The sequence below is a fragment of the Lissotriton helveticus genome, chromosome 3_1, assembly GCF_964261635.1.
Source record: "Lissotriton helveticus chromosome 3_1, aLisHel1.1, whole genome shotgun sequence".
NCBI classification, from domain to species: domain Eukaryota; kingdom Metazoa; phylum Chordata; class Amphibia; order Caudata; family Salamandridae; genus Lissotriton; species Lissotriton helveticus.
Window position 1 is genome coordinate 1,943,449,760 of NC_136061.1, and position 1,153,433 is coordinate 1,944,603,192.

A 1,153,433-nucleotide genomic window follows, 5' to 3' on the forward strand; every position below is an offset into this window, starting at 1 on the left:
GTGTGCAGTAGATGACGCAAACATGGTTCACAATAGGCTTCCTCAATCTCGAATTTTAGGGAAAGGCCTTCAAGATATTTCTGGAACAGATTCCCAACTGGGAAACCTAGATATTAAAAGAACACTTGAAAGTGTATGATTACCATGTGCTTTCCTGTATGACCAGTCTTTTTTCTTATAGGTTTTAATCCACATTTGCCGGCGGCATCAGCAGTGCGCTTGAGCTTCCTTCTGGTGAACTGAAATGGTACACGTTGAAGGCAGGATGGGATCTCAGCGGTAGCATCTGCTCAGCTGGATCAGTAACAACTTGATTTTTGTGCATGTCCAGTGATCGTCGCTGTCGAAAATGCGTTTACCACGGAGGAGAAGGCTCCAGTGGAATCGAGTCCTTTTCCTGGTTTGCATGGTGGTGGTTGGTTCTCTGTACCAGCTGTCCTACACAACTGGTCCAGATTCCGTCCCATGGCCAGACAGCCCTGAAGAAGTCAGTGCAGATGAGGACTTGGGGGACCTCTTGAAGGTTGATCTCAGGGAGCTTAGCAACCAGACACTCCCTGAATCACTGGAAGAAAATGTGTCAGACAGGACCAAGATTAGACATTGCATCTTTGTGGATCCTGAACCAGTCCCCACAGTTGGTAAACACATCAAGACGACCACCCCAACCAGTAGAAGTACAGAATCTCCCATAGCGCCAACACGTCCCCCTGTGCCCATCTTGCCCCATGTTAAGGCAGAGTATCCTAAGGACCTCTTCAGCATTGAGCAGCGCCGGCAGGGCTGGGTGTCCCTACATATCTTTGGCATGACATATGTGTTTGTGGCCTTAGCCATTGTGTGTGATGAGTTCTTTGTCCCTGCCCTGGGGGTGATCACAGACAAGCTGCAGATCTCCGAAGATGTGGCCGGGGCCACCTTCATGGCTGCCGGTGGATCAGCACCGGAGCTCTTCACGTCTCTCATTGGAGTCTTCATCTCACATAGCAACGTTGGCATCGGCACCATCGTAGGCTCTGCTGTTTTCAACATCCTCTTTGTCATCGGGACCTGTGCGCTCTTTTCCCGTGAGATCTTGCACTTGACCTGGTGGCCCTTGTTCAGAGACGTGTCCTTCTACATCCTGGACCTTATTATGCTCATCATCTTCTTCCTGGACAACTTCATCTTGTGGTGGGAGAGCATGCTTCTGTTGAGCGCCTACTGCCTCTACGTCATCTTCATGAAGTGGAACGTGGAAGTGGAGCAGTGGGTGAAGCAACAATTACTCAAGAGGAAACGCTTGGTCAAGGTGATGGCCTTGGAAGATGCTGTGAAGGTTAGTGTACCCACCTTCCTAGCTGGTAGTTATGGTTTTAAAGCACTCTTTATGTACTTAACCCTTTTCCATGATCTGCAATTCACTGACCATACAGCAAAGCATGACATCCTTTAGGAGTCCCCTTGAATTCTCTCAAAACTCTAATCTAGGGCACAGAATTAGGGTGTGTATGTGGGTAGATTGCAGGTAGCTAGACAGTAGGAAGGGTATTTGTGGACAAGAAGTGTACAGGCCCGAGGAGGAACTGGCGATACATCCAGGGAGGTTGTAGTGGTAAAGGCTTGAAGAAACAGATGGGAGCTTGAGATGTAACATAAGCTGGCATGTGTAAGTGCCTGCTGGATAGTGATCGGTACCATTCCTGAATTGGGTAGCAGGGTAAATGAAATGGAGGGAATGTGATTGAACTGGGGTTTATGGCAGGAAGAAGTGAAGCATTTACTGTCTGGAGGGTGTAGATGCAGCAGTTTAGTATGTAAAAGTATAGAACAGTGCTGCAGACAGGAGGACCTATGTATGCTGGTCTGTGCAATGCATAGGTGTTGTAATAAAGGGACGGAGGGGTCCGGGACCAGAGGATGGCTGAAAAGAGTGCAAAGCAATTGGTTAATTGGTAAGCAGTGTTTGGAATCGACGCAAGTGGGCTTTCTAGGCAGATAAAGGAATTAAAGGATGCATTACTCCCATTGGGGGAGGCCAGTGCTGATGACGTCGGACTCGAGAGAGGCAATATAATAGCAAAGCATTGGCAAGGATGTGATGGAGAAGATGGCGTCAGTGGAAGGCGACTGAAACTTTGAGTGAACGAGGGGTGGGCTAAGAAAAGCAGGGAGCATCAGACAGCATCACTGAAGTAGTGTTTTTCTGTTTCCTTCATAAGAATATGGGTAAATGAGCAGGCAATGACGACATTGAAGGGAGAAGATCAAAGAGCCATACATTAACACACACACCACATCCATGGTGGATTCAATAAACTATGGCATTATTGATGAGTGCATTATGTAATATTTCAAGAGAATGCTTTATTGATGTCTACATTAAACCTTTCAAAGATCCCAAAGTTGTACCAACCTTAAAATGCAGAGATCATAGAATCTCCAACTCTCCCTGGTCGTGTTGTAATAGTTTGAAAATGATGTGCCCTCTTCACCTGATGTGACCCACAGGGTGGAAGGTAGGTGCTGATGAAATCAGTATAATGCCCACATCTGATCTCTTGCCACCATAGCATGAAGGTTGACCTTAGAGTGCCCAATTCTTGCTTTGATGCCAGGCAGAATGTAGCAGAATATAGCTCTAGGCCAATCCAGTCACTGGTGATTCCAACCCGACATCGCACAACCAAGCCGCTGTTGTTCGATACTTGTCGAAAGTGATGCTGCTCTAAGTCAAAACTGGGCTGTTCACACCAGGTGTAACACAACTCCTTCATACTGGCTATTCCAAATGCCCATTGTCAATCGTATAAACTCCCTATTATTCAGTCACTTATAACATATTCTTTTCCCCATAATGCAGCAATGACATATAATAGATCAATATGGAAGACATATTGCTGGGCTGCAAGGCAGGCTGCCCCAGTGTCCTATGTAGCTTGTCAATCGCCACAAATAAAATATTGTATTCCTACTTTAACAAACAACTCTATTATTGACACCCGTGTTGTGTTGACACAGGTCTACACAACCTCAATAGTTCTAAAAAAACAGATCTTTTCAAGGGTCAGTCATTACGAGCTATCCCAAGTGCAACCCATCCCTGACTCTACGGAGAATGCGGGGCTTAGACTTTAGGCTGCTTCACCATAGGAAAGAAAGGCTAATTGTGAGTCACTTAAACCTACCCCGGGAAAATGTGATTGGACAGAAGTGCGGCGACTAGTCGATGCGCTTAAAAAATGGAATAAAAAGAAGTCTCACGTAATCAGATTGCTTCACTGGGAAGAGTGACATTTTTTTGTAGCTGCCTCTGTCCCGATCCTAAAGCTTTAGGCCTCCTCTTCACACCTTCCTATACTTCTGGGTATCTCTTCTTTACATCCATAGAGTACACAGACCATCCTGCACGTGTCCAGCAATGAGCAACCCACGTACTCATGAGTAGAAACAATGGCAAAAATTGGGAATTCCTGCTCTCACATCTCAGTTTGGCCGCAAAGCGAGTCTCTTCATCTGCTTAAGTAGGTTGGTTCATGTAATAAAGAGCTTGTTTTTTTCCTTGAGTGTTGCTCTTTGATTTCCTGGGATATACCTTTGCACTGCTGAAGGCTGTGGTTCTTTCATTGGTGTCCGTTTCTTCTTTTATCAGTACTTCAATTCTGCTATGCCTATTTGTTCGGTTGGGAGGAGCGGTTTTTCTACCTGGTGGTCAGCAACTCTGTTGTGAATTGGTGTCTTCTGATGTATCATCAGCACTTCTGTCTAGATCCTGGGGATAGGGCTTTTCGCTGAACCTATCAGGTTTCCAGGCTTACTCAGGATGGTACCACCCTTTGGGATAAAATTGTCGCTTCTCTTGGCACGCATGGTAGAAAGTATATTCAGCATATTTTTCCCAGTTGTCAAGCTGAGAGATCTGCCTTTGCCAGTTCAGCTGCATCTCTGGAGCCATGTCCCATGTTTTTCTTTTTCAGCTCTCCTTGGGTGCACACTTGCAGCCAGTTATGAGTAGTAAGAACTCATATTCAGCTCTCCACAGCTGGTTCTTCTCCACAGGGCAGATGTTCCTAACTCTCCTCTGCTGGTTGCATTCTCTAACTTGCTCTCAATTCATATGCACAGGTTGGCATAGGTGATTGATCACAACTGGTTTGTATTTAAGTCACTAAAGGGATGGGTTTACGGTCTTTATACTCTTTTTTGCTTTTCAAGATTCCTTATTGGCTCTTGCTCAGCCCAGAAAAGGAGTCTTTCTTTGATGTTGCTGTTTCATGATTAGCTTGGTGGTAGGAACTGACTCTGTCCCTTTCCTCAACTTTCTCTTGTGTCACGCCTCCATCTTACTTTGCCCTGCCTTCTGGTTTATGCGTCTCCCATGGGGTCAACCCACGACAAAATACAGGGACCCATACAGACATTACTGGCACTGCTGATTTTCTTAGATAATCAAATGCCCGTCATACAGCAAATGATGCAACAGCAGCTGCCTCTACGCCATGCATTTGGTCGGATAACCACATAATACAAGGAATACAAGGTGGTTTGAGGTAAAGGCAAACATGATTTAAAAGATTGGCCCCAACACGCACTCGTTTTACCAGAAAATCAATATCTTAGTTCAGCTCTCTTGTCTCATTCCCCTTTCCACAGACCTACAGTGTGACTCCGCAATTGTATTATGGAGATTTCTGTGGGTTCGGTGAAGGGTGCAAAATATCCTCGCTCCTGTCAGATATGGATTTCCATGTTAGCACATCTTCTCAGGACTTTAGAGATGCCTATGTCCATATTCCAATTCGACGGTACCATACATTTTTTTTCTCTTGGTGTAGGAGGTTAACATTGTCAGTTGAATGTTCAAAAATGGCCAAGCTGATCTGGTGGGTTCCTGTATTCGGTGAAGGTCAGTCAGTCCACGTGCACTTGCACTTGCATCTAGATAGTTGGCTAATTGAGGCAACATTTTCAAGCAGACAATCATGCATACCCTCTGCTATAAGTCACATTTGATAGATCTCCAAAACATATCTTATTAGGATAACCAAGGGTCTCTTCTATTGGGGTCATTTTTGAATGAACATAAAGAGATCACCCTTTCAGGAGACTGCAATATCAATATTCAGAGCAAGCTATTTGGGTGGGGTTTAGCATCATCATATGAAAAATACGAGCGCACTGGAACCTAGCAACGTTTTTGACAGTGCTTTGTGTGAATGGCCTAATTTAAAAAATGTAGACCACCTTTACTTGACATTCTCGGGCTAGAGCTTGAAGAATTTCTAGACTCTGTTCCCTATGAACCTGGTAATCCAAGTAATTCCTGCCTAGCGCTTGAGACTGAAGCTTTTAGAGAGGAAATAGTGGTCTGCTACAACTCCAACGATTAATACTTAGGATGCCAGCCTTGCAAGGTTGGGAACCAATCGGGGCCTTGGTCTTGTGGCCTGCAGGCATCCTCAAACACAGGAAGATTGTCATAGTGAAGAGAAATGGAGGCAGTTCTACTTGGCTATCAAGGCTCTGCTTCCTATATTCTCAGACCAGTGCTTCTGGGTGGTCTGAAAATCAGCTACCCATGACACATCTGAATGAGGAAGACTTGCTTGCCTGGTCAGATTCAATGAAGAACATATGTTGGGCTGCAGAGGTTCACTTAGTTGCCCATGTGCAAATTACCTCTTAAGCAGTGGCAATGTTATGTTATGTTAAAATTATTTATAGAGCGCACTTACACCAGGCGGTTTCAATGCGAGAAGGAATACAGTGAATCAGGATTTCCCGGGCTGTTGAGTATTATGACCTCTTCAACATGTACCTCATATCATGACTCATGAATCACATCAGCTCACCTTGAAGAGTTCTCTTTACATCTGTGGGAAAGTCGTTTTGCCAATATTTTTGCTCGGGAACTCAATCTTCAAGTCTAAATTGAAAGAGGTTCTTGCAAATATATGTTAGCCAATAGGCCTGTATTGCACCAGCATCCCAAATGATCAAATGAGTGCATAAACTGATTACGATAGAGAATTGGAAATACTTTAGCAAGGAGAGGGGAATCCTTTGCCATCTTAGTCCATTTTAGCATGGGCATTTCCCCAAAAATAATTTAAGGCCAATTAGGCTAGGGTAAAGTCTATATGCTTTATTAGCCTCCTGGTTGAATTGCTCTGGCCCTGTGATGAAGACACAGCTGCAGAAGATGATGAGGGATCATCAAAGTGTGTTATCACAGGGTAAAATGAAGAGGATTTAATTATGTCTATATTGGAGCGTAGTGTTGCATGTGTTTGCACCTGGTTTATAATATTGTACTGGACCAATGCTCACATTGACCACAACACTGAGGTTGTATTGGGGTCCCCATTGATGATCTACATAGAAATGTTCTGAAATGCTCCAAAAACCACTCAGAAGTTCAGACTATTGGTAGGAGAGAGGTGCATGTTCCCTAATGGTTTGTTCTCATTTGTAATACAATATAGTATAGTATAGTATAATATAATATGATATCCTTTCAGTCCTGGATAAGATCTTTCAATTAGTTGTTTCTGGTTATGAGTATTTGTACTTAAGACTGGGAAATGGTCCCTCGGTACTGAGCGTTCGGTTCCTGTAACTCTGCCACTGCTCCCTGTTGATGCTGTGAGATTTTTAAAAATGTAAGAAATCAACTTAAGTTAGTTATAAGTTTTTCCCATGGCTGCTGGCTGACCTATTTCTTGTTACAGCCTATTGCTTCAGGAGATAAGGTATATTTGTTGTTTGTAGAACATATGTTTAAGTTTCGGCTTCATGTCTCCAAGTCCTATCATTTGAGAATTTCCTACTGACTGGCATTCCCAAATCTACTCTTGGTCCATTAAACTTTAGCTCTCTACACAGCCACATGATTTACTGCATAAACTAAAAACTATAAACTAAAAACTAGACCACATTCACACTTTTCCTATAGCCCCCCGACTGTTACCGAAAGCAAGAATTGTTGTTATAATTGCATGTGTAACTTTCAAGTTCGTCTTTCCGCATCACTCCATGTACTTTGAAAAAAATATCTACTACAGGTGACGTCAGCTGGACCAAAAAAAAATCACACCTGAAGTTAAACTTTCTTCTAGCACGCATAAAAATAAAACTACACCAAGAAGGCTCCTACTGGACCAGGGATTGGGGATCTCTCTCCAAAACTCTATTTGTCTTTCGCCTCCTCTCCCGACATTGCAGAAATCCTTATACCCCCAAAGGCCTCAATACATAAATAAATACATAGATACATATTTATACGGGGAAACGGTCTGTAGATCTCTACTTCTCTCAAAGTCATATGGAACATCCCTTGAATGCTCCTCTAGGCACAGGCAACACAACAGCTAGGCTTGGGTGGCTACTAGGCTCTCTATTGGAGGATTTGTCTCTATCCATTCTTCCTTGTCCAACATAGGTGATAACTTCCCCATCACCGTCGTTCTCCACCACTGCACCATATTAATTGGATTGGGCTGTATCACAGTGACCTCCTCATTTTTTGGCACCTTGACAACAAGTCCAATTACACTTCTGTTCCATTGTCCCAGAAATAGATTACTGCGCCTGTGCTCATGTGTTTTTTGTATCATATCTTTTTAAAAAAAGATTTTATTTTAACTCAAAACAGCTTAAACAAATGAGTGCAGATAGTATGGATATACAGTTTGGAAATTCACATTGTCAGTATCATAAAATACGAAAACAGCACAGTTCAGAATTCAGCCGGGCCGCTGCAGGTACGAGCGGTGGGGTGGTGAGGCCAGGTGAGGGGGATTTCGAGAGACGACCACGAGGGAAAATTAATTAATTCTCTCGAAATCCCCCCTCACCTGGCCCCCAGCCCTACCGCTCTTACCTGCAGCGGCCGTGGCTGTCAGAATTTAATATCCAGAACTTTCCTGAGTCCACATTTCCTGTAGATTGGGGAAAAGTTGTTGCTGCTCAGAAAGGATGCAAAACTGAACAAGAACAGCTATATTTCATATTTTGCCACCAGCGCATGAACATGGAGAGTACACATAATATCGATCAACGCTGGATACCCATCCGCTCCCACAGTCCCTCTATCTGAAACTGTCTGGACACTTCTGGATAAGAATATCTTAAAGGGGCCCCACATATCTCGCAGTCTCAAAGTTATAGGTTGCATCATCGCATATATTTGAATACAATCATTACAGGTCGCCATATCCATCAGCCACTCTGTTATCTTAGGGACCTGATTCCATGGACAACCACTCACTCCATGTAGGGAGCTCTTTACATGTCCCAACATCCCAACAGGGCTATTCGTTGACCATCCTCCACATGATGGCCTGTCATGTCTCTCACCACTTTCACAACTGCCTGCCAATATTGATATAGTAGTGGACAAGCTCGTGCCCAGTGTGGAAAGCCAGAAAACTTTGTCTGCAACAAAGTCATTGCTGGGACTATGGTGAATATTCCCTGTGTTGTCTCACTTAAGCATGGGCGGATCTAGCGGATCTCGCGTACGCGAATTTGCGAATTTACGGATTCGCAATCCGCAAAAATACGCGAACTCTCGCGGATTTGCGGATTTTTGCGGTTTTTGTGTTGGCGAGCGTTTGCGAGGATTTGCGGACCATTTCGCAATTGCGAACTTACTTTTCGGCTCGCAACGGCCGCGACTATGTTGTTTCTACGTCTGGTTTATCATCACAGGTTCACAGCACCCTCTGTTTCACCACTGCCACCCTCTGGTACACCCATGCCACCCTCTGGTACATCCTCACTGCCACCCATTAGGTTTGTTTATCACTGTAGATTATGGGGGTGAAAACAAGCAAGCACACCTGCCCTGCTTCAACTGCCATGAATTAATTTGGGGTTGATTAATGTGTCAGTGATTTTGAAACTTCCAGTCTGGCTGGCACCTGCTTCCTTCCTTATCTGTAATTTGCTTTCTGTTGCAGTGAAAGCAAGCACACCTGCCCTTCTTCAACTGCCATGAATTAATTTGGGGGTGATTAATGTGTCAGTAATTTTGAAACTTCCAGTCTGGCTGGCACCTGCTTCCTTCCTTATCTGTAATTTGCTTTCTGTTGCAATGCAATTTTTTTTCACAGGACCTTTATGGTCTACTTGTAGCTATTCTATGAGCCTGCTGTTTGGGTCATAGCAGGGTCATAGAATAGTTGCAAATAGGCAACTGAATTCTGGAGGGGCCCCTCAGGAAGCACTAGAGTGAATGGTTACTAATGTTAAGTTTGAACTTTTGCACCTGGTGATTGCTTTCAGTTTAGCAAAAATCGTTTTTCTGCAATTTCGCGCGATTTGCGGGGCGCGAATCCGTGCGAGATCGATTTCGGAAGCCGCGAATGCGTGCGAATACACTATTTTCTTTTTTGCGGCGTGTATGTTCACGTGATTTTTTGCGTGTTCCCAAGGCGCTTGTAGTGATACGTTTGCGAAGTTACCCTAGCGGTCGTACACGGGCGCGGCCATCTTGTTTGCGTGACGTAATTCCGTTTCCGGCCGCTATGTGTAATCTCGCAAAGTGTGCTGCTCGCTAGTACAATTTCGCGTGTGATCGTGAGGAAAATCTCGCGCGAACTTACCCACGCGGTCGTGAATGGGCACGGCCATCTTGTTTCTCATTCATTGCTATGGTTCTGGGCATGCTTTCTGTATCCTCTCTGAATCTCTGCCATCCTTTGCTTGTTTGAAGTTTATTTGATCTATTTTACTTATTATCTATCCCTCTATTTTTCTACCTCTCTATTTTTGTGTTTTCTGCTACTTTTTGTTAATTTTAAACTACTTTTTTAAACTCTTTTCTTTTCTTCTTCCCTATTCTATTTCTTCTTTATTATTTAACTTCATTTCTGCCCAGACCATGGTAAAGGGAGCCGGGAAGCACCCTGAGAAGGGGCAGGGTCCCGCACCCCGTGCCCGGCTCCCGTGCGGGCGTTTGAGGGGGGAGCTAGTGATGCCACAGGAGATCTTTAGCGCGGAGGAGGTGGCTGCACTAATCTTCCACGTCCAGCGCCGCCTCCCCAAGACCATCCTGGGAGGCGGCAAGATCGCAACCGGCTATGGCATCCGGGAGCGCCGGAAGCGGTGGGAGAAGGTGTGCCGGGCCATGTTTAAGCTCTCTGGGGTCCGGCGCACCTATAACCAGGCCACCCACCGCTGGACGGATGTCATGGACCGGGAACGGGACTTGCTGGACGGGCTCGGCGTAGAGGTCCCCGGGCTTGGTGAGTAGTAGTAGCTATTTCTAGCTATTTCATCACTACTCTGTTTTATCCGGCTCTGTTATTTGCAAATCTTTGTTCTTTACCAAGAGCAATAATGCTGCCGATTACATTGTAGGTAAATTATATTTCAAAATCTTCTATGCATTTCAGGTGCACTGCTCTCCTTCTCAGTAGCCTTGCTTGCTACTATGCTTATTTGTTTTGTATTTTGTGTTCATTTCATTGGCCTGAGAAATTATGTATGAGTGTAGTGTAAAGAACTGCGTAATGCTAGACACTAAGGGTCATATTTTCAATTACCGGCGCATCCCTGCAAAGTAGCAGGGATGCGGCAGTAATTGTGCGCCAAGCCACCACCACCACCCATGGGCCCAAAACGTCACAGAAGCCTTACGCATCTGTGCCGTAAAGGCGGCGCATTGCTGGAGTTGCGTGCCAACGATGGCGCAGCTCCAGCAATGCTCTGGGGTGCCCTATCTCCCCAATGCAGCATCAAGCCGTACGTCGGCTTCAAGCAGGCGCAGGGTTTCAATCACGCATCATTGTCCTAAAAGTGACTGATTGACATCTTGTAGATTTCCCTCAGCCACTTTTAGGATTCGTTCCTGCGCAGGAACGCCCTCCCTTGCGCCGGAACGCCCCCTGATGGCGCAGGGCTTTACAACGTGATGCATCTCCCATATGCGTCATTTTTTTTTTATATATACGCCGCACCATGGCGCCTCTTTTGTTCTGCCGCTGCGTCACAAAAGTCACGCAACAATGGAGGAAAATGAGCCGCAAGGGACTTCTAAATCAGCCCCAACAGACTGAAGTCCAGTACTTCCTTTAGACACATGGCTATAAGAAGAAATAGTGGAGGTGGTCGGTGGATTGATAGTTTGAGTATTCACTAATCTGCAAGCATGATGGACTTTGTCTGTCACTTCGCGTGCTGCGGACTGCTGCCTGCCAGGCCTAGGCAAACCTTTTTAGTAGTCTGTTTAGTGAGTTACATAGGAACTTTCAAAGTCAACGGTCCGCAAATCAGGCAATACGAATAACGTAGTATACCACATGAGATTGGTCAATATATCCCGTGGAATAGTTGCTATTTGCTATTTCTCCAAAATATTTTGTTATTGTTCTTTTGAAATGTTTGATTTGGTTGACAAATCTCATCCATGTTTTCTGGTCTTTCTTTCTTTCATGTTGTACATCAGCTCCCCCCAAGGGCAAGAGGACACAGGATGAGGAGGAGGGTGCTGTTCAGGAGGATGCAGGCCAGGATCGGGCAGGCGAGGGCTCCTTTGCTGGCCCCAGTAAGTTTTAATTTTAATATAGAGTACCTATTTTTTCCTAGCGTTCCTCATTCGATTTTTTCTAAATCGTCTTTGATCTTCTTGTAGACTGGATCTAAATTCTTATCCTGCCTCGACTATGACTCCCAGTGGTATTACTAGATTATTCTTATTAGTCTGTCTGTGTAGCTAACTAAGATTGCACATTTGGCAATTCCATTGGACTCCCATTCTAGTCAGCAATAGCTCTATGCACTGAGTGCAGTCCTCTGGGATTGTCCATAATGTCTTTTCAAGTCTTCTAAATGTTTATGCTTTGACAATTGCCAACAATAAAAAGGTGAATGGCCACCAAGAAAGAATAAGATACTACTTTACTTTTGGTTTGGATAGTAGGACAATCCATTCTACTACTGTTGCAGGGACAAATCTGCACAAACAGAACTATGGACACTAAACAATGCATTGCTTAGCTTATCAATTATAATAGGTGCTGTTAGACTTTCCACATACCTCAGTGATAACAGACTTTGTCGTTGAACCCCCAATCTCCTTACTGACTAGATAGTGTGGCAGAGTCATTTAGCTCCCAAAGTCACCGATGATTGATCCCCAATGATGATTAGATTATCCAACGCAGGACAAGAGTACGGAGTCAGAGTCAAGAAGTGTCAGAGGCACGGACTCATGCTTGCAAAAATTCCAAAACCTTTAGCTCATCCACTCTAGTCTGGAGGACCAAAAACCACAGAGTCTATTTAAGTTTAAAAGCTTTATTAAAAGTAAACACATTTATTAAAATCAACTTTATCATAAAACTAAACGTTTAACTGAAAATGGAAAAGTGCTTAGTGCTGACGATTAATTGGACACATTTCTTGTGGTCGAGCCGAGCTCTCACCTGGTTTGAACTTGATCCTGCTCGTGTTCTTAGAAGTCAAGCTTCTGTCTGTTAGGAGAAAAAGTGGTGCGTGTTAAAAATAAAAAGCAAGCATTCATCAGTTGTGCCAAAAAGTGCTGCAAGACAACAGCCTTCCCTGGAAAAAGGGACATTTTTACTTTAGAGTATACAGTTACAAATTATTACATTGTATTTCGTTTTTTTAACATTTCTTTATTCCTCCTAGACCAAATATTATATAGTAGTGAGTGGTGTATTTCTAACATTCTTAAATGTACTTTGTAGGTGTAACATCTGGTGGCGGGGCCAGCGCGGAGGTGGTGGTGTTGGACGAGGACTCTGGGGAGGATGCGGTGCAAGTGCCGGACGTTCCTGTGAGGGTTCACACGGTGGTGGCGGGAAGAGGTAAGCTATATATTCCTTACTTATTGAGATTGAAGACTGCATAGTGTGCTTTCTGCACGGGTATATTATAAATCAACCAGGTAGTATCCTCCTCTAAATGTACTTCGACTTAGCTGTGAAGTTTATGGTGAGAAGAATCCCAATAAGATCTTAGATGAACTTGATGGATGGGATGATCGAAAAGCGAAAGAAGGGTGTAAGTAATTGTGGAAGGACGAGAAATTTTATGATGGCTGGCAAAGAAGAATGATATGTGTTTGCTTGGTCGCCGAGGTGGCTGGGAAGGAAAGAATATGGTATGGTGCATGGCTGGGTCAATGATGAAGCAAGGATGGGTGGAAGGAGAACAGCCTGGGTGGGTGAAACAGAAACTGTATGTGTGCATATACTTTGAATGGATGGATGCCTGGAGCATGGTATTATCTCACTCTTAGATAGCATATGTGTATCTAGAGAGAGTAGATGGTCACTGGATGAACTAAGTGTTACCTTGAAGAGCATGTAACACCGCACCCGCACGTCCGTTCCAGTGTAGGGAAGGCAAGGAAAAGAAGTTGTAAATGTGTCCAATACTACCATGAATAGTAGCAGTAGTTTGTATTGCAACTGCAAGCACAGCATATATCCGGTTATTACGGTGGACACTCCGTACCTCTCTTAATAACTTTAGTTTAGTAGTAGTACGTCATTCATGTGTGGGTGTATCACTGTTCACTCAATAATAAGCAAAGCACCTAAAGTCATCCCATATGTCATCAAATACATCCCATGTGAAGTGATAGATAATCAAATTATTTAGCTTCTTCATTTTCCTTTACTAGTACTTATTTGCACTGTAGGGTGAAAGGTAAATTAATTAAGCAGTAGCCCTTGTAACAGAGTATTCTCAGTACCACCCGTAGTAGAAAAGTAATAGCTTCACCACCTGCATGTACTGGACCGGTACAGTAACGCAAGTCTGTCTCACTCATCATGGTGTGCGTCTGTTTTTCTCGGGTGCAAGTTCACTGCGCTGGCATTTTGCCGGCTTGCATAAGATAACGTACCAATTTTCCTAAACAAGAGAGAAGAAGAAGAAGAAGACTGGTGTACTGTCATAGTCGACTGTAATGGAAGTCCATAGTGGTCGTAGAATTTGTTCATTAAACTCCCACTAATGTTAGAGCAAGGATGCAGAAGTGGGAGGTTAGATAGATACTGTCCTCAATAGTTATGTACTGTGCTTTCAATTTGCTACTTGTACTGTGACACAACTTTCGGCTCAATCACTTTGTGTTATTAATGTTAAGGAGCATTGGTTACAGACTAGGTCTTTCTTTCTTCATATAGTTGCTCCTTCCAAATCGACATCACGGAGGGAGCAGGCTCGAATGGCCCGGCAACGGAGGCTGGATGCCACTGTCGCCGAATATCGGCGGCTGGTGGCCCTGGAGGAGGAGGACACGCAGTCAACCGGTGGAACCACAACATCCTCCACTGGGACAGCTGCATCCTCCTCCATGCCCCCACGGGCTGCCAGACAGCGCAGTGCTCCAGCGGTACGGAGCCGGGCTACCAAAGCCAACCGCCACCGCCAAGCAGCAAAGACATCAGCTGCCCCCCACAGGAGTTGCAAGGCACGCCAGCGCCGCTTATCCCTAAGAATGTCCTACCTGGAGCAGGAGGTCCTTAGCTACAAGAACTTGGTGGAGGGCCTCCGCTTCGACCATGCCACCCTCCGCAAGGAGTATGATGCCCTGGCCGCTAAATTCAACAGCACCCTCCAGTAGTGTAGTGTCCCTTGCCCTTTTTTTAGAGACTTTGGGGGGGGTGGGATTTGGGAGTTGGGTTCTTTTTGGGACTTTTGAAAGACAATCGTTGGGGTTAGGGAGGGTCTTGAGGGAGATTATTTTGTTAGGGCTACATAAATATACTTTTTTAAACTTTATCTGACCATACCTGTTTTTTACTGCTTTTGAGTCTGGTGGGTGGGGGTTTAACAGTAAGTTTGTTTTCCTGAAGAGTCCTAGGACTTTAGTAGTACTACCATCAATCTCTCGTCTAGTCCTAATAGTCCATTATACTACCTCCCACCAAACGCTTATCTTACCTGTTACAACAAAATGTGGACAGTGGACCACTCCTGTTCCAAGCACCAATCCTAATATCACCAATACAATTTGTATTACTAATTCCTAAAATACTGGCGTGCAATTTTCAAATGCCCCCTGTCCCCAAGAGCATATCCAAGGAGTTGGAAGTAATCTATATTTTTTATAAATGAAAAAGCACCGCTGCAAAAGTAAATGTCCAAAATTCGTCGGAGAGTATTAACTCGTTGGGCCGTTCACATTCATACAGACGCTGAATCATAAGCAATGATGAAAAGATATATGGAATTCAATGTTCCTTTAATAGTCCATACAAACACCAGCCAACGCGTTTCGTTCCGTTACCAGAACTTCTTCAGGGCTGTAAATCACAAAAACATACAAAAACCACCATAAGTGCCACAAAAGGAAACCAACATGTATGCATAAAGACATACACAAGTGTTTAAAAACAGTACATTTCTATACAAACAGTAACTAAGGGACAATTTCATCCGTTTTTTTTTTAAAACATCTTATGACTTCAAAAATATGTACCATTGATTTGCAAACTCGTTTGCATATCCCATATCACATGATTATTATCCATGTCTCTATATTTCCATTAAAAATTCGTATTTTAATTGTGTGTGTCAGCGTCATTCTTTTCTATTAACTCATTCTGTCGATATAAGCTTATCTTACCTGTAATTTGTGTTTGAAAGTAGGGCTAGGCCCAGGGCTGGCTCCACGGGAAATGGGGATTAAGGTTGGCAATCCTGGGCGGATGAAATGTCCTCATTGCGGTGGTACTAGTGGTGTGACACAGTGGCAGCTGCATGCCTATGGAAAAAAAGAAAACGAAACCTGGTTTGTCCTTACTGTAGCATTACAACGGTTACGGTACGATAGAGAATATAGCAGGTGACAGTACACTAGAACAGTGCCACAATGTAGCCTAACAAATGGTAAAGTATTGCAAGTATAACTAGTACTTGCGTTGAATTTATTTGACATTGGCTCCTACTACTACAAGAAATAGTACTGAAGCTGAGTAAGTCTAGAATATATCCTCGGATTCCTTCACCAGCCTGTTGCTATGACCTTATCCTCCCCAGCAAGTGTGTGGAATTATTGATGTCATTTAGTCACACATCAAGCAAAACCACACTGCCTGGGGGAAGAGGGTTAGGGTTTGGAAAATGGATGGGAATGGGGGTTTCTTTTTGGGTAGGTTTTGTTGAGAGAAGAAAAAAAAAGCACAGCATGGTCAAACAATAATTGAAGATAAAGAAATCTGGGATCAATTTAGAAGCAGAGAGAGATCCAAGAAATGCAGTCACACTCATAGAAGAAAACAATGGATACTGTATCTGTATGTTGTTGGAGTTGTCGTGTTGAATTTGGTAAGTAAGTTGCATGCAGCAAACAATTCCTCTTATTAGCGGCACTCCTCCATACCAGCTGACGCTTCGTCCATCAATGTTGGTGACCACTGACAGAAGACACCCTGTCCACTGCCTGCCTGGCGGATGTTGAATTGCGGCTCGTTAATGTGAAGCCTGACTCCATCTTTTTTCCCCATTGCACAGACTGAAACCCGGCCTGTAATTATTGAACGGAAAACAGGAAGTGCTATTACAATACCACTGATAAATAAATATAAGGTATGTACACTGTGTGGTGCAAAAAGTCACACTTTGATTTTCCTAATAGACAGTACAATATTTTTGAAATTGCGTACTCTGTCTGAGTCACCTTTTGAAGGATAAATAAGTATGGCCAAATTAATTTAGCGGATCTTTCCCCTCAAGCTCGGTGTACTGTGAACTGTGCTTTAGAACAAAATTAGACCTTCCCAGCAGTGCTCCCACCCAGACCCTTACTAAAGCCAGTCGCAAAAATGTAGAAGACCCCCAATCAGATCTAAAAAAACGAGGCCTAGCAGAAAAATGGTGACAAAACGTACTTTGAAAGTAAAAGTAGGCCCAAATACCCCCTTACCCACCGTGGATTGTATTCAAACCACTTGCAAGCAATCAAAAGTATCCATAGCCAGCATCGCTCCAAGAGTGCTCTAAGACCCCAGAACTCAGTTGCAAAAATCTAGAACACCCCGAAACACATGCAATCCTGCTGCTAGGGCTAACCCTAACGAACCCTAAGTTACAAAAAGTGCCAAAAGGCTTTTCCTTATGGATTTTGTCCAAACCACTTCTATCCGGTATAAGACCTTCACAGGAATGCCCCAAGAGACCCGCCAACCCACCCGCAAAAAAGCACGCGACAACACCCCCAAACAGTCAAAAAGCAAAATCTCATACTTACAATATCTCTCGGCCTTCGGTCCAAACGCGCTGTGCAGCTAGGTCATCATCATAACTCCTGTTTTCCACCACGGATTTCCTGAAAAGCAAATGCAATCAAGATTAGACTGTCGCAGCAGTGCTCCGACAGAGACACCAAAACCCACCCACAAACACCAGGAAGCCCCCCAAACAGGCCCCCGAAAACGCTACATTGAGCAAGATGTCAGAAGAAATAGCAAAAAAAAATTCTGCATGGATTTTGTCCAAACCACTTCTATCCGGTATTAGACCTTCACAGGAATGCCCCAAGAGACTCGCCAACCCACCCGCAAAAAAGCACGCAACAACACCCCCAAAAAGCCAAAAAGCAAAATCTCATACTTACAATATCTCCCGGCCTTCGGTCCAAACGCGCTGTGCAGCTAGGTCATCATCATAACTCCTGTTTTCCACCACAGATTTCCTGAAAAGCAAATGCAATCAAGATTAGACTGTCGCAGCAGTGCTCCGACAGAGACACCAAAACCCACCCACAAACACCAGGAAGCCCCCCAAACAGGCCCCCGAAAACGCTACATTGAGCAAGATGTCAGAAGAAGTAGCAAAAAAAAATTCTGCATGGATTTTGTCCAAACCACTTCTATCCGGTATTAGACCTTCACAGGAATGCCCCAAGAGACCCGCCAACCCACCCGCAAAAAAGCACGCGACAACACCCCCAAACAGCCAAGAAGCAAAATCTCATACTTACAATATCTCTCGGCCTTCGGTCCAAACGCGCTGTGCAGCTAGGTCATCATCATAACTCCTGTTTTCCACCACGGATTTCCTGAAAAGCAAATGCAATCAAGATTAGACTGTCGCAGCAGTGCTCCGACAGAGACACCAAAACCCACCCACAAACACCAGGAAGCCCCCCAAACAGGCCCCCGGAAACGCTACATTGAGCAAGAAGAAATAGCAAAAAAAAATTCTGCATGGATTTTGTCCAAACCACTTCTATCCGGTATTAGACCTTCACAGGAATGCCCCAAGAGACCCGCCGACCCACCCGCAAAAAAGCACGCGACAACACCCCCAAAAAGCCAAAAAGCAAAATCTCATACTTACAATATCTCTCGGCCTTCGGTCCAAACGCGCTGTGCAGCTAGGTCATCATCATAACTCCTGTTTTCCACCACGGATTTCCTGAAAAGCAAATGCAATCAAGATTAGACTGTCGCAGCAGTGCTCCCAGACCCCAAAACTCACCCACAAACACCCGGAACCCCGCCAAAGAGCACCTCAAAGGCAAGCAAGTCAGCAAAAACGGCAAGAAATTTCCGCCTCATATTTGGTCCAAAACACTTTTATCCGTTATTAGAGCTTCACAGCAATGGGCCCAGAACCGTCAACTCACCCGCAAAGAAGTAGAACACCTCCACAAGTGCTGAGTCTTTCTTCATTGGGCGTAATCCAGCCCTCTGCTTTGAGGGAAATTGGAGTCTGGAGGAGGAGGATAGAGGAGCATGTTCTTCTGAACTTGTGAACCTGAGGAATGTAAACTGCGGCACCTTCAAATCAATAAGCAAACAAGTGAAGACAGTTCTGCTGATGGGCTTGTTTTTGTGATTAGGTGATTAAAGTTTGAATTAAATTAACCGTGCAAAACAAAGAAAGACAGACACACAGGAATAAAAGTGAATAAGGAGGAAAAAGAAAGTTATTGATTCATTGTCTCATTTTCAGGGCTCGGTGTCAGGGAATAAGAATAAGAGTTCGTCATCATACTCTGCGAATTCAGGCTGGATGAGGTCAGCGTCACCGAACAGAGAACAAATTCCCTCATCTACGTTGCTGTCCTCCTCGTCTTCATGCTGCGTGCTTTCTCGTACTTTGTAATCTGGTGGTATGAGGTGCTGATTCATCTTGATCATTGTTAGCCTCTCCACATTTTTGGGCGAGAGGCGGCTCCGTTTGGGAGTTACAATGCCACCAGCAGCACTGAAAACACGTTCAGAAGACACACTTGCGAGTGGGCAAGACAAGTAGTTTATAGCCAGGTTGGAGAGCTGTGGCCACAATTGTTTTTTCCCATGCCAATACTGCAATGGCTCATCATTAAGAAAGACCTCTGTTGAGTAATTCAGATAGTCCTGCACCATCGACTCAAGGTCCTCAACGGTTCCTCCACTTTGGTTACTTTTTGCTGTGCTTGTGACCTCTTTTCGAGAACCATACCCAAGCCAAGTTAGCCAATCCTCTTCAGCAGCCAATGTTACTCTTGTGAGTGGTGCAGATGATCCGGTTGCCGGTGTCTTTAACGGCTGAGAGGTCACTTGTGCCAGAGCCACAGGTGCAGAAGTGGATTCTTTTGACTGGGGTTGGCCTGCTGATGCTGATGCTGATGTACTGCCTTCTCTTTCAATATCCTGCCGTTCTTTTTCAAACCTCTTGGCTGACCAGGCTAGCCAACGTTTGTACTTTTTAACATCTTCATCAGCAAAAGGAAAGAATGCTTGGCCTGCCAGCGCCTTTTTGTAGCGTGGATCCAGAATAGTAGCACAAATGTAATGCTGTTCTGAGTTGATCATTTTAAGACGTTCATCACCACGTAGGCGCTCTAATAATTTCTCCGACAAAACAAAAGGGTCTTTGTTTTTTTCATCTTTTTCTAACTCAGAAGACACCGCCTTCAGTTGGTGCTCCAGCATGCACAACAATGGGATAGCTTTTCCCAAATTACAGTCCTCCTTGCTGACTGCAGGCGTGAAGACCTCAAAAGGACGAAGCATGTCTGTCAGGCTTTTAACTATGTCCCATTGCGCTGCACCCATCCTCAGGTCCTTCTGAGCTGTACCCTGTTTTAAGAAATAGTGATCGAGTACCGTATACTGCTCATACAGACGCTCAAGCATGTAGAAGGTTGAGTTCCAACGTGTTGCCACCTCCTGGATGAGTGCTTTCACTGGCATTCGACGTTCATGTAGCAGGCTCCTCAGATGCTTCCGGGCCTTAAAAGAATGGCTGAAATGGTTGCACATTTTTCGGCAGGTGGCCATTACCTTGCACGCTGGACTGTCTTTATCACTCAAGAATTTTTGAACTACCAGGTTGATACAGTGCGCCAAACACGGCACTCTGAAATAGTCACCCAGCGACATGGCCTTAACTACATTGGCGCCATTATCTGTGGAAACATAACCAATCTTGCTTTTTTTTGGGGACAGCCAGTGAAAGACCTTTTTGTTAAACTCGTCCAAAATGTTTCGTGCTGTGTGACTTTTCTCCAAGCCAAACATGGCTAGTGTTGCATGTTTCCGAGCAGCTTTAAAAACTTGGTCCGGGTCAACATCTGCGTTTAGCTTTGCTTTAACCCCTGAAAAAGAGACCCAGTGTGCAGTGATGCACATGTAATCAGCGCCTGCGCCACTGGTCCACATGTCTGTTGTCAGATGTATAGTGTGAACAGCACTCTTCTGCAAAGCTGCCCCAATCACCTCCAGCACATCTTCATGTAGTGCTGGAACCGCAACTCTGGCAAAATAGAACCGGCTAGGAACCTTCCATTTAGGGCAGAGCGCTGCCACTAATTCTAGAAAACCTACCGCTTCTACAAAAGAAAAAGGGAGAAGGTCCACGGCTAGCATTTTAGCCAGCTTAGTGTTATACAGACGCGTCAGTGGGTGGTTGCGTTCATATGGCGCGTCTGAAGAAAACATGGTTCTAATGTTGCCCTGGACCAAGCATTTACGGGATGATAATGACTTCGTTGACCCAATTATGCTCGCTGGTGAACTTTTTCGCGTTGGTGTCTCACTCGCTCCAACACTCTTAGTGTGCCTCACATGGGGTGTGCTGCTGACAGGGGTACTGGGTGTAAGTGAAGTGTTTGACACGTCTTCTTCCTCCTCGTCATCATCAGATGAAACATCAACGTTTTCTTGACTTCCAATTCGGGCTTCCTTGATCGCCTTTAGGTGCGCAAACCATTGGACAGCGTGCTGTCTCTCAAGATGACCTCTCTGGCCTCCGGTACCATAGTTGGTACCTAACTTACCACGACTAACTGCAAGCTTACAAAGAGTACAAATGGCGAACTTTTCCCTTTTTGGGCAAACAGTAAAGAAGTCCCAAACTGGGGACTTGAAGTGTCTGTGGGGCCTGGAGGAGGCGGCGATACTGGTGGTGGTGGTCATGCTGCTAATGCCAGATGAAGTGGAGGATCTGGATTGCCCAACTTTTGTACGTTGTGCACTTTCATCGCCACTAATTAAGGTCGAGGTGGATGGAGGTCCCTTCTTGTAAGAAAGAAATATGGAAGCGGTACGAGTTGGTGTACTACTTAACTCCAATGATTGTGGTTTTTCCACTGCCTCCTCGTCGACAACATCATCATCATCACGCTCAGCAGCTTTTCGGGCTAGGGTCAAAATGTCTGTTTGCTGCATGCCCGCTGGGGCTGCAGTGACCTTTATGATGACTGGGTCATCGTTGTCAGAGTCTTCATCAGCAGCAGTATCCGCCACTTCTTGTTGAGCCTCATCATCACACTCCATAACTCTGAGACTTTGGACAAGCTTCCTTTTACGCTTAACTACCTTTGTCAGATCATGGTGTGCCTCACTCTCAGACGGCAGTGGTGCTGGTTCCCAATTTTGATCCGTATCATCAGAAGGAGGTGTGCTTGAAGAAGATGTAGACACCACCCTTGATCTCTTCCTTGCTAGGGGTGTGGAAGACAATGAATGATCATCAGGAGGAGTGTCTTCCTCAAATGATACCTCGCCTTAATTGTCGATTTCCTGATGTGCCCCTACTTCGGGAGGAACAACTATTGTGGGCACTTGTGACCCTCCATGCACCTCGGCTTGCGCATCTCCTTGCGCTGCCGCTCCTTCCACATGTACTTGGACTTGTACTTGCACATGTGGTTTTTGTTGCGGCTGTGGTTGTTCAACACTCGTCAGATGAGTTACAACAACCTGTGTTGATTGAGGGACATTGCTGCTACTTTCTTGCGATGAGCCAACATCACTGGTCGATGGTGATTGACCAACTAGACTAACTGCCTCTGCAGCAGTCAAGGGCTTGGACTTAAGTTGGCGTGGTGGTGGCACTGAGCCCAATGTAGCGGGGGTGCTGCTCCCAGCTTGGTCCCCAGCAGATCCCGCTGCTGCTGCAGGCGTACTTTTTTTTTTCCTCCCAAAAAAAGGGGCGGCCGGCACACCAGTCTCCTTGGTAACTTGCTTCTTCTGCTCCTTACTGGCAACTTTCTTGCTAGAGGAGCTATGGGGAACTTTTTTTGGGGCCATCTTCTTCAGAGCAGGTCAGAACAGCAGGCAGCAGTTGCACGAGTTGCAGAGTTGTCTGTGTCCAGACGTGACGTCGCGTGACGTTATGCTGCACACACACACCGCTGCAGGACTTCTTCCTGGCACTGGAGGTTCTCTTGAGTCTTGTGCACCTAAAAGCAATGGAAGACAGAGGAACATCAGTTCAGTTATACACCCCAAAAAATGGAAAACACAGAAAAATCAGCACAATCCCATGCCATCCATGATGTTTACATTCAAGACACCACACAGAAAGACTAGGCCCATGCAACACTCACTACCCCTGGGCATAATGGATGAAAAGTAGGCAAAATAAGTGCAGGCCTCAGACACTGCCTCTCTTCAAAATGGCCCCTTGCACCCCAAGCACATGTTGCCTGTACCAGCCAGCACTCAAGATGGCCACCACCACACCCACATGGCCAGGCCACCACCACCACCCACATGGCCAGTCCACCCCAAAAAACCCGAAAAACACCCAAAAATCACCACAATCCAATGCCATCCAGGATGTTTACATTAAAGAGAGTGAGACCCCACAGGCACACTCAGTCCATGCACCACTACCCCTGGGCAAAAGGCCACACCAGCAGCCCCAAAAAAACGACAAAAAACACAAAAATCAGCACAACCCCAGCCCATCCATGGCCTCAATGATGTTTAAATTCAAGAAGACACCCCACAGAAAGACTAGGCCCATGCAACACTCACCACCCCTGGGCAAAGGGCCCCACCAGCAGCCCCAAAAAACGACAAAAACCACAAAATTCAGCACAATCCCAGCCCATCCATGGCCTCAATGGTGTTTAAATTCAAGAGGACACCCCACAGAAAGACTAGGCCCATGCAACACTCACTACCCCTGGGCATAATGGATGAAAAGTAGGCAAAATAAGTGCAGGCCTCAGACACTGCCTCTCTTCAAAATGGCCCCTTGCACCCCAAGCACATGTTGCCTGTACCAGCCAGCTCTCAAGATGGCCACCACCACCACCCACATGGCCAGTCCACATCAACAGTACACCCCAAAAAAACAGAAAAACACCCCAAAATCACCACAATCCAATGCCATCCAGGATGTTTACATTAAAGAGAGTGAGACCCCACAGGCACACTCAGTCCATGCACCACTACCCCTGGGCAAAAGGCCACACCAGCAGCCCCAAAAAACGACAAAAAACACAAAAAACAGCACAATCCCAGCCCATCCATGGCCTCAATGGTGTTTAAATTCAAGAGGACACCCCACAGAAAGACTAGGCCCATGCAACACTCACCACCCCTGGGCAAAGGGCCCCACCAGCAGCCCCAAAAAACGACAAAAACCACAAAATTCAGCACAATCCCAGCCCATCCATGGCCTCAATGGTGTTTAAATTCAAGAAGACACCCCACAGAAAGACTAGGCCCATGCAACACTCACTACCCCTGGGCATAATGGATGAAAAGTAGGCAAAATAAGTGCAGGCCTCAGACACTGCCTCTCTTCAAAATGGCCCCTTGCACCCCAAGCACATGTTGCCTGTACCAGCCAGCACTCAAGATGGCCACCACCACCGCCCACATGGCCAGTCCACATCAACAGTACACCCCCAAAAAACAGAAAAACACCCAAAAATCACCACAATCCAATGCCATCCAGGATGTTTACATTAAAGAGAGTGAGACCACACCACAGGCACACTCAGTCCATGCACCACTACCCCTGGGCAAAAGGCCACACCAGCAGCCCCAAAAAAACAACAAAAAACACAAAAAACAGCACAATCCCAGCCCATCCATGGCCTCAATGATGTTTAAATTCAAGAAGACACCCCACAGAAAGACTAGGCCCATGCAACACTCACCACCCCTGGGCAAAGGGCCCCACCAGCAGCCCCAAAAAAACGACAAAAACAACAAAAATCAGCACAATCCCAGCCCATCCATGGCCTCAATGGTGTTTAAATTCAACAAAACAGTTGTATCATGCACCCATAACCAACCCTGGTCCTACTGGATACTGTGGCTACCCACAATATATTTTATTTAATGTTCTGAAAAAGTTCCAAAATTGTAGTTGCAAGAACTGTAATGCCCCAAACAAACTTACTTGTGAAAGTTGATTTCTAATCCAAAAGTGATCCAAAGAAAGTCAAAAAGGCCTCAAATCCAAATATCCAGCAGCACCCACAAAAAGTAATCCTTCCAGGTCAAGGTCCAAATGAAAGTGACCAGCACATGAAGAAAGCACTGGGAGGAGCCTGCTGGACAGGAACAGGAAGTTGGAGACTGTGGGGCACTTCCTCCCCCCCCCCCAAAAATGGACTCCTTGCAAAAAAAAAAGGCCATGCAAATGTCAACCTGAGGAGTGATTCTGATAAAAATCATCATTTTCTGAAGGTTTATCCTGTTTGCTGGTGAATTTCTTGTGCAGAATTGCAAAATCTTTATTTCGCGAGTGCGAGATTGTTCCTGTCCGCCGCAAATACGTGTTCGCAATTGCGAACTCTCGCGAGGCGTGCTCTGCAAGGTGGCAAGCCGCGATTACGTATTCGCGGGCGCCAAACTCCCGCGGGATCCCGCAGCAAGATCCAAAATGGCGCAGCACTCGCAAAATATGATCGAGAAAAACAACTCGGCAAACGCTAAATGATGGAAAGTGAACGCCGTGCACCACGCCGCGCGCCGCAATATTGTATCACCAAGCAAAAAATCCGCCGCGAGCAAATTCACGGAAAATCCGAAAAATCCGCGATCGGAGCGGATTTTACGCCCATGCTTAGTCTCACTGGTGTAATGTAGGCTTGGCATAGGAATTCATAATGCAATAGGTTATGCTTACAGTTTATGGAGATGGTGCCGATTTGTGTACAACAAAAGGACCACTGAGCATCTGTTGGGGGCTCCCCAGGTTCTGCTTACAAAGCCAGCCTGGCCAATTAAGCGCACCCAGACCTACATTGAGAGATATTAGGGCAGACTCTGGAGACCCACTATGTCTCATCTGTTGATGTTATCAATTGTATAAATGGGAATAATTCTTGTGGCTCTTTTGGGAAACTGGATATTTTCCCTTGACAGTGTTCCGAAGCAGAGCATAAATGTACCCATACATCAAGTTGGCATCCCCTTGAAAGGAGAATATTGGAATAATCTACAACTTCTGCTGCTCAACGACTTTGGAGCTCAACACGTAGTGGCAACAGTTTTCACTTCACGCTGAGGTCTAGGTAGACCCAGAGGTAGCAATGAGACCGATGGTGTGCCTTCTGTCTAATCTCACTCCAGGGTAGATGTGGAATGCAGGCATCTGGATTGTGCCAATATATTGTGAAATGGCCTTGAGCCGCAAAGTTATACAACCTCGGCTGCCTCTCAGGATCAGTTATTTGCTCAGATTGGTCCACCTCTTGACACCCTCAATTCCGAATTGCCATTACAGCACAGAAGGTTGAGGTGATCAATCGGGGGAAGGAAAGGAAGGGACCAGCGGGGAAGGAGACCTGGGAAGAAAAGGATTTGTTTAGGTATCCATGGATGACATAAGGTAAACAACTTTATAATGCATTCATATAATTCATTTCTCCCTACTACCTGTAAAGAAAGATAACAAGGATCTTGCTGTAATGTTTAAGAAGGACGATTGGCATTCCTCTTAAATAGCTAAATTACCTCCAGCAGAAATATATACACATAGATTCCCCTCAAAAGGTGCTGTGAATAGAAACAAGAGGATTACCACTAGTACCAACCTCGGACTTACACAGACATATATACTATGAGGCTGGCATGTACCCACCTATATTTTTTATAAGCCTTACTTCACAGGGGGGGAGGATATGGCATAGCTATAACCTCTCTCTGTCCTCCTGTTAGAAAACATGACCAAGAAACATACAACATACAATAAGCACGTTTTATGAATGGTAGATTCTTCTGTGTAACATACCTTAATGTGTATATTGTTTTTTCTGAAACAATCCATCAAGTAATATTCGTTTTATAATTTCTTTTGTAGCAAAATAAATTGTATAGCCCCTTATTTGTAGGTTCTATACCACCTGGTACTCATGTAGATATCGCTTTATCTGTAAAAGAAAAAAGGTCTGGAAGGTACTCCACAATATCAGGTGTGTAGGAAAGCCCCAGGCTCCAGGTATTACGTCCTTCGAGGGTTGTCCAAGATCGTTGTCCTAAGAATATTTAAGAGTCTGACACACATTCAATACGCTGTAGGTGACAGAGAAGGTGGTGCCAGAGACACCCTTACCGCATGGGTCCCATGGTACACAACGCTCTATTCTCCGGGGCATCAAAAATGCTCGGAATAATCTGCGGCATTCCCGTAGGCTCCGACGGTTTACATAGCTTTCCGGGTCAAAGATGCATCATTTCCTGACACACGGACGGTGCACTACACGTTCATCTGGGAAATGTAGGGCCATATTATCAAGAAAGGGCGATACATTATCACCGCTTTTATCAGCAGGAAACTGCCGCTAAAGCGGAGATAATGGGCTTGATAATATGCCCTTGTGAATTCCCATAGAAGCCCAGGTTCTGGTGTTAAGCCCATTATCGCCGCTTTAGCGGCAGTTTCCTGCCGATAAAAGTTGTGCCGATGCCGTGTTTTCGTCTTCGCCCTTGTTTCCTCCGGGCCACCATGACTGCAGAACAAGTTAGACCGCTGCACACTTCTCCCAGCATGTGCCTCGGCTCTCTGAGCGGACTGAAGGCATGGCAGCGTTCGCCTGGGTGAGTGTCGTGACATACTCAGCCAGCCAACGACTACGGTAGTTTAATCCAAGTGGCTACCTGTCATCATTGGTGTAGCTTAGTCAGTGAGATTCAGGGGGTGTGAATCTTAAATTGCCCAACTAAAAAAGCAGTGGACTACAGGATGGAGGGGCGAGATGATCAAGGTTCGGGATGGATGGTTTCCATAAGGAACAGAGTCAGTATTGACTTGCCTTAGGTGGTCCTCTGAGTGACACAGTGGGTGAAAAACAATGGATTGGGATGCTACCCGCAGCAATTGCCACTGGTTTGACTATTCACAAGCATTCATCCCATCACCTAATATGCCTTGGAATTCGGGACTGGCACAACTTTCCTAACCTACTACTGCCAATATTTGTGAATTTCAAAAAGTAGTTCATTTGCACCCATTCAAGGAGCATTTCAATAGATGCAGATATACTACTTTTTTGGTAAATCAGTCACTATATATATTTAATATCCTGATCTAAAAAAACATTTCAGTGAAATGAGAATGGCGAGAAGATCCAACACAGACATAGCAGACCCGACTCAGGTCCCCCCGACCCAACTATCAAACCAACAATGCAGTTGAGGATTGTCATGCCCCATACACCCCATCTAAAACGACACCACTACTATCCCACCTAAGCCTAGTAGCTGTACCTGGGAACTCATGACTATGACCACGTTCTACACCACTTCCTGTAGTCACTCCACGCACTCTTCTTCGTTTCTGCTACAAGAACGCTTGATGATAGAGTTGTCAAATCGGTGCATGTGGGCAGGGCTCCATGTTTGGAGTCCTTGTCGTTTAGATATCATTTTATCAAGTGACTGACGGCCCAATGTACTAAGCCTGAGTCGAAAACAGAGGAGGGCATCCAGCCAAATTGATAGGGCGAGACTGAGCCTAGCCACTGGTCTGGTTTGGCTCCAGGACTCCGTGCATGAGCTGAGCTATGAAACAGTTTGGCATGTATATTTTTCAACAAACATAGGGCGAAGCTGTGTTGAACGCTCGCCGGAGAGATGCACGCCAAGGTTTTTAATTGGGGACATTTTTGTGGGAAGGGAATTGCTTTGGGGGGTGGTGTTGGGAATACTGTTTTATATTTGTGCCGCATTTTGAGACGACAGGTCGCCCGCCCAGACTCGATCCTCACGTCTGGTGAGCACCGGTCAGCGCGCTAGTTGTTGGAGGGCACTTATTTAACCACGGATGCTCTTGGGCGCCGTTTCTAGTCTCCCTGGGCGAAGCTGTGTTGAACACTCGCCGGAGAGACGCACGCCAAGGTTTTTAATTGGGGACATTGCTGTGGGAAGGGAATTGCTTTGGGGGGCTGTGTTGGGAATACTGTTTTATATTTCTGCCGCATTTTGAAACGACCGGTCGCCCGCCCAGACTCGATCCTCACTTCCGGGTCTGGTGAGCACCGATCAACGCGCTAGTTGTTGGAGGGCACTTATTTAACGACGGATGCTCTTGGGCGCCGTTTCTAGTCTGCCTGGGCAAAGCTGTGTTGAACGCTCGCCGGAGAGACGCACGCCAAGGTTTTTAATTGGGGACATTGCTGTGGGAAGGGAATTGCTTTGGGGGGCTGTGTTGGGAATACTGTTTTATATTTCTGCCGCATTTTGAGAAGACCGGTCGCCCGCCCAGACTCGATCCTCACTTCCGGGTCTGGTGAGCAACGGTCAGCGCGCTAGTTGTTGGAGGGCACTTATTTAACCACGGATGCTCTTGGGCGCCGTTTCTAGTCTCCCTGGGCGAAGCTGTGTTGAACGCTCGCCGGAGAGACGCAAGCCAAGGTTTTTAATTGGGGACATTGCTGCGGGAAGGGAATTGCTTTGGGGGGCTGTGTTGGGAATACTGTTTTATATTTCTGCCGCATTTTGAGACGGCTGGTCGCCCGCCCAGACTCGATCCTCACTTCCGGGTCTGGTGAGCACCGGTCAGCTCGCTAGTTGTTGGAAGGCACCTCATTTAGTAACCATGCTATGGCGGGCGCGCAGTTTGTGAAGCATAGCGTGGAATGCACTCTCTTGTTGGAGGAGCAAGAAATTAAACTTGCCTTTGTCACCGAAACCTGGACAGACAATAGTTCAGGTCCCGATCTGGTGAAAGCTATACCGGCGGGCTTTCACTGCTACACTCTGGATCGGGCTAACAAGAAGGGGGGTGGTCTCGCGATCATCTACCATGAATCACTTTCCCCCAAGTTTGTATCGGCAACCAATTTGAACTGTGAGGCCCTTGCTTTTGACATCCATTCAGAGGGTAACAAGCCGTTCAAAGGGATGTTGATATATCGGCCCCCAGGACCCAAAGGTAGTTTCCTGGATTCCCTACACACCCTGCTGGAGGAAGGTCTCTGTCTGGAGTTCTTTTCAGTAATGGGGGATTTCAATTTTTATCTTGAGAACTCGGATGATGCTGATACATATAGGTTGAATGGAATCCTGGGCAGTGGTGGCTTGGAACAAATGGTGAAGGGGCCTACTCACGAAAAGGGCCATACCCTGGATGGCATTTATACTAACAATAAAGATCTGTTCGGGACAACAATTCTCCTGATCCCTTGGTCGTATCACTCAACGATCAAGTTTGAAATTAAGCCATGGTTGACCCGACCTGTGGGTATGAAACAGAATTCTGAGATAGGTACCAGATCCTGGGGTAAGCTGGACGTGGAACAACTTGATAGTGTCCTGGGGAATTCCAGGATCCAGCTCACAATGGATGTGGATGAAGCCACACGGATCTATGGGACCTGGCTTACTAAGGCTTGTGGTGAATTAGTCCCTATTAAGAAATGGGTCCCTAAACGGGTCTGGTATTCGGGTATTCGGGTCTTGGTATTCGGATGAGCTCAAGGCAAAAAAACGTCCTTGTAAATTAGTAGAGAGGGACTGGCGGAGATCCTATTCTGTCGGGAGGAAGGAAAAGTATAGATCTTGTATTGCCAACTATAAGCTAGCTCTTTTCGAAGCTAAGAAGGAGTACTTCTCCCTGCAAATAACTAGGGCGGAATCAAATTCCAAAGAGTTGTTTAGAACGATCTGTAAACTTGCCAAGCCCACTGCCCTTAATAAACAGGGCACGGTAGAACTATGCAATAAGATCATTTTAGAACCAAAGTTGAAATAATTTATTCCTCCCTGATGGGCCAGATCTCGGGTGAACAGATTGATTCTAGTCCCAAGGTATCAGGATGCCCAACCACCAAGGCCGCCCTGGATCACTTTACTTCCATTGAGAAGACTGACCTGATCAAATTGTTACTCACCATAAAATCAGGTGCTCCCAGTGACCCCTGCCCTCCTAGAATCCTTAAGTCCATTCCTGATACTATTGGAGAAGCTCTGACCCCCCTACTAAATCTGATTTTTCAGACCGGGATATTTCCCAGAGATTGGAAAAAGGCATCTGTGCTCCCCTTGCTGAAGAAGCAATCGTTGGACCCCAGGACCCAAATAACTATCGCCCGATTTCCAGACTCCCCTTGCCAGCGAAAGTACTGGAGAAAGAAATGAATAGACAACTCAGTAGTTTAATTTTGGATAACAACTCCTTAGACCCCTCACAGTTCGGGTTTAGAGCGTATCACAGTACGGAGCTGGCACTGATCAAATCTACTGAGGAAATCAGAGAGGCCGTGGATAGTGGAGGACATGCCATCTTAATCCTCCTGGACCTATCCGCTGCCTTTGATACAGTCCACCATGGGGTCCTGCTGAATCGGCTCTCGGAGATCGGAATCAAGGGTGTAGCACAGAAACTGCTTCACTCGTTTCTGACTGATAGGTCTCAGACGGTGGATCTGGAGGGGAGCATTTCTGACCCCTTCTCACTCCCCTGTGGGGTGCCACAGGGCTCCTCCTTGAGCCCTACGCTCTTTAATATCTATGTGGCCCCCCTGGCCACCATCATCCGGTCATTTGGGTTCCAGCTTACCTCGTACGCTGACGACACTCAGATTGTGTGGTCACTGGCGCAGGGAGCGGAAAGAGAAGCGAGTGACAGGTTTCAGAAGTGTATGTGCTCTATTTCCATCTGGATGGCATCTAATTGTTTAAAGCTTAATTCAGCAAAAACTGAGGTGCTACAGTTTGGCAACAATCCCCGGGTTTGGACACCGGATTGGTGGCCGGAAGGGCTGGGAGTCTGTCCTACACCCTCTCGGAAAGCCAAGAATCTGGTAGTCATGGTGGACAATAAACTTACCATAGGGGACCAAGTGATTCAGGTAACCTCTGACTGTTTTATGGTTCTCAGGATAATTTAAAAAATCAAGCTCTTCCTCTCAGACAGCAACCTCAGGACGGTTGTCACGGCTCTAGTTCTGCCCCGCTTGGATTATTGCAACAGCCTTTATCTTAATGCACAGAAACAACATGTGTACAAGCTGCAATTGGTGCAGAACGCAGCAGTCAGACTACTGTCTGACACTGCTAGGTTTGCCTCTGTGAGAGGAGAGCTGAGGAGGTTACACTGGCTCCCAATCCCACTCAGATCACGATTTAAGGCGCTCGTTGTGGTCTTTAAGGCAGTGAATGGAATTGGGCCGGAGTTTCTAAGACAGAGGCTCAGCTGGTATGTCCCTGGCAGAGGTCTGCGCTCCTCCGGGTCTAAGCTAGTACGGACTCCTAGGTTTAAGAAAACCAACTGGGGAGGCTGTAGTTTACTTCACTGTGCCTCCAAAGCCTGGAATGAGCTCCCGTTCCACCTCAGAGATGCCTCAGACCTCATTTCCTTTTAGAAGGGGTTGAAAACCTGGCTCTTCTCCAAATAACCAGCTCATGGTCTTCCCCAGGTAACTAGGACTCAGCGCCAGGACACCTAGTTCAGTGCGCTTTATATGTTTAATAACATAACATAACACATATATTTACAAGAACTACCTCTAACTAGCGTTAGCGTTAGTTAGCTGCAGTTTTCTTAACGCGGCCTAGGACCAAAAACTATGGCCCTGTTAGTGATGTATTTGCAATACGTCGCTACATAGCGATAGTTTCAGGTAGCTGCTGTGAAAACTGCTGCTAACACTAGCATGAAGGCAATACAAATTCTGACACTAACAGGCGAAAACTGACGAAATGCCAATTTGCGGGCAAAAAACTCACGTTAGTCAGCAGGACTACACCACTTTTGCCTCTAGAGGCAATAATAGCCAATAAGTCCACCACCAATGAAAAAGAAAATGGAATGCAGAATGGGGCAGGCAGGGACAAGTGAAGTACAGATCAACAACCTCCCCAAACCCCCCAACAGCCAGGATGACCAGTCAATGTCCCAGAGGAAAAGGAAATGCAGAATCAGGGCTAAATATATGAAAAGAGGTGCATCACTGGAGAAAACCTGGGTTGCATCACTTTTCATAGCGCTCTCCTTGCAACACCATGGCAGCCAAAACCTTGTAAGAGGGGACAGTCCCCGGCGCCCGGAGGCCTCCCTGTGTCTGCGTCTGGGACACGGACTAAGATGCGGAGGTGCTTAGGAGTTGCTGGGCCGTGGCAGCAGACATTGAGGTGTCGGAAATCACTCACACCTGATTGTGAAGTCTGCCAGGTCACATGGAGACACGTTTCTGACCTGTGTGAGAAGACCGCCTGGTGCCCCTTGGAGCTGTGAACAGTAGAGGAGCTCGTGTGCACCAACGTAGGGAGGTCTGCATCGCATACCACTCTCCACCACTACACCGGGCTGCACGGAGGAGAATTACAAATGGTGGGCGGCGCCTCCCTGCATCACAGGTCGGAGGATGTTGCTCTGGCCGGGCATTGTGGAGAGTGAGGCCCCTGTGCTGCGCCGAACTTGTGTGGCAGGAGCGCTGCAACTTCATGCATAAGGGGGCCCTGTTGCATCACCTGCATCAGGAGGTTCCCCAGCTGACTTGGCGGCGACTGCTGTGCCCAGGCTTATGAAATCCCAGCTGACTGAGGCTCCTGCTGGCTTAGTCACAGATTTTGAGAGAGTGCAGGGGATTGCGCCACGGTGTCAATGTTCATGAGGAGAATCTGGGATGCGTAGCGGAGGAGGCCCGGGGGTTGAGTCGGGCCAAGGCCTAGCGCCTGTGGGTGACGCACCCTCAGTGGCAGATCCTCTGCTATGGTGGACGAGCATCGCCTCACTACTTTCAAGTGGTGCAAGAACAGGAAACATAACATGATGATAACTTTCTGATATTCTCATGCTATAATTCCTTTGTGGGCGGGAGGGTGGGTGGGGCAGCTCTACTCACAGAGACGGGCAGAGTGGTATGCCCACTCAAGTGCGCAATGACTGTTTGGTCGGCCCTCTCAGGCCGCCCAAAGCAGTCATGCGCACTTCCCGGTTTGCAATGCAGGCTGCATCACAGCCTGCATGGAGAACATGCCCACCCCTCCAGCCCCTGGCTGAACGCCTTGTCACGGCACTCAAGAACAATCACAGTGCCACATTTTAGCATTGTGATTGGCTATCGGGAGGGAGCCTGACTGCCTGCTTCCTGTTCCTGGAAGCAGACTCAGGAGCACAGAAGACGAGGGACCTGGCATCGAGGTAAGATTTAAACATATATATATTTACAACCCCCACCCCCTCCAGTGTCCTTTCCCGTGTTTCCCGCCTCCCAGCTGTCCAATCCCCCCGCAGCACTACTTAATCGCAGCTGCTGTGCGACCATGCGCAACGGCCATACCACTTGTGCGCCAAAGGCAAGCCTGTCTGCGTCTGTCTGCACCTGGACCACGCCCAGCACCAAGGACACTTCCTCTCGGATACTCCACCACTACAAAGCCAGCAACCTCCTCGCCATCAGCCCTGGACGCCACACCACCTGCCATCTAGCTTCACTGTAGAATTCACTTCCACCCTGCGTCTGCAGAAACTGAAAATGCACCTTCTGCCACATCAGCACACCAGCACCTCCTGCCGCCCAGCCGAACAACAGCACAGCAGACCGGCTCAACTGCATCCTCCTCAACGTGGGGTCCCTTCACAAAGATGCAACAGAAATTTGGGACCTCCTCGACGCCACCTCCTCAGACATCGTCTTGTTCATGGAAACCTGGACCAACCTCTGATCCTGACTGGACATCGCCATCATCATCCACGACTGCTACAAATTCACCCACACAGACCACCCCAAGCGCCCAGGATGAGGCATTGCCATTGTCTACAAAAGCACACTCCGACAGACCACTCACTCTAATGACCCGATGGCTGCCATGGAACACCTACACTTACGGATCCGGACCAACCCCAGCTCCACCCTTCGTCGCACCCTCATCCAGAGGCCCACCGACCCATGAACCCCCATTCACAGATGCCATTGTAGACCTCATCGCACCCCAGGCTCTCCCATCCACTGACTGCATCCTACTTGGACACCTCAAGTTCCACCTGGACAACCCCAGTGACCAGAACACCACCACCCTCCTGGCGAACCTCACCAACATCAGACTCAAGCAGCTAGTCACCGGATCCAACCCACATAGCCAGACACACGCTCAACCCTGTCTTCTCCACCAGCGGGAACTTCAACTACAGCCACACCCCCGAACTCTCCTGGACTAACCATCATAGTAAGCATCACGCCTTCACCACGTGCACCATACACCACTGTCATGATCGCCCTTCCCCACCTCCCCCAGCTGCAGCTGGATCACGGCCGTCAAAGAACTTTTCAGCAACTCCCTCAGCACCACCACTCCACCAACGCCTACAGATGCCAACACCTCAGCGCGCAAACTCCACAGATGGAGCTCCAACTGCGCTGACACCGGGGAAGCTCATCCCTGTCAGTGGACCAAGCATCTGGGGGTCGCTGGCTGCCGAGGAAGGTGACAGCAGACACCCTGGATGCCAAACTAGACTCTGTAAAAAGGGACGCATCTAGGCATATGCGTGACCTTGTGAACCCCTATGCCACATTATACCTGCGTCAGGTAGGATGTATGCAGGGTGGGCGTTCCCACGTTACAAAGCCTCATAGGAGTGGCGCAATGAAATCTATGAGATTTTACTGCGACAATTCGAGGACACCACTGCGTCAAAACCTTACGCCTGCCTCATGGCAGGCATAACATTGACGCAGTGCCATAGGGATGGGCCTGCCCCATGCATTGCTGGAGTTGCGTCATGCTTGCGACACAATTGCTGCAATGCGTGACTTTAGTGGCAAGCGATACGTCAGGAATACTGACATATCTGTAAATCCTAGCGATATGGAGCGCCGTACCGTAAATACGGCGCATCGATGGTGTGGGAAGGAGGGCGCAGTAAAATGTGTCGCAACTCTGTTTTGTCAAGTCAAGTCAGATGATTTGTATAGCGCGCTACATACCCAGAGGGTCTCAAGGCGCTTGAAGAAGGGTGGGGAGTTACTTGTCGAATATCCACGTTTTGAGTTGCTTTCTGAATGCTAGGTGGTTCTGAGTAAGGCGAAGGTGAGTGGGAAGTGAGTTCCAAGTTTTAGCTGCTAGGTAGGAGAAGGATCTACCTCCCATGGTGGTTTTGTTGATGCGAGGTACAGTGGCAAGGGCTTGGTTGGAGGATCGTAGCTGGCGGGAGGGGGTGTAGAAGGATAGTCGTGTGTTGAGGCATTCGGGTCCGATTTCGTAGAGTGCTTTGTGCGCGTGGGTTAGGAGCCGGAAAGTGATCCTCTTATTGACGGGGAGCCAGTGGAGGTTTTTCAGGTGATCAGAGATGTGTTCTTTACGCGGGATGTCTAATATGAGCCTGGCTGAGGCGTTCTGGATGCGTTGTAGTTTTTTCTGGAGTTTTGCGGTGGTGCCGGCGTAGAGGGTGTTTCCGTAGTCCAGTCGGCTCGTGACCAGAGCGTGGGTGACTGTTTTTCTAGTTTCGGTAGGGATCCAGCGAAATGTTTTTTTGAGCATGCGAAGAATGTTGAAGCAAGATGAAGAAACGGCGTTGACTTGTCTGTTCATCGAGAGTGAGGAATCCAGGATGACGCCCAGGTTCCGTGCGTGGTCCGTCGGGATGGGTGCTTTTCCAAGGGCCTCTGGCCACCAAGAGTCGTCCCAGGCGGAGGGGGAGGTACCTAAGATGAGGACTTCTGTTTTGTCTGAGTTCAGTTTCAGACGGCTGTGCTTCATCCATTCGGCTACTTCTTTCATTCCTTTGTGTAGGTTGGTTTTGGCCGTGTTAGGGTCTCTGGTGAGTGATAGGATCAGTTGAGTGTCGTCGGCGTAGGAGATGATGTTGAGGTTATGTTGGCGTGCGATGGCCGCGAGGGGGCTCATGTAAACGTTGAAGAGGGTGGGACTGAGTGAGGACCCTTGAGGTACGCCACAGATGACTTCAGTAGCCTCTGACTTGAATGGTGGAAGGCGGACTCTCTGGGTTCTTCCGGAGAGGAACGAGGTGATCCATTCCAGTGCTTTTCCTTGGATTCCGATGTTTTTGAGGCGCTGTAGAAGGGTGCTATGGCAGACTGTGTCGAAGGCTGCGGAAAGGTCGAGGAGGATGAGGGCGACTGTGTCTCCATTGTCCAGTAGAGTTCGAATGTCGTCTGTTGCTGCGATGAGGGCTGTTTCGGTGCTGTGCTTGGCTCGGAAGCCGGACTGTGAGGAGTCGAGGGATTTGTTGGTTTCGAGGAATGCGGCGAGCTGGTTGTTGACAGCTTTCTCGATGACTTTGGCCGGGAATGGAAGGAGTGAGATAGGGCGATAGTTTTTGAGTTCGGTGGGGTCAGCTGTGGGTTTCTTCAGGAGGGCGCTGAGTTCGGCATGTTTCCAGCTTTCCGGGAAGGTTGCGGAGTTGAGGGAGCAGTTGATGACGTCTCGGAGGTGCGGTGCAATAATGGAGTCTGCTTTGTTAAAGATGTGGTGAGGGCAAGGGTCAGTGGGGGATCCTGAGTGGATAGAGTTCATCAGACGGATGGTGTCCTCAGTGGAGATAGGCTTCCAGTCATTGAGGATGATCAGGGGGGGTGGGGGTCCTGCAGGGGATTGGGTGGGTTGGTCTCCGGGTTGGTTGTCGAAGCTGTTGTGGATGTCTGCAATTTTGTTGTGGAAGAATGAGGCTAGGGAGTCGCAGAGGGCTTGAGAGGGGGTGATGTCGTTGGAGTTGGCTGAGGGGTTGGTAAATTCCTTGACGATGTTGAAAAGTTCCTTGCTGTTGTGGGCGTTGTTATCTAGACGGTCCTTGAAGGCTGCTTTCTTGGCATTTCGGATTAGTTGGTGGTGTATGCGGGTGGCGTTTTTGAAGGCGTCCTTGGTGCTGGTGGTTGGGTCTTTTTTCCAGGCCTTCTCGAGGGAGCGACAGAGTTTCTTCGATTTCTTAAGGTCATCGTTGAACCAGGAGGCCTTTTTGCTGCCTAGTTTGATTTGTCGTTTTTTCAGTGGTGCTAGGATGTCGGCGCTGTTGGATAACCATTGGGTGAGGTTGGTGGCTGCTTGGTCTGGGTTTAAGGAGTGGGCGGGGGGCTTTTGAAGAAGCGATGAGGAGATCTGGTCGATGGTGATTTTGTTCCAGTTTCTTTGCACAGTGGGTTGGGGGTGGTTGTTGGATGTGGGCTTGTTGTAGGTGAAGTGAACGCAGCTGTGGTCAGTCCAAAGGAGAGCTGTGGTGTGGCTGAAGGAAACATGCTTGCTGGAGGTGAAGATAGGGTCGAGTGTGTGACCTGCGATGTGGGTGGGGGTAGTGACAAGTTGTTTAAGTCCGAGGTTTGCGAGGTTGTCCAAAAGGGTGGTGGTGTTGCGGTCGTTGTTCTTTTCAAGGTGAAAGTTGAGGTCTCCCAAAAGGATGTAGTCCTCGGAGGGGAGCGCGTGTGGAGTGATGAAGTCCGTGATGTCTTCACTAAATTGTGCGCGGGGTCCTGGTGGCCTGTAAAGGAGGGTGCCTCTGAGTGTGGTCTTGGGGTCGGTGTGGATCTGGAAGTGAAGGTGTTCAGAGTTGGCGAGATTGACGTCTGAGCTGGTTGAGATGCAGATGGATTTCTTATGGACGATAGTGATGCCTCCTCCTGTGTGGCCGGTACGGTCCTTGCGAATGATCTTATAGCCTTCCGGGATGGCAATGGTGATGTCTGGGGCTGAAGAGGCATTCATCCATGTTTCTGTTAGGAAGGCGACGTCCGGAGAGATGGTGTCGAGTAGATTCCAGAGGTCAATGGCGTGTCTGTGGACCGAGCGGGTGTTGAGCAGGATGCATTGTAGGTGGTTGGGATCGGATATCTGTTGTGAGTTCGTAGATGAGGAGTTGTTCTTGGTGCCGTCGAACTTGCAGGAGTAGCAGGAAAAGGGTCCATGGGTGTGTCCAGGAGCAGCTAGGACGCAGTTGAGGGAGCGGCCGGGGTTGAGGGCTAGGAGGGAGGTGGCATTGTAAGTAATGCGGGAGGGGTGGACTTTACGAGGACCAGGGGCTCTGGCGCTGGGCGCGGTCCAGGCGCGGACGGGCGTAGACAGGCTTACCTTTGGCGCACCTTCGGCGCGGCCGTAGCGCGTGGACGCTGCGCGTGGGTGCATCTGACATTAATGGACAGTGAAGGGGGCGGAGCGTGGGAGGGGCAGCAGCTGGGAGGCGGTAGCGGGGAGGAGGGGCGGCCCAGGGAGCACCAACACAGACAAGATGGAGGGTGAATGTGAAACTGAGGCAGGGGCAGCAAATGGGATCAGAGCGCCTACAGCAATGCGGAGCGGAGCGAGCAGCGCTAAATGCCAATACAGGTCAGTTACAGTGTCTTCAAAAAGAGCCACGATGTGATGCAAAACACTGCGCCACCACAGACAACACACAGCGCTACACAGAGCGAGTTAGGATGAATGCCCACACAGCGCTATCACACTGATACACAGCGCTATACAGAGAGAGCTAGCATTAAATGCACACACAGCGCTAACACAGTAATCCACAGCGCTAGCAACGATACCCAAATGCGGTCAGTAGCAGTCTTAAAGCGTGGGCCCAGGGAGTGGGAGAGGGAGCGACCGTTCTGGAGCAAGTCCGGGCGGTCAATACAACAATGTCGCAGCAATACAACACTTTTCATGAATGAGGCCCAGGACTACACCCTATCTTATTGTGGTGTGCATTCCTGATCTTTTGTTTTGGCGCTGGGCAGTGCAGCAATATTCTTTGCTGCGCTGTCCAACACCAAAACCTCTGAAATGAGGCCCCAAGTGTTTGCGCCAATTTTAAGACCAGCTATTTTCTGGTCTTAAAAAACTGCCTCTAACGGAACTTAGAGGCAGTTTTTAGGGTTTTGCACCATATAAGGAATTCCTTGTATATATTGCGAATTGGGGTTAGCGGCAGTTTTTGTACTGGAACGACCACCTTGCATCTCATTTTGGTTAACCCTCGCTAACAGAAATGGCGATCTTTAAGATTCACCTTTTCGCCGGAAAAGTGCATCTAACTCCAGTTAGTGCCAACTTGTAAATAAGGCGATAAAAAATAGCCGCTGTAACGTCAAAAAATTAACCCTACGGCGGCATTAAGTCCTTGTACATATGTCCCATAATGTGAAAATATGGCACAATCTCTTCAGAATTAAAAAAAGTGCATTTCTTTAACATGCAGAAGCATTTCATCTTAGTGAATACAATTATATCACTGCATAGACAAAAATGTATTAAAAGTGAGGTTTTTGAAACATTTATGGCTTGATATTTATAAACATTACGAATCGTAAACCAAGCAGTAAGTCAGTAGTCATGTAAACCCTAAACATGGCCTAGAGTCTGTGAAATAAAATATTTGCCTAACATGTGCCTGGGAACACACAGTTTGAAGCAGGGAAGCTGATATTGATTTCAGATATCTGGTTTCACATTCTGAAATGCAGCCACAAGATGGGTATCTCTGCCTCTCTCTCACTCTCCTGTTTACATGAAAGGTCACTGTTATGTCCTTCATTCTTGGCTCAAGCGGAGAAAAACCAACACCGAGATGGGAGGCTCAACTTAGGGCCCCAGACCTAACTAACAAGCCAAGAATGCATTTATTTGGGGGGTGTCACACCCCGAACACCCCCTCTCCTTTAGTTCTATGCCCCTGCGTGTTGTGTCAGCCTGTCAATAAACGCTTAATCTCAGGGTTGATTTGGTTAATCACTGCAAATAGTGTGTGTAGATTAAGGGCCATTGATCTTGCATAAATCCTGACTCTCCAGGGAAAGCCTAGTAGCAATGACTTGGCTAAGATCTTATTATCACAATCCCGCATTGACGATGGAAGTTCACTTTGTCTCAGGGATTCTGTATAGACCTCTAAGAGGAGAGAGGCCAAGATGTTTTTATATGCCTTATAAACATTTGTAGTTAGCCTGTCGGAGCCCGGGGTCTCCCCGCCAATTGAATGAATATCCTCGACTATCTCTTCCAACTATATCTGTTGACTCAAAACTGCTGATGCAGCTCTCCAGCCATGCCAGTGCTATTTAGGTGAGCTATCCCTTAATGCTATTGTGTGACTCCATCCCCCCTTCAGTGTAGAATTGTGTGTAATATTGTACAAACGTGTGTGAATATAAATTCCTAGGCAGTTAGGGTATTGATAAGCAAGTGACTTAAAATGACAGCGAAAGAAAGAATAAGAAAAAACATGTAAAAACAACCATAATTTTAATAAACATAATTAAAAATCATATAGAATACTGGACATCAGAAACTATATGATGGGAATACAGTAATTTAAAAATTCATACAATTTATACACAAAATTAATCATAAAACAGGTACACACCGAGAAAAAAGAATTTTTCTACAGTTATCGTTGGTGTTCTAGATCAGTGGCGAAATGAACTCGACACGCGTTTCGGCGTAGAAAGAACACCTTCTTCAGGAGCCACACATTCAAGTCTGAAACATATATATAAAATGTTCTATTATAATTCATATTATATAGCCATTAGATAATAAATCTATCACATTCTATCAACTATACTCTAGTGCACAATCTTTTCGCTGTCAAGTTAATGTTGTCTACATCATGTTTTCAAACTCATAGAATCAAGCATTTTACTTCATAAACTGAAAAGTACTCATATGGGAAGGTCATAATAAAACGATGGACATGGACTCAATGGACCTGTACAATGTATGAAAGGTTAATAAGTCACATTCAAATAATGCGTCTAATTCAAAATTGTCAATCAAAACCATAATAATATGGACAAAAACCGACAATGTGTATACAAATAATGGACAACAATAAGTAATTGATACTTCAAACAATGTCATTATTTAAAACATATGTCATCCATGATTAGTCAGTACTGTAACTCACTGTTTGATGATGATCACACGATTTGTATCAATATGCGCAGAATCAGCAATTTGATATTAACAGTAACGCAATTGCGAAAGGTTTAAGGCCTGAAATGATATACATGACATCAAAATTAATTATTTTAATCTGGATATAGAAACGGATGACATTAAAACATATCGCAATCGTTTGAACATAAGGGATCCCCATTTTGACAAAGACACGTGGTACATTCTATGTCTAACTCACACTTATAGGTGGTGTGACCCTACTACATAGTTAAGGGGAACAGTCATCAACACATTTCGTAGCAAGACTCAAATGATTGAGTTTCCAATATTACTGGAGCAAGTGATTAATAAAAACCTAGCGATCGCTATTCCTATCAATATGTTCACTTTATAACAATAGTTAAGATACATTCTAAGCTTGTCAAGAAAATAATATAAGTCTGTACCTGAAATAAAAGTGTTCACACAGAAGGCGAGTCGGGTCCCTCCTTTACTGTGTAAAATGGCATAGACCGTGATATATCTAGGAGTCAAACAGAGAAAGACCGACAAAGGCATATTGGTGTCTCAAATTAATAATTCTCTGTTCGTAATTTTACTCGTTGGCAAAAAGATGAGCCTATCGAACCAGAATAAGCCAAAAGAACGATTATAAATGAAACAAAAAAACGGTCATAAATGTACCTTAAAATTCCCTAAGGTCCTGAGACAATATCTTCGTTCCGATATATATATAGTGTAGCGTCGTTTGGATCATTCAAAAGTGCATTAGCACTTGAATCTTTCCTCCATAAAAACAAAGGAGCTTGTTTCCGCCTTAATACAAACCTAAAAGGGACACATTAAACCGTATAAATGGAGCTGCTATTTGTTATTGAGCGAATATAGTTTTAATAGATACGGAACGTACCTTCAAGTTAGGCAGTAGTATTTCTTTAGAAAGGACCGAATGACTATTGTGGTAGATATTTTTGAAGTATAACGATCGGCAATCAATGTGCCTTCTGTGGATAGTCAGGCTTCTAAACAGTTGGAAATAAAGAAATACCCGATAATTAATGGCTTTAAAAGAAGCCGCTAAGCGTGTACTTCACATATACCGACCGATTTTAAGATCACAGGCTCTGAAAGCACACAGCAATCCAAGAATACGCAAAGTTCCGGCAAAACCCATCCCGAACAAGTTCGTTGGTAGTATTGAACAACCGGCTTACCTATCAAATATGACGGCGAGATGGTGCCAGAAAACACGGCAGAGGATTGATGCCTCTGTTCGATGGTGAGCGAATAATCAATTTAACCATACTTTTCCGAAGGTTTAAATAACCCGCTCAAGGACACGAAAAACGCCTTCCACGTGGGTCGCAATAGACACAAAGGATGGGCTAACTTTTTCTATATAGTTAAAATAGAGAAGGGAGGCTGTATCAGCTATGTTGTGGAGGAATCGCCCGCCATTTTGGATAGGGTCCGAATGAGGTGAAACTGAATTGTATGGCTATACATAGCCACGTGAAAATAAAAATTCTCTTAAAGAGCATTATACCGCAAGAGCCAATTGCAGGTTAGTCCCATTAGTATTCACACTTACTCAATTGCAATTTAATAACAAACAGTCAACTGCAATAATCCAAAAGGGATCAAACAAAAAGGGGGGGGGGGGGCGATGTACACTTAAATGACCAATAAATTATGCATAAAACTGTTAAACAATACCAAAATCAAAAATAGACCAAAAATGAATAAATAAAGGGCTGGAAGTTATATTCCCATGTACCAGGCCGGGAATAAAGATATTATTAGACCTATATAGGGGACAGTTTAGCCAAGTACCTAATTGGTGACTAAAGAAACACTGTCAGAACATTAACTTGTCCATTGGATATGAAGGGAATTCCGTGCAGAGGCAATTATACGATCGCATTTTCCCACGGGATGTCACTATTCAACCCGTGTTTGAAAGTTCCCAGATTGAAAATCAAAAAAACGTCCCTTTTCTTGCGCACTTTACAGCCACCTTTACTTTCGGGTAGTCTGATCTTTTCTATAATGCGCCACTTAAATTCCTCTGGTTTGTGTTGTTTTTCTTGAAAATGTTTAACAAGTGGAGCTACCATTTTGTTTGTGGGTATGGCTGAGCGATGTTCAGTTAATCTTGTTTGGATGGGTCTGGATGTTTCACCCACATAGCCCAATTGACATGGGCATAAAATAAAATAAATACAATTGGCAGTTCTGCAATTCCACATATCAGTGGCATTCATGACGCATCCATTATGTTCAAACGATTCACCCCCCAAAATCGTATCACAGGATTTACCCGAAGAACATTTGACAGTGCCCCTCACCGGAAAATTGTTTGATAAAGATCTTTGTACAAATTCAGACTGTCCTTTATTACCGGTAAAACGTGAGTGCACAATGAGATCTTTAAGGTTCTTGTTTCTCTTGTGGGCATACAAAGGTTTAGCCAGCTTTTCACATGAAGTGGGATTGGAATTTAAAATATGCCAATTGGCATTGATGATTTGCATTACAGTACTGTCCAAGGTAGAGTGTTTGGTAATACAAACCAATCGGGTGTTCTCTTTTGATGGCTTAGTCGTACACCCGTTCTGGGTAGCCGTGCGCTCAAGAAATATAGTTTTAACATAACATAACAGTAGGAGGTCTCGGTCATAGAACCTAGCTCTTTTATACAAATCCCTTACTAATGTATGGGGATATCCTCTATTGAGAATTTTTTGTCTCATCACAGCTTCCTGTTGATCATAATCAGCTAAATTCGTACAAATACTCCTAACTCGCAGGAACTGAGAGAAAGGGATACTCTGCCGTTGGCTACGAGGATGATAGCTGTTAAAGTGGAGCAACGTATTACGTGAAGAGGGTTTTACAAAGAGATCCACCATTAGTTTATTATCCTGATGTTTAATTAAAAGGTCCAAGAATTCCACCTTGTTCTCATCGTAGTGGGCAGTAAATTTCAGATTGTTATCTGTCAGATTGATCCATTCTAGGAATTCCAATAAAAGATCCTTCCCACTGGTCCAGATAAAAAAGATGTCATCTATATATCTGGACCAGTGGGAAATGGATTCAAAAAATGGTGCCATCTCATTGTAGATGAATTTGGTCTCGAAGGCCGCCATATAAATGTTAGCTATGGACGGCGCCACTGACGCGCCCATGCTAACCCCCTTTATCTGGCGGTAAAGGGTATGTCCAAATTCAAATACATTCTCAGTAAGAACAATCATTAACAGATCTAGAATAAATTCCTTAGGGCATCTAATCCCAAATTCATCAATGAACCAGCTTGTCGCAAGTACAGCTTCCCTTTGAGAGATATTACTGTAAAGCGCCTCAATGTCTATAGTCACTAGGATGTCATTCCGTGGGTCAAAAGGTAAGTTTTCCACTTTATTGATCATTGCGCCCGTATCTTTAATATAGGAAGTAATCCTTGATATATGTGGACGTAAATAAAACTCAATAAATTTAGATAGGGGCTCTGTATTTGTACCAATTGTAGATACAATTGGTCTATATGGAGGATTTGTAAGATTTTTATGTATTTTGGGCAGGCCATAAATACATGCTGTCTTGCCTAGGTTAAAATTCAAATAATCAAAATCCTTTTGATCAATATCACCTGAAGTAAGAGCTCGCTTGGTCAACTGCTGTATTCTCTTAGATACCAAATGAGCAGGGTTGGACCTGATTTTGGAGTAAGTGGTATTGTCTGACAACATATTAATCATGTTGTGTTCGTATTTTTCTGAGTCTAAAAGGACAATACCACCGCCTTTGTCACAACTCTTAACAACTAAATTGTCATCTTTCCTTAAAATTTTTAAGGCTTCTGACTCTTCCCTTGTTAGATTGTATATCGGTTTAGGTATAAAACGTAGTGCTCTTTCCAACTTTTGAAGTACGACCAGTTCGAAGGCAGCTACTTCTGGGCCCACTTGATCTAAAGATGGACTGAAAGTAGAAGGGAGGGCCAACCGTCTAGGGGTCTGGGGTATTTGTTAGTTTCAGTGTTGATATCAAAAAACCTTTTTAGTCTAATCCTTCGAAAGAAGGAAATGATATCTTGTTGTAACTCAAATACATTGACATGGGCGTGTGGAACATATGTAAGGCCCTTAGACAGCAGGGTTTTACAATGGGAGGCTCAACTTAGGGCCCCAGACCTAACTAACAAGCCAATAATGCATTTATTTGGGGGGTGTCACACCCCGAACACCCCCTCTCCTTTAGTTCTATGCCCCTGCGTGTTGTGTCAGCCTGTCAATAAACGCTTAATCTCAGGGTTGATTTGGTTAATCACTGCAAATAGTGTGTGTAGATTAAGGGCCATTGATCTTGCATAAATCCTGACTCTCCAGGGAAAGCCGAGTAGCAATGACTTGGCTAAGACCTTATTATCACAATCCCGCATTGACGATGGAAGTTCACTTTGTCTCAGGGATTCTGTATAGACCTCTAAGAGGAGAGAGGCCAAGATGTTTTTATATGCCTTATAAACATTTGTAGTTAGTCTGTCGGAGCCCGGGGTCGCCCCGCCAATTGAATGAATATCCTCGACTATCTCTTCCAACTATATCTGTTGACTCAAAACTGCTGATGACAGCTCTCCAGCCATGCCAGTGCTATTTACGTGAGCTATCCGTTAATGCTATTGTGTGACTCCATCCCCCCGTCAGTGTAGAATTGTGTGTAATATTGTACAAACTCCTTCAAGATATCTTCATTTTCTACCAACCAATTTTTCATGCTTCGCTCTATTCAAGGCGTGTTGCCCACGGATATCTTTCAGATCTACAGCATGTTTTGTTATTGTCTCTCCCATATGTGGGCCCTAGATGCTTCTCATAGTGCATTTTGTCCTCTAACTGAGCCTCCATTGGACTGGAAATATTCCACTATAGATAATCCCATCTCCTCCTTAAAAACCAGGTCTAATAAAGAAGGTGCAGGAAATTTCCAGTGTCATCAGTATAACCTAGACCTTGGGAGGGAAAATTTAAAATGAACTGGTGGGTTGTCAGATTGTGCTATGAAGTCCACATTAATCAGCACCAGTCTTATGTTGTACAAAGAGCCCAAAGGAATAATAAACCTGCTGTCTCTGCCTCCATACTGATGTTGTAACTTAAAATCTATACGCAGTTGCATTAATATACAGACTCCACGTAAGTATGAACTGTATGATGTGATATATCTGGGAGGGGACCATTTTAAACCAAAGGAACTCATGTGAGCTGGGGACAGATGAGTCTCCTGCAAAAAACGCAATATCTATTGCGTATCTGTCTAAATATGCTAATACGCTCCTACATTTGCAGCAGTTATTAAAACATCTAGGGCCAGATGTAGGTAATTTCTATTTACCGATTCCTAAATACCGAATTTTACCGATTCGGTATTTAAGAATCGGTAAATATTATGTAGGTAAAAAATCTGTAATTTTTACCGATTCGGTAATATTCGTTATTACCGTTTCGGTATTTACCGAATCGGTAATAAGGAATACCTTCCCATTCATTCCTATGGGCCTGAAGGCCCATAGGAATGAATGGGAAACCATTCACTATTACCGATTCGGTAAATACCGAATAGGTAATAGGGGGAGCATATTCATGGGTGGCAGGGTGTCACATTGACACCCTGTTGCACCCCTGATTCGTGCATGTGTGCACATGTGGCGCACATACATGCCCTAAGGGCATGTATGCCTGCCACATGGCACTTTTAAAAAAGCACAAAATTGCTTTTTTAAAGGTATTCGATATTAACCACCAACTTGTAGTTGGTGGTAAATAATGAATCCTTAAATTAAAAATGCACTCACTTGAGTGGTCCCTACATAGGATTTAAGGATTCGGTAATTTACCGATTCATTATTTTAAGGATTCGGTAATTTACCGATTCCTTAAATTACAGAATCAGTAAATTACCGAATCCTTAAATCCAGCCATCTACATTAGAAAAAGTTAAATACCGGTCAGTAACGGGAAAATTACAGATTTTCAGCCGTTACCGACCGGTATTAAGCTACCTACATATGGCCCCTAATGTTCCGAGTGAGCAATGTAATCAGTTGTTAATGGGATGCCATTGAACCAGGTATGACGTGTGCTGATGAGCCTCTGCACAGAACAATCTGCAATCAATAATGAAAATTTGCATCTGGATAAGATATCAAACCACTGTAAAAGGCCACACACCTCCCGCTCCGATAATCCCAACTTTCAGTTTAAATAAAACCCCATACCCAAACAACATAAAACACAATTTTGTCTGAAGTAAAAATTAATAAATCAAACAAAAGTTAAAACACACCATGAGGTGTGGTATCGCCCTCCAGTATGACATAGGAAATAGCATTAATGATAGCAGGCATCTGCCCATGGCTTTTCTATAACTCAACAATGAGACCTCTTACAATATTAACAACTAAAACAAATTTCACACAGCAGGTGGCTTTATTCTTAGAGATTGTATTTGTGTAATGGGGAGGGAACGTATATTCCAGGTAACATACTAGTTCATAACCCCTATCGAATGTGATGAAGTTCCTGCTTGCCTGGGCTTCTGCTGCACGGTGGACCATCCATTGATCTATGAGATCTGTGGGAACTAACAAGGGTTTTCCAGAACTAGGTTGGTTACATAGCATTTTTTTTAAAAAGTCAGTTTTCCCATCCAAGATAACCTTCAACCGAGCCGGGTTACGGCAGCTGAGATTATGTTCCGTGCTGGGGCCTCTCTCATTCTGTAGTTGGGTCCCACGTGGGATTGTCTGGGTTAGTGGCCTTCTATTTCTGGTGCTTTGCAGCGGTTTTGAGATCTTGTTAGAGTTTCTCGTTGCTCAAATGGGTGTAATTTCTGATATTTATATGTTTCCCTCGTCTTCATTGCTTGATTTTGCTTGCGAGAAAGTGTCACCCATAGTTGAATGTCACTCATAATTACACTGAAATTATGAAAATGTCACACATAAGCAATCTGAAACCTGGCAGCCATGCAGTTATAGTATGGAGTATCTAACATTGTATACACTCGACTTCCATGAACTTGCACCGTGCACCCCTGCACCACTGCTGTGCAACACAGAAAAGAGGATATTATGGACTCCTTATGCTGGACCGGATTATTTTCTCGTACCAATCTCAAAACTGCATCACAGAGGGCTGACCAAACAGTTATTGCGTACCGGAGTGTCTACTACTCCTCCCCTGCAACTCTGCCCCGTCACGCGCTGCCGCAGCAGGAGGAAAAAATTAAATTATAATAATGTTCCGTTATTATCATTTAGTTTTTTCCCTACTTTGCTGCTCCTGGCAGTGGGGCGATGCTCCTCCGCCTTAGAAGCCACCACTGCACCATTGGTGCAATTTTTGCACCACTATACAAAGGACTCACACTGGTTGGGTTACAAAAAATTACAGTGCCATTTTAAGGACAGAGAACATGGACTGCAGCACCGTATAGCAGTGTTAGTGCGCAGAGACATAATGCCAGAAAACACACAATATTTCTGAAAATTTTTTGAAAATCCTAGAATGACCTTTAGAAAAGGCATTATTGCTACATGCCTTTTTTATTGTGTGTAGTAGCTACTATTGAGCACCCTTCAATCACTTTCATTGGTTTACATATATGTAAATATAAAAAAATATACATATAGGTCTTTTTATGTGCGGAGACTCCGCACTCGTAAAGATACTACTCGTAAATCCCTCTGTGAATAGCAAAGAATCATAAACTTACACAAAAGTGTACTTTACTTTTGTGAATCAGGCACAAGGTGCTTATAATGTTTTTGTGGTAGGTCTGATAGCAGGGACCACATGACTAGAATTTCATCCAGATTGATTTTGTTGAAGAGCTTTGTTTGGTGTTGGTCAACATTGTAGTAAGTTCTAATTTTGAACTCAACATAATTTGTGGCCTGCATGCAGGAACTGTAACAGTTGTGGATACTAGACTGAGTGCTTTGTCAAAGCCAACTTTGGTTATGAGTGTTATATCACAGTTGCAAACAAAGAAGTTTGATTTTAGAACCCAACAACACTTTCTGGTCTTTATGTGGTAGTTGCGGTTTTTGTGCCTGATTGGGGAAGTGCTCCACACAAACTGAGTTTGCTGATGTGTTTAGTTTCATGTTAATGAAGATTGCAATATGTTATATTTTGGAATAAGCATTACTTGTTGTTTCTATGTGTGTGTATGGAAGGTCTGACAGGTCATCCCATCAGTCCAAGTCTTCAAGTAGGGTGAGTTTGTTGATGTGCTTTGTTTTATGTTTCAGGACATTGGATTATGCTTGATAATGAATTCCCACCTAACTATCAACTTGAATGTGTTTTTAGTAGATTGACTGTTAGGACCATATGACAAGGCCTTCGCCCCATGTCCAGTTTGTTGATGTATTTTGCTTGATGTCACAAACATTGGAGTATGGTTGATATTCAATCCCAGGACAATGTTTGACCTTGAGGAAGGAGAGAGAGAGAGAGAGAGTATGTCTTGTGCGGTAGGTCTGACAGTCAAGTCTTCTGGGACAGATGCTTTGCCCACACTGGATAGGATTATGCGTCTTGATTGATGTTTGCTAACATTGGATAATTTCAATTTTTTCTAACCCCATATACCTTTTAGGCTGACAGCTGGGGCTCTCCAGGACATGGAGTTGGCTCAAACTGAGTTTCAGTATGTGTTAGACCCGTCTGCTTCTGAGAGTCCCCTCACCACTATGATTTCTTTTGTTCCCCTGTACCTCCCAAAATTTGTCGCTTTTTATTTGTCTACCAGGACTTTTCATGTGTTGTCTCATGGGGTTAGATGTTCCTTGATGCCCAGTTCCTCACAAGGTTTGTGGCACCTATTTACAAGGCGCCTGGCCCAAACCTGTGGCATTACAAACTGGGGTTGTCAACCTGTATAAATGAACTTAAAATGGTGGACACCCTTTTTCCTCATGTGAAGTGACTCCCATTGGAGCCTTCATGAACCCTGGCCTTTTGAGGTTTTGGCGCCCTTTGGTTGGCGAGCATTTCTGACAGGAATTCCTTTATTTTCCTCAGGTACACAAAATGGCTGCTCTAGAACCCCAGTACGGTGGCTGTGAGTGTCCTAAATACCCCTCAAGAGTGCCTTGTCATTGTCACAGCCAGAGAAGGTTCTAGAACCTTCTGGCTCGTGCCAGTACCCCAGGGCACTGGCTATATAAGGCCCAGTCCCTGGCGGCCATTTTAGAAGATGATGATGAAGTTCAGATTAGAGAAGAGATTCCAGACTTGACACCAGATTGACACCTGCCCTGTTGACCCCTGAGGTGGCTGGTAGCGCAGGCAGTAGAGCAGCAAAGGGTTGCTGGCGTTGTGTCTGACTGGCGTTCCAGTCAGCTTCGTGAGAAGTGATCTAGCGCCTACAGCGCCTGCCCAGCGAGTACCTAATTGCCCCCAAAAGACTGTGGCCAGATTCGTGTGCCTCCCCGCCCCCCCGGTGGTGAGCTGTGATCGATTTATCGAGTCGCGAGGCGAGAGCAAGTTTGCCGCGACCGCGATCGTCAGCTGTGCCCCCTTCGCATGACCAAAAGAAATGTATATGTGCTTTCCCAGACAACCCTATTTACAACAAAGAACTTTTATATAAAGGAATCATATTTTTCTACAGCAGTGGTGTGGTGTCCTTCTTTTTGGTGTGGATGTACAAGGAGTTATTATTTGGTCAGAGCCGGCTTAACACTACAGCCTTCACTTGCCTTGTCACTTGAGCCAAGCTACCCCCTTTGTGCTGGGCTTGCCCATCGCAGGTCCAACATAAAATTGGTGCTCAGCGGGTGGGATTGCGAGCCGTGCTTGTTTTGAACCCCATAATAATTCAGTGTGCACCACAGGTACACACCCGGAGTTTTCTCCTAGCGGCCCTCCAATTCAACGTTTTGTTTTTTCCAAATTCTTTCCTGGAGGTGGGTGGAAGTGACCCTCAAAGTTCTTATCCTGGTCACCTACTTCGGGTGGTTGTCCACACTTTTCACTGACAAGATGGAATTCGAAATGTCAGAGCTGGAGACCTATACTGTGGCACAGCTCAATGATTTCTGTCAGGAGAGGGGAGTGTTTGTCAGGCGAGGGGCCAAAAGAGAGGAGCTCCGTACTAGTCTGCGAGCATGGGTGGAAGCACACACGGAGGGAACGGTGGAGGAGGAGGAATCGGACAGAGGTACTGTCATTGATAGGACTGCGGAATGTCCCCCGGGGGTGGGTGAGATGTCAATCAGCCCCAAGGCAACCTCACGGGAGGGTAGCAGTGTGTCATCGAGAGGGTTGTCAGAAACCGAGTTAGCTGACAGGAGAGAGGAAAGACTGTTAGGGTGGGAAATAGCAAAAATGGAGTTGGAAGAAAGGAGGGAGGGGAGGAGGTTGGAACATGAGTCCAAGCTGGAGATGGAAAGGAAAAGGATGGAACACGAGTTCAAGCTACGAGAACTCGAATTCCAGGCCCCTAACATCACTCCGAAGGGTGTCGAGTCAAAGGAATTTGCCAGGGAGCCCAGGCCCCATTTACCCAAAGACGTAGTCGCCAGTTATACCGCTGGAGACGACATAGCCAAGTGGCTGGCAGCCAATGAGGTCTCCTTAAGAGCCCATGGGATCCATGAGAAGCATTGGGGTGATGGATTATACCGGTACATGCCTACGACAGGTAGGGATGCCCTATTGGCCCTAGACCGGGAGGAACAGGTTAATTACCCCGCCATGAAGGTGGCGCTCATCAGGAAGTTTGGGTTGACCCCCGAGAAATACCGGCAAAGGTTTAGGGGCAGACACAAGCTGAGCTCACAGAATTGGGTTGACTTCCTGGATTTTGCTAAGAAAGCCCTGGATGGGTGGGTACAAGGTAATGAGGTGGAGGACTATCGAGGGTTGTACGACCTGATACTCAAGGAACATCTACTCGAGAAATGTCTTCCCGAGCTGAGGCAACACCTGGTAGACAGCAAACTTACTTGCCCCCGTAAGCTTGCTGAGGAGGCGGACATTTGGGCAAGTACCCAAGTGTCCACGAAGGGGACGGGAGGAGATTCTCAGAAGTCCGGACAGGGCGCTCCCCAGAAGAAAGAGGGTGGGAGATAACAAGAAGCAGGAGTTCTCCAAAGGCCCCCAAAATACCTTTAAGGGGAAAAGTTTCTTCTCCACTTCTAAGGCTAACCCGCAGAAGAACCCTAATCCTGGCCAGAGTCAGCAGCCAAGGGTTATCCATTGCTATGAGTGCGGTGGTATTGGACATTATAAGGGAGACGTGAAATGCCCAAAGAGACCACCCCCTCCCACTGGAGGAAAGGCCCCGGGAGTCGCTAGTGTAGCGCTCGGGGAGGAGATGCCCTTAGTTAAGGGGGGGGAGTGGGCGGGTGTCACCTTAGTGTCCCTGGGTGATCGGGAGGTGGTTCCAAAGATCCAGGTGCCCTCAAATACTACCAAGTATGGGCAATGGGTCACCATCAATGGCCATAGAGGGGAAGCTCTGAGAGATACAGGAGCCAGTATGACTATGGTAAGGAGTCATCTGGTGTCCTCAGAGCAGGTGATTCCAGGTGTACTTCATCCAGCTGCGATGGCTGACGGCAGAATGGGCCACTATCCTGTGGCCGAGGTTCCCTTTGAGTGGGGAGGGGTTGCAGGTTCACTTCGAGTTGCCGTAAGCCCCGCCGTGCCAGTCGATTGTCTGCTGGGCAATGATATGGAGCACAATGCTTGGAAGGAGGTGGAATACCGGACTCATACTGAGATGCTGGGTACACCTGATTGGGCCTGTGTGAGTACCAGGTCTGCGGCTGCTCGGGAGGAGAAGTCACGTGGGTTGGAGCCTGGAACAATGGCCCACCCAGCTGCTGATGAGGGAACATTTCGAGGACAGGAGGAGCCTGCCTCGATGTCCATGCCCCGTGAGACGGATAGGCCACCTGTGGAGGTGGACCCGGAGTCCGCGGAGGAGGACATGGTTCCGTTGGAGGACTTGCCTATCCCCGCTGAGTGGCGAGTGGAAGGAGGACCATCCAGGGAGGAACTGAGCAAGGGACAAAGGGAATGTCCCACCCTCGAGGGTCTGAGGCAACAGGCTGAAGCCCAGGCAGCAGGTAACGAGTCTGGGAACTATCGTGTTTACTGGGAGGATGGTCTCCTCTACAGTGAACCCAGGGCGCCAGTGCACGGATTGTCGCGGGCCCTGGTAGTCCCACAGTGTTACCGAGCCTTCCTATTAGAGTTGGCTCATGAGATTCCCTTGGCAGGACACTTGGGTCAGGACAAGACCTTTGCCCGGCTTGTCCCCCACTTTTATTGGCCTCGAATGAGGGTGGCGTCCGACACATACTGTCGGTCATGCGTGACATGCCAAGCCAGTGGGAAAACAGGGACGAAGCTGAAGGCTCCCCTGGAACCACTTCCCGTCGTTGGCACCCCCTTTGAAAGGGTGGGCATCGACATTGCTGGGCCCCTAGATCCACCTACATCATCCGGTCACAGGTTTATCCTGGTCCTGGTGGATCACGCCACAAGGTATCCAGAGGCAATTCCTCTGAGAACCATTACTGCACCAGTAGTGGCCAAGGCCCTGATGGGGATCTTTACCCGAGTGGGATTCCCCAAGGAAGTTGTGTCTGACAGGGGGACCAACTTCCTGTCAGCATATATGCGGGCCATGTGGAAGGAGTGTGGAGTGACTTACAGGTTCACCACTCCTTATCACCCACAGACCAATGGTCTTGTGGAAAGGTTCAACCAAACCTTGAAGGGTATGATCAGAAGTCTACCCGAAAGCCTGCGGAGGAAATGGGACGTCCTCCTACCCTGTTTGCTCTTTTCCTAAAGGGAAGTGCCGCAAAAGGGAGTGGGCTTCAGCCCCTTCGAGCTTTTGTATGGGCACCCTGTACGTGGACCTCTCAGCCTGGTGAGGGACTCCTGGGAAAAATCTCCCCGGAAAGTTCCCCAGGATGTGGTGAGCTACATGCTGGCCTTCCGAAGCCAAATGGCTAAGTTGTGGAAGCAAGCTTCTGACAACTTGGAAGCCAGTCAGGCAGTCATGAAAGCGTGGTATGACCACAATGCTCACCCAGTGGAGTTGGAGTCCGGCCAGAAGGTGTGGGTGATGGAGCCTGGAGAGCTGAGTCCCCTCCAGGACCGTTGGACAGGCCCCTATGAGGTATTGGAGAAGAAGGGCAAGTCTACCTATCTGGTGGACGTAAAGACCCCTCGGCATCCGCATCGGGTGTTACATGCCAATCGCCTCAAGCCCCACTACGAGAGGCCCGAAGTCATGTTGGTTATGGTGACTGACGGATCGGAGGAAGAGGACACGGAGCCTCTCCCCGACCTTTTTGCGTCTCAAGAAAAGGATGGGTCAGTGGAGGGAGTGAAACTCTCGCCAACCCTGACTCCTGAACAGCAGGAGGAAAATGTCGCCAGGTCTTGGGGTCATTCGCTCCTCTGATCTCCCTTGTCCCGGGTAAGACCCATCTGTGTACCCATGACGCGGACACAGGGGACAGCCCACCTGTAGAGTCAAAGTCATACCGGCTGTCTGACAAGGTGAAGGCCAGTATCCAAAGCGAAGTAGCTAAGATGCTGGAGCTAGGAGTCATCGAACCTTCAAGTAGCCCTTGGTCTAGCCCGGTGGTGTTAGTTCCTAAAGCTGCCCCACCCCGGCACCACACCAGAATTGAGATTCTGTGTGGACTACCGAGGACTTAATTCGGTAACCAAAACGGATGCTCATCCGATCCCTCGGGCGGATGAATTGATTGACCGGTTGGGAGCTGCCCAATATCTCAGTACCATTGACCTCACTGCAGGGTACTGGCAGATTCCCATGTCTAATGGAGTCAAGGAAAGGTCAGCCTTCTCCACACCTGATGGACACTACCAGTTTTGCGTCATGCCCTTTGGGCTCAAGAACGCTCCTGCCACTTTTCAGCGGCTGGTGAACACGATCCTCACCGGGATGGAGTCATTCTCTGCTGCTTATTTGGATGACATAGCTGTCTTCAGTAGCAGCTGGGAGGATCACTTGCAAGCCGTTCTCCAGGCCCTGGAACGGGCTGGCTTGACGATCAAGGCCAGCAAATGTCAGATTGGACAGGGGTCGGTAGTGTACTTAGGACACTTGGTGGGCCGGGGAATGGTGCAGCCCCTTCAGGCGAAGATTGAGGCAATCATGGCCTGGAAACCCCCCAAGACCCAGACTGAGGTCCGAGCCTTCCTGGGCCTCACAGGTTACTACAGACGATTCGTGAAGGGGTATGGCACTATCGTGGCACCCCTTACAGAACTCACGGCCAAAAAGCAACCCAGGAGAGTCATTTGGACGGAGGCTTGCCAGCGAGCCTTCGACACTCTGAAACAAGCATTGTGTAAAGCTCCAGTCCTGAAGGCTTCATATTTTTCAAAAGAGTTCATTGTCCAGACGGATGCATCCGACATTGGCATTGGGGCGGTGCTATCGCAACTCAATGAAGAGGGTCTGGATCAACCCGTGGTCTTTCTGTCACGGAGACTGCTTCCCCGGGAACAGAGGTGGAGTACCATCGAGCGGGAAGCCTTTGCGGTGGTCTGGGCACTGAAGAAGCTGCGACCATATTTGTTTGGTTCACACTTCCTTGTTCAGACAGACCACCGACCCCTTCGTTGGCTCATGCAAATGAAGGGGGAAAATCCCAAACTGTTGAGGTGGTCTATCTCCCTACAGGGATTGGACTTTCGGGTGGAACACCGGCCAGGAGTTGACCACGCCAATGCAGACGGTCTCTCCAGGTATTTCCGCCTTAGTGTTGAGGACTCCCAAGGGGTTGGGTAGCTCTCCCCACTTTCAGCTGGGGGGGACGCGTGTTAGACCCGTCTGCTTCTGAGAGTCCCCTCACCACTATGATTTCTTTTGTTCCCCTGTACCTCCCAAAATTTGTCGCTTTTTATTTGTCTACCAGGACTTTTCATGTGTTGTCTCATGGGGTTAGATGTTCCTTGATGCCCAGTTGCTCACAAGGTTTGTGGCACCTATTTACAAGGCGCCTGGCCCAAACCTGTGGCATTACAAACTGGGGTTGTCAACCTGTATAAATGAACTTAAAATGGTGGACACCCTTTTTCCTCATGTGAAGTGACTCCCATTGGAGCCTTCATGAACCCTGGCCTTTTGAGGTTTTGGCGCCCTTTGGTTGGCACGCATTTCTGACAGAAATTCCTTTATTTTCCTCAGGTACACAAAATGGCTGCTCTAGAACCCCAGTACGGTGGCTGTGAGTGTCCTAAATACCCCTCAAGAGTGCCTTGTCATTGTCACAGCCAGAGAAGGTTCTAGAACCTTCTGGCTCGTGCCAGTACCCCAGGGCACTGGCTATATAAGGCCCAGTCCCTGGCGGCCATTTTAGAAGATGATGATGAAGTTCAGATTAGAGAAGAGATTCCAGACTTGACACCAGATTGACACCTGCCCTGTTGACCCCTGAGGTGGCTGGTAGCGCAGGCAGTAGAGCAGCAAAGGGTTGCTGGCGTTGTGTCTGACTGGCGTTCCAGTCAGCTACGTGAGAAGTGATCTAGCGCCTACAGCGCCTGCCCAGCGAGTACCTCATTGCCCCCAAAAGACTGTGGCCAGATTCGTGTGCCTCCCCGCCCCCCCGGTGGTGAACTGTGATCGATTTATCGAGTCGCGAGGCGAGAGCATGTTCGCCGCGACCGCGATCGTCAGCTGTGCCCCCTTCGCGACAGGTGCCTCTAGAGGGGAGCTTGGACGTCTCCGAGCCCCACCAGCGTAGAGCGCTTCCTGCGCAGATAGAAGGTGAGGTGGTGCGCCGGGGCGGGGAAAGGCCGGCCTTCGTTGGGCGGGACTAGCGTCTCTGCCACTCCCCAGTGACCCGGGAGCTGTAGCTGTGGGCGGGAACCCCCCTGTATGCGGAAGTCGGAGGGAGGTCCGTGGAGCCCCTGAGAGCCCCGTCGCTAACGAGAGGAGTGCTGTGCCCGACTGAATCGTATCTTGACTGCAGCCGATGTGAGGTGGGCCCGTTTCCTCATAGTGAATGCAGCGTTGTGAAGGAACTGTGAACCGGCATTTATTTGACTGTGCGCGAAGGTTGTGTGACCTCTCCGGCAGCCCGTTCGTCGGTCTAATGACTTTGAACTGGTGCCGCCTGTGCTCAAGTGCTGCTAAAGCCCGTAGGCGCGCATAGACTTCACCGGCAAAGCAGAGATCCTCTCCCGGTGACCGCCGAGTGCAAATGATGTATTTACTGTGTTTCCTTGCCTTCTAGATATACGCGCATACGCCTTGAGTGATTATTAAAGAGTCCCAAACCTTATTTTGTGCTCAGAGAAGCCGTATACCTGGTCATTGAAAACAGCATAAACTGTAAGAGTTATCTTTCCCATTTGAAACGTATTGCAGATGTAATGATTTGAAAGTATTTAATTGGTGGCAGCGATACCAGAAGAAACATGTGGTTGTTTATTTAAATGAACCAATATTTATTCTGATATTTATTCTGATATTTATTCTGAAGTTATTCTATTTATTAATACTATTTATTACCAGAACTGTATGACCAAAAGAAATGTATATGTGCTTTCCCAGGCAACCCTATTTACAACAAAGAACTTTTATATAAAGGAATCGTATTTTTCTACAGCAGTGGTGTGGTGTCCTTCTTTTTGGTGTGGATGTACAAGGAGTTATTATTGGGTCAGAGCCGGCTTAACACTACAGCCTTCACTTGCCTTGTCACTTGAGCCAAGCTACCCCCTTTGTGCTGGGCTTGCCCATCGCAGGTCCAACAGTATAGTTTTGACTATTTACAATGGTGATGTTGGTGAATATTTGAAATAGACATTAAAATGCACATGCAATGATTTAGAAAATGACAGTAACTAAATATCTTTTGTTTGTGAAAGATTATCTGATGCTGGTGAACATTTACTTACATAAACCAGCATATGCTGGTGCATATGCATTTGGCCCAAATTAGAGTTTGGCAGACAACATAAAGCCAGTCAGGGTGGTGCAGGACTTTACATCCATCTCAAAATTTGGCATCTAGGTTTCCACAGGGATACTCAACTTTGGGCTGAAGCCCAGACGGCATCCAATAGACCTGCAATCAATAACCAAGTGCACACTTTGCAGCTAGTGTGTGTAATTACCTGCCCTGAATTGCAAGGCGGAAGAAAGTGAAGCAAACAAGTGTGCCTCTTAAGAAAGGGAAAATTAGGGTGATTCTGCCCCGAGATATTGTATTAAAACTAGATCAAGGGCCTTTCCATTGCCAGGGGCACAAGGCAGAGTTGCCCCCCTCTCCCTGTTAATATTCGCCCTGGTGAAGGAGCCCTTGGCCTCCCTTGTGCGTCCTGAGGAACGCATTTGTGGCTGTGTGTGGCCTAACATCGAAACGGACAAAATCGGATTATACGCGGACCATGTCCTGATCTTCTTGGCGGACCCAGCCTCCTCTAGGCCATATTGTCTCCAGACCCTGCATTCTTTTGAACAGGCCTCTGGCCTGCGATTGAACCATGGGAAATCAGTTTTGGTCCCCCTGCATCTCTCGAGGGAATGTTTTGAGTGGCAATCCACCATACCACTCCGGCGACAATCCTTTAAATATTTCCTGAGTTGGGCTGGGCTCTTAATGTAACACCGTTGGTTAAGAAGGCCAAGGAAGATCTCCTTAAGTGGAAAGCTCTGCCGCTCAACCCCCTCGGGAGGATGGGACTGTTTAAAATCATGATTCTCCCCAGATTTCTTTATGTCCTCCAAAATACCCCCTTCTGCTTTCCCAGGACTTGGTTCCGGGAACTGGGCAGTTTAATTACCCGGTTTCTCTGGAGCGGTGGGAGGGCGCTCCTGGCTCTGTCTACATGCCGGATTCCTGCCTTTGATGGGGGCATGGGAATGACGCACTTATACCTCTATTTCCTGGCCGTAAGGCTCCTGGTGACCCACGATTGGTTCAATGGGGGTAGGGCTGACCCGGCGTATAGGCTGGAGTTGAGAGAACTAGGTCTACCTAGCATCCAGGCCATGATGTACGGGGGCCCCATCTCATCCGACAGCCCGAGGCGACGCGCACTGTGTTATTGGCCTGGCGGGCCTCGTTGCGTCGGACCGGATGGACGCAGAAACGAACCCAATGTACACCCCTTTGGCATGGGACCTGGCTCCGGGAGTTTACCGGATTACGAGGTTTTAAAACTTGGGATCTTATTGACATCTCACAACTTGGGGATGTGTGGCTAAAGGCCATCTACTTACCTTCCAGGAACTCCAAACTCGCTACTCCCTACAATCATCCAAATTCTATAATTACTTGCAGATAGACACGCCCTCCACGCACACATCCCGGATGGCATGAGGCTCCCCGAATACAACCCCACTGAGGCCCAGACAATGATGGGAGACTTAGGTAAGGGGGGTCTCCCTTTTTTACCGCACTTTAGTTAACAATTCACCTGCCTCCTTAGATCAGTTGAGGGAACAATGGGTGGAATGGGTGGGCCCCCTCGATGAAGTGTATTGGCGCAATGCTCTCATGGCCCCCAGGATAGTCACTGTCTCTGCCAAACTCAAATTGATCCAGCTCTACTACCTGCATGCTGTGTACCTTACTCCCCTGCGCCTTTTCCGAGCTTGCGCCCGGATACGTCATGCGCAAGATGTACCCACATCCCGGCAGACTTTTTCCATATGGTTTGGCCGTGCCCCCGGTAGGAGCAATTCTGGGGATGTATTGAGTCGGAACTTACAGAGGTGTTGGGTTGGGAGGTTCCGCATGACCCACGTCACTCACTGCTGGGAATCAAGGACGGGCTGGATGGGTCCAGGAATGAAAAGTTATATTTTCCGAGCCACCGGATCTGGGGAGGTGGCACAGAGGGGTGGATTGGTGCGCGACCCAGGAGAAAGCCCTGTACATGGCCAAGGGGTGCAGCAAGAAGTACCGTAGAGTGTGGGGGAAGTGGTTGGGCAATGTTGAGGGTTTCAAGTGACCTGCCTTTATATTTAGTCTGAGTGGGACTTTTGGGGGTCATGATTGGTGGTTGCATTGATCATGGGAATGTAACTCTTTTAACGACTTCTGTGTACTGGTTGATTTGTTTTATATGTTCAAAACCAATAAAACTTGATTATCAAAAAAAAAAACTAGATCAAATGATGCTACATACTACACAGTTTGGCTAAAAATACAGAGTTTCTGAATAGGCTTAGTAAAATATTGGCAGACAACCCTTAGCTTCCATGGGGTGGAGAGAGTAGTGGGTCCAGGACAGGAAAGCCTGGAATTTCCTGCACTGTGGTTGGTGTGAGCAATGTGTTACACTCTGTGTGGCAGGTGTAGTGGGGAACTGTAGCAGCAAATTGCATATTTGTGTATATAATACATCAGAAAGGGAATCCACATTTTGTAAGTAGTAATGGCTGATTTGTGGAGGGCAGGATAAAATAACACAAATTAAGACCTGTAGCTTGCTGGTGCACACACCAAAGGTTAGCACATTATATTAGTTTGTGGGCAGTTGTAGCAAGCCACATGGAACATGCATTTTGTGAAAGCAAGCTTAAATTGGCTGGTCCCTTCCTTGGAGGTAGACTGCTCCCTACACCACCCTAGGTACACTACTATTTTGGAGGCTAGAACGTAGAATTGGCAGTGTGGGAGAAGTGGCATAAATTCCATACCACACAATCTAGGTTGAATCACCTCTATGTGGTTGAGTTAACGAAAGGGTCAATGGCTGAGGCTTCAAGAGGCTCAAGTTCTCCATGGTACTGCAAGCTTTGTCTGTATGCGGGAACTCCACATTACACACTGTTTACCTCTAAACCACCAGGCTCACTACAAGGTGTCTATGCTGAAGATGTCATATCATCCATTGCTTAGGAGAGGGAAAGAGAAGCCATTCTACTTTCGACTATCAAGGAGAACCCATCCCATTTCTGCCTATCCCAGAGGGATGAGTGCAAACCCTTCCTCTCTTTAACTGCCTATTTGTGCCACTGAATGCCCATGTTCGAAAGGCTGTTTTAAAGTGATGACCAAGGACAGTCCTGGCCAGAGCAAAGAAGCTCCCATGGGAAGGTTCATCCAACCCTGGCATATTCTCTTTGGCCCTTATCTCCACCCATCCATCCTGGACCAGGGGCCGGATGTATGAAGCCTCTTTGCAAACAACCCCATTTGCTTAATAGGGCAGTGTGCAACTTCGAAAGGCTTTTTATTATGTATGAAACTCAAAATGTGATTCTGTAATACTTTACCGAATGGCAATTTGGGTTTTCAACCTAATACCGATTCAGTATTTGGAAGGGGTGTGTTTGGGCCATCCCTTCCAAATACCAAGCCGGAATGGTATGTTTTATTGTTTGGTGACCAAAATCTGATTGCATAACATTAACACTTTACCGACTTCTGAAATGTAGTGGTAAGGCATTTGCAAACGGGAAGTGGTCCCCAAGGGACCCCATGCCAATTCTGAATATTGAAAAACATATTTTGTAAGAGTAGGCAGTGGTCCTATTGACCCAGGGACCACTGCCTACTCATAAAAAAAATGTCTAAACATTTTACATTTCTTTTAAAAATGCATCCAGTTTTCCATTAATAAAAACGTACTGCATTATTAAAAATAATGTTTTATTTAAAAGCAATAACAGACATAGTGATCTGCTATCCTCAGCAGGCCACTGTCCCTATCATGGCTGGGATTCTTAGTGGGTGGCAATTTGCGACCTACCTCATAAATTTTCTTGAGGAAGGTCAAATTACGACCCACTAAGAAAATGTATATTGTGACCTGGATAGATCGGCTTGCAAAATACTGCACTGATCGCAAAAATAATGGTCACAAGGGCTACATGCTGGCTTTAGATCTCATACCACTTATATTAGCTCCCGGAGCTGCACTGTTGATGGTGTGAGCCTGAATTGACGGTGGTCTCACATTAATACTCTCCCTGTTTATTCCCAGAAAAGCAACGGGTCAGTTACTGGTGATGACATGAAGACCCCAGAAGACAACAACAGACTGAAGGTAGGTGCTACTTCTGCCTGTATTAGCGTCTGGGGTGATTTTTACATCCCACTTCCGTGGTATAGTTAGTCCTTATCTATTCAAGCTCCTCATTTTATATCTTATTCCTCTGGCTTGATTCTTTGGCCATCCGTTCTCATTCTCCTTCAGCATTCAGCATTGTTTGCATTGCTTCCTTAAAAACCATGTTGAGAGTGTATAATTCTGTGCACAGCACATTCACTTTCATGCTGTTTCACGTTTTCCATACATAGATGACACCTTGAAGTGTAAACTATCCTGTGTTAAGTTTGTTTAGGCAATTGTTCTCCAATCTTATCTGCTTTGCTTCCATTTGTATTCTTTTCTTTTATTTGATCAGTTTGAATCCATGTGATGACCTGTGTTCTTTGGCAAGCAGGCATGAGGATTTATACAGATTTGCCCTTTGCTATTGCTTCAGTGTCTTTTGGCATAGTCAATGGATAACTGGACTTACTCAATAATACAAGTCCATCTTCATATCTGCTAAGTATGAGGGATATCACTCCTGGGACTGTAGTGTAGTTCCTATAATTCCCAATAGGCTCTGCGCATTGGAATAGTGAATCCTGCAGTTTAGACCTAGGACTGAAGTCAACTAGGTCTCTACCGAATATACTAAACTTAATTGTGTGTGTGCCAGCTAGCTCAGAGGTCACTAGAAACTTTCTCGAATAAATAAGAAGGGATTAGTTTCTGACAACCGCTTAAAATATGACAACTTTGTTCCCCAAGAATAAGAAATATATCTCTAGAGTCGCAGAAACAATAGATAAATATTTCACTCAGTCAATCGTGCATGCTTCGTTTCACCAGAGGTGCAGAGAATTAGAGAGACGGGCGTTTTCAATAAAAGGGTATTTATTGAACAGTCTTCTTTCTCAAGCATACGAAATTAACTGCTGCAATCGTAATACTTGCTGTAAAGTACAGAGCATATAATACGAAGAGTATTATAAAATAATACTGTAAAAGCATGATATGGTTTCTAAGCCATAAGATACCTAAAATGCATAAAACACATACAGTGTTAAATAATGACTAAAAGTACTCAACTGATGCTTCTAAAATACGCCTACTCCTATGTACCTAACCTAGGTTTAGTACAAGGGAAGACGTAAGTGAGGTGTAGCCTAGTTTTAGTATTATTTGCCAAGAATCTATTCCAAGAATTCTCTTAGGGTCTAATCAGCTCCGTACCTTGGTTTTAGAATGTAGGAGGTCTTGTATCTCTCTCTCGGAACTCGATTTCCCAGCAACCTACAAGGGTAGCCTGGAAACACTGGAGATGGATTTCTCGGCAGGAGAAAGTACAGCATCTCTCAGTGCGTCAGCTGGAGGGTCGGCTTCCTTCGAGACTTGCTGCAGCAGGGCGCGTCAGGCAAGTAGATAGTCGAACTGCTCCAAGCCACCGTGTGTTTGTTTGGACGTGTGGGCATATTTATACCTTGAAGGTGCCGAGTTTGACGTAAGATTGGACATAATAACGTCATCAGAGACTTAATTCTCTGAAAACTCCATGATTTCTTGGATAACTTAATATTCATGCAGGGGGAAGTCCCTGACTGCTGAAGGCTGGTTTTTCCAAGAAATCGTTGTAGATTTTCAAAACTGGTGGAAGTAGCGTAGCCAAGCCGTATTAGGACTACTTGAGCTATGTCTTAATATGGTTATGATTTCTATGCCTATATAAGGATACAGTATTTTATACCTATATAAGGGCATAAATCGGGAAAATTACACTAGGGTCCTAAAACGCTATACAACACCCACTCCACATAGTATGTCTAATATTACTAAATCTATAAGCATAAGAAACATAACTAAAGCATGTGTTCATAATCCCACCCAAAATACATGAAATGCATTAAACATGGTTTATACACATACATGAGTATTTGTTTTGTTCGCATTTTACAAGCAATCGCTGTCTTTAACAAATCCCATCTAAATGAAACATGAAATGACAGTTATGAAATGGCTCTAAATTTACAGAAGAAAAAGGTCGAGACCATTCCATAGCATAATATATAAACAGTTAAAGTTTTTATGAAATATTGCCAAATATTTGTCTAGAGGAAGTATCAACTGAATCTCTTGTTCTCTAAGAATAGTTCTACTTTAAGCAGATTACTTTGTGCCAAGTGAAAAGGGTCTATTCTGGGATGAAGAGAAAAAAGTTTTCAAATGTAGATTGTAGAAACATAGAGTTCCCAAGTTAGAGGGTTTGTTTTGAAAAACCGAAGGCCGAATTTCAGAGTTCATGCACTTTCAAAAGTTATTCTCGGTGTCGGGAGAAAACATCATCTGGCAGATGCATCAATGTAGCCATTTTCTATTCCTAAATAGCGATTTTTAAGGAATCGCTATTTAGGAATAGCAAAAGCCTATGCATGTAGGAATCGCTATTAAAATAGCGATTCCTTAACATTCCTTAATTGCTACTCGCAAATTGCTAGTCGCAATTAAGGAATGCTGTCCCATTCATTCCGAAGGCGCACCTAAGGCAAGCCTGTCCGCGCCGGGCCGGGCCTGGACCGCGCCCAGCGCCAGAACCCCTGGACCCCGCGAACGCCACGACACCAGACTCCACTACGACGCCAGCACCCTCCACGCACTCACCACGCCGGCCGAAACCACACCTGCTTCCAGGCCACCCCAAAACGGGCCCACGGACCCTTCTCCTGCCGCACCTGCAGTTTCACCTGCGACAGAGCCATCAAACCTCCAAGGAATGGACCCAACCACCTCCGCTGCATACTCCTCAACACCCGCTCCGCACGCAAACACACCGTCAAGCTCTGGGATCTGCTCAACACCTCCGCCCCAGATGTGGCCTTCCTGACTGAGACCTGGTGGAACGACTCCTTGGTGCCCGACATCACCATAGCCATCCCAGATGGCTACAAGATCACCCGCAGGGATCGCACCAACGGAATCGGTGGAGGAATAGCCATCATCCACAAGTCCACCCTCAAGGTCGCCACCCACGCAGACGACACCCTGAACACCGCCGAACACCTCCACTTCCGGATCCACACCGACCCCAACACCACCCTCAGAGGAACACTCATCTACAGACCCCCCGGACCCCGGGCTCAGTTCAGCGACTCCATCGCCGACCTCGCCAGCACCCACGCACTCGCCTCCACAGACTACATCCTCCTCGGGGACCTGAACTTCCACCTCGAGAACAACAATGACGCCAACTCCGCCACCCTGATCGACAACCTCACCAACCTTGGCCTCAGACAACTCGTCGCCGCAACCACCCACTCCGCCGGCCACACGCTGGACCCCGTCTTCTCCACAGGTACCCACGTCGCCTTCGACCACACCACAGAACTCCACTGGACCGACCACCGCTGCATCCATTTCACCTTCAAGAAACCAACCATGCACCACCGCACCCAACAGCTGCCTCGCCACTGCTGGAGCAAAGTCACCGAAGACCAGCTGATCACCACCCTCGCCCAGAACCCACCCGCCGACCCCACCAACCCAGACGCCGCAGCCTGCAACCTCAGACAGTGGATCGACGACTGCGCCAACACCCTCGCCCCGCTCAAGAAACCCTCCAACAGCCACGCCAGCAAGAGAGCCACCTGGTTCACCAACGAGCTCCAGACCTCCAAACGCGCATGCCGGAAACTGGAGAAGATATGGCTCCACGAACGCACACCGGACAACCACGCAGCCCACAAGGACGCCACCCGCAGACATCGCCACCTCATCAGATTAGCCAAGAGATCCTCCTTCAAAGACCGCTTGGATAACAACGCACACGACAGCAAGGAGCTCTTCAGCATCGTAAAGTAACTCTCCAACCCCAGCGCCAATGCCAACGACATCCCGCCCTCACAAGAACTGTGCGACTCACTAGCCATCTTCTTCCACCGCAAGATCGCTGACATCCACGACAGCTTCAACACCCCGACCACCCCGACTATGCCACACTCCACCTCCCCTGTAAACACTACCAGCGCCAACCGCCTGATCTCCTGGTCCAACGTCAACGACGACGAGACACGCAAGGTCATGAACTCCATCCACTCAGGATCTCCGTCAGACCCGTGCCCACACCACGTATTCAACAAAGCAGACGCAGCCATCGCACCCCAACTACGGAAGGTCATCAACATCTCCTTTGAAACAGTGACATTCCCGGAAAGCTGGAAGCACGCCGAAATCAACGCCCTTCTCAAGAAGCCCAAGGCAGACCCCAAGGACCTCAAGAACTTCCGGCCCATCTCCCTGCTCCCGTTCCCGGCAAAGGTCATCGAGAAAAACGTCAACATGCAATTGGCCCGCCACCTGGAAGACAACAACATCTTGGACCCGTCCCAGTCCGGATTTAGACGAAACCACAGCACCGAGACAGCCCTCATCGCCGCCACAGACGGCATCAGGCGCCAACTAGACAATGGCGAAACATCAGCCCTCATCCTCCTGGACCTGTCAGCCGCCCTCGACATGGTGTGCCATCGCACTCTAAAGACACGCCTCCTAGAAGCCGGAATCCAAAAGAAGGCCCTTGACTGGACCACGTCCTTCCTCTCCGGCAGAACCCAGAGCGTCCGCCTCCCACCCTTCCAATCCGAAGCCACCGATATCATCTGCGGCGTCCCCCAGGGATCATCTCTCAGCCCGACGCTGTTCAACGTCTACATAGCCCCCCTCGCACAAGTGGCCCGCCATCACAACCTCAACATCATCTCCTACGCCGACCCACACACCGCCAAAACCAACCTCCACGAGGGAATGAAGGCCGTCGCCGACTGGATGAGGAGCAGCTGTCTGAAGCTGAACTCGGGCAAGACGGAGGTCCTCATCCTCGGACCCACCCCCTCAGCCTCGGATGACTCCTGGTGCCGACCACACTGGGAACAGCACCAACACCACTGACCATGTACGCAACCTAGGATTCATCCTCGACTCCTCCCTCTCCATGTCTAAGCAGGTCAACGCCGTCTCCTCCTCCTGCTACAACACCCTCCGCATGCTCCACAGGATCTACAAGTGGATCCTGACCGAAAAAAGAAGAACGGTGACACAGGCCCTCGTCAGCACAAGACTGGACTATGGCAACACACTCTACGCAGGAATCCCAGCCAAACACCTACGACGACTACAACTGATCGTCAACGTCCCCCGCCGCAGCCACATCACCCCCCACCTGAGAGACCTACACTGGCTCCCCGACGACAAGAGGATCACCTTCAAACTCCTCACCCTCGCTCACAAAGCACTCCACAACGCCGTTCCAGCCTACCTGAACAGCAGACTCAGCTTCTACACCCCCACCCGCCAGCTCCGCTCCGCCAGCCTCGCCCTCGCCACTATCCCCCGCATCCAACGAGCGACCTCCGGCGGCAGATCCTTCTCCTACCTCCCGCAAAGACCTGGAACACCCTCCCTACCCACATACGGCAGACCCAAGACCTACTCGCCTTCAGAAGACTCCTCAAGACCTGGCTCTTCGAGCAGTAGCAGCACACCCCTCCCCATAGCGCCTTAAGACCATCACGGGTAAGTAGCGCGCTTTACAAGTACTCTGATTGATTGATGTGCGATGCCACTGGTATCAGACATGTTTAAGATTTGACCTAACATTTCTGCGAAAAAATGTTATTGTTGATAATAATGCATGTATCTCTGCAGAAGTCCTTGCAACTTGCAGATCATACGTTTCTCTAGACGAGGTAAGTGGCACAGTTTTTTGTAAAAGAACGGCTTTCATTCTGCTCAAAGTATCAATTTGTATAGAAGAGACATTTAGTGAAGGCCATAACACTGTCTCCCTGTCTGTAGTACTCTTTGGATACAATACTTGCATACAACAAGTGACCCTGGCTGACACACTAACCAGATAGGCTCTTCCTGGGCAACATGCCACAACAGCTGTGTTCGTTGAGCATAACGTAGCTCCCATCGGAAAGCTGCCTAAAAATTAGTTCTATCACGGCCGCTGGAGTACCGTGCATGTGGCAAGAAAGGTTATTTAAAGAACCTTCGCAGGCTTCATGTAAATTAATACCTTCACATAAAAGTGTACCGCTTAGTGAGTTTTTACAGTTCTTTGTACTAAGAAATACCTCCTTTGCCCCACTCCAACATTTGTGTGTGTATGGTAAATTCCAGGTTGACTTAATGTATCCTTTGCCCAACCTTTCATACAGGCCTGCTGGTATATACTGTAGACAATACTGAAATTGGAAAATCGTCACTGGTATCGAGATGGTGCCATGTATTATCCATTCAACGACAAGTTTCTTAGAAACTGTCAATGGTAATCTTTCCAGTTTTTCAATGCTCAGCACCGTGTAGTCTGCTCCTCTTTGTGCTAAAGAGATTTGTTTATCTGTAAGGATAAAGACAGTAAACAATGACAAGGTATTGATTAGACGCCATGGCACATAGCCTGAACGGAGATTTTGCAACGTCCAGCCTAGTAGCATTATAGAACGCAATTGAGACTGGCCACGTTGTTACATTAGCAAATCCTGTTCTATTATATCACTGGCAGATGATACAATGCTGTCCAAAGAATAAATTCTGGAGGACAGAGTAGTTAACCCATTGTCCACTACAGAGAGTGCTTTCTCTAAATTAATAGGATCAATTTCTCGTATTTTTTCTGCAGTTTCCATTTGCGTTATTTTCCAAGATTCGTTGTACGCAGCATATATACCGGCGTATATGAAACGTTTTTGTCGTTGTTTTGCGAGGCCCGAGTAAGAAGTCTCGCAAGTCAACGCCTTCTTTAAGTGAAGTTAAGTGTTGTTTAATTTCTGGGAGTGTGGATTTCTGTATCCAATCAAGGCATAGTTTTCCTACACTGTATGTGGTGACTATCCCTGGATGTTGTCTCTGGGAGTACCTTGGATCTGGCCTGTTCATTTTGAACCCTTCTGTTTTGTTCATGAATCTATCTTGACAGGTATTCGTGTCTATGGGCCAGATTAACCATTGTTTCCAATCTGGATTGGTTCTGTTGTGTTTCAAGATTTGTTTCACGCCTACCTCCTCATCTGCAGTGCCATTACTGTCAGGTGTGGCCTTAGGTATGGACAGTTTGTTTAAATCTGTTATCTTAGCTAAGCCAAAACATGATGTTTGTTGAACGGTGTCATGATTTGTTCTGGTATAATGCAGGCTCTGAACAAGGCTTCTAAACCCTGCACCTGCCATTCTTTTGTGCCCCAGACAGTTTTTGTCTCAATGTTGTCTTTCCAAAAGTTAAAACCTAATGTAGACAGCTGAGTATAAAAGTTTGCAGAATAAATTTGTTTAGTATTGGTCAACATGGTTTTCATTCCTGTCTTATTAATATTAAATAAAACATTTCGGGATTTGTCACATTAAAAGTATGGAAATTTCTCATAAAATGTTTTAGAGCTGCCTTTTAGTGGCCATGGACAATGTTCCCATTGATTATAAGTAAAAACATTTCTAGGATTTACAAATTTGTGCAAATAATGGTGAACAAAATGATTGTAACAATACAGTTCTTCATAACTTGTTGAACCTTCTAAGTGTTCATGTTTTTGAAATTTTCCTGACATTTCTAAGTCTGATATCATATTATTAACAGTTTCAAAGTCCCAATCATCTGAAAAGGTGCTTGATGAAACAAAATTACTTGAAGAAACCTTGAACTGGTGTAGAATTTTCAATAGTTCCATCGGGCCCAAAATGTCATAGTCAGTTGAGTCCCATGCTATACCACCAGGTATAGGAACGGCTGTGATGTTCACTGATGACAGGTCTCATCCCTCACGATGATACGATTTGTAAGGTTGCAGGAGTAAGTTGATGTTCTTACGTGCTGTGTCCATTGTACTGTATTTTCCATCTATCATTCATCCCAAACTTAAAACCAGAATGAATCAAAGTAGTAAATAACATACACCCAATCCTATCCAAAATTCAACCCAGGGTGAAACCAGATATGTTTTCTCAAGTTGATGAAAGAGTTCTGTTATTTTTTCTTTGAAAGTTTTATTAACCTGCGTTGTTTCAGGTTCACTGGGATCCTCAGAAAAGTTATCGAAGTTGATAAAATAGCCAGAGGCAGTTCTTTCAATAGTTGATATTGCATCCGGATTCTTTGAAACCACTGGAGTTGCTTCCTCCTTTGACATGTTTGTATAGTCAGATGCTACATCATTGTAGACAGGAGTTTCTTGACGAACTGATATTTGGGTATCAAGAGGGATGAGTTCCATAGCTTTGTTGCTTAGTCCTTCTTTTCTCACTGTTGGTTTATCAAAGGTGATAAGTCTTTCAGTTTGAACCTCTGGAATAGTAGCCAGATTTGGTCGTCTGCTACTTCTTGGGAGTCCACTGGGCCTACTACTTATTATCGGCCACATGATGTGGTTTTCCCAGGTCAATTGATGCTGTTCTGTTCTCCCTTTTACCAGCAAGCGGCGGTAGTAACACTGATCTTGTTCCAAGAATTGCTAAGACAGGTACTGCTTTTCTATAAGAAGGCCCAAATTCCTTCTTCGCCTCCATCTTTTTCCTGACTAAATCCCCAATCTTTGGAATCCAAACAGGTCTTGCTGGGACAGGTGGTTTTTCTTCAGTGGTCGTCGGCTTTGTGTTGTGTTACTCAGACTTCTTCTTGTTTCATTTAAGTCCTGTAAAACAGCCAAATGATCTTTGATATCAAAGGGTTTCTGTCCACCACTGAAGTTTGACAATCAAGGTCCTGGATAAGCATTCTAGTACTAAATAATAATTCATATGGAGTGATTCCCCTAAGAGAATTTCTTGGCAAATTATTAAGACTTCTTTGGACACTATTTAGATGTTTGACCCACCCGTCATCCGAACCTAATACCCCAGCTGTTATAGATTGCTTTATGTCACGGTTTTTTCTTTCCACTACCGCATTTCCCTCAGGATGGAAGGGACTCAAAAACTGCAATGCAACGCCCAAACTGGCCATGGCCTCCTTGTAAGCTCGAGAGCTAAACGCAGGACCCTGGTCAGAAAGTAGCGTGCCGATTGCGTATGTGCTGATAAAGACTCACAACTCTTTTATAACAGTTCTTGCGTCAGCCGAGTGCTGGGGCCACATCCAAATGAATCTTGTGCAGGAATCTACTACGACCATGATATATTTATAGTTACCATCCCTCTGTAAGGGACCACTGTGGTCCAGGTAAACACATGCTAATGGTTTATCTGAAATTAGAAGGGGCGTCTGCGCAGGTCGTTTTACTGTAGAAACTTTCATTTTTGGGCAGATTTCACATTCTAGCGCATAGTTTCTAGTTTGTTTCCTCATGCGCGGCCACCAGTATTTCTGTTTTAAAAACGATACTGAGGCGGAAACTCCTGCGTGTGCAGAGGCGAGCCCTTCATGTGCTGCTAAGATTAGTCCTAACCTATGTTCCATGTTTGGGATTGCCCTATTCCCCACTCCAGGGATTCGAGCAAAAGGAACATTGTTTGCATCAGTTATATATGAGTACTTCACTGGAAAGCCTTTCGGGAGTGTCTTACCACTGTCTTTTACTGAACCAGTGACAGCTTGCATTATTTCGCTGTCTATTTTAGTTTTTAGCCTCATAAGCCAATGAATTCCCTGCAACGTGAATGCCATCACGCTCATGACTAAGTGTATGAATCACGTGAGTCTTTTGTAGTTCTTTTAGCAAAAGAACTACTTGTTCCCATAGTAGTTTATGCTTAATTGTGCCACCTTTAGCGTCTTTGAAACCGTTTTGAACCCAGTTCTGCAAATATTCATTGTAGGATTGGACTCAGTAATATGAATCGCACACTATGAGTGTGGGGAATTCGCGATCTGTATTTTCAAGCGCCATCTTGAAAGCCTGTAGTTCAGCTCGCTGAGCTGTACAGTCTCCTAGAGATTGAGTTTTAGTGACCGTAGGTCTAAATTTACCTTCGCGCCAGCGACCTTTAACAATCGTGCGCGCAGCACTGTAAGCTTGTTTACCCCCAATTGCGGGTTGTGCTGATTCGTCTGTATATATTATACAGCTGTAATGTTCAAGTGGCAGAATTTCAGTTGGCAGAGGACATTCTAATTCGTATTGTAGGAATTCTTGTGTTTTTAAATACAGGTCAAAATGTTTCAACGTCTGTTGCAGCAAGAGAATTAACCCATTGTATCCATCTTCGATGTAAAGCTTTAGCATTTGGAATGCTTGCCTTTGTCACTGCCTCTAAGGCAGGTACAGGTGTAACGATTTTAATGCGTTTACCCTGTGCTAGGGCTCTCTCTTTTGCTACAGCAGTCTGAACCGCTGTCAGTATCTTTTCTGTTGAAGTGAACTTCATTTTAGCTTGTGTGTACAAGTGTGATTTGTATGCTATTGGTACCGTCTCACCTTCGTTAAAGGTTAGGTATGTGAATCCGCATCTCCCTGGGATGATTCGGATCACTAGGTTACGCACTTTGTCGCGTGTTTGTAACTGTGATTTTGCTAACATGTCTGTTTGTACTGAACGCAAAATTTCTGTGTTTTTGTGTCCAATTAGTAGGTTTGAAATCAGGTTTGATTAGTTTGTAAAGAGGTTTAACCCTTTCTGCGTAGTTTAGAACATAAGTTCTTCCAAAATTCAGGACACCTAGAATTGACTGTAAGTTTTTCAGCGTTTTTGGAGGTTGGAGCAGAGCCCACAAGTTTGCTGCCAGACTTTTGCCTTCACTTGATAACTCATATCCCAAAAATTGGACGTTGAGATGGGCAATTCGTGATTTCTTGAAATTGAATTTATACCCTTCAGAAGCAAACCCAAGTATTATGGTGTTCACTCGTTTCAAGTGTACGTCCAAATCATCATCTGTAAGATAGATATCATCGACATAGGACAATGCCTCATCATCGTACATTTGTAGTAACTCTGTTACTCTGGCTGAAAATAACCCTGGACTATTCTTGAATCCCTGGGGGAGACGGCAAAATTGGGGCTGTGCCCCCATTATGGAGAAAGCGGTCAAATACCTGCTTTCAGGTGCAATGTTTTGACAAAAGAAACTATTTGAGATATCTAATGTAGTTTTATATTTTTTGCGCACGATGCTATTTATCAGTGCTGCACTATGTGCGTTTTGTACTGCAAAAATTTTGCAACAGTAATTTAGATGTCTGTAATCCAAAACTAGACAATATGAATTGTCTGGTTTGGAGACAGGAAACAAAGGATTGTTCATTGATGAGATGCATGTTTCAATCACCCCTTGGTATTCAAGTTGATTTAAAATCTCCCTGACCTGTTTTTTAGCTTCCTGTTTTACAGGATATTGCCTTTGCATTGTTGGTTGAGTTTTCAACTGGATTTTATGGTGAGGGGAATCCTCATCATATCCTACATGATTTTTGTATAGTGCTGGGGCCTGGGCTACAGCACATTTCCTAGCATATGTGTATTTTTTATGAATTGGAATGTGATTTGAGAAGGCTGGCATAATTATATCTTCGCCATGTGGGCACTCCCTGACAAATTCAGGTGGCCAGTCTTGTTCAGCTAGTAGGATGTCATAACCCTTAGAAAGCTTCTCCCAAAAGAGTGCTCTGATTTTTCTTGGTTTGTCACCCTCCATCTGGAGTGTTATTTCATATAACTTATGTGGTACACTAACCCCGGTATCTGCAGTTTCAACTTGGATGCTTTCATTCAAGTCCACTGTCTCCAGATGATCTTTCAGGATCTTGCGAGCTATGGTTACCTCTGCTGCGCTGTCTAGCATTGTTTGGGCCCACTCCCCATTCTTGAGTTGTGTCCTCAAGATCCTCTTCATGTCTGATCTTTAGACTTGCTACCTTCTTTTTGGGAAATTGGCTTTTCTTATTTTTAGGAACGCGCTGTTCGTCTTTGGACTTCACTCGTTCTTCTTTTTGTTCTGATCGTCCTCTTCTTTCGGATTTCTGCGAGGAATTCTGAAAGGTACGAGAGGAACGTGTATCATTATCTTGATATCTATCAGGTTTTCTCAAATTATCCCTATTTCTAAGGTTGTACCTTTTTTCGGAGGGCTCCTGTTGAGGAGACCTTCCTCTGGACTGGGAATGCTTCTCTTTAGGAAGTGTCTGTTTGGTGTTTTCCCACTTCTTCTTAGGAGTAGTGAGATTATTTTTAATAAAAACTTTTTCAGGATTTTCAGTTAGTAGGGGTTTTACTGGTTTCCCACCCAAACTATCTCTACCTAGTTCTTCATAGGCTTTTTCAATAATTCTGGCAAGCTCATACGGTTGCTCAGTAATATCTGTTTCTTTTAGTTTTTGGTGGATCGCTACTAATGCTGCTTCACCTTTTATGTTGGCTAATAGTATAGCCGAGACCTGTTTGAAATCTTTCAGTAATTTCATACCCGGATTTAAGGCCGGTTCTGGACCGTATTCATTTTGAATCTGTCTCAGAACGTCTGGTATTACCGCCATAGACGGGACACCATGTGTTTTAGTGTAGATTGAAGCAAAGACTGTACCCCAAGTGTCGCAATCCTCTACGTGTGGTGCAATCCCCATTGGCAAACAGATTGTCAGAATCCTGTGTTTCTCATGAGGTGTACTATCAGGGAATACTGCCTCTATTTGAGTAATTTTTTGTGCTAACCAGAACGGAATTTGTTCTCGTTTTGTGGGTAATTTACCAACGACTGACTGTATAGTCTGTGGTGTAATTCTGTTTGTGTTCCCTTGATAAGGGATGTGCTGTAGAATTCTTACAGCTGGTTGGACTGTTAAAGTCTGCATGACATATTGAACCAACTGCCTGTGTATTGTAATCAGCTGTTTTAGCTGAGCTAACAACTCAGCAGCTGTCATTCTTTCAATGTCAGGATGTGGTGTATAGCCGGCTAGTACCGGCCATGTGGCTCCTGGTCTACCTAGTGGACCGGGCCTGGTAATGTGATTTTGATGTTGTAGGGCACCATTAAACCAGAGCTGATGCTCTTGGTAAGTTAGTGGAATTTCAACGTCCTCGAAAGGGACGTATTCCGCTGGTGGTTCCTCTAACTTATAGAAGTGGAATTCGTGTGTTACTGCATTTGCTGCAGGAAACAAAATCCATGAATAGAATACCTCTGTCTGCCAATATTCATGTGCCTCTATAACAAATATTACTTTACCACCTCTCGATGATACTCCATTTTCTATAAGTTTTATAGTAATGGTTTTCCTTATATTTGCCGGGATGAGTATAGCACCCGGGTCATTTTGTTGGAGAGTCGTGTCATCCAAAACTGCTTGAGCTGCTGCTGCAACTCTTTCTAATTCTTTGTCACTGTCCGTCATTTTTGTTGACTGGAAGTGTTGCAGAACAAGTTTCAAGGAAGCAAAGATTAGGTGCACAATATTTTGGAACACTGTATCTTCAACGTTGAACAAACTAAAAACTAATACATAGGATTTTTTCGTCCTACTCAGTTTAAAGCGCATATTTTATCCTTTAACCCACTCCAGACGTCTATTGGAGTATTTTACGGGAAAAAGGAGTCTGTTTGAAAAGCACAACTGAGTTACTCTAGTATCTAGCGTTAAATTATCGCCTTGCTCCACGTTGAGAGCCATGTAGTGTAGTTCCTTCATTCCCAATAGGCTCTGTGCATTGGAATAGTGTATCCTGTAGTTTAGACGTAGGACTGAAGTCAACTAGGTCTCTACCGAATATACTAAACTTAATTGTGTGTGTGCCAGCTAGCTCAGAGGTCACTAGAAACTTTATCGAATAAACAAGAAGGGATTCGTTTCTGACAACCGCTTAAAACATGACAACTTTGTTCCCCAAGAATAAGAAATATATCTCTAGAGTCGCGGAAACAATAGATAGTTATATCACTCAGTCAATCGTGCATGCTTCATTTCACCAGAGGTGCAGAGAAATAGAGAGATGGCTGTTTTCAATAAAAGGGTATTTATTGAACGGTCTTCTTTCTCAAGCATAAGAAATGAACTGCTGCAATCGTAATACTTGCTGTAAAGTAAAGAGCATATAATACGAAGAGTATTATAAAATAATACTATAAAAGCATGACATGGTTTCTAAGCCATAAGATACCTAAAATGTATAAAATACATACAATGATAAATAATGACTAAAAGTACTCAACTGGTGCTTCTAAAATACGCCTACCCCTGTGTACCTAACCTAGGTCTAGTACAAGGGAAGACGTAAGTGAGGTGTAGCCTAGTTTAAGTATTATTTGCCAAGAATCTATTCCAAGAATTCTCTTAGGGTCTAATCAGCTCCGTACCTTGGTTTTAGAATGTAGGAGGTCTTGTATCTCTCTCTCTCAGGACTCTATTTCACAGCAATCAGCAAGGTTAGCCTGGAAACACTGGAGCTGGATTTCTCGGCAGGAGAAAGTACAGCATCTCTCAGTGCATCAGCTGAAGGGTCGGCTTCCTTCGGCACTTGCTGCAGCAGGACGCATCGGGCAAGTAGATAGTCGAACTGCTCCAAACCACCGTGTTTTTGTTTGGACAAGTGTGGGCATATTTATACCTTGAAGGTGCCGAGTTTGTGGTAAGATTGGACATTATAACGTCATCAGAGACTTAATTCTCTGAAAACTCCAAGATTTCTTGGATAACTTAACATTCATGCAGGGGGAAGTCCCTGACTGCTGAAGGCGGGTTTTCCAAGAAATCGTTGTAGATTTTCGGAACTGGTGGAAGTAGCCAAGCCGTATTAGGACTACTTGAGCTATGTCTTAATATGGTTATGATTTCTGTGCCTATATAAGGTTACGGTATTTTATACCTATATAAGGGCATGAATCGGGAAAATTACACTAGGGTCCTAAAACGCGATACAACAGGACCATACCTCTAAATGGTTGGCCATGCTTCATGTTTGCTTTATTGGTTTGGATAATATAGCGTCCACCACCTTCATGGGAGAGGAGTTGTAGATCACATGAGGGATGGAGAAGTTGCTTCTTTCAGTTTTATACCTGTTTTCTTCTGCAAGTAGTATTTTAGTTTTTACTGAGGATGTTCCAAACCATGGAAACGCCAAGATCCCAATTTAATACAAGTGTTCTCTGAATGACTGACTTTTCTAGATGATTTGTTTGGCTTGTTAAATGACACAGAGGTTTTTGCTGTGGGCCTTCATCCTTAATTTCCATTGAGGCAGTTATCCACTTCCTTACTCCCTCTGTGTCAGTTAGTCCTAAATATCAGATAAATTGGTAATGTCGGGTAGTTTATCAGCATCGCTGGATTTTGGATATGTACTGTGAACCAAGGCACCCCATTCCCTGCTTGCTATTCTGCTCTCTACTTAAGCTGGTTTACTTCCCTTCAGATTTGACTTTTCTATGAATTGGACCATTCCTGATCATTCCTTCAAGAGGTTTCCTTCTCCCTCCCTTGAGTGTGCTTCATTGTACCTGTTCTGCTCTGCTTATCCCTATATACCCCTTGGGTGACTCCTTCAGCTGGACTTATGGTGTGTGTTTCCACCTCCTGATCTAAATTCCCTGCAATGAGTAGGCTTAGCACAAGGTTTATCTTTCCTGCACTCCCTAGTGACTTCTTGAAATGAAATGAAAAATTACATTTATAAAGCACGATGGCTACCCTGAGGCCTCCCAGCGCTGTGGACGGAACACAGAAGGACAGAGGAGATCAATTAAATACAGTCCTAAAAAAGGTATGTTTTTAGGAGTTTACGGAATGCTAGCCGGTTAGGCTCCTTCCGGAGAAGTAGTGGAAGGGCGTTCCATTGGATGGCGGCATTGTAGGAAAAGGATCGCCTGCCGCATCTGGCTCTGCTTTTTTTAGGGGGTAAGGCCAGAAAAGAGGACATTGAAAGAAGGTTTCTGCTTGGACACTACAGGTTGATAAGGGATTGGATAACAGCTGGGCCCTTCTTCCAAAAGGCCTTATGGGCCAGGCACATGGCCTAAACTGAATCCTCTCCCTGATCGGCAGCCAATGAAGGCTCCTAAGTGCTGGTTTAGCAGATTGCCAGCGGGGAATCTGAAGTAACAGGCGACTGAACTTTGAATCACCTGGAGCTTATGAATGGTGGAATGAGGGGCTCCTAAATAAAGGGCATTCCCGCAGTCCAGGTGGGAGAGAAAAAAGGCCTGGACCATAATCCTTCCGGCCTGAAAAGTCAGAAGGGGGAGGATCCTGCAAAGCATCCCCAGCAGGCCGTAACATGTGGCTGAAAGCTTTGCTGCCTGGCAGTTAAAATTAAGAGAACAGTCAAGCCAGAATCCAAGGCTCTTAATCTGATCTTTCGGGGCTGGTGCGGGGCCGGGGCAATTATGCCAGAACAGGGTAGAATTGAAGGAGGCGGATTTGCCAAGAAGCATCAACTTCTTGTCTTTGGTCTCCTTTTTAGGTCTCGGCTAGCCGCGCGAAGCGCGTCTCCGCCGAGACTCTTTTGTCGGCATGTGTGCTTCCCAGGAGACAATCCTGGCCGCGCGCATCGCCTTGAAGGCGATTTGAAAGTGGCACGCGCCGACTGGCACGCGCCGCGCTCGGCCTGGCTGTCTCCTGGGAAGCGCAAACATACCCAGGCACACCTCCCCCTGCACGCATGCGCACACACACACACAAGCGCACATACACGCACGCAGACAGACAGAGACACTCCCCCTCTCCCCCCGCCGTCGCACACAGAGACACACACAGAGAAGATAAAGACCTTTAAATAATACGTCCCAATACGTGCTCGCGGGGAAAAGGGAGTGAGGGGTCACCAGTTCGTGGCGGTAGCGATTTAACGGGGCGGTGACGGTGAGTGAAACACACAATCCAGATATCATGCAGGGAAAGGAGTCTTAAAAGTCTGATGTAGACCGCCTCCCCACCCAACCGAGAAACTTCCTCCGTACCTGGGTCAGCCAGGCTCCTCCGGGAGCGTAGCGCGTTTTCGCGCGTGGCTGATCCTCCTTTGGTGTCTTTGGCTCTTCCCGGTTTTCGGCGTCTTTTGGGCCCGTTCTTGTCTGTTCTTCTCCTCCTCTTCCTGTCGTCCCGTCCTCCTGAAATTCTCCACCTGGCTGCTCGGTATCGGAAAGGAGACACACTACCTTCCGGGGGTCATCTTCTTTGATTGGCTGCGAGAGAGTGACGTTCTGTTCGGGGGTGTGGTTGGGACTTGCTGCGAACTCCCAGTTAAAGGGACTGCACGAGAAATCTCCGTAGTTCTCCTCTTGGTCACAGTGTACGCGCCAATCGAGTGTGGAAATAAGGTGAGAAATCCTTTAAAAAAAAAATTCTTAGTTTCTCCATACCTGAACTCTCGACCCTGTGACAGAGTGTGAAAGGAGAATCAGAGTCAGCCAAAAAGTTATATTCTTGTTATTCAGTATGACCACACAAGCTGGAGCTTTTCTTTTGCATGATCCTAGCAAGGCTGATATTTCTATTTCCTCATTGGTTTGAGCTGTTGAAGAAGACAACATTAATAATACATTGTTCTCCTCATCGGAATTGTCAAAGTTCTTTTCAATAGCCTTCACAGTATGCATGGGAGGTTTTAGGGTCGATGCAGCTTTGCATCCCTGTGCGAGGTGTCCTTTTTTCCCCACACTTGAAATAAGACTGATTTAGAGCAAAACAAAATCTGGCATGACCCAGGTGAGATTTGCTACAGTATCTGAAACATACAAGTTCAGATTTGCCAAATTTAGTCTTACAGAAAATCGTTGCAGGATTCCACGTCAGACACCAAATTCGGATCTTTGGCAGGATGTTTACCACTAAATTGCTTGACCTCTCCGAGTTTAATAGTTACATTTAACTCTCACATACACAATTGGGAATGTTCAATGCTTCTGGAAAGTCTAAGAGCAGTTTCGTGATCAAGGTCCTCAGTGGAAAGCAGTTTCTTTCTATCAACTGATCTCGAATGATCTCATCCTTTGATTCTCTGTAGTTGCATGTGGAGGCTAAAGTTCTAAGGGTAGCAACAAAATCATCGATTGATTCCCCTGGAATCTGGGCACGTTACGTTGCAAGAATTTGTGGCATTCGAGTACAACATTTTTCCTGGGGTTGAACCTTTTGTCAAGTGTTTAGATGATGGACGCGTAATCATCAATCAACATGGAATCGCCATGCAGAGTAGTGAATAGTGAGTAGTGAGTAGTGAGTAGTGAGTGCAGAGTAGTGAGTGCAGAGTAGTGAGTGCAGAGTAGTGCGTAGTGAGTAGTGAGTGCTGAGTAGTGAGTGCAGAGTAGTGAGTGCAGAGTAGTGAGTGCAAAGTAGTGAGTGCAGAGTAGTGAGTGCAGAGTAGTGAGTGCAGAGTAGTTATTGCAGAGTGCAGAGTAGTGAGTGCAGAGTGCAGAGTAGTGAGTGCAGAGTAGTGAGTGCAAAGTAGTGAGTGCAAAGTAGTGAATGCAGAGTAGTGAATGCAGAGTAGTGGATGCAGAGTAGTGAGTGCAGAGTAGTGAGTGCAGAGTAGTGAGTGCAGAGTAGTGAGGGCAGAGTAGTGAGGGCAGAGTAGTGAGGGCAGAGTAGTGAGTGCAGAGTGCAGAGTAGTGAGTGCAGAGTGCAGAGTAGTGAGTGCAGAGTAGTGAGTAGTGAGTGCAGAGTAGTGAGTGCAGAGTAGTGAGTAGTGAGTGTAGAGTAGTGAGTGCAAAGTAGTGAGTGCAGAGTAGTGAGTGCAGAGTAGTGAGTGCAAAGTAGTGAGTGCAGAGTAGTGAGTAGTGAGTAGTGAGTGCAGAGTAGTGAGTAGTGAGTGCAGAGTAGTGAGTGCAGAGTAGTGAGTAGTGAGTGCAGAGTAGTGAGTGCAGAGTAGTGAGTGCAGAGTAGTGAGTGCAGAGTAGTGAGTGCAAAGTAGTGAGTGTAGTGAGTGCAGAGTAGTGAGTGCAGAGTAGTGAGTGCAGAGTGCAGAGTAGTGAGTGCAGAGTAGTGAGTAGTGAGCGCAGAGTAGTGAGTGCAAAGTAGTGAGTGCAGAGTAGTGAGTGCAAAGTGGTGAGTGCAGAGTAGTGAGTGCAGAGTAGTGAGTGCAGAGTGCAGAGTAGTGAGTGCAGAGTAGTGAGTGCAGAGTAGTGAGTGCAAAGTAGTGAGTGCAGAGTAGTGAGTGCAGAGTAGTGAGTGCAAAGTAGTGAGTGCAGAGTAGTGAGTAGTGAGTGCAGAGTAGTGAGTAGTGAGTGCAGAGTAGTGAGTGCAGAGTAGTGAGTGCAGAGTAGTGAGTAGTGAGTGCAGAGTAGTGAGTGCAGAGTAGTGAGTGCAGAGTAGTGAGCTGCCTCAAGTGAAGTACTCTGGTACCCAAGGATGACTAGCAAAAAATATTATTCACAACGTTGCTTACTTTTCAGCAACATTTGACAGTTTGCAAATCATCTTTATACAACAATTCAGAGTTTGATAACAAATTAATGTAACACATTGTAATATACAATGCCAATAGCTCAAACTTTAATGCTGCGAGACCTATTGCATTGTAAATGCTTGTTTATTCTTGTTAAGCAGGGACTGTGTACGTTGTTCATTTTGCAGAGTATTGATGAAGTGGGATCCCATTTGCAGCAGAATCCTCTTTCTTCTTACAAATCTGTGTGTTTGGTTCATGGCGTACATTTGTGCCCTGGACATGTGATTTTTAAGGCAAGGATATCTGAGATTTGTTTCTTGGCTGTTACCTCTTGTCTTTGGTTGGCCAATTGCTGGGATAATGGTCAATGTAGCTGCCACCACTTGGTATTGGTCATTTCTTTTGTCCTATTTTTGACGTTGACTGCTGCCATCCTGTATTCTACATGCAGGATAGGATTCACTCTTCCTGGAGTAGAAGGATTAAGCGTGGAATAGCATGATAACCTCAAGCTTCTATGCCACACACTGCATGAAGCAAAGGATGAGTATCATACAAACACTCAAACCAAGGGAAAGGTTCTGCTCTCTAGGGAAAAACAAAGAGAAGGATGATGCACCTGTAAGCACACATTGGCATAAATAGAAGTGCCACAGAAAGTAGCTCCATTGAGTTACCACTACTGCTATGTGTTCTTTATTTATCCAGAATGTTGCCCACAGGTGGTTTTCTCTTTATCATTTAGGAAGCGGTTTGTGTCACTTCCAGTTTCTCTTCTCTTACCTTTTGTACATTTGAAGGTGTATATTAATTATTCAATCTCTTCATATCTGGATTTTATTAACCAGAATTTCCAACACTGTATATTTCACATTTTAAAATTAATACATCTGCCAAGTGTACCTCTCCTCAATGATGATCCAGTGCAACTATAGCTCTATTGCTTCTTCCTGGCTCCCTCAGCTCAACTTCTTCACACTAGTGCCGCAGGTGCTCCAATGTTTTCTAGGAAGACCCGACTCCCTCACCCACAGGCACTTTGTGCATCTCCTTCATCATAAGTGGAATCATTTTACCCATTTATGACTAATGAGACACAGGATGTACCCTATTTTGAAGCTACCCAACATTCCATCTTACCACAGTGTAAGACTAGAGTAGTACTCTCCCAGAGTGTGCTTAGACTCCTTCATTTCAGCCTGCCCTAAAGGTCTGCATCTGTCTTCCATGCCGCATTGTGCACTGGCATTTCAGACCTGTCACACACAATTCTGGTGTCTGAAAATGTACATTTGAATACTTTTGTGGTTTGCCATCACTAGTCTTCGCTCTAGTTTACTGTGCTCACACCTGCTTGGGTGTTCCTGCTTCATGTCCAGAACTACTGATACCTTTTGGTATCTCCTCAACTCTTAACCATAATCATCTCACAACGAAGGAGCAGTGTGTATGTGTTGGGAATTAAAATACATTATTTTGCAGGGGCTCCCTAGAGCCACAAACCTTAAGGTAGGTAACTATATGTCTACACTCATTGAACAAACTTGTTGACTACTCAGGTATATGGTGCAAGATCGACAGTCGTAAAAGCTGTGCCTATAATACTAACAGTACCATACAGAAATGAAAAGTAAACAATTACAGATATGTGCCAGTAATTCTGCTCAAGCTTGTAATTAGCAAAGTAGTCAAAGGCAGAGACATCTCTTACAGGAGATAAAAGGCTACTAGAGACCATTACATGAATACAAGAGGATATCACAGTCAAGAGCAAGTAAAAAGCCTAAAGGAGTATACAATTCATAATTTGCAATACAGATACTTAAGCACTCAAATACAAAAAGTAGTGGAAAAACTCGCCTTCAGGAAGCAGCTCAAGACCTGGCTGTTCGAGCAGTAGCGGACCCCCCCTCCCCTAGCGCCTTGAGACCCTCCGGGTGAGTAGTGCGCTATACAAATGCTTTGATTGATTGATTGATTGATAGGTCAGTGAGCTTGAAATGGTTAATTCCTAAGACTATATAGCCTTTAAACTCATGAGTTGGATTCTGAGAATTCTGTCAATGAATTTGAATATTTCATGAAATGTGATTGGCTAATGAAGTGCTTGAATAATTTTTTACCCACCATCTTGAAATTTGCAAATTTGCTGATACTCTCACGTTTGGCCAAATGGAAATAAAATCTTCAACCTAAGCCTCCGTGTACTGGAGGTTGTATACATGGAGTTGTCCAGCACTTAAATGCTAATTTTCCATTAAAAAAGCCCTCCGAAGTTAACTGAAATAAACACATTTAGGAAAGTTATATGGTTCAACCAATGCAAAAATGAAAAAAAAATCAGAAATTCTTTGAAAAAATGTTTGTGATGCTATCATCTCGCAACAAAACCTAAAACTATTTTGCCAGCTATTACTTATACCATAAATCATGACCCCTCCCGAATTAAAACCAAAAACCTCTTTATTTACTTTAGTCTACCTTGAAAACGACTACTCGTTACCAAGTTAGAAATTGATGGTACTTGCAGTATGATATTGCTGCACAATTATCTCACCAATATCCAGATCTTTCTCAATGAGATGCCATTGTTTTTGAGAGATGTGTCTTATTTCACGTTGCCAGTAATTCCTTATATTTTTTCTTAAACTTCCTCTTATAACATATTCAGTTTTTGAACAGCAGTTTTGCACTATTCCGATTTTTCTGAAAAGACAAACAAAACGAGGAGCCAGACTTATCACCATGTACAGCGAAGAATTAATCAACACAAATTCCCCAAAATCTCTGAAATTTGCTAGTATGTAATTATGCAACACACAGCACACACCATAACTCACACTTCTGCCATGGCAAATGTACCCAAATGCCAAAGGTATGTGTAAAACAAAAAGTCTGTGTATCAACAGCAAATCATGCCAAGGGTGTGTTACGATGAGCGTTTTGCATAGTTTACCACAACTGACAAATTTCAGGGGGAGTTTCTAGATCTTGCCTAAATAATGACAGTTTAACTATCTTGCCAGCCTTATGGTTTCCCAAAAACTCATAATAAAAATACATGCATATAAGGTACTTTTAGTCAACACTCTTTATCCGCCACAAATGCTACTCTAATGGCCAGATGTGAGACTGTTTTTAGCAGTCGAAACCGGGAAATCGACCCGTTTACGACTGCAGGAAAGGGTTGTAGAATGTATTAAACCTATTTTGCAAGTCGGTAACCTGTTACCTACATGCAAAATAGGTTTTGCAAGTTGCTATTAGGAAAGGCCATGCCAAGGGTGTCCCTTCCTAATAGCGAGTCGCAGCAGGATGGAAGATTGTTTTGCAACCGCAAATGCAGTCGCAAAACAATCGCATTTACCACCAATTTCAAATTGGTGGGAAGACAGTCGCAAACAGGAAGGGGTCCCCAGGCGACCCCTTCACCTTTGTGATTGGCAGCACAAATGTTTTCAAGAGCAGGCAGTGGTCCCACGGACCACTGCCTGCTCTTAAAAAATTAATCTGAAATGTTTCATTTTTATCTTTTAAATGACACCTGTTTTCCTTTAAGGAAAACTGGATGCATTTAAAAAAGAAACTGCTTTATTGAAAAAGCAGTCACAGACATGGTGGTCTGCTGACCCCAGCAGGCCACCAGGCCACCATTCCTGTGAGTGCCAGCCATTCCCAACGGGTCACGAAATGCGACCTGCCTCATCACAATTTGCAAGTCGCAAATCAATGCAAATTGCGAGTCGCCAGCAATAAGCGTCATACATCTGGACATAAGTATGCTCCCTCCTACCTAAGCCCATAGTATAGGACAGTGGGTCAGGACACTTTAGCCATTGGAGACCTTCACTTATGAATTACTGCATTTTGTTTGTACACATGTATACATCCACCTACAAAAAAAGCCCCTAATGCTAAGCAGTTGAAAACATTTGTACTTACCAATGACTACTAGGTCCCATATATAGAAGGATGTCATCACTTAGATAGACAAAAATAAGGACATTTATTGAAATCTAGAATATTTCCTCACTCTCCTAAACAACTTTGACATATTTATTCATGTATTTATCAAAACGAATAAAAACCGAAATCATTAAAATAGCAAAAGTGTGTATGCAAATTTATATTTTGAAGCCACACCTTGTGAAGGTCATTGGAGGCCCTTCCATTTGATTCAAAAGGGGCAGCTAGTACCCACTTGAGGTACTGCAGCTTCATGAAAGAATTTCCAGGTTTTGGCATTTAACTTGAGAACGCTCAGTTACTGCAGATTTGTAGGGTTTTCAGTTGGGTGTGACTCCAGAGTGACACCTTCTAACCACTTGAACAACTGTAGCTTTGTGAAAGAATTTTGAGGGTCACTGACAAAAACACAAATCCTGACAGAATCACTTCCAAAACAACAGACAGCTCGTTCATCTGAGGACTAGGTGTCAATTACTACTCCAAACCTACATCTGGAGACAAAAAGATACACACACCTGGCATCATTAAAATATTGATCGGACACTGAGTTGCCGCAAGCACACATTAAATCATCAAGTATTCGAATGGTCACTCAAACCTTGAACCATCAAAAATCCTTCGCCATTCAAACCACTGATTACAATATTGTCCACCACATTCTTACCGCTTGCTGGGCAGACGGTCAGCAAAAGCACACTGCTGCTTCTGAGTGTCACTTACCTCACTGCTTATTCCTTGGGTTTTACAAGCCATCTTCAAAAGGGATGGATGTGTTAACACTGTGAGAGTGGGGGTGCTGCTCAAAACAGAAATACATTAATTTGCATCCACACCCTCCTAATTAATAGCTATTTGTGATAACTTGACTAGATATTTTTACCCATTGTTTCTTCTCCCCTACCCATTCTAATTGGCAAATGTGGGGGATTAGGTTCAGGTGCTGACACTGGGAAACATATTAACGTATTGTTTTCGGTACCCTTGTGTGTCGCGTATAATGGTCATGAAATTTAAATTTCTCACCTGTCACTGTGCAATGACATAAGTACTTACACCGCTGTCTTTTTGCCTAGCTCAAGCCATTCTTGCAGCGGGGAAGCAGCTCGGCCTCGCTGCACAACAGCACCCTGCGCAGCACCATCTTCCAGCTTATGATTCATACTCTGGACCCCCTTGGGGAAGGTAAGGGCACTGATCTACATGAATAGAGTGGTAGAGGGTAACTGTATGATTGACTTTAAACCCAAGCTACATGAATACTCTGAGGAGGGAAATGGTGGATACAATGTCAATGCAAAGGTGCTACCACCCCCTAGCTTGGTTTTTGTTTTTGGGAGTCTCCCAGAGCACTAGTCATCCAGAGTATCCCTGATTCCTCTGCTGGAGTGCATGAGACAATTCAAACAGAAAGAAAATCAGTCAAAGAAGTGAGTCTTGCTGGGTGTGGGGGCTGGCATGTGGGTAGGATAGTGGCCCACTGGCACGCAGATGAAACTGGTGGGGCCACCTAGATAGTTGGACAAATGAACGTGTTTCGCATGGTGTATTTTCTTTGGTCGCACCTAAGATAGCACATGTGATGTCTGTTGCGAGACATATTGTTAGATTTCAGTGGGCTTAGAGCCCGTCCTTGCCTACCATTGGTCAGGTTCATTGCAACTCTTGTGTGCTTACTTCTTATCCACAAGCGTGTGTATAGGCATTCCTTCCTCTTCTTGTGTTTGTCCATCCTCTTGCACATAGGTGCATTATAGTGTTTTTCTACTGCTTGCTTTTTCTGGTGCTACTTTTTTCTTTTCCTTTTAGCACTGTACAAGAATGCATGTGTATTCCAGCTGTCTCCCAGTGAGCTTGTCTCCCCACTCCCCCGCTCTCTGTGTTCCTCTTTCTCGTCCGTGTGCTTCACCCCACACTCCTGTGTTTCCTTCATGCATGGGAGCGTTCTTCCTGCCAAGTCCACATTGCTGTCTTTTGTCTGATCCTCAGACCCGCTTCCTGTATTGCTTCACAGGTGCACCACCATTTTGCTTCTGCCCCCGCCCGCACCCCCATGTTGCTTCCATCCTTTGCCACCTCCCACGCCCCTGTGGTGCTTACCATCCCAGCTTTTCTTCTCCTCTGTAGAGTTGACTACTATTGCTCTTTTGGTTTTGACACCAATGTTTTGATTTCCACATGGCCAGTCACTGCTGTATGTCCCTCTTTTGTGTATTTTACCTCTTTAAACTAGACTCCATCATTGTCTCCCTTACCTCACCTGTTCAGTTTTACAGTTTCTCTGAATTATCTGAATCTACAGGGAAAAAGGACGACTTTTTAGACAGGCCGATCCCTCTGAAAGACTGACAGGGCTTGGGCAGATTTAGTCACATGCGAGGCATAGCCTCATTTGTGACTATCTTGCCGTAGCCCTATCAGCCTTTTCGAGCCACCAGCTTGTCGAACGAATTCCCCATATTTTTTGTATGGCACTGTGTCTTAGAAATGGTGGTAGAATTTCTGCAGGGGAATACAAAATCCTTTTGTTTCTGGAAATTGAAGTCAGCATGAAGCTGACAGGAGGGGTGATGATGTAACTATCCAAACGTTAAACTAGCTAGGCATCCCCTCAGACTTCAAATGGAGAACGTCAACATAAGGCACCAGATGAAATGTGAAATTACCATAAACGGTATTTGAGAAAACACGAAAAAACCTGTAGCATGTGCAGAAGGGGGTCTGTGGCTGTGTTTGTGTATGTTGTGTTCACGTGAGCTATGTTGGTGGGGTGCGTTGGGTGGAGGAAGTGGGTGTTTTTATTTCTGTGAGGGAAGTGATGCATCAGTCTGTGTTGGACTTCCACTATATATGTTTTAGGTGGGGATGATGTGTTTATGTGGGAGCTGTATGTCTAGGTGTGGAACAGTGCTAGTAAGTGTGTTGATGTGTGGAACACGTGTTTTGAAGGAAGGTAAAATGTGTTTGTATATATATATATATATGCAGTGTGGGAGATGTGTTTGGAAGGTGGAGTGTTGTATCCGTCAGTGGGATCAGAGGTGTTTGGGCTCTGAATATGACATCTGTATATTGGATGAGAGTGTGGGTGTTTTACGTATCACTGTACAGGGTCTATATTGTGTTTGGGTACATTACATTTATATATGTATCTTGGTAGCAAAGTCCTGATTTAGACTTTGAAGTAAAATATACTATTACTACAGAAGCCTGCATTATTTTTACTCATGGGTAGCAATCATAGACAATTTAAAAGTTTAACTCGGAAGACTGTGGAAAAAGTGGATTGGAGCATATATATTTGGTGCAGAATATTAAATACAAGTCTTAAAGTACAAGATACTTGAATGATGTATTAGTCTATACTAGAGTTTTAAAATAAATAAAACAAAATATCTACATCAAAGAAATTGTATCTTTAGAATGTGGACATGTTTAACATTCAACATCCTTTTCACTCCACTGAGGACTCAATTATAACTGGGCTCTTAATGCCAATTTTGGTGAAAAACTGAGTTTTAGCCCAAACCGATATTGTTATGCATGTGGTAATACTGCATGTGGTCTTAACACACGTGTACTGGGAAACTTCTTCAGGTCAAACTTGGAGGAATTTGTTTCCTGAATAAAAGGCAGAGAATGATAAACTAATATGTTTTAATTAGTGTGGGAAACCCGATTTCTGCAAGTTATTATCTAATATATAGAAACTATATCATTAATTATTGTTAATGCTGGATGGGTTTTTACCACTTCGCAGTTAAAGCAGGTCTCACAGTGAAAGCTCTAGTGCAGCGCTTTTACTACTCGCCCCCAAAAACTTGCTGGACAGACTCCAAATATAGTGGGTCCTATTTCTAGGCGAAACTCATTTTGCAGCAGTAGCTGTACTCCATGCCATTTTCTACATCCGTTTGTTTTGGGAATACGTGTTAATTCATGAGTAAATTGCCCTAATATAGCTTTGGTAAACATTATTTTTATAATTTTGTTTATCAGAAACCATTACCAAGTGCAGTTGTGTTAGTTCTGCATCCAAAAGACCACACTATACAGAAACATTAAGTTAACTGGGAAATATTCATGGGTCTCTTAGCACATCCACCCAAGTAATATTTGGGCAAATAATAGTTCAAGAGAGAATTTGACCGAAAATTGTCCCATGGTGTTCCCCCATGGTGTTACGTTTTTAAGGAGAAGTACCGGATTTGGGGAGGTGTGTTTTAGGAGGAAAGGGATGCAAGACCACTTGCTAGACTGGATTTTGTATGTGTCTGAGATCAATGGAATGTTTAAGTGCTGTAGTAAAGCAACGATTCAGACTTAAATGAATTATGTGAGAATTAAGGATATTCTTCTGCACACCAAAGGATGTCTCGTGTAAACAAGTAGACTAACAGGCTTGTGAGAGCAAGAACGATTAAGTACCAGGCATCACTGCATTCACTGAATAGAGAAATGTACATTCTTTGGGAACCTAGGATAGATAGAGAGGATGTCAAGATACACCAACCATGCAATCCAGAGCCAACTGGAGAGATGTGAGCTTCCACACTTCTCTGAACCCACTACCAACCTTACAGTAACAACACATACGTTAGACATAGACTGGGGATAGTGAAAGGAGTCACGAGAGAAACAGAAACTCTGAATATCCTCATACTGCCTGGTTATACAGCTGGGCTTGGTCAGCTCTACAGAGTATGAATTTCTAAAGATAAGAGAAGATGGCTATAGTATTGGCATCTAACTTCTGATATTGTATATGCTATATCTTCTGACACTTTGTATTTCCAACTCTATTCTGGAGTGAAAGTTGTTGATATTTTCCTAAGCTGAAATAAAATTACAGTTCATCTATTAACTGCAAACTCTAATTTGTTTGTTTGCAGTCAAGATGTATATCTCTGTTTGCAAACCTCATGAGAATAATGTGGCTTCATGGGATATGTAGTCTTCGTGCCTTCACTTAGGTGTTTAGTGTAGTGTGTTCATCTGAGACACAAGACCTCTGCCTAGGTGGTGCATACACTCTACACACCTCTATTTTCTCCTGCTCTTGAAGATTCACATGTTCAGGAGATTCGGGGTAGTGTTTCTCCCTGCAGGACCAGTGCTCTGAGCACCTGCTATACATCCTGTCACTTGCAACTATTTATACCATACCGAAAATACATAAAAACATGATCAAACCACCTGGACGCCCCATCGTATCTGGATGTGGGTCGATTCTGGAACCATTAGGGAAGTATATTGATTTCTTCATCAAACCCTTGGCAGAGTCTTGTCAATCATACTTACGAGACACCATGCATACAATCACGATCATCGAAAATCGACCTTTCGATCCACAGCCTCAAATATTGGCCACTTGTGATGTGGTATCCCTTTACACCTGCATTCCTCAACAAGAAGCACTAGCAGTGATTACTAGATGTCTGAATCAACGACCAGCCCCGGTACAAGTCCCTACTGAATTCATTATAGCTTTACTGACGATAGCTATGACCAAAAACTTCTTCATCTTCAAAAATAAATTTTACCTTCAGATCTCCGGAGTGGCGATGGGGGCCCCATTTGCCCCGGATGTGGCAATTTTGTACATGGCGGCATTTGAGAACGACACTGTGCTGAACAACTTGAATCCATTCAGAGACCAACTCAGTCTCTGGATGCAATATATAGATGACATCCTTCTTGTCTGGGACAGCGACTCGGACGAACTATCAGCATTCTTTGTGTGGTTGAATCAACAATCACCACATTTAAAGTTCACCAGTCAATCAGACAACAAGAAGATAAACTTTTTGGATATCACCATCTACGAAGAATCTGGAATCCTATTGACTACATTGTATCGTAAACCGGCGGAGAGGAATTCACTGTTACAATACAGCAGCCATCATCCCCGTGCTCTCCGCGATAATTTACCATTCGGACAGTTTCTTCGCATCCGAAGGAACTGTTCCAATAAAGAACACTACCTCCAAGAATCAGAAGATTTGGCAAAACGTCTTCAACAACGAGGATATCCCAAAAGACTGGTGAAGAAATCGAGGAAGCGTGCCTGGTTTTACCCCAGAGAAGAACTACTTATTCCAAAAGACAAGAAAGCAGCCAACGAGGAAAGGATAGTATGTGTAACCACGTATTCCACCAAAAGCAATCAAATCAAACGCATTATCAACCAGCATTGGCAATTGATATCTGATGATCTTAATCAAAGAGGATCTCCTCTACATGCATTCAAAAGAGCTAAGAGTGTCAAAGACCATGTGGTGCGTTCCTTTCTATCTGGCCCTGAGGACCCGACAATCACTTCATTATGGAATCTTCGACCTGTTTTTGGCCACTTCAGGTGTGGGACTTGCAAGGCGTGCGACACAACTATTCAAACTAAAGAGTTCGTACATCTACAACAAAGAATCCCACTTAAATTCCATAGTAATTGTAATACGTCGAACATCATTTACGCCATTGTCTGTCCATGCGGACTGATATACATTGGCCAAACTCAACAAAAGGCCAAAGTACGAATTCTCCAGCACATGAGCAGGATAAGATGCGAAGTGCAGGGGGCACCTCTAGTTGATCACTTTAAGCTCGCCACCCATTCCCCTGAGAGCCTAAGATGGGTGATACTAGAGAAGGCAGTGCTGGGACCACGGGGTGGTAATATCTCTAATATTCTGAATATACGTGAAATTAAATGGATGCTTCACTTTGATTCAATTCAGAACGGACTCAATGAATATGACAGCTCCTTTTCACAGTTAGCGATATTGCCTTAATATGCACTTTTATAACGCAGTGTACACAATTACAGGTTACAACTATTTCAATTGGCCTTTACCCTCATGTGAGAGGTACGCCTCATAATTGTGTCCAATGACCTTATCAGATTGCACACCAATTCCACACCAATGTTTATAATGACAATGATTTCCTTAAATGCTTTCCTAGGGTTGGAACTATTTCATATCACTATTATAACTATCATATAATCATATGGGACTTTACCCTCATGAGAGAGGTACGCCCGAATAAAAGATACGGAGCACACACTAATGCTCTCCATTTGATTCTGAATTGTACATGTTTGAGAATTGCACCAACCTAGACAATACGCTACTCATACTGAATTCATTGTAAACTTTGATGTTGTTTCACTTTGCTCATCTTTACCTGTCAATTAACTCTAATTTTTCAGGTATGACATTACATAACCTCGTGTGAATCTATTTTGCCCATGAAATGTCCCTTATACACAAGTCTTTCTTCATTGTCCATTAAATGGTTCCCATGGTTACCCCCACAACAGCCCCATCTCTGCCGTTTTCCGAGCTATACAGCATTCCTATGACCATGACAGACACTTTTTGATAACACCCAATGTTTGTTGCTTTGGTGTTAACTGTCCTTAATAATACCTACGTTACCGCTTTCCTTCACTCGGACGAGTGTCTGTCTTTGCGGTCTACTTTTACTGAGACAATCACGTGCCCTCGTTTCCATGGTTACTTACCTAACCAGGAAGTCTGCCTTGCTACGTCAGACGCGAGTGCAGTTTGATGCTCGATCCGGTCGGCATTCGGTAAGCCTCCTCCCACGGTCCGCGAATTCATCTTTTACTAACTGCCGTGGCCTCATTCGAAATGTTTTAAAACTAATGGCCTTGTATTATGTTGATCCCTAGGTCAACATATAAATCGATGTTGGAACCGCATATTTTTTGAACCTACGCCGATCCTCACGGACGACGCTGGTAAGCCTCTTTGAGCCTGCAATGTGTAAATACCTGTTACATTATAGATTGATTGCATATTTTGAAATTAGATCATTATTGCATTTCAGATATCGACTTGTACGCCGCCATATATCTTTCAACCATCGCCGATCCTTCAGGACGACGCTGGTAAGCCTCCTCTCCCTCCATGAGCCCACAATGGTCAATAACATGTTACAGTATAAGTCAATTACATATCCTAAAGCCAGACCATCGTTTCTTTTCAGATATCGACTGGTACGCCGCCCCAGGGCCGGCCTCTTCCTCCACCTCTCTCTTTTTGACCTTCATTTAAGTAAGGGTCACATTCATAATTGTTCATACTGATTCCTTTCTCCTCCTTTTAAATGCCTAATATTAATTGATTTCTGCTTTACCCCCAGCTATGATATTAGTCTTGATGACGCAAGCTGTGATAAGATAGAGCGATAATCTTAACGGTATGCTCCTTGTTGTGTGCTACATTACTTGAATCTAATTGGTCACATGTAATGGACATTTTCTGCTAACTGATTAAACAATCCCTCTATATACATATTCATTAGGTTGCCTGCCCAGTTCCTTGTCCTGATGAAGACCCCGCTGCAAGGGCTCAACTAACCCTGCGATAATTTGAGGGTCGAAACGTCGACAACGTCTCCCTTTACGTCAACTCCATACACACATTTGACATTGGTTGCATCATTGGAGTATGACAAATGTATATATCGTTATAGTGAACCACCAGTCCATTGCTTCTTTTTGTATTGTAATTGAAACACGAATGTATTTTTTGATATTATCTTGATTTTATTGTCACAATCCTATATCACACCATCCTCACACAATCACTTTCCACCCCCCCTCCCCCTCCTGGGCACTGTTCAACCCACTATATGCTTTGATGAAGTGTTACTATATTTACTATATTGCTCCTCATTGTGAATTAAAACAATGTCGACTTCATTCATTTTTGCTTGATGAATTCCTTCTAAAGTATATCAGTACAATTATTTTTCTTACACTGAGACCCCCTCCTCTCAGTACATACATCCTGTCACAGCAATGCGAATATCACCAGAGGAGATGGACTGCAAGATTGATAACAACACACTGGAGGAGACAGAAGTGCAGGCATAAATGGAGGTGGAATACATAACAGGGTTTGTAGACAACAACACATCTGAGGAACTGGGTAATCTGAGCATGATGGAATACACACCTGTGACGCAGAGAAAATACAGAAATGAAAAGAAACACAATTCATCCGAGTCGATGCACTACAGATGGGAGTATTAACCAAAGATATAGAATTGTAGCTTTTCCTATATTGAAACCTAAATGAAAAGACATAATTAAAATAACACACAAATGAATATGCAACATAGGTATATGTGGATTTATCAGTAATTTATGTATACATTACCTGGAGAAGTTGTAGTTGGGCACCATTGGGGACCTTAGCGGCACACTAAGCGTGGTAGAGTTAACAAATGTATCTGCATTTGTGCCTTATTAATGTGGAAAAGTAAATTTTGCCATGTTCTGTGTCCCTACGCCTCATCCATCATATGTTATGTGTGCATGATCAATATGCATATGTTATTCCCCATTTCTGATTAAAGACGCAATTACAGTTGTGTCCACCTCTAGTATGTTAGTTTCCAGTCCTCGTGAATACTACGAATATCAGGCCCATGTAAGTAATGTTGACACGTTTCTCAAGTGTGCACGTTATTCAATTATAAAGCCCCCGTTTCTAGGCCTCAAAAGGGCCCGGACCACAGATTCAGCTCCTGTCTCCTGAAAGCCTCGTTGAGGAGCGATATAGCCCCCACCTGTATCCTCGACCCTTCACTTACTTCCTGCCTCGCAGTGCCCGGTGCACCCCGGCTCTGCCTCTGAGTCTGTCAAAAGTATGTTATAGTTCCTGCTATCAGTTCAGTCCTCCTCTTCTGCATTCCTAAGCTACTGAACTGCATCAATAGTTTCCGTCATTGTCTAGCCTTCTCGTCTCCACGTTAGAGAAATATTGTATTTAATGGTCATTTAATATTCTTCACGCACTACATGTAGAATAATGCATGGTCCAGTCTTAGAATCAGGTTAGCCTCACCCCTCATGACTTCTAGTTTACATCAACATGTTCCCTAAACATTAGATACCAGATAGGGTTTAGGTACATGTCGCTCCGACCCTCCAGACTCTAGTCTCTGCTCCTAGCACAGAGTTCGTAGCCCCCAGCTTCTCCTAGTAACACGTCATTGCTAGTTTCCGCGCACCATTAGGTTAGAGGTCCCGGCTCCTTAGGCAGCCCCCTCCTATGTTTCCGCCCATCCATGACATATTCTGTTACGTTCGCATCACATGTCTAAGTAAACCCCCAGTTACACCTACTTTCACCCTTATCTTTCGCGACTGTTACACGTCACGCCTTCTGCTCCACCCACTGTTACGCCTACTGCAATGTAATGCTATGTGTTTGCGCTATGTATAAATGTCAATGTTTTGTTATTTAATGCTAGCGCGCTCATCCCAGACCTAGCCCCAGCAGCTGCTGGGTCATCCTATGCAGGTTGTCCTGATCCTGTCCTTATGCTGTAATAAACCTGCAGAAACTCCTACTACCTCGAATCTTGACTCTTATTTATTGAGCTATCTGTTATTCATTCATTCATCCAAAAATAGGGTATTATTTATTTATTTACCACATAATGGCGCCCGAACAGGGACTTGCCCTTTCCCCACGCGTCGGTGAAGCCACGCCGACCCCCTGACCCTCTGCAGTCGTGACGGAACTCTTCTGCGCAGTGGCAGATATTTCTGCTCAAGTATCCCTCAGGCCCACGGAGGAGACGGAGGAGGCGGTCCAGCATCCGAACGAGACGGTGGAGGAACGCGGCGAGTCCCGACCAGAGCCCAAGCCGAGAGTCCAAGGTCCGAGGTATCCGGAGGTCCACCCGTAATTGAAGTCCGAAGTCCGAAGTTCGTCGTCGTAGTCCAGTCCCGTCCGAGGCCTTCCGTTCCGTGCTGCCCGGTGAGTACCATTGCTGGGGTAGTGTCTAGACAGGGTCAGTCTAAATTGACTCCTGGTCCGTGGGTTGGTGGTACCCAAGCTCACAAACGAAGTGTTCACCTAGGTGGATACGGGTCTTGATGTGTTCCTTTATGGGACCGGTATGTTCCGTACTGTTACAGCAGTGCATCCAGTAACTCTAGTCTGTTCCGTTCTCGAGAATTCTGTTCTGTTTCTGTTTTCAGTATTTTCAGGTAGTATTCTGTTCGAACTGTTATTTATAATGTTGTTCAATGTATTTCTAATGTCGTGGTATGCCTGAATTGTTTTTCCAATTGTTATTGTTTTTCGTGTATTGTATTGTGTTCCGATTCAAGTTTAGAATGCCGCTCTTTTCCAAGTTACGTCAGTTAAAAACTAGAAAGGGTCTGCTGGAAGCAGCAGTTCCTGTTCCGCCTAGGGACAGTCCAGGTCACTTTATGTATCAGAAACATGGCATAAGCGCCATATTGTATCTAGATTTATGGGTAGAGTATACCAAACAGTTAGAAGAAAAGTATAGATGGCCCGTATCGGGTACGTGGGATGCCGAATGTATCATGCGAGTAGAAGAAGCATTATGGAAAAAGAAAGCCAGACAGTCACAGAAAGATGCCATCGAGTTATGGCGTAAGGAAGCGCATAGAAGAACGGAAAAGGAAGTCAGAAAGTCAGAGTTAAGTAGAGAATCCCAAGAACGAGCCCAAGAAAGAGAATTAATCGAGATAGGTGAACAAGTCAAAACCGAACAGTCAGACAGACAGAGGCATGCCCTTATGAAGGGTATGTATCCTCTCCTTGCCGAGGGTTTGCCAAAAGCGACCCCAGAGGCATCCAGTAATTTCCCGCCACCATTAGTTCCGACCAAGCTACGTCACAAACCGACCACAGCTGATATTTTTATTTCATCCTATTTGGATGACACAGTTCCAGAATATGCAAATCCAGTTCGCGCTCCACCAGTCCCTGTAAATCAGGCACTTCCCGTTTCTCCAGACACCGGAGTACCTGTTACGGTACCCCCGGGTCAGCCTGTCATACAAGTTCAGCCCACGTTACAATTACCGACCCTGCAAGCACGAAGAATGTCAGTCGACGATTCTAGCCTAGGGGCCGCAGGAGGAGGTCCTCCTCAAACCCCGCCGCCACACAAGCGTTTATCAGCACTCGAATTACATGCTCAAGCATCACAGCGTACTCCTAAAAGTAATAAGTCTGTTACAGAAATCAGGCAAGCCCTTGCCGAATGTGTTTATGATCCAGTTCCAGGCGAATATAATATGGTTTTATATTCCGTACGCGTAAGAAGGGTGACCGAGTATCTAGTCACCTTACCGAATATGAAAGAAGATCTAGACAGAATATATCGTTTCATCCGTACAGGGGATGATCCAGAAAGTATTGGCGAGATTATGTCTCAAAGGAAAGCCGAGATTCAGCTCATGATATTAAAGTTCCTGATCAATTGTCTAATAAGAGAACAAGATTACCCGTCTAAAGACCCCGCCGAAATGAGAATCCTGACAAGGTGGAGTGATAATATAGCCGAGGGTAAGCACAAGACCATTAGTGCCATGGAAAGTATGTACAAGAAAATTCGTAAAGAAATAGTAAAGTTACACGAACAGCGTAAAGCAGCACAAGTATCCGAGAAAGAAAGTATCTCTGATCCTGAAGAGGAAGACGAGAATCCCGCCAGAATAGCGTATGTAGGAAATTCCAGATTTCCAGATCGCCATTTACGTCTAGAACCCAAGTCTATTTTTCATCATCCAGCACCAGAACGAGAGCCTCGCTCTCTAGAACAAGTATTTCAAGCTACCGATCACATTCTGAAATCACGAGTCGGTTACAGTGAATTAAGTACCATGCATGAACAAGAACTAGCCCGATCAGCAGTCCGATGGATTACTGATTCTACCACTTTTCCAGACGAAATAGTGGCACAAATGTTTCTGAAACTGCCCCCAGCCGAGCAACGACTGGTGGGTATGTATATGATCCAGCACCTCATTACCCTGTATGAGGGTCAACATTCTGATCCAGGCCCGTTACACGATATCCTGAACGAGTTACTCCAGTACAGATGGAGGGGTCTAGGTACCGATTTAATTAGTGTCATTCTAGAACAGCGCCACAAGTATAGAACGTTTTTGAACCCGCATTTTGTTCATGTCTCACCCCCAGAAAGTAAACCATTCTATATAGACAGACAGAATCCGTTACGAGAAGTCCACCCAGTCCAAGGGGCGGGTGGCGTAATGCAACGAGTGTTTGTATACACTCCGATTTCAAAGATGGAACTCCTCGAGATGAAAAAGTTAATTCCCTGTCATGACAAAGATCCAGCAGGGTTCCATCGAGAATTAAAAGACATGCTCCGTATGGGAGAATACACTTACCCAGATGTCATTAAAATGTTAAAGGTCCTGTTACCCGCAGGGGTGTACGAAAAGTTAAAAGAGAAAGAATGGGAGGTGGGAGAGAAAAAGATCGATTGGACAGCTCTAGAAGCTGAAGACAAGGCACGAGTACCAGGTACCGGTCTTGGAGATAAATGTAAAGAATTACCAGAATTATTGATTCAAGTTTTACCCAGATTATTGACAACTAGGAAAGAAGACTGGGATGCAATCTCAGCCTGTAAACAGAAACAAGATGAAGACATTAGTGATTTTTATTCTAGATTCGAGAAATGTTTCAGTATTAACAGTGGTCTCAAGACAAGTAGTGAGTCATACCCTCATCTTTTCGTTACCAAATTAGTCGAGAATTCAAGTCCACAAATTAAAAACCGAGTTTTGAAAGTCGAAAGCACCTGGCAAGCAAATACTCCGTCCCAGATGCTCCAGATGCTCCAGTACCACCAAAATAGAATCAGAGAAGAGCAAGAACACGAAAGAAAACGTATGAAAGACACGAAAATGAAAGTGCTAGTTGCACAATCTATTCCTCAAGACAGTCAGAAGAGGGGTCCGAATCAAGCCAGTCATTCTGCGGCTCCCGTTAAAGGGAACTGCAATTATTGTAAACAGCCAGGTCATTTTATAAACGAGTGTGCAGTTCTGAAACACAATATAGCTACTGGTAAGACTAAAGAAAGACCACGTCCGCCGAGACAAGAACAAGTTTCACAGATTCCTCAGTCACAGAATGCACCACAGACAGTTACAGTACCGCAGCCTATTGCTGCAACACAGCACGTTACATCGCAGATGTACCAGTATGCACAGTCCGAGTATCCAGAGTACCAGTCATATTCATGAAACAGCCTAGAGAGGGAGGTAGGCTTGCCTCTCATCGAGATACCTGTAGACCAAGAAGGTCCCTATGTTCACAGCCAAGTATTAGGGAAAGACAGAAAGTTCTTGATCGATACAGGGGCAAGTAGGACCACAATTAGTCATGCTGAAGTTCCAGGGGCTCCGCTCTCAGGCTCAAGAAATGTTTCCCTTGGATTTTCAGGAAAACCCATAGTTAATGAGATTTCAAAGCCAGTTACTCTAGAAGTAGGTCCATTGTCCCGTACTACTGACCTGTTACTTACTAAGTCATGTCCAGAAAATCTATTAGGCATTAAGACACTGAAAGAATTAGGTGCAGTTATTTGCTGTTCCCCAGAGGGAATACGTCTGTTCCTACGTGACTTTAAGGGTCACTATGTATTACGAGATTTTGATTCAAGATTGTCTAATGTTCCGCAGCATCTATGGGCGCAAGGTCCAACTGATGTAGGTTACATGCAAATCACACCCTATCGTGTGACTCTCAAACCAGGTGTAGTGTTACCACGAATCAGGCAATACAGATTGCCACCTGAGGCTGTAGCAGCCTTATCCAAAATTATTGACGAGCTCATGGCTCAAGGAGTAGTTGTAGAAACTGACTCCAATGTATGTAATTCTCCGATCATTCCAGTCATGAAACGTACTGATCCAAATGCACCCCCAGTATATCGATTAGTGATTGATTTACGAGAGCTTAATAAATGTATTATTCCTCAGTATCCAGTTGTCCCAGATATTTCTTCCCTGTTAACAGCCATTGATTCCGAAGCCATGTTTTTCACTGTTATTGACCTCAAGAATGCATTTTTTAGTGTTCCAATTCATCCAGACAGCCAGTTTCTTTTCGGATTCTGTTTAAATGGAAGGAGCTATATGTTTACACGCGCTCCTCAAGGTTTCACAGAAAGCCCTAGTATTTACAGTCAAGCACTCAAGAGACAACTAGACAACATTCACATGCCAACTGACACTGCCCTGCTCCAGTATGTCGATGATCTACTGATCACAGCCCGTTCTGAACGTGACTGCGAGCGAGCATCACTTACAGTTCTGTATTTTCTAGCCGAGATGGGGCACAAAGTGTCACCTTCGAAGCTTCAATTCTGTGTCCAGCAAGTGGTATACTTAGGACACTTGCTGTCCAAGAGGGGTAGGCAGTTGACACCCGACCGTATCCAGTTAATAGCGAATCTTCCCCAGCCCAGAACCCAGAAGGAGGTACGTGCTTTTATCGGCCTTACTTCCTATTGTAGACAATGGATTCCCCAGTATGCATTCCTAGCCAAGCCACTGATACAGTTAACGACACAGGAGGCAGCCGTATCGACTGTCCTCCCTTGGACATCTGACCATACACTTAGTTTCAACAAGTTAAAGAAAGCCCTATGTCAAGCTCCAGTTCTAGCTACACCGAACTACAGTAAGCCTTTTACACTTTTCGTTACAGAACGCGAAGGTACAGCATTATCTGTCCTCACACAAGATCAAGCAGGTCAATACAAGCCCTGTGCTTATTTTTCGAGCACATTAGATCCAGTCGCCCAGGCGTTGCCTGCGTGCCTCAAGTCAGTTGCAGCCACAGCACTAGCTATCAGACAAAGTGATTCCATAGTTTTAGGACATTCCCTGACAGTACAAGTACCCCATTCAGTAGAAGTTCTTTTAAACCGAACACAAACTCAGCACTTGACAATTGCACGTTTAACAGGTTATGAATTGACACTGTTCCAGCCACACATAGAAATTAGACGCTGCAACGTCCTGAATCCTGCTACACTGTTACCATCAGTTAGTTCAAATCCAGACCCACATGATTGTGTGGAAGTAGTTAACATTACGACAAAGCCAAGACAAGACCTGACAGATATTCCATTACCAGATCCTGACCTGACACTTTATGTGGATGGTTCATGTATGAGAACTAGTACAGGAGAACTAGTCGCCGCGTATGCAGTGACTACTGACACTGAAGTTATTGAAACACACCGTATTGATACCCTGTCCGCTCAAGCAGCAGAGCTAGTTGCTCTGACACAAGCCTGTATACACGCCAAGAACCTGAAAGTTAATGTTTACACAGATTCACGTTACGCATTCGGAGTTGTACACGACTTCGGAGTGCTCTGGCAGGAGAGAGGTTTTATGACTTCTCATGGAACCAAGATTCAGCATGGTCTCCTTATTCAAGCCCTGTTAGATGCCATACATTTACCGACATCTATTGCTATCATGAAGTGCAAAGCACATACGAAAGTTACTGACATTATTTCCCAAGGTAATGATTTAGCAGACCACACAGCCAAGCTTACAGCACAGACTCCAGACATTCCAGTTAATCAGACACATATTCCAGATCTGATTACATGCATGACAGTTAAGGACCCTACTCAAGATGTCATAGATATCCAGTTACATGCTACCCCCGATGAAATCAAGAAATGGTCTGTACAAGGAGGGGTCCAGACAGATCAAGGATGGTTAACGAAGGGTAGAGCCACATGGTTTCTCCCCGATTCTATGGTTCAAGTCATTATCAATACCGCACATAGTCCAGCACATTTAGGAGAAAAAGCTATGTTAGACAGTATCCAGAACATTTGGTTCAACAAGCATTTACGAGCTGCAGCCAAGCAGAAAGTCCGTACCTGTATGATATGTTGTCAGTTTAATCCAGGTAAAAGTGTCCCGGTGGAACAAGGTGGTTTCCAGCCCCCTGGCCACCCTTTTGAGGTCCTCCAGATGGATTATATTCAAATGGAGCGATGTCGAGGTTTCAAGTATGTCCTTGTAGTAGTATGCGCTTTGTCCAGATGGACAGAAGCATATCCAGTCCCAGATTACACAGCCGCGACCACTGCCAAACAGTTGGTTCGTGAATTCTTCCCTAGATATGGACTCCCTAGAGTCGTATATTCTGATAACGGCCAGCCATTCTCATCCGAACTCATGAAACATGTTTCCCTTTTGTTAGGGTACCAGTGGAAGTTCCATTGTGTACGCCATCCAGAAGCAGCTGGACTAGTCGAAAGGCATAATCAGACTCTGAAAATCCGTATAGCAAAAGTATGTAAAGACAAGGGTGTGGACTGGTTAGTAGCTTTGCCAGTCGCTCTGTTTTACATGCGTATGGTCGCACATTCCAGATCAGGTCTGTCCCCGTATGAGGTCGTATTCGGCCGCCCCCCTAACATGTGGGGTACTCCTAGACCCCGAAGTATTACCGATGTTTCATGTAATATGCTGACAGATTACCTAGCTTCCTTGATGTCTGCCCTCAACTCATGTCGTTCACAGGTTGCCGCCGCATTTCCAGACAATACCGAGGTGGCACCGCACGAGATCGTTCCAGGATCCTTGGTGATGATCCGAAATTTTGACAGATCAAGTCCGCTGGAACCACGTTGGAAGGAGCCACGTCAGGTCCTCTTGACCACCCGAACTGCCGTCAAGTTAGAAGGCAGGAAGGGGTGGGTCCACCTTTCTCACGTAAAACTTTTCAAAGGACCAAAGCCAGTCTTCAAAGACATTGCCAAGAACATTTCCCAGGATTCCAAGGATTGCCAGAACATTGTTTTAAAGGACTGTCCCGCACCAGACTTTATTACAACCCCTCCCTTGTTAGAGAAAACTCCGCAACAGGAGTATAAGTTAAAGCTCAGGTCTAATAAGTCAGCCAGTTTGATTGTATAAGTCCTCCCCTAGGTGAAACGGTTAAATTGTTTCTGACATGTATAAAATAGACCCCCATAGTGAGAGAGTCAGTCGAAGTTCACTACAATGTATCGTTTTTCTGAGTTTCATATTATTTCTCAGCATAATGATTTCCTGCACCAGCTATGCTTTCTATCTGTGTTTTCCAGTTCCTCATGTAAATATGTCTGCTCATGCTACAGTAGAGCACACGTTTAGTGATCTGCCTCCTCACGAATATTCATACCGCCTCGCCATGCGTAATAACACATTCATCCGTATGTTACATTATTCACACCAGACCAGCAATGCCACTAATTGTTGGGTGTGTGGTCGACTCCCCCCTTTCCAGACACCGAAGGGAGTTCTGCCACTGTTTCCTTATCCATTCTCACACAATGGTTCGTGTGGAGCATGGTCCACGTTAACGTCATCCTCAACAGATATGTCTTTTCTTAACAGTATATGTTTCCCAGACAAGCAAGGTTTCCCCCACAGAACAGGTTTAGATCTAGAAAACGAAGTATATAATATAGGAAATTATTCGTCGAATTTCATGGTACTGAATGTTCAGTCTGATACTACTCCAGACTCACCCGCTATTTCAGTACTACCAGTCAAAGGCGAATTATGTGTCCGTAGTTATGGTTCTGTACATATAGGTCATAGTGAATGTACTACTGTTATCCAGTATAGTGACAGTAGGAAATTTATTTTTATAGCTTCACGTCATTCTTATTTTGTTTGTGGTCAAACTGCATATGTCCGTCTGCCCCTCGATTGGGAGGGAACCTGTTACATTGCTTTCCTACTGCCACCTGTTTTTCTAGCTCCACCTGACTATCATAGGAATTCTTTCTTAGTACACACTAGACACAAGAGAAATCTCCCGATTGTCGATTATACTGAAACCGCCGCAGAGCAATTCATTGATATAGATAAAGGTATTTTCCCTTATTTAGGTACAGTTATAAATAGTAAGCTAATTCGTAGGTTAACCAGAACCCTTGAAGCAGTAGTAGATGAGACTGCCTCCGCTCTAGGTAACTTAACTGAAGAGCAATCCTTTATGAGAATTGTCGTTTTACAGAATCGTCTCGTCCTTGACGTCATACTGGCCGATAGGGGCGGGGCCTGTAGAATTCTCGGATCCAGTTGTTGTATTTTCATTCCAAATAACGCGCCGTCTGTTTATTCAGCTATAACCAGACTCCATAAAATTGCCCATCTGTTACACCAAGATCCAGGCACCTGGACATGGTCCGGTTGGTTCTGGAATGTAATTTCCGCATGGGGATGGAAAGTCCTGTCCTTTCTAGGTATTGCAGTAGCGATCATATTTAGCTGCTGCCTCTGTATACAATGTGGCCCTGCGATTTGCAGCATGTGTGCTACCTCTTGTATTCCCAGTCCCAAGCCCCGTTTTAAATCCCGTTCCAAGACAATTCGAGACGAGCAAATGGTACTGTATGAAATGATAGATGGTATCATGAATATTGATGTTTCCTGATGGAAACGTAGTGACAAGGAGGGAATGTGGAAAAGTAAATTTTGCCATGTTCTGTGTCCCTACGCCTCATCCATCATATGTTATGTGTGCATGATCAATATGCATATGTTATTCCCCATTTCTGATTAAAGACGCAATTACAGTTGTGTCCACCTCTAGTATGTTAGTTTCCAGTCCTCGTGAATACTACGAATATCAGGCCCATGTAAGTAATGTTGACACGTTTCTCAAGTGTGCACGTTATTCAATTATAAAGCCCCCGTTTCTAGGCCTCAAAAGGGCCCGGACCACAGATTCAGCTCCTGTCTCCTGAAAGCCTCGTTGAGGAGCGATATAGCCCCCACCTGTATCCTCGACCCTTCACTTACTTCCTGCCTCGCAGTGCCCGGTGCACCCCGGCTCTGCCTCTGAGTCTGTCAAAAGTATGTTATAGTTCCTGCTATCAGTTCAGTCCTCCTCTTCTGCATTCCTAAGCTACTGAACTGCATCAATAGTTTCCGTCATTGTCTAGCCTTCTCGTCTCCACGTTAGAGAAATATTGTATTTAATGGTCATTTAATATTCTTCACGCACTACATGTAGAATAATGCATGGTCCAGTCTTAGAATCAGGTTAGCCTCACCCCTCATGACTTCTAGTTTACATCAACATGTTCCCTAAACATTAGATACCAGATAGGGTTTAGGTACATGTCGCTCCGACCCTCCAGACTCTAGTCTCTGCTCCTAGCACAGAGTTCGTAGCCCCCAGCTTCTCCTAGTAACACGTCATTGCTAGTTTCCGCGCACCATTAGGTTAGAGGTCCCGGCTCCTTAGGCAGCCCCCTCCTATGTTTCCGCCCATCCATGACATATTCTGTTACGTTCGCATCACATGTCTAAGTAAACCCCCAGTTACACCTACTTTCACCCTTATCTTTCGCGACTGTTACACGTCACGCCTTCTGCTCCACCCACTGTTACGCCTACTGCAATGTAATGCTATGTGTTTGCGCTATGTATAAATGTCAATGTTTTGTTATTTAATGCTAGCGCGCTCATCCCAGACCTAGCCCCAGCAGCTGCTGGGTCATCCTATGCAGGTTGTCCTGATCCTGTCCTTATGCTGTAATAAACCTGCAGAAACTCCTACTACCTCGAATCTTGACTCTTATTTATTGAGCTATCTGTTATTCATTCATTCATCCAAAAATAGGGTATTATTTATTTATTTACCACATTACACACCACCAAGTGTGGATACATAAACTAGCAAAACACGCAAGATAATAGACGGAATGTTGCACAATGGCAAAACATTCACCCCCAGTCACAGATCTGGGTTTAATCCATCGTTATTTTGCTCATCAAGCCACCCCAGTTCAGACATGGCCATATGCAAATCAGTATTGACCCTGTGCCTCATGGGAACAGTCCAGCCCAAACTGCCAAGCCATGTCTTCCCTGGACCGGAATCAAGCATCCTAGGACCGGTTTCTGGCTATCAGCCGTCTTCTGCCAGGATAGCTTGACTCCAGTGGCGTAGTGAGCACAGGACCCACGTTAGGGCATACCCTTCCCAGATAGGGTGAACAGCAAAACACACAAGATGATGGACGGAATGTTGCACAATGGCAAAACATTCACCCCCAGTCACAGATCTAGGTTTAATCCATCGTTATTTTGCTCACCAAGCCACCCAGTTCAGATATGGCCATATGCAAATCAGTCTTGACCCTGTGACTCATGGGAACAGTCCAGCCCAAACTGCTAAGCCATGTCTTCCCTGGACCGGAATCAAGCATCCTAGGACCAGTTTCTGGCTATCAGCCGTCTCCAGCCAGGATAGCTTGACTCCAGTGGCGTAGTGAGCACGGGACCCACAACTGGGCATACCCTTCCCACATAGGGTGAACAGCAAAACACACAAGAGGATGGACGGAATGTTGCACAATGGCAAAACATTCACCCCAGTCACAGATCTGGGTTTAATCCATTGTTATTTTGCTCACCAAGCCACCCCAGTTCAGACATGGCCATATGCAAATCAGTCTTGACCCTGTGCCTCATGGGAACAGTCCAGCCCGAACTGCCAAGCCATGTCTTCCCTGGACCGGAATTAAGCATCCTAGGACCGGTTTCTGGCTATCAGCCGTCTTCAGCCAGGATAGCTTGACTCCAGTGGCGTAGTGAGCACGGGACCCACGTCTGGGCATACCCTTCCCACATAGGGTGAACAGCAAAACACACAAGAGGATGGACGGAATGTTGCACAATGGCAAACCATTCACCCCCAGTCACAGATCTGAATTTAATCCATCGTTATTTTGCTCACCAAGCCACCCCAGTTCAGACATGGCGATACGCAAATCAGTCTTGACCCTGTGCCTCATGGGAACAGTCTGTAAATGAAAAAATAAAATAGAAAGTGATAATACGCAAACTTAACGGCACTAACGCTAAATCTTGATAATTCGCAGAGCATAGTAGGATCAGAGACATTTGACTAAGGTAAGCTGCTTGAACACCTGGGGTGGTGTTTCATTGATGCTTTTTGCTTACATCATTTGACTTGACTAGTAAGAGAATGTGTTTCTCTTTTTCTAGATTTCTTGGTCCTGAAGAGAACCCTCTTAATAATTGGGTTAGAAACGCGTCGACCTAGCATTGTTTTACGTCAAACAAACGTTTTGAGGAAAAGTTGGCTGTTGGTGCACTGTAAATCATTTTTTGCTCACTGTGGAATTTATGATTGATATCATTTTGTGTGCCTTCCTAAGTCTGCGCTGGCATCGTTTGGACGCGTAGCCACGAGAAGGAGTGAGATTCCTCCTCTGTTCGGCGTAGAAGAACCGAACAGATAGATCCCACTGAGAGCACCCTGTACACAGCAGCCTGCGCCATCAATTCAAGCCACGCAGTCCATATCAATGTGAAAAAATCAGAAACTCATACATACAAATTGGTTTTGCGCCGGGGTTGATTGAAAGCCACCACACAAGTTCTGAATAACAGAGGCTTTTGTCCTGATGAGAACTCCACAAACACCGCGAGTTCGAAACGCGTAGACTGTTAGAGCCATAAGATCAAAAGAAGTTGTTTAGAATTGCTCTAAATAATTGTGTTTAAACAAAAGGATTAATCTATGGCCTTCTGTGAATATTGTAATTCCAGTGTAAATATATGAATGTATGATGTATGTGGTTGTATGAGAGGGTACGTTTGAATGAGTGATGATTGGAAAATGTATATAAGGTAATGTCTTGAATTATTTTTTATGATATTGTATATGTTGTGTACAGAAGGTCTTGTGAAATGTGAAAATTGGTGAAATAATAACCAAACTGATGAAGTAAAGAATTTTTTGCAAAATAATAAAAAAAGATTCAATCAAACATAAATTTGAAAACAAAGCATATTGTTTAACTCGCATGTTTTGAGTGGATTGAAATTCAAATCATAGAACAGTTTTGGCACTCCTTTTTGTTTAATATTTCCTTAGACTGTAGCATAATTATTCTGTTGTTTGGCTTGTAGCGCTGTTTTCCCTTCTTGGTTTCACCTCTCAAAAAAACGAATTATTGTGGCCTTACCGGTTGGGGAACGTGGTGTTTTTGTAGTATGTCTGAACTGTTGGTTGGGTTATGAATGAGTGTGGAATGATTTGATGAAGTGATTGAGTGAGTGTGGTGTCTCTATGGTGATTAGTTGTATTTGTATTAAGTGTTTTTCTAACTTCAAATTTGAGTGAAACAGATAAAGTTTCTGCATTGTTCGAAAATAATTTAAAGAATTTTGCAAATAAAACTGAGAATTTAAAAACATTGGTTTGGTACCTTTGATTCAGTTTCATCGGTCCTAAGTTGGATTAGTAAGTAAAGTTGTGATCAGTATTGGCATTTTGTGTTGGTTTTGGTTATATTGGCTCAGCCTTACTGAGTAGAGTCAGGACCCTTGTTTTCTGATAAGTAGATTTTTGCGGCAGCTTTCTCAAAGTGAACCGACAGTTTCTCAACACGAGCGGTCACAAACATACACAACCACTCCCAATGAGAAATCTGACCACTCGCCTTGAGAAATCTCGAGGGGAGGTTGATTTTCCACACTCGCCAACTTGATGTTGACGATCGCAAACGAGGAAAAATCTCACTGGGAGGTGGATTTTCCTCACTCACACTCGCCAACTTGACTTTGACAAAGGCGAACGAGCGGAGTTCACTGCCCAGTCTTAATCATGACTTTTGGCATTTGTGACTTTTGGATGCGGAATTCTGGCTCAGGTTGCGGTCCTCCAGGACTCTTGATCACAAAACAAACCGAGCCGAGCCTTGTCCCTCCCAATCCAAAGTTAATTTGCTTGCAAGTGTGTGAGTGTGTGAGTCTTTATGTGGGTATGTGTGAGACTTTGTGTGAGAGAAAAATCACTGCCACTTGTATGTGAGACTTTAACACACACAGTCCTCATCTGTCTACACAGCATCTTAAAATCTTCTCCCGCTAGCTCAAATGAAACAGGCAAGCCCTTCCCTAGTTTACAGCACCTTCACATGATTTTGGAATTGACATCATGTTTTTTGGCACAAGATCGTGATTTGGCTTTTAGAGCCAAATATGGCCCTCTGGCTCAGCTTTAGCATGACTCTTCATCTAAATCTTCTGTCTCGCCTACCTTTATACACACTTCACAGAGTATGCAACACATTTTTAGCTGTTGGGCGTACATTGCTCCCATCTTAGCCCAGGCTATTCTGCTCCTTAAGGACCCCCTCCTGCGCCACCTTCACGCACTACTCTGCTTTCCTTGAAACGTGTGTCAGGTGTAATTTCTTTCTCATTGTACAGTAAGTCAGATTTGATCGAAGCGGGACAAAATCCAGACAGTTTAAGTGTAATCCCCTTAGGGTGACAAGGAGATGCAGATTAGCAGGTCCTGGAGAGACCGATCACTTCCCTAGCAGTCATGGTCACAGAATAACTATGACCTACAGACCTTACCAGGCACTTAGCTTCGTGGATAGAGGGGGGTGTTTGGGGCCGTTACACCCCACTAATAAATGAATTATTTATTAAATAGTTGGGTAAAGGAGGTTTCAGTCAGGTATGTTAAGATGTCTGTTCGATTTTTACCTTGGATTTTTAAATACTCACTCAGACAAACACACACGTCTGTTTTGAAGGTCTTAAAACATGGTTATCTTACAAAATACTGTGTTTTAAGTACCCCTCACAATCCTTTCACTTTCCACCGGCTCTTAAGACCCCATTGTGCGTTGCTTCCCATACAATGACTAACATGATATGCTAGCGCGATTGTCAGGAAATCGGAAGCTCACCCGCCCCCCAGTCTTACTGACCAAGATGCGCCCCTTGCCCATACATCTGCTCTGTGCTCGACATAGAGGACTCAGCTGATGTGCAGTGGTGCAGTCCAGTGCTCTTATACAAGCACAGTCAGACTGGTACAGAGAATAGGCCCCGGCACCAAATCAAAAGCCACATTAGTGAATCACATAGCTCATTGCTAAAAAAAATGGTGCCATATTTGCAAATCAGGGCAGTTTTTAATTTGTAAAGACACATTTTATGGGGAATATTCTCAAGAACATGTGATAACCATCGCAAAAGTAACTTAACACAACTTCCAACATCGCAATCTATCGCGGGAAAATTACGCCCTGTTAAACAAGCATTCTCAACACCGCGGTACATTGCAATAGTCTCAAGATAACGCATCAAATGTCCACGTTAAAATCAACCCCACGCTGCAAAAATGTAAAACGCGAATGCAAAAAATCTTGTGATGATGTCAATCGTGGTACAAAAAGCAGCGAAAACCAGCGACAGGCATGCAAATCCCACGCGCCTGGCGGGAAAATGCACCATAAAAACTACAGAAACAACACACCAGAAACAATACAAAGCGCGTAGCAACATGGATGCTCTCTGACCAAGCGCAGAGGCCAACGTGAACCCCACAACCCCGACAGACCACCAGCAAGGAACAACGGGGACGGGGAGGGCCAAGGAGAAGAGGGAGAGGAAGACGGGGTGCAGTCCGCAGGCAAACCAGATCAGCATCACAGAACACTACCATCAACTGACCCACAAGCAGACCACCTGGAATGCAGTCGGAGTGTCTAGGAGGCCAATCGAGGAGGCCAAGAGGTGCTGGCATTATGTGACAACCTAAACCAGGCATAAACCCGATGACAATAGGAAGGCTGCAACAGTGACAGGAGGTGGGAGTCCTGCGCCACAGGAGGAGCTGGAGGAAACGGAAGCCAAAGTCATCAGTGTGGAGACGGTGCCAGGAGTAGGGAGTACGGACACAGCTAGAGAGGACCTGACACAACATCAACAGGGTGAGTAACGACCAGGGACTGGGGAAACGGGGGGAGATGGGCACAATGGGACACATGCACAACAAGGTGCAGCACACTGCACACCCACAATTACCCTGGATCATGTCCCTGATCCCCGTGGCACACTGCAGCACACACACATAGCAAAAACAGCACACCCACATTGACGACAACGTGGTACAATGTACAAATCCGACACTGCAGAACAGAGGACCCAACTGGCTCCGAACACGTGCAGAAACATGCCTACTACATCTGACAGAGCTGGAAACTGTGAAATGGAAATGTACGCGTACAAGCTCACATCTGCCATGTAGTCCAAATGTACACTGTCCCGCATCCAAATCCAGCACCTCCCAAACAGTCACAATGTACATTGTCATACAGTCTGCATGTAAACAAGAACAATGCGCCAACATGCATATCAACACAATGTCAACATACATATCCCATTTACATTGCAGAGGGGCACACAACACCTCCAGCAGAGCACAGACGACAACACATCTGTGATGCAGGAGAGGACCCCCACACCTTCTACACCGACACCCTACAACAGCTCATGGACATCCCACGCAACCCACCACCAGGACCAGGGCAGCCAAGCTACTTAGAGGAGAACACAGACCCTGCAACAGACCACACAGCAGGAAGCACCCGCAAGCATAGCTGGCTCTCGACACTTCACCCACCCACACATGGCACCCCAATGCAAGGTGTCAGCACGCCAAAAGGAGGTGGCCGAACAGGTGTGGGTGGGGTCGGAACCCATGGAAGGCGAACTAGATCACATACGTTGGTGTCTATTGTCCTTCAGGGACCACCTATACTCACAAAGCAGACCCACACTGCCATAGAGACACATGCAGATGCACATTAATGGTACAGAACCATGCCCAGGGGCACGCAAATAGCAGTCACACGCCCACGTTGGCTCTGCGTACGACAGCCCAGGCCACTCCCCTTACAAATGAGTGGGTGAAAACAAATCTACAAGTCCAAGATCCAACCCGCTGCCTGCAGTGACATGTCTGCGCCCTTTGTACATAGCACAATGAATTGTTGTATGGCCCAGGGCCCTCATGCATACAACAAGACCACAGGGACACACGCAGATATTATGTTGAACTGGTTATGGGCACGTGCGCCCGGCCTCTTTATTGGCAGAGCCACATGTACAGTGACGCCTGTGCTGGATGTGTGTGGGGTGAGTGTAAGCCAGCCCGCACGGAGTGTTTGATGCTGACAACAACTTGAACAGTGGATACCAGTGCAACAGAAACTGAAAACAACTGCATAACAGAGTCAACTGCTGAGCAACATGGAGGGGCTGGAGCAAGTCCAGAGGTGACCCAACATGCAAACAAAAGTGTCCGTGAGTTGCAGTGCACTGAGGTTGGGGCACTAGAGCTGAGCGCGCTTATGTGAAGAAAAAGTCTAGGACTGTGTCCCTTTGAGATATTCCTGATGCAGATGCAGTGGGGTGTGTTAGACCTGCATCATGTTCCTCATCGTCCCAGGTCTCCCACACTGCTTGAGGTGACATTGCTGGTCAACCTCTCCATAGCACAACACTCAATCAGTAGCGGTCCGTGGGGTGCGGAGTCAGTGGCACCTGGAGTGCTGAGCAGGGAATCAGGCAGATGATAGGTGCGAGCAACTCTGTCAGTCTGCCAGTATGACCGTTTGGACACTGGCAGTTGGCGGTTGGAGATGGTCCTGGCAGTGGTGGCGTGTGCCTCCTGTAGTGATGCCACGTCCGGGCCGCTCAGGACTGGATTTGATGTGTGAGCCCTGGTGGGCCGCAGTTGAAACCGTAGGCAGGGGACAGCACGGGGCCACAGATACATGGTGTTGATGACCCCAAGGCCATCGCCTCAGAGGCCATCCAATATCTCAGAAGAAGGGGTCCCGGAACTGACCAGCACAGAATTAGTGGCCCCGGAGGCATAGCGGCCTGCACATGCACCCTGCCATGGGACCGTAACCTGCAGTGCACTGAGGTAGGGCCATGTGGACTAGGCGGGTCCTCATCGATGTCGAAGGTGAATGTTGTGGGGAGTTGCAGGGGACAGTGGAAGGTGTCATCCAGGGCATGATGCGGAAAGTATAATGTTATCCAGAAGCAGCAAATGGTGGAGTGGTAAACGACAACCTCGTTACCAGAACCAATTCGGGATCGGCTACATGAGGATGAAAACTATCTCCTAGTCCATAGACTAAGATGCCACCAATGTACGACCAGTGAGTGCCCATGAATGTCGGGGAACAGACTTAGTGGCACCAGGGATGAGAGGGGATGCAGTCTGCGATGATGCCGGTACACTGATAAGAACTCCACCATTGCTAAATCAAGACTCTGTGACCTACTAGACCGCAGTGCAGGCCTGAGGCAGCGGTCAGCAGTGGCCCACAGCCATATGTCGTTAGCTCGCGATGTACAGAGTTAGTGACACCAGGGCAGTTGTCAGTGGTGTACGATCACCTCTGTAACGATGATCCTTTTTTGCTCCTGACTGCAACGCGTCATCCTCTTACACCTCTCCTTGCTTGCAATATGTACTCTAGCATTGAACAATCAAGACTCAGTTCCAATTGTGCGACCAAATCGACCGCAGTGTAAGCGGTAGGCATTTCCAGCAAGGGGTCAGGGAAACGTGTGGTTGTGCTGCTATACAGAGACTTGGTGTCACCACATCGAAGGGAGTATAGTGATTTAAAGTCTGCATTGCCATGTGTACATGGCCATTGCATGATCAAGACTCAGTTCCAAATGTGTGACCTACTAGTACACTGTGTATGCCGATAGAGTACATAAACGAGAAAGGAGTACTGTGGGCCTTGCTTGCGGAGGACGTGATGGTTATAGCAGGTTGCCAGGGGCACGGGCCTCAGGCCTGGAGCCTGCACCGGCACGCGGTGGGCCCTCTTCAACACACGCTGGTGTCTGCAGGTGGGCATTGAGACCTGGGTGCGCAGGGGCGGGTAAGACTGGTTCAGGGACCAGCGTTCCGGGGTGCAGCAGGTGCACAGGATCGCAGGCAACACTGCTCATGGCGACGGCGACGACCTCATGGCGGGGTGAGAGGTGCCACCCTGGCAGAGACATTGGGCATTACGGAAGAAAAACACGCCTAGAGTAACGTGCCTTTTATTCACACCCCTACACTGGCCTGGGGTACGCTGGGCCAGCATACTCCGCTCACACTTACGGGGGGGACGTAACAAGCTACATTTATGCATTCCTCTCCACTGGCTGGGGTGACATGGTTGTGTCCACCGTCCACTACACTAAAAACACCAGCGGTGTGTGTCGACATGGATATGTGTGTGGTCTGCAGACTGCAGTCTGGCCATCACATCCACGCCACACTTGGCATTGTGTACAGTCTCATTCATCGGTCACTTGCCTCCTTCGCACATGCCCAGTACCCACCTCTTCCCACATTCTGCTATTGTGTGGCTGAGGTGCCATGCCATCGATGCCTTATGTACACGGCTATCCCAGGTTCCCACAATAAGTTGTTCTGTTGTGTCTGGTGGGTGTGCATATTGTATGTGACGTGTGCATTTCCTGTATTGTGAGTTGCATGATTGTGGAGTTGAGGTGTGTGGTGTGCTCATTTGGTATTGGCCAACGAGCAGTGCATTTTCGTGGGTACCATCCTGGTGGCGCAGGTTGATGATGGACTGTCGCAAGGTGTAGGGCTCAGGCACACTGCCTGGGAGGTTGGCGGCGATTTTGGCGGGGATTCCTCGGTGGTCCATTATTTCCTGGACATTGGTGGGATATGTGTGCTTTCTGTTGCGCTTATTGTGTGCAGTGTTGCCAGGGGGCACAAGTAGGACATGTGTGCAGTCAATTGCCCCCTGACACGTGCGGCAAGCCAGTTGTGGCGTAGATGCTTTGCTTGTTCTCCGGCTATTCCTGCGCAGTGTGGGGGAAGTATAGATAGTGGCTTACCAAGCTGATGGTGTCATCCATGACCGTTGTGAGGGACTTGGATTGGGCTGGCTGTCTGACTCCTCCGACTCGTGCGGATGTTAGTTGGAGGGTACCATTAGCCAACAGGTGCTTCACGGCCAGCTGCTTGGTCTGAGGTGGGATGTATGTTGTCCGCTGTGTTGGTACCGTCAGCCTGTGTGCAATGGTAGTCAGATGCTGAGGATGGTTGTCCTTTTGAGCCTGTAGTCGGCAATGTCATTCTCTGGTGTTGGGTCTGTGAGGTTGGTGCGTTTTTGGAGGGTCACTGCATTTGTCTGCGCTGCCTCGGTGTTGGTCCGGGGGGGGGGCGGGCGGTGGGGATCCTGGGGGGTGGTCCTGGGAGTGGTGCTGAGGGTGGTGGGGGTGGGTGTTGTGGCCCTCTTGGGTGTCCGTGCCGCACGTTTGGAGTGGATTAGAGTAAAGTAGATTAGAGTAGAGTGGATTGAAGTAGAGTAGATTGGAGCTGAGTGGATTAGAGTGGAGTGAAGGGGATTGGAATCGATTAGAGTGGAGAGGATTAGAGTGGATTGGAGTGGATTAGAGTGGAGCGCATTGGAGGGGATTCGAGTGGAGTGGATTCAAGTGGAGTAGATTGCAGTGAAATGGAGTGGATTGGATTGGAGTGAGCGAGTGGATTAGAGTAGAGAGGATTAAAGTGGATTGGAGTGGAATGGAGTTGAGTGGACTGAATTTGATTAGGTGGAGCGGATTGGATTGGAGTGGATTAGAATGGAGTAGAGTGGGTTAGAGTGGATTAGAGTAGAGTGACTGGAGTGGATAAGAGTGAGGTGGATTGGAGTAGAGTAGAGTGGATTGGAGTGAAGTGTATTAGAGTGGCAAATGGAAAAAATCAATTGGTTTGGATTAAAGTGGATTAGAGAGGATTAGAGTAAAATGGATTGGATCGGACTCAAGTGGATAAGTGTGTATTAGAGTAGAGTTCTTTGGAGTGGGTTACAGTAGAGTGGATCAGAGTAGATTAGAGTGCATTAGACTGGAGTGAATTGGACTGGTGTGTTTTAGAGTTGCTTACAGTGGAGTGTATTAGAGTGGCATCGATTACAGTGGAGTAGATTGAATTGGATTGGATTAGAATGGTTTAGAATGGAGTGGATTAGAGAGGAGTGGAGTGGATTAGAGAGGAGTGGGTGGATTAGAGAGGAATGGAGGGGATTAGAGGGGTGTGGATTGAATTATGGTGGAGTGGAGTTGATTAGATTGGAGTTTATTGAAGTGGATTACAAGTACAGTGGATAAGAGGGAATTAGAGTGGAGTGGATTGGAGTGGAGTGGATTAGAGTGGGTTTGAGTGGGTTGGAATGGATTAGAGTGAATTGGAGTGGAGTGAATTAGACTAGTGTGGATTAGATTGGATTGGATTGGTTAAGAGTGGATCAAAGGGAGTGGATAAGAGTGAACTAGAGTGGATTGGAGTGGAGTAGATTAGAGTGAAGTGGATTGGAGTGGATTAAAGCAGAGTGTATTAGAGTGACATAGATTAGAGTTGAGTGGGTTGGATTAGAGTAGAGTGGTGTGGTGTTGAATGCACTTAAATGGAGTGGGATGGGTTAGACTGGAGTGGAATGTATTAGACTGGAATGTAATGGATTAGACTGGAGTGGATTGGAGTGGAATAGATCAGAGTGGATTGGAGTGGATTAGAGTGGATTTGAGTGGAGTGGATTAGATTTGAGTGGATTGGAGGGAATCTGAGTGGAAATGAGAGGTGTGGCGAGTAGGACAAAACAAATGCACACAGAAAGAGTCGTTCTTGCACAATTACAAAGCTCCCTGAAATCACTCCCCCAAAAGCATATGCTAAAAAAAATGAATGTTGTGTAATGTAACTTGTGCTCAGGGGGGTGAGACCAAGCAACATGGCCAACAGGATGTGAGCGACAGAGCTCCCGGCTAATCCAAGTCGTAATCCTTCATTTATCCTGCCGTTTACCCCGCACCTTCGCTAAACCATGAATTGCAACTGGTCAGTGGACCCTCGTTCACGCTCCTGCTACAATGCAAGCTGTCACCTTATAAATAACCAACTCATCACACTGTTTCCTCATGTAAATTACCTCGATGGCATTGGGTCAAATGACTCATAGCAGTGCTCTTAGAATAACAAAGTAACACTTTTATCGCGACCCCCTATGGCGCAACCATGGTACGTTGCAATCTTTAAAGTTATGGTGTATCAGCCGATCCGCGTATCCCCGCAATAAAAGTGTTACTTTGTACTTTGCAATTTGGATATTTGGAGGTGGAAAAGATTTGGTGTCATAGGAACAGACTATGTTATCAATACATAGAAGCCTGTGAGTGACCTATTCTAGTGGCCCAATGATTGCCTATACTCAGCTCTGAAACATATTGGATTTGCCAGATACAGTGCTGGATGCTCGTGGTTTTTAGGGACATTTTGAGACGAGCTATTTATAAAAATCCGGACTGGGGTTCTTGTATACATTTTATAACGTAAGAACAGACGCGACCCGTTTTAGATTCTGGCTTGTTGATTCCTACTTTTATGCCTTGAAAAAGTCTAAGCAAAGACGAACTACGTGTCAGATAATCGGGTGCTGGGAATTTGTTACAACATGAATAAAGACTGCTAAACAGCATGAACAATGACCTTTCTGGATTTCTGTTTCGGATCAATATTGTTGTGTCTTTTCCGCTTTTAGTATAGGGATATATACTCAAGGATCCCATAAATCTGACCATTACTGTTTACCGATGAATAGTTGACTTAATGGTGTGCTGCAAGAGCCTCAGTTTTTTTGTATAACCTCGCCAACCTCGGCCTGAAGCAGTTGGTCAACATGCCCACGCACAGAGCTGGATACACCCTCGACCATATCTTTGCGGGAGGAACAAACATCCGGTTCATCCACACCTCCCTGGCCTCTCTGGACTGACCACCACTGCATCCATTTCACCTTCCACTCCACCACCGCACCCAAGCCTGCCCCGCAACTGCTACAAAGAAACTGGAGCAAGGTCACAGAAGAACTCCTCATCATCACCCTCCTCCAAGACCCCCCACCCCCCAGCGCCACGACTGACACCAACTCTACAGCCACTGAACTTCAATGCTGGATCTCCCGCTGCGCCGACAAACTCGCACCCCGCCAAACAACGCCCTCTGAAGGCTGCCTGGTTCACCACTGAAATACAGGAAGCCAGACGATCTTGCAGACACCTAGAGAAAACCTGGCAAAACCAGAAAACAACAGAATCATGAAATAACCACAGGGGCGCCCTGAAGGAATATCACCAGTGCATAAGAGACACCAAACTGACCTTCATAAGAGACAAAGTCCAGACCATCGCGACCAACTCAACCAACCCCAAGGAACTGTTCAACGTCATACAGCAGCTCACAAAGCCCCCCAGCGAAGCCAGGGACGTCACACCTTCCCAGCAACTCTGCGACAAGCTCAGCTCATATTTCCCCCTGAAGATCAAGGCCCTCTACGACAACTTCAGCGAACCGATGCCGGACAACACCTCCCCCCAATGCTGCTGACCAGCCAACCATCATGACCTGACATCCCGCTACCGTCAAACACATCACCACCCCATGCAGAAAACCCATTCAGGAGTCCCTATGGACCCCTGCCCACTGCACATATTCCACAGGGCCGCTGCCGCCATTGCACCCGAACTGGGATGGACTATCAACGCCTCCTTCATGTCCGGCATCTTCCCAGATGACTGAAAACGGGCGGAGGTCAAACCCCTCCTCAAGAAACCCACGGCCGACCCAACTGACCTGAAAAACTACCGGCCCATATCTCTCCTCCCTTTCACAGCCAAAGTCATAGAGAGACTCGTGAACACCCAGCTGACCACCTTCATCGAAGAAAACTCCATCCTAGACGCCTCCCAGTCTAGATTCCGCAGCAACGACAGCACCGAGGCCGCTCTCCTCCCCGCCACTGATGACATCCGCTTGCTACTGGACAAGGAACACACCGCATCCCTCATCCTTCTACACCTCTCCGCAGCAATCAACACTGTTTCTCATCGCACCCTTGTAGCCAGACTCCACGATGCAGGGAACCGCCCTCGACTGGATCCGATCCTTTCTCTCCGGCAGAACCCAGAGGATCAGACTCCCTCCCTTCCTCTCCAAACTCACCGACATCAACTGCGTAGTACCCCAAGACTCATCCCTCAGCCCCACGCTCTTCAACATCTACATGGCCCCCCTCTCCACCATCGTCAGACAGCATGGGCTCAGCATTGTATCCTACGCCGATGACACTCAACTCATCCTCTCACTCACAAAGAATCCCGCAGACACCAGACTCTGCTTCCAGGAAGCAATGAAGAACTTGGCAGCCTGAAGGAAAGACAGCTGCTTGAAGCTCAACTCAGAGAAGACCGGGGTCCTCATCCTCGGACCCTGCAACTCCGCCTGGAACAACACCTGGTGGGACTCGGGAACCCACCCACTCCAACTGACCATGCACGCAACCGTGGCATCATACTTGACTCTTCCCTCGCCATGAACCTCCAAATCAACGCCGTCACCTCCACCAGCTTCAACTGCCTGCACATCCTCTGCAAAACTTTCAAGTGGATCCCCCCCCTCGACTGCAGAAAGCCAGTCACCCATGCACTCATAACCAGCAGACTGGACTACGGCCCTGAACGCCGGAATCAACAGAACTCTACTACATAGACTCCAGGCCATCCAGAATGACGCAGCCAGACTTGTTCTTGTAACGCTGCAGGCATTTAGACAAATTAAAGTGAAATGTTACCTAGTTTTGGGTTTGTGCAGTTGACTCTCCAGAGCAATTCCAGTTTATTTTATTATTGGACTATGAAACTGCAGTGACATGCCATTATGATAAAGTATTGTGCAGCTCATCTGTAGATGAAGTCCTGTATATCCAAATTGTGAATAGTGGGGATTTAGTGTGATTCAAGTGGAAACCTATTTGTGCTGTCCAAATGATTCCAGAGTAGCTGTAAACTCAGTGATATTGCAGCATATTTTCTCTAAAACCTAAGTGGAAGACCAAGTCAGTTTTGTGTGGTGACTGCACAGTGTTAATCTAGTGTAGCGACTGGAGGTATTGTATCATTTAAGAAGTATGCTACTAACTTTCTTTTGTTAAACATACTACAAACTTTATTTTAGTAAGGTAGAATAAGAAGTACATCCTAATCCATTTTGAATCACAGAAACTTTATATTTTTTCAAAAAAGGAAAACATTTTATAGAGAATTTGGCTGCATTAGGTTCACAACATGATATTGCAGTTAAAATGCCTCTCAAAATGTGGTATTTTAAAATAGGTTGCATTTTCTTGGCTTCTGCCATGGGTGTCAGTTTATTACACTCCCCATCATGAGGCTGTTTATTTGTGCAAACTGCCTTCGGTCATCTGCATTTCCATAGGACACAATTGCAGTGATAAGGCAGGCAATGGGAAGCTCTAGCCTAAAGAAATACACATGATGCATTGGGAAGTAGAAAGGAATTACTCAACTAAGATTGATTGATCCTGAGTATTTTTAACATGATATATCTGCAAAGTAAATTGTGTAAAAACTCTAAAACTGCACATTGTTTTGTAGGGGAGGATTTGTAGTTAGCTGACTGTAGTTGCTTTATTGTAAATTACAGACAAAAGACTAAAGGTCATTTCAGAATGTAAATATTGTGGAATGGAACAGAGCATTGGCAAAGTAAATTACATTTGAGTTGAGTACCCTAATAATTCATTGTTGAAATAATCACAGTAGAATTAAAGCATTGTTCAATTTATGTTGTGACTTGAAAAAGGTAAGGTTGTGAAAAGACAAACCAAATTCACTGAAATATTCCTTGCCAAAGTTGTAGTAATAGGACAAATGAGGAGGTGCCCTTTTAAATATTAGGGGGCGTTAATAAACTAGGATGGTGATCATCAGGGAGTTGTTTACGTGGGTGTGATAATCAGCCATGTCTGTGTGTCTGTGTCACCTTTGTCCTGCAGCCTTTACCCACATTCTGGCTATGTTCTAGTTCCTTGATCTGTAGGGAACCTTGCAAAGAGTGCTTTTACCTACCCCAGTCACAAACCTATCCTAACCCTACCATTTCCCTTCTATGCCAGTTTGCAGAATAAATGTTTTTAACATTAACTTGATTGGTAAGATCCTCAAATGGTGTTAATGCTTAGCACCCCTGCAACACCATGGGTGTCTGACATTTGAGGACAAGAAGTCCTAAGGGCACATGGAGATGACATTTCCATATGGCTGCCATCTCTGAAATGACATTCTTTTGATGAAAGGTTGGTATATAAGGTTCCTTTTCTTGTTTGCAGTGAAGTTTAAGGACAAAGCTGAAACCATGAACAACCTGGCCAAATCCACAGTAGAATCAGAGGGCAGAAAAGCATTGAAAGCCAAAGGTGAGCTAAAGGAAACGCGCCTCCTTTTGTCCATAATCCTTCCATATCATATAGCAAACCTTCTGGATCCATCCCAAGAATATATTTCAAGTCACCAAAGCAAAGTTACATGAACGAACCCAACACTTTGTGAGTACTGCATGAATATCAACTAACACATAAGCACCACTTCACAAGACAGTAATCACGTATAGTGTACATGTGGATTATAGTACTTTACTGTACTGATCTTAATGGCCATTGTAACTTCACCTACATCATCATCTTATCTGAAGGCTGCTCTTATCCCTACTCTAAGGGGCATGGCCACAGTGTAACATAAACACTATAAAACAACAAAATATCACTGTTTATATTTGTGATGATGCTTATATAAAGGAGCATTTGAAAATGCAGTTCTGGGATTTCCCACACTCTACTATGGGTTTAGTTTCCATGGGTTAGGTGAAGTAAACTTCCCAACAGAAGACTTCACATTCCACTGTCATTGGTCTGCTCTAAGATCTAAACACCAGGCCTGCTTAGTTTATCAGTCATGTGAACTTTTAATGGATGTCTGAGTGACTTAAAAGTTAATACAATCTTCCACCTCACAGCCACCTGTTCAAGTTAAATGTAATTTTAAAAATAAAAGATGTCACCACCCTATGACATACTTGAAAACCTAACGCACAAAAGACAAAGTTAAAACTTGCACAGCTGGGTTTAACTTGGAAATGCAAAAGTATATACATACAATCTTAACAGGATCAAGGAGGATAAGAGCAAATACTTTGCCTCATTTCACATGAAAGTTCTACGGGAGATACTGACAGGGCCCAAGAATGGGCCTGTGAGTGCTAGAGCAGATAATTACACAGGACAAAGATGACCTGGAATTGTGAGGGGATATACATACAGACATAGCTTGATCTAATGTGGATGTAAAAGAGCTACTACTGACAGACCTAGGGACTAACCTGGGAGTATCCGATCAAATACATACACAGCCAAGAAACAGCTACGTGGCTAACCTGGAAATTCTAAAGCAAATAATATTATTTATATATACGAATGAATTGAAAGTGTTTTTAAATTGTAATGGTTTTAAATAATCAGACAATAAAGTCTTAAAGGCTCACAAAAAAAGAATAAAAGAGAAATATCTCTGCTAGAAAGGTTGATTGGATACATACAGAGTCTGGTATGACCTTGAAGTGCAAGAGGACACGCGGATACATCCAAATCTATCTGACCTCGATGTGCAAGAGTAGGTACTGGCACAGCCGAGAACTGACCTCGAGTTGTAGGTCACACATACCAAGTAGCTATCTGGGTGTTATAGAGCAATTACATATGTGGCATATGCACATATAGCCTAATCTGATGGAACCTAACTCGACCAAAGCGTGCAAAAGCTGATTGGTTAAATATTCTAATATCTGGAATAGAATTCATAAAACAGATGTGGTCCCCTCTTAGGTCTATGGTTCTGTATTAGCTCTCAGAGGCCAGATAAGTCGTGGTCTTTTTCTAAAGGGAGATATCAGATTCCTTGTGCAGATCCTGCAAGGACCTTCCACAAACATTTGAAAAAAGGACGACTTTATCAATACTTTGATTTTTTATCTTTGCCTCAGAGATAGGCCTCTGTTATCTGGTCTTTGTTTCAAGTCATATAAAGTGCTCCCATCAAAACGTTGATCAAAACCTTATTCTCCCTTTCAGTTAGCAAGGCATGCTTCCTGTTAAGCATTTTAAGAACATGTCTCTTGTTGTTTGCATTATAGAAATATGTGTTGTTTACTACACAAAACATGGGTCCTGGTGAGTGATCATGGAACAGACAAACACACACAACAGGCATCTCAATGTTACAGGAGACAACAGCCAAAGTTCTATCATAGGAGTACCTATAAAGTACTTATGGTTAACACATACATTGATTTGACGTGCAAGGGCTATGGATACAAATATACACACATGTACGCACAGACACACACACTCACTGTGCAAAATACGCCCCTTGGGTACTGGAGTAGACCTGCATGAAAACCCTATTGAATGACTTGGAGGTGCAGTATCAGGCATACATACATGTTATATGATCGGACCTGGAAATAATAGACACACATACATAGCGTTAGGCTGGGCCTGCAGGTTTCACAGCAGGAACATGACCTGGAAGTGCTAAAGAAGGTCATCATTGGGAACCTAGATGTAGCTTGTAGGTTAAACTGCAGTGTGCTTGTCCAGAGAAATTTCCCCTTGACGTCCTAATACATAATCATGTACAACATCCTAAAATTGAACCTGGCAAGTCTCGTTCAGATTTGCTGAACTCTACTCTAGATTTTGCCTGAATAGCACAGAGCAGACCTGATTCTTACAAAGCCAATACACAACACACATAATGTCGATAGAGTCACTCCTATCTTTGTAGAATCTCTCTTCATGTGTATTCCTCATTGTATTATGCCTCAGACAGGTTTGTGTATTATTACTGTAGGGAAATGGACTAGGAAACAGTTTTGTGTATCTTTCGTGTATATTATTTTCTATTTCATTCATTTGAAGTTTAAAAGTCGTATTATGTTCCAAGAATAGTTTGCAAACTATTTTTTATCATTAGATCATGTATTATGATATGTAAAATAAGAAATACATTTTTTGTTCACAACAAAAAAATGAACTGTGACTATAAAGATGAATAGCAGAGCCATTAAAGTTGACATATGCACTTCCTTCTTGTAAAAAACTCTGAATCTGTACCACTTACTCATTTAGGGCCCAATAGAGACATAATTGGTCTGGAACCTGCTCTTCGCTGATCTGTTCATCTCTTTGGCGCTTTACTGTTGCACCAAGTTTCTATATGGAAGTGAGGTGTAGGGATTTCTCAAGACTACTAATTTGCAAATGGAAGAGAACAAATACTTGAGGCATCTACTGAAGGTCCCTCATAGTACCCCGGCATTTAGCGCCCATTAGGAACTGGGGGTCAAATATATCTCAGACCTGGTGGCAGTTAAGCCGCAACTATGTTGGCTGAAGATTTGGACAAACGTAGAGGCGGGCCTGTCTCTCCCAGGACCACGCAATGAAAATCCCCTGGATAAAATACGTTTAGGATTCTTTTACCAAGCTAGGGCGTGCAGATCTGTTTACCACACCGGAAACAATATGACCTAAGGACAATGGTGATACCAAAGTTCTGCATTCAAAGTTCGCCATGGCACAACTTGAAGCCTCTGAACTTGTTAAACACACAGTGAGAGATTATATTCTAGTTAAAACAACTCAGAGTATAGAACCATATTTAACATTAATGATAAGGGCACATGATAGATTTTTAATTACTTGCTTTAGATTACACTTTATTCATCACCTATTGGCGGTACCAGCAGGTTTTATTATAAACTCAGAAGAGAGAGGGCCCTGTGGCTGCGGCAATAGGTCTCCATAGGATACCCTTCATTCAGTCCTTCTCTGCCCGTATTACGCCTACCTAGAAAAATGTTTTTGAAGGGCCTATTAAGAAAAGCTAGATTTAGGCAGGCACACATAGCTTTGCTGTTTTTAAAATTGTCATCTGACGTTTTTACTCTTCTTTTATGTGGTCAACTTTTTAAGAGCTGCCCTAAAGCTAAGAATCACAAGGGGGGATTGAAGATTTGAGGTATTTTTGTTACTCCCCCGCAATACCTAGGCTAAGTGGCTGATTCATGTATTTTCACAGCCTGTTTTAGTGAAATGAACCCTTGCTAGAAATTTTATGAATTACTTGTTATTTATATGCTTTTATGATTAGTTCTTCAAATCGAATAAAGTGTATTTTTATTATTATAGTGCTTTACTGTTTCACTGACCATAGAGGAAGAGAAGAGAACATGGAGGAAGCGCTTGAAGACAGAGCAGAATGTAGCTACTGGAAGCGGTGCTATAGCATGGTGGCTGCTTTTGTTCACTGAGAAGTAGGCAGACTGTCAACTGAGGGTATGAGGGAATGGAGCAAGCTTTGATCTGAATGCACGCAAACTGATTTAGTGACAGGAAAATAATAGTTTGAGAGGAGACACAGAAACAGATCATTATAAACAGTATATTGTGATGACACCGTGTCTCACACCATCTTGACGGATCGGTTGTCGAACGCTGGCATTAAGAACAAAGCCCTTGACTGGTTGAAGAGTTTTTTATCCGATCGCACCCAGAGAGTCACCATGGGTGCGTATCGTTCAGCGGAAGTAGAGATCTCAAAAGGGGTGCCACAGGGCTCCTGTCTAAGCCCAACCCTTTTTAACATCTGTGTGGCACCCCTGGCAAGAGTGATGCGCAGGTATGGTTTCATCCCAGTATCATACGCGGATGATACGCAGCTCCTCTTCCCTTTTAAAACTCTCTCCGCTGATGTAAGAAACTCTTTTTCTTCAGGCATGAAAGCAGTGGCAAACTGGATGTCCTCCAATTGCCTTCAGTGCAATGTCAGCAAAACTGAGGTAATGCTGTTTGGGGAAGCTAAAATGTTATGGACTCCAGATTGGTGGCCGCATGATCTAGGAGCAATTCCAGAACCCAAACAGGTCGTGAAGAATCTGGGGATTCGATTTGACCAAGATCTGTCACTTAAACAACACACCAACTATATTTCAGGAGTATGTTTTCATACTATAAGCCTACTACGCAAAGTTTTCCCTCTGTTACCTGACTCCGTTAGGAAAACCCTTGTCCAGGCGTTGGTTTTAAGTCGGTTTGACTATTGTAATGGCCTGTTGCTCTCTGCCAACGAAGGCGTGTTGGCTAAGCTCCAGGTCATTCAAAATACCGCAGCTCGCCTTGTCCTCAATGTGCCCCCGAGAACAGCATCCAAGCCCCTCCTTGAGCAGCTGCACTGGCTTTCAATCCGGCAGAGAACCAAATTTAAAATATGCTGTCTGATTCACAAATGTCTGAATGGACAAGGGCCCGCCTACCTTGAAAGGAAATTTGTTCCCTACATTCCAATTCGATCTCTCAGGTCCAGTAATAATCTTCTTTTAGCAGTCCCCCATGCCAAAAAAGCCAGACACGGGAGTAAAGTCCTTTCTATCATAGGACCCACCCTATGGAATAAACTCCCTCTGCCCTTGAGACAATGTAGAGAACATCTTACATTCAGGAAACTCCTGAAAACTGTCTTGTTCAGAAATGAGATCTAGTTCCTACTCACATATAATCTCTGTTACCACCGGTTCCAAAAGCGCAGAGATACTCCAACTGGAGTCGATTCAAGCGCTATACAAACCAGCAAATAAATAAAATAAATAAATACTATAAATTTCATATGTACATTTACCCTAGATATATATTTTAACAATTGCATTGCATTGCTTCTGAACATGCAGCAATCTTGATTTTGGTATGACATTATTTTTTATCTGCTTCTTTAATAATAAACGTTTGTGAATGCAAATCGTATTTATTAATATGAAGAACGGCTCCTCCTGTGCTAAATATTGCTAAATATAATACTGCTTTTGACTAGTCTGACTGGGGTCCTGCTAATCAGGACCCCAGTCTATCTGCTTTCTCCCTAAACAGTTATGGTATGTACTTAAGTACACTCTAGATTGTATACTGGGGTACCCTTGTCAGTCCCTAGTATATGGTACTTATATACCCAGGGCATAGGTGCCGCAGAGGCCTCCCGTGGGCCGAAGCATGTTTTATGCCACCCATGAGAGGCCATGCAAAATGGAACTACAGGTCTGCCATTGCAGCTGTGTAAGTTGGTGCATGCACCACTTACTTGAGATATAGTTTTTCTATATCTAAGAATCGCTACACTTAAAAACTATAAGTCACCCCTATAGCAGGTCTTACCAATCCTGAAGTCAGGGTGCTTGGTTCTAAGTGAGAGGGTGCCACTGCATGAGCAGGACACCCCGACAGCCTAGGGAGACCATTCTCCCAGGTTTTTAGTGAAGCAGGCATTTTCGACATATAGAGTAGCATTATGAGACCGCGTGATGACCAACTCTAAAACGGCTGGAACAAAGCTTATTGTGTGGTATGATTCCACCCCTCAGAAGCGAGTTTCGTTGGGTCCCTGGTGTTGCCGGTACCAGCCTTCTAGCCCGGACAGCACAACATGGCTGCTGCTGACCAGAGACACATTTCTGCCCTCCTGCTGCTGAGTCAATCTCCAGCAGGGAAAGGCATAACAAAAGGCATCATGTCACAGGGAGGTGTGACCACCTCCCAAACAGGATTTAGTGTATTAGGGCTGGGTGGGTGCGCTTGCAAACAACTGAAAGTCTGTATAATGGGCACATTTGGTGTCCCTGTGCATACTCCAGTTCAAACCAGTCCTGGGAACCGTTGGCTCCCGCTCTGGCGCAAAACTGGACAAAGGACACGGAAATATCCTCCCATTGTCAGACCCTCCCCTGGGAGGGTCCCCTGAATCTGTCCAACCCTCTTTCATGGGTACTTAAGGTCTTACCTGGCTGTAGGTCCCTAGATTCAACATGGACAAGATTCTGAACCAGAAACCACTGAACTTCAACCGTCTAGACATTCTGGACTTTGCTAGACTTCGAATAGGCCAGACTTCGTCACCCTCTCAGTCTGAAGCATTGTCTGTGCCCGTGCACCATACAGGCTCCATGCAGGACCTGTGAAGCATCAAGGACAACTGACGATATCTCCCTTGGAGTGAAGGAGTCACTCCCCTGCATTCGCAGGCACCGCAACACTGGTGTCCGGTCTGCTGACCCTGAGCTCTTACGGACTCCAAAGCAAACACAAGGAGATGATGGATGGAGTGCTGAAACTTTGCAGACACTCACCCCCAGTCACAGATCTGGGTTGAATCCATCATCGTTCTTTACCTCACTTTGCCACCCCAGTTCAGACACAGCTATTTGCAAATCAGTCTTGACCATGTGCCTCATGGGAACAGTCCAGTCCGAACTGCCAAGCCATGTCTTCCCTGGACCGGAAACAAGCATCCTGGGACCGGTTTTGGGATAACAGCACTCATCAGGCAGGCTAGAATCCAGTGGCAAAGTGAGCAAGGGACCCACATCTGAGCATACCCTGCCAACTTAGGGCGAACAAAGCAAACACAAGGAGATGATGAATGGAGCGCTGAAACTTTGCAGAAACTCACCCCCAGTCACAGATCTGGGTTGAATCCATCATTGTTCTATAGCTGACTTCACCACCCCAGTTCAGACATAGCTAGATGCAAATCGGTCTTGACCCTGTGCCTCTTGGGAACAATCCAGCCGAAACTGCCAAGCCATGCCTTCCTTGGACCAGAAACAAGCAACCTGGGACATGTTCGAGGCAAAGAGCCCTCATCAGCCAGGCTAGCTTTAATCCAGTGTCAAAGTGAACAAGGGACCCACGTCTGGGCATTCCCTGCCAATTTAGGGCAAACAAAGCAAACACAAGGAGATGATGGGCGCAGCGCTGAAACTTTGCAGACACTCACCGATCTGGGTTAAATCCATCATCATTCTTTAGCTCACTTCTCACCCCCAGTACAGACACAGGTATATGTAAATCAGTCTTGACCCTGTACCTCATTGGAACAGTCCATCCCGGACTCCCATGCCATGTCTTCCCTAGACCTGATAAAAGCATCCTGGGACCGGTTTTGGGCAAACAGCCCTCATCAGCCAGCTTAGCTTGAATTAAGTGGCAAAAAGAGCAAGGGGCCCATGTCTGGGCATACCTTGCCAACTTAGGGCAAACAAAGCAAACACCAAGAGATGATGCTCACTTCACCACCCCAGTTCAGATACAGCTATATGAAAATCAGTCTTGATTCCGTGCCTCATGGGAACAGTCAAGCCCGAATTGCCAAGCCATGTCTTTCCAAGACCTGAAGCAAGCATCCTGGGACCCGTTTCGGGCTTAGAGGCCTCATCAGCCAGGCTAGCTTGAATCCAGAGCAAAAAGAGCAAGGGTCCCACTTCTGGGCATACCCTGCCAACTTAAGTCAAACAAAGCAAACACAAGGAGATGATGGACGGAGTGCTGAAACTTTACAGACTCTTACCCCCAGTCACAGATCTGGGTTGAATCCATCATCGTGCTTTACCTGACTTCGCCACCCCAGTTCAGACACAGCTATATACAAATCAGTCTTGACCCTGGGCCTCATGGGAACAGTCCAGCCTGAACTGCCAAGCCATGTCTTCCCTGGACCAGAAACAAGCATCCTGGGACCAGTTTCGGGCTAACAGCCCTCATCAGCCAGGCTAGCTTGAATCTAGTGGCAAAAAGAACAAGGGACCCACGTCTGGGCATACCTTGCCAACTTTGGGCGAACAAAGCAAACACATGGAGATGATGGACGCAGCGCTAAAACATTGCAGGCACTCACCCCCAGTCACAGATCTAGATTGAATCCATCATCATTCTTTAGCTCACTTCGCCACCCCAGTTCAGATACAGCTATATGCAAATCAGTCTTGACCCCGTGCCTCATGGGAACAGTCTACCCCGAGCTCCAGGCAGCACCTGTCGAGCATCAAGGACAACCGTTGATATCTCCCTTGGAGTGAAGGAGTCACTCACCTGCATTCGCAGGCACTGCAACACTGCTGCCCGGTTTGCTGACCCTAAGCTACTATGGACTCCGAAGGCTTTAGCAACACAAGAGGTGGGTTCCTCCTACACTATCACTAAGTTTGAGGTCAGAATCCCTCCGTGGGGGCTGCAATACCTGAACCCCTGTACACCGCATACATTTGCAAGTGCATAAGCTTGTTGGCGTTTCCCGAACAAGTGCATTGGGCTACGAGTAGCCCCAACCTCTGACACAATTTTCTACCAAGAACTCCGGCCTCCTTGTACCGAGTGCTCTGTGGGATGTTGTTTGGTGAAATCGCTTGAGGTCCTCTCGCGACTCCTGTGCCTCCTGCCTGTGAGTCCACCTGAGGGTCAACTTTGCTTTACTTGGGCTCTTCTGGTTTCTCCAGGCCTGCCCGGACTTTCCTAGCATTGGTGAGTCTCCTGGACCTTGCCGGTCTGAACCGTACCGATCCTTGATGTTCTGTGTGGGTTGCCGTTGCAAAGGCTTGTTGGTGATCCTGCCGGACACCGACCCCTCAGCACTCGACATCCTTCGTGGTACAACTGGTATCCGGCTATGGTTGTTATTGATGTCTCCTGCTTCCGGTAGCTGCAGAGTCAAGACCTCCATCAATGCACCTGAAGCACCCGACAACGGTAGGCATTCGTCTGCTGAGCCCCTGGTCACTTCTGAGTGACCCAGACTCTGTCCACTCTGCTTTCAGGTACTCTTTGACAAGAACCCCTATTTGGATTCCAACAAACACTTTTCTTCCTTCCAGCAGCGGCTCTTCTTCAAAGTACCCCATTGAGTTTGACAGCAGTTTCTGACGCCACTTCAGATCTATACACCTGGCTTCCCTGGGAAAGGTAATTCGGGTACTTCTGTATCCACATGTGGGTGGCTCTCCAACCTTCTGTGTTCCACGGGGTTTCTTCGAAGTCCACTGGGAAGGGTCTAAAACTTCAACCGCGACTTTCCCATAGAATTGTACGGAGCACACAGTCGTGTCCCCACACTGCACCCATCTTCCGTGGGGTCCCTACTTACTCACCTATATTCTACGGCATCTGGACACTGTCTTGACTCGAGTCGTGGTTCTTATGCCACTATTTTAGTATATGGTTTGGTCCCCCCTGGGGCCCACTGTGTATAAGTACTGTTTACTTCCGTATCTGTGCTAAAGTATTGTGTGCTTTGTGATTATCACCGTGTAGGAGATAATGTGTCGTACTAGATAGTGTTATATTAATAAATACATATTTTGTATAACTACTGTGAGGTTATCCTTTCATTGAACCAATACTATAAGGTTGCATTATGGTAAAACAAGCTGCTTAACATTCTTTCAAGACTAAGCCTGAGGCTGCTCTCCACAGCTACCACTTGGATACCTTTCTAATGTTATCTTTGACCTCTTAAATCACCATAAGGCTTATTTGGACTGGTGCAAGGTGCCCACTTTAAATGGTGGACAGCATATACCTTGCTAACTTCTCACACATGCTATCTACCTTACTGTTGGAGCTTGGGAAGAAAAACTGTTTTATTTACCTGCAAGAGGTGATGAACTGCACCTGCGAGGAGGCTGTGATGTGACATCCCGCCCCCCCCCCCCGCCTGACCCCCCAACCCCCGCAACAACAGCCAGCCTGAACTTACCTGATGGATGGAGACTGTTCTAGAGGGATGACATAATCTCTGCGAGCTGCTCAGGAGAAGTTTTGTCATGCAGAATGACACCTGAAGCCTGGTCCACCACCTTCTTATCCGGGAAGGCCAAGTGTTAGGCTGCAATTGCAGGATTCTATTGGGGTGACATTGAGAGAGTGAGCTCAAGTTACTCGTCCTGGTCTGATACGAGGTTCTCACACAAACATGGAGTAACTAACTACCAAACAAAAGCCACCAAGAAAAACACAGGAGCACAATCTGATTGTCTCTAGCTTGAACCGTTCAACATTGCTGACTCATAGGCCAGGAACAGTTGTGTCAATAGGGGGAGAAGGAGTCAGCTTTCAGCCTGGGGCTACAGCAACAATCACAGCAGAGTAACGCGTGCCATCCATCTGGATTATTCTTTACACCATGATGTCTGCAGAGTCCGTGGAAGAGAATGGTAGAGTTCCCCCTATAAATGGGAGGAGTTGCTACTGTCTAAACTAGTCCCTCACCAGTAGCATATCCTCAGTCAAGATACACTCACTCAGGTATTTGACCAGTCAGGGTAAAGGGCAGGGTTATGTCTGTCCCAGCTCTATAAACAGTCCTGTTCTGAGTGAAGCAGGCAACTGAGACCACAGGGGTGGCTGGTGCTTGAATAGAAGGCTACAGACTGGAATCGGCTGGAGTAGTGTGCTGCAAGTGGACGGGAGTAATCTTCATTGATGTCTCCTTATCTTTCTCTACAGAGTGGATGGGATGCTAAGCTGAATACCATTTAATACCATTTAATCCATATGAAATATTAGAGTTAAGTGAAAAAACATCAACCTGGGTTGGAACCTCATAACAGAGACTCTGATTGAAATACATTATTTGGAGAGAGTGAATACTAGGCATGCTGTAATGTACAGGGATGTTGGAGGCATCCAAAAGGCAATAAAAATGTATTGCATTCAACCGTTCAGAATTTTCCTTTCTACCTAGTGCACAATCCGCAGTGAGCTTGTTTCATTGCACAGAGGAGCTTGCCTCATCGGTTGGAGAAGGTAGCCGTGATAACATCCTTGACCGCGCCTTGTGGTTTCTGAGCCTTGGCCTCAACAACCCTGCCTATCATAAGCGGCATCTAGGGAGAGAGGCAGCTCTTGTGGATCCCCCTTGAGCTACAGTAACTGGAACTGTGTCACTGACTGAACACTGGGGCCATTTACCGGGTCACCAGACACCCTCAAGCAACCACTGTTTAAATTTGGTGACCAATAGGCTCTTGCTTAGTTTGGTTGGTGGGAGCTTTGGTTTTAGGACTGCCTCAATCATAGAAGTGACATCCTAAACTAAAATCATACATATTAATCCAGAGTGCTCTACCTTTGGCTTTCTGTAACTGCTGTAGTGTATTGTGGCCCCTCTGCTGCACCAGCCGAGCTCCAGCATCCTGACGTCAACCACTGAAGGCCCTTCATCTGTGACTGGTGTCCGCAGTGCAATATCTTTAAATTCCAGCAGCATACAGGAAGACTGTATCCAGTGGATGCTTCATGCAGTCTCTACATAGCCCTCTGACGTGCAAGTCATAGAATGGATGCTCTCACAATCCTTACACAAGGTCCAGGCAATCAAAGATTGCCAGTTATGGCTCTAGCATACACAAATTAGGAAGGCCAGGGACCTAAAGGCCTCACATGGAAGAACATTTTGTCATATATATATATATAGCACTGTCTTGATTTTATTCAAACAAATTATATTTGCATGTCTTGGGACAGCGATAACTGTTGTAGTGTTATGTCTGCCATTTTCTGTTTTGTCATTATTTCATACTGATTGTACACACCATCGCATTCTTCAGGGTGTACATAGAATTGCAGTTGGTTGCAGGCTGGAACGAGTCATCCTGAAGGATGTTATGCAAAACTATACGCGCTATTCCTGCGTGCTCTAAACTATCTGACCGTGAAGCCGATCTCCATTTGTAAACGGAGCCATGAGCAAATATCATTGACTATGTTTTTAAATAATTCCATTGCTTCTGGAAGAAGGTTATGTACTGTCTTCAACGAGGTCCTCAGAGATGACTTGATGGAGCTCACAGTGCCTTATTACTCTTAAGAATTCCATCCTTGGCATCACTCTGGGACTTCATTTCACCAGGTAGTGCTACAAACTGAACGGTCATCGTCCCTCTTTGGCATCAACTCCAGCTCACCTGATTACTTTGCCCCTCCTGGTAAAATGGCTTCTGTTGTTGAAGCCGAAGTCCTGGCCGATGGTCCCTCGCCAGCGGCTTGAGATTCTCATTGGCTAGCATTGGTCATGTTTTCTGGCTGAAGACTTGTTACTTGCCTGGTTCAAGGGCAATAACAACATTAAAGTAATATTTGAGGTGCATGACTTGCTCAATCCATAAATATGATAATGGGATTGACTTCAACCTAAAACTATGTCCTCTAAAGCACATAGTTTTGTTTATTGTGCCTACTGTACCTTCATATTGGCCATTACCTTGCACCGTGATACAAAATACAAGGGCACCATGGACATAATAAATGTAAAACACATGGAATGCTTTTCAAGAGGCAAGAGAATTAATGTTTGACTGAAAATACAAAAGACTGTGATATCACACTAGGAATTAACTAGAGTGCTCTGAAGATAAACTTTACCAATATTTGGCGTACAACACTGAAAACATTTACAATGCAGTCCAGTCAAGTCAAGAATACTGCGAATGATCAGCAGCAAATTAACAAACCTTTGGGGCTGAAAGGTAGCATAGGATGGATTTGCTAGACCTTAGAAACACACCAGTAAACAGTTTTACACATACCATAGCATTAAGTTCCATTGCATTAAAAACATACCCCACTCTTGGGGGAATACAACTGATACAAAATATAAGGTCTTGTATCCTAACTTTGAAGGGATCCTTCCTAACTCTCGACTAAGGGATGAAGGAAGTATAGCTGGCTATGTCTGAGTATTCAACCAAAGGACAGCATCCTCACCAAAGCTTGCTAAAGAGAAATTAACTGAGCTCCCACCTCAGGAAGAGTGATCACAGGGCAATGCGCGCCATTGGCTCAGAGGAGAAAGCTCTGCTTCCACAATTCCATCCGCTGGCTATGGTTTTCCAAACTTTGGGAAAATAGAAGGAACTAAATAGCTGCTTTAAAGTCTCCTATTCCTCAGACATCCAATGCCTCCAACACTCCCTGCACATCATCCAGATATGGATGTCCAAAGCCAAAATAAAGCTCAACCAAACTACGACAGAATTCAAGTGACACCTGGAGCAGTACATACGTGACACCCATACACCCTAACGTTTCTTCCAGCGCATTCGTATTTGGATCCAGAGCTACCTCCTCTTCTTTCTCATCAGTTGATAAGGTTTTTTTCTTTAAACTTTTCCAGTGTGCAAGGGAAATGCCACTTTCTAAGACTACAGGCATACACCTATGACAGATCCCTAGGAGGTATACCTCTGGTGACCAGCATTAGATCATTACTCAAAATTGTAGAGGAGTGTGCACTGATGAATCCGAAGGCAATCCAGGACAGTGAAGCCATGCTGTATGTTGCTGAACATTGCCAGAAATCGGGCACATGCCACTCTCAATCAACGTGTAGGCCTTGTTCTCTGTCTTCTGGTCTGTCCCACAAATGATCTTCCTCGTATTCCAAGTCCTGAGGTAAGTCCAAGTCAAAAAAGAAGCACAAGAAGTATAAGTGGGCCTTGTCCCAGCATCACCACTATCCCTCAGAGAAGTTGTGAGAACATGAAGAGGCCCTGAGGTCTTTCTCCTAGTCTTCTACTGAGGAACCGACTCCACAACTGATTTAGATGCAAACTGAGTTTCCCAGTCCATCGGCTATGCCACAGCACATGGCGACATTTACGATGCCATGTTTCATATCTTTGACACCTTCCCAATTTTCGTTGCCATTCTTTCAGGCCCTACGGATCCATGGAGGCTTCCATGAGGGTTATCACCGGCTGGTCCGCCATGGGTGCCAGCTTTGTCTTCTGAACACAGTTTGGGTTAAGTTTCGACTCTGGAGACAATTCCACACCTGGTCCCATGATCTAAGTTGGTGCTTGCCGTATCGATGCCGGCACCGACGCTAAAGGATAGTTCCATTTGACTGGGAACTGAACCAGTCCCGACCTCGTATGAAGCTGCGCACAAGTTCAATACCACTGCGCCCTGCTTTCATCCCTTCTTATTCAGATAAGATGGTGTATTGGTGGGGAGGATTCCCCCCCACTATGATAATGACAACTTCTATATTGACCTGCAAGAGTCCAGTGGACTACATACTTTCCCTGACATGGGGTAGGTGTCTCCCTCAGCCCCTCTATTGAAGAATCAACGTCCTTCACAATGGTCGTTGGAAAGGTGGATCAAGAATTGGATTTGCAACTACCATCAGATGAAGTCAAGATGAACATCCTCTCATAGGCTCTGCATCCCAGAACCTCTGCTTCATTTTAACAAATCACTTACCCACACCCTCCAGGGTGCCTAGATGAAACCTTGCTGCTGCCCTCCTGTCAAAAGACAAGTGGCACATCATTACAGGCTAACTACAGGCCATCCGGTCTTTTTGACCCAGCATCCTGCACGTAAAATCCTAGTGGTATAGGCCTCCTCCAGCAGAGTTAACCCAAATTCCCTACCTACAACCCCGCTAGACAGGGTGTCAAATAAAATGGAGCCATTTAGAAATAGAATGTTCTCTTCTGCCAGCCTTTCCCTAAGCTCCATCAATGCAATCAGTCCATGAATTGCTGAGAAGCTATTCCCAAGCCTTATGGGATACTTTATTAGAAATCCCACCGGCAGTCCCAGAAGAGTTCCTGGACAATTTGGTACAGAGTATTCAGAATGGCGAGGATGCCTAAAAGTACATCAACCGTGCAGGAATAGACACAGCTGACTGTGTAGGTAGGGCAGTAGCGTGGTGCTTCAGCACCACGTGTGGATGAGATCCACAGGATTTTCAGGTGCTATCCAAGCACCACTCTGGATATGCCCGTCAATGGGTCATGTGTCTTTGGTAAAAAGGCTGCTTGTGAGTGCTTTATAGAGAGCAGAGTAACTGTGTGCTCCCTTTGCCCACCTACACCCCTAAGGCAATATCCGCAGTAATTTCACCAATTCCACGCATCACTAAGGGTTTTTCATTCAGCCAACATCAGGGCCCTCTACTGCATTAGCAGATGCCCTAGTCTTTTTGATGCCATGGGTAGGTCCAGCAGGCAATGTACAGGCCAACAGGAGTAATGAACTTCCCAGTCCACAGCACTTCCAGGCAACTGCCCTACAGCCACTTGTGTTTACCCTTTGCAGCACACAACCACCCTGTGGCATGCAGGATCGCTAATTTCCTCCATGGGCGGCTAACAATAGCTCTGACAAGTGGGTCCTGCAGGTAATACAAAAAGGTTACATCCTGCTATTCCTTTCTGTCTGGTTGTCTATTCCACCTACATCAGGGCAACCTTTGGAGGAACCATTTGACCATTTTGTCCCGCCTCTTCTGAAAAAAGTGTGCCACAGAGAGGGTCCTGGCCTCACAAATTGCTCAGAACTTGGTGTTTTTCCCGATAATTACTGGTGCTGAGGAAGGGCAGACGACTTCAGCCTATTTTTGATCTTCAACCCCTCAGATTCTTCCTGTGAAAGGACAAGTTCAAGATGCTCATGATGGCCCAGTTTCTTTATGTCCTGAATGGGAGACTTACCTGATGTCTGACATGTTTAGCAACGTACAGCATGGCTTCACTTTCCTGGTGGCATTGGATCTGCAGGATGCCTATTTTCATGCTCTTTCTTTCTGAAAATCATCCGTTTGCTCAGACATGGAGCCAAATGGTGATGAATTCTGCCAGTGTGCACAATTCTATTATTGGGTCCTTTTTATATAGAAAAGAGCCCAGCCCAGAGGACGGGGAGGGGGGATGGTGGTGAGCAATCTGTAATTAGATAGAGAACTCACCTGAAAGAGTGTTACCAAAGGAAAGTAACTTGTTCTTCTGATGGTTAATTCTAATTGAAAATTTCTCACCTTGTGAACAGATACCAAAGGAGTACTCATCAGGACTTTGGTGGGGAAGGGGAGCAGCGAGATGGGGTGATAGTTCTGGAGGTAGTTGGGATCTGCCCAGGGTTTCTTGAAGAGAGGTCAGACTTCTGAATGTCTGAAGGTGGCTGTGGAGATGGAGGAGTTCAGGATGGTGGTGAGCTGGTAGCTGATATCAGCCCTTCCGAGGTTGAAGAGTCGATGGGGGCACAGGTAGGTGAGTGCACCTGAGTGGATGGAGTTCAGTAAGGCTTTGGTGTTTGCTGTTCTGAGTTGTTCCCATGTGGTGAGTGGGTGGTCGCCGGCTGTCTTTGCCGGAGTGGGTATGCTGAGGAGGTTGGTGGCTTGGGGCTCAAAGTTTCTGCAAATGGTGGCTGTCTTGTTGTGGAAGTGGTCTGCAAGGGCGTCACAGAGTCCCTGGATGCAGCGTGTCAGGGCACTCTTTTTGCTGTTTTAAGTAGGTGGTGGTAATTGTAGAGGGCAGACTTGAAGATGGCTCGATCACTGTTTTTGCTGGAGCGCCATTTTCTTTCCCGTTGTTTGTATCTGCATTTTGCTGCATTGATTTCTTGGGTGTACCAGCTGCCTCGTTTGGTGGGTCCATGCATTCTGGCTGGTTTGGTGGGGGTGCAGAAGCAGACACTCTCTATATTAAGATCTACTAAGTAATGCAAAGTAAATTCCTCAGGAGGGGTTGACGGGCCATTCCACCAGGGCTAAGGCCACTAGCATGCGGGGTGCACCTTCTGGATATTTGTCAGGTTGCGCCGTGGGCATCAGTGCACACGTTCACCAAGCACTACTGTCTCGTCAACTGGGCACGAAGAGAAAGGCATTTTAGCCATTTGGCCCTACATGACTTTTTGGTCTGAACCATTCCCAAGACCCACCTCCTTGGGGAGTACTCCTTTGGTATCTGTTCACAAGGTGAGAAATTTGCAATTGGAAGTAACCATCAGAAGAACATGTTACTTTCCTTTGGTAACACTCTTTCTGGTGAGTTCTCTATCTAATTACACATTGCTCACTACCATCCCACCTCCCCGTCCTCTGGGCTGGGCTCTTTTCTATATAAAACGGACCCAATAATAGAAATGTGCACACTGGCAGAATTCACCACGTCCGAGCACACAGATGATGTTCAGAAAGAAACTGATGTCAGATGGCACGGGTGGCGCCCATATACCGCGCCAGTCATCACTTCTGGGGCATAGTGGAGTCGGCATGGAGCTGTACAACACCACCAACTACCAAGTAGGGGCAATGCTGAAAAATCTTCATGATCCATTCTGCCGCCCGGGGATATTCACAAGGAGAGCATTCTGCAGTTAGGGTATCCACCAGAAAGCACATTACTTCAGTTATTTTGATTAAAATCGCCATTCACTAGTTTATATGAAATGTATTTCACACCTCTACTCAAAAAATCTCTGGCACTAAATCTGCATGGTTTCACTGGTCATCTCAATGAGGAAACTAAGGTACCTGAATTATTCCTAATTTCGATTGTTTGCTATTAGACTTGGTCAGTGGCATTTTGGGAGAACACCAGGAGGGTACATGCACTGTTGTTGTTACTGACGGTTTTCTTTGCATCGCTCACCATAAGAAATTCGTTATCCATAAAAGTAGCAACACATTTATTTTGTTTCTTCCTAAAAAAATTATCTCAACCATTTATGCAATCTACAAATAAATACAAACGTATTTCATAAAAATAATAGACTTTTTTGGACATTGTAAAACATTTCAAAAAGGAATAGCGGAATTGAAGAAACATTTCTTACATAATGATACACATATTCCTTAAAGTAAGATATAATTTAAATACATTTGAAAAGAAAATATGTTGGAACACAGCAATGATAATCCTTTAGTTCTGTCCTAATTTATGCCACACAAGCAAACGCGATCTAAACTTGTTGGAGCAAATGCGGAAATAAAAAGCACAGTATACCCCCCAGTGCGAAAAAAAGGGAGATGTAAAAGTGCGTTGTCCCCACTTGTGCAGATTATGGAAAACCTTGTCAGAGAAGGACCAACTTGGAGTCCACTTGGTTTTCTGAAAGGCCAGTGGGATGGGCAGTGTTCTGGTTCCTCTCTGACTCTGTTTCCTGTCATTTTTTTCTTGTTTGACTTCTTTCCTCAGCAGATAATTCATTATTCGCTGCTGTTGGGGCAATGTGCAGCTCTTAGCGTAAAGAGGAATTTGCCTTCCTGTCCAGACCCCTAAAACGTATCACAACTCCCCCTTTCTCGTCCTCAGCAGCAGAAGGGGAAAGGCCAGACGGAGACCCCCCAACGGCAGTCAACGTGAAGGTATCACCCCCAACTGGATCTGAACCTTCCAAAAAGAAGGACGGTGAGGACGGGGACAAGCCTCAAGAACGACAGGTACCAGTCAAGCATCCAACATTTGATTTCGGCAACAGCAACTTTTTAGGAGGTCAAAACAATAGGGGCAATTCTGGCGTCCACGGCCACGGGGGCAGTCAAGATCGCTGTGACGGACATGAAAGAATGCGTGGGGGACACAAATATCTGTTTTTGTGTGCACACATATAGTAGGAATAGTGAATGTGCAAAGTGCCAGGGCTTTTGCCAGAAGTAGGCATTGTGGTCAACCTTACAACGTTGCACTATTTCAACTTGTGCCAGCTTTGTGTACCATGAAGTGGGTAAAGTTTAACAAATGGGCACTGATTGGCACCTGCACCAATTACTTTCCGGCTTATGCAGTGGGTCTGGACCGTGGCTCATCGCCGCAGCTTTCTTTTTTAGGCCTTGTCTACAGACAGAATTTTTAGCTGTCTAGAATCTAAGACCTATAGTGTACCCCACCAATACTGAGGGGTCTATTTGCTAAGATTTTATGTTGTGTTTGCGCCATAAAAGTGGCGCGAATCGACCCAAATCTTTTTTACCTATTAACTTTTCGCTTTGCATTACTTAGCAACAAGGGGGCATCCCATGGGGGGTGCATGGGCATTCCCATGCAACCAACCAAGCTTTCTGACGCTAGGCCCCATTTACTTAAAAATGTAGACAAGGTTTAGCGTCAGAAAAGAGCACCCATTTCAAGTAGGTGCTATGAAGGAGAAATGCTTTCATTTTTCCTTCCATTTCTGGCTTTGTATGTGATCTTCATGGCACAACACACATACAAAGTGGAAAACGGTTTAAAGTAAGGCTATCATTCCAGTACAAAACCTATGCTAGACTCACACTGACACCCTTGCACTTTGGTGTAAGGGTGCGTGCGGGGCAAACAGCAGCTAATTTCAGCACCAGCGCTAGGTAGACAGGAGGTGAGTGCCATATTTCTGTAGCTATGGCGTTCACCTGCTCTTTTCATCTCACGCAACGCAGTGCAGCTTTTTTGCCGGCTGCGCTGAGTTGCGTAAGATTTTAGTAAATCTGCCCCTTAGACTGTTCAGCTGATCATTTGTTGGCTTTCTTGTGAATTCCATTTGCCTATTTATTATTCAATGGCTTTTCTTCCTCTTTTTTGGGTCTGTCCCTCCCCTGGAACATAGCTTCATTATTATCCTTTTGATTGTTTGACTTGTGTCATTCCACTACTCACATCAGGAAACAACTTTTTTTCTTCTTTCAACACCCCATGGAGTTCATGCTTTTTCTTTCTCTCAAACCCATGTGTTGCTTACCAGCTCACATCTTAGCACGCTTCGTGATGCTCCCCACCCATCTCAGCTCGTCTGTTACAGCGTAGCAACAGGTCTATGTTTGCCAGGTTTACAAACGAGCAGACTTTATCGGGTTGGTTTCTTGTATCTCCTGCTTTCTACTTATTGTACAAAAGTCCTGGCCTTGGCACCCAAAAACAGCATTTATGGTGCTGGGGAAGAGGCAGGACTGGCTGATCAGAACACCAAATGGCCATCGAATCTGTTCCAGTTCTGAGTTATGAGAAAAGTAATTTATTCTTTGGCAAGCGTTATTCTTTACATTCTGACACTTCCTTATTCACTGTCTCAGACAACTGTTATGTTCTTGCAACTAGATCTCTGTGTTCTTTCTAAGCTGTAGCATGTGCAACAGACTTTTTAAGCAAAGTTCAGTTTTCGATATTAAATAAACCATGCTGTTTATAAAGATTGAAAACATTGAATTCAGTGTTCAGTTTCAAGATAACTTGGAGATCTGTTTTCTTTCCCCCCAGTATTTTGAAGTGTGCTTTATTTTTTCAACAATGGTTTATGAAAAAGTATTGGCAAGCCAATAGTTTAGCATCGTACTATGAAGGGGAGAGTTATTGACTTTGTCAGTGCTTGTTTTTCTGTGATCCTATGCCTATTTGCGCCGCTTCTGGGATTCAGAAGGCTGTACCTTTGGCAGGAGCAAAAGAAGATGGCTTGGCTGAGTTGTGGCGTTCTCCCATTGTCACTCAGATGACAGCGAGGAAACACAATGTCCTACAGCCTGATGTCCCTGCTGGGCTTGGCTGGGACATATGGCTACAGGGAGTGTTGGACAGAGCAAGGAAAACAATGCTGGCCTCCGGCTAATTTAGGACACTATGTATTTCTTTGCAAAATGTCTGACTGATGCATTTCCACAACAGCTAGTTATCCACCGAACAGTGCAGTTTAGTCCTGATATAACATCCTGCCTCGTTTCAAAGGCAGGAGACAGAAAGGGACTGGCAGGCCTCAGGAGAGAGTTGACATTTAAAATGCTAGAATAACCAAGTGACCTCTAAACATAATTTAAAAAAATGCTTAGAGGACACAAATACAGATAGGACTGGACCTGCACATGTTCTAGCAGATGCTGGCTTCCTTTCTCACTGATCTACAAGCACCGGCTGCCACAAACTCACACACAACAAAACACTCGCACCACATTCTGTGCACCGAGGGGCACCGCTACCATTAGTGCAGGAGGTGCTCTGTTGCCGGGATCCACTAAGTCCCAGTCACTCGCTGTGTACTTTAAACCAGTCTCTGAGTTTCCTGTATCTCTAAATTATCCTTTACTCCTCACACTATTATCGTGGACTCTCAGGTTTAGTACTTAGTACTACAACTAACACAGCGAGCCATAATTAGGGGGCAGGCTAGGTGTCAGCTTATTCATTCGTGCACAGGCAGAAGGTGTGATATACTTAAAAGGTGATGTTCAGTCCAGCTTACATTTAGCAGGAAGCATTAGGTACCCCTCCCATAATACTCCTGCTGCAGTATAACACCGCGCCTGCATGAATACATGGGCTACATGCACCGGATGAGAGGGGCAGGTTCTGTCACAGTCTATGCTTGTCAAGGTGTCCCAGACGGTGGAAAGAAGGCTTGTTAGTTGTGCTGTCAACTGAGCTGATTCGTGATGGCAGGATGGGCGATCGAGACCCTCTCCTAGGAACCAATTGGAAATAAACCTCCCCCTCCCGCCCCCAAAGCACAGGTAGTACCATTTGTCAAGGCGACTCATAGTACCATTGTAGGTACTTACAATATTAGTAAAGGAACAACCAGCAAGGTTCAGCACCACATTGCACAGTCGATCCTAGGACAAGGAATTACAAACACTTCTCAGGCTAGGGCACCACTCCTATAGCAGCCATTGCTTCAGACTCAGATGCCTCCAGGTAGAAATAATAGCACTTCTGATTTGCCACAGGTCTGGGAGGAAACTCAGAATTATGTGAGAAAGACTATACTGTCAGTGTTCCTTTGTCCCCATAACTACAGTTCTCCAACAGCATTGAGACCCTCAGGAAGCCACTGCCCCTCTAATGTTCCCCTCGGCAGCCTGAAGCGATCATGAGAGTACCTTATGAGATGTCTCAAGAGGACTGTCCTTCACAATACTTTTTAACCCTAAACTGCATTCCAGTCCACAGGATTGTTGTCTGACATTAATTAGTGTATTCCAAATGGAGACAATCCCAACAGGGACATCCCCAAAAAATTAGTGTACACACTCCTTAAGGCCGGCTGGATTCTGGGAGTGGGCCCTGAGAGTATTCTTAGAAAAGTGCCTCAGGACATTCGGACACTCCGAGAGCGCAGCGGTGAGACATGGCTATGCCTGGCCCTCGGAATTCCCTAAATGTTTCAAAACAGATGGCAGGTCTGAACCTGATGAAGTAAGTTGACTCTTGAGGTACTGATGTTTGACACGTAAAGCAACGGGAACTCTGCCATGCCTGGAATGTCTCTCCACTCTTGATGGTGACGTTTATTTGGTTCTCTCACGCCGTATAGTGGAACCTTCCTGAACATTAAAGAGCTTTAAAAGCTTTTGGGTCACTGTCTGAACACTTCAGCAGTCAAGAGTGATTTATTTGACCTGACTGCATCTATAGAGTTTCATCACTGAGGCTGGCTTAGCTTTTCTTCGGATGTCCTCCACTTGTAGACTGGCGATGTGGCTCACTTCCTATCATTCATACAATTGTTCTTTACTCCAGTCTTCTTACTTGCTGTCTGATGGGCTTTTGAAAGTTTCCAGGAACAATGCACTCGAATATTTAATCAATAAGCTTGCAAATTGAATGGATGCAGGGGTGTTTGGTGGGTGAGTGAGGGGTGGTTTCCTTATGTTTTCCCTCACTCTTGGGCAAAGCAGACCACTTCGTTAGTTGTCTTAATACATTTTCCCACCTCCTCTTTGGTTCAAGGACCACACGGAGTGAAATTTGTGTTATTTGTAGCTGGCGTGTTTGGGTATTACTACAAGTTTTCTCTTGGAATGGGGTCAATTGTGTGGCTGTAACTTCTTGAGCATGCAGTGGGTTGTGAACATCTTCTCCAAGTTTGATATTGCTACCATTGTGACACTAGAAGACAGGAATTCAACTTTATGATCGTGTGACAACCCATCTACCGCCACCAATATGTAGTGCGCACTATACATCATATGGAGCACATGCCCTGTGGCAAGGGCCAATGCCTGTTGAAGATGGGTTTCAATCTGTCCCTGGGAACACCCAACTGGCGGCTGAATAAAGGCCCCCAGCTATGACCCCAAACACTCTCCATTGCAGAGAATCCTACTTTCTCTGTTGTCTATTGTAGGCCAGTGCCACCATGCTATGAGCTAATGCACAGGGGAAAATGAATGTTTTATCCCGTAGCAAGAAACCTCCCACATGACGGAGTGTTTAGAGTATATGTCGCCACAGGTCAAGATAGGGACTGCCTCCTGTTTATCCTGACCTGTTTATCCTCCGCAAGAAAGCCCTCTAATCATTCTTTTTTTGAAAACTCACTTTTATTGTCAGTTTAAGTCAGACAAAACACTGATATTACCATATATCAGGGGTAACAAGTGCTATATGAATGCAAATCTTTCTTCCCCTTTTATCCATCCGCTATCCTTCTCACTCCAAGTAACAGACTAATATCCACCACTGAAATTACCTCATATTTCACCATATTAATTCACCACTAATCCTTTATAGGCTCCCTGAATAGCATGCCTCAACAAGCGAGCGATAAATAAATACAAACTTTTGTCCTACACTATCCTTCTGCTATCATTCCAAATCCAAATAACTGACTAACCTATCCACCACTTAAAATGTACTTGCATGTTTCACTATACTAATTCAACACAAATCCTCTGTGGGTCCCGGAGTAGCATGCTACCCGCCGAAAAAGCGCTTCGACGCCTCGTCAGGGGTAGTAAGCGCTATATAAATGCAATTACAATACAATACAATACAATATTAACCAGAGAACATCTTCTGCCAACAATGCACTATCATACCTTTAATTGAGACAGAGTACACCTTTCTCCACCTCCACCCTCCTCTCCATCTGTTTTTTCAGTTGTTTATGGGTCATCTCCCACAATAAGTTAATTGCAGTTGCTATACTATTCCATTCAAAGTTAAGCAATTAGGCGAAGCACACTAAGTCCTTGAGGAGACGTGCTTTCTCTGCTAATTAACATCAGCATTCAGACTGAGAGAAGTTTTTACGTTAACCAAGTGCCTGGATGGATTCTACTGCCATAGATTTTTTATGCCAAGAGTACAATGTTGGCGCTACAATATGTTTTCAATGTCGGGCTATTACTTTTTTTCTCTAAAACTAAAATGTCATACATTTCGTTACATTCTTTGTTCTCGGTGAACTTCTGCGTTTCTGGTTTCAAGTCTAAAACTGCTAGCCTCGGAATCTTCGGGATAAGGGAGTCCATTGTTTTCTTTATGGGTGCAAGAACGTCTTTCCAAGAAAAAGGGGAACATTTTGGGAAGCTTCACCACAAATGGAATTAATTGCCCCTTCACCCACATTATCTCCAAAAATTATTACTGGCGCCAAAGAATATCTTACACAGCTTGTCCATGGTCAAGTCCCAACATATTACAACTTTAATGGAGGATTCCATTTGGACTACTGATTTATTATTTGTGTGTAATTTCACCCATGATCGTTCAGGAACATCTCTACCCAACACTGTGCCGCACAGGGCCCATATAATTTCATCTCTCATAAAAATTGTGCTGGGAGTGCGGCAGTATCGTGTATATTTTTTAAAATTGGCCCTGCCATATTTCCTAAAGATGTCACCAATTATGGGAAAGGAGTATGTGATCGTCACTGCATCTCTAATTGTCAATTTGTCGCCCAATGCTTTAGTTGATAGTAGATAAATCACTCTTGTTGGGTCACTTTATACACACTTTCACAATTCTCAAATGATCTAATTTGCCCTCCCACATTCATCTTCTACTAATATGTGTGTGCCACCTATGCAAGCATTGTTTCACGTTGTCTATTAGTTGTGCTATGCTGGGCAAAAAAAGGTCAGGGATCCTAGCTGAAATATTTACACTACGCTAGCACACTAAGGGTTCCTTGACCGTAAAGGAGGGTGTTCTATAACACAGTCACGGTATGCCCTCTTCATTTGTAGCACCAACAACTCTTATTTATCTGCCTTTATGTTGCATTAAGAGTCTTTCCCAAATTGTACCAAGAGTTTCAGATGAGGTAATGAGCTCACTGGGTCAGTTAGATAAAGCAAGATGTTATCTGCAAAGACTGAAATCTTGTGCTATGCTCTTTTCACCCTGCTAAACGTTCTATGGCGAAAAGAAGTGGTGACATGGGCATCCTTGTCTCGTGCCTTTATATAGCCCAACAGAGTGGGCTATACTGGCCGATAAAGGACCGGTCCAGCGTTAAAGTCCCATGACAAGGGCCTTTAACAAGACAGCAGGCCTTTAATGCCATGTATAGCTGCTACAATCGGCTATATGACTATTAGAATATTCCAGCCCTTGAGGGTGGAATATCCTAATCACAAAAACAATGTTGTGAAGTCCAATCTAATAAATAAAAATATGATGAGAAGTAGTACAATGTAGTCGTTTCTTTATTCTGAAGGAGAAACTCCACCTACTGCCCAGCAGCACTATGCCCACTAAACAACGGTCTTCACAGCTCCACTTCAAAACCAAACATTCTAATATTTTATCTGTAGCATACCAATACAGGAAAGGTATATCTCACATAAAGAAATACAAATTAAAACACTAAAAACAACACAATACCACAAAAGACTTTTCAGAGCTGGAGGGGGTTTAAATCCCTGAGGTTCCGAAGCCTTTATTTCGCAGCTGTTGCTGTCATTGTTCAACAGCTAATAGCCACGCATAGGGCCATGGCTATTAGTTGTTAAACAATCACAGCAATAGCCATAGCAAGAAAATGCAATAGGTCTCGCCTTTGACTAAGTTAAACCATTTGCTTTGCTAATGGTATTGTTTAGCAAAGCAAATGGCTTTGACTTTATGAAAGGCGAGACCTATTGCATTTTTAATGCTTGTTTCATTTAAGAAGCTTGTGCCAAACCTGACTGGATTTGGGAAACGAGATGGAGCCATACTGCACATACTTGTTAACACTAGAGAACTTCAGGCTGGTGGGTTGAAAGTGCAAACAGATAAGCAGTGATTAGTGGCGCAGAACCATGGACTCTGCTACAAGGGCTCCCTGGCTGCTATACGGACAAGAAAATACAGCAAGAATCTGTTGCACCACTGATAGCTCCGCCCCTGAAAATGGTGAATAACAAACAACTTATTAAAACAGATGTGCACAAGGTATGCAGCGCTGCTACAAACCCATCGTCCCTAATTCACACCGCTTCACTGGCTCCTTACCTGCAGGAGCAGCCACGGGATTTCTCAAACAACAGGCTCTTTATTGAAAGTTTTTGAATTTGTCTAAAAAAATCCTCCAGGACTTTCCACTTCCCTTAGTTACTGCGCACTGAGTGAGTCACCTGTTCACTAGAGTGAAAATAGTTTTTAGAGCGCAGAGGGAAAGCAGTCCTGTTAAGAAGTTCCGAAACAGGCTCTCGGCAGGAACCCAGCCGTTTTGGGCAGTGATGTTAAAAGTTACAGTAAGAACTACTGGTGCCCCTTTGTAGGGCCATTGGGAGGGATTCCATATTGCCACTAGATCGACTGAAGGACCAATGGGAAGGGGATATCGCCGGTCCGAAAGTGGATAAGGTCTCCGGAACTGCCTGCTTTAACCTAATTAGTTTTTATACATTCCACCGGGCTTATCTGACCCTGGAGCGTATTAATCGGTATTTTGCCAGGGAGGGAGGACGCACGATGCCCGAGGTGTACTACGGTGGGAGCGACATACTTCCACATAGTGTGGAGCTGCACTTCATTAGCATATTACAGGACAGAAGTGACGCAGGAGACGGCTAGGATCACGGAGAGGGTAATTCCATGCACACCGACACATGTACTGCTGAGTTTGTTCCCACATACAGCCAAAACTAAAACCACCGGCAGGTTCCAAGACCTCGCCTTTGTCCTGGCGAAGCGAGAAATTACCCGCAACTGGAAAGACCCGAGGCGCCCCAGTGTACAGGGGTGGAAGCGAGAGCTAGTAAAATGGGTGGGCTGTGAGAGCAGGATCCTTCGAAGGAATGCGCAGCGAGGGATAGGCCGGGAGGAGAGAGCCATGGTGTGGGAGGCGTTGCTGAATGTCATACAGCCGGATGGGCAGGCATCTGACGCTTCTACCCCTGAGAGGCCACCACAGCAGGAGATTCAATAGTGGCGGAGACGGGAAGAAATTACACAGGGGTTCCCGAATAGGGGTGGACATATACCATTCTTCCAGGGACGGGTAGCTACTGAGCAGGGGATACCTGCGGCAGAATTTCTCACACGGACTGACACAAGGAGGGATCCTTCCGAGCTACGGAAATATACTGAAGACAGCAGTGCGGGTTAGGGAGGGGGGGACAGTTAATTGTTTGGATGGATGGGGGGAGGAGGAGGGGTAAAAGGGGCATATCCAGTGGGTCATATTTAGGCACCGAGAGGAGACGACAGAAAAACAGACTCTGAAGGGCCATAGAGTATTTTGCCTTTTGATAAGTCCAGAATGTATGTGTTTCATGATCTGGCTACAGAACTCTGGGGGCTGGGGAAAAAAAGTGCTTAGCAGCTAATTAAGAGGCACTGTCTCCCGCCGCAAGTAAAAGATCAAATCTCGGTGGGTGGGGCCAAAAGCGGACAGGGTGGCAACCCTCAGTGTAATGATTGCCTCCGGTGCAATCATTACACTGTGTTTTGCATCATCCAAGATGCAAAACGATGCACACCAATGCAAACTGTAGGCGGGGCCGCGACATGACTTCTGGAATCGTATAGATTACAAGAAGCACTCACATGGCGAGAGCAGCGCATGCGCTGCCCACGCCAGGCGAGAACTAAAAAGGGGCTCAAGTCAGCCCCTGGTTCTCTGTGGGCTCGGCTGCACTGCTTTTTCTCATTTAGTCAAGCCAGAGAGACCCAGGAGAAGAGGAGCATTAACCTCCCTCCTTCCGAGGCTCCAGTGACTCCTTGAATCATGAGAGGAGGGAGAGGGAAGGCTCTGGTGTGCCCTGGAGCATAGCCTCTGTACTTCATTCTCCCCTGCCCACTTTTATATATTTTGGAGGGACAGAGAAAGAGAAAGGCAGAGGTTGAGTATTAGAACCTTGAAATGTTGAGAGCAGCAGGCCTATACCAGTTTATATAGGCTGCTGCTGCTGCTCCATTGTCTTCAGTGGAGCTCTCAACATTCCAATGATCTAATATATATTATAACTATCTGAGAATATTTCCTTAAGCATGATCATAGCTCTTGGTTGTGTATATGGTACCATAATCACACTGATCCTTTCCACCCCAAATCAAAACTTCCTCGTCACAGATTTTAAGAAAGACCAGCTCACCTTGTCAAACACCTTTTTGGTGGCTAGCCTCCTACATTATCAAACATCTGTCTGTTGCCGAGTAGCCTGGCTGGTCGTTATGGATTAGGTCTGTTAAAAATTCCAGCTGTTTCTTGTATAGGATTTTCATATTGGCCATAATAATACATGCAACTGTGCAATCAGTCCATTAATTAGGTGTACACATTATAAGTTCCTTCCCCGGTTTGGGAAACAGCACCACATATGCGTGACTCATAGATTCAGTCACGCCTGCCTTGTCTGCACAGTTGAAACATTTCCGTAACAATTGGCATCAGGTAGTTCACAAATGTTTTGAAAAATTAATTTGTAATCTTATCAGCCAGGTGACTGGCAAGATTTAATTAATTTGATAACCAACAAAATAACCTCATTCATTGAGAAGGGCCCAGTAAGTCCATCTGTTTGGTTTTCTGTCATTGTGAGGAACCACAATCCCTCAAGAATTAAGAACTGATTCTCAGAGGAGTCCTCCCACCTGTCTACATAGAGCTGCTTTGAATACTCGTGTAAGGCAGCTCCCTACTCCCTTCTCCCTTTTTCTAAAGACTCATTCCAAGTTTTGTCTCTCAGTGCACTGCATGATCTCCCTTTTCCATGTCACATAATGGGTTCATGCCAACAACGTCTAGGCTTTATTGCAGAGTATGTTTGTTTCCCATCTCAAAAATGGCCAAGCTTTTACCTACTTAGTCTCTAATAAAGTGTTCAGTTGGTCTCTGGGGATAATAACTTGTCTCACGTCAGATATGTTCTCTGGCATTATGTGTTTATTTTTTGCTTCATCAGGCTGTTTTTATAATTTGGGTCAACAATCTACATCTCTTGTCTATAGGTGCTTGTACTCTGAGTTTTCCTCTGTGCCCCACCCTCAGTGCATTCCATAGGATGCCCCAGAATATCCCTGGAGAGTTGTGCCTAAAGAGCCTGGGCAATTTCTGACCCATGTGTGAAATCCTGCAAAGTTATCTCCCCCGTTTCCACATTCTATCTGTTGGAGCTCTATCTAGCTGCTTCATTTCCACTCCCAGCGGGGCACGGTCTGGAATTCCAGTTATGCTGATGTCACCAATTCCAGCAGCCCAGAAGAGACTTGGACCACATAAATACTAGAGTAGGTGTAGTGGACTTGTAATAGTGAGTGGAAATTCTTCCCCGTGGGTGTATGCCTTGCCATACTTCAACTAACCTCATTACCTTCAAGGTATGTTTGGTTTCAGGTGATTTCACTCTAGCTGTCTTATTGAACAACCCAGACCTGTCCATTTCTCCACCCATCTCACAGTTAAAGTCAACTCACATGCTCACTTTCTTCTCTGCAAATCCCAGAGCTTCCTCCAGGTTTCTTGAAGGAATCCACTTTGTCCTTCATTGAGGATGTAGATTGAGACCACTGTTATAATGTCAGTCCCCAACCTTCATCTGACCAATGCTTGCCAGTCCTGCTGGGCTATTAGTGTTTCACTGCTCATACTGAAACCATTTGCTGCTCCACCAGTTTTTTGTCTCCTGTAACAAGTACCTGTGTAATCTAGTGATTTGATTTAAACTTCTCAGAGTCTCCTCTTTTTAGATCTGTTTCCTACATTCCCACTATGTCTGCTTTGTATTCTTCAAGTTTAGAGTATACCGTTGATATGTTTTTGGGAGGGGTCAACCCCCACAAATTAAACATTGAACGTTTGAATTGTGTTTGTTAAACTTCATTTATTTAGCTTTATCTTACTCTATTGACCTTTGATCCGAGCTCTAGCTTTTTACATCTCTTTCCCCTTACCCCCTCTCTCTCTTGCACCCATTTACTACTGGGGGGGGAAAAACAACCAAAACAAGTATTGAACAATAAAAAATCTGTGGCCTACTTCATCCTCGAGACCTCACTCAGTCATCTCATTCATGACAAAAAATCTCCTTGGGGGCCATTGTCAAGGACTAGACCCTAAGAACGTATGTTGAGTTGCCTCTTCTTGATTGCATGAGGAAAGGACAGATCATGCCAGTAGCCACTGTGATACGATGCACAGATTAATATATGTGAACAGCGGCATGTGTCTCTCTCAGAGTGTCCCAGTTATGTGGGAAAAACACAAGGGGTAAAAAACCTCATTGGCAATCTTGAAGGTTTTGATTGAAGATAAAGATTGCTACTAAAGAGATTAACAAGGCACCGTACTCCTACTGACATCAGGAAGGAAAAACATCTAGAGGAAAGTTCAAACAGCAAGGAGTAAGCATCACGATAGAGGGGTGAATAGAGCAACGACAAATGTGGAAACTGATCTGTTGCGATTCACCCGGCACTTGGAATTCCTCCTTATATACTAGCTCTTCTGCTAATATCCTATGTGCAAACCACCGTATTGAAGAGGGCTGGTTATAATGCTTCTCCATGCTCCTTTTCTGAAAATCATGGTAGTCTCATGGTAAATCAAAATTCTGACATATTTTGATCAACATTTTATTCCATGATACTGCCAGTCCACTACCATCCATGCCTCTTATGCCAGACAGCTATTGGAGCCCCCTTTCAAGTGGCAGGGAGGTTTAGGTGGTGCAAGCGCTCAGCCATGTGTTGAGCACCACATATCAGAACACATCACCTAACAATTTCATTAGCACTTGCTACTCCATAGCCCTTGCTGGGAGTCCTGTATTTCTTGGCTCAGTTCTCAACCAAAATAGAACAGCCAGCTGCTGATGGACAATGCTGCTATTGGCCGATTTAGTTATGTAGCTAGGCTGAGTATCTGGAGTGCTAGGAATTCAGTGACCCCATGTTTCTCTTCCCTTTCTTGTATCCTGGAGTATGGGATATGTTATCATTGATTAGTCTTTAGATATGCTTAGCCATGCCGTTTTTCTGTCTCTGGGTTCACCATCATTTTCTCTCCACTCAGTGAGTCTATGTCTAGTTCCCCAAGGAAACTTTGATAACAAATGCACGCCCCTTTTTTTCCAACGATTCTGCAATTGGTCGGTTCCATCTCCATTTAAGCAATGTGGTTTGAGCAAGCTGCTGCATCAAAAGCTCATTGTCTCCCTGGAAGCTGAAAGGGATCCACTTCCAGCACAAGACTTTTTGATAAACAATACGCCATTTTAGTGACTTGGACCAGATTTAGACACTGACGGACATAGTACAATCTGTCAGGCTAATGGAGGATTTAATGTGTGACGTGTGGTTGCTCTTCTTATTTAGAGATTCTTGCAGGCCCAGCGGTCATCTCTGTTGAACTGAAACTCCATCACAGCAGCTCTATTTCAAGTACAAAAAGTTATGTGCTTTAATGGGATGGGCTTCTAAATCCCCAGGTTTCGGTGATTTCAAACCCTTCTATGGTGCATTCAGCGGCATGTTTACCTTGAACACATAGACGCTGTTGTGTTCCTGGGCCTGTGTTCTCATTATCCAACAGGCCATCTTGGGACTCAGATCAGTGCCCCCCATCCATTAGTGTAGGTGCGTTTCTAAAGGCCTCTGTATAAGGCCCCAGGAGTCCCACGGTGATGCTCTCTCGGTCACTAAAATCCTCCACGTTCTCTGGACCCCATGTCAGGGTCAGCAAGGGAGAAGGCCCATAATTCTAACAGACTGGGTGTTCCATCCTGGTAGCCGCCTATTTCCTTTGTGATGGTCTTTTTCAGCATCTGCTTGTATGGCTTCGACTCGCTCACCCATAGTGACCACCCATGGCATTGTTTGCTTGACATAAGCTCAAATAAATCCTTTTCTAGCACTAAAGATGTTTCTTTTTTATCATGTTGATGTCTCAATAGAGTCATCTAGATTACTTGTCTCTGGCCACTGTGCCAAGTTGAAATCCAAGTCTTGTAGTATACCAAAAATCATTCCAAGATGGCCCCTGGTGTGCACAAATGTGTGAGCGCACAAACCATCTTGTAATTTTTTTTTTTGTTATACTTTATAATTAGTTTATAGTTCCAAGATGATGGACAGACATTTTGGAAGTAACTTAAGAAATAAAGCATATGCATGAATGCTGTGCAATCACAAAGAAGTGAGCCGCCCTCTATAGCTGTGCAGCAACTGGTCAGTTGCGAAGATAACGTACCACATTTCTTAAAATAAATGACACAGGACAGGGGTAGGGGAGGAAGAGTGCAATGGAGACAACAGTGAAGCAGGGGAGTGAATGTGGTTGTGACAAAGTGCAGCTACTAGATGCTTGCAAAACAATGGAGTAGGGACCAGGACCGGAGGTACTGAGCAACAAGAGGAGGGCAGATGGCAAGAGAGAGGAAAGCATGCACTTCCATCCAGCCCTAAAAACAAATGAAAAATATAGTTTCCTTGTTCGGCAGTGGAAGGATACAAACCATCCAGTTAAAAAATGTAAAAAAACATATGTTCCAAGGGTGGGTTAAAAACAAGAACAGGGAGAAAAACCATCAAATTGGGAACATCAGACAGAGATAGTAAAAATAAAAGGCATCCAAACATAAGCAAGGGTCTGACCCAAAGCCTACTCTGTGTATTGCATTGCACAGAATCTAAAAGAGGTCCTGAATAAGCACAGCTAAAGCTACTTGTAGGCACGCCCTAAAAAAGGCCCCTCTCCAGGACTATCTGTGCAGCACCGAGCTACTGAGGCTTCACACCACTTTGGTGGGAGCAGCCCTACATCTTTCTTCCTCTAAGATGGTGGAGGAATTCTTGTAAAGTGTTATCTATGGTGCATCGCGCTTTGCAGGCATCCAGTGAGCTGCTTCATATCGTGTCCTTAGTTTAAAAAATAACTAAATCAGCGTAGTGATGTTGCACTGGAGGAAGGATGCGGGGGACACAAAGTATAGTAAAACTTGTTGAGAGGGCAGGGAAGTGAGCACTGAGGATAAGAAAGGACAGATAAAAAGAATATTAATGGAGAAAGATGAGTAGGACATATCCAGCTGGCTATGCTTACACATCAATTTACATAATTCATATGCTCAGACAATTATGTTGTCAGTCGCTTGATTGTTTCCCTCCTCATCCAATGCAAATGGCTGTCAATGGCCATTCTATAGCAGCCCTCTTTTCGTACAATCAAGTATCTGTTGCATATACTCATCTTCCCAGACTATAGGTTCACATGACCAGTGTGCTGTACTGATGGCAGCTTGTTTATTCCCTCTGTTGTCAATTGTGTATTTCTGGGTTTTCAGGCAGATGAAGGCGGTGGAGATAAAGAAGACAGCAGCTCAGATGGTAGCGATGACGACGACAGTGAATCAGACGACAGTGACGATGACAGCGATGAGGAAGAGGAAGAGCTGGAGGAACCATTGTCCCTGGAGTGGCCAGACACCAAGAGAAAACAAATAACCTACCTGTTCCTCCTGCCCATTGTTTTCCCTCTCTGGCTAACAGTGCCAGATGTACGTAGCCCGGTAAGTGACCCGAAACCATAATACCTGACATGCATGACATGGAAGGTCCTCTATGTGCTCAAATTGCCTGTCATGAATAGTCCGGTAAGTGACCCATATCTTCATGCACACAATAGTAAACATGATGTGCAGACTTGTAAGAGACTTGTGTACTAGTGCCAAAAGTTCCCTTTCTGCTCATAGTCTGAAAAGTGTCCTGTAGTGTGCCAACCAGCTACACTGCTCTCATAGTGGGCCACATGCATCCCAAGGGATTAAATAAAGGACACCTGACTATTTAGCGTCAGTGTGGTAGTACCGCAGTCAACTGGTGGTGTGCTCCTAGGCCTTGACACGAGGTCGACCCTGGATCTTTGCACTGGAGACAAGGTGGGTCTCACCCATCATGTGTGCAGAGACGATCCATAGGAGGTGGTGTGCGCTGCTCTGTAGCCTGCGGCTGGCTGCTATGATGGTGGTAGCACCATTGCATGAGCGCGGGCTGAGTCACCAAGAGAGGATCGGTGTACGGGGCAGGCCTTCAGAAGCTGCAATCGTGGAGAGGCAGCTGTGCACACCCATGATGCTGTCCCACGACAAGTAAATATGAAACCAAGACAAGGGTTTGGGCTCATGCAGTAAGGTCAAGCCTCACTAAGCTGGGTAACAAAACAAACTACCAGTACTGCAAACTTACTCTAGGGCAAATCATCAAAACATAGTGAAACAAAACACCATATTAACAAGACTGCTTTTTCTGTCTGAAGTAAATCTTTATGTTTATAATTTTTTCCAAAAAGAACACATTTTATGAATTTTATATCACATCACCACATAAAATACAAGGATAAATCAATTTGTTGATTATAACATATACATTACGAAATTGGACATATACATTAACAATCTCCTATCACACCTTCCACACACACACATTCACCCAGACTCACTAGAGCCACTCATACTTTTTATTTACACAATATAATTTTTTTTCAACCGTTCTGACAATGATTAATACTTTTATATCAGAAGCAACCTTGGAATAAATTCTAATTTTTAGAACATTTAGTGCATTTTTTGAGAACTCCTAAGGTCACATAAAGGCTGGTCTACGCGTTTCGAACACCCTTATTAGGGGGTGCTCTCGTCAGGACCACATATCTGAAAGACATAGGGGAGGTGTTTTAGGGTCAAAGCTAGAAGCACATAATTGTAATGGCACAACCGCCAAACACTGTTCTTACCTCTGCCTTGTAGCAGAACGAAATTAGAGGAGAAAATCTGCAAATAATCAAAAAGGGGCGAGCTGAGTTTTGCCATTCTCAACATTAACTAGTTAAAACAACTTCCAATAGTACCACCGTAACCGTCGCTTGACAGTGCAATCAATCATACTCACATTATCTGTTTGTTTTGAGCTGCCTTCACTGGAATGTGATGAATTATTTTAATTGGACCTATAGCGTGGAGGAATGGAGGACAGACTGTCAGAAGCCACTACTCTCAAAAATTGATGAAAAAAGGTAGGAATGCCTGGCCGGGAGCTTACTTGTAATTGAAGACGTTCAGGTGCCGGTAGTAGTACCTCGTTTCCCTTTCAGTTCTAGTTCATTAATTTTTCATTCTGAAAAGGACGGAGAATAATGTTTTAGCATCAGATCTTATTTGTCTCGATGTACACTGAAGTTAAGCGGCTGAGCCTTCATTTGTCATACCATGTCGGTCGGCGTTCGAGTCCTGTATTTTCCATCTGAGTCGCTTTGTTTTTTGGCGGATTTCCGGTATTAAAAAGGTCCGAGCTTAGCCGACGTGTAAATGCGGTGACCACTCCCAGGGCTTCTGGGATTTGTAGTTCCGAAGGGCAATCTCATATTTATCGATATAATTATATGCTCTTGTTAATTGTACTTGCATCGATTAGAAAGGATTAAGGGTGCTGGCAACGCTGTAGATGTTTAGGATTTGTGGCGGAACATATTATATTGGAAATGTTGTAGATGGTGTGAACTTGTGGAGGACACGGACTTTATTTATTATTAACTGGACACTTTCACGAGCGGTTATGATAACCTGTATATTTCGGAAATTTCATTGAGGCCATCAACTGCTGTGTTGAATTTTATAATAAGTATAGCTTCTCGTCTAGCCAGTTTCTCTTCCATGTCTCCTCCTCGAGGGTCTAGTTCAATTTTCGATAAAACTGTCCATTTAATCTCGGATTCTGTGTGTTTTTTTGTTTTCCAATGATTTACTAGAGGCGCTGTCTGCACATTGTTTTTGATTCGTGATTTGTGTTGTGTGATTCTACTCCTTATTTCTTGGTTCGTTTTCCCAATGTAAACCATGTTACATGGACAACTAATTCCATATATTACATAACGAGATTTACAATTTGTGAATACCTCATGTTTCCAAAAGGTTTGTTTGTGCTTAAACAGTGTTCCTTCCTCAGTGGTGGAACATCATGTACAAGTGCCACATTTGTGATGGCCTTGTACTGGAGGTAAGCTCAACATTGATCTTATAGATGGTTGTTTCTTTTGGGGCAGTGCAGCACGGACCAAATGGTTTGCAATATTTTGATCTTTTTTGAAGGCAAACAAGGGTTTATCTTTTAGCGACACGTCCAAATTTTTGACCAAATGCCAATTTTGGTTTATCACCTTTTTGAGGAGATTCGAGTTCGGACAGAAAGTCGAAACACACACGATTCTTTCTAGTGGCATTTTCACTTTTTTCTTTAGAAGTTCCTCTCTTGGTGTCCACCACGCCCTCTTCATAGAGCGTTTCAGTAGTTTTTTTGGATACCCACGTTCTAGCAGATTTTGTGTCAGTAAATTAGCATGAATCTCATATTCATCTCTGAAATGACAATTTCTTTTTATTCGCAGGTACTGACCGAATGGTAGGTTTTCCTTTAAATTCCTGGGGTGATTGCTTTCAAAGTGTAACGCTTTGTTGCGATCGGTCGGTTTTTTGTATAGTGTGGTAACCAATTTTTTGTCTGATGGATAGACTTCTACGTCCAAAAAGGCCAATTTTTTTTCTAGAATAGGTTATACTGAATTTAATTTCATAAGTTCGACTGTTTAGCCATTCATGAAATTCTTGTAGTTCATCTTCGTCTCCTGTCCAGATGGCAAACACGTCGTCAATAAAACGACTCCAGTGCGAGATGTACTGTGCAAATGGATTGTCTTGGTAAATGAACTTATCTTCAAATTTGGACATAAAAAGAATAGCCAATTCCGGAGCAAAGGGGCAGCCCATCGCTACACCCCCTGTTTGATAAAAAAATTCGCCGTTGAAGTAATTTTTCTTTAGGGCGAATGAGGCCAGCTCTATAATGAACTCTGTTGGAATTCTGACTGGTTTATCTCTAGTCTCCAGAAAAGACGCAATTACCTCCAGACCTTCAGTCTGCGGTATCTGAGTATATAACGAAGTCACATCTAGTGTAACCAAAAAATGTGAATCCTCAATAAAGTCAATCGATTCAAGCTTATTAATTAAATCTGAGGTATCTCTGAGATAAGATTTTACTTGAGGGAGGAACGGTTTCAGGAAATGGTCCACAAATTTTGAAATCGGTTCTAGTAAAGAGTCACAGGCCGATACTATCGGTCTACCGGGTGGTTTTGATTGGTCCTTATGGATTTTCGGAAGGATGTAAAATTGAGGAATACTTGGATGTTTGCATTGAAGAAATTCAAATTCCTTTTTTCCTAACAATCCATCTGTGAATCCCTTTTCCAAAATTAGTTTCAATTGATTGTTGAGTTCAGGCGTTGGATCTTTAGAAACTCTCCTGTAGCATTTTTGGTCATTGAGTTGTACTGTCAAGCGACGGTTACGGTGGTACTATTGGAAGTTGTTTTAACTAGTTAATGTTTAGAATGGCAAAACTCAGCTCGCCCCTTTTTGATTATTTGCAGATTTTCTCCTCTCATTTCGTTCTGCTACAAGGCAGAGGTAAGAACAGTGTTTGGCGGTTGTGCGATTACAATTATGTGCTTCTAGCTTTGACCCTAAAACACCTCCCCTATGTCTTTCAGATATGTGGTCCTGACGAGAGCACCCCCTAATAAGGGTGTTCGAAACGCGTAGACCAGCCTTCTTGCGACCTTAGGAGTTCTCAAAAAATGCACTAAATGTTCTAAAAATTAGAATTTATTCCAAGGTTGCTTCTGATAAAAAAGTATTAATCATTGTCAGAACGGTTGAAAAAAATGTATATTGTGTAAATAAAAAGTATGAGTGGCTCTAGTGAGTCTGGGTGAATGTGTGTGTGTGGAAGGTGTGATAGGAGATTGTTAATGTATATGTCCAATTTCGTAATGTATATGTTATAATCAACAAATTGATTTATCTTTGTATTTTATGTGGTGATGCGATATAAAATTCATAAAATGTGTTCTTTTTGGAAAAAATTATAAACATAAAGATTTATTGCAGACAGAAAAAGCAGTCTTGTTAATATGGTGTTTTGTTTCACTATGTTTTGATGATTTGCCCTAAAGTTTGCAGTACTGGTAGTTTGTTTTGTTACCCAGCTTAGTGAGGCTTGACCTTACTGCATGAGCCCAAACCCTTGTCTTGGTTTCATATTTACTGGCAGAAAGTTTTCTGCGAGGTTGTCCTGCGCCCGGTTTTGTGGTTATCTAACTGTGTCAGAAGTCGGTTGAGAGTGGTGCGGTGTGTCCGCATTGTATGTTTTGTTGAGATAGGTAGAAAGAGTCAAGAAGTGTTGAATTATAGAGTAGAATGTCAGAAGACCAAACGTTTGCGTACAGTGAGGATCATATTAAAAAATTGCTAGAAGCACCACCTGTTTTCGCATCTGCTTCCTTAAGCACCTTAGCAAAGAATCAAAATGAAACTGACAAACTTTTAAGACTAAAGAAAAAACAAATTAGGACGGACCTACACGGACACTTTCTTCTTCAACACTTAAGAGCAGGAACCATTCCTGGCGGCTTACAAATTAAAAACGTTCCGGTAGTCTTCACGGAGGACCCAATTTATAAGAAGGGATATAGTTTCATTGAAACTAAGTGCAGCAGAGACCTTATGGTGCTTACCATTGAAACAGCCCAGAGACTTTCGATTGAACAATTGAAAGAAATTGAAATCTTAGAATCTGAGATCAAAACAAATCAATTGATTACAGACGCCAAATCTCTCCTTGAGAAAGTCGATAAGGAAATACTGGACTTTAAAGACTTCACAATAAATCAAAAGAGCAACCAGTTTGAAAAAGACAAACAAAACTTCTCATTTGAAAAAGTATACCCATTTCTTCAACAAGATTTCTATTCAAGACCTGAATCCAGACGGCATTTAGGAGAATTCCAAGGCCGATCTACAAAAAACGTCATCACCTTCTCAGACACTTCATCTTCTAGTGGCAGTGAAAGTGATACTACTGACAAACGGCGTAACGGCAATCAAAAAGGCAATTATCAACAACAACAACAACAACCTTTTTTAGGGAGAGGCCAACCGCAAACAAGAGGACGACCCAGGTACAACCAACAACCATGGGAAATGTCAACGCGCCGGCAAAATTACAAGAATTGGTAAAGTCGTCAATACATAATCTTTCTAACAAATGGAGAGAAGAGTATTCTGGAAAAAGGTTTAACTTTTGTCCCAGTAAAACACACCAATTTTGTAAAACTAAAAACGGAAGCCATTGAATTTTGCCGCAAAATAAAATTAAAAACATTTTTTGCCAATACATTGATTGACCAACCTGTAGAAACAACAGGCCTAAGAAAGAAATCATCCTTTTATCCTCCTTCTAATAAAATCCCAAAAGAAGTAATCACGTTTGAAAAAACAATACTTTCAGCTATTAACAACATGGAAAAAAAGAAGATGAAATGGATAAAATACAATATCTCAAAAAATTAGAAAGAAGCTCTGGAAAGTCTAAAAAACGACACGACAGTCGTGATTAAGCAGGCAGACAAGGGGGGATCTATAGTGATTTGGGACACGAATAAATACATCACTGAGGTGATGAGACAACTCAATGACCAAAAATGCTACAGGAGAGTTCCTAAAGATCCAACGCCTGAACTCAACAATCAATTGAAACTAATTTTGGAAAAGGGATTCACAGATGGATTGTTAGGAAAAAAGGAATTTGAATTTCTTCAATGCAAACATCCAAGGATTCCTCAATTTTACATCCTTCCGAAAATCCATAAGGACCAATCAAAACCACCCGGTAGACCGATAGTATCGGCCTGTGACTCTTTACTAGAACCGATTTCAAAATTTGTGGACCATTTCCTGAAACCGTTCCTCCCTCAAGTAAAATCTTATCTCAGAGATACCTCAGATTTCATTAATAAGCTTGAATCGATTGATTTTATTGAGGATTCACATTTTTTGGTTACACTAGATGTGACTTCGTTATATACTCAGATACCGCAGACTGAAGGTCTGGAGGTAATTGCGTCTTTTCTGGAGACTAGAGATAAACCAGTCAGAATTCCAACAGAGTTCATTATAGAGCTGGCCTCATTCGCCCTAAAGAAAAATTACTTCAACGGCGAATTTTTTTATCAAACAGGGGGTGTAGCAATGGGCTGCCCCTTTGCTCAGGAATTTGCTATTCTTTTTATGTCCAAATTTGAAGATAAGTCCATTTACCAAGACAATCCATTTGCACAGTACATCTCGCACTGGAGTCGTTTTATTGACGACGTGTTTGCCATCTGGACAGGAGACGAAGATGAACTACTAGAATTTCATGAATGGCTAAACAGTCGAACTTATGAAATTAAAATCAGTATAACCTATTCTGGAAAGAAATTGGCCTTTTTGGACGTAGAAGTCTATCCATCAGACAAAAAATTGGTCACCACACTATACAAAAAACCGACAGATCGCAACAAAGCGTTACACTTTGAAAGCAATCACCCCAGGAATTTAAAGGAAAAACTACCATTCGGTCAGTACCTGCGAATAAAAAGAAATTGTCATTTCAGAGATGAATATGAGATTCATGCTAATTTACTAACACAAAATCTGCTAGAACGTGGGTATCCAAAAAAACTACTGAAACGCTCTATGAAGAGGGCGTGGTGGACACCAAGAGAGGAACTTCTAAAGAAAAAAGTGAAAATACCACTAGAAAGAATCGTGTGTGTTTCGACTTTCTGTCCGAACTCGAATCTCCTCAAAAAGGTGATAAACCAAAATTGGCATTTGGTCGAAAATTTGGACGTGTCGCTAAAAGATAAACCCTTGTTTGACTTCAAAAAAGATCAAAATATTGCGAACCATTTGGTCCGTGCTGCACTGCCCCAAAAGAAACAACCATCTATAAGATCAATGTTGAGCTTACCTCCAGTACAAGGCCATCACAAATGTGGCACTTGTACATGCTGTTCCACCACTAAGGAAGGAACACTGTTTAAGCACAAACAAACCTTTTGGAAACATGAGGTATTCACAAATTGTAAATCTCGTTATGTAATATATGGAATTTGTTGTCCATGTAACATGGTTTACATTGGGAAAATGAACCAAGAAATAAGGAGTAGAATCACACAACACAAATCACGAATCAAAAACAATGTGCAGACAGCGCCTCTAGTAAATCATTGGAAAACAAAAAACCACACAGAATCAGAGATTAAATGGACAGTTTTATCAAAAACTGAACCAGACCCTCGAGGAGGAGACATGGAACTGGCTAGACGAGAAGCTATGCTTATTATAAAATTCAACACAGCAGTTGATGGCCTCAATGAAATTTCCGAAATATACAGGTTATCATAACCGCTCGTGAAAGTGTCCAGTTAATAATAAATAAAGTCCGTATCCTCCACAAGTTCACACCATCTACAACATTTCCAATATAATATGTTCCGCCACAAATCCTAAACATCTACAGCGTTGCCAGCACCCTTAATCCTTTCTAATCGATGCAAGTACAATTAACAAGAGCATATAATTATATCGATAAATATGAGATTGCCCTTCGGAACTACAAATCCCAGAAGCCCTGGGAGTGGTCACCGCATTTACACGTCGGCTAAGCTCCGACCTTTTTAATACCAGAAATCCGCCAAAAAACAAAGCGACCCAGATGGAAAATACAGGACTCGAACGCCGACCGACATGGTATGACAAATGAAGGCTCAGCCGCTTAACTTCAGTGTACATCGAGACAAATACGATCTGATGCTAAAACATTATTCTCCGTCCTTTTCAGAATGCAAAATTAATGAACTAGAACTGAAAGGGAAACGAGGTACTACTACCGGCACCTGAACGTCTTCAATTACAAGTAAGCTCCCGGCCAGGCATTCCTACCTTTTTTCATCAATTTTTGAGAGTAGTGGCTTCTGACAGTCTGTCCTCCATTCCTCCACGCTATAGGTCCAATTAAAATAATTCATCACATTCCAGTGAAGGCAGCTCAAAACAAACAGATAATGTGAGTATGATTGATTGTACTGTCAAGCGACGGTTACGGTGGTACTATTGGAAGTTGTTTTAACTAGTTAATGTTGAGAATGGCAAAACTCAGCTCGCCCCTTTTTGATTATTTGCAGATTTTCTCCTCTCATTTCGTTCTGCTACAAGGCAGAGGTAAGAACAGTGTTTGGCGGTTGTGCGATTACAATTATGTGCTTCTAGCTTTGACCCTAAAACACCTCCCCTATGTCTTTCAGATATGTGGTCCTGACGAGAGCACCCCCTAATAAGGGTGTTCAAAACGCGTAGACCAGCCTTCTTGCGACCTTAGGAGTTCTCAAAAAATGCACTAAATGTTCTAAAAATTAGAATTTATTCCAAGGTTGCTTCTGATAAAAAGTATTAATCATTGTCAGAACGGTTGAAAAAAATTTATATTGTGTAAATAAAAAGTATGAGTGGCTCTAGTGAGTCTGGGTGAATGTGTGTGTGTGGAAGGTGTGATAGGAGATTGTTAATGTATATGTCCAATTTCGTAATGTATATGTTATAATCAACAAATTGATTTATCCTTGTATTTTATGTGGTGATGTGATATAAAATTCATAAAATGTGTTCTTTTTGGAAAAAATTATAAACATAAAGATTTATTTCAGACAGAAAAAGCAGTCTTGTTAATATGGTGTTTTGTTTCACTATGTTTTGATGATTTGCCCTAGAGTAAGTTTGCAGTACTGGTAGTTTGTTTTGTTACCCAGTCCCACGACAAGGGCAGAGGAAAGGCATCCGAAGCGCAAGGCATCGAAGGATAAAACAAAAACATGTAAATCAAAAGAAGGAAAAAAAAGAGAACAATACGGCAAAGATAACAAAAGTGTGTCAGTGGCCGGTTGGAGGCACAGTCAGGGAAAGTGCGAGCAACCATTCATCACTGAAGGTGTGGCGCTGAAAAGAACTATAAAAAAACACACAAGATGATGGACGGAATGTTGCACATTGGCAAAACATTCACCCCCAGTCACAGATCTGGGTTTAATCCATCGTTATTTTGCTCACCACGCCACCCCAGCTCAGACATGGCCATATGCAAATCAGTCTTGACCCTGTGCCTCATGGGAACAGTCCAGCCCGAACTGCCAAGCCATGTCTTCCCTGGACGGGAATCAAGCATCCGAGGACCAGTTTCATCAGCCAGGATAGCTTGACTCCAGTGGCGTAGTGAGCACGGGACCCACGTCCATACCCTTCTCACATAGGGCGAACAGCAAAACACACAAGATGATGGACGGAATGTTGCACATTGGCGAAACATTCACCCCCAGTGACAGATCTGGGTTTAATCCGTCGTTATTTTGCTCACTACGCCACCCCAGTTCAGACATGGCCATATGCAAATCAGTCTTGACCCTGTGCCTCATGGGAATAGTCCAGCCTGAATTCAGAAATGAACTATGACATCCGTGGCCATCGCCGAAGCGACTGAGGAAGGAACAGTCGGTTGGTGGGAACCAAAAGTTCCGGAGGTGCCATTTCCAGTGGAAATCGAAATCAAAACCGCAAAAATTTTTAACAAAGAAGGCTACATAATACACTGCGTACTACATGTGGTCAGTGGGAGTGGAGTAGGTCAGATCCAGACACAGCGAAGTATCAGTGCAGTGATTATCCAGAAATGTCGGTACCAGATAGGGTTGCAGGGGTGGCAGTTCCGGATCCGCCCGTGCAAAATAAGAGTGTGCAAGCGTCAGTGGCAGCTCTCCTGCCATTTAGCCAGCTGGGGAACCCAAAGACCGCTCACCGAGCTGGTGCCATTGGTTTGGGAGGCTCAACCATTACTTCAGGGCCACATGGGAGACAGATGGCACTGTCAAATGATCTCATGCTCCACATGGGGGCTGATGAACTGTATGACCTATTTGAGAACTTATCAAACACTGGAAGCGATGACAATTTTGACACACCGGTTTCTTTGCTTAGTCATCATTTCGATCAACAACTGAATCTAGATTATAAATGATTCAAGCTGCGACAGGCACGCCATCTTGAGAGTGAATCAGTTTACATGTTCTTTGCATGGCTACGCAAGTTGGTCAGCTCATGCTCCAGCATTGAGAAACAGGATGAGATCAGGGCGCAACTAATACATGGGTGTAAATCCTCCAATCTCCACAAGCTCATACTACCCCAGCCAAGCATCACACTGAATGATACATTTATACTGGCGAGATCTCATGAAGTGCCAGAAGAAGCCTGCAGGGCCTGGCATGGTCATGATCAAGGAGGAACAAGTGGAAGCTCTACGATGGCGGCCGGTGAAGGTGTTGTCATTCCCAAAGCGGATGAAAAGCCATGTAGGAATTTTGGGATGGTCTGCCACGTGTGTGCCCAGCATGAGACAAAGAGTGCCTCAAATGTGGAGGATCCAATCACTTCGCTAAAGTCTGCTGGACATCTAAGCCACAAGGCACTGCAGGTACGAAAGGGTGGAGACCAATCAACATGAGGCGTCTCTCCCTGGAAGATTGCGAAGAGGACCCCTCTTCAATGGATGAAAGAGGGGCAGTTTGAGGATGAAGAAGATGAGGATGTGTTCACCATTTCTTTCACAGGATGGAAAAACCAGAAACGCAGGCCTCTGCCGATGTGTCACATCAATGTAAATGAGGTGTCTATAACAACACTCATCAATACAGGAGCATCAGTCATTGACTCTGAGCAATTCCAGAAACTGTGTCCAGGTTCAACGATCCTCCAGATAAAGGCAATCATATATACATATGGAGATCTAATTCAATTGCGAGGGGCCATTGAGGTGGAAGTATCCAGTGGTGTCGTAAGAACCCAAGCGAAATTTCATGTGATTCAAGACGGCACTGGAACCGTACTAAGGTGTCACAATACAGAGGACCTTGGACTGGTGTTCTTCGTCAAGCATGTCCATAAATCTCATGCGGACAACAGGCTGTCTAAATTCCTGCAGCTATTTCAAAGGCTGGAATGCCTGAAGGGTGTGCAAGTGAAACTTCACATTGGTGAAATGGTGAGGCCTGAAGCCCAATGGTACTGACGGGTGCCGGTTCACCTGAGGCCACGAGTGGAAAAAGAACTTGACCACCTAGAAAAGGAAGAGGCATTTGAAAAAGTCACAGGGTTGATACCGTAGGTACCGCTGATGGTCATCGCCCCAAAACCAAACAGTCAGGGGCGATAAGGCTGTGCATTGACATGAGACTGCCCAACAAGGCCATTCACCGCAAGAGACATACAACTCCCATCATAGACAAAATATTGGCAGATTTAAATGGGGCAAAATGGTTCTACAACCTAAATTTGAGCTCTCGATGGAAGAGTCAAGCAGATACATAACATTTTCCATGCATGTGGGGCTGTGCAGGTTCAAACAACTCAACTTTGGATCGTCCTCAGCAGTTGAGGTATTTCAGGACACAATTAGAGAGGCTCTTTCAGCTCTGATGGGTGTGGTAATGTCAGGGACGACATACTCATTTGTTCCAGCACTTTAGAAGACCATCACACATGACTCCGAGCTACCCTACAGTGGCTGTCGGACTGTGAATTAACCTTACCCAGGCATACATGCCTATCCTACATAAATGAGATAGAGTTCTTTGGCTACAAGTTTTCGGCTGAAGGGCTAACTTTAGGCCTTCGAAAGATCAAGGTCATCAAGATGGCGGCCGTCCCAGGAAGTCCACCATAAGTGCGCAGTTTTCTGGGCATGGCCAATTATTGTGACTGTTTCAATTCCCAGAGATGTCGCATGGAAATGGAATAGTGCAGCTGCTGGGTCAGTTGGTGAAATCAAAGACATTTTCTTACAGGACGCCACCATGGCTTATTTTGGACAGCTAGAAGAATGGAACACGTTGTGGATGTGAGTATCGTGGAGCGGTCCAATTACAAATGAAAAAAGAAGGAGAATGGGCCTCAGTAGCCTATGCGAGCAGGGCTTTGACTGATGTGGAAAAGCGCTATGTGCAAATTGAAAGGGAGGCCTTAGCAATTTAATGGGCGTGCAAGCATTTCCATCTGAATCTATGTGGAAATAAATGTCAAGTTGTTACTGATCACAAGCCCTTAGTGCCACTGTTTGCAGGAACTGCCCTCAATGGGCCGCCAAAGATAGAAAGGTGGGCGGTCCAATTACAACAATATTCGACCTATCGTCTTTATCTGTCAAGATTCTCATTAATGATCAAAGCCAGTCACACTCCTGAGGATCACCTCGGAACAGATGACTTTGTGTGAATTGTCACTGTGCCCCTGGGCACCCTCATTGTTAGAAATCGCAGAGCACACTAAAGCTGACCGGTATCTGCAGAAAGTGAAGCTGATTTTAGCAAGACATCGGTGGAGATATTTCCTAGATCGAGATCGATTTTTAACCTCTGAGGACCAGGAGATACAAGTGCAACTATGGTGCTGTCGAGAAGAGGTTAGTAAGAGTTAGGAAGGGCTCGTGCTACATGAACATGAAATCGTCATATCCTGCGAGCTGTAGGAGAAGATGATGGAGCTAGCCCATCATTCTCACCAAAGCAATGCAAAGACAAAGGCAAGACTCATAAGAAAGGTATGGTTCTCAGGTATTGACAAAATGGTTGATGAGAGAGTCAGGAATTGCCATGCCTGCATCATTACAGGGAGTGGACCAACTGTTGTACCTATCATCACGGAGGAAGCCTGCACCCAGCTATGGCCATCACTCAGCATGGACTTCAGCAGTTTTCTCGAAGACCGGATGACGCTGTTCTTCATGGACAGTTATTCCAAGTTTCCAGCCGTGGACGTGGTGAGTTCAATGGCTTTCCTTTGTGTGCAACCTGCCCTTGAGAAGATGTTTGCACTACTCGGTCTACCGGACAAAATCAAGATGCGACAATGGCCAGCCCTTCCAGGGTCAAGAATTTCATGATTACCCACACCAGCATAACGTTAGACATCACCGCAAGTAAATAGTGAAGTGGAGTGGTTCATGAGAATTCTAAATAAAACCCTGCTAATAGGGGTAGAGCATGGTGAAAATCCAGGGTGCAGCCTCCTTCAAATTCTATATGCCTATCGGCAGACACCACATTGAACTACAGGGTGTGCGCTAAGTGACCTACTGATGAAACGTCTGGTACGAGACATCTTGCCTGCTAGCCTCAATGGCAGCCCATGGTTCTCGAAGGAACATTAGGCTTAAAACCAAAGAAGGACCAACAATGAGAGGGCGAGCCAGGACGAAGGAGTGGTGATTACGGCCTTGCAGGTGGGCGATCAGGTGGTAATCAAGGAAGTTACCCCAATGGATGTTCAGGACTCCTTTTGAGAGAGACGAATTGGAAGTTGCGAGAATAAAAGGAACCTTGGTGACCAACAGAATGGGCAGCACAGAGGTCTCAAGAAACGTATCATGGTTACGGAAGTTTCTAAGCAACAGGCCTGTCAGATGCATTTTGGAACGACGGGCGGGATTCGGACCACTGGGCAAGGGGAAACCCTGAGCCCAGAAAGAGGAGGCAGCCCAGGCCATGATGGGAGAATGGCAACTAACGAAAGCCACTCAGCTGAGTGAGAGGACAGTAACCAGGAACAACCAGATCAGATGATACCACTGGCAAAAGGGACCATCCCTATCATCTTAGGGAAAATCCTTGCCCCAGCCTAAGGCTGCGAGACTAGTGTGCAGAATATCCTGGCCAAGAACAGTCAAGGGCCGAAGAAGCCAGCTGTACAGTATCTGTTTTGTATTGACACTTGTTTCATTGATGTATGGGGTTCAATTCATCATTACTTTATTTGGGGTTGTTTGTTTTATCCGAAAGGTTATGAGGAATGTACTGAGCCACTCGGGCACACTATGCACGTAGTGCATCACACACATCCTGAGGGCTCGGAGCAGCCTAATGGATTAAATAAAGGGCACCTGACCGCTCGGGGTCAATGTGGTAGTACACCCGTCAAATGGTGTTGGGCTCCGTGTGTTGAGTGTCTCTAGGAATCATCTAAGGCGGACGAGGTCGGCCCCAGATCTTACATGGCCCATGTCCACGTGCACACATCCTGATATGCGCTGCCTAGTAAAGTGATCCTAGATCACTGACTCATTGTCACTGAAATTGCTCCCAATCCCTCGCAGCTCCACCATTAAGTGAGGCCTGCCACTGCACTTGCACTTGTGTGTGTTGGTGATCAAGGCCCTCCTCCACCCGCAGGTTTACCTGCGCCTCATCCCTGATGGTGCAGTGGACCTCTGTCTCCTTTCTCTCGATCCACCTTTTACTCGTTTCTTTCACTAATTTTTCTACCTTCAATTTCAGCCTCCTTTCTGCACTCTTCTGCATTTCTGCACTTTTCTACTTTATTTTCACTTTACCCCCTTTCTCCTTTATGCCTCCCTTTCCCTCCTTTCCCTTTCACACATGCTACCACTCCGCTTCTGCCCCGTGACCCCTCCACCCCCCAGAGCCGACCGGCCCAATCCAGCTTCCCTTCCTGCTCCCTCCTACCAGCTGTCCAGTCTTCCCCCGCCCCCTACTTAATGGTGGCCACGCGAAGCGGGCACGCCAAGGGCAAGCCCATCTGCACCTGTCAGCGGCCCGACTGCGACCAGTGCCATGAACACTGGATCTCTACACCACCAATGCTAAGACCCAGCGGTACTCCACGCTCTCAACCCAGGCCACAACAACAACTGCAAGCTAGCATCACCAGCCGACACCCACGGACCCTTCAGCAGTCACCGCTGCTGGCACACCTTCAGCACTACCAAGACCACGGACTCGGCGCAACCCACCCGCAAGAACACAACCCAACCGAAGACCCTACAATGCATCCTCCTCAAGGTCCGATCCCTCCACAAACACGCCACTTAAATCTGGAACCTCCTCAACACCACCACACCAGACGTAGCATTCTTAATCGAAACCTGGACCAACACCACCTCGGGCCGGACCTCACAATCGCCACTCCCCGAAGATACAAGATCTCCAGGAAGGGCCGCCCCACCCACCCGGGTAGAAGAATCACCATTGTCTACAAATCCACCCTCCGCCTGAGCACACTCACTGACGAGCCCCACAGACCTGATGGAACACCTTCACTTCAAGATACTGGCCAGCCCTACCTCCCCCCTCCGAGGAACGCTCATCTACCGACCCCTGGACCCCACGGACCTTTCGCCAACTGCACCACGGACATCATCTCCCCGCATGCCATCGAGTCCACCAACTACACCCTACTGAGAGATCTCAACTTCCACCTCGACAACCAACTGGACCCCAGCACCGCATCCCTCCTGGACAACCTCCACAACATTGGACTTCGCCAGATCGTGACTGAACCCACGCACTCAGCAGGACACACCCTCGAGCTCCTCTTCACAACAGGAATTCCATCACCTTCAGCCACACCACCGAATTCCCATGGACTGACCATCGATGCGTCCACTTCACCTTCAGAACACACACCATCCACAGACAACAGCACCTGCACCCATGAAGAAATTGGACCAGAATCACCAGCGACCAGCTAACCTTATCACTCAGCAACTCTACCCCAACCATCGCAGAAAAAGACGACCCCAAAACCGCAGCCCGTACCAAGCACAGATGGATCTCCGTAAGCACCAACACCCTAGCCCCCCTCATGAAAAACAACAGACACGCCAAGAAAGCTAAATGGTTTACCACCGAACTTCGAGAGTCCAGACGCACTTAACGCCGCCTCAAAAATGCCTGGATCAACACCAAATCCACAGAAGCCCACAACAACTTCAGAGCCGCCACCAACGCCCACCACCAACTCATCAGAAAAACGAGAAAAAAGCGAATAGAGGCAGAATCTCCACTCATGCACATAACAGCCAAAAACTCTTCAACATCATCAAGGAGTTTGCCCAACCCACCAGCGAGTCCACCAACATCCCTCCCTGCGACACTCAGCACTTTTTTCCACGATAAAATCAAGAGCATCTTCAACAACTTCGATGAAGACAACCAACACACTGAACCCTCAGCAACCACCCCCGACACTCTGAATCCAACGATTGACAACTGGACAGCTCTCACCACCGAAAACACTCTGAATACGATAAAGTCAATCCACTCCAGGGCCCCCATGGACCCCTGCCCCACCACATTTTCAACAGAGCCACCATCGCCCCCATGCTCTGCCACACCATCAACCGCTCCCTGGCAACCACCTCATTCCCCGACGACTGGAAACACGCCGCGATCAACCCCCTCCTCTAGAAACCCTCAGCGGATCCCAACAACCTCAAAAACTACAGACCCATCTCCCTGCTCCCATTCCCAGTGAAAGTCATCGAGAAAGCCATCAACAGCCAACTTGCCGCATTAATCGAAGAGCACAATATCCTTGGCTCCTCCCAATCCGGCTTCAGAAAAAAACACAGTACAGAAACCGCCCTCATCGCCACAACAGATGACATCCGCACCCTACTGGACAAAGGAGAAACAGCAGCCCTCATCCTCCTCGACCTCTCTGTGGCATTCGACACAGTATCTCACCTCCCCCTAATACGCAGACTTCACGACGCAGGGATCCAAGACAAGGACCTCGACTGAAATCGCTCCTTCCTCTCCGGCAGAACGCAGCGGGTGAGACTCCCCCTTTCTTCTCGGACCCTACACCAACCACCTGCGGAGTCCCCCAGGGGTCCTCCCTCAGCCCTACAGTCTTCAACGTCTACATGGCTCCACTCGCCCCCATCGTCAGAACCTACGGACTCAACATTGTGTCATAAGCAGACGGAACCCAACTTATCCTCTCCCTATCCAACAAACCCAACACCGCCAGACATAACTTTCGAGAAGGCATGGAAGCCATCGCCAAATGAATAAAAAACAGCTGCCTACAACTAAACACTAACAAAGTGGAAGTACTCCTCATGGGCCCAAACCCCAATGCCTGGAACGACACCTGGTGGCCCCCTCCCCCGGAAGCCCGCCCACCCCCACGGACCACGCATGCAACCTGGGAATCATCCTGGACTCAGAGCTCAAAATGGACCGCCAGATCAACTCTGTCTCGTCCTCCTGCTTCCACACCCTCCACCTCCTACGTAAGACCTTCAAATGGATCCACCTCGAACACAGAAAGACCGTCACTCACGCCCTGGTCACGAGCAGACTCGACTACAGCAACGCACTCTACGCCAGAATAAACAAAAACCTCACCCTCAAGCTACAGAACATACAAAACTCCGCCGCAAGATTGGTCCTGCCAAGACACTGCCACATCTCCCAGCACCTTGGCACACTCCACTGGCTCCCCATCGAAGCTAGAGTCACCTTCAAGATGCTAACCTACGCTCACAAGGCCCTCCACGACACCGGACAAGCATACCTAAACAGCCGACTCAAATTCCACGCACCTCAAAGGACTCTACGATCAGCTCAGCTCTCCTACACCGTGGTCCCCCGTGCCAGAAAGACCAGATCGGAAGGCCGCTCCTTCTCCTTCCTCGCGGCCAGAGCCCGGAACGACCTTCCGCTCCACCTCAGACAGACAACATTGCTCCCTATCTTCACAAGAAACTTCAAAAGCCTGGCTCTTCGACAGACTCCCTCCGTGATGGACTGGAACCTGCGACCGCCCCCACCCTAAAAATCAGTATAACATCACAGGCTAGCAAACGCCAGATTTACTAGCTTTATCAATGCTCATTTCTATAGTTGCGCGTCAGCACCACGTAAAGTACAACTCACTAATGTTGCTTAGTTGTTCATGACAGAAAAGCATGGGAGGTAAACGGCAAAATGCTAAATTGCCAAAGGGCAGCCATGGACCAATGTAAGAAAAACACTTCTCTCCAGGTATTCCTGCCTTAGGGTCTTAAGGGTCGCAGAGGCTGGCCGACCACACAGTCGTCCCACATTTGCATGGTCACTGCTGGGATGTCATGTTACCTTACTGGAGTATGTATAGTGCACTTTAGCCACTGGTATCATCTCATAGAGCAATAGTGTGAAGACCTGAGCAAAAAGCTCAAGCACCGCTGCTCGCCTCTTCCACAGGCGTTAATACTGCTCCTTTAAGTCCTTTCCAGCTAAACAGTTTGCCATGATCTGAAAGGTCAGTAAAAAAGTCAAGTCATAGCTTTGATATGGAGAACAAAGGATTTCTGTTCTGATCTTGGAACTGGTAGAAATGAATGGTTGGAGCTTGAGAAGGACGTTGGGGACGTTGTTAACGGACACTCATCCTAACATTCAGAAATACTTTAAAGTTTGTTTTGTGAACTTCTAGGTGGGACATCTGGGGGAGCAGCAAACACAAAGCCTCAACAGATCACAGAAGTTCATAAACTGGGGTTGCAAATTAATATCACTATTTCCTCCTCTAGTAGAGATTCAGTTTTGGTGATATGCAATTGTTCAAATATGGCTGGCACAATGACGTAGATGGCGCTGCGTGTAAAAAGAGAAGGGAAATCCCGAGAGAAAATGTCTCTCTTCAAAGAATTTCCCTTCCTGCTACAGCGCTCACCTCAGTGACGACACACGCCGTAAACAGTGCAAAGAGAGCATGCGCGCGCATGCTCAACCGGAACAATGAAAAACAGTGACATTTCTGTGTTTAACCCAGACACTGTTTGAAAACAGGGACATTTGAGTCACTTGGAGAAAAGTGTCGGGACACTTCTCCAAAAATTGGGACCATCCAGAGAAAATGGGCCGTCTGGTCACCCTAGTCAGTGGTGACGTAATATGGCGCAACGTTGATACAGAGGCTGTACACAAACAAAGCCAAATAATCTTGGGCTACTTTAAGACACTTTTGGAGGCGCTCTTTCCTTAATAAAGGGGATCTTATAATGCGCGGACTTAGCCCAATGGGCATCAAGGCGCCTAATTCCAAATACAGCTCACGACCAAAACCAGGCAGCTCAACCTGTGTAAGCTCTCGCAAAGCACCACGTTTTTAAAGCCTTTTTAAAGAGCGCTATAGAGGGGAGGACCTTCAGCTCCATCGGCAAGATGTTCCAGAGCTGTGGCGCAACGATGGAGAAGGCCCTGGCTCCCCATCTGGTAAGCTTGAAACGAGGGACAACAAGTTGAAAAAGTCCCGATGAACGCAGACACCTTGTAGGGTGATAGCGAGTCAGCAGATGACTGATAGCGTTCTTAGAACCTTCCTCGAGAGCTCTATAAGTTAGACACAGAATTTTAAAATCAATTCTGTGCTGAATAGGAAGCCAATGCAAATCTCTCCTCGCAGCAGTAGCAGAAGAGGCCCTGGAAAGATCCAGGACAAAACGTGCAGCAGCATTCTGCACAATTTGCAGACGATGTATGAGGCCCTTGTTGGATTCCATGTAGAGAGAGTTGCAATAATCTAACCTGGAACCAACAAGGGCAACTGCAATCTGCTTGCGTGCTTGGAGTGACAGATAGCTGCGGATTCTGTTGAGCGTCTTAATCACGCCCCAGCAGGTCGAGACGGTCCGGTTCACCTGTAGGGACATCGAGAGTGAAGTGTCGAATATCACACCCAGATTTCTGGCAGATTGTGAGGGAGTGGGGCAGGTGCCAAGAGAAGTGGGCCACCACTCACTCGACCAAATATCTTGGTCCTTTCCAAAGACCAAGACCTCAGTCTTGTCGCCATTTAGCTTCAGGGAGTTGGCAACCATCCAATCAGCAACGTATTGCATACAGGACCTGAAGCTAGAGGCAGATGATACGACCGAAGACTGAGTAAATGAAACCATAATCTGGGTGTCATCGGCGTATGATACCACCTCCATCCCCTGAGATCTTACCAGCCTAGCAAGGGGGGCCACATAGATGTTGAACAGGGTCGGACTTAATGCCGACCCCTGTGGCACCCCACATTGCAAGGATGTGGCTGGGGAGAGGTGGTTGCCGAGCATCACTCTCTGTTCCCTATCAAGGAGAAAGGAATGAAGGAGACTCAGGGCCGAGCCCGTGACACCTGCCTCCCCAAGCCGAGATGTTAAGATGGCAGGAGACAAGGTGTCAAATGCGGCCGTGAGGTCCAATAGCACAAGAACAGTGGTCTGTCCCGCATCCACCTTGCGTCGGATGTTATCGACTACAGAGGTGAGAGCAGATTCTGTGCTGTGATGTTTTCGGAATCCATGCTGGGTAATATCCAGATACTCCGCAGCTTCGAGAAAGGAAGAAAGGTGGCAATTCAAGTGTGCTTCCAAAATTTTAGCCGGTGCAGGGAGCAGAGAAATCGGTCTAAAATTTTTCAAGAGACCAGGATCAAGGGAGGGCTTCTTAAGAAGCGGCCTCACGATGGCCTTCTTCCAAATTGATGGAAAAATGCCCTGGGCTATGGCCTTATTCATCACCTCAAGTAGAGGGGGCAGGAGACTGTCCCTTGAGGAAAGGATAGGCAGAACAGATGTAAGTGGTGAGCAAGGTTGCTCACAATACCGGATAGAATAGAGACAAACCTGGGTGTCATCTAACAGCACCCTCGGGTCCGGATCACATTGGCATATTACGGTAGAGCTCCAGGAATCACAATGGGGTACATCAGAGCAAGATTCATAGCATAAACAAACTTGGACCATGAGCCAATTCAAAAGTAAAATAAGGACTCCCCATTGGGTTGTGGCATTGGGGTGAAGAGACGAAGCGGTACGAGCTATGCCCATAAAAAGATGCGGGGAGCGGACTGGTCAGCTTGGTTTGCAGCGACCAATCGGCGAGGACCCCCTGGGTGCACTAAAAGGTTAAAAGGGCGTGGGCGCTCTCCCCCCGGCCCCCAAAGAGTCATGTGTCTTCCCCTCAGATTGTTCCCCCGAGGATTACACAGTTGATCGGGTTCATCTGTGCAGAGGTCCTTAGATAGCAGTGGTCTTTTAGATAGCACTGCTGTTTGTAATTAATACATGGAAAAGATTTGTATATAAAATAACTAAATTAGGCATTTAGGCCCACATGCATCAACAATGCCATTTACGATTCCTTATTAGCGAAAAATAAGGAATCGCTAATAAGGAATAGCAAAAGGCTAAGCATGAAGAAATCGCAAAAAAAATTGCGATTTCTTAATATTCCTTAATTGCGACTCGCAAATTGCGTGTCGCAATTAAGGAATACCTCCCCAGTCATTCCTATAGGCCTAGATGGGAATCGCAAATTGAGAATGCAATTTCAAGGGTGCAGGGGTGTCCAAAGGACACCCTGTTGCACCCCTGAAATTGATCTGTGCACATATGTTGTGCACACACATGTCCTTAGGGCATGTGTGTGCGCAACATGAAACTTGGAAAAATGCACAAAAGTGCATTTTTCAAAGTTTTTGCAAATTACCATGAAGTTAAACTTCATGATAATTTGCTACTCCTATTAGCGAAAACAATATTTTTTTTAACTTTAATGCATTGCATTTAAGGAATCCCAATTTGGGATTCCTTAAATGCACTCACAATTTAAGGAATATCAATTTAGAGATTCCTTAAATTGCGATTTTTGCATTTGGGATGATGCATCCCAAATTCAAAAATACCGGTCGCAAAGGGGCAGATTCTGAGAATCTGCCCATTTGCGACCGGTTTTTAGCTTGATGCATCTGGGCCATATTTTCTTATTTTTCAAAGAATATCATTCAACAATATTGGCAGTTGTTATGTTTTCTAGATATGTCTTCTACAGCTAATGCTTAAGTGCACAGTTGTTAAATAAGTTAGAATTTTAGAAATATAAATTTATTTTTCACTTGCCTCAATTTGTTGTATGGTTATGAGGACAAGTTTCTCTAATAAAATGTATAACTATATATTATTGCAGTGTTACACCTACAGTTGTGGCTAATTGAGTTAGTTCAGGTGCGGTCAGACAGACTACTCTGGCCTACCCAACTCCATTTCTGTCTTTGTGTATAGCAAAAACAAGAGCACTCTATGGTTCCAAGTGTCTTTATGGTACCTGAGAGCCACAAAAGTACAGTGCTACCTCCTTGCCAAAGTTTTTCAACTCCTTCCATAATCATTCTAGACTTCCCTATCACAACGTTTCACCTCCACCTGCCAGCCTCTATCAGAAGCTCTCTCTGTGACATACCTCTCACTCTTTTGCTCTGTGCTCTTAAAGGATTCATGTAAAACATAGTAGTTAGACGGCGGTAAGTCCGTAGAGGAATGAGGCAGTGTTAACTTGGCAGAGGAGCACAAGAAAGGGAAATGATGAAATGACAGAACTGTTTAGCGCTTGTAAAAAATAGCTTACTGGTTGGATTTCTCCAGCACGCAGTACCCGATGGTTCCGTCTGGATAAGTGACCGTATGTCTTTGGCCACACAGGCCCAGATTATAAAGTGTGGATCAGAATTCCCACATAGAATTCTGCTTCACACTAATACAAGCTGAATCTGGCAGCACTGGACCCAAGTTTACTGGCTGAAAATTCTGGTCGGGGCAAAGGGCGTATTGCAGCCAGGACCTTTTCCCAAACCACACCCGACCCGCGGCCATGTAATGGTAATGCTTGCCCCCCCAGTTCCCCAAGTCCAGGTGACAATTTACAATTTTTATTCTTTCTCCACTATCCCAAACCCCAAACACTATTACTCCCACCACCTTCCCCACTGAACAGCTTGGCAGAATTTCACCACCTGCTGTTTTGCCTCCCTGATACATACCATCAAACAAGGGGTTCTTCAGGGCTCAGCATTGAGCCCTACGCTATTCAACCTGTATGTCCCACCGTTAGCAGCTGTGGCCAGGAGCAGAGGACTAACTGTAGTATCATATGCTGATGATACTCAGCTGGTAGTAGCACTCTCTGACAACTCCATGCAGGATGCTCTCAAGTTCCGGAGCGATCTTGCAGCTGTTACAGAGTGGATGACTGCCAACTGCCTCCAGCTTAACGCCAGCAAATCTGAGGTTCGCTGGTAGGGAGAGACTCAGAGCAGTGGGGCGAGCGCTGGTGGCCTGCAACCCTGGGATGTGCACCCACCCCCAAACAGATGGTTGAAAATCTGTGTGTCTGGGTAGACTCAGCCCCCAGTTTTCAGGTCCAAACCAAAAAAGTTGTGGGGACCTGCTTTGGACTACTGCGTGGGCTCAAACCGCTGCTGGGTTTCTTTGATCCTTCCATTCATCGAGTTATCATCCAGGCCTCCATTATGTCTAGGCTAGACTATGCCAGTCCTCTTTACCAGGGGGTTAACAAGGTACGGCTGCAGAGGGTTCAAAATGCGGCAGCTAGAACTCTCCTTGTCCTTCCTAGAACTTGTTCTATGACTAATGCCACCCGCCGACTACATTGGTTGCCAGTGGCCAGGCATGTCAAGTTCAAGTCCCTCTGCATTGCCTTTAAAATTATGAATCTCTCCTCTCCAGTTATCCTGGCTAACCTGCCTTACCCTATACACCCACTCACCAACTTAGATCTCTGGGTCAGCATATGGTGGTTGTTCCCCGAGTGAGGAGGGTGCGTGCAGGTGGGCGCACCTTCCGTACCCTGGCTGCTAAACTTTGGAATTCTCTTCCTGTGCACATCTGAAGTATGATCAACTACCTGGCATTCTGCAAGGTCATTAAAATGCGCCTTTTCCCTCCGCCTTAGGCCCGGCATTCAGCTAGTAGCCTCCCAATTCCTGCTTGTCAGCGCTGGGACACCACTTTGCTGGGGCAGCTGTGCACTATACAAAACTCGTAACATAACATAACATTAAACCTCGCAAAAATTGTGTAATTCTTTGCTAAATACAAGTTGGAAAACCACTTCCACACAGCTAGTCCCATTCTGTGACATCTAGCCAATTACTCTCGGAATTCCATGCAGAGATTCTGAACGGTGTTGGTAATACCTGGAGCCTGAAAGCTGAGCTATGAATCCCATTCTAAATGTAATTGAGGTGCAAGTACCTGATACACTCGGTAAAGCAGTGGTCACTTTGACACTTGGTAATGACTCAGCATCCTACATTTTAGCACACAGTTCCATGGCCTACTCCATCAATTGCATGTCTGATTTTTAAAGGCTCTCCTTTTAAACAGAATATGTTGTAGGTCTGACTCATATTGGAGAAATCCACCAGCATTAATCACCTTTTCTCTCCAACTTGCTTCCAACAGAAATACAAGAAGTACTTTGCTCTGACATTCCTGGGCTCTATCCTGTGGATTGCTATTTTCTCCTACCTCATGGTGTGGTGGGCTCACCAGGTAAGGCGTCACATGTAGCAACTGTCAATCAATCAATCAATCAGTGAATTTGTAAAGCGCACTACTTACCCGTGAGGGTCTCAAGGTGCTGAGGGGAGGGGGTGCTGCTATTTATTTATTTATTTTATTTATTTAAGAAGCTTATAAAGCGCACAGCTACCCCCAAGAGGGGGTGTCCCGGCGCTACAGATCACATGCTAGAAGAAGAAAGCTGCTTAAAAGGTGATAAACGGCCAAGTTTTGAGTTTGCGTCGGAACAAAGGTTCCGACTCAATGAACCTTAGATCCAGAGGAAGGCTGTTCCAGAGTTTAGCTGTAACTACTCCGAACGCTCTGCCCCCACTCCTGACACGGCGAAATCTAGGTACCACCAGGAAGCAAAGGCTGTTTGATCTCAACGATCTGACAGTTTGAGAAAGTTTGAGTCTCTTTTTCAAATAAATCGGGCCTGACCCGTTAAGAGCACGGAAGGCCAGGATCAGAGCTTTGAACTGAATGCGGCGGGAGATGGGAAGCCAGTGCAGTTTTTTCCGGTAAGATGATACCGAGTGGCGGAAAGGAATATTACCGATCAGTCCCGCAGCAGCGTTTTGTACAATTTGTAGACGTTCAATAAGGTAGAGGGGTGCGCCCGCATAAAGACTGTTGGCATAATCTAAATGCGACGTGATCAGGGCATGAACGATGGTCTTACGGGAATCCAATGGGAGGTAAGGAAAGATCTTCCGGATCATCCGTAGCTTGCCAAAGCAGGCTGATGAGACCTTATTGATCTGGGATTTGCAAGACAGGGCATTGTCAAATTGGAAGCCCAGGTTACGAGCTGTCTGGACTGGGACCGGGGGGGGGGGATTCAATACTGTTGGCCACCACAGAGTACTGGGAAGTGCCGTTTTTTGGTTAAAAAATAAAACCTCAGTTTTGTCAGTATTTAAAACTAGATGGTTAGAGGCCATCCAGGAGCAGATGTTACTAAGGCAGTTACGAAAATTGGAAAAATTGGTGTCAGAGTGATCTCTAAAAGAAAACACAAGCTGAGTATCATCAGCATAAGAGATCACTCTGACCCCCCAAGATTCCACCACCCTAGCCAGAGGGCCTAAGTAGACGTTGAAAAATAGAGGGCTCAGGGCAGAGCCTTGAGGCACTCCACACACCAGAGGTTTACCCTCTGATTCAAAGGGCCGAAGAAATACCTTCTAAAATGCTGCTACTGCTTGAAGAGCCAGGTCTTGAGGAGCTTCCTGAAGGTGAGCAGGTCCTGGGTCTGCCGCACCCTACCCCGTGGGGAGGGTGTTCCAGGTCTTGGCGGCAAGGAAGGAGAACGATCTGCCGCCGGAGGTCATTCGTTAGATGCGTGGGATGGTGGCGAGGGTGAGGCTGGCGGATCGGAGCTGGCGGGCGGGGTGTAGAAGTTGAGTCTGTTGTTCAGGTAGGCTGGTCCGTTGTTGTGAAGTGCTTTGTGTGCGTGGGTGAGCAGCTTGAAGGTGATCCTCTTGTTGACGGGGAGCCAGTGCAGGTCTCTTAGGTGGGAGGTGATGCGGCGGCGTCGAGGGATATTGAGGATCAGGCAGGCAGAGGCGTTCTGGATGCGTTGCAGTCATTGTAGGTGTTTGGTCAAGATTCCTACGTAGAGTCCATTGCCGTAGTCCAGCCTGCTGCTGACGAGGGCTTGGGTCACCGTTCTTCTGGTTTCGATCGGGATCCACTTGTAGATCCTGCGAAGCATGCTGAGGAGTCGAGGATGAATCCTAGGTTGCATGCGTGGTCCGTGAGTGTCGGTGCTGTTCCCAGTGAGGTCGGCCACCAGGAGTCGTCCCAGGCAGATGGGGTGGGGCCAAGGATGAGGACTTCCGTCTTGTCTGAGTTCAGTTTCAGGCGGCTGCTCCTCATCCACTCGGCGACGGCCTTCATTCCCTCGTGGAAGTTGGTTTTGGTGGTGTGCGGGTCCTTGGTGAGGGAGAGGATGAGCTGGGTGTCGTCGGCGTAGGAGATGATGTTCAGGTCGTGCCGGTGGGCCAGTTGTGCGAGGGGGGCCATGTAGACGTTGAACAGGGTCAGGCTGAGGGAAGGGTGGGAGGCGGACACTCTGGGTTCTGCCGGAGAGGAAGGACGTTGTCCAATCCAGGGCCTTATATGTTTTAGAAGGACTTTGACTGGCTAGAAGCCAGACTTTAAGCCAGACTTTAAGGCAGCATGCAAAGCACGTTACAATCACAGAGGACAAGTCACAGATTCATAGAGTGTCAGTTGAAAAAGACCTCAGTCTGCCTAGCCCCCTTAATTCCACCTATTGCAGCATCAGATGCTTCTATCACATCTTCAACTTTACACAGATTCTCCCACAGCTTATGCTGCCTTTTGCCACCAAGAGCCTTTTTCGATGTATTGTTTTGCTACATATTACATGTATCACCTGAATTACAACAACTGCCACTTTCCAAGTTGAAGCCAGGTCAGGGAGGTTTGTATGCTGATCTTCCTTTGTACATATCAGGCATCAGCTCACACATTAGGGCTTTGCAAAAAATGTGTCTTAGGTATAGAAAATACTGTAGAAGCTCTGATTTCCAGTGAATTTCTTTATTTCAGACTTCAGATCGGTGTTATGGTTCGGTCAACGTGCCACCCAAATAAGGCTTCCTGCTAAAATGTTTCATATTGTGGGTATTTTAGCCTACCGCTCCATAAGGGCAAGCAATCAAGAAGGGAAACTCAGAGTAAGCATTGCTGCCGAGGGCTTGACCGATTGTCAAAAGACCGGAACCGGAGTTATAAGCCCAAGCCACAGACTAGGGCCTTATAACAATGAGTGGGTGTTTAACAACCAGTAAAGTACGAGACAGAAGGGTTATAAAGCTATTAAAACATTCCGCCCAGCGAGAATAGAATGTTATAAGTCAAAAAGGGAGAAGCAGAAAGACCGCCATTGGAATATTGGAGCAGAAGGCTTTTATCAACCATTATTAGCCCTCAGCCACTCATTGTCTTCAATTGAGCTCCCAAAATTCCAATGTTCTAATTATGATCAAGTTTGGACTTAAAATAAGAAGATTCCAGTAACAGTGTCTTCCAATAGATTAACATGCAAGTCCAATGAGTAGTGGTTTCCTGCAGCGGACCTGGAGCGAACCCTGTAAGATTGTGTTGATGTCAAAGGACTGATGTGTGAGCCCATGCTTGGGAAGTATCTGGAACCCTGGAGTTCTGACTTGGAGGGTATTGCTGTGGCTGCTCTCCTCCTCACTACCCAGGCGCTGTACTTTTGTTTGAATATATGATTATAGATTGACTGTTGCTGTAAATGAGTTGAGGTGTGCACAGCTTATCCTCTTGCTATCCTTACTTACTCGCCTTCATACATCATAGGCTTTCAGTCCTTACTCTATCTAGGGTGGACCTCGGAAAACACTTGCGGCAGCTGGTGGTTAATTGGTTCACTTCTGTGCTTGTGAAAGGGATGACCATGTCTGTCTCGAACTAAAATGAGGGCTCTACGATTCTTAAATTCCGTCAGCACTGTGGTGAGAACATGTGAAGTTTGTGAACTTTGCTGGCAAGTGTATAGTCCCTGCAAAAAGTTTATTAGGAGATAATTTCCCAAAGACTTTTTTTTCTCAACTCCAATCTCCCTTAGTCCTCTACAATTCCAAAACATTTCTGATCCCAAAACACTCACAGCATCTTTTGAATTATTTGGGACCACCTACCCCTTGCCTAGTTTACTCCCATGCCTTGTCAGTTTCAGGGCTGGAAGGAAAAGTAAACTTCAGAGAAAGAGCACAGCTACAGTTTGGCAGTGGTCAATGGCATGCCATTGGGACGCACCATGCTTCAATATTGTTGAATGGGGTTAGACCCAACATTGTGGCGCCAGGTATGGGAGAATTGAGATTTTTAATTTGTCATTGCTAAACTAACTCTGTCCCGGTGACCACAACTTTTCTCGAGGAGAGTAAATTAATGTTCTTGCCTGGCCCTTCTGAGGTACACCTACACACGTTTTTCTGTAAGGTAGATATCCCTACAACATCCATCCCTACAACAATCAAACTGTTGTCCCTACTGTCTCCAAATTCCAATTTGGCCCTCCGCCTTGTAATGAATCAAGGACCGCTTACCACAGCTATTCCTTAGCTTGCCTTGAGCAGCTCTTCCTGAACCTGCCGCAAAAGCACCTTCTAGGTTTCCGAAGCTTGCATAGAGCAACTTTGCTTCTCTTGCTTTTGCCATCACGGCATCGATGCAGTGTATAAACTCAGGCTTGTATTATACCCGTCCTGATGATGATGCTAGTATGTTTGTAAAGAGGATCGAAACGTCGTTGACGTCTTTAAACAGTGTGCACATTAATCCATTGTGTTAAAACAAGTGCATTTACTGTTGTTTTGAAAGCTTGCCCTACTTATTACTATTGGCCAAAAGCTATTTTTGTCTTGCCTGAAATGTCTTGTTGCCCAAATGTAATAGTTTTTTTGTTTGTATAGGAAACAGGATTGCGCCCCACTCCATTTTCTTGAGCTTTTATTCGTTTTTACATTTAATTGATTGATTAAATTGTTTGTCCGGCTGGACATCATTAATATAGCACTGATTCTAGTCTACATTTATTGTAATTATAACTTGTTTTTTAAGGACCACTGTTTCTGGTTAAAAAAAAAAAAGTGGAATAGTAATCAAGCATCTTGGGCATTTTACAGTGTTAGTCCCTGCTTGCATTTTCCTGCAGTAGTAATTACACATCCACCAGTATTCTGCATAAAACAAGGCCTGGTGCTGATTTTTTCTGTGTAAAATCAAAATTACTAGTCTGAGCAATAGGAAGGTGTATGGCAGTAGTTTCTATAGAGTAAGAAACAATATAAGTGATACTGATGACACCTCTTTGTTCTATGTGGTGACCTGCCCAATGAACCATAAGTGAATAAAAGTGATTGCAGCCCCAACTGTATTCGTGCTGTGCAGGATGTCAGGCTTATTTTGCACTGCAGCAGGGCTGCTCTAAAACATTTACAAACCCTGAGCTGCACCTCAAATGACAGGATCGTATATTACAAAGGTTGTGTCTTAAAGTGCTGTCCAGCACCAAGACATTCTGACTGCTTAGCCAAAATAAAATGGCGCCTGAAGTGGAAGTGTAGAGTGCGGGCCGCCACACGCAAACTTCCAATGTGCATAATTATCACCTCCGGTCCTTACATAGAATTATGTCACAGCTGTGAATACAGACCATGTTACCAGAACTTGTATCATAGAAATTGAAATAGGACAAACTCGGCACTAATCAGGAAACATAACGAAAAGGTTATTGTAAGCAAACCCAGAAATACTTAAACAGTACAGATAGACTTCCTAACGTGACAAAGACTGTCAGGCAGCCAGTGCAAGCACATAATCTACCCCACTGAAAGAATAACAAGTTAACTGGGAAAGGAAAAGTAATTGAATTAATTATTAGTCAATACAATCGATTGAAATTAGAGAAATCCGGTGATTACGACTGCACAAGAAAATATTGATGTAACTTAGCTATGTATGTGGTGACAAGATGAACATGGATGTGCACCATGAGTGTACCACAATGTGATAATGTCAGAAAAATATATATCTAAATATCATGAAATTTCCAGCATTGTAATATGCAACAATAAAGCCAATTTTCCTGTGAAAAGTTGCTATAAAAAGTATAGTGGCCTTGAGGCCTCATGTTGTTAACACCTTAACACCTTTAAAACAACTTTGGTTGAATGATATACCTTATGACCCATACTAATGGAGGGATAGATTAGTACATTAATGTAATTTAAAAAAAAAAATTACACATAGGAAAATGTCCTTCTTATATTTATAAACCATATTTAAGGTTAAATCATCAGAATGGTCTACAAAGCATTGTAAATAAAACATCTTAACTGCTTAAGGAATAGATTCCTTACAACAAATAGTACCACAGAAAAGCCTCAGTCAGTTCCAGACTCAAGAAAACTAATATGGACACAAAGCCTTAATATATATCTACCCTTGACTGGACCCCATCCTCGCTACCATCACTGTGCAGCCCCACCAACCAAACTTTCACCACCAAAACTGAGAAACTCACTATCACTACTGCCCAGACTGTAGAGCTCACTGCCACTCCTACCCTCTTTCCAAGCAACTGAACACCTGCTGGTCACCTACCTCTTCAAATAGGAGTCTGCCAATTGACACTCGGGAAAAGTGCATTGAACTCCAACTGCAGTTACAGCACAAGGTTATGGACACCATATTCAATTCAGCAACATATAGCACATGTGATGCACCCAAGACTTCAACTGAGGCTACCGTACCCACAGTTAATGATTGCAAGACACGCCGCCTGGGTCTGCAACACTGAATGCTCATGATGTGCATGAGCATTCAACGCCCACCCAGATGATGACCACAGGGCACCATCTGATGACACAACACAAGATCCTCCCGATTTACCTAAAACGAATCTGAGACTTCATTCTTACATGAATTTCCAACAAACGCTACAAAACCGGACATCAAATGTTACAAACGCGACTATCATAATATACACCATAATCTTAACATTCAACCTTTATGATATCTATAGGACGCAATCTTAAATTGCCACCAAAAAACACTTGTGCTCTAGAGACTACAGCGAAGAAAATAAACTTTCTTGCGAGGATGTTAATGAGACTGAGGATAAGGCCCACCATTCAACCTTGATGGTGTAAGTAGATCTGCATCCGAGGCTGTGACCCACCAGCCTTTTGATGTACATGTGACTCCATATAAAGCGACGAGGGCTATCCTCAAACTGAAAAGTAACTTGTACTCTGAAAATGTGTTGTCTCTGCAAACTTTGATGTGGTTTAGCGTGGCAGCAGTGCTAATTGATAATGTCATTATATGAAAACGAAATAATAAAACCCATAATTAACTAATGTCAACATTTTGCTCATATGAACTCTAGTCAGAGTCCAATCTCTTAAGATGAGAGCAGTTCTGCATGCTGGCACCAAGCCAGGTATGTCCAAACTACAGAGCAAGTTTGTGGAAAAATGTCAATTTGTAGTTTGGTTGATTTATTTATTTCAATCTATTGAGTTTTTTTTTTTAGGTAGGTGAAACAGTGGGGATTTCAGAAGAAATTATGGGCTTGACCATCCTGGCAGCAGGTACCTCAATACCTGACCTTATCACTAGTGTGATCGTCGCCCGTAAAGGCTTGGGGGACATGGCGGTTTCCAGCTCTGTGGGTAGCAACATCTTTGATATCACAGTTGGGTGAGTACCAAGCACTGCTGCATACAAATTGAGAGACATATAAAGTGTCTAACCACCCAAGTATGTAATACATGTTTGTGCATCTAAAGGATGTTGTCCGTGTGTGAGTGCATCTTCCCTTTTGTGTCGTTGAACAAGTATTTTTGTAAGATCAGCATGTCCTACATGCCACCATTACCTTGTAGTTGAAAATTGAGTAATTGCTGAAAAGTCGCATATGTTTCTTCACTTCTGCGTTCTGGCCAGAAACCAGTCTTTAGAGAGCCTACAATTTCAATAGAAACATCACTGCGATCAACAGAAAGGTCATTTTCAGCACCACAGTTGAGTCGTAAAAGTCATATTCTTTTTGTGTGTTGATTTCCGGCAGTAATCAGGGTGCTCAGCATGCAGAGAACACCTTTAAAATGTTGCTCATGTTCTCTGGTAATATGTCAAACTATGTGAACTGTGTTTAAAACGTCCACTGTTTGCCATCAGCCCATGATATGCCAAAATCCAAGAACACCTAATCAAAACAATCTAAAGTTCAAGTTGAAAGTGAGACTTTAACACAAATGCTCGTAAACATCAGAGACATCAGGAAAGGACCCCTCTAAAGAAACAGGGTTGGAGATCTCCAGGACCCCTCCACAGAAGCAGGGTTGGCGTTCTCCCTTCCACAAGAACACCATGATTGGACCAGACCCTGGCTAGTCTTGTAACACCAATGATGGGGCCAATAAGCGACCGCCCACACCACTTAGACTTACTTTCAGTATGGCAAGTGAATTAGCGACTCAACCTATGGTATACGGGAAACTCAGTGTCCTGACATGGAACGTAAATGGGCTTGGTAACAAGATAAAACGAGGGCTAGTGAATAATTACCTCAAAAGAGTAGGCCCTGATATAATTTTCCTGCAGGAAACGCACCTTAAGGGTACCAACTGCTCCTTTATAGCCAGGGGAAGGTACAAAGTATTAGCACACGCGGGCTACACAACTGACTCTAGAGGGGTAGTAATCATTGTAAAGAACTCCTCCCCCTTCTGCATCACCCGCATCTGGGGAGACCCGCTGGGGACCTGCGTGGGGGTTCAGGGGACATGGCGTAGACGCACATATACGCTGGTATCAGTGTACGCACCGCCCAAACTACAGGCAAATAAATTTAGAGTACTAGCCAATATACTCCTCGACACTGCAGACACCATTCAAATAGTGGGCGGAGACTTCAACGATGTAATGAATAGGGAAATGGACAGATCAGGACCGCCACCTACCAGGGGAAGCCAGACCCCCTTAGCCCAGATGATCGACACCATAGGCCTCACTGATGTCTGGAGGCAGATACACCCGGCCCAGACAGCCTATTCATTCTACTCAGCCGCGCACACAGTGTTTTCCAGACTAGATTACATATTCATGTCCAGGCAGGATCAGATCACAGATGTTGCAGCGGAATACAAGGCGAGGGGACTCTCTGACCACTCACCACTACTGGTGACGATGGGACAGACTCGGGGTGCTTTGGGGACCTCCTGGCGCCTAGCTGCATGGGACCTTAAAAATGAGACGGTACTCAAGGGCGTGAGAGCAGATGTGCGGGTATACCTGGCTGAGAATGAAGGAACGGTGGACTCGGGAGTAACCCTATGGGAAGCCCTAAAACCGGTGATGAGAGACAGAATACAAAATAGATTAGGGACGGAGCGGAAGAGACTACAGGAGGAGGTAGCGGCAGTTGAGTGCACCATAGTGGTTTTAGAAAGAGATCACTTAACTACAAGAAGCTATGAAACACTGCGGAAACTGTTAGACGCGCAGCGAAACTATAGGAAACTAGTAACTGGCGAGGCAAGAACTCAGAACCTGGCCACCCTTCACCGCCTATATGACGTTGGGGATAAGTCCGGCAAACTACTGGCATGGCTTAGCCGAAAGGAACAGGCAGCGAGATGGGTGGAACATGTCCGGGACGAAGAGGGGGCGCTTGTCAACACAGACCCACACATTGCGGAGACGTTCGCGGCCTACTATGAGCGCTTCTACACAGCCAGAGACCTAGGTACGTGTGAAGATGCTCTCCAGAATATGGGACAGACCGACCTCCCTTCGCTAGATTTAGAGACCCTCAAGACCCTAGAGGCTGACATTACGGTAGAGGAGGTCAATACGGCCATTGCTGGTCTAAAAGCTGGGAAGACACCGGGACCGAATGGTTTTCCGGTCGAATTTTTCAAATGCACGGCAGACATGTTGGCCCCACATCTGAGGAACCTCTTCCTGGGAGCATATCAGGAGGGGAGGCTCCCCGCTGACCTGTCGCTGGCGACGATCATCCCAATTCATAAAGAGGGCAAACCACGGGAGGACTGCGCGTCCTACCGACCCATTTCTCTTCTAAATACAGAGGTGAAACTCCTTGCGACTGTCCTGGCGCAGCGGCTGAGATCTGTAATCCCGGACCTAATACACCTGGACCAAACCGGTTTCCTCCCAGACAGGGCCACGAAACTCAACCTTAGGCGCACTCATAACTGGCTGGAGGAGGTGAGAGATAGGGAGCCACCACACTGGTTTCTCTCACTGGACGCAGAGAAGGCCTTTGACTCGGTACACTGACCGTTCCTGGAAGGCGTACTACAAAGATTCGGTTTCGGCCCAAAGTTTCAGACATGGGTCCGTCTCCTCTACACCAACCCGCGAGCTAAAGTGAGGGTGAACGGGAGACTGTCTCACGAAATCAAAATTCAAAGAGGGACACGACAAGGATGCCCTTTGTCACCCCTCCTGTTCACACTTACCATAGAGAAACTGGCAGCTAGGATCCGACAGAACCAACAGATCACCGGCTTCCGTGTAACGGATACGGACCTGGCTCAGGAGAAACTATCCCTTTACGCGGACGATGTACTCCTGTATGTCACCAACCCGGCCACCACCGTTCCGGAGTTGTTCCTAGAACTGGAACGCTATGGCCGATATTCTGGCTATGCTATAAACTGGCACAAGTCGATCCTATACGACCCCAAAGGGAGCGACCGGGAGACGACGTTGCCAGACCGACTGATTATTACTACTGAGGGCTTCCAATATCTTGGCATCTACATCACCCTAGACAAGAAACTCTCTCTGAAAAAAAACTTAGAGAGGATAATGCTAAACTCCACTGCTGACATGGATCGTTGGCGACAGCTACCCATGACACTCTTGGGTAGAGCGGCCATGTACAAAATGATCATACTCCCCAAATACTTATATGCTTTACAAAACGAATATTATTTACTCCCGGACATGCTACTGAAAAAAATCCATTCAGACCTCAGGACCTTTCTCTGGCTGGGTAAACAGCCGAGAATAGCACTGAACACGCTCCAACGACACCAATACAGCGGAGGGATCTCGCTCCCCAACCTCGAAGCCTACTACTGGGCTGAACACATGGCCCCAATCAATGAATGGCTACATACACAGGCAGACCATCCCACATATGCCCTGGAGCCACATAAACTGTCCCCGAACAACCTGCTGTCCTACCTGTACGGCGGCACCGCTAAGAAACCACTGCTTCCGGCGACTGCCATTACACTATGGGCCTGGAATAAGGCTACGAAGCGAACAGGCTGGGAAAAGACGCCCACCCGGCAGACCCCACTATGGCATTGCAAGTGGTTAAATGAACTTCATAAACTTATAGGTTTTAAACGGTGGGATGATATTGGAATCTCCAACATAGGGGACGTGATCGCTAGAGGGGAGCTGAAACCCTTTCAGACCCTGAGAACAGAGTTTGGGCTCCAGCACTCACAGCTCTTCAAATACACCCAGCTACGCCATGTATGGAGGGCGCAGAATATACACTTAGAGGGCCTGCCAGAGTACGCTCCACTGGAGGGTAGACTCCTGCAGGAACAGATACAGTGTAAGGCAATCTCACTCACCTACAAAACATTAACCAACAATATGCTGGGGGACCTGGTGAAGCTTAGAGAAACCTGGCAAGGGGAGATTGGAGCACTTGAGGATATAGACTGGGACGTAGTGTTAATGCACCCACGCGAGGTGGCGATTATGTCTAGACTCCGCCTCATTCAATACAACGTGCTGCACAGGACCTACTACGACAGGGTGAGACTGCACAAAATGGGGAAAGCAGTAGACACTAATTGCCTCCGATGCCAAGGGGAGGGCGGGGACTTCTATCACATAATATGGTCATGTGAAGTGATACAAACCTACTGGACCCTCGTCTTTAAGGAGCTCAGTGAGGTATTAACGGCACCGATTACACAAGAGCCCAAACTGGCCCTACTAGGGATGACCAATGATGTTGACCTACCTCGCCCACTCCTGGTATTCCTGGTTCTGGCCCTAGTGGTGGCAAAGAGAGACATTGCAAAGCACTGGGGATCATCGACCCCCCCCCCCCGAATGTAGAGGAGTGGAGAAGAGGACTAGACCTCTACATGGCGGCGGAGAGGGTGACCTATAAGTCACGGGGTTGTCCTAAGAAGTTTAAAAAGGTTTGGTCCCAGTGGAGGCACTATCATGGTCTGTATAGGGGGCTGTGGGGGGAGGTACACAATAACGATATACGATTCGGCATGGGCAAGGAGGGAGGGGTAGGGAGAGGGCACTGAGACTTACCTGTTTCTAGGATAAATGGACAATGCACCTGTACAATATGAAGCTGTAAAAGCAGAGTACCATTGGGAAGGGCGGGAGTGGGATTAGGGGATTCCATGTTGCCAATTGCATTACTGTAATGTTGAGTTATGAACAAAATGCAAATAAATATATATTTTTTTAAAATGATGGGGCCACATGCAGACTGTGATGAGCTTCCTTCCAACCCCCCCCACCTCCCCGCCACGAGTCACCCATATCTCACGTGAGTTGCCCTTGAATGGTTGGAAGCCCCTCTGCAACAGGGATGCAGGGGTCTACATTACGCCCTTGACCCTGACTGAGTTAGGGTCACAAGACACCAAAGAAGACATGCCCAGAAGGAGGTGAAACAGGAGAAAACACTGATCAATACCTACATGCAGAGGAAGCTTTTCTTTGTATCTCTGGGATCCCCACATCGTAAGCACTCACTCGTGCCACTTTTTCTGAGTCTTGCAACCAAAAGATTTAAACACAGTCCAAAATAATAACCAAACAAAAATTTAGCTATTCTATACACTTAAACTTCTAATCCACCTGTTAGCCTAGATTTCAGTCTCTAAAAGGTTCAAGGTCTGGCATTCAGTTGTCTATGTCTCTAATTGCTAAACTCTACTACCTGGGTGTCTTCTCAGTTTATAACACAATCAACCAGTGTCTCTGACGGGAAGGCGGACTTTCCTCTTACAGGAAGCTTAGTTTAATCTCTTAGGTGGTTGTATCTTGCCATTTGCCCTTGATGCACGTGAGTCCCAGGAGAGGCTATACAGAAGGACACCACAGAGGAACACTGGCACCTCATTGATTTCCCACCTCTTCCTCCCAATCGGTCAAAGCTTGGGAAGAGGAAAAACAGCCAGTATCAGAAAAGAATTGGTTGACCGTTATAGTTATCTCTTAATTTTATTATTTATGCACCACTAAGGCACTTATTTCTATATTAAATACATGTAGAGTGGCGAGTGAGGTGATAACACTGTGTACGGAGGTGTGAAAGTGATTACTTGAAAGGTGGTGCTTAAGTATAAATACAAGTGAAAAGTATGACTTACAGTAACATAAAAGCGGTGTGTAAATGATTATTGAAACAGATAAGTATAAGTTATGATTGGTTATGGTTGTTTATTTATTTATTTTGAAGGTTTTATATAGCGCGGACCAGACCCTTGTGGGTATCAGAGCACTTTACAACATATACAGGAAAAGGGGAAATAGAGGCGACATAGGCATATAGATACGAAAATAATATTGCTTATAATGGTCAAAAAAACAGTAACTGTTCCAACATAGCACATATCTACCATCCTGCATCAAATAGATCAAGTGAATTTTGTAGGGAGAATCGATTTAACTTCCTTTTTAAAGGATGCCACGTGAGGGTTCTTGTTTTTGGGGGTAAGGCATTCCAAATCCTAGGGGGCATTCCTGAGTTGGATCGGTGTAGTTTAAGGTGCGTTTGTCACAAATAAGATAGAAATAAGTGTGTAAGTGGTGTATAAATAATAAAACTAAGTGATAACTTGAACTGTACAATTTCTAATGATTGAGGAGCATATTTTGGGTTTGTATACCAAACCTAAATAAAGTTTTCCTAACTTTAACAGACGTGTAACCTTTGCTTTGTTTGTGAATATATATATCAGTGAAAAAAAGTGTTCCAATAAGTTATTTAAGGGCAATTGTACTAATAATCACACGTTTATTTTTTACAAAGTAAAGTTTTACTACCTCACAACTACTTTATACATAGAAACAACTCGCATATCTATTGAGTGTGATTTTACTGCACATATGTGCAGAGTGCAAAGTGCTATTTATTACCATTGTAAAAAGTGTGGGCATGACCAGTGATAGGCGAGGCCTTGAAAGAGTCATGATGTCCCTCCCTCCCTCCCTCAACAATGGTAATACATTGCATAACACACTCTTCACATCTGCATAGATGTTTATGTCATGGAATGTTTCCTTTGTTTTAACAAATGAAACCTAGGCTGCAGTATGTTACATTTGTGCAGAGCATCAAGATTCAAAAACATCTACCCTGTACCATGATAACATGAGATTTGACCTAAGCACTGTTGTATGGTAATACATTTCTGAATCTGGTGTATTGCTGCACTTGCTCCACATCAGATGTCTTTTTCAGCTATGTTTAGTTTTACTATATATGCCTGTGTGTCTCACTCACTCTCTCTCTATATATATATATATATAAATATAATGTTCCCATTGAGCTTTAAAGAACGTATGTACTTATGTGTGTGCTATTAACGGGACAGCTTAGTACATTAATGTAAAAGTCCTTAATGTAGAAGGACTACTGATGGCACTGCATACTAAAACTTCAGATCAAGTCCCCATCAGCCTGATGTAGAAGTTGAAGGCCATTGCTTTTAAAACCCATTGTGCAGACCTTTAATTGCAGAAATGCTGCCCAACAATGCAAATAATAAATGCATCAACATTTTGCAGACCTTTTAAATGTCTCCTTCTCTTCATTGAACTTACAGCTTGCCTGTTCCCTGGTTCCTGTTCTCCATGTTTAACGGATTCAGTCCGGTGGCGGTCAGCAGCAACGGCCTCTTCTGTGCCATTGTCCTCCTCTTCCTCATGCTCCTCTTTGTCATCTTCTCCATCGCCGCCTGCAAATGGAAGATGAACAAGTTCCTGGGGTTCACCATGTTTGCCCTGTACTTTATCTTCCTGATCGTCAGCGTAATGTTGGAGGATCGCATTATTATCTGCCCAATCTCAATATGAGGCTTCCAGCGAGAGTCTCCGAGTATAGAGCAGACTGACCACTGTCCACTCTTTGCCCCAACCCTATTTCTTCTACAGCTGTAACACAAAGTCAACAACCCACTTACGCACGGATGGAATCCAAGAACACAGGCATATGTCTTTGATAAATGCAACTCACCATACTGGCCAGTGTCTTGGAATCTGCATCTTTTAAATTAACCCTCACGATTAGGACAATTGTGGTCAGATTCATCCAGTGCTGGATGCTACATAGCTAAGAATGCCATCCTTGGTGTGAAGAACATTGGTTTCATGGGTATCTGCAACATCCCATCTGAAAGGATGCAGATAGTGGTCAAAGGCTCCATTACTGCAATCAGACCGGCCACATATGGATGGATCTCTCCACAATCGTGGATTCTGGAAATTAACTGCAAGGTCAACCCGTAGCCCAGCAAGCACAAGTGACACGAAATTTGGCCGACAGACATTTCTAATGAAGGCTTCTGGGGGCCTGAAATGGCACAGAAGTGGTGGAAAGGACTATTGGAGCAGCATGATCTTCATGGCTGAAGGGTTGCCTACCCACCTAACCCCATGTATAGATGTGGGCAAGAACAGTCCTAGCTGTCTTTTGGAAGTGACAAGTCTCTCTCCCTCTTGCAGTGACGCCAGGAGAAGAACACTTCAGTAAGGAAAGTAGGACCACAAATAAAAGTGAAGGGGTGTCTATTTACAGAGCAGGTGTAGATTGGCGGTTTCATATATTCTAACTTATAAATGATTGATCCTCCTGGGGGACAGCTGAGGTCTGCACAGGATGAAACCCAGTAAGGGTGAGAGAAAGTAGACTGCCATAAGTATGAGTATAGATCAGCCCCTTCAAGAGTCTATCATACTGTCAATCATGGTATCGCTTTAAAAAAAGAAACAAAACAGTACGTTTATGCAAAGTTTACAACACTCAAACGATTTGCAGTGCTTCTGTGCATCGTAGTGCGTAGCTCCAGGCGCAGAGCCAAAAGATTGCCCGAAGTGCTAAGGGGTTGAATTAGTTAACGAATGTGATTCACAATCAATAAAACACAGTCTGAAAGGAGGCTAGCTGTGTTAGTATTTGGCGACTTCATTTTGTTTTTAATACAGTGTTCTGTTTGTTGTGGTCAAAGATCAGCCATAGTATGGCTGGCCTCCATAGGAAGACTTTGACTTCCATATAAATTTGGGGGAAGAGTCAGTGATGTGTTCAGGTTATGGAATATCATGAGATTTTCAAACAGGGAGGGGTGGGGACTTGGTCAGATGTCCGGGACCAACTGGCTGCAACATCTCCCGAGTATCTTATTGGTAAGTTCACCTGTGGACCTCGGGTGATATTCAATGAGTTGCGACCATGTACAAGACTAGGGTATAGGGCATGTCGGTCTGTCAGTGCCTCCCAGGTAAAGATCCTCGACTTTGTGTTAACACACATACAGAAAGCAGAGAAACAGGTGTCTTCAAGTGTTGTGAGATGCTGGCTCAAGTCTTATTTAGTATAATTGGGGGGAGGGTGGAATGAAGATCCTAGGATATCGGAGAAGTCTTTAAGACAAGGGCCCATCACAGACACAGGGTTTGCTCCGACAGGGACGTAAGAGTGATACTTGGCCGACTTAACGGTGCAGAGGGCACCCACTTATACATGGCAAAATAATACCACAGTCCAAACTAACTGGCTCCTACATATCTGCATCATATAAAACACCATAAATATACACAGGGGGGACCCGGTAACCCTCACTATCTGGGTCTATTACATATATAATTCCAGAATGATTCTGCTGTAATAGTAACTAAAAAGGATTTTTAACAACAGATTATTCAGTAAGGGGTCAAAAAATCCCCTTAGCAGATTTGGGAGTGACTTACAACACACCACTTATCCAAACACACTATATGTTTGAATATATTGAATAAAAGAACATACAGGATTTCTGCATTAACTGACACAGCCATCTTGTATAATATTATAAAATGATTGCATGATAACCTTTGTAGGGTATGATACGGCCTGTCGTTTAGTATGGTATGGTCTTTCATTGTATATAATGGTGTGGCCTATCATTGTATGGTTTGGTCAGTCATTGTATAGCATGGTTTGGTCAGTCATTGTATAGCATGCTATCATATGACCTGTCATTGTATACTATATTGTATAGTATGGTAAGGTTTGGTTGTGGTATGGTATGGCCTGTCATTTTATAATATGGTATGGTATGGTTTGGCCTGTCATTATGTAGCATGCTACTGTGAGGCCTGTCATTGTATAGTAAGGTATGGTCTGTCATTTATATGGCCTTTCGTATATTATACGGTATAGCCTATCATTGTATAGTATGATATGGTATGGAATGCACTGTCCATGTATAGTCCGGTATGGTATGGTCTATCGTTGTGTGGTATGGCCTGCCATTGTATAGTATAATATTGAATGGTAAGGCTAGTCATTGTACAGTATGGTACACGGTACAGTATGATATGGCTTGTCATTATACAGTATGGTATGTCATTGTACAGTATGGTATACTATGGCCTGTTATTGTATATTATGGTAATCTTTTTCATATTAAGCTACGCAAGGAAGCACAATAGGAGATGTCAAAAAATCACTTCACAATGTTATTTTCACAGAAGAATGTTCTATCCAACCAGTAATCCTGCACACGAAAAATTTCAAAAGACACCGTTTTTTTTCATAAAACATTTTATTCATGCCCAAGACATCCTACAATTCATAAAGCATGTATCAAAAAAGCACGTTCTTTCAAACTAAACAAACGATTAACTAATAGTGATAGCACTAAGACAATAATATATTTTGAAATCATTGTTAAAAGCAACGCTAATAATTTGTGGTCTACTGCACCAAAAAGTAGAAAGGGAGACGATGAAAAGTAAAATGGAACGAACAAGGGAAATGAGCAATGAAAGCAACAGCAGTGAAGTGCTGCATGTAGAACAGTGGCGGCTGGTGAGGTTTGTGAGTGGTGAGGCTGGGCTTGTTCCGCAGGGGTCAGGGTACACAGCATTTATTTTGGGGGGGGGGTGTTAGTCGCCATTGCAAATCTAATTGACCAAAAATGCAATAAAAAGATGCATTTTCCGTCTCATTTTTAAAAATAAAAGAAAAAACAATGCTTTAATTGGACTGGCTTGTTGGCAAGCCTGACTTCCATCTTCCTGACTTTCTACTGCCAAATGTGAGCTCCATCCCTGGCCAGGCTCAAATCACATGCGCTTCATCAGATCCAGTATCTAGACAACCTACCAGCAAGGTGCACGGCCAAGCCTCCTACTTCTTGTGAGATGAACCTCCTGCCAACGTCCTCACTGAGCACCTCTTGAAATGAGGAATCCTTCAAATTTCTCTTTGCTCCTACTCTCTTTTACAGCTTTGGAAACCGATAAATGTATCTAGTTGAGAGAGGCTGCATTAAAGGCTTGGCTTCATAGACACCAAGGAGAGTCAAGAGGAAGACGTTTCATGACTCCCAGAAGATCTTCCTGGCCTGCACTAGTATGTCTTGAAAGGTGTGCCACCACACCCATCTTGCTTTCTCTTCCCCTCTCTTGCTTTCTCTTCTCAATACATCCCTTGCTCCCCACTTCCTTCCTGATAGCCAGATGCCCAAGAAGTAGCTGCCCATAGTTCACTTGTGCCCTGCCCTCTATTGTATGAGTGCTTTGGTGGAAGACCACAACCTTTTCAAGGCTCCTTCCTCATTGGGACTGCATGTTTGTCTTCCTTACTCTTAGTCCCTCATTTCCATCTCTGGCTCTTTCCCAACACTTGGTATATATCCCCACTCACCTCGTCCCTCTGTGGTGACACAATGGTGATGTAAAGCACTGAGTAAATAAGAACTATATTATAACATAACACATGCTCATATACAGAAAGTCCCATATGTAAACAAAAAGAACGTGAGTTTATGCTAATAAACCTACACATCTAAACACAGAGAGACAGATAGATATGGAAAAAACACACATTTGTACTTAAGTGTGTTGGCTGTGCATGCATGCATGCACATATATATGCATGGCACACACATCCATTAATGCACATGTGCATAAACAATAAGGGATACGTGTCCTGATAGGGGCAGACAAGTGTATGTGCATGTCAGTGTTCATCTGAAAGGGAGTCACAGAAATACTGCATGCACATTTGCATGCATTAAGTGCTACCAACCATTCATGCTGAAGTCTCATGAAGCATCTGCTTTGGGAGTGATGCACTCTACTCCACTACACATTAGAATAGTGTTAAAATCAAGTTCAGCATTTCTCAGCTTGCACCAGGTAAATAATTTTATGTGATACAATAGTACCATTCAACACCGCTCTTAACCAGCTGCCTAGATCACAAGTGGCATAGTATTCGCACTCTCTGCATAACACATTCCACCTCACAATCCACATACTCATGCATCCGACACACAACAAATACCTCACACCCACATACCACACATGTGCCACAAGCCTATATACTGAGTTTCTGCAACTTTTTCTTGCAAGAACACATGTGTGCGATCTTGGTGTAAACTTCACACTACTAAGTGCCTCATCTGGGTATTTACTATTTACCTCAGAAACAAGAAACAGGGCGACGCTGTAGGTATGCAGATTTCTAATATGGGGTGCACCCTGACACAGGGTGTAAAGGAGACCCTACAATAAAATGTGCAAGCCCCAACCTCATTCACTGTCATTTCTTTATTTAATTTTCGTATTGATGTAACACGTGCAGGAGCGTAGCACAGAGAGGCAGGATGCTATAGAACAGGATAGCAATATTAGCACAGAGCAGGGGAATAACCAATTTCCATTCTCATACGGAGTTATGAATACATTTACTGGGGGTGAAAAAACTGTATAACAGCATTGAAGAAGATATAATTTCACGTTGTGCTCAAGTAGAATATGTGACTTATATAGTCAGGAGTTTTTGAGTGGGATCGCCTTATATGTGCATAGGCATACCTTTTTCTGTTAAAAGTGAAGTCCTGTCAGAACAGAAGGCAACCTAGGATGTACAATTTATAGCTATATCAGCCAGTTTAGAATTGCCCACTACCCCTAAACATAATCACAACATTTCATTCAGAGGCAGACGGCCCTGCTGGAATTTCTTTAACTCACCTCGACTGTGTAATATATACGCTGTCCCTGTTCCTGGCCTCCCAATAAAACTCCTCATGCGTTGTGTGTAAAAAAACATTCTGCTTTTGGAGCGTCCCATACCAATTATTTTTAAAGGAAGGAATCGTGATATTTGTCCATGACGTCTATGTCTCACTGACCTTGCTCCCCACTGGCACTGTCGCCACCTTAGCTGGCCTGGCAGTAAACAAATCAAGTGTCTGAACAGACACACACACACACGCTGGTGCTACAATGGAGTCCAGGATTAATACAGGCGGGAAGTAGTCAGAGACACCTCAAGTCGAGTCTGCGCAAAGTGTCTTACCCCACCCTTTCCCACCTCGTCACAGGGTGAGTCCCACCCCACCCTGTGACGAATTGGGAAAGGGTGGGGGTGACAATGCTCTCCACTCCCTGATAGACATGGAGGCGCAGAGCTACAGGGCTTGCATCTGAAACGCCCGGGGCTCACTTCACCTCCACGTCATCAAGGGGTGGAGACTGTGCCTTGTTGGTATGTGTTTGCCAAGCTGATGACCTCACAGACCTCATAGCTGAGAGGTTGTCTGCCCGGCAAATACTTTCTAAACTCTGAGCCCACATCGCTAGTTTAGGAAAAGCCGTGCAGCGCGCCGACACCCATCAGGGTCAGAGCATTACAGTGAGCGGCAAGTTTCTTTTTATATGTGCAAAAACACAGTTTTAAAACAATGCAGATTTAGCAGGCACATTTCTTTCTTTTCTTCATGAAAGTAAAGGGGGCGCTGCCCCTACGCCCTGGCACAGAAACCGCCGCTGATGTAGAATAAAAAGTATGCCAAGACAGAAGGCAGAAGCAGCGGAAAGACACTCCCAAAATAAATGGAAGCAGTCCTAGGCCCATGCTCCAGGGATGAGTGAAACTCACAGAGAGTGGAGCCAAAGTGAAAACAGCACGCGAGGGCCATATAGGTGCCAGCAAAAAACAATGACAATGAAGCCAATGAATGGTAAGCAATGAGTGCGCTCTCAGCCCCCTGTATGTAAACAAAATGTCTCGCAAGACAACAGCGCATTCAACATGTCAGGTGAGACCTAAAAAGTAGCAGAGTGCTAGCTACGTGCTTCTACTCTGGCAATAGATGCTTCAGATACTGTGGGAAAAGGCTTGAGAGTGCAGAAAGGCATTCAAAGAGTGCTGTGTTGAAACCTGAGTCGGGTCGGGGACAATCGATATTTGCCCGGCGGTATTGCCTCTGTGACCCTCTAGTTATTTAATCAATGGAGAGGCAGGCGCTGGAGACTGGAAAGCAGGAAACAAGGTTTTTATTCTCTCCGGAGGAGAACACAGCAAAACGGACAGAAGGTATCGTTCTGAGGTGCTCTAACTTACGTTTTGGGGCATGGCCCCTTATATACAGTGTTTGTGGTTTTTATTACAGTTTACATACATATGGTAAAGCTTTGATGTACGAAAAGACATTCCCGGAATCCCCCTTCGGGCCCGTTCCCACACATATCTACAGTAGAAATCCCCACCCTGGTCACAGCAGGTGATGACTATCGCGCAGCTGGATATTCCGCCAATTCATGGAATGCGGGGTTCGATCGGATCTCATGGGGGGGGGGGCTTTGATCAACTCGGGGGTCCTTTGAGGAGGGAAGCTTTCTATTGTACGGGGAGGGGCAAGGGATAGTATCGGCAGAGCTGGGTGTCGGCCTGGGAACGGGGAAGACAAACGGGCACACGGGGAAAAAGGGGGTTTGCATCTAAGGGCCGGGGATCATGAAAGGGAAGAAGGGAGGTGTCGCGCTGGGAACAGGATGAGGGCCTGGGGCAGAGCAGCGCCGAAGAGGGGTTTATGATTCAAGGCAGGTGCAAGCAGGGGGGGGTGGTCGGCGTGCAGGCTTAGTGAAGGCGAAGGGCTATGTCAGGGGCCAGCGGCATGCAAAAGGGTTCGTTCTGATCGGGGCGTCTTAAAATGGCGGGTGCGCACGACAAAAGTGTGGCATCAGGGGAAGAGGCAAGATGGCGCAGATAATGTTCACCAAAACGTACTAATTTTCAACAGTCCTCCCTTTAACATATTCAAGACATCTTGCTGGTTCATTTTCTACTTGGGTCTATTGCGGTGGGCATGAGAAAGAAAACGGTAGGAACCCTAGATGAAAGAGTTGTAAACAATACATTTTGAGATTTCTAGTTTTTAGGAGGTGGACCTATTGGATAAACTTTGATAATCTTGTTCAGCAGGAAAGTCATAGGAATGTAATACAAAAACGGTTCTGTAGCGAGAGCAGCAAGTACATTTCATAACGCGAACTGGCAGGTTATTACATATCTCAGATTCGGATTGGAGCAGGATCAATACAATGGCGGCTGGGAGAGAAATGAGGCATAGCAGAAACGGTGATTGAGGATGTCAAATGTTCGAAGTTAACGAGTTCTCATTATTCTTTGTGGTCTTTCGTTGGCGCTGTGGAGCACCGGCGATGGAGCTACGGGTCCAGCTCTATTCTAAGTTCTGCGTTGCAGGGCACGACCCTTTCCTCGCGTTTCTGGTCGGAAAGGTCCCTTTCGCCCTGTGTCCTTTGAGGTGATTGTCAGAAAGTTCAGATGGAAGAAGAGCGTACAAAACAGTCCATAGGGTAGGTCGGAGAAAAAGGGGGATGGAGCAAGGCCAAATTAGGAACAGACTAGGGGAACGAGAGACTTCAGATAGGCGGGCGTGTGACCGAATTCAGAGAGCGGGGACTTGCCGGCAAACACTGGACATCGAGCAGGGGCATTAGGTCGGCCCTTTCTTCTCATGTTGTCGAAAACAGTGCCTCGTCCTGCAGCTCTTTTCTGTCGTGGTCTCGCCTTGGCTAATGTCGCAGGTGTTCCTTAGTCTGCAGTCAGGCCTCGTGCTCCCACATCCGGTCCTTCTCTCCTCCAACAGCAGTACCCTTAAAACAAGTTTGAAAAGACAGTCTTTAGAGAATTTGCAGATGAAGATAATCAAAAAGTCTATTTCTCTCCCGGCTCCAGGCAAAGAATGAAAATGCCCGTTATATTAGTGTTCACAACTGGCATATGAATGACCGGTGACGGGCCTGTTGGATCTACTATGACTTTCCTTCACAATTATTTATTACAGTCACGACAGTTCATCTGATGGTGACCCACCTTCGTGAGACGAACCTGGCAAAGATATGCCGTTCTCTAGAGTTTTACATTTACAAAGGGTACTGTGAGTTGTCAACATGGTACTACACAAGCATTTTGCTGAGAGACGAACATGGCTAAACATTTCTTTTCTATCGATGCACCCTGTTTTTCAATTACTACGGGGTTCATTTCGATGATTCACCTTGGACTAGTCAGTTAACCTTGTAAAACATCATTCTGGGTCCTACGTAACTTCCTACGGCCTGAGTACTTAATCAGAAAAGACAGGGGTTTTGTGGGAGACGACTAGGGACATAGAAACTTGTGGTAAGGGCGTAAATCGACCCATCTCTCACAACCGGAAATGAGGGGTAGTTTCATAACTCCCGTTATTGGGCCGCTGATACAGGGGATGTAACAGGGGTGATCATTTTTCCTGTTTGGGTATTGCGACAAGTCGGGGTGGGGAGGGTCGCGTATTCTGAGGTCCTTTCTTATACCATAGGAGCCGTTGACATGTAGTTCCCTTATTACAGGCCAGATTAGGGAACCTCTGTCGTCTTACCTGTCCTTTCCCTTACGGCCCAACCTCGGTTCATTGACTTCTAGCGGAAAAGGAGAGGTAATGACGCGGTCTCGGGGTGATTGTATTAAAGACAAGTTTTTTTTTGTGCAAATACTGACGGTATTTGAAGCCAATTAGGTGGTGTGCTAGGGGTGGCAGTCTGCCAATTTCGGGGCTAATCACTCGGAAGAGTGGGAGTTGCAAAAATAGAGGGAGAGAGAGAGAGAGAGAGAGAGAGAGAGAGAGAGAGAGAGAGAGAGAGAGAGCGAGAGAGCGAGAGAGCGAGAGAGCGAGAGAGCGAGAGAGCGAGAGAGCGAGAGAGCGAGAGAGCGAGAGAGCGAGAGAGCGAGAGAGCGAGAGAGCGAGAGAGAGAGAGAGAGAGAGAGAGAGAGAGAGAGAGAGAGAGAGAGAGAGAGAGAGAGCGAGCCACGGCAGGCTAAATAGTACACGTGCAACAGAGAGGGTGGCAGTGTATTCAAGAAGGGCTATTTAGTGCATTACACAGTAAAGGGCATTCATGGGTCTGCGTTAGAATCTTGTAATCATGCAGTTTGAGCATTAAACAGGGTAGAGGGGACGCGCCTTGAGAAAAAGGAAAGAAGAAAGGAGGTACCATTTTGTCGCACTTTCTCGCATTCTCGGTCCTTCGACCAGTTGGGTCAATGCCTCAGTCACACACACACATTCTCTCATAGTTTCGCATCATATGTGACATGGGTTCATTCGTCCGGTCTGGTTTAAGGGTGATCACTTTTTATCAGGTTGTGCTAATTTTTCGGGTTTGTTCGATACGTGAGTAGTTTGCAGGCGTGCTTAGGCACCACCTTGCGGTGCTAGTCTGCTCCGTGTATTAGACATGGCAAGGCTTCGGATCTTCGCCACACCTCGGCTGTAATCTCTGATGTAACCTGCAGAGGGAAGGAAAAAGGGGGTGGGGGAGACAGCATTCGCGCATATTTAAATACATGTATTCAAGAGTCCTTTTTACTCACCTCTTACTCGTCTTCCCTCCTCGGGGCAGAGTCCCCGGGGATATGGTTTCTGGAGTCAGGGGGGGGGGGGGGCAGTGTGCCCTTATAGGTCGTGTGCGGGGAAAACGTAAAAAGGAAACCAGAGGTGCCTAGTACGAGGTATCTAGTCAAAAGGATGTATCTCACTATCGGGATCCTTAAACCTCTTTCAACGCTGTGGCGTTCTAAGGTTCTTCGGTTCTTGGGTCAGCTCCGTTCCCTGATACCTTGGAACGTTGTACTTTATAATATTTACACCATTTCATTTTACCCTCCTTTTACATTCCCTCATTTACACCGTTCGTTTTACCCATCCTTGGAAGTCAAGGCCTTCCTCTACGCGAGAGTTCATGGGTCAGTCGCGTACTTTTGAAGGCGGGGTGTCGTGTTGTCGATCCGACCCGTCCTCCAGGGCTGGGCAACCATCTTCTTTTAACCTTAAAGAGAGAGCAGAGTAGGGTGCACAGAAAAGAACTTTCCCACCGATCCCACATTTTTAAAATAAAGCATGCAATACCCGTCCATAGTTTCAAAAAAACTTTATTTTGCAAAATCATTTCAGCACGTGGATTATGAGGGTGCGGTCGTATTTGGCCGGTCGTGGCAATGGCTAAAGTGCGTACAGTGGGGGGTGTCGTTTGCAGCAAAAAACATCGGAAAGTTTTATTCATTCATTTGTAAGAAACTAAAACGTCTATTAATTGGCTGGGGTTCGGGGGGGTGCATTTATTTTCATAATTTAGAAGCATAATCATAATAGTTGCAATCAGATTTCCTATATGTATACCGTATGTGTGCGTCGTAGATGAGGTTATACATCAGCTATAAAAATATAATACATTGTACATTTGTAATCAGCACTTGTAACGCGATCCTTTCATACTGTTCGTCGAGTGAGCTCTCCTTGTCTTTTCTAGCCAAGTGTACAAAGGATCATATAAAGTCTCAGAACATCAAGTTTATATTAGTGCGAAGGAACACCACGAGGTGTTCGTAAGTTCTGATGGATACCAGCGCCATCTTGGGCGGGGCCGGCTCAGTCCGGAAGCAGCATCAGGGGGAAATGTTCCCATTACTGGCAGTTGGACCAGAGTCCTTTTCGGCAGTTCTAGAATTCATGCTAACAGAGGGAGTGGCAATGTCACGTTTTTTTCGTTGGCGATCAAGGCAGCCGTCCCTTACCGGAAACCTGCAGAGGCCGAAGGTTCCGCCGGGGACCTTTGTAGGATCTTCAAGGCTGCGGAGATGCTGTCGGAGATGGGGGGGCTCGTGCCCCAGCGGGCAAATGTTTGAGTTATATTGCTGGTCAAAGTTACTCTAGTGGCCGGGGCCCGCCTTCCAGCGGACCCAGACGCCATTTTGAGGCCCTACAGGGGCCACTCTCGTCGAGTTTGCAAGAGTGGGAGAGATCCTTCGGAGTGAAAGGAAGAGGTCCCTGTTGTGTGAAAGCGGGACGTTCAGCTGGGGTGCAGCTGTGATGCCCCCACCTGGGGGGGGCGAGGGAGACTCGTTCGCGCCGTCTCCTTCTCCCGGTGCACTCCATGCTGTTCTTTTTCATCGCCCCGCATGAAGGTCTCTCCACATCCGGTGTTCCCCAAGTCTTGTGCTCAGTGCTGTGGGAGTATGGCCACCTGTGGCGCGCATTCGGTGCGGCACGAGTATCAGTGCAGTCATTGCTGGTTCGGTGTTCCGAAAATATGGCCACCATTGCACGTTCGGTGCTGCGCAAGTACTGGGGTGCCACCATGGTGTGTTCGGTGCTGTGGAAGTATTGGCACCATCGCCTGACTGGGGGTGTTCGGCGTCGGGCCGGGGGCTGGGAGACCTCCTATCGGTGGAGGTGGGAGAGGCTCGTCCGCGTCGCCTCTCCCTCCCAGCCCAACTTGGACAAATTGTTGTGGAGGTACGTGCAGGACATCCCGCCGTCCAGAGCTGCTGCGGCTGTTACGGAAGGGAAAAGAAAGAGGTGCCTCGTTCTTCTCTGGACATGTGGCGGGACTACTTAAGTCTATCCAGGCCCGTTGCGGCTGGCTGAGGAGACATGTGGCGGGACTACCTACAACTGCCCAGGCTGCTGGCTCCTGCCTCTCCTCCGGCTCCCCCATACGTTAAGATTTCCTGACCAAGAGTTGGCAGCGGGGCCCGCCTTATATGGGTTGTCGCTGGTTGGGCGTAGCCGTAACCCTGCCCTACCTTGGAAGGTTCCAGAATGGGGGGGGGGGCGAATGTTCTGTTTGACTTTCATTTTCTACAGTTTCACCGTTATTATTCCTTGTTTGTTGTGCTAAATTAAAAGTTCAAGTTCATCAATGGTCTACGGATTTTGTTTTGCCATTTCTTTCTTTCCAGGTTGCTTTTATGCTAGGTTTCTGCTAACAGAGGTCGAGTAACACGGAAACACGTGTAGAGGGATGACGCAGATTCGTACATTACATACACACAAACTCAGACGGGGGACAGTACAAGTACGACATACAAAGACCCAAGACGAATATAAAACAGTTATTGGTCATGATTATCTCTTTCCGTCTGTGAATTTTAAAGCGAGGCTGGGTTCCCGTCTTGACGTTGCCCGACCTAGGAGAACTTGAGCATGCCGCTGAAATTGTCCTGGCGAAATCTGTGCCATCGGGCATAATCAAACGTGGTGGTTCTATCTGGTCTGCCTATGTAAGTCGGGTTCTTCTTTGTCTCGCGCTTTTTCTCGTACTGCCGGTCTGTCGTTCCTGTCGGCCCTTTGCCTTTACTCACGCTCAGTAGAGTCGGGCATTGGGCTTTCCAGTGTCCGACATATCTACAAAAAGCGCATTGGTCTGGCCCTAAGTCTGGTCGTCTTTTGCATAGTGTCGGGGGATAAGTTGTGGGTAGCGGTGTCCTGGGGTTGTCCTGTCGGTATATTTCTCTACTTGGTTTGTCCTCGTCTTTTCTCTGTCGTTGCATAGCCTCTCTGCGCCACATGCCGAGACTGTCGAGCATAATAGGCGTTGTCTTATTATTTCGAAGGGCTATTTCTAACGTTTCTATTTTATCAAGGTCAAAGGATCCTGCCAGTGGCCACTGTTTGTCTTGACTCTCTTTGGTATACCTGTGCCACAATTTATTATAGGCTATGGTAACTAATCCATAGTTTATGAACATGTCCTTATTAGGGGTGCCTTCTAGTGGAGCTATATGGTCCACCTCTAATACACGGTCCGGGCTGAACCAATTATCAATCAATGGGGAGAAGACAGACATGACGGCTCGTAACGAGGGACTAATAAGTCAGCAGTGCCTATCTTATCACTAGGTGCAAAGACTAGACAGAATATTCCTATTCTACGTTGTTTGCAGGCAGTGAATACCTCATGAACAAAAATAAAAAAGAGTAACCAAGAACGCGGAACAATCAAGCAATTAATAAATAAATAAATAGGATAGAAAAAGGACAATGGGGAGAGTAAGTAGGGCGCAAAAGTCTGCGTCCTCTACCCTTTCACTAACCGCAAAGAGGAAGCTGTTGTTTCCGGTTTGCAGACAGAGAATCTCCAGAAGACAATCTGTGAACAGTAGTTCGGGGTTAAAGAACCCAGTTAATCAGTGAGGGAGTGGGGAGTCTCCCAAAAACCGTTGAGAAATAATAGAGTCAGTGGGGGAGAAAGATAGGCGCGACGGTTACGTTACCTATCCTTCACCGTTTGCAAAAGAGAAGGAGCCTACTGTTTCTCCGTGTGCAGACAGTGAATCTCCAATTAGGTCAAACAAAGAGTAATACTAGTATTTTATAAATAATCAAGCAATCAAACAATCAAGCAATCATTTCGCACCTTGTCGTGATTACACGACCTTACCCGGACCATGTGGACAGTTTCCTGTCTTCCGAATCCAGCGCCCGATCGTCCTCTTTTTCTCGTAATTCTCACGGCACTCCTAATGGTCCCCAGTCAGGACCGTAGATCACTCGAGAGAGGTCTGTTCAGAACTAGTGAAGTTCGGATGATCGGCTGCCAGACGAGGGTCTATTGGGCAAGAGCTCTCCCGATCGTTGCAGTCGTTCACTCTGTCGTCGGGACCTCTCCCACTGGATCCACGAGTCGCTGATGGGCCCCACGCTTGGGACGCCAATTGTTGAAACCTGAGTCGGGTCGGGGACAATCGATATTTGCCCGGCGGTATTGCCTCTGTGACCCTCTAGTTATTTAATCAATGGAGAGGCAGGCGCTGGAGACTGGAAAGCAGGAAACAAGGTTTTTATTCTCTCCGGAGGAGAACACAGCAAAACGGACAGAAGGTATCGTTCTGAGGTGCTCTAACTTACGTTTTGGGGCATGGCCCCTTATATACAGTGTTTGTGGTTTTTATTACAGTTTACATACATATGATAAAGCTTTGATGTACGAAAAGACATTCCCGGAATCCCCCTTCGGGCCCGTTCCCACACATATCTACAGTAGAAATCCCACCCTGGTCACAGCAGGTGATGACTATTGCGCAGCTGGATATTCCGCCAATTCATGGAATGCGGGGTTCGATCGGATCTCATGGGGTGGGGGGGCTTTGATCAACTCGGGGGTCCTTTGAGGAGGGAAGCTTTCTATTGTACGGGGAGGGGCAAGGGATAGTATCGGCAGAGCTGGGTGTCGGCCTGGGAACGGGGAAGACAAACGGGCACACGGGGAAAAAGGGGGTTTGCATCTAAGGGCCGGGGATCATGAAAGGGAAGAAGGGAGGTGTCGCGCTGGGAACAGGATGAGGGCCTGGGGCAGAGCAGCGCCGAAGAGGGGTTTATGATTCAAGGCAGGTGCAAGCAGGGGGGGGTGGTCGGCGTGCAGGCTTAGTGAAGGCGAAGGGCTATGTCAGGGGCCAGCGGCATGCAAAAGGGTTCGTTCTGATCGGGGCGTCTTAAAATGGCGGGTGCGCACGACAAAAGTGTGGCATCAGGGGAAGAGGCAAGATGGCGCAGATAATGTTCACCAAAACGTACTAATTTTCAACAGCTGTCCATATTGTGTCAAATGCAAGAGAGCCCTGAGCCCAGCTGCAGGATTATTGGGTGGCTGATAGTGTCTGCCTTACAGCTCAAATTCTCCAGTCACGGTTGTCTGATATATTGAAGCTTAAAAATATTGCGTGGACAGAATATCGTGTCAAAAATATCGAGGACCAAAATATCGAGATGGTAAGAGCAAATTGGTTAGTATAGATTTACTATTCTTAACTATTCTTAACTCCACATCTACGTACCTTAAGGGTATATATATTGCCACGGTACATTTACGTAGAAAGTTAAGAATAGTAAAACTTTGTTTACCCATAGAAACTTAACTTCACAATTTTTGTGTCCTTGATATTCTTGACACAATTCTTTTGTCTAAACACCTCCAATCACATTATGTTTCTGCCCAACAGCAGGTTGCAAGGCAAGTGCCTAGTGCATAACTTGTAAACATTATTAATAAGTAATCATTGGATGCCTGTCTCTGGTGCTGCTGAATGTCTGGATCGCTGAATATCAAGGGTGCCTAATCTTGATTGCCCATTTTACACTATCAGACACTTACGGTCTTTTAAACTCACCTTTGCAGGGGCTTTTTTGTTGCTTTTTTGTTCCGTTTCATTTGTCCATTTTTGTTTTCCTATCTTTCTCATCATCCATATGTTGCCTTACTTTTTCTTGTTTTGGTTCTGCTGATAAAAAATAGACCCATAAAATGAGATACAGTTCCCACTACATGTAACCACCTGCACAAATTAAGCACAGGCAGTACTAGACTTGATAGCATGTATAACATGCTCAATCACTGGAAAATTTGAACCTGCCATTGAAATGTGAAGAAATGCGAAACTAACATGGCAAACTAATCTTAAATTGGGCACTGTTAACATGGTGGGCAAAAAGTACTTACCTATGGTAAAGTGGCGTTGCAACGTGTATCTAACTAGGCCACCGTTAACCTGGAATGGCAATGTGAAATGTAACGTACAACACCTAGCTTGTGAAACACTCACTTCCTGAGGGCTCTAGTCCCTATGGCTAACTGCTTTCTCAATATTTAACAAAAGTCTAACTTGAAATGGCATTTATTTTATTCAGATTTAAAAATAATCCAAATTTTGTTAATTCATCCCTTAAAATAATATTTTGATTGTACATTATAAGATTAGGCATAAATAAAAAATGTCAATGCGTTTCGGAGTCTTACATCACGTCACCAGGAAACAATCCTCAATTTCAATTTCAGGAATTCACATTTTGTATTTACATAAGCTTATTGAACGAGAGCACTAAAACAGGAAACATTTTTTTCTTGACATTTAGGCATAAAGATAATATATTGTCATGTATATACCCAAGCCTTTGCAGCCTAACTCGTAACACTGAAGAGCATTATCACGAATATTAGATCTCTCTTACTTTCAAAGATCCATATTCTTGTCATACTTCTGATTCCTAGTGTTCCCATCTCATTCTCCACAATTTTGAAGGCTTTTGAACGTTTTAAAATTTTTATTGGGCGTGTGTAATTTTAATTAAAAGCAACACACACCTTCACACAGTCATTCATATATCTGTCATGGATCACATCACCAAATACCATCAGCCATTCACATCATACTCTAACATACATCAAACAGATAAGCACTAACAGAAACTTCATACACGCATAGACTGAAGCTGGGGGACGTGGCTAAGTGCCAAGCATGGCGGTCATCTTTTAGACGAGCTCCGGACCTGGGCTATAAAAATCCTGTAATATATCCGCCAAAACGGCAAGATAAAGGACGGGAGTGTGGGTGCAGTCGACCGGAGGGGGCATGAAGGCTTGGTACAGCGTCCATGGACCCAAGAACCAACGGGCTCGGAGAACCTGCCGCGGAGGCCTGGCGACGCTGCTGATGGGAGGCGCCATTCCGGACCTACTGCAGAGAGACGCAGTCGATCGCCACTGAACAGGTGAGGGCTGGAGCAGATAAGTGCAGCTACAGTGCAGGAGTGATTCCGAAGCCAGTGCGGGGGATCGGAGGGACCGTGTAGTATGTATAGTATTTATTATACTTGTTCTCTTTAAGGAATGTTAAATGAGTATTCTTATTGAGTGTTCTCAGAATGTCTAACTTCCCATGTCATGACCATTACAAGCCTGTTATTCATCTTTGCTGGTCGTGGGTTTTACTTATCTTGGAAATAAACCTATCTTTAATATAACACCTCGGATATTCATCATTTATTCATCCGACAGACCGCTAGTGCAAGAGCCGAGTGTTGCATGCTGAGAAGAAGGCGGGCCTGTGAGACGGGCACCGAAATCACGCAAGCTCGAGGATGCGGGGCGGCCTCCCTCCCTACGCTGGGAAATCGAGCTGCGGTGGAGCGCAAGCGGTGGTGCACCTGCATAACGGGAACACTGAGGGAAGACGGAGAGACAAGGAGAACGTGCGGACATTACTGAGAGTGGAAGGTGGCGAATAACAAGTGTTGATCCGGAGAGTAGACCGCCAATGGTCACGACTGGCTACGTGGGCGCCATATGCAAAAGGGAACGAGTTGATCGGCTGTTTGAGACGGCGGAGGGGGTCTCAACACTGAAGCAGCTCACGGCCTAGAGGAGTGAAATAGCCTGTAATTGCTGAATAGGTCTGAAGGGGCGGCGATCACACTGAACAGTGTTGGCCTGTTCCATGAGCGACAGGGATACTGAAGATAGGGAACGCTAGAGCCTCGAGAAACATCAAAGAAGGGAAACTGATAACGCCGCAGAGAGCTGTGCAGCGATTACCTCCTGAGCAGGCCCCTGGCTGCTGCCACTCGGTACATTTGCAACTGGCGCTGCCTCGACAATGAGAGTGGAGGTGACCTACTGTGAGCGTTTTTGGGCACGAACTAGCTGGGATTGCTGTTGCGGAGAGGTTACTGCGGCCTCTCTGAGGCCTTCCAGCCTAGGATATCACGCTGTAGGTTGCATGAGGAGTGAAGATGGCAAACCTAAAGGGAGCCTGGAATACTTGCTGCGCCCATAACACACCTGAGGATAAGCTTGACCTCATATTACAGGAAGTGCGAGAATCCAGGAAAGCAATAGAAATCCAGATTGGGACCCTGACCACTGGCCTTAATTTGCTTCGGGCGGACCACACGAAGATCGCGGACAAGGTGAGATATAATGCGGCATCGCTAGCAGAGGTGATCCCAAGACATGCCCAGAATGAAACCAATGTGAAGCAACTACAGGTACAGGTCGCCACCTTACTCGACCGTGTGGAAGATGCGGAAGGCAGGGCACGAAGGAACAACATCCGGGTGATTGTACTGCCGGAGAAAAGTGAGGGAACCGACGCAACACGGTATATGGAACAGTGTTTTAGGGATCACTTCACGTCGGAGGGCCTCTCCACACAGTACTGCATCGAGCACGCACACAGGATCCCTACCAGGATCCCTACCGGCTGACCAAAACTGGGGGCCCCACCACGGCCCCTCATAGTCAAATTGCTGAACTTTCGAGATAGAGACACTCTTCTGCAAAAAGCTCGAGAATCAGCTCCGATAAATTTTGAGAATGCAAGAATTTCATTGTATCCTGACTACACGATGCTGGTGCAGAGACAGCGGTCCTCCTTTATGGTGATTAAAAAGAAACTCAGAAATCTAAATCTGAAATATGCACTTCTCTTCCCGGCACGGTTAAAAATACTACATGACCAGAAATCCTATTTCTTCGAAAGCCCTGGGGATGTTGAAGACTGGCTAGAAGTGATGGAACTGACCAACGCTGCAACATCTGCCTCACAAAGCACTGACAGAAGTCGAACCACCTCTGGCGTATCCACTGGTTGAAACAGCGGGCAATCTTGCCGAACTCCTGCGCTGCAATATGTCACCTCGCAACAGATACAGCAGAACAAATCACAGGCGATTATAGCTGCGGCCACCTTCACGAACACCCTGCGACTGGATGTCAAATCTTCATCGGAAGAAAAGGCAACACACGAATCAGACTCTGAAGGCAGTGGGAGGGGACTGCAATGCGGTAATGGATGTGTCCATGGACATATCGCATCCGCCCTTACATGGAGCTGGTGTGTTTAAGCAAGCAGAGGCACTGGGTAGGTGGGCGGAGGGATGGGAACTATGCGACGTTTGGAGGATGCGACACCCTGCACACAGGAAATACTCCTTCTATTCCCCAGTACATGATCTACATACAAGAATAGACAGGGTATATTGCTCCGATAGGATAGCGATGCAAGTGCTTCACACCACATATTTGCCCAAAACTTTTTCAGATCATAACCCATTGGAGTTAGTCATTGTATGGGGGAAGAGTGCCCACCCCGGTCCCCATGTGGCATCTATGGCCGCAGACGTTGGAAGATATAGTATTCCGCAGTGATCTTTTAGAAACTATAGAGCATTACTTTGCAGAAAATAGCAATACAGTGACGAGCAGACTTGTGGAATGGGACGCCTTTAAAGCGGTGATTAGGGGGAAAGCGATTAGTGCGACAGTGGGCGCCAGACAGGAACTACATAGGTCCCTAGTAGAGGTGGAAGAGAGAATGGGTAGGCTAGAGCAAGAAGCAATAACCAAGGAAGACCAACAGGGTCCATTGCAAGAGGTAAGAATCAAGCACGCTGAGCTCTTAGAGTCACTGCGGGTCATAGACTACCAGGTATATGTATATGCAGATAAGGCAGGGACATTACTTGCTAGACTGGTTTGAGATGCACCTCCCGCAGTGGTTATACATGAAGTTAACACAGGGGACGGAGTCACGGTAAATAGCCATGCCGATATAAATGTTGCCTTCCGACACTATTACGCCACACTATCCGGTGCATCAGACTACACCGCAAGGGAACAAACGGAGGCTTTCCTATCCACTTTAACATACCCAGAACTCACGGTGACAGCCCAGAAAGACCTCACAGGGCCCATTACCCAATCTGAGATCAGAGTCGCCATGAAGGGGCTTCCGCGTAATAAATCCCCTGGTATGGATGGACTTCCAATTGAATTTTACACCACATATGCAGAAGCCCTAGTGCCCCAATTAGAAGTATTATTTAAAACAGCAGGGGAGAAGAGTTCCCTGCCCCTCACCACAGCCCAAGCGCTAGTTTTATCACTACCAAAGCCAGGAAGAGACCTCCCAGACATGGCTAACTATCGCCCGTTATCGTTATTAACCACACAATATAACATTTTGAGTAAGGTACTGGCCAACAGGTTGCTGCCCTCCTTGCCTAAATTGATTCATATCGACCAAACAGGGTTTTTACCAGCGCCTAGCACATCACTAAATATCAGGAAACTACACTATTTAATGACAGAAGCCCCGAACCAATAGCCTCATGCGGGATGTATTTTACTAGATCTTAGACAAGAATTCGACTCCATCAATTGGGAGTATATGTTCCAGGCACTGTGAAATTTGGGATACCGAGGGATATATTGCCTGGCTGCGCCTACTCTACAAAGCCCCAAAGGCGCGTGCCGAATGGGAGGTCACATATCAGACGAATACTCCACACATAAAGGGACTAGGCAGGGATGTCCTCTGTCGCCTCTACTGGAGCCATTAGCTATAAAACTGCAAACAGATTTTCTTGACCAGGGAATACCGATAGGGAACACATCACATCTCTTCTCGGCGTATGCTGATGACATTATTATGTACCTGCAGGACCTCCATCTGCCCCTGGTCCCAATATATGAGACATATCGTCAATTTGAGACCTTGTCCGGCTTGGCCATAAACACTGCAAAATCACACGCTTTCTTTTTCACGGAACATGCCGACATTACAGACTTAGACTTTGGAGATACTAGGCTTCAGGTGGCCCGAGTACATTTAGGTACCTAGGCATTCAGATTTATAGGACACACGAAGATATGATAGATGGTAATCTCCACAGAGCAATCAGAGCCCTGCGATCCAGTGTCACCTTCTGGACGGCACTGCCGTTATCTGTTATGGGGAGAGCAACCCTAGCCAAAATGGTGGTTCTGCCGAGATCATTGTATTATTTTACTAATTTACCATTAATAGTGCCACAGACCACGTTTCATGTGCTGAATACTCTGCTTATAGACCTCATATGGGGCAAGGATAGAAGACGGATAAGCCTGAAAAAACTGCAAGTGGGTACTCGCATAGTGGGTCTGGGCGTGCCGGACTTCCGAGCATATTATTACACCTGCTAACTACAGTGAGTGTCATTTTGGACGGCTGGGCGTAACCTGCAGAAAATAGGCTACACGGATGTAGAAGTAGAAAGCGGGGCATTACACATCTTGTTATTGCCTCGTAGTAGACCCCTGAGGGATCTCCCTCCTTTGTTAAACACTGCACTCAAGTGCTTGAGGGCGGTATTGCAATATAAACATGCACCCCCTGCATATGTGGGCAACATCCCACTGTTGGGTATTCCATTGGTGGACGGCAGGCTCAATAAGCGCAAATTGGCACCCTGGTTGGATGCGGGGATTAGCACAGTGGCAGACTTATTCGGAGATGAGACACTACTCGATCATGACACCTTTGTTAACAAAACCGGGGCCCGACACACCTATATTTGATACATGCTTCACTGCTTTAATATATAAAAACACATTAGGCTCCATAGAGGAGGGAACCCCCCACCAATGAGCTGGTCAAGATGGTACATTATATGGGTAGGGGCAGGCACCTAATCCGATGGCTCTACACAAGCATCAGCTCCCATACATGGGTCTCCCTGAATGCACTGAAGACCGTATGGATTGAGGACATAGGTAGGGATCTGACAGACAAGGAATGGTCAGCATTGCTTGAACACCCCAGGGAAACCTCGAGAAATGCAAAGTTAAAATTTATCCAGACTATGGTGTTACACCGAGCTTACCTTACTCTGCATACACTTGATAGAATGTTCCCCCAGAAGCAGCATTCATGCCCAAGATGTTTGTTAGAAGGGGCAGACCTAATTCACATGCTATGGCCCTGTCCGAAAGTACAGGGATACTGGGACACAATTAGACGAGTAATTGGAGAAGCTGCGCATCATGAAATACAAAACACGGTAGAGGAATGAATTTTAGGTCTCCACAAACAGTTGTCCAAGCATAAGGTGCAGTACCGCTTTCTAGACCTAGTGCTCATATTAGCTATCAGAACTATCACCATGAGATGGAAATCATGAAAACCTCCAGCTATATCAAGTTGGCACACGGAAATGATACGGTGGGGCTGTGCAGAGGGCGCCGCACTGCGCAGGGAGGAGATCAGGGGATTACGAAAGACACCAATAGCGTTGGAATGGGACGTTATGTTAGAGGATATGAAATTAACCGATATTGCTCAAGAATGTTAAGACCTATGCAATGGAATGTAAATAGGGGCACCAATACTTTCAAAAAAGTACATAGAAAGAGGTTTTGTACATCCGTGCATGCAATTTTTACGAACCTGCAATAACTAGTGTGGTTTATCAAAATGTCATAAGCGGGATTGAGACCGGGGATTCATGGGTGGGCGGAGTTGGGGAACAGTTCATGAAAAGGATGTTTTACTACATATTGAAAAATGAGATTGTGGTGCGTCCGAAAGACTGTAGACACTTTCAATACTGTATATGACACTTTATTGGACGGAATGGGATATTGTCATGTATTGTAGTTTTGTACTAAGTAAGCCCTATATAAGATGTATGACATGATGTTGAGAGATACAAACCATAAAATTCAATAAAATATGTTTAAAAAAATGCATAAACTGAAGCTAGCATTACTGCTTCACCTTTTGGTTGTATGAGGAAGTCTGACCTGCAGCTGCATGTGCTTTAACAGCCATGTGTATCTGAGAGAAGTCAGTAGTTGCCGCCCATGCTGTACTTGTGTTTTGTGCTTTAGAGCAGCTTGATAAAAGCATCTTTTGAAGAACACAACGAATGAATACTTGATAAATGTTACCATGTTTTTTAAGTGTTGCAGATCGCATGAAGATACATCTGTCTCCAACAACTGTCAACCCACTCACCATTCTAGAACCTACACCCCTGATAGTCCTGCGTGGCAGCAAGAGGACATTCTACACTACTCCCTCCTTAACACTATAAAACATTATAATGGACACCATAGCTTGCCATACACATTGATAGTAAAGAAACTATTTGAAATTGTACATTAACAAAAAACAGCAGTGAAACTCCAGTATTTGTTCTTGCAGTATAACGAGGTACGTTAACCGGCTAACCCACAAGAAAGTCTTTCAGATTCCCAGGTTGAACAGCAATTCTACCGCACCTGGTGACTTTAAGTGGTTGATTAGCAGGGTGGTTATCATCTCGTCCAAACGTTTGCTGATCCAGACGCAAACTCTCTATTACATTCCGTACAACTTCACTTCGACTACAATCCATATCATCCCACAGCCATGACCTGTCAGGGAGAACACAAGAGAAATCACACACCTCCTTCCACAAGATATTCTTACTACATTTGGCTAAATTGCCAAAATGTCATACCTTCCCATCACTCCGCCTTACAGCATTAGCATAAAGCTTGGTGAAAAGCATTGGCTTACTGAATTTACTCCGTCTTTTTTTTGTCTTGACAGCCCACTTGACACATACCCAGTCACCCAGCTCTAGCTCCAAATCTCGTCCACCATGTTTACGATCATAGTTCTCCTTGTAGATACGTTGCGCTTTCTCAGTGTTTTCTTTTTTTTTTACCACAGTAGACAACCATTCATTTCTTCAATCAGCAGACATCCAGGCAATAGGTTCTTTAGTGAAAGGTTCTCTGACCCTAAGTACCTTGAAAGAAGAACTATAACCTGTAAAGGAAAGTGTAATTCTACAAGTCCATATCAGTTTACTAAGTTCATTTTATCAATTCTCACCACTACTAATGGCAATCTGTACACTGCTCATGATCAGCCTTGTGAACCATTCTAGAGCTCCATTACGAACAGGATGATACAGCGATGTCTTGCCTGGATACCATTCCTGGTAAAAAAATGTACATGCATTTAGAAACAAATCGCTCAGCAACACTCTTGGAATTCCTTCCCTTAAAAAGACTTTATCCAAAAAGGAAGTGATAGCTTGGGATTCCAATTTTTTAAAAATCTCCTCCTCAGGCCACTTGGAAAATAAATCAACCAACACCATAACATACCAGGGAGTGACATCGAGATCTACTATAGGCCCCAGTATATCTATTTCTAAACCGTCTAGACATTCTATAGGATGAAGTGGTGGTCTCAGAACTTTGTGAATTCTGTCCACATTGGCATATTGAATACAATTGCGAACATATATTGAATATATCTCTCCACTTCTGAGTTAATAACAGGCCACCAATAATAAGCTCTGACCCTCATTTTGGATTTGATGATTCCCAGGTGACCATCATGCATTAATCCCAAGATTTCTCCTCTTAAACTGCTTGGTGAAACAAATTTGTCACCTCTCAGACGAAAACCACAAACATCAGCAGATAGATTACCAAACGCTCTTGTATTCCTCATCAAGGACTTTTATTAGGCCAACCATCCTGAGTGCATGCCCTCATGGCATTCCTTATTGTACTCCTCATTCCAAACTGCCTCTCCAATGGCAATTTGTTCATCCACAGAAGCCACACAGTATTCATCCTACTCTCTCTGCACAAGTTCTTCCATATGTTAGGGTAACTAGCTTAGAAAATCAGCTAGTTTGTTCTGTGTTCCGGAAAGATATTCAACCACATTCATAATCTAGGTGCCTCAAGGACATCCTAGCAATACATAGAGTATCTTTTAGTATGCCCATGGGAGTCAATACTTTAATGAGAGGTTTATGATCCATTTGAAGTAGGACCTCTATAACCCAAATATACTGCCTGAACTTCTCCATGGCCCACACATACACAAGCATTACCCTCTCGATCACAAATTTTTTTTTTTTTTCAGAGGAGGAAGGGAACATGAAGCAAAAGACAGTACGTTCATTAATCTTCTAAGAAATTTGTGAAAGCACAACTCCCAACACCTTCCCACTAACATCAGTCGTGATCACATAATAGAGTGAATCAAACCTGTGCAAGGAAATTGCTTAATAAATGTCATTTTTAATAGCCTCAAACTCTCTCTTTAAGGCATTGTCCCAAAAGAACTCCTGTTGGTTCTTGAGCAATTGCTTCAACTCATATGTCTTACATGCCTTTACAAGGTTTGAGTAGACTACCTCAAAAAGTATCACATTTTGTCCTTGCAAGTAGGTGGTGAAGCATTCCTGATAGAGTTCAACATTTCTTTCTTAGGTTTGATACCAAATTGACTAACGTCATGACCAAGGTAGGTAACTGACTTCACTGAAAACTTGCATTTATTTTACCTCCAGTGTCAATCCCCAATCAACCAGAATAATCAGCACTTTCCTTAACTTACAATCATGATCCTTCCTGTCGTTCCCCATAACAAATATGTAATCTTGAAAAAATATAGCACCTTTGATATACTTGAAAAGCTGACACATCAACCCTTGGAAAATCGCAGTCGCTGAGTCTAACCCAAAAGGAAACTCGGACAAATCAGTAGCATGCAAAAGGCAGTAGGATTTCCTCTATCCAAACGATAAGGTACCTGATATGCTGAGTCTAGTGAAGAAAAGAACAAGTTACTTACCTTTGGTAACGATGTATATGTAGGAGACATATGTTAGTTATAGATTCCTTACCTCAGGATTACCCCCAGGCGTCAGACTGGATCCACAGAGTTTTTTCTCAGCAGTACCCCAGCGCATCTGTAGGTGGCGTTGGTCGACTCCACATCTGTCATCGGCGTTGTGTTCGCCGGGACGACGTCGCTGTGTCTATTTAGATGCCACCCCTGCGCGCTGACGTCAGTTCGGACACGACTTTCCACGCCAGAAGAGCTTAACCATGCAAGACACTGGCCACTGGCGTGTTAAACTAGGGCCCTGCAAGTGAGTCCCTGTTCCTAGAAGTCAGTTCGCAGAGCGGGGAGGATGGGTGGGGCGGTAAGGAATCTATAACTAACATATGTCTCTGAAAGATTGTTAGTTATAGATTCCTTACCTTAGAATATATACCCCAGCAATACCAACCCTGGAGAAGGGTCTGCGAACTAAGTTCACGCCAGAAAGTCCTGGAGGACAGAACAGGCAAAATAGCCGTCCCTCTGGACTTGGAGGTTCCTTTTTCGCCAAATCGTCGCATATTTTAGTACAAGGGACAACCCATCTAGAGGGGTTCTGCTTTTGAACGGCCAGACCTTTCTTGGCACCCACATAGCCAACGAAGAGTTTATCGTCCACCCGGAAATCTTTCGTGCGGTCAAGGTAGAAAGACAGCGCACGTTTGGGGTCCAGACAGTGGAGTCTCTTCTCCTCCTTGGAAGGGTGCGGAGGTGGGAAAAAGGTAGGTAAAGTAATGGTTTGTCCAATGTAAAAGGGTGAAACCAGTTTGGGAAGGAACGAGGGCCTTGTCCTAAGCACCACTTTGTCCAGATACACAGAGAAGAAAGGGGGCTTAGAAGGAAGAGCTTGTAGCTCACTCACTCTGCGAGCAGAGGTGATGGCAACAAGGAAAGCAGTTTCAAGTCCCAATGGGGCATTACGAAGGGAGAAGGAGGAAAGAGATGAGTAATGCCCTTGAAGAATCTATGAACAATAGGTGACTTGAACAAAGATGGCTGATCTGCTAGCCGAAGGAAGGCATAGATGGCCACAAGATAGCCTTTAAGAGTGCCCAGGGAAGAGCCCTGCGGGGTCACAGAAAGTATATACAACATGACCTCTGATAGAGGGTCAGAAAGGGGATACACAGCCTTTGCTGTGCACCATGCCACAAACTTTTTCCATCAACAGGCGTATACCGTCTTAGTGGAGGGACGCCTGGCTGCCAAGATGACATTACAGACTTCGGGAGGAAGGTCAAAAGCTGCCAACTGTTGCCGCTCAATCTCCACGCAAGGAGGTGGAGGCTGGACAGGTTTGGGTGAAGAACCCTCCCATGCTGCTGCGACAGAAGATCCTCCCGAAGAGGCAGTCTGATCCACCAGCAGGATGCAGGAGGTCCAGCAGCCTCAGGGTCATTCTCACGAAATCCAGGATAGAGACTGAAACATCGGTATCATAGCCTGAATATCCCGGACTCGCTGCTCGGGAGGAGAGGCCCGAAACTGCACGGTGTCCAGAACAGCTCCAATGAAAGGGAGCGTCTGAGAGGGAGTTAGGTGTGAATTCGGCACGTTGCTAGTGAACTCCAGCGAGTGCAGGCGGTCTGCCGTAGTCTGGAGGTGGGAGACGACAGCCTGGGGCAAGCCCGCCTTCAATAGCCAGTCATCGAGATAGGGGAAGACTGGAACTCCTAATCTGCGCAGATAAGCTGATACAACCGCCATCATTTTCATGAACACCCAGGGGCGCTGGTAAGGCCAAAGGGGAGCACGGTGAACTGAAAATGCTTGTGGCCTACCGTGAACCGCAGGTAGTGTCTGTGGGCTGGCAGGACAGGACTGTGAAAATTGGCGCCTTGCAAGTCCAGCGCCTTCATCCAGTCTCCAGGGTTGAGGGCATACAGGACCCGAGCCAGGGCTAGCATTTTGAACTTCTCCTTCCGGAGGAAGCGGTTGAGGGCCCTGAGGTCCAGAATAGGACACAGGCCTTTGTCCTTCTTGGGCATCAGAAAGTAGCGGAATAGCAATCACAACCTACTTCTGGTGTAGGAACCGTCTTGATTGCTCCGTTGGCCAAGAGAGCTGAAACTTCCTGGTGTAGAAGTGCCAAATGATCCTCTGACATGCGATCGAAAGACGGTGGCATAGAGGGAGAGGTAGCCTCAAGGGGGAGGGAGTAACCCTTCGGACTATCTACAAAACCCACCTGTCTGACGTGATGGTGTGCAAGTGGGGGAGGTGATGGCGATTCCTGCCGCCCACTGGCTTTTGATGGCCCTGGAAGGTCGGATTAGGAAGGTTTAGAGGCAGCTGCAGGGGTGGGAAGGGTGGACTGGCCCACCCACTGGCCCCCAGTCCCACGTCGCTGGGTCCTGTCCGCTGGGTAGCTTGCGTGAACCGATGGCTGGTCTGGACGTGATGGGGTGCCCCTTCCGTAGCCATGAATGGGACGAAAAGCAGACCGAGTTGGACGAGTCGTCGCTGTGAGGTCCAAGGATCTGGCCGGAGCTTGAGAATCCTTAAAGCTCTCCAGCCTGGAGTCTGCCTTGTCACCAAAAAGGTGACTGCCATCAAGGGCATGTCCTGCAAGGTTGCCCGGACATCCCCCGAAAAGCCAGACGTCCTCAACCAGGGGTAGCGCCGAAGGGCTACCGGCGTGGTAATTGTTCTGCCCAGTGAGTCAGTGGTATCCAGTCCACATCGAATCATGAATTTGGCTGCGTCTCTCCCATCTGCCACTGCCTGGGAGAGAACGGCCGGGCCTCCTCCAGGCACTGAGGCATCACCTGCGCAACAGTATCCCAGATGGTATGGGAGTATCGGTCCATGAAACACGAGATATTCACAGACTGCAGTGCCAAGCTGGAGGAAGAGAACATGCGCTTCCCAAGATGATCCAGCTTCTTGGATTCTCTATCTGGGGGAGAAGAAGGGAATGCACCCTTAGATGAAGAGGCTTGAACCACCAAGCTCTCTGGGGAAGGGTGTTGGCTGGGTAAAACTGGGTCGCCCGGACCCGGGCTGTGGCGGCGGGCGATCGTCCGTTCCACAGTATCCCCTGTGCTGGGCTTGGACCAGGTGCCCAGAAGGACGTTAGTGAGGGCTTCGTTTAACGGCAAAAGGAGCTCAGATGAAGTTGCCACCGGTTGAAGTACCTATTCAGGAGTTTAATCCTGACTGCCACTGCAGGGAGCTGCAAGTCCAAGGCCTCAGGTGCCCTTCTCACCACCACAGCATAGGACGCTCCCTCCTCCGTAACCATGGTAGGGGTAGAAAGCATTCCAAGGTCAGAAGTATCCAGACCACTGGCGTCACTCAGGTCCTCTCTCCAGTCCGGCTCTTCTAGCTGGTCTGCTAAAGGATCAGAAGACCCCTTCCAATCCTCAACACCACCTTCTGGGCAGTAGGGAACAGCAGGGATGAAAAGGGGAACAAAAGTACCCTCCGGCGTCGGATTTGACATTGGCCGGCCTCGATCTGACTCTGGGTCCATCTCGGTGGTGAGGATGGGCATGGCCTTGGCGCTGGGGGCGACGTTGCCGGGATCAGCACCGGGGAAGGTTGAGTAAGGTCGACCGGCGTCAATCCGGTTCCAGGCCTGGATCCTCGGGGGCTCTCCGGCACCAGGGCTGGAGCTGCCAACATTGAAGGCCCAGGACCCCCGACAGGCTCCACGGGGCTCGAACATGCACTGGCGGAGTCGGAATGCCCAAAGATGGAGTGGAGGGCATCCAGGCACCAGAGGCACCAGAGGCACATGAGGCACGGGTCCGTCACACAGATCAGTTTGTGATAGGGCTAGCAGGGCTTAAACCGGTCCGACAATGCACCAGGAGTGGAAGACTCAGTAAAAGTAATAAAAAAACTTGGTCAAAAAGTGACTAAAGGGGTAGCTCTTCAGATGTGTGCTAGGCTGGCTCAGAAAAAGAAAGAGCTGACATAAGCGCGTAGGGGCCGTGTCTTAAATAGACACCGCAACGTCATCCTGGCGAACACGCCGCCTCCGACGGACACGAGTCGACCAACGCCACCTACCGACACTTAGGGGTACTGCTGAGAACCAAATTCGCCAGAACCAGTCTGGTAAGTCTAAGGTAAGGAATCTATAACTAACAATCTCTTTCAGATAAACTTTACACCTCTGGCTACTGCAAGTAACTCATTAATCTTAGGGAAGGGAAAGTTATCCACAACAATGTTTCCATTGACATCCCTCAAATGAACACAAAATCGTATTTGTAAACTGGACTTACATGCTACCATAAAAGGAGACAGCCAGTATGTGCTGTTTAGAGATTCAACAATGCACTTACTCAACAATTTGTCCAATCCTGATCAAAAGCCTCCTCTCTCACTAAAAGGTATGTTCCTTACCTTATCACAAACTGGCACTGCAGAATCTGTTAGCATTAGTTTGTGAGATAACCCTTTCAGTCTGAATACCGATTTTCAAGATCATTATCAACTAACAGAACCAGTTCGCAACTATTAGGATTCCATGTTATTGCCAAAGCCTTCTGATCCATCCACCCTAAAACAGAAGGTCCATGTTCAGTCGCACACTTTACTTACTTGTGTAACGATATATCTGTAAGAGACATTAGTTAGTGATAGATTCCTTACCTTAGAATATCCCCAGGCGTCAGACTGGATCCGGAAAGTTTTTCTGCTTAGCAGTACCTTTGCGCACCAGTAGGTGGCGTCTTGCGGCTCCACGTCCGTCACTTGCGTCATAGGCGCAGATATGACGTCACGGAGAGTACTTAGGCGCCACCCATGCGCGCTGACGTCAGTTCTGTACACAACTATTCCGCGCCGAAACACAGAGACATGCAAGACACTGACTATTGGTGCATAAAACTAGGGCCCCAATAGCCTGGTAAACAGTTCACAGAACGGGGAGGATGGGCGGGGCGGTAAGAAATCTATCACTAACTAATGTCTCTTACAGATATATCGTTACACAAGTAAGTATCTTGTGCATCAGAAAGAGACATGTTAGTGATAGATTCCTTACCTTAGAATAGATACCCCAGCAATACCAACCCCGTGGTGGGTCTGCGAACAGGATTACACCAATCACGTAGCACAGAACGGCCAAAGAAGCCATCTCTCCAGACCGGACTGTCAAGGCAGTAGTGCTTGGTAAACCTGTGCAGCGAGGCCCACATAGCTGCCTGACAAATATCCTGCAAGGGGACACCGCGTCCCAAGGCAGCAGTGGCTGCAGTTGCCCTCGTCGAATGGGCACGCAGCCCCACAGGAGGCTCCTTCTTGGCCAATGAGTAACATGCTTTGATGCACAGAACGACCCACCGGGAGATGGTCCGTTTGTGCACCGCCCCACATTTTTTGGCGCCCAAGTGGCCAACAAAGAGCAGATCATCCACCAGGAACTGCTGTGTATGCTACAGATAGATAGCGAGCGCACGTTTTGGGTCCAGACGGTGGAGCCTCTCCTCTTACCTTGAAGGATTCGGTGGCGGAAAGAAGGGGGGCAAAGTGATGGTCTGCCCGATGTGGAAGGGCATGACAACCTTTGGCAAGAAAGAAGGACGGGTCCTCAGAATCACCTTGTCCGGATGAACAGAAAGGAAAGGAGGTTTGGAAGAAAGAGCCGGTAGCGCACTCACTCTTCTGGCAGAGGTGATAGCTACCAGGAAAGCCATCTTGAGAGTAAGAAGACGTAAGGGACAGTTATGAAGGGGCTCAAAGGGAGCGCACATCAGAAAAGTCAAGACAAGATTCAAGTCCTACTGAGGCATTATGAAGGGTACGAGTGGAACGTATGCGTAATGACTTTAAGAAAACAGTTAAAAACCGGGTACTTAAAAAGAGAAGGCTGATCTGGGAGCCGTAGAAAGGCGGAGATGGCTTAAATATAACCTTTGATAGTGCCCAGAGCAGAGCCCTGCTGGTCCAAAGAGAGAAGGAACAGAAGAACCTCAGAAATAGGGGCAGAAAGGGGATCCACAGCCTTTGCTGTGCACCATGCCACAAATCTGTTCCACCTACAGGCATACATTGGTGGAGGGAAAAAGAATTACATCACGGACTTCGGGAGGAAGATCGAAAGGTGTCAACTGTCGCCGCTCAAGCTCCAAGCATGGAGGTGGAGGCTGGACAGGTTCGGTGGAGGACCGTCCCCTGCTGATGAGACAGAAGATCCTCCCGAAGAGGCAGACGGATCGGGGGATCGATGCTCATACTGAGTAGCTCAGGATACCAGACTCTTCGCCCAGTCCGGAGCCACAAGAATCACTTGGGCCCGGTCGCGCCTAATCTTCTTCAGCACTCTGGGCAGAAGTGGTATAGGCGGAAAGGCATACAACAGACTGCAGTTCCACTCGCGACGAAAAGCGTCTCTGAGAGGGTGTCGCTTTGGAAATTCCAACACGCAGAACTGATGACATTGCGCGTTCTCTTCGGTGGCGAATAGATCTAACCAAGGCTCTCCCCACCGCAGAAAGAGACCTTGCCCCACATCCGAGTTCAGACGCCATATGTGATCCATCAAGGACCGGCGGCTATGTTCGTCTGCCCTGGCGTTCAGAGAACCTGCCAGGTGTTTAACCACCAAGGTAATGCCGTAATATTCCAGCCATGTCCAGAGGCGCAGAGCCTCCTGACAAAGGGTCCAGGACCCAACCCCGCCCTGCTTGTTGCAATATCACATGGCGGTGGTGTTGTCCGTGAACACCTGCACCACACTGCCCCGGACAGAGGGAAGGAATGCCTTGAGTGCAAGCTGGATTGCCAGCAGCTCCAGAATATGATATAGAGCCAGGACTCCACCGGAGACCAGAGGCCTCTGATCTCCGCCTCTCCCATGTGGCCTCCCCATCCCAGGAGGGACGCATCCATCACCACTGTGTGTTCCGGTTGGGGAAGAGAGAGGGATCTGCCACTGACCCAATCGCGATTCGTGAGCCACCACTGCAACTCTCGTGCAGCGCCCTCCAAGATCTGGACGTGATCGGACAGGTTGCCCTGACGCTGCGCCCACTGGAACTTCTGGTCACACTGTACTGCCCGCATATGCCAACTTGCATGTGTAATCAGCCAGGATTCAGGAGGCCATAAGGCCCAGAAGCCAGAGGGTCATCCTGACAAACCCGGGATAGAGGCTGAAAGAGTGGAATCATAGCCTGAATATCCCGGACTCGCTGCGCGGGAGGATAAACCTGAAACAGCGTAGAATCCAGAACTGCTTCAATGAAAGGGAGCTTCTGAGAGGGGCTCAGGTGCGACTTCAGCAGGTTGATGGAGAACCCCAGCAAATGCAGGAGGTCGGCCGTAGTCTGGAGGTGGAGACTGCCTGGGGCGAGCCCGCCTTCAACAGCCAGTCGTCAAGGTAGGGGAGAACTGACACCCCTGACCTGCGCAGATGAGCCGCGACCACCGCCATCACCTTTGTGAACACCCGAGGTGGTAAGTGGTAAGGCCGAAGGGGAGCACGGCAAATTGAAAATGCTCCTGGCCTACTGTGAACTGTAGGTAGCGCCGGTGGGCTGGCTGGACGGGGATGTGAAAATAAGTGTCCTGCAAGTCCAACGCCACCATCCAGTCTCCAGGGTCCAGGGCAACCAGGACCTGAGCCAGAGTCAGCATCTTGAACTTCTCCTTTTGGAGGAAATTTTTTTTGTCCCGGAGGTCCAAGATGGGGTGTAGGCCCCCCTTGTCCTTCTTGGGGACCAGGATGTAGTGGGAATAACAACCACTCCCTACTTCCTGACCAGGAACGCCCTCAATGGCCCGCTTGGCCAGGAGGGCCATGACTTCCTGACGGAGAAGAGCCAAATGATCCCCCGACAGCCGGTGGTACCGAGGTGGCATGGCTGGAGGTGGGGACAGAAAGGGGAGCGAGTCACCATGGCAGATTATCTGCAGCACCCACTTGTCCGAGGTAATTTCGCGACAGTGGTGGAGGTGGTGTCGTACCCTGCCACCCACCGGCGTGGAGTGCTCCCTAAAGCTCGGATTAGGAAGGCTTATAGGCGGAAGCAGCGGGGGTGGAGGTGGACTGACCCGCTCGCTGGTTACCAGACCCGCCCCTGTGGAAGCCACGTACGCGGCCACGCTGGGGCTGGTTCTGCACAGGCTTAGTGGAGGACCGTGCTTGGGTGTTCTTACCCTGGCCACGAAAGGAACGAAACCCAGACGTGGCAGGGCTCTTCCTGGAAAGACCCAAAGACATGGCCGTGGCCCGCAAGTCTTTAAAGCGCTTCAGGGCATTGTCAGCCTTGTCGCTAAAGAGGCGGGAGCCATCAAAGGGCACGTCCATGAGTGAGTTCTGGACATCGGGCGAAAACCCGGTAGACCGCAACCAGGCATGGCGTCGCAACGCCACAGTTATGGAAATCGCCCTGCCCAACGAATCAGCGTTGTCCAGACCACACCTGATGGCAAACTTCGCCGCATCCTTACCCTCTGCAACCGCTCGGGAAAGGACAGCCTGGACCTCTTCAGAACACTGAGGCAACGGCCCAACAAGCAGGCAGTGTTAACCGACCGCAATCCCAAGCTGGCAGAGGAGAACAACCTCTTGCCATATTAGTCCAGCCGCTTAGAGTCCTTATCAGGCGAAACCGTGGAAAAGGCACTCTGCGACGTCGAGACCTGAATGACCAGGCTCTCAGGCGTGGGGTGAGTGGTCAAAAAGGCAGGATCACCAGGAGCCGTGCAATGACGCCTAGCGACGTTCTTATCCACCGGCACCCCCGAGGCCGGCCGCAACCAAGTGCCCAAGAGGACTTCAGTAAGGGCCTCACTGAAAGGGAGCAGCGGTTCCGATGACGTAGACGCCGTCTGGAGCACCTCTGTAAGGAGGTTGGTCTAAGGGCCACCGTAGGGAGGTCGAGATGGAGAGCTTCTGCAGCCCGACGTAACACCATAGTGTGGGAAGTGCCCTCCTCCATAGTAGGCGGAGGGGAGGCAAACCCCGGGTCAGAAGACACATCAGTTCACCCGCATCTTGAAGGTCACCCACCCAATCTTGCTCGGAGTCACATTGCCGCACAAGGGGGTCCTCAGAGCCGTTCCAGTCCTCGTCTGCCTCCGGAGTAAAAGGAGCTGGTCGCGGCGGCAGGGCCGGAGCGGGGGCCTGCAGCGCCTGAAGTGGCGCTGGGAGAAGGGCCGGTAACGGCGCCAGCCGGGGACGCACTGGAGCTGCATCCCAATGCGGATCCCAGGCTAGAACAAAATGGTCCGGGAACGGGGCAGGGGCGGGATAAACGACACCCAGTGCCAGGGGCGGAGCTGGGGCCGGAGTCAAGGGCAGCGCCAGGACCGGATCCAAGGGCGCTGGATCCAGTGGCTCCAAGGCCAGCGCCTGAGGATGCACCGCCGGGCCAACAGGATCTGGACATGGGACCGCAGGGCCCGGAGGCGGGAGCCCGAGGCCTAAAAACGCGGTCCATGGCAGCAAGAAACTCTTGCATCTGTTTGGGAGTCACCGACGGACCCGGGTATGGCGGGTAGGCTGTGGTACTCCCAGGCTCCGGAGGAGCCCCTGTCCCCCTCGTCTGCCTCCGAGGAGCGACGGGGGGATGTCGGAGAGCGAACACGCTTCTTTGACTTCTTTTTATGGCGTCGCTTACCGGAATCTGAAGACTTGGAGCCGGACGGGCGACGGTTCCGTCCCGCGAGCGGTCCCGCGAACGTCCCCTAGACCCAGAGCGGCGGTGAGAGGAGTTCCAGGCCTCCAACAGCTTCCGGTGCCGCTCCTGCAAGGCCTTCGGGGCCATGGCTCGACAGTCTCGACAGTCCCGGGAGTCATGGTCGGTCTCCAGGCAGTAGAGGCAGACATCATGGGGGTCCGCAACCGACATATTACGGCGGCACAACCCACAAGACTTAAAGCCGGGCATCCATACGTGCACTAGGAGACAAGAGAAGGAGAAAAAAAGTCTCAAAAAGTAGTCAAATAATGACCGAGGTACGTGCTCAATCCAGATCTGCGCTTTCGGCGTAGAAAAAGAACGGACGCCAGCGCGCATGGGTGGCGCCTAAGTACTCTCCGTGACGTCATCTCGGCGCCTATGACTCCAGTGACAGACGCAGAGCCGCAGGACGGCACCTACTGGCGCGCAGAGGTACTGCTACGCAGAAAAACGTTCCGGGTCCAGTCTGACGCCTGGGGATATTCTAAGGTAAGGAATCTATCACTAACTTGTCTCTTTTAGATACATATAACTTACACGCAGCTTCTCTGTTTTTAAATACATTAGTAATTCCCTGTAACCAAACATTGGAACTTCTTCACCTGTAAAACTCACCGGGTTCACTTGTTCACATCAGGTTGAAGTAACTCCTTACCTAACACCTTACTGTCATTTCTGTTTTATATATCGCAAACTAGACACAAAGGTATCAGAGCGCTTTACAAGAGCACTAGTTATGTTACAGATGGACACATTCATTTTTATTTTTTTGTAAGGCACGGAGAGATTAAGTGATTTGCCCAGAATCACAGGATGTTGAGCGTCCCTGCCGAGACTCGAACACAGTTCCCCAGCTTCAAGGTTCACCGCTCTAGCCACTAGACTACATCCTCTCCCCCCAAACAGATTGGTTCACAATGGTTTAAGGCGAACCTGAGGCTGCTACAGTCTGTAATTCAATTCCAAATAGGGTCACAGGACAAACAGGTTTGTGTTTAGAATACAGACTAACATTCAACATCATAATTAATGCTTAGGACACATCTAGTGTTTCATCAACAACATCTGATTCTAAGTCAGATTTCTCTTTGACACATTTTAAAGAGTTATTTTTCCTCTTGTACACTTTAGCGAAGCACCCAAAATTCAACAATATGAACATTTATGTTTGAAGACAGGGCAATTCTTGTCTTTTGCAAGATGATCCTTCCTACCACGTCTACAACACTTGAGTTTGCCTGTTTCATAAGCGCTACCTGTGGTCTTCATCAGACTGTTTTTGTGCCTGTTTTAACGTATATTTTCCGCAGTGAAATCTACACATGATGACCAGTTATTTTTTAAAGCTACTACATAATCTTCAACAGTTTCTGTCAAATCTTGTTTGCGATGAAAACATTTATATATATCAACTGCAATGCAAACCGTGTTTTGTAAATAGTGAAACATCTTCCAAGGTATTTTTAAACATATCAGTTTCCTCTTCTGTTCTTATTTTTCATCTGGCTCGAAATTCTTAAACTTTCTGGAGCTAAAGCACGCAACAAACGTTTAGGCGACAAAAATGCAAAACAAAACGGACCCAGGATGCTGGTTTCCGGTCCAGGGAGGACCTGGCTTGGCAGTTCAGGCTGGATGCTGTGAAGACCACCTTTCCTGTGTTCATAACCAATCAAAGAGTTTGTAAATAGTAACCCATCTAATAATATATAAATATTTTTTAGTCACGTCATTCTGAAACCCCCAATGAATGGGAATGTTGTGATGCTGCCTTTTAGCGCATAGGTCGCATTGCAGAATTACAAACTGGTCACAAAAGCTAACTGCACAGTTTGTATCAATTATTTGCAGGCAATCTGAGTGTATCAGGCCCTAAATTGCCATAACAAATAGGCTAGCATAGCAAAGTTGAATGAATAAGCATTTTAATATTTGTTGTTACAATAATTACAATAAGAACAAAATGAGGATCAAACACATTTGCCAGTTAAAAAGATATTTAATAAAACGTAAACATGAGAATACCCTGTTGCTCAGGTTATGCTTTACATACATTATCTTTAACTCTGTAAAAATTGAATAGGACCATTTATTTATATATATTTATATATATATATATAGTTTTATATAAATCAAAAAATGTTCGACCATCAAAGTAACATCTGACCTACTGATATATTCATAAGTAAACTATAAGCAAATAAGTAAACATCCCACAAACTGGCGTTTGCTTTTGGGAATAACATTTTGCAATTATACATATATACAGCTCTAGACAAATTCAATAAACAACGTTACAATGACCTCTGGAAGCTGCAGTGATGAACAAATGAGTGAGATTGTGAAAGAGACATGCTAAACTCACACTTCCCACACAGCCATTCAACCTACCTTTGCATCACCATGGAAGACCACAAATAACTATTTGTAAAGAAAAAATAAAGAAAACTCTGGAATTTTTCACCTTTGATGTCAGATGTTACCAAAATGAAATGCAACAACCTCTCCACTACCAAAATCTTCCTGCTCCGTTTATGAGAGTTCATTGACCAACTACCAGTAGCAGTAAGACTTGAGACATATTGGAAGATAGCAATAGGTGCAACTTAGCTGAAGCAAATGCCAGTGGTTGGATTTAGTATGCACCTCAGTGGCTGAGTTTCTGAGATCATAGCATATGGAAATTTATGGTAAGATCCACTTGACCTAACGAGCACAAAGCAGATAGTGTGAATTAAGTGTTGAAACTAAAGAAATGCCCATTGTATATTATGCAAATCCAATTAAGTAACATTCTAATTATTTTTTTAAGACTAACACTAATCACAATATCAGGCCATGCCTTATATGTATTAAGCTGCTGCCTTTGTGTTACACTTATGAGTTTCAAGTGAAAAAACAGTTTTAGGCACAAATACATGTGCAGAGTTGAATTTCACCAGATATCTGAACATGTACTGCAGAACCAGACATCAAAATTAACCGACGCCTGAAACTTCTATACTTTAATGTCTTGCTCTGCATGTTATGATATAAATAAATATTAATTGCAATTAATCAACATTTGAAGGAAGTTTATATTGGTACACAGCAAATAGAAAGAATTATTATGGGATGGTCGGAGGTATGCACTTTCATGGTCAAAACAGTTAAGTGTTTATGAATTACAAGCGGCTCGTGGAGTAATTTAAAGAGGCCTCTTTAGATTGCTGAACAGAGAGCAGGAATTCTACAGATAAGTAATTTAAAACGTCACTAAGAATTATATTCATGAAAATATATGTATTGTCAAGGAACACTATTAACATATTTCAGTGGTTTGATAAATTATGTTTGTGTTCAATGTCTCCTTACAAATATTACAGTGTATTTGTTACAACTTAACTGCTTTGCTGCGGCTGAAACTCCCCTGCGGTGCTGAGGACTGAGGAATTCGACGCGTGCGCGGTTTGGATGGCCCCCGCCGTCCTCCGCACACGCCCATCTCGACGTCAGATGGCCGGGGGCCGTCCAACGAACGGGGGCCGTCCGACGCATGGAAGAAGTTAATGTGTTTTCAAAAGCAAAAAATCAACAGAACTGATTTAACAGCAAAATAAAAATATATGATAAATATATATTTTTCAATTAGCAAGAGTACACTTGCAAAAAGATTAAATTTGAGGATAATGAATTTTGAAGGTAATGTTTGCTTAGTCTGGAAAAGTAAAATATACAATGGGAAATACAAGATTAGCTACATATTCATTACTTGTTTGATTCCACTCATTTGAATTGATCATGTGCTTAGGCTTTTACAAACACTATCCTGGTTTGATATATTATTAAATTTATATTAAAGTGTACTTTCTGACATAGCTTTTAACTCATCGGGGTTCTTGACCATTCTTCACTGTTTCACAAATGAAGCAAGGTTTAAATATTTTTGTAACAGTCCACTCCGATTTCTGACACCGTTTTTTGCTTTGCAAGGTTATCCAATATATGTGAAAACATAATCTTGAATTCCAACCAAACACAAAGCTTAATTTGTCAAACATTTTGCCAAATGTGGTGCAACGAATCTGCGCACACATATTACACACCTTCATTAACAGAATATGCATTATTGAAATTTACGGAGTGAAAGATTGATTTACAATGGCTTGAAAATCTGCAAGTACTTTAGATTTTCTACTGTCTGGGTTAACACTGAAGACAAGGAAAGGAACTTAAGTGAGGTGGTATGTAAAATGATGCAAGTACCTACAAACCTTTAAAGTTGAGGATATTCCCCAAACATTTTACAAATCATTCCTCACCCTAGTACTCAATTAAAAGTAGCTAGAAAAACGGAGGACTAAATGTGGCGATGGTGTAAGACTATGGGTTTCTTCAAAGGAAAAATATTTTAACTGTGGCGAAACAAAATACAAAAAAATAGGGTGCAAATTAACATTTTTACATGAACTGCTTATGTGGATTTTCCACCTACTGGACATTCTGCTCAAATAAGTATGAATAACTACTTCTGGCAGCCACAGAATTTCAGGGCTATCCCTGGGATTCTTTATCAGTTACCAAGAAGTCAGAAATCAAATCCAAATGTAGGCAGAAACATAGAAGAGTACAATCCCCAGTTTTTAAAGCAGTGATTTATGACTGTTCTGGTGTGCCTTCTAAACTAATTAAGGGAAATCTTTGAAACTGGTAATAGAAGGGTGAGACTGGATGTCTAAATATAAAGGAGCAAGTGGTTGTTACTCTTCTCTCCTTGGATTGCTTCAGAACATAACCATTTCCAGGTGTTAAACGAAGGGATGGCACCAGAATCCATCATTCATAAAAATAAATGCCCATATATTTATTCTTCTAGCAGTGGCATGGATATGAAAGTTGATTCACCAAAATGGTTAGGAAAGTGCAAGTGACATCATGAATCCTTTGACCACCTTAGATGTCACCAGAAATCACCCTCAAAATATTTGTATTTATTTATTTATATATAACGTTTTGTATAGCGCAAACTTGATCCCGAAGGATATGGCATGAAAGTGGGTGTAAATAAAGAAAAACTATGTGTATAAGCTCCCAAGCTAGCTTGTGTGGCCTGTGAAGAAATAGAATGCATCACAAGTATATATCGGGTGCCATTAACCCAACAACCTCAATCTTGTCTTAACAAGCACTGACATTTCTGGCACCCATATGCTCAGTGTGGGAGATAAATTGCAACCTTTCCTCTAAAACAAGGCTATTGTTGATCTTGTGAACCACTCACACACAGACTCATAGATCCACACAGGCACTCACACACCCACATACACACCCAAGCAACCACCTGTACAGTCACTCACACAGCACTCAGAGACCCACACAACCACTCACACACCCACTCACAGACTCACACAGCCAGTCACACAAGCACTGGCACACCCACCACACACAAACACACATGCACGTACACACCCACACAACCACTCACACACCCACTAGCACACCCAAGTTACAGGGACATTAAAGTTAGGAAATAGCTTTAAAAAACCCATAGAAATTCACAGAAAAAAAATCAAAGGTTACAGGGACGTTATAGTCGGGAAACAGTATTAAACCGTAGAAATTCACCAAAAAGCCCAAAGGTTACAGTGACATTAAAGTTAGATTCATATTTCAAACACATAACTATAGAAATTCAGCAGTTATAGTAATACTTGTCTCAATAAACTATAACTTGTGCCCTAAGATAACTATAACGTGCGCCCTCGTCAAGCAATGCTAGTGACCCCACATATTGATGAGAAAACTGTGCATGGCGGGCTCACGAGGTAAAATTACCTTAGGGTACGGATATATATATATATATATATCCGAATTTGAAATGATACACATTTTCTACCACATTAACATTGTGTGTAAAGGGAACTTAGGAAACCAAACCCAGATAATTCTGCACAGTGGACGTTTATAACTTAAGGACTATTGGCACCCAAAAAAAACTACAGTAAAAAGCATTGTCACCACCCCCTCAAACCAACACCAAGCAGAAGAAAAAATATTTAAATGCGTTCTTATAATTCAGCCTTGAGGGTTGCACGATATAGACTAAATGCCTGAAAATAATTTATACCAAACCAACACAAGCTTTCCTTATGCAAGAGAGGGGGATACAAAATGGGTAACTGTAATATGGTCCAATATTGCTATCAAGGAGTTCTGATGAAATCATAACCCGCGAGGCTGAAGGCCAAATGGTTTGCAAATGTCTCTAGAACAACAAGCGGGCAATATTGGACCATACTGCACAGCTACTAGTTATATCTTGTAGTGTTAGTAGGTAGTTAGAAGAACAGTTTATTTTAAAAGGGTAGTTAACACTGGGTACTTGTCAGACTTAATATGTTCAGGGTTACCCTTCATGATCAAACAGTTGATAAAGCAATGGTGAAGGAAATAGATCTGTGTGATTCTTTCCTTCATTATTTACCATAAAATGATGGTTTTATAGCATTGGTCACGTAATTTGCTTATTTTACAAAATATATGCTTCTAGCTCCAACATGAAAATAATACTGCCACAGAATGTGCCACATAATTAGCAGTTTTGTCACGTAATTTAGTTAACCTTGCTTCATGATTTTGTAAGCCATGTCATGTAATCCTAGTAGCCCTGACAATAGTAAAATGTTGCAGAGTGGTTTGGAGGCTATATATATGAAATCCCTATTTCACAGGGATCTTTGAAATATGTTGCATATTCCACTGTCCCCTGTGAAATATATGTTTTATATCGCTGCATTGTTTGCAGTAAAAGAAGTAAACCAGTAATAAATATATGTGTGTATATATATATATATATATATATATATATATATATATATATATATATATATATATATATATAGAGAGAGAGAGAGAGCGATATTATACACAAAAAAACATATGATGACAGATAGCGAATATACAAGTAGTTATACAAATATACACACATTGTGGACTGACGGTAAGAGCTACTAAATTATGAAGTTTTAATGTGATGCCATCAACAGTTCTGGGAGTCACACTGTTGATAAAATAAGGGGCAAAAGGAATGATCTTGGTAGAAGTCCAGCTTAGCATAGGAATGTCATCTTTCTTGCACGTAAAGGAAACTAGCAGTGTTACAAGGGAAAACCAGGGGATGCTGCATCGGAGAATGGGTCAAAAGCTGCACTTGCCAACATCTCTGCAGCATGGACTTCTCATCATACTGGAGCAGAATATTTCCACCATAGGCATTAGAAGCTCCGCTGTAACGCTCCACAGCCCCTGGACAATCCCATTACATATTTAACTGAACGTCCAGCTTCTTTGATTGCAAAGTGCCCAACAAGTTGATTTAAAAGAAATTCACTCAGTGAACTCCGTGTCTTTTCTCTACCAAAAGATCCCCATTTGACATACTAAGAGTGGTCATTCACACACTGCCTATTGGCTAAACAGGCGGTTGCCCAGCCAGCAACCACTTCTAAAAGGCTACTAGAAGTGCACGAGCGCCCGCTAACTAATAGGCTTTGTGCACGCGAGATTAGAATAGTGTCAGACTTGGACTACCTGTGCTTCGACCATAACAAGCATGTCTTATCAGTCTACCAATGTCTTTCACACTATGCCTTACCTGCCAGAGCTTAGCATGGGAGTGACATCACAATAGTATTGCCAAGCACATTTGACTATGTAGAGCCAAACGTGACAGATTCAACTCCAGTATTTCCGAAGTACAGCCTAAAAGAAGCATTGCCAATCTTCTCTATACACCAGGAGACACTTATTTACATTTGAGTTTAAAAAAAAGACTGTACATATTTTAAGAAGTGCAATCTGATAACTAGTATTTATGTGAATGCCTGTCCTAGGCTGCGATATTAAAGATAGTGGAATGTTCTTCCATACTCGTTCACTGAATACGGATATTTACATGTATGTGCTTGCCATGTCATCTAGTGCATTGCCACCATCAGCAGTGACTCCAGAGAAAGCTCCACCTCCTCCTTCATCGCCTCACTGGATGGACGCAGGAAGACTCACGAGTTGTGGTTAATCCAAGCCGTCACCTATGACTTTTTTATCTTATTAGCGGACTCAAAGTCATATCAGACTCAAACCTTCCCATACTCATTGATTTCTACACAGTAAAAAGGGAACCTTTTCAAAAATGGCCACCACTAGGCCTACACATGGCGAAGAATGGTACTGAGATTTTCTTGCAAGACTTTAAAATCCAAAGCAATGTCTATCCACCTCCAGTACACATACACAAGGTCAGTAGACCCTCTCATCTATGTCTGCTGTCAAATCGCTTTTGAAAACAAAGATGTGGGGTTACTCAAACGGATAAGAGGAGAATCAAGTCCTAATTGGTGAGTGTGCCACAAATGATCCGACAGCAGGAATTACCTGCTTCAATAGATATATTTAAATGGTGTGTCAAGTTTTTTTCTGAGGGCAAACAGATTCAGCCTGCATGAACAGCATGTTAAACCTTCATTTCAACAGTTAAAAGACACCACGTCATCCAGAGGGAGGGCATCGTTTATCACAGACAACAAAGGACAATATGGTTTCAACGCACAAAGCATGATTTTGAGACACTTTTATTCATTCACTGCTCATGGCAAGAATATGGTCCCATGAGCCTATTATTTATATTGATTTCTGGAGCTCAGAACTCTCTGGTTGTGGCAAACTAGAAAACGTCTCCATCAATTCTGCCGTGTATTTTAGAATTTAAATATAAGTTTGGATCACATTTTTTGCTGAAACTAGCAGATGATGTGACAGGAGATGGATTATGTTACCCTTTTCAAATTAAAGGAACCTTCCATGTACAAGGTAATTCACAGTTAGTCTTGTAGTACACTTAACATGTACGCGACTCGGTTCCTAACCAGGCGTTAAATCATTTACAATGTAACCAAAATTAATTGTTTAGTATTATTTAGTAAAGGGTTTAATTAAGTATATACCAAGTAGCTAGGATATGTTTAACACAGGGTGTATCCACTGCATGTAGGTTCATAACGCAATCAGTGTAAAGCCGGTCAGAAACGCAATGCAGTAGAAGGAATAGTGGGTTTTAAACAACTAGCAGAAACTGCATCAAGGTTTCTATAGCAACGCAGTAGAGGGGTATGCTACAGGATTATACTTCAAGTGCTTTGTGCGGAAGAAGGTTAAAAGTGAAGTCTATTCAGAGCTCAAACAGTCTGACGAACTGAGTAGCGGGGAAGACATGCCGACTGACAGACGTTGGGGCTGTGAAAGAAGGTGCCTGTAAGGTAGAAACAGAGAGCTGACAAGAGTTGAGGCTACTCTTGATGTGATAACTAATTCCAACCTTTTAAAGTGCTGAGTACTAGCAAAAGAAAATCCAAGCACTTCCGAGGAACGTTTCAATGGCAATTTCAACATTGTGCATTTTCAAGTTGCCTACAATTGTTGGCAGTCTCACACTTGGAAGCACTGTCATGCTGGACCAGTCTCAGTTACCTCACATGTTGAAATATTTGATTTTGGACACAAATCCTCAAATCTCACTGCGTTAGACACTCCGAGTGCTCCAGAAATGTTGACTGTATTTGAGACTAGACTTCAAAGGTGGATGGGTTGAGCATCTGTCTATTTGTGGATAGGTAATGGGGGACACGCGCCTGTACCAGGATCATGTATAGAGCACCCTCGATGTCCCTGGTACTTAGCAAAGTACTTTGATCTTATTGATACACATTGACTGTGGAGAAGTGTGGCTCACTGGTTAGAAGCGGCAGACCCTGAAGCAGAGGTCAGGCCCAGGACCAGGGTTCAATTCCCGACACGGCAGGGTCTTGGGCTCAATGTCCGCGGACTCGATAATTCTCGCCTCGGTGCCTACTCTAATCATGGGTCCCACTCTGCAACTCTGGGCAATAGCTTGCTTAATCTCCACAACGGCCCCAACAGCGCTGGGATGCCTGGCTTCACCTTGGGGGTGCCCTGCAGGGGGCTTCTCACAGGGAAAGCCAGGATGGGTTCCACAGAGGTATACAGCGCCTGGATGCCCCGAGATGGGGCGGCAGTGCGCTTTACAAGTATACACACATTTACATTTACATTTTACAATGAGCAGCTTGGGTAGAAGGCCAAGGAGCTCAACCATTAACTCGGGTTGATGGAAGAACAGCACTGAGGAGTTTCCTGGGAATCATACAGAGGATGGTAACTGTGCTGAGCAATCTTGACACATTATTACAGGATGGAGTTCGAGGGAGCACATTACAGATGACATTTACACACCACTTAACCAGTACATTAAACAAAGAAAGCATAGTCAGCAATGATAAGCAATGTCCTGATTTGCCCGGGGCTTCTGATGTGAAAATGAGCATTTCTACAGGCAAACTAGTATTCATAGTTATCCGCTGACCAATGTGGCCTAGTCACCGACAGCTGCACAATTTGAGATAGTGTGAACTGTGCCAGATGGTATCATTCAACCTCCGGTGTGTATGCTCTGCCTCTTGTTATTTGCCATTTTTAATTAAATAGAGGGAAAAGGGCAGGGCAACTATCCATTACACATCTCTGCACAGCTACGCACCTGATGGGGATCTGGACATCAACTTCCACACTTCTAACTGGAGGCTGGGCTGACTGTGCAATCTGTATTCTGCACAGCCATTTCATAGCCTGTGCAACTAGTGTTTCAACTTCACGTCTGTAAACTTACAAAGATATTTGAGAACACCCTCTTGCTCCGCATTCAAATACATATTTACAGATTGAATTTGTTTTATCGTATAGCTCTCCTTGCAGGAACAGCCTCTATAGAATCCACTTCTAAATTCTCTGTTTGCAATCTGTTTTCTCCGATTCTTTGCTTTTGCTTGCAGGATGTATGGTCTCCATTTTGGAACGGGGTGCCACTGGTATATATATATTTTTATGATATATTGCTATCAAACAAGGTACCAACTTAGATTATTTTTAAACTCACAGTACATTTTCTATTCATTATGCTTGTCCGTTTAAAATCAAATCTGAAAGAATAAATATAGATTTCTGTCCTCTGGCTCAGAGAAATGTTGCCTGCAACACTTCTAGCTACAGCAGACCATGGCTGGGGGTTGGATACATGCCTTTGGTTTCCCCCCAGACATACAGGCCAAGATCTCACGGAGCATGTGCTAGCAAGCCATTGGAGATGAGGTGCTTGTCATGTCATGGGTGCTTCAAACCAACATCTGCCAGAAACAAGAGTACCTAGACTATTTTTCAAGGAGATGTTGTATGACTGAGCAACAGGAGTTTCATCAGAGATAATTTATAGTGTCTGTTGAAAGATCTGCACTGGACAGGCCTGTAAAAACCTGTTTGAAATAGTACAAATATGGTTTACAATGCAAATATTGCCCCCCACAAAACTCATTGTATTGTACTTAAAAGTCTAAATCAATCACAAACCTTAATAAATATGTACATTCTGATAGTCTCTTGCTCAAAAGTCTTTCCTGCAAAAAAATATTTGTAGAGCCTCTTGGAAGTCGCACTGGAATCAGACCATCATCTTTAAGGGCAGAAAAACGCTTCCGCATGGACCCATCTATGTTCTCTCAGGTGCTGAACAGAAGGGCTTTTTAGTTCAATGTTTGTTTTCTTCCTGCTCCTGGCAGTGGTTTTACCTCTCATTTGAAATGTGTAAACTGATAAAAATTCATAGTGCTTTGCTTATATTTCTTCAGTCTCCAGACTTTCCAACCAGCTTCCAATCGCAGTGAGATCTGGCGGCATCAGCTTTACAGTTTTTGATTTGCCTGTCTCGCCATTAATGAATCACAACTTCTTGCCTTGACCGATCAAAGTCTGCTGAACGCTGGTAACAGCGAAGCTGATTTTGCAGCATTTAAAAAAGTTCACTTTTGACATGACATAACAGTACTAGATGAGGTCTGGGAATGATTTCAAGTGTAAATATTCAGCACCAACCACAACAAGAACCTTGAATTGCATCCGACGAGAAGTCGCCAGCCGAAGATTGAAATGCTCATGGAGGCAGAAGTGCTTTTTTAAAGCAAGTTCACTATACAACATAAGAACCTAAAATCAAGAAGTTTAAAGATACGGCTGTCCAAAAGTCTTTCGACATTCCATGACCCCAGTACTCGGTGGACGGTCACAGTTGTGTGTAAACTTCGCCTGATTCGATGTGAGACGGTCATATGCCAATTTGTACTCTTTGTCAAAAACATCTGTAAAAGGTGAAAAAAGCAAAAGTCATTGATGTTTCCTAGGGACCACAATCTAGTTGAGCTCTTCCATGAGCGACAAACACTTCCATACAAGTACAATCACACATTGACCTCGTGTCTTCTTCAGGACCTCTTCTTTCTTTCTAGCTCACCCTGCTGACTGTGTCCTCTCCAGTCTACTTCTCATTCATAAGGCATCTGGTCAATGAATCACATTGCTACCTAAAATCCCCAAACGTGGATGCTAGATCAGCAACGTATAATAAGGATACATTTATGTTGAAGGGAGGTTGCAAGAACTGCCTTGATCTGTTTTCAGCACAGATGTCCCAGCAGCCTTTTGGGTAATTTTTTTGGCATGAACAGACAGCAGACTTGTGTTGGTAGGCATGCTGAATTACGTTATTTACACTGAGAGAAATGGAGCATATTTTATTGCAGTCTAATTGCATTTATATAGCACTTACTAACCCCAATGAGGCATTAAATTAATTTATGGTGAGTTGCATGTTACTCCAGAACCTAAGATTAGTGGTTGTTTAGTGGTTTTCGATTAGTGAATTAGGTGTTGTTTCTCAGAAGACAACTAGTCCTGGGCAGTAAATTCCGTTCCGCTCGCGGAATTTAGGTAATTTTGCGTTCCACAGAGAAAGCGGAATTGCCCAAAATTCCACGATCCGCAGCTTCGCGGAATTTTTTGCTTGTTCGCGCTTTCAAAATGCCTGTTTGCGAGATATTTCTCCCCGAGCACGCAAACAGCGTTTGCGAACAAGAAAAAAGCATTGCGAACAGGCAGAACAAGCAATTCCGCGTGTTTGTGGAACTTTTGCGTGCTGGCAGAGATTTTTTACCATTTCGCCGAGCTTTGCGTAGCACGACTACGCAAATTCTGCCCAGCCCTAAAGACAACCCTGTCACATTATCCTAGCTTGTAGTGGAACAAGAGGGAGTCAGAGTACATCAGTAGCATGAGTGGGGAGTTTAAATTACTTTGAGCAAATGATTGGTGGGGTGAACAGACAATATAGAGGAAGCTCTCACTGAGGAGGGGGGATCTCACAATTGGTTGGGGTGGGGAGTATGTTGGCTCAGGTACATAATTGGTGGGGTAAAGGGATACAGTAGAAGAAGCTTAGAAGATTAGTAGATTGCGGGCAGTTTGTGAGAACGGAGGCGTTATATGCAATGTGTCGAGGCACAGCAATTCACATAAATACGTACAGAAAAGTAAGCCAGAGGTCATACAGTTTTGTGTCTCTACAATGCTGGCAAGTACAATAATTTGTTCAGGTCACAGACATCTGGATGTGCATTACAGGGGGATAATGCAACAGCCACTACAAAGGAGGTGGAGAGAGCAAGCAATATACCGGGGTGCACAGGTGAGCAGCAACCAGCAAAAAGGGAATATTTTAAGGCCATTATCTGGAAGTATTGTGTCTGGTACTGAAAGCCACACCTAGGATATGATGTCCAGTTCCAGGAGCTACATTTGGGGTACTGTGCTAAGTTCTGAAGGCCTCGGGTAGAGATTAATACCCAAATATAATACACAGCTGAAACACATTAGTCACCGTATCTTGGGTGTTACACTGAGACACAAATATGCATTACATGTAAACATGCATGCTCAGACAGAGGTGAACCATAAAAACAGAATTACCTATGTCAATGTTTTCTCTCCCAAGAGCAATAAGTGACAGAAACAAAATTTCTCTATACAAGCTCCTGCGGGAAGACGAAAGAAATGATTAATTCTTTAAAAAAAAAGAAATAATAATTATCAAACAATGATTGCAAAATTACCAATTCTCGGCACACAATCTTACAGTCTCTTACTCAATTCAAGGGCCTCATGAGCTCAAAACCGTTTTCGATGCTATTCACATTTTACATTTGGTAATGATTAAAATGTCTCACCCTACTTACATGTATTGGAATGTTCAAACTTTTAAGTATTTCGATGCCCCTTTGCTGAGGTGAAGACAAAAATAGATCAATGCTTTCCGCATTTACGTACTGAATGACAATTGTTACTCTTCTCAGTATTCACAGTATCACAAATACTTTGGAAATAGTAGTCTGGGGCCAGGAGTGATGGTTCTGTTTTCTTAGTGATTTTAAAACCAGTTGGTCTCCTACAGAATACCTTCTCGCTTCTCTTGATTTTACTAATGCAAAGAAAGCTCATCTCACCACCCATCAACCAGAAACCAATAAATATACATAATGTTGACATCACACAACAAGCTTTAAACCCCTCTTTTTTATCTTCCATTTAGAAGGAAGTAGAGGCCGATGTTGTCCCATTGCTACTGTTCTGTCTCTTCACAAGAAGTTCTTCTTGTCATAGATAGGCTGGGCCTTTCACTAGTGTTAGAGCACATGACAAACACAGCTTGCGGGAAGCTACTACATCCAATAAGAGATTTACATTTTGGCGACTTGCATTGCAACACACCAGTTTTCAGCTAAATACCCATTCCAAATAATTACTGTTACCTACCAAGATCAGATAGGAGGTCATATCTTGTTTGACATCAACAAGGTAAGCTGTAATGCAACATGTCTTTTCTAGAGCACCCCTGTAACATTACAACCATAGAAGGTATTGACCATAGTAAGCTGCTAACAAACTGTCTTGTATGCAAAGTTCTGCTTTACCTCTGCCGTCTTAAATTCGGGGATTTGCTGAGAATCTCTAACATCTGAGTCACGGGCTGATGCACATCATTCATCTGTATGCTGTTCACCATATTCTTCAAAAGGCCCTGGTTGAAGGCTTCTTCCTCTCTTTGAGGAAAATGAACAAGGGGGTACTTTGGGGCTACAACATAAAAAAAAGAGATATATTTGAAATGCACAGAAACAAAATAGAATATGAAGACAACTCGATCAGTAGCACACACATCACATATGCAGCTAGACATCACCTCCAGTTGGGGTTGCCAAGAAATCCCACCCCTATGCAATGCTACCAGAGTTGACGCTACTGCTGCATTGAACACTTCAGTTGAATCAAGCGGAAAGGTACTTTGTTGCTGACTTGCAGCTGTCAGTTCTGTTTGTTTAATTCCAGTGTTTATGCTTTGTTATTTTATTCTCAGGATTTTTGATACATTACCATTTTGATGCTTGGTGCTGAGATGGATGCAGAGGATGTGTTACGGAATTAACTACTATGGTTAAAGGACCTCAGCTGCTAACACGGGGTTAAAAATCTGGAGTTATTTTAACATACCTTACATCCAGGAAATGCATCTACATCGCAATGATCAGTCACTTATGACATATGGTCTTCCTGTGTCATACAACTCGTATGCATATGGCTAAAGAGACAATACAAAATCAAGTCCGGATAATTTTTTACTTTCATTTCTAAAGACCTTATATGAACTAACTTTGGGTGGAATGACACTAATGGAGACTTCAGTTTTGCTTGGGGTGACCTGTTTGATAGATCCAAAGAGGGCAGGCCTACCGAACTATTAGAATCAATACTGTGTGACCTGTGAAAGAGATGTTTGGAGAGAACTAAACCGAGTTTCACAGTAGCATACCTTCACTTCTCTTGTCTCCAGGTAGGAGTAGAAGATTTATTATCTCTTAAAGAGTAATGCACTGGTGTCTGACTTTTAATTATCAGACATTGGGCTTATTAGGATTTCTGACCATGCACAGGTTGGTCTCACCTCCCTTGGGCCCTTTATCTTGAAAGTAGAGGAAACTAAGGTTTCATCTGGTGACCCAGTCTTTGCAGAGGAAGCAAACACACAGATTAAAGAATATTTCAGCTTGATGAGTGAATGGGTAAAAGTTCTCGAGACCAGTCTGGGATGTTCCTGAGCCAGTTCTTCTTAGAGGCAAGCTTCTTGATGTTTAACTTACATTTGCTTTAGATGTTTGACTTCAAAATTGGAATCTGAATTACATCACTTAGACCCAATTTAAAGGCGCACAGGGTCCCTTAGACCGTTAGGGAATATTTCAGCAATTAGGGAACGGCTACAATCCTACAATACCAGAGCTGAACTGGCCATTGTTCACCTTACCTAGAAATCCTATGAGGTAGATAATAGAACCAGGGCCCTTTTAAGATATAGGATTAGGATTACAATTTGGGAAATTATATCCAAGAAATCATTCCTCGGCTGCCTGACACTTCCTAAAACAGGAGAAAGTGAAATAATTTGAAGAACTCCATGATGCATGTTACTTCACTTCCCCAACCCCTCCCAAACTCGATGCTACCTAATGCACAAGTTACTACTTGTGTAACGATATATCTGTAAGAGACATTAGTTAGTGATAGATTCCTTACCTTCGAATATCCCCAGGCTTCAGACTGGATCTGGAAATTTTTTGCGTAGCAGTACCCATGCGCGTCGGTAGGCGACGTCCGCGTCGTGACGCCGTGATGATGTTGTCGGAGTACTTAGACGCCGCCTCCGCGTGCTGATGTCAGTTCTTATACACAGCTTTTCCGCGCCAGATACGCAGAGCCATGATAGAACCAACACTGGTGCCATGAAACTAGGGCCCTGAAAGGGGATGACCGTAACCCTAGATATCGGTTCGCAGAACGGGCAGGAAGGGTGGGTCGGTAAGGAATCTATCACTAACTAATGTCTCTTACAGATATATCGTTACACAAGTAGTAACTTGTGCATCTGAAAGAGACACGTTAGTGATAGATTCCTTACCTTAGAAAAGATACCCCAGCAACACCAACCCCGGTGGTGGGTCTGCGAACCAATAATCACACCAGAAAGTCCGGGAGGACGGAACGGCCAAAGAAGCCATCCGTCCGGACTTGGCTGTCCAGGCAGTAGTGTCTTGCAAACGTGTGCAGCGAGGCCCACGTAGCTGCCTGACAAATGTCCTGTAAGGGCACACCTCGGCCCAGGGCAGTTGTAGTCGGCGTGGCCCGAGTGGAACGAGCCCTCAGCCCAACAGGAGGTTCCTTCTTAGCCAAGGAGTAACACGCCTTGATGCACAAGATGATCCACCGAGAGATGGTCTGCTTGTGCACCGCCCGTCCCTTCTTCGCGCCCAGGTAACCAACAAAGAGTTGGTCATCCACACGGAACTGGCGTGTGCGATCCAGATAGTAAGAGAGCGCACGTTTTGGGTCCAGGCGGTGGAGCCGCTCTTCCTCTTTAGAGGGGTGCGGAAGCGGAAAGAAGGTGGGCAAGGTATTGGACTGCCCGATGTGGAAGGCCGTTACAACCTTGGGCAGGAAAGAGGGTCTCGTCCGCAACACAACCTTGTCCAGATGGACAGAGAGGAATGGAGGTGTGGAAGAAAGAGCCTGGAGCTCACTCACTCTCCTGGCAGAGGTGATGGCAACCAGGAAAGCAGTCTTCAAAGTAAGAAGACGGAGAGGACAGTTATGGAGCGGCTGAAAGGGAGCACACATTAGATAAGTAAGTACAAGGTTCAAGTCCCACTGAGGCATCACGAATGGAACAGGAGGGAACATGTGTGTGATGCCCTTCAAAAACCTATTTACAATTGGGGACTTGAACAAAGATGGCTGATCAGGTAGCCTTAAGAAGGTGGAAAGGGCAGAAATGTAGCCCTTGAGAGTGCCCAGAGCAGAGCCCTGCTGGGCAAGATAAAGAAGGAAGAGGAGAACCTCAGAAAGAGGGGCAGAGAGTGGATCCACAGCCTTTGCTGTCCACCATGCCACAAATCTGTTTCACCTGCAGGCGTATACCGACTTTGTGGAGGGACGCCTGGCTGCCAGAATGACATTACAGACTTCAGGAGGCAAGTCAAATGGCCTCAACTGTCGCCGCTCAATCTCCAAGCTTGTAGGTGGAGACTGGACAGGTTCGGGTGGAGGAACATCCCCTGCTGCTGCGACAGAAGGTCCTCCTGAAGAGGCAGACGAATCGAGGGATCGACAGACATGCTGAGTAGCTCTGGATACCAGTATCTTTGTGCCCAGTCCGGAGCCACAAGGATAACCTGGGCCCGGTGGCGCCTGATCGTCTCAGCACTCTGGGCAGAAGTGGTATAGGCGGAAAGGCGTACAATAGACCGCAACTCCACTTGCGACGAAAAGCGTCTCCGAGCGAGTGCCGCCTTGGAAATTCCAATGCGCAGAACTGATGACATTGCGCGTTCTCTTCTGTGGCGAATAGATCTAACCAAGGCTCTCCCCATGCTGAAAGAGACCTTGCGCCACGTCCGAGTTCAGACGCCATTCGTGATCCATCATGCACCAACGGCTGAGTTAGTCCGCCCTGGCGTTCAGAGTACCTGCCAGGTGTTGAACCACCAGGGTCACGCCCTGATGTTCCAGCCACTGCCAGAGGCGCAGAGCCTCCTGGCATAGGGTCCACGACCCCACCCCACCCTGTTTGTTGCAGTACCACATGGCGGTGGTGTTGTCCGTGAACACCTGCACTACACTCCCCCGGACAGAGGGGAGGAATGCCTTCAGTGCAAGTCGGATCGCCCGCAGCTCCAGAAGGTTGATGTGGAGCTGGGACTTCGCCGGAGACCAGAGGCCTCTGATCTCCGCCTCTCCCATGTGGCCCCCCAGCCCTGGAGTGACGCGTCCATCACAACTACGTGCTCCGGTTGGGGTAGGGAGTGGGATCTGCCGCTGACCCAATCGCGGTCCGTGAGCCACCACTGCAACTGTCTTGCAGTGCCCTCCGAGATCAAGACATGGTCAGACAAGTTGCCCTGATGCTGGGCCCACTGAAACTTCAGGTCCCACTGCAGAGCCCGCATCCGCCACCGGGCGTGATGCACCAGAAGGATGCAGGAGGCCATCAGCCCCAGACGCCGCAGCGTCAACCTGACTGAGACTCGGGATAAAGGCTGAAAGATCGGAATCAGAGCCTGAATATCCCGAACCCGCTGTTCGGGAGGATAAACCCGAAACTGCGCCGAGTCTAGAACCTCTCAGATGAAGAGGAGCTTCTGAGAGGGACACAGGTGTGACTTCGGCACATTGATGGAGAACCCCAGCAGGTGCAGGAGGTCGGCCGTAGTCTGGAGGTGGCTGATGACTGTCTGGGGCGACCCCGCCTTCAACAACCAGTCGTCGAGGTAGGGGAAGACTGAAACCCCTAACCTGCGCAGATGAGCTGCAACCACCGCCATCACTTTCGTGAACACCCGTGGGGTGCTGGTTAGGCCGAAGGGGAGCACGGTAAACTGAAAATGCTCGTGGCCTACCATGAACCGCAGGTAACGCCGGTGGGCCGGCAGGACGGGGATGTGAAAATAAGCGTCCTGCAAGTCCAACGCTACCATCTAGTCTCCATGGTCTAGGGCAGCCAAAACCTGAGCCAATGTCAGCATCTTGAACTTCTCCTTCCGGAGGAAGCCGTTGACGTTCCGTAGGTCCAAGATAGGGCGTAGGCCCCCTTTGCCCTTCTTGGGTACCAGAAAGTAGTGGGAGTAACAACCACACCCTACTTCTGGCCCAGGAACACGCTCAATGGCCCCCTTGGCCAAGAGTGCCATAACTTCCTCTTGCAGAAGTTGCAAGTGATCCCCCGACACGCGGTGGTATTGCGGTGGCATGGCTGGAGGGGTCGCCTCGAAGAGGAGGGAGTAGCCCCTTCGGACGATTTGCAGCACCCACCTGTCCGATGTGACAGTGCGCCAGTGGAGATGGTGATGGCAAACCCTGCCCCCCACTGGCGTCACATGGTCCTGAAAGCACGGACTAGGAGGGTTTTGAGGCGGATGCTGCAGGGGCAGGTGTGGACTGGCCTCGCCGTTGTCCCGACCACCGCCACGGCGGTTTCCACGTCCGCCACCACGCTGGATGGTAGTCTGCGGCACGTGGGTGGCAGAACGTGTGGGGGCGCCCTTTCCTTGGCCACGAACGGGGCGAAAATCAGCCGTTTGCTGTTGCGGGGCCGAGAGGCCCAAGGACTTGGCCGTAGCCCTGGAGTCCTTAAAGCGCTCAAGCACATGGTCTGCCTTGTCGGCAAAGAGGCGACGGCCATTAAACGGCATGTCCATAAGTGTGTTTTGGACATCTGCCGAGAAATTGGCGGACCTCAACCAGGCGTGACGACGAATCGCCACCGTCGTCGCCATCGCTCTGCCTAGAGAGTCGGTAGTGTCCAGCCCACACCAGATGGAATACCGTGCCGCATCTCGGCCTTCCACAAGGGCCTGGCCGAGTTTAGCCCGAACCTCCATCGGACATTCTGGCAGCACGGCCGCGACTGTGTCCCACAGAGAGTGGGTGTAGCGGCCCAAGAGGCACGCGGTATTGACTGACCGCAATCCCAAACTCAGGGAAGAGAATACCTTTTTCCCATAAGTCTCGTACCTCTTGGATTCCCGGTCGGGGGGAGCCGAAGGGAATGCGGTCTGGGAATTGGAGGCCTGGATGACCAGGCTCTCAGGGGTGGGGTGGGTAGACAGAAAGCAAGGGTCACCCGGAGCCGGGCGGTGGCGCCTGGCCACGTTCCTATCCACAGGCTGCCCTGTGGCGGGCCTGGACCAAGTGCCCAAAAGAACGTCTGACAAGGCCTCATTAAACGGCAGCAGAGGCTCGGCCGAGCTTGACTGCGGTTTAAGGACCTCAGTGAGGAGGTTAGTCCTCACGGCCGCAACGGGGAGCTCAAGGCCGCCGTCATCAGCACCACGCTATAAGCAGCCCCCTCCTCCGTAGCCACGCTAGGAGGGGAGACAAAACCAGTGTCGGGCGAAGTGTCCAGACCACTGGCCTCCCCAAGCTCTCCTGTCCAGTCCGCAGAAGACCGACACTCACGTGCCAGAGGGTCCTCAGACACCTCCCAATCCTCCTCATCACCCACCGCCTGGTACTCAGGCTCAAAAAGATGGGGTCGGGCCATAGAAATAAAAATCTCCCATCGGCGTCGAGAGCGGCGCAAAGCGGTGCCGCTCCTGCGCCGTACCCGAATCGAGGGCAGGACCAGGGACGACGTCGTCCTGGGACGGCGCCGGGGCGACACCCGTGGGGCCGACGCCGGCGATGTCGTGAGGTCGACCGGCGGCGACCCGGATCCGGAACCGGACCCAGAGGGGCCCTGCGACCGAAGTCGCTGACGGCGCCGGTGCCGGAGCACCCGGCCCGTGTGGGGACCCAGTCGGCGCCGCCTGGCCCGAAGGCGCCGTGGAACCAGACGGAGGAGCGAGCGACCTCATGGCCATGAGGAAGTCTGCAATCTCCCCCGTTGTCGCGTCTTGCCCAGGGACCGGCGGGTGTGGAGCAGGCCGCGACACCTGCGGCTCCAGCAGAGCCGGGTGGGCGGTGTCGCCCGGAACCCCCGGCCGCGATGACGCCTCTTCGACTTCTTGTGCCTCTTAACTGAGGACTTCGAGCCCGAAGACTGATGACGACTCCCGGAACTGTGGTGGCTCCGGCCCCGCAACCGGTCCCTCGACCTCCTTTCGGACCAGGACCTCGAGCGGCGCAGGGCGGACTGCCGAAGCTCGAGTCGCTTACGGGACCGCTCCCGTCTAGCCTTAGACGCCAGGGACGTCAGTCGGAGCAGGATTTGTCGTCGTGGTCCAGGCCTAAACAGTGCAGGCACCGGCGTTGGGGGTCGGTAACCGACATCATTCGGTTGCAGTCGGCGCAGGGCTTGAACCCGGACATCCCTACCGGCACCGTCGGAGTCGAATAGACTTCGAAAAGGGATCAAAAAGGATCTCAAAAGGTTAGTCAAAAAGTGACTAGGGTACAACTTTTTCCAGATCTGCTCTAGCTGGTGCGGAAAAAAGAAGAACTGACGTCAGCACGCGGAGGCGGCGTCTAAGTACTCCGACGACATCATCACGGCGCCGACGACGGACGAGGAGCCGCGGACAACGCCTACCGACGCGTATGGGTACTGCTACGCAAAAAATTTCTGGATCCAGTCTGACGCCTGGGGATATTCTAAGGTAAGGAATCTATCACTAACGTGTCTCTTTCAGATTGTATGAAGTGCAGCTCTTGTGTCTTTTCAGCAGCAGAAAGGGGACTTTGGACTCAGATGCTGCCCAGGGTGGTGGTTTCACTTTTATCACAATTGAATACCAACCAGTATGCAATGTTGAATTAGTGCTTGCCAATTATTTTAACCTCAGCAGCAAGCAAACTCCAATGTTCCTGACGCACAGGGAAAAGTCTCCCTGCATGTCGGGAACATTTTTATTACATTACCTGGGCCCATCATGACTGCCACAATGGTCCAGAGAAGGAAATATCAGAGGCAGACTTCCTACCCTAAACAGGGAAGGGAATGCAGAACTGTGATCTGGCAGATTTGTGGCTGATTGACTGCATGGTCAAGTGATCCTAAATGTGGAGACATATGAAGTCTGCTATTGAAGCATGGTAGCTTCTCCACCGCTAAACGGGGCTGGAGAACCAGAGTTTGGTTGAGAGGAGCAGGATCCCCCGTAATTTACAGCCTCAATGACGGGAAACCCCTAATCATCTCCAATCTGTGAGGCTGAAGTGTATTTAGCCATCAGCATGTTGAAAGGTAACTAGGCTTCGTGTCAAGGGGAGGGGGTTTCATGGAGATTCTGCACGTTTGCTCCCCTGTTGGTCTCTAGATCAACAGCCTTGTTTAATTACTTTTTTTTTTTTTTTAAACCTTTATTGTACAGTTCAATAAAATTACAAGCACGGGCCAACAACCGCAGGGGCCGGCCGCAACACAAGAGTAAGACCCACTATAGTATCAAATGACACAGCTCTTCAGCCGACAACCCTGAGGTCCGGCAGCGAATCAGGATAAACATTGTATTAAACTCACAACACGTTAAAGGATAAGACGAAGGTTTCATTTTATGTTTAACCCCCCCCCCCCCGACGTAAAAAGCAGGAAAAAAGAAACAGACATATCTGGTGCCATACATTCAAACACTATGATAAAGTGAGCAGGTACGAAAATAGAATAATCACAGATCAATTTAATGGGAACGACCGAGACGCCTGCGCTAGCAAGCACAAAACAGGATGTACGACAAAGCAATCTATAGCCCAACGCAGTCGCCCGCACACAGACCCCGCCCACCCATTAACGCCAGGATAGAAAAAGAAGTACGGTTACCAGATACTGGAAGACATAAGAAATCAGGATAATACCCCACCGTTATGAAAGGAGAGCGAAAGGAAAGCGTGAGATAAAGAAACCATAAAAACTAAACTAACAAAACTATAGACCCATCCCCCCACCCTGCACCCCTGCATTTGGCTTTCGCCTAACCCCAACTAGCAGCGTGCCTGTCGCCCCGACTAACTAAACTACAAAAAGTAAAAGAAGAATGGAGGAGGAGAATGTCATACAAACTCCCGGTCACCTTTCCCCCCCGCCTGAAACGAACAACCCCTGTCCTAAGACCACAGAGTACTAAAAAATATTATAGACAGAGCCAGACAGGGGGACGTTGAACACCGCATAACCTCCGCAAGCATTACGTTAGCGAATCCCTTGTCCTCTAAAGCCCCGAAATCAGACCCAGACCAACAGTCTCATCCTTGACCCCTTCGATCTTTCATGCGGACTCTGTCCGGTAACACCATCACCGCCCCAGGAGAGTCAAAGTTCGTAGGAAGTTCAATTAAGATTAATATGAGACCAGTCGAACACATTGAGTCTCTGCAAGCATCCGCCACCGGTAAGATCTCCCTCACCGACATGCAGTCCAGATATCCTTTCCTCCGTAGATGTAAAAGAACCACAAGGGCGGGAAGGGACGGTAGTGACTTTCGGTTTTTGCAAGTCGTAGTCTCAAGGAGTGAAGAACCAGGTAGCTCCACAATGATCGGCTGCGATGGTGAATGCAGCGATACCCCCAGAGAAACAATTCCGCAAGTATTCTGCAAACAGGTCAATGGCGTCAAAACTTTATCGCGCACGGGGTCTCCATCCTCCTTCACTACGGGCATCGTGGGAGAATCAGTTCGTTGAAAGTCATGTAATAGAACAGAGCCTAGACTCGGTCACCCAGTTTCGATGTCACCAGCGATCATTTTATGGACAATGGTCTCCAGATGCAATTGAAGTGCCCCGATGGCGGCCATCACTGTCTTCAAAGACGGCTCACAGTTCGTCCGATCCGCCTCCACTCGCTCGGTTCCAAGCATGGGCGGGTTCCTCAGAGAGCCGGCTCTCTCCGGGAGAAGAGGCAAGAGCGGAGCGGACGGCAACGGAGGGTGCATTATTGGTCAGCAGTACGCCACCGCAAGCGAGGGCCCCGGCCCAGCAGACCCGGGAGGTGGCGACTGGGTCGCCGGGGACGGGGACTCCCCCCCACAGCCACAGACGAAGCCTATCACCACTCCTTCAGTATAAAACAGACCAGACGCTCACCACCAAAAACAGGCCAGGATAACCTCCACTGCAAGAGACCGGACCCTGTCTGAATCCCACGCCCGATGTTATTCAACTGCAACCCGGCTGGGCAAGTACTCGAGGCCCCGGCTCAGAAGCTGGGTTAGGCTGAGATCTTAAACACGACACAACTCCGTCAATCTGGGCAATAAAATTCTCTGGACCGCACCGTCAGATTCAGCAACAGTTCATCCACACGGGGGTCGGGCGTAAAATCAGGATATCTGGCAGGATCATCAAGCAGCAGACGGAGGTCGGCGGAGCCGGGAGCCTATGCAGCCATCTTGGTTGCTGCGTAGCTCCTCCCATTGACATTTTGACTTTTTATATGGAAATTACATCTATGTACCAGGTTGGTAGTTTGTTTTTTCTCTAGCTGGGGAAAGGCCATACACTCTCATCATTAATGACATACCTATTTATTAAAATGTTTACATCCCAAGATCGTTCCAACTGGTGGAAAAAGCTAAATGGAATACTATTCTTCCAGTCTTGAAGCTGAGAATGCATTTTATAGGATGGACTGTGCCTTCTTTCCACAGATACTTAATTCCATGGGATATGATCAGCCAACACATATTGACCTTTAAGCAACTATGTTAATTCCTCAGTCTAACGTTAACCTTAAGGGTTGTGCTTCCAAAGCATTTTCTCTCCACAGAGAGTCATAAGGCAAGATTTCTTTCTCTTTCCTTTTTTTCTTCCAGAGATGTTTGCGCTGGCCTCTCCTTTTTGCACTTAGCATAAAGTACTTGTCGTGTAAAATTAGAGGTGATGATTGAATTCAGAGGAAACGGATGAGAAAATGCTAAATCTGACCATTGTTGTAATGTTATTCTGTGGCCACTACGCTCCCGTCTCCAATCACTTCCAGCCTTGGTAAAAGAAGAGGTGCAAGGTTTAAAAATTACTGGAGGGAAACTGAGATTTTTAATCTGAGCAAAGACAATGTCCCTTATCCCGAAGGGGGATGCCATAGGCTAAGTATCAAAATGTATCTCCTAACTGGATCTTGGATTTGCACAGGGCTAATTTCCCACCCTAACTTTCATTTAAAATGAGATCTGAAAAGGTGGACACCACTATTTTCGTGATGAATAGGTAGGAGTGACATTGTCAGAACTAATGTTTTGCCCCATGTTCTGTACCTCCTCAGGACCTTCCTATTCAGTTGGACTACAACATTTTTGACAGATTGCAGATGACTGTGTCTACATTTTCTAGGATAAAGAGGTAAATGACTGACATTGCAAGTTCTATAGAAGCTCAAATCGCAGGGAGTATTCTTTCTTTGATTTTGAACTATTCTACCAAGAGGCCCAACTGAAGATAATAGGGACTGGTCAACAAATGAAAAGTGTGGGCTTGTATTGCCCAAGCTGTGGCAGGGAAAGCACTGTGTGTCATCAGTTAGCTCCCTAGAACAGAAAACTCCTCTAATTGTTACATAATCAAACCAATGAGCTCTGTAATAGATTTAGATGATAACCTTCTTTCAATCACCCTATTCTTTGATTCGCTAATCGAAAAAATGTAGCCAAGCTAGGCACCATGGGCCTTTTCATAAGAGATGGGAGGGAGGTAGTAGAATGCTGTTCAATACATTCTTGGGAGGCATGACTAAGCTTTTTACCCAGTGCAAACAGCATTTCAGTTTAGATGAAAGGGAGCTGTTGCTTTATATACAGCCAATGCACTGGTTAATCCATCTTTGAAGATGGCTGCAGCAAAAAAAAGAAAAAAGAACTACAGATATGAGATTTTTTTGACATTGGACTCTGACCAGAGGTTTTATTACAAATATTTACACATTTTTGGAGGTGTCTATACTTACACCCAAATGGGCACACAAAAGTAATTGAAAATTAACCTTGGTTGCTCTCTATTCAGCCTGCCGCATGGATGCTAAGAAACAAGGCAATGATGTGTAAATTAAATGTTGGCCCTTTAGTCTATTCTAGTTTCAGAATCCTGCCATACACTGGTTGGGTCCAGAAAGCAGGCTTGACAGAAACAAATCTTTTATTTTGGTCATTCATCAAAGGAGGAGTCAGTCTGACAAATGGTGAAGCCCAAAATGAAACCATGTGACCACTATTTTTAGATTTCTTAATGAAAGTATATGTGTTTATGGGAAAGTTGTCTTTTTGGACACAGTAAAATGATGGCCCTGACCTACAAATCTGCAAAACACCTGTTTTGTTATTTATTTAATGTTTACTAAAACCATGAAGATGCACAAAGCATCATGACTACATTTCATAAATAGGCGGTTGGGGTTGGGATGGGGGGGAGGAGCGGTATGCGAACTTAATGTAATTAATGGTTGGGACTGTTGGTTGGAGTATAAGCCGTCTCAGAGCACGTTGCTTGGACCGGATTGTTTGACAATCACACTGTGGAGGACTATTCGGTTCCTATGGCGATCCTTTGTCTCAATGAGGGGTTGGTTGGGGTTTTGAGGGGTTAACAGTAAGATGTACGATTGTTGTGCAAAAATATCAATAAAATGTGTTTTAAAAAAAACAAACAAAAAAAAAAACTACATTTCATCACAATAAGCCTTTGCAGATATTTATTACATATGGCTACTTAAAAAAAAACAGGATGTTGAAGGGGATTCCATAATTTGATATTAAAAGTAAATTCTAAAGAGAATTTGTGGCTAAGTTCATAACTAATTCTGTGCTGCAAAGGGTAAAAAATATTTTTGCCACTTTTAAAGAATGGTAAAAGTGCACAAATCAGTGTAGTTTAAAACAAATTACAAGAGCGGCAGAAGATAAAAGAGGAGGTTTTTTCACCTCCATGTTCCGGGAGGCAAGGCATGTCTGTTGTGTGAATGTATATATGTTGAACCAACTGTGAATGCCTACCTTTGCTTCAACATCAGCTGCCAAAATAGTGTATCCAAATTATCTTTTCGCTTAAACATTGCCAATGTAGACGAAATATGAATGCTGCAGGCTTTTTAAACAGTTGGTGAATATCAGGTGTATAAATCAAAGCTCCTATTGAATAATTTGTACATTTTAGTCATGGTTGCGGACTACTTGACTCGTAAAATAAAATAAAAATATCTCACCCTGTCACAATAAAATACTACAGTAGAATACCATTATGCATGGTCCATGATACAACTCCATTCAATCAATCAGTATTTGTAAAGCGCAGCTTATCACTCGTGAGGGTATCCAGGCGTATTTAAAATTCATATAGTTTAAGACCATTTGACTCTTTCCTGAATTGCAATTCTACATCTTTGGAACGAGGCAGAAGGAATGGTTTCTTACCTATAATTCTGCTTCTTTCTCAGGGGAATATCCTTTGAAATCATAAGCACTCAATAGTCCCGCCCAGTGCAGGGACCACATAGCAGTTCTTTTAAAGTCACATTTACTTTGCCTTAAGTCATAAAGACCAGGAGACCAGGAGAGACATGTGACACACATTTTAAAATGTGCAGCCGTTATACAGGCTATATTGTCAATTATATTAAATTACTTTACAATTTGGAAGAAAAAAAAAGCTTAAGCCTTTAAAAGTCACTAGAAAAAATTAAAAAGTGACCTTTTAAAAAAGTCTTTCACATGCTCATTTGTTTTGTTTTTTTAAGTAAAAGAAGGGGAAATACAGGCTGCAGCAGTGAAAACAATAAGAATAGGACGCTGCACTTTTAAGGACACCTTGACCTCCAGTGTCCCATCGTGCACCTGCAGGTGGCAGTTTATTCCATTATTTGTAACTAATGAATTTGCAGTACAGAGTTATTCATATTTTCTATCTTCATTTGAGGAGGAGGGGCAGTGCTTATGATTTTAATGCTGATTTTTCTTCTCGCTTAAGGGATATCCATTGATAATCATAAGCATTGAATATATTAGCAAACTCATCATCAATTATGTGAAAGGCAGGAGATAGAAGGGAAAAGTATAATTAATGAAACACATTTCTCAGAAAGGCTTGCCCGACTAGGGCATTTGCTCTTGCATTTGAAGCAAGACAACAGGCTACCACCGCTGCTGTGCAGCCCCAAGGACCAAGACATGATGCACAGAGTTGTACCAGAGTTTGCGGAGCAGTCGGAGATTTGCTGGGACCCTCAGAAGGCGAGTTATCGACCCAGGAAGGATTGGCCTGGGACTGCAACCATGGGCTATTGGCCAGAACGGAGAGCCCTTCGTGAGACTTCAACCCTGCAAACAAGCCCCCCCTTACTATCTTTGTGGACCGAGGAATTCCTGCAGGAAGATTCCCATCAACCACATTGCATTCACAGCATCCTTAAAGCATCTTCAGCATAATTCCTCCCTTGCATCAGGACCACTACATGGGATTCCATTAAAATGCAGACAAAGCGCCTGGAACCGTAAGACTACTTCTCCTGTGAAGGTAACTGTTATTGAGGACCTTGCTGGTCCCTCTGAGAAGCTCCCTGCCTGAGTTGGTTGCCCCAAATACTTTCTAACCAACCACATTGACAATTACCTATGTTTTCTTTGAAAAAGTTTCTAAGTGTCCAATTTGTTGACTTTGCCAAGGCTTGCTCGTAGTTGAGTGAAATTGCTTTGATTTGCTATTACTTGTACAATCTACATCTCCAGAACGTCTTGTGGATCTTTTTCATTCTAGTGTCTAAAATCTCATAATAGGTCTCGCTCCTGGCGATGCAGCGCAAAGCGCTGTCGCCAGCGAGACCTATTGTCGTCGACTAGGCTTTCAAGGGCTCTCAAGGGAGACAGGAGCTGGGCAGGCGCAGGCTGCAGGCTGGACTGCAAATGTGGATGCGTGCATGAACACGCACTGCGCCTGTCCCCCTTCCGTCCTCGCAAGCCTCAGGCAATTTCACTTTTGTTTTCCTAATGCGAACGCACGCTCAACTCGGGATTTTCTAAGCCCGGTGAGCGACGCACTCTTTTTTTCTAAAAGCCTGTCTATCCTTATGCCGCACAACGTGAGGAGCGAGCAAGCAAATTGAATCCATTCACATAGGTCGCAGCAAGCAGATTTAAATTTAAACAAGACCCTTTCGGCTCCCGTAGGTGCATTCTTCCGTGCCCCAGCCCCCCCTGCTCGTGTAGAGCACACCGAGGCAGGTAAAGTGAGCTCCTGCCCTCCACCCCAAGGCCCATTAGTGGGAGCGAATCAGTGACGACGGAGACGAATCTCACCTGCCCAAGCGTGGCGCAGGCATAGTGCCTGTGTGACGCACAGCTCTCCGAAGACCCACAGGGCATTGACTTCAGGGATGGTGGGCGCTAGATCCAGTGGCGCTCGCTCGGTTCACCTGCCAGACGCTCCTTGAATATCTCCCCGGTGCTTCCTGCTGACTCCGGGCCAAGGATGATCGGAACCATATAGCCCAGAGGGAGTGAGTGGGAGGGAGGAACCGAGGAAGGGGAGGGCTCAAAGGAGGTCCGGGAAGGGGCAGAGGGAGGAACGCCCCGCCCCGCCCAAATCAGTGCTTTGTTGTCGGTTGGAGTCAGCGCAAGAATGTGGAAGCCCAGCCCCGTTGTGACGTCACAGTGGTAAACAGATAGGCTCCTCACAACAGTGAGCTGACATGCTCCTTGTTGAAGATTTGCTAGAGGTAACAAATTCCCGGGGGAACTGTCACAATCAGATGTGAGGTCAGCAGAGGGGATCGTGCCTGGCGGGGAGTTGATCAGCAGCGAAGGAGCAGTTAAAAAGACAAGGCCCTGCTGCGCAACAGTGGGAAGTGAGTGTGTGGCCCCGTGGCGGGCACAGTCTTGTTTTTGCAGTTTATAGCGCAAACTCGACCCGAAGGAATTAGACCGCTTTACATGAGCACTAGTTACGTTACACTAATACATTCATTTTTAGGCACTGGGAGATTGACTTGCCCAGAATCATTGGTTGTTGAGCGGATGTAGAGACTCGAACCCAGTTCCGTCGGCAGCTCCCACCGTTACGCCACATCCTCTTGATCTTTTCGGGTGGCAGGTGTATTCGATGCCGCAAGAAAATCAGTTTAATTAATACTGAGTGCATTTGCTTCAAACGTTTCATAACATTAGCTTCTGCTGACCCGTGTTAACATAATCATGTGCTGTGACTTAGCGTTTAAATAGCTCGTAGTGCTATGACACCCCCTCAGGAGAGCTTCGTTGGTGCAGCTCTCCAACTCAAAAAGAACCCTCTCTGACAGTCAGTCCCTGCCCCTTCCCGAGGCCGGTGGGGGATTCTCACATGCTGGCCCCCGCAGAGATCTGACTGGGCGCTCCCTTGGAAGTGCGGACCCTCAAACAGCGGGGAAGACGGATGGAACGGGCCTGTGTATTCAGGTGTAGGACTGGCAGCACATGACCGCCATCTGGGGTAAGGCCTGAAGGTCTGTGATCATTGCCCAGGGGCGAGGAGAGGGGCACTGGGCGAGAGTGGACGGCCTCACGGAGGTAAACCCGGGGCCCAAACATGAGCCTCGAATTCTATGGTGGAGATACAGAACCCCGGCGCATGCGCTGCTCTGCGAGGCATACTGTATTGGAGTATGCAATAGAAGCGCCACCCACTCTCCGCCCATATTTGTCACTGACTTGTGTCATTGTTCTTTGTAAATGATGCCTTCCGATTCGTTAATAGGCTTGTTAATCCCTCCTTAGTGCCGCCGTGTCTTCATTTGTAAACTCCTATGAGGACTGGTCCTTTTAATTTGGTTGTTACACGGTACATCTTCTTTAGTCTGTAAGCACTATTTTCTTTAAATAGTTTCTCCTACTGCCGGCACAACATGTTTTCCTGCAACATTCAGTGCACCATGCGTGTTTTCACTTTCTAAGCAGCCCTGGACAATGGCGGACGGTTTTTTGAATAGGTCTCACATTTAGAAGAGTTTGAGCTATTGACATTGTTAATGACAATGCCTTTTATTTATGTGTTAATATAGCCAAACAGATCAAGAAAAGGTGTTGTTATTTACAATGCCAATAGCTTAAAACTCTCGCAAATGCGAGACCTATTGCATTGCAAATGCTTTTTTTTTCTGTAACTGGCTTGACCTAGAAATGCTAGCCATTATGTCAAATTACGAGCCACATTGGACTCTAACCTCCGATAGCAGCTCTAGCCTGTGGACTAGCTTGTCCAGCCTCACCTTCTCCTGACCTTCAAGTAACTAACTGCTTTCTTTCTCCATGCTTGTGTAGTGATTAGACTGTGCAAAGACACACAGGGCGCAACGAGGCTTGCGTTGAAAGTTATAAAACATTTCAGAAGATCACGCATTGTGTCCAATGGACTCATATATACTTTGAAAATCTAGTTCACTATTATTTCTCAGATCCTGACGATCCATTGAGGCCCCCTGTAAAGGCCTTGGTAGCTTGCTATGCTCACTTAGTGGTACCGGGTTTTGCAAACTCTTGTGATATTTGTGTGGTGTTGCCAAAGCCCAGCACTCCCACTCAGTATTGTTTCAGCACCACTTTTAGGCAGGACCAGGATCTACTCTAACTCAATTAAAGGAAACCTCCAGACATATTTTGTACCCTTCCTTCCCGAAATTTACCAGGCCTTTTATTATTTTTTTATAGGGCCTTAGTGAAGAGACCCTTAAGGTACATAAAGGTAGGTTACCCAAGTAGTTTGTAGCCATTTTTCCGCAAGTTCATTCGTTGCTCAAGTAATGAGCTATAGCAGAATTCTGGAAAAGACGCCTTCTGCTTGTGAAGGTGGGGTCTCCCCACCCATTAAAGCACCTCTTCTTTATACACCACTTCCGTTTCCATCTCTCACAATATGGACTTCAACTCGGTCCTTCAGTGGTCCAACCTAGCCCACAGGGGCAGCAGTCCAAACTGAGCTGTCTTTTCTGTGGACATCGATTAACTCCGTTTCTGAGGCAAGTTTACCAAGCCGTGTTTTAAGCCTATTTTTAACCGTTTTTACCTGCGATACGAAACAGCGTTGCTTATGCACTATTGCAATCCAAAACTTCAAGGGCTAGTTGGGGGATACTGTTTTTAAACTTTTAATAGTCTCTGTAGGCCACTCTGTATTGCCAACTGCTGCTATTCTATATTTGTTGCCATTGTTGCTATTTTATATCTCCTTACCGCTTCTGATCCTCCATGAAGATTCCTTGACTCCTGACTCTCTGGTCCACCGCCCGGTTCTTACGGTTTGCGTGGAGAGAGCTGGGAGAAGGCTTCTACGCCCCGTTAACTCCTGACCCACTTCCGGGCTGGGAGCCATCTTGGGGGTTGGCGCACTAGTCATTTCCCTTCATCCAGCCATAAATGCTAGAGAGGGACCGGGTGCGCAGTAGACACGTGCAGCGGGCACCCCAAAGGCAAGCCCATCTGTGCGCATCCACGCCTGGACGGCGCCAGGCGCTACGAACCCTGTTCCACTCACCATCTACATGAGGAGTGAACTCCTTGCTCCACGCCACACTGTTACCAAGAGTCTCTGCTCTCCTCACGATTGGTGCAGCAGCTCTATTGAATACAGGTGCCATTTGTGTTGTTTCTCCCATAGCGTGGGGGTTGGGACTGGGTATGTTCCCCCCAGAGCCCCTATCATAATAACAACCGATAGGCAATCAGCTGTAAAGGCACACCACTGTTTGCTTCTCAACACTCAGTCTCTTATTGAGCCTAAACATGAATTTTCAGACCTAACGGCCCAGTATGATCCTGACATTATTTTCCTCACGGAGACCTGGGCTGACAGTATGTCTGACCCAGACATCAAGGCTGCTGTGCCGCGTGGATTTAACATTGAAAGATTAGATAGATCAGATAAAAGAGGTGGGGGAGGTCTAGCAATTATTGCAATTCGCTTGAGGCCAGTTTCACACCGGTGCATCATTCTGAGTGTGAGGCACTTAAGTTCAGTATCAGTCTGAACAAATCCTATACATTTCAAGGATTGCTAGGACCCCCTGGCCCAAGGAGGGGCTTTGTTGACAAAATCCAGTCTTCTCTGGAATCCAGCATTACCTACACAAATTTTACGCTGTAGGGGACTTCCATTTTCATTTAGAATCGCCCTCTGATGCAGATACAGGGTATCTGGTGACACTCTTAATAGTTTCGATTTACTTCAACGAATTGAAGCACCTACTCACATAGCCAATCATACATTGGATGGTATCTTTACAAAAAATGCCGAAAGGCTATAGACAAGGTTCTTTCACTTCCATGGTCAGACCACATAGCCATTTTCTTTCCAATCATGACCCAGGCCAGAGAGCTGAATCAAATAGTACAGCTAGAGTTATTGAGTACCGGCCATGGAAGGATACCAACCAAGGTGGATGCTCTACAGGATGCTCTCTCCAACTCTGTTCCTGTTTCTGTCAAGGACATTGACGATGCAGCAACTAGATATACGCTCTGGCTGGAGACAGCATGCACCAAAGTAGTGCCTGTGAAAACACTGAAGAGCCATAGGAAAAATCCAACTGCTCCTTGGTTTTTTCCAGCTTTGAAAGCAGCACAGCTGAGGTGCAGGCAGGAAGAGCGTTTCTGGAGGCTAGATTATTCCCCTGGGAAAAAAACATATACAAAAAAACCCTTGCGGAGTATAAAGAGCTCATTAAAGCAGAAAAGACAACATTTTTCGTAGGGAAAATCAGACTAGTAGCAAATTCCTCCAGGGAACTTTTTAAAATGGTTACAGATTTGTCGAATTGGAGCAACAGCAACTCCATTGTTCTGGACGAATCTTTCTACAACGAGCTGGCAGATTTCTTCCAATGTAAGGTCAGCTCTTTCTTTCTGGTATTCTATCAGCAGTCTCCCAGCACTGACCTCATCTTTAATTTGGAAGAAGCCTCGAATTCGGGTACGTTCATTGGTCTCGAGGTATCTCCCACCTTTGAGAATCAGCCTCGTGAGTTCCAACAAGTCTGGACCCCCCTCTAACCCTTGCCCTCCGGGGATCATCAACAAGCTGGCTAGTCAGGTGGTTGGGCCAATTAAAGATCTACTGAACCAAGCACTGGGTTCTGGGCACTACCCTGACCTCTGGAAAAGGCCTCTATTCTTCCTTTGGTGAAGAAACCCTCCCTGGACCCCAAGTTGGTGGACAGTGCTAGACCAATTTCTCGACTCCCCTTCCCGGCTAAGGTGTTAGAAAAGGCCATGAATGTGAACATTCTAACTTTTATGGACACCCATCAACTGCTGGATCCCGCTCAATATGGGTTTAGAGCGACCCACTGCATGGAGTCCGCACTGGTGGCCGCATCGGAGGAAATTAGAGTGAGGATGGACAAGGGTGGCAGAGCTGCATTAATTCGACTTGATCTCTCTGTCGCCTTTGATTCGGTCCACCACGTGCTTCTTAGGAAACGCCAGCACTCCTTAGACTTTAGGAGCACTCCACTATCTCTGCTGAGCTAATTTCTCGAAAATAGGCAACAGTGGGTCGAGATGGAAGAAGTAAAATCCAGCCCGTTCTGCCTCCCTTGTGGGGTGCCGCAGGGTTCGGAGCTTAACCCCACTCATTTCAACATGTACGTCATCCCCCTGGTGAAGCTTACTCTGAGCTTCAGCCTGACCGCACTATCTTAAGCAGATGACACAGATAGTGGTGTCCGTCTCATCTCAGTTTTAAAGTGATGCCAACAATTTCTGCAGTTGCATGGCTGCAGTGACGAGCTGGATGAAGGAGAACTGTCTTATATTGAATTCAGATAAAACAGAGGTATTGCTCTTTGGGAATAAGACTGCCTTCTTGAATGCATCCTGGTGGCCCCAGAAGCTGGGTCACCTGCCCAAGCCAGGACAGAAGGCAAAAAATGTGGGAGTAATTTTTGACACGAAACTATGCTTTGCTGCTCAGATCAATGCAGTGACCTCTGGGGGATACTTTATGTTAGGGGTCCTCAAAAAAATCCTCCCTTTTTTTCCAACGGACCTTCAGAAGACCATAATGCTGGCCCTCATAGGCTGTAAACTGGACTACTGCAATGCCCATTATCTTGGCACCTAGAAATACCTGGTAAAATAACTGCAGTCCCTACAGAATGCGGTAGCCAGAACCCTTCTGAAAATCCCTAAGTTTAAACCAGTATCTCATCTGTTAAACAGCCTTCATTGGCTACCGGTGGAGAAGAGAATCTCATTTAAAACTCTGTGCTTAATCCACAAGTCTCTTCAAGGTACTGGCCCCCTCTATTTCCAGGAGCGATTTAACTGGTTTGTGCCCAGTAGAACACTCAGATCTAGTTTGGTGCATATGGTCCTGATTCCCAGAATTAAACGAGTAAACTGTGGCGGTAGAACACGGGCAAAGTTATGGAATTCCCTTCCTCTTGCCCTCTGGTCCCCAACACAGCCTGCAGTTATTCAGAAAGCAGCTAAAAACCTGGCTATTTCCACCTGTAGACAACAAGGTCACTTAGATCTAACTCTGTTTGATGCTCCGTCCACAGTCCTTGATTCGCCTAGCGCTAAGACACCTTTGGGTAATGCGTGCTCTATAAAACTACTTCATTCATTCATTCATGCTTTCTTTTTGCAACGATCTGTTGGCTTCCCAGCTCCTGTTATTATGGACTGTTGGATTCCCCTGTTCATGTCCTTGGTATGTACCAGTACACTTCCTGTGCTCATGTCCCTTTAGGTATGGACTCGTTAGCTTCCCCTGCACATGTTCTTGTTGATTTCGACCATGGACTACTCCTGCTGATAGTCTTGTTTCTGGTACAGTACGCCTCCCAAACTGATCTTCTTAAGGCTTTGTTCTCAAAATCTGAAGGTTAATACTGTACACCAGTTATTACATTGCCGTTCAATGTTTCAGAAAATGTAATATTCCCAGAAACATATAAATATGCAGATTTGTATATTTTTGGGAGGAGTGTTGGCAAATTGTGAAGTAACAAGCAATGAAAACGTTATGGTTCATTCATATGCATATTTTCCTTACTATTATCGCCTATAATTTGACTGTGTTAACGGCAAACATCTTTTGCATGCATGATGCAGTTTCACTGTTGCAGTTAAACTGCATGACTCATTGCTGCATAACCACAATAGTAAAATATATGCAAAGAAGAAAATGTTCGGTAGTTGCATTACTGTTTATTTTTTCCTGAATGTTTTTATATAATATCTCTCTGGCCATTCGAGTGGTCTGTTGCTCCATTGCTGGTCCATTGCTTCCTCATGGTCATGTTCCTTTAGGAATGATCTTTAAGAGCACCCTGCTCCTTTCACTCTAACTATGACCACCGCCGCTTTTGTTTCTCTTGGCACCTTCCGCCTCCTAGCAACCCGCGTTATTTGGTATAGTCCAGTGATACTCAAAGTACGGCTGACTTTCACTTGCGGCCCACTGGGCGGTAGCAGCACTGGGCGGCTGTTTACTCGACTCAGCAATAGCATTACCAAAAATTAAATATACAGCAAGCACTTATTTAAAGGTTAATTACAGTTAGGTAAACGAAGTAACTAGGCCCTTAACTTTAGGAACACCTTCATTTTTAAAGACCGTAAATGTGTAAAAATAGGATAGTCTTTTTAAAATTCAAAAAGTGTATTTCATCGACATGTAGAACCATTTGACCTTAGTAAATCAAATTATAGCAGTGCATTCAGGAGTTGTTTAGGTGTCGCTAGCAAACACAGCGCATGCGCTGCTTTACTTGCGAGACTCTATTGTTGTCACTTTGCTGCTGGAAGGGAGACAAACTATGTGGGCGCACGGACAGGCGGTCATGGCGTCTCCTCTTTCGGCGTTTCGCATGCTCCTCCCAGCCTTGTCCGCGCGCACCACTTGCGGGATGCTGGTTTCTGGCGGCGCCCGCTCCTCGCAGGGATCTCGCGGTCTTGTTATGAAAGTAAGTGAGACGCCAAAGTATGCACAATTACAAATGTGGAGCACTGACGCGCTTCGGATCCTTGTGAGAGGGGCTCTCGCCTGTAGTGCAAGCGTACCCTTTCTGCCTACGACGAAATCAATTATTTGACCTCAGAAAAGGTTCTACGTTCTTAAAATCTAAGCTGGTGCATATTAAAATCCTGCAGGGGGTGCTTAGGAGCAGGTTACGCATCACTTCACTCTGTTTTAACCATAATCTCAACCATGCTCTTGAGGAGGGGGGAGGAGGGAGGAGGGAGTTCCAGCCCCGACCCATACAATTCTTGGCCTCGCTGCCAGGACTGCAGATAAGCCCTCAACAGTCTAACACAAAAAGCAACCGGTCTGATCTCGCCCAACCCCGGCTTGCAGGTACCAAACCCGTAGGTGGGATTCGGGATTCAGGAACCAGGGCTTGCTAAACCAGTGCAGACAGCCTGAGTCTCTCCACTTTCCGGTGTGCATGTCGTAGCGTGCCTGCGTCTGCGTTTGTGAACATATAGAGGGCTCCATGCCGCGCGGATACACACGTTTACGCGTCACCGAGCAGTGAAACAGGCCGGGCCTGGCGGCGCCTGATGCACGAAAGCTTTCCTTGTTTTTTTTATTCCGTACGTGACTTCATTAGAAAGCACTGAGCTGGTATCTAGAGTGTCCGGCAGGTCATGATGGGTTTGATTTGTAGCAAGGCCAACCCAGCCTTTTATCCTTCCGAGGTCGATACATTTTAGTGTGATTCTATTTTAGTATTTAGATGCTTCACAAACTGTGTCTGAAGCTTTATATGAAGAACACATTGTTATTGCATTTTATGCAAGGAAGAAGGGCCGACTCCTAATCTTCAATGCATTGCATCGAGCTGAGGAAATTTAAAAATAAGTACCAAAAAAAGTGGCCAGTTTTAGTCCGGTTTTCATCCCAGAAGCAGAACTTTGCATGAAGAGGGGATATTTAGCCCTTACACCTAACAGAGCAAATAGTTATAGATTTCTGCCTGATGGATGCATTTCAGGATTTTATCTCCCTTGATGTGGTAGGATGTTCGTTGCATGCTGGCCTAAGACAGAGAGCATGTGCTCGCAAGAAGTTTTATTTACTGAAAGGAGCTTGGAGCCCGCCCATTGCTTACCATTCATTGACTACATTGTCACTCTTATTTGCTGCCACTTAAGTTGGCCGGCGTGTGCCAGTTCCACTTTCCCTTCTTTTATGTGCAGCATGGACAAAGTCTTGGTTGACTCATTTTTACTAGTGCCGGCCTGCTGCAGACACAGATCGCAGTGACATTTTTCTATCTTTCCCTGTCATTTGTCGTGCTCTGTGTTGCTTCTTCCCTCCCACCATTCCCATGCTGGCCTTGTCATAGAGCTTTCTGCCTAACTTTTAGCCCTGCAGCATAACAAGACCTATTGCCTTTGCAAATGTTTGTTGCTTTAGCAGGTCTGTTGCCCTCTCTGCTTCTGACATTTACTATGCGACCCGCTCTAATCTCTGTACCCGAGATAATATTCCATACCTGCTGAAACCATTACTACTCAGATTGACTTTAGTCATTGCTATTTTCATAGTAATAATACATTATTCTGTAGATTAAAATAATCTTGTACTGTGAATAAATGTAAAATGCATTTGCAATGCAATGGGTCTCGCATTTATGTGAGTTTAAGCTATTGGCATTGTAAATAAAAATGCCTTTTATTTTATGCTTTAAAAACCAAAACATAAATAAAAGGCATTGTCATTTACAATGCCAATAGCTCAAACTTGCATAAATGCGAGACCTATTGCATTGCAAATGCTTGTTATAAATTGGTGTTGGATTTCTTAAGGGGTGCTGTTTAAATGCTTTACACTTGCTCTTCTGTATAAGCCTTCCTTCTCCATGCCACACCTACCCAAGGTAGAGCTAACGGTTTCACAGACGAAGCATACTGGTCCTAAAGAGTTGGTAAGTGTATTACAAAGTGAGGTTGCACAATCACACCATATAATACACCCTATTTCCTCACAGCACCTGAGTGGGAATCATGACAGCTAGATGATAATGTCGACTTGCTTGTTGGTACAAAGATGCTTTGAAGAGCCAATGTTCTAGGTATAGATTGATGGACATTTTCATTTTCATGTGGTAAGCTGCTACAACCTCCATGTATTTGGAGAAAGTCTGCAGTGCAGACTTGGACAGAAAGGAAGGACCTTGTATTCATAATGGTCCCTTGCTACCATTATCCTATGGAAGTTTCAATGTTTCTTGGTTTTTGGGATGAAAATAGGCATCTTGTAGATCTATTGAACATAAACAGTCTTCTTGATGGAGCTGAGGGTAGATTTGATGAAGCGCCAATCTTCTGATTTTTTCTTTGCAAGTCCACTTGTTCACTTTCATTAGGTCTAAAAAGGCCCTGTACTTGTTTTCCTGTCCTTTTTTTCCATTAGAAAAGAACAAGAATACATTTGCATATTTGTGAGGTGAGGGGGGACAGTTTCCACTGCATGTTTCAGCAAGAGGATGGAGACTTCTTGTTGCAGTTTTCCCGATGAAAGAGGAATGGTTTCTTTTGTGGAATGGAAGTTGGAGGACTTATTTAATTTGAGAGTGTGAACTCCGCAGGATCCCAGGAAGACTAACAGCGAAGGAGTAAGCTTAACCAAAAAGGGAGCGGAAAAGAAGTTAAAAAGAACACAAACCATCAGAACAGAGGCATCAGTACAAAGAATCTCAAGAATTGGTCATGTCACCTCACCAAAAACAGAGGTGACATGCGCACTCAAGACAAGCATACCACTGGATGACAAATCTGTGACGTGAACCATCCAATACTAACAGAGCATCTACATCTCAGCGCACCAACAGTAAATGCACTGTCAACAAAACAGTGCACTTCAATAAAGCCTGTGGCACTACAGCTACCAACAGTAGCAAAACAAGTGCAAACGCAGGCTTACACAACACAAACCCACCACTTAATGGCACATACACAGCGGTGAACTACCCAATCCTAATGGAGCTCCGCTACCCAAGCTTACCAGCTGTAACTGAACAGCAAACAAGACATTTTACAGACTATAAAAAACAGGCCCAAACACAATCAAATATGAAACATCATGGGGAACCGCCTCAGAAGCACTATCAAGATCATTCAGCCACAAAGTTCATGGTGATCCCCAATTATGCATCTAGAGGAGCACGATACTCTTAACAGAGGTGCAATTCTAAAATTAGTAAAGGAAATTTGCGCCCTGGCGCACATCAATTCATCACACCTAACGGCAATAGAATTTCAATCCCACCCTCAACAAAAAGATTGTGAAGCAACATTAGCTACTTGGGCCGCAAGCGATATAGCAAGTCTAGTGCTCAACCAACAAGAACTGTTCCAACAATGGTGGATCGAAGTACAGAGGCCAGAGTCTGCATGATACCCAGGACCACGTCTCCCAGCCAACATAACTACTTCTAAACCTAAGTTAAATGGGCCTCATCTAACAAACTCAAACAATAGATACATAACCTTAAGGGGGGCATTGGGTCCAGAATATTTACCCACAAGCTTGTTAAATCTAAAGATTGTGAAAGCAATAGGCAAAGGTAAATGAAGTGAGGCTCAAATTATTTCAACTGCTGTGTAGAAAACTCAAGAATGGCTTTGAGTTCCCCAAGCTTTAGACCCCCTTTGGTCCAGATGACCAGAAAATGTTCAAGAGCAAACTTTCATCAACATCGGCTCATGGAATGTATACAGCTTTAGCAAGCTCCGTTATGATAGTAATACAATGGATTTCCTCCGGATGTTGGACATAATACTACAAGAAACATGGACTCGAAATCCACTCCAGTAATAGATTACATGGAACACCACACTCCTGCCGTAAGGACATCAAGCTAAGGGCACTACAAGGGGGGCTTTCCACGTTCAACTCAACAAAATACAGTTGGTCTCAAGGATACATAGACTTAGCAGTAGAGTGGCTGCAGGCAACAAAAATGTATATAAAAGGCAAAAAGGTGATATTCCAACTGAATGTATATATTCATCCATGCAAAATTATGAAGGCAGAAAGGAGCACAACTCTGGTCCAATTAATAAAATGACTGCAAAACCTACACCAGAGGGCACACTTCATAGTTAAAAGGGACTTTAACACCAAACTTATACAAAAGCTATGTATTTTGCCCTTATCATCGGTTAGGAAATGTAAACACCTCACAATTATGGCTCAAACGCATGCTTGCAACAGAAGCTGGAAGCTTAAATATTCTAAATGGAACTGTATAGGAGGATATGCCTGCTGCCATAAAATTCACAAGAAGTAGGATCCGCTCAACCATTGACTATACATTATTAGTAGAGATTCATTGTTTTAGGTAAGGTCATTCCAAAATATCAATAGCATTGAAAATTACCACTTTTCCCAATACAAATAGAGCTAATGTCCCCAAACGGACTACAACAAAAGGACTAGCGTCGCTGCACATCTACTACAACATAAAACGTCCCAAATGGTGCAGTGCAAATTGAGAGCAAATAATGTCATTGGTCTACACCCACGTAAAACCAAAGCGGTTGTTAGTAGAGGTAAAGCAACACAACAGGTCAGACCTAATAAGGAAGTTCCTCACCATATTCCCGATCAGCCAAGCAGTTAATGCTAAGGAAGGAAGGAAGGAGGCCCTTCCATTGGGTGCAGGGAAGGAAAGAGTTGGTATACAAAGGACCTACGAGAACTGAAAAAACAAATTGCAAGAGAAGTAAGAAAAATTGCATCTCATTCAAAGCAAGGAAAGGAGAGTGACAAAACCGCGCTACAACAGATGAGGCTCTTTTTTAACAAAGAACGTTGTAATGCAAAAATGGTAGAGCAAGAGGAAACATGGAACAAGCTACTCCAGTCCAGTAAGACCCACAACAGTAAAGAAATATGGGTTTTGATAACCAGGCTAAGTCTGGGTTCAGGCCAACATCACAATGCAGGAATCTTCGAGGAAGGCTAGAAGTCACAAATACGGAAAATGAATGCACCACCTGCCATGGCACCAAAGGGAGAGAATAGTCCAACTGAAGTCAGTATCAACAAAGTGGAAAGACAATGGACCCCCGAAGACAAAAAGGGCACAGAAAATTTTAGAAAGGATCCCGGCTGCGCGGGAGGACAGATCAAAGAAGTTGAAAGCAGGAAGGGCACCGGACCCAAATGGGCTGCCAAATGCCAGCGTCATACACAATATAAATTTCTGTGCCAGATATTTAACCAAACTTTTCAATCAAATTTACGGTAAAACAGGATACCACCATTTTGTTTTCAAGGGACACCTCTAAGGTGCCCTCTGTGTGCAGGTATTAATAAATCCAACACTGGCCTCATTAATAATTTTCAGTTAAGCCATCATGTACCTTGTGAACTCGTTTTGACCAGTGTCCAGCAAACGTACTTAAAATGGCTTCCTTGTTCCCTTGTACTAACAGTGACAGAGCTAACAAGCACTGGGGCATATCTGCTCATGCATATATGTCCTCACATGCAGTATAGTGCACCCTGCCTTAGGGCGGTAAGGCCTGCTGTAGGGGCGACTTACCTATACTGTATGCAGTGTCTGTGGGCATTGCACACATGGATGTGTGCCATGTTGTGTTTTCACTTTTGTCTGCACCAAAAGACACGCAGCCTGCAGTGGCAGTCTGTATGTGTTTAGTGATGGGTCCTTTAGGGTGGCACAATTCGTGCTGCAGCCCTTGAAGACCCTCTCTAGCCTCCTTTCTCTAAGTAACAGAGGTACCACTTGCTAGGGATTTACAGGGAGTGTGAAAGGTATTGCCAACTGGGGTACAATTCCACAGTTTTGGGAAAGAGATCTGGCACTGGGGTCCTGTTAAGCAGAAACCCAGTGTACTTCCAGTCAAAATCACATCAAATACCAGGCAAAAAGTGGGAGTGATTATGTCAAAAAAGGGGCACTTTTCTACACATCATGCCTTTATTGACAATTTCTTGGAAGTCCTGATGTTTATCTCTGTGAACCTAGCAGGTGCGCTAGCAGCTTTCATAAAAAAAGAATATGTCCCACAAACCTTTCTGCCCAGCGAATCCAATGTTTTGCTTTCCATGTCAGGAGGGACAGTAGATGATGGAGCCATGGCATATAGTTTCAGAGCAGCTGAGGAGATGACATAGCCTGGAATAGGATCTGAGCGAAGAAAAGATGGATCCTGATCCGGTGGTCTGGTTTTTCTCTGTTAGGTGCGCTGGAGCCACCTTAACAGCTGATTCTAAGTGACCTGGCACCAAAGGTGGGAATGTCTAGTTGCAGATCTTTGATGACATGTCTCAAAAATTACCGAAGCGGATTACCAACGTGAATGTAGTAGTAGTCAGTAAATCAATATTTAATTTGGTAGCACCCCTAATAAGTACCTCCTGGAAGATGTTGATATCATCCACTGAAGATATTCTCACTGGAGGAGAATCTGTTAAAGTTGGCAAATATAGTCATGAAGAAGATGTGGTATTACGAGATCATGAGGATCCTGATCTCGATGTAGAATATCTACTCAATCTGGAATGTGAACATCTGTGAGATCTTGAGCGACGATGACGGTGGGATCTCGATCTTGACCTAGACTTATGGCTGCGAGGTCTGATGTGACAGCAGTGAGATCAATGGTGCCTTGGTGTAGGTGTCACTAGTACAAGAGACTGTGGGGGCTGAGAAGGAGTGGCTGGTTTTATTGCAGCAGACATACATCTGGAATAACTAGTAGGAGAAGGAGGCATAGTAGGAGGCAGGGGAGACAAATGTGGAGGTGTGGATTCCATTGGAGCCTGAGGAGGTATTGGCAAATCTGTAATGGTCACTGCCGAAGTCGGCATGGATGGAGAATAGGCTCTTGAGTACTCCGAGCCAAACCCTGATGGAAGTTTGCGTGCTTTCATCCATGAAAGCAACTCCATTCTCTTGGTGAGAAAAAGTTGTATTATGTCTCTGTGGCGAAGTTCTTGGCATTGTATGGTGCTCTCTTCCTGAACATAGTATGTTTTATCGACGTTGAACCAGCTCATGACAGTGAGCATGTAGGTGCTATACCTCTTCTCAAATTTGATTTCCTTGATATCGAATTTGAGAGCACTGTTTTTTACTAGATCATCTCCTTTTGGATTTCCCTCCTTGGGAGTCCTCACACCATGACATAAGGACACTTGCAGAGAGAAGAGGCTCTCCTCGCTCTTCAAAAGGCTCTCCAGCTAGGGAGTCTTGCTTTCTGCGGTGCTCCACTTGGCCACAGAGGCAAATCTTCTCTCTCTCCCTCAAAGTGTGCCTGAAAAAGTTCTTGCATTGGCAACACTTCTTGGGGTCCTGAGAGTCAGAAAACACAGGATACTGATTCTGTGGGGGTTTGTTTTTGCCATTTGTCTGCCACATTCTGGGCAGTTTGCAAAAAGGTGGGAGTTTGAAAAAAATCGAATATATTTCTTTTCAGAAAAATATCTAAAAATATTTTAAGCCCTAAAGCACATAAGTGAATCAATTTATATGGCAACAGATGAAAACTTTTGAGAGCAAAAAAACTTAAAAAGGCAGAGCTCTGCTCAAGAATCCTTTCGGCAGGAGCCGGAAAAAACAATTGAGTAAACTGCCACCTGCAGGGTATACTGGGACACCAGCTGCCTCCTGTACAGCTACACTGCCATGTTTACCCCTTGTCTTACTCTAAAAAGAAGTAAAAAGTGTTTGTGAAGGTTTTTTAGAAAGTCATCTTTTCTAGTAACCTTTAATGTCTTAAGCTTTTTTGGCTTCCAAATGTTAACGCACTTTAATATAATTGGCAATATAGCTTGATCTAAGGCTGCAAAATGTAACATTTGTGTCCCATGAGCCTTGTGACCGTTTCGAAGTAAGGCAAAGTAAATGTGACTTTGAAAGAACTGCTACAGGGTCTCTGCATGTGGGTAGGACGATGTAGTGTTCATGATTATCAACTGAGATCCCCTGAGAGATAACCAGCCTGAACACACTGTTTTCTTTCTCTGCAGCAATTTGGGAACTTAAGGAAACATTCTAACATAAATTCCCTTCCCAGATCACAAAAGAAGCTCAAGATGTAATATGGTTCTTGAACGTTTTTAGAGGAAGATGGTTTTAATTGCCTTTGTTGCAGTTCGGTGCTCGGTTACCTTGAACCAGGTAGAAAGCATGGTGTTCCACTCAGTGACATCTATATTCTGGAGGTACAGCCACCTTACCTTTATTTTTTAAAGGGCAGACATTAATGGCTACATATTATTTGAAGTATATTAATAAGAACTTAAATATAACTCTACCTAGGACTCAACATCACCATTTAACACTGTTTCAATTAATTTATTCTCGTTTGGAGACAATCACTAGATGAGCTGCCCTATTCTGTATGACCAGAAGCCTCTTTGTCACTTTTAGAAGAAGGTTGAAATAAATGTATCAATACTTCAGTCACTATAACAGACTGAATATGTAAAGCTTATAAGTGGCAGTGTGAAACAGGGAAGTATTCACTACCAACCCTGCTTCGTTCTGCCACTAGTAGTTTATTGTTTGGTGATTAGTATTGTCAAGGCATCAACAGGCCATTCGCCATTGTTTAAGAAGTGGCATGGTCCTTTCCTGAGTCTACCGTGGAGAATGAGGATTGTTCAAATTAAGGCCTTGGGAAGCCTGCACACATTTGACAAGACAGAAAATGAGAATTCACCTTGTGACACAGACGCATGTAACTAAAATTAGTAACTCCACCCTTAAGCACTGTCTCACTTGCATGCAAAATTCAATTTTTCTCTCTCAATGTTCCTTTTTATCAGGAGAACCATAAAGGGGATAAACACAGAAGATCTTACGCTGTGTGTTCCAAAGGATGTAGAGTGGCTGCCAAGGGTCACGATGCAGCTTCAGATTGTCCCAGAGCATCTGAATAAGCACATACTTGCTATCCTCTGACATACAATCCTGGGGAATCTAGAAAGAGACATTTATAAATCAATTATACCAAAGCTATTTCATCATCATCATTTGCAAATTCAAATGTAACAAAACATGTTCCTGGAGAAAACGGTCTACGCGGCACAGGGGTGTCCTAGGAAATGGTCCGCTGTATGGTGTAAGTGGAATACCTTCGGGGAGATATATGTGCAGCCCCTGTGGTCCCCTTTGAGGATGAGTTTTTGTCTCCCTGAAACCCGATTACCAGTTCGAATGGGTCCTTACTAGCTGTAATGCCTAAAGGTATTTGCAAGGTAACTTGATTTTATGTAACTATACTGTTCTGCCGAATGGCCTTGTTTATGTTTAATAAAAAGATATCCCCCCCCAAAAAAATGTTCAAAACAAAACATAGTTACCTGTTACGCTATTAGTTCCGTGTGACTATGCTCTTAAATTACCATCTGCTGAAGCTGTCTGTTCTAGGTAAACTTGTTTATACTATTTATGTCATGTTTATTACTTGTACAGCAAGTATGCTGTTGTGAAACAGATCCACAGTGCTATCAAACAACAGAAGAGGGAAGAAGGGACATTGGTGGTAGTATGAGAAATGTAAAAGAAACATAGGGGAGAGGCAGGAATGAAACATGTTATGCAGTATTGGTTGCCTTTATGACACTTATCCAGCCTAAGATAGTATCTGAATCCCAAAGGTGATCAGTTATCACCCAATATGGAACATTTCTTTGGTAGATATTCCTTGTCACAACTTCACTTTGAAAAGAAACAAATTTAGCTCCAGTGTTCTTTTAGACACCCATGGAAGAATACTAAGTTAGAAAAGTATTATAGAACACTTCCTTTAGGCTCAAGAAGCCAATGGAGAAATATTTTGGTATACTCAACAGGAGGTAATGTTGTGCTGTGTAGCACAATAAGAAACGTGTAACCACTTTCTGTTCACTCGTTGTCTAGTGGTGCAGTTTTTTAACAGCTTAGATTAAAGTCACATTTTTCTCAAACATGTTGAGACGACTTCGGGTTAAAATGAGGACCCAAGCACAACCGGATTGGCCTTTTATTCCACTGGCCATTTTCCTGGTGGGCTGGAAGCCTTGGACGTCGCTTTTGAAAAGCTAGGACCATTGCTGATGCATCTGTCACTTTCCCCAGCTCCCTGAGAATAACTGAAGCCAACACAAGTAGGCTTTAAGAGAGATAGGGAGGGAGGTAGAGAGAAAGGGTCAGAGAGAGAGAAGAGAAAGTGGAGAGAGTAGGTGAGAAGGAGAATGAATGGACTGAAATAGAGAAATAGAGCAAGGAGAGGTAAGAAGCGGTGCCCAGTCCAGCCCTGGAACAAAACTCAACTACTGAAGTACTGAGGAAGAGATTTGTAGGGCACTGCTGCTAACTTGATTTGAACCACGAAGCAGATGTGACTGGCAAAAGAAGATGTACAAACTTCACTCTGCAAGTTAAGCTAAAGCAAATGTGATGATACTTTGGAATTTGAAAGAGAAGGGGAAAACAGCACAGGAAGTTTTCATTCCACAGGAGTGTGGTGCATAACCAGTGAAAGCCACATACCAACAAAAAAGCATAACTCAGGCACTGAGATTCTCCTGAGTTACAAAGAGGTTAATGGGTGGACCTTCCATTTCAGATAGACCGACTTAGTCACATAAAATTGCAAAGGCTACTGCTTGTACTGTCTGTAAAAGTCTGTCTTTTCCCTGCAACGAGTGCAGGTCATATTTATTTACTCAGTCAGTTTATTTAGATTAATAAAAAAAACATAAACCCCATTTGAAACCAAAAATAACATAGCAATGAAACCCCAATTTGTTAAATTCATAAAGGCAATGAAACAGCAGTTCATCTAATTCGAAAATGTCATACAATAAATATAAACATATCAAATTAACAACAAAAATGGACTCTATAATAGTTGTAAGCACAAGAAGGCTCGCCATGTAAATCCACATGTGTTAGCATCGGAACAGTATATTTCTGTATAGTAATAACAAAGTTTACAAAAAGGCATAAAGTGCATTGGTGTTTGAATCAACAGGTGGTCATGTGCACAAGGATGTGTATGATCAAAAAGGAGCCAGCATTTTGGGAAAACATATAGTGAATAATCCCCATACAATGAAAATAATATTGTCACTAACAGTTTTTTGAAAAATGTGCCCATTATAGCACACTTTGCTAAAGTCATAAATGACTAATGGGTTTTGAAGAGGCAGCATGTAAGCAAACTCCATGTATGGAAAAAAGCTCTGCTTTGGAGAAACAAACTTGATGAACGCCAGTCCTTTTTGCCAAACCCGTGGGTCCCGAAGAAACTCTAGAAGGGTCGGCCCACACAAATATAAGGTGCATAGCCTCCTAAAATTCTTAATTTGGGTGGGGGTCACTTCGGCTCTTGGAAATTCTGGGAAGCGCTGAGCAGACCCAGCCTCGTCTTAAGACTTGGACTGGAGCGAGGAAATCGAAGTGCGCTTCAACTTCTTAGATTTGAGCATGATGACTAACACCTGAGCGGCTCCGCGAACGGGCCTGGACTTTCTGCGCATCTGGAACCTAGAGCTTCGGCGATTCAACTGGTGCTGGGCAACCAGGAGCTTCATGGAATGCTCCCAAAGCACCTTTGGATTCACGGTGTGGCAGTCAGGACAGGCCTTGGAATTGTGGCCTGCTCCAGGCATCAGAAACAAACCGGCTAGAGGTCTGTCATGGGAACCACAGGGTTAAAACCAACAGATTTTTAGGGGACATCCCTACGAACACAGAGCGAAAATCTCCAAAAGGGCAGAGAAACAGTTGAAAAATAGTCCAGAAATGGACTGAGGTAGCACTCGCTGGATCTGCACTGATGGTGTGGCAAGAAAAGAACTAATGTCAGTGCGCTGGGGTGGAGCCTATATAGCATCCCGCACGTCCTATCTGGTGCGGACGTCAAACCGATCAACGCCACTTATCAGCGCAGAGAGGTACTGCTTGAAAATGTACGGATCCAGTCTTGGCCCTGGGGAATATCTAAGGCAAGGAATCTGCAGCTAGAAGTCTCTATTAGATATCATCAGATTTGTAGGTAACTGCATTATCACAGACTGCATAATTTCACACCATTTGGAGATCAAGTAGTATTATGCTTGGGGAACATGTAAACTATGAGCGACTACAAAGAGCACTTCAATCAAGAACCCTGTTTAAATGGGAATCAGTTAGGGGTACTCTGAACAGTTGTTTTTAGTGACCTTTGACTCAAGGACACCAGACATTCCAGAGCACATCTCAGCATTTACATTCCTGGTGCTTATCTCCTCCAAGCTCACTTCTCTCCCAGTGTTTTAAGGTTGTGCAATATAAAAACAGCGATCAATGAAATCAGAATCATATTTCTTTTGGTTAATGGCTTCAAGCCAACTTATGTCTTTGCATGCATAGCATCACAAGAACAAATTAAACAACTGAGCTTGAAGTAAGTCTCTAGCTGACAGTACCATCATTTGTTCCAAACATTACAGTTTCTTAATCTCCTCCTTTGCACAATGTCTCCCGGAAATACCTTTGAGTTCCGGTTGCAGTGCTCAGAGGAAAGTATCAGTCCAGGCAGGTTACTGGGCAATTCCAAGCGTCTGAAATACCAGACCAGATTCCAGAACACGATGGGATGATGATCCACAAACCCTGCCACGGTGATAGCCAGATCACCCTCATTTTCTAGCAGGCTCTCCAGCTCTTTCCACACCACAAGTGGACTTAGGTAAGGAACAGTGATAGGCTCTGGGTTCGACAACCTCCACTCCAAGCTCAAAGGATCCTAAGAAGAAAAAAATCATTATTAAAACTGAGACATTATGAAAATGCAGCTTACATGCTGAGAACATCCCATAAGCACAGTCTCCCCATCATAGGAGCAATATGTTTTTTGTTTTTAAAGGTCCTGATTTATATTGCCTCTGGTCAAAACTTTTGTCTAGAATGTATAATTCTGCTGGTGCTGTTCAAAGATTCATTTCTACAAGTGACATGTTTCTGGGCACAGAGATTAGTATAGGAATAAGTTTACCTTTTTGGTTATTGATGTATCTAGCTGCTGTTACTTAACATGTATGACATCTCTCATGTTTAAGTCAGAGGGGTCATTTAGACAGCTAGTTTGTGGTAGAGGAACACCAACCATAACAAAAGATACCTACTGTGAAGTGGAACATAATTTTGGCAAAAATGCTTCTGCCAGCATGGCATTAAAGACCTGAGCCATTAAAGACTTGACGTGAGCCATGGAAGAGCTTTCCTGCTCAGTACCACCATGTCTCAAATGAAGGCCCCATGCACAATAATTATGTGATGGAAGGTCCACTCTATTTAGGGAGGGCCTTCCAATGCATTGAAAAGGTGGCTGTAAGACGGATGGGACACCATATCATGAATATCTAATGGCAGAGCTTTCTGAAGTCCCATCATAAGAAACAAGATCATGGAAAGCTGATCAGGGATAGCTGGTATTGTGCTTCCAAATCCTATGTAATATTACAAACATTTGTATGCAAATAAAAGATTTAATTAAGGTTGCAAGACGCATGCTCTAATTGGTGAAAGCTACTGCCTCTGACAAATGGGTTTGTACCTGCTTTGAAATTAGGGAATAAAATAGTATTAAGGCCAACATCTAAGAGCTCATTGGTTATTTGTTCTAAGGGAGTGGAGGTTGGACACTAAAGGGTTTAGTTGTCATGGCTTTTAACCTTAGCTTTAATAATGGTGAGCCAGTTATCCTCCTTATCCATGAACCTTTTCTTCAGTTTTCTATTTACGATGCATAGAAACAGAAAACATGGGACACAGAAAATGTATGGCGCATGGAGGAACAAACCCCAGTTTCCTGCAGGCTGGTGGGGAGGCTGCCAGTGGAAATGATCTGGGTCTGCTTCCGCTTTCCTTTTACATTCTCTTCAAGTGGTCCGAACACACTGATGCTCCTGGCCACTGGGTGGCTTGAGTCTTCAAGGAGGTTGGTGGCTTCTTTCCTTCGTCCTAATGGAATCTCAATGCTTCTGACCGGAGACTCTTTCTGCTGCTTTACAAACCTGACAAAACGAGCAATGGAGAAGTTTTAACACGCACACCACTTTGTATCCATAAGTTTAAAGAGGGCTTACAAATAGGGTGATGGTACTCGTAGTAAGTACAAGAAAGGACAGAACTAGAAAATGGATTACACAATGTATACAAATCAACACTAACAAGATGTCAAATCTGATTAGATGTAACTCTTATCAATGCAACTGAAAGTGTTTGGGCCAAATAAACATATGAAAGAGTGGGTTATTGAGGACAGCAAAACCTCACACACTGATAGGAAGCAAAAAAAAAAACAATTAGCAAACAGTAGCTTTCAACTATTGGTATGCCCTAACAAGGAAGACAGTTTCTTAGTGTTATCTTTGGTGTCTGCCGACAAGTGGAAAACATTTTGGAAGTTCAAAATTGCATATGATTAACACAGGTAACAAAGGGCAAAAAAGGGCAAATAGAGCATTGACTCTGAAAAACACTAGTAAGAAATCCCTCTGAATTAAGTGGTTGTTAATTGGATCTGCATATAGCCTGCAGATCCATCGGAGCCTTTAATTTATCTGTGACTAAATAATTCAGTGACATGGATTTAGGTTAGGTATATATCCAATATGTAATACACTATGAAATTATAAACTCATAACAACAAAAATGCCTGATATAATTGAAGGAGACAGAACATTTGCAATGATTAAATGGTTTGTGAGAAATGTCACCTCACCTCTATGGAAGACACTGAGTAAGAATCAGTAGTCAAGATGGCATGAAACTCACTCATCACCCTAGTAGAAGCAGCACTTACTTGGTATTAAGTTTTTCTGAAGAAGATACACATTTACAAATGTACAGTTTGCAAAGGATTTAAAGGTTTGCTGTTGATGACTACAACGAGCAAACTGAGGGAGAACTTCAGTGCTGGTCTCTTTCTCATACTGGTATTTTATTGCCTCATGAGGCAAAAGACTCTCAAGGAGTGCTCTTAAATGCTCATATTGCTCAAAAGAATGAATATGTATACCTATCCCTGTGTAATGAGTGTGAGCACAGGTCATTATCAACTACATAAATAAATTGGAGTACTAATATTCTTATCCAGTGCCTAGTAGCACAATAAAAGCCATATTATTATGTGCTTATTAACAAAGTTGTATCCTTGCTTGTAAGGGCCCACAGTACTTCTATTGGTCAGCTTTCAGGGAGCACATAAGCTCCTTAACATCAACAATTAACTTCTGACGTTTCCTTTCCCCTCACAGATAGCATCTTACAATCATGGAGCTAGTTCTCGGCTAGGTGTACAAGGCCTGTCCGAGACAAGGCAAACACAAAAATAAGGAGCTATTGAACCTGCTAATTTCAGTATGATTTACTGAATCATCAGTAGGGACAAAAGGCTTGGACAACATTTGTAAAACATGCAGATCTCTGACTCGTGCCAATTCAGGAGGTAAACTGAAGACATCTGGAGATTTATCTGGATGTAAAATACCTGATCTCTGAGAGGAGGCAGGACGTGGATTCAACAGAATGAAGATAACAAATGGGAGACCACTGCTGGGCTGTTCCAATTGGGGCATGATGCAGTTTTATTTATATTCCTGCTTAACTTTTTTCACTCCCACAGAGTGACATAGTTCCAAAAGACTTTGGGGTAATCCAGAATCCAAACCTAAATCCTCTTGGCTAGCAGGTGGTAGGAAGAAAGGAGTATCCGTTTTTTCAGTTATGTAGAACATGGCAATCTACTTCACGTTGCATAGCTGGGAGCAAGGGCTTAGGTGTTTGGAAAAGAAACTGCAACTCCAGAAGGTTGGTGTGCAACCGATTACCCTCGTCTGATGACAGCCTGTGCATCTCTAACCTGTCAGTAGTGAGTGGGACACTGAAAGATGCATCTTATCAGGAGCTTAGATTCCCCAGTTTACCAATACAGTTCAAACAGAACAAGAGTTCACTCGTATATTTCGGTGCTTTGAGCTCATTAGGAGGAGAATGGTGATTGGACCACATACCCTCAGCCACATATGAGAATCAGCGAGCATTAGGAAGGCTACGGATCTGCTGAAATTAGCAAGCAGAGTTCTTGTATCACAATGAAAATTTGGCAATGCTTTTACCAATGGATTTAACACTTCTTGGAGAAGGACAATGTATGACTTAGGTGGTATCCGTACTGCATTAACTAAAGAACAAGTTACTTACCTTCGGTAACGCTTTTTCTGGTAGATACTATATCTGCCTGTGGATTCCTCACCTTGTGAATATCCCCTTGCGTCAGCAACATTCGGAAATTCTTTTTGTAGCTTCGCGCCGACGTGGATCCGGACGTCACAGAGGCACGGCATCGCACGCGACCTCGCTGACGTCACCGGCGCCTATAACAGGCCCACGCCGGCGTGATGACATCAGTTCCGCCCTTTTTTCCGTGCCATCGAGGCACACGGACGGACCGATGATAGTAGAAATATACACAGTATACGTAGTATAGAAACAAGGTAACACACACAGTGTGAAGCAAATGCAATAACATTTGAAATAAACATTTCCATGACAATAAAATAACACATCATAGAAACTCTGGCATAGAAGAGTGGACAACGGGGAGGCGGGTGGGTCAGTGAGGAATCCACAGGCAGATATAGTATCTACCAGAAAAAGCGTTACCGAAGGTAAGTAACTTGTTCTTCTGATAGATACATCTGCCGTGTGGATTCCTCACCTTGTGAATAGAGTCCCACAGCAGTCCCCACTCCCGGAGGAGGGTGTCCACTCTGCTATACCAAGAAATCTTGGAGGACAGAGCGAGCGAAATGGCCGTCCCTCCTCACCTCGGTATCCAAGCAGTAGTGCTTCGCGAAAGTGTGGAGGGAGGCCCAAGTCGCGGCTCTGCAAATGTCCTCAACAGGTACACCTCTAGACAAAGCAGATGATGCAGACTTTGCTCTAGTCGAATGTGCTCTAATACCCTCTGGAGGGTCCTTACCAGCCAAAGAGTAGCAGATCTTAATGCAGAGCACGATCCACCTCGACAGAGTCCTCTTATGGACCGCTCTTCCTTTCTTGCAGCCAGCAAAGCCAACGAAGAGCTGGTCGTCCACTCGACAGTCTTTTGTCCTGTCCAAGTAAAAAGACACCGCCCTCTTGGGGTCAAGACGGTGTAATCTCTCCTCCTCCTTGGAAGGGTGAGGGGGAGGATAAAAGGTAGGAAGGGTAATGGATTGACCAAGGTGGAAAGGAGTCACCACCTTAGGCAGAAAAGCAGCCCTGGTCCTAAGAACCATTCGTTCAGCATGAATGGTCAGGAATGGGGGCTTGGAACTAAGAGCTTGAAGCTCACTTACCCTCCTTGCTGAGGTTATTGCAACGAGAAAAACCGTTTTCAAAGTCAGAAGCCTCATGGGACACTTGTGAAGAGGCTCAAAGGGAGCACCCATCAAAAATGTCAAAACTAGGTTCAAATCCCACTGAGGCACAACAAAGGGTGTAGGAGGGAACCTATTAGTAAGGCCCTTCAGAAACCTTAAAACAATGGGAGACTTAAAAAGAGAAGGCTGGTCAGGCATACAGATAAATGCCGACAGCGCAGACAGATATCCCTTCACCGTGGCAACAGCAAGCCCCTGCTGGGCCAGGGAAAGGGCAAACTGGAGCACATCAGATAAATGGGACCTCAAAGGGTCTATAGACTTCTCCCTGCACCAAACAACAAATTTAGACCACCTATAAGAATAGATGGACTTAGTGGAGTCACGCCTGGCCGACAAAATGACATCCACCACATCGTGAGGGAGAGAAAAAGAAATCAGGTTGCCCCGCACAATCTCCAGGCATGAAGGTGTAAGGTCTGGAGGTGGGGGTGTAGAACCTGCCCCTCCATCTGAGAGAGGAGATCTGCCCTGTAAGGGAGACGGAGCGGCGGGTGAGAGGAGAGGTGGAGAAGGTCTGAGTACCACACCCTTCTTGGCCAATCCGGGGCGATCAATATGACTTGGGCCCGGTCTTGGCGAATCTTCCTCAGAACCCGAGGAATCAGGGGGTGACCCACTTGTGGGACACCCCCGCGCCGCACGGCCACCAGCTGCTGCGTGTGCCCCCAGTGCCTGCCTCTGTCTCAGCGCCGGCCTCGCTGCCGCCCTGAGCGCTCTCATTGGTTTTCCCCGTTTTTTGCCTACATTTGTGCTTGTTTGCCTCGTGTTTCTCTGTATTTTTCCCCGTTTTTTGCCTGCATTTGTGCTTGTTTGCCTCGTGTTTCTCTGTATTTTTCCCCGTTTTTTGCCTACATTTGTGCTTGTTTGCCTCGTGTTTCTCTGTATTTTTCCCCGTTTTTTGCCTGCATTTGTGCTTGTTTGCCTCGTGTTTCTCTGTATTTTCCCCGCTTTTTGCCTGCATTTGTGCCTGTTTGCCTCGTGTTTCTCTGCCTTTTCCCCGTTTTTTGGCCCGCATTTGTGCTGGTCTTCGCATCTGCCCATCTCGCCGCCCCCCGCTCCCGCTTCCCGCCACCGCCTTAGCCCCGCCCCTTTTTTCTTCTGTTTCCCTCCCCGCTCCCGCCTCCCAGCTGCCCCGCCCACCCGCGCACTTCGCCTTAAATGGCGACCGTGCAAACGCGCAGCGTTGACGCGCAGCGGGCGCGCCGATTGTGCGCCGAAGGCGCGCCAAAGGTAAGCCCGTCTGCGCCCGTCCGCGCCTGGACCGCGCCCAGTGCCAGGACCCCTGGCCCCCACCGACGGAAGCCGACCCGACGATCCTACAGCGCCTCCGACCTCGTCGCACTCAACACCGGCCACATCCCAGGATGTCACCGAGCTGCCCCGAAGCACACCCACGGACCCTTCAGTTGCCTCGCCTGCAAGTTCACCTGCGTCCGGACCTTCCCTGCACCCGCCAAGCCGAACTCCAGCAGCACCCACCTCAAGTGCATCCTGCTCAACACCCGCTCCGTCCACAGACACGCCGTAGAACTCTGGAACCTGCTCGACACCACCGCCCCCGACGTTGCCTTCCTCACCGAGACCTGGATGAACGCCTCCTCAGCCCCAGACATCGCCATCGCCATCCCAGAAGGCTACAAAATCACCCGGAGGGACCGCGACAACCAGACCGGAGGAGGCATCGCCATCATCCACAGAGACACCATCCGCATCACGACCAACACCGACGACACCCTCACCACCGCTGAACACCTGCACTTCCAGATCCACACCAACCCGAAGACCACCCTCAGAGGCACCCTGATCTACCGACCCCCGGGACCACGCACACGATTCAGCGAGGACATCGCCGACTTCGTCAGCCCACACGCTCTCCCCTCCGCCGACTACATCCTCCTGGGGGACCTCAACTTCCACCTGGAGAACAACAACGACCGCAACACCACCACCCTGCTCGACAACCTCGACAACCTCGGACTCAAGCAACTGGTGACCACCCCCACCCACCTCGCCGGACACACACTCGACGCCGTCTTCTCTTCCAGCAAAGACGTCACCTTCAGCCACGCAACAGGACTCCACTGGACGGACCACAGCTGCGTCCACTTCACCTTCAGAAGAACGACGATCCACCACCTCCAGCAACAGGTTGCTCGAAGAAGCTGGAACAAGATCACAGCCGACCAGCTCACCGCCTCCCTGAGCCAGCACCCTCCCGCCAACTCAGCGAACCCCAGCCAGGCCGCCGACAACCTCACGAAGTGGATCAGCAACTGCGCGGACGAACTCGCCCCTCTGAGGACCCCGCCCAGCAGATCCTGCAGCAGAAAAACACCATGGTTCACCGACGAACTCAAGTGCTCCAAGAAGAACTGTCGAGCCCTCGAGAAAGCCTGGAGAAGGGAACCAACGACGGACAACATGGCCACCCTCAAACTCGCCACCCGGAAACACCACCAACTGATCCGCGCCACCAAGAAAAACGCATACAAGGACCGGCTGGACAACAACGCACACAACTGCAAGGAACTCTTCAACATCGTGAAAGAGCTCTCCAACCCCAACGCCGGAAACAACGACATCACCCCGTCGCAAGACCTCTGCAACTCCCTCGCGTCCTACTTCCACAACAAAATCTCGGACATACACAACAGCTTCAACAACCAACCAACGCAAGCCACAACCGCAACGACTCCACCATCCACCACCCTCCGCACCTGGACCCCGATCAGCACCGAAGACACCATCCGCACCATGAACTCCATCCATTCCGGATCTCCGACTGACCCCTGCCCTCACCACGTCTTCAACAAGGCCGACGCTGTCCTCGCACCCCACCTGCGGGACATCATCAACACCTCCTTCGACTCCGCCACCTTCCCTGAGAGCTGGAAGCACGCCGAAATCAGCGCTCTCCTCAAGAAACCCACAGCAGACCCCACCGACCTCAAGAACTACCGTCCCATCTCGCTCCTCCCGTTCCCGGCCAAAGTCATCGAGAAGATCGTCAACAAACAGCTGGCCGCCTTCCTCGAGACGAATGGATCCCTCGACCCCTCACAGTCCGGCTTCCGAGCGAACCACAGCACGGAGACCGCCCTCATCGCCGCCACCGACGACCTTCGAACTCTGATGGACAACGGAGAAACAGCGGCCCTCATCCTCCTGGACCTCTCCGCGGCTTTCGACACTGTCTGCCACCGCACCCTAGTACAGCGCCTCAGCAACATCGGAGTCCAGGAGAAGGCACTGGAATGGATCACCTCCTTCCTCGGCGGAAGAACACAAAGAGTCCGCCTACCACCGTACAAATCAGAGGCCACCAAAGTCATCTGCGGCGTACCCCAAGGATCCTCGCTGAGCCCAACCCTCTTCAACGTCTACATGAGCCCCCTCGCGGCCATCGCACGCCAACACAACCTGAACATCATCTCCTACGCCGACGACACCCAGCTGATCCTCTCCCTGACCAACGACCCCGTCACCGCCAGAGCCAACCTGCACGAAGGGATGAGAGACGTAGCCGAATGGATGACGACCAGCCGCCTGAAACTGAACTCAGACAAGACGGAGGTCCTCATCCTGGGCTCCACGCCCTCCGCCTGGGACGACTCCTGGTGGCCCCCCGCCCTGGGCACCGCACCCAAACCGACGGACCACGCACGCAACCTGGGCTTCATCCTGGACTCCTCCCTCTCCATGACCAGACAAGTCAACGCCGTCTCCTCGTCATGCTTCAACATCCTGCGCATGCTACGTAAGATCTTCCGGTGGATCCCCACCGAGACGAGGAAGACGGTCACCCAAGCCCTCGTCACCAGCCGACTGGACTACGGCAACGCCCTCTACGCCGGAACCACGGCCAAACTCCAGAAGAGACTCCAGCGGATCCAGAACGCCTCGGCGAGACTCATCCTCGACATCCCCCGACGCAGCCACATCACCGGACACCTGAGAGATCTGCACTGGCTCCCGGTCAACAAGAGAATCACCTTCCGGCTCCTCACCCACGCGCACAAAGCCCTACACGACCAAGGCCCGAGCTACCTCAACAACCGGATCAGCTTCTACACTCCCAAGCGCCTCCTCAGATCAACCAACCACGCCCTCGCCGCCGTCCCCCGCATCCGAAGAGCGACAACAGGAGGAAGATCCTTCTCCTACCTGGCAGCCAAGACCTGGAACTCACTTCCGACCAATCTGCGCCTGACCCAAGACCACCTCTCCTTCAGGAAGAAGCTCAAGACCTGGCTGTTCGAGCAGTAGCGGCACCCCCCCCCCCCTCCCAGCGCCTTGAGACCCTACGGGTGAGTAGTGCGCTCTACAAATGACTTGATTGATTGATTGATTGATTGATCAAGGGTATGGGAGGAAACGCGTAAAGGAGCTGTGAGTCCCAACTCAACTGAAACGCGTCCCCCAAGGCTCCCTGCATCGGATACTGGAGACTGCAGAATGACAGGCAGTGAGCATTCTCGTGAGTGGCGAACAGGTCCACCCGAGGTGTCCCCCACATCTGAAAGATGTCGTGAACCACCTCCGGGTGAAGCCTCCACTCGTGATCGGCAGAGAACTGCCGACTGAGACTGTCTGCACGAACGTTCAGAACCCCGGCCAGATGATTTGCCATCAGACAAATCTGATGGTCCTGAACCCAGGACCAGAGACGCTGAGCCTCTCTGCAGAGACACTGCGACCCCACTCCTCCCTGCTTGTTGATGTACCACATCGCGGTCGTGTTGTCCGTCAGGACCTGGACTGACTGACCGCGAAGGGAAGGGAGGAAGGCCTTGAGCGCCAAACGTATCGCCCGCAATTCTAGAAGGTTGATGTGAAGCAACCTTTCCTCTGGAGACCAAAGACCCTTGACCTCCAGGTCTCCCAGATGAGCACCCCACCCGAGAGTGGATGCATCCGTTATCACTGTGGCCACCGCTGGAGGAAGTTGAAAAGGCTTTCCTTGTGACAGATTGCCTTCCACGCTCCACCAAGACAGATCCGCTGCAGCTTCCCTGGAGATCCTCACTGACTCCCCGAGATCTCCGTTGTGCTGATACCACTGCCTGCGGAGGCACCACTGGAGTGCCTTCATGTGCCAGCGTGCATGGTTGACCAACAGAATGCATGAAGCCATCAGACCGAGTAGGCGAAGGACCTTCAGGACTGGAACGACCGCTCCATTGTAAAATAAAGGAATCATCTCCCGTATGTCGCGAATTCTTTGAAAGGGAGGGAATGCACGACATACGGTTGTGTCCAGTACCGCACCTATGAACAGGTTGCGCTGTGAGGGCACCAGGTGAGACTTGGGTACATTTATCGAAAAACCCAACCTGTGCAACAACTGAGTTGTCTCTTGCAGATGATGGAGCACCTTCTCTGGCGACTCCGCTTTGATCAGCCAGTCGTCTAGATACGGAAATACATGAATCCCCGTTCTCCTGAGATGAGCTGCCACCACTGCCATCCCCTTGGTGAAGACTCGAGGTGCAGTAGTAAGGCCAAACGGAAGGACCACAAACTGGTAATGCTGTGACCCAACTGTGAAACGGAGATACTTCCTGTGAGACTTCAAGATGGGAATATGAAAATACGCATCTTGTAAGTCGATCGACACCATCCAGTCCTCTTCCAACAGCGCCTGAAGAACCTGTGCAAGAGTGAGCATTTTGAACTTTTCCTGCTTCAGGTAAAGGTTCAAAATCCTGAGGTCCAGGATTGGCCGAAGTCTGCCATCTTTCTTGGGGATCAGGAAATACCGGGAGTAGCACCCCTGACCCCTTTCCTGCTCTGGAACCACCTCTATTGCACCCTTTCGAAATAATGCCAGGACTTCTTCCTGCAAGAGAAGCAGGTGGTCTTCTGAACAATAACCCTGACAAGGAGGGTAATTGGGAGGGAATTCCTGGAAAGGAAGAGCATACCCATTCTCTACAAGATTGAGAACCCAAAGATCCGATGTTATCAATTCCCAATCTTGTAGAAAATGAGTAAGCCGACCCCCTACTGGGCCCACATGATCCGGAATGGCGGATCTAGGGCTGCTTTGCTGCGTTGGCCGGGGGTTGGGAAGGAGAGGAGGAGGAGGAGGAGGAAGCTTGACGACCTCTAGGACGGGATCTTTGTCTGCCTCTGTACGACTTGTACAGCGTGTTCTGCTGCTGCTGCTGAGGCTGCTGCTGCTGGAATGATCTGTAAGATCGAAAGGAAGATCGGCCAAATCCTCTGAAGCGTCTTCCGGTAGTACCTCTGGATTGAAGGCCTAAAGATTTTGCAGTGGCCCTACTGTCCTTAAAACGTTCCAAGGCAGTATCAGCTTTCTTTCCAAACAGACCTGAACCATCAAAGGGTAAGTCCATTAAAGCAGACTGGACATCAGCAGAAAACTCTGAAGATTTGAGCCAAGCAGCTCTCCTAGTAGCCACAGAGGAACCCATGACTCTTGCCACCGAGTCTGCAGTGTCCAAACCACTCTGGATGACCTGTCTCGCAGCTGCTTGGGTGTCCGAGATTACTTCTTGAAAATCCTTCCTGTCATCCTCAGGAACCTTTGGAATGAGTTGTTTGACAGAGTCCATCAAAGCATGGATATATCTCCCCATCAAACACGTAGCATTGGTTGATTTCAATGCCATGCTGGCTGATGAAAAAACCTTTTTAGCATTTTGGTCCTGTTTCCTGGATTCCTTGTCTCCAGGAACCTGTGGAAATGCCCCAGCAGATGTTTTAGAACAGGCAGCCTGCACTACCAAACTCTCAGGAAGAGGATGCGTTGTTAAAAATGCAGGGTCATCCGGTGCAGCTCTATATCTTCTCGCCACCGTTCTAGAAACCGCTGGAGCAGACAAGGGTTTCTTCCAGACCTCATAGACAGGTTCAGACAACGCCTCGTTGAATGGTAACATAGGCTCGATCACAGATGAGGGTGAATGAAGTACCTCAGTTAAAATATTGGGTTTATAATCAGCTGTAGGCAGAGTTATATTTAGTAAACTTGCTGCCTTCTTAATCACAGTGTGGTAAGGCACCACATCCTTAGATGGAGCATTCGATACAGAAGCCAACTCCCATTCAGGTGACAGTTCAAGACCACTGGCTTCACCCAACTCATCAAATGGATCCTCAGAATCCTGTAATTCTCCTTCCTCAGTGTCAGAATACCCATATTTTTCCTCTTCTAAAAGTCTCTGGGCCTTTCTCCGAGACCTTTCTTTCACAATCGAAGTTAAAGGATTCGGAATCGACTCCGACGGGGTCGCTGCCGGCGTCGAACCCGACGTCGGACGAGGCTTCTCGACACGAGGTCGGACAGAATCCTGCCTCGGAGTCACGGGTATCGGCGTCGATGGGATCGGCGTCGATGGAGCCGGCGTCGTGCGCTTCGGCGTCGACGACACCGGTGGTGTCGGAAAATGCCAATGCGGTGGTAGAGCCGGCATAAAGGGCATGAAGGGTGCAGGGGCATAAGCCTGCGGAACCCCTAGGTTAAAGGCCATAGGACCCGTGGGACCAACAGGTGCACCAGACGGGAACATTGCTCTTGAATATACACCATACATGGCGTTTAGGAACTGGGAAGGATCCTGACCTGGAGTCGGAAACTCAGGATACGGACCTCTCGGATGTTCCCGGGGAGGCGGAGTCGATACGACGTCGACCTCTTCTTCGGGCGCCGGAGCCGGAGTCGATGAAGCATCGGGTGCCGGAACTACGGCTCCACCAGCCCCCTGCTCCTCACCTTCATCCTCCTGACCAGAAGGATTTGATGGAATCGGAGATTGGACCTGTTCCTGAGGCTCGGGTGAAACTGGATGCACAGCCTCTTCATGTTCCGACTCCGAAACCTCCACTTCTTTACACACGAGCTTGATCTGGGACTTCGGTTTCGAGCTAGAGTCCTTCCCAGAGTGATGACGTGACTCATGGGACTTCCTTCTGTGTTTCTTCTTCGATGACTTCGAAGCGTGTGCTGACGATGACTCCGAGTGTGACCTCGAACGAGACCTCGACCTCGACCGACGAGATCGAGATTTTGACGACTTCTTAGTTTTTTTGCTCTTGAGTTTCGCCATAAGGAGCTTTGTCTCCCTCTCTCTTAAGGCTTTTGGAGTCATCTTCTTACAGCAGGAACAGTCCTCGACATCGTGGTCCGAACTCAAACACCATACACAGCATTCGTGGGGGTCGGTGATTGACATGGTCTTGCCACATTCACCACAGGCTTTAAATCCCGTCTTCTTCGACGACATCTCGAAGAGAATGTAAGAAAGACACAATTACGAAGAAATAGTAACAAAGTTACTGTAAGCTACTACACGATCCCTGAAAACCGTTAGCGTCGACGACGCGGAAAAAAGGGAACTGATGTCATCACGCCGGCGTGGGCCTGTTATAGGCGCCGGTGACGTCAGCGAGGTCGCGTGCGATGCCGTGCCTCTATGACGTCCGGATCCACGTCGGCGCGAAGCTACAAAAAGAATTTCCGAATGTTGCTGACGCAAGGGGATATTCACAAGGTGAGGAATCCACACGGCAGATGTATCTATCAGAAAACAACTTCTGAGTAGGGCACTATGTTAACCTGGGCTGGCTGGCAAAAATACAGACTGGTAGGGGAAGTTCTGCTCTGGTTTTGAGGACCTTAATATCCAATTATATCTCTAAGGTTCCTGACCGATCGCGTACCAACCCGGGTATGCTGCCAGTACATAAAGTATTTCGCAGCATCCACTTGTGAGCATTGTATGTTTCAAAAGGAAATCGTCTTGCAGAATTTCAGTAACTTTGAATCTGAGTTTTAAGGACCAACTTCTTTCCCATGCTGCTCTCTGAAGGGGACAAAGACCAGGTAATTATGCCTCTTCACAACTGTACGGAATGGACCTACAGTAACCAAGTAGTCTAGAAGCACAAGTTACTTACCTTAGGTAACGATATATCTGTAAGAAACAGTAGTTAGTATTAGATTCCTTTCCTTAGAATATCCCCAGGCGTCAGACTGGATCTGGAAACTTTTGCGTAGCAGTACCCTTGCGCGTCGGTAGGCGCGGCTCCGCGTCCGTCGTCGGCGCCGTTCGCGCCGTGATGACGTCGCCGGAGTACTTAGACGCCGCCCTCGCTCGCTGACGTCAGTTCTTATACACAGCTTTTCCGCGCCAGAAAACGCAGAGCCATGACAAAAACCAACACTGGTGCCATAAAACCTAGGGCCTGAAAGGGGATGACTTAACCCTAGATATCGGTTCGCAGAACGGGGAGGATGGGTGGGGCGGTAAAGAATCTAATACTAACTACTGTTTCTTACAGATATATCGTTACCGAAGGTAAGTAACTTGTGCATCTGAAAAAAACAGGTTAGTATTAGATTCCTTACCTTAGAATAGATACCCCAGCAATACCCACCCCGGTGGTGGGTCTGCGAACCAATGATCACACCACAAAGTCCTGGAGAACAGAACAGCCGAAAAAGCCATCTCTCCGGACTTGGCTGTCCAGGCAGTAGTGTCTTGCGAATGTGTGAAGCGAGGCCTACGTAGCTGCCTGGCAGATGTCCTGCAAGGGGACTCCCCGGCCCAGGGCAGTAGGACCCGCCGTGGCCCGTGTGGAATGGGCACGAAGCCCCACAGGAGGCTCCGTTTGAGCCAAAGAGTAACTAGCCTTGATGCACAAGACGACCCATCGAGAAATGGTTCGTTTGTGCACCGCCCGTCCCTTCTTAGCGCCCACGTAACCAAAAAAGAGTTGGTCATCCACCCGGAACTGGCGTGTGCGATCCAAACGAAATGAGAGCGCACGTTTTGGGTCCAGACGGTGGAGCCTCTCTTCCTCTTTCGAGGGATGCGGAGGCGGAAAGAAGGTGGGCAAAGTGATGGACTGCCCGATGTGGAAGGCTGTGACTACCTTGGGCAGGAAAGAAGGTCGCGTCCGCAACACAACTTTGTCCGGATGGACTGAAAGGAAAGGAGGCCGAGAAGAAAGGGCCTGGAGCTCACTCACTCTCCTGGCAGAGGTGATGGCAACCAGGAAAGCGGTCTTCAGAGTAAGGAGACGAAGAAGACAGTTATGAAGTGGCTCAAAGGGAGCGCACATCAGAAAAGTGAGAACAAGGTTCAAGTCCCACTGAGGCATCATGAGAGGAACTGGAGGAAACATATGAGTGATGCCCTTCAAAAACCTATTTACAACCGGGGACTTGAACAAAGAGGGCTGATCAGGTAGCCTTAAGAAGGCGGAAATGGCCGAGAGGTAGCCCTTCAGAGTGCCCAGAACAGAGCCCTGCGGGGCAAGAGAAAGAAGAAAGAGGAGAACCTCTGAAAGAGGGGCAGTAAGGAGATCCCACAGCCTTTGCTGTGCACCATGCCACAAATTTGTTCCACCTGCAGGCGTATACCGATTTTGTGGAGGGACGCCTGGCTGCCAGAATGACATTACAGACTTCAGGAGGCAAGTCAAATGGCCTCAACTGCTGCCGCTCAATCTCCACGCATGTAAGTGGAGACTGGACAGGTTCGGGTGGAGGACCGTCCCCTGCTGCTGCGACAGAAGGCCCTCCTGAAGGAGCAGACAAATCGGGGGATCGACAGACATGCTGAGTAGCTCGGGATACCAGAACCTCCGTGCCCAGTCCGGAGCCACAAGAATGACTTGGGCCCGGTCGCGCCTGATCTTCTTCAGCACTCTGGGCAGAAGTGGTATAGGGGGAAAGGCGTACAACAGACCGCAACTCCACTCGCAACGAAAAGCATCTCCGAGCGAGTGCCGCCTTGGAAATTCCAACGCGCAGAACTGATGTCATTGCGCGTTCTCTTCTGTGGCGAATAGATCTAACCAAGGCTCTCCCCACTGCTGAAAGAGGCCTTGCGCCACGTCCGAGTTCAGACGCCAGTTGTGATCCATCATGCACCGACGGCAGAGTTCGTCCGCCCTGGCGTTCAGGGAACCTGCCAGCTGTTGAACCACCAGGGTCACGCCCTGATGTTCCAGCCACTACCAGAGGCGCAGAGCCTCCTGACATAGGGTCCACGACCCCACCCCGCCCTGTTTGTTGCAGTACAACATGGCGGTGGTGTTGTCCATGAACACCTGCACCATACTCCCCCGGACAGAGGGGAGGAATGCCTTCAGTGCAAGTCAGATCGCCCGCAGCTCCAGAAGGTTGATATGGAGCTGGGACTCCGCCGGAGACCAGAGGCCTCTGATCTCCGCCTCTCCCATGTGGCCTCCCCAGCCCTGGAGGGACACGTCCGTCACAACTACGTGCTCCGGTTGGGGTAGGGAGAGGGATCTGCCGCTGACCCAATCGCGGTCCGTGAGCCACCACTGCAACTGTCTTGCAGTGCCCTCCGAGATCAAGACATGGTCGGACAAGTTGCCCTGATGCTGGGCCCACTGAAACTTCAGGTCCCACTGCCCGCATCCGCCACCTGGCGTGATGCACCAGAAGGATGCAGGAGGCCATCAGCCCCAGAAGCCGCAGCGCCAACATGATCGAGACTCGGGATAAAGGCTGAAAGATCGGAATCAGAGCCTGAATATCCCGAACCCGCTGTTCGGGAGGATAGACCCGAAACTGCGCAGAGTCTAGAACCGCTCCGATGAAGAGGAGCTTCTGAGAGGGACACAGGTGCAACTTCGGCACATTGATGGAGAACGCCAGCAGGTGCAGGAGGTTGGCCGTAGTCTGAAGGTGGCTGACGACTGTCTGGGGCGAGCCCGCCTTCAACAACCAGTCGTCGAGGTAGGGGAAGACTAAAACCCCTAACCTGCGCAGATGAGCTGCAACCCCCGCCATCACTTTAGTGAACACCCGTGGGGCGCTGGTAAGGCCGAAGGGGAGCCTGGTAAACTGAAAGTGCTCGTGGCCTACCGTGAACCGCAGGTAGCGCCGGTGGGCCGGCAGGACGGGGATGTGGAAATAAGCGTCATGCAAGTCCAACGCTACCATCCAGTCTCCTGGGTCCAGGGCAGCTAAGACCTGAGCCAGTGTCAGCATCTTGAACCTCTCCTACTGGAGAGAGCCGTTGACGTTCCGCAGGTCCAAGATAGGGCGTAGGCCCCCTTTGCCCTTCTTGGGAACTAGAAAGTAGTGGGAGTAACAACCACACCCTACTTCTGGCCCAGGAACGCGCTCGATGGCCCCCTTGGCCAAGAGGGCCGTAACCTCCTCTCGCAGAAGATTCAAGTGATCCCCGACACGCGGTGGTACTGCGGTTGCATGGCTGGAGGGGTCGCCTCGAAGGGGAGGGAGTAGCCCCTTCGGACGATTTGCAGCACCCACCTGCCCGATGTGATGTCGCGCCAGTGGAAGAGGTGATGGCAAACCCTGCCCCCCACTGGCGTCTTGTGGGCCTGAAAGCTCGGACTAGGAAGGCTTTGAGGCGGATGATGCGGGGGTGGGTGTGGACTGGCCACGCCGTTGTCCCCGGGCACCGCCACAGCGGTTACCACATCCGCCACCGCACTGGATGTTAGTCTGCGGCCCGTGGCTGGCAGGACATGTGGGGGCGCCCCTTCCTTGGCCACGAAAGGGGCGAAAGGCAGCAGATTGCTGGCGCAGGGCCGACAGGCCCAAGGACTTGGCCGTAGCCCTGGAGTCTTAAAGTGCTCAAGCGCACTGTCTGCCTTGTCGCCAAAGAGACGACGGCCATCAAACGGCATGTCCATAAGGGTGTTTTGGACATCAGCCGAAAAGTTGGCAGACCTCAGCCAGGCGTGGCGACGAATCGCTACTGTCGTTGCCATCGCTCTACCCAGCGAGTCTGTGGTATCCAGTCCGCAATTCAAGGGCTTGGGCGAGTTTAGACCGGGCCTCCTCCGGACATTGTGGCAGCACGTCCGTGACCATGTCCCACAGAGAGTGGGTATAACGGCCCAAGAGGCACGTGGTGTTAACTGACCGCAACCCCAAACTCAGTGAGGAGAACATCTTCTTGCCATATTGTTCGTACCTATTGGATTCCCAATCTGGGGGAGCCATCGGGAATGCGGTCTGGGAGTTAGAGGCCTGTATGACCAGGCTCTCAGGAGTGGGGTGGGTGGACAGGAAGCAAGGGTCGCCCGAGGCCGGGCGGTGGCGTCTGGCCACGTTCCTATCTACAGGAGGACCTGTAGCTAGCCTGGACCAGGTGCCCAGAAGAACATCAGACAAGGCCTCATTAAACGGCAACAGAGGCTCTGAAGAGCTTGCTTGCGGTTTAAGGACCTCAGTGAGGAGGTTAGACTTCTCGGCCGCGACGGGGAGTTCAAGGGATAAGGCCTTGGCCGCCCGCGTCAACACCACACTATAGGCTGCCCCCTCCTCCGTAGCCACGGTAGGAGGGGAGACCAAACCAGTGTCTGGCAAAGTGTCCAGACCACTGGCGTCCCCTAGCTCACCTGCCCAGTCCTGATAAGACTGGCACTCATGTGCCAGAGGGTCCTCCGACCCCTCCCAATCCGCCTCGCCACCCATCTCCTGGTACTCAGGGTCAAATGATGGGGCCGGATCATAGAAGAAAAAATCTCCCATCGGCGTCGAAAGCGGCGTCAAGTGTCGCCGCTCCGGCGTCGGAACCAGACCGAGGGGGGTACTAGGGACGGTGTCGATCGTGGTCGGTGCTGGGGGCGACACCCTAGGAGCCGGCGAAGTCGTAAGGTCAACCGGCGACGACCTGGATCTGGCGGAGCCCTGCGGCGTCGGGACCGAAGTCGCCGACGGCACCGGGGCCGAATCGCCCGGCCCGCTTGGGCTTCCAGTCGGGGCCGCTGGGCCCGAAGGCGCCGCGGAACCCAATGGAGTGAGTGACCTCATGGCCGTGAGGAAGGCGTCGCGTTCTGCCCAGGGACCGGCGGGTATGAAGAAGGCCGCTACGCCTGCGGCTCCGACGGAGCCGCATTGGGCGGTGTCACCCCAACCTCCGGCTGTGTCGCGCGAGCATCGGGGAGAGTCGGAAGAGCGATGTCGCCTCTTCGACTTCTTGTGACTCTTACCTGAGGACTTGGAGCTCGAGGAGTGGTGTCGATCCTCCGAGCCGTGAGGACTCTGGCCCCACGACCGGTCCCTCGACCTCCTTCCGGACCGGGACCTCGAACGGCTCGGGGCATGACTTGTCATCGTGGTCGGGCCCCAGGCAATGAAGACACCGGCGATGGGGGTCGGTAACCGACATCAGTCAGTTGCAGTCGACGCAGGGCTTAAACCCGGGCATCCCTACCGGCACCGTCGGAGTCGTTCGACTTCGAGAAAAAAATTATCAAAAAGATCAAAACTTTAGTCAAAAATGACCTGTTCCTGGATCCTCGCTTGCTGGCGCGGAAAAAATAGGAACTGACGTCAAAGCGCGAGGGCGGCGTCTAAGTACTCCGGCGACGTCATCCCGGCACCAACGACGGATGCGGAGCCGCAGACGACGCCTACCGACGCGCAAGGGTACTGCTGCGCAAAAGTTTCCGGATCCAGTCTGACTGGGGATATTGTAAGGTAAGGAATCTAATACTAACCTGTTTCTTTCAGATACAGTAGATTTCAGGTTACTTAGTACTACTGGCATGTTTTTCCCTCAGGAACTATTCTTAACTACAAAGGACGGACAGATATTCAGTGAAATGAAGATAGTTTGGTCCTGGAACCTGAAGTAAGGCTTTTTAGGTAGTACAGATGGCCTTTGATAACTGCAGTCCTCTGAATACCCTTTAATGAAGTTAGGTCTCCCTGCAGTGTTTGTCACACAACTGTGAACAGGTGGCCCACAGGGGCGGAGGGGCAATATCAGTAGTTCAAAACAGACATGACCTAGCTAGATGGCTGCCTCTGACAGGTTGAAATGGGTATTGTGGAGGTTACCTACACAGTGTTTCATGCGGTGTGCAGTTTGAAACAGAGTCGTACATTTGAGAAATAATAAACCTCCAAATGCATGTGGATTCAATTACACTTTGTCGAAAAAGCAGACAATACACTGCAAAGCATGTCTGGGCCCACATCTGTCAGTGGGAAACCAGAACTGAGACCGGTATGCAGAAGATGCAAGGAAGTAGTATGGTTAGGTATGAGAAGTGCTGAGGAGGGCCGAGTATAACCATAATCTGTAACACTTCCATTTCAAAAAGAGGTTTCACATCCCAGTACTAAGTTGGAGTATATTTCACAAGCTTAAAGCTATACTTTAGACCACATATACTAATGGCCAGAAGGCACATTCAGTCTGCCTTTTTGACTGTCTATGAGATGCATAATCCCTACTATGCTAACAATTTTATGTTTGCTTCACTTTTGACAATTTGGAGTTTTTCTTTACCTTTTCACTTATGAGCAGAAGTTATTTAACTAAAGGGGATCATTTTAAGTGGGTATTTGGGTTGTATTTCTTTTATCTTATGTTAAGTTTTTTTTCAATAGTAGATTAGTAAATAGCAAAACCTTTAACACTGTACAAAAACTAACATTTTACTGCTCATATCACATGACCATTGTATCCGTAATTGTTAACTGTTGGATGCACTTACCTGTTTGATCGTAAATTGTCTTGAGGGATGTTAATAGAGGTGGTGAATTCAGAAGAAGGTACAGAGGCCACGTCTGACTTTCCTACATGACAGGAAGAAGATGCCAGAATCTGCATATTTTCTGTAGATGGGCTAGGCTTCAGAAAGTACCTATGAGCAACAATTAACTGTTTAAATACAAGTGTAGATTTCGTGACGCCAAACATACCAGCAAAACAGCAGCTCCAGAAGCGTCTTGTATTCCCTGCAAACTCTAAGTAGTCTTAAATAGTTAACCACATTACTTCTACAGGCACTGCACATTTCTCATTTTGGGCCTCTGTTATATATATGAATTAAACTACTTGACGCCAATAATTGGAATAAAAGCTTTGTCCTTTTAAAAAAAATCTTTGCTCAGTCCCAGTAAATACTGTGGGATGGTTCCACCAATCATGGAAGCATTTGACCTCAGCTGTACTACTATTTCCTTGAAGTTCCCCCCAATGATTTTTGGGAATCGCTATGCACCATGCATTCCAACTTTATGAACTCCCTAACCACGCAGCACAAGAACGTTCAATCTAAGATCTAGGTTCAAAGAATGTAAGAAAGGGAAACACTCTAGTTCCACAATTTAGCTACAAATTCCTTATGTGCAATGAAAAATGAGGAAATGGAAAAAGTATCTTTCTCCCTCATGTGTTTGCTATGTTTTTGTAGCATTTCAGGCTCATACAATCGCCGCTTTCCCATAAGTTATGGTTGCTCGGGCATTTAATAGCTGCACAAAATATTGAGTTTCCAAAAACTTTAGAAAATACCTTCTCCCGTTCTCTAGGGATGCCACAGGCGAGGAACTTACAACATTTCAGCAAAGTTACAAAAACGTATGTGGGAGCTCTAGGTGCATGCGTGTCACACAAGCAACTACTTGCCCCTCTCTCCCACTGGCTTCCCACAACACATTTGCTTTCACACTGTCTAACGTAAGGACACAGACAAAGGAGGTAACGTCAAGCAGGACTGTCTGCGGATAGTGGGCTAATTACTGTACGGATATCGGTTAGGGGCGGCGATGACCCACCTTAAGCAATAAACACAATCCTTCCGGGTGAGCCACTAAAGTCACTATATTAACTTGAGTTCAAGCCCCTAGTAGCTAACGTATGAAGAAGACAGGATTAACTTAAAGGCAATGTATGAAGTACTTATGTAGTACCAAAACAATAAAGTCAAAACACAACAAAAGAAACAATTCTAACCAATTTAGAAAAATAGAGTACATTTTAACAAAGTAAATGACACCAAAATCACAAAAATCGAATAAGTGCAACTGGAGATATGATGTTTAAAGATCAAAATAAAAAATAGCACCTAAAACTTTACGTGCCAACCACGGTCAACTGGTCACAGTAGGCCGGGATGAGCGCGTGATTTGAGTCGGACTGCGATGGAGCTCAGTTCAGGTACAGAAAGTAGGTAATGCCCAGTCATAGCCGAAGAGGGGTCCCTGAGGTCAGACAGCTGTCCGACGAAGTCCCTGTGAAGTCATTTTTGATGGGAAGCACCTTCGTCTGATCAGAATTTCTTCGTTCACACTTAGTCACTTTTTGGGAGCTTGGATTCTTCCAGCAGGGAAAGGCTACAGACTGTAGCCAGCTGTAGTGGCTCCATGAGCTCGGATACATTCTCCATACGGTTCAATTGAATTGGATTTTTTGCTGGGGAAAAGCTCAGAGGAGGAAAATCCGGAATCTCTAGTCCAGCAGCAACACACCCCACTCGAATCGGCATGGCAGGTTTGTCTCAGTCCTCTGAGGATTTATGGAGCCAAAAGGTTTTTACATTCAAAGGTAGATCTGAAGCCATGTTTTACACTGTCACTGTAGTGGATAACACAATGCATTCTAGGGACTTATAGGTAAGTTCGATATGCCAATTTTGTCACGTTGAAAGAAGGAGCAGGGGCACTTTTACTACTGGTCAGATGGGCTAAAGTGCACAGAGTTTTATAGTCAGGAAAAACAGAATGGGCAAAAATCTGGGGGTACACCACGCAAAAGATGGTAATTTTCTACATTTACTATCAGGGTAAGATTCCAGATTGTGAGTAAACTGAAGTTCATGACTTATTGTTATAGATATCCATCTTAGGTGGGCCTCTTTTATTGATTGACATGTTTTTTTTTTTTTACTATTGCCCAACACCAGACGGGAAATCGTTGGAGAAATCATCATGGGCTTCATGTGCAATTAATACATGCTTTTTCAATGCATTACACAAGATGTTTTTGGTTATGTCAGCAGGCATGTTTTCTTCCACCTTCCTTTGTCATGGTGACCACACTAAAGATGCTGTCACAGAATGAATGAATGAAAGAAGATTTCTAAAGCGCCTGGTTAGCGATAGGCATCCCCGCGCTATTGCCTGCTTACACACCGAGCTGTGAGCCGATCATTTCGGGAAAAGTAGTGTTTTGATCTGTCTCCAGAAGATCAGGTAGTTAGGTTGGGCATGGATCTGCAAAGACAGACTGTTCCAGATTTTAGCCACATTATGGGAAAAAAGGCGGCCAACACTTTGTGCTCTCTTTATTCTTGGTGTTGACAATAAATATTTAGTTCCCGACCTTAGGGCTCTGTTTGGGCGGTACAGATGGATAAGAGACTGAACAGCCAAGGATCCTTTGCCTGCAAGTGCCCCATGGGCTATGCATAATGCCTTAAACTGAATACGCTCACAGATGGGAAGCCAATGTAGAAATGCCAAAGCTGGTTTAGCTGACAAGCGCTTTGGGATATTTATGATCATACGCGCCGCGCAGTTTTGAACAACTTGTACTTTTTGTATCGAAGAGCAAGGGGCTCCAAGATAAAGTGCATTAGCACAGTGAAGACGGGACAGGATAAGAGCCTGGGAAAGGACTCTTCTTACTTGAAAAGGGAGTAGTGGGAGCACTTTATGGCCCTTTCGTAGAATCCCAAAACAACTTGCAGCTACTTTTTGCCCTTGCTCTTTAAAATCAAGGTTCCGGTCGAGCCAAACACCCAAACCATTGATTCTGTCTTTAGGAGAGGGGGCAGGACCAAACGAGCTAGACCAGAGTAGCCCAAGATTTGTCTTTTCTTTATTCCCTAGGAGCATTAGTTCAGTTTTGTATCCATTGAGTTTCAAATACGAATCTTCCATCCACCTTGATACTTTGTCCAGACAGAGGGCGAGACCAGAGCTGGAAGGATACTGTTGGCTGAAAGAAACAACCAACTGGGTGTCATCAGAGCATATGTGATGATCTGGATCCCGAAAGGTACCACCACCTCCGCTAGAGGCCTCAAATAAATATGAAAAAGTGTGGGGCTCAGGGAAGACCCCTGGGGGACCCCACAGTTAAGAGGTGTGGGCTTTGAGCATATGCCTTCTTCAAAAACTTCGAGGTATCAGTCTTCTAGAAATGACTGCAGCCAATTAAGCATGGTCCCAGCAATTCCCACCTCCCTTAGCGTTTTTATCAACAGTCTGTGGTTGACCGTATCGAAGGCCGTGCTTAAATCTAAAAGAATGATGGCCGTGCAGCCTCCAGCGTCTAGGATTTTCCTAGACTCTTCCACTACCACCAGGAGAGCAGTCTCGGTGCCCTGTTGACTGGGGATATTGTAAGGTAAGGAATCTAATACTAACCTGTTTCTTTCAGATACAGTAGATTTCAGGTTACTTAGTACTACTGGCATGTTTTTCCCTCAGGAACTATTCTTAACTACAAAGGACGGACAGATATTCAGTGAAATGAAGATAGTTTGGTCCTGGAACCTGAAGTAAGGCTTTTTAGGTAGTACAGATGGCCTTTGATAACTGCAGTCCTCTGAATACCCTCTCGGTAATACCTGATACTCCTGAAACCCATCTGAGAAGGATGGAGATGGTTATTACTCTCCAAGAAGGCGGACAATACTGAGTTCACATATTTCTCAGCGATCTTGCTGATAACTGGCAGCAGGGAGATGGGACGGTAATTGCTCAGACTTCCGAGTCCAGAGTTGTTTTTTTCAGTAAGGCCTTAACCATAGCCCGTTTCCACAGTGGGAGGACCGTCCCTGAGAAAGGAGAGGCATTGATCAGGTCACGGATTACTGGAGAAAGAGTTTTGGAGGCCAAATTTAAGATGTTAGGAGGGGCAGGGTCAGTGGGGGAGCCGGATTTCAATTTACTCATGATGTCTAGCATCATGGACGGGTTAAGTGGAGGGATTTCCTCAATTAGGCAACTTGCCCTTCATCCAAGTTTTCCTGCTCCCCAATATGTTATTGAGATGTTGTTTGAGGGAAGGAAGAATAAATGGTTTGGATTTTACTGGAGAAGAACTCTGCTATAGCATTACATCGCACCTGCATTTATAAAGTTACATGGCTTTTTATGAATAGTAAGCAGGAAATATCAAGGTTATGGGATGACATAACTTTTTCAAAGAAGTATAGCAACACAAAAAGATAATGGACGGAATGCTGAACATTGTCACATATACATCCCCTGTCACAGATCTGGGTTAAAGTCATCGTTCTTTTGATCACCATGCCATCCCAGTTTGGACACTGGCATATGCAAACTGGATCTTGACCCTGCTCCACATGGGAACAATTCACCTTGAACTGCCAGGCCAGGGGCTTCCCAGACCAGAAAATAAGCATCCTGGGACCAGTTTTGGGATATTACTCCTCATCAGCCAGGCTAACTTGAATTCAGTGGCATAGCGAGCACCGGAACCATGTCTGGAAATACCTTTCCCACTTAGGGCGACTACAGCAACACAAAAAGATGATGGACAGAATGCTGAACATTGTCAAACATTTACCCTTGGTCACAGATCTGAGTTAAATCCATTGTATTTGTTTGCTCACCACGCCATCCCAGCCACATGCAAATCAGTCTTGACCTTTCTCCCCATGGGATCAGTCCAGCCTGAACTGCCAGGCCAGGTCTGTGTGGCCTGTCACAGGAACAGGAGCCAGAGGAGTCATGATGGGCTGTGAGGGTCCCACAGGCACAGAGGGTAAACCCACCAACAGTACTCTAGAGGGGCCATCTTTTGCAAATGCATGGCACAGACAGCCAGCAAAGATCCAAAGAGTTAGAGCATGGCCTCGAGCAAAGGACGGCCCAAGAAACTCGGATTGTGCCTGAACTAGTTGCAGGATCAGCTCCGAAGTCTACAGAGACCTTGAGCAAAATATAAAGCAAGAGTACTGCTACAGTGCATTCGCAGGTGAATGAAAATGGAGAGGCGGAGCCGAGTCACTCTTCAATTTTTTTATGCTTCTTTATGGACTGAACAAATGATTCAGATCACGACGAACATCGTCCCTCTGGAACAGCTTTGCTGACTTCCAGAGCAAAAACGGGATGGGACCCTGCCTTTCAACATGGACCTCAACTTTGACCGGTCCCGCCGAGGGGTACTTCTTATGTTTGCCAATATAGAGTTTTGCCTCGCGGTCCTGGATGGCCTGTGGGTTTACTGCTGCAGACCTTCTTAGAGATGTGTCTGGACCCCAAGGACACCTGATTAGGAGCTGTCACACACATTTTTAGCTTTCTTACTCCGCTCAGCCAAGTCTCGGAAATGCGCAGTTAATTGATTTTTTAATCTTTTTGTGCATTTTTAACCTCTTTTATTAATTTTAAACCATAATTACTTTAGGTAATTTCTACATTTTAGATACTCTGACCTGCTTTCTTCCTGCTGCTTCCCCGGTCCGCCGCAGAAGTAGCCGGCGATTGATTAGGTGGAGTGTAGCAGCTCCTCCACCTTGAATGCACGAGCTTCCGGTGGGGTTACAGTCTAGTGTTTCCTGACACTAGCTATAAAGATAACAAGCTGGACACTCCATTTAATTATCAACCTATCTCTAAACTCCCTTTCCCGGCTAAACTCATTAAAAATATCATGAATTCCCAATTTTCACAATTCATGAAGGAACATAGTGTGCTAGATCCAACTCAATTCGGCTTTAGATCAGAGCATAGCACTGAGACAGCACTGATCAAAGCTACAGACAAACTCAAAAATACTCTTGATGATGGAGGAAATGCAGCTCTGATCCTGTTGAATTTATCCACTGCCTTTGATATGGTGGATCACTCAACACTTTGTCCTCGTCTTGAGACCATGGGTATTGAAGTAGCAGCCTTAGATCTATTTAGATCATTTCTAACTAAAAGGGAAAATACTGTGACGCCAGATAAGTTCAGATCAAATACCTCACTTCTGTGTGGAGTGCTGCAGGGGTTCTCACTCAGCCCCTCATTATTCAATCTTTATGTGGCAGAGCTTACTCCACTGATTCAATCTTTCTATCTTTCACTCACTTCTTGCGCAGCTGACATACACATTGTGGTCTCTGCCGCAAATAAGGTCAATAATACGAATGCTTAGCTTCACAGCTGCATAAAAGAAATCTGCACCTGGATGGACAGGCATTGCCTCAAGTTGAATTCAGAAAAGACTGAATTGATGTTCTTCGGAAATGACCCTAGCTTTTGGACTCCTTACTGCTGACCACCATAGATGGGCCCACTTTCCACTCCATCTACCAAGGTTAAGAGTCTAGGAGTGATTCTCGACGATAAACGTAATCTTAGTAAACAAGTTAATTCTATTATATCTACCTACTATAATATATTAAGAATCTTCAGAAAGATTCTGCCTTATATTTCAGTTAGTGCAAGGAAAACCGTTATCACCTCTCTCATCTTATCAAAAATTGACTACTGTAATAGCCTATACACCAATCTGCAGAAACAATACTTAAATAAATTGCAGGTTCCACAGAACTCAGCTGCTCAACCTACCAAAACATCAGTCTGTTACTTCGGCCATTAAAGAACCACACAGGCTGATGGTTAGAAATCGCATCAAATTCAAAACTCTGTCTTACTTATAAGGCCTTACATGGCACAGGTCCAAAATTTTTGAGAAACTCGATTTCATGGTATACTCCTAACAGGAACCTTAGATCTCTGGATACATGTACAGTAACGCCATTTAGATTTAAGAAAGCTAGATGGAGCGGCAGTAGCTTCCATGCAGGAGCCACCAGACTTTGGAATACCCTTCCATTCCATATTAGATATTCACCCTTTATGCTGCCTTTTAGAAAGCTTCTCAAGACCTGGCTTTTTAATGTGTAAACTACCCTTCACATCATGCTCCTGTACTATGCTTGATATAAGCGCCAAGACACCCTCGGGTATATGTAGTGCTATAAAAATGTATTTAACATAACACATTTGATTGCAACAGTTCTTAAAGACTTGAAACCTATTGTTTTGGGGGATGATAATACCTTGCACACTGTTGAATTTCAACAAATTTTGTGAGGTAAACATCTTTGGGAGATGAAGAAGAGAGCTCTGGATCCACATCTGGTGGAGTGGTCAGAAAGTAACTGATGTCAAAACGCAAGAGTGGTACCTTTATAGGATACCCATGTCATTTCTGGAATGGCATCAGTGCGGAGTCGCATTGCGCCACCTTCCTTTTGCTGCAAAGTTTATGGAACTAGTCAGACACCCGAGAAATATTCAAAAGGTGAGGAATCTGTGGCTAGAAGTTTTTAATTAGAAAGTGCTACCATTGTACAGCTATGGACCTTTCATTCTATAAAGTTGCAACAGAAGGTCTCTGTCCCTATATTTGAGGAGTCAAGGAACTATGTGATGTGACGTGACCTCAAGCAGGGCACGTTCATATTGATTGTTGGTACATCAATCTTTGTTCCCAGGGTATTTTCAATGTTTAGAATCGCCAGTAGGACTTTATCAAATTTACCTGTGTGTTTCTCCAGTGTTTTCTCCACTTGGTGCAAAGGGTCCAGTGGGTGAAATCGCCGCTGACTTTTCCATTATGTCCTAGGAGGATGGGAGTTCAGTGGTTTTGGGCTTGACCATTGTTTGTGTGGTTGAAAAGGGTGTATAGGACAATGCACAGTGCCACAGGCCAGAGCGGCAGTTCAAAATTAGAACTGGTGGGCCCCAGTACACACTGTCAGACCACCAGCACATCCAACAAAGGGTGTTTGCTCACGAGTAAGTAGTAGTTAACACTCATGCACATAGGGGTAGTAGTAATGAACCAATTGAGCGCTTTGTATGTTCCTCCATAAACTGCTTGAGAGAAAATCAACCTCCTTCCCGAGCAAATTGAAAATGTCCTCCAGAGACACGAACAATGGGCCCATACAGCCAGTAAACCCCCTCGAATGCCATTATAATCTATGCCCCTTGGGCCCAGCGAATTCAATGTTGGGGAGGCCCGCAGTTCAGATCAAGAGGGAGGGACGGAGAAATATTTACTTAGCACCCAGAGGGTACAAGGGATGTAGCTGTCCAAGAGCAGTTGGTCCAGCCATTTCACAGTCCGCTGTACAGCTCCCCATCCAGCAGGCACCGCACCACCACTGCCCTCGCAATCAGCAGCGTTGCCAAAGCCAGGTCAGCAGAGCACTTCCCTTGAGTCGGTTATTCCAAGTCCTTGGAGGGAGCAGGCCCACATCCAACCTCTGCTCCCAAGTAGCCCACGTAGTTACAGGCTTCACATTGCCCACCAGGCTTGGCCCCCACAGCAGCACCAATCCTCTAAACAGTGGCTGGAATCATGGTCACATGTAGAGAAAACAGCCATGGGCAGGAAAGAGATGAGGGGAGCTGGCCTGCTCAGGAGCGCGGGTGGATGACTCAGAGTATAGGAAATCAGAGACCCGGGGCATAGCCCAGCGCACAGGCTGTAATACCTGCCACATAGCCAACCCCACCAGCAAACTCAGCTGCAAGCACTAAAGAGGACGGACCCCAAAATTCTGAGTTGGTCTAGGGAGTGTCTGCTACCTGTGCCACCCAGTTCTGCTGGATGTCGACAGGATTACCGAGGCCCAAGTGAAGCTCAGAGTAGTGCACCCGATGCGGCTCCCCCCTCCAGACACAAACGACCTAGATGTCCCGGGATAAAGCAAAGCCTATCTGGGATGGAAGAGCAAAACCAAAATGGTAACAGTGTAGTGGGAGGGGAACATCCTGAAAAAAGTTCTTAAACCCCTTAATGAGCTCCGAGACGCACTATGAAAATTAAATGAATACATAAATAAATTGCAGGGGTTTACATGTTGGGATCTTATTGGAATCACTCAAATTAGCGAAATGGTGTAAGATGGAAATACTAAAACCTTTACTTGCCTGCAGAAGGAGTACAAGATATCTCATAATCAGTTTTATAAATACATGCAGCGCAGGCATGCTATACAAGTTGAGGGAGTTCAATAGTCTGAATTAGCGGGCTGCACCTCAATAGAGAATATTAGGAGAATTTGGAAATAAGGCAGTGTCATTTATATATAAAACTCTAATCAACAGTATACCAGACTGATTGCTGACTCTAAGACAAAAATAGGAAAGGAGAAAGGGAACTGGGTGCAATGCAAGATTTTGAATGGTAAGCCACCTTGATGCATCCTACAGAAGTAAATATGAGGGCGTGACTGTATTTCCTCCAGCTTAAGTTCCTATATAGGGCTTACTACAACAGAAGAAGTCTAAAAAAAAGGAACAGATCCTAATGCCTAACTGTGGGAAGTGTGGGAACTTTCTTGAATAAAAGCTGGGGATGCAGCAAGCTCCAAGGCTACCAGAAAGATATGCTGGTAGAATTGGAAGTGATACTGGAATGTAAAATCTCCCGCATACCTCAATTCATGATATTGGGTATTACAAGTGTTGTAGTCTTGCACAAAAAAGGGCCTCATGTTCTATGAGTTGGGCCAGCAATTGCAGGTGGGACATAGCTGCTCTTACATGTCCAGAATGACTCCTCATTCGATCACTGGGTAGCGTCCTGGGACTGTTCTAGGTATAGCTCTAAACCCATAACTCGATGGTTCCATGGAACACAACGCTCTTTAATAAAACACTTTGTGGAAGACAATGAACATCAGGGACATTCTAAGCATTTTTAACAAAGGAGATTGTGAGTCAGAAACAGAAAAAGCCTTACAGCAATTTTTGGAATACTTAAATATCTAACCTAAAAGAACATGAATAAGGAGCTGGAAAGGAACAAATGGATCCACATAAGTCTACAGTTAAAAGAAGAAAATGGTATCCCATCCATCCATTCTGCAAGATGTAGAGTTGAAAGACAAAATTTGCTTTGCTGGTGATAATGTTGAGGATATGCAAACAAGTAATTTGGAGAGCCACCTTCTTTGAGGCATCTGGTTGCACAGATTTGCAAGCTTTTTTATTGATAGCACACCTGCCGTCTAACCCTCCCCCAGTATCATTCTTTGAGAGGAATTACCTTATATACATTTATGGGGAAAAGGAACATGGTTGCAAGGAAAACATAAGCAAGTCTGTAATTCAAACTTGACAAGTTACCTTCCTGGCCTCCGCAGGTCTCGAATCTCAACATTCAAGAAGGGGAGAAACAGGTTGCCACAGAAAGGGCAGGTGGTGTTGAGGTTGGAATCATCTGCCGTCCAGCCAGCCATGATTTCTTCATCATGCACTAAGCAGTCACATGTCCGACATCTGGAGCAGCTCGATATCAGCACCTGTAATGGGACAATAGGCAAGTCTCAGTAGTGGCAATGTGGATAGTGCTTGTTGGAACAGGAAGGCCCCATGCATCGTATATGCATGTTCACCTGTCCCGAATGCACAGCTGCATGTGAATCTGGTATTCTGACTTTTATTTTGGTCCTGGCATCACATTAACCCAGCGAGAGCACAGATAACTAAGCCTGACCCTGCCAAGTGTATTGTAACTTCATTTATATAGAGTTTACTACACCTAACAAGGTGGTGAAGCTCTCATTTGGAGTAGCATGCTGCTCCAGAACCCAAAGCTAATGGTTAGTTCAGTGTTATTGGTATTAGGCTTGTGAGCTCAAGCAGACAATTACATACATTTATCCCAGTTCTTTTATGGCACATTTAATGAATAGGAGTTATCTGTGATCATTAGTGGGTTTAGTGGATAGTTCATGCAGATGGTTGGTGGGGTTAATAGATGGGATAGAGGAGCTTATGTATTGTTGGGTTGCAGGGGTACGACATTCAAAGAAGGAGAGGGTGCAATTTGAAATGAGCTGTAGGCAATGTGAGTTCCAGGACCACCACTGTGACCTGGAGAAGCACACCGAAAGTGTCTTCATAGTGGATAGAGGACTGATGTTCCTGTCCGGGGGGCAGTACATAAAGCATTGGTGGCAGTATAATGTGTTCTGAAATGTATAGTGGGATCAGAAATGTTCATCTGTCAGTGATAGTGTGGCCCACCTGTGTAAAGTTCCACGGTTAGATCTACTCCAGAACCTTAAACTGACACCATGCGTGGAGGGCGAGTGTCTGCATGTGTACAGTGAGCAAGTGGTACTTTTGTGGTAGGTGGATTCTGGGTGTGTGTGCGAGTGTCAGCACTGAAATCAGTGGGATCCATTTTGGATGCCCCTGCGTTAGCACTAGCTGGTGTAGGTGGAAAAGGAAATAGTGCTTCTTTTAGAAATTGGTGCAAGGGCTGCTAAATAGTTCTTCCCGACATACTGACATTTGGAGGATGGTGGGGTGCATATTGGGACTGCAGTTTCTGTTGTTCAGGGTGAGGAAAATTCTTGGGCAGGCCTGTACATTTGTCGGTCTCTGGATACTGCTTTAGAAAGACTCATGAGAGGGCGTGCAGAGATCTGTGAACCTGATCAATCTAAGAGCTGCAATGTCAACATCAGGGAGCAGCCACTGAAAGCGTAGATTATGCCCATCTCACCCCCTGACCTGTGAGAACCAGTGCATAGGCATCACAAGGATCCCTCCATGACAAGAGCCTCTGGACCGAGAAATGCTTAAAGGTAGACATTCGCACAGACGTGAGGCTTTCTACGTGAAGTAAACCAAGGGTAAGATTGAGTGACTGAGTTGTGCTTCTAAGCCACATTCACGTTTCTGTCACTAGAAATTGGGGACTGAGGAATCGATCATCTGGTTAGGGAGAAAACAATAGAGCAGAAAAGTATAATGACAACTGAAGAATGCAACCGGGGATTAAACCCTATATCGTGCATATTTGGATTGTGTAGTATTTAAATCAAATGTATAAGGAAAGTGCTTGCTTCTACTAAAAGACAAGCATTGGGCTAGACATTGAAGTTATTACGTCTGTTGGTTGTTCTCCACACTACCACCCTGTGAAAACATGGACTGCTTGCCCTTCTTACTCTGAGTGTAGTACACAAAGCTTTGTAATTGGCATAGTTTGCAAGTCGGCCTCAGTCAACACAGATGTGGCCCAGTAGCCCCTTCATGCCCTGTGGCCACATTTTTTATTTATTAATTTTATTTTTATTTAAAGAGTTTTGTATAGCGCGAACAAGACCCATGGGTATCAGAGCGCTTTACATAGCATGAGGTAGTATGGAGACACATATTGGAAGGAGGGGTTAAACAAAGAGATATGACATACATTACGTGTGCATAGCCTCAAGTTATCGAGACGCAACAAATCAACAAAATATACAGTGAATACAAAAATACAGAGTCTGAGATTAACTTATTGAATAAAAACTATCTCTATAGTGCGATTTCCTGTTTGCAGAAAGGTTATAAATAACTTTCCGATGTGTTATATATTCTTTATAATCTAATACCAGGATTGATAAATTATCAGTCTAAGCAGTATTCCAAGATAATAGTGGATCAGTTTAACAAAGTATGGTCCAATATATGAGGTAGATATTGTTTTTAGGATATAAGTTCACTTGTCCTGAATCTTGTCCTGTGATTTCCAACTTCTCCATCCATGGATTATAATCCTCGATTAAGACCTACTCAGCTATTAGTAATTATTTTTGCTTCTTGTGAGTAAGTGTCTTGGACTTAATTCTGTCACTGTGTTAAAGAAGATCGACCTAGAGCTATGGGAGGAATTTGCTCATTAGAAATATTTTCGTTTCCCTCTTAAATGTTGCTGTGTTTGTTATTTTTCTGAGGTTTGGTGGAAGAGAGTTCCAGATTCTAGGGGCTGCTCCAGAGAACGCTCTATCATATGTTCTCTTCTTCCGGAAAATAGGAGGTCTCAGTACCAACTCCTTAGCACTCCTAGTAGGTCTATTTCCTCCAGATAATACTATTTTCTGGGCAAGATATCTTGGAGTGTTGTAATGAAGCGCTTTGTGGGTGATACATGCCATTTTTAGCTGAATTCTGGCTTTGTACGGGTAGCCAGTTTAATGCTTTTAGGTGTGGAGAGATATAGTCGAACTTCCTTGACCTGGTGATAAGTCTTGCCGCTGCGTTGAGGCAGGGTTTTAGCGGTGTTGTGGAGATTTGTGATAAGCCTGCTAACGTAGTGCATCCATATTCAATCCTTGAAATGACTAATGATTGGACTGCCAGCTTAAGATCTGCTTTTGAAATGAAGGGTTTCACCTTTCTAATGTAGTTCAAGTGAAAACTGGCACTTTTTGCCATTGCCTTGATATGTTCTTTCCTATCCAGCTTCTCATCAAGTGTTATTCCTAGTGATTTAGCTGAGTCCACTAAGGGAGGGGTGCAGTTAAGCGCCGTGATCATTTTAGCCCATTCCTTAACTTCTGTGTGCTTCTTTGAAGGTGATATTAGAAGGAATTCTGTTTTTTGACCTGAACAAGGTTTGACAACACTTTTTCAAAACTTTATTGACATTTCTATTGAAAGCTGTGGGATCTATGTCCCAGCACTGTCTGCAAGAATGTGCTTCCTGTGTTAGAATAATTTTTACATACCATCAATATATGGAAATATTTAGTTGCTTTCTGTTTTTTCATGCAGACACACAACTCGGGTGAATAAAAGGCAAATGTCAGACAGTTTTACAAAGACATCTCTACTGATTAAGATTTGCAGAACCTTCTGCTATTCCAGTCTTGTATCCAGTAGACAGCTCTGCCTAAGTACATTCATTCAGACCACCATCACCCCATCTGTTTCATAGCCTTCGCTGAGACACTGCCATATTCTCTGACTCAAGCCTGTAAGCGTCTTGCATTTTCTGCACGAGGACCAAATCAGCCTCTGTGATAGAAGTCATTGAATGTTATTAATGTGTGTTCCACCTAACGCACAAGTTACTACTTGTGTAACGATATATCTGTAAGAGAAATTAGTTAGTGATAGATTCCTTACCTTAGAATATCCCAAGGCGTCAGACTGGATCCGGAATTTTTTTGCGTAGCAGTACCCATGCGCGTCGGTAGGCGTCGTCCGCTGCTCCGCGTCCGTCGTCTCAGTCGTGGGCTCCATGATAATGTCGTCGGAGTACTTAGACGCAGCCTCCGCGTGCGGACGTCAGTTCTTATACACAGCTTTTCCGCACCAGAAACGCAGAGCCATGATAAAAACTAACACTGGTGCCATGAAACTAGGGCCCTGAAAGGGGATGACCTTAACCCTAGATATCGGTTCGCAGAACGGGGAGGATGGGTGGGTCGGTAAGGAATCTATCACTAACTAATGTCTCTTACAGATATATCGTTACACAAGTAGTAACTTGTGCATCTGAAAGAGACAAGTTAGTGATAGATTCCTTACCTTAGAATAGATACCCCAGCAATACCAACCCCGGTGGTGGGTCTGCGAACCAATAATCACACCAGAAAGTCCTGGAGGACGGAACGGCCAAAGAAGCCATCCCTCCGGACTAGGCTGTCCAGGCAGTAGTGTCTCGCAAACATGTGCAGCGAGGCCCACGTAGCTGCCTGGCAAATGTCCTGAAAGGGCACCCCTCGGCCCAAGGCAGTTGTAGTCGCCGTGGCCCGAGTGGAATGAGCCCTCAGCCCAACAGGTGGTTCCTTCTTAGCCAAGGAGTAACACGCCTGGATGCACAAAATGATCCACCGAGAGATGGTCCTCTTGTGCACCGCCCGTCCCTTCTTAGCGCCCGCGTAACCAACAAAGAGTTGGTCATCCACCCGGAACTGGCTTGTGCGATCCAGATAGTAAGAGAGCGCACGTTTTGGGTCCAGATGGTGGAGCCTCTCTTCCTCTTTCGAGGAATGCGGAGGAGGAAAGAAGGTGGGCAAGGTGATGGACTGCCCGATGTGGAAGGCCGTGACAACCTTGGGCAGGAAAGAGGGTCTTGTCCGCAACACAACCTTGTCCGGATGGACAGAGAGGAATGGAGGTGTGGAAGAAAGAGCCTGGAGCTCACTCACTCTCCTGGCAGAGGTGATGGCAACCAGGAAAGCAATCTTCAAAGTAAGAAGACGGATAGGACAGTTATGGAGTGGCTCAAAGGGAGCACACATAAGGTAAGTAAGTACAAGGTTCAAGTCCCACTGGGGCATCAGGAAAGGTACAGGAGGAAACATGTGTGTGATGCACTTCAAAAACCTATTTACAATTGGGGACTTGAACAAAGATGGCTGATCAGGTAGCCTTAAGAAGGCAGAAAGGGCAGAAAGGTAGCCCTTGATAGTGCCCTGAGCAGAGCCCTGCTGGGCAAGAGAAAGAAGGAAGAGGAGAACCTCAGAATGGGGTGCAGAGAGAGAATCCACAGCCTTTGCTGTGCACCATGCCACAAATCTGTTCCACCTGCAGGCGTATATCGACTTTGTGGAGGGACGCCTGGAGGCCAGAATGACATTACAGACTTCAGGAGGCAAGTCAAATGGCCTCAACTGTCGCTGCTCAATCTCCAAGCTTGTAGGTGGAGACTGGACAGGTTCGGGTGGAGGACCGTTCCCTGCTGCTGTGACAGAAGGTCCTCCTGAAGAGGCAGACGAATCGGGGGATCGACAGACATACTGAGTAGCTTGGGATACCAGTACCTTCGTGCCTAGTCCGGAGCCACAAGGATAACCTGGGCCCGGTCCCGCCTGATCTTCTTCAGCACTCTGGGCAGAAGTGGTATAGGCGGAAAGGCGTACAACAGACCGCAACGCCACTCGCGACGAAAATCGTCTCCGAGCGAGTGCCGCCTTGGCAATTCCAACGTGCAGAACTGATGACATTGCGCGTTCTCTTCTGTGGCGAATAGATCTAACCAAGGCTCTCCCCACTGCTGAAAGAGACCTTGCGCCACGTCCGAGTTCAGACGCCATTCGTGATCCATCATGCACCGACGGCTGAGTTTGTCCGCCCTGGCGTTCAGTGAACCTGCCAGGTGTTGAACCACCAGGGTCACGCCCTGATGTTCCAGCCACTGCCAGAGGCGCAGAGCCTCCTGGCATAGGGTCCACAACCCCACCCTGCCCTGTTTGTTGCAGTACCACATGGCGGTGGTGTTGTCCGTGAACACCTGCACTACGCTCCCCTGGACAGAGGGGAGGAATGCCTTCAGTGCAAGCCGGATCGCCCGCAGCTCCAGAAGGTTGATGTGGAGCCGGGACTCCGCCGGAGACCAGAGGCCTCTGATCTCTGCCTCTCCCATGTGGCCCCCCCAGCCCTGGAGGGACGCATCTGTCACAACTACGTGCTCCGGTTGGGGTAGGGAGAGGGATCTGCCGCTGACCCAATCGCGGTCCATGAGCCACCACTGCATCTGTCTTGCAGTGCCCTCCGAGATCAAGACATGGTCTGACAAGTTGCCCTGATGCTGGGCCCACTGAAACTTCAGGTCCCACTGCAGAGCCCGCATCCGCCACCGGGCGTGATGCACCAGAAGGATGCAGGAGGCCATCAGCCCCAGAAGCCGCTGCGTCAACCTGACCGAGACTCGGGATAAAGGACGAAAGATCGGAATCAGAGCCTGAATATCCCGAACCCGCTGCTCGGGAGGATAAACCCGAAACTGCGCCGAGTCTAGAACCGCTCCGATGAAGAGGAGCTTCTGAGAGGGACACAGGTGTGACTTCGGCACATTGATGGTGAACCCCAGCAGGTGCAAGAGGTCGAAGGGGAGGGAGTAGCCCCTTCGGATGATGTGAGAGTGCGCCAGTGAAGGTGGTGATGGCGAACCCTGCCCCCCACTGGCGTCACATGGGCCTGAAAGCACGGACTAGGAGGGTTTTGAGGCGGATGCTGCGGGGGTGGATGTGGACTGGCCTTGCCGCTGTCCCCTGGCACCGCCACGTCGGTTACCACATCCGCCGCCGCGCTGGATGTTAGTCTGTGGCCCGTAGCTGGCAGGACGTGAGGGGGCGCCCCTTCCTTGGCCACGAAAGGCAGAAGTTTGCTGGCGCTGGCCCGACAGGCCCAAAGACTTGGCCGTAGCCCTGGAGTCCTTGAAATGCTCAAGGGCACTGTCTGCCTTGTCGACAAAAAGGCAACGGCCATCAAACGGCATGTCCATGAGGGAATTCTGGATATCAGCCGAAAAGTTGGCGGACCTCAGCCAGGCGTGGCGGCGAACCGCCACCTTCGTAGAAATCGCCCTGCCCAGCGAGTCTGTGGTATTCAGCCCACATCGGATAGAATACCGTGCTGCATCCCGCCCTTCCGCAAGAGCTTGAGCGAGTTTGACCCGGGCCTCCTCCAGGCAAGCTGGCAGCACGTCCGCGACCGTGTCCCTAAGAGAGTGGGCAAGCGGTGTTGACCGACCTCAACCCCAAACTAAGTGTTGAGAACAGTTTCTTACCAAACTGCTCATACCTTTTGGATTCTCGATCAGGTGGTGCAGTCGGGAATGCGGTCTGGGAGTTAGAGGCCTAGATAACCAGGCTCTCGGGGGTGGGGTGGGTGGACAGGAAGCTAGGGTCACCCGGGGCCGGGCGGTGGCACCTGGCCACGTTCCGATCTACAGGGGGACCTGTAGCGGGCCTGGACCAAGTGCCCAACAGAATATCAGTAAGGGCCTCATTAAACGGCAGTAGAGGCTCCAAAGAGCTTGCCTGCGGTTTAAGGACCTCGGTGAGAAGGTTAGTCCTCACGGCCGTGACGGGGAGTTCAAGAACAAAGGCCTTGGCCGCCCTCGTCAGCACCACACTGTAAGCAGGCCCCTCCTCCATAGTCACGGTAGGAGGGGAGACAAAGCCAGTGTCGGGCGAAGTGTCCAAACCACTGGCCGGACTGCCGAAGCTCGAGTCGCTTACGGGACCACTCCTGTCTAGCCGTAGACGTCAGGGCCTAGCAGTCGGAGCAGGACTTGTCGTCGTGGTCCAGGCCCAAACAGTGCAGGCACCGGCGATGGGGGTCGGTAACCGACATCAGTCGGTTGCAGTCGATGCAGGGCTTGAACCCGGGCATCCCTACCGGCACCGTCGGCGTCGAATAGACTTCGACAATGGATCAAAAAGGATCTCAAAAGGTTAGTCAAAAAGTGACTAGGGTACAACTTTTTCCAGATCTGCGCTAGCTGGCGCGGAAAAAAGAAGAACTGACGTTAGCACGCGGAGGCGGCGTCTAAGTACTCCGACGATGTCATCCTGGCGCCCATGATGCCGACCACGGACGTGGAGCCGCAGAGGACGCCTACCGACGCGCAGGGGTACTGCTACGCAAAACGTTTACGGATCCAGTCTGACGCCTGGGGATATTCTAAGGTAAGGAATCTAACACTAACCTGTTTCTTTCAGATCTATAATCTGTGAGGGGATGGACCTTTTTATATTTGAGGAATTTCAGAGGGCCCCACAGACACACTGAAACGGAAAAGTGCAGTCCATTTTTCATATTTAAAAAACTCTCAGTATATAGTTTTCAATGTTGTTCAGTTGTTGTATTGTTATGCATTGTTGTGGTCTCAAAATTGTGTTGGTATTTTGGGGTTCTATTATTTACTTGTTTGTACTGTTGTGGTGCAGTTGTGCTGTGTTTGTTCTGTGTTGTCATGGTAATTACTTTGTACTATTGTTGTTCTGTTCTTGCTGTGCTGTTTTAATGGTACGAAATTTTGTGTTGGGGTGAGCTACTTTGTTATTATCTTGAAATGATGTACAATGCACTCCTGTTTATAAATTATCAACATACAACTTTGTTTAAATAATAATCATAATATTGTGTGCAACGCTGGACTGTGCTCTGTCAAAAATACATGACCTTGTAATACCAATAGCAAAACAAAACTTGTCTGGAGACAGTTTGCACAAATCATGAATCTATCACTCCAATTTTTCCTTTTTATAACAGGTAATTTTTTAACAATTTCAATTATTATGATTGTTTGTATTCACATTTATTAATGGCCAATGTTAATATTCCAAACCATTAAAATGAATCACTCGAACAATTTTTTAAGCATATTAAAGCACCTTTAATTCCAGTGAATTGAAAAAATTTCAAATTCTTTAAAACGCCCAATGCTTTTTGGGATAACAGGGTCCCTTCCTTAGGGGCAACTAGAAACAAAGCAAGGAAGACTTGAAACCATTAAGGTTGCTGTACTCAATTTAAGAATAGGATTAAGAAATAAAAAGTAGTGTGGACCCCAACTCACGAGGTTTGAGGTTCTACCTCTTCAATCAAATATTTGATTTCATGCAGTAGTGCTTCACGCTTTGTAAAGAAGAGATGGAAAAAAAGTGCTTTTGTGGATACCAAAAGTTGTCCTTAATCCCCTATAGAAACAATGAAAGGTGTGTACTAAAGCGTGCAACAAGCCAAGATAAAAACAGAAACAATTTAGTGCGATGAAGAGCTATGTAATCTCCTTAATACGAAAACAAATCTGTAATGTCTAACGTGCGACCACTTGCCGTGACGTAAATGTGAACAGGTGTCTGAGTCTAACAAAATAGCAAATAGACCCACAAGCAAACAAGCATTAGAAATGCAATAGGCCTCGGATTTATTTGAGTTAGTGCTAATGGCATTGTAAATGGCAATGTCTTTTAGCCATGTGTTATGGAGTGTATGCATGTGATGTGTAGTGGAATTATGTGGGTTGGATTGGAATTGTATCATGCTGCGCTTTAGATGAATATGTTTAAAAGTAAATTGCACCATACTGCGACTGCTACAATAGTTAATTGTGGATGCGTTAACAATTGATGTGTGCACTGATGGCTGGTTGTGTGTGTGCCTGTAGAAATTATGCGCTGGTGGTGTGTGTTCTTGGTGGAAGCGTGCACTGCCGGCTGGAGGTGTGTGTGCTTGGTGGAAGCGTGCACTGATGGCTGGTGGTGTGTGTGCCTGGTAAAAGCGTGCACTGATGTCTGGTGTTGTGTGCCTGGTGGAAGCCTACACTGACAGCTGATGGTGTTTGTGCCCGGTGAAAGCGTGCACTGACGGCTGGTGGTGTTTGTGCCCGGTGAAAATGTGCAGTGATGGCTGGTGGTGTGTGTTTGTGGTTGCGTGTGTGGTGGTGAGTGTGTGGTGGTGTGTGTGTGTGGTGTGTGTGGTGTGTGTGTGTGGTGGTGAGAGTGGTGTGTGTGTGTGTGTGTGTGTGTGGTCTTATGTGTGTGGTCTTATGTGTGTGGTTTTATGTATGTGGTTTTATGTGTGTGGTCTTATGTGTGTGGTCTTTTCCTGCACACTCACTCTGCACTCATTCTGCAGTCATTCTGCAGTTATTCTGCACTCACTCTCATTCTGCACTCACTCACACTCTGCACTTATGCTGCACTCATCCTGCACTCACTCACACTCTGCACTCTGCCTCTGCACTCTGCACTCACTCTGCCTCTGCACTCTCTCTGCCTCTGCACTCACTCTGCCTCTGCACTCACTCTGCCTCTGCACTCACTCTGCCTCTGCACTCACTCTGCCTCTGCACTCACTCTGCCTCTGCACTCACTCTGCCTCTGCACTCACTCTGCCTCTGCACTCACTCTGCCTCTGCACTCACTCTGCCTCTGCACTCACTCTGCCTCTGCACTCACTCTGCCTCTGCACTCACTCTGCCTCTGCACTCACTCTGCCTCTGCACTCACTCTGCCTCTGCACTCACTCTGCCTCTGCACTCACTCTGCCTCTGCACTCACTCTGCCTCTGCACTCACTCTGCCTCTGCACTCACTCTGCCTCTGCACTCACTCTGCCTCTGCACTCTGCACTCACTCTGCCTCTGCACTCTGCACTCACTCTGCCTCTGCACTCTGCACTCACTCTGCCTCTGCACTCTGCACTCACTCTGCCTCTGCACTCTGCACTCACTCTGCCTCTGCACTCTGCACTCACTCTGCCTCTGCACTCTGCACTCACTCTGCCTCTGCACTCTGCACTCACTCTGCCTCTGCACTCACTCTGCCTCTGCACTCACACTGCCTCTGCACTCACACTGCCTCTGCAGCACACTCTCACTCTGCACGCACTCTGCAGCACGCACTCTCACTCTGCAGCACGCACTCTCACTCTGCAGCACGCACTCTCACTCTGCAGCACGCACTCTCACTCTGCACGCACTCTCACTCTGCACGCACTCTCACTCTGCACGCACTCTCACTCTGCACGCACTCTCACTCTGCACGCACTCTCACTCTGCACGCACTCTCACTCTGCACGCACTCTCACTCTGCACGCACTCTCACTCTGCACGCACTCTCACTCTGCACGCACTCTCACTCTGCACACACACACACTCTGCACACACTCTCACTCTGCACACACTCTCACTCTGCACACACTCACTCTGCAGCACTCACTCTCTCTCTGCAGCACTCACTCTGCACTCATGCTCACTCTGCACACACTCTCACTCTGCAGCACTCACTCTGCACACACTCTCGCACTCACTCTGCACTCACTGTCACTCTCGCACTCACTATCACTCTCGCACTCACTCTGCACTCACAGTCACTCTCGCACTCACTCTGCACTCACAGTCACTCTCGCACTCACAGTCACTTTCGCACTCACTCTGCACTCACAGTCACTCTTGCACTCACTCTGCACTCACAGTCACTCTCGCACTCACTCTGCACTCACAGTCACTCTCGCACTCACAGTCACTCTTGCACTCACTCTCGCACTCACTCTGCATTCACTGTCACTCTCGCACTCACTCTGCACTCACTGTCACTCTCGCACTCACTCTGCACTCACTGTCACTGGCACTCTCTCTGCACTCACAGTCGCAGCCACTCTGCACTCATTCTGCACTCACAGTCGCAGTCACTCTGCACTCACTCTGCACTCACAGTCACTCTGCTCTCACTCTGCACTCACAGTCACTCTTGCATTCACTCTGCACTCACTGTCACTCTGCACTCACTCTGCAGTCACTCTTGCACTCACTCTGCACTCACTGTCACTCTGCACTCACTCTGCAGTCACTCTTGCACTCACTGTCACTCTCACACTCACTCTGCACTCACTGTCACTCTCGCACTCACTCTGCCCTCACTGTCACTCTGGCACTCACTCTGCACTCACAGTCACTCTGCACTCACAGTCACAGTCAGACTGCACTCACAGTCACTCTGGCACTCACTCTGCTGTCACTTGCACTCACAGTCACTCTCGCACTCACTCTGCACTCACAGTCACTCTGCACTCACTGTGCACTCACTGTCACTCTGCACACACTGCACTCACTGTCACTCACTGTCACTCACTGTCACTCTCGCACTCACTCTGCACTCACAGTCACTCTGGCACTCACTCTGCACTCACTGTCACTCTGCACTCATAGTCACAGTCACTCTGCACTCACAGTCACTCTGGCACTCACTCTGCTCTCACTTGCACTCACAGTCACTATCCACTCACAGTCACTCTCACACTCACTCTGCACTCACAGTCACTCTGCACTCACTGTGCACTCACTGTCACTCTGCACTCACTGTGCACTCACTGTCACTCTGCACTCACTGTGCACTCACTGTCACTCTGCACTCACTGTGCACTCACTGTCACTCTGCACTCACTGTGCACTCACTGTCACTCTGCACTCACTGTGCACTCACTGTCACTCTGGCACTCACTCTGCACTCACAGTCACTCTCTCAGTCACTCTGCAGTCACTCTCGCACTCACTCTGCACTCACTGTCACTCTCGCACTCACTCTGCACTCCCTCTGCACTCCTTCTGCACTCCCTCTGCACTCACAGTCACTCTGGCACTCACTCTGCCCTCACAGTCACTCTGGCACTCACTCTGCACTCACAGTCACAGTCACTCTGACACTCACTCTGCTCTCACTGTCACTCACTCTGCTCTCACTCTGCACTCACTGTCACTCTCGCACTCCCTCTGCACTCACTGTCACTCTCGCAGTCACTCTGGCACTCACTCTGCACTCACAGTCACTCTCGCAGTCACTCTGCCGTCACTCTCACACTCACTCTCCCACTCCCTCTGCACTCACAGTCACTCTGGCACACACTCTGTACTCACAGTCACTCTGGCACTCACTCTGCAGTCACAGTCACAGTCACTCTGCACTCACAGTCACTCTGACACTCACTCTGCACTCACTGTCACTCACTCTGCACTCACCGTCACTCCCGCACTCCCTCTGCACTCACAGTCACTCTCGCAGTCACTCTGACACTCACTCTGCACTCACAGTCACTCTCGCAGTCACTCTGCAGTCACAGTCACAGTCACTCTGCACTCACAGTCACTCTCGCAGTCACTCTGACACTCACTCTGCACTCACAGTCACTCTCGCAGTCACTCTGCACTCACAGTCACTCTGGCACTCACTCTGCACTCACTGTCACTCTGGCACTCACTCTGCACTCACAGTCACTCTTGCAGTCACTCTCGCACTCACTCTGCACTCACTGTCACTCTCGCACTCACTCTGCACTCCCTCTGCACTCACAGTCACTCTGGCACTCACTCTGCACTCACAGTAACTCTGGCACTCACTCTGCACGCACAGTCACAGTCACTCTGCACTCACAGTCACTCTGCACTCACAGTCACTCTGGCACTCACTCTGCACGCACAGTCACAGTCACAGTCACTCTGCACTCACAGTCGCTCTGCACTCACAGTCACTCTGACACTCACTTTGCTCTCACTGTCACTCACTCTACTCTCACTCTGCACTCACTGTCACTCTCGCACTCCCTCTGCACTCACTGTCACTCTCGCAGTCACTCTGGCACTCACTCTGCACTCACAGTCACTCTGCAGTCACTCTCGCACTCGCACTCACTCTCGCACTCACTCTCGCACTCACAGTCACTCTGGCACACACTCTGTACTCACAGTCACTCTGGCACTCACTCTGCACTCACAGTCACTCTCGCAGTCACTCTGCAGTCACTCTCGCACTCACTCTGCACTCACTGTCACTCTCGCACTCCCTCTGCACTCACTGTCACTCTCGCAGTCACTCTGGCACTCACTCTGCACTCACAGTCACTCTGCAGTCACTCTCGCAGTCACTCTCGCAGTCACTCTCGCACTCACTCTCGCACTCACTCTCGCACTCACTCTCGCACTCACTCTCGCACTCACTCTCGCACTCACTCTCGCACTCACTCTCGCACTCACTCTCGCACTCACTCTCGCACTCACTCTCGCACTCACTCTCGCACTCACAGTCACTCTGGCACACACTCTGTACTCACAGTCACTCTGGCACTCACTCTGCACTCACAGTCACTCTCGCAGTCACTCTGCAGTCACTCTCGCACTCACTCTGCACTCACTGTCACTCTCGCACTCACTCTGCACTCCCTCTGCACTCACTGTCACTCTCGCACTCCCTCTGCACTCACTGTCACTCTCGCAGTCACTCTGGCACTCACTCTGCACTCACAGTCACTCTGCAGTCACTCTCGCACTCACAGTCACTCTGGCACACACTCTGTACTCACAGTCACTCTGGCACTCACTCTGCACTCACAGTCACTCTGGCACTCACTCTGCAGTCACAGTCACCATGCACTCACTCTGCACTCACAGTCACTCTCGCAGTCACTCTGCAGTCACTCTCGCACTCACCTCTGCACTCACTGTCACTCTCGCACTCCCTCTGCACTCACAGTCACTCTGGCACTCACTCTGCACTCACAGCCACTCTGGCACTCACTCTGCACGCACAGTCACAGTCACAGTCACTCTGCACTCACAGTCACTCTGCACTCACAGTCACTCTGACACTCACTTTGCTCTCACTGTCACTCACTCTGCTCTCACTCTGCACTCACAGTCACTCTGGCACTCACTCTGCACTCACAGTCACTCTGCTCTCACTCTGCACTCACAGTCACTCTGGCACTCACTCTGCACTCACAGTCACTCTGGCACTCACTCTGCACTCACAGTAACTCTGGCACTCACTCTGCACTCACAGTAACTCTGGCACTCACTCTGCACGCACAGTCACAGTCACTCTGCACTCACAGTCACTCTGCACTCACAGTCACTCTGACACTCACTTTGCTCTCACTGTCACTCACTCTGCTCTCACTCTGCACTCACTGTCACTCTCGCAGTCACTCTGCAGTCACTCTCGCACTCACTCTGCACTCACTGTCACTCTCGTACTCACTCTGCACTCCCTCTGCACTCACTGTCACTCTCGCACTCCCTCTGCACTCACTGTCACTCTCGCAGTCACTCTGGCACTCACTCTGCACTCACAGTCACTCTGCAGTCCCTCTCGCACTCCCTCTCGCATTCACTCTCGCACTCACTCTCGCACTCCCTCTCGCACTCCCTCTCGCACTCACAGTCACTCTGGCACACACTCTGTACTCACAGTCACTCTGGCACTCACTCTGCACTCACAGTCACTCTGGCACTCACTCTGCAGTCACAGTCACCATGCACTCACTCTGCACTCACAGTCACTCTCCCAGTCACTCTCCCAGTCACTCTGCAGTCACTCTCGCACTCACCTCTGCACTCACTGTCACTCTCGCACTCACTCTGCACTCCCTCTGCACTCACAGTCACTCTCGCACTCACTCTGCACTCACAGTCACTCTGCACTCACAGTCACTCTGACACTCACTTTGCTCTCACTGTCACTCACTCTGCTCTCACTCTGCACTCACAGTCACTCTGGCACTCACTCTGCACTCACAGTCACTCTGGCACTCACTCTGCACGCACAGTCACAGTCACAGTCACTCTGCACTCACAGTCACTCTGCACTCACAGTCACTCTGACACTCACTTTGCTCTCACTGTCACTCACTCTGCTCTCACTCTGCACTCACTGTCACTCTCGCACTCCCTCTGCACTCACTGTCACTCTTGCAGTCACTCTGGCACTCACTCTGCACTCACAGTCACTCTCGCAGTCACTCTGCAGTCACTCTCGCACTCCCTCTGCACTCACAGTCACTCTGGCACACACTCTGTACTCACAGTCACTCTGGCACTCACTCTGCAGTCACAGTCACTCTGACACTCACTCCGCACTCACAGTCACCCTGGCACTCACTCTGCACTCACAGTCACAGTCACTCTGCACACACAGTCACTCTGCACTCACAGTCACTCTGACACTCACTCTGCACTCACAGTCACTCTGACACTCACTCTGCACTCACAGTCACTCTGACACTCACTCTGCACTCACTGTCACTCTCGCAGTCACTCTGGCACTCACTCTGCACTCACAGTCACTCTCGCAGTCACTCTGCAGTCACTCTCGCACTCCCTCTGCACTCACAGTCACTCTGGCACACACTCTGTACTCTCAGTCACTCTGGCACTCACTCTGCAGTCACAGTCACCATGCACTCACTGTCACTCACTCTGCTCTCACTCTGCACTCACAGTCACTCCCGCACTCCCTCAGCACTCACAGTCACTCTCGCAGTCACTCTGACACTCACTCTGTACTCACAGTCACTCTGACACTCACTCTGCACTCACAGTCACTCTCGCACTCACTCTGGCACTCACTCTGGCACTCACTCTGCACTCACAGTCACAGTCACTCTGCACTCACAGTCACTCTGACACTCAACTCTGCACTCACTGTCACTCACTCTGCTCTCACTCTGCACTCACAGTCACTCCCGCACTCACTCTGCTCTCACTCTGCACTCACAGTCACTCCCGCACTCACTCTGCTCTCACTCTGCACTCACAGTCACTCCCGCACTCACTCTGCTCTCACTCTGCACTCACAGTCACTCCCGCACTCCCTCTGCACTCACAGTCACTTTCGCAGTCACTCTGACACTCACTCTGCACTCACAGTCACTCTGACACTCACTCTGCACTCACAGTCACTCTGACACTCACTCTGCACTCACAGTCACTCTCGCACTCACTCTGGCACTCACTCTGCACTCACAGTCACAGTCACTCTGCACTCACTCTGCACTCACTGTCACTCACTCTGCTCTCACTCTGCACTCACTGTCACTCTCGCACTCCCTCTGCACTCACTGTCACTCTGCACTCACTGTCACTCTGCACTCACTGTCACTCTGCACTCACTGTCACTCTGCACTCACTGTCACTCTGCACTCACTGTCACTCTGCACTCACTGTCACTCTGCACTCACTGTCACTCTGCACTCACTGTCACTCTCGCACTCACTGTCACTCTCGCACTCACTGTCACTCTCGCACTCACTGTCACTCTCGCACTCACTGTCACTCTGCACTCACTCTGCACTCACTCTGCACTCACTCTGCACTCACTCTGCACTCACTGTCACTCTGCACTCACTGTCACTCTGCACTCACTGTCACTCTGCACTCACTCTGCACTCATTGTCACTCTGCACTCACTGTCACTCTCGCACTCACTGTCACTCTCACACTCACTCTGCACTCACTGTCACTCTCGCACTCACTCTGCACTCACTGTCACTCTCGCACTCACTCTGCACTCACTGTCATTCTCGCACTCACTCTGCACTCACTGTCACTCTCGCACTCACTCTGCACTCACTGTCGCTCTCGCACTCACTCTGCACTCACTGTCGCTCTCGCACTCACTCTGCACTCACTGTCGCTCTCGCACTCCCTCTGCACTCACTGTCGCTCTCGCACTCACTCTGCACTGGGAGTAGAGAATAAGGGAACAATAAAGAAGAGAGGAAAAGGATGACAGAAAACGATAGGGTGAAAAAACGGAATGCAAGAAAAGGTGACATTGTGAGGAGGAAATAAGGTTGAGGGACGAGCAAATTTGGCAAGGAAAAATAAATATAAACCAGAAATAAGGCAAGAAGGGAGGAAGGGGATACGAATAGAACAGGGGAAAGAAAGAGATTGAGGAAGGGGGTTGAGAGAAGTACATTAAATGAATGCGCCTGATGCTGCGCTTCAGTGACGTAGCGCGCACATGAGGAGTGCTCAGATGTCAAATCCTGAGTAGAAAGCAAAGATCGGAAGAAGGCGGGACGCCTTCTGACAGGAAAGTCAGCAGCGTGAGGAGTGAAAGTAAGGCCACAGCTGAATTGACGAAATGCGTGTAAACCTGAACAGCTGGCATGACAAGTCAGAAGCGAAGCAGGATTCCGGTTGAGGGTATGACCTCAGGGCGAAGTGAAGGGGTAGTGACATGCACGGCAAGTACGCAGGCTGCAGAAGCACAGGGGTGAATTAAAGTTAGTGCTGGAAGGGCACCAGATTAGCTCGCTGACAGCGCTGGTCTCAACGTGATAACCGGAGGATCTGTGTCTCACGTCAGCACCAGCATAGCTTGCCGACAGCGCTGGTCTCACCGTGAAAACCGGAGGATCTGTGTCTCTCGCCAGCTGAGAAGGAATGGATCAGAGGCAGTCTAAGGTACCGGTAGGCGATAAGCTTCACCGGATACCAGGCAGCGCAGCACAGCAGATCCAAAGTTGTGAAGTCAGAGTGAGTTCAGAAGATTTTCTGAGGGCTCAGCGGACACGCAGGAATATAGTGGATACCGCTGTGAGGGGCTGTAGAGGTAGTCCGCACGTCGCCACTTGTAGTAAGGAGGCAGACTCGTAGGTTGGGTTCTTAAGGTTTATTCTCTGACAGGGAGAGCTCCGTGAAATGGATTAAAAAAAACAAGCAGCACTGAAAAACCGCTGGCGAGTGGTGCACGCGCGCACGCCACTGCCACCATATGTCTTGAAATATCTCCGCCGTGACGGCCGAGATAATTGAAGATATATGGCCTTCTGGTGCGCGTAACAGACACCAATGGGCCATAGGCGCAGCTACTCGACCGCCTATGGCCTATTGCGTGTTCTGTTTCTAAAGCACACGCACGCGAAGACCAATAGCATTGCACATACCAAAAAAAAGCACAAAAAAGCACGAGCAGCCTGGAATTCGTAGGTACGTTTTTCGAAGACCTGAGAATAGGACTCTGGGCCACGCCCACTGCTGACGCAGTGGGACGCTAGGCCCGAGACCTAAAAAACACTAACTCACAAGAATACGTCCAGGAGTTTCTAATATTTAGTCCAACTCAAGCATTGTCCCCTCCATCTCGTAATTATCTGTGCCAATAAATTCAATATGGTGGCTCGAAAAAACAGCAAGCAGCGGATACCAATTAAATAAACAGTGCTATGGGTAATAAACATACCTCCGTATGAAAAATGCTGTAAGAAATGTGTTCAATATGCTTCCACAGTAGCCCTAGCTTCGAAAAGCCGAAACAATATACTGTGTCAACCCGATCTGAAAATGACATTAAATAGGATTTAGTATTGCCTCTGTGGGGTACACCCAGGGGTCCTGCAGACACCACATCAGCCAAGCTGTGCCACTTGTGTGGGAGGGGATACAAGATATAGGAGATCTGTACCGGGAGGGCACATTAACATTGTACGCTAGACTGATCGAAGAGGATGGACTGATCCCTGGTCAATTCCTGCTACATCATTAGTTTCTAGCAGCCCTGAGTAACCAATGGGGAGACATGACAAATGAACCTCTAACACACCTAACAATACAATACTTGCATGTCATGGGGCAGGGCAGTCACCTCACAAAATGGTTTGTCGCTTCCCTCAGACAACACAGAGCAGTGATGCTATTGACCCTGAAGCGACAATGAGAAGAGGACTTACACCATCCTTTCACAGATAAAGAGTGGGCTGCAGTACTGGAAAGCCCTGTCTATGTTTCCAGGAACATGCGCTGCCGCCTGATACAATACTATTTAACGCAGAGAGCGTATCTTACCCCAGCTAAAAAAAAATCAACAAATACTTTAGCTGCACAGATGCCATCTGCCCACGTTGATGCATTAAAGATGCGGATCCTTTGCACATTTTGTGGAGCTGCCCGCTCCTCTATGGGTATTGGAGGTCAGTTATAGATACTTTGTCCGATTGCACGGAGCGCCCCGTTTCCGTCACGTGGGAGACATGTATACTACATACCGTAAGAGCAAAAGGCAGAAGGTGACCTCCCATTTCATTCACCTGGGAGTGATAGTAGTTAAGCGTCTCATTACTAAAATGTGGTAATCCCCTGAGCCTCCCCCACCCTCCCCGAGGCATTGGCCAGGAGGCGCTCCCTGCAAATATGGGCCTGCTCACAGCAAGCTGGGACACAATCCTGCAAAATCTGCAGAATGAACACCACACTGCCACAGAAACAGTAACCCTCAATAATGTCACCAGTTCAGGGTAGGAAGAGACACACTCAGCCATAGTAGAGACACTTCTGACTGTGAAGTTGACAGTGCGGCTCTCGTCACAGTTTTAGCACCACACAGCCATAAGATCGAGGACACAAGAAGCACTAGTTAGACGCACCACCACCTGTATTTTTTTCTTTGTCCCACTCAGTACCCCCAACCTCCCAAAGTTAGTAGACTAGTTCACAACTACTACAAAGCGGATACCTTAATGGGATGATCCTAGGGGTCACAACCACTGCTGCTTGTGGCATGTAAAGATGCAAGCAAAGTTCTATTATTCAAATGTATACTGATACAAATGTGATGAGACCAACTCTGTAAAATTTCAGCTGGGCATTGTATATTTAAGTGAGATGTCCCAATAAGTGTGTAAATGGAACTGTGGTTGTCTACAGTGCTAATGTAAACAAAAATAATTGAATGGGATTTAGTCATTATCCTCTGCTGATTTTAACCGTGAATTCTAAGTACTCTAGATAAATAATGGCAACGCCTCTCTAGTCAATGCTGCTGAGACTGCCAGCAAGAAATTGTTTCATCCGTAGTTCCTGATAACGTGCCACGTCTAATGAGGTACATAAACTAACCATCTGTAGTGAAGAAGGACTCTCTATGTTGAGTATGCGGTGTGTACTAAAAAGAAAACCGGCGCCAACTTAAAAATGGAAATTACCACCCAAACTTACTATGATGTCAATGCAACCATAATATTGTCAAAGTCAGAGGTGACCATAAAATTCCTGATTGTACGTTTCGTCAGCGCCAATATAAAGTAAAAAGTAGTGTGAAGATACTAGGAGAAATGATACTCAAGAAGAATAAGGTGTGCCCAAATCTCTGTAATCCAGTTGTGGAAAGAGGTGACAAACGTGCCTAAAACACAGTGTCCAAAACAAGATAGTGTTAAAGTGTAAACACCCTAGTTATAGAGTCATTGCTAAAGATAGAAAAAAGATTAAAGAAGGCATAGAAATAAACATTGTTGAACCATTTTAGTTTCACTTAAAACATAAGGTACACTATTCCATTTTAACATAGATAATCTTAGTGTTCAAAAACATTTGTAACAGAACCTATTTTTTTAAAAGAATGTTTTTTAACCATTCATTATGTACTGAAGAAAATAAATATACTTGAAATGTATATCACAATAATTTAACATTACATCTGTGTATGATGTTGATATTATGAGTTTTATGTATCATAGAAAGCAACTGAATTCAAATTTATCATTCAGTCCGTTGGGGGAAATGGCATCAAAGTGTCTAATCCAGTAAGTCTTCCTTTGGGACAATATTTTTGTATAATTCATCCCGGAGTAACCCTTAGAGTTTCTAGAACTTGAACACAAAGTTGTGCTGAGTATTGTTTGTGTTCAATCCTATAAGCAGCTAAATTGGAATTGATATTCTTATTACGGATGATGCTTTTGTATTCCATGCTTCAAATTTACATTTTTCTCTCTGTCCTCCTGATGTACGTGAGTCCACAAGGACATTTATTGCAATAAATCACGTTACATGTTTTGCAATCTGCTGAGTGTGCAAGTCTGACTAGTTGTCCTGTCGTAGGATGAGTTACTGTTTTCCCCGTGATTACATTGTAGCAATGTATGTCATTAAAACATCTTTTAGTACCAACCCATTTCTGTGAAGAAGTCTTGCTTGGTGTGTTAATATTTCTTTTAAGTTTTTGGTTCTGGCGTGTGCAAATAGAGGTTGCCTTTCAAACATACCACGAAACTCTGTTCCAACTGTAGGAATTCCCACCTCTTGTGTCAGGATTTACATCTGGGCGCCTACTGGGCGCCTACCTAAACTGTAAATAAACTACATCTCCCAGAATTCCAGGGCTGGGGGAGCGATACTATAAAAGAAGGGTGGGGCTTAATTTCCCTGTTCGTGATTTTGAAAACTTCAGGGATTTATGAACTTCTTCACTTTGTTTGCCGAAGCGAAATGGTGATTCAAGGCGAAGCGCTGGCTGATACTAGTTGAGTTTCCGGCGTGTCTGAGGTCCGGAGGGAGCAGCGTTTTCTGAAGCGCATTTGGTTGCTAGGACGATTGTGCACGCGACCTCGGGTGCTTCCGGGTCGCGGCTCTTGCAGCGTGTCTATTCTGAAGCGGCTAGGCAGAGCGGCCGGCTGTTTATCCAGAGAAGAAGCTGATGGGGCTTCACATGAGAGCTGACTCAATCGGGACCTTTCTGCGTACCTGTGAGTTTAGTTAGTGCGTGAGTAAACGCGCTAACTCAGTGTACTGTATTTCTTTCCAATATTACGTGACAGTATAACTTTGTATGTGAGAAACTTTGCTGGGGGATATCGTGTTTTGTTCCATAGAGAGCGGAGCGTAGTGGGGGAACTCCTACACGTTACCGTTACGAAGGTTATTATTAACCCAGGATTGTCAAGTGCCAAAGCGGAAGGTTGTGGGGCTCTACACCTTGCCGTGTTTGGAGTTGTATAACATTGGAACTTTGGTTTTTGCCTTAAGAGCGGAAGACAGTAGTAGGAAGCTACGTCTTGCCGTTTCTGGATTGTGACAATTTAGTTTCTTTAGGGTAAAGGAAACACGGTGCACTTTTCATTTATTTTGGATTCACTTTGGAACTCTATTTGCAGAGAGAGAGTTTCTGCTATCCTGTTTTGATTACTACCATAAACAAGGAGAGGTGCGTTACATTAGATAGATTTATTACATATTTGTGTTTATGATTTGTTTCAAGAGTATAACTTGACTTTTGTATTATTTAGGGACCAGAGGTTCTGATATCTTCTATATCTTGCGACAGGGAAGAGGTGGAACACACACACTTAAGAAAGGTGATTCTTAAGGTTCTATTTAGCGAGAATGAAATGAGTGTAGCATTATACTGTGGATGTCTTTAAACCTGGTGTGTTTTCTCTTGCAGCTATCCCTTCCCTGCAGTCCCCTTCCGTCCCCTCCCTTGTTTCTTTATTTTCCCTCACCCTATCACTCGAACAGACTGTGTTATACACAACAGTGTGTTGGTGAGGTCGGGAGGTGGAACCCTATTTCTGCAACCGGATCCTGCTGAGTGGGACCTGACAGAATCACGAACCCACGAATTACATTCTGCCTGGTCCGGTTGTTGTTAATATGGCTACCATGGAGGATGTGTTGCATGCTCTGGTTTTGGTACAACAGGAGCTGGCGTCTTCTAAGACAGAGACGGCTGCGCACAAAAAAAGAGTAGAACAGTTATCAAAGAACCCATTTTCGACGGGTCCATCACAAATACAAGTCACTGTTCCTCCCCCCATTCCTTTGGCTACCCCAGAAAGGTATGCGGGAGACCCTCGCAAAATACAGGTGTTCCTTACTCAGGTGTTGCTTCATTTTTCCTGTAAACCTGCCTCTTTCCCTACCAACCATTCAAGGGTGGCGTTTGCTATTTCCTATTTAGTGGGGGATGCGGCTAACTGGGCTGTGCCGTTGGTAAAGAACAATGACGCTATTTTGTCTGATTGGTCCGCATTCAGGACAGAATATGAAAAGGTGTTTGACCGGAGGGCCACCACATTTAGCGCTGATAAAGAATTGTTAACTTTGCGACAGGGTAGAGGTGAATTAATAACATATCTCTCAGCGTTTAATCGTCTGGTGGCAGAATCTGCATGGCCAGAAGAAAAAAGAATGTCCCTTTTTTATCAGGGGTTAAGGGACGAATTAAAATATGTGGTGGTGCAGATTGATCCCCAACCTACTACCTGTGTGGACATGGTGAATTTAGTATTAAGGCTTGATAGTAGGTTGACGGAGAGGGGTGGAGACAGAAGGAAATGGGACAAAGGATCAAACCGATATATGAGTTTCCCTCCAAAAGCTATGGGTACTGCAGATTCTGGCTCAGAACCAATGGAAATCGGAGCTATCAGACCCCCGTTGACCAAAGAAGAAAGGGAAAGTAGAAGAGTACAAGGCCTTTGTATGTACTGTGGAAAGAAGGGGCATTATGTAAGAGAGTGCCTTTCAAAGCCCAAGACTCCCAATAGTTGGAACCGTAATAAGAGGGTGGCGGTTTCCACAACAGCTAGAGAGTCAGACAGTTCATTGGGGCCTATAACAAGAGAAGTAGAATCTCCAGACTGGAAACTCACATCCCTATACTCCAATGGGATAGGGGAGACTGAGTCTCATTTGGTTCTTACTATGACTTTGGAGTGTGAACAAAAGACCCATCAAGTGTTGGTAATGTTGGACCTGATTTTATGGGCTGTCCATCAACTGCCAAGACCTCCTCTGGATTATCTCTAGGTACTCTGGGTGTAGCCAAACGAGAAACCAAACCATTATAGGCAGTTGGATTTAAAAGATCTCCGCCAAAGAGCCCCTCTTTGAGGTGAGCCCGTTGGGTAATGCACCGCCTACCCAACGAGGAGCACTGCCGATGATGAAGCATGACACCTGCAAGGGTGTGTGAGGCAACCATATCCAACACAATGGATACCCAGTGGTAGGCTAACACACGTTAACCACCACTCCCTCACTTCCCTGTGACCAGCACACCACACAACCTTCTTTTCTCCAGGAACAGCCTTGTCCATCTTCTTTTGATCAATACTTGCGGAGGGCACGGACTGCGGCTGGACCTTCCACTCTCTTTGAGTGGTAATTACGCCCTCACTGATCCCATTGGATCACTCTCCCCCCCATTTTGTATACAATATATAAGAGATACCAGCACTGGAGAACTGGAGTAACACGTAAGTAGCAATTTCTTCACCAGCATTGGATCTTTCATATCTTCACATTACTTAATCAGATAGCGAGAAGCAGGCTCAACTTTATTGAAACAGGTTTCGGAGGACTGCCTGTCCCACTGCTGTGTCAGTTTCTGTGTCCTCGTCTAGGGAGTAATGCTTCGTGAACGCGTGCCTGTTGTTCCAGATAGTTGCATGGCAGATGTCTTGCAAGGGCACACCAGGGTAGAGAGCAACAGTTGTCGCCATGCTCCCGGTGAAACGTGCCCTCACACTTCTCTGGAGTGTTCACATTGCCTTGCTGTGAGAGAGGGTGATAAAGGCTGACATACGATTTGCTATCTCCTGCTTGGACAGGGGAAGACCTCTTTTTGATTGGCAAAAAGATGCAAACAAATGTTTTGTCAATGTAGAATCTGAGGCATCTACATACGTCTAAGGAATGCAGTGAATGTTCTGCTGTTGTAGATGGGATTGGGAAGAAAAAACACATTGTGAATGGTTCACTCATGTGATAGTCCGTAGGAACCTTGCCTAGGAGTCTTTTAAACGAGAGAAAAGGTTTGTTGACAATAACTGCTTTCATTTCACCTACTTCACTTGCTGATGTCAGTGCTAGGAGCAGTGCTCTTTTCCACAAGAGTACACGTTGTACATTAGCTCAAAGGAAGGTTTCATGAACTGACTGAGGACAATATTGAGCTCGGTAGGCACTGGCGAGAGTGCCTACCAGGTGGAAAAGTTCTAAGAAGCCCTTTGATACATATTTTTATGATTTTCTGGGAGAACAGTGGAGGATGTGATTTCTATTCTTCTACATCTTGATATTGTTGATAGATGGACTTGTACTAATGAGAATTTCAGACGACTTACAGCTAGATCCAATAAGTATTGCAGTATTTGATGCAGACATACATGAGGTAGATGAAGCTTTTTACTTTGGCATGAGACTGTGGAAAAGTAAATTTTGCCATGTTCTGTGTCCCTACGTGTCCTCCATCTTATGTTATGTGTGCATGATTAAATATGCATATGTATCCCCCATGTTTGATTAAAGACGCAATTACAGTTGTGTCCATTACTAGTATGCCAGTCTCCAGTTCTCATGAAAGCTACGAGTATCAGGCCTATGTAAAGTTACGTTGCCACGTTTCTCAGTGTGCACGTTATTTCATTGTAAAGTCCCCGTTTCTAGGCCTCAAAAGGGCCCGGACACCAGATTCAGCTCCTGTCTCCTGAGCCTCGCTGAGGAGCGATACAGCCCCCACCTGTATCCTCGACCCTTCACTTACTTCCTGCCTCACAGTGCCCGGCTCAGCCTGGCTCTGCCTACGAGTCTGCCAAGAGTATGTTATGATTCTAGTTATCAGTCCAGCCCTCCTTCTCTGCATTCCTAAGCTACTGAATCGCATCAATAGTTTCCGTCATTGTCTAGCCTTTACGTCTCCATGTAAGAGAAATACTGTATTTAATGGTCATTTAATATTCTTCATCACGCACTACATGTAGAATAATGCATGCTCCAGTCTTAGAGTCCGTTAGCCTCTCCCCTCCTGACTCTTAGTTTATATCAACATGTTCTCTAAACATCAGATACTAGATACTGTTTAGGCACATGTCGCCCTGACTCTCCAGACTTCAGTCTCTACTCCTAGCACAGAGTTCATAGCCCCCAGCTTCTCCTAGTAACACGTCATTGTCAGTTTGCGCGCACCATTAGGTTAGAGGTCCCGGCTCCTTAGGTAGCCCCCTCCATGTTTCCGCCCCATTTATGACATATTCTGTTACGTTTGCATCACATGTCTATGTATACGCCCTGTTACACCCATTTTCACCCTTATCTTTCGCGACTGCTATTGACCACACCCACTGCTCCGCCTACTGTAATTCATTGTAATGTAACTGTTTTAGTATATATATTGGTGCACTGTTATTAAATGTTACGCCGATTCTAATCCTGCCCCCGGCAGCGCTGCCATCCTGTTCCCGTGCAGGTTGTCCTGTTCCTGTCCTTATGCTGTATTAAACCTGCAAACTCCTACTACCTCGAATCTTGACTCTTATTTATTGAGCTATCTGTTATTGCTATGTCCAGTCAAACCTAGATCCGGTATTATTTATTTATATACCACATAATGGCGCCCGAATAGGGACTTGCCCTTTCCCCACGCGCCGGTGAAGCCACGCCGGCCCCCTGACCCTCTGCAGCCGTGACGGAACCATACCGTGCACGTGCAGATATTTCTGCTTCAAGTATCCCTCAGGCCCACGGAGGAGACGGAGGTGGCGGTCCAGCATCCAGACGAGGCGGTGGAGGAACGCGGCGAGTCCCGACCAGAGCCCAAGCCGAGAGTCCAAGGTCCGAGGTATCCGGAGGCCCGCCCGTAACAGAAGTCCGAAGTTCGTCCGTCCGGCGTCGAAGCAGTCCAGTCCAGTCCGAGGCCTTCCGTTCTTGCTGCCCGGTGAGTACCATTGCTGGGGTAGTATCTAGACAGGGTCAATCTAATTGACTCTGGTCCGTGGGTTGGTGGTACACAGACCCAAAACGAAGTGTCCACTTCGGTGGATGCGGGTCCTGACGTGTCTCTTTATGAGACCGGTAAGTTTCGTACTGTTTCAGCAGTGCATCTAGTTTCTGTTCTAGTCAGTCCTGTTCTCGAGAAAATTCATGTATTCTGTTTTCAGTATTCCAGGTAGTATTCTGTTCGAACTGTTATTTTAAATGTTATGCACGTATTTTAATGTCGTGGTATGAATGTGGAGTAATTATCGTGTTCATTGTGTATTGTATTGTGTCTAGATTACAGTTCAGTTATGCCGCTATTTTCGAAATTACGTCAGTTAAAAACTAGAAAAGGTCTGCTAGAAGCAGCAGTTCCTGTCCCGCCTAGGGACAGTCCAGGTCATTTTATGTATCAGAAGCATGGCATAAGTGCCATATTATATCTAGATTTATGGGTAGAGTATACCAAACAGTTGGAAGAAAAGTATAGATGGCCTGTATCAGGCACATGGGATGCCGAGTGCATCATGCGAGTAGAAGAAGCATTATGGAAAAAGAAAGCCAGACAGTCACAGAAAGATGCCATCGAGTTATGGCGTAAAGAATCTCATAAAAGAACCGAAAAAGAAATCAGAAAGTCAGAACTAAGTAGAGACTCTTTAGAACGAGCCCAAGAAAGGGAACTAATCGAGATAGGTGAACGAGTCAAAACTGAACAGTCAGATAGACAGAGGCATGCCCTCATTAAGGGTATGTATCCTCTTCTTGCCGAGGGCTTGCCAAAAGCGACCCCGGAGGCATCCAGTAATTTTCCGCCACCACTAGTTCCGACTAAGCTACGTCACAAACCGACCGCAGCTGATATTTTTATTTCGTCCTATTTGGACGACACAGTCCCAGAATATGCAAATCCTGTTCCGCCAGCTCCTGTAAATAATGTAAATCCTGCTCCTCCAGTCACCGGAGTACCCGCTACGGTACCCCCGGTCCAGCCTACATTACAATTTCCCGCCGCGCTGGTACGAAGAGTATCAGTCGACGATTCCAGTTTAGGGGCCGCAGGAGGAGGTCCTCCTGGTACCCCACCACCGCACCAACGTAGAACGTTGGCCGAGTTACATGAATGTGCGTTACAGCGTACGCCCAAATTTAAGTCCGTTGCAGAAATCCGACGAGCTCTTACTGAATGCCGCTATGATCCAGTTGCAGGTGATGATAGTACAGTAATATATTCCATCCGTGTAAGACGGGTGACCGGGTATTTGGACACCCTACCAGATATGAAAGGAGATCTAGACAGAATATATAGTTTCATCCGTACAGGGGATGATCCAGAAAGTATTGGCGAAGCCATGTCTCAAAGGAAAGCTGAGATCCAGCTCATGATATTAAAGTTTCTGATTAATTGTCTAATAAGAGAACAAGATTCCCCGACTAAAGATCAGGCCGAAATGAAAATCCTGACAAGGTGGAGTGATAATATAGCCGAGGGTAAACACAGAACTATCAGTAGTATAGAGTATGTACAAGAAAATCCGTAAAGAAATAATAAAGTTACACGAACAACGTAAAGCAGCACAAGTAAACGAGAAAGAAAATGACTCTTCTACTGAAGAGGTAGAGGACGAGAATCCCGCCAGAATAGCGTATGTAGGAAAATCTAGATTTCCAGACCGACATTCACGTCTAGACTACAAGAAAACTGTTCCTCATCCAGCACCAGAACAAGGTTCACTAGAACAAGTATTTCAAGCTACCGATCACATTCTGAAATCACGAATCGGTTACAGTGAGTTAAGTACTATGCATGAACAAGAACTAGTCCGATCAGCAGTCCGATGGATTACTGATTCTACCACTTTTCCAGACGAAATAGTGGCACAAATGTTTCTGAAACTGCCTCCAGCCGAGCAACGACTGGTGGGTATGTATATGATCCAGCACCTCATTACTCTGTATGAGGGTCAACATTCTGATCCAGGTCCGTTACACGATGTCCTGAACGAGTTACTCCAGTATAGATGGAAAGGTTTAGGTACCGATTTAATTAGTGTCATTCTAGAACAGCGCCACAAATATAGTATGTTTTTGAACCCGCATTTTGTTCATGTCTCACCTCCAGAAAGTAAACCGTTTTACATAGACAGACAGAATCCGTTACGAGAAGTACACCCAGTTAGGACAACAGATGGTGAAATGCAACGAGTGTTTGTTTACACTCCGATTACAAAGATGGAACTCTTAGAGATGAAGAAATGAATTCCCTGTCATGACAAAGATCCAGCAGGGTTCCACCGAGAATTAAAAGACATGCTCCGTATGGGAGAATACACGTATCCAGATATAATTAAAATGTTAAAAGTCCTGTTGCCCGCAGGGGTATACGAAAAACTCAAGGAAAAAGATTGGGAGGTGGGAGAGAAAAAGATCGATTGGGCAGTTCTAGAAGCTGAAGATAAGATACGAGTACCAGGTACCGGTCTAGGAGAGAAATGTAAAGAATTACCAGAACTGTTAATACAAGTTTTGCCAAGATTATTAGCAACTAAAAAGGAAGACTGGGATGCAATCTCAGCCTGTAAACAGAAACAAGATGAAGACACTAGTGATTTTTATTCTAGATTCGAGAAATGTTTTAGTATAAACAGTGGCCTCAAGACGAGTAGCGAGTCATACCCTCATCTTTTTGTTACTAAATTAGTCGAGAATTCAAGTCCACAAGTTAAGAATCGAGTTTTGAAAGTCGAAAGTACCTGGCAAGCTAATACCCCGTCCCAGATGTTACAGATGCTTCAATACCACCAGAATAGAATCAGAGAAGAGCAAGAACACGAGAGAAAACGTATGAAGGACACGAAAATGAAAGTACTAGTTGCACAATCTATTCCACAAGACAGTCAGAAGAGGGGTACGAATCAAGCCAGTCATCCTGCAGTTCCCGTTAAAGGGACATGCAATTATTGTAAACAGCCAGGTCATTTTATAAACGAGTGTGCAGTTCTGAAACACAATATAGCTACTGGTAAGACTAAAGAAAGACCACGTCCGCCTAGACAAGAACAAGTTTCACAGACTTCTCAGCCACAGAATGCACAACAGACAGTTCCAGCACCGCAGCCTATCGCTGCAACACAGCATGTTACACAGCAGATGTACCAGTATGCACAATCCGAGTATCCAGAGTATCAGCCGTACTCATGAAACAGCCTAGAGAGGGAGGTAGGCTTGCCTCTCATCGAGATACCTGTAGATCAAGAGGGTCCCTATGTTCATAGTCAAGTATTAGGGAAAGACAGAAAGTTTTTGATTGATACAGGGGCAAGTAGGACCACCATCAGTCACGCCGAAGTTCCAGGGGCTCCGCTCTCAGGCTCTAGAAATGTTTCCCTTGGATTTTCAGGAAAGCCTATTGTAAACGAGATATCTAAGCCAGTTACTCTAGAAGTAGGTCCATTGTCCCGCACTACTGATCTGTTACTTACGAAGTCATGTCCAGAAAATTTATTAGGCATTAAAACACTGAAAGAATTAGGTGCAGTTATTTGCTGTTCCCCAGAGGGAATACGACTGTTTCTACGTGACTTCAAGGGTCACTATGTATTACGAGATTTTGATCCGAGATTGTCCAATGTTCCGCAGCATCTATGGGCACAAGGTCCAACTGATGTTGGTTATATGCAAATCACACCCCATCGTGTGACTCTCAAACCAGGTGTAGTGTTACCACGAATCAGACAGTACAGATTGCCACCTGAGGCTGTAGCAGCCTTATCCAAAATTATTGACGAACTCATCGCTCAAGGAGTAGTTGTAGAAACTGACTCCAATGTATGTAATTCTCCGATCATTCCAGTCATGAAACGTACTGATCCAAATGCACCCCCAGTATATCGATTAGTGATTGACCTTCGGGAACTCAACAAATGTGTTATTCCCCAGTACCCAGTTGTCCCAGATATCTCTTCCCTATTGACAGCCATTGATTCTGAAGCCTCATTTTTTTCAGTCATAGACCTCAAGAACGCATTTTTCAGTGTCCCCATTCATCCAGACAGCCAGTTTCTTTTCGGATTTTGTTTAAATGGAAGGAGCTACCAATTTACACGAGCTCCTCAAGGTTTCACAGAAAGTCCTAGTATTTACAGTCAAGCACTTAAGAGACAACTAGACAATATTCACATGCCAACTGACACTGCCCTGCTCCAGTATGTCGATGATCTACTGATCACAGCCCGTTCTGAACGTACTTGCGAGCGAGCATCCCTTACAGTCTTGTATTTCCTTGCCGAGATGGGGCACAAGGTGTCCCCTTCTAAGCTTCAATTCTGTGTCCAGCAAGTGATCTATTTAGGCCACTTGCTGTCCAAGAGGGGTAGGCAGTTGACACCTGACCGTATCCAGTTAATAGCGAGTCTTCCTCAGCCCAAGACACAGAAGGAGGTACGTGCTTTTATCGGCCTTACTTCTTACTGCAGACAATGGATTCCTCAGTATGCATTTCTAGCTAAACCACTGATACAGTTAACGACACAGGAGGCAGCCGTATCGACTGTCCTCCCTTGGACATCTGAACATACATTTAGTTTGAATGAGTTAAAGAAGGCTCTATGCCAAGCTCCAGTTCTAGCAACACCGAACTACAGTAAGCCTTTTACACTTTTTGTCACTGAACGGGAAGGTACAGCATTATCTGTTCTCACACAAGATCAAGCAGGACAATACAAGCCCTGTGCTTATTTTTCGAGCACATTAGATCCTGTAGCCCAGGCTCTGCCTGCGTGCCTCAAGTCAGTTGCAGCCACAGCACTAGCTATCAGACAAAGTGATTCCATAGTATTAGGACATTCCTTGACAGTACAAGTTCCACACTCCGTGGAAGTTCTTTTAAACCGAACACAGACTCAGCACTTGACAATTGCACGTTTAACAGGTTATGAATTGACACTGTTCCAGCCACACATAGAAATCAGACGCTGCAACGTTCTAAATCCTGCCACACTGTTACCGTCAGTTAATTCAAATTCTGCCACACACGACTGTGTGGAAGTAGTTAACATTATGACTAAGCCAAGACAAGATCCGACAGATATTCCATTACCAGATCCCGACCTGACACTTTATGTGGATGGTTCATGTATGAGAACAAATACAGGAGAACTAGTAGCCGCGTATGCAGTGACTACTGACACTGAAGTTATTGAAACACATCGTATTGACACCCTGTCTGCTCAAGCAGCAGAGCTAGTTGCTCTGACTCAAGCCTGCATACACGCCAAGAACCTGAAAGTTAATGTTTACACCGATTCACGCTACGCATTTGGAGTCGTACACGACTTTGGAGTGCTCTGGCAGGAGAGAGGTTTCATGACTTCTCATGGAACCAAGATTCAGCATGGTCTCCTTATTCAAGCTCTGTTAGATGCCATACACTTACCGACATCCATTGCTATCATGAAATGCAAAGCACATACGAAAGTTACTGACACTATTTCTCAAGGTAATGATCTAGCAGATCGCACAGCCAAGCTTACAGCACAGACACCAGACGTTCCAGTAAATAAGACACCGACATACACTCCAGATCCGACTACATGCATGACAGTTAAGGACCCCACTCAAGATGTCATGGATATCCAGTTACATGCTACTCCCGAGGAAATCAAGAAATGGTCTGAACAAGGAGGGGTCCAGACAGATCAGGGATAGACAACGAAGGGAGTTCTGCCACTCTTTCCTTATCCATTTTCACATAATGGTTCGTGTGGAGCATGGTCCACGTTAACGTCATCCTCAACAGATATGTCTTTTCTGAACAGTACATGTTTCCCAGACAAGCAAGGTCTTCCCCACAGAACAGGGTTAGATCTAGAAAATGAAGTTTATAATTTGGGTAATTATTCTTCGAATTTTATGGTCCTGAATGTTCAGTCTGATTCTACTCCAGACTTACCTGCTATGTCAGTACTACCAGTCAAAGGTGAATTATGTGTCCGAAATAATGGTTCCATACATGTAGGCCATAGTGATTGTACTACTATTGTCAAGTATAGTGACAGTAGGAAATCTATTTTCAAAGCTTCACGTCATTCTTATTTTGTTTGTGGTCAGACCGCATATGTTCGTCTGCCCCTTGATTGGGATGGTACATGTTACATTGCCTTCCTACTGCCACCAGTTTTCCTAGCCCCACCTGACTATCATAGGAATTCCCTCCTAGTACATACTAGACACAAGAGAAATTTCCCGATTGTCGATTATACTGAAACTGCTCTAGAACAATACATAGATATCAATAAAGGTGTTTTCCCCTACTTAGGTACTGTCGTGAATAGTAAACTGATACGTAGATTAACCAGAACACTTGAAGCAGTAGTGATTGAGACTACTTCTGCTCTAGGTAACTTAACCGAAGAACAATCCTTTATGAGAATTGTCGTGCTCCAGAATCGTCTCGTCCTTGACGTCATACTGGCCGATAGGGGCGGGGCATGTAGAGTCATCGGATCTAGTTGCCGCATTTTCATTCCTAATAACGCACCGTCTGTTTATTCAGCTATTACCAGACTCCATAAAATTGCCCATATGTTACACCAAGATCCAGGCACCTGGACATGGTCCGGTTGGTTCTGGAATATAATTTCCGCCTGGGGATGGAAAGTATTGTCATTTCTGGGTATTGCAGTAGCGATCATATTCAGTTGCTGCCTCTGTTTACAATGTGGCCCTGCGATTTGCGGCATTTGTGCTACCTCTTGTATTCCTAGTCCCAAGTCCCGTTCTAAATCCCGTTCCAAGAAAATTCGAGACGAGCAAATGATACTGTATGAAATGATAGATGGTATCATGAATATTGATGTTTCCTGATGGAAACGTAGTGACAAGGAGGGAATGTGGAAAAGTAAATTTTGCCATGTTCTGTGTCCCTACGTGTCCTCCATCTTATGTTATGTGTGCATGATTAAATATGCATATGTATCCCCCATGTTTGATTAAAGACGCAATTACAGTTGTGTCCATTACTAGTATGCCAGTCTCCAGTTCTCATGAAAGCTACGAGTATCAGGCCTATGTAAAGTTACGTTGCCACGTTTCTCAGTGTGCACGTTATTTCATTGTAAAGTCCCCGTTTCTAGGCCTCAAAAGGGCCCGGACACCAGATTCAGCTCCTGTCTCCTGAGCCTCGCTGAGGAGCGATACAGCCCCCACCTGTATCCTCGACCCTTCACTTACTTCCTGCCTCACAGTGCCCGGCTCAGCCTGGCTCTGCCTACGAGTCTGCCAAGAGTATGTTATGATTCTAGTTATCAGTCCAGCCCTCCTTCTCTGCATTCCTAAGCTACTGAATCGCATCAATAGTTTCCGTCATTGTCTAGCCTTTACGTCTCCATGTAAGAGAAATACTGTATTTAATGGTCATTTAATATTCTTCATCACGCACTACATGTAGAATAATGCATGCTCCAGTCTTAGAGTCCGTTAGCCTCTCCCCTCCTGACTCTTAGTTTATATCAACATGTTCTCTAAACATCAGATACTAGATACTGTTTAGGCACATGTCGCCCTGACTCTCCAGACTTCAGTCTCTACTCCTAGCACAGAGTTCATAGCCCCCAGCTTCTCCTAGTAACACGTCATTGTCAGTTTGCGCGCACCATTAGGTTAGAGGTCCCGGCTCCTTAGGTAGCCCCCTCCATGTTTCCGCCCCATTTATGACATATTCTGTTACGTTTGCATCACATGTCTATGTATACGCCCTGTTACACCCATTTTCACCCTTATCTTTCGCGACTGCTATTGACCACACCCACTGCTCCGCCTACTGTAATTCATTGTAATGTAACTGTTTTAGTATATATATTGGTGCACTGTTATTAAATGTTACGCCGATTCTGATCCTGCCCCCGGCAGCGCTGCCATCCTGTTCCCGTGCAGGTTGTCCTGTTCCTGTCCTTATGCTGTATTAAACCTGCAAACTCCTACTACCTCGAATCTTGACTCTTATTTATTGAGCTATCTGTTATTGCTATGTCCAGTCAAACCTAGATCCGGTATTATTTATTTATATACCACAAGACATAGAAACGCTTCCACATGGCATTATATCTTATTGTAGTCGCCGAAGCTCGTACCTGCGCTAGGATGTCTTTGCAGTCTATCAGTAGCTCCAAGTGGCCAAATTCTATGTGGTTAGGTACCATGCTTTCAGGTTCAGTGATTAGGGGAGGTGGTGTAATATCTTTCTGTGGTGTCCAGAAAAGAGCTTGGATTGTGATTTTAGAGAGATCGCTAGACGTGTCGACAGTTGCAAGAATATGCTGTACTAGTATTAACATGGCCACAGCAGAGCAAAGAAAATCAGCAAATAGTGATTTGTCTTTGACTTCCTCAAAACCCTGGGGTTGAGGGGAAACAGAGGAAAGGAGGAAGCAAACATGTTGGACAAGGTGATTGAAAAGGAATTGCCCAAGCTTCCCAGTGGCCAATCCTGCTCTTGAGGTACTGGCATTTCTTATTGCCCGGTGTGGTGAAGAGATCGATCATGGGCTGACCCCATTGTTCGAAGATGTACTGATCTTGGTCCTGGCGTAGTTTCCACTCATGGCAATCTTATAGTTGTCATTTGAGAGCATCTGCCTCGTCGTTTTGGAATTCTGGTATCTGTTCCATTGCAATGTCAATCTTGTAAGAAATGACCCAGTCCCACAGACGTTGAGCCTCCTCTGAGAGTGGTCAGGACCTTGCTCTCCCTTGCTTTGCTATTCAGAACACAGACGTTGCATTGTCATTCTAATGAAGACTGCCTGACCCGCTCGTCCCAGAATGAGGGTTTGCAGGCCTAGCCTTAACGCCTCCGAGCTTCAGTACATTGATGAGAAACATCGTTTCTGCATCTGATCATAGACCTCTGGTCGAACGTTCTTGCAAATAAGCTCACCGGCTGTCCATAGAAGCATCAGTTATCTGCACAACTCTGTCTGATACAGGCTGGAAAGAAAGATCTGCCTTCAGGTTTGTGGCGAATCTCCACCACAATAGTGCTTGTTACAGTTGTCTCGTAACTTGGACTGTGTCGTCCTAAGAGCTGTTGATTTGTTTCCATTGAAAATATAATTCTTCATGGACTGGTCTCATTGGAAGTCTGCACAGCAGAATGAGGCCTACACAAGATTACATTAAGCCGAACACTGCATTGTATTGTCTGCCTGTGACTGATTGTTTGGCAGATAGGTTTTTTGCCATGGCCTAAAGCTTCATCACTTTCCAACAATGGGAATGTCTTTCAAAACTGTGTATAGAGTATAACTCCCAAGAACAGAATTTTCATGTGGGGCTTTAAAGGTGATTTTTCTTTGTTTAAGAAACAACCTTTCTTTGTTTGGAGACCTGAACTTTTGAAAGAGTTCGATACAGGCAGTCGTAGAAGAGCAAGGTCCAAGGACCCGGTCACCTGAGAAAGGCATCAGCTGGTAATAGGTACTTGTGGGCTGATTTGGGTCTGAAAAGGAGCTCTTTGAATTCGTAATGGTGTCCTGCTACTGAAAGCAAAGGTATTTTCTTTGCTTTTGGTCGATAGGCATATGGAAGTATGCATCCTGAATCTCTAGGGAAATCAGATACTCTCCTACCTCCTGAAGCATAACCACCCAAAAGGAAAATGCTACTTACCAGTATGCATCTGTTCTTGGCATGTAGAGATGCAGATCCACACACTATGCATAGATCGCCATCTGGTGTTGGGCTCGGATGTTTGCTCTTGTTTTTGTCTTGGAAATGTCTTTGGAAGTCACAAGATAGGTGACTTCTCCTTTGGATGATAGTGCGCATGGGCATCGGCTCCATCTTCAGATTGTTTTTTCGCCAGCAGGGAAATGACGAAGTTTTGTGAGAAACAGAAAAGATGCCCATGTATGCTGTATCTAAGTAAGATAATACTGGAACAGATAAAGGTAGCTGGGGAGGTGGGTGGGCGTGTGTGGATCTGCAGCTTTTCATGGCAAGGAACAGATGCATACTGGTAAGTAGCATTTTCTGTTCGAGGCATATGAGCTGCAGATCAGACACTATGCAAAGTTTGTATAGCAGTACCCATCCTTAGCGGCGACCACCAGTATCTGTTGCAGTAGTTTGAAATAGTGTTTTGAGTACAGCTTGGCTTACAGTAGCTTGTTGCCTTGTTTGCACATCTGCACAATAGTGCTTTGTGAATTTGTGCGGTGTAGACCATGTAGCTGCTTTGCAGATGTAATCTAAGGGAATGTTCCCTAGAAATGCCATTGAAGCCCCTATCTTGCGGGTAGAGTGGGCTTTAGGAGCAATAGATAACGTTTTGCCTTGTGATAGCAAATTTGTATGAGTTTAACAATCCACCTTGCAATTCCAGATTTTGATATGGAGTTGCCTTTATGTGGTGGTGAGAAGGACACTAAAAGTTGTTTTGTTTTACGAAAAGGTTTCGTTCTTTCAATGTAATAAAGGAGTGCTCTTTTTATGTCTAGAGTATGAAGAGCTCTTTCTGCAACTGTTTGTGGTTGCGAGAAGAACACTGGCAACTCCACAGACTGATTGAGGTGAAAGGGAGATAACCTTAGCGAGGAATTTTGGATTGGTTTTGAGAATCACGTTGTTATGATGGAGTTGTAAAAATGGTTCTTGAATAGTGAGTGCTTGTAGCTCACTGACTCTTCTAATGGAAGTAATAGCCACCAGGAAAGCGACTCTCCATGTAAGAAACTGTAATTCACATCTATGCAGAGGTTTGAATGGAGGGCCCATCAGTCTAGTGAAAACAATGTTCAAATTCCACACTGGTGAGGGTGGTACCCTGGGAGGAATTATTCTTTTGAGACCTTCCATAAATGCGTTGATGGCAGGTACTCTGGATATTTATAAGTGCTGCCTATTCTGTAAGTAGGATGCTGTGGCAGCTAGGTGCAACCTAATAGATTTGTATGCTAGGTTAGACTTTTGAAGATGTAATAGATAACATATGATTTGTTGAATAGACACATCTAGTGGATTGATGTTGTTGTTACAGTATATCACAAATCTTTTCCACTTGGCTGCATAGCAGGCTCTATTGGTGGGGATTCTAGCTTCTCTGATAACGTTCATACAGTCAGGGGGAAGGTTAAGGTAACCAAATTCTAAGACTGCAGGAGCCAGACCTCTAGGTTGAGCTGTGCTGGGTCCAGGTGTCTGATCTCTACATGGGTCTGGGAAAGAGACGTGGGGAGAGGTGTAGTTTTTGGTGTGGAACTACTGGTAGTTCCAGCAATGTTGTGTACCACGGTTGTCTGGCCCATGTTGGAGCAACTAGGATAGGTGTGAGTGTTGCTGCAGTTTGCGCACCACCAGCGGAATGAGTGGGAGAGGCGGAAAAGCGTCCGCAAATCTGCCTGACCAATTCATCCATATCGCATTGCCTTTGGACAGTGGGTGTGGATATCTGCCGGTGAAGCTTGGGCATTTGGAGTTTTCGTGTGTGGCGAAGAGATCTATCTTTGGTTGTCCCCACATTTGGAAAAATGGTTGAAGAACTTGCGGATGAAGTTCCCACTCGTGAATCTGTTGCGTTTGACGACTTAACAGATCTGCTATATTGTTCTGGACTCCTGGAACATGTTGGGCGAGTAGAAAAAAGTTCTGGGGAATAGCCCATCTCCATATGCTTTGTGCTAGTTGGGAGAGCTGTAGGGAGTGTGTCCCGCCTTGTTTCTGTATGTAGTACATTGCTGTCATGTTGTCGGTGCGGACTAGGACAGCGTTGCCTGATACTTATTTCTGGAATGACTTTAATGCTAGAAATATAGCTAGTAACTCCAGGTGATTGATGTGGAGTAACCTTTGTTGAGGCGTCCACTTACCCTGTGTGGTGTGATATAGTAGATGTGCTCCCTAGCCGGAGAGCAATGTGTCCGCTGTTAGTACAATCTGTGGAACGGGCTCGATGAACGGTCGCCCCTTGGAAAGGTTTTGGGTGTTCCACCATTGTAAAGAACGATGTGTGTGGCCGTCCCCCAACACCAGATGCACAAGTTACTACTTGTGTAACGATATATCTGTAAGAGACATTAGTTAGTATTAGATTCCTTACCTTAGAATATCCCCAGGCGTCAGACTGGATCCGGAAATTTTTGCGTAGCAGTACCCTTGCGCGTCGGTAGGCGTCGTCTGCGGCTCCGCGTCCGTCATCGGCGTCGTGGGCGCCGTGATAACGTCGTCGGAGTACTTAGACGCCGCCTCCGCATGCTGACGTCAGTTCTTAGACACAGCTTTTCCGCGCCAGAAACGCAGAGCCATGTTAAAAACCAACACTGGTGCCATTGAAACTAGGGCCCTGAAAGGGGACAACCCTAACCCTAGATATTGGTTCGCAGAACGGGGAGGATGGGTGGGTCGGTAAGGAATCTAATACTAACTAATGTCTCTTACAGATATATCGTTACACAAGTAGTAACTTGTGCATCTGAAAGAGACACGTTAGTATTAGATTCCTTACCTTAGAATAGATACCCCAGCAATACCAACCCCGGTGGTAGGTCTGCGAACCAATAATCACACCAGAAAGTCCTGGAGGATGGAACGGCCAAAGAAGCCATCCCTCCGGACTTGGCTGTCCAGGCAGTAATGTCTTGCAAACGTGTGCAGCGATGCCCACGTAGCTGCCTGACAGATGTCTTGTAAGGGCACACCCCTGCCCAGGGCAGTGGTAGCCGCCGTCGCTCGGGTAGAATGAGCCCGCAGCCCAACCGGGGGCTCCCTCCTAGCCAAGGAGTAGCATGCCTGGATACACAGGATGATCCACCGGGAGATGGTCCTCTTGTGCACCGATTTCCCCTTCTTCGCGCCCACGTAACCAACAAAGAGTTGGTCATCCACCCGGAACTGGCGTGTGCGATCCAAGTAGAATGAGAGCGCACATTTTGGGTCCAGACGGTGGAGCCGCTCGTCCTCTTTAGAGGGATGCGGTGGCGGGAAGAAGGTTGGCAAGGTGATAGACTGCCCGATGTGGAAGGCCGTGACAACCTTGGGCAGGAAAGAAGGTTTGGTACGCAGCACCACTTTGTCCGGATGGACAGAAAGGAAAGGTGGAGTACAAGAAAGGGCCTGGAGCTCACTCACTCTCCTGGCAGAGGTGATGGCAACCAGGAAAGCAGTCTTCAGAGTTAGAAGGCATAGAGGACAATTGTGAAGTGGCTCAAAGGGAGCGCACATCAGAAATGTAAGAACCAGGTTCAAGTCCCACTGAGGCATTACAAACGGGACAGGAGGAAACGTGTGTGTGATGCCTTTAAGAAATCTATTTACAATAGGGGACTTGAACAAAGAAGGTTGATCAGGCAGCCTGAGAAAGGCTGAAAGGGCAGAAAGGTAGCCCTTGATAGTGCCCAGAGCAGAGCCCTGCTGGGCAAGAGAGAGAAGGAAGAGAAGGACCTCAGAAAGAGGGGCATTGAGGGGATCCACAGCATTTGCTGTGCACCATGCCACAAATCTGTTCCACCTGCAGGCGTATACCGACTTTGTGGAGGGACGCCTGGCTGCCAGAATGATGTTACAAACTTCAGGAGGCAAGTCAAATGGCCTCAACTGTCGCCGCTCAATCTCCAAGCATGGAGGTGGAGACTGGACAGGTTCGGGTGGAGGACCGTCCCCTGCTGCTGCGACAGAAGGTCCTCCTGAAGAGGCAGACGAACCGGGGGATCGACTGACATACTGAGTAGCTCTGGATACCAGTACCTTCTCGCCCAGTCCGGAGCCACAAGGATGACTTGGGCCCGGTCGCGCTTGATCTTCTTCAGCACTCTGGGCTGAAGTGGTATAGGCGGAAAGGCGCACAACAGACCGCAACTCCACTCGCGGCGAAAAGTGTCTCCGAGCGAGTGCCGCCTTGGAAATTCCAACGCGCAGAACTGATGACATTGCGCGTTCTCTTCGGTGGCAAATAGATCTAACCAAGGCTCTCCCCATCGCTGAAAGAGGCCTTGCGCCACGTCCGAGTTCAGACGCCATTCGTGATCCATCATGCACCGACGGCTGAGCTCGTCCGCCCTGGCGTTCAGAGAACCTGCCAGGTGTTGAGCCACCAGGGTCACGCCCTGGCGTTCCAGCCATTCCCAAAGGCGAAGAGCCTCTTGACAAAGGATCCACGACCCCACCCCGCCTTGTTTGTTGCAGTACCACATGGCGGTGGTGTTGTCCGTGAACACCTGCACTACACTCCCCCGGACAGAGGGGAGGAATGCCTTCAGTGCCAGACGAATCGCCCAGAGCTCCAACAGGTTGATGTGGAGCCGGGACTCCGCCGGAGACCAGAGGCCTCTGATCTCCGCCTCTCCCATGTGGCCTCCCCAGTTCTGGAGGGACGCGTCCGTCACAACTACGTGCTCCGGTTGGGGAAGGGAGCGGGATCTGCCGCTGACCCAATCGCGGTCCGTAAGCCACCACTGCAGCTGTCTCGCAGTGCCCTCCGAGATCAGGACGTGGTCGGATAGGTTGCCCTGATGCTGGGCCCACTGAAACTTCAGGTCCCACTGCAGAGCCCGCATCCGCCACCTGGCGCGATGCACCAGTAGGATGCAGGAGGACATCAGCCCCAGAAGCCGCAGCGTCAACCTGACCGAAACCCGGGATAACGGCTGAAAGATGGGAATCAGAGCCTGAATATCCCGGACCCGCTGTTGGGGTGGATAAACCCGAAACCGCGCCGAGTCCAGAACCGCTCCGATGAAGAGGAGCTTCTGAGAGGGGCACAGGTGTGACTTCGGCACATTGAGGGAGAACCCCAGCTGGTGCAGGAGGTCTGCCGTAGTCTGGAGGTGGCTGACGACTGTCTGGGGCGAGCCCGCCTTCAACAACCAGTCGTCGAGGTAGGGGAAGACTGAAACCCCTAACCTGCGCAGATGAGCTGCGACCACCGCCATCACCTTTGTGAACACCCGTGGGGCGCTGGCAAGGCCGAAGGGGAGCACGGTAAACTGAAAGTGCTCGTGGCCAACCATGAACCGCAGGTAGCGCCGGTGGGCAGACAGGACGGGGATATGAAAGTAAGCATCCTGCAAGTCCAACGCTACCATCCAGTCTCCTGGATCCAGGGCAGCTAGGACCTGAGCCAGTGTCAGCATCTTGAACTTCTCCTTCCGGAGGAAGCCGTTGACGTTCCTTAGGTCCAAGATAGGGCGTAGGCCCCCTTTGCCCTTCGTGGGTACCAGAAAGTAGTGGGAGTAGCAACCACACCCTACTTCTGGCCCAGGAACGCGCTCGATGGCCCCCTTGGCCAAGAGGGCCGTAACTTCCTCCTGCAGAAGTCGCAAATGATCCCCCGATACACAGTGGTTCTGCGGTGGCATGGCTGGAGGAGCCGCCTCGAAGGGGAGGGAGTAGCCCCTTCAGACGATTTGCAGCAACCACCTGTCCGATGTGACAGTGCGCCAGTGGAGGTGGTGATGGCGAACCCTGCCCCCCACTGGCGTCACATGGGCCTGAAAGCACGGACTAGGAGGGTTTTGAGGCGGATGCTGCGGGGTTAGGTGTGGACTGACTTCGCCGTTGCCCCCGACGGCGGTTCCCACGGCCGCCACCGCGTTGGGTATTGCCCTGTGGAGCGTGGCTGGCGGCGCGTGTGGGCGCACCCCTTCCGTGGCCACGAAAGGAGTGAAAGGCAGCCGATTGCTGGCGCTGGCCCGAGAGGCCCAAGGACTTGGCCGTAGCCCTGGAGTCCTTAAAGCGCTCAAGCGCATGGTCTGCCTTGTCGCCAAAGAGGCGACGGCCATCGAACGGCATGTCCATGAGTGTGTTCTGGACATCTGCCGAAAAGTTGGCGGATCTCAGCCAGGCGTGGCGTCTGACCGCCACCGTCGTTGCCATCGCTCTACCTAGCGAGTCGGTGGTATCCAGCCCACACCTGATGGAATACTTGGCTGCATCCCGGCCCTCCACAAGGGATTGGCCCAGTTTGGCCCGTACCTCCAACGGACACTCTGGCAGCACCTCCGCGACCTTATCCCACACAGAGTGGGTGTAACATCCCAAGAGGCAGGCGGTGTTGGAAGACCGCAGGCCCAGACTAAGGGATGAGAAGATCTTCTTCCCATACTGGTCATACCTCTTAGATTCCCTGTCTGGCGGGGCCGACGGGAATGCGGTCTGGGAATTGGAGGCCTGGATGACCAGGCTCTCGGGGGTAGGGTGGGAGGACAGGAAACATGGGTCGCCCGGGGCTGGGCGGTGGCATCTGGCCACGTTCCTATCTACGGGCGAACCCGTAGCGGGCTTGGACCAAGTGCCCAGAAGAATGTCGGTCAAGGCCTCATTAAAGGGCAGCAGAGGCTCGGCCGAGCTTGACTGCGGTTTAAGGACCTCAGTGAGGAGGTTAGTCCTCACGGCCGCGACGGGGAGCTCAAGGCCCAAGGCCTTGGCAGCCCTCATCAGCACCACACTATATGTTGCCCCCTCCTCTGAAGCCGCGGTAGGAGGGGAGACAAAGCCAGTGTCCGGCGAAGTGTCCAGACCACTGGCATCCCCAAGGTCACCTGTCCAGTCCTCATGAGACTGACACTCCCTGGTCAGAGGGTCCTCAGACCCCTCCCAGTCCTCTTCATCACCCATCTCCTGAAACTCAGGGTTCTCAACTAATGGGGCCTGTCCATAAAAGTGAAACTCACCAAACGACGTCTGGAGCGGCGCCCATCGGGGCCGTCCCAGCGCCTGAACAGGAACGAATGTGGAACCGGGGACGGCGCCGCCCGAGGACGGCGCCGGAGGCGACATCGGAGGGTCCGACGCCGGGGAGGTCGTAAGGTCCACCGGCGACGAACCAGATCCCGAAGGAGGTCGGGCCCGAAGGCGCCGGAACAACTGAACCCCTCGGCGCCGGGCCCGAAGGCGCCGGCGGCGTCGGGATAACGGGAACCTGCGGCGCCGGGCCCGAAGGCGTCGGCGGCGTCGGGGTCAAAGCACCCGACGGCGTCGGGGCAGATCCCCCCGACCCGCTAGGGGACCCAGACGGGTCCGCTGGGCCCGAAGGCGCCGCGGAGCCCGTCGGAGGAGAGAGTTTCCTCATGGCCATGAGGAAGCGCTCGATCTCCTCCTGCGACGCGTGAAGCCCAGGGACCGTAGGGTATGGGGCTGGACGCGGCGCCTGCGACTCCGTCGGAGCCGCGTGGGTGGTGTCACCCAAACCTCCGGCCGCATTGCGCGAGCGTCGGGGGGAGTCCGAAGAGCGATGACGCCGCTTGGACTTCTTGTGCCACTTACCGGACGACGACTCCGACCCGGAGGAGTGCGCCTACTCTCGGAACTTTGGTGGCTCCGAGCCCGCGACCTGTCCCTCGACCTCCCATGGGATCGGGACCTCTCGCGGCGCGGGACTGACTACCGGAGTTCGAGCCACCTGCGGGACCGCTCCCGCCTGGCTTTCGAAGAGAGGGCCCAGCAGTCGGAGCAGGCCGTGTCGTCGTGGTCGACGCCGAGACAAGATAAACACATGCGTGACCGACATCAGGCGGTCGCAATCATCGCAGTGCTTAAAGCCGGGCATCCCTACGGCACCGTCGGAGTCGAAAGACTTCGAGAACAATCAAAAGTGATCAAAAAGTTAGTCAAACAATGACTAGGGTTACTGCTTTTTCCAGATCTGCGCTTGCTGGCGCGGAAAAAAGAAGAACTGACGTCAGCACGCGGAGGCGGCGTCTAAGTACTCTGATGACGTCATCACGGCGCCCACGATGCCGAGGACGGACGCGGAGCCGCAGACGACGCCTACCGACGCGCAAGGGTACTGCTACGCAAAAATTTCCGGATCCAGTCTGACGCCTGGGGATATTCTAAGGTAAGGAATCTAATACTAACGTGTCTCTTTCAGATCTGTAAGCTGACCTTAAGCCTGGTTCCACTGAAGTGCTAAGCACTCCTGTGGAAGACGCATCTGGAGTCTTGCATGAGGTACAATAAATATGCAAGAGGCCATCATCCTTATTAACTGCATGAATACTCGAGCTGGAAGAGAGTGTTGCGGTTGAAATTTTGTCATGAGGCTTTGCATGCTTGCTATCCTGGGAGGACTGGGATACGCAAGTGCTTTTGAAGTGTTAATTGTGGCACCGAGGTGCTGTTGTACGTGGGACGGTTGTAGGTGAGACTTTGCAAGGTTTATGGTAAATCCTAAGTCATGTAGTTGTTGGATTGTAGCGTAAGTGTGATGTACACACTGGCTGTATTAGTTGGCTTTTATGAGGTATGGGAAGATGTGAATTTGCTGTCTTCCTAGGTGAGCTGCAACCACCGCCAGACATTTGGTGAACACTCTGGGTGCTGTGGTGACTCCGAATGGTAGTACCTTGAATTGGTAATGCTGACCATCCACTACAAATCGGAGATATTTCTTGTGAAAGGTGTGAATGGGAATATGGAAGTAGGCGTCCTTGAGATCTAAAGTGGCAAGGAAGTGGCCTTGTGAGAGAAGAGGAAGGAATTGTTGAAACGTGACCATGTGAAAATGGTCCGAGTGTATGTATAGATTTAGGGGTCTGAGGTCTAGGATAGGTCTTAGAGATCCGTCCTTTTTCGGGATGAGGAAGTACAGGGAGTAAACCCCTGTGTTCTGTCGATGAAAGGGGACTGGTTATATTGCATTTTATGTAGGAGGGAGATTGCCTCCTGTTTTAGTAGTGATAAATGTTCCAGTGAAATTGGGCGCAGCCTGGGAAGTATGTTGTGGGGGGTAGAGGTGAGTTCTAGACAGTAACCTGTTTGAACAATTTGTCTCACCCAGCTGTCTGTGGTGATGGTGTTCCAGACAGGAAGGAACTGTAGCAATCTTCCCCCGACCGGAGTGGAATAGTCCGAGGTGAGGGAAGTCATTGGGTAGGGGTGGAGGCAGAGCGGGTATTGTTGGTCTTGCCAATACCTTTGTTATTATTGCCTCTGTAACCACCTCTTTCATAACCTCTGGTAAATGTGGTCTGGGTGGGAGCCTTGTAAGAGGTGGAGGGGTTGTCAGAGTAGGAGCCTCTGGAGGTGCCTTTGTAAAAGGAGTAACGAAAAGAACATCTGGGAGCTTGCGATTACAAGGCTCCCATTGATTTAGCTGTGTCACATTTTCTCGAGGGATGAATCCACAGAAGGTCCGAACAAGTGTTTTTCGTCAAATGGTTGGTTAAGGATGGCAGTTTGTACTTCAGGTTTAAAAACTGAAATGCGTAGCCAAGCATGTCTACGCAGAAGGACACTTGTGTTGATAGCCCTGGAGGCGGTGTCTGCTACGTCTAGAGGGCAACGGATGGAGGTGTTTGTAATTAGCTTACCCTCCTGTATGAGGTAATTGGCCTTGGTTTTATATTTGTCCGGACAGTGTTGCAATAGAGTCTCCAGCTTGCCGTAGTTTGCTCTATCATACCTAGCTAACAGAGCTTGAGAGTTGGTGATACGCCATATGTTAGCTGCTTGTGACGCTGTGTGTATACCAGAAGCGTCCAAGAGTTTAGACTCTTTATCGGGAGGTGGAGCGTCCCCTGATGTTTGTGAGTAAGCCCTTTTTCTGGCGTTGGAGAATACTAAGGAGTCCAAGGGTATGTGGCCCTTAATGTATGCTGGGTCTGTTGGGGAGGCATTATATTTTTTCTCTATTCTGGGATTAATAACCCTAGCCCTACCTGGATCTTTAAACACTTCCTGTGCATGTTTGATTTCTCCTTTGAGCATAAGTAGAATGGAGGTGGACTTTTGTGAAATATCAACAGTATCCATTAAAAAATTCTCTTCCACCGGGTCCGTGTGTAAGTCAACCCCGTGGTATTGTGCAGCTCTGTGAACGAGCTGGCTGAAACACATAGAATCCTCTGGAGGGGAAGGTCTAGAGGGGTAGATGTCATCTTGAGGTACATTAGGCACATCTGGTGTGTTGTAATCGTCCCAGGGGTCTGGGGTAGAAGGTGAATTACGGTGTCCTAGTGGCTCATCATGTGCACCTTCCCCTGTGTCATCAGAGGTCTCATCATCGTCCAGTGGTTGAGGAGATGGTGTAGGAGAGTGGTGTGGTGGAGAAGGAGTTGGAGGAGGAGATGGAGAAGGGATCCTGAGAGGAGATGTAGCAATGTCTCTCTTTTTGGGTGATGGAGCTGGTATAGGCGTGTCCAGTGGTATCTTGTTAGGATTGAGAGTCAGTTGACCAGTCTTAGGGTCTTTTAGAAGAGTTTTTTGGGCGGGATCTGGTTTGAAAAGCTCTTCTGTTGGAGGTTGGTCTTTCGGCGCCGATTTTTTCAGTTCTGAATGCTTGTGCGGCAGCGACTCAGGAACGGTTTTGTGTTCTTTATGTTTGTAACCGTGATGTTTTACAGCCTCTGTAGGAGTCTGTGGAACCGGTTGTTTTTTCGGCTCCAAGGTCTTATTCGCTGCGAAGGTTAAGAGTTTGTAGTCTTCGGTAGCCGTTTTTTGCTCTGTTCCGTTGTTGTTTTCGGAGTTGAGGTACTGGTGCCGGTAGGCTTTGGAGCCGAGTGCAGAGCAGGGGCAGTAGTCGGCACCGAGGAGGAAGATGATGGCTTCTTTTTAGGTGTCGGGGTTTCGGCACCGACAGCAGGCTGACTCGAGCTTGAGTGGCCTGAAGGCTTAGTTGTTGGCTTCTTTGCCGGGCCCGGAGGCGGGGCATGAGAAGTCCTGTCTCGGTGTGCACCTGGGCCCGAAGGTGAAGGTGTGACCGAAGCCTTTTTTGGTGTTGGGGGTCGGGGTAGACGTCAGTACTTACGACCCGCTGCCCACGAGTGATGTCTTCGACGTCTGAGTCATCGGCTTCGTCGGCGCTGACGAGGGCATGTTCGACCCGCTCCAGCTCTGGTACATCAACGCCCTCTTGGAAGATGTCGTCGGGAATGGAGGTCGACGAGCGAGCCATGTTTCCTTGAGCTCGATGATCTGAAATAGTCTTCTTGGAGTGGAAGGAGGCACAAACTGGACAGTTTCTGGCCTCGAGCTCTGGTGAAAGGCAGAGGTTTCACACCTCATGAAGATCTGTTTGTGGGAACTTTGACCCACATTGAGGACACTTTTTAAATGGGGTCCATTCCATGAGCCAGATGTAATGGCCTAAGTAGGCCCGAAGGCCTTCGTCGACAACCGGAATAGAAGACTTAGAACTTGGAGAGATGCGCGTCGATTAGGGATCACGATCGAAACAATATCGGAGAAAGGGGTGAAGGATTACGCGTTGAAAGTTGAATCTGTAACAGCACCGAACTGGAGCGCGATAAACACAACCGCGCCCCATGTCTTCGGTCCAGGGAAGAAATGGCTTGGCAGTTCGGGCGAGACTATTCCCATGAGGCACAGGGTCAGCCTGATTTGCATATGGCCATGTCTGCACAGGGGTGGCGGAGTGAGCTAAAGAATAATGATGGATTAAACCCAGATCAGTTGACTGGGGTGAGTGCTTGCAATGTTCAACACTCCGTCCATCATCCCCTTTGGTTTTGCTTTGTTCGCCCTAAGTTGGAAGATTATGCCCAGACATGGATCCCTTGCTCACTTTGCCACTGGATTCAAGCTAGCCTCGCTGATGAAGGCTGATTAGCCAGAAAGCGGTTCCAGGATGCTGGTTTCCGGTCCAGGGAAGACATGGCTTGGCAGTTCAGGCTGGACTGTTCTCATGAGGCACAGGGTCAGACTGATTTGCATATGGCGGAGTGAGCTAAAGAATGATGATGGATTAAACCCAGATCAGTTGACTGGGGGTGATTACTTGGAATGTTCAACACTCCGTCCATCAGCCCCTTTGGTTTTGCTTAGTGTGTGATCTGCAGCTCATATGCCTCGAACAGGCAGTTTCTTACAAATCTGTTGAGTTGTGTGAGGCCAATAATTGGTCTCCATTAGCCCATCGTCTTTTTATCAAGAAAAATCTGAAATAGAATCCCTAGTTTGTCTGGCACCTGGGGACTTTTTTATTGCTTACTTTAGAAGAAGAGGAGACTTCCTGTTGCAGCGCTTTCAGATGGAGATGATAGGCCCTCTTGTGTGGAAAAGCAGGTGGTCTTTGTGCAAACTATCTGTTCAAAAAATTTGCCACACCCATTGCTCAGTTAATTTGAATTCCCAAGTGGGGGTAAACAGGAACATGCTCCCCCCACCGTCTGTAGTGCAGATTAAAGGGGAGGCAAATGCGAGTCAAGCCCTTTTATGGTTGTCTTTGGAGCATGACTGAAAAGAGCTCCTTTTTCAACCTGATGATCTTCGGTACCCCTGGCTTGGGTTGTATTTGGAGATGTAACCTTTTTCACAGCTGGACTGACGCTGGGAGTAGTATGGTCATAGTATAGTCGACCTTGACCTCCATACTAATTAAATCCTTCCCTCTAGGCTTAGGATTTATGTGAGCCATGAAAAGTGATTGAGCCAGGACGAAAATGATCTTGCTGTATCTGTATCCATCTTGAGACCTGGCACAATTTCATCCACATGCTTGTCAAAGAGGGTGAAACCATTAAAAGGCATATCAATAATTTTTTTATGGACCTCAGGATGGAAGTCTGTAGATGTGAGCCAGCCTTGTCTTCTAACACAGCTGCCCTCGAAGCTCCAAATCCCTGCATCTGAAACATCCATAGCTGCATTAATGATGCCTGCCGATGTAAACTCTCCTTCTTTGAGGATTGATTTAAAAGCTTCTTTTTTACCCTCTGTGATGAGACTGAGTAGTGGTGCAATATCATGCCACATCTGGTGATTCAACATTGCGAGAGCAGTGGTAGCCTTAATAGATGCCGCTACCATATAGCTAATTTTGCAGCCCAAATTATCAATGTGTCTACTATCTCTGTCTGGACGGAAAGATGCTGGGGATGCAATTACAGAGAATGGCTTTGGACAGACAGCAAAACAAGCTAGGGCTGCACCTGGGGCTCTATACTTTTTCCCCCAGTCATGGCATTAATGCTAGAACTGTAGCAGGCGTTTTCATTAGCTTTAAGCATTTTCACCAGTCGAAATCAAGAACAGGTATGGTTTTACAGGTTATCTTGGCTAGTCCTTAAAATCATAAAGGAAACATTTCTGTTCCACTGAAGTCATTGGCAAATTAAACTTTCTGCAGCACTCTCTCTCTCTATGAAATTGGGCTATATCGTCAGACCGAGCTGGTGGATTGGACAGGTTGCTATCCTCTTTGGGTAGGATGTGCTACCTACATCATTCCCTGGAGAAAGTTCACCTTCTTCCTCATCCACATCTCAATACATAGAATTAACTGAAATGTTGTCATCCATGTCTTCAGGAGTATGTGGGACTAGAAGTCTGTTGACAGGTCTGGGAGATGGTTCCTTAGGAGGTGAGAGAGGTGGTGGCAGCTAAGGAAGCTTAGATGGTAAAGGAGGATGTAAAGGAGCTGGTAGGATTGGTACAGTGGGTATTGCGGAATGTGGAGGCTGACCTACAGGGGAGGTATGGTGGCAACCGTTGAACAGTCTTTCATTTGCTGTAGTGTAGACAGAAAAGCTAAAGGCACCTGCAAACCTTCTGTCTCTCTATTGTATCTAGAAGGTACATAGGAACGTGGATTATTTGCAGCAAAGTCCTGTTATTAAACATATTCATGGTAAGGCTATATATAACATCCCCAAAATCTGGGACATCCAATTGCATTGGACTGTATGCGGTTTCAGATTCCAGTTAGCGGATATTCTCTTCCAATTCAGAATCCAGCATTTATGAATGTAAAGTTGCTGGCACGTTTATAGGAGAAAAGGTAGGCACAGTCAAGAATGTTGTCGACTAACTATATATAGTCGCTAGAAAAAGAACCATGTCGTTACAATTACATCACACTCCCGATAGGAATAGCATTTTTGAATAATCTTAACTGGTGCTGTTTGATGAAACTCCACAAAACATTCCTTATGTTTACTTCATCCACATTCGCTCAATCCTGAATGGTTCCATGAAGATCCATTAAAAGTTATATAGGCTATTACTCATCAGATCTAGAGAAAATGATACTTGATGGATTTTCACCAACACTAAAACAAACTTCAGCTATTATTGTAAAAAGCCATGTAACTAGGGGGGTCAAAAGAGGTAATCAATTATATGACTACCCTTGACAGTTAGGCTGCCATCTTTAAATTGCCATGTCTGTCAACCAAAAACTGTAAAAAAGAAAAAAAAAAAGAAAAAAGAATCTGATTGGGCTAGGGAAAATGTTTTTCCTTGGTCCTTAAGATCATGAGAAGCTGGGTTGGGGGTGGAGCCTGGGTACAAGGTCAGGCCATAGGTGTGAGCCTGTGTTCGGAGATCTGTGGCCTATGAACATGTATATCTGATTCAGTGGTTCAAGTCCAAGTGACTGAAGTGAACATGTTTTGAACTTTTTGCCCAAGTCTAAGAGTTGAATTCCTCTTTTTTCCAGGCCTCAGTTTCCAGAGATTAGAACATTCTAAACAGTAGAGACAACTTTTTTTGTTTTTCCAGGAAGTACTGGCACAATTCTCTATAGTCTATGGAGAAGATGTTGGCGTTTCTTAAATTAAAATGCTTTGTCAATATTTCCACTATTGAATGAAACTTCTGATAATGGTTGAATAATTTACTACCTCCAAATCCATGAAAATACCCATGTCTACCGTTGGTGTCAGAGTTGTAGCTGGAGGACTAGGAAACATCAGATTTAAAACAAAGTAAAAAAAATAGCCCTTGCTTTTTGCCTTGCCTAGTTATGTGTAGTATAAATGAACTCAGAGCCTCAGGCCAATGAAAACCAGTGGATTTTTTTAATCACCACTTCAAACACCCTTTGTAAATGGAAAAGCAAAGAACTAAAGAATGTGTTACATGACTGTTGCTGAGTGATAGCTGTGTAGGTGCTTGTGCTTGGTTTGGTCCCTTCCGCAGCACACTGCTGTCTCCTTAATGATGTGTTTAATTCAAAATGAATGAAAGCATGTTCTTCACCTCTATGATGTGCCTTGCACATCAGTAGATACAAGACTGACATTGTGATATGGTCTCCTTAAAGGACAATCCTCATTCTCCGTAGAGGCTTGATTTCTCTGGATCCTCAACAAACTGATTGACTCACGAAATGCCTGTAACCCCCTCCCCTCGTGTTGCATGTAAGTTGGTTAGAAACTTGACTTACGCAAGGAAATTTGTATTCATTGGAGTTTAATCCCACTAATCGATTTGTCTTATTGTATTTGTTCAAGGGTACTGACTATATCTATTCATTGCTTGGAGTCTTGCTTTTACTGTGCTTATATTGCATTCTATATTGATTAACCTATGGTAATATACTGTTCCTGCTTTACTTAAGTATCCCTATCATTGATATGTTGCCACTGTTCATATCCATATAAATATGCTCCATGTAATTGCTCTGATGCTCTTAGGCCTTGGACACAGTATACAAGGAAAAAAAAAATACTTCAAATAGGAGGTAATTAAACAGAGTTCAGGTCGTCAGGAATCAATGAACTTGTGACATGGGACAGGTAGAGTTGCATAACCAAATTTTACTGTGGCAGCGGTACAGGGAGATTGAGTAAGGACCTGTGTTATTAAGACTACATGCTCAGTTGCTGAGAATATCTAAACCAAAAGGTGGGTCTGTCACTATTAGGTGATAGTTCAGCTGGCTAACACCACCACTGTGTACTAATTTTCAATTACCTGCATTTCACTTGTGGCTGGCAAGGGTTCTGCAGTACCTTCAAATGTTGGAGACCCCCATGAATGGTATCAGAGCAGAGCCTTTATTAGCTTTGAAATTAAAGTTAGAATCTCTTAGTACTTTTGGGGTTCTCTGGTACTCCGGACCCCTTAAGAGTCAAATTAAAATTATTCCCAACTTAAGTGAAAAGGAAAATGCTACTTACCAGTATGAATCTGTTCTTGGCATGTAGGGCTGCAGAACCACACACTGTTGCTTTAGGTCACCATCTGGTGGTGGGCCCGGATGAATATACTTTGTTGTTGTCTTGGAAGAGTCTTTGTCTGCTAGGTGACTCCTCCCTTAGACCGTAGTGCGCATGGGCATCGACTCCATCCTCAGATCGTTTTCGGCAAATGATGGAGTTGTATCAGTACAGATAAGGATTACCATGTATTGTGTATCTAAATAAGATAATACTGAAACAGATATAGGTAGCCGGGGAGGCGGGTGGGCGTGTGTGGTTCTGCAGCCCTACATGTCAAGAACACATGCATACTGGTAAGTAGCATTTTCCGTTCGAGGCATATGGGCTGCAGACCACACACTGTTGCATAGATTGCACGGCAGTTTCTCCCTTAGCGACTGTCACCCACATCTGTTGCAGTAGTTTGAAATAATGTTTTAAGTACAGCCTGGCCCACACTTGCTTGTTGTTTTGCCTGCACATCTACACAGTAGTGTTTTGTAAATGTGTGCGTAGTAGACCATGTAGCTGCTTTGAAGATATCATCTAATGGTATATTTCCTAAGAATGCCATAGATGCTCCTAACTTACGTGTAAAATGAGCTCTAGGAGGAATGGATAGAGTGTGTTTTGCTTTTTGGTAACAAATTCAAATACACTTAACAATCCATCTAGCAATGCCTGATTTAGAAATAGGATTGCCTTTATGTGGAGGTGAAAAGGACACAAACAGTTGTTTAGTCTTACGAAAACTTTTTGTCCTATCGATGTAGTATAGAATTGCTCTTTTTACATCTAATGTGTGTAGAGCTCTTTCCGCAACCGTTTGCAGTTGTGGAAAAAATACTGGCAACTCAATTGATTGGTTGATATGGAATGGTGAAATGACCTTTGGCAGAAACTTAGGATTTGTTTTGAGAACCACTTTATTATGATGAAGTTGTATAAATGGTTCTTGAATTGTTAATGCCTGGATCTCACTTACTCTTCTGAGTGAGGTAACTGCTACTAAAAAAGCAACTTCCCATGTAAGAAACTGTAACTCACACTTATGCAATGGTTTAAAGGGTGGACCCATACGTCTTGTGAGAACAATATTTAAATTCCATACTGGAGAAGGTGGTATTCTGGGAGGAATTATTCTTTTAAGCCCTTCCATAAATGCTTTGATTACAGGTACTCTAAACAATGACAAATGTTGTCTGTTTTGGAGATATGCCGCTATAGCAGCAAGATGTAATCTGATTGAGGAGTACGCTAAATTAGATCTTTGTAGCTGTAAGAGATAGCATATGATGTTCTGTATGCATAATCTCTCTATGGTTCTGTGTTAGTAGATGTGGGGAGAGTTTTAGTTTGTGATGTGGTACTACAGAGAGCTGTAGTAGCGTTGTGTACCATGGTTGTCTGGCCCACGTTGGTGCTATGAGAATCAACGTGAGAGAATGTTGCCGTAGTTTGCGTACCACTAATGGAATTAGTAGGAGAGGTGGAAAAGCGTACGCAAATTTATTTGACCAGTTCATCCATACCGCATTGCCTCTGGATAATGGGTGTGGGTATCTGGCGGCGAAGCTTGGGCATTTGTGGTTGTGGTGTGTGGCAAACAGATCTATCTCTGGTTGTCCCCACTGTTGAAAAAATGGCTGAAGAACTTGAGGATGAAGCTCCCATTCGTGTATCTGTCGTCTCTGACGACTTAACAGATCTGCTAATTGATTGTGAACTCCTGGTAGATGTTCTGCTAACAGAAAAATTATTTTGAGGGATGGCCCATCTCCAAATGCTCTACGCCAGCCTGGAGAGCTGTAGGGAGTGTGTCCCTCCTTGCTTTTGAATGTAATACATTGCTGTCATATTGTCGGTCCGGACTAGTACAGCTTTGTTTGATATGTAATGTTGGAACGATTTTAGAGCTTGAAAGATTGCTAGTAACTCCAGATAATTTATGTGGATTACTTTTTGTTTAATTGTCCACGTGCCTTGCACTGCGTGACTTTGTAAATGCGCTCCCCATCCTGTGAGAGAGACGTCTGTGGTCAGTATGATTTGTGTAACAGGTTCTATAAACGGCCGGCCCTTGGAAAGGTTTTTGGTGTTTCATCATTGCAGAGAGCAATGCGTCCGGTCGTCTACCACCACCAGATCTGTTATTTCTTGTTGAGCCTGATTCCACTAAACTGCTAAGCATTCTTGTATGGGACGCATTTTTTGTCTTGCGTATGGTATGGTACTATAAATATGCAAGATGCCATCATTCCTATTAGCTGCATGTAGTGAGTGTTGTGGCTGGAATGTTTTGATGAGATTCTGTATAGCTTGTATTCTTGCTAAATTGGGGTACGCTATTGCCTTGGAAGTATCTATTGTGGCACCTAAATACTGCTGAGATAGGGATGGTTGTAGATGTGACATCTTTTGATTTACTGTAAACCCCAACTTGTGCAGCAGGCAAATTGTCTGATGCGTGTGCTGTACACATTGGTTGTATGGCTTGGATTTTATTAGCCAGTCGTCGAGATATGGGAATATCTGAATGTTGTCCCTTCTTAAGTGTGCTGCTACTACTGCTAGACACTTTGTGAGCACTCGAGGTGCTGTTGTTACTCCGAAGGGGAGCACCTTGAATTGGTAGTGCTGACCTTCTAGTACGAACCTTAGGTACTTTCTGTGAGTCTGATGAATAGGAACGTGGAAGTAGGCGTCCTTGAGGTCTAATGTGGCAAGGAAGTCGCCTTTCTCTAGTAATGGTAGAACCTGTTGTAATGTGACCATATGAAATGGTCTGAATGTATGTACATGTTTAGGGGTCGTAGATCTAGAATTGGTCTGAGAGACCCATCCTTTTTGCGACTGAGAAAATAAAGGGAGTAAACCCCTGTGTTCTTTTGGTACTGGTTCTATTGCATTCTTTTGCAGTAGTGATTCCACCTCTTGTCTTAATAGTAAGAGGTGTTCCTGTGACATGGGACGTTGTTTTGGTGGTATTGTTCGAGGGTTGGACGTGAGCTCCAGGCAATAACCTGACTGAATTATTTGTCTCACCCACCTGTCTGTAGTGATGGAGTTCCAGACAGGTAGGAACTGTTGTAATCTTCCCCCGACCGGAGTAGAATGGTCTGGGGGGATGGAAGGGAAGTCACTGTTGGGAGTAGAGTGTTACGATTGTTGTTGCCTCTGCCCTTATTGTTGTTCCCTCCTCTATAGTATCCCTTACTGGACGAGTTCTGGTTGGGCGGTTTGAAAGTAGAGGAGGTGTTGTTAGTTTGGAAACCCTTAGAGGCGCCCCTATATGAGGAGCGACGAAAGGAAGGTCTATGGGCTTGCGTTTGTAAAGCTCCCGTTGATTTTGCCGTATCGGTATCTTTTTTCATTTTTTCGAGTGCACTGTCTACATTTGGACAAAAAGATGTTGTTGGTCAAATGGCTGGTTTAATATACTGGCTTGTACCTCTGGTTTGAAACCAGAAATTCGTAGCCATGCATGTCTGCGCAACAGTATCCCTGTATTTACTGCTCTAGATGCTGTGTCTGCAGTGTCTAGCGCGCATCTTATGGAGGTATTTGTTATAACCTTGCCCTCTTGTATCAAGTCAGCAGCCCTAGCCTTATATTGTTCTGGCAGGTGTTGCATGAGTGACTCTAACTCATCATAATGAGCTCTGTCATATCTTGCTAACAGAGCGTGAGTGTTAGCAATCCTCCATATATTAGCAGCTTGTGAGAGTGTGCGTTTCCTTGACACATCTAAAAGCTTAGATTCTTTGCCAGGGGGTGGAGCATCCCCTGGTTGCGAGTTGGCGCTTTTCGTCACATTTGACACTACCAGTGAGTCTAGTGGCAATTGTCCCTTAATATATGCTGGATGAGAGGGAGCCTCTTTGTATTTCATTTCCAGTCTGGGGTTAATTACCCTGGCCCTGACTGGGTCTTTAAATATTTCTGGTGCGTGTCTTACCACTCCACTAAGTATTGGAAGTGTTGTTGTGGTTTTATGTGACATAAACAGTGTATCCATAAGAACGTCTTCTTCTATTGGATCTGTATGCAAATCTACTCCATGGAAAGTAGCTGCTCTATGGGTGAGTTGTGTGAACCCAATGGTGTCATCTGGTGGAGATGGCCTAGACGGGTATGCCTCATCTTGTGGTAGATCTTGTGCATCTGGTGCATTGTAATCTTCCCATGGGTCACCTGATGGCCCAGCCATATCATCTGGGTCATTAATATAATCTATTTGATGATAACTCTCTTGTGAGTGTGTATCCCCATAATCCTCATCCTGTGGTATCAGGCTATGTGTGCTAGCTGGTGAGTGTACAGGAGAAATATCTGCTGGTATTTCTACTTCTGGTGAAGGAAGTCTTATACTGGAAGTTTAAACATGCTTCTTTGGAGGAATAGGTGATGGTTTAGAACATTCCATTTTCCTCTTTTCAGGAACTGTGTACACATGCCCAGTCTTTGGATGAATTTTTAGAGTCTTTTGCCTTACATCAGGTTGGAACAGCTCTTCTACTGGTACATCTTTTTTCGTCGTCGATTTTTCTTGTTTGGAGCCGACAGATTTAGGTTTCACAGTGTCCATTGTCTTTGGAACGGGTCTTGGTTTCGGTTTCCGAAGACTTTTCTTGCTTTTTCTTTGGATCTGTGCTTTTTGGATCCGAAGTTTTTGTTGCCGAGTGTTTAGACTCGTCTGCCTTCGGTGCCGAAGTGTGTTTCAGTATGGAAACTGCTTTTGGGTCCGCTTTTTTAGTTACCGGAGCCGTTTTTGTTTCGGTAACTTTGGGAACTTCTTTCAGTGCCGAACTCGGTTTCGGAACCTCTTTCGGTGCCAAACTTGGTCTTGGTTCGGTATCGATGGGTGTTTCGGTGCCGGTGTTGACTTCGGCTTAAGAACTTTCTGCTTTCCGGGACTGACAGACTGACTCGAGCACGAGTCGACTGGAGGCTTTTTAATACTCTTCGCTGCCAAGCCTGAAGGCGGGGCGTTGGAAGGTTTCGATTGGTGTGCACCCGGACCCGAAGATGGGGGTGGAACCGAAGCCTGTCCCGGTATGGGGGGGTGAACAGGGTCGACGCTCTTACTCACGACCTGTTGACCAGCTGGAAGAAGATCATCTTCGGATCCACCCTCTGCTCCGTAAGCGGACTCTTCTGCTTTGGAAGCAACGTCTTCTTGCTGTTCTTCGACGTCTACCTCGATCGGCGACTCGTCGATCATGAGGTCTGGTGTCGACGACGATGACTGCACCATAGCTCTTCGAGCTCGACGGTCCCTGATTGTTTTCTTGGACCGGAACGAAGCGCAGGCCTCACAGTCTCGACTCTCATGCTTTGGAGACAAGCACAGGTTGCAAACCTCATGAAGGTCAGTGTGTGGGAACTTGTGTCCACACTGAGGGCACTTCTTGAACGGTGTTGTTTCCATGAGCCAAAGGCCCAATGGCGAAGTTGAGCCCAACGGCCCTGACGAGCGCTGGAATGGAGAAGTGGATCCTGTTTTCGATGCGGGCGACTGGAATCAGTGTCGAAGACAATATAAATATTTTAGATTGATTTATGGATTCGAAAAGAGATCGGTAAAGGGACCGAACGATGAACACATCCGAGCCCGATGGCGGAAAAAAACAATCTGAGGATGGAGTCGATGCCCATGCGCACTACGGCCTAAGGGAGGAGTCACCTAGCAGTAAGACTCTTCCAAGACAACAACAAAGTGTAATCATCCGGGCCCACCACCAGATGGTGATCTAATGCAACAGTGTGTGGTCTGCAGCCCATATGCCTCGAACTGATACTTTCATAACATAGTCTGGAAAGTAGAAAAGTACTAGTACAGGAGGTTGTGGGGTCAGAAAAACAAAACTGACCATTTACTTTTCTTCTCCTCCTCATACTGATCAAGCGAGGAAGAACCTACAGTGGTACCAAAGGTGCCACTTTTCCACCTTGTGAGGAACTCCTAAATATGACAGCCACAATTGTGACTTTTGGGCAATCGAAAGGATGACCACAAGAATCTATTTTTTTTTACCAGCCAAATGGAAAAAGAACAGTTAGACCTGTTGGAGAATTATAATGGACAGACGTGAGAGTATCTACATAAAAACTGAGCTGGCAGAGCCAGAGAGTAGACACAACCAACAAGGCTCTGGATCCTAGCCCTTAAAAAGATATGCAGTAGTGTAAATGGATGTGTACTGAATATGTAGAACTTAAGGAACTGTGACATAACAATATGCCAGTATTTGCATAATTTCAAAATTGTGCCTAGTTATACGTTTTATCATCTCCCAACTTACCTCCATAGCATAGTTTTCAAAGACACTGACACCACTGGAGCTGCTAGAGGTCACCAGCTCAGATTTAGAAGGCAGCGGGCACTTTGATGGAGTACCTATAAATTAAAATGAATATGTTTTTTAGACATCGGGCCTTACTTTGTGCCATGAAAGAAATTGCCACTGCAAACAATGCAATAGGATTCTTAAAATGAGAAAGTTTCTGAATAATAATAATGCATTCTTCTGAAGCTATCCATGTGTATGACCACCTCCCTTTTAACTTCTCCACTCTCTATAAAAGCCCCACAAAAACAATCCTGTGGTACACTTTGAATCAGGAATAGGTATAAGGGAGGTCTGTACTGAGTTATTAAGGAGCTGGGTTTTTGAAATATCAATTTCCACCATATTACTATCCTTGGAAGCAATTGTATTGTTATGTGGTCCTGAGAAAGGTGGTTGGTTTATTTTCATGCCCACACCAAAACGTGCGTTTACTGTTTTTGGAAAAGTGTACCCAGCCCACAACATCTCAACGGTCACAATTCCAATCTGTTTTTCTGTTGTTGTGTGTCTAAAGTATGTGTAGTATGCTGGGATTTGTTATGAATGTTGTGTATGGGAGTTTATTATTCTAGATCCATCTAAGAGGAAGTGGGCTGTAATGTGGCGAGGTATCTGTTTTTATAGAAATTATAAAAATATATTTCTCATTGTGATATAATGGTTGTGTCACAGCACATGGAAGGAATTGTACATGTAGACTCTCTAATTATATGTAATTTGAGATTAATGCTAAACCAAAGGGGATGATGGACGGTGTGTTGAACATTGCAAGCACCCCCCCTCTGTCACAGATCTGGGATGAATTCATCATCATTCTTTAGCTCACTTGGGAGGGTATGCCCAGGCGTGGTCCCCTGCTCACTTTGCCACTGGATTCAAGCTAGCCTGGCTGAAGAGGGGTGTACCCTGAAACCGGTCCCAGGATGCTTGTTTCTTGTTCAGGGAAGACCTAGCTTGGCAGTTCGGGCTGGACTGTTCCCACGAGGCACAGGATCAAGACTGATTTGCATATAGCTGGATCTGAATTGAGGTGGCAAAGTGAGCTAAAGGACGATGATGGATTCAACCCAGATCTGTGACTGGGGGCAAGTGTCTGAAAAGTTTCAGCGCTCCTTCCATCATCTCCTTGTGTTTGCTTTGAACTTTTTCTATGGATTTTTTTTGTAGTAGAGTAGAAACTTCCTGATGCAAAAGTGGCAGATGGGGAACAGTTGGCTTCACAGGCGGGATGTACTTTGGGGGTGGTGGGGCAAGAAAACATAGTGCATAACCATTCATTAGTATATTTAGCACCCACAGATCGTTTGTTATTTCCCGCAAATCTCTTTTACATGTCCGGAGATACTTCCTCCCACTGGAGTGGGTGACGGAGGAAGTGAGCCCTCATTGCTTGCCGGTGTTCTTGGCAGTTGAGGAAGACCGTCGGGACGTTCCTTTACCTCTAGAAGGGCGACATCCCTGATAGTGAGGTTTGTTCTGATGGTACTGCCTTTAGGACCATTGAGGAGTTTAAACCCTCTGATGGAAAGCTCTACGATCGTAAGGCCTGTACCGACGTCTGAACATTTTCTTTTTCTCCAAATCGACAGCTTTGAGAGTGTCTAGTTCAGACTTCATCCAGGCCATCTCCTCATCAGTGTGAGAGCCGAACAAAGAATTTACGGTGAAAGGAAGATTCAGGATGCGTTGTTGAGCCTCCGGTTTAATGCTGTAAGCCGCAGCCAGTAGGATCTAGCGCATACCCCATGCAAATATGAATGAGCAGCTAAGGATGCCCCATCCGCAGCCCAACAGATCATTTAGTTGGCCACGAGGGGCCCTTTCTGGAGAATCTCTTCAAAATCTTGACGGTCTTTTTTGGGTAGCTTTTCTTTGTAGCCTTTCAGAGAGTCCCACAACGCTCTATCATAACGGCCCAACAGAGCTGATTCACTGGAAACTTTTAAAAATGCTGCTGCAGAGCCACAAACCTTTCTCCCCCAGGAGTCCTGGGCTCTGCTCTCTTTGTCCGGAGGGACTGTGGAACATGAAGCCACTGCATAGGAGCTCTTAGCAGCCGCAATTAGCACTGAATCTTGTGGAGCATCTGACCTGAGAAACAGGGGATCTTGTTCTGCTGGTTTATACTTCTTTAAGATCCTCGCTGGGCCGTTTTGACTGTCGCAGGAGTAAGGCAAACATCCATGACAGGTTGCAGAAGGCCAGGAACTAATGGCAGCAAAGGTGTTGATACCGCCCTCTGATGCAGAATATCAAAAATAACAGACAAAGAGGTCTGAGGTGTAGACATCTCTATACTCAACTTTTGTGCCCCTCTGGAAAGGACAACATGAAAGGTGTTAATGTCAACAGGTGAGACTCTGGAGGGCTGTCCGTAAGAGTTGGAGAATAATCCCTCTTGGAGGAATGGGTTGAGAAAGAAGACCAGGAGGGTGATCCCCTGTTCGAGTGAGCATAGAACCCTTGCTGATCAGAGCGGGGCTAATTAATGCCAGGTCGCTGGTCAAGAATGCTGCCGATATCTTTGAACTTTTGGCGGAGAAACACTTCGATCTTTTTTTTATCACAGAGACCTGGTTAAATGACTCGTGTGCCCCGGTGGTGGAGTTAGCTATTCAACGGGGCTTTAAAATCACGAGGGCGGACCGCCCACTCGGTAGAGGAGGCGGCGTCGCCGTGATCTACAGGGACCCTTGGGTCTTCTCCCGTGAGCCCCAAGACGAGCTGGGGGATGCGGAGGTGCTCCATTTCTCCCTTGTGCTCAACTCACACTTCACCTTAGGAGGTACACTGGTGTATCGGTCTCCGGGATATGTTGGGAATTTTGTGGGGGCACTGGAAGAGGTCATAATTCCGCGGGCTTTGAGATTCTCAAGGTATCTCCTTCTGGGGGACTTTAACATCCATGTTGATGTCTCAGACTCCATTGAGGCCACCCGGCTAGGTGAAGCCTTATCTATGGCCCACCTCAAACAATGGGTTGACTCTCCAACCCATGTGCGGGGCCACCTCCTAGACCTGGTCTGCTCTTATTTCGATATTGTCATGGCCCGCTCTGAGAGCGTGACATGGTCGGATCATGAGTTGATCAGGTTCTCCTGGTCTCTGGATAGAGCCATGGAGACTGAGAGTACCCCTCCACTTGCTCATTTACAGAGGATCAATTTAGTCACCTTGACTGAATCTCTGTCTCGAACCCGTCCGATACTGACCTCGGAGGTGGAAGTGGCGGTTAGTACTTTTAACACATGGGTTGAACATGGGTCCGCTGCCTCCACCAATAAAGGTTGTATCCGTAGGATGCGGTCTACCCCCTCTAAACCATGGTTTACCCACACCCTACGGGAATTGAAACTGGGATGCAAGAAACTCGAACGGGTGTGGAGACAAGCCTACCTGCCCGAGGCAAAGAGGGATCTGCGTGTGGCTCAAAAAGACTACTATGCCGCTATCAGAACCGCTAAGGGCATTTACTATGCAGAGAGAATTGAAAAGCAAACAATAACAGCAAGGAAATATTTTCAATTGTTAAAAGCTTTCTTTCACCATGCGCTGCACAACCTCTGTTGCCCTCATACGATCACTGGTGCAAAGAACTCTCCTCTTTTTTCGTAGATAAAATTGCCAAGATCCAAGAAGACTTGCGCACCGCTTGTGACGGTTCTTTGTCCTCCTCAGCATAACCTCTCTTCCCTGTGCCTAAGTCAGCTGAGCAGTTTGTTACCTTTTCTCCATCTACCGAGTCTGACATTTCTGCAGTACTGGAGGCCTTGAAGTCAGGGTCTCCCTCTGACCCTTGCCCAGCCAGGGTTTTTGGGGGGTGGCTGAAATAGTAGACAAAGAGGTTACCCAGATTGTTAATCTTTCCTTTTCCTCTGCAACTGTCCCGCTCCGTTGGAAGCAAGCCAAATTGCTGCTGCTTCTAAAAAAGACCAGGCTGGATCCGACTGTGCCTTCCAACTACCGGCCCATCTCATTACTGCCAGCCTTGGCAAAGGTCTGTGAGAAGATTGCTTTTAGACAGTTGGACTGTCTTATTGAATCTTCTCATGCTCTGCATCCAGCTCAGTCAGGGTTTCGGGCTGCTTACAGCACCGAAATGGCGCTAGTCGAGATGTCGGAAGCTATCCGGGAATGCCTTGATGGAGGTGGCAGAGCGGTTCTGATTTTACTAGACCTCTCTGCCGCCTTCAATACGGTGCCCCATACTCTACTTCTTACTAGACTAGCTGCCGTTGGCATCTCCGGACTTGCACTTGACTGGCTGAAGTCTCTTTTGGACAATAGGACACAACAGGTCTGGATGCCGCCACACGCCTCTCTACCAAAAAAACTCACCACAGGAGTTCCTCAGGGGTCTACTTTGAGCCCCCTGCATTTTAACATTTATTTAACTCCTTTGATTTATTTGGCGGAACATTTGGGGGCCAAAATAATGGCCGACGATACCCAACTCTTGTTCACCTGGCCAAAGGACAAATTGGATACGTCGGCGGTCCAACTCTGCCTCTCATCGGTCTTTCGCTGGCTAGCACTTGCCCAGCTTAAGTGTAATGAAGACAAGTCCGAGGTTCTTTTTTATGGCTCCTTTCCTGATAAATTCAGCGACCTCCTATGGCCACGCGATCTGCCATGTCCCAAATCCATGGGTGGCCCAGCAAAAAACCTTGCGGTTTGGTTTGGGAAAGACCTTAAGTTTGAGGACCATATTAAAAAACTCACGGAGGTATGCTTTGCCACTCTTAAAGCCTTACGTAGGTTCTTTCCCCTCCTTCCGAGAGAGGCTAAAGAGATGGTGTCACGTGCTCGAATACTCTCCAGGCTTGACTACGTGAACGGTCTGTTTAGCGGCCTACCGGCTTATCTGATCCAACGTCTTCAGGTCATCCAAAACGCGGCCGGAAGACTTCTGTTCAATTTGCCCAGGAGATCTAGCGTCCGCCCCTTTCTGCGCAGCCTCCATTGGCTCCCGGTTGCCCACCGGATTCTGTTCAAAACACTTGTTCTCTCCTTCCGTGCGCTCCATCAGATCGGCCCTGCTTACTTGAGGAAAAGGTTTGCCCTGTACATTCCTAATCGCTGCCTCCGCTCAGCTAATCAGCTTCAAATGATTGTGCCCAGATTTAAGTACTCCCGACTAGGAGGACAGTCCATTTCGGTCAGGTCCGCTATAGCTTGGAATGCTCTCCCTTTCCAGCTTAGGGCTGCCTCGACCATTACGGCCTTTAAGAAAGGGCTGAAAACTCACCTATTCAGTATTATTCTCTAATTGCTAAACTCTCCCTCGCATTCTGAACTTCCTCACCTTCCGCGCCAGGATACTTTTTTTAGAGGCAGAGCGCGCTATAAAAGCCTTTATATCATATCATATCATCTTGGTCTTCTGTGACGCCCATGAGAAGAGGATCATCGTGGAGGAGATTTATCTCTCTGGCAGCCCCTGGATGGATTGGTGGGTGATTGGTCAACTGCCTGCACCAGCCGGGCCAGAGCAGATCTATGCAGAGGGCCTGAATAGTCCAAGGGCTGCTGAACCTGCAAAGGTTGTTTCTGCCAATCTTGAATTGGGAGAAGCCACGTAGGCGAGAGATGCACTGAGGGAGATCAGTGTTCTTCCTCTCGTTGCGTAGGTGGAGTCGTGATCTGCGGGGTAGATTTCTGTACTCTCCGCTTTGGAAACGGAGAAGATGAGCTTCTCAACGTCGAGATGACTTGTGGGGATCCTGCAGCCGAAACTGAAGGTTCCAAACGGTCTTTTGAAGAAGAATGGCATCTCCTTGAGGTCAAATGGTGTGACAACGTCGACAATGAATGTCTCGACGTCGATCGACTATGTACCACTGAGAACTGCGAGTCCAATGAAGGTGTTTTCTGCCTATACGTGAGGGGGGTGTTTCGACGTCGACCGACGTTCCGTCGTCGGGGACTTATGCTTTGATGTTGGAAGAGGAGTACCCAACGAAGTACCATGTCTCAACTTCGAAAGTGGGGAAGGTGTTGGAGAAGACCTTCTCGATGTCGACCCTCTCGACACTGTCGATTTAGGCCTCGATGTTGAGCACTGTCTCGAGGGCTGCAATGGAGGAGTCCTCCTCGATGCAGAGTCTTTTCTCTTCGCTGTTGATCTTGCCCTTGACGTCGAGCGTCTTGATGGCTGCGACCGAGGGATCTGTTTCTACGTCAAGTTATTTGACGTCGTTGATGTTCTAGGTCTAAACATTGACCGCCGCCTGGTTGACGGCACAGGAGGGCTGTGCCTCGAGATTGAACGCCGTACAGATGGCGACGACAGAGAACGATGTCTCGACGTTGGGCGGTCAGGCACCGACGGAGTACGACTGTTTGACGCCGACCGCCGCCCGGTTGACGGTGACCGAGGATTAGTCGCTGATGAGGTACTTCTTCTGGAAGACTTCGACGACGACCGATGTTCTCTCGACGGCGAGCCTGCTGTCGATGCGAACGTCGTCGACATTTTCTTTGCCGGTGGAGGCATTCTGGGCGCCGAGCCCGACGCAAATGAAGAGCAGGCAGTTACCTTGCTTGTGGAAGGAGATCTAGGTCTCTACTTCTTCTGCCTCACAGGAGACCGGCCTCTAGAGGTGGAAGCTTTTCCTTTTTCAGAGAGTCCATAAAGTCGAATCCTTTCCCTCTCTTGAGAGTCTGTCTTGACAAAGACTGACAGTGTTGACAAGTCTCAGGAGCATGAGAATCCAGAAGGCAAAGGATGCAGACAGAGTGGGAGTCTGTTTTGCCCTTCCTCTTGCCAAAGGAAGGGCAGGGATCTAACATGGAAGGCATTTCAGGTAAAAAACGCCAAACTCTTGAAGAAACAAGAGGTAAAGAAATACTCCAACAGGTGTAAAATGTCGAAGTATAAAGTTTTAGATGAAAAAGGAATATAATTTCTGACTGAAAAGTCAAAAATCTGAGGAGCTGATTATCCAGGGTCCTGACTGAAGGAACCGGAAAGGACAACTGACCTAACTGTCAACCCTGAGGCATGATGGAAAGCTTAGGGTCATGGCTGCCTTAAAGGCAAGGTGCCAGTTTTTGTATGCTCTGCATTTGCTTTCATTTTCTGTGCTATTTCAGTTACAATGCAGCCTATGGGCTAACAATGCCTGCTTTTTTCTCCTTGCAGGACTACTTTTCTGCTGTTCATTAAAAGCAGTTCAATTGCTTTTTGGTCTTCCTGGTTTGTTTGTATATGTGCAAAGAGTATATTTCACAGCATTGTTTAGCCTGTTGGTGTATGTAAGGCTGCATTGTTTGTGTTTTCTAGATTATATATATATATATATATATATATATATATATATATATATATATATATGTGTGTGTGTGTGTGTGTGTGTGTTTTCATATATAACTTTAATATATTTTCCGGGGTCTCCGCGCATGGGCGGGAATATGTGGGGTCCCCGCGCATGAGCGGGAATATTCAGTGCTTATGACGTCGATGAGGATCCTCTGGAAGAGAAATGATTCCCCTTGGATAGATTTGATGTCTGTATCCACCAGAGCATGGCTCATTTCAAAGTTGAAGTGATGTGACCTACGTTCTTGAACAAGGATATAGTTCACATCAATGCAACACCAAGGATTCCTTGGGAGGCTGAGGTGGCTGATGGGGCAGATGCCCATAGCCGCTCATCAGAATCTGATGAAGACAACTTTGTGTTCGAAGGTAAACAGGAAAGGAGAGCAAGCCAGACAGGTCTACCATCATCAAAATCCAATGCCGAGATGAAGCAAAAAGAGTGGAATTTTCTTTTTCTGAATAAAGACATCCAGATAATATTACAATAGAATAGAATAATAGACAAACAAATTGAAGAAGAAAAAATACTGAAAAGGGAAGCCTGCTCCATTTATACACCCAGGATATGAAACATCCCCATTACATTACAGCACCGGCCCGCCTTCAATTCACAATGGTGATGAAAACTTTTCTCTTTTCAAGGAGCACTACCACTATACAACAGGAACCTACATAGCTTACCTCTTTGTAAACGACCATGAAGCATATTTAGAGCTCACAGTCACTGGTCTGCGGGTAGGTTTGTGCCATAGGACTACCTCCACAATAACACACACATTAATACACACAAACGGCAAAGTCGCTCGGTATACTCACAATGTATTACACAGACCGATGGCGATGCCTAGGCTAATTCAATCCAATATGAATAATTATTACATTTATTAGTCTAGCCCTACCAAGCCACTGGCCCACATGATTCATTGCTAAACTACACCAAAATAAGCAAACAGCGTGCACAGACCACCATTATTTCAATCAATAGAAATTGCAGAACCAGAATAGACGCCAAATTCCAAAACTGCAATGGACCCTACAAATGGTATAACTGAGCTACTCAAATATTCTTTGCAAAATACAGAGCCATTTGCTAATCGGAAATGGAAGCTAACAGATAATGGAGTCTAGACTGACAAAAAGCTGACAAAAAAGCTAACTTTCAAGATTTTATGGAAAGTATGTGCCCAAGTCTGCCAAGTGAAGATGATCAAAGTTTACATGCAAACAAAATATAATCTTGAGATTGAGATGCAGTGTACACTCCTTCAGCAAGCAGGCACATGTTTTACTGTTGTGTAACACACTGCCTGTACAGAGCATCTGATCAACAAAAAAATACCGTCTATTTGCAGAGCTCTAGTGGGGCATTCAAAGGTTCGAAATTAACATGCAATGTGTAATGTACTACTGGCATGAGTGAAATGGCAATGCTGTGATTCCTAGAGCTATGCATGACATGCTATTCTATCCCCGTGCAGACCGACAACATGGTTTCTTAAGACATCGTCCTCTTTCCCTCTGCACCAGAGGAATTTGACAATCTATAAATGTCCTGCAGCACTAAATGCAACTGCTGCTCATTCATGAACAGTACCACAAGCTTGCATTCATGTCTTTTCCAAGCTGTCTTGAAATTACGTTTAGGGTTCTCCATTACGACTGTCTTCAGTGTCTGGTTGCAATTGCAAAAGTCCAAGAGAAGCATATGCCCATGCAATGCTTGCCATGCTTTATATTAGGTTTCCCATTGGATCATACATATGATTATGTGTGTAACATTAGATGTCACCTTGTTGCAGCAACCGCAGTTGTAAAAGGATGCTATTAATAGGTTCTTTGTGTTGCATAAATGCTATAAATCAGCTGACCCCAATACATGGTACAGTACTTCGAGAAGCAGTTGATGTACAAGGAGAGCCACTAATATACAAGTCTGAGAAGTTACTGATGACTTGCCAGAGGGCTGGAAAATGGCAGCTGAGAGATGTTAACTGAAACAGATGTATGGATTGTTTAGGGGACAAAGAATCACAGTGAAGCCAGTCTATTTAATTATTAGCAATCAAGCTGCCATTCTTTTTGTGGCAATTAAAATTAAGCAATAACAAAAAACCTCTGACATAATCTCCTTAGGTGAGAAGACAGTCTGGTTTACCCATTTCATAAAGTACTGCTCCTTACCGCAGTGATAAAACTGTTTGGAAGACGCGTCCTGGGATGCAGTGCTCTCAAGGCTGCTTCTGCTCAGCCCCAGCCCCTTGGTCATGGAAGGTGCACGGCTTTCCAGAGGAGAAGAGGTTTCTTCAAAGTCATTGCAGGCATCTTCATCTGTCAATGATGTGGATTCTGCCTCCTGCGCTCCACACGAAGACAGACTGGCCCGATCTGCATTCTGATCCTAATGATTAACAAAATAAGCAGATAACATGGTGACCACACCGTACCCCGATGACATAACAGCTTAACTCTGGTTATCCCTGCTGGTTTTGGTGTGTTCTACAACTGTGAAGAACACCAGATCTTATCACCTACGCCCTGGTGCATTGACAGTGGGCCTGAAGATCAATGTCCCTATATTTATCCGAACCCGCACAAATGCTGAGCTGACTTCTTGAAGTAAGAGATTTTAAGGACTTCTAAGGTGAAAAAGTGAGCTGTGAAGGGTTACTGAGATAGTAAGGCCCAAGAACAATGATTAGTCCTTCATGGTGTTTTTGTTTATTTCTGTATGCTTACATTCTCTTAGAGCACTTTTAAAGAGGATAGAGATCTTCATTTTGGTTCTTCGCAAAACAAATGCAAATATGAAGGACTTGAAACATGCATCTTGAAGATGGTTTTCAGAAAGACACAGGGGAAAGACCCTGATTGTTAAAAATATGAGGCAAAATGGTAGTGTTAGGGAAACATGGTAAGAATCATTGACACATTCGGTTAACCCAGTCAGGATTGGTCATTTAAATAACGAAAAGCTCACAAATGTCAATGCAAGCTAATGGGACATATCAGAAAGAGTCCCCTAAGATTATATTGCGAAAACTGCATCAGGTGAAAACGGGCAGCTTTCATGTAGTGAACAGCGGCAGCTTTACTACAATGAAAGAAATTACTTTCAGAAAATCACAGTCCTTTTAATAACAAATACACTCGATGAAATCAACGGTTAGAAAACAATGAAGAAAAGCAGGCACCTCCCACGTGAAGATCAAGTGGAATTATCAAACATGCAGGAAACAAACAACTGAACTTTGCTCCATATACTCCATGCACATAAGATACGTAAGGTAAGGGTGACTGAAAAACCATAGACACCCTATGGGGAATAATGAGCATTGTTTTCAGTAGGAATTCTTAAAAACCTTGGATGATTAGACTATGAAAATATCTCAACAGTGAGATGCCTCACTCTCCTAAAACGGAAAGAGTAAGTAAAGAGAAACTGAATGGCCATCAAATATAAGGTCACATTCTGGCACGTCCCCGTGGTGCATCAATGAGATCTCATTTTAGTTAGCATCTCCAGCTCAGTAATGATGGAAGAATGTAGGATTATATGAGAGAAACCTATGCATGTCATATGTACGGATATGCTGTTTAACTACTGCTACTATCTACCACTTAACACACTGAGGTGTTCCCGTCGAATGAATCTCTCTTGTGTTTTTCAAGTACATTTCTATACCTTACCAACAAGTAAAATGTATCATGGGACATTTTTTATGAGCGCAGTTCACTGGATGAAAAAAAATATATATATTAAAATATATGTGCATATTCCTATCAATTAAAAATGTTGCTACCTTTTATAAGATCGGACAAGCTGACTACAAAGAGATCTGCTGAGTACTTCCTTTTTAAGGACAGAATCAGAATCAACATGCTTTGTGTGCCATTAATTGCAGAGGACATGGATAAGTATGAGTATCTCTTTTTCTCAGACTATCTTAGCTTGACTGTTCGAGCTCTTAATTACATTTCAAAGACATGTGTGGGTTATCCTGTGATCTACTTAACCTGTGCAAGAAAACAATTTCAAGAGCCAAGTGTGTGACATGGAGCTTACCTTCACAGGACCTGCGTACATTGAGATCTTTGAATACCACTTGCTTGCCTTTTCAGCAACACCTTTACCAGCAGAAAACATACTACTCTTCAGCACATCAAATGTAGGTGTGAGTAGGTTGTCCAAGTTAAAAGATGTTGGAGACATGACTGCTACTGGCCCACTGATGTCCACAGACTGTTGTCTCCTGGGACTACTTGGGGAATATGATGGGGAAGACCAGAGACGATCCCTTCGCTTCTCATCCTTTTTCAAGTGATAGGTCTTGGATCTAGGAATGATTGCAGGCCGGGAGGAGTTTGGAGGCAAGCTGGATCGTCGACTGGGGTGCACTACAGTTGGACTTTTGCTGCAGGTTGAAGTTACCTTGTCATCATAGCATTTCTGTAAATCCATGCTTGGGGTACGACTGTTTAGGGGACTACTCATATTATTCATGTACATCTCAATCTCTTCTGCCAAATCACGTCTAGCTGATGGAGTGAGAATGCTTTGATCTTCTTCATCTTCGTCATCATCTTTCTGCTGCTCAGACTCAGCGGCCAGCAGGGAAAGTGGATCAAAACCAGCCTCAACGTCCATTTTATTGACAGGTTTGGCAGAAAAATGACTACTGCCACTACACTCTGGGCCACTGAGCCGAAGGTCTGTTGGCTTAACTGGTTTCAACATGTCAGGCTCATTGTCCAGATCCTCTAGATCGAAGATCGCTGGGGAGTCTATTTTATCTGCAGAGCTTTGATTTCCCTCAAGTGGTGCATCTTCATCACTCAAATCTTTCTCCACATTGATTCTTTTTGACCTTGATGATGGCTTTCTGAAGTTAAGGCTGTTCGGCCTTATGGTTTTCTGAAAAGCACTTGTAAGTATTCTTGCATCTGCACCCAAGTTTTCTACCATGCCTCTACAGCCAACGTCCTGGTCAAGCCCATTAACGAGCTGCCCGGTCAGAACTCCTCCACTCAAGTTTCGGTTCCGACATCCCTGGATTTGTTGATCTTCTGCTCTAGGATCCACTGCACTCTTATGCCTTTTCCTCAATCCAGGGCTCTGCAGAACTTGTGCTCCACCACTTATGCCGTCACATTCCAGAGAAAAGGGTGGCTTAGTCAAATTCCCTGTGAAGAAAGCACAAACAGTTTCTTCTCACTTAAAGGATAAATGTATGAAATAGATGCTCTCGGCTTTATCCATAACTCATGCATAGGTAGGATACAGTGAGGGCATTTATCCCCGACTGTGAAGATCAGAGTTACCCAAACAGTGGGTCTCAACCCACTGGTGGGACACGAAAGTCCAAGCAATAAATAAAGATGACTTTAAATTCACTAATTATCTAGTCACATTTTGTGCGCTTCAAAGACAGATGTGAAAGGTCAGGCTATGTCTTCTGCAAATTGATGCTTATGTTTTTTAACACGTGGATTGGTTTACAAACTCCTCACTTTGCAGACAAGAGAAGAAAAGTAAAGGGATTAATATGACAATCTTGTTGCGGTACACAGAGTGTGAAAGGAAACGCTGTATTATGCCATTTTTTGCAACACATAAAATATAAATTCCTGTAAATGAAAATTACAGAATCAGCAGTTAGGAAAACAAAAATGAAGTACTTTTTTTTTAGCCTCCTCCTCACTTCTTGAATTCTACAAGAAACTGAAGAACTGGCTTTTCAAGTAGACCTACTAGGCCCTAGGTGTGCCTAGACTCGCACCTGCTCAGTGCCAGGATATCCTTGCGGGAGATAATGCACGTAACACGTAACACAACACAACACAGTTTTATCAGCAAAACTCTATGTCCATGCAAATGAGGAGGTTACTTGAATAGAAAATGTGCTGTCTGTAAATGACAGTGCGCTACCACATAATGCTTTACCCACTTCATGTCCATTAAAGCTAGGTGGGTCACAAAAGTTAGTCCTTCTATAAAAAATGGGTCGAGGTTTTAAAAAGTTTGGGATGCACTGGTTTAGATAATACTCCTGACTACATTCTTAAAGTCTTCTCCCAAAGAACACTTTATTAAGATCTAGAGTGTAGATCAACAGAGTGCACATGCAATTATTTGTCTCTACTAGCATAGTGCTATCGGGCAGCTGTTGTAGTGTCAAAGGCTGCAACATCCTGAAAGTTATTTCAATGTACTAATTAGCAACCTTTATTAAAATAAAACATGTAAACATCTTAGAGAAAAAAATGACTGTGCAATGTTCGATGTTTAACTTCAGGAATAGCAGAGTGCTGTAAAAGCAAGAAGAGGATAGGAAGTGATTCAGAAAAAGTGTATTTAGTACGGTACAGGTAAGAGACCTAAGAGACAGGATTTCCTGCTGAAAAGTGGTGTGGTTGTTAACTACGGGATGGGTCAGAGCGACTGCGAACATGCTATATATTATTTCAGACATCAGCTTTGAGCTGCATGAGAAGGTAAATGGGTCAACCTTATGGCTGCGACAAACTTTATTAGAATAAAACTTAAAAAAATAAGTCTTTAATTTGATTGAGAGCTAGGCCCCAGACAAATCAACTATCCTAAGTCCAGGAGTCATATAACTGATTCTGCACCCAAGAGGGAAACCACATGGGACAATCCTAAAACCTCCGCTTGGGGTGGGGGGGTAGGAGAGCCATTTCCAAGTGTTCCTTTAGACTCAGTATAAGGAAAACAAAATTCCCAGGTAAAACATTAGTAGTCGTGTGGCCCAAGATAACATCCAGTGAAAAACAGGCTGGGGTGTACAGGAAATGATTTACCATTTGATAAGAGAAATAGTCAATCGAAACAAAGAGAAAACAGCCCCTGAAAGACTCCTAAGTTATAGAAATAGATTGAGAAAGAGACCATCATTCCCAGACATACAAGACCAACAGAGTGAAGCAAAACACAAACCCTGCAGCCAGAGGTCAACCTGATTTAGTCCACTTGGAAATATTAGATGGGTTTCAATCAAAATAAATAATGAGACGATGGGATCTCTCAGCCACAGTATTCAGGCAGAATACAAGTCATTCTCTCCTCTCCAGCAGTTGAAAGGGATCTTGCACTAGAGCTGGGACTATCAAATGCCAGGATTTTCGATTCTCACTGTCCTATTACTGATTTGTTTTTACTTTTACATGTCAAATATTTTTATTTGAGAGTTTTATATAGCGCTAGCTAGACCTGAAGGTATCAGAGCGCTTTGCAACAGTAGAATGATCACATCAAACATAACAAGTCTATAAAGAGCATCTGAGTCAAAGCGCTCCACAACAGTGAGTGCTCACAACTTAAGGAAGTACAGTAGACATTTGCACAGTATGGACCTCTATGCGTAGCAGAGCGCTCACTAGAAGTAGCAACAAGAATATATCACCTGCATGCCAGTCACACTAAGAATGCAGGTGCATTTATATAGCAGGAGTAGAAGTCATATCAGTATAGGGCAGGTGAGAATAGGGGTTCAACAGAAGCACCTGGAAGTTCTTGGGTGGTAGGAAAATGATACATTAGCGTCCCCAATGTCTATTCCTAACGTGGAAATAGTTTAAAGGGAATTGGTACCCACTACCAGTATCTAATGGCACAACCACCACCTATACATTTATATAGAGAAAACCTCAAACAGGTTTGAAACAAACAGAACCCCTGGAAGCTGTGTACGGAGGAGCAGGGAGGCCAAACATTGCAACTCGGACAACGTGAGGATCATCCCACAACTAGAAACTGCCGACGAAGCATATTCAGCACGCAGCTGCGGTGATTGATTAAGTCCCTGTGCCCGTATCACAGAGCATCATAAAACTAACCAGTGGCCCCTCCGACACAGTACAGATCCATGATATCTGAAATCAAGATAAAATCAATCACAAGTATACCCAGATTGATGTAGTGGGGTACTTGTTGTATCGAAGGTGTACCCAAACCAGGACACTAGTTTGATACATGACCTCAGAAGAAAACCTGAGGGAGATACACATAGAGATACGTTGTGAGAAACTGTCCTGAAGAAGGTTTTTAACCGAAACGCCGCGTCGACTTTTGTTCTCATGAACAATTTTTAACCATTGTGTAAATTCATGTTTAATTTTATATTACAGTTTTGTAAAAACGTATTTGCCGTAGAAAACTTTTTAATGCTGTCACTGGTTCAAATACTATAGTACGTTGTTATCTGTTTGAGGTTTTCTCTATATAAATGTATAGGTGGTGGTTGTGCCATTAGATACTGGTAGTGGGTACCAATTCCCTTTAAACTATTTCCACGTTAGGAATAGACATTGGGGACGCTAATTTTTTCTAACTTTATTCCCCTGGTCCCAGACCTTTAAATTAGGGGGCCTCCTATATTTTCTTTGTAGGAAAATGATAAAGACATGAGTCATTGATATTTCCTGAAGGATAGTTGGGATGAGGAGGATCAGAGGTGCAAGATCGATATTGTCCCACAGTCTTGGAGCATGTAAGAAAGGAAGTTTTGCTCTCTATTATTTGTGCATTAATATTCTATATTTTGTTGAACCGTAAGGGAGATAGCTCTTTCAAGGATAATCTATAGTAAACTCGGCCAAAAGGTCATCCTTGAGGCTTAATTCTTACAAGGATTCTCCCTTGACCAGGTGGAAAGCTCTATAGGCTTTACATTGATCAGCAAGTTATGAACATGAAGATCCATTTAAGGTCCCAAATCAGAAACAAGTTATGTATCAGGTTTCCGGTTTATGATGCACGATATTGGGGTTTTTACCATGTGAAATCACACTCAACTCCAATCCAATAATTAAAGACGTACTGTAAAATTCCAGACCATGCTGGATATAATTAATTTATAAAGGGATGTCAACTTACCACTGCTGACTGGCATGATATTCGTCTTGCTGACAGGATCCCGGAGGTGAAGAATACTTGAGACAGGTTTTACACTCCTTGAATCTCGACATTCCAGCTGTGAAAGACAATCCTCACTTCCTTTGGGATCTTCATTCTCCGAAACTATGAGGAGCAGAATGGAGACATTTGAGCTTTTATAATCAACTCACACAAAGGCAGAACACTACACATTGACATGGTCTGTATCTGCTACACATTTGCCATGTGAGTGCCTAATATATAATATAAATGAATATGGAATTAATTTGACATGTATGTGTATGTTCATATTATAAGGTCTGATTTACAGAATTGTATATCTTTCCTAAGGAAAGTCAGGTATAACACACCTATGTTGGTAATAAGACACATCTATACACTGAATGTTTTCTCAACTGCGCCAACAGCTTTTCATAGGCACATTGAACATTCTGTTTCAAATGTTTTTTTAACTATTCGTGCATCAGTCTTGACAGGCTAGCCTAACATGACAGTTCTGAGACTGACGATGCTGTTATGTTATGTGTTAGAAAAAACTGAATAGAGCACATTTCCATCACAAGGGTCTCTTGGTGGTATAACTGAAACAAAGAAGAGGATCAGTGCATTTACACGGATTACTGTGAAAATAACCACATTCAAGGCCCTTCCTGCACTGCAGATGATTGTGAATCAGTTTTAGATAGGAAGGCAGCATGATAGAAAGAGAGGGAGTGACTACTGAAAGAGCACATCCACCTAGACGAGATCAGTAAAATCGTGGAACAGTCAAAATCTAAAACTTGGCTGAACAAAGAGATCTAGTTGGATAGTATTTCCCGGAGTCTTTAGCCAGAAACTGATGAAGCGTGCAAGATTTTAAAACGACGGCTTAGGCAATACGCCTGTGAGTATGCATCACCATATGAGCTGCTTGGTTTTGGACTGACTGCAAATGTCCAAGAAAATATTGATGCTAAGACAGAGGCGGTTAATGTAATACAGATGGGAACCTGGGAAAGTGGCCACAGCAAGCTGCCAACGTTCGACGATAAGTAAAGTTCTCATATCGAACATACAGGAGGAGGTTTCTACACCCATCCGAGCATTTCTTTGGAGATTACTATATATTTTTACTCAAAGGCTCTAAACTGTCTTCAGTAGAGGAGGACAGGAGCAAAAATTTGCTGGTCATAAAGTGAGTTGCTGGGGGAAAGATGAGTAACACTTCTGTCTTGTCAACATTGAGTTTTAACCAGGGTAAACACATTCACATAAGCACTGATGAAGTGAAGAACAAGTTGAGTAGGGGGGAGGCGAGGAGATGGTTCGGGGGTTGATAGAGTTCAAACCTAAGAAGGTCAAATAAAGAAAGTGAGTTCTACCAGGCATTAGAGCTCAAAAATAGCGAAGCAGGGTACAGTAGGCAATATCTTAGTGGTGCGTCAAGGGCATAATATGCCAAACTCTTTGTAAATCTGTAAGTCAGCATCTGTATATTCGCCTCTGCTAGTCGCAGAAGAGCTGACAGTTAACTCTAGCAGATATAAATGGAAATTAGTGTTTCAGTAAACCCATCACTCACTCAAGACATCTGTTTTACTTGTTGTATTTTAGAAGTAGGGCAAAGCTTTTAGTCTTAATTAAAACCTTTTCTTCATTGGGTAAACTTAGATTTGGAAGCCTGTCTGCCTTTATACCAGAGGGTCAAGGAGCGGCTCTGAGTACAATGCCTAATACTCTGACCTGATACAGCTTTGCAGTCAATAAGGACTTTCACACAGTGGCACTTCAGAATGCACACTCCCGAAAGGAGGGACAATAACTAGTTCTTGAGCATCTGTATAAGAAAGACTGGTGAAAAGCATGTTTTTGAAATTCTACACTTGAAATTAAAATCGGAGTATTTTATCGGCATTCTAATGTGAGCAATGCATTTCCTTTGGGTCTGCTTATATGCTTCTCTAATCTTAGATCCCATTTTGTGCTCTTTAGGGAAGAGATATGCAAATCTGTCAAGTTGATTCCTTAAAAACATGACCTTGGATATTGGTGTATACTTGGTGAACTTTGCTGGCACTACCTGATACTGTGATTGTAGGCGTTTGCCCTTTTTCTATGATGACGAAGAGTGGTGTAGCCTATCACCAATCATACTGCAAGAACGGCAATCTACTATAAGTGGGAACTGCCCTTAGTATCCAATGACTTAGACGCAGAAGGCGCAGAGCAACATTTCTTGCAAATCTACTTTCCAGATTCAAACTGTCAGCTAGCGTAGCAAGGCAAACTCTGGCACATTTTCATTTAGATTAAAGGCCTTAGCCATATTAACAATCAATACCTGGAAGAATGGCATATAATTTCTTTCATAACTACGGTATGCAAGTCTTGGTTGGAAGGTCATGACTATATTTGAAGACCCTTAAAACCCAAGACAGAACATTGGATTTTCAGGATCAGTCACCGACTGCATTTGCTCAGCTGCTTTTTTACTAAGGGTGTCTATTGCCTTATGATGGTTACTTATTATAATGAATTCTAAATGCTCAGTTATTAAAAAACATTGCATACAAATACATAAAGACAATTCATTTGCATGAAAACGAACAACAAAAACTTTGAGCCTAACAATATTTAATGAGAGCAGAGCGCTGTTTTTTTTAACATTACGTAAAAACGAGGTCTAGCATTTCTGGATGAACATGCTTTTCTCATAATTTTCGCAGAGTAGTTGTCCAAAAACAGGCTTAATGGGCTATCGATCCGCGCGTGGGGCGTTCTGTGAAAACCCAGCCTCTGGAGCATTACGTTTCTTCACTGAGCATGCTAGAAATTTACCAAGCGTGCAGTTTGTCTAGTCAGTGATTTGCAGGGAATCAATTGCAGCGCTTCTGCACATGTGTTTGCCTTTTGTAATGGGTTTTAAGCAATGTGTGAAAGATCAAATTTGCACTGTTGGACAGGTGCAAGTTATACGTTCAATTGACTCTCGTTGGTACTGTAGTTGCATAACCTGCAATGCTTTCTGCCATCCGAGTTGCTACAGCTCGGAGTCCGGTCCAAGGTCGGGAAGTCATCAAGCTTATACCAGGTGAGCTGTCGTTTCACTATGATAGACAGACTGGCTGCCAGGTAGGGTAGTGATTTGATTGATTTGATTTTACAACTTATAAAGCGCAGCGTATGCCCCCGGGCGTCTTGGCGCTACAAGGTGCAAGGCTTTATTACTACTGATGATGAGGCAGGCATGTGATTGCTTGGCTAATGTATTCTTATCCATGATAGAGGAAAGCTGACACATGGCATTTTTGGTTACAGCTTTAAAGGTTGTGAAGGAGATTGGTAAAGACCAAAGGGCCCTTAGTTGTAAGATTCTAATTTCCTGGTCTGCGTAGACCCGGGACGGTAATGTGGGGCCTTGGTTCGAGATTTCTAACCATAGGAGCTTAGGGTGTCAAGCTTTGAGCCAAGGGGTTTATGGCTAAGTATTGCAAATGAGCCTTGACATTATATTTTGACTAATGATCACAAATCTCAGCCGTATTTGGGCCGGGGATTCACTATGTTGCAGTCTGAAAGCATTCCTATATATACTTGAAACCAGGCACGCATGCCACGCAGGGCTTCAGAACCATATGAGATTGTCAGAATCAGTTTTGCCTGATTACTTCTATGAGTGGTGTGAATGAGGGCTCAGAGAGAAAGTGTGCCAAATTTCAGAAGACATTGTGAAGAGCTCCAGCCCTATACCTGATGTATTTTTTTGGTGGCATTAATGAGCCGCCGTGGTCGATTAAAATGCCTCAATGCATATAGGTATACATATACATATTTTGCTTCCACTTAAAAACCATTGTCCTTTCTTTATGATTTTGTTCCCTATGATCAATATTTTGGTCTTTTGCAAGTTCACAACCAGTTGGTTCTTGTCAGTGTATGCTTGGAGGGTATTTAGCAAACATTGAAGGCCTAATTTTGCCTGGTTTATAAGAAGTGTATTGTCTGCATGGTACAGGCACCCCATATGCTTTCCACCTATTTGGTGGGTGGGTGGGTGTTGGGTGTGTGTGTGTGCAGTGATGTCATTTAGAGAGGTTGCCAGATATGCCACGAAGATATTGAAAACAAATGGAGCTGAGAAGCACCCTTGCTTCAGGCCGGCACTGGTAAGAATTTTTCTAGAGACAGTGTTTCTATTCCCCACCTTTATGCGCAACCACGTGTTCATGTGCAGCTCAACAATCCCTCTGAGTAGATGTGGTGAGATCCCCAGTGCTGCTAATTTTGCCCATAGGAGCGGTAAAGGTTATGAAGCAACGGTAGAGGAGGGTGCGATAGGATTTAATTTAATTGAATATAAGGGAAATGGTCATTAAGTTAGTGATAGTGCCCATTCATTTTTAAACTCCTGTCTGGTTTATGAGCACAATGGTATTTTTTCAGGCCCAGGTCTCGAGTTCCTCTAGGAGAAGGCCCCCCTTAATATTTTGCATTGTTGCCTAACAAAGAGATTTGAAGATAGTTTCCTGTATTTGAAGAGCCTGCTCCTTTAAAAATAAAGTGTATGATAGCCCCTCAGCATGAGTCTGGGATTTTAACTGTCATGACTGCATGGTTATAAAGAGCTGTTAGGATTTTTTCCCAAATGGATGGGCTTGCTTTAAATAGTGTCCGAGTTAGGCTGTTGGGGGCATTAGCTCCGCAAACCATGCTTTTGTTGATTATGTGCTCTTTTTTAGCCTCGGTGCAAAGACTGGACAGTGGGGCTAGGGCTCTTGGAATGACTCCTGCGTCTGGGGATGATAATAGCTTACAAGCTGATGGGCAACTCTTTATGTCACAAATGAGGAACATATGAATGTATGTACAGCTTTCTGGCATTCCACTGGGAGATGCCCAACAAAGGTTATAGAGTGGAGAACCTAAAGGTTTACAGATATGGGGTAAAACAACAAGGTGGGGAGAATGTGGGTGTGAGAGGGACATAAAAGTTAAACTGAGAAAACTACAGTGCTTGAGGGCTCGCTCTCTCGCCCTCCTCCTTGAACAAAAGGTGCCTCCAGTTCTAAGCAGTTAGAATTGAAGCTGGCCGATTCCAATGCTCTTGGAATCGGCCAGGTACAGGTTTGTACCCTCTTGGTTTTCAGTCTTGTAAACCAACACTCATTGATGCCATGGTGGGCTACTTCTTGGGAAAATTAAGAAACTGAACAATGAGCAGGACAATATTTCTATTGTTTATATTTAGAGAAGATGCCACCAGAGGTGAAGTTGCCAGACCTGGAGTAAAAGACCAGAATTATAATGCTAGATTGCCCTTTGAAAAAAAAGTGTCAGATACTCAGCAATTTTCTCTCTCTTATCTATATAGATTAGAGCACTTAAAAACAGATAAGTATATGCCACAATGTTATACATATACATATTCTAAACTGCTTTCCTTTTGCAAATACATCACAGCATCATCTCAAGAGCTGTTTCTTGTAAGAACTCTATTTACATGAAAACACAATAACTAAAGCCTTTGTCATTTCATCTGCCATCAGTACCTTGACATTTACTTTCCAGAGGTACTCACAACTGATATTTTGACAGAAAAAAACAGTACACTTCTGTCATTCGCTCATTTACATATCCCTACCTGTAGTCCTCTCATTAGCATCAGAGAAATAAATCCTTCGCACAATGCTGATTAAAATCGGTCCCTGATGGTTCACCTCCATCCTAATACCTGCAGAGGCAACTTCTCAACATGCAGTTACACACTGAGATAAGTATTCCTGTCTACCAAAATAACCTGTGTCATGGGATCAATGATAAAAAGTAGGTACTGTATGCTTTATGTTTCGTTCCTCTATAAGAAATCAGGTTCTTTTGCTGTGCATCTTGATTGCACATTGAATTAAGCAGGGTGAACCTACCCTGTTGTATGTCAATCAATCAATCAATCAGGAGTTTGTTAAAGCGCGACTACTCACCCGTAAGGGTCTCAAGGCGCTAGGGGTGGGGGGGGGGAGGGGGGAGGGGGGGGTGCAGGTTCCATTCCATCAAGGAGGGGGTCTGTCGAAGAGCCAGGTTTTGAGGTTTCTTGCGAAGATGGGGAGCGATGTTGTCTGTCTGAGGTGGAGCGGAAGGGCGTTTCATGCTTTGGCCGCGAGGAAGGAGCGGCCTCCCGATCTGGTCTTTCTGGTGCGGGGGACCACGGCGTAGGAAAGCTGGGCTGATCGTAGAGTCCTTTGGGGTGCGTGGAATTTGAGTCGGCTGCTCAGGTATGCTGGTCCGGTGCCGTGGAGGGCCTTGTGTGCGTGGGTGAGCATCTTAAAGGTGATTCTCGCCTCGACGGGGAGCCAGTGGAGTGTGCGCAGGTGCTGGGAGATGTGGCAGTGTTTCGGCAGGTTGAGGACCAGTCTTGCGGCGGCGTTCTGGATGTTCTGTAGCTTGCGGATGAGGTTTTTGTTTATTCCGGCGTAGAGTGCGTTGCCGTAGTCGAGTCTGCTGGTGACCAGGGCGTGAGTGACTGTCTTTCGGTGTTCGAGGGGGATCCATTTGAAGGTCTTACGAAGGAGGCGGAGGGTGTGGAAGCAGGAAGATGAGACAGAGTTGATCTGGCGGTCCATTTTGAGCTCGGAGTCCAGGATGATTCCCAGGTTGCGTGCGTGGTCTGTGGGGGTTGGCGGGCTTCAGAGGGCGGTGGGCCACCAGGTGTCGCTCCAGGCATATGTAAATCAGATCTGATTCAACAGCTGTCAATTGAGCAACTAGATCGAGCTAATCGATAATATGTTGAGGCCACTTGTAAGTAAGTAAAGGGGGTTTTGTCATGCGCAAACTTAGCCCAGTGGGCGTCAAGGCGCCCACTGGGCGCCTTGACGCCAAGTTAATTCCCATCGCAGGTTTCCTGATTGATTGTTAACCGGTTGATTTTTCATCACTTTATTTAATTAAAATTCTTGTGGAGCTGTGCTCTGGGGAACTCGTCAGCTAGTTGTTGCACATATAAAGCTATAGTCACATATTGCATGTACATGCTTTGGCCTCAATGTCTCTCTTTCCTGCCATGGGAAACCAGGAACAGTATTCTGACTAAGCTACATCTCCAGTAACAAATAGTTACATCAGCAATACATATTAAATGCTCTACCGTATGTAACAAATGAGCATTCCTTCTCAATAAGATCACCCTATCTCAGCAGGTCATCAATTCAATCCTTTTCCTCACCAACTGCTGTTATCTGTATACGTATATGCGGAAGACGATAATGGCGTTCGTTTGAAACAATTGTTGCAGCACCGACGATACTTGTAAGAGTATCCTACTTATACGGGGAAAACGAAAAGTTAAACTGGAAGAGTGGAATGTTTCCTTGTTTACTCGGTGAATAATTGACTGTGGAGAATTAATTGGAAAGGGCTATATTATAACTTATCATGACAGCCCATTATCGACAGGATCTGTAACCTGAGACACAGGATTGTCAATAGGTTTTGCTTATATAATTGTTGATCGGAAGCCCTAGTCCTGATGAGGCCCGCAAGTTGATGGGCTGAAACGCATCGACATTACTTACATGGACACCCAATGAACTGAAATATGTAAACGTTTATAACAGCAGTTGGTGAAGAAAAGGATTGAATTGATGACCTGGTAGTACTGCTGAGGGAGGGTGATCTTATTGAGAAGGAATGCTCATTTGTAACATACGGTAGAGCATCTGGTTAGACTAATAGGGGCTACAAGAAACAATAAGTGAAATCATAACTTGTTTCTATTGTTCAGTTTGTTGATGAAATGATATATAATTATATATGTTTGTAAATGTTTGTAAACATTCATGTGTGTATATATATGTAAATGTCATTTTTGAATAACAGTCTAAAAAAAATAGTAAAAGCAAAGTGATAATCTATGATACATTTGCAAATAAAGAAAAGGAAACTTATCCGTAGAACAGATGTGTCTTTGAGGTAACGGTTGGGGAGTGACTAAAACCAGAGGATTTATTTTTCATAACATTAATAGGTTCAGATAGATAATTAATAAACCTGTCCGTCTTAGTTGGATTGAATCTGTCCCGAGGCATCATTGTGTTTTTTTGTTTTATGAGTATATCCCAGATGCCTATAGGGTTATATAGGGAATCCCCTGTTGGATTATGCCTTATTTGAAGAGATGACACAGTACCGCTTGGCCCACAGCTGCATAATCACGCTGGGTAGATTGCAGACAGTAACGTCTTGTAAAAGTGTGGACATTTTTCCATGTCGCAGCACGGCATATCTCGTCCAAATATCAATCCGGCAAACAGAGCTGCTGACGTAGAAATTGTCCTGGTGGAGTGTGCTTTAGTTCTTGTTGTTAGAGGCTTGTCAGCCTTGTCATGACAGAATTGGATGGCAGAAGAAACCCACCTGGCAACCATGGCCTTAGTTACTGCTGTCCCTTGTTTTCCTTGTCCGTAAGCGACCAGTAACTGATCTGTTTTCCATATGTCTTTTGTTTTGTGCAGGTAGAATTTTAAATATCTCTTACTATCCAATGTATGCAAAGTCTGTTCTGCTGGCCTAGATGGATTTGGAAAAAAGAATTGCAATATCACTGGTTCGTTGAGGTGAAACTGTGACAGGACGTTTGGAATAAAAGACCGATTCATTCGCAGAGCTACATAGTTCTCAGTGACATGCAGAAAAGGTTCTTCAATTGTAAAAGCTTGTATTTTGCTAACCCTCCTCACAGATGTGAGAGCCAGGTGAGAAACTTGAGCTCTGCTTTGTGAATTGGTTCAAACGGCTGTCTCATCAACTGTGCCAGGACTAAATTAAGCTTCCATTCCGGTGGGTGGCACACGCACGGATGGAAATGCGTGGAAGAGAACCCTCATCCATTGTTTTATAAGAGTAGAGGCACAGAGAGCAGGAACTTGAGGAGACTTCCTATAACGGGAAATTGCAGCCAGGAGAACCTTCACTGATGAGGAAGTGAGACTTGATTTTGCCAAAGAGAAGAGATATGGTAAAATCTGCTCCGGAGGCGCTTGGAGCGGGTGAAGGTTGTTTTGCTTGCATCAGAAACAGAATTGCTTCCATTTTAGGCAGTATGTCTGGATAGTGCTAGCCGCTCAGGATTTGGCAATAACTTCCCTGCACTTCTGCGGGACATACAGATCCCTGAATTCTAAGAACTCAGGAGCCATGCGGGCAAATAAAGAGATTGCGGGTCTGGATGATTCACTTGGCCCCTGTCCCTCGATAACCAAGATAGAGATGGCTGCAGGTAAATGGGCTTCAACTCCGACAGCAGGAGTAGCTCCGGGAACCAGTACTGTCTGGCCTACTGTGGCGCTATCAGAATCAGATGACAGCCTTCCGATTTCATCTTGGTTAACACCCTGGGAATTAACGGGATGGGGAAAAGCGTACGCATGTATCCCGGACCATCGTATTAAAAGGGCATTCCCCCTTTACCATGGTGGAGGGAATCTACTGGCATAATACTGCCATTTGGCGTTCTCCTTCATCTCGAAGAGGTCCAATGCTGCTTTTCCCCACCTTTGGTATACCTTGTTGAGTTGGGACTGCTCGAGCTCCCACTTGTGACAACTGGTCTGAGTTCTACTTAAAGTGTCTGCCAGAGTACTGTGCAGACCTCTGACATGCTCGACCTTTAAAGAGATTCCATGCGGTGTTGTCTAACCCCATAATGCCTGCGCTTCCTGAGATAGCATAATGGATTTTGTTCCTCCCTGTTTGTTGACGTAGTACCTGCTGGTCGTATTGTCCGTATGAACTAGCAGGGAGGAGCCCGATCTTCTATGTAAGAATGCCTGAAGAGATGGGAATATGGCTTTGAATTATAGACTGCTGATGTGCTGATTGATGCTTCTACGCAGAGGACCATTTGCCATGAATTTGTAATTCTTGCATGTGACCTCCCCAGCCCTCCAAGGAGTTGTCCGTTGTCAGTATGAAGTCTGGAGAAAAGTAAGGCCCAGTACAAGATTTAGGGCGTTGACCTTTCGAGTTGTGATCTGATTACGTCCTCGAAGGATCCCAAAGCCTGTTGCCATTGCTGTTGTAGTTCCTCTTGAAGAGGCCTCATCATCATTGTGGCTAGTGGCACCAGATTTATTGCTGAAGAACACATCCCCAGGAGCGACTTGAACATTCACACAGAAACGGACCCTTTTTTTATATGGTATTTGCAAGTGTTTGCAGACGTTTCAGTCTTTTGTGAGATAGGAACGCTCTGCATTGAATGGTGTTTATGGACGCACCCAGAAAGGATATGACTTGAGTTGGATGGAACAATGATTTCTCTTTGTTTATAGTGAGTCCCAACATGTGAAGGCAGGTGCTCGGAACTCGACTGGCCTCCTGTGCTGTTAGTGCTTTGAGTAGCCAGTCGTCAAATTACAGGAATACTTGAATCCTCTGCTCGCAGGCCTGCTGCTACGGGCGCCAGGCACTTGGTGAAAATCCATGGTGCCGATCTTCCGAGGAGGAAGTGTCTTGTGCTCGAGGGTCAGCTGTTCCGGGGTCCGGAATATTCCCAGGTGTGCTAGGCTATTGAGGGGCTGGTGTACCTGTAGGATCTACTTGAGGTATTGGCATGTCTGGCTGCTTCTCCTGCAGCGTAAACCTCTGTCGGTAATCTGCCAACATGGCCTGTAGATCTTGTATCAATGATGGTGGCAGATGGGCCATGTCCCTGGGGCGTGGCTCTGGTTGAAAACTATATTGGCTACTGTGACGCGGAGCCATATACCCTTGCTGGTAGTATTGGGACTCATCATGATAGTCCTCATCTTCATCATCTTGACACTTTACGTGAAGGTCAGATGGGCTGTGAGCCACCCCATAAAGGCCATCATCATATTCATCGTCTTCTACATAACCTTCCAGCAGATGTGACGGAAGCAGGGGCGAAACCTTGCTATACTCTAGCATGGATGGCCGTAGGAATGTCTTGGTTACTCTGGTGACTTCAGTAATCCTCATCGACGTTGCAGAAACCACAGAAAAAGAAAATCCCATCGTCAACGGTGTTATCGATGGTGTCCTCGCCGATGGTATCTTCATTGATGTCGTCGATGGTGTCGCCATCGATGGACCACTCGTCGGCGAATCCGTCATCGTCGGGATCTTTGCCGACAGCATCTTAGTTGACGAAGGAGTGTAGACAGTCCTCGACGACAATGGGTCCTCGTCGTTGATGCGAAGACTCCAGTAGATAGTATAGGAGCTGGATCGCCGTTGACGTCACATTTGCCGTCGACGACGGCGTCGTCAATGTAACACAGAATCTCGACGAGAGAGGAAGCATTGAAGATGATTTATGGAGGGTTTTCTTACCCCCAGGATCTGATGAGGAGACTCTAGGACGATCTTCCTTCCTTCCTGACAGGTGTAGAAGGCACAGATAATGCTGGCTCAGAGGAAGGTTTAGCAACCTTCTCTTTTTTTGAAGTATTGGGAAGACTTATGATGCATTCTTCCTTCACCCGAGGAAATGTCCTTCGATCAGGCCCTCTTATGGGATGTCGAGGCTCTGTCATCTTCCTCATCAGAAGAATGCGACTGGTGTTTAGTGGTCTGAAGCCATAATGAAAACCTTCCCTCTCTGTCCTTGAGGGGTTTATTTGAGAAGGTGCAGTAGATCTTACATTCTCTCACTTCATGCCTTGGGTAAAGGCAATTTATACACACGTTATGTGGATCATCCACATGGACTCTTTTCTTGCTACATGGGCAGAAAAGGCCTTTTCTGTCTGAAATGATGTCAAAATTTGAGAAAGCTGAGGAGAAAAATTGAGTAATGCTGGGAGCATTCCAGAGGGTGCTAACAGCTGATTGTCTGGATTCCAACATTTAGTCCTTTTTTAAGAAGGACATAAATAGGCTACTGTTTAGATGGCCTTGCACCTTTGTAGCCTATGAAGCTTTTAAAGCACTGCTTGAATATTTTACTGTGGGACTCCCATCTCGACGAAGGGGAATGATTCAGGCATGTGCACCAATGAAACATACCCCAGTACTGGATAAACATACTGCTGCCCACACAAGATATTTAACTCCAATGCCATTGGTGCATTTCCTGCACAGTCTGCTATGGCCTTACAGGAAAGATAAGGAGACCAATGAGGTGCAACTTATTTTATCAATACCATTTTATAGCACAGCGCACACATTGCGCCTGGATACACTCACTGGGTGTGACAAGCAGCACTCTACACATCTACTGATTGATTGATTGACACTGTAAGCCCCAATACTGGTCAAAATAGGATCAAGAAAAATGCAAAACTTCTGGGGTGATCATACAGACAAGATCACTGTACTACGCTGCTACAGAGACAACACAAAATAAGTCATGTTTGCTTTCTGAAGTGAAGGAGTGAAAAGAGTGATATAGTTCGTATGTAATTCTGTATCAAAATATAAGACACAAACTACATTTCAGACAAAAAAAGTGCATCAGTGTGTTTATTGAACTGCCATCAATTAAGTCTTTTTCAGTCCTCTCTCGCCCCCACCCCGCTCCGTGTCTGGAAATTGTAATTGTCAGGCAGGTCCATGTATCCAGGGTGCCATGAACTTTTACCATCCCTTCCTGTTGTACCCAAAGACTAATCAGTTTGTGCAAACCCCACTTTTTGTTGAACTTATTTCTCAAATTGTCCTTTGGTTATGTTTTTTGTACGCTTTATCTGTTTTTATGGGGTGTAACCCTGGGCAGGTGCCAACAATTTGGAGTAGCGCCATAATGCAGCTGAAAGGCTGAACATTTGTTTGCAGTTTCAGATTGTTCTCTGCTCTGAAATGCTATTGGTACGCGTCTGGCTGCTTCACTTGCTTGATACTGTAGGATCATTGTTGTGCGTATTATTTATAGTTAAGTGGTGCCCTCCTGTCATTTCATGTTATTGTCAGTACTGATGTGTTCAGGGGAGCAAACACTCTTTCCCACATAGCGCCAAACTGGGTAGTGAAGACTCCAATGTTCCAGAACAGCATACTGGAACAGCATGAATGGAGGTTCCTGGATGCAGAGTATGGTGAATGAATGCTTCTTGCGAGGGTGTCAGCAAGAATTAGGCTTACTTTTTAAAAGAAGAGAAACTACAAGGTAATAAATAGCACAACTGCAGGGGAGATACCATATTCTGGAATACAAAAAGACATAGTGCCACATGGAGAGTTTCCTTGTAAAGAGGCCTTTCAACAAAATATGTAAAAGGGAAAGACAACAGAGTGAGCAGGGAAACCATCAGATTTAATGAAAATATTCTAAACAGTTTGTCTGTTAATGTGAATTTCCAAAGCCTCATGTTACCCTAGTAATGCATTTCCATTCACAAGATAGCCAAATAATCTTATTTTCCTTTCCCTGCACAATCCCTATGGCAGTGTGTTACACTTTGAAAGAAATGCATGTCGTCTTCATTCTGGTCCGTCTAATGATTTTAACTCCTTTCTCACTACAATGGTGACAAAGCTTTTCCAAGGAAGTGCAGCTCGCAAGTCTTAGACGTGTGCTTAAATAGCCACTTTTAGGGAGTTAACATTTCACTCAATTCTTAAGTTGACATTGACAGGGACTGCTATACTACTGCCAACAAAAAGTTATATCATAAAGACGCAAAGCATTTGTGCAAAGGCACTTTTCCCGTCGATGATGCGTAAGCAGCTGATGGGCTTTCTCTAGCTCAAACGAGACTTCAGGGTGCCAGAGCATTTAAAAGCAATGAAAACATTTTTGACAGGAAGGAAAAGACAATCACTTCCATGAGGAAATGTGCAAAGTAATTTTAATTCTTTGGCCTTGTGTCACAAAGTTGGGCTGCACTTGCATGAAGTACAGTCAGAAGCGGAAGCCTGAGGACACATTAAGATGAAGATTTGCATTGCTAGTAGCAGAATATCAACATCAGCAAGAGAGGATACAGGTTCGGTGAAAAAAGGTGAAAGGTCAACAGACCACTAATTGGAAGAATGGAGTGATCTCAACATGATTAATGCCCTCTATGTACCCTCCTATCATTCCAAGCAGCTGAATGGTGCTGTCAAGTGACCTCTTACAGACACCTACGTGAGCTGGAGTCCGTCTCTCCCTGGTCTTCGGTCTCCTCTTGGATGTCTTGCACAGATGCTGACCCTCGCCGGACCTCCTCTTTAGACAAGGAGCTGTAACCATGATCGGACTGCCCCCCTACAATAAACAGATACAATAGCAAGGTCGCAATTTAAAAAAAAATCCAAGCCAAGAACAGTGCTTTTTTTATGCGAAATGGGACAGCAGTGGCCTACACGAAAACAGCACACCAACATCACATATACATTTATATTGGTACTATTGCTGATCAAGTCTGCCACCGAGTCTAGGGCCTTGCTATTCCTTTCTCCAGATGTAATTCCCTTGTTCAGACATATTTCCATAATTTGTCCTTTCCCTAAAACTCTTCCCCTTTAGAACCTTTCAGCTGTATGAAAAAAACTGATGGGTGGAATGCATGAAATAATCTCTCCCATTGGAAATTACTCCTGGCTCCATCACAGTCCAACGTTTTCTGCCACTGTGCCACTGCAGACAGAAACCAGCCGAATGCAAATCAGGCGGGTTCTGCTCCAATATGAGAATACCCATACCTTGCTCAGTGTGCTACAGAATATAGCTTTACCTCACCTGTGAGGCATAAATAGTTCAAACCAGCCTGGGGTTGCTTGAGTTCCAGTTCAGAAGGGACTAGGTCTGGCTTTTCAGGCTGGTCTTTTCCTACTGGAACGGGATCAAGACTAGTTCTGCCTATGTCAGGTCTCAGACTAAAATGGCACAGCAGGTGAATAACAATGGACTGGAATGTGGCCCAAGTAAACACCAGTAACTGAGATTCAAGCATTTCTTCAATCACTTTTTTCCAATCCCACTTCTATCCACGCCTGTCTTAGGCAAAGCATTTTACTGGTGTCATTCCACTTTTAGGAGTCAGAACAAATGCAAACTAGAGCTCCACTGATCCCTGCAGTGAAACAAGGATAAACTTCATTGGGTACAAAACATAAGAGTAGTAGGAGGATGTGATGTCAGAGAGATAAAAAAAACTCTAACTTTAAAAGGAGATGATGTCCACTTCAGTGAATGATAACAGTCACATGTGTAAAACATAATTCAACATAGAACGGTGCTGATGATACAAAAGTTGAAATAGCTTTGAGAATGGCGATATGATAAAGTGCACCTGACAGCCAGAATTCAACATACGGTTTAGTCAGAGAAAGGATTGCTTGGGATGTAAATGCCTTGGGTTCGAGTCAAGACACTAGGATGGTACAGTAAAAGCACTAGATTCTTCTGGCTGCCTCATTCTGCATTGGAGTATCTGCTTCCATTCCACATTGCCTAGGAGTTTCAATTCTTAGGTGTGCAACTTCTCTCTTTAGTGATAATGTTGCTAGCTTTTCCTCTCGGCTCACCATTGCTCATAGGTCTCCTCTTGATTACTGAAAACAAGGACTATCTTATTCTATTAGCTCTTAAGGAGAATGAATCCATCACTTCCCTGCTAGTGTGATAAGTCTGTTCTCGCATGAAGATTTGCAGCTCTAACCCATTCAGTGATCAACAGTATGAGCTACAACTACCCTACAACTACATTGACAAGTTTGCACCACCCATTTATTATTTAACAGTGAGAGATCCCCAAATGACTTTCCTATGAATGTTGGTTCCTCACACCAATTAACTGAGAACACTAGCTAGTCCATCCTTGTTCTGGGAGTACTGTACCCTAACCCTTGCTAACTGCTTTCACTGTAGCCTGCAAGTGAATGCCGGCTTTTCCTTAAAACACAAAAACAGCTTTATGAAAGAACCTCTTTGTTAAATATTTGAGGGAAAAGTTTCAACTTTGGTACCATAATGATCTTCTGTGGTTAATGGGAAATGAAACCCTCAAAGAATCAATCTCCAAACATGCATCGAACCTAGAATGAACTACAGAAGAAAGAGATAAAGAGAAAGTACCGAGACTGCAGATCAGTAGATGCTGCTGTAGCCTAGACCCAAATCAAACATTCATTATGTGTGAGAAGTGCCATACATATACAAATGTGTGCAGAATCGCAGCGACAAACCTGTGCTAGATCTATCATCAGTGGAATCTACTTTTGTTAAACAAGTGCTGAAGGGCATCTGCTCCGCAGGGTTAATGTCATTGGAACTATCCATGCTTCCGTGGCTCACGGCATCCAGGTCACTGCCATCTGCTTGAGAACAAAGCATGAGAGTAGGTTACTGATGTGAAGAGGTTGGACTATATGACTGTAAGCCAAATCAAGAGGCTAGATCAGCTCTTACCAAACGCTATTTAAACATTTACGATTTCTCGCCCGTCCTGTCATTCTGCATTTCTTGACCACTTTTAAGCATTTATAAAACCAAAAGAACATAACTATCTCTGCTGAAAGTTATTGGTCACTTATGTTCCAGCCCGTAGGTTACTTGGGACTGTACTATGAATCGAACACACTGTTCATGTTTGCGCCACAGTGCACCTTTAAGTGTTGGGCACAAACAAATAGTGCACCAAATTACAATGAATCTGCTGCCCTGAGGGCAGCCGCAAATTCCGGACTGCCCTCAGGGCAGTGCATTCAGTGAAATCTGGAGCAGCTGTTTTAATCAGATGCTCCGTGTTTCACTGGGCAAGCGGCATCCGCCTGCTCTTTAGAGAGGTGACAGAGATCCTCCTGCAGACGGGTGCAGTGAGTGACTGCACCGGCTTGCAGGGGATGTATTGGGACGGAATGGGGGTCCATGGGACCCTCTCTCCTCTCTCCAGAGGGCTGCCTTTAGGAGGCACACTGACAATGCACCACCTTTTTGTGACACACTGTGAGTGCGCCTCCTAAGGGCCTGTTTGTGTCTACACCTCCCTCATTATTACGGCACGGGAGCAAAGACAAATAAATTCAACTGCATGGGCCACACCCCCAACCAAATGAGGGTGCTCTATGTGCGCCAGCACTGACAGCATTACAGAAAAGGGTGCACAAGTATCTGCAGCCCCTTTTGTAATAATACTGAGCCCCGGAGACACAAAGCGGGTGCACACGCCTGTTCTGCCCCCAGGGCACAATGTGTACTACAGCTCTTGCTTGGCAAAGGTAATCTACACTAGTGTGATGTTGGACCGGAGCTAAAGGGGATATCTGATGCAAGGTACTACAGAATAACCTATAGGATATCTGCACTGTCTCTAAAGTCTATTCCTACCCTGAAGAATGGCATCCTGATCCCAGGTATTCCCAGAAGGAGCCTAATCTCTGCTCAAGCCCAGTACTGAGCAAATGAACGAAGTTGCTGGATGCAGAAATGTTACAAAGCCAGATTTGATCCTCCTCGACCTCTCTGCAGTCTTTAACACCATATCCCACCACACACTGATCGAAAGACTTCACCACATCAGCATCCAAGGGGATGCGCTCAGCTAGATCACCTCACTGGAAGAATCCAAAGGATCCACCTACCACCTTTCACCTCTGAACCTGCGGTGTACCCCAAGGTTAATCCCTCAGCCCCACACTCTAACACATATTTAACTCTGCTGGCCTACATCGTCAGATCCCATGGTCTCAACATAATTTCCTAAGCAGATGATACCCAACTTCCACAAATGCATGTTATGTTAATTGAATTTGATATAGAGCTCTAATCACCAGAGGGCATCATTAGAAGAGGGAAGCTTTCAATAGTTTCCTAAATTGGCAATAATTCGAACATGCAAGAATGTGCAAAGGGGGTCTGTTCCAGTAGACAGGAGCCTGGTAAGAAAAAGATCTCCCTCCACATCTAGAGAAGTGGATGTGGGGGACACTCAGCAAGTCTTTGTCCATGGATCTTACATTTCTAGTGGGTACATAAAGTTTAACTTTCTTTTGGAGATAGCCAGGGCCATTTCCCCTTATAGTTTTGTATGTAAGGCAGCAGATCTTAAAGATGGTCATTTTCTTCATTGGCAGCCAGTGAAGCATCTTCAGTGAAGGAGCCCATGGAGTACCCGAAAATGAGTCTTGTTGCGGTATTCTGTACCACCTGGAGTTTGGCCTCAAGCTTCTCATTAACTGTGGCCAGAAAGGAGTTCCCATAATCTAGTCGACTAACTACTAGAGTTTGGACTAAAGTTCTTCTCAAATAGAGCGGTAAAAATTGAACATTTCTGCGTAGGAGTTGCGTATTATGGAAACCCCTACCTGTGGTGTCCAGAACATGGGCTTTCATAGAGAGGACTTGATCAATTTTTATACCAAGATTCTTAACAGATTGTTTGAGAGATGGAGCTGATCCTAATTGGGAAGGCCACTACTCATTAGACCACAATGTATTGGCTTTGCCGACCATCATGATCTCAGTCTTGTCTAAATTCAATTGTAGGTAATTGTCAATTTAGTGGGGTTATCCGCACATGTCCTTTGTTGGTAATTATCAGTCATCCATCCAGTGATGGCTAACATTCCTTTCGCGAAACAATCTTTAGTTGCATCTAAATCAGCATCAAAAGTGAGAGTCAGCTGCATATCGTCGGCATAGGATATAATTCCAAAACCAAAAGGCTCAACAAGCTTAGCAAGGGGTGCAATATATATTTTGAACGGAGCATGAGCTCTGTGGCACACCCTCATCCAAACACATCTTACAAGAGGTGTAGTGGCCCAGAGGGATAGTTTGGGATCTGTCGTCCAAGAAGTTATGAAGCCATTTGAGCCCAGTCCCTCGAATGTCAATTTCATGCAGGCTCTTTAATAGTCTAAAACGAGAGACAGTATTAAAAGCTGAGGAGCGATCCAGCAGCACTAGCATGGAATGGGAACCTGCATCCAGAGCTAGTCTTAGAGAATCGCTAACTGCCAACACAGCCGGTTCAGTGCTATGGCTTGGTCTAAATTCAGACTGCGAGGAGTCAAAATTTGTATTCTTTTCTAGGTAAGTTGTTAGTTGGTTGATAAGCCCACTAGCACTTTACCCAAATGAGGTATCAATGATAAGGGACGATAGATAGGGTGTTAGGGTCCTGGTTGGTTTTCTTTAAAATCAGTAGAAAATACGCAGCTTTCCAGTCAGAGGGTATAGTGCCCGTTTCCACTGTAAGTTTGAAGATAGACTGACTAGCCGGAGCGAGATGTCCGGCTAGAGACACCATAATTCTGGAAGAGCAGATATCTGAAGGGAAGCCTGACTTTGCCAAACTCAAAAACCGCTGGACCTCTTCGAGAGAAAATGGTTCAAACTTCTCATCCGCTCCCAAGTCGGACTTCCAGCAAGGTATGCAGGTGTCAGTGGTTGGCTTGGTATTGGACCTTAGGTAGATCTGCAAGATTTTAGCCTGGAAAAAGGTGGCAAGAGTCACAGTTTTTGTAATGCTAAAGAGGGCTGTGCACACGCCTGAGGGATAGTATCACCCAAAAATGTAAAAAGAACTTTTGGTGCATTTTCTGCCTATTCGATGTGGTAGGAAATAAAAAGCTTAAGCGTGGATCTGATATTTCGATACATGACAAACGCTGCCGACTGGATGAAGAAAAACTGCCTGCAGTTGAACACAGACAAGACAGAATTTCTGATCTTTGTCAACAGCAGCAACACATGCGTCTCCTTGTGGCCATCAGACCTAGGACCTGCATTCACTCCCTCCAACCAAACCAGAAACCTCAGAATCATCATTGGCAACAAGCTCACCACGAAATCACAGATTGACGCCATCTCCTCCGCCTGCTTCCTCACTCTGCGCATGGTACTTAAGATCTTTAATTAGCAACCCCTACACATGAGACGCACCATGACACAAGCCCTCATCACCAGCTGACTGGATTATGGCAATGACCTTTACCTAGGAATCACCGCACACCTTCTACAGAGATTTCAGACCATACAGAACACAACAGTCAGACTCATCCACAGCCTTCCCCGATGAACCCACACCACACCTCACTTCAGGAAACTCCACTGGCTCCCCGTACTGAAGAGATGCCAATTCAAGCTGCTGACCCATGTACACAAGGCCGTACACAAGTAAGGAGCGGCCTAAATTTACCACAGCCTGAACTTCCACCAATCATCAAGAAGACTACCCTCCGCCTACCTTTCACTGGCCAATACTCCCCACATCTACAGAAGCAAAAGTGGAGGACACTCCTTCTCCCACATCGCAGCAAAGACCTGGAACAGCCTCCCTTTACACCTTAAGACCATCACCTCAATTCCGAATGGCCCTCAAGACCAGGCTGTTCGAATAAGTAAAAGGAACAAATGATGGATGGAATGCTGAACAATGCAAACATTCACCCCCAGTCACAAAGATCTGGGTTTAGTCCATTGTTCTTTTGCTCACCATGCCACCCCAGTTTGGACTCAGCCATATGCAAATCAATCCTGACCCTGTGCCTCTTGGGAGCAGTCCAGCCCGAACAGCCAAGCCAGGTCCTCCCTGGACCGAAACAAGCAGTTTAGGGGCATCACCCATCATCAGCCAGGCTAGCTTGAATCCAGTGGCGCAGTGAGCATGGGACCCACGTCTGGGCATACCCTTCCCACTTAGGGTGACAAAAGCGAAAGGAACAAATGTTGGACGGAATGCTGAACAATGCAAACATTCACCCCAGTCACAAAGATATGGGTTTAATCCCTCGTTCTTTTGTTCACCACGCCACCCCAGTTTGGACCCAGCAATATGCAAATCAGTCTTGACCCTGTGCCTCATGGGAACAGTCCAGCCCGGACCGGAACCAAGAATCCTGGGACCGGTTTCGGGTCATCACCCCTCATCAGCCAGGCTAGCTTGAATCCAGTGGTGCAGTGAACACGAGACCCATGTCTGGGCTTACCTTTCCCAATTAAGGAGACAAAAGCAAAAGGAACAAATGATGGATAGAATGCTGAACAGGTTTTAATCCATTCTGGGTCTGGTTTAATCCATCTTTCTTTTGCTCACCACGCCACCCAATTTGGACCCAACCATATGCAAATCAGTCTTGACCCTAGGCCTCATGGGAACAGTCCAGCTCAAACTGCCAAGCCAGGTTCTTTTTGCATTTGGGTTCGAATAAGCCTCTGGGGCCTGCAAGGCCCGGGATACCCTAACAGGTGATTAGCTGTGCTTATAAATCCTGATTGATTGTGGCACAGAGGAATGGATGGGGCTAGTGGTAACTATGGGCCAGATGTATCAAAGGGTTTTACCCATTCTGTGTCTATGGGAAAATGTGTTCATACATATGGCCCTTAGTGAGGTAATTTCTGGGAACTATGTAAGGTCATTCCCATGATTAAAACAATTAATAAAATATGAAACAAGCACTGGCAAAGCCAATAGGTCTCACCTATACAAGATCTATTGGTTTTGGCAATGTTTACACCAGTGTGGCTGCTGTTCAGTATTGCTAAATGTTAGTGGTGTGGAGTGTCCTAGAGTGTAGCGGAGTGTTGCAGGTGGGATCTAGTAGAGTAGGGGAGTATAGCAGAGTTCAGCGGTTCCATGGCAGAGAGTGTCGTAGAGTGCTGTGTTATAGAGTGCAGTGTCGTAGAGTGGAGTGGGTTGGAAAAGGGTGGAATGGGTTGAGTTAGTGGGTTGGATTGGAAGAGTGGGTTGGATTGAGTATAGTGGTGTGGATTAGTGTGGGTGGCCTGAATGGGTGTATTAGATTGGTTGGGGGGGATTGGGTTGGGTTGAATGGGGTGGATTGGACTAGACTAAAGGGGGTGGAATGGATTGGAGTTGGGTGGACTGAAATGAGATGGGGTGGATTGGGGTGGGGTGAACTGGAGTAGAGTGGACTGGAGTGGGGTGTATTGGACTGCACTTGAGTAGGGTGGATTGGACTTGAGTAGGGTGCATTGGGGAGGGGTAAACTAGAGTGGGTGGGGTAGAACGGAGTAGGAGGAATGGAGAGGGGTGGGATGGGGTGAACTAGATTGGAGTAGACTGGATTGGAGTGAGGTGGATTGGACTGAGCGGGGCGGACTGAATTGGGGTAGAATGGAAAGAGGTGGATTGGGTGAGTTGGAAAGGATTGAGGTGGATTGGATTGGGGTGTGCAATTAGATTGGGGTAGATTTGATTTGGCTGTATTGACGTGGATCGGATTGGGGTGAGGTGGATTGGATTGGAGTGGGGAACATTAGAGTGCAGCGGATTGTTTTGGATTTGAGTGGGCCAGATTGTCCTGAATTGAAATGTGGCAGATTGGATTGAGGCTGATTGGAATGAGGCAGACTGGAGTGGGGCAGATTGTTATAGAGTGGAGTAGGGCAGATTGTTTTGGATCAGAGTGGGGCAGATTGTTTTGGATCGGAGTGGGGCAGATTGTTTTGGATCGGAGTGGGGCAGATTGTTTTGGATCGCAGTGGGGCAGATTGTTTTGAATCGGAGTGGGGCAGATTGTTTTGAATCGGAGTGGGGCAGATTGTTTTTGATTGGAGTGGGGCAGATTGTTTTGGATCAGAGTTGGGCCAATTGGAGTGGGGCAGATTGTTTTACATTGAGTGGGGAGGATTAGTTTAGACTGGGGTAGATTGGGGAGGGAGTGGGATGGATTAGATTGGGGTGAGGTGGATTGGATAGGAGTGGGGTAGATTGCATAGTGCTGGATTGGGGTGAATTGGAATAGATTGGAGTGGGGTGAACTGGGATGGAGTGGGTGGATTGGGGTGAGGTGGATTGGAGTGAGGCGAACTGGAGTGGGGCGTTTTGGAGTGGAGCAGATTGGAGCGGGGCACATTGGAGTGTTATGTTATGTTATATATGGATTTGTATCGCGCACTGCTACTCAAAAGTGTCCTGGGAAATTGTTTTGAATTGGAGTGGGAAAGATTGGACTGTGATGGATTTGAGTGGGGCAGATTGTTTTGGATTGGGGCAGAATGGAGTGGGCAGATTGATTCAGAATGGAGTGGGGTGGATTGGAAAGGAGTGGGGCAGACTGGAGTGGGGCAATTGTTTTGGATTGGAGTGGGGCTGACGAAATAGGGATAGATTGGAGTGGAACAGATATTTTGTATTCGACTGGAGCAGATTGGAGTAGGCAAATTATTTTGGATTGGAGTGGGGCAAATTGGAATGGGGCAGATTATTCTGGATAGGAGCAGAATGTTTTGGATTGGAGTGGGGAAGATTGTTTGGATTGGAGTGGGGAGATTGTTTTGGAGTGGAGCAGATTGGAGCAGGGTAAACTGTTTTGGATTGGAGCGAGGCAGATTGAAGTGGTGCAGAAAAGTTTTAGATTGGAGTGGGGAAGGCAGTTTTGAATTTGAGTACAGACAGATTGTTGGAGTGGGCAGATTGTTTTGTATTGCAGGGGGGCAGATTGAAGTGGGGCAGATTATTTTGGATTGGAGTGGGGCAGATTGAAGTGGGGCGATTGTTTTGGATTGGAGAGGGGCAGACTGGAGTGGGCAGACTCATCCAGAATTGAGTGGGGCAGACTGGAGTGGGGCGAATGTCTTGTATTGGAGTGGGGCAGACTGGAGGTAGATAGATTGGAGTGGAACAGATTGTTTTGGACTGGAGTGGGGCAGATTTTTCTGAATAGGAGCAGATTATTTTGGATTGGCGTGGGAAAGATTGTTTTGGGTTGAGTGGGGCAGATTGTTTGGATTGGAGTGGGGAAGATTACTTTGGATTGGAGTGAAGCAGATTGGAGTAGGGTAGACTGTTTTGGATTGGAGTGCGGCAGATTGAAGTGGGGCAGATACGTTTTAGATCGGAGTGTGGAAGGCTGTTTTGAATTTAAATACGGACAGTTTGTTGGAGTGGGCAAATTGTTTTGCATTAGAGTAGGGCAGATTGGAGTGGGTTGGAGTAGAGCGGATTGGTGTAGGGCAAATTGGGGTGGGGCAGATTGGGGTGGGGCAGATTGCGGTGGGGGAGATTGCAGCGGGGGAGATTTGAGTGGGGCAGATTGTTTTAGATTGGAATGGGGCAGACTGTTTTGGATTGGAGTGGGACAGATTGTTTTGCATTGGAGTGCAGCAGATTGGAGTGCATACGATTGGAATGGGGCAGATTGTTTTGGATTGGAGTGGGGCAGATTGTTTAGGGTGGGGCAGATGTTTTTAGATTGGAGTCCGGCAGATTTGAGTGCATAAGATTATAGTGGGGCAGATTGCTTTGGATTGGAGTGGGGCTGATTGTTTTGGAGTGGGGAAGATTGTTTTGCATTGGAGTGGGGCAGATGGAGTGCATACGATTGGAGTGGGGCAGATTGTTTTAGATTGGAGTGGGGCAGATTGTTTTAGATTGGAGTGGGGCAGATTGTTTTGGACTGGAGTGGGGTAGTTTGGAGTGGGTGAGTTGGGGAGACTGGAGTGTGGTGGATTGGTCTGCATTTGTGTGAGTAGTGTAAACCTACCGGGAAACCCTCAGGGTAGCTGTCGCGCCATATAAATGGAATAAATAAATAGTGTCGGTTGGAGTTGGATGGATTGGATTGGTCTGGGGTGGATTGACTTAGGTAGGACAGATTGGTACGGGTGTGGTGGCGGAGTGGGGTGGATTGGGGCGGACTGCACGATGATGTGTTAAAGCATCATTTCACAAATTACAAATAAGAAACAATGTCACTTTGCAAAAATATCATCCTCATTGTCTGAAAGCAGTGCCCAAAAACAAAAGATCATGAGTGCAAAGTTAGAAAAGAAGACTTAGCAAAATAAAAGTAAGTTAGCTATAGAAAATACATCTTTGCAATTTTGAATGTCCTGCTGGGCACAGTTTTGCCAGTCACAGACTTTCTGTTTTCAGGGCACTAAAAGTTAAACAGAACAAAATAGTACCTCAATTACGTCGAGAGCAGCAGATGGGCACTGATTAGCGGACATGTACTGATTAAGTTGAATTAATCAGTGCTTGGTCCCTGCTCCACAGAGAGGAAGGGAAAGATGTTAGACATGCCCTGATGAATTATGAGGTTGTAAATAAGAGTGCAAATCAAACCAGCAAATGGTTAGCAACGGGTGGGCTCCAACCCCTTTTTGTTAACAACAGTGTCTCACAAGCGAGACGCATGCGCTTGCACATGCTCGACCCTAAAAATGGATAACAGAATCTTGACGCCACTGCCAATAATATCTTGATTGAGTTCTGTGAAGATAAGCCACGTCTTTCACTAAGCTCTGTGAAACTGAAATGCATAACTTTGGATTTAAAGTGTTGGCATTAATTGCTTATCTTGTGGCTAGCCACACTTTGTTCTTATATTTCCCTTCAAGTATGCATTCTGGAAAAAGTACTTTCAGGATCTATTCTTCTTAAGTTGATGTCTCTAAAAATAGGTTGGCCAAAGGAATATAATTTAGATCCAGGAGTGGACAATGCCCTTTGCCCACCTATGATATCAAGAGAAGACCTCAGGGACATGAAAGATGTTGTCTCTATTTGTAAACGATAAATACCAACATGCAAAAGACCACACTACCCAAATAAATTCTACACTACTGGGCACATACTTAAAGGAATTTAATGTAGTACGGCCAGATAATATATGTTATCATTCACATGTGCAAAGTGATTTCAGCACATCCCAGAAGGTAATACTCTAGTCTATTGTGCACAGTACACAAGTGCTGTGTGACAGTACAAAAATAAAAAGGCAAGTTGATTAAGTGTATGGTTTTAGCAAGGATCGTGCAACGACCCCTCCTCGGGGTGCTAGCTTAGCAAACCAAATGCAGAATATGCTGATGTCTTTGCATGTTTTGACAACCCATATTTAGGAGGCTGTTGCTTCTGGAACATGCATTCCTAACCTGGTTGGCTTAAACATAGCTGTAACAGTTTCTACCTTCTGGCACAGAATCATTAGTCCTGCAAACAAGGTTTCTACGATCAAAGGCTGTAGGAAGCTGGTTTTCTGCTGCAGTAAGCCCTCACTTTTTGCCAGATTTCTGATGCACTTTGACTTGATGTGCCCTGGGTCCCTGCCAATCAGGTTCCCAGGGCCTGAGCCCTTTCCCAAAACTATACCTTTGTACCCCCAATCGGCACCTCTCTGGCCACATGTAAGTCCCTTGTAAAAGGTACCATGGGTACCAAGGGCCCTTTGACCAGGGAAGGCTTCTAAAGGCTGCAGCACATATTGTACAACCTTAGAGGTCCTGGCTGCATGTTTTGGTGCAGAGAAAAGTGAAGAGTCGACCCTGCAACCCACTGACTATGGTATAGGTAAGACACTCCTCTAGCTGGTGAGGGTACAGTTGCATGAGCACTGTACCCCTACAGTGTCTAAATGCATTCTTAGACGTAAGTGCAGTAAACCCATTAAGAGTATACGGTCTGGGAGTTTGTCATTACAAACTCCACAGAACCATAATGGCTTTATTGAATACTGGGAAGTTTGGTATCAAACTTCTCAGCATAAAAAACTCACACTGTTTGTATGGGATTTATTATACCATGCAACTCAGAGGGCATCTTAGAAATGCCCCCTGAAAAATGACTAGCTTCTGGTGGGTTCACTGATTGGTAAACACCAGCATGCCACCACAAGACATGTTTCTGGACCCCTGGGATGGGAGCCATCGCTCCCTGAGCCCGGAAACAAAGTTTCAGATGTGGTCACACCTCTCCCAGGTCAGGAAGAGCTTCCGGTGGCAGAGGAGCTTCAAAGGCCTTGCTGCCTTTGTGACACGACCCTCAGCCTCTCCTGCTATCAGGAGCATGCTCCCTTCCTGTCACCCCTCTTTTTCAGGTGGGAAAAATTGGAGCAGCACTGAAGGTGTGCCCACCTCTTCCAACCCCACGCGTCAGGTGGGGGAGGTGAGATGAAGCCCACTCTTCAGTGCTGGCCATCTTGCAGATGGCAGGCATTCTCCAATCAGAGTTAGGGATTGTACCCACTCCCCCAGGTGGGGTGAGCACACCAAGGGTATAGTCACTCTAAGGTCAGTATCCCATTGGCTACTGACCTCAAGACCCCTAAAACGCCCCTTAAATACAGATGTAAGGGGCAGCGCTGAACCAAGATGACAGATTCCCACAACCTAAGAAGGAGGATGAAAGAAGACGCCCAGCAGAGGAGACCGCAGAAAATAACTGACTTGGGCCTAGTCCTACCACCAACCTGTCTGCAGTTTCCAGAGATCATGTGCCAAAAGTTGGCTTTTCCTGCACCCAGCCAGTCCTCCAGAACCCCTGGAAGGACTAACTGCCTTCAGCAAAGACCGGATTTCCTGTGAACAGCAGCTCTGTTCAAAAGAAACAGCCAAGAAAGACTGCTGATGACAAAGAATCCCCATGCCTGGAACCACCACTGCACTCGAAGCCTACTGTACGAGTGACCCAACGGTCCCAGCGAGTTCCCTCAGCACTCTAGAGTCCGAGTTCACCGTGGGTTGAGCCCTTCACGCCTCCCCGACATCACCTGCAGCCTCTGCACGGAGACCGCCCCAACCACGAGTGGTCCGTTAAGGTGAAATACGACCTCATAAGACACCCCTGCATCCAGCCACCCTGCACCCTGGAGAAGAGAACTCGAGTTGCACCTACGTCCCCGAGCACTACAACATACCTGCTCAGCTGTTGGTTCCTCCTGGAAGACTTCCTGGACCAAGTCTGCAGCTAAAAACCGAAACCGGCAACCACCATTGAAAACAACAGGGCACCTGGGGCCAAATCAGCACCCTGCACCGCTGTGGGTGCACCTTGTGTGCTAACTTGGACCCCCCTTTGCCCTGAGCCTAACATCAGGAGCTTGGCTCCTTCAACCCTGTGGCATGCTCGTGAGCAGCCACCTACCGGAGGCCTCCTAGCCCCCATTGTATAACAACGGGCCTCAGCACTCTGCACCCAGCTGCCCTAGATACTTAACACTACCCTCTGATAAAGCCTTACTGCTCGCCCACACTACCAAAAATAGAGAGTAAGATATTATCTACTTTTACCTCCGACTACCTTTGAGGTTCCACTTGACTCTGTGCACAATATACCTTACTTTAGCATAGTTTATACAGAGCCAGCTTCCTACAAAGGCTGGATGTGGAATTTTCATCTCCTGATGCACCTCCATGTACAATTAATCCACCTCATTCTTCTAACTCTCATATGATGTCTAAATCTTAGAACTCTTTCCAAAATGTATTGGATGAATATTAAGACACGGTCTGCATACAGACTACTATGTGACTACTACATGGCTTTTGTAGTTCGGACTGGACTGTTCCCATGGGGCAACAGGGTCAGAGCTGATTTGCATATCGCCATTGTCTAACCCAGGGTGGTGTGGAGTGCAAAAAAACGATGGATTTGGGCCCAGATCTTTTGACTGGGGGAGTGTGTGACATTGATCCACATTCAGTCCATCACTTGTTGTTTTTGCAATTGCCGCCCTAAGTGCGCTGGGGATGCCCAGACGTGGGTCCCAGGCACTCCACACCACTGGAATCAAGCTAGCCGGGCTGAAGAGAGGTGTTACCTCGAAACCGGTCCGGTCCTCGGATGCTTGGTTCCGTTCTGGGAAGGACATGGCTTTTGTAGTTCGGACTGGACTGTTCCCATGGGGCAACAGGGTCAGAGCTGATTTGCATATCGCCATTGTCTAACCCAGGGTGGTGTGGAGTGCAAAAAAACGATGGATTTGGGCCCAGATCTTTTGACTGGGGGAGTGTGTGACATTGATCCACATTCAGTCCATCACTTGTTGTTTTTGCAATTGCCGCCCTAAGTGCGCTGGGGATGCCCAGACGTGGGTCCCAGGCACTCCACACCACTGGAATCAAGCTAGCCGGGCTGAAGAGAGGTGTTACCTCGAAACCGGTCCGGTCCTCGGATGCTTGGTTCCGTTCTGGGAAGGACATGGCTTTTGTAGTTCGGACTGGACTGTTCCCATGGGGCAACAGGGTCAGAGCTGATTTGCATATCGCCATTGTCTAACCCAGGGTGGTGTGGAGTGCAAAAAAACGATGGATTTGGGCCCAGATCTTTTGACTGGGGGAGTGTGTGACATTGATCCACATTCAGTCCATCACTTGTTGTTTTTGCAATTGCCGCCCTAAGTGCGCTGGGGATGCCCAGACGTGGGTCCCAGGCACTCCACACCACTGGAATCAAGCTAGCCGGGCTGAAGAGAGGTGTTACCTCGAAACCGGTCCGGTCCTCGGATGCTTGGTTCCGTTCTGGGAAGGACATGGCTTTTGTAGTTCGGACTGGACTGTTCCCATGGGGCAACAGGGTCAGAGCTGATTTGCATATCGCCATTGTCTAACCCAGGGTGGTGTGGAGTGCAAAAAAACGATGGATTTGGGCCCAGATCTTTTGACTGGGGGAGTGTGTGACATTGATCCACATTCAGTCCATCACTTGTTGTTTTTGCAATTGCCGCCCTAAGTGCGCTGGGGATGCCCAGACGTGGGTCCCAGGCACTCCACACCACTGGAATCAAGCTAGCCGGGCTGAAGAGAGGTGTTACCTCGAAACCGGTCCGGTCCTCGGATGCTTGGTTCCGTTCTGGGAAGGACATGGCTTTTGTAGTTCGGACTGGACTGTTCCCATGGGGCAACAGGGTCAGAGCTGATTTGCATATCGCCATTGTCTAACCCAGGGTGGTGTGGAGTGCAAAAAAACGATGGATTTGGGCCCAGATCTTTTGACTGGGGGAGTGTGTGACATTGATCCACATTCAGTCCATCACTTGTTGTTTTTGCAATTGCCGCCCTAAGTGCGCTGGGGATGCCCAGACGTGGGTCCCAGGCACTCCACACCACTGGAATCAAGCTAGCCGGGCTGAAGAGAGGTGTTACCTCGAAACCGGTCCGGTCCTCGGATGCTTGGTTCCGTTCTGGGAAGGACATGGCTTTTCTAGTTCGGACTGGACTGTTCCCATGGGGCAACAGGGTCAGAGCTGATTTGCATATCGCCATTGTCTAACCCAGGGTGGTGTGGAGTGCAAAAAAACGATGGATTTGGGCCCAGATCTTTTGACTGGGGGAGTGTGTGACATTGATCCACATTCAGTCCATCACTTGTTGTTTTTGCAATTGCCGCCCTAAGTGCGCTGGGGATGCCCAGACGTGGGTCCCAGGCACTCCACACCACTGGAATCAAGCTAGCCGGGCTGAAGAGAGGTGTTACCTCGAAACCGGTCCGGTCCTCGGATGCTTGGTTCCGTTCTGGGAAGGACATGGCTTTTGTAGTTCGGACTGGACTGTTCCCATGGGGCAACAGGGTCAGAGCTGATTTGCATATCGCCATTGTCTAACCCAGGGTGGTGTGGAGTGCAAAAAAACAATGGATTTGGGCCCAGATCTTTTGACTGGGGGAGTGTGTGACATTGATCCACATTCAGTCCATCACTTGTTGTTTTTGCAATTGCCGCCCTAAGTGCGCTGGGGATGCCCAGACGTGGGTCCCAGGCACTCCACACCACTGGAATCAAGCTAGCCGGGCTGAAGAGAGGTGTTACCTCGATACGGGTCCGGTCCTCGGATGCTTGGTTCCGTTCTGGGAAGGACATGGCTTTTGTAGTTCGGACTGGACTGTTCCCATGGGGCAACAGGGTCAGAGCTGATTTGCATATCGCCATTGTCTAACCCAGGGTGGTGTGGAGTGCAAAAAAACGATGGATTTGGGCCCAGATCTTTTGACTGGGGGAGTGTGTGACATTGATCCACATTCAGTCCATCACTTGTTGTTTTTGCAATTGCCGCCCTAAGTGCGCTGGGGATGCCCAGACGTGGGTCCCAGGCACTCCACACCACTGGAATCAAGCTAGCCGGGCTGAAGAGAGGTGTTACCTCGAAACCGGTCCGGTCCTCGGATGCTTGGTTCCGTTCTGGGAAGGACATGGCTTTTGTAGTTCGGACTGGACTGTTCCCATGGGGCAACAGGGTCAGAGTTGATTTGCATATCGCCATTGTCTAACCCAGGGTGGTGTGAAGTGCAAAAAAACGATGGATTTGGGCCCAGATCTTTTGACTGGGGGAGTGTGTGACATTGATCCACATTCAGTCCATCACTTGTTGTTTTTGCATACAGAGAAATGCCAGACTCTATTGCGGATTCCATTTCCATAATCTTCATACTTTTATTTGATTGCGCTAGTAACACTAACTCTGGGGCATCATTTGTTGGCACATAGCATGATACAAACAGTAGGAAATATTTACATTACAATGGTAAAAGAAGATACCCAGAGCAATTTCCCTTGCAATTTGCAAATTCTAACAATTATAACTATAAGCGTAATCAGTTGAACCTTTTGACAACTATTTTGGACAAGCTCTCTAATGGTCCCACTTAACAATGAGATGGGGCTGCACAACTCAAGATTACTTTCTCGGAGAGGAGGAGCTTGGCGGGCATCCGAGATGGCCGCGTGAGCTCAGCGCTCCCCGGACCCCCGCCACTCCCGGCATGATATCCTGAACTAATCCTGACTTTTTACGAGGATTTGTGTAGAGGACACTGGGCTGATTGCCCTGGACTTTTTGAAATTTGATTTGGACCCGGGGTGCCGGAGTTACATCGATTCGGACTTTCGGGCTCCGCCCTCGAGGTACGCCCAGGACTGGGTGAGGCTCAGTGGCCGTCTTGCAGTTGAACAACAACTGCAGGGGGATTCGACTTGTGGGTCCCCCTCTTAATTTTCGGTTTCGTTTCTGCCTCAGACTGAGACATCTGGCAGAGGAGCCTGGCCTGGGCTGAAGTCGGGGCACGGACCGGATGTCGGGCCTTTGGCTGGTTTATTCTCCTGTCTGTTGACCCTCCCAATAGTGGTACCCTAGCTGCGGTTCTTTGGTCCCGAGGCCCTGCTTTCCTGTGGCCATTCTATCGAGCCTGGTTGATCTCCTGGTGACGCAGTTCTATCATGGCTGGCAGAGGGGACCGAGAGACTCGGAAGACCAAGACGCCCCTGCGTGGGGGCCCGGTCCAGTCCAACGTTATGGACCGCTACACCCATTCCAAGGGGTCCCCCGGAGCCACCCTGCCCGGATCAAGTAACGCTGATCACACTGTGGATGCGTCAACGGAGCCATCCTTGCAGGACGTCATGGGCGCCATTTCTGCCATGAAGGAGACGATAGGCCAACAATATGAAGCTTTGGCCCACAAAATTGACACCGTGGCCATTGATGTGAACTTGATTCGTGCTGACCTGTCGAAAACCAATGAGAAGGTGAAGTCGTTAGATCTCAAGTCATCCAGTCTCATGGAAGACGTTTCGGAGATGCAGACGGAGATCGGCAACCTTCGTAAGGTGAACGACTTCATGACCCGGCGCTTGGAGGATTTTGAGAACAGGGCCCGTCGCTGTAATGTGCGCGTGGTCGGCGTTCTGGAGAATCCAGAACCTCACTCTGTTGATCTCCTTGTTGAGGACTTGATCCAGAACCACCTCTCCCCGTCTGGTTTGACTAAGTTTTTCGCAGTGGAACGTGCTCATCGTGTTCCAGGGGGCAAGGGTAAGCCGGGTGCCCCGCCGAGGCCTATTGTTGCGAAACTCTTCCATTATAGGGACCGGGACGCTATCCTGCAAGCATCGCGTGTGAAGGGCCCGGTGGCCTTTGAGAACGCCACGGTGAACTTCTATCCGGACTTTTCTCAACAGGTCCAGAGACAGCGTATGGGCTTCCGTGATGTCAAGAAACGTCTCCGAGACATGGGGCTTCGCTACGCCATGCTTTTTCCGACCAGGCTGCGCGTCGAGTACAACGACCGAACCTTCTTCTTTGATCGGCCTGATTCTGTAAATGACTGGATGGACTCTCTGCCTGACCGACCTCCTGAGACTGAGTCCGCCGCCCACCCGGGTGGTGCTGAGGGTGGCGTGGAGAGCTGAACAATCCGCCTACGCCTGGGCCCTCGAATAGAGTAAACTCTTCAGGGATTTAATGCCTCAGTGCCTCTACTGTTTGTGTGTTTTCCTCATTATCTGTCCTACTCGGGGTGGCGGGTGGGCCAGAGCCTTTCCTCCTCTGGGGTTCTTTTTGTAGAATAGGGGTTCTTGGGCGACAGGCACACTGCATGTTGGGGTGGCTATTTAGCATTTTGCAGGGGTGCAGGGTGGGGGGTGTTCTCTTGATTGTTGGGGGGTGGGTGATTGGGATGTTCGATGTTTATGTGTTATGTTTTCAAGGCGAATCAATCTTGCTTCTGATATTTGTTATGTCATGCTCATCACGGGGGGGTTTCGGCGTTGCTGTGTGGGATGGGGGTAGCGGGTTGAGGCTGGTTTCGTGGAATGTTAATGGTCTGGGAGATCGCATTAAGCGGAGCGTGGTGTTAAAATGTCTACGCCGTTTATCTCCAGATATTGTTTTTTTGCAGGAAACTCATTTGGTGGGCAATTCTTGTCGTGCGATGAACAGGTGGGGATATCGCCTTGCTGCGCATTCGGGGTTTACCACTGGTTCCAGGGGGGTGGGTATCCTTGTTCGGGCTTCCCTCCCCCTAGCCATTGATGATGTGATCCTTGATGATCGGGGGCGTTATGCTGTCCTCGTGGGTCGCTATGAAGGTCGTACCCTCTCCTTGTTTACTGTTTATGTGCCCCCCGGCCTACAGACTTCCACCTTTTCCGATTTGGGCCGTGTGTTGCTGAACCTTCCTGACAGTACTCTTTTTCTTGCAGGCGATTTTAATTCTGTGATCTCCGGTCTACATGATCGCTACCCCCCTAGGGATACTCCTTCGGCCCAACAATGGCTAGGTGGGTTTTTGGACACGTTTGGTTTGGTGGATTGCTGGAGGCTCATGCATCCTACCCAGCTCCAATACACCTTCCATTCGGGGGCCCATGGGAGTCTGTCTAGACTGGATTATTTCCTGATGCCCGCGGCGCAGACGCCGGCGGTGCGTGAGATCAGACACCTCCCCCGGGGCATCTCCGATCATTCTCCGCTCTGGCTTTGTTTTGAGTTTGGGGTGGAAGCGGCGGGCCGAGTGGCTCCTATCAACCCCTGGTATATTGCCTCCCCTGAGACCCGAAACCTTTTGACTAAATCTTTAGATGCCTATTTTTTGGACAACGAGGAGTCGGTTTCCTCGGCTGTGTCACTGTGGGAGGCCTTTAAAACAGTGATACGTGGGCAGGCCCTTTCCCTTATTGCTCAATCCAAGAAGGCTAGGAATCGGGAGGTGGTGGACCTCGAGACAGAGATTGCGGAGAGGGAGGCCGACTTAGAGTCTGAGGTCACCTCTGATAAACTCCACGCCCTGGGTCTGAAACAATTTGCTTATAAATCCTTGGTCACGGATGCGGCTAGACTGATGTTTCGGGAACAGCAGGGTCGTCTATATGATGTGGGGGATAAAGCGGGTAAATTGCTGGCGTGGTTGGATAAGAAAGAGAGAGCGAATCGTGTGGTGCCTGTGTTTCAGTCGTCGAATGGTGTCGAAGTGACAGACCCGGTTGGAATAGTGGAATGTTTTGCAGAATATTTTCGTGTGGTTTATACCCCTGTGTCTGGACGGGATGTGGCTGACTCTCGCCTTTTGTTGCGCGATATAGCTTTGCCCAGTGTTTCCGATCTAGACCGTGTCTCGTTGGAGTCCCCTTTTACTACGGATGAAATAGCGACTGCCATTCGTTCGCTCCGTTCGGGCAAGGCCTTGGGCCCGAACGGGTTGCCAATTGAGCTGTACAAGCTACGCCCTGACAAGGTAGCGCCCCATCTTCGTGCCATGTTTTTGGAGTCCCGGGAACGGGGTATTCTCCCGTATGACCAGCGTCTTGCTACGATAGTCGTAATTCCCAAGGACGGGAAACCGCGGGACCTTTGTTCGTCTTATAGGCCCATTTCCCTGTTAAATGTTGAGCCTAAGGTCCTGGCTAAGCTCCTGGCGACCCGCCTACTGACGGTCATTAGCGACTTGGTTCATTCGGATCAGTCCGGATTTATCCCACATCGCAACACGGCTCTTAACCTACGTCGTCTCCACGGTGCTGTTGCGAGGGTGGGGCGTCTGACGGAGCCGGCCATTTTGGCCTCGTTGGATGCCTCGATGGCTTTTGACACGGTCGAGTGGCCCTATCTTTGGGCAGCTCTCGAAAAATTTGGTTTTGGACCTGAATTTATTGGATGGGTGAAGCTGTTGTATGTGGAACCCTTAGCGCAAGTGGTGGTGAACGGTAGAGTCTCTGTCCCCTTCAGCCTTGGTAGAGGGACCCGGCAGGGTTGCCCCTTATCTCCATTGCTTTTCGCGCTGGCCCTGGAACCGTTAGCTGCGTGGCTTCGATGGGAACCATCACTCAAGGGGATCCGTTGGTCGCCGGACTTTGAAGACCGTGTCTCTCTTTACGCGGACGACATTCTTCTATATCTTACATCCCCACGTAAATCCTTGAACGTCTTATTTGATGTTCTTACTTCGTTCGGAGCTAACTCGGGCCTTGTTATTAATTGGGCTAAGTCCTGCGTGTATGTTCTCTCGGGTGTTTTGCCCTCTTTGCCGGCCAGGTTCCCTATCCAGGTGGTCCAGTCTGGCTTCAAGTATTTGGGGATTTTTATTACCCTGGACCCCTCCCTCCGGTTTGAGCGCAATCTCCTCCCCCCGCTTCTTAGATTACGCCAGGATGTGGCCCGTTGGCGTAAGCTACCCCTGTCTCCTCTGGGTAGGGCGGCTCTATTTAAAATGATGTCCTTGCCGCGGTTCCTCTACGCCCTTCAGAACTCCTTCGACGACATTCCCGCTACTTATTTCAGAGAAATCGAGAGTCTGCAAAGACAATTGATTTGGGACGGGCGCCCACGTATAGCCCTCGCGAAACTTACTATCCCTTGGTACGACGGGGGCATGGCGCTCCCCGACATCAAGAGATACTACTGGGCTGCCCAGCTCTCGGCCATTAACCGTCGGGTCGCGATCCGGCTTTTGAGATGGATAGGCTCCAGTTGCCGGGAGGGGACTTTAATAGAGCGCTATATTCTAGATCGGCCGGGAGCCATCTTGTGGGCCCGTCCAGGGCTGCGGTCAAAGTGTGGCGTGCTGCGAATGTGAGTTTGGGGTGGGAGAATCGACTGACGCTGGCGACTCCGCTTTATGCTTCTGAACGTTTGGGATGTCTCTGGTCTACTAAGGGTTTTGAACGCTGGCATATGATTGGGATTTGTAAGGTGGGTGACGCTTGTGTGAACGGTCGCGTGAAGTCATTCCAGGCCCTTAAGGCGGAATACGACTTGAGTGATAGAGAGTTTTTCCGGTATCTGCAAGTCCGACATGCCTTGACCTCGGTTCTGACTCCTGATGTGACCCTACCCGAGTCTTCCCCCCTTGAAGATCGTATACTAGATGGACACTTGCCCGACAGCACTATCTCGCTCATCTATAAGAAACTGATTTATAATCGTGCGGATTTGTTGGTCCGACTCCGGGAGATGTGGGTCGGTGATGGATTGGAACTGGATGACGAGGACTGGCAGTCGGCACTCTCCTCCCCAAAGGAGGTCGCCATTCCCGCCCGTCTTCGTTTGGTGCAACTTAAGATCCTCCACCGGGTGTATGTGACTGGTCCGCGTCTGGTCGTGATGGGTTTTTCCCCGGATGGCTTGTGTAAGCGTGGCTGTGGGATGAGCGCTACCTTTCTGCACATACTTTGGGAGTGTCCTGTGGTGGCGGCCTATTGGGTGGATGTGCTTGCGATAATGACTGTAGTGACGGGTGTTGCCCTGCGGCCTGAGGCCCGACGATGCCTGCTGAATGTGTGGGAACCCTCCGATTATTCTGTGGCCCAGACTAGATGGGCGACCCTGGGTTACATGGTCGCGAAGCGCGACATTGCGCAACTCTGGGGCGTATCCCGACCTCCTGACGTTTCGGTGTGGGAGGACAACATGGACTGGTCCATGTTCCGAGAGAAGACAGTCTACGTGGCTAGGGGCAGACCAGGGGCGTGGACGAAAATCTGGGGTCAATGGAATGCATACCGTGGAGATATTTGTACCCCTCCCTTGGTTGCCACCTCCGATATTATCCTGTCTCCTTAGGCCGACGTTCCCGAAATTTTTCACTCCTAGGATTTTCCTGTCCTCCCTGCTCCCCCCCCCTCACGGCCTTACCGAATCTCTTTGATCTATGTCTGTTCTCCTGTTTAGTGACCTCCCCCTCTGCTATTTGGGCTGACTTGATTACTGTACTCGCCTTGTCTTTGTGTTTGTTATTTTCATGTTTTATATAGAAAATTGTTGTATCCTGTCCTATGTCTGGAGCAATTTTACTCTATGATTTGGCCTGGCCTCGGAAATGATTGTTTATTTCATGTGTCGTGCTATGTGACTTAGCGGCCAGCCCGTGTGGTTGTGGGCCCATCTTTGTATTTTTATATGATTCCTCAATCAAAAAAATTTAACCAAAAAAAAAAAAAAAAAGATTACTTTCTCTCCTTGCTCTCTTCATACAAGCTATAACGTCAGCAATAGGAAGAAAAGGATCTGGACTAAATCCCTCGGATGTACTTAACTATAAAGCCTGTGTTCATGATGACCATTATTATTATAGTAAGGAGAGTGTCACTTGAGATCTGGGCTGTTCAAAGTTTTAGGTACTCAGGAATTAGGCACCAATTCACAAGGTTACATAAATGTGCGGATCTTCTCACATGTATATCTACTGCCATACCGGACACAAATAGCAGGGCGTTACATACAAATGATGCCTACTTGTATGTGAAACATGACCGCACTAACCCTTTAGAGGGTGCTAGTTGAAGGTTTAGGGTCCAGGAAATTAATATTCGAAACTGTGGTAATGGTTACCAGATTGAGATTTCCATATCATTTTATAAACAGGCTGAAATTTGTTGCACTAACAAAAATAACAAAAAGAGAAAATCTTCCATTCTGCTGTTTAGAACGCTATGTGCACTTAACATTTCAAGGTTGCCCAGCCGAGCACAGAGCTAATGTGGAAGGAAGCGTGTTTTGATTAAATTACCTGAATATTACCTAAATTATCTTATTATTTCTTTGACTGAGTCATTGTTCATGCAGCAATACAGATGCAAGAAGGTGCACAAACACCCATCCCCATAGAGAATAATTGAGGAAGGATGCCTAAGAATAAGGGAGGGGCAAACACAAAAACAGGTTGCTTGAGGAGAATGAAACACACAAAAGGTGATGGGAGAAATGCTTGCAATTTGTCTACCCATAGGCAATCGCTCGGTGTAGCATCCCAACCCATTGCTCTTATACTGACAGGTCACCTCAGTTTGACACAGACATATGCAAATCAGTCTTGATGCTGCACCTCATGGGAACAGTCCAGCCCGGACTGACAAGCCAGGTCCCCTCTGAACAGGAACACAAGTAACTCAGAACTGGTTTGTCCTAGTTATGGCCTCATCAGCAAGGTACAGCTTGGTTTCAGTGACGCAGTGAGCATGAGACCCACGTCTGCGCATACCTATGCCATCCACGGCGGTTCATGAAACACACAAAAGGTGATGAGAGGGATGCTTGCAATTTGTCTAACCACTGGCAATCGCTTGGGATAGCATACCAACCCATCGTTATTTTGCTCACCATGCCACCTTAGTTTGGGTACCAGCCATATGCAAATCAAAAATGCAAAAAGAACACTTGATTGACGGAACGCTGAACAATGTCCAATATTCACCTCCAGTACAGAGATCTGGGCTTAAATTCATAGTTTTTGTTGCTCATCGTGCCATTCCAATTTGGACCCAGCCATATTCAAATCAGTCTTGACCCTGCACCCTGCTCATTTTGTTATATATGATGGCTACTTAAATAATAGTTATTATTATTATTATTATTATACACAAGGTTTGTGTACAAATAATCATTCTAAACTCCAGTTGCTGTGTGTCTCAACTACTTTCAGTGATCTGGGTAAGGGTGTGCCCAACTATAAATAACTATAAATAACCCTTGCAGATTACGATTACGATTGTATGATTCACAACACTCTAAATCTAGATGAGTCTAACTCATTATAAAAAAAGAGTAAGAGAGATCTGTCTGCTTTTCTTTTCTCCAGAAGGGAGATGATAAACAAACATTCTCTTGGGGCTAATGACATTTATTTGGGTGTGCCCCATATTTAAGGGGGGATCTTGACACACCTATATGTAACGCTGGTGCGTTACAAATCCAAATATTTTGAACGAGCTAGGAATGCCAAAACTGTGGGAACAAGTACTTTTACATGCCAACTTCGAATACCTCTTGAAGAAACCTATTTCCTTATTGTCTCATGATAAAGACCTTCAAAAATTCACCAACCATACTCATTCTAGCTTAATCAAGGACAATTATGCAAAAAAAAAAACGTTTTACATTTCATGCAGTTTCAATAGCATGGGCACTCAGGATTAAATATCTGTATTTCAGTTTTGGGCTCTCTGACCTAAGAGGAGTAAAACAAGCATGGAAGCAGAAAAGAGGATCAAGCATGCACGTTCTGTGCCTACTACTAAGAATCCTTCACTAAAGTTATATGTTGTTACCCAACATTTGCTACACAAAGTAGTCTGGTTCCGTTACCAACTTTTACAAACCTGCAAAACAAACTGGTCTTCTTCTTTTTCAACAGACAGTTTCTTTATTTACAACATTGCATGATTCATGAACTTGGTACTAAGTATGTTGGACAACCATCAGATTTATCATTAATCCACTTCTGACAAAGAAAAATTCTCGGATAACCCATTATTCTACATCATGAATGGATAACTGATCATTCGATGACAACCTTCCTTGTAAAGTTTCAACCAACCAACAATAAATATTACAAACTGCGATGGGATGGGCCCTAGAGCACAGACCTCTTGAAATGTAGCTATGCGTTGGAGCTTTGATTCTACTGGTCATGGTTTCCTCACGACTGTTGGGACAGGAAGTCTTCTGCAAGGCCTTGGAGTGTGTGCTTCCCCGCCCTATGTTGATCTCATGGCAAGTCATTTGCAGGTATTTTAGATCTTCTTGCTCTCTACCACAGTGAACATGAAAATCACATTATATCCACTGAGGGTCTTCCTATTAACATGGAATAAGACCCTAGACCAGGGGTCTTCAAACTGTGGAGCGCGACCCCCAGGGGGGGCGTGGAGCGATGCAAAGGGGGTCGCGCCTTTACAGTTACACTTCTACCAGGGCCCAAGGGCTTCAGCCCCCTCCTCCCTCATCGTGTGTTTCAGCCGGGCTGCTGCTGCAGTGAAACTCGAGCTGCTGGGGGCTCGGCTGGGCAGTGTCTGGAGTCATCTCCAGCCGCCTGAGTTTTTCACAGGTCTTTAAAGACCATTTGCATATTTACATGCCTTTGTAAACTGGTTACAGAGGCTTAGTTTTTTTCCTGGTTCCAGTACCCTCTGGGTCCCCACTCTGCCTGTTCCTTACATTTATATTTTACAATTACTGTTGTACTGTGAGAATGCATTTAATGAAAAGGAATATAAAGTAGGGTTGCCAACCGAAAAATGCCAGCCTTTTTGGAAAGACCTCCTCTTGACACTTAATAGACTCTTAAATACAAAAGTATGTATGCATTCCTTATGTGACTTTTCTTTCTTTTTTCTCTTTGTCAGTCATGGATCATTGAGGCAGCCCTAGATCACAATTAAAAGTGCTTTCTATTTATATTTGCTGTTCAAAGTATGCAATGATAAGTGCTGAAAATACAGCTTTAGGTGACTGCTTAATTTTGTACCGACTGGGCCATCAAAATAATCTGCTGGCAACCCTAACCATAGGACTGTAAGTTTGTTGTAGGATCAGCACATTATTTATTTCCTCCACCCTTGATTAATGCCGCAATAGTTTTACTTAGATCTTAAACCCTACGCCGCCGTCAATAACATGATGAGTTACTTTCAGTGTCTGGGAATGCACCCTGCATTTAGACAACTGGCTCCTCATTCTCGCCCCTTCACTTTCACGTTCACCCTGCACTCACACTGATCACCATGCACTCACACCATTCACCCACTCACCCTGCACTCACAGTGATCACTCACTCACAATGCACTTGCGCTGTTCACCTTATAGCTCAGCCTGCAGTCACACGAGTACACTACTGATCCTGCACTCCTCTGACAGTTCACTCACCTGTCCCCCTCACTGCTCAATATGCAACTCACTCAAACAAGCCCATCAGTAATCATACATTCATTCGTCCCATTCTGAACTTGCATTCGCACCTAAATTCATAAATCCATACGCCACCTCACTCACCCTGCAGTCACTCCTCTTACCCTACTCACGCACTGTTGCATCGCTCACCGTGCACTCTTGTCACCCACACAGTGTGCAGAGGGTTAATGTGTCTGCTACAAAGAACGTGTACCATGCAGATCACAGAACTGAGTGTGAGTAAACTGAGTAGCGCTATAAAAAAATTAAATGTTTGTCAGAAAGGTGTTTTAGAGAGATGAGGTGCATTGTTGGTGAATGGCAGTGAAGGAATTCATGGAGAAGGAGGAAACGGAGGTGGGGCACCAAAAAAGACTGTTACACCGTATGCGACCAGTGTTAGGACCAGCCCTGGCTGGGAGTGCTAGTCCCCTCCGAATTTCTGATCTAGTGACTCCCCTGCTTCTGGCTATTATTATTATTTACATTTGTAGTGCGCTACTGTTACCAAAAGATGTCCTGGGGCTAATAACCATCTGCTGCCTGTAGGCAAATGAGAAACATAGAAGGAGAAGGAGAACCAGCCAAATTGGGTAACCTACAGAGCATACAGAAAGGTTTTTATATCTTCCTAAAGGATAATAGATTCTTGGTGGAGCGAAGCAAAGGAGGGTGCAAGTTCCATGACTGAGCAGCCTGCACCAAAACAGCGAGACTGACAATTCATGCCTTCTTGAATTAGGGAACAATAAGCAGAGTGGCACAGGCCGAGAGGAGCATACGGGTCCGGCCCGTATGCTTGGTGAGGAGAGATGAGGATGAGAGAGGACAGCAAGGGAGTGAGAGAATTCGATTGAAGAGGTCAGGGATGAGGAGAAATGTGAATTGCCAATGAGAAGTGTGGACACGCAAGAAGTGAGTGTGAGCCAAAGGTGAGGGCTTCTGTTAGAACAAAGGGTAGATGTAAAAGTTGAATGGGGGGACTGGAGAGGTGTAAGATACAAATAGACAAAAATCTGAATGGAGAGACGAGGGGAATGAGAGGTGCTGATGGGCACAGGTGGTGACAGGGCCAGAGAGGCCATGAGATAAATGCGAGAGACTGTTAGAGATGAGGGCAGTGAACAGAGAGAATGGCAAGAGGTGATTAAAGGTGAAGTGAGAGGTTGAATGGGGAGAGATGGAAGAGAGGGGGTTAGAGGAAAACTGCATGGGTAAACTGCTTAACTCTGCACAAAACCGCCAGGTTTTTAAGGAACCCCTGCTTCTCCTGGCCAGGGCCAGGTGAGCGTACAATGTGGCAGCACATATTCCTGCGGTGTGGAAGGCCCTTCTCAAAGGTTGACTAGAAATCTTTCTGATGTTAATTGCTGTATTTTGGTTATAAACGGGTACTGATGGGGTGAACCCTTTCCTCAGTGTTACTGTGTGTAAAAATTGTCAAAATAAAGAAGCAATGCTATCCCAAAATACGCGGCATCACATAACATTACTTACATTTTCTTCCCACACAATTTAGTCATAATTCTAATAGCCCTGCCTACAGGTTTAGACGTTTTTGTCAGGTGGGGGTCCTTACGCCTCAAAATGTTGACAGGGGGGTCCCGGCATCCAAAAGTTTGAAGACCTCTGCCCTAGACCTTGGCTCTGAGGTCGAGGGGCATGTATAGTACACCACATCTCATACAGAGAGTGGCCACTGCCCTCTCCACCCAGGCTGTAGTAGACTGGCAATGCTTGCAGCATTAATCTATGCACAAGGGTGGCTGTACCCTTTAGGAGGGGCGTCCTACCAGATCCCACCTAGTGAAGCCTGCGCTATCTCCCTTACCTGGGTTCTTTTTGCCTTTGTGGTATGTGTGTACTGAAAGCTAGTGGATTCACTGGGAAGAGTGGTGAGCCATTGTGTTTAATGTAAGCTGAGCTGGTACCTGTTCTACTGTACATTCCAGCTCCCTCATGCCCTCCAAACTTAGTAGAGACTTGGTGGGTTGGGGTAGGCACTATCTCTTATCTATATTTAGCTAAGACTCCTTCTTTTGGGACTAATCCCTTCCTTTCCAGCTGGGACGGGTGATGATCAGGGCCTCCAGGTATGGAATTAATTACAACTCCTCTCTTGGGCAAAGGATAGACAGGTACCAAGAGACTCGGAGAGCCCTCCTCACACAGACTGAGCACACAGTGAACATGCAGGAAATCTGCCACAGGATTGGAAGTGCACCAATGATGCAAACATAGCAGATCCTCTGATTGGATTAGCTTGTCACCACGGATTAATAACATTCTGGCCTCATTTGCCAGTTGGTTGTTTAAAGCTATTGATTTAGCATCATCACTGTCTTTTCTCACAAGGCACCCACAGGGGTCGCAAGGAAGCCGAGATCTAGAAGTAGAATCCAAAGGTTGGATTGATATTCGCTTTGCAAATCCAGGGATAGGATAAACAGTCTGAGGAAGGTGGAGGCTAGTCTGTCCTTGGAACACAAGGAGACTCAGATGGGTGCTCAAGATAAAAAGAAAAAGGAAACTTGCTGCACATCAACATCGAGGGAGACGGAGGAAGCTCAATGTTGTCATTGACGGTGAGACTACTGCGCCCGACACATCCCTGGTGCTGTGAGAGTCCGAGGGTGCTTCCAGTTACCATCTATAGCTAAGGGAAGTGTGCCCGGTAGAAGAAGTTAACATTTGAACACTTGAATCCCTGCCCTTGGACTTGTATAGTCTCCAAGTTTGTACTTCCTTGTCCTTCACTGACAGCAAGTAACATCGTCCCTGTAGATGCCCTGCCATTTGAAGTTGTGACCAGTTGACCAGTTAGCTCTGTGTTACAGGATCCATCTCTTTTGTGTCATCAGGGGTATGAGGGTGGGCTGGCACCCTAGCCAGCCGCTACCTTCCTACAGCTAGCCCAATGGCTACTGGAATAGTGGGACGCCAGTGACTATGCCAAGACACCATGCCCCGCTATTCAGACCCCTGAGATCACCAGAGCAGTGGCATTGCCAAGGAAGGGTGGGCACTTTTCTTGCTTTGGGTGACGGGACAGTGGTGGGCCAGGAACAATTGCCTGCTGAAACCACATCACTGCAATACAAGTATTGGTAATATTGCTCTAGCTTGAAGAGAAACCATCTGCAACGTGGTCTGTACAACGTAATATTAACTGTGTTTTTGTAGTGATTAGCGCCAAGGTGCTATAAAGGTGTTTAGGGTCAGAACTCTGGCACAGGGGGTTGTAGAGACTGCTGTTTGTCGCTGTGCATCTTTGTTTTATGAGTAGTATATTTTCTGGAGTGTATTAAGTGCTCTTCTTTTATAAAGTAACGTACTGACTGGACATTGATCTTACTGCTTAAACTGTATTCTAAATGTCTAACCCACCTCACCTCTTTGAGGAAACCGTGAAATGCTCTGCCTCACTACCCTCAGAGAGTCAAGTGCTGGAGAAGAGTACTGGATTATTCAGTTTGGGGCTGAGTAGTAATGGGGCAGGGCTGGACTGGGATACAAACCAGCCCCGGCAATTAAGTTGTGCCAGCTGTTGAGGGTGTAGGGGGGTGCTGGTGGGAAACCCTGGCTGTTGCTGCTTTTGGTACAGGTGGCCGATATTGCCGCACAGCTACAAAACCGGGCCCCTGTACCAAAAACGACCCCCACCGGTCCAAAACCGCCCCCACCCTTCCAGCCTACCGGAAAAATGCCCGGTACCCGCTACAGCCAGTCCAGCCCTGTATTGGGGCCCCGGACACTAGCTGTGAATAGATCCAACTGATGCAACTGGAGCCCAGAAAGCCCTGACTGCCCTGATGTTTCGGGAACTCGGTTGTCACAGAATACTTCAGGGTGGGCCTGAGAGCTGGGATTTCGTAAAATGTAGATCTGTATACGAGATTCAGTTTCTGCTGGCCAATAACTGTCTATACAAGCCCTTTGCATTGAACTGGTTTTCAGTCTATGAACTGCGTTTAATCAGCCTTTTATACATACACATTTTCTGAACTTTTACAAATGTTGTCAAAACATTGTATTTTTAACTGTTGTAATGTTTTTATTAACTGAACACCACAATAAATAAATAATGTATTTATTTATTAGGTGTAACTATGCACTTTTTTTCTATTCACCATTTCGAAGACGTTATTTACACTTAGGTGTACACTTGCACGTCTCTATCCCCTCAAATTATGGCGTGGAGTCTCATACAGAATTTACGAGTGTAATGTTTACACTAGCAACTTTTCAACTGTTAGTGGAGATCTCGGAAACCGGTATTGAGATCTCCCTGTGAGCAAGTATAATAATATATACTACAGTTTATTATTATTTTTATTTAAAATATTTAATGTATACTATACATGCAAAGTAATTTAAAATGTTCATTATTTACCGGATGCCAATACCATAAAATAGCAATACAATTGTAGGTTTGCTTGAAGCACAGACATCAGAACTTCCCTAACCCACTTACAATTCAGGGGGGAACTGACAGCTCACCTCTTCAGAGAACATCCTTCTCGACATGGTAGAAATGATCGAACATGACATTCTGCCACACTGTGAATGGTCCTGAATCGTTTTGTGGGACCCAGTTTCTGTTCAGCAGTCCATTGGTTTCTAGCTAGATTCAGGTTCTCCAAACACCCATACATTCACATGTACTCAGACAAGCACATAACAAGCTGTGGATAATCCTACAGAAGGGTTACAATCAGGACATCAAATAACAGCTTTCACGCCTTCGGTTACTTCAGCATGCATCATATATTCTATAAAAGACATACCTGAATACTATGAAGACCTACAGGAAGGAGGGAAAGTGTGGATTACCTGAGGGGGTCGTAGGGGGCGGGTTTGCAGGATGCTTTTTCAAAGCTCTTTTGAACTGAGCCACTCCAAGCACCACATTTCGAATTTTGGTCCACAGCACATAGCCCCCGGTATTGCTCGGTGGCCAGATGCTCTCCAGAACGGCCTGTGAATAAATGACATTACATAAGAGCACAAGGGTGGCATTGGGATCACCTCCCCCCAGCTGCCTTCCTACACTTGTTTAAACAGAGGTAGTTGAAAAAGACCCCTTAAAGGATGCCAATCTCAAGCCAAATTGTGGAGATATACTTTTACCACACACACAACTCACCTCACACATTCTGTGAACAGATGAGACATTTGATGGTCCCTCTCGAACTTCACCCGCATAAGCCTGCTGCCATGCATGCAGGTGAATCAGGGGTGTGTCAATCATCCCCAATTAACTTGAGCTGTACTGCTAATGGCAACACTCAACCGGATAAGGGAAATGATAATCCAAAAATTAAGCTAAAGTGGAAAACAATGCCCATGCAATGAGAAGAGGCGTGCATTCATGCGTCATAAGGCGCCCCAACACAAACACTGCCCACTGAATGGGGTACATTGCCTCCCGTGGTCAGTCGTGTAGTTGTAATTTGATGATAGTACATACATGTTTCTTTTCTGTTATTCACAGCTCATTGACTCGGTCTAAAGAACGCACCTTGTTATAGTAACCATATGTGATGGCATTGGGCTGGACACCTGCTTTCTTCATCTCAAAGAGAACCCGAACAGCAAGGACGGGCTGCCCGTACTGACCACACAGCTGCATCAGGACCCGGTAGCACACCTGAATTCAAATAAAAAATAACAGAGGCTTTACAATTAGTTTTTATGAAATAAATAAACAATAATAATTTTCAAACATTTTACATGTTCAGAAATTACGTTACAAGTTTTGAAAAAAATATTTGGAGTACAGTCACAAAGTACACTTATATAGTATAATAATTAAAATTATGTTTTTACTATGGTTTTAATGAACAACATTTAAGTCATGTCACAATCCTTATCTAATCCGAATAAGAAGATTTTTATGATAAATGGTTCTCTTGCTCACACTAACCTAGTCTACCCATGAAAGCTACTTGCAAAATGCACAGATTATAGTAGATCAGTAGTAAGAAAGTGGGTCATTAATTTAGGAGGGTGTATTTTACCCACTAAATAAACACACTCTGATTAACTCACGACACTTCCATGTGAATCTTTGCTCGACTCTTTGTAGTTCTGGAAATGCAGCAGGCGATTAATTCTACTGAGAAAGGTTAGCTAAGTTCGATCAGTACCAACCAACATTAAAGTTAAGAACACAACATAATAAAATTGCCCACATCAATCAAGAACAATTTAATAAGCACAAATACACAAAACTGATCAGAATTGGAGAGGGGGACTGGAGGTATGGGTTGTTATGTTTTATAGCAGATAGCCCCTAGAACTCACCAAGTGCAAACTGAAAGTGTCTGTCTGCAGTTGACCAGGAGCTAGGTTCGATTTCAGGCTGACAGAGCCTGAGTTGAGGACGCGCAGTCCAAGTGAGTCACAGCAGTCAAAGTTTGAACCTTGGGATTTACATGTTTTTCTGGTTCTCTAGGTCCTCCAGTGAAGCAAAGCAAGATGCTCAAGCTGTGAACGGTCTCTCAAAATTGGATACATCCTAGTTGAGTACGCAGTGAAGCATGTAGTTTGGGCACCAAACGTTCCGTGCATGGCAAAGTTGGATTCTGAAGCCACTGAGGCTGTCTTTTAGACGGGGTAGATTTGAAGTCTTTTCTCAGTTACAGGTTTTACCTTCAGACTTGTGCCTCAATTACGAGTGGCCCAATTAGGAGTTACCTGGACCATCGGAGTTATGAGCAGTGATGTTTCGCACATAGACTTTCATTGCATGAAGCGGTTGAAATCTGAGTGTGAAACACCTGGGCCAGCCGTGGAAATCAATGAGGATATATGGATTCCCACGTTTTATTCCCCAAAAACTTTAATGCCCATTATTTACATCTGACTTGAATTATCGAGACACATGTAAAGATAATTTCAGGGTGTAGAAATATCAGGGCATATTCTGGGGCACTTGGAATCGAGGCGCAAGTCACTTTTTTTCCGGAGGCGCAAGGTTGGGCATGAAACCATGCTGTAGGATAATGTCACTGAAGTCCCGCTGAAGAGTTTTTCTTCACAGCAAATATCTATAAGTGGGAAAAATCAAGATATTTTGCCTGTTGAACGAGCACCCTCCCCAGGAGAAGCCTCAGCACCTTGTTCCAGTCCTCCAAAAGTCCACAAAATATGGGATCTTGTTGCTGGAAAGGTGTCTCCTATTCTCTGCTACAGCTTGCAGGTCCTAAGGGACCGTTGCTAGTCATCAAGTCACTTTCTAACCAGGGCTCTGTCAGGGTCCAGTCCCAAGTCATCAACTGGACCTTGCTCACAGCAGGGAGGTCATCTGTCATTTTCAGTCCATTGAGCAGCTACAGGAGGGCAGCCATTTGGCCCCTGGACAGCAGTTATCATCCTTGTGAACTAGATGGTGAAGGGAGCTTTTTGGTTGTTTCCCCAACAGTCAGGTTGAGTCATTTTCCTTCGTCAGGTTCTTCCTGTCTCTAGAATGTTTGTAAGATATGGTGGTGAGATGCCAGTGTTGTTCTGTACTCTAGCCAGTGGACTGAAAATCCCCTACCCCAATCCGTGCAGCTTTCCCATACAAACCCTATCACTTTTTCAGCACTTTCTTTCTCAGCTTACATCAAACCTTCCTTTATTCAAGATGGCTCAAGCTTTTTTCACCTGCAAGAACGTCGTCCTTCCTTCGAACCACTTCGAGACGAGGGAGAATCCTCTCTCCCACTGTTGGAACTGTTTTCCCCTCCTACCTGCAGGAAGCACAGACGGTCTAGGGTGGCTCTGAGCATCACTGGTTTCTGTTCCTGGGACTCCCATTTGGGACCTCCACTTCAAAAAGAATAGCTGTTAAGGTTGCTGATTGCATCCTTCTCTTAGATGGCTAATCCCTCCCAAGTGGCCACTGAGGACACCACTTCAGTCTTCCTGCTCCCAGAGACAGTCCCATTACCCTTTAGGAGTCTGGTCATTGATAATCTAGGGTATAATCCAGTTTGTGGAGCAGAGCTACTGGGCAAACTAGTTCTAAACCAAGTCGACTTAATACCAGACATATTGCTGCGACAGTGCGACCCTCTCAATCTCATGTTAGGTTTCATAGAGCACTAAAGTTTGAAAAGGGGTAGGGTTCAAGGGTCTCTAGAACAGTGCCTAGCCAGCCAGTATGGAACTCAAGTACAAAGAACCCCAGTAAACAAAGAGAGCGTTCACCACTGAATACGGGTTGATCAAAGCTTTCTTCAGACATATGCAAATTGATGAAAATGTGGTGATAAAACTGATAAGACAATAGGAGAGGCAGGATCAGGTCTAGGTCTTCAAACTCCTTCAGGTCAAGAACCCAATAGACACAATTTAGTTTGATCAGGACATAACATTTTCTCAACAGTTCTGTAAAATGTTAAATACTGCAAGTATTTTGTTTCCTCTTTCTCTGTGCTGTAAGCCTTGCACATTGCCCATACTGTCAATGTGATGATAATGCTATCATTTGTTGAACTGTAACCACCCTGGACCCCAATTAAAACTCAAAAAATAAAATGCTTATTAAAAAAATTGCATGCAAGCTAAAAACTTAAAGTGAGGGAGATGTACAGCTTACAGTTCCGAAAGATCCAAAGGAATTTTGTTAGGGTATGGCGTTAAAAATCACCCAACCAGTATATACGTGAATCGATCTTCAATGATACAAGTTATTTCATTCTCTTAAAACATTGCAAACATAACCAGTATTCCATTTTAAAAGCATGTTTTGCTTAATACCTGAGCAGAACGCTGCAGGTTTTCAGAGACACACTTGTGAAGCAGCTGGGGAAGCACCAGTTCTTCTTTCCTGCCAAAGAGCCATGCGCAAGCTCAGCATCCCTCGGGACCAGCCCCCTCTATACCCATGCGCCATTGCTTTGGATGGTACATGTGTTACTGACCCACCATGCCATCTCTCGAAGCATGGAAATAAATGCCAGCCCGGCTTACAGTGGTAGAGTATGTAAGCCGCATATGAAATAAAATGAAATGAAAAACAATACTTGATAAAGCGCACTGCTACTCAAGCTAGAGTGTCCTGGCGCATAGACAGCGGGGGCGGGGAATGAGTGGAAGAAGCCAGTTATTGATTAAGGAGCCATGTTTTTAGATTCTGTCTAAAGGACAGTAAGTCAGTGTCAAACCTCAGAGTCTCTGGAAGGCTATTCCATAGTTTTGAGCCCAGAAAGCCAAAAGATCTACCATCAGTTCGAGCAAGGCGTATTTAGGGCACGAGAGCCAGGTGGTTGTTAGAAGAACGCAGGTGTCTGGATGTAAAGTAATGGTTAACTCGTTTCATTAAGTACTCGGCTCCAGACTTGTGGAAGGCTTTAAAAAAGATGGCCATAGCCTTAAAATCTATCCAGTCTTTAATGTGGAGCCAGTGTAAAGATTTGAGAATCGCGGTCATACTAGCTCTAGATCTCACGATGTTTCATTAAGTGCTAAGTACACGTAGGACGCTCCATGTTATCCGCTAATTGAGGGTGGTTTGCAGGTCTGTTGAGCAGAGAAAATACTGGTCTGGCCTATGTGTTAAAGGATTTCTGAAACATTCTGCTTTCATATGTGTTTCAAATCGTTCTGTGAGTGGAAAGGCTCCAGAGAGCTGCCCCTCGGACTAGGAGCCAGGAACTGGGAGTATTGCTGGGACAGACACAAGATGGGTAGCGACGACCAGAGAGAGCAACTCCAGCGGCTTCAGAATCAGGTCGTGATGAGAGTCCACTCCGCCAGAGGCAGACATTTGTAAATTTGAAAAATTATTATCACCTCACGCTTCCTTCCCAAAAAGGGAGCGTGGTAATTACATTACAATCATTACTGCAAAGTTAACACACTACAAAATAAAAACAGTTTCGAATATACAATCCAACCCCGTTTCATTCAACCACCGTTGATTGCTTTTTTCACATTCCAGATTTTTGCAAAACATCATTGAGCACAAGACTCCCCCCACCCCACGCTCGTAATGTAATAGTAATGCCAAATGCCACATGTTGAACTTTGCAACTGTCACCGTGGTTAATAAAGCGATCTAAAAATGAAGCCACCTCTCTATCTAGCCATACCTCATCGGGCGAATCGATGTTCTTGCAGTGCATTCTCTGCAGCACGTCGTAGGCCGTCTTCAGAGCGGCCACTTTGGAGTGGCAGACCCTCACGTAGGCCGGGAGGCAGATGAACCACAGCCCGTAGCAGTGCCGCAGCAGACATCGGGACCACATCTGCGGGATGGAGGAATACCTCTTGGCCAACTTGTGAGCCGACTTGATCTCCTGAAAACAGAAAGCCGGTAAATATTGCGTCACAGACGAGGAACGGGCGTGACTGCTTATCTATGTGCACTTTTATCCAGAGCATTCAAACTGTGTGGCACTGTCGAGGGGAGACCTTTCGCAGTTCATGGGGACCACTACTACTGGGTGAATGAATGGCGCAGAAAACAAGCGATGAGGGCAGCCGCGTAGAGATGCATGGAACCCATTTGTCTGCTCAGGGCAGTTGTGGCAAACAAAGGGAATGGGACAACACAGCCCTGCATTCCAATTAAAACTCAGACATTTTAGTCTCATATCCTGCAGAGGACATTGCCCATTCCGCCACACACCTCATTGTGCAGAACCAAAGTATGCTCTTGCACTGCAAATGTACATCCTTTGATTCAAAAACGATTTTTCCACTAAAAATAATGAGAATTTTTGTTTAATACGAATGCATTAACTCTCATGAGTGGCATTTATTAAGTTTAAAATGGAGTGACTTACTTATATTGGCTCGTAATATGCCTATGCAACTACTTTTCAGTTAAATTGACAATTGTAGATCGATTTTGCCAGCCGTCTAAAGTTTCTAGCACAATTCGATACATCTCACATTTAAAGATAGACAAAACATAAAATTAGGAGTTTTTTACTGCAACCCCTTCGGCTATGATATTCCTTTTACTCCTTGCTATGCCTGGTTCCAGTGGCAGAGTGGCCATAACACCACTCTTGCCATTACTCCAGTAGGTTGCAGGCCAGGCGGCTGCTTTTATGGGCGAGTGGGCTGCCATTAGTGACACAAGAAAGTCCCTGTGCTACCTCTTTCATCAGGGCCTCCTGCAGCGTGGGGTTGCTTTGAGCATTTTTACCAGAGATGACTTTGGTTTCAAGTCTGGCTCTGCCCGGTGACCGCTCTTTCTTTAGACCCGAATCAAAGATATTGCTCTATCGGAAATATATTGGGTATACTGTCTTTTTGCTCTTGAAAATTACACAACGAACACCATCAACATCGCTCCCCTATAATAGTCACACAACAGACACCCAATGTCTAACACAATTCACCCCCAACTTTACATGAGAACACCATTGGCAACACCTCCTCTAACATGAAAAAGACTTCAACAGCAGTGAGTGAATGCGACAAACCCACAGTAACACTGTGTCTAACACCACAACACACACACTAGAAACCAGTGTGTGGAAGAAATCTCTCCCATCTTTGAACATCCTAATGACCCTAATCCAACAACTCTTTTCCCACACTAAGCATCATTTATCAAGCAATCACCCAACACATGGATAATACTGACCCCTTATGGTGCCACAGGACTCTCCAGCACATATCTCAGGAAGCACTGAATAATCCATGGCACCAATGCAGGTCCCTTTCACATTATAGGGAACCCGGGAGGGTAGAGAGGTCCTCACTCAAGAGGTTGGAGGGGATACCTCCTCCCTGTTAAGTATATTTAAAGACAAAGTAGTATCCCTTCTGGAACCAGAATGGTTCCTTCGAGAAAGCAAAATGTAGCGAACATCAAAGAAGTCTACGCAAGACTTTCGCCGACCCACTTTGGTGGGTGGAAAGGGAAAAGGACCCTTTTCTTCATATAGCCCTCACTCACTCTAATAGTGACATGCTTCATCATCAGGCTCACCCAAACTCCTAAAGGTCAGGGTGGGCTCAACCATATTTCAGGGAGCACTTATGAAGACTTAGTTTAAGGGGGCATAACCTTAAAGATACAATTCCTCACCCACTCCTTAAGTATCCTTTATTAATTGAGTGGGAGGGAAGGTTAAAAACAAAATTGTAGGGCTAAGGGATGTAACGGTCCTAGGGCCCTATTTAAAACACCAATGGTTCAGCCCTTCCTATTGGCCTATCAAAGGTGCGGGGCTTTCGTCAGGGTGGGATGCGATGAGGTCACTTCCCCAAAAGACGTGAGTGAAAAAGGAGATAAAGTTGGAATTCAACTTGCATGTGTGATTTTGAAAAGAAAAATGTTTTTGAGGGACAAGTCTAATACTTGCCGCTGTTTCTAAGAGGAATTGCCTGTACAGGAAAGCAGGTCCACCATCCTCAACAAGCATCACAGAATGAACCACATCAGTTAACCCATCAATACAAATAGGCTAGAAATGAGAATCAAGGTGTAGAAAGTTATTAAAAGGTGTGTGAGGGAGGAACCCTAAAGAAGTAAACCACCTAAAACCAATCAAGTCAAGCATACTGCTGCTGGGAAGGGTAACCAAACCTCTGGGAAACAGGGAGGGAACAGAATACAGGGAAACACACGAACTGGGAACAAGGGAATACTGCTCAGAACCGCATATAGGATCCTAATCAGCTAAAAAGCACAATCCCATGTCCAAAGAAAGAACAGATGACTTTACAAATATGTCAAAGCAGGCTACACAAGATCTAGCAGTACCTCGTACCATCACTCAAGCTGAGCACAGTGATCCAACTAACACACTGGAGAGGCGAGAACTAGCCCATTCAGTGTGGTGTGCAACTGGATCCCAAATTGTGAATCACACCGCCATACCCAATTCAGTGTTAGGCAGCAAGCAGGAAAACACACATGTCCAATGCAATGCAACCTGCAGAGCCAAGCCAATCATACATCAACTCTACACTGGCTGGACGGCAGGCTGCAAGACCAACTTCTCATTAAAACCCATCTGCAGAGAAAACTCTCACGCACTCCAAAACATGAGAACTCAATTTCAAAGCTTTTATTCGATTTGTAAGTACAAATCATACAAGCAAAACTTATAATACAATTCGTTACATTAAAATTATTGTAAAAAAGGCAAAGATATACAAGAGAACTCCGGGAAATTTCAAGTGAGGAGAGAACAAATAGTAACAAACACTAGACTTCAGTTCATATTTGGCGTTATAGTAGTAAACTAGAAAATGCGGGGATACGCGTGTAGACAGGAATAAGTAATTATCACATGGGATGCATATCCTGGCAGCTGTACATTTTAAACAAACCCCAAGCCAAAGACATGGAACATAATAAATTACAAAGTAGATTTAAAAGACAGATAAGTACAGACAGGGCAGTGTAAAAATGTGGCAACTCTAGACACTTCCTGGCAGCTGTACTTTTCGAATAAAATGGACTTCAGGTGCAATATATACATTAGATAATAATTAAACATTAAAGGCTGGAAGGCAGGGGAGCATACATGTGCAGACAGGTTAAAAGTAATTATCACAGAAAGTACTCTTCCTAGCGGCTGTACAGTTTGAATCAAACCCAGAGTAGAGAGGCAATTTACATAATTGTTTGCCACAAACTATATATAAAAACCAATGAGTACAGACAGGAGCATATAAAATTATGGCAATACAATACATTTCCTGGCAGCTGTACATTTCAGAATAAAAGTGGCAACAAAGAAACAAATATCCACGCTCTCTAGGGCTGATAGTAACGCAAGGGCATTCTTAAAAGACCGTATATTATATTTGATAAAAATGGGTTTTAGGTACCTTATTCTTAAAAAGTGATAAAATTTACAAAAAAGTAAAAAATGGCAGCAGCTCTGGCGTGAAGTATTGTCACAAGGGCAGGGAATTTCTGATTTGAGTTTCTGTACTGGAAACGCAACAAGATGGTGTACAATACCCAACCTAACACGAGTTAGGACAAATTGATGAGATGGACGGCTGACTATAGAAAGATAAACTTGGAACCCCGGTGGTAAACTAAGTTCCTTATAAAACTTCACAGTAGCCAACTTGCCATACACCTCATCTCGCCCTTTCTTTTTATACTTTAAAAAAGTTTAATTTCTTTTTTGGGTATTTCAACCGCCAGTTCAGGGTCAAGGAAAACATCGATGTCAAACAAAGTTTTGTACCAAAAGTGGATATATTTCAACCAAAGGATGCGTGATGAGAAGTCCAAACCTATGCAATCAAGAATAATTTCTTGAGTGAATCGAGTCTCTGACTTAGCCCAAATAGAGCGCCACAATAAGAGTGGGCGGACGGCTGCTAAGTCAGAAATAAACTCGACCCCAACCTCGTCATGGATTAGTTGAACAGAAGCAGAATGGGGGACACATAACACTCTTTTTAAAAACTTATTTTCATCTTTTTGTAGGAGAGTGACATCTATGTGGCCCCACACACCCGCCCCGTACAATGCAGAAGGAACTTCTTGATCCGAGCTTGGAGGCAAATCGAAATACGCTGCTGGTAGTTCGCAACATTTTCATCCTGATATTATCAAGCTCGGATTTCCAAGACCCGTCGTTGGCATAGGTGATTCCTAAGTAACAAAATGATTTGACTTGAAGCATTTTGTCATTATCTAAATAAAAACTGGACTTCAGTTTGTTAGCTGACTGACCACACAGCATGACATAGGTCTTAGATTTATTTACACAGAGTCTCCTATTTTGGATAAGCAGCATGAAACTGTCAATGAGACGCTGTAAACCTATCTGAGTACGGGATAAAAGGACAGCGTCATCCGCATATAATAAGATTGTGACAGGATTGCCTCCAATCAGCGGAGCGTCTGCCGGTATAGTGGCTAAAGTGCGATCAACACAATTAATAAAAAGGGAAAATAAAAGAGGGGCTAACACGCATCCTTGCCGGATGCCCCTTGACACTTTAAAAAATGGTGTGCATGCCCCTAGGGTACCGTATCGGACTTGAGAACTCAATTGGCCCGTTGATCCTGTCCATGGATACAATCCACATTGAGCTCCTCACCACAGGCAAACCACCAACAACAGAAAAGTAAGAGACTAATATAGTGGTGAATGCGTGCAATATATGTAATACTCATCACACAAGTGAACTAAGGAAATGTAGTAGAAGGCCAAAGTGCAGGTGGTGATCTTTCATATCGGGCCCAGAATATGGGAGTTGAAAACAACAGTCTACTTCACTTTAATTAAATGTTTTCAAACTCCCATTCAATGTAACAGGAGAAGGTCCTAGGTGGAGCTTGCATTTGAAGGGACAGGAGCAAAATGAAGGCACAGGGGTAGCACCGGCATTTGAAAGGATAGGGGCAGCACCTGCATTTATATTGATAGGGGTGGCACTTCTATTTGAAAGGATAGGGGCAGCACCAGCATTTAAAGTGATAGGGGTGGCACTTGTATTTGAAAGGATAGGGGAAGCACCTGCATTTGAAAGGATAGGGGCAGCACCTGCATTTGAAAGGATAGGGGCAGCACCTGCATTTGAAAGGATAGGGGCAGCACCTGCATTTGAAAGGATAGGGGCAGCACCTGCATTTGAAAGGATAGGGGCAGCACCTGCATTTGTAAGGATAGGGACAGCACCTGCATTTGAAAGGATAGGGGCAGCACCTGCGTTTGAAAGGATAGGGGCAGCACCTGCATTTAAAGTGATAGGGGTGGCACTTGTACACTTGTATTTGAAAGGATAGGGGCAGCACCTGCATTTAAAGTGATAGGGGTGGCACTTGTACACTTGTATTTGAAAGGATAGGGGCAGCACCTGCATTTAAAGTGATAGGGGTGGCACTTATATTTGAAAGGATAGGGGTGGCACTTGAATTTGAAAGGATGGGGGCAGCACCTGCATTTAAAGTGATAGGGGTGGGACTTTTATTTGAAAGGATAGGGGCAGCACCTGCGTTTGAAAGGATAAGGGCAGCACCTGCATTTAAAGTGATAGGGGTGGCACTTGTATTTGAAAGGATAGGGGCAGCACCTGCATTTAAAGTGATAGGGGTGGCACTTGTATTTGAAAGGAGAGGGGCAGCGCCTGCATTTGAAGGATAGAGGCACCACCTGCATTTAAAATGATAGGAGTGGCACTTGTATGTGAAAGGATAGGGGCAGCACCTGCATTTAAAGTGATAGGGGTGGCACTTGTATTTGAAAGGATCGGGGCAGAACCTGCATTTAAAGTGATAGGGGTGGCACTTGTACACTTGTATTTGAAAGGATAGGGGCAGCACCTGCATTTAAAGTGATAGGGGTGGCACTTATATTTGAAAGGATAGGGGCAGCACCTGCATTTGAAAGGATAGGGGCAGCACCTGCATTTAAAGTGATAGGGGTGGCACTTGTATTTGAAAGGATAGGGGCAGCACCTGCATTTAAAGTGATAGGGGTGGCACTTGAATTTGAAAGGATGGGGGCAGCACCTGCATTTAAAGTGATAGGGGTGGGACTTGTATTTAAAAGGATAGGGGCAGCACCTGCATTTGAAAGGATAGGGGCAGCACCTGCATTTAAAGTGATAGGGGTGGCACTTGTATTTGAAAGGATAGGGGCAGCACCTGCATTTAAAGTGATAGGGGTGGCACTTGTATTTGAAAGGAGAGGGGCAGCGCCTGCATTTGAAGGATAGGGACAGCATCTGCATTTAAAGTGATAGGGGTGGCACTTGCATTTGAAAGGATAGGGGCAGCACCTGCATTTAAAGTGATAGGGGTGGCACTTATATTTGAAAGGATAGGGGCAGCACCTGCATTTAAAGTGATAGGGGTGGCACTTATATTTGAAAGGATAGGGGCAGCACCTGCATTTGAAAGGATAGGGGCAGCACCTGCATTTAAAGTGATAGGGGTGGCACTTGTATTTGAAAGGATAGGGGCAGCACCTGCATTTAAAGTGATAGGGGTGGCACTTGAATTTGAAAGGATGGGGGCAGCACCTGCATTTAAAGTGATAGGGGTGGGACTTGTATTCAAAAGGATAGGGGCAGCACCTGCATTTGAAAGGATAGGGGCAGCACCTGCATTTAAAGTGATAGGGGTGGCACTTGTATTTGAAAGGATAGGGGCAGCACCTGCATTTAAAGTGATAGGGGTGGCACTTGTATTTGAAAGGAGAGGGGCAGCGCCTGCATTTGAAGGATAGGGACAGCATCTGCATTTAAAGTGATAGGGGTGGCACTTGTATTTGAAAGGATAGGGGCAGCACCTGCATTTAAAGTGATAGGGGTGGCACTTGCATTTGAAAGGATAGGGGCAGCACCTGCATTTAAAGTGATAGGGGTGGCACTTGCATTTGAAAGGATAGAGGCACCACCTGCATTTAAAATGATAGGGGTGGCACTTGTATTTGAAAGGATAGGGGCAGCACTTGCATTTAAAGTGATAGGGGTGGCACTTGTATTTGAAAGGATAGGGGCAGCACCTGCATTTGAAAGGATAGGGGCACCACCTGCGTTTAAAGTGATAGGGGTGGCACTTGTATTTGAAAGGATAGGGGCAGCACCTGCATTTAAAGTGATAGGGGTGGGAATTGTATTTGAAAGGATAGGGGCAGCACCTGCATTTGAAAGGATAGGGGCAGCACCTGCATTTGAAAGGATAGGGGTGGCACCTGCATTTAAAGTGATAGGGGTGGCACCTGCATTTTAAAGGATAGGGGCACCACCTGCATTTAAAGTGAGAGGGGTGGCACTTGTATTTGAAAGGATAGGGGCAGCACCTGCATTTGAAAGGATAGGGGCAGCACCTGCATTTAAAGTGATAGGGGTGGGAATTGTATTTGAAAGGATAGGGGCAGCACCTGCATTTGAAAGGATAGGGGCAGCACCTGCATTTGAAAGGATAGGGGTGGCACTTGTATTTGAAAGGATAGGGGCAGCACCTGCATTTGAAAGGATAGGGGCAGCACCTCCATTTAAAGTGATAGGGGTGGCACTTGCATTTGAAAGGATAGGGGCAGCACCTGCATTTAAAGTGATAGGGGTGGGACTTGTATTTGAAAGGATAGGGGCAGCACCTGCATTTGAAAGGATAGGGGCAGCACCTGCATTTAAAGTGATAGGGGTGGGACTTGTATTTGAAAGGATAGGGGCAGCACCTGCATTTGAAAGGATAGGGGCAGCATCTGCATTTAAAGTGATAGGGGTGGCACGTGTATTTGAAAGGATAGGGGCAGCACCTGCATTTGAAAGGATAGGGTCACCACCTGCATTTAAAGTGATAGGGGTGGCACTTGTATTTGAAAGGATAGGGGCAGCACCTGCATTTGAAAGGATAGGGGTGGCGCTTGTATTTGAAAGGATAGGGGCAGCACCTGCATTTGAAAGGATAGGGGCACCACCTGCATTTAAAGTGATAGGGGTGGCACTTGTATTTGAAAGGATAGGGGCAGCATCTGCATTTGAAAGGATAGGGGCAGGACCTCCATTTAAAGTGAGAGGGGTGGCACTTGCATTTGAAAGGATAGGGGCAGCACCTGCATTTAAAGTGATAGGGGTGGCGCTTGTATATGAAAGGATAGCGGCAGCACCTGCATTTGAAAGGATAGGGGCAGCACCTGTACTTGAAAGGAGAGGGGCAGCACTTGTACTTAAAGTGACAGGGTGAGGCCTATACTTGAAGGGGCAGGCGCAGCACCTAGATTTAAAATCATGGAGGGGCAACTGTATTTGAAGAGACAGGAAGCAAACGTATTGAAGGCACGAAGCAGCACAGTTGATGGAAGGCACATTATTTGAAACCTGAGCTACCGACGATGAAGGAGTTTTGAAAAGTCAAAATATGAAAATATCTTTTCAGAACAGTCTCCATAAAGCAACGGTGGTGGTAGGGGGTTCTTACAAGAGCTAATGGGTCCCTATTAGGTTTGCCTTTTACAATAAATTCATTATATCTGCGTGCGTGCTTGTGTCTACATCTATATTGTGTACCTGCTTGACTGCTAAGTTCCTGTGCACTGCATACACAGGTACTTTTTCCAACAGGACATCAGTGGTTAATTCACATAATTTTCCAAATGTAACCTGATGTAACCAAAGTCACGTAATGTGTGGCTCTGCGTTCAGAAGAGCCTGCCTCAACAGTAAATTAACCGCAGCCAATTAGTCCACTAAGTCTGACATTCTCATCAGTAAACGAGCCCTTTTAGTTCCCTCAGCATTACATTGCCCTGAATAGGCAAACACAGAGCATCTTATTCAATAAGTTCCCTCTGTTAGCTCAGCGAACCACTGGAAATACATCTGACTGCAGTAAGACAGGTCTTAAAGGTCAAGTAAAATTAACTAAATCAATCCTCTACAGTTACAGTAAAAGCGCCTACCTACTATATTTCACATAAAATAGCCATTGGTGATATTCTTCATGCCGACTGTAGCATACTGAATCAAACAAAACTTTAGAAAGAAAATAAAATTGATTGCTCTTGCCAATGACATCCTGCAAATCCATACCGATGTTCCACAGCAAGGCTTTAACACAAACTTGTACCTTTCCGTGGTATTTTAGGATGTCACCAGAAACCATTGCTGTAACTAGAAGCATGAATGCAGCTGACATTTACTCTTCTGTAAGTTGGCAGTTCGGGCTGGGCTGGACTGTTCCCATTGGGCGCAGGGTCAAGACTGATTTGCATATGGCTGGGTTCAAACTGGAATGGCATTGTGAGCAAAAAAGCGATGGCTTTAGGCCCAGATCTCTGTACTGGGGTAAATGTATGACATTGTTCTGCATTCTGTCCATCAACTGTTGTTTTTGCATTTACTCTTCTGTGGTATGTGTACATTTGTTTGGGTTCCCTGACATCTGTAAATGTGGGCTACACTGTCCGGTGCGGAGTACCTGCACTTCTTTCATCTAAAAGGGAGAGCACCTGCACTTTTCAGCTCTGCTGCAATACATTCAATGGAAGGCTACCAACACTTCTCAGGAGCAAATAAGTACTCTGAATAGAAAGTACCCCCGCTTCTGCATTTCTATTTAAAACCCGATTACACTACCATATAACTCCATGTCACGAGCAGACGTTTCCAACCATGGACTTTCTGTTGACAAATCTTTGTTTTCAGTTGGGAATATCCAATGAGTTCAAAAGAACTACAGCGGTAGGATGCACCGACGAGGTAAATAAAAACCTAGGAATGGAATTGACGTGGCTTTGTGATAATTTTAGACCAACCCCAGTACTTTTGTCTTTGCTTTTGCATGAGTGCAACAGCACAGAACGTTGGGTCTGTGATGGCTGTGTACCAATGACTACACACATTATCGAAAGGAATCAGAACCCTCTCTCGAATTTTCTGCTTAATATGGATTCCCTAAGGGAAAACACCTCGGAATAAATAAGATGTAGAAAATATAGCACCTGTTTGGTTCTCCTGAACACTGGCGACGGGCTGCCGGGACTGCTGGTCTTCACATGTAGTTTGCTGGCTTTTGTTTGCAGGAGTCCCTCTGGCTGCTCAAACAGCTCCTGGATTAGCACCGGAAATCCATTGTAGCTGCAAACAACCAGGATAAAAGAAACATTCCTTTTAGAAGGCTTTTATCTGATGCCTAGCGCTTTGAATATGTTGGGTGTGCAGGGCCACGCCCCCACAAGGAGTCTGGGGATCTGTCTCTGTGGGGTAGGAGCCTCCCTGAACTCATTATATTTCCCACCCCTCTCCAACAGGACCCCACAGGGTAGTTACTGTTCTCGGCTTCAAGCTTCCTACATGCCAAGTGGTGCAGGTTGTGGCCTGACCAGAGCAACTTATCACATGTACTTGTTAGAAAACAGAGCACTCCGGCCATCTCTGGTTTTTTGTCTACATGTCTCTCCTGGTGGAACGTCTAATGTAGGCCTGCAGCACTTCAGGAGTACCTATTTGAATTCTTATTACTATGTTGAAGTGCCTTTCTCGAATGCAGCCTTCAGAAACAGAAAATCGTTGAGGCCTCAACATAGAACAGATGCATGAAAAACAGTAGCAGTTTGGTATTGTAGTCAGTTCTGAAGAGTAGCTACTAGTGGTTACATAAACCGAAAACTACAAGAGAACAACCTTTTCCTAAGGAGCTACCTGTACTTCATGGGATGCTCCTCTCCGTTGGGTAGATGTGGGATCTCTGGTGGCGTGATGAAGACTGTGTGTTCACTTTTATATGATTCGTCAAGTTCTATCAAACGAGTTTCCCCAGGCTTTTCCAGGTCAACCTAGGTAAATGATAAAAAAAAAATATATTTTAATTTAACTTGCATTTTTAATGTGTAACTGCAAAAAAATGCACATCCCAATCAAATACACATGCAACAGAGTATTAATATTATAGTAAGTGAAAATCTACACTTGTTTATAATAATAAATCTCAGACATGTGTCCCAAAATTAGTGGTTAACCATTAGTAATGTTTCTTTAAACTCAGGTGCCGCTTCTATACATCGAAGATGTTGATAACACAGATATTCCTTTTCCATTGGCTCAGCCAAGAGGTCATTAAGGTAAATTTACCTGGTGGGCTATCCATACTAGCCATATGAAGGAAAAGTAATTAACATACTGTAAAATGCAACATCAGCAGGTGCAAGCAGAAGATTATCACTGTAAAATCGTCATCCCCTTTGTTCTTTTCTGCATGCATGTGTCTACCATGTCTCTACAGCAGTAATAGTTTCGGACCGTGGACTGGGTGAGTCAAGTGAGTAATGCTTTTTGGTGGACAGTTCTGCCATGACTGGTCTACACGAATATAAAATGCTACACTATATTATTTTGTTTCTTCAGTTATCTGGGTGAGTTTTTCTAAACACTAAACACCGCCTTGTAGTAGAGTCTGGGTGCTTTGGGATAAGAGGAGTCCCAAAAGACCCAGGCTTTCTCCTTCAGACCCAGGCTTTCCTGTTACTGTCAGTAAGTAGAAATGTGTTGGTACAGATTCCTTTTGCAGTATATCTTCACAAAAGTCTCGAAGGATGCCAGGTCATTTCTGCTCTACATGCATATGTGCTAGTGCAGCACTAATGACTGGATCTATGCTGGGGCCTTGTGATGTTTGACTGTCATGTTGTGCTTAATCAAGGTTTTTCTTGCTTAGCAAGATTTTCCAGTACCTCCAACTGAGTGTAAATCATGACTGGTATGTCTAACGGCATGTCTAATTTAAATGTAACTTTTCCGTTTTATCCAGATTTTATATTAGTCATTAACGGGTTATGAACACTCCTGGTTTTGATCTGTACACTTACTGGGGCACAGGAAGATACATCGGTTAAGCACCTGGTCAAGTGTGTAAACCAGATTTTGAATTTTGGGATACCATTTCCAAAGCTGAAAACTCAGCCACTAGATCAATTTGGCCTGACTTGCAAAGCTAGGTTTGCACTTAGTTCATTTAGGGGCTCAAATGAATGTAATTGCAAAGGTAAAGCTGGAATCCTGGAATCAGGACTGGCACATTGTAAAATGTGTGGTGGATGAGACTACAGAAATTTAGAGGGTAAGGTGGAACTTCCACATTTACAAATGTAGAGTTTAGGGGTGAGTATGTGGGGTTTCGGGCAGACCGTATGTGCAAAAGCAGGTGAGCACCTAGTCACAGCTTTGACGGTATTCACATACCACTTCTATTAATTTCCCACTATAGGCAGTCTCACAAAGGGTAGGAGCAAACACATATTAGGATTAGATGTAGGAGGGGAACCCCAAAATGAGGTGTTGGGAAGGGGTTTCCCACAGAGAAACTCTAAACAACTTTACATGTGCTAAACATCCTTTAAAGTAGATATTCAATGTGCATATATGGTACGCTTGACAGTATTCCTGGAACACCGACTGCTGTAGTTCTCGAATTCACAAAAGTTAAACACTGCATAAAGGTTGAAAAGGTAAAACCAAGAAAATGTAGATTCTTAAAGCTCTGTCATGAAATATTAACATACTTAAGTTCAACGTACCTTCATGCCTTTCTCCCCATTGTTCCTTTCTGAGAATAGCTTGTGAATGAGAACAAGATGACAACTGATCAACAGCTCTCAATGCGTGAAACTACAGCAAGCGAATCCAGCACAGCTAGTAAAGCAGGACCCTCAGGAGAGCACAACACAGCACATTCAGGATAACAAAGCATAGGTAAAACTAATCCAGTGCCATAAGAAAAGGATAGAATGGCAATGAAAACTCTCCAGAACAAAATCAAAAAATCACAAATAAGCAAGAGTGGGACAGTCACAAGAGTACAACACAATGCGTACCGTACAAGACAGTCACGAAAGTAGAGGATGGACAATTCCCTAAAAGAGCCAGGGCACAGCTAAACAAGTATGGAACCCTCATGAAAACATTGGTAAGAATGGAGCAGTGATGACAGTACACCTCAGAGAAGACAATGCAGCATATTAATGATTTTACTGTACAACTAACATGCCAAAGCAGTGCATGTGTCACAGTGCAACTAGCCATACATCAGTGAAACTCAAAGTGCGGCCCGGGGGCCACTTGCGGTCCTCTTGTCCTTTAAATGCAGCCCGTTTGGGGAACAGCAGCATCTGCTGCTGTTTAGTTGCTGAGCACTAATATTCAGAATGTAAAAATAAAATAAATGGGCAACCATTTATTAACCTGCAAATGTATGCTTGCCTGTTAGCATGTTTTTGAACCTCCTTCCACAATCCCTGACCCACCCAGACCCCTTACCACCAACCTGCTGGCCTCCATGCGACCCTCGGTCACACAACATACCGTACTTTGAGGCCCCTGGGCAATTGTGTGTGAGTACTTATGCCATACATCAAACTAGGAAGGTCTTTGAAACCAGCTGAGCCTGAAGTTCACTACTTCTTCTGAAGAGACAATGGCCATGAAAACAATGTTTTTCACAATAACATTTCAAGTCATAAGAAATAAAAGGTTTAAATGGAGCTCTAACAAATATGCCAACTGTAAAAGTGTCACAACTGTTATGGAACAGAAGGTACATATATAGATAGGGTTCAACAAGGAAAAAAACTCTATTTAACAGGCCACTCCTCTGACCTCTATCCCATATCTGCGCTCTATTATTCATCTTCTTCTCTGTATCAGCCTCACTCAGTCATTCCTATCGTACCCTGTATCCCCATACCAATGGGCACTCCATGCACAAGGTACCCTCTTTATCCTGGCACCCCACCATCCCTTCCATTCTTGTAGTTCATCTAACCTTTCAATCATGTATCCCATGTCTAATCTCTATCTTGCATCCCATCTGTTCCCAATAGCTTGCATCCCTTCTTTTCTCAGGGATCTCTCATGTATTAACTCTCCAACAAGTAACCATATCAAAGCACTCTTCTCTATTCTGTAACCTATCACCTCTATTACGCTTCCTGTAACTCCTCAGTATCCTATTTAGTGAAATGTGCAAGCCGTGCAAAAGGGAGAGAGTACATTAATTCCCAACAGTGCGAGAGGACGGCAGAGCCTCCAGCTAAGGAGTACGAGTGTTATGGGAATGGGGGATCATCAAATCCAGACAGAGCTGCAGAAGCAAAAGAGGGATTCTACTGGTGGGCGGCCAAGTCTGTAGATGCCGATCATTGATGCAGGTTAAATAGGAAGGAAAAAAGAGGCTCTGAGGGAATTGTACCTTGTCATTGCTCTAACCAGAATGTGGAGATCATACCGACGGGAAAGGGGAGATCATGAAGATCAGACATGGAGACTAAAGCTACTTTGTCTCTACAATCCTGCAAACTAGGTAATGATAGGCAGGGAGCTAAGATCTGTTCAGAACAAGGATGGGGTGGTGAAATTAGAGCCCACACCTGTATTGCAGCTGAGTGGAAAGAAGTGGGACTCCAAATATCAGGCTATACTAGAAGAATGACATCATGGATCCATATTTATAATGTTGAGTGTGGCCTATCACCCAGCCAAAGATGGGAAGATCATGAAAACCGTCAACAAATACAATGCATTAGGAAGTAATCTTACCTTTTCTACACAATCATCAAAAAAGGCCAGGCTGGCATCCTTGTCACTAACAAAGGAGCATTCTTCTATGAATCGGATGAACATCTGTGTTCTGGTCATCATTGTGTAGAACTTGTGATGTGAACGATCACGACTTTTCAAAAAACCTGTCAGAGACAGACGTTGATCAGACACCTTGACATTGCAGGTCACAACTTAAACTGCATCAACAATCTGTCATACTGTGATGGGCTGACCAATAACAGAGGCTAAGAGCTAAAACTGCTTGAAAGAGTGCATAGCTTAAAAATGTGATTTTCTTTTCCTAGACTTCGTACATGTGATCTGGGAAGAGAATAAAGTCTTGATGGTGTACAAGATGGCATCTAATATTGGTAAACAGTCAAAAGGAGTCGAAGACTTTCAGAACTGCATAACTATACTAGAAAGATGGCCATGCTCATACATATCCAGTTGTGTGCACGAGTAACACATGTATGTGTGTTTAAATGAACTTGGGAACACGTTGCAGAAAATAAAGTCATACCCCGACCAACATATGCTCAGTAAATATTAGGATATGACAGTGAATTAACCGATCCAGAGAATACTTCCTTCTCCATATTGCTTATAATAAGCAGGTCCACCAGTAGTGGGCATTTCACTCTATGAGGGTCAAGGATGGTAAGAGTTTTAAGGCGGAGGTTCCTTTCTGAAGTTTCTTAACATGGAAGCTATGAATCGCCCCCACTGGCTGAACAAAAGGTAGAATTAAAAGCATTATTCTATGAACAAGACTTACTGGAACAATGTTACTCATAAACGTTAGTGCCTACTTTAGTCCATCAAATGTCTCTTTTCCAGTTACAGACTTTGAATGTGTGCAGCCATTTTCAAAGGCAGCAACCCCCAGTTCTGGAAGCTGGCCTGCAAGCAATGACTGCTCAATCAACCAATAAAACTGCTCGATTCAGATCCCTCATGTAATTCCAACAGGCATGAACCTGACCTCAAAAAGGGTCAAGAACCATCACCAAGTGATAAAATATTTCTGCCTGTTTCTGCATCCCTGTCAAGCGAGAACAGTGAAGAGAAGACAGGATGAGAAAGACTTGTAATTCAATGAATTTGTAATTTATATAACTATTAAATCCAGTGGCTGGAACTGCCTGAAGCGAGTATTGTGACACCATGAAAAACAATCTAGGACAACAGAAAACAGAAAGGAAATAGAGTCTTCAAGCCCTTACTGCCAACACAAGAGCATAAGAAGTAAAAACAATCACTGAGGAATCGACAATGAAAGAGCCAGAATATCAGCTAAAAGCATAAATGAAGTAAAAATAATTGTGCCAGTTCATAGTAAATTATTCTTCTCCAGAGCTAGTCTCGTCAGAGGCATTCCACTGTGCTAATACCGACCTCACAAGGTTGTTTTTAAGGCCTTGTAATGAGGTTAAAACGGCAGCTTAAAAACTCATTTGTCCAAAAATTTGGTCAGCCATCTTATTTTGCCAGGAAGCACTCAGTAGGCAGTAATCATCCAACTCACACCAACCTCAAACATCAAACCTGTTAATGAGGGAAAACACTTTTAAAGTCTACACCTTGCCTAGAAGTACACAATATATCAGAATGTTTACATCACTTAAGTATAGGCTGTCTCCATGTAGAAACATATTATGCTGGATATTATTTCAAACTTTCCAATAGACACCGCTTCACGTCTGCACAAGCAATGCTGGGGGGAGCAGCAGCTCACAGAGGATGTGCTACCTCATGATAAAGGATCTGTGTAGTCATGTCGTTCATTTTCAGCACTGGAAAATATTCTTGATCCGTCTAGATGAGACATCCACCCAGCTCAGAATAATAAGATGGATAAGACAGCACCGGTGGAGAGGACGTGCGGCCTGGATGAAAACTAATTGTTTCTGAGCACTTGCTCAAATGCGACTAGTGGGAAGAAGAAGAGTGGGCTCTTGCAGCAGATTTTAATGCAAAATCCACCTTTAAGAACCTTTGTGCCCATTTGAAATAACGATTTCCAGTATAAAACTGAGCTTGGAGATGTTTGCTCCATGATAATGCATGTCTTGAGGCCTTGGGATTGAAGAACCAAACGTTTTTAACTTTTATAGCCCTGTGTCAGAAGGTCATCTAACCAATGTTCTTTTAGCTTGCACATATTCACTTCCAAGTATGGGACCAGCTCAGCTTCTACTTCCTCCTTTCAGGGGTAGTGGGGAGGCATAGTACCAGCACCTCTGCATATGCATACAGTTCTGCTCCTTTTCTGAGAGCTTCCAGGTTGAAACATTTATAAAACGGACATGCTTCAAACATCACACTGCTATAACAGTCTCACGTCTGTAATACAATATTAGCAGGCACTAGGTTCATGTTTTAGTGTGCTGCATACATTCAGCCATGGAAAAGGACACTGAAGAGCTGCAATAGCAGTCTCATGATGCCTCTTTCGTCTCCTATAATTGCCACCAGAGATAATGTGTTACATTCTTTATTTAAAGAAGTCCCACTATGGAATAATCGAAAGGATGCCCCCAAATTAAGTAAGCAAGGAAGAAAGAGAGGCGGGTTTCAGTTACTTGAAAGGTTGACATCAAAACCTCTGCTATCTCTCCGGTCAATTATGACTTGTGAAATAAACCAATAGTAAATTGCGAGACCACTCAAGAGTGTAGACATAATTTAGAACTTCATTTCACAGGGAAGAATGCTTAGGTGCTTCTGAAAATCCTTCCAAGAGGAGAATTGATTTGGATTTGGACTAGTCTTTGTTGTAGGCTGTTGTAATAGGTTATGGTAATCCATACAACTGGGTATGACTAATATGCATTTGATAAGATGGGGTGAGGATAGCTATTAGTGCAATATTTACATTTAGGCATGTATTACTGCACTAAGGAGAACAATGGGAGAAAGAGTCTAACCCTTGTATGCTTCTTGGTCAGGCGGTCGTCTAACCAGAAATCACTTTTTGTCTTTTAGCTGGAGCATGACATACACATCAAGGGGATGCATAATGACGAAAACTCTAGTTCTTGTCACCTTGATAGCCAAGCATACATTTACACTCCTTAACTGATCGCTTCATAACATTCACAGCACGGTTGACAACAGGCTGTACTTGCAGGTTTTCTTGCACATCAGCAATTGTCTACGGAGTAAGAAAATCTCCATAGCATATTGCCTCGGTACCTCTGTATCGAAGGTAATGTCACTTTAACATAACACTGTTAGTCAAAGGTGGGCATCGCTTCCATTTTTCAACAATCACAGATACGTTTCTACATGTTCTCGCCACGTCATAGAGTTTGTTTGACTCCTTGCTTATCAGAAACAGCTACCGTTCACAAAAGTACCCAAGGGCAACATGAAATAAAGTGGCTCCATCTTTCTGACTAAAATAAAATGAGAAAAATATGCAGCATATGAAAAACATGGTATCACGAGAGCACGTTCATTTGAACCTTCCACCAGACCATTGTAAGACATTCATACTCTCCTTTCCCCATACCCACATTGAAACAGGTTCATGCCATTTACCCTGAAGTTCAAACAGCGAACTAGCATCTGTGGCGGTCTCAGATGGGGCTTGAGTGATCGGACGGAGGTAGGACCTGTAACCCTTCAGCAAAGAGGCCATGAAGCACAGGAATGCCTCTTGGATCTCCAAATCCAACAAATGCAACTTCTTCCCAGAGGTGGAGTCGCTGTCATTCATTGCCAGACCCATCAGGGCATCTTCGCTTGGTCTGTGCTGCACTGTGGGAGGAAGAAATAGGCTTTTTCAAGTTATGACCAGATATAGAGCATCAAACCGCACTCTGCATTAACAGTCTCTGATTAGTGATACCGTATTAGCAGGCTTTAGATCACTGTTCTAATGTGCCATTGTAGTTCAAGTGACATTGGAGAACAGCAGAAGTAGACGCCGCAGGATCCCTCTTTTTTCTTCTACTTCCCTACAAATATTGCCACCACAGAACATTTGTTACTCCCATTATTCAAAGGCTAATGCTAACATGGGGCAGACACACTTTATTCAAAGATTTAAGTTTTTCCAAAGTTTGCAAGCCTGGGGCGAGAGTATGAAGTTTCAGTTACATGAAAAGGTTGACATCAATACCTCTTCTCTCCCCCGGTTAGATTATGACTTACAAATTGACAAACTAACCAAAGGTAAATTGAGAAACCAGTCAGAGTCTAGAAATGATTCGGAATGTCACTTGTGGGGAAATAATGTTTAGGTGTTTGTTTTTGAAAACCTGTTCAAGTGAAGACTCGATTTGGATGACCATTTTATTGTGAATAGGTGTAATTGGGTATAAATGAAGATACCTTTGAAAAGACGAGTGAACATACTTATTACTTCAATATTTACATCTAGGCATATTTTACTGCATCAATGAGTACCATGAAAGCAAGAGTCAAATTGAGCATGCTTCTTTGTTGCAAAAAAGACGATTAAAAAAAGTGCAATGTAAGAAAATTCGTATTGCCATTACCTAGCTCCTTTGATGATTTAAGAAGGTAAGATAACCATTCTCTAAAACAAAAACAAAGCTTCTTACATGAAATAGAAATGCTAAAAACTGGAGCATTCACATTTGCTGTAGGAACTTATGTCAAAGACACTTTAAGTAAAGGTTATTGTTGAGATAACCAATAACAGAACATCCAGATAATATCCGTTTCATGTGTAAAATATACAACCTATTAACACAATGGGCAGTGGGATTTGTATGAAAAATTCAATCAAGTGCATCTGTGCTTTATTTAGAGAGCATGACAAAAGTAACTTCCCTATCCCCAAACATTTACTGGCTCATTGTTTGGACAAACGTCTACCTTTTCTTCACAGTAAAAAAACAACACTTCTAAGTTTCATACTCACACTCTGAAAGCTGCTGGTACAAGTTGTGCAAAGTGTTCATGAGATTCTTGCATGGCTTCTTGGGCAGGGTCTTCCATGAGACGTGCTTTCGGTCTTCTGTTCTTTAGAACGAAAATATAACATTACTCGTGAAAGTCCTGTTAAGCTCTGGGAAATTACTTAAATAGGTCATGTGCAAACAGTAACTTCCTTCAATGCAGCAGGTTGGAGTGTAAAATGCATGTCACATGTGTGAGTCCTAGCAACACAGATCAATGTGCCATCCTTCTAAAGCCAATAAAATTAGTACATTACTTATTTAGGCAACAATAACTCCAATTATTTAAGTGCCGCAAGACAAACCAGTTGAAAAAGGATAGTTTTCATTTTGAAATACACCAAAGGAATAGTGTATTATCTGCCATGGAGCACAATGTTGCATTTCACAAGAGGTGTCCAACCTGCGCCTGAAATATAGCCTTATGATATACCTTTCATTACCACCCATGTAACAAATCTCAATACATTGTGCTAAAACTGAATGAGTCAAAATGTTGCTGAAGCAGCTTCCTTAGTCAGAGACCTCTGTATAAGCGGAGGCACTTTCACAAATCCGCCCTCTAGCCAAAGCTCTGCCGCTTAATCTGCCCAGACGCCACCCAGATTTGATGCACAGTCAAAGGGATTACTCTTCCTAATTGATTTGTCTTGCCACACTCCTCTCAGGTAGGAAACATAGAGGTCCTTTGGATATAGACTGTTTGTGTTAGCATTTATGTTTCTGGTAATAAAGACAGCAAAGGAATGCTGACAAATAGCATCAGACAATGAAAATTATAGAAGGTTCTTCCAACCTAAGGATGTCCTGATATTTGAAAGAAAACACAAGAGCATTACGAAAGATTTGCCAAATATTAAATGCACATATTGTAGCAGTGGCAATGTAAGCAGTGGCAAGACTTGCATTGCAAACAAATGTAAGTTAAAGTAGCTTTAGGTTACTGTATGGGGCCTTGATCACAGTGCGCTCCACTGCTTAGCTAAGTCTGTACTACACTAATACCACTGGCGCCCTTGCCAGGCAGAGTGACGTCATCAATGATGTCATTCCAGTTGTCTTGAGTGATGTTACCATTGATGTCACAGAACACGCCATGAGTGTTGTAATATGGGAGGTCATAAGCAGTGTATGGTAAGGGTGCATGGTATAGTTCATTGAGTTAAGTATAACTAGTGAATTTCAGTGGCTTTTCTTTTGTTAAAAATGTTACGTTTTAACTGACATTTACACAGATCTATAACACTACTGTAACGTTGGGTGTTTTTTCAGTGCATTTCTAGGTTGTGTTTTTTTTTTTTAACATAAAGTAAGATTTTATTACCATACTCAACAATGCCAACACCCTGTCGCCAGTAGCCAGAGTGGGATTGTCCATATGCCCTTCGCCCAAATCCCTGCGACAGGCCAACCTCTGATCATGCACAGCCTTCGACCGTGTGCAGAATTGAGTTGGCTGCAGGGCCTGGTGTGTGACCATGCCTTAACCCCAACCTACAACTGATGGACAACCACCCACCACGCACGACCTTTGGCTGTGTGCGAGATGGGGCTTGCCAAAGTGTCTGTAGCCCAGCCTCCTGCCTCTGGCCAACCCCAACAACCCCCCCCCCCCATTCTTTAAATTGCTCTCCAGATCTTGTGGGAGTCCAGGTGCATGTGTAGGTTTCAGTGGGACTCCTGCAGGAGTTTAGGTGCCAGCAATGGCTACCAGAGGATCACAGTGTCCCAACACCACTCCCTTTTTTTTAAAAATAACATTTGACCTCAGGAGGGGACCATATGGGACGTCCCTCCCCAAATAAGGTACAAGGGGTCAGGGTATCCCCCCACCATGATCCAGTACACCCAATTTTTATTTATTTATTATTTTTCAGACACGGATGCTGAGTCCTATAATGGCGGACGCAATGTATTTGTTCAAGTTGTGGCCAGCCAATCAGTACATGAGCTCCTGAAGGAGCGTTTGGTTCCTAAAGGAAAATGACGGATGATGGGGAAAAGGGACCACTAGGCAAATCACAACTTTATTTATTTCTTTAATTTGCAGGCCCGCTGGTCTCCCATGAGCCCTCCCATCCACGTCTATACATTTTTAACCTTAATTTGTCCAAAACTAGTGAACAGATTTACACCAAATCACAAAATGCACAGGTAAAAACCTAGCTTTCTGCCACATTTGGCAACAGCACTGTTCAACATTTTCTATTGAAACTGCATGAGGAAATTGTGTTTTTGAGACCTCCCCTTTTTTCTCCACCCCTGCTTGATGGATCACCCCAAAACTTTCCAGGAACTCGTTGAGGTGGGTGAAATTTTTTCTTTGAAAAGTTTGGTGAAGATTTGTCAAATTGCATTGTTATTATTAGCAAAACGTGCAACAATCCATGATCAACATTTAAATAAATAAAAAAATACACATTTATTTTCCTGGGTCATTAAATCCATGGCTGTAGGAGGGTTTGCCATATTATTTTTAAGAAGTTAGAGATGGAGCTCTATGCTCTTCAGCTGGAGAGCAGGGACACAATCTGTATTTTTGTTTTTAGGTGAATGTCTGAGTCTTTGTAAATATAATTTGAGGGGTTGAAGTCAACGCTAACCATAACTTCACAGTAACCTTTTTTAGTGATTTAAAAAAAAATTATATACGACATCTAAGAGTTTGCTGCTTTCAATCCTCTGCATGTGGCAAACCCCAGCTGCATCCGTGCACTTGAGGAGGGCGGCCTTAGGGCACTGAGCTACAACCAGGCACTGTTCCCAACTCTCTGCAGGCGGCCAACACACATTTCAAGAAAAAGTTGTGATATCTTAAGAAATTCAAGAGTAGAAGAAAAGAAATAAGATTGTATGGACAGATTGCCTTACGGAATATGATGAATGACTATATGACAATCAACTAACACTCCGGTTGCAGTGTTAGGTTTTGAAAACAGAAAACTGGTCCGCTTTCTGATTGTGAAAGCAAGGACATAATGTTTACATAGAATGTTGCAAGCTGAGACGGAGAAGAACTTCTAACATTCTTTTGAAAATCTACTCAGCTGGATAATTGGAACTTGAGAAAAAAAGTAGCACTGAAGATTTTAAAACAATACTGCATAGCGTTTGTAAGCATTTTAAAAGTTATTTTCATAAAAATACATTAAATGATGATGTCATTTACACAGGCTTACATTTACATCGCATTTTTTACAATGCATTGTAAATCGGAGTCTTTATAGTTAAACGGTTACTTTATTCATTATAGGCTCAGGTTCCAAAAATTACGTAAGGACAAAGGGTGGGAAGTAACTTTATTTGAAATAAAAACCACTTTAAAAAATAAGTTTTTTATCTTTATTCAAACTGCATTCTGTTTAAGAATGGGTTTTTAAAGTGATATGGGTCAAAGGGTTGGAAGCATTTTAATTAGAATATTTTTTAATTTTAGATTTGGAATTCTTTAGTTTTAAATTACGTTTTTAAGAATAAGGTATATTTTAGGTGCGGTCAATAAAGTTATATAGGGGCAAAGGGTGGGAAGTAATTTACATTTAAATTAATGCTTTAAATTACTAATTCCAGTTATCTTTTGGATTTACAATTTTCTTTTTGGAATTAAGAACAGGTATTTAAAATGACATAGGGGGAAACTTTAAAAAGTAATTTTATTAGATCGCAATTAATACATTAGGTAACTAGTTTCGGCTTTAAATCTAAAATATATACTGCTAAAAAAATAGCTTTAAAAAAGAACTATAGATGTACCTCAAACTCCAGCAAATGGCAGTGTTGAGTCTTGAAAACAACAGTACACTGGTCAGCATTCTGCTTATGAAAGCAAGGCCATAATGTTTGCATAGAATGTTGCTGGCAGAGACGGAGAAGTACATTCTTTTGAAAATCAACTCAGTTGAATATATGAGATATGTAGGGATTATCTTCAAAAACAAAAGGTAGCATTGTAGAATAAAAAATAATGCTTTGTTGTGTTTGTAAGCAATGTAAAGAAAACAAGTTACTTACCTGTAACTTTAGTTCTCCAGTATTGGAATCTTCCATAGATTCACATGCCTGAATCATTCCCCGTCGTCGAGACGGGAGTCTCCGGTATATAAAAAAGCAGTGCTTAGTAGTATAGCAAACTGAAAAGAGGCCTAGGCCCATTTCCCTTGTGCAACCCACAGCCTTTGTTATGTAAAAAAGGCCCAAACTTTTCCCTGAACCAATCAGAGCTCCTCACCCTCTAGAACACTCCTGAGAGAACCTTCTGCCCCTCAGATTTGCGCACTTGTGCATATAACACACTTCTTGTGCTAAATCTGAGGTGAGCCTCTCAGGGGAGGAGGGTGGGTGCATGTGAATCTATGAAAGATTCCAATACTGGAGAACTAAAGTTACAGGTAAGTAACTTGTTTTCTTACTCCAGTGTTGGAACATTCATAGATTCAAATGCCTGAATCAGAATAGTGAGCAGTGAAAAAACGAAGCACATTTTCCTGATACATTACTTAATCATGCAATACCATTAGAAAATGAGGCATAATCTCATATACATATATACATACTTATATAAAATGTGACTTTGTAAACAAGAGAAATTATGGATGGAGGGATGCAAGAAAGGCTCACCGTTACTGGATGATATTCCGCAGTACCGCCTCTCCCACCGCCGCATCCGATTCTGCGGCTGCCTCCAAGCAGTAGTGCCTGGTTAAGGTGTGCATAGATGCCCAGGTTGCTGCTCTGCAGATATCCTGGATTGGCACTCCCCCAAACAGTGCAGTGGATGTGGCCACCGCCCTCGTGGAATGGGGACGGACTTGCGCATTCAAAGGCTTTCCAGCAGCTTGATGACAGTAGACAATTGCACTGGAAATCCATCTGGCAATTCCCCTCTTCGACAGTGGGAAACCTTTCCTGGGTGCGCTGAAGGCGACGAATAACTGGGAAGACTTGCGTAACGCCTTAGTCTCTTTCAAGTAAAATTTCATACATCTCTGAACGTCCAGCGAGTGTAATACTCTTTCTGCCGCTGTTGATGGATGAGGAAAGAAACGCTTCAACACCAATGGTTCGTTCAAATGAAAATCAGTTGGCACCTTCGGAATGAACTTCGGGTTTGTCCTGAGAATCATCTTATCCTCCTGAAACTGCAAGAATGGCTCCTGAATCGTGAGTGCTTGTAGTTCACCTACTCTTCTCGCTGAAGTCAATGCAATGAGCAGAGCCACTTTCCAGGACAAGAACTTCAGGTCTGCCCTGTGTATCGGTTCAAATGGTGGCTTCATCAATTGGGAGAGTACAATATTCAGATTCCATAATGGTGGTGGAGGCTTTACTGGTGGAAAAACTCTGAATATCCCTTTCATAAATTGTTTGATAATCCTTGAGGACCATAAAGATGGGCCTGAAGATGACCTCCTGTAGCGGGATAACGCAGTCAAATGCACCTTGATGGAGGCGTGTGCTAATCCTGACTTTGCTAACAGCAGAATGTAAGGTATAATTTGATGAGGTGCAGCAGTAAGAGGGTGAACATCATGTCTCTTACACCACAGACAAAACCTCTTCCATTTCATCCTGTAGGTTTTGTTGGTACTTTCCGCTCTGGCCTTGGACAGGATCTCCCTACATTCATGTGAGATGTTCAGATGGCTAAACTCACAGTGTTCAGGAGAAAGGCTGCTAATCGCAAGGATTTCTGGTCCGGATGGAGCACCTGCCCCTTGGACATTGTCAGAAGCGATGGAATTAGGCGCAACCGAATTGGACGGTCCTCCGACAGCAGCAGCAGCTCTGTGAACCAGTGTTGTCTGGGCCACCACGGGGCTATGAGGATCAGCCTGCACGGCTCTTTCTTGATCTTCACCAGTCCGTGGGGGAGAAGAGGAATTGGAGGAAAACCGTAGGCAAAGATGCCGGACCATGCCATGGAAAACGCATTCCCCCAAGATCCCCTCTGGGGAAGCCAGCTTGCGAAGTACTGGCATTTTCTGTTTTCCCTTGTAGCGAAGAGGTCCACTATCGGTGTTCCCCATCTCCGAAAGACGCTGTCCAGGATCCCCTGGTCTAGCTCCCATTCGTTGCAGGACGATTTTAGCCTGCTGAGAGTATCCGCTTTGATGTTTTGATCCCCCGGGAGGTGTTCTGCTGCCAATGATATTCCTTGCTGAAGAGCCCATTCCCATATCTCCTGGGCTTCCTGAGACAGGGAGAGAGATCTCATTCCCCCTTGCTTAGTCACATAATGCATCGGCGTGGTGTTGTCTGTTCTTACCAACACCGGCGCACCTTTTATCATTGGCAGAAAAGCCAGTAATGCCAAGCGGAGCAGATTTATATGTAATTGCTGCTCCTGTGCCTTCCAACGACCGCTGACTTGAAGGTCCTGAAGGAAAGCTCCCCATCCTTCTAACGACGCATCCGTCGTTACTACAAGCGGTGCCGCTCTTGCCAGAAATGTCAGTCCTTGAGACACATTTGCCTTTTGTGTCCACCACTTTGCTGCCTGTCGCATCACTGGTGTCACCTTTATTGTATCGTCGAAGGATCCCTCCGCCTGACGCCATTGGAGATCGATCTGTTCTTGCCATGGTCTCATCCTTAGCCTCCAGCAAGGTACCAGGAGAATACAAGAGGACATCGTGCCCAGTAAGGATTTGTACCTGCGGACTGAAAGAGACTTTCTTTTTACCAAGTCTTGGAAGAGGGACACAATCCTCAGTTGTCTTCCCTCGGAGGGAAAAGCTTTGTTGCATTCCGTGTCCAATATTGCCCCCAGAAATGTGATCACTTTTGCTGGGTGGATGTTTGACTTTCCCTCGTGAAGAGTCAATCCTAGATCAGCGAATAAGTCTATGCAGGCCTGCGTCGACGCTCTGGCCTGTACCTTTGATGGTGCTTTGACTAACCAGTTGTCGAGGTAAGGAAATATTTGATGTTTTTGCTTCCTCAACACAGCCGCCACTGGAGCCAGGCATTTTGTGAAAACTCTTGGCGCTGACTTCAAGCCGAATGGCAGTACCCTGAATTGGTAATGTCTTCCGGCTACCCAGAACCGAAGGTACTGTCTGTGTGCAGGATGTATCGGCACGTGGAAATACGCGTCTTGTAGGTCCAATGTGGTCATATGATCTCCTGGGTTTAATAACGGAAGGATGTCCTGCAAAGATACCATCCTGAAAGATTGTTTCTTGAGATAGGTGTTTAAGGATCTGAGATCCAGAATGGGGCGCCACTGGAGCTTGTTTTTCTTGATAAGAAAAAAACGGGAGTAAAACCCCTTGTTTTCCTGGGATTTCGGTACCGGTTCTATTGCTCCCTTTCGGAGCATTGTCCGAATCTCCTGCCGGAGTTGATGCAGATGTTTGGCTCTCTGGTGCATCGGTGGCGTACAAGGGGGCGTTTGAAGAAATTCTAGGGTGTGACCGAATTTAACTATTTTGAGGACCCATTGGTCCGTTGTTATTTTCCGCCAATTGTGAAGATAGTGAGCAATCTTTCCACCCAGGGGAGCATCTGACAGAGCCGGAAGATGGAGGTTGTCATTGCCGACGGGTGTTGTCCTTTCCCCGGCTACCACGTCCTCTTGGAGTTGATCTTGTGTATCCTCCTGACTGACGCTGGTTATATTGCTGACGGTAAGGCTGCGATGAGGACTGATAAGAAGAAGAATATCTTCCCTGTTGGTATCCTCCTCTATACGAGGAGTGTCCTCTACCCCTGGAGCCACGAAAAGGGGTTTTCCTGTATTGCAGTGTTCCCAGAGCCTTTGCCGTATCAGTATCCTTTTTGATACTTTCCAGAGTATCATCTATATGTTTCCCAAATAATTCTTCTCCATTGAAAGGGAGGTCTAAAATCTTGTTTTGCACCTCCGGCCTAAATGCTGTTGCTCGCAGCCAACCTTGCTTGCGCAGGACCGCAGCTCCTCCCAAGGATCTAAATGCCGTGGTCGCTATATCTATAGCGCAGTCTATGACTTCAGCCGAAGTCCTCTCTCCTTCCATGAGAATTCTCTTCGCCTCCTGCTTCTCTGGATCCGGCACCAGGTTAACGTATGGAGACAGGTCACACCACATCTGCCTGTCATACCTTCCCAAGATAGCAAGGGCATTAGTGGCTCTCACAAGCAGAGCTGACATTATTTCCTATAATCCTCCAACATTCCCTGGAGATCCTTCAACAAAAAGGATGGCACACTTGTCATCTCCTCCCGTTGCTGTTGGCGATATCGGTGTTGTTCCTGGGGTTGCTCTTGATAACCCCCATATTCCTCCTCAGAATCGTCTTCTTGGTACTTGACCTGTAATTGCGAAGGGCTACTGGCAATACCGTATTCATCATCTTCTTCCGAATCTTCCTCCTCCAGCAGATGAGATGGCAGCAATGGGGAGACCTTGCTTGGAGATGTAACCTCCGGTGTTATAGGTTTTTTCCAAGGCACCAACCTTTTTTCTGGTGTTTTTTCCCTCGTCGACGAGATTTCCATCGCCGTCATCGAGCAGGTCATTGTCGTCGACGCCACCGTCGACGTTGTAGTCACCGCCGACGCTGTCCTCGTCGACGTCGTCGTCCTCGTCGATGCTGTCGTTGACACTGCTGCCGTCGACGCCTTCGTCGTCGACGCCTTCGTCGGCGGTGAAACCGTCGACGATATCGCCGTCGACGGTGAAATCGTCGATGTTGTTTTCTCACCAGCCTTTTTATCCTTTTTCGTCGACGACGGAGGTGTTTTTGTCGTCGTCGATGGTCCCTTTTTTGTCGACGGTCCCGTCGGCGGAGTTGACTTCTCCTCAGAAGGCGTAGAAGAAGACCGTTTGATGGTAATCTTGATCTTCTGAGGTGACTCTGGTGGATCTGAGGTGGATTTTGCTCCTTTCACCTCACCAGCAGAACCCTTCTTCCCCTTAGATGAGACTGAAGGGGATTTTGAGGGACTACGCCCTGAAGACCCTGGAGTGGTCTTTTTTGGGGCCTTCTCAGGTCTTTCCCCTGAGGAATGTGTCTGAGGAGATCTACTTCTCTTCTGAGATCTCTTCGATGCCACAGATTCCTCCTCACTCTCACTTGAGAGGATTTCTTTCCTGGCTTTGACCTTCTGAAGCCAGAGCAGTAGCCTTCCCTCACGATCTCTCAAGGTCTTATTTGAAAAGGTACGACATACCTTACAATCTGCTGCCTTATGGTCTGGATAGAGACAGTAGATGCAGTCCTTGTGAGGGTCATCTGTATAAAGCCTCTTCTTGGAGCAGGTTGAACAAGCTCTAAATAATCCTTTTTTTTCTTTATCAGACATGGTTGATGTAAAAACCTCAAATCTAAGTAAAAAAACTGTAGAAGTAAAGAGTTTGAGCAGAGCTCAAAGGAGACTCCCTAGCACAACGTGCGGTAGAAAAATCTGAGGGGCAGAAGGTTCTCTCAGGAGTGTTCTAGAGGGTAAGGAGCTCTGATTGGTTCAGGGAAAGGTTTGGGCCTTTTTTACATAACAAAGGCTATGGGTTGCAAAAGGGAAATGGGCCTAGACCTCTTTTCAGTTTTCTATACTACTAAGCACAGCTTTTTTATATACCGGAGACTTCCGTCTCGACGACGGGGAATGATTCAGGCATGTGAATCTATGAAAGTTCCAATACTGGAGTAATGTTATTTACATTAAAATGCATTAAGTGTTTGCGATGTAAAAAACACTATGTTCTAGCTTTCATTGTTTGGATTACGTTGAATTATCTGATATAAGATTTAATCATGTGAAATGTACAAACAGTAGGCCTTGAAACCTAGCCGGTGTGATTGCCTCGGCACATATACCACATGAGTCACTGAATGGTGATGTAGGGCCTAACATACTAGACACTACACTACTAACGCAATCAGGTGAAGCCAAAGGTAACGTCAGGCCAGGCCAAGACAAGGAAGGGTTCATTTAACAACTACAAACAAATCACCCTGTCAAAGAACATAATAAGATAGTCACTTACACTGCAATGTTTCCATGCACACCACTGCTAACAGTTAAACAAAAAAACACCAATTGAACCAACATGGTTTGATGTTCAGGCACAAAACAGCACTGCATATAGATACAAATTATAACTGGCAAACAGTAACCAAGTGGTAGGGAGCACACAGAGAATGACTGCCAAGGCACAGTCCCTTAAAAGAATTTGTAGGAGGAAAGTAAGAAAACACTTTTAGGGTTCATAGTGCTAGGAGGCGCATACAAAGTTTCCTTCACCGCTCATTAGAACCAACATTTTGCAAAAGAATTAAAATAGACTGAATGGAATGCTAAACATGTATACCAGATGTTGATTATAAATTATTTTATGTATGTAATAGGGATTTATAAAAGTAATCCAAAATCCTTGGTACTAGTGGAGTGCGTACTGAAGAGCTCTCTGGTATGAAGTGATAGGTTTGAACATATGCAGAAGCTGATGTGATTGACAAAGAGAGGGGTAAGAAGCCCATCAGTGCTAGCGGCCCATGGCAAGTTCAGTAAGAAAGAGAGAAAGCCTGAAGGTTACTTTTGGCACCTAAGTAGGAAGGCTATGCCAGACGTGAGTCCTGTGCTCAAGGCACCACTGGATTCAAGCTAACCTGGTTGAAGAGGGTGATGCCCTGAACACGGTCCCAGGATCAATTAAACAATCAATCAATTAATCAGGGAATTGTAAGCGTGCTACTCACCCGTGAGGGTCTCAAGGCGCTATGGGGGGGGGTCCGCAGATCTGTTAAGTCGAAGACCCAGGTCTTAAGGGTCTTCCTGAAGGTGTTCAGGGAGGGGGCGCATCTGATGTCTGCCGGTAGCTCGTTCCGGGTCTTGGCTGCAATGTGAGACAAGGATCTTCCACCTGCTCTGGCTCTGTGGATGCGCAGGGTTTCAGCCAGTGGGAGGTTGGAAGATTGGAGGTTTCTTTTGGGTACGTGGAAGTTGATTCTGTAGTTGAAGTGTTTGGGTCCGTTGTTGTGTAGGCATTTGTAGGGATGAGTGAGGATTTTGAAAATGTCTCTTTTCTCCACGGGGAGCCAGTGGAGACTTCGTAGTTGTTGGGTGATGTGTTTGTGTCGGGGGATGCAGAGGACGAGTCTGGCCGCGGTGTTCTGTATTATCTGGAGTTTGCGGAGTAGGGACATGTTGATGCCGGCGTAGAGTGCATTTCCATAGTCCAGTCTGCTGGTGATGAGTGCGTGGGTGACTGTCTTCCCTGACTCAGGGGGATCCACTCGAAGGTCTTGCGGAGGATGCAGAGGGTGTTGAAGCAGCTGGAGATGACGTCGTTGACCTGTCGGTTCATGGTGAGATGCTGAGGTTCTTGGCGTGGTCTGAGGGGGTAGGTGGGCTTCCAAGGGCGGTCGGCCACCAAGTGCTGTCCCATGCAGAAGGGGTGGTACAGAGGACGAGGTCTTCTGTCTTCTCAGCGTTGAGCTTCGGGCTGCTGTTGGTCATCCAGACTGAGACGTCTTGCATTCCTTTCTGAAAGTTGAGTTTGGCAATGGTGGGGTCTTTGGTGAGGGAGAGGATGAGCTGGGTGTCGCCAGCGTAGGATATGATGTTGAGGCCGTGTTGTCGGACGATGGCTGCGAGGGGGGCCATGTAGTTGTTGAAGAGGGTGGGGCTCAGGGATGGACCCTGTGGGACTCCGCAGGTGATTTTCATGGGGTCGGAGAGGAAGGGTGGGAGTCTGATCCTTTGGTTTCTTCCAGTGAGGAATGATCAGATCCAGTCCAGGGCTGTTCCTTGTATGCCTGCGCTGTGTAGTCTAGCGACTAGTGTGCGGTGGGAAATGGTGTTGAAGGCCGCTGATAGGTCGAGTAGGATGAGGGCTGCGGAGTGGCCTTGGTCCAGGAGGGTGTGGATGTCATCTGTGGCAGCGAGTAGAGCGGTCTCTGTGCTGTGGTTGCTTCGGAATCCGGATTGGAACGGGTCGAGGGCGCCATTCTCTTCAATTAATCGGGTCAGTTTCCTGTTGACTGTTTTCTCTGCAACTTTGGCTGCGAAGGGGAGGAGCGAGATGGGCCGATAGTTCTTGAGGTCAGTGGGGTCAGTTGTGGGCTTCTCGAGCAGGGGTCTGACTTTTTCATCCTTCCAGTCGTCTAGGAAGGTGCCTGTTTTGAAGGTGGTACAGATGGTGCACTGTAGTTCAGGTGCAATGGCAGCTGCTGCTCTGTGGTAGATGTGAGGGGGGCAGGGGTCGGTGGGGGCCCGAGTGGATGCTTTTCAGGGTCGAGGCGGTGACTTCGGCAGTGATCGGTGTCCAGTTTGAAATGGTGGGCTGGCTTGTATTTCTGGGGGCGGGGGCCATCTGTGGCACCTGGTGGATGGTCGATGAAGTTGTTGTAGAGGTTTTTGATCTTGAGGTGGAAATAGGTTCCAAGCTTATCGCAGAGGTCTTGGGATGGGGTGATGTCTGTGGCTTCGCTGCGTGGGTTGGTGAATTCTTGAATTACACTGAAAAGTTCTTTGGAGTTGGCCAGGATTTTGTTGTGGATGAAGATCCACTTGGTGGCTCTGATTTGGTTGTGGTAGTCTGTCATGGCGTCCTTGTAGGTGGTGTGATTTTCTGTTGTCTTGGTGTTTCTTGAGTTCTTCTCCAGGCGTCTGCAGGTGCGTCTGGCTTCTTGGAAAGCAGTGGTGAACTAGGCGGCCTTCCTGGGGCGTTATCTGTCGGGGTTGCATAGCGGGGCGAGCTCGTCTACGCAGTTGGAGATCCAGGTGTGGAGTTCTCTGGCTGCGTCGTTTGTGTTGGGTGCCCAGGTGTGGTTGTCTTGGGTGAGGGTGGAGTTAAGTTGCTCGTCGGAACCTTGCTCCAGTTCCTTTGTGGTGGGTGTGGGGCTGGTGTGGGTGCCTGGGGTTTGTTGATGGCGAAGTGTACACAGTGGTGGTCAGTGGTCCATGGCGACTGCGTTGTGTGGCTGAATTGGACGCTGTTTCCTACCACGAAAATGGGGTCGAGGGTGTGTCCTGCTCTGTGGGTTGGTGTGTTGACAAGTTAAGTCCTATGTTGGCGAGGTTGTCACAAAGGATAGTGGTGTTGGGGTAGTTGGGGTTGTCGAGGTGTAAGTTCAGGTCTCCAATGAGTTTGTAGTTTGTTGTGGTGATGGCATGGGGTGGGATGAAGTCGGTGATGGTGTTGGCGAAGGAGGGTTCGGGGGCCGGGGGACCTGTAGACGAGCGTTCCTCGGAGTGTGGCTTTGGGGGTGATCTGGAAGTGCAGGTGTTCGGTGGAGGGGAAGGTTTCGCTGGAGATGGTGAGGCAGAGGGTGCTCTTGTGGGCAATTGCGAGGCCTCTCCTGGGTGGTGGTGGTTGTTGCTTGTTTCTGGTCTTGGCAGTTCAAGCTGGAATGTACCCATGAGGAACAGGATCAAGACTGAGTTGCATATGGCTGGGTCCAAACTGGGGTGACGAGCAAAAGAACGATTGATTAAACCCAGATCTTTGTGACTTGGGGTGCATGACTGCAATGTTCAGCATTCCATCCTTCAATTGTTCTTTTTGCTTTTATCGCCCTAAGTGGGAAGGATATGTCCAGATGTGGGTCCAGTGCACACTGCGCCACTGGATTCAAGATAGCCTGGCTGATGAGGTGTGATGCCCCAAAAAAGATCCCAGGATGCCTGCTTCTGGTCGAGGAAGGACCTGACATGGCAGTTCGAGATGGGCTGTTCCCATGAGGAACAGGGTCAAGACTGATTTGCATATGACTGGGTCCAAATTGGGGTGGCGTGGTGAGCAAAATAACAAGGGATTAAATCCAAATCTTTGAGACTGGGGGTGAATGTTTGCATTGTTCAGTATTCTGTCCATCAATTGTTCCTTTTGCCGCACTCCATGCCATTATTTTTTGCCCACTATGGCACCTCAGACAAAACTAGCCACATGCAAATCAGACTTCATCCAGCTCCAATAGGAAGAGTCTAGCACTAACTGCAAGGCCAGGTGCCTCTAATGGGAACACAAGCTAGCCTAGAGTAGACATATTTGGGCATCATTGGTAGGGTGCATTTTGAATCGTATTACACAGTGAGCACAGAACTCATATCTGGGTATACCCAACGCACTTAGGCTGTCACACTGAAGAAAACGAAAAAAGCGATGGGTAGACTACTGAATTAATCTCAGTCATTGGTAAGTACTCTCAGCCACAATTCAGTCCATCAGTTTTTTGCCCACAATGCCACTTGAGAAAGGAACCAGTCATTTGCAAATCAGTCTTGTTTCTGATTCAATATGAACAGTCAAGCACGAACTGACACACTAGGTTCCTCTGAACGAAAATAAAAGCTACCCAGACCTGTTTCGGCCTACTTAGGGGCTAATTTGAGTCCTGTGGCACAGTGAACTCAAGACCCGCATCTGAGAATACCCGACACAATGAGGAACACAAATAGACCAAGTAAGTCAACTATCAGGTCATTAAAAAGAGCTGCATTAAACTGCATCATATTAACATCTGTTAATTACAGGGTGTATTAAAGGAATAAAGCTGCCCAGAGAACCCACGTATAAAATAAACGTTATTTTTATTGGGAATTATTTTTTGTGTGCATATTTTTGTCTCATGTTCTAAAATCTTAGGGAATAGTATAGCAAACTCTGCTGAAAAAGGAGTGCAGGCCACTCTGGTACACTCTTAAAGCTTTTGCTGGGTAATCAGGATGGAAGCCAAAAAGCAGACGCCAGCAGTGCCAATTCATTAAGATTTTAATCTCTGCCAATCAGGGAGCAGCCGGGCTCCTGGTGATTCACAGCTACGGTTAGAACATTTCTGGCCTTGTCTCCACATCATTCAGAGATTTCCAAAGGTCCTCCCATTGCTTTTGGGTCATTGGCAGTAGGCTGCGCAGAAACAGATTCTGTGTTCTATTGAAATGCGCTTTCACTCACTCTTCATAATGTGCCCCGGGCAAGGCTACCCCAGGGAGACTGGGGATTAACATCAGAAAACAGAAATGATTAATGTGAGAAACTCAATGTCCTCTGGCATGGCTTCTTTTCTTTCTGTTCTATTTTCTCCATAATTGCAACATTTCGTGCCCCCTGGAAATACTTCATTCGGGGGGTGGTAGAAGTCATTAATTGACCTTTGGCTTATGACCAGCCAAATGGCAAATCTTACACCGCAAAACATTTTATTAAGCATGGTAAAGTCAAAAGAAATTACTTAGTCCCCTCTGTCGTATTGAGTAACAAAGCTCACAGAAAATGCCTACTAAGTTAAAGGTATTGCTTAGTACACTTGTTTGTGCTTTTGAGGGGCCAAACTCAAGAGGTAATTATCCGTCTACTAAGATTAATTTTTTAGGACATGCAAGGAAGCAGACCACAGGTAAAGGATGAACCCTGTGTGGGGACACCATAATGGAGAGTGGGGACACCATAATGGAGAGTGAGAACATCTGGAAGGTGACAAGGACAGATTCGGCAGATCTGGAAGCCACCAATCTGGAACTTCTATGGCAGGAAGATTTCAGCAGGACGACCTGGGAGGAATCACAGGATCTCTTGTTCACTGACCTATACATAAAAGAGGGCCAAGTGATGGGGGAAGATAAATTGGAACTGCTCACTTTTTCATTACCCTTGTCTTGTACTATAAACCAAATAAATGTATCTAAAGAAAAATCATATTCTTGATTATACAAATCATTAGCGAATGCTCTCCCTCTCCCAATTTCTACTCCAAGGGTTAGCTTATAGCCATACACATTTTGCTCTGGGGGTGGGGATTAGTCAGGAAATCCTGACTGCTAATAACGATACCAGGATGGCTCATAAACTGACCAGGTAGACGCAAAGGGGGAGTCCACACAGGAGAACCAGTTACATCTGTAACAATCGCCATTGAAAAGTAAAGTCAAGCAATACAGTAGGTTGAGACTGTGTGTCTTCCTGCTGTGCAAACACTTTAGAGACAAGCATTAGATATTTTTCTGTCTTATTAGGCTACAAGAGCAACCCATAAACCCCCGAGAACTTGGGTATGAAGTCAAAATTTAACAACATTTTTTTCATTGGTATCATTTAAAAATAGAATAACCAGTTGGTAGGCTAAATAACCTCATGTAAAAATACCACATGAGAAATAAAACAAACTACCAAAATCATAGATGCAAAAGGACTTTTATATCTAGAAAAATCAACAAAATACACATAACATCATCAATACAAGGTAAAAAATAGTGCAGGGTGCCCCGGTGACAAAGCTAAAATCCAACACAAATACAAAATGTTTACTAAGTGAAGACCAGCTAATGGTTTAGTAACAAACAACTTCATAGGATTTGTTAACTTAATATAAGTGAGAATTCAACAGTCTCTAGTTTGTTTGATAACTATGTCAATTATGTTTCAGCCCTTAAATGAAATACAAGGGTCTCACTAAGACTAAGAAATAGGAGACATCTGAAATCCCCATAATGATAGGGGAATGAGGTCAAAGGGGAAGTTGAGTACAGCGAGATAGAACGCGCAAGCACACTGTTAGACCTGTCAGCCCTAGGGTGGTCTTACCCCGCATTTTCTTCCCTTTGCGCCTCATTTTTGCTACCATCTTTTTGTTGGACCTAGGCCTCTGGACGCCTTACCACTGCCAAACAGTGCTGAGGTGCAGGTGCTCTCTCCTAATAATATGGCTGTCACAGGCCCCTGCTACTGCGGAGTGGCCATTGAACACACAAACACCAGTAGTTAGGAGCTGGGTGGGGCACCGGCCGCGCCACCTGAAAGCCGCGCTGCCATTGGCGGGTGCGGTCGCGCCCATCAGAACCCGCCTCCCTATTGGTTCCTGCGGCCGGCCCCCAGAAGACCGCGACCGGATTGGCCCGGGGTCGCGAGGGAGCCTCGTGTGTGAATTCTCCCCTGCAACGCCAGGAAGAAATCCGCCCATACCCAGTCAGAGCCCTGAGAGGAGCCGCTGGGAGCCCGCATAGCCTGCGCGAGCTCCCGATTGAAAACGAAGGCCTGACAGCGACCTGGAGCCCAAGATAACACCCCTGGGGTAGGGCGGAATCACTGCTGGGAAAGCGGGGCTGCCGGGGAGCCACATCGAGTCAGAGTGGTAGCCCCGCGACGGCCCCTGTCCTCAGGAGACTGCTACTGGGCAGCGAAGGCCCCATTTAACCCACTCGGTGGGAACTGCTAGGGGCTGGGTCTACAGTAAATACCGGACTGCCCATAGTCCGCCTGAGAAAGGCTAACCATCTGCCACGAGAGTTAAGGGTTGATGTTACCCCAGTGACTAAGAGATGTTACCTACCTGCCTAGTAAATGCCCCTGCAGTTGAACACATGCTGCCAAGGTGTGCTTCTGAGGAATGGAGGCGTAGGAAATGTTAAGGATGCTGGGTTAATGTTGCTGATGCCGTATTCATGCCCCAAAGGTTGCCTTAACAGAGAAGTGCAGAGGGGATGTTATATTCATGAATGTGTGCGTAGGAAATGTTGTGCATGTTACTTTGATGCCCCCTACCTAGGAAATGTTCTAATGGCAAATCCATGGCCATGAAGTGTTACATTGATGACCGTGCTTACAAGAAATGTTGTTGCCTATGATGTCCCTGAAGGGCAGAAGTGTTACCTATTTGAATTGATGCCTAGAGATGTTGCCTACGTTAACTTAATACGTAAGGAGAGTTACCTGCTTGAACTAAAAATGAGATAAAGAGTCTTGGTTTAAACAGCAACCTGGTGTGGTGTCATTTTATTGCGCGTGTATTTTTGAGTCAGTGGGAGTGTGTGCTGCACCACTGCTTTACACATTGGCTTTGGGTGCCTTCCTGCCTCGCGCCAAGCTACCGTGTCGGGATTGGTGACCCCAGTTCTAACATTGGTGTTCAGCGGCGGGATAAGGACTTGTGGTTGTGCAGCACCCTCCAGTGATTCAGTGTGCGCCGCAATTGGACACCTATTGTAATGCACGCCTAACAATTTGCCCTTCACTGCCTGATTGAGTGCACAGGCTCCTGTGTTAACCCTGTTGCCTACGTCCTAGTGTTATTCCCTTAAGTTGTCTGGGGCCCCACCTGTCAGGATGGAGTTCGAGCTGGCCAACCAAGAGGTGTATACAGTGGCGCAGCTGAAGGAGTTCTGTCAGGGGATGAGGGTGTCCGTTAAGCGAGGCGCCAAAAGAGAGGAGCCTCAGAAAGCCTTGAGGGCATGGGTAATGGCCCACCAGGAGGGGAGAGTGGATGAGGGACAGGGGGAGCTGGGCGCACAAATGGAGGCAGGCGCTCCAGGAGAGCTAGACCTACTGCAAGTAGACATTAGTGAGAATGTGTTGCCAGGAAGACTTTCCAGGGCAGGCAGTAGTGTGTCAGCGAGGAATGCGACGCCGGAGGAGTATAAGGACAGGAGGGAGGAGATCAAGTTGAGGCTAGGGCTTGCTAAAATGGAGAAGGAGAGAGAAGAGAAGAGGCTAGCTATGGAAGAGAGGAAGCTTGAACATGAGCTTCGCCTGAAGGAATTTGCGCTATGAGCATTGCAGATAGGGGCGCAAGGCAACATGAATGGTGACAGCGTACCCGCTGAGGCTCCACGAGAGCCTACGTTTTACCTACCTAAGGAGGTGGTGGCCAGTTTTAGCGTAGGGGATGACATTGGTAAGTGGTTGGCAGCGTATAAGGTGTCCTTGGTAGCCCATGGGGTACCCGAGAGTTACTGGGGGGGTGGCCTGTATCGGTACATACCTCCAGTGGTAAGGGACACACTCTTGACTTTAGAAAAAGGAGATCGGACAAGTTACCCTGTCATGAAGGAGGTGTTACTTAAAAAGTTTGGCCTCACTCCAGAGAAGTATCGCCAGAGGTTCCGCAACAGCCATAAGCTTGCTGCACACAACTGGGTAGACTTTTTTGATTATGCTCGCAAGGCATTAGAGGGTTGGGTGCGTGGCAGCGAAGTGAGTGACTATGAAGGGCTGTACAATCTGTTTTTAAGGGAGCACCTTCTTGATAAGTGTTTTCCAGAGCTGCGCCAACACCTGGTGGACCGCAAGCTGACCGACCATCGGGAGCTTACAGAGGAGGCGGATACCTGGGTTAGCACTCGGGTGTCCCACAAGGGACCCGGGGGAGACACCCCGAAAGGTGGACAGGGTTTTCCCCAGAAGAGAGAGGGGGAGATAAAAAGAAGGAGTCCTTTAAAGGCCCCCAAAATAGACCGCCTGGGAAAGGGGTAGGTTCCCCACCCCAATCTGGATTCCAGAAACCCACTTACCCTGACAAGAGTCAGCAGCCCAGTAATGTCTGGTGCTACGAGTGTGGGGAGGTTGGACACTACAAGGGGGATCCCCAGTGTCGCAAAAGGACCCCAGCCCCCACAGGAGGTAAGAGCCCCGGGGTGGCTAGTGTAGCGCTGGGGGAGGAGTTGTCTCTAAATGAGGGGGGGTGAGTGGACAGGCTTGACCCTGGTTTCACTGGGGGATAAATAAAGAATATGAGAGAAGACCCCACAGGTTCCAGAGAACAGGGTACTTAAGACACTCAAAAGTCAAAGGGCTATCCCTGGAGTGGTTTCCAGTGATATGCCGGCCACTGGGGGACTTAGGGGCAATAATGACGCAGGAACACTACCGTAACAGAGTGGGGCTCAGAGAATAGGTAGAGAATCTGAGGTCTAGAGAACAAAGATGTTTGAGGCATACCACTCGATAATAGGCCAATGTGAGAGATGGTGGTCGTAAATGACATGTATCGCTTCTCCTGCAGAACATATCAAGTTCTACTAGCCGGTACCAGGACGCGACTGGCAGTCCGAACGTACAGGGAAACCACAGGGAAGGAGGTGCTTCGAATAATATGAGGTAAGGAACAAGTGAGAGGGACCTGTTAGGCACAATAAAGGCAAGAGACAAGAAATAAAAAACGAGTCCTTTTCCATTTTCATCTTAACAGAAATGAGTGATTGAAACCTACCGGAGCATTTTAACCAGTTGCCTGCAGTAGCAAAAAGAAAAGAAAAAAGATCTGTCTACACAGTCTTTTTCAAAGAAAAACGGTAATGTGGGACCCTTTTTTAAATATATAAAAAATGAGCAATAGGGCTTTATAGAGTGAAATTAAATGCTACCCATACATTTATCTATCCCGCTATTAGATTGAATATCGAGTCTTCAGAATAATCTGACCTGTTGACCATAGTGTATGGTTGAATGTGAAAATCAATGTATATAAAGACTGGAACAATTAGACCACACAACTGAGAGGTCAGTATATATAAGTTTAAATGACATGAGTGATGTAGTGGAGCTGGTCACGTACTACAGTATAACGGAGGGACCAATTACCTGAAATGATAGAGAATGTAAGATTATGAATAAATAAGATGTAATCTGAAACATAAGTTACATATAGGAAGGAATCAGTGTTATAATGAAGACATGCACTAGGCCTTGTGGAAAGATATATGACCCAATGCACATATCAATGGTGTGAAGAGGTATAGTTACCTGTTCGATTGTTGATGGGGATGTTATACTACTGTGGTAATGTACAAACACAAACATGTACTGACTGATGCTTTTCTAATATACAGAAAGGATACCGGTCTTTTGAACTTGATGACCCCAAATGAAAACATATTGTCCTGATGAAGGTGTGACCATATCTGCGGGTTCAAACACCGGCACGTGTCGACGCACTTCACCTAAATAGAATTCAAACAAAGCCTAGGGGACTCTAGATATATCGTATCTTGTAATACTGAAAGTCTCAATGAATCTATTCAAAGGCTATTGAATCAGATAATCTGTAGCAACATCAATTGTTCTATTGAAACTAGGGGTTTTTTTTGTCTGTTTTTTCCAATTGATTTTCAATCTACTGTATGATTATTTTTGACGATTTGAAAAATGTATTTTTTCTTCTCTTTCTAATATGCTGTATAAGTGTAATTTTACTATGTTTTTTTTGTAAATAATCCTTTTATGTTATGAGATGTCTCTTTGCTAAATGTTTTCAGTAGAATTCAATCGATTTTTTACTGAAATTTTTAACAATCATTTTTAATAAAAAGACTGTAAACGTTATAATCTAGATCGTGACCAGTGATTTGAGCAACACATTTAATGCATGCTATGAGTGAATGAGATAGGAATACTGTAAGTTGGGTGTTAGTACTCTTATCTACAAACCACTCCAGGGATAGCCCTTTGACTTTTCACTGGGGGATAGAAAGATGGTCCCAGAGACGCAGTTACCCGCGAATACTGCCAAGTACCGGCAGAGTGTACGGGTTAACGGGCAAGAGGTGGAGGCTCTGAGGGACACGGGTGCCAGCATGACGATGGTACTGAGACAGCTGGTGTCCCCGGAGCAAGTGATCCCTGACATATTCCACCCGGTTGTATTGGCTGACAACAGTGTGGGTCCCTGTGGCTCAAGTTCTCTTTGAGTGGGGAGGGGTCTCTGGACCGTTGAGAGTCGCCGTAAGTCCCGCCATGCCAGTTGAGTGTCTGCTCGGAAACGATCTGGAGTATACCGCCTGGAAGGAGGTGTAGTTCCAAGCCCACACAAAAATGCTTACCAGGATGGACTTGCGTGGTCACACGGTCCCTGGCTGCCCGGCAAGGAATTCAACCTGGGTTGGAACCTGGAACAATGGACCCTGCGAGATGGATGGGAAGCCCGCGGAGGTGACCCCGGAGTTCGCGGAAGTGGATGTTGTTCCAGTGGGGGACTCGCCGACCCCTGCAGAGTGGCAGGTGGAAGGAGGGCCTACTCGGGAGGAAGTTTGATGGGCGCAGAGAGAGTGCCCAACGCTTGAAGGCATGCGGTGGCAGGCCGAAGCCCAGGCGACTGACCAGGAAACCGGCAATTACCATATTTACTGGGAGGATGGCCTCCTCTACAGTGAGCCTAAGGCTCTGATGCATGGGTCATCAATGGCCTTAGTGGTCCCCCAATGCTACCGAGCCTTCCTGCTGAAATGGGCACATGAGATACCACTGGCAGGACACCTGAGCCAGGACAAGACCTTTGCTCGGTTGGTCCCACATTTTACTGGCCCAGAATGCGAGTTGCCTCGGACACCTTTTGCAAGACCGGTAGGACTTGTCAGGAGAGTGGCAAGGCTGGGACTAAGTTGACGGTCCCTCTGGAACCGCTCCTGGTTGTCGGTACCCCTTTTGAGTGGGTAGACATGGACATTGTTGGGCCAATGGACCCGCCAACTTCTTCGGGACACCGGTTCATCTTGGTGTTGGTGGACCACGCCACCCAGTACCCGGAGGCAATCCGTCTGAGGACCATCACTGCACCTGCGGTGGCGCGGGCCTTGATGGGGATTTTTACCCGGCCTACATGCAGGCCATGTGGAAGGAGTGCGGAGTGACCTACAGGTTCTCCACTCCTTTCCACCCCCAGACTAACAGGCTGGTAGAGCGCTTCAACAAGACCCTGAAGGGGATGATCCGGAGCCTGCCAGAGGACTTGAGACGGAAGTGGGACGTCCTCTTACCCTGTCTGCTATTTTCCTACCGTCAGGTGCCGCAGAAGGGAGTCGGGTTCAGCCCCTTTGAGCTGCTCCATGGCCATGCCTATGGCCACCCCGTTAGGGGACCCCTCAGCCTTGTGAAGGAGGGGTGGGCGAAGACTTCTAAGAAGCCTCCCCGTGACGTAGTCAGCTACATGCTGCCATTCCGCAGCCAGATGGCCAAGCTGTGGAAGGAAGCCTCAGACAACCTGGAGGCTAGTCAAGCCGTCATGAAGGAGTGGTACGACCAGAATGCTCGGACGGTGGAGTTGGATGCTGGACAGAAGGTGGGGGACATGGAGCCCGGAGAGCTTAGCGTCCTCCAGGACCGGTGGACTGGACCATATGAAATCTTGGAGAAAAGAGGCCAGACCACTTATGTTGTAGACCTCAAGACCCCCGACAACCCCATAGAGTGTTCCACATCAACCGCCTGAAGCCACACCATGAGCGATCAGAGCTTGCTCTCCTTATGGTGACGTATGAGAGCGAAGAGGAAGAGAGCGAGCCTCTTCCGGACCTTCTGGCGGCCCAAGAGAAGGATGGATCTGTGGAGGGCATGGTCTTCTCCCCATCCTTGACTCTTGAGCAACAGAGGGACTGCCACCAGGCATTGGAGCAGTACTCCTCGTTGTTCTCCCTCACTCCTGGGATCACACACCTGTGTACCCATGATGTGGACACCGGGGACAGCCCACTTGTAAAAATCAAGTCTTATCGGCTGTCCGACAAGACTTCAGTTCTGTGTGGATTACCGTGGCTTGAACTCCATGACCAAGACGGATGCTCACCAGATCCCTCGGGAGGATGAGCTTATTGACCGACTGGGAGCAGCTCGGTATCGGAGTACCAGCAACCTAACGTCAGGATATTGGCAGATTGCCATGGCGGGCCGAGCAAAGGAGAAGACTGCGTTTTCCACCCCTGATGCCATTTTCAATTCCGTGTGATGCCCTTCGGGCTAAAGAATGCTCCAGCCACTTTCCAGCGGTTGGTCACCAGGTGCTGTCTGGCCGAGAGGCCTTCTCAGCTGCGTACCTGGACGACATAGCTATCTTCAGCAGCAGTTGGGAAGACCATCTGGAGCATCTCCAGGAGGTGCTACAGGCTCTACAGCAGGCTGGCCTAACAATCAAGGCGAGCAAGTGCCAGATTGGACAGGAATCTGTCGTCTACATGGGACACCTGGTGGGCGGGGGTAAGGTGCAACCCCTCCAGGCCTAAATCGAGACCATCTTGGCCTGGGGGCCCCCCAAAACCCAAAAGGAGGTCCGGGCTTTCCTCGGCCTCACGGGTTACTACCGACGGTTTGTCAAGGGCTATGGAACCATCCTAGCCCCCCTGACTGAATTGACATCCAAGAAGCACAACGCAAGGTCATTTGGACAGCTGCCTGTCAAGAAGCTTTCGACACCCTCAAGCACGCGATGTGCACTGCTCCGGTGCTAAGGACTCCGGACTATGGAAAGGAATTCATTGTGCAGACAGACGCCTCTGAGCATGGCATTGGAGCTGTGCTCTCCCAACTGAACGAGGAAGGCCAAGGCCAGCCAGTGGCCTTTATCTCTCGAAGGCTACTCCCCAGGGAACAGCGATGGAGTACGATAAAACGCGAATCCTTCGCTGTGGTGTGGGCCCTGAAGAAGCTGAGGCCATACCTTTTTGGCTCTCACTTCCTCATTCAGACCGACCACCGACCCCTTCGCTGGCGCATGCAGATGAGAGGCGAAAACCCCAAATTGTTGAGGTGGTCCATTTCCCTCCAGAGTATGGACTTTCGGGGGGAGCATCGACCCGGAGTAAACCACGCCAGCGCTGATGGTCTCTCTCGGGTTTTCCGCCTTAGTGATGAGAACTCCCTAGAGGTTGGGTAGCTCTCCCCACTTTCGGCTGGGTGGAAGCATGTTAGACCTGTCAGCACTAGGGTGGTCTTACCCCGCATTTTGTTCCCTTTGCGCCTCATTTTTGCCACCATCTTTTTGTTGGACCTAGGCCTCTGGGCACCTTACCACTGCCAAAAAGTGCTGAGGTGCAGGTGCTCTCTCCTAATAATATGGCTGCCACAGGTCCCTACAACTGCGGAGTGGCCATTGAACACACACGCACCAGTAGTTAGGAGCAGGTTGGGACATACTGCTACAGTATCTTTGCCGTCCCGCCTTTTTGTCCCATAGACCGACATGTAGAAGCTCCTGGAACCTTCCAGCCCAGGGAGGAGTTATGCTTTGCCGCCTTTATAGGAGGGTCACCTGACCTAGGGGTAGAAGAGGAAAGGAGGGAAACCGGACTAGTCAGTTGGGGCACCACTGGACCTGGGGGGAACCTCTGCCGGAGTATAGGCGGTTGGGCCTAGGGGGGAACCTACACTACTGGGACTGACTGAACTTAGGCCCTGCTGTACCCAAGTGAGCTGAGGGACTCTGCCAGCCTGCTAATCTTGCCCAGTGAGGGGGAAACCCAGGGGACCAACTCCAGTGTGCTGCAGGGGACCATCCTGCCTTTTATGCCTGCCAACTCGATCCCTCTTCTTCCCCCCCAAGAACCTGTAACAGAGACCTGCCATCCATCACCCCCCCCCAGAGAGGAGCTGCGCCCACCAAGCGCTGTATTGATGAAGTGGACTGCCTGCTGTGAGCACCGCTGATGGAGATCACGAGGTAATAAGCGATGTGCCAACCAAGCGCTTTATTGATAGAACTGTGCCCCTTACGCGCTAGACTGTAATATCCTGCTGCTCTCCTGCTAAGCACTGTGTTATTCAAGCGCTAATTGCCTAGATCACCGCCACAGCCAAGGACTTGTGGCGGTCATCACATGTGGGCATAATCGCGCTGCAGGGCCCTAATCATGGCTGCAGCCCGAGCGCTGTGAAATCTGAGGCACGGCCTGTACCCCGAGCTCGTGTGTACCTTGGTTGGGGCTCTGCTGCTAATCGCGCCTTGGGCCCGCAAATTACCGCCGCGGCCCTGGTGCCACATGAACAGAATCACCTCTTGCCCCGAAGTCCTCGCCTCGCCGGAATCAAGCATCATAGGACCGGTTTCTGGCTATCAGCCGTCATCAGCCAGGATAGCTTGACTCCAGTGGTGTGGAGAGCACGGGACTCCGATTCCGGTCCAGGAAAGACATGGCTTTCGGGCTGGACTGTTCCCATGAGGCACAGGGTCAAGACTGATTTGCATATGGCCATGTCTGAACTGGGTTGGCTTGGTGAGCAAAATAACGATGGATTAAACCCAGATCTGTGACGGGAGGTGAATGTTTTGCCATTGTGCAACATTCCGTCCATCATCTTGTGTGTTTTACAAATGTATTGAAAGCTGACAAAAGAACTGACAAATCCACACATCAGAAATATTTCTCTGACGCATAATGTGTCCCTGTTTCAGATATAAACAAACGGAAAATAATTAATTATTCGTATAACAAGGTTTCTCAAGTCAGAGTTTTCTTTATCACTACTTAGTCTAATTCGGATCTTGTCTCCAAAATATTAAGCAACTTTTTTGTTAACACGCTTACGCCAAACAGCTAGCTGGCAACTGAAAGAGTTGACCCTCTGACAACTTGGAGCACAGCTGAGAAAACATACAAAGCCTCCAACTGCAGCAAGACAGCGACAGCGACAAATACTCACTGGGAAATGGTGTTGGTGTCCAGGTCAATGCAGCTGACATCATGCGGTGGGTCGTAGAGATCAAAGTAGCGGGAGTCAATCCCCACAATGAACGGACAGGGGGCGCTCAACACATCTGCCAACGCCAGCGGGCAGAGAGGGATGTACGGACATGGCCAATGGAAAGGAAATATCATCTTTAGAAAGAGAGAAAGAAATGGGAGTAGAAAGAATCTAGCATCACTTGAATGGGAATTTATAAAACTGCATACAGTCACAGTGGACGACAAATTACTCCAACAGGCTATGTTCTCGGTCAGCATCAAGTACGGGGGCTTCTGACACCCGCTGCTGAGCTCTGTAGTTTCCGAGAGAACATGGGAACAGTTTCGTTTTTAAATATATATTGCCATATTGTAAAGCGTTGATGTTCATTCAATAGACAAATAAATAAATAAATAAATAAAATGCAGGTCCTGGGTATGAAGTCAGCTTAAGGTTGGCATTTCAATTAAGTTCTTTAAGCGCTAGCTGATCACTATAAGGCATGTTCAACCTCTTGCTTGTATGACAGCGCACAGCTTCCAAGCAAATGACCCAGCCAAAGCTCATTTAAATTTGGTTTACGTTATGATGGTCATTTGTCTACCTGTTAACCACCTCCTCCAACATTTCCTTTCTTATGTCGCACAATGGGGACCTCAAAAATAAAACTAGACGTTGTTCACTTTGGAAGACAAAATTGTACATTTGTGGCAAAGTCCAAAAACAGTTTTGAAGCTGGTCATCGAAGTCACTGCCACCAAGGCTGGGCTACTAGGACTCCCTTAATTACTTTGTAGATTACTTTGGTAGTTCCAGGACTGGATCCTGGGTTCAGTCCTGGGGTCTAAACTGAAACCAATTTACTAAAATCGTTTTAGTTATGGTAGTGATTTTTCAGGAATATAAAGCTGTTTTAAAAGTTAAAACTTAGAAACTTTTCAATGAAAACCTGGCAATGTTATCCAATGGGAGAAAATTCAGGTTGCAGGTAAAGTATGATCTTGTTACTTTTGTAATCCAGTACTGGGCTCCTGGGTCCAGCACTGGGGTCTCAACTTAAAACAGGTGAGTAATTGTGTTTCAGTATTTTGTATGATTTTTACTGAATATTTCAAGTTTTCAAAAGTATACAGAAGAAATTTCATAGAAAAACACACAATGGATTCCTATGGAGAAAATACAGATTACTAGTAAACCCAGTAAGGATTACTTTTGCGGTTCAGTACTGGGCTACAAAGTACAGTACTGGCTTCTCTCCATATCACAGGTGAGTACTTCGGAATTCGGAATTCAGGTGATTTTATATGAATATTTTTAGTTTCCAAATCTTCACACTTAGAAGATTTTTCGAGTCAAACCAGTCAATGTTATCCAATGGCAGGTAAGTGGGTTATCGGTTTCCAGGTGAGTACTTGGCTGGTGAAGTTAGGGTTCTGGGCATAGACTCAGGGGTCCCCCAGGGTCTGGTATGTACAGTTGGTTCACCCCCAGCGGCACAGTGGCGGCCGGGTGCAGAGGTAGTTAGGCCCAATGTTATCTAATGAGGGAAAGGGGGCCTCCGGTTGGTGGCTGCTGGCTAGCAGGCCACGCGGCTGTGGGAGCTGGGCTCCTGGTCACTTGCGCAGGGCAAATGGGGAAGTAGGATAGGGTACAGGTTGCACTGCCAGGGGCACTCGGGCGGCTGGGTGCAGGGTGCTTTTGAGCCGTCGGGCGCTCAATGTTATTCAATGAGGAACTTGAAAAGGGAACAAAGGCTGCAGGCTCGGGGACGAAGGATCTTCTGGAGCGACCAACACTTTGAGGGTAAGTTGGGGTCTTGGAGGATAGGTAGGCACCCAGGAGTTGGGCACAGGGGGCCGTGGGGTGCCGGGTGCAGGGGTGTCTTTTGAGGTCGGGAAATCTTACCCTCTGCTGGACGCGGTCGGAGGGGTCCTCTGTCCTGAGTCTGCAGGCATCGTCGGGGTTGTCGAGGAGGGTCTTTGGGCACTGGACTTCGGGTCCCAGTGGCCGAGGGGACATCCTCGTGGTCCTGGATCACTCTGGCACAGGCCGGGCTCGGCAGGTGCAGATTGGGTTGGCCCGGAGCTTCCTGGCTGGCACCAGGGGTGTTGTTGCAGCAGAGTCTCTGCTGATAGGAGTCCCAGGCTTTAAGAGGGTCAAGGCAGGCAGGTCCTCTGGGTGTCCCAAGGTTGCTGTCCACAGGAGTCGCCGGGATTAGGCAGGAGCAGGTTCCAGGATCAACAGGCCGGTAGGGCTGGGGCCAAGTCAGTTGTTGTCGTCCTGTTGTTAGCAGCTGCACGGCGGGTCTTCTTCCTCTTGATCTTGATCTTCTTTCTTCTTTTCTTATCAGGATCTGAGGAAGGAAGGTTCAGGGAGCCCCTAAATACTGAATGTAGGGGCGTTACAGGTAGGGCAAGGACAGGGACCAATAGGTCCCTGTCCTGGGGTGGGTACACCCCCTAGCCTGCTCCTCTCCTGTGGAAGGGGGGCTGGAGCCTAGCAGTGATTGGGCAGGGCTCCCCATCTTCAAGATGGCTGGAGCCCGGGGTCGTGCTTCACCTCGTCTCCCCCACCTGAGGGGTGGGGTTGGCACAGGCTGGCACCCCCCCTTCCTGACGTAGTTTTTCCCGCCAGTCTTCCCACCAGAGTGGGGGTCAGGACTGATGGGGGCCAGCTGCTGGGTACAGCAAATGGTCTGGAGAAGCTCACAGAGGCGGTATGCCTTTGAAGCTTCCCCCTGCCCATCCTGGGGGAGGAGACCTAGCATCTCGCCCAGGATGTGCATGGTTGCAGTCCCAGGAGAGCGGGGGGCTCTCCACCCAGGGGTCCAGCAACATGTCTGCTGTGTGGCAGCCTCTGCAGCTACTCAGCCCAACGTGGATTGTAGGTTAGGTTTTCAGGGGGCATCTCTAAGATGCCCTCTGGTGCATTTTACATTAAATCCCACACTGGCATCAGTGCGGGCTTAATGTGCTGAGAAGTTTGATACCAAACTTGTCAGTCTTCAGTGTTGCCATTATGGTGCTGTGGAGTTCGTAAAGACTAGCTCCCAGCACCATATACTCTTAATGGCATCACTGCACTTACAGTGCCCAGGAATGGCCCTGGGTACTGTAGAGGCACAGGGGTCATGCACCTGTGATCACACCTCTGGCATAGGGCACCCAGCTAGAGGGGTGACTGAAGTATGCCAGGGCAGTGGTTCTGTGGGCAGGGCACACAGGGATGTGTGCCATGTCGACTCTTTGTTTGGTTCTGTACTTAGACACTCAGAATGCAAAGGCAGTGTGTGGGTGTCAGGGTACAGGGCCCCTGAGGGTGGCACAATAAGTGCTGCAGCCCTCAGGGGTCTTCTCTGGTCACCATGCCCTGGGTACCTAGGGTACCATTTACTAGGGGCTGACAGGTGGCCAGAGATGTCAATTGGGTTTTAGTTGTAACACAGTTTTAGGGAAGGAACACAGGCCCTGGGTACCTGGTTGTCAGAATGCTGATTGACCATGTGTAGATACTGAGGGACCTTTTAGGTAGAGGAACCGGTTTGCAGAGGGTCAGTAGGAAACTTGTGTCCGATAAAGTTTCTACCAGATAAGGTGTTAACAAAGGTAAATAACTTTTTCACCTGATAGAGCTTCCTAGCTGCAGAGTTCCTAAATTAGAATAGATACCAAAGCATTACCTCTCTTGAGGAGGGTCTGTAAACTGGCTCTCACCAAAAAGTACTAGTGGACCAAACGGGTAGAGTGCCCGTCAGAAAGGACCCGTCACAAAGGACCTGGCTGTCAAGGCAGTAGTGTTTGATAAATGTGCGTTAGAATGTCTATGTAGCAGCCTGACAGTTGTCCAGGACAGGAATTCCACGAGCTGTTGCACCAGTCGCTGCTTTGGCGGAATGAGCCAGCAAACCCTCAGGAGGTTGCTACTTGCTTAATGCGTAGCAGATCTTTATTCAAAGTACAATCCATCTGGAGATGGTCCATATCTGCAAAGCCTTCTTCTTTGGGCAAGTGAATTCACCAAAGAGCTGATCGTCCGCCCAGTGGCCTTTGGTGCAATCGATATAGAATGACAATTCTCTTTTGAGTCCAAGTGGTGGATTCTCTCTTCCTCCTTGGAGGGTTGAGGTGAAGCAAAGAATGCCAGTAGCATGATGGATTAGCAGATGTGGAAAAGTGTCACTCCCTTCGGCAGGAAACAGGCATTGGTTTGGAGAACCAGTTAGTCTGGGAAGAAGCTGGTGCCTGGAGATTGAACAGAAAGAGCCCCTAGCTCGCCCTACACTCCTTGTCTATGTGATGGCCACAAAAAAGACTGTCTTGATGGTTAGGAGTCTTAGAGGGCAGCTATGCAGGCGTTCACAGGGAAAGCACAACAAATAGGTTAAAACTAAATTAAGATCACATTGGGGCTTAACAAAAGGTTTGGGAAGAAACTTGCAGATGTGTCACAACGGTTGACAAACTGAAAGGGTTTTTTTTTTTTTTTTGGTGTCGTAAGACGTTTATTAAGTACTGTCAGATGTACACAGCGTCACGCCTACAACCCTGAGGCGGGCCGCTATTCGTGTAAAGTATCAGGACGGTATGAGACATAAGAGAAAGATAATAAAATAAAAAAGGAATACTTTACATACACTTAGTCGTATGCGTTATCTGAACATAATGACAGTATGCATATGTAATTTGAACATATCAAGTCTTCTTACTTTTTACATTTTTCGTTAAACTTCAACATGTGCGGTATCTGAACAGTATGTAGGAGGATGTCGTGCATCAGTACAGCGGAGGGCCCACATCTAGGCATGATATATTACCCACAGCACATCTCAAATCTGCACAGCAGAGCCTGGATAGTTCCTTGCTTCTCGCAGAGGTGGCACTTCGATCCATCATTAGTATATCATAGGACAATCAACCATACAGTTCCAACCAGGTATTAAGGCGCCACACTGGAGGTATGAGCAGTCCACAGAGCGAGGAATGGGAAACAGGAAAGTCAGCCCTTGAGAGCACATCCGTACACCACATCCCCCTTCCTTCCAGTAACCATGAGGGCCACCAAAAGTATATCACCAATACAACTCTCAAACCATCAATCACAGGCTTCCTCCGCCGCTACCTCCAGCAAATAGCATTGTAGTGGCGCCCATATGTCTGTAGGCCTGGAGGTGACAGGTAACAGTTCAGAGTAGGTATGCAGTTGTTCTTGACAGTAGACCATGTCTCTCACCCAATCCTTGAACTTGGGGGCCCTGCCTCTACCCCATCTACATGCTATTCTTCGTTTGGCCAATAATAGAGCTAGTGCCACATACTTGCTGTGGGCTGCCTGAAGTGGTTCCACATAACCCAATAGTGCCAAGATCGGGGAAGGGTCTACCAGTGTGTGTATCATTTTGGATATGGCCTGAAAAACTTTTCCCCAATAGCGGTGCACCTGTTCACACCCCCATGCAAGGTGCAAGAAATCCGCCCCCGGATCCCCACATCTATCACAATTGTCAGTGGCTCTCAATTGGAATCTGTGCAGTCGTGCCGGTGTATGATACAATCTGTGTATGAATTTGTAGTGAATAATCCTATATCTGCTGCTAGATGATATGCGTTCCGTCTGCTGCAGACAGAAATCCCACTGTCTATCGGTGAGTGGCACGTCTAACTCCTGATTCCACTTTTCCCTGGCGGGTAAGTCTTTATAGTCCACATTGGCACGGATCGATTTGTATAGTGTGGACACCAGTTTATTGGGAGTATCTTGCGTAAGAAGGTGTTGTAGCGGGACAAGTACCGGAGGTTCTTGTGGGAAGTCTGGCGTGATCGCCTGCAAACCGTGCCTGAGCCTGATATAGTAAAACACCTCTAGCGGCGTCGGCTGTATCCCTTCATAGAGCTGTTCCCTGGAGCGAAATGTGCCATTCTGGTACAGATCTCCCCATGTTCGAACATGTATCCTCTGCAATAGTTTCTGAAAGCCTGCTTCCTGTAAAAGCGGCAACTGCGGGTGATAGGTCAAGGGCAATAATGGGGCGTAAAGCATCTGCAGGTCGAGTCTCGAGCCTATGAGTCGCCACGCAGTGACGGTACTCAATACTGTGTTGGGAGTTTTATCTCTACCTTCTGCCGGGGAGTATAGTGCACCGTCTATCGGAGTAGGGTGTGCTAGCCAGTGTTCAGCCGCCAATTGGGGCATATATCTAGGCTGTCGTATCCAGAAGTAGGCAAAGTGGGCCTGGGCTGCTCGGTAATAAAGTTCAAAGTCCGGGATTCCAAAGCCGCCCTGCGAGTAGGGTCTGACAAGGATCTCCCATGTAAGTCTCGGCGATTTCCCGCCCCACACTAGTTTAAGTAGTTCCGTGCGCAGCAGCCTAAAGAAAAAGACTCCGGGATTGAATGGTATGTTCAGAAAGAGATATAGGAGTTGAGGGAGTATTACCATCTTAATTAGGGAGGCTCTTCCAGCCATAGACAAGGGAAGAGTTATCCATCTGGAGATATTATCACTGAGTTTATCCATTACTACGCCGTAATTAGCCCGAAGTAACGCCTCCCTGTCTTTTTCAATGCGTATTCCAAGGTATTTAAAATCCCCCTCACACCAGGCAAGTGGGTATTCTAATGCAAACTTATGTGTTGAGGCCGTGAGTGGAAAAATACATGACTTGTTCCAGTTTATCTGGACACCAGAGAGGACTCCGAACCGTATGAACTCCCTAAGGATGGGATGCAAGTTCTCACGAGGGTGACGAACATAGAGCGTAATATCGTCGGCATACATCGAGATCAGTATCTGTCTTTGAAAACATCGCAACGCACTATCCCGATGGTGTTGACGCAGTTTAGCCGCTAGGGGCTCGGTGGCTATGGCAAAAAGGAGTGGGGAGAGGGGGCATCCCTGCCTAGTACCTCTAGAAACCGGGAAGTCCGAGGACAATTTGCCGTTAATGAGGACTTTGGCCATCGGATTCGTATATAATAATCTAATCCAGGAAATGAAGATATGTGGAAAGCCCATGCGTTCTAGTACCCGGAAGACATAATCCCACTCCAATGAATCAAACGCCTTGGTGGCGTCTAAAAAAATGGCCGCCATAGGCAAGTCCTCATCAACTGAATTATAGACTGAAAAAAAGGTGCGGAGATTGTGCGAAGTCGCCCTGCCTGGGACAAATCCAGCCTGATCTGGGAGTATCAAGTCAGGCAATAGAAGGCTAATGCGTGTAGCTATTAATTTTGCAAGAATCTTCACGTCGCAGTTCAGCAATGACAGGGGCCTATATGAATCGCATTGGGTAGCAGGTTTCCCCGGCTTGAGAAGCGACGTGATGAGAGCGGTTCTCATGGAGGCAGGGAGGTGACCAACGTCTAGGGCATCCTCGTACACTTCGCGCAGTACCGGTGCCATGAAATCCACAAATGTCTTGTAGAATTCGATAGGGATGCCATCTAACCCCGTGGCTTTACCCGATTTCATGTGCATGATCGCCTCCCTCACCTCATCCAGTTCGAACGGGGCGCTAAGAAATGCTCTTTGTGAATCGCTCAGCCATCCCAATGATACATCTGCCAGGTATCCATCTAGCGATAGTTCCCCTGTTCTGGTTGAGGAATACAAAGTACTATAGTGTCCCACAAATGCATTCAATATGTGTGTGGTGTCTCTGAGTAGTACCCCTTCCATAGTCTCCAATTCAAGTATGACAGTAGGCGAACGCATAAGTTTGATTGTTGCTGCTAAGGCTTTCCCAGGTCTCTCGCCTTCCCCATACCTCCTGGCCACCCAGTGTTTGTTCCTGAACTTCACCTCTCGTGCAGCTTCATCAGTATATTCCGACAATTTGTCTCGTATTATAGCCAGTGTGTCACTCCCAGGGCTAACTCTGAGCGCATCTTCCGCGTTTCTAAGGTCAGTTTCTAAAGTCCGTAACCTATTCAATATACTCTTAAGTACCCCTGAGCCTTTTGAAATGCAAAGTCCTCTAAGCGTGACCTTAAAAGCATCCCATATAGTTTCGACATCTTGTACTGAGTCTTTATTTCGTTGAAAAAAATCTAGGCATTCATCTCGGAGTTCCTCTTGGAAGATAGTGTCCAGCAGCATCGTGGGTTGCATACGCCATGCCGTAACAGGGGGGCCTAGTTCAGTTCCCCGCAACGTGATGAGAACAGGTGAGTGATCTGAATATGTCCTAGGGAGATGTGTCGAATAAATTAGTGATGTGTAAAGGTGTGGTGTCAAGAGTATATAATCCAATCTGGCCCATGATCTCGCCTGAGCAGTGAAGTGTGTGCCTTCCTCCTTCGTCCCATGCATAGATCTCCATGCGTCTAAAAGATTATTATCATCAATCGTCGCACGGAGAATCTCTCTTCCAGAAGTATAGTGATGTGGCGCGGGGTGTGACCTGTCCAAGACCGGATTTAGGGTCGTGTTGAAATCACCCCCCCAGATAATGTGTTGGGGCCCTGTTCCCACAATTGCCGCCCACAGGTCCGTAAAGTACTGTGGATCATCCACATTAGGCCCGTAGCAACAGACCAGCGTCACAGCCATTTGCCCAAGTCGGCCCCACATTAAACAAAATCTCCCTTGTGTATCTGTCTTAGAGCCCGCTAAATGGAAAGGGGTGTTTCTTTTCACCAAAATAGCCGTACCCCGTGCATAAGAGGAATATGAGGAGAATACCGTATATGAGGCCCATCTTTTCCCAAACATGTGTAGACCCTGCGGCTTGAAGTGTGTCTCCTGGAGTAAGGCAATGTGGATGTTATGTCGATCAAGATAGCTTAGTATTTTCCGTCTCTTCCTAGGATCACCCAGTCCTCTCACGTTCCATGTGATAATATTCAAGTTAGTGTCCCCCATGTGTGCAAGTGTATATATGCACCAGAAGTCGAGGCATTGTGTACGGCGTATCTACCACCAGCAGGCCCTGCTTGAGCCGTGCAATCGAATATTAGGCCCATTCACATCCCTGACGCAATCAAGAAATTTCAAGACTAAATATAGTAGCAGTTCTTCGACACTTGACGCACATGCATTAAACAGAAACCAAACATTTCTCCCAACTGTGTAGCCATCTCGCCCACCCCCCAGAACCCCCCACAAGTAAACAGTGTGCACAGCGATAGCTGCAGCAAACCCCATCCCTCCCTTCTCGTGAAGTCTATGCGGCTCCGTCAGAAATACCCACATCTCGCTTTCTGCAATCCTCCCATGCCACACAACTTGCCCGCCTCCCCCCACCCACTGAAGCATCCCCAACTTGCCAGCATCCCAGGCCCTCCCCCCACCCAAAGGGTGACCAAAACACCCGAACATCAACAGGAATGGAACCAAGTTCCTTGGGGTACACCCAGTAGGGGTCATCTGAGGTGCACGTCCGCCCACCCCCATTCCTCCCGTTCCTTGCATGCCCGCCCCGATGTCTCTATCCGGAGGGGGAAGGGAGTGAGGGGGGTGGGTGCCTGGCATACGTTACCGCCTGCATTCCGATACCCGTCCGTGGTACCCTGCCAATCTGTCGCAGTCTCTATATTGAGTAGTAACCTCGAACCTTGGAGTGAGAGAAGTATCATGTCCCAGCAGTGTGGTTAATCTTAGCAACAAATGTCAGCCGTTCACTTAATCAGTGCTCAAGTCATGCTGGCCTCCAGCTTCTGCAGGCCGCCTTCCCTGTTTAGGCAGTGTTTTAATGTAATCCTCGACTTGCTGCGGGTTGACAAAAAATGTTGTGTACCCTGATGGGTCACTCGCAGTTTGGCTGGGTACAGAAGGGCATAGTCAATATGTAGGTCCCTAAGTTTCCTCTTAACAGCAAGGAATTTCCGCCTTTGTTCTTGTACTACCGGGGTAAAGTCCGGGTATATAGAGAAAGTCACTCCATCGTGCGTGAGGTTCTGTGTCGTCCGTGCCGCTCGCAGGGCCGCATCACGATCTCTATAATTGAGCAGGCGCGCAATGATGGGTCTCGGAGGGGTTCCCGTCTGGGGTCTAGGCCCGAGCGATCTATGAGCACGCTCCACTACAAATTGGTTCGAGAAGGCCTCCGCCCCTACCGTCGCTATGAGAATCTTCTCTATATAGAGCTCCATCTTGCCGGTGTTGGTCGTCTCTGGAATTCCTGTGACGCGAATGTTATTTCTGCGGCTCCTCGCTTCCAACTCCTCATTTTTGGCGGCAATCACACGCAGCACATTGTCCATTCTCGAGAGTCTCGAGGTATGCGATACAGATGTGTCTTCATTTTCGGATATTCGTCGCTCCACCTCAGTAATACGCTCCTCGTGTATGTCCATTTTCTGGGCTATGCCGTCCATTCTGGCTGAGAGTCTATCAACTTTGTCGACGACAGTGGCGAAGCCCTGGCGCATCTCATGTAACATCGTGGCAATGTCCGGCACCGCAGAGGCCGGTGTGGATACCTCTGTGGATGGGCTCCGAGGTTGCCCGCTGTCCACCGTGTTCCTCGTCACTTTCTTTTGCACTGCAGGCTCAAACTGCAGTTTGGGCTGCCTGTTGTCTGGTTTCCCCATTGCGCCAATTACCTCAGATTTACGATGACCTGTCTCGGTGAAGCTTAAAGTGAATTGGGCACCCCTTCGTCCGTTAGGTGCTGCCCAGCAGTTGCGGTGCCCCTTCTGCACCACCAGCCGGCGGAGAGAGTTGTGGCGGCGTTCCTAGTGGGATCCTGCAGGGAAGGAAATCTCGGCGCCAGGCAGCTGTAACCAACAGGGCAATGAACACCGGGTGGTCCCGCCGGGTGAAACGGCATAGATCAGGGCGGCCGTCAATGCCCTCAGGCTTTTTGCAGGAGCTCGAGGATTGGGAGAGCCCTCCCGTTCCCTATGCCGCTATATTGTTCAGTGTGCAGGGGTGCTCGTGACCTTATCGCTCACCTGATGGAACCCTACAGTCCAGGGTGAGTCACTCAGGCCGTGGTTCCATCTTGCTATGGGGCCCCAACCACGCAGCAGCTCCAGCAAAGAGGCCCGGGTCCCGCAAAGTCATAAGCGCTGTGATCGGCGTCAGGCTTCGCCTCCCACCGCAAAAGTACAGTTGTGCCCAGAGGATCTCACCGGTTCATGGTATCCAGACGCCGGGGGGGGGGGGCGGATGAAGAGAGGAGCCGCAGCCCGCCTCCACAGGCGCGCCGAGGAAGCCGTCCGCCTCCGCTCCTCAGGCCTACCTGCCTCGTGGTGCGCCCCGGCTTCCCGCAGTCCCCCGATCCGTTCCCGGGCTCCGCAGTGGTAGAGTGTTCTCCGGGCAGTACCTTCCGACGGCACGAACTTCGTCCCTCCTGAAGGCAGAGCTGCCAAACTTACACCGAGTGTCAGGCAACACTCCCTGTCTCAACGTGGGGAGTTTCGGACGGGTGGGAGCAGGGTAAACAGGATAAATTAAAGGATAATAACGCCAGGCTGCCAGAGCCTCACTAGAGTGCGGCCATTAAGCTTGTGCGCCCTCTAGCGCCCCCGACAAACTGAAAGGGTTGGTCCAACAACTACAAGAAATCAGAGATGGGCAAAAGATACCACGTAACTGTGCTCAGAGCAAGTCCTTGCCAGTCTAAGGACAAAAAAAAGCAACATTTCAGACAAGGGTGCAGAAAGTGGGTCAACACGTGTTTCAGCATACCAAGCCACAAACATGTCCCAATGGCCGGCATATACAGTTTTGGTCAATGGATGTCTGGCTGACAAGACAACCTCACATATTTTGGGAGGGAGATCAAAGACTCTCAACTGCTGCTGCTTAATCTCCTCACATGAAGGCGGAGTGTGTGCAGATTTGGGTGTAGGACCCTGCCCTGTTTGCTGCAACAGGAGATCGTCTCTAAGGGGTAGCATATTCCGAGGGCAGATGCTCATGCTCAGGAGTTTGGGATACCCTACTCTCTGTGCCCAATACGGAGCCACTAGAATGACTTGGGCTTTGTCTGTCCTGATGATCTTCAGAACTCAAGGCAGAAGTGGTATTGGCGGAAAAGCATAAAGGAGCTCTGGGTCCCATCAAGACTAAATGAGTTTCCAAGCAAATTCTTCATTGGAAATTCCAAGGCACAGAAATGTTGACACTGCCCCTTTTTTTTGGTGGGGAAAAGATTTAACCAAGCCTCCCCCCAGTCCTGGAAGAGACCGAGCACCATCTCTGGATGTAGAAGCAGTTTGTGATAAACAAGGAATAAATGGATGAGCTTGTCCACCCTGAAGTTCAGAGAGCCTGCCAGGTGTTGTACGACCAGATGTTGTAGCCATGTCCAGAGACACAGGGCTTCCTGGCACAGCATCCACGACCCCACTTCAACCTGTTTATTGCAGTACCATATGACGGTAGTGTTGTCCGTGAACACCTGAACCCACCTTCCACTGATTGAGTAGGCCTTCAACTGTAATCAAGTTGATGAGGAGCTGAGACCTGCGGGAGACCAGAGTCCTCCATCTCCACCTCTCCCATATGGCTGTCCCAACCCAGGAGTGATGCCTCTGTGAGCTCTGGCAGGGGAATGGAGAGGGGTCTACCACTGACTCAACCAGCCTCCACTAAATTTCATTTTCAGTGCCCCCTGATATCTGGATCTGGTGTAGCACCCACTGGTATTTCACATCCCAATGCACCCCACTTATGCCATTGAGGGTACTTCACAAGCAGGATGCAGGAGGACATCAGACAAGGGAGTCTTAGAATCAGTCCCACCGAGATCCAGGACTAAGGCTGGAACAATTGGAATCATTGCATATGACACGCCACTCTGGAGGATAGGCGCGGAACAGCACTGTGTCCAGAATAGCTCAGATGAAAGGGAGCATCCGAGAGGGAATCAGGTGTGACTTCGGCATGTTTATAGTGTACCCCAGTGAGTGCAGGAGGTTCGCCATAGTCTGGGGGTGGATGGCGACTGCCTGGGGAGAGCTCGCCTTCAACAGCCAGTCCTTTAGGTAGGGGAAGACTGGAACCCTTGACCTCTGCAGATGGGCTGCAACCACTGTCATCACTTTCGTGGACACCTGAGGGGCGCTGGTAAAGCCAACAGGGAGCTCAGCAAGCTAAAAGTGCTCATGGCCCACCGTGAACTGCAGGTAGCGTCTGTTGGCTTGTAGGATGGTGATGTGGAACTATGCTTCCTGCAGGTCAAACAACACCATCCAGTCTCCACGGTCCAGGGCAGACAGGAACTGAGCCAACATGAGCATTTTGAATTTCTCCTTTTTCAGGAAGTAGTTGAGGGAGCACAAATCTAATATAAGATGGTGGCCTCCTTCCTTTGGCACCAGGCTCCCTCCTTTGGCACCAGGAAGTAGCAGGAATAGCAACCACGACTTACTTCTGATGTTAGCATCCTCTCTATTGCACCTTTGGCCAATTCAGCCTGTAGTCCCTGACACAGAAGGGAGAGATTGTCTTCAGTCAGTCGACCTGAGAATGGTAGTAGGGGCAGCAGGGTTTCTGTGAATTGTAGGGGGTAACCTCACTGAACAATTTGGAGCACCCACTTGTCCAAAGTTACTGCTTGCCAGTGGGCCTGATCCTGCTGCCAACACGGTCCCCGTTATGCTGCTAGCGCACAGAAAAGAGGTTTGGAGGCTGCAGCTGCCGTGTGGGGAGAGGGGATGGGGAGATGACCTCTGGCCATGGTGCCCACGAGGCTTGTGAGAGCCGCGTCCTTGGCTCGAAAGAACTGGGGAGACTGCCAACTGTAGTGGCTAGGTAGATAGGGAGGCGGTTGGTAGCCCCTACCATAGTCTCAAAAGGAGGGAAATCCAAGAGTGGCTGTCGTAGGGCCATGGGGAGTCCCAATAACCGAGCAGTGACCCTACTGTCCTTGAAGCACTTGAGTGCTGAATCGGTCTTGTCACTAAAAAGACAATTGCCGAAGGGCATGTCCATAAAGATGCCTGGACATTCCCAGAGAAACCGGATTACCTCAGCCAAGCATGTCAACAAAGTACCACCAACGAAGAAATTGCTCTACCCAGCAAGTCTGTTGTGCCAGTCTGCAGCAATCGCAAACTTTTCTGCAGCCCTGAGATCGCAAATATAGACTGAGTCAGGATAGCTTGTGTTCCTCAGAGAACATGGGTAGCACTTGAGCAATGGAGTCCCATACTGTGTAGGTATACCGGCAGAAGAGAGAGACCGTGTTTACTGACCGCAGTGCAAGGCTAGTGGAAGAGAAAATGCAGTGCTGGGTGAGGCAAGCTGAATCCCAAGGAGCAGGGCTGTGGTGGAGGGCGATCGTTCTGTGCACAGGTGTGCCTGTGTAGGGCTTGACCCCAGGCCCGAGCAGGACATCAGTGAGTGTTTCATTAAAGGAGAGGAAATGGTGCTGTGTGGGATATCCGAGGTTGAAGCACCTCCATCAAGACACTGGTCTTGACCTCCATTGGGGGCAGCATAAGGTTGACACCTCAGCAACCCTCTGCACCACCGTGACAAAGGCAGCCCCTTCCTTAGTAGCCACCCTGGGAGACCAGGTCAGTGTGTAGCGAGGTGTCCTGACCACTGGCATCAACCAGTTTTTAATGCCAGTTATCCTCAGCCAAGGGTTCATCAATGGAATCGGGATAACCGTAAGGATCTTCAGATCCACCCCAAGCATATTCCTCGCAGGTCCTATCAGAAAAAGGAGGCACTGTTTCTGACCAGGAAGGTCTAAGTCAGAGCTGCAATGGTGTCTACATTGGACAACGCCAGCCCGGCTCCTGGGGATTACTATGGGGTCAAAGACGCCGAAGGGTGCTGGCGGAACTGGGAACTAAGCCACTGGATCAAATCTGGTGAAGGTTGTGAATTCATGACTGGAATTGGTCCAGATCCAAAGGGCTGGGCTTGCGTCAAAGGCGAACTAGCTGGGAGAAACCCAGTTGGGGCACCTTCCAATCCATGGGGTCCGAAGGCGCCCCATAGGGGTTGAATTGCCTAAAAATGCATAGCCTAATTAGATTCCTTAAATTGGTTGAGGGTCGTTTTGGCTTCAAGAAATTAAGGAAGGTGTGGAGTGGACCCAGGCTAAGCCTCCGTGGGGGAAGGTGTGGGTACAGGGCCTAGACATGCGGCATCGTTCCTAGGCATCGTCTGATGATTTGGACTGGCGAGGTCGAAGAACGCTTCGACTTCTAGGTCTTATTCTTCTTGTGCGACTTTCCTCATGACGATTTGGATCTCGGCTATGATTAGCGGGAACGACTCAAAGAGGCCTGGGACCTTCCAGGCCATCAGGACCTTGCACTGCATGCAGGGCCGACTCTAGGGCAGCGCGATCGGTGCCACCGCACCGGGAACATGTTAAGGTGGGGGCTGCATTTTTGCAAGTAAATTCTCATTTACAAAGCACCTGCTGCCGCGTTCCTGGCCTTCAGCAATTATCAGGCATCAATTAAAATGTCAAGATAACTCCTGTGATTAATCGTCTTCCTGGAAAGAGACTGGAGGTTTGCCTAATGGAAGTTTTGACTCATCCTAAGGTAGTGCAGAGGGTTAAAATGCCTGCTGCTAAGAACATGTACAAAGTGCATATAATGGAAATAGGTCAGTGGTTTACTGCTTCTGTAGGAGAGCTCCTTTTGTTACTTGCCGTTTGTAAGTCAAAATCCAAATATAGAACATTGAGCTATTAACTGTTATCAAAGAGCTGCATGCAAACTACATGGTATATGTTACCGCTATATATTATTTGCAGTCTTTCATTATCCTAATCTTGCAAAAGGGTTCCTTGGGTAGAAAACAATTCTTATTAATAAAGACAACCCCTAAGAATGATATGCTTTAAATTCAGAATTTGTGCTTTTCCAGAATAAGGACTCTTAAACTATATTGCCTACCAGTATCGATGACATGTCACTCATACACTACACCTTGTAGTCCTGTCTGATGTAACAATTCCTATACACTGATTTACACACATACGATTGTCTCTGTGCAATATGTGTGTGATGTAAAGTGCTCTGGCACCTTACACTGGTAGGAGTGGTGCTTTACAATTAAATGAATCTTGAGGGGCACAGTTGAAGGGTGGTAGTGAGGGAATCCATGGCAGAGGGGATCATTTGGGGGGGCACCATCAAACATTGTCGCACAGGTCGCCACCACTTTTAAAGCCGGCCCTGGCGGCATGGATCATCTGGTGGTGAGCAACCAGGCGCTTCAACCCTTATTCCAGGACCACTTTGGGATTCATCGCACGGCAGTCAGGACAGGCCTTGGAGTCGTGGTCTGTCTCAAGTCACCATAAACAAACCAAGCAGGGTATGTCACCGACACTTGCCTGTGGCAAGCGCCACAGGGTTTAAAACCCTCAGGTTTCTTAAGGGCTCATTCCAAGGCAAACTCCAAGCGAAAGCTAAAAAAAAGGCATGGCAAAAGTCATAAAAACTGTCAAAAATGATTGCGGTAGCTCTTCAGGATCCATGCTGATCGTGCAGAATGAAAGGAACTAATGTTTGCGCCCTGTAGTTGCTCCTATATAGGCACTACGCACGTTACATCTAGCACAGACAACTCCTAACAACGCTGAGATGATCAGCACCACCTACTGGAGCGCAGAGGTACTGCTCAAGATTTTTCTGATCCAGTCTGACTCTAGGGGATTAACCCAAAGTTAGGAATCTGCAGTTAGAAGTCTCTATCAGATGAAGCCCCTTCAATTATTGTCTGCTGTTTAAAAGCTTTGAACTGCATGGATTTCATTCAGATTCATTGGATATAGGCAAAGCAGTGAGATGAATCATTAGAAGCATTCATTGCAGACTGTAAGCAAGGTCTGGCTGGTCTCATGTTCCTAATATATGTATTCCAATAAAACGACACAATAAGAACACATCTGTGAGACTCCATCCTTGTTACTTGTTGGTGATCATTCATATCACACTTACTTGTTGTGTGCATCGGACCTTGCTTACAATTAACTACAGGGAAGGAATTCCTCCACCCCTGGCTTTCAGAGTTTAGGGTTCTCTCTGATCCAGTTGCACCAACCACAAACTAACATTTCTCTTGACCCAACCACTACCTGTTGTGCGCCAATCTATTTCTGAATACTCACAAACCCCTCGCAGAACTTTAATTCATTGCAGACTAATTGCTCAAAATAGGAAAGAAGAAAAGGGGATATCCTTAGGAGAAAGTGTTTTTTTTTTAGATAAGAGTCTAAACATTGGCCAACTTGATGGCTAACAGTACATGTGTTTGATGGCTGACGGCATACGAGTTCAATGTATCATGCAACAATGATTATCTTGACTAGAAATAAAATCTGAAAGTAGACTTTTTTTTCAAAATCAAGAAAATAAAAAATAGCAGCCATTAGGTATCACTGAGATTTTTATGGGGAGTAGAAAAGAAGAAACATAGAGGGCAATCAAATACTTTTCATTAGCACACAAAAAGCTGAGAAAGTGCAGCTCAGAGATGTAGGCAGTGCTCAACATATTGTGGCTTTGGATATCCTCCAATGATGAGAAAGACGAAACGTAATGGGGTTAACTGGAGAACCAGAATGGTGGCTTTTGAAGTTATTAGAGCCCAAACTAAAACAGCTACCCCTTATGAAAAAAAGTGTAAAAAGGACTGGTCTTCCAAACAGGCACAGCAACATATACATATTCTGTGGGCTTTGGAGACAAGAATTACATGGTCAAAGGAGCAGTGTTCTTGCAGTAAAGCAAGAGATCCTTGCTTTACTGCAATACATTTTTTTTTACATATAATGACCCCTGGTGCAGTGCCTGCAAGGTAGTGATTGTCAAAGTTTGGGAACTTATGTAGAGGTAGAGCACCAGTATTTCACAACATCGTTGACATACAAGGACACAATAGTGCTGAGAACACTAAAGAGAAACAAGAATATATTTGTCTTCCCCTAGTAGATGTCAATTATTAACTTACGGAAACCAAGGCTTCAGTCACACTAGTCAGGACAGACGGTCGTAGAGAATGGATAAGAATTTTGTGTTCAGTAACTGCAAACACTAGCAGCGTAACAGCGTTCTCCGGGCCTAGGTTCTGTAGAAGTGTAGAAAATTTGCCCCCACTGAAGGAGAAATAAACCAAGGATTACCACACAGCACCATACCAAAGTTACATGCAGTATGAATTCATCGCTCATTCACTTTTCAAACCGCAATAACTCATTAAACACAGGCATAGGAGATGAAACAGCGGGGATGGTAGTTGATTCTGACAGGACTGTGTGATCTGCAGGAGAGTCTTTGTAACACTGTTCACTGATGGCATGGGACCAACTCTAATCACATGAGGATAGAGCGGGATCAGAAAGAAAGTGGGTCAGTGCACTGACATGAAAGAGGTCTAGCTGTGGAACTCTACTGTGCGTGCTCAGAGGACCTGTTTTGAAGCAGAGGCTTGGGAACTTTATTCATTTTGTTTTTTAATGATAATATACAGCTCCGTAGTGGTTCAACCGCTTCACCTTTTCTAGAATTCAGGTCTTCGTCAACTGCAACATTTTGATGACTGCATTTATTTCCAAGCATGAATACTGCATGGTTCAAGATGCCCGTTTTAGATGTTGGCAGCGGATAAACGGGTTTGCATGTTTGGTCTGATAAGGCAATAGCTCTCTCTGCCAAGAGGAGGGTCCTGAGAACAGAGTGAGTGCTTGCGAGAGATCGAGAGATGGAGCTAGCAGCGACACTGTAATGAATGGGCTGCCCCGGCAGTCGCCCCTGGTTCAGTACCATCAATGCTCCTAACTTATGCTGCAGTGAGCAGGTATAGGTCAAAGGAACTGGGTCTCGCACATGGCAACCGATAGGACTGCTTGGCAATGAAATACATTTTTAACAAATGTTCCCAATTGAATAAAAGCAGCTTAACCATCCACACGAATTAGAGATTTAAAGAACCTATGCAAAACTGTTAACTCTAACCAGAGACTTTGAAAGGAAATGAATAGGAACATCAGTATGAAAAAGCACAGAACTGTCGACAACAAATAATATTTGAACAATCTAACCCGAATATTACACATGCAGTGGGAAGATAGATAGCGGGAAACCAAGGGTTAATGTTCAAAATGACATCAAAGAGGAATCTGGTGAAGTGATAAACTAGGAGACTAAAGGAATATTTCAACCATTGACAGAACAATGTAATATAAAGCAGAGATACATGTTGCACATGTTTATTGCAAAAGGCACACAAATGATGGACGGGATGTGGAACAAATCAAACATTCACCCCGATTCAAGAGAACTGGGTTAAATCCATTGTTCTTTTGCTCACCATGCCACCCCAGTTATTTGTATACGGCCTGAGCTACCGTTCTCTACATTTCCCAATTATTATAAACGTGTCATTCAAAAGAAAGACTTAATTCCAATGGTTTTTGGAATGTAAGGAAATGAGTTAACAACTGAAAACAGAAATCAAACTGCACGTGAGTGAAAATTATCCAATTTAAACTTAATGCAAAGTACAGAGTTTAAGAAAGTAAATTGCAGACGGAAGCCACAGTAGCAAACACTTACCTCAGTGGGAGAGGCGATGAAACAGGCTGGCTAAGAACCAGACTATCATGAGGCGAGAGCTGTAGAAAAAGGATGCTGTGTTAAGTGCTTTTAATATACATATATATTCAAAAACACAAAAACTGTAACAGTCCCTCCAAACATTACTTTTGACAAAAAGCCACATAGAAAACAAAAGCAAAACAATGTTAGTGCAGTTAATTAATATCTCGAAAGACAGGGGAGAACCAATGATTTTCAGAGGGGAAATGAGGTGCCTTCCAAGAAGGAACTTTACTGTGTTTTCCAATTTACCCCTTTATCAATTGAGCAGGTACAACACACGATTGTAGGTGATGCACTTTATACAAGAATTGAGTCCTGTATAAGCCACATGATAGCTCAAAATACTTTTAGAACCATTAACATGTACAGGGCAATTCTATTAAGAGTAAATCACTAACTCGCCGAACGACATTTACTTGCTGGAAGCGCTAAACCTGTAAGTCAAAAGTACCCTCGGCATGAACTTTAATAAGATATACTTACTTTAGGGAGCTTAAACTTTCAATCTCCAAGAGACAGAGTACCACCAACTGAGCTGTACTTCTGCATTTCTTTTTTAACACATCAGAATGCAAAAGACATGAGGTACACAAGGGGTATGTTGGGAGAGTCTTTATGTTCTATATTGGTCTCTGGAATTCAGATGTCACAGTATCCCAAGGTATGAAACATTACCTTAATTTCCTTGGTCATAAATTCCAACCCACTAAGCCCTAAAGAAAAACAAACAAAAAAACAGAACTGCAATGGTGCTGAATAATGGTATAATGCCAAAGAGGCATAGATGGTCCGCCAAACTACTCCTGGCATTAGCCCATGGATTTCAGGTTCATGGAAGTGTCGGAGTTTGATGAAGAATAAAATCCATCGGGAAACTGTTTGCTTTGTTACTACTTTCCCTTTCTCAGCCAAAGAAAAACCGACAAATAGTTGATATCTGATCTACAGTCTGTAGATCATTCAACATAAATGTTATAAAGTCGTTCTCAGATCAGGTCTTCTCTTGCTGCTCCACTCCCGCTGCCAGTCGCGTCGTAGCTCCGATTGTCAAGCCAGGAAGTGAATGGGCCTCAAAGCACAGGCTCCCCACCCAACCCAGACGCTGCTCTCTAGCATGAGAGCAACGCCAGGATTGGTCCGAGCGGCCTTGTTTGCTGCGCAGACAGGGCCTAGGAGCCTGTGGCTTTTCTCCAACTCGGTTGTGCAACACAGCTGGCTTGTAGAAACATAAGTATGCATGTCTGTTTGCCCTCCTTCCTGCCATGCCTGGCCCCACCTCGCCCTCTACTCATTGCCCGGCTCAGACAGCGATAAATAAAATGATAATAACATTGTGCTATAATCATTTTATTTATCATCTGGTGGCTCTGGGCAGTGAGGGCGATGAAGGCAAGTTAGGCACTACATGAAAGTAATAACATATTTGGTTGCTTTTACATAGGTACAAAACACAAATTGCGATTTGGTAACATGCGGTAATTAGTGTTTGCGATTCGCTATTTGAAACCGGCGTGTTTAAGGCATCCCTTCCGAATACCAAATCTGAAGGGGATGTATGAATGTTTTGCAAACTAATTACTGTCGCAAAACATTCCTATTTTACAGACTCCTTGATGGAGGTGATAACCCAAATGGGAAGCGGTCCTGAGGGAACTCCTTCCACTTTGAGAATGGAAAACAAATATTTTTTAAGAGCAGGCACTGGTCCAGCGGACTACTGCCTACTCTTAAAAAATGAAACTGCAAAGTTAAATTTTTTCTTTTTAAACGCATCCCATTTCCCTTTGAGGAAAGTGGGGGGCAAAAGAAAGACTGCTTTATTAAAAAGCAATCTCAGTCATGGTGGTCTGCTGGCCAAGTACAGGCCACAATTGCTGTGATGGCTTCAATTCCTAGTGGGTTGCAAATTGCGACCTACCTTATTAATATGAATGAGGTAGGTCTCTTTGCGACCCACTTGGAATCACAGGGAATAATGATTTCCTAATTGCGACTGAGAGAAGAAATCCGTATTCCTAATGTTAGTACATCTGGCCCTATAGCTCAGCAACTTGTTGACAATTCTTTCTGAAATTATGAACGTGTTCTACCTTACTCTCATGTCTGAGCACAGCAAAGAGCATTTATTAAGAGAGGCAAAGTAGAGTTGAAGCAGTCACAATATATGCAGGTGAAACAGCTGTCTGACCCGTATCCACATTTTGGGTTGCAGAACAAATATGCTCCTATTTTGACGACATTTCAAAATTGACAGAAATATCCCAAAATGGAAGGAAGAAACAAATACGAAAACCGCTAGTCAGGCTTGACATCCTCAGTGTTCGTGGCAGGTGAAAGAAAATAACTAAAGTCAACAAACATGTGGCATCTTTAATCAACATGCAATTACAGCTCCTGGTTCGAATACTATTAGAAACTTTTCAAGATCTAGCCCAACACTAGGGGAAACTTACAAGATTAGAAATCTGGAGGAACCTGAATCTCATTGGCCACCCAAAAATCAAAGAACTCTGGACTGTCACCCTCCAAGGAAAGAAATCATCTCTTCAGAATGCCAGCATTTTGAAACTAGACGTAAAGAAGAAAGGAGCCTATATAACTATTATCCCCTAGTTTTGAGATACAATAGATGCCTGCAGATGGGTAGATATGCCCGGACTCTTTGAGTTACTACAAAGAACAACCCACCAGATTGTCCTCCTGGAAGAATGTCACACAGGAACCAATCAGAAAACTAAAATGTTGATCCAGAAGAGTGAAATGGTAATTATCAAGAACCAGAACTGAGGACTAAAGGAGCTTCTCTTCTTGAAAACAGCTCAAGTATAGCGATTCCAAGGGATTACTACCAAAGAAAGTAATTTGATTCCATAGCTGTAAGCACGACATTATGTACAAGCTGATGATAAACAAAAGAAGAGAACATTGTGGCATAAAAGAAAATAGTTATATTTTATTTGGCCTCATTATGCCATGCTATAGGAGGAATAAGGTTTCATGTGCAAATGTTTCTTGTGTAACTTGCCTCCGGTCCTCAGAAATGACACTGACCTGAACAAGGATCCTTGGCCGCTGAGGCGAGGGGAAGGGAACTTTGTGCATGAATTGGCAGATGTGTCTGAGGAAAGAACACAATATAGTTAGAAGTGAACAGGCAGATTTACTTTGATATTTCCAAATGCATTCAGCTTCATACAATCTTCAAACTCGCCTAGTGCTACATCTGACATTGTAGCCCATGAGGTCCTGCTATATCACCTGTCGTGTAGCAGAGATCAAGAACTCCTTCCCTCCAAAGAGCCTCATTATTGTCTGATCAAAATCTCAAAGAGTACTCAAGCATTGGATCTTTCTAAGCTTATATGGCAACAACATTCTTGCTTCCATTCCGAAATCTCATCTAGGTCCTTTAAAAGTCTCTTGGCATGCAGTATGATTTCTGGGACTGGATAGACTGAACACATTTCTCCCATTACATTTTTTTTGTAATGCTTTATTTATCAAGATTTTCCAATAGCTTAACAGTCACAGGGCATGGCTGTTTTACAACAAAGAACTTGCAGCTGTGCCAACATGCCCAAGAGCACGAGCATAGTGACCATGAGTCCGGTGAGGTCATACCTGTACATTAACAGGAGGATCAAATTTGTCCATAGGAGAGGGTCTATTTAAGCTCAATCACTGTATCCCTGGACCATACCTCCAGAAGGTCTTCCATGTTGCAATCCCCCATAGACGAGCTATAGGCGAGCCCCCAGACTGCCCCAGCCCAAATCACACCCTTCAACAGCAGTATCTCCTTCAGCTCTCAAATTCTCCGATCTTATGATAGCTAGGCTGGTTGGTTAAAGGAAGGGCAGTTTATAGTATTTCTCTATACTTAGGTCACTCTAACTATCTGGTTCTGAAATTGAAACTCTCTGGAAGCGGCTGGCTCTTCTGCATGTCAGAAGCCCTTATCCTGGAGATTCCTGCCTCCCACAACCACAAGAAAAGTACTTGGGATTAGTCATTCTCTGGATACGCCCAGAGAATTTGGAACGCTATCCCATCTAATATACATACCTTATCATCCTTTGTATCCTTCAAAGTAGAATTTAAAAATCCTCGCCTGGATATGCCCTTCTACTACTGCAACTCCCCATACCTCCCAAGTCCTGATAGCTACGATGATCCCAGCTCGCTTGCCCAACCGATTTACCAATTGACAATATATGCCCACCAGCTGACCTTCTCTTTCATCACAGATCTGCTTACACACTTGTTTGTCCTCTACGTTCCTGACCAATGTTTTTGGTATAACATGGTTTTATTTGCTCTCTTTTACACTATTGTGTTACCTGTGTGCCACTGTCTTATTTTTTATTTTATTTATTTCTCTGCTATATGCCATTGTTTTCCACTGTGCTATGGGAAGCATTCTGATGTGCTTGGACCTTGTGAGCACTATGCAACAATGCAAAAAAAATAATAAAAGAAAAATAAGCAAAGAAACAGAGAAATTTGCTGCATACATCCAGAATAGGATTAGGAAACTCACTTTCAGAAAAGATTGTATTTTCACTTCTTTCCACCCACTTCTCTGTACCAGAAGCAACTTGAGGGGATACAGTTTGCAGAGCTGCACTTTATAAGTGTATTAAGCCCCTCACATATTCTAATCCTTACTTCAGGGCCACAAGCTCAACCTCGAAGGTTACCAAAAGAGATTATCTTGCAAGTCAATCAACGTCTCAGTCTTCAGCAGCAAGCATATATGTTGAAATATATTAGAGGCATGCATTATGTTTACTGTCTATCCAGGAGAATAGCTTGATCAGTAAAATTCGGGGGATGCGAGCTTCAGGTTTTCCAACAATCATGCTGTCATAGCGTGGTAAAATACATTATTAGAGAAGCAATGTATAAGGGAAGTATAAGGGGTGGTGGAAAGGGAATGGAGTGCAGAATGTAAGGTAAATTTAAAACACGTTATTTTCTAAAATTATCAACATTTTTAAGACTTTCAAAACAGAGACTTAATGTGAGACAGTGTGTGTGTTTTCTGCATGTGTATGCAAAAACCCCAGGTGAATTCTGACAGATTGCTCACCATACCCGACTTGAAATACCTGTGCCTAACTATTTACCAGAGAATAGATGTATTAAGGGGTGTAACTCCCGTGAAGCTACGCCCTGTGTTTAGAATACTGACAGTTTCATAATGTTTCCATTTCCCTTTCAAAATTTTCCTACAAGGAATTTCATAAAATATGATGAAACACCCCTAATGGTCAATATGGTTGCACTTGATGGAAATGCACAATTAACATGTTACAGCAAGAAGGGCCATGTGCTTGGATGGCATCCAGAACAGCAGAGAGGTGGTCGTAAGGATGGTTTTAATCATTAATCAGTTAAGGGTTTTGTGTTGCAGGCAACCCAGGACAACGAACGGCTTTGTCAGTAAGATGGGTGTGATTTAGAATCTATCCCTGTAGGTGTAGACCACATCTCAATAACTGCTTCGGACTGTCTCCGAGTAAAATCCTCACACCAACCTGGGGGTATCTCAGGTGAGTACCAAACAAATGCAAACGTCCCTGAGAGACAAATCCTGTAGTTCTGGGATGCTAGACCATGTGCCTGGAATTCTGAAAGCTGAGACAGCATCACAAAGTAGAGGATCTGGTGAGCAGCTTGCACTGTTAAAACTTGCTCTTAAAATGAGATGTGCTACTTCTTAAACTTCAGAGAAAGCCATAGAATCAACAATAAAAACTTCTATCGAAGAGGTTATGGACGTTTTCGGTCCATTTCGATTACAATATACAGCACTGGCTGGCAAAATACCAATCAAGAATGTGTATAGATATGTATGGAGGTGTGTTTTATTTGTATAGCACGACCCCAAACAAAAGGCAGCGGCACACTCTACAGTGTCATAGGCAAATATAAAGCCAACAAGTGATTGGAAAAAGTAGCTTTTTTTTTTTTTTTAGAGAAAAGACACGCACTGTTACTCCAACATGATGTGAACTCTTTAAAGAGGTGCATCTTCAACGCTTTCCTAATTTTTTGCGAGGATGGAGCAATCCTGTTTGATACAGGATTGTTTTTCCACATTCTAGGTGCAAAGATCAAAAGGCCTTGTTTTAAAAAGAAAACAAAACATGTTAAACACGTTTTTTTCTCCATTCTGTTATTGTCCTGCCTGGGGGTGTACTGAAAGTCACCAGAGACAGAGAGCTCCTCAGCTACATCGGTGGAGATGCTGGTCGCAATGGCTTTATAACATATATTGCTAGCTTTAAAGATGGAAACGAGAAGAAGGGGAGCAGAACAAATGCTTCAGGATCGGAGTAATTGGACATCTCTTTAGGCCCTGGATGAGAAGTGATGGGGTTGGGAGGATACCTTTAACAGGAGCCAGTATGGAGTCTGGGAGGCCATGAAGAATGGCATCAAAACTCTTTGTTTTGTTGTGCCTACATCCAGTCTGGTTTCCAGTATTTCTCTCATGCCCATGTTACTTCAAGAAAACCAGACAATTCATTTTACCCTGATAGGTATGCCAGTAAATAAAATATTTTTCTTTTGATTTTCCAACATGTCTTTTCTTATTACACTTGATTTTTTTTAAACCGTAAGGATTTGATGTTAAGAACATTCGTTGCCAAAAATCAGGGTTGCCAAACCTTTCTAATGACCAAATTCTACTTAAAACCTGGTTGGTTGTAGGGGCCGATATACATAAATGTCAATGCCACAACATACAATTACACACACCCGGATTTATCACAAAGTAATGATAAGAGACAACATTACAGCACAAAGATATTGTTTGTCATCTCCGTGGCCTCGAAGAACGCTTTTAAACTTTTATACATACTATCTAAAATTGAAGGATAAAAACAGAATCTGGAAGATCATCATTCATGTGAATAGTAGGAAAAATTATTTTTACACAAAGAGACAGGAGTAATGGAACGGAAACTTACTTCTCGATGGGCAGGACATGGGGACCCGAGATGGAGTAGCGATACAGAAACGTCAGAAATTTCTTAAAGGCGTCAAAGAAGGGCCAGTGGGAGAGGAGGCAGATACACTTATTTGCATGAACCGTTTTGGAGGCTTCAGTATTGCCGCTCCCCGAACTCAAACCCAACTGGGCACGCTGCTTAAGGGTGAGATGTTCTTCACCATATGGCTCATAGAACTGGATAGCAGCACCATACACCTGGAAAGAACACAGCTTTAGATACTAGAGGCTGGCAGTGGAGAAGTTAAAGTGATTTGTTTCTTATGCAAAATTACGCAAAAGTGTCTTCCCATTTTTTGCTCGCTGTATTATTGTTTGGTGGAAACGACCTCATAAGCCTAAAAACGTTTAAGCACAAAGACAAAACCAACGTGTGGCAAAACGCCTATGATTTTTCAACATTTAAGAAGAGTCCCATTTCTCTTGAGCATAAAATAACTTTAATATGCAGATTTAAAATCAGGACATTCTTCTGGCTTGAAATTTCTGAAGCAATAGGGTAACTTCAACTGGCTGCTCAATTTTCACTCTTTCTCACATCTAACATTCCTAAGGATATCTTGATCTGTGGGAGATACTGAATTCTATCTTAAAATTCAGTCATTTCAAACTCTATATTTTAAAGAGTTCAGTTTCACCAGGTTAAATATGCTACTAGACCAGTTTGTTAAATCAAGTTTTCCATGTGTAACCACACAGGTTCTACAGCATCCCAGCTATGCCATCACTCACACACCTAGCTCATTATTCAAACAATACAGTGGGAGTGAGAAATGATATGGAGGAGGAATGATGGTATTTATCTTCAAGTATACTGTGTATGTATATGGATCCCAGTAATGACACAGCAGCGGTAATGCAAAACACAGCCAGCTATTGGTACAGTGAGTATTGAAGACATCCTCTGCGGGTGTAAATACAGCCAACACGCGTTTCGTCACATTGATTTCAAAAGGCGTAGAAGGTAGAGGTTGCTCGGTGAAACAAGTAGATTGTGACAGGTAGTTACATGGGATATGCTTCACGTTCTGACTAGTGAGGAAGAGCAGGCGAAGTGTGCGTTGTCCCTACAACCATAGACCTGACAGTGAACTATTGTAATGTGAAAAATATCAATGACGAAGGTGTCTCCAGCACAGTCTTGTGCTTACTCATCACCCTTCCTCATGAGTTACAATACCTGCATATATATGTTACAGCCTTGAAAAAGTAATGTCAGCTGAATCTACACCCACCACGGATGCATTTGATACTCACTGTATCAATATCTGGCTGTGTTTTGTAATATGCTGGCATTGTCATTCTAAGGCCCAGAGTGGGTAAGCTGGGCTAGCCTAATCATTAGGTGTCACCGCTTCCCCTTTAGAAATGCCTGACCTCTCAGCTTTTCTAGAATAATAAAGGGTTACCTTTTCTGCAGAAGCACCAGTTAATACGAAGGTGGAGAAGACAGGCAGCGGATATTTACTATTGGATGCCCAGCATTCAATGGTTGCCCCCATGGGCAGGCAAAAGAGGGGCACTGACTCGGGCAGCGGGAAGGACTCGTAATCTTCTTCAGGGTAACGGCATATCAAGCCTAGGAGAGCAGGACAACAAAAAGGCTATTATAGAAGTTAAAGTTGGAACCCATATTTCAAACTGATTTTAAACGATTGCACCAGAAACTATTCGGGGTTAAAGTTACAATCTGCATTTTTTTTTTAAATCACTGATCACGGAGCTACTTACTTTACATCTTCTTCAAGACAGTCTTTACTTTGTGACACGTGAGAGAAGAATTGTAAATAACTTCCCAGCACAACTTAAAGTTCACACTTGGAAACCAAATGAATGATGGCTAAATGACAAGCAGACATCAAAGATGTAAGAACATTTATTACTAAAATCCGTAATCGTTCATCAATTTATTTTTAATCATTATTTAACAATAGGATTTGTAATGATTACGCTATTAGTACTGGAAGCTTGGTGAGCCTTGTTATTTGCCAGTAATACAGCAAAAATCGCCACATTATAACAAACATAGATCCTTTAAATTCCCTTACCAGTCAGGGAAATAAGTCAACTTACTTACTTTTGCTGATATTTGCACATTAACTCTTCCCAGGGTATTTTGTTCTTCCAAGAGAACTCAACTCAATCGATGAGTGAACAAATGGTAGAAAATCAGACTTTAAAAGCTGTTTTGGGGGCGTGGCCAAGATGGCAGCCGTGTAAGAGGTACCCTGCACTCCTCCTTCTGCTGCTGAAACAATCACACTGGCAGGACACAACAAGGCTAGAAACACCACAAGGTGCGTGTGACTATGTTGAAAGTCTACAGTCGAGCGCCCGAACCATAAGAGACCTGCAGTCTGGCATAGTAGAGCAAGCCATGACCGCACTTCGGCAGCACAACATCCAAGATGGCGCACGCAATGCAGTGCCCTGAGAAAGCCCTGCAAGGCAGTACGGCCTGGGAGTGCTTCCCAGGGCAGTTCTGAAGAGCAGATGCCCATGGGACTTTAGTGACTGGCTGGGGTGCGGCGCCCCACTATATATTGAGCCAAGTGGGTAAAGCAATGAGCTGCACCCTTCTATAGCCCCTGGATTCACACAGAATATGTATTTCCCTGGGGGACACACACAGCAGTATGTGATGATGGAGCGGAGCACGTGGTGGATGGTGTGCCAGCAGGGGGGGCCTGCCCCTAGAATCCGCCCACGTAGGAAGTGCTCCCAGGATCACGTGGACTGCAGCACCCAGAGTGTCATTGGCATGGAAGGCATATAATCATAGTCATGGGCGTCAGTGCCTCCTGCCTGGACGGCCATCTCTACGTAACTAATGAAGTCTATACCCATGTGCAGCTATTGCATGATGCCATATACGCACTGGGAAGATTCTTTAGATCAAATGGCACAACCCCTGCAAATTTCAAGCAGCCACATGGGCCAGAAACATCACAGACACGAGAGATAAGCGATTTTTTATCTATGCCAGACCGGGTCTCTAGTCCAGGCATCAAACAGCAGCAATCCGAGGGTCCTGTAGGGCACAGCGGACACTCATGGCATGCTTCCCAAAGCATCAGTGATGACTTTGTCCCAGGGCAAGAAGGTTCATACCCTGAGAGATCTGCTCACATGCTCTGCAAACACGACAACCAAAAATGACCCGACAACGCAGAAGGTTTTCTCCGCAGAGGAACAAAGAGATGACACCGCACTCCTGACCAGAACATTAGGGGGTCCTTCTTGAGTCCCTCCACAAAGACCTTCAAAAGAAAAATGCATGACCTCTCTCATAATATGCGAGAATTGAAGCAAGATCTGGTGGAGATAGAAGATAGGGTGTTCATGCTGGAGGCCGAAACAGCACTAGGCGAGTAAAAAGAACATCTCCAGCAGGAAGCACTACGCCTTCAGGAGCAACAGGCAGCCCTCCAAGTGCATATTGAAGTCTCTGAGAAAACCGCTCACGCAGGAACAATATCTGAATAAGAGAGTGCCACAGGCAGCGGAAGGAACAGACATTGCCGTCTTCATGAAGGCCCTATTCAGTAAAATCATGGCCCCAGACACAGAAAGCAACACACAGATTGACAGATTCCACAAAGTCACTTAGCACTTCAAAATTGAATACATATTCTATAGTTGAGGCCACCCATCCCTAATTATATTCCACTCAGAAAAACTGCACTAGATTAAGACACTAGCTGAGGCTCAATGGGTCCTCGACATCCAGGAGATGCCCCAGGAGCATCACCAAAAAGATCCTGTAGGGCCACTGCTGGGCGCAGCAATGGACGGCAGCAGGTATCCGAGATCTCTGAAGGGCCTGCGTCCTGACCCTGACACAATGGCACAAGAACGACAGGCGGTCTTGGACAAACTTATTGAAGAGGCAGGCCATAAGAACATAGAATGACCACCACAACCCCCTTTTATTGCAAAAGATGTACTGGACCACAGACCAAACTTCCTTTTCCCCTTTCTGAACGGATTAAGGGGGAGGGGGGGCGAAGTGAAAGCAGGGATATTTTCCTGATCCGAGAACAATGATCATTAGCGTGGCCATTGACCGGGCTTAGACCACTGGACACATTGTTCGGTTTACATTGGTGCATGGACCCTACATTGTTATCGCTTGGGGAGGTTTTTGAGGTTACACTCACACTACATTGACGGGATTGCCCTCACTCTACACTTTCAGAACTGTGTCCCCCAATATCACTATAGAGGTGAAAATAATTAGCCTCAACGTGCAAGACTTAAACAACCTGTTAGGAGGGCAGCTGTGCTCTCCTTATTACAACAGAACGGGAGAGATGTTTGCCTTCTATGGGAGATGCACCTCATAACAGGACTGGGACAGACTGAAATTGCATCTCTTTCCACAGCAATACCAATCCATCAGACCAACAAAAAAAGAGAGGCGGTGGCAATCCTTCTCCCCCAGAAGTTTCACAGAGAGGTGATTTGCAATGTTGCCAAAATAAAGGGAAGAGCACTGGCTTATCGCATACGGGTGGAAGGGCCACCACTCACCATTGCAACTATTTACCAATGAGAACCAGGAGCAATTCCTACGGGTGTTGTCCTGGAGGCCTTTAGTCCCCGGATACAACAGTCCTAATAAGGGGTAACCTCAATCTGGTGCTAAACCATGCCATAGACGGGCTCGGTCAGAGCTATGGACCGACCCGGAGGCGTGGGGAAGGGGGCGAAAAAGAGGATCTATCAAGGTCTGCTGCCTCAGCTGACTGGCTTGTGCCTTCCTCTGCTGCCTGCGGTCTGGTTGTGGGCCCCTTCTTCTCCTTTGTGCTCCGTTTTTCTGCCCCCTGGTTTCTGCCCCTTGCGGCCTCCCTTCTGTGCCCCTTGGTGTGCTCCTTGTCTATTTCGTTTTTGTGCCCCTCGATCCTATCACTGTGTTTTTGCTTTCTATGCCGCTGTGCCCTCTACCCCCCCAGCCCCCTCTTGCCTTCTATGCCACCCGCTTTCCTGCCGCTCGCGTTCCCCACGGCCTCGCCCCCCGCTTCCCATTGACCGCCCTGCTCCCGCCTCCCAGCTGCTCCTCCCTCTCTCTCCCCCTCATATGGAGGCCGCGCAGCGGACGCGCCTAAGGCAAGCCCGTCTGCGCCCGTCCGCACCTGGACCAACCCCAGCGCCAGGACCCCTGGCCCTCGACAATGCCAGCACACCCGACGGACATACAACGCCGCCACCCTCCACGCACAATGCCGGCCGGAACCCCGCCTGCTACCGAGCCACCCCGAAACGCACCCACGGACCTTTCACCTGCCAAACCTGCAAATTCACCTGCCTCCGACCCTGCCCGGCACATGCCAAGCCTGGCACCAGCGACAATCACCTCAAATGCATCCTGCTCAACACCCGCTCCGTCCACAGGAACGCCGTCGAACTCTGGAACCTCCTCAACACAACATCATCAGACGTCGCCTTCCTCACAGAAACCTGGATGAACGCCTCCTCAGCCTCCGACATCGCCATAGCCATCCCGGATGGCTACAAGATCACCCGGAGGGACCGCGTCAACCAAACCGGAGGAGGCGTCGCCATAGTCCACAGAAACACCATCCAAATCACGACCAACTCCGACGACACCCTCACCGCCGCCGAGCACCTTCACTTCCAGATACACACCGACCCCAAGACCACCCTCAGAGGCACTCATCTACAGACCCCCAGGACCACGCACACAATTCAGCGAAGCCATCGCAGACTTCGTCAGCCCGCACGCCCTAACCTCCTCAGACTAGATCCTCCTAGGGGACCTCAACTTCCACCTGGAGAACAACAATGACAGCAACACCGCCACCCTGTTGGACAACCTCGCCAACCTCAGACTCAAGCAACTGGTGAACACCCCCACCCACTACGCCGGCCACACGCTCGACCCCATCTTCTCCTCCAGCAAGCACATCTCCTTCAGCCACTCCACCGGACTACACTGGACAGATCACAGCTGCGTCCACTTCAACTTCAGGAGAGCCACGACTCACCACCACCCGCAACAGGGTCCCCGCAGAAGCTGGAGCAAGATCACCGCCGACCAGCTCACCACCTCCCTCAGCCAGAACCCTCCCGCCAACACGACAGACCCCAACGAAGCAGCCCGCAACCTCACATAGTGGCTCACCAACTGCGCCGATGACCTCGCACCACTGATGAACCCTCCCAGCAGACCCGGCAGCAAGAAAGCCTCGTGGTTCACCAACGACCTCAAAAACTCCAAGAAAACCTGCCGCACCCTCGAGAAAGCCTGGCGCCTCGACCAGACAACAGAAAACATGACAGCCCTCAAGAACGCCACCCGCAAACACCACCAGCTGATCCGCACCACCAAAAGGACAACATTCAAAAAACGACTGGACAACAACACCCACAACAGCAAAGAACTCTTCAGCATCGTTAAAGAGCTCTCCAACCCCAGCGCCTGCAACAACGACATCACACACTCGCAAGACCTCTGCGACTCACTCGCCTCATTCTTTCACCGCAAGATCGCCGACATACACGACAGCTTCTGCGCACCGACCACGCACCCAACCATTGAACCAGCGCCCCCCACCACCACCCTCTGCACCTGGACCTCGGTCAGCACCGAAGACACTACCCGCACGATGAACACCATCCACTCCGGCTCCCCAACCGACCCATGCCCACACCACATCTTTAACAAAGCCGACTGCATCATCGCACCCCAACTCCGCGACATCATTAACAGCTCCTTCGCATCCGCCACCTTCCCGGAAAGCTGGAAACATGCCGAGCTCAGCGCCCTCCTGAAGAAACCCACCACGGACCTCAAGAACTTCCGCCCCATCTCGCTCCTCCCTTTTCCTGCCAAAGTCATCGAGAAGACAGTCAACAAACAACTCTCCGCCTTCCTCGAGACAAACGGATCCCTCGACCCCTCCCAGTCCGGTTTCCGAGCAAACCACAGCACCGAGACCGCCCTCATCGCTGCTACCGACGACATCAGGTCCCTGCTCGACAACGGGGAAACAGTTGCCCTCATCCTCCTGGACCTCTCAGCAGCCTTCGACACCGTATGCCACCGCACCCTGATACAGCGCCTCAGCAACACCGGAATCCAAGGAACGGCCTTGAAGTGGATCATCTCGTTCCGTGCCGGAAGAACCCAGAGAGTCTGCCTCCCCCCGTTCCGATCTGCGGCCACCGAAGTTATCTGCGGCGTTCCACAAGGATCCTCGCTCAGCCCCACCCTCTTCAACGTCCACATGAGCCCCCTCGCAGCCATCGCACGTCCACACAACCTCAACATCATCTCCTACGCTGACGACACCCAGCTGATCCTCTCCCTCACCAACGACCCCGCCACCCCCAGAGCCAGCCTCCAGGAAGGAATGAAAGACGTCGCGGAATGGATGAAGCTCAGCTGTCTGAAACTGAACTCAGACAAGACGGAAGTCCTCATCCTGGGCCCATCCCCCTCTGCCTGGGACGACTCCTGGTGGCACCCGGCCCTGGGCACTGCCCCCAAGCCAACGGACTATGCACGCAACCTGGGCTTCATCCTGGACTCCTCCCTCACGATGACCAAGCAAGTCAACGCCGTCTCGTCATCCTATTTCAACACCCTGCGCATGCTCCGAAAGATCTTCCGGTAGATCCCCACCGAAACCAGGAAGGCGGTCACCCAGGCCCTCGTCACCAGCCGTTTGGACTACGGGAACACCCTCTACGCTGGAACCACAGCCAAAATCCAGAAAAGACTCCAGCGCATACAGAACGCTTCGGCACGACTCATCCTGGACATCCCCCGTCACAGCCACATCTCTGCCCATCTGAAAGACCTGCACTGGCTCCCCGTCAGCAAGAGGATCACGTTCAGACTCATCACCCACGCACACAAGGCTCTCCATGACATGGGCCCCAAATACCTCAACAACCGCCTCACATTCTACACACCCACCCGCCAGCTCCGATCCGCCAGCCTTGCCCTCGCCTCCGTCCCACGAATTCGCAATGCCACCGCCGGAAGATCCTTCTCCTACCTGGCGGCCAAGACATGGAACTCTCTCCCCACCCACCTACGGCTGACCCAGAACCACCTCGCCTTCAGGAAACAGCTCAAGACCTGGCTGTTCGAGCAGTAGCGACCCCCCCCCCTCCCAGCGCCTTGAGACCCTAGCAGGTGAGTAGCGCGCTATACAAATTTGTATGATTGACTGATTGATTGAAGGGGGTTTGGCATGACTGTTGGAGGGTGGATTAGAGGACTTGCCAAGGCTTGCACACACAGATCTTAGAGATTACACATACTACTCTACTGCCCACAAAACATATGCACGTACCCCAGTGCTACAAGACTTAGTCCGTGAATTATGTATAGAACACATGTCACTCACTGTCAGACCATGCCCCACTAGCTGTTTTCCTCAGGGTAAAGGGAATTTGGCGAGTCCTTGGGTCATGGAGACTGCAAGATGGTATTATGCAAAAAATGGACAATGTCCTAGTGATCTTTCAAAATATTGCTAAATTCATGGAGGAGAACAACACTGGGGATGTCAGGGGAGACTAGATAGCCATCTCTGCCACTGAAAACAAGATTCAATGGGGAAAATGGATAGAGCTGGAGGGCCAGGTGGAAGAACTCAAGGCTTTCCACAAATGCACTGGGGAACCGAGAATTTAGCAAAAGCTAGAAGCGGTGCAAGCCTAACTTAAGTGACTGGACTTATATTGGGCAGATTTACAACACAAATTCTACATAGGGGGAGACAAATGTGGCAAACTATCAGCACACAAGCTGCATGCTAAAGAGAATAGCAACAGAGTAAGCGTCATTCTCAAAGCAGGTTCGATGGAGGACGCCGAAGATAAACATACAGATGCAGCTTTTAAGGATTTTTACCACAATCTACTCCACCCAGGATCTGCATGACAATGGTATCAATACCTATTTGCATCACGCCCAGGTGACTAGACTTACCACACAGCATGCTAATAAACGAGAAACCCATTTGAATCAAGGTGGTCATAGCAGCTACACCACCGTTGAAACCCTTTAAATGGCTACACTTTGTATAACAAAACATTCTGTCAACCACTCCAAACCCAGGAAAGATAACTGTTTGTGTAGGTCATGTCGGTCTCAATAGCGACACAAAGCACTTCATCAGTATTCTTGCTGCAAGACTAAACCTCATTCATGCCCGCACTGGTAGACCCACACATTGCCGGGTTTATGCCACATAGAAGATGTAGGGATAATATCAAACGAATATTACATAGTGTGAATAAAGTTCAGCAGGCCCGGTGGGCGGTGATGCTACTTGCTATTGAAACTGAAAAAGCGTTAGGTAGGGTTCAGTAAACGTACCCGATTACTACATTTTGGCTTAGATGGTCTTAGAGATTTTCATTGGCTACCCATTGAACAGAGCATTATCTTCAACTCACTCTGTATTGTTTTCAAAGCTCTTCAAAATAATGGTCTAAAACGATTGCAGGCTAGACAGAGGAAATACACCCCAGGAAGATTGCTACTTTCGGCGAAACTTAATTTTGTCCAAGAACAGAGATTTTGCAAAGGATGTCAAGGAGGACATGACTTTACTGTTAAAGCTGCACAGTTATGGAATAAGTTTGCATCCCAAGTAAGATCTCAGACTGACCTGCTTAAGTTCAGGAAGGCCCTTAAAACTTGGTTCTTTCCTAGCTAAAACTGGGAGGACACTTGGACTTCCGCTATTGTATCCTTTCCCACTATCTCTGCCTTTCTTGATGATTTGAGCAACATTAGCTCCAGGATACCATTTCTGATCACAGTGCGCTCTATAAATAACCAATACAAACACAAATTTGGGGATAGGCTCTTCTGGAAGATTCTCTTTGGGTACATTTCCCCCACAGCAGTGGTATGGGTGAAAAGAGTGGAGTCAGGTTTGTATTCCATTACAAAGTGGGACTTAAAAGGGGTGCCCAACTGCCCACTTCCCTCATTATTTGTCCAAGGACCAGGGTGTCCAAAATGACCTGTTGGTTACTGGGATACGTTTTGCTGGGGACACTCACGCTATCAGCTTCAATGCAGATGACCAGATAGTGCCTGCCTTAACGACTGAGCACCAAGACTTTGGGGAGGTCTCTGGCTTTAAAGTGAAACTAAACAAATCACAGGCTCTTTAACTCACCGTTCCCCAAACCTACTAAGCCCAATTGACTACCTCATAGGGTGGGGGCAATGTTAGCCTAATATTACTCAATTCAATACCATCAGGCAGTACAGTTGCGCTCTATAATAGAAATGAGCGTCACTGAAACTGAGAAGCACTGGTGCTTCATGGACAGGAAGTAGGGGGCACACATGTGGGTGGTTCCAGGGCTTCCTCAGAAACATAGGGCCTGGGGCCTTTACTCATTTACTATTATACAAAACATGCTAGCTTCTGGGACAAAGTGTCACTGCATAGAAACAGGACGCCCTATCGGTCACTGATGATGTTGATTCTTGACAGCCCCGAATTTACCCCAGGTCTCCAACTGAATAGCTTTCTCCTCTGGCAACAGGTGGGTTGTAAAAGAATTGTGCAACTGTTTGATGGGGACGAGATCATTCCAATTGACAAAATGAAATCAAACTACTAGCTCCCTGAAACTGAACGCCTACACTGTCTCCAGATACAGAACTGGGTCACGTACCCCTCCGTCAGACCACACACTTAGAGAGCGATTACTCCCTTTGGGAAATCGCTCTTTCGAAAGGAGGATGGACGTATAATAGGCAAACTCTATGCACTCCTGGCCCAGTCCCCTCATGGGAGAGGAATGCAAGGCAGAAAAGATAGGAGGCAAAATGAAGGTGGTCCCTTTCACACAAAGAATGGGAGGACATCTACAACTGCGCATGACTCGGTTTTAAGTTAAAGTGATGAACAATTTTTGAGAGCGTGGACATTCGTGAACTTAATTTGATCAACAATTTCTAGGTGAAAAATGTCAATGCTGGTTGTGTTTTGTAAAATTACCAAACACATAACATGCATTGTCCTTATAATTCAGGTTAACAAGAGGAAACTTACCAGGAACATCAGCGTTGTTGTTTCCCCTCAAATCAATGTTATGGTTTATATGATTGAAAACTGGACTGGGAAATAAATGCATTTATCTGGACACCTTAAGCACCTTATATATTACTTTTAAAATGATGGTTATTAAAACAAAGTTTCAGAGAAAAAGTACAAGGCATACTATAGGCTCGAGTATGTATGCATTTACAGGCTTTAGCTGCAAAACTGATCAGCAGGTGACTAAAGACTGCTGGACACAATGAAGCACTCACCAGCTTTATAAGAGATTGCATTGGTTTTTGCGACTGACTTTTTGTAGCAGAGGTACACCGCAGATCCCCACTGTAAAGAAGAAAGAAGAAGGCGAATTACCACCACAAAAGCACTTATTAAGGCTGCTGAACCCGACACAGAGAACACAGCAGCATTTGAAGATTCGATGAAGGATATGTCTCATGTTTGGGAAACAGAAGAAAGTAGTTATTTACCAGTAACAATAGTATTAAAGCTTGGAATTATTCTCGAGTCTTTCTGCCTGCTTTATTCTGCATCCAAGGAATCGTTCGCAACATTCTTCAAACCAAAGTTTTATTTTGTATGTCGAACATAGGTGGAGCTATGGTGACTCACTTCAGCGTCAAGTTTAAGTCTACAATCCCACAGCACCTAACCGACATTTATAATTTATTTTTCAGTACTATCCTTCTATTATGTGTGTGTACCGAGTGCAACATAGGTAATGTAATATGCTTCTAGATTTCATACTGTAATCTAACTCCCCACTTTCATTGGTAGGTATTGTATTGTAATTGCATTTATATAGCGCTTACTATCCTTGACAAGGCGTTGAAGCATTTTTTCGGCGAGGAGCACACTACTCCGGAACACTTTAAGGATTAGTGTTGAATTAGTGTAGTGAAAATATGAAATTAATTTGAGTGGTGGATATGTTAGACAGTTAGTTGGATTGAAAAGGACTGCGGCAGGATAGAGAAGGGAAAAAGGTACCTGTGATGGGTGTTGAAGTGCTTTTTCGGTGAGTAACACACTAATTCTGAACCCATAAAGGATTAGTGATGAATTAGTATAGTAATATAAAAGTCATTTGAGTAGTGGACATGTCTCGAAAGGGTTATTTTGGGGGTCACAGTAGTGGTACGGGATTTGGAATGAATGAGAGAGTGGAGGTAATGGATATATTGATAGAGGTATAGAGTGAGAAATAGGCTAGCGCATTGAAAAGAGTAGTAGAAAGAGGTTTGAGATGAGTCAGAGAATAGCTAGAGGATATATTGAGAGCGGTATAGGGTGAAAAACAGGGTAGTGCATTGGATATGCTGAATTAGAATAACAGTAATAAGTAAAGGAATAAATATATAGATCCAAAAGTAATAAAGATATAGATCCATATGTACATGGATGCATAAAGGAAGGTAGTATATGTAGATTAAAGATGCCTTCAATAAACTCTCGCTTTCAACTGTTGTACTTTAAATTAGTTTATTTATTTTTATTTAAGTATATTTTTTGTCGATCAATAGTGAAACAATTGTAGATATTTATGATAAAAAGATGTACTTATTTATGTAGTTACTTATATACATGTTAAAAACAGAATATTGTAACTATCAGTAATATAATAATTTTTTTAAACAAGTTTTCTACACGTTTATACAAAGAAATACACATATATAGGTACATATCTATAGTACAAATAAACACTTCTATACAGAGAGATATGCCGTATATTTCTATCTGTTTGTATATGGTGGTTATGTGGGGAAAGGTCAATTCTTGAGTAGTTTTCTGAAGATAAAGTGGTTTTCTGTGGACCTTATGTTGGGGGGGTAAACAGTTCCATAGTTTGGCTGCTTGAACAGAGAATGATGTGCCACCCATAGTTTTTTTCTTGTATCTTGGAATTTTGAGGTGAGGTGCCACTCTAGAGCGGAGGTTCCTTAGTTGAATGCTTTTGGTGATTTTATTCCTGATGCAGAGTGGTCCTGCTCCATGTATCGCTTTGTGGGTGATACAAAGCAGCTTCAACGTGGATCTTCTGGCAAACGGTAACCAATGCAGGGCTTTCAAGGCAGGGGAGATGTAGTTGCGTGGTTTTAGATGTAAGAGCAGCCTGGCAACCGAGTTCTGAACCCGTTGTAGTCTTTTCATGGTCACTAAAGGTGATCCATGGTAGAGGCTACTGGCTTAATCGAGTCTGGACAAAACAAGGGAGAAGTAGCCTGGAACTTGTGTAGAAATCCCAAATGGGGAACGATTAGTCGCAGAGTTTATTATAGTAACAAAGCTTGATCTTGCTAGTTTGTCCACTTGGGCATTCATCGATATCTTGGAGTCCATGGTCATTTTGACGTTTCCTACTTCATTCGATATTTTAGGCGGTGTTCTCAATCATTAGGCCACATGGCGAGTGGGTCATAATGATTCCATTGCCACACGTGAATATTTCCGTTTTGGAAGCATTCAATTTGCGATGGCTCCACGTCATCCATTGATCCACAGCTCTGAGACAACTGAAAATTGGTGAGTTTCCAATGTCTTTTTGGCATTGAAGTTGAAAGAGTATTTGTGTGTCATATGCATAGTTATAGCACGTTAGGTGAAACTGTTTGATCAGTGCCGGTAATGACTTCATCTAGATGTTGAAAAGCAGTGCCCTTTATGCTGGCTTCGTAAACTCTTTGTATCAGACCGTCATGGTCAACCATGTCAAAGGCAGCCGAGAGGTCCAGGAGAAGTAGCGCAGAAACCCTGTTGCAGCCAACTGTGCTCTCCAGGTCATCCCAGATGGCAAGGAGGGCAGATTCTGTGCCTCTTCCTGGGCGGAATCCCGTTCGGAAGTCTAAAAGTATGGCATTCTTTTCAATTAATTGTGACATCTGGGCGAAAGCTGCTCTATCGGTTTGCCAAGGAAAGATCCATTTGCAATCAGTCTGTAGTTGTCATGGTTCAGCTGGTCTAAGTTTGTTTTCTACAGTAATGGGCACATATATGACGTTTTGAGTTCTTCTGGAAATATATCGGTAGTGAAGGAGTTGTTGATGATTCTCCTCATTGGAGTGGCATCAGAGGTTATTAGAAAAATTGCCTTGAAGGTTTGCGGTGGACACGCGTCAGAAGGGCTGCCAGCAGGCCTGCTTGCTTTGACCAGGTCCATAAATTTATCATGTATAATGTGTTGGAAGGAACGGAGAGGCTGGGTTAGAGTATTCTTGGATTGTAGCTTTGTAAAAGGGTTAGGGCTGATGCTTTGTCTCTGTTTTAAGTATGAGTCCAACGGGTCTGCTTTGTTCGTGTAATGATTTGCCAGTTTGTCTGAACTCTTGAGTAATGGGATGAGCTGCTTCTAGGCAATTTGATTTACGAAATTCATTGAGAATTTTATAGAATTCTTTATATACATATTTAGCATTTTGAATTCTGTCTGAATAGTATTCTGTCTTCGTTTTTTTGATAGCTGATTTGTACAGTCTGTTAATTTTCTGTAGGCGAAGTAACAGTTAGTCTGGATCGATAGTAAGGTGTGGAGACTTAGATGACAAAGCCTGTGGCTCACTGACCCTCTGGACAGATTTTATTGCCACTAGGAAGGCCGTTTTGGTGGTAAAGAGCCTGATAGGGCAGTTGTGTAACAGCTGGAAAGTAGCACGCATTAGAAACATGAAGATTAAATTAAGGTCCCACTGTGGCATAATGAAGGGTGCAGGTGGGGACATATGTTAGAGACCTTTCAAAAATCTAAGTACAGTAGGGGACTTGAAGAATGATGGCTGGTCTGTCAACAGCAGAAATGCAGGAGCGTGTCATCCGCAAACAGAAGCGTAGTGATCTTTGTGTTACCCAGAGAAGGAGCATCAGCTGGGGTTCTGGCTAGAAAATCCACAACCTGATTGATGTAGAACGAGAACAATGTGGGGCCTAACACGCAGCCCCGCTGAACCCACCTGTTTACAATAATGGGGTCGGTCACTTGGCACTGATTGCCCAGCGCTCCCTGGCATAGTTGTCGTCATGAAGTCTCTCACACTGCTGCATATTGCCATTGACATCTTAGAACCTGTGTTTCTGTAAAATCTTGCTCCTTATTGCTTCCCTTCTGTTTCTGGCAGTGCCAAGACGCCTTCGGGCAAACGTGCGGTTGTAAAATAAATTTTAATTTCAACTTTCATTTGATAAGTTGAACCTCTGAGGTGTAGTGGTTTGAAGGCGAGACTATTGATTTAAAATTTTATCTGTGCCATCAGCAAAAGCTACTTTTTTTCTAGGATATTACTCACGCAGTTGAGTGGAATGTTGTTTTTTCCATGTTGGTAGATTGGAGGGTAGGCCAATCATAATAGCATTGCTAAAGTCGATTCAGGATGTAATTCAAGCATGTCCATCCAGCGGTCTTCAGCTGTTCTTTAAAAAAATAAATGTTTTATGATATTTGGAGAATACTGGGAGAAATTTGTAGATTGGGCAATGATGTTAATGTGGGGGTGGAATCATCAATTACGTAGAGTCAATCAAAAGCACACGTGATTTGATTGTTGCAGATCGTGAGGTCTGAAACCTTTCTCTTTTATTCCAGAAATTAGCTACAGTCTATTCGATTAATGAAACTAAAAGAGATCAATTTCGCTTTCTGGAGGTGTACTTTCAGTTTTCAGTCATCCAGTTTTGTATTTTTCCCTCTCCTTCCGTGAACAAAAGACTGGTATCTCTTTCTGTTTTATTCAGTGCCATCGTTATCTGTTAAGTGCTTTTAAAAAAAATGCTATTAAACTTAAATAAATAATACTTTCCCTCATGGAGAAATATTCAGTTCTGCAGAAAATAAACTTGTCTTGTCAAACATAATATTCATCAATTATTTATGTAATGAAAACTACCCTCCTCTAAAGCTTGTTCGTGGGATTCAGAAATGTGCTGCTGTGAGGGGATGACCTTTGGATCTGGAAGAGTTTAAAAGGGTGGAATCTGCTAGACACATGCTTCAACAGTAATAACCGTTACTTGTAAAACCCATCTTCTAAGGTGAAGGCCTAGTCTAATTAGTTGCAGGTAATAAATGTCAGTGAGATGTCCCCACCACACGTTGAATAAATGGCAGAAGACAGTCTTTGTTCCATCTGAGTGCTGTCATTATAGACTTACAAACTCCTGGGCTAATAAACCTTTATGGTCCAAACTAGTCATACAAACAAAACTTCACAGGCACAAAGAGATGGATCTGTAAGACCTATCTCCTGAGGCGGAAGCCGGGAGGGATATTTGTGTATACTTTTAAAAATTGATTGTCACGATAAATTTTGTGTTTTTAAACTCACCTGCTCGTGAGACCATATCAGGGCACTTGCTCGCCCCTGACCGGCCCGCACAGCGGATATTAGCGCTGCCGCGAAGCCCCACCAAGACACCCTCCGACGCCATTACCGGCGACGGCAGAGGCCACGCCCCTTTCTAGGCCACGCCCACAATCACCAGGTTAAAAGCGCTGATCTAAAGCACCGCAGTCAGTAAGTCCTATCTCCTGAGGCGGAAAGCCGGGAGTGTTATTTTGCACTTATTTTAAATCTGATTGTCACCTATAACTTGCTTTCACTCACTTAACGCCACTACCAGCGGAGACAGAGGCCGAGCCCCCCTCAGAGGCCACGCCCACTGCCGCTGGTACAAAAGACGCTGAATCAAAAGCGCCGCGCTCTGTAAGACCTATCTCCTGAGGCGGAAGCCGGGAGGGATATTTGTGTATACTTTTAAAAATTGATTGTCACGATAAATTTTGTGTTTTTAAACTCACCTGCTCGTGAGACCATATCAGGGCACTTGCTTGCCCCTGACCGGCCCGCACAGCGGATATTAGCGCTGCCGCGAAGCCCCACCAAGACACCCTCCGACGCCATTACCGGCGACGGCAGAGGCCACGCCCCTTTCTAGGCCACGCCCACAATCACCAGGTTAAAAGCGCTGATCTAAAGCACCGCAGTCAGTAAGTCCTATCTCCTGAGGCGGAAAGCCGGGAGTGTTATTTTGCACTTATTTTAAATCTGATTGTCACCTATAACTTGCTTTCACTCACTTAACGCCACTACCAGCGGAGACAGAGGCCGAGCCCCCCTCAGAGGCCACGCCCACTGCCGCTGGTACAAAAGACGCTGAATCAAAAGCGCCGCGCTCTGTAAGACCTATCTCCTGAGGCGGAAGCCGGGAGGGATATTTGTGTATACTTTTAAAAATTGATTGTCACGATAAATTTTGTGTTTTTAAACTCACCTGCTCGTGAGACCATATCAGGGCACTTGCTCGCCCCTGACCGGCCCGCACAGCGGATATTAGCGCTGCCGCGAAGCCCCACCAAGACACCCTCCGACGCCATTACCGGCGACGGCAGAGGCCACGCCCCTTTCTAGGCCACGCCCACAATCACCAGGTTAAAAGCGCTGATCTAAAGCACCGCAGTCAGTAAGTCCTATCTCCTGAGGCGGAAAGCCGGGAGTGTTATTTTGCACTTATTTTAAATCTGATTGTCACCTATAACTTGCTTTCACTCACTTAACGCCACTACCAGCGGAGACAGAGGCCGAGCCCCCCTCAGAGGCCACGCCCACTGCCGCTGGTACAAAAGACGCTGAATCAAAAGCGCCGCGCTCTGTAAGACCTATCTCCTGAGGCGGAAGCCGGGAGGGATATTTGTGTATACTTTTAAAAATTGATTGTCACGATAAATTTTGTGTTTTTAAACTCACCTGCTCGTGAGACCATATCAGGGCACTTGCTTGCCCCTGACCGGCCCGCACAGCGGATATTAGCGCTGCCGCGAAGCCCCACCAAGACACCCTCCGACGCCATTACCGGCGACGGCAGAGGCCACGCCCCTTTCTAGGCCACGCCCACAATCACCAGGTTAAAAGCGCTGATCTAAAGCACCGCAGTCAGTAAGTCCTATCTCCTGAGGCGGAAAGCCGGGAGTGTTATTTTGCACTTATTTTAAATCTGATTGTCACCTATAACTTGCTTTCACTCACTTAACGCCACTACCAGCGGAGACAGAGGCCGAGCCCCCCTCAGAGGCCACGCCCACTGCCGCTGGTACAAAAGACGCTGAATCAAAAGCGCCGCGCTCTGTAAGACCTATCTCCTGAGGCGGAAGCCGGGAGGGATATTTGTGTATACTTTTAAAAATTGATTGTCACGATAAATTTTGTGTTTTTAAACTCACCTGCTCGTGAGACCATATCAGGGCACTTGCTCGCCCCTGACCGGCCCGCACAGCGGATATTAGCGCTGCCGCGAAGCCCCACCAAGACACCCTCCGACGCCATTACCGGCGATGGCAGAGGCCACGCCCCTTTCTAGGCCACGCCCACAATCACCAGGTTAAAAGCGCTGATATAAAGCACCGCAGTCAGTAAGTCCTATCTCCTGAGGCGGAAAGCCGGGAGTGTTATTTTGCACTTATTTTAAATCTGATTGTCACCTATAACTTGCTTTCACTCACTTAACGCCACTACCAGCGGAGACAGAGGCCGAGCCCCCCTCAGAGGCCACGCCCACTGCCGCTGGTACAAAAGACGCTGAATCAAAAGCGCCGCGCTCTGTAAGACCTATCTCCTGAGGCGGAAGCCGGGAGGGATATTTGTGTATACTTTTAAAAATTGATTGTCACGATAAATTTTGTGTTTTTAAACTCACCTGCTCGTGAGACCATATCAGGGCACTTGCTTGCCCCTGACCGGCCCGCACAGCGGATATTAGCGCTGCCGCGAAGCCCCACCAAGACACCCTCCGACGCCATTACCGGCGACGGCAGAGGCCACGCCCCTTTCTAGGCCACGCCCACGGGCCACGCCCCAGCCTATATCATGTGCCTCGGACGGAAGCGCAGCGGACGAGCGCAGCGGGAGCGCCGTTTGCGCGCCAAAGGCGCGCCTAAGGGAAGCCCGTCTGCGCCCGTCCGCGCCAGAGCGAGCCCGAGGCCCAGGACCCCTGCCTCCTCCACCTCTTTGCCCATCAGGTATACCAGGGAAAGCCTCCTCAGTTTTAGGGACGCATTTCCAGTTCCCTGTCACAACAGCATCACTGTAACAGGCGGACCCGCATGCTGCCCAAACTGCCTATTCAGACTAACGCCTCATCTCCCCCTGAAAGCTCGCGTAATCGAGATGGCGCTGCTTAATTGCAGATCCCTCCCGAAACATCAAACTGAAATCAACTCTCTCCTACAAGACTCCGTGATTGAGATTCTCTTTTTAACAGAAACTTGGATCAACCCCACCTCAGACCCGGACATAATTCAAACCCTCCCTCCGGGCTATCTTATAAAACATCTGGACAGACCCTCTGGGACGGGAGGTGGTATAGCCATCATCTATAGAGATCACCTGGTCTGTCACCTCAAGGACAGCCCTGTTCAGGAATGTGAAAACGTCCTGTTCTCCATCCACTTACCCCCATCCACCACTCTCTCGGGTATCCTAGTGTACCGTCCGCCAGGACAGCAGCGATCCTTCTGCAATTCGCTGGTGGAAAGTACAGCCTCACTGTCCTGCTTGGCCCCGAACTTTATGGTCTTAGGAGATTTAAATCTCCACTTCGACGATTTTACAAACAACATCGCCGAAGACCTAAAAAAAGACCTAGCCTCACTCAATCTCCACCTGAAAGGCAACCATCCCACCCACTCTAAGGGCCACCTGCTAGACCCCATTTTCTCGAACCTCACTAATCTAACGGTGAGCAACCCCCTTCCCCTTCCATGGTCAGACCATTTTTTAATTCCGTTCAAACTCCAACTGCGGTCCGAAACGCCGGCGAGAGCCCCTCCTCAAGCACCATCTCGCCCATGGCAGAAATTGAATACTACTTTATGGACTGATACCCTCGCTGTCTCCACGCCGGCACTCGACCCAGATCCTTCCAGAGCGGATACGCAACTCTGTGGCTGGATCGAGCAGTCCCTCGATGCCATCCTTCCTGCCATACCCCTTCCCAGTAAAAAGAGAACGCTCAAGTCCCCATGGTACACGCAGGAATTGCGTGAACTCAGGAAAATTTGTAAAAAGCGAGAACGCATATGGAGAAAGGACTGGGCCACAGCTAATAAAAACGAATATAGGGCCGCTGTAAAGCAATATAAAACCTGCATAAAAACAACACAGGCAAGTTTTTTTGAGCTAAAAATTCAAGCTGCAGCTAATTCAGCTAAAGAAACGTATCGCATAATACGGAGTCTCACTAAAGTCCCTGACCCTCCGCCCCTACCAGACCCCTCGGGCACTAGGTGCAACCAGCTTGCGGAGTTTTTCTCAGCAAAAATCCATACCATCCTCTCTACCCTCCCTCCCCCGACCACCCCCCTTCCTCCCCTCTCCGTTCTGTCCTGTACAGAAGCTCCTGGTCTCCATACTTACGAACAGGTGACCATCGAGTTGTTCCTAACCACGCTGCAATCAATAAAGAGCGGGGCACCTTCGGACCCAGCACCAACCAGCAAACTTCAATTAGTCGCCACTACGGTGGCCCCCTCCTTCACCAACCTCATCAATGCGTCCCTGGAAATGGGCACTGTACCAACCAATTGGAAAAAGGCCACAGTCAGGGCACTTCTGAAGAAACCCCATTTAGACCCTACGGACCTATCCAACTTCCGACCCATTTCGCTCCTCCCGGTGATTAGTAAGGTGGCAGAACGAATTGTCAACCAACAACTCTCCTCTTACCTGGAAAAAAATAAACTTTTACGCAACTCACAGACGGGGTTCAGACCAGGACAGGGGACAGACACCGCACTACTAGCCGTGGTCGAGGAGGCAAGGTCCATCATAGATCAGGGGGGATCAGTGGCAGTGATCCTCCTTGATCTAAGCGCCGCCTTCGACACGGTGGATCACGCTATCCTTATCCATCGACTTAGCGTGATAGGCATAGCTGGTGCCGCCCTGTCCTGGATCAAATCCTTCTTGGAAGGGAGAACCTTCCAGGTATCAGACGGTACGAGCACGTCCAAAGCACTTCCATTACAGTGTGGGGTCCCACAGGGCTCCTCCCTGAGCCCCACACTTTTTAATGTTTATATGTCTCCCTTGGAAGACATCATCTCCCCGTTCGGCGTTAAGTCAGTAATGTACGCCGACGACACACAGCTGGTGGTGTCAATAAGCCAGTCAAGAAAAAGCCTAGACAACCTAGCAGCCTGTCTAGAGAATATCTATAAGTGGATGACTGAATCACGGCTGAAATTAAACGGCGAGAAGTCTGAAATCCTCCTCCTGGGAAATCCTCGCAAACTCCCCACATCCCTCGTCTGGCCAAGCTGTATGGGCCCACCCCCCCCACCCAAAGCAGAAGTTAAAAGTCTTGGCATTTGGTTAGACCAGGACCTGAATTTTAAATCTCAGGCAAGAAAAACTGCCGGGGCCTGTCTTGGCCTCATCAAAACAGCACGAAAGGTCCTTCACCTAGTCCCCTTCCAATCCAGGAAACTACTCATGCAGGGTTTAGTGAACTCCAGGCTGGACTATGGAAATGCTCTATACTTAGGGGCCCCCGCCTCGGTCATTCACAGATTGCAATGTGCACAAAATGCCACGGCAAGACTCTTGACAGGAACCAAACCCAGATGCTCAGCCAAACCAGCGCTCAAAAGCCTACATTGGCTACCGGTCAAAGAAAGAATCAACTTCAAGACCCTATGCATCTCGCATAAAATAATGCAGGGGAAAGGGCCACCGATTCTGAGTTCCATGATCAAACCCCATCACTCAAACAGGCAGCTCAGATCGGATTCCCTCTCACTGGCCAGTGTCCCCAGAATACAAAAATCTCGTTCAGGGGGGCGACTGTTTTCCTATAATGCCCCGAAGTTGTGGAATTCCCTACCAATTTCTATCCGGAAAGAACACAATCTTCTTGCCTTCCGGAGACATCTAAAAACATGGCTCTTCCCATAGTCCCCATCTCTTCCTTGGTAAGATAGGTCTTCTGTCAGCGCTGGGACGCCTTAGGGTAGCTACGCGCTCTATAAATCCCTATCCAAATCCAAATCCAAATCCATTCAACTAATACAGGCTTCCCCAACGAGTAGCTCTCCAGCGACCTGTAAGTAGCTCTCCTGTGAGTAGGCCAGTGAACTAAATTAGAAACATTTTTGAATTTCCGAAATATATTTAAAGTTGATATTTGAATGATAAAAATCAAACAACGTTGGGGTGACTATAACGAATATTAACTTGGTGCTATAAGCACTGCAGCTATTGCTATTGCTGTTATGTATCACCCATGTAGAAGCATTCCACATTAACAAAGCATTTTTAACATAATTGCTGGTAACCGTGCCTGATGCACTGAGGTAATCAGTGCTCCATGCACGGTGGTAATCACTGCTAGTAATCTTGCATATGGGTAACTAATGCAATCTTGTCTGATGTGGTTACTACTACAGCGCTAATAATATTAGCAGCTTTGGCAGTATTTCATTGAACATAAGTAGCTCTATTTACATAAAGGTTGCAGACCCCTGGTCTAATACCATTTCCTATGGCAGCTTTCCCTAACTGCGAGGCCAGGAAGCACATCGTAGGCGGTTTGGAGCACGTGAAATAGGAAAAGTCTACCTCAAGCGTGTTAAGTTTAACATTGTGTTTGGGATGAAGCAGTTGGTAAATTGTCTCACCAATTTATAAAGAATGAAGAGAAGAGATTGTAGACTAAAAGCATCAGAATTGACTGGAACCCTTTTTGATAAAACGTTTTCATTTTGGGCTGATGGTCCAACAGTGCTCACAGTCCTAGGATGGCAATCAGAAGCAATAATGCCAACGAGAGAGTACATTTATACTACAGGTGAATTTTCTTCGGATGTGAAGTAATAGCATTCTTTCAGTTCTGTGTGCTTTGTACCATCCAGTGCTTAATTTGAGCCAGAGAAGCCCACCAGTACTCATTTTTGGGGATAGACACTTATTTTTCCGCATCAGACATTGATCGTGTGCGACAGCGGGAAAAGACACAAAGGGGAAAGAAGTAGGAAGGGAAGGAAGGTAAAACAGTTACAAAAGGAGAAAGCAGGAACCTGCAAAAATGAGATAAAAGGACAGGGAGTTTCTGGTAGTGGATGGAAGAGCCATGAGGTTGACTCAAGACTATGTAACCTTGGTATTCGGTGCACCGATGTTTAAAAGCACCAGATGCGGACTTATAAACAGAGCTTTGGGCACCGGCACTTATTCTATGCCAAACTAAGCAATGGTACCACCTAATGACGGCACAGCATGCAGTCTGACAAGCCCATATACAGTGGCTCTAAACCCTTTCTAACATCAAGAAATACGCGGTTCGAAGTCTTCTTTTGTTAAAGGTGTGTTCATTTATTTATTCGTCGCTGCTGATACGCTACTAATTTTACCAAGGTGGTGTGGTGAGAGACCACATAAAAGCAATTACCAAACAATTAGATCCAGGAATCTTGCATCACCTCTAGGTACTAAGCAAACACAACAACTCAATCAATGCTGAATTACAATTCGATAAGGTACATTTGAAAAAGACCTGTCTAACGAACATCAAAGTTCGTTAGACAGGTAAAGTAACAGCTAAAGTGTAGATGGCTAACAGCTATTCAGCTCCTAAAATGGGACATGAATATAAGGGGTCGTACTAGTGGAACACTTGGATAGCGCCTAGAAATCAGATGCTGGTTGCTAGGAGAAAGGACCAGAACTGTGAGACCAGAAGACTGCTGCCCCTGTGCCTTATTTATGCAGGCCATATCCCCATGAAAAGTATATTCCTGCTCTCATTATCATCATATCTGCACCCTCTAGATATTCTTGAATGAGCAGAGCTCCTCTCTGTTCTTATCTCCTTCTGTACTTCCTGCAGTGTGTTGGTATCATAGTCACAGGTCTTTTCCCTACATTTGGCCACTCGCTTTCACAGGCTTCTCATAGTCCGAGAACTCGCTCACCCTTGTGGCTTCACAGGTCTCTCACCAACTAATACCCCTCCCTGCCTCTAACATGGCTCCCCCAGAAGGACAGTGTAGGTAAGGTAGCACTGGAGCGTAGGAGTGTTTTAGAGAATTCGGGCTAATGGGTTGTGAAGCCTGGGTGTACCAAAAACCCCTGAATGTGGCCCTCTGTGGGAGAACAGAGAGAGCGAGAGAGAGTGTGTGTGTGTTTGTAATATATATTACTTATTTATATATTACAGTGCTGGTGATAACTTTGCGGTTATATTTACGCACACTCACTGCCTCTAGGAATGCTGGGGTATGTTTTCTGAATCTTTAAGAACTTTGACATAATTTGACGAAAAAGCACAAACCCTTCCCAAGCTTTGTAACAACCACAATTGGTTTATTCATGGGGAGTTTTGGGAAGTTCCATCAATGGGTTTAAATGAAGTAGGGGTGGTTACGAATAGGGCTGGGGCACATTTTCCTTACCATATGGACGTTTCTCTCGCAGTAAACACCATTAGACGAATGTCACCAAACCTGGATGACACTGAACTGGTAGTCCAACTCAGAATTTTATCTTGTTTGGAGAAAATCTATCCAACATTTTTCTGCAACAATATCAACCTACCAGGAATTAAATGAGATAGACAACATATATGTTAATATATCTTGACAATTAGGCCACCACTGAGGATTTACCAAATTTGCCAATCAAAAATTAAAAACGAGGAAAAATGAGCAAATGCAGATTTGCAAATATAGATTGGTTGGCGGCAACTCAAACGTTTTTGCGGCTTGTGAGGCACTGAAGCCCACATCCTGAAAAAACAATGTAAGAGTTATGAAGGACAGGGGTAGTGTCCTCTGACCCAATGAATGATTCTAGGATCCCAGAGAGGTACATCTTTTCACTAAAACTAATAACAAGCCCCTGTTCTTGTTCTGAGTTTAGCATGTTGGTGGATCTCGTAAGCTCATATTTTGTGTTGGATAAGTAGCTCTAGATCCTCGGTTGCTAATTCGCAGTTCCAGATCTATGAATCCGAAAGAACATTTAAAAAAAAAAAAAGTATTTTCTTTGGCTCTAATTAAATCCGAAATGCAGTTGCCCACGACCAAACGCAGTGCATAGTGAGCATTGTGGATACCTGGGCTGAAGTAGGATGTGGATGGGACCGAACCCTGCTCAAAGAGCCCATTGGCTCCTGCACGTGAGCAAAGGCCAAGTGCATATTAGGTGAATTTGTGGAGATTGGAGTAGGTCCTGGCTGTAGGCCTAACAATGAGCTCAGAGGTCACTACACACAGGCAACAGCTGTGTGCATCCTGTGTCAGTGTGATGAGGTACGGGCCCATATACGTCATTTAGGAGTCTCCAGGGATCGGATTTGTGCCCCCTCGCTTGGCTCCTGCGATCTTTATGTTAATGTGGGAGACTTGTAAAGCGCTCTGTAACCAAACGGTGTCCTGGCGCTAACCTACTGATCAAACCGAGAGAGATTCAGGGATCTTACCAGAAGTCTTGCCACTGCAGATTGAGGCATAGCAAGCAAGGAAACAACAGTAAGTACACTGTCAACGGTATTAATGCAAGATTACATGCTGCAACCTTCTCTGCAGCTTTATACTTTTTAAGATTTAATTCTGTCACGCAAAATTTCTCTGATGATTCACCTGGAGCTACACAACGAATACACTCCATTGACTGAACATGAAATGATGAAATAAAATGATTACGCACTTGTATAGCGCACGACTACCTGTAGGCATCTCGGCGCTTGTACGAATACGCCGAGGAACCCTTCCTGGCCTTTCCCTGTGAGGAGCCCACTCCTGGGCACCCCCAAGGTGAAGTCAGGCATTCTCAGCGTTGTTGGGGCCGTTGTAGAGATTAAGCAAGCTATTGCCCAGAGGTGCAGAGTGGGACTCATGATTAGAATAGGCACAGAGGCGAGAATTATCAGGTCCGAGGAAATTGAGCCCGAGACCCGCGGAGGCGGAAATTGAACCCTGGTCCCGGCCAGACTACTGCATCAGGGTCTGCCGCTCTAACCATTGAGCCACACTTCTCAGCACTTGAAATAGGTCCTGAAGAAAGCCCTCCGACCCTTTTCGGCAATAAAAGGGGCTGAAACATGTTGACCTTTCACATGGACTACAAAGTGCTATAGAAGAGTAACATTTCTATACACGCAACATCCTATTTTTTTTTATCTTGCCACATCTTCTACCGAATAAAGTTTGTTTGGGCAGGAGAGCTAAGCAATTTTAACTCACTTCACTTTTGTGCACTTTATTCCTGATCACTACTGCTCTAACCAGTTGGTCAACCTCCAGGTGGAGGAAAGCATACTATCAAAAGAGACCCAATGATGATGCTTTCACGTTCTAAGTGAAGCGGAGAACCAAGATATACCGCTCTATCGCTCATGTACATGAATGAGGGTTTTTAAATTGGTTACCACCCATGACCCTGGTATTACAGGTACAAGTAATCCATTCTCTCCTTGATTGCTTACCTTTGACAGGAAGCTGAATAGATCATAGCTTCTTTCTCCCCCTGTTGATTATATAATGATGTGCTGAAAAGCCAGGTTATCAGCTCCCGTAAAAAATTGAGTAGGGAAGTGGCCGATCGAATGGATAACAGGAGTTTATTCCAGATTTCTATAGTGCCCAGGTAGAAACTTCTGCCACCCCAATTCATTCTTTTGAATGTAGGTACCACCAAAGGTCTAGAGTTAGAGCATCTAAGTGATCTACTAGGTGTGTACCATCTGAATTTCTGGCCTAATTCTTGTGGTCCTTGCTTGTGCAATGCTTTGTACGCGAAGCACACAGCTTTGAATTGGATCCTCTCCTTCACCGGCAGGTAGTGTAGTTGTTTCATTGTTTTCCTATCTGATACATACTTAGGGGTAAGGGAGAGAACTCGGGTGGTTGCTTTTTGTAATACCTGATGCTTCTTAAGGTGCCGGGCCCGCAGGTTAAGGTATAGGCTGTTACAGTAATGTAGTCTGGCCAATATCAGCGCTGCTCTGACCAGTTGTTGAGAATTTACTGGGATGAAAGGCAGCATCCTTCTAATTTCTTCAGAATAAAGAATGTGGAAGATGTCAAGGCATTGATCTGCTGAGCAAAGGTCAGCCTGTTGTCTATGATTATCCCAAGATGTTTAGCCTTTTCTACTGACGCTGGCAAGTCACCTAGATTCGTTGGCCACCAAACCAGGGATCAAAAAGAGGGTTCGTTTCCAAAGAGGGCCACCTTCGTTTTATTAGAATTTAGTTTCAGACTGTTAGAGCTCATCCATGAACATACATCTAGCATGCAATCATTGAATTGCTTGCTAATGGAATGTGGATGGTTCCTGACTGCAACTACAATTTGTGTATCATCAGCATACGAGGTTAGATCAAAGCCAAACGTTTTTATGACTGGGGCCAATGCAGCTATGTGGATATTTAAAAGAGTAGGGCTAATTGAGGATCCCTGAGGCACTCCACACGGGAGCTGAAAAGGGTTAGGATTGAACGGGTCCATAGCCACATATTGCATCTTATCTTCCAAAAAAGATTTAAGCAGATGGAGAACTGATCCCTGCACCCCTATTGCAGCTAGTTTGTCCACCAAAATGGTATAGTGGACGGTGTTGATAGCCGCCGATAAATCCAACAAAATAAGTGTGGCCTTCCCTCTGTTGTCTAGAGCTATCCTTATTTCCCCGACTGATTTAATCAGGGGCGACTCAGTGCTGTGGCCGGTTCTAAACCCGTGTTGAGTATCATCCAAACAGCTATGTGAGTTGATGTACTCCACCAGCTGTTTGTTCATGGCCCTCTCTAGGAGATTGGCTGGGAAAGGTAGGAGGGATATAGGGCGATAGTTATTGACTTCCGCTGGAGCCAAGTTTTTTTTTTTTTAGGATAGGTAGGATTGGTGCAGTTTTCCATATCATAGGGAAAACTCCTAAAGATGTGATTGAACATTTTTGTCAAATAAGCAGCAACTAAATCTTGCGCCATTTCAGCAAAGCCACTGGGTAGGTGTCGATTGGTGATCCTGATTTTGTTGTTGCCATTAAATCTACTACTAGCGCCTTTTCCTGTACTGCGAATTCGTCCAAACGGGGCTCCTCAGTAGAGCTATCTGCTACCGGCTGCCTGACATCTTTGGCACGGTCCTTAAGACCCCCCGCCTCAGAGGTGGTAAGGGCAATGTCAGAAACAGAAGTTAAACAAGACTCTAGCACCACTTTGAGTGCCTGCATTCTATCACATGCATCAGAAGGTATGAAAACTATCAGCATCAGCCAGATGTAAGCAAAGGAATATACTTTCAAACAATTGTTTATTTTGCAAGTGGAGACCATTACTGTAAAAGCCATCTCTGGGCCTTCTACTGCCCCTGAGCAAGTAAAGGTAGAGTAAGATTAGAGTGATGAGACTATGAGGGGAAAAATAATGCAACGAAGAGAGGGAGAGGACACACCAAGATAGTTGAGAGAAAGCTGTGTAGGTGAAAGGGAGGGCGGGATTAAAAACAATAGAGAGGCGACAGGTGAGAGAGAGATATAGACATATGTGAAAGAGCGTGACACATTTGAGAGGGATAGGTGATAGACACATAGACGTGTGACAAACAGACATATAAGAGTTAGAGGAGAAGACCGGTGAGAGGGGATGACAGCATGAGAGACGTGGTTTAGATAGAGACAGAAGAGGAAAATATAGCTAAGTGAGGCGTACAGGCAGGTGTGAGAAAATGTATAAAAAGACAGGTGGGTGACAAACAACCGAGTGGCAGAGGGAGGTAGGTGAGACCTATTAGACGAATACAGCTCAAACGTGGACAGATAGAAGACAAATCAAAAAGGAGGAGCTAGGAGAGGGGAGAGAGGTGAGAGACTAGTGGGAGAGTCTGTTCAGCGAGAATGAAATGGAGAGGATGGAGGGAGACAAGTGAGAGGTGAGGAAGAAAATGATTGGAGAACACAGAGAAGAAGAGAAAGGTGCGTGAGAGAGGCACAATAAAGAGAACTGCTAGAAAGACAGGTGAGAGGTGGGCAGATGAAAATGTGACAGCTAAAAGAAAAGAGACAGTTGAGAATGTGGTAATAAAGTGGCAAAGCAGAATGGGTGATACAGAGGTTATACAGGGTAATGAGTGAGACAAAGTGGTGCTAAGGAGACAGGTGGGTTAGCAAAAGACAGCTGGGGGAGGTGTGAGGGGGAAAGATGAGAGATAAATGTGATGAGGAGACAAGCGAGAAAAAAAGAGCAAAAGAGGTGGGGGATAGCTGAGAGGTGTGTAAAACAGGTGAAGAAATCAAGGGAGAGAGGGAAAGAACTGTGAGATATAAGGAGATCAGTAAGACTCAGCTGAGTTAGAGGAGGAGGTGGAGTGTGAGGAAGAAAAAGAGACAGCAACAGGTGAGATAGGTGTGAGATATAGTTAAACAAGCATTTGCAACGCAATAGGTCTCGCTATTGCGAGATTTTGAGCTATTGGCATTGTAAATGACAATGCCTTTTATTTAGGTGTTTTAAAAAACCTGCAATAATAAAAGGCATTGTCATTTACAATATCAATAAGTAAAAGTTTCTAAAAATGCGAGACCTATTGCTTTGCAAATGCTTGTTGTTTACAAGCGCCCCATGGTGCGCTTTAACGTTAATAGAGACCACGCCCCTTTCGTCAGATGAGCCGTGTCTAAAGAAAGGTCGGCGGCCGCTATTAAAGTGAAAGCGCGGTATGGGGGGCTTTTACCAAAAAAAGCATTTCTTTGTCAACTTGAGAAACAAATGCTTTTTTGATAAAAGTGCCATGTGAAAGCACGCATGGTGCGCTGGATGTTGCAGCAAAGCATGTCAGTGCCTACAGTAGGAGAAACTCATTAAAGAAAATAGTGCTTACCGACTAAATAAGACGTACTGTGTAATAACCGAAGTAAAAGGGCCAGTCCTCTTGGGAGGTTACAAATGAAGACAAGGTGGTACTGAAGAGGGACTATCAAGCCTATTAACAAATCAGAAGCCAACATTTACCAAGGACAATGACACAAGCAAACTACAAATATGGGTGGAGAGTGGGCGTACTTCAAGTCCAAACTCCAATACAACATGCCTCGCAGAGCAGGGCATGCAGTGCCCAGGCTCGACCTAAAAAATCAGACAACTGAAAAACAGACACGGAGGGGAGGGTGACAATGGCCCAGAGGTCATATGTGATGTAATTGGGGTTAAATGAAACAAAGTCATTCCTCTACCCCTGGCATTTGATGTGAATCAATGTCAATGCCTGAGCCCAGCTGAAGTTAGTGTGCAGGGGGGTTTGTGGGATGAAGGATGGGCCAACATTTTCCCTGGGTAACAGTGCACAGTTTTAAGAAGATATGGCTGGTTTCAATATCCAACGCGATACAAAAGGAGATGATGGACGGAGCGTTTGAGTAAATCAAACACTCAGCCCCAGTCAACTGATCTGGGTTTAATCCATCACCATTCTTTAGCTCACTCGGCCACCCCAGTTCAGACATGGCAATTTGCAAATCAGTCTGACCCTGTGCCTCATGGGAACAGTCCAGCCCGAACTGCCATGCCATGTCTTCCCTGGACCGGAAACAAGCATCCTGGGACCGGTTTCGGATTCATCATCCTCATCAGCCAGGCTATCTTGAATCCAGTGGCCAAGTGAGCAAGGGACTCACATCTGAGCATACCCTGCCACACTTAGGGCGAACAAAGCGATACAAAAGGAGATGATGGACGGAGCGTTTGAGATAATCAAACACTCCCCGCCAGTCAACTGATCTGGGTTTAATCCATCACCATTCTTTAGCTCACTCGGCCACCCCAGTTCAGACATGGCAATATGCAAATCAGTCTGACCCTGTGCCTCATGGGAACAGTCCAGCCCCTCACTTGGCCACTGGATTCAAGATAGCCTGGCTGATGAGGATTATGAATCCGAAACCGGTCCCAGGATGTTTGTTTCCGGTCCAGGGAAGACATGGCTTGGCAGTTCGGGCTGGACTGTTCCCATAAGGCACAGGGTCAGACTGATTTGCATATAGCCATTTCTGAACTGCGGTGGCTGAGTGAACTAAAGAATGGTGATGGATTAAACCCAGATCAGTTGACTGGGGGTGAGTGTTTGATTTATACAAACGCTCCGTCCATCATCCCCTTTTGTATCGCTTTGTTCACCCTAAGTGTGGCAGGGTATGCTCAGACGTGAGTCCCTTGTTCACTTGGCCACTGGATTCAAGATAGCCTGGCTGATGAGGATTATGAATCCGAAACCGGTCCCAGGATGTTTGTTTCCGGTCCAGGGAAGACATGGCTTGGCAGTTCGGGCTGGACTGTTCCCATAAGGCACAAGGTCAGACTGATTTGCATATAGCCATGTCTGAACTGGGGTGGCTGAGTGAACTAAAGAATGGTGATGGATTAAACCCAGATCAGTTGACTGGTGGTGAGTGTTTGATTTATACAAACGCTCCGTCCATCATCCCCTTTTGTATCGCTTTGTTCGCCCTAAGTGTGGCAGGGTATGCTCAGACGTGAGTCCCTTGTTCACTTGGCCACTGGATTCAAGATAGCCTGGCTGATGAGGATTATGAATCCGAAACCGGTCCCAGGATGTTTGTTTCCGGTCCAGGGAAGACATGGCTTGGCAGTTCGGGCTGGACTGTTCCCATAAGGCACAGGGTCAGACTGATTTGCATATAGCCATGTCTGAACTGGGGTGGCTGAGTGAACTAAAGAATGGTGATGGATTAAACCCAGATCAGTTGACTGGGGGTGAGTGTTTGATTTATACAAACGCTCCATCCATCATCCCCTTTTGTATCGCTTTGTTCGCCCTAAGTGTGGCAGGGTATGCTCAGACGTGAGTCCCTTGTTCACTTGGCCACTGGATTCAAGATAGCCTGGCTGATGAGGATTATGAATCCGAAACCGGTCCCAGGATGTTTGTTTCCGGTCCAGGGAAGACATGGCTTGGCAGTTCGGGCTGGACTGTTCCCATAAGGCACAGGGTCAGACTGATTTGCATATAGCCATGTCTGAACTGGGGTGGCTGAGTGAACTAAAGAATGGTGATGGATTAAACCCAGATCAGTTGACTGGGGGTGAGTGTTTGATTTATACAAACGGTCCATCCATCATCCCCTTTTGTATCGCTTTGTTCGCCCTAAGTGTGGCAGGGTATGCTCAGACGTGAGTCCCTTGTTCACTTCGCCACTGGATTCAAGATAGCCTGGCTGATGAGGATTATGAATCCGAAACCGGTCCCAGGATGTTTGTTTCCGGTCAAGGGAAGACATGGCTTGGCAGTTCAGGCTGGACTGTTCCCATAAGGCACAGGGTCAGACTGATTTGCATATAGCCATGTCTGAACTGGGGTGGCTGAGTGAACTAAAGAATGGTGATGGATTAAACCCAGATCAGTTGACTGGGGGTGAGTGTTTGATTTATACAAACGCTCCGTCCATCATCCCCTTTTGTATCGCTTTGTTCGCCCTAAGTGTGGCAGGGTATGCTCAGACGTGAGTCCCTTGTTCACTTGGCCACTGGATTCAAGATAGCCTGGCTGATGAGGATTATGAATCCGAAACCGGTCCCAGGATGTTTGTTTCCGGTCCAGGGAAGACATGGCTTGGCAGTTCGGGCTGGACTGTTCCCATGAGGCACAGGGTCAGACTGATTTGCATATAGCCATGTCTGAACTGGGGTGGCTGAGTGAACTAAAGAATGGTGATGGATTAAACCCAGATCAGTTGACTGGGGGTGAGTGTTTGATTTATACAAACGCTCCGTCCATCATCCCCTTTTGTATCGTTCAATATCCAACTCCATAGGCAGGTAAACAAACTTTCACAATCTATATCTATTTTTGCTGGTGAACCTTTATCGAAAAAAAGAAATGAACATCTATCGCAAACTGCACACGGTAAAAGGCCAAGCACAGTCCCCTTTATGGGCAAGAGGTCTGGTTCAGGGAATAACTGGTGTTGGTGTTGTCGCCTCAGGCCAGGCCTAGCACCCAGGGCCTCTAGAGTAAAGCTAAATGCTATTAACATATAGTATGGGTGGGACTAGGGTGGCATAGGACCTGTCTGTAAGCCGGGATCAGCAGCCAAAGTCCACAATGCACTGTATAATGTATGGACCGATAGGTTGGTGGGTTGGGGCTGGTGCCAGGTCTGGCCTGCTGCCACGCCCTGTGTCCAGAGATCACGACAGACAGCCTAAAGCTGTGCACAGCTAGCTTGATAGGAGGAGACCTTGTCTTGTGCCAACAGCCTTCTGCACTTATCCATAGGTTTTGCATGGCTTGATTTTGTCGAGGAGGGGTGGCAGGGAGATAGCCAGGGCCTGTTCGTAGGTAAGTCCCCTTGGTCACGGTTCACAGCTCATGCCTAAAAGTTCAGCATAGCTTCTCTGAATTGGGCCAATTGTAGAACATCATACTAAGACAAGTCACTGATTTTTTTTATTAGCGTTAAGTTATTGTTACCTTTGTTATAATTGCGTTTATGTATAAAAAAACACAGAAATTCCATTTAAAATACATTTATAGTGATAATATATCTGCAAAACGTTAAAAAAAATGATTCCCCAGGTATAGTAAGCTGAGCAAACTAAGTCCTACCCCCATGTGATGCTTATGACCTCACACAAGACAACACCACTGATATCACAAATTATATCCCTGCACCGTCCTGTCGTCCTTAACTCACTTATGGGGACCAACAGGTGGCAGGACTTACAAGTGTACCATGATTTGTAACACAGTTATGATTCCTCTCACTGTCTGTCACTGCACCTTCCTTCCCTTTCGTATAGAACCCTACTTCTGCCTCCACATTATCTCGCTTGCTCCATCCTGCCTTCCTGTTGAGGGATACCATTCAATTCAACAGTCCCTTTGCCAAGCTACCCCAATTTTGGTCCCTCTTTACCTCTTCCCACTCCTTCCTTTACATCTCTCTTATCCCCCTTACTTCATAGTATTTAGAGACGCCTTCAGGATGTCACGAAGCACTATACAAAGTTATGTTTGCAGGACTACAATTGCAGTTTTCGAGTTAGGTGTTAAGGGTTTTTGTAAATAATGTTCATTGTAGCAAATTTGACACAAGATACCATATGCTTGGACTTGAGTTTAATTTGAAGGGATGGATCTGGGCAGAAGTAAGGGTCTTTCGAACATGGTAGCCATGGCTGGAGGGCTCTGCACTAGTACTTGGGCTCTGAGTACAGAGGGAGCAGTACAGACAACAGAGCCTCTCTGTACAATCCAATACAGACTCGATCAAATGAATCTGAAAGCTGTATTGTGTCTAGGCCATTTAGCGAAGGATTGGTGTAATATGTGTTGCTTTAAATGGGTCTCAAAGGGTGAACACCCATGAGCAGTGCCCGCTCAGGAATGCGTACCCTCGCAAGAGGATGCACTCTACAGTGGCTGCTAGCAGCGCTGTCTGATCTGAAGGAAAAATTTGCAATTTCGGGTGCTACATAGGACTATGTAGTGCAATAAGCGGAATTTATTGCAAGGTTTTGCTGCCCCCAAAGAACTAGCCCCGAGTTATAAGAAAGGACTTGACCAACCTCCTACTGCCTATTCAAGGTGAACTGTATGTTATGTAGACATATGAAGCCTAACCCTAGCATCTGTGGCAGACGCAAGTGAAAACTGGCATAGGAGACTCAGAACCAACAGTATACGAGTGTGTCTTGCATATGTACACTTGACTCATCTGACATGCTGTTCCTCATACTGGAAACACAATCTGGAGCAGTATTCAGCTGTGTCTTCTCAAATTTAGTGTCAAGCCCTATAGATCACATATATTTCCACAGATTGTAATAGCCAGGTTGCGGCACTCAATTTGAGGGCTATAATACAAAGGTTGTATCCCTGACTAAGGAAATTGGCACCAACTGGACAGTCAAATTCATAGCCAGAATAAAGACAGTGAGAAAGAACAGGAAGGAACTTTCAAATTAAATCTAACAAAATGGTAGGATGGAACACCTCTGGACATTTGCATTTAAACACACCACTATGAAGTACAATCAGGAAAAGAGACAGGAGGAAAAAAAAACAGGGATAGCTAAGAAAATTCTGGAATGAAGAGGGTGGAATTAGAGTAAATAAGATTACCAGTAAGTAATGTAATCATTACTTCCTCTACCCCTCACAAGGGAAGATTTAGTAAAGCAGCGTGCCTTCAACCTCACCGAAAGACCTAAGAGAAAGCATGCCAGAATCTCAAGGCATTCTTGCCAACCCTTTAGGTGGCACACTACTGCTTTTTCGACAGTACCGACGCCTTCAGATCTTGGCCTGCCGTTCTGCAGCTTCTTATGATGGCATCGCAGGCATTGCCATCGCAATTCCTGGTTCCCCCCACCCCACCAGCAGTAAACCCAAGACCTTACTCCGCTACAGATGAAATGATCTTAAGGTCACTTCAGAAAATGAGTGGGGAAGTTGTTTGCCGCAACCTGTTGCCACAGTGAGCGACTCGTGGACTCTTGGTCCCACAAACCACCGCTTGCAGGGTGGAGCCAGCCTCGCGCTAAAAGCGCGACACGCGCGACGCGGGAAGTTGTTTGCTACCTGCTGCCACAGTGAGGGACTCGTGGACTCTTGGTCCCACAAACCACCGCTTGCAGGGAGGAGCCAGCCTCGCGCTAAAAGCGTGCCGCGACACACGCGACGTGGGAAGTTGTTTGCCGCTACCTGTTGCCACCGTGAGGGACTCGTGGACTCTTGGTCCCACAAACCACCGCTTGCAGGGAGGAGCCAGCCTCGCGCTAAAAGCGTGCCGCGACACACGCGACGTGGGAAGTTGTTTGCCGCTACCTGTTGCCACCGTGAGGGACTCGTGGATTGTTGGTCCCACAATCCACCGCTTGCAGGGAGGAGCCATCCTCGCGCTAAAAGCTCGCCACGACACTCGCGACGCGGGCAGGCGGCCCCCGGGAGAAGCCCGGGCTAAGGGCGGGCCCGTCCTTGCCCGTCAAGGGCCGGATAAGGCCGGACCGGGCCCATTCTCTTGGCTCTTATTTGTTACATCTAACGGTGAGCCTGCTCTATGGTTTGAACTCTGGACTCTTTATTGTTTTGCTGAGTGGGTGGCCTGTAGAGGCTTGAAGAGGTGTGTTGCAGCCTACATAGTGGAGTTAGTTCTATATTTTAGGGAGCTCGGTATTGTATTAGTAGTTGGGTTTTCCACACTTTTGTAGGTACAGGTGGGGCTAATTAGAGCTTGCATTATTGGGAGAAGGAAGACCCAAATTTGCCAAGAGGTGGCGAGGACTGCCACTAGGGCTAACGTTACAACTATGGATGACTTTTTGATAAGAGCTGCTTCTGTCATCGATAGGGAAATTGAACTAGTAAACAGGCTTTTGTCTAGATCGCCCTCTAAAGATGTTCTATCTTTTGTGGGTGGGGCCACCATTTCATCAAGGGAAACTGCCACTGACTCCCTGAGCACCCTGTCTTCCCCTGGGCCGAGTGATACTTCCCAGATAATTGAGGTTCCATCACAAGCGCAGGGTTCTCCCAGTTTGACATCCCGTAGAGTGCTTTCTCCTATTGTGTTTGTAACAAACAAGGAGAGCGGGGTATCTGCCCCCGCTTTAGGCCTTGAGGGATCTGATGGCACCCTGGGACATATGCCTCAGGATGCACCCAGTAATGCGGGCGCTTTAGGAAATATTAACCCCACCCATGCTCATGACGAGCTGAGCTCGTCATGAGCCACGGCGCTCCGGTGCTCATGACGAGCTCGTCATGGCCCGTGGAACGCTCAGCTGCGGGGAGAATTCCCCTCCTGTGCTGAACGTTCCACGGGAGCCAATGCACCTGTGACGAGCTGAGCTTGTTGTGACGAGCTGAGCTCGTCATGAGCACAGGAGCGCCGTGCCTCATGACGAGCTCAGCACGTCATGAGCATGCGGGCACTGTGCGCGCCCCCTCCCCCCAGCACAGCGGGGGGAATAACCCCAGCAGCGAAGGGGTTAAGGGGGCTCTCGGGTCTAGTGGGAGTGATAAAAGGAAGTCTAAGCCAATAGACAGGCAGGCCAAAAAAATCAAATTAAATGCACCTTCTAAACCGGTCCCTTAAAACAAGGCAAGTGCTCATTTATTGGGTTTCGCCTGCCGAAGGCTGCGCTCTGCGCAGCTCTTCAGCGCAGGTGAAATCCTATGTCGTCAATAAGGACTCCTGGAACGTCCCCCGGCTCTCATTGGTTAGCTCCATAAATGGAGGCTAGCCATTGAGTGCCGGATCTGTCCGTCAAGGCCGGACCAGATTCGGGGGCGTTCCCGAGATTTTTTCCCAGGGCTGAGTTACGTTTTTTCCCGTTCCCTCCCCTTTCACTGAAAGTGAATTCAGATGCGCTGTCCATTCCCGCCCCCTCCGTGTCCTCTCCCGCCCCCTCCCGCCGTCCGTCCCGCCCCCTCCGTGTGCCTTTCCGCCCCCCCCCTCGCTGTCCTGTGCACGTTTCCCGCCCCCTCCCGCCGTCCGTGTCCCCTCCCGCCCCCTCCCGCCGTCCGTGTCCCCTCCCGCCCCCTCCCGCCCACTCCCGCCCCCTCCCGCCCACTCCCGCCGTCCGTGTCCACTCCCGCCCCCTCCCGCCCACTCCCGCCGTCCGTGTCCTCTCCCTTCAAGAATGCTTCGAAGGGCTCAGGACGGAGCAGCGAACAGACAGAAGAGCAAAGTAGTGGATACGTTGAAAGGTGCATTTGGAATAATAAATGCATTTATTTGCACGAGCTCAACTGACCTCATTTTACTGCAGCTGCCCTCCCCCCTGTGAGCGGCCGGGCGTGGACACACCTGCCGGGGAGTGAGGCGGGAGGAGCCGAGGACCCGGGCCGGAGCGGGGACACCGCAGGTCAGTGCAGCTGCGTGCGATGTGCCGGGACTCTCACCTCGGGTTCTTGTGGTTATAAATAGATTTTTAAAGACATTGTAGCACGCCCTGCCTGTCTGCCTCGCGTGGGAGCGGGGTAGTCTGTCTCCGAGGCGTGTTCTGCTGTGTGCCTGCGCGTATTTGTGTAGGTGAGGTATCCCCATGTTTGTGAGGTGCTTTCTCTGCTGTGTGCGCTATATCTTTACACTCGGGGGTGGGTGTGTTTTAGTCTGTGTGTCGGTGTACATTTGTGGGTGTTGGTCCTCTCTGAGGAGAGGTTCACTGTTTATTTACATTTTATGTCGAATATTTTATGTGCTGATGTCAGTCCCGTCCCCGGTTTTCGGTGTAAAGCGCTATATATCTCGATGTGTGGGGTCATTCGGTTATTTATTGCGGCGTGTGTGTGTTTTATCTTTGAGCAAAGTGTACTTCGATGTTTGCTTAAGTCTGTAAGTATACTTCATCTGTGCTATGAGGTATATTAATATCGGAGTAAAGTAACACTTATCTGCGTCTGCCATAGTCACAGCTGAGGCGCTCTGCAATCAATGGTCTATAGCGCAGCTTTTATTCATTTACTTTTGCAGACGAAAAGTGGCCAATAATGCAGTGGGCCCCGGTGCCACTGCACCCGCTGCACAAATGGTAGTGCACATCTGTCCTAAGTGACGATGGCGTCGCTTGGCCTGAAAGGGTACAAGACTGGCAGGAATGCACGGGAGAGGGTGCGTACACCGATAACTTAACCAGCGTGTTAGTGTGTATGGAGGGGGAGTCGGCTTCAGGCACTAGCCTAGCGCCTACGCCGGCGGGTGTGTACATTTGGGCTTTTGTTTGAGAAAAGAGGGGGCTCTCATCCCACTCTAATTCCAGTTGCCGTTGGTGACGTCATTCGGGTGTCCGGAAGTCAAACTCGGGGTCGATGTATAATTGAGACCATGGCGGTATGAGCAGGGGGAGGGGCTTGCAGCAATGAGACGGTGTGCAATGATGTGGGGGTCGCTCAGATAAACAGACCACGAGCGGAAGTCGCCGTAGTAATGAGACTGAATCGCGTACCGGAGGGGTGCCTGTGCCGCTTGGGTGCCAGCCGGATCAGGCTGTGTTGCGGAAAACTAGCTGCGCATCCTTTCATGGGCTTGGGGAGAGGGCTCTGGGGCATTTATCGGACTTTGTTCAGGTTGGGCAAGTTGTTAGCGCGAGGGTTTGGTAAAGAAGTCTTAACTGCATACTTTTATCAATTTTGACGTCTTATATTATTTATTTAAGTGCCTAGAAACGCTGTAGCGTGAATTTAAAACTCCTCTGCAGTGTCACGACCTCGCCGCTACAGGTCTCGCGCTGGTCTGTCCTCGAATGTTGATACGCGGTCCGATCCCAAAGGGTCCACCCCCACCCCTCCAGACCCACACCGCCCTCGGACACCTCTCGGCGGTGCTCGTGTCGAATGCCAATAGCTCTAACTTTTCCAAAGGCGAAACCATTGCATTGTAAATGCTTGTTGGATATTACAGCCAATCAAGATATGTTGGAGGCCTTTAAATCCACCATGAACTGTATGTTGAATGATAGGCTGGGCCCTATTGTAGACAAATTGAATGACATTGAGAAGATCTTGGTGAAACAAAACAAGCATTTAGAGTCCTTACACATCCCCACCCTGGTGTCTTCAAACGCGAATACAGCCACTTTGTCGTCATGCCCTATTCCTACAGTTGTAGAAGTAGCAGACGGCCACCCGCCAAACAGCACCCAACACTGTAGCGCCAACATGATTGTAAAATATTTAGGCGGGTTAGCTGATAGTGCAAGTGTTAGATGAAATACCAACGGGGAACAACCAGTTTTTGTGCACGGACAGGCCGTTCAGAAGACAGGTAGAGCCCTGGCTGATCAGAGGGACTCCCCAGTTCTGCCAATCAGAATGTGACGATTATAGATCTTCCACCACAATCTACGCCCCTGGTAGTGATTCTGACAAATGTCCCGCCTCTCCCCCTTGGATCACAGGAAAATGTTATACAACTTAGAAATAAGGTAACCTATTGGCTATCTAGTAATACCTCCCTGGGTCCAATGGTGGAATTGAATATCAATATGACGCGCCGAGTGGGGTGGATAGGGAGCTCGAAGAAGCACGTAGGGGGCGACTGCATTATTGTGAATTTTAATAGCAGCTACCTCGTGGATAAAATCCTTGGGGACGTCTACCTCAATTCTACTCATAGAGATCACGGTATAAAGGTTCTCCCTCTGGGTTTTTTCTATAAGGATGCCCATAGCAGCCGGCTGAATTGAAAATTACCATTTAATGTACCGGCTCAAAGTTTTTCTGTGGTGTCGGGGAAGGGTCCTCCTTCAAAATTTGGAGGTGTTGGGCGACCTGATGGGCACCAGTCAGTTTCCAGTCTGGAGCTCTCGAATAGATTCTCAGCCCTCTCCAGGTTGGAAGAGTGTCACTGACTACATTGGAGGCCTGAGGTAGCTGGAGAATTATCCCAACGGCAGGAGGACCAATGCTCAACCGCCCAAGACACTGTGCCTGGTGGTAAGGAGGAGGTAAGAAGTTTTAGACCCCAACAGCAGGCAATTATACCAGTGGGGGCCCCCGCAGAGCAGAATAATTTGGAAACATATAACGTTCTGTCGTGGAATGTTGCAGGTTTAGCAGGGAAAATTCTAGACCCTATGTGGTTGGGGTTTATCAGGCAGTTTTCTTTCTGTGGTTTGTCTACAGGAGACATGGCTGGTGGACTGCAACCTATCATTGGAGGGTTATAAAGCCTTTTTTGTCCCTGCATTACCGTCGGTGCACGGTAGAGCTAGTGGTGGCCTGGCCATATTTACAGCATTGGCAGTATCCTGCAAGATCCAGCAATTCCCTTACCAAAACAAAGATCTTCAAGCAATCATCCTGAAAAGAGGAAAGAATATCCAGGGAATTATTCATTTTTATAGTACTGTTGCTCTACAGGGGGAGTGTAAATTGTTCAGTTAAGCACCCTTCTAAGGAAGATGCGTGGTTCCATTACAAATAGCCTTATGGTAATGGGAGTTTATAATATCCACCCTTGTGGTGACCCGGAAACCACTTGTATGAAAGAGCTGGGGTGTGCAAGGATGCAAGGTTTTCATTTTGAGCACTCTGCACACGGGGATACCCTTAGCAGTTTGCTTAATCTTTTTGACTTGATTCCCCGCTCTTTCTGCTCCGCTTAGTAAACAGCTTGTACCCTTATTTAAAAGCCGGTATAAGGGCTCTTTTATTGATCATATATTGATCTGAGCTGGCCTACAGAGTAATATACAAAGGTATGCAATTCTAGCTAGTGCATTTAGCGATCATAATCCCATCTGTGCACTTTTGGGGACGGGGGGGGATGTTGGCGAGCCAAGACACGGTTTTGGCGACGGGTAGGATGAGACCCACAGACGGAAGACGTAGAATAAAGTGGTCGCAGGTCGCCCCGGATTTATTTCAGAGTGAGGTGAATGCCAAATGTGCAGTTGAGATCGCATCTTGTGTGTCTCCCAATACCTGTCCTGGGGGAGTCCTTAATGCTTTTAACGGCATTATCTCCAAGGTAGGGACATTATTAAGCTCCCCTTCCCACAGACCATCCCCCTCAGAATCTAGATGGTTTGACGCCCCCTGTTCTAAAGCTGCAAGACTCTTAAAGGAAGCCTTAAAAACAATTCCGAGAAATCAACCATTGATCAGTGCCCACCGTTTTAAATATAACCAGGCACTGGCTCTTAGGAGGAAAGAACAACTGAAGGAGGAGACCTGGCGAGAACTACTGGAGCCTAGTACCTTAGCAAGTACTTCCAGATTTTGGGGCATTATTAATCGTCCCCTTTTTGAAAAGGCAAGGGACAGAGAAATGGACACAAATATAACTGAGGACGAATGGGTGGCTCACTTTACATCTATCTTTAAGGGTGTGATGGTACCTGAACAACCCCGAGATAGGGTCATTGAGAATGCCCCGATAATATTTTATCAGAAACAGGTGGAGTTGGGTATTATAGGGCTATCTGGAAATAAAGCCCCAGGCCCGGATGGTATCCGCCCAGACCTTTTCAAATTTAACTCTCATTTTTGGGCACCGGTTCTGGCGTCCGTAATCAACGCGGCGGCCAGGGTCGGTTGTCCGGAGTCCTGGGGCATTTCAACAATTGTACCAGTTTTCAAGAAGGGGGACCATAATAGCACTTTGTGCTATAGACCGCTCTCCCTCCTTGACTCTGTGGTTAAGGTCGTTGGCGGGGTCATCCTGAAAAGATTAGCTTCCTGGGCGGAGGAGAATGCCATAATTGCAGATATTCAATATTGGTTCCGCTCGGGGCACTCCACTTTAGCCCAGTGCCTCAATCTGTACCTGATCCTGGGGAAGTATACTATTGCCCGTCAGGGAACGCTCTACATGGCTTTCATGGATTTATCCTCCGCGTTTGATTGTGTCAACCAGGGGAAATTGTGGCAATACATGAGGGCCTTGGGGGTACAGGATAACTTGGTGGGATTCCTTGAGGATCTGCACAGGGTTACTAAGGCTAACATTAGATATGCCGAGGATCTCCATATCACTAGGGACTTTAACATCGAGAGGGGTGTTCGGCAGGGATGCATTTTGGCCCCATTTCTATTTAATTTATATATAAATGACCTACACAAGATATTGGTAAATACAGGGGCTGATTTTCCCTATGTGGGTCGTCGGGGTCTGCCCGTCCTCCTTTACGCGGACGACGCTGTTCTCATTGCAAGAACAGCTAAGGGCTTGCAGACACTGCTTGACACCTTTCGGAGCTTTATGGAGGATCGCGGCCTAGCAATTAACAACTCTAAATCTTATATCATGCAGGTCGGGATCCGCCCAAAGAAGGAGTATCCATATAAAGTGGGCAATGAAAAGGTGCCTCTGACAACTACATTTTCCTATCTGGGTGTCGTATTGGATGATAAATTGAATTGGAGGCCTCTTATTTAGCGGACAAAGGGCGAAATTACAAGGGCTAATACAGCAATCTTCAACTTTGCCACCAAAATGGGTAAGTGCCCAGTAGCGGTCATGTTGAAGTTCTATCAGTCAAAAAGTGTTGCCGTTGCGAGTTATGGAAGTGGACTATGGGGCTATGCTTCAACTGATGCCTTACTGGTGGTGGAGAACAATTTTTTAAAATGCCTCCTTGGAGTCCCAAAGGGTTCATCCAACCTGGTGGTCCACAAAGAGGTGGGGCTGCCTTATATCAGCGATAATTTGGCTATGCGCCCCTTGTTGCTCTGGCTTAATTGCTGATTGAATGATGACTTAACCCTTAACCATCAGATTCTAAGGGATATCTTAAGTCTGGATTTCATGCTACGCATTCCATGGCTAAAATATATTAAGGGCTGTTTTGAAGAGATAGGGCGGCCTGATTTATTTTTAAAACCTGAACCTATTACTGTGGAGGATGTGGGTTTTGTTAAAAAGACTTATGACAATTAAAAAGTTGGACAGAGATCACATCGAACTGGGGAAACATAGTGTTCGTAAATATGTGATGCTTAAAACCATTCCCTCTATGGAACCGTATCTATTGTGGCCTTTGTCTTCACATGAGCGGTTTTTAATGGTCAGGCTTCGTATGGATTATTTTCATTTACTTTTAGCTGTCCCAAGGGGGAGCTGTAGGGGTCAGGTGCTAGCATCCTGTGGCTGCGACAGTGTGTCTTCACAGGATTTGCTGCGCTTTGTTTTTTTTGCAATTTTTATACTGCTTCTCATAGATACTTTTTAATTCCATTATTAAAGAAGCTGAATTTTATTTAGGCCCGCTGCCCTATTTTATTTACAATTGTTGAAACCGAGCTGTATTCCTTTTGTAGTAGGGTTTTTAAAGTCTGCTTTGCGTTCTAGAATCTGTAGGGAGAACTGATAATCACTGCATGGCATGTTATCCGCATTTCTGCTTTTGTAAATTGTATAAATGTATGCTTGTGTCCTGTTTATCCTCCTCAATCATGTGTCTGATGTAGATATTTTAAATCATACCGTATTTTATTGGATTAACTATTACTTTTTAAAGATATGAATTGTATTTTAAAAAATGTTTTAGATGCTGTGTAACTTTTATGGCTTTACTCTTAAAGCCGAATAAAGTATTTTTGAAATTGAGTCCCACTAAGTGTGGGGCTAATTAACTAGCGTTTTTTTTCTATACTGCTCAGATCCGAATATTCCACTTTCAAAGGGAACCTGAAGGCAGTGTGCACAGGGGCCATACAGGACTGAAGTACAGACTTTATGTTTTACTTAACACTCCCTTCAAACAAAAAGATGCTTTCAATAGGGACGATCGGGTTGCCTCACAGCAATTGAGTACTCCACTTCTGAACACATAGCCTCTCTGAAGGGGTATTCTCCGGGGAGTAAAGTCACCTAAACACCCCATTTCCAAAAACAATGACCGTCAGTCCAGAGATGGGGAGAGCACCCTGTCCTGCCATCGAAACTTAGATGATAGTTGGTTACACTTTTGATGCGGTTCAAATAGTCGGCTATTAAAAGAAGAAATTAAGCCCTTCCCCTTAGCGTGTATTCCAGTTGTGGTGAGACTTTGATCTCCTCCCATTCCGAGCTTGGATTTATTAAACTCACTTTGCTCCAGAAATTAGAATTCACTTTTTCATGTCCAGCTGTGAAGCAGCATTTTAAGTATCAACATAATCAGTATAGCTCTGTGCCTCTACCTTAGTTTTTTTCTGCCCCCACGCCCTTTTTTGCTTTCCCTATCTCCTCTTCTTTCCCACAGTTACTATCCATACCATCTCACCATACTGTCTATATGTCAGCATGTTTCCCGCTATTCCACTCTCCACCACTCCCGCACCTCCTACCTTTTTCCTTCACTCCGCACTCATTCTTCTGTTTTTACTGTGCTCTTTTCTCGCCCTCCTCAATTCTCATGCAACCTTTTTCTCTTTTCCCATATTCTTTTTCCTGAGCATTCAGTTTCTTCCTTCATATCCTGTGTAATCCTTCTCCATTTCCCTACACTCTCACATCCTTGTTCCTCTTTCTACCTCGCTAGCACAGTAATGAATAACACCCACACTGGTTGCTGTAGTGGGGCGGGAGGACCTCGAGCAGTCCCTGCCCATTTTATTACCTCGGGCCACGCCTGGCCCAAAGGTGGTGTGACAATATCCGGAGTACCCACCGGCAGAACAACAGGACTGCTGACCTTCCACATCCCATCCCAACTCAGTCCTTTGCAACAGTTTGTACGTGGTCATTCAGGTGCATGCAAAGTCCTTGGGCCACAGGCCTGGTTAAGGATTGGGCCTTAGGCAATATCGTGGATTTTGATCACAGCCAGGTGGCTCTCGATGGGCTGTCGGGAAGGTGCACTGGAAGTTGGGACATCCTCTACTATTGTTGGAGGCCTGCAGGCTGGCTACGTGCCGGGCGTGGAGTTTTCTTCCAACCCAGGGCCAGCCCCAGTCTTCCGCTCCTTCATCTTCCAGAGTTTGGCCTTGTAGGGCCACCTCCACTTTCTTGAACCAGGAGATGTTCCAGGCCACGGTCTACTGTCCCTTCGAGGCCATTACCATGGTTTCTTCCACTGTCCATAATCCTGGCTCGTATGGTGTTCTGATTTTCCATCCAGGTCTACGGACCTTGGTGGCAACTTAGTCCCCCAGCTGAAGGTTGTGATGCTTGTCCTCCTTTTGTGACTGGCTGCTGCATTCCGCTGCTTCCTTCATATGTGTGCCTCGTGCTCATCGTACGGGGCTGGTGTCTCTGCGCAGTCCAATAAACATCAGTGTCCATGGTGCCTGTTGGGTGGTGCTGTGTACTCCTGTAGTCCCGTAGGAACAGCTGTAGATGGTGCCCTGGGTCAGCATGCTCAGCCACTGCAATCCGCAGCGTTTTATTGTGTCCTCATGAACCTTTCAATTTTCTCATTGGCTTGGGACCACTGGGAGGTGATGCAGCGATGTCACACTCAATGTGTTTTCATGAGTCACTGAACTCCCTGCCTTGGAAGGGTGGGCCATTGTCACTCTTGATTTCGGCGGGGAAACCAAATATTATAAACATCTTTTCCAATATAGGAGCCACATGTGTGAATGCCGTTGCGCTGTCAACTTTGACAATGGGATACTTAGAGTAGGTGTCTATCATCGCTAGTGTGATCCTCCCATCCGGGAAGCTTCCGAAGTCTAGGTTCACTTTCTCCCAGGGTGCTTTGCATGATTCTTCAGTTATTTGTGGTGCAGGTCTTTCTGGAGTGATAGTTAGTTGGCATGCTGGGCATTGCCGTACTGTTCCTTCCACCTGCTCCTCCAATCCGGGGAACCGTGCTTTCTCCCGCATTCTCAACTTCATCCTCATTACCCCTGATGTCCTGCATGGGTCAATTGTGTTTCGTGGTGGCGCTGGGTCGCTGGGATGACAATGCTGGATCCACGTAAGATACCTTTTTGGGTTGTACTCGGCTCATTCCTCACTCTCCACATCTTTGAGAGGTACTCATGATCTTGCCCCGACCAGTCGTTGGCGTCTTGCAGAAAGTTTTGCCACGTGCCCCCTCGGATAGCTTTCCGCACCTTGACGAAGACAGGGTCTGCTGCAGCTGCTTCCATGATGTCGGCCATTGTCGGGGATCGGGGACATGCTGCTGCTGAGAGCATGTTGATGTGTGCGTCAATCGTTTCGACCTCTTGCACTTCACATTGGGCGTCCATTGGTATTGGGTGGTGGGAGAGGAAGTCGGCTGGGTTCTTTGCTCCGGGTCAGTAAAAAACCTCCATCAGGTATTGCTGCAGTTGGATGGCCCACCGTTCGATTATGGGAGGTCAGTGAGCTGCTGATCCCCGTAATAGGGGCACAAGCGGATGATGGTCGTTGACGACCTTGAAGGGCTGACTACTTATGTAGAGATGGGAATGCTGGCACGCCCACTTGATTGCTAGAGCTCCCCCACCTGATTTGGGCGTATCGCGCTTCGGTGGGCAAGAGGGCTTTAATGGCAAATACCAAGGCTGACCACCGTCCCGGCTCTTGTCGCTGGGCCAACACTGCTCCTAGGCCCACTGGGAAGGCATCCACTAGCAATTCAGTGTGCTTGTCGGTTCGAAGGACACCAGCGTGGTGTCAAGAAGGGTACCCCTGATGCGCTGGAACGCGGTTTGCTCGCGGTGAGCCCAGCACCACTTGGTGTCTGTCCGAGTCAGCGGTTCCGCAATGGTGACCACGTCTGGGATGAATCGGCCACAGTACGTGGCTATCCCGAGGAAGCTTTGCATCTCAGACATGGTCGTGGGTGGCAGTGCTTGTTTTATCACTTGGGACTTTCAGCGGTCTACCTGTAGCCCATTCTGATTGAAGATGTATCCGAAAAGCTCTATTGTTTGTTAAAAGAACAAACATTTCTCTTGATGCAGTGTGACACCATATTCTTGGAGTCGCTTCAGTGTGGCTCAGAGGTGCTTGTAGTGTTCATCCGCTGTGGCGGAATGTATGAGAATATCATCACTGACATTTAGGATGCCTGGCAGTCCTGTAAAAATTTCACTTACACTATTTTGAAATACCTCGGCTGCAGAGGAGATGCCAAAGTTGAGGGGTTTGTAGCAGGGCAACCCCAAGTGCGAGCTGAAGGTGGTTATGTATCTCCTATCTTCTGCCAGGACTAGTTGGTGACACCCATCATTCAGGTCCAGTTTCGAGAACCACTGTGAACTGTTGACGTCAGCTACGATTTCGTCCATGGTCGGTGTTATGTGGCATTCTCTCCTGAAAGCTCTGTTCTGGAACAGCATGTTGATACAAAGTCTAATCTTCCCCGGTTGTTTTGGCTTCTCGGCGATGACACTGGAGAGACCCAGCAAGTTGGCCCTGATACCTTTTCTATGACCCCCTATTCTTCCATCTTTTGCAGTTCGTGTTCCACCACTGGCTGAAGGTAGAAAAGGATCCAACTGTTTTGGAGTGCCATTGGTGTTACTGTTAGATTGATATGCAGTTTTACAGGCAGATATTTTATGCACCTCAGTGCTTCGAAAATGTTCGGGAACTGTTCAACTAGGTCGTCATTTTGGTTTGACTTCACGCTCCTCGCGAATGTTACTAGACACAGGTCTTCTGCAGAGTGGCTGCTTCTTGGTTGATGACATGTATTTTTGCCGTGATCTGGTTGTTTTCTGATTGAATGGGTAGTGTCATCCGTACACATAGGGGTAGAGGGGATTGACTTCCTTACGCAAATATTTTGGTGTTGGATGGTACTAGTAGTAGCCTTGGCCGTAGGCGATTGTATTGCTGTAGTATCTCCATGACATTCACGGAGGCCCCGGTGTCAATGACCGCCTTCACTTCGGACCCTGCTACACAGATCGTGCAGGCGGGTTGCGGCCTACAGCACCTTTTCAGCTCTCTTGCAAACGAGACGAGGAATATTTCTTCTTCCCCATCCTCTTCCGGAGAGGAGTCTTCTACCCGGTAAGTCGATAGAAGGGTGTATTTTGAGTCACCCACGTGTGTGAGGGTGGTGTTTGACAGTTGACGTACCATTTTCCTCAGTGGCTTGTTGCTTCGGGGTCTCTTCCTTGGGCCTTCTTTCGGCATACCGAGGCAAAGTGGTTGGGCATTCCGCAGTGGGAGCATGTCCGGCCTTGTGCGTGGCAAGCATTGAATGGATGTTCTTCCTGCCCGTAGTATCCGCATCTGTTCTTCTGGGGTTGGAGTGGATGTCCTCTGGGCCCATTCCTTTTCTCTCTTGTTCTTACTGCGTCTGCTCGCTCCGTCTTGACGACCACACTCTTGTCTGACGTTCGTATCAGCACTAGGTCCATCTCATCTGCTATAGCAGCCGACAGGTCGTGTGACCTCGCTAGGATTAGGATGTCATCCAGGCTTATGTTCGGTTGCTTTAGGATAAGTCTTGTTGCGGCATTCCTAGATTCGCTGGGTACGGATCTCCTTAGGCGGGCCATCAGCTGTGCAGGTGCTCGCTAGCTCTAGTAGCCTGGCGTAGAATGTGTCAATAGATTCACCCTCTCATTGTCTGGCCTTACAGTTTGACCACTCGAAATCCGGGTTGAGTTATGGGTCAAGGTGAGCCTTGAGTGCTCTCTCGGCGGAGGGGTAGTCGGTAGGTGGGCCTGTGTTTGGTAAGTGCTTGAATAGGAGGTAGATTTCTTCCCCCACTTAGGTGTAGAAGTAGTGATAGTTTAACAGCTCTATCCGTCCCTCCCGTTGGCACAAAATAATTGTTGTTCTCTAGGCGCTCTATGCTTATACATTTTGTTTTGAGTCCAGTGGAGGCATAGCTTTAGGTAAAGGTTGATTGGGAGGGACAAAGGTTTTTTTTTATTTTTATTTTTTTAATAGAGGTCGAGAGCCTGCGAAGGAGGATTCCACTTCACTATTCAAGTCCTTGGATGAGGGCGGAAAGTGAGAAGGAAATCCATAATGCCGAGAATGGCACACAGACATATAGTGGCAATATGGCACACAGCCTATCCGATGCGGGCCATCAGTATGTTTTTATTTAATTTTCTAAATATGTACCAAATTGCATCAGATCCACAATGAAGGGAAACTTCTTTAGCGATTGGTAAATTTTCAGGATGAGGTATGATTATAATTAAAAAAAATGTTTAACCACAAATCATGATGGGAGACAGCCAGGATCAAAACATTAAAGTATTGTAATTTCCTCATGTGTTCCAACAAAACCAGCCTCCGATGTTGATATAGCACACTCATCCGTAAAGAACAAATGCTGCATCCCATAATTAGCTCTTATGCCAAATCTGGGCGTATTTAAAAATGGCTCTCAATGCAGTGCTTTATCTTTAGCCGTTAATCACTCAAGTCTCCAGAAAAGGCTATAATTACTCTGAGCCTTAGGTGAGAAAATTACAGAGACCGCCATCATAAAGAGTACAAAAGGAAACACACGCTGATCCTCCAGGTCTCCAGCCTCAGATTATGACCTTCAAACACCTGCAGTTGATGATGGAGATTATTCTGAAGTCTCGGGTTTGAATAAACCCCACCCAGCCCAAGGAGGCAACTACCTTAGACAACTCTGTGAGCTGAACATTCGGGTGGCCAATGCACGTAGACCACTAACCATCTACACTGTACTACAGACACATCCCATGGGGTATGTGGGAGGCACAAGAAGGAAGCAAAAAAGGAAATGAAGGGAAGCAAAGCCTGGTTAACGCTCATGGAACAAACACGCTGTATTTTGCAATGGCAGAATCTTTCCGTTGTGGTGTTACAGATGTTGAGAATTCATTGATCTCCAATGCCAGCCCAATTATCTCTTTTAAATACTTCCATCTGGGATGTGCCGGGCTGTAGGTTTGCACACAAACCTATACACTATGTAACTTTCTTTTACGACAAATGGTAATCGCTACTTGATTCCTAAAGCACCTTGCATAGCTTATACCACAGGCAAACATATTAACTAATACAATCAGAGTTTTGTCTAGTGTGTTTCAAGTTATTTCAAGACCTCCGCGATTGCAAACACGTTTTACAAAAATCTACTTGAACAAAGGTTTGGGGTAAAGAAGGCAAACTCTGTTAACACCAATAATAAAACCTTCAATCTTTGCTTTTCAGGTAACATCCCACACCGTCCCTTCTGGTAGTTCGGCCACACTTTCAACTATGCGCTCATCCCAACTCAGCTTCAAGGCACCACATTTTGATTGCATTATTAAGGCAATTTGATTTAAGAACATGCCAGAATTGACCAATGAGATAAAACAATAACTATATAATTCACCTTACAGTGAGTCAAATGATCTGCTCCTGTGGACCACGGACTTTTTAAAACATCTTACTAATCCCACCTAACCAGGGCACAAACATTCATCTTGTAAGTTAAAGTTGTATATTGATTGGTAAATTTAGAATTAATTATGTGCATCTCAATCAAAAACAGGCACAGTCAGCTATGAATTGTTCTCCAAGAACTTCCCAGGAAGAAAACGTACAAAGCTAGTATATTAGAGTAAAAACAGCAAAGGTTACAAAAACTAGTTTTTCTGGGAACGATTTTGCCCTGGTCACACACACAGGAGGTGTGCTCCTACGGGAAGCAAACGATTGTGACCTCAGACTGAAACAGGAAATATTATCACATAATGATTAAGTAGCTCACTGAAGACCAGTTACAAAGATAGGTATGGAATCTTAATTTAGCACATCTTTAAAGTGCTCTTTTGATCACAAGGTTTGAGATGAACAATATTTCAGAAATTCTCTGACCAGCTGAGACAACAGTGATTCCCAGGAGAGTTCTAGCGTTTGTCCATCCAGGGGGGAAGAGTCACAGACATAGCATGTACTAGGGGTAGCAAATAGATTGGCCTGAGGATAATCCCAAGTGCTGGATGGTCCATTGAGTAATATATGTTTTTAGCATCTACTAAATGATGATGGGTCCGGCGTAGAATGGGAATCCTACTTTGTTTTCTTCTGGAAAATACAATGGTGACCCAATAAAGTTGGCAGCCTCTGAATAACCAAGGACTTTAGTAAAGCTCATTGTAAGAAGAGGTCGTCTTCTAGGTGTGGCTGTGCTTATAAATATTGCGCTGGCTTATGCATTTTCTGACAACAGCATTATTGGTGATACAGGTAGGCAGTTTGATGTGCTTAGGAGATTTTAAGATTGTAGTATCTTGCAGCGGTCAAAGTGGAAGTCTTGCCAAGAACTTTGGGGCTTGGTGAACATCAGGAATACTTTGCCCCCCCATCAGTGACTTGACCCACACTCCTCCCCGCTCCTGCCATCTGGTTGGAGGTGAAGTCATCAGGCATGAGAACCCCCCTCGGCTTCGGTAACAACCACAGCAAGAGCCCTCAAGTGCCCTCATGTTCCTGGTGTGGTTTTCAGTGATGCAGAGATGTCTGGCGAGTGCCAGGCCTGTGTCAGAAACCATGCTGGCTCATCAATGGGGGCATTGCCGATCACCCACCTGCTGTGAACTGCTACGCATAGCCCATACTCAACGCAATGACAATGCTCAGCAGTCTGAGCCAGCACTTCATCAAATCACAATCTAGTCAGACTGTGTTTTCATGGAGGCAGCATGTGAGCAAGTCAGTGCCATGTTCCAGCTACGATCATGTATATAGGAGAACTGAGCCACAATCATACGTCATAAGACTGCTGTACTAGTATACCAATCATCTGGGAGAGATGAGGTTTAAGATGTTAGCAGAACTGTCCAGGATATTTCACGACTGCCTGGACTAACAAAGTTCAAATTAGGTAAAGTAGCTCCTAGGTCAGGTGAATGCAGTAACCAGCTAGAAGTCCAAGGAGCCCAAAGATGCAGTTGGCTGGAGGTTAAATCATCAGGTGCTTACAGTGCTAATGGCTGGAGTTTAAATCCTCAGGTGCTTACAGTGCTAATGGACAGAAAGGTCTTTGCTAGAGGCATCAGTTTGAATCCAAATTAAATGTACATCTGCTGGAAATTATCAAGAGGTGCTCTGCCCCACTCAGGCACATGCACTAGATGCATTGTATGTTTTACCAAATAGTCACAATCCCAAAGACGGGTCTTAAGAATAGAAAATAAGTTGTAACGTTTCTGAAGATGACTTCATTTTGAACAATGCATGCATAGTTTCCACTTCTATTGGAGGTATCCTAGAATTCCCCAATCCTTCATAAAAGTATTTCATGTCTCTAAAGTCTCCAGAGGGAGCTGCAGAAGATCTATTTCAAATCACTGTGAGGAGGATTTCAGGTCTATTATGTCATTTATTAATTTATGTGTTTTTTATCAACCACAAATCACGTTTTTCTAATCATCTACAATGTTGAACGGTTGCAGTTTGTATGTATATAAGCCAACCATGACACATCTGTGACATAAAATGAACCATTATTGGATGTTCATCCAAGAAACATTTTGCTCAATTGCTGCTCTACTATTCTAGTTATTTTGATCAGGTGGATCATTCAAAGAGAGGCTCATCACTTTCAAGTTTGCGATGCAAAATTATTTCTAAATAGGTCCTGGTGAGTTATGCAAGTGTTGAGAGCATCCTCAATATGGTGGATTGGTCAGTTAAGTCTGCGTTCAAGAATGTATATTTTAGACCCAATTGCTTGGTTGGTAGGGAGCAAAATTTAAATTACATAGTACTTGCCTCCATTGTCAATAGCGAATCGAATTCTAATAGTTAAAGTGAAGTACAGTCTAGATTCTATAAGAGTCATGGATGTGACCATTATCCCAACCTACGTTAGTGATGGTTATATATGTCTGTAAGAACAGGCCATTGAGCTATGTTGATATAGTTTAAAAACCCCAATCGTACGTTTTATATCCAGTATTAAGTTTGAAGGGAATTGGCACCAAGCTGGGGATGCCCACTGTAAAGTTAGTGGAGACTTAGAGTGCTTATCATTTTAGCTTAATGATGGAAGAGTGCGGTGGGGATACACAGAAAGAGTTTTTCATCTGATGGCCAGAGAGAGAGACTGGTAACCGAGAGAGTGCATCAAATGTTTTGGAATCTTAACTTTAGACCATTTCTCCCATGGGATTCCTGGGAAACATTGCGTTTTGTTAATGGATAAATGATTAACTACTGTTAGTGGTCAAGTGGTGTCAAGGCATATAACTCATCTCCGTGTTTTCAACAGATGAATTCTATCTCAAGTAGTAATATTTGTATTTTTTTTCAAATAGACCTGTACATTGTATCACGTAAATGATATGCATTTACCCCTCCAGCCATAGCCCCGGTAATTTAAGCATCTTCTTTGAGTCAACTCTAGCGCCTGAACATCATCACACCCACTTCTTTTGGCTAGATTTGCACTATAGAAATACCATATACATGCAAACACAAGGAACAGATGTTGTTAATATTTTCAATAATTTGACCAGTTCACCAGAAAAAGCTTTCAAACATTTAGTAGGCTGTCAGAAAGGTCGAGTTTGAACAATATGCTTATGATGACATTCCTTTCATAGGACTGCTTTCTAAATACTCAATGATGTAAACCAAACATGCAGGCAACTCAAAGGACCTCACGTCTTACCATACTACTGTTGAGATTCTTGCCCACTCTGCAGAAGGTGTGTGGTGGAGTTTCCCCTTTGCTTGGGATGATGATGCAGATATCAGTGACCGCTAGGGAGTTCTGGATCATGGTTTCTAAAGCTCGTCGGTAGGTGATGTATACTCTCTGGGAAGAGGAGCTGCCACTGATATTTGCTGAACGGCCATAAGGTGTACTTTGAATGATCTCACAGCCCTGCTTTAACCTCTCTTTGCCTTCGTACAGCACCCTACATATAAAAAATAAGCAAACAATGAAGACATTAGTGTAGTTGCACTGAGAACACCCAGAGCAGACTGAGTCTGCTGCGTAGAGAAATAATTACACATAATGTTTTACAATAGATACATGTTTTACTTTGCTTGGTAACTTTTACCTATGGCCTAATGTAACAAAACATCAAAGACTCACTATTTCATAGCTTTATTAATGGTGCTAGATCCCCAAAGTACAACAACATCCGTGCCCTAATGCTGAAAATGTTAAACCGTATGGCAATAAATTCCTGAATGGGGTTTGAAACAGCTACATCGATGAAAGAGTTTAAGTTGTAAATCATAACTGAGAATAAGCTTTTATGTTTGGTAACTTCCAACCTAACTATTCCTAAACAAACTGCTAGAGAGGATGGGCTCTCTATAACTGCTCCTTTCTGCTCAACATGGAATGAAGACATGCATTGTTGGTGTTTGGGACGATATCCAAACCACCACGGACACAGGGAACATATGCATGATGATTCAGATTTATCTATTTGCAGCCTTCAACGTGGTTGACAGTCTCACCTCCAGTTGTCATGATGGTGGTGGGTAATTCCCTGAAATGGATCCATTCATGTATCTATCAGATCAACATTTGCGCCTTTTACCAACTGCCTAGTTTGAATTAAAAATGGACGAGGAGGATTTGCTTGCAGTAAAATGCCCCTATAATAGAGGCCATCATATCTGAAATCAAGAAAGAGTAGGACACGTAATATTGGTTTTCTCCACTATCCCCTTTATTTGGTACATCTGTGGAGTTATCCACATAAAGGTATTTGGAGAAATGGCTTGATTAAGCTCTCCAATAACGCTGCCTGACCACAATCACCGTGAATCGCACTCATTTTCACAGACCATAGAGAGGGTTATACCTTATCCATGAAGGACACAGAAGGGAGTGTGATAGGTGCCACTGAAATTCCACAATTAGATTATGGCAACTGGAGTCTGAGTTGTCTCCCTAACAACTGCTACATAAACCACAAAATGCTGAAGTTATTCTATAGCTAGGAGACCAAAGCTGCAAAGATCACTCAATTGGTTGGGGTTAGAGAAATAATTATATTTCAGCATGCCTGTCCTCACATCAGATTGAATGCTGAGGTTTATTCATCATTTTGGCTCATCAGCCAGTTGTGCATAAATTCATGAAAAAGAAACAATGGTAAATCCAATAGGTCTGGCCTTTTTATAATGTGAGTTCTAAGCTACTGGTTTTGCCAATGCTATTTGTAAAATTAAGACTAGGGAAATCCCAGGGTATTATTATACCGAGGGTATAAGACATTTTAAAGTAACAATGGTCGCTTACTTGCGAAGTAACACAAAAATTGATAGAGATACAATGAGGTCTACATTAAGTGTCCAAATGGAAATTCAAATACATTTATTACGTTAAAATACCCCATCAATAGGGTGGGAAAACACTTCTAGGCTCAGACATTTCTCCATGTGACTACTATGAAAACACAATGGTCAGGTCACATTTATAATTGAGTGCCTAAGCTTACATAAACAATTACATAATAACAATTCGAGCCATGGTACTATGGTCGATGATGTTTCAAACCCTTATGCAGATGTAGGGATCATCATCAGGACATAAGCAATTATGCGAGAGACAAAAAGGCTTGCGAAAAAAACATCAGAGATGGTTTTGTAGGCCAGGGAGGGCAGCAGCCCTTGCAAATTCTAGTACACGCCCGATTGAGTATGACTAAGGTGATTAGTCAGGGCAAGTAGCTAAACCAGGGTTGAAGCTGGGTGGAGGTAGTGGGCTGACGTACCACCGGGAAATTTATGCTGGGCTATAATATAATCCAACCGATTGGAGGCAAGATGTGAAGTTCTATTTGTAAAACCTTGTTTAAGAAAGTAAAAGAAAAAAAATGAAAATTCTGGAGAAAAAGCTAACACTCAGCTCAATGTATTTATTTATTTATTTATTTGTAGAGCGCTTGGTTACACCGACGGTGTGTGCCCGCGCTGAGACATCGGATCTGAAGAGGTGTTACTATCATCTGCTTACCTACCAGGAAGCATAGACTCTCTGGTGTAGCCACTATTCCGTTTTGGCAAACAACCAGGTCTTTAGTTGCTTGCGGATTCTACTTTCACATGGCTTTGTTCTTAGGGCCATCGGTAGGGTGTTCCATGTCTCTGCTGCAACGTATCTGAAGGAGTAAGCCCCCATTCTTGCTCTATATATTCTTGGCCCCGTCACCAGAGCTTTCCTCATGGATCTTAAACTCGGTCCTGGGGTGTTTTGGCTTAGCAGTGGTTGAAGGTATTTCGGGCCGTTCTTTGTAAGAATACGGTGGCAATGGCACATTGCCTTAAACATGACTCTCTTTTCCACTGGCAGCCAGTGCAGTCCTATCAGGGCTGTCTTCATGTTAGCTCTTCTCGGTAGACTAAGCACCAATCGAGCCGTCGCGTTTTGTACCCTCTGTAGTTTGGACAGTCTTTTTTTTGTGGACCCAAGATATAGAACATTCCCTTAATCCAATTGGGAGGTTATTACTGCGTGTACTATTGTTTTCCTGGCCTTAGATGGTAGAAGATCCAAGATCTTCCTCAGGATTTTCATGGCCCCATAGCATTTACTTGCTACCTTCCGAATCTGGCTGTCGAATATCAATTCTGCATTAAACCATATTCCAAGGTTTTTTACTTCTGCTTTTGGGGTGGGTAGTTAGCTTAGTGACTCAGGCCCCCACGCAGATGACCATAATGTTGGTGCCTTGCCCACAACCATTACCTCCGTATCACTCCAGTTTAGTTTAAGGAAGTGGTTCGGCATCCAGTCTGCCACCTCTTCTAAACATGTGGAGAAGTGGATTGCTGCCTGATCCTTGTTTTGAGACAGCAGCACAATTAGCTGTGTGTCATCCGTGTAGGAAACTATTGATACCTTATGTTGTCCATTCATTCAGCTAGTGGTCCCACATAAAGATAGAATAGGGTGAGACTCAAAATTGAACCCTGTGGGACCCCCTGGGACAAGGGAATACTCTCCGACAGGTGTGTCTGTTGTGCCACTTGAAAGCTCCGTCCGGAAAGAAACGATGTCATCCATCTCAGAGCGCTTTGCCTGATGCCACAAGCTTAGAGTCTTTGGAGGAGTAGCTGTGTGATACGGTATCTTGAAACTGACATGGAATTCAATATGTTCACTCTTTAGAAGTAGCATGGCTTATTTTTAAAATTGCACACAGGAAATATTTTTTTTTAAAAAGGCTGTTGCACATACACAGAGGACAAGTTGCAGGTACTTAAAACAGCATAACAGCTGACCAAGGAATTTTCAGAATTTAAAGGAAAATGCTTGCTGTTAGAAATGAACGTCTTTTGCGTTGTGTGCCCCAAGATTTTTGCCATAACTGTCTGTTGGCTATAGAAATCAGTACACTTTACACATGCTAACCAGAGGTAAGGTGCCTGTGACCCCCATTGAACATGATTGACATACCCCTAATTGGCATATTTAACTTGCATACAAGTCCCTAGTTTCTGGCACAAAAAGTGTGCCCATCACCTGTAAATTAAATGTCACCAGTGGATTGCAGAACCGGTTGTACCATCCACTACAGTGACCGAGTAAACCTGACCACAGGTCTGCCTCTGTAGCCTGGCAGTGCAGTTTTAAAATGCAAATCGACCTTTGGAAATAAACCCTTATGACAGGCCTAAATAAGTCACCCCTAAGTAGGCACTATAGCCCATAAGGCAGTGTGCATGGTATTTAAAAGTATAGCATGTAAAAGATTAATGGTACACATATCCTTACAGCGAAAAGGCCCCAAAAGCTATACTGTATCTTGGAAATGGGACTAGCTGGAAAAATAATTTTAAAATGATTTGTATCGTGATTAAAAATCCAATTCAATAATGAAGTCCGATTTTTAATAAATATTTAAGAAATATTTTTAGAAAGTTACTTTTTCCCTGCCAAAAATCTTTCGAGGGCCATTAGCATTTGTTATCCCACTGCTGCCAGCCAGTAATTAGCATCTGAATAGGTGTGAACTGGTGTCAAATGCCTCCCAGGAGAAAACAATAGGCTGACCTGAATGGGCAGAGATGCACTCTCTTTGCCTAAAAGCATATGCAGGTCGGGCTGCATTTCTTTTGAAGTTTTATTGTTAAATCCCGCTTAAATTTCAGTTCTTACAATTGACACTTGGTGTGCACTTCAAAGAGGCCTCCACTGTGATAAGCAACTGTTAACTAACACTTGAGAAGGGCCCTTCTTTTGTCCCCCCAGCCAGACAGGCTCCAATCACAGTAGGCCTCATTTTGATAGTACAGTATCAAACTCTGCTTGACAGACCTGCTATATTTGCATCCAATACTTGGGATGCACTTCAAAGGATGCCAACATAATAACTGTGTATCCACTGTTTGGCTGCTGACAACTCAGGATTTGTTTCACCAGACTTCAGTTCCAGAACCTGCCTCAAATTGGATTTTAGTGTTAGATGTGGGAAACACTAGATTTAACATAGTATACTGCCATCACACACCTTCAGCCCTTAGAGCCCAAATTTAGTGTGGACGAAGAATTTCGCCATCTTGAAAATGCCCAAATTGGGTTGGGTCCATCCCGAAAACATTTACCCCATTTGTTAGGGCATCCCGAGGTCACTCCCACCCATAAGCTCGGCCACACATAAATGTGACATCTCCAGGCACCCATTTCAGAACACTCAATGACCTGTAGAAGATCAGAAGTACCAACCCCAGAGAAAAGCCTAGGAGACCTGTACCCAGGGCAATGAAATAGACTCCAAGAATCATAAGGCCGAACTCCTGTTAAAGCCATTGCCCTGGGGCTTTGAAAGTGTACTCCTTAGGTGGATATTTGAACAGTACAAACGTGGTTACTGTATCAGTCCGGCGCTCCTTCGCGGTTAGTGTCAAATTGTGCATAGGTCATGTTCTACTGCCACCATTGACTATCGCTAGCACTGTGTGCTTCTCGGCCTATTTCGCCTTAAAACTTTAAGAACTCAAGTATCCGGTTCCACTTGTTGAACTTTTGCCATTTTGGTGTCATTTTCTTTATTAGATTGTACTGCATTTTTCTAGTTTATTCTGGGATTTTTATTGCTTTGCATTTCAACTTTATTACTGTTTTAATACTGCAAAATACTTTACACATTCTTTCTCAGTGTCACTCCTGTCTGCTCTGTGCCGTTGAGCTGAGGTTAATTTAGTGACTTTATGGGTTCATGCACTGACAAGGGTTGTGGTTATTATTTGAGGTGGGTATTCATCCTCACGAAAACTTGGCTCAATGAATCATCCTTGCAATGCCTAGACCTTCCATTCCCTCCAGACTACAACATTATTAGACTTGACCGACCTCTCAAAAAGGGCAGAGGATTAGCCTGCATACATCGATCAAATATCACAATCTCGAAATTTCACACCGATTCCCTGGACTCTTGTGAATAGCTTGGGATCTCTGTCAAATCGCCAGATAACCATTCCCACAAACTTCATATCCACTACCATCCCCCAGGTATGAAAGCAGTATTCTCAGACCAACTTATGGATATCATCACTGAACACTCTACCCCTCATTCCAATGAGATATTTATTTATTTATTTATTTATTTTGAAAGTTTTATAGAGCGCAAACAAGATCCTTGCGGATATCAGAGCGCTTTACACACAAATGGGATAAAAAACAGATAAAAAGCTAAACAAGATATAAAACAAAGTTGAACAAAAACAAATTGATCAAATGTAAACAAGGAGGGGTGGCAACAGTACAAAGGAGGGCAACTGTACAGAAATAAAGGAATGAAAGCTAAACAAAATATATCAAGCAAATATGAGCAAACAAATTAGGCAAAAGTAAAACAGGTGAGGTAGCAACGGTGTAAAGGTGGGCCAACGTTCAGCAAATATATCCAGCATAGATGCGCAAAACAAATTAAGCAGATGAAACAAGGTGAAGGTTGCAGCGGTGTATGGGAGATCAACTCTGCCAAGTTTTTGGAGGAGACATAATGAGAACGAAGGTATATTAGACTAAATTCATGTGAATTTAGCTAAGAGTAGGGATTTTACTTCTTTCTTGAAGGAAGCAGTGGATGGGATAAGTCTGATTTCTGGAGGAAGGGAATTCCATATCCTGGGGGGCATCCCAGAGAAGGAGCGTGTATATGTCTTCATCTTGTGGAATCTTTGGGGTTTCAGAAGAAGGTTCTTTGCGCTCTTGTATCTCTTGTGCCACCCGAGATTGTCAGTTTCTGAGCGAGATAACTGGGCGAGTTGTGGTATATGGCCTTGTGAGTCATGCACGCTATTTTCAGGTGTATTCTAGCTTCGTATGGTAGCCAGTTTAGGGATCTGAGGTCGGGAGAGATGTGTGACCGTTTTTATGAGCCAGTGATAAGTCTGGCTGCAGCATTGATAGAGGCTTTTAGTGGTGCGGTAGTCGAAAGGGGGAGGCCACAGAGGGCAACGCTTCCATAGTCCACTTGAGGGATTGCTAGGGCTTGGACTGCAGTTCTGAAGTCATTTGCGGGGAGGAAAGGTTTCAGCTTTCTTAATGTGTTGATTTGGAAATTAGCACCTTTCGTAGCATTGCTGATGTGGTGATGCATATTGAGATTGCAGTCGAGGGTAATGCCTAATGATTTTGCTGAATCCACGATAGTAGGTTGGACGTTAAGTGCAGTGAGATGCTTAAGCCAGGATTGAGTGATGGGGACTTTGGAAGGAGGAGCTATTAAGAGGAATTCTGTTTTTAGGGCGTTAAGTTTGAGATGATTCTCTGCTAGCCAAGTCTGTGTGTTTCTGAGCGTTGTGTTGAGAAGTTTGATGTCTTCAAGGGTGTGAATTTTAAGGTAGATCTGGGTATCGTCTGCGTACATGTGAAAATGTACATTAGATGCTTGAAGCAGTGCGATGAGTGGTTCCAAGACTAGATTGAACATGGTAGGGGAAAGGGAGGATCCTTGAGGGACACCTAGAGTTACAGGAACTGGGGTAGACATATTGTTGTTAATCTTGAATTTCTGAGTCAGGTTATGTAGAAAAGAGGTGAACCATTTGAGTACTGTCCCTGAGATACCCATTCTGAGATTTAGCAAATCGAGTAAGTTCTCATGTTTGACAGTATCTAATGCTGATGAAAGGTCGAGAAGGATGAGGAGGCAGGTGCCATTCCGATCAAGAATTTGCAGTGCATCATCAATTATGTGTGTCATAGCTGATTCCGTGCTGTGACCTGCTCGGAAGCCTGATTGGTGTGAATTGAGGAGTTGAAAGTGCTCGATGTGTTTTGTCAGTTGGAGATGTACACATTTTTCTAGGAGTTTGGCCAGAGTAGGAATATTGGTGATAGGACGGTAATTAGACAACTCGGAGGGGTTCGCTGAAGGTTTCTTCAGTATGGGAGAAACCTGTCCTATTTTGAGGGGGTACGGGATGCATCCTTGTTGCAGAGAACTGTTAATGATTTTGGTCCAAAGCGAGAGAAGCAATGGGATAAAGTCATGTACCGCGTTAGCGGGTAGAGGGTCAGATAGGTGATTGGAGGGCTTAAGAGTACTTAGAATCTTGCCGATAGAGTCTTCAGTGTAAGTTTCGAAGGATGCCCAAGAAGCATTGTTTTTTAGAGCAAGGGGCATTTTTGATGTGGGGGTTAGAATAAAGTCTTAGATCAGAGAGGAGATCTTTCCTGATCGTGTTCCTTGGCGACTTCAATCTCCATTGGGATAACCCACTAGACAAGCAGGTTAACGTCCTCAAAACCTTCCTAGAAGACCATTCCTTGATCCAAGCTATCTCAAAGCCCACTCACTCTAAGGGTGCTACCTTCCAAATTCCCTCCGCCAACAAGAAAACTCTCCCGCAGCAAAAAAAGCCTAACAATAGATAAGAGACACGAAAAATCTTGACTGGAACAACCTAGCCTCCCACTGTGAGAAAGTTCTCATCCCCGCAACAACATGTCAGACGTCAATGACCTCACCGCTCATTACAACTCCAAGATTACCAAAGTCTTTGACAAAGCAGCTCCACCAAAACTCAAAAGAATTCTGGACAAAGATAAAAACCCATGGTTTAACGGAGCCCTGAATGAAGAAAGACGCAAAGTTAGATCTTTGGAATGGAAATGGAGACAACATCCCTCCCCCCTCCATCTTAAACTACTTCGGAAAGCTAGAAACTCTGATAACAAAAGTATTCTATAAACTAAAAAAGACTTCTTTAGATTAGAACTTGACAATGCCAAGAATAGATCAAAGAAACTGATTTCAAAATCTGAGTTTAGTAGTGAAGAATTCTCTTCATTCTTCACAGCAAAAACGTACTCCCTCCAACTTGAGCTTAACACAGCAGCCACCACAAAGATAGTTCAAACTGAAATCGCTGAATAACCAGAGTTAACTTTGCCCAAAAATAACTCTCACTGGTCCACATTCAAACTTTACGATCTCAATGGCATTACCAAAACTTTAGCAACCATCAAACTCAACAACCACTTCAATGACCCAGTCCCCTCAAATTGCCTTCCCCACATCTACCAAGTCATCTCTCCTCTCTGGACCAAACTCATCAACGCCTTGCTAGCACAAGGTCACATCCCGGATTGCCTAAAAACGGGCCAAGTCACCCCTATACTAAAGAAATCGACAGCTAACACTTCCGACCCCAATAAGTTCCGACCCATAACCAACATTCCCATGCTAGCCAAGGTCCTGGAAAAATGTGTTCAGCAACAACTGAACCAACACATCATGGACTTCAATCTTCTGAACATCCACCAATCGGGTTTCAGATCCGGCCATAGCACAGGAACAGCCATTCTGCATATAGTTGACAACTTCCTCCTAGCTCTTGACCGCAACGAAACCTGCCTACTTATCCTGCTCGACCTCTCCTGAGCCTTCTACGCAGTCAATCACAACAAAATTCTAAGAAGACTGGAAATTAGGATGGGTTTATCTGGCAAAGTAATTCAATGGTTCAAATCCTTTCTCGAAAACAGAACGCAATCATTCATGGTGAACAAAAATCTTTCTCCCTCCTCTCCGAACCTTCTACGAGTACCACAAGGCTCTACCCTATCTCCCACCCTGTTCAACCTTTATGACGTACCACTAACCGAACTACTACAGGAGGCGAACATCGTGTACCACATGTACGCGGACGAAACAACTTTACATCAAGATCTCCTCCATTGAAGACATTAAGACAATGAATCTAGCACTCGAAAAGACCGTCCACTGGTTAACGACAAACTTCCTCAAGCTAAACTCGCAAAAAAACTGAATTTCTTCTAATCTCCCCCCTAATAACTCCTTGGAGACAAAGGAATGGGCCAAGTTGATCACTGCTATGAATTGCACGCCAACTCTGGTGGACTCCACCAAATCACTTGGAATTACACTAGATAAGAACCTGAACATGCAAACACACATCAACCTATTAGCTAAAAACGCACACTTTCACCTCAGCTATCTTAGAAAAATTAAACCTTTCATCGAGAACCCGGACCTCAAAACTGCAGTTCAGTCCTTAGTCATCTCAAGGCTGGAGTACGGATGCACCACCCTCTCGGGGCTTCCCAAAATCTCAACTGCCCCTTTACGAGCCAGTCTCAACGCCGCAGCAAGCCTCCTAAGAGGATCTAGGCAATTTGACCATATATCGCCACACCTAAAAGCACTCACCTTCCTTATGAAGCTCAAATCCACCTAAAATGGCATGCATCACTCACAAAGCGCTACACCACAGTACCCCCCCAGTGCCTATCCCAAAAACGTACCTTATCTGGAGGAATAAGAAAATCTAAGAGCGCCGATAATCTACTCCTGAAACCCACGTGGTTCAGCAAGAAGAAAACCTCTGACAGAGCATTTTCCGGAGCAGCACCAAGAACATGGAACTCGCTTCCTCCATACATCAGAAAAATCTCCTTCACCCCACTGTTCAAAAGGGAAGCAAAATCATTCCTGATGTTCAAATTCCTCCCGAAAAACTCTCTCTTGTACCATTCCAGTTCTCCATCCTCAAACTTGCCTCCTCTCTCCCATTAAGGACACCTTCGCTTATATGCCCTATTCCTATTGCTCAGAACAATCCTCACGCCTACGACCCTCCCAACGTTATCAAAACTTGTTGATTCTTTGAATGCTATACTTTGCTAACTGTTTAATTCGTTCTGTGCTCTCATTGTAAAGCGCTCTGATACCCTACAGGTCCGCGCTATAGAAAACTCTAAAAATAAAATAAAGAAAAATTAAAACCCCAATATCTTACACTTGCCATGTATTTTCCATACAACTTCGAACGGCAACAAATGCTCTGCAATTTGATGCTTTGAAGCAGCCCAGGGAGCAGATTAATTGGCTGCAAAGAGAGAGGGGAGATCTCCTCTCCAGTCACTCAAAGTTAACCATCTGCCTTAAATGCTGCCTAAGTAAGAGCAACAGATTGTCCCTTCCCTAGAACCATAAATGCTTTTTTTTGTGTGCCAAAACCTAGGCTCATGCAACACGGTGAAGACTGGAGATATAAGAAAACCAACCCAATGAAGTTTGCTCTTTATTTAAACCGAACAAAAAGATTCTTGCTGCTGTGCTTTTACAGATGGCATAGGATGGGTGAAGAGCAGCACCAAGAGCACAAAGGGGCAGGGATGTGAGGGGATTGCTGGATTTGGAAAGAGAACAAGAAAACAAATGCACTCCTACAGAGTATGGAAAAAGAAAAGAGTAGTTCCCTGACGTGAGCAGTGGAAGGATACAAGTTAACCCAATCAAAACGATGGTAAAGAAGCTATGCTTCGGATGGGGATTCGGGGGGCAAAAGAAGAGAAAGGAAAGCGTTTGAAAACAAAGCCCTATCTAAGTATTGGGATTATACTTAATAGGTCTTCAACAGCTGGCAGAAGGTGAACCTAAGGGTATGGAAGTCATGGCCAACACAGAACAAATCATTTGAACAACAATTGCAGTAGGACAAAATTAGAATTTACAGGAATCAGACTACAATTAAATGGAGTCAATTTTGCACCTGGATAGGGGTTCCATAAAAGAAAGACAGACCATCTAATTGTCTGCCTCGATCACTGTGAGGTGAAGTTTGCTTGATAAAGTATCCAAAGTCACACAAGCAAGCTTGTGTGTGATATGTTGTTAGTGGTCTGTGCTCCTTCTTAGGAAACTAGATAAGTTACTGCTTTCATGCCCAGTCACAATACATTCTGTGGAAAGGTCCCAGTCTGCTACAGTTATCATGCTGGGGGTTTTTAAGTCCTCTTCCCAGAGGTATATGTGGCCCCGTCCCCTATGAACCATGACAAAATATTGCTCCTGAGAACCTCCTGATGTTCCCTTTTTATCAGTTTAGGACATATCTGTAATTATAAGATTTCTGTCATCATTCACCAAGGACCTAATTTTCTTTAATCAGAGACTTGACAACCTCACTTTGCTTTTTCTCAGAACAAATCATCCTATGAGAATGTCTTAAGCCTGCACTATTAGATTTCCCTGTATTTGGCTGATCCATTTGTGTTGGTTTTATGCTTTTAGGCATCGCTGGGTAGAAAGACAGTAGTACCAAAAACTGGGGCATCTACACTTTTCCTTAGCAGGCATTTCCATCATTCCAGTTAGGTTCTTATGCTGATTAGAACTGCATGTTTGGTTTGACACGGAGGATGTTAATTGGGTGAGCCTTTTTCGGGATGCAGTTGCCTTCAATACTCGGTTTCTGGAACCCGTGGATCAGCCTTTCTAATTTTGCCATCAAATCAATGCTATTCCTCAACCAAGCAGGTGATCTCCATCTTCTGTGATTTTCAAAGCAACAATAGGTAATTACATAACATCAGACCCATGTGATGCCGAGGTTACCAAAATGTTCAAGACTTTACCTACTTGTTGGCCGGTGTGGAAAACGTCCACAGCACATTTTCTTGATCTCCAATCCAAGGAAGGCAATTCTGACATCCTTCCCTGACTGTGGGCAATGTTTGGATACCCTTTTCTAACTACAGTGCTATTGCAGTCTCTGATGTTCACACCATAAATACCCTTGGTTTTTTAAGAAGAAATGTAACCATAAAGTTGAAAAATGTCAAGTACGTTGAAATTTAGCATTTCTTCACACTAGAAAAGGGTTTCTGGAACTTGGATAAACTGGTCTATAGCCTACTTGACACATGTGCTATAGATTACATGTAACTCCAGGTATCCAGAGCCTTAAAACAATTAAATCAGGAAAACAATCATAGAATGAATGGTTCAGTAATTTAGGGACCAAGAGAATAATACCAATACTTGAGCAAAGGTAGAGGCAAATCCAGCACACATTGTTCCCCACTGTGCACCTCCACAGAGAAGTAGAGCTTTTATGGTGCAGTGCAGACAACAAGAAGGTAGAACACCACATAAAAACCATTCTCATCTTACCTCATGTCAACTTTTTGTTTAAATTAAGAAAAAAACAAAAAACATACTGCATGCTTTCGATGAGCTATCTTAGAGCATGGAAAGCTACCTGACCCTTTCTACGCCTACTCTAGCAATAGAGCACCCACCTCCAAAAATATGTGCTCCCACAGTGCTCGTCTCAGTCGGTCGTAGCACGACCGTCCCGCAGCAGGGCGGGAAGACCCCGATGATGAAGCATGCCACCAGGGGCCTTTTGTTGGGTGAGGTTTATTTCAAGAAACGTTATCTTTTCCCTTAGTGATCATTAACGTATCTGGAAAGATACCATTTGGAATAAGTTTCTCAAGTAGACTTCTTTTTATTAAATATACATTTCATTAAACAAGAGGGTACTTCACCTCCTCCTTTCGCATTTAACCATCTTCCCTCCCTCAGAGGTCAGGGTTTTAGCTACTACTGTTCCATAAAGTAGGGAGTCGTTAGGGTTTAGGTTTAGCTGCACATTGCTCAAAGTTCTCTTGTATTAGGTAACTCAGTTTGAAGTCTTTGAGGTGGTTTTTAAGTTCAGACAGTCTCTGCGAGTGTGGAAGTTTTACTTGCATGCTTTGAAGCCTTTCTTGTCCTCAGATGCAGCTAGGCATTGCAGTTAGCTGTAAGTGCTACTGGTATGCAAAGCTGTGTGTTTAGTCTTCACTGTGCCAAAGCACTCAAGCTGTAGCTCACTGATGAAACCTACGTAAGTTGAAACCATTCGGGAGCTGCTTGTTTCCTTCTGGAAAAGACCTGGTCTGGCAGTTCACGCTGTTCCTATTGAACAGAGTCAAGACTGCTTTGCATATGAGCAGTCTCTACCTGGAGTGGCATAGTGGCCCAGAATTGAAAGACTGAGGTGCTCTGAGGAATTGCCGGTGGTGGAGGTCAATTCTAGAATGTAATCCATCACTTTGTTATTGTTTCAGTAGACACCCTAAGTGCAAGGAGTTTGCCCAGACGTGGGTGCTATGCTCACTGTTCCAAAGGTCTCAAGCTATACCTCACTGACGAGACCCAAGTAGGTCCTTCTAAAGTGGAGCAGCTCTAGCGCAGTTGCTACTGAAGCATGGTCATGGCTGATTTGCATATTGAACGGTCTCGGTCTACAGTAGCATAGTGGGTGAAAAACGATTGCCTGGGAGTGGGCCCTGAATGATTTCCAGTGGCCAAGGTTAATTCGGACATTCCATTCATCAGTTTCTTTTTGTTGCTGCAGTAAGGTGTATGCACTCGCCGGCTGTCTAGGCTGTATTCCTGGCATGGAGGTGTTCCCACTCATACAGCACATACTTCTCCGGGCCTTGTTCACCAAAGTGATAGCTAAGCGCAGGACAATTTTCAGGGCCCTAACTTAGGCAGGCTTCCGCTGTGGCACCAGTTCTTGACAACAGCAGAAATCCAGGGTCAATTTTGAACTTCCCTATTTAGGGGCCAATTATGATGTTGGGCGGAAAGCCTCCTCCAGATAGTTAGAATCTCCTAGACCTTGTCAGAACCCTGTAAACAGACCGATTTCAGTCGGTTTACAATCCGACCAACCGATTACGATGTTCGCGGTTGGTTCGTAAACTGCACAGTCTTTCCGAATCGGTTCTGACCGGCTCTCGGAAAATTTGTGTCGGTCGGACCCGCATCGTACAGCTCAACGGACTGCGTTTCCGACTGAGCAATTACGAAGCCTGCAGCCTTTCCGAGTCAGTCTGTCCGACACGAATAGGCTGTCGGAAAGTGACTTTTAGGGCTGTCACGCTGAGTGGGACAGGTATGCCCAGATGTGGGTCCGTGCTCTCCATGCCACTGGAGTCAAGCTATCCTGGCTGATGAGGGCTGAAAGACCGAAACCGGTCCTAGGATGCTTGTTTCCAGTCCAGGGAGGAGCGGGCCTGGTAGTTCGGGCTGGACTGTTCCCATTGGGCGCAGGCTCAAGACTGATTTGCATATGGCTGGGTCCAAATTGGAATGGCATGGTGAGCAAAAAAACTATGGATTTAGGTCCAGATCTCTGTACTGGGGTGAATGTATGACATTGTTCTGCATTCTGTCCATCAATTGTTCTTTTTGCACCCTTCATCCTGCGGCCTCCGGGTGGGTGCCGAGGGGGTACCTAAGGGACACCCCTGTAAAACCCTACATTGTATGGCAGGCACCATGGGGTGCCTGCGACAGGGTGCAGAGTTTTCCACCCTCTTTCCCCATAGGAGCCTGTGTTGTTGGGCGAAATACAGGCTTAGATAGAAGTCAATGGGAATCAACCGAACCGTGTTCATTCGCATCGTAATCGGATGGGAGAAACCGCTGACAGCGAGTCAGTCAGTCCAGATTCTGAGTCCGTGCCAGGAGGAGGAAACTCCGACCGACATCCTAATGAGGCCTAGTGGTGCTTCAGTTCTTTGGTTGGTCGTAGCAAAAGCAACAGTCACTTTGGCCTGGGGCAGGCTGCTGGGTCATTTCAATGACCAGTGGACTGGACTGAGGCTTAATGGGTAGGAGGATAGTTTGTGAACAAGCCTTGAACATAACTCTTTGGCAGATGTTCACGAACCATGTGAATTTGAATGATAAGCTATAACTTTTTTGAGATTTTTTTTAAACAAGTGAACTGCTGCAGCAGCTGTTCCCGTTAGAAGTGATGCTATACTGCACTGTAGGTTACGTTGTTATACCAATCCCCCACCTCCCAGTGCTCAACTTTCAAAATCTTACACTTTTTTGGAACAGAGATACCATGTGCGCTACTGAAATTCAAGCTTATAGTTGACTGTGATACAAAAAAAAGATTGATTAAAAAGGACTTACCCCAGATCTGTGAGTGATGGCTTGTCCCGGCCCCGCCGGTAGCACAAGTAGATCTGTGGCCCCATAAGACTCCCATTATTGAGGTCTGCGGACAGCCCAGTGGGAGTAAGGTCTATGCACTCATACCCCTGGGGGACCTCTTCCCCAAGAGATTTAATGATGACGGTCACATCTGTGATTGGCTCCTTGGGTTTTGCTATTTTGTGGCACGCATCGTTAAAGTGGATCTCCTCCTCTAGAGGTTTGGACACATCCGTCAGCCCGGCCACCACAAAGTAGTCAGCAACACGTGGTCCCTTGTCTTCCATCATCTTCCATCACAGAATGGCAGACCTGTGGATGAACAGAAAGTTATTGGCATGGACACACAATCAAGAAGCAAACGCATATATGAAGAAAATGTCATAATTATGATCTACCATTGGCATGGAAAAAGGAAGCTACTTCCTCGGAACGAGTGCAAAGCTCATTACCAGAATTACTCAAATTCAGTGTGTTCATGATTTGCTAGAGTGCTCCCTATTTGCTTTATCTTGGGTTTCACTGCTGTTGGTGCTGGCACCAATCCCAGGGCTCGACTCTCTGGGCTGCTGGCCAGGTCACGTGGCTCTTCCTCTTTGAAGTCAAGCACTCGGCACATCACTCTGTCAGGGACTTCACCCAGAAGGGACTTTGGTACAACTAAGTGCTGCCCAACACTACTGCGGGGTCGCCAGTGTTTGATCTCTGAGCTTCAGCTGCAAACATTTGCACTGGCATGACACAATGTTTACGAAAATCGTTGAAAAATAGGGCGACTACCACTTCGAAATTATAGGGGGCTAGCAAGAATAGGTTTCAGCAAAGCACGGACGAAGTAAGCTTATGTTTAAAAACATAATTGTTTGTCATTTGGATACACACACCCAGGCATCCCCATCTTTATTAAACTTGCCATATTACATAGTTATGGTTCCTCCATGCTCCGATTTTTAACGTGAGAAACCCTTTCTTAATAGCACACTACATGAGCTCAAAAAAGTTTACTTTATTATTTTCTTTGTTACAGCTTTATTTACTACGCTTATGTAATATATCGTCTTGATAACTTACTTAGCTACAGCTAGTAATTCCGGGGGCTTTCCCGTAGTTTTAAGACACTGGTTATCGTGGATTTCTTCCGAGTCTAAAGGTCAGATCTTGCAATAAAAGGTAATCCCGGTTTTGTCAATACACCTCGTGCCTGCTTGGCAGCGCTCATTGTGAGGTAGGAATAACATGATTCTGCTAAAGCGCTAGTAAAACAGCTTAGCGAGCGAGTCATTCACTCATGATAGCTCTGTGCAACCGGGTGAATACCAGTAGGGTGGACTCGGATTCCCTCATTCAGGGGTCAATACAACTACCACCATTATTAGAAATACTTAAATGATATATAGTGCTAGTTGTGTTATCAAGCACTATATAAAATACCAGTCATTATTTTCCCAGTCCTGACCAGTGCACAGATGGCTGGTTCATTGCAGGGTGCACAGACGTAAGATTTATCGTTACCTCCCCCTGATAAAAGGGGCAGAGTTCACTCCCTGCTGGCAGCTCCGACTATTGCCCCTCCGCAGAGCCGGTAGCACCTCCATACCCCCAATACTGCACCATAGGAATCCATACCCAGCTCAGCCATGGCACGTCAATGCTTTGCGCAGCACCCTGGCTCTACCATTACTGGCCCACACTCCGTCTTTCTAAAGCAACTCCATAGCGACCAGTAGCACTCCCTGCGGCGCCAGCACTATGGTACCAAACTCAGCTTTTTTTTGTTTTGTTTTTTTTGTTTTATATAGCGCCAATTCGACCCGAAGGTATTGGAGAGTTTTACATGAGCACATGCACTTTGATAGCCATGGGGAGATTACGTGGTTTTCCCACAATCACAGGATGTTGATCCAACGCCCAGACTCGGACCTGATTCCCTAACACCAAGGTCGGCGGGTCTGGCCGTTACGCCACACACCCTCAAGCCTACATCTCTGGTAGTGCCTCTGAACTCTAACTGCATCCTTCCACTTTTCTTCCAGTTCCGGAACGTCAAACTCAGCCCTGCCGGCGCCAGTCAGTCGTGACCGGCAGCGTCTTCACGTTCTGCCCAGTGCAGCACAAAGGTTTTCTATTCGTGACTCATTTGGTTAAAAAAAAAAAAACACAGCGCAATTAACACGTACATGGATCTCTCCACAGACTGTCAGCGAACCTCTTTCGGGGTCCAAGTGCGCACTTGAAGTAAAATCAATGGACAAAATGCCTTCAGGCTCAGGTTACAACGATACGCACAGAAAAGAACACCGGCACCGCAGAAACTCCTCCATCGTGGCGTACAATATTCACTTATTTTGACAGCACAATTGTACACGCACTTGTGCTGATGAGTATGGGGGAATCGCCGGGTCTGTGAGGGCTGTCATCCCAGGAGAGGAGTGAGTTGAATTTAAGGAAGTAAAGGCACTTCATGAGTTACGACTGAGCTGCAGATCAGTTTCAACAGATCAGATCTCAGTTATTTTCAGAATGTGTGTGTAAGGAATGAGTTCCAGAAGCAGTAGCTGCCACGTGGAGGGAAAGCTCATCAGCCCTGGCCTGCATGTGCTTTAACACTCATCCTCACTTTCTTGTTCCCCTTTAATTATTTCCAGATTGCCTCTTGAACTGCCCCGTACTCCGAGCGTTCACCCATAATGCTCTGTGGCTAAATGCCATTTCATGTCAGATGGATGTGTGGAGGCGTTTTAATATCGAAAAGAAAATGTCATCTATCTATACTACTATTATAAAGGAAGAACTTTGAACCTTTGAGGCGGGTAAACTCGGGAACCACAGCGCCAATCCACACACCCGATACATCGTTGTAATTGTCAGGGAGTGCAGATGGACATAGGCTATATAAATTTAAAAAATATAAGTTATTTAAAAAATTTACGATAAAAAAAAAGTAGTCCCATGGAAGTAGCGCCGGCCGCGACGTGCGTGCTGACATCAGGAGCGCGGGGAGGAGCGGCGTCCAGGAGCGCGAGGAGGAGCGGCGGACATGAGCGCGGGGAGGAGCGGCGGACATGAGCGCGGGGAGGAGCGGTGAGGAGCTGCGGACAGGCTGGGAGGAGCGGAGAGGAGCGGCGGACAGGCGGGGAGGAGCGGAGAGGAGCGGAGCGAAGACGCGGGAGACAGGCGGGGAGGAGCGGCGAGGAGCGGCGGTACGGTGAACTCAGGAGCACGGGGAGGTGCGGCGGATGAGGTAAGGCTCCGGGGGACCCACGGACAATGTCGGGGACGGGGGTTCGGGCGGGGGCCCTGAAGCCTGATTGCTCCCGGACAAGGTTGGGACGGGCTGCTAGTTTACAATAAATGTGCAGAATTAACATGCAAGCTTAAATGAAAAGTAAAATGCTTTAAAATGCAAAAATTGTAGTAGGCAACCATATTTACTTGTTAACAGTAGGATGATTTACTTTATGAGAAGAGGAGCTATGAAATAATTACCCTTAGAGCAATGTCCGAATCCTATAGCCACAAACCCCGAATTTGAAGACTGCCAAGGTGCGATTTCGAAAGTGTTCGGTGCACTGAAGGTGTGAGTATCAACAGGGTTATGCGTCGTGAATTGTTTATTGATGCACTTTGTTTGTAAGCTATTGGGAGTATGCATGTTGAATGAATTGGTCATGTTTTTATGCTTATTGTGAAGAAGTTGAAGAGAATATCGGACTCAGAAGAAGTCTAAGATCCCGGCATATTGAGATAAGTGTAGAATATCGTGTTTGGTTTTCTTGTCTGCTAAAGATTTGTGGTGTAGGTCGTGATGCACCAGCAACTTCAAAATTGAGATAGGGATTATAACAAACTGTTGTGAATGTACTTATATTGACTGTTGTTTGTAGAACCTAATTGTGCAAAGGTGAAGCTACAATGGTTAGAGTGATTTCCCACTGGTTAAGATTTTATTTGCGTGTGTGAAAAATCTTCTTTGTGTAAAAGTCAGAGGGCATAAAAACCTTCATATTTTGATTGTGAACTGCTACAAGAAGAGAGTTCACACGTCATAGTGTTCCATGCTGCGATTGGTTGGTGTATTGTTGCACTGTCATTGGTTGATGACACAGAGTGCCGCACTGTGACCGGTCAATTGTTGTGTAAGTGCCGCACGGAGATTGGTTAACAAGTCTTCAATTATTAAAAGCAGCAACAGGATTAGATAAAAGAGATGTGACATGTACAGAATCAAAACAATTGAAGATTTTGAATTACATTGCTTGCTAGCTGTTGAATAATCTGAAAACATGAAATGTTTTAAAGGTTTTAAAAGTCTTTCAAGAGGTGATGTAACAATTCCAGAACGGAAAGGTGAAGAGTGACATCTGAGGGGACACCAGCACATTATAGGACAACGAAAATGGGGTTGCACACGTTTGTGGCTTCGTCAATGGTGCAATATACTGAAACTGAGGGTCCCTTGAGTTTCCAAAGATATGGCACATTTGAATTGAGAATTATTGGGAGACTGAGAGAAAAGCTGTATGAGATGACGCCACCTCCTAGACCCACACAATACAAAGCATTAAGTGCTTGGGAGAAAGCAGCACATGATGAGGAAAGAGCGAAGCACCAGAATAGAACTCAGAGAGTAGTGCGTAATTATGCAGATGCTCTGAGGGATAAGGAACAACAGAGGTGGAGGAAAGGCATAGTCGAGGGAACTAAATTGTATCCCGCTATTACTACTGACAAACTAAGAAGCTGAAAAAGAATAAAACACAGAGGAAAGAAGATGAAAAACCTCCCAAAAAATCAGATACCAACAGAGATTCAGAGGATGAAAGTTTGGAAGCATTATTAGCCACGTGTTCACCACTTATGTGGCCCCTGTAACAAATATTGAGGGTGCTTTGGAATCAAATGTGACAGTGGCTACAGCCCCTGTTGAGCGGAGTATGATTCAGACCAAAAGACCATTACAGATGGCACAGCATATTGTACAACCTGTTATCTTAAATATTGTGCCGGCATGAATCTAGAATGTTCCTACAGAGATACCATCAGGTTTTACTGCTTCTACTGTAACTGTACCAGCACCCGTTTCTAGGATTATAACAGTATAGTCATCAGAGATTCACACACAGCTGCTCTGATTAATATTGTTCCAGATGCAGTAATGCTTAGAACTGTTCAAAGAGCACCTGTGACATAGTTTATCCCGATATCGCAGAATTCACAAATTGTTACTTGCACACCACCACAAACAGTTCAATCACTGAGAAAAAGGAGAAGGATTATCTTACCGCATCAATAACACAGGGTGAGAGTAACCCATTTGAGAATGGGTTTTTCCCCATGGTTTGAAGAAGCTGCAGATAATAAAAAGGCAGGAAACACAGAAATCAGATCCCCACTACACAAGAAACAGAAAAGGGAGGACTTCTAAATGTCCCAAGGTTAAAAGTAGAACTAGAAAAAATAGAGGATGTTTAGATTTTGAGCATGTGAATCAGTACAAAGAAAAATAGCGGATATGTGTGTGTAGAGAAATTACTAGACGTGCAGCAGTTACTCATGATAAATTAACTGATTTAGCCCAAAAATACAAAGTAGATCCTTCAAAAAGTGTTCCATTGCAGAAAAGTTTATGGGTACAGTTGGATGATGAAGCTATTAAGCTAATGAGTTCTTTAGGAATGCGATTACACAACTGAATTAGTAAAATGCATTCCTAAATGGAGTGATTTTGAGAAATTAGAGAGCAGCTTTGGAAGGTAGCATGAAAAGAAGAAGAAACAATCCGAGGCAGTTGAAGAAAATAATAAGCCACCGTCCGGTTCCCTAGAGGAAGGAGGCGCTTCAGCTTATCCAATGAGAGAAATACCTGGTATGTTCATCTACCTTTAAGCAGAGGCAATCTTGCAGCATTTATGAAAACTTTTCCAAAATTGAGAGAGAACATGTACAGTGGTACACACAAATTGACTGATTTGTTAAAATTTAAAAAGTGCTGTGGATTGATTTGAATATATTTTTTATATTGTAGTACAAAGTGATTTGTGAGCCAAGTGGAAAAGTGCTGTTCAATGGCCATGTGCAGAACCAACAAGCGATACCCAGACAAATGCACCATCTCCTGTGCTAATGAATAAATAAGATGAGGTGATTACATTCCTGAAAGGCAAGGCAAGGTTCCTCCAAAAGATATTGATTGGGTAAAGATTAAAAGAACCTCACAAGAACCAAAATAATCAGTGTATGATTACTACAAACAATTGCTTTAGGTGTTTCAACAACAAAGTGGATGTGAACATCCCGAACAGAGTGATATGGGATTATTTGTGTCTCAGTTTGTTCTTGGTTTAAGACCAGAGATCTGCATGCACATATAGCAGAGAATGATTTTCTGACAGACAAAATCGTTGGATGAGATCCTGAGATATGAATAAAATCGTAGTGATGAACAAGAGATGAAACATTAAAAGATTAAGAAGAAATGTATGTTGGCACGGACAGGGTTTGTTCAGAAAGGTTTTCAGAATCAATAATTTGCAGGAAGCCAGAGTGGCATGCAGAGACATGGTTTGCAGACTTAAGGTGTTCAATGAGGAGTTGGTGTTTCACAGGTAGAGGTGTTCGGATTGATCAGAATTCTGGTGTGGATGTTGCAACCTTAAAGAAAACTGTCCTCTGTAAGAAGACGAGGGAGTGTAGACTGAATATAGATAGATCAGAGGAAATAATCCAATGCAAGGAGGAAATCAAATGCAGATGCAATATGTACCAGCTCAGCAAATGCAAATACCTATGCAGTAACAGGCACCATTGATGCAACTACCACAAGCCAGATGGTCTCAGAGAATGTGGAAACCCCTAGGATATGAATCAGATGTCCAAAGCAAATCCAAACCCATTTCAGAACCAGAATCAGATTCTATTTTAACAGTACCCTATATGACAGTTTTGGCTCCTACAATTCCCAATGACGATGACTGAGGGGGGAGAAAGATTGCATGCTTGGCACAATCTTAGAGGCAGACCGTTTGTAGAAGGAGAAGTTAGTGGCCACCAATTGTCATTTTTGATCAACATTGGAGCTACCTGTCCCACTGGTATAACAGTGGAAGTCCCATACCTATCCCTTTCTGGAAAGAAGATCCAAGTTGTAGAAGGTGCAAATTAACAGATAACAAACCCAGTTTCAGAACAGGTTTCTATAACAAATAGGTTCATTGTTTGTGATTCAAGTCCTTAAACCTGTTAGGGAGAGACTTATTGTGCAAGTCAAATTGCACTATTTACTGTGCACTGGAAAGTGTCGAATTTCAAACACATGATAAAATGTTGAATTTAAAATGGCCCAACAAGAAACAGCTGTAGGATTGCTCCCAGTGAGAACAACTGAAGGGCTGCTTCCAGGTTTACAAGAGACAGTGAACCCAGAAGTATTGGAGTTCGCAGGGAAAGATATCAGACTGATTAAAGGTGTAGCACCTGTCCGAGTCGCAATGAAGCCTAATGTTGCATATCTGAGAATACCCCCATACAATTTGACCTTAGAGACAGTTACAAGTATAACACCAGTAACTGAAGACATGTTGAGGAAAGGGATTTTAAAAGAAATTTTTGGAAACCCTTGCAACTCTCTGATAATGGGTCTGCAGAAGCCCAACGGTAAATACCGAATTGTTCAAGATTTTCGAAAGGTTAACAGCATTGTTGTTGCATGTTGTCCCGTGGTACCGTATCCAGCCAACATAACTTTTCAGATTCCATTCACTGCAGAATGGTTTACTGTTGTGGTCTTGTGCCAGGCCTTCTTTTCCATTCCATGCACGAGGACACCTAATTCTTGTTCTCTTTTGTATTCGGACAGAGGGTTTTGGCATGGGGCAGAGTCCACATGGGTATACAGAGAGCCCATCTATTTTTAATTAGACCTTGAAAAAGAATCTTGAATCTCTGCAGATGCCTTGTAGATCAGTTCTTGTGCAGTACATCGCTGACCAACTTGAGCCATCAGATGCACAAGAAGCTTGCAGAAAGGATACAATTGCACTATTAAATTTTCTGGCTGAGAATGGACTCAAACTGTCTCCATGTAAATTGCAATAATGTAAAAAAGAAGTCCAATACATGGGACATATCACTGAGAAAGGAGCAAGAATGGTGTCACCAGAGATAGTAGAGACTATTCTTCAGATGATTTCCCCCAGAACATAGAAAAGTTAGAAGGTTTGTGGGAATGGTTAACTACTGTAGACAGTGGATACCAAACTGTTCCCTAGTGGCTAAGCCTTTACTGAGGCTAACACACAAAGATTTGCCTGATCCTCTTCCATAGGACAAAAAGTGCTTAAAAGCTTTCCTAGAGCAGAGAGAAACTCTCTCGTGTGCCACAGCATTCGGAATGCCTGATTACAGTAAAATGTTCACATTGTTTTGGAGTGAGAGAGAAGGCTGCGCTCTCTCAGTGCTTACTCAAATGCATGGAGATGCACAAAGACCTGTGGCTTATTTTTTTACTACTCTTTACCCTGTAGCCGCAGGACTACTCGGCTGCCTTATATCCGTAGCTGTGGTTGGTGTCAGCACAGAGAGACGTGAGAACATAGTGATGGAACATCACTTAAATATTATGGTTCCTCCCGCCGTAGAAATGTGTTCACTGGAACGAAAACCCAGTACATGGCAAACAGCAGACTTACAAAGTACAAGCAGCTGCTGCTGTAAATATGGTTTTGAAAATTAGTACATTTTTTGCCTGTAAATAAAGATTTTAGTGGACATAAAGTTGAACATGATTGTCTAGATGTCACAGACAAATGCACCAAGCCAAGGTCAGACATCAAAAACGAACGTTTGAATTTTTGTTGATGGCTTATGTCTGAGAAATAATGAAGGCACAGTGAGAGCAGATTACACGGTCTATACAATTCAAAAGGTTTTGGAAACTTCATAGCATTGAGGTATTGCATCAGCACAAGTTACAAAGGAGATTGCAGTCTAACAGGCTAATTGGGAGTGACTAGATTTACAAATAGTCAGTATGGCTTTGGTGTTGTCCATGATTTTGTAAAGTTATGGTCACAAAGAGGTTTCATGACTTCATTTGGCACACTCATCCGTAATGAAGAGAATGTAAGAAAACTGACTTGAAGCATTCCAATTGCCCACAGAATTCACAGTGGTTAAATATGCAGCTCACAGAAATGCCAATGGATATGTCACAATTGGAAACAGATATGCTGATGAAGTTGCATGATATTGTGCACTTGTGGCTTGCACACTTAACAGGGCTTACACATATGAGTCTGGTGAGGTAATTGCATTTTCAATGTTGTTGTCAGTATCTGATACATGTAAAGCGCTCAAGAGATTGCAGGAAAATGTTTTAGGAGCAGAAAAACAGGGTTGGATCAGAGCAGGGTGTGAGAAAAATGAAAATGACATTTGGATGTCAGCAGATGGAAGACCAGTGCTGCCAGACAGTTTATTGTTCCCATGACACAACATTTCCATGGCCCAATACATCTAGGAAGAGAAGCAGTGGTGGGATTATTCATACAAAATTGGTTTAAACCCAGATATAGGATGCTTACAGAAGAACTGTGCCATCGAAGTGTGACTTATCAACAGAGGAATGTAGGAAAAAGGACACCAATAACTCCAAGTCACATAGGGAGATCAGGCGGTCCCTTTAACAGAATGCAAACGGACTTTGAGATATTAAATTTTTAGTAACAGTGTTAGTAATCATAACCGTATTAGTGGGGTTTATTTCACACCAGATAAGGCAATAATGAGGTCTACGCTTGCATCTACACACAAAATATATGAGGAAGGACTGAAAGCATAATTCGTGAATTACAAGAAAGATTAGTCAACAAATGTTTATTCTCAGTTAATTCACGAATACACCCAGGCATTAGATACAAAGGAATGGTAAATGTAGTATTGTGCTTAAATTAGTGTATATTGTTACAGTGGTTTAAGAACAAATTACAAAAAGCAACAATAAACTGCTAAAGTTTAACATAAATAAAACATAGTTGAATTAAGAAACAATATACATAGAAAGACAGAACACAAATCATGAAAAATCATGACACAATACCCAACATAGTTGATCAAAAAACAATTTTTTTTAAATTTAGTTTCAATTTGCAAATATGCATACACATTCAGTAAATTATTGAGCACATGGCATAACAACATCTTAATGCCTCATTAAATATAAGTTTATCTGTTCCTGCTCGCACAGGACCATCAGAGCTGGTAGGGAAACGCAGGTTTTCTTTATGAGTGAACCACAGAACATAAAAGGCAATAACAAGAGGCAAAATTAGAATAAATAAGAAACAGGGAAACTCCCCGCAAAAAAAAGAATATATATATATATATATTCACTGAAAAAACCATAGGTTATAGACCATATATAGTTAGGAATTAGCATTTACAAAACCTTGAAAATTCACTGAAAAAACCATAGGTTATAGACCATATATAGTTAGGAATTAGCATTTACAAAACCTTATTTTACTCACACAAAACCATTGAAATTCCATATATAGTTAGTTGCACTAACTATATATCGCGCACCCGCAATCCACTGCTGATCATGTCACATATTACATCATTCATGACATGGTCAGTGACATCACTGATGACATCACTGATGACATCTCAAATGACATCACTGATGACATCACTGATGACAACATCCAGTCACTGTATTTTTCTGTAAAGTTAAAATATGTCTTGAGTGGATGTATAAGTGTCTGGATGAAGGATTTAGTAGGTGCATGACTGACTGTATGAGTGAGTGATTAAATGGGTCTCACTGAATGCATGGGTTAGTGACTAAACTGTCTTAATTTGTGCATCATTATGTCTGTTGTTCTGTAAACTGCTGCATGTGTTGATCATTAGCTATACGAGAGGCTATATGTGTTATTAATTGGTTGCCCAAGTATTTCTATGGGAGATTGAGTTTGTGTGGGGGTGGCTGGAAGGTGTGTGACTCTATGCATAGATGTGTGAGCAGTTTATTCACTAGGTGTATGAGTTCAAGAGTGCATGTGGAAACAGCTACATGGGCAGTTGACTGTGTGCATGAGTGTATTGATGAGTGAATGGATATCTCAATGCTACATGTCATAGTAAGTACATATGTAAAACACAGTACATGTGAGAGTTGGCATATATAAATAACTGTGCATGAGAGCCACTGAATGAGTGAGTGGTTGTATCGATCATTGTGAACTTGTATCAGGGATTGTATAAGAGAGTAAATATGTGTTAGTATATGTTTCAATAAGTAAGGTGTGTTTAACTGTATAGTTGAAGAAATGGAGGTGAGATTGTTTCTTTGCATGACTGACTGGGTGTGTGAGTAACTCCATGGATGAGTGGCAGTGTGTGAGTGTCTGTATACACTGAGTGTATCTAAGGTTATATTAGAGTCTGAAGAGGTTTATCGTATTAGCACAAGAATGATGTCAAATGAGATGTCATCAGTGATGTCATCAGTGATGTCATTTGAGATGTCATCAGTGATGTCATCAGTGATGTCACTGACCATGTCATGAATGATGTAATATGTGACATGATCAGCAGTGGATTGCGGGTGCGCGATATATAGTTAGTGCAACTAACTATATATGGAATTTCAATGGTTTTGTGTGAGTAAAATAAGGTTTTGTAAATGCTAATTCCTAACTATATATGGTCTATAACCTATGGTTTTTTCAGTGAATTTTCAAGGTTTTGTAAATGCTAATTCCTAACTATATATGGTCTATAACCTATGTTTTTTTCAGTGAATTTCATTGGTTTTTTAACAGCTAATATCTGTAGCTGTAAAATGTATTCTTCTTTAAATCCAAAAATATATTTTATATGTTTATGAATAATTTTTTTTTTTTAATATTTTTTTTCTTCGTTCCCGCTTCGCGAATCGGGAAGCTTCCCGTTAGCTGACCTTGATGCCGCGAAATAGACCGCGAGCCGGTAAACGTTTCTTTACCGCAACTGCCGCGTTAGAAAACAACATCGTGACGCCTCCCGTCCACATGACGTTTCACGTTGTCGCGTGATACGTCATATGACGTGCTACGTTAGCGAACTGGTACGCGAAGCGAGTCGCAAAGCGCAGGTTTCTGGAAGCAAACCGGGAGGCCCTGCAAAGCGCTTAATGTAAACACAGCAGGTCATGTGACTTGGTAATAACACTTTTCATTGGTTCATTTCACTTTTGGTTTCCTAATGATGTAAGACTAGGTCATATAATCTAAAATGAACACTTTTCATTGGTTAAGAACTCTTGTTTTTCCCAAATGATGAAAATCCCTCCTTCTTTCCTCACTCTGACTTTCATCATTGTGAGAGAAAGACCCTTTGTGATAACTGAGCAATGGCTTCTTTAGTAGCTTCAGCTGGTGCTTCCCCACCACCTCCACCACCTCCAAGGAAGAGAGGACCACCTGCTGAAGTTATAATTCAGCAAGAAGAAGAAGAACAAGACCAGGAGGAAGAGCACGAAGAGAGGCAGTTTTTGCCTGAGCAGCCCAGGACGTCTCGCCGGAAAGAAAACTTAATTTGGCAATTCTTTAAAATTCCCAAAGGTCAGAAAAAGGTAAATGCAAGATACGTATTTTGCCTTATATGTCAAGATAGACTGTCCAGAGGAACCGACAAAAAATACAGCTTCGGAAACTGCACAATGCATCGCCATATGACTAGGTGGCATCCTAACAACTACAGTGCTGCACAGTTTCGGAACGACCTAGATAATCTCCCTATTATGGCCAGAAGATCTGTTGTACCGGAAGTAACGGGACCAGAGGGCAGGGAGATGGTGCCAAATATACAAATGAGATTTGGTGATGTAAAACACATCTGCACATTTTGCGATGGATTCATTTCCTACGGAGAAAAAAGCATCACTCTGATCAACAGAGCTATTGACTATCATATGCAAGTTTGTCCGAAACGCCCAAAATAATAAATACTTCTTTTTTTTGTTTTGTTGCTCCTGTTGAGCCCTTTACAATGAATCGTTTTCATTGCCCCCTCCAAGAAAAACCCCAAAAAATATAAAACTGTTCCGAAAAATTCAAAAACAGTAAAAAAATGTTCAGAAAAATAAAAAAAAAAAGTTCTTTTCAGAACTACCTCCCCGTTATTAAAAAATTGGTACAATATTTGGAACTGTGCCAACCTCTATTTCTCTTAGTTCGCTTCCCAGTTCGCTCGCCGGTACGCGAACCGGAAGCGAACCAAAAACAGTAAGTATAAGGGAAGGAAACAGACACTTATGTTAAAAGAAAGACAGCTATAAGGGAGTAAACTAGAGATACCATTACCCGTAATCCACTGCTGATGATGTCACATATTACATCATTCATGACATGCTCAGTGACATCATCAGCAGAGGATTGCGGGTTTTTTGGCAACATGCCTTATCCACGGTTTAATAACGCTGCCTTTTGCTTTATATAAGTTTTCAAATTGTATGAAATATATACCAATAGGTCGTTATGAACCTTTAGGTAGTGCTTTTCTTCATGAGGTCTGGTCGCTTCCATACACATACAGATGTTTCAAAGATGATCAAGAAGTTTATCTGAATGGAGAGGAATGCACTGAGACGCCAGATCATTCACTAATGTGTAGGCACATACAGTTACACGGTTCATGCAACAAACACCGACCAAATATGGCTTGCGTGTTGCAAGGCACGCCAGTTCCTGCTATCATCCCCACGTTCAAGTTGTTGGAAAATGGTAGTTATTTGATGCTCAATAATGAAGATTGTTCTGAGTTAATTAAAAGTATTCCTTTTATCGTAACAGTAAGTGAACGGGTTATTTGCTGCAGAAATGTTCTATTTCCTCCCACACATGAACATAGGGAGTTTTCAATCTGGCCACATATGCCAACCTTGAGACACGTTTCAACGGCATGGCAAGAATAAGAGCTCTTTTGTCTCAGAGAGAGGTGGCCTTGAGTTCGGCCCGTGAAACTTTCGTACTTCACATAGCGAACACCCATACAGAGGTGCAAAACCTTTTTCAATTAACATTTGCCTTTCAATTTCAGCAACATGTTTCCGACTATCTTTAACGCATCCTCCACAAAGTCCCTGGCGCACTTTTTTAAAGTTGTTACCAGTGGTCTCGTGACTTCATTTGAGAAAATCTTTGGAGTCATCCCTGCTTCCTTTCATTCTATTTTCTGCACTCTGGTTCGTGGATTGGCATTTTTACTTGCATTACCAGCGGACGCTCTTGTGCTTTTTTACATTTTTAAATATGGATGTCCCTCCTATGCAACCTCCCACCCTGCAGCTGCTGACACTGTTCCGCAATCGCATGCTAGAATATTATGGCACAATGCCGTTGGCGATATTAAGCACGGCATATGGATTATCTTTTCGATTCTCCTACTTCACCTGTGTCCAGCCTGTATTTCACTGCCTGACCTGTGATTTCGATTGGGCCATTGATTTGTGTCTCTGCGGACCGGTTTCTCCTGACGTCGACTTTAATCAGCTGATGACTCCTATCATTACTCACGAGTTGGTTTGTCCTGGCGAAAGGATTATGGCTGTGGCATTGATGCATGGACTACTTGGTCCCTGGAATTTACTGGCGGCAGCACAGTCTTTCTTGGAACAGAGCTTTCTTGAAAACCCACCGAGCTGTCCTCTGATGGTGATAGAGGATCCGGTGCTGGGAGAGCACGTATGTTCTTTTCCGCTTTTAAATTGGATGGCTGAACTGTTTTCGGATGAAGACGGTGACTTCCTATTGGAGGCTGTTGCAGCTTATTTTGCATACACAGTTATGTCATAGACCTTTTTCATGTTTGATATGCTGAGTACTAGCATTTCATTGACAATTCATTGACTTATTTGTCAAGTTTTTATTATTTACCTTGCCTATTGGCTTAAGACTCGATAAAGTACTTGGCTGTTTTATTTTTCTTTAGCATTAAATTTTCCTAGTTTTTAATGCTTTACCTTGCGGACCGTCCACATATAAACTTGCAATCTGCTCTCATGAGATGGCACTTCTATTATCTTATTCAGTTCGTTTCCGGATCATGAGGAGGTGTCATCTAGGTCCTGGATATCTTTACACCGTGTTAAGTTAGCATGGGCTCATTACCGGTTTAAACGCCATTTTTCCTTTTTTGCAACTTCTGCACACGACACTTAGTTGTTGCTTTAGCTTTCCACCTAGTAGTTCATCGTGGTTTACATGAGAATAATATGTTATTGGTCTACTATCTGCTTTACTTGTTAAACTATATCTGTTCAGCGAGTGCTAAAGTTTCAAGAACAACACGATACAGAATTGTTATGAGGTCTGATCTCCACGACTTCATACTCATAACATAAGTGCAACTTCTGCCAATTCTGGGCATGAGGCGGGTTTTATATTGCTTTGCCGAACACACATACACAACAGTTGATGCGGTTCACATGAAGAGAGAGCTGGTGTATGCTGATGTGATTCCTTCAAATCTAAGACACTAAAGTATGGGCACGCCCTAAACCAACACAAAGAGACCTTCTTAGCAAATAATATAATATGTGTATTAGGGAGGGTGAGATATAAGCAGCCGCGGGCCGTGGAGGGAGTTACGATGGGGCAGGGAGGCGGGGAGGGGGAGAAGCAGGGTGGAGCCCTCTCTACCTTGCCCCTCCCCCTCCCCGCCTCCCTGCCCCACCGTAACTCCCTCCACGGCCCGCGGCTGCTTATAAGTGTTGCTAACTCTTATTCATTTACAGCATGTTAACATACTGTCACCATTCGCTTTTTATGTACTAGTAACTATGCTGGTAATTTTGCTACTGATAATATGTGTACTTTTATTATCTAAGGTACTACGCCTGAGAAGACGGCATTAGTAAATAAACATTTCAAATACACATCTGTTCTTCTTAACTCCATGTTCTGGTTTCTAAGAAATCTATAACGACCGACTGTTCATGAGTTCCACGTATCCTGAGGTACTATAAGTTCATATTCTGGATTGTCTAAACATTGAGAGTTTGTTATATCCAATGTGACACTGTACCTAGCTTGCTAAGGAGTTTTTGATTACTAACGTGAGTTTTGGGACACCCTAATTCGCCGAGGTTCCAATCCTCTGTCCACAGTTCTGTGTGAGAACAGAAACCCTGCGACAGGGGCACCCCCGACCCTTGCTGGAGCTTCATCACACTTGCGATACAACTCCAGCAATGCATTCGCCGAGGTTCCAATCCTCTGTCCACAGTTCTGTGTGAGAACAGAAACCCTGCGACAGGGGCACCCCCGACCCTTGCTGGAGCTTCATCACACTTGCGATACAACTCCAGCAATGCGCCACCTTTACGGCACAGATACATCACGCATCTGTGCTGTTTTTGCCCCATGATGCGCCGCATTGTAAATGCAGCACACCATAGGTGACGGAACAGCGGCACAGAATGACTAACACATCCCTGGTGATGCGCCAGTCATCATAAATGTATCCCTATGCTTCTTATCTTGTTAGAGATGAACCGCCATATGTATCATCAAAGTTTTTTGCATTTCCTAAATAGCGAACTTTAAGGAATAAATAGCGATTCTTTACCATTCCTAGTTTGCGATGAGCTATTTGCTAATTAGCCGAATGTAGCCCAATGAAGCCCAATGTAGCCCAACGTAGCCCAAAGATGGCCGCCAGACACACAAAAAAACAAATGTAGCCCAAATATCAGCCAGATGTAGCCCAACTATAGCCCAGTGACAGAATGACCAATCAGCTTCGCAAACCTCCGTTACGCGAAGCGGAGCGCTGTTACAGATATATATCTTTTTTTTAACGTTAATTTCTCAAAATCCACTGGAGCACATATATTGAGACCTAGCAAAAGGCACATCGGGCTACCAGTCCCTAATATTTTGCCAAGTTTCGTGCAAATCCATTCAGCCGTTCGATTATTATTATAATTTTTTTTTTTTGCCCCGCGGGGCCCTTTTAAAACCTCCACATCAAACCTAGGGGGTCAGCGAGGATCTACTATGCCCCCTTATAGTTATTTCCCCCTTTGTTTTGACCTCCTCTTGTCTCTCGATCCTACCGAGAGACAAGATGGCGGCCGCTACGGACTGTTTGGAATGTTGACAGACGCCGGAGAACCAATCAGCTTCGCTTCACAAAGCTCCGTTGCGCGAAAAGTCCGCGAACCAGAGCGCTGCCCGGTCCGCTGTTACAGATATATATCTTTTTTTAAACGTTAATTTCTCAAAATCCACTGGAGCACATATATTGAGACCTACAAAAGGCACATCGGGCTACCAGTCCCTACAATTTTGCCAAGTTTCGTGCAAATCCATTCAGCCGTTCGGGCTAAAAGTGAGGCCAACCGCCCTATGGAAATTAACATGGGAAAAACGCGTTTTGGGACCCCCCTTTTTTCTCGGCCCCCCCTTGACGAACCCCCCCAAAATTTTCAGGGGCTGCTCAGAAACAAAATGTGCCATTTTCCTGAAAATTTCAGCCAATTCCGTCCACAAACGCCAAAGTTATTAGACATGGAATTTTCAAAAAACCCATAGAGAAAAAATCCTAACTATATATACCTACTGGCGACCGCCAGTAGGTAATATATATATATATATATATATATATTATATATATATATATATATATATATATATATATATATATATATATATATATATATATATATATATACATATATCATCACGTGCACAGGAAACCCATTTGAAGAACTGCCACAAGAAGTTGAATTAATCACACAGTTTTTAATGTTGGCTTGCTGGCAGCTTAAACAACCGAAGATTACTTCTACACACAATCCTTCGCCAGACGCGTTTCCAGAGCCTCCTGCTCTCTTCATCAGTGGCGCATTGGAATGACAAGCAGCGTCCGTGCTGATGCACAGTCTATTATAATCACCTGCCTCAGGAAGTGGGGCGTGGCCCACTCCACGGCTTCTGGATAATGTAGTCACCTTCCTTGGTCCGTTAGTCCACACAATACAATAAGGTATAGGAAAAAACATGGGTTTGTGCACACCGTCGCAATTTTAAAAAAAGGGAGTTTAAATAAATTAAATACTAGTATTTGTAAAGCGCACAGCTACCTCCGAAGTGGTGTCCCGGTGCTGGGGGACCTCGGGAAGATTAAGCGAGCTATTGCCCAAAGTCACAAGGTGCTGGGCTAACCTGCCACCTGCACCGGGGATCGAACGTGAACCCCGTGGTCCGAAGTCAGCCACCCTGGTCGCTGCGCCACAGCTCTTACCAGGGAATAAAATTCCAACAGGTGGAACAGGCAATAATAAACATCCCTGGGCATCAACAATAGATTATAATAGACTGCTACTCAGTGTCAAGCAGATCCGCTGAAAAGATCCGCTGAAAGGGAAAGGGGGTGCAGGTGAAATGGGCTCAGGCGGCGACACTGGGGGGGGAGGGAGTGAGTCAAGGGCTTTAAGCATCTCTAGCATTTGATCCCAATCCATAGAAATGGGAGTTTTGCAGTGGCTTCGATACTCTTCTTGTCTAAGGACCGCGCTCTCCGCAGTGCCCCGCCTGCCAGCCGCTGCTGTAGGGGGGCGGTCAGATTTTCACCTCATGGTGATGGCCCGTTTCGCCAACAGCACAGTCAGGTCAGCAAATTTATATTGCACTTTCAATGCCTTGGGGAGTTTATGCAGACCTAGTAGACCGCTATCAGCAGCTGTCCAATCGTCCATGCCTGTGACCTCTCCGACTCTGTAAGCTATTGTGTGCCAATAAGTTCGCAAGCGTGGACAAGACCACAACATGTGGAGGAGATCAGCATCCGCCTCTCGACACCTAGGGCAGGAAAGTTGGGCGTCTGGGTAGATCCAGTTCAGTCGGTGTGGGGTCAGGTAGGCCCTGTGTAAGATCATGTGTTGTATATATTTAAATTTGGCATTCCAGGAGACTTTCTTGGGGAACTCCAACAGAGTTGCCCAGTCCCTGTCCTAAGCCCTTTTCCCAGTCCAGCCTCCCATTTCGCCTAGAGCGGAGTCAGAGACGTCCCGAGTGAGCGCGGATCCCCCTATAAAGCCATTGGGTAACATGTTGACCAGCACCCATCAAGTATGTAGCATATACAAATTCATTTTTTGGGGGTTCTACCCAGTCAGGCTAACAATGGTGTTTAATGTAGTGGGTAATGGGGGCGTGGAGGAGCAACAGCGTGGAGGGGACCCCCTGTGCACGTGTGAAGTTGTCATGGTCCGTCAGTGTGTGGTCTACAAACAGCGCTCCAACAGTGGATACCCCTTTCTGCTTCTAAGGGGACAAAGTCCGCTTCATTATTAAGCCATGTGCGCTAGGGATCCCACGGAGGGGAATATTAGGAGAGTAAGGGAGGGTTTGTCGTGTGTGTAGTTAAGGGACTTCTTCCAGTACACCGGCGCGGATTTAAGCAAGGGTTGAGCCATTGGCGGGATTTTAGCCGGCGGCAGAAGTAAATCATGTAACGTACCCCTAGCAAGGAGGCGATCGGTGTACCTAATCTCATGAATGTGCTTTCCCGCCAACCAATATGACAACCACTGTAGTTGACTGGCCATACAGTATGCCCAAAAGTCTTGTGCCCCCAGGCCTCCCTCAACAGGTCAAAGCTGCAACTTTGCCAGTCCCACTCTCCTGCGTCCCTTCCACCAAATAAGGTCTAACAATAGGGAGTCCAACATCTTGAACATGCCGGGTGGGATAACAATCGGTATGTTAGTAAAGAAATATAAAGGGCGGGGGAGCATCACCATTTTGGAGAGGGCTATCCTGCTCATCACAGACAGAGGCACGGAAGTCCAGAAAGAGATCTGGCTCCGGAGAGACAGTATTGTCTTCAGTAGATTACCCTCAATCAGATCCTGGGGAGTTCGATACATTTGAATACCTAGGTATTTGAAGTTGTGTGGGGCGGTCGTCAACAGAAGGTCGCCAAATGGGTATCGGGTCAGGGGCCTCTCTATGTCGCATAAAAAATGCATGGGACTTCTGGGCATTAATCGCCAAACTCGATATCAGTCCAAAACTCTTAAGTAGAGTCGGGATAGGTTCCAGACTGGTCGTGAGGTCCTTAAAATAAAGGATAATGTCATTGGCATATGCAGACACAATATGTGTCGTATTAGACGCGGGTATCCCCAATCCTGTGGATCAAAAAACAATTGTTAATGCCAAAACATCTTTTTATTTTTAAGAAACAAAAAAAAAGTTTTAAATACCAAGATACAGTACACAAAAGGTGCTCACTGCATTGACAGAGAGCAAAGCGAATGCTTGCTTGATTCATCGAGCGGCCTTCATGCTTCATGTAATTTGAATTTCGACTGGGCTGGTTTTAAAGTTGCACTGGCACCTATGAGAGCATTGTGAATTGTATGCACGCACTCAAATGTTTGACCTGATTCCCTGTCTCATAGAATTACTCATGCAGGATCTTCGGTTTGATTACGTCTGACTCAGACGATACAAACTACATTGATTGGTTGCTCAAAAATGTTCTCGTCCTGATGAGGACACTATAGACTGAAAAAGGTCAAAATGCCGTTGATGCTTTCCCTTGGCAAACATTCACGAGGGAGCATTTATTGCAATTTCTGTTCCTGTTATTTGCTGGACTTTTTTTTCCCTTTACTTTGCCATTGTTTCTGTTTACACTTTAAATTGTGTCTTCAGTGTTGTTTATTGTGTAACCTTGTGAGCACCTTTCCTCTACTGTATATTAGTATTGTGGTATAGCTGTTTATATAAAAAATAAGTTGTTTTGGCATCAACATTTTTTTTCCATAGGAGACATAGCATATGAGGACTGGCTGGAAGCCCTAACCACCTTTTTGTAATTTTTTTCTTGAACCACTGTAACAGTATTTAGTGGCCCCTGGTTCGGGTAATAGGGCTGCCCCCTTTGATATAACCACTAGATAAGTGTATAAGCGAGAACACTTTGAATATTTTGTACTCAAATTAGGACTTTGTGTTTTCAAGAATACCATTACAGAAGAGCATCAATCTACACCCACAGGAAAAAGAATGGGTCACAGCTTGGTATTATTTTAGACCATCCAAGCATATAGATAGAGTTAATGCTTACAATAACAATTTAATCTGCTGAATGAGACCCTTAGAGAAAGTATTCATTATTACATTAGAGGGAAGGAATACAAATATTTCACCTAGTAAGAACAGAGATGTTTTGAAAAAAGTTTGGAAGAAAGAAGATAAATTAAGAAAGAAAGTGATCTATTGAAATAAAAATTAGAAAGAAGAAAAAAAGGGCAACATTTGTGTTTGCCTACGAAAAAAACAATTCAAAAATAGAGACGGAAGAATTAGCAGTTGTATATTCATGAGGGGTACATGTCAGATTTTACAAGGAGAAGAAACAGTCATTCCAAGAGTTCTTTCGCTTGTGGACAAGATGCTTATTCTCATTTACTTGCTGCTTGGGAGGGTATTTGTTACTTGGCTTTGCTGTTTCCTAAGATGTAACATGTATATAGTATAGATGCTTTAACAAAGAAACCATTACACCAGAGGTCTTCAATCTGTGGGGCACGACCCCCAGGGGGGTCGTGGAGTCCTGGGAAGGGGGTCGCAGATTCTGCCAGAGTGCAGTTCCTGGCGTCGGGCTGATCGAGGGTGCTCAAGGCGTAGGCCGCCTAATTCACACCGAGGTGTGAAAAACATCAAAGCCTCGTTAACAAGTAAAGGTCTTTTAAAGACCTGTGATAGTACTCTGGTGTGCCTTTGTGTGTGTCCAAGCTGTTTCAGCCAGGCTGACATACAGAAGCTGGGGTGGGGGGGAGGCTGTAGCCCTTTGAGTTCAATGGACTTAGCTGTGGGTTTATTTTTACTTTTATCGTTTTATATAGCGCTATTTTAACCCGTAGTTATCAGAGCGCTTTACAAATACACAGTAAACAGCAGAAGGGCAGCAGAAGGACATTACAATCATATCATTGGTTCAAGTCCCACGAGCCCTCATACCTGGCGCCTGTGCAGGAGAAATGTGGCTGAGAGTCTGTTCTTCATGGTGAGATGTTTTCACAGCCGGCTGCCACTCCCCCCCCCCCCCACACACAGGGAGGCACATAGATGCCCTCCCATGAGAGAGGAAGACGAAGCAGAGAGATACTGACCCCCCATGAGAGAGGCACAGACAAGGTGGGTGAATGAATGATGGGTGGGTGGATGGATGGATGAAAGGGTGGACGGATGAAGGATGGATGGATGAAAGGGTGGACAGATGTGTGAAAAGGTGGGTGGATGAATGATGAGTGGATGGATGTAAAGATGAAAGGGTGGGTGGATGGATGTGTGAAAAGGTGGGTGGATGGATGGATGAAAGGGTGGATGGAAGGATGGAAGGATGAAAGGGTAGACGGATGAGTGAAAAGGTGGGTGGATGAATGATGAGTGGATGGATGTAAAGATGAAAGGATGGATGGATGAAGGATGGATGGATGTGTGAAAAGGTGGGTGGATGGAGGATGGATGAAAGGGTGGATGGAAGGATGAAAGGGTAGATGGATGAGGGATGGATAAAAGGTTGCATGGATGAATGATGGATGGATTTGTGAAAAGGTGGGTGGATGAGTGATGGGTGAATGGATGGATGTAAGGGTGGATGGATGAAGGATGAAGGATGGATGGAAGGATGAAAGTGTGGATGGATGGATGAAGGATGGATGTATGGATGGATAAAAGGTTGCATGGATGAATGATGGATGCATGGATGGATGTGTGCAAAGGTGGGGGATGAATGATGGATGGGTGGGTGGATGGATGGATGAAAGGGTGGGTGGATGAAGGATGGATGTATAGATGAAAGGGTGGATGGATATATGGATGGAATAATGAAAGGGTGGATGGATTAATGAAAGGTTGGATGGATGAAGGATGGATGTATGGATGGAAGGATGAAAGGGTGGATGGATGAAGGATGGATGTATGGATGGATGGATGGATAAAAGGTTGCATGGATGAATGATGGATGGATGTGTGAAAAGGTGGGTGGAAGAATGATAGGTGGATGGGTGGATAGGTAAAGGATGGATGTATGGATGGAAGGATGAAAAGGTGGATGGATGAAGGATGTATGGATGGATAAAAGGTTGCATGGATGAATGATGGATGGATGTGTGAAAAGGTGGGGGATGAATGATGGATGGGTGGATGGATGGATGAAAGGGTGGGTGGATGAAGGATGGATGTATGGATGAAAGGGTGGATGGATATATGGATGGAATAATGAAAGGGTGGATGGATGAAGGATGGATGTATGGATGAAAGGGTGGATGGATGAAGGATGGATATATGGATGGATGGATAAAAGGTTGCATGGATGAATGATGGATGGATGTGTGAAAAGGTGGGTGGAAGAATGTTGGGTGGATGGATGGACGGGTGGATAGGTAAAGGATGGATGTATGGATGGAAGGATGAAAGGGTGGATGGATGATGGATGGATGGATGGATAAAAGGTTGCATGGGTGAATGATGGATGGATGTGTGAAAAGGTGGGGGATGAATGATGGATGGGTGGATGGATGGATGAAAGGGTGGGTGGATGGATGGATGAAAGGGTGGGTGGATGAAGGATGGATGTATGGATGAAAGGGTGGATGGATATATGGATGGAATAATGAAAGGGAGGATGGATGAAGGATGGATGGAAGGATGAAAGGGTGGATGGATGAAGGATGGATGTATGGGTGGATGGATAAAAGGTTGCATGGATGAATGATGGATGGATGTGTGAAAAGGTGGGTGGAAGAATGATGGATGGATGGACGGGTGGATAGGTAAAGGATGGATGTATGGATGGAAGGATGAAAAGGTGGATGGATGAAGGATGTATGGATGGATAAAAGGTTGCATGGATGAATGATGGATGGATGTGTGAAAAGGTGGGGGATGAATGATGGATGGGTGGATGGATGAATGAAAGGGTGGGTGGATGAAGGATGTATAAAAGGTTGCATGGATGAATGATGGATGGATGTGTGAAAAGGTGGGTGTGTGGATGGACGGGTGGATAGGTAAAGGATGGATGTATGGATGGAAGGATGAAAGGGTGGATGGATGAAGGATGGATGGATGTGTGGAAGTGTGGGTGGGTGGATGAATGAAGGATGGATGGATGGATGTGATGAGGTCTAACAGGCGCATTTATGGTTGTCGATAGTTGTTTATGATGAGGAGTACCAGTTTCTAGAATCTTTTGTCGGAAGGGGGTCCTTACGCCTAAAAAGGTTTTACAAGGGGGTCTCGGCATCAAAAAGTTTGAAGACCTCTGCATTACACAGACACATAGGTAGCCCAGAAGATGGAGCACAATTAGTTGGAGACATTGTTTGAGCAATCATACCACCAGTAAAAGTTATACTATATTAATGACGAAAAGATTAGAAAGCTTAGAAAGCAAATTGGCAACTAGTACTTCTGGAGCCTTATTGTTAGACAATACAGAATTAGTGCTTATCAGATCAATGGTTTTACAAAATCTCTTAGCATTAGACATTTTACTCCTAGAGTGAGCAAGATGCTCAATGCTCAGCATTGCTGTTCCTACATACTTGATGAAAGTAAGAAAATTCTAGCACCCGCAAACAACATTTCTGGTTTGTAAACTGAATTAGAATCATTAGAAATGCCTAGGATTTTAGAAAATTTTGGCAAAGGTGTTTCCACAATTGGCAGATGGTTTCCTGCTGCTGAAGGTGCTTATTGAGCTTGTTTGTTTTTCTTTACCAAAGTTGCAGATATTATTTTAATAGACGAAAGAGCAGAGAGAGAAACAGACAGATAAAAGGGGAACATAAGTGAATGATCACATCAATCAACAATAGTAAAGGTTTAAGAAATCTCAAGGTCTCAAAAGAAAGAGAACTGACTCAACTGAGGATGAGAGTAGACTCTAAAGATGTATTTATGAAGAAATTGTGATGGTTAGATAATCATCAAACAGGAGGATTGTTTGAGGCGTTTTAATACTATCGAGAAAATAATATAGTTTATAATAAATAGCCAGAATTAACGTGCAAGCTTTAATGAAAAGTAAAATGCTTTGAAATGCAAAAATTGGAGTAGGCAACCATATTTACTCGTACTAGGCCTTAAATGGCTGAGGCAACACTGCCTGACAAGCTGGCCTGACTAGAAAAGCCAATTGTGCATAAATGTATATTTCTTGACATTTCCATGAACATATTTTTTCATGATAAATAATAGTTGCATAAATATTTTCACCTAAACTTTGCAAAATGTTTCTATTTATACAAAGATTCCTGTTAAGTTATGATTCGTTTTGCAATTTAAGTGAGGTAATGAAGAAACTCATATGAAGATGCACCATTTTCAAATCAAATTAATGGTTGCTGTGCTAATAATTTTCTTTTGTTATTTAGATGTTTTGATTTTTACATAGACCATTGTTAGCAAATGAATAAAACTTGATATATTAGGTTACAAAATCTAGTTTATACATGGTAAAATAGTTTTGAATGAGAGAATGACCGAATAACCTACATGAACTAAGAAATGATATAACTTAGTTGCAAACTTAACATTGCTGTCTGTGGATTTATCCTGTGCGAAGAAACGTAGTGATCCTGTTCCCAGGAGAGCACTGAAAGCTGATTGGATGCCTGGAGACGGAAGAAGCAACATGTTGCAAAAGCTTCAGAATGTGTTGTCTATAATAGTGTGTGTTCCTAGAGTAGATTACCACTTTTTAAACCATTTGCAGGCACCTTGAGCCTTATTCCACGCTGTTTGAGACTGAAGAGTTTCTCAAACGTCTCTTTATGGGCAGTTCTGCTCTGGTTGATTTTTGATTTATTGAATTGCTTTTATAAGCCGAAGCTTTATGCTTGAATTTCTCACTCTCTCTCTCTCGAACTAGAGCTCTTTATAGGTTATAATTGACACCATTCTCTCACAATTCCTAGAATAATTATTCTTCCTATAAGGAACGTGCTTACTGCATTTTATTACAATTTATTGATTGATAACCAACTGATTATTGATTTCTAACAAGACATTATGGACTAATATTTATGAATTTAACTTATGATCTAATAAAGATGGTTTACTAAAAGATTTAAAAATGAAACCGTTTAACTCATACTAAACTCTCATTATTGACTGAAAATAGATTAGAAATGACAATTTTATCTTCTCTAAAACAACAGCAAAGATCCATTTGCCTCTACGACAGAGATAAATGGAGCAGAAATTATCCTGGATGATGGTAAACAGAGAAACTTAATTGAGAACGGATTCCTGCTCCAGCAGGTGCTTTATAAATTTCCATTACCAGCCTTTCAGGCAGTAACAGTCATCTTATCTTACTCCCTCAACATGTACCATCGCATGCACTAACATGTGAAGATGCCTCCACAGGTATCACATGCAGTAATAAATCATGGTGCCCCGACATACACTATCAACTCAAGGTGCCACAACATGTGCCATCCCTCCATTCGGTACGCACCATGTACGCTAGCTTACTTCATGTCCTTCTGATAAGGAGCACAAGAACCATTATTGATTAGCCAGAAGTGACACACTGCAGTCACTCTTGTTTGCTTAACTCAACCATTTTCCTTCAGAATAATCAATGCCCATGTAAGGGGTAAGTAGATACCAAGCAATCTTCAAGACCTGAGCTATGAATAGCCACACATGGATGGATGGATGGATGGAGATATATCATGAAGGTATCAAAGGCAGAGAGAGGGATTGAGGAGGAGAATGGGATGTGGCAGATAGACATCCCTTTACTATTTATCTCCACCTCTGTGGAAAGGACATGATTCAGCTCAAGTTTTTCCCACATGCCAGATTTTGTCTCATTTCTTTGGCCAGAACACTGACCAAGCATGAGATGAATCATATTGGTTGAAACATTGATTCCCACACTGGGAAGCATGCATTACAATTACAGGTCATCCATTCCTTTAACTATACTGCACATTTAATGTACCTAGTGCTACATTGCTCTACTTGTGAGAAACGTACCCAATAGCAAAGCCCCCCGCACTTAGCCTCCCCATGGGCCAGAAAGCATGAAGCTCTATTCACTTCTACTAAGGACTAGAACTAAAGGTGTTACTAAGACTAGTAACCTGCACCTACCCCTACATTAAGTTCTCTATTCTTCAGACCAATGCAAAAATTATTTCGATTTTGCCCGTTAAGATGGGGGCAGTAAAGTAACACACAGAATAAATCAAGGGCATAGCCAAAAATTCTCTCACACATAGATTGCTCAACTTCGGATCATAAACTAGAGAGAAAGTCCCATGCACAATATGTTGGTGTGACAAGTAAGCAATGTAGCTGCCTTTAGAGTACTTTGAGTGAAACCGAACGTTGAACAGCCACTAATGCAGCCCTATCTACCATCTGGAGGAATTATTCCCTTCATTTTGTAGGATACAAGAAATAACCTAATAGGCAATATCTGCCTAGCAGCGTGCTTGACAGGGAAACAGCAGCACTGCATTACAAAGACCATCCTGGACGATCCATAGGCCTTTGCACGATACAAACAATCCTTACATCCAGATTTGAGGTGTGATTTCCACCCTGGGAGTGGCTCTGAGAAAGAATGTTTTACAGAACAGGTTACAAATGTATATGAAATTCTGATAACACTTTTGAAAGAAAGAAGGGTGACTCAAAGCAAAGATCTGCAGTTATTCTATTACGTAATAATATTTCTGACTCTTGTAGGATCCTGAAGCAACACTATCTTGATACCCTGATGTGACAATATCTTAATACTCACTTGATTATTCATTAGCTTTTTTCCTGATAAATGCTGCTGTTTAAAACAAAAGATAACAATGCCCATTTGGCCTTTATTCATTGTAAAATGGACCAATGGATATTGGTTAATCTTTCATCGTATTATGTGATCAATTGAAATATGGGTTTAAAATATGTATTCTAATTGCCAACTTGTGATATTTGTTCTATAAAATGACCAGCAATAGGAGCAATAATTTTGTAAATTGTTCTGTTATTTGCCAAAATGGACAAGTTATTTACGTTCGATAACGCCTTATCTGGTAGAGACGTGATCTAGCCGCTGACTCTACCTGTAAACTTCTGAGGAGTCAAAGTGGATCCAGAAGATTTTTCTTGAGAAGTACCCCTACGAGCCGATAGGTGGCGTAGGTCGAGTCCACGTGACATCGTCTTCGTGACATCCGCATCATCTATACAGGCGCCACCTTGGGCATTACTGGAGGTAAGTAACTTGTCCATCTGAAAGAGACATCTAGCCGCAGATTCCTTACCTCTGAACAGATACCCAAGCAATACCATCCCCGGAGGAGGAACTGTAGGACCGAATGGCAAAGAGGCCTTCCCTACAGACCTGATTGTCCAGGCAATAATGCTTGGCAAACGTGTGCAGGGATGCCCACGTAGCTGCCTGGCAGACATCGAGGACCAGGACGCCACGCTGGATAGCCGTGGTAGCTGCCTTATCTCTAGTACAATGAGCTCTGGGGCCTTCAGGAGGCTGTTTCTTTGCCAGAGCGTGACCGATGTTAATGCATAGGATAACCCGTCAGGAGATGGTTGTCTTCTGCACAGCACAAACCCCTCTTTGCACCAACGTGTCCCTCAAAGAGCTGGTCGTCAATCTAGAACTCTTCAGTGCGGTTAAGGTAGAACAACAACACTCGTTTTGGGTCTAGACGGTGGAGACTTTTTATTCCTTAGAAATATGCGGAGGAGCATAGAAGGTAGGCATGGTGACAGACTGCCCTAGGTGAAAAGGTGTCACCTCTTTAGGCAAAAAAGTAGCTCTCATGCAGAGCACTACTTTGTCTGGGAAGACAGTCAGGTAAGGAGGCTGAGAAGACAATTCTTGCACCTCACTCACCCTCTTAGCAGAAGTTATTGCCTGTCTTGGAGGGTGGCCAAGATGGTGGCAGAGTAGCAGCCATCCTGCAGAGCACCGACAAGCAGAGCAGAGAAGCAGCGATTCCAGCAGCCAAACCGGGCTGCTGGTGGCCTGCGGGGGAGGTGGTAGTGGAACGGACTGCGGGGGACATCTGAGGACCTGAGTGCCGCCTGCCACATAGAATTGGTTCCATACGACCTGAGAGGGCATTCCAGGCGGCGGCCTCTATGCTCTTACCGTGAGGTGCTGGAATTCCTGACGGAGCTGCAACAAAGCCCCAGGAGAGCTGCGGAGTAAAGCGAGGCCTCAGAGGCGAACTGCAAGCGCTACCGGGCGTCACAAGCCGCAGCAGATTTGGGCTGGGCGGCTGAACAGCAATGGAGGCATGGCCTCAGTAGTAAACCACGGCCGCCCAGGCACAAGAGGGACTGTTTGCATGTCCCTTTGTGCCCCGCGGAGGTGGTGCAGATGGGGACCGAGGAAAGGATTGAGGACGTCATTGGGAGCTGCAGGTGTGCCTAGAGGAAAGCCCACACTGCACGTCAGGCCCTGAACGATCGCTGCGACCCCAGACTTGGTGGCGGGAGGCTTGAGAGGACAAGCAGTGGACGAGAGAGTGGAGCCCACACAGCGGGGTCAGAAGACACCTCAGGGCACATGGCGTGGGACCCGTGGGACGATAATTACAGTGGACACTTACAAGGGGGCGCCTCCCACTGCCCAGTACACACTATTCAGCCGGTTAGAGTCCTTGAGTTTGCCCACTGCGGACTTATCCCCTCACGAAATGGCATCCAACCGCTCAAAAAAGGAGGAGAGTATCCAAGATCTCCTGCATAATTCAGAGGGCAAAAGAGCTGATGGACACACCACTGACCTGCCACCCATTCACACCCGAGATGCAGACAGGGACATGCCCGAACAAGAGAAGGAGGAGCCGGTCACTCGCCAATTCCTAGAACACCTGTTCAACCTATTGCGAGAGGACTTTGCGGGGCTGTGATAGGAGGTCGCTGTTGACATGTAGCAGGTCAGAGCAGACATTAATGAGCTGGGCGATCTCGTGGATACTTTGGAGAGGGCCGGAGACAGCAGGGAAGAGGAGCTCATCGAACATACACTGAAGCTGTTGGAGTTGCGAGACAGCAATGAAGACTTATGCCTGCGACTAGAAGATTTTGAAAACATGTCCCGGCACTCTAATATTCGCATGAAAGGGGTTCCACTTCGAGCACATGTCAGGAAGCTAGAGGACTTTGTCGCTCTGCTCTTTCGAAACCCGCTAAAATGGTGGAATTTGTCTGGAGCCGAAAGAGGACCCGAATGAACGCCTCCAAATGTACTTCAAACAGGAAGACTGAGGGCTAGGGGTTCCACACTTAGAATGGTATTACCAAGCAGCCTAGCTGAGCTACATGATTGAATGGTATAAGCTTACGTCAGGAAAACTCTGGTGATTTATCGATTGCACGATAGCGGCCATTCATGTGTGGAAAATACTCTGGCTCCCCAAACTACACCGCCCTGCCGGGGTCCACATTTCACCGGTCCTGCGAACTACGGTGGATGAATTGGACATGGTTCATGTGACCCGTGGTCTATCTACCCATTGGTCCCTCCCATGGCATTGGGCGACGGGGGAGATTGGTCCCTCCCCATTGGTCCCTCCCGTGTCGTTGGGCGACGGGGAGATTGTCCTTGGTCACACACATCGAGCAGGCCGTCCCGTGACGAGCACAGGTCAGCCACAAGATATCCTCAAGTGCCTTAACTCCTATAGGCAAAAGGAACCCATCATAGCTGCTACCCGAGACCCGAGACGCAGAGCTGTGTGACCGGTCACCAACTATAACTGAGAGCAAGAAGTTTGATAAAGGTGGGGTTATCCCTTGAGGTTGATCTTCGTCTGAAATAAAGAACTACATGCAGTGCAATCCCTGAAGTACAGGCTATGCTGGGAATGAACATGGACGCCGTAGGGAAAGCGGGTCGACCAACTGGTGAAGCAATAACGTAGAGGATACCGAAGCCAAGATTGAGACGCCACACCAGAAAGGAGTCACACTTGCAACCCTCAGAAATGGAAAGCCAAAAGCAGCAAGATGCCCTCGTTAGACCGAGATGATAAGGGAGAGCACTTAAAGGAATGACCATACCCTCAACTGAGAATGGTCATCTTGCTTCTTCAGCCACCGCAGGCAGAGCCCCCCTAACCCACCAATTCCCGATTATGGACGTACACCGTCACCTGCCATACAGACCCTTACACTACAGTGACATTGTTGCCCAGTTACAGGGTGTTTCTTTGTTGTTGAAATGTCTATCTCCCTCTTACCCTCTTTATTTCTTGCTCTTTTTCAATTTCTTGTGGCTCTTTGACACACTTTTCTATCAGAAGGGGATTGAGAACTCACGGGAACCTTTTGAAGATCTGAGATATGCGAGATCTACCCGCTTCAATATGACCACAGGGGGAAATGAGGGGGTGCCCGGAAGCCCATTGCCATTGGTCCGGCCCCAGGGCCTAAACCGGTTAACAGGGGATGTGGTCGGGTGGATACAGGGTCCACCACACGCATGGGATCGTTGCTGACATGTGAGGGACCTGCCCCTCTTCACACAATACTCAGTTGGGGACACCACACGGGCTGGACTGGGCGTACATCTCCCTCATCTCATGTAGACACGTGGCTGCCCACGCCTGGGGTAGGACAGAAGGGAACGGCCTCCCGTTCTTAAAGGGGAAGAGGGTCTATCCCACAGCACACTCACCTCCATGGTTACCTCAATACCTCCCCTTAGCGTTTCGATCTAGAGCCTCAATGTACGTGGCCTTAACTCACCTGTAAAAAAGCGCACACTCCTAGTTCAGCTTAGGGACTCCCGCTATGACATATGTTTCTTACAAGAAACTCACGTAGAACGCACTTATTGGAAACGCCTCCGGACAAGATGGTTCAACAACCAATTTTTCTCCTCTATGTCAGGAAAGAGAGCAGGGGTGGTTATCCTAATCGCAACACACTTCCCCGGTAAGATACTAAACACTCAAGCAGAGATACCCAGGATGATGCTGGCGTTAAGAGTGGCAGTGGGGGGTGGGGGGGGGGGGTGGGGAGACAGTATAAACTTGCATCCTTATATGGCGCAAAGGATCACCAAGAGACTTTCCTCATGGAAGCCCTGAACACCATCCTGGAAACCCCTGATGAGAAACTTATAGTGGGGGGTGACGTCAACATAGTACATGACTCTACACTAGGTAGATCCATGCAGAGGGTGGGATACTCGGGGGCACTCTCGGACTCTATGAAACAGTAGCTGACCGAGGTAGGCTTCGTTGACGTCTGGCGACGGCACAACCCTACTACCCAGGACTATACTTCCTTCTCAGCGGCTTACCAGACCTATGCACATTTGGATCTCTTTCTGACGTCCACGTGCATCACTTTGGAGATACTAGACACTGCGATTGGGACGGCATCACTTTTGGGTCATTCCCCTATCACTCTCACCGGGCAGTTGGGGGGTGCCGCAATAGACAGAGGATGTGGAGACTTAACCACAGATTGCTTACATATGATACGAACATCAAAGAGGTACAAAAGGCCATACAAGACTTCTTGGACTCTAACGATGACAGTCTAATCCCTGTCCCCCTGCTGTGGGACACTCTGAAGGCAGTCCTCCAAGGTCAGTTCCTTGCAATAGCGGTCAAGCTGACCCCGGATAGGAGGAACAAAAGAGAAAATTCGAAGGCCAGGTCATAGAGTTGGAAGCGGTACATAGTCGCACAGGTGCGGTCTAAACATGCCGCCAACTTACCAAAGCCTAAAAACAGTTAAAAGCGTTGGACCTCGACCGAGCCGAATACTTGCTTTAACGCACCAAACAGTGCTATTATGAGGGGGGAACAGGGTGAGGAAACGTCTGGCACATCAAAACCTAACCCAAATAAATAAACACCATATCACAGAGATCGAAAACCCTTGCGAAGAGAAAACACAAACAGACTACCTCATTGCTCTCGAATTTGAAAAGTTCTATACTGCACTCTACACTGCCGACCCTCTGGATGAGGAAGTAGCAGCAACATATCTGGCCCAGGCACCAGTAGCCTGACTACCGGCTATAGAGGCAGATAAAATGGATGCAGACATCTACCAAGATGAAGTGATGCAGGAGATTCAGGGACTCTGGTGGTGTACGGCAACCGGGGAGGATGGGTTTTCCCTTGAATTTGATGAAACCTTTGCGCCTAATCTGGTCCCATTGCTTACATGACTCTTCAACTTGTTTTGCAACACTGGATCCATTGCCCCCTACATGTGCATGGCCACAGTTGTGGTCCTACCTAAACTGGGCAAGAATCCAATGAAATGTGCCTCTTATCGCCCCATCTCCTTGCTAAACGTTGATTTGAAAATATTCACTAGCATCTTGGCAGCTCGTTTGGCAAACTATATGAAGGGGCTGGTGTATCCAGACCAATCCGGCTTTATACCGGAACGTAGTTGTAGTAACGGGATCAGGAGATCATGCCATCATCTAGATAAGACTCAGCGCTACCAGAGGCCAGCTTTACTTTTATCGGTGGACGCCGAGAAGGCCTTTGATCAGATCCACTGACCCTCTCTCCGATTGGCATTGGCTAGGTTCTGCCTGGTGTGCGATTTTTGAATTGGGTAAGCAGTACCTACAATACACCGGAGGCAAGAATCAACGTGAACGGCATCCGTTCCAGACGCTTTAAGATTCTGAGAGGTACCCAACAAGGGTGCCACCTGTCACCCTTGTTATTTGCTCTTTACATGGAGCCCTTTGCAGAGTGTATCCGCCAACAGGGCGCAATCACTGGGATTCATATGGGCGATAGGGAACATAAAATATCTTTCTATGCCGACGATGTCATGCTCTTTCTCACTCAGACGCTCACTTCCCTGCCTCCCCTCCTGCTAGAGATTGAAGAAATTGGCCTAGTTTCTAGCTTTAAGATTAATATCCAAAAAACACACGCTCTTAGCCTAACTATTCCCGAAACTGAATTGAGGCACTTAAGGGTGGAGTTTCCCTTTGGTTGGCCTCCAACGCGCGTTACTTATCTGGATCTACAGATATTCTCTACGGTTGAACGTTTGGTACGCGAAAATGATGGTGCCCTATTGACCAATATTCGGTCAGAGCTTTTGGATTGGAGAAAGCTCACACTATCCTGGCTAGGCAGGCTGGCCGCTATCAAGATGACATTACTCCCCGCATCCTGTATGTAAGGCAGACTATGCCGCTACAACACCCCCACCCCCGCTAAAATGGTCGAATTTGTCTGGAGCCGACAGAGGACCCGAATGAACGCCTCCAAATATACTTCAAACAGGAACACGGAGGGCTAGGGGTTCCACACTTAGAATGGTATTACCAAGCAGCCTAGCTGAGCTACATGATTTAATGGTATAAGCTTACGTCAGGAAAACTCTGGTGATTAATCGATTGCACGATAGCGGCCATTCATGTGTGGAAAGTACTCTGGCTCCCCAAACTATACCGCCCAGCCGGGGTCCACATTTCACCGGTCCTGCGAACTACGATGGACGAATTGGACATGGTTCATGTGACCCGCGGTCTATCTACCCATTGGTCCCTCCCACCCAGACAGGACAGGATTACCTCAAATGGCAGGAAGCCAACTGTAAAAGGGTGGGCGATCTCTTCGATGTCAATGGTATAATGGACTTTTCCCAATAATCTGCCAACTATGGCTTATATAAAACAACTTACTGGCAATATCTGGCCTTACGGCACTGGGTCACACAGCCACATATCCGCTCTCATGCAAGCCGCCCCTTAACAAAATTTGAAAAATGGTTCATAACCCGACAATCGGACAAACGCCTGCTTTCTAATATATACTTCTTTTTGCACCCACACAGCGAGATAAGACTTCCGCGCAGCGAAGGTGGGAGTCGGAGTGCGAGCAAGACTTCCCCATAAAGAATGGCATTACATAATACACAGAGCTAGGGCCTACTCTTGCAGCACTGCAGGAAAAGAGATGTTTCTCAAGATAGCAAATTACTGGTATTAGACCCCCAACAGGGTGGTACGCTGGAGAGATGCCCGATGCTGGGGCCACTGCGGCCAGGTGGGCAATTTGACACATATGCTATGGCAATGCCTGAAGATACAACCTTTCTGGGACTCCATACTACCCGACATAAATGGCGTCTATGATACGGACATACCAAGAGTTCCTAGCTACATACTCCTTGGTCTCCCCAACACCTTAAGTTACCCTCTAGGATCATGCCGGGGAAGAGCTATTACATTGGCAATGGGTGCTGCCAAGCAGGTGATACTCTGGGGAAAGGATGGAGTCCCAACCAGGATAGAATGGCTACATAAGCTATGGGATGTGATTGGCATGGAAAAGATAACAGCAAACGTTGCACATAAGCTTCACCACTTTGACAAAACACGGGAATCTACTTTAGAGTTCCTGTCCACTGAGTTCACTATACTCACATGCCCGAGAACTCTATGGGTATTCCGACTCACCCGGGACCCACCAAATGACCAATAGACACACCTCACATCGGCAGATTTGAACACAGGAAGGACGCGCTTTGCTCCCCAAACTCTAGGCCATCATTAGCTCTCTGGGATTTCCTCTTCTAATTCCTTCTTTTGACCTACAACTATACCTTTCTCACTCCTCTTTAAACATTCCTATAATGTCTTTCCCCACCGGCCACTGGATGTAGGTGGCGGCTTCTGTTCTGCTAGCAAACGTCAATAGAAAGATTTAACCCATGAAAAGGCTGTCTTGAGGGTGAGAGTCCGAGGAGAGCAATTGTGCAGTACCTCAAAAGGTGCACACATTAGATAAGTGAGGACTGAATTAATGTCCAATTTGGGGCATGACAAAAGGTGAGGGGGGTGGGATATGTGTAAGCCGCCTTCAGAAATCTATTTACAATAGGAGACTTGAATATTGATGCTTGGTCTAGCAACCGTAGAAAGGGCCGAACGGTAATCTTTTAGAGTGCCCAGAGCATAGCGCTGTTGGGCAAGAGTCAGGATGAAAACAAAGATGTCAGAAAGAGAGGCAGGAAAAGGGTTAATAGATCATTCTGGACAATATTTTCAATATTTTTTATATCGGCAGGAGTCTATTAAATTAGTGGAGGGATGCCTGGCTGCCAGAATAACTTTGCATATTTCCGGAGAAAGGTCAAATGGTATTAACTGTCGCCACTCAATCTCCACGCAAGGAGGCGGAGGGTGGACATGTTCAGGTGGAGGACCCTTCCCTGCTGCTGCGACAGAAGATCATTCTGAAGGGGCAGCCTGATGGAAGAATGGATGCTCATCTACAGAAGCTTGGAATACAAAACTCTCCATGCCCAGTCCAGAGCCACAAGAATGACTTTGGCCCTATCACTCCTGATCTTCTTGAACACTCTGGACAGGAGTGGTATGGGCAGAAAGGCATGCTGGATACCTGGGCTCCACTCAAGAAGGAAAGCATTGCTGAACGAGAGCCGCCTTGGAAACAATACGCAGAACTGCTGACATTGGGCGTTCTCTTCGGAGGCGAACAGATCTAACCAAGGCTCTCCCCACTGTTGAAAAAATCCTTGCGCCACCTCCAGATGGAGACGCTATTCGCGATCCGCTAGGTGCCGATGGCTGAGTTTGACCGCCCCAGCGTTCAGTAAACCGTCCAGGTGTTGAAACACTGGGGATATGCCCTGTTGTTCCAGCCAAGTCAAGAGACGAAGGGCCTCCTGACAGAGGGTCCACGGCCCTACCCAGCCTAGTTTGTTGCAGCACCACATGTTGGTGTTGTTGTCTGTGAACACCTGAACCAGCCTTCCCGTGAGAGATGGTAAGAAGGATTTCAGTGCCAATCAGATCGCACGAAGCTTCAACAGGTTGATGTAGAGTCCGGCTCCCGCCAGAGACCAAAGTTTTCTGATCTCCACATCTTCCAAATGGACGTCCCATCCCAGGAGTGATGAATCTGTCATCACTGTGAGATCTGGGTGGGGAAAGGAGAGCCTGTGACCCAGTCACGGTTTGTCAGCCACCACTGCAGATCTCGCACAGATCCCCCGAGATCTGGACCAGGTCAGTGAGATTCCCTTGATGCTGCACCCATTGGAATCTCAGATCCCACTGCAGAGCCTGGATGTGCCATCTGGCATGATTCACTACAGGATGCAAGAGTTCATGAGGCCCAACAGCCTCAGAGTCAGTCTGACAGAAATCCAGGATAGAGGCTGAAACATCGGTATCGTTTGAGAGGATAGGCCCGAAATTGCAGCGTGTGCAGAACAGCTCTGATGAAAGGGAGCATCTAGGAAGGAGTCAGGTGTGACTTCAGCATGTTTAAAGTGAACCTCAGAGAATACAGGAGGTTCGCTGTAGTCTGGAGGCAGGAAACAACCGCCTGGGGCAAGCCTGCCTTTAACAGCCAGTAGTCTAGCTAGGGGAAGATTGGAACCTCAGATCTCTGCAAATAAACTGCAACCACCGCCATCACCTTGGTGAACACCCGATGGGCACTGGTGAGGCCGAAGGGGAGCAAGGTAAACTGACAGTGCTCGTGGCCCACCGTAAACCGCAGCAGATATAGGCAGGCAAGCCCGGAATATGGAAATAAGTGTCCTACAAGTCCAACCCTACCATCCAGTCTCCCAGGTCCAGGCCAGACAGAACCTGAGCAAGAGTGAGGATCTTGAACTTCTCTTTTTTGAGGAAGTAGATGAAGGTTCGGAGGTCGAACATAAGGCGAAGGCCTCTATCCTTTTTTGGGAACCAGAGAGTAGTGGGAATAGCAACCACAACCTACTTCTGGTACCGTAACCCTCTCTGTGGCCCCATTGGCCAAGAGAGTTGTGACTTCCTCTTGAAGCAAAGCAAGATGGTCCTCCAGGACTTGTGGCAGCACATGCGCAACCTTCTCCCATAACGAATGGGAGTAACAGCCCAAGAGTCATGTGGTTTTTATAGACCGCAATGCGAGGCTAGTAGAAGAAAATATTTTCTTGCAGTCGATATCCAGCCTTTTGGATTCATTATCAGTGGGTGCAGAAGGGAACACGCCACGGGTAGTTGAGGATGGACTCCAAGCTCTCGGGGGTTGGGAAAGCTGGGTCGCCAGGTGAAGGGCGATGGCGTGCCGGCGATTGTCCTAGTCACATGAGCCCCTGTGCAGAGCTTGGACCAGGCACCCAGGAGAACATCAGTCAAGGCCTCTTTAAATGGCATCAAGGGTTCTGGGGTGAAAATGTCAGGCTGCAGGACCTCCATCAAGACATTGGCCTTGACGCGACAATAGGAAGCTGCAAATCGAAGACCTCTTTAGCCCTAAGTTGCATCACTGCAAAAAAAGCCCCCTCCTTCAGTGCCAGGTTAGAAGGAGAAAGCATGCCAGGCTCTGGAGAGGCTCCAAGCCACTGGCATCACCCAGTTCCTCATACCAGTCCATGTCTTCAAAATAAGGTAGAACTTCTAATGAGTCCTGAATCCCCTCCCAATCTTCCTCCTATCCTAGCACCTCCAAATAAAACTGAGAATGTGACAGAGTCCAAAGACTCCACACGACGCCAACCTCGGTGGATGCTTGGCCGGCTCTGCGTCGTAGGGGATAAGAATGGGGCTGACGCGGGTGCTGGCGAAAGTCTGGCCGTCGGATGCGGCGCTGGAGGCCAACTGGCACCGGTACGGATCCAGGAACAGATCCATGAGGAACCACGGGAACAGGGGCCGGAACCAACAGCGTGGAACCTAATGGAACTCCTTCTGCTGAGCCTGCAGGACCCGAAGGTGCTCAAACATGTTTAGGCCACCCAAATTTGGTGCACATGGCATCATAAAATTGCTTAAATTGGGCAGGGGTCGCTCCAGGGCTCCAGAAAGGGAGGGGGGAAGAAGAGCCGACCCAGACTCCTCTGTCTTGCATTTCTTGTGGTGTTTTTACCTGACCCATATGATGACCTCAAATGGGAGGATGAAGACTTGGAGCCCCCGGAGCATTGCTCGGACCATCCTCTCGACCTAGATCCAGGAACAAGATCTCCAAGGAGACCTCCAAGGTGCCTGACACTGCGCCACAAGTAGCTTTTGGGACTGCCCCTTCAAAGCTTTCTGAGCCATGGCCCAACAGTTGGAGCACGACTTTGGGTAGTGGTCACAATCCAGGCACTAAAGACACACGAGGTGGAGATCCCTGACCCACATTGAACGGTGACAGGCTCCGCTCAGTTTGAATCCCAAGGTCTTTTTAGACATGATGCAGTAACCTACACACCAATAAAAGAGATCAACCAAAAACAAACAAAATCTAGAAAAAGTCTGTCAAAAAATTACAGGTTTAAGCTCGTCAGCGGATCTGCACTGGCTGGCACATAAAGAAAAGAACCGATGCCAGTGCGCGGCGCTTATATAGACGACGCAGACATGAAGATGATGGAGAAGACGGCATCATGCAGAGTCGACAGGTACCACTTATCGGTACCAGGTGTACTGCTCAAGAAAAATCTTCTGGATCCAATCTGACACCTGGGAAGTTCACAGGTAAGGAATCTGCAGCTAGATGACGATCAAATATTTAAGTTGTCATTAGATCATTTTAGAGCCTTCTAGGAAAATATGTTTATCAATATTAACGTGCTCATTAGTATGAAATATCTGGTTTGAGGTGTTTTATCAATTTAAGTAAGGGAAAGACTATGTATTAGTCTTCTTTCTCGGTTAACACTTCTTACATGTATTTGTAATACAGGACGTAAACGTACTAGCAACACTGTGACCAAAACCCCTGCAAGGTAAGTAAATGTCATTATTTCTGAAAGGAACAACTTTTTTCAGGTAGAGGGGGAACGTATTTCTTCTTATGAGAACCTGTGTTGTAAGGATCGGTTTATTTTCATTATTAAGGGAAGGGAGGTGCATCATGCGCCACTCGAGGCTTCAGCTTTCGGGATTCATGGCCCTTTCTCACACTAAAGTATGGTAATAAATAGCATATTACACTCTGCTCATCTGCATATATACAAAATATTCCATGTCAGTGAAAATAAGAGGTGGCCCAATAACAATAATAACTAAGCGTGCTAATAAACATACATACATTTATTACCAAAATTCAAAGTTCACATTCCATGTTATTACCATAGTACAGCAAATGTGACCAGACAAAACACTGTTTACAAAGACTTTACACAGGGAAAACAGCGCAGCTAATAGTAATAAGGCCTCTAGAATATGATTTCATCTCTGGTGCCCAAAATGTAACTTCTGGTATCGGATTTTGTTTTTATACCATTTTCATACCAAATACACATTAAAACATTACGGCATAAACATATATGCAAATACGCATCATGTAAAATGCAATGTATTACCATTGTTAAGAAAGAGAATTGGCATCATAACATACTCATGCTTCACCTCTCATGAGTCATGGCCTCTCCTTCAAATTGAACAACAGTAATTCATTAAAAAATATATACTTTGCACATCAGCATAAAGGAAGTCTGAAATAACAGAATAGTGCCCCCTGGCCAAGGCCATCATACTCCCAGGCCAGGCCCATTATACCGTTAGAGTCAACAATATTAACTTGTCTCTAACTATACCCGAGCTTAGATGTGTTTACCAGCAGCCATTTCAAATTGTGTTTGACTTCACTAGTTGTTTCTGAGAGGTGGGATATGAATTTGCTACCATTTGAAAGGGCTAATGCTTCATCTGAGTGCACCCAAGTCCAATCTTATATTAAGATCTCTAGGTTTGGAAATGGCTCTCTCTGGAAAAAATGGGAACTCAGCTATGTTTATGACCATCAAATACTTAAAGATCAGCATCATACAACACACTGCTACAAAATGCGGCGGCCTCTTGAAATAGTTTTGGCTCGCTGTTCCTGGGCTTTCTCAGATCTGTCTTCATCATTCTGAGAAGAGGTTTTCTATAGCGTTCTGAGAGCACATAGCAAACGAAATTAAATAAATATTCATAATAAATACTGCCCAACTCCTGATAGTCATCGACTGCGTGCATGGGGGACAGAGGAGCCAACTTACCAAGGATAGCTGTTTCTCCTGAACCTAGATCAGGTAGCGGGGATCCTATATGGGGCACCCGTTCCTGCATCCCTCTCCGAGCAGACTCAGGTGGTATTCCGGGTGTGGAGGGCTGCGTTGAGGTGGATGGGCTGGGACCACAAACTTACACAGGAGATCCCCATGTTGGAGGGCCGCTGGCTGGCACAGGTGTCATCTCTTGAGGGATTCCGAGGATGGAACTATATAGGAATATCTCGCCTGGGAGATGTGTGGTACCGGGAACATATCAAGTCCTTTCAGGATCTTTGTACAGATTTTGAGATGCCAGCCTCCTAGTTTCTTCTCTATTTACAATTCTAACATGAATTACTAGCACAAAAAGAAGAGTATGGTAATGTCCCAGAGAATAACCCACACGAAGGCCTCTTGCTCATGGGTCCCATGGAGAAAGGTGGAATCTTGCAGAATTATAAGACCCTGGTGCCGCACTTCCCTAACCTGCTGGGCCGGCAGTGAGAGTGTTGGGAGGAATGGGTGGGAGCCCTGGATGAGGCAGACTGGTGGGACCCGTGCAAGACCTCCCACCCACATGCTGCCAATTTCAGTGAGACTCCAGATTATACCGTTTTAAATTCCTCCACCAGGAATAATTAACACTCCTCCGGTTATGGAAGGCAGGATCCCGAGCCTCCCCAACGAGTGTCAGGTGCCAGGCCTCCAGGGGTGATTTCTTTCATATGGTATGGCTGTGCCCTATTCTCCATGAGTACTGGAATACCAACTTACTTTTGTCCACATAGTTGTGGTACATATTGAGCCACATCAAAGAATTTCACTGCTGGGCATACTAGAAGATATAGGGGGGCCCAAGGGGATAGAGCGCTGGCAGGCCTGTACACACTGGTGGTCAAAAGGACATAGTCAAATAGTGGAACTCCCCTACGGCCCCATCAACAGTGGCTTGGACAAATGGCATGGAATGGTGTGCCAAGATGGAGGACATGTTCTACACAGCCAGGGGATGTCTTCATAAATTCATGATGCTCTGGGGGAAATGGTGGTCATAGCATGGTCCGGAAGTTTGACGAATGAGGGGTCTAAAGTGTTGCTGTTAATTCATGAGAGGGGACCTGCGTCGGGGAGGGGAGGACTGTATTGTAACATGTTTATGCAACGTACGCTAAATGAGCAACTCATACTGTTCTCAAGTAAACTAAAAATCAAATGTTTCGATCTAAAAAAAAATACTAGAAGCATGATGTGAGTGCTAATGCACTTGCAAAATCATATACTTAGTGATATATTTTTTTAAGAACATATTTTTATTATAGATTTGGGTAGTTGCTATTCTCCTAATCTGTTTTCTAGTGCACTGATTCCAATCTTTAAACTCGACCCAATTAAAACTCTGATAAAAACTTAACCTCAGTCGTCCACAATGTGAGTGGGGAGACCGGAGGGGGCTGTTTGATGATCGGTATAGGAAACTGAATTATTATTTGGCAAGGGTGACTATCCAGCTCAAGGAACAATCGCAACATATCCATATCAGGGAGAACTCTCAAAGTCACTACATTATCTTGTGCTCAACCCCTTGGTATATATGGGGCAAAGCAGACAGGCTTATTTGAGGGCAATGTGTAAAGTATTTATGCATGACCAAATCAGTAATAAAGTCAAAATGCAAAACAATAAAAATCCAAACCGAATTCGTGAAATACAAGTACCACTTGCTAAACAAAATAACACCAAAAAGACAAAAATCCAATAAGAGAAACCAGAGATATGCATTTTTAAGTAGAAAGCAAGTCAAAAAGCACAGAGCATCAATGACAGTCAATGGTCATGGCAGACCAGGACCTAGGTGCAATTTAACGTTGACCACGATAGAGCGCAGATCGGATACATCAACTATGTTGGCCCTGGTCAAAGATTTTATTTTGTGGCTTTGTCCGGCAAGTCTCAATCCAAAGCAGGAGTACGCTTTTAAAGCCCATTGGGACCTCAGGAGAGGCCCATAGAGACTCACAGGGTGTCAAGAAAAAGGACAACAGGAGGGTTCAGTCCAGGCTCAGTTGTCAATGGTCAAGTGGGTACTTTCAGGAAAAGGCCTCTTGTAGCTTGTTGTATCCCTTCAGCCTGAACAGGAGGCTTGTCTTATAACCCTTGGAGGAGACTTCTTAGTCCTGGGTACAGAAGGAAAACTATTCAATCCTTCAGGGCTCCTCTCATCACTGACAGCAGGCCCAGTCTTCTTCTGATCTTCCGCAAGTCCAGGAAGTGTTCTGAAATGGCTACGTGGAGCTGCCACATTTATGCCTTGCACTAGTTAGTGGGTGAGAATGATTCCTGGGTATATTGTAGCCAATAGGGTAAAGGTACCTATGGCCAACCCTACTCACTTTGGGCATTTTTAAGATGGTTAAAGTCCTCGGCCACACTAAACTTGGGCTCAGAAGGCTGGTGGTGTATGTGGGGAGTGATTGTGATAATCCTAGTGTCCTCCCACATCCAACAATAAAATCCTGCTTGAGGGAGAACCTGTGCACACAATAAACCCAGAGACATACGTCTGGTAGGACAAAAGCACAGTCCTTCAGCTATAATCGGCAACATGCCTTGAACGAACAGAACAGCATGTGAATTTGGCCCTTTAGGTCTCTGTGCTCAAAATTCATGACAAAGATAGCATTTTCTGTCCCAGTCATGGATAAAATATATAATTAAACAGAAGCTCCAAATTTCTGATAACTTTTCTGTGATGGTTTGATTAGTTTTCTGGGTCACAGACACTGATAAAGAACTCCAGCCAAAAAAAACATTGTTAGTGGCAGAACGAGTAAATACAACTACTGTTATGTTATGATTTGCTACTGTTAAATATAACCTATGTATCTTCCACCCAGCCCCGAGAGGCCACGTGCAGTGTTTAACACTGTGGCAACTCCCAATCCACCACTTCAGCAGAAATTAACAAGGATGCCAACTGTCTAGAAAGGGAACCAAAGCTGTAGGCTAGCAATAGTCCATGCTACAGGTTTCATTTAATTTAGAAAAAATATAAACTGTACTTTCCTGCACATTTCAACAAGAGACAACCCCTGAAGGGAGTGGGGTATCTTCCCAGCCTAGCAACGTGAGTATTTCAACTTAGGCTAGAAACACCACAAAAATAATGTTCTCATCAGCAGTTAGTCAGTCTTTTGTGTGCAAAAACTGTATTTTTGTTTTTAAAAAAACATTGAATAAAGATATTAGACAATTCAGGAGAGAGTTTCTCCTACTTGTTCTGTGATAACGATTATGAAAAATGCATTCCTGGTGCATAATCCTAATTTCCTTCATAGGGAAACGCAAACAAGGCCAGGATGTCTTAGGTCGGCTAGTGCATAAAACAGCATTTCAATGATAAAGCTATGTGAAATGTATCATGGCATCTCAGTCAGACAGACAGGGGAGTATATTCAAAGCATATTAATCTATGAAATATTATATGGCAGTAACAAGTGTTGGTCCTCAGATGAGCCAAGAGGTCGCCCTTGCCAAGACTGTAGGGGGTCCTCTTACAAATAGTGACACACTGTATGGGGTCTTGCAGGGAATGGCTTTTCCGTGAGCGTGTCAGACTAAAATTCCCATTCAATCTTCCAGTTGACTCAGTGTTATAGCATCAAAAGACTCATGAAAGCCAAAGTGACATCACATTCACTGAACAAAAGGAACACACCCTCTGGGCGTCCCCAGCGAAAAACATGATCTCCCCAGTCCTAGCACAGACAAAACTATGGCTTATTACACCAAACATACTGGACCCCAGCACGCCTAGCGTCATTAAGACTTAGAGAAAACGACCGCTGCTGGAACTGTGACTCAGAAAAGGAAGGCCTTGCGCACCTTATATACCACTGTGCTAAGGTTAGTAAGTTCTGGAAAAAAGTCTTCGCATTCGTAAATAAGGCCCTAGACTGTACACTAAAAGAAGAATTTGCCACAATCACCACGGCGTTCCTAACAGCAGACATAGTCACACAACATGACAGAGACCTACTAGACTAGACTTAACGTCGGCAGCCAAAACGGTGCTTGCCAAATGGAAGGACACATCCAAAGCCACGTTCAAGGGGTTGCTGAACTGAGTGACATTCCTTAGAGGAGCAGACAGCACAGCGCTAAGAAACGCCCCATGGAAAAACCCCAACAGAAGGCTGTGGACAACCCTAGACAAGTTCCTAGGCAAATACGATACCCCTTGAACAACGAGTTCAAAGCCCTATAGCAGGGGACCACGGTAAAGCCAGCGGGATAAAGGGACGGGAGTGCATGGAGAGGAGGGTGACTGGAATGGAAGTAAATTCAAACTTACCCACCAGATTGACGGTCAACCATAAAACTTGCGCCATCACTTCTATGTTTTATGTTGGAACCTACACAGGCCAGAACCGACGCAAAACTATCACTAGTGCTTACATGTTTTATGTTAATGTCTGGCAAGTCAGTGGGGCATAGCTCGATGTTAGTCATGCTACAAGCCAATACCCATCATCGACATACAGCCAAAATCAATGTTGTGTGCCCAGGCGAGAACAGTCTGCGCAACACTGTGTATTTTTGTATGTCATATATGTCCTATTTTGTATTGTGAAAATTCCAATAAAAATTTACAACAACAAAAAAGAGACCGTCTAATAGAGAAGTACACGTAGGATGGAAAGCTGGAAAAATGACATATGATTGACAGATGAGATATGCAGACAGAGGTAGAAGGGTCTGAGAGATGCAAACGATTTACAAATGAGGACATGGAGAAATAGGAAAGACAGAACAGAAAGAAGAGATACAGATATCCACAGCACTCCCATGACGGACTCATGAAATAAGACGCGCAAAGAGACTTCTGCTCTCGAAGCCCTTTCTGATGTGCAGCAGGGCTGACACTCTCCTTGTTTTCATTCAAATTTCTCAACTCGCAAGAAATTATTTCCAGGATGGGAAATTCCTTTCACCACTGTGAAAGAACTGTTCTAATAAACCAGAAATTGATTCAATAGCGCAGGAAATTCCAACAGTTTTTCCACCGCTTCTGAAATCTGCCAGTGGCAATCAGAGAGCGTCCTGAAGAGCAGCGTCCGTAGAAGAGCCCTGTGAGACTCAAAGGGTAATCAGCAGCAGGAAGGTGCAGCTGGCATCATGTTATTTACACAGAGGAAATTAGTTATTTGCATCCCCATCCTAGCCTTATCAGCCTCAGACTGGCTCCAGCCTGGCTCAAATCTACTATAGGATCACAGAACCTTAGATCGGGTAGTGAATTTCTGGACTATCAAAGGTAGATGTATTCGGTCATCGTCGCATTAACTTTAGGAAATATCAAACGGGGATTTCACTCTTTGGAATTCAATTTGAAGGGTAGGCTAAAAAAGAGAGGTTTAACTGATGTTCGAACAGCTGGTTACTACTATGCCTTTGGATTTTTGCACTTTCTTTTCCCGCACCTGGACATAACATCTGTTTTCAAGGTCGTCTTCTAAAAGGCTCACAGGCTCGTCCAATTGAAAACCAACATTTTATAGTGCTGTTTATCGAGGAAGAAGGTCTAGAGATCGCTGCTTCTGGAATGGGAATTTATTAATTTATTGAGGAGTGTTTTAGAGTGCTACGCTTGACTTTCATTTACTTCTGAGCGATCAGCGACAATAAACCAAGTTTATGGAATACACATTCATCCTTCCACAGAGCGCAATGAACAAGTTACTTACCTTCGGTAACGATATATCTGTAAGAAACAGTAGTTAGTATTAGATTCCTTACCTTCGAATATCCCCAGGCGTCAGACTGGATCCGGAAATTTTTGCGTAGCAGTACCCTTGCTCGTCGGTAGGCGTCGTCTGCGGCTCCACGTCCGTCGTCGGCGTCGTGGGTGCCATGATGACGTCGTCGGAGTACTTAGACGCCGCTTCCGCGTGCTGACGTCAGTTCTTAGACACAGTTTTTCCGCACCAGAAACGCAGAGCCATGTTAAAAACCAACTCTGGTGCCATTGAAAATAGGGCCCTGAAAGGGGATGACCTTAACCCTAGATATCGATTCGCAGAACGGGGAGGATGGGTGGGGCGGTAAGGAATCTAATACTAACTACTGTTTCTTACAGATATATCATTACCGAAGGTAAGTAACTTGTTCATCTGAAAGAAACAGGTTAGTATTAGATTCCTTACCTTAGACTAGATACCCCAGCAATACCAACCCCGGTGGTGGGTCTGCGAACCAATAATCACACCAGAAAGTCCTGGAGGACAGAACGGCCAAAGAAGCCATCCCTCCGGACTTCGCTGTCCAGGCAGTAGTGTCTCGCAAACGTGTGCAGCGATGCCCACGTAGCTGCCTGACAGATGTCCTGTAAGGGGACTCCCCGGCCCAGGGCAGTGCTAGCCGCCGTGGCCCGAGTGGAATGGGCCCTCAGCTCAACAGGAGGCTCCTTCCTTGCCAAGGAGTAACATGCCTTGATACACAAGACGACCCACCGAGAGATGGTCCTCTTGTGCACCGCCCGTCCCTTCTTAGCGCCCACGTAACCAACAAAGAGTTGGTCATCCACCCGGAACTGGCGTGTGCGAGCCAAATAGAATGAAATCGCACGTTTTGGGTCCAGACGGTGGAGCCGCTCTTCCTCTTTAGAGGGATGCGGTGGCGGAAAGAAGGTGGGCAAGGTGATAGGCTGCCCGATATGGAAGGCCGTGACAACCTTGGGCAGGAAAGATGGCTTAGTCCGCAACAAAACCTTGTCCGGATGGACAGAAAGGAAAGGGGATGTACATGAAAGAGCCTGGAGCTCACTCACTCTCCTGGCAGAGGTGATGGCAACCAGGAAAGCAGTCTTCAGGGTAAGAAGGCGAAGAGGACAGTTGTGGAGTGGCTCAAAGGGAGCGCACATCAGAAATGTAAGAACAAGGTTCAAGTCCCACTGAGGCATCACAAACGGAACAGGAGGGAACATGTGTGTGATGCCCTTCAGAAAGCGAGTTACAATAGGGGACTTGAACAAAGAAGGTTGATCAGGCAGCCTTAGAAAGGCTGAAAGGGCAGAAAGGTAGCCCTTGATAGTGCCCAGAGCAGAGCCCTGCTGGGCAAGAGAAAGAAAGAAAAGAAGAACCTCAGAAAGAGGGGCAGAAAGAGGATCCACAGCCTTTGCTGTGCACCATGCCACAAATTTGTTCCACCTGCAGGCGTATACCGACTTTGTGGAGGGACGCCTGGCTGCCAGAATGATTTCACAGACTTCAGGAGGCAAGTCAAATGGCCTCAACTGTTGCCGCTCAATCTCCAAGCATGGAGGTGGAGACTGGACAGGTTCGGGTGGAGGACCGTCCCCTGCTGCTGCGACAGAAGGTCCTTCTGAAGAGGCAGACGAACCCGGGGATAGACTGACATACTGAGTAGCTCTGGATACCAGTACCTTCGTGCCCAGTCCGGAGCCACAAGGATGACTTGGGCCCGGTTGCGTTTGATCTTCTTCAGCACTCTGGGCAGAAGTGGTATAGGCGGAAAGGCGTACAACAGACCGCAACTCCACTTGCGACGAAAAGCGTCTCTGAGCGAGTGCCGCTTTGGAAATTCCAACGCGCAGAACTGATGACATTGCGCGTTCTCTTCGGTAGCGAATAGATCTAACCAAGGCTCTCCCCATTGCTGAAAGAGTTCAGACGCCATTCGTGATCCATCATGCACCGACGGCCGAGTTCGTCCGCCCTGGTGTTCAGGGAACCTGCCAGGTGTTGAACCACCAGGGTCACGCCCTGATGTTCCAGCCACTGCCAGAGGCACAGAGCCTCCTGGCAAAGGGTCCACGACCCCACCCCGCCCTGTTTGTTGCAGTACCACATGGCGGTGGTGTTGCCCGTGAACACCTGCACTACATTCCCCCAGACAGAGGGGAGGAATGCTTTCAGTGCTAGACGAATCGCCCGCAGCTCCAACAGGTTGATATGGAGCTGGGGCTCCGCCGGAGACCAGAGACCTCTGATCTCCGCCTCTCCCATGTGGCCTCTCCAGCCCTGGAGGGACGCGTCCGTCACAACTACGTGTTCCGGTTGGGGAAGGGAGAGGGATCTGCCGCTCACCCAATCGCAGTCCGTGAGCCACCACTGCAGTTGTCTCGCAGTGCCCTCCAAGATCATGACATGGTCGGAGAGGTTGCCCTGATGCTGGGCCCACTGAAACTTCAGGTCCCACTGCAGAGCCCGCATCCGCCACCTGGCGTGATGCACCAGAAGGATGCAGGAGGCCATCAGCCGCAGAAGCCGCAGCGTCAACCTGACCGAGACCCGGGACAAAGGCTGGAAGAGTGGAATCAGAGCCTGAATGTCCCGAACCCGCTGTTGCGGAGGATAAACCTGAAACTGTGCCGAGTCGAGAACCGCTCCGATGAAGAGGAGCTTCTGAGAGGGGCACAGGTGTGACTTCGGCACGTTGATGGAGAACCCCAGCTGATGCAGGAGGTCTGCCGTCGTCTGGAGGTGGCTGACGACTGTCTGGGGCGAGCCCGCCTTCAACAACCAGTCGTCGAGGTAGGGTAAGACAAACCCCCAACCTGCGCAGATTATCTGCGACCACCGCCATCACCTTTGTGAACACCCGTAGGGCGCTGGTAAGGTCAAAGGGGAGCACGGTAAACTGAAAGTGCTCGCGGCCTACCATGAACCGCAGTTAACGCCGGTGGGCCGGCAGAACGGGGATGTGAAAATAAGCGTCCTGCAGGTCCAACGCTACCATCCAGTCTCCTGGTTCCAGGGCAGCCAAGACCTGAGCCAGTGTCAGCATTTTGAACTTCTCCTTCCGGAGGAAGCCGTTGACGTTCCGTAGGTCCAAGATAGGGCGTAGGCCCCCTTTGCCCTTCTTGGGTACCAGTAAAGTAGTGGGAGTAGCAACCACACCCTACTTCTGGCCCAGGAACGCGCTCGATGGCCCCCTTGGCCAAGAGGGCCGTAACTTCCTCCTGCAGAAGTCGCAAATGATCCCCCGATACACGGTGGTATTGCGGTGGTATGGCTGGAGGGGTCGCCTCGAAGGGGAGGGAGTAGCCCCTTCGGACGATATGCAGCACCCACCTGTCCGAAGTGACAGTGCACCAGTGGAAGAGGTGATGGCGAACCCTGCCCCCCACTGGCATCACATGGGCCTGAAAACGCGGACTAGGAGAGTTTTGAGGCGGATGCTGCGGGAGAAGGTGTGGATTGACCTCGCCGTTGTCCCCTACCGCCTCCACGGCGGGTTCCACGGCCGTCACCGCGTTGGATGTTAGTCTGCGGTGCGTGGCTGGCGGCACGTGTGGGGGCACCCCTTCCTTGGCCACGAAAGGAGCGAAAGGCACCAGTTTGCTGGCACGGGGCCGAGAGGCACAAGGACCTGGCCATAGCCCTGGAGTCCTTAAAGCGCTCAAGCGCATGGTCTGCCATGTCGCCAAAGAGGCGACGGCCATCGAACGGCATGTCCATGAGGGTATTCTGGACATCAGCCGAAAAGTTGGCGGACCTCAACCAGACGTGGCGACGAATCGCCACCGTCGTTGCCATCGCTCTGCCCAGAGAGTCGGTGGTATCCAATCCACACCGGATAGAGTACCGTGCCGCATCTCGGCCTTCCACAAGGGCGTGGCCGAGTTTAGCCTGCACCTCCAACGGGCATTCTGGCAGCACGTCCGCGACCGTATCCCACAGAGAGTGGGTGTAGCGGCCCAAGAGGCACGCGGTGTTGGAAGACCGCAGTCCCAGACTCAGGGAGGAGAATACCTTCTTGCCGTATTGCTCGTACCTCTTGGATTCCCTGTCAGGCGGAACTGACGGAAATGCGGTCTGGGAATTCGAAGCCTAAATTACCAGGCTCTCGGGGGTGAGGTGGGTGGACAGGAAACAAGGGTCGCTCGGGGGCGGGCGGTGGCGTCTGGCCACGTTCCTATCTACAGGCGAACCTGTAGCGGGCCTGGACCAAGTGCCCAAAAGAACGTCGGTCAAGGCCTCATTAAACGGCAGCAGAGGCTCATCCGAGCTTGACTGCAGTTTAAGGACCTCAGTGAGGAGGTTAGTCCTCACGGCCGCGACGGGGAGTTCAAGGCCCAAGGCCTTGGCCGCCCGCGTCAGCACCACACTATAGGTTGCCCCCTCCTCCGTAGCCATGGTAGGAGGTGAGAAAAAAACCAGTGTCTGGCGAGGTGTCCAGACCACTGGCTTCCCCAAGTTCACCTGTCCAGTCCTCCTCGGACTGACACTCCCGTGTCAGAGGGTCCTCAGACCCCTCCCAATTCTCCTCGTCACCCATCTCCTGAAATTCAGGAGGGTCATAAGATGGGGCCAGCTCAGTGAAGTAGAAATCTCCCATCGGCGTTGAAAGCGGCGCTCAGCGGCGCCGTTCCGGCGCCGGATCGAAGGAGGCATCGGGGACGGCGCCGCCCGAAGACGGATCCGGAACCGGATCCAACGGGGCCCTGCGGTGCCGGTGCCCGAAGGCGCTGCGGAGCCCGTCGGAGGAGTGAGGGACCTCATGGCCATGAGGAACCGCTCGATCTCCTCCGGCGGCGCGTGCGGCCCAGGGACCGGAGGGTATGGAGCCGGACGCGACGCCCGTGTCTCCGACGGAGCCGCGTGGGCGGTGTCACCCGAACCCCCGGCCGCGTCGCGCAAGCGTCGGGGGGAGTCGGAAGAGCGATGACGTCTCTTCGACTTCTTGTGCTTACCTGACGACTTCGACCCAGAGGAGTGATGTCGACTCCTGGAGCTATGATGGCTCCGATCCGGCGACCGGTCCCTCGACCTCCGTCCGGACCGGGACCTCTCGCGGCGCGGGGCCGACTGCCGGAGTTCGAGTTGCTTGCGGGACCGCTCCCGCCTAGCTTTCGAAGTCAGGGCCCAGCAGTCGGAACAGGTCCTGTCGTCGTGGTCGACGCAGAGACAGTGGAGACACCGACGGTGAGGGTCGGTAACCGACATCAGTCGGTCACAATCCTCACAGGGCTTAAAACCTGGCATCCCTATCGGCACCGTTCGGAGTCGAAGACTCGAAAAAATTATCAAAAGGGATCAACTAAGTTTAGTCAAAAAATTACTAAGGTACCACTTTTTCCGGATCTGCGCTGCTGGCGTGGAAAAAAGAAGAACTGATGCCAGCACGCGGAGGCGGCGTCTAAGTACTCCGACGACGTCATCACGGCGCCCACGACGCCAACGAAGGACGCGGAGCCGCAGACGACGCCTACCGACGCGCAAGGGTACTGCTACGCAAAAATTTCCGGATCCAGTCTGACGCCTGGGGATATTCTAAGGTAAGGAATCTAATACTAACCTGTTTCTTTCAGATATCCTGTAGATACTTACATGTAGATGCTTCCAATAAAAAACATCTTATTGGTAAACATTATAAAAACGAGGTCTATATGTAGTTTTTTCAGAGGCAAATACAAGAGCTAAATCTAGTTGAGAAACGTCATAGCAAAAATCAAAGACAAGCCCTGCATAGAAGTGCATAAAACCTACGCACTGAAGTTGTAACGGTGTACATTGAATTTAGCTATTGCTTAACATTTTTTGGCCATCCTACTTCGACTACTTGCTCCATTTTAAATGCTGTTTTCCCATAGATACAGGTTTTTGGATTTGTTGGCAGAAAAATGGGACTTGAAGGGACCACTAAACTTTACTTATTGCAGGCTTTTGTTTTTACAACGAAACATGCAGATGTGGGCCTCCCTGTCCTCCTTTGCACCTTGCCAAGCCTCTGACGCAAGGGAAACAAACCCATGTTTAAATAAAGGTGCAATCTCTTTCGGGTGTTGGTTAGAGAGTATTAGGGAGAAAGAGATCATCCATAAATTCTGCAACGAGCAAGAGACAAAGCTATCAAATGGCAGCCTACTTTTCAAGAACCATTCATCTTCTGAACGCGGTTCATTCGTTTAAAGCTTCAACAGCACTTTTTTTAAAGACATGTGTAATAACTTACATTTGCATGGAATACTGCCAAACACCTTGCCTATTAGCCATTTTTGCCTAGAGAAGCAAACACTGGGATTTCAACAAGAAGGGCAGGGTTTATCATGGTTTCAATAAATCACTGCCGCGATGAAGCATGCATCTGAATCTGTGGCTTGGTAGAATGAGAAGTTCGATATCATGGCAAGCCAACGCAGCAACAAAGGTACTACCATTCCAATTACTTTGAAACCCGCTTAAAGCCTCTTATCAAATATAAATACCAAATTGCCAATGTAGCAAGTTACTCTCAGTTAAACTATGTGGTTATTTTTGTCTAGAGAGGAGTTGTGGATTTTGAGGCAAATGCTTGCAGGCCTTTGGGGCTTTTAGTATACCTACTGTCGGATCGAGTCTGCATAGCACCTTTATATTGTACGGAACTGAATGTATCTGAAGATGGTTTTTCTTAATCTGTAAATAGTTGTTCAATTGGTGTGTGGCTGAAACCATGAAACCGTGTTTGTGGGATTGCAGGACGAGGGAAGTGGTTTAACTCTTCAGTATCAGTTTCAGTATTGGGGGCCAACACGATCATATGCCTTCAACAAATTGTCTACTTTAGTTCATTTGTTTCTCTCTTCTAGGACTACCCAACCTGTTATAGCTAGTGTGGTAGTACATTAGTGGCAAGATAACTTGGGACTTGCCACTCCTTGTGTGCGTCAGGCACCTTCTGAGTTTTGATTTGGGATTTACTGAGAAGCACCTAAGATTGCTAACACCTGTTCTTCTTTAGGATGCAAGCTTACCACACTATGGTATTTCCTTGAATCCTTTTCTTATTCCATTGAGTTTGTCCACCATTTATTTTTTATCTTTAGATAGCTTTAATTTGAACATCCTGGCTTCAAAAGATTCCATATTTTTGATGTGTAATTCAAGATTGACCGGCTTGTAGTCATTTTTTGTTGCAGTAACCCTGCTCCTCCTTCAATCAATCACTAGTTTTAAACAGTGCTTCTTGTTACCGGTGATGGTATCCAGGCATTCCTTGTGCGGCTGTAATAATTATGAGTCTGGTGTGAAGAACTAAAGGAGAACTGTTATTATGCCTCTCCTTAGAGTGCGATAGTGATCCTCCAGGTATGGTGGCCCAATGTGTTAGGCCAGAATGAAGCTGGGAAGCCTGTACCCAGAAGTGATCTGTGTGTTCACAGTAATGTCAAATGTGTCACTGCGTTGAAGAATAAGTGACCGAAAAGGTAGCTAGGCAGCACCTTGTGAACATTCAAGGTCATCGCCTCTAGTCAATGTGTAACGAAGATAGAACCTGGCTTCCGGCACGGCAAAGAGTCATCTGTGAGTGTGTGTCCCCAATCTCAAAAAGAAGAAATAAGTACTCAAAGTATCGGAGTGAGCCACACCAAGAATCAATTACCCAACGGAGCGCAGGAGTGAGCTGCAACAATGCATTCCGTCTCCTGGAAGAGGGCCACCTGACAGAAGACTCCTGCCACAACCCATCAAGTAACATGTCGCATAGCCAGCTGCCGCGCGGCCCTAGAGAAGACTGCATCATGTCACATGGAGGTTTCCTTCTGCTGGTGGATCCCTCTATCACAGTAGGGCCGAACGCAGGCCACACTGCTGCTAAGAACTGGGTGAGAGACTGAGTGCCAATATGAAACCTGGGAAGGGTGGTGGGTTAGCACAAGCTGCCCCAAAAGACCTACCTCTAACACTGAAACTGGAATGCAGTGTAAGGGAGGGAGACCCATTAGAGACAGAAGGAGGCCTAGTCGGCAGAGGACCCTAGAGCACAGAGTAACATCGGTGAACCGCTGGGTGTTCATGCATTATTGAGTGTATAGTGGAATTGTTTTATGTTTAATAAAGTACTTGTATTTTCTACAAAGAAAAGCACTAAGCTGGACATTAATCTTATAGCGCTGCTGTGGGAGGCGGTATTGATTCTTGAAGCTCACACTACCCACCCTGAGAAGCCTGTGAATGCTCACCCTCGCTACTACTGAAAGTTAAGGGCACAAAAGGCTGTACTTGGCCTAGCTTGCAGAGCTTTAGTAGGGTAGGCCTCAGGGCAGCGGTGATAAAAGACCTCAACCTCCACAGTTGTGTCACATTAGATCCTGCCTTTCCATGCCTTCTGAATGAGGTCTGGAAACTAATTTTTAGGTCTCGCCTGGCGAAAGCAGCGCATGCCCTGTTCTCGCGATGGGGAGGACCTTTTGTAATCGATTCAGCCAAAGCTGAATGCACGCGCGTCCAAATGGGCAAAGATGGCTGCTCTCGCCATACGCAAATATAGACATGCACACCTAGGGATAAAAAAATGCACGCGCATGTGGACAGCCCCACGCCATCTTTGTGCACACGGGCGCGCATTTTTTTGTCCCTATGCAGCATGGCAGCATTCTTTCGCTTTCCCAGACAGGCTCCAGCAGCAGTGCTGAGGAATCCGCCGTGGGGCGCGCAGCCACCGCTCGACCCCAGGAGCTGGTGCGAGGCATCCCACGAGCATTGCTTGTTTCCCTGCAGTGAGAACCAGTCGTGAGTGACGTGACGTCAGCGTGTGGCTGACGTACAGAGACATCATCAGGCTCGGCCTGACGGCGGTGCCGGTTTCATAATCTGGACTTTGAAGCTTCTGATGGAGTCTTAGGTGCCAGGCATACTGGTGCTGCCCCTCGTGCCCGCACCTGCCACCTCCGTGCCAACCCTCCCGTCCGATGTGCCCATGTGAGGAGACGCTATCCCCTTTGGCGGCTGTAGTAGAGCAGCGCAGCATGGAGCACCTCCTGCCGCTCAGCATACTCAGTCTGCAGGACGACCAGGAGCTAAGATGCAGGGCCACGATAAAGAGCACCTCTACAAGATCCTGGTGATTGGGGACCTCGGGGTGGGGAAAACCAGCATCATCGAGCGCTATGTGCACCAGACCCTCTCCTCGCACTACCGGGCCACCATCGGGGTCGACTTCGCCTTGCAGGTGCTGAACTGGAACCCAGAAACATTGGTGCGACTGCAGCTGTGGGACATTGCTGGTAAGTGATCGGATAATTCTCTACCGAAAATCTGCCCTTCTAGAACCTGTTTAGACACCCGGTGCACTCTTTCTGCATGCTTCTATATAAAAAAATAAATGCAAAGGCTGGAATTCTTCAAAAGTATGCTTAGTGGTCTGTTTTGATTTATTTTAGAGTCTAGTAATGGGGAAGTTACTTTTTAACGTGCCTGTCACATGTAACTGGTGGTCTCTGGGGTATAATCACTAATAGCCCAGTGTTACAAAAAAATTCATTAATTTAATAGGAAAAGTGAGTTTTGTACAACCGTGGTGAATATAATTCGTAGCAATGTCTTAATAGTTCTTTGCGGCTTCTACAAATGGAACTATTCTATGCGTACAACCGCACTATCTCTTCCAATCACTGCAACAGGTGTGCCTGGCATCATTGCGATTACTGACGTAACAGATGATTTGTGGGTTTAACAGCAGATCCCAGACATTCGCTGGTCTATACTATTGGCGTAAAAATTTAGAAATAAGCTGCCAAATATTAGTTCAGATGTTAGCATCCCCACTGCTTTCCAGTTGTTAAGTTAACACAGTGGTGTCTATTGAATGCATTCACCCTCAAACATATGTGGCAAACTTGTAGCGGTCGAGTTGCATTCACAGGGGGCAGGTTGCGGCTGCTGTCACTAGGATGCTCTTAAATTAGAGTGTCTGGGCATAGTACAGTGCTGCAAATGCACACGGTGCACGGGGACGTCAGAAAAAAATGATACCGAAGTGTTGGTTTTCACAGTGCACAGCAAAAGCATGCCTAGGTTCACACACTGATGCAAAAGCTTTAAGCAAGAAAGTGCACAACATGTAATTATTTTATTTATGTTCATTTTTGGCATGATTATCAATCAACCTTGACCTTCTAAATTCTGCAATGTGGCTCCCTGTCATGTGGCTCTTCATCAGCCAGTCATCTTGTTGGTCAATTTTTGATCTTGTACGTTAATGGTCCTGTGATATGGGACTGAAAGTCCGAGAATGCTACAGGGTGTTCGTTTAAAACATTGGAACAGCCGAGGGGTGCTACTCACGTCCTTGCATCTGTGCCTTGTATTGGCACTCATTTTAACACACAAATAATGAGAGGGAATGCTCAAGTTGCTATTGGCTGGCTGACAATGGCTGTATCTCAGAAGAAGTATTGAAAATGCAATAGGTCTCCCCTTTAAGTTAACGCCATTTGCTTGTGAATGGTATTGTATAGCAAAGCAAATGGCTTTAACTTAATAAAAGGCGCAACCTATTGCATTTTCAATGCTTGTTGTTTAATGTTGCTTGCTACATGATAATCAACTCTGCTTGAATATATTCATAGTATTTAATCTGAACTACATTCTCTGAACTAAATTAATTTTTATGAAGCTGTGAACAAAGTTTAACTGAAGGAGATAACTTATTTTCTTGTTTATTATTATAATTAAAACAGCACAGTTTCAGAGTATCAAACTAAGTAAAAGGATATCGGGCAAATACGAGTGTGTGAACCATCTTTGAAATCAGGACTTTCCTTTGGTGCTGAGCCAAGCTACGTAAACCAAAATTCTGAAAGTGGGGTTGATATAAAGATAAACAGCCAATGAGTTCGAATATTTTGTGCTGTTTGCCATATTTGTAAATGTTGCAGCTATGATTATTTTAGTCTTTATAATAGTCACAACACATATTGTGTGCACTAGGATCGGCTTTTGATTTTAAAAATAAATCTTTAAAATGCATCCATTGCTTTCTAGAATTCTTGAGAGTGCATATCTAATGTGAAAAATGGTTTATATTCAGCTAATTATCCCTGTGATACTTTATATAATTGATCATTATCAAAAACACATTTCACTCCAGTACTACTCAGTGGGTTACGTGATGGTTGCATTCCAACTGGCTTTTGTCTCAGGTTGTCACAATAAATTAATCCTTAGTACCAGGGGGTCTAGAAACAGAATTCCAGCGCCTTATTCTAGTAGAATCATCAATAAAATGTATCACTGAGAACAATGCTTTGCCCAGCTGGGCGTACCAGCCCTCTCAAGTATACTTACTTCAGGACCAATCTAACCTGTTGCACTTGTTAACAGGTCAATTTTTGCTATCCCATTCTTATTTGAATTAACCAAACTATCCATTTACTCCAGTAGACCACTTCTTATACAATTTTTTTAGCGGATCTGTAACACCAGAGGAATTTAATACTTTTTGATTTGTAAATCACACGTCGTTGTTATGCTTCTTTCCTGGTGGGGAACTCGAGATTTCCATGTCTCTGGGTACACCCCAGCACTCCTCCAGTGTTGCACACCTTGAAGGGTGTCCCCCATATTCTAAAAATCATGAATTGGAAACAATTCACAATTTTTAAAATGGCGGGGGAAAAACATTTATGAAGACCATCTCCTGGCCATGACATTTCAGAACCTTATTGCAGTAGCTCATTTATTTTCAGAAAGTGACCAGACTAGCTTTGAGATTAAAGTGATGGTCAGACACAGTGGGGAAGGAGTGAAAGAAGAGGCGATAGCCTGCTTCTCAGGGCTACAGTCATCATTAGTGCAGCAGGTTGAGTGCATTGGGGCCAACAGCACCTCAATTACGGGCAGTACCATTTTTGGTCAATTCTGTTCTTGCTGGTTTTTTGTTTTTATAAGTCGCACATTCTGGGGCCTATTAGGATGGCGGACGGACCTGCGTCCGTCCGCCATCCCCGAGGTGGAGGGAACGTCCACAGGGGCTGCGGCGTTCCCTCCATGCAGATTAGGATGTGACCGCCACCCTGGCGGTCACATACCCTATGTTTAACATTGCGGCGGGGGCTGCTTGAAGCAGCGCCCGCCGCAATGTTAAAAGTGCATGCTTTGCATATGCATGCACAAAGCGGCAGGTACCGCACGGTGCCTGCCGCTTTGTGCATGCATATGCAGGGGGGTACCATAGGTATCCCCCATGTGCACCCCCCAACACCCTGGGGGCTCTCAACGAGCCCCCAAAAACGAAAGACCACATGCTTTTCCACGGCGGAAAAGCCGCCGCGGAAAAGCATGTCCTCTGCCCCATCCTAATATGGCTGGCGGTGTCTGATAGACACCGCCACCATATCAGAGCTTTTCTGCCGCGGTCGGAATTGTGCATGCATATGCAGGGGGGTACCATAGGTATCCCCCATGTGCACCCCCCAACACCCTGGGGGCTCTCAACGAGCCCCCAAAAACGAAAGACCACATGCTTTTCCACGGCGGAAAAGCCGCCGCGGAAAAGCATGTCCTCTGCCCCATCCTAATATGGCTGGCGGTGTCTGATAGACACCGCCACCATATCAGAGCTTTTCTGCCGCGGTCGGAATGCGACCGCGGCAGAAAAGCGGCGGACGGTCTTCCTTACCCACCAGCCATCCTCATCTGGCGGTGGGTCTTTGGAGCCTCCGCAGCGGTGAATCCGCATCCTCCGGGCCGGCGGTGGCTTTCGCCAGCCCGGAGGATGCGGATTCACCGCGATCCTTATCGGCACCTTAGTGTTGATTACGAACTACAAAAAAGCACCCAGGAAATGATCTCATGAACCTCACCCCCTCTGATCATCCTTCCTCCTCCCCAAAACCTTGTCACATAGTTACAGAGGGAGGTCAACTTCAAAACATTTTGCTTAAGGGGAAGGGGGGCCAAGGCAAATATGCTTGAAGACCTTTGCACTATAGTAACAGTGAGTAGCTGAAGTTGGCCAGAAATTTACAGACGCTCAGTAGGTGAAATGCGTATGTAAATTCAAGAATATCTTCCTCGAGGAGGAGCTACGTCAGCAAACTAGATGGCTGCTTAGGCTCCCGGCTCCACCGACCTCCGTATCCCGCCGCAATATCCTGTACATTATCCTGATTTTACGCCTAGCCTCTGTGTACATGAACTGTTCCGCGCTCCGATGGTGCAATCCGGGAACTTTTATCGGCTGGTTTGACGAAGTTACATCGAGTTGAAGATTGTGGCCTACTCCAGCAGTGAAGCCGGGCCTAGAGTACTTTCACAGCCGGGCTGCAGTGCAACAACATCGGCCGGGAGACCCAGGCTGGGTCCGGTCAATCGGAGTGGAGGCTTTGTTTAAGCCCGAATTTGGCGGCGATCGTTTCTATTGCTCAGCATCGATGAGGAGTGACTCTGCTTGCTGTTGGCTGCGGGTGGGGGTCCCCGTCCCGCGGACCCGGTCTTGGGCCCGCTGGGGTTCGGTGGGTCGGGGTCTCGGCCTGCGGCCTTAACCAGGTTGACCGTGGCTGCGAATACAGACTGGTCACCCTCCGCACTTGCACGTTCATGATCCTGTTTGTCCCCCCTGAGGATGCCAGATTCACCCGGGGAGGTGATTGGTGTCGGGTGTGAGATTATGGATTATGGATTATGGATCGCACGGTGCTTGAGCCGTCGCTGAGGTCAATATTGGCAGAAATTAGGGCGTTTCATTCACATGTGGATGTCTTATTGTGCAAATTGGACACGCGCCTATCTGAGATGCTCCTGGTGGAACCGGACCCAGACTTACTGTTGGAACAGCAATCTGCAGCCATTCAAACCACGGCCATTTTGACTCCGTGCGAGAACCCCGTGAGAAAGCAAGTATTGATACCATCGGATGGTGCCCTGGAGGGAGGTGTTCCCGAGGTCGTCAGTGTATTGCCGAACCTTCCACCACTATCGACTTTGGAGGTATCGAAAGGCATTCCCCTCCCGGAGACTTTTGTTCTTGACTTTCCATTCATTTTGTGGTCGCCTTCTCTTTTCTTGGTGACTTTACGACTCCTGGGCAAGATACGCTGGGACTGTCCATCTAGGAGGGAGAGTTCTTCTGCGTCTGAAGTTCTTGTGGACTCACTGCCTACGAGTGACCATAGATTGATTCTTGATGACTCCCTTTTCCTCTATTACTCCTTTGTGTGCCTTTGGGTCTCGCTGGGGGGGGGTTCGTGTGCTGATTCGGAAGGGCCAAGGTTAGATCAACTAGGTCGGGACGGGTTGGAGTGGCTTTTATGGGTGTTCGACCTGCAACTGTTTGATCTAAAAGGCTGGGCGGTGTATTACGATACCCCCTAATTTTTTAGGTCTCGCCTAGACGAAAGCAAAGCGAAGCTTTGCTGTCTAGGGCGAGACGACTTATGTTGTTACTTCTGGGGGAATGAGGACAGCAATCTTCCACGCGCTTTTTCTTCGAGATTGTACCTCGTGAGCGCGCACGTCGTCACTCACGCATGCGCACAAAGAAAGCCATACACACACTGCATATACACACACGCACCCCCCCTTAAACAGACACACGCGCACACAGACAGACAGACGCACGCACAAACACACTCAAACAGACACACGCGTACACCCCACCCCCACTCACCCCTCCTCTCACTCAACACACTCACCTGTTCTGGCGGTGCTCGGCGGCGGATCTGCATCTCGGGCGGCGGTAGCGCTTTGCGGGGCTCTCTCACCACATGAGAGCCCCGCCTTCCCCATGCGCCCGCCCGCTCTTCACCTGGTCCCCCATCTCGGGACCGGGACTCAATGCGGAGCCTTCGTGGCTAGTCGGGCAGCTCTCTCTCCCTCTCGCCGCGATGGGGCGGGACTTCCGGTTGGGGCCGCGCTGTGATTGGCCGGCTTCCCAACCGCTTCCGGGTCATCGCAGGCAGCGCGGCGGCCCGGCGGGGATTCACATGAAGATCGGATTCTCTTGGCATTAAAAAGACGTCTGGTCGAGCGCTGGCTACGGGCAACTGGGTGTTCCTTGGTTTAAAACAGAGTAGTTTGCATGGAGTAGTATTGCCAAGTTCCCTTTTTGGTGCAAAAGCATCCTTACTTAACTATTGACTTTCTTGCAAATTAAATCCGGGACGTTCAAGAACTAATCGCCGTTTTCATTTGACATTTCGCCACAGTGGCCCTTGCCTAAAAATATAATTATTACAATGAGGTTTCAGAAAAACTATTTCATAATCACATGTTAAAAAACAAAGAAAACTGAAGGGAAATAAGAACAAGCATTTGCAATGCTATAGGTGTCGCTTTTTGTGAGAGTTTCAGCTATTTGCATTGCAAATAACAATGCCTTTTATTTATGTTTTAAAAATAAAAACAAATAAAAAGGCATTGTCATTTACAATGCCAATAGCTCAAACTCGTGTAAATGCGAGACCTATTGCATTGCAAATGCTTGTTCTATAAGTGTTGTCATACGTTGGTCTTTTAGTGATAGGGGGTGTCTGTTTCTGGCGAGGGGACTAAAGTGGCTGGGAGCCCAAACGGATAAGCCCTCCTCCACTCTTTTTCCTACTTTTAGGGTTTTAGTTATTAGGGGCGACAGGCACGCTGCTAGTGGGGTTCGGCTGTAGCCATTTGCAGGGGTGCAGGGTGGGGGGTTGGAAAGGGTTTTTTATTTTGCCTTTTTTTATTTCTATGGCCTTTTTCTTCCTTCCCTTTCTCTTCCTTAAAGGATCAGTATAGCTTGTGAATCATTCGGATTCTTATCGTGTACTTGTATTTAGTGCTTATGCTTTTTATGATATCCTGATTCCCAGGTGGGCAGGCCCTGAGAACTGGCGCTCAACATTGAATGTATATTATATTGTCGTTTGCACCAATCCAAATGCTTTGGCGCCAATGTTCCATTATAGCGGTTCTTACGTGCATATCCTGTTTCTTGCCCTGTCCCCCGTATTCTTCTGTTTGATTGTATGGCACCTGATCCTTTCTTAAATAATATAAAATGGAACCTCAGTCTCATCCTGGGACTCAGTTGTGCATTCTAATACAAGCTATATCCTGAATCGCTGCCGGACCTCAGGGTTGTCGGCTGATGAGCTGTGTCGAACTGTGATATAGGGGGTCTTAATTTTGTTTAGCGGCCGGCCCCTGTGGTTGTAGGCCCATGCTTGTATTTATATTGAATGCTACAATAAAGGTTTTAAAAAAAAAAAAAAAAAAAAAAAAGATCTTCCTCAAGCCTCAAATACTTACAATTAGATTTTAGCACCGTACTTACCTCCCCTAAAGGATAGATCGCATATTCCAAGGGGCAACATTCAGTTGCCCAAGGTGTAAGTAGGTCGTCAAAGCAGATTTCATTCATATGGTATGGCACTGTCTGATAATTATGTGCTATTTGGAAGTGCTAATGTCACATCTATCTGACATTGGTTTTTTTTTAGTTCAAAATATTTTATTGAGGTTTTCAGTATAATAAGCAAGACATACAGAAAAATACATGAAAATTGCATGTCAAAATATGCAGATAGAAATATGCAATGAAAACTAATAAAAAGGGGAGAGGGAAGGGAAGGGAAACATATAATACTATATAGTTAATAGAGAATTAACTGAGCTACTTATATAAGAACAATATATACATAAGCATACCAACATAGAAAAAAGCAAGTACTAAAATTAAGGAGATAAGTCCAAAATAATTGATAAGAAATAGAATTTTTACAGACCCCAGATAAAGAGAATTGTGCCCCTCTTCGTGTAAAAATAACCCATGACCACCATGCATGAACTGATAACTTTGAAACATCTTTCCAACAAAATGTAATTGATTTTAACGCAGAAGACAGTAGGAAATTAAAGAGTTTGCATTCGAGTACATTTAAATCTTGTGATAAGAGTTCAGCTTTGCAGATTAACAATTTATAAGATAAATGTTCTTAAATATGAAGAATTTCTTTAACAATGTCCCACACTGCTGACCAAAATGTAGACAATAAAGGACAAGTAAAAAGCATATGTTGCAATGAACCAGAATGTAATTTGCAATTCCAACATAAATCAGATTGAAGGATTTTAGCTTTAAATAAACGTAATGGTGTCCATAAACAATTAAACAAAATATAAGAATTAGTTTGAAACAGAGAAACAGGTAACCAACCAGAAATATGAGAAAGCCATATAGTTTCCCATAAATCATTTGATAATGAAAGTAGCAATTTATTGTTCCAAAACTCTGCAATCGTATTAATATTTGAACCCAAATCATTTGACAGTTTTTTATATAAAATAGAAACAGTGAGGATTAGATGAAATAGTTTGAATATAAGTAAATAAATCAGTATGAAGAATAGAGGGAAGAGCTTGGGAGAATGAATCTAAGATAGAATTAGTTAAATGTTCATATTTAATAAAATCTGAATTAGGTAAATTGAATTTAGATTGTAACATCTGGAAAGAGAGAAACATATTATTAGAGTAAATATCCTTAAGATAAAAAATCCCTGCTTTAATCCATGAGGACCAAAATTTAACATGACGCTTCAATTTAATAACATTACTATACCATAGTGATATATCGGTTGTATTAGACAGTGGATGTTCAAAAATAGAATCAAGGTCATTAAAAATTAGTTTAGTGGATTTAATGATTAGATAATAATGAAGACAAGAGGATTTATTTGACATGGTCAACAAAGAGGATAATGGAAAGGGATACACAATAGATTTTTCAATATGAAACCATGTGGGAGGATTATGGACAGAGGAATGGTTAAACCAAATAGCACTTTGCTTTATAATAAACGCTTTATGATACAAATGAAAGTCAGGAATACCAAAACCAGCATTATTTTTTGACATCTTTAGTTTGCTATAAGAAATGCGCTTTGCTTTATTATTCCAAAGGAATTTGGAAAGAAGTTTATCAATATTTTTATAAAATTGTAATGGAAACTGAATGGGTAACATAGTTAAAGTGTAAAAAAATTTGGGAGCGATAGTCATTTTAATGCAATTCATTCGTCCCCACCATGAAAGATGTAATGGAGACCACTTAGACGTTTTATCTTTAATATAATTTAAAACAAAATCACTATTTAGAGTCATTGTAGATTTGATAGAAGAAGAAAACAAAGTTCCCAAATATTTTAACTTTTTCTTCTGCCAAATAATTTCATGCATGGGAATCATATCCGGAGTACAAAACACATTTAAGGGGAAAAATTCAGTTTTATTAGAATTTTATTTATATCCAGACACTAAAGAATAATTAGAGATTATGTCTATTAAGGAAGGAAATGAAGATATGGGATCCTTAATAAACAAAAGCACATCATCAGCATATGCCAACGTTTTAACCACAACACCTTTGATCTCAATTCCTGCAATAGAATCACATTGTCTGATAGAAGCAAGAAAGGGTTCAATACCTAGTAGAAATAAAAGGGGAGAAAGGGGACAACCTTGACGTGTACCTCTATAAAGGGAAAATTGAGAGGAAACTTGGCCATTAATAAATAATCTAGCAGTAGGATTAGAATATAGAGCTGAAATCATACGGATAAAGTTAACACCAAAATTAAAAGAGACTAAAGTGCGAAATAAAAAATGCCAATGAAGTTTATCAAAAGCTTTTTCAGCATCTAAAGCCATAACACCTGATGGACTCGTTAATGTCTGTGCTTGTTCAATGGCATGTAATAACGTTCTTGTGTTATTAGCCGAGTATCTATTCTTCATGAACCCTGATTGATCAGAGTGAATGATAGAATCTAATATCGGGGATAAACGTAAAGCTAAAATTTTTGCATATAATTTACAGTCTTGATTTATTAAAGAAATAGGACGGTATTAGCAACCAGGGAGGGGTCTTTATCCGGTTTAGGAAGAACAATAATTAAAGCTTCTGAAAAAGAACCAGATATGCTACCTGAAGAATTAAACAAAGTAAATAGTTGAAGTAAAAAGGGTGAAAGTTGAGATTGAAATTCTTTATAAAACTCTGCAGGTAAACCATCAGGGCCTGGGGATTTATTTTGTTTCAGGGATTTTATGGCAGACAAAATTTTGTCTAAGGTAATGGGCAAATCTAATTTAAGTTTGTCTGTTTGGGAAAGTTTAGGCAAGTTACAGGAGGATAGGAAGGATTCTACCAGCGAATCATCATTAAAATCAGGTTCATCATATAATTTGGAGTAAAAGTCTAGGAATTCATTGACAATATCTGCATGCGAAATGGCCACTTTACCCATAGGGTTGCGAATGGAGGCGATTTGCGTTTTATCTTTTTTAATACGCAGGTAATTTGCTAAAAGTCTACCAGATTTATTCGCATTAAAAGTAAACTTAGCTTTAGCTTTGGAAAGTTGGACACCAGCTCTTTTACTAAGAATAGTATTGAACTCATAACGTAACTTTTGTAATACATCTCTAGATTTTATATCGTTGGAGGTGATAAAAAGTCTTTCATATTTTGCTATTCGTTTTTCTAAGCGTGTAATATTTGCATTAAAAGTCTTATTCTCATGAGCCACAATAGAAATAGTAGCCCCTCTTATATATGTTTAAAAGCATCCCAACGAGTAATCAAAGAAGTAGACCCTTCAGGATTCAATTGAAAATAATCAGATATAGCAGATAAAAGTTTTGGTTTATTACGATCATTAAGAGCAATGCTAGAATTCATTCTCCATCTAGATTGTTTAGAGGAAGTTGTATGGAGATTCAAAATACAAGAAACCATGGCATGGCCCGAGATATCAATATTGCCAATCACGGGTGATGTAATAGAAGCAATAAGTTTTCTGGAAACTAAAATATAATCAATTCTGGAATGGGAGTTGTGTGGATTAGAAAAGAAAGTAAAATTTTTATTTGTAGGGAAATGGAGGCGCCAAATATCAGCCAATTTTGTAGTTTGAAGAAAATGTTTAAAAGCAAAATAGACTTTAGAGGTATGAAATTTCGTTTAACAATCTATCCAATAAAGGATCAGATATAACGTTAAAATCACCTGCTACAATCAGAGGAACATTTCCAACTTTAAGAACCTCTGTAGTAAGATTAGACCAAAATTGAGGTTCATCTGGAGTAGGGCCATAAACATTTATTAATGTAATAATTGAATCATGAATTTTAACTTTAACAATTAAGTATCTCCCTTCAATATCATTCATTTTGTTCAATATTTGGCAATGTGACTTTTTAGCGATCAATATTGCTACACAATTTTTTTCACCAAGAGCAGGAGAAGAAACTATACAATCAACCCATTTCTTATTCATATAATTCAATATTTTATCGTCAACATGAGTTTCTTGTAGAAAACAAAAATCAGCTTTGGAACGACCTAAATAATCTAAAATCTTAGTACGTTTGATTGGGTGACGCAAACCTTTGACATTTAACGAGATAACTTTAACATTAGCCATAATGAAGGAATGAAAGAGAAAAAGAGGATGTTAGATAGAAGAACATATAAAAGATATGAGTAGATTTGAAGATCATAAAATGTGAAAGAGAGACTTCATAAAGAAGAAGAGTGAGCAGCTCTAGAGATAAGAAAAGGGAAAGGAAAGGAAAGAACATAAACAAACTGACAAACAACAAACAAACATGAGAAGTGAAACGCACACACACTTTACAAGCATGGCCAAACCGCTGGAGCCCAAAACAAAATGCATAATGCACTCAGAAAAATTGTCAGTAGAAACATTTTAAACCGCAAAGAGAGTCAAGGAGGAGGATCATGAGTATCCATCGAGTGTTGACCTTGATGTTCAAGAAAATGTTGCAAGTCTTCTGGACGATGAAAGGATTTGGAAAAATTATCTTTCCAGATGCGCATGAGGGATGGATCAAACAGACCATATTTAAATCCAAGGCTTCTCAATTGTGGACGAAGGGCAGCGAACTCCTTACGAATTGCAACAGTTTCTTTGGCGAAATCCTGATGAATAAAGATTTTATTTCCATTCACCAACATTGTAGGGATTTCTCTTGCAGCTTTCCGTACCAAAACAAGATGATGATGACGTGGTTTAGCATTACGAGGATTACGATGAGAAGGGATTCTATGGGCCTTATCCACTTCAAATTTTTCTGGAAATTTGATATTCAAGAGGCCAGTAATCAAATTTTCCAAATATAGACGACAATTCGAACCCTCAACTTCTTCAGGCAAATTAAAAATGCGAAGATTATACTGTCTATTGCGATTTTCCAAGTCCAAGAGTTGAGATTTCATAGGAAGAATTTTTTCCATCAACGGAGTAAAAGCATCCACTTTGGTTTTAGTATCATGAAGTTAACTCGAAGAGCTTGAATTTCTTCAAGTATCAATGAAAATGAAGGCTCAGAAGATTCCACAGCCTTTGATTTGACTGGAGGCGGTGAAACTTGCTGCTTCCTTTTATTAGTAGCAGAGTTTTTATTATCCATTTTGAGGAGGAAAAACACCCAGACACGAGATGGAAAGGAAAAGAAATAAAAAAAGCTGCACAAAAGTGAAGAAAAGCACTGAAATAATCTTCAAATATACTGGTGCAGCAGCTAAACAGGGCTGTGGGTGTGGCTAGGCCCAAGCCAGGCCCTTTCCTGCTGAACACTCCTCCCCCTAGTCACAGAAGGCAAGCAGTACCTGAGGAGAAGGCTGGGTGTGAGAACCAAGGATCCAAAAACAGCACTTCGAGGTCGTAAAACGCTGTAGAAACTCCTCCAAGGTAGGAATCCTTAAAATGGATGAAGCGACCTCATTTGCGCACTATGCCTGACCAGAAAATCGTCGTTTAATGCAAAAACGGGCTTTATGTGCGACAGAGCTCAAACGGCGGCAGCCATCTTGATTCGCGCGCTCGCGCGTCTCCCCATATATCTGACATTGTAGGGAGGCAGCTCCCTTGGGTCAACGCACTGTTTACTAGGGTTGAGTAAGTGCACAAAACATACACAAAACATGCATAGATTCATTGATTTTGCCTCCGTGACCTAGAAGTCTCCATTGGTCATCCTAGGGCGCAGGCTTCTTGACTTGAGAAAAGGAGCATAAGCAAAAATTGAAGCCCTTGCAAAACACAACCATACTACTACACGACCCCCACATCCAATACACTGGGAGGGATACTTAAGCATGCTAGAGGCTAAAGCAGACAACAGATCGCCTCAAGCTCCTCTTTCGGGGACCGTTGTTCATTCGTCAGGTACACCCAGTACCTAGATATGCCTCATCACCTGTTGGGTATGTGCTGTGGTTATCCACACACTGCCGCCCACCCTTCTCCAGGGACAACCAGACCTCTGCGAAAACTCTGGGTGATTAGTGCACCGCTCAAAATAGCCTTCAAAATACTGTTGCCCCCCCATTGCACCACCCTCCCCATTTGGATTGTCTAAATTAATTTGGTAAGTTTTCACTGTAAGGAAGTGCAACGCCTCAGTGTTATCTTCAGAGTTTATCATCATGTTACCGCCTTATAAACTGTACCCAGTTATATTGTTCTTTTTGCTGATCCTATTCGGCTGTATTAGCTATAGTTATTGTCATGTAAGTTGACATGCCAATAAAGAAATACTGTGGAAAAAAGTGCCTTAGATAATTAGAAAACGTACGATGCTTTTCTCTGGCAGAGGCACAGATGGGAGGAGGGCAGTCGTTAACCTACATTGATTTTTAGGTCCGGCTTGACAGTGCATCTTTCATCTGACCTTTTAACCTACACCAAAATTATTTTACAGCTCTTTGCATCCACATAATACAAATTAATTCCCATGCTATCTACTTGTAATGCTTCACATAACCATACAACATTCCTTTAAAGACAGACCTCATGACATTTTGCCAACACTTGTTTGAAGAAAAAAAAAAAGAGGTGTGCCAATGAAACGTGGGATAGCAAACAGAGGCACTTTTACCCATGATAGCATTGGTATACAGAATAGGGGACGTAGTGCCAGGGCCAGTGTCGATGAAGATCAGGTATGCTTTAATACTGGAACATTCTACAGATGGCATCTTTTCAAACGAGCGTGTGGTGCATCAAATTTAAAACAGAACGCGTAGACAGCTTGGAGTCATTCGGTGCTCAAACCTCTGCAGCGTGGCCTCAAGCCTTTGATGTTTCAAGGTTGATAAAATGAGAAACATTGACTTGGGCAAAAAAGAGACCTTGAGCCCCCCAGACAAGATTCAGTGTGTGCTGTATAGAATTGCACCTATATCAAGAAACATTCCGCCTGATTCATCAAGCTAAATTGCGCTCGCAAAGGGCAAGATTCTCAGAATCTTGCCTTTTGCGAGTGCAATTTTTGCATTTGGGATTCATCATCCCAAATGCAAAATTCGCTAATTAAGAATTCGCACATTTGCGAAGAATTGAATTTAAGGAATCTCTATTTGAGATTCCTTAAATGCAATTCATGAAGCATTTTAAAATTGCAAAAATGCAATTTTGGGCCGCTATTTACCGAGAGGTCAGACCTCTCGGTAAATAGCAAAAACTTAGAAAAATGCTTTCAAAAGCATTTTTCTAAGTTGCATGTTGCACACACACATGTCCTTTGGACATGTGTGTGCGCAACACCTGTTTCAATTTGCATTTAAGGGGTGCTACAGGGTGTCCTTTGGACACCCCTGGCACCCTTTCAATCGCTATCTTATTTGCGATTAGCTAATTGCTAATCGCAAATAAGGAATACTCCCCATTCATTCCTATGGGCCTTTTGGCCCATAGGAATGAATGGGGAGTTATTCCTTATTTGCGATTAGCAATTTGCTACTCGCAAATAAGGAATGTGTAGGAATCGCTATTTATTTAGCAATTCCTACATGAATACCGTTTTGCGAGTCCTTAATAGCGATTCGCTATGAATCGCTATTAGGGGCTCGCAAAACGGCCCGTTGATGAATAAGGCTGATTGTTCTTTTCTTACCTGTGCAGACAATATAGAAATGATCTTTTTAGCTAATCTGTATGTATTTAAACTACCTATGTTTTAAAATGATTCAGTTCATTGAATAAAGAAAAGAGGATAAATACTGATCGAAGTGTGTTTATTTGGCACCTCAGTTTACTTGAAAGGGATGGAGGGCGAAAATATGAACAACAAATAGCGGTGTGTGTGGGGCGGATGGCTTCCTATTGCATCTTGAAAATGTCATCCAATAGGGCAAGTAATTTAGAACAGAGCAAATGTCTCAAGAAGAGGCATGTTTAATTAGGCAAAACGCCTCAAAGTAAAAAAACAGATGGAGAAGAAATTAAGAACAACAAGAAACTACTAAAAAGACAACAAAGAAATTAAACATGAGAAATAGTTGGTATTTCACGGCAAAACAATTAAAAACAACATGAAATTGCCAACAAGATAACAAAAAGAGTTTAAAAACAAGAAATGATTGCCATTTCAGGGCAATACAGTTAAAACATTAAGAAATTCACAACAAGGCAACAAAAAATGTAAAAACAAAAAATGGATGACTTTGCATGGCAAAACCAGTGGTCGCAGTGGACGGGATCGGCGTGCCCCTAATTTATTAATTTTATAGAATCCTTTCCCCTACTTTTTTATTTTAAAAATGCGTTGCAGGACGGCAGAAATAGCCACGGCCTATAGCTAAGGCTCGCCCATTAGTAGCCGTTCGGAGATGGGCAGGGTGGGCAGAGAAGAAAACGGACTTGCTTTTCCTTCTTGCCCAGAAAAGACAAGGACAGTGACCATTTCTGCTCTGCTGCTGGCAGCTGGCCCGTCCCCCTCTCTCTCTTTTATTCCCTCTCTTTCTGTCTCTGTCTCACTCATTCTCACTTACTGAAAACCGTGACTACAAGAAAATGCTCTTACTCTCTTTTCCCTCCTTTCCTTCATGCTTTCCCCTGTGAAAAGGATCCACAAAAAGCACAAGAAACACTTTTTCCGGAAATGTCAATTTCTGACATTTTTCTATTACAAAGTGCAGCCTCGGGACAGAGAGAAAAAAAGGGTTCAAAATATGAAGAAAAAAAAAATAAAGCAATTCAGAGTGGTCGCAAAGTGGTCAGGTTGGTTTTATTCACTCCCAGACACATTAGCGCCTCTTTACAAAGTTTGCCAGTAAAACCCTACTTTCGTTTTCTCATCTTTCTTTGAACATATTTGTTTTCCTGGGTGGGGAAGTGCACCATTCCTGGAGACACTGTAATATCTGGTTGATGTGTGGAGTCTAAAACATTTAATGTGATCCTTCATCAGCTGTTTTCCTTATTTTAGTTTAGAAAATGTGTACCTCTGTGTTGAGGGATATGGTCTTTTTAATCCATAATGCTTTTGTTTTGTAAAAATGTAAGAAATGGACATTGAAACGGGTCCCTTCTGGGTCATGTAGTCATGTCCTTGACTTTTTAGGCAAAAACACGTTGATTTCTGAATAATGAGTGTAAAAGCGTTAAGGTAACCATGCTGTTCCTGCATATATTTCAAATGCCTTACTTAATCGTGCATTCCCTGGGAGTGTTTTTTTTTTTCTCAGGCAGCATATTACTCTCGTGTAGAGCATAATTTGAATTGATTTGCATGCAGGTGTTTATAACAGGACACAATTGGGTTGTAGCTGAAGGCAGTACGAGTTTCTCTCAACGAGACAGTATGGTCTTCAGTGGGGAGAGGATGTGGCACTATGGCCAGAGCTGCCGAACTTTGACCCCATCCCTAGTGCCATTGCCATTGACTTCTATACCAATTCCCTTTCCTATTGGACCACTCTGGTCAACCTCTCCCTCTGTCAAGGTTCCCTTCCTGTCTCCTTCAAAACTGGGCAGGTCACCCCTCTGCTTAAAAAAGCCACTGCTGATGCGAATGACCTCAACAATTTCCGCCCCATCACTAACCTACCCTTTCTTGCGACGATCACAAAAGATGTGTAGCGAAACAACTCTCTCGTCATATCAAGGACAATAATCTTCTTGACAATTTTCAGTCAGGCTTCATCCAAAACTGCAGCACTGAAACAGCCTTGCTGCAAGTGATTGATGACACGCTGCGGATACTCGACTCGGGGGGGGGGTCTTGTCTTCTAATCCTCCTTGACCTTTCTGCAGCCTTTGACACTGTCAATCACAACACTCTCCTCAACACTCTTCAACAGAGAATGGGCATGGAGGGCACTGTGCTTAAATGGTTTGCTTCCTTCCTCTCTGATAGATCCCAAATTATCAAAATAGCAAACTATCTTTCATCTCCTTTGGCGGTAGGTCAAGGTGTTCCTCAAGGCTCCATACTGGCACCCACATTGTTCAACCTCTACTTAGAACCACTGGGAAATCTCTTAAGTAAATCCGGGATCCACTATCATCTCTATGCAGACGACACTCAAATCTACCTCAAGGTTGCCTCCACTCACGATCTCTCTATCCTAAGCTCTACTCTCGACTCCATTCAAAACTGGATGTTAACTCATCAACTGATTCTGAATCCCTCCAATATTGAATTCCTCCTCCTCACTTTCTCCTCCCCCGGTTCAATCATGGATGGATCAGATGAATCTACTTAACAATAAACCCATCATTGTCGACAGCGCAAAACCCCTTGGTGTCATACTCGACAAAAAACTCAATCTAATCTCCCACATCAATTCTGTTGCAAAGTCTGCTCCATACCAACTGCACCTTCTTTGGGGAAGTCGTCGCTTCTTCCCGGAGCAAGACCTTAAAACCCTAGTCCAATCGCTGGTCCTCTCCAGACTAGACTACTGTAATTCTCTTCTTACTGGCCTCCCCAAATCCCACCTGTCCCCCCTTAAATCTGTTCTCCATTCAGCAGCTCGTTTCATTTATGGGGCTAAAAGAAGCGACCACATCACACCCTTGTTATCCACCCTCCGCTGGCTTCCCATCGAGGCAAGATCTATCTACAAGACTGCCTGTATCACCCACAAAGCCTTGCACTCCTCCTCTCCTAGCTACCTGGCGAATAAACTGAAACTCTCTGGAGGCTCTAGACCATCACGTAATGTGGAAAATCTACTGCTTGAACCTCCCACTTTCAAGAAGGAAAGATCGATGGCCCAATCCTTTTCAGGCAACGCAGTGAGAATCTGGAACTCGCTTCCGCCTCAGCTCCGGACAACCACCTCCTCCCGGGCCTTCAAAATTGACCTCAAGGTTCTCCTCCTTCAAAGACACTTCCAAATATAATGATCGCCCTCTCTATTATCTGAAGGAGGACCTTCCATGACTATGGAAGTGCCTTCCCAGTGTGTTCTTGTGGTTTGAGTGGTGTTGAGAGGTCTGCCATTTATTGAAATATTATCCTTCTACCTGTGTCTGGTACTCTTTTGTAACATGCAGACGTCACTTTTCTCTTGTAACACACTGTTTGCTACCTCCTTCATTTTGTTTGCTTTAGATACTTGCACAAGTGCCACCATTGCCTGCATAACGTTTGTTCTTGTGCTGGAGTGTCTGCCATTTATTGCAGTACTATACCTCTACTTATACTTTGTATGCCTATGTAACTTGCACACGTCACTTTTTTTCTCCTCCTGTAATGTACCGTTTGCTACCTCTTGTATTTTGTTTGCTCACAATTGTCACTTTTACCTCATGTAACTTAACGTTTGCTTTTGTAATTTGTTCACTTGTAATTTTCTCCTCATGTATCCTTAACGTTCCTATTGTGAAGCGCTCTGACACCTTCGGGTAAAGTCCACGCTATATAAAAACGCATACATCTATACTACTATTATAAAGAGAGAACTCTCACCTTTGAGTCAGGTAAACTCAGGAACCACAGCGCCAATCTACACACCCGATACATCCTTGAAAATGTCAGGGTGTGTAGATGGACATAGGCTACATAAAATTTAAAAAAAACGTAAATTTAAAAAATTAACTTTTAAAAACAAAGTAGTCCCCTGAAAGAAGCACCGGCCGCGACGTAGCCCTGGCCGCGACGCGCTGCCCGCGACGTGCGTGATGACGGGACATGGAGCGGCGGTGATGTGAGGAGCAGCGGATCAGGTAAGGCATTTACAAACATGGAAAATGTCGGGGCGGGGGCGGGGGCGGGAGGGGGGCGGGAGGTGGTCCGTGTCCGTGAACGTGTCCGTGTTCTGACGGCAAGAAGGAGAAGGAGGAGTCCCGTCAGCTGCAGCACTTCGAGCGTAGGGGAGCGGAGCAGAGCTGACCGGCTGAGGGCTGAGGGCGGCCGAGAACGGAGCGGAGCAGGGTGGAGGAGCAATCTGCCAGCGCAGGGGGTCGGGGCTGCGGGGGTCGTGAGGTACATCACACCTACCTCTGCTCGCTCCACCACATGCTGCCCCCAGCCCCCTTCTGCCCCGGCCAAAGAATGCAGCCCACAGCCCCCTTCTGCCCCAGGCAACGCTGGGGCGGGCTGCTAGGAAATAAATAAATAAACTAGGGAACCAGGTTCAGCCGTCATGACCACGTTTACAGGCATGAACACAAAAGTAGGACATGCCTAGAGTCACGGTCCTCCTATGAAGGCTGACTTACAAGGTGTGGCAGCAGACATCTTGTAAGAGCTTTGCCAGGAGACGTCTTGGGGAGATCCAGAGCGCGCTGTACAAGGCAGTGCTCTGTGGTCAGACAGGAAGCAGTGGTACGCGCCTTCCATTATTCACTGGTGTCTGGTATTGCCAGAAATCAGATCTGGCAGAAAGAGAGGGCAGTGTCACACGTTGGCACTGCAAGTTAATGTGAGGAAGTTAACGTTGTTGGGTGACGGTAAAGGGTGGTCGTGGGGGCATTAAGACAAGTTTCCATGGAAGGCAGTGTGAAAATGCTCGATTGAGGGGGGCAGACACTAGTGGGTAGTGTGGATAGGATGTATTTATTTATTTATTTGGAGCATTTTATATAGCGCACAGATACCCCAACGGGGTGTCCCGGCGCTTCTGTGGGTCATACTTTGAGGCAGTGCGCGGAACTGCCCACGGATCGGGTAGAGTAAAGTAGGTTTTAAAGAGTACAGGTGTGAGTGTGACATCAGTACAAGCTTACCAACAGGAATGGGCACAGATTCCACCACACATGTTTGGAATACATTATAATCAGAAAATATGGGAAATAAAAATGCATTGTAGACAACTTACTTTCAGACGTTTCTTAGCTCCAGCTATTCCTAATTATGTTTTCGGATCCCAGTGGGTAAACTGTGAAATAAATGAAATGGGTTATCAGGAATGACGTCAGGACAGAGGCGCTGTCTCGAAGGTGGGGTACAGGGTCACAGAATCAGCTGACAGGTACATAGTCCAAGATGGTGGTTTGGTGAGGCGCTGGGACAGTAAGAGTGGCTGTTCCCTCCCCCGCACCGGTGACATCCAGTGGGTAGCTGGAGCCTGTAACTAGCAGAGGACCAGAGGGGGCGGAGTAATGTGATGCAGAGTAGAGAGGTAACACCGGAGAAATGTAAAGCTACAGTCAAGAAGTTAAAAAAAGCTCCTTCTAGAAACTGCCTCCTGCACTCGACAGAAGACTCAGCAGCTAGGAATGGGTGGTCCATGGCAGTGAGGTTCAACCCTAGGGAAAGGGGCCGAATAAAGGGCTAAATGCACCCAGTGCTCAAATTGAGGGTGTTGTGGGGTTAATGGGTGTGTCTGACGCCAAGAATCTTAGTGTGTCTGTCTTTAAGAAAATAATCTGGAAATCACAGGTAGAAATCCTGACAGGGCCGACTGAGGCATTCACCTGACCAAGACTGATAAAACGAGGCCCAGTGAGTTTCTTTAGGGTGACATCTGTTATAGCGCATGCATGTCTCAGGGCTGAAGCTATATAAACAAGCACTAGTGACGCCACTAAGGGTGGGTTTAATGTCCAAACGCCTACAGACACAGCATTTACATATGAAAGTCAAAGTAAACTCTACATTGAAACCACCCTTGCATTCAATACCGTTGTTCTTTTGTGTTCATGCAAGCCACCTCCTTATACTATAGGAGGGCCCAGGTATATTGTAGCTATATAAAGCACTTATATAAATGACCACTTGGGAACAGACATCACAGAGTCCTATGGGTTTCTTGGGGACCACTTACGTTGAACAGGGGGTCCTAACCTCAAGATTATCATTACTTCATTCCTTACGCACAGACGCGGAGTGTCACTGAACTTACCCTGGATTCATGAGGGAATAGGTATACAGAACGAAAACACTAACATACAGGAACCATACAGTGCTGATACCGATGACAGTCTGAGAAGAATATGACTTAATACTACGGTATGTTTCATTGGCTGCCTCCATGTTCTAAACACCTCTAAAAACGGGCCTTACTAGCCATTCACTCTTTTCAACCTATAACCTTGCCTTGGATTCAATTTAAGCAAACAAGTTATTTTAAACAAATAGCATGTCTATCGTCCATGACTAGCCAAGACTATTGACGGTTCATTGTTCCTTAAATTATCCCTGATATCTTTTCTTTTCGTCTTTTTTTCATTATCATATTATTATTGTTATGTATCGTGTTGGTCTTAAAGTGTAAATACTGTCCGAGTAGTTATACATGTGGATTTTTGGTTTAAATATTGGGGTGTTTTGTATGTAGAAATGGGTCACTGTTAGTCTTTTTAGACGTTATATTTGCTGCATTATACACTATATGTTTTGTATGCTTCACAGCCCTGATGAAGTCCATGGAAGCTGGACGAAACGTGTTGGCTGTTTTAACAATACCGATGTGAAGAATAAAGGATTTGGGGATTTGCACCAATTTGACGGACAAAATTATTTTGGAATTCTTATTTGGTGGTGCACTTCACATTTGTGATTGATATTAAAGCCAAAGTAAACTCTACATTGAAACCACACTTGCATTCAATACCGTTGTTCTTTTGTGCTCATGCAAGCAAGCCTTCATTACACTCGTCCTTCCGGCACACCTTAAATCCAAAATTTTTGGCTGATTTACAGCATAACTCATCAGTCTTCGCAGCGCTCTAAGCACAGTTTACACATTCTGTAGCACCGTCTTACCACAGATGACACCACAGTTTACATACAGTAGACTTTCTGTACTCGTATCTCACACTGCTTTTAACACGGTACACATTACACAGTACTTTCTTCCCTCATATCGCACAGCGCTTTTCAATCATGTTACACTGATAGCACCTACCTTGAGACCGCACAGCGATTTACATGCACGGAACACATTATACAGCACCTTCCAGCCCTCCAAGTACGCCTCAGATACAGGAAGGGCACACATTACCAGTAGTTTACAAATTATAAAGCTCCATCTGTCTTATGACATCACCGGGCTTCCAGCTAACTGCAGGGACTCTCCCGGACTGTGTCCTGGTGCACTGTGCTGACCCTTGTAACATACAGAGGGGTTTTATGTCACGCTGGACACTTTCTACTCCCATCCAGCCCAGCTGAATAGGTGGTCAGCAGAATCACTGCACAGAGCGTTAGTCAGTATGAGTATGTCAGTACCTTGGCTACGCAGGCCTAATTTAGCCATGATCTAGCAGGCAGTTCATGGCGAAGGTTTTGGTGCCTCACAAAAGTATAAATCGATGTTGTCCGATTATTAGTAGAGGGGAAATGATTTGAAAATAGGGCCCAACCCTCCACAAACTGTCAATTCGACAATCTTTTCCATATTTTGATTTTCAGGTCGCATGTTTTTTTTTATGTCAAAAGGCTTTTCGTTTCGGATACAAGCCAAAATATATTTGTCACAAATTCAAATGAGTCAGGGAGCAAAGTGTCTTTTTTGACACTAAATGATGCATTCTTGCTACAAATCTGTTTTGCTCATAATTTATTTCTTTTTTGTCATTTCTTTTTTGTTGATCATTGCTAATTATTTGGGCGTTATTGCAATTTGATTTTCATTACGGTGTTTAGATTTGTTTTTCCACACAGATGTATTTGGTCACAAAAGGATTCGGCTTTGTATCCAATTGGTTAGCATTCATCGGAAATAATTTTTCAGATGTGTTAAATAAATTTGCATCAACAGGTGTGTGGGCTAGAATAGATGAAGGCAAATAACATAACAATTAATATATGACAATAATTTTGGGGCAGTTTTGGGATGGGCACTTACCTATGTCCCATTCGAGTTAAGAAAGCTTAGAGATATTATTCATCTCTTATAAACCTTATGTATGGCGCAGGTCTTGCTTGCCAAATAGCAACAAATGGCCAGTTAGCACAGACGATGCAAGTATTGTCAACTTTTAAGCAAAAAAGGAAAGCGATAACTGTCTGACTAGCCTTGGCATAGGTAAGCCAAAGATAGGCTTGGGGTTGACGAAGGTAGCTTGCCAGAGCGAGGCGAGAGGTTCAGGTCACCAGGATTTTAAAATGTATTTCCAGGGATCAACACAAAACTGGAATCCGCCTCTTTGGTGCCACCCTACCCAAGGGAGATTAGCAGCTGCTCTGGTAGGGAATGGGAGCATGCGGCGCCGTCCGTTCCTCCTTGGTGTTGAATCATCTTTCCTCTTGAGGAGTTGGACCAATGCAGATCAGACCAATGTCCCCAACTTTCACCCGCTCAAGAGTACTGCGCAGTCAGTCGAGTCAACTCAGGAGGCAAGCAGCGTGTGTCGCCCTGACTCGCGCAGCAGCAGGCCTCTAATTAAAACCAAAAGGCAAAGTATGTAATGTTTAATTTTAATTCACGCTAGTACTTGTTTACTTTTTGTAAATGACCTGCAGTACAATCCCGATTGCTGTGCTACCCAAGTAGTATTAATGTGTCTGCGACAAATAGAGTAAGAGGGTGAAGTCCGTCGAGGATGTGGGTGGATGCGGGAGAGTGGGCGTGGCATCCTACAAAAATGTGAGCACCTGGACTTAATATTTTACTAATTAAGCACTGCACCCAGGACTGGAGTCAGTCAGGCAGCTAGTTTCCCAAAGGTGAAGGAAATCACCTGGAGTCTGGATTTCAATCTAGAAGAGCTGAGGGTCTGCCTAAAGAGGGTAGAAGTCTGCCTGCTGAGAGAATGAAGGAGTCTGCCTGGCCAGGCAGTAAGAGACCGTCAATGAAGAGCAGCCCAGCATGTTCACAATGTGAGGAGCACCAGGGAAAGTAGATGACACAAGATAGCGATCAGGGAGTGACCTGTACTTTAAAGGGCTCGCCCAATCCCTCAGGGCAGATCAAGAATGAGCTATATCAACACTGTACTAGAGCATATATTCCGGGGAAACGTGACAGTCCTTTCCAGGCGTGAAAGACAGGTGCTGCAGCTTAGAATCAGAGGAGGAAAATCACATTGCCATCGAAATAGAGAACCCTGATTGGTCCGGAGACCACAACTGCCCCAAAACACCACCGCAAATAACTCAGCCTAGAAGTTGGAACTCCCACTCCTAAACCCCTGATCACAGCTGATCAGGAGGGCTACCATTGCTGGAGTCCGAGGTTGTCGCACACCGACCTCCCAGAGACTATTCCACAAATCTTGTGCTGAGAGAAGCTGTTGCCACGATACCCCCATGAAAGAAGAGTCAAGCTGTGATGGTGGAAGTTCAACTTGCATCCACTGCACACACTGGCACAAGCAACCAGCAGATAACCCGTAGGGTTCAGCCGGCACCAGTGGACAATAGACTGAGGCGAGCTGGATGCACCCGCTTAAGACGATGTGAGCCTCAGTTTCTTTTGGGTTTCTTGAATTTTTTTGTGCCGGCCCTTAAGGGTCCCAAGGGTCGCCCGAAAGTGGGGTTAACCATCTGGGTACGTCAAGCACTGTTTGTTACAGTGCTAGAGCTTCCGACTGGTAGCAGTGATATACAGCTGATTAGGATAACGACTGAAGTAGGGAGTCATTTAGACATTTATAATCTATACGTTAGAGGGACAGGTGGCAGGAAGTCTAAGGTTCTGGCAGTTTTGGATCAGTTGATTGACACCCAGTCCCCAGAGAACAATATAATAATGGCAGGGGACTTAAATATGACCTTCGAGCCTCTCATTGTTGATGACTGGCATGCAGGGGATGATGAGGATTCCCAGTGGGGGATCCCCAAACTGAACCTCAAACCAGTAAAGAAATGGACAGATAGCATAATACAGTTCAATGCCTTGTGTAGCGAAAGAGGGCTTAGAGCACTCAATGGAAGAACAGTGAGTGACGCCCAAGGAGTAGACACTTTTGATAATGGTCGCTCGCAGAGCAGAATTGATTATGCTATTTGTAGTATGGCAATTTGGCACCTGATTAAGGACATGAAGGTCGTGGATAGGCAAGAGAGCGACCACAACCCTCTATGTATCACACACCTCTTATGGGGTAGAGCCTCACAGGGGTCAAACAATAGAGAAAAGGCCATAGCAGAGATTGTTCCAACAAATGATATGAGGCGGGTGAGATGGGCTCAAGTGAAGGTTAAAAGTGAGGTCCTAGAGAGTATTAACGAGGAACTAGATATAACCACTGATGCCCTGGATGCCAGAATGGAGGGTGGAACAGATATAGTAAATGGCCTGAAAGAAATTACAAGGTTGCACGACAACCTTTTTGAATCTATAAAGGGCCACTTCTATAGGGTAGTATCCAAATCTGCTGGTAGCAATAAAAGGCCTAAAAGAAAGGGTGGTAAAACAAGGCCTGCAGATCCGCAAGATCACTCTTAGGTCTAGCTATCAAAAAAAGAAACCCGTCTGCTGTCAGGGAAGCAAGGCTGGAGTACAAGACCTGTATACTGAGGTCTAAAAAGCAATGGGACGAGCAAAACTGGCAAGATCTAAAAAGTGCCAGTGCTGCGAAGGACTCCAGACTTTTTTGGAGTATAGTTAAGTGGGGGAGAGGAGGTCACCCTGAACCGCCAACTAATTATGTAACCCAGAGCGGGTGGATTGAATATTTTGGTCCCCAATATGCATGCCGTCCAGAGGATAAGCCCGGAGAAGCCCCAGCGACTAGTGTACATTTGGTTCCTCCCTTTAATATGAGCGATGCAGTGGTGGCCCTTGATTCAGTTTCACGGGGGAAAGCGCCCGGACCTGACGGGTCCCAGCAGATGTCTTTCTCCACAATAAAGCCCGATGGGGCAGGTATATAGTGAAGTTGGCAAATGCAGTGGCGCTAGGGGCCCCGGTACCGAAGTCGTGGCTAGGGGCTGTAATAATCCCCGTGTATAAGAAGGGCGACAAAGTATTACCCGGGAATTATAGGCCTATTAGCCTAATAGACCCGGTACAAAAGGTCATAGGGAAAATGACCCTAGAGAAAATAATGGTCTGGGCAGAAGAAGAAAAAATTATGTCCCCCTTTCAAGCAGGCTTCCGCAGGTTGACCAGTACTACAGATCAGATATTCTGTTTCGCTTTACTACACTGGAAGACGGTTCTGATAGGGAAAGGTAGCCTTTATGCTGCCTTTATTGATTTGCGAGCAGCATTTGACCTAGTTCCCCGGTCAAAGCTGTGGAAAGTTTTAAGTCAGATGGGCATGCCGCTGGAAACTTTATCTCTTGTGATGAGGCTGCATGAGGGAAATCACGCTAAAATTCAGTCCGGGGGACACGGGCAAGTTACCAATTATTTTCCTGTCGAGCGGGGTGTACGCCAAGGGTGTGCTATGGCACCTATGCTCTTCTCCTTGTATATCAACGGGATAGCAGAACGAATGTTATTAGGAGATGTAGATGCCCCATCCTTGGCTGGAGTTAAGACTCCGATTTTATTATTTCCAAAACCCCCAGTGGACTCCAGCGTGCTCTGCAGATTTTCGAGGGCTTTTGCATTGACCGTGGGCTAGAAGTCAATGTAACAAAGATGAAGCTCATGGTATTCAACCCGCACCTAAGCTTTAAAGGGAACTTTTTTATGGACGGGCAAAAAGTGGAAAAGGTATCGGACTTTGTCTATTTGGGCAACCACATTGCAAAGGTAGCTAACTGGGGGAAGCACATAGAAATGGCGGCTCTCAAATTTCGCCCAAATACAGGAGCCCTAACTGTGGAGCATAGAAAATCTTTGACGAAGCCGATACAACCAGCACTCCAAGTGTTTGAGGCCAAAGCCATCAGCTCGGCTCTCTATGGTGCCGAAATCTGGGGCTATGACATCCTAGGGCCACTGACACTTGTTGAAAATAATTTTTTGCGAAGTTTAATCGGTCTCCCCAAAAGTACACCCATGAAACCGCTGTGTTATGAATTGGGTAGGAAAACGGTTTCGGACATGGCCAGATTGAGACCTATATTATATTGGCGTCGTATCTGGGTCACTCCGGAACTTGCGCATTATGCCCAGGGTTTCTTGGATGTAATCAAATCCGACATATTTCACAAAATAAGCTGGCTTAAAGAACTATCCAAAGTATTATCTAAAATGGGCATGAAGGGATTGTGGGAGAATCCTGAGCTAGCCCAGTTCCCATCCAAAGAGGTTTTAAAAGCTAGGTATTGGGAAATGGTTGCCTACCAGAAATGGAATGACGCTGCTCCTTCATCTATGGCGGGTCGTTACTTGGAAGTGAAAGTCTCTCCCAGTTTGGAGCCCTACTTGGATGAGATCACAAAGCCTGGGGATCGGAAACTTTATTTCCAGCTCAGAGTAGGGTCACTCCCAGTAAGATCACTAACAGGCAGATGGGCTGAAGCCAACTCAAATGTTGGGACGACTCCTGGTGGCCCCCCGCCCTGGGCACCGCACCCACACCGACAGACCACGCACGCAACCTGGGCTTCATCCTGGACTCCTCCCTCTCCATGACCAGACAAGTCAACGCCGTCTCCTCGTCATGCTTCAACATCCTGCGCATGCTACGGAAGATCTTCCGGTGGATCCCCATCGAGACCAGGAAGACGGTCACCCAGGCCCTCGTCACCAGCCGACTGGACTACGGCAACGCCCTCTACGCCGGAACCACCGCCAAGCTCCAGAAGAGACTCCAGCGGATCCAGAACGCCTCAGACAGACTCATCCTCGACATCCCCCGACGCAGCCACATCTCCGGACATCTGAGAGACCTGCACTGGCTCCCCGTCAACAAAAGGATCACCTTCCGTCTCCTCACCCACGCACACAAAGCCCTACACGATCAAGGCCCGAGCTACCTCAACAACCGCATCAACTTCTACGCTCCCAAACGCCACCTCCGATCAGCCAGCCACGCCCTCGCCGCCGTCCCCCGCATCCGAAGAACGACAACAGGAGGAAGGTCCTTCTCCCACCTGGCCGCCAAGACCTGGAACTCCCTCCCGACCAACCTGCGCCTGACCCAAGACCACCTATCCTTCAGGAAGAAGCTCAAGACCTGGCTGTTCGAGCAGTAGCGGCACCCCCCCCCCCCCCCCAGCGCCTTGAGACCCTCCGGGTAGGTAGTGCGCTCTATAAATGTCCTTGATTGATTGATTGAAATGTCTGTCCGGCTTGCAAAAAAGGGGTTGAAACTATTGCCCATCTTTTATTTGTCTGTAGGGCCTACATAACCCCCGACGCGTTTGGCTAATAGCAATGTGTAAACTCCTAGGCACCAAGGACAGTAAGGTGGCCCTAAGATTAATTTGCACTAGCACTTTGCCGGTCATTTCAGTGGCGGCTGCAAAATTCCTGGGGTGGGCATGGGCAATTAGAAGGAAATTTGTATCATGAAGTGTGATTAACCTGTTTTTTCCCTCTTACCCCTGATTTTAACGTCTGACTTATTGATGTTTTATGTTCTTAAATAGTCTATCAAAATGCTTTGTACAATTAATTTTAGAAACCACTTCATTTTTAACTTGTAAATTTATCATTAACAATGATATTTTATTGGAGCATTCAAATGTATCTTAATTCGAAACAAAATTGTTTTACTGTGCTTTTATGAGTTTTTACCTTGAATAAAGCAAATTTGACTGACTGACTGATGTGTAAAGGGAACAATAAAAACATTTAAATGAGTTGCTCATCGAGCCAGTGAGAACTTTTTGAGCCACCTACACTTGAGTCGAGTCTATTCTTGCCTGAGCCTGTAGAGGCGTAGGGGTGGTAATAGAGGGATCACCACCATAACATGAGGGAAAGGCAGGGGCGGGCGGGCATAGCAACCCACTGTTAGAACACTGCTTGGTACAACTCTGTATACTTTACCCATTACATTGGCATGTGTAATATTAAGTACTGCCGTATTAAAGTACTTTATTTTTACATAAAAGAGAAGCACTGGGCTGGACATTAAATTATTGTTTCTGTTGGTTGGCTGTTGAGTTCTGAGCTCTGCCCCCCACCCCCCCCACTAAATCCCCTGAGAAGCCTGTGATTGCCTCCCCTTACTACCTGACAGTCAAATGTCGAAAAGGTTGTACTAGGTACAGTTGTTGAGCCGTAGCAGTACGGATCCAAGGAAAGCAGTGGCAAAAGAGCTTAACTACCACGTTAAGAAGCCACTGTTTACCCTTCACACTCCCCCTGCCCCCCCCCCCTCTCCCCCCGAATGGTGTCCAACAATGCAAGCACGAGGGAGGCGGAAGGAAACACAAATTAGCCACTAGGATGAGGTGAGGGGGAACTACACTGGGCTCGAGAAGTGATTAACAAAGTCTCAAGCCATTGGCTTAAAGAGTCCAGTCCAATAAAGCCAGTGGTCGAAACTGATGGACCCCCAAGCCCACTCAATATATATAATATGCAGTGGGTAAGGTTGACCGCTGTGTTGTCTACCCCAGACTTTAATATAAATTAGCATTATAACAGTAAATAAAAGAGTGATGTTATTTTTCTCATAACTGCAAACTAGCTAATGTACATGAGAGAGGTAAAGGCAGTTTAAAATACAAACATTACTCTTAAGAAGAAAGAACTTGCAGGAGATCTTAAGGTGCCTCGCCTTTTTAGAACTGAGAACTTGTCAGTGCCCTATGGCACATCAGTCTTCAGACAAGAGGAGTAGCAGAACGTGGGGGTATCTTACGCCTATAAAAAGCATAAGGCATGGCATACATACACACAAGATAGTGTTACAATGGTCATAGCATTATCGCAGCCTACACAGGGTCTAGCCTTATAGTGTAGGATATATCGCAGCATAGATACTGCAGGATAACATGCATAGCATTATTTTGATACAATACAATATCCATAATTCTACATACATAGCTCAAATTTCACTTATATCTATCTCATATTCATGTAGCTCAAACTGAAATGTTTCTTGTTACTTCGAATATTAAACGATATTATTACGGAACAGAATGATGCTCGTTGTATCACCACCAGAAGGACACATTTTTAATCAGTCCAGAAAAAAGTTTTTGTTATCTGAAGGTTACACACAAGTCTCAAAAGCAAGCACTCTAGCCACCCAGTTATCTTATCTGCTTGTATTATGCCCTGAAACAAATGAAGGATGTTTTCTTCTTTTTCGTATGCTAGCGTTTTTTTAAATGTTGAATTTTTTATAGCAGAATGCCAAAGCTACAAGCATGGGACATGTTACGTCCCATACAAAACTCTACAAATAAAAATGGATAATACATAATCCATAAGTGAGGAAGAGGTGTGGCGCCGCGGCCAGGGCGACTGACGCTGGAATCTGGGGATCCGGCGGCAGGTTAGCCCAGCACCATGTGACTCTGGGCAATAGCTTGCTTAATCTTCCCGACGGCCCCCAGCGCCTAGAGACCCTTACGGGTGATTGTGCGCTTTACAAATGTGGATTATTATTATTATTAAGTATTCCCTGATATGGCAAGAGGGGAGTCACTCATGCAAATCCCTTTAACTGCATCACTGTTGTTCATTCATGAAGGCGACATAACGATAACAATGTTTTAATTGTAGGAAAAGCTTTGTATAATAAAATATGGAAAAACACCGATTTCGGAATCATGGATTTACGACCTTCACACAAATGCTTTTCATTATTAGCTGCTCCCGTTTCGTGGCCTCTGGTAGTTGGGGGGTCACCACGCTCTACCCTATAATGTGCCTTAAAAGTAATTGCTGCTACTAAAAAAGGCACATAGTGGGATTTCACATCATCTATCACTTTTAAAACTACACCGCGTTTCTTCGCTTCTGCATGCTTCTTAAACTTCTGTTTTTCCATCCTGTTCTTCCAAGTAGATTCTCAGTACTATATTGTGAATGAGAATCTACTTGTCAGGAACTTCTGTTTGGGCTGTAAAGCAGTTAGACGGCCGGCTCGAGCTACAGCCCAGAGCCCTTTAGTACTCAGGGGTTTGGAACATTTGGAGGATGGCTCGGCGTGGACCAACAAGCACGCATCATAGCTGGCCATTGTGGTGAGGTCATCCCCGCCTTCAAAATGGACCTCAAAGTTCTCCTCCACCAAAGACACCTCCAAATCTAATTCACGCCCTCTCTATCATCTGAAAGAAGACCGCCCATTATTGAAAATTCTATTGTCCATGACTATGGAAGTGCCTTCCCAGTGTGTTCTGGCAGTTTGAGTGTTTACCATTTATTGCAGTATTATCCTTATACCTGGGTATGGTACCCTTTTGTAACTTGCACATGTCACTTTTCTCTTGTAACACACTGTATGCTACCTCTTACATTTTGTTTGCTTTAGATACTTGCACAAGAGCCACCATTGCCTGTGTAACGTTTGTTCTTGTACTGTAGTGTCTGCCATTTATTGCAGCATTATACCTCTACTTGTACTTTGTACGCTTTTGTAACCTGCACACAAATCACTTTTTCCTCCTGTAATGTACCGATTGCTACCTCGTGTATTTTGGTTGCTCACTATTGTCACTTTTGATTCATGTAACTTAACGTTTGCTTTTGTAATTTGTTCACTTGTAATTTTCTCCTCATGTATCATTACTGCTCCTATTGTGAAGCGCTCTGACACCTTCGGGTAAAGTCCGCGCTATATAAAATCGCATAAATAAAAATAAAAATTATAAAATAGCACAGGAGAGGATGCAGCCTTACGGCCAGAGCTGCCGACTTTGGAGCTGGGGAACCAGGTTCGAGCCTTGGCGTCGGCTCAGCACCCTGTGATTCGAGACAAGTCACTTAAACTCCCCCTGCCTACCAAAAATGAATGCAACTGGTGCGCATATAAAGCGCTCCAATACCTTCGGGTCGAGTTCGCGCAAAGTCGAGCAACAAAAAACACACCTCGGGAGGCATCCTCGACCCTGACCGGACATATACATCTGCTTATTTCAGTTCCTGCAGCCCCGGCGCCTCCCGGCTGCTCCTGCATGCAAAGACAGAGAGTCATCGCCTAAACCCTCATGCTTACCGTATGAGTCAGATTTTCTTTCGGTTTATCCCCTTTAGTCCTCAGAAACAACAGACCTGCTCATCAGCTGGCCCGACTTCCAGTGAGGCGCGGACTTCAGAGCATCTTGACTCTTGCTGAACACGTCCCCGGGTGGTATGTGACTCCCACGGCGCGGAACTCCAAGCGCTACCAAGGTACCCAGAAAGGTGCCCGTTCATAGCACGCCCCCTTCTGCGGGCTTTAAGACGCGTCTGGAGAGGAGTGAGGCAGCGCACTGACTGGCAGACCGGCACCTTATTCAAGGAATATAAGGGGGCTGAGACACGCGGACCCGACCCTCCAACCTCCCTGACAGAACTCTAAGCCCCGCTCAGGAGCGCCTCGGAGGAAGGGACACCTTCCAAGGCGTCCCCAAAGACCGCCCTCTGATGAAAGTCATGTCCTCCTCCAGCTGAGATCAGGATCTGAGGAATGTGCGCTCGGCGGCTGTAACCTTGAACTGCACGAGAAGCCTTCATGCTCCAGGGGCGGGGAGAGCGGTGCTCCAGGAAGAAACGCTCACGAGCCCTGTCAGCATGCATCTGCTCTGCTGGCTGCTCGTAAAACAAGGCACCAGTTGCTGCAGGGGCCTTTGCGGGGAGAGCAAGCAGGCAGCAAACGAAAGCTGGAATAAGAGAAACTGAAAGTACAGACAGGCGCAAAGCCTGTGCAAACCAGGGACAAAGAGAAACAAACTGTCTTTAAAAAGTTCAAAGTGAGTCAAAAAAACTGATCAGACAGAAAAGTGAAATGACCCCCGAGAGAAGAAAACAGATTGAGGTAGAGTACAGAGATAATGAAAAACTAGAGACAAAACAGCCTTAAATAGACTATAGATGAGACAGAACAAAGTAGTAGTGGTACAAACGAAATCGTGAATGGGCACCCAGAAAAAAATCCAGATTTCAGACATTTTGAAACTTGCACTAGAGAGACAGACTGACAGACAGAAAGCTTTAGCGAGAAACAGAAAAAATGAACTGACTGCCAGAAAAAAGCCCATCAAACATGAACTCATTCGGAGTTTTACAGTATGGCCACCGTGAGCTACCAAATTTAAACTTGTCTGCTGTCTATTCAAACATGTTTCCCCCCAAAGAAGCTCCTGGGTACATGACCTGGCAGCTTTAGGTAACAAACATTGGCAGAGCCATTGTGTCTCGCCTATGCAAGAGATATTGGCTTTGCCGGTATGTTTTAGCCATGTTGTACAACAACGCAGCTGCTGTTAAGCATGGGCAAAAGTTAGTGGGGTATAGGAGTAAAGTGGTGTGGAGTGCATTGGCACAGAGTGCGGTGACAGAGTGGTGCACAGTAGATTGCAGTGGCGTAGAATAAAGTGTTGTAGAGTAGATTTTTTCAGAGTACAGTGAAGTAGCGCTGAGTGGTGTAGGGTAGAGTGGAGTCGCACAGAGGTGTAGAGTGCAGTGGGGTACAGTAGAGTAGTGTAGAGTACAGTGGTGCAGAATAAATTCGAGTGACGTGAAGTGATGCAGTGGCATAGAGTGCACTGGTGTTGAGAGCAGTAGAGTTGAGTGGTGTAGAGTACAGTGCTGTAGTGCAGAGAAGAGTGGTGCAGAGAAGAGTGGTGCAGAGAACAGTGGCATAGAGTATAGTGGTGCAGAGTAGAATAGAGTGGTGTAGAGTGCAGGGGCGTAGAGTGAATGGTGTGGAGTGACATCAGGTGCAGTAGTGAGTCTTGCAGAGTAGAATGTCGTAGAGTGCATTGGCTTAGAGAAGGGCGGTGTAAAGAGCAGTGGCGTAGAGTACAATGGTGTAGAGAGAAGAACAGAGTGGCATAGAGTTGTGTAGCGTGCAGTGCGTAGAGTATTGCAGTGTATGGTATAGTGGCATAGACTGCAGTTGGACAGAGTAGTTGGAGTAGAGTGCGTTCATTTTGAGTATAGTGGTGCTGAGTGCATTGGTGTATAGTGCAGTGGTTTAGAGTAGAGAGGCATGCAGTGCAATGGTGTAAAGTAGAGTGGCGTAGAAAAGAGTGGCGTAGAAAAGAGTGGCGTAGAAAAGAGTGGCGTAGAAAAGAGTGGCGTAGAAAAGAGTGGCGTAGAAAAGAGTGGCGTAGAAAAGAGTGGCGTAGAAAAGAGTGGCGTAGAAAAGAGTGGCGTAGAGGAGGAGTGGTGCAGAGAGGAGGAGTGGTGCAGAGAGGAGGAGTGGTGCAGAGAGGAGGAGTGGCGCAGAGAGGATGAGTGGCGCAGAGAGGAGGAGTGGCGCAGAGAGGAGGAGTGGCGCAGAGAGGAGGAGTGGTGCATTGAGGAGTGGCGCAGAGAGGAGGAGTGGCGTAGAGAGGAGGAGTGGCGTAGAGAGGAGGAGTGGTGCAGAGAGGAGGAGTGGCGCAGAGAGGAGGAGTGGCGCAGAGAGGAGGAGTGGCGCAGAGAGGAGGAGTGGCGCAGAGAGGAGGAGTGGTGCAGAGAGGAGGAGTGGTGCAGAGAGGAGGAGTGGTGCAGAGAGGAGGAGTGGTGCAGAGAGGAGGAGTGGTGCAGAGAGGAGGAGTGGTGCAGAGAGGAGGAGTGGCGCAGAGAGGAGGAGTGGCGCATTGAGGAGGAGTGGTGCATTGAGGAGTGGTGCATTGAGGAGTGGCGCAGAGAGGAGGAGTGGCGCAGAGAGGAGGAGTGGCGCAGAGAGGAGGAGTGGCGCAGAGAGGATGAGTGGCGCAGAGAGGAGGAGTGGCGCAGAGAGGAGGAGTGGCGCATTGAGGAGGAGTGGTGCATTGAGGAGTGGTGCATTGAGGAGTGGCGCAGAGAGGAGGAGTGGCGTAGAGAGGAGGAGTGGCGTAGAGAGGAGGAGTGGCGCAGAGAGGAGGAGTGGCGCAGAGAGGAGGAGTGGCGCAGAGAGGAGGAGTGGCGCAGAGAGGAGGAGTGGCGCAGAGAGGAGGAGTGGCGCAGAGAGGTGGAGAGGCGCAGAGAGGAGGAGTGGCGCAGAGAGGAGGAGTGGCGCAGAGAGGAGGAGTGGCGCAGAGAGGAGTGGAGCAGAGAGGAGTGCCGTGGCATAGACTAGATAGTTTTCAGAATAAATTGAAGTGGCGTAGAGTGGAGTAGTGCACGGTAGAGTGCCAGGCATAAAGAAGTGGGGGAGAGCACAGTGGCGTAGAGTGGGGGTGCGCAAAGTGGAGTAGAGTGGTTCAGAGTGCCGTGGCGTAGAGCAGATTGCTTCAGAGTAGAGCATGGGTACTCAGACACATTTTCCCAGGGGCCACAAAGTATGGTCTGTGGCGTGCCCGAGGGCTGCATTTAGGCCAGATGGGAAGAAGTAGGGCTTTGCGGGGTAGGGGTGGTTGATAAGACAGGTGATGGGGAAACAAAGCTTGTCGATGGTGTGGTCAGTATTTATTTATAAAGTTTTATAAAGCGCGAACTTGATCCCGAAGGATATCAGAGCGCTTTACAATTTGAGTACCCTTTAATTTCCCTGTTATGCAAAGGAAAGACTGGTGAAACAGAATACTTCTAAAAACCCAACTCTCATATGCACTGCAATCACATTTAACTTGAACGTAATATATATACTAGGCATTGTTATGTTAATTTGCAAAGCGACTGAAATGTGAACAAAAATGTTTCCTTCTCAATATAAAATAGTTGAAAATATTTACACAATTAAGTTAGTTAAAATGAAAGACCCCAAATAGGGGGGACTGTCTTCATAAAAATTTAACTCATATCTGTAACGCCTCGGGAGTTCTCTCAGCACATGTGAAATGTAAGAATTTTCTTTAGTGTGGGACCGTCATGGTTTGCATGGTGTTCCCATAATGATAGGACACTCCTGGTACTGGAGAGGCTGCTTTAAATTGGGAAATTCCTTTGATACTGGTGTCAGGCACCCTAATCAGTGGATTCCCATGGATGTAGCTGGCAGTGGTTGTGCCACTGAAAACACTGGTCTTTTCACACTGATGACCCGTTATTGCCATCCTCTTTATGACACCCACAGTCTAACCCAGAGATGGACCAACAAGTTAGAAAATAAACAAGGATTGGAAATGCCAATTGGTTTCGCCTACATGAAAGCTATTGGCTTTGCCAATGTCTTTTAGCCATGTTGTACAGCAGTGTGGAGTAGAGCAGAGAGGAGTGGCATGGCGTAGAGTGGTGTGTAGTGGCGTAGATTGGGGTGGTGTAGAGTGGACTGGCAGAGTAGAGTGGTGTAAAGTGCAGAGGCATAGAGTATATATTGGTATGGAGTACAGTTTAGCAGAGTTGTGTAGAGTGAAGTGGGGTAGACTAAAGTGGCACAGACTCAAGTGGCGTAGCGTGAGGTGGGGTAGAGTGTCATTGAGTGGAGAGGAGTGGTGTAGAGTGGCGTGGGGTAGAGTAGACTGGTGTAGAGTGCAGTGGCATAGAGTGGTGCAGTGGCGTAGAGTAGAGCATAGTGGCATAACGTGCACTGGGGTAGAGCACAGTAGAGAGGTGCAGAATAGAGTAGAGTGGTGTACAGTGCAGTGCCGTAGAGTGTTGTACAGTGCAATGGCATAGAGTAGAGTGACAGAGTAGAGTAGGGAGAAGTGGGGGAGAGTGCTTAGACAGAGTGGAGTATGGCAGAGTGCAGTGATAGAAAAGAGCATAGAGTAGAGTGGTGGGGAGTAGAATGGCATAGCGTGAAGTGGCAATAAATGCAGTTGTACAGAGTAGAGTGACGTAGGGTGCAGTTGTGTGGAGTGCAGTAATACAGAGTAGAGTTCAGTGCAGAGGCGTAGATTAGAGTGGTGTGCAGTGACACAGAGGGCAGTGGCATAGACTTGTACAGAGTACATTGCAGTCTCGTAGTGTAGACTGGTGCAGAGTAGAGTGCAGTGGTTCAAAATATAGTGCAATGGTGTGGAGTAGTGCAGGCTTGGGCGCAGTGGCGTACAGTGTTGTGGCGCAGAGTTGTGTAGAGCAGAGTGGCATAGAGTGAGTGGCATTAAGCAGAGTGGATTAGAGTGGTTTAGAGTGCAGTGGAGCAGAGTGGTGCAGAGTATAGTGTGGTGCCTTAGAGTGTAGAGCAGAGTGGCGTAGAGTACGGTGGTGCAGAGTTGAGTGCAGAGGAGTAGAGTGATGATGAGTGCCATAGAGTGCAGAGGCATAATGTGCAGTGGTATAGAGTGATACAGAGTAGAGTGCAGTGGCGCAGATGGGCGTAAAGTACAGTGGCATAGAGTGGTGCAGAGTAGAGTGGAGCAGAGTGCAGTGGCACAGAGTAGAATACAATTGAGTGCATTGGCAATACATGCAGTTGTGCGGAGTCGAGTGCAGCTGCACAGAGTGCAGTACTGCAGAGCAGAGTTCAGTGCAGGGGCATAGCGTGGTGTAGAGTACAGTGGCACAGAGGGTGGTGGCATAGAGTGGTGCAGAGTAGATTGCAGGGGTGTAGTGTAGACTGGTGGAGAGTAGAGGGCGTAGAGTGCAGTGGCGCAGAGTAGAGTGTCACAGAATAGAGTGCAGTGGTGTAGAGGGGGGTAGGGTGGTAGCGTACAGTGCAGTTGCGTAGAGTGATGTAGAGTGGCGTACAGTGCAGTGGCATAAAGAACAGTGGGGCAGAGTAGATTAGAGTGGTGTAGAGTGCAGTGGCGCAGAGTAGAGTGCAGCTGCGTAGAGTACAGTGGTGCAGAGTATAGTGCTGTGGCTTAGAGTGCAGTGGCACAGAGTGGTGTAGAGTTGCATAGAGTGCAGTGGCATAAAGTACAGTGATGGAGAGTAGAGTGCAGTGCAGAAGAGTGGTGCAGAGTGTCGAAGAGAGCAGTGGCGTAAAGTGCAGTGACGTAGAGTTTAGTGGTGTAGAGTGATGCAGAGTAGAGTGAAGTGGCACAGAGAGGCATAAAGTGTAGTGGCAGAGTGGTGCGAGTAGAGTGACGTAAAGTGCAGTGGCGTAGAGTAGAGAGCAATGGAGTAGAGTAGTGCAGAGTAGAGTGCAGTGGCACAGTGCAGTGGTATAGAGTGGTGTAGAGGGGCGTAAAGTTCAGTGGTGTCGTATGTGCAGAATAGAGTGGCGTAAAGTGCAGCAGTGCAGAGTAGCGTTTTGCAGAGTATAGTGCTGTGGCTTAGAGTGCACTGGCACAGAGTGGTGTAGAGTGGCGTAGAGTGCAGTGGCAGAGTAAAGTGGTGCAGAGCAGAGTGCAGTGGAGTAGAATGGTGCAGAGTGCCATAGAGTGCAGTGACGTAGTTTAGTGGTACAAAAAAAAATGTAATACCGAAAATATCAAATTTGTTTATTCATTATATTTTTTCAATTTATATAAAAACATAGTGAGAATGACACCACAATATTCCAAGCGCATCCTACATCACACACACATTCGTTCAAACAGAAACATGCCCACACATACTCATACGTCCTACAAAATCAGGGTTCAACATTTGACAAGATATTGATATATACACAGAAGCAAATACCCCCACGCATAATGTAAAGCAATTTATAACTCTGTGATACCAACATAGAATGGAATAAATAAGATCAAAGACAAAATTAATCACATGAAGAAATGAATCAGTTAATAGTGCAATTCATGTTTGAAGTCCAATTTCTTCTCAGCAGGGGGAGACATGAGAAAACATCACATTGCCAAAAAGAGCTCCAGCGCCGATGCGCGTTTCAGTTTCTGATCCAAATGTGGGTCTCACCTTCTTCAGGGCGCACTGATCATGAACAGAAACAAGGAAGGACGCGCCTGCAACTGATCACCAAGGAGATGGTAACAGAAGATCAGACTCAACACGAATAATAAGTGGGCTCTAGGCCCAAGCCAACTTTAATGGGACGGCCGAGAGAATAATATCACCGTCCTAGGAGATAGGACCAGGACTAATAACCTGGAGAGTCCAAGAATAAAATGAACCCTCATAGGGGCCACTCATTCCTTTCTAACAGAACCCAGGATAGGCACGACATATTGTCCATGGTAGAAACAAACTGATAAACCTACGTAAGGAGAGCAGCAACTAGGGGTAACCGTCCAGCGCCACCTGCTGAAACGGGAATGAGACGGGATACCGGCGGGCTCCCAGGTAGGGTTATCAGTTTGTTTTTACCATGGACAATTTGTCATGCCTATTAACTGATTAATTTCTTCATGTGATTAATTTTATCATTGATCTTATTTATTCCATTCTTTGTTGGTATCAGAGAGTAATAAATTGCTTTACATAATGCGTGGGTGTATTTTTTTTTTAACTCTTTTTATTGATTTTCACAAATATAGTAAACATGTGGTCACACATACTCGTAATAACGTGATGTAACAGTTTTCAGAGCCGTAGTCAGCTGTCTCCAGCAACCTTCCAAAAGACAATATTCAGCCCACCTGCAATAGTTCCAGCATATCTCCACCCCAATCAGATACATGATCAAAGAAAAATGCTACGGATCATTAGGGTACAGAAAAAAAAGAAAGGAGGAAGATTATGTACATCATACAGCAATAATATGCACATTGCCACCATATACCATTTCAGTCATATGTGAATACAGAATGAGCAATTGCTCTCACCACCCATCCGACTCAAAAACCAGACAGTTCACCTCCACCAGGATCATTGGTTATAGCAGACGCTAGCGCGCGAGGTGCCCTATTGTGTGTGAGCAAGTCCATCAGTCTGTGATGTATCTGTCTGAGAGCGCGATAATAAATAACATTGCAGTGGGGCCCAGATATCCTGTGGTCTGGACGCAAAAGGCAACAGTTCTGCATACGTCGCAAGTTGCTCCTGACAATATATTAAATCATTAAGCCACATTTTGAATTTCAGTGCCCTCCCCCTGCCCCAACGAAATTCCACTCTCCTCTTAGCTAGTAACAGTGCCAAGGCTACCAACTTACGGTGCTCCGCTCGTAATGGTACAACATACCCCAAAAAAGCCATCAGTGGTGTTGCCTCAATCCGCCCATTCACCATTGAGGACAAAGCTTCAAAGACCAGCAGCCAATACACATATATCTCCGTACACTCCCATGCCAGATGCAGAAAATCAGCACCAGGGGTTTGGCACCTGTCACATATATCAGTGTCCCTTAGTTTGTATCAGTGCATCCGAGCTGGGGTATAATACAGTCTGTGCAGAAAATTATAATGAATTATTCTCAGCCTACTACTGGCCGAGACTCGCTAAGTTTGTAGTGAACAGAATGTCCATTGTTCTTCTGTTATGTCCATACCCAGTTCCTGAGCCCATTTCGTTCTCACCAATGCGACTGGTTCCTCCCTCTGTGTGTGTACCATTCTGCATATCACCTTACCAGGCGCTTAGCCGTCTCGCCTTGAAGTGCCAGTTGCAATGGGGCAAGAGTTGGTGGTTCCTCAGGGAAATCTGGAGTAATAGAACGGATTCCGTGCCTAAGACGGATATATAGAATGGTATCTAAAGGTTTACGCTGTAAACCCTGGAAGACATGATCACTCGAGCGGAATCTCCCTTCATGCTATAAGTCCCCCCAGGTATGTATGTGCGTGTGCTCCTTAAACTTATGGAAGAGCACTTCCTGTAGAAGAGGCAGATCGGGATGGTACACACGTGGTAGTAATGGCGAATACAGCATAGGCGCCTCCAGCATCTTACTTACGTGAGTCCACGCTACGATAGTGCAAGTATCAGTAGTTGGTGTCTCATCCCTGCCTGGAAGTGGACCATACAACGCACCATCAATGGGAACCGGCTGGGTGAGCCAGTGCTCCGCAGCTACCTGAGGCATGCAACGTGGCTGATGTACCCAAAAGTAGGCATAATGCGCCTGTGCGCTATGATAATACAATTCGAAGTTGGGGATACCGAACCCCCTTTGGGAATACGGCCTAATAAGCACTTTCCATTGCAATCTTGGGTGCTTCCCACCCCACACTAACCTCGTCAGTTGGGACTGCAGCTGCTTAAAAAAATAAGTTCCCGGGTGGAACCGGATATTCAGAAACAAATAAAGCAGTTGGGGCAGTATTATCATTTTTATCAGTGAGACTCTCCCCGTCATAGATAGGGAGCGCGTTATCCAACGCGATATATTGTCTGTTATACGCACCATAGTAGTCCCATAATTAAGATGCATCAGTTCGTACCCAAATATTTGAATTCATCCTCGCACCATTCCATCGGATAATCCAATGGGAAGCGAGTAGTAGCATCAGTGAGGGGGAATATACAGGACTTACCCCAGTTTATCTGAACCCCCGAGAATTTACCGAACCCTATAAATTCCCTAAGGATGGGGTTTAAGTTTTGCTGTGGGTCACGTATATAGAGCGTAATATCATCGGCGTACAGTGAGACCAATATATGCGCGGGGGTATTTGCTTGTGTATATATCAATATATTGTCAAATATTGAACCCTCATTTTGTAGTACGTATGAGTATGTGTGGGTATGTTTCTGTTTGTTTGAACAAGTGTGTGTGTAATGTAGGATGCACTTGGATTATTGTGGTGTAATTCTCACTATGTTTTTATATAAATTGCAAAAATATAAAGAATAAACAAATTTGATATTTTCGATATTTAATGTTATATTTGTGCCGTATTTTATTTTGGAAGGCCAGTGTGTCAGGGTTGTGGAATTGTATAGGTGACTATTAACACAGTATGACTTTGTACATTTATTGTTATGATTGCATTTAAGTTTGCACTATATAAAACTCCCCCACCCCCAAAAAACACTGCACAATTTGTTTCATTTATTCATGAGTGCAGCTCATGGAATATCTTATACTCCTGTAATGATCACAAAGACATAGCTTTCAAACTCTGAAAAATATAAGACCTCAGAGAAATGCATACAATCTGGAAGAAATCTTCATCCAGCCCGCCAAGGTGAGCTTCAACCGTTCCTTGCAAGACATTACTCTTTTGCCCCAAGTATCGATCCCAGTGTATGTTCATGGGCACCCACCTCCAGAAACTAGGCTCTGATGACAGGCAAAACTGCTGTGTTTTCTGCGTACATCCTACAGAGTACAGCATTCTGATGTGTAGTGATGCGTTAGTGCCTTTCTGTGATAGGACTGCCTTGGTTGGTTTCAATGCCAGAGATGGACTAGTTTTGGCTTCAAAGGTAAAGGACTCTCTGTGTACACCCACCCATTAATCTTCTTATACATTTCGCTTGCATTCATTCCGTCATTTACAGATAAAATTAACTCTTTAAACCAAACCACCCAGCCATTGGTCCATCAACCAACCATTCCATTTACTAACTCACATTCAGCAACTCCATTGTTCCTTCATGTACTTCTCTGTCTGCTTATATTTTAGCCTTGTCCCTTTTATTGAATCAATAGGTTATGTTTTTCATCCTTGCCTCGTTTTTATTTGCTGGTGCTTATTCAATGTTGCTATAGTCTAAAAAGTTCCTCCTAGGTTGCCTTATTCGAGATTCCAGTGGTCTCAATCACAGACTAAATGTTATCATTTAAATTAGCACAGCAGGAGGGTCTTCAGAACTTAACAAAGCACCCGAGAGGAGGCCCCTAGAAGTTGATACAGCACTCCAGATGAAGCACCTGGAACCAGAAACAGCACTCTAAAGGAAGTCTCCAAAACTGAACAGAGCACTCCCGATGAGGCACTCCAGAGTAGGTCTCCAGACTGGGATTCAACACTCCAGAGGAGGCTTCCAGAACTGGACATAGCACTCCAAATAAGGCCCCCAGATCTGGACAAAATACTGCAGACTGCAAATTCAGAACTGGACACCGCACTCCAGGGAGGGTTTAATTTGTTAAAGATTATGTAATTGAATTCTGTTCAGAAGACAACGATCAGGGCGCTACTGAAGGTACGGTGCCGAATACAAAATCTGCATAGGCTTAATTCACCAGAATCTGCTTTCATCTATTACCAGACACTTCCTGCCTCTTTGCCTCAATCCTGCAGGTTCTTTTTCATCCCTGCTTTTGTCCTTTGGCACTGTTTTTTTCTTCTTTCTCTTCCTTATTTCTCCTTTTGTGGTTTTCTCTCTCTTGCTTTGGATCAAAGTCTGTGAACAAATATACGTTCCAGTCCTCAAAAATGAGTGCCGTGGGCCCCCACCTGCAAACACCGGCTCACATAAAGCACTGAGTCCAAGTAAAGAGAGGAGCCTGTAGGACTGTTTACTGGCAATATGTATGAGTTATTCCAACAATTGTTTTTCCGTTTTTATTTCCTTCACTCGGTCCAAATTCTGCCTTGTTTTCTCACTATACAGATTTATTCTGCATTCTTTTTCTTTCAAGTAATGTGATTCCTTCCTTGTGGTTGTATTATATTAATACTCATTGCATATTCATGTAAATACGGATTTCAGAAGCAAGAATGAGACTGCGTAATCATTCAAAATAAATGTTAAAAAAAATAATGGGTAAAAAACCCTGACATAGTTGAGGAAAAACAGAATAAAAAATGAACAAAGACAAGCAATATACAATAGGGCTTGCCATCAATACAGAGCATAATTAATATGGTACTGACTGTAAACCGCCTGCATATACTGAGAGCGTTAGATAAAAAGTATATTATTAAAAATAATAACACGTTGATCCTCCACCGTCAACTTGTTGCTAGTCTGAGAACTTCTAAGCCACATCAAATAAAAGCGTGGAATGCGACAACGCTATACTATAAGCCCCCATTTAACATTTAATGCTCCTCAGAATGAAAACTGATTGTCAGTTTCTCCTGCTGACATAAAATATCAATTTATACACGCAGTTCCCAAGTATTTGGGAAAATAAATACTAAAACAGTAAACAGAGGCTTGCAAGCAGGCGGGGTTAGAGAAAATCTGATGCAGTGTTCTATTTGGACTAAGTGCAATAGGTTTATCTGCTGAGATTATAATCACTGTTTATAGTTTCATATCTTAAAGTCATGATATTTGAACACCGGCTTCTTTTTATAACATTCAAAAGAATAAATAGATCTATTCATCACAATGTTTCACTTAAATAAGCCGAATACAGAGGTCTTTTTCGTCACAAATGCAACATAGTCTGCAATTCTTTTCTTCATCGTGATTAAGCATTAGAAGTCCTTAGGCTTCCAAATCAACCACCAATGAAACCACCATAATACTTGAAGCCCCCAAGTCCACCACTACCCTAGAACCTTCCACTGATATGATAAGTTTCAGGTCAATCACGACTGATTCTACGACCTTTCAAGCTCATCACTGCTGATTTGACAACCTCTGATTAGACACCACTCATTGCTCCAGCCTAAAGATCATTCACCACTGTTTCTTTAAGCTATTGGGTCAACTTTCACCAACTCGTCAAACATCACACTGATTCCTTCCGCCTCATGCCAACCACCACTGATTGTTCAAACCACCAGGTCCACCACCACTGTTGCTTGCATCAACCTCTCAGATTATCAACTAAAGACTGGCACAAAATTGAACCCAACTAACACTGCTTCCTATAGCCAATCCTAATATAACCAATTATTAATGCATCTTCAAAACTGAGCTCGAGCAACGCCTAGTATTCAAGAAAAAGCTCAGATCACCATTTATTCCTTGAATTGAATACCAATCATCCGATTCATCAAGCCTCTCCACGATCTTGATCTAATCTTTTATCTTAGAACCAGGTTCAGGTTCCATGCTCCATCTAAAAAACTGAGGTCTGCTAACAATATTAGCAGCGACTCCCAGAATTCGACGTGCTAGAGCAGGAGGAAGGTCTTACCTACCTAGGCCCAGTAGCATGGAATCAGCCTCCCCTAGAGCTTTGCGCTTTGAGTAATGCTGCAGTGTTTAAAAAAAGGCTCAAATCCTGGCTTTTTGTGCAGGATTATATATAAAGTGTTCCACCTTCTCAACCTACGCTACGTGCCGGGACACTTTTTGGAGTAGCTGTGCACTATAAAAACTGCTTTCATCATCATCTTCAGCCACCACTTCCTCCAGTCTTCAGGCTACCCATCACTTATTTTTGAAACCCATGGCCACAGTCATGGTTTTGTTACAGGAAACTTTCTAGCCTGCATATGTCCAAGAAGGGCCATCAATCTAAAAAAAGGCCAGAAAGTTAAAATACTCCTCCACTTCCAATCCTACCTCTAATGCCTCAAAGCAGATGAAAGAGCAATCTTGATCCTACCTAGAAGTGTTACCTTCACCCATTCTGCTGTCTTTCCTTTCAACTTTTAATCAATCCATCCTTTCACCCTTCTATACATCCATCCATTCCCCATCCGTTTAGCAGTTCATCCATCTGTTCAACCATCCAAACATCCACCACTGCATCCTTTTCACTCTTTCTTCTTGCCTCTCTCTTAATATCATGACTACAGCACTATACTAGACTTCTCTGGCAGCACTCAGTCCAACGGCTAACATGTTACTTTATGAGCATCTGCCTGCAGATTGAAGTAGCCCATTGAACAACTTAATATTATGTTGGTGGGATCCAATTATCCAGGACATCTGGCCCAGTGATACCCAGTCAACATAAGGTGCAATAGCAGGGGCCGGATCAAGTTGACCATCAGCCACACATTCTATGTGTTCTGGAGCTTGAAGAATACTTGCATCTTTTTCATGCTAGAATACAATTTGTTGCAAAGTTTTTTTAAGGCAACTAACTTTTTTGCCTTTGCTTTCAGTCTGGTGGATATAGCTTCATCATCTCATATAATACCTGCTCCACGTGGAGTGCTAATAACAACTATTTTATTTTAATTTAGAACAGCACAGTTTACAGGCAGAGTAATTAACAGGTATTAATATTGTCAGCTGATTGACACTTAAATCTCAGGAAGATGCATTAGGAATCAAACCCGAGGCTTGCCAGTCACAAATCCCCAAATCAGGTATGTTAACCCACTAAGCCCAATATTCTGAGATGCATGTGCATGGCCTCAAATAAGCATATGTTTTAAAGTACAGATGAACAGACTGAAAGTGTATCTTTGGTTAACAGTCAGACAGGAGAGTTTTTCTGAAGATGAAATAAAAAAATAGTCCAGGAGCTCATTGTTATTTCACAGAAGAAATATTCGGAGAACTGGCAAAAATAGGCCTTGCCTTGCAATAACTTGGCAAAAAGTGGTTCTTCAGTGCTTTGTACTGAAATCTGTAGATGCTGGTTTTTAGTTGGCAAATCACTCATTGCCCTCTGTAAAGATCTCTGTAAGTTACCTGTAAACACCGTCACATCCACTAAAACATGCTTATTTCTATCCTGTCAGGTTTGACCTTCATGTGTAACATGCACAATTGATCACTCTATGTTTTTCACTGGATCCAAGGATAGCCATGCCTCCTTGTTTGGAGTGTTAGCCCCACCTCCAGTGGTTGACATGCTCGGGACTAGTTGCACCCCTGCTTTCTGGATCAATCCCAGCACCCTCTGAAATGGATCTCCAGCAGGCCCAGCGGTAGATGTATGGATTCTGCTATTTGCAGCAGGGAGAGTAAATACATGGCACACGAAAATGTACAAATACTAGCTCCTCGCTACCAATTTTTTAAAGACCATTTACATTCAGAAAACAACAGAACTCTCCCCTCTTATCACCCTACCAAAAGGCCAATGACTGCAACCAACAATCCAGTCCTATGAGGCAGCTCCAAAAGTAGGCTTGCACCAGAATATGGTTAACCACCAGTCTTGGGGCTGTCATCAACGGACTATCGATGCTTCACTTTAAATGCTATACTTGGTCTGCTACAGATTTGTGGTTAAAAAGATTGCCTAAGTCCTCCCTCTTCCTAGCTACCCCGAAGATATCTGTGTTTTCGAAGATACCATGCATATTAATAACTTCTGTTCTTATCTTTGACATCAAGCAACGAATGATGGATGCGAATCAGATAAGGCTGGCGGTACAGAATGCTGATGGAAAGGGGTCCGTCCTCCTTTGGCACATGCCACGGGGCAAAAGCTGCGCTTAATTTGTAAAATAAAATTTAAAAAAGGGGTTGTGCCTCAAATTTCTCATAAGAGGCTGTGCCCCATTCCAAACACTGGTGCCGCCCACTGACATTGTCCACATGCCATTTTGAGTCAGACAACTACCCCTCTAATATTAGTAAAATATGCATATAATTTGCAATAACGTAGCACCTTTAAATTCTCCTTTCACACTCCCATTTGTAATATATCAAATTTATTGTTGTTTTGTATGGTGTGTCAAAGCAGTCAGGAGGCCATTTGCACTAATAAAACAACATGCTTCTAGGGCGGCCTCTGAGAAGCCTACAGGTAACCTGTACTCAATACGTCTAACGGCACTCTTTTTTAAATATATCACATGTAGGTACAATTTGATGTGGCACGGTACATGATCATTTCCATGATACTAACTTGAGTTATGGATATGAAGGAGGACAGGGAGCAGTGTATAGTTTTTGAAGTAATATTTTCTCCCCTTTTTGTTTTTCAGTAGAAACTTATGATTTGCCTAAAACATAACATTCACTTCTTTGAAGTGGCAGGTGCAGACAAGAATCAGTGTGGTCTGCATCTAGACAGGCCTGCACTGTTGACTTGCAGTAGGCACCGTCATCAGCTGTCAGACCAGAGTCGTGCGGCACGGTTACCTTGGAAATGTGCGCAGAAATACTAAAAACGCAAGGAGCCTCACTGTCACTCTGGCCCTGGGAAACCAACTGACAGTTTGGCAGGAGACTGAAAAGGACACTGCGTGCCCGAGCTGTTACTAAAAAGTTAAAAAGCACCTCGAGCTTGGCAAAGGATTTAAACACCTTTCCATGCTGGTGAGAAAGCAAATTAATTATTCTGAAAATTAACTACTTAAGTAGTTGATTGTGGAATGATAAAGGTAAAACTGAATGAAGAAACAAACAAGCATTTGAAATCTGCTGATTTGCAATAGGTAGCCAAAGTTACTTGTGTAGGCCATAGAAAAGCTATGAAGCAAGTTTCCTTTAACTGCAAGCAAACCTAATATTGCTAAAATGTGCACAACATGAATTAGAAGCTTGACCTTATTTTGACATGCTTAGAAATGGTCTCATAATTGCAGAATATTACAGTTTAACAAAAGTATTACTTTCTAAGCAAATTTTTTATCTTGAATGTCATGAACTTCCTAGTTTTCTTATGTTTCATATAATGTTTGAATAGAATGACTTGTGCATTTTAAACAATAATGCTTGATTCATATTAAAAGGAATGCATTGCCTAACAGTGATTTTGCCGTTTAGTTAGTAGTTCATTGTTCTTGCAGTGAAACAAATTAGGATGTAGAGGTCAATCTGTGTTTAAAGGCCCAAGTATAATGCTTCCAGAATCTAACTATGCAAGACTGTCTGTAGCTACCCTTTAGTACAAGCTGCATGTGTTTTCGTGGGAACAGAGGAGCTAAACCTCCTTACTGAAGAACACTGCTATGCTATTGGTCCATGAAGTAAGAAGCCAGATACAATGTTTTCAACATGTTTTCTTGACTTTTATATTAGTGTGTGTTTCCAGCTAGTGTTAGAGGACTGCCCCAGACCCTTGAGGGTTGTGGCTACTGCTTTTCCCTCTCTGTCTTACTTTTGCTATATGATTTTTGACAGATTTCTACTGCAACTTTATGCTGATCTACTTAGATTTATTGAGACTTGGCTAAGTCTCATGAACTACTCTTCATGGGAAGTTCTGTTACTCTAATTTGGCTTTGAAGTTTTATGCTACTCTGATCTCACTCTTTTTCTTGAATTCGAACCCTTTATGGATTCTTGAAATCTAAAACTCTGACCATGATCTCTAGAAAAGGGAACTTAGGCCCAGATTCATCAAGGTAAAATCCGCTCGCAAAGGGGCAGATTCTCAGAATCTGCCCCTTTGCGACCGGTATTTTTGCATTTGGGATGCATCATCCCAAATGCAAAAATCGCAAATTAAGGAATCTCAAATTGAGATTCCTTAAATGCAATGCATTGAAGTTTAAAAAATAGCGATTTCGCTAATAGGGCTCGCAAATTACCATGAAGTTGAACTTCATGCTAATTTGCAAAAACTTCCTGTTGCGCACACACATGCCCTAAGGGCATGTGTGTGCGCAACATATGTGCACAGATCAATTTTAGGGGTGCAACAGGGTGTCCTTTGGACACCCCTGCACCCTTGAAATCGCATTCTCAATTTGCGATTCTCTATTTGCGATTCGCAAATTGAGAATGTCTTCCCATTCATTCCTATGGGCCTCTAGGCCCATAGGAATGAATAGGAAGGTATTCCTTGATTGCGACTCGCAATTTGCGAGTCGCAATTAAGGAAATTTAAGAAATCGCTATTTTTTCAGTGATTTCTTCATGCATTGCATTTTGCTATTCCTTAATAGCGAATCAAAATGGGTTCTTGATGCATCTGGGGGTTAATCCTTTAAGGAACACACTTAAATGCTAAATATATTTGATACTTTATTCTAACCATTCTTTTTGATTAGATTTATGTAAACCTATTTGATTTATGGACTAACTGAAATAAACATAAAATAAAGAAAATAACTTTACTAATCTCTTAATAAGATTAAAGGTTTTTGGAAAATCATCCCAACTTCCATCATTGACTGAACTTAAAACTGTTAATGAAATTAGTTTTCCTTAAGGGCCCAGTCCGTGCTATCACTGGGATTCAAATCCCTACCTCACATGAGCTCTAAGATGTGCGCAAATTGCCCATACTGGTCTAGAATGTGTTGAAGGCTCTCATCAAAAATTACTTCCAAGGAGCCATTTGATTTGTGTGGCATTGCAACAAGTCATCTGCACACACTAGAAAAACGAGCACTGTAAAAACCAACATGTCTCACTTTTGGGACCTCTTGATTTGCCAGTACCTTTAGGCAATGTTGTCAGTTGCTGTGCAACATGGACAAAAGAAAAAGAAATGGTGCGTTAATGCGTTAGCAGTAACTGCAACATTTTGTAAGCATACATGATGACATGTGTGCGTATGCATATTACACGTGTGCCTACAAAAACACAGGAGCACCCTTTTTTTAAATTTACTGATCAAAGGTGGTTTGGTTAAAAAAAAAATACAAGTGCCGTGAAAGTGCTTTGTCTGAAGTGAAGGGGCCAGCAATTTGCTGCTGTTTAGTCCTTCACAAAAGAAAAAAAAGTAAAGACAAAATAAAATTTTTGTAAAAAATTACTCGATATGTGGGCAATGGTAGGAGCAGATGAGGAGAGGTAACCGGGAGGATTCAGGGAGGGAAAAAACAAATAGCAAAGGAGAGTAACATATAGGTTGGGGAGATGCACACAGGCGAGAAAACAAAATAGAACGTGGGGAAGGGAGTTTGGGAGAAGCCCAATAGAGAGACCTTGCAACACGGAGGAGACAGCAACATGGGGCATAGAGGGCAGGGTATTTCCCAGGGGGAGTGTAACGGGTGCTTCAGCAAACAAAACAAGCATTTGCAATGCAATAGGTCTAGCATTTACGCGAGTTTAAGCTAATGGCATTGTAAATGAGAATGCATTTTATGTTTTTTACACTAAAACAAATCTTGTTGCGCTTGCTATGTTGGCCCTAAGTGGCCACGGACACGCAGAGACATGGGTCCCTTGTGCGCTGAGACACTGGATTCCTGCTAGCCTGGCTGATGAGGTGTCATACCCCGAAATCAGTCCCAGGATGCTTTTTTTCAGTCCAGGAAGGACCTAGCTTGGCAGTTTGGGCTGGACTGTTCTCATGGAGAACAGGGTCAAGACTACAAGACTGATTTGCAAATGTCTGGGTCTACACTGGAAGGGCAGGGTGACAAAAAAAAGGATGCAGATATCTGTACTGGAGTGAATGTTCGACATTGTTCAGCAGTTCGTCCATCAATTACTCTTTTGAAGCACAATATCTTACACCAATTTAAATCTGGTTTGTAGGGCTGCTGCGTAGTGCTTAAGGGGACACTCATTACTCGAGGTCAGTTGCCTGAGAAGGCGGCGAGGACACAGAGCCCAGGCATGGGCCTCATCACTACACCCACAGAAGAGCAGAAAGCTCAAGATTCCAATTCGATTAGTCATTGTGAACTTTGGCCCAAAGTGCACCTTGGGGGTTTGAACAACTACTGCAGCGGAGTAACGGAATAATTGACGTATATTAAATGGAGTAGTCCGCCCTCCCAGAAGTAGGCGACCCCCAGCCGGCAGCAGTCAGTGGATACCATTGTCAGAGGTCGGCCACCACAAGAAAGCATCGTACGGAAATCAGCGTTTCAAGAATTCGGTGGCAGGGAGTCAAGGCAGGAGGCTGGCTCATACAATCAACACTATTTCTATCACACATTCTGAGGTCGGCCTCCAGCATGAGGTTACACGGAGGAAGGCCTGCCATGAACATGGAAGCTTTTGGGGCGGGCATTATGTTACCGAAAGTCTTGAACTCGCTACCATGGAGGTACAGCCAAAGGTATACCCACCTGACACGCACCCGCTATAACTACCATGTTTAATGTGACGAGACAAAATGGTGACAGCCAATCAAAAGGGCCAGTAAAGCACAAATCCAGTGCAAACATTGGCCTCCAGAACACGGCCATATCGACATCAAATATCTTACCTCTTTCCATGTATACCTGATCTTTTTGGTATCGCTTCTAAAAAAATTAAACCCTGCAGGGGAAACCAAGAAGGTCACCGTCAAAGGGGTTCTGGTGCCAGAACACGTCAGTAGAGAAGGCTAGTGGTGGGCATGCCGCCCACCCGTAGGAGAGAAAATACTGATGAAGAAACCTTTAGAAGAAATAGAACTACAATGCACTTGAAGCATCAATGCACATGGCCTTGGCCTCCACTCATTCCTCCACCTCCCACTGACCCTTCCCCACACCTTCCAGCCACCACGTGCCCTTCCTTGCTTACCTGTATGACGGTGTGGGGTCACAAGGCCAAGGTGGGGAAGCTGCCTCGTCCATTATTGGGCACGCTCTCCCCCAGGATGGCGTCCAGGCGCTGCAGTTGCTCCCAGCTTAGCACACTGAAGCGGCGCAAGACACAAGCCGACGGCTGGGTGCACGGTGCACTGCAGGGACATCACTCGGTGGCTCCTGGGACGTGACGCTGCTGCTCCTGACGTAGCGACCTGTCACCTTTGATGTCCGTGCGCTAGACAAACATAATTAATTTTATAAGCCTGCACAGTGTCCTTATTTTGGCTTGAGTAACCTTGATATCACAAGAGTTGTGACGTAAAGTAGTGAGACTGGCGTCACAAGCCCCTCGGCTGGTGGCAAAGTAGCAAGTCTGCGCAAATGCAAAAAAAAGTTCTTAGGAGACAGTATAACACCGCCACTATAACGCCGCAAGTAAATGATCCAGTCTGGATGGGCCACCGCAGAAGGAGACAGGATGGTAACAAGGAGGGACTAAGAAGCCTCATTTACATTCAAAAGCCAGCGTTTAGCATGACCGATGACAAGCCAATGGGAAAAAGAGGGAAAAAGAGGTGGGGCTCCCACTCATTTCTAAAACCTATCCCACTACAATATGCCTTGCAAAGCAAGCAGCGCATGCGCGCTGCAACGCTAGGCGAGACCTAATAAAGTACTTCCCTAAAAGTGCAATAATTGATCTGACCATGTCAGAAGGCAAAGAGCAGACAGCTAACTGTGGAAGAGAGATAGACGAGCTGTGTTGGGTGTGAAACATCACTTCTTGATCTGTCCGGAGCCCACAGGGGATTTACACAAGCCACTATGAAAAGGCTGCAGCCAGCAGTCTAAGTGTGGGCGTAGATTTCACAGTTAAAAATTCTATGATTTAACTGCTACTAGACAGTCACAAATGCAATGCTTTTACTGTGTTTAAAGTAATGAAGCTCTGTTAGCTTGACATGAGTGAAGCCTTAGGCCAGCTCCTGCTTTCATATTGCACATTTTAGTATGTGTACTTCCCGTGTTTGAAACCAACTCATCTTCCCCCTTACTGCCTAAAGTACTGCAGTACTCAGATGTGACCTTCATTGCTAATACAATAGTACAAAGTTCAATTCGTTCTTTGGTCCTGTTTGCTTTGTAACATTTATAAAATGTGATGTTTTCTGTTACTGATGTTAGTTAAGCGGACGGATTTACAGATGTGTACAACCGAAGGCCACCTCCTCAGCCTAAACGGAGATGTTGTTTATATTTTGGCTCAAGTATCTGTTTAAAGCCTAGTATAGCATATTCATTTGATTTATAGCAAACATCAATATTACCATGTGGGGTGTTTTCTATTTACCCATTGGTCGTGAGATGTAATTTTCTTGGTCAAACCACAGTGTCTGCACAGTTTCTCTGACTACGGCCTGATTTAAAGTTTGACGGACTGGGGTACTCTTTGACAAACAAAACTAATATCTTGTCCGTTGTATTATGACTTGATCACATCCAATGGCACTTATAATACAGCAGACTGGATATACGTCATGTTTTGTGACAGAGTAACCTGTGAGCCTTTATACATTTCTAAGGCCTGATTTAGAGTTTTCCAGACAGGTTACTCCGTCACAAATGTGATGGATATCCCATCCGCCTTATTACAAGTGCCATGGGATATAATGGACTCATAATCAAGCCCTAAAAATGTATAAAGGCTCAACATTTTTGAGACAAGTCACTACTCTTTACTGATCCCCACTGAGACAGACTTCACGCCAAAACCCTATTTATTTAAAGACCGGTGTTCGCCTCCTGATTCTTAGAGAACAGAACCTATGCTGTCCGTTTATTACTCTGAACTTAGAATATTTCCCATGATGCTTCGTTCCAGTCTCCTGGGCAGTCCTTATGACAAATGCTCCTTCATTTTCATTTCCAGAGATAAAAGACCGTATTTGGTTTGCTTATTATTTAGATAAGAGTTTAGTTTCCACAGCCAAGGATATATTACATTATTTAGCATTTTGGATATTTTGAAATTATTGATTTACAGGTGCACCGTACCTTCTGCATTTGATTCTTAATTCTGAATAAACCTTCATGGTTTGTACTTTAGAACACTGTCTCATGGATTTTCCTGAACAGATTTCCTCAGTCTCTGGGTAAAGTTATATGATAAACGTTGGGCTCTCGTCTGGAAGACTCACACATAGCCCTGATCCACTAATCGACCCATTTGACACAAAAAGCGTCGACATAGGCGAGGTACAATGCAGGTCTTGTGAGTAGGCAGCATTACACACCCTCTGTTAGGCAACTACAACTTCCTCCATTCTTTCTACCCGCATCCAACAAGGCCATGGGGAGCCCCATACCTCAGAAGAATGTGGTTGGCAAGCTGGTAGAGAGCATCACTGGTCACACTCTGCAGACCAGCAGCAGTCAACAGACCAAATGACCATGATCCATTAATCAGGAGCCATCACCCTGCACTGTCCATGAGCAATAGACCAACATATGCAACTAAGCCAGGCAAGAAATGATGACAGTGGCATGCATGTGCCTCCTTAACTAAACCTATGCTGTGCACACCCCATGGCATGCCTGTCCCTACTGAGCCAGACTGCCAGGCGTAGCTACACAAGTTAGTGCTAGGTACCACCATGGGCCAGCCCCGATGACGTATGCAAGTCATGGGAGACGACAACACTGTTTGTTTTGACAGTCATCACATTATAGCATCACATGATGTACAGCAACTGAAGTGTAATGCATATCTGTGCTTATTTACCGGGATAGACAACCAAGGAAATTTCGGTATTACCTTTATGGTTGTGGACGCTGCCCGCAGGACAATCTGCTCCCCTCACAGCTCCCTTAAAATTAGTACCAGTGGTTCCAACTGGCAAAGCAACCACTAGCACAAACTAATGGATGAAGGACTCCACTATCTGTGTAAAATCTCCCATACACTACAAATTCCTTAAGCCTCAAAGGTCTGATCTCCTAACTGATTGACAGGGCTGAGTGGTAGGGCTCAATTCCTTTCTCTCAATCATTTTATTCATTTGCATTCTATATAGCGTTATAGAGCTCATATGTTGCTATATGCTCACAGGGACCTCAGAGAGGCATGGAAGTTGGTTAGGTGCAGAGAAGATCTGCATGTATAGGCCCTGAAGGCCAGTGCCTGGTGACATTGGTTTGAAGAGATGATTAAGAGAGCGGGCTATGCAGTGTTTTGCTAGGGCAGTCCTGTTGGTTTCAGAAACCATGCTGATTACACACTTGCTAGACTGGGGAAAATCGCCACCATGTGCTAAAATGTGAGAGAGAAAAATAGTGTTGTGGAGCTAGGTAGCCATAGAAAGGGGTTTTAAAGCAACAGTAGTGCCCCCGTATCTAAGCAGCCGCACTAACTCTCTACAACAAAGACACCCAATAATGCCTACTATGTTCTGGGGAGGGGTAAAGCAAGATAGACTCACAAAATGCAGATTCTCTACAATCGAAGCTTGAACCTGGCTCCATGTAAGGTGTTCCAGTGGATCTTATTGTTCACCGCTTGAAGAGTGCCGAAACCGTGCGACACAAACTAGCATAGTGCAAGTTGCCAGGTCTGAGATTACATCGTAGAAACATTAGAGCTGGATGCAGTGAAATCTTTCTTCAACCTAAACCCTTTGGCCACCCTCCTTCAAATTCGAACCATTATACCCCCTATTTTGCTATTCCTTTCTCCTGTCATGGTTTTCTGTAAATGATCCTGCAGTCTTGGGAACCCTCTGCAGATGTAAATGAGGGCAACTTCAAATGAAGCCTCAAGCTAAAAGTGACAGGACAGGTTTTTCATCTCTTCGATGAAACGAGCTTTAATTTTTATCTACGATGCACAGGCGGGGATTGAAAATATAGCACACTATGTTATAGGAAGCATCCATACTTGACAAGCTACTAATTTCCTAAGGTGCGAAAGGACTCTCTGAACAGAAAGTTAGAGATTACCTGTATGAATAAGTTAATTGTTTGAAACCACTAATCTCCAACATTATGTAGTATACCAAATACACCAGCACATCTTGAACTAAAAAAACACCCGCCACAGGAAAATAAAATGTTATTTTTGCTAATATTTATAGTAGTGGAACAACCAATACTTATGTTTTGTCCAAAAATGAATGAGATGTCTCAGGATACGTTAACAGATTCTTCCCCTTAAATGCTGTAAGAGGTCAACAACTGTGGGATAAAGAAATCTGGCAAGTTAGGCAAAGTGATAATCGAGGCATATTTGTTCTCGCCACCATGTCATCTATGCAAGATAGCAGTTTTTAATATCAGGCAGACCCTCCAGGATTTCGCGATTTGCCGCGAAATCGGCACTTTTGTAAAAAAGCCGCGATTTTTACAAAAGTGCCCGCGAAATCGGCTCTTTTGTAAAAATGCAGTGATCCTAAGTGTATTCTAGTAGAAAACACTGGAACCAGACAATCCCATTAGATTTGTTATCATTTAAGTGCGGTAAGAAGTTCTTCAAACAAGGCAACACATCAGCACACAGTCTTACGACTTGGAATATTAAGCCAGTTGAGTCACCTTTGCACCATCCATCTATTTTTGAAAATGCTTGCTGGGCACAATACTGCCATCTAACAACCTTTAAAAGGGGCCATCCCCAAAGCTCCCAGAATTTAAGAAGTATCAAGAGGCTTTTCTCATCAGGCAAAATGCATGGTGGTTCAAAGACGAGACCAGAAACCAGCATACTCAAAATGGCTCTCTTTAGAAAATGATCTTCTATTCCCACTCTCTCCTTGCTCCATCACAACAGTTAAATGAATTTGGATTGCCAAGTCACACAAGATAATTAGCAACACTATGGAAGCACTGAATGATAGAAAATTAAAAAAACAAAATGACAAAATCATGCCTTGCGTCTCTATCCTACAATCCCAACATTCAGCAAGACAGGAAAATGCCGTTCAAGAGGATGTGGGCGGTAAAAGTCATTTTACTTGTTATGGATCTTGGGCACATGAAAACCTGATTACGTACATAGAACTTGAATATGAATTCTTCAACCAAGACATTTACAGTTTGCTCACATTGAAGGTTACAATAACATAAATCAGGCATGTCCCCTGCTTAGGACATGTGTAAAGCTGGGTCGTGGAGATTCCAAAATATACACGTTTTAGACACCCCTAGAACCTCATCGATCAAACGGATCATAAAAAATGGTACATCTATTTAATAAAAATAAAATGACCAAAAAACATTTTCCCCTGATTAACTGAATAAAGAGTTGGAACTTATCTTTTGTAGAAAAAAAATGTGCATCTCCTGTAATTGAAACCAGATTTTGGTCAATACATGATGCATACCAGAATCCATGAATATTCTAACATGACAGATATTTATAGTCTGTTGAGGTGCTGCCCACACGTTTCAGGGTAACAGCCTGATGAGGATGGTAGCAAGGGATAGCTCACCCGTGATACCACCCTGTGTAGTGTACTCAAGGGGGCACTAAGCCGGTGCAGATTCCTCCTGCACTGCCTTTGGGGCCACTAATGTCTAGTTGTCACTAACCACATAGGTGCAGAACCACTGGTAAGTCTGCTGTGGCCGGTCCAGCATCGGGCCAGTGGAGTTAGTTCTGTGCAAGAACAGCAGAAAGTAAGTGGTGGGCCTTCATGGAAAGGTAGTCATGGCGCCCCAAATCCAGGCTGATATGTGGTGCATACCTTGTATTTCCACTTCGCGTGACCTACCCAGTGGCCATGGTTAAGCCGGGTCCTCATAGTCACAGGTTCAAATCCTGGTGGGTCCCCACAGCCTTTCATTTTTCTGAGGTCAATAAAATTAAACCACAGAGTTGGGTAACAATAAACATCTGTTATTCAGCGTCAAGATGCCCTTGGGGGAAGGTTTGCTTTACAAATACTTATGCTATGTTACTGGTGGAATCTCCTCAGCATTGGATCTTACTCAACAGAGTATCTGCACCCCCCATGGGAGGAGCCACTTTGGTGATAAAACATTAAGGCCGAAACCCACCAAAGTATTTCTTCCCCTGGCGGATGCTGCAACTTTGGTGGACAATCCTCCTGTGCACTGCTAGTTAATCCTTCATAATGTGAATTTTCAACAGCTGTCTTGTCAGAGGGAGTAAGTCTGCCAACAAGGGGGGGGGGGAGGTGGAAAATCCACCAACCCAAGTCAACAGGCGGCTGTTTGTTGTACAGGGTTTTACTGTCATTTCAGTAATGCCATTTCGGCCACATCCAGTAAGGCGACCCTAAGCTTAGCCGCCCGTCTCTCCGTGTAGGACAGAATAAACCTTTCTAATTCAGAAGTTGCTTTAATATATGAAAGTATGGGTTGCCTCAATGCATCAAGATATATTTTAAATACAGGCACATTGGACATGGAAGGTGAGGGAGTAACCTGGCCAACCAGAGTATGGGCGTCGATTCACTAAAATGCTAGGGATAGTGGAAGGGACATCAAAGGAAATGACATCACAGCAGGGCCTATTTCAAAGTGGAATACTCTGCTAAAACAGTTTCCATTTATTTGAAGCTGAAAATGAATGATTATGAGTAAAATAAAGTGACGCAAAAATGCCGCTAAATTTACATATTTGTGCCGCTAAATTTGCTAATCCATGCCGCTATATCCTGGGGGGTCTGATCAGGGTCAATCGCTCAGAGCAGGATTTGACCCTTAGAAGGAGAGACTTAAGTGTTGCACTCCAGAATTCATACTGATCAGCATTACTCTTCAAAAAAGAAATATACATATGCAAAATTGATCACCTAACAGAAAAAAAAGCCCTATTGTTCCAGATGCCTGATGGTGATACTCAGATCAATGTTTTGGTTGGAATACATAATTGGTATCCAAAATGAATTCAGCGAATGTTTAATCCACATTTGTAAGTGGAGGGTGGGCACATTTCTGTGTCCTAATGGCAAAAACACAGAACTTATACTGCTGCATCGAAAAATAGCACTTCCATTTGCCTGGCCACCAGCCAGGGAACAGCTTAAACCCCTGTTCTAAATGACTGTTTATGTGTTTTAACTAGTGTTAACATGATGTCTCATGGCAGCCTCAGAGTGTTCTGAGACAGTGTAAGCATACCATAATCCAGAAAGTCATAGTGAGCATCATGCGGCATGCACTGGGAGAGGATGCTCTCTCCTGATGGTCCTCTAGAAAGTGAAGGCCAGGCGCCTCCTACACTGAGAAAGGCCGCTTCAAACAGCAGGTCTGCTTTTCGACAATGCGCTGCCCTCAGGGATGTGAAAGGACATGGATGCACAAGCGGCATTTCATTATCAGTAATACGCATACCTAGTTAAAGGTGAAACAAAAAGGGAAAGCGGCCCTTTAGTGTTAAACGGCTCCAATATCACGCACTTTACTCTGAAAAAACCCACTCTGGAATTTAGGACAGCATCGTCATATGGATGCCATAATTAAGCATAGGGAAAACTGCTAAATCCCTAGCTGATGGCTTTGATTCTTATCTAGTGTCAAACGATTGCTTGCTCAACGAATCCTCCCCTTGACACACCGACTAATATATAGAAGTAAAACAACAAAAAAAACACTTTGAAAGAGCTGTGTCTTAGAAGAGAGAGAAGTATATCAAGAGGATGAGAACAATGTGCACAATCTTTGTGCAGCCATTCAAACCAAAGGGAGCCAAAGGGTAAAGTGGGCTGCAGTGGCATAGCAAAACTTGAGCCCCCCCCACACCCTGCAAAGTGCATAGAGGAGCCCCCTTCCGTGCTTACTTACTCAGGAGCTCTCAGGCCATGGTACTTCGCTGAGGGGGACCCTCTAGCTCAGGCACCCCTGCACTACAGGGGGCTTTGTTGGGCCATTGGTGGGCTGACCAACTGCCTTATGCTGTGTGCTGCAGTGGATGTAAGAATTCAACAGACCAATGGATGAAGCCTGCTGACCAAAAGCCCCACTGTGTATTGTATATTTTGTATGAATGTTTTGAAAAACAATAGCCTGGAGACACAGCTAAAGCTGTTTTGAAGGCCATACCTAAAAAGGTTCACGGGTGCCTGAAGAGGGCACAGAGGAATACGAACTATAAAATATTCACTGCATCAACCCAAGAATCTAGTAGTGATGTCCGATGACAACAAACATCACATGGAAAAACATTAAAAATGCAGAACCAACTCTTACTAAGATCCCCACATTTACAGGTCCAACACATTACTTGGAAAATAAACAGGGTGTGTGTTTTATCCTTACTCACACATGCAGAGGATTGAACACTCAGTGTCAAAATCTAGTGGTTAGGGATTTACTCTGCACTTGGAATTCTGAACCGTTCATGGTACTTTTCTTTTTATTATTCTGTTCTTGAATTTTACATTCCTGATTATGCCTAGAGTTAAATGCACAAATGTTTGTGCCACATTTTTACAAAATAGACATATTTGCATCTTGGAAAAAATCACCTAGTAGGGATTTTAACAACGTGAGCTGCAATTCCTTAATACTTTAAAATATATACTTATAAAACTGACGATTATTCAGCTGCATTAAAAACTCTAAAACCACAAAAGTGGTGATGTTTGCATTACTCTCTGGGATACTTGCCCTAAGCTGCACTAATCCTTGTAGTATGGGTCAATAAAAAAAACAAGGTAGCGCTTAGAGACTTTAATGTCATCAATATGTCTGGATAAAGACCATTATATCCTCAAACTTAAATAACTACAATAGTCTACCTGAAACAACCTCAATGACAGATCCATTATCTGCCACCCTGAAGTACAACATATGAACTTGCTCATCTCAACCTGAAAAGACAGAAGAACAATAAGTCCAGCCAGTGGTTTTCAAAAGACATCCATGAAGCGAGGAAACGTCTCAGAATGATAAAAAAAAATGAAACAAAACGTTTCAACACTTTACCTTATAAGCTTGAAATAAGCACAAAGTAAAAAAAAATATATTTTGAAGGCCAAGACATCATTCATCAAAGGAGCAAAACAAAATCCTCACAGGAAAGTCTTTGAAATTGTTAAGAACATTCCACCCCTTAGATTTACTGGACAGAAAAGGAAACTATTCTCAGACTTCTTTCAGGATGAATGAAGAAAGATAGATTTCTCAAACAATGCCAATAACCCAGCTGCAGCATCTATTAACTTACTGGGTAAACATACTTCCATTATGTTTCAAGAGCAGACCTAACTAACATCATTGCAGATCTAAAACCATCCCTTGCATTTTACTGACCCCATCCCAGCTAACTTGGTGAAGGACTTCATCTTACCGTATCTCGAGACAATGCTCAACTCGTCCCTGCTCCAAGGCACACTGCCAGATATTTTGGAGACCTTGCAATTCAATCCACTTCTCAAGAAAGAAGTTGTAGGGCTGTATCCATCATCCCCTTCAGGGCCGGCCTAAGGCATGTGCAAACTGTGCACCTGCACATGGCCGCCAAACCCCAGGGGCCACCACGCCAATATATATCCTTAGATACATATTTGCGTGGCGGCCCCTGGCAGGGATTTGGCGGCCTCGGGCCCCCTACCTACACTCCCTGCTCAGGGCCTCCGTGAGCCTAGAGCCGGCCCTGTCCCCTTCATCTCCAAAGTTCTAAAGAGCTGTGTCCCGAAACAACTGGACCATTTCGTCAGAAATTACAATATCCTTTATGACCTTTAATTAGGCGTCAAATCTGGCTATAGACAAAAGAACATCTTGCCTACTCGTTCTAGTCGACATTTCAGCAGCATCTGTCATGATAAACCATGACATAATCCCGAATGCCGTGGAACAACGGACGAGAATCAGTGGCTCAGTTATGAAATGGTTTGAATCGTACTTGACCAACTGCTCTCAATAAATAAAAATAAATTACTTCCTTTCCAGCCCTTCCCTCCTTTAGTAAGGAGTTCCATAACGATCCACATGCGTCCCAAAACTCTTCAACCTATATATGGCACCCCTCTGCTCATTACTGAGAGATTCCAACTACTCACTACTCATTCCATCTGAGGACAACATCCAGCGTTATATGAAAGTCTCCCCCCACAGAAGGCATTGTTAACTTTGCTAAACACCTGGAGACCTTCCAATCTTGTGTGTCTCTTCACCATCTGAAACGTAATCCTTCAAAGACAGAGTTCCTACTAATAGCTGCCCCACTGTAATGTAATCCTGGCTAGAGGCAACCAATCTATTCAGATCCAAACCCTCTACAGTAGAATGTGCAAGCTAACTAGGTTTCACTCAATACACAAACCTGATTCTACAATCTATCATCAAAGGTATCCTGCATCAAATTAGATTCTTCTTAAGAATAAAGACCCTCGTCCCACCAGACTACTTCAAAAGAAGTCTCCACTCTCTTTTGCTCTATAGACCTGACTATTGCAACTCCCATTTGTCAGACACCCCTAAAACACACTTTGCTCTTTCAAAAGCAGCCCTGAATGCAGCTGCTTTACGGATTACAGGAACCAGGATATCTCATAAAAGAATTAGAGTACTACTCTCTGTAAACTGGCTTCCCTAAAAAATAAGAAGCCTATTCAAAGTATCGTGCTAGGCCACAGAGCTATACACAATGGCTCTCCCTAACTATACAGCTACTAAACTGACCATCTCAAGAAGCTCATGATTACACTGAAGGGCAAACACCCTCCTCCGCAAAATCCTAAACTTCAAATAATCTAAGGCCTGAAAACAATACTTTTCAGATAGTGGTCTTAACATTTGGTACTATGTCTACTCTCCTCCACCAGGACGCTCGCCTCTTTTAGCACCTTCAGAAGAGAACACAAAACATCACTATAACAAAGCCCCTGCTAAATGGGTGTGAAAACATGTTGTTTAAAATGACTACCAAATATCTAGCCAAAAACAAATCTGGTATGAGGCTACCTCATTCAGAGTACACGCTACTTTGATTTATGTCTCCTTATCACTGTTTCAAACATATACATACTGCTGGCTTTCATTTTCAATAGTCTACAGAACCCCATGCTACGGTGTGTTATTACTGTTGAACTATGACCGCTGTTTTAAGTAAAGACCCTGGGCCAGGTTTTCAACCGCTCTGTTACTCTGGTTGCTACAGTATCATTATATAAATCCACAGAAAAACAAATGAATACACAAACAGCCAAATTAATAAATTAATGATAGCAAAATAAACTGTTAAATGTGCCTCGCTGTGCAATGTGAGAGCTGGGGAAATGTTATAGTATATTGAAATAAATCAACATCTTTAGTTCATGCTTGAACTGTGTGTTCCTGGCAGGAGTAGAACATCAGCTCATGAATATAGAACTGTCATGTAGTAAGGATTCTTTTTGGGGGTGAATGTGAACCACTGACAGCAGAGTTGTGAAGCCAATCAGAGATCTGCCCTAGAGGAAGTACTTGCCCTACTAATGCATTTAGGAGGCTCTTACATGATCGGATAACGAGCAGGCTTGTAATAAAGTGCACGCTTTACAGTATGGGAACATTGGAAGCCACGATATGATCTTAAAGACAAACTGACTGGATTAATGAGCACTCGATGATCACATTATTATGAAGAACCTTGACACGGGAGAAGCTCTGAAAGCCAAAGCAGAGGGAGAATGAGCACTTTGGAAGAACGCAACACAGGAACACGAGGCGAAGGAAATTTAGGGCTCTCAAGACCGAGCATCTTCAGAAGACATTCCTTTTTCTATAAAAACTGAATCTTCAAGAGACACCTCGGAGGTGTAGCAATGCAGATTTTGACAGCTGCTACTCTTTCCATTAGGGAAGTAACAAGGTTGAACAGGTGCTAAAACAATACACAAAAATGGGCCATTTTCCGTCAGCTGGGTAGTAAAGGACAGCCAGATCTGAGGTGCAGTGGGTCCCTCACACCCCTGAGCAAATCAGCAGTAATGACATCTGACTGCTACACCGACTGCCTATTGGCACAGCCAGCGTGGCAGTAAACACGGAGCATTAGCTAACTACAAGCCCAAAGACTGCTCTGAAATCCAGGCCAGGGTACGAGGCGTTCCCTTGTGTAATTCCTTTTTGCTTTTATTTCAAAGAAATCCTGCATTGCTTTGCCTACTCAACACGATCTCTTGTTGTGCTTAGGTGCAGGTATTAGCTAAAAGCTCTTCAGAGTACGGGATGCATTTCATGGTGCAACAAAGGACTTGTACTCGAACTAGGCCAAGTCAATCAAGTAATGCTGCTTGCGGTGAGAGCCTGAAACAAGGGCAGTCAGCGGGGGATCTGGGGAAAAGCTCGCATGCAGAGATTATTGTTAACCAGCACTTGTATAGCGCACAATCTTCCATTAGTACAGCATCGCAAGCGCCTTTCAATAGTCTGGGGTATAAGATGTGTTCGGTACTATTTTTTTTATACATTTGTAAGTGATTTTTAAAAAAAAACTATTTACTGGAATACCATTAGTGGGAAACCATTTCATCTAAAGGTTTAATGGAGATTTTCAGGATGAATGGCATATACCATTTCATAGAAACCAATGCATAGAAACCATTGCATAGAATGTTTTTCGAACCTGGCTTCTGCATACTTATTTTTTAAGGTGTAAATGAAATGGCTGGATGCCTTTCTTTCAGAAACATTTTTTGTCGAAGGCATTTATTTCAGTCCTTTATGTCAGGTGACATTACTGCGGTTTAATATGTTTTACATTGTCAAACAATTTCTGTGGATGTTTTTAATACGCAGAACCCATCCCTAAACACCACCCATCTCTGGCCCTTAAAAATGCCTTCCCACAATAAACCGTACACCCACCCCTGACCCCCAAACTCCACCAATCCCTGAACTCTAAAAGTCCTTTCTAACCCTAAACTCCACTCGTCCCTGAACCCTAAAAAAAAACCCTCACCACACCTAAATGCCACCCATCTCTGATCCCTAAACTCGACGTATCCCTAAACCCTGAAAGCTCTTTCTCCTCTTAAACTTTATCCATCTCTTAACCTAAAATCCCCTCACTACCTGCAAACTCCACCCAATCCTGAACCATAAAAATCCTTTTCTATGCCTAAACCCCACGTATCCCTTATAATCCCGCACCACCCCTAAACTTCACTCATCCCCGAACCCTGAAAAAAACCTCACCACCCCTAAAAACCAGTCGGGTATGATTCCATAAACCCCTCACCACCGCTAAACTCCCCCATACCTGAACCCTAAAAAACCTTTCTACATATGAACTCCATATACCGCTGAACCCCTAAAACCCCACACCACACTAAACTCCACCCAGTCAAGCAAAGCTGCAAAGTGCAGTTGAACACTAATTTTGACACACTGCAAAAGTGAACACTAAACTTATATGTCTAAAAGAGTTCAGTTTTAGAGAAAGAGTTCTGGGGTTCGATTTCATAAGCGTAAAACCCTATTAGGACATCTCAGGGTGTGACTTCCAATTCAAGGCGCACATACCCCCCACCAGAAACTTGGAGGACAGAAGGCTTCTTTCTAGGGAGCCAGGAGTCTGTTGTCAGGGGTGGGAAGATGAAGAAGGGCGGTATGGGCTTGGAAAGGCATTTCATATCAGGGTTGGGGAACAGAGGGAGAAAGATGTTCCCAAGTGGGGTGGACTGGAGGCCAGATGGGAGGCCAGATGGTTGCTGTCAGGCTCAGGTTGCTCTCACATCTGGAGGGTTGGAGCACAGGGCTCCTGTAAGGACTGGGTGTGCTTATGAAGGAGGCAGCTCACTGGGCTGGATGGGTTTAAGGGCTCCTGGGCCCGGAATACAACATAGTGCAGAAGGCACACAATGTTCTGATGGGCAGAGACTTGATATACTGCTACGGAGGAATAGAATTATTGGAATTTTTAATAAATGCCTGTAAAAATATAGCTTTTTACAAATGTGGCTGTAAAATGGTTCTGTAAGATGAATAGTTCAATTCATTTCTATAAATGACCCACCCTTAACCCTCCTGTCGATGGTCGACTTGGAACAGCAGAGCATGGTGCAAATGTGAAAACTTTTTCAGGCCTGATTTTGCCTCCCACTTCAGCACTGTGTTCGTGGAGGGGACTTCTTGGCTAGAGACTTTTAGTGAGAACACTTTTTGTCAACCCTCTTCCTCATACACACTCCTCCACCGAGCTCCTTTAAGGCTGGAGGGAAAACATTCACATTGATACCACAGGATGCTAGTATTTACAGGGTGAAGTTACACTTCACAGATGTAGACTCGCTACAGACGATGAAATGTTGTCCCAATTCCTGTTATTTTAGGGCACCTGCATTTATGTTGTGCTTTACTTCAATTTGTCGTGGACCTGCATTTAAGGACAAGGTAACCGCGGGTTAAAAACACAATCCCATTGCAGGGGCTGATTTCTATGCTAGTCGTGCTTGCTGGTACCATGGCTAGGGTGGTGGACTGAGGGCAGTGTCAGGTGTTCTTTCACTTGAAGATTAGATGGAATTACATCAATTGACCTTGAATGACCTAGATTTGTCTGTCCAGTACACCGTACACCCTTTGGATAGAGGATGCAGTTTGGACATACTGCTAAACATCTCCTATGCTCATGGTGGGGTCAGCACACAGGGCCTGGGTGGGCTCAAAGCTGCCTTGGTATTTTCCAAGCCCCCAGGGCTTGACTTGCGACATGCAACTACTTCAACTATAAATTCTGCTAGAAATAGATCCTCTGACCTGCATGGTCGATTCACAGCAGAGCTGGCTCCGCTTTTCACTCTTCCAATGATGCTAAAATGTGTAGAACCGAAGTTAGAATAACATTCTGAGCTTTTACTTTACTATGTGCTGCTGCACACAGCCCAGCCTGTGGGCAGTACTCACTCTGTATGTTAAATGTTTGCGATTTTAACTTCTGTTAGGTGGCGTATTTACAGATAGGAGTAGCAATGGATGAACAGAGCTGTACACAGATACGTTGAGGAAAGCAGACAAAAAGGTGGATGGAAACATTAATAAGGAGATAAAGCGGCTTTAAGGCAAATATGCAGAGACAGAATTGTTGGATGGTCGGGGATCTGGTTGGATGGGTGGATAAATGGTAGTAGTATGGATGCACGAATGGTATTGCTTAGATTGGGGACGGTGTTGAGAGGGTCGAAAGGGGCACTGGACAGAGAGGGGAGCACTAGAAAGAGACAGGAAGAAAGGCGTGGGTATGTTGAAGAATATATGGAGTGAGGAAACATCAGAAAGAGGACGTGTGAGTGAGATGAGGTGATTGGTACCAGTGAAGAGAGAGGAAAGGACAGTGAGGGATGTGTTCTGACTTGGCCTAGGTCTATCTCAAGTCACACACGTACAAGTTACTCACTCTAATACTGATGCAACTCAAAGCCGTATTCAGTGGGGTCTCTCGTGAGGCCGGCGCAGCTACGCTCATTGCGCACGCTCGATACGTGAAGAGATGCTCAAGGTACCACGCGCAGAGTTCGGCGATTTGTCCCATTGTCCAGAAGACTGATGTGCAGATGAGATGCGCGCCCATAGCTCTGGGCCTTAACAGTGACGTAACATGGCACACACGCTCCAGGGGCCTCCTCAGCACAGTACCCTGGGCCTGAGAGCTCCTCATTAAGACGGGGGTGGAGGGGATCCCATGTACCTTGCAGGGTCCCCCTTAAGTTTCGTTACGCCACTGGCCTTAATGCTAATTATTTTAAAGATTGACAACTTCGGTTGTAGGTACAATCCATGCGGATTATCGCAATACCTCAATACCTACAAGCATGGTGGCAGGTGGCTGACAGCTACATAGGTGCAGTGCGTGTATTATAGACGCACAGGTCACCTGCTGATCACACGACTGCACCCTGAATGAGACGGCTCAGCTTTTCATCCTCCATAGTTAGACGCGACTATCACTGCGTTGGCTAAACATTTGATTTTATTGCACAATGTAACTGTTTTATATTTGTAACTTTCTAGTAAATGTATCTTTGGCTGAGTGGCTCGGTCAAAAAAGAACTTATAAAATGTATTGGTAAGCATCGCTTATCACAGGTGCATTTGTTAACACTGCTCCAATTCCTTGTGGGTTAGGTCATGGCCCGGTATCACCTCACAACACATTCTACTTCCCTTGGGCACTTTTGTTCTGGAAGGTCATATAAAGATGGGCGGTCCAGCCTGTACGCTCCTCTTCCACGCGTCTGACTAGGCTGAAAGGAGGTAGGTGCAACGATTTCAGACTGAAGCCAAGCTTCAGTGAACACCTTCCAGCCGGTACAGATAAAGGCGCCGCTCCAGCATCAATTCTGTCCTTCCTGGCGGGTGCCTTTCAATCTGGCAATATGGGCCAGTGGGGTGAAGAGCTCACTATGGAGACCAGCAAGTAAACGCATCTTCAGGTCAGGGTTACAGATATGGCCAGGGCTGGCTCAGCCTTTCATCCTTCTAGAAATAACTACAATCAGTACAGTAGGTGGATCAATAAACACATAAACCTGATTTTAGTAATACCGTTGATGACGTTTGGAACATGAAAGGTAATGACATATATTGTCATTTCATGTCAGGATTAGAGAGGCGGATTCTCCCGGACTCACCTGACGCGACCTGACGTCCCAGGTCCCGCTCTAAGGGCAGGCGGGCGTTGCAACCTGGTTATTACTTAAGCAGAAGCGCACAGTGCCAATGTGTGCGGTGCCCACGCACAGCTCACCGTCTGGCTCTGCAGCCGGATACTACGAACTGCTTTTTATGGTTTACACAGCAGGCAGGTCAGCCGTGAGCAGTACAGAAACTTGTGAAGCAAGATCTTCTTTAATGTTTTATCGACCTACCTAGGATGCGGGTGGCATGCAGATTGGCAAATTGTACAAAAAAAAAAAAACGTAATTGGTATATTAACGCCCTTTTGTGGAGGGGCAGCAGATATTTGCTGCCCTTTCTGTAAAAATATGAATATTGAAAGAAATAACTATAAGGGGGTGGGGAAAAATGGAGAAGCGGGTGGGGGAACAATGGAGAAGTGGGTGGGGCAACAATGGAGAAGAGGGTGGGGCAACAATGGAGAAGCGGGTGGGGCAACAATGGAGAAGCGGGTGGGGCAACAATGGAGAAGCGGGTGGGGCAACAATGGAGAAGCGGGTGGGGCAACAATGGAGAAGCGGGTGGGGCAACAATGGAGAAGCGGGTGGGGCAACAATGGAGAAGCGGGTGGGGCAACAATGGAGAAGCGGGTGGGGCAACAATGGAGAAGCGGGTGGGGCAACAATGGAGAAGCGGGTGGGGCAACAATGGAGAAGCGGGTGGGGCAACAATGGAGAAGCGGGTGGGGCAACAATGGAGAAGCGGGTGGGGCAACAATGGAGAAACGGGTGGGGCAACAATAGAGAGGCGGGTGGGGCAACAATAGAGAGGCGGGTGGGGCAACAATAGAGAGGCAAGTGGGGGAGCAATGGAGAAGCAGGTGGGGGAACAATGGAGAAGCAGGTGGGGGAACAATGGAGAAGCAGGTGGGGGAACAATGGAGAAGCAGGTGGGGGAACAATGGAGAAGCAGGTGGGGGAACAATGGAGAAGCAGGTGGGGGAACAATGGAGAAGCAGGTGGGGGAACAATGGAGAAGCAGGTGGGGGAACAATGGAGAAGCAGGTGGGGGAACAATGGAGAAGCTGGTGGGGGAACAATGGAGAAGCTGGTGGGGGAACAATGGAGAAGAGGGTGGGGGAACAATGGAGAAGAGGGTGGGGGAACAATGGAGAAGAGGGTGGGGGAACAATGGAGAAGAGGGTGGGGGAACAATGGAGAAGAGGGTGGGGGAACAATGGAGAAGAGGGTGGGGTAACAATGGAGAAGAGGGTGGGGTAACAATGGAGAAGAGGGTAGGGGAACAATGGAGAAGAGGGTAGGGGAACAATGGAGATGCAGGTGGGGGGAACAATGGATAAGCAGGTGGGGGGAACAATGGAGAAGCAGGTGTGGGGAACAATGGAGAAGCAGGTGTGGGGAACAATGGAGAAGCAGGTGTGGGGAACAATGGAGAAGCAGGTGTGGGGAACAATGGAGAAGCAGGTGTGGGGAACAATGGAGAAGCAGGTGTGGGAAACAATGGAGAAGCAGGTGTGGGGAACAATGGAGAAGCAGGTGGGGGAACAATGGAGAAGCAGGTGTGGGGAACAATGGAGAAGCAGGTGGGGGAACAATGGAGAAGCAGGTGGGGGAACAATGGAGAAGCAGGTGGGGGAACAATGGAGAAGCAGGTGGGGGAACAATGGAGAAGCAGGTGGGGGAACAATGGAGAAGCGGGTGGGAGAACAATGGAGAAGCGGGTGAGAGAACAAAGGAGAAGCGGGTGGGAGAACAAAGGAGAAGCGGGTGGGAGAACAAAGGAGAAGCGGGTGGGAGAATAATGGAGAAGGGGGTGGGGGAACAATGGAGAAGAGGGTGGGGGAACAATGGAGAAGAGGGTGGGGAACAATGGAGAAGAGGGTGGGGGAACAATGGAGAATCAGGTGGGGAAACAATGGAGAAGCTGGTGGGGGAACAATGGAGAAGCTGGTGGGGGAACAATGGAGAAGCTGGTGGGGGAACAATGGAGAAGCTGGTGGGGGAGCAATGGAGAAGCTGGTGGGGGAACAATGGAGAAGCAGGTGGGGGAACAATGGAGAAGCAGGTGGGGGAACAAAGGAGAAGCAGGTGGAGGAACAAAGGAGAAGCAGGTGGAGGAACAAAGGAGAAGCAGGTGGGGGAACAAAGGAGAAGCAGGTAGGGGAACAAAGGAGAACAGGTGGGGGAACAAAGGAGAACAGGTGGGGAACAATGGAGAACAGGTGGGGGAACAATGGAGAAGCGGTGGGCGGAGCAGATTGGGGAGAAGCAATGGGGAGTGAGGTGACAGGGCACGAGGGGGAGAGCAACAAGAGCGTGGGGGAGGATGGTACATGGGGGGAGGGGGCAGAGGGAGAAAGCACCACAGGGTCGCAGGAGATGCACACAGGGGCGACAGCAACACAGAGAGAGGAGAAAGAGTGAGCAGCGACCAGGAAGAAAGCAAACAGAGCAGGAGTTGCAGGGTTTGGTGAGGGCAGGGCCGGCTTTAGTACTGGTGGGCACTGTGCTACAATGTTTGTTAGCGCCCCACCCCCATGACCACCTCGTCACGGATTCCCTCACTAACACCACCATTTGACAATGCCCCCCAAGTCTCCATAACCACGGTCTCTTACATTCATTTAGTTGTATAGCGCCACTCATACCAGTTTAAAGTGTCAGAACACTTTACATCACACACACATTGCCAGGAGACAATCATGTGTGTGTAAATCAGTGTATAGGAAATGTTACTTAAGACAGAGGACTACAATGTGTAGGAGTCACATGATCCACACTGGTAGCACTATAGTTTAAAAGTCCTTGGTCTGGAAAAGCACAAATTCAGAATTTTAAATGTAACACAATTGTTAGGGGTTTTCTTTAATAATAAGAAGGGATTTCTAGCCAAATGAACCCTTTTTGCAATATTAGGATAAGGAAAGACTGGGCAAAAAACATGTAGCTGTAATATATTTCTTGCAGTTTGCATCAGCTCTTGGAGGACAGTTAATAGCTCACTGCTCTACATTAGGATTTTAACTGTTAAACTGCAGGTATCAAAAGGATCTCTCTGACAAAAGCGATAACCCCTTGACCTATTTATAGTGTATGCACTTTGTGATCAGAATGGGACACTTTCTTTGCAGCAGACGCACCTTCTTCCCTATGATGAGTCAACACTTCCTCTACCAGACAGAGCTCTGGTCTCTCTCCAGGAAGTACATCAATCACTGGAGTTATCGTGACATTTTTATTGATGCTTGAAAATTGCTTGAACAAGGAACGCAGCATCTGGAGCTTTTAAAACAATAAACAAGGCGCCCCCACCCCAAGTCAGTGCCCGGTGCGGTGGCACCGATCGCACCGCCCTATAGCTGGCCCTGTGTGAGGGTAGGGAAGGAGAAACACAAGAAAGAGAGAGAGCTGGAAAACACATGCATTCTGATGGAGTGCTTAAACGCAAAGAAAAAGTGGTTCCCTAAAGGTGAGCAGTGTAAGGACACAAGTCACCATTCAAGTAGATGGTGAAGAGGAGATACTCCTGTGGCTGGACAAACACAAGGAGGACAAGGAAAAGCCATCAAATAAGTCAGCAAATGAGAGCGAAAATAAAGCCAAACAATGGTATGCAGTGGCCAGGCTGTAAGTTCTTAGTAAACCAACAATAGTTGTTTTAAACCAGACAGATTATGCTGTCTGGTAGGCAAGACCTAACAAGGTAGTATGAACAGATGGTGATAAGAAATCTTAAAGAAAACTCAACAACAGAATGTGTCAGAACTAAATGTAATGGCTTAGCAGGTTACCGAATAAAGAACAAAGATTAGAAGGGATCACAATTTATGGGTAAGGTTGGAAGGGGGTGGGGGGAGGGGGGTTACAGGACAAATTATCAGCCACAGCTACCCAAAGTGATCGCAGTACCACGTACTGGTCAGGAATGCGGATGCTTTACTGAGCTGCAGTCAGAATCTTGTTGCCAGGGAAAGGAAAAAGCAATTACCAAGGCTGCTGCGCTGTTTGGAAATTAACAAATACTAAACAAGCCTTGTGGCCGTTGCCACACACAAAAGGAAGTGAGATTTCGTGACACAGCAAAAGCATTGTAATATTTGTGAATACCACTGCACACAGATGAGCACAGGCTAAGATGTTTCCAGAAGAGCACAGGCCCGGTCTGCTGCATCCACGTTCTTCACTACACAACAAACACAACATAAAACAGCTCCCAAGCGACCTGAATAGGCTGAACAGCGGCTCAGTCCCAGGCAGCAGTGGGTTTCAATAGATGTGCGTTCCTTGTTGAGACATCTGATAAATGAAGTAGAGAACACCACCTCCTGATGTCATGTGCAACAATAATCTAACTTTACTTATGAGGCGTGCCCATGGCCAAATCTAATCCGATCAGGTGGAGCGAGATGGGGATGGGAGACTTTACAAAAGATAAGATAGTAAAACTACCTCCGATATTTAGTACAGATTTAAGTAAAAACACCACTTCCACTAAGTAAACCTAGGAGATGACCAAGAATATAGTCTGGTCAACACTGTATAATACACAATCCAGATTCCACACCATCCTTTTAACTCACTACCAACAACTGGAAGGTAAATATACATTTTAGTCCGTGACAGGCTGCGTTATCTGTAAAACACTCTGTACCAGCATTTAACCTCTCCTTAAGCGTCCCCAGGGTTGAAGATGTGGGAACAAAGTTGCAGAGATGAAGTATTTTGCTGAAAATCAGTGATGAATATGGATTTACCATGAGCTGTGGGCTGCGACAGATTCAGCTCTGCTTGCTTCTGTGTTGGGTTCCAGGTTGGGCAGGTCTGGGCTCTTGGCTAGGCTGGGCTTAGTTCTGACCTAAATTGGGTTCCGAACTGGGCTTCCCGTGCTCAAACGATGGTTTTCTTTTTTAATTTCCATTTAAAACTAAATAGTCGGTGAGATAGCCCAGCGAGCTGAGTGTGCCTGTCCAGTGGCTGACAAGATCTCGGTTTCAATCACATGGTCCCAAACAATTTATTGCCAGTGGAACGAGTATCACCACGCTGGGGTACAACATTTCCCATTGAGTCACAGCAAAGAGAATATAGTTTGTGGCGTTTACGATATAAATTTGCATTCACGAAATCAACTAGTAAAAATATTCAGCAACCCATTGAACAAAACATGGGGGGGGCTCTCGTTTGTACCATCATATATTTATACCACTCCTCTGTAAGAAGGGCTGGGCCTAGTTTTACGAACGTTACTAAGTTATCTTTGAGAAACGAAGTTTGTGTAGGATTTGGATGAGATGTACATATAACGAGAGTGAGAAGAAGCACAGACTGTTCATTTTCAACTGTGTGCATGTATCCAACAGCGATGCAACAATGAGATCTTGTGCCAAGAGGAAACCCTCTTGATCCCCAGGTGGGTCAATCTATTCTACAGGTGCTCCCCAGATTTGTAATCACTTTCATCTTCCCCACTGGCATTCCCTGAGAGGAGATATGTTCCAATGGCTCGATTATGGTGTGCGGAACCAGGAGGTTGGTGGTCAAAACCCCACTACACATCAAAACAAAAAGTAGGATGCAGGGCATCCATGCAGCTCGGTTTCCTCAACTGTCCTTACAAAGCAGCTAAGTCTCCCCTTTAGGTCTACCTTAAAAGCTCTCAGGTATATTAATGGATGCTGGCTTAACATTATCTAAGAGGAACACTGCTATTGTGAAACCCTACTGGATGCGCTACAGTGCCATCTATTTCTACCTTCACTCGCTGCCGTCAAGCTGTCCTTTCCCCAGCATTAACAACATATTTTGAGGTTCGCGGATTTTTGGAAATGAAGCCTTTCAAGTTTGGGTCCTCCAAATACCAGGACCTATGTTTTGCGCTGTACAGCTACCGAAAGGCTTTTATCCAGTGGAATGTGTGCTCAGAGCATTCAGTGACGTTCGCCGGGTTTCCTGATTCACTGTTCAGTTATATTTGTGATTTTAATGTGGGTATCGTGGAATGAAAATTACAGCTTAGCCATGTAGTGGGCAGACAGTCTTGAGGCACTGGGACCTTCTGCCATCAGTAGGACTTGCAGAGTAGCCCCTACAGATGGTATATGTTCATTGGTTTAGTGACAGCTTCAGCTGGCTGTAAACATTCACCATAGAACAGCTCATGAGGGAAGAGTGACAAAGTCCAGTTGGCGAGGGCTACTACATTCTGAGGGCACAAGCAGGAAGGACACATGGTTAAACAGGGAAGTCTAGGAAATTCATGGTCATAGCTACAACCTTATTGGTTGCTGCAACAATGTCAGGATAAAAGACTTCCTGCATGTCCTATGACAGACTAAGAGCACGATGTGCAACTTTCCTTCCAATCATTAACAGGAAACTGTTTCCATGTGAGCCAATGTTTCTTGTACACAAACAAACCCTCTTAGATGCATCCAATTTCGCTGATACAGATTTTCTACTATAAATAAATAGAACCAAGGCATCAAATATGTACATTAGGTGAAATAAAGAACACAGGATAGCATACAACATTTTCCCCAGCCATTTGCCCTCCAACACAAGGCTAAAAATATAAACCTTTGAACAAACGTTTGTGTGATCCAGGTCTCCAACAAAGCCCCAGAGCACTGCAGTGGATTGTTCCTGCCACTAAATGAGGGCAGACTGTAAAAATATTTCCTGCCTTCTTCTTTTTCGAGCCTGGCTCATCACAGTTCGGTCACGCTGCCTGCGAGGAAGGACTCTGTAACGGAGAATAACAACCTAAGATGCCAGTATTTTCAAACCCATCCAATCTTCTGGTGGCCCGTGCCTGTGGGCACTGTGGGGGCTGTCGGTAGATATGCCTGTTTCCACAGCCAGAAAACACGGCACCCATGTTCAATGGCCTCACCTCGAGTACATCCTGTTTAAGTCCTTCCACACCGGGACATGCCAGAAGCGCAAAATATCATTAAGGATAATGGGGTAACCCTGTGTCCCTCAGAACCTGGGTGTTGATAATATAATCTACAGTTGGTTCTGGTGGATGGCCCAGTTGCTTACTGTGGTGTTTGTCCATGGCACAATGCAGTAAAATCATGTTACAAAACACTTTTCCGTTTTTATTAGTTATAGACTCCGACCAGAGGCTGGATTCTTACTCATCCTTGCCCCTCATGTACTAAAAACACACCTAAAGTAGGCCTTCTGCCTTTTTGCCCGTTACGCATTGATGCTCAACTATTCCCTCGAAGTTATTTCTTGGCACACCTTAAATCCTAGATTTTAACCGGAAGGTGGACTTCAAAAAAGTTTTGACATTCTTAAGACCGCATCATTCAAGGAAACCGACGTCATCCTAGTATCTGAAACATTGCTGTTTGATACGCACTATAATTGCTTGGTAAGTCCTTTACCAATGGGGGCACCTTATGGTTAAAGTTTGCTCATTAGAACACACCTGGCTCTTCTTTACTTACCTTAAACTTTATAGGCTGCCCACATCTGCATCTACAGTCCTGAAGTAGACCCGCTGTGACGCATGTTGAACTGCGCTTACCTCTGGGTTGAAACTTCGATGCAATTTCTGTTCATGTCCTAGCAGCTTTCTTGACCCAATTCTATAAAACCTCTTAGGGTCATAGGTATACATGAGATATAATTATATGAAAGGACAGAACATCTTACCCAATAGGAATCATGTGTAAAAGTTCGGTCAAAGCCAGAAAGTTTCAAGACAATATATATTGCTTTTTTCTAATTATTTATGTAATTATCGGTGCTACTGGCTAATGAATCACCGGACGTGATGAATAGTAATAATTTTCGTATCTGTTGATTTAATGTATGTGGCCTTAACAATGCTCTTAAGCGAAAACGAGTGCTGCATGAAATTCGCTTAATACAACCGGATATTATTTGTCTCCAGGAGACGCATATCCCATGGGCAAATAGGAAGGTTTTGAGGGATTTTGGGTATACAGTACTGGCGGCCTCACAAAAATCTACCATGAACCGGGGGGTGGCTATACTGGGGCGGCAGTCCATAGTTGTAACAGGAAAAACTAAAGTCGATAGTCTAGGACGTTGGGCAGTCGCTGAGTGTATTATAGGGAATGTTACAGTTACGATATGCACGGTATATGGATCAAATATTGATGATGCGGCAGTGCTAGAGTTTTTGAATGTGGAGCTGGCTCTATGGGGTAAACCGCTATTTCTACTTGGCGATTTTAATATTCATGGTGAGCCTAATACCTGGGACCTGAAATCTAGTGGCTACACAGGCAGGAAGCCGAAGGTATTCAGAGAATTACGACAATTATTGCTTCAACATGGGCTGATTGATGGGGGGCCCCTGGCAAATCCGAGGGATCCAGGTTTTACTTTTTTTTCTTCATCTCATAAGAAATTTGTGCGGTTAGACTACATCTTCTTACCTAGCCATTTGGCGGAAGGTTCTCGAATGTCTGTAATGCCACGTATTACTTCTGATCATGCTCCGATCGTAATAGACATTTAATAAGAAACTTCTTTTGGATGAGACATATGTGCAACATGTTTTAGATTGGGCCCAACATTTTTTTGACATTAATAGGTGCTCTTTCTCATATGCAATGGTATGGGACTGTTTTAAGGCAGGACTACGCGGTGAGACATGTAGCTATGGCTGGGCTCTACAACGCAAACAAAAAAACATAACTCAACTTCTACTTGATTTAATAAATGCAGAGCGTGAATTGACACGCGATATTAGTGTGCAGCAGGACAGTAGTGTCGCACAAGATAAAGTTGCAAGATGCACGGCAAAGATTAATGGGGCGTGGAGCCAAGATATAGCACGACAATATAAAATTCATCGTGCTGAGAGATATGAGTATGGTGAGACTGTGGGAAGATGTTTAGCCCTAAGAATGCGGGGGCGCCAGACCGCACAGCGTATAACATCTATAGAAAATAGTCAAGGTGTTCTAGTTGAATCATCGGAGGGTATTCTTCAGGTATTTCATGACTATTACACAGACCTCTATACCCAAGAACATCTTTCTTTTGATTTAATTGGTCAGTTTGTTGATAAATTTGATCCATCTCAGTTACATTCTATACATAAAGATGAGTTAGAGGCATCAATTACAATGCAAGAGCTTGAGACTGCACTTAAAGAATTGGCTTTGGGTAAAGCTACTGGCCCCGATAAGCTTCCTTTAGAGATATACCATGTGTTATTTCCCATTATCAAAGCTGATATGCTGGCGACATTTATTGATGCCCAAGCTGGATACCCCCCTCCATCATGGTATGATGCAAGCATAATCGTATTTAAAAAAAAGATAAGCCTTCGCATCTTCCTGGGTCTTACCGACCTATCTCACTTATTAATGTTGACGCGAAAATATATTCTAAAATCCTTGCGAATCGGCTGATGCAAGTTGTCCCGGCATTAGTTTCTGACCAACACCATGGTTTCCTTCCAGGCCGTGGTACGATTAATCATATACATCGTGTCATTGCAGTTCTGGATTACGCAGCTGCAACTCGTATGAATGTGGGTTTGGTGTTTTTAGACGCCGAAAAAGCGTTTGATCGCGTTGCATGGGCATTTTTATGGGCAATTTTGGAAAAAATGGGTTTTGGGCCTCGATTTATATATGCTATACAGGTTATGTATAGACGTCCCCGGGCTAAGATCTGCTTATCAGGCCAGGAATCAGCGGCTGTTAATATTACACGGGGCACACGACAGGGGTGTCCATGCTCGCCGCTGTTGTTTGCCATGTACATCGAACCACTCTTACAGATGTTGATGCGATCTCAAAACATACGATATATGGTGTTACCTGGGGGCACTATACGTGTACTAGCTTATGCTGATGACGTTGCTGTCATAACATCCGATCCAGAATCAGCACGACGCGAAATTGAAAATTTAACTAGCGAATTTGGTAAGGTGTCGGGGTATAAGCTTAATATTCAGAAAACACAGGTTATTTGCTCAACAGGACTTTGCCCTAATGACTGTCGGGTTACTCCGGAGGCTAGATACTTTGGCATTAAAATTAGGCTATCGCTCCAAGAGTTAGTTATGGTGAATTGGACAGATATTTTACAATCTGTTAAAAGTCAGTTGGAGAAACTGGAATGTTTACATCTATCGCTGGTTTGGGAGACGCAATGTTTTAAAAATGTCTATATTGCCTAAAGTGTTGTATTATTTTCGGTCGGTGCCTTGGGAGATACCTGTACTACAACAGAGGAAATTACAATCTATAGCTGATAGATTTTTATGGGGTTGGAAAGCTGCACGCAGGGCTTCCAAATATATGACACTTCCAATTCTTCGTGGTGGATGGGGGGTTCCGAATTTTGCATTATACTATTTGGCCTGTCTTATGCAGAATATTAAATACTTCGTGATTGCGGGGACTCCACCTATATTTGAAACCCCTGATATTTTTTCTCTTTTACTTGGCCCACAATCACGACAAATGTTGCTTCGTTTTCTAGAACCTAGCTACTACAAAAGAACTAGATTTAAATTAGTATTGTCTGCTTTTAAAGGATGGCGCTCAATTCGGAAGTTTATCTCTTTAAGACGTATTAATTTTTATACTCCATGTAACTCTACAGAATTGTTTCCTCCAATATTTTGGGATCGTACGATGCGTACATGGGGGGAAAAAGGTATGGGATGTCTTGGCTCTATGGTTAAAGATGGTACAATTGCCACATTTCAGGAGCTAAAAGATATATATATTGTTTCTCAGCACGATTTTTCTAAGTATCTACAAGTACGCGACTTTATTCTTAAACATCCAAATACTCTACCGCGATGCCCAAATGACTTTATTGAAATACTTAAAAAGCCATCACGAATAGGGACTTTGTATAACTATTTGTTGAATACACAGCAGGATGACATGAGGTCACAGGAGTCTAAATGGTGTATTAGATTAGGTACTTCTATAGTACCATTTCAAGATTCAATTTATATGGCTGCCAAAATTATTTTGTCAGCCAATTTATACTCGCAGCATTATAAAACTTTATTTAATCTTTATCATACACCTCTGAAAATGTTGAAATGGGGTAATGCTTATAATGGGAAATGTTATAGGTGTCAATCTGATCAGGCGGATATTGTGCACATTTTTTCCGATTGTTTACATCTATTGAAAAATTCTTGACACATGTTACAAAGTGTGAAGTGGTTATCTCCAGAGAGCTGATTATCTTTGGTTTATCTAATGACACCGATCTCTTTCTAGGCTACCATGAAAATAGATATCTTTTATTTATGGCTATGGCCGTAGCTCGCTTATGTATTTCTTCAATGTGGTTGAAACCAGAAGCACCTGTATATGAAATGTGGCGAGCAAAGTTTTACAATGTTTTTTATTTAGAATATAACCTTTATCGTATTAAATCACTTAGAAAAATGCAAAGGGGTTGTAAAATCTGGCAGACAATGATAGACCATTTAGGCCCGATGGAATGACATTTATTCGATTGTATATGATGGTATTGTTTCCGGTAATGTTTTATTACTGTTTTTCTTTTTCTTCTCTCTCTTTTTTTTGGTTACGTATATATCTGCACCATAAGGCTGTGTATAGATGAAGTTTTGCTATGATTTAACGCTTTTGTGTTTCTGGCTTTGAACTGAACCAATAAAAAAAAAAGGAATCATGTGTGTCACTTGTATGTATCATGTATATAGCTCACTCATGACTTCACTGTGTCACTTTATTGCACCTAAATTCACGAGAGTCACATTTTCTATTTTGCTAATAGAAAATTGTTCATATGATAGCCATATTCAATTCTTCTTGAAAAAGGAAAAAGAGTAAAACATTGCTACTGAACTGACGATATAGCGTTTCTTGGAGTGTTCCATTATTAATAAAACAAACATGTGTGTAAAGGGTCAAAGGGAATATTTTACGACCTGTCTGCTCGCTCCCCTATTGTCAAGATGCAAAAAACACAACAGAGCAGACCAGGTCTAGGAATAGTGTGTAACTATGCTGATGACTGTGAAAAAGTAGGGTGCATGTGTGAGCGAGTGCCATAGGCTAGAATCAATCCCATCAGCCCACCCTTTTGATTTTTGATTTTAAAATATTTATAAAGCGCAACATTCACCTGGCGGTTTCTTGGCGCTGTGAAGGGAGGGTACCAGAGGAAAAAGATGACAACCACAAACTTAAGCAAGTGGAGGCAGTTTTACAGAGAGAAAGCCTGTTTAAAAAGAAAAGTTTTAAGGTCTTTCCGGAAGGGAAGATAATGCGTGGCCGATCTTAGATGGTCGGGGAGAGAGTTCCAGAAGGTGGGTGCCAAGGTAGAAAAATTGGCCCCTCCCCACTTTTTGCGCTTATAGCGAGGGACCAGCAGGAGTGACTGTGACGACGAGCGCAGCTCTCTGGTGGGGGTGTACTCCCTGATCAAGGAGGAGATGAAGGCGAGAGCAGAGCCCCGTCGTGCCTGGAAGACCATACAACCTATTTTAAATAGGGCTCGCTCCCTGACAGGCAGCCAGTGAAGCGCCTTCAATAAAGGGGTTGAGTGGTGGGAACGTGATAGGCCATAAACTAATCGAGCCACCTGGTTTTGGACCAGCTGGAGTTTCCGCAGACTGTACGCCGGAATGCCGTTGTAGAGGGCATTCGCGTAGTCCAGCCGGTGTATCACCAAGGCGGACATGATCAGCTTAAGTGCCAGGGGAGAAAAAAAGCGGGAGACAGTGCGGATAGTACGAAGGGTGAGGAAGCAGGAAGAAACAACAGAACTAATCTGTGAGTGAAGGGTGAGATGATTAGTAAGTTTGACACCTAAAGTCTTAACTGAGGAAGGAGGAGTGGGGGGGGGGGCCCAAAAGAAAAAGGCCAAAACAAAGAGTTCCAGGGACTGGAACAACCACCCGTGAGAACCAGCTCGGTCTTGTCAGGGTTCAGCTTCAGGTGGTTGAAGTTCATCCAGTCCCTGATAAAAATCATAACAGACTGGAAATTGGAAATAGAATGAGGAGAAGAAGATAGATTAAAGATGAGCGGAGGTCATCCGCATAGTTATAAATGGTGACCTCCAGCTGCTGGAGAGCAAAAATCAAAGGATAGATATAGAGGTTAAACAGAAGAGGGGAAAGAGAAGAACCCTTGGGAACACCACACGTGACCCTCAATGGGGCGGCCGAGAAGTCCCCCAACCGAACCGCCTGGGTGCGGTCCCTCAGGAAGGAGGAAAGCCAGACCAGGGCCGAGCCCCCGACTCCCGCCGCTCCGACACGTGACAACAAGATGGAATGGTCCACCGTGTCGAAAGCGGCGGAGAGATCGAGGAGCACCAAGGCCTGATGTTGGTTTTGGTCCAAGCCCTCCCTGAGGTTATCCAGGACCGACACCACTACGGACTCGGTAGAGTGTCTAGGCCGGTAGCCTGCCTGACGGGATGCTAGGCCCCCATTCTCCTCAACAAAGGAGCTGAGTACCGCGGTTACGTGGCGCTCTAGCACTTTACCCAAATAGTGCAACAGTGAGATGGGGCGGTAATTGGCAGGGGCAGAAGGATCAGCCCCGGGCTTCTTAAGGATAGGCACTATGGTGGCGGATTTGAGAGCTGGAATCACGACCCCCTGGGCAAGGGAACTGTTCAAAAGTGTAAGAGGGGGCTGGGTGCAAACAGAGTAAGTCTGTCTGAGAATGCGAGCCGGGCAGATGTCAGCCGGAGAGCCTGACTTGACTTTGGGGAGTATAGCCTTTTGGTGGAGTTTACGTCATGTGGGGGTTTGCTGGTCACTCAACACCACATCCGACCATACAGTGCCGGTGCGGGAATGAATGTCAGTACTCTTGCCATGATGTTCATTATAGTGGTATTGATAAAGTGCAGTGCTCAAGTGATGGTGATGAATAAAATTGACTACTCAGACTCAGCAGAAAGTTCAAATAGAAGTCTATGTGTCAAGAGTTAAAAACACGCCAAGTAGTAAGACTACCCTGTGGCGCTGTGCAGAACGGTCGACATGTTTCAGCCTCTAGGGGAGTAACCCCGCTTTTTTCAGGACCTTAGATATGGAATGGCTACTGCAACTGAAAAATATGTGTTTGAGTGAGAAATAACACAAATGTACTAAGAAAAAGTTACATATCTACCAAGAACTTGGATGATTAAATGGCCACTGGAGGTTCAGAATCAGAATCAGGGGTACCGACGGACAGAGCGGGGCCTCATACTCCCGAGCGGTTGCCGGGTGAGGTGAGGTCTTCACCCACACAAGGCTGGGAAGAAGACATGCTTCTCTCCCTCCAGTGGGCATTTAATCATCCAAGTTCTTGGTAGATATGTAACTTTTTCTTAGTACATTTTTGTTATTTCTCACTCAAACACATATTTTTCAGTTGCAGTAGCCATTCCATATCTAAGGTCCTGAAGAAAGCCGGGGTAACTCCCCTAGAGGCTGAAACATGTCGACCGTTCTGCACAGCGCCACAGGGTAGTCTTACTACTTGGCGTGTTTTTAACTCTTGACACATAGACTTCTATTTGAACTTTTTGCTGAGTCTGAGTAGTCAATTTTATTCATCACCATCACTTGAGCACTGCACTTTATCAATACCACTCTATAATGAACATCATGGCTAGAGTACTGACATTCATTCCCGCACCGGCACTGTATGGTCGGATGTGGTGTTGAATGACCAGCAAACCCCCACATGACGTAAACTCCACCAAAAGGGTGGGCTGATGGGATTGATTCTAGCCTATGGCCATGTGTTCTATTATTACCAAAAATTATGTGCTTGTTGAATTAGAGAAGCGCAACATAAGCATTGTAACTACTGGGAGTACAAGGGTGTTCATAGATGGCTCGACTTCAATCGGAGTAGATTTCGCCATAATGAGTTGATGGCGGTGAACATTATTCCTGAAACAGGGGCGCATTGGTGCTAGAGGCCCTTACTAAACCCCGCAACTGTTCTGCACTGCATTGTGAGGCCATACTAGAGCATAATCAGCCCAATACAACTATGTTAACATAAAAAATCAATAAATGCAACGCACCTTTCTCTTTCCTTTCTTTGTGTGTACCCATGAATATAATCATTACAACTCTTAAACGCGACCACAGACGTTCATGCACAAAGCACTACAAATTCCAGAAGAGATGCTTCAGACTATTGCATGAAAATATGAAATAATAAACCTGAGGTCTGCAGGTAACAGTTATTAAAGTAAAAGATGGCTGCGACTCTAGCAGATAGAAATAACGCACCTCTGTTAGGCGCGCAAACAGACAGGACTTGTTCAAGCCATGGTGTCGATGTCACTCTCCCAGGTAGAGTTCCCACCTGGCCGGTTTCTACTGGCACCACCGACATTTTAATGTCCATTATGATACAAAAGTAAGCAAAATCACCCAAAGGCGTTTTTTTTAGCCTTTGTGACCATACTCGAAACAGCAAATATAAATAGAAAGCACTCGGAAGCTGTTCTAGAGATGCGCAAACGATCCCTGATTAATAATTAAAGTAAATAAAGGCAGAAAAGTAATGTTGCAAGTGAATGCATACAATCTTGTTTACAGTCCTGTTCAGGATTACATCCAGGTCTTTGCAGATGAGACTCTTATAACAACAAATGGCCAGCATCTTTCTCAGTGGCGTAATGAAACCTGAGGGGGGTCCCTCCCCTCCACGGAGATCCATGGGGGTGGAGGGGGCGGCCTCTGTTACGCCACTGATCTTTCTCTGTGAAAGGTGGCAATCCTACTCACAGGTGCTAAAAACCGCTCTCCCACGAGCGTCCCCACATCACTATGCGCATAGTGATGCCAGGCTGAGGTAAAACATGACTGCTGGGTGGGCGCGTTTGAGATTAAATTTTTTTTGTTTTGTACTCCTCCCCTGGAACAGGAGACTTGCAAGGCCAGTTTAGGCAAAAGCATTAGGATAGGAATAAATAGGATATATGTTTATAGAGCGCTCGATTGCCATGGCGTCTTGGCGCTAGTGTATGCGGGTGTGTTTTAGGAAAGGAGAGAGTAACTTAAATATTTCATGAGAGAATGTAATTTAACAACAACCCTTAAATCACTTTTGCAGCAGGGCAACCTACTTCAATCCGTGCCGTGCTACCAGTGGGACGCGGGACTAAACCTTCTGCTTTGTGAATCCCGGCCGTTTAAATACACAGTTTTCATCTTAATTATAACATGCATTAATATAATTTACTTTTGTCAGTAAATTAAGAGCGATCAACACTACCATGCTGTTGGGCCACAAGTACTGATAAAAAATACTTGTTAAAATAAAAGAAAAGGGGGCAGATTTACAGGACCCTTGCGCCAGTTTTGCGTCACTTGTCCCATGTTAAAAGTGACGCAAAAGTTGCGCACGGGGCTTGTAAATCTGCCCCAAGGTGTGCACCCTTGCGTTTGATTTCAATAATGGCTGTGTATGTAGTTGTAGCACATACCATAACGTGAATTGCTTTTAGGCACACTTCTTTTATCAACCTGGAATTTAAACCCGTGACCTGTAAGTTTATGCTAAGGCAAGAATGCCACTAAATTATCTCAACAGCCTTAGATGTAATTCTTTGAGGCCTGCATTCATCAAAAGCGCGACAGGGTTTTTCAGAAATCTGCTTTAAGTGTCTTCATTTGATCAGACCATTTCTATGACCTTTTAGAAACACCGGTTTCTTAGGTGTGACTTTTTTTCATGATGCCATTTTAAATTCCGTTATAAGATCTTTTAGATGGTGGTAGTTCGTCCTAAAGAGCAGAATTTTGTGCAAGCATTTGGAAAGATCAGTGAAAATGTCTTCGCCTATTCACTTTAACAGACACCTTAAGACTTTCAATGGAAAATGTAAGATATGACCTGGTTAGATTTGACATTTTTATTTTTCTCAAACATTTACAGCGAAGGAATCTACCTTCACCAGCACCATCCTCTTCCACTCCAAATCTATATATATAAAAAAACAAATGTATGTCTGTCTGTCTGTTTGTCCTTTATGCATTACTACACCATTCATCCAATTGCCATGAAACTTTGGGAAGTTGTTGAGTACACTCCCGCGAAGGTTTCTGGCATACATTTTTTTAAATATCGGCCCCCCAGGGCCCTGATAATCTTTCGAATACTGATGTACGCATCAGAAGGAAAAACAACAAATCGTGTATCCACAAGCACTCGAATAAATAAACAGAACTAAAACACCATTCATCCGATCGCCATGAAACTTTGGGAATTGTTGAGTACACTCCTGCGAAGGTTTCTGGCATAAAGATTTTTTAAATATCGGCCCCCCAGGGCCTACTAATCTTTCTAATACTGATGTACGCACAAGACGGAAAAACAAAAAATTGTGTATCCACAAGCACTCGAATAAATAAATAGAATTAAAACAGCATTCATCCGATCGCCAGGAAACTTTAGGAAGTTGTTGAGTACACTCCGGCAAAGGTTTCTGGCATAACATTTTTTTAAATATCGACCCCCCAGAGCCCTCATAATCTTTCGAATACTGATGTACACACCAGACGGAAAAACAAAAAATCGTGTATCCACAAGCACGCGAATAAATAAATAGAATTAAAACGACACTTTGAAATGTTTTCCATATTAAAATGAATATGTTTCAATAAAAATGACACAATGTAAATTGAATGTTATCATAACGAGTTTCCTTGAATTTCCTTTCTTCGGAGATCGCAGCAACGCGCGACCGGTAAGCTAGTCCTGAATAAACAAAAGCCATCAAGATTCTCTGTGCTGGAGCATTGTTTCTCCAGATCATGTGGCTTCCACAAAACATGACAACAAATAACAATTTTTCTGAACTTTCTGCAAAATCTAAACATAAGAAACCCAAAATCTCAGGAAGACATGTACTGACAGTAGGCAGGTTCCAGGAAAATCTCTTCGGAATCTCCCAGGGATATAATGCAAGCATTGGTACCACGTGGCATGAGGAGAAAAAAGGCAACTGAATCAGGACCACACAAGATCGTGGATTCTCTGCATTTAATACCTTCCAAGGAGGCCCTAAGGCATGTGATAAGCTCCGCTATCATCTCTTACTGTTGTCTTGGCAGCGCTCTGCTTTCAGGTAGCTTTGGGGATTAGAAAACTACTTTTGAAAGAGAACATTAGGCTATTAAGGTTAGAAGCAATTTCTTGAAATGTGGTGGCTGAGGACTCCCTGGCACTCCGTGCCTATACACGCTATCAGTGGCATATTCACTACGAAAATATGATTTTCAAAATATATAGTCCTTTTCATAATAAATAAAATGCATCTGGTCAAAGAATTGCATACACAATTGGCACAGGAGAGTTGTGACTCCGCTGCACAGTGAGCCTTTTGACCACCACGCTCATTTTTTATTTCTATGCAAAAATATGATAGACGACATAACTAACAGTTTATAAAAAACAATGCTTTATTAATGCCACTTTTGAAATAATGATCCTACATGCAGTCCAATTTTATTTAAATTAATTATCCCAATATAAAGATTGTTACTAGAAAAAAGTGAACAAAAGTGCAGTTGACTATAATACATTTAAAATAAAGGCCTCACTCCCTCTCCTCTTGTATAAATAAGTGAACTCAATATTAAAAATGTTAAAAAGTCTCTTATTTTTGGTTTAATCGTGGTCAATCTAAGATAAAAGAAAACTTCTTGGTACATCTTAAAAAGTGTTCCTTATAAGAGGCAAACTCCCATTTATTTTTTTAGCAACCTACATTCCAAATTCATCCTTCACAGCCATAGGTACCATGCACAAGCTTTTCACGCAGCCCAGATTTTTGCCCCTTCCACTAGGGCATCCATAGCAGTGTTCACATTAGTGCAAGATTTAGCAGAGCAGCTCCTTACTCCTGCATGAAACCCTGGCATGTAGGCAGGCCTGACTGGAGTGCCCTGGCCCACCTTGTCCTCTGTGGCTCTCCCCATGAACTAGGATGCCAGGTAGTAGCAGGCCAGTTCAAAAGGGCTCCAATCTGCCACAAGCTTGTGCTTTGCAAAAAGCCTGAGGAAATACACAACACCACTCCTACGCATTCCACATTGCTGATGGACCCGCCCACTAATGCCCAACTGGGCCTTGGAGGCAGCATTTGGCTGGCAGTACCTCAACAAACCTAAATCGAGGCACATTAAATGAACCTGGGATTTCCAAACTATCAAACATGTAAAATCAGCAATTTAATTTTTTTAAAAAAGAAATGAACACCTTTAATGGGTTTTAAGCAATCACAGTTTAAAGACAGTTTCCTTTACAAAGCACCACTTTTAATACAGCCTACACTCCCTAGAAACATTGACTGTTGCATTTGGTAGTTTGAATTGCTCACGCCAGAGTCCAAAGCGAGGGCACTTTAAAGACAGCTTCCACCCCCCCCCCCCACTCCTTTCAAGTTCCACTCGTTCTCCCATAGCACAGCTATGCCCTCAAGCCCCGGTAACTGCTGCCATTTATCGGATGAACTGGCAAGACTCACATGGACTCGGGAACGTCTTTCACTGACGTTCAACTGAGACTGGCAAACTGAACCCTGCGTTCGCAGATTATGAAAATGGCCTGGGTTTTTGGTTGGAATTAAAATTAAAATTAGGTATTCCTCTGACAGTGTGCATTCTGGCAATACATATGTTGCTACCAGGGTTCAGGTTGTAGAGCGGATGAGGAGGGGCATAACTAAGGGGTACCAGCTACTTACTCTAGCTTACAATTATCTACCATTGGCACTAACCGGACAATGAAAGGAACAGAAAGTAAACCGGGTTTAAAGAGATCGCCTTATTTTCTATAATTTACATTCCTCGCTCTCTCCCCATCTACTCGACCGTGATAAGGGGCAGGTGAAGGGAAAAGGTTGGTACAAAGGCAATCCTGCGATGTCTTCAGGGGACTCAAAATCAAGCTGGATGTCACTTTCGCAGTTCCAGATATTTTACTGAATCTAATTTCATTGGGTAAAAAGATCACGTGTATATTGTGTGTAGTATACTTTTGTACAGGACTAACAGACATACCTACATTGGCTTCTGTCTATACCGTAAAAACGGCCTTAAACTCTGTTGTCTTTAAGAGAAATTAAAGAGATTGCCATAATTGCAACCAAAACAAACAGCAGTCCGCACTCTCGCTGTTTAAATCACTTTGTTTGTAATTCATGTTCACCCACCACGACAGAGGCACAGCTGTTCAGGTGAAAACATGCAGGATATTCCTAATTGAGTGTACATTAAATGTACAATGGCGGGCAAATACTATAATTATCACGGATCATTGTAATTACTTAAACCCCTACTCTTCATCGGCCAAGTTCTGACACAATGAGGTGGTTTGCAATTCCCAAACAGGCAATTGGTTGTTATCTAAAATGTATTTTTAGCTGTTTGAGACCTCATAAGCAGGGTTCCTAACAAGCCTGCGGAGTGCACATCAGGGTAGGAATGGGTTACACTAGCCCTTTTTAGGTTTTGCCTGGCGAAAAGATGCGCTCTGCGCATCTTTTTCGCGCAGGCGAAAACCTGATGAGAACTGTAGTGTGGGTTTGGGTCGGCCCTCGTCATTCATTGGCTGGCTCCATAAATGGAGCCTAGCCATTGGACGAGGGGCCTGTCCGTCAATGCCGGACCAGATTCGGGGGCGTTCCCGAGATTCTTTGGCTTTTGCCGACGTCACGCGACGTCAGCCGAAAGCCGGGAACGCCCCCGAATCTGGTCCGGCATTGCCGGCACTTCTGCGTCTCTCCACTCTCAAACACCATACCATTCACATTGTGCCCACTTGCAGCGCTTCAAAGCCTCAATAGGAGGCGTTGCTGATGGTGACCCGAGTAGTTGTGTAAACCTGCACACTCGTAGCTTTACCAGGCAATGAAAAGGCGTCATTTTAGGATTATTTCATCATGTGGGTAACACAGAATCCCTGGTATTAGCATATTTGATTATAATGCATCCTGTAAGCGCCCGGTCAGCCTCCACCTATGGATCTAGTGAGTGTGCCAGGCAGCTGAGTGTCCCCCCACCAGGTCGGGATGCCTGTAGGTCCTGCTCAATCGACTCCCCGGACTCTCTGTTCGCTCCTTGTCCACAGAAGCGTCTTCCACTTTTCTGCTCCCCATCGGGCCGCCCCTGGGAGGGGCCAAGGGCGGGCCCTCCAGCACCGGCAGACCCTTTCCAATGTGAACAGAGCAGGATCGAGGCAGAGCCAAGGTAAGAGGGCACGGAGTGCGTGTGTGTGTGTGGGGAGGGCTGGCTGAGAGGTGACATACAGGCGCGAGGGCATGGGCACCGGAGATGGGGTACACGGTAGGGGGGGGGGCACGGGTACCAGGGCATGTGTGATGCACCCAGCTGTCAGGCCGTGCCCAGACCGCAGTAGTGCACCAAATTACAAGGGCCAGGCAGGGCATGTGACTTGTTCAATTTATGCCGTATAAGCTTCAGTTACTGGTGGCGGGGGGCATGGCGCTATGGGAGGGGTGTGTCGTAAAATCAGTGCGCTGTGCTGGTACCCCACAGTGGGCAGGTCTCCCAAGGACTTCCAGAGGACGCCTCAAATATCCCGTCACCTGAGGCGTTTACGGTGTGTTCATCCTAGAGTGCCCACTGAGCCTGGCATGACTTGGCACCATCTCTTGCAGGGGGGTACCGCGCCAACTTACTACCAGCGTGGCAGGGCCGCTCCAGTATGCCTCGTGAACCACATAACTTGCGAGCAGGGACAACGCATGTGGGCATGACGTGTAGAATCAGTGTACATCACACGCCTGTGCAGGGCACTAGCATAGTGCTGCAGAGTAAGAATGCCTACTTGTGAAATTGTGCTGCACATCAGTAGCGTTGTGCTTAGATCCAAGCCCTTCCAGCTGTTCTTGCCCAGGATCACACTGTGCGACCGGCGGAGTGCATGGCACGCCCCACGGTTTCCCGCACGGCCTCCCGTGACAGGTAAGGGCTGTGGTGGATGGGCCATGAAGGCGGGCACTGTCTGCCGGCCTCGTGTCTACGTGTACGGGTTCGTCTGCCGTGTTTCGAAGCGCCCCATCCCTCGAGTCCAGCTTCAAGGCGCCGCTCGAGAACGGTCCATGCCCCCTCTGATGTGCTTCAAATGTCAGGTTATGCTTTTAAGAACATGCTTTAATTGTAGAAGTTTTTTGGGGAAAGTAAGTACTTGTTTTAATACAGAACAGTACAAATGCTTATTGTAAACTTTCGATATATTCCTTTAGAGCTCCCTAGCGGAATGGTCTGGCACAGTTCTGACAAGGGGGTGGCGGGGGCGCAAGCTGTGTCTGTGATGAGGCGCCCCTCCCCCACACCTGACTTTATTAAAAGCTAAGATATTGGATTTCTATCCCGCAGCCGGGTCTCTCCAGCGGGGTGTGATTTGGGGGACCCATGTGAGTTTCCCCCCCCCCCCACAAGCCTGCATTCCTTCTCCGCCAGAGCGGGGAATTAAAACACGGGACACCCGCGTGCTGCACGGAAATGGAAAGGTCAGCCCCCGCCGCGTTCTCATTTCGACCCCCTCCCCCCGGTCTTTAATAAAGCCTGTAGCTTCTGCTGGGTTAATCGGTCTGGTGCGCAAAATCTGATCTGTCGGGTGGTACATATGTACATCAAACGTGATGTACATATATATCCTTTCAAAGCTTACATACCACCATACTGCTGAGGGACCCGTATGACAGACCGTGCAGCGCTCGGGGATAACATAAAGCGCGCGTTCACCCCAGGGGTGCTGAATAATGGATGTTTATTGTTAACCCCTCAGTGGTACTGATTTTATCGACCTCCAGAAGGATGAAAGGCTGAGAGGGTCTGTCGGGATTTGAACCTGTGACCATTAGGTGGCACACGGGTCCCTGCAGTGGGCGCAATAGTCCACAGACCTCCAGGGGCGCGAGTTGCAGGCGCTCATATGTGTACACCTTTGCGGAAGTGTCACTTTAAGGATTTTGAGGGCCCTGGAAAAACCTACTTGTGCCTATGTGTGCCCCTGTTGCCTGCTTGTGTCTCTGTGTGCCCCTGTTGTCTGCTTGTGCCTCTGTGTGCCCCTGTTGCCTGCTTGTGCGTCTGTGTGCCCCTGTTGCCTGCTTGTGCCTCTGTGTGCCCCTGTTGCCTGCTTGTGCCTCCGTGTGCCCCTGTTGCCTGCTTGTGCTGTGTGGGTGTGTGTGGAGGGCTCTGTGTGGCTGTGTGTGTGGGGGGCTCTGTGTGGCTGTGTGTGGCTGTGTGTGTGGGGGCTCTGTGTGGCTGTGTGTGGGGGTGTGTGTGGGGGTGTGTGTGGGGGGGCTCTGTGTGTGTGTCATTTGCGAGAGATAAAGCTAGTGGCATTGTAAATGACAATGCCATTTATTTATGTTAAAAAAACATAAATAAAAATAATGTCAAGAGCAATGCCAATAGCTCTAACTTTAACAAAGGCAAAACCATTGCATTGTAAATGCTTGTTACTCAAATAGATGCCCGACAAAACAAACGCTGGCAAAGCCACTAGGCCTTGCCTTTCCAAGAGCTATTGGCTTTGTCAATATGTTTTAGCCATGTTGTAAACCAGCTTGGCAGCTGTTCAGCATGGATACAAGTTAGTGGTGTAAAGGAGAGTAGCGTGGAGTATTGCAAAGTAGAATATCATAGAGTGGGGTGCTATGGAGTGGCGTAGAGAGTCGTGGAGTGGTGTAGAGTTGAGTAGCGTGAAGTGGTTGGTCATGGGTTGGCGTGGAGTGACAGTGTTGTGAAATATCATAGAGGGAGCAGAGTGTCAAAGTGGAACAGCATAGAGTGGAATAGAGTGTCGTAGAGTTGAGTGGAGTATAATGCCAGAGTAGAGTGGAGTGGTGTAGAGTGTTTTGTATAGAGTGTGTAGAGTAGAGTGGTGTAGAGCAGAATAGATTGTCGTGAAGTGGCAGAGAGAGGGGAGTGTTGTAGAGTAAAGTAGAGTGCCATTGTGCGTTTAAGTGGAGTGTCGGAGTGGCATAGTGTAGAGTACTGGAGTGGCATGAAGTAGGTGGAGAAGTGTGGCTCACTGGTTAGAGGAGGCAGACCCTGAAGCAGAGGTCAGACCCGGGACCAGGGTTCAATTCCCGAAGCGGCAGGGTCTTGAGCCCAAATATCCAAGGACTCGATAATTCTCGTTTCGGTGCCTACTCAAATCACGGGTTCACACTCTGCAGCTCTGGGCATTAGCTGCTTAATCTCCACTACGGCCCCCCCGCGGCGGGATGCCTGGCTTTCCCCTTGGGGATGCCCAGTACGGGTATCTCACAGGGAAAAAGCCAGGACGGGTTCCCAAGGCAAGCGCCAAGATGCCTAAGGGGAATCGAGCACTATATAAGAACGCATAATAATAATAATAATAATAATAGTATGTCAAAGAATAGAGTGGAGTAAAGTGGCATAGAGTGGCGCATAGAGAGCTGTACAGAGTGGACTAGAGTGTTGTAAAGGAGTGGCATAGAGTGGAGTACAGTGTCACAGTGAAGTAGAGTAGAGTTTAAAGAAGTAGAGCGTCACAGACTGGAGAGTTATAGAGTAGAGTTTAATAGCCTAGAGTGAAGTGGCATAAAGTACTGTGGTGCAGAGTAGATTGGCATAGAGTGCACTGGTATTGAGTAAAGAGGTGTACAGTGAAATGGTGCAGCGTAGAGTGGCATACAGTAGAGTAGAGTGGATGGGTCAGCGTAGAGTGCAGTGGCATGGCGCAGGGTGGAGTGCAGTGGTGTAACTGTGCAGTGCACAGAGTGGAGAGACGCAGGGTGGAGTCGAGTGGCGTAGAGTGCAGTGGCCTAGAGTAGATTGTTTTAGAGTAGAATAAGTGATGAACGGTAAACTGGAGTGGTGCAGGATAGAGTGCAGAGGTGTGGCGTAGAGTGTAGTGGAGTCCAGTGGTGCAGAGTGTAATGGCATAAAGTGTAGGGGCATAGAGTGTACTGGCATAGAGTAAATTGGCCTAGAGATGAGCAGTGCAGAGTAGAATGTCAGAGTGCAGTGTAGCTTAGAGTTCAAGGGCGAAGAGTGCAGTCTTGCTGAGTAGTGTCTTAGATTGCTGTTGTGTAGAGTGCAGTGGCATAGAGTAGAATGTTGAAGAGTAGAGTGCTTTAGAGAGCACTGGCATTCAGGACAGTGGTGCAGAATAGAGTGGAGTAGAGTGCAGTGATGTAGAGCACAATGGTGTAGAGTAGCGTAGCGTGCAGTGGTGTGGAGTTCAGTCCGTCAGAGTAAAGTGTATTAGAGTGGAGTGGTGTAGAGTGCACTGGTGTAGAGTGCAGTGGCATGGAGTGAAGCGGCACAGAGTGCAGCACCATAGAGTGCAGCGCCATAGAGCAGAGTGTTGCATGGGGTTAGAGTGGTACAGAGTAGAACAGAGTGGGGTAGAGTGCAGCAATGTATAACGCAATGTTGTAGAGTGGCATAGTATGCAGTGGCGTAGAGTGCAGTGGCATAGTGTGTTGTAGAGTATAGTAGTATAGAGAAGTTGGCATAGAGTGCATTGGTTTTGAGTAAAGTGGTGTAGAGCGCATTGGGTGGAGGGAAGTGGTATATAGCAAAGTGGTGTAGAGTAGTGTACAGTGGCACGGCATAGAGTAGACTGTTTCAGAATATAAATAATTAGTGTAGAGTGAAGTGCTGCAGGGTAGAGCAGAGATGGGTAGAGTGGAGTGGCTTAGAGTAGTGGTGTAGAGTGAGTGAAGTGGTGCAGAGTAGAGTGGAGTGGCCTAGACTGGAGTGGCGAAGAGTGTAGTGGTGCATAGTAAAGTAGAATTCATTTGTACAGAGTAGAGTGAGGCAGAGTAGAGTACAGATTGGTAGAGTCAAGTGGCATAACGTGCTGTAGTGTAGAGTGCAATGGTGCACAGTAGATTACAGTGACATAGATTAGAGTGCATAGGGCATAGAGGGAAGTGACAGAGTACAGTGGCACAGAGTAGGGTGGCACAGAGTAGTGTGTCTGAGTGCAGTGGTATTGAGTAGAGTACTTAAATTGCAGTGGCTTAGAGTGCAGTGGTGAATAGCAATGTGGCATAGAGAGCAGTGGTGTAGAGTACAGTGGTATAGAGCAGAGTGGTGCAGGGTAGAACAGAGTTGCGAAGATTGAGTGCAGTGGCGAAGAGTAGCGTAGCATAGTGTTGATTGTTTCAGAGTAGAGTGAAGCAGAGTAGAGTGAAGCAGCATAGAGTAGACTGCCACAGAGTGCAGTGGTGCATAGTAGATTAGAGTGGCTTAGAATTGTTTGGCAAAAAGTGCAGTGGTGTAGATTGGAGCACTACAGAGTGGAGAGGTGCAGGGTGAAGTGCAGTGGCACAGAGTTGAGTTATGCAGAGTAGATTGGCTTAGAGTGTAGTGGCGTATACTGTAGTGGTGTAGAGTGCATTGGCACACAGTGGTGTAGAGATGAAAGTAGAGAGTAGTGGCATAGAGTAGAGCGGCGTAGAGTTCAGTGGCAGAGAGTGCGGCGTTGCAGAGTAGAGTGTCATAGTGCAGTGGTGTATAGTAGAGTGGCATAGAGTACCTTGGCGTAGAGTGCAGTATAGTAGATGGGTGCAGTGTAGAGTGGCATAGAGAGCAGTGGCACAGAGTATTGGTGCAGAGTATAACAGAGTGGCATATAGTGCAGAGGCGTAGAGTACAATGGTGTGAGTGCAGTGGCTTAGAGTGCTCAGAGTAGGGTCTAGCGATGCAGTGTGCAGTGGTGCAGAGTTGATTAGGGTAGAGTGCTTTCAATAAAGTGGTTTAGAGTGTATGGGCATTGAGTGCAGTGGTTAGAGGCGAGTGTGGAGTAGGATGGTACAGAGTAGAATGGTGCAGAGTGGTGTGGTGCAGGACATATTGAAGTGGAGTCGAATGGCGCATAGTAGACTGTTTCAGAGTAAGTGGAGTAGAGTGGAATGGTGCATGGGAGAGTGGAGTGGTGCAGTGTAGTGGCATAGAGTGCAGTGGAGCAGAGTAGATTGGAGTGACTTAGAGTTGATGGTATACAGTGCACTGGCGTAGATTGTAGTTGTACAGAGTAGAGTACATTGGCGTAGAGTGTAGTGTCAGAGTGCAGGGTTACAGAGTAAGATGGTGTAGAGTGCAGTGGCGTAGAGTGCAGTGGCGCAGAGTAGGGTAGGGTAGAGTGCATTAGTGTAGAGTGATTAAGGGGAGAGAGGGATAGACTGAAGTGTATAGAGTGGAATGGTGCAGAGTAGAGTGCAGTGGATTATTGTGGATGGGCTGTGTGAGTTGTGCATAGTAGGGTGTGGTGGTGTGCAGTGGTCAGAGTAAAGTAGAGGGGGGTAAAGTGGAGCATACATGTTGTGGCAGCACACTGTTATTACAGATGACACACCTTCAATTGAAATGACCATTATGTTTCCACAGACAAAGTTTTACTGATAAAAGTATAGAGTGCACAAACACTAATGTGTGGAAATGTCATCATGTAGTGTATTGATTTGTTTTGATGGTTTTAAAATATTTGTTACCACCACACTTCAGAATTACATAAATGTCACTTAAATTCTCTCACTTGGAAGTCAGAGAAAAACATATAAACACCCATCTCCCTAAGAAGACGGACCCTGACATTTTACCTCTGTCTTTGAATGCACAACAAATGTGCAAGATAAGAACAAGATTTAAAGGCCTGTTTACTGAAAGTGACCACTCTGAAGGCTACTGTAAATAAGGTGTCGGCAAAGGAAGGGACAAGCTCAAGCCTAACAACCAAAAACACATAAAGCCAGCTAATAGAAAGCAGTAAAATGTGAGTTACAGACCAAAAAGCCAATGGTAAGTAGCGGGTGGAATGCAGTCCCTGGAAAGCTTTCCGAATGTCACTCAGATGTCGTTTGCAAACCAGACAGCTGGGCTGTCCCATAGTCTTCGACCAAAAGAGAAGGGCTTTGCTTTGGTTTTCCTACAGCATACAAAATATATCCACAAAAGGACTGGCTGTAATTTCTGACCATTCAACTCAAACATATAAACATGTAAAAGTAATGTGCACTTGTGAATCTCAGATTATAAAAAGCCAAGTACTACCTAAAATTGTGCCAAAGTGTAGAACTGGCGTCTGCTCTCTTTGTCTACCTTTTGCAAGATGGCGCATTGCAATGAGGAGAGGAGTAGATTACTTTAAGTATACATAAAGTGATGGATGGAATGCATGAATTATTCTTAGGCACTGGTAATTCCTCGGGCCACATCCCAAGCCATCGCTGGTTCAGGGCCTGGCAGTTTGGGATGGACTGTTCCCGTTGGAGCAGGGTCAACACTGATTTGCATATGCCTAGGTCCAAACTGAGGTGGAGTGGTGTACAAAATAATGAACTGGGATGCGGCCCCAAGTAATTTCCAGTGGCTGAGATTAATTCAATCCTTCCAGCCATCACTTTTTTGTATACTTTAGTAGGTAGCCCTCAAAGGGAAGGGTATGCCCGTATGTGAGTCCCGTGCACACTGTGTCACTGGAACCAAGCTATACCAGGCGGATGAGCCCCGACTAGGGTGAAAAGCAGTCCTAGGTTGCTTGTGTTCTAGTTCAGGGAGGACCTGGCCTCATAGTTCGGGCTGGTCTGTTCCCATAGAAGTAGGATCAAGACTGATTTGCATTTGGCTGGATCCAAACTGAGATGGCATGGTGTACAACCATGAACTGGTATGTGGTGTCAAGTAATTACGAGTGGCTGAGATTGATTCAAGTACTCCCTACATCACTTTTTGGTATATGTTAGTACATTACTTTAAGATCACCCAATTCAAGCTCAGAGATTGTATTGTATTGTAATTGCATTTATATAGCGATTACTACCCCTGACGAGGCGTCAAAGCGCTTTTTCGGCGAGTAGCACACTACTCCGGGACCCATAGAGGATTAGTGTTAATTAGTATAGTGAATAATGCAAGTACATTTTAAGTGGTGGATAGGTTAGTCAGTTATTTGGATTTGGAATGATAGCAGAAGGATAGAGGAGGACAAAGGTTTGTATTTATATAGCGCTTGTTGACGCACGCTATTCAGGAAGCCTACAAAGGATTAGTGGTGAATTAATATGGTGAAATATGAAGTAATTTCAGTGGTGGATATTAGTCAGTTACTTGGAGTGAGAAGAATAGCAGAGGGATTAAAGGGGAAGAAAGATGTGCATTCATATAGCACTTGTTACCCCTGATGGGTGTTGAATCGCTTTTCTGGCGAGTAGCACGCCACTCCGGAACCCATAAAGGATTACTGTTGAAAATGAGTATAGTAAAAAAAATATGAAGTAATTTGAGTAGTGGATAGGTTTTTCAGTTATTTGGGTAGTATATTAGTATAGTTTAATATGGAATTTGAGAAGTGAACATGTTAGTCTGTTAATTTCGATTGAAAAGGATAGTAGAGGGATAGGTCTTAGCAATAGGAGGAGGCTTTTGGATAAGTAAAAAGGAGTTTTGGAGGGGAGGACTCAGAGTAAAGAGTTTAGAAAGGTTTGTTTTAGGGGATCAGTATAGTAAAAGAGGTGTCAGATGAGGCAAGGAGGGGTAGAGTAGGAGACAGTCTAGAAAGGGGGTATTTTGGCAATCATAGTAGTGGTATGGGGTTTGGGATAAATGAAAGAGTAGATGTAGTGGATATATTGATAGATGTATAGGATGAGAGATAGGGTAGTGCATTGGCAGGAGTAGTAGAAGAAGTTTGAGATGAGTCAGAAAGGTTGGGCTAGAAGATATATTGAGCGAAGTATAGGCTGAGAAATAGGGTAGTGCATTGGAAATGCTAAATTAGAAGACAGTGGTAAATACATAGATCCAGAATTACATCGAAAGTATATAGATACATAAAGGAGGTAAGTATATGTAGATTAAAGATATTGATAGAGGCACAGGATGAGAAATAGGGCAGTGCATTGGATATGCTTTTTCAGGAGAAAAGTAACAGACACACAGATCCAAGTACATGGAAGGTAACCAATATTCATATATTTCTTTTGACTTCAAATAATTTTTCCCCTACGTTGCATTACAAATCTATACATTAAAAGTGCACCGAAGCACACACACCCAGTGATGTGTTTGTTTTCTCTCCAATTACATGCCCATGGTTCTAGGTAAGTACAGAAATTCACAATGTGGCCAGAAAAACAATCTTCTGTTGTGATGAGTAATGCAGGGGTTCATTCATCTACCTTAGAGTGCTGCAGCCCTTCTGCAGCAATCTGTTAATTCATAACCAATGTGAGCATTCATGCACAGTGTAACATCATACAAAGGCTTAAAGGTTGATATGAAGTTATGGCTACAGGAAGTACCGGATGCCAACATCTGCCACACAGTGATAATGAATATTCTATTACACTTGACACGGGTGCACATATTTTAGGTCTACTGAGCTTTTTGATCCTGCATGTCTGTCTAATTATCTAACCAACTCAATACAATCAATCAATTAATCTGGACTTGCATAACGCGACTAATCACCTGTGAGGGTATCAATCTTAATGGAAAGCTTGATTTGTGCCATCATTTTAACACGAAGTGAATCTGACACTTTTAAGAGACTTGGCGTTAATGCCAATATCAATTTTTGTGATGGCTCTAAAAGGTTCATGGACCTAAAGTAAAATATCACCAGTCTGACACCAAAAGGGTGTCACTATACGAAACCGAAACTTTCGTTTTTACCAATGTTCTTTAATCATGCAGGGCAGCAAAGTCACCGCTTTCTGGAAGACACAAAATTACCAGGCATATTGTATATAACCTTGTAGAAAACTGCATATGTGCATTATCAATAACAAGTCTTAGAAGGTTAAACTATGTGCTCTGTTGACTTTAAGCTTTTTTTCGATTGGTCAAAGACAGATGAGTATGAATCCGCCAACACTTCATACCTGTAGATAACGTGACTGGATTAAACACAATCTTCTCAAATTGCGTACTGAAGCTGGTTACTCATAATATTTACCAGGTCCCTTATCTTCCAGTTCAGTAGTTCAGCTTAAATTACTATTCATCCCTGCTGTTTCTTTATATTTGGCAGATATTCTCTAATCATTTGTCGTCACTCATTATTCTCCCCACAGGTTCATTAAAACCCATATCAATGTTCTTCTTTTTGCCAATGGTTTAGACATCTTGGACAGCACGATTGTTGGCCTCAGCAACAACTGAATTATCTTGTTATGTGTTCTGTGGATAGCCTGAGGACTACTAAGTTATGACACATAAAACACTGGTGATGGTTTTTGATAAAAAGCTTGTCTCCTTTGAGTGAAACATCAACAACAAATCTGTGGTGCAGTATTGTAGCTGAGTGTTCTTTAACAGACATAGTTTGACCTGCTCGTAACATCGGGCCATGGTGCGAAGTAATACGGTCGTAATTCTGGGCAACTTTGCAAGATTTAATAAGGCTTTCGGGGCTACTCCGTTAAGCCATTCAGTAGAGACTTTCAAAACAAAGGGGTACCATTCAGACTTTCAAAACAAAGGGGTTCCATTCACCCTCCAAGGTAATATGTTGGCAACTATGCCATAGGAACTGTTCCTCTTTATGAAATAGAAGAAAAGCTGCAGGGCATGAATTTTTCTCAATGGCTGGGGATAGGAAGCCTTGAGCATAGAACTAGGGCTCAAGACATTGATGTGTGTGGCAGGGATTCTGTGGGTGCATTTCCTCCACAGATTGTCTAGAGAAGGAGTTCTTACACTTTTGACTTCTGTGGATCCCCACTAACTCATTACTCGATTTCGAGGACACCTACTGGATTAATATTGAAATGCGGGGACAGCCACTGTGTCATTATTAGAATCTGAGGACCCTCCCTCAAGCAATTTTGATGATTTGAACTGAAAAACAGGAACAAGCAGTCTTCCAAACAATATGCAAAAAATGAAATATTTCATTTCATTTACAAATAAATATAAGATGATAAACATTGTAATGGGAATGGTGGAGCTTTTCTAAATTCAATGTAGGCCACCCATTGTCCATACTATATTCCATTTCATACACTGCTCCCACAAATCAACCTGAAGATACCAACATAATTTGTATCTTCCAATTTCACATTCTTTCACATTCACAGAACATTTTAAAATTCTCATTTTTGCATTTTGTGTCTTTATTTATATACACCTGATTAATATGTTAATATTATTGAATTTTCTAAGCAGTTGCAGACTCCCTGAGAAGGAGTTGATGTGACTCCCTAAGGTCCCCGGACTACAGGTTAAGAACCACAGGTCTAGAGACAAAGGAAAATAGATTGCAGGAGCTTGTTTAAAAGACCTGTGGGAATGCTTTATAAAGGGCTCAACCCATTGTTAAGTCAGTTTACTGCATGTTAAAGAAATAGGACATTACATGTGATTTTGTGACTTAGTTTCACCTTCTCACAGTCAAAGAGGCTAGGCTAAAAGAAATGTCTCTACGTGATCAGTTTCCGATGACCGTACCCACACTGAAGCAAAGTCACTTAATTTTTCTCTCCAGCACAAACTGAGTACTAGTGGATTACTTCTATTGCGCCAAACCAATTTTAAGACATCACTACTTAACAATGAAGTTTGCTTCTCACAGAAAAATAAGCAAACAAAACTGGGGAAGAAAGTTGCTAAAAATGGCAAAAGCACGTAACCACAGAAAGGAATTATTGTCTTTGAGATCTGCTGTTGGTCTATCCCAAATTTTAGAATCCTACAAAAAGGACTACTTTGTCTTATTGTCGAGAGAAATTGTCCATGAAAACAACCATGCTTGCTCTTGCTTTGAGCTCTTGTTTCATAAAGCTATTTAAAAAATTGTTACTGAATTATAAAACAAGATTTAGCAATTCTGTCTGCAACAGTTGGTCATTGCTATTTTAATATCTCTTTTTTTGCTTTCTCCTTACACTATTCTTTTTTTAATCACGATGCTTGTACAGTATTTAACATTGTAAGAGGGGTCTCTCTTTGTAAAATAATCTAAGTTCAGAAGGATTAATAAAGCAAATGAATTAATTTTTAATAGATCATTTACACAGGATACAAACTCAAATTAATGTTATCTCGCTGCTTTTAAATGGGGGGCTTATTTCCTAGCTCAATATAGTAGTCATTTTATCAAAGAAGGGTCAAATGTCGATGCTGTGCTAGTGGTATTCATTCATTCAAAACTGGCCCTGCACGTTTCAGTACATCTGTGAAGGAGGCGCATGATCCACTGAGCCACATATATCTCAGAGAGTTTTAATGGCCCACAATAGAGTTCCTGTGCTACTTGAAGGTCACAGGATAAGTACCCAGGAGAAGTCCCTAAGTCTTTCACAGTTCCACTGCTGATGAAAGGGTTACCGTTTAGTAACACTTAATGTTCACTGTGTCATGAATATGAAAAAAAAATAAGTGGTAGTAATATTTATGCAAAAATCACAGGCTAATTTAACTCAGTACCATAAGATCTCTGATCATAGATTGTGGGTAGTAGGTGCATGAAACTGTAAATAGCTGCTGCCATAGCTGTGCTCTTTCATGCTACACATCGTGCATGGTGAGACCACTAGTTGCAAAGAGACAAGGGGACAGATGTACGACCATTCATTTTTGCGAGTCTCAAATTGCGCCAAATTGCGACTCATAATTTGCAACTCTCAAAAATGAATGTACAACAGTATCTCAGACACTGTCTGCGAATTCCAATGGGGTCGCAAAATGCGAGGCTCGTGAATATTAATTAGACACTCTCAATTTGTGATCCCTTGGGGAATGGCTGGCCCTTCCAGGGATGGTGGCCTGCTGGGCTCAGCAGACCTCAATGTCTGGGACTGCTTTTAAATGAAGCAGTTTTTTTAGTTTTTTTTTTTATATGGAACACATTTTCCTCACAAGAAAATAGGTTGCATTTAAAAAAATTAAAATGAAACGTTTTAGTTTCATTTTTTTTTAAGTCAGACAGTGGTCCATAGGACCACTGCCTGCCGCTAAAAATATTTTCCCCTGCATTTGCAATGGGGAAGGGGACCCCTCCCCTTTTGCGAGTGTTTTGCGACCACAATTGTGGTCGCAAAACATTCACACATGGGGTTGGGGTCGCTATTAGGAAGGGAACGCCCCTTCCTATTAGCGAGTCGCAATTCCTAAATAGCGAGTCGCAAATAAATTGCAAATAGCTACATAGAAATTGCACATAGCCCTTTCACATTTTGCATGCGCAAAAGGGTCGCAAACCCGTTTGCGCATGCAAAATAGGGTCGTACAACTGGCCCAAGAAATACAAGTAAGCACTCTAAAAATGTTTAACACATCCACTTTCCTACCCTTTGGTTTGTTTTGCTGTCGCAGCTCGTCAGGGTCACAATCGTCGGCCTGTCCTCCATTACCATGCACTGAAGCAACACCCGCCCACACCCTCCTTTAATCCTCCCAGATTTGCCGGCTGAAGCCAGCAGCTCAGAGATCCATCACGTCGAATTATTCTCGACCTGCTGCTCATCCTTGCACAAGTGTGACTATCAGCGCCGGAAACATTTAATAAAAAATAAACTGTTCGTCAGGGGCCTCGCCGGCCTATCTTATCGTTTATTAAATAGTGCTTCCGGTTTGTCTTATTTTATTGCAGTTGGTTTGCTTTTTGAATTGTACTCTCTATCCGGGTGCTCACAGCCTGCCAGATTTATTATACTGAATGGGGATGTGCACGAGGCGGCTCAAAGAGCAGCTGGGGAAGCTTACAACTGGCGCGTGTCCTCGTCGTTCTTCAAGAGCCACTGCACTCGAAGAGGAGTATGCAAAATAAAATAAAATAAAATATTGGGGAAACATCATTTAAACGCTTCAGAAACGCAGTATTCATCTCATCAACCACCACAGGCAATAAAACAGGTCTCACCTTTTACAGTGAAAACACAAAGAGAATATGTACGCACACACTAGCATGTAGATGGCCAGAGCAACAGTTATTAACTCGTGGAGCATGCACACTTGCCTCGACTCATCCACCTCCACCCCCACCCCACTCATTCTTGCATGCGCCCACTCAAGATTCTCGAATAAAAATGTACACACAAACTCAACAAGCAAAAGCAAGCTAAATTAAAAGAACAAGTACAAAAAAGAAAAGATGCTGCTACCTCAGAGGCATATGCTCGCATTAAAAAATAAGTTAAAAAAATGTAAACTTAGAAGCCGGCCATATGCAGGGTGTGTGAGACAGACAGACAGACACACACACACACAAACCAGAGCAACAGTTAATAACATCGTCATACATGTAACTTATTCTTGCACACATGCATCGATTCATCCACCCACTAACTCATTCTTGCATGCACCCACTCAAAAATGTATGACAAAAAAGGACATGCATATATTCAAAAAAGCAAATGCAATAAAAATTAAAAGAATAAAATGTACAAAAAGAAAAAAAAGCTGCTGCCTAACCATGAAAGGCATATGCTTGCAATAAAAAATAAGTTAAAATGTAAAACATATCAGCAGGAGACAATCCTGGACTGGTAGTGTGCATAGTAGATTATTGTTTTAAAAATTCAAAATGCCCACAATGTGGGCGGGCATGTGTATTATTTTAATAAATTCCAGAATGTAAACACTGGGTGGTCGGACTATTTGGAATGGTAAAATAAATTATGTACAATGCCCAACATAATTCGAAGATGGACATCCAGTAAACATTGAAATGGTCAAGGAAAGTCAGTAGATTACGCCCGAAAAATGCACGCCCTTTCATAGAAGCGAAGGGAGGTCGTGCGCAGAGAAATATGGGAACTTTTAATTTTTACTGCATATTCTGAAATTCTAAACACGTTTTAATATATTCAAAATATATTTTGGGATGTACATTTAAAGAATTCCACTGTCTTCGAGTAATTTTTTACCACACATCAAAGAAGCAGTTTTTGTTTCTTTACACTTCAGCTTTATGGGTTTCGGTCCATTCCTGACTCCATGACTATACACGTTTGTGAAAACCACATGGAAAATCTTAGAATTTAACAATATGAAAACATTATCAGGTGGCAGAAGATCATGACATTGAGGTCATTAATGACAGGCCCTGGAATTCATCCCTAGATTATTCGTTGCTAACAACTCCATCCCATCTCTCCAAAGCACATAAATTAGAAGCAATGACCATCCTCCCATAGCTGTCTCCAGAACGAACTTCAAAGAATTGTGACACTGCAATGGGTAGGTGCCATAATACTTGAGGTTGGAATTATGAGGTGGAGATCGTGAGATTAATGACATCAAAAACGTGAATGGGCGACGAAGTGGCTAACATAGTTAAAATGGACATGCTACGCTGCGGGTTGAAGATACAGTTTGTTAGGTGTAGCTAGACGCCCAAAATCAAGTACAGATGAAGGTATGAATAGTGTCGGTGGTAGGTCATTAGTTTCATGAGGGCACTCACAATTCCTTCACTGTCACTACACACAGCAAGAGCATCGGGATCTACTGAGAACCGGGGCTTTTAGGCAGTCCAATGAAAGAGGACTCGGATACTGTGGGATATATCTAAGTGTGCTGCCTACATCCATCAGACACGGCTTTCTGGGCAGAGAGTGAGTCTCCCAAAGTTGAACGAAGATGTTAACAATGTTTCATAAACAATCACTAGTAAACTCCAGGAGTGTGTGAGAGTCTTAGGCTACAGTCTCCAAGGTTGGACAATACAACACACTTGTCTTCAATTAAAGGCTGCATGTGCCAGTGAAGGGCAGGTAACTAAAGCTACAAACACCAAAATTGGATGACACACCACACCTGCCTGAATCTAAATGCTACTAATGTCACTGAAGGGAGGGTATCTTGGGCCTCAATCTTGAATAATGGGTGACACTACACCTCCACTAAACATGAATACTGCTCTGTCAGTGAAGGGCATACATTTTAGGCTACAATCTCCAGAAATCTCCAGAAGGAGGGGATGTCCTGAATCTTAACAATCCTTTTTTCAGAGAAGGTCAAGAAGGTCAAGTATCTTAGACTACAAGAACCAAAACAAACTCATTGTAGCTCGAACTGCTAAAGATAGATAAGGGTATAATCTACAGATAGTTTAAGACCTCCTGCAGAACATGAACAAATAATGACATCCCGCAGTTAAGGAATAAAACGACCCATAACATTTTCAACAATGAATGCTTCCTTAGCTTCCAGGATTTCAAGCAAAAGTTCAGAACAACGTCACACTCCAGTATCACAATAAACACAAATTTGTCAGCAAAAGAAAGATATTTGAAAGATCTTCTGCAGGAGTTGTCATAATTATGTTAAACCACAGTATTAAGGCTATGTGGGAATTGAGGGATGTGGACCAGAGGTCGGTGTGGTGGTGGACACCATGCAAACATTGATTCATCGGGTAAATGAAAACTACACAGAACAGGTAGATCTTCAGATTACAGTTATTGGCGTAGTCCTATAAATGCAACGTTGTTTAACATCTGTAGATGTATATCCACATTTCTGGAGTTCGGCTAAGAAGTTGCAGTCTTTCCCCCCAACTTATTCTCTTTCTAAGCCTACTATGGATGACATTTGCTGAATATGTACCTTAAGTTTATGGCTCACGATGGGAGAACTGAATTGGAGGGCACACGCTTTAGATCACAGAAATAGCCTGCTCCTCTTCTGCCACAGCAGCAAGTTATGCACATTAGCTCTGCTGTTGCTTGTGTTTGCTTGTCCGTGTGATGGGCTAATTTTATGTTAAAATGTTCCTTTGCTAAATCTGCCCAGCAGACAACAGCTGATGCTCAACAGAAGAACATGGGAACTCAGTGGAATCTCAAGGGTCACATCTAGTTGACACCAGATTTTTTTCCCTTCAAATTTACTATTCATACAATACATTTGCATACAATGAAGAAAGAAGAAATGACTTGCACCTTCATTGTACTTACGAAAATCTTAACTTAGAGCGGCCTCTAAAACTACTGGTGATTACCAGTCAAATAGATACACGCAGGCACCCATTTCCCAATTAAACACAAGGTTTGGCTGTCTACAGCCCATATCGCATAACTCGGGTGAACTTCAAAATTAACCAGTGTCTTATGAAAATGTAACTTTGTTTTCATGAATGAAGTACTATTTAGAGTTAAAATCTACAAAGAAATGACTCAGAAATGATTTCCAAGCTTCTCTAATAATTCTGCGAAGCCGCAGGAGTCTGTGGGACCAATTTGATCGCACCCACCTCATAACTGAAATCCCTCACCTGTCCATCCCCCTACTTACAACCTTCTATAGGGAACTTCACCACAACTATTGCAGAGCAGACCTCAAAGTTGATAAACACATAATACAAACCCTCACAGGGTATCATTCAGTTACTAAATTATGCCCACTGCCTTCACTGATTACTATGGGAAGTAACTGAAAGGCAGCATCTTTGTGACTTATAACAGCAAAAGTCTGCCTCTTTTCGCTTGCAGAATGTTTGCATGTATGCTGTCTTGAGGCAAGGTCAGTCACAGCTGATAGCTCGAGACACTCACTGAATCAGACTGTACGAAATGAAATCACAAGGTCAATGAGAGCGGGCAAAGCTTTTAGAAGTCATCACACACAGATAGACTGATGTTTCCTGGCCTCTAGTGGTAGAGCAGATGCTGCATTACAATACTGAAAACACAGGTCACTAACTCTAAATATTATATGTAACCACATTTAGAATCTGGACCAGTGTGCCGTGCACTGTCAGTGACCTTGTCTAAGGGGGCATGAAAGAACTGAAACTTGATCAAAAACTCAAAATCCTAAAGATGTCCCTTTGGTCAGCTCCCAAACCTCTTCTGGGAAAGGGGTCATCAACTGCTCTGTCCATGTGGAAGCAAGAGAGTGCATCTGCTTGAGAGCTATTCAAACCTGGAATGTGCTGTGCCATGACTTCTTAGTTTTGTTCTATCTGGAGCCTGACCACGTATGCATAAGTCTAAGGAGGTGGGGACATCTAGCCATGCCACTGTTGATGGAGTGTACTCCCCCTTGGTTGTCTGACCACAGCGTCAGCTTCACGTCACGTAGACAGGATTACCCACATTTTCAATTACACTACTATTGAGAAAAGCTCCAGGAATGATATGTTCTTAGCTCCTTTCTCTGTTCAGCCTAGTGGAAACCTCCTGGCACACCAACATTTCCCTAAACATGCCGAAGGCAGTCTGTGTCCAGATCTAGCTCAAAGGACTTCAGTCTCATTGGAGTGCAGTAGATTCTATGAGGATATTTTAATGCAGTAGCCTAGATATATTTCTTTGAGACCGATCACTCTTCTGTGAGCAGCAATAACGCCAGTGTTCATATAATAGTAACATCCCATAATCTACAGGACAGTGTTGTTTGTTTGGAAGTTACCAATCCTGCTACTTTGGGGCCACACAGTGAGTTATAAACACAAGTTATAACGTAGCATGGCATGGCAAAGGAGAGACAATATGCTATGATAATGTACTCAGGACCTGTGTAGAAAAGTGCCCCTTTTGTATGGTTAATCCCCCTACACTTTTTGCTCCAATGCAGATGGTAAGGGCTCTGAAAGTGAACTGGAGCCTGCTACCCAGGTGCAAGTGCTCTCTCCCTAAAACGGTTATGGGTAAATTGGGATCCCCAAATGACAAGGACTTTCCCCCTTATAAGTCTATAGTATATGGTACCTACGGTACCCAGGGCATGGGTGGTAAAGGGGTCCCACGGGCTTGCAGCACTGTTTGTGCCACCCTGAGTGATCCAAGTAAACCCTTGACAGCAGGCCTGCAATTGCAGACTACAGGAACAGTGTAAACTGCTCCCATTCGACTTTGCCCTCACCATGTGTGGCAAAGTCAAAACACTGTTTTTTATATATGTCAGTCAACCCTAAGGAAGGCCTCCTAATGCCCAAGAAGCATGGTGCATTAAATTAAAGGGATGGCCATGTAAGTGCAAGTTTTTATGTCCCTATAATGGCCTTTACCATTAAAGGACACTATAAATAATAGACGGTCCTTAGGATAACATGGGCTGGCACGCAGGCAACCCCGAGATTGCAGCTCCATTATGGCACTGCCGAAATATGTTGTGTTTGGTATCAAACAACATGCCTTGTGACCACGGACACAAATCTTGTGTTGAGGGCGATGTGGAATGCACCCAGATGACTACCTTAGGGGTTGCCCTTCTGGTTGCTCCAGCTTCTATGTGCTCTGACTTGCAGCCCACGCTTGTTGCCGCAAGACAGGATTCTGACCTCTTGCCAGGCAGTGTGATCACTGGAAAAAAGGCCTGGGCAGGAAGGAGGTCATACTTTCTCCCTCCCAGGAAGGCTAGTGAAGTGGCACATCGAAGGGGTGAGCTTCAAAGGCTACGCTGACCCTTCGGCCATTAGTAGAAATAGTGAGTTCTGGGTAGAAAAGGTCACCTACACCCCTGGATGTGGTCACCTCAGGAGTGGATTAGCTGCTGGGGCAAGCAGCCCATTGGCCACTTGCACCCACACCCCTACAGCTACAATTTAAGGGCCACCCCTGACACCAAAACCTCAGTTCTGACTCAACTGCATTGAAGAGGACAAGGAAGAGAGCCATGTCGGCGACTACATGACTTACACAAAGCAAAAGAGAGATACTCTGCACCTGTGGCAACACTCCTTGAACTGCCTGATCGAGACTCATATAGGCTAAATCTCAGTTCCTCCAGACAGAGGGTCCGCTGTCAGAGTCTGAAACATCCTCTGACTACGCTGGATTAGTGGCACCAGTCCCATGCACGCTGCTGGTAAAACATGCTCTGGATCTGAAGAATCACTGGCCATCAGGTCACCTGAGGGATTGTCCAAATCTAAATGGTCAAATGCATTTTGGGAACTGTAGTCCTGCCTTCCACGAAATTACAGGCCCCTACCACGTTCCCAAGGGGCAACCAGACGAAGTTTACTGCTGCAGAGGCTTGTTGGTCGCTAGTCCAGCAACAGACTCCTGCACTCGAAGCCGCACCTACAGGGTCCTCCATCCCATCTTCGACCGACATCAGCAACCACCCCGTTGTTGTGTTTTTGCATCTTGTTCCATGCAAGACCATCTAAGTGGTAAAAAGCAACTCCCGTTCAGCAACAGGGTCAGCCAGGACAACTCTGCACCCGGCGGGCTTCACAGTCTAGGTTAAATCGAACTGACTGTAGTTGCTTGGTCCTGGGACCCGCATCACCTTAACCCTCCTTGGGTTCAACGCAACCCGACCTGCAAGTGACCGATTGTCACGACCACTTTTTCCCCATTGACCGCAATGCAAATGTTCTGCAGTATTGAATTGCTGTGATTTATGTTTTTATCTAAAATCCATAACTCTGGTTATATGCATCTGATCATGTTCGTTGTGGTGTCTAAATTAAGATAAAAATACACTTTATTTTTACAAATTGGTGTTGGTTTTCTATTGAGTTGTGTCAATTTCTTATAGTCCATGCTGGTACTCTGAAATGTTTATCACATACACGTTCCTCAAGTAAAATCTGACTGTTCTTTGCCACACTACCCAAACTGAGCTAAGGATTTATTATTGTGAATCCCAGGACCATTTTTAGGGTCTTTGAGATTACTTCACAGTGAAGCCTAACCAGCATCACCACATAATACTCCTGTTACATTCCACCTTCCAACAACCTGCATTTCATCTGGGTAGAAAGTGTAGCATTTCTGAAGTGAGTGTTGAAGGCTGAAATATAACAATATATCTAGAGGGATTCTTTTCTAGCTTTAAAAAACTGAGGCAACTTAAGAAAAGTTTCTCCTAAATATAGGTCTCTCCACTTAAACAACCTCAACCATGTAAGCTGCTTCTGTGCTTTTTGCTCCATTGTGACCACTAAGCGGGGTTGTCCATCAGCAGCAACTACAGTGACTACAAAAATGCATAGCCTGTACTTACAGCTATCCGATGCTAAGGCCATACTGTGCATGCTACCATGTTCACCCAAGTCAATGGTCTAGATAATGGCCCAGATTATATTATTTTCAATGAACAAAGAGATGCCATGCTGGCCTCTACTGTATCACAAAGCAATGGGCTTCAGAGTGGAACCTGTAAAAGAAAAAGGGTACCTATGCTACCCAGAAATATTGTTTTACATGTGTGCATACAACCACCACCCCTATCAAAAGGTAATGTTGTTTTCTCACAACTCAAAATAGACCTTTTCCCACCCAAACCAGTTTTAGCAGCACAGTATGTATGTTCTTAAAGAACATTCTTGTCAGCAGAACTGGGTATTGACAAATAGGTGTAAAGGCCTTAAGACACCACTCTCATACTACGAAAGATCCTACTAGCCATTCACAATGAGGCGTTTACCTATCCCACTGCTATGACCGGCTTTCTGGACCATAACTATCCCTGAGCATTACCTTTATGTTGTGATGAATTTTGACTTCTAGCACCTCACTAAACCCTCCCCTCGGCTGCAGGAGGAAGTCCAGCATTGGGTCTGTCATGGTTGGGGACAGGGGCAGCACTTTGGATTTACTCCAGTTAATCTACAGAAAACATATTGTCCATGATCTAACAATTTCTTTAAGCAGCTATATTATGGTCTGGTTTCCTAATATAAAGTACAATGTCATCTACATGGGGAGGGGGGGCACCTAATACCTCTGGCCACCGTGTCACACGCCTCTGCAGGAGCGGACGTTCCTGAGGGCACGGGCTAGGAGTTGCAGTACAATTGCAATCATGTTATCCTAATTTCTGGTCATATACAACCCATATCCTTCACCCCAACCCCGGACGTTGAATGAAAAAGTGAAATGTATTCTATTATACCCTTTCCAAATACCATCTTCCTGAGCATTGTAAACATGAAAGACCACTCTACCAAATCCTGTATGTTGCACTGACTGCTTGACCCTGTACCTTTGTGGATCATTTAGCTAAAAACTGTTAAATCAGTCAAAAGCACAGTTTGATGCCTTTGTTACTGCTCTCGATCTAGCAGGATCCCATGGTTCATCGCATCAAATGCAGCAGATAGATCCAGCAGCACCAATAATGCCACTGTGACTGTCTGCCATTTGTAGCAGTCTTTATGCCACACCCAAGACTGCAGACTCTGTTCCACCGCTGTATGGAACTCCTGATTGTTAGTCACCCTGGACCCCTAGGTCATCAAATTGTCTAATTAAACATATTTTCCAGGACATTTATCAAAAACTGGGGTGTTGTAGACGAATCTAGGGCTCTAGTGTAATTTTCCCGATTCATGCCCTTATATAGGTATAACTCATCATATCCATATATATGCATCAGAATCATAACCATATTTAGACACAGCCAATGTAGTCCAAATACGGCATGGCTACTTCCACAGATTCCTAGAAATCACAACGAGTTCTTGGAGAGACCAAACCTCCAGCCGTCCTGGACTTTCCCCTGCTTCTGTATTGATTTGTCCTAGAACTCCTGGAGTCCTAAAAGAACTGCGAGTTCTTAGTGACGTATTATGTCCAACCTTACGTCAAACTCGGCACCTTCCAGGTATAAATATACCAGCATCTGCCCTAGCAAAACACACGGTGGTTTGGAGCAGATCGACTGACTACTTGCCCGATGCCCTGTTGTAGCAAGTGCCGAAGGAAGCCGCCCCTCTAGCTGACGCACTGAGAGAGACGCTGTCTTTTCTCTTGCCGAGAAATCCAGCTCCGGTATTTCCCGGCTACCCTTGCGGGTTCCTGGGAGATCGAGTCCTGAGAGAGAGATACAAGACCTCCTACATTATATAAACAAGGTACGGAGCTGATTAGACCCGTAGAGAATTCTTGGATAGATTATTGGCAAAAACTATTTAACTCAAACTAAATCTCACTTACTCCTTCCCATGTACTAGGCTTAGGTTAGGTACACCGGGGTAGGCGTATCTTAGAAGCACCAGTTGAGTATGTTTAGTCATCTTTTATTATTGTATGTATTTTATCCATTTTAAATATCTTATGGCTTAGAAACCATATAAATGCTTTTACAGTATTATCTCATAATACTCTTTTTACTGTACGCGCTTTACTTTATGACAAGTATTGCGATTGTAGCAATTCACTTCTCTTGCATGAGAAAGAAGACTGCTCAATAAATAACCTTTTTATTGGAAACGCCCGTCTCTCTATTTCTCTGCACTTCTGGTGAAACTAAGCATGCACAATTGACTGAGTGAAATAGCCATCTATTGTTTCCGTGACTCTGGAGATACATTCCTTATTCTTGGGGAACAAAGTTGTCATGTTATATGGTTGTCAGAAACTAATCCCTTCTTGTGTATTCGAGAAAGTTTCTAGTGACCTCTGAGCTAGCTGGCATTCACAAATTAAGTCTAACATATTCAATAGAGACCTAGTTGACTTCAGTCCTACATCTAAACTATCATTTATGTTATTCCAATGCGCAGAGCCTATTGGGAATATAGGAACTACACTACAGGGGACCCGGTATCGGACAGAAGCTGGCCTGGTCACAGGGAAGGATTATTTCAATAATGCACTATCCATACGTATATTATCCATACATGTTACAGATTAACAGACTCTGTACCGTGTAAACGAAGCATTATCTATACACGGAGTATGATCTGATGGCGACTGAGCACACCAATTCACTATAGAAGTGGTGGAGGGGGTCACTGGACATTGTAAGGTGATTAAATGTCTAATGAGCTCCTTAGTCTATGATGGTGTCACCAAGGCCAATAAGAGATCAGGGCATTGATACCTTCTCTAGTTATAGTCTGTGTACTATGCAGTCCGCCATGGCACCCTCCATTGCAATGGACTCTGTCAACAGCTGCTTTACATCAGAAACTATTATACCCTATACTTCACAAATCAAGAACTTCTGAATAGTTGTGATATTATGTACACAATGTCCACTCACCCCACGCATCAATAAAGAAGCTCTGTATAGTAGTAATATTACACATGCAGTGTTCGCTCACCCTATGCGATCTTGATTTACTTCATTTAACATCTTTAACAGCTCTTTGTAGTCATCTTGTGCCCGCCACGAAGCTTCTTTAGTGGCGTAGTTTTGGTAAACATCCAGAAAAAACATTCCTGAAACAAACCGATAAAACAACGTATTAGAGTTAAGCAGGATTGAAGTGTTTTTGTTAGTATCCACCAACTCTCACCACCCTTCCTACACCAGTGACCCCAAGCAAAAGATGCAGGAGACCAAACCAGAGAGAAAGCCACGAGTGATGCTCGCAAAGCACCAAAGGGGCAACACGCCGTCAATCTCCTCAATTTTTAACTGTGGAATTGGATCAGTCAATATCCAAAAACAAACTTGTCTGATTGCCGTCATCTAGAGTGAGATCGTATTTTATTCAGTTGTTTTTGATTAGTCATCCACTCATTACGGATTTTAGATTGCTTGAATGTCTCCAGTTGTTCTTGCTTACATTTGTGCTCTGCAGTCAATTACGTTAAAAATACATTAGTGCAAAAAAATAATGATTTTAGTGAGGAATGTGGACACCTGCCAAGAAGAAATAAGACATTATCCTTTGCACAAAGTCACCAAATGCATGGAGGCTATTGTTGTGTGCTCCTCAAAACTGGAAAGAAACCCTAAAGTGAAACATTATACTATTTTGAGCACGGGCTTTCTTTACACCCCAGTAGTGCTGGACCTATTTCGAGAGGATTATTAAAATTGTGACTTTAGACAGCAAAAAAAGTAAGCACCCACGTATATGTTTACAGTGCAGTAAAAAAACTTCCCCGAAGTCATTGCTAACAAAAAAAAAACTCGGAAACGTCATAGGCAGGATTTCACAATTTCCACTGAAGGCCGCGCACGTATTAGACAAGTGAGAAAGATGGCCGGAAGACAGTTGGCTCTAACAGGGATAGATTTCCAGCTTCGAGCATTATCTGCAGAGTACTACGTAGGCACAGCGGGGAGAGACTCACATGCAAACGGCATTCCTTTCTCCCATCCTCGCGAGGTACCTCTGGGACGCTCCTCGTGCACGCACCGGCTCCCGCCCGCGTTCAGGCCTCCGCCGCAGACGCAGCCATCCTCTGACGCGCAGCCTGCCACCGTGGCCAGACACAAAGCTGAGGAGAGTCACGGAGAAGGCGGCAGGGCGAGGCCGCTCGCTAGGCTGCCTGCCGGTGCTGATGAAAGCAGCAGCAGGTGCTCGCTCGTCTCCCCAGAGCCTGGATGAAAGGCACTACGTGTTCATGCGCCAACGGTGCCATGGGGTGAGTGGCAGAGAGGGGGTGAGGTAACGTCACCTGTGCTCGGCTCTCAGAAGCATCTCCGCAAGGATTTCCAAACGATGCCATTTACCCCCAAGTATTAATTGAGATGAGGCCTCCTAGAAAGGCTAAGGACAAGCCCTTCTTGGCTCCAGTTCAGAACATCTCAGGTAGCAGGGATAAAAAAAAAAAAAGGACAACAAATGGTAACAAACAATATGAAATGCAAGTGCGACAGGCAGAGAGAGCAGCCCTCACAACGCGACTGGCAGAGAGAGATGTCTTCCCAGTTCTACCACCACAGAAAGCCGTCCTCCCTACGTGCCCAGAGCAGTTTCCAACTGCACGACTGGCAGAGAAAGCAGTCACCCGAGACAGGCACGGAGTGCAGTCCTCCCAGACGTTAGAAGCAGAGAGGGTTGTCCTACCAGCCCGACTCCTTTCAATGCGACAGGCAGAGAACTTGACCCTCCCAGTGCAATAGGAAGAAAGCGCAATCCTCCCAGCACCACTGTGAATTTCAGCATACTCATTCTGCACCGAATATGTGATCTTCTGTAACAAAATCACCTCTACATAAAGCAACTCTGACCCTCAACCAGCTCCCATCGCAACTCAACTTTCCATCACATCCGAAAAACTAACTCGGACCTTGTGACCCACCATCACCACTATCGAAATCGCTGCTATCATGAAGACCATGCACTAGGGGGCCCCATTTGACCCTTGCACCCACCACACCATAACCAAAGGACTCCTACCGATCAGTGAAGCACTAACAACCATCCTCCACATGCTCAGACACATTGCCGGGCATGTGGAAACATTCCACCATCATGCTCCTGCTCAATAAACCATCTGCTGACCCAGTCACGTCTTCCAACCATAGGCACATCTTTCTCCTACTATATCTATTAAAGGTCTTATACAAAATAATATCCCGACACGTCACCAACCACCAGCTTCTCAACACCACACAGCTTGAATTCAGGCGGAACCACAATATAGGAAAAAAAGCGCTCATTATCGCTGCAGATGACAGCCACATGATCCTTGACAGAAGAAAAACAGAAACTGTCTTTGTCCTGGACCTCTCTGCAGCATTTTACAAAGTCTCACACCCCATGCTCATCAGTTGCCTGCACGAGATTGGCATCCAAAGACTCGCCCTCCGTTGGATCTGCTCCTTCTTAATGGATAGAACACAGGTGTCAGCCTGGCACCTTACTCTTTTTTGGAAGCCAGCAAACTCCTCTGCAGAGTGCCTCGAGGTTCATCACTCTGGAGCAGCATCATTTTGACTACACCCTTACACGTCACAAATACACAACATATACGTGCCCTTGGCACATGTACTCTGTGTGTCCTAACAACATTAATGTAAAGTGTTGCACTTGACGCCACTTTTGAAGTGCATTCACTGTAGGATTATAGACTCGTATATACACTGTGTGCCTAAGCTTATTAAATGACATTTATTATTTATCTGATTGAATAAAACCATCCTCACACTATTAAAATGTATTCAATTTAGAAAAGTATTTATGTAATGTGTGCACTAATGTTTCATATTTGCATCTATAAGGTAGTTCTTAGTCACATTTGTACACATGTACTCAAGTGGTTTTATCTGTATGCAACGAATAAAATGAATCTAATGTACTGCCATTTTCCTTTCATTTGTGGTTGAATGTGCACACGTATACTGAATGTGCACCACTGATTTAATATGTTTAATTGCCATGACTACGCATGTATTTTTTTTGCAGAAAATATTGTTTTCCATTTCCTGCTTTCATGTCTTTCTTGCAGGTACATTCACATGGTTTGTTAGTTTGAGAATAGATACCACACTCTACTAGTGATATAGAGAGCCTGAGAAAAATAAATTGACAAGGAACATGGAGAGCAATTGTGTCAACTGAAAGTGTCTATTTATTAATGAAGCAAGGAGTCGCAGGTATCAAAGGACAAAATAGTTCCCAGGTTTGGCCTGGGATATTTGGTAAATATTGCAGCTCGCAACGAGAGAATGAAAAGGACAATGGAGCCCTTGATGATGCGAACAGAGGAGTGTTACTTTGGAGACTCTTGTGGTAATGACTGGTGTTCACACTGTCTGATGGCAGGATCACTTCCCTTTGGGCTTTGAGAGGTGTAGACCTCTATGCTTATCCCCTTTGATTTTATGCGGAGTGTGACTTAGGCTTACAAATACACCATACCCAATGAAGACGTTTGACCGAGCTTCTGAAATGCTGATACCTTACCACATTTCCGCGCATTTTCCAATTTTTTTGCATTTCCTTGATTTTTGAGATCCTTTAGATCTAACCATATACATTAGTTGGGACTTAAAATGTAATGGTTTTAGACCATATTCATGTATAGAAGACAGGATCAGAAATTCTTCTCTGAGCATCAAATTCAGTTATTAATTTTCTGTATTGCAGTGGCTGAAATTCTTGTGTCATATTCTGGTACGCCTCAACTTCTTTAGGAGGTTAGGTTACCCATATGTTATTCTGTGTCTTTACAGCACGGTATTGAGCTTCATTTGCCTTAACCTGATTGCTAACTTGTAATAAATCTTCTTGAGTCACTGATTCCTGGTCCATATTGTGTAGCCAAATAGGCTCCACTGTAAATTACATTTGTTTTATTAAATGCAAACTTCCTTTGTCTCTCAGTCAGTGAAAAAGGTCTATCAGATAACAAATGATAAGAGGGTTGGCCCAGAGCTGATCTGCTCAGCCCCACCATATTCAACACATAAATGATCTTTCTGACATCATCATCCACACACACACATCCTCAACATTCTCTCCTATGCAGACGACACGCAACTCATACTGGCTCGAACAAGCCTGCCAACACAAGAGGTTCACTCCCTGCATGGCCGAAGTTGCTAACTGGATGAAAACCAACTGTTGCAAACAACACCAACACTACAGTAGTAGTGATCTTTGACAAGAACACCTCACCATGGTACTCCAACTGGTGGCTGGCCGAATTCAGACCCACACTCAGCACCTCTGCAAGAAACCACACAGTCAATGACATCACTGCACCCTGCTTCCACACCCTGCAGATACGGAGAAGATTTTCAAATTACTCTCATGCAACACTAGAAAAACTGTCACTCACGCATTAGTCACAAGCAAGTTGGACTACGGAAACACTCTCTACCCCAGGATTACCAAGCAAGCCATCAAGAATGTCAATCAGACTCATCTTTATTCTCCCACACAGAACTCACACCACACCTGACCTCAGATAGCCCACTCCCTCCCGATAGACAAACATGCCCATTTCAAACTCTTCACACACACATTCAAGGCATTACACTAGTTAGGCACCACCTACCAGAACAGCTTCATCTCTTTCCACAAACTACCCCGACACTTCCGCTCTGCAGGACTCCTACTCGCACACAACCCACGCATTCATATTACTAGATCAGGAGGATGGGCGTTTTATTACATGGCTCCTAAATTGTAGAACAGTCTCCCACTCCACATCAGAGGCTCTTCCTCTCTTCATGAATTCTGCAAGAAGATGTAGCCCTGGCTTTTCAATTAACCAACCTACCAAAGGCAGAGCTAGGCACACACGCCTGCTCGGCACTAGAATACCATTGCAGCAGAAAGTGTGTTTTGCAAGTACACAGAACATAAACACAGTCAAAGACAAACACAGTCGGAGCACGCAGCCCTCCAGATGCGACAGGATGAGAACCAGTCCACTTGATGTTGACAGGTGGAGAGTGAAGTGGCCACGGTGCAAAAGACTAGCAGCAGAGACTGCCCAGAGTGAGAAGCAAAGGGCTCAGTGCTCCAAGCACAACAGTTTCTTTATTTTCATTGGGAATAAACAATTTAACCACATATATTATGATTATCGCCACGATAATGAAACCACAACTTACACAGCAGGTCAAATGCACAGAGATATGCGCTAAATACACTTCTCATTTATTTCAGGCTCCACAAACCTATAAACAAACATAAGCCTCAAACACAAGTTTCTCTAAGAGCAGCTTTTAGTCATGGAGACAAATATAATTTTGTAGACTTATGAGAAGGAAGATAACAGTTAATTTTTTATTTAGAAAATGACCAGGGTTTTCTTCCAAGGTAAAAAGTCTGAGGTAGCTCATTAAATCTAGATCACAGATCGTCTGCAAGAACATCTTAAATAGAATGTCCATGTAAATGTTGCACTTCTATATATCTCGTAATACTTTTGGCTAGCTTTTGTTTAAGTGCTCCCAACTTTAGAAAGTTTGTGAATGCATTTTTTCAAGTAGAGATGTTGTAATTAAAAATCACATCTTAAACAGCCACAAATGTGAGTGTAGAAAATAGTGAACGTCATATTCTGTCGGGTTTAACATAAAAAAAACAGATTAAAAGCGTGGTTGGAAAAAAATACTGGCTGTTCTGACTAAAACCATGTAAATATCTGAAATGCACTATTTATGGTTGGCGGTATAATGCACACCATAGCCATCATCACACGCCATGTTTCACTCTTGCTTGACTGCCTTGTTTTTTTACCACGGGCAAATTTGTTGTTTTGAGCATGGCAAGAAACATTATCTATGGCATGCACGTTCTGCACTGCAAGCCATTACTTTTGAATTTAAGTTGCTTTATACGTTTTAGCTAGAAATCATAGCCAGTTTTTGACTTTTTTTTCTGTGAATTTCAAAAGATGTTTCCCCTTTTTTTCGTTGAATTTAAAGAGATTTGTCCCCTTTGACCCTGCGCAGAGGGGTGTGAAAGCATAGGCTATGTTAGGGTCAGATGTTCAACCAGACATGGCTGGACAACACTTGTAGCACAAAGCGTTCGGACATGTGCAAAAAATGTGCAATGGGAGCGGACCGTAGGGCCTGGCTTGGCCCTCAACCCCATTTGCGGTATGCACCCTACCGCTGCTGCTCAAACCCTCCACTGCGCACCACCTTTGGCTCTCCTTCTCACTGTCTTTTTTTTCTCTACTTCTATCATTCTCGCAGTCTACATTTGACACCCTGCTTGTATTTTTTTAGGTCTCGCCTGAGCCAGCGCATGTGTTGTCTGCGAGACATTTAGTAAGTGGGCTTTTAAAAGTGCTACCACACGCTTTTGCTGGCCTAGCGCTTGCGGTTACGCACGTGTGCACACGCTCAGCCGACAGCTTTCAGCGCCCGATCAGGCGCCATCTGGCTTTCCTCTCGCTTGCTCTTTCAACGCTCCTCCGCCCCTCCCCCACCGCGTCTTGTGTTAATTGTAAACATATGTGCAAACGCGCTGCTTTCACTTTCGCTTGCGCGCGCACCACTTTCGAAGCCGGGCTTGCCACGTCCTAATTCCCTGATTCATTATCGCTGGGTTTGCACCTTTATGGAGTGCCAGCCACCCCTGCGGTTCGCCCGCACTCACACACCTCCTGCTGTCCACCTTCTTGCTGCCCCCTTCCTCTGTCAGAAGTGCTCCTAGCCCCCTCCCGCTGTCGGTGTTAGCCACAACTGATATCTGTACCTTGGTGCTCATGTTAAAGTCATGAGCAGGCTACCCGGTAAACAATCCTAGGATTACAGATGCGGGCTTCCTGCTAATAGGACGCGGTCTTCTATCTTTGAAGGTGGCCTGTTCTGCCTGCCGCCTTGTCAGTATGAGACACCCTCCACCGCTTGCAGCTCGGGCTGTTAGGAAGACGGTTTTTCTCCAGACCGCAACTCAGATGACTTAGGCTAAGGCTACTTCAGCAACCTAACCAATGCTTACCCCCAACTCCCCGGCCATATTTAAAGTTCAATAGGAAGTACATGCAGCATCGACATAACCCGTAAAATAAATAATTTCTTTATATCACTATTGTAAGTAAAACAAGATGCATAATGATAGTGAGTACAATAAAATATTGTGCACCAATACGTAAAAACAGACATAATTGATTACATACCTTTTTACGGAATACAGGCTATTCATGTTAGTAATCAACATAAAAACAAACTTAACGTACTTGCCCATATGTAGGCCACTACAATAGTACTGGCAAAGACAACTTTTACCTGGCCACTGGCAAAGATGTATCGACACCACACTACATAATTGGAACTTTCAAGGAACAAACCTGTATCTACTGCTGTTTACATGAATTTCATATTTGGAACCTTAACGCATAAGTTATAAAGTAAAGACAAGCATTGGCATAGCCAATCGGTCTCGCCTTTGGGACCTTATAAGTGTTTAGCCATGCAACAGTTTATGTTGGTGCACTAAGGATATTGTGCTACATAACTAAATACTTATAAGGTCCCAAAAGCGAGACCTATTGGCTATGCCAATTTTTTTTTTTATATATTAACACTTTGTGACCGTTAGTAATCTAATCAGGTTTGATATTTGTTTTCCCCAAATGGTGGACAAATTCACTACTTAAAATGGCAACGTGTGTGATTTTGTTTCATTTGTGAATCACGCTTTTTAATGTATTTTCTTCTTGTGTGGTACTCTCCACGCATCTGCCTCCGTCACAACACCTCTTTGGGGTCAGATGCCTCCAATTGCAACCACTCCCTGATGTGCCCCTTCCTCCCGCCACAATGCAGTGGAATGTTTTTCCTCAGCACTAAGGTTCCAAAACAAACTAGTTGTGATTTTCAAGAAAGCAAAAATCTAGAGAGCCCTTCACCAGCCAATTAAAATTGGCAAAGAATTCAAATGTGACGGGCACAGACATACACAAGGTGTTCTCCCTTTCAAGACCACTAGCTTAGATCTAAAAAAGAAACTACGGAACAGAATTAACTTCAAAGCATGCTTTTGTTAATTGAGTTTAAGTGATAATTTCATGGCAAAATTGGTGTAAATCTGTACAGCCTTTTCGGTTGAAGAAGCAGGCAAACCTCCTATGAGATATTGGAGCTAAAATGGGAAACCACTCTTTCAAAATAGGACCTTAAATGACTATGCGAAGGAACTGCCAAATATGGTGCAGATCCATCCATGGGGGTCAAGGGTATAGGCAAATCAAAAATGCCTTTTCAATGAAAGGTTGTCAGCCATATGGACTATGTAGTTATGGTTAGGTCAGAGTTGCATCTGAAATGCCATTTTCAAACTTTCCCAGCTTTCGATGAATCTGCACAAAACTTTACAAAAAAGAGAATCTGATTTGGATTAAACATGCCAAGTTCTGTGCTGGTCCATCATGGGGGCTGGGCATGTAAAAAACATGGCTTTTCCATTTTAACTCTAATTTGGTTTATTTATTTAAAAAAAATCTGAATTAAATGACACCAAACCTGGCTATAGGAAAACTTTACTTAAGGAAGGGTCTTTGCCTCGTTTTGCGTGAATCGGTTCAGTAGTTATTGAAAAATTACTGCTACAAAAAAGTGTAGGTGGGCTTGAAAGGATTAAAGTCATCTGAACCACTTGCTCATGAACGGTCTTGGAATCTGGGGTCAAGGAAAGTTTGAGCATCCAAATTTTAAAATAAAAACAGGTGTGAGCTGATATTACAGGGCACATTTCTACTTTCCTGAAAAAAATAATATAAAGGCCTGAGTCCTAAATGGGGGACTACCAAACGACCTCCCCTTCATGTTAATATATTTTTTTTAACGTGTGTCTCTCAGAGCCGGCAAACTCTTCTTGAGGTCCCTTCAAAAATATACAAGACCCTAGACTGTGAAAGTCATGGACCAATATTGCGTCCCCTTCTGTAGTCCACGATCTCAGTAACCAGAACTCGCACCATGGTGGCCATTTTAGGTCTGCTGGGTGTAAGGAAGTGGATTATTATTTGGGGTGGGCAGAGACCATCTTCAAAGAATAATAAGGCAAACGTGACAGAGTGAACCATAAGGAAAGTCACTAAATTGACCTGAGGTCAGCCTACTGGTAGCTATGGCACAGAGCAAACTCAGGACAATGAGTTAAGTATTTATTTAGTACCAAAACAGTAACAAAGTCTCAAACAACAAAAATATCAAACCAAATGAGAAAAATATAGTAACTTTAAAAAAACAAGATGACACCAAAACAACAAAAATACAAGGAGAACCGGACATCATATTTTTTTTACGTTTTAAGTAAAAGAATAGCGACAAAAATAGTAAGAGCCATTGATAGTCAATTGAAGTCAACAGCCCGGGACCTAGGTGTGACTTCAGGCAAACAAAATAGAGCAAGGGCCTAGTCAAAAAGATTATACCTTCTTGCTTAGGTTTTTTTTAATGGAGCTCACATTCTCCAAGCAAGGCAAGCCTGTAGCAGTATCGAAGGAAGGTCCCTTGAAATAGGACACATTTGCCACAAGGTCTCCCTGAGAGCTCCACTGGTCTTCAAAGTCCAAATATTTTTTAAAACCCAACTTTTCAGGGTGCCTGAAGCAGCTCCTCTGGCTCACTTCTAAGGCTCCCAGGACCTACAGGACAACACTTGGGGACGAGCACGCACTCCAGCAGAGCAGTGGCATAACAAAACAGGAAGGGGCCCCTATCCAAAGTATATAGAGGACTCCCCCTTGGGCCTCACTCAGGAGCTCTCAGCCCAAGGTACTGTTCTGAGGGGGGCCCCCTGGAGCTCAGGCTCCTCTCACTGCAGGAGCTGCAGGAGGCTTTGTTACGCCACTACAGGAGAGGCCACAGGGAAGGTCTAGTCCAGGTCCGGTTGGTACTAATCACCTGGCCACTTCAGGAAAAATGCCTCTTGTAGCTACTTGTGTCTCTGTAAACACACAGGTGGTCAGCCAATTGACCCCTGGAGTACACGTCTTTGTCCTTGGTACAAGAAGGAGCAGGTCCAGTCTTTCAGGGCTCCTCTCAGGTCAAGAACAGCAGGTCTAGACTTTTCTCAAGGTCCAGCAAGGGTTCTGGGGTACCACATTTCTGGCTGGCATTCCTGGATCCTACCTAACCAATGGGGATGAAGTTCCTGGGAGCAACCCACCTTTTGCAGCAGTATCTGTTTGTCCTACTGCAAACAATCCCACAATGCACCTTACACCTAAAATTCAAGATGGAGAAACCTGTCCTTTCCTGTGCAGAGCCAGTGCCCACCCAAAGGTGCGGCCAGGAAAAAGTACATTCACCTCCTCTGCGGCCACTCAAAATTGATTCCGGGGGTAGCACCCCTCTCACAGGGTTGGTGCCAGCCTGACTGGGGAGGGGGAGGCGAGGCATGGGGAGGGTGAGGGGGGCGGCAAAGGGTTGCCTTCTTCAGGCCTCACCTTATGTTTACTTGTGAAAGGGCAGACCTCATTACAAATTAATTAATTTCCTGGTACCAACTTAACTGGTATTCTTGCAAAGGGAAGAAAAATACCTCTCCACACCCTGACTATTGTCTCTGCTCTGGGAGCAGTTTTCATACCTCATTAAAACCAAGTACTGGGTCAGTTGGCCAAGGCTAATGGTGTGAAGGTTCAAGCAAGTGTAAAGGTATCGTTCTAAAAGTTACTTTTTCTAAATATTTATTAAAAATGTAACTTTACAATTAAATTGGCTTTTTAATCAATATTAAAAACAGTACTTTAATGTACTTGAAGACTTTTCCTGTTAAAAGTAACAGATTAACGTTTATAATCTGTACTTTGACATTTTCTAGAGTTTAGCTACAACCCAGCCAGTGTATGCCTAGTAAGTGGAGGAACATCCCAATTTCAATTTTGAACATGTTCCACTTTTAAATATCAGACACATAGTTTTTGGGGCAACAAGGCGTATTAAGGGGTGACTTAATAATATTTAACTAAGAATATTTAAAAGCAGCGTTTCCCGCCTCTTGAAAGGGTTGGTGTGCCATGAGGTTTTTAGGCCGTTGACGATGGGTCTAAAGTCAGGTTTTACAAGCTGAGGATGGCACAATCAGTGCAGCAGTCCATAGGTTTTTACTTTCAGGTTCTTAGTGCATTTTCTTAAAGGCAATTTAATTTAGGTTATTTAGGGCTAAGCCTATTTAATAATGTTTTATGGGGAACAGGGCACTTTACTGCGGTTTAGCAGAGGTAAAGTGCACAGAGTTCTAAATGCAGCAAAAATAAGTTCCAGAAAAAAGCAAAAAACCTAAGGTGACGATGCAGAAGAGGCACATTTCCTACACCGAGTCTGTGGTCTTGAAAAACTAGTCTGTGAAATATTGATTCATTTGGAAACGGTTAAAAAAATTTAAACTACATTTTCTCCTAAAAAAATTGTCCACTTAAGATGTGGCCTAGCATCAGATTCAATTTATGGGGGCTCTTATAGCCAACTCAACTCTTAAAAAAAATAGATTTGGTTCACGGTATTAAGCTTCAGACTACGGACCCCGCATGCATAGCAATGAGGGCAAGACTTCCTTTATTGTCTGTGAACCTGTAGAACAGGCCCGGACTGGTGAGTCCGGGCACCGGGCAATCCCCCGGTCGGCTGGAGGGTTTTGGGGGCCGGTTTCAGAAAAGGGGGCCGGTTTTGTGTCCGGGGGCCGATTTTGCCCCGGGCCCCGGCAGCGTGCGTCACTCACTTTCAGGTCTCGCACAAGCACAACTGTCTGACTCTAATGCAGCAGGCCTGCACACGAACACATCCCCCCAGCACCGCCACAAGCAAGCACTGCATCTGCATGCAAGCATGCAACCACTGCCGGGTGAGGGTCCAAGTCCGACCGTCACCGGAAGTAAACACATGATAATAGACAAATGGATTATGGAGGAGGAGGGGGGAGGTGCCTGTGCGCAGCACGCAGAATTATGCCTGCCCCCTCCTCTGCCGCGTCTGCGCGCGGCGCGCCTCTCTAGGGTGCGGCACTAATTCTCCTCCTTCCGCATGCGCATTGGCAATTTACTGCGCGTGACGAGTCACGAGAGGAGACAAAGCAGTCCAGACAGTCGGTGGGGTGCGCACGGAGTCGGAGTCCCGCCAGGCCCATAAATTTATTTTATTCTAGAGTGGGTGGCTGGCGACTGGCTACTACCGCCGGCACCGCCTAGCCCGACCCCCCTGTGTCTCTGCCACAGTGCCTGCCTGTGTGCCACCGTCCGGGACCGTGACCGTCCGACACACTGACCAACAGCAGTCAAAGACACTGGACGGCAGTCAGGCCCAGGCCTGAGTGAGGTGAGGGACAGTCAGTTTATTTTCATTTTCTGCCCGGCCCCCGAGAAAGTAAAGAAGCAAGCAGCATAGCTGCCAAGGTTTCAGATTGTTATAATGTGTGACATTTTCAAAATTACAGTGTAAAGATGAGTGACACTTTTTGGCCGTGAACAACATCAAGCAATAAAGACAAGGGAAACGTATAAATAAAAGCAATTATACCCCTCTCAGCAATTAGAACATACAAGAGTCACATCATATGCCACATGCTGTATTATTCCAAAAGAAAATAAGTTCATCAAACAAATTAGCTGACCGAGCGGTCCATCCAGCGTGCCGCCCACCTGCTGAGCCCCGCGGGCCGCAGTCACCATCAAACCAGCTGCAGCAGCCTGTTCCTATACAGGCTCTACTGACTTAGTTCGGCATGCTACGAAGTTAAGGTAGTTGACAGGCACCACAGTGCCTGACACATTCACCCGACCCCAAAAGAGTTAGTGGATGCAACTACTAACATAGCCTAAAACGGTCAGTGAGGTGCAGTTCCCCACTGTAAGGGCAAGCAGACGGCAGCTCAGAACAGGATCGAGACTGTCACCGTGCTTGCTGCTGAAGCACATTTTTATAGCATGACCTCGTCACGATAAACAACTTAAATAACACTGCGCTTTAAAGTAGAACTGTAATAGAACTTTACATACAGGTCACCAGTGTGGTTCATCGGAATATACCGATGCCGGGCGGTGACCATGGCAGACATGTATGTAAGACAATACAAACATGAAGGTCACGTGGCAGAGTGCTGCCCCAACTGGGGATTATACATTATACAAGAACATCATACAAATATGCAAAACGATCGCCGCTGACTGGGTCTGCTCTAACGCTCTCTTTCACTCTCTTAAACCTTATTTATACATGCAGGATTCGAAATTGAGGCCTAGGAGATTACCTCACTGAGGCAAGCCTGAGCTTACAGCAATTGGTTGGCCGTGGCCACACCGACTTGTGGACTTCCTCAGTAACGCCCGGCCGCAGTCTGGCTCACCTTTATGTGCCTCCGGTCTGCTAAGGAACCACTCGGGGTGGGTGCGGTAGTGGAACCACTACTTCGGTGCGAGCACAGCAGCTCTGAATGGCCCTAATTGTTAGAAGACTGTACTCACTACAGTACTGCGTGATGTCAGGCTGCAGGCTGTCTGAGTCAGAGCAGCGCCACGGGAATTTCATGAGACGGAAATATAATATCATTGCAGGCATTAACCTACCAGCACCCCATAGCTCAGTGGGAGCATACCAAGGCTGCAAGCAAGAGCACAGGCGCACAGGCCACGGCTGTGATGCCATTGCCATCTGCCACATGCCAGTTAGGCAGTGCTTCATCTTAGACACTATGGAGAATGCATCATATGCGTGACAACACATTTCAGTGCGGTGATGCGGAGCACCACACTGAAATGAGATACTTGGCAGGACTGAAGCAGCGCTCCTGGCGCTGCCCTGCTTGCAGTCACGTCCACTGCTGCCACCAGGGCCTGGTCACGTAGCCCTGGCTGCGCTGGAGAAACAACTTGCTTCTCCAGCGCAGCCAGCGCTACGTGACCAGGCCCTGGTGGCAGCAGTGGACGTGACTGACACTGACTGTTGTACCTGCGCTGCCAAGGTTTCAGATTGCTTATGTGTGACATTTTCATAATTTTGGTGCAATTATGAGTGACATTCATTCAACATCTATGAGTGACACTTTCTCGCGAGCAAAAATAAAGCAATGAAGGCAAAGGAAACATATAAATATCAGAAATCACACCCATTTGAGCAATGAGAAACTCTAGGAGATTTTAAAACATGCTGCAAAACACCAGAAACATAGCTGCCAGAAACATAGCTGCCAGGTTTGCAGACTACTTAAGTGTGACATTTTGGTGGCTGTCTGATCTTAACATAACGAGTGCCTGTCAGTGTCAGGCTGGCCTTAGCACAGTGACAGACACTCATCCCGTGTTAGAAAAGGGAGGAGGGGTGCCACTCTACACATTTTTATATAAACTATAAATCACAAATGGCCTACATGTGAACATCTCTACAGACAGGCCAAAGCTTGGATAGCGTAAACACCTTAATTTGACCAATTGTGGGAAGCTCTCTGTGCCTTCAGCCTCCCAGCTCTCTATCATGTCCCATAATAGTCACTCACAAGCTTTAACTAGCTCAGACACCTATAACCAACCGAGTGCACTGTAGTAGATTTATATCGGTTTCATGAAAACACTACAGAAACAACATCGTATGGAAAATGCAAATACTTTTAGGGAAAGTAAAATAAAGTCAAAATTGTTTTAACGGTTTGGATGTTCTTATAATGTGTCACCCTGGGTCACGGTACCCAGGTGAAACATATGTAAAAAAATTACCAAGCCCAAATCTATATATCTTTTCTTCTGTCACACCAACCCCAATGCCGGGGCTGTCTCAAACGTCACGTGGGAGTCTTGTTTTTGCCAATGATGGCAGGTTTGCACAGCAGCTTCGGGATAGCCGGCATAGGTGATCTGTCTGAGAATCTGTCATGGACGAGATAGCTCTGTGTACTCTGCCATACACATACACAAAGGCCTAGCCCTACGGGGTGCGTAGGTAATGTGAGCACGAGCAGGATAAACAAATATCACAGAATTTAAACAATAATCTAACAAATCTTACATGTTGGAGTGCAACAACATACAGTAAAATGTGTCGTTATTATTAAATCAGGTTACCTAGGGGCCGATTGCTGCTGGTGGAGTTTCGTTCGGGAGCTGAGCAGCTGGTTGCAAACATGACGGTCACAGCGTTTGACCAGCTCTCCAGAATCTAGAGGGCGGAGAACACCCATGACCCTCATTACTTTTCTAAATACGTGCCTCAAGTATGAAACAAGCTAAGCGTGAAAGAAGTGGGGCTGTGGATTATCTAGTCTCTGGATGCTTTCCTTCCTCATATGCCGGTTGTACCCCCAGGGCACGATGCATAATACTGCCCCCGGGACCCTATGTATAATACTGCCCCTGGTGTAAAGTACAACCAGTACTTGGGTCAGTGCTATTTAAAGTGTGGTCTGAAGTGACGCCAACATCGACGTATAAGCCACAGAACCAGCTGTCCCCAGATCTTTGTAACGACCCACAGGCGTTACTCTTCTGGACAAACTATTGGCTTTGCAGGGATTAAAACTCATGGCCTTTCAGAGGAGGTCCCGCAATAATATATAAGTAAATAGACAACCTACATAAGTTCAAGTCAAAATATGTTTGTATAAGGTAGAGACAATTGTGGATTTCAAAGTTTTTCACGCAACTTTGAGCAAATGTTCAGGTCTTTTGTGGTATTTCATATGACTAAAAATTCAGTTGTGTTCAAATCTTGGAGGTAATCATGTGATCACGCATTTGTTTGTACTTTGAGGAGCAAAGGAAAGTGAGGCTGACAAACAATGTCAAAAAAGCTGTCTCTTCCTTTGGATCTGCTGCAGTTTATAACAAGTTTTGAAATGCTGACTCAGAGGTGTCCAAGTTTGGTCCAGGAAGGCTGGATCCTTGGCTGGTGTTGGAATGAGCACAGACTGTGTAATGTGTTCCATTTCACTTTCAGACTCTGTGGATGTGCATTTATCTCATGTCCATAACCTTAAAACGTCTGTTTGACTATGTACCTTTTGGTTTAAGTGTTGCCTGCTGTCAATATTGAGACGGACAGGTAGCACAGTCGTGCTCTGTCTGGAATGCATGTTGCCCCATAGGTGGCTGAAGCGTAGCCAGTCGGGGGTGTAGAGATGAAAGGTAGAAGAAAAGACAAATGCGGACAGAAAAGGGAACTGTGTGATATATATATATATATATATATATATATATATATATATATATCTCTCTCTCTCTCTCTCTCTCTCTCTATCTCTTTCCATCCCTCTCTCTCTCTCTCTCTCTCTCTTTCCATCCCTCTCCCCATCTTTCTCATTCCCCGCCGCTCTCTCTCTCTCTCTCTCTCTCTCTCTCTCTCTCTCTCTCTCTCTCTCTCTCTCTCTCTCTCTCTCTCTCTCTCTCTCTCTCTCTCTCTCTCTCTCTCTCTCTCTCTCTTTCCATCCCTCTCTCTCTCTCTTTCCATCCCTCTCCCTATCTTTCTCATTCCCCGCCGTCCTCTCTCTCACTCTCTTCCTCTTTTTCTCCCTCTACTTCTCCCTCCCTTTCTCTTCTTCTGTCTCCCTCTCTCCCCCTAACTTCTCCCCTCTCTCTCCTCCCCACATAAAAACATAGCCAGACCTATTCCTGCAGTTAGTGCTTGTTCGTGCTCCCAGCGTTTCTATACAATATATTTTGTCAATAAATGTATTATGCAGATGTCTTCATTTGTTTTTCATGAGTGTTCAGACCTCTTGGCGGATCCGCCTGGGGGTTGGGGTAGAGGGGGCCCGGACTGGAGCCTCATCACTTTTCTGAAAATGTGTACCCTGAACAACTGATCTTGCACAAACTGCTTAAATTCAGAGGAATAATTGTAATCATTATTAAGAGTTACACTGCATGGGTGTGATGTTTCAATAGTTTCTGGCCTTTGTGTGTACCCTAGGTGCTACTGCAATTTATCAGATGCTTATGTGTGACATTTCCAGAGTCTCTACCCTCAGTGCCTAGGTGTTTGAGTAACATTTCCCCAGTTTCTGACCTCGGTGGCCTGTGTGACATGACATCTCAGTGCTTAATGTGTGACAATGTGAGTGGCAATTAATTGAAAGTACAATAAAGATTATCAGAATGTAGTTTTTATGCTGTAAAGTTATGTATGACGTTGAAACCGTGTTAAAAAAATGCTTAAAACGCATAGCACTTTGTTGAAAAGACAAGAGTGGCCCGATTCGCCCGAAGGGTGTTGTGATCATCATTGTAGTGCCCCTTAAAGAGTCCTGGGCAGCATTGTATGCAATGTCACTCTCTTTTACACTTACCCAGGGAGTCTGTTGGTTTCACACCATGCCTCAGTCTGACTCTGTTCAATGACGCAGTTTCTCCTTCTGTTGCGATTTTAGCTTCTATAGAGTTTCTCGGAGTATGTCCTGGGAAACACTCTCTTCAAGAGATATGTTCACTCAACATTGTGCAGTCTACTCTTGAAACATGTTCCCGCACTATAGTATGCTATCTTTTAAAGTGCACTGGAGAGAAGCCTCTTACTCTGTCTTGGACACCACCACTCCCATCCTTTACTACATTATGGCTGCCTGAATCTGTAGGATTCCCTGTTAGGAAATGAAATTGTGCAAAGCAAGCTCTACGCACACGACGTGACACAATACTTTCTGTGTACATATAACCAAGCCCCATGCATTAGGTGTGGGATGTCTTGTTTCAAATTTATCAGTTTGCATCCACCTTGAAACCCCTCTTGTCTATCATTTTTAGATTTTCAATATGGATATGAAAGGTGCTGGGAAGAGAAAATCACACAAGAAAGGAGGAGCTGGGAAAGAACGCGAAAAGAAGATAAGAATGCAAGAGAAAGAAGCAAGCCAATACCAAAAAGTGACTGATATGTTTACTCCCAAAAAAGATTTAATTTCTTTCGAAGGCGGCAGCACGTCTACCAGCCTCAGGATTGAAGGTGCTGAACAAACTGCTGAAGACCAAAGAATTGAAATAAGCAGTGAAGGCACTGTAACTCAGGCCACTTCCACGCATATAGAAGGTTACATTGAAGTGGAAAGTGATGTAGATTCCGAAGAGAAGTATGAAGAGGACCCTGTAGTTGAGAAATCAGCATGTGCTGATGTGACTTTAACTCATGCAGCTCTTGGAAAGAGGAAAGTGCACCAGAAAGGAGGAGCTGAGAAAGAACGTGAAAAGAAGAAAAAAATGCAAGAGGAAGAAGCAAGCCGCTACAAAAAAATGACTGATATTTTTACTACCAAAAAAGATTTGATTTCTTTAGAAGGTGACAGCACGTCTACCAGCTTCAGAAGTGAAGCTGTTGAACAAACTGCGGAAGGCCAAAGGACTGAAATGAGTAGTGATTCCACAGTAAAGGAGGCAGCTCCCAAGTGTTTAGAAGGTGACATTGAAATAGAAAGTGGGGAAGATTCCAAAGAAAAGTGTCAAGAAGACCCCATCGTTGAGAAATCAGCATATGCTGATGTGACTTTGATTGATCCAGCGGAGGACCAATGGTTTTTGAGACCAACATCTGAAAATTTGAATGCGTTTTTTAAGTTTCATCCCTGTCAACCTGATGGTCTATGTTGGAATGCTAAAAGATTATATCAGCAAAAAAATGGGAAACCAAGGCAGTGGTTGACTTATTCACGCAAAGCCAAATCCTTTTTCTGTGTGGTATGTCTAGCTTTTAGCAAAAAGACAGATAAAAGTGCTTTCATTGATGGCTGTTCTGATGAAAGGCATATGTATCAAAGAATCGATGAGCACGAAGACAGCATCCTTCATCACAGTACTTCGGAATCCTTCATGATGCGAACCAAAAACATAGATATATGTAGTCATCTTTTTAAAAAACACACAACTGCAAAACAAGAGGAAGTCAAGCGAAAACGTGCCATTTTGGAAAGAGTAGTGGAAACAATAAAACTGATTGGCAAAAGAGGCCTGAGCTATCGAGCAACTACAGAAGCTAGCTACACCTTAGAAGATGAAACATTGGATCATGGGAATTTTTTGGAACTTCTTCAGTATCTCAAAAAATTTGATCCATTATTGAAAAGCCATCTTGAGGATGTCATTAAAAAGAGTAAAAAACATCATGAGGTTGCAAAGAGTGGTAAAGGACGTGGCAGTTTGGTTACCCTGATTTCAAAAACAACTGTAAACTCTCTGATAGATATTATTTCCTCATTAATAAAAGAGGGTATTGCTGAAGAAATAAGGGAAGCAGAAATGTTCTCAATACAGCTGGATACAACACAGGACATAAATGTTGTAGACCAGTGCTCTATTATACTCAGATATGTCACCGATGTTGTCCACGAACGTCTTGTGGCTGTTGTTAATTGCACAACGACAACTGGAAAGGCATTGTGTCAGCTAGTTTGCACTGTACTTGAATCCATGAACATTAGCGTTGCAAATTGTGTTGGTAACTCAACAGATGGAGCCTCCAATATGCAAGGACAGTATAATGGGTTCACAGCATGGCTGAGTAAAGAAGCACCTGGTCAGATTCATGTCTGGTGCTACGCGCATGTACTTAACCTTGTTATAACTGATGTCACTAAAACCTCAGTATCTGCAATTTCACTGTTTGGGCTGTTAAATTCTTGTGCCGTATTTCTCAGAGATTCATACCTTCGAATGAATGTGTGGCGAGACAAAAGTATTGAAGCACGGTTTCGCTCCATCTCTATAATTGGAGAAACAAGATGGTGGGCAAAAGATGTAGCACTCAAAAAAATCTTTGGTCTATACAATGACCCAAGCAAATCTGTGTACATTGAGGTTCTTCAAACTATGGAAGAGATATCCACATCAGATAACTTCAATGATGAGATCAGATACAAAGCCATTTCATTTCTAAAGTCACTAGTTACATTTGATACCATTTTGACTGCACAGATGTATCTATTTATTTTTCATAACACCACTCCTTTATCGCTGTACTTGCAAACACAAGGTTTGGACGTACTGCAGGCATATCGAATGGTGACTAAAACCATTGACTCCCTACAGCAACATGATCGGGATTTCAGCAGCATAATGGATGCTACAAATAAATTCATCAATTGGGCAAAAGAAAAATTGGTTCAGTGTGACAGCGAAATTTTGATTCAAGTTGACTTCCCAGAGGTTCGGGTACGCAGGAAGAAGATGATGCCCGGCGAAACTGCGACTGATGAGCTCATCAGGTCAGCTACTGATAAATACAGGATAGAAGTTTATAATGCTGCAATGGACAAAGTAGTTACCAGCCTTCAAAGTCGATTCACAACTCATGGCCAGTTGTTTGCAGATTTGGCATGCCTGGACCCCAGAAACTTTAGAGACATCCTCCAGAACTTTCCACAAAATGCTCTTCAACGACTAAGTGGCTTGTTAACTAGATTTGATCCAGAAGCATCTGTTGAAAAACTGCAGCATGAGTTGCTTGATTTTGCATCTAAGTGGAGCAGACTAAAACTCAGTCTTGAAGAAGAGTACAGTATCATCCAAGAAGTTGAAGATGAGCAAGACTTAGACACACATTATCTCAACTTTGATGATGAGATAGTACAGTCCGCAAATGTTGGGCAAAAAAAGTACAAGTGTAAGACTTGCAGGGACTGTATTGCTTGCTGCTATTGTTTATTATTGCGTTATAATCTGTACAGTAAAGCCTACACTTCTCTTTTTAATGCCTATAAGTTGGCATTGACTCTTTCCTCCTCTCAGGTGGCCTGTGAAAGATCTTTTTCTAAGCTCAAGTACATCTTGAATAGGCTGCGTAATTCTCTCTCTCAGTCACGTTTGGAAGCCTTTATGCTTATGTCTGTGGAAAAAGATGCTTTAATGCGAATAAGCAATGAGAAAATCATTGATCTTTTTGCCTCCAAAAGCAAATTGATGCAAGGGATGTTAACACTTTAAAATGTGAGCTCAAGTTACCACATTTCTAAGCTGAGCACTTCTAATAAAATATTTTCTTTGATGGTTGCACTCTTGACATGAAAAGCATTTGACTTTTGCATGTTACCGTCAACATTTTGAGGGCCATTTATAAATATCAAACAATGCAGTGCAATAACCAGAGTTGACCTCCTTGCGTTGGCTCTCTTTGAGCCTGCTTTACACCACGCACACACCTTTGTACCATAGTGAAAGCCTGTGAGCATTATGTCTACTGTCTAGCATAGGCTTTGCACTGAAACAAGTAATATCCATCCAATACAAAATCCTATGCTTAGGAACACTTTAAAATGTTTACTGAACTGTATTTATGCTGTACTTTACAGCATACATGCATTCTTGGAAAACCTCAAGAAGGCGTCAGCTTTTGTTTTAAATCCAGGTCTACCTTTGTTAGTAGGTAGGACTTTACATCAAAACCCATGGGTGGTTGCTTGGGGACTTGCTACGACATCTCATCTGCGAAACACCCTCTTGACACAAATGAATGCAAAGTGCAATTGAATATAACACTTGTTTGCGAAGAAGTATGTTGTTATGTTTTATAGTATATAAAATCATATTAAGGATTTGCTACTACAGGCAGGTCATGTTAGCTGTTTACAATGTCAATATACCTAGTCATAATGTTGTGCACTGTTTCACTTTACATGAGAACCTTTATTTAAGCACTGTTTACAAAACTCAGGATATAAAAATCATTTAATGTTTGCACATTGTCTTGTACACTTTTTACTCTGAACCTTTGCACACTTGTTTGAAGTTCAGTGTGTTTTTAAATGTCTTTATGCTATTTTATACGAAGAATACATTGGTTATATTTAAATTCATGTTTCATGCTTGACATTTCATTTTTTAGTGTTCACTGTAGCAATGTCTGTGATTTATGATTGGGTATCCTGGTGCTCTATAAGGTAATCATTTACTATGCTTTAAAAGTTAATACAATCTAATATGTAATGAAAAATGTGTTGAACAATGCTTTGTTTTGGCCTTTCTGTCTCCCAAATGTTCTTGGGGGGTACAAGTTCAAACTCCCCCTAGTCGTTGCTCACAGCGCTTGCTCCCTACACACCATGTGGGGGTTGGTCTCACTTTTACTTTGTTCTCTCTGATTCACTACTTGTGTCTATTTTTGGTGCTCTCTGAAAGAATGCCTATGAATACATATGACTGGGTGGGTAACCTGATGTTCTTTAAGGTCATCATCTACTGTTTACTGTGCTTTGAAAGTTGAAACAATTTAAATATGTAATGAAAAATATGCTGTAAAATTCACCATTTTGGTCTGTCGTTTTTCAAAATTTTCTTGGGGGGAGAACCCCCACAAACCCCCCTAGTGGCCGTCGGGCTCGCTCGCTACGCGCTGGACGGGGGCTGGTCTGCTACGCGCCGGACGGGGGCTGGTTTTGCTAAATTTGCCAGGGCTGCTTTCAGTTCCCAGTCCGGCCCTGCTGTAGAACAGTATTCAAATGTTTGACTTTTTAAAGTGCTTTCGGAGGTTTTCATTGGCTTGTTTCTTCGGATTCAATTAAAAAGGCTGAATTCAAGAAACTCCTGGCCTGCGGTCAGCATTCTGTGAGTGGATAAGTACATGTTGTAGACATGGAGACTGGAACGACTCTGCATCTCTCGTGGATAGGTCACCTGCGGACATGCTCAATCTCAGACTAATGTATTGTGCGTTTAAATGTATTTGTTTTAGAAACGATGAATAAAAGTAGAAAGCACATTCTTTCTTGGAACCTTCTCCGTGGGAATAACTTCTGACACGCAGACTAAGCGAGATAAACCACAAATGTGCTTGACCCTTGTTGTCATAGCCATCACAAATTTAATAAAAGGCAAGTCCATTTTATCCGATGATACTTTTAACAAACCGACTGGAGCGTGTCTTCACGCGAGTCTAGAGGCACGGTTCTTTTGTGCCAAAGATATTGTCGACTTGTAGTAAACTCTGTGTTTAAAACCTTCAATCAATCATAACCCAATCTTTAGTTTAATTACAACACTGCTAAGTGTTGTTTACATAATAAACCAGATTGTTTACTTTTGGGAAAAGATTACAAGGCGAATAAATAACCCTATATTTTCAAAGCATTGCTTCCTTTTCTGAAGTGAGAGGCGAGCCACGTTTAGGCTTTAGTCTCGGGACGATCTTAAGAGTTCATTATCATAAGCGGAGTAATGCTTTCCAGAGATGAGAATGCAACAACGATGGGGAATCCACAGCAAAAATATGTACCTGAATTTGTGAGAGAGCAGAGGAAGGACACAAATAAAGACATTTAAATCAGTACTTCATTCATGATCTATTAAAGAGATAATCCGCAGGGGAGTCTAACCATTTATGTACTAAGAGCTACTTATTATGTTCAATGAAACGTAATATTAGTGTTGTATACTCTCCATTTTTTACATGTAAATTAATTCAACCAAGCAAAAGCTTTCTAATATAATACTTTGGGCTACACACAGGTGAGCTACACAGAGGTAGCTCACGAGCTACTGGTTGGAGACCCCTGACAGACAGTATATGTACAGTATAATTGATGTACATAGGTTGCAACTAGTGGAAACGAACTTTTTGAAGAATATTTTGGCGGTTCACAGAAGTTGTGGTAATGTTATTTGCCATGTGGAATTGAGGACACCTTATTAATGAGGACAGAATCAAATTATCTCCCTTGTTATTATGGCTCTATCTAGCTCTATTCCTACCAAACGAATTATAAAAGATAGTCTATGACTAGATGCAACCTTAGCAAGCCCTTGGCTTGCTTACGTGAAGGCGGCCTCAGTGATGATCGGGCACTACGGCCTATTTGATTCCCCAGAATCCTGCCCCACATTTGTGAGGGGTCAAATTAAACAACTATATTATCAAAAGGCCTCGTCTAAGAGAGCTTCTTTAGATAATTACAAACTGACGGTGTGCCCATATAATTTGGTACACAGTTACTAGGGTCTTCAACATTACTTTTCTTTCATCCTCAACAGACAGCCGCGCTTTGAACTCACCAAATTCTGTTTTAATTTATTGCCACTCTTGGTGGGATTAACAGCTAGTAGTTGCACTTTAAAGGGTTTGAGCCACTGTCCTCGCGATGGCAAGCCTGCCCAGTCGACGTTGCATATTATGTTTTTCTGCTGCTTTTATCCGACACCTAGAAGAAAGTTGTTAATACCACTTTTTAAAGATTTAAAATGTACGCAATGCAGATCTGCACTGCTGTTTTTACAACAGTTACATGGTCCTCTTATATGCTGTTCTCTGGGCTTTTTTTAATATGGCAAATAGTTAAATTAATGAAATGTTCAATAATCTGAGACCACCGTGTATTTTGTTTAGGAATTTTGTGCAGTTGTTTTACAATAATTATTTGGATGAATTGTTATTTACTTGTTTGAAATGTGTACTTTGTTCTTTCATGCTACAGAATTGTAGCAAATAAAGTTATTCTTGTTTTGAAGCAAAAGCGCACAGTCCAATGAGAAGCAAGGAAACAAGACTGACGATGCTGCCAGCCAATAGGAGGTAATGGACAGGCTCTAGGTCCTTTGAAGGTTTTTTTAAAGTAACAAAAGATCTCACAAGCAGCAGCAAATGCACTGTCTCAGACGAGGCCTAAAAAAGGGAAATTCTTGGAATACATTTTGTGAACATTTGTTTTTATGTATGTGTTCTTGCTTGTATGGCCTTCATGCCATGATTGACAGAGCCTATCGGTCTGTCATTTGTTAAGTAAGCATTTTGTTAATGGTTGGGCGGCTTTCGTGTGTGTTGCCCCAGTTGTGCTACAATGAAAATGCAAGAATGAAGCAACATTTTGGGTTCCAACAATATGGGAGCTATGAGTAGCCAGTCTATAGAACAGACTGCATTAGCAGAATTAAGTTATTCCCTGAACGAAAAGTGGTATGAAAAGCAGTCAAGAGACGAAGTTTGTGCTGTAAGTGGCTAACATCAAAGGCATTCACAGCAAAATGTTGCAGTTGACACTTTTGGCAACATGTCAGTATTTTCCTTGCATCTTTAAGAACATCTATGTAAATGCACCTTAATATTATCATGACAACAAAGTAAAGTAAATGAACATGCAAGGGCAACACTGACTGGAACTATGTCTCTATGTCTGGCTAAGGTAAACAAACAGCACTCGCTGCCTAAACAAAAAGAGCCATAAATGATTAACTAAAATTCAATTACGTCCGCAAAGTAACCAGATCAAAAGACACGCTGGCTCTCAATTGAGAGCTACACACAATTTCAAATCCGCATTCCCAGAACAAGACTACTTGATGCTCCGTCACTAAAACCTAATGGAAAAACAAATAAGACAATCTAGTAATGCACAAAATACCATGACATTGATGGAATGCCCATCTAAGAAATGTCAAATCAACAAAAAGTGTCTGAGAGCTAGTTGCTCAACGGGGTTGACCCACAGCTATCTACCTCCCTACCTCCCTACCTCTCTCTCTCTCCCTCCCTCCCTCCCTCCATCACTACCTCATTTTCTCTCTCATTTTCTCTCCCTCTCCCGCCATCCCTCCCTTCCTCTACCTCTCTATCCATCTGTCTCCCTCTCTCTGTACTTTTTAAATACTTTTTGAAGAAAATATGACAGAATATATTCAACAGATAAAGTAGTCTGTAGCCAGACCTAAAACGTATGACATTCTGGGGCTGAAAACCCAGCTCAAGTTCCAGGTCACTCTTTTGAATGCATCACAAATAAATGCCTTTGAGTTACTATGTCACCCCTAAAATGAACGAGACCTCCAAATATTTAAGATAATAGAGTGACCACATAATGTAATGTCAATGTAATGTAATGTGCGTGTTATTGCATTTACTTTAATTGGGGTTCCTTCTCATACACTGCTTCCAAGTGCTTCCAGGTACAGGCGGCAGTATTGCTCAGCACGTCAGTGGGTGTCTGAATACTTACGAGGTATTTACATGACTGAATATAAAAGAATCCATGCATCACTCTCACATTCATGTACGAGTTTAAAAATTTCAATCAGAACAGAGTTACAAATATGGATTATAGAATACATGCAATACATAAATGATTTTAAACTCATCAATATATGTATACATACAAATTCTTTTTTAAGTATACCGTTGCTTAGGTTATTTAACAATTGCACAAATTACACAGAAGAGGTGCAGAAATCCACCTGAAAAGCAAATGCAATTAAAGGTTGTTGCTTCCTGTGGCATCGCTGTGCATGGCCTATGTGATTTAGTCACTCCGCTTATTATTCTTAAACCCTGTGCTCTGGTCAAGCCTAGGGTGTAAGATGGTGTTAGACCTGGTATCCTTGGTGTCATTTGCACCCCAACGTTTTGCCTTCAACCCTCCTGTTTTCAGATTTCATTTTTGCTGGTTTAGGACTCTGCACAATTTACCACTTCTACCAGGTGCTAAAGTTCTTGCGCTGTCTTTGAAACATGGTAAGATTGGCTTGTACCTAAACTACCTGTAAGTCCCTAGAAAAGTGGCAATACCTGTGCTCAGGGCCTGTAAATTAAATGCTACTAGTGGGCCCAAGCACCGATTGTGCAACCCTCTTAAGTACCACTTTAAACATAACTCAGGCCTGCCACTGCAGCCTATGTATGCAGTTTTAAACTGCCATTTAAACCTGGCATAATAAACCTTCTGCCAGGCCCAAACCTTCCTTTTTAATACATATAAGTCATCACTAAAGTAGGCCTTGGACAGCCCAGAGGGCAGTGTGCAGTGTACTTAACAAGCTGGACATGTACTTCTGAGGTGTAAGTGTGTTAGTAGTGAAAAACTCATCCGTTTTTCACTTCTGCAAGGCCTACCTCTCCCTAGGACATGGGTACTCACAAACATTTGTCAAGGGGCAACAAAGTACAATCTATGGTGTGACCGAGGGCCACAAGCAGGGTGAGTAGGGGTCTGGGTGGGTCGGGGATAAATGAGGAGGTCCACTTTAAAAAAATAAATAAACGGGCAAGCATTTATTTAGAGATTAATAAATGTTTGCCCATTTATTTAGCATTTTTTTCTAAATGTTAGTGCTCAGCAACTAAACAGCAGCTCGTGCTGCTCTTCACCAGGGGGGCCGCATGCAAGGGTCAAGAGTAATTTGAGTATCATTGCCCTAGGATAACATTGGAGTTACCTTATAACATTTTATAAGTGTAATTTAACATGGGAAAAGGTAACCAGTTCATGTTTGGTGTTTTTGGAATTGTAATGAAAAATCGTAACTTATGGTGTATTCGGGTTTTAAATTACAATTTATTACAATTTCAAAAACGCCACTTTTAGAAAGCTGGCATTTTCCTGCCTTGGTGAGTTGGTACCTGCAGCCTGCCTCTGGGTCAAATGAATGGGTGTAGAGGGAACAGACCTCAGCTACCTTCTAAAGACTCACGGTTTGGTACATACGATTGATCTGGCCCGTCTGGAGGAAGATGGGTCCCTCACTCCAACTTTTAAAGGGAGAGGATGCTCCTCTTATTTTGATTATATTTTAGCGTCTAGGCAAGCAAAAAATGGGATTAGTACAGTGGGGATTGACTGGAGTCCCTTTAGCAACCATAACCCCCTATCCGTTAAACTAATACAGTGGGGTAGATCCAAGACACGCCCTCAGGTGGACAGTGTGTTGAAGGTAACCGACCAGGGAAGGCGACTTAGATGGGTAAAAGTTGACAGCAAAGCCTATAAAGATTTAATGGTAAAAGGAAAAGTACAGATTGATAAATGCCTTGACCCCTTGATAGAGGGGGGCAATCTGGTCAGGGCATTTAGTTCAGTGACCAAACTGGTAGATGGTCTTCTAAAAATAAAAGCTCCCACGAAGAAAAACATGCAGACAAGATGGTTCGACAGCAACTGCTCGCGAGCCCTGAGAGACCTAAAAACCAGTCTAAAATCTAACCCGAGGGACAATTTAAGAATAGTCCAGTGCAGACGAATACATAAATGCGCGCTGAAACAAAGAAAGACTACTCTTCAAAAGGAAGCATGGGCAGACCTAAGAGAGGCTGGAGAAAGAAGGGACATGGCCCAATTCTGGAGGATTGTAAATAACCCATGCTTTCAGGATAGCAATACCCCTGGGATTGGGACGAACATCTTACCGGAACAGTGGGTATAACATTTTCAGGGATTGTACAATCAGAACCAGGATAAAGATATGGAGAGGGGGTGGGCTGATCCACAGGGCCCAGTTATCGAGTTCTCTCTACCTGAAATAATATAGGGGATCCAGGGCCTGACACATAACAAATCTCCAGGCCCCGATGGCTCACCACCTTACTTGTATTTCAGCAATGTAGATTTTTGGGCACCCATTCTCACTAGAGTGCTAAATGCGGCAGTTCAGTATGGCTTACCTCACTCCTGGGCTACTGCAGTTATTGTTCCCATCTTTAAGAAGGGTAACAGGGATAATCCGCAATGCTAAAGACCAATCTCCCTGATTGATGTCTCAGCTAAAATCTTGGGTCGGGTAATTTTGCTGCGGCTCATGGAATGGACAGAAGATCACCATACAATAACGGATATCCAGTATGCCTTTCGAACTGGGAAGTCCACAAGTGACCAATGCCTTAATCTTTATTTGCTGGTTGCAAAATACACCAAAGCCAGCAATGAAGCTATGTATCTGGGGTTTATGGACCTCGCGGCCGCTTTTGACCATGTTAATAGGAAAAAGCTATGGTGCCTGATGAGGGACATGGGAATTGACCCAGGTTTGATTAATATCCTTAGAGAGCTGCATAGGGACACCACAGCCAAAGTGCATTATAACACGGAGGGGGGGAATACAGAACCATTCTCTTGTACGAGCGGGGTGAGACAGGGCTGTGTCCTTGCCCCCTTCCTGTTTTCACTTTATATTAACAACCTAGAGCAGGCTTTGATTGACCTTAACACAGATTGCCCGAGAGCAGGTCCGCGTCATATACCGGTCCTTTTATACGCAGATGACGCGGTCCTGCCTGCCCGCACCCCGAAGGGCCTGCAATGTTTAATTGATGGATTTGTTAAATTTATGGGCACTTTGGATTTGTCGGTGAACTTGAGCAAGTCTTTTGTGATGTTGGCTGGCACCAAGCCTTGTAAGAGGTTCTCATATAAAATAGGGAACCACACACTAGAAAAGGTTCAGTCTTTCTCCTACCTGGGACTGCTATTTGACGGTGCACTAAAATTCAAATCCCTAGTTGAGGATCGTTGCTCTAAATTAATATCCAAAAATGGGGCAATAGGAAATTTTGGCCGAAGGTTAGATCGTTGGTCCCCGGAACAGGTGTTGAACCTTTATAGTTCGATAGGCTGCTCGAAAGTCATGTATGGAGCAGAAGTGTGAGGTTATGTCAATGTGGACCAACTGCAACTGGAGGAAAACAAATATTTGCGAAGGATTTTAAAAGTTCCCCAGAGTACTCCAGCTGCAATTGTACATAGTGAATTGGGGATTCCTTTCATAGAGGATGAGGTCAAGTTAAGACCCATCGTGGCATGGTTAAAAATCTGGGCAAACCCTGAGGCAGAACTAAGCAGACAAATTTTGAGAGACTGTCTGCACAGGTATAAAAGGTTACAAATACCACGGTTAAAGTATGTTAAGGTCACCTTGGAGGGTATGGACCGGAAGGACCTTTTTATTAACCCAGCACTATTTTGCACACTGATAAACTGACAATTAAAAGAATGTTGTCTGATCAATTGTCCACACGCAGAGCAGAAGAGGAGATGACCAAACACTCAGTAGGTGCCCACAGTTTTTTTAAAGAACAACGAGGGCATGGAGCCATATTTGTATTTGATGCACAACGCACAGGATAGGTTTTTAATGACCCGTTTGAGGCTTAATTTATTACCACATATACATATACTGGCCGATCCGCAAGGTTTTACATTGACAATTGAACAGAAGGGTGCCTGCGGCTGCGACAATCAGTCTCCGCAGGACACCCTTCACTTTGTACTTCTGTGCCCCTTTTTGAAGTATCCTAGGCGAAAATTTTTGGTGGAGATTTAAAAAAAAAAAAAGAGAAGTTTTGTCATGCTAAAACTGCCCTACTTTTCTTGCAAAGAGCTAATGAACCATTGACACTTCATTGTATTATGAATTTTATTAAGATTGCTGTGAGGTTAAGAACCACAAGAGGAGATGGCTAATCAATGAATTATTTAACAACACTTTGTTTTTATCTGATTTTTAATGCAAATCAAGATGTTGTTCAGATGTAATTTAATTCTACTTTTAATTCTGTATATATGTGTACTTTTATGATGTTTTTTTAATCATCGAATAAAGAATTACTGTACTTACTGAAGTACTGAATGGGTGTAGTTGATAGCTGAGCTTTGTGTCTTCCTCCTAAACAGCCACACACAATAGGGAGGTTAGGTATAACTGAATGGTCCATCACTGGCAAGATGAGAGGAAGGTGCTGGACCCAGCCCAACTTACACCAGAACAACACAAAGGGCTGCATACCCCCTGTAGTTAGTCAGGGCCAGGAAGGTAGGGCACCTGTGCACTTCAAAGACCTGCCTCTCAAAGCTTTTCCCCACTTGAAAGTCACAACCGGGTATAAATACTGGACCTAAGAACCCAACTCTCCATTACACTTCTGAACCTATGGATACTCTGCCAGGAGTACTGCTGTGCCGTGGAAAGGACTGCCACTCTGCTTGACTGCTGCTCTGAAGTACTGCTGCCCTGCTGTGCTGGCCTGCTGGGCTCTTGCCTGGTGAGAAGCACTGGACCAGCATCAATTTGTACACAGAACCATAACGTGACTCCGAGGGCTAGTTGGCTGGCCTCCTTATCTGACGTCTGAGGGACTCAATAGGCCTCCAACAACCTTGCACCTCGACCTGGACTCTGCTATCTGGGAGTCTACCCTGCCAAGTTGTGCAACCCCCAGTCCTAGGGGTACTGCATGGCGCAAACCCATGCAGAACCAACACATCACCGCTGCTGCATGGATTAGACCGTTCGCAAAGACTTGCATCGTATCAAAGGTCATCAAAAACACTGCTGCACAACGCATCCTCAGCACAGTGTCTCGCATCCGCATCGACGGTAGCTTCCACGACGGACTCTGCATCGCGGCCTTGTATTTCCTCGGGTCAGACGCATTCCTGCAACTGTGCGACATATCCTCAACGCCGGACTTTATATTGCAAGTCTTGCAAGTCTAGTTGACAGGATCCTCGACAACACAGGACCTCGCTTCGCAGCCTCGTTGCATCTCGCAACTGACATCGCTTCGGATGCGTGTCACATCTTCGACGCGGATCTGCGCACTGCTTCACAATCCAAAATTTAAGGTACTTTGTTCAGCAGGCCTGACTGAGTCTCTGTAGCCGGCCTGCGCTCCATTGCAGTCAGCCTGAACTTGTAACCAGCACAACTAGATGTCCATAGTTGGCGTTCTGTGCTTTTTGCCACTATTTTCACTCGAATATTTAAAATGTAATATCTCTGGTTATACTCATTGGATTTTTGGTGTTTTGGTCTGGCCTTATTTATTAAAGCAGGTTCTATTTTTTAACATGGTGTGGGATCCACTTTATTACTGTTTGAAGTGTTACACAAATACTTTACACATTGCCTCTAAATTAAGCCGGACTGCTAAATTAAGCTGTGCCAAGTTACCGGAGGGTTGAGCACAGGTCAATTTAGGGTTAGCTTGTGCCTCACCCTAACAAGGATTGTGGTGGCTGCTTGGCCAGGGCTCACACCCGAGTCAACCAACAACCAATTTCTTACAGTTTGTGTTGGGTTTCATGGCCATTGCGCTAAGTTTCCTGATTTCTTCTTTTGTAAAGAATTACATAAAATGTGCACTAAAAGGAGACCGTTCAATGATTGCAGAACCTAAAGAGATCTTCACATGCTTCCAACAAATGGGCCAACATGATAGTATCGTCTTTGAAAGCCAATGTTACATTTAAGTCCTTTGATAATAATTTAGAGGTCAAACAGTTAGCTTTGCACTTGCCCTGTGGTGTACAACCATGTTCTTGGTCACGCCTGTTATTTTCCATTTTTGCAGCACTTTGAAATGTCTCCACATGGAAGTTGACATTCTCCAACTCAAAGTTGGACGCATCGATTGCCACATCCAAATGAGCATGGATGACGACAAAGAAGGAAAGGAGTGTGTGGTCAGTGGACAAAATGCCTCATAAACCAGACGCTGGGCATGAGATTCATACAACAATTAAAAACTTTGAAACACTCCAAACTCTACATTGCAGGACTCCAAGGAGAATTAGGAAATGAAAGAGCATGGTTAGCAAATGGTGCATGGTTGCAATGGCAATACAACTTTAGTATGACCTGTATTCAGCAGCATTGTGAGCTATTGATAAATCTGCATTTGTATAGCGCAGCACTTTCACCTTTGGGGGTGCCTGGGTTCTAAGAAAGCTTTGTCTCTGTCAGAGAGCCAGGTCTTGAGTTTCTTTCTGATGTCCACCAGGGAGGGTGCTGTTTGGAGGTGGCAGGGCAGGCCATTACAGGCCTTGGCGGCGATTTAGGAGAAAGAGCGGCCAACACTACAGCTGCGACAGATGAAGGGGATGTGTGTGCAGGTGAGAAGAGGACCACAGGTGAATAGAGGGCCAATAAAAGTTCAGTCGATGATTGAAGTAGGATGGTCCTTGATCATGGAGACCTTTGTAGGCATCTGTGAGGATCCTGAAATGGCATCTCTTCTGGATGGGGAACCATTGGAGGTTTCTGAGGTTGGGGCTGAAGTGGGTCCATTTGAGGAGATCGAGAATGATACTGTCTGCAGTTTTCTGTATGATCTGGAGTCTTCTGAGGAGCTGAGTGGGAATAGCTTCGTAGAGAGTGTTGCCGTAGTCGAAGCGGCTGCTGACGAGGGTCTGAGGTCCATCTGATTTTGACTGGGATCAATCTGAAGATTCTGCGGAGCATGCGAAGTGTGTGGAAGCAGGAGTAGGCAACTGCGTTTACTAGTCGTTTCATGGCCAGTTGGCTGTGGAAGATGATGCTCAGGTTGCGCGCATGGTCTGTTGGTGTGGCAGTTGGTCCAAGTTTTGCTAGCCACCAGCTGTGGTCCCAGGCGGAATTGTAATTCCAAAGATCAGTACTTCTGTCTTGTCGGAGTTGAGTTTGAGGCAGTTGTCTCTTATCCAGAAGGCTACGTTAGTCATGGCGTTGGAGAAGTTGGTTTTTAGATTTGAAGGGGTCCTCAGTGACCAAAAGGATTAGTTGAGTGTCTTCTGCATAGGAGATTATGTTGAAGCCGTGGGATCTAACGATTTCTGCGGGGAGGGGTCATGTAGGTGTTGAACATGGTGGGGCTGAAGGATCATCCTTGTGTATGCCGCACATGATGTCCTATAGAATATAAACATCTCTTTAGGCTCCGCCCAATCTCTCGAATCCAAAGCAAGACCCGACTAACAGAAAGCAGAATGGTGGCATCATCAGAGTATGTTTCAGACCACCTGCAGCTTCCATGTTGGTTTTATGAGAGGCATTTTATTTGGCTTCCATACAGCTAAAACTGGAAAGTCCCACCACTAGACCTTGGAAAAACTGTCCAGTCTGTAGGTTTTTTTTGCAGATATCATAGAAATATTAATTGGCCATCCAACCTGCCGAGGCACTGCTGGTGGTTGCCTTGAAGAGTAGTGTGCTCCACTGTGACAATAATAATTCAATCACTCACATTGGGACAAGGCATAAAAGTAAAGAGATCAAACCTATTTAATTGTAGTACAAGACTGTAGTGTGCTCCACTGTGACAATAATAATTCAATCACTCACATTGGGACAAGGCATAAAAGTAAAGAGATCAAACCTATTTAATTGTAGTACAAGACTGCCAACAATAATTGTTCTCGGCAAAGTAATTAACTGTCAAAGAAAAGCATAAGCAACCCATTTTACAGGCCTCTGTCTGACCAAAGCCCTAAATTCATTTACTTTTCCTGGTTGGTAGGGATTAATCCACCCGCCCCCTACCCCCCCCCCCCCCCCCCCCCCCGCGGATGTATGTTCACTTCAGCAACTGGCTTCACTTCACGTTTTTTTTTTTTTTTTTAAATAATCCTCAATTGCATCTGTTTGACCCTAACCACTATGCAGACTGACTGCTATGGAATCAGTAACGTTCTGCTTCTGTTTTGGGTTTAACTTCAGGTAGCTCCAGTCATTGCACACGTCAGTGTTCTAAGGATTATATTTATTTATTCTTTCAACATCTATTCCGGATTTTTTTCATAATATTTTATTTAGTTGCTCATTGACAAAATCTCAAGTCTAATGAATATTAAAATAAATAACGGAGTTGGAAACTTCTACAAGGTGAGGTTAGAAACGTGAGTTGTTCAAAAGCACTATTGACGGAGCACAAAACATTAATGCAAACTGTCACTGGGCGCCTGAAGTCCCTTCATCACCCGAGCCTTTTAAATTCTGTTGATTGTTTTTCAAAACAAGATTGCTACAAAAAAAAGTCTACCATGGCAACGCAAGAACAAAGTAGCAAATAAGATAGATCCTCAAATCAGTTATTTTCCAAATAAACAAGTCCTCTTTCCTGCTGCTTCAAAACAAGAAGAAAAAAAGAAGAAAAAAAAATCACATAAACCTTACATTCACACATGCTTAATTAAACAACAGCCCATTTCTCCGTCGTGTCTTGGCGTGAGCGTAAGAAAGCTCGCCCAGCAGTGCATAGAAAATAAGACAGAAATACAAGCATGGAAGCATTAAAAATATTACAAAGCTCGAGCTCGTCAGTAAAGTGTCTAATAATGTATGTCTCTAAAACGCAGTTATCATTTTGCATGCAATATAGGGTCTGCCAAATTTGAGATTAAGAAGGTGTGGGTGGTAATATACCATCCTCTCCATTAAAACGAATGCAGTTAATGCAGCAGCAGTAAATTTGTACCTGAAATTACAGGGACCATGGGTATGGTAATTTCAGGATGCTGAAGGACATCCCAATTACGAGTGAGGCCATGATTGCCCATAGGGAATTGATTTTGGAAAAGGGGGGTGGTGATGGACAGAGTTTCTGAATGATGCAGAATACTCTTACCAAGTCAAGAGATCATGGTTTTAATCCATCACCGTTTTTTAGCTCACTGCACCATCCCAGTTCAGAACCTGGCTATATGCAAATTAGTCTGTTCCTGTCCCAGTGCATGATGGGAACAGGGCAAACCAAACTACCAAGCCAATTCTTATACTGGGAAGGAAACAAGCTCCCGGGGACCGGTTTCTGGCATCACAGCCTTCTTCGGCCCGGTTTGCTTGAATCCTGATGGTGCAATGAGCAAGGGACTGACGTCTGAGTATACCCTCCCACACAGTGTGGATAAAACCGATTATGGAAAAGGGGGGTGGTGATGGACAGAGTTTCTGAATGATGCAGAATACTCTTACCAAGTCAAGAGATCATGGTTTTAATCCATCACCGTTTTTTAGCTCACTGCACCATCCCAGTTCAGAACCTGGTGTAGTGTTCACCAAAAGGAAGACCCGAACACAGGGTGGTGAACTCCAAATGCCATTTATTTTAAAGCATACACTGCCGTGACCTCAGCCACAGCCTCTCGAACTCCTGTCGCCTCAGAGTGTCCCCGGCGCTCGCCTTGGAACGCTGGTCGCGGTGGCATTCTAAGTGATGTCACCGCGAGCAGCACCATCACATGCGGAGCCGCCGGGGGAGGCAGAGAGAGGGAGATACCACACATCCCCCTTCCCCGCAGAAACAGAAAACATTAGGTAGAACCAAAAACAGGAACCTGAAATATAGGAAAGGCTTACAGCTTACATTAGGCAGCAATGTCATAGGTTACATCATTACATATTGGTTGAAATGCCTGGGAGGTCTGATCACTCTCCTGTTAGACCTGAGACCTGGGAGAGGGACGCCTGACGGCCTCCTACTTGCGAAACCGCTATCCTGACTAGGACCACTCTCCCTCCCCCTTGCACCTTCAAGGCCTTCTGCTGGAGGGTGGTACTTTACAACCCTCCCCAGGTTCCATATTTTCCCTTCTTGGGTTTTGACTGCATTCTTGAAAAGTTTTGTGATCTTGGTGGGACTGCTGTAGTCTGACCAGCATGCCTTCCCTGTGGGAGCTCTGATTTTGATGTCATCTCCTACTTTGAAACCAACCTCCCGTGTGGCCTTGCGTTGGTCGTAACCTTCCTTTCTCACCTTCATGGCTTGTTCTTGCCTCCTCAGACTGTCCCTTTCTCTGGCTCGGTCCGACCACCCCTTGTGCCATTCCATCCACCCCGGGGTAAGCTTAGTGTTGGGTGTCCTTGCGCGGAGCAGTTCGAACGGGGTGACGCCTGTCGACTGATGCGGCGTGAACCTGTATGCCTCCAGACGCCTCCACACCTCCTCTTTCCAACTTATGCCATTGGCCTTGGCCAGCTGGATGCTCTCCTTGATGGTTTTATTAAAACGCTCGACCATGCCATTGGTTTCTGGGTGGTACAAAGCGCATCGCTTATGTCTGATGCCTCTTTCACTCAGGAAGTCCTCCATCTCTTTCGAGCATAGTTGCACCCCGTTGTCGGTGAGGATGTTGCTGGGGAGCCCCTCACGGATAAATACTTCCTGCAAAAATCCGATGACGGTTTTTGTTGTGACTTCATTGACGAGTTTTATTTCCGGCCAACGAGAGTACAGATCCACGAGCACCAAGATGTAAGGTGTCCGCAGTTCCCCGGACAACGGGCCCAAAATGTCCAAAGCCAACTCGTCCCAAGGTCCAGACGGGGGCGGCCTACACACCATGGGTGGTGTCTGTTGCTTCAAGACCTTGTCACTATTGCAGCACGGGATGCACCCCCTGATTCTTCTTTCCGTGATCAGGTCCATGTTCGGCCACCAATAGCTCTCCCTGAGTCTTTGCTTGGTTTTAGTGATTCCCAAGTGCCCTTCGTGAGCTATCTCGACCAGGTCGTCTCTCACACTAGCTGGCGGGACAAGTCTAGTTCCCCTGAACAGGCATCCATCGACAATGGTTAACTCATCCTTTACAGCCTGGAAGGGCCGCAGGTCTTCAACACGTTTGTCCTCGTGCTTCCATCCGCCTCTCACCCTTCTGCAAACTTCTTCCATGGTCTTGTCCTCATCTTGTGCCTTTCTCCACGTTTCTTCACCCAACGCCTTCTGGATGGTGCAGACATTCTCAACCATGAATCCTTCTTCATCTTCATCTGTTTCGTCTCGTATTTCACTCGCTTCTTTTTCACTGACAAGCCTGGACAGACAGTCGGCTGCAAGGTTTTGTGTTCCCGGAACATACTCGACATTGAAGGTGTACTCCTGGAGACTGACCACCCAACGCCTTATCCTACTGGAGATGGCATCCAAACCCTTCCTGCTGAACACTTCTACCAACGGTTTGTGGTCGGTTCGGAGGGTGAACTGCGTACCCCACAGGAAGTCTCTGAATTTGCCTACTGCCCAGGACACCGCCAGTGCTTCCTTCTCAATGACCGAGTAATTGTTTTCAGATTTTTGGAGTGACCTTGAGGCGAAGGCCACCGTTTCTTCTCCTTCCACACCTTTCTGGGTGAGAACCGCTCCCAACCCTTTTGCACTTGCATCAGTGGTGAGGATCGTTGTCCGGCCGGGAATGTAGGACTTCAAACTAGGGGCTTCTGCAAGAGCTCTCCTTACATCCTCGAATTCGCTCTGGCAGTCTTGGCTCCATTTGAACTCGCTTTCTTTCTTCAGTAACCGCCTGATGGCGTAAGTCCTGCCAGCTAGGTTTCTGATGAACTTGCCATAAAACTCCAGCATCCCCATGAATGATTTGATCTCGTCTTTGTTCTTAGGTGGTGACAAATTCACAATGGTGTCTTGAAGCTCGACCTTAGGACGTATGCCTCCTGCTGTAATCTTGTGACCCAGGAAATCCAACTCGGCACAGCTAAAAACGCATTTGTCCTTCTTCACGGTAAGACCCTGGGACAAAAACCTCCTCAGTACACATCTAAGTCTCTGATCGTGCTCAACTTGGTTTTTTGCGAACACCAGTACGTCATCCTGGTAGCACATGACGCCCGGGATGCCCTTTAGGATGTTGCCCATGATTCTTTGAAAGACAGCAGCCGCCGAGACTAGGCCGAAAGGCATCCTCTTAAACTTGTAAGCGCCCATGGGTGTCACAAAAGCAGTGAGTTCTTGAGACTCCTCGTGAAGTTTTATCTGAAAATAGGCCGAGGTGAGATCGAGGGTGGAAAACACCTTGGCACCCTCAAGCATGCTCATCATTTGGGTGATGTTCGGCAAGGGGTATCGGTCAACGACGACCTCTTTGTTGAGTGCCCTCAAATCAATGCAGAGCCGGACTGACCCATCCTTTTTCTTCGCTGCCACGATGGGCGCCAACCATTCGGTCGCTTCTACAGGTTCGATAACTCCTGCCTTGCACAGTTTTTCCAGCTCAGATCTGACCTCCTCCTGAATAGCTATGGGGAGTCTTCTGACTTTTGCTACAACGGGCTTGGCATCCTTCTTCAATTTGATTTTGTGGCAGTAGTTCTTCAAACACCCAAGCCCTTCTCCGAATACTTCTTCAAATTCTCTTGTGAAATTAGCCTCACCCTCCTGTATCTCCTGTATCAAAATTTGGGGATTACTGTTGGGATTGAGGTACACCCCTAACCCCTTTTGTGCACGCCACCCTAAAATGTTATCACCTACCGTGGACACATATACCTTTGAGATAGTAGACCTGTTTCTGTACTCGATCTTGCTTAGGAAGTACCCTTTCATGGAGATGGGGCGCCCCGCATACCCTCCTGGTCTCAGGTCTAACCTCCTCAAGATTATTCTGCCTTTAGACACACGTGAGAACTCATTTGCATTAATGATAGTTACACGAGAACAAGAGTCAAACAATGCGTCTATCTCAACATTCCCAACTTTTATGGTGTCCTTGGGACTTTCAACTTGTTCCACTTCTACCTGTGCTGTAACTTCTTCACACAAGGGGTTTCTGGGACCTGGCGCCTTCAACTCTTGTATTTGCACCACAAATTCGTCGCTCACCACATTTGTTCTGTCCCTACTCTGCCTACTGGCCCCCTGCCCACTCTTGCAGTATTGCTTAAAATGGCCCTTCTTACCACACTTGTTACACGTGAACCTGAGGGCGGGACACTCCTTGTCGTTGGCCAGGTGCCCTTGCTTTCCACACCTGTAGCAGGTACCCTTGTAAGACCCTCCCGGCCTGCCTTCCTTCTGCTCCTTGCCCACTGCCTTCTGACCTCTAACTACCGACACAGTCTCGCTTTCAGTCACTACCTCACTGACATTGGTCCTTTCGTCATTCTTCTTCTCCCCTGCATCTTGCTTAATCTCCTTGACGCACTGTAACATGTGCTCAACCTGCTTAGCTATGATTAGGACCTCTCTCAAAGGTGGGTCATCCTTAAGCCATAGCTCCTCACGTACACGCTCCATCCTGCAGGTCAAAACAAACTGGTCCCTTATCCTCTCCTCGCTTGCTCCCCCAAACTTGCACGTTGCAGCTAACTTCCTCAACTCAGACACAAAATCTTCTATAGACTCCCCCTCCTTTTGTGCCCTCTTGCCAAAATGGTACCTCTCCATTATGGTGCTGGTCTTGGGGAGGTAGTGCAAATCTAACTTCTTGAGACTAATTTCAAATTCATTCAGACCTCTTGCCTCCTGTGCCCCTAACTCCGGCAGATGGTCCAGGACTTCCTCTCCCTCAGCGCCCAAATAATAGGCTAGTAATGCAACCTTCCTTTCAAGACCTAAGTTGGGCCCACAAACAGTAGCGTAATTGAGGAACACCTTTTTCCATTTTTTCCACAGGATGGTGGGATCTCCTGGGCTAGACAAAAAGAAAGGTGGAGGGGTCACACTTTGCATATTTAATTCACAATCAGCAGAGGGAAACTTTTATACTTAAAAATGCACCTACCCTCCGTATAACTAACAGCGTACAGTGGGAACCTGAAGGTAGGCCAATTAACAGTGACTACAGAGAAGGGTGAGCTACCAGTGAGAACCTTACACAGGAGAGGAAGTGCCTAACCAACCCTGCGCACCTCCAATTTCTAACTCACATATGCAGAAAGATAAAATCTGCCCCTCGAAAATTCAATAATATGCTGTAAAGTTCTGAGACAGTGATGTTTCCTTTGTGCAAAATGTCAGGACAGTACTCCAATCAACATGGTCTCATGCTCAACTGATGTTTTTCCACTGTACACACTGCGCTGCCAACTGCCCCACAGTCATGCAGGCAAGAGGCTAGGATTATTCTGACAAAGAACCCTGTCCTGCTGCGCTCGTAGGCTCCTCTCCCTTTCCACGTCGCGCTCCCAAGGTCTCTGGGTGTTTTACCACGTTCTTCACAGCAGCCAAAGCCCCTTCTTCTTCCTCGCAGCGCTGGTAAATACGCGTCAATGACAATCCAAACTGCTTCGTTACAGGAGAGCACTTCAGTTCCTATACTCCTCACTTCATACGCTGCCCAGTGAGAACTTCCCTTATCAGTATGCCAAGTGTCACACTCCACTATGAGGGTACATCAAAGAAGGCAAGGCTAATACTCGCCCCAATGGCGACAACATGCAACGCTGCCCTAGTGAGATGTCAAAAGTCACATTAGGTCGCACAACACGAGGGCGGAAGACCGGAGTCAGAAAGAATTTCACGCGCCCCTGTGGTGTTTATGCCAACCGCTTGTTAAATAGCGTGTAGGTGAGGGACGCGCGATCACAACCTTTACTTCAGAGAGAAAGAAAAATGTGACAGGAGGCTCGTGCGGAGCTTGCGCCAATGTCTTAAACAGTTCCTTTAGGGATAATTTCCTCCCCGTCAGCCAGGCCGATGTACATTAAATTCTTGTCAGTTTCAGCGCGTATGAATGCTGCGCTAGAGTCAGGCAGACCTTCGAAGTGCTGCTAGGGTGCGCGCTGAGGCACGAAAGGAAGTCACCTTACTTTGTTTGCAGGTCAGAGCAGTTCTCTCGGGTCTCCGTTATTCGTCGCTTAGACTGGAGGCTCACAACGACGCCTGCTTCCATTCAAGATTCTCAGCTGTGAACCTTGGTCCTTCGTTTCAGCAGCTGCAGTCCCGATCACCTTCCTTTGCGTGTTGAGGTCACGGGCTTTTAACCCTCGTCGCCTCAGAGTGTCCCCGGCGCTCGCCTTGGAACGCTGGTCGCGGTGGCATTCTAAGTGATGTCACCGCGAGCAGCACCATCACATGCGGAGCCGCCGGGGGAGGCAGAGAGAGGGAGATACCACACCTGGCTATATGCAAATAGGACAGGAACAGACTAATTTGCATATAGCCAGGTTCTGAGCTGGGATGGTGCAGTGAGCTAAAAAACGGTGATGGATTAAAACCATGATCTCTTGACTTGGTAAGAGTATTCTGCATCATTCAGAAACTCTGTCCATCACCACCCCCCTTTTTCAAAATTGCCCATAGGGAATTTCCATAGTAATACTCGCAACCAACAATACCTACATGCAGACTGCCACTTACAGGATGCGTGAAATGGTGCAAAGAGTTTTGAAAACACAACATTGCACACTCCCTGTGTGTCCTGCCAAAGCATGTACTCTATGTAATTCTAGGTCAGGTCCGGAGGCTCAGATTATGCTCATCTCTTCCATTTATTTCCGCTCAGCATCTTTAACATATTTTTATTGAAAAACTAAATATCGCATAAGTCTTTGTAACAATAACACACAACCATAGAGTCAGTCTCATATAAGCACCATTAAGGAACAACACTTCCTCTTTCTTTGCTGCTCAGCAGCCAGATAAGTTGCCTACATGGGTCTTGGTGGCCACACTAGTGGTAAGGCTGCATTGTGCTGTTTTGCGTGGTGTTTAGACTATATGCTTTTAGACTCTTCTGTTGTTTGCTTGTATTAGCATACTCTAACAACACTGCAAGGGTTAATAAAGCCAGCCCTCATGCAGTTGCAGGAGTCAGATTCTTCTGGCCCGATCCGTTGCACGCCCAACTCTCCTCACTGTGAGCGGAGGGAGGTGGGCCATCCTTAGAGGCAATCTGTCTCATACATCAAGTGGCAGCGCGTCTCACTTCATGAGACGTGCAGTGTGCATTTCCCTCAGTAGGGGGCACGGCACGCATGCGTCTTCGAAGAGGAGGCGCCCCTCCTTTATATTCTTGACATTCCGCATCAGGCGCGTCTGACAGTTTCCCTTTCCGCTGAGAAGCGGACTGTCAGTTCGGAGCCGTGGGAGGCATCAAGGCATTTCCCAACTACTTAACCTGCTCCAGATTAGCTGTTCGTCCATGGAACATTCCCCTATTACCCGGCCAGAGTATCTGAAGGCCATGGCTCACCAACAAACATTGGTTCATACAATTATTTATTCTGGGCTCAAGAGATATATTTCTCTGTACAGTGCTAAGCTTGTCTTAGTTCTTTATCACACTCTGACCTCCAATTTCACCTTAGCATCATGGTAGAGGAGTATGATGCATATTGGGAGTCCGTGGAGGAGGAGCATTCTTGACTCCCCATCCACGAAGAATTGGTTGATGTTATTGATGCAGCATTGGAACGGACGGACGCTTTCGACTCTGCAACCCCTGAGCCAGCGCATAATTGAACTCACTGGAAGGTATAGTGCTGTGCCGTCATGTGGGGATGGTTATAGAGAACCCCCTACTGCTGTACTGGGGACCTCAAAGGGCTAGGCCAAATACCACCGCCTGCAAGACCGCTCTCTCATCCGCTGCATTCGAGAGGCTGTGCCAGGCCTTTCTCAAAGCACGCCTAGACAGCTAGGAGGCACCAGAGAATTCCTAACCGGGTGATACCCCTGAAGATGATTTCTGCCCCCAGCAGGCAGTGGATGACAATACCAGGGACGATACCGATAACTCTGATGGGGACTCTGGTGATGAACCAGGCCCGAGCAGACCATGGTGACTGGAAGGTGGCGCCAAGAAGCCCCGGCTGGAAGTTCCTTATGATCAAGACGCCACAGATATACCAGGCATGCTCAACCTGGAAGATATTTATCATCTCCGCTCCACGTACTGGATCCTGGTGCAGAATGTGGCACCTTATGTGGCCAGACGTATCAAGAAACCCATGGACGAGGAGGTTCAAGGTCGCCTGAAAACGAAGTGCACCTGGCCCTCCCTAGCAAATAAGGTAGCAAGTACCCCAGAAATAGATGCACATAAGGCAACATTTATTACCAAATTCATTAAAGACCCTAAGAAGGGTCTGGACCGCTCCTGGTGGTCCTGCCAAGATAAGGTCTTTGATGTTCTAGGTCCACTGATCAACATTTTAGACAAGGCGGAAGATGCCAAGGAGTCAGGCCACATGATTGATCCCGCAATCCTATTGGGATGAGCTCAGAGGGCCCTATGCTTCCTAGGAAATTTGAACTGCACATTGTCGACAGAGCGTGGGTGCTCTTTGTTGGTCAAAATAGAGCCCGACTAGGTGAACTGGCCACCACCGAAGCTGGCCATTTGGCAATCATGGGTCTCTTTGGTGAGCCATTCATATAGGAGCGGTCACGTTATGTTAACACGTTCTCATCCCTGGACAAGGCCCAACAGTCCATCAAGAAGGTATTATGTCAGAATTTTTTTTGGGGGGAGGAGGGGAGGGGGAGACAGAAAAGGTAGTGGGCGCTCTTTCAGCCGCTCATACAACTCCAACCCCCATAAGCTCCAGACGAAGCATTCTCTTCAATGGCAAGATCATAAACAATTTGCAGGGTTCTATCCCTCAAGAGGTCAATCAATCAATCAATCATGAAATTTGTAGAGCACGCTACTCACCCGCTAGGGTCTCAAGGCGCTGGGGGGAGGGGGAGTCGCTACTGCTCGAACAGCCAGGTCTTGAGTTGTTTCCTGAAGGAGAGATGATCCTGGGTCAGCTGTAGGTGGATGGAGAGGGAGTTCCATGTCTTGGCCGCCAGGTAGGAGAAGGATCTTCCTCCGGCGGTGGATCTGCGAATACGTGGGACGGTGGCGAGGGCGAGGCTGGCGGATCAGAGCTGGCGAGTGGGTGTGTAGAATGCGAGGCGGCTGTTGAGGTACTTGGGGCCCATGTCGTGGAGAGCCTTGTGTGCGTGGGTGAGGAGTCTGAACGTGATCCTCTTGTTGACGGGAAGCCAGTGCAGGTCTTTCAGATGGGCAGAGATGTGGCTGTGACGGGGGATGTCCAGGATGAGTCATGCAGAGGCGTTCCGTATGCGCTGGAGTCCGCGAAGTGGCAAAAAAACTCCGCCGCGCTACGCAGAGCTCTGAAAGCGGCAGAGTACCATAGAAAAATGCCGTTCCTGGTGATTGCACAGTGCAGATGCTTGTCCGCACTGTGCAATCATCGTGAACAGCAACTTGCACAGCGCAAGCGGTCCCTTCTTTCCCTTTTCTGCTGCTCGAGTGGCAGCTTTCGCAACACGAACAAGCAATTTCTCATCGCGAGCGATCGCAAGCATACGCAACCACTCGCAATGAGAAACCCGACCACCTCGTGTTGAGAAATCTCGCCGCGAGGTTGATTTTCCTTGCTCGCGGATGCCAACTTGACATTGACGATCGCGAGCGAGGAAAAAAACAGCTCTGCGTTTGACGGACCTCCGCGAGCTCCGCGTAATGCAGAGTGCTGGAAACTCCGCGAGCGGAACGTAGTTCACCGCTCAGGGTTACTGGTGAGCAATGTTCCCTCTAATATTTTTCTTCTGTGTGCGGCAGGATAAGGTCTCTGTGCGCTGCAGCCAAGGCTATGTGCGCCAAGAACCCAACCGCATGTGTGGGTGCAGCGACAAATATCAGTGCAAATATCACTCAAACATTTGCTTAATAAAGTGAAAAGACAGTGTATTTCTACACATACAGCACCCTCTCTCTCCCTCTGTCTCCCTCCCTCTCCCTCTGTCTGTCTCCCTCTGTATCCCTCTGTCTCTCTCGGTCTGTCTCCCTCGGTCTGTCTGTCTCTCTCGGTCTGTCTCTCTCGGTCTGTCTCTCTCGGTCTGTCTCTGTCTGTCTGTCTGCCACCCTCTATCTCCCACCCTCTGTCTGCCACCCTCTGTCTCCCACCCTCTGTCTCCCCCTCTCTGTCTCCCCCTCTCTGTCTCCCCCTCTCTGTCTCCCCCTCTCTGTCTCCCCCTCTCTGTCTCCCCCTCTCTGTCTCCCCCTCTGTCTCCCCCTCTCTGTCTCCCCCTCTCTGTCTCCCTCACTCTCTGTCTTCCTCTCTCTGTCCCCGTCTGTCTCCCTCCCTCTGTCTCCCTCCCTCTGTCTCCCTCCCTCTGTCTGTCTCCCTCTCTGTCTCCCTCTGTATCCTTCTCTCTGTATCCTTCCCTCTGTCTCAATCCCTTTGTATCCGTCCCTCTGTCTCCCTCCCTGTCTCTGTCTCCTTCTCTCTGTTTCCCTCTCTCTCCCTGTCTTCCTCCCTCTATCTCACTGTCTCCCTCCGTGAACAAACCTGAGAACTGCGGAATGTTACACAATCTCAGCCCGGGCAGGTGCTTTATCCTGCGGAACTATATTACCAGCATCTGGGGGTACAGCGGGAAGAGCCGGCGGACTCGGGGAGAGTTGGGATGTGAAGGGCAGGCCTCTGTGCTTGCCTGGAGTCCTTCACACCTGTACCAGAGGGCAGTGCCCGCACAGCCCCGGGGTGCCCGGATGAGCGCAGAGGGGAACAGAAATAAAACTACTTCTGGCCTCGGCCGGATAAAAGGCCTGCTGGGATTCGAACCCGTGACTCAACAGTCACACACAGACTCTCCTCAGTAGGTGCTGAGCACAGTTTTCAACCCAACCGTGATTCAAACACGCGCCCTGCAGTTTTACGGACATCTCTGCCACATTCGCATGACCCGCTGAGATATCTTCCTGGGGCTGGAATCTGCAACATGCAGGCTAATCTCCGAAGCAACTTTCTTGCCCACTGCACGATGTATTCTTAATTTGAGACCCGGGATTACTTTCAAAGCCATATATAATAATAATATATATTAATAAGCCCAGAGTTGGAAATTGTGATCGGGTGGTCTCCATCGATGACACACGCGGTCTCCACTGCAGGGGCATTAGTCAACCGAGCTATATCTTTAAGTAGATGGCCTCCCTGTTCCGATATTCGACAACAGGTGCAGTGACCTGCTGAGTTATCTGCTTGTGTTAAACCAGCTGATGGCAAGCATACCACGCCAGCAGAGATTCACCAACGGCGGCGTGTCACAGGCTGCTCTGCCAGTGGCTGTAGGTGCCACAGTAGGGACTTTTAACAGTCATTTGCCGGCCTGACAGGCATGCAATATTGAGACATATGAGGGCACACGTTTTTTTTTTAGCTTGTCAGTTACACACATTGCGGCAGGAAGGCTGTTAGAACAATATCCTATTTTGCACAGATTGTTTTTTTTTTCTTTCTTTAATGCGATTTTCTATAGTGCGAACATTTTCCGAAGGTGTCTGAGCGCTTTACTAAAGAACCAGTTGCGATACATAAGAATTTAGCATTACATGAGTTACATAAAAGATACAAACAGGAACATTTTTTGCAAATGTACAAGTTGTAAAGTCACTCAAGGAAGAGATACAAATGGATAAACTCTAGGCACACAAACTGCAGAGTTCTGTTAAGAAAAGGCAGACAGCATGCACAACTTCACCACGTGTGCTTTCACAATCACTAATGTATGTTAATGATTGTGAAAGCACATGTTGAGCTTTTAAGCTTGCTGTCTGCCTTTTCCTGATGGAGCGCGGAGGGGGGCAGATTGCCTGCATTTCTGCACGTATTTGTGTTAATCGCATCGCCCATCATGCTTCTACAGGGCGCTGCGATTAACATGAAAAATTGCCTCTGGCGGTGTGCGCGCTTCAAAGAGGTGACTGCGCGCTCAGATTAAACACATGGGCGGCCGCACAGGCGCGCAGGTTAGTGGGAACAGTGCTGGTGAGTCACATCTATTTCTCTTTCTCAAGAAGCCTTACAAGCCAGTATCGGTAGCAACGATTGCCTGTTAAGTGAGATGGGTCCTGCAAGCAGCAGACATTGATACTTCTGCCTTTGGAGCACATTCCACACTGAGAGCCATGGCCTTCAAAGCTTTTTTTCCCTAGGGAGCCGCCTCGAGGACATCCTCAGACCAGTGGACTGGCCTTCGGAATCCACATTTAAAGCATTTCACTTCAAACCAATCATGGGCATGGCTTCTCTGGTTGTCAACCAGCTTTCAACTAGCATAATCTGAGCCTCCGGTCCGGACATAGAAAATACAATTTTCCTAGCTTTCGTGAAGGAAAGTTTCAATTCTATTAAGGACGCAGAGGAGAAGATTATCCTTTCTGAATGTGATAATTATTTATTACTCTACCATTATAGGATGAGGTCTTCGAAGTTGGCCAAGTATGATGGGTTCAGGGACATTTTGAAGTTGTTTTCGACTTTGTTGAATAATGTCAATTCTAACAGTTCAGCTGGTTTGAGGATGGAGCGATCAATTTATCAATACGATTATTGATTGCTCCCAGTATTAATGATTTAGTGTATGTCTTATGTTATATCTTTATGGAACTTACAGTGCTTATCTTTGGCTTTCTACAGGATCCCATCAGAAGCAAGATAACTGACAGAAAAGCGGGACGATACAGGTTTTACTCAAAGAAAGAGGAGGTGCTGTTCCTTGATTGTGCTAATATGGGACTGACTAGGATTGTTTGCTATTGTTACAAAGACATGTGGGATATGTAGTCTTTTCAATAAAAATATGTTGTTTATGGCTGCTGAGCGGAAATAAAGGAAATAAATAAGCATAATCCTTGCCTCCGAGTCCTTAACAGAATTGAAACTTTACTTCACGAAAGGCAGAATATTTTATAGTCACCTCTACAGCAGGCCTTAAAGCCCTACGGCAGGGTGCATTATGTAACATGTGAAGACACATCTGCATGAGCAGGTGTGTCCAGTGATGACTAGTTCCACTGCTAGATATTACGAGTGATTAGGAAGCCATTTTAGATACATGTACTGGGCACTGGTCATTACGAGATACCCAGATACATAACGGCTTTACTGAAAATACCGGTGTTTGGTATCAAACACCTCGTCTGAATAAATCCATACTGATGCAAGTATCAGATTTATTCTTACATGCACCCAGAAGGCACCTTAGAAGGGCCTCTTGAATCCTACTAATCTCTGAGCTTGCTGGCTGGCCGGTATTGTCCAACCTGCCACCACAGGCAAGTTTCTGATCCCCTGCAGGTGAGAGCCTGTGATCTCTGATACCAAAAACAATGCCCGCTCTGGAGGAAGGTGTTCACAACTCCTCCAGCAAAATGGCTAGTGCTTCAGAATGGCTCACCAACAAAAATTGGTTCATACAAGACCAGAGGAATCAAAGCCACTGCTGCCTTTGATATGCAACTCCGGCTATCACCTAGACCTTGGGAACGCCATCCCCTGCCCTGAGGCCCAGTTGGCACCAGAGCAGGTGGGAAAATTAGATAGTCAGAAGGCGTGTTCACTTACAGGCTAGTCAAACTCCATAAGGTGGGCTACCTGAAGTGAACAACGAAAGAAGGTTCCCACCATCTGGGATTTGGTGAAACTAGGAACTCTGGGTCAGATTTCTAGCCACTCTCCCCAGGAAGAGGTCATATAGGGGGTGCAGTCACTCCAGAGGTAAGTAGCTCATAGGCTACTACCCTATACTTCCCCCTAATGCCCCTAAATTCAGTATTTAGGGGCTCTCCTGACACCAGGAACTCAGATTTGTCTACTGGAAACCGAAGGAAGGACTAAGACGACGAGTCGCTGCAAGAAATTAGGATTTACCACTACTTGGCACCAAACACTTCCTTGCTGCTGGAACCTCGACAACTGCACCAACCCATCTCGTCTAAAAGCCAAACTCCTCCCAAAACTGTGGAGGACCATCCAGCGACTTCAACAACCAAGCAGCATCTCCCTTGGGCCATCCCCTTCAGGCACCAAAATCAATTGTCCAGTAATCCATGCTGTTGGCCATTGGGCCCACCGATGGAGCAGCGCAAAAGGAGGAGGTCTCTGAGGCTCAAGGAGGTCAGCCACATGTCTCTGGCAAGTTTCAAGATGTTGGGCCTTACAGAAGCCCTCATGCACCAATACCATGACTACAGGGGCACTTACGCCCACCAAGGCTTGTTTGTGCCCAGTCCAGACAACACCTCCGCCATATCTTACCTGCACCTCAAGGAACGTCGAGAAAGGCGGGCTCCACACCGAGAGTGGCCCTGCTGTGTTTCTTTTCCCTCCTGTACAGGTAAACCGAGACCCATGAGAGCCTCAAACACTAAAGTGGTCCATCAGCCAGCATCTCTTCACCCGTGCACCACTGCCTGAGTACAAGCCTTCTGTCTGTTGTTTTGACAGGTCCCTTTAAACTTTCACAGCTGACAGCGCCCAAGGTTACAATCGTGACGATCACCTCTGCACCCGGACACACCAGAGCAGGTAAATCCAAGCTGCTGGTGGTACTTTGGACCTTGGCCCCCCAAGCACATTAAGTCCTAAAGGGTACCGTCTACAACGGTTTGCACATACCTCTATGCAGTACATGCCTTTTCCTTCCATAGACAACATTACCACGTTCAAGGCTCATGCCTCAAATCTGACAGCTTTGCTATTCAACTGTTTTACTGTGTAAAAATTACAACAAACCAAAATACTCACCTGATCTAGGAGAAACTGTAGTCTAATATGATATAAACTATTGTGTTATTTTTCAAAATTGGGCCCAGATTTCTTATTGAGAGTGTCTCATTTATTGGCTCTCTATGCTCAACAAATGTCCATCACTCTCCTCTGATTAGCCTAAAGTGCTCGACCATACTACCACAAATCGAGCACTTTGAGGTTGTTAAACCAAGCCCTTGTAAATCAATAAGGGTCGCTTGAACTTTCTGCACAGTGTACCTCGTTTTGGTACACTACATAGAAAGCCAGCTTCCTCCTATTTGGAAAAGAAATGCTGATGCATACAGAAACAACTTTAAAAAGGCATTCTCAACATTTGTGTGGTTTAATATAAATTAAATAACCCAAAGGATGTTGCTAAGTTACGAATTCAGTTTATTTTAAACAAATCTGTCTGACTTCTCCTTTAGTTCAGTATGCTTCTACTATGCTGACGCATCAAATCACTTCTTTCGTTTTACCACTAAGAGGGCAAAGTCTGAGCAGCACTTCTTTTACTATTCAAGAAGTGACAGAGTACCATTTTCTCAATCACTTAACCGATGGCAACTTTTAATGGCGCCGAAAAAGCGGTCTACGCCAACGCAGTGAAGTAGTTTCTCCAACTGGAGAAGGTGTCTTTGGGTCATATTCTACGAGAACCTGCTATAAAGTTGGGTCTACAAAACCACTCCTGAGCTGCAGTGCAACATTTGGGTGGATGCAAGAAGGCCCTGGGTTTTGCACTACTTCTGTAGTTTTACGAACGCATTTTGGGACGGTTCGGGTTTTGGCTGGATGAGGCTGCAGTCCACATTACAGCATCCTTAATAATAGGTAGGATGATTCTGGGGGAAATGAAATCTATCCTTGGGGAATATCATAAAAGCCACCTTTTATACCAACACTATGCCTTGAAAGTTCTAGACACAACCTTATTTTAAAGATATGGGGGGATTGGGGGGTTGGGTGGGAGGGAGGGGGGCATGCTTGGGACCGCGAGGTTTCAACCCGCATGCTTCGCCGAGCAAGGTTTAAAAAAACACAGCGAAAGATAATGCGATCGAACACTAACCTCCTGCATACCACGCATCTTAGCACTTCCAGGGCCCTGGTGTGAGTACACTCCAGGGTCCGAGGTTTTCTCCCCAGGCCTAACTAAGCCAAGGCAGTTTCATTCATGTGGGGACGTGTGCGGGCGCTGCTGGGTAGATTTCTACTGTTAGTGGTAACCGCTCCGAGTGAAAACACACCAATTCACCAATGGAATTCAAATGTACCTGCCCAATTGTGGGGTAAAGTCAATGCTTAATTTGAGCCGGTGTTTTCCAGTGCCACTGGCACTTAATTGTCAGCACCGGCACTTATGACAATCTGCCACATGGTGGCACTGTTTGTGAAATTTAGAGATGAGCACAACAATAGTTGTGTATTTATTCAAAGTACATTAAAATGACTAAAACCTGCCACTCAAGCCATTCTTATAGCTTTGAGGGCCTGGAATAATTTGAATTGTCACACTTGTAGGCGTGTGATGGTTAGTGGTTGTATTTGTGCCGTTATTGGCACGGCTGACAGGGGCAATGAGTGGGTCAAGCAGAAGGGATCCTCTTCATTTTTTACAAATGAAGCACTGGGTAAAGTGCTTAATAGCAAAGCGCTAGAAAATATAAGTAATAGCAATTTTTCAGAAAGTAAATCAGTATCTAGCGGGAAAAGGTTATAGAGGACAAAAATAAAATGTAATTGCAAGCAATGTGTTTGTTTTCTGCAGTTTCTCACTCTGAGTGGCACAAATAAATACTCTGGAAATCATCACGTAAAGGACACATCAACTTTTTGTAAAAGATGAGCGCGGTGACACTTAGAAAATTAAGCCGTTTCAAAAGTGAAAAGGAAAGCAACTATATGCACTAAGCATGTACAAGTTAATTGCAGAATTAGAGTACACGTCTTCATCTGTGTATTTACTGAATACACAAATGTACAAGGGCGAGTGCTTAGCGTCGCATGGCAAGATAAATCAATTATTCAGAATGTATGTAGCAGAATGCCTTAAAGGCTATTTCTTTTAAGAGTTTACGGCATTGCGTCGGCACTCTTCTTCCACATCTCAGGTTTGATGAGGCAGCCCCGTATCTGAGACACTGGCTGTGTTTCTACAAGGAATCCTGTGACTGTAACATTGTCCTGCGTGTGGGGTACAGTGAAAGGATTGGTTCCCTCAACCTCCCTGATTTTTAGGTCTCGCCTAGCGTTGAAACGCATGCGCGGCTCGCTTTGCGAGTCACGCTGTATGAGGGTATTTTTTAGAAGTGGTGTGGAAGCCCCGCCCATAGTTTTAATTGGCTGGCATCGTTCATGGTAAAGGCTGGCTTCCGATTGATAATGAGGCTTCTTAGTCCCTCCTTGTTACCACACGGTCTCCTTTTGGGACCGCCCCTTAGGACTGGATCTTTTACTTGCGGCATTTTACGTTTTCCTTTATTTAGTCAGTAAGCACTATGTCTTTTCCATTCCGCTTTAGCGCGAGCCCAGATTTATGGTTCATTATCTCAGCCGTGCCTCTCCACGGAGTCAGCAGATTCCCTTCTGCTGAGCGGCGTGCCTCGCTCCCGTTTTATTTATATATATATATATTACCAGCCCTGCTGACAACTCGTTATGGAGAGCGGCTCCCGCCATTATCGCAGGCCGCTGAGCTGTCCCTGACACTGCAGGCACGGCCCGAGTTAATCAAGGGCAGTCCCCGGGAGCAGATAAAGGTCGCCGGCTCCTGGCGATAGGGGCGGGCTCAGGTGGTTATGTGTCCCTTCACTCGCCTGTTCCACCGCTTCCAGGCCAGGCCCATCACAAGCCCGCCTTCACACGGAGAGCTGTTACATTGAGTGTTGACCCGGTCATCAGGATAACAAATTGTACTAACCACATGTCGTGGGAGAGTGTAATCAGGTCATGACCCGGGACACCTTGTAGTCAGACCCCTGATGGGTACAGGAGACTGCGCAGGGTGGGACCGGGGTCAGAGACATTTCCGGAGACTGGGGAGGCCGAGCTGTATATATACGTTAAAATGAGTACATCGCAGGAGCGAAGCGAGAGAGGTCATATCTAGGACAGCGCCGCGGGGCCTCGCCAGGGGTATACAGTGATTTAAAAATATTGTACTACACTGTGCAGTTCTTGCAACCTCTGACTTGTGCACACATATTTACTGGAGACAGTCCTCCAGAGAACCCCCCGTGCGCAGAGTGCTGGACTTGAACGGTTCTGCAAGACTAGTATGGTTCCAGAACACCCTACAGGTTTAATGACAACCTCCAACCCCCTACACCCGGGTCTGTCCTACAGCCCCACTTGCCATGCCAGCATCTTGCCAGAGCACACCATAGTTCTCACTTGCAGCGCCCCCTGTTGTTTCGGAGCGGAGGGCCAATATGCAACTGCCAAAGTGTGATTATATCTGGCCTGAAGCCTCCCCCCCTTCAAGGACCGAGACCAGTCCTGACTTGAAGCACCTCCTTCAATTCTAAAGCATGCGCACACTGTGTGCACTCAGCTCAGTCACTGCATCTCAGCGCACCTTGCAGCAGCCCCTGTTAGTCCAGCACTGCATCCACACACAGCCCTTCCAGTGTGCTTCAATCCTGGCCTTCAGCTGTGGGACAACTGCACAGCTCTGGTAAGGCATCTCCAGTCCCGGCATGCATAGTTTCCATATCTTCAAGTCCTTATGCCATGGCATAGCTCCCTGGTGCGGACCTACAATAGACTTTCACACATCCCTTCCAGCGCACCTCAGGCTTGCCATGCAGTATTCTCTGCTGTCCCGCTACTGACAACCACAGGCCAGTCCACCACGCATCTCAGTCGGACATCTTGGTAACCCTACTGTTCCAGTGCTGGGCGTTTGCAGTCGTGTCACCGGGCATGTGGAAAAAACCTTACAATGCACATCGCTCTCCCCTCTGAAAGAAAGGGCAGAGTGCCAGCCATAATGCTGTAATAAAAGTAACGCAAACATGTCAACAGGTTCTGCGCTTCATGTTTTGATTTTTCTACGCCAATCAGCATGAATTAATAACAGAACAATGCCTAGGCACAAGTCTGCAATGTAGGTCTGCGATGTTAGTGTACTACTCAACCTGCAGTAACCAGGCAATGCACACCATTCTTCTTTTCACACGGCCCCTTGTACCGGTCACTATGCAGTAATCTGGGTAGACTGCACACGCGATATACCCACGTTTTGCATGCCACATGTTTGTTTTGTGCATCAGTAAGTATGCAGTCACTGCGAAAGGGATGTGGCCTAGTGGTAAGCGCTGTTGACTTTGAGCCGGGACAACATACCGGCTTCTGCTCAAAGTCGTGTGACTCTGGGCAAATCACTTAATCTCCCTGTACCCAAAAAGGTTTGAGAATGTGTATGTTGTGTCTCGGTATGTCAGTTTCTGTTGTTAAGTGCTCTAATGTCTTTCGGCCGAGTGTGAGCTATAAAACAATGCAAAACAAGCATTTGCAATGAAATAGGTCTCGCATTTATGCTAGTGTAAGCTATTGGCATTGCAAATGACAATGCCTTTTATTTATGTTTTAAAAACAAAAATAAAAGGCATTTTTATTTGCAATGTCAATAGCTCAAACTTGTGTAAATGCAACACCTATTGCACTGCAAATGCTTGTTTCATATTTCCATTGGCATTCAAGGATGCCATGTGGTCTGGCCCAAAGGCACCTTGGGCTAGAGGTATAAAAAATTTGAATTGCAATTCTGTGTAAGAAAAATCTACCTACCTCATGAATATTAACGAGGTAGGGTGCAATTTGGGACCCATTAGGAATTGCAGCCATCACAGGGATAATGGCCTGCTGAAGTCAGCAAACCAGAATGTCTGTGATTACTTTTTAATAAAGCATTATTTTTTTCTTAAAATGCAGCCTTTTTTCCTTAAAGAAAACGGGATGTGTTTAAAAAGGAAAAAAATGAAACTTTAAAGTTTCATTTTTTTAAAGTAGGCATTGGCCTGGGACCACTGCCTGTTATTAAACATTTTTTTTACATTCTCAAAGGAGAAGGGATCCCCTGGGGACACCTTCCCCTTAGTGAATGGGTTAGCACCAGTTTTAAACTGGTGGTAAAGTATTACTGGTTTGGAACCAGAATTCAGTCGAAAAACAGTGATCCATTCTATACCGATTCGGTAGTTGGAAGGGACGCCCTAAACAAGCCCCTTCCAACTCCTGAATCGCTAACAAAACGTACAATTTGATAACATGTTATCAAATCACAATTTGTGCTTTTGTAGAGTTGAACGAGCATTTTTGCTGTTGCAAACGGTTAGATTCTGCGAATTGGGCCGTTTCCAACTGCAAAAATGCTTTATACAACTGGCCTCTTGTGACTTGGAAGTCCCTAGTAACAAGCACTGGGACGGGGAAAATTGAGACAGGGCTAATGACAGGACTACTTACTCCTAATCTCCAGTGGTCCATCTCCTACACCTCTTAAAACCCCTACTGTACGACCGACCCTCTCCTGTAGTATAGTCTTTAGGTTGCCTTTAGTTAGGTCATGGAGAGGCCAATGTTATATACCTTTCTTAGCACCCATAGTTGATTAGAGGGGCAGCAATCACAGAAGGATTAACTTTAGCACCAAAGTTCCTGCGCCGGGGGTGGGAACACCTCAGTAGTAACGACTGATGAGAAAGAGGGGCTCGGAGTAACCAAGATTACCGGTATGTAATCCAACACTACCTTGTATTGCAAACCCCCAACTATACTTACTGTGCACAGAGGACCCAAGACTTCATTGGAAATGTAACCTTCACCTCATAAGTCGCCCCATACCCGCACACTTAAGACCACCTCTTTCTCCAATTGTACCATTCAAAGGTGGTGACATGCAGAACATCTGTGGCTCCCAACAAATCTTCCACATTCTGGGGAAACAGGTCAAAAGGTTCGTCCATTACTCACGGCTAGTATAAGCATCAAGGGAGAAGAAGAAAGTGACAACGTGAGATGTGAACATCAGGAACCCGTGAAACGTGACCTCTGTGGCGGGTACAGGTTGTTAATGAATGCCTGCTGTGTACTTGCACTGCTGCCAGACAATGCACCAAGCAGCTGCTTCCTGCACAAGCCCCGCTCATATGGTGCTCATTTGTGCACACACTGAAAGCTAAAAGAGGCCTCTATTCAAGTCTTCTACTGCCAGCCTTCTTAAAGAGCACTCCGTAGTCTTCAGTGTCATCCCTTCCAATCTCACGACAATGTGCAACTAGATGTGTACGAAATACTTGTCCAGGTAATTAACTACACCAATCAAATGGACACTGGAAGACAGGGGTGGAATTGTACTGTAACTCTTGCTGTTTCTGCTTGGGCAGCCTGGTATCCAATGCACTGTTCGATTTACTTGCACAGTAAACTCCATTACACTAGCATCCATGTGAAGTCCAGCATGGGTCTGTGTACTCCGTCATCAGCTGTCAAACCAGCAGTCCCAAGTTCCAATCCCAGCTTTCTCAAGCAATCAAACTGTGTGACCATGGACAGTCTGCTATATTGTTCTGTTCACCATTTCCCATACCTGGTAAAGTAGTGAGTGCTTGTGTGAAAGAGGATGAATCCCAGAATTAAGCACTAAATAAGCAACTGGAAACACAGAGTATGTTTTAAACAGCCATTGTTACATCGAGGCACAGTTCTCACACATCTCATCACTGGAAAACTAAGAATAAGCAAACTCAAAAAGAATAGCTAACAAACTCGGGCACTGCAAACTACATGAGGGAAAAGTAATCTATGTAATTTGGCAAAGTGGTGAAAGGCATTGAATTACTGACACTGAAATAGACTGTGTAGCAGTCATTTCACAACGCAAGCATGTTTCAGTTAGCAAGAGAGGATGAAGAAATGGAATAGATTTATCTAGGACGTGGTGAATGGAAAATTCTCTGCACTGTAGAGGTAGCAGTAGGAGCAAATTGAGTCGTAAGGTGTCCAGGGCAGGGACTGAGGATGTGGTGAAAGATTGGACTCTGCATGGATTCAGTCCATACAACATACCGCCATACCGCTAGATTTTGTCTGGAGATATTATTCACAGACAATAGCTGTCTAGATCAGAGTTATAGTTAAAAATGGTCAACTAAACATTCTGTTAAACCATCTCTATGACCATCAGAAGCTCGATGGGCATCGAAGCCCATCAGTGACTTTCATCAACAGTAGCAGTTAGGGATAGGATGCCATGTCCTTCATCTGCCCTATAATAATAAGGCTTCCTAACCAACCCATTTTACAGCCACTTATTCCAACTAGAAATACAGTACCAGTCGAAAGTAGCCAGAAGCTTTATCGTGTTCATGGTGTCCCACGGGCCTGCGGGAATTCTTTATGCAGTTTAAAAGGCAAATACATGGAAGCATTGAATAAAGTTGACATAGGACTCCCAACCACTATTCCTAGAGTATCTACCTATTTACATAAAGCACATCATTGAAGTAGCGCACAGCGTACAAGCCACAGACAGGTTCCAGAAGTCTTTTTTGGTTGAAAATAGATAGCACAAGCAGGGCTACGGTGCTTTTTTCCACAAGAGAAATTTACTCCATCACACAATATGCAAAACCTTGCAAATGGTCTACTGAATTAAATCTGATCTGCTGATGCAAGAGACCATAGACACATAGCAGGTGCATCAGGATCATGGAATGTCTGCCTATGGATCAGGGCAGGGTTCTCCAAAGTCTGTCCCGGAGGGTCGGATCTGCCAGAATTTTAAGATCGTGCATCAAAATGGGAATATGCTAAACATCTGGAATGGATCCGGCCCTCCAGGACCAACTTTGGAGAACCCAGGATCAGTGCCTTGAGCTAGTAAAATACAATTATGTGCATAATGTGGAACTTTATGAATCACTTCACTTAGTCCAGCCTATGATCGTTCTCCACACCACAGAAATGATCCCTTTGCAACAATTGTTTTATGCTCCTTTAGAAACCCAACTTGTTAAATACACAACCTGTGTTTCACCCAGGGCCTGCTTTAGCGCTGGTGGCGCCCGGTGCGACAATCACTTTGGGCGCCCCCACGTCCTCTGACCGTCTCCTCGGATTCTCTCACACTCACCTGTAAAGGTGCTCCTCATCTCTCATATCATAAGATATTGCTAAACACAGCGCCCCCCTCCACAGGTTAGCGCCCAGTGGGAACGCACAAGTCGCACTGCCCTAAGGCCGGCCCTGGTTTCACCTACTGGTGTACTAGGGAAGGGAAAGTGTTGGCACAATGCACACAGACCCTTGTATAAGACAGTGTTGAAATTTGCTGATTGAGTATATAGTTTGTGCACAGATGGAAATAATTTCAAGCCGTTTTCAAAAAGCCCACACCCCTTTGCTTCAGTAAATGGCGGCACAAGTGTGTGGAGGAAAACTAGCCTAAAGGTTTCTAAAACTTTTTCCTCCAAATAGCATAAATTAGTTCAAGAATAATATGATGGAAGTTTAAAAGAGGTCACTTGAACAATGCACAACTACAGCACTCAAAGAAAAAAGGCAACAAACAAGAAAAAAAATAGGAAGCACTGAATATAAACCGAGTCTGAGTGGTGCGCAAATGTCAATTTTAAGTACTTCGCATAGCGTTTACTAATAGTTTTTGGTATGTTTCTAGGCGCTAAGGGAATTGAAGGACAGTGAGATTTTAGTACTTTTCCAGGATCACAGTGGGCCTAGTACACCAGGTCTTTGGAATCCTGAACCACAGGAGTTTGAACACATAAGCCTGTCTCGCAGTACTATAGCGGCCACTATGCAACCCACCTAGGAAAAACAGCCCAACAATCAAAGCTAAACTTTGCTATGAGGATCACATATGTAAACTGTGCGGTTTCAGAAGAAAATGTTCTATAAAGATATAAAACGTGCATATTCAGAATACGAGAAAATCTAACTGCGCAGCAAAAAGGTTTTGGAAATATTAGGTTGTCAAACACAAAGTCGTGGGGGAGGGAGGATATTTGAAGGAGCGCAGCGTTGCATACATCAAACACTCAGAACCCTTCCAAAGCATGAGGAATTCATTAGAAAGGGTTTGCCTATTGCAAGTAAAATAAGCCGTGCGTACACTTCCAAGTCTTTGTGACGCACACTTTGGAATACTTGATGTGATTACTGTCAGGGTGGAACCCTACGCAGAAAAAACACTTACTCCATAGAATGTGAGCGATCTCGGAGCTTTCCCGCTGCTTAGAAGGCAAGGGCATCGCCCCTCGCAAACCCAGCACACCCTTGTTCGATTCTTGGCAGATTCAACATATAAACTGTTTGTCTTCACATGACCTGTAATATGCTCCCATGATTATATCTCGAGTTTTAGCTGCTTTATTTTTGTGTATTGGAACAAGTTAAGTTGAACACGTTAATCGTTTTATGTCCAACCTGCAAAATGCTGTACCTATCAAGCCATTCTTGGTAAAATCCGGATCCTGAGGATATACTGGGGATACAGAGTGCACTTGATTGGATACAGCCTGAGTAAATTTACATAGAGTCCGCCTCACTGCATAGCAGGATGAGTAGGAAGTTAGGATACATGACCTAGGCTCTAGCGAATACCCTAGAGTGATACAAGAGCGGCAGGCGGCCATTGTAGGGAGTTAAGAAGTCAATCAGTTCAAGGGCATAACCAGGAGGTGGACACAGGAGGATGCAGCCACAAAGGGTGCTCATCAGCAAGTACCTTGGACTAGTTCACCCGCATGTACTGGTTGCAGGCTGACAGGGTCATTTGGTCACAAAGTCGCTAGACAAATGGGCAAATGGTAAAAGTAAGACATACATTGGCTATGGCCAAGTGCCCAGACTACAAATTTTGCTTGCCAAGTCCACATTGGAGAAGTGGAGAGCAGCTCCTGGGTATGTATTGGTTACAGGCGTCTAAGAAAGGTGCTCAGTAGTGTCTGCTCGGGAGCAGCCACAGCATACAGAGGTAATGAGGCTAGAAGAGTCTAGTCAGGAGTGAGCTGTGGAGCATCCCAGAGCACTGACTGCCTACAAGTCATCAGGATACCACCTAGGACTGAAAGATGAGCAAGCTAAGAGGCATGTAGTGGTCTAGCAGTCACCAGGATAAGTACTTTGCATGGACCATTCAGAACTTCTGAAACACATGCCTAATGGGGTCACATGGGCGCAAGAGAGGAGCAGGCTAGGTTATGTAATGGTAAGCTTTACAAACCTACGAGGTCAGCCTCGGCTCATGCAATGGTTGATGCTAGTCTGGCCAGGCCTTGCAGGGGAGGGCGTTTATGGTCAGGTGGATGAAGGAAAGATGCAAAGTTCATGTGGGCACTGTTTTCTCTCTATATCCTTTTCAGATGGTTAGTGTGGCTCTGAGAGACCAAATGGTAGGTCAAATGACCAATGAGGTGGCCTCTGTTTGGTGAGAGCTGTTTTCACCAACCAATCTGTGCTCAATGAGACAATGTCGCACTCTATATTACCCATCCAAGGTTGTGGTTACCAAGCACCACGATCAGTAGTGGGAAAATCATTATCTTGGAGTAGCAGAGAACATTTGTTATACTGCAAATATGGCTTACTTGCTGCCGAGTTGACCTGCAAAACCCATCCTAAACTTTTAGTCTAGAAAAGTCAGGTTTTTAGTGCCATCCTGAATTTTAGATGGTCTTGAATGCTTGCAGGGAATGAGTTCCAAAGTTCTACTGCTTGCACAGTTAGCAAGGTTCTGTTGATGCTCTTCTTTTTCTCAGAGGGAATGAACATAGAGGTGGTAAGTCTAAAGGATAGAACTCTAATCTGGAACAATTTTTTTTTAATTTAGACTGAATGACCAAGGTGTCTGTGCTATGTATGGCTGTAAAGATAATGGAGACTGCACTGAAGGCATAGCACCATTTTATAGGGAGCCTTTGAAGGGCCTGAGGCATCTATGTAGCATCTCCCCACGAGAAAAGGAGAGGTAGCTGGCTTACTACCGTGTTCAGCACTCTGCGGTTTACCCAGTATGGCCAAACATGCCCGTAGACAGAGACCATTGCATGGTCTTACATGTTAAATCACGAGAGCAATAGTGGCCTGTATTTTCTGGGGGCATCCTAGGAGAGGAAAGATGTGTTTGAGTGTTTACATTATGTCAAAGGTGCATCTTGTGACTTGACACGCTTGAGAAATCAGTGAGCGCATAGCATTCCATAAACACTCACAAATGTATTACTTCATTTGATGTAAACAGCTGGAACTCCAATGCCTTTGGCCAAACAGCTGTGGGGGTTTAGATCCCCATTATCCACACAAAAGGATCTCTGTTTTCAAACTGAAGTTTAAAGTGATTCGCTACCATCTAGTTCTCAGTGGCAGGAAGAAAGTGGACCACTCATTGTTCAGGGATTTCCAGTTTTAGGGCAATTGGCGTGTCTTCAGCATAATTGCAGCTGGGTTAGGTTGAAGGAATTGGCAAATTCCAGTAACGGTGTCAAGTAGGGGTTGAACAGAAGTGGACAGATAATTGAGACTTGGGGCACTTTGGAGTGAGTGGCGAAAGCAGTTGATGTAAGGAGGGATAATGAAACAATGCTGTGCCTGCCTTGAAGACTGTAGGAGATGCATTCTAGGATGATACTTGAATGCTGAGCTATTCTAGTCTCCAGTAGATTCTGGTGGTTCAGAGTGTCAAATGTAACCCGTACATTCCCCGATAGTAAAGCTGCTACTTTATTTCAGTTGCCTTTTTCAGATCATCCCAAATGGAGATCAGCTGGATTCAGTGACTCTGCGCAAGTAGAAGCCCTTTTGGCAATCAGAAAGTTAAGCGTTCCTTTCTGGAGCGACCCTTGATAGGTCGCTCCCCACACCGCACAGCTCCGCCTGTGTGTCCGTGCCCTAGCCTGATGCCGCTGTCAGGGGTTCGAGGCCCTCCCTGCTCCTGCTCGTGGTTTGGTTTTTATGCCATTGTAATTTGTGCTTTGTAAGTTCACTGTTGGTCTCCTGTGCTTTTTTGTAACTTCTTTTGTGCTTTGTTGTAAGTTCACTGCTGGTCTTTTTGTTCCCCCCTCCTATCTGTGCCATTACTGTGCCCTCTCCATTGTTGCCCATTCCTTTCTCTGCCCGCCCGTTCCTGCCGCTGCGTCCCCTGCGTCCCGTCCCCCGCTCTCCCATTCGCCCGATCCCACCTCCCTGCTGCTCCTCCCTCCTGCTCCTCCCTCCCACCTCCCCTTCTTATGCCGGCCGCTGCACGGCAGTGAGAGCGACCCTTGGTAGGTCGCCCCCCACACCGCACAGCTCCGCCTGTGTGCCCGGGCCCTAGCCTGCTGCTGCTGTCAGGGGTTCGAGTCCCTCCCTGCTCCTAGTTTGGTTTTTAGGCCATTGTTATTTGTGGTTTTGTAAGTTCACTGTTGGTCTCTTGTGCTTTTTTGTAAGTTCTTTTATGCTTTTCTGTAAGTTCACTGTTGGTCTCGTGCTTTTTTGTAAGTTCTTTTGTGCTTTTTTGTAAGTTCACTGTTGGTCTTTTGTTCCCCCTCCCATCTGTGCCATTACTGTGCCCTCTCCATTGTTGCCCATTCCTTTCTCTGCCCGCCCATTCCCGCCCCTGCGGCCCCGCCCCCCCGCTCTCCCATTTGCCCACTTCCATCTCCCAGCTGCTCCTCCCTCCCACCTCCCCCTCTTATGGCAGCTGCTGCAGCGGGCGCGCCAAAGGCAAGCCCGTCTGCGCCTGTCCGCGCCCAGCGCCAGGACCCCTGGCCCCCGCGAACGCCACAACGCCCGACTCCGCTACAACTCCAGCATCCTCCACGCACTCAAAGCCCGACGACTCCGCACCTGCTGCATGGCTGCCCTGAAGCGCACACAAGGACCCTTCTCCTGCCAGAACTGCAGCTACACCAGCATCTGACCCGCCAACCCAACGACCAGGAAAGAACCCAACTACCTCCGATGCATCCTCATCAACACCCGCTCCACCAGCAAAAACGCAGTTGAACTCTGGGACCTACTCGACTCAACCTGCCCAGACGTCGCCTTCCTGACGGAGACCTGGATGAACCCCTCCTAGGCACCCGACATCACCATAGCCATCCCGGACGGCTACAAGATCACCCGCAGGGACCGCACCAACGGAGTAGGAGGAGGAGGAGGAATTGCCATCGTCCACAGGAACAACCTCAGAGTCTCGACCAGCACCGACGAAACACTCAGCACCGCCGAACACCTGCACTTCTAGATCCACACCGACCCCAACACCGCCCTCAGAGGAACCCTTGTCTAAAGACCCCCTGGACCCTGACCACATTTCAGCGACTCCTGGTGGCCGACTGCACTGGGAACAGCTCCAACACCCACCGACCACGCACGCAACCTATGGGTCATCCTCGACTCCACCCTCTCCATGACCAAGCAGGTCAACGCCGTCTCTTCCCCCTGCTTTAACACCCTCTGCATGCTCCGCAAGATCTACAGGTGGATCCCCACCGAAACAAGATGAACGGTCACCCAGGCCCTCGTCAGCAGCAGGTTGGACTACGGAAACACCTTCTACGCAGGAGCCTCGGCCAAACTCCTGAAACGGCTTCAACGCATCCAGAACGCCTCTGCACGCCTGATCCTCGACATCCCTCGCCGCAGCCACATCACACCTCACCTGAGAGACCTGCACTGGCTGCCCGTCAACAAGAGGATAACCTTCAAGCTCCTCACCCACGCACACAAGGCACTCCACAACACCGGACCAGCATACCTCAACAGCCGACTCAGCTTCTACACCCCAACCTGCCAGCTCTGCTCCGCTCCGCCGACCTCCCCCGCACCCGAAGAGCGACCTCCGGTGGCAGATCGTTCTCCCACCTCGCCGCCAAGACCTGGTACACCCTCCCCATCCACCTACGGCAGACCCAAGACCTGCTATCCTTCAGAAGAGTCCTCAAGACCTGGCTCTTCAAACAGTAGCTGCATCCCCCCCCCTAACCCCCCCCCTCCTCCACCCCCACGCCTTGAGACCCTCACGGGTAAGTAGTGTGCTTTACAAATGCCATGATTGATTGATTTGTAAAGTTAGAGATCTGTGACATTGTAGATTGGTTACTAGTTGGCAGGGAATGATTCATCTAGGTTTTGTTTTTTTGATGAGTTGTCTGATAAAAGAGGTTTTGAAATGTTAAGTAAGATCTCTTTATAGATTCATGCCAGACAGAGGTCCGATAGCGGTCCAGATGGGAAGAGGTGTGGCGCCGCGGCCAGGGCGACTGACTCCGGAATCTGGGGATCACGGTTCGATCCCCGGCACCGGCGGCAGATTAGCCCAGCACCATGTGACTCTGGGCAATAGCTTGCTTAATCTTCCCGACGGCCCCCAGCGCCTATAGACCCTAACGGGTGATTGTGCACTTTACAAATGTGGATATATATATATATATATATATATAGATGGCCTACTTACTATGTAGAGTTCTTTAAATTTAGAATCTGAGCGCTGATTGAATGAAGCTAGTGTCTATTCTCTGCGCTCTTATTTCTGTTTGTATTGTTATTTGTTTGCTGGGCTGTCTTCATCTGGGCTAGTCCTCCAGGTTATTTGTTTTGGTGACAAACTGGCTACTAACTACATCACAGACGACTTGAGAGTGTGGTATTTGGTGAAAGAGCGCTCATGGGTGCAGAATTCTAAGAGGGTCCTATGTAGTTCTTTTGATTGGACATTTTACATTGAAGAGGTCTCTTTCCATTCACAATGCAAGATTTGTATATCCTATTGTAGTACAGTATGCATGTTTAAGGTAGTCTTGCTGTATGATAACCTCCAATGTTGTAAGGCACATAGCTAATTTTTTGTCTTCTTGTTGTTTACGTCCTTAGTGCACCTCAATATTTTTGTCGGCATTAATCTGTCCAACCCTTTGTATAGACAGTGGAGAAGGTCTCAATAAAGTAGAAGTCCAATGATGAAAAGGCAAGCAATTTCCATTGGCTATTCGTAGATCCCTTATTTGCAATAATCACCAAACTAAGTCTTCATAGAGATTAAATAGATCACAAAAGTTGTACATGTAAATAATAAATCTATCTGAGCCACATGTAATTACTCTGGGCACATTCCATCTTTTTATATTTCTGTGCCATTATTGAAAGGGACCAGCCTTATGTACAACATTCTGGGATACACTCTGAAAGGGACTGTTCAGCATAGACTGTTTAGGCCATACTTCTGATTTATCAGAACACAAGTCCTCGTTGTTTCACAGTTCTATGATTTGCTAGCATCCCCTCTGACTTTCAGTAAAAACATAATACCATAAGATTTACTTTCATTTCACTGTACATACAATTTACCAAACCCATAAAAAATTCCAAGTACAATAGATAATATCCAGTTAACACAGTACTCATGTAATCAGACAGGCAGATGGCATGCTCAGATTGCTAAACAGATTGTGAGAGAGGCCTAGAACAGGGATGAAGCCTATTGAGGATAGAGCACCATGCTGCCAGTTTGTCAAGATCCACCCACTTTAGACTTTATTGGGGAAAAGAGTTATAGGTCAGGGGTCGCCAGGTCTTAGGAGTCAAGCACCCAGCAGTGGGTGTGGCCCTTTGAAAGAACTAGTGTAAGGGCTTCCTCAAGAAAGGCAGCACTAGAAAGGAGAACTAGAATTGAACAGAGACATTTCTAACTGTTACACACATCTGATATGCGTAGTCCACCACATGGTGTCTGTGGGGCTTGTTTGGGGCATTCTTGACAAGGAAACAGTAAGGGAGTCCTTTGCCTAATTTACCATGAGATTAGGAATGCCCAGTTCACAAATAGACTCTAGAGTCATTACGGTGCATGTTCAAAAACCACATGGCTTAGACCAGCAGGCTGGGGCAGCAGGCAGCTCCTCTCCTGCTTGCAGAGGAGTGTGTCCGCTTTGAATCAGAAGCAGCCTCTTTCTGCTGTAGCGAGGTCAAAGCCCTGGGCGCCAGAGGGGGCTGACCTCTGGCTCCAAATTTGAGGTAACCTAGAGTAGCGAAGGCACCAGAGTAAATTTTGTTAAGGCCACACTCCTACCTGTGTTTGGGTGCTAGAGTATCACTCTCATTCCTTTCATGGTGCTAAGATCTGATGCAGAGGCACAAGGTAGCCACACCAGTGTCAAGGACGCAGTGGCATGGGATGATCCATGATCGGACTTCTTTGGGTCACAGCAGAACAGGGTGAGGCACAGATGCATTTCTTTGGTCACAGTGGCACAAGGTGAGCCGCGGTCACACTTATTTGGGTCACTGCGGCACAGGTTTCGCCACTGTCTCAGTTTTTGGTGCATGAGTAATGACCATTCAGGATTCTGTAGTTCCTGCCCCGAACCTGAACCAGATATGTCTGGTTCCCACTAACACCTGGGACACTACAAACATTGAGGTCTTGCTGCTTCTGGCTACTGCAGTGTTGGCAGGTTCCTTCCCTCTTCTCAACAAGTAGGTCTGCTTTTAGGTACCTCGGGTAAGATGAACAGCTTCCTGCAGCAAGACAAGACTTCACGCGAGGTCGCCTCACTCCTGGGAAGCTTGCCGTCAGGCTGATACCAGCCATGGTTGCACAGCACTCCTCCGAGTACTCTGAGGAGCACTCCTTTTGGTCATTAAGAGCTTAGAACTAAATCAACAAGAGGGTCAGTGGGCACCCCCTTTGCACAGACACGGATCTACTGTCTGCATTATCTGAAACGGTTTAGGATGGTTCTCCTTTCAAGGGACCTTTACAGGCTGGTTTACTGGCACAGCCTTTGTGCAGAGTGATACTCCTCATAGACGAGTAGTCTCTAGTAGTGAGCACCAACAACAGAGGCACTAAGATGTATGAGCTTTAAGCACCTGCCTGCCATAAGCCATACTGTGATCAAAGAAAAGACATAAGGGTGCCTTTCATCTTGAACTGAGACTGCAGTTCTATCCTTCACCCCTACCAACTACCAAAATGGCAGTGGTACAGAAACACTAATCAGCAGCTCCACATAGAATTTTTGAAGTAATCATGTCTCTTTATCCCCCAACTTCATGGTCTAGGTCTTCTCCCTCCATGTTCAGGAATGTCAGCAGTTCACTTGCACTATTTAGGAAAACAACCTCGCCTCCATGTTATGCACAAGGTCAGGAATGGATAACATCGGCCTACATGACTGATTCACTCATACACACAATGCATATACCATTCAGGCCAAAAACAAGCACACCATATGCTGGGGTTGTTAGTACTAGGATTTTGGTTAGTGTATAGAGGCAGAAAATGTACAAAAGGGGCAGGGCACAGTAGGCCTCCACTCCAGTCTCATAAATAAAAAGGTCTGGTCACATCTATAGAGTCACAAAACGCTGTTTGCTGCTATCATCAATCTACATTCTAAGCCCATAACAAGGGCAGAAATCCACAGTCGTTGAAATAGGGGCACGCTTTGTGGACTCCACCTAGTCCAGGACAGGACCTCACTCATGCTGTGGGAAAGGCTGATGCGCGCGTGCACACACACACACGTGCGCGCACACCCCCACGCGCACACACACACACACACACAATTAGTGTCAGACTAAAGGCAAAATCAAAAACAAGGTTTCAAGATGCACACAGTCAAGCCGTCATGGCAGAGAAACATATGTACACTATGCAGGGGGGCATTCCTGTCCCAACACAGGTGGTTTTGTACTTTGTGAAACCTAATAACCTAATAATTTAAATGCATTGGGGTCAGGTGACCCCTGTATTTCAGTTGCTTGTTGGTGCCAAAGCCTCAATGGGATTTCTTGATAGAAGTTTCATCCAAAATGATCCCCAAGGCTTTGAGTGAGGATTGGATGATGGGCAAAGTTGCTTCACAACCCTGATTAGTGCCTACCATTGAAATGAATGCCGAGTGCTGGCCTATCAGCACTTCTCCTATTGGATTTTTCGTGGTGTATGAGAAAATACGATCCATTTCCAAGCCACAAACACCATTACACAGCTAAAGATGAACGTTTAGAAGAGACTATCTACGTTTTCTAATAATTGTAGACAGAAATCCTTTCTTGACCTCGTGCTTTGAGTACAAGCACCACCTTACACATACAAAACTGCCACCATTAATATCCTACCTCGTTTAACTATAAAGACTGAAACCACACATTAAAAGGTAAAATAATTCCCCAACAGTAGTTATGCTTCACCTCATGGTTAGTGACTTTCTGCATTATTCTCTGATTAGTCATGTAATTGCAAATACAAATTCACGCAGACTCAAACACCAAAGTAAAGAATAGTTTTTCTCTTGAAAGTGTAATACAAGCATAACTAAAAACATGCTATTGCCGCCATGTCAAGAAAACAAAAAAAAGAAAAACATACATACATATATATATATATATATATATATATATATATATATACACATATACTCAGACATACTATGAAGTAAAAATACATGTTTCTAAATAACCAAGAGTACTAATAAAAATAGAGTGGCACACTATTACAGCTTCACAGAACCATGTTACTTAACTGAGAAAACTATGCTTATTTTCTCTCAGACGTGAAAAAACAAACGAGGAGAAGCGTAGTTATTATGATTCTATCTCAATTCACGGATTTAATCACCTGTGCTCGGAATCTGGGTCCATAACTTAGTTTATAACCAGTGCACATGTGAAACATAGCACGGCAATAACCATCCATGCCAATGCTGCTAAATGCGATTTTTGCTTTGCTTATAAAACTCGGCCAACATTTGATGAATTTGGACAAAACATTTCAATCAAATGGCATGTATGGTCAAGTTGAAATATGTTCAATTTCATGCAAATCGTTCGGGGCTAATTGGTGGGGGCGGGGAATAAAAAAATGACCATTTTACAATTTAACTCGAAGAAGAAACTTTGCTCTCTGCTACATCAAAAAAACACACTTTAACTCTTGCTCTTAATATGAAAAACATGATCAATGCTAAGGTGAAATGTAATGTTACCATTAATGGCAACAATGACAATTTGTAGTGTTACTGTCACATCATGTGTAAGAGGTCATGAGCAATGCATTTGGAGGATAAGCTACAGTTTGTGCAACTAACCATAATGATAATTTGTGGGCTTTCAGTTTCGTTTCATAATCGTAACTGCCTTTAACCATGCTATTTTAATTGAATGTTAGAGGTGTACAGAAGAAACATTAACTCCTCTTTAACTAGGTATTTTCAGTTAAAAAAAAATAGTAGAGAGATAGTTAAAAAAAATAAGTAAAAAAATAAAAAGATGCATATTTTGATTTTAGCTCCCATTGGAAATTTTGTTTGCACGTACAGCAAAACCGCTGAATTGATTTAGGTCAAATTTAGCATAAAAGTAGCAGCTTTTGTCAAAATCGTGATTTTTCATGCAGTGGATAAAAAGTTCACAACTATGAGGGACATCATGAGAAGTGTCCAGCCAAGGGAGGTGCTAGAGGGTCGCTCAGAAGCTTGCAAACCGGTAATAAAAACATTTAAAACAGACAGACATTATTTAAAAAATGCACCAATTTGTGTAAAAAAAAGAAAAATCATGGTTTTCGTAAAAATAAAAAAAATGTATTTAAAAAAACGTGAAAAATATATAGTGGAGAAACCTATGCTATGTAGAGCCAAGGGATGTGTGTAGAGGGGGTAGGTTGCCCACACAGACTTGGTCTGTCGCAAACCGGGATTTGTTGGCGATGGGTGGATTAGGAGCAAGTCATGGTCGCAAGCCAGAGTCTGTGGACAAGCCTTGCAGGCATGGCTGACGACAATGGTAATGGCGCCTGCTGCACTCAGCTGTGTGCAGCAGGGGCTGGAAGCAAAGTCATCATAAAAAACCCTAGAAATGCAATACATTTTTTTAAACAGTTAGGATATGCAATGTACGGCATGCTCAAAACCCCTATTTCCCAATGGCACATGAAAGAAAGGCAAGAGCAATACAGAGCGCTCGGCATGAATTATGGGGTGTGTTGCATACCATAACTAGCGAATATCAGTGATTTTACACTTATAAGTCAAAACCATAACTCAGTTTCTGTTTTGCCATTGAAAGCATGTATGTATGTATGAATGTATATATATATATATATATATATATATATATATATATATATATATATATATATATTTTTTTTTTTTTATATATATTCTTAATCACCTCCACAGTACCCACAAGATACACTGCTGGCAAACCAACACATGTAAAAGGGCAAAGAAGAAAGCAGCACGGCTCAGGTTCCCAATCCTTTTATTTTCATGTTTCCCTCGAGTACAAACACAAAGACCAACGCATTTCAGACATAGCCTTCAACAGGGTCATAGAGTTACGAAAGTGCAGATTGTGTATCTAAAGAGACAATTCCTTCACCTCACCTCCGTTAAAAATAACGGCTTGACCACTAACATATATAAACTAGGGACTCATTGATCACTCCATGATGTTTCTCAGTGTGGAATTTCCTCATAATAATAATTTAGGTAAAGTACCCAAATCCTAAGTGCCTTCCTTAAGGAGTATAAATATACAACCACACATATATAAATTCATTTGTACACTACACATGTACATCCAAGGAAGAGAAAGAAATACCATGGGGGATTCGATATAAAAAGGAGGAGAAGATCAGGAGAGGAGAGAAAAAAAGAAGAAAGAAAGACTTCATTGTTTCTCCAACACATTGGTTGGGCACAGACATTCAATTTCTCTTGCTCAAAGTACATCTTTATAGTAATGTCCTATGCATGATTATATACCTATAATTCACAAAACAATTAAAATAGAAACATCTTGGGGTACATTTTTCTAAACAAGAAGGTATCAACAACGTGAGAGATTCTGAACAATTCCCACTACTTCACACAAATACTACTACCTAGGCTCTGCGTTTTCTGATGCGCAAACCATTGTGATGCCTGATGTACATAATACTCCCTTGTGTGTTCTATTTTCTAAAGTAAAGTGCAAACGTTCAAATATAGCCATTGAATCTCGTGCAACCTGTTATTTTTAAGGGCCAAGTAGTACAATTCTGCTGTAAACAGTACTCCATGTGCAAGAATCGCATATGTTGCTTGAAATATCAAAAAATTTACACAAAATCCTTATATTTACAATTTCCTTTTAAGTTACAACAAATACTATATCTGCAGAGGGCTTTAACTATGAAATATAGGATGTTTTGATCACCATCTATTATCTCATATTGAATATTTTTTCTCTGTTGGATCAATGAAGATACAACATCAAATACAATTCCTTCATTAATCCAAAAATGCTGAATAGTTTCCTGATAACATAATAATGTGCAAATGCCAATGATAATATTCAATCTATTGAATTTCATACAGTCCACCTTTCCAAGTCCAATAAAAGCAAATGTTTTGTAAATACATACATATATATACTATAAATGCATACACACACATATAAACATGCTGAAAAAAGATACAGTAAAGGACATACATTCAAAAGATTTGACTTTGTTCAGCAGTCGGATGCAACACAAATTTCCCCATCCTCCCTGCACTTCTCATATCTACAACAATGGTGATCATGGAAACAGTTGATATTTTTAAGGGAATTGTTTTAAGGTGAGGGAAATACCAAGTATTCTGCTTAACCCGCCAGGACAGCCAATTGGCACTGCATTGAACCAACTGCACTTCTAATATAGGTCGTTGAAAGGGATATTTTCAGTGCAGTGACTTCTGTAATTTAAAAAATGGTCTCAACATCTCGAATTCTAATACTGCCTTTCAACCATGTTTTTTTCCCTGCAGAGATATCTGAATGTTAAATGTGATGTATATTTTAAAAACTACATTGGCTTTAAGGATTACATTTCTGGTACTGCTCTACAGGAACAGCTGTATTTCATAAGTGTCACTTGGGATACATATCTTTAATAACATTATATTTCTATTTGACTTTAGGAACACTCCGTTGGAAGGGAATGGGTGAAACCATTAGAATTGAGTTGCATAACATAACTGGCTAATATCAGAGTTTTATTTAGTTTTTACAACTTAGTCATAATGAGACTTAACACAGTTTCCCAAGAATATCTATGGTGATGCCCATGAGGATATATATCGTAATCCAAGGCAGGTCAACCTCACCCTGAGTCTAAAGATCTGACACAAGATGTGTTGAATAGTCAGAGACCATTTACAAAAATAAAATCCAGAACAAGACAGATTCTACACCTATGTGGTGTGCCCTACTTCTTATGGGATTCCCAGTGGTTTGGGGGAGTCGCTTTCCACTGGAAGCACCAAAATAAAGGCAGGGATTTTAACTCACAAGTGGTACTTCATGGTTTGTAACTAAAAGGCACCCCAGTAGAATCATGCAATCCCGAAATATCAAAGACTAAACAGCACTACATGTTTTTCTTAGAATGTAATAAAAACTACTGTCTAGATTTACCCTAAATCACAATGTATTTTACATTAAGCAATGCACTATCCTCCTGTAAAGTTTGGAGTAAATCAGTTTAGTAGTTTTAGCTGCATAATAGAAAAAATCCCATGAGAAACACAAATATTGCTCCAACCTAACCGGTAGCCCTTCCTTTATCAGACTGCAGAAAGATCTGAAACAGGCTAATATTTTACTTTGCAAATGTTCTTATATATTGGATAAAACTATTGCACTGCAAAAGTCGATGGAGTATGAGCTAATTAAAGTTTAATGTGCATTTGTATTTATATAAATAACCACAGTGTCAGACGTATGATACTTGGGATATGTACAAATGTAAAATAAATTCCTTCTGTGCACTGCAGCATTCATACCATAACCTCAAATAAAGAAAGACTGGTGAGCGTGCAGTAGTGTACTGAGGGAACCAGAGTCCTAATGCAAGCAGGATAAAATGCAGTCCCTGTCCCCGTTGTGACTGGGTGTAACAGACCTCTTGGGCACCTGGCCCCGGTGCAACGGCACCTGCTGTACCAGTGACAGCTAAGCCTTTGCCAATATGTTAGAATATATTTGTTTTCAAGCTTTTCAGAACATTAACATCTAGATTTTGGAGAGATACCAAGCAAAGTATCCGATATCTCTCGCACAGAGAGTTTATTTCTCCTGCTTGGCTGTATATTGATCACTGATGTTTCCCATTTCTCCTTGGCAACCCAAGGTTGACAGTGTTGTAACCTCCCTCCCTCCATTTACCACATTACTAATCTGATTAGGATTTACAAGTGATTCATCAGGCCCCGCGATCCAGTCCCATCACACCTTCGGCCAACCTAGCTGTGGTTCTCACCTATCAGGGACAGGTGAATATCTAACTAAAGCCTACAAACCAATTTAGATCTATAGTTTTGGTTGCAAGACAAGCAAAAGTCACACAATGCAGACGTATTAACATGAAAACAGAGGACCTTGATTTTAATTGGGTGTACGCCAAGGACTGATTTTCAAGAATTCCTCCACACAGCTATATGTTTTAAGCCATTGATATAGTGGCCTGTCACACTCAGATCCAACTGAGCCTACCTGAGGTGGCAGCACAAACAGGCCTGTACAAAAGGAACTAACATTGTTTACCTATGAATAAACCAGAGCTCCTACAGTTCAGCATAAACTTCAGAATATGCAGCGAGAACATTGGTCAGGGCTTTCATTCTACAGTTGTCTTAAATCAACATCCTGAAAAATGCACACGTTTATATGTGTAGAGAGAATCCGGGTAACAAAACAAAGGTGGAGGGGCAAAAACAACGTCATGTTGAAAGGTCGTACTCTGTGGTATTCACTTGTGCCTGTAGTATCTCCGTACAGTACATCTCTTGTGGTCAATCTATCACTTTTTGGGTTCTCAGTCGTAATCTTTGGCACTTTTTCCCTTGTCTGGGCCCTTTTCGTTTCTCTCAGAATCTACCGCAGTACTTTCAGGTTTCTCCCTTATGCGAGATTGGCAGTCTCCGGCTCTTTATAGTTTTCACCCATTCTATCTGGAAACATAACCTTGAAATATCTCTCTCTGATTGCATCAGACACACTTTGGGTCTAACACAGCTCAAAATAGAAGCGGTCTCTCAAGTTCAGTAGTAGTTTCTCAGTATGTACATACGTAGTATTTGTATAGCCTGAAACTAGCAAAAAAAGGCAGTTTGGGCACTATACATCAGCTCCTAGATAATACTCAGTTCGGATTTAGGAAATTCCATGGGACAGAGACAGCCCTGATCAAAGCGGCTGACGACATCAGGGTAATCAGGGACCAGGGGGGCACAGCCATTTTGGTCTTGTTAGACCTATCCGCGGCCTTCGACACGGTCGACCACACCATCTTGGTCGACCGGGTCGAGGGTGTTGGAATTTGTCACACTGCTAAAAACCTAATTGCGTCCTTTCTTGCCAAAAGAACGCAGGCTGTCATCCTAGGACCCTATCAATCGGCCCAACTCTCAGCCCCATGCGGCGTCCCTCAAGGCTCATCCCTGAGTCCGACACTGTTTAATATCTACGTGTCGGACCTTGCTAAAACCATCAAAGCACATGGGATGAGCCTAACCTCCTACGCCGATGATACCCAACTAGTGTTGGCAATCAAAGGGGACGGAGATCAAGTGGCCGAACAATTCAAGAAAGGACTCCTAGATATAGGAGACTGGATGTCAACCAACTGTTTAAAGTTGAACTCGGGAAAAACAGAGGTACTCATTTTTGGAACCCTTCTGCCAGCATGGCCTTCAAGCTGGTGGCCCGAGACCTTTGGTATGCCTCCTATTCCTGCTACCAAAGTTAGGAACCTTGGCATCATCTTTGATGATGCCTTAAATTTTATGGACCATGCCAATAAAACGGTGTCCTCGGCACATCTAAAGCTTAAGATGATCAGGAAAATACACTCTTTTCTACCTGAATCAGCTATCAAGACACTGGTCACCTCTCTTGTCTTGTCCTCCCTGGATTACTGTAATGGTCTCTTTTTAAATGCTCAATCTAGAGTTATTACCAAACTGCAAACCATTCAAAACGCCGCAGCACGCTTGCTTGCAGGCAAAACCAAATTCGAATCCATTTCCAACAGCATTAAAGACTTTCACTGGCTCACTGTGCACAAAAGAATCCAATTCAAATCTTTATGCATTGTGTTCAAGGCACTCAACAACCAAGGCCCCCAGTTTCTAAGAGACCAATTACAATTGCACAAACCTTCCAGAGTCCTAAGATCAGCCACCCTTAACCAATTAGTTACCCCCCGTACCAAAACTGTTACCTGGGGCGATCGCCGCTTTCTGGTGGCCGCCCCCAAGCTATGGAATACTCTGCCTCTCAACATCAAGCGAAGTCCCACCCTCCTTCAATTCCGTAAGCTTCTGAAAACCTGGTTGTTTACCCAATAGTCATTCATGCTCAGAGTCATTCACATATAATTGGCATACAGCGCCAAGACGCCTACGGGTATAAGCAGCGCTTTAGAAATATTAAAAATAAATAAAATAAATAAATATACATGATCAAAGGCAAGGATAAAGTCAACCAGTGATAGGAGAGGTAGTTGGTTACTGTTTATTTTACTGTACTCTATGTATGCAGTCCTTCCTCAAGCTCTCATACAAGTCTGAGTAGTGCCAATAGACAGGCTCAACTGTAGTTTGTCTTCATGTTTTTATAGTGTCCGTCTCTCTTATCCTCGCTCAAAGGTATCTTCCTATGTTATGTGAAAGTGTCATCTTCAATGAGTTGTGCAGGAATGCTCTTGGCAATTGATGGGTTAGACTGGAGGGCTGTACCAAATCGCTCAAAAGCTGTGATTTTCTTTAGTGCTGCGTGGCAGGTCTCTGTGGTTCTCGCCTATGCTGTCAATAGTTCAACATCATCTTGCGTGGCAGGTCTCTGTGGTTCTCGCCTATGCTGTCAATAGTTCAACATCATCTTTCTATGTAGTTGTCACTCGTACTTTATCGGAGCGTCCCTATCAGTGTACGCGTGTAATGTTACAATCGCCACTTTCTGTGGGTCAGCGGTCATGTTTATTAGAAATCTCACTTGTGTTGACAATGCCCCTGTCTCCGGCTCTCACGGATGCTTTGTCAATGACACTGTTGTTCTTTTTGTGAACTCGTATAGTGCAGTGCTTCATTAAAGCGCGTCCGAACGATGTAGATCTCGGGTGTTCTCTAGCAGTTTCTCTCTTTCAGAGCCACTCTTAGCCTCTGGTATTGTCAGCTGAACCATCTTTAAATTAGCGCTCTTTCTAGGAGATGTGTGTCGCTCTTACTGCTTTCCCCTCGTTTCTCTTTCTTGTTTGTCGGATCCCTTCCTTTCTCTGCTATCTCACCTGTCACTACCTCATCCTTTCCCTGCTTGGTTCATTCCCATGCATCTGCGCCCCTTTGCTACCACTCAGTCCTTGGGTAGTTCCTCGCCCAGGTCCCTGTTACTGTTTACTACACCTTCCTCATGCGGTCTCTCGCTACCTCTAAATCCTGCTAGCGACCCCATTACTTACATCCCTGCGCTCACCCTCATCTCTTACACACACCCTGGACGCCTGGCACTCGAGTCTGACTTGCTCCTCGCTGGCTTCTCTGTTTCACGCTGCATGGGGGACGCCAGCACCCTCTAAGCACGCACCACCTGTAGCACCTCTATTTTTGGGGCCGGTAGACACTCTCATCCCCCAGTCACTCTCCTCCCTCCAACCACAGCTCCCCGGAGTGCATGTTCTTCTTCCTGTCAGGAGCTCGGAACCGTTAGACCGGCCACAGTCCTCCACCCCTGCTCGCGGGCAGGAGGGAGTAGTAATGCGATGTCCTGTACCCCCCGGTGCCGGCCCGGGGAGCTCCGCATCCGCCGGCCCCCCTGACCCTCCCTCCGGTACCCCCTCCTCACCTCAGGAGCTGTCAGTGCCTGCGGGTCTCTTGCACTCTTTCGCGGCCATCTTGGCTGTCAGTAGGCGGGGAGGAGCTGCGCGTGACGGAGGGAGGGGGCCGCGGCCCGGACCGCTCAACACACCCCACAGAGACGCCTCCCGCGTCCCTGCGGCGGGGAGCACACCGGGGAACGCTGAGTGACGCACAGCACACCACTCCGGGGGTCGGCGTGCCCCCCCAGGACATGGGCGACTCCTTCAGAACGTCCTAGGTTTTTAGCTAAGGGCCGTTGAATTCTGGGATATGCAGTTTTCTACTGATGTTAACCTAAAAGCTGGACTGGTTGATGGTTTCACACATGACCTGGGGAACACTTAGCAGGTATGCTCCAAATTCAAAGTGAGTTCCATAACACGTGTCACCCACATGTAATAAGTGCGTGTTATTTTAAGTGCTTAATTTCCCCCCACAAAGTTATCAAAATACCTTTTAACCTGTTGAGTCCACAAGAAGGCCGAAGTCAGATTTTTGGCGCATATGCTCCCTTTGAAGCCAAGGGGATTAACTATTTGATAGGTGAAGGGGTCTGCATAGTGGGTGGCTCAACTAAACCTAACGTGAAACATTTGGCATCTATCATGCATCAATGTGGCCATCACAGGCAAGGTATCATAGGCCTAAAATGACCAGCACCATTTTACTGAGCTGCACAGAGTACCATTATGCCTTCTCACTCGAAGTAGCATGCCCTTCCAGATCAAACAGTACAACATTCATGTGAGTGCCACACTTTGGAGTGAACAAGACCGAGCAAGCACAATTTTTCAAAAGCTTCGGTGATATAGCCATAGGTTTTCCTGGCAGTTTTAAACAGGAACTAATTATTTTTTTAGATAGGCACATCAGAGTGTGCCACCCTACCCAGGGGCGGTATTAATCAAAAGAGGCGAATCTGGCATGCGCATGTGATATAATTGTGCACTGGATAAATATTACCATGGGCACAAGAGGCAAAGGAAATTGTGTCAGAGAAAAAGCATCTTATACACTGTGCCCCACTAGGAAGAATATCTCTCTCGCTCTAAATATATATATATATATATATTTAGGTGTTTTCCTGGGCGGCAGCAATGGCTGAACCGTGACTTCACGGGGGACTCACTAGCACTGTTTTGTTGGGTCCCTGCTCGCTACACATCGGGACTAGGAGGCTGGAACGCAAAGGGGACCGGAGGGAGCATGCTGATTGTTTTGCGGGTTACTGACTTTTGCTGCTCGCCACATTGCCGCATCAACGTTTGTCCACTTGGACACACCACCAGCAGCACTCACCTGGCTGTTGCATTATGGACCCTGCAGTTCCTACGAGCGGCAGGCTGCGTGATTCCACTCCATCGGTGGGCGTGGCGCCTATCTACAAATAGGATTGCGGCATGGACTACTTTTTCGAGCAGCAGAGTCGCCTGAACACTTTCGTTGGCATCTGAGGAAGGCCTAATCCAGGCCGAAATGCATTATGCCCAACAACAGCTTAATAAATGGTGTCTCCTGTTTCCCCGCTGAGGTCTCTGCTTCTGCTAATTTTGGGAGAAGATGGTGTTTCATTTTGCGCGCATTTCCAGATAATGCGCTTCAGTGACCCCGTTCCACTTTGAGGCTTGGACACATCTGGACCCTGCGTTTGCAGTCTCATAATTAAGCAAGGTATTGCTACTGTCACAAGCCCGCCTCTGAACATCGGTGTTTTCCTGGGCGGCAGCAATGGCTGAACCGTGACTTCACGGGGGACTCACTAGCACTGTTTTGTTGGGTCCCTGCTCGCTACACATCGGGACTAGGAGGCTGGAACGCAAAGGGGACCGGAGGGAGCATGCTGATTGTTTTGCGGGTTACTGACTTTTGCTGCTCGCCACATTGCCGCATCAACGTTTGTCCACTTGGACACACCACCAGCAGCACTCACCTGGCTGTTGCATTATGGACCCTGCAGTTCCTACGAGCGGCAGGCTGCGTGATTCCACTCCATCGGTGGGCGTGGCGCCTATCTACAAATAGGATTGCGGCATGGACTACTTTTTCGAGCAGCAGAGTCGCCTGAACACTTTCGTTGGCATCTGAGGAAGGCCTAATCCAGGCCGAAATGCATTATGCCCAACAACAGCTTAATAAATGGTGTCTCCTGTTTCCCCGCTGAGGTCTCTGCTTCTGCTAATTTTGGGAGAAGATGGTGTTTCATATATATATATATATATATATATATACACACACACACACTTTCTATGGAAAAATCAAACCTTAAAGTGATGTTATAGTTAGGTTTTGAAAATGAACTTATGTTTAAAAACCACACAAACACTGAAATTACTGAGTTAACTATAATTTGTGCACCCTGCATGCATTGCTTATAACTTTACATATTACATCACTCATTACATGTTAAAATACATAATTGATGGCATCACTGATGACATCTCATATGAAATAATTGATAGCACAATAGTTATATACTCCTTAGAGTTATTACGTTTCCACGTGTGCCAGCCGCACCATTTTCTTTAGGTTGCGGCCATCCAATTAGATCCTTGAGCCCGCAGGACGAAATGGCTGATGGGAAGAAAAGGTCTCTTGACCAACTTGATGACTATTTGTAACATTTTTGGTGCTGTGGAAGTCCTGGATCAACCATCCAGATATACATATTTTTTAACACCTTTATGATCTCCCCAAGCACCTCTTTGAATGCAAATTCCCAAAACAACATAACAGATTGTCACAAAAAAAGAGCATACTTTCTGAGTAAAGTACTAACTTTCAGCCAAATTTGGTGTAATTCCGTTCAGCTTCTTTTCTTCTGTATTGCTTCCCAAAATTTACTGTAGTAATTAACATGGGAAAACAACGTTTGGGGACAAGGCCGACTGGGAACCCAAAGCAGCCCTGGCAATTTGGTTAGACCAGCCCTGGGAGGGGGCGGGTGCAAGTGTGAGACACTGCTGCTTTTGTTACAGGGGGCTGATGTAGCACCACTGCAAAACCAGCTTCCACCCCTCCATCCTCCCAGGGAAATACCCGATGCCAGGAATGGCCAGTCCGGCCCTGCTTGGCTACACCCCCTTTTTCTCGGTCCCCGTTTGACAGATCGCCCTAAAACTTTTCAGAGGAAGCTGACATAGATACCTTTTTGTCTTTGGAAAATTTTGTGAAGATTCTGCAAATGCACCAAAGTTCTTAGCAAAACAAAAAAACTACCACTCCAGTGTAACTATAACTGCACAGTGGCAATCCTCACTGTGCCATATATATATTGTCAAAAAAGAACAAACCCAGCCGGGCTCCTGTCTGCAGCCCAGCAGCTCAAATTCACCACAGCACAAATGGAATCCAGACGGGACTTCTTCAAAGTTGAGGTATTTTTATTATATTACAACACCATTAGTGCAAACAAGGAGGACGGTCAACGCGTTTCAGCAGATGCCTTCAACTGGACCATAGAGTCCTGCGGTCTAAACTGTCCATTTAAAGTGTAAAGTGCATAAGTCCCTTCTTTATTTCTTTAAAAATAGACTAGACTGTTAACCCTGTTAATCTATTTGTGTCTAGTGGCCATTATTGTCCATCATTATTACTATTTTTGCTGTGACAGAAAGACATATATATATATATATATATATATATATATATATATATATATATATATATATATATATTTTGATTCCAACAATGTGGCCGACTTCACCGGAGCAACACTAACAGCGGGTGCAGACGTTCGGCTCAGCCAGTAGCCAAAACGTAAATTTTTCATCAAAGAAACGCCGCACTCAGGAGCTTTTGGATTTTCACATTTTATTCACAGAGAGCCTAGTCTGCACACCAACGCGTTTCAGCCTAACGGCCTCGGTCACGGCCGTTAGGCTGAAACGCGTTGGTGTGCAGACTAGGCTCTGTGTGAATAAAATGTGAAAATCCAAAAGCTCCTGAGTGCAGCGTTTCTTTGATGAAAAAAAATTATATATATATATTTACGTATATACATATATATATATATATATCTTTTCACCAAAAATGAATATTGTCTGCACACGTCCAATTGCTTCTTTAAAGGGGTTTATTCAAGAGACTCAAGGAGCCCCATTCACCTACGCGTTTCGACCGCAGGTCTTGTTCACAGTGTTTACCACTAGTCCATTTTCACTTTTCATTATTTATAGTATAAATCCCAATCAGCTCATAATGAAGCATCTTGGGAGATGTAGTTTTACAATTTTGACACAAATAAAACGTTCATACTTTGCAAAAAACATTAGTTTTATCTTTCTGTAAATGATACTTTCTCTTAAAGCTGTAAAGAAAAAGTGGTTAAATCATAGAAGGTTTTCTGTAAGTATACAAAATTCGGTTCTAAAAGGAAACCTCTCGGTGCCGTATGATTAGAAGTGACTCTAATCTCCTCAATTGCAGTTTCCGATTACCACCTCTTTCATGTGGGAGTATTGTTGCTATCCCACTATACCGTATGTCTTTCCAGGTTTTTCCACTATGCATCGCCATATGCTTAGCTATGGCATAAGACATGTCCCCATTTTGGATGGCTCGGATGTGCTCCAAGATTCTCTTGTGCAGCGGGTAGGTCGTCATCCCAATAAGCTGCACCTTAGTGACATTATTTAATCACTTGTAAAATAGTGCACTGTGTAACGGTCTAAGCAACATGGTGTTGTTTATGGAAAACAATTTTCCTTTTAGAACCGAATTTTGTATACTTACAGAAAACCTTCTATGATTTAACCACTTTTGATAAATAATGAAAAGTGAAAATGGACTAGTGGTAAACACTGTGAACAAGACCTGCGGTCGAAACGCGTAGGTGAATGGGGCTCCTTGAGTCTCTTGAATAAACCCCTTTAAAGAAGCAATTGGACGTGTGCAGACAATATTCATTTTTGGTGAAAAGATTGTGTGTAGGGAGACGTTCATCCCTACTGTCTGGCACCGACCGACATGGCGTGCACCTTCTAAGGAACGTATTGGTGGCAATTTGAAAGATAGAAGGCGGCACCCGGCTACCCTCGGAGGCACTCGGCTCGCGGAACGTGATTGACAACGTACGGCGCTGGATCTGACAGCGGCACCGAAAAGCAGGTCGGCTTTTCGAGCTGTAGCAGAGAAGACGCCTATCGCCAAGCCTGGGATTTCAAACTAAACGAACATTTAACTTTCCCGAGGGATTTGCGGTAAACCATGCGTCACACGAAGTGAAACAAAGGACCTGTGTTAAACGCTGCGTCTCACGAAGCAGACAGAAGGTGAGAGCGCGTTGCGTTTATTTCATAATCAAACGGATGTGTATTGCATAGCCGCGGTAAAAATTACACAGCACAGACATCTCAGAGAGTGAGCAGGACACTGACTGAAAGACCTGCCGGTTCGCGCTGATGTAAATCATTTTTGTCCATTGCTGAAGGGTTCAAGAACCATTAAAAAACGAGCATTCCCCAGCCACACAGTAAATCAAATTGGTTGACACAAACCAACGTTCATACTGCAAGTGATTAATAAAGCACATAATCACAATGGAAGAAAGAGCAACTAAACGTGCGCTACGCGCACAAACAGTATTTCAAAAAGGGAAAAAAGCTGAAAATACCGCTGATAACACCAATAAAGAATCAGAGGAAACTAATCTGAATTCAATGACACTAAAACAATTATTTGTGAAACTTGAAAGGCTGCTTAAGAAAGAAATATCTAAAAGTTGGGAAATTTTAACATTAAGGAAATATCTGGAATGTAAAATGGTCCCAAGAGGCTTAAGAATATACACCCTCCCGAACCACCCAGACACACGCCCTGAAATGCTCGTTGAATGGGGTAACAACAATATGCAATGCTCTGCCAACATGCTAAGAATCATAGTGAAACATGCAGAAATTGACATAGAAGAACTACATGAGAAAATATCTGAAATAGAATCTTTAATCGCCTCTCAGGGTAAAGAAGAGGAAACTAAGAAGCTAAGAAAAGACATGGAAACTAACTTAGATAAGCATGAAAATGAAGTAGAAGAGCGAAAAGAACGGAAATATAGGAGAGACGAACAAGACTACTCATGTGGCAGAATTTTGACTTTCGCAAAGAAATTTGAACAGATAAAACTCCAACTCAAATCGCAACCTCAAACTGAAATTGTGAATACCACTCTAAGTGAATCAGACACAGATTGGAGTGAAAGTGAGGATCAAGATACAACTGGAACTAGGACCCCTTTTTTAGAAGAGGTAAAAATGGTGTATCTAGAACAACAACAAGCGAGGGGGAGAGGAAGGGGACGAGGGAGAGGGAGAGGAAGAGGCCAGAAACAAACAACTTTAAAACAAAAAGGAAGGGGCCAGCAAAGCCAAAAGAAGCAGGACGACGGAAAACCAGAAGAGGCTCTGGCAAAAACAAAGGGATACACCCTACGAAACAGAACCACGAATTAACATCACGCAATGAAGAACCAGACCCATATCTGATAATAAACCTTTCAAAACACGTGCTAACAAGAGCAGAGGAAAGTTTATTGAATAAAGGACTAACGTTCTGTCCGGAAAAACATTATGACCCGGTAGAGACCAAAATCGACCTCTACAAGTACACACGAAAATTGAAGTTAGCCAAATACTTCAAAAAACAAAACCAACCAACTGGCACCTCCATTTCCTATGACAATGTTGACAACGAAACTCGCATTGCAATCAGTGAAATTCCTGCAATGCGAACAGCCTTCGAACTAGCAAATGAAATTGATGAATCAACTTTGACAGATAGTCAAATACTAACTGATATGGGGCAGGCTATGAATCAAAGCCTCAAAACCAATTTCAAGAAACAAACGAGATTTTGTCCTACGCTACACCCAGGGAACAAAATTGATATTTTTTTTGATTTGGTCAATGCAGACATAGAAAAAATGAAAAAAATCAAACATAATGGTAAAAAGGAAAATATGTCAATACCAGAAAGAAATGCCCTACGACTTTTGATGGAAGATGAATCGCTCGAAATAAAACCGGCAGACAAGGGCGGGAATATAGTCCTAATGGACAAAACTGACTATATACAAGAAGCCATGCGTCAACTAACTGAAAATAAGAACTATGAAAAATTGAAAAAAAATCCAATCAATGATCTAATAACAACATTGAATCTCAAGTTGACAAAATGGGAAAATATGGGGCTCCTGACAAATCAGGAAGTGCAATTTTAAAAAAACGAAGACCCTGTGATGCCCACTATGTACTTTTTGCCAAAAGTGCACAAAACTTTGAAAAAACCACCGGGCAGACCCATAATAGCAAGCTGTGGCTCACTATACGAGAACCTTTCCATCTATGTTGATTCTTTTTTGGCACCAATTGTCCCAACTTTATCATCGTATCTCAAAGATACAGGAGACTTCTTACGGAATCTGATGAATATTTCCTGGGTAGACGAATACAAACTAGCTACCATTGATGTAGTCTCCTTATATACATCAATAACACATGAAATGGGACTTACTGCAATGGACTACTTCCTTAAACAGAAACCATTGGAAGAGTTCCAACATTGGCAAATGATAAAAGAAATGACTGAACTATGTCTTAATAACAATGTCTTTCTTTTTAATAAAACTTACTACATCCAAAAATGTGGAACTGCCATGGGCGTGGCATTTTCTCCCAGCTACGCGAATCTAGCAATGGGTTATTGGGGAAAAACGGTAGCTTGGAAAGAAGAAAATGAATCTTTCACGTCAAAAATAGTTATTTGGCTACGTTTCATTGACGATTTGTTCCTAATCTGGAATGGCACAGAAATCGAATTCAATCAATATCTAACCGAACTTAATACCAACGATCTGGGACTAAAATTTACTTCAGTAATCAACGAAAAAGAAGTGGTGTTCCTAGATACAAGGGTATACATTGAAAATGGACAACTGGAAACAACTGTGCATAGGAAGAAGACTGCAACTAATAGTGTCCTGCATGGTGAAAGTTTTCATCCCACGATTTTAAAAAAGAGTATACCATACGGGGAATTCGTACGCATGAAGAGGAATTGCTCCAATCCAGACGAAATGAACCAAAAATATAAGGAGACAACCAAAAGATTCCTAAAAAGAGGATATAACTATGCAGACGTCAAAAAGGGAGAATTAAAGGCGAGACAACTCAGCAGAACACAAACTTTGATTGATAAAAAATTGTTGAACACTGAATTTAAACCTGAACCAATCAGAATGATTATGACGTATAGCAAGGAAAGCCAGAACGTAAGAAAAATCCTTAACAAATATTGGCATATCATCAAAAAAGATCCAGACATCGGTGAACAAATGAGTGAATATCCTTTGATAACCTTTAGAAAACCACCATCATTGCAAGATAAATTAGTGAACAGTCACTTTAAAATGAAGAAAAAAGAGGACTGGTTGACTACTCAACAAAAAGGCTTCACGAAATGCTTAGTATGTAAAGCATGTACAGTAGGCTCATCCCTCAAATCCTTAATGGATCCACAAGGAAAGAGATTCAATATAGAACAAACTATAACCTGCAAGACAACTTATGTAGTTTATATTCTTACATGTGCCTGTGGTAAGAACTATATTGGGATGACGACCTGCCCGCTGCACAAGAGAATCTTGGAGCACATCCGAGCCATCCAAAATGGGGACATGTCTTATGCCATAGCTAAGCATATGGCGATGCATAGTGGAAAAACCTGGAAAGACATACGGTATAGTGGGATAGCAACAATACTCCCACATGAAAGAGGTGGTAATCGGAAACTGCAATTGAGGAGATTAGAGTCACGTCTAATCATACGGTTTCAAACAAAGGCACCGAGAGGATTGAACATGGATGATGAGATGTATGTTCATCTCTAGTAACTTTGAATGGACAATTGGGAACCTTAAATAGATATGAGAAATTCAGATTTGAACTTTTGAAACTTTATGAAAAATATCCCTCTTAGTTTAATAATCTTTTTGTACCAGAACTTTCTCATAATTCTAAAATGGGCACTGAGCCCGGTATACTAATCTATGAAATGTGGGAATATCAAAGGAAGGTGAATTATGGCACTTAGCCTATAATGAAGCTGCACCTTAGTGACATTATTTAATCACTTGTAAAATAGTGCACTGTGTAACGGTCTAAGCAACATGGTGTTGTTTATGGAAAACAATTTTCCTTTTAGAACCAAATTTTGTATACTTACAGAAAACCTTCTATGATTTAACCACTTTTTCTTTACAGCTTTAAGAGAAAGTATCATTTACAGAAAGATAAAACTAATGTTTTTTGCAAAGTATGAACGTTTTATTTGTGTCAAAATTGTAAAACTACATCTCCCAAGATGCTTCATTATGAGCTGATTGGGATTTATACTATAAATAATGAAAAGTGAAAATGGACTAGTGGTAAACACTGTGAACAAGACCTGCGGTCGAAACGCGTAGGTGAATGGGGCTCCTTGAGTCTCTTGAATAAACCCCTTTAAAGAAGCAATTGGACGTGTGCAGACAATATTCATTTTTGGTGAAAAGATTGTGTGTAGGGAGACGTTCATCCCTACTGTCTGGCACCGACCGACATGGCGTGCACCTTCTAAGGAACGTATTGGTGGCAATATATATATATATATATATATATATATATATATATATAACACACCAGTTTAGGCGTGCTTAAGCCACTTGTGACGGCGGGCCCCTTGGTGGAATCGCCACTTCCTCAAAATATACCTCTCCTGGTATCAAAACATGTTTTTTCACAAAAAAACAAACAGTGCCGAGGCCCAAATGGTGCTCAATGCTATATTTATTTGGCACACGAACAAACCCTACGCAAGAAGTTCACCCTCCAGCGGTGGCAGTGTCTGCTAATGCGGCAGCCGCCGTCTATTTGTTTCAACACGTAATCTCCTCCGGCAATCCAGAAGAAAGAACAAAGTGGCACACTAGAAGACTTTGCACAATCATTTATTGAGCACCAATACAACGCGTTTCGGAGTTAGCCTTTTTTTTAAAAAGGCTAACGCCGAAACGCCTTGTCTAGGTGCACAATAAAGGATTGTACAAAGTCACCTGGTGTGCCGCTTTGTTCTTTCTTCTGGATTGCCAGAGGAGATTATGTGTTGAAACAAATAGACGGCGGCCGACACCGCTGGTATATATATATATATATATATATATATATGTGTGTGTGTGTATATATATATATATATATATAGGTATATATATATATATATATATATATATATATATATATATATATATATATATATATATATAGGTATATATATATATATATATATATATATATATATATAGGTGTATATATATATATATATATATATATATAGGTATATATAGTCACAGATACTGTAGTGGATTTACCAAGTGGTGAGAGTTTGGAAAGACAGCAAGTTATCGATCAACAACAAGCAAAATCCATAATAAACCTGAGTACAGTAGTTTTATCAGCTGCAGAACGGCAGCTTTTAAGCTAGGTCTAAGCTTCTGCCCCGAATCGAACTTCTCACATACTAGAACAAGGGCTGATATCTACCAGTACATACGGAAATTAAAACTAAAAAAGCAATTTGTGCATAAAACAGCTGGCCCAAATGTGGCACTAACTAAATCTGGGACGAGCACCTCTGAACTGGCAGTCAGCGATCTAAATTTGTTCCACGATATGTGCCAGTTGGTAAATGAAGAAAGTATGGGGACACAAGAAATAATGGCATCCAGTGGACAGAAGAAGCCAATTACCCCATTCAAGCCCAAATCCAAGTACATACCCCTGGCTGCACGTGATGGACTTGATGCTTTCAGTGATGCGATTGTACTACAAATTAAAAATATGGCTTTAAACAACAAGGAAAATAAACGACAATATACGAACAAAGAGAGAAAACTCAATCAATTGTCAATAAAGTTAAAGGATGCTGAAGTAATAGTACGAAACTCTGACAAAGGCGGAAATATTGTCTTGTGGCCTATCGCAGATTATCTTGAGGAGGCGCACAGACAATTGGATGACATCCAATGTTACAACAAAAGCAACCCACAGAAATACAGGATTATGCTGGAAAATCTGTGCAGGAACCTGGTGGCGTGGAAGGGACTTGGTATGCTAAGTGGAGATGAGTTCAAATACTTAAAGAAGGACCACCCACTGGTTCCATATATATACTTTATACCTAAAGTCCATAAAAATATCACCGCGCCACCAGGAAGGCCAATCATTGCAGCATGTGGCGGTCCCTTGGAAAACCTCTCAAGATATATTGACTATTTTTTGCAGCCACATATGAAATCCTTGAAATCGTATGTGCAGGACTCAAGCGATTTCTTGCGAAAAATAGAGGAGATTGTGTGGACACCAGATTTGTTGCTAGTTACATTGGATGTCAGCTCATTATATACATGTATAAAGCATAGGGATGGCCTGCGTGCATGTGAGTACTATCTTAGCCGCAGGCCAATGGAATTAGCCCATCACACTAAGATGCTTTTGGAAATGCTGACATTCTGCCTTGACAATAATTACTTCATGTTCAATGGTCAAATGTACCAACAAGTTCAGGGTGTAGCAATTGGGGCCAGTTTCTCCCCAAGCTACGCGTGCCTGTTTATGGGGTGGTGGGAGGAACTGGTCCTCAAACGTAAATTTGAAAAATACTGCACTTCTAATATAACTTGCTGGCTTCGTTTTATTGATGATTTATTTATTGTGTGGCATGGTTCTGAAGAAAGTATTTTAAATTTCATACAGGAAATTAATGAAAATGATCTTAATCTGCATTTTACCTCTAGTATAAGCAGGGAATCGGTGACATTCTTAGATGTGCAGGTTTTATTATCAAATAATGTTCTTATCAGTACCCTTTTTAGAAAACCGACGGCAGGTAACACTCTTTTACATGCAACGAGTGCCCATCCACAACATTTGATCAAATCTATACCATACGGTGAGATGCTACGCATCCGCCGTATTTGTAGTAATAATGAAGACATGATCATCAAGCAACAAGAAAGCTCTATGAGATTTGTGGATAGGGGTTACAGTGCCAAGATAATACAAACCGCCATAAGAAAGTCACTGCTCAAAGCCAGAGGTGAACTGTTAACTTACAAAGAGAAACCCAATATACTGCAAAGTGGCAATGCCAACCCTGTAAGATTAATAATGACATACTCAAAGCAGGAAAAAGAACTTAGGAGTATTGTCAGAAGAAATTGGCATTTTGTTCGAGATGACCCAATAATTGGAGAATTGATGCCCCCAAATCTGTTGATAACTTACCGCAAAGGTTTGAGTATGGGTACTATTCTCTCGAAAAATAGTGAGGAACATCTTGGCAAGGAACCATGGCGGCCAATCAGTAGGGGTTTCTACAAGTGTTTGGCATGTAAGGCATGCCAACATGGTGTGAACACCAAGAAATACACTACAGTAATTCCTAAAATCACCAGGGAAATAAAACAACATCTAACCTGTAGAACAGAGTATTGTGTGTACATATTGGAATGCGATTGCAAATTCAGGTATATTGGAAGTAGTAAACTGCAAATCCACAAGAGAATTTTACAGCACCTACGCGCTATCACCAATAAAGATCAAAGTTACCCGGTTGCCAGGCACTTTGAGGCATGTCACAACAGTAGACCTCAGTGCCTTAAATACTTTGCTATTGAATCGGTCCCGTTAACTAAAAGAGGGGGTGATAGAGAGGCTTGTATGCGTAGGTTGGAAACAAAATATATCCTTGAGTTTAATTCCAAATGGCCTGGAGGCCTCAACACCACGGAGGACCTCCACACATATCTATAAACTGGAAATATGTACACCAAGTAAGACAAATGGATCATAGACTTATATCAAATAGCACTTTAGTCAGAGTATAAGAGGAGTTGGATTATACATTGCACATTTTGCACATCTTTGTATTTATACTGTGTAACATATATTGTCTGGTTTTTTTTATATTGAAAGGATATTTATAACTGTGATGTATATTTATGATATGATTGATTTTAGCCGTCTTTTAGATATTGGGGTAGTTTTATCCTAGTGTTTTTTATGATAGCTGATTTTAATCATGTCACCGATTCCCTTTTTTATAGGCTGGTTTTATGGTGTTGATGTAATTCATTTTAATGGCGTAATCAATTATGCGCTGTTTTAGTGAGTTCGAATATATTGTCTATTTCATTAGTACTGTATGGTTTTAGTACACTAAAATGAGTCTTGAATCAAATGATCAATAATTTTCTATTTAACATCTATGAAAGTATTCCGTCCCTGTATATATCCCGTTAACTTTCTCCTCCTCAATACTAAGTCCTTGAAATCTCAATGCACCAGTCACTTTGATTATATTGCACTAAATAGCACGAGGTCACTTTATACTATAAGTCATTCCCGTGGTAATATAGGATGTGCAATAATGAATATATAAAATTAGAATATATATATATGCAAAATGATAATTATTTGCAACATTTTCTAATTAAGTATACTCAGTGGCTGGACAATATCCCACAGTTGAGCATTTCCTCTGTATGGTCTTTTGATACTGTTGATTATAATTTTTGATCTTTTCTATTATTATGTAATAATAGAAATTTTTATAATTTTGTTTATGACTTAGTACACGTTGGTGAGCACTAGTATTTGAACTTTAGTTATGTAATGTCAGATGGATGAGGCTGTAATAATTAATCTGTGTTTTGGATGGTGGAACCAGCATTTATGCTGATATTTAATTGCACTATGCTAATCTTTTTCCAAAACACATTAGAGACATGGTTATTTACAATGTCGGTTAAATAATACAAGGCTGTTTTATGTATTTATACAGCTAGTAATGATATTTCCATTGTGAAAATATATGTATTTATACACTTAGTATATTTTTTCCATGTCCATCAATTTGACATGTGATTGCACGTTTTCACTTTAAAAGGGGTCAAAGCACTCTGTAATGCCATGTGACCAAGGCCGCTGGGACGGCCGAAACGCGTCATGACACCCTGTCGGTTGGCTAAATAAAGAATGCTGAGAAAAGTTGGTCCTTGCCTCGTATTTCGCTGGGAAAGCGTAGCTGCTGCGAGGTATTGCAGATATATATATATATATATATATATATATATATAGGTATATATATATATATATATATATATATATATAGGTATATATATATATATATATATATATATATATATATATATATATATATATATATATATATATATATATATATATATACATATACATAGGTATATATATATTACCTACTGGCAGTCGCCAGTAGGTATATATAGTTAGGATTGATTTCCATAGGGAAATCGCAACATTCTATTGGGAATAACTTTGGCGCCGGTTGAGGAATCTGCCTGAATTTTTCAGCAACTTTGCCTCGCGGCGCTCCGGTCCTTCCCTGAAAGTTTGGGGGGGATTCGTCAAGCGGGGGCCGAGATAAAAGGGGCGTCCCAAAACGTGTTTTCCCCATGTTAATTTCCATAGGGCGGTCTGTCGCACTTTTAGCTCGAACGGCTGAATGGATTTTCCCCAAACTTGGCAAAATTGTAGGGACTGGTACCCCGATGGGCCTTTGCTATGTCTCAAGATATATGCTCCAGTGGTTTTTACGAAAATTAACTTTGAAAAAATATATATTGGGCTACATTGAGCTATATATATGTTAGAGCCCAAATGTAGCCCAATGTAGCCCAATGTAGCCCAATGTAGCCCAAAGATGGCCACCAGAGACAAAAAAAAACAAATGTAGCCCAAATATCAGCCAGATGTAGCCCAACTATAGCCCAATGACAGAATGTCCCAGAGTGTTCTAAAGAACAACTAGAGCGCTAACAGTCTTACATATGACAAAAGTATGGCACACCTGAAGTCATCTTGATTGGAATAAAGTGTTAACACTTAAAACATTTAATTTGCAAAGGAACAAAATGAGGGGGTTCATTTTGCCATAGAAATTATGATTAGTGCTGAAGAAAGAAAAATTAGGGCACATTTTGAGTGACTTCTCAAATCCTCTTATATTTCATTAAAAAAATTCTGATATGCAGTCTCCCAAGATGGCCACCAGAGACAAAAGAGCCCAAATGTAGCTCAAATATCAGCCAGATGTAGCCCAACTATAGCCCAATGACAGAATGTCCCAGAGTGTTCTAAAGAACAACTAGAACGCTAACAGTCTTACTTATGACAAAAGTATGGCACACCTGAAGTCATCTTGATTGGAATAAAGTGGTAACACTTAATACATTTAATTTGAAAAGGAACAAAATGAGGGGTTTCATTTTGCCATAGAAATTTTATATATATATATATATATATATATATATATATAAATATATATATATATATATATATATATACATACATCAAAGCTCACTCCCTCCCGGTCCCGGGTGGAAATAAATATATATATATATATTACCTACTGGCGGTCGCCAGTAGGTATATATAGTTAGGATTTTTTCTCTATGGGATTTTTGAAAATTCTATATCTAATAACTTTGGCGTTTGTGGACGGAATTGGCTGAAATTTTCAGGAAAATGGCACATTTTGTTTCTGAGCAGCCCTTGAAAATTTGGGGGGGGTTCGTCAAGGGGGGGCCGAGAAAAAAGGGGGGTCCCAAAACGTGTTTTTAACATTGAGTTTTCCATAGGGCGGTTGGCCTCACTTTTAGCCCGAACGGCTGAATGGATTTGCACGAAACTTGGCAAAATTGTAGGGACTGGTAGCCCGATGTGCCTTTGCTAGGTCTCAATATATGTGCTCCAGTGGATTTTGAGAAATTAACGTTCAAAAAAAGATATATATCTGTAACAGCGGACCGGGCAGCGCTCCGGTTCGCAGACTTTTCGCGGTACGGAGCTTTGTGAAGCGAAGCTGATTGGTTCTCCGGCGTCTGTGAACATTCCAAACAGTCCGTAGCGGCCGCCATCTTGTCTCTCGGTAGGATCGAGAGACAAGAGGAGGCCAAAGCGAAGGGGCAAATGACCATAAGGGGGCATAGTAGATCCTCGCTGACCCCCTAGGTTTGATGTGGAGGTTTTAAAAGGGTCCCGCGGGGCAAAAACAAATAATAATAATAATAATCGAACGGCTGAATGGATTTGCACGAAACTTGGTAAAATATTAGGGACTGGTAGCCCGATGTGCCTTTGCTAGGTCTCAATATATGTGCTCCAGTGGATTTTGAGAAATTAACGTTCAAAAAAAGATATATATCTGTAACAGCGCTCCGCTTCGCGTAACGGAGGTTTGCGAAGCTGATTGGTTCTCCGGCGTCTGTAAACATTGCAAACAGTCCGTAGCGGCCGCCATCTTGTCTCTCGGTAGGATCGAGAGACAAGAGGAGGCCAAAGCGAAGGGGCAAATGACCATAAGGGGGCATACTAGATCCTCCTTGACCTCTTAGGTTTGATGTGGAGGTTTTAAAAGGGCCCCGCGGGGCAAAAAAAATAATAATAATAATAATCGAACGGCTGAATGGATTTGTACGAAACTTGGCAAAATTGTAGGGACTGGTAGCTCGATGTGCCTTTGCTAGGTCTCAATATATGTGCTTCAGTGGATTTTGAGAAATTAACGTTCAAAAACAAGATATATATCTGTAACAGCGCTCCGCTTCGCGGAGATAAAATTATATCTGTATTACCTAGCTGTTGCTAACACCAGTTAGCGACGGCTAGTAGGAGATAGCGACCATCTTGGGCCCCACTTTGCATGTGAGTGATATTTATCACTAATGACATGCAAAGTGGGCATGCCAAGATGTTAGCGACTGGAAACAGTCGCTAACATCGCTATCTCCTATTATCAACTTTTGGAAATATTCGCGATAAGCGCGAATATCTCCAAAAGCTAGCACCTGCCCTGAGCAGTTCTTAGCCATGTTATCCAATGGGAGGTGGATAACATGGCTAAGAGCATTAGCTCGGTAATGCATGAATATCGCTGAGTTTTCAGCGATATTAATGCATTGCGGTCGTTTTTTATCGTATTTGTGATAAACCTTGATAATAGCAAGGTTTATCTGCGATAATTTCTGACGATGCTTAGCGGTAAAAAAATCGTTGCTAAGCATCGTTAGGGATAAATATCGCTTAACTTTGGTAATATGCCCCAACGTCTGTTAACGTTCGATTCGAAGGAAATCAGGAAGTGTTGAAAAACATTGTCTGCGCCATCTTGTCTTTTTTCAAATGCCACACTTTTGTCGTGCACGGCAGCCATTTTAGATGCCTTGACCAGACCCACTCTGTGCACGCTGTCGATCCTTAGCATGGCTCCCCACCCTCGCAAGCATCTCCCCCAGGCAGTGGTCACCCCCGCTCTCTGTCTTATGCATGGGTAATAAACCTCCCCCCATCTGCGCTGCTCTTCCCTGAGAATCACACCCTGTGCCCGCCCGACACCTCCCTTTCGCCCTATTCACTACCGCACCCTCTGACACTCCTTTTCCTCTGTGTCCGATTGTCCAGGCCGGTCCTAGGGTATCAGCTAGCCCTGCATATGTAGTTTATGGCCCCAGCTGTAAAGAATCACCCCTCTTCAAAGGAGTTATAGTAGATCAAGGCCCACACTCGATGAGATCCGTCACAGCAGACGCGTTCCTATTATCTGAAAACCATCCTGTATTGTGATTGGGGAGGGGACCGAGCCTGAAGCGGAAGATTCCAGGGATGACTCTTTGTACATCAAAGTTTTTACAATTATGTGTCACATTAAAAATATATAGCACTCCGACAAAGTAGTAAGATTATAAAACTTTAATAACTTATAAATATATACAAGAAAACAAAAACAGTAATAACATATAAACATTTTTAGGGAAAAACAACGAAGTAGCGGTCGGCTGTGCGAATAGTCCCAACGCAGCACAACGTCCAGATTTCCGGCGTGGGGCGTCGCGGGGGGTGGGTCATCAGTAGCAAACTGTTGTGCGAATAGTTCCAAGGCAGCAGAACGATGGCACCAAGGTGATGTCCAGTAAGTTGCCGCACTGGTTTTGGTATCCTACAATGCTGCTCCGAATAACGGCGTGGGGCGCCCCGGGGGAGGCGGCGTGAACGGGCCTCTCCAGGTGGAGTGTCATCTGTTGTAGTGGGGCGCCCCTTTACCGTTTCAGTTGCCATTCCGTCCGTTTTTGGTCCACTGTGTCAAAAGCCGCAATTCAGCTGAGTTGCGCCCACTCTTGCGGTGCAGCGATAGGCGGCTGTCACAGGACTCTCAAAATGGCGGCAGGCTGTTTCCTTTTTGGGCCTGGTCCACTGAAATGGCCCTGGGACACCTTGGAAATCGGACGCTTGTCTGCTAGGTCTTGGACCCCATTCTCGAAAGCGTCCCCTCCGCCTGGAGGATTCATCAAAAGTTTTGGGGGCCCCCGACTCCTGTAGGCTTCTGGTGGGGAGCGGTTGCCATGATTGCTCGCGGAATGACCACGACGGAGCTACAAGATGGTGGTGCTCTCATGCTGACGCCAGCTTCAGTCTGAAACATCCAGAAACAAGGTGGGGCTTTCATCGTTTGGGAAAAAAAAAAGTTTTCATCCAATGAAAAGTGTTGTTTTTAGGTCATATGATCAAGCCTTCCATCATTAGGAAACCAAAAGTAAAATGAACCAATGAAAAGTTTTATAAACAAGTCACATGACCTGTTATGCGGCATAGGGTATAAAATGCGGAGAAAATACGTTGGCACGTGAGGCGGCGTCAGTAGCGGACCGATGTGCGAATAGGCCGAAGGCAATACAACGCGCCAAGATCCGGATGGCACCGAGGTGGTGTCCAGCAAGTTGCAGCACTGGTGTGGCCATCCTACAATGCTGAAAGTCGGCGTGGGGCGCCCCGTTGGCCTGTGAGTTTGCGTCAGTAGCGGACCGATGTGCGAATAGGCCGAAGGCAGCACAACGCGCCAAGATCCGGATGGCACCGAGGTGGTGTCTAGTAAGTTGCCGCACTGGTGTGGCCATCCTACAATGTTGAAAGTCGGCGTGGGGCGCCCCGTTGGCCTGTGAGATGGCGGCAGTAGCGGACCGATGTGCGAATGGGGCCAAAGGCAGCGCAACAATATTTTCGGAATAGAAGACACCACAAGGCGCTGAGATGCCAAGATCCGGATGGCACCGAGGTGGTGTCTAGCAAGTTGTGGCACTGGTGTGGCCATCCTACAATGGTAAAAGTCGGCGTGGGGCGCCCTGTTGGCCTGTGAGATGGTGTCAGTAGCGGACTGATGTGCGAATGGGGCCAAAGGCAGTGCAACAATATTTTCTGACTGACACCACAAGGCGCTGAGATGCCAAGATCCGGATGGCACCGAGGTGATGTCTAGCAAGTTGCTGTACTGGTGTGGCCATCCTACAATGGTAAAAGTCGGCGTGGGGCGCCCTGTTAGCCTGTGAGATGGTGTCAGTTGCGGACCGATGTGCGAATGGGGCCAAAGGCAGCGCAACAATATTTTCTGTATGGAAGATACCACTAGGCGTTGAGATGCCAAGATCCGGATGGCACCGAGGTGATGTCTAGCAAGTTGCTGTACTGGTGTGGTCATCCTACAATGCTGAAACTCGGCGTGGGGTGCCCCATTAGCCTGTGAGATGGCGTCAGTAGCGGACCGATGTGTGAATAGGCCGGAACCAGCACAAGGCGCCAAGATCCGGATGTCACCGTGGTGGTTTCATAGTTGAGAGGCACTTCATCTGCAGTGGGGCGCCGAGATCCGGATGGCACCGAGGTGATGTCTAGCAAGTTGCTGTACTGGTGTGGTCATCCTACAATGCTGAAACTCGGCGTGGGGCACCCTATTAGCCTGTGAGATGGCGTCAGTAGCGGACCGATGTGTGAATGGGGCAAAGGTAGCGCAAGAATATTTTCTGAATAGAAGACACCACAAGGCGCTGAGATGCCAAGATCCGGATGGCACCGAGGTGGTGTCTAGTAAGGTGCACTGGTGTGGTCATCCTACAATGCTGAAACTCGGCGTGGGGCGCCCCATTAGTCTGTGAGATGGCGTCAGTAGCGGACCGATGTGCGAATAGGCCGAAGGCAGCACAACGCGCCAAGATCCGGATGTCACCGTGGTGGTTTCATAGTTGAGAGGCACTTCATCTGCAGTGGGGCGCCGAGATCCGGATGGCACCGAGGTGATGTCTAGCAAGTTGCTGTACTGGTGTGGTCATCCTACAATGCTGAAACTCGGCGTGGGGCGCCCCATTAGCCTGTGAGATGGCGTCAGTAGCGGACCGATGTGCGAATAGGCCGCAGGCAGCACAACGCGCCAAGATCCGGATGTCACCGTGGTGGTTTCATAGTTGAGAGGCACTTCATCTGCAGTGGGGCGCGGAGATCCGGATGGCACCGAGGTGATGTCTAGCAAGTTGCTGTACTGGTGTGGTCATCCTACAATGCTGAAACTCGGCGTGGGGCGCCCCATTAGCCTGTGAGATGGCGTCAGTAGCGGACCGATGTGCGAATGGGGCCAAAGGCAGCGCAACAATATTTTCTGAAGAGAAGACACCAAAAGGCGCTGAGATTCCAAGATCCGGATGGCACCGAGGTGGTGTCTAGCAAGCTATGCAGCTGAGTTGCGTGCGCACTTGCGGCGAATAGGTCGAAGGCAGCATAACAATGTTTTCTGAATAGAAGACACCACAAGGCGTTGAGATTCGGTTACCACCGAGGTGATGTCTAGCAAGTTGCCGCACTGGTGTGGCCATCCTACAATACTGCTCCGAATAACGGCGTGGGGTGCCCGAAGGGGGGGGGGGCGGCGTGAACGGGCCTTCCTAGGTGGAGGCTCGTCTGCTGTAGTGGGGCGCCCCTTTACCGTTTCAGTTGCCATTCAGCTGAGTTTCGGCTGCTCTTGATGCTACAGCGACAGGCGGCTGCAACAGGACTCTCAAAATGGCGGCCTGTTCTTTGGATTTGGGCCTGGTGCACTAAAATGGCCCTGGGACACCTTAGAACTCGGACGCTCGATTTTTTTTTCCTTTCCTGTACATGCCAAAAAAGGTAAATGCCCGGTACGTTACACGCTTCATCTGCCACGATGAACTCTCCAGAGGAACCGAAAAAAAATATAGTTATGGTAACTATACCATGCATCGTCATATGGAGAGGTGGCACCAATTAATTATAGTGCTGCATAAAAGAGAGATTTGGAGGAGAACCCCTGACCTGCTAGTACATTCATCAAAGAAGTGGCACTGACAGCATCAGAGGCAAGGGAAACGGTCCCAAATATTTAGAAGAACTTTGGAAAGATTAAAATGACATGTTTAGATTGTGGTAAATTAATTTCATGTGGACAGATGAGTGTTACTCTAATAAATACAGCATATGAACATCATCATAGTCGATGGTTGGTAGAGGCATTTTGACTATATCCTGGACCTGCCCGTCCTCGCCCAAAATGGCGCCGGAATAAATGGGACTTGTAACTCCTTGTTGTGTACTGGTTGCAGAACCTTGAAATCACGAGATACGTATGCAGTTTTGAAGCACATGGCGGGCGGGGACGAGAATTGATTGAATATTTCGACATCCCTATTGATATTAAGTTCTGATGTGTTATTGATTACTGTACTATTGAAAGTTCGAATTAACGTCACCCATGGTACTTGCCCGCAAATGTATATCTAGATAATTTTATTGTAACTGGCCCTGTCGTATTTTAATTATAAAATGTACGTCCACCGATTCCGTAACTGTTAGACACCTTAGTTCTTGCAACCTAATGGCCCGCCCGTTACGTTCCTCTACAGTGTAAATGTCTACTCATCATATACGATTACAGTTTGCTCCGTGGCCGGCCCACGTGGTTATAGGCTCGTATTTGTATAATGAAATTTTCACAATAAAGGTTTTTAAAAGAAAACATGGTAGTAGTATATACATTGGTAAAGTTTTTAATAATAGTCACTGTTTTAGAATCATTAAAAGGCAAGTGAAATAAAGCAGACCAATTACATGAAGGGTAAAAGGTATAATACGAAGGAACGCAGTAAAGATAAATGGTCAAGGGCTGTTGTGTTTTCTATTCCTGCAACATAAAGTGATCGATAAGAATCTCATATTCAGGCGTATCGGCGACTAAGACAGCAGGTCGACCCTCTTTTGCTCAACGGCTCCGTCATGGGACGAAGAAACGCTCTTTTTCTCGAAAAAAGAATATATTTTACTTGCAGGACAGTTGTAAATTTTCCGGGAAAGTACATTAGCCTGGAACATTATAACATATATTTAAGAAAAAATAATGTTCGGAAGTAATAAAAAGCGTAATTTTTAGGTCATATGACCAAGCCTTTCATCATTAGAATAAGAAAAGTAAAATGAACCAATGAAAAGTTTTATTAACAAGTCACATGACTTGTTATGCTTACGTTACGCGCTGCGCGCCCCGGATGACTTCCGGATGCGCTAACGCGGCGCGTCATATGACGCATTACGCGACAACGCAGGTCCAGAATATATTCAAAATGTCTCCACCAACCAGCGGTCGGAACACAACCCCTTTCAGCAGGCTAAATAGTTCTGTTAAATGACAACAGAAGGGACAGGCATCAAGAACCATCAGTCAAAGAGGGGAGGGCTAGTTCTTCTCTACCGGGTTACATTGGGGCGCTACCGGAACTGATCGAATTGGTAGTCTACAGTGTTTCTGGATGTTTCAGACTGAAGCTGGGGTTAGCATGAGAGCAGTACCATTTCGTAGCTCCGTCGTGGCCATTCCGCAACCAATCATGGCAGCCGCTCTTTATCGTTATTTTGGGCGGGGTGGGTGGCGGAGCCGAGCTGTTTTGCAGCCATCATTGTGTGGAGTTCAGTTCATTTCACAAGTTTTGTATTTGTCATGAGGGGTTGTTCCTAATGTTTCTATTTTAGCGAGGTCAAAAAGAGATCCCATTAGTGGCCTACTGATTTTGCTCGATTCCTTTTCTTTTTTTTACACGATTTTTCGTTATCTGCAAAGACTAAACAGAGTATTGCGACTGTGTTTGTTTGTAAATAGAGAATGAACCAAAGAGAACCAATTCTAAAACAGTAAATACTTGGATAACAATCAATCAAATGGAGAGAGAAGCAGGCACGACGTATTACAACGGGGGCAAAGGCCTGCGTTAACTACCCTTCACTATGTGCAAAGAGAGAGTACTCCTAATAGAAATGAGGGGGGGGGGGCACCATTCAAAGCAGATCAGTGTGCATAAACAGGAAAATGTTTTCACTTACCACGTACTTGACATTCGACAGCTTATGATATTTGCTATTAAAAAACCATTGAAATTCACTGAAAAAACCATAGGTTATAGACCATATATAGTTAGGAATTAGCATTTACAAAACCTTGAAAATTCACTGAAAAAACCATAGGTTATAGACCATATATAGTTAGGAATTAGCATTTAAAAAACCTTATTTTACTCACACAAAACCATTGAAATTCCATATATAGTTAGTTGCACTAACTATATATCGCGCACCCGCAATCCACTGCTGATGATGTCACATATTACATCATTCATGACATGGTCAGTGACATCACTGATGACATCACTGATGACATCTCAAATGACATCACTGATGACATCACTGATGACATCTCATTTGACATCAATGACCACATCACTGATGATATCATTCATGTGACAATACAATGCATCTCCTCACATTTTAATATAACCTCTGTTTCACCCAGTGTTAAATACAGAGTATAATTTTTGAAACCATTGACACACCAATACTAGTTACTACATATGTACTCACTGATTCCTACGTCTACACACACATTCACTCATTCACCCATACAATCATTCATACATACAATCACTCATCTTTACAACACTATCATATGCACTCATACACCTATACAGACACTCACACTCTGCCACTCATCCATGGAGTTACTCACACACCTAGTCAGTCCTGTAAAGAATCAATCACACTTCCATTTTCTTGTCTATACAGTTAAACATAGAGCACCTTACATTTTCAAACATATGCTAACACATACTTACCTTGTTATACAATCATTGATATAAGTACACATTGATCTGCACAGAGTCACACACCTCCCAGCCAGCCACACACACACTCAGTCTCCCATACAAATACTTGGACAATCAATCAATAACCCATATAGTTACTCATATAGCTACTGATCAACACATGCAGCAGTTTACAGAACAACAGACATAATGATGCACAAATTAAGACAGTTTAGTCACTAACCCATGCACTCAGTGAGACACATTTAATCACTCACTCATACAGTCAGTCATGCACCTACTAAATCCTTCGTCCAGACACTTATACATCCACTCATTCTTCAATATGTAAGACATATTTAAACTTTACAGAAACCTAAAATCACTGGATGTTGTTATCAGTGATGTCATCAGTGATGTCATTTGAGATGTCATCAGTGATGTCATCAGTGATGTCACTGACTATGTCATGAATGATGTAATATGTGACATCATCAGCAGTGGATTGCGGGTGCGCGATATATAGTTAGTGCAACTAACTATATATGGAATTTCAATGGTTTTGTGTGAGTAAAATAAGGTTTTTTAAATGCTAATTCCTAACTATATATGGTCTATAACCTATGGTTTTTTCAGTGAATTTTCAAGGTTTTGTAAATGCTAATTCCTAACTATATATGGTCTATAACCTATGGTTTTTTCAGTGAATATATATATATACATATATATATATATATATATATAACCTACTGCGGTCGCCAGTAGGTATATATAGTTAGGATTGATTTCCATAGGGAAATCGCAACATTCTATTGGGAATAACTTTGGCGCCGGTTGAGGAATCTGCCTGAATTTTTCAGCAACTTTGCCTCGCGGCGCTCCGGTCCTTCCCTGAAAGTGTGGGGGGGATTCGTCAAGCGGGGGCCGAGATAAAAGGGGGGTCCCAATACGTGTTTTCCCCATGTTAATTTCCATAGGGCGGTCTGTCGCACTTTTAGCTCGAATGGCTGAATGGATTTTCACCAAACTTGGCAAAATTGTAGGGACTGGTAGCCCGATGTGCCTTTGCTATGTCTCAAGATATGTGCTCCAGAGGATTTTGAGTAATTTAGGTTCAAAAAAATTTATATATCTATGGCCGCGCCCCGGTACGCGCACCGGGGAGCGCTCCGGGCGCGCCACGCGACTTGCGCACGGGAAGCTGATTGGTTCTCGGGTGTCTGTAAACATTCGAAACAGTCCGCAGCGGCCGCCATCTTGTGTCTCGGTAGGATTGAGACACAAGAGGTGGCAAAAATCAAAGGGGGAAATGACCAAAAGGGGGCAGGGTAGACCCCCCCTGACCCCCTAGGTTTGATGTGGGGCCATTAAAGGGTCCCGCGGGGCAAAAAAAAAAAAAAAAAAAATCGTTTTTCGCGGGGGGAGCGCCCGGTACGCGCACCGGGGAGCGTACCATGGGGAAAAATAGTGAAAAAAATTATATAATCATAATAATAAACAATAAAATAATCATTTTGAGTGATTACAGGTAGGGTAGCTCTGAAAAGAGCTTTTGGTTCTCTGGCTGTTTTAGGTACCTACAAGTACGTCCCACACACACCCACACACACACAACCCCACACCTCCACACCCACACACTCCCCACACACACCTTACACACGCACACCTCCACCCACACCCAAACACCCCACACCCCCACACCGACACCTTACTCATCCACACCCACACCCACACATCCCACAAACACTCACTCACACACACACCTCACCCCCCCAACACACACACACGCACACACAGATACCTTACAGACACACCTCACTCATGCCACACACACACCTCCCTCCCACACACACACACACACGCACACCTCACAGACACACCCACACATCCCACACATACACACACATCCTACACACATACCCCCCACACCCACACACACACCTCACACACCCATACCCCCACCTACACCCAAACACCCCACACACCCAGACCCACACACACACCTTACACATCCACATCCCCACCCACACCCACATACCCCACACACCTATACACCTCATCCCCCCTCAGACACACACACACACCTCACAGACACCTCACTCCCCCCCACACACACACACCTCACAGACACACCCCACACATCCACCACACACACCTCACCCCCCACACACACACACCTCTGACACACACCCCCCCCCCACACACACACACACACCCCACATACACACCTCACACACCCACACCCACACACACATTCCTCACCCCCACACACACCCACACACACCCCCACACACACACACACCCACACACACACACCCCACACACACACCCACACACCCTACACACACACACCCCACACACATACCCCCCACACACACACCCCACACCCACCCCCCCACACACACACCACTCACACACACACTCATTATTTCTTTTTTTCTTTTTTTGAGGGGGTGCGCGCCCCAGTACACGTATCGGTACACAGTTTTTTAAAAATGTAGCTTTTTTATATAAATTGGAGGTAGTTCTGAAAAAAACTTTTTTTTATATTCTTATTGTTGTTTTATCTTTTTTTATTGTTTTTTTGTACCCCGCGACTTTTTAAAAAAATATATTTTTTTTTGCCTTGGGGGTCCTTGTGGGACCCCCTGAGCAGGCCTAGGGGGTCAGGGTGTTTCTACTCTGGCCCCTTTGCGAGTTTCACACCTTTGTTTCACTGCTTTCTTGTGCCTTGGTTCGAACAAGGCACAAGATGGCTGCCAGGGACACCCAGTATGCAAGGGGAATTAGTTCCCCCTCTTCAAACATGCACGGGGGCTGCGTTGCAGAGAGGTGTAAAAAAGGGTGTGTCCTCATTACACCTCTATGCAATGCAGCCATCTGGCGCATACTGGAGGCTCCTGGTGGGCTAGTTAGCCCCCAGGGACCCCCATTATGCAAGGGGAATTAGTTCCCCCTCTGCAAACGCGCCAGGCGGCTGCGTTGCAGAGAGGTGTAACAAGGGGCATAGCCTCATTACACCTCTGCAATGCAGCCCCCTGGCGCATACTGGAGGTTCCAGGTGGGCTAGTTGGCCCCCAGGGGCCCCCAGTATGCAGGGGGAATGAGTTCCCCCTCTTCAAACATGCACGGGGGCTGCGTTGCAGAGAGGTGTAAAAATGGCCGTGGCTTAATTACACCTCTCTGCAATGCAGTCCCCTGGTGCATACTGGAGATTCCTGGTGGGCTTTCAGGTCTTATATAGTTAGGAATTAGCATTAAAAAAAACTTTGAAATTCACTGAAAAAAACATAGGTTTCAGGCCTTATATAGTTAGAAATTAGCATTTAAAAAACCTTTGAAATTCACTGAAAAAACCATAGGTTTCAGGCCTTATATAGTTAGGAATTAGCATTTAAAAAACCTTTGAAATTCACTGAAAAAACCATAGGTTTCAGGCCTTATATAGTTAGGAATTAGCATTTAAGAAAACCTTGCAAATTCACTGAAAAAACCATAGGTTTCAGGCCTTATATAGTTAGGAGTTAGCATTTAAAAAACCTTGCAAATTCACTGAAAAAAACATAGGTTTCAGGCATTATATAGTTAGGAATTAGGCACAAGAAAGCAGAAAAACAAACGTGTAGAACACAAAAAGGGGGCAGGGTAGGAACACCCTGACCCCCTAGGGCTGCTCAGGTGGTCCCACTAGGATATTAATATATTTAAACGTTATCCGCTAATAGAATTAGCATTTAAAAAACCTTTGAAATTCACTGAAAAAACCATAGGTTTCATGCCTTATATAGTTAGGAATTAGCATTTAAAAAACCTTTGAAATTCACTGAAAAAAACATAGGTTTCAGACCTTATATAGTTAGGAATTAGCATTTAAAAAACCTTTGAAATTCACTGAAAAAACCATAGGTTTCAGGCTTTATATAGTTAGGAATTAGCATTTAAAAAAACCTTTGAAATTCACTGAAAAAACCATAGGTTTCAGGAGTTATATAGTTAGGAATTAGCTTTTACAAAAACCTTTGAAATTCACTAAAAAAACTATAAGTTTTAGTGGTGTTATAGTTAGCTGGACATTTTACAATTTATACAAAACCATTGAAATTGCTCCTATATAGTTAGTTGTACTAAGTATATATCGCTTACCCGCAATCCACTGCTGATGATGTCACATATTACATCATTCATGACATGGTCAGTGACATCACTGATGACATCTCAAATGACATCACTGATGACATCACTGATGACATCATCCACGTGACAATCACATACACCTTTTCATACACTATTACAATTTTTCATCACTCTTTGTAAAATACAGAGTATCATATTTCAATCCATTGTCACAGCAATACAAGTATCTAAAAATCCACTCAGTGATTCATACATGTATACACACATCTAATCCCTTACCTATGGATTCACTCATACATGCTGTCAATGAACAATAGAACACTATCAAAAATACTTATACATCTATATCGACATTAAACAACAGCACGCATCCTATTCACATATGAAGTCATCCTACTCACTTATGCAAACAATGGATCATACTTACATATTTACTTAGCAAAACACTTATACAAACACCACTTCTTCTATTCATTTAGATAGTAAGTCATACTTAGTGAATTATAAAATCATTATTACAAGTATACAGTTATCCATACAGTCACTCACACAATCATTGTGTCTTATGTATACTTATTTATATACAACAACTGACTCATACACTGCCTTTTATTTTTCTAGTTTGTTGGACCTGTACCTTTGAGAAATATATTTGCTCATCACCACACCCATAAAGAGATTCCCTCACCCAAACTGTTAGAACATGTAGTTTTAACTTCATATATCTACTGAATAAACTATTCACACATCTTTGGACAGTCACACACCCTCCACCGAACCACACACACTTTCCCACTCCCATACAAATACTCAGTTAACTAATAAATAACTAATATAAACTTTCACATAGCTAGTAACCAACTGTAGAATCAGTTTACACAACAACTGACAAAGTGATACAGATATTCACACAGTTTAGTCACTATCCACTATATTTAGTGAGACATTATAAATTGGTCAAGTAAGCAGTCAATTACACTGCTACTAAATCCTCCATCGAAATATTTATTTATATATCCACTCATTCTTCAATGCAAATTGCTATATATATAATGCATATTTAAATAACGAAGCAAACCACATTCACTGGATGATGTCATCAGTGATGTCATCAGTGATGTCATTTGAGATGTCATCAGTGATGTCACTGACCATGTCATGAATGATGTAATATGTGACATCATCAGCAGTGGATTGCGGGTGCGCGATATATACTTAGTACAACTAACTATATAGGAGCAATTTCAATGTTTTTGTATAAATTGTAAAATGTCCAGCTAACTATAACACCACTAAAACTTATAGTTTTTTGAGTGAATTTCAAAGGTTTTTGTAAAAGCTAATTCCTAACTATATAACTCCTGAAACCTATGGTTTTTTCAGTGAATATATATATATATATATATATATATATATATATATATATATAGGTATATATATATATATATATATATATATATATATATATATATATATATATATAAGCAAGCGGACCCCTCCAAGTAGAAAGAGGTCAGAGGATATATATATATATATATATATATACAAGCTCCAAATTCCTCAAAAATCCAGCCGGGTTTAAGGAAAACAGCACTCACGCAAATAGCAGCATATCATCAAAGGGCTTTATTCGAACAAACGCGTTTCAGGATAAGATCCCTTCGTCAGTGTTTACATCGGAAACACACTTAGTGGCACCATTTTCTATGTTTGCAGTTGTCCTAAACACAAATAATGGACTACAATACCAGCGCTTATTTTCTCGCGCCATCTTGGAGTGTGTAGTAAGCAAACATGCATCATTTGAAACATTAAATGGGTTATAAACTCCATACTTCAAGCCGTATATCGGCAAACAACAATTTTGGTCATTACTTGTGGTCATAATTAAGGAAAATTAATCCAAACTGAAAACAAGAATGAGCATACTGCAAAATATCGCAACATCCACATGAAAGTCACATTAAGCGAGAGTCACAGGAGCATACATCTTGCCGTGGATCGGCACTGGCAGCCAAATATTAGCTGCAAAAACTCGGAATACTTAAACCCAATGGCTTCTAGATGCATGAAATACATTAAACAGATAAGTTTCGGTGCAGTTTAAGACAAAAACCCTTTCTACAAATCATTCTCTTATACTTAAAGAAGTTTTTTACTCTTATTGCCATATCATAAATGATCAAATTACAGATTGCTATGATACTGATTCATCAACCCAAGTGTGATACTAGTTCTTCACCCATGTTCAGGCCCTTAGGCGCCCTGGTTTCTAAGTCCACAATATATCGAGATTCTAATCTTCTGAGCGATTGTAGCCTATTTCCTCCTCTAGGATTTTCACTGACATAGTCTAGGCAAAAATATCTCAGGAGATTCCTATCACTTTTGTGCTTCAGAGCAAAGTGTCGGGCCACCGGGTATGTAAAATCTCGGTTAGTGATGGCTCTCATGTGCTCGAGCACCCCTAGTTTGACGGGGTTGATGGTACTCCCCACATACCTCAACAAACAGGGACATGTCAGACAGTATACTGCATGATCTGTGTGACAAGACATGAATTTATCAATTTTCTTGCCATCTTTACAGCCAGGAACTACGTATGTTAATGTTCTCTTACTTGCTATACAGGCCTTGCATTTCCCACAAGGGAAAAATCCTTTGGCATCTTTTAGGGTACCTGTTTGTTTTTCCGGAGGCTGCAAGTAACTATGAACCATCTGATCACGTAACGATCTTGCTCTTTTAAACGTGATCAATGGTGTAGCTGGAATATCTGGCCCTACAATCAGGTCAGATTTCAAAATGTGCCAGTGCTTGGACAGTATGGATCTTAATTTAAAAGAGTTGGCAGCATATGAGGTTATCATGCGAAATTTACCATCTGAAATGGGGCGTGTCTTCTTAACAAAAAGGTCTGTCCGGGGTAGTTGTCTAACCTTATTCAAAGTATCCAGAAGAACTTGACCACTATATCCTCTAATTTTGAATCTCTCCATACTCTCTGATGCAGCTTGCTCAAAATCTTTGGTCTGACTACAATTTCGTTTGAGCTGTAAAAATTCCCCGTATGGAATGCTGTTGATGAGTTTACGGGGATGGCTGCTTGTCGAATGCAACACGCTGTTCCCAGCTGTTGGTTTTCGATAGAGTTGTGTGCATAGTTGGCCTTCTCTAATGCTTACTTGTAAGTCTAGATAATTAAGACTATCCTTACTCACATCACCAGTAAATTTAAGATTGCACCCATTCTGGTTAAGTATTCTGATATAATCCATGGCTTCCTCTATAGACCCGTCCCAAACAAGGAACAGGTCATCAATATACCTGTGCCAAGATATCACTTTCTTCGTCCAAACCTCATTCTCTGCATAAAGATGTTATTACGCAAACAAAATGCAATCAATTCTAATAACATCTTGTTATGCATCGCGTATTTTAACGCTCTTTTCTTTTCCAGGTTAACAGTTCTACCTTCTCAATGAAATCAGTGGTATCTCTGATATAAGACCTCAAAGATAGCACAAAGTCAAAAAGAAAGTGATCCAGAAATTTTGAGAGATTCTCAGTTAGACCTCCTATGGAGGAAATGATATTGAGGTCTTATATCAGAGATACCACTGATTTCATTGAGAAGGTAGAACTGTTAACCTGGCAACCCTCGTATGTGCTAATTACACTGGACATTGCAAGCCTATATACTTGCATAGATCATGAGCAAGGTCTGCATGCAGTGGAATATTTTTTAAAGAAAAGAGCGTTAAAATACGCGATGCATAACAAGATGTTATTAGAATTGATTGCATTTTGTTTGCGTAATAACATCTTTATTTTTCTTGATACCATCTACTGCCAACTCTCTGGTACAACAAGGAGGGGTTGCTGGACTGTTCCTATGCGTGACTAAGGGAAGAACTAACTGGCGTGACCAAAGGTGTAAGTGTAACACCCTAGGGCATCCATTTTGTTGGATGGATTTGCCTCACACACCCAGAAGGGTGTCATGCTTCATCATCGGCGGTTGCTCCTCGTCGGGGAGGCGGTGCAATCCCCGACGGGCTCACCTCAAAGAGGGGCTCTTTGGCGGAGATCTTTTTTCCAACAGCCTTATGGTGAGGTGTGGGTGTGTGGGCAGGGTGGTATGTGATAGTGAAAAGGGATATTAAAATGTAGCTAAGGGTACCGGAATGAACTTTATTCTGGGGGTCCCCTGGCTGCAATTAAAAACAGGGTGCTAGCTCACTAGGAGTCAACGAGTAAGGTCAGGTCAGCCACCTGAGGGGTCGGCGGGATAAGGCATCAAGGATGAGTCCATGGGTCAAAACTCCAATCTCTTGTGCCTTATCCCGCCGACCCCTCAGGTGGCTGGTAGTTCTTGACTGTTAGGCATAGGACAACCCCCACAGAGGTAATACACACACCAACTCACACATGACACCAGCATGTTGTAAATCACCTTGGTATAGGTCCTGATGAATCGCGGGTAACTACTGCCCACTGCGAGAAACATGTCGACCGTCTTCACCACTAGCCCCATCTAGGTTCACCTGACCTTACTTGGTCACGCCAGTTAGTTCTTCCCTTAGTCACGCATAGGAACAGTCCAGCAACCCCTCCTTGTTGTAATCATTGAAACGGGCACGCGCTGCGACTGGACCTTCCATTCACCTGAGTGGTAAACGGTGTCCGTTGATCAAGTGATCACTTCTCCTTCCTCCCTCTTTTTGAAAAAACTCTCTGGTACAGCCATGGGTTCCTGCTTCGCCCCCAGCTACGCGAATTTATTCGTGGGCTGGTGGGAGGAGCAGGTAGCCTGGGCTGCAGAGAATGAGGTTTGGACGAAGAAAGTGATATCTTGGCACAGGTATATTGATGACCTGTTCCTTGTTTGGGACGGGTCTATAGAGGAAGCCATGGATTATATCAGAATACTTAACCAGAATGGGTGCAATCTTAAATTTACTGGTGATGTGAGTAAGGATAGTGTTAATTATCTAGACTTACAAGTAAGCATTAGAGAAGGCCAACTATGCACACAACTCTATCGAAAACCAACAGCTGGGAACAGCGTGTTGCATTCGACAAGCAGCCATCCCCGTAAACTCATCAACAGCATTCCATACGGGGAATTTTTACGGCTCAAACGAAATTGTAGTCAGACCAAAGATTTTGAGCAAGCTGCATCAGAGAGTATGGAGAGATTCAAAATTAGAGGATATAGTGGTCAAGTTCTTCTGGATACTTTGAATAAGGTTAGACAACTACCCCGGACAGACCTTTTTGTTAAGAAGACACGCCCCATTTCAGATGGTAAATTTCGCATGATAACCTCATATGCTGCCAACTCTTTTAAATTAAGATCCATACTGTCCAAGCACTGGCACATTTTGAAATCTGACCTGATTGTAGGGCCAGATATTCCAGCTACACCATTGATCACGTTTAAAAGAGCAAGATCGTTACGTGATCAGATGGTTCATAGTTACTTGCAGCCTCCGGAAAAACAAACAGGTACCCTAAAAGATGCCAAAGGATTTTTCCCTTGTGGGAAATGCAAGGCCTGTATAGCAAGTAAGAGAACATTAACATACGTAGTTCCTGGCTGTAAAGATGGCAAGAAAATTGATAAATTCATGTCTTGTCACACAGATCATGCAGTATACTGTCTGACATGTCCCTGTTTGTTGAGGTATGTGGGGAGTACCATCAACCCCGTCAAACTAAGGGTGCTCGAGCACATGAGAGCCATCACTAACCGAGATTTTACATACCCGGTGGCCCGACACTTTGCTCTGAAGCACAAAAGTGATAGGAATCTCCTGAGATATTTTTGCCTAGACTATGTCAGTGAAAATCCTAGAGGAGGAAATAGGCTACAATCGCTCAGAAGATTAGAATCTCGATATATTGTGGACTTAGAAACCAGGGCGCCTAAGGGCCTGAACATGGGTGAAGAACTAGTATCACACTTGGGTTGATGAATCAGTATCATAGCAATCTGTAATTTGATCATTTATGATATGGCAATAAGAGTAAAAAACTTCTTTAAGTATAAGAGAATGATTTGTAGAAAGGGTTTTTGTCTTAAACTGCACCGAAACTTATCTGTTTAATGTATTTCATGCATCTAGAAGCCATTGGGTTTAAGTATTCCGAGTTTTTGCAGCTAATATTTGGCTGCCAGTGCCGATCCACGGCAAGATGTATGCTCCTGTGACTCTCGCTTAATGTGACTTTCATGTGGATGTTGCGATATTTTGCAGTATGCTCATTCTTGTTTTCAGTTTGGATTAATTTTCCTTAATTATGATCACAAGTAATGACCAAAATTGTTGTTTGCCGATATACGGCTTGAAGTATGGAGTTTATAACCCATTTAATGTTTCAAATGATGCATGTTTGCTTACTACACACTCCAAGATGGCGCGAGAAAATAAGCGCTGGTATTGTAGTCCATTATTTGTGTTTAGGACAACTGCAAACATAGAAAATGGTGCCACTAAGTGTGTTTCCGATGTGAACACTGACGAAGGGATCTTATCCTGAAACGCGTTTGTTCGAATAAAGCCCTTTGATGATATGCTGCTATTTGCGTGAGTGCTGTTTTCCCTAAACCCGGCTGGATTTTTGAGGAATTTGGAGCTTGTATTTTTCACGCGGACACCGTCGCGTGACAGCACCCGCTTCAAAGAGTGACTCGTTGCATGGTGTAACTGGAGCTTTGATATATATATATATATATATATATATATATATATATATATATATATATATATATATATATATATATATATATATATATATATATATATATATATATATAGGTATATATGTATATAGGTATATAAATATGTATGGGGCTTTGGAGGAACTCAATAGAGAAGGGGGAACGTTGGTGATACTGTCACGGAACGACGGTTGGTAACAAATGCTCCAGCGCTAACAGATTTCAAGGCGAAATCAACCTTTAACCCGGTGTTAACCTTTGACAATATAGAGGTATTTAACAATCTGGTAACATCAGACTTGAAGAAATTGCATCAGGTATCCCTGGCTAGAGATGCCAAGAATAGACAGTGCAACAATGCATTTGGCAATTTAATGAAAAAACTACAGGGAGACAAGAATGTAATTATCAAGCAGTCAGACAAGGGGGGCAACATTGTCCTATGGCCCAAGAAAATGTATATGGAGGAAGCTTTACATCAACTCAATGACAGAGACTGTTATTGTAGGAGTGATTGGAAGACTGCTAGAGCAGCCTGGGATGCCTACCATACCAGATTGTATACGTGGAAAAGCATGGGGTCACTGAGTGACGATGAGCAGAAATTCTTGAAATCAAATTATCCAGTGATCCCTGTATTCTACATGATTCCTAAAGTCCACAAGGACTTAATTAAGCCACCGGGCAGGCCAATAATTTCAGCCTGCCAAGGGACATTTGAAAACACCTCCCGATACATCGATCATTTTCTGCAGGAACTTGTGAAGCTTTGCCTTCGTATATTAGAGACACTGGGGACTTCCTTGACAAACTTGGTACTGTGGTGTGGCAGGAGGATTACTTACTGCTGACACTTGATGTAACGTCTTTGTATACGAGCATAAACCATGTTGACGGCTTGCGGGCAGTAAATCATTATCTAAAGAAAAGGCCGGCCTGTATGCTACAACATAATAACATGATCAGTGAAATGACAGAGATCTGCCTTAGAAGCAACTACTTTCTGTTTCAAAAACAGGTGTTTCAACAACTAAGGGGAGTTGCGATGGGGGCCTGCTTCTCCCCGAGCTACGCGTGTTTACACATGGGGCTATGGGAGGAGCAGGTCCTTGGGGGGACCTATCATGAGATAATGACCAACAATATTGTGTCTTGGTATAGGTTCATTGACGACCTCTTCATTATTTGGAGAGGGTCAGAGAGTGATGCATCTCTGTTCATCTCGGATATCAATAAGAATGATTTGAATCTGAGATTCACTGGTCAGATTAGCAAAACGATGGTTACCTTTTTGGATGTGGAGGTCAGCATTACTAATGGAGAATTAGTTACAGACTTACATCGAAAGGAGACAGCGGGCAATACGATCCTGCACGCCACGAGTCACCACCTAGCCCACCTGATTCGAAGCATCCCCTATGGGGAGATGCTCAGGATCAGGAGGATTTGCAGCACAGAAGAGAATTGCACTAGAGCCCAAAATGCAAGCAAAGAAAGATTTATAGAGAGAGGGTACTCAAGAGAAATGGTGGAGGGAGCAATAAGACGAGCTAACAAACCCCCTGTGCAAAACAAGAGTCCAGATGTTGTTTCAACACAGACACAGGAGAATAAGGAGACAGGGCAGCCCAGGTTGATAATAGCCTACAGCCGACAACATAAGGAGATACACAACATAGTTTGCAAGAACTGGAAGGTCATCAAAGGAGATCCTGTAATTGGGGGGATCCTAGCGGATAGGCCAGCATTAACATTCAGTCGGGCCAGATCCATGAGCGACATGTTGGTTAGTAGTAGCCCTGAAGTAGTTGAGGACAACTGGCTGGGGAAGAGCAAAGGCTTTATCAAATGTGCAGTGTGTAAGGCGTGTAGGATAGGGAATAGCCGTACCACCTACACTACTCCTTTCAGTGAAGAGGTGAGAAGTATTAATAAGAAAATCACCTGTAAATCAGATTTTGTAGTCTACGTGTTGGAGTGCACTTGTGGACTGCGATACGTGGGGAGCACGAAATTGCAGGTCCATAAGCGCATTCTACAACATCTGAGGGCAGTTAACAACAGGGATGAGACCTACCCAGTTGCGAGACACATAAACTCTTGCCATGGGGGTGACATTGGGTGTCTCCAATATTATGCCATAGATATGGTGCCACCCCTTCGTAGAGGGGAGATAGGGAGGCACGTTTGAGAACATTGGAGACCCGGTACATCTTAGAGCTCAACTCAAAGACCCCGAATGGTTTGAACCAAACTGAGGACCTACACTCATGCTTGTATGAAATGTGAACAGAATTTATGGGGTGGTGCTGATCTAATTAAGGTTCTGGATTAGTAGTGGGCTTGGCTGCATAGGATAGGCCAACAACAATGATGAACATTCGATGGTCTGCTTAATAGACAGATTTTATGGTGATGGGTTGAGTGTGATATTTTTGAATCTTTCTCAAAAATTGGTTATTCACTGGACATAACCAAAAAATTGATGCAGTTTAGAGTGCAGTAGAAGCTGTCCCTGAGTAATTCAGCAGTGTGGACGCAGTGGTAACAGGAGTTGATATGCCCACTTGGGCTTTATTTGATGATCAAAAGGTCCCTTAACATGTATTCCTCATCAAAATACCTGTGATTTTCCGATTGGCAATATTTGCACTTTATATAGCGAATTTGCACAGTATATAAGAGAATGTATAATTTTTAGTCATGATTTTAACATGCATTATACAATAGTAATTTATCTTCTTAATTGATTTTATTCGAGTCAATTTAATCAATTGGAATACACGACAGGCACGATCTGAGGAAAATAAGTCAACATATGTAGAAATAATAATAATTTCTCAAATGTTGGAAATTTTATTTATACATGTTTGTGATTAATACAAGTGGACAATGATCAATAATTGTTTTGCATGAAAAAGTGACTCACGATGCAATGGAGTATTTCTTCCTGAAACCAGGCTGAAGTCTGTTTTTTATTTCCACAGGCTGAAGGGTCAGCAGACGACGCACTTGCACTTTAAATTCATTGGTGGGTTGCCAGACCATGTCATGTGATCAAGGGGCCGAGGTCCCGAAACGCGTCATGGCGGCGTGTGTTTTTTGCACTGGGATGAATAAATAAATTTAGCAATTTTCCATTTGGGTCCGGATTCGTTTTTTGTTCCGAAATTGCTTTTGGACTGAACGGAGTTCCTCTCACAGGTATATATATATGTATGAACAAGAAGTCGCCGGACTTCGAAACGCGTTGGGTTATTTCCTTGTGCCTAATAAACCCTTCTGCATAATATTGGGGCTTCGACTCTGGTTTCTTTCCATGTGAATTTCCAGGAGGTGATCGAATATATATATATATATATATATTTATATATATACCTATATATATGCGCTCCACGCTATCCTTGTTGCTGCCAAAGATAATGACGACGCCTTGTGTAGCTGGTTAAAAATTAGTTTATTTCGGCCTCAATCGAACGCGTTTTAGCAGTCCTTGCTGCCTTGTTCACCGATATTTACAAAGTCAGAAGCAGCCATTTTTAAACTTCTTTCAATACGTGTCACATGTTAAACTACAAAATAATAGTAAGTGTAGACAGACTCGTAGTTTTTCAACATATTGCATGCTTATCTTCGTTTGTAAAAATAGAGTTATAATGACAAACTCAGAATTCATTACATGAATAACATTCGATAAACCAGAACTATAAATTCATTTTACCACAGATTTACAATTTACTCGCCATTACTTAATCAGTTTCATGGCCTCCAGTACGACTATATTGCCGATTGCAAATCATTACCGTGCTGCTCTGTAAAATATCTGCTATGATCAAAGCATCATTTTTCATGATTAACACATCATCACACATATATATATGTGAAAAGAAGACTGGCCGTGGAAATATTAACGCGGAGTGAAACCGCGTGAGGGAAGCACCTTCTGAAGTGTCCGGTGAGTTCAGAATACACCAGGACCGCCTAACGTCACAGAGGCACGGAATCTCCGCTTTCACTGAAAGTCCATAACCATATGGAGAGACACTGCTACTTGAGCAATGTCCCGGACCTGTAACCTGCTGTGATGTTTAGGCAGGAAGCACGGATTAACAACTGCACGAATGCCCAGAAAAACACTGTGACCTCTTACCTGCCTTTGTTGTCTACCAGCCTCCACTGTGGGGTATCAATAATTCTGGTGGAGTGGATCGCCCCTCGCAACACGCTGAAAGAACACTACTGCACTCCGGGAGATGCAGTCTCACATGTTGGACTACTGAAGCGAACACGCCCCAACGAAGTCCAGGTGTGCTACATTCTACTTTAGAAAGCCAAAACTCAACACTCAGGCTTGCAGTGGCAGCGGCACTTACCAGGGGGGTGCATCTGAGGAAGGCTAAATGCTGAAACGCGTCATGCTGATCCCCTGTGAATAAAGAATTCTGTTTTACTCCGAAGTGCCCCTTAGTCTACTTTCGTTGAAAGGAAGACTGGCCTTGGAAATGTTAACGCGGAGTGAAACCGCGTGAGGGAAGCACCTTCTGAAGTGTCCGGTGAGTTCGGAATACACCAGGAGCGCCTAACGTCACAGAGGCACGCAATCTCCGCTTTCACTGAAAGTCCATAACCAAATGGAGAGACACTGCTACTTCAGCGATGTCCCGGACCTGTAACCTGCTGTGATGCCTAGGCAGGAAGCACGGATTAACAACTGCACGAATGCCCAGAAAAACACTGCGACCTCTTACCTGCCTTCGTTGTCTACCCGTCTCCACTGTGGGGTATCAATAATTCTGGTGGAGTGGATCGCCCCTCGCAACACGCTGAAAGAACACTGCTGCACTCTGGGTGATGCAGTCTCACGTGTTGGACTACTGAAGCGAACACGCCCCAACGAAGTCCAGGTGTGCTACATTCTACTTTAGAAAGCCAAAACTCAACACTCAGGCTCGCAGTGGCAGCGGCACTTACCAGGGGGGTGCATCTGAGGAAGGCTAAATGCTGAAACGCGTCATGCTGATCCCCTGTGAATAAAGAATTCTGTTTTAATCCGAAGTGCCCCTTAGTCTACTTTCGTTGAAAGGAAGACTGGCCGTGGAAATATATATATATATATACATATATATATATATATATATATATTACCTACTGGCGGTCGCCAGTAGGTAGTTATAGTTAGGATCGTTTTCCATAGGAAATCCGCATCATTCTATTGGGAATAACTTTGGCGCCGAATGAGGGATCTGCCTGTAATTTTCCTTAACTTTGCCTCGCTGCGCTCCGCTCCTTCCCTGAAAATTTCGGGGGGATCCGTCAAGCGGGAGCCGAGATAAAAGGGGGGTCCCAAAACGTGTTTTCCCCATGTTAATTTCCATAGGGCGGTTGGACTCACTTTTAGCCCGAACGGCTGAATGGATTTCCACCAAACTTGGCAAAATTGTAGGGACTGGTACCCCGATGTGCCTTTGCTATGTCTCAAGATATATGCTCCAGTGGTTTTTACGAAAATTAACTTTGAAAAAATATATATTGGGCTACATTGGGCTATATATATGTTAGAGCCCAAATGTAGGCCAATGTAGCCCAATGTAGCCCAATGTAGCCCAAAGATGGCCACCAGAGACAAAAAAAAAACAAATGTAGCCCAAATATCAGCTAAATTTGCAAAGGATCTTGGGAGACTTATGCAGTCTCCCAAGATGGCCACCAGAGACAAAAGAGCCCAAATGTAGCCCAAATATCAGCCAGATGTAGCCCAACTATAGCCCAATGACAGAATGTCCCAGAGTGTTCTAAAGAACAACTAGAACGCTAACAGTCTTAGTTATGACAAAAGTGTGGGACACATGAAGTCATCTTGATTGGGACAAAGTGGTAACACTTAATACATTTAATTTGAAAAGGAACAAAATGAGGGGTTTCATTTTGCCATAGAAATTTTATATATATATATATATATATATATATATATATATATATATATATATATATATATGTATATATATATATATATATATATATATATATATATATATATATATATATATATATATATATATATATATATATATATTCACTGAAAAAACCATAGGTTTCACACCAGTTATAGTTAGGAATTAGCATTTAAAAAACCTATTAAATTCACTGAAAAAAACATAGGTTTCACACCAGTTATAGTTAGGTGGAAATTTTACTCGCATAAAACCATTGAAATTCCCACGTTATAGTTAGTTGGACTCACTATAACTTGCGCGTGCAATGCACTGCTGATGACGTCACATATTACATCACTCATGACATGGTCAGTGACATCACTCATGACATCACTCATGACATCTCAAATGACATCACTGATGACAACATCCTTGTGACAAAGTGGCACACACATTCAAAACGTTGTTACACATATCTCACAATTAAAGGCAGCAGACAGCAACGCTGGAATGATCTTGTAGACTTAAAGAGCACTGCTACCATCAAGTTACTTAGACTTTACAGGTTCATACTTCAGAGAGCAGTAGAGAGTAAATCATAAAAATCGGTATGAATTGCAAACGATGAAATGACTCCACCCGATGCATAAAATAACTGTAATTAGCAGCAGGTGTCGTCTGTGGACACGAAAACAAAATTCACAATATTTCTTCTAACTCAGTAAACAAATTGTATATATGGTAACCGACAATATTCTCAATACACTAGTGAGTATAGTATTTCTTCTTTGTTTTTGCCAATTCTTTGGAAGATACAATTTAGTCGACGTTCTAGCCTTTTCCAGCCAGAACACCGGTATTTATTCAGACCTGACTTCCGGTCACGTGTCCGTCTTCGATACACGGCGCCGGGAAACTAAGAGAGGGAGAACCTTACTGACTAGGTAAGCGATCTCCGTCCCTACTAAATTACAAGTTATACAAGTTATACTAGACGCTATCTGCTCTTTTGCACATGAACTTATATCCCACAATTCCCGTGGGCTGACTATTGCCATTTTTTTAAGGTGAAACCGCCTCGTGGACTCAAAGGCGCACCCGCCCGACCACGAACAATTTTCTCCTCCCGGTTTTCACTCTACTCGTGAATAATCGAGGTAGGTTCATTTCTAGCTACTCTCTCTTCCGTGACTTTCAATGTAATGTATCATCAAAGACTTTGTGTTTTTTACAATCATATGTACACCTTCTTTCATCTGCAGATCCGATACAGCCCTAATCTATAACTTTTGGGATTCCGAAATATAGGATTCCACTCAACGCCCCGACCGGGGTCATTTACCCAAACGTATTTTCACGTGTAACAATTGCCTAGAGGGTGAGTCCCTTTTAATCTCTCAAATATTTCTCTAACCTATGACCACGGTCACATTTAATAATGGGCATCGGTAACAAGAAAGCCCCCTCGTATAACTCATTATCTCAGAGCAAAAACCACCCCCCCTTTCCTTTTTTAGCACCCAGCGTTTTTCATATAAATCCACCTCCCTTGTCTCATTTCTCTCTTATTATGCATTTTCCTCCTGTAGACACTAAACAGAGTCTACACACTGACCGGCCTTCTCCCCTACTTTCCTTCTTGCAAAACGATATACGATCAACCATCCGGAACAATTATATCCAATCCTTACTGTTACCTATTCCAGGTACGATAGCTACATAATAGAAATGTCAACTCGAACTAGTGTAGACAAAAGTTTACAGGAAAGCAGTGCACAAATGTTTCAGAATATACCGTATGACACAAGTTAACCAATTAATTATTTACAAATGTGCACTATGTCAGACGCATGAAATGATGGAAAATGAAAATTCATACTACCATTCCTCGCTGCGTTTTTTGTAAATATCACGTACAAGTCACTTGGGATGCCGTCCTTTTCTATAGAAATACTACACTTTTTCACATTACCACTTTACCTTTCAAACCGGCCAGTGTTTTTTGTCCATTATATTTCTGTTTCTTAGTTTAATTCATCTTTATTACACATGTCACCAAGCTAATGACTTCTCGCCACACTGACACTAAGTCACCCAAATGGCATGCTTTCTGTCACTCCGGTGGACACAACTAGTCACTATCTTGACATGTTCATAAATAGAACATGTTTGTAAATATGTATTTTATGTTTCTATCCAGCCCTGAAGATTCGCAGTTTGTTCCCTGCGATGAAACACGTGTTGGCTTGTGAAATGGAACAATAAACAGAAGTGACTACTCCAAGAACAGACTGTTTATCCACCAATGTTTCTTTGTTTATATGTACTCATTCTCGGAGTTCTACCAAATGTTTAGATTTGTCCTATTAATCTCCACCATTATACCATACTAACTTACATCAGTACCATCAAATTATCTATTGTGTATAGTGCAGGGGCATTGTTGTTCTTATCTAAGTCTGTGGATCAGCTTGCTGGTCCATATTTGAGTGGTTGTGAGGGATTACCGCTCGCCTCATTGCCTACACTGTGTACCAATTGTATTCATTACCTAGCGGCCACCCAGGTAGTGCGCCTAGTCACTCTGGAATACTAAAAGACCTCTAAAGTTGTTGAATGTATTAACAGATTTCCAGAGAGGGCTGCCCCCCGCTAAGACTCCTCATCTGCACCTATAACCTAAGACTATATAAATCTAAACGTCTCCATCATAATATGGATAGAGACAAAATAGCCGCGGACCTCTTCGAGAATCTAGCCAAAGGCATGCCTACACACACAGCAGCAGCCAATTCTGGTCCCCCTCGAGTTGAGGGTTTAAAAGACAAATTCAAGAAACTTGAAAGACTAAAAAAGCAAGAGAACTCACGATGGTGGGATGCTACTACTTTAAAGCAATACATGCGCTTGAAACAAATACCTAGAGGCTTGCGCTCTCAAATCTTTCCAACCTATGACAATCTTGAAGTAGACCTAATGAAAAAATGGGAAGACTCTGTCAATAACAACTCTTTTGTTCTTATGGACATTTTAATAGAAAGCGCAGATCGCAAAACCATTAAACTACAGGGAGAAATTGCAATCCTAGAACAGGAAATAAAAGACCTTAACCTGCCAGAACCCACTGTGAAAAATTACACCATTCTAGACGAGGTCTTGCTCAAACATCAGGAAGAAATTAAAAATAGAAAAGCGAGACAAATCAAAAGAGATGATGGGGACTACCGCAATGGTAGAGTTTTCACTTACGATCGTAAATACGATGCTATGATTCCATCTAATACCCCCAAGAAACCTGAGGGCAACACATGTCAAGTCAAAGTCAAGTCAAGTCAAAGAATTTATATAGCGCACTACATACCCGGAGGGTTTCAAGGCGCTTAGGAAGGGGGAGGAGGATTACTTGTCAAATATCCACGTTTTGAGTTGCTTTCTGAATGCTAGGTGGTTCTGGGTAAGGCGAAGGTTAGCGGGGAGTGAGTTCCATGTTCCATCTGCCCCTAGCTCCATTTCCTCGAGTAACACATCCCTCAACACTGTGGGTACAAGTGAACCAGAACCAGAAATGGGAGACACCTCTGATGCCAACAGCAGTCCTTTTTTAGTGGAAATGGAACGCATTCGCAAGGGAAACAGGGTGCAATCCCGAAGAGGCGCACAAACTCTAAAACTCACAGAGGGAGCAGAGGTGGGCAACGAAGATTATCGCAAAAAACTAAGATCTGGCAGAACAAAGAATTAGAAAATGTAAACAAAGAGGTTCAAGTAATTAACCTATCCTCTTTCCCTCTCACTTCAGATATGACCAATCTACTCGCAAAGGGCCTTAGTTTCAATCCATACTCCACAGGTGACATCTGCCAAACGAAAATAGATCTCTTTAAGTTTGTCCGTAATTTGAAAATAAAAAAGTACTTTGCAGGAAAAACCCCTGTTAGAAAAAATATCAGAAATATTCCTGATGTATTGGATAATGGTGTACACACAATAAAGGATATACAAGCAATTAATTTACTGTTGTCAATTACTGAACGGGAAGATAGCCCTATGGAAATGGGGCAACTTTTAGAAGAACTCAATATTGATACAGATTTTGGGGTGGCCAGTGGTCTTAAATCCAAGTCTACGTGGACACCTACATTACAAGGTGGCAACAGTATTGACAATTTTCATAGGCATGTACTGGAAGATTTGAACAAAATCAACACCAAAAAATTACATGAAACATTTATATTCAAAGACAATCTAACAAAAGGAGAGCGTAACGCCTTAACCGCACTGACCCTGAATCCCTCCATTATTATCCGTGAGGCAGACAAGGGAGGAAACATTGTGGTTATGAACGCAGACGACTACAACAATGAGATATGGAATCAATTAGCAGACCTATCTTGTTATGAACCAATGGCACACAACCCTATGGGTGCACTAACAACTATTATCAATGACCATCTACTTAAATGGAAAGAAGATGGTCTCCTGAATGAAGATGAATACATGTATCTCAAAGTATTCAAACCAACATACCCATGGCTCTACACCCTTCCAAAAATCCATAAGGATCTCCCTTTTCCTCCAGGTAGACCGATAGTTTCGGGAATTGGAGGTCCAACTGAAAGACTAGCAGAATATGTGGATTTGTTTCTGGGCCCACTAGTCAGAAACTTACCCTCATATATCCAAGATTCGAAACACATTCTTAGCTTGTTGGGTGACTTAGAATGGCAACCGGGTACCACATTAGGCACCATGGATGTTGTTGCTCTCTACACCAGCATCAATCCAAGACTAGGTATAGAAGCAATCACCCGTGTTCTGTCCAAGCGGCCAGCTTCGCTTTGGGCACACACACAAATGCTAATTTCAATGATGAACTTAATCTTGAATAACAACTTTTTCATCTTTCACAAACAATGGTATCAACAAAAACGAGGAGTAGCCATGGGGTCGAAATTCTCACCCTCTTTTGCCAACCTTTTCATGGGTGCGTTCGAAGCAGATCACCTTTGGGGTACACATAGCAGCCGATATACTGACTCCATTCTCTTTTGGGGTCGTTATATAGACGATTGCATCCTACTATGGACCGGCACAGATGAATTGCTACAAAGTTTTTTTGACTATCTCAATTTAAACGATTGGGAGCTGAGTTTCACCATGAAACACAGCAGATCACATATAGAATTTCTAGATCTGGAATTCTATGTAAAAGACAACACTTCACAGAGCAAGCTATACAGGAAACCTACATCCTGCAATGCCATTCTAAGAGCTGATAGTTTTCATCCTTTCCATCAGATCAGATCTATACCCTTTGGTGAATTTCTCCGTGCAAGACGAAATTGCAGTGATGATGACGAACTTAACATTACATTAAAAGACATGAACATGAGATTCGAAAAACGAGGCTACCCAAAAACTATCCTGTCCCAAGCAAAAACAAAATTAAACAAAATAAAGAGACTAGACACACTGAAGAGTAAAGATAACCAGATGGCGAAAGATAAAACAGTGAGAATGATCACGGAATATAACGCCCTTCACCATTCAATCAGGAACAGTATGACCAAACATTGGAGTCTGCTAAGAGATGATTCAACACTAAAAGAAATGATCCCTACAACCCCTCAGATCACTTTTCGCAAAGGGAGAACATTGAGGAATAGGCTCAGTCCTACGGTCCCACGCATGGATATGACCCCTAACTGGTTAACCCAACGCAGCAACGGGTTCTTTAAATGTGGCTTGTGTACAATGTGCAAGTGGGCAAAACACAAAACCAAGCACATCAAGGGCCCTTCTGAAGAATTATACGACATCAGAACGAATATCAACTGCACCACGAAATACGTGGTTTACATCATAGAATGCCAGTGTGGCAAAAAATACGTTGGTAGTACAATAAGAACCTTGAAAGACAGAATATCAGAACACATGAGGGCCATTCAGAAACAGGACCCCAAATACCCAGTAGCTCTACATGTAGCTAAATGTCAAGCAAATGTAGAGGATTTTCGAGTTTCATTTTTTGGAATAGAGACTGTGCCTATCCATGTGAGGGGAGGGAATCGAGAGTTAGCTTTGAGACGCAAAGAAGCTACTTGGATCATGCGTCTTCGAAGCATCGAGTGTGGGTTAAATTATGACCCAGAACTGCAATTCTTTTTGGGGAATTAGACTCTACCAACCTCTGAACAGATTCTCCTTTTGAGTTCTTCTTCCTTCCCCTTTAAGAACAAAATCTAACCTTTAAGTCAATGGAACATGTTATGTTTGTTCGCTGTATAACACAGATATGCACAACAATTCTATGCAACATGTAGCAAAGAAAAGATGTTTTCTCCATTTTTGAATCGTTGTCTTCATCTGCGTTCATAATGAAGCATTTTACTCATATATCTATGTCTTTGACCACTTGTCCAGTTAAGATAATTCATTCCTCAAATAGGCTAAATAAGAGGCGATGATTATGAATTTTCAGTATATAAAACCAAACAGTTTTATATATATAATAATACCGAACAAAATATATGGATAAAACTCAGGATTTCTAACTACACACATATGTAAGACTCGTGACTCTGCAGGCTTACATTTAATTTAACCAAACTTTGGTTAACTTTTTCCTTAGTGGAACTACTATGTCATTTGTTACCTTCTTGTCCTTCTCAATATTCCCTTGCTGGGTGTCTTTTTATGGATACAAATGTGCTCCTTTTCCAACCCATTCATTTTTTCATAATTTCAACCACCTTATGTTTCTATACTTTACCGACACCACACTAATATCCTGGTCTTTAGAATTCTAAACATAAGTCTCCTCTTTTCTTCCAATCGCCCTAACAACGGCATACTAATAACGGTGTACATTTTTTCTAGTCACCTTTTTGTCTTCATACTTTAAAATAAAGTTTAGTACTCTCAGTAAACAAATTGTATATATGGTAACCGACAATATTCTCAATACACTAGTGAGTATAGTATTTCTTCTTTGTTTTGCCAATTCTTTGGAAGATACAATTTAGTCGACGTTCTAGCCTTTTCCAGCCAGAACACCGGTATTTATTCAGACCTGACTTCCGGTCACGTGTCCGTCTTCGATACACGGCGCCGGGAAACTAAGAGAGGGAGAACCTTACTGACTAGGTAAGCGATCTCCGTCCCTACTAAATTACAAGTTATACAAGTTATACTAGACGCTATCTGCTCTTTTGCACATGAACTTATATCCCACAATTCCCGTGGGCTGACTATTGCCATTTTTTTAAGGTGAAACCGCCTCGTGGACTCAAAGGCGCACCCGCCCGACCACGAACAATTTTCTCCTCCCGGTTTTCACTCTACTCGTGAATAATCGAGGTAGGTTCATTTCTAGCTACTCTCTCTTCCGTGACTTTCAATGTAATGTATCATCAAAGACTTTGTGTTTTTTACAATCATATGTACACCTTATTTCATCTGCAGATCCGATACAGCCCTAATCTATAACTTTTGGGATTCCGAAATATAGGATTCCACTCAACGCCCCGACCGGGGTCATTTACCCAAACGTATTTTCACGTGTAACAATTGCCTAGAGGGTGAGTCCCTTTTAATCTCTCAAATATTTCTCTAACCTATGACCACAGTCACAATTAATAATGGGCATCGGTAACAAGAAAGCCCCCTCGTATAACTCATTATCTCAGAGCAAAAACCACCCCCCCCTTTCCTTTTTTAGCACCCAGCGTTTTTCATATAAATCCACCTCCCTTGTCTCATTTCTCTCTTATTATGCATTTTCCTCCTGTAGACACTAAACAGAGTCTACACACTGACCGGCCTTCTCCCCTACTTTCCTTCTTGCAAAACGATATACGATCAACCATCCGGAACAATTATATCCAATCCTTACTGTTACCTATTCCAGGTACGATAGCTACATAATAGAAATGTCAACTCGAACTAGTGTAGACAAAAGTTTACAGGAAAGCAGTGCACAAATGTTTCAGAATATACCGTATGACACAAGTTAACCAATTAATTATTTACAAATGTGCACTATGTCAGCTGCATGAAATGATGGAAAATGAAATTTCATACTACCAATCCTCGCTGCGTTTTTTGTAAATATCACGTACAAGTCACTTGGGATGCCGTCCTTTTCTATAGAAATACTACACTTTTTCACATTACCACTTTACCTTTCAAACCGGCCAGTGTTTTTTGTCCGTTATATTTCTGTTTCTTAGTTTAATTCATCTTTATTACACATGTCACCAAGCTAATGACTTCTCGCCACACTGACACTAAGTCACCCAAATGGCATGCTTTCTGTCACTCCGGTGGACACAACTAGTCACTATCTTGACATGTTCATAAATAGAACATGTTTGTAAATATGTATTTTATGTTTCTATCCAGCCCTGAAGATTCGCAGTTTGTTCCCTGCGATGAAACACGTGTTGGCTTGTGAAATGGAACAATAAACAGAAGTGACTACTCCAAGAACAGACTGTTTATCCACCAATGTTTCTTTGTTTATATGTACTCATTCTCGGAGTTCTACCAAATGTTTAGATTTGTCCTATTAATCTCCACCATTATACCATACTAACTTACATCAGTACCATCAAATTATCTATTGTGTATAGTGCAGGGGCATTGTTGTTCTTATCTAAGTCTGTGGATCAGCTTGCTGGTCCATATTTGAGTGGTTGTGAGGGATTACCGCTCGCCTCATTGCCTACACTGTGTACCAATTGTATTCATTACCTAGCGGCCACCCAGGTAGTGCGCCTAGTCACTCTGGAATACTAAAAGACCTCTAAAGTTGTTGAATTTCTTCTAACTCTATTTGAATATTACTCAAACAAAAGCTTTAAAATGCAAAATGAAATAATTTCGTCTCTTATCATTAACTTGTGAGTTTCTCTACAAGCTCTCATTTTGCAACAAAAAACTATTTCTCAATTTGGCTAAATAATCTCAATTCCCCTTAACAAAAGCTTGTCGTTTCTATTGACAAAAGTTTATTTTTGTCCTGAAATGCCAGCGTTTTCCATTTTGGGGAATACATAATTAGCTTGTAAGCATCATCATGTCAATTTTCAGGAACTACACTCAGCCACACAAACACACTGACTTCCATCCCTATGCATCACCTTAATACAAGAGGGATTCAAAGGATTTGCCAGGAATGCCTAAAATATGCCGTGAAAGGCACCATTATGCCATAATCCCCCAGCATGCCAAAGAGTCCATAATGTCAGGTATGGTCACAAGATGGCAAGGATGGCTAGTATTATGCTAGGTGCAGGTGCCATCAATATGAAAGATGCTCAGAATACGTCAAGTACAGCCACCATTTCCAGGGCCAACCTTAAGCCAGGGATGGGCTCCACCATGCCAGGGATATAGAATGCAACGTATTACTGTCGATGTGCTAGCTATATCCCTTTTATGCTGTATCAGGGCCAACAGATGCTGCAGTGCGTCCCAAGATGCCGGAGGGAAGATTACACTTCCAGGCTAGAGGAGCACAAGACAAGTCCCATGCACAGTTGGCTTCACACAGACACACCCACAGACACACATGCACACACACGTGGGCACACCACAAATCTGCACATCAACAAAAGCCATTTTTTACTCAATGTCTCCTTCTGGCACCTTCAGCAAAGCCATGCTGTCTCTGGTTCTAGGTACTTACACAACACCTGCATCTTGCATTCATCAGTGCAGTGATCCTACATCACATTCAGTTTGATAGACACCAGGTAATTATTGCACTCTGATTGGCCATGGTGTAGGTTTTGTGCTGTAAATGACATTGTGATTGTGAGTCTGCCACTGGGGTGTTGATTTGCATGGTAATACTACAATCTACGGGCCTGCCTGGTCACATCAAATTCTCTAACAGAGCCTTTGTGCATCCATTCCACAAATAGGAGGAACTGCATGCATGTTAAGCAGTTTAGCTCATCACAGTACGTTGATGCTTGTTTGCTCTACTGTTACATCAGCCAGCCCTCGGAGATCAATTGTCATGTCCTTATTGGCTCTCAGCTGGCCCTGAGATCCCAACCTGGTTCTTGGCTGACTTTAATGAACTCCAAGCTACCCTCAGCTGTCCTCACACACAGGGCCGACAATCATTTTTGGAGCCCCCTCACCCTATGACGGCCTCCTCGGATTCTCTCACTACCACCGGGCAAAAGTGCCCCTCATCTTTTCAATCATAAATTATTGCTAAACACAGCGCCCCACCCTGAGGTCAGGACCCCTGCGCAGGTCAGCGGCTGCATCGGTCGAACTGCCCGAAAGCCGGCCCTGGTTAGATACCCTCTATTTGTCCTCAGCCATCCTCTAATAGTCCTAAATCATCCTTTGCCCGTCCTCAGAGTCCACAGTGTGACCATCACAGATTTTCAACTGGCCCGCACTCTTCTTCAAATGGCCCTCTGACCAACGCTGCCAGTAGTCAGAAATATTCTGCCAATGCATAGAGCCTGTCATACCCCTCTCAACAATCCCCTGCTCTCAGCCCACTATAAACCAACATCCGATCGTTCTCATACACCCTCTGCTAGGGCTTCACTGCCCAAGAGAACTTTAGCGAAATCAACGATCAGAAGACCTTGTTCCCGCATTCCATTTGCTAGCTTTCACAGACCATTACCATCCACATCCTCAATTCTACGTTTATAGATTTTAGAGCCTCACTGCTGGTCCTCAATTGCTTTGCCAGACCTCAGAGACTGCTGCTAGTCAACAATGTCATTTGGATCTCTTAAATTGTTTCTCACAGGGCCTCAAGGGACCTTCATAGACCATGCAAATTCTTCTACGTGTTCTCTGAACCCTGTTTCCAGAAGTTCTCATGTGGTTCTCAGAGGTGTCAAGGGATCCAATTTAGGGTTTGGCGGTATTTTTCTCTTTCAGGATAGCAGAGGACATTAAGTCTGCCACCCTGAAGGACAGAGGACCAACATATTTCAAGATCACCGCCATCCCAATGGTGATCTCTGTACCTTTAGAGAAACAGCTGTCTAAGGCTGCCAAACGTTTAGCAGACAGCCGCTGTTTGTTTTGACAGCTGTTCTTTAAACTTTTTGTTTTCCAAAATAAACTCACAAAATGAGAGTTTGTTTTTGGAAATAAATAACTAATGACCCCCCACGCACAAGGATATTTTGTTTCTGGGTATGGGGGTCATTATTTAAACTTTTCTGTTCATCACCATCGGGTTTTCCAGAGCAATGAGGGACAGAAAAAGAAAATCACCTCAAACCATTTGCCCCAAATAGGATAGATGGTATGATGCCCTTACTCTGAAAACCAGCACTCTGTCAGGCCGACAGAGTAAGCTTTCAATTGACTGAGCCAACTGAAAGCTGATGGTCTGCCCAGTTTATAGTGGGGTGTATAGGCCAAAGGTTTAGCAGACAGACTGTCACGTTTGTGATGGAGTATCCTGTCCACTGAATTCTAAATTGGGTCCTAATTCTCAACTGCTACTCTTTAGAGTTTAACTGCCAACGTTAAGATCCATTCACGAGCTCCAATTGACATGAATTATATTCTGAGATTTGCTGAAAACGCACAGCTCTCTAGAGTAGATTCCTTAACGCCTTACACATCATGTGTACAGACTGGTGATATTGCATTGTTGCTGTAGTCCGTTCCGCTAATTGGGACTTCCCATTAGAAAAACAAACAATGCAAACATCACACAGAACTGTATTGACCGTTCCCTTAATCATTCAGGAGGGTAATTTTTCTAATGGAAAGTTCCCATTAAAGAAATATACTTGCCAATGAAGCGCAGCTATACCTATGGTGGCAGTTCGCTCTTAAATTATTCACTGGCCCAGTTTAAATAATCTAATAGCAGAATGCATCTCCCCCCCCCCAGAGCTGATGCTAGCCTTCAGTCTACCAGTCTCAAGGTGGTTCGCCATCCTGACCAATAACCCAGTCTAGCAATGCTTGCAAGTATTTAAGATTTTAAGTATTAAAATGTCTCTTATAAGCACTTTAACAGCTCCAAAGTGATTGCATCCCACCAGTTCCTGCACTTCAGTGGTATTGGAGGTTGGAATTAACTTCAGACACTTTGGTGGTGGAGTGGCAATCTGCTCTTCTAGGGGCCACCCAGACCATGTCAGAAGTAATTTTTAGAGGTGCCCCAGAGTATCTTTTTAATGGTTTAGTAGGTCGTGTTCTTCTTACTTGCTAAGTGGGGAAGGCTTTAGAGAAAAAGAATCATCTTCAACTCACTCTGGAGCTTGTATTGGTCCTGCAGAAGTGTCATGGTCATGCTATGACACAGAAGAGTAATATATTTTGATATACTACCAGGACCATCACAAGAGGGAAACAGTCTTGGATGGTTGCCTCAGACCCGCTTTTTTATGGCTTTTCATGGTTCTTTTCATAGATGGGTGCTGCCACTGCTAAAACTATTTATTTATCTTCAAAAACAAGCATAGTCTGCTTTTGTGATATATTCTCAATATGGCAGGCGATCTTAAAGGGACCGCATCACGTTTATAACCTTGTCATGTGGGTACACTAGGCCCGGTTAGGAAACACCATTTTACATGCTCAAGTTCTGCAGTTGCTTTCTCTCCCTAAACAGAATGATGCTTGACACACATTCATTTGCGTGCACACGTAGGAAAATATTATTTGAACTCTGTTTTGCTAACACTACCACTTTGTAGACACTCTATCAAAACACCTTGAACATTCTATACAAGGACTAAGTTCATCACACAAGATGTTATTTGTTTTGGCCGCTCAGCAACAGAGCTATCACAATGGAATTAGCAATAGAGGCCTGGCTCGGGCTTCGGCATGGTACCATGGAGGATATTATTATATATACGACATCAAGCCTTTGTTTAGACACAGGAGCACTTCGCTGGTATTGCGAGGTCTATCTATGCCGGAATTCTGGCTCAGCTGATTCCGGTTAAGCTCATGAGAGGAGTGCTGTCCAGCTCTACAGCAAGATGGGAAGCGCAAGTGTATGACGCTTGGAAAAAACTGTAGCTGAAAACACCTTGAACGACCGGTCCCTTAGAAACTAGGCATCCAAGCTAGGGCCGTTCCATCCTATCCTAACTCTGTCAGTCTTTCCAGTAAAATTGTATGGGACACACATCGAAGGTGGCACTGATATTAAGTAATATCAATGCTGCTGTTTCGCCTCTATTCTGGGTCTTTCTAAGATATTCTGTAACTCTTGATGGGACTGACTCAGTACTGGGTCCTTTCCTAAATTCTGACTCGGATGGGCGAAGACCATCTTGCGTCTCCAAAAAGCTGTTTATTGACATGTTTTTCCATTATCTTTGCCATAATTGGTAGCAAGGACACTGGTCTATAATTGGCCCAATTCTCAGGGTCCAGATTAGTTTTTTTAGGAAGGGTCGAACCATTGCATGCGTCCATGCTTTTGGAATCATCCCCTGTTTTAATGAGGAGTTAAAAAGCTCCAGTAGGGGCTGCATGTTATCAGCATCAAGGAAATTTAACTTATTAGTTGGAATAGGGTCGTCAGGTGATCCAGACCTGTTTGAGGTCAGCAGTGACGCAAATTCTTCCAGATCTAATGTGTTCCAAGAAGTCAGATTACCCCTCCTCCCTCTTTCCCCTCTCCTAGGTGTCTTGATCTGCCCAATCTTGGATGACCGGCTGTAGGAAGCTGGCTCTGTATATACTATACCAAAATGAGGTATAGTGTGCACAGAATCCAGTTGAACCCCAAAGGTAGGCGTAGGTATAAGTAGATAGCACCTTACTCTTTGTTTGTGGTAGTGTGGGCGAGCAGTAGGGCTTTATTAGAGGGTAGTGTTAAGCATTTATTGTACAAACACAGGCAAGAAACGATGTCACACACTCAAAGACTGAACTCAGACCAATTTTGTTTGTTTAAAAAAAATGATCTTTTATTTCTAGAACCAAGCCAGGCCTGGTGCTGTTAAGTGAAATTATATTTTGCAATATTTATGCAGTAAATTACAGTTGAATGCAGGTTCAAGTGCAGTTGGTTGACTTACAGGTAAGTCAACAGTTCAAAATTTCTTTACAGATTACTGTGCATGTTAGTTATTGGATTACTTTTTAAGTTCCTTTTGCTAATCAGTGTGATATGCCTGGATATCACACTGAAACATTTCCTAGACAAAGGGTAAGTAATTCAATGTTTACAGTTATGCAGTTTCTCAATGTTTCATACAAATCAACTCCACACTTTCAAGGGAAAGCAGTCAATGCAATCCTACGAGAGGAAATGAAGTTAATGGTTTGCACGTAAGTACTTATTTGTGAGAGTTGGTATTCTGGAGTTAGAACCAGGGTTCCCCAGGGTCAAGGATACACTCTCAGCGGTACTAGGGCGGCTGGGTGCAGAGTGCTGAGGCCCAGTGTTATCCAGAGGGGGATAGGGGGCCTCCGGTTGGTGGCTGCTCACGAGCAGGCCACAAGGTTGTGGGAGCAAAGCTCTTGGTGTTAGGCTCAGGGCACGGGCGATCAGAGTTAGCACCCAAAGTACACCCACAGCGGTGCAGGGGCGACTGGGTGCAGGGTGCTGTTTTGGCGTCGGGTGCACAGTTTTTTTCAATGGGGATTCTCCAGTTGCAACTAAGACTGCAGACTCGGGGACGAAGATCTTCTGGAGGTGACCACCGGTTGGAGAGGTAAGTTGGGATGCCTGGGGATGCTGGGACACTGTCAGTTGAGCCACCAAAGCCCCTGAGGCATAAATTTAGGAGCATTACAGGTAAGTAAAGGTTGGGACCAATGGGTCCCGTTCATGGGGTGGGTACACCCCATATTATCCAGCCCTCCAGTGGGAGGGGGAATATGTCTCTTTCTGGTTGGCTGGGTCCACCATCTGCAAGATGGCAGGGACTGAGAGTTGTGCTTCACCTTCCCCTCGCCTTCCCCACCCGAGGGTTGGGGTTGGCAAAGGTGGGCACACCACCCTTCCTCACTTGGCTGTCCCGCTGATTCTCCCACCCAAAGTGGGAGTCAGAACCGGTGGGGGCCAGTTGCTGGACGCAGCAAAGGCCTGGGGTAGCTCACAAAGGCAGCAAGCCTTTGAAGCTTCCCCTTCGTGGACCCTGTCCATCCTGGGGGAGGAGGCTTGGCACCTCGTCCCAGGATGTGCATTCTTTCAGACCCTCGAGAGCAAAAGGCTCTCGATCCAGGGGTCCAGAAACATGTCTGGTGGTGGCAGCTGGCGAGTAGCTACTCAGCCAGGACACTAGAGTTAGGTCGTTTTTCAGGGGGCATCTCTAAGATGCTCTCTGAGTGCATTTTTCATTAAATCCCACACAGGTTTCAGTAACGCCATTATGGTGCTGTGAAGTTGGTAATGACAAACTCCCAGTACCATATACTCTTAATGGCATTACTGCACTTACAATGTTTAAGAATGGGCTTAGACAATGTAAGGGTACAGGGCTTATTCACCTGTACCCTCACCACTGGTATGGTGCACCCAGCTAGAGGGATGGCCTCCCTATGCCAGGGCAGTGGTTTGTAGGCATGGCACACAGGATGTGTGCCATATCGACTCTTCACTTTGTTCTGGACCAAAATACGCAGCCTTCAATGGCAGTGTGTGTGTAATGGTACTGGGCCCCTAAGGGTGGCACAATGAGTGTTGTAGCCCTTAGAGGCCTTCCCAGGCCACAGTGCCCTTGGTACCTATGGTTCCATTTACAAGGGACTGACCTGTGGACAAAGAGTGCCAATTAGGTTTTGTCTTGATGCAGTTTTAGGGAAAGAACATAGGCCCTGGGTACCTGGTTGGCAGGAACCCAGGGCACACTCAGTCAAAGTACACTATTAGTTTGGCAAAAAGTGGGGGCAACCATGCAAAAAAGGGTATTTTCTTACACCGGCTTCGCCAGTTTAATCTTTTTTGTGAAATGATCTTTCTTTTCTAGGTCTATTATCCTTTGTATGTTAGTCACCTCTTTTTATACAAACAAGTGCTATTTCCTAACACTTTGATTGCCACAATACTGGTGTTTGGAGGAATTTATTAGGATCAGATAGCTCACTCACTACCTTAAACACAGTTTTGAGCATTTTCTTGCTGCATTAATTTGATCTAAATAGTAAGATGCTCATGCCTTTTTTGACAAAGTCCATGATATTTCGAGAGAGGATTTGTATCTTAATTTGCTGTCTTCGTTGTATTCCCTCCTCCACACTCTCGCCAGGTTTTTACAGCTGGATTTCTCAATTTGCAATGAATCTGTAAACCAAGGGGCAGGAGGATGACATCTAGTTTGACAAGTGATTTTTTCTGTAGCACTGCATTTAGACCATCCCGCATCCAAGTGTCTGTTAAAGGTTGATCCAAATCCACTCCTTGCCCTATTCGAGGTCTTGATTCCCTAAGTTGGCTATTCAGCTTAGGATAAATCTAACCGAGACCATGGTCAAAATGGTCTTTGCATCCTATTTCCTACCTTAGTCTGTTCATTCCTCGTCCAGATTGAAAAAGGGACTACGTAATGGTCTGACTACAATAACTGACTTATAGACATGAGTTGCCTATCCTATCTTGAAAAATAAAAGCATGCATTCAGCTACCTCTGGCAGGACCTCTCTATAGACTCCATCCCTCCCTATGGTTCTTAAGCGGGATCTGCCCACAACCAGCCTCTTGAACACCAAATTTGCCAGTTGTTGGCATGCAAACGTCCCTTCCTTTTAGGTGGGAAGGGTGGAAAACTAGGACAGTGACGAGGAAGGCTAGAGCTCAGATTACTGAAGTATACTAGTAAGTAATTGGGCTATTACCTCTTTATCCATATTCCCCGTTCTCATCTGTACATGATTAGAATGTGTCAAGCAGACAGAACCACTGTAGCAGGAAGAATAGAAAGATAAGGAGACAAAGTACAACAGGACAAACTGAATTTTAAATAGGGTCAAATACATTGGTGTACAGACTCCACAACACTAGAACCAAATAAGGCTGAACGAATACCACCCACCCATGGTCTACAGTGGGTCATAAAGGTATAAGGTGAAGCGTATGTGGCAGCATTACAGATGTCCTTCAGGAAATCCTCCATGAATTCTGCCCAAGAAGTCAAGAATCGTCTAGTGAGCACCATCAAACAGCACCAGGACTAATCTACTCAAAACCTGGAAAGATAGCCAAGCAGCTTCAGCGACTCACACTCACATTCAAGGGGTGCCACTACTGCCTGCAAAACAGAAGTAATAAATAACTAACCTTTCAGGCAGAGGCAGGCAGTGCTAGCCAAATACATTTACCTACTTTTCTGAGAAAAGAGAAGGGTTGAAGATAAGGAGGACCAGGTCCTGGGAGTAGTGAAAGCAAGACAGGACATGTAGCTGAAAAAGCAGGATGCTGACTGGTGGTGGACCCCCATTTGGCTTCCATTAAGTGGGGGAGTACAGACAGGGTGTCCTAACCAAGGTAGCTGGATTTAGGCTGTAGAAAAAAACAAATTTCACCTGGTTCCTAACTTATTCCTCTACTGGACAAAGCTGGTATTTTGATTCTGCACATTAAGAAACCACTAACTGATTTTCCAGTGCATGTGTTTCCCGAAACAGGAATAGAAATTGTAAGACTCATTATATAGGGAACTGTCAATGTAAAGATGCTGTATTCAGTTTTTCAGGCACATAATGTGCCTGTTCCTTGCAGGGTAAAAGTCCAAGACGACTGTTTCCCTTGCCAACCTCACAGAGAGTCTGCAGTTCTAAGGAGGAAGGAGTGTGGGAGACAACCACCCTCCTAGAAGGCCCAGAGAGGAGATAAGAGAGGGATGTGAATGGGTGGGGCTAGCTCTCTCTTTCAGGGAAATTTCAAAGCTAGGTTGCCAGAATGAGGAACTATATGTTTTCATCATGTTCTTTCATGAAAGCTCAGAAGCTTCCTACACGATGAGGGGAAAAAGGCCTGTGTACACCGTGAAATATTCCACAAATTCTGTCGTCATGGAAATATGTGAAAACTGCGCTCAACTCCAAGTGGCTCACCGTTAAACCACTAACAATATATACACAACCATATAGAAGCACTAATGTAATATAAATATAGACAATCAAATATTGTAGTCCTTGAATGATCCAATTCCAAGGCAAGCTTCTTTGTTCATCAACTGATTTCAGTCCTTTATTAATATATTTCTTTTCATTCAAAATGTTGCTTCACATGAACATATAAAAAAAATGAACCATCAAATGTACACTGCACACTCCACAGCCTACGTGTTTCATCCTCCACGGGACATCATCAAGGCTGATCATTCAAGGACTACAATATTTGATTGTCTATATTTATATGACATTAGTGCTCCTTCTGTATGGTTGTGCTCTTTCATGAAAGCCTAAGATAGAAATTCATCATGCCAGCCTTGGTATTCCTTGGTATTCCATTGGAGAGGATCAATGTAAACGGTCCAAACAAGCACACCCAAGTTTTTTGACCATTACTGGTGTAACCTTTTGAAAGCTCTGAACTGACCACTCACTTAGCAAGGTCTTTGTCATAAAGGAGAGACTGCTGTAGATTGTGGGTTGAGGGAATTAGAATAAAGGCATTCTCCAAAAACTGCCAGGTGCTATATCTGATGGTGTTTCAGGGACAAATGTTGGGTTGGAGACAAGCATACTTCTGCCTGTCGCTTGCGAGGCTTAGACAGAGCCGCTGATGTGGGCTACGGTTCTGTGTGGCCTGTCAGACAGTGAGCTCAGGCTTGTGAGCTCCCCTGGAACAGCTGGAAGTCTGAGGTGGCAGAGAGATAGAATCACACAGTTTTTCATGGTTGAGGACTTGAAAGTGGACAGAGACTTCTGAACTATGGGTGGGAGTAGGAGACACCCCAACCAAAACCTTTTGTGGTTTGTTCTATGAAGGGTCAGTGGGAGGAGGAGCCAAGCAGCCATCTGAAATGGCCGCATAGTCGCTCGGCTCCGCGAGCCCCTTCGCCCCACACGACTATCCTGTCGAATATCCTGACCCAAAGTGCCCTCCTTTGCCTACGGAGAGAAAGCGAACACCTACCGTCTGCTTCCGGAGCGTCTACGTGCCGCCGATCCTGGGAAATCTCCCCGTCTGCTTTGCGGCCCGTGCGATGGTGGGACCGGGGCATTGATTAGGCGGGGCCTCCGGCCTCGGCCGCAGCATCGACGGCCGTCGAGGGTGGAGCGGCGCCTCGCCGGTGGGGGCCGATGTTATGAACGACCGCTGCCAGCGGTAACGGCACGGACTGATCGACGTGGACCCTCGTGGGACAGAGTGGCGGCGTGGGATCGGAGGGGGCGCCTGACTCCTGTCCCCTCCCCAACGTTTATTGCCCAGGCATAACCGGAGATCGCTCTGGTATAGGTGGGCGACTCCCGGGGCCCGGCGGGACTTTAGCCTTTTGGTGGCTCTCCTTTCTGGACCCTGCCCCACAATTTGTTTGTCCTGGAGATGCATCCTGCGGTGTCCCCACGGTGCGGCCCGCTCCCTGGATCTGTGCAGGGGACCGGCGCCGATCGGCTCAAGATGGCGGCTGGCGCCTTTCTTCGCGGCTCACGTCCGGGCCGGGCGGCTGATGCAGAGATGGGAAGTGGATGCCTGCATCGCACGACGGAGTTCACACCCCGCGATGTGTTGGCTGCCCTAATGGCTTTGCAGGAGACTGTTGATTGCTATGCCCGAGTCCTGGGTACAAGACTGGATGCCATCGCTGTTTCGCTACCTATGACGACCATGGTCCTACTCCGGGACTCGGCCGCTGACCATGCTGCTGCTTCTGTGGGGAAGGTTTTGGTTCCTCGGAGGCTCCTCGGGCCGCTTGGGACCCGGACTTCTTTGCCCGTGCTGGCCGTCTTGATCGCCTGTATGACTTTATCCTTGGGGCACATGTCTGACTGGCGGCTGGGAGTGGAGCGCTGTTTTCCTTCTTGGACTGGCCCCGGGGGTTCGCGGCCATGGCCGGACTGTTTGACTTTCTCCTCCTGGATGCTGTTCTTTTGTGTCAGCTTTTGGTAGTTCATGGGACCGGCGCTGTGGTTGCCTTATCTTTACTGTCTGTATTTGGGTGGCTTTGAATTATTATGCTTTTTTATGGCCTTGTTCCGTCCGGGCCCACCTATCCTGTTCGGACCTTCGAGACTGTGCTTCCCATTGCTTATTGATAGAACTTCAGGCAGTATTCTTATCAGACAGGGTCAGGGCTGAGGTGGCCTGTCATCTATTTGCTTTCTTATTGACGGGCGGTGTCGTGGATATCTGTGATTGCAATTTTTTTGTTCCTGTCCCCAGGCTCTATTGATCTTCCTTGTGGTATTGACTCCTTTTTGAGATTTTCGTAGTGTTGGGGTGCAGGGCGGGGCCGAGCGGCGCATTGGGGGTCCTCCTCCATTTTTCTCTCTTTTTCGTTTTGTTTTCCTTCTTCCCTATCTTTCTATATTTCGGGTTCTATTAGGGCGACAGGCACGCGGCTGGGGGGTAGGCCATGACCTTCTGCGGGTGTGCAGGGTGGGGGGTTGCGGGCGGGGCGTATGTTTGTGTTCGTTATTATGGCCCTTTAGTCTTTCTTTTTCTCAGTTGTCGTCGTTGCCTGTGTTTCTTGCGGTGTGTATGGCGCTGAAGGATGGGTTCGGACCTGTTGTATGCTGGGGCTGAGCCTTTGTTTCTCCTGTTATGTATATTTTGTCCCCTGGGGCCCCCCCTCATCGTATTGGCACTGTTTCATCTATCCTGATTTACGCACTATCGTGGGAATGCGTGTGATTGCGTGACGCTTCTTTTTGCTCCTTCTTAGTAAAATGAACCTTTCATATCCTTACTCGAGCTGCTATGCCGCATCCGAATTATGTACTGTTGCTGTATTATCCTGTGCCTTGAATTGTTGCCACAATGCTTCTCGCTCGTAATGTTTTGACTTTACTAGCGGCCGGCCGAGATGGTTGTAGGCCCATCTCTGTACTCTGATTTGCTACAAATAAAGGTTCAATAATTATTTTTTTTTTAAAATAAAATAAAAGGGTCAGTGCCACCTTACATTTGGTTAGCTCATCTAGACCATCCAAGAGATTCTTCTTGTAAAACAGACCAATTGCAACTGGTCTGGTACTGGACTTGGTGAAGATTCATTTTCGGGACTGGAAAGTGAGTGCACAGCTAACTTACACTCACTGTGAACTGTTATCAGGAACAGGGACTCCCTAAAGCAAGGCGAGGACTTTGGAGACAATACTAAGCTGGACTGATCCATGAGGAGGAGATGAGGGGGGCTGGTGGTCGTCAACTGTTTTGGGCACAGCAGGAAAGACCAGAGAGACTCTGGCTGCCCTGGAGATGCATGCCAGAGACATATTCCCACAGGAACTCTGTGAATTTGGAATCTGTGAACTGTGCCTGCCTGCACTAGGTGGTTAACTCTTAACAGCACCTGTGGCTTAACTGAAGGCTACAGGCAGCCTGCAGGTAGGAGTCTTGCTGTGTGAGTGGGGACGGATCCCCTAGTGGCCACCTGTGAGTACTGTGGAGGAACATTCAGTGACTATCCAAGCAGAATGCAGAATTCATGTTGAATAGAACTGTCCCTCTAAAAGTTACATATTTCCAGTGATTCGATCCTATGATCCTATTTTCGTAATTTTAGTCTAATTTTTATCAAAAATCGTACCAAAGTCGTCTAAGAGCTTTACTGAGTGGTTTCCTAATCCCCGTGTTGTGCTGCTACTGTTAATCCTTTAAACACATTCTCTGAAGTTGCCTTCCATCTCAGTCCTGCGCTACTAATGGGTAGACTCCGCTGTCTTAGAGAAGCAACATTGGCCTGATTAGGAGCTAGTTTAGAACGATGATGGGAGAATGTGCTCCAATGGACAACTCTGCTTTCTACATAGATTTTAAATTTAAAAAAAATTAGGATAGGAAGGGAAAATCCTGTTTAAATGATGAGACAAAGCTCATGATGTAAGGGCACAGATGATTAAAATGAATGAACAGGTAATTTGTCATAGATACACCAACTCCTTTCACCACACACCACATTCATGTTGCAGTTTGTCAGTCCACTGGGAGACTTGATATTCTGAGTACTGGCTGAGGGCAGGTACCCTTTATGACTCAAAGGACGGGGTGGAGTCTTAAAAGGGGTATTACCAAAGGTAGCTGAATACAAGATTTTTATTTGTAGGATAAGATAAACAAATCATGTTTCCAAGATGAGACAAAACTCATCCATATGGGCTGGCCCTTTTTAGGTCTCACCTGAGACAGCGCTGTCTCTTCGAGACATTGAGTAAGTGGCTTTTAAAAGGGCCACCAGAGGCTTTTGCTGGCCTACAGCTTGCTTTCACGAGCTCGTGAACGAATGTGCACAATTGCCATCTGTGTTTTTATTGCTGTAATCAGGCTCCTCTGCTTGTATTACCCCCTCCCTTTTCCCCCTCCCTCCTGGTCAGCTTCATTTGTGTCTTCTAGCTGTGAATCATGCTCCTCTGCTCGCACTCCCCCTCCCTTCTCCCCCTCCTTCCCCTCCTCTTCGTCAGTTTCATTTGTGTCTTCTATCACTGTGAATGCTCCTACTTCCACCAGGCACACACACCATCAGTCATCAGTGCACGCTTTCACCAGGCACACACACCACCAGCCGTCAGTGCACGCTTCCACCAGGCACACACACCACCAGTGCACGCTTCTACCAGGGATTCACACCACCAGCCGTCAGTGCACGCTTCCACCAGGCACACACCACCAGCCGTCAGTGCACGCTTCCACCAGGCAAACACACCACCAGCCGTCAGTGCAAGCTTCCTACAGGCACACACACCACCAGCAGTCAGTGCACGATTCCACCAGGCACACACACCACCAGCCTTCAGTGCACGCTTCCACCAAGCACACACACCACCAGCCGTCAGTGCACGCTTCCACCAGGCACACACACCACCAGCCGTCAGTGCACGCTTCCACCAGGCACACACACCACCAGCCGTCAGTGCACGCTTTCAGCAGGCACACACACTACCAGCCGTCACTCACTACTAGCCGTCGGTGCACGCTTCCAACAGGCACACACCACCAGCCATCAGTGCACGCTTTCACCGGGCACACGCATCACCAGCCGTCAGTGCATGCTTTCACCAGGCACACGCACCACCAGCTGTCAGTGCACGCTTCCACCAGGCACACACACCACCAGCCATCAGTGCACGCTTTCACCAGGCACACACACCACCAGCCATCAGTGCACGCTTCCACCAGGCACACACTACCAGCCGTTATACACTACCAGTCATTGGTGCATGCTTCCACCAGGCACACATCACCAGCTGTCAGTGCATGCTTCCACCAGGCACACACACCATCAGCAGTCAGTGCATGCTTCCACCAGGCACACACACCACCAGTCATCAGTGCACGCTTTCACCAGGCACACACGCCACCAGCCGTCAGTGCACGCTTTCACCGGGCACACACCATCAGCAGTCAGTTCACGCTTTCACCAGGCACACACACCACCAGCCGTCAGTGCACGCTTCCACCAGGCACACACACCACCAGACGTCAGTGCACGCTTTCACCGGGCACACACACCACCAGCCATCAGTGCACGCTTCCACCAGGCACACACACCACCAGCCATCAGTGGACACTTTCACCAGGCACACACAACCAGCCGTTATACACTACCAGCCTTTGGTGCATGCTTCCACCAGGCACACATCACCAGCTGTCAGTGCACTCTTTCACCAGGCACACACACACCACCAGCCGTGGGTGCACGCTTTCACCGGGCATACACACCACCAGCCATCAGTGCATGCTTTCACCAGGCACACACACCACCAGCCGACAGTGCAAGCTTCCACCAGGCACACACACCACCAGCCGACAGTGCACGCTTCCACCAGGTACACACACCACCAGCCGTCAGTGCACGCTACACACACACCACCAGCCATCAGTGCACACTTCCACCAGGCACACACACCACCAGCCGTCAGTGCATGCTTCCACCACACACACACACCACCAGCCGTCAGTGCACGCTTCCACCAGGCACATACACCACCAGCCATCAGTGCACACTTTCACTGGGCACACACACCACCACCCATCAGTGCACGCTTCCACCAGGTACACACGCCACCAGCCATCAGTGCACGCTACACACACACTACCAGCCGTCAGTGCACACTTCCACCAGGCACACACACCACCAGCCGTCAGTGCACACTTCCACCACGCACACACACCATCAGCCGTCAGTGCACGCTTCCACCAGGCACATACACCACCAGCCGTCAGTGCACACTTTCACCAGGCACACACACCACCAGCCGTCATTGCAGCAGGCAGGCTCTTCTCAGAATTTCTTGGTAAATATGTGTTCGATGCCTGGGAGGGAGTGGGTCGAGTTTCCTTAAATCATGCTGAGTATGCAGGTGCAGTGCATGAACTCCTGTGTGACTGAATCATGCTGCCTGGGGCTCACTCAATCCACACTTGAGAAAAAGCCTGGTGCAAGCACAATTTACATTTGGAAAGCTTGGCGCATGCGCACAGCTAAGCAGCCCCCACACCCACAGGAATGACTGCTTCCCACAACCAGAATGGAAACAACATTCAGAGCAATGAAACAAGTTCATTAGATGCAAAGAACTGATAACAAAAACCATGTCCAGCTATTGTAGATCTGGCAACTTAAACAAAACAGCAGCAGAAAACAGACAAGCATTGGCATAGCCAATAGGTCTCGCTTTTTGGACCCTATAAGTATTTAGTTATGCAGCAGAATATCCTTGGTGCAACAACACCAACTGTTGCCTGGCTAAACACGTATAAGGTCCCTAATGCGAGACCTATTGGCAATGCCAATGCGTGTTTACATGGGAGTTTAGCCGCATGCAAATGAGGGTGTGCCCCCTTTCGACTGCACCAGCGCACATTTAGCGCCAGTGAAATCTAGGGGTCATGTAAGCCTCACACGCTGTGGTATCACACACCAGGGTTATATATCCACAATAACATATCTTAGCAGATCATACAGTTGTACACCATCATAAACCAAAATGGAGTCACTCAGAAGGACAACATACTATGCTATTAAACAATAGACAAGAACACCCTATCACTGCACCCTACAACTACATACCAGCCTTTTTCAAAATGATGTAGCAGATTATTTGGTGGCAGAACCCCTAGATATCCCTACTATAGCCAAAAGGACGGTTCTGATACTCCTATTTGCAGATGAGGCAGTATTGATGGCGTGAACAGAAAATGCAACCCACAGGCTAGAAAAGCCTTTTGAGGATTACTGTGACAAGAAATCACTGCCCGCTAATGGTAGTTAAATGTAGAGTGTGGTATTGAGGCTGTCCTCCAGCTTTAAGCTGAAGCCTTTGATGGATGGTGTGCCCATAGAAACCGCTAAGCATTTTAATTATCTGGGGATTCAGTTTCCAGAGAACTTGCACTGGGGTAGCCACATACAGAAGGCAACTACAGTCCAGAGACAAATGGCTGGGACGGTTCTAGGCAGGTACCAGAAATATTATCGTTAGCCTGCAAATATATAAACAAAAGGCAGTGGAAGCAGTGCTCTATGGGGCAGAGCTCTTGGGGTATACGAATGCGAATAACTTCTTTGGAGCCATGCTGAGGTTGGGGATGGGAACTTCCTTATTGGCACTATATGCAGAGCTTAGATTTACTCCAATATTGGAAACAGCAGCCCTTAAGCCAGTGCTCTATTGGGTCAAGCGGGTAAGAAACCCAAAGGCAACAATATACTTGAGAACCCTGAAAGAAGGTACCTTTAGTGGTGGCTGCGCGAGGAGCACATGGTCGTCCCATGTACAGAATGTTCTAAATGAGCTGCAGATGAAGTCCTTATGGATGGATCCCTGTAGAGTAAGGCAGGATACTGCAGATCTGATCAAAGACCGATACCACGAATGCATGCAGACAGCGAAGTGTCTTGCATTGAGGCCAGGATTTATCTCTTATAATTACTTTAAAACCACTTGGATGCTAAGGCATGTCCAACGATTTCAATGTAATTTCCATTGAAATGAATGGGCACTCCATGACGAGCTGAGCTCGTCATCAGCATGGAAGGGGTTAACAACGCTTATGGTTCTTTCTGTACTAGTTATCTGGATTAGATATACCCTGAGCTTAAACGAACACTGTATGTAAAATACCAACTAGGTATTATGCTGACCAGGGACTATTTATTGCATAGCCACAGGTTCGCTATTGGGTCTGAGCACTGTGACTGTAGCTTTGGAGGGACAGACAACCTGACTCATTTTATTCTGTTTTGCAAAAAATACGACTCCACGCGCTTTTTTATTCTACGGGGTTGAATGTGTTAAATCGGCACTGGTGCTTTGTGCTAGGTCAGATGATATGTGTGTCCTTAACTCCCTAGTGTCATTTTTATGGGCTGCATGGCCTCGCCTGAGAGAGCTGCCCAACACACTAGGTATCATTCCAATCAGATAATCCATGCTGAGCTCTTTCTTTCTTTTTTATGTGGTTTTATGTATATCTCACTATGCAATGAATTATTAATTGTTGCCTGAATTGTATACTCTCCTAATGTTCCTCTGCACATGCACCATTAACATATTTTTGTTCTGCACTGATGAATTAGTTCATTGTTTTTGGTAGACATTGAATACATGTGACTATGCCGCCTAGTTGATTGTATAGCACATGTTTGTTTAAGAAGCCCTTGCTTTAATCAGTTGTTTTTAATTAAATTTTTAAGTATTGTAAGACTGACAGCTGAAACAATAAAAAAAAAAAAAATATACTTTGAAACTACATACCATCAAACACTAAACAATCAATCAATCAATCAGGGGTTTATAAAGCGCGCTACTCACCTGTGAGTGTCTCAAGGCTCTAGGGGTGGGCAGGGGGGAGGGCAGCTCCGGATCAGTCGAAGGGCCAGGTCGTCAGGTCCTTCCTGAAAGTGTGCAGGGACGGGGAGCATCTGATGTTCACGGGGAGCTCGTTCCAGGTCTTGGCTGCGATGTAGGCAAAAGCTCTCCCACCTGTTCTGTTTCTGTGGATGCGGGGGACCTCGGCCAGGGCGAGTTCGGCAGAGCGTAGGTTCCTCTTGGGTATGTGGAAGGATACTCTCTTTTTGAGCTATTTGGGTCCGATGTTGTTGAGGGATTTATAGGCGTGGGTGAGGAGTTTGAAGTAGACCCTCTTCTCGACGGGGAGCCAGTGGAGGTCTCGTAGGTGTTGGGTCATGTGTTCGTGGCGTGGTGGCCCGAGGACGAGTCTAGCTATGTCTAGTCTATGGTTTGGAGTCTGTGTAGTAGGGTTCTGTTAATACCAGCGTATAGGGTGTTGCGGTAGTCCAATCTGCTGGTTATGAGCGCGTGGGTGACGGTCTCTCTGCAGTCGGGGGGGATGCATTTGAAGGATTATATAAAATGTCATAGCACTTAAGGATACCATGCTATGACATAACACGTGATAACACAGCATAAGATTCACCAGGACAGCATATGTTGACACCGTAAATTAAGACAGAGTATACAAACACTGTGGCATCACCCATCAGGGCAGAATTCTGTCCTTTAACAGACATGGCTTTTCTAGAAATCCATCTGTCATTGTCCTGCTTTTCTGCTAGCACCAATAATACCCCCTAAGGCATTGTGTGCGTTATAAAAAACATAGCATAGTACAGTTGAATGTCTCGTCTTTGAAAGCATCTGTCTATGTTGACAATGCCCTTATGAGACTCAGAGTTTTATTTTCTTCCAATTCCGCTTGGTTGAATGTAACATTGCCCTCTTCAACCACTTTCAGTTGGCCTAGGTTTAACTTTGGTTTGTGGTTCTTTGAGTGGTGTCGGTTGCTTAGCGATGACCACAGGGGTTTGATTTGAGCATTCACTTAGCTAATCAGCTGACATGTTTTTTTTCATGCGCGAATAATGGTTTACATTTTCCCTTAGTACATTTCTTGAGGTTGTGTTTCTTACTTTTCCGCAAAGAAGTTCCGCTCTTGGGGATGCTAACCCGGCACTGAATTAGACTAGTTAAATTGCGTCATGGTATCTGGAATTTGTAAAACGTTTGTTCCCACTCTAACTGGTCAGGGTGCTTACCGGCACCCCTGTGTGTTTGGTTAGAAAGGTGTGTGGTTGAAGTATGACCTATGTGGGAAGAGGTGCATGAGGTCAGTCGAGTGACATGTGACAAACATGACAGCATTAAGGTAATGGCCTGACTGACACAGCATCGGCCTGACCTTTATCAGGAGTTTTACCCCTCTGGTTGAGTCACTCGCCATCTTAAAGTCCATTCTTGTTTCTGCCCAGATATTACAAATAAGTTGCTTGCTATGTTCAATGAGAGCTCTATAAGTCTACAGACTGATCTTTCTACACAGGCCTATAAAATGTAATCACTCTCCAATATGCTTGTAGGAGACGAAATATTAACACCCTACAGCTCAATCGAGATACAGAGGGGGGGGCCTGTTTTGCTCCTAGGTCCTGGAAAACACCTGGTGACTGATTCATTGATTACTGACAGACACATACCATGGCAACCTCACATGCTATAGTAGCTTTTTTTTAAATTTATTTATTTACTTATTTAATGATTATAAAGTTTTATATAGCGCAAACTTGACCCAAGAGGGCATCAGAGCGCTTTACATTTAGGATTGTTACATTAAAAGTTACATCAGTTACAAGAGCATAGAAAGATACAGTACACAAAAATAATGTTGCAAGAATTTGTGGGAGGGAGGGAAGGAAGGAGTCAGTAGCAGGCAGACGAGCAGGAACTGTGCCCAATGTCCAGCTGGGTAGATGACGGTCACGGGGGAACCAGGGTCCATCTCCTCAATAGTTGTCTAGCAGTTCCACCAGATATCAGCCATGTTGCTTAGGTCTCAGCGATCAGGGGAACCGGTTTTGAATTTATTTGATTAGATAAGTTTATATAGCGCTGGCTAGACCCGGAGGTATCTGAGCGCTTTACCAGAGGAACTTTGCATTACAAGCTACATCAGTTTCCATAGCGTAGTAACGTAGTAAGGTACAGTAAACAAACAACAAGGTTGAAAGAATTCGAATGAAAGGAGACGAGGAAGAACTGTGCCCAATGTCCGGCTGGGTAGGTGATGGTTGAGAGGGAAACAGGGCCAATCTCCTCATTAGCTGTCTACCAGCTCCACCGGGCATCAGTCATGTTGCTCAGGTCTCAGAATACAGGATTAAAATAGCTTAAAGTTACAGAACACCGCATACCAAAACACAATTGGTGGTGCAACATCACATAACATACTATTACTGTACTATGCTATTACTTAACGTTAGTTCGCTAAAATGGAACCAAGCAGACTAAGGAACATGGTTGTAATTGTTTCAAATGGAATAACTGTGACTGGAAATACTTGGTACTTGTCACTTGGAGCTTTTTGGTCGCCTTAAACATACTGTACTTTAGCAATCCATCATATATAGAAAAATAATTTCACACATCGTGGAACAATATATGAGCTAGTTCATCGTAACATCAGATATTGTAGTATTAAGATCAACTACCATGAAAAAACACCAAATAATATTAATTTTATGTGTGCAAGGGCTGCTGATTAGTCTTCATGTAGCACTGCCATTTACTAGATGGAAGGGGTGAGGGGTGGGACAGCAGTTTCTCTTATTCAAAGTGAAAGGGACCCCTTAAGTGAGGCTACCCTTTTGTATTTCTTCTGATAACTCTTAAATGTGGTTGATGGCAGCCAGGTACAGAAATCTCACACCTCTTTGTGCTTCTATTGTGGGTGCTCCTGGCTATAAACTACCCTCCTTTGAGAATCATCACCTTATGCAATGGCTGTGTCTGGATAGCAGCCAGGAAAGGACACTTAAAAAAAGAACCACTCTAAACCGGTTCGAAACTGCACATCTCCTGTCTGCTTTGACTATTAGTGGGACTCCCCAACCCACTGCAGGGGCAGCTCTTCCATTAAGGCGGAGGTGCACCGCCCAACAAAAAAAATTGCCGCCAAAGATAGAAAAATAAAATGTTAATAAAGTTGGTTTATTACCATTTTATTTTTCAAAACCACGTCCTGAGCCGAGCGTCCCGACGGGTGGGTGGGGCTTTCTGCTGCTACCAGTCAAGCAGCAGCAGAGAGCAATGATAGGCAGGGCACTTAGGTTTAAACTGCGCATGTCTTTTTGGCCGGCCACCTTGCAATGGGCAACCTGACATGCGCATAGGGTTCCAGTGCCCTCTGGAGCAGCAAGAGAGGCCGCTCCCTCCAATCCTGGCGCTGCTCTCATGCAGCATGAGCGCAGCACCAGGATTGGTTACTGCAGTTTCCTGGAGCCTGCCTGCCCAGAGAGAAGACCCGATCAAGGAGAAGGACGTCACTCCAGGAAGAAGGTAAGTGTAATGATTTTATTTTATTTTTGTCCCTCCACGCCGCACCACCCTCCTTACATGCCAGCCACCACTGATCTTCTGGTTGTTCGAGTTCCAGGTTCTCTGTGATCGAGGAAGAGAGTGCTCCACAGAGTAGTCATAGGACTTCTGTTCAACTAGAGCTGGTGTCTGCTGACCACCACTTTCTCAAAGCTGAGGTGATATCACCTGAGTTTATCCCTTGGTAGGAGAAGCTGTTCATCTGTCCTGAAGTGACAAGAAGCCAGCCTTTTTGCTGAGAGAGAGAATGAGCATGGCAGCTCGCAGGAGAAGTGACTGTCCAGGGGGAGCCAAGTGAGACAAACCCCCATTTCTGGCAGGGTCTGCCAGAGGAATAGAATGGAAGAGAATTACCTGATTACCCCCAAGTGTCTCTGATTCATGATTCCAGGTGCAGCTTGACCTTCACTGCTGTCACCAGAATGTAATTGCAGCTGACCTGGTCACTGCGACTGAGAAGATGACCGCAGCTTGACCTGCACTGCTGTAGAAGACTGTGGTCTGTCCTTGTGCTGCTGTGCTTGAGAGGAGCGTTGTCCTGTCCAAGCCACCTTGCATAGGGAAGTGGATCCCATGAGAAGCCTTGTTGCCCCTGAAGTTATTCTGTGCATGGCTACAACAAGGTGGGCCTGTGTGGGGCCGCCATGACCGCAGAACACCTGCCCACCTAGATTGCCCCAACGTCTGCCCTGAAGTCTGCTGCTGCTCGCGAGACCACTGCTGGTCAGCCACAGCTTCCCTGCAGATGAGACTGAAGCTCCAGTGCCTGCGAGGAGCCTTATTCGAGTTGCAGGCCCTCTCCGAAGTGGGAGAAGGACTGCGCGTTGCCGTTGAGGGAGTTGTGCAGCTGCTACACCACATGAAGTATGATCACATGGAGCACCATAGACCTGCCTCACTCAGTGAGATCCAACTTTTTGCACTGATTACACTCAGATGTAAAAAGGAGACAGCCTGAACCAGAGCCTGAACCTTCCAATCATGTTTATCCCTGACAGGAGACCTGTCTGGACTAGAAGGAGAGTTGGAGGAGAAAGTAGTAGGTAGCTGCAAACTAGTCCCAGTGACCAAGGACTCTAAGTTGCATCCTAGCTTTATTATGTGTGTAGTATACTTCTATAGTGCATTAAAATACTTTTGTTCCTGAAAGTAAAGCACTGGGTTAAACAATCAATTATTGCACTGTGCGATTGTTGAGTCCTGAGCTTGAGCACCCTCATATTACCTCCCTCAGAAGTCTGAGACTGCTCCCCATGCTACCGCTGACAGGTGCTTCATAGGATGTGCTTAGCCCAGTTTGCCAGCCATAGTAGGGCGGTCCCTGGTACGGGAAACCTCCTTTACAACGCAACCATTACATCGCACTACACTTACAACTCAATCATTACATTGCAACATAATTTACAACGCCTGTCACTACAGCGCAGGCATTACAACGCATGACACTACATCGCATGACGCTTCATCGCATGTCACTACAACGCAGGCATTACAACGCATACCATTACAACGCATAGTACCCCTACACTATCCAACACTTACCCTACTGTTGCGCCCCCTGGAGTTAGAATAGTAATTTTTACCCCTACACTATCCAACACTTACCCTACTGTTGCACCCCCTGGAGTTAGAATAGTAATTTTTACCCCTATACTATCCAATACTTACCTTATATGCAATGTAAAGGTATGCATTGTAATGGTATGCGTTGTAAAGGTATAATGCGATGTAATGGAATGCGTACTAAAGGTATTTTCTAAAAATGCGATGTAGTGTAATGCGATGTAATGGAGTGCGTTGTAAAGGATGTTACGATTTAAAAACTGCATTGTAAAGGCATGTGTTGTAAATGTATGCATTGTAACGTCATACATTCCCCTGGTATATGAGTGGCAAATTAGCTCTATCCCACGGCTAAGGCTCCATAGCACCTGCTTGCCCAGAAGCATCTCAAACGGTGTATAACAATCACAAATGTACCTGTGGGTCTGAGGTCTATATACAGCAATAGGGCTACTGCTTGGGATTGGAATGCAGTGACTGTCTGTGCCCAGTTGGCAGCTATATATGACTGTGGCATGGTGAGCCAGCGCAATGATTAATTAAAGTCAGTACATGCAGCTACATCAACTGCAGCTAAAGCTCTACAGATGGCAGGGAACAACAGAGCAACCAAAACTCAATCAACATTTTGCCTGGTGCTCTGAAAAACCTTGCACCAGGGCCCTTCCACGTGTTTACCCCCAGTCCCCACAAAAGATACATTAAAAGCATGTGCACTTTAATCTGCACACAACAAATTATATGATCAAAGTTACAGCAAGAGTGGTCAAGTATCTAGTTCTAAGATATTTAGAAAAATCATTTTAGCAAGAAGTATGAATCTGTTTGAAAAGGTAGTAAAGGGTAGCTGACACAGCAAAAGGTTAGGGAAAAGGATACAGGCCAAGTTTTAATAAAATATCCAGACTTGAACAATTCTAAGGCACGAACTAAGATGTTGGAAGATGGTTGGGAGCAGCCAAAAGTCAAAATAACATTATGCCTGGTGATATGAAAAAACTTGCCCCAGGGCCCTTCCACATATTTTACCCCTGTCCTCACAAACGTTTGTGACAAGTGTGCTGAAGGAGCAGTTAAAGCTGGTACATTGGTGGACCCATGAATCTGGAATTAACAAACTCCATGCTAAGAGAAAGATAGCATGGTGGAACAGTGCACATATGATCTTCTGGCTTACAGAGTGATTAAGGTGCAGGAAGGACGTGTTATCCAGTGCTCAACTGTTATAAAGCATATTTATGTATTTTATTGCTTAACAGTTTTTAAAGAGCACGAATAAATTCCAAGAGCATCACCGTTCTTTACACAAGTGCATCAGGAAGCCCAAGGTCAAGTAAGTCATAGGGTGACAATAAGTAGCTCAGTCAAAAGAGTTGAACATATATAAGAGGGGGTGCATAAGGGAGGGTGTAGGGTACTTAAGGCGAAAACTGCAATTAACAGCATATACATTCTAATCTGCAGTTGACAACATATGTGATCAAAATTATTTACAATAGTATGAATCTGTTCAAACAGGGAGTAAGGAGTTGATGAAACAGCAGAAGGTTAGGAAAAAGGAGAAAGGCTGGGTTCTAATAAATACCCAGACCTCGACAATTCTAAGGCAGGACCTAGGATGTTGGATGTTGTTGTTTTATTATGTTAAGTAGTTTTGTAGAGTGCGTTGTCATCCGTGAGGCTATTCTAGTGCTTAGCAGGTATGAGGTTGGCCAGCTTAGGGCTTAGCTGCCATACTCAAAGGAAAAGGTCTTCAGCTTCTTGCTGAATTCAAGAAGTGAGGGCAAAGCATGGCGGTGCATCTGCTCATTCCATGTTTTAGGAGCAACAAAAGGGAAAGATCAATCGCAGGTTCTGGTTTTCTGTGTGCAAGGGATATAAGCGAGTAGATCAGTCAGGAAGGAGCAGATTCAGCAGAACGCAGACCCTTGGATTCTGATGCCATGCAGACACTGGATGAGTATGGGGTGGGAGACTGTGTCAAAAGCAGCTGAGAGGTCCAGTAGGATTAGGGACGCTGAGTTTCCGCGGTCTAGGATCATTTAAATGTCATCTGTAATGGCGATGAGCTCGGTCTCAGTGATGTGGTTAGGTCTGAATCTGGATGTAGTAGTGTTGAGGAGTTGATGGTTGTTGAGATAGTCTGTGAGACACTTGTTCATGATTTTCTCTAATACCTTGGCTGGGTAAGGAAGCAATGAGATTGGTCTGTAGTTGGTGAGCATGGTGGGGCCTGCCAAGGGTTTCTTCAGCAAGTAGACAGTAGCAGGCTTCCAGTGATCTGAGAAGGTTGCAGAGGAGATGGAGGTGTTCAGGATGTAAATGTAAAATGTAAATGGTAATGTAAATGTGGGATACTTGTAAAGCGCACTGTTACTCTACCCGAGTGTCCTGGCGCTGTAGACCGCTGGGGAACCCGTCCTGGTTTTCCCTGTGAGATGGTCCCTTTCTGGGTATCTCCAGGGTGAAACCAGGCATCCCCGGCGTCTGTGGGGGGCCGTTGTAGAGATGAGGCAAGATTAATGCCCAGAGTTACCGAGTGTGTTCCCTGGTTAGAGTAGGCACCGAGGCGAGAATTAACGAGTCCGTTGACCCTGGTCCAAGACCCTGCCGCGTCGGGAATTGAACCCTGGTCCCGGGCCGTTCTCTGCTTACAGGCCAGCCGCCTCTAACCAGTGAGCCACACCTCTGGTGTGAGCATGGGGCTGATGGGTAGCAGTCTCTGGCAGAGGCACAGTGGGGTATGGGTCTGATGCGGCCATGGTGTAGGTGGACTTCATGGTGGTCACAGTTTTGTTCCGGGTGATGACATTGTGGAACAATATATCAGCTAATGCATCGTAACATCAACATCAACATCAGACATTGTAGCATTAAGATCACATACCATGAAATTACATCAAATAATTGTAATTTTATTTATGCAACATGCTACACATGATTTTTTCAAGGCACTTTGAACTGATCAAATTCTGGCCCCATAAGTTTCAGGGCTAGCTGTCACCTCATGACACGCAGATCCCATGCTGACTGACCAACAAAAGTCAAGCATGAGGTTAGAGTAGGCTCTCTGGGTGAGGTCAGGAGTTGATTGGTGGTGACTGTCGGGTTCGGTTGTGGGTTGAAATTGCTGTACATGTTGGTGATTTTGTTGCTAAAGAATAAGGATATGTCATTGTAGAAGTACTGTGAAGGGGTTGTAGCCTGGGATGTGTCCACTGATAAAGAGAAAGCCTTCACTGTGGCAAAGATGACCTTGCTTCTGTTCATACTGGCATCGATCTAGGCTGCCAGGGCTCTGTTCTTGGTGGCCCGAAGCACCTGAAGTTAATGTCTAAGGGTGGCTTTGAATGTGATTTCATTCTCGTTTTTGCTCTCTCTCTATCTTCGATCAAGTTGATTGCAGTGTTGCTTCATCAGCCTGAGTTCCTCCATGTGCCAGCTGGCTTTGGGTCTTGAACTCGTTGTGCTGTTTAGCTTAAGGGGGCATGGGGTTGGCACAGGATGTAATCCATTTGTTGAAATTCTTGATGGGTCTGTGGAGGTTGTTGCTGTGTTTGGGTCATTGCATGCTGAGAACAGAAGTCAAATCTTTGTTCAGGGCATTGTTCCAGTTGTGTCAGGATGTTCTGGTGGTGGTGCGAGTGCATTGGTGCAGACGGAAATACTGAATTTGATGAGTGTGTGGTTGTCCAGGTCACAGTTGTGGATTATGTCAACTCGGATGTTGTTGAAGGAGCGAGGATGGGGTCCTGGAGGTGTTCGGAAATGTGGGTCAGTACTTTCACTCGTTGTGTGAAGCCCAGGATTCCAAGTTCTTCAAGAAGAGTTTTTAGTTGGGGTCGGCGAGGTCTTCCAAATGGAAGTACAGGTCTATGAGGAAGACGAAATTATCTGTGTTGAGGACGAGTGGCATGACAAAGTCTGCACTGGTTTTGGAGAAATTAGTGCACAATCCTGGAGGCCTGTAGATGAGGGTTCTGTCCAGGACGAAGTTGGCGGTGATCTGTAGTTTGTACAACAGGTGCTTAATGTTGGAGCAGGGCATGTCTGTGGAGATAGTGCAGCTGATGGCATTCCTGTGGATGATGGTGATTGTGCCTCCAGGCTTTTGGAGTTTGTCTTGGCTGGGGATTTTGCATCTGTGGTGAATGGTCGCAATGATGTCTGAAACTGCTGAGGGTGTCAGCCATGTTTCTGTCAGGAATAGTAAATAAGGAGATTGGTCGTACAGCAGGTCCCAGATCTTCATGATGTGTTTGGTGAGTGAGTGGGTGTCGAGGAGGTTGCATGAGAGCGTGGAGTGCTGTGTGGATAGGGTTTGGTTTGGGCAGATATTGTGTGAAACCAGTACAGGAGTGAAAAGAGGTGAGTGAGGATGATGTCATGTTATGAAGGATATCTTCCTAATAAATATTATTGGACTGCAGGTGTAGGCACATGTGTAGCCCAACTGTGTGCGGCTCTCTCGCGGGCTTTGTCAGTGATAGTCTACTTCCTTAAGTTTTTGCATCTTTTAATTGCACACTACACAAGGCACTATCTGCCGACTCAGTCTTATGCACTGTCTGCCTATGTAATAACAAATCTAAAAGTAGACTATCTATAAAACCCCCTAGGTCTCCACATTTCAAGTGCATCCTTGATAAGAGTTTTCTGCAGGCTGCACTACTCGCAGAACGCAATGTTAGGTGCCCATGCTTCACTTTGCAGTCACCTCAGATCACTAGTATTTGGGGATTTAAAGATTTTACCTTTTTCATGTTTGAATGATGTAACGGTGGTTGTTTGTCCTTTGGGGCCTTGTTCCTCTACCCTAGCCCCTCCCGGAGGGATCGCAGTGGGTCATGTGGCCATCAATCAGCTCAACAAGCTTTTTGCTGCTGAGAAGCACTTTTTGTCTGTCTAGAAAAGTATTTGGTTAGGCCTTCAAAGATAAAGTGAGTTCCAGACGGTTGGTGCTAGAAGCTTGAGATGCCATATCTGGTTTTTTTCTATAAGCGTGGCTTGTCAGATTCCAAAAAAGTTACTAAACCACATGTTTCTGCAGGGGACAAAATGGGGGATCAATGTGTGCATATACTAATTGGACAGATAGGCCGTAACATACAGTCTTTTGAACTTGGGATTGGATTCCACAGGGAACCTATGGGTGATGTGCTTGACCTTCTTTCCAGTTTAGACAGTGGACTGCAATACTTTCTAAACTGGAAAAAAGCAGAATAGACAGTGCATAAGATCCGTAGTATTAGATTCTGCTCCTGAGACCAAAAACATAGAATATTCAGTTCGACTACACCAGGAGTGAAGATCATGTGTGTTCCACTCAGTATTGGGTTCGAAGAACACGAAAGACTGTTCTTCTGAGCATGTAAACGTTGTTGTCCTTGCCATCTATCACTCTGATTATCTGGGCAGAATAATAGAACTCTGAGGCATACAGGAAACCAAGATACTTGGCATTCAAAGTTACACATGTTGCTGTTGCCCATCACCAGTAGTTTGGTGTTGGCATCATTCAGGCAGCAGAAACTCTCCTTCAAACTTTTATGCTCTGAGACCCCTAACCAAAATGCTTTGAAGTCGTGCCCCATCTCCAGAACTTTATGGCAAAGATTGAGGGAGCGAAAGATGCAGGGCTGAGTACAGGGGGTAGGCCATATAAGATCATTACAGGGATGCATTTACTATAGCTCATAACCCATATTAAATACAAGACTTATAAAAGAACAAATGTATAAAAATAAAAAAACGGCCCAACAAAGCTGCTCCCTGTCATTAGGGTGATTTGAGCCCCTCACACTTCTGGGTCCCAATGCAACTGCACCTGGTGCACTAATGATAGCGGTGGCCCTGAGTAGAAGGCTGTCACCTGTGCCTATTTCACTCCTTCCCCACCATGCTTAGCCATCAATCCAATTTTGAAACAGGCTCTCATGGGGAGATTTACTAAGTTTTGCGCCGTGGTTGCTTTATGACGCAAAATCTTCTTTTTGTAATTTACTTTCCAGCGCTAAACTTGTTTAGCGCTGGAAATAACATAAAAGTGATGCAAAGGAGTTCATTGCGTAGCGTCATGTTACTTTGCACCACGGGGCGTACCAAGGGTGGTCCAAGGGCATTCCCAGGCAACCACCCAAGATTTCTCACGCTACACCCAGTTTGCTAAAAATAGTAGATTGGGGTTAGCGTGAGAAAACTGTGCCCTTTTTAACAAGGCGCAAGGAAGGAGAAATACTTTAATTTCTCCTTCCTTTTCCGCACTGTGCAGCACGCATACAAAGTGGGAAAAGCTTTCCCTTGTGTCGAGCATAGTATTTTGTACAGGAAGGGTACCCTTCCTGTATAAAACCTATGCTGGACTCATGCACACACCCTTGCGCTGCGGCGCTAAGGTGTGCGCATGGCGGACGGCAGCTGTAATCAGCGCCAGTGCAAGGGAAAGGGGAGGAGATAGCCATATCTTTGAAAATATGGCGTTCTCCTGCTCCCACCCTGTCACGCAACGCAGCGTGGCCTCGAGGGGCTGCGCTGCGTGACGTTTTTGTTAATCTGCCCCTCAGTCCCTTTCAGAAAAAATAAATTAGCTCCCACTTGTTGCCATCTGCCCCCACTGCACTCCCTCTCCGTGCAGCAAGGGAGCCCTTTGCCCTAATGTTAGCAAAGAAAATGAGCCCCTATGCAGCTTTTGTAAAGTAAGGCAGCCACAGCTGTGATGTAGTGGTTCTCTCACACCCCTACCCCTGAGACCCATTGTCGCTGTATCAGCTTCACTAATGATAAATAGTACCTTGCAAAGTGGGCTGTATCTGCCCTTTGTTAAAACGTTGGCCCCCAATCTTGCCCCACTGGGCTCCCACCATCTCTGTGTCCAAGCTAAGACTTCTCCTGAGACACGAAGCAACACTGGCACAGCAAGGGTGCACTGGTCTCTAATGCAAGCAAGAAAGAATATTAACACATCCATAATTGGGGTTTAGTAGCCCCGCATATCACTTTGTGGTGTTTAGTTGGATCAGTGGTGTGATGGGCCAACCAAAAACGACTTCACCGTTAGCACCAATGATACTTAGAAAACTGTCTTCTCTGCCCACTCTACTGGCCCACACCATAAAGGATGAAAGTCCAACATCTCACCCCTCTTGCATGGGCCTTGTTCTGTGCATAGTGACCTTGTCCCTAATGCTAACAAAACACAGGCTCCATTTTCCTTTTTGGTAGTATAACAGCCATGAATGGGGTGCAATGGCCCCTCACACTAGTGGACAAAGTACCACTGCACCTGCTCAACTAATGGTACTAGTAAATGATAAAAATGAGCTCCCACATTGTGCCCCCTCTGGGCCATCACTTAGATGGTTTCCATGGATCTCGCTCCTTTCCTCTTTCTCCTGGGCCATTACTTTTTGGTGCCAGGGGTCCAAACTAACAGCGCTCTGCTTATGAATGTAGCCGACTGCCCTAGTCCATGCCACCCCCTCACTCACCAGAAAGGACATCTGAATATATTCAGACGTCAAAGTAGGTGGAATCTATGGGGACTACCCCTGTTAGCCCCATAGTCAGGGAATTAATCTGAAGACAGCTGCATTTCCATTTCAATCCTAACACCAGTCACAGGTTCTCATGGGGATACGAGATTCCTGAAAGAGATACTTTAACCTCTGCCACTGTTGAACATTCTGTCCTCTCCCAGTTCATCACCATGAAGTTTTGGCCTGTTTTTAGGGAGAAGCAAAACGTTTCCTTACATTGGGAGAAAATGTAAATCTGATGTGAAGGGGTGGATGGTTTAAGGCAGCCTCAAGTTATTCTGTGGTCCCATAAGCACAGCCACAGTCACTCTCCATGTGGTATCATTCTTCTTGTCTTCTGGCTCATTAGGTGCTTTCTCAAAGGCGGAGAAGCGAAACTTCTGCCATTGGGCGTACAGCCAGGCATAAAGGAAACTAGACCTCAGGGCTGTATTAATGTTGGAAATACGATATAGAGGATATTTGCAGAAAAGTAAAACTTTAGCAACTAATTGATATTAGAAAAGGTTAACAACATAGAGGACAAAGAGAGAGAACCCAGATGTCAGCAACGGGCAGAGATTTGAAGAATTGTAACAAAATGGATGATGGCAATGGAAGATATCACTGTGGTTTCATTAGGTAACATAGCTTTTCTGCAAGCTATAGCTTTTATTTGTATGATTTGAAACAATTTGACTAGCTTATCTGAATATAATCATTTGTAACTTCAAAGCCCAAAGACTAGAAACATGATGTCCTGCTGGCATGGTGCCATCTCAAATTCCTAACTCCAGTAAAGGTCTGAAATTACAACGAATATTGAAAAGAAATCCAACAATATCAATGGAGTGATATCATAGCAGTAAATGTGCACAGACTCCATGAATGGGCTAACAATAGAAAAGAAACATGGAATAGTGGCCAGAAAAAGTTAGCAGACGTCAGTGTGAGGCTGAAGATAAAATGGGGACACAAAATTTGAGATAGAGAAAGAAAACTGAGTTCAGCAACAGGTTAACTTCAGAGAGGGAATACGATATTCCTAAAACAAAAGTGAAAACGCAATTGCTACTTTGCTCAGACGCTGAAGTGTTTCAGCAATATTAAACAATAATACTGAAACAGCATTATGTTAATGATTTAGAGAGAAATTATATGTAGTGTTTATTGTTAATTGTGATGAATGAATTTTCATGTGGATACAAACAAATGCACAAAAATTTGTTAATGTAACTAAATCATGAAAATATCAAGAATATGCAACAAAAGGTTGATGAAGAATTACTATTTTTTGTGTAAGAGTGTACATTCAACAATTTAACCAAGTAGCGAACCTAAAGGGTTAGCATTTGCAGTGCAGGAAGGGTTCTGTGATAACTAATCACCCATCACTTTTTCTAGAATCATAAAAAGGCCACACATTTCAAAGGAACAGCAAAATGGTGGTCCGAGAGAGATGGCAATCTCCAGGAACCTACTAAGATGGAACGTGAATTATAAAAAGCACAGAGGAACATGGAAACCATTTATTAACAAGCAGGGAAAAATACATATCTTTTCCCCACACAGAATAACAGTATATTGTTATTTACCTCTAAAAAAGGTTGAACCAGACAGGATTAGGATGGGACAAAATATGCAAAAGGGAAGTCAATATGGGAGATTGTGGAAGAGTGGTGGCAGTGTGTTTTCCAAAGTGGCAGACTGCAGATAAGGGCGTAGACCATGGGTACTCACAAACTTTCTCTCGGGGGCCAAATTTACAGTGTGGTTTGTGTCCGAGGGCCACACTGGTGGGGGCAGGGTCAGTGGGGGAGGGGGCCGGGCTAGAGTAACAAAAAAAACTGGTACCATGAGGTTGATCACTGGTCCCTGCAGCGGATGCCTTCGTCCACTGAGCCTCCAGACACGGCATACACACATCTCTCGCTCTCTCTCTCGTTCTTTTTCAGTCTCTCTCTCTGTCTCCCTCCCTCTCTTCCTCCCACTCTCTACTTCTCTCTCCCTCTGTCTCCCTGTCTCCCTCTGTCTCACTCACTGTGACTGTCTCACTCTCTCTCACTCCCTCTCTCCCTCTGTCTCACTCACTCTGACTGTCTCACTCTCTCTCTGTTTCCCTCTCCCTGTTACCCTCTCCCTCTCTCTGTTTCCCTCTCCCTCAATCTGTTTCCCTCTACCTTACTCTACTTCCCCCTCCCTCTCTCTCCTTCCCTCTCTCTCCTTCCCTCTCCCTCCTTCTCTCTGTCTCCCTCTCTCTCCTTCCCCCTCCCTCTGCCTCCCTCCCTCACTCTGTCTCCCTCCCTCCCTCCCTCCCTCTGTCTCCCTCCCTCTTTCTCCCTCGCTCTCCCTCTGTCTCCCTCCCTCGGCCTCTGTCTCCCTCTCTCGCTCTCCCTCTGTCTGCCTCTGTCTCCCTCCCTCGCTCTCCCGTGATCTCCCTCGCTCTCCCTCTCTCTGCCTCTCCCTCGCACTCCCTCGCTTTCTCTCCATCTCTGTCTCCCTCCCTCGCTCTCCCTCACTCTCCCTCCCTCAGACTCTGTCTCTCTCCCTCGCTCTCCTGCGCTCTCCTGTGCTCTCCCTCGCTCTCCCTCTGTCTCCCTCCCTCGCTCTGCCTCGCTCTCCCTCGCTCTCCCTCTGTCTGCCTGTCTCCCTCCCTCGCTCTCCCTTGCTCTCCCTCTGTCTCCCTCCCTCGCTCTCTCTCGCTCTCCCTCTGTCTGCCTGTCTCCCTCCCTTGCTCTCCCTCGCTCTCCCTCTGTCTCCCTCCCTCGCTCTCCCTTGCTCTCCCTCTGTCTCCCTCGGCCTCTGTCTCCCTCCCTCGCTCACCCTCGCTCACCCTCGCTCTCCCTCTGTCTCCCTCCCTCGCTCTCCCTCGCTCTCCCTCTGTCTGCCTGTCTCCCTCCCTCGCTCTCCCTCACTCTCCCTCTGTCTCCTCCCTCGCTCTCCCTCAGTCTGCCTCTGTCTCCCTCCCTCAGCATCTGTCTCCCTCCCTCGCTCTCCCTCTGTCTGCCTCTGTCTCCCTCCCTCGCTCTCCCGTGATCTCCCTGGCTCTCCCTCTCTCTGCCTCTATCTCGCTCTCCCTCTGTCTCTGTCTTCCTCCCTCGCTCTCTCTCTGTCTCCCTCCCTCGCTCTCCCTCCCTCGGCCTCTGTCTCCCTCCCTCGCTCTCCTGCGCTCTCCCACGCTCTCCTGCGCTCTCCCTCGCTCTCCCTCTGTCTGCCTCTCCCTCGCTCTCCCTCTGTCTCCCTCCCTCTGTCTGCCTCTGTCTCCCTCCCTCGCTCTCCCTCTGTCCGCCTCTGTCTCTCTCCCTTTCCCTCCCTCTACCTCTGTCACCCTCTTCATCTCACCCTGCCTGTGTGTGCTCGGGCTGAGACAGCTTCCGGGCACACACACACACAGCCGCCCCCGAGCACTTCACAGGTCTTTAAAAGACCATTCACATGTTAATGAGGCTTTGTTCACCTCTTAGGCCCCTGCAGCTCTACTCTGACTATGGCGGGAATCGCCCGCCTCCACAGAGCAGCAGAGTCTCTTGAGTCGCGCTGCCGAAGGGGTGTTTGCTGACACACTTTAAAAAATATATATATATTAAAACACGGGTACGATGTTTGGACGGTCCGCGGGCCGCCAGGGAAGGCTTGCCGAGCCGCTGTTGGCCCGCGGGCCGTACTATGAGTAACCGTGGCATAGACGCACCACGTACACAAAGCACAGAGTTAGTGCTATCTTGGCTCTGATTGGGCTCAAGCACCCATGCTCCCATTTATTAACCACAGAGGGACGCAACCAGTCGGAGGGCATAGACATCATTTGAGGGTCACCAGGGTTTGCAACTACAACCGCTGACTTGCCCCTTGCGACCCCTGGCCTCAGAGGTAGAAAAATCATGGTTAGCTTATCCTTATGGACATCGGTTGGGGATCAAACCTCCTTGTTGTTTTGTCATTTTTTATTACACTAATAGGGAATAATAATATATTATTTGCTATTCGTGTAAGAAAATTGGAGTACAATTAGCTGGAATATGACCCTGCTTAGCAGCAGAGATAAGTAAAAAATGCCTTTAAATGTATGTTGTGTGCATGCGTGCAGGTGAGAATGTGTTTATGCGACAGAGAGTGTGATTTGTGTGACTGTGTGTGTATGTGTGTGTGAGTGAATGCAAACGTCAAATGGCTTGTGATGTCATTTCCGCTACTCCTCGCCTTTAGGTGAACTGACGTTCATGTCAGAGGGGTAGGGGCAAAGTCATCATTCTGGTGCTTGATGACTGACCGTTCAGTACAGTACTTCCCTCCCAAAACTATATTGCAAACACATCAACAACTATATAACCAAACCATGGGCAATGATATATAGTTCCTTTTGACTGTAAGTGCCTACTGGTATTGAAAGTCAATGAACTATTGAGAAGGCTGTAGGTTGGACAGATACCCTTTACTGTCCTACATCGCACTGGTATTGGGAACCTGACAACTGTCCCTGGCTGGAGATCATTTTTTGAGCAGGTCTTTTTTCCAGAAAAATCTGACTTTTATGAATGTGTCAGCCATGTTCCACCCTGAAAGCCTGCTTTAGAAATGGTCTCTGGGGGCAGTGGTAGAAGTGGGCGGGGTCGGAAGGGCACGGCGTGCCCCTACTTCTAAAAGTTATTTCAGTCTGTTCTCCTACTTCTTACTTTCAAAAAAGCATCCCAGTACGGCAAGAATAGCCTTACTTAAAAACGAGAACTTTTTTTTTCAGATTCCTGGGGCGGCTGGCACTTCTCTGTTGAACTCCAGAGGCTGCAGCAGCCCCTCCCTGAGCTCGCACAGACTGTGGACAGGCCCATTGTCATTGCGACTGAGGCTGATTACCCCCTTTCGAATGACAATGCGCCCACCCTCTGCCTTTAGCATATCATGTGCCAGTCAGATCAGAGTTGGTGATTACAGAGGAGCTTTCCCTAGACAGAGTACTGTGGGGAACTTGACAACTTGCGTAATTTGTCAATGTTGTATACAGAGTGAACTGGGCAGGAGCAGTGACCGGACAGAAGAGGCGACAGGAAAGGAGAGGTACTAGGGCAGAAGAGGTGACCGGGCAGGAGAAGTAACCGATAGGAGAAGTGACGGGGCAGGAGAGTTGACGTGTCAGGAGCAGTGACGGGACAGGGGAGCTGACAGGAAAGGAGAGGTGATGGAGCAGGAGAAGTGATGGGGCAGGAGAAGTGAAGGGGCAGGAGCGGTGATTAGGCATGGGCAGGAGAGGTAACCGTCAGGACCAGTGAACGGATAGGGGCAGTGAACGCATAGGGGCAGTGAACGGGGCAGGAGAAGTGATGGGACAGGAGAAGTGATGGGGATGGAGCGGTGACCGGGCAGGAGTGCTGACCGGACAGGAGCAGTGAATGGGCAGGAGCAGTGAACAGGCAGGAGCGGTGATGGGGCAGGAAAAGTGACGGGGTAGGAAATGGGACGAGCCAGGAAAAGTGACGGGCTAGGAGCAGTGACAGGGCAGGAGAGGCAACAGGAAAGGAGAGGTGACTGGGCAGGAGAGGTAACTGGGCAGGAGAGGTGACCGGCCAGGAGAAGTGACGGGCAGGAGAAGTGACGGGGCAGGAGAAGTGACGGGGCAGGAGAAGTGACTGGGAATGAGAAGTGATGGGGAAGGAGAAATGACCTGGAAGTTGAGGCAACAGGGCAGGAGAGACGACCGGACAGGAGAAGTGACCGGGCAGGAGAAGTGACCGGGCAGGTGACGTGATGGGGCAGGAGAGGTGACGGGGCAGGAGAGGTGATGGGGCAGGAGAGGTGATGGGGCAGGAGAGGTGATGGGGCAGGAGAGGTGACGAAGCAGGAGAAGTGACGAAGCAGGAGAAGTGACGAAGCAGGAGAAGTGACGGGGCAGGAGCGGTGATTAGGCATGAGCAAGAGCGGTAACCGGGCAGGAGCGGTGAACGGACAGGAGCAGTGAATGGGGCAGGAGTAGTGAATGGGGCAGGAGTAGTGAACGGGGCAGGAGTAGTGAACGGGGCAGGACTAGTGAACGTGGCAGAAGTGGTGGGGCAGGAGCAGTGAGCGGGGCAGAAGTGACGGGGCAGGAGAAGTGGCAGGACATGAGAAGTGACGGGACAGTAAAAGGGACAGGGCAGGAGAGGCGCCAGGGCAGGAGAAGCGCCAGGGAAGGAGAGGCGCCAGGGAAGGAGAGGCGCCAGCGAAGGAGAGGTGACCGGGCAGGAGAAGTGAGGGGCAGGAGAAGTGATGGGCAGGAGAAGTGACGGGGCAGGAGAGGTGATGGGGTAGAAACAGTGATTAGGCATGAGCAGGAGCAGTGACCGGGCAGGAGCGGTAAACGGACAGGAGCGGTGAACAGGGCAGGAGCGGTGAACAGGGCAGGAGCGGTGAACAGGGCAGGAGCGGTGAACGGAGCAGGAGCAGTGAACGGGGAGGGCAGGAGCGGTGGACAGGGCAGGAGCGGTGAACGGAGCAGGAGCAGTGAACGGGGCAGTAACAGTGAACAGGGCAGGAGCAGTGACGGGCAGGAGAAGTCATGGGCCAGGAGATGGGAGGGGGCAGGGAATTGACGAAGCAGGAGTGGTGATCGAGCATGAGCAGGAGTAATGACTGGACAGGAGCAGTGAAAAGGCAGGTGCAGGCGTTTCCCAGGGCGACTGGAAGGGTAGGGAGCCAGTTAAGTTTGGGGGGACCGGTTTTGTACAAGTGCAGGAGTTTAAGAAACACTGCAAAGTTCTTTTTTATTCAGCAGGTTTCGGTCAACAATACAAGTACCAAGATAATTTTGGTGATCAATGTAACTGCTGGAGAGAGATGGGAGCATGTTTTGTCTAGTGGCTGTTTCACTCATCTAAGGTAGCGCAGAGGGGTAATATGCCTGCTGCAAAGAACATGTACCATGCATATCAAATAGCAATATGTTATGTGCATATTTCAGTGGGTACTGCGTTGTGTTCACTTCCCGAATGAAAGGACACTTGAATACATATGGCCTGGCAGTTCGAGCTGGACTGTTCACATTGGGCGCAGGATCAAGACTGATTTACATATGGCTGGGTCCAAACTGGAATGGCATGGTGAGCAAAAAACAATGGATTTAAGCCCAGATATCTTTACTGGGGTGAATGTATGACATTGTTCTGCATTCTGTCCACCAGTTGTTCTTTTTTTCTATATTATGATTGAGCAGCTAGCTGGCTGACATGAATATGAAGGATCCTTTGTGGTTTTCCGTGAGTCTAGATTCTCCTGAAGAGTCCCTTTCTCTTCTGAGCCCTGCTTAACACATGTGTACAGGAGGAGCCCTGTATTCATGACCTCAATGTTTGAGACAAAAAATAATCATGGATTTCTGAACAATGAGAGTAAAAGCATTAAGGTAACATGTTGTTCCTGCCTATATTTCACACGCTTTACATAAACCTGTATTCCCTATGAGTGTTTGCTTTTTCCTGAATGAAACCTCAAATAAACATGTTTATCCATTGTTTTAAATAAATAACGTTATAAGCTGTAACTGGTCAGTGAAATGCTAAACGTACTAAAAATTGGTATGTTTTGCTATTTCTAGCCACACCGCTGACTCTGCCCACTGATTCAATCTTTGGTTATTCCCGCCCCCCGATTCTCTACCCACAGTTCCCCTACTTTTTTTTCCCACTTCGACCACTGTCTGGGGGAAAGTGTGGGATGGGCTAAGTGTCTAATGCTGGACGCATTACTGTCTTCTTAATCCGGCTCCTTGTTTGTCCGAGGCAGAATCACTATGCCACCACACTAATATAGCTTGTGTGCAGAGTAGGAGTCTTCTCTAGAATAAAAAAACGGAATCATGAAAAACCTGCAACAAGTTGATGCAGATAAGACCTACTGAATCGGGAGACTCAAGAATATCCAGGAGAAAACAACTCCAGAGAAACAGGCAAAGAGAAGAGCATTGAAGAAACAGGGCTTAGAGGGACCAGAGACCGGGAATTAAACTTGAAAAAAAGGACAAAAATATTGTCTGAAGGGTAGTTGAACCCATTGAAAAAATTGCTACAGCTGTGTTGTGACACAGCTTCTGAGAAAAATACTCAGCTTTTTATAGGAGAAACGCAGGAAACAGGATGTTGAAAACTACTTACATGACAGTTTCCAATATGCAATAGGAAGTAACAGAAATAAAATAACTAGTAATTGGCATCTTGGATTGAGCTGGGCTTGTAACAAAAAATGTGCACAGGATCTGGATTTAAAATCTACCTTCTTTTATGCCTTAAAGAACCCCACGGTATAATGGGACAGCCTGTGACCCGCCCCTGCCACTCATAGGCAATGCTGCACAGAGACACAATGCCCTCAGAGGAAGGGAGGAAATCTTGGAGTGAAGTTAGATCAATCACTTTCCATAAAAGACCAAGTTAATGCCACCTCCGGCACATGCTTTGCCATTATGAAGCTCCTAAAAAAGGTCCTACCATGGCTTCCCATACAGCGCTAGGAATACTCTTATCCAGGCTCTTTTCATCAGCCGCCTGGACTATGGGAATGCTCTGCTGATTAAGTGGTCCAGAACACTGCCGCTCGGCTAATCTGCAATATTCCTTCTCGCTCGCCGTCCTCCCCTATACTTTGGAAGCATCATTGACTGCCAATTAGAGAACACAACTTCTTTGAACTTTGTTGTCTGACACATAAGGTACTTCACAAATCCCACCCAGCATACCTGTCCACTCGATTAAAACCCTTTCCACCCTCCAGATGCCTTAGGTCATCGGATAAGTTGTTTCTGGCTATCCCTCACATACGGACCTCAACACAGGGGGGTAAATTGTTCTCCTACATTGCCCCTATCACTGGAATAAACTCCCCCTTAGTCTCTGCACTTGCTTAGACTTTACCTTCTTCAAAAAGGGGCTGAAGACTTGGTTATTTTAGAAATCTCCCCTTCTCTAAGTAATTCAGCGCCGAGATACTCCTCCGGGAGAGATTTGTGCGCTATATAAAATGTTATTTTAACAAATACTGATTTCAAGTATTTAATATGAATGCAAATTTAGGTAATATTTATATTTCTAAGATGGAAATCGAAATTGTGAGTTTCTGATGCATCATTCATAAACTATGATAGCTTCCACATAATCAGAGTCACAATACAAACAAGGACAAACGTGAACTAAAAGGTGAGAGACATCTTTGAACTCTAATACATCAAGGTAATTACCCTAGAGCCCCTTGCTTCCCAATTGCCGTTTTTATCTGCTTGTATCTCGCTAAGTTTAAAGACGGAATTGCGCTACAATAAGCTTTGGAAACTACTCTTCGTAGTATTGGCTGGGTTTATTCATGGAACTGATTGTCATTGAAGTGCTGCCACCTGTGTCTGTATGGACTTGGTCATTCTCTGTGGAGTAACAATCTTCCTTTCCTTCTAAAGACTGAACCACATACTAGGTTTGGTTTTCTGAACATATCATAAACTGCATTCAATATTAGCCAAGGTTCTTGAGAGATTAGGTTCTGCATGCATATACCATCACATCACAGAGAAGTTAGACTTTAGATAAATATTACATTTTATACGTTGCAAGCGAACCATTTGTATTCACAAACACATGTGCTAACCAACACTTAAAGGTGCATCTTACACAGTATTTTAAACAGTGCCGAAGGTTGTAGTAAATATTGTTTTTATGTTCTCTTCAGGATTCAAACACATGAGACGAATCAATATAGACCCAATAGAGAGTGCTATGCAGTGATGTGTGTCTTTCCCAATTGCCCGTATACCTTGTGTTCTCAGGAGAAGTTTCTTAGCCTCCTCAGAGTGCATGTTGGGCAAGATGGAGCAGCACTGAAGTCCAGACATCCCCATAGTGGAATCATGAGTCTGACAGATTGGGAAGCCCACGCTGGCTCAATGCCCAGATGCTATGGATGAAACGCTTATTCCTTGAATGAAATAGAGTTAGTTATTAATGCTATAACAAAAGATACTGTGGAGGCTGAAACAAATTTGAACTTTACACCTGCAGTTATCAGATGTTTTTCATCAAACAGATCGATTATAAGCAGTTAAGAATCCTCTACCAGATGATGCAGTTAATATGCCCAAAATATCTTCTCCACAGTCTGATCTGCTGCATCAGTGCAAAGTAGTGTTTTTAGTTCTCGCCTACACAGCACGCATGCGATGCATAGGCAAAAGACCTTTAGTCGTCGGCACAGCTTTTCAGCCAAAATCGTGCATGTGTTCCATTGCCTTCAATGGCAACACATGCACGTTTGGCGATTCCCTTGCGGGAGTGATCTTTGGCAATATATGTTTGCTAGCTCCCGCTGGCAACATATGTTTTCTTGCTCCCGCAAGGGAAGCGCAGGCCCCCTCCTCTCTCCCCTCCCCCTGCTGCCTCCTTTCATCGCGAGCCGCCCGCGCTTGTTTAAGACTTGCGTGTGCCCTGCGGTAACTAACACTCGTTTGTTAACTCTCAAAAAATAATTATCACTATGCACCTTCAAGGGACTCCTTCAATTAAATCATGTACTATTTTACAAGCAGTCTTTACTATCGCTGCAGAAGAATGAGAACGTTGTTTGTCTACATTGGAACAAAAAACTTGGCCACTTCCCTTACCAAACGCCCCGCCTACTCTGCCTTCTGTGCGGCGAAGCAGAAAGGCAGGCATTTAAAAAGGCATTTCATATGCAGATCGTGGTTCCACGGTTAAGCACGATTCATTTCAGCTCCCGCGACTTCGGACCGCTTCCTTGCTGTTTGAAAAGAACATTTATTTTCCAGATCCAGTTGCCGCCCTTCTTGCCTGTGTTTTGGCGTGATTGTTGTTTTAAAAATTATAAACGGACGCAGGAGCGACAAATACAGCAACTTTCCTCCCGGACCGAGGCCGCTACCAATCATCGGTACCCTGCACATCCTCAAACTGAACAGACCTTACCTGACATTACTCGAGGTGAGCGAACGAGACGACGTTTCGTTACCATACAGATGTCATTACAGTTAAATATCTGCATCATAGGCTCCGATTTCACCTAAATTGATTGAAGTTAGTTTTACTCGTGGGTACACAAAGAAAAAGGGTGTGCATCACCAAACCCAACTCCTCATCCTCCCCTCACTTTCAGTGCACAAGAAACAACAATAAATAAGGGGTGAAGATGTGCCTGTGGGGAACCAGGCTCAAGTCTCAGCTTCGTCTCAACATCCTGTGATTCTGGGCAAATCTCCCATCGCCTTCAATAAAACATGATTATGTCCTTCTGGAATGGCACTGGTGCTCCAATACCTTCTGGGCGAGTTCGCGCTATAAACTGCAAAAGTATTTATTGTACTGCAGCTATTTATAAGTCACAAACGTCTTTAGATGAGATCACCTGAGGGTCATAGCTAACAAAAAAATGCGAGTTTTTTTACCCATATGTTTAACATGCTTCTTCACCAACTAACTACGAGTTTGTGTGCTTGGATGGGTAGATTGGTGACTACAACTAATGGCTTGAAGAATGGAGGGCCCACGCGTGGGTGCATTGATGTATAAGGAAGAGCTGAGTGCATACTGTAAAAAAAGACGTGGGCATGTTAGCAGAGTATTCACAAACTTTTAAAGGGCCTGGGCAAATACTAGCTACAGGGGCTGACTCAGAGAATTCACCAAGGCTTCAACTTCACCAAATTGGGTGACCCTGGAAATATTTTTCCTTACTGTGTTTCCTTTCAGTGACCGTCTCTTTTGAGTGCATCTTGAAGTAATTCAGTTAACACGATGCACACAGCACGAACAACTTGCAGTTTTGTTGCTCCTGTTATAACAGTAATTAAGGCTTGGTAAAGGAGGCACTAGACAACCGACTTGCCTTTTGGACCACTAATGAAGTTTTCATCTTGGCAGAAGGGGGAAAGTATGGGATTTCCATCCAGTAGCCTCTCAACATGCCCAGATATAACAACAAGCATTGGCATAGCCAATAGGTCTCGCCTTTGGGACCTGCTGCATAACTAAATACTTAAAGGTCCCAAAGGCGAGACCTATTGGCTATGCCAATGCTTGTTTCGGTTTTGCATAGGGCCACCACAGTTACATCAACGGTATTGTATCTGACCCAAATGCCATTAGTAGCTGCTAAATGCTTTCTGGGAAGCTTAAAAAGAATTAGGCAATTAATAACTTTATGTCGTTTTTTTTGTACCGTCAAAAGGGCTCAAAATGTTAAGGTTATCCTTGATTAGTCAACTCCTTAAAACGTGTGAGATATTTAGTGCTTCTTAGGATTTGCTAATTTCTACAGTCAATGTATTCCTATTTTTTCCAAGGTAATCACCCTCATCAACAGATAGCTAAAGAAAGGGATTACTTTCCACTGGTCTGAAGAAACAAATGAAGCCTTTCATACCCTTAAGAAACGTTTCACCGCAGCACCCATACGGCATCATCTAGATCACTGACACCCATACTTTGTAGGAGTGAATGCTTCAGTGAAGTGAATGCTTCACATGCCACCCATAGAGCAATTTTGTGGCATAGGCATCAAGAGACAGGTCAGCTACACCCTGCTGCCTATTATCCCAGAAAACAAATACCATCAGAAATAAACTATACAATTTCAAATAAAGACACCTTAGTTGTCTAATCTATGAGAATTGGAGGCATTATTTCTTAGGAGAACCCTCTCTAATCAGTGCACACTGATCATTAAAATCTTACTTTAATCAAATCTGCACACAGCTAACTTCATGAAAATTGACAAGATGTTTATTCTTCACTGAGTATGATTTTTTCATCACCTTTAGACCAGGGTGTCAAAATGGGAAAGCATATGCATTATCAAGCAATCAAACTCCAGATTTATCAATATAGCTAGATTATTATGTGTCAATACTTCCAAATCCCAAAATAATTGGAGCAAATTCTTAAGATCGAGATCCAAGCTTTATAGATATATATATTAAAATCATTGCTGAATGGGTGGCAAAAGATGAACACAGAAAATTCAGAGTCGTTCATTGAGATACACAGGAAACATTTATTTACTAATGTGGAATTATGACAACATGTTCTTTGTCAAACCCGTGATTTGCCTTTTTGTTGGTCATTTTGGTAGTACCAAGAATGAGGAACTAATTAAAAGACATTTCTGAAAGGCAATACAACAGCACCAGAAACTAGTCCATTGGTTCCACAAAATATAATCTACCTCTGTAGAGTACCCAATAATTTTAGATCAAGGATCCTAGTTTATCCAACAAATTTGGAAGGCATTTTGACAGGTTGTAGGATCGGAAATCCGACTCTCTTCTGCATGCCATCCACAATCTGATGGCAAAATTGGATGAGTAAATCAACATATGTAGCTTATGAAATATGCTATCAGCAAGAACAGACATCTTAGGTGCAAATCTATGGTTTGCAGGATTATGTAATACAAATTGAGTCCATGCTTCATTTTATCCTAGTCCATATTTGTCAACAAAGGTATCATCTTGATTTCTTTTAGATATAGATGAAATAGTAACTTCTGTGCTATTTGTGAAGGAACATTTTCATTTAATTTCTAGTGTACTTGAGGAGACTAATACAGCATTATTGGTTTTTTTTGTTTAAGACATTTTTATTCGTTTTCAAATACATATAAAAGCCATCGAATATCATATAAAACATAAATAAGATAAATAAGCAGGCAAAATAGCAAATCACCAAAATAAGAACAAGAGAATTAAAAGAGGGGGAGAAAAAGAAAGAGCAGAAAAGAGAAAGGGGAAAAAGAGAGAGAATTAACAAGCAGGAGGGTGTGTAGAAAGATAAGTAGTGAAAGGAAGCCAAAGAAGATCTGATTACATTTTTTGGGAAACAGAAGAAGAGGAAACAGAGGCAATTCGATGTTCATCACAAATAAAATTCCACCAAGTGAGTAAAGAAATCTTTGAGTTATCCTTCCAGGATGACAAAATAACTTTAAAATCTAATGCAATAGAAAGATCAAATAATCTAGGAGAAGAATGTGTAACATTTATGTCAGGAGATAATTGTCTCGGTTAGCAGCAGACAACGAACCCAGTAAGACAGACAATAACAATGCCATTAACCTGTAGTACCTAACCAGCGGGGACCACAGCTTGAAGCCAATCTTCCCTATACCCTATAGCACTGACCCTCCCTGTGTGAACTCACACACAAGGGACAGGTAGCCCTCTGGGCAGGGGGAAGGAAGGTTGATCGGGGAGGTAGTAGTGAAGACACCCCTCGCGGTCTGGTCTAAGGAATCGGATGTCTTCAAAGCATAATGACTCTGGAAACACAATAACAATCGTTTAGTAGAAGATAGAAAATAAGCCCTTATTATCATAACATCTTGATACAGCGGATACGTACTGAAACCTTCTCTCTGCCTGCTTGAGGTCTGTGGAAGGTTCAGTATCAAGTATGTAGGTCTCTTGGAGGTAGTTGCACCACCGCCTGATTCCCAAGTCGTATAGTAGTTAGAGTCTAGCACCTAGTAGTTACATTCACTACTGGCAGCACTTTCACAACAATGTCTGTATCTTAATAGTATCTCAGGGTCACTGATTCTACGGGTATAGTAAAGTTATAAACAAAAAAGGTAGCACGGCCGTGCTCAATGTTACTGGTCCTACCTCGAACCCAAGGGAAAACAAAAAGGTCCGCGACACCGAGGCGTCCTACAGCGGGAAAGAAAGCATCCGCCCAACGGCTCCACTCGCGGCGTCCTCCAGCGGGAAAGAAAGCGTCCGCCCAACGGCTCCACTCGCGGCGTCCTCCAGCGGGAAAGAAAGCGTCCGCCCAACGGCTCCTCGGAATACAAGGTTGGCTTAGCTCCGACTCGATCAGCAACCGGAAGGATTGACAAGCACCTGGTAATGGGAAAGGAGTGTCTTTATAGACGCCGCCCAGAGGGCGCGTTCCGTTTCGCCAGGCCCCAGAGCTTTCTGGGAGATGTAGTGCTGCCGCGGTATTGTCCTATTCTACCTCTATAGCTATGGGCAATCGCTACAGAACCCCCTCTCGAGGAGCGCCGACCCGGCGGTCGACCAGGCTTCCCCGGGTGCTTCAGATGAAACTGCGTTACCAAATCAGGGCAGTGGAGATTCATCTCTGGTTCCCACGTTCTCTCCTCTACCCCAAAACCTTTCCAACTAACCAGGTACTGCACTCTACCCCTGTGGATCCGAGAATCCAATAACTCCTCCACCTCGTACTCTTCCAATCCCTCCACCAACACCGGGGAAGGATGAACGGGCAGTCTAGTGTCCACTGGACAAGGCAGGAGTAGGGAGACGTGAAAAACTGGATGGATCCGCCAAGTACGGGGAATAGACAGTTTCAGTGCCACAGGGTTGATGACCTCCTCAACACTATAGGGACCGATATATCTTGGTTTTAGTTTGTTAATACCCCGGAGATGTACGTTTTTTGTGGAAAGCCATACCTTGTCCCCCACCTGGTAGACTGGTTCAGGAGTGCGTTTCTTGTCGGCGTGGCGTTTCTGCGAGGCCTGAGCGTCCGCCAAGTGATGCATCGCGTCTATTCGCACAGCCTGCAGATGCGCATGATGTTCTTGAACGCTGGGCAGTTTGGATGACACTGGCCAATCGAAGGGGAGGATGTTCGGGTGATAACCAAGAAGGCAAAAGAAAGGGGAACAACCCAAGGTGGAATGATCAGTGTTATTATACGTGAATTCCGCTAACCACAAGAGGGTGACCCAATCCGTCGAATTCTGCAATGTGAAGCAACGTAGATATTGCTCAATGGTCTGGTTGAGCCTCTCCGTCTTACCATCCGTCTGCGGGTGGTAGCTCGTAGAGAGCCTGACATCGATAGCCAAAGATTTACAAAGGGCTTTCCAAAAACGGAATATGAATTGTGCTCCTCTGTCGGTTATGAAGACCCTCGGAATGCCATGGGCTCTGATAAGATGTTGCAAAATAACCATGGCCAGTTCAGCAGATGTGGGTAGGCCCTCCAAAGGCACAAAATGACCCATTTTGGTTAAGTGATCGATAAGTACGAGTATTGCAGTTTTTTCTTGACATAAAGGCATCTCCACAATGAAGTCCATGGAGACCGTATGCCACGGTGCAGGGGGTACAGGAATAGGGCGTAGTAGACCCGTAGGTTTGGTATGTTTGGTTTTGCTCTGGGTGCACACCGCACAGTTCCTTATCTACTTTTTGACATCATTCCGTAAGGCAGGCCACCAGAACGAACGTTCGATGGTAGCTATAGTTTTGTACACCCCCCAATGTCCACCTAACACGGAATCGTGGGCCCAATGGAGCACCTGCATTTGCAACCCTGGGTCAGGTACGTACAAGGCATGTCTATAGTACAGGAGTTTGTCTGTTTGTGACCGCCATTGGGGTTCTTCCTGAAGCCATGACTGGGCATCGACATCCGTTAATGCCACCCTGAGGTCCTCGATGAAATCCGTGGAGGTGAGCAAGGCTATGGTGCTTTCGGGAAAGGATCTGTCAGGCAGGATAAAAGACGGTTCCACGGGTACCTCTGACTGAGTATCTTGGGTGTCTTGATTCCTGGAGAGTGCATCGGCCTTTCCGTTTTGAGGGCCGGGACGGTACTTAATGACGAAATCGTAGTCTGAGAAAAAGAGAGTCCATCTCAGTTGTCGGGGTGTGAGGGCCTTTGCTGTTTTGAGGAATAACAAATTTCTATGGTCTGTGAAAATTTCGATGGTATGACGAGCTCCAAGCAGATAGTGTCGCCATTCCTCACAACCCCTTTTTATGGCCAGCAGCTCTTTGTCAGTGATGGAATAATTGACTTCACTAGGACTAAGTTTTTTAGAGTAATAGGCCACTGGGTGGATTTGCCCTGTTGTAGGGTGGCGTTGTGAGAGCACCCCCCCCCCCCAAGGCAAACTGTGAGGCATCGGTTTCCAGAATGAACGGAAGTTGGGCATCCGGATGCCGCAAGATGGGAGCTTGGGTGAATCTTTCTTTGAGGATCCGAAATGACTGTTCCGCTTCCTCACCCCACTTGAATGGAACGTTTTTTCCGTAACAGAGCGGATATGGGGTGAATGACCTTAGAGAAGTCCTTGATAAAGCGTCTATAATAGTTCGCAAAGCCGAGGAAACTCTGCACCGCTTTGACGTCTTGTGGGGTTTTCCAATTCGTGATGGCCTCTACCTTCCCGCTTTCCATCTGAAAGCCTTCGGCGTTTATCACGTACCCCAAAAAGGAAACTTCCGTTGCATGGAAAAGGCATTTTTCCAATTTGGCGAACAGATTGTGCTGTTGTAGACGACTTAACACTTCCTTGACATGCTGTTCGTGTTCTTGGGGAGTGCTGGAGTAAACAAGGATGTCGTCAATGTACACCATACATATGGAATCCAATAGGCCCCTGAGCACTTCGTCCATGAAAAATTGGAATGCCGCAGGGGCGTTGCATAGTCCAAAGGACATAACGTTATACTCGAATAATCCGAACTTAGTTCGGAACGCCGTCTTCCACTCGTCGCCCTTTTTGACCCGAACCAGATGATAGGCCCCTCGAAGATCCAACTTGGTGAAGTAACGAGCTCCCTTTATTTGGTCCATCAAAACTGGAATCAATGGAAGGGGGTATCTATTTTTTATCGTGATGTTATTCAATGCCCTGTAGTCGATACACGGTCTCAATTCTGCACAATCCTTCTTCGGGATAAAAAACAGGGGTGAAGAAGCAGGGGACGTGGAATGACTGATGAATCCCGACGCTAGATTCTCCTCGATGTACTTCTGGAGGTATGCGTTCTCATGTTCAGTCAGAGCGTACACACGACTACAAGGGATAGCCGCCCCTGGGAGTAGTTCAATGCAGCAATCGTAAACCCTATGCGGGGGTAGACTGGTAGCCTTCTGTTTATCAAACAGGGAACGATATTCCTTGTAGGTTTCTGGTAGGCTGGAAACGCAGCATATGCTTTTATCAGCACATGCCACAGCCAGGTGGCTAATTCTATGACATGCTTCGTCTTCAGGTGACAAGGGCGACGAACTGTAACAATGTTCCATACAATAGGAGGAAGTTAATTCCACTGTGCGTGCAGACCAACTCACCACAGGATCGTGTAGCGTTAGCCATGGCATGCCTAATATAAGGCGAAACTGGGGTGCGGCGATTAAATCAAACTGAATATATTCTGTGTGTTCTCCATGCTGCATTCGCAGAGGGACGGTGTGTTGTAAAACAGGCCCAGAGGATAAGGCGGACCCATCCACCGCCTTCACGTGTTCCGGCTGATCCTTCCTCTCCCAGGCTATTCCAAGGGAGGTAGCGTAGTCGATGTCCATGTAATTGCCTGTGGCTCCCGAGTCTAACAGAGCATCCATAGGCGTAACCTGGTCCTCTGTGGTCCACAGGGACACTGGTATGTTCATATGAGCCACTGCGGGCATCATAGTATTTGCAAGGAGTGAGGAGATCGTAGTTTGTCGCATGCCCATCCCAGAGATCTCAACCTGGTCTGGACGTTCTAGTTTTCCGTCGTCTCTCTCGATCCCATGATGGTTGGTTTTCGTGGCGTTGGATTCCTCTCTGATTGTTGGGCTCTTGCCCTACACTCTCTGATGAAGTGCCCTCCTTTGCCACAGTATAAACATAGTTTCATTTTACGCCGTCGCTCTCGTTCCTCCGAAGACAGAGGACCTCGGATACCCCCGATCTGCATAGGCTCAGTACTGTCCGTACTTTTGGCACTGTCTTCCTGAGGGGGTTTTGGTTTGGGATACCATCCACGTCCCTCACCCCGGCTCCGATCTCCTCTTCTCTCCAGCAGCCGATGATCTAATTGGACCTTCAGGCCGATGAGTTCCTCACAAGTTGCAGGCAGTTGGACCACCTGAGATAAGACGTCCTTCAATTCGCTTCTTAGGCCTTGATAGAACAGTGAGATTCTCTTTTCTGGTGGCCAATCTGTTTCGGCTATGAGCCGGTTAAAGGACGTGATGTACGACAAGAGATCCTGTGACCCCTGGCGTAGCGTCAAGAGCTCTTTATCTAAAGATAACATATGGGTCTTTCTGTCGAACAGTTTTCGCAAGGCTGAACAAAAGTCTGGGAATTGGTGCAGAACGGGATCATTCCTTTCCATTAAAGGGATAGTCCAGCTTGCAGCATTTCCGCCCATGTACGACATCATAAAAGCGGTCTTGGCCGCGTCGTCCTGGAACACAGAAGGTTTACACAAAAAGTGGAGGCGGCACTGGTTCAGAAATGTCTCGAACTTCTTGGGATCCCCATAGAACCTCTCAGGGGGAGCCAGAGGCATACCATTACTCTGAATTACGTGCACCGTTGGGGAATGGTCAGTGGAGGACGAAGGTATGGTGGTAGGAGAAAAGAACCCACCCCCTGCTGCCCCAGGGGCTGGAGGCTGCGCTATGGTTTGTGTTGGAGGGGGGGAGAGTTGCTTCTCTAATATATGACCCTGCCCCTGGATTCTTTCGGGACAAACCAGCGACTTCTCTACGCATGGTGTTCATATCTTTTCTAAGTTCGTGGTTCTCCACTCGGGACGCATGCACTTCCTGCTGCAGTAGGCTAATACCTTCAAGCAACGAGGCCAAAGTAGCACTCGTATCCATGGTCCAGGCTAGTCTTTTTCCTTGGGCTTGTCAATCTGTCACGGTTAGCAGCAGACAACGAACCCAGTAAGACAGACAATAACAATGCCACTAACCTGTAGTACCTAACCAGCGGGGACCACAGCTTGAAGCCAATCTTCCCTATACCCTATAGCACTGACCCTCCCTGTGTGAACTCACACACAAGGGACAGGTAGCCCTCTGGGCATGGGGAAGGAAGGTTGATCAGGGAGGTAGTAGTGAAGACACCCCTCGCGGTCTGGTCTAAGGAATCGGATGTCTTCAAAGCATAATGACTCTGGAAACACAATAACAATCGTTTAGTAGAAAATAGAAAATAAGCCCTTATTATCATAACATCTTGATACAGCGGATACGTACTGAAACCTTCTCTCTGCCAGCTTGAGGTCTGTGGAAGGTTCAGTATCAAGTATGTAGGTCTCTTGGAGGTAGTTGCACCACCGCCTGATTCCCAAGTCGTATAGTAGTTAGAGTCTAGCACCTAGTAGTTACATTCACTACTGGCAGCACTTTCACAACAATGTCTGTATCTTAATAGTATCTCAGGGTCACTGATTCTACGGGTATAGTAAAGTTATAAACAAAAAAGGTAGCACGGCCGTGCTCAATGTTACTGGTCCTACCTCGAACCCAAGGGAAAACAAAAAGGTCCGCGACACCGAGGCGTCCTACAGCGGGAAAGAAAGCATCCGCCCAACGGCTCCACTCGCGGCGTCCTCCAGCGGGAAAGAAAGCGTCCGCCCAACGGCTCCACTCGCGGCGTCCTACAGCGGGAAAGAAAGCGTCCGCCCAACGGCTCCTCGGAATACAAGGTTGGCTTAGCTCCGACTCGATCAGCAACCGGAAGGATTGACAAGCACCTGGTAATGGGAAAGGAGTGTCTTTATAGACGCCGCCCAGAGGGCGCGTTCCGTTTCGCCAGGCCCCAGAGCTTTCTGGGAGATGTAGTGCTGCCGCGGTATTGTCCTATTCTACCTCTATAGCTATGGGCAATCGCTACAATAATGACCCACGGAAAACATTTTGTAAAGTTAAAACAGTAGTAAAGTTAAACACTAACATGCAAATATTCCAAACAGAATCCCAAAAGTATAAAACATTAGAACATTCATAAAGTAAATGTAACAACGTGCCTCTTTCAGTGGAACATGACCAACACAATGGAGATGAGGAAGGCAAGAATTTACAAATGCTAATAGGAGTAATAAATGCTCTTTGATAGAGAAAATATAAGGATTGAGTTATACGAGCAGCAGCAGAAGTGTTAAATAATTTAGACCATATTTTATCCCAGGTGGTAACAGATAGAGAAATGGATAAATTTGTTTCCCAAGCAATCTCAATTGGAGATTTGGGACGTTGAATAGCAATTGACATTAATAACTTATATACAATAGCGGCTTTAGGTCTGTGAATAGATAGTAAAGAATATAAAGGTGTGGAAGGGGATAGAGACGGTACATGTGGTGGGAGAGAAAAAGTAATTAGATGAGATTGTATGGCATTAACAATAATATTGTACTCAATAAGAGAGGAATCAGACAATTGATATTGTGTCTGTAGGGTAATGAAGGGGATAATAGAAAAGTCATTTAATAATTGGTGAACATAAATAATACCCTTTTCTTTCCAGTATTTGTAGTAAAATGATTTACCTTTATACTTGAGAAATTTATTGTGCCATACACTAGAAGACAAAAAACATTGGAGAGGATTAAAATCCTTAGAGAAAGTATTATAGAGCAAAGCTCGGGAGTATTTTAAAATAGGATTTGTAGACAAAAAGGTACAATTTGACATAAAAAGTACTTGTTGAAAGGAAAAATCTTTCATGAGGGAGCGTTCAAAATGAACCCATTTGGGAACTGGGCTATCCACAAAATCATACGTTAAGGAAAAATATTGTTTAATCAAAAAAGCAGAATGGTAAGCAGTAAAATTTGGAAAACGCACACCACCCTCATTCTTAGGACGTATAAGTTTGTGTAAGGCAATTCGTGGGTGTTTATTATTCCATAAAAATTTTATGCATATAGAATTTATTTTAGAAAAATATGAATTAGGAATTTTAACAGGAAGCATAGATAATGTATATAAAACATGAGGCACAATCATCATTTTAATAGTATCTAATCTGCCCCACCAGGAGAGATATAGGGGAGAACAAATAAGGAGGAGTGAATTAATTGTATTTATTAATGAATCAAGAGTGAGCTTAAGTGTGTCGTGAAGGGAAGACGAAAACCAAATGCCAAGGTATTTAATTTTAGAAGGACACCAAGCAAAACTAGTATCACTGAACATAAATTGATAGCATGAAGAATTTAAGGGTAACACTTCAGTTTTGGAGAGGTTAAGTTTGTAACCGGAGATACTGGAATACAGTTGAACCTCATTTAGAAATGAGGGAGTCAGTGGGGTTGGACATGTAAATAAGGATGTCATCTGCATAAGCAGACAGTTTAGTTTCTACAGAGTTATGTTTAAAACCAGCAATCTGGGAATTAACACGAATACGTTCTAGGAAGGGTTCAAGGCATAGGATAAAAAGTAAAGGGGAGAGGGGGCAACCCTGCCTCGTTCCTCTGGATAGGGAAAAATAATTAGAAAAGTGATTGTTAACAAAAATACTGGCTTTGGGACATGAGTATAAGAGCTTAACATAGGAAATAAAAGAGGGTCCAAAACCAAACCATTTGAGAGTGTGAAACATAAATTGCCAATTAATACGATCAAAGGCCTTTTCTGCATCCAAGGACATCGCTGCAAGGGGAGATTTATATTTTTTGGCATAGGAAATGATATTAGTAAACATCCGAGCATTATCAGATGCTAACCTGCCCTTCACGAAACCGACTTGATCAGTCTTAATTAAGAGAGGAATAATAGTGTCAAGTCGGGTGGCAAGAAGTTTGGCAAAGATTTTACAGTCATAATTAATTAATGAAATAGGGCGAAAATCTTTACAATAAGAATGATCTTTATCTGGTTTAGGTATAATAACAATTAAGAAATCGTGCTGCCAATAGAAATTAGAAGCATCCCCTGGCGCTCCACTCTTAAAATAAATTCAAATTGATTCAAAGAAAAGTTCATTCAATGTTGAAATCATTTCAAAGTTTATATGTGTAGGTTCAATTTAGAAAATGTTTCTCATTCAATTATATAGTTCATTGAATAACATTCCGTGATCAGAAACCACCCATTTTCAAGTCCGATGCATTTCGGGCTATTTGCCCTTCTTCTGGGACAACAACTTGTTTAGAAGCATTTTTTTAAAACGGAGACAAGCGTTACCTCTGGCATCCTCGAGCTGCGCTGTGTTCTGCTCGTGACACAAAAAAAAATAAAAAAAATTAGATAGTTCATTGAATAACATTCCGTGATCAGAAAACAACACATTTTCAAGTCCGATGCATTTCGGGCTATTTGCCCTTCTTCTGGGACAACAACTTGTTTAGAAGCATTTTTTTAAACGGAGACAATATATTGTTCTATAAAATACAGCTGTGCGACTTCTCCATACCTCATTTGTATAATAACAATTAAAGCATCCATGAAAGAGCCAGAAGCTTTTGCATCAGCAATAAATGAATTAAAAAGGAGAAGAAGTTTAGGGACCAAAATTGAGTTAAAGGAATTGTAAAATTCAACAGCTAGGCCATCGTGTCCAGGAGCTTTTGATTTCTTTAGGACTTTAATAGCATTCGTTACCTCTTGAGAAGTGATGTTATTTTCTAATGCACTAAATTCATCAGGTAAAGGTGGAGGGGAGGGAAGACCCGAGAAGAAAGTTTTTAGTTTTAAATCAGTGGGAAAAGTATCATCTGAGTAAAGAGATTCATAGGGGGCTCTTCATTTGTTTGCGGATCTCTTGCCAGAATCCCTACTTGTCTGTACTTGCTGCCTGGGGGGACCACGCCACGGGGATCTGCCTGCCCGCCTCCCGCCGCCTTACTCCTGATTTCATCGCCGAGTTTGGCCGCAGAGCGGAGAGTGGGCGGGGCAGAGGACCACAATCCCCAGCAGCCCTAGCGGCACCCTGACACAGCTTTGTGCGCCAGGAGGCGCTTAAAATCAACGCTATCCCCGTCTCGTGGGACGCCGGGCGAAGCCCGGGCAAAGGGCAGGCCCTCTGAGGCCCTCAGAGGACGAGGAGGTAGGGTCGGGTGCACCCCCATAACGACAACATTTCTTCAACACGTAGGATCTCTGACTTTGTATTTGGTTATTATTCTACTGTTTTGGTACTATATCAGAAGGCCACTAGCCTTGTATTATACTGTCCTGAGGTTACTGGGTCCCTGTAACATTTATCTCAACTAAGATATTGTCTTTCATATTAGCATGTCTACTCGAGGTAGTAGAAGCAAGACAGCTGCGGGAGGGGCATCTGTGATTGGACCTATCGATAATTTTATAACAAGGACTAATGAAGCAATCGACCTTAGCATTTCGCTCCTTGAGCGTAGGGTCTCGCAAGATTTAGCATTTGCTAAATGTTCTTCTCTTGGGAGCATTGTATTAGCAAGAACCCCAGCCAGCTCCAATAACTTAAACACAGGCTGTACCCGTGATACTCGAGTTGACCTTCACACCATACCTAATGAAATTAACCTATCGGCAACCGATCCCCTAATCGACTTTGATACCGATTTAAGCAATGAACTAGAGAGGACACCAGAACTAAATATAGATTTCACACCAGAAATAGTAGAGGAAAATAATGAGATGCATTCAAGAGTTAGGCAAGAGGGTGCTATGAGAAAGCAAACAAAACAAACGATTAAACCCATTCCCCCCGCGACTAAAAAACGTAATGCAACAAAAGGACAACACAGGAAAGGCATTATCAAACATTCGAACACTAACGGAATAAATCCATCTACAGAGACACTAAGTGAAGATACACAGGGGTTCCCCCACGTGCATGTGGACAAGCCCGATGCAACCACAGTAAATGACCAACTAGTTGAAAGACTTGGCGATCTTCTAAGCATCTTTATGTCGCCAATCGAATCTAGGCTTGCCCATATCGAAAAACAGCTAGAAGAATTAATAGCCTATAACAAAAAAACTCCCAGTGTCTCTCCAATAACTAATGCAGGCTCAAAGACAAGAACTAGTAAATCTATATCTTCCAAATGAAAGGCTATTCCAGTCCTAGATACTGCGACAAAATCAAAACCTACCATCTCTACAAGTAAAGAAATTGCCACTAATAAATCTGTTTCAGTAAGCAGCTCTACTCTTAGCACTAATGTGAAAACTAATATCACAAACATGCAGACAGGGAAGACGCATATAAAATCCCAAAGTGGGAGAAAGACACTTAACCATACCAGTGATACGGTGCCAACTTTCCAAAGGCCTCATGTGCCATACGATCCACCTTATAACTCAAGGCAGATTCCTCCACGCATTAATCTGCCACCTGAGTGTGGGGCCTATGTGCTGGTTTTGGTTAATGTCCCGTTACTTAGGTATGATCAAGAGGAAACCTCCTCCTCACTGAAAAATAAGACCCTACATTGGTTGATAGCCAATTGTAATTTCCCAATGGAATGTTCAGGAGAAATTATTCACACCCAGAGAGTAGGCTGGATAGGTCCTTTGAAGAAAAAGTTCGAGGGGGATTGTATAACTGTTAATTTTAAGAACCCGCAATGGGCCGATAAAACTCTGGCTAGGGCCCCCTCCCCCTCTACCTGGGAATTTAATACCACCCTTCTCCCTTTGGGCTATTTTTACAGACACCTGATCACTACCCATCCCACCATGGTAACCAATTAAATCACTCCTTTTTTTGATCAACATCAGATACATGAAAGCAATTCCCCTTTTTTCCATCAGAACTCCAAATTCATCTATCCGAACGGCCCTGCACAATGGCATCAAGGCCAAACTCATTCACACTCGACAACTCACCCTTACTTGTCTACAATGCCACATAAAGAGCATAGAGACGCCCGATGGCGTCAAGTTGCCGCGGCACCAGGCAATTCTTATAGTATTCCAACCCATAACAGATATAGTGCACCGTCCGGTTTGGACTTTAATGATTGACTTAATTATGATCAGCCCGAAGGGGTAAATATGTATACTTCGACTACGGGGGGACCCCTAACATGTAAAACCCTAGAAATAGAGGAGAAAAACATAACACTTACTCCTGATAAATATATCTCTACTGCCTTCTTGCAATGTCGGACGGGTGATTCATCACTAGCCCCTTCCAGCTTTAGGTCACCGGATAACTCAATGAATATATCAATCCCTCCTAATCTTAACCTACCCATTTCTCAAATACATTTTACGTTTTGGAACATAGCCGGCTTGTGTGCTAAACAGTCAAATCCTAATTTCCTGAACCAGGTCAATTTAAGTAACATCATCTGTCTCCAGGAGACTTGGGCTAATGATCCAATACACATAATGGGGAACAAGACCTTTTTCTCTGCAGCTAAAAAGTCATCTTCTGGTAGGAGTAGTGGTGGTCTAGCCACCTACATTGCAAACACTTTACATAGTGAGGATATTGTTCCCCTAAAACTGAAAGAGAATTACCAGCTAATAGTCTTAAAGAGAACTAAACAAAAGATATATGTCATAGTAAACTTCTACAACAACTTGAATGTAGACGACTTGATCAACCTTCTTTCAGAGATTTCCCTAGCCCTTCAAGATCTTCAAGCACAGTACATTAAGAAATCATGTACAACAGTGTGGGGCGGTGATTTCAACCTTCATCTATGTAGAAATAACAACATTGATAAGTGCGGAATTAGAGAGGATGACGGTAACAGTATAACACACTTTCTACACTCGACTGAGGGTGAAAAAATGAATTAGATCATGACAGAATTGGAATTGGGCTTCGCCAATGAGTTAAAGACCTCCCCAGTAGCCTTTACGCCAACATTCAATGGCAGGGGATTAATGAGCCTAATAGATTACGTCCTGATTTCAACATGCAAAGGCCCAAACATCGAATTAGTTGAAGTAATTAAAAACCCATCGAGTGACCACTTCCCAAATACGATCGCCCTACACGATTCAAAATCTAAAAAAAAAACTGACATAATGAATATCTTAGACCAGCAAGAGCTTGAATTAGGATCCTTGAACGACTATACATTAAAATGGGGAAACATTGATAAAGGAGCTGCAACCGTAAAAATAGTCAGTCAAAGTCAGACAGATATCATAAACTGTCTTGACCCTAGGACAAAATCCAGAGAAGTTCTGGCTAGCTTTAATATCATTTCCCAAAATATAAAGAAAGCACTCACTAGCTCACATAAACAAAAAAGTCAGGCGAAAAAAGGTTGGTTTAGCCCAGCTTGTACAAAAGCGTACTCGAAATTAAAAGAAGCACTAAGTAGGGAGAAGAGAGACAGAGAGGAGGTTATTAGGCTAAGAAAAGAATATGCCTTAGCTTTAAAAACCAGAAAACAAGAGCTAAAAACTGACCTATGGGAGCGTCTCAGTAGAAGCTCAGAATTAAAAGATAGTGAAACTTTCTGGCTAATAGTTAGATCTCCTTTTTTAACAGACAGAGAGGACTTACCATCCACTGATGTTGCGATTAGCGACCGTGAATGGGTGAATTATTTTTCTAAAGTTTTCAGTGAAGGGAACATATGGGGTATGGACAATGCAGAACCCCTGAACCAGGTTATCTACCCAATAGCATTAAATTTTTCACATGACGAGGTGCAAAAAGCACTAAAATCCTCGAAAACAGGTAAAGCCCCAGGCCCAGAGGGGGTTCCGGTGGACATTTTTAAACATGAAGTAGATCTCTGGTCCCCGTTACTGACTAATGTCCTAAATGCCACCATAGAAGAGGGCCTAATAAAATCTTGGAAAACTTCGATATTGGTCCCTATATTTAAAAAAGGGGACCGAAATTGCCCATCCTGTTATAGACCTATTTCGCTCCTGGATTCGCTTGGGAAGATGGCAGGTCGGATTCTTCTCGACCGACTCCAGGAGTGGACAACTAGTCAGAACATCATTTCGGCAATACAATATGGGTTCCGAGAGGGACTAGGTACAGTAGATCAAGCATTAAACCTGTCCTTATTGGCAGGAAAATACGTGGAGGCCAAGGGGACTACGCTGCATATGGTGTATGTTGATTTATTCGCAGCCTTCGATTGTGTAATACACTCGAGGCTGTGGAAAATCATTTTAACAATCGGTGTTGACCCCCCGGTTGTAGATTTCCTCCGGGAATTATACACTGGAACAACTGGAAGAGTAAGATTTGGGACCAAAGGACAACTCACAGAAAGCTTTAGGGTTGAAAAGGGGGTCAGACAGGGATGTGTGCTGGTCCCCTTTTTATTCACCCTGTATACAAACGGGCTTGAGGCCGCTATGCTAGAGGGATGCAAAGATCTTCCTTTAATTGGTCGTCGGCAGATACCTGCCTTGTTATATGCTGTTGAATTGCAGCAAGCTCTAGACAGATACTGTGCCTTCATGTCGAGTCTAAACCTGACCCTGAATGTAAAAAAAACTTATACTATGCATGCGGGGAAAAAAACTGTAAAGTCTAGAAGTTTGTTTGTAAAAGGCGAGGTACTGGACAGAACCGTAACATACCCATATTTGGGAATTGTTATCGACGAAAAATTTAAGTGGAAGGCAGCGATTAATGCAAGGAAACTGGCCTTCCTAAGAGCAACTACAGCATTTAAATCGTTTGCACAAATACTGGGTCAGAGACCTTCACTAGAACTGTTAAAAATATACAACGCAACATGTGTTAGTACCGCCACGTACGGGGCTGGGATATGGGGTCTTGCGGATGTGGACAAACTGCAAAAAATAGAAAATTCTTTTGTAAGATACCTATTTGGAGTACCGAGGAGTTCCTCCACATATGCCTGTCACTTAGAGTTGGGCATAGATTACCTATCAGACACCATAAAAACCCAACCAGTAATGCTGTGGCGCCGAATTTGGGTAACTGAACAATGCCAACAAGATTAATTGTACAAGACATCCAGACACTTGATCATTGTGGAAAGATAAAATGGTTAGCATATGTCAAAGCTTTATTAACAGACTTAGAGTATGAAAAATTCTTTATAGAGCCATTATCAATAACTGAGATCTCAAAGGCGGATCTAAGAAAAGCATGCCTGGCACATTTGGGTCAGGTACGCCTGCTAAAAGAGATAGACAAACCCTCTGTTCAACAGGGCTTATTAGCTCAGACTGTGTTTTCCATTGAACCCTACTTGATGTACAGATTAACTCAATTTGAAAAATTGCTGCTGACACGTTTTAGACTTAATATGTTTCACTTAATGGTCTCTTTTCCCTCTTGCAACGAATGGTCATCAAAATGTACCCCATGCCCTTGTGATTCTGTTTCGATACAATCGACCATACATACAATACTTTTTTGTAAATTTTATACAATACCGCGGAGGCGCTGGCTATTGCCCATACTGAAAAACTGGGGCCTGCGACAATGCCATCCAGCATATTTGGCGCTTCAGTACCTCGAAGACGAAATAATAGCAAAAGCGATGGCGCGCTTCCTTAAATTTTGTATTCGCCATCGTCTAAATCTTTAACAAAGATGAGTCTTGACGTTTGTATATTAGAGGACTGATGAAGCTACCGAAAAATTGCATGTTATGGTCATAACTTTATGAATTGTGATTTTTATATAAATTGTTTTTATCGTATAGCAATAACTAAATTTTAAATTCTTAACCGTTTTTATAAATTGAGAAAACTGTATAAAATGTATTTTATGAACTTTTATGGTATTTCTACAATTATGAAAAACCGAATAAAGTTGGTTTTGATTTGATTCATAGTAATCATGGAAAACCTCAGCAATGTCCTTATCCGATGATACTAGCTTATTAGTAGATTCATTGAGAACAGGGTCAATAGTCTTACGCTCAAATTTAATCTTTAAATAATTAGCTAACATTTTCCCTGCTTTATGTTGCCCACCATGGTATTAAGATTTAATTTTAAGCAAAATATGACATGGATCAGATGTTGCTAGTTTATTAAGCTCAGATTTAGCCGTAATTAAATCTCGAAGGGCATTAGAAGAACGGGAAGTAAAATATGTATGTTCTAAACTTTTGAGGTGTCGTAGTTGATCTTCATATTTCTTTTGGTTGGATTTCTTCTTTTTTGATACAAAAGAGATGGTAAAGGCACGAAAGGCAGCCTTAAAGGCATCCCAATTGGTAGGAACAGAGGTATCTGATGGGTTATTGAGACAAAAAAATTCATTAATAAAAGAGGAAGCTTCTTTTAAAAAAAACGTATCATTCAACAAAAAGGAATTAAGCTTCCATCAACTAAATTGAGGGGAAATATGTGTAAGATCCAAAACAGCATAAACAGGGGCATGATCCGATATAAAAATAGAACCAATTTCAGATTTTTGGATAGAGGGGAGCAAAGATTTACTGCCCAAGATATAATCAATTCTGGAGCGAGTGTGATGCACATTAGAAAAAAAAGTGAATTCAGTTAAGTCAGGATTACATGTTTTCCAAACATCATATAATGGACGAGAGGCAATGGCAGACTGAAAAGCTTTGAGGGACTTATCAGGTTGAAATTTACATTTGGATAGTCTATCCGAAAAGGGATCTAACCATTGGTTGAAGTCACCAGCCACAATAATATTGGACAATCAATTGAAGAAAGGAGGACTTTAATATCATTCCAAAAGTTGGGATCATGCTTAACAGGACCATAAATATTTAAAAGAACCAACGTTTTATTTTGTAGCACAATCTTTGCCATTACCCATCGTCCATCAGAGTCACATTGTGGAGATAAAATCTGTACTGCTAAAGCCTTATGGAACAATATTGCAACACCCTCTTTTTTGTGGACAGCAGGAGAGAAAACAACTTGGCCCACCCATTGCCTTTTTAGTTTAAGAGATTCAACATCATTACAGTGAGTTTCTTGAAGAAAAGAAATTTGCGAGTTAAGTTTTGATAAATGAGACAGTACCTTTTGTCGCTTGATAGGATTCCCAAGACCACGTACGTTCCACGTAATGAAATTACACATAATGGAGGAAAGGAGGGGTAGAACATAGTTGGTGAAGACACATCTCAAGGGCACGACTGTAAGGGAAAGCACACCACAACAAAAAATTACATGTGAAACACACTACAAATGATGGAAATAGATCAAAAAAGGAAAAGAGAGAAGAGAGAGGGGATAGAATAAGGAAAGAAGAACAAGCAAACAGATCAAAGCAAAACAGCCAGATCTGAGAAAGATAAAAAAGACAATGAAGAGGGAGCATATTGGCGAGAAGCAAGGCGGAGCACAGGAAGAGAACTAAGATAAGATGAAAAAAGAGCCAGAAAAGGAGCATATTCTTAGAAAAGAAAAATAAGAAAAAGATAGAGCAATAGAACAAAGTTAAAGGCAAGAAATGAAAAGTTATATTACAAAAATTGAAGCAGCTTAGCTAAGGAAAGAACTCTGGATATGACAAATAGATATATGCAAGGAAATACAAACGAAAAAGAAAATCAAGTATTAGTGTCCATTCCATTGGAAGAAAAAGACTGAAGAAAGAGTTTAAGTTTTCCAGGATTATCAAAGGAACGAGACCGTCCATCGTGCATGGATGGAGTATGTCATATTGAATGTTGAGGTGTCTCATCTGAGGACGTAAAGCAAGGAATTCTTTCCGGCGAGCATTGGTTGCATTGGAGACATCTTGGGAAATAAAGATGTTATGACCAGATGAGGCGGCGTTTGAGTTTAACAGCCTTCAGAACAGACATAAGTTCAGTGAACTCCAAAAAGAGCATGGTGATACCACGAGGTTTAGCAGGATTGAGAGCAAGATGACCCAATCGGTGAGCTCTTTGTATATTGAGGGGAGGTCCAGAAGCAGGAAGATTAAGGAGCTCAGAAAGAAATTTCTGGAGGAACACGACCATATTGGGGCCTTCAACATGTTCCGGAAGACCATATAGGCGTAGGTTGTTACGACAATTTCGATTTTCCAAGTCCTCAGAGTGAAGTTTCAGTTTATGAATTTCCTGCTCAAGTGTTGGAATTTTAGTAGAAACATCTTGTAAGTCACTAACACGTTGTTCCAACTCCACTACTTTATTCTCCATAACTATCCATCTATCCTCTATTTGTTTTAACTTTTCATTTGTGGCAGTCATGAAGGGTTGAAGGCCTCGCACTTCATCCAGAATAGAGTCTAGGATAGGATTCTGTGAGGATTGAATAGGTGACGGTGGATCATTCTTGTGCCTTGGTGTCGTGTCTTTGGTAGAGGACCTAGCAGAATGGATATCCATGGCCATATTAATAAAGAAAATAGGGAAGAACTGAGTATGCGCAAAATATATTCCTCAGAAGAGAGAAAAATTGTATTCAGTCAGTGAGGACAGTGAAGTATGTAGGTATATAAAAAATAATAGATCAACAATTTGCTGTAAAAGATATAATGTGGAGACGTGGGCTCAGCGACCAATAGAGGCGGCCGCCCCCGTCACTTGTCAAAAAGAAAAAGAAAAAGAAAGTTATCCAGAGAATAGTTAAGAGCAGCGCAGCCCAAATCGTTGCGCAGAAATCAGGTTATCCACAAATAGTATATAGCATGAGGAGAATGTGGGAGACATCAATCTGCATCAAAAAGCCATTGCGATAAATGATTTCAATCCGCATCCAAAATCATTGTGAGCTATGACACTGTGCCAAAAAATAAGACTTATTGATGTGGAATTGAGAAAAGCGCAGCCCAAAGCGTTGTGCAAAAATCAGGTGAACCACACCAGTATACAGCAGAAAGCAAGAAAACATAATAAGGGTGAGCTCACATTCAAGAAACAGTCAAAATGCCAGCAAATAGTATCAAACTGCAACAAAAATTATTTGAGGCGTTTGGTTGAAGTTACGGTGCATGCCTACACAAAAACACAGCATATGTAAAAAGATGAGAGGATAGGCTGCATTGAAGGTAGAGAGGTGTTTCTCACGTTGGAAAGTAGGAGCAGTTGACATTCAGTGTAAATATATTCTGGGTCTCTGTAGCAACAATCCGCCAGTAAGAAGGTCATTAGGCATAGGAATGAAAAAGGAAAAAAAAAACGTTACCGGCTATTATAAGTGCGAGCGCGACGGCCCAAAATGGCGGCCACTCGCGACGTGAGGAGGGAAGCACGGAGCTGCCAAGGAGATGCACAGAGCAAGGAAGAGCCCGAAATTAATCCCGGACAGTCACGGCATCATGCGGCACAATTCCCTAGCGTTTCAGGCCATGAAGAGTCGAAGAGACGGCTCACGAGATGATACGAGTTCCGCCCTTGAGTTGAGCTCAAACGGGTTCCGCCATTTTGCGACGGCACCGAAACCACGCCCCCTAAAACAGCATTATTGAAAGCAAAATAACAATACAAGAAATACCAACATAAACATCTTCATAGGCCTCCAACTTGTCAGCTTGGGGAGTCAGTCAGGCTCTCTACTAAGCATTTGCATGGAAACCCTGTTTTATTAGTCCATTTTCTATCACAAAAGTAATGAATGATGGAGCTCTGAAATAGGCCTTGCCACCAACTATGAAGATTCAGCCAGTCTTTCATGTTGATATATTAAAACCAGTGAAGGACAATAATCATCTGGTGCAGTCGCCTCCATCTTTTGTAGTAGGCTCTGAGTAAGAATATGAATTTTAGATTCCTGGGTTCATCGATGTACTCTACAGTATTTAGTGGATTGGAAGGGATTTAGCCAAGAAGAAAGATCTTTGGAACCAGCTACACAAGTTCATGCACCTAGACTAGTAAATATTTTTCGTGATTCCCAACCAAACCAGACTGGCAGTGGGACTGTGCCTAGAGTGGGGATGCTGTCAGGAACATCATCACAGTATGCATTACTTGTGGTCAGAGTAGGAGAGAATTTGTCACAGAGGCCAATCAAAGTAGATGGACATAGGCATTAATGTCAGGTTGTTCGAGTCAATGGCGCATTTCTGGTCCTGTCTTCTTAGTTCTTGTCTGACAGAGGTAAGGATGACCCCTTCCAGTAGCCACAGTGCTGCTGACAACTGGTAGGGCCTACGACAATTGGTTTCAAGAATGAGCCCAAGGAGGAAAAAACAGCCAGCAAAAAAACCTCCACAGAAGACAGTGAAGAAAATCAGCTTAAATGAAGTGAAGAAACTGTAAATGGCAATGTTAAGGTTTTGGAGAATCTGATAGCAGGGTAAAGAAACTAAACTCCTGCAAAAACACCCATGAGGTGATTAATGTGATAAATAATAATATCCTGAAAGCATTGCGCTGCAAAGAAGTGATGAGACATTCCTGCTTTTATAGTGGGTAGATAGGAAAATATTCCACAATTCTTAGCCCCTGACTTAGTTGGGTAAACATTAGATAGCACACTAGGTCCCATTCACCACTTTGATTTGGGAATAAGGCTGTTCTTCAACTCCTGTGCCTTCTGGGTGGAACAGCCATGTTGGTTGATGACATGCAATGTGGATGTCCTGCAGGGAAGTGTCGCCCACAGTGACAGAAGCATCTGGAAGCACGACCACGCAAGTTAGCTGGTCCCCCTGTTGTCAGTAAGCCTCTGATACCACTGCCACACTGGCATGCCCCACCATGACCCGGCCCGCTGCCGACAGCGCTAGAGTTGTTACTGCACTGCAGGCAAAGTGTCCGGCGAAGATGAGAAAGGAGTGATCGCAGCAGCATAACAGTATGCCCCCCTCAGAAGCTCCAGGTCTATGCTGAACCTGCTTGAATCATCAGAGTTCCAACACTAGAGCACTGATCAACAAGGCATCTCTGCAACATTGTTCACAGCGTGGATAACCGATTCAGCTCATAAGAAACTGCAGCCTTTCTCTAAAGAATTGAGAGTCACACATTTCATCTACCTTAAATTATGGAATTTTATCAACCAAGAGTGGTGGAGGTAATCCGTAAGAGAATTGAAATGGATCAGTATGGAAGGGTTTTAATTGGGATGGGAGAAAAACAGGAAAGTCTGAAGCAGTTAAAGTTTGAAAGCTATAGGATTAATAAGTTAAACTACATGAAATGTTCCATAGTTTTGTGATTTAAATTTGTTGGCAGTAAGGAAGGAAGGCTCAAACCGAGACCTCTTTTCAGATCTTATAGTTGGGAGCGGGAGTATGATAGGAGTTAGCATTGTGTTTAATAACATTCTTCAAACCTCAAAGACTTTCTTGGATCAAACAGCTCACAGTTTGCAAATGTTTGTTGAACTCAGCAACTAGTTCGTTGTTTAGGGTTTGGATGGAAAAACTTGAGGATGGCAGCCTTGGAGACAATAAAATGGAGAAACCTATGTAGCTCCGCGAACAGCACTGTTGTCTAAAAATTCAACTAAAGCCAGATATGAGGACCAGTCATTCTGAGGAGAATTGCAGAAGCAACCTAAATACTGTTTCAAACCATACACCACCTTGATTTAGGTATAAGGCTGTTCCTCAATTCCAATGCCTTCTAGTTGAAACAGCCATGTTGGTTGACAACATGTAACATGGATGTCCTACAGTACAGTGTTACCCACAGTGACAGAAGCTGCAGGAACCAAGCCCACACCAACGAGCCGGTCAAACAGTGGTGAGGAACATACCGTGCCATGCCCCACCATGACCGGGCCTGCTGCTGATTGCCAGGAGATGTTACAGAGCTGCAGGAAAAGTGTCCACCCAGGTTAAGGAAGGAGCGGCCACAGCAACATAACAGTACGCCCCCCTCAGATGCTTCAGGCTTATATGGAAGCTGCATACAGTATCAGCGTTCCAACACTAATCACATATCGACAAGGTATCTTCCCAAGATGGCTTACTGGGTGGGTAACCCTTTCAGATAATAAGAAACTGCGGCTTTCCTCTAAAGATTTAAGAGTCACAGATTTCCCGTACATTAAATTCTAGGATGTTAGCAAGCAAGAGTTGTGGGGGTAACGGGTAAGAGCATTGAAATGGATCAGCAGGGAAGGATTTTATTTGAAATGATCAAAAACACAAAGCCCCCCTCCAAGTCTGAGGTAGTTGAATTTTGAAGGCTACTGGATTAATAAGTTGAACTAATTTAAGTGGTCCATAGTAATATGATTTACATTTGTTGGCTGCATGGTAGGAAGGAGAAAAACAAGACCTCTTTTCCGATCTTATAATGGGGAATGGCACAATGATGAGAATCAACTTTGCGTTTCATAACATTATTTAAACTTGAAAGACTTTCTTGGACCTTGCAGCTCATTGCTTGCAAATGTTTGTTGAACTCAGCAACAAGTTGGTTTATAAGGGCTTTGAATGGGAAAACTTGAGAATGCCAGCATGGGAAACAATAAAATGGAGAAACTTGAGTAGCATCTTGGGCAGCACTGTTGAACAAAAAAATTCAGTTAAAGCTAGATTTGAGGCCCAGTTATTCTGTGGAGAGGAGCTGCAAAAGCAACCTAAATACTGTTTCAAACCCTTGTTGACTCACTCTACCTGACCATGAGTTTGCATGTAGTAACCAGAGGACATAGCAAAAAAAAAATGCAAAAAAGATCTGTGCCATGGTCTTAGCAGCACGTAGGCTTTTTGAAGCACTGAAATGAGCCACCTTCGAAAATGAGAATCCCGTGACCATAATTACTCAATGTCCTTCACACAGAGGCAAAAAGGAATTTAAGTCTGTGGAAATCGTGTGGTGCAGTTCCTGAGGAATCAGGAGAGGCTAAAGGTGCCCCGATGGTCTTGAATGAGGAGACTTTCCTTGAGAGCTTTTTGGACACAAGTTTACATATAGTTTGGTATCTCTCTGGTCAGAGGGCCATCTGGGGGATCAAAGGATTCATTCCAAAGTGGCATTGACTCCCCTGAGACCCTTAATATGCGAATCATGGCACATTTAGAGAGCTTTTAGCCACAGCTCCTGATTTGGTATAAATAATGCTTGTTCCTTAAAGTAGAGATAATCTTGTTGGGTAGAAGTCTCTTTTATTCTTTTCCAACCTTTGCTGGTCATGCTAGAGTGACTGGTTCATGTCCTTCAAAGGAAAGATTGAATTGTCCTTAAAACAATTTGAGGTTTAAAACATGTGCTGGTTGTAGGTATGCAGAAAATGTGGCTATCTTCGAGAGAGAGAATCAGGTAGGATATTTTTGGAGCCACATATGTATGAAATAGTGACATATCGGTTGATGAAGTATGCCCATCGGGCTTGGCTGCTGTTTCTACATTGTATGTTTTTGATGCCTTGTGAATTAAAATTGTTTACGGACTTCGAAAAGTGTCTGTGCCCCATAAATAGATACTTCCGCTCAGAACAGGCTAGTTTCATTGCTAGGTTTTCCCTCTCCAAAAAAGTCCTTATTTCAGAATAGCTCAGAGCATTTGGTTGGATTGATGTATTTCACTAGGGCACCTTAAAGAATGGCATTTTTTGTTTTCTGAAACACCCTCCCATGGCAATCTGTCCAGAACCACGAAGTATTGCTCTTGATTAGGTTTCACACCAGTTCCATGATAGTCACTAAGTTAGGGATGAATTACCCCATTTGTGGTGGTTCACAAGACGGTTCTGAGCTCAGCGGTATTTTGAGTTCAGCCTGCTGTTTTTAATTTATGTCTCTGTATAACTAATATTTGTATACCAAAATTGCAAGTGTGTGTTCGAGATCAAACTATAAAACATTTTTCAGAACTCATATGCTGATGTTTGAGGATAAATGACTACATTTACAAAATACATTTAAAGCTGATATTTGAGTGCATAAATCAGGTGGCATTAGGGAGACTTATTGCTAACATAATTTCCTTGGTTCAAGGTGCATTGCAGCTATGGCTGTTATATATTACCAAAATTGAGACACTCAAAATGACTAAGCCTTTTTACATTACTGCTGACAACTGCGCCTGGTGCGCCAAGGCAATCACTGCTAGCAATCTTGCATACAGTTGCCACTAATGTAATCTTGTGTATTATAGTCACTGTTGCCATCCTAATAATATTATTAGGCCAGGTTGATTGTCAGTGAACATAAGCAGCTCTAATTACAGAAAAGGTTAGAGACTCCTGCTCTGCACAATGTCATTCTAGTGATTTTTGGGACATGGAGCAAGACATATATATATATATATATTGTTTAATTTATTTTATTGAATTGAAAATCAGGGCAAATAGTACATCGACAAATATAATCATGATTGGCTGCAAGCAGTGCTTTAAGTAATACAACGCTAAACCTACCCACTTCCACATAGACAATACATATTACTCTTAACTCGTGCTCCAAATCTCCAAGGAAAATAATCACATCAAGTGGATACATCATCCGTTTCAGCTTCAGGTGGATCACAGATATGACCTCGAAAAATACATATTTAATCTATTTTTGTGTGAACCCCTTTCTGAAAGTTTTAATAATTCAATATATTGTGGCATCCTGCGGGCTTGAATTAGCAGAAATCTTGTTATAAAATTCAAAATTCTTCCGAACGAGGGGCACTGAAATAAGTCATGTTGAGGACCCCAAGAATCCTTAAAATGACACTGAGTTAGCCGCATTTGGAGGACCAGGTTCTGTGGACAGCCCTCCGCTGTGCACTCTGATGGACTTGTACAGTGTGGGTTGGATGCTCCAGAGGGTTAGGTACTGGGCTGCAGATGGCCATAGCAGAGTATTGGTAACTCTGTCATCAATTACGTAATCAGAGATATCATCAGTGATGTCATCACTGATGTTATGTAACATGTCATGAGTGATAGCTATGTAAGGTCATAAGCAGCATATGATGAGGGTGCGAGTTATGGCCAGTTGACCTGCCCACAACTAGCTATATTTCTGTGATTTCTTGGTTTTGTTTTGCAACCATAACTGAATTTAAACTGCTTTGCTGAGTGAATTTCTGAAGTTTGTTTTAACGTACATTAATGTTTGTCCTGAGTTGCCTAATTGACCTTCATATAAAAGTATTATTTTCATGCCTCTTGCACACACTAAAAAAAGTTGAGTTTTGAATGATTGAATTCTTTGGCAAAATATATATACAGCTTGCCTCACTCATAAAAAATATATGAGTATGGACCAAAATATTTGATTTTAGATATAATAGACCGCGGAGATATTTTGTGTTTGTATACGTTTGACTGTTTTAGCCTTGGTTTTAAGATAGGCGCTGCACCGGTTCTTATTTACTTGTGAAGTAAAATTCAGTACGGATGAGGGACGAGTGTTTTGCGAGCTTCCAGTAATTATACCTGGTTCAAAGTATTTTACAGTAAATCGTACCACGAGGCATCTGGGGTCTGGCATCTGGTTAACAATCCCCACAGAGCCTTTCTGCAGAGAGCTCATTTTTGACTGAAAGATTTCATAAAAGTACAGCATTCCAGTGTGTGGCTCTTGAGAGGAAAGCTGCAGGGTTTAGAAGAGAATTCTAACTAATTTTCATCATTTATAATACAATACATTAATAAACATCTCAGCCAACTAACTTCTGGTGGTCCCTGAGCCTGGTAATGGTGACAGTCCCCATGCACATAATTTTGAGGTCTCTTTACAAGATAGGGAAACTTGTGACTTCTCATTCAATTTAATTCCCTGAAGCAGCAATACACTAGGAAAATACATGTTGGCTTAGAAGCTGTACTAAAATAGTTTATAAGGATGTAAAGAATGCAAAAAGGATGTAGAAAATGTATTAGTTCAGTGTTAATGGGGCAGTGAGAAAAGAGCCCAAACATAAGTGATGGACACGTAGCCTGTAGTAAGGTCTCTTTTGTTTGTGGACTAACCATCGTCCTCAACCGTGATAGCAGAATACATATATTGGCAGCAATTCAGTCTCTGGACTGACTGCCTGAGCTAACGCATCACGTTGAAAGCTATATGCATTGTTCATCGTGCCATCCACTGATGGCAGCAGCACTCTAGCTCTGAAAATTGTTCAAGCACCTCTGGATTGGGGGCAATGTGGTCCACGGGCGCCAGAAGGGCTGGATACAGCACAGCAGCAGGGTCTGTGCACCTGGATACCTTTCTCACAGCGAGCGGCTGGGCCACAGCTGGCTAACTCTGCCTGCGCGAGGGCTCCGATGTGAATGAACAAGCCACGTCAAAGGAGGTTTCTGCATGTGGTACAGCAATGTACGGCACAGTACTTCTGCTTCTGGACCTGCCTAACGCCAGGAATGGCTCCCAGCAGGATTCACCCTCACGAGGCTTGCGGTGAGGGCTCTGATTCATCGACGTTTCATGCTGGACGCCTCCCTCCTTCTTTCCATTTCAGAGCCTCTGACACAGTGTTTCCTCGCTCGGGTGCTCGCCCCGCCGCCTCCACACAAGTCAACAACGGAATATTGCCACATTGAAGAGGAATTATGGAACACTTTCTTGTAGACCCAGGCCGAGCCTGTAGAAGGTCAGCTGCTTGCCTTGGAAAGAGTGGGGATAAACTGAGAGGGTCCCTGAGGATAATCTGAGAGGGGCCATGAGGTATAATCTGAGAGGGGCCATGAGGATAATCTGAGAGGGGCCATGAGGATAATCTGAGAGGGGCCATGAGGATAATCTGAGAGGGGCCATGAGGATAATCTGAGAGGGGGCATGAGGATAATCTGAGAGGGGCCATGAGGATAATCTGAGAGGGGGCATGAGGATAATCTGAGAGGGGGCATAAGGACAATCTGAGAGGGGCATTTAGATAATCTGGGAGGGGCCATAGGGATATTCTGAGAGAGGGCATTTAGATAATCTGAGAGGGGCCATAGGGATAATCTGAGAGGGGCCTTGGGGATAATCTGAGAGGGGTCATGGGGATAATCTGAGAGGGGCCATGAGGATAATCTGAGAGGGGCCGTGGGGATAATCTAAAATGGGCCATAGGGATAATCGGAGAGGGGCCATGGGGATAATCTGAGAGGGGCCATAGGGATATTCTGAGAGCGTGCATTTAGATAATCTGAGATGTGCCATAGGGATAATCTGAGAGGGGCCATAGGGATAAACTGAGAGGGGCCATAGGGATAATCTGAGAGGGGCCATGAGGATAATCTGAGTGGGGCTATAAGGATAATCTGAGAGGGGCCATGAGGGTAATCTGAGAGAGGCCATGAGGATAATCTGAGAGGGGCCATGAGATTAATTTCCGAGGGGCCGTGATGATAATCTGAGAGGGGCCATAGGGATAATCTTAGAGGGGCCATGAGGATAATCTGAGAGGGGCCATGAGGATAATCTGCGAGAGGCATTTAGATATTCTGGGAGGGGCCATAGGGATATTCTGAGAGAGGGCATTTAGATAATCTGAGAGGGGCCATAGGGATAATCTGAGAGGGGCCATGGGGATAATATGAGAGTGGCCATGGGGATAATCTGAGAGGGGTCATGGGGATAAACTGAGAAGGGCCATAGGGATATTCTGAGAGAGAGCATTTAGATAATCTGAGATGTGCCATAGGGATAATCTGAGAGGGGTCATAGGGATAATATGAGAGGGGTCATAGGGATAATCTGAGAGGGGCCATGAGGATAATCTGAGAGGGGTCATAGGGATAATCTGAGAGGGGCCATAGGGATATTCTGAGAGAGAGCATTTAGATAATCTGAGATGTGCCATAGGGATACTCTGAAAGGGGTAATAGAGATAATCTGAGAGGAGCCATGAGGATAATCTGAGAGGGGCCATGAGGATAATCTGAGAGGGGCCATGAGGATAATCTGAGAGGGGCCATGAGGATAATCTGAGAGAGGCCATGGGGATAATCTGAGAGGGGTCATGGGGATAATCTGAGAGGGGTCATGGGGATAATCTGAGAGGGGCCATGAGGATAATCTGAGAGGGGCCATGAGGATAATCTGAGAGAGGCCATGGGGATAATCTGATAGGGGTCGTGGGGATAATCCGAGAGGGGCCATGAGGATAATCTGAGTGGGGCTATAAGGATAATCTGAGAGGGGCCATGAGGGTAATCTGAGAGAGGCCATGAGGATAATCTGAGAGGGGCCATGAGGATAATTTCCGAGGGGCCGTGATGATAATCTGAGAGGGGCCATAGGGATATTCTGAGAGAGAGCATTTAGATAATCTGAGATGTGCCATAGGGATAATCTGAGAGGGGTCATAGGGATAATATGAGAGGGGTCATGGGGATAATCTGACAGGGGCCATGAGGATAATCTAAGAGGGGTCATAGGGATAATCTGAGAGGGGCCATAGGGATATTCTGAGAGAGAGCATTTAGATAATCTGAGATGTGCCATAGGGATACTCTGAAAGGGGTAATAGAGATAATCTGAGAGGAGCCATGAGGATAATCTGAGAGGGGCCATGAAAATAATCTGAGAGGGGCCATGGGGATAATCTGAGAGGGGTCATGGGGATAATCTGAGAGGGGCCATGAGGATAATCTGAGAGGGGTCATGGGGGTAATCTGAGAGGGGTCATGGGGATAATCTGAGAGGGGTCATGGGGATAATCTGAGAGGGGTCATGGGGATAATCTGAGAGGGGCCATGAGGATAATCTGAGAGGGGCCGTGGGGATAATCTAAAATGGGCCATAGGGATAATCTGAGAGGGGCCATGGGGATAATCTGAGATGTGCCATAGGGATAATCTGAGAGGGGCCATAGGGATAATCTGAGAGGGGCCATAGGATAATCTGAGAGGGGTCATAGGGATAATCTGAGAGGGGCCATGAGGATAATCTGAGAGGGGCCATGAGGATAATCTGAGTGGGGCTATAAGGATAATCTGAGAGGGGCCATGAGGGTAATCTGAGAGAGGCCATGAGGATAATCTGAGAGGGGCCATAAGGATAATTTCCGAGGGGCCGTGATGATAATCTGAGAGGGGCCATAGGGATAATCTGAGAGGGGCCATGGGGATAATATGAGAGGGGCCTTGGGGATAATCTGATAGGGGTCATGGGGATAAACTGAGAAGGGCCATAGGGATATTCTGAGAGAGAGCATTTAGATAATCTGAGATGTGCCATAGGGATAATCTGAGAGCGGTCATAGGGATAATATGAGAGAGGCCTTGAGGATAATCTGAGAGGGGTCATAGGGATAATATGAGAGGGGCCATGAGGATAATCTGAGAGGGGCCGTGAGGATAATCAGAGAGAGGCTATGGGGATAATCTGAGAGTGGCCATAGGGATATTCTGAGAAGGGCCATGGGGATAATATGAGAGGGGCCATGGGGATAATATGAGAGGGGCCATGAGGATACTCTGAGAGGGACCATGAGGATAATCTGAGAGGGACCATGAGGATAATCTGAGAGGGGCCATAGAGATAAAAGTGGAGGGGGCATCTGAATGAAACAAAATCGACTAGAAAAACGGACCATGAGGGGGATAGAAAGCATTCATATATTGTAAGCAGATTGTATTGAAGTGAATATATCTGATGAAATTAACATGAAACGAAGATGATTGTAAATATATGTCTTATTGTTTGTCTACAGTTTTCCCTGACGAAGAACCCATGTAAGGGTTCGAAATGCATTGGATAGAAATAAACTGCTGAAATAAGAACTATGCTTCAGTGCGTGTTTTGGGGAGAGAGGTTCGTTTGGCCCACCAGAGCATGAGAAACTTTGATAATTTGCAGCTTCTTGCTTGAGGATGGATTATGAAGGATGTTTATTCAACAGGATAAATATTGCGCAAAGCGGATGGTTTAAAAATGAAGAGTAATACAAATAAATGAAGAAATTGATGCAAATGCAGAATAAACAGGCTGTCGCCACTGGAGTGGGGTTAAGAAGTTGCCCCACAATTTTGGTATACTATGTTCGTCACATGCAATGTGGGCTTGGCATGTCAAGCAGTGTGCACGCCGAACAAAATTATGGTTTAAAAAGAATGGACAAAAAAACAGATGAAACATTAATAGGTGTGCTATCCTTTCATTTGTTAAAACGTCAATTTTCAGCCCCTTGGAGTAAGCACCCAGCGAAAAGCAATGCACCCTAAGATGGTTATTTAATGAAGAAGGCAAATCCACCAAGCAAGATGAAAAAAATCTGGTTCAATCAGCGCGTTTATTTTACAAAAGTGTTAAGTTGAAAACGTTTTTTTCAAAAAAAGATTTCACTGGACATATGATTGACATTGTGTTCATTATTTCCCCGTAATGGTTAATTAGTTTGAAAAGAGTTTTTAAACAGTTCGACTTAAAGGTGGCTGTGGAAAGAACAAACACGGCATTAAGGATGCCAAAAAGGAGGAATGTGGGAGTTGTAGGAGTTTGTAAACTAGGAGGAGTTAGGGCGGTGTAAGAGGTTGAAAAAATACGGTAGAAAACCAGGTGCATATTATTAATGTTGATTGAAGGGGCGGTTTTTAGAACCGAGCGTGGAAGGGGAGTTTTCATCTTTATAACAAGGACACGAGTTGAAAGAAATGGTTCCAGTTTCACGAGAGCAGAGGGAGAAAGCAGTTTCAGCAGGTAAAGAGAAAACAGTTGGGAGATTGGGAGGGGAAAGAGAGGATAGTTAACGCAGCACACGAAGGCTGGGAGAAGAGAGAGAGGGAGGGAAGCTGGAATCTGGCAGAATAGTAAGAGGAAGAGGCTGTGGTGGGAAGAGAGAGTAACAGCCATTGAAACGGGGAATTTAGCAGGTTTAACTTACACACAGTGGAAAAGGCTTTTGAAAACATGGATAGAAAGCATTGAGATAAAAGTGGAGGGGGCATCTGAATGAAACAAAATCGACTAGAAAAACGGACCATGAGGGGGATAGAAAGCATTCATATATTGTAAGCAGATTGTATTGAAGTGAATATATCTGATGAAATTAACATGAAACGAAGATGATTGTAAATATATGTCTTATTGTTTGTCTACAGTTTTCCCTGACGAAGAACCCATGTAAGGGTTCGAAATGCATTGGATAGAAATAAACTGCTGAAATAAGAACTATGCTTCAGTGCGTGTTTTGGGGAGAGAGGTTCGTTTGGCCCACCAAAGCATGAGAAACTTTGATAATTTGCAGCTTCTTGCTTGAGGATGGATTATGAAGGATGTTTATTCAACAGGATAAATATTGCGCAAAGCGGATGGTTTAAAAATGAAGAGTAATACAAATAAATGAAGAAATTGATGCAAATGCAGAATAAACAGGCTGTCGCCACTGGAGTGGGGTTAAGAAGTTGCCCCACAATTTTGATAATCTGAGAGGGGCCATAGGGATATTCTGAGAGCGTGCATTTAGATAATCTGAGATGTGCCATAGGGATAATCTGAGAGGGGCCATAGGGATAAACTGAGAGGGGCCATAGGGATAATCTGAGAGGGGCCATGAGGATAATCTGAGTGGGGCTATAAGGATAATCTGAGAGGGGCCATGAGGGTAATCTGAGAGAGGCCATGAGGATAATCTGAGAGGGGCCATGAGATTAATTTCCGAGGGGCCGTGATGATAATCTGAGAGGGGCCATAGGGATAATCTTAGAGGGGCCATGAGGATAATCTGAGAGGGGCCATGAGGATAATCTGCGAGAGGCATTTAGATATTCTGAGAGGGGCCATAGGGATAATCTGAGAGGGGCCATGGGGATAATATGAGAGTGGCCATGGGGATAATCTGAGAGGGGTCATGGGGATAAACTGAGAAGGGCCATAGGGATATTCTGAGAGAGAGCATTTAGATAATCTGAGATGTGCCATAGGGATAATCTGAGAGGGGTCATAGGGATAATATGAGAGGGGTCATAGGGATAATCTGAGAGGGGCCATGAGGATAATCTGAGAGGGGTCATAGGGATAATCTGAGAGGGGCCATAGGGATATTCTGAGAGAGAGCATTTAGATAATCTGAGATGTGCCATAGGGATACTCTGAAAGGGGTAATAGAGATAATCTGAGAGGAGCCATGAGGATAATCTGAGAGGGGCCATGAGGATAATCTGAGAGGGGCCATGAGGATAATCTGAGAGGGGCCATGAGGATAATCTGAGAGAGGCCATGGGGATAATCTGAGAGGGGTCATGGGGATAATCTGAGAGGGGTCATGGGGATAATCTGAGAGGGGCCATGAGGATAATCTGAGAGGGGCCATGAGGATAATCTGAGAGAGGCCATGGGGATAATCTGATAGGGGTCGTGGGGATAATCCGAGAGGGGCCATGAGGATAATCTGAGTGGGGCTATAAGGATAATCTGAGAGGGGCCATGAGGGTAATCTGAGAGAGGCCATGAGGATAATCTGAGAGGGGCCATGAGGATAATTTCCGAGGGGCCGTGATGATAATCTGAGAGGGGCCATAGGGATATTCTGAGAGAGAGCATTTAGATAATCTGAGATGTGCCATAGGGATAATCTGAGAGGGGTCATAGGGATAATATGAGAGGGGTCATGGGGATAATCTGACAGGGGCCATGAGGATAATCTAAGAGGGGTCATAGGGATAATCTGAGAGGGGCCATAGGGATATTCTGAGAGAGAGCATTTAGATAATCTGAGATGTGCCATAGGGATACTCTGAAAGGGGTAATAGAGATAATCTGAGAGGAGCCATGAGGATAATCTGAGAGGGGCCATGAAAATAATCTGAGAGGGGCCATGGGGATAATCTGAGAGGGGTCATGGGGATAATCTGAGAGGGGCCATGAGGATAATCTGAGAGGGGTCATGGGGGTAATCTGAGAGGGGTCATGGGGATAATCTGAGAGGGGTCATGGGGATAATCTGAGAGGGGTCATGGGGATAATCTGAGAGGGGCCATGAGGATAATCTGAGAGGGGCCGTGGGGATAATCTAAAATGGGCCATAGGGATAATCTGAGAGGGGCCATGGGGATAATCTGAGATGTGCCATAGGGATAATCTGAGAGGGGCCATAGGGATAATCTGAGAGGGGCCATAGGATAATCTGAGAGGGGTCATAGGGATAATCTGAGAGGGGCCATGAGGATAATCTGAGAGGGGCCATGAGGATAATCTGAGTGGGGCTATAAGGATAATCTGAGAGGGGCCATGAGGGTAATCTGAGAGAGGCCATGAGGATAATCTGAGAGGGGCCATAAGGATAATTTCCGAGGGGCCGTGATGATAATCTGAGAGGGGCCATAGGGATAATCTGAGAGGGGCCATGGGGATAATATGAGAGGGGCCTTGGGGATAATCTGATAGGGGTCATGGGGATAAACTGAGAAGGGCCATAGGGATATTCTGAGAGAGAGCATTTAGATAATCTGAGATGTGCCATAGGGATAATCTGAGAGCGGTCATAGGGATAATATGAGAGAGGCCTTGAGGATAATCTGAGAGGGGTCATAGGGATAATATGAGAGGGGCCATGAGGATAATCTGAGAGGGGCCGTGAGGATAATCAGAGAGAGGCTATGGGGATAATCTGAGAGTGGCCATAGGGATATTCTGAGAAGGGCCATGGGGATAATATGAGAGGGGCCATGGGGATAATATGAGAGGGGCCATGAGGATACTCTGAGAGGGACCATGAGGATAATCTGAGAGGGACCATGAGGATAATCTGAGAGGGGCCATAGGGATAAACTGAGAGGGCTCATGGGGATAATCTGAGAGGGGTCATGGGGATAATTTGAGAGGGGCCATGGGGATAATCTGAGAGGGGCCATGAGGATAATCTGAGAGGGGCCATGAGGATAATCTGAGAGGGACCATGAGGAAAATCTGAGAGGGGCCATAGGGATAAACTGAGAGGGCTCATGGGAATAATCTGAGAGGGGTCATGGGGATAATTTGAGAGGGGCCATGAGGATAATCTGAGAGGGGCCATAGGGATATTCTGAGAGAGAGCATTTAGATAATCTGAGAGGGGCCATAGGGATAAACTGAGAGGGGCCATGGGGATAATCTGAGAGGGGCCACGAGGATAATCTGAGAGGGGCCACGAGGATAATCTGAGGGGTTTTAGGGATAATCTGAGAGGGGCCATGAGGATAATCTGAGAGAGCCGTGAGGATAATCTGAGAGAGCCATGGGGGATAATCTGAGAGGGGCATAGGGATAATCCGAAGGGAGCCATAGGGATAATCTGAGAGGGACACAGGGATAATCTGAGAGGGGCCATGAGGATAATCTGAGAGGGTCCATAGGAATAATCTGGGAGGGGCCATGGGGATAATCTGAAAGGGGCCCTGAGGAATAGGCTTCACATAAAAGGTTTGATAAACTGTTGTACCGACTCACACAGTGCAAGAGACGGTGGCGCTGAGCTGTATGTATCCTTGAAACAGAGGTGGCCTGCCAGACAAGCAAACAAAGAGACAAGCTGATATCTCCGAAAGACTAGCTGGGCTGGGACAGTCACTCAAATGGCAGGCTCACCACTAGAAGTATAGCACGACTGCGGAAGACTCACTTACATGTCATGCTCATTCCAAAATTTGTAGCGAGCCTCGAATGGAAGCAATTATAAGTCATGCTTTCCTCTGGGAACCCCAATAGGGCTGGAGCAGTGCCCTTCACACGCAAGTCTCACCTCTGGAAAGCCTGTGTCGTATATCATGGACGCCACTGACGCCCACACTGAGCATATCACAGGGGTGGGGGGGTCGGTATGGATCCAGGTATTTAGCAGGTATGTGTTTGAAAAGTTTCTTTAGTTGAGTCTGTGTCACATGCCAGTCTTACTGGCAGAAAGTAGGTCGGTGTAGGGGAAGAATTAACCATGTCAGGCTGGCATGACATGATACTGACACTGCCCCAGGACTTCTAGCATTTATCAAACATCAGTTTGACTGGAACCATTTCAGTCTCCCAAAAGCGCCGTCCACCTCTACTTGGAAGACATTGGGGAAAACCGAGGAGTAGAACAAGCATCAAGATGAATAAATAACTCTAAAATATAAATTCGATTGTATAACATTACCCGCGCCTTATAAAATTAAGCACACGCTCAATTTCCTTCCGTCTGTTTGCGAAACATTTGCGAGATGGAAACTTACACATACCGCTCAGATGTCTGTCCCAGTTCAAAGGAACAGGACAAAACAACCATACAGCAATCTTAGTTTTGTGTGTACCCCTGCATTTATTCAATGTACCAGAAATAAACACACATTACGTGAAAACACTGAAAAGGAGAACTCAAATGCTGTAAATGTAGTTTTTATGCAGCAGCGCTCTTGGACCAATAGAATTATCAGAATTGTCCTCTAAATATTGTAGGTTGCTCAGCTAGACTTCCTCTAAAACTACTGAAACAGGAAGTGAGGTAGCACGGAGGGCGGGCCTTTCAGTACCTTTTAGTACATAATGCTTAGTAATGGATTACAAGATTATCTTATCATAAGGAAATAACACAGAGTGAATAAAAGGCATACACTGTCACTTACTATGGGCAAATCATTGAAGAGTTGAGCTCTACCAATGAAAACATTGCCTAATTGTGTTCTGATTCTGAACGTTGTGAAAGCGACTAATAAAATGGCACCAGCATCACTGAATTTCCGTCATCCCAAGGAAAGAACTTGGACCCAATGCTAGTCAGTGGCCGCACTATTATTTTTCGATGCTGATCGATATTAAATGTTAGTATCAGTTGTGCTCAGTGTCCACCTTTTGTCACATTGAACAATAATGCCACAGGTCTTCATGGTTGATCTTCTGATAGGACTGCAGAACATTCCACGTCACATACGGGTGTGTTTCTTAAAATGATCTGTAATTTATTAGGGTGGAATTCAATTTTTAATAAAGCAAGATCAATCTCACCTTACCTCCTACTCCTTTTGGTGCCAAAGGTGCTCCAAGTGCAGGCTGGAAGAATGGAGGTTTAAGAAGTTTGAACTTTGCTCGTAAAGGGGGCAGAGTTATGGAACCTCGCCCTCTGTGCAGGTGAACAAAAACTCCCGATTTCGCGCAGGTTCGACGAGGCAACATTTAATTTTGTTTCCTGGCAGCCAGTCTGAGGAGCGTGCAACGTCAGGCTGCTGGGAATTGGTTTCCGCGTATTCCTCACCCCACATAAACTACACTGAGCCTCGAGTGGCAGCACAGAAACAATGTTGCACCCTTCATTCAACGCCCACCAGCGGTCCCACCAGCAGGAATGGGACTCCTCGATAAGAGCGAAAATGTTGCCAGCCAACCACACCAGCAGGAAAAACAAACATCGGCAAAGTCAATAGTTTGCGCGTTTTTGACCTACTGGCTTTGCAAATATTTTTTGCAGGTGCTGCACAGCATCAGGAAAAGAGTAGAAAAAGAAATGAAGAGAAGAGAACAGGAGAGGGAAGAGGGAAGGGGGGAGAGGAGAAGAGGGGAGGGGTGGTGGGGAGGGTCGGGGCGCCTAGGTAATTACTATAGATGGAGTCATATTATGGTGTTTTGCTTTTGTGCAACACTCATTCAAACTGATGTATTTTAAGGGAAAGAAGACACTGTGGAAAAAGTATTTGTCTAGTTTCACACAAGGTGGTCGAGTGGAAGTCGGGATTGATGCAAGGCGTTTGTGCAATTCCAGCGCTACATTGTTTTTTCTATTTTTCTCTCTCCAATTTTAGGTCAAAGCTTAATGGTTTGCGTTTAATTGTTTAAAGTGCTCAACCAGTGCACTGTGTTAAGTGCATTCAGACTATGCAGGTTTCACAAGGATTGGTTGTAGGTTGGGGTGAGTGATATTTTAATGCAGGAGCTAAAATGAAAACTTGAGCACCCACCCTTGGCCAGTGCTTTGAGACTATTCTCTCCACGTAGCAAAAAGTCTTCATTCATTGTCATCTGTTCTTGAATTCATTTATTGGATGGAGATTGGAGCCCTGTATCCAATCTCATAACATCTGTTCAACAAATGGACAAATTTCATAATGGAATTGTGTTATTGTGGGCGTTCGGGAGGTTTATCAAATAGATCCACAGACAACTGGATAGAGGGCAAAGCCGGTTTTATTGTTTTGTACAGTTTTCGCTGTTGTACTGGTATACGATAGAACGGAAGGGGATTCGCTGCGTCTTCCGTCGCCTCCCGTTCCAGACCCCGCCTCCGTATCTCGCGGTGTCTTCTGGGAGACGAAGTCCAGGCTTCCGCCGTTGTGGCCCACGAGCTGGGTTCCGATGGAAAACAAAGAAAAAGGGAGACCAGTATTACTGGTTTGCCCACTACACGAAATACCACACAAGGAGGGGGTAGTGAGGGAACACTCGTGCTCTTTACAATCCCGCTATCATGGAGGCGCAATGTGAGGGGGGGGTGACTCCGGGGATTGCCGTGCACGGTTTGGCTCACTGGGGTGAATTCCGCCTCCTCCCGGCCCAACCCAGGAAACGTGACCGTACCTGTCCGAGCCACACTTCCCGAGAAGCGTGGCTGGGCGATCCGCCTTCCCGTGGGCCTCCTGGCTTGTCGCGGGTGTCTCTCTCCTGCGTCTCTGCTCCGTCGCTGTGTCTCGGTCCTTCTCGCTCCGTCGGGTCTCCGCTCCTGCACAACTCCACCGCACCTCTCCACTCGCCTTCATCCTCCTTCCTCGTCTCGTCCTCCTCCGCGCCGTCCTCTCGATGTCTCCAGTCCTCTCCTTCTACGCTCGACCTCCGCTCCGCTCCGTCTTCGCTCTCCAGTCTCCACTCGCCTCCTCCGGGTGTATCACACCTCTGTCTGAGTTCCTGGGGGTGTTTTACCTCGTCTAAGGGGGCCGGGCTTGCATCCGGATCGGCCCATTTAAAGAAACAGTCTTCCTCAGTGTCGGTCCCAGGACTGCATATGATGTCTGCAGTCTTCCAGGTATCTGTGTGCTGCATAAAGAGAGGAGACACATGAGTAGGTACAAGGGGGGGGCCCGGGACAGGGACCCCCCGTTACAGTTATAAAAACGCACCATATTTGAGTTTTGCAACACACTGCGTGAACTCCATAAACCACCCTTGCAGTGGTCAGACGCGCTCGCTCACTACATGCAGTATGAGGACTGCTCCGACACATTTGCCAGGGCTGCTTTTGGTTCCCAGTACATCCAAGAGTTTAAAGGCTTTATTTCAAATGAGAAGGTTCACAGCATCACACTTTGTGACGCTCAAGTTTTAGAAAAAGGTTGCGAAGCATTGAGAATTGAACCTCATTCACCACTAAAAACAAAAAATAGATTTATACACAACCTGTCATTTGTGGAAAAAAAGTTTAAGGCTGTTTAATGCACTGTAAGAATGTTTTATTGTCATGACTCATGGGTTTACAAGTGTTGACAACGCGTTATGGGTGCATAGGTTTTGCAACAGTTTCATAAAATGAGTTTTATTTCTCTGATGCTGCTGCAGGCTGACTACTACTCTGTTGACTTTTCTACCAGCTCTCAGGTTTCCTGCTGCATATTGAGGCTTTTTACTCGACTTCAAACCTTTTGAATTCAGTGATCCTGAAGGAAAAATCCTCAGAGAAGAAATTCTGTGTTCCTTCATACTTAGCGCAGTGCATGAGGAGTGAATTTCTTTTTAGCAATGCACAAGTTAGATGTCGATTATCTCATTATGCTATTCAGCTGAAGTAGTGTTTATACCTAGCATTTTTTGTGTACTGGCTGCCACTTAGTTCTGCTCGACAGATCCTGTGGATCTTGATTACTTGACTATAGAATAGAATGTATATTCTTTCTTCTGGGCTAGTATCACACTAAGGGGCTGATTACGATGTTGGTCGGAAATGCCTCCGTGGCTTGTCTGGTGCGGTCGGACAGACCGATATAGCGTAGCTATATATATATATATATATATATACACACACACACACACACCCCTCTATACTCACTATTAATGTTTTAAATACCCTTTCCACCTAAAAACCTACACCCACCCCAAACCTTAAAAAATCCCTTTCCACCCAAAAACCTATACCCACCCTAAACCCTAAAAATTCCCTTTCCACCAAAAACCCCACACTAAACCCTAGTAATACCCTTTCAATCCCAAAAACCCATACCTACACTAAACCCTAAAATTAACCTCACCACCTGCAGAGGAGGCAGGCCAGGAATTGCCCAGACGTATCTCCTTCCACATGCATCTAATCTTGTCATGTTTTAAAGTAAATGCAATGCAGTTGCTCAGTGAGATGGGTGTGGTGTGTTTGAGTATCCGTCAGCGTGGGTAACATCCCAGGCTGCAACTGGACCACAATCTCCAGCTGACCTAGTGGTGCCTCTGTTTGGATCATAGCCCTGTGGATAATGGTCCAACCCCCTACTAAAGCTCCTATGCACCCGCCACTCAGGACTGCTTTCAGTGCTTCCCACTCCACCAACCTAGAAGTGGCTGTGTTCCAGTTGTCAGTGAAATAATTGGAGATGCATTCCCTCAGTTATTCCCAAAATGCATGGGGCAACAACAACATAGGCTGCAGTTACCATGTGTGGACTGGGCGTTGTGGCGCCCCACACCCAATGTGTATGTGCATAGGGTTATGGTCTGAGAATGTCCTCCCCAGGTATTCAGCATCTAGCACCTCAGACTGTAGTGTGTGGTGATAACAGATATTGACACCCACAACCAGGGGATATGGGCAGAAGGAAGGCCGGTTGGCCTAGTGTTAAGGAGCCCCTCTACAAAGACATATTGCCCTTCAAGGTCTATGTCAGTATCTAATGGCCTAAATGGGATCCCCGGACAGAACCACACAAGGGCTCACCTTGAAAAACCAGGGTAGCAGGTGCTAAAACACTGACTCTGCAAGCACTTCTAGAATTGGGTCTCCTGCCCCAGTACCATGTGGGTCTCTTGTTACAGTGCTATTTGTGCCCTGCGCCTCATGATATATTGTCATAATGCATGTCTCTCCTTGTCGTCCCCATACCCCTAACATTCAAAGTCATAATGCCAATAGTACCCACAAGTGTGTAGTGTACTCGTAAGTGTGGAGAGGGGTTTCGGGAGTAGTCTGCCCCAAGGCGGGCCAGCAACACACATCCTTGGAGTCTTTTCTTGGGGGTCTATGGGCCCAAATCGATAGCCTGCTACTCAATGGATCTGCGGTACAAAAGGGGGTGGTGATGGACAGAGCGTCTGAGCCAATCAAACACTCACGTCCAGTCAAAAGATCTGGGTTTGATCCATCACCGTTCTTTAGCCTACTCTGCCACCCCAGTTCAGACATGGCTATATGCAAATCTGTCTGACCCTGTGCCTCATGGGAACAGTCCAGCCCGAACTGCCAAGCCATGTATTTCCTGGACCGGAAACAAGCTTCCGAGGACCGGTTTCTGTACAAGCGGTGTGGGAGTGCTCGTGCAGGGAAAGGGTCTTGGAGGGGACTAGTTTACAAGGGGCTGTACAGTTACTCTGTCGGCTGGACGTGTTGAGCCACCCAACCCGCTACGCGGCCCCGTACCTGTTGTAGCCACACCCCTCCCGTGGGTGCGTGGCGGGGCGAATCGTGGGTCCGTTGGCCTCCTGGCTTCAGGTCGGCTCCCCCGCTCCACGCCTCTCGTCTCCGTTCTCCTTCTCCCAGCTCTCCTCTGCTCTCAGCTCTCGATTCACCTTTCTCCTCCAGGGAAACGCCGTCCGCTGTTTCTGGGGCAGGTCTCTCGTTTGATGATCCCGGCCTGTTGATGGGCGGGGCCTCGTCTTTCGATGCCGAGAATTTAAAGGGACCGCCGTCCTCAGTCTCACTCGGCCAACATTCCTCCTGCTCTTCCATCCATGTGGGGTCAGGCAGCTGTTGAGAATCAAAGGTAGTGGGTAATAGGGGAGTGGTGTCCCACCAATCGAGGTTTCGCTCATTGTCCGGAGGACGTACCCCGTCATATACCTCCCCCCTGGCATCTCCCGATCGGGGAGAGGAAAGATACGGGACAAAAAGTCAGCATTCCCGTTGTCCTTACTCTTGCGATGCGTAACAGAGAATGAGTAGGGTTGTAATGAAAGGATCCACCTCAGCACCCTAGCGTTCTTGCTACTGTTTTGATGCATCCATTTTAAGGGAGCATGATCTGTATGTAGGAGGAATGGTTTCCCTTCCAAATAATAACGTAGCTTCTCCACCACCCACTTAATGGCTAGACCCTCCCTCTCAATGGTGGAATATCTGCATTCCCTGGGAAAAAGCTTTCTACTAATGTATAGAACAGGATGCTCTTGCCCATCTGTTCCTGTTTGGGATAATACCGCACCTATGCCTACACTAGAGGCATCGGTAGCGAGTATAAAAGGTTTATTGAAGTCGGGAGACATTAGCACCGGGGCTGAGGTCATGCTTTCTTTTAACTGATGAAAAGCTATAAGAGCTGCGGGGGATGGGTTAGTTATGTTTCGGGTTTTGGTCTCTTTGCCTAGAAGATCAGTCAAAGGGGCGGCCCTCTCTGCAAACCTGTCAATAAACCGGCGATAATAGCCTATGAGGCCTAAGAAGGCTCTCAGATCTCTTTTGTTTGTAGGGAAAGGGACATTGGCTATGGCTTTCACCTTCTCGCTTGGGGGAGCGATGGTTCCATCTCCCAAGACGTACCCCAGATACCGGACACTAGTAAACACTGCTCTGGATTTTTTTTAATTAATGTGCAGCTCTGCTCGACGTAAGGCGTTCAAAATGGTTCTCAGATGGTCCAGATGTGTAGTCCAATCTTTGCTGTAGATCACTATATCGTCCAAATAGGCCGAGCTAAAAGCGGAGTAGGGCTGCAGGACTGAGTTCATGAGTCTCTGGAACGTCGCAGGGGCCCCATGAAGGCCAAATGGGAGTACCGTAAATTCGTATAGGCCATTGTCTGTGACGAAGGCCGTTTTCTTGCGGTCCTCCTCACGAAGAGGCACCTGCCAGTAGCCCTTCGTGAGGTCGATGGTCGTGATGTACTGCGCATCGCCAATTTTTTCAATCAGCTCATCCACCCTCGGAATAGGATACGTGTCGAAGTTAGAGATGGCGTTCAAAGCCTTGAAATCCATACAAAAGCGTTTGGACTCGTCTGGCTTGGGTATCATAACTATTGGGGATGACCAGTGACTTGTGGAGGGGCGTATCACCCCTAGTTTGAGCATGTCTTGTACTTCTTTCTGCACCGCCTCCCGTCGGGCCGCGGGGATTCGGTACGGTCTTTGTCTCACGATTTTCCCTGGGGGGGTTTCAATGCAATGTTCGATTCGGTCTGTTCTTCCTGGTAGGTCTGAAAAGACATCTGTAAAGGGCATGAGGACTTCCTGCAAGCTTGACTTCCTTGACGCTGTTAACTCCGGATTCACTACTAGCTGATCCAAAGTGGAGGCGGCGAGGTTGGGTGCGGCTTCCACCCAATGGGTTTCCTGGGGTATCGGTCCCACCCACTCTTTCAGCAGATTAATATGGTACGTCTGGGTCTTGTTGGAGGAGAGTCGTAACCTATAGGTTGTCTGTCCTATTGTTTCAATGACCTGAAATGGTCCCTTCCACTCATTCCTTGAATTGCTGCTTATGGAGGGGAGCAGCACCAGGGCCCATTTCCCTACGGCAATGGTTCGTAACTTCTTGCCTTTGTCGTAGTTCCTTTTGTATCGGTGCTGGTGTTGTTCCAAGCTAGTGTGGGCCAAGTTCCGCAGTTTGCCCAGTCGGGACCGGAGTTGGGTGGTGTATTCCAACATATTTTTTTGTTCCTGGAGTTCCTCCGTTTCCCACAGGTCTTTGGTCATTTCTACGAGAGACCTTGGCAGACGTCCGTACAACAACTCAAAGGAGTAACATCCCAGACTGCTTTGTTTCTGGGCTCTTAGAACATATAGGGCCAAAGGTAGTAACCGGTCCCAGTTCGTGCCTTCGGAGGATAGCATCTCTTTCAGGGTCGATTTAAGCGATTGATTATATCACTCGACGAGGCCATCGGTCTGCGGATGATATACCGAGGTTTTCAGATGTTTAATACTCAGGGATTTACATACTTCCCGCATGAGTTTAGAGGTAAAAGGGGTGCCCTGATCCGTCAAGACTTCCTTTGGGAAACCGACACGGGCAAACAGTTCTACAAACCTTTCTGCAATTGCTGAGGTAGTAGTGGTCCTCAAGGGGAACGCCTCCACAAACCTAGTGGCGTAATCCACGATGACTAGGGCGTATATGTTCACTTTTGTAGACCTGGGTAACGGTCCGATGAGGTCCATGCCTACCCGTTCAAATGGAACCCCGATAATAGGCATGGGTTGCAGCGGTGCTGCGCTGGGGCGATGGGTGTTCTTCCTCTGACACACCTCACACTTGGCACAATACTCTTGTACATCCCTATAGATTCCCGGCCAAAAGAAGTGTCGGGTTATGCTCTCGGTAGTCTTTTCTTTCCCCGCATGTCCGGCGGTTAGGTGGGTGTGTGCGAAAAATAACACTTGTTCTCTGAAAGAAGAGGGTACCAACAACTGACAGCAGCTGTTCTCCGTGGCCTGTCTATACAGCAGATCGTTCTTAGTCAGGAATCGAGGGTACGTCGGGGATGGATTATCTTTAGTCTGGTGAGCACTATCCCATGCATTATAAAGGGTTCTGTCTTCGGTCTGCGCGAACCGAAAACTTCTATCTATTTCCCATGGTTGTGGGGTTATAAATGCGGGAGAGGGACTCTCCTTCCTAGAGGGACTCGTGGTTAGCTTCTCCTTAAAAAGGGATAAGAACTCGGGGTTGTCGGTGCCCAAAATCATATCTTCAGGCAAGGTATCTACCACTCCCACCCTGACGTTACATGTAGCCCTATCCGGTAGCTCCACCGAAATGGAAGCCATCGGGTATGGCTTCACGTCTCCGTGTACACAGCGTATAAACACCTGGGCCTCTTGTATATACTGTTCGGGCAGGACGAAGTGCACCTGTACTACCGACTGTTTGCACCCCGAATCGAGGAGGGCCCTCATTCTAAAACCATTCATCCTCATACTCAAGTAGAAGGAACTGCCCAACTCGGCTGAATACATCACGGTCTTAGGGAGGTATCCAACCTCCATCGGTTCCTCAGGTGGTCTCTTACGGGGACACATCCTCGCGATGTGGCCCCACTCCCCACATTCATAACATTGTGGTCCTTTAAACATTTGTGAGAGGATTCCGGTTGCTCGAGGTCTGGGGGCTTCGATTGGTGGTCTGGGTTTCTTCTCGACTTTCATGGGCGGGAGACTTTTGCTGTATTTATCGGGTTCCCCGGTACTGAGTCTGGGCTGTGCCCTGGCATACTGTGCAGCCATTTCGATGGCTTGATCTACTTCCAACCCTACGTGTTGGGGCAGCCATCTTTGAGTGGCATAGGGCAATGCGTCCATAAATTGTTCCAAATAAATCTTGTTGAGGATTTCCTCTTTACTACATGTCTCCGGCTTTAGCCATTTGTTGGCGGCCATACGCAAACGAAAGAACAGGGTTTTAGGATTCTCCCCTGGCAGGCCCCGTTCCTTCCTGAATTTTACTCGATAGGCTTCCTGGTCTAAGCCCAGATGATCCAATATAACTTCTTTCACCACCGCATAGGGCGTGTTTCCTAGCGCGTTCGCAGCTTGGTATGCAGATTGCGCTTCCCCGGTCAGGAGGGGGGCAAGAAAGAATGGCCATTTGTCCTCGGGCCAGCCTAAGGCTCTGGCGGCCCGTTCAAAATTTAGTAGGAAAGCATCCGGGTCTTCCCCTTGAATGTATTTTTGCAAGGAGATACCGGTGGGGTGCGGGGAGTGTACTCGGGCTTCTCCGGCAAAGAGCGGAACGGGAGGCGGCATGTTCTTCAGCCCTTCTATCTGTGCCGTTAACAAGGTTTTGAACAACTCCTATCCACTTGAGCGGCGGACAACTGGCGTTCCATCGCCCACTCGAGTTTTTGTTGTCCCTTGATGATATGCTCGATTAGGGTGTCCATCTTTTCGCTACAGATGGGAGATGTTACAGATCCCACTTCTGACACCACGTGTCCCAGGGTCGGGGGAACAGCTATGTTAAGTTCGGGGGTCACAGGACTAACCAGGGGGGAAGACGTTAATGGAGAGACGGAGTCTTTCAATAGAGCTTTCAAAGAGGGTTTTATTTTTATATAGCAGCGACTCTGCCGACTAGTTATCCGTTCTCGGGCAAAGGCTGCTGGGTCAAAGGGCGGCTTCCGCGGTGGCTCCAGTTTGCTGCACAGGATCCACGGGGCTGTCTTCGTCTCCAATCACGAGGGGTTTGCAAAAGAAAGAGAGAAACGGGGTCAGGCAGCCATACGCGACCATACAGATCTTTAGGGCCGGGGGTGAGGAAAACAACTGGTGAAGGTGCTCAGCCTGTACAAGCGGTGTGGGAGTGCTCGTGCAGGGAAAGGGTCTTGGAGGGGACTAGTTTACAAGGGGCTGTACAGTTACTCTGTCGGCTGGACGTGTTGAGCCACCCAACCCGCTACGCGGCCCCGTACCTGTTGTAGCCACGCCCCTCCCGTGGGTACGTGGCGGGGCGAATCGTGGGTCCGTTGGCCTCCTGGCTTCGGTCGGCTCCTCCGCTCCACGCCTCTCGTCTCCGTTCTCCTTCTCCCGGCTCTCCTCTGCTCTCAGCTCTCGATTCACCTTTCTCCTCCAGGGAAACGCCTTCCGCTGTTTCAGGGGCAGGTCTCTCGTTTGATGATCCCGGCCTGTTGATGGGCGGGGCCTCGTCTTTCCATGCCGAGAATTTAAAGGGACCGCCGTCCTCAGTCTCACTCGGCCAACATGCCTCCTGCTCTTCCGTCCATGTGGGGTCAGGCAGCTGTTGAGAATCAAAGGTAGTGGGTAATAGGGGAGTAGTGTCCCACCAATCGAGGTTTCGCTCATTGTCCGGAGGACGGACCCCGTCACATACTCCTTCATCCACAAGCTCCTTAAAATCACCCACTGATACTGCTACTCCTAAATCCATCTCTTGCCTCTATGCTCTACCCTTGAACTCTTGCCATTCTACCCAGATTCTCAACTTATCATTCTGGTCCTGACCCTCTTACATCCACACCTACATTCCCTGAACTACTCTTCACCTCTATGTACACAACACCGTTCCCCTTCATGCTGTACTCTTAATGTACTGTACTTATCACCTCCTCAGCTGCCGCTAACCGTATCATGTGTAAAGGGCCCCTTTCATTCCCATCTCTGCCCCTTCCACTGGCTTTGTAGCACTAATTTTTGCCAAGGTGCACCATTATATCCACCTCTTACATTCACTCTTAACACCTCACCACATCTCCCACCCTTACTGTTACATTGCTCACGGAATCTGGCCTTGGTCATTAGCATCTCACCTTCCACTCATTCTACTCTGCTTAAGGCCTACTAATAGTTATTGACAAAGTAGAGCATCCATATCTTTAAACACACCATCTATCTACTGGCCAACACCTCTCATCTCTCCATCCAGCATCCTATGTTTCACAGTTGGTATATCCCCTTGACATTCACCTATCCACTTTGTTCCCCAACAACCTGTTACGCTGTCTCACTGTCGCTCTCTTACACCCACATCTCAGTTTCATGCTCCATACCTCTAATAATTTTGCATATTAACAACCACATTTCTCACTGAATCTGCCTCTATCACATTCACCTTTCACCGTAGTGCTACATTACTCCTTCCTTTCAGTCACATCTTATTTTTACTGGTTATGCCCCTTTACGTCTGACTCTCCGCTCCTAGCTCAAAATGTTATCACAACTCTCTCACCTCTACCCTCGTTTAGCTAGTTCAGCCCCTCAAACATTTACCTCTCCCCCAACATGTGCTGCTATGCATCACAGTTCTACCCCCACCTCTTCCCTTGTCTGTCAATTTAGTTCATGGGTGTAACCCAGGCCCCTGTAGCCCCTGCACAGCAGACAGGCCCCCAACACTTCTGTGAACTCACAGTCTGCAAGGCTGACCACATGTAACACAGTGCAATCCACTTACATTAACAACCCTTTAAGTGCATCTCTGTTTGATCAGTGCCAGCATCAAGCATTTCTCAATCCTCCTTTTTTATTAACAAAACACAAATTACTAAATACACAGCTATCATATGCTCAGTTCCAAATGTGTAATATAAATTAGCATATTTTTTTAGCTTCTACAAACAAAAGATTCTTGTTCCAAAAGTGTACACAAAACTAAACTCCCTTCCATTCTACCCTCTTCTCCCTTTGCCGTCATACCTGGTGAGTAGTACCCATTGTGATACGATGGCATAATGGATGATTGACTTTAGTTATTTTGGGAGTCACATAGGATCCCCTGCTTTACATTCAGGCAGGGACAGGCGCAAGTATCTATAGCTGTCATTATGCAGATGAATTGTTTAGGCAGGGGCAGGGCTGACAGCAAGACAAGTCAGTCAGAAAAATAAACTCAAATTAAACAAACTCATTACAGTTTGTATCCAAAAGGTGTTTTTGCCAAATATTTTGCCATTTAGCCCATTCCTGAAGGGCCAAAGGCGAGGGGTGTTGTGCGTCAATTGTGTATCACATTGCTGCACCATGGATTCAAAACCCTACGGAAGGGGGCTGACTACCTGTAGCTTGTAACACTGACCGCCCCCAAAATTAGACTGCACTGGAGGATACAGACCATAGACAACTTGCGTAACAAGAACATCTAAATAAAGGGGAGTCTGGAAGCCAACAGGGCCAGGACATTGTCCGAAGCATACCTACCGCAAACTCACCATAGGCACAGGACATGTATAATATGGGTCAACTGCCTTGAAAGGGTAGTGGCATACAGTGGCAGCCACATGTGGCAATGTAGTTATTGCAACTACTTAACTAGATCGACTGAAGGCACAGACATTGGTCCACCACTATTAAGTCACATACATCAATTATCCCATTACTCTGTGTACATATATGTGGCTAAAGTAACTACCATGAGGGCAGAGTCCATACGAATCCAGGTGTATTGATAAGACAGTTGTCTTTCAACCCATTACATACATATGTAGCATGCTTTTCCAACACTGTTGTACTTTGCCACACTTGCACTATATTGACATCTGTAAGCAGAAACTATTAGGAAATCTATTTTACAATGCAAAGGTTTGTGACTTCATGCCAAACGCCTAGACATACCTCATGTGGACATTGACACCCAGCCAATGTAGGCACACAAATCTATACTACATCATAACAGAGTGCTCATACTCCATGGACCTTATGCAATTCATGTCATACTAATATCATTGTATACTTACATTACAAAATACACATGAATGGCAGTTAACAACTATTTCATTTTTGGGACACATGAATACCAAAAGAAAATTAAAACATGCGTTATTCAGCATACATGATGCTCTCAATGAATCAAAGGACAATGGCCAATCCAAATGTCTTTTCCATGTGGGCCACCAAACTGATGCCCATCAACACTTGCCTACACTTGTCCTGCAAAGGGACACCTCCCCCAGGAGGGGCATCTAGGGGACAGGCCAGGCACCAAAATGACAAGACTCGGAAAGACAGGGTTGGTCTTTGGGAGGGCTGGGATCAGGCGGGGGAAAGTCAGTGGGAGGCCTAGAAGGGGGGGGGGGGACAACATCAGTGGGAGGGCTAGATGAAGGGAGTGTTGGTTTGGGCTTCATGATTTGGGGTATTTTGTAATGGTGAAGGGTTTGGAAGGGAATAGGGAGGGGTGTTGGTTTTTTTACCTTTGGAATTTTGGGATTTTGACTGCAAGGGTGGGCGTAGTGTGCGTAGTGGGGCTACGCGGAGTGCCACGGAGTGGAAAACAAACTCTGCACACTCCGCATAGCCCCACTCCACGCCACTCGCATCCCTCCCGCCTGCTTAACAATTAAATTACAAGCGTTAAAAACAATTTAAAAGTAAGGAAAAAACGGCTTACCTTAGCTTGGGCGTCTCGGGGCTCCCTCTTCCTCCTTCATCGCGACTTCTTCATCAAAACTGCGCATGGATGTCGCAGCTAAGGTAAGCTGTTTTCCTTACTTTTAAGTTGTTTTTAACACTTGTAATTTAATTGTTAATAGGGCAGGAGGGAGGCCGGGGCTGGCCAACTCCGCTTCACCCGTGGAGTGTGCGGAGTTTTGCCTACTCAGCGGAGTAGGCAAAACTTCGCACACTCCGCGGCGGTGAGGAGCTCTCCACCCCCGGTTAATTTTGAAGTACTGGTGTGGGAGGTGGAAGGTGAACTTTGGGTTTCAGGAGGGGGTGGGGACCTTTTAGAAAGGAGAGCTTTCCTCTTCTGGGGACCTGGGGTGTATTTTTCCCTCTTGTAGGGGGCTGGTTTTTTTTTTTTGGGGGGGGTGATGTAGAATGGTGTGGCATTGGAGGCAGGGTCTTCTTCTTAGTGTTGGGGGGATGTTGGTCTGTTTGGGTAGGGAAGAGGTCAAGGGCAATGAGGTGGAGTCTTTGGGCAGAGTGGGTATGAGGAGAGGCAAGTGTAGGGGCTGTAGAGGCAGAGGGTTGGGAGGTATGCAGCATGTCTGTGTGTGATTGTGTGCTGTCTGCCTGTTTTCCTGTATGTGAGACATGTGGTACAGTGGGTGTTGTGTCTGTTGGAATATCTGTGGAAGTAAGTGTGACGGCTGTCTTGTGAGTGTGAGTGTGTTTGCCCTTCTGTGTGTTTGTGTGCTGCGTGTGGATGTTGATGTGGATGTATATATATGTTTGCTTGTGCTTTGGTCAGAGAGGGCAATCAGGACTGTGGGTGGGGAAGAGGCAGGAAGGGGTTGGGGAAGCTGAATTTGGGCTAATGCTGCCATCAGTGTGAAGGCTAGAGTATGATTAGGTCTCTGTAGGGAAGACATGTCAGAATGGGTGCTCTCCAGGAAATATACCATCTGTGTAAGGTGATTGGTATGCACCCGGAGGACATTCAGCACTGCTGTCTGCCCCACAGAGATCATAAGGAGATCAATGGCTTCCACACTCAGGGCAGCAGGGTAGACAGAGGCAGGGGGTGAGGTGCCTGGCGCAAAGGAGATGCATCTCCTTTTATGGGAGTGGACCTGTGGCTATGAAGCAGCAGGGAAGGTGGAGATGGTAGGGTGGTGGTGGACTCAGATGGTGTAGACACAGGCCCAGGGGCATCCACCACCACCTGGGAGTCAACACTGGAGCTTGATGGTGATGTGACAGATGTTACGTCTCTTGGGCCCTTAGTGATGCTCCCATCACCCTCTGTGCCGCTGGTTCCTTCTTGCCCACCTGCAGCACAGGAACCACTCTGGGTAGCTGCTTCCCCAACATCCGTGGTGCTGGCTCCTTCGCTTTCCTGGTCTGATGCTGTAAATAAGATGTCAAATAAATCACATGAGTTGTACATATGGACTTGCCAGATAGATTTCATCACAACTCTTCCATGATTACACAACAACATTATTAGAACTGATAGGTAAAATACTTGATACTGTTCCATAAATCCCACATGTTTGAAAGAAAGAAAACCTGTACACTCTCACACATAACAATGCCAGTAACATTGTGCGCTGCAACTTCTACTTCCTCATTCGCAATATCTTCACCATAACTATGTACCTGCTGATGTATTGTCTCTCACTACTGATGGCCTTGTGTCATAACATTCTTGTCTCATCTAATCCAAGGGAGTTCAGACCTCATAAACAGGAGGCACACACTAGATTTTAGATATGGTATCCAATTTGCTTTCCCTATTCATCAACTTGGGGAACAGGTTACATATCCTGATTATTATACATCAAGCTGGTGTAGTCATTGAATGGGCCATATCACACAGATCACATTGAAGTTGCTCATATGTCTAGTAGCAGATGTAGTTGATTACTGTGTCACATGGGTTTCTCTTATCATGGACACCCATAGGAAAAAGGCATAGCTAGGATGAAAAGTATTTGACCCCAAAACTTGTGTCATTTATGCACAGTGTTCCAAAGATTAATCTGATTGTTTTCCAGATTGGAAACATTATACCAGTTTGCCATCTAAACACAGGTTAGCACACTGCCAATTCAAATGACTGCATCTTCCTTATGCTTCATGTGGATCACTATACCACTGGGCCATCTGGATGCATTGTCTGTACAAAATAGTAGTTCTGAACATCTTACTTGAAAACATGTATTCAACTCTTCTTACCATTGTGACAACATTTCAGATGTCTATATTTTAAAAGGCCAAGCCAGCATATCCCTCCCTTATGTCTAACATCATGCACACAATGTATAGCTTAGATGCTATTGCTTTTCATCTCAATATATCAGGTGATTTAAAATGATGGTCATGTGACATTACTAAATCTACCAGTTAGGCAATTAAACCATGGTTTACAAAGCATAATGTATGACCAATACAGAGTATTTACACATGTACTAAGCTTTGAGAATGTGTTTTTTCATCCCCCTTTACTTAAAACCCTGTTTCCACCCAAGACCTAACTTGTTAGCCACTCAATGACATTTGTTGTCACTTTTACATAGTCAGAAACATGGACTCAGCTTTGGGATAGATATGACGATATCTGACACTCGGGAAACATCCTTTACAACGCAACTTTTACCACGCAGCGCCTTTACGACGCAACCATTACAACGCATGTCATTACAACGCATTGCGCAGGGGGCGCTCTAGGATAGGGAATAGATTTAATTTACTATCCAACACCTTCCCTACTATCCACGGGGACTGGAGTTGGAATAGTAAATTAAACTATTCACTATCCAGCACCCCAAAGCGCTATGCGTTGTAACAGCATGCGTTGTAAAAACTGCGTCGTAACAGCATGCGTGGTAAAAGCATGCGTTGTAATGTCATACATCCCAATCATGGGAATGGCCAATGTTAAATGTGACATGAGTAACCAACATTATCATTTGGCCATCGGATACATTGGTGTACACTGAGCACCAGTGCTGGGACCTAACATTGGCATACAGAACAATCCCTACTCACTAAGCCCTCAACATAGACATTACCTTCTACCCGGATGGATACATAGCATGGCATTTCCTAGTGAAGTGATCCAACATCAATTTACTTTACATCATTGTTGTGGCCACACAGAGAATAGGCCAAACATTTGTTAATGTGCTGACCCATGTTGAGCAATAACAAAAGAACTCAAGGTTATCTTCTTAAACATGGTGTTCTCATGCATTCAGGTTACAATAGCAAGGCACTACTGGCAATACCCTGACTATTTTAGCCTCACATGTCCCAGATGGAAGGGACATAACCATGCATCTACTAATTTGGTTGCATATGCATCTTTTAACACTAATCAGGGGGTTTGTGCATCTCCCAACCTAAAAAGGGAAAGCCAGGCTCAAATACTTGCACATGAATGGGTTTATATGTTTTGCAACAAGGCACATACTCACTCCCTCCTTGCTGATGTCTGGCTCTCAACTACCCATCTAGGTCAAGATAGGCCACCGCCAGGATAAGTAGCAATAGGGGGTTTGATTTGATTTAATTTTTATAAAGTGCTAGCAATTGCCCAGAGGCGACTTGGCGCTATCCATGACAGAAAGGACCCAAAGCGAGAACATCTTTTCCAGAAAGGATACATCACTCAAAGATCCGGAGAACAACCAGGTCTTTAGTTCCTCCCTGAACTTAAGCAGAAAAGTAGCATTTTTTTAGTTCCCAAGGGAGGCGATTTGAGTGCAAAGCCGTACACTGTACAGGGCTCCTGCCATGTCAGGTAGTTCGTCTGTACAGAGGAACACACTGATCTCGAGCCGAGCTTGAACGGAGAGTCCTATTTGGTAAATACCATCTAATCCTGTCTCTATGGTACATCGAACCTTTGTCTTGCAGGGCCTTACAGGCTGTGCAGAGTCCCTTAAATGATACGTTTCCTCACCAGCAGCCAATGAAGACCGCTGATGGCTTGAGAGACTAAGCCAAATATAGGAATCTTCAGATAAGTCGAGCTGCTGCATTTTGAACAGTCTGCAGCTTCTTCAAGTATTTCTTAGGTAGACCAGAATAGAGCCCATTGCAGTAGTCTATCCTTGAAAGAAGTAGTGCTATGCCCACCTTCTTGGGCATGTCAAATGGTAAAAAGTAGGCAATTTTTCTAATAATGCGCAGAGAGAAAAAGGCAGTTGAACCAACTTTGTTTACTTGTTTCCTATACGATAATTGGCCGTCAATCAAAACATGTAGATTTTTAACCTTTTTGCACTGACTTGGGGAGAGAGCACATTTTTCGGGCCACCAGCTAGGCGACCAGCACGAGGGATGATTTCCAAACAAAATTACCTATGTCTTTGTTGAATTCCATTTTAAACAGTTCTTGTCCATCCAACGGCCAACTGCCACCTTACAGTTTTAAAAAATCCTACTCATATTCGGGCCTTTATCTGATAATGATACCACAATTTGGGTATCATCAACTTAATACATAAACATTGAAAAGAATTGGGCTCAAAGGTGAGCTCTGAGGTACCCTACAAGGCAGCGAGTAAGATTCAGATGTGAAGCCCTTAAAGGCAACCGATTGCGTACGACCCATCAGAAAAAAGACTTCAGCAGCTCTAATGCTACACCTTGAATCCCCAAGTGTTCCTGGCGATTCATCAGGATATTATGGTTAACTGTATTGGAGGCCGCAGATAGATCCAAAAGGAGAAGAACAGCATTGCCTCCCTTATCCACTGCAGCCCTGAACTCTTCCGTCGTTACCATAAGGGTGGTTTCTGTACTGAAACCACTCTAAAAACCACACCGAGTGTCATCCAGCATGTTGTTTTCCTCCAGGAAAGCTGCCAGTTGTACATTCATGGCTTTTTCAACTTTTTTTGCTGGTAGTGGGAGCCTAGAGATAGGAAATTAGTTATTTAGGTCCGGTTTGTCCAAATTGGGCTTTTGAGAAGGTATTAATTTCCTAGTCCCTTTTACACAGGGAGGTTTACAGAGGACCTCTAAGTTCCATATCACTGTTTGTGAACTGTCCATAAAAGAGGCAAAGTCATGGGAGAAGAGAAAAAAGGATTATTCTTAAATATTCCATCAAGGGTGTGGCCTGCTATGTGTGTGGAATCCTTTACTAACTGAGCAAGAGGACAGCAAGCGAGTGTTTCTGTAAGCCATTCAGTGTCTGGATGCTTCTCTAAGTGAAAATTAAATTCCCCCAATAGAGTGAAATCCGATTTTGATTTTGAGATAGCTAATTCTAAAAATGTGTCTAAAAACTGGAAAGAAATGGCCTCTTGTACCAGGCAGACAATAAATCAGTAGTCAAATGAGTCAGTTTTTGTGAGCTCAATACTGAATAAAAGGCCTTCATGAACATCAAGAGAGGCAGGAGTACATGTAGCCCTAAAGGAAGCACGATAAATAATAGCTAAGCCTCCTCCTTTTTTTAAGGGTCCATCAAGTCTAGTGTAACCTGTTGGTAATGCTGCCGTTATCTCCGGGCCAGTAGCTAAGTCTGCTCAGGTTTCAGTGATAAAAATGATGTCAGCACAGTGTGTCTCAATAAATTCCGCCAGTTCCAAATAATGTCAGGGTGCGGTGCGCACCCCGCAAATACAAGGAGATGATGGACGGAACGCTGAAACTTTTCAGACACTCACTCTCAGTCACAGATCTGGGTTGAATCCATCATCGTTCTTTAGCTCACTTCGCCACCCCAGTTCAGACACAGCTATATGCAAATCAGTTTTGACCCTGTGCCTCATGGGAACAGTCCAGCCCAAACTGCCAAGCCATGTCTTCCCTGGAAAAGAAACAAGCATCCTGGGACCTGACTGGAGATGACAGGCCCAGCTGGACTCTTGCAATCTTCTTGGTCCAGCCTCTAAAGTCCTGCCACCGTTTCCTGAAGTAAGCACTGAGCTGACGTGTGACCGCTGCGAAGCACACCTTCCGGGCGATGGTCCTCCACAGGTAGACCTTCTGACGGGAGTTGACCTGTGAGGATGATGTGGTGACAGGCCCTTAGTCCACATGCAACATGTACATTTACAAATACTTGTACAAATAGGTCATGAGCAGCTTGCCCAAATAATCTAAAAGTTAGCATAGTGGTATTCTCAGCACTTCACCTGTGGTCAATGATGACTCTTTCCCATGACAAAAGTGATATAATGTTACAACCAGTACTTACACATCTATAGGAGTGTACTTGCCCAGAACAGTTACGACACACTTTGCAAGATTTAGAAACAGGTTTAAATGGCTGTCTCTATGATTACTAATGGCAGATGTGCATGGTTATTGTACAATGAAACTAACAATGCTGTCTGATCATCACTCACCTGCTCCTCTGGTGTGCCATGTAGCTGCCTGTACAGGGCAAGGACCGTGTCGACCAGCATCTTGAATACTTCAACTGTGAAGGCCGGGCCCTGAGCCCTGTACAGCAAGATATTGTAGCTCCCAGAGGATGTGGACAGCAGCAGAGAGATAGGGAAACCCTTAAGTAATGCAGTTAGTGAAGTCTCTTGGGAACTGCAAGCCTTATATCTAGACTGCATAGGCAGTCTTCTGTCCAGGCAGCCAAAGCAAAAGGTCAGCGTCGGTTGCATTTTCAGAACTCATCCAATGCATTCCATTGCTTACTGACACCACGCCTACTGCGCTGTTAAAACAATATCTGCGGTCCGCGAGTAACTTTGATACATGACTAATGGGAGTTTACCACGTTGGTTTGCAAGCGAGGCGGACTCAATCAGAGATCCGCAACTGTCACCATAACAATTAACAGTCTATGGATGCATCCAATTTGGTTTGGAACAGCCTACCATGACAGTTAAAAAATGGGTCTGCAGTGCAAACACTTTTGAAAATTTTGTGAGCTTATGATAACTTATGCCTGGATGCACTATATTTCTAGTGAAAGGGGCATCTAACTGAAATGCACACACTCCCATGACGACCTAACCTTGAGAGGCACATGACACACTGATTGGGAGGCTAATACCAACTGGAAAAAACCTTCGCCATTTTGGACTTTAGTGTTTATATCAGTCAATATGTGTCTCAGGTGCATTTCAAGTACAGAAAGTCCTATATAGTACATTCTCAGAGGAATGATTACACTCTAACATAAAACATTCTACAGACGCTTTGCTCTGATTCATGGGTTTATAGGACATCTTTGTGTGCTGCACTTAAGTGTACAATAGCATTATATGAAACTTCTACATTGTAAATGTTTTTTGCATGTAATTGTTTGTGGAATGCAGACATGACAACATGACTGTGTCCATCATGTGACATAGGTAGGTGATGTTGTATATGAATGTTGTGTGTTGTTTGTATGTCAGATAGGAATATGGTGTTTGACAACTGAACTCTTTTCTATCTTCAATGTAAGGGACGTAGGGGACTCTGAATACCCCAACCAGCCATGGTTTCTGACTGTACTACACAACTCAGTCATCCCATCAGAAGTGTGCTTCAATGAGGCCCATGGCCAGACAAAACAGATAGCGGAGCGGACATGTGGCCTCCTCAAGTCAAGATTCCACTGTCAGGATAAGATGGAAGGAGCCCTCCAATATGCCCCAGGAAAGGTGTGCCAGATAATCGTGGCTTGCTGCATGCTACACTGTTAGACCTCTCAGCCCTAGGGTTGTCTTACTCTGTTTTTTGCCCTTTTCACCTAGTTTTTGCCACCATCTTTTTGTTGGACCTAAGCCTCTGGTGCCTTACCACTGCCAAACAGTGCTGAGGTGCAGGTGCTCTCTCTTAACAACATGACTGCCACAGGTCCCTGGTACTTCAGAGTGGCCACTGAACACATGCACCAGTAGTTAGGAGCAGGCTGGGACCTACTGATACTGTATCTTTTCCGTCCCGCCTTTTTGTCCCATAGACCAACAGGTGGAAGCTCCTGGAACCTTCCAGTCCAGTGAGGAGTTATGCTTTGCCGCCTTTACAGGAGGGTCACCTGACCATGGGGTATAAGAGGAAAGGAGGGAAACTGAACTAGTCCGTTGGGGTACCACTGGACCTGGGGGAACCTCTGCCGGAGTATAGGTGGTTGGGCCTAGGGGGAAACTACACTACTGAGACTGACTGAGCTTAGGCCCTGCTGTACCCAAGTTAGCTGAGGGACTCCACCTGCCTGCTGACCTTGCCCAGTGAGGGGAAAACCCAGAGGACCAACTACAGTGTGCTGCAGGGAGCCATCCTGCCCTTTATGCCTGCCAACTCAACCCCCATCTGTCCCCCAAGATACTGCAATCAAGAACCTGCCTCTAAGACCTGCTAACAACTGGCGCTGTGAGCCTAAAACCTGCCACCCTCCCAAAGCACTAGGGCCCCTATGACTACTGCTGCTGGGGATCACCAGGTAAAGCACCGTGCCTATCTAGCGCTAAACTGCCAGACCTGTGCCCACCTGGTGCTCTACTGTCAGAACTGTGCCTACCTAGTGCCACAGTGCTGGAACTGTGCCCCCTGCACTGTGGGGAAGTGATCTGCCTATACTGCCCAGCGCTGTGCCCCTGTGAGCGCTAGTCGCCCCCAGATCACCGCCGCAGCCCAGGACTTGAATGAACTGCTGCTATTGTCCCTGAGCGCTGTGTTCTAAGAACCCTGCAGCTGTCCCCCCAAGCGCTGTGTTAGAGATGCGCTGCAGCTGATATCACTGCCGCGGCCCAGGCGCCGCAGAGCCAGAAGCGCCACTCACCGCTGAGACCCCCAGCGGCCCAAGGAGACGAGAGCGTGTACGGAATCTTGCCGCGGCCCCCGCAGTGAGGGGAGGGACGCTGCGGGTGCTGGGTAGGCCGCGCCAGGCCTTAGGAGCAGCCGAGGAGCGTTGCGGGGCAACCGGGGCGCTGGCAGCATTGTAGGCTGCACCCCCCAGTGAGCCGTGCTCTCATTGGCTGCCGCTGTCATGCCCCTAAGAGCCGCGCTCCTATTGGACCCTGTGCCTCGGGTCGAGTGAGGGAGTCGGAGCTCATCTGGGCCTCGCGGGAAGCCGAGCTGGAGAAGGCGGCCCCCTAGACTGACCCGGACTGGGCCCTCCAAGGCAGTGAGGGAGAAGAGCGAGACCGCCTCCCCCAGATCCAGCTCAGAAGGCAAGCGTGGGCTGATTGGGGAGGAGGTGGCCTGTGTCTGCCTGGGCCAGTGCAACGCGGAGGCCTATGCTTCTTACCCCACTCCACGAGACAGAGCGGTGAGTGCGGAGGCCCCGCTCGAGTATAACAAGGAATCCCCAGGGACCTGAATACCCTCGCGCGAGGCCCAGGCGCGCTTGAACATTGTCTGGGAACTACTCCTCCTAAGAGAACTTGCCCAGCATTTCCACAGTACCGGGGGTGGAGGAATTCTCCCATCTACTGCTTTAATGATGTGTAGTGGCCTGGAATCTATGCCACCCAAGTTGTGTTAAATGTTTAGCTAACACCCCGGGCTACCTAAAGATCTTTGCCTTATTGAAGATGTGCAAGAGTGTTGTTGATTCCATGAAGTTACATGAGATATGTTACCTATATTATTCACAGGCCCAGGAAATGTGTTGAGGTTATATGCATGCCCCTAAAGTGTTACATTGATGACCCTGCTTACAAGAAATGTTGTTGCCTATGATGTCCCTGAATAGCAGAAGTGTCACCTATTTGAAATGATGCCTAGAGATGGTGCCTACGTTAACTTAATACGTAAGGGGAGTTACCTGCTTGAACTAAAAATGAGATAAAGAGTCTTGGTTTCTAAAACAGCCTGGTGTGGTGTCATTCTATTGTGTGCGAGTTACTGTCTCAGTGCGAGTGCGTGCTGCACTACTGCTTTACACATTGCCTTCGGGTGCCTTCCTGCCTCGCGCCAAGCTACCGTGTCGGAATTGGTGACCCCAGTTCTAACATACACAATGTAGGAATTTGTAAGAACATCCCTCTAATTGAGGACGAAGGAGACCAGCAGGTACCACTGATGGAGGATCCAAGACTTGGCAATGATGACAGTGGTGATGATGAAGGTGTGGACTTGAGACAACAGCTTATCAACAACTTTTTCACATGACTGTAAGTATGCAATGAGAATGTTACAAAACGCCCTTGCTTGTTGTTGTGTAGCTGTGTGGACAATGTGTGTGTATGCTTAACAGTGTAGGCCTAAGTTTCCTGAAGTTTGTGGAAGACTTGTCTTGGAAATGGTTACATTTACATATACAGTGTTTCAGTGAAGGCTATCTAGTGTTAAAAATGACATTGTTGTGGCTGATGTATCATACTTCTCTGGCTTGTGAGACCTTATTTATGATTACTAAACTATGTTTTTTATGATTTTTTCCAGTGTCATCTACAGAGTGGACTTACTTAGTTGTGCCATCACCAGACATATGATGCGGTGACAGACACCAACATGGACGTGGAAATGTTGATGAAATAGCTGGCATGCACTTCCTTCTGACATAATAGTCTAGTATTTTGGTTATTAGTCTTCTGTGTAATATTAATGTAGTTTGTGTTCAGGTACCAGACTGTATCTGGACAATCAAAAATGTGTTCCACATTGAGGTGTGCATTGTCCTATATCATGCATCCAAACAAGTTATAATCTAAATTTGAACATGATGAAATAGTTGATTAATAAGGATTGTTGATTGGACTGGCAACTATTGATGATTGTGTATACAATTGACTTCCTGTGAATATGTACCATGGACTACAGTTTGTCTGATACTCTGATTGTGTATATCTATCTTGTTGATCAAAAGTGAATTAACTTAGTGGCACTTAAGTTACAACTTACAAGTACTTAATTATCTAGGTTGGTGATACTTTCATCATTATGATAAAAAGAGGATGACAACATTTTGAGTTTGAAGTCAAAGTTATAACATGAGCTAGTATTGATGTGTAAAGTGGTTTATTTGAACATACTTGGTGCATAGGTGATGACACAAAATAGCGATATGCTCATAAAACACAAATGTGATGATTGGAGTTGACAGTGTTTTCTGATGAATTCCAAAAGAGCCTAGACACAGTTATCTAAGTCAAAAGTTCAACTTTGTGCCTCCATCAGATGTGGAACAGTTTGTATGTACAGTCAACAAAGTAAACACTCAGCACACAATGGATTTCATCATGTGCACCTTTTTTTACTGGCTGGGGTGGTGCATTGCCATCTGACTCGCCCTTATCTTTCCACAGACGACCCTTCCCAAGTTTGGGTGGGGGAACCACAACTGCAGCTTCCGGTGATACTTGGGAATCTCCGCCTGGTTAAACGTCCCTCCCTGTGGCCTGTGCAGATGTTGTTGACACAGATGGAATAGGCACACATGGAGTGGTACTTTGATGACAAGCTAACTGGTGGAGGCTGGTACTGATATCCCTCAGCACCTCTATGACCTCGTCCATTTGTTTGTTTCTAGTCGTTGGTCTTGGTAGGCCTGCAGCTGTTCAATGTTACGGAGGTGTTGTTCAACCTGGTACATTGCTTGCTGGTACCCCTCATAGGCATTGAGTACCTTGGAGAGGTTTGGGTGGGCATCTGTAGCACCAGCTGATTGATGCTGTAAATCCACACAACCACTCCCACCACCCCTACCCCCACAGGCATGAACGGTTTGCGGTGGCACAGTCATACCTGAACGTCAATCCTCATTGACTGTGTTGTTGTCTGTCAACTCCAGAGTGTTCAGTGTAGCTGTGCTGGTGTTGTTGCCCGTGGCTGATGTGTCTGTCAAGGTTGGGGTCAGCTGAGTACTGCTAGCTGAGCTGGGAGTTGTCACAGTGGACTCTGATGTACATGCCGGTGCTGTCTGCCGACCCAAACCTAATGGGCCTGGTTCTCCTCGTCGTCTGAGGGTACAGGAGAGTCCTCAACACAGGTGAGTTCTTTCTGGCTTGGAGTCTGAGACTGGCTGTCTTCTTCATTGGCCATGGAAATGTTCCCAGCTCGCCATGTGGGTATAGATATAACACAATAATTATGTGAATGTCCACTGCACCTCAAATAGTTCTCTTTACGTCAATGACTGGACCAAAAAACAGCGGAATGATTTGCCTCCTTTATCCATGATGGTAGCCTATGTTTGGTATGAACACAGCAACCTTTCTAATATGCGTATTGGGAATCAGCTCCACCTATGTGCAGAAATGGCCATGCTCTGTTATTTTCTACTGACATGTCCACTGACCTTGACTTGTACCTGACACTCTGTAGATGACACTGATGGATTAGTGTGATGCACATCTGTAGAATTTCAATGACATACGTACTCTTACAATCAAAATGTTTTAATTTGTCTGGCCTGTGTACTGAGCATGGTCTATATATCAGCATTCACATAGAATGTGGCTGCCTACAAACTCACATTCTGTTTATTTCTCAGACATTTTTTAATCATGGTGTGAGTGATGTGCTTATTGTTTTCAACTCACGATCCTGGATTGAATCCCCCCAAGGAGGCAAAAGTGTAATTGCTTTGCTTTGTGCATACACAGCTCATGGATTTTTAATTTTAACTCCATAGATAGATGCGGTGTCAATGGTGTTGTTGCTGTGGTTAAAAGGGCTGCTTGGATTTTTGGAAAAATAAATAAACTCCCCCTCCCACCCTGTCCAACCAGGCCACCATGAAGAATGGTTTCCCGACAGTGAGGGGAAATGTACTAGAAAGATGGCTGACACTGGTGCCTGGTGTTTTGAGCACAAGGCTTTGATGGGAGTGTGGTCAAGTCAGACACCAGGCACCAGTGACAGCCATCTTGCTAGAACATTTCCCCTCAGTGTCAGTAAGGCATAGTTCCAGTGGGGCTGTTTGCTTTTGGTGGGAGGAGGAGTATTTGCAACGGCTACATCTCCCATCAGGCCTTGTCCTACATGCACTCTGCCCACACTGCCCAAACAGTCCACCAGGAAGAATGGTTTTCTGACACTGAGTGGAAATGTACTAGCAGGATGGCTGACACTGGCGCATGGTTTTGGATTACATGCCTTGATGGGAGTTTTGGTCAAGTCAAACACCATGGCCTGTGCCAGCCATCTTGCAACTACACTTCCATTCACTGTCAGGTACTCAAAGGCCCAGATGAGCTGGTTAGGCTACATGGCAAGAGGAGTGTTTGCTATTACTGGAACTCTCATCAGGCTCTGTCCTACACACACGCTTCCTACCCAGCCCACCTAAAACTATGATTTTCTGACAGTAGAAGTGTACTAGCAAGATGGCTGACCCTGGTGCTTAGTGCTTTGAGCACATGCCTTGATGGGAGTTGTGATCAAGTCAGAAACCAGGCACCAGTGATAGCCATCTTGCTAGAACATTTCCCCTCACTGTCAGGAAAGCATAGTTCCAGGTGAACTGGTTGGGCTGGGTGAAAGGAGGAGTGTTTGCAATGACTACACCTCCCATCATGCCCTGTTCTACACACACTCTTCCCACACTGCTCCACAGACCACCAGGAAGAATGGTTTCTTGACAATGAGTGGAAATGTAATAGCAAGATGACTGACACTGGTGCCTGGTGTTTTAAGCACAAGCCTTGATGGGAGTTGTGGTCAAGTCAGACACCGTGCACCAGTGTCAGCCTGTGACGAGGGGAGCCAGGACAGAACCGATGCGGGCATGGGTCTGGCACCTAGACATGTGAACGGACCTCTCCCCCCTCTCTTTATACAGCTACCGGAAAACTGGAGCAGATCTGACACAGCACTGTATGGGCCCGAAGAAGAAAACAATCCCTGTTTCTTTAACTGGGCCGAGTTCACATCAAGCCCCGCCCCCTTCGATTACACAGAAGACGCCAAACTGGTAAATCCCGGAAGCGAACAGATGTCGGTGTGTTCTACACCCGGAGGAGAAGAAGGTGTGAGTGGAGAGAGAGTGGAGATTGAATAAAGAAGAGGAATTGACGGAGCAGCGTACCAGGATCCATCCCGACATCTAGCGGAGCCAGGAGGCCATCGACACGGCGCATCGCCCAGCCACGCTTCAGGGGAAGCGTGGCTCTCACGCTTCAGGGGAAGCGTGGCTCTCACAGGTATGTTTGCGTATCTCTGGTTGGGCGGGAAGGAAGGGTTTTAAACCACCCTAGAGAGCGATGCGGCCCCGTCACTCCCTCTCCTGAGCACAACCGGCACCTCGTAGCAATCATGTTTTTCTTTTTTTTCACATAGTGACTCCTCACTACCCTTCCCCTGACACCGTGTATATATTGGGCACCCGACTGAAATCAGTCTTTCTTTACTATTGTTCCCTCGTAATCCGGACCGGTGGGTGGCCTCCTGAACATCCTGGAGTGGAGAAAACGTGGCCAGGACCTTTGGAAAGGGCCAGGAGGAGAAGGAATCCGAAGTACCCCTTTCCTAATATAGACTCACTGACCGCCAAAGACGCCTGTTAAAACCAATAAAACCCTCTTTAACCTCCTAACGTGTCATTGCGAGTTCCCCTAGTCCGCGACACAGCCATTTTGCCAGTACATTTCCACTCACTGTCAGGAAAGCATTGTTCCAGGTGGGGTGATTACGCTGGGTGGGAGGAGGAGTGTTGCAATGACTACCATCTCCCACTCCTCATCAGTAAAACATGGCTGCTGCTTCTTTGACATAGTGAATGGGAGTGTGACTGTGAATGTGAGTGTGAAGTTGAATTAGAAGGGGTGTCTAAGAAAGGAATCTAAACCAAAAAAGTGATATGTGCAGGTAGTGATGTGAATGCCGTGTGTGAGTGTGTGCAGGGCTGACAGCAATATCTGAGGAAAGATCTCCCTACTTCTTTCAGCAGTATTGTGTTGGCAAAGGATCATGGTCTGGGATTTGTTTTGAATAGGTGGATTGGTGTGTGTGTCTACTTTTTCAATTGACGTGTGCTGTGGGTTTTTTTTTGGCGCTGACTATGTTTTTGTTGTGTTATTTGGCCTGAATGCCTGAATTTTTCTACTTTGCGCTTGCCATGTGGCACAGAAACCGCCATTGTTCCACAACTGCGTCGGATAAATCATAATCTGTTCGGAGGGACATCCGATGCATGTTCGTAATCCGAATCCCTATAGGACAGCCTTTTTGACCGACGTGGATGGATCGGACTCTTTCCGACCGACACGGTAAGGTCGGAATCGTCTCCGACCTACGCGGTCATAGATTTGCCTGGTGTACATCATAATACAGCAGTCGGAGACATCGCGCACCAGTCGGTCGGAATGTATCCGTGGCCACATTGGCCGGACAGTATTTCCAACCAACATCATAATAAGGCCCTTAGTGTGGTCTTAGGTGTAGGAAAGGTGGGCTAAGGGAGTTAACCCCAGCTGCTGACATCTGGTTTTAATTTCAGGTCACAAGTATGAATCCTGAAGATGAAAGAGCAACAGTCCATCCTTCTGAGATTGACAAATCTGAGTATTAATAAATTGTATGATAGCAAAGCATGTTATTTAAAGTAGATATTGCTAGACGTGTGATATGAAGTGGTATATAAAAAAAGTTAAAGACGTGGCCTCATACTTTCCAACCATATTAGAGATTTGACTTAACACCTCTATTGAAGTAAAAGCATTCCCTGCTCTACAGTCAGAGCAGCTGCCCCATCTACGGTCTCTGAGACTTAAGGTTTGGTCTTACCCGCTCCCACTGGAGACAAGATGGAGGGCCCTGAGCAGTCTGCAATCGAGGTCAATCGTCACAGGTACCAGCAAGGCGTAGCAGTCTCTTCATGGCCAGCACAGGGTCTGGACCTCCAAGGCACTCCTCTGTTGTTGCAGTAAGTACCTTTGGCTTCTGGTGACAAATACAGGGTGCTCCTGATGTTCCGATGACAATGTGGCAGCTCTGAGTTCACAGTCTGCTCTTGGTTAGTGGTTTACGACCCACTCCTTCTTTCGTGACCTCCCACCTGGCATACAGGGGTCACTTTCTGTGCTCTCAAGGTGACATTCCTCTGCAGGTCACAACATTGTCTATGGTGATGGCCCTCTTGTTACTACAGCACTGCACCAGGCCTACGGTCCTCAAGATTCACTGTGGACCCCACTTGGCATACAGGGGGTCCCCAGCTTCAAGTCACAACATTGCACAGAGTGACAGCCCTTTTCAACCCAACTCTGCACCAGGGTGACAACCCTTAAAATGCACTATGGACCCACTTAGCATTTGTGGGTTACAAACACAGCAAAGGTGGCACCCCTCTTTGGGTCACAAAGCTGCACAAGGTGACAACCCTCTTCCCCACAACACTGCACCAGGGTAATTGCCCTTAACCTTCACCACAGCCGCCACCTAGCATGCGGGGCTGTGAACAATGCACGTGTGGCAGATGGCCCGATCGGTGCAGCAGTCCTGATGTGAACCTGAATCGGGCATTCCGCTCTCAGGATTCTCTCGACGGTATCCCCATTGCACTTCGCTCCCTCCAATTGATCTCCTGCTTCTCAGTGTCCTCTAGTCTTGAGTAAGCCCAAAGCTGGTTCTCCAGTCTCCAGGGTGGGTGGTCTTGATTCTCCTGGGTGATGTCCCCTCAACGCACGGTGCAGGGAGACTGGCATACCCTAAGTCCCTTCTCCTGGTCCAAGCAGGCAGAACTTGTGCTGAGCTTCTCCATGCAGATGTACAGCTTCAGTTTAACAAGTTGGCAGTTCCAAGCTTCCCATTTTATAAACCATTTCAGACACAAATGTGATTTAGTGTCTATGACTTTGAAGTTCATGTTCTAGGGGTTTCCCACTTTGAAGAGCCCATTCCATTGTTCCTCCAGAGCGCAGTGTGTCAGAGCTAGAGTCTCTCCAAATCTGATAGCATCAAACAGAGGCCAAGGGAGTGACTCAAGTTACACACCTGGATGTCAGCCTCAGTGATATGTGTATCAAAAGGTTACCAAAGGTCCACAGCCCTAATCTTTATGAGAGTTTTGTTTAAAGGTCTAACACTAGCCAATCGAGCTTTCTACCAGACTGCTCCCAGGTTTTAGTCGGGTAGGTTCACTCATTATCCCCCTACAAGAACTCTCTGCTTCTCTGGAGCATAGTTGGCTGCTGTACCAAGAATTAGGATAAAGAGATGGGGTGGTATGTCTTTGTCCAACCATGTGGCCAGGGCCTGGAATCCCCTTCCTTTGGATCTCTGGGTGCTGAGGGATGATAATTGCTTTAAGTGCAACCTTAAGACCTGGCTTTTCCATTCTGCTTTTCAATAATTCAGTTGTGCTCTAAGTTGTCTATTGTGTCTTAGCGCCGGGACACTCTTTAAGTAGCCATGCGCTCTATTAATCTTGATTGATTGATTGATGATTCTCTTATCAGCCCATCTCCTTCCTGACATGTGGCCAGTCCCCTTTGACCAGTGATCTCTCTTTGAATCAAAGAGCCTTTTTGAAGTGCACAAAAAGCCTTGCTCTTCCTTCCTCCAGAGTGTCCCACCAAGCTCTCATGAATGCAGAAATCCACAAATCTATCTGGGGAGAATCAGCTACTTCCACAGATTTCTATAACAAGCCCGGGTCTCCCAAAATAGAACCCAGAGACTTCTATGTATCGTACCCTTCATCAGCACACATACATTCCTGCATGTGCACGCAAATACACGCATGCAGGGTCCCATGTAATGTATACTTCACAGGCACACATACATTCCAGCACACACTCTACTATACGCTGTCTCACCCTGCAAACATAGGGACCACTGCAGGCCATGGGTAAGTTAAGCACACAACAGTGGAACTTTACCAGAGTGGGCCAGGAGTCACCACTCCCATTACACAGGTAAAAAGGCTTGTTCACTCTACTGATCACTAAAACTTAAAACACAGAATGCTGCCACCACTGTGCTTGTGCTACTTAACGCCCGGTGAAGGCAGTAGCCTCCTACCTCTCGAGGCTAGTGGTTTAGGGCCCCTCACAGTCTTAGCAAGACTACAATCTATGACACAGGCCTAGGCCATGGCGCACACGGAACTGTGTTCGCCCATGACAAAAATAGTTACCAAGGATTCAGATATGACCGCAGCTGTGGCACTTAGGGCAGGGGTACATACCCATTAACATGTTATGAACTTTTCCGTGGCACAACAAATGTCATGACTTTGTTGAATTTTCCAGGTGAACCGGATGTTATTTTTTATAAGCTTGCATTTGTTTCGGGAAATCTTGAAATTAGCTTTTATTTGGTAAATTGTCAGGCTCCACAGGAGTTCTGCTGTGCATTCCGGTTCGTAATTTATATGTAGAACAGATTTGGATGCAGGCAGCAACCTTGTCTCACTTCTGGCTGCTGTTTTAAAGAGTCTGTCTTCTCGTTTTTCCTAGTTTTCACACTTCCTTCTGCTTAAGCCTACACTCATTTGTCTACATTTTGTACCTTTCCTGTTATAATACTTTCATGGAGATTTAGGAAGAGGCTTTCGCCTCAGATTGAATCTAAGACTTTTTGGAACTCAACAAGTCATGGACATATTCCCCTTTATTATCTGGTTCTGTGGTCATTTTGTGGCACGCTTATGTGAGGCTGATGATACTCTGATTACTGAGATATCCTATTTGATGCCTTGTAGAAACTCCTCTTCATTGATGTAAGTTAGATTCTTTTGATTTGGGTGGTAGAGAATGTGCTTACCAGATTTGCACTCATAAAAAATACCTCTGAGGTTGTGGGGATTCATGCAGTCACCGTTTTGTTTATAGAAGTGCAAAGCCAGCCGACAATGCACCGGCCAATTGACCTGCATTGGATGCCAAATGTAATAACTTCATCGTTGCTGATAGCATTGTGAGGTGCTGCATTTCACCTTTTGTTTTTACGTTTTGTGTCAATTCCATGTACCTTGTTTGGTTTTAAGTTTCTCCTTTGCACCTGCAGCTCTGTAAGTGCCATTGGTGTGCCCACAGAAAAGTTGGTAATTGTACCGATTTTCCACTCTTTTTGTGTCTGTCTTTTTATGTCAGTAATTCTATTTTCCTAACTTTGTTACAGGTTTCAGAATTGCTGGTTCTGCTCATTACTAGCTGGGAGGTCCTGCCCCGCTTCTTTTGTTTGTAACTTTTTACGCCAAAAGGCGATCAGTATAAGGACTTCACCGACTTCATGAAGTTTTGTTATGTCTGGAACAACCTTTCTCTCCTAAGTGCCTTAAATCTTTTTAATGTATCTTATTTTTTAGCCCATAAGCCCAATTGCTTGATTATCAGTTTATGTTTATACGCCTGTAATATTTCATCCAGATGTTGTGTGAGTTCTGGTGTTTCTTTGTGTTTGGTTATGCTAAACTGGTGGAGTATTAGAATGCTTGTGACATCCATGAAAGCCTGTTGTACCATCCTTAAGCTATGACTGTGGATCTGAAGTAAAAAGAGTTCGAGTTCCTATTCAGAATCATAGCATTAAAGGATTTGCTCTCATTTATCTCGGATTTGGTTCTTCTATTTGTACTTGTGTTGGGCACTGTGCAGACTCCAGCTATACTGGTTCCGTTGTTCTGACTGCAGATTTGTGTATGTATAAACTGATTTGCTTGTAGCGCCAGGGCTATGTCTTTAGGCTGATCATGAATGCATTGACAATGTTTTCTGTGTGTAGTTTACAAAGCTGTCAATAACACTGCTGCCCAGTTGGGAGACATGTGTGTATTTCCCTGATGAGTGCCCATTTTCTGCCATTTGAGAAAACTTTGTTTGCACAGATGTAGTCATTTCTTCCCCATTTTTTGTTTGGTGTGCAGCCTGTTTGTTTTTAGGTCTCGGCCTGCGTAGGCTGCGCTTGCGCAGTCTCGCCGGCAAGATCTTATGTTTTTCAGTGTGGGGCTTGAACCCGCCTCTCTTCTCCATTGGCTGGCTTCCTAAACGAAGGCCAGCCATTGGAGGAGAGGGGCGTCTATCTTTTTAAGCCCCGTGTTTTTGGGATTGAGGGGCGGGTTTTTTTAGGTTGAAAAACACGCCCCCCAGTCCGAAAATGTCGGGGATTTTCGGAGAGCCATTTCTGCTGGACCGCCGCCGGAAGAAGTAGAGAAGCTGCCGAGTCCTTCGCCCCAGCCGGTGAGTGCTCGCTTTTCTTTCCTCTGTTCCCTGATTGTGCCCGTTTTCTTGCCTCTGTTTCCTCGTTGTGATTGTTTTTCTGCCCTCTGTCCCCTCGTTGTGATTGCTTTTCTGGCATCTGTTCCCTCGTTATGCTTGCTTTTCTGTCCCCCGTTTCCTCGTTGTGATTGCTTTTCTGCCCCCTGTTCCCTCGTTGTGTTTGCTTTTCTGCCCCCCCTGTTCCCTCGTTGTGATTGCTTTTCTGCCCCCATTCCCTCGTTGTGCTTGCTTTTCTGCCCCTTGTTCCCTCACTGTGCTTGCTTTTCTGCCCCCCCTGTTCCCTCGCTGTGCTTGCTTTTCTGCCCCCTGTTCCCTCATTGTGCTTGCTTTTCTGCCCCCCCTGTTCCCTCATTGTGCTTGCTTTTCTGCCCCCCCTGCTCCCTTGTTGTGCTTGCTTTTCTTCCCGCCCTGTTCCCTCGTTGTGCTTGCTTTTCTGCCCCCTGTTCCCTCATTGTGCTTGCTTTTCTGCCCCCTGTTCCCTCGTTGTGCTTGCTTTTCTGCCCCCCGTTCCCTCATTGTGCTTGCTTTTCTGCCCCCACCTGTTCCCTCATTGTGCTGGCTTTTCTGGTCCCGTTCCCTCATTGTGCTTGCTTTTCTGCCCCCCCCCCCTGTTCCCTCATTGTGCTTGCTTTTCTGCCCCCCCGTTCCCTCGTTGTGCTTGCTTTTCTGCCCCCCCCTGTTCCCTCGTTGTGATCATTTTTTCTGGCCTCTGTTCCCTGTGTGTGGCTCTCTGTGTGTGTGTGTCTGTGTGTGTGTGTCTGTGTGTGTCTCTGTGTGTGTGTGTGTGTGTGTCTCTGTGTGTGTGGGGCTCTCTCTGTGTGTGTGGGGCTCTCTGTGTGTGCGTGGGGCTCTGTGTGTGTGTGTGTGGGGGGGGGGCTCTGTGTGTGTGTGTGGGGCTGTGTGTGTGTGGGGCTCTGTGTGTGTGTGTGAGGTTCTCTCTGTGCATGTGTGTGGTTCTGTGGGTGTGTGTGGGGCTCTGTGTGTGTGTGTGGGGGGCTCTGTGTGTGTGTGTGTGCGGCTCTGTGTGTGTGTGTGGCTCTGTGTGTGTGTGTGGGGCTGTGTGTGTGTGTGTGTGGGGGGGGCTCTCTGTGTGTGTGTGAGGTTCTCTCTGTGCATGTGTGTGGTTCTGTGGGTGTGTGTGGGGCTCTGTGTGTGTGTGTGTGTGGGGCTGTGTGTGTGTGTGTGTGTGTGCGGCTCTGTGTGTGTGTGTGGCTCTGTGTGTGTGTGGCTCTCTGTGTGTGTGTGGGGGGGGCTCTGTGTGTGGGTGGGGGGATCTGTGTGTGTGGGGGGGCTCTGTGTGTGTGTGGGGAGCTCTGTGTGTGTGTGGGGGGCTCTGTGTGTGTGTGTGGGGCTCTGTCCGTGTGTATATGTGGCTCTGTCTGTGTGTGTGTGTGTGGCTCTGTCTATGTGTGTGTGTTGGGCTCTGTGTGTGTGGCTCTGTGTGGGTAGCTCTTTCTTGTAGGTGGGTCTGTGTAAGGGCGGCTAAGTGTGTGTGTAGGTGGGTCTGTGTGAGGGTGGCTCTGTGTGTGTGTAGGTGGCTCTGTGTGGGTGGCTCTGTGTGTGTGTGGGTGGCTCTATGTGAATGACTCTGTGTGGGTGGCTCTGTGTGGGTGCCTCGGTGTGGGTGGCTCTGTGTGGGTGGGTCTGTATGTGTGTGTGGGTGGCTTTGTGTGGGTGGCTCTGTGTGTGGGTGCAAATGCAATAGGTCTCGCATTTGCGAGAGATTAAGCTATTGGCATTGTAAATGACAGTGCCATTTATTTATATGTTTTAAAAGCAAAAACATAAATAAAAATAATGTCATGAGCAATGCCAATAGCTCTAACTTTAACAATGCCGAGACCATTGCATTGTAAATGCTTGTTTGATGGGTGGTACTGTGGTTGGCAGTATTATTTTCCTGGATGTTTATGCAGCTCACTTTTGAAAACTTGATTTACAATTTGTAGTACTATATGGGTATATGCCAGCACTCTGTCGAGAATTCCAGTAAAAAGTAAATGAAACAGATCATAAATGTTTCTTTATTAGGTAATGTTTACTAATTAGCTATGATAGTCAAACCTCACTGTAATAAGTGATTACAGTAGAGATGTTACGGGTGCACAGAGATGCCGTAAGTAGGCTGTCATGAGATTACACGATGTGTTGCAAGCTTTGCGCTTATTCTCTTCTAAATTCACAATCAAATCTAGTGTAGGATCATTGCAACTGGTTAGTGTTCTGAATGAGGGTACCAACAATCCTCTGCTTTGATTTCTCATTAGATATTTTAAGTGATATACTGTACACCCCAAATGAGACTCGCCAATTTCCCCAATCGCAAAACAAGTTACACCTCCAGAACTATTTCATGGATGGTGGTCTACGTTAACCAGTGATTTTGTGGGACGAGCAAAAGGAGGCCTAAGAACAAGCGCCCCGATTCTGAATCAGAGGCTAATCCTGCATATTCTGATACAAGGTGAATTTTGGGGAGGACGCACCAATTCTGCACGTAATTCCCCAAGGAAGTATTTATCTTTCACACCAGATTCTAAAACTGGTAACTCACTGCTATGCCATAGCACAGTTCATAACAAAACAGCAACAGTTTGTTACAAAACCCATTACCCACTGTTGCTACTTCATAAAGGCCTTCCAGGCCAGAATGACAGGGCTCTCTGAGAGCCTGCCTCTGCACCCTCCTTGTCTGCTTTAACTGAAAGCACAAAGAATAGGTTTAGGAGGGAGAAGGAAGGCATCCTTACTCTCACTCAGACTTTCTCACTCACTTGAACTCACTCTTACTCTCGCTAAGTCTCACTTGTATCCATTCTTACTTTCACTAATTCATTCTCGCTCATTTGCACTCACTACTACTCTTGCTTATTTTCACTCTTTCTGGCTCACTTGGACTGATGCTTGATATCACTAGCTTATTCATTCTCACTCACTTTCACTCGTTTGCACTCACTCTTATTTGTATTTATTCATTCTCACTCACTCTGGATTGCACTTCCTCATTTTTGCCAACTCTCACTCACTCACTCGCATTCACTCTTACTCTCACTCAGTCATGCTCTCTGATTCACTCATATCATCTCTTTCACTCGCTCCATCACTCACTCTCCCTCACTTTCACTCACATACTCAAGCTCACAAATAGACGCACAAACAAGTTCTCTCAGACATACTCTCAACCACACGCTTGCACACAATATTTAAAAAGAGTTTTACTTACTGTGCAGGTCTTGTTTGAGGTTCTGGTGGCCGATTTACCCACAGGGAAGCCACGCAGCTCTACCCCCACCCCCCACCTCAAGTAGCACTGCAGCATGGGATTGAAATCTCAGTCCTGCGCAGTTGTAGGTCCCAGGTTTAATCCTCTTGCATTTTCTCTGTACTCTTTCCTAACTGTGTGTGTGCAACCCAGGGAATTGTAGGGCTTAAACCTATATCACCTAACGCTAACTTTACCTGTGATGCTTTAGCACATCACAGATGGGGAACTACGGAGGCGTACCAGGCTTCTGAGTCCAGGGCTGGGACTTCACCGGCCCTGGACAATCTCTCTGATGGCTGGTGCAGGTGCCAATGTGTGCCAGTCATCAGACAGATGTCACTGCCTTAGGCTGCTCCTGGGCCTGAGGGTCAGTATTTTTATCTTTCATACCAAGAACAAATTAAATATATTATTCACTGTTGCAATAATAAAAATTGGGCAGAAAACAAGACAGGTGGTGTATTGATGACCATAATGGCAAGTTACTACATAGACAACATCTAAAAATAATAGGTCATGTGAAATTGAGTACCCTGTTTTTAGGTTTCGCCTGGCGAACAGCTGCGCAGCAGCGTTTCGCGCAGGCAAAATCTTTTGAGAATAGTATGTGGTGGCTGTCCCGCCTCTGTCTTCCATTGGCTAGCTCCATAAATGGAGGCTAGCCATTGGAAGAGAGAGGCGTCCGTCATTGTGCGAGGTGATTCGTGGGCGTTCCAGCGATTTTTTCCCTCTCCACCCATTTTCGTGCGTCATGCGGCAGTGGGTGTTTGTTTTTTTTTTTTTTTCGTCTCGGCATGCTTGTTTCATTTCCAACGTGTGCTATGCAGGGGTGGGCTGCGCTAATTCGAGTTGCTAGCAGGTAAGCGGCATATTTTAATACTTTTATTTATCCCGTTCCCGACCCCCCCTCCCGCTGTCCGTGAGCCCGTTCCCGCCCCCGTGTGCCCGTTAACCCGCCCCTTCCGCTGTCCGTGTGCCCATTAACCCGCCCCCCTCCCGCTGTCCATGAGCCCGACCTTCCCTCCCGCTGTCCATGAGCCCGTCCCCCCTTCCGCTGTCCGTGAGCCCGTCCCCCCTCCCGCATTGGCGGTACTGGGAATTCGGGGGGTGTTCCAGTTTAGGAAGGCAGTGTGGTGTGCAAGCATGTCAACGTGTTGGTTGAGCAAACTATTCAAGGCGTCCTGGTCTCCGGATCTAAAATATGATAAAGAGGCTGGGAAGGTCCGGCACAGTGTCCTAAGAAGGCGGGCACAAGTGCGTCTCTGCAGAATTCAGAGTAGGCAACAGTTGACCATAATGTACCTGTTAACCCTCATCTTCACAAATAGGCTTCCTATTGGTTGAAATCCAAACCTCCCAGAAATGGTCACATATGTAATTTAGGATGGCGCCGCTGCTGCCACAGGGGCGGGGGGAGACATAGACAGTATCGGAGGGGCCGTCTGCTTCCGGGATGCTGGTCAGGGGGAGAGTGGACCTTCCACTTCCTGCACGGTGTGTTCCGGCGCTGGTTGTTCGTGTATCCGTCTGTCTCTCTCCCTGTACTTTTCTGTTGCCCGTGCCTGCCTGCTAGTGAGAGTCTGTGTGGTGTGCCCTTTCTGTGTTTGCTTTTCTGTCTGCGTCCGTGCGCCTGCATTTTTGTTTCTATATGTGTGTGTCGGTATCCCTCTGTGTGCGTTGTTTTTGTCTGTGTGTTTGACTCTGTGTGCATGCGTGGCAGTATGTTTCAGTGTATGTGATTCTGTGTGTGCTTGAGGTTGTTTCTGAGTGTGTCTCTGTGCATATGTGTGGTTTCTGTCTACAAAGTGGAGGGGGGGTTGAGGTGTCACGCACGCAGACTCGACAAGGTCCAAAGGCTGGCATTGTGATGACGAGAGAAGGTGACGTCAAACTGCAGCAAGCATGTCAACGTGTTGATTGAGCAAACTATTCAAGGCGTCCTGGTCTCCGGATCTAAAATATGATAGAGTCCTTTGTTGGCACGGGCAATAAGGTTATTATTAGAAGTCCTACGAAGGCGGGCACAAGTGCGTCTCTGCAGAATTCAGAGTAGGCAACAGTTGACCATAATGTACCTGTTAACCCTCATCTTAACAAATAGGCTTCCTGTTCGTTGAAATCCAAACCTCCCAGAAATGGTCACATATGTGATTTAGGATGGCGCCGCTGCTGCCACAGGGGCGGGGGGGGACACATAGACAGTATCGGAGGGGCTGTCTGCTTCCGGGATGCTGGTCAGGGGGGAGAGTGGACCTTCCATTTCCGGCACGGTGTGTTCCGGCGCTGGTTGTTTGTGTATCCGTCTGTCTCTTTCCCTGTACTTTTCTGTTGCCCGTGCCTGCCTGCTAGTGAGAGTCTGTGTGGTGTGCCCTTTCTGTGTTTGCTTTTCTGTCTGCGTCCGTGCGCATGCATTTTTGTTTCTATATGTGTGTGTCGGTATCCCTCCGTGTGCGTTGTTTTTGCCTGTGTGTTTGACTCTGTGTGCATGCGTGGCAGTATGTTTCAGTGTATGTGATTCTGTGTGTGCTTGAGGTTGTTTCTGAGAGTGTCTCTGAGCATATGTGTGGTTTCTGTCTACAAAGTGGAGGGGGGGGGTTGAGGTGTCACGCACGCAGACTAGACGGAGTCCAAAGGCTGGCATTGTGGTGACGAGAGAAGGTGATGTCAGACTGCAGCAAGCATGTCAACGTGTTGGTTGAGCAAACTATTCAAGGCGTCCTGGTCTCCGGATCTAAAATATGATAAAGAGGCCGGGAAGGTCAGACGTCTCATTCTGAAGTTAGGCCTTTGTTGGCACGGTGTGGAACGGAAACGTCCCCTACCTCCCTCGGGCGATGGCTCAGCACGAACTCTCTGGGCTCCGAACCCGACCATACCGCGTCCCTGGCAACACGGACTCCTCCCCTTTCTCTTCCCATGCAGGAACCAATCACGCTGGATGGAAGACCGGAAGGACCTTACGCTGAGCCCGGAAGTCCCGCCCTCGATCCCGACCCGGAACCCGGAAAAGCCAACAGAAGCGAGGTGAGAGCGTTCAAGGCGGCGGACTCGTGGCAGGAGACAGCGTGCAGAGAACCAGAGGTGGAGAACGGAGGTAGCGGAAGCAGCGGAGAAGAGAAGACCGGAGGCGAGGACGAGGACATTTGGACCGAAGACTGGTGGAGTCCCCAGGAGGTGGCTGGAGAGCGACCGCAACTCGCAAGAGAGTTGCGGCGGGGCATGTGAGTACCCTGTCTCCTGGCTCCCAGGTGGACCTGTATATTTGTGTAGTTAGAGTGTCCCCTCACCTCGTAGCATCACTAAGCGCACTGTATATATATATATATATATCATAGACCACATCACGAGTCCGATAGAGTAGAAAACCCCACACCTGAACCCTCACCAAGTCCACCCTCTTCCTTCCCGCTCTTTCTCCTTCCAATCCCAACCATACCGTCCCATTCCTCACGCTCGATTCGCCCTCCACACAATCCCTGGTGTTGGTGACAGTACTCAGGCAGTCCTGCGTTTAAGGACTAACCGCCCTGTTCTCTCTCTCTCCCATTTAACTCCGAGGACCACCGGACCCGACGTGGAGAAGAAGGATCTACTCCAGAGACGTCCAGCCTACAGAACCTTTCCCGGACCTTCCCTCACCCGACGACTACATCCAGGAACACTTCCTTCATCCCTATCCTCTGCTTCTTTACCTTCCACACCCCTGACTTTGTGTACAACAATAAAGAAAGCTAAGACATAGCTCACTACATCCGGCCTCCACGCCTGTTATTCCGGTCCGCCCAAACCCATAGCCCACACACGGGCAATAAGGTTATTATTAGAAGTCCTAAGAAGGCGGGCACAAGTGCGTCTCTGCAGAATTCAGAGTAGGCAACAGTTGACCATAATGTACCTGTTAACCCTCATCTTCACAAATAGGCTTCCTATTGGTTGAAATCCAAACCTCCCAGAAATGGTCACATATGTAATTTAGGATGGCGCCGCTGCTGCCACAGGGGCGGGGGGAGACAGACAGTATCGGAGGGGCCGTCTGCTTCCGGGATGCTGGTCAGGGGGGAGAGTGGACCTTCCACTTCCTGCACGGTGTGTTCCGGCGCTGGTTGTTCGTGTATCCGTCTGTCTCTTTCCTTGTACTTTTCTGTTGCCCGTGCCTGCCTGCTAGTGAGAGTCTGTGAGGTGTGCCCTTTCTGTGTTTGCTTTTCTGTCTGCGTCCGTGCGGGTTCTGTCTGTGTCCGTGCGGGTTCTGTCTGTGTGTGTGTGTGGGGTTCTGTGTGTGTGTGGGGTTCTGTCTGTGTGTGTGTGTGGTCCTGTCTGTGTGTGTGTGTGTGTGTGTGGTCCTGTCTGTGTGTGTGTGTGTGTGTGGTTCTGTCTGTGTGTGTGTGTGTGGTTCTGTCTGTGTGTGTGCGTGGTTCTGTCTGTGTGTGTGGTCATGTCTGTGTGTGGTTCTGTCTGTGTGTGTGTGTGGTTCTGTCTGTGTGGGTGCATGTGGCTCTGTGTGTTGCTCTGTGTGGGTGCAAATGCAATAGGTCTCGCATTTGCAAGAGATTAAGCTATTGGCATTGTAAATGACAATGCCATTTATTTATCTATTTTCAAAACCAACACATAAATAAAAATGTTGTCATTTACAATGCCAATAGCTCAAACTTTTCCAAAGGCGAAACCATTGCATTGTAAATGCTTGTTTTAATTGCCTGCAATCCATGAGGCTATTGAGGAAACTGTGATCCAAAATGGAGCATCAACATTTTTATAGGGCGGAGCCGCTGGAATCCCTCCACAGGAAGTATCCGACTCGCTCACTCTGCTCACCCGTAACATTTCGACGTTGGGTTTTTATGACCCCCTACTTCTAAAGCTCATCAGCAGCCGCTGGTTGCACTTTGTCACACTGGGGATTTACAAAACAGTAAGAATTTACTTGTATATAAATGGAGAAGACGTTGCACCAGGGCCTTCTGTGCTCTCCATGTCTCTACCTACTGCCACTCAGCAGACACTATTCTCCTAAAGGAGTGTCTTTGCTCTTACTTTCCTTGACTGCAAGGACGCCAATTCATTATAAGACGTCAACATTATGCAGATGTTGCGCCAATTTTATGGCAAGACCGGACGCTCCGATTATGCATTTCTTATCTTGCAAATTTATTATAGCAGCCAAGATAAGTGAAACCACAGTTCCCAGAGGGCCAGGCGACAACTGGGCCATGGGAACGGGAAAAAACGATAACTCAGTAACCAATCAGCACTAGGAACATAGATAAGAGACCAAACTGACTGCGCAGCTTCCTCTTTTCTTGCTGCTCGCAGTCAGATAAGTGTCTCCTATCTTTGCTCCCAGTTTATTTATAACTGTGTTGTGCTTTATGTTCTTATTAATACTTGATAATACTTTTACTGTGCTTACTGCATGTTATATTGGTGCTGCGCTGCTTCGCTTTTCTGCCTAGCGAGTCACGCGTTCCTTGGTTGCTCTTGCTCCGCATTCGCGGTCCTCCCCCCCCTAGCCCGGGCCGGTGGTTTCACCCGGCGCTGTTGCTCGCGTGCCTTTCGCGCCACTTCCCACCTTCCTCTGAGGCTTCCGCGCTAGTCTTATTCGGAATCCGTGTCTGCAGCCTGCCTTCTTGCTGACTCCCGGTTCTTCCTCTGGTGCTCGGCCCGCCCCGTCCACGCCCGGTACATGCCCCCAGTGCTTCTTGTTAGTTTTAACCCCTGCCTACCTTGTTTTTCTATGGCTATGGAACGTGACAGTTCCTCTGAAGAGGTCCCTTCCAAAGAGGACGGTGAATCCTTTAAAAAAGATTTGAATGAATTTATTAACAGTTCTGTGGAGCATGCGGTTGAACTGTCGATGAGACGCATGTCAAAAACTATGGAAAATACCATGCTCAGTATGATGTCCAAGGCTATGGCCCAATCTGCGGGGGATAGCAGAAAACGCAAGGTGGACCACTCTGCTTCAGTTCGTGCTCCTAAGAAAGCGTCATTTTCGAAACAGCGAGTCTCCCTCGCTTCTGACTGAGGACTCAGTGCCTCCCAGGCCTCCTGGCAAGGAGGGGTTTGTTGGCTCCGAGGGCAAGAGAAAGCAAAAGTCAAAGCACGCAGAGTCACCAATTAAAAAATTGGTTCTGTCCACCGCCTTGGACACTAATGATGATATGGCTGACGCTGATGAGTTGTTTGACCTTTTTGATGTTGTTGACCCCCCCTTCTAAACTTGCCAAGTCCGATTCCTTCACTTTTGAACCAGTTTTCGACTCCGAGGGCCTCCCCATGTTTGATCCCTCCACCATTCGCCACCCCAATTCCACTGAGTGGCTCCCCTCTCACCATGTTGGGGAATATATCTCGGCGCGCCTGCGTCTTCCCCTGGAGACCGCGGTTCGGTCCAGACTCAAATCTGAATGTCCTAAACCGGCCCTTCCTGATAAAATCACCTTGGTTCCCTCCATAGATCAGCCCCTTCTCACGTTCTTCTCCAAATTTGGCAAGGATCCCCGTAAAGGGTTAGATAAGGCATGGTCCACGTGCCAGGACAAACTCTTGGATATTGTGGGTCCTCTGGCCCGGATCTTTGACATGGCGGAGTCCGCCCGCTTGGAAGGTTCCGACCTATCTGCTGAAGACATATCGTTGTGGGCTCAAAGGGCCTTTTGCCTTCTAGGTAACGCCAATTCGGCCATTACTCATGAGCGTCGTAAAGGCCTCTTGATTAAGTTGGATCCAAAACTCGCCAATCTCGCCCCTATGGATCCTGGCTCCAAAGCCAACGGCCTTCTTTTTGGTGACAATCTAGTTCGGGACCTCAGCAGGTTCGTTTCTACCTTTGCATCTTTGGACAAAGCCCAACAGTCCATCAAGAAGGTCTTTACCCCTCGTGTTTTTGGACGGGCCGGATGAGGCAGGGGCCGCTCTTCCGGCCGTCCTTATAACCAAGGCTCCAGAGGTTCCTACGGTAACAACCAGGATTACAAGCCACAATTCTACCCACAGCGAGGCCGTGGCTTCCGTGGCAGAGGACAAAAAGGCTATCGCAACTCCAACTCCAACCAGCAAGGTAAGCCCTTCTTTTTCCCCTCCTGTAGGGGGTCGCCTAAAACTCTTTCTGGCAAAATGGCACACTATAACAGATCCTTGGGTCTTAAACACTGTTCAGGGCTATCTTATAGAACTCTCTTCTCCACCTGTCCAGACCTCTTTCCCTCCTCCTCCCGTCTTCTCCTCCCTTATGGCCGATCTAATCTCAAACGAGGTTGACTCTTTACTTCAGAAACAAGCCATCCGCATTTTTCCCTTCGACTCCTCAGGCTTTCTAAGCTCCATTTTTCTGGTACAAAAGAAAAACAAGAAATTACGCCCAGTAATCAACTTGAAGTGGTTCAACCAATTTGTGGTGTCCCGTCATTTCAAAATGTAGACGATTCTTCATCTACGGGACACTCTTCGCTCCGCGGATTGGATGGTTCGTTTGGACCTGCAGGACGCCTATCTTACTGTTCCTATCCACCAGTCTCAATGGAAGTTTCTGCAATTCCATTGGTCAGGAGTGACCTACTGTTTCACTTCTCTTCCCTTTGGTCTTTCTTCGGCTCCATGGTGCTTCAAAAAGCTATTGAGGCCAGTGGTCGCCTTTCTTCACTCTCTAGGGATCAGACTCATCATCTATCTAGACGACATTCTGATCTTGAACTCAGACAGACAGTGTCTGCTATCAGACTTACAGACGACTTGGTCTCCTCTCCTAGACCTGGGTTTTCTCATCAATGTCGAGAAGTCGTCTCTGACTCCATCTCAGAACACGGAGTTCTTGGGTTTCCTAGTGGACTCAGTAGCTGCATCGCTCCGCCTTCCTCTTTCCAAGGTTTCCAGAATCAAAGCGGAGATTGCTTCTGTCCTTCAGACCTCTCTTCTGTCTCTCAGGTCCCTGGCCAGGATCGTTGGCCTTCTCTCCTCTTCCATTCAAGCCATTTTCCCAGGTCCTCTCCACTATCGTGCCCTCCAAAGACTAAAAATCAGACATCTTCGCCAAGGTCTTGCCTACGCAGATCTCGTCGCCCTAGATCTCGAATCTCGCAACGAACTTCAATGGTGGATAGACCATTTAGATGCGTGGAACGGGCGCACTATCTTCACCTCAGCCCCAGATCTTGGATTAGAATCCGATGCCAGTCTATCGGGTTGTGGCACCCGATGTGGTCCAATCTCGACTGGCGGTACATGGTCTTCAGAGGAGTCCAAATTGCACATCAACTGTTTAGAGATGCTTGCATGTTCCTTTGCAATTCAAAGCCTGTCAAAAGACTGAATCCGTTGTTCCATCCTCCTGCGTATGGACAATGTTTCTGCGGTCCGCTATATCAATCATCTTGGTGGGACCAAATCCAAGCCCTTAGCGGATTTAGCAAAAAGCCTATGGGAGTACTGTCTAGCTCATCAACTTTCCCTGACAGCAGAGTACCTCCCAGGGGATCTCAACTCAGTAGCGGATTGGCACTCCAGGTTCCTCCGGGACTCCAGCGATTGGAAGCTTTGTCCCTCCGTTTTCCTTTCTCTTTCTTGCAAATGGGGTCCCTTTTCTATCGATCTTTTCGCTTCCCGGCTCAACTCTCAATTGCCCCGGTTCTTCAGTTGGCGGCCGGACCCTTTGGCACTGGCGACAGATGCCTTCCTTCAGGATTGGTCTCGTCACCTCAACTATGCCTTCCCCCCCTTCCTCATGATCAACAGGGTCCTTTCTCAGGTTCTACGATAGTCCACCTCTCTGGTGTTGGTTGCTCCCTTTTGGCAAGCTCAGATCTGGTTCCCCTCTCTTCTAGAGATGGCGATAGACTTTCCAGTTCTTCTCCCATCTTTCGAGGATCTTCTTCTCAATCCCCAAGGCGATCGCCACACTCTTATCATGGACAACTCCTTGACTCTGTCGGCCTGGAAAGTTTCCAGTCTTCCTCTTCTAACCTCCTCATTTCACAAGAGGCTGCTCTCTTTATCAGCCAAGCCTGGGCTCCGGGAACTTCCAAGGCATACAAATCTGCCTGGTCTCTTTAGGCAAGCTGGTGTTTGGAAAGGAATATCGATCCCCTTTCAGCCTCTTTGAATTTTATCGTTAATTTTTTAGCTTCTGAAGCCAGTGCCGGCAAGGCTTATCGTACTGTTAACCTCTATCGTTCAGCCGTTTCACTCAACCACTCCCAGATCAATGGCAAACCAGTTGGCGCGCATCCTTTGATCAGTCGCCTCCTCAAAGGTGTTCGCTGCTCCAAACCTCCGTTGGCTAAGTATACCTTTTTATGGGATGTTTCTGTGGTGCTTAAGCTGTTTACGGACTGGCCAGAAAACTCTGCCTTATCTCTTAAAATGTTGTCTGCTAAGCTTACTATACTATTATGCTTAATTTCCATCAAAAGAGTTTCTGATGTTAGAGCTTTAGATGTTTCTTCTCGTCAATTTTCCCCTACAGGTGTGTTGTTCCAGATTCGCAGACGAACCAAGACTAATTTAGACTCTGTTTTTTATCCTTATTTTCCTGCTCACCCCCAGTTATGTTTAGGACAGTGTTTGAAGATGTATGAACAGAAAACGGCTGATCTCAGAGCGCCCTCTTGTTCCCAACTCCTTATCTATTTCCGTAAGCCCCATCTTCCTGTTTCCTCCCCTACCCTTGCCAGGTGGGTTCGTTGGGTGATGTCCCTTGCCGGTATTGACGTCTCCGTTTTTGGAGTGCATTCGGCCAGGGGAGCCATGGCCTCCAAGGCCTTTTGGTCTGGTTCCAGCTTGGAGGACATCCTGAGATCAGCTGATTGGTCCAATGACAGTATTTTTCGTATGTTTTATTGTAAGCCTATTCATTCGGTAGCTTCTGATGTTATTGATATGCTTTGAACAAGCATAATAGGAGCCTCCGGTCTTGCCATAAAATGTAGATTTTCCTAATTATTATGACGGAAAGTCTTAATTTTATTAAAGACACGGAGGCGAGTATTATCCCGCCGCTACACTACTAACATGTGTTCTCCCTCCCTGCAGCGAATCCGGCCTTGCCACCTGCTTCATCATAGGAGGTCTTCTCTCCAGCAGTTTCGTTCTTCACCCTCTTGGACTGTCCCTCCGGCTCTTCTGGAACCCTCTACATATACCCACGTTGGACTGATGCCCTGGGTCCCTTTGGTTCAAGATGTCTGTTCCTGGACTTTGGCGTTTTCTTTAAGTTTGGCTGTTTTTCCTTTGTTTTCGAATGTTATCTGACAAGCTCGCTAGCGAAAAGAGGAAGCTGCGCAGTCAGTTTGGTCTCTTATCTATGTTCCTAGTGCTGATTGGTTACTGAGTTATCGTTTTTTCCCATTCCCATGGCTCAGTTGTCACCTGGCCCTCTGGGAACTGTGGTTTCACTTATCTTGGCTGCTATAATAAATTTGCAAGATAAGAAATGCATAATACTCGCCTCCGTGTCTTTAATAAAATTAAAACTTTCCGTCATAATAATTAGGAAAATCTACATTTCTCTGCCCTTTGAGTCTGCTGCCTAAATCCATTTGCGTGACTTCACATACTTGGCAGGCGCTTCTCTCTGGCCTCTGAGCCTTGCGTAAAAGCACGCAGTGTTGAAACACTTGCCTGGAACGTGGTGCGTGGGCGGCTGAAACAGGAAGTAGGGTAGCACGTTCTCGATCACAGGAAGTGCTCTTGGCAGGTGCAGGTGATGCATGTCTGCTGTGCACACGTCCTGAACGTCACTGCCGAATGTGTGATGTACAAAACGATGGAGAGCAGCTGCTGGAAACCTTTTTTAAAAAAACATTATTCATGCCTTTTACCATGGTGAGGTGAGTAATAAAGTGCTGTAAAATCTTAACATTCCAATACAGGCCGGGATTCAAGTTAGAGAGTACACAGCTGAACTGTGTGTAAATGAACATCACATTACTGCACGTAACTCAAGGAGAGTATGTTAGGTATTAGAAATTAGTAATACTGAGCTGTCATTGACTGTCGTTGTTCAGAATCTTCTGCTTGACAGTTCAAAGTACTCTTAACCGGCTAAAACCATATGAACTTTAGAGCATTTCCCAAAAAACCAGCTGAGAATGTTCTGGGAAATATTATGTTGTCATTTTCCCATTTCTAAAAAAACACATTCTAAACAGTTAGGCAAAATAAAACATATGCATTTAAATACAGGCAACGTGGGTAGCTACCGCCTTGAATACTTCACTTCAAATAATCTTTATTTCAGTCATAGACCATAAAAGATACAAACATACAATCGATATAAAACATCATTATGACAATATTCATCAACATTAAAAAGAAATACTCAATTGGATATCATAAAAGGTAAAAACGTAGTTAAAACGAAGTACAAAAGTTAAAAGGGTTCAAAAGAGGTACAACTAGGACAGATACTGAGCAAGCGAGACGCATGTATCACACCTCAAGATGGGGTAGGGGTAACAGTTTCACCAGGAGATATTATTAATAAATGACCAGCGCCTGCACCACAGGGCGAGCAAGAAACGGGAGACTGAAAATACAACAGGCAGAGAAGTGTCACATTTCAGGATTCTAAATGTCTGATGATAATGTTTGAACCCCAAATTTCTACACAGTTGGACAAGCCAACGCTGCCTAATAACCTTGAATACTATATCAGGACAGATAAATGTGAAAAGAGAAAAGATTATGTCAGCTATCCTTCCCAAGAACCATTGTAAAAAAAAGTCAAGATTTAAGTTTTAATGGTTCCTGTCCAGAATACAGTATGAACAACTACACATACTCTGTGTCACTTCGAATGACATTGCAATTTCACTATATACAAGCTAATGGGGCTGATATATATGTTATGGTTATTGGTATACACATCTGAAATCAAACTTGTGGCGGAATAAATGTGAAACTGGATGTTGGTATCAATCTGTTCGGAATAGCTGAAAGTGCTTGGAAAACTTCTAAATAGTCAGAATTATCATATTTCTTTAACATTCTTACAACTGTAGAGAAGACAGAAGTGTAGAACAATAGTGAGTGGAAGAAAAATGTGAAAACGACACATTAAAATCTAAGCATCTAAAAACAGCATTTCTAAAATAAAAACACATTCGGGGAATTTGTGTTAAAGCGGGCAAGAGCAATATATTTCCTAGCCGTATAAAATGTAGTTACGAAAAGTGTCATTTTTTTTTTACTAAGTAACGTTTGTCATAATTGGGTACATTTCCATCCGAATACATTTTAAACACGAAAACTGTAAAAAAATAAAAATGTGTGCAGGTGTAATTACGTAACATATGCTGAAATTTCGGATCTTTTCACTATGAAAATGTTTTGCACAGTTTGTGCTTTCACGTAGATGGTTATATTAGAACTAGCTGCTCATTGGCATGCATTTTATAGTTTGCCAAACGATACTGAATAAAATAATTGTCACATATGTCCCAATCTATGCTGAGGTAAGAATTAAAGTCCAAAATTTGCTTCCATAGAATTGCTTCCATGATATGAGTCAATTTCCGACTTTTATAGAATTCCCAAAGAATTGCAGGAGCACTTCTGGAATACTACGACAGTCGTAGTTTCCCAGCAGTCCTAGTAGAAGGTTATTCTCTAGAACGTCTGTGAGAATACATGGGTGCACTCTACCCAAAGGATGCCTATCTACATAGCTCTGTCCTGCCCAAGCATAAGTGGTATACGCTGTTATTAGATCACAGCGATACAAAAGGGGATGATGGACGGAGCGTTGGAGCAAATCAAACACTCACCCCCAGTCAACTGATCTGGGTTTAATCCATCACCATTCTTTAGCCCACTCAGCCACCCCATTTCAGACATGGCTATATGCAAATCAGTCTGACCCTGTGCCTCATGGGAACAGTCCAGCCCGAACTGCCAAGCCATGTCTTCCATGGACCGGAAACAAGCATCCTGGGACCGGTTTCGGATTCAAAATCCTCATCAGCCAGGCTATCTTGAATCCAGTGGCCAAGTGAGCAAGGGACTCACGTCTGAGCACACCCTGCCACACTTAGGGCGAACAAAGCGATACAAAAGGGGATGATGGACGGAGCGTTTGAGCAAATCAAACACTGATGATGGACGGAGCGTTTGAGCCGCTTTTGGCGGCCATAAGTGTGGCAGGGTATGCTCAGACGTGAGTCCCTTGCTCACTTTGCCACTGGATTCAAGCAAGCCGGGCTGAAGACGGCTGGAATGCTAGAAACCGGTCCTCAGAAGCTTGTTTCCGGTCCAGGGAAGGCATGGCTTGGCAGTTCGGGCTGGACTGTTCTCATGAGGCACAGGGTCAGACTGATTTGCATATAACCATGTCTGAACTGGGGTGGCGGAGTGGGCTAAAGAACGGTGATGGATCAAACCCAGATCTTTTGACTGTGTGTGTGTGTTTGATTGGTTCAGATGCTCCGTCCATCACCACCCCCCTTTTGTACCGTTATTAGATCACAGCACTAGGATTCTCCCCCACGTGCATGTGTCTCACATAGTGGCTTTCTTCACATCACAAATAGGGTATCCTCATATTTATTCAAGCCATGGTATCAAGAAGCATGAATAAACTGACAGGGGAAACTCTTACTTGTCGTTTTGTAGACATTCACCCACTCTATTAGAGGAATGCTTCATCATTGGCTCAATCTGGTCCCTTTACACGAGGATGGGCTCAATCATATTTTAGGGAGAACTTTTGATATTTTTGTGACTGGGTTTTAAGAATCCACCACAGTTTCCCTTTAATAATGGGTACCCTTGGTATGGTTAAAAATTGGTGTGTCATAATGTCTGGGAGATATGGTGTCCCTACACTCAGTATAGATTCGGCATGTTTCAACCTTATCTAAGTGGCCTCTAATGGCCCAATGCTTTCCTCATGACTGTCCATATGCCCCTGGACGGAGGGTAATTCCTAGTTGTTTGCCCTATCCTTACAACATACACCATGCATGCAGGGGCGGTTCCTCTTCTGGGAAGTTTGAGCGTTGCCCCCCAAGAAGAGGCACCTGTCCATAATTTAAAAATGAGTCCTATGCAAGGACCATCTAATGCCCACCATGGCTGCTGCGTACCGCTTGGTTTGGCCAGCGGGGTATCAATGGACAATCCAGGTGATAGGCACAGCATTGACAATATTGCTACAGCATGAAGTTCAGTGCTTATGTCGGGTTAGACAGGTCTTTCGCTGTGGCCAACCGAACATGCGCACATAATGCTCTTGGAACCAGTGCTCTGTTAGCAGCCAGGGGAAACAGAGAGCAGTCCCCCCGGTCTCCGCAGGAGCGCTGGTTTCACCTGTCCGAACCAATCCGGCCTTTGTTCTCATGCAGCTTTAGGTATGAGAACAAAGCCTGGATTGGTGTGGGCAGACTAGCCCTGTCCCAGTGGGCCGCACTATCAAGGCAGCGCGGGGCGGGGTGATTAAAGAAATGACCTATAATACTATGGTTGTATTTTAAAGCCACAAAGTGATAGGTTATTTCTTTAAAGGTGACGCAAAGACGCTGCTTTCACCATCATGCACTGAGCTTGTGATGGCATAATGCAAGAGGGATGTAGTGGAGCGAGCAGTTGCCTTCCCGCGTCTTAGGCCCACACCCTCGGACTCTCAGAGGAGGTGCAGCTAAGCCTGCTGCACTTTAGACGTCGTCATGAGTTCTTGGCAATCGATATCCATCCAGACCAGCAGCATTTATTCAGGTAAGTACTGACAACTATATATGTAAAATGCATATCTTTTAACAAATGGGTTTTACGAGTCTGGGACGAATTCTCAAACGTTCCAGAAGAGGATCCGCCCCTGCATGCATGGTGTATGTTGTAAGGATTGGAAAAACAACTAGGAACTACTCTTCGACCCAGGGCATATGGACAATCATGAAGAAAGCACTGGACCCTTAATGGCCACTTAGATAAGGCTGAAGCATGTCGACTCACTCTTTACAGAGTGTAGGGACACCATATCTCACTGATACCATGACAGGCCAATTTTTAACCATGCCATGGGGTACCAACTGTGGTGTATTCTTAAGACCCAGTCAGATAAACATCAAAAGTGCTCCCTGGAATCTGATTGAGCCCATCGTGGTTTAAAGGGACCAGACTGAGCCCTGATGATGGAGCATGCCTCTAATAGAGTGGGTAGAGACTGAAGATCTAAAACATGACAAGTGAGAGATCGTCAGCTTACATGTGCATATGTATATTTATTCAAAACGTAAAGCTTTTCAGGACTGGACTCCGTATACCTGGTATTTCTGCTTTATGACCTGCTACATTCCTATTTTTTTAATGTATGAATCCACCGTTATTAAGAAGCCTCAAGCACCAAAAAGCATCTCTCGTTTAAGTAGTTGTCACAAAATAATAAAAACATAAATACATTGAAAAAAAATGTAGTGTCTTGCTTTTAAAGTTACTTGATTGTTGGTGTCCCCAGCTGTGGTTTGCACGGTTATAATACTGGGCGATAAAGAGTCTTTTATCAGATCCTAGTCTCTTGTTTTCAGCATGTGAACAATACACAGATCTGATGCCTGGCAATTATTAAACTAGGATTCAGAAATTATACAAAATACCGTCACCAATCGAAACGGTAAAAAAAATGATTTACTAGCAGAGACTGGATTAATAGCATAAAGTGGGGGTCAAGCAAGGCCTCTAAGATGAGGATGGTATCATTGAATGTAAGAAGTCTGTGTCATGTGTCCAAAAGTTCTCCTTAATAATTCCTAGCATTAAATATTCTGCAGCTCACCTTTGTGGTTTTATCTGGAAACATTAGCAGTCTGTTAATGTGTGTTTGTGTGTCCGGAGAGTGACTGTGTTTGTCAAGGTGCATGTACGTGTGTGTGTTTTATGTATGTGCGGGTGCATGTGGATCTTCCTGTCTTTGCACACCCAAAAGCATACATGCATGTTTGCGGTTGTATGTACACACCTAAGCACTTTCCCTGGTTCCTATGTAGGTGCGTCTTTGAATAGCTGTGGCTACCTATATGAGAGCTGGTGAGTAAGCACCCCTGTGTAGGTCTCTGTATTTCAGTGTGCATGTTGTGGTTCTGTACGCAGATGTGTGTGTTTGTATCAGTAAGATGGATACTGTCTGCTATGGGAGCCTGTGTATTACAGCCTGGTGAGGGACATGCAAAGCGTGCATGACTGTTTGGCCGGCCCAAGCCAGCCGGCCAAACAGTCACGTGTCTTTATGTATCCAGTATTTGTAAAGCGTGAACTAATCACCCCTAGGAGTCTCAAGGCGCTGTCGGGGATATTAAGTGAGCTATTACCGAGAGTCGCAGGGTGCTGAGCTGAGCTACCACCGGAGATTGAACCGTGAGCCCTGTGATCCGGAGTCAGCCGCTCTGGCCACAGTACCACACCTCTCCCTAACGTGCACTTACAGTGTGCTCCCACCACTCCTCCTCCCTGTGCCACCAGCCCCGCCCTAACCCAGCCCCGCAGCAACAACAAGTTTTGATAATAACGTTAGCATTTTATTTTTTCCTTTTCCACTGCTATGAGAGCAGTGGGGCGACGCTCCTCTGCCTTAGCGGGGTGCAGTTTAATTGGGCCCGTTGAATTCTTATGGCTGTCAGTTCCTGGTCAAGGCGCTGTAGACTCCAAGGTGCTTAGTGCACACCTTGAAGTGCTCAATGCACACCTGCACTGTGCCAGTCAGAGTTAGAACAAGCATTTACAATGCAACGGTCTCGCCTTTGCAAAAGTTAGAGCTGTTGGCATTGTAAATGGCAATTTTTTCTCTATGTGTTGTTTTTGAAAACAGATAAATAAATGGCATTTGCCATTTACAATGACAATAGCTTAATCTCTCGCAAATGTGAGTAGTGAATAGTTGCAGTAGAGTTAGTAGTAGATAGAGCGAGAGTATAGTGATTTGAGAGTAGAGAGTAGTAGAGAATGAGTAGTAGAGAATGAGTAGTAGAGAAGTAGAGAGTAGTGGTGAGTAGAGTAGTAGAGAGCAGTAGAGCGAGTAGTATAGAGTTAGTAGAGTTGTAGATAGTAGAGAGTGATTAGTAGAGTGTGAGTAGAGAGTAGTAGAGAGTGAATAGTAGAGTGAATAATAGTGAGTAGTATAGTGGAGAGTGGAGTTGGAGGGTGGAGTTGGAGGGTAGAGTTGGAGGGTAGAGTTGGAGGGTAGAGTTGGAGGGTAGAGTTGGAGGGTAGAGTTGGAGGGTGGAGTTGATGGGTGGAGTTGATGGGTGGAGTTGATGGGTGGAGTTGAAGGGTGGAGTTGTAGAGTGGAGTTGTAGAGTGGAGTTGTAGAGTGGAGTTTGAGTTGGAGGGTGGAGTTGGAGGGTGGAGTTGGAGGGTGGAGTTGGAGGGTGGAGTTGGAGGGTGGAGGGTGGAGTTGGAGGGTGGAGTTGGAGTTTGAGGGTGGAGTTGGAGGGTGGAGTTGGAGTTGTGAGTTGGAGTTGGAGTGTGAAGTTGGAGGGCGGAGTTGGAGGCAGTTTTTCCCTGTGGAAATCCCTCTGAGTTTTACCTGAATAAATGTTTCTGTGTTCTGTTGCCCACCACGTGTGATATCGATTCTGGTGCATGCACCAGTGTAAAGATGAGTCATTATTACCGGTAAAGAGGGGGAGGGGCGGAGCCGGAGGGCGAGAGGAGGTTTCCCAGATATTTCAACAAACGCGTGCATCAACGCCTCGTGACAAACAACTGGAGAGGAACCGGGTGCTATTAATTACCCCTCGGAGCTATTTTCAATCCCCACCGCAATATGCCTCATTACTGCTCTGATTATTAGGAGCTGACGGAGAGCCTAATGGGGCGATGGACAAGACAGCAAAGATGAAAAGAGGGCAGGCCACGGACCAAAGAGGCTGGGGTGTGGCTAACATAAGTACAGTTGGGCGCAGTAGTACCAGAGCGTTTTCTTTTGTCTATTCCCTGCGTGTGCTTCACTTCAAAAACGTTAGCTCTTTTAATTGGATCCTGTGAATAAAGTATGCAAAAAAACATTCAACGCCCATGAACAATGAATACATATAAAACCTGCTGATAACACAGGTCCAAGCATCAAGGTTTGCGAAATAAACCTCTTTCAACAAAGCAACAATGAAAATAGTTCAGGTCTGCCAAAAGTATAACTCACACAAATCAAAGACCAACATGAACAGCTAGCTTCTTACAAATAATACAAGAGGGGCAGAGAAAGTGGAGACACGGAGAAGAGGCGCTGAGAGGGAGAGCTTTGCCGTGAAATGGATCCACTGCGAGCATATGTCTTCAATTATTGCGTCCGTCACGGCCGTGATAATTGAAGACATATGGGTTTTGGTGCGCGTAACAGACACCAATAGGCCATAGGTGGAGCTATGCTACCGTCTATGGCCTATTGCGTGTTCTGTTAAAAAACAGCACGCACGAAAAGCCCAATCAAAATGGACCTTGGAAATAACACGCACGAGCTGTGTGGAATTTCCAGGTCCATTTTTGAAACCCCATCAAAAGGGCTCACTTCGCGTGCCCTAAAAATGCATACATGTCCAACAGTAAATACATCAGGAGTGATTGGGACACTCTGAAGACCGCTAACTCTTCCACAGGTCTCAGTAACGTTTAATTCACAGTCTCACTAACGCAGAATTGAAACATTTTCAATATTATTTACAACAAAGCAACTTGCTACTCATTTATCTTACACAGCTAACAGCCATTGACAAAGCCAATAGTCAGTTGATGTGTTATATTTAATGCAATAACAATGCAATCAAAGAAAGCTCAGAGGAACCAAAATACCGATCTAGAGACACACTATAGGAATCAGAGAATGTTTGTATAGTTGCGGAAGCCACGCCCTTATTACAACCCCCTCCCCTCACACAGGCATACTTTTTTATCCCGCTTAAAGCCCTGCATTAGTGGAATTTAAAACAAACTTTTATGTCCTGATGAGGAGGTGCTTTAACTTTGATTTGGAGCTAAAAACGCCCTTTGTCGATGTTGATTTGTAGACATTATTTCTATTGACTGGACTGGTGCCATAATCCTACTATTGTAATCAAATACTGCATACGTGTAGTGACAGTTAGAAGTGGTGTAAAGGTGTTGTAAATGCATGTAAACAATAGTTGTAGAATTTATTTTATTTATTTATTTAAAGAGTTTTATATAGCGCTGGCTAGACCCGGAGGTATCAGAGCGCTTTACATGAGGTTCAACAAAATTACAAGATTACATCAGTTTCAATATACAACAGTTGCTAGAAAAACAATTACAAGAGCATAGAGAACGAGATAAGTAGAGTATAGAGGGGAAGGGGTAAGGGTAAAGGGGAGATACAGCAGAAAGACGGAGGAAGGTCTGCCCAAAGTCCTGGGTAGGTGAAGGTCGAGGGGGAGTCCCAAAACCCATCTCCTCTATAGCTATCAGGTAGCTCCAGTGGGCTTTGGCCAAATAGCTAGGTCTCAAGTGAAACATAAAACGAGCATTGAGGGCAAAATAATGGAGTGTAGAGGGGAGGGTGAGAAAAGGGAGGAAAGGGGATATACAACATGGAGAGACAAAAAGAAGTCAGTCTAAAGGCCGACTGGGTAGGTGACGACCATGGAGAGAGTCCACGGCCCATCTCCCCTATAGCTAAACCAGGTAGCTCCATCGGGCATCATACAAAATAGTTCAGTCTCAAAATATTGAGAGAGGAGAGAAGGAGAGACATAGAGGGAGGATGCGGGAAGAGATGACAGGAGAGATGAAAGGAAGTCTGGCTGAAGACCGAGTGGGTAGGTGACGTCCAAGGATGGAATCCCCGACCTTTCTCCCCTATAGCTAAACCAGGTAGCTCCATCAGGCATCAGGCAAAATAGCTAGTTCACACATGCCAAGGGAAAATTCACAGGTAAGCAGGGTGGGGGCTAGGGCCAGGACAAGGTGAGTGCAGAGGTCAGTAGCAGGTAAGTGGAGAGGAGTAGAGCGGGGAGGAAAGAAAGAATTGCAGATGTTCGCATAAGGGTAGGCGCAGTCCTGGACGGGAAGACTAAGTCAAAGTTCAGCAGGGGGGGGAAGAAGTCATCATTTTCAGCCATGATGGGGTCAGGTATCCTTGGACCCTGTTCCATATGGAGTGTGTCAGATGGATATATAGTCCAGGTGAAAGGCCCCCATACACTTTGTCACTCAGCAGGCGGAACCTCATTGAGCCCCCATTCTACAGAGGAGCCAATGTGTCCACTGCAGTCCAGAAGCAGGATTCCAACACGGGCAGGATCGCCCACACCATCACACTTCCTGGGGTAAGTCTCAGCCCCACACGGAGTCAACGCATCAGGCAATCTGCTGCGGCCCCACTGAGTGCCAAATCCAGGGCCCGTGAGTGGGCGGAAAGCAAATAACTATCCACTCGCCCCCAACACCCCACCCTACCAAGCCACCACCTCACCGCCAAAGCTCGGGGCTCCACAGCACAGTATACTCAGTGCAGGTCCGGGGGCTTTACAAGAGAGGGCGGGGCCACCTAGCAGGCTTGATTTTCTCCCAGTTCCCATGTCTTACAAGCATCAGGCCTTTTGCTCCCAGTGGCTAGTAAACACTGTGCCATACCTCTAACTAAAATAAATTTCTCCCATTTGAAAAAAAAAATTTAAGTGAAGAAAACTTTCTATGAAACATTAAGTATTACTGTCTTTCTCCAACTGAAGCCAAATACTGCTTAGATTTATTTTCTTAAGTATCACTTAGAATTCCTCCCATTTAAACAAATGTATTTCTATGTTATAAATATGGCAGCGTGTCTACAGGTCACTGGTCGCAAGATGCTTGGAGTTTGTAAAAGTGACACTTGGAAATGGCAGATACTCGAAATGCCGTTTTATGGAATCCACATAAACAAAGTTAAATTTAGTTTAATTTCTTGATACTGTTTCATATCTTTGAGTGGAAAATAGAGCAATTATTTTAGGTTGGAGAAATTTTAATTTCAGAAAAAGGTTTCCTATTTTTGTTATACATGTAACAGTGCCACGTGTGATTAAAGGTATGCCCTGTGCCCCAAGTACATATGACAGTCTCAGTGCACATATATATCCCATTCATACGCACACGTTCATATATCCAAAGAAAACGCTCTGAGACATGGAGACCGGTCATAGTACCCCCAGTAAAAGGGTTTCGTTCAAAACAGCCTCTGGTTGTATGGACATTACACTTAATGCCAATACTGGTGAAAGAATACAGCAAATAGGCTTTGGGAACAGAAGAGATAAACTCAAACGGAACAGCCTAAAGCAAATAGACCGAGCAAATAGAAAGCAAGCAAATGTGAGCTACAAACCACAATGCCAATGATAAGTAATGGGCAGAATGCATGGTCAGTGAAGCTTTCCGAATGTCCAAGATGTTGGTAGCAAACAAATGATCAGCATTGATTTTGTTATGTGTCAATGTCAATAGGAGGTAGTAGCAGCACCAAGAAATTATGTGCCAGCTTTAAGATCTTACTGAATACAAGCAGGCACAACATGGTATTACAATGGAGAACAGGATCCCACTATCTTTTTTTGCTGATGTAGATGCATCACCGAATCTTGTAACGTGCAAAGCATCTCAGAAGATGTTTTACACCTCACCTGGCACAGGTTTCCAGTTTGATTCCAAAGAAACTCGAGATTTTTCAATTAGAATACCATCCCCTCAGCTAAGTTTTCAGTGGTGGGGAACTCAGCTGGGGAGAGGTGGGTTGAATACCGGGCACAAATATACATTTTTTGCTCTAGAGATATTATTGTTCCCCATGGAGAAACCCATTTCCCTACACACACACTAATCGTGGGGGTGGTCCATTTCCCTTTCAATCCTGGAAAGGGATTTATGGAAGTCCCCGTCTAAGGGAAATTACATCCCTGTCCGGGTCCACAAGCGAAATGTTAGGAGCTTGTGAAGAATTACCATAAAACTACTCGTTTGTGGCCGTTCACAAACTTCTAACGCAATCAACTGTTTGGAATGGGAACGAATGCCCCGAATCCCCAACCTTTTAGTGGTATTACAGGTTCTGAGATTGCGCACTTGCGGCACAGAGCTCTGTAAGCATCACAAGGCGTATGCCCATCAAAAATCTTTGTGAATTCCTGGCTGGTTGGTATAGGATATTTGGTTTTAAAGTTACATTTACAATAAAATGTACGTTTGTGAATAGGTCCCATGCTCCTCTCTGCCAGCCAGATTCTGCACAAAGCTGAGAAAACCACTAGAAAAACAATTAGAGGGAAGCTTGCTTACAACATCCTTGTAGGGTACATCTTGGGCAAGTTGATTTTATATATAGTAATGAACAGGAGCACAACAATCAAAACTTTAAAGAAATTTCTCCTTCGGGTAGCCGTGTGCTTTTTTACATTTCATTCATCCATCCTTGGGGCCTTCATTTAATGAAACAGCTGAAAAGTAATCCAATGGGCGTGACAATGTCAGATGCTATCAGAGAGATGTCCTTGTTTGGTCAGTACTCAATTAGCATCGCAAAAAAAACAAAAAACACCAATGCTAAGGAGTTGGTGGAACCACTTTTTATTTTTACAAGCAGGAAGGCAACGTTTATGCAATGCTGCCAGCGTTGGAGGCTATCCCCGGCCAAAGATCCGCACATTCCTTTGCAACAGGGCCCGTGATTGCAGCACCTTTCATTTCTCCTTTGTTATTTACTATCACCCCTGCATTGTCTTCAAAATATAGGAATATGCCATCTTTCCTCCGATATGATTTCCGCTGCCGTATCACCACCGCTGGATGCACCTTTTTTCTGAGTTCTGGTTTTCCTTTCTTCACTGTGGCCATCACCATGTCACCAACACCAGCAGCTGGCAATCTGTTCAGGCGACCCTTTATTCCTTTAACAGAGATGATGTACAGGTTCTTCGCCCCTGTGTTATCTGCACAGTTGATCACGGCTCCCACAGGGAGCCCAAGTGAGATGCGAAACTTCACACCCGACGAACCACCACGTCATCGGTTAACTGCTTTTCATCTCTGGCTGCAGCGTTCCGTAATAATATGGGCTCGTGGAGATGGCAGATGCCCTTGCCTAGCAGCTCACGCCATTACTTGCAACATTCGTGTCCCTCCCGCAGGTAGCACATTAAATCAATAGGTAGTTTTCATCAGCATTTCTCATTCACATATTTTAATAGTAGGTGCTTGCTTCGAGAGAAAACAACTTTAGCTTCATCGCGGCCATCATTTAGAACATCTCATTTAACTACACGACGTATAAAACGATTAACAATTTCCACAAGACCTACAGTTCCCCACCTCCAGGGGCCAAGATAAGTATCCAACTTTCCACGTACACACAGCATTAGCAAGATGCGATATAGGACGCACACGCGCGCGTAGCAAAATCCAGCCTCAATGATCATGCTTCCCTATTCTGACAGGAACACATAAAAAAATCAACCCCCACCCACATGCAGCACGTGTACTGACTTGGATTTATACGGCCCCGCCAAGGATTGCTTTGAACCACAACTCCCCGCTTTCTCGCACCAGTTCTCCAGCATCTCCTTAATGGTGTTGGCTGGTCTCTGGATCACTTCTCCAGCGGCGATGCGGTTCACAACTGTCTCATCCAGCCGTCGGATAACCCCAGCCATGGGTGCCATGGCCCCACAGAGCTCAACGAGGAGGTCTCGCCTGCTGACCGCCTCACAGCGACAGCACAAGCCTTTCACCAGCGCTGGATGTTTACAGCGACGTCACTACCACCGGAACACCGCCATTGGATAGAAAGAGGAAACACAAAGAAGCTGCGATGAGATGTACCGGAAGTTCGGGAACGTCATGCCGTTGTGGGGCGGGACTTCCGTATTATGAAGCCCGCAGCTCCAATGCATGAGGGAGAGCCACCACGGAGCCTGCAGCAGTCCGGAGTGGCGCCAATGCGTGAGTGGAAGGGGGAGAAGGGGGGGGTCTCTGTATGTATGTGTGTGTGTGTGTGTGCGTGCGTGCTTGTGTGTGTGTGTGTGTGTATGTGTGTATGCGCATGTGTGTGCCTTCAGCTGGCCTAAGTACGCTGTGTGTGCGTGCGCCGTTTATAGCGTAAGCGCGGCCACAGACCCTGGTAGGCTCGTGCACCCCTCTGTCTCCCTTGAGAGCGAACTCGGTGACAATAGGTCTCGGTGCCGAGACCTAAAAAGCAGATCTCAGACAGAGTCGAATGGCCAGCAGGGGCAGTGTCTCCTCTAACTTCGCATACTGGAACAGAAACAGGAATCTGAGTAATGAGATTTTGCTATCCAGCCGCAACAAACAGATATTTGGGCGGTTGTTTTTGGTGAGAGAGGAGGTCCTAAATGGTTTCAGGTGTAGTAGGGCTGGCGGACAGAGTGAAGAAGCATCCCAGAGCGCAGGAGGGAGGATGAGCGCAACACAAAGTTTGAGTGGGTGAGCAATTTTGGAGGGTTGGAAGAGGGAGTGAAGGACTGAAGATGAAACAAGGTTGAAGCAGGGCTCTAATTAAGTAACATGAAAAAAGGGCATTAAGGGCATTGCTTAAACAGATAAACTACATTTCTCTGATTCCCATAGTTTGTCACCCAACATGTATTTTGTCCCTCTGTGAGCTTTCTGTTTTATCCAGAAATTTAACACAGCAACTGACACATGCTTAAGATAAGTGAGCTACAAAATTGATTTTGCTGTAAATAATATTGAAGATGTTGGAGTGTGAGGCTGTGAATTAAATATTACAGAGGGATGTGGAACAGATAGTGGTTTTCAAAGGTTCCCAATAATTCCCAATATATTAACTTTTTTCATGTGCTTAAATATTGCTTCATAATCCTTCTAGCTTTTTCACGAACTTCTTTATTTAAAATGCATCCTTTTCACCACTTTTTTTCAAAATGTTCTCCTTGTGAGAAAACCCCTGAACCCTTCTTATGTTAGTCAGGATTGGTCACTTCGTTTTCTCACTACATAAAACTCAGCCTCAACTTTTACGCCTCACCACTTTAAAACGTCACCAGCCACCAATCTGTGGACTTCTACGTGGCTCTTCTGGAAGTTGCAAGAATTGCTTGATGCTCTACCTGTCTTTGGATCTTTTGGTGAGCAACTCGTGAAATCTTAAACCCTGGATATTGTGAACTATACAACTCAGCTTCGCCCGGGCACAGAAAAACAACTAAATACAAGGGGCAGGATTCTGTGTTAAAAAAGCGTGTGCTCCCCTGAGCCCCTAGATTGTCTATAGCGTGAACATACATATTCAACGGCACACATTATTACTACAGCTAAAGTCAAAGTGTGTTTCTAAAGGTAATTGACATCTCCAACGCTCTTCGACCAATAGTATGAGCGAGCAGAGGCATTCTGGTTAATAATATTGGTGTGTTGCTGCCCTCTAGTGGTACATTTAATTCAACAATATTTTTACTGTTAAAATTTTTCGAAAGTGATTATGGTATTTTTTAATCCAAAGAGGCTGTTTTTATTATTTTTATTATTACATGAAATTTAGACTAGCCTATATTTGCACCCATTTGCAGCAAAACTGGTTAAGATATTATTATCCACCCAAGTACTATGTTCTGTACTTCTTTTAGTTTTTTCCTCATCATCTTTGTTTGGGCGCTACGTTCTTTTAATTGTTCCAATATGTATTTCTGCATCCACATCTTGCACACTTCCTAACTGTCAACTTTCAACCTTGTCCCATACTAGATTAAGCATTGGCAAAGCCAGTAGGTCTCGCCTATTTGACAGCTACTACCTTTGTCGATGTGTTTTAGCCAGGTTGCACAGCAGCACAGCTGTTGTGCAGCATGGCTGACAATTAGAACTATCTTTGGCAAAGAGTGTTGCATAGTAGAGTGCAATGGCATAGATCGGAGCGGAGTAGAGTGCAGTGGTGCAGAGTAGAGTGGCATAGAGTGCAGTTGTGCAAAGGAAAGTGGTACAGAGTACAGTGCAGTAGAGTGCAGTGGTGCAGAGAAAAGTGGCACAGAGTGCAGTGGCATAGAGTGGTGCAAAGTAGAATGGAGTAGAGTGGAGCACAGTAAAATATAGTGCTGTAGTGTGGCATTGAGTGCAGTTGCGTAGAGTGGAGTGCTGCAGAGTGCTATCGGGTAGAGTGAAGTGATGCAGAATAGAGTGGAGGAGGGTTCAGTGGTGTAGAGTGCACTGGCATAGAATGCAGTAGTGCAGAGCTCAATGTCATAGAATAAAGTGGTGTTGAGTAGAGTGGCGTGCAGTGGCATTCAGTACAGTGGTGCAGAGTATAATGCAGTGGCGTGGTAAACAACCTTTACAACGAAACGTTTACAACGCACTACCATTACAACGCGGTCATTATAACGCAAACCATTACAACGCATTGCGCTGGGGGGCGCTCTAGGATAGGGAATAAGTTTAATTTATTATCCAACACCTTCCCTAGTGTCCACGGGGACTGGAGTTGGAATAGTAAATTAAACTATTCACTATCCAACACCCAAAAGCACTATGCGTTGTAATGGATTGCGATGTAAAAAACCGCGTTGTAAAGGCAGGCGTTGTAATAGCCTGCGTTGTAACGTCATACATCCCAGTGGCGTAGAGTAGAGTGGACTGGTGTAGAGTGTTTCAGAGTATAGCGACGTAGAGTACAGTGGCACAAAATTCAGTAGACTGTCTTAGAGTGCAGTGGTGTTGAGTGAAGTGGTGTGGAGTACAGAGTGGTGAAGAGCTGAGTGGCAGAGAGTTCAGTGGTGTAGAGTTGTACAGAGTGGAGTGGCATAGAGTGGAGTGGCATAGAGTGGAGTGATGTAGAGTACAGTGGCATTGTGTGCAGTGATGTAGAGTAGAGTGGCATAACATGCATTGGCATAGAGTGCATTAGTGCAGATGAGAGTGGCGTAGAGTTCAGTGGTGGAGAGTGCAGAGGCGGAGAGTGCAGTGTTGAAGACTAGAGTGCCGAAGAGTTGTACAGAGTACATTGGCATAGAGTGGCATACAGTATAGTGGTGCAGAGTAGAGTGCAAGGGCGTAGAGTGTGGTGACATAGAGAGCAGCTGTGTACAGTGAAGCGGTATAGAGTACAGTGGTTTAGAGCAGAGTAGTGTAGAGAGCAGTGAAATAGAGTGGAGTGGCACAGAGTAGAGTAGCATAGAGTGAAGTGGCATAAAGTAGATTGGTCGGAGTTCAGTGAAGTGGCATAGAGTGGAGTGGTGTAAGGTAGAGGGCAGTGGCGTAGAGTGTAATGTGAAGAGTAAAGTTTTATAGAGTGCAGTGGGTGGTATAGAGTGCAGCTGCGCACAGTAGATTAGAGTGGTGTACTGTGGATTGGCGTAGAGTGCAGGAGTGTAGAGTTGAGTGTTACAGAGTAAAGTGCATTGGCGTAGAGTGTAATGGCATAGAGTGCAGTGGGGTAGAGGGCAGTGTTGCAAAGTGGCGTAAAGTGGAGTGGCGAAGAGTAAAGTGGTGTAGAGTAGACTGTTCTAAAGGGCATTGGTATATAGTAGAATAGAGAGGCGCAGAGTGAAGTGGCATAGTGTGCACTAGCATAGAGTGCAGTGGCATGGAGTGGAGTAGAAGCAGTGGTGCAGGGTGCAGTGGCGTGGTGTTCATTTAAATGTTGTTGTGTGCTAGAAAAAAAACATTTCCCACCCCCGATATCCAGCAGGATTGTCACATACAATCCTCTCACTTTGAAATCTGAAAAAGAAAAGTATTCACCAAGCTCCCTCCGAAGACAGAGCATGACGTTTGATATCCGTCTTTGAATACACAACATATCTACCAAGGTAAGAACAAGATTTACAGATCCGTTTACAGAAAGAAGCATTTGTGGAAGAATACAAGGGGAATTGGTGTGAAAAGGCTTGACTCCATGGGAAGGACGTATTTACGCATGATAGCCTAAAAAACATAAAGCCAGCAAATAGAAAGCCAGAAATTGTGAGTTACAAACCACAAAGCCAATGGTAAGGAATGGGCAGAATGCATTCCCAGGGTAGCTTTCTGAATGTCTTTAGCAAACCTGCTGTCTGGTAGGCTTCAACCTATAAAAGAGCTGTGATGTGACCAGTGGTGGCCACATCATAGTGCTTTTTTTGGCAGTACTGGAGAGGGCAACCAATTTCGCAGGAGGGAGACATGGAAAGAATTGATGTGGGGCTGGGGGGTGTGGGCACAGGGCAAGTAACAATGTGGGAGGGGGCAGGGTAACCAGAGCATCTAACAATGAAGGTGCAGGCATCAACGCGGGAGGTGGATGAGAGGGACCATGCAAAAAACAACAATGGGGCCAGCAACAACAGTGTAATCAACGGTGAGGCAAGCCAAAATGTGGAGGTTAAGGGGGGACAAGCAACAATGTGGGAGAGGAGTGGGATGGGGATGAGAGGGACGTGTCTTGCAACATCATGGGAAGGGGCGGGAGGGATAAGGCAAGCAATAAAGATGGAGGGGGCATGCAATAACATGGGAGAGATGGGGCAAGCTACAATTTGGAAGGGGGAGAGACATGGCAAGCAATAACAGGAGCACACAACCATGCGGGGGGCAGGAGGGAGGGGGAAGCAACAATGCGGGGGCTGAAGAAACGGGGCAGGCAATAACAGGGCAACAACAATGTGGGAGAGATGGGGCAAGCAACAATACAGGAGGGAGGGGAAGGGGAAGCAACAGCACAGGAGGAGAGTGTGAGGGACAGGCAAACAAAAAGCAAGGCAAGAACAGATGAGGCAAGCAACAATGCAGGAGGGGCGGGAGTGACAGGGCAAGCACCAAAGCAAGTGGGGCGCGGGAGGGACGGGGCAAGCAACAACAACGGGGCATGCAACAACACAGAAGGGCAGGTGCAGGTAACAATGAGGAGAGGGAAGGGACAGAAGATAGCCGGCAAACACATGGGCTCTTATGGAGCGATAGATCTGGAAGAAAACTGGGCAAGGAGGCAGTACTTGTGCCATGCTTCAGGGAAGGGACAAACACACGCAGTGAAGTGAAGCCAGCTTGCGCTACCAAAGAGAAGCAATGAGATATGAGTGATGATGAAGCCAACCAATGATAAGAAATGGGTGGTCTCTAAGCCCCCTGTAAGCAAACATCAGGTGTCTGGTGCATATTACAAATGTTGGGGAAAATGACAGTCCCTGCGTTTCCCATTAAGTACTCTATAGGCATTTACAGAAGGACTACAGGCCCATTTTGCATAACTCCTCAGCAAACCATCTGTATTTTCATCACCTGCATCAATCTACCTTTGCAATGTATCATTAGCTTATGGAGGTCTCTCGTTCATCCACTATTGTACTGGGAACAGCTCTTCTTACCCCTCACCGTCATGTTATCATTTCCTACTCGTATAAAAGAGGATAATCATAATGATTTGTTTTTCTACTATCTTTCTTTTCTAATCCACTTTTCTTGTACTGAAACCTTCACGACTCCTAGTACTGAGATTACAGAACACCATAGCCGTAACTTCTGGGGACCGACAAGAGGCATCTCTTCATTGCTCATCCTAGGGTCTCTCCCAACAAGCAGTGAAATTACCATGAGCACCTCAATGCGCCTCCCTCAGTCCCTGGGGTATTCAAGTATGAGTGCTTGTGGTCGGTTAAGATCTTTGACTGTATGTATTCAGTTTCCTGGTCATTTGCACAGGCTGTTGCTTAGAATCATCTCCCCGAAAGCTATCATTAACTTCAATGATGTGGTCCCTCAATGGGAATTACCTCTGTACAGATTCACTCATCAATCCTCCATGGTGAGACCAAAAGACAGCCTTTCTAATGGCGATACAAGCTGTATCTTGTATTCCAAGTAAATTGCATGTGTGAGGAGTAGGTTGAGAGCATGTAGGATCACCGACTGATCCTGCAGACTTCCATTTTAGTGCATCCACATATTCTCATGGGCTCTACATTTTTTGCAGATACTAAACTTTGAGCATTAATACCTGCAGACAAATTATTGCAACCGAGATGGGAGGTAGGCATACACAGGGGACCTTCCTTGGTGTCAGTAAACATGGATTCTAGATCTCACTGTGGTATTAGCGAGTAAAGAACAAAGGAGTAGTTCTTATATATGTTCTCCCTATTTGCCTCTACGTGAGAATGATCTACCGCCATTGTGAATACCATCAACAGCTGAACTCTTAACCAAGTCCAGGCTGTTGCCTGAGTTGGCAACAGTAACTTCTCCAATTGAAGTTCCAGCTTCAGTTTTCTTTGCTCTGTCAAGAAACCCTGACCATTCTGTCTGTCCATCAGGGCTCCAATAAAAACCTTCCTCTATTAAAGGAGCATACCTAATTGCTATAGAATGATGATAAGCCCCACTAACTGAAGACATTTGCCGGCTTTGTTGAGAATCATTAGTGATTTAAAAAACAAACAGGTATGTACAGGAAAGGTAACTACTGTGGAGGGCTGCTGCAACTAGGGGGGTCAATCCGGCATGGGTCCCTTTATTACCCTCAAAGGCCGCCCATCGGGACGTGGTTTTACAGGGTTTCGCATGTGAAACTTTAATAGTAACCACATGGCATGTACATGATTGGTGGATAGCCTTTCCAGTCAATTAAATAGAAAAGACACCCATGTCTCCTTTGTGATTCTAAAATATGATACACAATGTATTCTTCATGGTCTTCTACTAAAACTGGAGGAGGAGGAGGAGGAGGAGGAGGAGGAATAGGGCGAGTGCTAGGGACAAATGGTTTCGAAAGGGGAGTGTGAAACACAGGATGTTTTCTATAGCTGTCTGGGAGGGTGAGTTTCATAGCCACTGGATCTGGATGGGAGAAGGGCCCACATAACATGGGAGTAATTTTCTTGGTCCTTCCAATTTAATATTCTTAGTGCTCACCCACACTAAGTCGCCCAAAGTATATGTGGGTGCAGAACGCCTATTTTTGTTGGATTTCTCTTTTCATCCGTTCCTTAGTTGTCTGTAACTGTTCTTTTACTGTACCTCACATCTTTTGTAACTCCCTCAAATGTATATCTACCGCTGGCATTCAGTGTGTTAACTGAAAGGTTAGAATTTGTGGGTGATATCCTGAGTTTCAATAGCAAGGGGACAACTTATGGGCAGTACACTGTTATAGGTGAACTCTGCTAACAGCAGGGCTCTTACCCAGCTACTTGTTACACATGCTAATAAGCAGCAGAGGTATTGTTTCGTGGACTGGTTAGTTCCTTCTGTTCGTGGATGGTAGGCTGAGGACACACATATGTAATGCAGCACAGACCTCCTTCCAAAACTTAGAGACAAACTATGATCCACAATCTGATATAATACCTCGGGGTATACCATGAACCCGAATGACGTGTTGAACGAATATCTATACCATTTCCTTGGCAGTAGGCAGCTTATTAAGAGGGATGAAGTTTGCCATCTTAATAATTAAATCCACCACCACTAAAATAATGGTGTATCCCTTATCTCTAGGAAGGTCCGGGGCAAAATCCATACTAGTTGTATGTTAAAGTGAGGGAGGGACTGGAATGGGGATGCAATAATCCTGCAGATGGAGTATGTGCTGGTTTGTTATTAGCACACACAGGGCATGCCTTCACATAGGTCTGTACGTCTTTTGTTATGGTATCCCACCAAAACCCCAATGTTGGCACAATTCTTTAGTTTGTTGTTCTCCTGGGTGTCCTTCCAATGGTGAAGAACAGCACCACTGCAGTACCCGATCCCTTAATTTTGTTGGGATATAGATCTTCTGTTTATGATAAAATAACCTGTCCTTAATGGATTGGTCGGGTTGTGCTAGCCACCGGGTGCTTGTTCTACAGTTTTCAGGAACTCTTTGAGGGTATCACGAAACTCATTGGCAGAGCACACACCTATTATTCTGTTGAGTGGTATCATAGGAAGTTCATTTTGCAAGCCTTTTTCCGGTTAAAGTGATACAAAATTTGCGGGATCGGGCACCGGCCTTCGCTTGTTTTCCCCCTGGCCTGTCTGTACTTATAAAAGGCAAACTCACTAAAAAACAGAACTCATCACGTTTGTTGTGGTGTTAGAACTCGAGCGGACTGGAAGAATTGCCCCTCCATTGATACTGTCGCCATTCTTGAAAGGCTAGTTTTATGGCCAGTATTTCCCTCTCAGCAACTATGCAGGTCAAGTTTCTTGGAAAAGAAAGCGATGGGAAGCATACTGCCAGTTTGCGCTTCCCGTTGGGATAACACTCCTACTACCGCATACCAAAAGGCATCAGCTTCCACACGATACGGTAGGCCAGGCCAGGGTCTGGATATTTCAGAATTGGTGCTGTGGTGAAATTGTCTTTTAGTGCATCAAAGGCTTGCTGAGCTTTGGAGGACCAGTGGTACAATTTCCCGTATTTCAACAAACGCGTGTTTAGGGTGTTAATGTCAGAAAAGTGAGATATAAATAGCCGGAAAAAACTGCTGAACCCCAAAAATGTCTGAACATCTTTGAGTTCAGGATTGCTTTAATCTTCATTTCTGGCAGCTTGACGTACACCGGACACGGCTCCCACGCGTCGACTTGGACCGAGAATTTTGCAGGTCCTTGAACTTTCTTCGATGAGTTTTTCCCGTACACGGGACAATCTCTATTTTGGACCAGACTTTATTTTCAACGCGCCACCTTGATATTTTCCCATACAAAGACCTACTAATCTCCATTTTCTGCCCTGAAGAAGCCCTATCTCTGGGTGAAACGCGTTGGCTGTTTTCGATCCTGTGCATACTACGAATACATCTGAATAATAAAAGAAAAGTATCAACACAGGAGCCATCTCGTCGACTTAAATATGTACGTTTGATTTGCTCTTTTTATGTTGCCTTTCATCCACAAATTGTTATATTTACTTTATGATCTACTAGCAGCAGATCATTTGAGGTGGGCAATATAGGCTAATAAGATTGTGACACAATCTGGCAGTGCAGTCCGCTAGAACCCAGCTGCTTGCTCTATACAAATACCCAATCTTCATTTTGGCTATGTGAATGCCTTCACGGAAAAGTATGAAACCCAAGAATTCGACTTGGGCAACATGAAAAAGGCATTTCTCCAATTTTGTAAACAGATGGTTTTCCAGTGGTGTCTAAAGAACAGCAGACACATGTTAGCAATATATACACAGTAGCAGTGGTTAAATATTCACACCTCTTGAGACACACAAAGTAAATAGTGGGTACTAGTAAAAATTCTTATAGATTTCGGTGCTCATGGGTGTGACAACACCCTACTACTAAAGGTGTTAGTTACAGTTACGGGCCAGAAGACTCAAACCATCCACAGAATTACAATTATTGTCAACCCAAGCACTGAAGCTGTACTAAAACAATTGAGAAGTTCAAACACAATGATAATTGCAGTTGAAACACGGTTTACTCAGCACATAATGAATAGCAATGTTCATCTGTACAATCCATCTTATAACAGGTGCTTGCTTCAGAAAAACAGCTGACACGTGTTTCATCACCAAAGTGACTTTTTATTTAAGGCTTGCCTGTATGAGTTACTTTATACTTCAAAAAACCAACAAGAGAGTCAGGACAGTGTGTGGGCCGTCCTTGTCCCAATGTAGTATTCAAATAGTCAACAGAGACGAGCCTCTAGAGAGTGACTAGTTACCAGAGTAGTGTCTAACACCACAGGAAATGTTTAAAAGAACCCTCACACACCAACCTATTTGGTGTCATGCTTCATCATTGGTTTCCCAGTTGGGTAGCCGAGTGCTACCCAACTGTGCTACGACACCTGATTACAGTGGAGCTGCTTTTTGGTTTTTGTGTGATGATGTAGTGAGTGTGCTGATGTTACAAATACCTCTGGGAAACTCACTATACGATACTTTATTCCCAGTGGTCCAGGGTATGTTTAAAATAAGGTTAAGTGGATAATATTTCAGAACTGTAAGTAAGTGTCTGGATTATCCTTAGGTAAGGTCGACATGTTTCAGCTCAGCATAAAACTATATTTGGGGAGCTTTCTTCAGGACCTTGTCATATAGTGATTAATGTGCACATTAATACACTATACAGTATAAATCTTTGTCCGAAGAGTTGATAAGGATGTCCCAAATAAACAAGGTAAAGTATGGCCCTCACCAGTCTACTAGTCAATAGAACAACAATATACGGTAGGAATGCTTATTGAATGTAGCTAGAATCACTAGAAGAACAGTATAAGAACTGTATTCCAAAAACTGTTATAGTCCATAAACAGTAGAAGTGATTCCAGTTCTGGTGCCACTACTAAATTAACGTAGACCGCATCACCACGTATATAGACGTTGGAAAGACTTTACTGGATGGTAGCTTATTATGGACTCCTTCCACCTACTATTTTACATGGGGATGCTGTCTGCGTTAATTTAGTAGTGGAACTGGAACTGGAATCACTTCTACTGTTTATGGACTATCACATTTTTTGGAATACGGTTCTTAAGTGATTCTGGCTACATTCAATAAGAATTCCTACCGTATATTTTTGTTCTATTGACTAGTAGACTGGTGAGGACCATACATTACCTTGTTTATTTGGAACATCCTTATAAATTCTTCGGACAAAGATTTATGCTGTAAGGAGCGTACCCTTTACCGGCAAGCCTTGAAAAAGTAATGTCGGTGACGAAACACGTGTCGGCTGTTTCTCTGAAGCAAGCACCTGTTAAAAGATGGATTGTACAGATGAACATCGCTATACATTATGTGCTGAATAAACTGTGTTTCTACTTCAATTATCATTGTGTTTGAACTTCCCAATTGTTTTAGTACAGCTTGAGTGCTTGGGTTTACAATAATTGTAATTCAGCAGACACATGTTGCTCATGTTCCTGCCCAGTTTGAGAATATATCAGGATGTCATCTAAATATATTATGACAAAAAGATTCATATGTTCTTGGAGGAATTTGTGTAAAAAAACGAAAGGCCGCCGGAATGTTGCACAGCCCGAATGGCATCACACAGGACACTGACACTGGATACTAACAAGTGAACAAGTTTTACCCAAAATAGTCTAAAATCTAATGTACTATGTCATTGGTACGCATGCATCAATGCGTAATAAAAGTTCGCTAAGCTTGGGTATTGTACTGTTATATTATTTGTTTGCATACTATGTGCAGAGTAATTCTCGTGAGTGCAGATAATTTAGAGAGTTACCTATAGTGTTATAAACTTTGTGAGACACAACAGAAAGATTATAATTACCTAGAGACTGAATCTATATAAAATATACTTTTGGTTGTCTATTTTAAATATTACTGGAAAACCTCACTTAATTCTTTAAAGGCTTTTGGTTCATGGTGATGTCCAGTAGCCTTGTGTTATGTACTCAGTTCCTTGACCTATCAATTATGGATGATATATATATATATATATATATATATATATATATATATATATATATATATATATATATATATATATATATATATATATATTCGTGCTCAGTGGGGTGTCCAACAATAGGCATCACTCAAATGCAGCTTCGCTTTTCCCCATAAAAGCTTTACTTTATTTATTGGCATGCGTGTCCTCGATTCTCAGTTATTTACAGCATACCCCCGCAGCCTGACGCGTTTCGTGGCTTCACTTCTTCAGAGGCTGAGCGGGCGGAAGAGGCATTGCGGGTCACGCTACCCGCTACTTGGACAACCCCATTGAGCGTAATACATTAGCGGCGGTCCTGCCGCTGGGTTGCACCACCCCGAAGAAACGGGGGCCACGAGACTCGCTATCCAAGGAGTCTCGTATGTGGAGCTGCGTGATGGATGAGGACAGGAGTGATGTTTGGGGCTCATGGTAGAGCCTTGGAACGAGCAGTAATTTGAGAGTGCATCCATCCAGGATATATGGACTACATCTCCCACAAGCACAATATGTGTTTTCATACAGGGAGATGGTAGACGTCATGCACTTTACTGCTGGCCCCTGATGAGGAAAATAAATTTCCGAAACGCGTCGGGCCTATTTCAAACACGCAACTGCCCATACCAACTAACGCTTTGGGGAAGGCGCACGCAGGCTCGGGTGCTACCCGCTACTTGGACAACCCCATGGAGCGTAATACATTAGCGGCGGTCCTGCCGCTGGGTTGCACCACCCCGAAGAAACGGGGGCCACGAGACTCGCTATCCAAGGAGTCTCGTATGTGGAGCTGCGTGATGGATGAGGACAGGAGTGATGTTTGGGGCTCATGGTAGAGCCTTGGAACGAGCAGTAATTTGAGAGTGCATCCATCCAGGATATATGGACTACATCTCCCACAAGCACAATATGTGTTTTCATACAGGGAGATGGTAGACGTCATGCACTTTACTGCTGACCCCTGATGAGGAAAATAAATTTCCGAAACGCGTCGGGCCTATTTCAAACACGCAACTGCCCATACCAACTAACACTTTGGGGAAGGCGCACGCAGGCTCGGGTGCTACCCGCTACTTGGACAACCCCATGGAGCGTAATACATTAGCGGCGGTCCTGCCGCTGGGTTGCACCACCCCGAAGAAACAGGGGCCACGAGACTCGCAATCCAAGGAGTCTCGTATGTGGAGCTGCGTGATGGATGAGGACAGGAGTGATGTTTGGGGCTCATGGTAGAGCCTTGGAACGAGCAGTAATTTGAGAGTGCATCCATCCAGGATATATGGACTACATCTCCCACAAGCACAATATGTGTTTTCATACAGGGAGATGGTAGACGTCATGCACTTTACTGCTGGCCCCTGATGAGGAAAATAAATTTCCGAAACGCGTCGGGCCTATTTCAAACACGCAACTGCCCATACCAACTAACGCTTTGGGGAAGGCGCACGCAGGCTCGGGTGCTACCCGCTACTTGGACAACCCCATGGAGCGTAATACATTAGCGGCGGTCCTGCCGCTGGGTTGCACCACCCCGAAGAAACGGGGGCCACGAGACTCGCTATCCAAGGAGTCTCGTATGTGGAGCTGCGTGAGGGATGAGGACAGGAGTGATGTTTGGGGCTCATGGTAGAGCCTTGGAACGAGCAGTAATTTGAGAGTGCATCCATCCAGGATATATGGACTACATCTCCCACAAGCACAATATGTGTTTTCATACAGGGAGATGGTAGACGTCATGCACTTTACTGCTGGCCCCTGATGAGGAAAATAAATTTCCGAAACGCGTCGGGCCTATTTCAAACACGCAACTGCCCATACCAACTAACGCTTTGGGGAAGGCGCACGCATGCTCGGGTGCTACCCGCTACTTGGACAACCCCATGGAGCGTAATACATTAGCTGCGGTCCTGCCGCTGGGTTGCACCACCCCGAAGAAACGGGGGCCACGAGACTCGCTATGCAAGGAGTCTCGTATGTGGAGCTGCGTGATGGATGAGGACAGGAGTGATGTTTGGGGCTCATGGTAGAGCCTTGGAACGAGCAGTACTTTGAGAGTGCATCCATCCAGGATATATGGACTACATCTCCCACAAGCACAATATGTGTTTTCATACAGGGAGATGGTAGACGTCATGCACTTTACTGCTGGCCCCTGATGAGGAAAATAAATTTCCGAAACGCGTCGGGCCTATTTCAAACACTCAACTGCCCATACCAACTAACGCTTTGGGGAAGGCGCACGCAGGCTCGGGGGCTACCCGCTACTTGGACAACCCCATGGAGCGTAATACATTAGCGGCGGTCCTGCCGCTGGGTTGCACCACCCCGAAGAAACGGGGGCCACGAGACTCGCTATCCAAGGAGTCTCGTATGTGGAGCTGCGTGATGGATGAGGACAGGAGTGATGTTTGGGGCTCATGGTAGAGCCTTGGAACGAGCAGTAATTTGAGAGTGCATCCATCCAGGATATATGGACTACATCTCCCACAAGCACAATATGTGTTTTCATACAGGGAGATGGTAGACGTCATGCACTTTACTGCTGGCCCCTGATGAGGAAAATAAATTTCCGAAACGCGTCGGGCCTATTTCAAACACGCAACTGCCCATACCAACTAACGCTTTGGGGAAGGCGCACGCAGGCTCGGGTGCTACCCGCTACTTGGACAACCCCATGGAGCGTAATACATTAGCGGCGGTCCTGCCGCTGGGTTGCACCACCCCGAAGAAACGGGGGCCACGAGACTCGCTATCCAAGGAGTCTCGTATGTGGAGCTGCGTGATGGATGAGGACAGGAGTGATGTTTGGGGCTCATGGTAGAGCCTTGGAATGAGCAGTAATTTGAGAGTGCATCCATCCAGGATATATGGACTACATCTCCCACAAGCACAATATGTGTTTTCATACAGGGAGATGGTAGACGTCATGCACTTTACTGCTGGCCCCTGATGAGGAAAATAAATTTCCGAAACGCGTCGGGCCTATTTCAAACACGCAACTGCCCATACCAACTAACGCTTTGGGGAAGGCGCACGCAGGCTCGGGTGCTACCCGCTACTTGGACAACCCCATGGAGCGTAATACATTAGCGGCGGTCCTGCCGCTGGGTTGCACCACCCCGAAGAAACGGGGGCCACGAGACTCGCTATCCAAGGAGTCTCGTATGTGGAGCTGCGTGATGGATGAGGACAGGAGTGATGTTTGGTGCTCATGGTAGAGCCTTGGAACGAGCAGTAATTTGAGAGTGCATCCATCCAGGATATATGGACTACATCTCCCACAAGCACAATATGTGTTTTCATACAGGGAGATGGTAGACGTCATGCACTTTACTGCTGGCCCCTGATGAGGAAAATAAATTTCCGAAACGCGTCGGGCCTATTTCAAACACGCAACTGCCCATACCAACTAACGCTTTGGGGAAGGCGCACGCAGGCTCGGGTGCTACCCGCTACTTGGACAACCCCATGGAGCGTAATACATTAGCGGCGGTCCTGCCGCTGGGTTGCACCACCCCGAAGAAACGGGGGCCACGAGACTCGCTATGCAAGGAGTCTCGTATGTGGAGCTGCGTGATGGATGAGGACAGGAGTGATGTTTGGGGCTCATGGTAGAGCCTTGGAACGAGCAGTAATTTGAGAGTGCATCCATCCAGGATATATGGACTACATCTCCCACAAGCACAATATGTGTTTTCATACAGGGAGATGGTAGACGTCATGCACTTTACTGCTGGCCCCTGATGAGGAAAATAAATTTCCGAAACGCGTCGGGCCTATTTCAAACACGCAACTGCCCATACCACCTAACGCTTTGGGGAAGGCGCACGCAGGCTCGGGTGCTACCCGCTACTTGGACAACCCCATGGAGCGTAATACATTAGCGGCGGTCCTGCCGCTGGGTTGCACCACCCCGAAGAAATGGGGGCCACGAGACTCGCTATCCAAGGAGTCTCGTATGTGGAGCTGCGTGATGGATGAGGACAGGAGTGATGTTTGGGGCTCATGGTAGAGCCTTGGAACGAGCAGTAATTTGAGAGTGCATCCATCCAGGATATATGGACTACATCTCCCACAAGCACAATATGTGTTTTCATACAGGGAGATGGTAGACGTCATGCACTTTACTGCTGGCCCCTGATGAGGAAAATAAATTTCCGAAACGCGTCGGGCCTATTTCAAACACGCAACTGCCCATACCAACTAACGCTTTGGGGAAGGCGCACGCAGGCTCGGGTGCTACCCGCTACTTGGACAACACCATGGAGCGTAATACATTAGCGGCGGTCCTGCCGCTGGGTTGCACCACCCCGAAGAAACGGGGGCCACGAGACTCGCTATCCAAGGAGTCTCGTATGTGGAGCTGCGTGATGGATGAGGACAGGAGTGATGTTTGGGGCTCATGGTAGAGCCTTGGAACGAGCAGTAATTTGAGAGTGCATCCATCCAGGATATATGGACTACATCTCCCACAAGCACAATATGTGTTTTCATACAGGGAGATGGTAGACGTCATGCACTTTACTGCTGGCCCCTGATGAGGAAAATAAATTTCCGAAACGCGTCGGGCCTATTTCAAACACGCAACTGCCCATACCAACTAACGCTTTGGGGAAGGCGCACGCAGGCTCGGGTGCTACCCGCTACTTGGACAACCCCATGGAGCGTAATACATTAGCGGCGGTCCTGCCGCTGGGTTGCACCACCCCGAAGAAACGGGGGCCACGAGACTCGCTATCCAAGGAGTCTCGTATGTGGAGCTGCGTGATGGATGAGGACAGGAGTGATGTTTGGGGCTCATGGTAGAGCCTTGGAACGAGCAGTAATTTGAGAGTGCATCCATCCAGGATATATGGACTACATCTCCCACAAGCACAATATGTGTTTTCATACAGGGAGATGGTAGACGTCATGCACTTTACTGCTGGCCCCTGATGAGGAAAATAAATTTCCGAAACGCGTCGGGCCTATTTCAAACACGCAACTGCCCATACCAACTAACGCTTTGGGGAAGGCGCACGCAGGCTCGGGTGCTACCCGCTACTTGGACAACCCCATGGAGCGTAATACATTAGCGGCGGTCCTGCCGCTGGGTTGCACCACCCCGAAGAAACGGGGGCCACGAGACTCGCTATCCAAGGAGTCTCGTATGTGGAGCTGCGTGATGGATGAGGACAGGAGTGATGTTTGGGGCTCATGGTAGAGCCTTGGAACGAGCAGTAATTTGAGAGTGCATCCATCCAGGATATATGGACTACATCTCCCACAAGCACAATGTGTGTTTTCATACAGGGAGATGGTAGACGTCATGCACTTTACTGCTGGCCCCTGATGAGGAAAATAAATTTCCGAAACGCGTCAGGCCTATTTCAAACACGCAACTGCCCATACCAACTAACGCTTTGGGGAAGGCGCACGCAGGCTCGGGTGCTACCCGCTACTTGGACAACCCCATGGAGCGTAATACATTAGCGGCGGTCCTGCTGCTGGGTTGCACCACCCCGAAGAAACGGGGGCCACGAGACTCGCTATCCAAGGAGTCTCGTATGTGGAGCTGCGTGATGGATGAGGACAGGAGTGATGTTTGGGGCTCATGGTAGAGCCTTGGAACGAGCAGTAATTTGAGAGTGCATCCATCCAGGATATATGGACTACATCTCCCACAAGCACAATATGTGTTTTCATACAGGGAGATGGTAGACGTCATGCACTTTACTGCTGGCCCCTGATGAGGAAAATAAATTTCCGAAACGCGTCGGGCCTATTTCAAACACGCAACTGCCCATACCAACTAACGCTTTGGGGAAGGCGCACGCAGGCTCGGGTGCTACCCGCTACTTGGACAACCCCATGGAGCGTAATACATTAGCGGCGGTCCTGCCGCTGGGTTGCACCACCTCGAAGAAACGGGGGCCACGAGACTCGCTATCCAAGGAGTCTCGTATGTGGAGCTGCGTGATGGATGAGGACAGGAGTGATGTTTGGGGCTCATGGTAGAGCCTTGGAACGAGCAGTAATTTGAGAGTGCATCCATCCAGGATATATGGACTACATCTCCCACAAGCACAATATGTGTTTTCATACAGGGAGATGGTAGACGTCATGCACTTTACTGCTGGCCCCTGATGAGGAAAATAAATTTCCGAAACGCGTCGGGCCTATTTCAAACACGCAACTGCCCATACCAACTAACGCTTTGGGGAAGGCGCACGCAGGCTCGGGTGCTACCCGCTACTTGGACAACCCCATGGAGCGTAATACATTAGCGGCGGTCCTGCCGCTGGGTTGCACCACCCCGAAGAAACGGGGGCCACGAGACTCGCTATGCAAGGAGTCTCGTATGTGGAGCTGCGTGATGGATGAGGACAGTAGTGATGTTTGGGGCTCATGGTAGAGCCTTGGAACGAGCAGTAATTTGAGAGTGCATCCATCCAGGATATATGGACTACATCTCCCACAAGCACAATATGTGTTTTCATACAGGGAGATGGTAGACGTCATGCACTTTACTGCTGGCCCCTGATGAGGAAAATAAATTTCCGAAACGCGTCGGGCCTATTTCAAACACGCAACTGCCCATACCAACTAACGCTTTGGGGAAGGCGCACGCAGGCTCGGGTGCTACCCGCTACTTGGACAACCCCATGGAGCGTAATACATTAGCGGCGGTCCTGCCGCTGGGTTGCACCACCCCGAAGAAATGGGGGCCACGAGACTCGCTATCCAAGGAGTCTCGTATGTGGAGCTGCGTGATGGATGAGGACAGGAGTGATGTTTGGGGCTCATGGTAGAGCCTTGGAACGAGCAGTAATTTGAGAGTGCATCCATCCAGGATATATGGACTACATCTCCCACAAGCACAATATGTGTTTTCATACAGGGAGATGGTAGACGTCATGCACTTTACTGCTGGCCCCTGATGAGGAAAATAAATTTCCGAAACGCGTCGGGCCTATTTCAAACACGCAACTGCCCATACCAACTAACGCTTTGGGGAAGGCGCACGCAGGCTCGGGTGCTACCCGCTACTTGGACAACCCCATGGAGCGTAATACATTAGCGGCGGTCCTGCCGCTGGGTTGCACCACCCCGAAGAAACGGGGGCCACGAGACTCGCTATCCAAGGAGTCTCGTATGTGGAGCTGCGTGATGGATGAGGAAAGGAGTGATGTTTGGGGCTCATGGTAGAGCCTTGGAACGAGCAGTAATTTGAGAGTGCATCCATCCAGGATATATGGACTACATCTCCCACAAGCACAATATGTGTTTTCATACAGGGAGATGGTAGACGTCATGCACTTTACTGCTGGCCCCTGATGAGGAAAATAAATTTCCGAAACGCGTCGGGCCTATTTCAAACACGCAACTGCCCATACCAACTAACGCTTTGGGGAAGGCGCACGCAGGCTCGGGTGCTACCCGCTACTTGGACAACCCCATGGAGCGTAATACATTAGCGGCGGTCCTGCCGCTGGGTTGCACCACCCCGAAGAAACGGGGGCCACGAGACTCGCTATCCAAGGAGTCTCGTATGTGGAGCTGCGTGATGGATGAGGACAGGAGTGATGTTTGGGGCTCATGGTAGAGCCTTGGAACGAGCAGTAATTTGAGAGTGCATCCATCCAGGATATATGGACTACATCTCCCACAAGCACAATATATGTTTTCATACAGGGAGATGGTAGACGTCATGCACTTTACTGCTGGCCCCTGATGAGGAAAATAAATTTCCGAAACGCGGCGGGCCTATTTCAAACACGCAACTGCCCATACCAACTAACGCTTTGGGGAAGGCGCACGCAGGCTCGGGTGCTACCCGCTACTTGGACAACCCCATGGAGCGTAATACATTAGCGGCGGTCCTGCCGCTGGGTTGCACCACCCCGAAGAAACGGGGGCCACGAGACTCGCTATCCAAGGAGTCTCGTATGTGGAGCTGCGTGATGGATGAGGACAGGAGTGATGTTTGGGGCTCATGGTAGAGCCTTGGAACGAGCAGTAATTTGAGAGTGCATCCATCCAGGATATATGGACTACATCTCCCACAAGCACAATGTGTGTTTTCATACAGGGAGATGGTAGACGTCATGCACTTTACTGCTGGCCCCTGATGAGGAAAATAAATTTCCGAAACGCGTCAGGCCTATTTCAAACACGCAACTGCCCATACCAACTAACGCTTTGGGGAAGGCGCACGCAGGCTCGGGTGCTACCCGCTACTTGGACAACCCCATGGAGCGTAATACATTAGCGGCGGTCCTGCTGCTGGGTTGCACCACCCCGAAGAAACGGGGGCCACGAGACTCGCTATCCAAGGAGTCTCGTATGTGGAGCTGCGTGATGGATGAGGACAGGAGTGATGTTTGGGGCTCATGGTAGAGCCTTGGAACGAGCAGTAATTTGAGAGTGCATCCATCCAGGATATATGGACTACATCTCCCACAAGCACAATATGTGTTTTCATACAGGGAGATGGTAGACGTCATGCACTTTACTGCTGGCCCCTGATGAGGAAAATAAATTTCCGAAACGCGTCGGGCCTATTTCAAACACGCAACTGCCCATACCAACTAACGCTTTGGGGAAGGCGCACGCAGGCTCGGGTGCTACCCGCTACTTGGACAACCCCATGGAGCGTAATACATTAGCGGCGGTCCTGCCGCTGGGTTGCACCACCCCGAAGAAACGGGGGCCACGAGACTCGCTATCCAAGGAGTCTCGTATGTGGAGCTGCGTGATGGATGAGGACAGGAGTGATGTTTGGGGCTCATGGTAGAGCCTTGGAACGAGCAGTAATTTGAGAGTGCATCCATCCAGGATATATGGACTACATCTCCCACAAGCACAATATGTGTTTTCATACAGGGAGATGGTAGACGTCATGCACTTTACTGCTGGCCCCTGATGAGGAAAATAAATTTCCGAAACGCGTCGGGCCTATTTCAAACACGCAACTGCCCATACCAACGAACGCTTTGGGGAAGGCGCACGCAGGCTCGGGTGCTACCCGCTACTTGGACAACCCCATGGAGCGTAATATATATATATATATATATATACATATACATTGCATAGACAGAGATACAACTCTTAATTTACCTTTGTGCACGTTTGTCAAGGTTTTGACGCTTCCAGAAATTTCTGCCATTACCTCAACCCACTTCTAACTTCCCAACAGAACACTTTCTAGGACAACTAGTGCAGGTGGGGGAGAGGGATTGAGCAGGTATATCACTGGAGTCAGAAAGAGGGGGAACACTATTTTAACAAAGAGCTAACCAGGGTCACTCGCTGATTTACAGGAAGTGGAACCAGAGCAAATATCCCATGGCAGGCTACTAGATAAGACCCTGAGAAATACGAGGAACCAGAGCAGTATTTCTTTGAACACATTCCCCTCTTTCCCATTGGGCTATAGTAGCCTTGACTAAACATATATTGGTTAGCTTGTGCCTGTAGGTGGAGTTGGGACCTAGTATTAAGCACTCCAGCTCACTTCTGCAGGAACCCAATGGCGTAACATAGGTCCCCACAGCACAGTACCCTGGCATGAGAGCTCCTAACTGAGTCCGGAGGGGCCTCTCAAGTTTTGTTACGCCCCTGCGAGAACCTCAGGTGAGTGCTTGACACATATGGTATCTAGATCGTCAAACAATTGCAGCCATGTTGGAAGAAAAATGCTGTGGGTGCGAGATCCATATCTAAAGCATTGTCGCAACTAGCAATTATTTGAAGAAAAGCCTAACCAGAAAAGCTGGACCGTTGTGTAAGACGGACTTAACATGTGAGAGCCATGTTTGTGAGTTACACTAAGCCGTTCGAGAATTATTCAGCCAAAATAATAAATTAATTCAGGTGTAATCATGGCTTATTGCCAGTAATAGGAGAAAAAAAGGGAAATTATTCATAAGTGGAACCAGAAAGGTGGGTTCATCATGACAGTACTTGATCAACTTGTGCAATGTACTCACTCAATTTGCAGTAAAGGCAAACATCTTGGAGAAGAAAACGATCCCATAATTAACATCATATTTCTAAGGTAGATCAAACTTTCCCTTATTAATATTTTAGTACAGCTAAGAATGTAGCTAAGAATATGAAAACAATTAATGTAACACCTCAAAGATATTATGCCTGCTTTACACATTGAAATCAGCCATAATGAAGAGTAAACTACAGTGATTTACAGGTTTCCTTCAAAAGCAACATGAGTTTAGACCCAACTGAGAACAAATAGATATTTCTATAGTGACATAATCAGGTTACATTAATATTAAAGGAAATGATCTGTCGGTTACACCAAGTGAGCAATAATGGTAATCATTGAAAAAGACTGAATCATTTGTGTTTTTGAAAAAAACACAGAACGCAATTGTCCAAACATGTAATGAGAACCACATGAATACTTCACATTGAAAAAAGCAATTGGTGTAGCTACTGAAAATTGTCTCGAAGTCTCAGCGGCGTAGGAAGGAGAGTGCGGTGGGTGTGGGCCGCCCCGGGTGTCATCACTGAGGGGGTGACAAAATGGCAAAAATAACACTTGCAACTGTAAATATTTTATTTTTCCTTCTTTTAATAATTTCAATGGGGGGTAGGAGGGACAAGAAATTTTCAGCATCGGGTACCACCTAACCTAGCAACTACACTGCTAACTCTCAATTAACCAACCCAGTGATAGCTATCAGCAAACCATTTGTTGTCTTACAGTGCATGAGTAGAGGGTTATGAACCATGAACAAGGGTAATTTGAGTCACCAGCTGAGAAATATATCAGAGAGTTGATAATGTGAACCATTCTACAGCAATATTCAAACCTTTAGTCACACTGTTAGCTTTCCATATCCACTTATTCTCGCGGAATGTAAGTAAGCAATCCATAGTTGTTTCTAGTGATTGGTTTTATCACATCAATTACCCGCCACTTCATGTCTCTGGCAAAGTGAATTGATTTGGCATAATCTTCTACTAAGGGAGTATGTTCAGTCCTGCATCTGATGCGTGAGTGGTGTTGGAGAATATGCGTATGTATTTGTTGTGCAGTTTTGCCAATATATAGTAAGTCACATGGGCAATGAATGCAATAAATCACATTTTGAAGTGTTACAATTGGAAAAATGCTTCATGGTTGTAGCGTGGGGTTAAGGATAGGCTGGAGGCTCTTTCTGGTCAAAGAAGGTTTTATTCGTTGTAAAGCTTTTCTGCTACGTGATGTCAGTCTCTCCCTTGCGAATTCTGCCCGGTCCGTGGTTGCGGTTCGGTTCCCCCTCCTGGATGGGATCGTCTTCGTCGTCTAATAGCCGTGGTCTTCTGATTTCCGTCTTTCACTAGGCCCCAAAAGAGAAGCAACAGAGGGAGGCCGTCAGTTATTCCATCAGCTACCTGTTGCCCGCTGGGAACCCGGTGATTGTGAGGGGGGGACGCCGATGCTATACTTATATATAGGGCTCGGGGGTGAGTGAGGAACAAGCGTGGGTAAGGGGTGGGTTTGGAACGGCGGGAAAAGGCAAGGCAGGGTATTTACAAATTACACTCATCCCTTTCTCCCGACCCAGGCTGCCCAACGCCGCCGTACCTGTGACAGCCACACTCCTCCCTCGGGAGTGTGGCACGGCGGTTCACCGGGTCGTTGGCCTCCTGGCACTCCGTCACTGGCTGTTCTCTCGTCCTCTCCGTACTCGTTCAGTTCTCCGACGTTTCCGCTCTCACTCCCGACTTCCGTGTTCCACTCCGCTCCCTCCTGGGTGTTTCCACCCCCGTGTAGAGGGCTTCCTGGTATTTGACCACTCCTGGCATTTTGTCATCACTTGGGGGTGTGGTCTCGTCGTCGGTGTATGCCCAGTTAAAGGCGCCCTCCTCTTTTTCTTCGTCCGTGTCGGACAGCAGCGGACAGCTGCTCCAGTTAGTCTGAAGGGGAAGGAGGTGAGGTACAGTCAGTGTTCCACCACTCGTTATTTGTTACATTCGGCACCTCCTCCTCGCTACAATGGTGAAATCAAGTCCATTGATGGAAAAGAATTTAAGTATTTCATAGCTGTTACAGGACATATATCAGCCACATCTAAAATGGCCCACAGCCAGTAGTAAACGCAAACTTTATTGTAAAGATGGTTTAACGGGCTCTCTATAGGCTTTGACTAGTTCACCTTATCCTAACACCAGAACATAACATACCAAACAAGACATAACATACTGAGCAGCAGCATTTTTTAAATTGTTCATTTATCGCTGGGCAACTAACTCAGTCTCTGCTCCCTGCACCCAATTTCTAAAAAGGAGCCTTATGCAAATTTGTAGGGCTAGGGTATGTCCCTCTCCCCCCTTGACCACTTGATTAACACAACTAATCTATCTATCTAAACCAAATAACTTGTAACTTAGTTTAGTCTCAAGCTGTAGCCATGTGTCTCCATAACTATCTACTGGTTATACTTAGCGCCCTTAGATCCTCCTCCGCCTAGCCCCCTCCCCGAAACCCAAGCGTTAATGCCAATGAGTTATTTCCGGAACTTCTTCATTTCGCTCAGAGGAGATGCTTTGCTCCTATCACTTCTGTGGCTGGTCAGTAGTCTTTTGTAAATTCTGAACCCAATCCCCAGCAACCTCAGGTGATCACGCTCTTCTCAGATACTCAAATGAAGTATATAACATGTCAGCTGACCATTTGTCCTCCGAGGTAAGGGCAAATGTCTCACAGGAAGCAAATACATGGCCGCTCCCTGGTGCTCTGTGCGTCAACACTTTACTAACTGCACACCAGTGTAAAGGCGCCTGCACATGAAGCCATTAAGGATGTGCTGCAAGCTAACCCAGCTTAAGTTCTGCTTATTATTTCCTGGTCTGTACAAGAACAATTTTCTGACCTTCAGCAAAAGATTCCAGACAATGACAAACTACAATGTGTTTTCATCTCCTCACTGCCACATACTGTTAATCATGTTTCAAAAAACTAACAGGATCTAACAGCCCTGGAAAACAAAAAGTCCTTCGTCCCATACAATATCTCTCTTGATGAGAAAAAGGCGATTACTACATTGAAAAATAACCAGTCCCTGGTAATAAAACCAGCTGATAAAGGGGGAGGAATAGTTATTCTAAACAGCGAATCCTACAAAACTGAAGTGCTACGACAGCTTACCAACCACGAGCACTATTGTAAACTCCCTAGAAATCCTACCAGTGAAATCCAATGCCTTATTACCAAGGTCACTACAAAAGCTCTTGACTCGGGATTCCTGACCAAACATGAATATGATTTTTTGAACACCAAATCTCCCCGCATCCCGGTGATATACTGCCTGCCCAAGATTCACAAAGACCCCCAATCTCCACCCGGCCGCCCAATTGTTTCAGGCTGTGGATCAATTCTTGAGCCACTAGGCCACTACATTGATTTTTTCATCAAGCCTTTTGTTCCCGAAACTATCTGCTACATTAGAGATAGCATGGCCATGATTAATTTCATTGAGGAGTATCCATTTGATCCCACATCCAGCACCATGTGCACGCTGGATGTGGAATCACTGTATACCAACATCCCCCAATTTGAATCCTTGAGAGTGATTGAGCAGGTCCTTGAGTCAAGAGCTCGTCCACATAATGTACCCTCGCTATTTATTCTTGAACTTCTCGAAATTTGCCTCACCAGAAATTTCTTCCTGTTTGAGGGGCAATTCTATGGTCAAGTCAAAGGGACCTCCATGGGAGCCATTTTTGCTCCAAACCTGGCCATTTTATATATGGACCATCTGGAAACTAGCACCATCCTCCATACGTCCAATCCTTTCCATGAGGGAATCACCCTGTGGAAAAGATATATCGACGATATTTTCATGGTATGGAATGATTCCCTTGACAACCTCCTGTCCTTTGGACATTGGCTCAATAATAACAGTGGGGGACTCCGTTTTACTACTGCCACCAGCAAAGATTGTATCCCATTTCTGGACCTACAGATAAAACATACTGAAGGCCGTCTAACCACTACACTGCACCGCAAGCCCACTGAGCGAAACACCTTGCTCCAATATTCTAGTCACCACCCTAGGGCCCTACGAGACTCCCTACCCTTCTCCCAGTTCCTCCGCATCAGGCGGAACTGCTACTTCAGGGATGATTACTTCTCTGAAGCAAAGACTTTGAGTAAAAAGCTGAGAAGTAGAGGGTACCCACGAAAACTGGTGCGTAGGTCAATGAAAAGAGCCTGGTATTGCCCACGTGAAGCCCTCCTAGAGCCTAAGCAAAAAACTGACCAGGACAAGCTTATATGTGTCACTACGTTCTCACCTGTTTCCAATGATATAAGAAAAAGTGTTTTGAAACATTGGCCAGTACTGAATGCCGGAAACTTATCACTAGACAAACCCATGTTTGCTTTCAAACGTGCTAAAAATATTAAAGACCACTTAGTTAGGGCGGCACTTCCATCACCTGCATTGAAAACCACCATAAATGATGCTTGGGGCCTCGCGCCAGTTGTGGGTCACAATAAATGCGGAGGCTGTATTTACTGTGACACCACAATTGAAGGCAAAACGTTCACATATGCTAACATCAAATATGAACGCAAATCTTTCTCCAATTGTAACTCTGTAAATTTAGTTTATGCCATTTTTTGCCCTTGCGGGCTTATATACATTGGACAAACAAGCCAGAAGATCAAACTCCGCATTGGACAACATCGAAGCCGGATCAAATGCAGGACTGCAAATGCGCCCCTCGTGGAACATTACTCTGCCAAAGGACACAGCGAAAATGATTTACAATGGACAGTAATCACGTTGATCAAACCACCCCCTCGGGGAGCAGACATGGCTCAATTGTTGAATAAAGAGGAACTGCAATGGATCTTGCGCTGCAATAGCATCCATGATGGATTAAACCGGATTGAGGATTGGACTTCCCTGCTCTAAATTGTAATGGACTTCCCTGTTACAAAACTGTGATGGTTTTATTTATTTATGTATTTTATTTTTTGCAATGCTTTGATGTTAATTCACTTTGAATGTCCATATCACTTTATTATTTTTTCACCACTTTAAAATGGCCGCCGCGTTCACGTCAGTAACTGGGACACCCGCATGCAGTCCCTCATCGCTGTTTACGGCACCCAGGTCCCAGTAAAAGCCCGGGAACCTGTGAACACTGACCACCAGATCACCACTCGTGCCATAGTGCCGCCGCACTCCTCAAGTAAGTAAGCCGCCGGCTCCCGCCCCTCACTGGTTCTATTAACGATATCAGTGATGCTCTTAGCTAATCCACACCTCCTCTCTATAGTTTTCAGATAGCTATCACGCTACGCCGCCATTGAAGCGCGAAAGTCCCGGTAATAATAATTTTACTCCCACGGATACTGCATTGCCCGACCGGGTAATCAGGTAAATAGACACTCTGTCTACTTTTTTCCTACTGCCGATTAAAATGCCTCTTCATTTCTAACGGGCCGCACTTCTACGTATTTGCATCCTTAGACCTGCCGAGCAAACCCTTAAGCTCCGCCAGATCGTCTGATTTGATATAACGGGGAGCGGTTTCATTTGTATCAAGTAGGTACTAGCACACTTCCTCGCCACCCGTGCCAGCATGCTCCAGTTCACCATGTGATATCAAGCACTCCCTTGCCCGCATTATATGCAATCTTAAATATCGCGGTACGTGTAGCCTGACAAAACCACGTTTCACAACCGGCCTCACTGTGTTTTCCGCCCGGTTTTTAAATTCCCATATTGCCATTTTGCGCTCGCTCTGGTTGAGCAATTGATTCATCAGCTAGTCCAGGGTCACTCAGCACGACGGCAATATTTTAATACTTTACCTGTCTCACCTTTTTCACTTTTTACGCGTGCCTTATTTACGTGCCTTATTCACAAGCACTTATATTGGTTCACCACCAAAGGATCACTGAGACATGCCTTTAATTATTTTCATGTATTGAACCTAACTCTTGGTCTCTCTGTTTTTTCCCCCCTTTTTTTCTTCATTGTAACCATTAATGTATAAGTAAATGTAATTGAAAGGCACCTTATATTGCTTTGTGTTCAAGACAACAATAGTGCCAATTCTTGTCCTGATGATGATGCCTCTATTTTTATAGGCATCGAAACGTCGTCGACCTCTAAACCCCATATGCATATTATCTGTGTCTAAAATTACAAAATGCAATGGAGTGTTTTCCTGTAACTTATGCCTGCCTTACTGAAGTACAAGTACGCAGACTTATTCCCTTGCCTTGTTTACATTGCTTTTCTGTTGTTTTGTCTTGTATGTTGAGGGTCACGGCTGTGCCCACTTGACATTCTTTTTTCGTAAAATATTTTATCTTTTTGATTTGGAATTTATTAAATCCTGTCCGGACGGACAGAAGACATATTACTGATTGGGTATATGATTATTTTGGACTGTATATTTAATGCACATAGGGACCACTGTTCTTTGTAATACATACTGTTAATCAACAGCTCTGTTCTAATTACGATATCTTCAAGTCAGTCTATCTTCTAGTCAGTCTCCTTTCCAGCACAACCTTCTTCCTTCATGCCACAGGCAGTGTGCTGCTTCCTGGATCTCCTGTTGATACAGTGGAAAGAATTGGGTGTGTTTCTTCTGCTTAGTATTCGTTTTTTCTTGCACTTTTCTGTCCATTCATGTAACTTAGTGTAATTTTCTGTGCATTCTAGTTAACACTTGTAAAGTTCCAAGGTCCATAATTCAGGCATCAACATTTCACCTACTTCGGTAAGCATTTACATGCTGTAAGTTGCTTATATGTACAAGTGGAAGTTTTTCCACATTTGTACTGTATAGGTGCATTCATATTAGTCGTTCTACATTTGGATTCGCACATGTGTATTAATATACAGCTCGTGCAATTGGAACAAAATCATTATGGTGTGTTTTAATGTATTTTCTTGACTTAGGCTAACTAGGACCCAGTTAAACCTAGACACCACCTTTGTTAAAATGACTGCCAATTCATGATGCTCACTCTGTATTTTTATTTCTCGCATGCAATAAAATGTACACTGTTTATTTGGTATGACATATTGTTCTCGAAGAACTCGCTGCAGGAAGCTTTTTGCTACTTTGCATGTCTCTTCCTACTAGCACACTGTATTGCATTCATTTGCAACTGTTTTCTATCGTTAATGAAACTTGTTTGTTCTGACAACTTCGAATGACAATAGGTCAGAAAGGGCAAATCAATATTCATGTAGTGGGTTAGTGTTAACATGGTAGAGTTATGTGATGTTTTAAAATATGAAATGTGATTTGCTGTAATAATGCTAACACCATACCGACTTTGCAGTTCCCATAATTTCCTATGCTGAAAATGGCTATATAAAACCTTGAATTAGAGGGTAAGCCAGATCTTTTTGGGCCCCTACTAGGAATGCTGCCGATTTTCTATAGATTTTTTGCACATTTGAGACTTAGTCTATTTACCTGATTTTTCAACACTTTTTTTTAACAGAGTTTTATATAGCGCAATCTTGACCCGAAGGTATTGGGTATCAGAGCGCTTTACACGAGCACCAGTTGTGTTACATGAGGACACAATATCAGTATTGCATTATTCTTGTAATTTAGAGCCTTTGTGGCAATTGGCTAATTGACTTTATGTACTTTGGTTGAGTTAATGATAAATTTTTACTATACAACTTTACTATACTTTAAATATTTTAATAAACCTTCATGGTATTTCCTACGTGTCTGAGCTCAAACTCCCTTTTTGAGGATGTCCTTTTCTATTGATTGCATTTTGAAAAGTTGTTTTGAATCTTGTCCCTAAGACACATTACCTCATAGTTCTTGGGGTTAACACTGTCCTGGGAATGCCACTGGCATGCAGATTATCTAAGGCTAAGCAATAGCATACTCACATACACCCCACCAGGATCTACGACGTTTTCTAGTTCAGCCTCACCCCAACTGAGATCTCCAACGTTCTGCTGATTGAAACCACACTCATCCAGAACACTCCTTAATTATACATGTCATCACTCAGCAAAGATGTCTATAGGTGCTTTGTGTTCACACCATTCAAAACACTTTCAGTTACCACAGGGGGAAATGTTGATAGTGAGTGGTTAATACAGAGTCTGACAAGGCATTTGGTGGTGAATGCAAACAGACAAGATGTCTTTTCTTCTTCTGCATTAATGCATATGTAAGTGATAAAGATGATGTCCTGAGTGTCAGACTGTAATGGATTGAAATGTGTAAAACCACCACATTATATAGAATATTGTGTTAATGAGACAAAATGATTCTGTAGGACTGGGGAGGCTGTCAATTAAGTTAAATAAGTCAGTTAAGGAAAACAAACTGGATCAAGGAGTAGAGCCTATGGCAAAAATGCCTCAGAACATGCTGCCTGTAAGAAATGGGGGTTATTAGTTGAGGGGCTCAGTGCCTACCTCACATAATAATCTCAATCCTTGTCAGGGCGAACCACTAAAGTCAAAGTCAAAGTCAAAATCAGCTTTATTCGGTGCAATAAATACCACCATAAAAGCATACTAGTCAAAAAGCATTCCTACATTACATCATAATTAAAATGTGTACAGTTTAACAATTTAAAAAATCATCAATTAAAAATGTTTAGAGTAATTCACATACTAGTACATGAAAAAGAATCTAAAGTGCAAAATGCCATTATTTGAAAATCATAGAGAATTGGAGATATATCGATTATACACTTCAGACTTATCAGGTTGCAAGACATGCATACATGAAATATAAAGTGCTAATGCATGAAAGTGCATAATGATACATAAAGTGCAGAATCCACATCTTGACTCGGGCCTAAAAATCGGGCTAAGCTCATTCATCTTGCTTTTTATATAACAATACCTCCAAATGTGAATAGTCTTTTCTTTTCCTAATTGCGAGTTGTACAAAAAGAGAGACAACATTAATGATTTTCACATTTTCCAGACTGCATACAAAATTAAAAGCATATTTATAATTAAAAAGCCTGTTTGATTAAAAAAAAAAGTGGTTTTAAAACTGACTTCTGGATATCCTTATAAAAACTACCACAAATAATAACATGCAACATGGATTGTTTGGATTTTCCATCACATGGACAGTTTGGTAATTTCTGATACCATTCCATTCTAGGAAATGCAGCTCAATAATGTAGTTTACCCATCTGTGATCGTGGGTGTGCCGCAGGCTGGAAAAGCAGGCAAGGATGCCGGATATAGTGGGCTATGCCGGTGTTATATTTCACACAAGTCAGAAAACAGTTATGTCATAAACAAAAGGGTTCCAAGGGAGGGTGTCCGGGTCCTCTTCGGGTCTTGGGTCCGGGTTCCTTTCTTCGAGGACAGGTGGCAGGTCCGGAATCGGGGAGGATCCTCGGAGGGCAATAAGAGGAAAGAAAAAAGGTACCGTTAGTCCTGTCTGGGACTCTAGTGAGTATTTGTACCAGTTACTGTCACCCGGGGTTGTGAGGGATGGAAAGAAGACCGTGAGGAAGGGCAAGGTATCGAGGGGGGAGGGTTAGGTATGAAGCGAGAGAGTGTCTGGTAGGGTCGTGAGGGGGGAGGGCTTTATACACAGTGAAGGGTGCTTTACAAGTACTATACAGTGCAGCTATCACGACGCTTGTGACAAAGAGAGTATTTTACAGGTTATTTACAGCGATCACCTAACGTGCTCTGAAGATGGAAATACGGGTACTCACACGGTCCGCCACAACTCTCCAGTGAGTCGCGGCCGCTCTTCAGCCACCTCCTGGGGACTCCACCAATCTTCCGTCCACAGGTCTTCTTCAGTGTTCGCCTGCTCTCCTTCTTCAGCTCCAATCCGAGTGTCCTGCCACGATGCTCCGACGGCGTTCTGGTCTCTGCTTCCGGTTTTTCCTTGTTCTGGTGCTGCCACGGGGGTGGATCTACCGGGGTCAGAGGGATGTGCTTCCTGTCTATGCCTTCCTCCGGTTGGTTCCTGTAAGACAGAGAAGGGTGGGGGTCTAATCGTCATGGTTTCTGCTTCGGGACTCGTTCCTGACATAGGGGAATATTCGAGGGGGCTTAGTCCTGGCGGAAAGGATGGCGGTACGTTTTCGAGAGGGCCCAGTCCTGGCGGGGAGGATAGCGGGACCGTATCACATCCCCTTCCTCTAGCTGTCCTTCCCGTACGGGTTGGGGACAAGGGGTAGCGGGAGAGGAAATCAGCGTTGCCCTGGTCTGATCCCTTTCGATGTACTGTTCTGAAATGGAAGGGCTGTAGGGACAGGAACCAACGGAGGACCCAGTCGTTATGTCTTTATTCCGGGCCATCCACTCCAAAGGGGCGTGATCTGTATATATGATAAAGTCTCGGCCCTCCAGATAGTAGCGTAGGCTTTCGGCAGCCCACTTTATTGCAAGCGCTTCCTTTTCCACCACGGCGTAGTTCTTTTCCCTGGGGAACAATTTCCTGCTAAGATAGAGGATGGGTTTTTCATTCCCTAGGTCATCTCTTTGTGATAGGACCGCCCCCAAGCCCTGGTCTGAGGCATCAGTTTGTAGAATGAAGGGTAGGGAGTAGTCTGGACTTACCAGGACAGGGCTGGAGGTCAGGGCATGCTTTAGGTCTGTAAACACATGCCATAATAAGGGAGTGGGGTTTTTCAAGGCAACATCGGTTCGGGTAGTTTTCTACAAGAGGTCCGTAAGGGGAGCTGCTCTCTGTGAGAAATTGGGAACAAACCTACGATAATAGCCCAGGAGTCCTAGGAAGGCTCAGAGGTCCTTTTTCGTCTGAGGGAATGGGAGGGACTGGATGGCTTCTGTTTTGTTTTTCTGGGGTCTTATCAGGCCTTCACCCAGGAGATACCCCAGGTATTTGACTGTTTGTGCAGCTAAGGTGGTTTTGGCGGGGTTGATAGAAAAACCAAAGGACCCTAGGGAGGTGACGACATTAAAAAGATGCACTAGGTGTTGAGCCCAGCTATTACTGTAAATGATTATGTCGTCCAGGTAGGCTCCGGCATACAGAGAGTGGGGCTGTAAGACAAGGTTCATGGCTCCCTGAAAGGTAGCGGGGGCGTCATGAAGCCCAAAAGGCATGACTATGAACTGATACAACCCCTCAGGGGTGGAGAAGGCAGTCTTCTTTTTGTCTTGTTCCCTGAGGGGTATCTGCCAGTAACCTTTGCAGAGATCAAGTGTGGAGATATATTTGGCCTTGCCTATACTTTCGACCATTTCGTCGACGCGAGGTAAGGGATAGGTATCGAAGTTGGATACCTTATTGACCTCGCGGAAGTCTATGCAAAACCTGACTGACCCGTCGGGTTTTGGTACAAGGACTATACGGGAATTCCAGTCGCTTACGGAGGGTTCTATGATCCCCATCCTTTGCATTTCTTCTATCTCTCGTCGTATGACTGTCCGGCGAGCCTCTGGGACCCTGTAGGGTCGCAGTCGGACGACCTTCCCTGGTTCTGTCTCTATGGCATGTTCTGTGATAGTGGTCCGCCCAGGAGAGGAGGAGAAGACCCTTTGCACGGGGAACAGGGTTTCTCTGAGCTCCCGGGTTTGTACTGGGGTCAAGTCAGGATCAAGGCAGGGGTCAAAAGGGAAAGGAGAAGGAAGCCTGGATCCGGACAAGACTGGACGGGGCCCTTCCCACTTTTTAAGGAGATTCACATGGTATATCTGGGAAGTACCCCGAGTGGGGTCCAGTTCCACCTCATATGTAACCGGGGTCACCTTTTGTCGGATGGTATATGGCCCTTGCCATTGTCCCAGGAGCTTCTGGTCGCAAGACGGCATCATCAAGAGGACCAAGTCCCCGATGGCGAAGACACGGATTCTAGTGCCCTTGTCGTACTGCCTCATTTGGGTGGTTTGGGCACTCTCTAGGTTCTGTCTGACTATGTCCCGGATCACCGACAGGTGGGTTTTCAGGTTGTCTATGTATTCGGGGAGCGGACGTGTGTGATCTGGTTCCGCTTCCCAAGCCTCTTGAGCCATATCTAATAGGGTACGAGGGGGTCGACCATACAGCAACTCTTAGGGGGAATAGCCTGTGCTGCTCTGAGTCTTACACCGGATGGCGAATGGAGCCAGCGGTAACATCTCTTGCCACCTTTTTGCTTCTAAACCCAACAGCTTTTTCAGGGTTTGCTTTAACGTGGCATTATAGCGCTCAACCAAACCGTCGGTTTGCGGATGGTACGCTGACGTCCTAATTTGTTTTATCCCTAGTTGGGAACGGACTTGTTTCATGAGAGCTGAGACAAAAGGTGTGCCCTGGTCGGTCAGGATTTCCCGGGGAAACCCTACCCGGGAGAAAACAGAGATAAGGGCCTTGGCAATGTTCTGGGCAGTGGGTTGACGCAAGGGTATGGCTTCAGGGAAGCGAGTGGCATAGTCTACTATAACTAAAGCATAGCGACACCTGCTTCATGAGGGCAGGAGGGGTCCTATGACGTCCATCCCTACTCTGCTAAACGGGACGTCAATAATGGGGAGGGGTTGTAGCGGTACCCTAGGGGGCCGATATCGACTATGTTTTTGACAGACCATGCATTCACGGCAGTAGATTTTAATCCGTTGATGCACGCCGGGCCAGTAGAACTTTTCAAGGACCGCCTGACTGGTTTTCTCATCACCAAAATGACCCCCTAAAAGGTGGCTGTGTGCTAGGAAGAGGACTTTGTCTTGGAAAGGACCAGGGACCAACAACTGTGGATTCTGTTGTGCCCCCCCCTTTCGGTATAACAACCCATTTTTCTTGAAAAAGTAGGGACCTACTTGCAAGGGATCCTCGTTTTCTAGGGCCCTTCCCCATGCTTCCTGAAGAAGTGGATCCTCTTGCTGTGCCGCCCTGAATTCCCTGTCTGTCTGCCATGGATGTTCCTCAATAATCACTGGATACGCACTGGTATGTTCTTTCTTTTCCTTTCTCCTCTGATTTTTGGACTTGCGAGGTTTGGGATCCGCATCCGGGGATGACAGTCCCTGGGAAAAAGGGACCTCTTTCCACCACTGGGCCAGGGAGTCTGTGGTGTCCTGCAGGAGCATAGGCAGTCCGGAGTAGTCGCTCCCTAAAATAACCTGTTCTGGTAGTGCCGGCACGAGACCGACCGTAAGGTTGGTTCCCGGGTCCATGGGGTGTTGCACTCGCACCTGGGTAGTTGGATATCGTTTGGTGTCCCCATGGACACATTGAATGGCTACCATTCCAGTAGGAGGGCCAACAGGGAGGACCAGGTCTTGGGGTCTGAGAACGCTTTGGCGGCACCCGGTGTCGGCTGGAGCCAAGACGTTTTGTCCATCTATAGACACAGGGCAGTGAAACGGGGGGGAGGGGGTGCAGTACCCAGAGTGGTGCAGACATAGTTCCGTACTAGGCCAATCTCCATCGGCTCCTCCTTCTGTGGGCACACGCGAGCTATGTGACCAAACCTGCCACAGTTATAACACTGGGGCCCGGGGTTAGGAGGACGGTACAGGACAGGTGAGGGTAAGAGGGGAGAAGGTTCTGGTCTCCGGGGCAGTAGCGGTCGGGGTGGTCGAGTGGCTGTCGCATTGTGGGGCCTATGAGGGTATTCCTCCTTGCTTCGCTGGAGTTCTTGGGCTCGGCTATAGGCACAGGCTATTTCGACGGCCATCTCCAATGTGAGGCGGGAGTGTTGTCTCACCCATCGCTGGGTGGCCGGGTGCAAGGAGTTCAGAAACTGTTGCAGGTATATCTTCCAGAGAATGTCTTCCTTCGAGGAGGCTTCTGGTCTGAGCCACCTATTCGCAAGATCCTTGATCCTAAAGGAGAGGGCCCTAGGATTTTCTTGGGGCCCCTCCTTGGCCTGTCTCAGCTTTATTCTGTATGTATCATCGTCTATTCCTAGGCGCTCCAAAATGCATTTCTTTATATCCGCATACGGGGTGTTGCCCTGGACGTTGGTCTGTTGATATGCGGCTTGCAAGTCGCCGGTCAAAAGGGGCCCCAGGTATTGGCCCCATCAATCAACAGGCCAATTGGAGGCCTGGGCTAGCCATTCAAAGTTGGTGAAAAAATAATCCGGGTCGTCCCCCGGTACGTACTTCTGCAGGACCACGGAAGGGAGGGAGGTCATTGGTCTCTGCTGTCCTAGGGCGTCAGTCAGCTTTCCCATGGCTTGCTCATGAACGACCCCCTGGCCCTTGAGGACGTCATGTAACTGATCCCTATCATCCTCCGGGGTTTTCAAGAACTTTTCCATCATTTTTCCCAATTGTTCCTGGGACTCAGCCATTCTTTTCACGACGGCCTCCATGCTTCCAGCGGATCCCACTTCTGACACCAGATGTGATCGTGGGTGTGCCGCAGGCTGGAAAAGCAGGCAAGGAGGCCGGATATAGTGGGCTATGCCGGTGTTTTATTTCACACAAGTCAGAAAACAGTTATGTCATAAACAAAAGGGTTCCAAGGGAGGGTGTCCGGGTCCTCTTCAGGTCTTGGGTCCGGGTTACTTTCTTCGAGGACAGGTGGCGGGTCCGGAATCGGGGAGGATCCTCGGAGGGCAATAAGAGGAAAGAAAAAAGGTACCGTTAGTCCTGTCTGGGACTCTAGTGAGTATTTGTACCAGTTACCGTCACCCGGGGTAGTGAGGGATGGAAAGAAGACCGTGAGGAAGGGCAAGGTATCGAGGGGGGAGGGTTAGGTATGAAGCGAGAGAGTGTCTGGTAGGGTCGTGAGGGGGGAGGGCTTTATACACAGTGAAGGGTGCTTTACAAGTACTATACAGTGCAGCTATCACGACGCTTGTGACTAAGAGAGTATTTTACAGGGTATTTACAGCGAGCACCTAGCGTGCTCTGAAGATGGAAATACGGGTACTCACACGGTCCGCCGCAACTCTCCAGTAAGTCGCCGCCGCTCTTCAGCCACCTCCTGGGGACTCCACCAATCTTCCGTCCACACGTCTTCTTCAGTGTTCGCCTGCTCTCCTTCTTCAGCTCCAGTCCGAGTGTCCTGCCACGATGCTCCGACGGCGTTCTGGTCTCTGCTTCCGGTTTTTCCTTGTTCTGGCACTGCCACGGGGGTGGAACTTCCGAGGTCAGAGGGATGTGCTTCCTGTAAATGCCTTCCTCCGGTTGGTTCCTGTAAGACAGAGAAGGGCGGGGGTCTAATCGTCATGGTTTCTGCTTCGGGACTCGTTCCTGACATAGGGGAATGTTCGAGGGGGCTTAGTCCTGGCGGAAAGGATGGCAGTACGTTTTCGAGAGGGCCCAGTCCTGGCGGGGAGGATAGCGGGACCTTATCACACCATCCTTAACCACAAAGAAGGGGGACCCCACATCAGTTATAGGCAGGTAGATGGGGAAAGTAACAAATCAAATAGAGGGAAGATTACCTGCCCAATACAATTAAAGAAGGAGGGCTTCAAAAAAGTCCACATAAATTGTTGCTGATCTTAAACCACATCATAGATTCTTGAACACGTATTTGAAAAAATATAAAAAATATTTTTTTTCATAAAGCATTATTCATCATTGCATCAGTATAATCTGAAAACTTCATTACATATAATTCATATTTGTTAAATATACAGAAATACAAAATACAATTGCATCCTCACCAAGGCCCACAAATCATACAACACTCTAATACCAACAATCAACCAGATCCCATCATGTATCACTCCACAGAGATGTTATATTCAGCAATCAATCGGGAACAGTTGGAATAGTTTCCTGAAGCATTCAGATGGTCTTCAGGTGGTAAAAACTTCAACGCACGTTTCGGTGTGGGGCCCCAGCCGGGGCTACACCTTTATCAGGGCGAAAATGTGGGGAGGGGGGCCACAGGGGAGGGCAAGGTCTGGAAAAAAGGATTCATGCAATTAAAAATTCAAGAACTATCAAAAATGTGGTTTCAAGACAGGCAAGGCTGGAAATTCAACCGTAAATCGAGACCACCCAAGTTTCACAAAGAACATGGCCTGAAAAAATAAATAAAAATAGATATGCATAGAAGAAAAACAGTCAATTAGATCAGGGTGAGGATGCTAGGGCGAATTTGAAACAAATAAATACACCAAGAATCATTAGATACACCCGTAACCAGAGGGAAGTGGATGTTATATGTACAAAAATCACCCCCCCCCCATCACCGAAGATAACCTATGTAGCGGAAAAAAAGAATTATTAAAGTCAAAAGGATACCTTTTTAAAAAAAAATATAACAGGGCTCTAAAGGAGGAATCAAAGCTTTGGCCATCTAGGCGTGGACAATCACAGCCACAGAGGAGGGACGTAGTTCACAGCTAAAAGGGAACCACAACTCCTTTAATCCTCAATCTGGAATATACCTAATTATCTAGGATATCATACACCGGTGGATGGTTCATACCGTGTCAGGCTCCACGTGGTAATTCTTAGATGAATTCAATAATCCCGAAAAGGAGCAGGGTAGGTGGACTTTACTCTCACAAAGGATGGCGGCCTTAGTCCTATCAATACAAAGTAAAAGAGAGATTGTTTATACTTCTACTGGTGTTAAACAAGGAAATCAGGCCGTGGATATGGGAGGCCTGATTTCCTTGTTTAACGCCAGGAGAAGTATATACAATCTCTCTGTCCACATGGCAGAGACATCATTATGCCAGCCTTCTCCAACCATGTTCCAGTACATTTTAAATATACTTATGCCAGGAAATGAACAGTTGCCCAAGCCCCAGCATTATACAAAAATCATGTAGGATGGGATGAGCACTCACCTCATCATAAGATCCAGTTAACAAATTAAGCAAGAAGCTAAAAAACAGGTCAGGGAGATCCTAGATCAACCTAAATACCAAGGGGTGTGTGGTGTCTTCTTATGTAAATAAAAGAAGAAGAGTTTATGAATCCAAAAGGTAGCTTTATTTAAGCCTCAGCCACAGGAGAAATCTTCAACTGCTCTCACGGACAGAGATGCATTCCAGAATCTTGTAAGAGATTGGAACCCAAACATTTAGAACTCTAATCTATTAAAGGTACAGATACTAATATTAAATACATAGCAACATCACACATCTCCCTCCTAAAGAGAGTTTAAACAACAATGATAAAAATTTATATTATAGATATCCAAACAATTAGAAAGATATGCATCTATGGTAAATAGTCTCTTAAATATATAGGAGGTCTACGTATTCTTTGACTCCTAAAAGAAGATGAGGACAAATTTGCACCATTGACAAAACTGGAAGACGCAGAATGTACTCTTTGTCTTCCACACAAAGAGTCATGTAACGGGATTTTTGACTTGACCACAACCACTCTGCTCTTGTTCCAAATTCTCCCATCTTCTGTTTTAATGGCATTTCTAAATACTTTCACTACCGCTCTCACCTCAGTATATTTTGACCAAGATCTACACCCAACAGGAGCTTTTATTCGAACAAGATCACCCACTAGTATCTTCTGTACACTCACAGCATTTCTTTTATCAAAATACATCTTTCTTTCTTCTAACTTCCTCTCTTCCTTCTTACGCCACTCACCAATTCCATTATCCACCATACCCTTGTTGAGATCCATCCAACCAGGACACAACCAAGTGTTAGGAGCCCTCCCTTTGAACAACACAAATGGAGACTTCCCAGTTGTTGAGTGGGGCGCAAAGCGATATGCAGTTATTCTTTCTTGTAAAACTGTTTTCCAATTTAGATTAGATGACCTTGCCAATTGTATAGCCTCCTTCAAAGTTTTATTAACTCTCTCAACTGCACCATTAGTCTCGGGATGATACAAAGAACACTTTTTATGTAATATACCAGACCTCTTCATATATTCTTCAAAATTCTTAGAACAAAATTGTGGTCCATTATCAGAAAGAAGACTATTAGGAAAACTCTCTTTCTTAAAAATAGCATCAAGAAATTTTATTACCTCTTCCGAAGTAATCTCTCTAACAGCACACACATCTATCCACCTAGAGTACAAATCCATCAAGACTAATAAATAAGGGGTATCACTAACACCTGACAGAGGGCCAACTATATCAATAGCTAATTCATCCCAAGGATGACTTGGCAAAACTCTCTTAACCATGGGCATCTGCTTAGTTTTCAATATTTTATCACTGGCACAGCATTCTGGGCAATCCCTCACTAACCTCTCAATCTCCAAATCCATGCCAGGCCACCAAAACTGCAAGCGTAGAATTTCTTTAGTTTTGACAATACCAAGATGACCAGAATGGGCATGAGACAAAAGTTTCTTCCTAATACCCAGAGGCGGTACCATCTTTGTACCACGAGTTAAGAATCCAGAATTTGTAGAAAGCTCATCAGAAACTAAAGTCCATGGTTTCTCTAAACGAGAATTACTACCTAAAGACAACATCACCCTTTTTATCTCTTCATCCTTCTCAAGTTCATCTCTCCATTCCTTCTCCTCAATGGCTCCTTCTGTAATCTCACATACATTTATGGAATCATCAGAACAACCACATTCATCTTCTTCTACAAAATTCTCCTTATCTACCATTCTTGAGAGACAATCAGCAGATTTGTTAGAAATTCCTGGAATGTAATCAACAGAAAAATCAAACTCCTGTAAGGATACAATCCATTTCCTAATTCTTGAGGAGATCGCATCTAAACCCTTTTTATCAAAGACCTCCTTCAACGGTTTATGATCAGAAAGAACAGACACCTTTGTCCCCCAAATTAGGTTCTTCAATTTCCTTAGAGCCCAATAGATGGCTAGAGCCTCCTTCTCTATTACAGAATAGTTTACTTCTGAACCTCTCAAACACCTAGAAGAGCAACAAATCAAAGAATCCTTTCCATTTCTTTTCTGCATCAAAACAGCACCAAGACCTTTTTCACTCGCATCAGTGAACAACACAGTAGGTAACCCTGGTATAAATGCCTGAAGAGAAGGAGCCTTATTCAATTCAGATTTAATATCATCAAATTCCTTCTTGCACCCTTCAGTCCATATATACTCCACATTTCTCGCTGTCAACTTCCTCAATGACTGAGTTTTATCTGCAAAATTACTAATAAATTTGCCATAAAACTCCACCATACCAAGGAAGGAAATCAATTCCTCCTTATTCATAGGCTCTTTAACCTTATTAATAGTCTCCACTAATTCCTTTTTTGGAAAAATCCCTCGATCAGTTGTTCTATGACCTAAGTAATTTACTTCTTTCACACCAAATTTACACTTGCTTCTTTTAAGTGTCATACCCGCATCTTCCAAGCGTCTGAGAGCAGCACATACTCGACTATAGTGTTCATCCATACTGTTGCCATAAATAAGTAAGTCATCCTGATAGCACCTGATACCTGGTAACCCTTTTAAAATTCTAGTCATAATTCTCTGGAAAACGGAAGCCGCAGATATAAGGCCAAATGGCATCCTTTTATATCTGTATGTGCCCATAGGAGTGATGAAAGCTGTTAAGTCTTGGGAACACTCATCCAACACAACCTGGTGATAGGCTGATGCCAAGTCTAAGGTGGTAAAAAATCTAGCCCCTTCTAATGTACTCACCATCTCATCTATGTTTGGAAGGGGGAATCTATCAACTACCACTTCTTTGTTTAGCGCTCTGAGATCAACACAGAGTCTAATTTCACCAGTTGGCTTCTTAACCACCACTACAGGAGCTAACCACTCAGTCGCTTCCACTTGTTCAATCACACCATTCTTCAACAACTTTTCAATCTCCTCTTTCACCTTCTCTTGTTCCATTAACGGTATTCTTCTCACCTTTGCTACAATGGGAACGGCTCCTACTCTCAATCTGATACGATGCTTGTAACCCTTTAAGCATCCTAAACCTTCTCTAAATACGTTGGGAAACTTATTTGTTAAATCTTCACACAAGTCCTTTCCTATAACCTTCATATCCACGGTATCTATGTGATTAATTTGAACTTGTGGATTGGCATTAGGATTCAAAGTTACACCAAGTTGACCTTGATGTATCCAACCCAATAAAGTATCTCCTTTTTTTGCAACATAAATTTTTCCTACAATGGTCCTACTCCCAAGTTCTATCTCAGCCATGAAACAACCAACCATTTTAATCGGACTGTCTGAATACCCAAGTGGTTTCACATCTGATCTCATCATTCTCACTTTACCAGCAAAATGCATTTTAAATAATTCTTCATCTATCAAAGTTATACGAGAGCATGAATCAAATTTGAAGTTAATCATAACATTTCCTACTTTTACATCATGTTTTGGATGATCAGATACTTCACATTTTACCTCAAATGTAATGGTTCTAACTTGCGGTTGAGATTGACTCCAACGTTTCCTTGTCAATTCAGGTCTAAATACTTTTGTTCTACAACATTTTCCATAATGCCCTCTCTTCCCACACACATTACACGTAATCTTTAATGCAGGACAAATTGGAGAGTTGGCTAAGTGACCTAATTGACCACATCTGAAACATGAAAATCTGTTACTCTGTTGTGTAAAATTGTTCTGATTTGCTGAACCTGATGCCAAATTCTCTTTTCCATAACCAGTTTGAGTCTCATTTGTTTCATTCTTCTTAACTTGACAAACAATTTCTTCAACTTTTGTTTCTTCTTTTTTTTCGTTCAAGGACCCTTTATCTTTTCCTTTTTTTAACTCACCAACACACTTTGTCATATGTTCTACCTGCTTTGCTATGGCCAATACTTCTTCAAGCGGTGGCTCATCTTTTAACCACAGTTCCTTTCTAATCTCATCATGTGCGCACCTAAGTACAAACTGATCTCTTATTCTTTCATCAAGAGTTAAACCAAAGTTACAAGAGGATGCTAATTTTCTCAATGAGGAAATATAATCTTCCACAGTCTCGTCTCCTTTTTGTTCTCTTAAACCAAAATGGTAACGCTCCATTATGGTACTGATCCTCGGGAGATAATGTTTATCAAGTTGAGCAATTGCAATTTCATATTCATTTAAGTTGCGTTGTTCTCCAGCAGATAGATCAGGAAGATGTTCTAGCACATCCTGTCCTTCCCCTCCCAAACAATGGAGAAGAAGAGAAAGCTTCCTTTCAGCGCTTAAGTTAGTTCCACATACCCTTGCATAGTTTGCAAAAATCTTTTTCCATTTTTTCCACTTAATGTTTGGTTCTCCAGGGGTATTTAAAAAGAACGCAGGCTGGGTTACATTTTGCATCTTTCCACTATGTATGTATTTTCCTTTTTATTTTATTAAGTCTTTTAATAGTGTGGAACCTTTTACTTGTGATAAATGAATGTAATTCTTGTATGTCAGGACCTCTTGTAATGATTGAGAAAGAATTCCTTTTTGTGATGTTAAAAGAACCTTCAATTATGAAGAATAATTGATAAGAATGCTCTTCAACGTGAACATTCTTTCAATGTTCAGGATCTCTTAAATTTAGACAATCACCATACGTAGAATCCATTAACAAAGGGCAGAGTAGAAGTAGAATGCCAGTAGACTTCACGTTCTTTCCTTTCCTGGTGCATGCACAGACAGCGTCAGCACAAGTCAGGCTTCAGCGCGAGTGAGGCAGATCTAGCGCGAGCAATGTTTCAGCGCGAGTAAAGCTTCAGCGCGAGCAAAGAATGCCGCGTGTTTTTTAAAACAGAGCGCGAGGGGAATACGTTGCTCTTCCTAAATGTCTCCGCTCCCTTATTCTTAATTAAATTATATAATTAAGTGATCCGCCCGCCAAACTCCTCACCGCATTTATCTTTGAAACCAATACTGCCGCTGGGAAGTCTCCGCTTCCTTTCTTATTTCCTTTATAAACACAGCCGCTGGAGGAGTGCGCAAATCATCTTTCTTTTTTTTTTTCTCGTGTTGAGGCAAAGTCCTGGGTTCACCCGATCGTCGCCATAATAATGTGGTGTCTTCTTATGTAAATAAAAGAAGAAGAGTTTATGAATCCAAAAGGTAGCTTTATTTAAGCCTCAGCCACAGGAGAAATCTTCAACTGCTCTCACGGACAGAGATGCATTCCAGAATCTCGTAAGAGATTGGAACCCAAACATTTAGAACTCTAATCTATTAAAGGTACAGATACTAATATTAAATACATAGCAACATCACAGGGTGATTGACATGCACCTCATCAATGAACAATCCTTTGTTTCCTGTTTCCAAACCAGACAATACATATCGTCTAGTTTAGGATTACAGACACCTAAACTCTTGTTGTAACACATTCGCAGTACAAAATGAACACAGTACAGCATTAATGAATGACATTGTGCGTAAAAAATATAACACCACATTAGATATTTCAAATGGTTTCTTTTGTCAAAACATAGCACCTGAAAGTAGGTATTTGACCGCTTTCTCAATAATGGGGACCCAGCGTCAATTCTGTCTCCCTCTTTTTTAAAAAAAATGTTAAATTATTTTTATTTCAGGAAAGTCACAGTAAGATTATAATCAAAGACATATATTATAATCAAAACAGAAATAATATAATACATTTGTTTGTAAAGCACAGATGGAGCAGGAAGAGAAGAAAGGAGAGAAGGCAAGAACAACGTGAAGGGCCAGAGAGAAAAAAGGAAAGGGAAAAAAAAAAAAAAGACAGACATTTAATCATTTACCAAGGCCCCTCCTCTCCCCTTCCCCCTCCCGCCCTCCTACCTACTCATCCCTATCTCTACACCTTCATCAAAGGTCCCCAAATTTGCTGCACTTTTTTCCTTGCTCTGCTTCCTTTGCATTTATATAGTGCAGTCTCTAAGTTAAATATATGGAACAGTCTAGCCTACCAAGCCTGGAATGTTGGGGAATCTTTGTCCTTCCACTTGGAGGCTATCATTATGCGCAGCGCTGCTGTTACCATAAAACGAAAATACGCTTGAGTTACTTCTAGCTGCAAAGACTCGTCCCAACCAAGTAAATCAGAGTGGGAGTCAATTTAACTGAACAACCAAAAGTCTTGCCAAGGAAGAATTCGATCCCCTGTTTTACCAGTCCCAATTCTGAACATTCTACGAACATGTGAATCATATCGGCAGAACCTTGCCCACATCTTGGGCATTCATTCGACTCCCTTTTCCCCCAAGCCCAAAGTTTGGCCGGTGTAAAATATAATCTATATATAGTTTCGAAATGTTGAGCCTTTAAGTTAGCCGATAAAAGAACCTTCTTAGACAGTTCCAGGGATCTACATAGATCCACATCTTGGTTTCCAAGTTTAGCTGCCCACGCACTTTCTACTTTAACTAAATCATCATCGCTAGCTTCCATCAACATGGCATATACTTCCTTAACTTGGAATTGTTTACGGACCAGAATATCTAAAATTGGAACGCTTAGATTGGAGGTGAGGTGCAGCATGGCTGATTTAGTTGTTTCCCTTAACTGTAAATATTTAAATAAACTCCGTGGATCTATTTCATACCGATCCTGAATCTCATCAAATGACGTAATACTAGAAGAGTTTATAATATCTCCAACATGGTTGATTCCCAACTGTTCCCACTTACTATCGATCTTATCAAACAGGCAGTCTGGGAAGAATGATGACCGCCATAATAAAAGGTAGCGATGTATTTTTGGAATATTTAGCAGTTTGCTGGTGTGCTGCCACACTCTCCATGCTGCTATAAGTGGTTTGAATCGCGTTTTCCTGTAATAGCTTCACTCCAATTGTCTAAGTAATAGCCCTGCTGCTTGATTGCCAACGGCCAGTTCAAAGATGGATGGTGGAGTCTCAACATTTTGTATTGCCGGCGTAGGTCTAAATAATATTGTCATTTGTTGGAGCATAATTGTCCAATAATAAAGGATATTTGGCACTGCTAGCCTCACTCGGTTTTGGGGAAGGGACATACATTTCAAAGATCTCCTTACCTTCCCATATACCCAGATAAACTGTGAGAAAATTGCGTCGCCCTTTTTAAAAAAATGATTCCGAGGCTCCAGTGGTATACAGCGTAGCAGATAAGAGTATTTTCGGAAACATTGTCATTTTAATGACATTTACCCTTCCAATGATAGATAGATGTAAATTATCTATCCTTTTTAAATTGGCCCTTATTTTACTAAAGAGGGGGTCTGCATTAATGTTCCAAATAGTATCAACATCTGCTGCGATTGAGATCCCTAAGTAGGTTGCCACCTCGGTCCTCTTGGGATCCTGCCAGAGAATTGACCTAGAGCAAACAATCTTAGTTTTGTCCGCATTTAACCCATACCCGGACTCCTCCCCAAACTCTTGGGCCAGATCTTCTAATCTATTGATTGTCGCCTGGGGTCGGGGGTGACTACCGCGATGTCATCTGCGTAGGCTAGTACTTTGGTGCTATATCCCCTGACCACCACCGGCTGAATCACAGGGTCGTTCAGGATAGCTCTAATTAGGGGATTTATATATAATGCAAAAAGGATGGGGGAACAAGGACAGCCCTGCCTTGTCCCTCTTGTGATCTTAACCTGACCAGATTGTTGCCCCATCAATTGTATTTTTGCATATGACTGAACGTACATTGCTCTAGTTATACGGGGTCCAAAGCCATTTGATCTTAAATTCTGCCAAAGATACCCCCATTCCACTTGATCAAACGCTTTTTGAGCATCCAGTAGTACTAGTGACATTTGTTGCCCGGAGATCTCAGCGGTGTTAAATAATGAGATTACCCTTCTCATGTGGTAAGTTGTATTTCGACCAGGGATGAAGCCGTGTTGCCACGGATTGACCAGAGAATCAATAACATTTGAAAGTCTTCTCGCTAAGATGTTAGAGTATAGCTTCTCATCTGTGTTTATCAGCGTGATGGGTCTGTAGGAGGCCAGATCATCAGGTGCCTTCCCCTTTTTCAGAAAAATAATTATGCTGGTCTCCTGCCATGATTGGGGAGGGATGCCTTTCTGCTGGACTGCTAAGAACAAATCCCACAACAGAGGGGCGAGTTCCTTATGCAATAGTTTGTAAATCTCCATGGGTAGCCCATCTGTGCCTGCCGCCTTCCCGGAAGCCATGGACAGCAATGCCTCATTCACTTCTTCCAGTAAAATTTCTCCCTCTAGCTCTTGGATCACAGGGGGGTCTGGTACCACCATCTACTGTGACGTGTATCCTGGAATTATAGAGATCTTGGTAAAAGTCTTGAAAAATACCCACTATTTCTTGAGGGTCGCAGGACACTGAGCCATCCTTTCTTTTAACTTTGTGACACTACTTGCTGTTGTTCTTTGTCTAATCCGAAGAGCCATATGTCTCCCTGTCTTTTCCCCTTATTCATAGTTATCCTGACGAGCAGTTTGAAACCTTTCCGCTATAGATTGATCATAGATCCCAATTATCTTAGCTTTAGTGCTGATTACTTTTAATTCAATCTCAGATTGCAGCTGAGTCTGTTTTTGTGCAATAGTAGCCATATGTTCTAGCTCATATCTACTTATATCCTGCATCAATGAACCAATAACCTCTTGTTGATTTTTCCTGTAAAACCCTGCAAAACTGATTACCTCCCCTCTAAGCTCAGACTTATATGCGTCCCATACCATTTCCCTAGACGTACTATACCTCTTGGTGTCAAAAAACTGTATGTTCCAGCGCTTAATATGGTCAATAAATCCCTCGGTAACCGGAGGCACTAGGGGGCGCACAGCGGAATGGCTGCCTGAAGAGACAGCTCCGCCGGGCAGACATCAGCCCAGTGCGAATAACTTGATTAAACGGACAACAAAGGGCGATATAAAGACAGCGTTGTGAATGGGAAGATGTCAGGAATTGGGCGGAGCACCTAAGCTGAGAAAGATGGGAAGACTCCGGTAGATCAGCGCTGCATTGCTACAGAGCGGCCGGAGGGTAAAATGGCGGCTGCTGCTGAGAGAAGTGTTTAACCAGAGACGGACTGAAGACGGATTGAGTTCTTCGCTGCCGCAGACTGCCTTGCCATGAGAGGACGATGAATCAGGTGCTAACCGGGAGAACTGCCTGTGCCCCGTGATTAGCGTGAAAGAAACTGCATGCTCGATTTGCTACTGGGACTAACGGCGGAACCTACAAGATGGCGGCGCCCATACCCTCGCCAGATCGGTAATCATCTGCCGGGCTGGGGGGTCCGCAGGGGCCATCAACTGCTGGTAAGAAATCACGAAGGCTGAGACTGGATGGAGCGCGAGCGCAGACAGTGGAGGGACAGATGTGGTAGCCAAATGGCGGCGCAGTGTGCGGCAACTACAGGGGAAGCCTGAGGGGAAATATAACGAGGAACCGTCTGTAAGGCGCTGCGGAGGCAAGCTTGCAGAGTGAAGAATGGCGCAACTTTGCCACTACTAATTGAATGAGGAAACCCACAAAAGACATCAGCTGATGCACGCGAGGGATAAGGAGGAACTAAGCGCTGCATACTCTCGGGATGGGCCTGAAGTGCGTATAGTAAGTGTGTACGGACATATGATGTGATTAATGGCGGCTCCTAGCTGAACTGATGAGCGCTGACTCTGACGCGCTATGCAGAAGTTGCTTGCGGAGGGAGAAGAATGTGTGATACTCGTAAGCGGCAATAAGTAAGTGCGAGAGCCTCCCATCACATAACTAAATCAGAGGATAACGCAGTGTATGGCGGAATCGCCGCCAATATGGAGAGGTATATAATGGGCGCCATTTCTAACTTCTACTGAAAGGTTTCTACCGGGAAATAATCACTGGACGAAGGCTGTAACACACTCTGTCACACATAGACTGCTTGTATGCATCTACTGGAGCTACTGAGCTAATAGCCCCCTGGATAAGCGGACAAATAATAGCGAACCCTTACGATGACACAAATCTCCCCTTGTCACTTGCTAGTGGCCACCACTGTCAGTTGAGAAGTGTGAGGTGGTTGCAGTTGGGCAGACAGCCCGGGTGGGCCACTTCTGTGAATAACATGGGGAAACCCGATAGACAACAGCCTAAACTGACTTTTGAATCCCGCAGAGCGGCGAGGGGCCCTACAGAGCAATCGGAGAAGGATCAGGAAGCAGATACGTCGGCAGAAAGTAATATGGAGACCATCTTGAAGTCCATACAATCCAATCTACAAGATATAAACGGGAAGCTGGATAGTCTTACGTGTAGGATGGATAACATGGCTGCCAAAATGGACAAACAGGGCGAGCGGTTGGAGACAGCTGAAAACCGCAGTGGAAGACGAGGCCCATGAGACGGCGGATAAATGCAATGGCATGGAAAAAGTTCTTGAGATGATCAAAGTAAAAGCTGAGGAGTTGGAAGCTCGTTCCCGCCGCAATAATGTCAGGATAGCGGGGCTTCCGGAATCCACCAACTCGGGCCGAATGGAGCCCTTCGTCGAGTCTCTGTGCAAAGAAATATTTGGTGAGGAAGCATTCTCCCCTATCTTCGTCATAGAGAGGGCACAGCGATCCCTCGCGCCGAAGCCGCCGCCAGGCGCTTCACCAAGGCCTATTGTGGCTCGTGTGCTGAATTACAGGGATCGTGACAATATACTGCGACTCGCCCTAAAGAAAGGTCAGATCGACTATCAAGGGAACAAACTTGAATTTTATCCGGACTACACTATCGCAGTGCAGCAGGCACGCCGTGAGTTCGCTGCTGCCAAAGCAAAATTCAGATCACTACAGATTAACTATGCCATGCTATATCCTGCGCGCCTAAAAGTGACATGGGAAGGAAAACCAACGATTCTGTCCACTCCTAGGGCAGCGCAGGAATTTATCAAACGTATAACACACAAGTGCAAAACTGCGGAAAGAAGGGAGCAACAGCAGGATTCCGACTGATGGTCTCTATGCAGAAGAAAATCAGCGCACTGCGACTCCTGAGACTCATAGGTTTGTTGTCAGCTGAAAAGGTGCGCTGACTCTGGGTAAGACTGTATGACAGCAGATTGTCGTAGATTGAAAGATATCTGGTTGTATTAGCTGTGGCGAAAGTTAGGCAGAAGTGAGGCACCATATGACCACATGTGATAGACAATGGTACCTGGGGGTGGAGCGCGCCAACCTCCTGGCTATAAGGTGTACTCTGGTGACGGCAGATTCTAATTGAAGCTGGGATATGCCACCAGGGAAACAAGATGGAGTGTACAAGTCAATAAAGGACATTGACATGGAAATCGGCTGGGAGGTCAGTTAGATGAAAGAGATATAATGGGACACGGTATAATCTCGGCAGCCTAAATGGGCTGAAAACTGTTAAAAAGTGCCTGAGTCTATAAACTATATATCTGTTATCGCTAACGAATATGATCTCGTAAACAACAGCAGTGATTTTATCAGGACAAGATGGGTGGCTCATGAGCATGTGATACTGTAGGATATCGTTTTGTTAAATGGTTGCTGGTGGGGATGATGTTACATTATGAGCCTGACTATTTCCTGAAACAATTGTTGGTATAAACATGTACGGTCTGCCCCCATCCATTAAGTTGGATGGTGTAGTGAACCCTCGGTGGACCTCCACATGGGCGATCACCAAATCGTTTTGTTTTTTTGGATGTGTTGGGATGTTCATAGAGGGATGTGGCTTTGGCAGGATTGGGTTGCTAAAGTGGGTGGGGGTGGATGGAGTTGGGGTTTTGTTCTAGTTAACGGACCGAAGCATTTGAGACGCATTGCTGAAATTCATGGTGTACTGCAGTTCTGTGTTACGGGTACTGTACCAGAAGCTGTTTCATTAGGTGCAGGGGGGAGACCAGGTGGTTATGAGCTTGGGATGAAATTCTTTAGCCAAGTATGATGCCTAGTAGAAATGTGCCCTTAAGTAAACAGTGTTTAAACCTCCTAACTTGGAATGTTCGTGGATTTACAAATCCGAAGAAAATAAGGCAGGTAGTTACATGCTTAGATAGATGGGGAATAGACATAGCACTGCTGCAAGAGACACACATAGCACCACGCACGCATACAACCATAGGTCAGCGATGGGAAGAAACAACACACGCATCTACATACTCCTCATATTCCAGAGAAGTCATGACATTGGTGAGGAAGGGAACAAATTTTAAAGTGCACCGCACGATAATAGACCAGAATGGGAGATATGTATTAATAACGGGGATTTTAAGAGGACAGCGGATAACACTAGCCAATATATATGGCCCAAATGTTGATGCGCCTGAGTTTTATCAGGAATTAACTAACCATATGCATGAGCTGCGGGATACAACGATCCTATGGGGTGGAGACCTTAATGTAGCATTGAAGGAGCAAGATGACAGGTCAGGAAGTACTACAGAACCGCATAAGAGGGCCCAGGCGAAAGTGCTAGATATAATGGCAGACCTAGGCATGAGGGATATATGGAGGGACAGACACCACACACGACGGGAGCGACACATATTAATGCATCACATGGAAGCTGGTCACGCATCGACTATTGACTGGGGTCAGATAACATACTACTCTGGACAAAGGAGGTGACCACACTGCCCAAAACACTATCGGATTATAATCCAATCCTTCTATCCCTTCAGATTCTGCACTATTCCCCTCCTCCGTTTAGCTGGAGGTTTAATGCCAAAGCACTTACGGATCCAATATATGCGGACACAATAGCCAAAGCAATAACGGATTACTTTCAATTAAATACAACTACAGTTAATGATCCCGGGATACACTGGGAGGCTTTTAAGACCACCCTTAGAGGGGTGTGCATAAGCACGACGGTAGGGATATTAAAGGATATCAGAAAGCAACTTGCAAGATGTGAAACTCAGATGAAAGAGCTTGAGACTAAATGGGAACACACGCAGGATCCAAAATTATTGGGGGAGTTAAGACAGATACACACGGAACATCAGTCTTTCACTGAGGATGAGCTCAAATATGTTTCCAAACGAGCCAATGCTAGGAACTTTGGAGAGGGGTGCAGGCCGGGCAGAGTGCTAGCGACTAAGATCTGTGAGAGGAGAGGTTCGCCATCAGTTTTACAAATACGGGGAGAGGATGGAACCGTGGTCACTGACGCAAAAGGGATTTTGCAAGGCTTTGTACAAAATTATAGGGAGTTGTATAAGTCACAATCCACTGCACCTCCTACAGAAGTGTTCAAATATCTAGAAGATGTTGCCATTGCATGGCTATCAGACAATCAGAGGGAGTACTTAGCGCTGCCAATAATGGTGGAGGAAGTCACAGAAATTATACAAACCTTACCAAATGGAAAAGCCCCCGGCCCGGATGGGTTTATATGCGAATTCAACAAAGCGTATGTGGAAGTGTTGGCTCCCCATTTGGTAGCTATGTATGGCAACGCTTTAGATCAGGAAGTACTTCCTCCGACACTGCGGGAAGCAATGATCATAGCCCTCCTGAAGCCCGCTAAAGACCCCGAAATCTGTGAGTCATATAGACCTCTGTCTTTGATCAACGTCGACTCTAAAATACTAGCTAAGATACTTGCAGTTCGGTTACAGCCGCTTATGACGAGTTTGGTCCTCCCGGACCAGGCGGGCTTTATTCCAACTAGGGCCACTTCACATAATATCAGAACCCTTTTTGCACTATCCCACTATTTAATACCCGATAACAAGGCAGTGGCGGTCATGTTGGATGCCGCTAAGGCCTTTGACTCAATAGAGTGGTCGTACTTACTGACGATATTGGAAAGGATGGGTTTTCCTCCCATGTACATGAAGTGGGTGAAGTTACTATACACAGGCCCGGTAGCTAGAGTAAGGGTGAATGGGTATATATCTGATCTATTCACTATTGAGAGAGGAACACGGCAAGGATGCCCCTTATCGCCATTGCTGTTCGCATTAGCGCTAGAATCGTTGGCCTGCCTAGTGCGGCAAAAACACAAATACTCTGCACTACAATTTCCTTCTAGGCCTCTACATGTAGCATTATATGCGGATGATATGCTCCTATATGTTCGCGACCCGGAACAACATTTGTCATCACTGTTGAGGGAATATATCAAATTTGGTAGACATTCTGGCCTTCAAATAAATTGGAACAAATCCTCAATAATTCCCCTGACGAACACCACCCAACCTCATGCAACTGAATTTCCTTTAGACTGGCAGACTGATCCCATTAAATATTTAGGGGTGTGGTTCCACAGAAATCCAGAAGTGGTAATACGAACAAACTATGGGAGAGTGATCTCTGTATTAGAAGATAAGATTGACAGATGGATACAATTGCCACTTTCCATGGCTGATCGAATTGCAATTGTGAAAATGAACGTCTTACCTACATTTCTTTATCTGTTTAATAATATCCCTATCCCCCCCCCCCCCGAAAGCGGTGCTTAACAAGATTACATCATTAGTGCTTAAATTAATTTGGGCAGGGAAACAGGCCCGTATAGAACTTCGAACATTAACACTCCCTTATGCAAGAGGGGGCTTCTGTGTTCCAGATTTCCTCTTGTATTACCTGTGTGCACAAGTGCAATATGCCACATACTGGTACCATGAGATACCATATTTAATGCACGCAGCAATTGAAGAGGGGGATGCGTCACCAATGCCCTTGTCAGCCATAATAATACACAGAAGGCCACCGTTACATGACGAGGACATTAACACTATAGACGCTACTACTGATGAGTGGTGGAGACTAGGGCAAATGGCGCATAAGATACCATTATATGCACCGGCGCTTCCACTACACATCCACCCAGAGCTCTCGGTCACAGGGGAGAAAGTAGGGATGGACCTCCTACGACAAGTAGGGATTGATACATTTGGAGATCTTTACCATGAAGGTAGATTTCGTACACTGCAGGATCTTACATACATTCAAAATCAAACATTATTATTTCGATTCACGGACTATAGGCTACAGAGAGCCATTAAACAGCTGTATCCAGAATTCCCTGCTGAGCCAGCAAGCTTAGATGCCTTACAAATGATCCTGACATCATCAAATACTGCACATCTAGTTTCTAGATTATACTCCGTAGCGCAAAATGAAATACCATACACAACAGAGAGAGCGATGAAAAGATGGAATGATGTGCTACCTGAACCACTAACAGAGAGGGAATGGCAAATTACATGTACCTTGGTTCAAATACTCAAGCCTAATGGTAATCTAAGGCTTCTGCACTTCAAATATCTGCATCAAACATACTACACCCCGGCGAAATTATATCGGTATGGGTTACAAGCAGATGCGAGGTGTAAAAGATGTGGTATGATGGAGCCTGACTTTATACACTTAGCCTGGGACTGTTTGAGGATACAGGATTATTGGGAGGAGGTCACTTCCACTCTAGCAGTAATGGTAGGAATGGATATTGGATGCAATATAAAGACCTGTTTATTGGGACTTCTAACAAATGTGAAGGCAATGAAGCGTAAATTTTGTGCGATAGCATTATTATTGGCCAAACGTCAGATATCTCAAAATTGGTGTGGTACGAAAGTTCCAACTGTTAAACAATGGATGAGTGACATGGCTTCGTGTTTAGATAAGTTGTTAACATAAGAGGGAGAATTGCCGGCAAGGTCCCGTCCGAAAGATTATTGGTTCTTCTTTACAGATTATGTAAGTAATACTGCCTCGATTTCACACATGTAACTGATGATAAGTCTCCCTCCTTATGTACAGCGAATTGTAAGTACAGATTGCCCTTTCTAATTTGATATTGATCTTGAACATGAACTGGCTACACATGGTTGATGAATGCAGAAATGTACTGGTCCGATCTCTTGATTGTTATGTACTTTTGTTATTTGAAAAACCTTTAATAAAAAGATTTTTTTTTTAAATACCTCGGTAACCAGTAATTTCCTGTCGAAGGTCCACTTTGCAGGGGTTTTTGTATACCCTGGGATCTCACTATTCAGAACAAGTGGGTTATAGTCCGAAAGAACCTTAGGTAGCTTCCTTATCTGGGTTTTGTCCACTAATGAGCCAGGAATAAAAAAATAGTCTAGCCTAACATATTTCCTATGTGGACACGAGAAATATGTGTATCCTGGATCTCTAGATTTATTTGTAGACCAAATGTCCACCAAACCGTGGCTATCAGCTAGCGCCTGTACAGCGTGAAAAACTCGTGGCTTCCTACCTTGATACCATCCCTCCCTAGCCCACTTGAATCCATATGAATGTTAAAGTCCCCACATATTATCAGTGGAGCAGGCCAGCAAGCAAGCTCTACTTCAAGCTCTATCAAAAAATCTGCATCATCTGAATTTGACCCATATATAGTGCAAAGTGTACCAAAGGTAGGAATTACAGCCATTGCCCACGGCCCCATTTATCGGAAAGTGTACGATTACTTGGTGGATGCCGGTTAGAAACATGTATTTCCACCCCCCCTAGTGGTAGAGGTCTGTGAAGAACAAATGTTTTGTGTAAATCCCGGAATGAATTTAAGACCTCTCTTTTGCCAGGGAAGGTGTGTCTCCTGCCGGCATATAAATACCAAGCCCAGAGCTCGCACTGCTTCACCAGTTCTGTCTCTCTTCACTCGATCATTCAACCCCCCAATATTGATCGTACAGAAAGTTAGCTTACCCATCCCAATATCTCCTTTGATGCCTATTCTGCCTCATGAGCCAAACCATCCAACTGACTTGACCCCCAAATCCATTCTTTATACTGTGATCTACTTTCCTGATGTTTGTTTCTTTCTCCCCCTTCTTCCCCTCCTCCTACCACCCCCACCTCACTTCCCACTCCCCCCCCACTTCCCACCCCCCTCCCTGCCCACCCTGTGTCATGGAACAACAGACCTGTCTACGTCTGTGGGTGATGGTTAGCAGTGAGCTCCCACTGGAGTGACATATACATCAAAAGAAAAGAAAGGATGACGATACCCGCCCATATATCCCCCCACCATTTTCATTCACCCCCTGTTTTAGTCCTGCACCTTTCCAACAGTCTCGGCACCAGATCGCCATTATTGAACCCAATGAGAAAAGAAAGAAGAGAAATATTCTTATGACCGACAAAAAAGCTCATAGAGTTCTGGTCGGGCTTGCTGTATTTTATAAACCCATCTACCCTGTCCCCCAATCCAATCGATCTTCATTCGGACTTAAATTACCGCCACTATCTAAGAACTCCTTAGCCTTAATCTCGGATGTAAAGACTCTGACCTGGTCCTTCCAAATTACTTTTAATCGTGCTGGGTTTAGTAGGAAGGCTTGTGCACCCTTCTCCTGGAATTGAGAGATCATTTGGCGCAAGCGCCACCTTCGTTCCACCGTGATATGGCAGAAATCGGGCCTGGTGAAAGAGGAGAAACCATCTACCGACCGTGCGCATCAGGTCTGGCCTTCTCAAATACCTGTTGTCTCAACAAGAAGTTCCCGAAGTAAACTAGAATTGCCCGGGGTTTAGCATCTGGTCGAATTGGTTGGCGTATATTAAATGGGACTCGATGCGCCCTTTGGACTTCCTGGGGCCATCTCCAGCCTTCTAAATCTGGAATGGCTTTTTGCAGCATCTGCACCATAAATTCTCTCATATCTGACCACTCCTTCTGTTCTGGAACCCCCAGGAATCGCAAGTTGCTCCTTCTTTGCCGATTCTCACTCTCCTCTAACTTCCATTGAATGTCTATAAGTTGTGCCTCATGTGCCTCCACTTTCCCCTTTGAGCCTCCAAGATCTTCCTCAAGGGTTGCCGTTCTTGTTTCCACTTCGGTCTTCCTGTCACAGATGCTGTTACAGGTTCTCCCAATTTTCCTCACCTCCCCTTGTAATTTCCGGGCAACATTTTGTGCTCGCTTGCTCTCCATTCGAGCTTCTTCATGATGTGCGACAATGCACTGAAGGATGGATTCCAATGTCGGAGGGGGTTGGGTTGCTGCCACTTCTTTCGTCGCTTGATTTCCTACACGTTTTTCAGAGCCTAACAGTTGGTTCCCCAGGGAGTAATCCCATTTTAGCTCTTGTGACTTAAGATTATCTGGTCTGTAGGCTCTGCTGTTTGTCTTTTGGGTGGCCTTAGTAGGTTGCCTGCTACTGGCGCATTTTTCTGAGCCACTATTCTCACTCGATTCGATGTTAGACCCTGACTCTGACTCCAACCCAGCCCAGGTAGCATCTGATAAAGAATAAAAGTAATTTGCCTCAGAGTCAACATCCTTCTCCCTTGGCACCCTGTGTGTTTTTTTTGGGTCCAATGGATTGTTTCTCTCCTCCTTCTCCAGTTACACTGGTCCGCCCCCCTCCGGTTGTACGCGCTCCTTGCGCATCGGAATCCTCCACATCCTGTTGGGGAAACCTGCCCCCCTCATTGACAGAGTTAGGGCTGTCTATGTTGTTTGTGACATTGAGAGTATTTATACAAATTGGGAGAGTTGAGGAAATTCAGGATGCGACAATCACCAGTGGGGAGCTCTAAGCAGTCAGTTATAACTAGCTCATCTATCTGGACCTCTTTAGCGCTCATCCGTCAGTTCATTCAGAGGAGGATACCAACACAGCTTCAGCCTCAAATAGCCCCCCCGTATAGCTTCTGCATCGTGCACCGCTTCCCCTGTCCCTGACGGTGGCTTACCGATAACCTTCCTTTTTTGGCTGCCAGTCCCTGCTTGCTCCTCCATTCGCGCTGTCTGCGGCCCCCGAAGTAAATCAATGACGGTCCACTGCAGCTGGGGCCGTGAGCCCAAGCCCCTCCCCTTACCATCCAGGGGATTCTCTGTCCAGAGCCTCCTCTTTCTGACAGAGGTTGTTTCAGGGTCGGCCGCATCCCATCTACAAGAGCCGAGGGGGGCACCTTGTACGGGACCCCCATTCCTTTAACACTGCCCTTGGGTGGCATCAGAACGGCTTCTTGAACTCCGCCAGTCGTCAAATCCCACTGCAGAACTCCAGCGAGGTCTCTCTCAAACGCCGCACAGCCGGCGATCAGCACCTCTGCAGCCGCCGTCAGCGCTGACACCCACTCTCTGACGCCAGGTAAGAGGGGTCTGCTCTCCTTCGCGAGGGATGTCTGCATTTCTGGGTGCAGGTCACCGGAGGGTTTTATCGTCTAATCCATAATCTGTCACCCCCTGTGGGAGCCACCTACGATCGTCTTTTCACACGGCCGCCATCTTGCTCCCTCCGTCGTCTCCCTCAAGGATTCAAGAATAGTCCGGGGTTATTCTCAGCAAGGATAACAGAGTTACTACAAACGTATGATGACGAGTCATTGTCATATGTCGATGATATCTATCTGTCAGCCAGCCGATGACCTGAACAGGCACTTGAACAGGGTGAACACCATTATACTGGGCTTCGCCTCTGAAGGTTATGAATTCAATTTAAAAGAATCAAGAATTGCCCATTTCAACATCCTTTTTCTAGGATATGAACTATCAAGTGAAGGCAAAAGACTGGCAGCCAACTTTTTAGAAAAGTGTGCGCTGCTCCAACCTCCAAAAACGCTGAAAAACTTACAGTCAATTCTAGGTTTCCTACATTTTGGAAGAACTTACATTCTATACTACGCAGAAAGGGTTAAACCTCTCTACGAATTAATCAAACCCGATTTTAAAATCACACATTGGACAAAAGAACACACAGAAATGTTGCATTCACTTCAAACAGACATGTTAGCAACAACATTTACAAACACGTGTAAACTTATGCAACATAGTGATCCGAATCATTCCGGGTCAATGTGGAATCACCTACTTAACTTTTAACGAGGGTGAAAAAGAACCAATTGCATACAAATCATATTTGTACACGCAATCAGAAATTAAATTTAGATCGACAGAAAAAATTCCGACAGCAGTTCAAACCGCTGTAGCAAAAGAAAGAGACCTAGCACAGGGGAAATGTATTATGGTCGTAACTCCTGTACCAGCCTTAGAGCCAGTTACAAAAGCTAGCATTCCGAATGCAAAAGCTTTACATCCAAGATGGATACAATGGGTTAATTCTCTTGCTGCAACGGATGTTGAATATGTTTTTGATCCTTATTTGAAAACACAATGATTCCTGCAATATGAACACGAATGTCCTCTGTCTACTGCAATTCTACCTCTAGACCAGTATGAATGTATAATTTATACTGACGGATCTGCACAACCCGCTAGGGGGGGTAAGCAAGCTTATAGTGCTGCATCCGCAGTCGTTAAAGGTCGTATGCGCGATGGCGAATTCAGACCTATACTCACAAAAACGCTCTCAGCGAGCTGAACTACAAGCATTCATAATGGCACTTAATACGGATCGCGAATTCCCCACATTCATAGTGTGTGATTCTTTTTACTATGTTCAATCTTACAATTAATATTAACAGAAGTGGCATCAAAATGGTTTCAAGATGCAAAAGGTGGCACAATCAAGCACAAAACGCTTTGGGAACAAGTAGTTTAGCTGCGAGACGGACTACAAAACACTCATGTGATACACACGCTGAGTCATCAACGTGATGGCGCTCATGTTAATGGGAATTCATTGGCTGATGAAGCCGCGAGGGGGCTGTGCAAACGGCTTCCGTAGCTGCAATCACTCATTCCAAAACTAAAATAGACAGTGAAATAATACTGGCTGTCAATGCTTCAAGCAAAGGCAGCGGTGCAGCGATACCTAAAAAGTTTCCACTCAAATACTCATATACAATTGATGCGAACAATGTTCCATTTGCTCGAATCCCTGGAGTGGGGGATAGGGTAATACCAAACATGGAACATAGATTAGGACTAATCCTAGCAGCACATGAAGGGCTCGCCTCTGCTCATGCAGGTGTTTCTGCCACAGTGTTGTTATTAAAGCAACGATACTGGTGACCCAGCATTAGGAAACAGACCAGAAACTATGTCCTGGACTGCGAAATATGCCAAAAGATGAAAGTCTCTACTGTGAAACATACTGCGCAGACGCCCCTGTTAATCTCAGATAAACCATTAGCATGTGTTTACCTGGACCACTGCGGTCCCTTACAAAAGGATGGTAACTATAAATATATCGCAGGGGATTCGTGTTCAAGGTTCCTTTGGATGTGGCCTCAGCGCTCAGCTGATGCTCAAAACTGTTATAAAAGATTTGCGAGTCTTTATCAGCACATACTCAATTGGCACACTACACTCTGACCAGGGCCCTGTGTTTAGCTCTCGAGCTTACAAAGAAGCCATGGCCAGTTTGGGCGTAGCATTGCAGTATTATTCTCCATTCCATCCTAAGGGAAATTCTGTTGTGAAAAGAAAAAACCGGGACTTAAAGCAGTCTATAACAGCTAGGGTATTAGGTTCGGGTGATGGGTGGTCAAACATCTTTTTGAGGTCCAACGTGCATTAAACAATTTGCCAAGAAGTTCTCTAGGGGGTGTCCATATGAGGTCCTATTTGGGATGTGAATGTTGGTTCCGGACCTTGATTGTTATGGGACAGTGGTGGAAAAGAAGAAATCTGATATCAAAGATCGTTTGGCTGTTTTACAGGACTTAAATGAACTAAGACAGACAACCAGTACCTGTCCTAGCAATCCATGGATCAAGAACCGTACTATTGCCACCCCTTGCTGGTAAAAAGGAGAAAAGATTTGTGTCCATCGACCTGATCAAACCACACTATGTGGTGATACTAAGCAGTAGGCCAAGTGGACTCCGACAATGTAGCAGACGCACTCCTCTAGCTACAATCCAAGACGTTCAAACTGAGGAACTCTGAAGATTCTACAGTGAGGAAAGAAGGACTATGCAATAATGCTATGCAACTCGTTCCACTTGAAACCCAAATAACAGTTCTTCCTGATACACCTGTCTACAATGAAGTAACAAGTGATCAAGTGGTTCCAGCGATTTCAACAAATCCGGATGCAATTCCAACCATTGACAGAACTGCCTCTGGCTATTTCATTAACTTTGATACGTTTTCTGAGGATCCCAGCGAACCTGAAACGACGCCAGCACAAAGAACTTTCAAAGAACAAGCAATAGACTTTTTTCATCTCGTATAAAAGACTTATCTCGTTTCACCATGGATTGAACTATGGATTGTTTTGGAAATATTCTTCTTTCTACTTTGGTTAGCTCTGGTAATAACTCTGGGTATGCTGATAAATGGAAGATATATTCAAATGGACACAGCAAGTAAAAAAGTGAACTTACTTCTCCAGCCACACAAATTATCCCATCGTAAACAGAGAGACTTGTCAGCAGTGAACATCACAGCCGTTCCTATACCAGATGGTATAGATGGGGCAGAACTGATTATGACATTTTTGGCACGTCGGAGCTTTTGAAGATTCTCCACTTATTCAAGATTTCATTAAGTGACTTTATTACCTGCGGTACCTTTTCTGATTATTGGGACTTCGAAACTGTTAATGACATGATGTCTGATCTAGAAATGTCTGCAGTATTCACAAGTTGTGAATATTTAGAGGGTTCATCAGACTATGAACAAATGTATTGTTATAACCATTATGGTCATCATTTTTTGCACAACTCTGCAATGCCTAGAAATATATATATATGTATAACCAATGAGAACATTGTCCTACACCTCCAAAGGGTAGCTCAAAAACTTTTGCAATGAAATTTCCATATTTTTCAAGGTTCAAAATATCCAATGCTGAATTATTTTATTTTAAGAATATAAACAAGACAGGAACCAAAAATATGCTAACAAATACAAAACTGATTTATTCTGCAGCCTTTATTGCCCTACTGTCTAGACAGGGTTTCGACTTTTGGAAAGACAACATTGAGACAAAAACTGTCTGGGGTACAAAAGATTGGCAAGTGCAGGGGGTAGAAGCTTTGTTTAGAGCCTGTATCATCCCTGAGCAAATTATGTTTTTGAATGACACTGTCCAACAAACGTCTTGCCTTGGGTTAGCCAAGATCAAAGACATGAACACACCGACCATACCTATACCTACAAGTAATAGCACTACACGGGGGGAGGTCGACATACATAACATTTTGCATTACAACAGATCAGATCCAGAATGGAAAAAATGTTTGCTCTGGCCCACAAACACAAACAACTGTCAAGATTGATTCTTGAACAAAACACAGGGTTTCACTATCAATAGGCCAGACCCAAGATATGTTCAAAGACAGCATCCTGGGGTAGTAACACATACAGTGTAGGGAAACTATGCCTTGATTGGCTACAGAAATCTACACTTGAGGATGTAAAACAACACCTATCTTTTCTTAAAGTTGGCGCAGACCTTAGGGAATTCTTGCTAGGACCAAGATAACCGCATCAAAAACGTTTCATATATGCCAGTATCTAAGCTGCTTATAATGAAATATGGAAGATTACCCAAGCAGAGACGGCAGAACAAATACGAGAAATTGATCGTATTAATTTAGAGAAATCTCTCTCTGTAGTAGACAATGGGTTAACGACTCAGTTATCCAGGCTATATTCATTGGACAGCATTGTGTCTTCTGCCATAGACATCATGGAACAAGACTTGGTCATGTTGCAACATGGTCAGTCTCAATTACATTCTGTTAGACCTGACATCATTGACGTGAGTCTCCATTCCATTTTTGACAGATTGCCTCCTCTGTTTTGACCTATTTTTGCTGGTTTATTGTTTTGGGCCCTGTACCACTGCTAATCAGTGCCACAGTGCAAGTGCTCCCTATGTTAAAATTATATACTGATTGGATTCCATGATTGGCTTATTTGATCTACTGTCAGCCCCTAGTACAGTGCACCATGTGTGCCCAGGGCTTGTAGAGCAAATGCTGCTGGTGGGCTTACAGCACTGGTTGTGCCACCCACAGAAGCAGCTTGTAAAGTGTGTCTCAGGCCTGCCATTGCAAGGCCTGTGTGTAGTTTGTGACTACCATGTCGACTTGGCCAAGTGCACCCACTTGCCAGTCCCTAAACCTTCCCTTTGCTTCCTATTAGACACCCCTATGGTAGGTCCAAGGGCAGGGTGCATTGTAAGTATAAGGTAGGACATGCTCTGATGTGTGTAGCATGTTCTAGTAGTGAATTACAGCCATTTTGGTTTTTCACTATTGAAGGCTACCTGTTCTCATAGCCTAGAATGGGCAGTGAAGATTGTTACATCCCTACAATCCTAACTGACTCAGGGAACATGGTAGAAATTCGAGTTTAGTATGCCTGAACTCAGAATAATAAAATACATCTTTTAGTAAAGTTTATTTTAATATTCTGAGTTTGCAAATACCACTTTTAGAAATTAGGTATTTGCTTGCCTAACCATTTGAGCCCGCCTCTGCTGACTTGTGTATTCATTGTCTGGGTTTGTGTGTGACAGGGCTGGGGAAATTCCAGGAGACAGTCTGGGACAGCCCAGTGGTGAATAGGGAGATTTACCTCCAGATGGGAGGGGGAGAGTGCACCTGGGACCTGAATAGGGCTGGGCCTTTCCTCCACAATGCTGGCTCCACCCCCTGTGGCTTGTCTGATGTCTCTGCCCTGCACAGTGAAAGGAGAAGGGGAATCCTGTCAACAGACTGCTCCAGAGCTGCATCTTCCCTCCCATGTGCTGGCTCCACCTCCCGTGGGGCGTCTGATGTTTCTGCCCTGCACAGTAAACGGAAGAGAAGAGTCATGTAAACACAGTGCTCAGGAACTGGTTTGAACTAGGCAGAGGCCTCTCTGCCTTCAGAGAACAAAGGATTTAGGGGTATAAATATTGGGCCCCAGTCCCACAGACTTTAGATCACTTCTGGAACAAGAAACCTTTCTGTCAAGGAGTAGAACCAAGGAAGCTGCAGGAGTTTGGACTGCCCCTCTGCCAGTGTGCTGTTTGCTGGGTTGGCCTGCAGTGGTTACTTCATTGCCAAGGGAAAGGAGAAGGAACGTTGTAAGGACTTTCATCTACAGAATATTCTCCAAGGGCTTGAACTGTGCTTGCCTCCTGCTGAAGTCTCAAAAGACTTCACCTCCAGCTCCCTCCTGAATTTCCTTGCTGGGAATTCTGACTCCAGTCACTTGCGTGCCACTGGGAGTTGGAAGCGCGACGCATCGAGAAGAAGCGTGTCGCCGCCGCAGCTGAAATCATTGCAACTCCGGAGAAGCGAGAGTTCGTCGCATCTCCCTGGAAGCGTGTGTTCATCGAAGCTGTCTGCTGTCGCATCGCCGGAGCAGCGCGACGCATCGAGAGAGCTGTCATCGCATCATCGGAGAAGCGCATCGCAGGGCCTGTGCCGACTCCAAAGTACAGAGTCGTCGCAAGGCTGCCAGGGCGTCATCGCATCGTCATCGCATCGCCGCATCAAGGGCGCCATCTTCTCGCATCGCAACTGGATCATCGCATCGTCATCGCATCACATCGAGGCGCCATCTTGCGTACCGCAACAGGTCGAGAATCTACGCATCACCTCCGCACCGGTAAGGCTCACGACGAGTCCCCTACTCTGCGCAAGCATTGAGGAAGGACGCAACTGTTCCCCCGGGTCACAGGACCGACGCATCTCCCCTTCTGCGAGCCTTTTGTTTACTTTGCGTGCCGCATCCCAGAACTTTGTTGAGAACTTTGTCGCATTTACCAACAACTTGAACTAAGAGACTTTTATCATCTTTTAAGTAACCTTTAGTATAGTATTGTGGATTTTTGTCGTTTGTGGTCTTGTGTTTAAGTCTATATAAAGCATACTTATTTTTATAAAACCTGTGTTGTGTCCATCTGTAGTGCTATCACTGTATTGCTGTGTATATTCACAAATGCTTAACACACTACCTCTGAGATAAGCCTGTCTGCTCGTGCCAAGCTACCAAGGGGGTGAGCAGGGGTTATTAAGGAGAGAAATCCCCTTGTCCTGACTTAGAAGTAAGGGTCCCTATTTGGACAAAGGTGATAACCATTGCCAACTAGAGACCCCCAGATCTAACATTGGTGGTCAGCGGTGAGGATTTGAACTTTGCATTTGTGTTTCATATACAGTGATTGGTGTACACTACTAGTGAGTGCAGACCAAACGCGACCACATACTTTTTTTGATAGAATCCTTTTTCCTTAGAACTGTTATTTTTTCTAAAGACTCCCAATTCTTACTTCCATGAGTAAACCAGCATCTGTTGCATCTATGGATCTTGATTTTGAGGAAGAGAGGTTGGAAACCTACACTGTGAAACAGCTCAAGTATCGCTGCAGGAAATTGAAAGTTGCTACACCAGGCATTTCTAAAAAGGAAGACTACCAAAAGGCGCTGAGGGCCTGGGTAGAAGCCACAAATGTCCCTGATCTTGTTGTGGAGCCTGTTGGGGATGCAGATGGGAAAATTGATGGGCACGAATTTCCAGCCAGGGGAAGGGTGCCGTCCCCACCTGGCAGCAGCATCTCTTCCAAAGACCTGTCCCCTAGACAACTGGAAGACAGGGAGAGAAATAGAGCACTGAAGCTGGAGTTGGCGAAGCTTAAGATGGAGGGTCAGAGGGAAGCAGAGAATAACAGGTTGTCTTTGGAAAGAGAGAGAATGAGAATGGAGCATGAGAGAATGTTGAGGGAGCTAGAGATCAAGGCCAAGGGCTTAGAGATCAATTACTCTGGTGGCAGCGCACCATCTGTGCCTTCTGAAGGCAGGGTACATATTCCCAAGGATGTCATCAAAGATTTTCACAAAGGTGAAGATATTGGTCAGTGGTTTGCAGCCTATGAGATAGCAATGTTGGCCCACCGGGTCCCTGAGAAGGGTTGGGGAGCGGGGTTGTGCGGCCGCTTTGTCACTGAAGGTAGGGACGCTTTGTTAGACCTGCCCAAGGAGCATAGGGTGTCTTATAACCACATGAAGGAAGCACTGATGACAAGGTATGGGTTAACTCCAGAGCTCTATAGACAGAGGTTCAGGAATTGTAAGAAACTGGAGGGAACCACTTGGGTAGAATATGTGTCTTTCTTTTGCAGAGCCATGGATGGTTGGGTGAGGGGTAGCATTGTTGATCATTTTTCAGCTCTCTATGATTTGATTGCCAGGGAGTACTTATCTGCTAATTGTTTTCCAGAGCTACGCCAGCACCTTGTTGATAGCAAGTTGACTAATCCTAGAAAGCCCGCTGAGGAGGCGGACCGCTGGGTCAGTACCAGGGTCCACAAGGGTCTTGTGGGAGACTCCGCCAAAGGTGAGCAGGGTCCCCTGCAGAAGAGTGGGGGGGACAAGGGTAAACAGAGGAAATTCCAAAAAGGTCCCCAAAGTAATTCCCAAGGGAACCAGGGTAAGGGTTCCCAGCCTTCCCCTGAAAAGAAGTCAGGACCCCCAACAGGTAAACCTGTTCATAGGGGGCCTGTTATCTGCTTTCAGTGTAAGCAGGTGGGACACCGTTGGTATGATCCCCAGTGTCCTCAGAAAGGACAGTATGTGCCACCCCGTGCACCACCCCGTCAGATGGCCAGTGTAGCCCTGGGTGGGGAGGAGATGGGTACCCAAGGTGGGTGGGGTCCCGCAGAAATGTCCCTTGTCTTATTAGGAGATTTTGAGATGGTCCCTAAAACTCAGCTGCCTGATAACAATAAAAAGTACAGGCAGTGGGTGACCATCAATGGCCGTAGAGTGGAGGCTCTCAGAGACACAGGAGCAAGTGTGACAGCTGTCAAGTGTCACTTGGTCTCTGAGGAGCAGGTAGTCCCTCATGCATTCTTCCCAGTTGTTGCCGCTGACAACACAGAGGGCCATTGCAAGGTGGCTCAAGTTCCCTTTGAGTGGAGGGGTCTCTGCTACTCTTCAAGTAGCTGTGAGGCCATCCATGCCTGTTGATTGTCTGTTAGGCAATGATTTAGGAAGCTCCCCTTGGACTAAGGTGGAGAGGAAGGCACATTTGGAGATGTTGGGTCTGCCTGAGTGGGCATGTGTAACCACTCAGTCCATGGCAGCTAAGGGTGTTCAAGAGACCCTGGAGCCTGAAAGTATGGCCCAGGGATCTGCCTTAAGGAGAAGAGGTCAGGTACGTGGGAAACCAGCCCCTATTGTTCCCACGGTCCAGGAGGAGGCAGACCCTGAGGGGGATGCCCTGGAACCCACTGGTGAGCAAGTTTCGGAACTGGGGAACCTACCTGAGCTGACCCATTGGCAGCAAGAAGGGGGTCCCTCCAGGGAGGAATTTTGTGAAGAGCAAAAGAAGTGCCCTTCTCTTGTGGGTTTGAGGGAACAGGCCACAAACCAGGCAGCAGGTGATCAGTCTGGATCACATTGGATCTACTGGGAGAATGGTCTCCTGTATAGCGAGCCTAAGGTTGCTGAGCCTGGGTCAGCCCGTGTGCTGGTGGTACCCCAGCGCTTCAGAGCCTTCCTACTGGGTTTGGCTCATGATGTTCCATTAGCTGGTCATCTGGGGCAGAACAAGACCTTTGAAGGCTTGTCTCCCAATTTTATTGGCCCCAGATGAGAAAGAGCTCAGATACTCATTGTAGGACTTGTCAAACTTGCCAGGCAAGTGGGAAAAGTGAAATGAGGCACAAGGCACCTCTCCAACCTTTTCCCGTAGTCAGTACCCCCTTTGAACGGGTGGGCATTGACATTGTGGGGCCACTGGACCCCAAGACAGCCATGGGCAACAGGTTTATCCTGGTCTTGGTGGACCATGCTACCCGGTACCCCGAAGCCATTCCACTCAGGACAGTGACGGCCCCGTGGTGGGACGTGCACTGATGGGGATCTTCTGCCGTGTGGGGTTCCCCAGAGAGGTTGTGTCTGACCGAGGTACAAACTTAATTACCAATTATATGAAGTCTCTGTGGAAGGAGTGTGGTGTTACCTACAAGTTCACCACTCCTTACCACCCACAAGGTAATGGGCTGGTTAAAAGATTTAACCGGACCCTTAAGGGCATGATCATGGGTCTTGAAGAACCAATGAGGCGTAAGTGGGACGTCCTCTTGCCATGCCTTCTGTTTGCCTACCGAGAGGTGCCGCAGAAGTCCCTAGGGTTCAGCCCCTTTGAGCTTTTGTATGGTCACCCGGTAAGAGGACCTTTGAGTTTGGTAAAGGAAGGCTGGGAGCAATCTCTCAGGAAACCTCCCCAGGATGTATATAGCTACATGCTGGCCTTCAGAAACCAAACCAGGCGTTTCAGGGATCTCCCTCAGGCGAATCTGGAAGCCTGCCAGGAAGAGATGAAGCGGTGATACGATCGGAATGCCACTCTGATTGAGCTTCAGCCTGGACAGAAAGTTTGGGTCATGGCCCCTGTGGAGCCTTGTGCGCTCCAAGACAGGTGGACTGGTCCATATGAGGTGGTGGAGTGCAAGAGTGATGTCACTTATCTGGTGAACTTGCGGTCTCCAAGGAACCCTTTGAGGGTCCTTCATGTTAACCGCCTGAAGCCCCACTTAGAAAGGTCCGAGGTGGGCATGCTCCTAGCGACGGATGATGGAATGGAGGAGGAGACCGGGCCTCTTCCTGACCTTCTGTCTGCAACAGAGCAAGATGGGTCAGTGGATTGTGTAAGCCTCTCTGCCACACTGACCCCTGATCAGCAGCAAGATTGTCGCCAACTGTTGGGGCAATTCTCTGATCTATTTCCCTTGGTTCCTGGTGTCACAGATTGGTGCGTACATGATATGGACACTGGTGACAGTCCTCCTGTGAAGCACAAGGCTTACAGAGTGACTGACAAGGTTAGGGCTTACATTAAGGAGGAAATCTCCAAGATGTTTGCTCTAGGGGTCATTGAGTCCTCCAACAGTCCTTGGGCCAGCCCAGTGGTCTTGGTCCCAAAGGCTGCCTTGCCGGGTGCCACACCTGAACTCCGGTTCTGTGTGGACTACAGAGGGCTCAATTCAGTCACCAGGTCTGACGCACACCCCATCCCCAGAGCTGATGAGCTCATTGATCGACTAGGAGCTGCACGGTACCTCAGCACGTTTGATTTGACGTCTGGGTACTGGCAGATCACCTTGACCGATGGGGCTAAGGAGAGGTCAGCATTCTCCACACCTGATGGGCACTACCAATTTTGGGTTATGCCCTTTGGGATGAAGAATGCCACTGCCACCTTTCAGAGGTTGGACAACCAGGTATTGGATGGACTGGAGGATCTCAGTGCTGCCTACCTGGATGACATTGCAGTGTTCAGCGATAGTTGGGAGGAACACTTGCAGCACCTCTGGGAAGTGTTGATGGGGCTGCGCAAGGCAGGCCTCACGATCAAGGCAAGTAAGTGTCAGATCGGGCAGGGCTCCGTTGTGTACTTGGGTCACCAGGTAGGAAGCAGCCAGGTGGCGCCCCTACAACCCAAGATTGATACCATCCTGGCATGGGAACCCCCAAACACTCAGACATAGGTGAGAGCCTTTTTAGGACTCGCGGAGTGCTACAGGAGGTTTGTCAAAGGGTATGGCAACATTGTTGCACCTTTGACTGAGCTGACTTCCAGGAAGCAGCCCAAGAAAGTGAACTGGACTGACACCTGTCAGAAAGCTTTTGATGTCCTGAAGACTGCCATGTGCACAGCACCCGTGCTTCAGGCACCCAACTTCTCAAAAGAATTCATTGTACAGACAGACGCTTCAGAGCATGGTGTGGGGGCTGTTCTATCACAGATTACTGAAGAGGGCTTTGACCAACCTGTAGCCTTCATCAGTAGGAGGTTACTTGCACGGGAACAGAGGTGGAGTGCATTTGAACGTGAGGCATTTCCTGTGGTTTGGGCGCTGAAGAAGTTGAGACCATACTTGTTTGGGTCTCACTTCTGGGTTCAGACTGACCACAGGCCCCTCAGATGGCTGATGCAGATGAGGGGTGAGAACCCAAAGTTGTTGAGGTGGTCCATCTCCCTACAGGGTATGGACTTTACGGTGGAATACCGCCCTGGTACAGAACACGCCAACGCTGATGGTCTGTCCAGATTTTTCCGCCTTAGTGAAGAGAACTCCCAAGGGGAAGGGTAGTTCTCCCCACATTTCAGCTGGAGGGGACACGTGTTAGACCTGACATCATTGGCGTGAGTCTCCCTTCCATTTTTGACGGATTGCCTCCTCTGTTTTGACCTACTTTTGCTGGTTGTATGTTTTGGGCCCTGTGCCACTGCTAATCAGTGCCACAGTGCAAGTGCTCCCTATGTTAAATTGATATACTGATTGGATTCCATGATTGGCTTATTTGATCTACTGTCAGCCCCTAGTACAGTGCACCATGTGTGCCCAGGGCTTGTATAGCAAATGCTGCTGGTGGGCTTGCAGCACTAGTTGTGCCACCCACAGAAGCAGCTTGTAAAGTGTGTCTCAGGCCTGCCATTGCAAGGCCTGTGAGTAGTCTGTGACTACCATGTCGACTTGGCCAAGTGCACCCACTTGCCAGTCCCTAAACCTTCCCTTTGCTTCCTATTAGACACCCCTATGGTAGGCCCAAGGGCAGGGTGCATTGTAAGTATAAGGTAGGACATGCTCTGATGTGTGTAGCATGTTCTAGTAGTGAATTACAGCCATTTTCGTTTTTCACTATTGAAGGCTACCTGTTCTCATAGACTAGAATGGACAGTGAAGATTGTTACATCCCTACAATCCTAACTGACTCAGGGAACATGGTAGAAATTCGAGTTTAGTATGCCTGAACTCAGAATAATAAAATACATCTTTTAGTAAAGTTTATTTTAATATTCTGTGTTTGCAAATACCACTTTTAGAAAGTAGGTATTTGCTTGCCTAACCATTTGAGCCCGCCTCTGCTGACTTGTGTATTCCTTGTCTGGGTTTGTGTGTGACAGGGCTGGGGAAATTCCAGGAGACAGTCTGGGGCAGCCCAGTGGTGAATAGGGAGATTTACCTCCAGATGGGAGGGGGAGAGTGCACCTGGGACCTGAATAGGGCTGGGCCTTACCTTCACAATGCTGGCTCCACCCCCTGTGGCTTGTCTGATGTCTCTGCCCTGCACAGTGAAAGGAGAAGGGGAATCCTGTCAACAGAGTGCTCCAGAGCTGCATCTTCCCTCCCCTGTGCTGGCTCCACATCCTGTGGGGTGTCTGATGTTTCTGCCCTGCACAGTGAAAGGAAGAGAAGAGTCATGTAAACACAGTGCTCAGGAACTGGTTTGAACTAGGCAGAGGCCTCTCTGCCTTCAGAGAACAAAGGATTTAGGGGTATAAATATTGGGCCCCAGTCCCACAGACTTTAGATCACTTCTGGAACAAGAACCCTTTCTGCCAAGGGGAAGAACCAAGGAAGATGCAGGAGTTTGGACTGTCCCTCTGCCAGTGTGCTGTTTGCTGGGTTGGCCTGCAGTGGTTACTTCATTGCCAAGGGAAAGGAGAAGGAACTTTGTAAGGACTTTCATCTACAGAATATTCTCCAAGGGCTTGAACGGTGCTTGCCTCCTACTGAAGTCTCAGGGCCAAAAGACTTCACCTCCAATTCCTCCTGAATTTCCTTGCTGGGAATTCGGACTCCAGTCACTTGCGTGCCGCTGGGAGCTGGAAGTGCGACGCTTCGAGAAGAAGCGTGTCGCCGCTGCAGCTGAAATCATCGCAACGCCGGAGAAGCGAGAGTTCGTCGCATCTCCCTGGAAGCGTGTGTTCATCGAAGCTGTCTGCTGTCGCATCGCCGGAGAAGCGCGACGCATCGAGAGAGCTGTCATCACATCGCCGGAGAAGCGCATCGCAGAGCCTGTCGCGGCTCCAAAGTACAGAGTCGTCGCAAGGCTGCCAGGGCGTCATCGCATCGTCGCATCAAGGGCGCCATCTTTTCGCATCGTAACTGGATCATCGTCATCGCATCGCATCAAGGCGCCATCTTGCGCACCGCAACAGGTCGAGAATCTACGCATCACCTCCGCACCGGTAAGGATCACGACGAGTCCCCTACTCTGCGCAAGCCTTGAGGAAGGGCGCAACCGTTCCCCCGGGTCACAGAACCGACGTATCTCCCCTTCTGCGAGCCTTTTGTTTACTTTGCGTGCCGCATCCCAGAACTTTATTGAGAACTTTGTCGCATTTACCAACAACTTGAACTAAGAGACTTTTATCATCTTTTAAGTAACCTTTAGTATAGTATTGTGGATTTTTGTCGTTTGTGGTCTTGTGTTTAAGTCTATATAAAGAATACTTATTTTTATAAAAACCTGTGTTGTGTCCATCTGTAGTGCTATCACTGTATTGCTGTGTATATGCACAAATGCTTAACACACTACCTCTGAGATAAGCCTGTCTGCTCGTGCCAAGCTACCAAGGGGGTTAGCCGGGGTTATTAAGGAGAGTAATCCCCTTGTCCTGACTTAGAAGTAAGGGTCCCTATTTGGACAAAGGTGATAACCATTGCCAACTAGAGACCCCCAGATCTAACACATTCTATCACACTATTAGGCTGGACGCTACAAAACTTGCATGCAGGTTATGTGCCTTGGCGTTTAATCAACACTAAGTCACTGTTTTCAGAATTCAATTTTACTGATAAACAGATCAAACTGGCACAAAGAGGAGCAGACTATACAGTGCTGAACATTGAAAAACTGGAAAAATTACCATTCATAGTGGCAGAAAAACCAGCTACTGAGTGGATCATATATGGTAAAATGACTCTGCCTGTTACAATTTTCCCTTTTCAGTATTGCCTAAAAAATATACCAGCAGGCAAATATGAAAGGTTGGGTAAAGAATACATCAAGACATCCTGGAATTTACCATACACACACAGATGTTGAAGTGGGGGCGTGAAGTGTTTCTTAGTGGTTCCAACGGTGAAAACGCACTAAGCGGTTCTCTCCTTTGTCAGGGTATTAATTTACAGGTGGCCTGTGATGGTTCCACTACAAACTTATCCTGGCACCTGCAAGGCTCACCAGCTGCAGTGATTAATCCAATTTGTCGATTGATCGCAGCTGTTGCCAGGTATCCCATATCTAGTGACTGATTCATCCAGGGTCACTTGCTGTATGCAAGTATTGTTTCCACAAACCAAGACAGCCAGGGAGTCGCCTTCATGGCCTTCACTTGAATTATTACTTTAAGCAGAATGAAAGCCATTCTTTTACAACAAACTGTGCCACTGACCTCAGCCAAAGAAACCTATAATCTACAAGTCGCAAGGACTTCTGCCGAGATACATGCCCTTTTGAAAACAAACTGCCCTATACATTTCTCAGAAATGTTGGAACGTATCTTAAACATGTCTGATACGAGCGGTATTGCACATGTATTTAAGATCATGTGTTCAGGACTGTTAGCACCTTTTCAAGCAGTCCTCGGAATATTTCCCAACTTCGTGCACTCTGTGTTTGGCGGACTGCCACTACTTTTTGGAGTAGTTGCAGGGATCATATTTGTGCTCCTACTGCTCCGATATGGCAAGCCCAATCACCAGCGTCACTCCAAGCACCATAGAGAGAGCTCTATTGGAGGTGAAGTGTCGTGAGCGCATTGTCCAAATTTTAGGTTTACCTCGTCTACGAGAATTAAACACCACATGGTTTCTGTCATTAAGACCAATCTGGCAAGATTGCATCTTACCTGTTCTATGCTGCCTGCTTTGCGGTGAAGAATGCGTGCTAGACATCTGTCTAACACTCCCATCGTCATGCCTACGGATAGCGATACTCTGCTGGACCCGGTAACGGCCCATGCTCTGTGTTGTCCTCAGCGGCTACCAATCCTGATGACGGCATTCATTGAGATCTCACAGACGCAAATTGCTACTGCATAGGTACAAGAGGAAACAACAGGCGCGGAGGTAACATCCGATACGAACATTGCTGATGGGACCAACGCTAACGGCGATGCTTTTCATCTATGTGCGGTTAGTCTTCTATACGAAGTAATCCAACTTTCACCTACAACAGCAGACGACTTTTTGTCTACAGGATTAGAAGATTTCATGTTTTCTCCATCCCCAAACACTGACTTTTGATTCAGGCACACAGTGTTCTGGAGAGACTCTGAATTTGGCCTTCATTTTTCAAAACAAAGACTAAAAACTTGGAACTTTTTCCTATGATAAATTTTTTTTCTCCAAATTTGTATTTTTCTTTTTTGGGCAAAGCAATCTGCTTATAGTAGAACTATTCATAGAGAACAGAATTCTTTGAAACACTTTCAGAGACAATGTGTCACCTTGTCAATAACGATTGTTTTATGCAACTTGACATGAAATGGTTTCGGCCTTTTTTCTTTTGTATTAACGAGCCATTTCATCATGTATATATGTTTATGATTCATTCATGTAGCATTCAAACGTCTACATATGCTTAGAATGAAACATTGCTTGAATGTGTAGAGCAACGCTTTTTAAATGCATTTTTTTGAAATATGTTTTTGGACATGTTTTTAGCAAATCATGTGATACTCTATTTTTAGATATGTTTAACATGTTTAGGATTTAGTAACGTCGTTCATACGAAAGTGGAGTGGGTGTTATGTGTCGATTTAGATTTCGTATATAGATGTCCCGATTTATGCCTTTATATAGATAAAATTCACATTGCCTTTATTTAGGCATAGAAATCCAGCCCTTATTTAGGCATTCTCCATGCTAACCAAATACAGGCATGGCCATCTACATCCGTTCATCTACGTCACAACGAGTTCTTGGAAAACCAGACTCTTAAGCCTTTAGGACTTCCCCTTGCTTGGATGTTGATTTCTCAAAGAACTCATTTATTATGCATGAACATCTATTCCTTAGGGGTTCATTCATGACGTTCTTATGCCCGACTTTTACGTCAATACTGGCATTCCTAAACACCATCAAGGTATAAATATACCTTCACGTGCCATGGCGAATCACGGTCCACGGTTCTGCTGCCTACTTGCACGACGCAGCTCACCATGGCAAGTTCGGAAGGAAGTCAAGTCCCAAACTGACGCACTGACCAGACGCTGTCATCCTCCTCGCAGAAAATCCAGCTCCAGTGTTTCTGACTCCTCTTGTGGCTTGCTAAGTTCATCAAGCAAGATGTTGTTGTTTGTTTGCTTAATAGAAATATAAAGTATATATACTTATTTTTATTAATATTTAAGTTGTTTTTGTTTTGCTGATATCCTCAGCAAGAAAATTGCTCAACAGTAGTCAATTGATGAGACTTTCTGTGATGTCATTTCCTGTGATTTCATGACTGAAGCAAATTAGAAGAGTCTCACACATTCCCTTTCTGCTCGGTGCCTCAAAAGTTCTAGAACAGAGGTCTCCAACCTTTTCTATAGTAAAAACTCCACGTGCTTGGTGAAAGTCACTGGGCTATCATTTTTTTGAGAGTCTTCATACTGACCACATCAGAGACGATTACATTAGGGTCCATCATATCCAATATTAGCAGCAGTGTTCGCCTCAGGGTGTCGGGTGGGTACACTAGGCTCGGTTATGAAATGCAATTTTACATGGTCACGTTAAGTTGCCTTCTCTCCGTAAACACAGTGACATTTGATACACATTCATTTGAGTGCACATGCAGGATAATATTCCTCAAACTCAGTTTTGCTTACACTACCCCTTCATAGGCAATCCATCAAAACATCTTGAACATTCTTAAAAAAACTAAGTTCATCAAGCAAGATGTTGTTGTTTGTTTGCTCGGTGACAGAGCTATCACAACAGAGTAAACAATAGCAGCCTGGCTGGGGCTTCGGCATGGTAACATGGAGGATTTTACTAAATATGTGGCATCAAGCCTTTGTTTAGACAGAGGAGCATTTGGCTGGCACTGAGAGGTGGATCCGTGCTGGAATTACGGCTCAGCTAATTCCTGTTTTCCTCATGTGAGGAATGCTGACAGGCTCTACGCCAAGTTGGAGTTTGATGACACTTACCCACAGGTAATAGGGAGTTAGATCACCCTACAGGGCTTTGGCAGATTCACTTATCCTAGACATGATAGGTTAGGATGTGCTAGGTAGGAGTACAACATTTTACAGTACTTGTATTGTATTATATTCTCTGTAATAAACCAAATGGTGGAACTATTGATCTTTTTCGCCATTCTCGTACTGCTAATTACATTATTCTGTTTATTGATAATTGCAGCGCAAGTATTTTACTCAAGAATCACAACGCTTCAGTAAAAAATGTAATGCTTCACTGCATGTTTTTTGTGTATCTCTTTGGGTATGCATTAGTAACTAAGCAAAAGGGTTCTAGATCTGTAACCACAATTTCATTGGGGAGTCCGGGTTGTCATGTTCTGAGCTTGCACAATCCATTTGTTACCCTGTAAGGTTAGGGGTACATATGGTGAACTGTGAGCTATAAGGACTGTGACCAACATATCCGGACGGTGTGCAGGGAATCAGTCTTGCACAGTTCTGATAGTTATGTTGTCCAACAAACGCACAGTTTTGCTAGAAAAAGTATAAACCATACGACAAGTGCATGAGGCACAGTTTCGAGCAGTAATGCCTCAATTATTCACCAGTAATTGCATTACTCTGAGTCTTATTCCCTTGTTTCTATTCACTATGACATAGAGGAAATCCTGACACGCCATACACGGGTATCACATTATTTTTCACAAATAAAATCCCTCCCCCCCTCCAATCCTCCGGTATATACCACATAACAAAACACAACTTCAAATTAGGTTGGCCTAGACTACCTGGGAGGGAGGGAGGGAGGGATGTAATGAATAGAAGCAAAGGAACAGGACTCAGAGCAATGCAATTACCTGTAAGTAATTGAGGCATTACAACATCATCTCTTCCCCCGCTTTGTTTCATTACAACATTGAGATGTACAAAACCAAACAGGACAACCACAAAGGTAATAACCAAACTCATGTTTATTGAACACAAACAACAAAGTAATGCATCATTATTTAGATGTCATAGTGGTAAACACCCTAGACCCAAACACCTCAGACAGTTCAATCTCCTGAAAAATCCGATAATGAGAGACAAACGTCAATGGAAATGACCAGGTGGCTGCCCTACAGATGTCAGCAATGGAAGCCCCCTGAATATCATCTAATGAGCACGACATTGATCTCAGGAATCTACCCTGAACACCCAAAGGAGAAACCTGACCTCAGGATTGCCTCAATGTTGTAATGAAGGGAAGCAAGGGAAGAGACAGTGAGGTATTTTAAAAAATGCCTTATCAATGTGGAATGCCTTTACATGGGTAATCTACTGCCATAACGAACCTTGAGGGGGCGCCCCCTGCAAGGTACGTGGAGGGTTCCCCTCCACACTAAATTGAGAGCCCTACGGCCAGAGTTCTGTGCTTAGGGGGCCCCCTGAAGCTTGGGGGACCCCCACACCTCAGGGGCTTCTGTTACGCCACTGGCATAACAGCATAGCTGCAATGCCCCCGGACACCAAGTTATTAGTAATAAGTCTCCCCAAACCCCCACTCATGAATTCTGAAAATACACACCTTTTTATCTCGAATACACACTTAAATTTTGGAGTACATACATTTATTCCATCAAGCAAAAGCTTCTAATTTATTAGGCAGGACTGTACACAGGAGAGCTACTTAAAGGTCGTTGGACAGGTACCAGTAGCTCACAAGCTTCTCGTTGGAGAAGCCTGCACTAGAACCATGCATGCCAACATTTTAGAAGAGGGGAGTGGGAGAATAAAAAATAATAATCAGGAGAACGTATTTCCAGCATTGATTTATATTGAAGGAGAGGCAATTTCAGGCATGAGACAGCCAAAATGAAGTCAATGTTGGCTTAAATAATCGGAAGCATCCCCCCTGAACAGTCTATTGGAATGTATGTGGAACACGCCCTGACCACCAGATTAACCACCAACTTTGGGTTCCTGAGTTGTGTGCACAAATTGCAAAGCATTTCAACGCATCACCATGGATAGTAAACGCAATGAGAATGCATTTATAAAACAACAAGTGTTCCGAAATGAAAAGGAATAATTTTACGAAATAAAAACAACTGCTTGGAAGGGATGCAAAAAATATTTTAAAATATAAACATTACGATCGGCAAGCAAAACATAGCAAAGACAAGCCTTGATGATATTGAAGTTAATTGGATGCATGTGTAATAATTTTTTTTTAATGAGAGATAAAAACCTTAGGTTCCACCGAGATTTGAACTCGGATCGCTGGATTCAGAGTCCAGAGTGCTAACCATTACACCATGGAACCACACATCATCAACACTCAGCAGGTGACGATATGACACGTTCTACAATAACGTCCGCATGTATAGAGATACATGAAATACTAGTGCCAGCTTCCCATCGACACTCCGCACAAGCTGCCTTATTTCAAATAACCCGTTACGAATCCGATTTGCTGGAGTGAAAAAAAACCATTCTCACTTTTCGTGGTGAAAAATAACCTGTTTTGTTCGTTTTCATCTCAGTCGGTAAGGGCGCGAAAATGTTATGACTGCATGTCCAATATGGCCACGGGCTTTACCTCATAAATTGTGTCTACCGGTCGCGGGCCAGTTCCCTATTAACATTAGTAAGAGCGAGTTCGGGACGGTATGTCTTTTCCTCGTGTGTGACGTTAGAATTCCATCTAGAGCGCTAACCAAGCAAATCGAATGTGCTAGCCTTGGCCGCCATGCGGGTGGAGAAAATAACGAATGCTCTGCTCCAGTTTCATCAACTATGTGATTCGTCTCCAATCACTTGAATAGTGTGGGGCCACAAAATACTTTATTAATCTTTTCATAGGCTAATCACAAGCGTTGCATCGTTTTCCGTTTTCATTTTTAAACATCTCAGAATCCATTCGAATTTTGTGTTTAATAGCTGCTCGTTGTGCATCTCTGCACTAGATTAGTTCAATTTTTAATCCAATATTTTCGACTACTACTTTTAACGTACATAAATAGGGGTCGTGTTTTTTCTTGCCTAGTATTTTTGTGTTTAATAATTATATTTGTTTTTCAATAAATATCAGATTACACAACCTTATCTGAATATAAATTGACAAGGAATAGGGAATAGGAAAGTCAAATGGCAAGATATGGGAACAATAATAGGTTTGCAGTACAAGATGGGGCGAGTAAAGTGGAGTTAGTTCGAGGGTGAGGCAAATGGCAATTTGTCCAAATTTCACGTGGATATAATGAGTTCCACTCAGTGGCAATCTTTCGTAGTAGATAGTCTTTCTGTTGTGGGGAGTCCGTCAGTAATGCCGAGGGCTTTTTATTGTACAGTTTTGCGTTGAATGTGGGTAGGGTTGCCACATTTCCAAGAGAAAAACCCCAGCCATTTGTTGCTGTTTTAAAAGTCTGCAAGGATGTGATACTAATTGAAACTGCAAACAAAATCGTATGCATTAATTTTTAATATGACTTTTCTGTCCGATTACTTCAATTATTTATCGTGGACATTTTAACATGACTTTTTCTGTCTGATTACTTTAACTATTAGTTATGGATCATTAACGCTGCTTTAGAACACGTTTAAAAGTGCTTTCTATTTACATTTGGTTTTTTTAATGTACAGATGAAGGCTAAAAATACCAGCTTTTGGTGATTTTGCTTATTTTTATACCTTCCGTGACATCAAAATAATGGTGGTATCCCTAAATGTGGATGGACTTTTTAGCTGTAGTCTAGTCTGTATGGCACACTGCATTTACCTAACTGTTTAAATTAGTGGATCAGTGGATTTCCATTTTCTCATTACACTTTTTAATTTGAATAATCACTTGGGTGGTGTAGAGCTTAGTTTTAAACCCATTTATATGTGTTACACTATCCACTGTTCGGCCCTGCCCAGTTTCTCAGGTCCATGTGTGAAGTGCAGCTCCTGACCATGTTTTTTCATTGAATGATGGGATTTGTTGTCTTGTTTATTCCATCATAAAAACAGCACTACATGTCCCAGAATTCAAAGAAACAACCTGGACTGGAGCAATACATCACACATGGACCTAGTAAACTTGGCAGCTATGAGTGTTAAAAGGATAAAATTGTCATATTACGAGTCAATAGTGTCAAATATCTTTTCAGCAACATTAGTCCAGTAGTCAATTTTTTAATTGAGATAAAAAAATGTGAGGGAGGGAGGGTGTCTCTAAAATTGAAGTGGCCAAAAAAAGTTGACTAGGAATCCTTTTTTAGAGTAGTAGTCCGTGTAATTAAGAGTGTGGTCTGAAGCATGGGAACTAGAATCCTGTGCTTGACCAGGGTGCTACAGCCGATTAGTCAGCATCCAACATTACAGCCTGCAGCTGAACAAGGAAGGTAGCAGGCTACCTCACTCTTACAGAATGGGATCCAACTGGAAGAACCAACCCTCTGGTAGTCATATTTAAGTAGCAGAGGGTTGGTTACCAACCATAATTGATACATAAACAGTGACCAGCCGAAGTTCATAAGCATTGACCCTTTTATGGGTGCTTTCTACCACTAACAACCTCTGTTGTATGTTAAAATAATGGTTTTGGTCCTCGGTAGTCTTGCCCAATTTAGCACATTATTGTAGTACACAATGGTTCTTCTTGTGACAGGGTACTATACTTCCTCAATTTAGCAAGACAATCAACTGGGATATTGCTTTCCCCTCAGTTGCACAGCTAACCCCATGTACCTCATAGCACATGCTGGGAGCACCATATTGCACACCTGAGATGGGATCTCTTCTCCCTCTTTGCACACAAGAATCCATACAACCAGTGCATGAATCCACAGCACATATTTGGATTCTAAATACCATTTCTTCAACACATCACCTAGATACCACTTCTAATTCACAATGGACAATGTCACACAATCTAAGTCCAGCTCAGATACACAAGATTGCTTTAAACCTTCCTGAAAGTGCCATGAACAACAAACATAGCAACACACATTACTCAGTACTGCAGAACAAGAACCCATGCACGGCACACTATTAAACACTTCAAGTGCGTAAAAACTGTAGATAAACTAGTGAGCTATCCCAAAAAATAACATAAGAAATGTTTGCCCCCCCATGACATTTCAAATCAATGTGTCTAATGCTGATGGTACATTCAGCAACCTGCATTAACAGACAAAGAACCACAAGAATAACAATACCAGTATGTTGAATGCATTGCAATATAGTTTATAGCACAATTGTTTTCCATTTGTTCAAACTGGTGATGCAAATTTTATTTGCTAACATAATGCTTTTATTAATAATGTACAAAAGCTTACCTTTAAATAAAACATATGTTAAACTCAAAATTTGTAGTAGGTAATCGTACTTAAATGTTATAGGCCTTCAAATGAATAAACGTGCTGATATAAGTTATCCTAACTTCTGAAGCCATATTAGCTGAAAAATAATGAATTAACACTGAAAGGCTTGTTTTTCCACATTGAATAGCTGTTTGCGCACAATTGTTTCCTTTCATTATAAATATTGTATTTTTCCAGAAGCCTTCTGTTAGCTAGCGAATAGGCATTTGTTATGTATTAAACAACTGATAGTGAATTCTCACAGAGAGAAGAGGAGATGACTGGAAGAATGGTTCATGTATAGAACTCTCTGAAAACCTATTGTGCTCCTCTCAGAAAATATGGAGTTTGCTTATTCCCAGGAGTTTGCTGATATTCTATTAGAGGATGAAGGAGAGAAAAGAAAATAATGTTGCAGCAGAGAATTTGTGTGTTTATATTAGTGCGAGGTCCTAGAATAGTTAGCCAAGTGAGTCAGATGCAGATTTTAGATTCCTCCCCCAACTCTCTGACTGGAGACTCACCTTCAAGTTTCTGATGCCATCTCTATAGAAAAGGCTGCCTTACTTAGATTTTACCAAACTGCCTGTGGATATTTTGAGCTGAGAGTACTTTCCACCTTATAATGCAAAGGCTTTATACCTGCATGATGATTCTCTCATCAGAACTCCTTATTGGATATCCAAACTGACACTTTTATCCCTTTTTATCGCTGTATTTATATTAGAGAATTTTGTTTATGGAACATGCTTGATGTATTATTACTATTTTGACGGTGAATCTTATCAGTATCTTGTTCTATTTCACAATCAAATACTGATTGATGAACTATATTACCTTCTAATACTGAAATCTAAAGATTAGTGCCTAATGAATAAATAGACGAAAGACTAAAATATTTGAAAATTAAAACCTTTAACTCATACTAATTCTCTTTACTGACTGAATTTAAAGTCTTTAATGATTTATTGTTATATAGATGTTTGCTCCTCATTTCTTTTTACCGATGAACAAAGGTCCATATGACCAGTGGCGAGGTTTTTTACCTAAAGATTGAGATGTAGAAAACCCGCTCCCTCGAGTGGTAGCGAGAGGACAGTTTGTGTCACAAGAGAGAGGAGCTGAAATAATTACCCCCAACTTAGAATTGCCCATATCCTTCAAGCCCAAAACCCAGACTTGAAGACTGGAGGAGGATGTGATGTCTAAGGCGGTTGCAGTGGCAGAGGTGTGAGTACAAACAGGGTTGTGTGTCGTAATTGTCTTTTTGAGATTACGTTCTTGTGATGAGGTTATGTGTTTTGTGAAATAGTGGTGTTTATGCTTAGATGTATAGCAGTTGAAGTTGTTATCGAACTTGAAGTAGTCCAAGATCCCAGGAAAAACAAGTAAAAAGTGAGTTGATAGTTGAAATTGTGATGATATTAGTCTGCTAAGGTTTGTGGTGCAGATTTGTGAGGTACCATAGACTGCACAATTGAAATAGGGACTATAAGAATTTGTTGTAATTGTAATAATATTGATTGGTGTTAGGGGAATCTATTGCACAAAGGGAGATTTATATGAGTCAAGGGTGATCTCCTTATGTTTGAGATTTTGTGTTTGTGTGTGCCCGCATGTACGTGTGTGTAGATTCCGAAGGTGTTAAAACCTTATTTCTGATTGTTTTTTTAAGTGGAGCAGACAAATGTTATTTGTTTATTGTGCTTGCTTAGAGTTATAGATTTCTGTGTACGAGAAAACTGTAAAGAAGGCTGCACTGCTGCATGGAGTAAAGAGTTACGTCATAGCATGCCACGCTGGGATACGTCAGTTGGTGTGAAGTGCCGCGCTGAGATTGGTTAACAAGTCATCAAGTATTAAGCTGTGATAGGTTTGCACAAAGAAGGATTGTGACAGGATCGGAGAAAAGTACTAACGCAGACGGAATTGTAAACTGAACAAAGTATTTGCTGTTGAATATTTGCAACTATGAAATGTTTAGAAGCGCTTAGAGTTTTGATGAGGAGAGATGTGCGAGTTCCATTTCGGGAGGGTGAAGAGTCACCACCAGAAAGGACTCAAGCTCATTATATGGCGACAAGCTTAGGGCTTCATACATGTTTATGGCTTTGTCAATGGTGCAAGATCACCAAAAATGAAGGACCATTCATATTTCTACAATACAAGCTTTTGATTTAAAAATTATTAAAAACGTACGAGATACGTTATATGAAGTGAAGCCACCTCCTAGCCCTACACAGAATGAAGCATTAAATGCTTCAGACAGAGGAGCCCATGCCTACCAGAAAGAATTGTACCAGAAAAGAGCAAAGATAGCAGTGCGAAATGTAGATTTTCCTAGTTATTATGACAGAAAGTCTTCATTTTATTAAAGACACCGAGGCGAGTATTATGCCTTCTTATCTTGCATTTATTCCAACAGCAGCCATGATAAGTAAAAAGACTACAGTTCCCAGGGGCCAGGTAACCAATCTGGCCAATGGGAATGTAACAAAAACGAAACCATATAACCAATCCTAAGACAGTAACCTATAAAACTTCATAACTGACTGCGCAGCTTCCTCTTTTAGCTGACGAGCAGCTCAGATAAAGTCAGAAAACATAGGAACGATTGCAAAAATGATAGAAACAGCCAAAGTCCATGAACAAAGATCTTGAGCCACATTCATCCAGGAGTAGGTAGTCGTAGGATGTGTCGCAGGGGCCTCCGGTCCTGACGGCAAGATGCACCTTGGAGGAGGAGACCCAAACCGATGAGAAACAGGAACCTCACGACGATGCCGGTGGCAGTGCCGGATTCGCTGAAGGGAGGGAGAAGCGTGGCTCAGTGGTTATAGGCGGCAGACCCGGAAGCTGAGATCGACAGTGGACCAGGGTTCGATTCCCCGCCTCGGCGGGTCTCGGGCTCAAAAATTCCACGGACTCGACAATTCTCGCTCTGGTGCCTACTCAACTCACGGGGTCACACTCTGCGACTCTGGGCAATAGCTTGCTTAATCTCCACTACGGCCCCTCGCGGCGGGATGCCTGGCTTTCACCTTGTGGACACCGTGCCGGGGTTTCTCACAGGGGAATACCAGGACGGGTTCCCTAAGCAAGCGCCGGGACGCTTACGGGCAGCTGTGCGCTTTACAAGTCCAGCACATTTACATTTACAGGGAGAAACACAGGTTAGCAGTGTAGCGGAGGGATAATACTCGCCTCCGTGTCTTTAATAAAATTAAGACTTTCTGTCATAATAACTAGGAAAATCTACATTTTATGGCAAGACCGGAGGCTCCTATTATGCTTGTTTAAAGCATACTAACTACTAAAGAAGCCACAGTATCAACAGGTTTACAATAGAACATTCGAAATACACTACAAGTGAAGGATGGTTCCCATCTTGAAATGGCAGTAGACCACAAATTGGGTGAACCATTTGAAATTGATTACTGGACGTAATTTCTTGTTCTTTTTCCGGACCAGAAGGATAACCCGCTAGAGCCCTCCAGGTAGTCAGTACTTAGCGCCAGGACACCCCAGGGTAGCAGTGCGCTTTATAAGTACAATTAACATAACATAACATAACACATAACATAGACCTCAGAAACCCAGACGGGTCAAAAGGAGTGACCTTAATGGCTTATTTTTGCAGGAGGGCTTGAATTTCTGAGGATATCAGGAGAGCCATGTAGTTTGAAAAAACTAGAGGAGGGGGGAAAGACGGTTTGAAAAGGCGGCAAATGGAGCTCTATAAGATAGCCCTGAACGGTTTTTAGTACCCATGGATCTGTGCTGATAGTTTGCCACTTTGAAAGAAACCGTTTTAGTCGACCTTCTACAGGGGGAGGCCGAGGAGGACATACCTTGTTGGTTGTTATGGGAATTGCGGTAGTTCTTCTGTCCGCGTCCTCAGAAACCTCTACCCCACTGAGAGTAGAATTGGGGTTTGTAGTCTTGGAAGAATTGTTGTAGGATCCTCTGGAGCCTTGCTTGTTGTAGGCATGGCCAGAAGAGCGACTCCTGCCTCTGCCGGCCCGTCCAAAATCCCGCGGGGCGAACACTTTCTTAATGGACACTTGCGCCTTATCAACAGATGCAAAAGTAGACACAAATCTACTAAGGTCCCTGACCAGGGATTCACCAAAGAGAAGACCGTTTGCCTTACTGTCAGGATCTTGAGGAGCTAAATTGGCTAGTTTGGGATCCAATTCAATCAACATGCGTAATGGCGGCATTAGCATTTCCCAGGAGACAAAAGGCCCGCTGAACCCACATAGAAACCTCTTCAGCCGACAGGTCCGAACCATCGAGACGGGCAGCTTCGGTCATGTCAATAATGAGAGCCAGGGGGCCCACCACATCGATCAATTTATCCTGGCAGGAGGATCAGGCTTGTCTACCCCTTTGCGGGGGTCCTTGCCAAACTTGGAAAAGAAAGTGAGGAGTGGTTGATTAATAGTAGGCACCATGGTGATTTTTTCTGGCAGAGAGGTTTTGGGGCATTCAGATTTGAGCCTAGACCTGACTGAGGTCTCAAAAGGAAGGCGTAATCTCGCTGAAATGTATTCCCCTACATGAGTAGCAGGCAACCATTCGGTAGAGTTAGTGTGACGTATAGTGGAAGGATCAAACATAGGGAGACCTACAGCATCAAAAACAGGTTCAAACACAAAAGAATCTGAATTAGATTTTTTGAAAGGGGGGTCTGAAATATCAAAAAGGTCAAAAAGATCATCTGCGTCTTGCATGTCATCATCAGTGTCCATAATTGAAGAAATAACCAATTTCTTAGGTGGCTGTGCGTGCTTCAACTTGAGTTTTCGTTTACCCTCGGAACCAACAATCCCCTCCTTAATAGGAGGCCTGGGAGGCACAATGTCCTCATTCAAACGTGAGGAAGCCTCGCAACCCAATTGTGACGCAGGCTTGGAAGAGAGCAACGCAGTAGAGGGACCCCCCTTTTTATGTCTGCTATCCCGCGCAGACTGGGCCAAAGCCTTGGACAGGAGGCTTAACATGGAATTTTCCATTCCTTTTGACATGCGGCGCATAGAAGCTTCAACAGCATTTTCCACTGAGGAATTTAAAGTAATTTAAATCTTTTTTAAAGGCTTCGCCTTATTCATGTCCAGAAACATGTTCGGGGAAGCTATCTAACTCCATGGAGGCCAAAGAAAGTAAAAAGAGGTAGCAAAGGGTTAAATGAGAGGCAGAGGGGAGGGGCGGCAAGAGCAAATACTCCCCAGGGGCGGGACTGAAGAGACGAGCTCTTCAGAACACAGATGCGCTGAGAAGGGAGACCGGGAAACACTCTTCGGTCAGAAGCGCACTGGAAAAGCCTCCACGCGAGCGCGCTGACCGGACAAAGGAAATATGCCTGAAGCAAAGAGCTTGACGCTACACCGGGCAGAGGGAGCACAGGCCGACAGGTGAGCGCGAGCGGAGAACGGCCGTGAGAAAACGGGCGCAACCACTGTGAATGCGCCGGGGGGGGGAGGACGGGACGAACAACAGCGTCGCCGGGAAGAGGCAGACAACACCGGGCAAAAGCGCGTAAAACTCAAATAGAGCAGTGCTTGAGCAGTGTAAACCTGCAAAATATAGCAATAAATAACCACCAATATCCTTAAATAAGATAATAATACGACATCAAACTGAGAGAAAAAGATAAAGAACTTATCTGACTGCGAGCAGCAAGAAAAGAGGAAGCTGCGCAGTCAGTTATGACGTTTTATAGGTTACTGTCTTATGATTGGTTATATTGTTTCGTTTTTTGTTACATTCCCATTGGCCAGTGTGGTTACCTAGGCCCCTGGGAACTGTAGTCCTTTTACTTATCTTGGCTGCTGTTGGAATAAATGCAAGATAAGAAGGCATAATAGGAGCCTCCGGTCTTGCCATAAAATTACGCAGATGTTCAATGGAAAGAAGGGCGGAAAAGGTGCAGGAAATGCTTAGTTAAGGGAGCTAGGATATACCCAGTTATAGCTGCCGAAAAGTCTAAAAAGAATTGGAAACAGGGAAATGATGATGAAACTGCAAGGAAGACAGACACTGATAGTCAGTCAGTCAGAATAACTTTATTACGCCAACACAATGAAGGCATAAAAAGTATACCACAGATAAAACATTCCACAACATTACAGTTAAGCTAAAATACAAAGAATTATACAGAATTACCACATTAAAAGTGTATACACACATAATTATAAACCCACTACAATAAATTGATTCCTCTTTTAAAATGAAGATTAACATATTGAACGTCTCTTTTTTTGTTCTTTTTTTGTTTAGCATTTTATTAAAATGGAGAGAGCAGAGTCAACAATTCAATAGCATAATGACATATAGCAGAATCAATATAATAGACATTGTACACTAAGAACATAATATATCAGTGGATATTTCAACGTAAGGGTCCAGTTCTGTCCATGGCCATGTCAGCTGTGGGGGAACTACAAATCTCACCTTTATATATATTCCAATGTCCCCATTTCTTGTCCCATTTTTTGGGACATCCCCTGAGTTTATACACAGTCTTCTCAGTGAGCATGCATCGATCCATCTCCGCCAACCACCCAACTACCAATGGTCGCGGAGCAACGCCCCAATGCATTTCTATCGAACGTTTTATAAGCTGGAATCCCAGAGCCACCCATTGAAGCTCTATTTCAGTCAAATCTGTGGCGCCCCATACGTTAAGGATCCCCCCTTAGGTGACAGTGGGATGGGTTTCCCCAGTGCATCTTTCATTTTCTGGGTTGCCCCCTCCCATAATTGTTGGATCACAGGACAGTCCCACAGGATATGATTAAAGGTGCCAATCAGACCACATCCCCGGAGACATAGATGATCAGGACGTCTGCCTATCCTAGCCAAGAGGGGAGCAGACATGTAGGCCCTATGCAAAATTTTCAACTGAATCAGCCGGAAACGATGACTGATCGCCGTTTCCTTGGGGGACATCAATGCTGTCTGCCATTCCTCGTCCTCTAGGTGTCCCACATCCCCTTGCCATTTGTCACGTAGGGTCTGGAAGGAATCGGGGAGGTTATTACATAATTTACGATAGGTATATGATATGGCCTTCGCTGGAAGGGGTTCTGAAAGCAGTCTGTCTTCAAGGGGTGAGGCCTCCGGGAGGGAGGAAAGGTCAGATATGTTCGTGAGAATAGCATGTTTGATTTGGAGATATCAAAAGACCTCTCCCTGAGCTAGTGCGTGTTTGTTCTGCAGCTCGGCGAAAGTTAGTAGCTTCCCTCTGTGGATCATATCCCCCAGAGTGGATATACCTATAGTGTCCCATTTATCGAAACCTAGTTGGAAACAGAGGGAGCCAAGTTTCTGTGATGCCCATAGCGGCGTGGCTTTAGTGAATTTATTAAACCAACCCATACTTTTATTGGCTTGATGCCATATAGCTACTGTCTGTGCCATGGGCCCTACATACCGGTTTCGAGTGGTTTTACTGTAAAGGGCTCCTAAGTAACCCTCCCGTCCCGTCTGATAGCGCTCCAAATGGAAGGCCGGATTTGAAGGCAATCCATGGACCCAATGATTTGTGGCCACCAATTGGGAAACCCAATAATAGAGGCGTATATTAGGTAGGGCGATGCCCCCATCATACCATCCCTTGGTGAGTTTGTGGAGGGCTATACGGGACGCTTTCCCATCCCATAATAGAAGACGCAGATCTCCTTCCAGCGTGTTAAAGTAGGAATCGGCGATGGGAAAGGGGCAGTTTTGGAGAGCATACAGGAATCTTGGGAGTGCTAGCATTTTGAATAGAGCTGCCCTGCCGGGGAGGGACAATGGCAACGATCGCCAGTGGGATATATCACTATGTAGCCTTTGCAGTGGGCCCATCAGATTGCGCTCATGAAAATTTTTAGGATCCGAGGTAACGAAGATACCAAGATATTTGAAGCCATCTGGGGCCAAAGTAATGGAGTATCCCCGGGGCAGAGTGGGCGGAGGGCCATGTAACACATACAACATGGATTTAGACCAGTTAATCGAGTAGCCAGAATATTTTCCAAAATTGGTTATGACATGGAATAAGTTCTTGATGGAAGATTAGGGGAGGTTACATAAACAAGGATGTCGTCAGCATATAGGGAGATTTTATCAATCGTATCGTCGCTCCATTTGAGGCCCCTGATGGAGGCATCCGTTCGGACCCAGTGGGCCAGTGGTTCCAGGGTCACCGCAAACAATAATTGGGACAGGGGGCAACCCTGTCTGGTTCCCCTGTGTAGCACAAACTGTCGGGATGTGTGATTATTGACCCGCACCTGACCCAATAAGTCTGTATACAGCAGTCGCACCCACTGGATAAAGTTGGGCCCAAAACCAAATCTCACCAGGACCTCAAAGAGATAAGACCACTCTATCAAGTCGAACGCCATTGTGGCGTCGAGGGACAGTATGGCGGCATCTTCCAGCAGATAGGGTCGCCTGCCCAAAACATTATTTACTCTTCGAAGATTCAGGGCGTGTTACGACCCGGAAGGAATCCCAATTGGTCATAGTGAATCAGAGAGGGGAGGACCGTAAGGAGTCTGGTCGCTAAGAGTTTTGCTAGGACCTTGGCTTCAGCAATTATCAGAGAAATCGGCCTACAGGAACCGCAGTCGGTGGGTGGTTTATTTGGTTTATGGATAACGACTAAGGAAGCTAGCCTTTGATCGAGTGGCAGAATGCCTTTGTCTCGGCTCTCCTCAAACATATTCTTCAAATGAGGGGTTACGCCAAGAGTCACGCCCTTCAGGAATTCAATGGGGATGCCATTGGGTCCCATGGCTTTGCCCGACTTATGGCAAAGATAGCGTTGCTTATCTCTTCCGCCGTGATATCTGCATCCAGCGCATCTTTATCGAGCTCAGAGAGAGTAGGCAAGCGCATTTCCTCCAGGAGTTGTCGAGACTCCTCCGAGGCATATTGTGCTCTGGCAGAGTAGACCTGCCCTAGGTGGTCGGCAAAGGCCTCTGCTATCTCTTGGGGATCCGTAATGCGTGTCTCATCTGGGCGGACAAGCAAAGGGGACCCATCTGGTGCCCTGCTCACGATGCTCCAGCCATGCCAGCATTCTGTCCGCTCGGTCTCCAAATTCGTAGGCACAATGGCGCGTCTGAAGCAGCCTAGCCTGCGCCATCTCGTGAGCAAGGGACTTATATTCTGGCTGCTTAGTTCGGAGACGACGAGCTGTATCCTCGGATGGGGTATCATTGTGAGCTAATTTAAGGCAAAGCAGGTCAGCTTCAGCCAGAAGGAGATGTTCATTGTGTTTATGTAAGTACCCGGTTTTGAGAGCCAATGCTCTTCCCTTAATAACGGCTTTATAAGCCTCCCAAATCGTAACTGCCGAGCGTACTGATCCGAAGTTCTCCGCAAAGTAATACTCCGTGTGTTCAATCAGGCTTTCCTTAATGTCAGGGATTTTCAAGAGCCATGGGTTAATAATTATCGGCCCTCGGATAAATTGCTGATGGCTTGCAAGTTCAACACTAAGAGGGGAGTTGTCAGAAATGCCCCGAGGGAGTCCTTTTAGATGGCGAAAATAACTGATATCTGCTGTGGGACAAAAAAGGTAATCAATACGGGACATACTATTGTGTGCATTGGAATAGTGTGTGAAGTAGGGGCTATCTGGGTGAAATGTTCTCCACAAGTCTTCAAGCCCCATCGCCTGTGCAATTCTGTAAGTTCAGACCCACGTCTGTGTGATCTTCGCTGGGGATGCCTATCTAGCTCATCGTTCATTGTCATGTTGAAGTCTCCACCGATAATCAATGTACCCTGGGGGAGGTCCAGTAGTATTTTACTTAAGGTTCGCAATGCCTCCCCACCCAACGCCGGTGGAAGGTAGGCAGGAACGTCTCTTTTTTTAGGGCAGATAAAAAGAAAGACGTCAAATCTAAACAGGTAAGAGGATCAGATAGTAACTGCAGGTAGTAAAGAGCCACACAACACTATTTAAAATTCATGTTACGCTTAAGCGGGATAATAAACCTTTTCATTTCATCACAATAAAATTTACAGAAAAACAAAGTGCATATCATTCTGTATGGAGCACTTATAACAATTACAAAATGGAGATCGGAGACAACATAGATGTTACGGGAAAGACCCAACATCAAAGGAATATAATTTAACCAGAATCTCAGCAAGATATACCTGTGTTGCAGATAAGTGACTAATGATAGATATGTTGAATTTATATCCATTTGCATCGTGCTAGGGGCTGCCAGGTATACTTTAACTGTTGACATCTTGGTATTTAGAGCCTCCCTTCTTGCCTGCAAATTAGACAGCAGATGAACTTTCAAATCATTCTTAAAAATAAACCAACAAGTTGTAGGGTCTGAGAAGAGATGATGTAACTCAGCTGTTTTCAGAGTCGATTCAACATAGCATAGCCAACTGATATTACCCACCCCATCTAACTTCAAAAGATCCTTTACATTATCTCTTGTCAATGAGAGGGTCTCCTTTCGCCATATTGAGTGCCACATTAAAATGGGTACAACAAAGTTAATGCCACAGTGGAAAGCGGATGCATATTATACAAAACAAAAGAAAAACATTGTTACTTTGATCAAAATTAGACACCACCATTCGAATCATTCACCATCAATGGTTCTGATTTTATTTCATCACAATGTTGGATAGTATCCAGATCATGAACAAAAAAGTGTTTCAAGTTTAAACGTTTTAAACAAGGTGCAAAAGGGAGGGGTAGTGAGTGCACTAAAAGGATGGTGAAGGTGATCTGCAGAAGGTAGGTAGTGTGCCTAAATACATCAACAATCAATATTTACAGCCTATCCAGGCAAATGTCTGGCATGTACAAAAATGATAAAACATAACACAATATATCAGATGCAGATAATAAATCTCTGTCATCGGTGTCTGAGCAAAAGTAAAAAACAGTGTTGACGTTTTGACCCCTAAGCAGAACAGCAGATTTGGCTCATTGTGAGTGGGGTCTTCATCAGGACTGGGGTGAAGGAGGTTAAAATGCACCAGGAGGTTCAGCGAGAAAGGTTCAGGCTGACAATTTGACCGCTGGGCCTTGTGGGCTCTCAAGTTTGTTCATGATTCTTCAAAGGGTATGAAGGTACGAAGAAGTTTACCAGTAACCTCTAACTGTTGGCTGCTTGGAACGATTCTGAAACCTAACAAGCTAACAAAATGGGTACCACAGATATTTTATTAGTAATATAGGGGGCTCTCAGTTCCATATGGCAGTTAAAATTGGAGCATGACTTTGGCAGTGAATTTTTTTTAAAGTTATCTTCAATAGATTGCAGTTTCACATAATCTCTGGTTCCCCAGACAGCCGCTCCATAGGTGGCGGCAGATACCGTTTTAGCTTCATACACTGTTTTTATTACATCTACAGGTTTTAAACGGGTTTTTTAACTAAATTTATCTAGGGCCCCAATATTCTTTTCCATTTGGGTCCCACTATTTACAATCATGTTTTGCCAATTAGTTTGACGGTCAGAAAGAATCCCTAGCTAGTTAAAAAAATCAACTACTCCCAGTTTGGCCCCATTAGTGTTAATTTGGGGCTGTTTTCGCTGTTTTGGGCCTGCCACCAGGATAAAAGACTTTGCATAGTTACATTTTATATCCAGATTGTTCATAAATTGTGTATATTCCAATAAGTGGCTCAGCGCATTGCTGGTGCGGGCTAAAACAACTGCGTCGTCCGCATATAATAGTATTGGTACTTGTAATGAATTAATGTAAGAAACATCTGGGGTTGATCCAGCAGGGCAGATTCTGCATCATTGGTATAGAGTGCGAATAGGAAGGGGGTAAGAACACACCCCTGCCTCACACTTCTAGCAATTTTAAAATACCTGGTACACTCACCTCCCTTTCCATAGCGAACACATGCTGAGGCACCTGATATAAGTCACGAATAATATTAATAATATTCTGGTCAATCCCCATTGCCTCCATGATCTGCCACAGCCTAGGCTGTGCCAAACAGTCAAAGGCTGCGGACAGATCCATGAAGGCAAGATGGAGATGGCCTTGTTTGGCAGCCGTATATTTGGCTATAATTAGACTCCGGTTCAGGTACTGATCCACAGTGCCTTTCCCTTTTCTATAGCCAAACTGACATGGGGTTATTATATTCTTTTCTAGGGCTCATTCCTCCAATCGGTTTAAAAGCAGCCGACCCATTAGTTTTGCGGTAGAAAAATCTATCAAAGAGATAGGTCTAGAGTTTTTCGGGATTGACCTATCCCCCTTTTTGTAGATAGGAACAATTACAGAGTTCTTCCATGAAGGAGGGGCATCAATATAGGCAATTGGATTAAAAACATTTGTTAAAAGCGGGACCCAAAGATCTTGGTTCTCTATAAACAGATCAATAGGGACTTCATCCGGTCCCTGTGCTTTTGCACATTTACACTGTTTTAGAGCATACTTTGTTTCTTTGTGTGTAAAACTAGCATTACCCCCTGCCCATTCTAAATTTACGGGATTAAACAGAGCAGTTACCATCTCATCAGCTCCAAATAGATTTTCAAAATGGGTCACCCATTCCTCTTGTGCTACGTGTGTGTATGTGGTCGTAGACTGCTCATCTCTTAAAAAGGGTGCATTAATCAAGGACCAAAATGCCTGCGTACTTTTTAATAGAGCAGCATTTTGCAAATTTTCCCACCACTCTTCCTTTAGTGCTTTCACCTTAGTTGCCATTGCTTTTTTATAAGCTTGGCGCAAAGACTTAATCAAAGGTGGGTTTCGAGGTTTGGATTTCAAGGTCATATGAAGGTTTTTTAATGTTTTATTGCTGTCTTCATCAAACCAACTAAATTTTTTTGTGATGGCCATTACGTATAACACCGGTTAAAATATTTTTAACATCAGATAAAATCAGCTCAAAGGCAGAGACCGTGCTATCATGAGAAACTGAGTCTAAGCAAAGCATTATTTCTCCAAATCGATTGGAGACTAGATTGGCCAAAAACCTCGTAGTATCAACTCTTTCCCACTCCCACTTCAAAACAATATCGTTCTCTCTTGCAATTACAGAGTTTACAGGCAGTTTAAAAATGCATTAAATTTTTTTTACAGAAGGAATAAGACAAGTTATTGCAGCATGATCACTAAAAGGATAAAAATCAATCTCAAAGTGAGAGAAAAGCCCTCTTATTGGATCAGAGACCAAAACATAGTCACGGGTAGTGCGATTTAAAAAAGTAAATCCTAACTGACCAGTTAAAATGTCAGAAACATTTAAAAATACAAGATTGTTTATATTTAATAATCTGTTTAAAGCATTACCATACTCAGTGTGGGCTAAGTAAGAAACACTCTCCCCATCATCAACATCCTGCATACCACATATTGGCACATTAATCTTGTCAAAAGGATGTGCGTTAAAATCCCAGAGCCAAATTATATTGCAGGGTTTATGCATTTGTCTTGCAAGTTATTAATATCTCTTTCTAGGGGAGCCAACACCGCAGCTTGATTGCTTCCGAAATTGTTATTATAAAAGTTAATAAGGAGCCAACAATAATCCACACAGTGCTCTATTAGAATATTATGATAATATGGTGACGTATTTAAAAATGACTTCACTTTAAGCGGAAAGGCATTAGAGAGTATGGTCAGTAAACCACCCTTTGCGCGACCAGCATTTGAGGGTATAGCAGGAGTTTGAAAAGAATGGTACCCATTCAGATGTATTGGTTCAATTTCCCAAGTCTCTTGGAAACACACTATAAATGTCAGCAGAGACAACCATTCTGTATTAGACCTTTTTCATTGTACCCAGCAATATTCCAGGACATAGCCGCATTATGCCCTAAGATAGTCTCTTGGTGTAACGGTTTCTCAGGCATGTTCAGACTCTCTAACCGCATACCTATATGCGCTTGAAGAATTACTGAAGGAACGGTAGGCAAAGGCAACACTTTTTGTAATCCTATAACACCATCCCCATTGGCTAATGTAATCTGGTCATTCAGTCACTCACAGTGAGACAATCCTTCTAGTGCAGCAAACCTATTGCTTAAAGGATACAGTGAAACTAAGGGGGAAGAGGTTGATTAAACGGGTGACGAGATGGCTTCCAGGTAGTATGTGATCTAGAGATAGGAAGCTGGGATGAGAAATAATGTTTATAAAAGAAACCCAAAGGAAGTGGAAAAATATATTAGAGTGGATTGATGGTGTACGTGGTAACCCAAATAGTAATTCACCTACTATGTGTGATTATCAAAATTCAGTACAATACAGTCACATTTAATAGTCTTAGGAGCTCTTCCTACCCAAGTAACTCTCCTAGCCATAATAATATTTTTTTGTGCATTAAAATATTCTCCTAGGTAGTTAGATAGCCAATGCTGGGATTTATGTATTAACAACTCCATACTTTCTATCAAGTTTAGTTTCAGTTCGGGGACATTAGCTAAGACTAAAATATATGGGCAGGCTGCTGGGGGGAGATCTAACCTTCCTTTATTTTTACCGGTCTCTACGAGGTGCTGAACACTTCCCCTTCCTAAGCAAGATGCTTGGGCACTACCCTCCAAGAGGGCAGAGGGAATGGAAGGGCTAACATAAAGGTGTGTACCTGTGATCCCATTAGATATTTGTGGTTCACCACATGACCTGGTACAGCCAATATTCTCACTATTACATTGTGCCTGAGTCTGGTGGAGACTGCTCTGTGCATTGGCTTTCAACTTATTTGCTGATTCTTGGACAGAACCAGGCAAATCAGTAGACAGCCCTGTTGTTTGTTGCAGATCAAGAGCTCCCAGGCTGTCAGTGGCCACATCGAGCACCATAGGCGCACCCTACCTGGTTGAGGATTAGACCTCGCTGCGTCTGTTAACACAGTAGTATTAGGAGGGGCCCTATTCGGGAAATTAGTGCACTCCAAGGAAGATACGTGTTTCTCTATTTGAGTTAATTTATAGGATTTAGGAGTACAGTTACCATAGTTTCAATTCTTTTGAGTAAATCGGAGTCATAATCATGATGATTCTCCAAAAAGAGTTGATTAGTAGTTTCATTTTGCCTAGTAGCTCTAGTAGAGCTCCGATATAAAGAAGGTCCTAAATCCAATTCCTCATTCCCAATGGGTTTCTCCTTACAGGCCCTTTTTAATGTTTTTTGTTTTAAAAGGCCACCCCCTTTCTTTTCCTAGACTTTGCGTCTGAGTAGTTATTGTCCACTTGGACAGACGTTAATCGTTCCTCAGTTGCATTACAATGTTCGGATATACGATCAATGGATGAGGATAGATTTGCCGTTGGGGGTATAGCAGAGCTGGTTTCACCTGCTGATTGCCCAGAATTGCGCAGAATTCAATTGATCAGTAGCTAAGGCTACCCCACCTTAAGAAGAACTTTTATGCACAATCAGTGAATCCAAGGAAAGCCTTCTCTGTTAACTCCATTCCATGTGCAAAAGTACAGATTCAGCCCTCGTTAAGAAGGCATCCAGGGTCCCAACATGTCCAGACCCTTGCTTTTCCTTAGTAACCTTCCTTTTGCTCATGTTAGACCTCAATAGGCAGGCTCCAAGGAGTCAAGGAATCAGTGGGTTACACCTTCAACAATTATAAGGCAAACAAAAGTACCCGTTGTTACCTCAGTACCTCAGTCCCGATAGTTAAATGTAAAGGGGTGCGACGACCTTAGATGGGCTTGGTAGAGCTGTGCAAATGCTGCCAAAGTGCCAAAATGCCAAAGTGACAATGTGCAGAATAAAAAGCGAGTGCTATCTGTTATCTGCAACACTCAACAGACAGTCTCCCCTGCAGATCACATTGTTGGTATACATATACGAGGTGGAATGAGGCCAAACGTCTTCCTACCTTCTCCTCAAATGCTGTAAGATTTGCAAAGAGATCACCAGCAGATAGCTTAGGTAGACATGGAACTTCACTTGGGGTGTAGGGAAGGTCTCCAGTAGCGGGCCAAGAGAGTAGGCCCAGCCTCCTCCGGGCTATGACAGGTGCGGACAGGCCCGCACTTCGCCCGGGCGTGGCCCGCGCACAGCCTGTGCAGCGGCAAAGGTGTTGCAGCAGGCTCCACCCGCACTCCTCGGTAGTTCTGGGAGATTGGATCCCAACAAATGCGGCGATGTGGCAGTTCAATAAAGCGTCCCGCGCAGCGGGAGGCACCAAGTGCTTTTAAGCGCGTGCGGCAGCGCGGGTGTTGCAGCAGTCTCCGCCCGCACTTCTCGGTAGTTCTGGGAGATTGAGTCCCAACAAATGCGGCGATGTAGCAGTTCAATAAGGTGTCCCCCTGATAGTGATTCAGGGGATGACATATTAGAAGCCTTGTTTTCATCAAGTCCAGGGTGTTTCAAACACTAGGACTACAGTGGCTACAGTCCCTGTTGATTCAATAACAGATTGAAAGACCACTTCCAACACTTCCAATTGCACCTGTACCTGTGAAGCAGCCCCAACTGTAATTGCTCTGGGTGTTACTGCTTCAGGTGTGGCTGTTCCTGCCCGACTGTCACAAACATTGGCAGTGCCTATTGCCTCTTCATCAAAATATATTGTTACGAATGCTGTTGTTCAAGGTGCTGTAGGAGGAATAACTGCGCGGGGTTCATACCAACATCACAAACTTCACAAATTGTTGCCTGAACAGCCCCACAAAATGTTCAAAGAGATGGGAGGATAATTGTCTTTATGACACCAATTGCACAAGGAGACACACGACATTTTGACAATTGGATTCCCCTCCATGGTTTGAAGAACCCCAGAAGGTAAAAGGATGTGAGAAACAGAGAAACCATCTACTAGCCAGGAAAGAATGAGACCTTTAGATATCCCATGAATCAATACCAGGAGAATGAATTAGTATATTTCAGTAAAGAGATCACAGGGCTTGCGACTGCTACCCATGATAAATTAACTGAATTGGCAGGAAAATATGGGAGTGACCTTTCTAAGAGTGTTCCTTGACAGAAAAGCTTCAGGGCACTGAAAAATGGTGAAGCTATTGTAACAATGAGTTCTTTGAGGATGAGATTGCACAGTGTGGAATTGGTAACATTCATCTGGAAATGGAGGGATTTCAACAGGTTAGAGAGTAAACAGGGAAAGAAAGAGAAACAAACAGATACCACCGAAACGAACTGTAAGTCACCACCTGCACCTCCAGAGGAAGATGATGCTCTTTTTTACCGTATGAGGGAAATACCAGGTAGATGGTATGTTCATGTACCATGGAGTAGTGGAGCTCTTGCAACATTTACAAACAACTTTCCAAAGCTGAGAGAGAATCCTGCACAGTGGTATACACAAATTGACAGATTTGTAAAAATTTCAAAGGTTTTGTGGACAGACTTGAATACTTTATTTGATATTGTGGTACTGAGAGATCTTTGGGCTGAATGTAAGATAACTGTGCAATGGACACATTCTGAACCTCCAAGGGATGCATGTACTCGTGCTCCCTCAACTGTGGCTATCACCAAGTACAATGAGATGATTACCTTTATCAAAGGAAAAGTTCCAGTGAGATACATTGATTGGTTAAAGATCACTTGAACCACAGAAGAAGGTAAATAATCAGTGCATGCTTATTATGGAGTGATTAAAAAAGAACAGCGCAAAGGCAATGGGAGCTTGGCTCCAGAATGCCAGAGCTAAGGTGTCTGGGGGCACATGTCCAAATGAAATTTCCTGCATTCCTGATGTAATGTGGAAGAGTAAGATGTATAACTTTAGCTCCCCAGAAGATGTGGATTCTCTCTTGGCCCAAATTAAGGGGTAGTTAAAGTTAACCAGGGATCTGTTACGCTCCCATGTTGGTACGGATTGAATGTGTGAAAAAAAAAATATATATAATCTAAAAAAAAAATGACATATATAAAGTACAGGGGGCCAGGACTTATTGGTTATTAGTTATACTTTTATACTTAGTGGGTGAGGTGCCTTTGCTGCTCTGGGGGGGTCCCAAATAGGCGGTTTCTTTATCGCCAAGGGATGGAAGGTGGGTTTCTCATGGGAGGGTGAGGGGGAGGTGAACAGGGTGTTGGGAGCAAGGGGGAAAAATAGAAAAATTTGTCCTTATACAAGTCAAAGTAAAACATGCTAGCTCAAGTTGCGAAGTCCTCTGGGAGCTTTGAATATGAGTAGGTTAAATAAAATATTTTTTTTTACCTGGAATGTGAATGGATTGAGAAACAGGAGGAAGTTGTCCCGGGTTTGTGGTTCATATCTGCTTGAAATGAAATGAAATATGTATTTATACAGCGCGATTGCTGCCCTGAGGCGTCCAAGCGCTAACGCAGTTGTGATTTACTTAAAAAGAAAGGAGTGAGTGAAAAGTTAAAGGGGCGCATTAAAAAGGAAGGTTTTCAATTGTTTCCGAAAGGAGGACAGATTAGGATTGGACCTGAGTTTAAGGGGGAGTGTATTCCATATTCTGGCGGCGTTATATGCAAACAACCTGCCGCCCGTTCTTGCCTTTTTTATACTGGGAACTACAGCCATGAATGCCTGGCTGGAACGAAGATTCCTCCTGGGATGATACTGAGTTGTTAGGTCTCGACTGATGGTTGGTCCTGTGTCCCAAAAGGCTTGGTGCGATATACACATAGCCTTGAAGGCAATTCTTTGCCGTATCGGCAGCCAGTGCAGACTACTCAGTGCGACTTTAACTGACTGTCTGCATGGCAGCTGGAGTAGTGTGCGGGCCGCGCAATTTTGTACTATCTGCAACTTGCGCAGTGTGTATTCAGGGGCACCAAGGTATAAGACATTGCTGAAGTCTAGACGGGACTGAATCAGACCTTGAATAGCCACCTGCTTTGCCCCCAAAGGCAGGAGAGGAAGAACTTTCCTCAGCATCCTGAGCAGACCAAAGCAGGTGGCAGAAAGTTTTGTGGCCTGAGTGTTGAACGATAGAGTTTTATCCAGCCCAACCCCCAGGCTTTATATAGTATCCTTGGGGGCAGGTGGAGTGCCTAGGCATGGGGGCCATAAGGAGTCGAAAGATGTAGGGTTCGTGGGGCCCAAGAGCATCAGCTCTGTTTTGTCCCCATTAAGTTTGAGGGAGGAAGAGGTCATCCAACCCTTTACCTTCTCCAAGCACCTCCTTAGCCCTCCAGATGCTGGGTAGCCACCCTCCTGCACCAGAGAGACCACTAGCTGAGTGTCATCCGCGTAAGAAACGGTTTTAACACCAAACGGACGGACAACCTCAGCCAGTGGTCGCATATAGATGTTAAAAAGCGCAGGGCTTAAGGAGGAGCCCTGTGGGACTCCACACCTCAGTGGCCTGCTTGTGGATACCGTATCACCCTCAAAAATTTGGAAAGACCTGTTACTCAAAAATGATTTGAGCCAGAGCCATGCTCCGCCTGTTATGCCGACACTCGAAAGACGGCTCAGCAAGATATCATGGCTGACCGTGTCGAATGCTGCACTGAGGTCAAGGAGGATCACTGCTACTGATCCCCCCTGATCCAAGATCTTTCTGGTTTCCTCTGTGACTGTCAGCAGCGCAGTCTCCGTCCCATGTCTGGGACGAAAACCCGTCTGGGTGGCATCTAATAGCTGGTTATCCTCGAGATAGTCCACCAGATGGTTGTTGATGTGCTTCTCGAGGATCTTGCTCACCCAGGGGAGCAGGGAGATTGTACGATAACTGCTAAAGTCAACAGGATCCAGGTTAGGTTTTTTTAGCAGAGCACGGACCATTGCCTGTTTCCAAGCAGGAGGGACGGTACTAGAAATAATGGAGGCATTCAGAAGGTTCATGATGCTGTGAACCTGTGCTGCCAGCATCATAACTTCTGGGGGTGCTGGATCACTTGGTGACCCCGATTTTACCTGGCGAGCTGTGGAATCCATGGAGTCAGAGTCCAGCAATAGGAAATGATCAAAGGTTATTAATGCCTGGGCTGTGGTATCCCCCGGGTTTATCTGCTCCTGGACTGTGGGTTCTGATATAGTGGAGGGAATCTGCTTGTTAGAGGAAACCCATCTGGAGGCCCATGAATGTAAGCAGGGGTTCAGTAAGCTTAGTTGGGTTCAGGATGTGCTTTGTTCTAAACAACGGGGTTGTACGAGGGGAGTAGCACTGATTATTAGAGGCAACGCCGGGATCAAGGTGGAACATTTTGATACAGACCAGTCAGGGAGATGGCTGGTGGCTACCTTGACAATTTGTGGGTCCCCTTTAGTCTGTGCAGCTTATTATGGGCCAAACGAAGACAATTCGGGGGCTCTCTTAAACTTAGAGGCTAGTTTGCTAAATACATCCGCACCCATTATATTTGGGGGTGATTTTAATCTGCTACTGGATAAGCAGCTAGATCGGACCTCTAAAGCAAAATATACTATTCCACCTAGAACGTTTTCTGTGCTCAAAAATGTCATTAAGGAGTTTAATCTATTGGACATTTGGAGATTTAAGAATGGAAAGTTAAGGGATTTTTCTGTTTACAGTAAAAAATATAAACATCATTCTAGAATCGATTATTTTTTGGTGGATCAGGTTATGTTTTCGTAGCTCGAGTCTATAGCCCATATCCCTGCGACTATATCAGATCATTCCGCTGTTGTGCTGATACTTAATTTTAAACATAAAGAGTGCCAGAGGAGGTGGACGCTTGATAGGACCTTGCTACTGAACGAAGGAGTGAGGTCTGAGCTAAAAGTAAAGACAGATGAATATTTCAGGTTTAACATAGGTTCCCCTAAGTACCAGATAGTGTGGGAGGCCTTTAAAGCCTATCTAAGAGGACTTTTAAGTTCCATAAAGATTAATAAAAGAATATCTATGAAAAAGGTGGAAGCTGATAGGCTCAGAAGCTAGTGCCGCAGCTGGAAAGAGAGCTAGTGGATCCTAAGGCGGACTTTCAGGCCAATTTAGATAGGACCTTGAAGGACAGATGGGACGCTAGTAAGTTGCAACATTTCTCCTACGGCGAAAAAATGCGGTTCTCTTCTGGCCTGGAAGACCAGGGCAGGCAGGGTTAGAAATCAGATAAAGAGCTTGAGTCAAAGAGGGTCAGGAGCTCTACTATATGACGATGATAAGATTCGAGAGGAGGCAAGATCATTTATGCATAACCTGTATGATGAAGATATTGAACCCGGAACAGTGACAGCTAGGGAGTGGTTAAATTCAATGGATCTCCCCCAGTTGTCGGATGCAGATAGGCTGTTTTTGCATACAAGTATCACTGAGGGTGAGATTAGAGTACAACTTAAGAAAATGGCTAGGTGCAAAGCAGCAGACCCGGATTGGCTTCCAATAGAGGTTTATCTTGGGATACTGGATAAGGTGGTGCCGGTTTTAAAAAAACGGTTCAATAAAATATACATGCAGGGAGAATGCACCCCTATATCCTGGTCTGAAGCGACAGTGACCTTAATCCTAAAACAGAATAAAGATCCGCAAAAAATTGAGTCATGCAGACCCATATCATTGTTAAATTCTGATCATAAGATCTTTGCAGGGATACTGGCAGCAAGGGTGGCGATAATCATTAAGGCCATTGTGCTCCCAGACCAGAGGGGGTTCATACCTGGAAGACAGCTAAATGAGCTTACCTTTCAAGTCATAGGGGCAATAGATATTGCAATGGATAAAAAGCTTCCACTCACGATAGTTGCACTACTTTAATCACCAAGTAAAAGATTTAGTTAATGGTGCTCTGACTGGAATGGTTCAGTATCTCAAGAGGCACCAGGCAGGGGTACCCTCTGTCACCGCTATTATTTAATTTATATATCGAACCCCTTGTATGTTCCCTCAGGGCGGATCCTCTCATTAAGCCTTTTAAAATTGCAGAACTAGAGTTAAAGTTTGCTCTTTATGCTGACGATCTCCTCGTGTACACTTCAAATCCTGCAGAAGCTATACCTAGGCTCTTTGAGTTTGCTGAGAAATTTGGTGAAGTTTCCGGCTATAAAATCAACAAGGATAAGACCAAAATAATGAAATGGAATCGTGTTATTATAACACAGGGGGCAAAGTGTCAAATGAGATACATTGGGATTCATCTAGCCCAGAATCTGGTAGATATATCAAAGATCAGCTGGAAGAAGGTGTCTAAAGAGGTTGGTAGCCTATTAACACGCTGGGCAAACCTCCCCCTGAATATCTACGGGAGGGTCAACCTCGTTAAAATGATAATCTTGCCCAAATTAACATTTTTGTATAATTCGATTCCACTATCCTTCAGCAAAAAGAATATTGCTAAACTCCAAGGTAAAATCGGATCTTTTATATGGGCCACTAAAACCCCCAGAATTGTTTGGAAAAAGCTCAGGAGAGGTCTAAATGTGGGCGGACTTGCTTTACCCGACTTGCTCACTTATTGCCATGCATTCCATTTCAAGAAATTTAGAATTTTGGCCAACAAAACTGATTCCTCCTCTTTAGGTTTATTATTTCAGGCCATGCTACATGACGTTCCGCTGGGACAGGAGTTTTTTCTTTATAAATTTGGAGATGCCAAGTTCTACAAGAAGGTCCTACTTAAGATTTTGGGAGCAGCACTAAATAACTGGATTTACATCAGAAGGGTTCTGAAAATTCCATATTATACAGTACAGGCCCCAATCTGGGATTCCCCCGGTACCCCTGAATGCCTACAGGACCAACGCTGTCAACCACTTAAGTTAGCTGGTATCAGATTTTGGGGAGACCTTCAAAAAGATTCGCAGTTGATTAGTTGGGAGTCAATTTCCAGTTTGACTTGCAGGACACTGACAAAATTCAAGTTTTACTAGCTATCTGCATGGTGGGCTACTTAGTCTTGGTGCAATGAGGAAGCAAGTCTGAAATTCGATTTAGTTTCTATTTATTTATTTATTTATTTATTTATTTATAAAGTTTTATATAGCGCAAACTTGATCCCGAAGGATATCAGAGCGCTTTACAATTTGAGGCAAAGGTAACAAATCAAGAATAAAAAGTCATTAGCATTCCTCATTAATACTGAAGATTGTAAAGATGGGGATGAGACAGCTTCCCGGGCACACACAGAGCAGCACCCGAGTACTTCACAGGTCTTTAAAATACCTTTTGGTTGTTAATGTGGCTTTGATGTTTTTAACCCATTCTTAGAGCCCCTGCACCTCGCTTCTGCCTTTTGCTTGAAGAATTAGCCCCTCCTGAAATTTTTCTTAGCCCCCCCCCCCCCCCCGAAATTTGGCTCTGGTTGCGCCTCTACTAATTCTGCAACATAAGCACAGTTAATTTTTGTGTAAACACAGAGCTATTGGCTTTGAACGGGTACCTGGAAACAAGAAGTCTCATTTTGGTACTGGGCCCTTCTGGAAGCAGGGGAAGGGGTGGAACTGAAAGTCAGGAAAATCTGGGGCAGTGTTTTTGGAGGTGACGATGAGGGAATGTGGAAACTGTGGTTGACTCTTTTTCTATGTTGCAGGCAGTAGTGAAACCCGCTACACTCAGGAGGAATCCCAGGTATAAGTATCCAGCAGCAGACGATTTTCATATGTTCGTGGATTGCCCAAGAATCAAGCTCTTTTGGACCGAGGTACGTGGCTTTTTAGAAGACGTGCTGCTCCAGCAGGTGGAAGTTAGCCCAAGGTTAATATTTTTCGGGCTTATGTTGGATTATCGTATGAATGCTCCAGCTTCGAAACTTGTATTTTATGTAATAATCCTTGCTAGAAGGGAAATCTGCAGGGCTTGGAAATCCGAAACCCCTCCTTCCTTTGCTGACTGTCTGAAGCATATTATTTTGACTGGTCAATCTGACATGGCCTGTGACGAAACAAGTATGCGTAAGATCTGGGCGGCCCTAGTGGCCTGGAGGGAGAAGTAAAGTCGGTCCTATGATTATGCCAGGGTACTGTTGGTCCTCTCCTCCTTAGTAACATACGGTCTCCCAGGTGCTGTGAACAGGAGTGGGATAAGGAAAAAGTTTCATCTTGAGGGAGAACTCCTTTCCTCTTTAAATAGGCATTACACTAGGGTTGAGACAGAATTGGCCTGTTTGGAATGTTTGGAGGGATCCCATCAAGAGCGCCCCTTAAGGCATGTATGAGGACAAAAAAGATAAAAAAAATAAAAAAAATAATTATGGAGTGATTATCACAGGTCTTTAAACAGCACAGCGGACAAGAAAATCCCGAAAAGGGAGATATGGGGAGATTTGTGTCACAGTTCGTTCTTAAAATTGCAACCAAAGATTAGTATGCATATACAACATAATGTGATTTGTTGGCAAAAAAAAGCTTTTTGATGAGATCATGAGGTATGCAAAGCACTAGTGATAAGCAGGAAATGAAGTAGAAGAGACTTAAGGAGAAGTTTATGCTTGCACAAACAAAGCTGGCTCAAAAACGAGTTCAACATCAATCGCATGGTGGAAATGGTGGAATATAACGTGTTGGTTTTCAGATTGGAGGTCAAATTGCGCAGGGCGGAATAGGTGTTTCACAAGGTAGAAGTAGAGGTGTTTTGGTGGATTCAAATTTAGGAATAGACATGGCAACGTTGAAGAAATCAACTACTTGTCATTATTGTAACTAGCTCGGACATTGGAAGAGAGAGGGTAGACAGAATCCAAATCGAGTGAGTGGTGATGGAAAAAAGCAAAATGTTCCTGTTCTGGTTTCAAAACAATGAATGCAGATGCCAATACAATCACAAGTTCCTATGATGCAGGTCCCACAGGCTCCAATGGCCCCACAGAATATGGGTAATCCCAGATTCAGTAAGGATCAAGTATTGTGGGTAATTACAAATCCATTCCAAAAACAGAACCCATTTCAAAAGTGCCTTATCTTGAAGAACGACATTTTAGATCCCTACAATTCCAATAAGGGTGTCAGGTGGAGAAAGATAGCATACTTTACGCAGACTTAGAGGTAGACCAAAGTAGACCATTTGTAGAAGGAGAGGTTATTAGCCAGCATGTGTCATTTCCTATTGACACAGGAGCTACCCGTTCCACTGTTAGAATAGCGGAGGTCCCAGACCTAATCCTCTCCGGAAAGAAGATAACTAGATATGTAGGAATCACAAATAAACAAATAACTAATCCTGTTTCAAATAAAGTGCCTATGAAAATAGGTTCTTTTGTGGAGGATCACCAGTTTGTAGTATGCGATTAAATTCCTGTAAATCTGTTAGGAAGAGTTCTTTTGTGCATGTTAAATTGCACTATTTACTGTACACCGGATGGTGTTAAATTTCAAAAACATGATGAAGAAGTGAAATTTAAAATGGCCAGACAAGGAACGACTGTAGCATTGTATCCTGCGCGAAAGGTAGAGGATTTACCTCCCTATTTGAGAGTACTGTAAAGATGGAAAATTTTGATTTCTCAGCGAAAGGCATTGGACTAATCAAAGGTGTAGAACCAGTGGTTAATTTGTAAAATATGAAGTCCAGGTGCTCAAATGTTTTTTGGAGGCCACACCCACTTTCCTGAGCTCCACCCACTTCCTCCACTGGCTCCACCCACTTCCTATATTGCCTCCACCAACATCCTCCACTGGTACTGCTGAAGTCAGATGTAGTGCCCGATCTGAATTTCAGCAAGGGAGCCTTCCTCCAAATAAGGTTTTGATAGGAGGTTCCCTTACCCTGTAAAAATGTTGAAAAAGAGTAAATCAAAAGTCCATTTAAAGCTCAATTTTGGAATAAAATAGCTAAAATGACTAATGCATTGAATAGGGAGATGTGAAATATTCCAGTGCTCTATGTGCCAATTTGGGGAAAGGACAATACTGGGTTATGCCGTTTTTAAGAGAGTCTCATTGTGTGTCATGAGTTCAAAGATACAACTTTTACGTATCAAAAAAGTCTGAGGATTTTGAAAAATCTAAACTTAACACCTAAGAACAAGAACAACCTATCTATGGCCAAAAGACATGCCCACAATGCAAGGATCACAATGAAGGGACACCAGACACAATTTATTTACCAAGTACTTTCCATAAAACATCTTGGTCTGTGATGTTTGCTGAGTTGTCTGAATAAAGCAGAGACATGCAAACAAAGATAAACAAAAGGATAACTGTACATATGCATTCACATACACAGATATATTACATTTGTGGATAGTACAGGACGCATGCAGAGTGCAAAAACATAACAATACAAAGGTGTTGCACATACTCAGTGGCAAATACCGATGATAGAAATGAAAATGAACCATAGCAACTGAGACTTACAGAGAATCAAAATATGTGCCCTTTACATACAAACAAACAAAAACCTAAACCATTCCATACTGAGCATTACCCGTCCTCCACCCTCCCTGTCCCAAATACACACACATAAAAACACACTCTATGCTAAAGGCAGAGAGAACAAATTAGACATTAAAATATGTAGAATATGCCAACACCAGTGTGGAGTACTATAGTAAAACACTGTACTTTGCTGACAAGAGAGTGCAGTGTCTCACGCCTTTTGCTAGATAGCACAAATAGTGGCTCAGCACTTCTTCCCTGTATTCTCTCTAATATAATCTATCTACATATCTACTTAATCGTGGTGGGTGAGTGGATGTAGGTTGTAAGAGTGTTGATTGAGTAAAAATTGAAGAATGTATTTAAATGGAACTCTATAGTTCAATCTCTGACAATGTAAAGGTTCCATGCTGCTTACCTGCATGTTGTTGTGTTCCTGTACTTAGTATGTATACAGGTTATATTTGTTAAATGGTTGTGGGTTTTTTTCTCAAGCGCTGTTTATGCAGGGTGCATTTTGTGTGACTTTTAAACAAACTCTGTAAGTGTTGTTAGTTTCTGTGCACATGCTACTGTCTTGTTGTCCAAGTGTGTCTGACATCTAACTTATGAGTTGAAAATTGCTGTCAGCTGTGATGGGCCCTACCAATAATAGTCTCAACTAGGCATAGAGCAGGCCCTCCAAAGTGGTGTTATAGACTGAGGAACTAGAGAATGTGACTAAATGTAATATGCATAGTTTACTCTCTCTCTCTCTCTCTCTCTCTCTCTCTCTCTCTCTCTCTCTCTCTATATATATATATATATATATATATATATATATATATATATATATATGCAGCTCAGATTCTTCCGTTATCGAATAAAGAATTCTCCGCACTCCCGGGGTATATTTTCAAAAGGGCAACTGCAGGTAATTGGATTCTGCATGCCCACAGTTTCCACCCCACCTCTCTCAAACAATCGATTCCCTATGCAGAATGCCTCAGGATGACACGCAATTGTAGCACAACTGAGGGTCTTGCCAATGCCAAAACTAATCTATTCTCGCGACTCCAAAAAAGAGGGTACACCCCAGAAACATGCAGGAAAGCAGAAGTGAAGTGTAACACCAAGAATAGAAAAGATCTAATATTTCCAGTGGCGAATGAAGCAGTTACACAAAGCCAGGCTAGACAACCCCCTAGACTCATAACAGGCTACAACCGGTACCACTCGAACCTCCGTAAAATCTTAAAAAGGCACTGGCCATTGATACATAACGACCCTACTATAGGGAGTGAAGTAGGCGAGAGTCCACTGATATCCTTCAGAAAAGCAAAATCAATGCGCAACGCCCTGGTGGTTAATGCACCGGTTCTGAAAAAGAAGAAAAATTGGCTACAGTCCCAAAAGGGGTTCAAAAAGTGCATGAAATGCAAGGCCTGCATGCATGGCATCAATACCACTGAGGTCCAATTACCTTTCAGGAGGAAGAAATACACCTTAAGGGAACACTTCACATGCAAAACCGAGTTTGCTGTGTACGTATTGACGTGCCAGTGTGGCAAAAGATATGTAGGATCTACTATTCATCCCGTCCATGTGAGAATTCTGCAACACCTGAGGGCGGTTGCAAACCTGGACCAGGCATACCCAGTGGCGCGACACATTCATGAGTCCCATGGGGGCAATGCGGATGGTCTAACATACTTTGTTATAGACAGCATCCCCAAGAACCCAAGAGGTGGTAATCGAAAACTTGCGTTACGCCGCCTGGAGTCTAGATACATAATTCTATTGAATTCCAAGATCCCTTCAGGTTTGAATGCGGATGAGGCACTTAGTGTCCACATTTGAACAAACACATCACAGCGTCCCGTCTGCTTCCATTTTCCCGAGTACCCTTGAACAACTGCATATTTTAATTTCACTGTGAATACACTGTGCACATGAATATCACTATAGGGAGAAGACATGCAACATGGCAGCGAACATCTCACATCATGCCACATATTAGGCAACCCCCGCCCGTCAGTGAACAGCACTTGTAATGTAACATAAAAGTGACAGGTCCCGCTCGCTATCCCCTATTCAGCAGGAGCATTAATCCACAAACATTAGTTTAACTGCACTAGGGTTAAGGGCCAGACAGGGCGCGCGCGCCGCTTTACTCTAGAACTCACCGAGTCAGGATAATAAAAGGTGTTGTCAACCCCTCAGAGCGCGCCAAGGGATCTGGCAATTTTGAGATTACAGCGCCAGCCCAATCAGCATGCTTATATGAGCAGACATGTCCACCCTGTATGCAGGAATACATGGGATTCGCTGAAACATGGGCTTGACATACGTAAACCACAATCGGTGGAAAGTGGGTGTTTGAAATGTTCGTTTTCATAGTAATGTAATGCGCAATGGATCGCATTGTATAATTTAAGCACGAAGTTTGTTGGTTAAATATGCTGCAATTTTCTGTTATATGTGATTCAACAGTAACAGTAGAAAGACTTCCATGATGGCTCAAATGTGCAAGTCATATGTCAAGCAGCGTCATCACCTAGGGTGTAACCATGTAACTATAGCAACTGCCATTAGCATCAACTGAGACTACCCAATCAGTGACAATGTGCTTTTCTTTATATATAAGCTTGAATGTCAGTATGCATTTGTTAGTGAACAAGGCGGCAGGAGTCCGTCGAAACGCGTCTGAGCAGAAACTGAAATAAGGAATAAATACGTTTGAATTGAAACTCACGGCGTCAGCGCCTTCTTTCATCAGAAGTTTGGTATGGTAAAGAATATATATATATATATATATATATATATACAAGCTCCAAACTTTATTTCCATACCCAGCCGGGTCGGAAAATCCAGAAAACAGCACTCCCGGGCTCAGAAAGATGCAGCAGTATTTTTTATTTCTCAAGCAAACGCGTTTCGGGACAGCGTCCCTTCGTCAGTGGTTCAACATTGTGCTTCACGCAGCGCCATTATTTAAAACCACAATCAGTTATTGAAATAAACAACGGACTTGTGACTCAATTCCAAACGGTCACGCCATTTTGAAATGGTCTATATGGTCACGGTAAGTATACAATAGTAAGCATTATTTACATTGAGTATACACCTTACTTTTTCATGCTATTAACAAGTAATACAATTAACGCCGTGTATCGGCCTTGATTCACGTTGTGATTTCATGTTTTTATGTGTTCCTCGGGGTGCCTTCACGATTGAGCCAGACTTAGAAGCTTCTAATTATTCGTCACCAATTGACGGATATGAGTTTAATCATATCAAGAACAGAGCAATATTGCCTTGTAATCTTGCCGTGGATCGGCAATTGCAGCACACATGGCTGCATTGTCAGCAACATCGGTCTGGACACAGTCGCGACTCACCCTTCCCCCACCAAATTTAAAATTTACAGTTTAAACAGACAATTACGAACCCGCCACCCACAGTAACATCAAATATTTCATAGTTCTATTCAGTTCATTAAATCGAATACAGTTTCCTTGACAAATCAATAATTCATCCTAAATGAGTTGCCATTTCTTCCCCCATATTTAAACCTCCTGGTGCCTTGGTCTCAAGATCAATTATGTAACGCGACTCGAGTCGTCTGAGAGTTGAAAGCCTATTTCCGCCCCTTACATTTTCTGGGACACAGTCCAAACAGAAAAATCGCAGTAGATCCCTATTGCTATTATGTTTTATTGCAAAGTGGCGGGCAACAGGGTAAGAAAAATCCCTATTGGTTATAGCTCTCATATGTTCTAAAACTCTGAGTTTTACGGGATTGATCGTGCTGCCAACATACCTAAGTTGGCACGGACACATGAGGCAATAAACAGCATGGTCTGTCAGACATGTCATAAACTTGTTAATCCTCCTCCCACCCTGACATCCTCTCACTTGATAGGAAAGTGTGCGTTTGCTATAGGCACAGGCCTTGCACTTTCCACATGGGAAGAAGCCCTTGGCCTCTTTCAATGTGCCCTTCGTGTTCCGCACAGGTTCCAAATGGCTATGCACTATGACATCCTTCAAGGACCTAGCTTTTCTAAAGGTCAACTGTGGGGTTGAAGGTATATCTAATCCCACTATATGGTCTGTTTTGAGGATGTGCCAATGCTTAGTCATAATTGCTCTAAGTTTTGCAGAGTCTGCCGAATAGGTGGTTATCATACGAAATTTCCCTTCAGCAGAAGATTTATTTTTCTTCATAAACAAAGAGTTACGTGGCAGTTCCTTGACACGGTTCAGGGTGTTTAATAGAAGATTTAGTTTATAGCCTCTCTCAACGAATCTATCTATACTGTCAGAGACCGCTAGATTGAAATCTTCCTCATGGGTACAATTCCTTTTTAACCTAAGGAATTCTCCATAGGGGATACTATTGATCAATTTGCGGGGATGGCTGCTTGTGGCAAATAGAACGCTGTTACCCGCTGTGGGCTTGCGGTAAAGGGAAGTTGAAATTTTTCCATCCTTTACGATCACCTGCAAGTCCAAATAATTGACCTGAGTCTCACTAATGTCCCCAGAGAATTTCAAATTACAGACATTTTGATTTAACAGCTCGACATATTGTTTGAGATCATTGATAGGCCCATTCCATATTAGGAACAGGTCATCAATGTACCTGTACCATTTTACCACTTTGTTTGTCCATGTGGCATTGATGGGTCCCCAGGCTTCCTGCTCCTCCCACCAGCCCACGAATAAATTCGCGTAGCTGGGGGCGAAGCAGGAACCCATCGCAGTACCTGACTGCTGTCTATATAGAGTCTCCTGGAAAAGGAAAATGTTATTGTGTAAGCAAAAGCTAACCAGTTCTAATAACATTTCATTATGCATAGCATATTTTAATGACTTTTTTCTCAGGAAATAATCTATGGCATGGAGTCCCTGTTGATGCTCGATGCATGTGTACAAGCTTGTTATGTCGAGCGTTGCCATCACATAGGTAGATTGCCATGTTACAGTTTCAATCTTTTCTATGAAGTCTGTAGTGTCTCGTATATAGGACTTCAAACCTAAAACGAACTCAAACAAATAGTGATCCAAGAACTTTGAGAGGTTCTCTGTAAGTCCGCCAATGGAGGAAATGATTGGCCTTCCTGGGGGTGTGTTAATATTCTTATGAACCTTCGGTAAATGGTAGAATGTTGGCAAAATGGGACTTGAATTTTTCAAAAACATATATTCCTCCATTTCCAACATTTGTTTACAATGCCATTTCCTCAAAAGTTCATGTAAAGTTTCGATGCTCGCTAAATATTCTTTCTTGTCAATCTTCATATAACAGTGACCATCCTGTAGTTGGCGTTGTGCTTCCTCTACATACTTCTCCCGTGACATGATAACGATATTCCCCCCTTTATCTGAGGGTTTACAGATGATAGACTTATCTTCTGCCAAGGTCTTTATCGCCATTCTCTGTTTTTTAGTGATGTTATAATTTTCATTATGTCCTTTATTAGTTGTTCTCATAGCCATCAGGTCTTTGATGACAGCATCCGAGAATGTATCAATCGCATCCGTTGGGGTTTGGGGTACAAATTTAGAAGGCGGTTTGTACCCACTATTGGGAACTTCTTGTTCAACACCAACATGCGCCAATCTCTGAGAGTAGGTGGTAATAGGAGCATTGATTTCATTTTCATTCTCTTGGCGCAGATCTTCTAACAACTCACAGGCAGTCAAATCATTAACTGTTAAAAGATCCATCCCTTTCTTATTGCCCCTCAAAAGTTTCGCCTCCTTTGCTGTTGGTTTCACTTTAAAGTATTTGTGCAATTTGACCTTCCTTATAAATTTATAGAGGTCTATCCGTGTCTGAGTATATTCTAAGTGCACAGTAGGGCAAAATGTGAGTCCAAGTTGTAAAACGGATTCTTCACATGGAGACAGGATACGTTTAGAAAGATTGACAATCGTTAACGAGTCTTGTTTTACCACCTGTTGACTTTCCTGCTTCTTGTTGCGCGAGAGGCTGTGTTGCTTTTTCCTCTGCCCCTTCCCTTTCCAGCCACCTCTTCTTGTTTGTCTTCCTCCTCCGGTGGTTTGTTTTTTCCACCCCTTAACCAGCTTTGTTTGATGACATTGAACTCCTGATGAAAAGGAGTATTTTTTGGTAAGTTGGAGGGGCCTGCCATTTCATCGCCGGAGACTTCACTCACGACGAGATCAGAATCTGATGTTTCTACCCTCGATTCAGTGGTCTTGTCGGGCATTTGATTCTTTTTTGCTAGGTCTTTGCGTGGCTGGTCATATTTTCTTGCGAAGGTCAGTACTCTGCCCATCGCGTAATCACGTTCGTCCCGATCAAATTTTTCCTGCTTTCGCATTTTAATTTTCAGTTCATATTTCTGTAACCTCTTTTTCATAGCTGAGCGCAGTTGTTCCTGCTCTTCCTTATCTGGATTTTTGAGGATCTCTTCTTCTAGTGTCTCAATCTCCTTAACTGTCTTGTCCCGGTCACTCCAGGCAAATTGCACTAGTATCTCCAGCATTCCCTTGCAGGACAGAGCGATATGTGCAGCCCAGGCTTCTAACAGGAGAGGGTCGGGATTCTCGTAGGCAGGGACGGTGAATATTCGTAACCCCCTGGGCACACGCTCTACTTCAATATAACCCTGAAGTGATGTGCCCTCCCACCACTTCCGAAGTTCTCTCTCGTAGAGCTTTTCGAGTTTTTGAAACTGTGTAACTAAGGTTCTTTTGACCTCAGTAATGGCTGCGGGTGGTTGTTTCGTTATGTCAGGATTTTTATTTTTAAACATATCTCCCGCTGCGTTCCTCCGTTCACTCATGTTGAACATTATTAGATTGCTGAAGGGGGTCAAGAGTCCCGGTCCCGGAACTCCGTCTCACTCCCCTTACTGCCGCTGTATTCTTTAAAGAGCCCTCAACACACCGTCAAATTATTCCAAACGCCAAATTTATCGTTTTAAAACGCTCACGAGGCAAAGTTCGAGTACTGGCTTACCGCATATGTTCTCAAGGCGGAGCGCTCAGTTTCCTCTCTGTTCCCCTCTCATGCGTTGTGTCTCCACAATCCGATATGGCGAAGTATCCTGCAAGCAGCGGGAGCTCGTTGTTATTTTCCTCCTCACTCGCAGATGGCGGCGGTGCACCCACGCACAAAAATGAAGGCTCCAAACACACCGGAACCGTGGGTCACTCTTAGTGTTGGGTGCTGTCAGAACGCGGCGGTGTACCGCGTTATTAGATACAAGCTCCAAACTTTATTTCCATACCCAGCCGGGTCGGAAAATCCAGAAAACAGCACTCCCGGGCTCAGAAAGATGCAGCAGTATTTTTTATTTCTCAAGCAAACGCGTTTCGGGACAGCGTCCCTTCGTCAGTGGTTCAACATTGTGCTTCACGCAGCGCCATTATTTAAAACCACAATCAGTTATTGAAATAAACAACGGACTTGTGACTCAATTCCAAACGGTCACGCCATTTTGAAATGGTCTATATGGTCACAGTAAGTATACAATAGTAAGCATTATTTACATTGAGTATACACCTTACTTTTTCATGCTATTAACAAGTAATACAATTAACGCCGTGTATCGGCCTTGATTCACGTTGTGATTTCATGTTTTTATGTGTTCCTCGGGGTGCCTTCACGATATATATATTGCAGCTCAGATTCTTCCGTTATCGAATAAAGAATTCTCCGCACTCCCGGGGTATATTTTCAAAAGGGTTGCTTTATGTTAGACAAGACAGACGCCCTCGCGTTTCGGCATTCAGCCTTTCTCAATGTCAATAACCCTAAGACATCGTCATGTTTTTAAACACACCTTAAGGTAGAGGAAGGACTACCGACTGGCTAACTATAGCCAGCGCCATTTTAGAGTGGTGAATATTTACAGTGATGTAATCAACTTACAAGCACATTCTATGTTATTTCAAACATGCTTGAACCACCCTTGGCATAAATATTATCGAAAAGTGATTGTACATAGATTGTAACTACATCACATGTACATTTTTTGTACTAGTTGTCGATTAATACATTCTGCCATTTGAAAAAAATCAAGCCGTGTATCGGCAATTCTCCTTCCCCACCTATATTCAAGTCTGTTTATCCTAAACATACACAAAATCAACCATGCATTATTTACAATTACTATACATTTTTATACATTTTGTTCATTGTTTTTACTATTATTTTATCGTTGCCACAAATCTTTAAATCGAATTCATCAATTTCATAATATTGAAAATAGAAGATAGAAGACCACCAGGGTTATTCATAACTGCATTTCTCTTATGCCTTCATACTAATCGTTAACCTTCAATCCAAAAGTGAAAGTATATACGCAAACGAACAGATAAACAGATAAACAGATAAACAGATAAACAAGGTGCCAATTTCATTTAAGAAAGTTCCACTTCTAATAGTCTCTATGTACATATATACACATATGTACACTCATATACACAGATCTTCAGATTACCATCTATTTTTCAATTACAGGTACAGTTTGCAGATTACAGTTTATTCATATACCAATGTGTACCATCATGTCCTCGCCACTATTCATACCCCATGGTGTTTTTGTGTGGAGGTCGATGATATATCTAGACTCCAACCTACGCAGTTTCTTAAGTCTGTCCCCCCCTCTGATGTTATCGGGGACTGAGTCTAGACCATAACATAGTAACTGATTACGGTCACTCTTATGCTTTTCTGCAAAATGCCTTGCAACAGGGTACGTTTGATCCACCTTGTCGATGGCTCTCATGTGCTCCAGTATCCTGATTTTAAATGGATGTACTGTACTGCCAATATATTGGAGCCCGCAAGGACACACCAAACAATATACCACGTACGGTGTGCTACAAGTAATAAACTTGCTGATTTTCTTCACCATGCCTGTATCTTTTATGGTATATGTGAGGGCCCTTTTGCTATTCCTACAAGCCTTACACTTGTGACAAGGGAAGAAACCTCTCATGTTTCTTAAGGTGTTCTCTTTGGGAGGTATTTTCTCTAGGTGACTACGTACCAATTGGTCGCGAATAGACCTGGCTTTCCTAAATGTGACCAGGGGAAAATTCGGGACATCCTCACCTATGACATTATCCGCTTTTAAGATATGCCAATTTCTTCTCAGCATCTGTTTCAGATGATTAGCTTCTGCTGAGTATGGGGTGATTAGTCTAAATTTGCCCGTTTCAGTTTTTTTCTCTTTCTTTTCATCTAGCAAATTCTCCCTGGTCATCGCTTTCACCTTGCGCAATGTTTTGTTCAATGAAGTGGGATTATACCCACGAATGACAAATCTGGCCATACATTCAGTAGCTGCCTCATCAAAATCACAATCACATGTGCAATTTCTCCTTATTCTTAATAGCTCCCCATAGGGGATGCTTTGCACTAGTTTTGGTGGGTGACTGCTGGTTGCATGCAGTATCGAATTTCCAGCCGTAATTTTTCGATACAAAGATGTTTCAATTCGACCCCCAATAATCTGCACTCTAAGGTCCAGATAGTCCACAGAACATGGGCTAATGGTTCCTGTAAAATGCAGATTTAGATTGTTATTGTTCAAAAGTGCGATGTAATTATGGGCAGTTTCTTCAGTACCTTGCCAAATGATAAAGAGATCATCGATGTATCGATGCCATTTTATCACTCTACCACTTGACATGTCGTCCCTGTAGGTTCTGGGCACCTGCTCCTCCCACCAGCCAACGAACAAGTTTGCATAGCTGGGAGCGAAGCAGGTGCCCATCGCCGTACCAGATACCTGTTTGTAGTATGTAGTTTCAAAGAGGAAGATGTTATTATTCAAACAAAATTGCAAGAACTCAATTAACATGCAGTTATGTTGAGCATATCTTAGTTGTCTTTTCTTCAGATATACATTAACCGCCTCAATTCCCTTTGAGTGTTCAATACAAGTATATAGACTTGTTATGTCTAGGACAACCAATAAATAGTCAGATTGCCATTGCACATTTTGGATTTTTGTTATATATATATTTATGTAAAAAATATGTGTCCATTAAAATCTTATCTCTTTGTAGTCAGATTTTAACCAGACCTCCTCCAGCACCATACGTTTGGAACACTTCTGCACACATGAAAATGTTTAATACAAAGTGACACTGCATCTTGCAGTTAGATTCATGATACATCAACTACTTAACTTAAAATCTCCTTGAGATGATCTATTCTGTACATATATATGTATAAACACAATCCCGCCCCTTTCATTCGATCCCACAAAGGCCACTAGCTTGTGACATATATAAGGAATACAAACATAAAAATGAAATCCATATTGTTTAATATACTTTTATAAATTAGGAATTGATTGGCTAAGGGGGGTACTGTAAATGAACAATATGTGTACCTTTAGATGCATTTTTCTCTCAAGTCACTTGGTATGTTTATGGGGCATTTACTCACTGAGGTTGGGACTTGGAAGCCAGTTTCTGACTTCATTCATCCCTTGATATGCAAAGTGCACATCAACAACTCTTGCGCGCCTCAAGGGTCCAGAGCACCGCAGATATTAAAGTATATGAAGGTCACCACACACTGCTCACTACACTCTGCACAGAGCGGGGGCTCCGGGGCAGCGGGACATTCATCATACAAACGTCGAAAGAGCCCAAGCAGCGAGAAAACATCACTGAAGCTGAATATGCACAAGCAAGGCTAGCAATGTTAGGATGGCAATGGAAATTAAGTTGAAGGTAAACTGACCATGATGCAGCCAAACTTCTTCTGCAAACTAACTAAAGAGGCTATGCAGCAAACAGATGCAGTGGCCCAACGGGTCTGTACCCCACAACAGGAATCACAACTGCAGGCACAAACAACCTGAGCCACGAGGCTTGGAAATAGCCAGATTCCGAGAGATGAAATGCACGGAAAAAAAAGCATTTCATTTAAATTGAGACCGGTAAAAGTACATCACAGACAGAAAGGGGTTAATGGCCAAGACCCTGCTGCCCATCCAGCCTCCAGGTCGACTTGTGCTCCTGCACACTGTGCCCCGCCCGGCGCAGGTGGCATGAGTGCTGGGGCCTCAGACTCTGTTCATGCCAAGTCTGTTTTACTGCCCCACGCCCACGGTGACCGTCACCACGCTAAAATAAAAGCAGCATTGGTTTTATACTTACTGGTTTACTGATGACACTGCCTTTATGAAGGGGCCTGCTGCTGGTGCTGCTTCGAGTTTGCCCGCCTCAACGTCCTGCTCTACTGGCGGTGACACATGCGGTGCGTGTGTGCCGGACGTGAAGTTTAATTTAAAAAAAAAAGGTTATGCAGAACACGAAACTGAAAGCAAATTTGCCGGCTTAAAGATTCATTATCGGCTTTCTCAGCACAGCAACACTTTTATTCACCAGGAGACTCGGGCGACTGTAGCAGAGTTTAAATAACACTGCAGTGAGTGAGCCAATTATTTTTCAATTGCATGTATGATATGAGGTGCAGTGAGTTCAGTACTGATGTTGATGTGAGTGAGGGGGCAGTGGCAGTGTAGACCCGGCCCTGGTAAATAAGTGCCGGTGCTAAGCACCGGAAAGCACCGGCACAAATTAAGCACTGTGTAGAACCAATTCAAATAACAATAAAACCAAATGTCGTTTTTCTGAGAATACAACCTTATAATCTCACACCAGATACAATGGCTGGAATAATGTAAGTGATTGAAAATATGTTAAAACAAGGGATCTTGAAAGAAAGTGTTGGAAGTCCTTGCAGTTTGCCTATCATAGGTCTACAAAAGCCCAATGGGAAATATAGGATTGTACAGGATCTTTGAAAAATGAACAACATGGTTGTCCCATGTTGTCCCATGGTACCGAATACAGCAACAATTCTATTTCAGATTCCCTGCACTGTAGAGTGGTTTACCATTGTGGATCTCTGTCAGGCCTTCTTCTCTATTCAGTTGCATGCAGACTGTCAATTCCAGTTCACATTTGTGTTTAGAGATGGAGTTTTGGCATTGTGCCGAGTTCCTCAACGGTATACAGAAAGTCCTTCAATCTTAAATGAGATCTTGAAAAATAATCTTGAGACTCTGCAGATGCCTTGCAATTTTGTTCTTGTACAGTACATTGATGACCTGCTTGTGGCATCAAGTAAAGAAGAAGGCTGTAGACAGGACACAATTGTTCTTTTAAATTATCTAGCTGGGAACGGACACAATGTGTCACAGAGCAAATTGCAATACTGTAAAAAAGAAGGGTCAACTAATTGAGAAGGGAATGAGAAAGGTATCACAGGAGAGAATAGAGACAATTCTGAAGATGAGTCCACCCAAAACTCAGGGAGAGGTCAAAATGTTCCTGGGAATGGTTGTATACTGTAACAGTGGATACATAACTTTTTCCTAATGGCGAAGCATTTACTGAGGCTGAGGCACAAAGATGTGCCTGATCTTCTTCCATGGGATAACGTTTGCTTGAAAGCTTTCCTAGAGCAGAGATAAAGTCTGCCATGCACCGGGGCTAAGAATGCCTGATTATAATTAGAAGATCATATTGTTTTGCCATGAGAGGAAGGGCTGTGCTCTTCCAGTGCTTACTCAGATGCATGGAGATTTCATTACAAGAACAGAGGCTACATTATGCATTATTCCTTTAATGCAGTCCAAGCAGCTGCTTACATCACAATATTAAAAGGTTCCAGAATAGAACAATAGCAACACATGAAAGGCATGAGCCATCAGCAATCTGCCTCTTCTAAATGCTGCTCCAAACAGATAAGTTAATTTTCCTTCATTACCATTATTCATTTGTATCTCTATTTTGAAGTTCCCTAGTGTGTGGCTTAACCCCACCCCCCCTTCTTACTGCCTCTATACCGATCTCCAATTTACGGAGATCTCCCTACACACCCTTCCCTAATCCCATCCTTGCGTGACTGACCAGATTAACCTGACTTTTCTCTCAGCTTATGTACTATTTCTAATGTTTAAATATATTTAAAGTTTTTTAGATGTTTAATCGAACCTTAATATTTTGATTTTGGTGTAAACGATTATATTTCAATTTCATCCTTGTTCTACTTCCTCATACCATAATGAGCTTACCTAATGTCTACGTTTAACTCCTGTTTTTCACCTCTTTCCACCGATGCAGGCTGCGCACTCCAACGCGGCTCTGCATCGCTACCGTTTATTATTTCAGATTTCATCACAAGTTGTTATTGTTTTACAAACTTATTCATTAAAAAAAGGGTGTTTTAACAGGAAATCCTCATTTAAATGGCCTTTTCAACATTCTATAACAAAAATTAATTATAATAAGAGATGAATTATTCTCTTGACATTCCTTTATCTATAAACCTTGTCACTATTATTAAGGGAAATCCTCCCTAATTATCTTTCATTAAAGGGCTTTACCACTTTTTACAAGTTAACATTTCCTATATACCATGTCTGACTGTGACTCAGACGAGGCTTCTGCCCCTACTCCTAACATAGACAACAAAGCCCTGCAAAAAATCCTTCATAAAGAATTGAGGTCCTGCATGTTTGAGACCTTAAGTCAGATCATGTCCTCTAAAAGGTCACTCCCTGATGAGGACAAAATCTCAGAAATTCCAAACCTCTACTCTGACAAGATCACTGAATTAAGGGGTAAAAGACTTTAAAAAAAAAGTAAAAACATTGATAAGAGCAATATAGGAGGTCCAAGCACCTCAACTTCTAATGAAGGTCCTCGCACCTCCAACTCCCAAGGTGACCCTAGCGGCACAACTTATCTGGGTGTCCTTAGCGGCACAACTTATCTGGGTGTGCTTAGCGGCACAACTTATCTGGGTGTCCTTAGCAGCATAAAACATCTGGGTGTCCCTAGCGGCACAAAATATCATAATGCTCTTTACAATATGGGAGATAATGAATCTAATGATATAGAATCTTCAGACACACCTGATGAGTATGTCCTTGATCTTGATGAAGATGATCAAGAATTTTACAATCCATAAGAGGAACTCCCATCATCCTCCTTGACCCATTAGGGGAAGAAATGTTTTCCCCATTAAATCTGAAACACCCAAGAAGTTCTGAGTGGTTCCCTCAGGACCACGTCGCAAAATTCAAAAGGAAATGAGATCTTGTATTTTAGATACATTTAAGGAGGGTATGCTCTAAAAGACCCCTCCCCTTTCAAGATGAGCTCCCTGAAGGGCCAACTTGTCTCAACCCCCCAGTTATTAACCAGGGTAAAAAAGCAACAAAAAAAAATTATTCCGAGCCTTATACTAAGAGCACCATGGGAGGTCCTAGCACCTCAAATGAGTTGGGAGGTCGTAGCACCTCATTCATGAAGGGAGGCGTCCACACCTCAAATTTGAAAGGTGCCCCTAGCGGCACAATTTACTCTGGTGTCCTAAGCGGTACAAATTATGATGGTGTCCCCCGCGTCACGTCTTACATGGGTGTCCCTTGCGGCACAAAAGACTTGTGTGCTCATTATATTACAGACTCTGATTCAGAAAATGAGGATGTCTTACCTGACCCTTCGGATGAATTTGACCTTGATTTGGACAGTGATGAGGACCTTGATTTTAACAAAGAGATTAATGATGACTTGCCATCCTCATCTAAAGAAGTCTTCTTGACGTTCTGGGACCATTAGCCGGAATCCTAAATTCCGCAGAAGATAGCCACATCAATGGCACCCCTCTCAACACCAATCTCATCAGGGGATGGAGCCAGAGAGCATTCATTCTACTGGGTAATGCCAACGCTAGCATTAATGCAGGAAGACAAAGAGTCGTTTTGCCAAAAATAAATCCCAAACTAACTGACATGGCGGATAAAGAACCCTCGCAAAACCCAAAAGGTTTACTCTTTAAATCGTTTATGATAGATTGGACTTACATACCTTTACAAACTTCTTTCCCAAGAAACATGCCTCTCTCTCCAGAGCAAAAAAAATAATAGAGAAGGAGATCTCCTCTATGCTTCAGAAAGGAGATATAATAGAGGTCCCATTAGAAACTTTAAGATTTATAAGCACACTATTTCTTGTAAAACAGAAAGACAAAGGTTGCAGACCTGTCATAAACTTAAGAGAACTAAACAAATATTTGATTGACAGACACTTCAAGATGGAGGGCATCCATCTCTTGAGGGATTTACTTCTAGAGGGAGACTGGCTAGTCAAACTAGACCTAAAGGATGCTTACTTCACCATTCCTATGGCCGAATCCCACCAACCCTTTCTTCAATTTGTCTAGGAAAAATCACCTTTACCAATTTCAGGCTCTCCCCTTCGGACTCACCTCTGCCCCTTGGTGCTTCACCAAGGTCATGAGAGCTGTTGCCTCATCTCTAAGAATAAAGGGCATTCGTTTAATCATTTACTTATACGACATTCTTATAATGTCTCTAGAGCCTTCACAACTAGCCAAAGACCTGAAGACTGTGATGGATCTCCTAGAACGTTTAGGACTCATCATAAACGAAGATAAATCAATTTTGTCCCCTTCCAGATCTCTGGAGTTCTTAGGTTTCACAGTAGACACATTGAAATGTCTCTTTTTACTACCTTCAAAAAAGATTACCAAAATCAGGAAGGAAATAAGACACGTCCTGAAACAGCAAGACTTATCTCTGAGAGAGCTAGCCAGGATTCTCCTCCTCCATCCAAACCATCTTTCCCGGTCCCCTCAACTATCGGGCCCTCCAAAGGGTAAAGGCGAGAACCCTAAGAACTGGCCTCTGGCACGGAGATTGGATCTGTCTGGATCAAGAAGCCAAATCGGAACTATCCTGGTGGCTCGAGAACCTAGACGCTTAAAATGGAAAAGCAATCTTTGGTTCAAAACCAAAGTTTGTTTTACAATCAGATGTGAGCCTTCATGGCTGGGGAGCTTGCCTTCTCAATCAGAACACTGGTGGTATCTGATCACAAGAGGACTCATCTCACCACATAATTTATTTAGAACTAACAGCTGGGTTTTACGCCCTTGTGAGCGTACCAAATCTGCGGACCTCTCGAATCTAGGAAAGAAACTTTGGATTTTCCGTCTGGAACATAAGATCGCTCTTCTGTCTGGAACATAAGATCGCTCTCAAAGCAGAATACTCTGCAGACTGGAACTCAAGATTCCTGTTAGATCCCAGCAATTGGAAACTGAATGTTACCGTGTTCAGTACCCTAAACAAGATCTGGCGCCCTCTAGAGATAAACTTATTTGCGAGCAGACTAACCTTTCAACTGGAGAACAACTTCAGCTGGATGCCCGACCCGGGTGCTCTAGCAGTCAATGCATTACTACCATCTTGGAAAGGAGTCAAGGTGTAAGCATTCCCTCCCTTTGCCATGATTCAGAGAGTTCTACAGATAGTGAGACTGGATCAGTGCTTCCTTGTCCTAATAACTCCCTTTTGGCCATCCCAAGCATGGTTCCCCACTTCTCTAGAACTAGCTTGCAACCCCCTTACTAATTCCCACCCTAGAGAATCTTCTTGCTGATGTAGACAAAGGAGTTCACCCCCTAATTCAGAACAGGAGTTTAACCCTTCTTGCCTGGAGAGTGCCAGGAGATCCAATGAAATCTCAGGACTTTTGGCGATGGCTGCAACTCTCCTCAGAGAGTCTTGGGCCCAGGCACTCACTACAGATATAACAACATATGGAGAATCTGGGTACGTTGGTGCCTGGAAAGGAACCTGGATTCCTTGAAAGCACCTATTGTTGACATAGTTAACTTCCTTGTTAAACAATTTGATAAAGGCCTCAGCTATAGAACTATCAATTTCTATAGATAGGCTATTTCTGCTGGTCATGTCCTTGTCAATGATAAAAAGGTAGATAAAAATGTCATTGTTTGTAGAGTGATGAAAAGCATTCGTTTAAAAGACCTCCTAAACCAAAATATGAAAGTCTTTGGGATGTCAAACTAATCCTTGATCTTTTCAATAACTGGCCTGTTAATACTCTCCTCAATAAAAAAAAAAACTTTTCCATTAAGCTGGCTACTCTACTATGCCTAATCTCATCCAGAAGGGTCTCTGATGTCAAAGCCCTGGAGATTAGGAATAGATCTTTTAACATGTTCGGAGTCAAATTTGAGATTCATAGAAGAACAAAGACTATGTCTGATTCAATCTTTTACCCACGTTTTGATTTATGTCCAAAACTGCGTTGTGGACTGTAGGGATCATACAATGTACATATGTTCACACGAGCCGTGTCACGAGCGCTCAGCTGTGTCTGGCAGCTCGTGACACGGGCGTGCACTGGAGGAAAATATGTTATGTTTTAAAACATGTAGAATGCCTACTGTTAGGCCTTGCATTGTAATCGTTATTACTGACTTGGAGTTCGTGAAGGAAGGAGCGGAATAAACCTTATCTGCCTTCAATTCGTCTTCCGTGTAATAATTGACTTCCCTACACTGGCGACGGGCGGGAGCTTTGTTACCTGCATAAAAGAAACCTCGATTGAACAAGGAAATCTCAACTTTAATTGGATTAACAATTTCCATGGATTTTCCAGCGATATCAAACTTACATGAACAACGTTGAAATACTGAAAAAAATTGGGAAGCGGAAACGGAAGATAGCACTTATAAATTGAAAGAAATTCTTTACATTGGATTACTTACTTTTACAAAATTTTAGGAAGCGGAAACGGAAAATAGCACTTATAAATTGAAAGAACTTCTTTACATTGGATTACTTACTTTTACAATGGCATCTTTCAAATCTTAACAACAGACTTCAGACACCATACTCGCGCCAGCGTTCGCGAGCATCACACGCACACAAAGGTTCGCGCATGACTGCGTCTATCACCGCGGATCAACGCGACGTGTGAAGTCATCGCGCAACGTCAATTCCAGGAAAACAACTTCCGGTACTACGGACCCAGCCAAGACACACTGAATTTAAAGACACAGCGCTCATTAAGAACTAAACAGCCTCAAGAAACATCGCGTTGAAGAATTCTTCTATAAAAAGGTTTTCAGTGACACGCTCACTGCGTGTCCCAGAATTTAAAGTACTTTATTCAAAAATTATCTATTTACTACCCTGCATTTAACTTAAAATTAATGTGCATATAAATTATAATTAATGTGAAATTAATTTACAACCTACATAAGCTTATAATTGACTTATAATTAGAGTAATTAACAGAAAATTAACATGTCAGGCATTGTACCTCCACCTTCATTTTTATCCTCACCTGGTGAACCACCCATGGCTTGGGAGATATGGGAACCTGTCTTCCTGGCTTATGTTGATGTACTAGAAGAAGGGGAGTGTGAACCAGAAAGAAAGCTATCTCTTTTAAAACATTGTTTGGGGGGTATAGCATTGAAAGAATTCAAAACATTACCAGTTTTAGTAAACCCAGGGAACATCAATGTATATGAATATGCTTCTTTACAGCTAAGTTTAAGGTATGGAAAGAAAAAGAATGTAGTCATGGAAAGATTCATATTTTATTCTCGCAAACAACGAAATGATGAACCTGTAGAGGATTTTGTTTCAGCCTTGAGATCCTTAGCTGTCACATGTGATTTCGAACACATATCATATGAACAAGTGTTAAGAGACCAGATTTTAATGAGAACTAACAACAAAAAAGTACAGGAACGTCTTTGGACAACATCTGATATGTCCCTTAATAATGCTATAGATATTGCTAAATCTATAGAACATTCAGAGAAATTTGTCAAAGAAATTAGAGGCAATGATAAAAATGATGTTTTTAACATAACTAAAGATATAGATAAACCTAAGAAAAGTTTTTTTCAAAGGAATGAATACCCTTCTAGGAGTGATAATAAATTCAAAAATCAGAGATATGAAAGAAAAACTTCCAAACTGCTATGTTTTAGATGCGGCAGTGACAGTCATTTTGCAGACTATAAGAATTGTCCTGCTTTAGGAAAAACATGTTTAAAGTGCAACAAGAAAGGCCATTTCACAAAATGCTGTAGATCAGCACAAGGGAAAATGAACTGTATACATGAATACTGTGATGATTACCAATCAGATAATGAGGAAAGGTTTCAAGTAAACACTGTTATCAACGTATGTGGAGATAAAGATTGCAAAAAATTCCCATCATGCATTATAAATATTGATGGAGTAAATTTAGAAATCTTTGTAGATTCATGCGCATGGTACACAATAATTTCCTTAAATGTATTTAGGGACAATTTTCCTAGCAAAAAATTACATGAATCTGATATCTCCCCTGGTGGATATACAGGCCACAAAATTGACTTAATTGGTTACTTTATGGCAAACATACAATTTTCTAACCGACACATGACAGGAAAAATGTATGTGTCAAGATCTGGATTATCACTCTTAAGTTGGCCACACCAATATGAATTAGGGATGAAAATTGATCCCAGGGCAAATCCACCTGTTTACATTGAACAAATATTAAGTGTTTCAGATGTCACTGAGAACAATTCCCTAATAGTGGAAAAACTGCGTGATTCTTTTCCCACTGTTTTTAGTGGTAAATTAGGCCAGTATAAGGGATTTGAACATGTCATCAAGTTAAAGGAAAACGCAATCCCCATAAGACATAGAGTAAGGAATGTTCCTTTATCATACAGAATCAAACTTAAAGAAATGATAAAAGATCTCTGTGAGAAAAACATTATTGAACCTATAGAGTCATCACCTTGGGTTTCCCCCATTGTGATTTCGGTTAAATCCAGTGGGGAACTCAGATTATGTATTGACCTCCGCAGTGTCAATGCGGCTATTTGGGTTGATTCACATCCTTTACCCAACCTACATGAGATGGTCTCAACACTGGCTGGCGCACAAGTATTCTCGTGTGTTGATTTAGCCAGTGCATATCATCAAGTTATACTAGCTGATGAATCCAAAAACATAACTGCATTTATCACACCTGAAGGATTATACAGGTTTTGTCGCATGCCTTTTGGTTTAGCGAGTGCGGCATCAGTGTTCCAAAGATTAATGAGAGATACTTTAGAGGGTTTAAATGGGGCCATAGCATTTCAAGACGACATCTTAGTATATGGAAAAGATGATGTTGAGCATGACAACAATTTAAAATGTGTGTTTGCTGCATTGGCAAACAAGGGACTAACACTACGCATTGACAAATGCAAATTTAAACAAAAAGAAGTAGAGTATCTCGGACATACTATAAGTGGAATGGGAATCAAACCTAAGAAAAATCATGTCAAGAGCATCATAAATGCTCCTGTACCCACTTCAAAAGAACAACTTGTAGCATTTTTAGGACTTATAGAATTTTATGCCAAATTTATCCCGAATTTTTCTGTAAAAGTCGATCCATTCAGGTGCCTACTAAAGAAAAACATAAAGTTTAACTGGACTGAGGAAATGACAAATGCTTTTCAATCTTTAAAAATGTATATAGTAAATGCACCGTGTCTCAAACCTTTTGTGATTGGCATGAAATGTATCATCATGGTAGACGCAAGTTCATCTGGTTTAGGTGGAGTACTTCTCCAGAAAGACAATGAAAGAGAATGGGTTGTTGCTTATGCATCAAGGGCTCTGAGAGATGCAGAAAAGAATTATTCTGTAATAGAGAGAGAGTTATTAGCGTGTGTTTGGGGAGCTGAGCACTTTAGACCTTTTTTATGGGGTACAAGATTTTTAATAAAGACTGATCACAAGCCCTTAGTATATCTCATGGCTCCAGGTGGAGGCAGAACTATGTCGGCACGTCTTGCAAGATTAGCGTCGAGATTACAATCTTTTCAATACACTATAGAATATGTTCAAGGAAAAGCGAATATGCATGCCGATTGCATGTCCAGATTGATTTCTAATTCAGAGACCTCTGCAACTATTGATGAAGAGGAATGTGAAGTGGCTTTTACCTTCCAAGACATTAGTTTAGTGTGTGGTGAACAAATATCATTACAGAAAGAAGTTTGGATGGAAGAGATGAATAAAGACTTAGAACTGTGCAGTGTCAAGAAGTATCTTGTTCATGGTTGGCCAGAACAGAGGAAGTTAACAGGGAATTTAATGGGTTTTTATAAAATTCAAGAAGAACTAGCAGTAGAAAATGAATTGATTCTTCGTGGCGATAAAATTGTCCACCTTTTTCTATTAGGACCACTATACTTAAGATTGCCCATGAGGGACATTTGGGGATATCTTTCACCAGAAGGCGTTTGAAAGAGTCATTTTGGTGGCCGGGCATTGACTCGTGTGTGGACCAATTTGTACGTTCTTGCTCTTACTGCTTAAATAGTGACAAGACAGCTGTTGCTTTACGTCCTGAACCATGTCCCATTGAATTACCTTCAGGTCCTTGGCGTAAACTAGGGATAGATATAATAGGACCTTTTAATTGCTTACCCAGACAAGAAGCCTTTGGCATAGTACTTATAGACTATTTTTCTAAATGGCCAGAAGTTAAGATGGTAAGGGAAGTCACTTCATATCAAATAATAGAATTCCTAGATGAGATTTTTTGCAGGGAAGGTATTCCTCAGGAGATTGTGACCGATAATGGGCCGCAGTTTGTGAGCAAAGAAATAGAACAATTTTTTGTTAAATGCGGTATTGTCCATAGAAAAATTGCAGTTTTCCATCCGGAAGCTAATGGCCAGGTTGAGAGGTTCAACCGTGTAATTAAGGAAGCTATACAATTATCTATCAAAGGCAATTTGAATTGGAGAAATGCATTACAATCCATGTTGTTGGCTTATAGGACATCACCCAATTCAGTGACCTTGGTCACACCTTTTGAAATGCTAAGAGGACGGAAGCCTAGTACCAAATTGGTTCCATGGTGGTTAAAAGGAAGTTTAACTGGCACTGAAAATTATATGAAAGTAGATTTTGAAGCAGTTAAAAACAGAGTTCAATCTTATAAGGACAAAATGAAACATAATATGGTCAAGAGAATGGGCTCTACATCTTATTGTTCCATTAAAGTGGGTGATTATGTGCGAGTAAAAAGGAAGGAAAGTGTAAATAAAGGTTTTCCGGTTTGGTCAAGTCCCAAGAAAGTTATCGAAGTTTTCAGAAACGCAGTCAGGGTTGATGGTGGCTCTGTATGGAACTTAAGCAGAATTTCATTGTTTAAAGGTCCCAGTCAAATTGAAGATGATATTGATAGCAATATATTTTTTGATGTGGGGAAACAGAATGACAATGTGGAACATCTACATGAAGAAAACAGTACTACCAGTACCAGAGAAACACGTAGTCATCGTCTACCTGTCCGATTTAATGACTTTGTGATGAACTAAAACTTTGAAATTGTTTTTTTTATAAAGGGGGAAGGTGTGTAGGGATCATACAATGTACATATGTTCACACGAGCCGTGTCACGAGTGCTCAGCTGTGTCTGGCAGCTCGTGACACGGGCGTGCACTGGAGGAAAATATGTTATGTTTTAAAACATGTAGAATGCCTACTGTTAGGCCTTGCATTGTAATCGTTATTACTGACTTGGAGTTCGTGAAGGAAGGAGCGGAATAAACCTTATCTGCCTTCAATTCGTCTTCCGTGTAATAATTGACTTCCCTACATGGACTGCATGAGAGAGTTTGCTCTTCGTCCTCAGGATGTTAACCAATTACTTATATCCTTTGTTAAACCCCACAAAGGCATAACCTCGACCTCTATTGCTAGATGGGTTAAAACTGTTATGAGTTTAGCCGGATTTTGACTTAAACAAATTTCAAGCTCACTCCCTTAGAGGGGTGCTATGGCCAGTAAATCTCTCTGGTCTGGAGGTATGTTGGACGACATTCTCAAAGCTGCTGACTGGTCAAATGCTAGCACCTTTGCACGTCATTATTGCAAGCCTATCGAACATATGTCTGATGTTGTTTTACAAAGCTACCAACATGCATAATGTAGCCTCCGTTCTTGTAATGAAATTACGATTCTCATATTAATATGACTAGAGAATCTGGATTTCATTAAAGACATGGAGGCTGACATTATCCCTCCCATCCCACCCCTTGGTGGTCTTACAATGATTTAAAGCTGTTTTTGTTACAGTTTATTACTGAGCTTTTTATTACCAGTACCTGTTTCATCTCTTGTTCCTTTTAGCTTGATACTATTGTTTACACTCAAGAGATATTTTCTTCTTTCTCTTTTCAGGTAACACTCCTTAACTGTGTGTCGTCTGGCCTTTGGTTTTACCTTAGTTCTTCCTTCTCCTTCATCCTGCTCATCAGAACATCGTTTTGATGTTTCAAGTTTCATTTACTTATTTTGCTCCACATATAAAAGAGGCAGATTGTTGATGGCTCATGCCTTTCATGTGTTGCTATTGTTCTATTCTGGAACCTTTTAATATTGTGATGTAAGCGGCTGCTTGGACTGCATTAAAGGAATAATGCATAATGTCAGCCTCCGTGTCTTTGATGAAATCCAGATTCTCTAGTGGTGTTAATATGAGAATCATAATTTTCGAAGACCTGTGGCATATTTTTAAATGTTTTTAACAACGCTTGATCCTGTTGCCACTGGACACCCCAGATGGTTCATGGGGTTGCGGCAATTGATGTTAGTATTGAGAGATGTGAGATCATAGTGATGGAAACCCTCTTAGAGTCATGGCCCCTCAGTCTGTTGAAATCTTACTGGCCCGTACAAAAAACTCTATATTTAACAAACGGCTGACTTACAAAATATATAAAACAAACATTTGCTGCAGAGAATGTTATTTTCAATAGATGTCAGGCACCCAATCCAGCTATTACCACTACCTGAGAATTAAATTGATGGGGATGAAACTGAACATGACTGCTAAATGTTACAGATTTATGCACAAAGACAAGAGCAGACGTTAAAGATGAACCTCTCAATGATCACGACTATGTAATCTTTGTGGATGGCTCATGCTTAAGAAACAATTATTTAACTTTGAGAGCAGCTTATGCAGTCTGCACAATTCAAGTGGAAGCCTCCTGGCTTTGAGGTGTTACCTCTTCACAAGTGGCAGAATTAAATTCCCCTGCAAAAGCTTGTTGTCTTTCTGCTCAATTGAGAGTGGCTATATAGTTACAGATAGTCAATATGGATTTGTGTGGTCTATAATTTTTCAAAAAACATTTTTTATTGTTTTACATGGTACTTATATAAACAGCACAGTGATGGGCCAAAGCAATAAAATTCAGAAACATTCCCCGTTTACACTAGCAATTATTCAGGATCGCCTGTGCAAGTAAGTCTTTCCCTCTGTTCTGCAGTCTTCTCAACATTTCGGTCATGACGCAATTCATGTGTGGGCACTATTTCCCTGATTATTCTCAACTAACCCTAACCCTAACTCCAACTATCCCCATCATCCCCCCCCCTCACCACCCTCCCAGGCATGTCATGTAGGAGCCAACCACTGCAGCTCTGGAGAGCTAATGTCATAAGCGTGTGGTGCATCGGGACGGTTATAGTCGCCACGGGGACGGGCATCTTTACCAAGGGCCAATTGCACTTGTGGGCTGACATGACATGGTGCGTTAAAACCTGACTGTCTATTAATCTATGGCTACCACGGGGTCATCCGCTGGGGCATCGTCATCTTCTTCCTCAGGGGTCCTAAGTGCCATAACCAGCCTCTCCCAAGACCTTGCTCTCTCCAGTGCTCTCTTGCTGCCGGTTCTATGTGCAATTTGTAACAGAATAGTTCCCTCACATTCTGCCCCCTTTTGGAATTCTGTCTGTCTTTTTCGCTTTCCAATGGGTGGTGATGGTTCTTTTGGCCAATAGGAAACCCAAATCAATACATTTACTAGTGATTTTGTTCTTTGAGGTGTGGGAGAACCAATGCAGGATACAATGTGTCATGGAGGGGCTTAGGTCCCTATCAGTAAGGTCTGTCAGTAAAGTTGTCACCTCCTCCCAAACGTTGTCAAGTAATGGGCAGTCCCACAGTATGTGTTTAAAATCCGCCTCAACTGCTGCGCATCTTGGGTAGGACGCTGGGTGGGTCGGAAAGTACTCATGCAACCGAGCTGGTGTGAGATATGCTCTGTGGAGGATGTGGAAGTGTACTAACTGAAATCTTGTGTTTCTCGTGCTTTTCCAGGCCCTCTACAATTTCGTTCCATGCTCTATCCGGGATGTCTTTCCCTAAGTCTGTAGCTGGTACTATACCGAATTGAGATCTAGTTTTGCGAACCACTTGGCCCTTTTTAAGTCTGAATGCCATCAATGATGGGAGTGAGGAGTTGCACCATCTTGATTGCTTGATTTGGAATATGCATATTAGACTGTGTCTAATTGCTTAAGGTTAATGAGCCTTATTATCAGAGGCATGTATGCCATAGACCCTGAGGCGTTTTTAATCATGCCTTGATCTTCAAGCTTCTTTATTTCTGCCTTCACTTGGGGTCTCAAGTGGAATGGAATTTTTCTGTGTTGTAAGATGGTGGGATCAGTATGAAGCTTGTCTTATCTTGTTTTGAGATAGCCAAAACAAATGGGGAAATTTCAGCAGCATATCATCAGTTTCGCAGATGTTCATTCTTCCTGTAAATTGAATGTGTGCTAATTTTTCAGCCATACTTCAGCTGAAAAGAATCCCTGTGCCCACTTCTGTCAGACAGATTTGGCAGACATGCTTTTTATTTCATGGAGTTTGCATTTAATGTGCCGGCCAATGGGAGAGTTTGCAAGCCTCTCTCATTGGCCTGTCTAGATTTCTGGTCAGATCAAGTCTGGGATCTCGGTTTCAGCTAATCAAAAAGGAGGAACCAGGAGCTTTTTAAGATAGGTCCTGCACAATGCTCCTCCAAGGTGAGTAAGTAAAATGGATGTGCAGTTCCTAAGGGGGAAGAGGGAGTGACCAGGTTTCTTATGGATTGCCCTCACACACCCCGAAGGATGTCATGCTTCATCATTGGGCTGTGATCCTTGTCGGGCCGGCGCTGCAATGCCCGACAGGCACCCACGAAAGGGCCTGTTTGCAGGAGATCTTTTAAGAGACAGCCGTTGAGTGCGTGAGGGTATGTGATAAGAGTAGTAAATTGAGAGTGCAAAGTAAGTTAAAATAGGTTTAGTACTGCCCTGTGTGGAACACATTTTATTCTGGGGGTGTACTAACCTAACTAAAAATGTGTGAGCTCTGTCTGGAGCTAATGATCCTACAGGGTCTAGATAGTGTGAATGGTTGACATGTTTCATGCCTTCTGCCCCTAACGGGTTAATCGGCAATTCTTCAGGACCGGTGTTTCAAAAGGAGTATAGTTATCCTAACTGTAACACTACCGCAAAGCCGGTGCTGAGTACTGCCTTGTCACCAGCGTTGCTCTTGGTGTTCCAGGTTTGAGGACCTGGATGGTTGAGATCCCTAGTAATGAGGTCCCATGCTGACTGGTCTGCCACAAGAGCACCTCATTGCTCGATTAAAAGGGTGGCGCGTAACTAGCAGACATCCTACCCCTGCTCTGGCTCCCGTGAAACATGTCGGCCATTCACACAATCCATAAGAGACCTGGTCACTCCCCCTTCCCCATTAGAACCAGCACATCCATTTCATCTTGGTTTCAGCTGCAGAAACTGTTGCTTGTCCATGATCTTAACACACACTGTGTTGATGATAATAGTTACATTAAGTCCTTAGTGTGTCTATTTGTATTTGGGTCGGGAACACCTTTGATTCACTGTTTAATCCACTAATGATATTAATAAATACCTCTTCCGTACTGTATACATCCTGAGGAGCTTGGACACCATGAGGTATCTGTGCCATTCCTTTACTTCTGTGACTATTGAGTACACTTTTTGAGGCAGTAGGGATCGTAATATTTGTGGGTGACCAGGTTCAATTCCACAAGACACATGGGAAAAATGGTTGTATCTGATACATGAAGAGTATTTTGTTCCTTCAGCTGTGCAGTGAACTTTTGGGAGCATTACATTTCCGGCTTACAGTGTTGAAAATGCCCCAAAGGGGCAGTTGAGCTGCTTTGAGGGGCTGGCACTACCTGTTAGTCTCACACCCAAGAGAGCCCATGGCAGACCTGGAGAACGGCGTCGGCAGCGCTATGAGTCTCGATTCTGCTGTCCTCGCCGCCGAGGACCTGGCATGGCTCAGGAAATGGGTGTGGGGCTGCGGTCCCTGCGGCAGGAGGACAATGAACCTCTGGCAGACAGGGCTGGAGAAGGCTGCCCAAAAGGCGGCTGGAGCATCGGCGTCCTCCAGAGTGACCACTTACAAAATAAAAATTCTAACGCACGTGAATTTAGGGCATGAGGCCTTCAAAGTTTTCCCCTAGACTCCTTTATATTGGAGATATTAAATAACAGCGCAGGCTCCCATAGATTGATTAACAGAGGTCCTCTCCTATAAAACTGGGCAGCGGCAAAATCGGCAGGGTCTTTTCTCTTGCCACAGTTAATCCTCTAGCCCGAGACCACCCGTAAAAATGTATATGCCTTCCCCTGTCAGTTGAAGCCCTCATGCCTCAAATACTTGGGGATTTACATTAATCAGGGCCTGAACAGAATGGTGGTAGATAACCTTGAACCACTGATGGAACGCACATGACTGGACTTTGAAAAGTGGTCCCACCTCAGTCTCTTGCTGCGGGGCCAGGTGCAGGCGGTTAATATGGCGACCCTGCCACACTATTCCTATGTCTTGGGCATGCTATCCCTGCTCACGCCCCTTTCACTTCTGCTCTCGTTGCATAGGGGCATCAGGTCCATTGTGTGGGGATCGTCCCGGACAATATTGGCCAGTAGCTGGCTTTTAGCCCACCGTTCATTTAGTTGATTAGGTCTACCCTCTGTTAAGCATTACTCCCTGGCCTTGCACTTTGTGCAACTCACATATATGCTACGACAGGCCCAAGATCCTCTGTTATGGGTCTCCATTGAAGGTAGCCTCCTGGAATGGCCGCGGGGGCTGCATTTCATTTAAAGCTATGATGCCTCTCCCTCTAGCTCTGGTAAACCCGATGCTCCAGGCCATGGTCAAATCCTGGTCCTGTGGTCAGCTATTGCTGTTGGTTGCCGCCCACCTCCATGAAAAAGCACCCCTGTGGGGTAACACTGGCCTCTGCATCAGTGGTGAGGTACTCAATTAAGGAGTATGGCGGCAGCAGGGATCCTTATCTTCCATCAGGTATGCGCCCAGGGTACCATCAAGCCCTTCGAGGGATTGCAGAGGAGTTGGCCTCTCACCTGGTCAATACTGGTGGTACCTACAGTTTTGTCACTGTCTCGCTGGCCTTCTGGGCCGACAGGCCTGGGCTCTCCCGCTCTCACCGGTGGTCTCATTCCTGAAGACAAGAGGTCACTTTTGGGGGTCATGTCAAGCTTCTACGGCCTCTTGGTTCAACACTTATATTTGGTGACCCTGCTGGACAGTTTGCATACCAAATGCCAAGCCTGCCTCTAGGTGGAGTACAAACTAGAAGACCGGGCCGCACTGCTGGAAGCCGTAGGCAACAATGCCAGGGAAACCCAGCTAAAGTACTGTCTTTTTAAATCGCTCCATGATTGCACTGGACCCCGCCTAAGCTTTGGACTGCGTGGTTGCTACCCTACTCCAACTGCTGGCGCTGTGACGATACACACTGCGATCTGGACCACATACTCTGTGACTGCTCCACCATCCACCCCTTGAGGGTGGCAATTGGCATCAACTTGGTCAGGCTTTGGCAATCCCACTGCTGATGACTCGACTCATGGCTTCACAGATTCTCTGACCTTATCTTGCTGCAAGCGCCGACTGTTCCATAAGGCACTGGCAACAGCTAAAACGATGCCCTCAGGCACTGGGGATCCCCCCACGCATGATAAATGGCATACGCCCTTGTACCAGATGGCCTCATATGAACAAGTCTTTTATAATCTACAAAACAACACAGTGACTTCCTCCACACCTGGGCACCATTCTCCAAGGAACCGGGGGTTGAATGCCCTAGATTAGCTGTATGACTGGTGGTCCTGTCGGGTCATCCGGGTTTCTCGAGCTTTGGCATGACATATCCAGGCCTCTTCTTGGACCATAGAGGTCTTCATGGACCTTGGACCAACAAGGTCATCTTTGAGACCCTGTTTTTAGTAATGCATGCAGTTTAAAAACCAATACTCCCTGTCCAATGACTTGGACAGATCACACCCTGCTATCTCTAATACTGGAAGGCCCCACGCCATTGCTGCACAATAAAGAACTCCCTAAATATGGCTGAAGGTGGTCCAAATGAAATAAAGAAATCTGGCTATCTGTGATGGCATCAACTAAACAATAATCTGGGAAAGACCCCTCCGCTGTTAGTAACTCAGTAAATTAGCGGATTAGTTATTCTCTTGATGCCACTATCCCCATGACCATTTTGAAAAAGGGAAACAAAGAAAAATCAGTACCATGGTTCCCCTCTCACAAAAAAGGCTGCACAATACTTGAGAGAAAATGGAGACAAAGTTATGATACAAGTTTAAAAGTCATCTACAAGATGCAACAAGACAATATTATCAAGAAATCAAAAAGGTGCAAGCTTTGTACTATGAAACCTCAATGGTCAAAGCAACCAATGCCCTTAGGGAGTTATTTCGGAATGTAAAAACCTTTACTACTCCTGGAGCTGACATATCATTACCTCCCCCTTTTGTAGCCCGATACAATACATTGGCAGGATGCTTCCAAGACAAAGTATCAGGAATTTCTAATGAATTACAAAAGATTAAAGAGGCCAAAACTAATACAATAGAGGCACATACTAGGTCTTAGGAGCAACCTTGTCTCCATAACTTTCCCTTGATCTTGAAAGATTCATTTTACCACATTATTTAGAAAAGTAAGATCAGGTTCTCCCGTGGATCAATCTCCACCACATATTCTATTACAAGGGGAAGAAGAAATCCTTTCTAGTTTCCTAGACCTTTTCAACTTGTCAATTTCTACAGGAATAGTTCCCCAAGATTGGAAACGTGCTGTGGTCAAGCCATTGTCAAAAAAATCCAATCTTAACTGCCCAGAGAATTATAGACCTATATCCTTGCTTCCAGTCATGGGGAAAGTGCTAGAAAAACCCTTAAATCAACACCTTTTGACATTTCTTCAAAATAATTTTCTTTCTGACTCTATCCAAAGCAGATTCCACCCAAAACATAGTACAGAATCCGGACTCCTGGCAGTAACAGAGGAAGTTAAAATCCTGCTGATCAGGGAGGATCTGCGGCCATGATTCACCTCGGCCTGAGTGCAGAGTTTGACTCGGTTGATCATGAAACACTTGCATTGAGGCTGAGGGAAGTAGGATTAACAAAATTCGAGTGATTCGAGCACTGCAAAGTACTTTGAGGTTAATATAGACGGTTACTGTGCTCCAGGAACACCCTCTACTCAGGGGTGTGTAGTATACTCAACAAATAATAAACAAGTTCATAATCAACTCGTATTCCATGGGCACTAGTGTATGCTGCAACCAGCCAAAATTTCCAGTGAAGAGTAGCTCACTTATATGTTTGACAATCTTTTCTTTATTCGTAATTCATAGTTCAAAAGGACATTCCAATGTTGCTCCACATTAAATGTTCCCATCAACAAGATTGATCATTGATTATCTTTCAATTAGTTGACAAAAATCTGGCCTTCCATGGCCTCCCAATGCATTTCGGCGCAAGCCAGCGCCTTTATCAAGGGATCTGTAAGTTTAAATAATGATGATTACTACTACATAGTAAGGGACCAACAAAACTACATGCAAAACATTGCTACTGATGTGAAAGTGTAATTAAAATACCAACATGCATACCAAATGGTTAAATTGGTGCAGGAAAATATTGTTATCCAAAAGGTGCCTACACACACTAAATATAACTGTAAATACTTAACATGATGGTCGCTTAGCGAGACGGCAAGATCAGGGGAAAATTGCGGGGAAAATATATATCGCTCATGGCAGACTGATACTGTTTTAAGGGTAGGTGAGTTCAACCGTGCAATGTCTCCTACGAGTATGCGGGCGGCATACAGGCTATGCGTGTACGAGTAAATCAAATAACTCATAACCTCAGAATGGAAGCAAGAACTAAGATATTTAAAAACGCTATCGCTTAACTGGGCGTTTTAAATCACGCGCTTACCAAAACAGACTAGGAAAACGTTCGTAGGAGTTTTCTACATTCCGGTTCACTAGTGGAAGCTTGAACCGAGATGTTAAAGGGTGCTATCGCTTAACTAACCGCATATTGCAACTGGCTTACCAGAACAAACGGGGATTCTG

At 45.3% G+C, this 1,153,433-nt stretch overlaps 3 protein-coding genes and 1 non-coding gene across 8 annotated transcripts; 1 reads left to right on the plus strand and 3 right to left on the minus strand.

Annotated features, from left to right (window-relative positions):
- Positions 1-349: 349 nt before the first annotated feature.
- On the plus strand, positions 350-196,184 carry SLC24A1 (solute carrier family 24 member 1). Its single transcript, XM_078684072.1, has 9 exons — positions 350-1,318; positions 62,504-62,566; positions 86,896-87,004; positions 121,781-121,867; positions 140,434-140,561; positions 155,583-155,807; positions 180,319-180,408; positions 187,523-187,689; positions 194,853-196,184. Exons 1-9 carry the CDS (start codon positions 350-352, stop codon positions 195,100-195,102), a joined length of 2,088 nt encoding a protein of 695 aa, XP_078540198.1. The 3' UTR covers positions 195,103-196,184.
- A 42,698-nt stretch (positions 196,185-238,882) lies between these two features.
- Positions 238,883-825,998, minus strand: DENND4A (DENN domain containing 4A). Of its 5 annotated transcripts, none has more exons than XM_078683023.1 (34): positions 825,879-825,998; positions 749,258-749,375; positions 655,837-655,896; positions 579,935-580,267; positions 564,394-564,643; positions 521,673-521,742; positions 511,762-511,931; positions 510,312-510,550; positions 506,383-506,449; positions 503,287-503,345; positions 501,683-501,827; positions 483,779-483,954; positions 457,643-457,743; positions 456,292-456,510; positions 452,743-452,888; positions 448,855-448,988; positions 448,155-448,290; positions 437,859-438,065; positions 433,298-433,426; positions 432,610-432,754; positions 402,837-402,965; positions 400,795-400,914; positions 386,706-386,849; positions 381,876-382,993; positions 379,994-380,210; positions 370,441-370,535; positions 311,055-311,230; positions 300,650-300,799; positions 281,536-281,749; positions 280,225-280,479; positions 276,566-276,683; positions 245,193-245,355; positions 244,192-244,256; positions 238,883-242,528 (listed from the first exon to the last, which is right to left on the minus strand). In XM_078683023.1, the coding sequence occupies exons 4-34, from the start codon at positions 580,243-580,245 to the stop codon at positions 242,392-242,394; spliced, it is 5,805 nt and encodes a 1,934-aa protein (XP_078539149.1). In that variant the 5' UTR covers positions 580,246-580,267; positions 655,837-655,896; positions 749,258-749,375; positions 825,879-825,998; the 3' UTR covers positions 238,883-242,391. The 5 variants fall into 5 exon arrangements, with proteins under 5 accessions (XP_078539149.1, XP_078539145.1, XP_078539147.1 ...); XM_078683019.1 differs by having other exon boundaries at positions 402,837-402,968; XM_078683021.1 differs by lacking the exon at positions 655,837-655,896 and having other exon boundaries at positions 402,837-402,968.
- Positions 825,999-1,014,483: 188,485 nt separating this feature from the next.
- Positions 1,014,484-1,015,590, minus strand: LOC144824348 (large ribosomal subunit protein uL14-like). The gene is made up of 2 exons (XM_078683462.1): positions 1,015,415-1,015,590; positions 1,014,484-1,014,935 (listed from the first exon to the last, which is right to left on the minus strand). The coding sequence occupies exons 1-2, from the start codon at positions 1,015,588-1,015,590 to the stop codon at positions 1,014,527-1,014,529; spliced, it is 585 nt and encodes a 194-aa protein (XP_078539588.1). The 3' UTR covers positions 1,014,484-1,014,526.
- A 77,387-nt stretch (positions 1,015,591-1,092,977) lies between these two features.
- On the minus strand, positions 1,092,978-1,093,049 carry TRNAQ-CUG (transfer RNA glutamine (anticodon CUG)). The gene has a single exon. It is a non-coding gene; the product is annotated as a tRNA-Gln (tRNA).
- Positions 1,093,050-1,153,433: the final 60,384 nt, after the last annotated feature.

Excerpts from the sequence above, each read along its gene's own strand:
- SLC24A1 (XM_078684072.1), top strand. The coding sequence starts at position 350 with ATGCGTTTACCACGGAGGAGAAGGCTCCAGTGGAATCGAGTCCTTTTC. Across the intron at positions 87,005-121,780 it reads TCTGGACCCCCTTGGGGAAG|TGAAGTTTAAGGACAAAGCT; the intron begins GTAAGGGCACTG and ends TCTTGTTTGCAG. Across the intron at positions 155,808-180,318 it reads TGCCAGATGTACGTAGCCCG|AAATACAAGAAGTACTTTGC; the intron begins GTAAGTGACCCG and ends TGCTTCCAACAG.
- DENND4A (XM_078683021.1), bottom strand. The coding sequence starts at position 580,245 with ATGATGGAAGACAAGGGACCACGTGTTGCTGACTACTTTGTGGTGGCC. Across the intron at positions 452,889-456,291 it reads TTCGCTGTTTGAACTTCAGG|GTTTTTTGAAAAGTCGTGAT; the intron begins GTAAATGGCATG and ends TGTCTCTGACAG. Across the intron at positions 432,755-433,297 it reads CATATGGTTACTATAACAAG|GCCGTTCTGGAGAGCATCTG; the intron begins GTGCGTTCTTTA and ends ATTTATTCACAG.
- LOC144824348 (XM_078683462.1), bottom strand. The coding sequence starts at position 1,015,590 with ATGGCACCCATGGCTGGGGTTATCCGACGGCTGGATGAGACAGTTGTG. Across the intron at positions 1,014,936-1,015,414 it reads GCGGGGCCGTATAAATCCAA|ACGTGGTGGTTCGTCGGGTG; the intron begins GTCAGTACACGT and ends AGTTAACCGATG.